The following is a 1,153,433-nucleotide window of genomic DNA, read 5'->3' on the forward strand; positions in this document are numbered from 1 at the left end:
TCATGCTCGTGAACTCTCACAATTCTTAAATGTTTCCTTCGTGATCACTCATTTTAGCTCCTGACAGCACCATGAAAATGTAAGATCGCAAAGAAAAACGATGTCTACCATCCAAACATAAAAACAATCAAATTCTTAAAGGGTGGTAGGCAACCTTTTCTTGGGACTCGTTAAGTTTACTTTTTGCAAATTACTAGTCGCGTGCTGTTTGAATAACCGCAGCCCTTGCACATTGTGCAGTGTATAGACAAATTTCATTTCACGGGACTTGGAGTACTGCGGGTATCAGGGGAAGCATCTCCAGTGTACCCCAAGCATAGTGCGCTTTGCCGTCCACCTTCACCCTCCAGCCTTGCAGCCCTGCGCTTTTTCACATTCTCCATTATGGTAAAGAACATTGTCCCAAGCTTGGGAGAGAAATGGACTATGCAGAAGGAGCTGCCTTCCCAGGGTGTGTTTAGCTGCTGGTGTATCAAATGCAGAAATGGGTGGCATCAATAGCCCCATGCTCTGAAACACCTTTTGCGCACTGGTTGGTCACACGACAGAAAGTGTGAGCAGGTGATTCCCCAACACTTGAACCATTATTTTTTTTTTTTTATTTTTTTTTTATTTTTATTGGGTTTTGTTTTAACCCTTTAAAAAGAAAGAACAGACACAAACCAAGCCTTAACATTCATCTCGAATCAGTGCCGGCCCTCATCTCCCCATCTATTTCCCCTAACATGAGCTCGGGTATGGATCGCAGAGCGACCCAACGATCGTGTCCACCGAGACATCGTGTAGATGATCTTTTATAATACGAAGAAAAGAGACCAGTGCATATAACATTGCTCTGTTTGATCCATCAAACAGGGCTCTCCACCAATCATCTCGGGTGAGGAACTGAAAGTTCATTGTTATTGGACTAAAGATGTTAGCTCTTTTGGACTCAAACACAGGGCACATTAGGATTAGATGTTTCAGAGTTTCTTTAGAGGAAGCACAAAAACGACAGGTCAGGTCCACGTCCGGAGATTGTGACCAGTAGCAGAGGCGTTCCTTAGTTGTCATGACATTCAGTCTAAAATGGAGATAAAGGGCCCGAGCCCATTGGTCCGGAAAACAGGCCAAATACAGAGGTACACATCCATATGCCCTTGCCTCGGCCGGCGCTTCGAGCATAGACCTCGATTTGGCTCGTTTGTCACAGGTCTGGATCCAGTCATTTCTCCAGATCTTTAGTTTTGCCGCATCTGGATTTTCAAGCAGCAGTTGCATCGTGGTGTCGTACATGTTAAGCACGTCAAGGCATAGCTTGTTCCATTGGAATACAATTGTAGGGGCCTTGGCAGACTGTAAGTTGTGTAAAATATCCATCTGGGGCAATGTGCTCTTCATGTTTAATTTCCTGAAGATGCTTAAGAGGTTCCAAGCAACTCTCGCTTGCAAAGATATGTATCCAAGTTCATATCTAATGCACACTGTGGCGGTGCCCTTGGGAAGATGGAGAACCCTAGACCAAAAGATGTTTTCTAAGGAATTCCACACATCAGATCCACACCCAAAGGCATTTTCGCCAGCGTATATCAGAGACGGTACCACCTTCTGCTGGAAGAAAGTTAACGTTGGTCTTAAACTAAATTTACCAAACTTTTTGTTGATTAAGACTGCTTGGCATGCCAGTTGACGGCATTTTTTCTTAGCTGAATCAACCCAGGGTGCATCATTTATGCTAGCACTTATCTGCATGCCTAGGTATCTGGTGTTAAGCACACGCCCAATGGGTTCTTTGTTCACATACCATTTAAATTTCTGCCGAAGCATATTGGATCCATGGAGTCTTTCAAGGACCATGACTTCGCATTTCCCTCTGTTGATAACCAGCCATTATTTAGAGACCTGGCTTTGATTAATGTAGCGTTAGCTAGTCATGGCCATTTCTCAGCGTTTGTGTTAAAGGAGATCGGAAGCTGCACCGTGCAGGTATTGTGAAGGCCATGAATTGATGCTACAGCATGTCGCCCCCAATTGAACAAAGAAAGTGAAGCATGCATCCCGCAAGTCTGGGTATTTGCATTATACGGAAGACGGGCCAACGGTCCACGGAGACGGTTTCTACTGTAGTCGCTTTCCCAAGCCAGCTGCTGTGCAGACTTCGCTCAGCTTTTGGTCCAGCGCCTGCATCCATCCTTCACACTGTCATTCACAAGGCGCGTTCGTGTAGGTGTTTGTTTATCTCGTTAGACTAGCGTGATTGCTATTCCAAACAAAAGAAGCACAATGACAAAGAAGAGTATAAGACAAGTCTGAGCGAACAGTGAAATGTATGAAACTCTTGCACTAAAATAAAGTCAGCAGTGCATGCCCAGGAAAGAGGGAACGACGAACAATATGCTCGGGAGCGGTAGATAGGGGGGAGTAGGTTTGCCCCGGTCCCTGGAGCCTCTGGAGGGGATGGAATTCCCCAGTTTGTGGGGCTGCGCATTGACATGGGGAAAGTTCCGCAGGTCAGGTGCTGCCCCTTCCGACTGTAATGTCACATAGTACAAAAGTACTACGTGACATTACAGAAGTCAGAGGCTCCCTCTGACCACTTTCGCGCCACTTGGGGCAGGGGGCATAAGCACACCAATAAAACACTTTAGGGACCCCTGCAGCTAAGACCAGCCCCTTACATCACAATGCCGGCAGGAAACTGCTAATGTTGGCCCATTAGTCACTAAATGGTTTTGTGCTGGCATTGAGTTGGGAGGGGAGGTGCAGTGGGCTGTGGGCAGTGGGCGTGCCTTGCAGGGACGCACTCTGGGCCCCGACACGGTACAAACAGAGACCCGTTTGGGCCCACGGTGCGTCCCTGCAAGCCCAGAAAATGGCCAAAAAAATAGTTTAAAGCAGCGCTATTTCTTTCATGTCGCTTCTTTTCCAAACTTTACATCAATTACACTTTAAACCACTTCCATGGCAATGGTGATGAGTTACTTCACTATGAGGATAATAGTTCTGACCAGTGTTGCTGAGTAAATATTCTTTAAGCCACGAACCGGTTTGTTTATTTATTTATGCAATGATTGTCGGGTACATGGAGACGGATAATTTATTTATTTATGCAATGTTTGTCGGATACCTGTATCTGACACACATTGCATAAATAAATATGCAGGTACCCGAAAAACATTGCATGAATAAATAAATAATCCTGGTCGATGTATCCTTACAACAGTCAAGACTTTACTGTATCAAAGCATACACTTGATTCCCATTCAAAGAATGTTAAAGTGATTGTTTATTGGGTTCAGGTGTCTCCTTGTCATTGCTCTTTTGGCTTAGGTTGCCTCCAAACCCCCTTCAGCATCTTGTGTTCTTCATTGGTTGTATATACTGCATCCTATGCCATATTCATGGTCTCTTGGTGTGCCCAGTCCTCATTATCTGCAGCCTAAGTGGGACTGGGGCATAAAATTGTCTTGGGCGCCAGTGAAAAAGTGGCCCACCGTTGCAAATGGCAATTAATTCCTTGTGTACCGGACTGTTTGACTTTCGGTAAGAGTTCCTTAACGGTGTAGTTTGGGAATGGCGCTCAGGGTGCAGTGGGAGTGGTGCGCGGGGTGCGGCAGGAGTGGAGCGCGGGGTGCGGTGGCAGTGGCGCATGGGATGGGGTGCGGGGGGGCGCATTCCTAGTGTTTGGCCCTGGGCACCAAATGGACTAGAAACCGCCCTGGCCGAGGCCACAGCCTGCAGCAGTGCCAGTAGTAGAATACACGTGTAACACGTTTGTTTCCTAACATTATAAAAATGAACAGGCACATTCATTTGGCCTGATGCAAAGACCGGCCCTGATCACATGCGCCCTTAGAGGAGCGCAAAAGGGGCGGAAATTGATCCCACATTGGCTGCTTTGCCCCGCTAATTGGAAGTGCAGTTACTAGAAATCAGTATTTGTGGGGGACGCGGGGGTGGGGGCAGGCTCAGACTGCCCAAAGGGCAATATGCCCATGGCAGAACTAAAAACTCAAAATGCTGGCGCGGGCCACTTTTTTTGGCCAATGTGTACCAGTTTGATGAGTTACTTCACTATGCGGCTTGTAGTTTTGACCAGTGTTGCTGAATAAATATTCTATAAAATGCACAATTTGCATCACACTTTATCAAAAGACTCCCCCTTGGTTACTATTGAAACAGTGCCACAAAAGGAATGAATTGCCATTTGCAATTCTGGGCCACTTTTTCATTGATGCCTGAGACAATTTTATGGCCCAGTCCGACCATGGGTCACAAATACAACAAGGTGCTGCTGGGAGGTAGCACTTCAAATAAGGGTCAACACACCAACCTGAATTAAGTATAGATATATTTTACCAAGCTGGTTAAAAAAAACGTGACATTAAGCATGTTCAGAGTAGGTTTAATGCACTAATAGTTTTGCATCAAGTTAATATAAATCCCAAAAAGTTAACTCATGGTGAACAGTTGCAAAAATACCCTTGCACTCAGCAAGAGACTGCATTCTTTTAACTCGAGCATTACTCCCACCACAGCTTCAAACAATGTGTATTTAGAGGTCGGTGGCATTTACCAGAAGAGACATCACTTTCAGCTCAGCTGTAAATAATTGCCAGTCAAAAAGTCAGTTTTACAGAAGAGATGGCAATCGGAACTCCGTTTCAAATGACAGTCAAGAACAGTCTGTTTAACAGATTAAAGGTCACATAAAGGGGCAGAGTACAGGCGGAAAGGAGGCAGGAATCTCACTTTGCCCCATAGAATTGTTTGCAGTTTTCAGTTTCTGGCTGTACATCCCAGTGGTGGCTGGTGAATTTTTTTAATTGGAAGGGAATAAATATTTCCCCCAGATATGCCCGTGTGATGAAGCGTAGCAAGGGAGCCCAAACCAAGCAATAGGTGTAGCGGCCTTCCCCCGGAGAACATTTTTAAAAGAATGGCTTAAAATGGTGCATTTTACAGCACACTATTTTTGAAAAATGGGTAAAAAGCCAAACAGTTTGCAATTGGTTGTGTAGGGGAACACATGAAAAAATCCAATAGATGCAGACCACGAACAGCTCAGGGAAGAATTTCGCCAACACATTTTCATGATGCTATTCCCATAATATATGCCTGTATAAAAACATTTTCACGCTGGCTGCGCCCATACATTTCCATGCTGGCTGCACCAATATATGCCAGTATTCCCAAATAAGCAAATATATTCGTGTTTGCTTTGTGCATAATGCGAGTAATGCTACTATAAGAAAACTTGTCCATGCTTATTCTGCCAAAATATGGCACTATACCCATGTAAGAACATACTGCAGTTGGCTTTACCATTAAAAATGCCATTGCACAGCATAAAAATATGTCTAAACTGGCTGCATCAAAATGCCAGTCTAGCCACAAAATAACACCTATCGTGATTGCTTTATCAAAGATGCCCAATACAAAATGTCATGCCTCAATAATAAATGGCTAGACTGGCTGCACCGAAATGCCAGTCTAGTCACATGATAACATGTAACATGCTTGCTTTATCAAAGATGGCCAAAACAAAATGGCATACCGCAATAAGAAATGGCTAGACTGGCTGCAGCAAAATGCCAGTCTATGCATGTTATAACGCTTATGCTTACTTTATCTAAAATGCTCACTACAAAATATAATCCCACAGCAATTTATGGCTAGACTGGGTGAATTAAAATTCCAGTTTAGCTACATAAAAACACTTATCATGCTTGTTTTATCCCAGATGCCCTTTAAATAATGCCATGCCTGCCCCAGCGCCACACACACATCACACAATGGGATTATATGTGCATACGAGGCGCTGTGAAGCTTATGGGGCACGCATGTTGAATCTTTTTACTAGGCATCCATAATAGATGCCCAGTAAAAAAATATCATGCCTGTCCTCCCCTCCCCACCCAGCGCCTCACACAGGGAGCTAATTTTGGCTGGTGGGGTGCTGAGTTGTGCATCAACCCCCCCTCCTGCCAAAATCAGCTCCACGACCCAGTACAAACGCACGCGAATTCACACAACCATCACACACAGCATACACTTGCTCATTCACACGCACACCAATCATCACACACTCAGTCATTACACACAACAAAAGCATACACACATACATACACCTATTTAAATTAACATATATTTCTCGCGGGCCCAGGTGTTTCCTTTCAGCTCCGACATAGCACAAACAGGAACCAGGAACCAAAAAACGCTTCATGATTCATGCACATGCAAGCAAGATCGCTAATGATGAAGTGCCTCACTCCATTTGTATGTGCAAGGAGGCACAGGAGCACCTCCCTCGCACATACAAACATGCAGTCCCTCAGCCAGCATCGCTAATGGGTCATGCAAGGTTGGGGAATTAAACTGCCCCCGGCTTTGCATGGCTCATTGGATATGCAAGGCTGAGGAACATAACTGTCAAAGGGAAACCGCATTTCCCTTTGACAGTTCAAGCCAGCCAAGGAGTGCTCCCACAGTTGCAAAAAGCAGCTCAGGGAGTGCTCAGTGTTTACTCTGGGCTTGCTCCTCAACTCCTCTATAATAGAGCGAGGGTGCCCATGGGTCAGCATTCCCTTGCGCATTATGGAGAAGCTGCAGTTGGTACACAGTCTATGAATGTATGCACAGTGTCAGTGGAGCTGGAGATTAAATACTGTTGACGTTGAAGTCATGTGCACAAACTGCACTGTTGGGAATGATTGTGAATGCATTAAGGGATCCATAGACAGTATTTAATCTCCATCCTCACTGATCCTGTGCATACTTCATTTATGGTCTACCAGTGGTGGCTTCTCCATAATGGGCACAACCTCCCCTCCCCACCAGCCAAAATCAGCACCCTTTGAGAGGCACTAGGGGGGAGTAGGGGCAGGCATGGTATTTTTTTCACTGCCCCCCAGCACCTTGCATACACACAATGCAGTTGGGTGCATACTTGCTTTTTCATAGATGCCCATTTTTTTACTGCCCATCTATGATAAAGAAAGCATGATAGGTTTTATTATGTAGCTGGACTGGCATTTTATTGCAGCCAGTCTAGCCATTTCTTACTGTGGCATGACATTTTGTATTGGGCATTTTTGATAAAGCAAGTAAGACAAGTGTTATCACGTGGTGTGACAATTCCCAAGATGTCATCACTTCTCCCCGAGTGGGAGCCCCTTCCCATGAGGCCAGGGTGGTGAGTTTGCTACCTAGTAGTCCCCCTGGGGATGGTACTCAGCGGGAGGTTCCCATGGGAAGAGACTTCACCTATGGGGGCAAAGTAGAACTTCTCAGGAGAATGCGGTATGACCACCCCCGACCCTCACTGTGTACTATCTGAGGAGCCAGATACGAAACACGGACACAGAGAGCTTTTTTGTGGTCATAAACTTTTATTCAAATCAAAAATGGGTTGTAAAATGCCTCACTTTCCCTAATCTAGGATGTTTTTCCCTACCTCAACCAAAAATGAAGGGGTCTGTCCTTTGTCAAGCTGTCCAAAGTAAAATATGTCCTGTGTCCGAAACCCTATTCTGGCCCTCACAGCCTAAATTAACTCTAAGGTGCAAAGGATAATGACATTGTTTCTCAAAGTGCTCACATTTTCAAATTCAACATAGAAGTAAAAATCAAACCAAAACGTTCCAAATAGACAATGCTCACAGTTGCAAGGAATAGCACTCTTCTTCTGACTCGTTTTCACCAATAGTCAAAAGTTCCAACAAAGAATAACCAAGTTCCTTGTACCCAAGAGGGTAACTCATTCCTCTTGGTGTATTCATAGTTCTAGGGAATGGCTCTCTTTCCCTGATTCCTCTTTATTTTCAAGTCAGCTTCAAAATTCCCAGGGTGCACATCCTACTTGGGTTTCTCCTTCCACTGTATTGTAAATGTGGGTGCGGGTCCCAGACTCGCAAGTTGTCTGGTATATTCCCCTGCCAGGGTTCTTTCCACTTTGATAACCGCTCACAATCTCAAGGGCATGGGTATTTCTTGAGATTCTCTTTCACTGTACTGCAATCTATATGCGGGTCCCAAACTCACAGTTACCTGGTCTACTCTCCTGCCAGGTTCTTTTCCACCTACATGACAATTCACAATCTCAAGGTCATGGATCTTGTTTGAGATTTTCTTTCATTTTCCGTCCAACATTTAACTTTGCCTGTTCTACTCTCCTGCCAGGTCTTCTATACAGTTTTTTCAAAATACTTGGCTTGCAGTCTTTCTTAAACACTTGTCCTTTCCTGGTGTACTCTCCTGCCAGAACCTCTGTACAGTTCTTTCAAACAATTGGCTTGCAGTCTATATAGTATCTATCTTGGATTCAAAAGTTCAGTCACTCCTTAGTTATTCAATTATATTCACTTCGCTCATCACATATGCATCACACTCTATTCTTTGCAGATTTCTTCATACAATGTTGCTGCTTGCAACCTTGGTTCTAACACAGGCCGGTCTGCTATCAGTCTCCCCGACTCACCGGATGTGCAGATTTTACTGGCACTGCTTTGTTGTAGGAGCCAAGGACAGTACCACAGCGGCAACCGCTCCTCCCCGCCTCGGCTATGCGGGAGAGCTCCGGGTACCTTCGATACACAATGCAGCTTTCTTCAGCTTTAATTTCTGGTTTTATGTTTCTTATTCTCGAGGGCTCGTGAAAGTAGTGGTTTTCCACCGAAAAGTCTAAGGGCAATTACCTCCTTGCAACTGTTTCTGGTCTTGCCGTCTTTCTCCTTGTATTAAACTGCCATCTCGGAACTGCTGCTTCCTCATGTGTTTTGCCTTGCTCAAAGTGTGCTTTTGTGCTGCGCCTTTTATCCATGTGGGGAAGTGTGATGGAAGTCAGGTGTTTGTAATTATCAGTGTAATGGATCACTATGATCAGGAGTTAAGTTAACGAAAATGTGTCTTTATTGACTTCAAAAATCGTAACAAAAGAAATTAAGTTGGGTAAGAACCCCTGTTTAGAGTCCAAAGTTTGTTATCAGCAGGCTTGGTTAGAGCATAAGGGAAAAACCTTAGTTCAGTCTTTGTATGCCCACTGGAACCTCTCGGCTGCTTCCTCACTCTCTACTGGCCTCTGCAACAGAAAGGAAACGAATCTGTCAGTTTTTCCTTTTCTCCTCCCTTATATAGGGGCTTGGAGAATTCCACCCAATCAGGATGCTTCCCCGCCCGAAAGTTTGAAAAGCCCCTCCAAGCCCCACCCCCTTCCCTGGAGGATCCTAGTCGCCATAATGGAGCCCGCACTGGTGCCTTGTGGAGAACGCTGGTTTTCATTGTAAAAGTACACGGTAAATTCTGTGATACAGTAATGCTGTTTTCTACAGTTTTCTGTGGCGCGCTCTTTTGTTTATTAACACGCTCGTACGGTTTTCTTTTCCGGTCATTATAACTGCGGTTTGACTTCGAAAGGAACTTGCCAACCTTAAACTGGAAACAAGTTTTTCCCTCGGCTGTCTGAGCCGGCGTTGACTTCAGAGGGAACGTGTTGCCTTTGGTGTGTAAACTATTTACATGAGTCATGTCTTTTCCCGCAGCTGCCTGAGCAGGTGCTTTTATGAAGTCTGTACTTGTACGGCCGCAGCCGTGAATATCAGGGCCTGTGTGTGTTTCGTTTTCATGATCCAGCACTGTTTTATTTTCTGTCTCTTATCCCCACCAACCCTCCTTTGGGTTTTCCGTGTCTGGCGCTTCTGTCAGGTTGTCACAATCAGTAATTGCCTGACTCTGCCTGACCCTTGTTTTTGGGACATGTCAGGTATACAGCTCGGGTGTTAGTCCATTATCTCTCGCAGTGAGCTATCCATAACAGAGTGTTTGCGTCGGGAAAGGGGGTTTAGGGGTGAGTTCCTAAGTATCTTACCTGGTAGGATGGGGAAATGTGTTACAGGGAAGGGGATACCACGTCTCACTGTCCGGTGTCCCACTCCCACTCCCCGAAGCCCCCTCATCCAGGTGATCCTCCCACACTGGTTCACCCCCAGAGGCTGGATCCAAAAGGGATGGCCATCTCCTTGCCACATGGATGACAGATCCCCGGGGACTAGCGGGTGAGACACCTTCTGGTTTCTCACAGGCATGAGGAAGAGAGGAAGCTGATATTGGATCTCATTGGGAGTAATCATTACTGCTCCCTGCTTCTTTCTCATCTCATTAGCTGACATACTATTCCCTGTGTGATGTTAGGGAATATTCAAAGTGGAACTGGCAAGGGTTTGAGGGAGAGGGTTACAATATGCTATTAGCATTGAGGAAGAGAGGAAACATCAATAAAAAGGGAAGGAGGGTATGTGACGTCCTGTAACTATACCATATCATCCCCCTGAGGGTTATGATATGATATATTTTATTTATATCGCACTTATACACAGGTGTTTCAGGTGTTGCTCCCCACATGTGATCCTCCCTCACATAGCCACCTCCAGGGTCAGGATCAGGTACCGGCTGCTGTCCCCTGGCCACATGGGAAGAAGCTACCTCTGGGAAAGCAGTGATGACATTGTCCGATTCTTCACAACACCTTCTTATCCCATTTTACCATACTGCCTATCCCATACTTCTATGTATGTTTGTAAGTCCGAAAACTTAATAACTACTGAGACGAAGAAGAGCGGGGACTACCTAAGGGAGATGTACTTAACAAATACTGGGATGAGGAGGAGGTGCAAAACAAGGAAGAGCAATGCTGAGAACTTGCATGAACAGTCTAGTCTTCTTTGTCAGGTTACGATCAAAACTAAAAAAAAAGACTTACTATGTTGTGAAGCCAGCCGGAAAGCAACAGCAGTGTGAGCCGTGGGAGCAGAGAGACAGTGGATACCAGAGAGCAGAAGAAGCCAGCGAGTTGCAGAAGTTCCTGTCCAGGACCGTATGTCGGTCGGTCCTTTTACCGTGAAGCCAGGCAAAGGTAAAGGCTCTGTAAGAAGCCGACCATGGGGTCTAAGAGCCATACTTGCATTGCCGGTAGTCACGGGTCACAGAAGCAGATGCAAGAAGCTGACAACCACACAGGAGGAACTGACGGCCAACTCCAGTCCCCAGAAGAACCACTGCTGTGCTAGGAGTCCCTAAAGGTAACAGGGGTGGTGGTCGGACATGCTGGGATGTAGGGAGGATAGCGGGGCCCAATCCATACGCTGCAAGGTTCATGGGGCCTAGGAAGAGGCCAAGGAGGGTCTGTGATCCATTGATAAGTTGTGAAAGTTACATACACAAACCCGGAGAGGGGGCAAACAGGGTCTGGGTGTTACACTCACCTGGACCCCACAGGGGTGTCACCCGGACAGCTGCGGTCTCCTGCAACGTGATGCGTAGTGCAGAGATGACTGTCTGGACTGGCCCGCGTAGATACCAGTTACTTCACTGGTTTGAAGGCGTTGGGAGAGTTCCGGTAAGTATTGACTCTGAAGTCCCTGGCGGGATTGGTAAGTATCAAGTTCAAAGAGTTCAATGTGCCCGATGTTCACTCTTGTCCCCTTCCTTCCTTAAATTACAACTGAGTTTGTGAGAAGAAGGTCTCGTAGCTGCTGCTGGCGTTCAGGTAAGAGTCTGTGTTACCCAACGCTGTCCGGTAACTATTGCATGCGTTAACGTGTTGTTTTTCTCCCTCTTTACAGATGCGGCATATGAAAATGTGGAGAGTTATGGAATAATACCGCCGGTGGTAAATCTATGGTGGTAAGAGGTTGTATTTGTTGATTCGCTTGGCTGACCTTGTTTTTTTCTTGTGTCCCCTAGGTGCCGGATTACAGCGAAGAAATGATGGAGACAGTGCCAGATCGAAAGATGCTGTGAGAACTGGTGAGTATGGCGCCGTGCTGGAGCTGGCGAAGCGACGCGTGCAGGACTGATGTACTTTCCAGGCCCGGAGATGAAATGGTTCCGCAATCAGGTGAGGAATTTGAAATAAGTTTGTTTTCTAAACTTGTCCTTTTCTTCTTCTTTATTCTAGGAGCTCCGGATTCAAGGCGGGCGTGGCAGAAGACTGGATGCTGGCTGCAGGCACGCGGGCATGGCAGAAAACTGGATGCTGGCTGCAGGCACGGTGAGCGTCACGCTGCTGGATGCAGAATAACGCGAAGCATGTGCTGCTGTTCGGGTGTGGTTTAAATAGCCTCCAAAGTAGTTCCAGGTAAGAAGTTCCCTAGAGCCACGCCCAAGTAAAAAATAGTCCCTGTAACAAAATAGTCCCATCCAGGCCTCATGTAGGCTTGGACTCTTTTGCAGCATGGTCTGCATCAGGCAAGTAAAGTCTATGAGCCTGGCGCCTATGGCGCCAGGACTGATTTCTATGATGAGCCTGGCACCTAAGGCGCCAGGACTGAACCCAGACAGCCCCTAGCCGGGGCTGCTGAGGTTTAAACAAATGTCTGGATGCCTGCTCCCAGAGCTGAGGGCCTTGGTCCTGATGCCCGGGGGTAGGCATCATGACACTGGGATCCTGAAGAGAGAATTGTGAAGATTAGAGAGAATCTCCCTCTGGCTGGTGATCGAGTAAAGCCACTGTGTTGGTAGGGTCGAGGACTTAAGAACAAGAGAACAACATGAGTCATCTTCCTCCTGGCAGTACTTGGGAGGAAAGGGCTGCAAATACCCAAATACAAAGAAGAAGAGAAATATGGGTCTGGGACCCGCACACACAAGATAAGAGGAGTAAAAATCATCTTCCTCATGGCAGTACTTTGCAGGGGAGTGAACCAAGTCTGGAGACAGGGAAGCCTGGTCTGGGATCCTCAAAGTGAAAGACTGAAAGTGTAGAACTATGAAACTGAAGGGAGAGAGAGGCCCCGGGAAAGGGAGCCATTCCGCCTGGTGGTGTTGAACTGTGAAACCAAAGTGAAAGATAGGCCAGGGGAAAGGAGTCATTCCCCTTGGTGATGTTGAATTGTACAACCAATGAAAAAAAAAACAGGGGAAGGGAGTGATTCCCCCCTGGTTGTAGCGAAATCTGAAGTCAAGATACCAGGAGAAGGGAGTAATTCTCCTGGTAACCAAAGCTGAAAAGACTTTCTGATACAAAGTGTTAAAATATAAGCAGCGTGCCTGACAGAGATCCGTGCTCGATCCTTGTCTTTTGTCTTGGAGGATCATTTTGACCAGAGGACGGGAGTCATTCCCCTAAGAAGAAGCCAATACCTGGAATTGACCTTTTATCCCCAGTCCAGAAGAAGGGGGGGCAATCATCTGGACCAATAAAGTCTGCTTTATCTCTGGTTTAGTTTTAAGTGTAAGTGACAGAAGGAGGAGCTTTGACACAGGAAGGCAGACTATTGATTTACATGGACTTTCTGACAGAACCCTTAGTGTTTTAGTCGAGGCAGGGAAACCCTTCTTAGAGATAGGGAACGTTAGGTTTTCTCTTTATTTTCTTGACTAATCAAAGTCTATAGCAATCACCATGCCACCTGTGTGTCAGTCCCCTCCTTCTGCACCCTTACAGTGGCCAGACTGACATTTTAGTACAGCCAGTCTAGCCATTTCGTACTGTGGAATGATATTTTGTATTGGGCATCTCTGATAAAGCAATCATGTTTTGATGCAGGTAGTTGGGCATGTCTTCATACTGTGGCATGGAAAAGCCAACTGGAGTATGTTCTTACGTAGGGATAATGCCATATTTTTGCAGATCAAGCGTGGACATGTTTTCTTATAGTATCATCCTTACTGGCATTATGCGTAAAGCAAACATGAATATGTACTTATATTGGAAAACTGGCATGCATTGGTGCAGCCAGCATACAAATGTATCAACGCAGCCAGTGTGAAAATGTGTTTTAATGGTATTTACTGTGGGCAAAGGTATCATGAGAATGTGTTGGCAAAATGCTTCTCTGCACTGTTGTTGACTTGCATCTATTGGATTTTTTTCATGAGTTACCTTCCAAAATCAATTGCATTAACTGTTTGACATTTTACTCATATTTTCAAAAAAAGTGTGCTGTAAAATTCACCATTTTAAGCCATAATTTAAAAAATGTTCTTGGGAGTGGAGGGAAGATCCCAACACCTCTTGATTTGATTGGTTTGAGCTCCGTTGCTACACTCCATCTCACTGGCATATTTGGGGGAAATATTTACACCCTCCAATAAAAAAAATCTCCAGCTGGGCTGTACAGCTAGAAACTGTAAACAATTCTACAGGGGGCAATTCTGTGTCCTTTTAGTTGCCCAAAAAGGCAACAAAGAGAGCTGGTGCAAGCGGACATTGCTGCTTTACCCCACGTTCCGAGCGTATTTCGTTTGACAAGAGACCTTGGCAATTCAGGCGGACCCGTAGTTTGGTGCGTGTGTGGAGAGCGATCACCGGCTCTAGAATTTCAGGAGGACAGTTCAACGCTTTCAGTTTGCTCCACAGAATGCATCTGTCCACCTTGTGGAATGCCTGAGACAAGTCTACAAAGGCCTTGTCTGGTGTTTGATTTTATTATGTTGAGAAGTAGGATATTTTCTGCCGTACTTCCACGTTTTGGAAATCCCATTTGGAAGGGGTCTGAGCTTGGCGATGTTCTGGCCCAGTTTTGAAAGTGTTTAAGTTGCAGAGTGGCAAAAATATTTCCGATAATGTCTAGGAGAGCAATCGGGCGGTAATTACCCAGATACTCTGTTTCCCCTCTTAAAGATCGGAACCACGACCGCTTGCGTCCACAAGTTTGGGGTTTGCTTTGCGCTTCTACAGTGAGTAAAAATTATGCTGATGAAATTGGTCCATTCCTCAATGTGTTGTTTTAAATTGATGTATGTTAGGCCATCTGGACCCGGGGCTCTTGATCTTGATGTTTTAATTTTAAGTTTCCGTAATGCTCCTCTTATGTCATCTTTGCTTGTTAAATCAATCCAAGGAACTTCTGTGTCTGATGTATGGGTCGCCGTTATGGTGGGAGGGGCGGCAAACAAATCTGAAAAGAATTTTACCCACTTGGCTTCTGGAACTGAGTTGGAAAGTTGGCTCTCAAGAAAGGAAATTAGACCAAGTATAACAATCGAACTGCGCCACGCACAAAAGATTTCTGCCACAAAGTACAAGTGTACAGTTATTTAATCAATGCCATGAACAGCCTGACACGTGTTTCGAGCATAGCTCTTCCTCTGAGGCTGTTAAAGTACATACAGTCAAGCATATGTAGAGATGTACACAAGAGGTAAGCACATCCATTCAAAAAGCATGGGCCAGGTATTGATGGGCAACAAGTTGTCAGCATAGTGTGTAATGAGCAAATACACAATTAGCAAGCATCAGTTGTAATCATTCATAATACAGATTAAAAGAAAACAATTATGCATTCAGCAAAGAGTATTCATATGCCATTCATAAATAAAGCGATACGCGATATTCATATTACCCAATCAGGGATTTCACCAAGGTAGTCCAAAACAAAGAAGGAGAGAGAAATAGAACAAAACCTGCAGTTAGCAAAGTTGGTAGGTAGGCAGTCGTGGAGTAAGTCTGTTCAATAACTATTGATTATTGATTCAATAGCATATGCCAGAAGGAAATTACATATTTACCACGTATTCTGCTCCAAATTGAAACACTGGTTATTAGAAAGAAAAAATAATAAAAAATAAAAAGTGAGTATGGATCAAAACCTGAAATAATTCCAACGTGATATGGTATGTGACACTATTTGCAAGCAAAGAATAGAAAATAAGTATCACTTACCAAATAGATAAGTGAATGAATCAAAACCAAACTCAGAAAAGCGTAACTAAAAGAGAAATAACAATATATACGCTAATTGGCGTCCTCTCCACCATGTGGAGACATGTATTTAAAAGTAATAAATCAAAGTAATGTTACCTTGATTAACTTGTAGTTGTTCTAAATATATATCTGCGGGTTGCAGCGATCCCGGAGAGTCGGTATAGTTGTAAAAATTAGGTGTCACAAGGCATCAGTCCGTAATTCCAACGTGCAACAATTGTAAAGACAAAATGAGATAAATGGCAATTGCCTAATTAGCTCAAAAATAGTATAATTAGCCATTAAAGCCGCTAAATTAATTCAGGGATCGTGTGCAGGTTCACACATCCTGCTTACCTGCTGGTCTGCGAAACATTAATCGAAGGGAGAGCGCGCTGCCGCGTCTCCAAGCAGCTATAACCAAAAGCTGTAGCCTATTACTGCAATACTAACGGCGAACCACTCACGTTGCCATCTTGGGAGTATCGGGTGCAGTCATACAATGTTGAAAGTAAATTACAACAATGGAGCCCAACTAATTAGAAAAGTGGAAGAAAACATTTTTCATAATATTATTGAGCTATGGATACTAGGCTAGCTGAAAATATTCGCCAAAACCAATATAAAACGGGGTAAATAATATATACCATTAAGAAGAAAAAAGAGAAGAGGAACTGTGTATTATGAATGATGACAACTGATGCTTGCTAATTGTGTATTTGGTGATTACACACTATGCTGACAACTTGTTGCCCACCAATACCTGGCCCATGCTTTCTGAATGGATGTGCTTAACTATTGTGTACATCTCTACATATGCTTGACTGTATGTACTTTAACAGCATCAGAGGAAGAGCTACGCTCGAAACACGTGTCAGGCTGTTCATGGCATTGATTAAATAACTGTACACTTGTACTTTGTGGCAGAAATCTTTTGTGCATGGCACAGTTCGATTGTTATACTTGGTCTAATTTGCTTACACTGTGGGTGCTGGGCAAGGCATTCACATACTAACAATTGACTGCAGCCGCACAGCCGTCTTAGAATTACGTTGCAAGCGCTGGGATCTTCTGGCCTCTTTGCCCAATTTCCCTTCTCTCAAGAAAGGAGTCTGATTTTTTGATTAATGACCAGAAGTCGCCAGATCTCTTGGTGCTGAGTGTCCTTAGCATAGCCTCGGCATCATTTTGGTAAAGATTGTATTTGTAGCTTTTTAACCACAATTTCAAGGTCTTTGTTTCTTGTTGCCAGTTCGACCAAGCCTTTTTTGTGTTTTATGTTATGGCAGCTCTTTTCAATTTCCTCAGGAATCTTCTTTTTTCAACCACGATTTTATCATAGACATGGTTAGTCTTAGTGGTGGCTATGTTACCTCCTTTCATCGCCACCTTGTACTTCAGCAGGATGGGAGGTAGTTGGGTCTTTCTAATTTTGCAGAGGGCGGTTTATTTGGCACTTCACTTCTATATTTTTCCATGAGGTCTTTGATGTTTGCTACAGTCAAACGCAGCCGTGTTTGTTGGCTGTTTGCCTCCACAGTCAATTTGTACATTTTGTTCGCCGGACAGACAGAGGCCCAAGACATTGATAGTAAATTGTGGTCGCTGTTTTTTGTTCTTATAACTTCAAACGACTCTATATATGAGAGCAGACCATGAGAGATGAAGAAGTAGTCAAGGGTAGCTTTTGAGTTGTCTCGTTCCCACGTCGGGAGTGTGGGTTGCCAGGTTTTCAGCCATGCTACATTGTCGAAATTCCTCAAGGTCATTAAGTTGAGCCAAGACGTTCCTCTTTCTTCTGACGAGGAATGTGTGGACAAGTTGTTGCCATGACTAATGGGATTTGAACATTTAGGGTTTAAATCTCCACATATAATTGTATGTGTGGTGTTCTGATCAATGCAGATGTCGTCGATGACATCCGCTACCGAATTACAGAATTGTGCTGTTGATATTTTCTGGGGGTTCCAGTATAAGTTCACAATAGCTAGCTGTGTCGTCACCCAGTGTTTGGAACTAGGATCTTGATGTCTCCATGATGTTAAGACTGCAAGGATGCCATATGTTTCTGCCAGCTTTTTGATGACCCTGATCCCTGAGCCCAGACAAACCGCCAACAGAAGACCCTAACAAGGGCGGCCAAGCAAGCCTTTTGATGAAGGTGATATCTCAATTGTGAAACCGTCTAGAGATGTCTTCTCCACCAACCAGGTTTCTTGAAGGCACAGGATTTCGAAGGCCCCCAGACCTTGATTTTCTGGGTTGGTTAAGTGGGCATGTCCTCTGGTGTTCCATGAGCCCATACTCAAAGCTTTTTTGGGAGAGTCTTCCAATTCCAGCTAGGATAACACCAACTCCGACGGGTCATTAGATTGTAATTGCTGTCTGCCGGAGCTTGTGTTTAGGGCTGCTTGTAGCCATTTCCAGGGGCCCCTCGGGATTCTCTTCTCACTTTGGTCTGGCAATGTGCTTCTAGATGAGTCAATCTTGTTGTCGGGTTGCGAAGATCTTTTTGATGTCTCCAGGGTGTCTCGGTGTAGCAGGGTTTCTTGGAAGCTCATAACTCATTTGCGTTCGTAGGTCTTGTCGGGTCTTTGTCTGTCATTTCTTTTTTTTCCGCTCTCATTGCGGATCTGGCCATTGACGCTTACTTGATTTGCCACCACCACACCTTGTTTTTGAAACACCTGCCTCTCCCCCAACCACCAGTTTGTCCTCCCTAATACGGATTTCTAGTGACGCTACAGCCCGGGATTGTCCAGTGTCAGATAAGAATTGACATTTCGCAAAAAACAGTGATTTCTTAGAAGGATGGCAGACACGGAGCAGGACACTTCGGTGCTGCCAGTTCGGCGTGGGCCGATTTGGCACAGACGTTTCGCTGCAGGAGAAGATTTGGCACGGCCTGTTCAGCGCGGCCGTTTCGGCGCAATTTCAATGAACAGGGCTGCATGACTGAACATTGTACCTTTTCAATTAACAGTGTACACATTGCAATTTTAGTAAAAAATAATAATAAATATACAATTAGGGCCGTCGCGAACCATGGCTTGCAGGGCTGCGTGACTGAACAGTTACACCCAAGGCCATAGAGATCTTATCGATTTCATCTGCACCAGTTACTTATATATGAAGCGTTATGGCCATATTTTATTCTTTATGACCTATGTTAATATAAGTAAGTGGTGCATTTGAAAAATGATAAGATCTCGATAGCCTAGTGGTTAGCTCTACGGTCTCGCAGCCCTGCATGCCAGGGTTCGAGACAGCATAAATTATTATTTTTTTTATTTTATTAAACAAATTGTACTGCCCCGCCTAAACATGCTGGGCGCCAAAACCTCCCAGCGCCGGACTGGTCGCGCCTAACAGGCCATGCCAATTCTGCCCCTGCCAAACTGGCCGAACCGAAATGGGGTGTACCATTGCAGACATGTGAAAGAACAGCTACAGTTGACAAGACTGCCTTCTTATGGCCCTTTGGGAAAGTGCTTGGTGTATACTGATATGGCGTTGCTTGTGGAGTTCCGGCACAGAACATCAGGCCCTGAGTGTGGTGTGGTGATAGGGCTAAGCCATCCTGCAATTAAAGAGTATTGAGTGCTGCTCATAATTGTGGTGAATTGACAAAGCTTTGTGTGCCCAAATGACCGCACGTTACTAGAGCCGTGTATCCAGGAGCGGCATCCGGGATTTGAAGTTTTTCACTTGAAATGGGCCCGGAGCCAGGGAATAGACTTATGACTCTACAATAACACCTTTTTAATTTGGCACATTAAATGTAGGAACGTTACAGTCTGCCTTTGCAGACTGTCGCCTCCCTCAGCTTTTCAGTATCCAGCAGTGTTCTTCTCACCTCCTTACCTTTTTACCCCTTTTTCCTCTACATTAGTAATGTGCACTTTACAGTGCACGAATTACAGGCTGCCTTTGCTGGCGTCTTCAGTCTGTCACCGCATTTGGGCTTTTCAGTATCCAGCAGCGTTCTTCTCACCGTTTGCCTTTTTACTGTTTTCGTCTATACTTGCTGACAAAGAACGATTCTACAGAGATTTAGGGCCTGATTCATAGAGTGTTTTCCTAGGGGATTGTGCCATTATAAAAGACTTCTGTGAATCAGGCCCTTAGTGTTTCGTCTCTGGCTGGCTTCCGCTTGACAGTCTGCATCCCCTCGCTACATTCGTTTGACTCCATTGTAATTTAAGCACGCATGGGTGCCTCAGGCTGTTTTTCCCAACTGCAACCAAGGCAGGGAGGGGGGAGGCAAATATGTTGAAAAACATGTTGAAATGAGCCCCCACCGTCCCCAAGATATCTTTATCAGATACTGCCTGTATTGGCCTCAATATTTTAAGAGCAGGTGCCACCTGCCCACCACCTCCTACCCAATTGAGGTGCTTTGACAGAGCAGGTGATACAGGTGTCACTCAACAGATCAGGAATGAGGTGTGGTTTTAGTGCTGTGTGTAGTGCCCATGCTTGAATATCAGGGAGTGCTTTAGGTCAGGACCAAGATATATTGTCAGTGTGCTTCCAATGTTTTTTTTTTTAATTGGCATCAATTGATTTAAAAAAAAAAACCTTAGATGACACAGAGACCTAAAATTGAAATGACATCAAAAAAGGCAGTGAGAGTTTTAAGGAAGAGAGAAGAGGGAAAAAATAGGGGGGGGAGAAGAAAAAGAAACAAAAAAGGTTACTCTCAGTTGCAATTATGATACAAAATTTCACATTTCAGAAATTAGGAAGTTTCAGAAGGGGCCAAGCCCCCAAACTTCAACGAGTGAGAGGCTGTCTTTTATGTCTTTTGTGTCCGTTAGCTCTAGAATTCCAAAGATCACCTTCACCAGATTCAGGAGCGCCAACGTCGTAGACAGCCCCCCCACCTTAGAATTGGTCACCATTCTTCCAATGGTCTGGTAGCTGATTCTTCAAAGAATTTTCCCAGGAACCTGGCTCTCGTGTCTGTTAGTGGTTCACAGAACATAACTAAGTGCTTCAAAGTTTCTACCCCTTTTCTGCAAATTCGGCACATAAGGACCCTGTCCTCCCGGGCCTTCTTTCTTCTTTTGACGGCTCCCTGGTAGGGAATCGATTTAAGCGGAATCTCAAAAAGTTCTGCCGTTCCACCTGAGATGGGAACCTCTCCAGCTTTGGTGGGACAGTACCTCTTTTAAAGTGTTCTTCCGGACCCTGATCTGCCGTCTTGTAGGACTTGAGTTTGTCCTTCGTAAGGATCCAGTCCATGTCCAACAACTTTATCTTGACCCCAGTCAGATTGACTAGTAGTAATTCTTCAGACTGTGCAATGTTTTTTAGTATGGAAAGGCACGTTCCTCGCCAGATGTTTAAAGTAGGTACCACTTTGTCCTCGAAAGCCACATTGAGCATTGTGAAGCTACATTTCCCTGGCAGATCCATGCATTTCCGATAAAGACACAGTGATTTCCACAGCATCAAAGAATACAAGGATGATAGACCCAATTCTCTCCTTATGAATACTATTGGGAGTGAGTTTGGTAGCTGCATATTTATTTATATAGCGCCAGTGTGAACCAGAGACATACAGTCGTTACACATAACAGTACATACAATCACAAACACACATCATAGTTAAATATATTTCACAGGAGAAGGGACTAAAGGAATACAACAGCAATTTGAAAGACAATTATTTTTAATGAATTGAGCTCAATTTTCGCGCTCTGAAACACTTGTGTACGAGCGCGATATAAATAAAATATCAATATTAACCCTTAAGTTAAAGGTGGACAACACATTTGTCAGATTTTTACATAAGCTCAGAAATGAAGGCAGGCTGCTCTGGCCGCAAACTAGAATTATGCCGTCTGTATTGGTCCTGTTGCACCATTCCTTAATATGTAACCTTCGTAAAAGTCTAAAGTGCCATCCTCTGACACAGCCAGAGCCCACTTTAGTGTGCATCCAAGACAAGACCTTGTTTCTGAGCGCCTCTCTGGTGTCTCCCCCTCTGGTTTTTCTACATTAGTGATCACAATGTTCCTACGGTCCATGGTAAACTCTTGTTGAGTGATATCAGTTATCAGAGGCATTCCTGACTTCTTAACGCGAATATCGCTACCAGGAGGAGACACAATCAGTCAGAGCGGTGGATTTGCCAGCTTTCTAATCTTTTGTGAAGATACAGAAGCCTCTCCCGCTGCTCCTACCACAGCAGAGCCAGCATCAGGCCATATAATGTCAGACTGAGATACACTGATCACTTTTGTAGTATTTACCCCACTCGTGTTTATCGTCATGTTAGTTTGGCATGATATATCCATCCTATTGACCTGTAGCTCATTCAGGTCACATTCACCTGCTTTAACCATCCTATCCATGTGGGCGTGTGATGTGATCTCACCAAAGGAATCACCCAGTCACAAAAGTCCCGATTTGTTATACACTGGTGCAGGTCATGAATTGTCATATCCTTCATAAATTCCCAGTTTACAGCTCCATTAATCTTCTTACTTTCAGTGCCTAATTGGACCATATCTTCACCAATCACAGCATCCATGCTTTTTGAAAGGGGAATGAGCGCCTCATTTAAGATTGGTGGCATTTAGGAGGAATAACCACGTTGACTGGGGGCAGCAATTTCGTCGAGCATACAAACAAAATCCTTCTGACCGATGACAGATTTCAACTCTACTGCTAAGTTAGTCCCTATGGCATCCACAGCAGCAGCCTCCTCTTTCTCCTCTGAATCCCAGCTAGTCTTTCAAAGACGCTGTCTTCTCAAGGCACTCCTTGCCATAACCTCCAGCCCACGGTTGTCGCCCACACCCTCACATATAGGAGGGACTCCCACAGCAATAGTATTAGAATGAACACCCGATTCACTTAATGAACAAGACTTCATTTTTGAAACGGGTGCTCTCCTTGTGGGCATCATACACACTCCATGTCAAATACAACAACAAAGGCCACAAAAAGCAGAGAACACTAGCATGTTCTAGACTAAACACACAAGAACACTTTAACCAAAAACAATAGGCTTCCAGAAGCTCATTATATCACAATGTACTTCTATTGTGGTATGTCTCTGCCCCACCTTCCCAGTGTGTCTGTGTTACCTTCACCAAAAACTCCTTGCACTGTTGCCTTCAGGAGTCATCACCCACCTCACAGACAGTTACTCGAGGGAGTGCAGAGGCTTAAAGCATTGATGCACGGGTCAAGGGCACAGCGGCACGGGACCCCAAAAGAGCAGCACAGAGCACAGGGAGCCAAGCCGACTCCATCCAGGTTAAAAGAAAGCACCTAGAAGCATGCCAGCCGTGCTCAATCAGACCCTCAAGCTGCACCACAGCTTCCGACAGGTTGGATTGATGACAGAAGAGACATGCACAAGCCTTGTGGCAGGCTTGTGCATGCCTGTTGTGATATATCTGATGGCGTCATCACTTCTTTCCTGGCGGTGACCACTCCTCATGTGGCATGGGCATGCAGCCCCTACCTGACCCTGGGGATGGCTATATGAGGCAGGATCACATGGGGGAGACAGCCTACCGGAGAGTAGTGAGACACCATCAAACAAGTAATGGTATTCCCCATCCTTTCTTGAGGATACTCATCCATGCTCATTGCCCTCCTGGCATATTGTTACACCTCCCCTCATTTTCCTAGGAAAGGTACTGAAGACCTTCGAAGATCTTTGTGTGAACCATCAAGATGTGGCTTGTCCCCTAAGATTCATGAAAGTATCTTCTCAGATTCTTCTTACAAGTTATTCAGAACCAACTTGCCTTTAAAGTCTTCTGAGAAAACGTACACAAAGATGGACTACCTTTCCTGTAACCATGGGAATACTGGGACGAGGAAGATGGTCTGAGTAATGCAGAGCGGAAAACACCAAGAGTACAGGCTGCTCTCTAGGTGTTCTGAGCAAGTACCTGTAACTGGGAGATGTAGACCGCAGCTACAGCTAACAGCGGCGCGATGCTACTGGAGAGAGAAAGCTGCTTCTCAGGAGAACCAAGAGACAGGTGGGCTGAAGAAGGTGTCGCTGAGCCAACTGGCTCATGAAGGAAGAGAAAGAAGGCTGACCGAGCCAGCAAGCATGCTGCTGTGGGAACACCAGAAACCAACACAGGGCTCCTGGGCGTTCACAGGTGTTAAGAGATGGCGTTTGTCTTACTGACACTCAGCACGGATCAGAGGCACAACCACAAGATGCAGAGAAGCTGAACGAAGGAGGCGAGACAGAAAGCATCACAAACGCCTGCCACTGGCTTCCTGTGAGAGACAGGAAGCACACTAGCAAGAGCCAGTGAGTGCCAGAAAGGGAGCCAGGGACACCAGGGTGTATTGGTGATATTGCCAAAGGCAAATGACTGCAAGGAAAGTACATTAAATACATGAGAGAGAAAGAAGCCATGATAATTTCTTTATAGGGGAAAACAGAACAAAGGCAGAAGAAAGGCCCTAGAAGGGGAGTGCACCAGGCAAGTGAAAGTTGCAAGTAAACACATTTGAGAAAATCGTAGCAGGAAACTATACCAGGCAGTGTCAAGAGAGTGCATGCAAGAAAAGCCCTGGCAAAAGATGATATCAGGCAGTTGCAAGTGAGTGCATTTGAGGAAGCTCTGGTAGGAGATTATACCAGGCAAGGACAAGCTGAAGAGTGTATAGGAAACAACCTATTTAAAAGTGGTCCTGAGAAGGATAACATTAGGACTAATACCAATGTTAAAGGAAGTCCTGGCAGGAAAGTATACCAGGCAAGGAAAAACTGTAGAGTGTACAGGAAACACCTTATTGAAAAGGGGTCCTGAGAAGGATAAAATCAGGACTAGTAAAAAAGCTGTGTGAAACCAAGAAGAACAGACGAAGTAAAACCTGGGAGGAGAGTACATCAGGTATTCTGACAAAGAAAAGACAAAGGGGATCATTCCGAGTAGGGCGGTAAGGGTTAACGGTCACCGGTAATGAGACCGGTGCCGTTAAACCCTTACCGCCCTATTCGAGTTCCCTTTGCGGGTTGGTACTTAACGCCTGCTTTTTGCAGGCGTTAAAAAACCAACCCGCAAAGGGACCTAGGAGTTAATTACGGCACCGTAATTTACGGTGCCGTAATTAGCGCCTTCCCCATTCCCATTGAGCCCTATGGGCCAAAAATGGGAATTGGGAAGGGCCCATGGTGAATGGGGAATTACTGCCCCCGCCAACCTTGTAATGGGGCGGTAATTACGCGATTCACCATGGCGGAGTTGGAAAATACCGGCGTCAACCAAGGCGCTAATAGCGTCTTGGTTAACGCCAGGGTCGGAATGAGGCCCAAAGAGTCAAATTGTTTTGTGTCTCAATTGAAATGTGGGAACAAGAGAAAGACAAAGAACCAAGTTGTTTTGTGTATCAATTGTGTTGTGGAACAAGAGACAACTCAAAGGGCCTCATCACAAGTTGGGTGGTATCCTGACTGAAATACCGCCCAACTTTAGTTGCGTTAGTGCCCACCTGTCTGGTGGTATTACCACCGGAACAGGGGTCAGGCGCTAAACCTTACTCCCTGTTCCCCATTTGGTCTGATGGACCCAATGGGGAATTTTTGGTGCAGTTATCATGCAGTAATACTGCTGGTGGTAATTGTGCCAAAAATTGGCATTTTCCGGCGTGTGATTGGGCAGAGTAGTACTCGTGATGAGGCCCAAAGGCTGTCATTACAACACTGCCGGTAACCCGCCGGTGCTCCCGGCGGTTTACCAGACTCAGAGTAACCCAGTCTGGTAAAAATGCTGGAGCCGGTAGTACCAGCAGTTTTACCTGCATTTTTTCCAGACTGGGTTACTCGTAATGTGGCCCAAAGAGTCAAAGTTGTTTTGTGTATCAGTTGCATTGTGGACAAAGAGAAACTCAAGAAACGGATATCTTTGAATCTACAACAGAAGGAAGAGAAATTCAGGAGAAGTGAACCACCCTCTGCGGTAAGGTTATGATATGATGTTTTATTTATATGGCGCTCATACACAAGTATTTCAGAGCGCAACAAGGCAAGGGAGGGGAACAGGCGAGAACAAAACAACAATCTTACTAGGCCCAGTTACATTGAGAACGCGCAAGTGCATGGGAATGGGATAGGAGAAAAGTGCTTGGAAGAGGGGAGAAGTGAAAAGTGTGGAGAAACAGATAAATAATAAATAAAATGAATAAATAATAAGGCAATAAACAGTGGTAGTGCAGCCAGAAAGTGGCAAGTGCTGTGATTAAGGCAGCAGAGAAGGAAATGTCTGATAAGTGCAGAGGAAAACAAGGAGGGTGTGGGGGGCTGTATGGTTACAGATACAGACCCCAGTGCAAGGGGTGAACCGGGGGCAGTGCAGGAGAGTGGCAGGCTGAGCAGGTACCTGGGGCCAGAGGACAGAGGGTGGCCAGGTGTACGAGCCGATAGAGAAACAGATTAGCAGGGGAGAGGGTGGGACAAAGGCAGAAGCAAAGAGGAAGGTCTTGAGGTGCTTCCAGAAGCAGAGATGATTCTCCACAAGTTTCAGAGTAGCAGTGAGGCTGTTCCGAAGGGAGGCACCATCCAAAGACAGAGATCTACCCCCAGCTCGTTTCTTTGATAAACGACTGACCCTGAAGGAGTTAGAGGTAGAGGAGCGAAGAGCTGGAGAGGGGAGGCATTTACGGAGGGATAGCTGAAGGTATTTTGGACCCAGGCCCCAGAAAGCCTTGTGGACAATGCAGAGGGTTTTGAATGTAATCCTTGCATCCACTGGGAGCCAATGAAGGGAATTCAGAGCTGGAGAGATACATTCGCAGGGCTTGAGGCCAAGGACAAGTCTCACAGTCCTGTTCTGGATTAGTTATAAAGGGCAGAGCGAAGAGACAGGGGGATTTAGAAAGAAGCTGTTAGAATAGTCCAACCTGGAGAGAACCAAAGCTAGGGTGACAATGAGCTTCTGGGGGAAGGAGAGGAAAGGCAGAGTACCTCTGAAGAGGTGCAGTAGGAAGTTTGACTTTTTAGAGACATCGGAGATGTGAGTGTAGAAGGAAAGTGTGGAGTCAAAGATGACCCTGAGTTTCTTAGCCTCACAGGTAGGAGTAGGAGGAGGGCCTAGGGAGGACGGCCAAAGAGTGAGGGGAAAGGATGTTGAGTGTGAACCGATGAAGAGGATCTCAGTCCTGTTGGCATTTAGACAAAGATCGTTGGCGGCACACCAATCATGAATGGCAGTTCGGCAATCAGAGATGAGAGAGGGAGAGGAGGTGGCGGAGGGCACCCTAATAATGAGTTGAGTGTCGTCAGCATAGCACTGTAAATTAGAGCAGAACAAGGCAATGCAGTGGGCGAGAGTTGCCAGGTATTGGTTGAAAAGCCAGGGCGAGAGGTTAGACCCCTCGGGAACACCACAGGTAGAGAGGGAGATAGATGATAAGAAGGACCCAAGTTGGACCTGGGAGGGTCGGTCAGACAGGAAAGAGGTCAGCCAGGCCAGAGCCTGACAGAACCTGACAGGTTATCACATGGATAGTTGAGCAGGGTGACATGGTTGACCGCTTCGAAGGCAGAAGAGAGATCGAGCAAGATGAGGACAGAGGGAATGTTAGAGTCAAGGTTGGAGAGCAGATCTTCACGGATGTTCAGGAGAGCAGTTTCCATGCTTCCGGCAGCTCTGAAGCCAGACTGGTGGTCATGGAGGGAGGCAACAGAATTGGAATGAAGGTTAAGCTGAGAGATGGCCAGTTTTTCCAGGAATTTACCTAGAAAGGGAGTAATGGAAATTGGGCGATAGTTAGCTGGACAAGAAGGATCAGCTGTGGGTTTCTTGAGAAGAGGATGCATAAGGGAGTGCTTCAGGGGGAGGGGAATGATCCTGAGGCAAAGGAGAGGTTGCAAGAATCGGCAAGGGCCGGAGCGAGGCTATCAATGTGGTCCTTGATGGTTTTAGAGGAACATGGATGAACCTGTTTTGACGAGGCTTTCATAGATCGAACTTGACTAGCGACCTTGTCAGGGGAGAAAAGAGGAAAGGAAGAGAAAGAGGGTGGCGGGATGGATGAAGGAGGGACAGCAAGTGCAGCCAGAGAGTGGAGAGGAGGGGAGATGGGAGGAGAGGGCGGACAGGATGTCCTGGGTTTTTTAGATAAAGTGGGAGGCAAGACGAGGGTAGAGACTGTAGCAGGATAGGCCAGCTCCTTGCAGATTTTAAAGAGTCCCGCCGAGTTGTTAGATGCCGCAGAGACACAGGCTTGAATATGGACTCTCTTCTTGGTGAGGACAGGGAGTTGTAGCAGGCGACAGGCCAGTTTGTCAGGGGATGAACAAGAAGCCTTCCATTTCCTCTCAGCTGCCCTACACTTACTTTTAAGTGTAGCAAGGGTGGAGTCATACCAGGAATTGCACTTGGCTTTGGACTTCAAACGGATCCTCGTGACAGGGGCAAGAGCATCAAGAGTATCAGAAATATAAGAGTAGAGAAGGGACAGGGCTGTGACAGGGTGTGAGTCAGCCGGAGGAGGAGAGGGGGGAGAGAAGGTGGCAGCGAAAGCCTCAACTGACATATGCTTCATGGGCCGGATGTCCGAGAAGGTAGGTGGAAATGTTGGTGTGGGCTTGGCTTGGGGGAAGAGATGAGATGCGAGGAGGCTGTGGTCACTCCAGGAGAGAGTAGTAGTCAGAGCGATAGAGAGGGGGAGGCCAGAGGAGATCAAGATATCAAGTGTGTGTCCTGCAGAGTGAGTTGGGCCAGAGAGGAGGATAAAACGGGAGAGGGAATCGCAGAGGTCGCGAAACAGCACAGAAGAGGAACAGGGAGAATCAAGAAGGATGTTGAGGTCACCAAGGAGGATTTGTTGAGTGGTTGAGGCCAGGAGGGAGGAGGAGAGGTCTGCCCACTCGGAGAGAAAAGAGGTGATTTGACCAGGGGGTCGGTAGAGAGTAGCAACAGTAAGAGAATGGCTAGAAGAGAGAGAGAGCCTGCAGACAAGGCATTCGAAAGAAGAGTAAATCTGAGTGGGAATGCTAGTAGCAGGAATCCACTCAGGAAAGATCAAGGCTACACCTGCTCCGGACCGCGAGGGTCTGGGTGCAGAGAGGATCTTGTAGTCATCAGGGAGGAGAGTATCAAAGCTCATGACAGAGCTGGTCGTGAACCATGTCTCAGTAAGACCGAGAACATCAAGGTTCAGTTCTTCCAAGAGGTGGCAGATGTCAGAGGATTGTTTAACAGCAGAGCGAGAGTTAAGAGTGGCAAGATGAAGACAGTTGCCAGCCTTAAAGACCTTCCGGGGAGGGGTACAAACCGGAGGTAACCCCTGCGGAGGTGTGGAGGGAACCCGAAGTGGGGCGCAGGAGGAGGGGAGAGAGGGCAAGGTAGCCGAGGGAGGAGGGGAGGCGACAGCCGGAGATGAAAGGAATTTGATGAGGCGAGGGAATCGCCTAGTGAAGATTGGCCTGAGGGCCTTGGACCATGACAGTGCCATTTAGGTAGACATTAATGATGACTCTGGAGGAGTCAAAGGTACCCATGAGGAATTCCCAGGGAGTGCCACCATTTTTTTTAAATCACCTGTTCCTTTTGTATTAATGGAATATCAAAAGAGGGGTTTGTTTAAATTGTAATTTAATTATAAAATCAAAACAATTTAAGTTTCTTACATGGGTTTACTTTAATTTGAGCCTATCCATTTGCTTAAAAAAATAAAATATGAATTGACATTAAATTATGTATGCAATTGCATAAACAATTTAGGGTCACACCGCGGGAGGATAGCTCAGGGGCAGGTTCAACCTGATCAGACGCGCCCATTTATTCTAGAGATTGACGCTTCGTATGGGGCGATAGGAGCTGTTCTCCTTCAGAAAATGGAGGATGACATGGAACACCCAATTGCCACTATTCCAGGTCACTTACACCAAGTGAAAAGAACTACTCTGTACTAGAGAAGGAATTGCTGGCCATTAAAAGATCCTGTGAGGAATGGAGACATCTACTACAAGGGTCAATGGAACCCTTTATTGTACGGACAGATCATTGTAACCTTTGGGTTCTCCAACAGATGGAATGTGCTAATTCCTGCCATGCATGGTGGGCGTATTACTTCTCCCAATTTGATTTCCAAATAACTTACATCCGGGGCTCACAGAACACCTTGGGGAGATGCCCTTTCTAGGAGCTGAGAGTTGGGACAAAACACACACCTCGGTAAAGAACTGCTCTTATCGAACTAGAAGTTCATAGCTATTGTATCCGTTTTTTTGCAAGCAGTCCAAGAAGGGATTCAGTTGGAAGACATGAGAAACCCCAACCTGGTTCTTAAGGAAGGTTTGTTGTACCATAAGGAACAAATTACTTACCTGTAACTCTTGTTCTCCAGCATGGGTCTGGTATGGATTCACATACTCATGAATATTCCCCGTCGTCAGGCTGGGAATCCTCGATAAAGAAAAAATCAGTATCAGTTTCGTTTCTGATCTGTCTTTCTGAGTAGTAACCAATCACTGGTCTCTGGGTCATACTGCCACCAGCCAATGACTGCCCTCTCCCTAAGCCCCGCTTCTGGAAGCCATATTTAGATTTAGTAGCACGCAAAGTGGCAGTATGACCAAGTGAAGAGCCGTAGAGGGGCAGGAGGGAGGGTTCACATGTGAATCCATGCCAGACCCATGCTGGAGAACAACAGTTACAGGTAAGTAACTTGTTCCTTCTCCAGCATGGGGTCTGGCATGGATTCACATGCTCATGAATATAAGACTAAATAGCAGTACACATGCACAACCACGGGATGTGGCAAGGCTCAACATTAAGCATTACATAAAACTCAACATTTAAGCATCTCTTACCTCCTCACCAGGCTCACCTTAAGCAAACAGGTTGCGCAGCACTGCCTGGCCGACTCTGGACTATTCATTGGAATCCCGGTCGACGCAGTAGAATCTCGTGAAGGTGTGCGTCAACCTCCACATAGCAGCCCTGCAGATGTCCAGCAGGGGCACACCAGACAAGAACGCCTTGGTAGCAGCGATCGCTCTGGTTGAGTGAGCTCTCAGACGGCCGGGCAACGGTTGCTTTGCCAACCGATGACAATGCATGATGCAGCTGGAGAGCCATCTGGAAATGGAAGCCTTCGAGAGAGCCTTCCCTTGGTTCACAGGTCCAAAGTTCACAAACAGCTGTGATGTCTTCTGAAAACTCTTCGTTCGGTCCACGTAGAACTTCAGCGCTCTTGCTACATCCAGCGAGTGCAAAGTCCTCTCGGCCGGAGACGAAGGCGACGGGAAGAAAACAGGTAACACCAAGGGCTCATTGATGGCACCTTGGGCATAAACGAGGGGTGCGTCCTCAGCACCACCCTCGTGTCGTGAAGAGTTAAGTATGGTGGCTTGCAGGATAGGGCCTGGATCTCTCCCACTCGCCGTGCGGAGGTGATGGCCACAAGAAACGCAGCCTTCCACGACAGGAATTTCAGCGGCGCCGAATGTAGGGGCTCGAATGGCGCCCCATGAGTCTGGTCAGCACCACGTTGAGTTCCCATGCCATGACAGGGGCCTTCACTGGCGGGAACGATCGGAACAGTCCCTTCATAAATTCCTTAACCAGGCGATGGGACCACAAGGACGCCCGTCCTGTGGTTCTGGTGTATCGGGAGATCGCAGCCAGATGTATCTTGATGGCGGCGTGAGCCAGTGCAGCCTTGGCCAGCGACAGTAGGTACGACAGCACTTGAGGGGCCGTAATCCATAGAGGGTTAATCTTCTGTGCACGGCACCAGACAGAGAACCTCTTCCACTTATGTCCGTAGCACTTGAGAGTTGAGGATGCCCTGGCTTTTGCAAGGACCTCTCTGCAGTCAGCTGGGATATCGTACCCTCCAAACTCTAGCGCTGCAGGAGCCAGGCCTGCAAGATCAGTGATTCCGGGTAGTGATGAAGTATGGCGCCTCCTTCTCTGGAGAGAAGATCCGCGTCCGTCGGCAGCTTGACTGGTGGGGACGCTGACAAGTCCAGAAGGTCCGGGAACCAGATCTGCCTCTGCCACGCAGGTGCGACCAGGATCATCCTGCACCGGGACCTCTTGAACTGGTTGACGAGTCGGAGCAGCAACGGCAACGGAGGAAACGCATAAAGGAACAGGCCTTCCCAGGGGAACGAGAAAGCATCGCCCATTCTCCTCGGCTGGGGAAACCTGCTGGCGAACCTCTGGCACTTGGAGTTCGTCGCCGTCGCGAACAGGTCGATCTGGGGTTTTCCCCATCGTCGGAAGAGTCGATCCACTTGATCCTGACGTAGTTCCCACTAGTGGCACGAGCGCAGCTCCCTGCTGAGTGAGTCGGCGATGGTGTTTTTTTTATCCCTGCCAGATGAAAGGGCACCAGAAACATCCCTTGGGCGACGGCCCAATGCCACAGATCCTGGGCTTCCTTGGAGAGGGCTGGGGATCTGGTTCCTCCCTGCTTCCAGATGTAGAACATCGTTGTGGTGTTGTCGGTGAAAATTATCACCACCTTGCCCTTGAGGGACTGGCGAAAGGACCTGAGGGCCCAGAACACTGCTCGGAGCTCCAGGATGTTGATGTGGAGCTTCTTCTCCTGTGGGAGCCAAAGGCCTCTTGCGTGAAGATCTCTGGTGTGTGCTCCCCACCGTTCCAGGGAGGCATCGTCGTCACCGTTATCTGGTGGGATGGGGTCTGAAAGTCTGTGCCCACCGTCAGATGAGTGCGGGTGCCCCACCACCGGATCACTCGTCGGAAGGTCTGGTCGAGCAGAATCCCGTCCTCAAAGCTGCCCATCACTTGGATCCAGCGGGAGTCGAGGAACTCTTGCAGAGGGCGCATCCGAAGCCTGCACAGGCTCACGAGATATATGCAGGAGGACATCATCCCGAGGAGGGACTTGATGGACCTCACCGTGGCTACGTCCGTGGCCAGCAGGCGCTGCACCTTGCCCAGGATGGCCTTTGTCCTTTCTTCCGACGGTGAGGTGTGCCACTGTGTCGAGCTTTGCTCCCAGAAACAGTGCGACTTGCGACGGGACCAGGTGGGATTTGGGAAAGTTGATGGAGAACCCCAGGTCCGAGAGCAGCTGGACGGTCTTTGCTGTGTGATCCACGGCGAGCTCCCTTGTCCCTGCTCGGATGAGCCAGTCGTCCAGGTAGGGGTAGACGTGGTTCCCCTGCAGGCATACCCGCGCCGCCGCTGGTGCGAGGCACTTGGTGAACACCCTGGGTGCCGACTTCAATCCGAACGGGAGGGCCTTGAACTGGTAGTGCCGTCCTTGGACCACGAACCTGAGCAACTTTCGATGACCTTTCAGAATGGGGATGTGGAAGTACCCATCCTCCAAATCCAACGACGACAGGAAATCACCCTCCTCCAGTTGTCCCAGCACGTGCTGGAGGGTGACCATCCGGAATTTCTGTGCCTTGATGTATTTGTTCAGCCGTCGCTGGTCCAGGATGGGGCGCCATCCTCCTGTCTTCTTTTTTACTAGGAAATACCTGGAGTATACTCGGAGCCTCTTCGGGACGAGCTCGATGGCACCTTTTCTGAGCAACGCCCTCACCTCCAAGAGTAGTTGAGGGACGTGATTTTCCTTCCTGACCACGGGTGGAATGCGGGGGCACTTTTTTAGAAATTCGAGGGCGTGCCCCTGGGCCAGGGCGTCCAGCACCCAACGGTCGGTGGAGATGGACTCCCACACGCTGACGAACTTCGCCAGCCGGCCTCCCACCGGGGTGCTTCGGTAGGGGCCCGACCCCGCTGTCGGTTCAATCTTGCTTGGCATACGCCTTGCCGCCTTGGGCTCCCTGGCGACGATGGCGGGGCCCCCCCGACTTGCCTCGTCCTCTATAGGATTCCTGCAACGAGGAGCCGGCCGCTTGGTGGTAGGTAGAGGAGCCACCGCCAAATTCCTTGGAGGCACCCTGCTTGCCTCCGGCGCTCCGAAAGGACGGCCTCCGGAACTCCGAAAGGACGGCCTCCGTTGCCGGAGAACGCCTAGGGCCCTAGCAGTCTCTGTGTCCGCCTTGATGGCTTGGAGGGACTCATCCACCGTTTTCCCAAACAGGTTGTTCCCGTCGAACGGCATGCCCAGCACCTTGGCTTGCACATCCTGGCGGAAATCCGTCACCTTGAGCCAACCTCATCGTCTAAGGCAAACGGTGTTGCCTAGCTGGCGGAAACCGGTGTCGGCAATGTCCGTTACCACCGTAATGGCGTGGTCCGACGACACTTCGCCTTCTTGCAAGATCTCCAGGGCCTCGGCCCTCTTGTCATCCGGTAGGAAGTCCAACAGGGGGGGCGATCTTGAACCATAACTCCCTGCCGTAGCGGGCCACGATCGCGAGGGCATTGGCCGCCTTAATCGTTGTAGCCGCCGACGAGATAACTCGTCGTCCCATTGCGTTCCTCTTCTTCCCTTCGCCGTCCGGCGGGGAAGTTGACGTTGAGACCGACGCCCCACCCCGCTTTCTTCTTGGCCGCCTCTGAGACGACCGAGTCCGGGCTAGGTTGTGCCCTAAGGCACAGAGGTGCTGCGTCAGGGACCCGGTACTTCTTCTCGTACCGATCCTCCTTGGCAGGTGTCGTAGACAGGTTCTTGAGAACGGTGAGACCCTCATCCCAGATGTCATCCAGCAGAGGCACGGCGAAGAATGACTTCCTCCTGGCTTTGCGCCATTGGTAAAGGAAACCTTCCTTCTTCTTCTCCTCGGGGCAGAGCGGACAAATCTTGGATGCCATGGCGATCATTACGTGGAAAGATCCAATCTCATCGGAAGGGGAGGCCCGTCGTCGTCAGTACCCGTCGTGGCCGTGTCTGTTCCCGTGTCATCCCCAGGGATGGGGGACGTGGGTAAAGGCCGAGCAGGCCGCGAGGGCTGGGTGGATCCGTCTTCTCTTGTTCAGGGGGCTTCCCGCCAGGACCGTCTCTGGTTCCTCCGTCGGACCTGGTACCGGGTCCTCTGTCGGTGGTAAGGGCAATCTCGTCCTTATCTCTGAACATAAGGATTGTATCACCAACAAAATGGCCACCGAGTTATCCTGCGGCTCCGGAAGCGACGGGAGCAACGGCTGACTAGGACCCTCGCCAGTGCCGCCGTCACTCTCATCGTCACCCTCGTCGGGATCCCTCCCGTGGGGACGGGCCTCCTCGACGCCCTCGTCGAGGCCCTCCAGGACTGCTGCCAACTCCTCCTCGGATGTTGTATCCGTGTCCGCAATGGACACTGCCCCCCCCCCTCTTTTTCAGCCGGGGTCTTCACGGGGGTCTTTTCGATGGGTCTGAAAGAGGCTTCCCTCCCCGGAGGCAGGGAGACTCTGGGCCCCGAGGCCAGCTCCACTGGTGTAGCCTCCACAGGCTGCGCCAGGACTGCCGCGACTCCCTCGATAGAGGCCTTGGCCAGGTGAATCAAGGCCTTCACCGCCTTAGGCATGCTTGAGACCTTCACCTTGGGGGGAGGGTCACTGCCTCGCTCCCGCTCGGCCGAATCCTTCGAGATCGACCGGGGCCTCTCCAGAGGCTCACCCGGGTTCTCGGATTTCCTCTTCCCCGAACCAGAGCGTTGGCTTGTGGTTGATGGTGCCGGGGAAGGCGCACCCTGCCTGGCAGCCGAAGAGCCCAACCGTTCGGCGCTCCCGGTGCCCGCGGACTCGCAGTGCTTTGCCTTCTGTTGGGTCCCCGTCGCCGGGACGCCCTCACAGGACTTAGAAGACCGCTCGGACTTCTTCTTCTTCTCACCTGATGGACTCCTTCCTTCCAGCCAGTTAGAGAGACGAAGGTGTCGGTCCCTGATGGCCCGTTCCGACATGTCCCTGCAAAACGCACAGTCCTTCTCCACGTGCGTTTTGTCCTCATGAAGGCAGTAGAGACATTTTGAATGCTCGTCCTCCTTGAACACATTCTGTAGCTGGCATCCAAGGCAGACCCTGAACAGCTTTCCGGGCGTCAAGCTTCCTTTCTCCTGGGCCATGTTCGGGTAGGCCGCAGAAACTTCTGGAATCCTCCAAGAAGCGTAACTCGACAAAATATTCACCCTTGAGGGGCGTAGAAAAATCCGACACGGATCCCCATTAATCGGATGTAGAGACGGTGGAGCTTGAGGCTCCATTTGACCGGAAAAATGAGAAATTCTCTTTGAAAAAGCGCAAAAACGCAGCAAAAGCTCAAGAGCTAAACACGAGGACTCCCAACACTTGAGCGTGCAGTAAAAATCTGAAGATGGCTGCCAGAGGCAGGGCTTAGGGAGAGGGCAGTCATTGGCTGGGGGCAGTATGACCCAGAGACCAGTGATTGCTTACTACTGAGAAAGACAGATCAGAAACGAAACTGATAATGATTTTTTCTTTACCGAGGATTCCCAGCCTGACGATGGGGAATATTCATGAGCATGTGAATCCATGCCAGACCCCATGCTGGAGAAGACTGCTTTGTCCATCCCTACAACTGATCTACGGACACAAGTATTAAACTGGTGTCACAATGTACCTTTGGCCGGTCACAAGGGCTTGAAGAACACTCTAGAACTAGTCAGAACACTCTTTTGGAGGCCAACCTTGTCTCAAGACGTACAGCAGTATGCTTTCGCCTGTCCAATATGTGCGACTAGTAAGTCGATGTCAGGCAGACCCCTGGGTCTGTTGCAACAGCCACCATTACCTTCACAACCCTGGGAGCATGTGTCTATGGCTTTCGTAGTGGACCTTCCGGTATCTGAAGGTCATCAAGCCATCATGGTTACAGTTGATACCTTTAGTAAGCTGGCCCACTTTACTGCTCTCTCCGGTCTTCCTACTGCTCCAGAGCTGGCAACAATCTTTCTCAGAGGTATTGTCCGGCTCCACGGATTACCAAGAACAATACTATCAGATACGGGATTGCAGTTTACATCCAGGTTCTGGTCATCATTGTGCAACCAATTAGGCATCCAGAAGGCACTTTCTTCTGGGTTTCACCCACAAAGCAATGGACAGACAGAAAGGTTAAATGCTACGCTTGAGCAGTACCTATGATGTGTTTGTAATCGTGAGCAAGACAATTGGTCGTCGTTGTTACCATTGGCGGAATTCTCCTATAACAATACTCACCACACCACCATTAGGAGGAGTCCCTTTTTTTGTACTTACGGGTACCATCCTTCACATATGCCCTGGATGAATCATGCCCCGTCAACTTCTCCAATGGTGGACAGCCTCTTGGATAGAATACAGACTACTCATAAGGAAGCTGTGAGATCTCTGGAAGAGAGCAGAAGCAGGTATAAGGAAGGAGCAGATCGCAGTAGACGAGCCAATCCTAATTGGTCACCTGGAACTTTGGCATGTCTCTCAACCAAGTTCCTTCCCAGATGGTTACACCTGGGCAAGTTCGCCCCCAGATACATGGGTCCCTACCCTATACTAGAACAGATTAACCCTGTTGCCTATAAATTGAAGCTTCCACTGAAGATGAGAAGAGTACATCCAGTGTTTCACACTTCTCTGTTGAAACAATTCGTCTCAGACCCATATCTTAGGAAGAGACATCAGCCGAAGATTCAGACACCGACAGAACCTGAAGAATACGAGGTTTCTCATATTGTCGACTCCAGATATCACTGGGGTACTCTACAATACTTGGTACATTGGAAAGGATACTCAGTATAAGAACGCACTTGGGAACCTAGACATCATCTTCATGCTCCTCAACTCTTGCAACAGTTTCATAGACGACATCCAAAGCCGGGGGGAACCCTGAGGAGAAGGATGCATACTGTCATGCAGCAGGCTTGGAAAGTATGGTATCGATGGAAGGGCTTCAGTGCTTCGGGTGTGAATTGTAGTGTTGCTGAGCAGCATCGTAGAAGTACTAGACACGGTCTAGTCTTCTTCCAAGATAGCCACCCTGTGACAGCGTCACTATAACAACGCTCTCTGACCTCCACACGGTGCATTGTATATTTCTACCTGGTACCGCTGTGGCGTTCGGCTTCTCCTTGCTCTTTGCCTTCTCCTCGCTTTCAGGATATTCCGTTCCTGTTCCCGTGCCCTTGACAGCCGTCCTCAAGCTATTGCTCGCCCTCTTTATATTTTCTTCTTACCTATTTGGGTTTCTGCTTTCTCCCTCGAGGCTGCTTCAGCAGCTCTCTCTCTCCATATTTTTCTGAGCTTGTGTTTCCTCGGTCTTTCTCCCCTCTGTCCGCTGCGTCTCTAACGGTTAACTTCCGGGTTTTTTCTGACTATTCCCCTGTACTGTGCTTTTGCACACCCTTCAGCCGCTCTGCCATTTCTTCTTATTTCTTTACTGGTTATTTCCATATACTTTATTCGTACTTCTGTTTTTTTACTTACCTCTTTCAAATTCCTACTCCAGATCTACCTTGCTTATCAATCAGTTCTGCTTAAAGACTTACCGAGCCTCCAGGCTTCATCGCAGCAGACTTGCAACTACTGTGTTTGGATCACTTTCTATTGCGGCCAATTGTCACATCACCACAGGGTTTTTTGATGCCAAGAAGCTTTTTCCCTGTGTTTGAGGCAGGCTTTCTGGGGTTCCCTTTGGTCAGGAAACTATATCCTGTCAAGGTGGCCCCCAGTGGAGCCTGTCCTTATCTGCACGATAAAAGGGTCAAGATCAAGAAGAACACCAAGGATAAGAAGACCCGGAGAAGAGAGACCTCAGAGACTAGGAGTAATTCATCTGAAGATAAAGGTAAAGAGGGGTCACGGGAGAGTACACCAGACCTTAGCAAGCAGTCACGACATTTTATCTCTAAAGCTTTCATTTCAATTGTGGCATAGTTTTTCCCCTGTGGGAATAGTTTCTGGCTACTGTAAAGCACAGGCTATTCCACCCCTTAATAGTGTGATAAAACGGCTCCTATCCCCACTTTGGAGGCTTCTGTTTGAAGCAAAAACTCCTTGTTAAAGTTGGTAACTCTTAAGATGGGCTCACTGCATAGAATTGACTTCAGGGTATCAAAACCGGCTTGATTTTCTTTTTGCCATCGTAATTTCTGAGGTTCTGCATTCTTTAACTTATCAGTTAAACAGAAGGTGCCGGTGGAATAATTATGGATGAATCTCCTGTAGTAACCGGTAAATCCTAGGAAAGCCCTAAAATCCCTTTTTGTCTTGAGGATTGGTTTCTTGAACAGCCAAGACCTTTTCTAACTGTGGTTGAACCAGTCCGTTTCTCACAAAGAAACACAAGTATTTCACTGCTGATTGTGCAAAGTGGCATTTCTTGGGGTTAGGCCGGCTTATCTCAGGGCTCTAGTAACTTCACACAGATGTTATATATGTTCTTCCCAGGTTTTGCTCTGAATGACAATATTGTCCAGATAAGCGCCACAAAAACTGGAATAGGGCCACAAAATATTGTCCATTAATCTCTGGAAAATGGCGGGATAGCCTTCGAGCCCAAATGGAAGGACTTTAAAATAGTCCTCTAGGGGTGGAGAATGCAGTTATTCGCCTGTCGTCTGGGTTTGATGGCACCTGCCGATATCCCTTGGTAAGATCTATCAGGGAAGGATAGACTGCCGAACCCAGTCGATCAATAAAATTGTCAATCCAGGGCATTGGTTAGTTGTTGAACTGGGACGCAGCATTGATTTTTCTAAAATCTATGCAAATCCTCCAAGATTGATCAGGTTTTGCCACTAGGATCACAGGCGAGGACCACAGACTTTGCAATGGTTCTATAATATCCATGGCCAGCATTTTCTCCACCTCTTCGAGAACTATATCTTTCCGGACTTTCGGGGATCCGATAGGGCTTGAGATTAATGACTTTTCCAGGGGGAGTGCGGATATGATGGTAAATCCCCTTCACTCTACCAGGCTCACAGCTAAAGACATCTGTGAATTGATCTAAAAGATCTTGGATGTCTTGTTGTTGAGATGGGGGGGAAGGTCTACTGGTATTAAGTTGGAACAGTCAGTCTCTTCTGATAAGAGACTGGCCAATGCCATGTAGAAAGATTTGACTCAGTCCTCTTTCCACTCCTTTAAGAGGTTAATGTGGCATATCTGAGTCTTAAGTCTTCTATCGGGTTGGGAGATGCAATAGCTACAGAGGCCAGTCTGTTCTAATACCTTATAAGGGCTGTGCCAGCGAGATAGCATTTTATGTTCAGAAGTAGTACTAGGACCATCTGTCCAACAGAAAAAGATTGAGTGATAGCTTTTTGGTCCTACTGGTTTTTTTGTGTTGTTGGGTCTTAGCTAGTTGAGCATGGCCTATATCCCTAACCACAGCCATATGCTTTTTAATCCGCTGTGCAGTTTGGGATAGTGGTCAGATAGCTTCTTCCCTTTCTTCCCAGGTTTCCCTTAGCATGCTTAGAACATTCTGGGATCATACCCATGAAGGAGTTTGAAAGTTGAAAATCTGAGCGAAGCTTTTGGAGTCTTTTGGATGGCGATAGGGCCCAATGTCCCCAGTTCTTTCCATCAGCTTCTACTACCTTTTTTAGATACTCTTTTGAGTGTTTAGCGTTCAACCAGGCTGTATGTCTAAGGATGTTGAACCTCTGCCATGATTTTTCTCATGAAGGTTGTTCCCTGGTCTATTAGTATTTCCTTTGGGAAACCACCCGTAATAAAAATGAGATAAGGTGTTTTAGAATGTGTTGCAAGGTTTTACTTTGCATAGGAAAGGCCTCAGGGTAATTTGTAGCATAGTCTAGTATTACTAGAATTTACTTTGTCCCGAGAATTGATGGTCCTAATGGTCCCACAATATCCATACCTGTTCAGGATATGGGGATCTCCATGATTAGTAGAGGCTGTAAGGGTGCTGGAGGAGGGTTATGTGGGGCTGTCTTTTGACACAAAGAGCATGTTGTGATGAAGATATTGATGCCCGCGTATACACCCGGCCAATAGAATCGGCTCACTACTTGTCCATGGGTTTTTGCTAAAATAACAATGCAGGGGTTCTGGGGACTACTATTTGTTTTCAATGGGTTCCCTCACCGGCTGTATCTGCTCTGTATAATAATTCATGTTTCAAGAATAAAAATGGACTATCTTTCTTTCTGCCTTCCTCCTCAGAGATGACTTTGAAGAAAGTTTCAACCAACACAAGGTCATTGTGTTGTGCGAATGCTAAACCTGGGATTATCTCAGACTTTCCCCCTCCTCAATATTCTGCTTGGTTAGGTCTAGGTTTAGGTCTGGATCTTGATCAGCCTCCCCAAAACCCTTAGCCCCTCTCTGTGTGGAATCTAGCTAATGTACTCCTAGGAGTTTGGGGAATGGCGCTCTCTCTAGAATTCCTTAGGCAATCTTGGGCAATCTTCTCCTTGGTTTCTACATAATAAACAAGTTTACCGTTATTCTGAAGTAAGATCTTAATATCTTCTCTATAGTCTGGGTCAACCACCCCAGCCATTACATATAGTCTGTGCTTCCAAGAAAGCCCAGACTTGGAGACCAATTGGTTGTATGTACCCTTGGGGGGCTGCTAAGACTAGATCAGTGGGAATTTGTTGTTGCTCTCCGGGTTCTATAGTTATATTGCAGCTGCTGGAGAGGTCAAACCCTATAGATTCCATTTTATCAATAGAAGGGTTAGACACTCAGTCACTTAGTTTTGTGAATATTAGGGTCCCCGTGTTTGTGTCAACCAGGACTGATCCAACCAACACCATATATAAGGGTGCAGAAGGAGGCGACTGATGCACAGGTAGCATGGTGATTGCTATAGACTTTTATTAGTCCGTGGCAAGAGAGTTGCAGAGACTTGCTCTGCAGTCAGCGCAGTCCCACTATCGCTGCTTTCGTAGCTGCCTGAACTGTTTGGAGCTGCCTGATCTGTGCTCACTCGCTCACCTGCTTGGACCTGTAATTCTACATAAGGGTCACAAGAGCGCGTCAGCGTGCGTGTCCATGGCGAGGGAGTTGCAGAGAGTTGGTCTACAGTCAACGCAGTCCCACTATTGCTGCTGTTGCTGTGTTACTGCTTTTCTTTGAATAGAACGCAGGAACGATCATTGCCATTGGAATTCGTTTGGAGCTGCCTCATCTGTGCCGGATCTGTGCTCATTGGCTCACCTGCTTGGACCTGTAATTCTAGATAAGGGCCACGCGACTGCGTCAGCGCACCCGTCCGTGGCAAGGGAGTTGCAGAGATTTGCTCTGCAGCCAATGCTGTCTATGCGGGAGAAGCAGGTGGGGTACATTCTACTTGTCTTTTTGCTGCTTATTCACACACCAAAGCGAACATTGAGCTTTGATTGAGGCATTACAGTATCATATTGGGAAACCAGGTTTATACATCACTTGCTTTTACCCTTATTCACTAACTTTGGAAATTAAGATCAGACCTCTGCTTTCTCAAGACTCCGTCTGGCGGCTGTGTACTGTATTGCTAATTATTTATCACGGGAATGTGCACAGGAGTGTGAAAATCAATAGCACCCTATAGCCCGGTTCAACCTTCAGTTGTACTAAAGTCATGATCAGCCACGCTGGAGATGATTGCGGGAAGATCAAAAGAGCAGGCAATTAAAAGGATGAGAAGCCAAATGCGGCTCGCTAAGGGAACACTCCCTCCACCTTCTGGAAACATGGCGTTGGTAGGCCTAGGGAGGAGTCCGCTGATGGCCAACAAGGAGCCTGAGTTTCAGAGGATCATTGCTGCCAAGTATTTTAAGCCAGCAAATCCACATATGGATGGGGAAGCAGCAGATGATGAAGCCGCTGTCATGAACTTCAGATCACCCCCTTTCGGACCTCCTGGTCCTTGTCCCAACCGGGCTTGCATTCCGTACTACTTCCAACATGGCCGTCCAGAGCTGAAGCCCTTGCTCGCTCCATGCGCTGAACGCGGCGTGGTCTATTTATAGACCTCGGCTCCGCGCGTCTCAATGCTATTGCAGAGTAGCCCAGACTTGTGTTCGTAGCTCGCGGTATTGTTCCTTTTGTCCCAGTGCTATTACCCACTCCTTTTCCTTTCCCCTTTCCTGGTTCCGAGCTTTTCTAGCCTTTCCAGTCTCCCAGATTCCTGGACTCCGTGATCCCGGAACTAAACACAACCTGGAACCAGAAGAATCTCGAGCAGCGCTGTTCAAGACCAGGAGCGTTCGCAAGAAGGCAGCAATCGAAGTCACCGGCAAACATCGGACCCAGGTGAGAAGGGGGGAACTCCTTGACAGTTTGAGATGCCACCCGACCGAACCTAAAAACGAGTTGAAAGCCGCTGTGCAGGACTTAATGCGACGCATGCAAGAACTATCTACCGAGGTTCAAAATCTTAAGGCGGAAAACGCTGCGCTTAAACAATTGTTTTATCCCGGGATTCTGCTACAAAGGAGGGTGCCCTGTTAGGCGGTACTGTTGACAAGTATGATGGTTCGGCAAAAACACTCCACAGATTCCTGGATTCATGCCTGGTCCACTTTACCTTCAAGCCCTATTATTTTTCGACTCCTAGGGCTAAGGTGGGTTTCATCATATCCCACCTTTCCGGCAACGCCTTAACTTGGGCAACACCCCTTGTCAACTCCGGCAATGCCCTCCTAGACGACTATGATGGGTTCATACATGCCCTTAAAGGCATGTTCGACCATCCAGAGCAGGTCTATACTGCCCAAGAACGCTTGCTGGACTTTCAACAAGGCCGCCAAAATATGCTCACTTATGTGACCAGATTTAAACAATTGGCCAAGGAAGCAGACTGGTCCCCTGAGGCATGTTTTACCCTGTTCAGGAGAGGCCTAAACGAAGAGATCAAGGATGAACTGGCCAGGGTAGCCAGACCAAATTAATTCCAAGCACTAATGGACCTGGCCTTGCAAATAGACTTTCGCTTCCAGGAAAGGAAGGCTGAAAGAAAGAAATCCAAGGGAAACCCACCCAAGACGTCCTTTGAGAGCACAGCCAGATCGGACGCAAACCCAAGTCCAGCCCCACAACCTGAACCCATGCAAATTGGAGCCTTTCGTGGACCCATATCACCTCAAGAAAGATTGAGAAGGATCCATACGGGTTTGTGTATGTATTGTGCTTCAGACAAACATTTGGTATGGGAATGTCCTCTGGCACCTCCTCGGCGTTCGGGAAACGCCAGCTCCCGATCTTAAATGGAGCAGAGATTCGGGAGAGAGATGTTTGCTCCACATCAATTCCATCCTTGAACTCTCCTGGACAAAACAGTTTGGTGATACTACAGGCCTTCCTGTCGCCCTCCAAAGACAAGACCTATCCCATTCTGGCCTTGGTGGACTGCGGAGCTATGGGAATTTTCATTGATCAAGACTGGGTGGTTAGTCATCATATTCCGTACGAGACCCGAAACACCATGCAGCCGGTGGAAGCAATTGACGGAAGACCCCTCTCTTCAGGGCCCATAAACCTGCAGACTAAAGAGATCCAACTTTCCATAAACCATCATCAAGAGCGGATTACATTCGACATCATTAAGTCAGCCCATTACCCCATGGTCTTGGGAATGCCCTGGTTGCAAAAGCACAATCCGTATATCAATTGGACAGAAGGATCATTATTCCTGGGCTCAGAGTTCTGTATGTCCCACTGTCTGTCCCTGGATCCCTCCTCGGTAACTCCTAAAGAACCACCAAGAGACCAAGAAACACCACTCATGGTTTCCAATATCATACAAGTTCCAGAGGCCTATCAGGGATATGCTGATGTATTTTCTACTGCTATAGTCCAGGCCTTACCCCCTCACAGGGCTGAAGATCGTGCCATAGATACTGATCCCTCAGCTGTAATTCCTTTCGGCAGGATGTTCATTCTTTCCGAACCCGAGAAAAAGGCCCTTCGGGAATACCTAGACACTAATCTTGAAAATGGCACCATAAGACCCTCGAAATCTCCAGCGGGTGCTTCATTGTTCTTCATTCCCAAGAAGGATACAGAGGAACTCAGACCTTGCCTCGACTATAGAGGCTTAAATCAATGCACTCTCAAGGATCGGTAGCCACTGCCCCTGATCTCGGATATCATGGAAGCTGTGAGAGGAGCCGTAATATTCACCAAATTGGATCTCAGGGGTGCATACCATTTGATCTGTATCTGGGAAGGAGACGAGTGGAAGGCCGCCTTTAGAACACCCTTTGGCCACTACGAGTACTTGGTCATGCCCTTTGGACTAGCCAATGCCCCAGCAGTTTCCCAACGTTTTATGGATAGGGTGTTCTCTGATATGTTGTTTCTCTTCGTCATTGTCTATCTGGACGACATATTGATTTTTTCCAAGGACCCTCAGAAGCATGAAGAACATGTTAAGGCAGTTCTACAAAGACTCCGGGAACATCACCTTTTAGCCAAGCCTGAAAAATGTTTGTTTCACGTTACCTCTGTGCACTATATGGGATTTATCCTTAGTCCAGAGGGGATTGACATGGACCCTTCAAAAGTAAAGGCCATTCTCGCCTGGCCTACTCCCACGTCCGTGAAACAAATCCAATCCTTCCTAGGACTAGCCAATTTCTACCGGAAGTTCATAGCCACCTTTTCCGAGATTGTACAACCCATAGTGGCTCTGCTAAAGAAGGACACCCCATTTGTCTGGTCAACTTTACAAGAAACTGCATTCCAGCGTTTAAAGACTGAGTTCACACAAGTTCCCCCATTGGCTCAACTCGATACTAGTCGACCCTTTTTAGTGGAAACGGGAAACGGATGCCTCTAATTATGCCATAGGAGCAGTGTTGAAGCAGAAGATGGAGGACGATTTGGAACACCCCGTTGCTTATCTGTCAAGAACCTTAACTCCTAGTGAAACGCACTACTCCGTCCTGGAAAAGGAACTCTTAGCCATTCGCCAAGCTTTCACTGAATGGCGACACCTACTTCTAGGAGCCAGACATCCTGTCCAAGTCCGTACTGATCGTGGAAACCTTCAGATTCTACAGTCACTGGAGTGCAGGAACAGTCGTCAGGCATGTTGGGCCTACTTTTTTGCCCAGTATCAGTTCCACATTACCCATGTCCCTGGATCACAGAACCTGATCGCTGACGCCTTGTCTCGCCGTCTTGACTACGTGACCACTGAAGATAAAGCATTTCCTAAAATGTTCTCTCCCACAATATTCGTAGCCCAAGCAGTTAGTCTCCTGGAAGAAGTCCGATCGCAAACTCAATCCTCGGAATTATGGAAGGACATTTCAACACGAAATCTCTGGAAATTAAGAGCCACTATTCATTCCTACACGGAAGCTACAGCAAAAGATAATAAACCTTTGACATGACACACTCCATTCCGGGCACTGAGGTATCAACAACACCCTCCGTCTTATACAGAGACAGTTCTGGTGGCCTAAAATGAAGTCTGACGTGCAGCAATACATCCAGACTTGTATAACCTGTGGACAAAATAAACATGATAAGAAGAGACTGACGGGTCTTCTTCTGCAGCCCACTCTACCCTCTAAACCATGGGAAATCATCGCTACAGACTTCATAGTGGAGTTACCACCTTCCCGAGGATATACTACCATCATGGTCACCATAGATTTGTTTACCCATATGGCCCATTTTACGCCACTGATGAAACTACCCTCCTCTTCAGAGCTAGCTGGAATATTTCTGGAACACATATTCCGACTACATGGGCTTCCTTCCAAGATCATATCTGACCGGGGTCCCCAATACATTTCACAATTCTGGAAACACCTCTGTCGGGTATTAGGAATCCAATGTGCCCTCTCTTCAGGATATCACCCCCAAACCAACGGAGCCACAGAACGTGCAAATCAGACCCTGGAACAATATCTCCGATGTTTCGCTACCAAGGTCCAGGATGACTGGTCTCTCCTGATACCCGTTGCGGAATTCGCTTACAACAACTCCGAACACTCAGCGCTACAGACCAGCCCCTTTTATTGTAGATAGGGGTTCCATCCATCGGTCTTACCCTCAGTTCTTCCTGACCCTACACCAGTACCTACTGTCGACTCCTGGATCAAAACTCTTATCAACATTCACCGGGAGGCTAAAGAACACTTAGAGAAAGCCAGATTACAGACCAAGAGGTATGCAGATACCAAGAGAAGACCAGGTCCTTCCTATATGGTCGGTGACCGAGTGTGGTTATCATCAAAACTACTCCCCTGACACTTACGACCAAACAAGCTGGCTCCCCACTACTATGGTCCATTTCCCATCAAGGAGATTATCAATCCTGTCTCATATCGAATCAAGCTACCTGACTCCTGGAAAAGAATTCATCCAGTTTTTCACACATCCCTACTGAAACCCTACATCCAATCCTCTCGAAATTCCAGTAGACCACCTCCTCTACTGGTTGACAACCAACTGGAATATGAGGTGTCCCGGATTTGTGACTCCAGGTATAAGCGGGGCCATCTTCAATACCTAGTGGATTGGAAAGGATATCCTCCTAGCGAAAAGACCTGGGAACCTATTTCAAATATCAAGGCTCCTCGGTTGCTCAGAAGATTTCACCTAATACACCTAGGTAAATCTGGAGGGAAAGGCCTTCGGAGGAGGCATGCTGTCATGAACTTCAGATCACGCCCCTTTTGGACCTCCTGGTCCTTGTCTCAACGGGGCTTGCATTCCGTACTACTTCCAACATGGCCGTCCAGAGCTGAAGCCCTTGCTCGCTCCATGCGCTGAACGCGGTGTGGTCTATTTATAGACCATGCCTTCCGCGGCTCCGCACGTCTCAATGCTATTGCAGAGTAGCCCAGACGTGTGTTCGTAGCTCGCGTGTTGTTCCTTTTGTCCCAGTGCTATTATCCACTCCTTTTCCTTTCCCCCTTCCTGGTTCCAAGCTTTACTAGCCTTTCCAGTCTCCCGGATTCCTGGACTCCATGATCCCGGAACTAAACGCACCCTGGAACCAGACAAATCTCGAGCAGCGCTGTTCAAGACCAGTAGCGTTCACAAGAAGACAGCGATCGAAGTCACCGGCAAACATCGGACCCAGGTGAGAAGGGGGGAACTCTTTGACAGCCTCACCTTCATCTCCACCGCATTCCCCTTTTGTCTCAGCTTCACATGGACAATATGAGGATATCAAGCATATAGATACGGATTCCGCGAATCTAATGCCAGCCCCTGCTAATCATCAGCTACCCCTTGCTTCACTGGATTCGTTAACCATGACTGTGGTTCCGGTTATGGACTGGCAGAACTTATTGACTACCGCAGTGGTAGGCTTACTAAGAGGAGATTCCTCCCCGGCAATAGTTGCCACACACCCCCAGGCCCCTTTAAATCGGGCCCGTCAAGTCCTGTAGCCTGTTTCAGCTCGACCCCCTCAAGCGTCCACTCACAGTCCCTTGGGCGAGGGGGCAATGGTATCAACGGATAGCAGCCGAAAACATTAAGGTTCTTTTTTAAGGTTAAGGGTGCTTCCCCTCTTCTGAAAAGACAGTCAACGCCACCAGGAAGTCAGGACATGGATAGAGGAAACACAGCTATGGACAAAGGAAACACAGCTATGCTACTCCTCCTTGACCTGTCGGCGGCCTTTGACCTAGTGGACAACGCAGTACTTTGCAAACACCTAGCGTCAGTCGCCCACTTCTCAAGTGAAGCTATAGCCTGGGTTCAATCCTTTCTGGACAATAGAAGTATGCAAGTCTTCTCCACCTTAGACTCTGCAGACCCGATCCAGACAACATGTGGAGTCCCACAGGGCTCCTGTGTCTCGCCAACGATGTACAATATCTTTACTAAACCTCTATTCGACAAATTGGACAGACTGGGTGTCACTGTAACGCTTACCTTAGGCTCCGTGGGAACACCTCTACTACTCTTCTCGGAGTGCGTGGTTCTCTCTACTTCCCAGTTTAGAGTTCTATGAGTTGAGAATCTGTGGAATTGAACAACCAGTCAACAATGGAATCTAAGATAACTGAGAATTGTCTCCTCACCAACCAACACTCCTTCCCACTGAGTTCGCCCTGCTCACCTCTTATTATGTTTTGATGAGCTATCCGTCCTGCATCTGTGCAGAGGCGCAAGTCCTGAAGAGGGGATTGAATGAGAGCGGGAAAGGAACCAACTCGAATGGAAGGGCTACGGGAGTACTAATGCCTCAGGAGGTAAGTTGTATGCTGGAAAAGGTTCAATGATTGAGAGACGCTGGGTGCCAAGAACATGAGGAGAAAATCACTCCTAATCTGAAGGGAATGTCACTGAAACATTTACTAGAGAGTGCGCTGCTCATACACACAATGTTAACCATACACCTCTTTCAGGCAATGCACCAAGCCTTTTATTTTCCTCCAATAACACCAGAGGGACTCAGGGAACCAACAAGGTGGGACTCTATGTATACTGTATGTTCCTACGTGTGTGTGAACAAACCATGTGAAACAAAAAGCTGCTGTGATTAGACTGCCCAACTACGGAATAAACAATTAAAGTGCTATACCACAGCCACAGTAAATTCCTAGTGACACGAGCGACTAAAGCTCGCTTACTAACCAAACAGGCTAACGAGAAAACTAGATGCCCAAATAATGTTTCACAAGAAACTTTACTTGCGGTGAGAAGAAACAACACGGACAGCTTCTCCAGTTAATTCCTGAAAGAAGAACGCTCCTCCTCACCGGACACTCAGAAACTGTGAACTGACAGAATTCAAGTGGGAACTAGGAAATCTACGACAAATGTGAACTGAGAGTGACACAGGTACAGGAATTTTCAATGACAATAGGGAAAACTAAGGGCAAGAAAATCCTGTCAGAAACGAGCTGAGGTAAGCGTCCGCTAACAGCAAGAGGACGCAAAGCGCAGCTCCACCGAGGGGAGGGGCTTAAATACTCGCGGAGCCTGTACTACTGGAATGCTCCGCAGGATTCAGGGATGGCCGCCTGGTGGCCATGTTGAGTAAAGCGGGATAGTCTGTATCACAATTGCCACTGGGTTCTCCCTACTCATAGCCCAGGAATGACACACAGCAGCCCAAGACTTTTTGGGGGAAGTCCCATGGAACGGTCCTGTGATCATGACAGTATTCCCCCCCAAAACCCCTCCTAAACTGGAGCCTCCTCTCTTGGGTTTGCATGGGTTGTTGCGGTGATAGGCCCTTAACAATCTGGGGGCATGAATATTTTCCAAAGGCTCCCATGTTCTATCCTGAGGGCCGTACCCTTTCCACTCCACTAAGTAGAACAATTTGTTGCATATTATCTTAGAGTCCAAGATTGCCTTAACTTCATATTCAAGTTGATCTTCTACTTCCACAGAAGCTGGAGCATCGGGGATGCGTGTGTTTGGATGAACTGGTTTCACAAGGGAAACATGAAAGACCAAATGGATTTTCATAGTCTTTGGAAGTGTTAGTTTCACAGCGACAGGGTTGATCACTTTCTCAATGGTAAATGGCCCCAAAAACCGTGGAAGAAATTTTCGTGACCCTTTTAAGGCCAGATTCTTGGTGGCCAACCACACCAAATCCCCCACCTTATAGTCTGGGGCATTGCATCTTTTGATATCCGAACATTTTTTTTGTGACTCTTTTGCCAAAGATAATTGTTTTCATGCTTAATCCACTGCCATTGTAATTTTTTCGTGCAGAGACTTCACAGCTGGCCTTTCCAAAGTTTCAAGTGGGTCATAGGCCGACGTACGTGGGTGTCGGCCATGCAGAGTGTAAAATGGGCTAAATCCAGTAGAGACATGGACAGAATTGTTATAGGCATACTGTCAGATTCAGGTGTTCCCTTCACCCCTTCCAAGTCACTCCAATCCCCTTCCTCCTCACCTGTGAGTTCTGAATGTAAGGTTCCTCCGAACCGCTTCTTCCACAGCTCTTCTTTCTTCTTTCCTTTTTTTTGTGAAAGGGATCTGCCCCAAAGGGAAGCCACCCTGACTTCCAAATAGAAGGTCTGGGGGGGCCCCTCCTCCGGTTCAGACCAGAGGGGAAAAAGCCGTAGGCATAAAAAACCCCTGGGTGATGGACTGTGATGGTCTTCAATTCGAAAATAACAGAAGGTAAGTCTTTGTATGAGAAGCCGGCAGGTAAGTAGCATGCAGTAAAAAGTGGACTGGAGAACCTTAGACAGACCGTGAGAATACTGTAGCAAGAGAGATAGGGAAAGCTGGAGGAAAAGGGAAGGGATAATATGTACTAAGCTCCCTGCTAAACCTGGCGAGAGCCTGCGAGTCCCAGGGCGATAGCAACACAGAAAGACAAGAGGAAGGGCGCTAGCAGATGGGAAGAAAAGCCGGCACCGAGAAAAGGCGCAGTGCAGCACACAAAAGGAGAAAAACTCACGAGCGCTCCAACCCGAAAGCCTGACGCGAGTAGGTTGCAACGCGCAGACTTCCGGGTAGGAGCGGCTAAAAAGCGATCTCCCCCGGCGGCCGGCCAGAAGACTAGACCGCCACTGAGCGTTGCATGGAGACGTGGCAGAACAGCTAATGGCCGCTCCAACGCCATCGGCTCCATGCACGCCAGCCGCGGCGGAGCGTGACACATACTCAGCAATCCACAAAACATTTAGCCAGGTGTCTTCCAGTTGGTGCAGCATACATCTCAGATATTGATCCAAGATTTGGTTGGTTCGTTCAGTTTGGCCATCTGTCTGAGGATGATGGCTGGTGGACATGCGCACATCGATTCTTGCTAACTCACAACATCTCTTCCAGAATTTGGAAACAAATTGACTTCCCCGATTCGGAATCACCATTGAAGGGAAGCCATGCAGCTTCACTATGTTTTCCAAAAAGGTCTTTGCCAAGACCGAGGCGGTTGGTAATCCTTTTGATGCCACAAAATGCACCATTTTGGAAAATAAATCCACCACCACCAAGAAAGTATTAAAACCTTCACAATTAAGTAAGTCTGTAATGAAGTCCGTAGAAATGGTGTGCCAGGGAGCAGGTGGAACATCCAAGGGTAAGAGGAGGCCAGCAGGTTTCTTTTTATGAGTTTTATTTTGTGCGCAATTACCACAGGTCTTCAAGAATCGGACAACATCCTTTCGCCAAGTAGGCCGCCAGTAGGATCTCTTCACCTTCTCCAAGGTCTTGGTGATACCTGGATGTCCTTCCAACAGAGCTCCATGATAATTAGCGATCACTTGTGCTTGCAGCTGGGAGGTGGGCAAATACAGACGTTCCTGATAAAACGGCAACCCATCCTGTACTGAAAAACATTCTCCCTTTGACTCCCACCTTCTGCAAAGACTCTGGGAACATCACCTTTTAGCCAAGCCTGAAAAAGGTTTGTTTCACGTTACCTCTGTGCACTATCTGTGTAACGCACACCTGATTCTCGCAGAGGCGCCGGTCTTGACTGGGCGACTACCGTATCTTCAAAAGTGATGTGCACCACCCGGTTGGCTCTTTGGGCTGGACCTCTGTGCACTGTATGCCTGACTCGAAGAGTAAGATGTCTGCAGATAGAAAATATGGGATTAATGAACTGGGGTTATTGGGGTGTCCCTATCTCTTTCCTTCTCTCCTGTAGAACCCCAAAGGTTAACGCTCTCACCTTAGGTAAGTGAACGCCAAGCTCTCCATCTGCCTCGGGGCAGGGTGCTGTAACCAGTTTCTTCACTGGATAGGTAGCGCAGGCCTCTTGACTTTAGAGGACTGCTGTCCGTCGTTTACTTCACGAACGGTGAGTTCTGAATATTTCAAATGTCTTTAAAAGTCTTTTGTAATGCTGTCTCTTATTTTGCAGGGTTCCGGCGATGGCGGTTGACTGGCTGAAGTGAGTTGAGGATGGACCTGTATGCGGAATAGAAGCGCCTGGAAGCGCGTAAGTAAGCGCTTGTTGCTTGCTTCACGATGCGCACTAACTGTCCTTTTATTTTGCAGGTACCAGTTCGGAGCTGCTGAAGGATGCCGGAATGCCCACTGAGTTCGGCGTGGATGGAGTAATGGCACGTGAGTATTGAACGTTACCCAATGTCTTTAAACGCACCTTCTTTTGTCTTACAGATGCGGGATGCAGCGCCGAAGGCCCCCGGAGCGTGCGAAGAGTTGGTAAGCTTTTGTCTTTCAGATGCCGGAATGCAGTGCGATGACCTCCGGAGCGCGTGAAGAGTAGGTAAGCCTTTGTCTTTCAGATGCAGGAATGCTGCGCGAGGCGTTGATGACAGCCGATGGACCAGGTAAGAGATGCGCTGTCACTGAAGACCGTAGTGCTAACCTGTTCTTTCTTGTCTTTATAGATGTTGCTGAAGACTGGATTCAGGATGGTAAGCCTTTTTCCTTTAGGCCCAGGATCAGATGCAGAAGACACGATGAGCTTTCTGCTGCAGAGGATGTGGTTTAAATAGCCTCCTGTAGTGCTTAGGTGTCTCCTTCCACAGCCACGCCTAGGTAAGAAAAGAGTTCCTGCTTTCCAGAAGAGTTCCAGTGTTCTGAACCTAGGGAGTGGCTCCTGCCCCACCCAACAGGAAAAGTAGTCCCAAACAGAAGAGGATCAGGGGTTCAACTGGCAGGTAAGTAAGCAGCATGGTCTGCTGCAGGTAAGTCCACCCAAGCATTATGAGCCCGGCGCTTGCAGCGCTGGGACTGGGCATATTTATGAGCCTGGCGCCACTGGCGCCAGGACAGGGTCCAAAAGGTCCCAATTGGGACTGGCTGGCACTCGGAACCTGGGTTATGGGTCTGCTTCCAAGGGAGTTGGGTAAGTCCTGGCCTTTTGGAAGCAGAGATCATGACAGTACCCCCCCCCCCTCAAGGCCCCTCCCAAACCGGGCTTCCCCGGGGGTTTTGGCTTGTCAGGAAATGTTTGATGAAATCTTTTGATTAGATGAGGAGCGTGGACATATTCTGCAGGTTCCCAGGATCTTTCTTGAGGGCCGTAGCCTTTCCAGTCAATTAGGTAAAATAGCTTAGATTTGGAGATCTTGGAGTCCAGGATGCCTTTGACTTCAAACTCGAGTTCTCCATCAACTAGGATAGGTTTTGGGGATTTAGTTAGTCGGGTTTGAGGTTGCACGGGTTTTAAAAGAGAGACGTGGAAGACCGGATGTATCTTCATGTGAGGGGGCAAGTCCAACTTAACCGCTACTGGGTTTACTATGGTAGTGATGGAATAGGGACCAAGGTATCTTGGGTTGAATGTGCGTGGTCCTTTTAGAGGTAGATATTTGGTGGATAACCAGACTTGATCTCCTACTTGATATTGGGGGGCTTCCTTCCGATGTTGATCTGCTCCTTTCTTGTATTGTTCCTTAGCCCTTTGAAGGTGAGAAACGGCTTCCTTAAAAGCTTGGGTGATTGTAGAGTGCAGGTAGTCTACTGCTGGTGTTCCAAGATCTTGGGGTGGATCCAACTCTGAGGTTCGAGGGTGACAGCCGTATAAAAGAAAAAACGGGGTTTTCCCAGTTCCTGAGTGGACAGAGTTGTTGTAGGCATATTCGGCTATCCAAAGGATATCTTTCCAAGTTTTTTCAGTTTGTTGCAGCATGCAGCGTAAATACTGTTCCAGAGTTTGATTGGTCCTCTCGGTTTGTCCGTCGGTTTGAGGGTGGTGACTGGTCGATAATCTCACATCAATTTGAGCCGACCGACAACAACTTCGCCAAAAATGAGAAATAAATTGACTACCTCGATCCGAAATTAGCACTGAAGGAAAACCGTGCAGTCGGACAATGTTTTCGAGAAATTCTCGGGCCAGAGTTGTTGCTGTTGGCAAGCCTTTGAGTGGAATGAAATGCGCCATCTTGGAGAATAAGTCCACGATTACCAGGATCGTATTGTATCCGGAGCATGGAGGTAGGTCGGTGATGAAGTCCATAGAAAGCGTATGCCAAGGGCGAGGTGGGATGTCAATAGGGCGTAAGAGGCCGGCTGGTCTTTCCTTTTGACTCTTGTTTTGGGCGCATACTCCACAGGACATTATAAAGTCTCTGATATCCTTTTTCCAAGACGGCCACCAGAAGTAGCGCTTGATCTTTTCCGAGGTTTTGGCCATACCGGGATGTCCTTCCATTAGAGACTCGTGATAACAAGAGATCACCTTTTTCTGTAAATCTGTGCTGGGCAGGTGTAATCGTTCTTGGAAATACAATAATTTGTCCTTTACTGCAAAGTCCTTTCCCTGCAGATGCCAATTCTGTATTTCTGCTGGAGTTATAAGTTGCCTGGTTTTATCCTTAATTTCCTCTATGGATTGTGTGGTTATTACACCCAGAATTCTTTGTTCGGGAATGATAGGTACAGGTTTAGGGTTGGTCAAGTGTTCCTCCACTCCCATCCGAGAAAGGGCATCAGCTTTACCGTTTTTTGTACCAGGTCAATAGGTAATTATGAAGTCAAACTCGGCAAAGAATAGTGCCCAACGGAGTTGTCTAGAGGATTGGGCTTTTGCGGTTTTCAAATATTGCAGGTTTCGGTGATCCGTAATCACAGTAACGGTGTGTCGGGCCCCCAGAAGATAATGCCGCCAAGCCTTAAAGGCAGACTTGATAGCCAGAAGTTCCTTATCAGTAATAGTGTAATTGATCTCAGGAGGCGAGAATTTGCGAGACCAGAATGCCACGGGATGTAACTGATTGGTTACTGGGTCCTTCTGTGATAGAACTGCCCCCATGGCAAGGCTCGAAGCATCAGTTTCAACGATGTAGGGGAGTTCGGGGCGAGGATGTTTTAGAATTGGTGCAGAGATAAATTTTGTCTTCAAATTCTGGAAAGCTTGTTCCGCCTCGGTAGACCATTCAAAACGTTTGTTTTTCTTTAACAAGGCGGTGATGGGCTGGACTATTCGAGAGAATTCGGGGATAAACCTGCGGTAAAAGTTGGCGAAGCCTAACATGCTTTGAACCCCTTTTACGGAGGATGGTGATGGCCATTTGAGAATTGCATCGACCTTCCTTGAATCCATACGCACTCCACTAGGTGATAATATGAATCCCAAGAATTCAACTTCAGTCACGTTGAAAACACATTTTTCCAACCTAGCGAAAAGTCTGTGTTGACGCAACCTCGCGAGGACCATTTTCACGTGTTTCCGATGTTCAGATTCCGATGAAGAATAAACAAGGATGTCGTCAATGTAAACGACAACACATACATCTATGAGTTCTCTGAGGACATCGTTCATAAAATATTGAAAGGCGGCCGGGGCATTGCAAAGCCCGAAGGGCATGACCTGATATTCAAATAGCCCATACTTGGTGCGGAAGGCCGTCTTCCATTCATCGCCCTCTTTTACTCGTACCAAGTGGTAGGCTCCTCTAAGATCCAGCTTTGTATATATGCATGCTCTTCTGACTTGGTCCAGGAGTTCAGGGATTAAAGGTAACGGATATCTATTCTTAACGGTGATCTGGTTCAGGGCGCGGTAATCTATACAAGTTCTAAGGTCCCCTTCTTTTTTTGGAACGAAGAAAAAAGCTGAAGAAGCAGGGGACTTAGAAGGACGAATAAACCCATTCGCTAGGTATTGATCCAGGTATTGTCGGAGGTGAAGGTTCTCAGGCTCGGTGAGGGCATAAATTCTGCTACACGGAGGAGGAGTAGATCCAGGTATCAGGTCTATCTGGCAGTCATAGGACCTATGAGGAGGTAGAGAGTTAGCCTAATCCTTCCGGAAAACATCTTGGAATTCTAGGTATTCGGGAGGTAACTGGGGAGTCTCCGAAGAAATTGCTGCTAGAGCAACACCAGGTGGAGGGTGACAAGTAGAGACACATTCTGGGAACTGAACCGTTCTTGCTCGCCAATCGATCCGAGGATTGTGTTTCTCTAACCAAGGTATCACTAGAATAATCTGGAACTGAGGGGCCTTGATCACATCGAACACGATCTTCTCATGGTGTCCATCTTGACTTACTAGCGTCACTTCTTGAGTGGTATGCGTTACTGGTCCGGAGGCTATCTCCGTACCATCCACCGTAGTACAGCCTTGGGACAAAGAGTTAGATTCATCCTCAAAACCATTTCCTGATCCACATAATTGCCGATGGCACCGCTGTCGACGTAAGCTTCAATCGCATGTAATTGATCTGGATGATCAGGGCTAATGAGGACCATAGGTATCACGAAATGCGAGGTCACGGAACTGGTTTTAACGCTCGGCAAGAGGACCTCTATTCTTGTCGGGCGAGGTCGTTTCCCTGCTCAGAGTTTGTGACCTTGTTAACTGCAGCTCCTACCGCCTTCTTGGCTGGTTTCACCGGACAGTCTCGAAGAAAGTGCCCTGAGTTTCCGCAATAGAGGCATAATTGCAACTGTTTTCTCCTTTCCCGCTCCTTTTGTGTTAGTGGTCCTTTCAGGCCCCCTATTTGCATGGGTTCCCCGGAGTCTACTCCTTTGGAAGGAGTTGGTGGTTTGGAAAATACTCGAGCATCAAACTTGGAACGATCGGCCTTCCTGTTCTGCAGTCTGTGATCTATTTGAACGACTAAGTCTATATAATCCGAACAGTCTTGTGGGGGATTCACTACTTGGGCTAAAACGTCTTTGAGCTCTCCACGTAGACCTCTATAAAACAGCGTAATCCTTTTGTCCTCAGGCCATTGAGTTTCCACTATTAGTCTGTTGAAAGATGCAATATAAGCCAAAAGGTCTTGATTACCCTGTCGCAACGAAAGAAGCCTGCCCCTGTGAATGTCTTGCGAACAGTTTTTCCATACTAAGCTGAAAGGCTTGAAAATCATGGAGGACCGGATCATCTTGATTAACTAGAGGGATCGACCAGTCTGCCGCATTGCCACTAAGGTACGAAAGCACAAAAGCTACTTTAGCTTGATCAGTTGGAAAGGCTGCTGGCCGGCATAAAAAATGCAACTGGCACTGATTGATAAATACTGCAAACCTCTTTGGATCACCAGAAAATCGTTCGGGCGGAGCCAGAGGTACATTCCCAGGTAGGTTGATCTGCACTGGATTCATAGGGGATGTTGAAGGAAGATTTGCCCCTGATGCGGGTAACGGGGTCTGTCCGGCTTGTGACTGTAGCAATTGTCTAGCAAGATCGTCTGTTCGCTCCTTGGAAATAATTAGTTCCCTTCTTAGAGCATTCGTTTCCTGACGAGCTGCATGCACTTCTGCCCTTAGTTCCCCAAGTAACCGGGCTAGGTGGTCGGTATCCGAGGTTTCCATAGCGCCTGGGCGAGAGTTTTGCGGTAGGCTTTGCGTTCCGTAACGCTCACCTGATTCTCGCAGAGGCGCCGGTCTTGACTGGGCGACTACCGTATCTTCAAAAGTGATGTGCACCACCCGGTTGGCTCTTTGGGCTGGACCTCTGTGCACTGTATGCCTGACTCGAAGAGTAAGATGTCTGCAGATAGAAAATATGGGATTAATGAACTGGGGTTATTGGGGTGTCCCTATCTCTTTCCTTTTCTCCTCTCCTGTAGAACCCCAAAGGTTAACGCTCTCACCTTAGGTAAGTGAACGCCGAGCTCTCCATCTGCCTAGGGGCAGGGTGCTGTAACCAGTTTCTTCACTGGATAGGTAGCGCAGGCCTCTTGACTTCAGAGGACTGCTGTCTGTCGTTTACTTCACGAACGGTGAGTTCCGAATATTTCAAATGTCTTTAAAAGTCTTTTGTAATGCTGTCTCTTATTTTGTAGGGTTCCGGCGATGGCGGTTGACTGGCTGAAGTGAGTTGAGGATGGACCCGTATGCGGAATAGAAGCGCCTGGAAGCGCGTAAGTAAGCGCTTGTTGCTTGCTTCACGATGCGCACTAACTGTCCTTTTATTTTGCAGGTACCAGTTCGGAGCTGCTGAAGGATGCCGGAATGCCCACTGAGTTCGGCGTGGATGGAGTAATGGCACGTGAGTATTGAACGTTACCCAATGTCTTTAAACGCACCTTCTTTTGTCTTACAGATGCGGGATGCAGCGCCGAAGGCCCCCGGAGCTTGCGAAGAGTTGGTAAGCTTTTGTCTTTCAGATGCCGGAATGCAGTGCGATGACCTCCGGAGCGCGTGAAGAGTAGGTAAGCCTTTGTCTTTCAGATGCAGGAATGCTGCGTGAGGCGTTGATGACAGCCGATGGACCAGGTAAGAGATGCGCTGTCACTGAAGACCGTAGTGCTAACCTGTTCTTTCTTGTCTTTATAGATGTTGCTGAAGACTGGATTCAGGATGGTAAGCCTTTTTCCTTTAGGCCCAGGATCAGATGCAGAAGACACGATGAGCGTTCTGCTGCAGAGGATGCAGAATAACGCAAAGCAAGATTCATCCATCGGGTGTGGTTTAAATAGCCTCCTGTAGTGCTTAGGTGTCTCCTTCCACAGCCACGCCTAGGTAAGAAAAGAGTTCCTGTTTTCCAGAAGAGTTCCAGTGTTCTGAACCTAGGGAGTGGCTCCTGCCCCACCCAACAGGAAAAGTAGTCCCAAACAGAAGAGGATCAGGGGTTCAACTGGCAGGTAAGTAAGCAGCATGGTCTGCTGCAGGTAAGTCCACCCAAGCATTATGAGCCCGGCGCTTGCAGCGCTGGGACTGGGCATATTTATGAGCCTGGCGCCACTGGCGCCAGGACAGGGTCCAAAAGGTCCCAATTGGGACTGGCTGGCACTCGGAACCTGGGTTATGGGTCTGCTTCCAAGGGAGTTGGGTAAGTCCTGGCCTTTTGGAAGCAGAGATCATGACAATCTGGGATTTATCCTTAGTCCAGAGGGGATTGGCATGGACCCTTCAAAAGTAAAGGCCATTCTCGCCTGGCCTACTCCCACGTCCGTGAAACAAATCCAATCCTTCCTAGGACTAGCCAATTTCTACCGGAAGTTCATAGCCACCTTTTCCGAGATTGTACAACCCATAGTGGCTCTGCTAAAGAAGGACACCCCATTTGTCTGGTCAACTTTACAAGAAACTGCATTCCAGAGTTTAATGACTGAGTTCACACAAGCTCCCCCATTGGCTCAACTCGATACTCGTCGACCCTTTTTAGTGGAAACGGGAAACGGATGCCTCTAATTACGCCATAGGAGCAGTGTTGAAGCAGAAGATGAAGGACGATTTGGAACACCCCGTTGCTTATCTGTCAAGAACCTTAACTCCTAGTGAAACGCACTACTCCGTCCTGGAAAAGGAACTCTTAGCCATTCGCCAAGTTTTCACTGAATGGCAACACCTACTTCTAGGAGCCAGACATCCTGTCCAAGTCCGTACTGATCATCGAAACCTTCAGATTCTACAGTCACTGGAGTGCAGGAACAGTCGTCAGGCATGTTGGGCCTACTTTTTTGCCCAGTATCAGTTCCACATTACCCATGTCCCTGGATCACAGAACCTGATCGCTGACGCTTTGTCTCGCCGTCTTGACTACGTGACCACTGAAGATAAAGCATTTCCTAAAATGTTCTCTCCCACAATATTCATAGCCCAAGCAGTTAGTCTCCTGGAAGAAGTCCGATCGCAAACTCAATCCTCGGAATTATGGAAGGACATTACAACACGAAATCTCTGGAAATTAAGAGCCAAGGAAGGCTACTTATTCAAGGACAACACACTATTCATTCCTACACAGAAGCTACAGCAAAAGATAATAAAATAATAAACCTTTGTCATGACACACTCCATTCCGGGCACCGAGGTATCAACAACACTCTCCGTCTTATACAGAGACGGTTCTGGTGGCCTAAAATGAAGTCTGACGTGCAGCAATACATCCAGTCTTGTATAACCTGTGCCCAAAATAAACATGATAACAAGAGACCGGCGTGTCTTCTTCTGCAGCCCACACTACCCTCTAAACCATGGGAAATCATCGCTACAGACTTCATAGCGGAGTTACCACCTTCCCGAGGATATACTACCATCATGGTCACCATAGATTTGTTTACCCATATGGCCCATTTTACGCCACTGATGAAACTACCCTCCTCTTCAGAGCTAACTGGAATATTTCTGGAACACATATTCCGACTACATGGGCTTCCTTCCAAGATCATATCTGACCGGGGTCCCCAATACATTTCACAATTCTGGAAACACCTCTGTCGGGTATTAGGAATCCAACGTGCCCTCATTCAGGATATCAGCCCCAAACCAACGGAGCCACAGAACGTACAAATCAGACCCTGGAACAATATCTCCGATGTTTCGCTACCAAGGTCCAGGATGACTGGTCTCTCCTGATACCCGTTGCGGAATTCGCTTACAACAACTCCGAACACTCAGCGCTACAGACCAGCCCCTTTTATTGTAGTTAGGGGTTCCATCCATCGGTCTTACCCTCGGTTCTTCCTGACCCTACACCAGTACCTACTGTCGACTCCTGGATCGAAACTCTTATCAACATTCACCGGGAGGCTAAAGAACACTTAGAGAAAGCCAGATTACAGACTAAGAGGTATGCAGATTCCAAGAGAAGACCAGGTCCTTCCTATACGGTCGGTGACCGAGTGTGGTTGTCATCAAAACTACTCCCCTGACACTTACGACCAAACAAGCTGGCTCCCCGCTAGTATGGTCCATTTCCCATCAAGGAGATTATCAATCCTGTCTCATATCGAATCAAGCTAACTGACTCCTGGAAAAGAATTCATCCAGTTTTTCACACATCCCTATTGAAACCCTACATCCAATCCTCTCGAAATTCCAGTAGACCACCTCCTCTACTGGTTGACAACCAACTGGAATTTGAGGTGTCCCGGATTTGTGACTCCAGGTATAAGCGGGGCCATCTTCAATACCTACTGGAGTGGAAAGGATATCCTCCTAGCGAAAAGACCTGGGAACCTATTTCAAATATCAAGGCTCCTCGGTTGCTCAGAAGATTTCACCTAATACACCCGGGCAAATCTGGAGGGAAAGGCCTTCGGAGGAGGCATGCTGTCATGAACTTCAGATCACGGCCCTTTTGGACCTCCTGGTCCTTGTCTCAACGGGGTTTGCATTCCGTACTACTTCCAACATGGCCGTCCAGAGCTGAAGCCCTTGCTCGCTCCATGCGCTGAATGCGGCGTGGTCTATTTATAGACCACGCCTTCCGCGGCTCCGCGCGTCTCAATGCTATTGCAGAGTAGCCCAGACGTGTGTTCGTAGCTCGCGTATTGTTCCTTTTGTCCCAGTGCTATTACCCACTCCTTTTCCTTTCCCCCTTCCTGGTTCCGAGCTTTTCTAGCCTTTCCTGTCTCCCGGATTCCTGGACTCCGTGATCCCGGAACTAAACGCAACCTGGAACCAGACGAATCTCGAGCAGCGCTGTTCAAGACCAGGAGCATTCGCAAGAAGGCAGCGATCGAAGTCACCGGCAAACATCGGACCCAGGTGAGAAGGGGGGAACTCCTTGACAGCCTCACCTTCATCTCCACCCAATTCCCCTTTGTCTCAGCTTCACATGGGCAATATGAGGATATCAAGCATATAGATATGGATTCCGCGAATCTAATGCCAGCCCCTGCTAATCATCAGCTACCCCTTGCTTCACTGGATTCGTTAACCATGACTGTGGTTCCGGTTATGGACTGGCAGAACCTATTGACTACCGCAGTGGTAGGCTTACCAAGAGGAGATTCCTCCCCGGCAATAGTTGCCACACACCCCCAGGCCCCTTTAAATCGGGCCCGTCAAGTCCTGTAGCCTGTTTCAGCTCGACCCCCTCAAGCGTCCACTCACAGTCCATTGGGCGAGGGGGCAAGGGCATCAACGGATAGCAGCCGGAAACATTAAGGTTCTTTTTTAAGGGTAAGGGTGCTTCCCTCTCCTGAAAAGACAGTCAACGCCACCAGGAAGTCAGGACATGGATAGAGGAAACAGAGCTATGGACAAAGGAAACACAGCTATGCTACTCCTCCTTGACCTGTCGGCGGCCTTTGGCCTAGTGGACAACGCAGTACTTTGCAAACACCTAGCGTCAGCCGCCCACTTCTCAAGTGAAGCTATAGCCTGGGTTCAATCCTTTCTGGACAATAGAAGTATGCGAGTCTTCTCCACCTTAGACTCTGCAGACCCTATCCAGACAACATGTGGAGTCCCACAGGGCTCCTGTGTCTCGCCAACGATGTACAATATCTTTACTAAACTTCTATTCGACAAATTGGACAGACTGGGTGTCACTGTAACGCTTACCTTAGGCTCCGTGGGAACACCTCTACCACTCTTCTCGGGGTGCGTGGTTCTCTCACTACTTCCCAGTTTAGAGTTCTATGAGTTGAGAATCTGTGGAATTGAACAACCAGTCAACAATGGAATCTAAGATAACTGAGAATTGTCTCCTCACCAACCAACACTCCTTCCCACTGAGTTCGCCCTGCTCACCTCTTATCATGTTTTGATGAGCTATACGTCCTGCATCTGTGCAGGGGCGCAAGTCCTGAAGAGGGGATTGAATGAGAGCGGGAAAGGAACCAACTCGAATGGAAGGGCTACCGGAGTACTAATGCCTCAGGAGGTAAGTTGTATGCTGGAAAAGGTTCAATGACTGAGAGACGCTGGGTGCCAAGAACATGAGGAGAAAATCACTCCTAATCCGAGGGGAATGTCACTGAAACATTTACTAGAGAGTGTGTTGCTCATACACACAATGTTAACCATACACCTCTTTCAGGCAATGCACCAAGCCTATTATTTTCCTCCAATAACACCAGAGGGACTCAGGGAACCAACAAGGTTGGACTCTACGTATACTGTATGTTCCTACGTGTGTGTGAACGAACCATGTGAAACAAAAAGCTGCTGTGATTAGACTGCCCAACTACGGAATAAACAATTAAAGTGCTATACAACAGCCACAGTAAATTCCTAGTGACACGAGCGACTAAAGTTCGCTTACTAACCAAACAGGCTAACGAGAAAACTAGATGCCCAAATAATGTTTCACAAGAAACTTTACTTGCGGTGAGAAGAAACAACACGGACAGCTTCTCCGGTTAATTCCTGACAGAAGAATGCTCCTCCTCACCGGACACTCGGAAACTGTGAACTGACGGAATTCAAGTGGGAACTAGAAAATCTACGACAAATGTGGACTGAGAGTGACACAGGCACAGGAATTTTCAATGACAAAAGGAAAAACTAAAGGCAAGAAAATCCTGTCAGAAACGAGCTGAGGTAAGCGTCCGCTGACAGCAAGAGGACGCGAAGCGTAGCTCCACCGAGGGGAGGGGCTTAAATACTCGCAGAGCCTGTACTACTGGAATGCTCCGCAGGATTCAGGGACGGCCGCCTGACAGCCATGTTGAGTAAAGCGGGATAGTCTGAATCACAATTGCCACTGGGTTCTCCCTACTCATAGCCCAGGAATGATACACAGCAGCCCAGGATCTTTTGGGGGAAGTCCTATGGAACGGTCCTGTGATCATGACAGTCACCTACACAAATTATGCAGACGACACCCAGATCCTCATCCCCCTTTCGGGCAATTTCGCTACGGATACAGCTTTAGTAAATAAAATGTACACCCTCATTCAGACATGGATGGCAACCCATGGCCTCTGCCTGAATGATGAAAAAACATAGATCCTCATTCTAGGCTCACCTAACAACTTAAAAAAACTCAATTCCAACTACAGTTCCTTCAATATCGACGGCAACATAAGCCCCGTCGCCAAAGAGGTGAAGACCCTTGGTTTCTACTTGGACTCTACCCTGTCCTTAAAGAAACAAGTGAACTCCCTGGCCTCATCCACTGCCTACACTGGAAAACTCATTAAAGCATGCAGACCCTTCCTCTCACCAGCTAGCTGCATTATCCTAGCCAATGCACTGATCCTCTCTAAACTGGATTACTGCAACGCACTTTATGCAGGCGCTAACAAATACATCATCAATAAACTCCAAACCCTGCAAAACACGCGCTCAAAACGGCCTTGAACCTCCCAGTCAGAGAGCACATTTCAAATGCGCGCAGAAGCTACAATTGGCTAAAACTCAGCAATAGGATCACCTTCAAAATTGTCACACTAACATTCAAATGCCTGAACAATGCTGTCCCCCCATACCTCAGGGACAGAATAATAAGAAAAACCTCTTCCCCGTGCAAGCAGCTCAGTACTGGAATGCCCTACCAGTTGAACTAAGACGGGATCAGTCCTACAACAGCTTCAGGCACCATACCCGCACCTGGCTCCGTCGCAATGACCTTTGAAACTTGAGACCTTGTGTATTGTGTACTGATACCATACGCACCTCTCCACTCTATCATGTAAAACGTACATAATGCATCTCCTGTTTATAATATGTACCTATATGTAAAGTAAAGTTTGTATATAATGTAATTACTGTATATAACATATAATACCAACATATGATAACACTGTAACCTGTAACCAAGTTCTAAGTATTCTTGTTACTCTGTGCGCCCAGCTACCCAAGGGTTTTCTGGTGCCCTATAAATAAACAACCAACCAACAGTGTTGGAAGTGTCTTCGAAGGAGCCTTCAGACAAAGTACTGTAATGCCTCCACCCATTCAAGCCCAGCAAACCCAGAGCGATCCTAGGGGGTCGCAAAATTCAGCTAGGGGACGCTATGTGCTCAGAATTGGCTCAAAAGATAAGGTGTGTAGGGGAGTTTTGGAGAGCCGGAGTGGATGGGGACTCTGTCACAGCCGCATCAAGCTCTGCCAAAGAGTCAAAACCAAGCAATATTAATGCCTGACTGATCAAAGATATTGCTTCTCTATCATTATTAATTGAAAATAGATGAAACGATCAGATGAGAACACAGTCTAACTCAAAACAACTACAAAAAGACATCCATCGGGACAGCCCTATAACCTCAATGCCAATACTTCTGGCCGGAACTCAGGCCTAATTCTCAATTCTTCTAGAGAGACGCTCAAATCGGTCTCAGACTCTTCATCATCTTCGGAGCCAACAACACCCCGCCCTTACAAAGCTCCCAGGCCAGAACAAGAGAAGAGAAGAGCCCTGTTAAGCTTGAGCTAAAACATGGCGCTGGTGCGCAGTGTATTCTGGGGCACTCAGAGCCATAATGGATATTTACTCCATGCCTTAGTGAAAAGCTGTACTTACTTTGCAGAGAGCTGAATTTACTTTGCTGAAGAAAACATGCTTTCCAAACCTGGTATGCAGTCAAGGACATTCTGCTGGGAAAGCTGGTTTTGTTATGTCTTGTTATGAGTTATGGGACTGTTTTCCGTGGCGTTTGTTCTTAGGAGAGGGAAGCGCTTTGCTCCTTGAGGTTACTGTTGGTTGACCCAGCTGGCAACCAACGGTTACCCATCAATGCGCAAGTGCATTGCCAGAAGGTTCGAGAAATTACCACCCCTTTTTGAGGAGTGCATATATGCGGAACCCCTCAACGGTCAGACGAGACAAGTACAAAGACCTCAGTCGGAAGGGGGACGCCTTTGTCTGGCATACCTGTGGGCTGTTGTGCTCTCGGCCTGGCTGCTTTCGGGGTCTTCCAGCCGCTTCTGGCGAGATGAGGGATTCAGTTACGCCCACGGTGATGTATTTTCTTTTGAATTCTCTGTCTTTTCTGTGATTTATTTCTGTCTTATCACTTGTTGCTTCCAAGCTTTGAATAAATAGCCGTATAAGTGCTCATTATTTTCTAAGAGTGCATGTGGTTGTAAGTCATTGCGTCGTCTACCTGCTTTTAAAGTATTGGCTCTGCAATTGCGCTGGTGATTACTGACTGTCCGTGCACTCTGGGCGAGCAATACATTTTGGCGCTGTAAGCAGGAGTTTTGCGATGAATTGTTCCAAATATTAAAGAATCTGTTTGAACGCAGATAGGCTTTGTTTACATTGCAAGCAAAAGTCATTTGGCAGCGAGTGTTGGACTGTGTTAATCTGTTTTTTGTTGTTGTTTTGTTTGGTGTGTGCATGCCTGCGCGAGTGACTGCAGTGTGGAAAGGAAAAAATATATATATATATATATATAAAGAGGTTTTGTACATTATTGCAATGATGAATAGTTTGTTCAGGAAAAAGAGCGTTCCCGCTGGCGGCGAATGTTCTGATGTTATCATTGCAGGCTGGGCTAAGAGCCCATATGATAAATTGGCCCAGGTGTGGGCATGCGGCGCGGGGCTAAGAGAAACATGGGATCAGGGATTGGGAGATGCTGATCCGTCTGAAGTAATGTTGTGCTTACAACAAGTTTCAGTGGAAAGGGGAAGGGAATGCACTGCGCTTGGTAGGCGGGGTTGGGTCCTCCTGCATGCTTATAGGAAAATGCATCAAAGGAATTTGGAAATGAAAAATTATATTTTGCGATTGGAAAGAGAGTTGGCTGCAGAAAAGCAGATTGCGTTAATGCAGCAGATTCAAATGAAACTTTTCAAAGATAAAGCTGACACATACCAGGCCGTGGCCGAGAGAGCCGCAGTCAGAGTAGCCCGGTATAAGTATAGGAAAAGACGGGGAGGGGTCAACCATAGAAAGGTGGCAGCTGTAATCGCTACCGCCAGTGTGGACTGGGATCCGGATATTTGGGTTGGTGACATTTTTAACTCCACCAGTCCAGAGAGCAGTTCGGCAAAGGAGTCGTATCCCAAAACGGAATTTAATCAGAAGACAGTGGTGGCTAAGCCAGTTAGAAGACGGCGAGCCGGGCTCCCACCCGCAGAATCCTGCGGGCGGGGTTGTGGATTTAACCACGCTGGAGGATTACACCCAGCAGGAGGTTGGGGAAATTATTACCCGTTTGAGGCAAAAATCAGGGGAACCTTTATTGACATGGATGGTGAGGTTGCTAGATGGGGGCGCCGCGGGGTTGTTGGTAGATTCCACAGACTCACCGCGTTTTCTACCCTGTCAACTGACACCAATGTACAGGAGGTCTTAAGGGCAGGGCCGCCCCCTGATGAGAATGGCCAAGATTCACAGGTGTCTTTGTTGCACCTAGCATCCCAAGCATGTAACCATAAATACCCCATTACCACAGATTGGCCTGGCGAGGAAACAAAGCGGTATACTTTGAAAGAGGCAATTCAAAAGGTCAGAGAGCATGCTATGAAAGAGGCAACTCACGTAGATGCTCCAGGACACATGGGGGCCGTGCCGCTCTCAGTTTCAACTAGAAATATGGTGATTTGAACTGCACCGCCCGCATACAAAAGTGTCATTATGACTTTGCTCGTAGGTATGACGGGCAAACCTACTGATGAGGTAGTGGCTGCCATTGGCAACTGCCAGATTTAGGAGAGTGGGACAAGAGTGATGACAAGCCACGGGAGAGAGGCTTAGTGAGAGAAGAACTGAAGGCAGGAGGCAAGATAGTAGAGACTCCTGAGTGTCCGGAATGGACATGTTTTTGGCTTTGTTAAAAGATGGTGTGCCACGAGAAGAAATTGATGGCATTGAAACTAGGGTAATGTATGAATTATACAAAAAGAGAGGGCTTGCAGCCAAAGAGCGCTCTAAACAGGTTAAGAAACAGGTAGTAACCAAGCCACAGGAGGACACCTCACCTTCCACTCCTCCTGAGGAAGAACAAGAAGAAGGGTCTATGGGGACACCTTCCCCATACCAGCCAACATACGCTGATTTGAGGAAGGTGGTGAGTGCAATGCTAGAGGCAGAGTCAAGTCACACTCATTCAAAATTTGACTAGGGTTACGGCCAAGCTCCGGCAGCGTCTGCTTGCATAAAAGTTGATAGGCGGCCCCATGTTAATGTTAAGATTTTTTGGGGGCCAGGAAATACGCAAGGGGTGCGAGCATTGATAGACACCGGGGCGGAGGCCTCTCTGATTCATGGCAATCCAGCACGATTCAAAGGCAGACAATTTACTATTACGGGTCTCGGGGGAAGGGAGACCCCCGCAGTACAAACTGAAGTGGAGATGAAAATAGGCAATTTGAATAGGCAGAAATACCAAGTGTTGATTGTCCCGATACCTGAGTACATAATTGGCTTTGACATTCTGGAAGGGTTGACTTTGGGACTTGGAGGTAAAACGTACCAATTTGGGGTGAGTGCGTTGACCTGCACACCCATTACCGTAGGCAAATTGAAGATGCCCCCAGTGCAAGTGCCTGTGGCAACCAAGCGGGTAGCAATGAAGCAATACCGCATTCCTGGGGGGCACAAGCAAATTTCAGACACCATCAAAGGGTATGTGGAGGCGGGTGTGTTACGCCCTATCACTACCGCGTGGAACAATCCTCTCTGGCCTATCAAAAAAGGGGATGGGTCTTGGAGGATGACGGTGGATTATCGTGAGTTGAATAAACACATTCCACCCTTAGTGCCTTAGCCAGTGCATTTTTCTCTGGGCCAATTGCTGAAGAGTGCCAAGAGCAGTTTGCATTTTCTTGGAGCGGGCGTCAGTACACCTTTACAAGGTTACCTATGGGGTACATACATAGCCCGACCATCTGTCACCGGCTGGTGGCAGAGCACTTAGACAAGATACTGTGTAAACCTGACATACAAATCTCTCACTACATTGATGATATTTTGATTCAGGGCAAGGATGAACGCAGTGTGCAAAACCAGTTAGAAGTCATTATGGAAGGATTGAAGAAGGAAGGGTGGGAGATTAACCCGAATAAAATTCAAGGCCCAGCTGAAACAGTGATATTCCTAGGGATTCAGTGGCATAATGGGCATCGAGAAATGGTGCCGAAGGCCCGACAGAAAATACTTGAGTCCACCACTCCAATGAACAAAAAGCAAGTTCAGCAGTTTATAGGGCTGTTTGGGTGTTGGAAACAGCACATTCCCCATCTAGGTCAGATACTGGCCCCCCTCTACAAAGTGACACAAAAGAAATATGTGTTTCAGTGGGGGGAAGAGCAGCAGAAAGCATTTGATTTGGCTAAAGACACCGTGCAGCAGGTGCTTGATCTATGGCCATTGAAGGAAGGTGAAGTGGAATTTAATGTGTCTGTACAAGACAATTATGCTAACTGGAGTGAGTGTGTGGCAGAAACTGTCAGGAAACGTGTGCCATTGGGGTTCTGGAGTCGTAAGTTACCCGATGCTGGTAACTCATACACTCCGTTTGAGAAGCAGTTGCTGGCATGTTATTGGGCCCTTGTTGATACCGAGCAAATGACGGCTCCATGATGTATTGATGAGGCCAGAAATACTGATTATGCAATGGGTACTAAGCTCTCCTAAAACACATAGAATAGGACATGCTCAAAAAGCGAGCATAATTTAATGGAAATGGTACATTCAAGACAGAGCCAAATCAGGGAAGGGTGGAGTTGCAAAATTACATGAGCAAGTAGCCAACATACCGCCCTCAGATTACATACCATGCCTGAAAAACGCGAGTCTCCTGTGAAATGGGGAGTACCTTATGGCGATTTGACCGTGGAGCAGACAGAGCATGCCTGGTTCACGGATGGCTCAGCCCGATATGTGGGAACCGAGAGATACTGGAAAGCAGTGTCGTACAATCCCAAGACAAAAAAGATTTTAACAACGTCAGGGAAAGGGAAGAGCAGTCAGTTTGCAGAGCTTTACGCATTTTACCAGGCATTGAAACAAGAGACCCCTAGTCAATGTCATTTGTACACGGATTCATGGTCAGTGGCAAATGGGTTTGCGGTGTGGTTGCCAACCTGGCAAAAGAATGGGTGGAAGTGTCACACACTCCATACACTCACCCCTCAGTGTTCCTAGTGTTCCCCTTACCTGTCCTCGCACCTCCACCCCATCCCGTCCTCTTGCCCGGTTCCGGGACTCACTTGTGCTTTCCCCTAGTCACCATGTGCCACCGCGCATGGTTCGACATGCTGCCTACTCGCAGAGACGCCTGTTCCATTGGCGTCTCCCTTGGCGATTGCGAGACCGGCTTCTTCCGCGTCACATGACCAGCATCTCCCGCTCACGTGTTTCTAAGTTACGCTCACGTGATGCAGTTGCGATTCATGTGACCGGAAGGTAATAGGCAGCGCCGGTGTTTAAACAGCCGCATCGCAACACTTTGGTGCTTCACAGCTGTTTATTTGGACACCTGTTCAGCGCTACACTTATTCCTTTGGATTACTTGGACACTGACCTCAGATTACACTACGGACTGCTATCGGATTTCCCCTGGCTTCTGGCTTTTGCTTCATTGGATTCCTTGTTACGATTCACGGACTGCCTTCTGGACATTCTACTTACTTAACCCTTTGGTACTAAGTTCCGCTCAGCTTCATTGTCCGTATTTTGGCATCAGGTTAGCCCGGCACACGCAGCTCAGTGTCATCTACTGCTCTGCAAAAGGAAACCGCCTTGCTGGGTCCCGGAACCTCCTCTATAGGTGCAGCAGATACACCACGGCCACTTATTGGTAAGACCGTTCCACTTCCTTGTTGTCTGGTTTGTTATTGTTGTCTTAGGCTTGTTACTTAACCGGTGCTTTGTTTACAGTGGTTCGGAGTTCCCAGAGGTCCACGGTTCCGGAAGATCATCTTCCACCTGTGGCCTCAAAGGTTGTACAGAGAGTGATTTAGATTCTCTCTGTGCGGCTCTTGTGGACAGAGGACTCTTCTGACTACACGACAGTCAAGACACAACAGGAAGATTCATTCAAAAGGGTTGTGGGGAAAAGAACTGTGGCAAGATATTGCAGAAATGTTATCACAAAGTGAAGTCACTGTGTATCATGTGGACGTGCATTGTGCTACAGACTCATTAGAACGTTGGTTTAATTCTGTTGCAGATGAACACACCAAGATTTCATCTGTGGATGCGGAGGCTCAGGAAGACGATTTGGAGGGTTTGGCCAAGTGGGCTCACCAGAAATGTGGGTACCTTGGAGAAAAGGCTACTATCAGGTGGGCACAAGCTAAAGGAATCAGTATTCCTTTAGAGGTAGTGAAAACGATCATTTTGCAATGTCCAGTGTGCCAACACCAACAGCATAGGCCTATCCCTCATATTGTTTGGGGTACATTGCGAAGAGGAAAATTACCAGGTCAAATTTGGCAGATTGATTATATCGGTCCCCTGCCAATTAGTAAAGGTTGTCAGTATGCATGCACTATTGTGGATACATACTCAGGATACATGATGGTTTTGCCGTGCAACCGTGCCACACAACTGAACACCATTAGGTTGTTAGATCAGATCAGATTGCATTACAGAGTGCCTTTGCAGATTCAAAGTGACAATGGGTCACACTTCAAAGGCAAATTGATTCAGGAATATTGTCAGGAAAGAGCTTTGAATGGCTCTACCATGTGCCTTATTACCCTGCCGCTTCAGGGCTTATTGAACGAATGAATGGTTTGTTGAAAGAACATCTGCGCAAATCTGGAGATGGCAATTTGGCAGGCTGGCGTGATCGTGTGTTTGATGCAGTGCAAGTGCTAAACAATGGCCTGTGACTGAGCATGAAACTCCTTTGATGCGGCTAATGACTCCTGCTTTACAGATTCAGCCCAACTCAGTCAGAGAAACCCTATTGTGCTGGGAAATTACCCCGGGTTCTTTAGCTCCCTATCGGGTGACTCCAGAGTCAGCAGGGGTAAACTTGCATTCCCATGAGGAAATCAGGGATTGTTGTAATTGAAACAGTGATTGGAGTACAAATTCCCCCAGATCATATGGGATGGATTGCCCCTAGATCTGGCTTAGCATTGAAGGGAGTTCAAGTGTTGGGAGGGGTAATTGATGCCGATTACCAAGGCGAGATCAAAGTCATCCTGATGAATAGTGGGGACCAATTGTTACCGAACCACAAGGGCGATCGGGTGGCCCATCTAATTATTAGCCCCGTTAAGTTGTCCATGATTAAGAAGGGGGAGCCTCCTACAGTGTTAACTACCCGTGGGGATCGTGGTTTTGGTTCTTCAGACAGTATGGTACCGGGTGCAAAGGTGTGGGTGGAAAGGCCAAGTGGCCCACCAGTGTCCACAGATGTCATTGCATCAGGCAAAGACCAAGTAGTTTTAGTGATGGAGCCCGGTAGAAAGAAATGGCAATATGTGCCCGCAGACAAATGTTACTTAAGAGAGTGATTTACAACACTGATATCTCTTTTCTGGGTTTGCCTTGTAGATCCTTTGTCTGGCTGGTGTAATTGTGGGACTAAATGGACTCCGTTCGGGAGAGTCAAACGGCATGCTGCTACCAATGAAAAATGTCACATCTGTGCCAACGATCAAGGAGAAACTGATAATGATGAGTAATGATGTCCAAAAGCAGCCCTATGCCGATGCCGAAAAGCCAGCCAGACCGAAGACATGGATTCGTGAAATGTGGCAAACACGTCAGGCGCAAGTGAAAACAACATTGATGCCAGTTATGCAAGAGGCATCTTCAGGACGGCGAAAATATTCTCCAATGATCACCCAAACAGAGAATATGTGGACATACCTGGCACAACAGGTGCTCAACATTACGCACTTTTGCCTTACTGACGTGCCCAATGCTGAAGCCTTACTGACTACGTGCTTAGTAGCAGTGCTGACGCCAGTTCCGGTTCTAAAGCATATTTTCGGCGTCAGGCACAATGATTCTATGGTTCAAGATTCCGTTATCAGGCAATCCTTTTCCATCTATGAGTACTGCAGGTTTTGCCAGGAAACAGATCGCAAATGGAGAAACTTGACACGTATTATAACCTATAATATAACTGAAGGCGATGTGTGTTACCTTATGACATGCAATGCCATAAATGCCAACAGCTCAATTTAACCAAACAGCAAAATCAAACTGTGTTCGAGAAACGATTGTGTTCACGAGTTCCACGCACATGTACCAGTGTGAATAACACTATGGGCCTCATTCCGAGTACGGCGCTAACCAATGGCGCTATTAACGCCTTGGTTGACGCCGTACCCGGAACGGCAGCGCCTTGGTGGATGGCGGAATCACCGCCCCATTCCAAGGTTGGCGGGGCGGTAATTCCCCATTCACCAAGGCTCTTCCCCATTCCCAAATGAGCCCCCATAGGGCTCAATGGGAATGGGGAAGATGCAAATAACGGTGACCGTTCATTACGGTCACCGTTATTGGCTTGGAGGCCCCTTTGCGCCCTCGACTTTAACACCTGCTCAAAGCAGGCGTTAAGGGCGAGGGCGCAGAGGGAGCTCGGAGTATGGCGGTAAGGGATTACCGCCACCGGTCTCGTTACCGGTGGCCGCTATCCCTTACCGCCATACTCGGAATGAGGCCCTATGTCTTGTAATCATACAATGATATCTGCCAGTCATCTGAATCATGTGAAACTTCCAACAGGATGGCTCTTTTCATGTGGCAATATCACATACACTTATATTCCAGCTAACATTTCCGGAGGTCCATGTGCCTGAACTTGATTAGGACTAATGATGTTCCCTTTACACCCAGCGATATCTCGAGGCAAACGGTCAACTTTTGAGTCTGTGGGTCTATTCCCCCGATTGTGATTCACATGTGCATTTGCTATCAGAAGCTGAGGTTCTAGCATTAATCCTTTCATTAGTGGGAGTTTGGGGTTTAGCTGCTGGGGGTTACAAATCTTTGATCAAATTAGCATGTTTAGTAGTCAAAGGACTCAATCATACTTCTCAAGCATTAGAAGAGTTACTCCTTGATAGCAAAGTTATTAGAAAAGCAAAACAGGGCTGCTGTTGATTATCTATTGCTAAAGCATAATTTAGGTTGTAACCCAGTTGAAGGTATGTGTTGTTTCAATCTAAGTGACCATTCACGATCCATTGAAAGTCATATTCGAGGTTTGAGGGATCTCATTTCTCAAGTGTCCCAAGATCATACTGGGAATTGGTGGGATTGGTTATTTTCATGGATTCCTGATATTGGGGGTACACTGCGTTACGCATTTCCTTGTATTTGCATTATATTAGCTATCATAATAGCTTGTTGTTGTTGTATTCAATGCATTCCCAACTTAGTTTTAATATTTAGTCGGTTTCAGAGACCGGCTCCTCTGCCACTGGGCTATGGAAGATAAATATCCAAGGGTGGAATTGAGCTAAAACATGGCGCTGGTGCGCAGTGTATTCTGGGGGCACTCAGAGCTATAATGGATATTTACTCCATGCCTCAGTGAAAAGCTGTACTTCCTTTGCTGAGAGCTGAATTTACTTTGCTGAAGAAAACATGCTTTCCAAACCTGATTTGCAGTCAAGGACATTCTGCTGGGAAAGCTGGTTTTGTTATGTCTTGTTAGGAGTTATGGGACTGTTTTCCGTGGCGTTTGTTCTTAGGAGAGGGAAGCGCTTTGCTCCTTGAGGTTACTGTCGGTTGACCCAGCTGGCAACCAATGGTTACCCATCAATGCGCAAGTGCATTGCCAGAAGGTTCGAGAAATTACCACCCTTTTTTGAGGAGTGCATATATACGGAACCCCTCAACGGTCAGACGAGACAAGTACAAAGACCTCAGTTGGAAGGGGGACGCCTTTGTCCGGCATACCTGTGGGCTGTTGTGCTCTCGGCCTGGCTGTTATCAGGGTCTTCCAGCCGCTTCTGGCGAGATGAGGGATTCAGTTACGCCCACGGTGATGTATTTTCTTTTGAATTCTCTGTCTTTTCTGTGATTTATTTCTGTGTTATCACTTGTTGGTTCCAAGCTTGAATAAATAGCCGTATAAGTGCTCATTATTTTCTAAGCGTGCGTATGGTTTTAAGTCATTGCGTCGTCTACCTGCGTTTAAAGTATTGGCTCTGCAATTGCGCTGGTGATTAATGACTGTCTGTGCACTCTGTGCGAGCAATACAAGCCCCAAGAGGCAAAGACAATTCATCTACGCTACAAACCCAATGTAGCCTAATGTCGGCCTTGACAATCTCACTAGTGCCTTTTCTGAAGTTATACAAGACTTTAAATTACAACTATAAAGATCAAGCCACTATGTTGGCTATGACTCATTCAAAGCTGATATATATTGAGGTGTTTGTCAATTCCCTGCAGAGCTGCCTAGATAAAGAACTTGCATCCAAAAAAGTCCTGCAAAAACTCCTGTGCGACCACATGTCAGAAGTGAGAGCAAACAAAAAACTCCAACTGGAAGCAGCAAGAGAGATCCTGAAATGGGAGAGAGATCCATCTAAAAATCGCTTAAGGGAACTGCCAAAGAAACACAAACATGTCCCCTGGACTACAACCTTACGCCAAAGAATCCTTCAGAGGGGCCAGTCGTTGACTTCACAACATCAACAGTCACGATCGAATTTGCCCCTGCATGATTAATCGAGCATGCAGGAGAAGAGGGGATAAACTCAGACTCTAGTGCCACACCTGGAAATTCAGTGCCTGAAAACCTGGGGATTCTCTCAGCGGAGTAGGAACCGTGGATAGTAGCATGGTGGTCAGCGGGGAGGGGAGTACGCCCCCCGGTTAATATACCAGTTGAGGAGGCAGAGTTTGAGGGGAACACCTATAAAATCTTCTACTCAAGAAGAAGAAAGAAGAAGATAGGGAAAACTATCCCTACTAGGGCCCTGCCCCAGCAACAGAAAAAAAAAGAATCAATCGTCAAAACAGCCAGCTAAGTCAAACAGTGCTAGAGGCTTTATTCGAAGCTTCAAAACCCATGTGCCAGAATTGGATCTAGTAACGCAGAATCCATGAAGCAAAATCCAGCAAAAAAGGAGGACAAACCCTAATGGACGCTCTTCTGAGGACACCACAGTGGCTGGTTCAGCGGAAAAAACGAGTGAGGGGATAGTGTCAATTAACTGAATCGACCAGGAACCTCTGGAACTTTCAGTGTATGAGAAGGAAGATGGTTACGAGCCGACGGCTCCATCACCTCAGGGGATAGGCTCGGGCGAGACCAAAGTGCAGCCTCCACCTTCTACCACCAAAGCTTCTCCATCTATCAATCCCCAATTGCCAATGCCCCTCACCACCATTGAAGTGTTCCATCTATCAACCTCCAATCACCAGCCCCCCCAACAATTTGGTTTCTGACGTTGGAGGAGAGGCGCAGAAAGGTGGAGGCTACTGTCGAAACACAGGGATGGGGCTCCTTAACAATCCGTGGGAATCCCCACGCATGAGATTGCCCTGATCGTAAATAAAGCGATTCCTTGGATGACAAATCTTGCTAAAAACAACAGGAAACGAGTGATCCACCCAAGGTCCTATGATGGGATGGTGATTCAAAGATCGCCATCAGGGTTACAACGTGTCCCCAATGCAACTAATAAGGAGCCTTATTCCAACCTCCATAAAGAGCAAATAAGCCCCAAAGGTCACAGCTGTCCAATTCAGAGGGGAAATACTAAAGAAGTTCAAAAATTGTACTCGGACAGACTACAAATGGTCAATGACGGGCTGCAAATGAATCGTACAAATATCTTGAGACTCCAGCATCATACACAGCACAGCACAGGAGGCATTAGACACCAGAGATATTGCCACAGTCGAATTTCCACCTCCTCAAAAATTCGACTGTTTGTTTGCACGTAAATTCAAAAATGATTTCTAACTAACTCTTGGAAGCTGCTAAACATTTTTGGCCTTGGGGTTCCGATATAAGCAGCAATAGGCTCTATCGGCAAAACAAACAGCCTATTCAAGGCAATGACCTTCAGGCAGACGAGCTAGTAAATGATAAAAGAGACTGGGCTCTGAGACCACAAAGAGACCTTGAGGGGGTAGCCCACAAAGGGAAAGCGGTTCACAGCCTAAATTACTGCCACCAGGGAAGATTAGCCTGTTCAAAGGTACTTTTGATCAACAGGAGAAGTCTAAAAGGGTTATAGTGGTGCACCCATCTAACAGTGGCAGCTGCCCAGAGGAAGAAAACTGGGGTTGGGTGGCTGGCGCCCTTCACTCTAACAGGACCTGTTAATGCCGAGACTCTGCCGATAGCGAACAAATGGTTTTGCGCTCATGGAACACAAGGGGTTTTGGCCATCTATTCAAGGACACAGCGGGAGGGTTTGATGATTTGGACATCTTGTGTCTCCAAGAGACTTGGCTATCGACAGTGCCGAAAGCAGGGGGATTCCACCTTTTTGGAAACCATGCCATCAAAAATGGTAAAGGCCGACAGGCCTCTTGACATTAATCAAAAAGGACTTGGGTTTAAAGTCTGCTAAATCTAGTAACCGAAACTCAAACATGCAAATCACATTATTGTAATGGGATAGAACGAATAAAGGTCCCTCGTCTCACCTGGTGGTTATTAATATCTATTGGAATCCACAGGTGTGGGATGACTTGGTTTTTACAAATTTGATAATGTAGGAGATCATTTGATGAACCTTGTAAAACCGATGATAATAATCTGTGAGGATTTAAACATGAACTATTTAAACTTAGAGACGAAGGTGGGTGAACCTGTCTTCGTTCTAACCGCAGTAAATAAGAAAAAGTCTTGAACGTCATCCTGCATGCAGGAAGTCACAGATCGAGATTTCCATATGTTGAATTGCCATATGCCAGGGGACATCCCCGGGCTGCGACATGGAGTAGATTGATCCAGAACTCCACCTTAGAATATTACTTTGTCTCCTCAGGAACTGTCTCCCTTGTTAAAAAGCTTAAGGTGATCCCCATGACAAACAGCAACCACGATTTAGTACAACTGACATTAGCTCGACCGCTTTGCAAACGGCTGAGACATTGGAATGTCAATTTACAAGTGGAGCCTGGCAGAAGTTGCCTTCGACTTAATCGAAATGAGGTGGTCTCTTTGAATATTGACATTGATATTTTATTTATAATAGAATAGACGCTTGTTGGCAGATTTCACCAAGAATAAGAGATGAGGTGATTATGTATCGCTCTTGAGTCTAAAGGGGTGGGAGCAAGACCTCAATTTTAACCAACCCACCAGTTTGATCAAGACTTTGTGGCTAACTCTGGCCTCTTGACATTAATCAAAAGGACTTGGGTTTAAAGTCTGCTAAGTCCAGTAACCGAAACTCATACATGCAAATCACGTTATTGTAATGGGATAGGACGAATAAAGGTCCCTCGTCTCACCTGGCGGTTATTAATATCTATTGGAATCCACGGGTGTGGGGTGACTTGGTTTTTACAAATTTGATAATGTAGGAGATCTTTTGATGAAACTTGTAAACCCGATGATAATAATCTGTGGGGATTTCAACATGAACTGTTTAAGCTTAGAGAAGAAGGTGGGTGAACCTGTCTTCGTTCTAACTGCAGTAAATAAGAAAAAGTCTTGAGCGACATCCTGGATGCAGGAAGTCACAGAGCGAGATTTCCATATGTTGAACGGCCATATGCCAGCGGACATCCCCGGGCTGCAACATGGAGTAGAGGGACCCAGAACTCCACCTTAGATTATTATTTTGTCCCCTCAGGAACCGCCTGCCTTGTTAAAAAGCTGAAGGTGATCCCCATGACACACCGCAACCACGATTTAGTACTACTGACATTAGCTCGACCGTTTTGCAAACGGTTGAGCCATTGGAATGTCAATTTACAAGTGGAGCCTGGCATAAATCGCCTTCGCCTTAATCGAGATGAGGTGGCCTCTTTGAATATTAATATTGATATTTTATTCATAATAGAATAGACGCTTGTTGGCAGATTTCACCAAGAATAAGAGAAGAGGTGATTATGTATCGCTCTTGAGTCTAAAAGGATGGGAGCAAGACCTTAATTTAAAAATTTAAACGAACGCACCAGTTTGATCAAGACGTTGTGGCCAAAAGACGAGAACTGAGACGTGACATCAGAAGACTAAACTTCATGGGGGTGTTGGACAAAGGCGATAAAATAAAAAAATAAAACAACAATACAAAAACGGGCTCCTGTCACACAAAGCTATTACATTACAGCTTGATTCGGAACAAATGCTTAAAACACTCTCGGCCAATTACTCGAGAAGACTCTGGATGTTGTTAAATGAAACAGGGGGCCCAGAGAGAGCCCTTCAGTCCAATTCAGTAAGTGAACAGGACTGGGTAGTGTTCTTCGGAGCTCTCTAACAGAAGCAATTAGATTGCGGTCTCAGCCATGATTCACCCTTGGAAAAATAAAAGGGAGTGTATGGTCGCTGTCATTCTCTAAGGAAGAGATTAAGGACCTAATCCTGAAGGCTAGGAACTCTAGGGCCACCGGCCCTGACAGTCTCTCCAACTCGATGCTTAAAATAGCCCCGGTAAAGTGAGCTGAATTTTGAATGACTCTTTTTACAGAGATTACGTCCAGAAGAGAGACTCCGAATTCCTGGAAACAAGCAGTGGTGATCCCAATTTTTAAAAAGGGATCAGGACTGACCTGAAAAATTACTGCCCCATTGCGCTTTTGGATGTGCTGGGGAAGATTGTTGCCTCCTTAACACTAACAAGGATGAAGACATGGGTTAAGGACTCGTGCCAGTACGATTCAAGACAAAAAGGCTTTGTAAAGGAGGTTGGATGCAGCCTAAACCTTTCACTGCTGAACATCTTAAAAATGTGAGCTTTGCGGAAGAGGAAGGAAATCTACATCGCTTTTGTCAATTTTGCCCAAGCTTTCGACAGTATCAACCGGGACAGACTGTGGTCAAAAATGGACAAATGGAATTTTCATAGAGACATTCTTACCTCCATTATATCATTATACACCACCACCTTGATGCAGGTAAAACTAATAGTAAATGGGTTACTTTCCGAAAGAATTCTCACCTCAAGAGGGCTAAAACAAGGCTGCCCTCTTGCTCCAGAACTTTTCAATCTGTTCATCTCTGACCTCAAAGAGGCACTAAGGGGGGGAGATTCTGTCCCACCAAGAGTAAACGGTGAACAAATAGGATGGTTACTCTATGCAGATGATTTAATCATTTAATGTGGACCAGACACAGATTGGTCTGCAACGGAAACTGAAGGCCTTACAAAAATGTGTACAGTCCAATGATCTAAATACCAATGTCTCCAAATCTGCAATTTTGGTCCTTCAAAATCTAAAGGGGAAAAAAGGCAAAAATGTATCTGGTGCTTGGAGAATGAACAAATTAGCATATTGGCCAACGCAAAGTACCTGAGAATTGAGATCAATTAGAGTATTTGTGATGCTAAACGGGCATCTGAACTGAGATCAAAAACCAGGAACTTGGCTACACAGGGTTGTGTGATTCATAGGAAATATGGAACGTTCTCGCTGATCCCAACCCTTAAGTTCTACAAGCAAAAAGTAACTCCAATCCTCACCTATGATGGGGAAGTGTCTCTGAGCCTGCCGGGGGATATATGGGCAAAATTGGAAGGGCTTTTTTGGAGGAAGATCGCAATAGTCCACCATCCTGTGTCATAAAGCCTACCTATGTCCCTTACACTTAAAACTAAACTAAAGATAAAGATAAAGTAGACTTTCTTGGTCCAGAAGAATGGCTCCCTTCTTCTGAGCTGGGATAAAAGTTCACTTCCAGGTGTTGGTTTCTTCTTAGGGGAATGGCTCCCTTCCCTGGGTCAAAATTGTCCCCCAACACAAAACACAGTTCCAGCACTTTTCCTTGGCAGACACACTGCTTATCTTTTAAGACTTTGTATCAGAAAATGTTTTCAGGTTTGGTTACCAGAAGAATGACTCTCCTGGTATCTTGATTTTACAGTTCAACACAACCAAGGGGAATGACTCTCTTACCCTGGCCTCGGTTACCTCCTGGTATCTTGCCTATAGAGTTCAATACACACAGGGAGGATGACTCCCTTCCTCTGGTCCCTTTTTACTTGTTTGCACAGTTCAACACCACCAGGGGGAGTTCCTCCCTTCCCCTAGCCTCTTTTTCACTTTGGTTTCACAGTTCAACACTTTCAGTCTTTCCTTTGGGGGGTCCCAGAGCCAGGCTTCCTGGTCTCCAGACTGCAGCAGAGTTGGTTAACCCTCTTGCCAAGTCCGGCCCGAGGAAGATGATATGTACTCCTCTTTTCTTGTGGGCGAGGGTCCCAGACCCGTATTTCTCTACTGCTTTGATTTGGCAAACCTGGTTTACTTTCCAGCCAGGTACTGCATGGAGAAGATGACTTGTAGGTATCCTCTTTTCTGGGTGCTGGTCCAAGTCCTGATTTTCTCTACTGCTATGTTTGGGCAGACCTGGTTTACTCTCCTGTCAGGTATTGCTTCTTTAGTGGGTGCGAGTCCCAGACTGTGCCTCTTCTGTTTCTATTTTCTGCATTCTCAATGTTATCCTCTCCCCCAGGGTTTTCCTCATCATATCAGCTCTGTGGGTTAAGAGTCTCACACAACTCTGCTGTGCCCCCACCAACCGTTCCAGCAAACCTTGTACCTTAAGGGTCGCTGCCGGTGTGCTCTGGTCGGTCACGTGCCCTTCTGCTTTCTGTTTTGCATTTCTGGTGCCTTCTCCCGTTCTTTGGTGTACTGCAGCAGCTCCGCAGCATTTGGTTCCTCGACCACACGATCCACTGCGTTGCACACCTGGACCTGTGCTTCGCCCTGTTTCTGGTTGGTCTGTCTGAGGCAGACTGGGTAGGTATGCTTTTGCCTGCCCGCTAGCCTCTCGTTCAGTAGCCTCTTCTATTCTCCATGCTGGACGACTGCTACGCTCGCATTTTCTCCAGGGAGGGCTTGACAACATGTTAAGTCTTTCTTTTGTTTTGATCATAAACTGACATAGAAGACTAGACTGTTAATTCAAGTTCTCACCATTACTCTTCCTTGTTCCACACCTCCTCCTCGTCCCAGCACTTGTTAAGTAGGTCTCCCTAAGGTAGTCACTGCTCTTGCTCATCACAGGAGTTCTTAAGTTTTCGGACTTACAAACATAAATGGAAGTGTGGGACATGGAGTTGGATTTTATGGGATAGGAAGGTGCGCAGCATGCGGGTGGAGGGTTTCCATACCGCGTTCTCCCCGAGATGTTCTTCCTGGCCCCCAAAGGAGAAGTCATTTCCCACTGGATCCTCCCGTGACCACCCCCAGCGGGACTATTGGGTAGCGGCCTCATCTCCATGGCCTCATGGGAAGCAGCTCTCCTTCTGAGTGAAGTAACGACATTTTAGGATTCGTCCGAGGGTACATGCCTGTCCTTGGATATTTTTCTGCACCAAAAAGGGGTTCAGGGAGTACTATGCTACAATCTACATTTTTAGTATTTACCAGGGATTGGTTATGTATTTTGAAAGTTTTGACCTTCGTTTCTCTAACAGTGAATGCATTTTTGCACTGTAGCTAATTTTGGTAACTGTGGTGAGGTGTATTAGACAGGTAATTGTTATTAACATGTATCCATATTTGTGGGTGGCATTTGGCTTTGTGTGAGTATTGTTCCCACTGTATAGCACTACTATTAATTATTTATTTGGATTTGTAGAGCACACTGCAGCCCGCAGGCATCAAGGCGCTATAAGAGGAATTTAAGAAGGCTTGATTCAGGGTTACAGGAAAGCCACCCATCATAAGTAGTCTTAGTGCAGGGTACATGGTTACACATACAGAAATATATACGTACCAGGTTACTTAGTTACAAATACAGAATTAGATACAAGAAATATGTGCTGATTCATATAAAGAGTCTGGTTTTGATGGCCTTGCGAAAAACCGCATGAGAGTAAATTAGCTTCATGTGAGGAGGGAGGGCGTTCAAGTAGGTGGCGGCCATAGTTGGGAAGCTGGTGCCGCCGGCACAGGCTTTGCGTATTTTGGGAACATTTATCATGTTGGAGTAAGGCGTTCTTGCTGGCCTGGAAGCAACAGGTTTGGAGATCCTTTGGACAAGGTAAGGGGGGGCCTGGTCGTGGAGACACTTGTGCGTCAAGGCAAGGGTTTTGAAAATGATCCTTTCCTTGACTGGTAGCCAGTGGACCTGTCTCCTGAGCCCTGAGATGTGATCCCTACGTGAGAGGCCTGTGACGGCCCCAAGAGTGTTGTTTTGAACTAGTTGAAGCTTGGCAAGGTTATTTCCTGAAGTTCCTACAAGAAGGGCGTTACAATAGTCCAGTCTGGATCCAATTATTGCCCTGGCGATGGTGAGGCAGTTTTGTTGGGATAGGAACGGTCTCACAGCATTAATAAGTTTGGAGTGGTATGCTTAGGTGGATGCTATGGCATTAACCTGCCTGTTCATGGTCAGGTTGGGTTCCAGATACACACCCAAGGTTTTAACCGCTTGTGAGACGGTGATGGGGATATTGTCAACGGTGAAGAAGCTGTATTGTTTGTCCAGCTTGCTCGGGGTGGACAGGGAGCCAATCAGCAGAAGTTCGGTTTTCTCACTGTTGAGGCATAACCAGTTTTCTGCCATCAAGGATTGGATCGTTGAGTTGATGCAGTGGAGGGTGTTCAAGTCGGACAGGTAGTCACCCGAGAGGGGGATGAGCACCTGGGTGTCATCAGCATAGTTTGTATATGAGATACCCAGGGCGTACAAGATTCTGAACAATGGCCTTGTGAAGAGGTTGTAAAGGGTGGGAGCAATGCATCAACCCTGCAGGACACCGCATTTAATGATGCTTGGGTTGGCACAGGAGTATTCGGAGAAGACCGTCATAGCTCTATCCTGCAGGAACAAGGTTATCCATTTACAGGCCCTGGGGGAGAAGTTAGCTGCGGTGGAGAGATGATGGCAGAGGGTCTTGTGATCCACCAAATCAAAGGCAGGGGATAGGTCCAGGAGCAGAAGGAGCACAGGTTTGCCTGGGTCTCTCAGTGAAGTCATCCATCTGGTTTTTGAGGTCAAGGAGGGCCGTTTCAGTACCATGTTGTGGCCGGAACCCTGACTGTCATAGTTCAAGAAGGTTGTCTTCCAGGAATTTCTGGACTTGCAGGTAGGCTGCTTTGTTCAGGATATTTAATAAGAAAGGGACGGTGGTTATATGCCTGTAGTTCCCTGGGATCGAAGGGTCTAGGGAAGGTTTTTTAAGGAGCGGACAAACCCACGCTTCCTTTATTCCCATAGGGACAAGGCCAGACCGGAAGGAGGCGTTAAGGAATGCTGTGATGAAGGGTGCTAAGGAGGGGGCACAGTCCTTGATGACTTGTGCCAGGCAGGCATCCCCTTTACAATTGGATGGTTTAATGGATCTGAGGAGTGCAACGACTTCCGATTCACTCATGTCTTTAAAATCAAACAAAGGGGCTTGGCTGGAGTCGGTTATGGGTGGCAGGCTACTGTGATTGTCAGCTATAAGGCTAGCAAATGCCCGTTCGTGGGCAAGGATTTTGGACTGCAAGGTGTCCATCTTATCCAACATGGCAGATTGGATTGTGTTACACCATGCCTCGTTCTTGAGGAGGGTGGGAGGCGGGGTGGCAGGGTTCTCCAGCTCTCTGAAGATGGTAAAGATGTCTCTTGTCCCTGATTTGGCATTATCTATCCTGTTGTTGAAGGATGAAGCTTTTGCCTTAGTGAAGGCTGTTTTGTACTCTTTTTTTTATTTTTTTATTTTTATTTGTATGAATCAAAATAAAAAGATTGATTTTTACAAAGAGCTTGTCATTGTCCATGTCTGTTAAATGTCTTTTTGTTGATTTTGTTTACATGAGAAGCAAAGTTGCTAGGGTTTTCAGCCTTCTACGGCCTCTTCAAACTGGTATTAGTGAGTGGAAGATATGATTAATCATGATCTCTATTCACTCGCAGCTGCTACCTCTAGGTTTCGCGAAGTTGAGAGGGCAAACGTCGCGTCCTGACTTTCTGCTGTCATTTCTGGAGAGGTCAAACTGTCCAGTTTTGCCATGATTTGGTGAACTATTTGCGTGGTAGCCGTTAGCCAGGTTGGTCTATCTCCACTAGTCATTCTTGACCATCAACAAAGTTCACTGTCTAAAGAAGGGTCCAATGAGAAGTGTCGCATGTAGGCGGTCCTAATTGGTTTGGTTTCTGGGCAACCCAGTAGGAGATGTCGAACTGTCTCTTTTTCGTTTGTATTGTGACATAATCTGCAGTGTGATAGAGTTGACATACCCCTAATGGCTCTAATTTCATTTGTAGGCAACAAATTCAATCTCACTCTTAGAATACAGTTTCTTGCTTTTCTGTTGGGAAATTGTTTGATGTATCCCTGTAATTCATTCAGTTTCTTTGTATTCGGTGGCAAGTGTTGAGTTAGCTTGTTTTCTGAAGCTGTTGCCAACGTCTTAATCCAGTCTAGCTCTTTAGTTTTTTTCAGAATTTTTCCCGGATTTGTGATCAAGTCATTCTCGTCACATTCAATTTCTTTTAGCAGTCTTGAGATGTAGGTCTTCCAGGATTGTAGAATTTTGTTAGACTCGGCTGCTAGTTCGATTTTGATCAGTCTGTATAGCAGTGGACTTTCTGGAAGTAAGATTTTTCTGTAAAGCCTTAGTGAATTACAGTTCAACGTCCCTTACAGGGACAGAAGACTCAGTTCCCTTCGAATTGATGCTACCGGCGTAGACGTAGGAAGGCCGGGAACAGTTCGCCAGTAATAGGCTTCAAGTTTTGGCCAAATTTCACGCGGGAGCAATATCATTGCTTCAGTACCGTAGGTTAGAGCAGGAACCACCTTCATTTTGTAAAAATCAATTGCCTGGATCGTAGAAAAGTGACCCAGTTTATGATCGATAGCTTTTCCTTGTGAGGCAAGTTTCCTGGTTTTTGTTCTCAGATGATCTTGCATGGCTGTTTCGTTTTTGGTGTTGTCCAGCACAATACCCAGGTACTTGAAGTTTTGAACTTTTTCGATCTCCTCTGATTGAAAAAACCACTTTAGTTTTTCAGTTTTCTTCGTTGATTTTCCCAAGGTAAGTATTTTTGTTTTGGTTTTGTTTACTTCCAGGTTATTTGCTGTAGTATACTCGTACAGGTTGTCCAGTTGACGCTGTAGACCTATGGGTGTTTGATCGATCAGTATAAGGTCATCGGCGTAGAAAATTCTGCTAATGGTGTGTTGACCCACCGGGGTTGGAAAGGTTCTCACAGAGGCTTCTGAAATTTGAAAATCACCGAGGTATGCCAAAAAGAGGGAGGGAGCCAAGGGGCATCCCTGTTTGACACTTCTTTGGGTTGCTATTGGTTTTGATAGCAGGCCTTGGTAGTTCAGTTTAACACAGACTGTCGTGTTCATATATAGTGCTTTAATGGGGTTCAGTATGGACTCAGGGCAAGACCAGGTTTTCAGTTTCCTCCAAAGCGCAGACCTGTCGACTCTGTCAAATGCTTGGGAAAAGTCTATGAAGGCCAGATGTAACCTAGGCCCTCCTTCGAGCATTTTGATTTTCAGTATACTTATCAGAAGAATATTGGCTGTAGTTCCCAAGTTCTTTTTAAATCCAGATTGAAATGGATCATTACATGCGGCGTTCAAGGCCCATTGTTGGAATCTTTTCAGTAGCAAAGCGCCAAATAGCTTTCCTATTGGATCAAGGAGCGCTTTGGGGCGATAGTTCACTGGATCGTTGATGTCTCCCTTCTTGTATATGGGTACAATTGTGGCTGTGGTCCAAGAAGCAGGAATTGATTTTGATTCCGCGCATCTTGAGAAGACTTGACAGATAAAAGAGGACCAAGCTTCTGGGTTGGATTTCAGGTCTATATTTGTAATACCTTCGGGGCCAGGAGCCCTTGAATTTTTCAGGTTAACGATTAGGTCGAAAATTTCTTCTTGATCGCTGATTTTTACCCAGGGTAGTTCTTGACTCTCTAGTGTAGCGGGTTTCTGGCCCCAAGGTAGACCAAAAGTTTTCTTTATGTATTTGTCCCAAGTTGCTTCTCCAATAGCGTTTTCAATGCTTGCACTACTGGTAGATGATTTGGAGTTTATTAATGTCCAGAAATCTTTCAAATTTTTTGTACAGATGGCTCTCAAAATAGCTTCGGAGTCTTGTTGATATAGAGTTCTGCGATGAGATTTTAGCCAGGAGCGGTAAGTGGACTTCATTTTCCTTTTCTCCCTCTTTGCTTGGTTAACTTCAAGTTTTCCGGCAATTCTAATTGCTTTGCGGTATTCTCTTCGTTTTTCCACTAGCCGTATGTCATACAAATGCTTTGATTCTAGGGGGAGAGATATCGTAGTACCAGGCTTCCTATATGTTGTTAGCAAGGGGCCGTAATCGGTCTCAAACTCCAGGTTACTTGTTTTGGCCTTACTGTACTTATTGGATAGTTCTATAATATCTTTCGCTGTAAGGCGTAATCTGTTTCCCTGAGGATTTAGTTCCACCTGGTAGTTCAACGATTCAACTGCTTTGTTGGAGCTTTGCCACATTGTAATTAGAGGGTTGTGATCACTTGCCGTTGTTTGTTTCACCTTGAAGTCTAAGATCAAGTTCAAGAAAGGGCGTGATACGAATATGTGGTCAATTGATGACTCGGAAACCCCATTTGACCAGGTCGGTGGACGTGACTTGTCTGGAAAGACCGTGTCTAAATTCTGGAATTGCCTAGACTTCATAAGGTCGAGCCACTGACTTCCTCTTAAGACGGCAGGGGTTATGGCTTTTTTTGGTTTTTGTTGGGGACATGCTGCATTTAGATCACCGCAAATTAGTATATGCGTCACTTGGTGGACTGTCAGAATCTCGTCTATTTCTAGTTCCATTTCTCTAAGGAAAGTAGTCACTTCTGTTTTTGCTGTATTCCAGTATATATTTAAAATAGCTAAAGATGTGTTTTGGTCTTTCTTGTTGTGATTGCTTTGTTGGGACCACTTTAGAAGAACTACTAGAAGGTGTTGGTTGGCTCTTAAGACTTTTTCCAGTTGTAAGCCGTGCCCCATGCGGATGGCTGTCAAAAGGCCAGAAGATGGCCGGCCTTTCGTGCTTTTTAAAGCTGGCGCCAAGACAAGTTCGTAGCCATCTAAAGTTGGTAGTTTTGTTAGCCACGTTTCTTGTAGACATAGTATATCATAATCCCCTAGATGGATTTCGCCTGGGTGGTCAAATGGTAGAAACCCCTTGTGTTCCAAGAACATAGACGGATTTCATGTCTACCCACATCTGTTGTCTGGTGGTCTATATGGCTGTTTTCCGAGTACTTGAGTTGCTATTGAATTTTCTTTGATGTTAGTGCTTTTGGAAGCCAAGCCCATAGGCTCGTTGCTGCAGACTTGGTTAAAGTTCCAGTTTTGTCCAACGTTGAAGGTTGTTCCAGTTGGCTGAAGGTCTTGCATAAGTTTTTTCTAGATGGAGTGTTTGTAGAGGACATTCGAATATTCAGGTTCGTTTTTGGTCCTGTTGCATCGTACTTCGAGATAGATTTGACTCGCCCCTTTGTACTGGGTAAAGCGTGGGTTTTAGTGTTGCTGTTCTCACTGTGCTGTATTCTGGCCGTTGACCGTTCCCCATTTCTTTGGCATGTTTGGGTAATTGAATTATATTTTGAATAGTCGCCTTGGGATTTTCCGTTTCCCCTCGGGGTGAGGGGTTTAGTGCGTGAGTGATCTCTGCTGTTTGTTGTTTCTGTGAGGTCGTATCCCATCTTTAGAAGATTTTTTGCTTCTCTTCTTAGCAGGTCTTTGATTGTTGTTGAAGAAATGTGCAGATATGTTTGCGCCTTACCTTTCCTGTGGCTTGGATCAACTATCCTTAGGTCATTCGTATTAATTATCCTCAGCTTGGGCACATGATTGAATAGTATTAGTACTGAGCTTCTATTCAAAATCACGTTGTGATGGTTTCCTGGAATTTGTTCCAGTTTGAGGACCCACAGTCGTTCTTGAGGGGCTTTGGAGATCTTTTTGTATTTTTCTGTTTTGGATCTGTAATACAGAACCTCGATTTTTTGTTTTCGGTTACTTTGTTCAGGTCTTTCTTCGCTAGACTTTTTTCCTTGTGATTGCACCTCTTTCGAGGCTTCATGGCTCCGAGCGTGATATCTTTGTGAGTCAAACCTTGAACTAGTGTCCCTCACCTTGTAGGAGCTCGTTGTTAGTTTTTGTTGGGTTGTTGGCTGAAGTTCCGTTGCTTTCGGTTCCAGCTTCTTTAAATTTTGAATTGTTTTGTTACGACGTTCTTCTAATGTGAGGAAGGGTAAAAGTTGGTTTAGGCGCACTTCTTCTAAGGTGGCATCTAAACTGGAATGATGGCCCACTAGGATTTCTGTTTTTCCTTGCGATTTAGTTATTTCCTCGATGGTGTCTGATGGATAGCCTTCCTCTAAGTGCAGGCTAATATTCATCAACGATTCCTGGATCATGAAGTCTTCAGTCGTTTTGGGAGAATAAGTGGCTGTGTTCTGGGGGGTGGGAGTGCTCTGGGTTGCCGAGGGAATAGTCTCCACTCTAGCACATTCTGGGTCGACTCTGTTCGGTTTAGTTCTGGGTTTAATTGAGGGTTCCTGTTGTTTCTTGGGGTTGGAAGGTTGGACATCGCTCCTTTTGCTTTGGTCCTTATCCGTTTTCTTTTTGGTAAAGATCTTGTAGGCTTGTTCAGTGCTTTGGCCCTGGAAGGGGTATCCAGTGTCTGGGGTGAAGGTGTCGTCTACTACCAGCACAACTTCCTTTTTCTCATCTTGGCCTCTAGGTTTTGTTATAGAATTCGTTTGGCTTGTGTCGGTTTGGGTTTGACAGTTTTTGATGGTAGTTTTCACTGTCAAATCTATGAATGTGGAGGTTTGTTCTCCCACCTCTCTCGTGGTTTTATTATGCAGTGAATCGGCAAGTGTTGGATTTTTCTTTCTCGCTTTCTGTTGTGATGGAGTAAAATAAAGGTTTTGATCTTTTGCTTTTTTCAGACGCTCTTCGTGGGCCATCACATTGCCCTCCAGGAAAATGAGTTTAGTGTACATCATCGCTTGAATTGAAGTGTGGTCTTTGAGAGTCTCATTTAAGGATTCATAAAGTTTGGTGAATGGGGTGAGGCCTATTGAAATTGCAGACATGATGGAAAAAATGTCTGTTTTATTCGCTGATGGAGTTTTTGAAGGCGATTTGGCTTGGTTGCTAGGACTTCTTTGAGGCGAAAAAACAGTAGAGGCCGTCTTGTAAGATTTATGATAATGTCTTGTGGAGGGATGGTCGAGAGAGTGTCTTCTGTGAGAAGGCCTGGCTGGTACTGTAGAAATTGATTTTGGGCTTTCCGTCTCACGACCAGTGCTTCTAAAATGTTCTTTGTCCACTGTAAGGGTGCTATTTGGCGTTAGAGGTTGGGCCAAATCCGCCATCGGAATAGAATCATGCTTTTCCTGGTCTGGAGGAGGTCCAGAGTCTGACCAAGAGATTTGGGGATCGGGCTGAAGATCTTCCGATCTGGGAATTGTTAAAACTTGCTCTTTTGTGGTCACCGGTGTTGAGTTCTTGACTGGTTCATTTGTATTGATTGGTAGGCCAACGTCGTGCTCCTTGTCATTGCTTTTGTTGGAAATTTCCCCGGTTGGTTCTTTTGGTTGTACGGGGTGGTTTGTTTGGAGCTCTCTCCCCTTCTCCGTCTGGGGCTGAGGTTTCTGTTTTAACGGTGGTGGTGTAGCCTCTGAGGTGTCGGAAAGTTGCTTCTCCTTTTGGTGTAAAATAGCAGTAGCTAAAGTCGCCAATGTTTGTGGGTGGTTAGTCAGTTGCACAGTCTTCCTGTATTTTGACGGTGGGGGGTTTTCTTCTAGTGCTTCCGAAATTTCAGTGTCCGTAAGCTCTAGAGTGCGATGAGAGTATTGAGAATATTGAGAAGTTTTTGGATTGAAAAATCTGGTGAGCAGGTTTTGTGAGGAGTGTTTTGCATTGCCTTACCTTACCTTTTCGAGTAGGCTGTTAGGCCGTTGTTATTAGTTATCTTTGTGACTAAGCCCTTATTTAAAAGCAGCCTTCTTTTTTTGTTGTCTTTCTTACTGCCTTTAAGGCGTTTCTTTTCTGTTGTTTTATGAGCTGCCGGTGAGTGTCTAGGGCGTTTACTTTGTTTTTACCTGGCCGGCGTTGAAGTAGTGCACAACTTATCTGGATTTTCCTGGTCATTGCAAGCGAGTTCCTCATCCTGGTGGAGAGACTCGGGGGGAGTCCTCAGTGCCGAGGCAGATGACGGTGGGTCGCGCCCCCGCGGGGCGGGGTCTTCTTTTTCAGCGGCCACGTCGCTGTGTATGAAGGCTACAACTGTGACGCAGTTGCAGGGTTCGACCACTCCAGACTCTGCAATTACTGGGCCTTCTTCGTGCGGCTGACTTCAGTTTTTGCCGGTCCTTGAGGCTGCATCGGAGGCTGAGGCCTTGGACGACGGCAACGTACATCCTCGTGGGCCTGGATCCTCTCCTCTGGACGGCACGGACCTAATATCTCCTCCGGGACCAATAGGTGAGGGCGCCAGAGGGACAGTGATCGCAGGGTCCACGAGGTACCCGGTGAGTCGGGCCTCAAGATCTAAGTCCTCTATGATTGATGTTGCAGAAACTCCTGGCTCCGGCATCGTTTCTCGTTGTTTTTCTTCCGTCGAGAGCGGCGAGGGGGGCGTAAGAATGGCTGCTTTCCTCCGTTGCTGTTTATAGTTGAGCAGTGTCGTTGCCGGCTTATCAGTTTTTCCTGTTTTTCCATATGAGCTACAAGCCGTGGAAAAACAGTAGACTTGATTTTGTTTAGTGTTTGTCAGTTCTTCTAAAATAGAGGGAGGACGCGAACTGCGCATCCAGCGTTTTGCTTCCAAGTCAGTAAATGGTGAGGTTGGGGAGGTGGCAGTCCTCGCAGCCTCGCCTGCCATGACTGCAGGACTGCCACTCGCCGCCACTCCGCGTCCGCTCCGCGGACTGTAGAGGTAGTTATAGAGTAGTTGAGAATTGGCTCCACCTCCTATGAAGACAGGGAAAGCGGACTCTTCAGGCAAGGGATACTGCAGGACTGCCACTCGCCGCCACTCCGCGTCCGCTCCGCGGACTGTAGAGGTAGTTATAGAGTAGTTGAGAATTGGCTCCACCTCCTCCCAGTCAATGCTTCCGTGCTGGGCTTCCACCCTCTCCTCTTTGTTGCCAAACTATTGTGAATGTGAACACAGCGCAGCTGACACCTCCGTTACCTGCTTCCTGCGCTGTACTTCTCCCTCTTTTGTACTCTTTAGACAAAGCTTTGAAAGCTGCTTTAATATTCTCTGTGGGGATATTTTTCCAGGTAGTGAGTGCAGCCCTTTTTTGGAGCGTAGCTGCAGGAGCTCCTGGGTGAACCATGCATTGGCATGCTTCACTTTTTTGGCTTTTCTAAGGGTAAGTGGTGCCACAGTGTCAATGATGATGTATGTATTTATATTATTCAAATACTATGCCCCAGATGGCCAGAATTAATGTGGAATGTTGGTGTTGGCATTCAGGGCCTTTATGACTATTATTCTTGTGTGGTAAAAATTCAATATCTGGTTCCCTTTTCTTCCCACCTCTTGTCTATATGAGTTGAGTGATTATCACCAGGTATAGGGCTGACAATATATAAGCACAAGTGGGCTGTGTATGTAGGACACTATTTCATGTGTTGAGCAGGCACAAGATATTTCCAACTGTTTAGTTAGACTCACTGGTCCCCTGCTTGTCACTAATGGTGTGTGCCATCTGTGATAGTGGACCAGCATTAAAGTGTATGGGTGAAAGGCATTATTGTTTTATATACATGGTATGTTTTTCTTAATACTGTGTATTGTGTATGTGAGTACTGTGATGAAAACTACGGAGTCATCACTGATCCCCAGCCTAGTCTTCTTCCATGTGGCCAGGGAAAGGGAGCTGCTACCTTATGCTTATCCTGGGGTGGCAGTAAGAGGGAGGATCAGATCGCAGGAGATGGCTATCAGGGAGAAGTGATGACTCCCTTACGAGAGATGTAGTGTTCCTCGTTTTCTGAGGATGGAGATCCTATAACCCCCAAATACCCAATGGCATACTGTCACTGTGTAAATCCCTCTCAGGTTAAAACCCAAAGAACAGTATATGAGAAACCGCCTAAACAGGATATGTTTTCCACCTTAGGCATCTATGGGTCACATTTGATGTCCCATGATTTTAATGGTTCTGTCTTGGGTAAAAGGCCTATCCCCAATATCACTTCACATATCATTCACATAACATCTCCTGTTTCTGATAACCTTCAGTTCAACAAACAGTTAAAACAAAATAGCCTTGGAATGTCTAAAACCATTATGGACTTCAAGACCCATAATGCCTATGGTACTGGGACCAGGAAGACGAGCTAGGAGTTAATGATGATCAATAGTGCTGCCAAGAAGACCTTGCAGTATAATTGTTACAATTCCAATCACCTGAGCAGGACATTTAAATTTGGAAATCACCCGCAGGTGAGGGAAGTAGCAGAGTCAGAGGCAGCCGAGGCAGAATTAGTAGCGGCAGAGGACGCAGAAGCAGAAGCCGGAGAGGCAGAAGCAGACATGGAAGCAGTGGCCAAAGCTGAAGCTAGAGGAGAGGTTGTGTGGTGCTGCACAGTATGCAAAGCGGGAAGCAAATTCATGAAGGAAGCCCAGCAAAAAGGGAGAGGTGCTCCTGAGCCACAGAGAATCGCTCTGGTGTGCCAGAGTATCAGGAGATCCGACAGAGCCTGGTGAGCTCCTGGGAAGTGCAGCGCAGACAACGGCAGCTGCAGGATAGCGGCAAATGGTGTTATTAGACCAAAGAGGGTCTGGCAGTTCACCAAGATGCTGACCGCATCGATACTACACTGTAGCACCAAGAAACGACACAGAGATGCCGAAAGAAGCCTGTCAGTTGGTCTAAATAGAGGGGTTACCCCGGGGCAGTACGAAAAGAGCAATTACAATTAAAAGACAGTTTTGAATATCAACCAAGTATAACAGAAGGGCAAAAAGGGTGCAATACACCTCATACGAGATATTAGTTTGGGAAAACCTGTAACCCGCATTGCCACCAGCCAAGTGTCTATAACAAATAGATAAAAGGGCAAAGAGGGTACAATTCTCCTCTCATGAAATATCAGTTTGGGGAAACCAGGAACTTGCATTACCACCAGTCCACAGACTATGAAGAAGAGATAAAAGGGCAAAGAGGGTACAGTTGTCCTCCCATGAGATATCAGTTTGGGGAAACCTGGAACTCACATTGCCATAAACAAATATTGTAGAGTTCTCTTCATACAAGATATTGGTGTGGAGAAATTTGGTATAAACACTGCTCCAAACAGGGAGAACACTGAGAGTTGTGTGAAGTTAAAACCATCCACGGCAGGCTAGGAAACCTGGAAAAGAACAAGTTGTATGGAGTAGAAATCAAACCTGCCGGGCGGGTAAACCAGGAAATCATTAGTTGCTTTAAAGAAGGAAACGTGGTTGTGGTAAAGATTGCTTTGGAAAGAAAATATTTTTCATTGGTTATATGTAATTATAACGAATCCAAAATAACTAATACCATAATAACGAATAACATAATAATGAATTCCCAAATAGTGAATACATTTTCTGTTGTTTTTTGGGGGGGGGGGTTCCTCCAAACCCCCACTGCTTTTTTTTTGTTCTTAAACCTTTTCCCCACCTCCAAAATCACTATCCCCCCCTACAGCCCCTTTTTTAGTTTTTTTTCCTAATTAGTTATTTTGGAATTCGTTATAATCACTGCATACCTTTTTCATCATCCTGACAAACAATTTTTACAACAAAAGACATTTGCTGTGCTGTCCTGATAAAAGTATTCTACGGAAAGGATGTTTGTTACATCCTTCTAAATAAACACTTTACATCTTGGGAAGAATACTTTGTGGAAGTATTTGGGAGCAGTTGCTGAAAGAGGCATTTACTTAACCAAATTAAAAGACATGTTGGATGAACAAGACATTTTCCATTGAAGTGAATACAACACTGTTGAAACAAAACTCTTTAAAAAGTCTTCCTGAATTGATTCAGGGGAAGGGAATCAAGCCCTGGACGCAAGGATTGCTCTGTGGGATTATGTGTTTGAACCTTTGCACATTTTGGTTGAACTGAAAACAGATATATTTACCTTGTGCACTTTGGTCGTATATGATAGTGTGAGAGTCAGATATATTAGGACCCATTATCATTTTTCTTAATTTTTGGTTTGCTAGGTAGGAATAGGGACAGGTAGGTGCTTATCCCGTACCCATTCACAGGGTCGGACTGGGACAAGAAATAGGCCCGGACACCCAAAAAAAAGTGGCCCACCCCTAACCTCAAGAAAGTGGCCCACTCCTCGCCTCAAGAAAGTGGCCCACCCTGTGCCTCAAAAAATGGCCCTCAACCCATCATCCATGAATTGCGTCAATTCACGACTTTACAGAAAATGCTACTTATGGAGGGTTTATGTGTCTGTTACATTACAACACAACTCATAAAATAACATAAATTTGCATACAGTTCAGTGACAGTGTCCACAGCTCTGAGGCGCAGGAGTGACATGAACCTACCACCCAACTGCGGTTTTGGGACCTGCTGCAAGTCGATGCTTATACAGGGTTCCGAACCCCAGCAGGGAAGGAGGGTTAGGGTGATGATGGTTGGATAGGAAGGGGGGCGAGTAGGAAAACCAGAATGAGGTTTAGGGAGAGGTTATAGCATCGTTCCTAAGTACACTACGAAAAATACAGTTATGCTTTCACTAATGTGATATACATTTCATACAAGAATGGACCACCATATGTACAATTAATATCTGTGTGTATAGATCCATATTATTAAATTACTGTGAATGCAAGCAGCCGTCCAAGGGTGCTATGTTATTGTATAGTGCTTACGCTTTTTATAGAACAAATATGCATACAATATCACCCAACCTTTGTTGGTACTCATTTATCAACCTCAGAAGGATGGAAGGCTGAGATGGCCTTGGTGGGATTCGAACCTCCAACCTGCAGATCACACACACATCACAGCAGCACGTGCTCAACCCACTGAGCTATCATATCGGCTAAGGAAAGTGAGCAATTATTCTGTGGTGGATACCATTAAACTGGTAACTGAGATTTAACAGCAGGCCAGTTAAATAAATCTGCAGGTCCTGTGCATATGTGGCTGCATGTCAAGCCTGCATGCATCTACTTTCAGGCTTCAGAATCAGAGGTTGGCAAAATAGGGAAAGCAGCGCACTCACAGGACATCCCATAATCTGAGCACTCGTTACCTCATACATGCAAACAAAACATCCTGAACAGCATGCCAGGCAGGGAGATGGGAAAGATAGACACATTACAACAAAGCGTTCATTGTGGCACAATGAAGTCAGTGTTTGAACATAGCACATCAAGTGGCCTCGCCACTTGATGTGCATGGTCAAATATTTCTACACTGTACACAAGCTTTTAGGCACAAGGATTTTGTCAAGTGACCGAGGACAATGAGATGGAATGTCTTGTGATGATCGTAACAGAGACAACGGCAGAGAATGCTATAACTGCAACTTGTGAAAAGCAAAATACATAGTCTGAAATGGTCCAATCTGTGTCTGCAGAGAGGAAAAGTTAACTCTCTGTGCTGCGATGACAAAATGTCAAACTTACAAGAACTGTGGAACACTGGCCCCTCTGGGAAGTGGGCATATGCCTCCAGGCTCCAAAAGGCCGCCGGTGTGGATTGAAGGCCGCTGCAAAGCAGACAGGAATGTGACTAATTTAGTCAGATATCAGGCATGAGCCTCAGTGATATTCTGAAACAGGCTGCTTTCAGCTTCAAAGCACTTTACATGTCAGATATCGTTCCTGCATCTAGCTCCATGATACTCGGGTTATTGACCTCGGTCGGAGCCCCGGGTTACGCAATTGTGAGCACATTTGGATTTGAACCTGCAATTTACCAAATTCATGCATGAAGCAGGCACTTAACACACTGAGCTACTTCCCTCTCAAAGGATTCAACTGTACTGCAGCTTGTATGACAAAGTTCAGAACCCTGAGCACACAAACACACACAGAGACACATGTGTAGACTTCAAACACCCATCATTAAGTGCTCTGGGCATAGCAGAGCAAGTAAAGAGCACAAGCTTTTTCGTGCATTTAGGCACAAGGATTTTGTCAAGTGACCGAGGACACCGAGATGCAATGTCTTGTGATGATCGTAACAGAGACAATGGCAGAAAATAACATGCTATAACTGCAGCTTGCAAAAAGCAAAATACAGAGACCCAAATGGATGCTTACCTCAGCTCTCAGCCAGAATCCTAGAATCTTTCCGTCTCCGCTGTTAGCCTACCCAGCCATTCCCTGCTAAAGCCGCACTTGCAGCAGTGAAAACAAACAAACAAGTGTTCTTCAGGTGAAAGCTGTGTCTACAGCGCTAGGCTGGCAATGTCACCACCCTGGTGAGCTGCTTTCTTCCAGCCACAAACAGCCCTGATGCCAACCTGGGTGGGGGGGGAGGGGCAATCCGACAAAGATCGCCATTCTGACAAAGGCCAGCAGTTCTTCCATCTCCTACTGCGTGTGCCATGGCCCATTGTTCAGAGAACAGGCGAAAGCTCCTGGGAGCCTCTGCTCTCTTCCTTTCTAGTGAGATATCTGCCCCCACCTTCGTGAAACTCTCTTAACATAAATTACTGCCTCCCCATTGCTGTCACTTTCTCTCCATGTTTTCATTGCTCTTTCAACCTCTGTAGCGCATTTTTATTGGCCCGGCGCTGGCGGCCCCCCGGCACTACAACAAGTTGCTTTGAACTTTGCAAAAAAGTGCAACAAATGTGTTGCTTCCTGCAAAGTTGAAAGCAACTTAATGTGTGTGCTGACGCCACTTTGCTGTGGTCCCAGCCAGGCCCAGCACAGCCCTGCAGGCAGCCTCCAGGCTCCTGCTGCAGTCGCGGTGCTGCGAGTGCTTTTTGCTTTTTTTTTCCTCCTCATACCGGCCCAGCATGGGCAGACACCGGCCCCCAGGCAGGAACATGCCAATTTCGTATCGGCCACGGGCCGATTGGCCGAGGGGCCAATCCATCGCTGCCCATTCAATTTTAATAAATACGACAAACGTTGAGAAAATGAAAACTTTGTGTCCGTCTCGCATTTCTGACCCCTCACAGTACTTATTTGAATGAATAAATATCTATATGTGTAACACATTAAATGCATATATGTTTATATAGATAGGTTTGTGGACTAATTGCAACCTTTGTTTCAGCCCATTACCCCTGAGATTTAATCCTTGTCACTTTGTCACGTCACTTACCTTGAAGAGATGTTTTTCTTCCATTTTTGGAGGGGTGTGTTAGCCCCCTGCCTGTCCCCACCTCCTTAGTGGTTGTAGATCCCTCGACAGAGGTTCTACAAAAACGACCTTAACAGAGAGAAGACAAGCACAAAGACATTTACAGTCCTCAAGACATCAGAAGACACAAAGGCATGGAGCTGACAGTGTACTCGGGACAACAGGTCCTTTTAGAAGTAGATTCCTCACTGAATTTCATTTATTCCTCAATCCTCTCAGTTATTGTTAACTTTATCTTGTTTTAGCTCCATAACGAATACTCATTCATCCAACTAAGCATCTTGCTCCCAGGAAATAACAGGGATACCAGGCATGGGCACTAAACCAGAGGTTTGGCCACTTTTCAATCATGCCAGTCCTCTGGTACTATAAAGCAAAGGTTGTCCCAGTAGTGACATATGGAGTAGAAGCCATGTTCAGCATTCCCGAGTCATTATGGTCACGCCTCGAAGGCTTTTCTTGGAAAAAGGTGTTAGGTGTCATCATCTGGAGAGAACTGGGGCTTACATCCTTGGAATGCACAGTTGAATGGAACAGACTAGGTCTGTTTAGGAAATGCTGCATGCCCTCACGCCCAGTGATCCTGGAAATGGTACATAGAGAAAGGAAATCCGCCTGTAATCCAACACTGAATATCTGGAAGCTGAAATCAATGAAACTTCTGGCAGAGATTGAAGGTTCACTTGTACTGCTGGTGACCAATCCTGCATGGGCACGAAGAAACGACTAAAACAACAAGACTGGATTGCAACTCTTGAGGTGGCTGGTAGTTACCAATCTGTCGCCCTCCTGCCCACTGAGTGCCAAAAACTGAACATGGTTTGCGGCTTCCTTAAGCAGTTCCCGGACAAGGTGGTCAGGGATCAATTCCTGCAAACTTGTCTGCCATTCGTGGATTATCGCAAGGAAACAACTGTCGTCACTGTAAAGACGACTTTGAGGTCGAAACCTTGAAACACCTCATAAGAGCGTGCCGAGCTCTCAGGGGCACACAAACAAAACATTTTAGACCTATTCTGTCAGACTTTCAAATCTCTGATCCAGAAACGTGGTGGAGAGCTGAAATGGAAGGACGTAAAACGAAATACGTAATTGAAGTGGCCAAATTTTTGTCTGAAACTTTCTTTGAATCTTTGATTTAACTAACTCATGCTAGTTGTGGAATAGCCACCGTGAATTGTTTTTTTTTTCTTTTATCTTTTAAAAAGGAGGATAACTAGACACATATTAGATGTAAGACGCAGGATTGTGTTATTGCTAAAAACAAAATTGTTGTTTCAATTTAAATGCAAATAAAAAATAAAAATAAATAACAGGGATACATCCCTTAGACTCGTCTGTAATTCACTTGGCCAGAAAGAGGAGAGATTCTTTGCGTTAACTATATTTCCATTGCTCAGGTGTCCCTGTGATTGCTTAACCCATTCGTTTTACCCTAGACTCTATTTCTTTGTTTCTTAAAATAAGCCTGGGCTTGAAACAATGCAAAATGACCTATTTATTGTTATTATCCATTATCAGCATATTTAAGAAGCAGTGGGAAATGGCCTAAATGCGCCAAAACTTTTTGCAGATGTTGCAAAATGTGTATTTTCTCCTCTGCAAATCATCAGTGCTCGTGCAAATACATTTGCACCAATGCTAATACAACGATGTATGCTCAAACTCTGCTTGCATGAACTCTGTCTGCACTCCCACGATGCTTTAGTAAATTAGCCCTAGAACTTTAAAAGAATAAGCAAGATCATAGAGCATGCAGTAGTTTGTCCTGTTAGCGCAGGTTGCTTCAATTCTGTACAAACAGGCAGCATATTTCACACAGAGAAAAGCCACCAGGTGTTTTAAGTTGTACCCCCAGCACTTTGAGAGGGGCAGAAAAGCAAAGGCTACATTATGCTGATAGAGCATGGTGCCTTTGGAAAATCTAACACAGCACTACAGAAAGGCGAACATGGCTTTGAGCCTTGCTATGTCACTCTGCCAAATTGAAAAGTACGCCTCCTGTGTTTAGGTTTAAAAATCTTATTTGAACGGTGGTTATTTAATGCAGTATTTATTTTTAAGGAATATGTATTTCCAGTATTTGCGCCTCATTCCAGGTCGTCCTGGAAAAGTGCTTGTATTGATGTATACTGGCACTTTACCGGCCTGTCCAACTACAGGTTTGCCGGTGGGGCACTGTGTAACCTCCAGCTTAAAGCAGGAGGTAAGGAAGGTGCCCTGCCGGCAAAAAAAGCTGTCATTACATGGCGCCGGTAATGACGACAAATCCCCTCATGGAGTACTATGGCGCTCCATGAATGGGGATTAACACTGTCACTGTGGTACTTGGAATCAGGCGACAGGGCCACCGGACCGAAAGCCGGAAACGGTAATAGTCTTTGCCAGTAGCCTGGCTGGCTGCCAGGATACAGGCAATGTTAGAATGAGGCACATTTTGCTGTCTATTTTATTGTGTGCTTGCGCGGAACTGCGTGTACCTTTATCACAGTCCTCTCCCCTCCTAATAGTGAAGCCAGGTTTCTCTGTCACGTTAGCATTGAGTGTGTTTTGTTCTTACTTGGTGGCCATCCTATGTATACACAATAGCAAAGTGCTTCAGAAGAACCTCGCTAAACCTTATGTTGGTTTTAAGCATTCAAAGCCCTGGTCATGTAAATCATTGGTATAAGCCATACAGGCGCACAGCAGCTAGTACGATGACGCCACACAACAAGAAATAGCAGGCAGTCACTGAACCTTTCTAGAGCACAGATTCCGGGCCTTATGCGCAGGTGCAGTGAATGTACAGGCTGTTTAAAAAATTTAAATTTCAGGAGTGTATAGCTGTCCCTTGGGGATCAGTTACCTTGATTGGAAAGGTGGAGCGAAGCGGGGTAGGGTCACAAATCCATTTGCTTTTGTGCAGGGAAAGTGCTTCATTAAATTTAGTTTTGTTCGAAGCAAAGCGCCTCTGGAAAGACTTTCAAAATGCAGGCTGGAGTGAAGTGGACATGTTCAGCCTCAATTCTGCACGATTTCCTCCAGCGACGGAGGCAGATTGTGATGCCAGGTCCGTCGAAGAGCCTGTCAGTGGGCACCAGCCAATACCGCTTGAGTACTTTGCAGGTGGAGGGGAGCACAGTGCATCTGGTTCTTAAAGGTGCCAGAGTAGTGGGGTAGAGCCCAGCCATCTAGGTCACCTCTAGCTCCACCTCTGACTTCCAGCAATCGTGCAGATTTCCAGTTTAGCAGAAAAATCATTCTCTTAAACCCTTTCTTTGGAAGATTTAGATCATCAGCGACAGAAAGCTGGACTTGAAAATAAAGAAAATTGAGCAACATTTCTGTATGTATTTGCCCACCAAAAATGTAGGAACATGCATTTTACATGCCACTAAAATCAACATGAGCCATGCCACCTTTGCAGCAGTGTCATATTCAGAAACAAATGCTTCACAAATGATACGTATTTATTCACAAACAGCTTTAAATAATTTTTCCCAGATTGAAAAATGAAAATGACTAATTACATTACAAAACTAGGTGAGACAGTCACAGGCAACACTTAGGACAGGGATACTAAAAACAATCGAGGTGTGAGAATTGAAAGTCACTTTGCGTGTGCAAACTTAGGCAGACAGACCCTATAATAACGTAATATAAACCATCTAAAAAATTACTACATGAAAAGAGAAAGGACACAAGATACAACATTGTAAACAGGAACCATTGATACAGTACATTCGGTCCTGAAAAGCTGCTTGGTCTAAACCAGCGGTGTCTGAGATACAGTGAGAGACTCTGGGGCTCATTCAGAGTTTGGAGGTGCAGTAAAAAAGTGGCAGTAATTCCGTTAGCGGCCACTTCTGTGGCCAGTAATGGAAATAACAAAATTCTTCCTGCACCGCCAAATTACAGGTTTTGGTGGAATTACCAACGGCGGAAATAGCGAGTGGAAACAAAACAAACACTAATCTAATTAAACAAAACGAATTCAGCCGGTGGTAATTCTGCCATAAATCCCCAATGGAGTCCACAAACGTGGACTAACACCACCCTACCATCACTTGTAATTCCGTGGTAAACCCAGAGGACCAACTGACGGTAACGGTATCTGATTTTGGCAGTAATACAGCAGAATTACAACCGGATTACCGCCAAACTCGGAATGAGCCCCAAAGTTCCCACCATGGGCAAGGATGCATTGCTCCTCAGCAACACAAGCTACTTTTCCACAACACACATACACATTTGACAGCGTGGCAGAGGGGCTTGCAACTGATTTCTATTTTCGTTGGTTTGCTAAGCTTTGTTACAGGCTGGAGAAATATATAATGATGTGTTTCTTACAAGCCCAAGAACTTTTCAAAGACATTTTCTCATGATTTACAGCACTGTCTGTGGCCTTTGGCTTTATTTTCTAGATTTAACACATTCTCCCAGTAAGCATCACATGGCAAAGCAAACGGAACTTGAGGTGATACCATATAAGGCATAGGGGTGCAAACACCTAAAAAGCCCTTTCAAATTGTGAAGACATTTTAACCGTAATGGTGGCTGCGGAAAGATAAGTGTCTTCCCAAACCGTACATTGAACAGTTCACAGAATCTTAAAAATTCCCTTTCATTTGAGTTCAGAGTCCGTTTTTAACTTGCTTCTGTGTCTATAAGGGAACAAGTGACTGCAAGGATGCCTTGCATTTGAAAACATGTTGCGGCATTGGTTAAAAATCCAGCGCTTAGCGCATTCATGGAGAAGCTAAAACCTTGGCCACCTCTTTTTGAAATGTTAGGAACTGCTTTGGAAGGTCTCGCTTTGGAAAGTAGTTGGTCTGCGATGTTGGGGTCTATGAACCGGATTAGGGGACCATTACACCGTAACAATCAACATATTCCTCAGACATCATTTTCAAAAAGCCATTAAGCATTTGAGCTTGGCAACAGGGAACATTCCAGGAGCATTACAAAAGAAGAAACAGCATGGTGGGGGAGTGTGGGGTGCATTAAGGGAATCCTTTTTAGAGAGCACTCCAGGAGATGACGACAGCTGGAAACAGTAAAGAGATGAAGGTAGTCCTTGTTTTACAGGCATCCAGGGTGATGTTATGCAACCCGAACTGTACTTCCGGGACATGTTTTAGAATCCACTTGTTATAGGCGGTGACTAGCGTGTAGACCCCTGGGCGATTGGGTTGACCACAATACACCCCCCAGCTTACAACACCTGCAAGGTACCAGACATCATCAATGCTGCAGACCAAGGGCCCACCAGAGTCTCCCTAGACAAAAGAAAGAACAGCAGCATGAACAGACAACAGAAAACATTAAAATAAAATACAGAACAAAGATTAACTGATGGTAATCACAGATTTAAATACGAAATGGTTGGGAGTAGTCAATCCTTTTTATTAAAATCTTGGCTATTCCTGTACTAAAGTCGTTCATACACCTGTGACAACATTTCCTTTTTTCAACTCTCTTTTTAAAGATAGTTAGCCTTCACAAACAATTATCTACTAGGTGTTTAATGCAACTTCTGCCTCAATACAAACGCAACACAGAGAAAAAAAATCAAAAACAGTACTCTCATTGCTATGAACTTCATAAACACGTAGCAAGGCGTCTGTGCAGCCTGGGATCTATGATGACAAAGTAGCATGGTGTTGCTTTGTAAACAACGACGACTTATTGGTAGTTCACATCTTTCTGAGTAATCCACATGATCTTTGGTAGGCTTGCCCATGTATCAACATTCTCTTGCTTTCCAATCTGATCTAAAAGTCTGGCCCTTGTCCGCTTTGGCTGCACCATCTGTTGGATAAATGATCGCTTTTGCTAGATGTTCCCCTTGAGTGGTTCATTCTCCCTTCCTCTCAGCACCTCATACTCATATTTCCTTCACCTGTAATTCTTTTAGAGAATTCATGCTCTTGCGCGGCCTTCTAGGGCTATCAACGGCAACGGAGTACCGTCGCTTATTAAACAGCAGATATTTGAGCTGGTTAGGCCAGTATTCCATGAATCGTATTGTGCACAGGATAATGTACAAGTGTTGAGGTGATATTGACCCAACTCTGACTCTCCCTTCCCACCTGAGACCACCCATCAACTGTTCAAGGTGGAGGGGGAGTCTCTGTAACTCTCACCTTTTGTGTCCACCATACACATTCATAAAACAGCCTCATTTTTGCTCTGACGTCTTCTACCAGATCCTCTTCTAGCCTTTTGTTAGTGGGTATTCAATATAACTAGCTGGTTTAGTGGCCCCAAAAACTATAGGCATTAGTGTACACACCTCAAGGCCATCATGCATGAATTATGCAATTTACATTAATAATACTTTCACAAAACATGAACAATCTACCTTCTGTCATTTGAGCTTCCTTATAGAAGTGGCGCCCTCTTCTCCTTTTCATACTTTCCAATTCAAGCATACAATTGATCTCAAGCACAGTTAAGATTGATTGTAGGGTATTTTTACTGCTCAGTGCTATATTTTAGGGCACATACAGCAGCTTCACTGGGGTGATTGTGGGGTAGCTTTTACTGTTTTGACACAATCAGGGTCTTAACACTGTCAAGCAGGAGCAGGGACCCCTGCCAAACTAAGGTAGCTGGCCTATCAGGGCATATGATAAATGCTACACACGAGTTTGATGGTCCCCTTTTTTGGGGGGCTGGGTGGAGGAGGACCAAGAACCAATAGTATCTATAAGAGTTCCACACCAGCTTCCCTCCCTCACAACCAGAAGGTGTGACAATTCTCATACCATATATCAAACAGGGGAAAGGGGTTTTGACTAAACCTCATGACAAAGTCAGGTACATATTTTAATTATTATTTTGTACAAAACATTTACTTCATGAAAAAACAGTAAAATACATTCGATAATGTGTACCAATGAAAAGTAAATTGAAAAAACACATATTTCATCAGAGACCCCTATCTAAAATTTTCCGGGTTGATGGTGAGGTTAGTATTGGGTAGTGCAGGGGGTATGTTATTTTCAGCCCCTAAACTACTTCCCAAAAAAGGATGAGATTTATGTGTCAACACTTATTAGTGTTTGTAGGTCCACTTGAGGACACAGCGTGTTCAGATAGATTTTAATCACGCGGTTTAGTGAGTCCGTCTTCAGGACGTTTTCTTTTCTTGTACGCTCATTCATGTAACAAACAATGTTGCATCACATCCGTCTTTTGTTGGAGCAAAGCAACTGTAAAAAACAAAATGAGGCATTGCTTACTAAAACGACATAAAAATATATGGCAATCCCTGTCTAATACGTGGTAGGTCTGTCACTAACCTTTCATTTCTTGAGTGGAATGTGGGGAGCCCTTTCTAGGCGCAATTTCTGCATAATGGGCCAATAAGTGAGTTTAGTTACACGCTCTGCAACACACCAAAGAGAGAAAATATTTTTGGGTATGTTGTTCATATTATTTTGAACATCTTTTCATCGTTTTTGTTATGATAATGTCGTTTTCTTACTTTATTACGCTCATGTCTTCGGGGATATTTCAATCTGTATTTTAGATATTACTCTGTTTCCCTGCCCCATCATGTTCTGTATGATTTCCTGTTTAAATACAACAGAGAATCAGAACAATTGTTTTAAAGATAGGATTTCGGGGTCAAAGATTTTTTATTCATTATTTACTTATTTTGCGTTCATTACGCAATCTTGTTACTTTTTTAACAGGGGCGAGAAGATGAGGGCTCAGTTCGCCTGGATTTGTTGTCAGCCGGCGGTTTGCTGCCTCGTTAATGATCTTTTCGTCTCCCAGAAGCGGCGCGTTACTTGCATACAAGTGCTACTCCACGCGGCTCGCGTTTCTGTGGATTAACCATAATTGCGGTTTTAGCATTGTCAGCTGTTTTTGTTGAAAAGCAGTATTTAGTATGTCCAAATTCAAATGACTTACTTGTTAATCACGGAAAACCTCTGTGTTTCCTATGCTTTATCTTTTCAAAAGAGGAGACGATCGCGCGGTCATGTGATCTGCGTCTTTATACTATGCGTGATGGCGTCATACTTCTTTTAACTATCAGCCATCTTTGGTGTACTCATATGGTTAAAGTTAAATGTACAACCAAATGAAATGAATGTTTTACCAACTGACAATGTTATTTCATTATTTTTCTGTTGCCTTTGATGTTTTCAGGAGTCAGGACGTGGGCATTTCTTTTGTAACCAACCTTTAAGGAAGCTTGTACAATCATGAGATATGTGTTTTATTTTATCCAATCGTAACAACTAGAGCGTTGCTTGATTGATCTGCCATCTTAGGTGTGTTGATATGATGATCTAAGTCGCTAATTAGGATAATTCTTTGGTAATATCAACAAAGATGTTATCTTCCTGCGTTATATTTCAACTAGATGACAGTTTTAAATTAATGGTGTAATCGGCAACAGTGTTTACATCGTGTTTATATTTCCCAATGGGTCTCTTCTTGTATTGCTAATTGCCAGGGTTAGATTTTTAATGATTTTACTGCGTCCACTTATTCAATGAATGAATAATCCCTACTCAATCGCAATGCTGAGGCCATCTTTTACAGAGTTTAATTGATAAATCCACTTTTGCTCTAACTTGCGTAGTTTCAAATCTCGATTACCCCACATGGATGTGCTGGAACGGTTTCAATTATAAACCAGTAGATATCTTCCTGGTTATGATGTGCTTCTTTGTAGTGTGCCACCAGTGGTTTATCTATTGTGGCGTTTTTTATGCACGACTGGTGCTCACAAATTCTGTGTCGCACCAGTCTTTTGGTCTTGCCAATGTATAACAGGCTAACTGAAATGTATACAAATTATGCATTCTTACCTTGAGAAAAGACCTAATAAAACTGTTCCATCGAACCTTATCGCTGACTATATAAAAGTGGCACTTACAAACAACTTTTTCTTGGCTGATGGCGAATCCTACCAACAAATGCATGGAACCAGCACGAGTGCTACCTTTGCCCCAGATTTAGCTAATCTCTTTATGGATGATTTAGAAATTAGATCAGTATATGCAGACTAGAACTCATTCAAGGCCCAAATGAAGTCATGGCATTGTTACATCGATGACATCTTTGTACTATGGGGAGGAAGCCAAAACAGTCTGTCAGAATTTCTAATATGGCTAAATACCCCAGAGGCATGTATTAAGTTCACTATGACATCCAATAAAAACAGAATAGCCTTCTTGGATTTAGAAATGTTCAAGTCTTCATCAAACAAATTGAGTACTACTCTTTTTTAAAAAACAACGGACAAAAATACTTTGCTATTGTATAATAGCTTCCATCCCCAATCCTTATGAGAACATCTTCCATACGGACAATTCCTACGCATCAGGCGGAATTGTAGCACAAAAGATGACTATGACGTTAATAGCAAACAGTTAAGTGAAAAATTAAAAGAAAGAGGATACCCTGCACATATCATCCGTAGATCGATGAAACAAGCTCGACACAAGAACAGACAGGATTGTTTAGTGAAACAACCTAAAATTGTGGAAGAAAAGATTACATGTGTCTCTACATTTTCCCCAATTTGTCACGATCTGGGTAGACTCATCATTAAAAACTTGGGAATGATTACAACAGAGGATTTGAAAATCAATAAGCCCCATTTTGCATTCAGAAGAATGCCAAATCTACATGACAAATTGGTTCTTAGTTATCCCATCATAAAAGCAAAGGCTCCTCAAACAGAAACAACCTTTGGGGGATTAAACAAGTTATTGGTCACTTCAAATGCAGCAACTGCTCTGTTTGCCGATTTACGGGCAATATTGAGGACATAGATCTGAAAGGCAGAAATGGTGCTTTAAATCATTTACAAACTGTACAAAGTGGCCTGTTATACATTGGCAAGACCAAAAGACCAGTGCGACAAAGAATTTGTGAGCACCAGTCGTGTGTAAAAAACACCACAATAGATAAACCACTGGTGGCACACTACAAAGAAGCACATCATAACCAGGAAGTTATCTACTGGTTTATAACTGAAACTGTTCCAGCACATCGTCGTTTGAAACTACGCAAGTTAGAACAAAAGTGGATTTACCAATTCAACTCTGTAAAAGATGGCCTCAACATTGCGACTGAGTGGGGATTATTCATCCCCATAAGTGAACGCAGTAAAATCATTAAAAATCTAACCCTGGCAATTATCATTCCAAGAAGAGACCCATTGGGAAATATAAACTCGATGTAAACACCGTTAACGATTACACCATTCATTCAAAACTGTCTTCGAGTTGAAACATAATGCAGCAAGACAACATCTTTGTTGATATTATCAAACAATAATTCTAATTAGCGACTTAGTTCATCATATCAACACACCTAACATGGCAGATCAATCAAGCAACGCTCTAGTTTTTATGATAGGGTAAAATAAAACACATATCATATGATTGTACAAGCTTTGTTAAAGGTTAGTTAAAAAAGAAATGCCCGCGTCCTGAAAATATCAAAGGCAACAGGAAAATAATGAAATAACATTGTCAGTTGGTAAAACATTCCTTTCATTTGGTTGTATATTTAACTTTAACCATATGAGTACACCAAAGATGGCGGATCGTTAAAAGAAGTATGACGCCATCACGCGTAGTATAAAGAAGCGGATCACATGACCGCGATGGTCTCCTCTTTTCAAAAGATAAAGCATAGGAAACGCGGGCGTTTGCCGTGATTAACAAGTAAGTTATTTGAATTTGGACATACTAAATACTGCTTTTCAACAAAAACAGCTGTCAATGCTAAAACTGCAATTATGGTCCATCCGCAGAAACACGAGCCGCGTGGAGTAGCACTTGTATGCAAGTAACGTGGCGCTTGTGGGAGACTAAAAAAAGTCCATTAACGAGGCAGCAAACCACCAACTAACAACAAATCCAAGCAGACCCAGGCCTAATCTTCTCACCCCTGTTAAAAAGGTAAAAAGATTGCGTAATGAACGCAAAATAAGTAAATAATGAATACAAAATCTTTGACCCCGATATCCTATCTTTAAAACAATCGTTCCGATTCTCTGTTGTATTTAAACAAGAAATCATAAAGAACATGATGGGGCAGGGAAACACGGAGCAATATCAAAAATACAGATTGAAAAATCCTTGAAGACAAGAGTGTAATAAAGTAAGAAAACTATATTACAATAACAAAAACGATGAAAAGATGTTCAAAATAGTATGAACAACATACCGAAAAATATTTTCTCTCTTTGGTGTGTTGCAGAGCGTGTAACTAAACTCACTCATCGGCACATTATGCAGAAATTACACCTAGAAAGGGCACCCCACATTGCACTTAAGAAATGAAAGGACAGTGACAGACCTACCACGTATTAGACAGGGATTGCCATATATTTTTATGTAGTTTTTAGTAACCAATGCCTCATTTGTTTTTTTTACAGTTGCTTTGCTCCAACAAATGATGGATGTGATGCAACCTTGTTTGTTACATGAATGAGTGTACAAGAAAAGAATACGTCCTGAAGACGGGCCCATTAACTGTGTAATTAAAATCTATCTGAACACGCTATGTCCTCAAGGGGACCTAGAAACACTAATAATTGTTGACACATAAAAAGATTACATCTCATCCTTTTTTGGGGAAGTAGCTTAGGGGCTGAAAATAACATATCCCCTACACTACCCAATACTAACCTCACCATCACCCCAGAACATTCTATATAGGGGTCTCTGATGAAATATGTGTTTTTTCAATTTACTTTTCATTGGTACACATTATTGAATGTATTTTACTGTTTTTTATGGAGTATATGTTTTTGTACAAAATAATAATTAAAATATGTACCTGACTTTGTCATAAGGTGTAGTGAAAACTCCTTTCCCCTGTTTGATATATGGTATGAGAATTGTCACACCTTCTGGTTGTGAGGGAGGGAAGCTGGTGTGGAACTCTTATAGATACTATCAGGGCATATGCCACAGCCAAGCCTACCCCAGAGTTGGGGTGAGGGAGCTGGGGTGGGGGGACAGTCCCTGTTCCCCCCTGAGCATGCATTGTGTTGCAAAACCATTGGCACTGCTGTCTTTCCAAACTTGCCTTCCAGCCTCTGTTCTGGCCGGATACTTAGATCCTTATTTTCGGGACCACAGCATTCAGGAGCCAGCACACTACTTCAGAACAAGTCAGATGCATGCAGATGGATCCCAGCTGCCAGTCACATGCTACCAGTGATTAGCTATCCTCCCATCAAGCTGTAGACTGCATCTGGCTGGTGGAGAGTGGTCAATGCACTGAAACTCATCGATCAGATCAAATGCATATGAGCGAAAAAAGGCAGCTGTGCCAAGAGTGGATTTTAAAACTTTTTCCAGAAAAATACTCCCCCCAGGGAAAGGTTTAGAGAGAGATTGACCTAGCGGACAGGTGACACGACAGGCCAATGGGAAGGCAGAGGGGATGAATATCTTGAGAGGCAGGGCTATAAAAGCCCTGAACTCAGATAAAGGTATGTGTTCAATTAAGGTCATGAGGAAAGTTGGCGGATCGAGAGACCAGCTGAATGAGAACAGAAGGTGGAGCAGAGCGTTGAAAAGGTTGTGGAAGTGTTGGATTAAGAGTGCAGGTAAGGTATTGTGTGAAAGAGAGGTAACCAGCTTTGAAACACTATAGTATTTGTATTTCATGTGTGATAGTACATGAGGAGAGGAGTATGTGCGAGAGAAGGAAGTGTGAGAGACGAAGGAGGGGTGGGTGTTAACAGTGGTAGGTAAGAGTAGTGCAAAGAGAGCGTGAGAGAGAGGTGAATGGTAGGAGAAAGAAAGATGGTTTAATGAAGATGGGGGATGACGTAGTCACAGGGTTGAAGAGAGAGGAGGGGCAGCGAGAGAGAGAGAGAGAGGGACTGCAGAAACATTCAAACATCATTAAGATCCATCCTGGGGGGAGCGAGAGAGAGAGTAGGGAACCCTTCGGAAGAATGAGAGGGAGGAAGATAGATAAGGCTACAACCTTAAAGACATCACTACCTGTCTAGGCGATAGGGATCACCTGTCTTTAGTTTTGCACCACACTCTGTTGGGTAATAGGGACACTTTGGCTAGGGTGCAGGGGGCCCATGGGAAGGACGGGAGCGAGACTGGGCACCCTTAGTCTCGTCTGCCTACTGTTATTCAACTGCAGAGCCTGTGACTTGTATACTAGAATACTGCAAATTCACCCCCAAGTCCTCAAGTTAATGAAGCCATCTGTGACGCTGTCCTTTGCTTCCGAGTGCTATACCCGAGGGCACAAGCAGCATCTGCACAGTGAGGGGTAAGTATGGGATATTTCTATTGCTTGTGTTTCTGTGTGCTCTTTCATATGGCATGTAGCCTCAGTGTTGTTTCATCATTACAGGGATGGTACTGGTGTAGTTTAAAAAAAACTAGAACTCTTAACAAAACATGAAGTACAACATACCTTTTGCAGGAAGTCATTTTGGTTCCCTTATTTTTGTAACCCTTCAGTCACCTTCAGTGCTTTGAAATAACTGTGTCAATGAAACGATTCTGTAATATTCCTTGAGAGACTACTGTAGTACATCAAAATTAAAAAGGCATCATTGAAATAATCACTGCAATGTTGTGTTCATGGTATAGTGAGCGGGGCGATGCAGGGGACACCCCTACAGCCCCTGTTTTTTCTTTTTTTCTAAACTGAAGGCTGCAGGGATGTCCCCCGCAACCCCTGCTCACTATACTATGAAGTATAGTGAGTGTGCGATGCGGGGGACACCACCGCAGCCCCCGTTATTTTTTTTACAAGGCTACCACCAAAGGTTCAAACATTTGGTGTTCGAACCTTTGGTGGTAGCATTTTTAGAACTTTTGGTCATTGCGACCATTTTTTGTTGGTAAAATCGTCCTATACCTAGGTCAGTAATCTGTAGTCAGGCCCAAAGGGATCAGTTGAATAAGAAGATATGCAATTGGTATGTAGGTTATGGGATGAGTTGTGAAGGATTTAACTATTAATTAAATGGGTAGTGTAATCAGTTACCCGTTTCCAAGATATGGGTTGTGATCCTTTATTAAATTTGTATTACTTAGGTAAATTCGAAAGCTGGTGAAATATATTACTCGGGACATGTTTTGATGCAAAAAATATCTAGCTGAAGGCAACACTCAAATTAGAATCTGAACTATATAGAATTTTGCAGAGAGTATATAGTGTTGGTTAGAAAGTTGCTATTGACGTACTTGATGTGCTCATCCTGGCCTTGTTGGCAAAGTGGCATCCCGCATGTATGTTCGCGGGCACCATTTTGTTACATTGTTTATACACATGTAATGACGTCCCGTAGATAGATACATGACGTCATCAAATGCATGTCAATATTTAAGTGAGCAAGCTCTGTCGGGAGCAAATGACGTAACATTATGTATCTATTTGATGCATATTGAAACCATTAATTATCACAGTGATGTTTTAGGTACTGTGACGAATTCTGAGATGTCATCACTTCTCCCCAAGGGGAGCCTATTCCCATGAGGCCAGGGTGGTGAGGCCGCTATCCGATAGTCCCACTGAGGGTGGTACTCAGCGGGGAGGATCTCATGGGAAGAAAACTCACCTCTGGGGATAAAGGAGAACATCTTGGGAGAATGTATTGTATTTTGTTATTTATATAGTGCTCTTTCCCCACTTGTGTGGCCTCAATGCGCTTTTTCGTTGATTGGAACGCCGTTGGTGACCGTAGTCGATGTTGTTAGAGATTCTAGGGGGTTAGTTTACATGTGTGTGTGCATGTTTGCCATTCTAAGCCTTGGGTGTCTGGCAAGGCTCGACTAGACAGCCCAGTAGAGGTCAGACACGTGGGTGGGTGCTCTGGAGGGTTAGAGATAGATTGCAGTTGTCAAAGAGAGTCTATGGGAAGCCAGCTATACCAGGTTCCTTTTGGGTGGTGGTTGGTATATGCTAGTGGCAGAGGTGTTGGGGTAGGTCAGGTGTTTCAGTCTGGATGTGGTGTACACACCCCCCACCCATACCCTACACACTGGCTCAATCTCTAGACCTCTATGCTAACAAAATCTACCATGGTGAGGATAGACCCATGTACTTCTGTAACATCTGTGAAGTTAAAGATACTGGGACAAAGTAGATGCTTAAGAGCCATAGGAATTCACCTGACCCAACTATTGAGATGAGGTGGTCCCTAGGAGTAAAGATTGACTTGACAGCTCTCACTGCAGGTGTGGATGTTACGCCAGGGTGGAACTTACCAAATATAAAGGAAACTGAAGAAGGATATGCTGTCTTCTCCTTCAGCCCGTGACAAACCCATAAGTTTCAAATTGTGTGCAAGAAAGAAGAACCAGGCAGGGCGAGGACAGATATGCAAAGAGCCGTGGAGGCCCGAGAAGGTCACGCAGGAAGCAACCTCGCCGCAGCCTTGAAGAACTGTGGGGTGGCATGGCCATAAGAAACAGCATGCAAAGAGGCAAACTAAAGACCAGAGCAGACGACGAGGCGAGGGAAAAGGAAAACTGGTACTGCTGTGAAGACGTCCGATCCTAGGAGGACCAGATAGCTACCTGGAAAAAGTAACAGGCAAAGGGACGATCGGGAGGCCCGGTAGGAACACAGGGCAGGCAGCACAAAGGCTCTGCATCAGAGGAACGCTTCCTTGGGCCCAGTGGTGTCACAAACAGCACTGACTACCAGAAAAGGGTCTGGGACCCACATCGAGAAGTGAGGCATCTACCCTTTCACCAGTTCTTGGCGGGAGAGTACCAAGGAAGCTGAGCCTAAAAGGGAGAGAAGCAGGGGTTGGGGATACATACTGAGAAGCAAAGCCTCTGCCTCGCATCAATACTTGGTGGGAGAGTGAGCCACAAGTGATGAGCCAGTGAGTGAGTGAAGCAGGGATCTGGGACGCAAACCAGGATGTGAGGAATCTTACTCACGGTCCCACCTGGCAGGAGAGTGTACTGGATGGGCCAAACCGAACAGAAAGAATCATCTTCCTCGTCGCAGTACTTGGTAAAGAGATATACCATGTGAGCCCAATCAACTAAGAGAAGTTAAGAACTGTGTAATTCTGAAATGAGACACTAGGGGAAGGGAGTCATTCCACTTGGTGATTTGGAACTGTGATAACAAGTGAAAAGATAAAAGGAGAAGGGAGTCATTCTACTGGTAACCGAAACCAGGGGAGGGAGTCATTCCACCTGGTTGTGCTGAACTGTCATTCTCCTAGTAAACAAAGTGGTACAAATTCTAAAGCCAAGATACCAGGAGAGGGGAGTCATTCTCCTGGTAACCAAAAGCAGGGGAAGGGCGTCATTCCCCCTGGTTGTGCTGAACGTTTTCTTTTGTGTTGTTACCTGGGGAAATGAGCCATTCCCCTTATCTGCCAAGGGGAACTGTTTTGAACTTTGCTGTGTGTGTTATGGCCAGGGGAAGTGAGACATCCCAGCTGGCATTGTGAAAACTCGGATGGCAAGATACCTGGAGAGGGAAGGCATTCTCCAGGAACCCAATAGTGAAGAAATAAATTTGGGCAAAAGGTAATGTTGATATTTGAGTTGGAACTTTAACTTGGAACTTTATTTTGTGCCTTGGAAAATGATTGAGACCTTGGGTAGGGAATCATTCTCCCAAGGAAAGATTCCACCTTACAGTTGGGACTGTGGTCCATGATCCAGAAGAAGGGAGCCATTCATCTGGACAAAGATGATCCACCACCTCTTTAGTTTGGTATTTAGTGTAAGTGACAGAAGGAACAAGTTACTTACCTGTAACTGTTGTTCTCCAGCATGTGTATGGCACGGATTCACATGCTCATGAATATTCCCCGTCAGGCTGGGAATCCTCGGTAAAGAAAAAAATCAGTTTCAGTTTATTTTCTGAACTGTCTTTCTCCTAATAACCAATCACTGGTCTCTGGGTCATACTGCCCCAAGCCAATGACTGCCCTCTACCTAAGCCCCTCCTCTGGCAGCCATCTTCAGATTTGGTAGCAGGTAAAGTGGAAGTAGGACCAAATGAAGAGCCGCAGAGGGGTAAGAGGGAGGGTTTGCATGTGAATCCATGCCAGACCTATGCTGGAGAACAACAGTTACAGGTAAGTAACTTGTTCCTTCTCCAGAATGGGGTCTGGCATGGATTCACATGCTCATGAATACAAGAATACATAGGAGTACACACATGCACAACCACGGGAGGTGGCAAGGCTCAACATTAAGCATCTCTTAACTCCTCACCAGGCCCACCTTCAGGGGAACAGGTTGCGCAGCAATGCCTGGCCGACTCTGGACTCCTCCCTTGAATCCTGGTTGACGCAGTAGAGTCTAGTGAAGGTGTGTGTCGACCTCCACGTAGCAGCCCTGCAGCTCTCCAGCAGGGGCACACCAGATAGGAACACTGTGGTAGCAGTGATCGCTCTGGTCGAACTGGGCTCTCGGACGGCCGAACAACGGTCGGTTTGCCATCCTGTGACAGTGCATGATGCAGCCGGAGAGCCATCTGGAAATGGAAGCCTTCGAGAGGGCCTTCCCTTGGTTCACAGGTCCAAAGTTCACAAACAGCTGTGATGTCTTCCGAAAACTCTTTGTGCGGTCCACGTAGAACTTCAACGCTCTAGCTACATCCAGCGAGTCCAAGGCCTCTCGGCCGGCGACGAAGGCGACGGGAAGAAAACAGGCAACACCAAGGGTTTGTTGAGGTGGAAGTCCGACGGCACCTTGGGTATGAAGGAGGGGTGCGTCCTCAGCACCACCCTGGTCTCGTGGAAAGTCAGGTATGGAGGTTTACAAGAGAGGGCCTGGATCCCTCCCACTCGCCGTGCGGAGGTGATGGCCGCAAGAAACGCTGTCTCCCACAACAGGAACTTCAACGGTACTGAATGCAGAGGCTCAAATGGAGGCCCCATGAGCCTGGTCAGCACCACGTTGAGTTCCCATGCTGGGGCCGGAGCCTTCACCGGCGGGAAGGATCGGAACAGTCCCTTCATGAACTCCTTCACCAGGCGATGGGACCACAGGGATGAGCGCCTCAGAGTTCTGGTGTGGCGGGATAGCCAAATGGATCTTGATGGAGGCATGGGCCAGCCCTGCCTTGGCCAGCGATAGCAAGTACGGCAGCACTTGAGGGGCCGTAATCCGCAGAGGGTTAATCTTCTGTGCACGGCACCAGACAGAGAAACTCTTTCATTTGTGTCCGTAGCACTTGAGAGTTGAGGACGCCCTGGCCTTTGCAAGCACCCCCTTGCAGTCCGCCAGGATATCGTACCCTCCGAACTCTAGTGCCGCAGGAGCCAGGCCTGCAAGTTCAGTGACCCCGGGTCGTGGTGGAGGATGGCGCCTCCTTCTCTGGAGAGGAGATCCGCGTCCATCGGCAGTTTGACTGGGGGGGACGCTGACATGTCCAGAAGGTCTGGGAACCAGATCTGTCTCGGCCATGCCGGTGCGACTAGGATCATCCTGCACCGGCACCGTCTGAGTTGGTTGATGAGTCGCAGTAGCAACGGCAACGGTGGGAACGAATAGAGGAACAGGCCATCCCAGGGGAATGAGAAAGCAACGCCCATGCTCCCCGGCTGGGGAAACCTGCTGGCGAACCTCCTGCACTTGGCGTTCATCGCCGTCGTGAATAAGTCAATCTGGGGATTCCCCCATCGTTGGAATAGCAGATCCACTTGATCCTGTCGCAGTTCCCACTCGTGGCACGAGCGTAGTTCTCCCTGCTGAGTGAGTCAGCGATGGTGTTCTTTATTCCTGGAGGTGGAAGGGTACCAGCAACATCCCTTGGGCGATGGCCCAATGCCACAGATCCTGGGCCTCCTTGGATAGGGCTGGGGATCTGGTGCCCTGTTTCCAGATGTAGAACATCGTGGTGGTGTTGTCGATAAAGATCCTCACCAACTTGCCCTTGAGGGACGGAAGGAACGACCTGAGAGCCCAGAACACGGCTCGGAGCTCCATGACGTTGATGTGCAGCGACTTCTCTTCTGGGAGCCTGTCATGCGATGAAATATTGTGTACTTGATAAATGCCCTCTTTAGTTCCCTCCTCCTCACCTGTACTGGGTTCTTCAGGGGAACTGGCCGTATGAATGGCTCTTCTTTCTCTCCAGTGGTCCAGTCCTTTCTTAGTGAGTTTAGGACGAGCTCCACCGGAGGCCACCTTGCCAGCTGGCAGACAGCTAGGCAAAGGGGGCCCTCAGGGAGCCAGCCCCCAAAACCAGGGAAAAGCGTAGCTAAAAAACCCTGGTGTGCTGGGATGTTGACAGCACTACAGATGCTTTGACAGGAATGCTTGCCGTTGTAGTGAGAAGAGTGGACTCCGATTCCCAGAAGGCAATACTGGCAGTGGATGGAAGAGTGTCAGCCTGGGTAACAGGAGCGGTGGCCAGGAAGGATATTGCACCGAGGGTAGAAGAGGGAGAGCTGAAGGCTGCAGAGGGAAAGGAGCGTACCAAGACAGCAGCACGCGAACTGGAAGCAAACAGGACAGGAGGAACGAAGGAAAATACTTGAGCCAAGCAAGGGGGAAAGAGGCTGCTCGAGAGGGGCGGGAATCCTGGAAGCCGAGCTGGATGGGGAGAGGCTCGGAACCGAGCGAGCAGCACAAGCGGGCGGTCAAGTAGGAAAACAAGAGGAGGCACAGGCGGAACAAGTGCGGAGAATACACAGCGTGAGAACCTAGCGGAAAAGCAAGGTTGCAACGCCTCGACTTCCGTGTATGATGCCTATTTGAATGCGTCATGACGTGTGAGGGCGTGTGGAAGACTAGACCGCTGGGTGTAGAATGGAATCAGCCCTTCCTCCATTGTCTCCATAGTTTCCATGGCGTGCGCGTCATGACAGAGCCAAAGGCCTCTTGCGTGGAGATCTCCGGTGTGCACTCCCCATCCCTCCAGGGAGGCATCCGTCGTCACCGTCTCCTGTGCAGCGGTCTGGAAGTCCAACCCGCCGTGAGATGCGCGCGATGACCCACCACCGGATTGCTTGGCAGAAGGTCTCGTTGAGCGAAATCCTGTCTTCGAAGTTGCCCGCCGCTTGCATCCAACGGGCGTCGAGAAACTCTTGCAGTGGACGCATGCGCAGCATGCACGGGCGCACGAGGTAGATGCACAATGACATTATGCCGAGCAGGGACTTGATGGACCTCACCCTGCCCACGTCCATGGCCAACAGTTGTTGCACCTTGCCCAGGATGGCCTTCGTCCTTTCCTCCGACGGAGAGGCCAATCGCGCCACTGTGTCGAGCTTGGCTCCCAGAAACAGTGCGACTTGTGACGGGACCAAGTGGGATTTCGTGTAGTTGATGGAAAATCCCAGATCCGTGAGCAGCTGGATGGTCTTCGCTGTGTGTCCGATGGCAAGTTCTCTTGTCCTTGATCGGATGAGCCAATCGTCCAGGTAGGGGTAGACGTGGATCCCCTGCAGGCGCATCCACGCACCTTCTGGTGCTAGGCACTTGGTGAATACCCTGGGGGCCGACTTCAATCCGAAGGGGAGGGCCTTGAACTGGTAGTGCTGTCCTCGGGCTACAACCTGAGGAACTTTCAATGTCCTTTTAGAATGTCGATGTGGAAGTAAGCATCCTCCAAGTCCAGCGACGATAGGAAGTCGCCCTCCTCCAGCTGTCCCAGCACATGCTGGAGAGTGACCATCCAGAACTTTTGGGACTTGATGTACTTGTTTAAGTGACGAAGGTCCAGGATGGGTCACCAGCCGCCGGTTTTCTTCCTTACGAGGAAGTATCGTGAGTACCCTCCGGAGCCCCGGAGCCTCTTTGGGATGAGCTAGATGGCTCCTTTCTTCGCCCTTACTTCCAGCAGCAGTTGAGGGACGTGCTTTTCCTTCCTGGCCACGGGAGGAATGCAGGGGCACTTTTTTAGAAACTCGAGAGTGTGCCCGCGGGCCAGGGCATCCAGCACCCATCGGTCGGTGGAGATGGACTCCCACACGCTGACTAACTTCGCCAGTCCGTCTCCCACTGGGGTGGTCAGGTGGGGGTCCGACGCCACGACCGGTTCGGTCCTGCTTGGTAGTGGCCTTGCTGCCTTGGCCTCCTTGACGAGGACGGGATCCTCCTGACTTGCCACGTCCTCTGTAGGCCTCCTGCGTCAAGGAGCGGGCCGCCTGGCGGTACCTCGAGGAGCCGCCGCCAAATCCTTTGAAGGCACCTTGCTTGCCTCCAGAATTCCGAAAGGGCGGCCGTCGTTGTTGCAAAACTCCCAAGGCCCGAGCCATTTCTGTGTCGGCCTTGATGTCCTGAAGTGACTCTTCCACTGTTTTGCCAAACAGGTTGTTTCCGTCGAAAGGCATGTCTAAAACTCTGGTTTGCACGTCCTGGCGGAAATCGGTTGCCTTGAGCCAACCACGGCGGCAAAGGCAAACACCGTTGCCCATCTGGCAGAAGCCGGTGTCAGAAATGTCTGTGGCCACCGTTATGCCGTGGTCCAACGCCACCTCGCACTCCTGCAGTATCTCTAGGGCCTCAGCCCACTTGTCGTCTGGGAGGAAGTCCAGCAGAGGAGCGATCTTAAACCACAGCTCCCTGTCGTAGCAGGCCCCAATCGCGAGGGAATTGGCCGCTTTAATCGTCGTCGCCGCCGACGAGATGGCCCGTCCTCCCATGGCATCCAATTCCTTCCATTCGCCATCCGGCAGGGAGGTCGAAGTTGAAGCCGTCGCCCCTGCCGCTTTCTTCTTGGCCGCCGCCGAGATGACCAAATCCGGGTTCGGCTGGCCCCTAAGGCACATGGGGGCAGAATCTGGGACCTGGTTCTTCTTCTCGTACCGGTCTCTCTTGGCAGGGGTCGTGGAAAGGTTCTTCAGGAGCTCCAGCCCCTCGTCCCAGACGTCGTCAAGCAATGGGAGCGAGAGGACCGTCTTCCTTTTGGCCTCACGCCGTTGGTAGAGGAAACTTTCCTTCTTCTGTTCCACAGGGCAGAGCTGAAAGAGCTTGGATGCCCTGGCGATCGGCGGGGAAGCCCGGGGGGGGTGGTGATGGAAGGCCCATCCCATCGTCACCACCGTCGTCATCCGTCCCCGTCATAGCCGTCTCTGTTCCCATATCATCTCTTGGATCCGGGGAAGGAGATGAAGGCCTTGAGGGCCGCGCCGGCTGGAAGGAGCCGGTGGGGGATGAGTTCTCCTCTGCTTGCTTGGAGGGCTTCCCGACGGTCAAGGCTCTGCTGGGTCGTCTGTTGGGGGTAAGGGCAACCTTGTCCTTATCTCTGTACACAAGGGCTGGATCGCCATCAGGATTGCTCCTGAGTTGTCCTCTGGCCCAGGTACCGGTTGCGACGGTCGCGACGGTTGGGGAGTGGAATCCTCCGCCTTCACAGGAACCACGTTGGCGTCACCGTCGCTTTCTTTGTCTGCCTCGTCGGGATCCCTCCCGCGAGACCGGACTTCCTTGGACCTCTTGTCCAGGGTCTTCACGACTTCAGCCAACTCCTATTCAGAGGTTGTGTCCGTGTCTGTGATGGCCACCGCCCCCCCCCTCTTTTTACACCAGGGTTTTCACAGGCGTCTTATCGATGGGCTCAAAAGAGGATTCCCTCCGCGGTGGCAGGGAAACTCTGGGCTCAAGGTCGCCTCCACTGGGGTAGCCTCCACAGGCTTCACCACGACCGCCACAACTCCCTCGATAGAGGCCTTAGCCGGGTGAATCAAAGCCTTGACGACTTTGGACGCGCTTGAGGCCTTCACCTTGGGGGGAGGGTCACTGCTTCGCTCCCCCTCGGCTTTCTCCATCGGGATTGACCGGGGCTTCTCCCGAAGCTTACCCGGGTTCTCCGACTTCCTTTTCCCCGAGCCAGAGTGTTGGCTAGTGGTTGATGGCGTCGGTGAAATTGCACCCTGCCTGGCAGCCGAGGAGCCCGACCGTTCGGCGCTCCCGGTGTCCACGGACTCGCAGTGCTTTGCCTTTTGTTGGGCCCCCGTCGCCAGAGCCCCCTCAAAGGTCTTAGAAGACCGCTCGGACCTCTTCTTCTTCTTCTCACCTGCCGCTGGGCTTTTCCCCTCCAGCCATTTGGTGAGGCGGATCCGCCGATCCTTCATGGTCCGTTCCGACACGTTCTGGCAAAACGCACAGTCCTTCTCCACATGCGTTTGGTCTTTGTGAAGGCAGTAGAGGCATCTAGAATGCTCGTCCTCATTGAAGACATTCTGCAATCCGCATCCAGGGCAGCTCCTGAACAGCTTGGATCCGGGTGTCGTGCTCCCTTTTTCCTGGGCCATGTCCACGCGGGGTATGCCTCAAAGAATCTTCTGGAAGCGGGACTGGACAAAAACTCCACTCTCCTCCAGTGTCCCAGTGTCAGAACACGTCGGATTCAATGGCAAGCTCCGTCTCTCTCTCTCTCTCTGTCTTGTTGCTCAGCTGTGTGCATTTAAATGTCACAGTCTTACTCAAAAGTTTCCATCAACTAGAATGTAGCGTTGGTTTGCCGCATGTGATGATCCTCATTACTCCATCCCTCTTCCTCGTATCAGTACTAGAAAAGGGAGGAGAGATAGTTCATACTGTTGTTGGCAGCAAAGCCTGGGAATTCAGTGTCCACATTACAATAAGCCATACAGGAGAGTGGTAAAAGTAATTGGGTGATACTAGGAGTTTCCAATGAAGGGTTGTTTAAGTCTAATATTCTCTTTCATCCTAGACTTTTGTCTTCTCCTGCGTGGTCCTCCTGCAGATAACCAACCCCAGGGTCATTGTCAGGTAGCTTCTGCCTTTCCCTTGCTACGTAGGAGAAGTTTCCCTCCAGAGAATGAGTGATGTTGTTGCTAGATGTCGCACCTTGAAACACTTGTCTATAGGCACATTATAAAAGCCATATCATATCATATCATATCACAAAGCTCCAACACTCAGGTCCATGCTAAATCCATCCTTTCTGAATCATACCCCTCAGTCAAAGAAGACACGGCTACACAAACGGGGCATCACTGTCCTCTTCAAATGTGGAAATTGCTCTACGTGCCAATATGCTATGACTTCCAAAAATCTGTTAATCAACCAAGAAGGTGATTTTACTAACAGGGAATGTATTAACTGCCTGAGAAAATATGTCATCTATGTAATAATCTGTGTAAGCAAAAAAGTCAACAAAGGGGGCACCATACGTTAACTTAGAATCAGGATTCATGAACATATAAATATGATTGGGTCAGGACCCCAACCTCCCACTTGCATCACATTAGCAAATACATCAGCAAAATGACAAGAATATTAGAAATGTGTTGGTCTCCACACTGTTACCTTTGAAGCAAGCAGAGGAGACAGGGAGTTGAAACTCTGACAATTGAAAGCTATATATATTTGTAAATTGCATATTGTCTTTGATGGTCTTAATTGCAAGAGTGAAATTAACCTCTTCCTCTAAAATTCTTTCATAATTTTTTAATAATTATCATACACTAATGTATACACTTGCCATAATCCTAATTGGGCACGTGGACACCTATTTCGGTCTTAAAATGTATTGCCAGACTCAACGGAAATTATCACTCCCGCTATTTTGATTGTAACCAATTATTTTATGGCTTTACAAATCTCTTATATAATAGAATGAACTACACACATGGCGCATGACCTGTCAAACAAACATTGAACATTTTGCAATCTAATATTGAATTATTAATGAATACTTTTTGATAAATGTCAACCTTACCACTTCTAATGAATGTTTAGCCGCCCATCCTTTTGGGTACTCTAAGGGTGCAGAAGGAGCAGACTGAAACACAGGTGGCATGATTGTTGGCATAAACTTTTATTATACCAGAAAATAAAGAGAAAACCTAGCTTACCCTAACTCTAAGAGGGGTAGCCCTGCCTCAACAAACAAATGAATGGCTCTGTCAGAGTGTCCATGAAAATTAATAGTCCATCGTCCTGTGTCAAAACCCTACTTCTCCAGCATGGGTCTGGCATGGATTCACATGCTCATGAATATTCCCTGTAGTCATGCTGGGAATCCTCAGTAAAGAAAAAAATCAGTTTCAGTTTTGTTTCTGAACGGTCTTTCTCCTAATAACCAATCACTGGTCTCTGGGTCATCCTGCCCCCAGCCAATGAATGCCCTCTACCTAAGCCCCTCCTCTGGCAGCCATCTTCAGATTTTTACCACACGTTCAAGTGTTCGGAGTCCTCGTGCTATAGCTCTCGAGCTTTTACTGCGTTTTACGATTTTTCAAAGAGTTAAACCTCATTTTTTTCGGTCAATCGAGCCTCAAGCTCCACCGTTTCTACTTCCGATCAACAGGGACCCGTTTCGGAATTTTCTACGCCCCTCAAGATTTTGTCGAGTCCCGCAACCTACAGATTTAGGCTAAGGGTGTCGAAACCAGCAAGGAAAACAGGGAACCCCATGCATTTCCCAAAAGAGGACACCCGTGGGAATGCACAGAGGTCTGGCTTGTGCGAAGCGGCCCAAAATGTATTACCCAGAACCCGAGACAAATTGAACATTGTGTTGTTTCCCCACCAAATATCACACTTTGTCGGGGATTGTGGCTAATAAAAACTGGGGCAATTTGCGCAAAGCAGACCTCTGTGGATTACCAGGGGTGTCCTCTTTTCAGAAATGCGTGGGGTTCCCTGTTTTCCTTGCTGGCTTTGACACCCTAGGCCCAAATCTGTAGGTTGCCCACATGAACAAAATGTGCTGTGCCGAAAGACTTGGGGTTAACAGTGGGTTATCCTTTTCCTTTTGCGCCCCGTTAGGTGCACCCACACATGGGAGGTACCGTTTTCATTAGGGACACATGTTGGGACGCAGGAAGGTAGGCCATGTGTTGTTGGTGGTGTGTTTCGGTGGGTGGCCAGAGCGAAATGTCTGAGAATTGTCTTTATTTCCAGCCAATTTCAGAGACATTTCCCTCTGTCTACTCTCCGAAACACGTTGCCAACAACAGATGTCATACCTTTCCGCGTTCCCACAGGTGTCCCGACTAAAACGGTACCTCACATACCTAACATAGCCCAGGGGTTGGAATACTGTTTTGAGCGATCCCTGCTTTGCAGGGATCGCTCAAAACAAGGTGTCAAAAAAGGACAAGCTATCTCGTCCTTGGCACCACGGAGGTAATGTCAAGGACGAGATAGCTTGCCCTTGGCACTTAAGGGGTTAAACTTTTATCTTTTTATTGTTGCTCATTGCACGTGTTGCCCTGGCTGAAACAGTCCATCCAGCCTGGTGCGAAATCACCACCCCCTCCCTTCCCGGTCCATCTGTGCCGTCTCTATATGTTAACCCGCCGCTTTTGTATTTGAATTCTGTTAGTTTCAGAAAAGAAGCGGCCCACTTTGGCCCAAAAACTGGCCCACACAATTTATTTGGTTTGTTATCAGGCATTGCCCTATTGAAGTATAGGGTCATCTTTGAAAGAATGCGTAAATGTGGCAGGACCAGGCGCATTGATACCATTCAAATGGAAGTAAATATTTTCATACATGGGTTAGTTGAAATATTTTGTTGTTTTTCACTGCACAGCTTGCCATTAATATTGTTCAATGTTGTGGCATATGTTCGCAAAACTAAAAGACCTATGACACGCTGTAAATGCTGGATGAAGGGTTGCATTGTTATGTGTCCTTGAATCAACTGCATTAACACTTTGAAGGCCAAAATGTGTCTAATATCCACAAAGAAGTGATAAGATTCACTATATTGAAAGCTTACGTAGGAAAGTTTCTATTACTGAGATCTGTCTTTCAAAGTGGTTGGTCATCCATTACATAGGGAGAATGGAAACACACGACACAATGTAATAATATTTATGCAAGTGAGGATTGCAATTGTGCTGTATGATAAATGATTTACATTGTGACCGATGAATGTTCCATTTGATACAAATAATGGACATTGTATGTGTTAATTGTACCTTAAATTTATAGTTAACATAAATATGTACTTTGAATATACAATTATAAATTGGGTAAGGAAATATATTTTTGCATTATCGATTTTACATATTTATATTATACCGATGTGCGCCTGCCATGGGTACAGTTTATCGGTCGGCGGCTTCTATAACCTTAATTCGACAATAATCATCAACAACGCATCTGTGATAAGCATTACCTGAGACAATCGCCAGGCACCAATCTGTCCTTTTGCAGTTGCAGTAATAAGGAGCAACATGGCAGCCTTTAGGTTTTAAAAACGTGCGGATGTGAAAGTGTTGCATTTGAAATTTAAACCACTAATTTCTTCTCAGTAATGGAACGGCATGCACCTCGATCAGAAATCGGTGATGGAAGATAATAACTTTTTGGGAAGAATGCAAAGACTGGGATTAATCGATTGATGAACGGAATTAGCATTATAAGATCACCGTTCACAGTTAAACAAAAAGAATAGAAGCATGCAATGTTTGCTAGCTATAACCTCTATTGGAAAAAGTGGCCCATGTTTTTGTGAACTTAATTACCTCTTTTCAGCATTATGTCAAAAGTAAAAGTACTTGTTACACTCCACACTATTACTGTTTTCTTCAAAATAAACTGTTTTTATCATTTTGCGTCGGTTGAAGATATGAATGTTTATGTTCCTGGTTTTGTGTTTGATAACGTTGTGATGTTGGTGATGACAGGGTATGATTGGCTACGCTCCCCACTAACATAAAATAGGTGGAGCGCATCGTGAGCGTCTAGTGATGTCAGCGTTAGGGGTGGGGGATCTGAATAAATGCTGCAAGGGCACTTGAATTTAGGGTGATGGATCAACAGATAAGATTAGTACAAGATGGCGTTACCTGACCCATTGTTTATGCATGTGTTAAGTGAGAAAAACTTGGGTATACATGTCCGATCGATTGGGCCAATAACATTTCTGAGCGAACTACCCCTTAAAGAATGCCTTGCCATATAAACTTGTCCAGTTCCCTCAGGACCCAAAAAGTTTTGATGGGTTGAAAAAGATTCTCTGCGACAAACCTAGTTTAAAGATGCCTGGCTTTAATAGTTTCATCCTGCAGACAGATGCGTCCAAAGTACCCATGCTTTCCCAGTTGCATGAGGCCAAGAAAGCCTAGTCCTTTACATCAGTAGAAAGCTATTCGCTCGATAACAAGGGTATGCAATTGTGGAACTAGAGGTCTTAGCTATCAAGTGGGTTGTGACCCTCTGCAGGGTCCACAAGGCTTTCTGGAGCCGGGGCCCTAACTACATCCAACTCTCTCTGCTGAAATACCTTCCTCCTAGAGCCCTCCGTTCAGCTCTCTGAGGGTTAGTTGCTTCTCCAAGCAGTGAGTGGGGGGTAGATCGCTCTCCTCTGCAGTTGCCTCCCTCTGGAATGGTCACCCTGCCCCCCTCAACCTTGAGCTGGACCACTTGAAGTTCAGGAAGCGGCTCAATACCTTCCTTTTCTCCTCCTACTCCCATCCTAACTTACCTGTCTGCTGCGCCGACTGGTTGGTTGGTACCTTCAGAGTCTCACTGGATACCCGACTTCTCAATGACCAGTCCTCCTTGCACTGCCTCCTGGCCTACCGTGCACTTAGGAGTTATAAGTGTACCTTGTACAGCCCGCCTGCCTCCTTGTACTTTCTCCGAGCCGCGCTCCCTTGGCTGCACCTCCTCAGAGCCATGCTGCCCTGATTGCACTTTCCCCCTACCTTCTCCCTTGCACTTCCCCTTCTCCATTCCCCCTGCATTTCTCGCTGGCGCACTTGCACGATCCGAATGCCACAAGGCCTAGTTGGATTGTTTGTCTTGTCTTCCCTCCCTTGTCTTGTAGTGCCTAGAAACAATTGTGTACAGGCACATTTTAAATGCCATATCATACCATATACTACCTGACAGGCCAAAGGTTCTTCCTCATTACTGACCATTCTCCCCTAACCTGGATGTGTCTAAAAAAGAGGTGTTTCCCAGATTTACTACCATTCTGGTTCACAGTGGAGCACAAAAGGGGAAGGAACAGGAAAACGTAGACTTTGTCAGTCGCTTCCCATTGGGTCAACAAGTGGGGAGCCCACACCCACCGGAAGGGGTATTTGACAAATTCAGGAAATTCATCCCTTCTCCCTAAGATGGAGCAACCCCCTTCGGAACTAGGGAGGTGAGCCCACTATGCTTAACACTCGCTAGGAAGTTCTTTATATCAGCATAGATGTATCAGCATGGATACCAGGCCAGTAAAATTTTCCACTGATGTGCGCTTGGATCTTAGATTGTTCTAAGTGTCCCCCTGTCAAATGAGAATGTGCAATCTCTAGCACAATGGGTTTTGGGGATTACTAACTGAGTTTTACTTAGGCCTTCTCTGGAGGTTTCCTTTCGATAGAGTAATCTTTGCTTTAGAAAGAAAAAGGAATTCCCTTCTCTAATTCTTCCCCTTAAGGAATCACCTGCAAGAAAGCCTCTGCGAGTGCTCGATTATTTCGCTGGGAGAAGGCTAGATCAGGCAGGATTGTGGGTTCCTCTTCACTCTTTGCCTCAGTGGTAGATGGTTCATCAGCTTCCCCAAACCCTAAGGTATCTCTCTCAGTTTCTTTTGGTTCACAATCTGTAAAACGGGGAAATGCAGCCTTTTCAAGAATTCCCTGTGCAATTTTGTCCCCACGATGTACTTCAAATGTTGTTTTGCCATGGTTCTGTAGGAGAACCTTTATGTCAACCTGGAAGTCGGCATCTATGATGCCAGCTACGACATCCAGACCAAGCTTCCAGGCCAGGCCAGATTTTGGCGCCAATCTTATCCCCCCTGCAGGGGGTATTAGGACTACGTCTGTGGGAATCATTGATCTTTTTCCTGGAGGGATAGTAGTATCTCTGCTATTACAGATGTCAAAGTCTATGGATTCTTTCATGGGGCTGCATGGATCTGAGGCTCTATGACTGAGTTTCTGGAATTTTAGGGCCCCCTAATTTGTCTCAATTGAGTCATATCCCACTCCTAACACGACACACAAGGAAGGCATGGTATCAAACAGTAAGACAGACACAAGTGATCACAGTTCAAGGGTGTTTATTGAACTTCAATTGGGTTTGAAAAACGCCTATCTAATCCTAAATCTAAAGATAGGCGCAAGCTACAACCATCAAATAATAACACAGTCCTAGTGGAGTCTGTCAAAATAAAAGAACAAGTTACTTAACCCTGGTAATGTTCCTTAGACTGTATGTCCCTCCCATGTATTCCTAATCTTTGACACTTGTTGTCCAGCTTAAGCTGCTTCAGAAAATATTTTAGGCAGAGGGCGCTGTTGGTCGATGGCGTCAAGTGAATGTCCCTCGAAAGCCTCCGTCGAGGATGATGTTATCCAAGGCATATATAGCACGAGCAGCGCCCGTAGGCCTCAGTTCTGTTTTTCCATCCTCTTGCAGAAGAGAAACCCGGAAAACACAGGAATTACCATACTCAGCCTTGATGGAACGGAAGCTGTAATAGCACAGGAAATTCTACTGAGGGGTAGGATGGGAGGGCGATGAGGAATATGTGGGAGGAACATCCAGTCGAAAGAACATTACCAAGGGTAAGTAACTTGTTCTTTGAAAGGATTTTGTCTTCCCACGTATTCCTCATCTTTGACAGACTCCCGAAGCAGTGTTGATTTAGCGGAGGGAGTAGAATTGAATTTGTACATTTTCGTGGATAGAATGAAGGACTACCTTGCCAAAAGAATCATCCTGGGAAAGGGAATAATTCAATTGATAATGTTCAGTGAATGTGTGTATGGAAGACCACGTTGCTGCTTCACAAATTGTCTTAATTGGAACGCCCCCCTGAAGGGCTGTAGATGTAGCCATGCCCCTGGTGGAATGATCTCTTAGACCTTCAGGAGGGTCTTTCCCTGCTAGCCTGTAGCATTCTGATATTGCGAGAATTATCCATTTAGATATGGTCTGTTTGGAAACAGCCTGACCTAACTTATGCCCTGTGTATCCTATAAAGAGTTGATGGTCAACTCGCAATTTAGACATTCTGGAGATGTAAAAGCTTAACGCTCTCCTAGGGTCCAATCTATGCAGTCTTTCATTTTCCTTACCAGGGTGAGGCAGAGGACAGAAGAAAGGAAGAGCAATTGTCCGACTCAAATGAAAGTCTGAAACAATTTTGGGCAGAAAAGAGGGCTTTTTTTTGGGATAAATTATTTTCATTGGTTATAACAACAAAGGACGGGCATACCCATCACTTCAAACACAGAAGCAACTAAACATTGTTCAGTAGGTCAGAGCCAAAACAAGGAGCAGACATTAAATTCAATTAAATGCAAACCCACAAGCAGGGCAGGTGAAGTACATTACATTACAGATCTTGTGTACGTCGACAGTCCATGACAGGAAGATGAAGCAGGGAGCACCGATAAGAGGTAGAGTCCAGGCAGCTGTAGCTGAGTCCAGTCTGCTACCCGTGGTTGCTCCGACTATGCCGTGCCAGCCCATTTACCCCATACCTTGAAAAAATGTGGGGGCAGCCCCTAGCAGTGGATATACGTTTTTCCAGGGACGCACATCAGTCCACCTCATTGGCCCATCTATTCAGGGCTGGACCTTCAGGCGCCCCCCACATGATGGCTAAGAGTCTCTTGGTTAGGCCCATTGCAACAGCTAGGAACGTTGTTCAGCTCGTTTATGGTCCCCATCCTTCAAATCCGCAACAGAGCGGCTTTAGGTACCAGCTGAACGGAGTGTCCAGGACCCTGTAATTTCGTGAATACACTTACGCCAGAATTCCTGTATGACCTTGTACTCCCACAGCATATGGTAAAAGGTGCCTGCAACCCTCTGCATTTTAAACAGTCAGCGTCCTCTGCCAAGCCCCATTTAGCCATCACGGCCCAGGAATGATAGGCCTGGTGAAGTATTTTATACTTGAGCCTAAGTGAATGAGCCTAAGTTTGGCATCTATGCCCATTTCACGTGGGAACATTAGTGCCTCCACCCACTCCTCCGATTCCAAGGGACCCACCATCTTTCCCGCAGGCGGGCTAAGCCCTGGGCCTGAATGCAGTGATCACTTGGTACAGTGTTGACATGGGCTTTACAGGGAATTGGGCACGCAGGGCATGTGTCAATTGTATGTATCTGTATATGTCACCGGGAGGGAGACCAAACTCCTCTCGTATTGCCTCAAACGGTTTCAGGTGTCCATCCTGTAGGACCTCCGTAAGGTCTGTATCCCCCGCTCCTCCCAGCTAGGAAAGCGGCCCAATGTCAGGACCTCCAGTATATACACATTATCCCATATAGTTGACCCAATGTTGGTCGCCTCTCCCACCCGATATGTTGGAGCCCCTCTTCCCACTCCTTGCGTATCTGCCGTATCATCTGTGGGAGGTCAGCAACTACAGTGTCCGATCCGTACAATACCCGAAGGGGCGTTCTCTCACCCATGTGTCTGGTCTCGTTTACGATATGTGGGAGCGCCGGGTCCGCGTAGAGCCAGTCATTTGAGACCCCCCTTCCCAATAATATGCTCAGAGGCAGGGTATGCCCAGACCCCCCTCCCAAACTGATTGCTGTAGCGTGGTAAGTGTGATGCAGGTTAGCTTCCTGCCCCATAGGAGTTTCCGGAGGGTGGAGTCTATAGTCAAAAAGGTTGTGCGGGGAACATCTATAGGGGCTTCTGGAGGACGTAAAGGAACCTCGGGAGGGAGAGCATTTTGAAGAGGGCTGCCCTCCCCAGCAAGCCTAGCAGAATGGATTGGCAGTGGGTAACATCTGCTTCGAATCTGCTCACCACTGGGTGGAGGTTAAGCAAGAGGAAATCGTCAGAATTGGGGGCAACTCGAATGCCAAGGTAGACAAAACTCTGGATGGAGACATGGTAGGGACAGTGCTGCGGGATCACGTCGTCCCCACCTTGGAGTGGAACAAAAATAGTTGTGTGCTTTTATTTAAGCCCACCTAACTCCTGGTATTCGGTAAGGATTTACACTCTTCCTCTACCCTTACAGCAGCCTGCTCCTTATCAGTGATCTCTAGAACTTGTTGCTGACGGTGTGTTGTGACCAGAGAAAGGGCCTCCCCCCGGAGCACTGCCTTGTATCTCTCCCAGAGTGTTATGGGGCTGGCTACAGAGCCTTCATTGAGGCAAAAGTATTTGGTTGTCTTCTGCGTGAGGCCCTCACTGACCTCTGGGACTCATAGATAATATGTGTTGAGTCTCCAGGAGGACTGGGGCTTGGTTTGAGTCTGTTTGATGGTGAGCAGAAGGGGGGAGTGGTCCGATACCCCTGGCTAGGTAGGTGGCAGTGTTAGTTGGCTATTCAGTACCATATGTATATGTGTGGTGGTTGTGATTACCTTGGGGGTGAAGTTTGCCTCTGTCGTGGTCTGAGACCCTGGTTACTCCGAATGGCAGTGTTCACCCACTTCGATCTCATTCCATACCCCGTTGTATCCTGACACGACCGCCCATAGGCCAGACCCACCCATATTCCTGAGTGTCAAGAGTGATCGCTTAGAAAACCTTCGAGAAAACACCTTCCCCATCACCCAGCCCATACTCCTGACCCCCCACACCCCCCAACCAGAAGCACCTGTAACCCGAACCAAACGCCAACTGGGCGCATTACACAAACATAAACCATTATGGGGCTGTAACCCCGACTGTAGGGGTGTAGTTCACCTCATGTAGGCGGTGGCTGCCAGTGTCAATCCTCATTGGTTAGTTGGTCCATCGCAGCACGCGGGCTGTGGAATAATTGTGTTCACCCATTCTCCGTGGTTCTCTACCCGGTTGTATAGCTGCCTCCGGTTCAATGTCCGCAGGAACTGAGTGCAATGGGGACCATTCCGACCTTGGCCTCCGTCCGGTTGGCCTCTGTGGAGATCGACGAGACCTAGTTTCGTTGAGGATTTGAGTCTCCAGCCATTCCCATGCTTCCTTAGGGGTACAGAACAGATGAGTGACCCCACTGTGGTGGACATTCAGCAGCCCTGGGAAGAAGAGCACGTATTTGATCGACAGCGAGTGCAGTTTCTTCTTCACAGAGTCAAAGGATTGTCAGGCCTTCTGTACCTCTTTAGTGTAGTCCGGGTAAAAGCCAAGGCGGTAGCCATTGTAAGTGACAGGGCCGGTGGTGCAGTCCCTCTGAAGGATAGCATCCTTGTCTCAGTAATTTAGGAGGCGTGCAATGATTGTCCGTGGTGGGGCCCCGGGGACAGGGCGCCCCGTTGGGAACCTGTGCGCACGTTCTATAGAAAATTACTTGGAGAGTTTTTCAGGGGCTAGCCAGTCCTCGAGGAAAAGTTCAACACTAGGGCCCTCTTCCTTTTCCGGGATCCCAAGAATCCTTGGGTTGTTCCATTGCGCCCTTCCCTCACTTTCTTCAGCGCGGTATTCGAGTGGGTCAACCTTTTTCGAAATTGCGGCCAGTTGCTTCGCCATCTGTCAGACCGTGTCCTCAGTGTTAGGGATTCTTTGTTTTGGCTCTCCCACCCTAGTCGCCAGGTTGTGGGGGTCCTGACGGATAAAGGACACTTCTGCAGATAAACCCCTCATCTTCATTTCCAGAGACGTCCTCGAGTCCCCAATCACCTTCATAACATCCGTGAGAGAGATAGCAGGGTCATGGGATGCATTGCTCGGTTCTTCGCCGCCCATAGCTTGTGTCGTGGATCTGGGGGAAGCAGCGACCGTGAAGACGTCCATTTTACTTTGGAGGGCCTGCCGTTTTGCTTTGTCCTTGACCATCATGATTATCTGCGTGATCCGGCCGTGGGGGCTCCTTATACTGGTACCAATATCCTGCCCCAGTTGGATTCAGTTTGTTAATGGCCGTGCTATGCAGGGTCTGGGCTGCCACTGGCAGCAGGAGCGCGGCGTGGTTTGGGATGAGTGTGAGGAGGTTAGTGATCCCACGGTGTCACTCGAGAGTGAAGGAGGACGTGTCAGGGCGCAGGTTTTCAGGGTGCCCTGACGTGACACTGGGGGGGAACTGGGGTCCCCCGTTGCTGGAGTTGAGCAAGACCCAGCCCCAGTTCTGTCATGCTGTCTTCGTTGCAGGGTGTGGACTCCCTGTAGTTATGTTGCTGGCTGTTGCCAAGTGATAATTCTAGCCCCTTGTGCACCTTATGTCTTAAAAGTCCAGGTTCACCCCGGGATGTTGTGGCGTTAACAATGTTGGTTTTCCTTAGGGTTAGCTTGTATGTCAAGAAGGCCAGATTGTTCTCCTATGCCCGGACATGCCAGACCACCCCTGGTGCCACTGTAACACAGTGCGCCGAGTTCGGCCCCGCACCTTGCTGTTCTGGGTCTCCTGGAGGGTGGGGGGGCAGCTGTGTCCTCGTGGGATAGGGTCAACAGCCTTGTGTAGGTGGGGTGAGGTCTCGCACACGGCCTGTGTTCCTTGGCTACAGTTACCGTGTCTCAACACATATTACGGTGGGAGGCCTGCAGAGGGAACCAGGAGCGAGGTGCATAGTGCGGTGGGCCAGTCTGTAACGTACATTTGCAGGGGTCAGACTTCTCCTGGACCGGTTCTGCTCCCTTTCGTTAGAGCAGTGTCCCCACCCAGGCCAGTGTTTACTTGGAGCGTACAATCCTAGACCCAGAGTAGGACCTGCGTATTTCAGGACCTACATCCTCCACCAGGGGTGGCCATCATCCGATCCAGGGGCCGGTCACTCATCCAGTCTAGTCCCTAGTAAGTGTGGTGGGCCTCGTACCTTGTGGCGTATCCGTGTAGCACGGGACCAACCTTGCCTGCTCCCAGGGTTCTTACTGATCTGGACCACTTTGACAGCTTCAATCTTCCCCTTGTTGCCTCTATTGTCCGGGGTTCAAGGGCGTGCCTGTTAAGATGGATTTCTGAACTCTGGCCTGGTTGGCAGAGGTTCAGAAGGCCAGCCTAGTTTCTCGGAACAGGGTAACCTCTGGACAAGCCAGACCAATCAAGGTAGCTATGGCAGGCGGTCAAGACTAAGTCTCAGGAGGGGTGTGGGTGACTGAAAGACCTCAAAAAGCACACAGAGCAAGGACACTTACAAATTACTCCCAAACATGTGTTATCAAAAATATAAACACATTTATTACAAGGCCTTTGTTACTCTGACCATAGTAAAAGAATCACAGCAATACTAAGTAAACCAACACAACAATATCAATACAATGTATATACAAGACCATTGGGGTCTAAAGGATTAAATGCACGAAATATGTCGACAACCTAGATGGGAAGGAAACAGGCAGTGCAGATAGTCTTTGGCCCCTTCGACATCGACAGTACACCTAACTAAGAGGCAGTCCAAGCCCTAAGAAGAGAGGAGCCTTGTGCTCAACCGTACATGCAAGCGCATGCGGTTGTTCCAGTGGGCAAAACGGGGTCTCTTCAGGGGTCTCTAGCAGCTCAGGAAGGTGGATGAGGCGATGAAGAATAAGTTCTCACTATTCAGGGAGGACCTCCACTTGAAGGCAGAGGAAGTTCTATAATACAGGATGGAGGCGCTAGTTTGCACTAGCAGTGGAAAGGAGAGGGACCCTCAGGGGCCACTCATGTGTAAAAAGGGGCCCTGGCGCTAGGGGTCACCAGTTAGTGTTGTAAGTACTCACCGGTCCCAGGAGCACTCGGACCCAAACTTCGTCAGTTCAGTCTACTTCGCTTGCAGGTTTGAACGTGACAAAAAGGACTTCTCTACGGCTTTCAGTTCCTGAGATACAGTGATGATTCCTAAACAGGACAGTGGCGATTTCTCCGCTCCGGGTGGATGAATCAACCTGGTTTCACTGCAGCAGGCTTCAGGGGCAAGAGGGTCACAAATGCAGCGTACACTCCCGTCCTGGCGCACTCGTCTCACTTCAGACCTGGGAATGCCAAGTGTACGAGATTCATTGCGAGGGTGCTGTGGACACCGAGCTAGCAGTATACCAAGTTTCGAGGGCCTCCTCGAAACGGCAGCGGTGACAGTGCAAAGCAACTGGGTAGGCTGGTCAGCCCACTTGTTGGCCCAGGGACACTTCAGAGAAAGTTTACTTGAGGGTTTTGATGAAGGTGCCAAGAATAGTTGGTCCCACTATTCTAATGGGTCGAAGCGTCTTTGCAGACCTTCTAGGACGACCAGAAGCAGAGGGGTCCAACGGAACGACAGCGGGCTCAGGGTGCCAAACCTTCCAAACCTTCCAGCGGTTCATCAGCGGTTCCTTGACTCAGCTTCTTAGTTTCAGGATACTTGGATCCTATCCTTCGTTCAGTGAGAACTCCAGAGATCGACATGGTATGGGTGTTTTCAGCCTCCTCTTATCCAAAGTTCCCTTTGCGCCAAAACGGAGAGGACCCAATGGGAGATCTGCTCACAAACACACACTCCATACATGGACCAATCATGACCACGGTGGTCCCAGTCATTCACAGCACTCCAGACTCTCTGGCACCCAGGATGTGTATTGTGGACAGACACCCCAGCCCACATCCTGGAGGCACAAACACAAGGTATGCAGAAGCCCGCAAAAGCTTGGCGTTTCGCGGGAAACTGCATGTCCAAATAAGCACTGACCCAGGTTGACTCGACCTGGGGAAGGTGAAGGGTCAAGATCGCCAAAGGACAGGACAAAGAACCTCGTGGCATGGCCATTTTGGAGCCAGGCCACCTATTCGTGCCAAACGTTTAATGCGGTTAACATGGGAGGAAAGGGTTAAAAATAATGCGAAAAGATACCTGCCACCAGCCCGGTTTATGACATAATCTGCACATCTCACAAAAAGTCCTTCAGGAGTATCTAGGGCCTTTGGGAAATGACTATAGACCCAAGTACACTGTACTGGAAGGTACATTGTGTACTTGTTACATATTGCAGAAAAGTTGCAACATTTGAAAAGGACTAAGGGACACAAAGTCTCCCAGTACTGACTGCCTTAAGGGCATGTCAGTTTCCCCATCAAAAGTGACCGAAAACCCAGAGGAGTGCAGCTGAAGGCTATGTTTCTCTGGCAAAGTCAGTCTAAGGTGTCTACACCCGTTTGTGGGTGTACAGATGGAGGGAAAATTACATATAATTATGAAATCTTTCCTAACAGTGCCTTTATCTGGCGGGCAGGCCCCAGTTCAGTGAAGGACCTCAGGTCGTATTGTGTCAACGACGGCACTGGTGCAAGGAATCGTCTAGTTACTACGTTCCTGGATTTATGCCCTTAAAGATGGTGTGTGCGGAGGGGCCGCACGCATTGGGGTGTCATACTGCAGGCATGGGAGGAATCTAATAACCACTGGGCTGTCCCCAGTGTAGCAGCGGTCAAGTTTGAGGGTGCAGCAGCGTCCTTCCGGGGCTGCCAGCGGGAGGAGAGTTGTGATTCCCGGGAGCGTAACAGGATATACGCAACATGGTTGTTGGTGCTCTGGGATAGGGACCTTTCTACCGGAGTGCCGGCGCTCACTGAGGTCCCTCCCGGCTGTAGAAAGGATATGTGTTGGCCTCGACTGCCGCCGTGAGTCCAAGGCGGGGGCCATAGTCTCCACTATCCGCCACAGAAAGTTTGCCCACCTCAGAGGCTCACGCTACAGTGCTGGAAAGATGGTGCCATGCACACCCCCGGCAGGTTGCTCTGCTGTTTGTGTCCTTCCCCCGATCCGATTCGAAAAGGGGAAGGCTTCGGTCCGTGGGGCACTGCTTCCTCTGTCACTGGATGGGGTTTCTGCCACAAAATCCACTGGGGGGTCAGGATATATACTCAGGATGTTGGCGGCCGCTGGGGGGCAACGCTCTTAGGACCTTATCTGACTTCACGCATCAGAAAAGAGGGCTTGCCCCTTAAAACCACATTGTCCTTGTGGAAGATGGTAAAGGGTGGCTTGGATGAAAGTGCCTGTAACTCGCTCACTCTACGGGCTGATGTCAGAGCTGTCAATAGGATTGTCCTAAAGGTTAACAACCTTAGCGGACATGTGTGCAGCGGTTCAAATGGATCACACATCAGTAATTTCAAAACCAGATTAAGGTCCCAAACCGGAACTGGAAAGGAGATGGCGGGAACACATTGGTGAGCCCCTTTAGAAATTGTCTCACGAGTGGAATCTTGAAATATGAACATTCTTCCGACGAGCGCTTAAAGATGAATAGCGCCGCCAAATAGCACTTAATAGTTTCAACCTGGAGCCTCAGAGTGGCTAAGGATAGAGGAAAGGATAACACCTCAGGTGTTTTTACACAGAGAAGGGTGTACATTCTTGTCTCTGCACCAGTTGCAAAATGTGTTCCAATGTCAACCGTACAAATACTTTGTTGCTGGTCTTCTGGCCGAAAGCAACACCTACATTACGTCATCAGGGAGATCCCAATCCTTGTATCTCAGCCTTTCAGAAACCAAGCATGAAGGTTGAGAATTTTGACCTCTGGATGGAGAGCCCGACCCTCCTCTCGCGAGAGAAGGTCCTCTCTTTGTGGAAGACACATCGGAGGACAGATGGACATATCCAGAAGGTCTGGGTACCACGTCCTCCTGGCCTAATCTGGAGAAATTAGGATCATGTGTTCCCCGAACCTTCTCAACCTCCTAATTACATGAGAAATTATGGGGACCGGAGGAAATGCATACAGAAGTGGAAACACCCAGTCCACCACGAAAGCGTCTCCTAGAGCTCCTCTTGGAGGAAATTCCCTGGAGCAGTACAGTTTGCACTTCCAGTTGACAGTGATCGCTAACAGATCCACTTGAGGGGTTCCCCAAAGGGTGAGGATCTCTTGAAGGAATTCCTGAGCTAGTTCCCACTCATGAGAGACGGTGCTCTGCCTGCTCAGAGCATCCTCCTGCCGCGTTCTCCTCTTCTCCTTTCCAACTAGGTGAACTGCCGATACGGAGATTCCTTCTTGAATTGCCCAGTACCAGAGTTGCATTGCCTCCCTGCACAGTGGCAGTGACCCTACGCCTCCTTTCTTGTTGAGGTAGTGCATGACCACTGTGTTGTCCATCATTATCAGGACATTCTTTCCTTGGACAGAGGGCAGGAAGGCCTTCAGTGCTAGTCTGATTGCCCTCAGCTCCAAAAGATTGATGTGTAGTTTGGACTCTGATGGAGACCAACGACGGCTGACTGTCAGATCGTTGGCATGGGCTCCCCACCCCATGAGTGAGGCATCCGTCACTACTGTTATCTCCGGCCATGGTTGCCAAAAGGGTTCTCCTTTTAGTCTATTGTCCTCGCAGGCCCACCACAGAAGGTCCTGTGAGATCATGGATGGTATCTGAAGTCGGTCTGACATTCTTCCTGAGAACTGGGACCACTGTGTCCTTAGAGCCCATTGAAGGGATTTCATTCTCAAATGGGCCTTCGGCACCAGAAAGATGCAGGATACCATGAGGCTGGGCAACCTCAAAAAGCTGAAGGCCGGCAGATTCTGGGCACACTGAAACTCGGTAACCATCTGAAGAATGTCTTGAGCCCTCACCTCGGGTGGCGAGGTCTTTCCCAAGGATGTGTCTAGTACAGCTTCAATGTACTGGAGCCTTTGGGAAGGTGTCATATGGGACTTCTTGTAAGTGAGGGAGAAGCTCGATCTGTGAAGAGAGTGGCAGATGATTTTGAGATGATCCAGAGCTTGTTCGGGAGAACGTGCCCTGATCAGCCAATCGTACAGTTAGGGGTAGACGTGAACCCCCCTCTCCTGAGATTCACTGCCACCACCGCCATCAGTTTGGTGAAAACCCTTGGGGCAGAGGTCAGCCCGAAGGGCAGAACTCGAAACTGAAAATGAGAATCTCCAACCGCAAACCACAGGTATTTTCTGGGCTTGAGAGGGATTGGCACATGAAAATAAGCATCCTGAAGGTCCAATGACATCAACCAATCCTGGAACTGGAGCGCCTGGAGGATCTGAGAAAGTGTGACCATCTTGAACTTGTCCTTCCTGAGGAACTTGTTCAAGTATCTCAAGTCCAAGATGGGTCTCAGTCCTCCATCATTTTTGGGACTCAAAAAATATGAGGAGTACCATCCCCTGTTCCTCTCTACAAAATTTCCTACACAAGGAGCGGATCTGGAATCCTCAAAGAATGGTTCCCCGGTGGATTGTTCTGAGGTCTTCTTATAAAAGGAAGGCAATAACCGTGGGCTATGGTTTCCAAAGCCCAAGCATTCAAAGTAATGTCTCGCCATTCTTGCAGATGCTGAGCAGTCTGCTCCCCACTGGTGAACTGTGGCTCAAGACCTCAGAGTGTTTTTGTGGCGGCTGTTGCAGAAGCCAATGGTAAAGAGGCTACTGCTTGAGCTGGCTTTGCACCTCTACCTCGTCCACCACAAGGAAATCTTCCCTGGCCCATTTGACTGGCCATTCCTCTCGCCCTTCCAACTGAGGAGTAGTAGCGAAAAGATCTACCCCTCCAAGATTGCCCACTAGGACGAAAAGGCTGAAGTTGCCTAATAGTGGCGCCTAAAGATTTGGCTGCCGCCTTTGAGGCCTGTAACTTCTCAAGGCTCTCGTCAGCCTTGTTGCAAAAAGATGAGACCGTAAAAATCCATGTTGAGAAGCCTAGATTGCGCATCCGGTCTAAAACCCGACTTCCTAAACCACGCAAATCTACGCATGACAGTGCTGGTAGCCATGATCTGCTGATGCTATCTGCAGAATCCAATCATGATTGAAGGGACTCGCACATGGCTTATTTGTCGTCCTTAACAATAGCTAAGCAGCCGTCCCTTTCATCCCCTTCGGGAATGTGCTCTGCCACCATGGAGATACAGTCCCATAGAGTATACAAACATTTTGCAAGGGCACAGGTGGAGTTGGCAAATTTCAGTGCCATGCTCCCTGTAGAAAATACCTTCCTCGCCCATCCATCTACGTGCTTGTCGTCCCTATCAGGAGGGATGGTAGGGTGTGCTGCCTGTTTTGAAGTAGCCGTAGCTGCCTGCACCACCAGACTCTCCGGAGTGGGGTGTTTCGACAGGTAGTCGGGGTCACTACTGGTATTTTTTTGTAAGGTTCTTGTCGACTGCCGGATTAGACTCTGGAGGCTCCAAGTTCGTAGCCACCCTTTTTTGTGGTGCCACATGGAAGGGCAAAATGGGATCAGTCTGAGGACACTTGTCCAGAATGTCAATGAGGTCGTCTTGGCCATAGGGTAATGAGGGCCTACTCCAACCCAAATACTCGACCACCTTTGACATAAATTGACAATAGGAAGAGTCAGCATGTTCCCCTGGTACAGGCTTTCCGAACTCAAGTTCTGGGGAGGTATCAACCCCACTTGGTGTTTGCAAGTTTTCATACAAATCCTGCATTCTGCTTTCCTCAGAGATAAAGCTCTCTGGTGCATTGGGTGTACCATATTGTAACCCAAATGGTGCTTCCTCATTATCAGAATGCTCCTCCTCTTCAAAGATAGAAGCAAGGGACTTGAAAAAATCCTTTTTCAGGAGTGGAGCATAGTTTTTGTCTGGTTTTGTAACCATAGGCTTCGACGTCGTCGAAGTTGTTGACATTTTCTTTGTCAGTGTCAATTTTGGAGGGGCGATAGGTGCCGACGGCGTAGCTGGCAAATGTGGTGCAGCCGACGTCGAAGACTTTAGCGCCGATGTCGCCATCGAGGACTTTAGAAGAGTCAAGGGCCTAGCGGGCATTAAAGGCACCGCTGTTGTCGAAGGTGTCGATGGCGTCAACGGCCTCAACTTTTCACCATGTTTCTTGGGATCCTGTGATCTTTCAGATTGGGGCCTCGAGGGCTCCCAATGCGAATCATGTCTTTTACCCGGCTCAAGGGCGCGCAGGTTTTCAACCGAGACCTCTCCTTTCTGGCTTCATCCGAAGGCTCAGTCGGAGCATTCTTTGTTTGTCAAATATTTTCAACATTTGCACCATGAAGGCTTCCCATTTAGCCAGTGTTGATTTTTTTGAAGGACGTGTGACCCTTTCAGGGGAATCGTCAGATGAAGAAGTCAATGAGTCAATGAAGGTGACCGTCGGTGCCTCCTCTTCGACTTTTTCAAAGACGAAGAAGTGTGGTGGGAACCACTCCTCGACCTAGAACGCTTGGCCTTCTTCCTCCGAGGAGAAAGTTCCAATCGTCGGTCGAAGGCCTAGCGGTTCGGGTAGGTGACTTTTTGGGGATTTTTCCTACCTTAAGTTTCCCCTTCTGTTCCCTAAAGGGTTTTCCTGTCATGGATTGACACTTTGAACAATCAGTGGTATTGTGGCTCTCCCAGAGGCCCCATAGGCAGATGTGATGCGGGTCAGTAAGAGACAATTTTGACCCACATTCTCTGCTTTTCTTAAAACCGGACTTTGCGTTGACAGTGTCAAAGAAGAAGACATATTATCAATGCTTTTGTAATGTACGTCACAAAATGAAGCAGCACGGATTTCACACGAACAAATGCTAACGTGAAAAAATGGAACTGAGGCCAACGGGCGCTGCACATGCTATATATGCCTTCGATTACATCATTCTCGATGGAAGCCTTCAAGGGACATCGACTCGACGCCATCGACACACACAGCGCCCTCTGCCGAAACTATTTTCCCAAGCAGCTGAAGCTGGACAGCAAGTGTCAAAGATGAAGAATACGTGGGAGGACACAATCCATTCGAAGGGCCTATACTAATAAACCTATTGCCAATCCTTACTTCCAAATACAGAATAGTTTGGGATATCAATGTAGGCAAATTATATGTGTTCAGGAAAACATGTCAGGATAGTTGAGCAGTTGGTTTCCCCCTTCCCCACGTTTTCAGCACGGAGCAAGACAGCACGTGTGGGCTTCACACACACTCTGGGGCTTCTTGGCCACGAGGTAAGTAACAGTTCAACAGATAGGCATCAGTGCCTTCCGCCAGGGTCTCTCTCACAATGACAGTCTCTTATAGAAGAGGGCCTGATGTAGCAAACAAAACCCAAAGGTTCCTTTCCTCTGTCAGGATTCTGACCTTCATAAGTGCAAGATGGTCTCCCTCCTTCGGGCTCGGACCACAGGTCTCCCTCATCCGGGCTCATATCCCTTTTCTACAATGTTCACAATTCACAATTTGGTGTCCCTCTGCAGGCTGGTACCGCGGATCCCCCTCCTTCGAGCTCAGATCCCTTTTCTAGAATGTTCACAATTCACAATTTGGTCGCCCTCTGCCTGGGTCGGACCATGGATCCCCCTCCTCTGGGCTCAGATCCCTTTTCCACAATTTGGTCTCCCTCTCCCGGGCTTGCACCACAGATCCCCCTCGGCCTGGCTCGCATCCTCTCTCGATATTTGAATTGAAGACTTTATAATGTGTGATGGGTTTTGCTTAAATCGTTGCAGGACCACTTTGATTCCATTTACACAATTATACTTCACATCAATCTTCTACTTTTGCTTCTCTCGTCAGGATACCGTACAGAGATCTTCGATTGAGCATATTCACATTGCCAGACCAATCTGTCAATGATATTGTTTCCTTCCTTCTTAAGTTCAAACATTCACCAGCAATTCTGCATTACTCGCGTCTTTCATCACACGCATTTAATAATGTTTGTTCGTTTTACAATGTGGCTGCTTGCAACCTTGATTTCAACACAGACCGGTCTGGCCTTGGTTTCCCCAACTCACTGGCTGTGTTGTTCTCTGTCATTTCTTTGTTCTTGGAGTCAAGGGCGATACCAAAGCGTCTGCAGCTTGTCCCTGACTTAGTTACACAGGAGAGCCCTCAATATTTCTGACACTCAATGCAGGACTCTTCATCCTGCTTTCCTGGTCCTACACTTTCTGCCTTAAAGGTTTCTTGAAAGTAATGGCTTCCTGTCGAAAAGGTCAAGGGGTGGCCCTTCTCATGAACCTCTTGCGCCTTGCCATCTTTCTCCTCTCATTCCGCTGCCAGCTCGAAACTGCTGTACTTTCGTGTGTTTTGCCTCACTCGAGTGTGCTCTTGTGCTCCACCATTAATCTGTGTGGGGAAGTGTAATGGAAGTCCGGTGTGACTGATTGTCGATAACTGCCTGACCATAGTATTGGGACATGTCAGGTACACAGCTCAGGGTGAGTCTGTTTTCTGCTAGAGCGGGCTGTCCTTGTAAAAGTGTTTGTGCACGAAAAAGGAGGGAGTAGGATGGGGGAAAAGAGTTACAAGGAGAGGGATACCGCATCTCACCATCCGGCGTCCCACTCTCACTCCCCGAAGAACCATCAACCAGGTGATCCTCCCGCACTGGTCCCCCTGCCCCTCAGTGTCTGGATCTAAAGGCTATAGCGGTGCCCTGGCCACCTGAGAGAGAGATCCGCAGGGACTACCGGGTGAGTCACATTCTGGTTTCTCACACATGGGATCCTTTCTAAGCAAATTCCTCTGGTCAGAAACATTTGCATGTACTATGTGGTCACTTTTGCGCCTAACTCCTCCCCTCCTATCTGTTTACAGGTATTATGAGTTACATTAGAAGCCTGAGTTGTCTCCTCCAACCTGATTACAGGTACCATGAGGTCACTTTGTGACCAGATCAAACCCCTCCCAACCAATCACTGGTACCATGGCGACACTCTTTAGCCCGAGGATGCTCCTCCCACCAGATTCAGGTAATATGAGGAAACTTACCTGGCAAGCGTCCTTCCCACCTTCTTTAAAGCCAGCACATATCATATCATTGAGGATAATCATTTTGCTGGGCTTTGTCACGGAGTCCACGTGGTACAGCCCATCACATGTCTGCTGGTCAATAATGGGCAGCTTTACTTTCTGCAGAGTTTTGGGACTTGGAAGACTCACTGGGGAAAGAAAACAAAAACATTAATCTCTACTTGAGCACACAGGCGCTGCTAGACAGCTGTTTCTGCACACTATTAAGTTGACAGTAACAACTCAGAAGTAATTAACTCCCTAACCAGGCTCATTTGATGATACTTGGAAGATGCGATTTGAGTTAGAAATCTAACCCGCCTCCATTCATGCAAAATATCTATATGCATTTGTACTTTTGAAAGCCACAAAGAGATATGCAAGTTTTCTTTTATAGTCTTTACAGTCTCGAGGACAGTTCGTTTGATATAAACTAGACACTTTACCTTAAGCATAACAAAGTGGAAAATTCCATTTTAAAATTTGTTTCTATCCTACAACTTATTACTACTTCGAAATGGTTCCATGCATTTTATCACTCATTATTTCATTTTTCAATTTTCACTATTTTGAAGTTCTTTGCAGCATCGAAATCCAGGGGACACCCACTGCAACTTCCCATCACTTCCCACTCCTTCCCTCAAATAAACCATGATCCCCTTTACCAAACATGTTATTTGTATCTATTTGCAAAAAAATGTGTAGATTAATTTTTCGCAATGATTTTTCTGCAATGAAAAATAGGTGCAATATTCTGCACTAAAAGACTGGAATACTTTTCTAAGTTTATGCAGTTCTTTTTGGTTTTGGGAAGTCCGCTTTGGAAGAGGTTTAATCTTTACAGAGAAGTGCATGAATGTTCCCCACAAGTATGCAAGAACCGAACTGTAATTTTCACTATAAAAAGTATTTTTAAGATGGACCACCATTCCAAAATGAAGGTGTGGAGGAACAGCAAAGTGTTTTGTAATCGGCCATGTAGCCACTCGAGTGCACTCTAGATCCACTGCTTTCCAGTTGGTCTGCCCAAATAACTGAAAAGTGTTCTTGTTGAGCAGGTGTAATATGGTGTGTGGGCAAGGTGGTGGTAGGTTAGAAGCTCCTGAGTGCTGCTCCACTGAATATTAATTTGTCACAGTAAATATGCTGGTCAGGACCATCAAGCACCCAGGCAATCATGGTTTTGGAAAAGTTAATCCCTGGATCTTAAATGCAGCTAAGAACTCAACTTGCTGAAGGACATATTCAGCTAAGCTACAGTGTGGTCTAAAAGGCTGCTGATGAAAGTGATTGTGGTGGTCAAAGCATGCCAATAAGGAGATTGTCACAGTTGGTGTAGATGAGTATGCTCAAGCTTGCAGGAATTACAGAGAGTTGGCAAGAGGCTACCAGTCACATTAATGAGTTGTGAGGAATCAGAGATGATTCATCCAGAAATCCTGGCCTGACATCCCTTTCATGTGGCCAGAGAAAGGCAGATTCTTTCTGATCCTGACCCTGGGGGTGGTGTTCTGAAAGAGAATCACTTGTATAACTTTCCCAAGGACCCCAACCTTTTAATGGCCTATCGTAAAATAGAAACTGTTAGAAAAGCTAATTTTGACATTGTGGACTTCATGTGCCAGAATTCCCAAAGTACTGGGACGAAGAAGAGGAATACAGAGGCACAAGACTGCAAGTTGCAGCCTATTAGGGATAATGACCTACACCTGAGGGAGACTGGGAGGCATAAAAGGGCCCCTCAGGTGCAGGCCATTGAGAAGAGCAATAGCAGAAGGTAGAGTAGTTCTGACACCTCCACAGGGCAGCAGCAGCAGAAGTTAGATGAGAGCTGAGACACCAGGACCACTATGGTGTGTAAAACGGATGGCAGTCCTGGCAGGGTCTCTTATGCTCGAGACCTTGACTGCAGAGGTTGCGCAGCGGGAAGCGTTGGGTGTGACGGCTCTCCCCCTGTCACGATTCGCTCCCTTCGCTCCCGTTCCCACCACTTGGGGGCATGATTTGGGGTTTATTCCCTACTGGACTTTCCTTCTGAACCTTATGCTACAGTGCTGTGATGAATGGGGAGCGCTAAATACTTATTTTCCAAGCTACTTCCCTTCCGGATCCATTCCAGGTTTTTGGCAGCCAGTATGCTGCTTTAATCAAATGACTATGCTTCCCAGAATGCCTGGCCCACAGCTTCATCTCCACCCTTGCAGGACAAGGCTGGGTGGAGGATAGGGAACACCTGTGGGTGCAGGTGCAGCAAGCACCACACCTGCGGTGTGTGCTCGTTAAGCAGGTTTAAAAGCCTCAGTTTGCTTCATTCCAGTGCTGGTCATTGATGCAATGTCGCTGTTTGTGACTGGTCCCTTGTTCCTGATTCTTAGCTTTGTTGCCTAGATCCTAGTTTCTATTTCTTGTTCCATTCCCCTGGATTTCGAATTGATGTGCTTAATTGATTTCTGCTTTCTAGATTTCCCTTTCTGTCTTCCTCTGTTTGCAGGCAGCTTTTCTCAGTGCTTTCCCCTTTGGTGCAGCCCAGTTTGCCTGTGTTCTTTATTTCTTTGACTTTGTCCTTTGCTGCTGTAAACCTTGATGCTTTAGTCTTTCCTCTTAATAGATTAGCTTCCTGCCTTTTTCCTTGGATGGGTGGGGGAAGTTTGCCTTTGTAATTTCGTTTTCCCTGCTCCTGCTCCTTTACTTTCTCTTGGAATCCATTCCATGTTTCCCTTGCACTTCTGCATTTATTTCCCATTGATTATTAGGTGTGGTGTGCTGTTGTAGCTAGCTCCTGTGTGAATTCCTATGTTTTCCTCACTATTCTATAATCAATATTCCTACTTGCCCCTTGTCTTTAGCCTTATGTATTTAGTTATCCTCCCTTTGCTGTTATAGCCTTTCTGGGTCCATGTTTGATCACCAGGGTTTGTGGGCTTACAGACATTCAAGTGGTATTTCTCGTCCTCATGAGTACTGTTTTTAAGTTCTCTTATTCAATACCATCAAGAGTCTTGGCTCACAGATCCTGTCCTTGCTTGCCCTCTACGTGGGTTTAGCGGTGTCAGTATCTGTAATAGCATAGTGGGTAAGGAGCTTGCCGACTTTCCTTGCAGTCATAAGGAGTGTCTAAGTGCTTACCCCACATCCCTTTTCATATATTTGTATTGTTATCACACTCTGTTTGCACTCCTGGGTTTTAGTATACATGAGTCATGGTTTGTATGTGCATGTTGTTTGACTCAAAGCTATTCATTGTGTGATTTTGTGCACATTTCCCTTGCCATATTCACTGCCTTTATCCTTACCTGACACCCCCTAAGTAACGCAGCTGTACAGGTCGCGCAGCGGAAAGAGCACCGCTTAACAGTTTTCCCCGTTGTCAGACAAGCGCTTGTGGCAGGCGGGCGCTGGAGAGCTGTGGGAGCCAGGAGAGCTCTGCTGTTGACAGATGCGGGCCCCGGGAAGCCACGAAGAAGTTGTCAAGCTGTGCAGGAAAACAGAAGCAGAGGACCTGGAGGCAACGAGGCAAATGGACACGGACGCCAGAAAGGTGAGTTCACTGCTAGATTGTGACCCAGAGCGCTCAGTAACCGCCCGCTGGCCATATCCAGGGTCCTTAACCTCAGAAATAATATAAATGAAAAAAAGTTGAATAAGAGCAACGTTTTTGAATACCCAAGCAGGGTAATTCTTCTGTTGCAAACCAAGCTGATTTAAAAAGGAGCAGATAGCAGAACAAGAATCTAATTATAAGACCAGAAGGCAATTGATAATGCCAGTGTTTGAAAAGACTATTGCAAATATGTAAAGGAAGTCATAAAATGAAATTGCTTAAAACCACATTGCCAAAGACAAAGAAGTGTGCTTAGTGCAGAAGGGGTGAAACAAGAGTGGTAGGAGGGCTGCCCTTCTGATAGAAGGTATTCAGAAGGAGTGGAGCATAACTTGTGTTGAGTATGGCAATAACAAATGTGTAACAAACAGCACCAGTGTGGTTCTTGTTTCCCCTGACTAAATTCTGAAACTTGATGTTGTGGAGAAAAAGACATTGCTAACCTGTTTAAAGTTAACCCTTACCACAGAAGTATGTGCAGTTAGTATTTATTCTGGCCTGACAGGAGAGTACACCATGTCAGAGAACTTTGTAGCATTTTGCTCTGTTCTTGCAGGAAAATACACCAGAGCAGAGAACTTTGTTTTAGTAGGCCTGGCATGTTAGTGGTCCAGGTGGAAGCCATTCAAAGTACTGCCGTGTGGTTACAAATCTTGAAGAAGTTGAAGAACTACTAAGGTGTTTTTGTGAATGAATGCAGAATCAAACTGACAAATATCACTAAAGCAAGTGTTGTGTGAACTACCAAAGAATGATTTAATATTGTCAAACAAGTGGTTTTGTTAACTGGTGCAGAAATATCCTGACAAAAACCTTTTTCTTGAAATTAATGAAATATGAAAATATTCTTTGCTGATGAAAATAAGATGTTTCAAGATCTTTGTTGCAAGTTAAAAGAGGAAAACTTTGTTGAACACTTGTGAACTGCTTGTTGAACTCAAGTTGGAACTTTGTTACCCAGTTGGAACAATAAGAGAACTGAAGTGGAACTTTTTTTATGAGACAGAATTTCCTTTTCCTTTTGGATCTGTGGAACAAAATCCTGCTTGAATCTGGGGAAGGGAATTCACCCAGATCATAAGGAGAAACAGTTATCATGACGTGAACTTAACTGTTACATTTGTTGCTTTTCAATTGCCATATTATATTACCTTGTTAAATTGGTTTATATATAAATGTGAGGGACAGAAACCTTTTTTAAGAGTGTTTTCTATAGTTTTTTTTAGGCAGGGAAATCCTTGTCACGGCACAGATAGTGAGGTGTTTATCCAATCTTTTGAATTAATAAAATGGCATCTTTTGAAAAACATTCACAAAGTTGTCTGCCTCACATTTCTGACCCCTCACAAAGTGCATGTGGTGGGGCTGTGCTAATGGACCTGTGCAGGAGCTGCGGTGGTGAACAAGTCAGAGAGGCTGTGGCAGAAATGTGAGTAGAAAAAGTAAGGACAGTTGCGGCATTATCTGGGAGACAGACCAAAATGGTGGACAGAGGCTGAGGGAATTACATCAGCAAAGGTGTTCTACTGAAAGTCAAGCCCTTAGATGGTGCAAGGCCCGGAAACCATAGTGCGGCTGACAGCACTGGGGATTGAGGAGTAGATTTTGTCAAGGAAAAGAGAAACAGCAATATCAAAATGGCTCTGAAACACTAGACTGTAGGCTCATAGAACACTACTTCCAGTGTTAGAGTGTCTTGATATGTAAGCATTGCATAATTTTTAACATTGACTAAGAAAGAAAACAGGCTCTTGTGGAACTCTGTACTAGAAAGTGACCAGTGCTGCACAATAAAGCTGTGACAGCAAGTAAGCAGAAGGGGCCAGGATCTAGGAGGTCCAAAGAAATAGGTAAAGTGCATACATTGTGGGTCAGTCGCTTGTGAACTGCAATACCACCTGCACCCTTAGTAATTAACCATAAGTAAGAGCCAGGGTGCTGACTCCTTGGACAGAATGTGGCTGGGTGGTTGGCACAAGAGAGTGGCAAAATGATTGAGGGTCAGTGAGATTTGTTGGAGAGGGCAGGATTGGGTCCGGGGAACCGCTCCTGGAGGAAGTGCTGGGTCCTTTAACTAGTTGTGTTCACACCAGAGGATGGCTGGAAGAAAGCACAACAACTGCCATGTTTTATAGTAGCAAGTGTTCATGAAAGGAGTCTGGGCAATACAAGGAGGGACAGTTTTTGGAAATCAGAAGAGGGAGGAAGACCGTTCCCTGCTTTGGCAAGTTCAGCGGAGGGTACTCTGCAAGATGACCGTGACTAGGGCAAAGCAGTGGTGGGTTGTGCGTGGTGGCCACCAGCTCGTTGCAGCAGTGGAAATAACACAAGCTCAAAGAGTGAAAGCTAAAGAAAAGAAATGACAGCAGTAGAAGGGCATTGAGAAAAAAGGAAACTGAAAGAAGGGGAGCAGAGGATCAAGTAGCTTTAGGACAAGGTTCAAAGGATAGTGGGAAGTTATTGCAATTTAGGCATCTACTTTTCTGAGCTCCGTCAATATTTATTGTTATTAAGTCCAGAGCAGAGAATTGTGCTGACAAAAATGATTACTAACATGGAAACTGCAGGTTATCTTTAGTTGGTTTGCATTACTTTGCTATGAGTAGTGTTGGTCTCCTACTGGGAGAGATAAACTATGGTATTGGGAGAAGTAGACATTGAGCTGGTTACAGTAGGTGGTGAATACTTTGCCCATAGCTAAACAACAATAGGCCAGTGACATGCATATTGAGGGTTGATCCCAGTTGTGAGTGGGGCAGCAGAGGAGAGACTTAATGGGCTTTTAAGAAAGAGTCCTGGAAAGCATAAATATTTCAGCATGAATGCTCAAAATACACTGGAAGACCTCCAATGGTATAGTGTTTTGTTAAGGATCAGCGGTTGGCAACGCAGCATCAATCTGGGGGTTAGCAAGGAGCTGAGCTAAAGTTTTGTTGACAAAATGGTTAGTGATTTGGTTAGATTGGAGAGTTTGCAGGATAGCTGGCATGAGTAGCTAGACCATAATTCTAACCAGCCTGGAGGGAGTTTGTTTAGGGTTACCCATGGGGTTCAGATCACTTAGTGGACCCCAAAAAGGCAGAGGGGTTGATGATTGGTTGTCAGTGAGGGGCAATAGCAAGAGCGTGGCTAGAAGGTTATGGAACAAAGTGCAATAATGGGGGATTGTGACCTGATTGAAAGGGCCCTTGCAGGACCCAGCAATCTCCTTCTAAGTTACCACAATGCCCACCATGTAGTAGGAAAGGTGCCAAAGGATATATCATCTGCCCGGGACATACAGAGCTTCCGTGAATAATTACATTTGCCAGGAGGATTATTCAGGAATCACCCGCAGTGTAGACAGAGTGGTGGAATTAGTGAGGATGTGCAAGACAGGATCAGAGTTGCTAAAATAATATACTATACAAATGGGCATCTTGGCTTCTCCCAGTGTACCCGTTATCCCCTGTTAGATGTTCAATGGCCTCTGTGGTCTGCGCATGTGTTAGCACGTTTTTGAAGCAGGATTTTAGGAGGTGATCTTGTCTGGAAGTGTCCTTTCTTGTATATCAAATACTTGTTTGTTGGGAGGAAGGGGTGCTGAGCGAATGTAAAATGTTGCTGACTGACTTTCAGGAAATCACAGAGGTATTAGGGGTCTGATCTGGCTCTGAGAAAATGGAGGGCACCACAGAGGTCCTCACATTAATTGGGAATCAAACGTTGGTGGCGACGGAAACCATGTTGTCAACAGACAAACTGGTCTAACTTTGGGGATTGTTCATCAATGAGGTAGCTTGGGCCCAGAAAGTTGAGTGTGACAGGAGCAGTAGCTCCTGGGGCATCTACATTTCCCATGAAAAGTGGTTTGACAGGACTACTGTGGCTCACAGCTGAACCACAGCGGTGGAGTGGCCATATTCCTTATGCAGTGGAAATGGTGGAATAAGGCAAATATTGAAGGTGTGCTGGTGTGCAGAGGCATGGCTGGATTCTTGGAGGAGGGGCAACAGCTTAGCCTTTTTAACGTTCCGAACCACATAGGTGACATTGCATTCCATTTGAGGGCCGATGAAGCTGCAATACCTCTGGTCGAATGAGCCCTAAGGTTTTGAGGGGGCTCTTTCCCTGCCAGTTTATAACATTCCAGAATGGCTAGAATGATCCATCTGGAAATGGTCTGCTTAGTTATTGGTAACCCCAGCTTGTGACCTGTGTAACCTACAAACAGCTGGTCTGCCTGTCTTATACTGGCTAGTCTACTGATGTAAAAACTTAAAGCCCTTCTAGGGTCTAGCCTGTGTAACCTCTCTTCCTCTTTCCCCGGATGAGGAGGAGGATAGAAAGATGGTAGGGTAATCTTCTGAGTGATATGGAATTCAGAAACCACCTTTGGGAGGAAATTAGGCTTCACTTGCAGGACAACTCTGTCTTTGTGAAATATTGTGTGAGGGGGTTTACAAGAAAGAGCTTGTAATTCGCTCACCCTTCTAGCAGATGTAAGTGCTATTAATAAAACAGTTTTAAGGGGAAGGAATCTTAGCAAACAAGAATGGAGTGGTTCGAAAGGTGTGCCCATCAGGAAAGTTAGTACTAAGTTTAAATCCCATAGGGGAACTTGGAATGGTCTTGGGGGATAAACATTGGTTAACCCCTTTAGAAACTGTATTACTAAGGGTAACTTGAAATAGGATGGTTCTTACGCAGTGCGCTTAAAGATGGATAGCGCTGCGAGATAGCCCTTAATGGTGCCAACTTGAAGGCCTGAATTCGCCAAATATAGAAGGAAGGACAAAACCATTGGTGTACCACATGAAAAAGGGTCGATATTCTGTTCTCTACACTAGCTGCAAAATCTGTTCCAACGGCAGCGGTATAAAGACTTTGTTGCTGGCCTCCTTGCCGAAAGCAACACCTCCATAACATCATCAGGGAGGTCCCAATCCTTGTACCTCAACCTTTCAGAAGCCAAGCGTGAAGATTGAGGTTTTTGATGTCTGGATGGAGAACCTGACCTCCCTTCTGTGAGAGTAGGTTCTCTCTGAGTGGAAGCCGAATTGGAGGGCAGATGGACAAGTCTAGAAGGTCCGGGTACCACGTTCTCCTGGCCCAATCCAGGGCAATTAGGATCATGGTTCTCCGGAATCTTCTCAACCTCCTGATCATTTGAGGAATGACAGGGACCGGTGGGAACGCGTACAGAAGCAGAAACTCCCAGTCTACTATGAACGCGTCTCCCAGAGCACCTCTCAGGGGAAATTCCCTTGAGCAGAACAGATCGCATTTCCTGTTGACGCTGCTGGTGAACAGATCCACCTGAGGGGTTCCCCAAAGGGCGAAGATCTCTTGAAGGACTTCCTGAGCTAGTTCCCACTCGTGGGAGACTGTGCTCTGCCTGCTCAGAGCGTCTGCTGTCAAGTTCTTCTCTCCGGCTAGGTGAACTGCCGATAGAGAGATTCCTTCTTGGATTGTCCAAAACCAGAGCTGCATCGCCTCTCTGCACAGGGGTAGTGATCCTATGCCTCCTCTTTTGTTGAGGTAATGCATGGCCACTGTGTTGTCCGTCATTATCAGGACGTTTTTCCCTTGTACAGCTGGCAGGAACGCCTTCAGCGCAAGTCTGATGGCTCTCAGCTCTAACAGGTTGATATGTAGTCTGGACTCCGATGGAGACCAACGACCGCTGATGGTCAAGTCGTTGGCGTGGGCTCCCCACCCCGTGAGTGAGGCATCCGTGACTACTGTTATCTCGGGCCAGGGTTGCCAAAACTGTTCTCCTTTCAGAATGTTCTCCTGACAGGCCCACCACTGAAGGTCTCGAGCCACCCTGTCGGGAACCTGAAAAAGATCTGTCATTCTCCCTGAGAATTGTGACCACTGAGTCCTCAGTGCCCACTGGAGGGATCTCATTCTCAGGCGAGCCTCTGGCACTAGAAAAATGCAGGATGCCATGAGGCCTAGCAACCTCAAAAAGTCGAAGGCTGGGAGACGTTGGGCATCTTGGAACTTGGTAACCATCTGTAGAACATCTTGAGCCCTCACCTCTGGTGCCGAGGCTTTTCCCAGGGAAGTGTCCAGGATCGCTCCTATGAACTGGAGTCTCTGTGATGGTATCATTTGTGACTTCTTTAAATTGAGGGAGAAGCCCAGTTTGTGAAGGGAGTGGCACACGTGATTTAGCTGGATCTGAGCTTGTTCCGAAGAGACAGCCCTGATCAACCAATCGTCCAGGTAGGGGTAGAAGTGAATCCCTTCCCTCCTTAGACTTGCCGCCACTACCGACATTAACGTGGTGAAGACCCTCGGGGCGGAGGTCAGCCCAAAAGGCAGCACTCGAAATTGATAGAGTTGCTAATTGCGAACCTCAGGTATTTCCTGTGTTTGAGATGGATAGGCACATGGAAATAAGCATCCTGAAGGTCCAGAGATACCAACCAGTCCTGGAACTGAAGGGCCTGGAGGATCTGAGAAAGAGTGACCATCTTGAATTTGTCTTTCCTGAGGAATTTGTTCAATTCTCGCAAGTCCAAGATGGGTCTCAGTACTCCGTCTTTCTTTGGAATGAGAAAATAAGGGGAGTACCAGCCCTTGTTCGTCTCCGCTACAGGTACCGGTTCTATGGCACCTTTCTCTAGCAGGTCGAAAATGTCCTGCAAGAGGAGCGGATCTGGAGCTTTCTGAGAGCTGATCCCCGGTGGATGACTCTGAGGTATGCGTAGGAGAGGCAGGCAGTAACCTTGGGCAACTGTTTCCAATGCCCAAGTATCTGACGTGATAGCCTGCCATTCCGCCAGATGTTGAGTCAACCTGCCTCCTACAGGTGTCCTGTGAGGGAAGTCCTCAGAGTGGTTTTGGGGCGGCTGATGCGGATGCTGATGGTAAAGAGGCACCTGCTGTTGCTGCGGCTTTTGAATATCTACCCCGTCCACCTCGGGTAGTTCTTCTTTGTTCCCTTTGAGCCGGACGTCTTCTACCTCTTCCGAATGCGGAGTAGAAGCGAAAGGACTTGCCCCTCGCAGAGGTTCCTGTGGGACGAAAAGGTGTCTGACGGATTGCAGCGCCTAGGGATTTTGCTGCTGCTTTTGAAGTTTGCAGTTTCTCTAAACTGTCATCCGCCTTTTTCCGAAACAAAGAAGAGCCATCGAATGGCATGTTCAAGAGCCTGGCTTGCACATCAGGGGCAAAACCAGACTTTCTCAACCAAGCGAATCTCCTGGTTGTTGTACTTGCCGCCATTGCTCTGCTGATACTGTCAGCCAAATCAATGCCCGTCTGGAGGGATTCGCACATAGCGTCTTTACCGTCCTGTATGATATTCAGGAACGCCTCCCTTTCTTCTCCCTCCGGGATGCAGTCAGCCGCTGTAGAAGCACACTCCCAAAGTGTATGGCTGAATCTAGCAAGGGTGCAAGTAGCATTAACAGATTTTAACGCCATGCTACATGCCGAAAAAACTTTCTTTGCCATAGCATCATATTTTTTATCGTCCCTGTCCTGTGGGACGGTAGGATAAGCCGTCTTGACATCGGTAGAAGATGCTGCCTGTACCACCAGACTTTCTGGGGATGGGTGTTTTGACAAAAACTCCGGGTCTGTAGAGGATACCCTATATTTTGTAGACATTTTTTTATTTACTGCCGGGACGACATCTGGGGTTTCCCAGTTCGTCATAATATTCCTCTGAAGAGCTTTATGAAAAGGTACCACAGGATCCTCCTGTTGGCCTTTGTCAAGAATATCCGTGAGGTCATCTTGTTGGAAAGCTTGTGAAGGTGCAGACCACCCCATAAACTCTGTGATCCTGGCCATTAAGGCTCTATAGGGGGTTTCAGCGTGCTCCCCCGGGTCTGGCCTAGCAAACTCCACCTCAGGGGAAGTGTCTAACCCACTTGCCTCATGTAAGGAATCATGAAGATCCTTTAACCTGCGTTCTTCAGAGGAAAATTCCTCTCTAATTGGGGTTACAGGTCCCTGCAACTCAAATGTGTCTTCCTGTTCAGACAATTCACCCTCTTCCATAATTGAGGACATAGTTCTCAATTGTACTGAACTCATAAATCCCATTTCCAAGGCAGAGGGTGCCGAACTTGTCATAATCGGCCTTGAAAACGTCGATGTCGTCGACGCCGACGTCGAAGGCTTCGAGCGTGGCGTCGAAAACAAAGGCGGAGGCCTCGATGACCTCGACAGAATTGGGATTCTACTCGACAATCTCGAAGCCATCGTCATCGAGGACCTGGGGATAGTCACTGGGTGTGTCGTGACCGTGACTTTTCTTGGCGTCGACGCCGGTGTCGAAGCTGGCGTCGAGTCGACAGACCCGTGTGTCGAAGGTCCCTTCGACAACGGCGTCGAAGACACCGACCTCGGCGTCGACAGAACCTTCGTCGACGCCGTCGACGGAACCTTCGAGGAAGGTTTGGAGGTCATAGTTCTACTCGAGGGTTCGAGACGCGCTCGAGAGGTTTCCTTCGCCGGGTACTGCGACTCGCGGCGTTTTTGACCTTCGGGTCTTTTGACCAGAGCATCGCTCTCGGCAGTCTTCGAGGGGGTCGAGGCCGCTTTCTCGAAGACCCTCATCATATTTTTGCTGAATTCCTCCCATTCAGCCCGGGAACTATGTTTCGTAGGGCAAGGGATTCTTTTTGGTGAAACAGAGGAAGAGGAAGACGGAGAAGGGGATCTTCGACGTCTCCTCTTCGAGTGCTTCGATCTCGAGGAGTGATGGGACCCACTCCGAGACCTGGAACGCGAATGGTGACGAGGAGACGAATGTCTCGACTTCGTCGACGAAGAAGAAGCTTTAAAAGTCTTACCTTTCTCCAGCTTCCCCCTACGCTCCTTCAGGGCCTTAGCTGTCATGGACATACAGTCCTCGCACTCCGAACAATGGTGTTCAGCTCCCAAACACCACAGACAAACTCTGTGAAGGTCAGTCAGCGACATCTTTTTCCCCCAATCTCGGCATTTTTTGAAGCCGGATCGAGGAGTTGTCGGTTCCGACGAAGAAGCCATCGAGTACGGATCGAATAACTCGAGGTAAATAGATTTAACCTGACAAAAACTGAGCAACGGTATTCCGAGGCACTGAGTAAGCGCGGAAAAACGGAACAGAGCAACGGACGCTGCGCGCGGCCTTTATAGACAGGATGACGTCGACACGGCGGCTGTCGAGGGACATCGACTCGGAGGACGTCGACGCGCAGCGCCCTCTAGAGAAAACATTTTCCGAGGCCAGCAGAGCTGGAAGGAGATATCTAAGATGAGGAATACGTCGGAGGACACAATCCCTTCGAAACACCACTTTTCAGACAGAGGTGAGCGCTTAACATAAAATGGCACTCTAATAAGTTATAGAAAAAGGGAGGGAAAAGGCAAAGTTATCAAAGCACACAATTTCAATACTTTTCAAAGAACCACAGTGAGGCAGGTTAGGCAAAGTCTACTGGAGAGCAAGGGAGTTCAAATGCCAGGCCCACTCTTAGAGAGAGCAAGCGAAATGTGTCCAGGATCACACAATGGGGTTATGCCCAAAGAGTCTTTGTAGATAGTTCATCAAGGATTGAGATCAAGTCAGGAAAAGTTAGTTAACAGGCCCCAGGCTAACTCAGGTTAGAAAGTCAAGGATTTACTGTCACCCCGAACGATCTGTCGCAAGGGATGCCAGGCGGGACACAGTACCTCAAATGAGAAGAACGCTCCAGCGGGGGCAGTTGTTCCTGGCAGCGGGTGCAAGTCGGTGTTTCGTCCAGAGGAAGAGGAGGTCTCGACGTGGAGGAAAGATGAAGGTCGCTGTACTGCCAGGGAAGAAACCAGCCGCAGCGTTTTCCGGTTACAAGTTACTACCCTTTTCTTCACGGTAGTGGTAAACCGTGGTATTCCGGTTGCCGGGGTGCTTGGCACAGGCAAGGCGGCCACGAGATGGTCCAGGAAGGCGAAAAGACGTGCAAGCTGGTTATCCCCACCAGTCAAAGTAAGAAGACTCTCCGGACTGGAGATCTCCTCTGTCGTCGGGAAAAGTGGTGAGACGGTTCAGCAGGGCTCCACCGGTGGTGTCATCGTTGCAGGTCGGCTCGGCTTCTCCCTCCTCGGATTCTTTAGGTCCTGTGGCGACTTCTGAAGTTCCAGTCCCCAAAGCCATGCTTTTATGCAGAAAACCCCCATTCATTCAGCCTAGCTGTCACTCAAACATGCTAAGTGGTGAGCCGGGCGGCTCACCACTTAGGCCAATCACACAAGAGTGCAACTTGAGTTGCCGAGGCAACTCAGTCCAGGGTGCCTAAACCCCCTCCCACACCCCCTGTGGTACCCAGACAGAGTGGAGCCACTTTTGGAGGCTTCTGTTGAGAAGCCCGCCAAAAAAGTGGAACAAAGGGCTCGACTTGGGTTGGAGTCACAGAAGCGAACACAAACACTATTTTGGAACCAAGTTTCGGCAAAAAATACCAATCAGTGAATTTATATTACTTTAATAAACCGGCGGTATGTTCGAGGCTATTTTAAAAAGTAGTAGCCTTGAACAATGGGAAAATCCCATAGGAATATATTCGCGGTCGAATATAAAAAGTAGTATCCGCTGCCACCAGCCAAAACTCGGTCGGGGGGACTGGACAGTGCCCCCTCCAACAACAGACCCCGGGGCAATCGAATTGCCCCGACCAGTACGTCCATAATATGATGGTTTGTACTGGTTCTGTTCACAATTTAAGAACAGTAAAGCCAATGGTAGCTTTACATGCCCTGGGATCAAGTAGTCAGTCCCAGGGTATGGAGTCTATGTTTGGGGGTCGCTACGACACCCCTGGGTTACTGCACGGAGGGTGCTGTGTAACCCACATATCAAAAACACATGAAACCCTCTGGGGTAAAGGACCCCATAGCCCATAGAACACATACAAAGTCAAAGGAACACCTCAAATCATGTCTAAGAGTGGGAGGAAAAGAGTCTCACTCTTAGCAGGAGAAAAAATAAACCCCAAAAAATCCAGCAAAGCTGCTGGGGGACTCCCTAGGTTTGGGAAATTAGCATTTACAGAGAATTCTCCCTAACAAGCGTACAATCTGGTCGACATATGGAGGCACGAAAACTGGGAGAAACGCAAGTATATATTCCACTCTGAAGTTCACCATTCCAGCTCTCGCATAGACTATCTGCTCGTCTCTGCGCAAAGCATATTCCAATGGGGTTGTCACGAGACTTTTTCAGACCACGCTACAGTGACACTTGAATGCAACCTCCCCAATGCAGAACCAATGGCACTGCATGGCGCTTTAAACCCGGAGCGCTGACAGACCAGGTATTCGCAGCTGAGCAATGTGAGGAGATCACATCCTTTTTAGACATTAATCAAGACTCAGTCTCCTCAGCGGGGACGCTATGGGAAACGTTAAAGTGTTATATAAGAGGAGTGTGTGTCGCCAAAGAAAGCAGAATTCTAAAGACAATACGTTGTGAGTTAGTGGCCAGTGAAGAACGCCTGAAGGCTCTAGAAAAACAGCGCACTGATACTAACTCCAAACACACCCAGGCGGAACTCAAAGAACTGCTTAAATTCAGAACCTTAGCAGAACGAGAGTTGAAGTTTTTACGCCGCAGCTACCAGATACGCCAATATGGTGAGGGGCAACATTCTGAAGCGCTCCTGGCCCGCCTAATCGCCGCTGACAGAAAACCCACCTTGGTGGAAAGAATCCGTACCCCACAGGGGACACTAGTCCACACAGAACCAGAAATAATCGACATTATCCAGGTTTCCACATTCATGAGACTATGGGGATTGGACCCCTTATAGCATCCATACTATATAGATCTCCTTACCAATTGACTTTTTCAAGATTATACCATTGGTGGTATCTATCCTGTTTTACCACTCTCTAACTACTAATAGCATCCATTCACTTTACCACTGGACTTATGCCTTGATAATGACCAGATTGGTCGAAACACGTGTCGGCTGTTCATGACCAACAAACCCTGCATACAAGAAGACAACCTTGTTTTCACTCTCTGATGTGAATTTGTAATTTTCGGAATTGCGCATTGGATATACCTTTACTTCATACTTTTTGCTTTTACATAACTATCTAGCAGACACAGTAGAGCGAGAATTACACAAACCACTAAATGACCCCATTACGCAGGAAGAGATCCTAGAAGTAATAAAGAGCTTGCCCAACACCAAAGACCCTGGCCCCAAAGGCCTAATTGGAGAATTTTATAAAGCATTCGCCTCATTAGTAGCCCCCCTCCTTCTGAAAGTTTACGAAGAGGCTTTAGAGCCAGGTATCCTCCCGCAGACCTTAAGGGAAGCAAATGGAATTCTCCTGCATAAAAAAGACAAGCCCCCCGAGGAATGCGGTTCCTACAGACCGATTTCCCTAATAAACCTAGATAATAAAATACTGGCCAAAATTCTATCCAACAGACTAATCCCTCTGATGCCAGCACTGGTACTCGTAGACCAGGCTGGTTTTGTGCCTGGACGCAACACGACATTCAGCATCAGGAGAATGTTCGGAGCCGTGGCAGCGACAGAGCCCACACAACAGGCAGCCTCAATCCTCGTAGACGCCGAAAAGGCCTTCGACTCCATCGAATGGCCCTTCATGTTTGCAGTACTCAGGCAACATGGCTTGGGGAACCAGTTTATCAAACTAGTGGCATTATTATATAATAAACCCCAATCAACCATTGTCCTCGGCTCATCGAAATCTACGCATGTCCTTCTCCAATGCGGGACTAGACAAGGGTGCCCATTGTCAGCGCTAATATTTGCGCTAGTGATGGAACCGCTAGCCTCCAGCTTGCGTACATGGCATCTCCACAGAGGTCTTACTATAGGTCCCCATAGAATGGGCATCTCCCTCTATGCTGACGACATAGTGCTATTCATTCAAAATCCCACTGAAAATATAAATCCTATAATGCACGAAATAATTAAATTTAGCATGGTCTCAGGCCTGAAAATCAATCACTCCAAGTCATTAATTTTTCCTCTAACTCCTTGTACCAGAAAATTTGCAGACGATTTTAATTTCATGTGGGAGTGGTTTCATGTACGATATCTTGGGAACCTCTTATCTCTGAGCCACTGAGATATCTTCCAGGACAACTATGAGACCACATTAAAATCATTTCAAGAGAAGGTAAACAGCTGGAAGTCATTGCCACTGACGCTCTGGGGAAGAGCATCATTCGTTAAGATGGTGATCCTACCAAAACTCCTTTACCTGTTCACGAATATACCACTCTTGCTCCCACAGCGCTATTTGGGGAAGCTAAAGAGCCTCGTACTAGAACCGATCTGGGCCGGCAAACCGGAAAGGGTGGCCTATTCGACGCTCATACTGCCGACAACGAGGGGTGGGCTCGCGCTTCCCGACCTGGAACGATACAACTGGGCCGCACCGGTGCATTTTCTGAGCCACTTGTACTCCACTCATTTTATTAGACCGTACGTACAAATAGAACGGGCCCTGGCATCACCCAATTTACTGAGAGCAGCCATCATTAGTCAACAATCGGTACCGCACACCACATCAAATGTGGTGCTGACTACTTATGCCATTTGGAAAAAAAATTGCCCAAAAATATGGAGTAACAATTAGATACTCACCGCGACTACCTATCAGATTCATACCAGGGATACCCCTTACAAATGAGAAAGTTTTCCTCCAATGGGCAGACAAAGTACAAATACAATCACTCTGCAACCTTTTTGTTGAAGAAACATTCTTATCACCCCAACAGGCTAAGATGTATTTATATAATTCAGACTGCGCTATGCCATCCAAGCTCTTTTCGCCTCTTTCCCATGGCAACCCCCAACTTGGTCACTTCTCCATGGCATAATACAAGCACAAGGGGAAGGTAAATTGGTATCCTCAATATATACAATATATAGATCCCCCCTAACAGACACGGCACCAGAAAGCACGCACACGAAGGAGAGGTGGGAAAAAGCGTTGCAGACTACAATCCCCGAAGAAGAATGGGCATACATACTCAATCACACTCAGAGGGTTGCTCTGAATTCGCTGTTCAAGCTTATCCACTTTCATTACTTACACCAAACTTACAAAACCCTAGCTAAAAGGTGCATACAAAGACCAGAGTCAGCGGTGAAGTGTGAGGTGTGGGAAACCACCTGCAGACTTCCTTCACCTTGCCTGAAGCTGTCAGGCACTCTCCAAATTTTGGTCACAAGTCATCCAGGAGACGGAGGCGATAATAGGAGAAAAACTAACACCTATCCCCACAGTTGCATTGCTTGGGATGACTAAACACCTGACACCTGCAATGAGGAAATTAGCAAACATTTTGTTGATCCTGGCACGCAGAAGGGTGGCCATGGCCTGGGGTCAGAGCCCTTCCCCCACAGCTGCAAGATGGCAGAAGAACAAGTTACTTCTTACCTGGTAACGTTCTTTCGATGGGATGTTCCTCCGACGTATTCCCCATCTTTGTTAGATCATCTCCAGCTTGCTGGCCTCGGAATTTTTTTTCAGTAGAGGGCGCTGCGCGTCGACGTCCCTCGAGCCGATGTCCCTCGACAGCCTCCTTATCGGCGCCGACGTCATCACGCGTATAAATAGACTTGCGCAACGTCCGTTGCTCAGTTCCGTTTTGACGTTAACAGTTGTTTTACATTAATTGGTTATTGACCTTGAAGGAGCGTAAACTGCAACCACAAGGGAAGTATTACTGCGGGGATGGATGGGAGGGGCGATAAGGAATATGTCGGAGGAACATCCCATCGAAAGAACGTTACCAGGTAAGAAGTAACTTGTTCTTCGAAGGGATTGTGTCCTCCGACGTATTCCTTATCTTTGATAGACTCCCATAGCAGTGGTGTGTAATTGGAGGTGGTAGTAAAAATGCCATGTTTCCCTTTAGGAATGAACAGAATGGAATACGGCTTTGCCAAACCTAGTCTCTTGACTAGAGGAGGAATCCAGGTTGTAAAATCTTGTGAATGTATGTGCGGATGACCATGTGGCAGCCGCACATATGTCTCGGACCAGAACCCCTCTTTGGAGGGCCGAAGAGGCTGAGATACCCCTGGTTGAATGAGCCCTAAGATTTTGAGGAGGCTCTTTCCCTGCTAGTTTGTAACATTCCAGAATGGCCAAAATAATCCATCTGGAAATGGTCTGTTTTGTTATCGGTAGTCCCAATTTGTGCCCTGTGTAACCTACGAACAGTTGGTCTGCTTGCCTAATCCTAGCAAGTCTGCTGATGTAAAAGCTTAAAGCCTGCCTTGGGTCCAGCCTATGTAGCCTTTCTCCCTCTTTCCCCGGATGGGGAGGAGGATAGAATTAAGGTAAGGTAATTTTCTGAGTGATGTGGAATTCAGAAACCACCTTTGGGAGGAAATTAGGCTTCACCTGTAGGACAACTTTGTCTTTATGAAAAGTTGTATGAGGGGGTTTACAAGATAGAGCTTGTAATTCGCTCACCCTTCTAGCAGATGTTAATGCCACTAACAAGACAGTTTTAAGGGTGAGAAATCTTAGCGAACAGGAGTGGAGTGGTTCGAAAGGAGTACCCATAAGGAAATTTAAGACTAAATTTAAGCCCCATAAAGGTACCTGGAACGGTCTTGGAGGGTAGACATTAGTTCATCCCTTTAGAAATTGTATTACTAAGGGTAATCATTTGCAATACGATGGCTCCTCTGCAGTGCGCTTGAAGATCGATAGCGCTGCGAGATAGCCCTTGATAGTGCCAACTTGAAGGCTTGAATTTGCCAAGTAGAGTAGAAAGGATAACACCGTTGGTGTACCACATGAAAAGGGGTTGATATTCTCTTCTCTACACCAGCTGCAAAATTTGTTCCAGTATTTGTATTTATATTGTCCGGTATAAAGACTTTGTTGCTGGCCTTCTGGCTGAAAGCAACATCTCCATGACGTCATCAGGGAGGTCCCAATCCTTGTATCTCAACCTTTCCGAAGCCAGGCGTGAAGGTTGAGGGTTCTGATGTCTGGATGGAGAACCTGACCTCCCTTCTTTGAGAGAAGATTCTCCTTGAGTGGAAGACAAATTGGAGGGCAGATAGACATGTCCAGAAGGTCCGGGTACCACGTTCTCCTGGCCCAGTCTGGGGCAATTAGGATCATGGTCCTCCGGAATCTTCTCAACCTCCTGATCATTTGAGGAATGACAGGAACTGGTGGAAACACGCACAGGAGTGGAAACTCCCAGTCCACTACGAACGCGTCCCCTAGAGCTCCTCTCGAGGAAAATTCCCTTGAACAAAACAGATCGCACTTCCTGTTGGTACTGGTGGCGGACAGATCCACCTGAGGGGTTCCCCAAAGGGTGAAGATCTGTTGAAGGACTTCCTGAGCTAGTTCCCACTCGTGGGAGACTGTGCCCTGCCTGCTCAGAGCGTCCGCCGTCAAGTTCTTCTCTCCGGCTAGGTGAACTGCTGATAGAGAGATTCCTTCTTGAATTGCCCAAAACCAGAGCTGCATTGCCACTCTGCACAGTGGCAGTGATCCTACGCCTCCTCTTTTGTTGAGGTAGTGCATGGCCACTGTGTTGTCCAAGCAAAAACAAAGAGGTGATGGCTGGAAGGTTTAGACTGAATCTTAACCACTGGCATTGCTCGGGGCAACCCTCCAGACCATCGTTCTTCGCCTGCCAAGCCATTACAGAAGGGGAAAGACCATATGCAAATCAGGCTTGGCCCCACCCCAAAAGGGGAAGTCCAGCCCGAACATTATCAGGACATTTTTCCCCTGTACAGATGGCAGAAAAGCCTTCAGCGCTAGTCTGATTGCTCTCAGCTCTAACAGGTTGATATGTAGTCTGGACTGCGATGGAGAACAACGACCGCTGATGGTAAAGTCGTTGGTATGGGTTCCCCACCCTGTGAGTGAGGCATCAGTGACTACTATTATCTCCGGCCATGGTTGCCAAAACAGTTCTCCCTTAAAGATGTTTTTCTGGCAGGCCCACCACTGAAGGTCTCGAGTCACCTTGTCCGGAACCTGAAGGAGGGCTGTCATTCTCCCTGAGAATTGCAACCACTGAGTTCTCAGTGCCCACTGAAGAGATCTCATTCTCAGGCGAGCCTCTGGCACAAGGAAGGTGCAGGATGCCATGAGGCCTAGCAACCTCAAAAAGTCGAAGGCTGGGAGACGTTGGGCATTTTGAAACTTGGTGACCATCTGCAGAGTATCTTGAGCCCTCACCTCTGGTGGCGAGGCTTTTCCCAGGGAAGTGTCCAGGACCGCTACAATGAACTGGAGTCTGTGTGATGGTATCATCTGTGACTTCTTTAAATTGAGGGAGAAGCCCAGTTTGTGAAGGAAGTGGCAGACATAATCTAGCTGAATCTGAGCTTGTTCCGGAGATACAGCTCTGATCAGCCAATCGTCCAGGTAGGGGTAGACGTGAATCCCTTCCCTCCTTAGACTTGCAGCCACTACTGACATTAGCTTGGTGAAGACCCTCGGGCGGAGGTCATCCCAAATGGCAGAACTCGAAATTGATAATGAGAGCTGCCAATTGCGAACCTCAGGTATTTCCTGTGTTTGAGATGGATTGGCACATGGAAATAAGCATCCTGGAGGTTCAGAGATACCAGCCAGTCCTGGAGCTGGTGGGCCTGAAGGATCTGAGAGAGAGTTACCATCTTGAACTTGTCCTTCCTGAGGAACTTGTTCAATTCTCGTAAGTCCAAGATAGGTCTCAGTCCTCCGTCTTTCTTCGGTATCAGAAAGTAGGGGGAGTACCAGCCCTTGTTCCTCTCCGCTACAGGTACCGGTTCTATGGCAACTTTCTCTAGCAGGTCTACAATTTCCTGCAAGAGGAGCGGATCTGGAACTTTCAGAGAGCTGTTCCCCGGTGGATGACTCCGAGGGATGCGTAGAAAAGGCAGGCAGTAACCTTGGGCAACTGTCTTCAATGCCCAAGCATCTGACGTAATAGCCTGCCATTCCGTCAGATGTTGAGTTAACCTGCCCCCTACTGTTGCCTTGTGAGAAGAGCCCTCAGAGCGGTTTGGAGGTGGCTGATGCAGATGCCGAGGGTAAAGAGGCACCTGCTGCTGCTGCGGCTTTAGTATTTTTAATCCGTCCATCTCGGGTGAATCTCTTCTGACCCCTTTGAACCGGCTGTCCTCTGCCTCTTCCGACTGCGGAATAGAAGCGAAAGGACTTACCTCTCCAAGAGGTTCCTGAGGGGCGATATAGTGTCTGACGGATTGCAGCTCCCAGGGATTTTGCTGCTGCCTTTGATGTTTGTAGCTTTTCTAAACTGGCATCCGCCTTCTTACCAAACAAAGAAGAGCCGTCAAAGGGCATATTCAAGAGTCTGCTTTGCACATCTGGAGCAAAACCAGATGTTCGCAACCAAGCGAATCTCCGGGTTGTTGCACTTGCTGCCATGGCCCTGCTGATGCTGTCAGCAGAATCGATGCCAGTTTGAAGGGATTTGCACATTGCGTCTTTACCATCCTTTATGATGTTTAGAAACGCTTCCCTTTCTTCTCCCTCCAGGAGGCAGTCAGCCGCTCATGAAGCACACTCCCAAAGTGTGTGGCTGAACCTTGCGAGCGTACAAGTAGCATTGATGGATTTCAACGCCATGCTACATGCAGAAAAGACTTTTTTGGCCATAGACTCATATCTCTTGTCATCCCTGTCCTATGGAACAGTAGGGTAAGCCGATTTGCTACCTGACGAAGTTGCTGCCTGAACAACCAGACTCTCCGTAGTTGTGTGTTTGGATAAATATTCAGGGTCAGCAGTAGACACCCTATATTTAGCTGATAATTTCTTGTTAACCGCCGGGATAGCCTCAGGTGTTTCCCAGTTTGCCAATATTTTCCTTTGTAATGCCGCATGAAATGGCACCACAGGATCCTCCTGTGGACCTTTAACCAAAATGTCTGTGAGGTTGTCTTGCTGAAAAGCAGGTGAGGGTGTGGACCACCCCATAAACTCTATTATCCTTGGCATTATGGTTCTATAAGGGGTTTCAGCATGTTCCCCTGGGTCTGGTTTGGCAAATTCCACTTCTGGGGAAGTGTCCAACCCACTTGCTTCATGTAAGGATTCTTGGATGTCTTTTAACCTACCTTCCTCAGAGGTAAATTCCTCTGGAACAGGAGTTGCAGATCCCTGCAACTCAAAAGGTCTTTCCTGATCCGAATTCTCCCCTTCTTCATAAATAGATGATAAGGCTCTGGAATGATCAGGTCTTGGAAATGGTATAAATCCCATTTCCAGAGCAGAAGGGGCCAAATTCGTCATAATTGGCTGAGAAAACGTCGACGTCGTCGACGCGGACGTAAAAAGACTTCGAAGCCATCAAAAAAGGCGTTGAGAAAGTTGGTAGAGGCCTCGAGGAACTTGAGAGAATCGGAATTTTACTCGAGGTTGTCGACGACATTCTCGTGATCGAGGTTCTGGGTATGGCTACTGGTTCTGAGGTGGCCATGGGTTTGTCCTTTCTTGGTGTCGACGTCGAAGACGGCGTCGAATCGACTGACCTATGCGAAGAACCCTTCGATAATGGCTTCGAAGACGCAGATCTATGCGTCGAAGGGACTTTCGACGATGGCGTCGAAGAAGCGACCTTGCCTTTGCTCGAGGGTTCGTGACGCTCTCGAGTAGCTTCTTTCGCCGGGTGCTGCGACTCGCGGCGTTTTGATTTTTCGGGTCTTTCACCCAGGGTATCACCCTCAGCAGTCTTCGAGGGGGTCGAGGCCGCTTTCTCGAAGACGCTAAGCATCTTTTTCCTGAATTCCTCGCACTCAGCCTGAGAGCTTTGTTTTGTGGGGCAGGAAACCCTTTTTGGGGAAATGGAAGAAGAAGAGGACGAGGAAGGGGATCTTCGACGTCTCTTTTTTGAATGCTTAGATCTCGAAGAGTGATGGGAACTGCTTCGAGACCTAGAACGAGAATGTCTTTTGCGATGGCGAGGAGACGAATGTCTCGACTCCGCCGAGGAAACTTTCGAAGAAGTTTTAACTGCCTTACCTCTCTCGAGCTTCCCCTTACGCTGCTTCAAGGCTTACACCGTCATGGAGATCCTGTGAGGATCCGTCAACAAAATTTTCTTTCCACAGTCTCGACATTTTTTGAAGCCGGACTGTGGAGTCGTCGGTTCGGATGAGGAAGCCATCGAGTACAAGTCGGTATTCTCAAGGAATAATGAAGTATAATTGACTGAAGAACTGAGCAACGATATTCCGAGGCCTCACGAAGCGTGGAAAAAAGGAACTGAGCAACGGATGCTGCGCGAGTCTATTTATACGCGTGATGACGTCGGCGCCGATACGAAGGCTGTCGAGGGACATCGGCTCGAGGGACGTCGACGCGCAGCGCCCTCTACTGAAAAAAAGTTCTGAGGCCAGCAAGCTGGAGATGATCTATCAAAGATAAGGAATACGTCGGAGGACACAATCCCTTCGAAGGATGTGCTCTACTGTCAGGATGTGGAGACTGAGTTCATTAAAACGTTGCCCTTGCATGCACGTCCTCCGGACATCTGGGGGCCCTATCTAGCATATCTGATAAACTCCAAAAGCGATTCCTCATCTTCCTCATCCCTAGGTTGACTAACTGGCTGGACACTGATGAACAGATGACATATGAGAAGCCTTAAAAGAGAACAACGCTAGGCATTCGAGAACAATAACGGGATTTTGTGTTGCGGTGGGCGGGTGGGGACGTGGGGGGCAGGGGGGTGGGGCTGTTATGGTGCAAGTTATCTGACCCACAGTTGGGCAGATTGAGTTTTCAACTCGTAATTGTCTTTTTTTTGATGAAATATAAATAAAGGTTTAAAAAAAAAAGAAATCAAGATGGACTAACAACCTCTCACTATCTTCTAAACAGGCCTTTTCTACCCAGTCTAAGTTATACAAGAATGCCATCATACACGCCATGGTCGCCTCCCTCAACACCAGAATTGCCAATGCCAATTCTGACTCAAAAGAATTATTTGCTATTCTGATGGAACTAGAGACTCCTATCTCCCAAGCCACAACACTCCTCAAGGACTCGACCTAGTACAACTCCAATGAAACCGCCCTACTGCACAAAATGGGCAAGCTACAAGTGAAAATCTGGGGAAAAAAGCCAGCATTCAGCAACAATCTTTTCCCATGCACGCGCCCATCAATATCAGTCCTGATGTCCCACTGTTTAACTTCAAGGAAGTTACCGCCCAAGAAACGTGTCGAATCCTACTGAGTCTAAAGCCCTCCAGATGCAAAGGGGATATATGCCCGGGAACCTTAATCGAAGACTGCTACCTTGAGATTGCCAATTTCCTCATGTCGTTCATCAATGCCTCATTCAACTCAGGCCTAGTACCTACCTGCCTCAAGGAAGCATGGGTACTCCCACTACTGAAGAGACCTACCCTTGACCCCACCATAGCAAATAACTACTGTTCCATCACCACTGTACCCCTCCTCCTTAAAATCCTAGACAGAGCTGCCTACCAACAAATTCAATGCCATCTAGAAACCTACAAGATCCTAGGCGTGCGTCAATCATGAAGGAAAGTTGGCGATGTTCCTTCTCCTCAATCTGTCTGCAACATTTGACTTAGTCGACCACAACATCCTATGTCACTGCCACTGCTGTCTTCTCACAGGAAGCTGGCGCTTGGATAGCCCCCAAGGATCCTGTGTCCCTCCCACGCTTTATAACATCTTCACAAAGCCCCTCTTCGACCTCCTGCACTCAAACGGCGTAGCTTACACTAACTATGCCAACAACACACCGATACTCACAGGCTCCTACCACATTGACTCTGCTTCCTTCACCTCCAAACATGCCACAATCCAGGCCTGTGTTGCGACCTATGGACTGTGCCCCAATGATGAGAAAACTGAACTTCTCATTGTTGGTCCATCACATGCCCTCAACACACACTTGACTCACTATATTCCAACTTCAACATCGACGGCTCTGTGACCCCCATCTCCTCCTCAGTAAAAACACGGGGTGTCCACCTCAATGCCACCCTCTCCGTAACGCAAGTAAGTGCCATCTGCTCTGCTGCACTCTACACAACAAAATGAATCAACGCTGCCAGACCCTTCCTATCAATGGACAACTGCCTGTCGCCCGAGCAGTGGTAGGCACAAGGCTTGACTACTGCAACGTCCTCTTTGCTGGCATCTCAATCAGAATCTAAAAAAACTCCAAACCATACAAAACAATGCTCTCAATATCCCACGGACAGATCACATCACCACAGCCCGTAGAGCCGCCCACTGGCTACCCATTAATGAAAGAATCATTTCCAAGACACTCATTCACCCACAAATACATCTCTAACTCAGCCGCTCCGTATCTTACACAGATAATTGTCAAAGTGCAAACCAACAGTCCTACTAGAACACTCTACGCGCACAGGCTTGTCCAACCCAGATTCAAAAGAACTAAAGTAGGAGGATCTAGCGTCCCAGTTCTGGCCGCTAAGTAGTGGAACGCCCTACCCCCTGCCCTCAGGGCCGAAGAATCTTACTGGATCTTCCGCAAAACCTTAAAAACTTGGCTGTTCACCTAGTCCAACCCCATCACCACAACCACTCTGGCTTTGCTTGCATCCTATGAACTTGGTCTATAAATTCATGATATTAATACTAGTACCTCTGTGTTGGAAATTATGTCTGTGAAACAATCTATGACTTGCCCTCCCAAGGGCCCATGTAACTTGTAAAAGCGGCCTGATGCCCAAGGGCTTGTGTGCGCTCTATAAATGGAAAAATAAAGAAATAAATACATAAATATTGGTAGAGAAATGGTTGAAAGGCTGGGACTGGACCAGGGTAGAAACGCAGAATGGGTACGGACCTGCGTTGACCGAGTTGCTGGAGGGGTTTGGCAAGTCAGCAAGGCAGGTGAGATTCTTCAGAAATGTGTTTGCAGTCATGTTTGTTGGCATTTTCTAGGATTCTGGTTGACTAGGGCTACCAGAACTGGGATTGGAAAATGTTTGGTGCACTCGCAAGGAGGTGGGTTAATGATAATGAAGAGCAAAATGGTTCAAAGGGGGAGGTTAGATTGCGTCACTGTCATGTTGGGGGGATAGGGAAGGGGGTGTGCTTAGTCAGTGTGGCCGTGGAGTTCAGTCAACATAGGAGACATATGGGACAGGGCTGGTTCTTTCACCATCACGATAGACATCAGGGGAAGGGGCATCATGTGCTGGGGTGGGTGAGGGGGTTTTGTGCTGTTTGAGTGACGATCCATATGTGCAAGGCAATCATTCTTTTCATACCGCTACTAAGTCAGAAGTCACTGGTGTGGGACTGAGCAGTGAACATTTGCAAAAGGTGCTTGGGTTACGTTTGCCCATAAGACTGGATGATCATTTTGGAGTGAGGGGGGCTAAGCATTTATTTTGTTTATTGGAAATCTGAAAGACTAGCTGGTCAGAAATGTGGATTAGCCATAGCAAAATAAGGGGTAACTGTTCGGGGGAGGGACAAGGAAGAGAAAAATACATGTATTGGTAAACCCGAAAGGGCAATTTTAGTCAGTACGGACAGGGGTCTAAACATTCAAAAAGAGAACGAGCAGCAAGATATAGCAGACTTTTATAAAATCTCAAAGTGACTCTATGGGCCTCATTACGAGCGTTCTTTTCCGGACCAGCTGATTAAGAGTCATGCAGGCGGGAGGTTTAATACCACCCGCCTGCAGACGGACATGGAAACACCGGCTCTGTCAGAGACGGAACCAGTGTTTCCATGGTCACTCCATGGGAATGGGGACATACAGAATTCCGCCTCTGGAATTCCCGGGTCACCGGAGTCGTAATGCCCCAGTAATTCTGGGAATCACAGAGGCGGAATGGTAATACGAGTCCGGCGGTAACCTGCCGGTTTTTCCGGCTCAGTTACCGCCAGACTCGTAATGAGGCCCTATATCTTTCCTCAGGCCATCCCAGAGATGTACTTAGACCCAGGAACAAACTCTTAGGGTCAACCCCCGACTGCGTTAATAATGCCCACTCTTGTTCTGGCACCTGGACATTTACCACTTCAATTAAACCTAACCCCTAAATTCACAACTACAAATTAAGTTTTATGGACAAACAGCGTTTGCCTGGAAAAGTAGATTACCTTCCAAGTTTCCTATCCACCAGGGCGAGCTTCCATCAGTGTTATAAGGGTACAAATCTCAGATATATTGTGGTAACTTACCCAGAGACATGGAGGGTGCAGGGCACAATTTTACTGACAGCACATTACTCGCTGTATGGTTGTTGCACTGTTCCTCTCTGTTCCTGTTCAAGCACCCTCAGGTACTCGTTTTGAACATAAGTTGCGTTCAGCTCATAGCAAAAAAAAAGCCAAATAGCATGTGCAATGGGTTGTAGCCCATTGAAGAGGATCACAATACTGTTTTTACTATCCGAGCAGTAACAGAGGTTAATATGCACTTGCTTCCATTTATTTATTTATTTTAAAAGTGCTTTACAGCTTGTGGGCAGCCAGCGTTTGGGCTAGCATCGTTTAACAGTAGCGCAGTACTGTTAGTTACGGCCTATGCATCAGTCTGTGTATTCATTGGGATTAGTACTGAGTCAGGTGTTGTTAAAAACCACATGTTCCTGGAGATTAGCGAAACTGGAGAATTGTGGGAGCATTGTAAGCCGATACCAGGATCGATATGGAGAAGGATTGTTTGAGAGTTCTCTCTTTGCAGAGTTGCAATTCGGACAAGTTGGTCGATTTGCCACCACAAATGTGGAGCTTACCCACCAAGTACGCTGGTGTGCTACTTGTGACTGCTTTGTAGATGATACATGCAGTCTTGAACAGTATCCTGCACTGGAGAAGAAACCAATGTAGTTTGCCTAGCATGGGGGTCATTTGGTCAAATTTCCACATAGTTTTCCAAGATGGCGGCCGAGAGATAAGGACTGAGCATCTCTGTTTGTGTTGAGTCCAACAATATCAGGCTGGGCAAACATTGAGGCAGTGCTGCATCTCTGCAGACGAGCGAACTCACAGAAGTACTTGCAAGAGCCCTGGGAGCCGGCAGAGTCCCGGGAAAAGCAGGAACTAGCAAGGTGGCGTAACACCCTGGACAACGTCAGTTGTACCAGACCACGCAGCAGTGACAGTTGGCTGCATGGAAGAGCTAGGAAATGGGCGTGCAAGCCAGGGTTCGATCAGAAGGGAAGTGGTAACACCGCCATCCCGGAGCCCATACACCTGGCTGGTTGTTCGGGCGCTAGGGAGGCAGGCTTGGCTGGCAGAATGGAGTGCCACACCCGCAGCCATGGGATGCACAGCAGATCGGGATGGATATCTGTGAAGGAGTCGGTTGTCCTTTCCCGCCCTGGAATAAGCACTCTAACCAACTCACCTGGAGGCCAGGAGCAGGGGAGTGGGACCAGGCACCATCGGAAGTAACTGGTGGGATGGACCAGGGAAGACACAAGGTACATCCCTGTAGACGCACGCCCAACATATAGAGAGCAGGCAAAGAACCGTTGTTGGATAGCCTAGGTTACCCAGTGATCAGCGCTAGAACCTACAGTCCCCGGGAACCCCCGGGCTGGCCAGTTAAATTCACTCCCCCCCAGAAGGATGGTGCAGAGCTGGGCGACCAAAGAGAGGTGGTGAAGGGTGGGATGTGGGGGGGGGGGGGTTACAGCGTGAGGGCAGATCCCTATCTGGCAAAATCCGTTGGTATACAGGGACGAAAGGGGGTATGCCGCACCTCCTAACCAGGGGACCTGCTTCACAGCAAGGGGCTAACCCGATGCCAGGCACCAAGGGAAAGATTACACCCAGCAGGAGATCACGTTCAATGGCGGGCCGCGAAGGCCCCATCCAGAGGTGCTGGGCTAAGGAACCCATCCCCCAGATGCACATAAGCACAGTTCAGGAGCCTATGAGTAGCGTGTTAAGCGAATCCGGAGACCTCCCTCCCACAATGGCCGCCTCAAAGGCAGATTTATAAGCGTACTTCCAAGAATTCCAGGATAAACTTGCAGCAACATTCCAAAATCAATTCATGACATTCATGGCGAAGGTGAAGCAATCTATCACAGACCTGCAGAGAGACGTCACAGTCAATGTTCCCTCTAAGCTGTGCGCATGCCCAGCTTCCGTCTGGGTGCCGCTCAGAAGACTTTTAGCAGCGCACACAGACAATTCTCACCTATTCAAAAAGATTTAATAAGGCACAAGCCACAGCAATTACCTGAAATGTTCTTTCTCTTAAAATAAGCAACTAGTCTTGATGCTCTGCTAATTTGCATTACACTATGTTGCACCTAAAACCCCCTAACAGCAAAATACAACACAAGAGGTTAAAAACTAATATGAAAAACTGGCTCCATGAACAGAGGACTCTAATATGCCTGCCCACATTGACCAAACATTTTTCATCCCCACTCATGACACCTAAACCTGACTCTACCACACTTTCACCGTAGACTTTAATTTCTGCCCCAGAGTCCATTAACTTACTACGGGACATCTTTGACTCTTCCTCTCTTGGCTCTGCGACAGGTTAGCAGACATGTACCTACAACCAGTTGTTTTATGTTTGTTGTAACATGAATAACGTTCACGCGCCAGAATTTCTGTTACTCATTGTGCCTTATCAAAAGCATCACCCACACTATATAATCGAGCTATCAGCTCAAATATCGGATACTGACTGTAAGTAAGCAGGCTACTTGGATGTGTAACCACATCTCATACTTCCTCTTCTTTGTACATATGTCACGCAAGTGCTTTGAAGCAGGTCCCTTGAAAGTTAATGCATTATAAAACTCAAATATTAATTTGCCCTCTAAAGATTATGAAAAGACAAATGTGATGCTCAACCTCTCCTACCTTAGCATTACTAACATTACCCTATAAGTAGATAGCAGCATTGCAATATCATTTACTTAGCCTACAAGGGATAACGGGTATGGACTATGCCTGGGATTACTCGTCCGCAGTATGAGGGCACCGGATATCCAGACAGGAGAATGCTTTTCACACAATCTGCATCGTTTCCAAGTGTTCAAAGTTCCTTTGGGCATCGACCTTCACACGTTGTATGGTAACTCGCTTCTATACAAAAACAGTTTCACTGAGCACTTGTGTAATCCTACACAATGATATAAGTGTGGAGTATGTTGCAAACAAGCTTGTATGCACTGCAAAGGAATTGAGTACATGCAGTGTCATGACATTCTTAAAATGTACATCATATGTTGAGGCATTTAAATATGACTCGATTGCAAAGTATTGTGAGTATGCAAATATCCCAGTGAGTGTTTACTGTTACAATCCCTCACTTTTTACAGTGCTCTATCAAGTAATATTGGAGGCAAGCACAGGGTCTGGGGAAGGGTATGGGTGGAAGCATCACTCCTTGCGGGTGATGAACAAAGCAGGACATTTAATAAACCAAGTCAGATGTGTCGGCAGTACACTGAAGGAAATGTGTTGCGTGTTTCCTAAAGGATAGGACATTCTAGTACCCATCTAGACAAAAGCACCTTCTTTTTCTTTATATGCTCAGCTTCTGAGGGCTTTTTAATAAAACCATGTGTTCTGTGTGTATCGTATTTAGCATCTCCCTGCATCTTATTTAACTGATAACAAGGAATTACAGAAGAGGGATCCATAATTACAGAAGAAGGTTTGTATCTCTGATGAATTGATGCTATTAACTTAAAAAGCATATATGTGTGATTTTCTTCAAAAGGGCTCCATAATAAACTCAGTAAGGCTCTTGTTTAATTTTATCTATGGTGTGATGCGGAAGGGTGGGCAAAACTGTACACTTTCGCTCCCTATGTCAGGGATACAAGCAGGGCTCTAATCAGATTTTGCTCCCTACTTGGAGTCAAATGATTTTTCAGGGAGTAAAAAGTAATTGGCTTTGCCAATAGGGATACTTTCTGCTTATTAAAAGATGTTCTTTCCCCATAAAATTCCTTCTGAGATCAGGCATTAATATTATTATTAGAGTCCATTCCTTCCTATGCCACTGCTCTACTGGTCACTAATTAAACAAATTATCAGTAGAGCTTTGTGGGTTGAAGCAATGATATGTTCATTGTTTCTTGTTGGGCACTTTTTTTATTTTTTTAGGGAGTAAACATGAATGGTGCATATGTCTCTTAGCTCTAGGGCTGGTGTTATCACTACCCCAGGAGAACGTAATGTGGATAGTAAGCAGAGGCACAGGAATTTTGGATCATCATATTCGAAGGTAAAGTTATTCTGATGCAATTATCATCCCTAAACAAATGATTAGAAACATGTTCTCCTGGCCATTGAATTATCTGATTAAAGTGGCACTTGAACTCCTTTCAGCATGTTTTTGACACATTGCTTTTAATTGCCATTAATCCATCAGCATCGATCAGAATTACTTGATTAAAGTGGCACTTGAACTCCTTTCAGCCAGCATGTTTTTTACACATTGCTTTTAATTGCCATTAATCCATCAGCAACTGTGTTCTGTCTGAGTTTTTTGACAGCCACATCAGTTATGGCAAGAGATATTTGAGGGCCACACATGCCAGGGACGTCGTTTGCAGCAGTTACAGGCTGACAAGACAGCCTATTCAAGGAGTGGAACCCACCTACCCCAACAACCCACCACCAAGAGCCAACCTACCTAATGGTCAATGAACAATAACACACCAGCCTTGATGAAGACCCGTTGTGTCGAAACATGTCGGCTAACCACGAGATTATCGCATCAAGAATAAAATTCTCTTTTTTTTGGAAAATTCAGAATACAACGAAAAATGTCTTTAAGAATAAATATTGTTTGTGCGAGATATTCACACTTTCTTCAGACAAGCACAACATACAGATATGGGCCTCGGGTGTACAAGCCACCAATGAAAACAGGGAACCCCATGCATTTCCGAAAAGAGGACACCCGTGGAAATCTGCAGAGGTATGATTTGCGCAAATCGGCCCAGAATTTATTACGCAGACACCCCCGCAAAGTCCGAAATGTGGGAAAAAATGCATTTTCCGCACATTTCACTCGGTTCACCCATCGAAACACGCCACCAACAACACATGGCCTACCGTCCCGCGTTCCCACAGGTGTCCCGATGAAACGGTACCTCATGTGTGGGTGCACCTACCTGGGCGCCAAGGGGAAAGCCTAAAGCACAGGTAACCCCAAGTCTGTTTTGACACCTGAATTTCACACTTTCTCCAGACAAGCACAACATACAGATATGGGCCTTGGGTGTCCAAGCCACGAAGGAAAACAGGGAACCCCATGCATTTCCGAAAAGAGGACACCCGTGGGAATCCGCAGAGGTGTGATTTGCGCAAATCGGCAAAAGATGTATTACCCAGACACCCCCGCAAAGTCCGAAATGTGGGGAAAAAAAAAAATGTCCGCACATTTCACTCGGCTCACCCATCGAAACACGCCGACAACAACACATGGCTTACTGTCCCACGTTCCCACAGGTATCCCGATGAAAACGGTACCTCACATGTGTGGGTGCACCTACCTGGGCGCCAAGGGGTAAGCCTAGAGTACAGGTAACCCCAAGTCTGTTTTGACACCTGAATTTCATACTTTCTCCAGACAAGCACAACATACAGATATGGGCCTAGGCTGTCGAAGCCAGCAAGGGAAACAGGGAACCCCATGCATTTCCCAAAAGAGGACACCCATGGGAATCCACAGAGGTCTGCCTTGTGCAAATTGCCCAAGTTTTTATTAGCCACAATCCCCGAGAAAGTGTGATATTTGGTGGGGAAAAAATACAATGTTCACTTTGTCTGGGGTTCTGAGTAATGAATTCTGGGCCGCTTCGCGCAAGTCAGACCTCTGTGCATTCCCACGGGTGTCCTCTTTTGGGAAATTCATGGGGTTCCCTATTTTCCTTGCTGGCTTCAACACCCTAGGCCCAAATCTGTAGGTTGCCCACATGAACAAATTGTGCCGTGGCAAAAGGCTTGGGGTTACCAGCGGGTTACCCTTTTCCTTTTGCGCCCCCGGTAGGTGCACCCACACATGTGAGGTACCTTTTTTTTCTGGACACCTGTGGGAACGCGAAGGAGGTATGACATCTGTTGTTGGCGAAGTGTTTCGGTGAGTGGACACAGGGAAATATCTCTGAAATTGGCTGGAAATGAAGACAATTCTCAGACATTTCGCTCTAGCCACCCACCGAAACACACCGCCAACAACACATGGCCTACCTTCCCGCGTCCCCACACGTGTCCCGATGAAAACCGTACCTCACATGTGTGGGTGCACCAACCGGGGGCGCAAAAGGAAAAGGGTAACCCACTGCTAACCCCAAGCCTTTCGCCACTGCCCATTTTGTTCATGTGCAGGGGCACCTCATGCAGGCCTCCTTGGGCCTCCTACAAACGTCTGCGTGAGGTACACCACCCCTCCATTTGGGGTGGGGGGGAGAGGGCCCCCAAAAATGGTGGGACAGGCCCCCCAGTGGGTGGGACAGTAAGGTTTGGGCACCCCAGCGCCAGATTGGCACACCAATGTGCACCTCTGCGCCAAGGCAAGTTTCGTAAACAAAGAAAAAAATGGAAAAGTACTGTACACTTTAGGGCGGGCTGAGGAGCACCCTAAACAGCCAGGTAATTTTCTAATGTAATGGGGGTGACCCTCTACCCCCCACACCAAATGCAGGGGGGGCAGCTCATTCAGCCCTCCCTGGGGGCAGATAAGAGGGGGCCATCTCATGCAGCCCTCCCTGGGGTCAGATGCCCCTTCCTAGGAGCAGATATCTGCCCCCAGGGAGGGCTACAAGGGGTGCCCCATTTCCCTTTGGGGTGAGGGGGAGAGGGCCACAACCCTTTTCTGTAAAATATATCCCTGGTGGCTAGTGGCCCCCCCACCCAAAACTCCCTTTTGTTTTTGTGCTTTTTGTTTTTTATTTTGCCCCCTTCCCTGGGGGCAGATGATCAGCCATCTGCCCCCGGGGTTGTACACATATGTGCCCCCATGCTTTGGCGGCCGAGGGGGGCGAGGGCTGTTTACTGTAAGCAGCCCCCATCTTCCCCCGCATTCAAAGATATCCCTGGTGTCTAGTGTGCATTGCTGCCCGCGCATCGAGCGCCCTGCGCCCGATCCGCGGGCAGCAATGCTGTCACACATGGTGTTCATGGAAAGGGGAGAACCATTTCCGAAAAAATCCCTTGTGGCTATGGCCCCCAAATTCCCTCCCCCCTTCCCATCACGGTTTTTTTTCTTTTCGTTTTTTTTTCGGCCCCCTTCCCTGGGGGCAAATGATCAGCCTTTCTGCCCCCAGGGTTGTACACATATGTGCCTCCATGCTTTGGGGGCTGGGAGGAGGAGGGGGCTGCTTACTGTAAGCAGCCCCCTTCCCCCCCACGCCACAAACGTATCCCTGGTGGTCCAGCGGGTGGCTGGTCACAGATCGAGCGCTCTGCGCCGATCCTTGACCAGCAATGCCTCATGTACATGGTGTCGTTGGAAAGGGGAGTATCTCCCCTTTCCAACAACACCACATTTGCCAATATCCCTGATGGCTAGTGGGCCCCAGGGCCCCAAACTCCCTCCCACCTCCCCCATCCCTCGCTTTTTTTCTTTTTTCTTTTTTTTTTCACCCCTGGGGTCAGTGATCATCTGCCCCCAGGGATCTCCAGCGCTGTGGCCCCATGCTGTGGCCACGGGGGGAAGGGGGCCACTTACCTAGTAAGTGGCCATCCCTCCTCCCATGTCACAAACGGATCTCTATTGATGCTGTGACATTACTGCCCACGGATCGCGCGCCCTGAGCCCGTTCCGTGAGCAGAAATGCCACACAATAGATATCGTTGGAAAGGGGAGAATCTCCCCTTTCCAACGATACCCGCCTCGATCTCCGGCTTGAAATACAGCCGGAGATCGAGGCGGAGAAAGAAGGGCACTCACCTTACTTTCAGTTTCACACCGAAGTGCTTTACGCATGCCGACGTGAACTGAAGGTAATCCAGCCCCCTGGCAGTGAGGGGGGACCTCCCCCTCACATAGCCCGAGGGTTGGATTACAGTTTTGAGCGATCCCTAGCTAGCTAGTCCTTGGCACTGCACATGCAATTCCAAGGACGAGATATCTCGTCCTTGGCACTGAAGGGGTTAAGCGAGGTGCATGGATGTATTCACTAGGTTCCCATGATCTGTCTTGAGGGCTGTATCCCTTCCAATCAACTAAGTAGTATAGTTTGGATCTGGTGTATTTTGAGTCAAGGATATCCTTTACTTCAAACTCTGGTTATCCGTCAACTAATACTGGTTTTGTAACTCGAGTACCGGGTTGTACCGGTTTCAGGAGTGATATGTGAAACACAGGATGAATCTGCATAGTGGGTGGCAGGGCTAATTTAACTGCGACTGGATTTATTATGGATTCAATAGAATAAGGTCCCAGATATCGGGGACGAAAGGTCAGAGTCTCTTTTATGGGCACATATTTTGATGCTAACCAGACCTTGTCTCCATTTTTATAGTTGTGGGCTTTACTACAATGTTGGTCAGCAAATTTCTTTTATCTGTTCTTGGCTTGGAGTAAATGTTCTGCTGCTTCTTTGAAGGCCTGGGAAATAGTCGTATGTAGGGTTTTAACCGCTGGCATTTCCAAAGGGGTAGGGAGATCCAATTCTGAAGTACGTGAATGTCTACCATATATAGTGTAGAAAGGGATTTGTCCAGTGCTGGTGTGTAATGAATTATTACAGGCATATTCAGCTATCCATAACAAGTCCTGGCGGAGTGTTGGCAGAGTGTTGCAGTACAGAGAGGAGAGTGGAGTAACCACTTGCTGCTGCTGCTACTGAATACCTCTTTCATTTCCATTTTTTTTTCTCCATAAAGCCTCCACCTCCACGCGGAGCGTGCACGGAGTGTTGGCAGAGTGTTGCAGTACAGAGAGGAGAGAGGAGTGACCACTTGCTGCTGTTTCTGAATACCTCTTTCATTTCCATTTTTTTTTCTCCATAAAGCCTCCACCTCCACGCGGAGCGTGCGCGGAGTGTTGGCAGAGTGTTTGCTGAGTGGGATGTCGAAGGGTCTTAACCTTCTAACCCCGAGAACAAGAAGTCAAACAAAACACTCCAGTATGGACTTTGAAAATCCAGAAAATACAGAAAATGCAGATCAGGCTGAACTCGATGATCGCACCGGCAGAGCACCAAATCAGCACTGCAATGACATTATCACAAAAGAGAGCAACTTGCTCCCAAACGCTATGCCAAATGCATGGATCGAATTCTGAGCTGGACTGACCCCCAAGCCAGACGACACCAACCTCTGCGTGCTCACTGGTGAAATAACGAAAGCAACAACAGAGCCACGAAACAGAATTGCAATTGACCCGGAAGACACTCCAGGTACGTCATCAGCGTCTCGTCCACCTCACCTTGTGAATGTACCCCCTCTTCCGCACCTCTCCCTGTCTCCCATGCCCTCCCCCAACACACACAAAGACTCACCTGATGATCGGGGGGGACCCAAGAGCTCCGATGGTGCCGTGGGCAGGGCAGCGGGTCCTCTGCGAGTCCCCGCGGCTGCTCCTGCAGCTGGACGTTCGCTCGAGTTGGAACTCGCGCATGCGCGCAGAGTTTCAGAGTAGGCGGGGCTTGAGGGAGGGCTGCTTCAACGGGAGGAGAGGGCAATAGATCTCGAGGAAACCATAGTGGCTCACAGGGATAGACTGACACAAGAGCCTCCTCGTGCCATAGTCATGGAAACAGTTTCCCAAATTCTAAAAAATGACACAAAAAATAAACAAAATCTTGAGGAAAATGAAATTAGCTGTGATTCCCCCATTTATATCGATGCACAATGGCACCTAATAGAAATAGTGCAGTCCAATGGAACTTCTGCACCTCACAAAATGCTCCCAAAATGTACAGGATCACAAAATGAAAGCAAGAAGATGCTCGCAACCAAATTAAACCAAGAGAAACTTGTCCAAGAAAACAAAAAGCCAAGCAGCCGCCCCTTTAAATGGCGGAAACACGATGCTAAATGTTCCATCAATAGTGTCTAACCCAGAGCCAAATAAAGTGACAGAAATACAAAGAAAGAAAATCCAGGGACTGTTCCCAAAAAACAGAGCCAAATCATTTTCTATCTCTGATGCTTAATCAATACGTTGGCACTTTAAAGTCAAAGATCCCTCAAGCATCCAGTCAAGTTCTCCAACCAAATAACAAAAATCAATCACAAATGCACAAGAAAGTACATTTGCTTGGAAAGAATTACGGATAAAGACCTACTACTGGCTTCAGGGCAACACGACACAAACTCCATCTTGGGCACGGATTACCCACAAAGCATGACTGAAATTAAAAATCTCGAACAAGACAAAATCTCATTAAGCAATAAATCAAATGAATCTACGAGACTTGAACCAACTAATGGAACCAAAACACACGTTGAACACACTAAAAGTCAAGCAGATAAAGACTCACAGATAGACACCCTATACACCAAACTAAAAAGTCTATCAGTTAAGACCAACACACCCATTAACACCTCGACTCCACATCAAAGAAGAACAAAAAGAGTAATAACAGACATGGATCCTAAGCTGCTTCAGCAATACAGTCAACTTGCTGAAATCTCAAACAACTAGAGACATATCCTCTATACCTGAGGCGTGCCCAATACAAACTGTAACCCATACTGGAATAAGCTCAGAAGGAGTTAGTTCCATCACTGCCATTTCAGTGTTAAAAAATTCAGAAGAGGCCGGCTCAAAGTCTACACTGGTCCACCTAAATCAATCACTGAAAACAGGACAAAAAAAGCCTGAAATAATCTTCATTAAAGACTCTGGAATAAAAACACCAAATACAGAAGACACCACAGTGCAGTCTTTGAAGCAAACCAAAGACATGTTCTCCATTTTTGATCATGAAGCAGAAATTGGAACACACGGAAAAGGTTTAGGAGCAAGAAAAAAAAATCATAGAACAAACAAAAAAATCCAAAAATCTGCCAAAACCAAAAGCAACAAACTCAGGTACAAGAAACATTATCCAAAATCTCAAACCCTTGCAGCCTTCCGTATCAAACCAACAACAATTAAAACATATTGTAAATACCCAAAATGAACACTCAAACCAAACATATTTAAAAATTCAAAGACAATTTGAACAGAAAACCATAGAACTGGACCAGAGGGATGAGGAACCAGAAGAAAACGAACAAGAAAGGCTATCCACAATATCAGTGTATGATGACGCAAGCTTCATAGATCATGAAAGTGATGAGTCCAACGATCAAATAGAGGAAACTAAAACCCCAGAGAAGGAGAATTGTGGCTTCGCCACCTTGCAACAAAAACGGGAACAACTAATCACAAACAACAAAACTTCAACCAAGCAAGTCAAGGTGCTCGACTCGCTCATTGACCACTCAAAGCAACAACGTCTAACACAATTCAAACACGTATCATCACGGAAACTGAACTTGAGGCATCCAATTACACCTCCTCCATGTATAAACAACAAAAAATCTATACACCGGGAAGACGCTACTAAAAAGGAAGAGTCCAACATATAGAAACTATCCTTAGAACGGATCCTAAAGGCTAAGGACGGACTCATCATGAATCGGTCTAACTTAATGAGATTGATGCACAACATTCCGCAACTCCGTGTAGTGGAACCCAGAGACATAAAAATGGTGTCTTTTCCAAACGAAGCAGAAACAGACTTGATCCACTTACACCTAACATCTAAATCCACCTCAAAGCTACCACTATCAGCCATCAACGAGTTGCGCGTCCTGGGCTTTGATCTAAAACCCACTCCATCACCGGAAAATCATGACAAGCATAAGGAATATTACAACAAAAATAAAAAAACGCGCAAAGAACATGAACTAGAAAACAACGAGGACGATGAAATAGATCATAGACCAATCAGATTCTCCCTGACAATCTTGAGAGGACCGTATGCCTTGAAGATCATGGTAAAGTGCAACATAGATGAAAAATCTTCAGAAGAGGATCTCTCGTGCCTGGAAAGAAGGCCTGAAAAACAAACGATCGGAGTTGGCTTGCAAATACTCTGTCTTCGGCAGATCAAGCCTAGATCGAATACAAGAACATTGCAGATGAGTTCCGAATAGCCTCATGGAACTCTAGAGGATTTTAACATCTGTTTGAAAATATCGACCGGGACCTAATGACAGTTGAAGTTATCTGCATTCAGGAATGTTGGCTGCAAGAAATACCAACACTTGATGGATACACCTGTTGCTTGAATGAAGCTGTCAAAGGACCAAAAGGGAGACCTTTGGCTGGACTACTTACAATTATCAAAAACACTCAACACAGAAAACTGTTGAAAACTATTCAACCGTCACCACTTATACAAATTGTAGTCTTACAGTGTGACCAGTCAGAAATAAACACCATACAAATTATATTCAACCTGTACTGGAACAGTAAAGCCAAAGCCGGAGCAAAATTTGCACCCACAGTCATCAAATATATAGATGACCTGCAAGCAGAGTATGACAACCCAACCTTCTTCATTTGTGGAGACCTAAACATAGACTGCCACAAAATATTGAAAACCAAAGACTCGCTATCGCAAAATATTCATAAAAACTCCAGGACACAGATATGGCTAAAAGAAATGAAAATGAGAAATTTGCATATGGCAAACGGTAATTTAGAAGGCGACCGACAAGGAGCCATCATTTGGACATCCTTCAACGCCAAAGCAACTTTAGACTACTTCTTCGTAGACGAATCTACATATGGTAAAATCACATCACTAAAGATCGTAGAAACAACTAAAAGTGATCACAAACCTCTAATCCTAGCGTGCACTAGGGATAAAAATAACAAATGTGACAACAATGACTTGCAAGTGTGGCCACACAAGATCAATGTAAATCAAGGTCTAAATCGATTGAGACTAACAGATAAGAACCTTCCCCAACTAACTACTGAAATCAAAAAATGGCAAGAGGAGAAAAAACAACAAGGTGGAATTCGAAACGTGCCTAACGCTGTTTCGAGAAACCAAGTGTCCATACACAAATAAAGTCAGAATTAAAAGGCTACATTGTTTCGACAAAACTTTGAACACAAAGAAAAAACAACTAGCCAAGGACCTACGAACAATAAAAAAGGAAAACAAGTCAAAAAATGAGAAAAACAAATTGGGGAAAAAATTTAAGGCAAGATATCGTCAGTGGGTAAAAACATATAGAGCGACCCTGAATCAGCAGGATTCGGAAGAGATGCTAAAGGCGCTAGAAACTAAGAATGCAGCTTTCTTCTGGACCCTGATAAATAAAAAACAAAATGCACAAAGCCTCAATCAACTGAACCCAATTACAGAATCCAAATGATCTAATCACTTTGAACATATTTACAAACAAAACCCCAATACCAAATCTTCATGGTCACAAAAAAAGCAAGAGCATTGCTGGGCTATTCAATTCAGTAAAAATGAAATAATGACTTTGATAAAAAAAAGCAGCACATCTCGAGCGCCGGGACCAGATGGATTAATGAATCATCTATTAAAACATGCGCCAGAATTATGGGCTGAGATGTGCAACACCTTGTTTGAACGAATAAACTCAAACAAACAGATCCCCAATTCATGGAAGCAAGCAGTGGTTATAGCCATCTTTAAAAGAGGAGATCGATCTCTACCTGCAAATTATCGTCCAATATCATTACTGGACGTCTTGGGCAAATTATATGCAGGCATCCCGCTCAAAAGATTGAAAGAGTGGATCAAAGCCAGCAATAACTATGACCAAAGACAAGCCGGCTTTGTCGAAAAAGTGGATTGTGGACTAAATTTACTTATCTTAAACCTGTTGAAAATACAGACTTTAAACAAAAAGAAAACATTATTCCTGGCATGCAGTGACATGGCCATGGCTTTCGACAGAGTCGATAGACAAATGCTATGGGAAAAACTCGAGACAAAAGGCTGCCCGCAAGATCTTTTAGCGGCCATTATCAGCTTACACACCGACACAACATTGCAGGTGCGATTAAATCAAGCTGGGTCATTAAGCAAAGCTATTCACACCAAAAGGAGCCTAAAGCAAGGGTGCCCCCTGGCATCAATCTTATACAACTTCTTCATCCTTGAAATAAAAGACAAAATGGAACCCGAAAGATCATGCTCGCCGCGTCTAGGAGGAACAGCAATAGGCCACCTACTATACGCAGATGATCTTATCCTCCTTGGCACTGCTCCAATTGGCCTACAACATAAGCTAGATGCTCTACAAAAACTGGCGAATGAAAATAACCAAAAAATAAATGCAGCAAAATCTGAAATTGTCATCATCAAAAACCCACAAACAAATATCAGAAAACCCTTTAAATGGTGTCTTGACAATCAACTGACCCCTGTCAACAAAAGCACGAAATATTTGGGTGCTATAATCAGCAGCGACTGGGGTGATAAACCCTGGATACAGCACCTAGAGTCAAAGATGACTCAATTAACAGCACAATCACTAATCCTGAAAAGGCGTTACAGTACATTTTCCATTAAAGCACTTGTGGACTTTTACAACCTCAAAATAGTACCTGCAATTACATACGCAGGCGGCACTGGCTTAAGGATCCCTTGGCAAACATGGGACAAGCTTGAGGGAAAATGATGGTGCCAAATTCTAACGCTACCAAATAGTGTACCGATTGGCGTGATACGCCATGAATTAGGACTATACTCACTCCATGCGCAAATCATTTGGAAACATTAACTACATTTTGAAAAATAGAGCTCATCGATTGTCCACCACAATATGAAATCTTAAAAAAGGAGAACGAAAAATTACCCTCATGGATCTTGACAGCGTGGAGACATAAGTATAATGAACTCCTAAGCCAAATGAGCACAAGCCAAGAGATCTTACGGACCCACCCACAGCGGGTCAAAATTCTAATCCTGTCAATAGACTGGTCACAATCAGAAGCTACGCGGGCAGCCTCACGTGGGCACACTCTAACGAAAACACTAATTAATAATCCCAAGATCCTGCCCAAATACTTGCCAAAAAGTGCCAGCCCAGAGTACAGAGATTTGATCTTGCGCTTCAGATTGAACATCTTGAGAACAAAACAAAATCTCAAAAAATATGGCTTGGTGAACGATAACATCTGCCGATTGTGTCACCAGCAAATAGAATCACTACAACATTTATTGATGCACTGCGAAAAGCTAGAGGCTGAAAGAACAAATATTCTGAGCAAAGCTCTACCAACATCCTGTGGTCTGGACTCTGACTTATGGTGGGAAGCTCTGTATGTAACCCCAATCAAAAAGTAACTAAAGCTCTGGGAATATTTTTAGAAATAATGCTGACCAAATTGACAACGTCACACGATGAAGGAAAACATGATCCTATGTCACCGAACAGCCAAGCAACCTAATGCCCGGGACAGAATGTCCACCACCACTAGAGACATGACACATGGAGCAGAATTTTTTGCTTGGCTTATCAAGGGAGGCGCAAAAAGAACATTCTTAAAGAATAAGCGAAAGGTTTGTATTTTTATATACTAAATGCTTAATAATAAAAAATAAACAAAAATAACAAGTCCTTCCAATTTCTTTCCACTTGATGAAATATGCAACGTAAGTATTGCTCGAGGGTTTGGTTTGTTCTTTCTGTTTGGCCATCTGTTTGAGGATGGTGACTTGTGGATAGTCGAATGTCAATTTGGGCCATTGAACAGCATTTCCTCCAGAAGTTGGATATGAACTGACTACCTCGATCTGAGATCAAGACTGATGGAAACCCATGTAGCCGTACGATTTCCTCCAGGAATACTTTTGCTAAATTGGATGCATTTGGAAGACCTTTAAAAGGAATAAAGTGTGTCATTTTAGAGAACAAGTCTACAACTACTAAGATGGTGTTGAATCCTTGACTGGGAGGTAGATCTGTAATGAAATCAAGGGACAGTGTGTGCCATGGTGCAGGAGGAATTTCCAATGGTTGGAGAAGACCAGCTGGTTTCTGCTTTTGGGACTTGTTTTGTGCACACACACCGCAAGATTGGATAAATTGTATGATGTCTTTACGCCATGTGGGCCACCAATAGTTTCGTTTGACTTTAGCTAGAGTTTTGGCAATTCCAGGATGACCTTCAATCAGGGAGTCGTGATAACCCGAAATAACCTGCTCTTGTAAATCTTTACTTGGCAAGTATAGACGGTTCCTAAAATATGGTAACTGGTCTTTAATGGTGTAATGTTCTCCTTGAGTACACCACTCTTGTGAGAAAGTGGGATCCATTAAGAGTTGGATCTTGTTTTGGAGTTCACCCTGTGTCAATCTTGTTGTAAGACCCAGGAGTTTGTCTTCTGGATTGATGGCTACTGGATCTGGAGTTATGCATACCTTTTCATCAACACCCATGCGGGACAAGGCGTCAGCCTTTCCGTTTCGGACTCCTGGCCGGTAGGTGATCACATAGTCATATTCGGCGAAGAAAAGAGCCCACCGCAGTTGACGGGATGATTGAGCCTTTGCTGTTTTTAGGTATTGCAGGTTTCGATGATCAGTTATGACCGTGACAGTATGTCTAGCACCAAGGAGATAGTGCCACCATGCCTTGAAAGCTAATTTTATAGCCAAGAGTTCTTTGTCTGTGATAGCATAGTTGAGTTTGGGAGGTGAGAATTGTCATGACCAGAAGGCCACAGAGTGCAACTGGCCAGTTCCTGGGTCCCTTTGAGAGAGAATAGCTCCCATAGCCATGCTAGAGGCATCTGTTTCAACTATATAAGGGAGGTCTGGGCGAGGATGCTGTAGAACTGGAGCAGAAGTTAATTTTTTCTTAAGTTCTTGAAAGGCCTTCTCTGCTTCTTCGGTCCAATGGAACTTTTTATTGTTTTTTTTCTCAATAGTGATGTAATTGGATGCACTATTTGGGATAAATCTGGGATGAATCAGCGGTAAAAGTTTGCAAAGCACAACATACTCTGGATTCCTTTAAATAAAGTTGGTGACGGCTAGTTAAGAATGGCATCTACCTTGTGCCTATCCATTATGATACCTTTTGGTGTGAGGATAAAAGCAAGGAACTCCACTTCGGTGACATGAAAAGAGCATTTTTCAAGTTTAACATACAGTTTATGTTGGCAGAGTTTAGTAAGGACGGAGCGGACATGCCTCACATGGTCTTATTTTGTAGCAGAATACACTAAGATGTCATCAATGTAAACCAGGGCGCAAAAGTCGATTAACTCCCGCAAAACATAATTCATAAAGTACTGGAATGCAGCATGAGCGTTGCAAAGTCCAAAAGGCATTACCTGGTATTCATACAAGCCGTATTTGGTACGAAAGGCGGTTTTCCATTCATCTCCTTTCTTCACTCGAACAAGATGGTACACCGCCTTAAGGTCCAGTTTGGTATAGATTTGGGCGTCTTTGACTTGATCCAATAATTTGGGAATAAGGGGCAGTGGATAATGGTTTTTTACTGTGATCTGGTTTAATGCGCGATAGTCGATGCAAGTCCTCAAATCTCCTTCCTTCTTTGGTACGAAGAATAAGGGACTGGCTGCCAGTGATTTAGATGGGTGGATAAATCCATTTGCCAGGTACTGATCAAGATAAGATTTCAAATGGAGGTTTTCTGGTTCAGTAAGTGCATAGATTCGACCACAAGGAATTTGCGCACCAGGTATGAGGTCGATCTGACAATCGTAGGGCCTGTGCAGTGAGTACTGGCTTGTTCTTTCTGGAACACGTCTTGAAAATCTTGGTATTCATTTGGTAGAGTACTAGTCACACCTAGTACAATCGCCGCCATACTGGGAGTAGCAGATGTACATAAGTCTGTTTTTCCCTTTTCTTGGTAATAACAGGTGCAAGCACAATCATCGGAAAAGGCCAACTTCTTGGCACGCCACTCTATTAGAGGGTTGTGAGCTACAAACCATGGCATCCCTAAGATTAGTTGAAACTGAGGAGCTTTGATGAGATCGAATGCAATAGATTCTTGGTGTCCATCCTGGCACAGTAGGGTTAGTGCTGCTGAACATTTGGTTACTGGTCCGGAAGCTATTTCTGTCCCATCAACAGTAGTAACCTTTTCAGTAGTCGACTTAGAGCATAAGGGAAGCCCCATCTCTGCTGCCAGATCTTGGTCTACATAATTCCCAACTGCTCTGCTGTCTATGTATGCTTCGACAGCATGCATCCGAGACGGTTGTTGGTGATTGATGATCAAAATTACTGATAATGCAAAGGGTGAGGTCTGTGGCTCATCCTTCTCGCTCGACAAGTGGACCTTTACGCTTGCCGGGCTTGGTAGTTTTCTGACTCCTTGTTATTACCTTCCTTCTCTGTGGCTCCAACAATTCTCCTTGGTGGTTTCACTGGACATGTTTTGAGGAAGTGGCCTGATTTTCCGCAATATAAGCATCATTGCTGTTGCCTTCTCTTGTCTCTTTCAGTTTTAGTTAAAGGTGGCCATACACCTCCGATTTGCATGGGTTCTACCGTGTTTTCCAATGTACGTGGAACATTATCCTTTGACCGGACATACACAGCTCGAGTGTCTAACCTTATCCGATCTGCTTTTTCGGTCTTGTAATCTGTGATCTAATTGCACCACAAGGTTGATGAATTCTCCACAGTCTTTAGGTGGGTTAACCACTTGAGCAAGGACATCCTTTAGTTCCCCACATTGACCCCAATGAAATAGTGTGGTCCTTTTTTCCTCAGGCCACCCAGCTTCAACGACTAGTTTGTTAAATGTTGCTATATATGTAAGCAAGTCTTGACTTCCTTGACTGAGTGACAAAAGTTTGTTGTCTAATGCTTGGCCTTGGGTATGACGAGCAAAGAGTTTTGCATTTCCATCTGGAAACCCCTAAAGTCATGTAACAACGGGTTATCCTGACTTACCAATGGTACCAACCAATCCGCAGCACTGCCACTGAGATATGACAAGACAAAAGCAACCCGCGCTTGACCGTTAGGAAAAGCCCCAGGTCTGCAAAGGAAATGAAGACGACACTGGTTCATGAACGCTGCATACTTCTTGGGGTCCCCTGTAAATCGTTCAGGTGGAGCTAAAGGAACTGCCCCAGGAAGGGCTATTTGTACTGGATTGGTGGAAGAAGTTGGTATAGGTGCTGGCAGAATGTTACCAGGCAATGTGGTCTGCCCTACCTGTGATTGGAGCAATTGTCTACTTATTTCATCGGTACGATCCTTAGTAACAATCAAATCCCTCCTAAGAGCGTTGGTTTCTTGCCTGGCTGAATGTACTTCAGCACGTAATTGTCCCAACAACTGAACTTACTGGTCAGTCTCTGAAGTCTCCATGACGCCCAGGTGGATAATATCATTGAGGCTTTGCATTCTGTTACGCTCACCTGGTATCCACGGGGACGCTACCCAGCCCTGGTTGGATGATTTGCACTCTCAAACCCTCTCCCGGTCCCTTGGTAAGGCCTCTGGTTAAAGATGGGTCTGCAATATAGGAGAGCTGGATTCAATACTAGATTGTCTTTATGTTTTCCCACCGCCCTTGGCCTCAACTCCTTCCTCCCCCTTGGGCCTTCTCCTCACCTTAATATTGTAAAAGGTGGATTCTCCGTCCTGCTCCTCGTGGCAGGGGCGCATAGATGTGGGGGCGAGCAGCTACCAAGTTACTTCACTGGTGCAAGTCCCCCTTGTGGGAATCCAGGCCTGCTTCGACTCCATAGGTTTGCTGCTTTACAGTCTTTATATGCAGTTCTTATGTTCCTCTTAGTTTAAATAATAATGTCTTGCTTCTTTCCTTTTAGGTATGGAAAGGTATTTTGGTGTTGTCATGCAGTTTGAAGATGAGCATGTGCCGGTAGGCGAAAGCGCGATGCTGTGCGGTGAGTAATGCGCGATGCGTGCTGCTTTTTCGCCTTTTATATTGCTAACCTGTGTTTTTTCTCTCCTTGCAGGTTGAGATGTACCTCGCAGAGCGCCGTAATGTTCCAGCAATGGTACTGACCAGGAGATGACTACCCAGGTAAGAATTGTGTGGCTTTCTTCATTCGGGAGGAAACGTGAGTAAAGGCTTACTAATGCTGTTGTTCTTGCGGTGCCGGGTGATGGAGTTCGTACCTTCAGGTGAGTGGAACTGAAGTCAGCGATGGATTGAAGACAGGATACTGTTCCAGGTAAGTTTCGTAGTGTTCTTTCTCTCTCTGCAGGTCCTTGGTTTCAGGTAAGCTGGCATCAAAGAACTGGACACGGTGAGCGTTACGCTGCTCACAGCAGAATAACGGAAAGCATGTTCTGCTGTTTGGGTTGGTTTAAATAGTCTCCGCTAAAGTAGTCCAGGTAAAATAGTCCCGGGCCTGCCACACCCAAAGTAGTCCAGATAAAGTAGTCTCAGGCCTTCCACATCCAAAAGACTAGACCACATAGCTCAGTTCCTTGTAACTGAGCTATGTGTGTGCCTCCATGTTGGCTGAACACCCCCCCCCCCAAGTTAAATAGTCCCAAGTAAATAGTCCCATTCTAATGTTGGTCTTCATGATGGTTATGAGCCTGGCGCCAAAGGAGCCAGGACTGACTCCAAGAGAGTCTTGGATGAGGTTTTAAGGCCTCTGACCTGGCCCTAACTGGAAGGCTGACTTGCCAGTGAGGGCCAGGGGCAAGGGTAATGACAGTACTTTCTTCCTCCGAGGAGAGTCGCCTCTCAACTCGTCAGTCAAAGGTTTTTTGGTTGGGGTAGATGATTTGGGGTTTCGACACGCTGCCAATTTTCCAGTTCGCTCCTTCAGGGCTTTTTTTTTTAAACTGGTCTCCGGGGTAGTCGGTGTCGACGAAAAAGACATATTCGTGTATGACTGTAAAGAAGTATGCTTTATTTCTCGAAGCGATAGCATTTGAGGAAAAACTGAACTGAAGCCAATGGGCGCTGCGCATGCTATATATGCCTTTGATGACATCATCCTCGAGATAGAGGCCCTCGAAGGACATTGAGTCGACTGCTTCGACGCACAGTGCTCTCTGCCGAATTTATTTTATGAAGCAGCTGAAGCTGGATATCTAAGATCAACAATGAGGAATACGTGGGAGGACACAATCCATTTGAATGGAGCCTTGAACGACTGTGTACGAGACTGGTTAGAATGTAACGTGTTCAACTGGACGGCCAGGTGTCTACCCGACTGGTAAGAGGTAAACAATTCAGAACAGTGCCATAGAATCTCATCCTGTCGGCAAGGGAGAGGAGAATGCACAGATCGACTGTGTTGAATGCAGTCTAGAGGTCAAGGACACACAGGCGGCATGAGTTACCCTTATCCATGATTTGGATCGTATTATCCACCACCTGGATGGTAGCTGTCTCAATGCTACACTTGGGGCAAACAATGACTGATAGCCGTTTAGAAGGTGTAGTTCGATTCTGTTAAGTAGTTGTCAAGAACAGGTGCTGAGGCGACGGCGTCTGTGGGCGATTCCTGTTGGTTACCTAAATGGGTCCCCACCGGTCAAAAGACCAGTAGCCACCCACTAAAGAGAAAACAAGCACCAAAGGACACCCACAGGATCTATACGGAACAAATAAGAATAGAATTAGAACGGGAACCAACCTTCCTTCCGCTCCCGCCCTAACCCTCCCAAGAATATAAATATCTGCAATGAATCAGGAAATCAGGATGTGAAGAAGTAGAAGTTCAGGAGGGAAGGAAGGGAAAACCGATCTGATAGAAAAGGTACTAAAACAAATGAAACGCAGGGGCTCCCACACAGAACGAAGGAGGAACCTGAGGAAGATAGTGAGGACATTGGCCAATATCCAGAAATGTCAAGTAAAAGGAATCCAGAGAAGGGTCCCAATCCAGGAAAACCTAAGTCCCAAAACAAAGTTTATTCAAAGAAGAAGGGAACAGGAATAGAACCATCCAAGGAGAAATGTGCCAGCAACCCAAAAGACAGGCTGTGTCTCGGTACACACAAAATCTTCAGGTTGGCATAGACAACAAGGCAGTCCTGATATACATAGAGGTTCAGTACATAGTAAAAAGAACAGGGAGTTAACATGAGGTAATCCATGAGGCAGGCTGATGTTCGATACACAGGACAGCAATGGCATAAATCCAAGGAAACCAGGGAAGGATGCCATAAGGCAGTCACCAAAGTGTTTGTTGAGCGCTGTGTTCTCCATGGTGTCTTCTGAAAAGCTCTGTGCGCAGTGGGTAGCCCCACCGCCTCAGTTAACACTGCGTTGCAACCTCGGAAAGCACTGTATTGTGTGGCATGATGCAGCGCCCCAAAACCCTGTGGGGACCTGGGAAATGTAGTCCTGTTTCCCAGATGCCACGGGAGTCGCCACTGTCCAAAAGGCAGTCGCCGGGTTAGTAAATTAAGTATGCTTTCATTTTGTCATAGTAAACTACTAAGGGTTGCTTTAGAATATAAGTGTGAAGGATTACCATCTAGCAAGGGTGTAAAATTCCTAGCTTTTTAAATTTTGTATTAATAATAAAATGATGTAGTAATCCATCTGAGAAAGGGTGGTCTCCTAACCAAACTGCCCTTTCATTATATTCCATGCTAGAAGCATAGTATATACCTGTTCCTCGATGCTTCAGTATCCTCATCGGAAGATTCTGTTTTCCAGTGGTACAGAGGAGATTCAGAGGTCTCAAGTGCCCGGTTTGACAACTTATTTGACAGCAAAATCACTGCAGTACACAGGGTGCAAATACATCTGCACCTCTGTTTCAAATAATTTGGACAAACTACCAACCTGGTGGCAGGGCCTTCTTGAAATATAAGCCATACCTAGGTTTTGGTATGGAGGCTGGTAGTTCACATAATTATTAAAGCCACACCTGATTTGTAACATAGCAGCATTACTCCTGTAGGCTCAGACCAGCTCTACTGTGATGGGTCAGAAATGTGAGGCAGACAAATTTGTAAAGAGTTTTCAACCTTAGCCATTTTATTAAATAAACAGGTTGGATAAACGCCTCACTATCCCTACCGTGACAAGGATTTCCCTGCCTAAAAAAAAGTAAAGGAACCACTCTAACAAAAGGATATCTGACCTTAACACTTGTACAACAAAAAAAGTAAGAAGGAAATATATGGCAATTCAATTCAATAGCAATGTATAACATATTATCTGATTCATAATAGGATCAATGTATATTCTCATAACCTGGGTGAGCTTCCGTTCTCCAGATTTGAACAAGTGTTTTCCTCCACAGTTCAAAGAAAATCAGGAAATCTTTTTTAGTACAAAGTTCCAATACAGTTCTTAAAGTTTGATACTCAATCCCACACAGTTATGTTGCTTCATTAAAGTATCCCAAGAAATCACAAGTTCCCACTCCTCCTGAAGAACTGTATGACATTTGTCTTCTACAAGCAAGCAACAACACTTGTATTCGATAACTATTCCCACACTCCGAGGAGTAAGAACATGTTTCACCTTTATAGAAACAGCAAATGGATTTGTCAAGATGGTTATCACAACTTTTAGTTTCAGACAGAAATAATTGTAGTTTCTTATTTCTTCAACAAGCTTTAAGAATTCTTCTTCAAATGTTGAGTCAATATGAGTTGTTGTTAGAACCACAGTTCAGCACTTGCATGAACTACCACCTGGTTCCTTTCTTTTCCCCGCTCTTTAAGGCAACACCTTCTTGCCCTATGGGTAAACTCGCCTGCCTGTCTACTTCTTCAACAACAACAACAGAAAAGTGCTTCAGTGGTCATTTTCAACTTTAGAAAACAACAACTTAATTAAGCTTCTTTAGCATCAAACTTTAAGTGCTCTTTAAGACTTCTGGGCAATTATGCTCCACTGCCTCTGGATAACTTTCTCCAGAAGGGCAGCCTATTTGCCACCTTTCTTTCCCCTATGTACCAACAACCAAATAACCAACAGGTAGTCTCACTTTTCCTTTTGCTTTGCTTTGGCAATGTAGGTTTCTATCACCAGAAGATCTGTATAGCAGTCAGTTTAACAATCATTACGACTATCAATCATCCCCTTTTGCCTTGAGTATTGTTTGTTATACTGGTATTGCTGGTTGGTAATATACTCTTAGCTTGGGTATTGCTTGTCAGCTTTCCCCTGGGGTTCTTGGACCTTTCACACTCATGCGCTTATTCATGCAGTCCCTTCATTTTTACAAGCACCACTTTTGTTCATTTCGTATAGTTCGGTATTGAACATTAATGCTATTGTTGCTTTCACTCACTCGTGAGTGAAGCAGCCTGTCGTGAACACGCATGCAGCGTTGGAGCACTCCTGAGTCAATTACAAGTGGAGGACTCACCACGTAGGTCGATCCATTACACTCCGCTCGGTGTTTGCAGGTCTTTGTTACTTGTGGCTTCTCGCAGCTGGGTAGACAGCTTCCTCTGATCCTCCTCCGCTCATGCCACTGGGGAATGGAGCCTCCTCTGCTCCTGAGAGGGCGAGGTGCAACCCTGCCACCTGGAACCTCCAAAGAGGGAACGCTTCCCTCGTTACTTTTGCTTCCCGCAGCGCGAACTCTGCGCAATGAAATTCTTTCCGGCAAGCGTCTCCTCTTCACGCTTCCCGGTACACGACCTCTGCAACAGGGAGAGTTATAGGCCAAGGCTCTTCCAGGACCCGCCACGGCTTCTGGTGTTTCCGCGGTCCTGGTGTCTTGTCTTGCCAAAAACCTCCCTCTCAGCTGCAATCTCAGCCTGTGCTTCTTCTTCCACTGCTCTGCTTCCTCTATCTCCTTCTCTAATACCTGCACCTGAGATTTCTTTTAAGCCTCTCAGTCCCCTTCAGGTGTAGGTCATTTACACTAATTAGTCGATCGCTCCCACAGTAGTGTTCCTTTGCATCCCTCTTCCTCGTCCCAGTGCTGTGCGAATTATGGGACTTGAAGTTCCTATCAATAATGTTAGGTTTTCTAACTCTTTGTGATTTACCTTCTACTTTCTACAACATTCTTTAAAGGAATTTCATGCAATTCAGACATCAGTCTTGTTGGGTTTGAGGAATATAGTGTTCTAGGCTTTTGGTGATTCTAATCTGCAGACTTCTTTCTATTAACCCCTTCTGAGTTATGGAAGCATTTAGCTCTAGAGGCTTTTATACCAGAGGAGCTTTGGCTGATTCCAACTACATTTAGGTGTTTAACTAGCGGAACAGTTGTATTATTGTGACAACAAGCGATTAGGTACTTTGGCCTTTGTAACATCTCTTCCTTAGGGGAAGGTAAATACTGTCTTTCACCCCATTGATTTCTCTCACCTCCCTGAGCCTTTTCTATTCCCAGGTTATCCTCTCGCAGAGCATCATCCCCAAGGTCAGGATCAAGAAGTGTCTGACTGCCCATGGCCACCTGGGAGGAGACTTTAGGCAGGGATTTGGTGAGGGATCCATAGGATTCATCACATACCCTTACCCTAAAAACCTGACCTCCCGGTCCAGGTTCCACTTCCTCCTCTCCATCTTTAGTCTCCACCATATTCACAGTGGAATCACATGCTTTCCAGTCCTATACTGGGTCATTAATACTTAACTCATCTTGAATCCAAGAGTTTTGGGGAGAATAAGAGGGATATAAGGGTTTATTTACATTTTGAGGTACATTTGGGAAATCAATATCAATAATGATCTCCTCAGGTAACCCTGGAATAATAGAAGCATTCATTCTAGCAACATTTCCTTGAATTACAGTATTACGTAGGGTTCTATAATAGAATACCTCATCCTCATGTACACATGTAACTTTAATTGGTTGGGCTTTATTAAGATTTTTCAGGGAAATTAAATTTCTATTGCTATTTCTATTTCTATTTCATTTATATTGCGCCGGTAACTCGCGAGTCTCGGGGTGCTGAAACATGAACACACAGAATACCATCATAAGACACCGGACAAAACAAAGAATGCAGCTAGATGTAAAATGAGGGTCAATTAGCTAAAAATATGAGTCTTTACGTGCTTCCTAAAGCTTAAGTAATTCACTTCCTTTAAATTGTGTCTAATAGCTGTTTGATTACTACCAGAGTCGATTAGGGCTTCAACTGGGATCCCGTTCACTAAAGCATTATCATAGGTCTTAAAATCTCGATTCCCCAAAGACAAGTTGTTCAGGTTTTCTAGTCCTTAATAATCTTCCCCTTCTTCTTCCTCTTCTTCATCTCCTCTCTATATATGATTCCCATTGGCTCTTCTTTCTTATTAGAGGGACAATGTTGTGCCAGAAGTCTGGCTTCACCACATGAGAAGCATAATACTTGAGGGGATTTCAGAATCCAGTTCTCTCTTTAAAAGAGTAGCTAAGGATTTTACCTCCTGGTTCCACATCAATTGTTGGGCTAATCTTTCAAAATTTAGAAATATATGTCCTAAATCCTCCCCTTCGCTGTATGGTTGCAGTATTCCTTGTGGAATCACTGATCTCTGAAAGGATGCAGCTATTCTGTTGGGTCCATCCTGAAATCTAGTTTCAGCCTGTATCTGGTGTTCTGTTAGTTTAATTAAAAAGTGTCTAGTGTAGTGTGAAGGCATCGTGAAGTAGACACAGACAACAGATTTAAAAATTGGTTCAGAAAAGTTTTATTAACTTAAAACGCAGGATGGAGTAAGCCCCAACTTGCCCTATGCTAAGGTGGGATTTCCCTACCTAAAGAAAACTAAGGATGGTCTGTGTCAGGAAGTCCAAATCAAATGTCTTTTTTTTAGTTTTATTAATAATTTATCATTGTCAATCCATCAAATACAAGCAGTATACAATGGTGTTGACAAAATATAATACAAGTAAAAAATAAAGAAAGGTTAACGTAAGTAATCCAAAGAGAGATCTTGCAAAGGCAGAACATAGAAAACAAATCAGAACATCTCATATTGTTGTAATAATACAGAATATCTCAACCCCACTTTACACAGTTGTCCCGAACACAAAAACACACAACACAAGAAAAGACAGGACAAACATGAGCAAACACTACGAGCAGAAAAAGATGAGGGTGAGCCAAACCAGAAAATCATTAAACATACACATTATAAAATTCCATAACAGTAACATTTTAAGCATATACGTCATTGAAAATACCCTAAATTAATTGATAGTCTTCGACCAATTTCTTTTTAGCAATTTTGCCTACAGCCAACAGCAACATACTCTGAACACAGTCCTCAAGTTGGGGTTTCCCATTAGATTTCCATTTCCTCAAAATCTGTTTCTTAGCCAGTATTATGTCCAATTTTTAACTCCAGCTGATGGCTTCAAATCATTTGGGAATAGGCCCAGAACACAGAATAGTGGGGTACGTGGCAGTACTGATTGGGTTACAAACTCCATTCGGGAGAAGACTTGTTCCCAGTATTGAGATTGCGCACAAGACCCAAATATATGGGTATTGGTTAACATTTCCTTTTGGCAGTTCCAGCAAGTTTTAGATTGGGAAGGTTTACATACTTTCATCCCCCACAGCGACCAATACAGACAGGCTACAACCCTCTGTTGTGTATAGCGTAAAGGCAGGTCCAGTTTGAATTTCTTCAGGCTTTTACATATTATTGACTCAGATATCTGCACACGCATTTCAGACTCCCAAGGTTTTCGCACTGGCCGTTCCAAGGGCACCTTAGTGGTGACAGAGAGTAGGCACTAGACCACAGATGCAGAGAGAGGGCATTTCTTCAACATGACATATAGGCCAGCAGGGTCATGGATCTTGGCATTTAATGGTGAGAAAATTGATGTCAAAAAGTCTTTTAGCACTATATACTTTGATCTTTCAGAATTAGGTAATTTAAATTTAAATTTCAAGAAGCCGAAGTCTAATAAGGTGCTATTCTATAAAACATGCTTCAGCTTCCAAATACCTGCACGCTGCCACGTGCGCCAATTCAGCATCTTATTACCAACCGTAATCGCTGCATTCTTCCAGATACATAGCATGATTTTTGACTCTGTTATGCGATTTGCACGTTTCCGTTAAGAAAACCATATGTCGTACTGTAGGGGAAGTTTTGTCAAGACGGATTCAATAATCCATTGTAAGAAGACAATCAACAGTATAGGTGACACAGACTCCTTTTCCATGCCTACCCGCATAGGGGCTGACTCAGAATCGTCATTAATCCAGTAATGTAGATTCCTCAAGGAGAAAGCAGTATGATATTTCCTCACATCTGGAAAACGAAAGCCCCCTTCATCCAATGAACGCAAAAGAAGTGACATTGGAATTTTTGGGCGACCTCCAATCCCCCCAAAAAAGTCTCGAAATACCTTCTTAATTTCTCCCAACAAAGACTGCGAAAGAGGAAGAGTCAACATACTGAACAAATATAAAATCTTAGAAGTATGGTCTTCTTAATCGTGCCAATTTTCCCCCATATTGTAAGGTTGATTCTAGACCATCTTTTACAGTCTCAAATCATGTCACTGAGTTTAAGACGTATGTTATTTTCCAGCATATGGGTGATATCCCTAGATTCATGAATGCCTAAATGCACAAATCCTTCTCTAACCCATCGGAACTCATTTCCAGGAACACAAATTTTGTTACACATTAGGGTGATTGGAAAAATGTCGGTCTTAGATATATTAATTTAAAGTTCGATATTTTACCAAACGATGAAATAGTTCCAATGCATTCCGAAATGAGTACTCTGCATTTGAAAGAAACAAGAGGTGATCATCTGCATATAATAGGACTTTAGACATGTTCTGCCACTAAAGGTTCTATAAATATATCATATTATAAATGAGGAGATAAAGGGCATCCCTGACTGGTTCCACGCTGTATATTAAAGACAGTGGGCCTCATTACAAGTTTGGCGGTCGCCTTGCCGGTAAAACTGGCAGGCTGCCGCCAAACTTGTGAATTTTTCCGGCCCCTGGCAATGGGGAAATACAGGGCCATTACAACCCTGGCGGACCCTGTATTTCCCCATTGCCAGGGGCCGGAAACGTTTACTCCCCATTCCCACTGAGCCCCATAGGGCTCAATGGGAATGGGGAGGTCATATGCACCGGTGCATCCAACATGCTCTGCTCGCTGGTGCCGTTCCACCCGCCAGGTCCAACCTGGCGGGTGAAAAGGCTCCCACGAGCAGAACTCGTAGTTTGCCGGTCCGGTAACTACGGTACTGGCAAGCTTACCGGTACCGTAGTTACCGGACCGGCAAACTTGTAATGAGGCCCAGATTCAACCCCATTCACTAAAATCTGAGCTTTTGCCCCACTATACAGTGCATGAAAGAACCGCATAAAGACAGTGTCAAAGAGAAGATGTTCCAATATAAACCTTAAATAAGCCCAGTTTACACGATCGAAACGCCCTCTCTGCGTCCACACTCACTGCCATTATCGGTTCATGCTTATCCTTATTAAAATGAATGACATCCCTAACCTCCTGCATGTTATCATAGCTATAAAGGCCCTGCATAAAACCAGTCTGATTTTCATGAATAATTTGAGGTAACATTAAACCCAGACTACTTGTATACATTGTTGCCAAAAGCTGAACATCCACATTAAGCATGGTGATAGGCCTATCATTTGCGTACTTGGTGCCATCCCTTCCTGATTTAGGGATTAAAGAGATTAAAGCCAATTGCATGGACTCCGGTAAGAGATCCCGCTCCACAATTGCCAAATAGACATCTAACAAAATAGGGCAGAGTACGTCACTAAATTCACTGTAAAACTCAACTGGGAACCCGTCAGGCCCAGGACTTTTATTCTTACAGGTATTCTTCATTGCCATTAACAGTTCTTCTCCAGTAGGCTTTGCATCTAAGGATACAATTTCATTGTCCTGCAATACTGGAAAATTAATTCCTTGTATAAACTCTAATTTTTCAGCTTCTATGCCCCATTCCTCAGCCCTATACAATTCCTCATAAAAAAGTTCTGAATGCTTCCATAATATCCTCATTTTTTGTCAACACTGCATTATCATCTGTGACAATGGACATAATATTCTTACTCTCTTCTAATTTTTTTAAGCCTGTCAGCCAATAAAGATCCTGCTTTCTCCCCATGCTCCCAGAAGAATTGCCTTACATCAAAAACAATCCTCTTTCAGCTTTTTCAGTCAACCAACCGTCTAATTGCTGCTTTGCTCTTAGTAGTCTCCCCTTTTAATCATCTAATGGGTTTTCACAGTGGTCTTTTTCTGCTTCCTTTGGGGCATTCACTAAATCCTCTTCTTCACGGGCTCTAATCTTTTTAATGAGAAGAAAGGCAAAAATATCCTCCAATGAGTTTTAATTTCAATTTATGTAATTAGTAAGTTCCTCTCTAATGAATTCTCTAATCGCTATGTCAGAAAGCAACTTAGTATTGAATCTCCAACCAATATTTGTCTTCTTATTCACTAAGGAACAAGGCATAGACATTGTAAAATCTGCATGATCATAAATGTCTATACTCCCAATAGAAGAATCCAGTATATAGAAACCAAAATAAAGTCACTACGAGAAGAGGTGTTCTGTGGATTGGAATAAAAACGAAACTGCAGTGTGCTAGGATTCAACAGCCCCCATGTATCAACCCAGTCCCATGCCTGCAGCAAATCTTTAAGTTCCAAAAGCGACCACACTCCATTTTGAATAGGGCTGTTGGACGACCTATCCAACACTACATCAAGTACCTCATTAAAGTCTCCACCTAATATTATACTCTCTCCCTGGAGTGACCGTAATACATTATCTACTTCTAAACAAAAACCTCCTTGATCCACATTTGGAGAATAAACATGCATTAGGAAAAGATGAGTCCCCTCCAAGTTGGCCTCTAATGCAACATATCTGCCTAGAGGATCCCCAACATTTCTACCCAAGGCTATTCGTATGGTACGCCTAAAAAGCACAGAAACCCCTCTGGATTTTTGATGGTAACAGCTAGACAATTCTAACGCATACTTTTTATTTAATATGTACTCCGTCTCAACTTCTAACAAATGGGTATCTTGTAAAACAAACAACATCAGCTTTCAGCATCTTCAAGTGTGTCAGAAGGAACAAGTTACTTACCTGTAACTGTTGTTCTCCAGCATGGGCCTGGCATGGATTCACATGATCATGAATATTCCCCGTCATCAGGCTGGGAATCCTCGTTAAAGAACAAAATCAGTATCAGTTTTGTTTCTGATCTGTCTTTCTTAGTAGTAACCAATCACTGATCTCTGGGTCATACTGCCCCCCGCCAATGACTGCCCTCTCCCTAAGCCCCTCCCCTGGCAGCCATCCTCCGATTTGGTAGCACGTAAAGTGGCAGTATGACCAAGTGAAGAGCCGCAGAGGGGAAGAAGGGAGGGTTCACATGTGAATCTATGCCAGACCCATGCTGGAGAACAACAGTTACAGGTAAGTAACTTGTTTCTTCTCCAGCATGGGGTCTGGCATGGATTCACATGCTCATGAATATAAGAATACATAGCAGTACACACATGCACAACCACGGGAGGTGGCAAAGGCTCAACATTAAGCATTACATAAACTCAACATTAAGCAACTCTTACCTCCTCACCAGGCCCACCTTCAGGCGAACAGTGGGCGACGTAGTAGAATCTCGTGAAGGTGTGTGTCGACCTCCACGTGGCAGCCCTGCAGATGTCCAGCAGGGGCACACCAGACAAGAACGCCGTAGTAGCAGCGATCGCTCTGGTCGAATGGGCTCTCGGACGCCCGGGCAACGGTCGGTTTGCCAACGGATGACAGTGCATGATGCAGCCAGAGAGCCATCTGGAAATGGAAGCCTTCGAGAGAGCCTTCCCTTGGTTCACAGGTCCAAAGTTCATAAACCGCTGTGAAGTCTTCCGAAAACTCTTTGTTCGGTCCACGTAGAACTTAAGCGCTCTAGCTACATCCAGCGAGTGCAAAGTCCTCTCAGCCGGCGACGAAGGCGACGGGAAGAAAACTGTCAACACCAAGGGCTCGTTAAGTTGGAAGTCCGACGGCACCTTGGGCATGAAGGAGGGGTGCGTTCTCAGCACCACCCTCGTATCGTGAAAAGTCAAGTATGGAGGCTTGCAGGACAGGGCCTGAATCTCTCCCACGCGTCATGCGCAGGTGATGGCCACAAGGAACGCTGTCTTCCACGACAGGAACTTCAATGGAGCCGAATGCAAAGGCTCGAATGGCGGCCCCATGAGCCTGGTCAGCACTACGTTGAGCTCCCACAGTGGGGCTGGAGCCTTCACCGGCGGGAACGATCGGAACAGTCCCTTCATAAATTCCTTCACCAGTCGATGAGACCACAAGGACTGCCGTCCTGTAGTTCTGGTGTATCGGGAGATCCCTGCCAGATCTATCTTGATGGAAGCGTGAGCTAGTCCCGCTTTGGTCAGCGACAGTAGGTATGGTAGCACTTGAGGTGCCGTAATCCGCAGAGGGTTGATCTTCTGTGCACGGCACCAGACAGAGAACCTCTTCCACTTATGTCTGTAGCACTTGAGAGTTGAGGACGCCCTGGCCTTTGCAAGAACCTCTCTGCAGTCAGCTGGGATATCGTACCCTCCAAACTCTAGTGCTGCAGGAGCCAGGCCTGTAGGTTCAGCGACACCAGGTCGTGATGAAGAATGGCGCCTCCCTCTCTGGAGAGCAGATCTGCGTCTGTCGACAGTTTGACTGGTGGGGACGCTGAGAGGTCCAGAAGGTCCGGGAACCAGATCTGTCTCGGCCACGCCACTACGACGAGGATCATCCTGCACCGTGACCTCTTGAGTTGGTTGATGAGTCGGAGCAGCAACGGCAACAGAGGGAGCGCATACAGGAACAGGCTGTCCCAGTGGAATGAGAAAGCATCGCCCATGCTCCTCGGCTGGGGAAAACCTGCTGGCGAACCTCTGGCACTTGGAGTTCGTCGCCGTCGCGAACAGGTCGATCTGGGGTTTGCCCCATCGTTGGAAGAGCCAATCCACTTGATCCTGGCGTAGTTCCCACTCGTGGCACGAGCGCAGCTCCCTGCTGAGTGAGTCGGCGATGGTGTTTTTTATTCCTGCCAGATGGAAGGGAACCAGAAACATCCCCTGGGCGACAGCCCAGTGCCACAGATCCTGGGCCTCCTTGGATAGGGCTGGATAGGACTGGGGATCTGGTGCCTCCCTGCTTCCGGATGTACATCGTGGTGGTGTTGTCGGTGAAGATCCTCGCGACCTTCCCCTTGAGCGCCCAGAACACGGCCCGGAGCTCCAAGATGTTGATGTGGAGAGACCTCTCCTACGGGGGCGAAAGGCCTCTTGCGTAGAGATCTCCGGTGTGCGCACCCCATCCCTCCAGGGAGGGGTCCGTCGTCACCTTCTCCTGATGTGCCGGGGTCTGGAAGTCTGTGCCCGCCGTGAGGTGCGCACGGGTGCCCTACCACTGGATCGCCCGACGTAAAACCTCGTTGAGCGAGATCTTGTCTTCGAAGCTACCCGCCGATTGCATCCAGCGGGCATCGAGGAACTCCTGTAGAGGACGCATCCGTTGTCTGCACAGGCGCACGAGGTAGATGCATGAGGACATCATTCCGAGGAGGGACTTGATGGATCTCACCCTGGCCACGTCCGTGGCTAGCAGGCGCTGCACCTTGCCTAAGATGGCCTTCGTCCTTTCCTCCGACGGAGACGCCAATCGCTCCACTGTATCGAGCTTTGCTCCCAGAAACAGTGCCACCTGCAACGGAACCAAATGGGATTTCGGGTAGTTGATGGAGAATCCCAGCTCCGTGAGTAAGCGGACGGTCTTCGCCGTGTGCTCGACGGCGAGTTCTCTTGTCCTTGCGCGGATGAGCCAGTCGTCCAGGTACGGGTAGACCTGGATCCCCTGCAGGCGCAGCCGTGCCACCACTGGTGCTAGGCACTTGGGGAACATCATGGGTGCCGACTTCAATCCAAATGGCAGAGCTCTCAATTGGTAGTGGTGTCCTTGGACTACGAATCTGAGGAACCTTCGGTGTCCTTTTAGGATGGGGATGTGGAAGTAAGCATCCTCCAAATCCAACGACAATAGGAAGTCGCCCTCCTCCAGCTGTCCCAGTACGTGCTGGAGGGTGACCATCCTGAACTTCTGTGCCTTGATGTATTTGTTCAACCGACGTAGGTCCAGGATGGGGAGCCAACCGCCTGTCTTCTTTCTGATGAGGAAGTATCTTGAGTATACTCCGGAGCCCCGGAGCCTCTTGGGGACGAGCTCGATGGCACATTTCTTGAGCATCGCCTTTACCTCCAACAGCAGTTGAGGGACGTGATTTTCCTTCCTGGCCACGGGATGAATGCAGGGTCACTTCTTTTGGAATTCGAGGGTGTGCCCGTGGGCCAGAGCATCCAGCACCCAAAGGTCGGCAGAGATGGACTCCCACACCCTGACAAACTTCGCCAGCTGGCCTCCCACCGGGGTGCTTCAGTGGGGGCTTGACGCTACGGCCGGTTCAATCTTGCTTGGAGGTGGCCTTGCCGCCTTGGCCTCCTTGGCGACGATGCCGAGATCCTCCTTGCTTGCCGCGACCTCTGTAAGCCTCCTGGGACGAGGAGCGGCCGCCTGGTGGTTCGTAGAGGAGCCACCCCCTGATCCCTTGGAGGCCCCCTGTCTGCCTCCGGCGCTCCGAAAGGGCTGTCGTTGCTAAAGGACTCCCAGGGTTTGGGCCGTCTCTTTGTCGGCCTTGATGGCCTGCAGCGACTCATCCACCATTTTCCCAAACAGGTTGTTGCCGTCGAACGGCATGTCCAACACCCTGGTCTGCACGTCCGGACGGAACTCTATCACCTTGAGCCAGCCTCATCGTCGAAGGCAAACACTGTATGGTGTGGTCCGACGCCACCTCACCTTCCTGCAGAGTCTCCAGGGCCTCTGCCCTCTTGTCATCTGTTAGGAAGTCCAGTAGGGGAACTATCTTGTACCATAGCTCCCTGTCGTAACGGGCCACAATCGCTAAGGCGTTGGCCGCCTTAATTGTCGTCCAATTTCTTACCCCCGCCGTCAGGTGGGGAAGTAGAGGTTGAGGCTGTCGCCTCCGCCACCTTCTTCTTGGCCGCCACTGAGATGACCAAATCCGGTGTCGGTTGAGCCCTGAGGCACAAGGGGGTGGCGTCGGGGAGCCGGTACTTCTTCTCGTACCTGTCCCTCTTGGCAGGTGTCATGGACGGGTTCTTCAGGATCACAAGTCCCTCGTCCCAGATATCGTCGAGTAACGGTACAACGAGGACTGTCTTTCTCTTGGCCTCTCGCCGTTGATAGAGGAAACCTTCCTTCTTCTGTTCCTCGGGGCAGAGCTGGAAGAGCTTGGATGCCCTGGCGATCATGGCGTGAAAAGAGCCAATTTCGTCGGGCCGGGAAGTCCGAGGGGGTGGTGATGGAAGGTCCGTCCCGTCATCACCACCATCGTCATCCGTCCCCGTCGTATCTGTGGCCGTGTCATCCCTGGGATCCGGCGAGAGGGATGAAGGTTCCACGGGCCGTGAGGGCATGAAGGGTGGAGGGGATGAACTCTCCTCCGTTTGCTCAGAGGGCCTCCCGATGGGCCCGGTTCTGGATCGTCCGCCGGGGTTCGTGGTAATCTCGTCCTTATCTCCGTGTATAAGGTTTGGATTGCCATCAAAATGGCCGCCGAGTTATCCTGAGGCCCGGGCAATGGCTGCGACGGGAGGGATGGCCGCTCCTCCACTGGGGCCTCGTGGATGCCACCGTCGCTTTCTTCGACCACCTCTTCGGGATCCCTCCTGTGGGATCGCACCTTCTCGAACCTCTCGTTGAGGTTCTTCACGGCTTCCACCAGCTCCTCCTCAGAGGCTGAATCTGTGTCCGTAATGGCCACCGCCCCCCCTCTTTTTCCACCGGGGTCTTCACGGGGGACTTGTCGATGGGCTGGAAAGAGGATTCCCTCCACGGTGGCAGGGAAACTCTGGGCCCCGAGGTCGCCTCCACTGGTGTAGCCTCCCCAGGCTTCGCCAGGGATGCCGCGACTCCCTCGATAGAGGTCTTAGCTGGGTGAATCAAGGCTTTCACCACCTTGGGCGCGCTTGAGGCCTTCACCTTGGGGGGAGGGTCACTGCCTCGCTCCCCCTCGGCTGAATCCTTCAAGATCGACCAGGGCCTCTCGAGAAGCTTACCCGGGTTCTCGGATTTCCTCTTCCCCGAACCAGAGCGTTGGCTCGTGATTGATGGTGCCGGGGAAGGCGTGCCCTGCCTGGCAGCCGAAGAGCCCCAACGTTTGGCGCTCCCGGTGCCCGCGGACTCACGGTGCTTAGCCTCCTGTTGGGCCCCTGTCGCAGCGGGGCGCCCTCACAGGACTTAGGAGACCGCTCTGACCTTTTCTTCTTCTCACCTGCTGGGCCCTTCTCCAGCCAGCTGGCGAGGCGGGAACGATGATCCTTCATGGTCCGTTCCGATAGGTTCTTGCAGAAAGCACAGTCCTTCTCCACGTGCGTCTTGTCCTCATGAAGGCAGTAGAGACATCTCGAATGCTCGTCCTCCTTGAAAACATTCTGTAACCCGCATCCAGGGCAGTTCCTGAACAGCTTGGATCCGGGCATCGAGCTTCTCTTGTCCTGGGCCATGTCCATGGTAGGCCTCAGATATTCTGGAATCCTCCAAGAAGCGTAACTCGACGAAAACTTCACCCTTGAGGGGCTTAGAAAATTCAAAAACGGGATGGCTGCCGGGGGAGGGGCTTAGGGAGAGGGCAGTCATTGGCTGGGGGCAGTATGACCCAGAGATCAGTGATTGGTTACTACTAAGAAAGACAGATCAGCAACAAAACTGATACTAATTTTTTCTTTACCAAGGATTCCCAGCCTGACGTCGTGGAATATTCATGAGCATGTGAATCCATGCCAGACCCCATGCTGGAGGATGTGTCTTCTTTTGACAGGGCTATTCACACCCTTAACATTCCAAGACAAAAATAACAGTGTTTCCCCATAAATTGGTTACATTTTACGACACACCCAAGAAACAAACCCCAAGACCAACATACCTCAGATGGCTAAAAAAGGAACACACAAAAGGGAACCAACACAGGGTAAATAAACACTTAACTACTCAGGGCGCTAATACTCAACCTGAACCTACACCTAAATAATAGTGCAAAGGCAAATCCAAAATCACACCTCACACTAGAACTAGTTCAAGAGAGCTCCCACCACCTCCAAAGATAGCAAAGTAAATTCAAGTGCTAATACATACACATCACTATCAGGAGTCATTTCAAGGATCAGCCCATGTCGCACCCATCAATCTAATACACATCTAATGCATTACATATTAACTGCCCAACACATGCACTAGGAATAGTCAGTGTAATAACTTCCAAAGCAAGTGGGAAAAAACACTATTCCTTTCCTGCACAGTTCCTTAACGCTTAACACACATGGCAATATTTAATAGTATATCCGGTCCCTGTATCCCTCAACTGTGTCCAACTGCAACCCAATTATAGGTCTGACTATACCATTGTTAACTAACCTGAACAGGAAACAAGTATCAAGTACTATAGCCCGCTACAAACAGAAGGAATACAAATCAACCATCCTCCAAATCTAGCACAGATATCTCATTCCGCATAGTAAAGTATACAAGAGTGAGGAAGCCCAAAAGAAAAAAAAAGGAGTAGCTAGGGTTGCAGTTACAGCAGTGTAACTGCACCATACATCAAGCATGTTACACGCAGTGTGGCACATGAACCCTAACCATAGTAACATGTAAAAACATATAGAGCCACCCAGCAACATCTACAATGTGTAAGCAGAAAGCATTTAAAGCAGTATTTTCTGACAAACCTTCGTACATCACATGTCACACAACAGTGAGAGAGGCTGCCGCTAGGAATCTCGGTTCTTACTATACTTATCAGCTTATTTATACTAACCATGAAACATGCACCAATACTGCAGTTCTCTACCCATGTAAAGAATAATACTCGCCATTTTAATCCTATTGAAGACAACGTTTTGTGAGCACTACCACGCTGCCCGAGTTAAGCCAACGTAACACCATTACATCTCAATTTAAAAACATTCTTTTACAGCAATCCAGCACACTACCCCCTAATGAGGCCCTCACACAGCTTGACAACTGACACATGCACAAAAACTCACCCTGAGTTATTTTTATTCACTTCAGGAGTGCGCAGTGTAAAGGGGCAAGGCAATGGAATCAACAGTATTTCATATTTTTTTAATATTCACCAGTATATTCACTCAATACCTTCAACTCTCTCTTCCTAAATATCTTCCTTCTCGTGCTCTTCGCTCATTCGCCTCCAACTCCCTCAGGGTCAGTCGCTTCTCCGAGCAATGAGTTGGTGGCAGATCTCTTTCTTTGGCTGGGGCCTCCCTCTGGAACAGCCTGCCTGCCTCCCTGAAACTTGAGGAGAACCCTCTCTGTTTCTGGAAGCACCTCAAAACCTTTCTCTTTGCTTCTGCTTTCTCTCCTCTCTCCTGCTGAATTTCCTGGCTGATACTGAAACTGCACTGGTTACCTGGCCACCCTCTGATCTCGGGGTCAGGTCCTCTCCCCCGCCAGTCGCACACCTGCACTGCCTTCCTGGCGACCCCCGCATTTGGGGACTGTTTTCTGTATCCCTTCAGTCCCATTACTGGGACTTGACACCTGTTGTCTGCACTTAACCCTTGCACTTGCCACCAGCTGGCCGTACTTTTACTTATTGTTATTTATTCTATCATCCCATGTTCTGCACTGTCCCCTCCTCCTTTCCCCCTGTACTTTTTCCCTTCCCCCTTCCCATGCACTTGTGCGATCTGAATGACACCAGGCCTAGTAGGATCGTTGTCTTTGTCTTACCTCTGTTCCTCTTCCCTTGCCTCGCCACGCCTTGAAACACTTGTGTATAGGCGTGTTATAAATGCCATATCATAACATATAATATTAATGGGCGTCACACCAATGCTCAAACATCTTGTCAGGCAATACAGGGTAACATAATACCTGCTACAAAGGTTCCTCCTCTCGAGTATCCATCCAATAATGGAACAGCTCTAAATTAGGACTCAATATGTGTTGCAAGCCCAGAGGACCGCATGCGCTCTCCCCATTTCCACTGGCCAGCAAGTCGGGACTCACTGAACGACAGCAGAAGCCATTACCATCACATTGTCCCTCATCAGAGATCGAACATGCTCTGTAAAAATCACGTCAGACTCGCCAAGGAGCATCAAGCAAAACACACAAAATCATGTGGAACGTTCACAGTAACTTGAAAGCCAACTGTAGCTCAGAGGCGCCATCTTGCAGAATAATGAAATATGTACCAAATCTATTAAAATATGTATAACTACACAGTAAGACATATACAAGTACCCACACAATTAACAACAGACACAGAAATAGCAGAAATATAATATTATTATTATTATTTAAAACAGCATTTGAAATTACTTAACATTTAGCAATTAGAACAGATCCCATTAAACTCCATATTCAGAACTTACACAGCATTTAGTTGCAATCTTAAAGAGCAATAATTCAACGTTTAACCATATGTACTGAGTCATCAGAAAATCTTATCTTATCCAGAGGTTTCCCAGCCTTCTTGTGATCAGTGAAGGTGTGTGTCTTACCTTCTACTACTAGTTTAATTGTAGCTGGGTACAACATATAATAATGCAGGTTCATTTCTCTTGCTCTATATTTAACATCATTTAATTTCTTCCTCTGGTCCATTACAGCCTTCCCATAGTCATTTAAAAAACATTATTCTCAGGGTTTCACCCCACATTATTTTCTAAATTTCTCTAGCTCGCCTAATCTAGCAGACGAGGCAAAACTTTCTGAAAAAAAATTCAATTGGTCTCACTTTTTAAACATCCTCAGGGAACCCAGTTATTCTTATGTTAGATCTCCTGCTCGAATATTCTTTGTCAGGAAGTCTGAATCAAATATCTGTGTCCAAAACCTATAATTGCCCTCACAAATACCTGTATACAATGTGTAGGGATGTCAGCATCAAAAACAAAAGTGGTCCAAAGAAAAGTTCAGAGCTTCTTCCAACTCTTGGCGCATGGTCAGCTTCCCATTCCCCAAGTTCAAAACAGTTCACAAGATATCTGGGTTCCATTCCCCAAGAGTTCACATCTTCCAGTTTTCAAAAACAACACTGTTCCTTGGGACATTTCCCAGATTCTCTGATATCAGTACTTTTTACCAGTTCACATAGGCAGTTCTCTTTCTTAACTTCAAAACCACATATAAGGTTGTTGCAAAACACAAGCTTCTTTAAGGATACTTTCATTGGCTTTTCCATAAAGGGGCCCTCGGTCTAGCGCAGTTGTCTGACCACACGGTCCACCCATCACACGCAACCAATACACCCTCTTGACTGCTTCCATCAACAATTAGCCACTGCTTCCATTTAACAGTGATGTTTAGTCGATTCCCCAGTGTCACACTCTTCTGACACTGTCCCGTGGCTTGGTTGGCCACCATGCACTTTGTTACACGTTTCTGTAGTCCGCTGGCTCTTGCCAAAACAGGCTTCCTCTTAACCTGCCATTCCTAGAACCCTTTTAGCTTTGTGCCAATACTTGGTTTCTTATTGCATACCCTTCTTGGTATTCTCTCGACTTTGCCAATACTTGTGTTTCATAAAATACATTTGTGGTATCTGCTACATGCAGCACCTTTCTTTCATTCCATTCACGAATGCTCAACTTGCTTTTTACTCAAAAAGTGCTTACAATAAGTTTCAGTTTGTTCAGTATTCAAAAGTACTTGTTTCGCTAGAGGGCCAACCAAGATGGAGGTTCTTTACTGAGCTCCACGACACTCCTCATGAATCCTGTATAATCGCTGCACCATCGGAAGGTTACCGACCCAAAAACACACACAAAGGACAATGTGGAGAGTTGGGGTCGGCGGCACGATCCGTCTAGCTCCAAAGTCCAGGGAAGGGACACAGAACGGAGGCCCCAAAAAACAGCGCCAGAACCGTGTGACGGCAACCCACCAACACCAATAACGGCCCCCAGGCAAAGCGGGAGGACCGCACGGCGGAGTCCCGGATGCCGCATATCCGGACCGCCTGCAGCCCGGAGCAGAACCCCCAGTGCTAGCAACTGAAGACCCGGTGCCAGGGGGTGTGAGCGGGTGCACCCGCACCCGCCGGCAAGGCACACAGACGGGCTCCCACAAAGCTGGGGCGGAGGCACAGGAGGGGACCGAACGGTGAACGGAGGAGAGGCCCCCCGCCCCACTGCAACACTGGGTACCGAAAATCGCTGAGACCTGCTTCAGAAACTGTGGTAAGAGCGCAGGGGGGCGGCAGGTTGATGGTCCCCCCACCCGTCTCCTCTCAACGGCGATGAGGGGCATCCGGCGCGACCAAGCAAAACGCAAAGCGGCCGGGCCTCCTCAGTGAGCCGTGCGCAGAGCGCCCCTCTCCCATAGCAGCAGGCAGCGGCCCCTGACCGGGGTGGAATCGCGGCACTCTGCGGCCCGGATGACCCCGGCAAAGAGGCTCAGGCTGAGCACGAAGAGCCCAAAAGATCAAGCGTCAGGCAGATCACAAGGCGCGCGTGATCCAAGGCCCCCACCAACCCTGAACAATAGCAGTGCGTGAAGCACTAGGTTGGACGGCGGCCCTCAGAACACAGGGACCCACACACCGCGTCGAGGGAGGAGGCCAAAACTCAGGCAAAATAAAGCAGAGCGTCGCCCCGACATGCTGTAAAACGCTGGCCACCACAGGGCACCGGCCCCAACACGGCGGCCCGCTCTCAAAACAAAATAGTGAACCAGCACAACGCAGAAAATCGGACACCATAATCTGTTACTACTGTTCAGAGGGTGAGGTCCTCCCCCAGATCAGGGTGGAAGAGCTTGAAAGGACACTAGAACACCACCAGCAGGGGTCCTGTGCGGCCACATATCTTAACTAACAACAACCAATGCAATCAAACGGCGGACAGCACCCAGTACCCTAGCCAGGTATCTACCATCATCCACCCCCTGAGGTCCTGAATGCAGGCAACGGCAATAACAACCAGATCAGCCTGGCCACGCTCCCAAGCTCCACAGAAGAGCAAGTCCCTGGGGCCCGACTCCTGACCCCCCTCCAGCATCAAACATAGGAAAAGCAGAGACATCACAACATAAACTCAATTTTGAACAAGGACCCTCCTCCAAAATACCCAAACAAAATAGCAGGCCTTGCTCCCCAAGACAAACTGAAAATCAAGATGAATACCCCACTCAGCCCCTTCAACCATTCGACATCAGGAAGATTCTACTTGAACTAAAATCCGGAATAGGCAATCTGGATTGTAAAATTGACACCGTAACCTCCAAAGTGGACCGTCTACAACATCGCCTAGACAAGCATGAGGATAGACTGGATGCAGTTGAACAAAGAGTCTCCGACCTGTATGACAACTCGACCGCACTAATGGCTAGGGTCTCGACATTGGAAAGCCAGATGAAGGCAGTAAGTGCCATAAATTAGGATTTAGAGGGTCGCTCCCAATGAAATAACGTCAGATTAGTCGGGGTCAGAGAGCAACAACTGCAAGTAAAATGGAAGATCATGTGGAAAAGATCTGTACCGAACTTTTTGGAAGCAAAGCGCTGTCCAAGCTGTTTGTGGTGGAAAGGGCTCATAGAATACCAAGCACCAGACCCATTCCAGGAACAGCCCCAAGACCAATTATTGCCAAACTGCTTAATTACAAGGATCGAGACAGAATCCTGCGTCTTGCCAGGAAAAAGGGAGACCTCCATTTTGACGGCAACATCCAAATTTACCCAGACTTCTCCCCTGCGGTCCAGGCTCAGAGGAGATCCTTTTCAGGGGTCAAACGCAGGCTGAAGGACATTAAACTGTCATATTCAATGATCTTCCCGGCTAAACTTCGGATCCAACACGAGGGGAAGACCCAATTCTTCGCTTCGCCGGAGGAGGCCAACACCTTCTTAGACAAAATTGGATGCAGACTCCCCAACAATAATCCACGGGCGCAGCAGAGGGAGCAGGGAGGAATCCGCCGTGAAGCTGTGCCACGAATAAAAACAACCCGCCCTCAACGCCAGCACACACCACCAATGGTACACAAAACCGAAAGGCAAGAGGAGCATAATTCCTTGGAAAGCCACTAGCGCCTCAAACGCAGCCTTGTGAAAAGTATAGTTTTGGGGATGGGAACCTTCTTGGGCCAGTTGGGGGTTGCCTGAGCTTGGGTGGGTTTTCTTTTGCAATCAAAGTGGGAATATGCCTCCGGGACCTGGTCCCTCCTCACACCAGGTACCTTGTCAACCACAAGTCGTAACGATGCCCACCATGAATCCAGATGCAACAACGTGCCCCATGCGCTCTGCCACAAGCCCACATCAACCTTGACAACCATCAGGACCCAAGATCTGCGATGCCTTGATGATGACCCGGCAAGTTCAAGCTAGCCACTTGGAACATCAGAGGGGGCAATAAATCAGTAAAAACCCACAAGATACTCCAATACCTCAAGAGACACAAGATTGAAGTGGCCCTGATTCAGGAAACCCACCTCCTCCCAGAGTCGGAACCCCGCTGGGCCCGCAAATGGGGGTGCCACCGGTACTTCTCCTCGTACTCTTCATACGCAAGGGGGGTAGCTATCCTGATAGATAAAAGGGCCAACTGTAGTTTAATAAATGCCGAAAAAGGCACTGAAGACAGAGCACTCGTGGTAAGAGGAATCCTGGCAGGCAAAGAGGTGTTTTTGCAAATTCATACGGCTCCAATGTCGATGGCCCAGACAACTTCAATTGGATCCAATTACGCCTTAGCAGATTAAGCTCTACCACTATCATCTGGGGCAATGACTTAAATACAACGCTGAACTCCCAAATGGACAAGTCACACAGGGTACACTCGAAACCATCCAAAGCAAGCCTCCAGGTCAAGGAAATCTGTCAAGCACACGACCTGATTGACATACGGAGACAATCTAACTGGGAGACTAAGGAATACACATTTCACTCGACAGTCCACAACACCAGCTCACGCATTGATTATCTCCTTGTGTCCACAGGGGGCCCCTTCCAGTGGAAAACGAGCCAGATACTTCCCAGAACCCTCTCTGACCACTCAATGGTAACACTGGAATTCAACCTACTCAACAGCAAGCAGAACCCTCCCCATTGGCGATTCAAATCGGGATCATTATCTGATCAGGTGTTCGCAACCGAGCTTTGATACGAGATCACCACATTCTTGGAGCTCAACCAAAACTCTGCCACCTCAGCAGGAACACTGTGGGAGACACTAAAATTCTATATTAGGGGAGTTTGTACAGCAAAAGAGAATGGGATCCTCAGATTGATCAAACGCGAACTAACGCCCAGCCAAACCCGCCGAAAAGAACTTGAATCCGAGTCTGCAAACTCGAACAACCCACGTGCCCGAGCTAACCTCAAAGACGAACTATTGAAATTCGAAGCCACGGCGGAACGTGAGCCCAAATTCCTCGGCCACAAACATCGGATTCGTCAATATGGTGAAGGTCAGAAACCAGGAGCCCTCCCAGCGCGCCTGATAGCCGCCGAAAGGAAACCTACCAACGTAGAAAGAATACACAACGTTGAAGGCACACTGGTGCACACACAAGAAGAAATCGTTGATACCTTCCACTCATTCAACCAAAACCTTTATAGCTCCCAGTTTACCACACATCCTGACACACTCCACACTTACTTAAATGATATTGAACTTTAATGGGTAGAACAAGATCTCTGCGAACCCTTGAACGCATCCATTTCGCTGGAAGAGATCTTAGAGGCCATAAAAAAACTTTCCAGCAGTAAAGCCCCCAGTCCCGACAGTCTCACAGCGGAATTTTACAAAGCTTTTGCAGCCATGGTAGCCCCGCTTTTTCTTAAGGTCTACGAAGAGGCGTTAGAACGGGAAGAACTGCCACCGACCCTTTGTGAGGCAAACATTATCCTATTACACAAAGACGGCAAGCCCCCCGAGGAGTGTGCCTCCTATAGGCCAATCCCATTAATAAATCTCGATAACAAAATACTAGCGAGAATACTAGCAACCAGACTGTTGCCCCTTATGCATGGGCTGGTACTAGGCGATCAGTCAGAGTTTGTGCCTGGACGGAACACATCGTTCGGCATCAGAAGGCTATTTGGAGTCACGGAGGCTCTTGACCCAGCAAGTCAGGCTGTGGCGGTTCTGCTAGACGCAGAAAAAGCCTTTGACTCGGTCAAATGGCCCTACCTATTTGCGGTGCTACAACGGCTAGCTCTGGGGAATCAAGCTCATCTCCTTACTATACAACAACCCACAATCTACCATCACCCTAGGTACCATGAAGTCAGCTCTGATCTATCTACAGCGGGGAACCAGACAAGGATGCCCACTTTCAGCCCTCATTTTCGCACTAATCGTGGAACCCCTAGCTTCCGGACTTCACACCCGACAACTGCACAGAGGCCTTACACTAGGACCCCACAAACTGGTAGTCTCCCTCTATGCCGATGACGTCATACTCTATGTCCAAGACCCCCAGGAGAACCTGAATGACATTATGCGTGAGGTAATTAAGTTCGGGACCATATCAGGCCTGAAGATTAATCAGTCCAAATCAGTAATATTCCCCCTTACACATGATACCAAAAATGTTAGTGATTACTACGGATTCAAATGGGAACATTCCCACATGCGCTATCTCGGAATCTTTATGTCCCTCAATCACCCAATGTATATAGGTACAACTATGAAGTGACTCTAGGATCACTCTAAGAGCGTATAACCAGATGGAAAACCCTCCCACTGACGCTATGGGGCAGAGTCTCGCTTGTCAAGATGGTAGTTCTCCCAAAATTCCTTTATTTGTTCGCTAACATACCCATACTATTGCCATTCTCTTTTTTCAAAAGGGTCAAGAGCTTACTCATAGAACTTTTATGGCAAGGTAAACCTGCACGAGTAGCGTATGCAACACTCACAATGCCAACGTCTCAAGGGGACCTTGCGCTCCCCGATCTAGAACGATACTACTGGACACACCCAGGCACAGTACCTCAGTCACTGGTACGCCACACACTTCATTCGCCCCCACGTACAGGTAGAACGCGCTCTAGCCTCCCCATATCTGTTAAGGGCAGTTATCATCGGTCACATGACAGTACCACATAAAATGATGAACGTAGTCCTGTCTATATACACAATCTGGAAGAGGATTGCGCGGAAGTACAGAACTCAAATTAGGTTTCTCCCCCTATTGCCAATCAAATTCAAACCAGGAGTTCCTCTCACTTCAGAAAGTCTTTCATCAATGGGTGGACAAACTGGGCATTAAAACCGTAGGGGATCTATTTCAAGAAGACGTGTTCATGACACCCCAGCGCGCCAAGGAAATAGGAGGTAACACAGCCCTCAACACCTTTGTGTATTTCAGACTTCGACACACTTTGCAAACACTGTTTCCATCATTCGCACAACAACCACCCACGTGCGACCTCCTACACGGCGTGATCCGGGCAGAGGGCGAAGGTAGACTGGTGTCCCAAATCTATAAGGCCCTACTAACTGACACTACGTATACGGATAACCGCAAGAAGACTCGTTGGGAGAAAGCACTGCAAACCACAATAACTGATGAGGACTGGTCATATATCCTTCATCAGACACAAAAAGTGCCACTAAACACACGTCTGAAGCAGGTGCACTTCACTATTTACACCAAACCTACTACACACCAGCAAGAAAATGCCGACAATGACCCAATTCCCAAGCCGCATGCGAAAGATGCAGGACGTTGGTGGCTGACTTTCTCCACCTCGCCTGGAGCTGCCCTGCGGTGGCTCGGTTCTGGTCCCAAGTGCTTCAAATAACAGCGATGATCATTGGAGAGGAGCCATCCCCCATCCCAGCCGTCGCCCTTCTGGGACTGACGAAGCATCTACCAGCGGCAACAAGGAAACTTGCGGGGGTCTTGCTAGTGCTTGCACATAGGAAAATAACAATGACATGGGGACGTGTGCCTGCCCCCAGCTTAGTGGGGTGGGAAAAGGATATACTGTACTGCCAGGAGGTGGAAGCAGAATTTATAAAAACCCTGCCCCTACACGCATGACCCCCGACATATGAGGTCCATATGTCACATACTTGTTATCGATATTAACTAACTCTAATTCACAATCACCAGCATAGCAGAGTGGAGACAGTCACGCAATGGACATTCACAATTTAAAATAACTGCATCGCAGCAACCAAGTTACAACAAAATGGCCCAACATCATCGTAGAACAATGGGAAGGGAGGAGGGTGGATCGGGCAAAGGAACTTAGAGGCAAATGTTATTGTGTAACCACCGTAAGTGGGATTTGCATGTTTTTTTTGGAAAATACCAAAATAAAGTTTTTTTTAAAAAGGTTCTTGTTTCGGCATTCAAAAATACTTGCAATAACTTTGTTCGGTTTTCAAAAGGACTTTGTTACTAGTTCCCGGAGCGCCCTGGTATGAGTGTTCCCTCCTGCTTGTCGTCCTTCGCGACGGGCCTCTCAAAGCTCCTCGTTCCGCTTTCCAGCTTCCCCAAGCTCTGCCTCTCCTTCACAACAGCCACAGAAAGAAGAGTTCATTTTCTTTGTTTCCCGCATCAGCTGGGGTTGGTGGGAGTGCCACAGCTCCTGCTGCACAGGCCTGATAAGGATGCGGCAGGACTTCCAGACCCTCTTGCAGCCGACCTAGACATCTCTCTCTCCTGCTTGAAACGTTTCCTGGCACCTGGGTCCCCAGCTCCCTTGTCGCCTGCCCGTTCCTCTGTCTTCCTTGTGGCGAAAATGTGTATATCCGTTAGGAATGTTAAGTGACTCCATGTGTGGGTCACTAAGTACAATTGCCTGACTATGACGAAACCTATTAGGTGGATGTGCCTGGTTGTTCCACCTGTATATCCCGATAGCCCTCTTCTTCATCCCAGTACCAGAGTGGTGTTTGGGGATGTTTGATTTAATAAAAGAAGTATGTATAACTATACTCTACTATGTTTTGTCACTGATAGATGTTTGTATCAATCAAATGAGGAAGTGTCTTCCTAGTTGGTCTGTTCCTCATCCCAATATTGATGTGGTTTTTCTGGGGGACAGTTTGGAGGAAAGAAAATGGAAAGGACTGACAGTACCCTACAAAGGCTTGAGGGATAGAGTGTTCATTGTAAAAAAAAGGAAAGGGGGATACCATGTCTCACCTAAGGACATCCTCTCCCCAAGTTCCCTCCACCGAGGTGATCCTCCCTCGCATATTCACCCATAGGGTCAGGATCCAAAAGTGATGGCCTTTCCCTGGCCACCTGAGAGGAGGATCCAGGGGGAAAAGAAGTGAGGACGCCCTCAGTTCCTCACAATAGCCATAGTAGCTCCTTCTGATTGTGTCTCCTGCTGCCTAGTAGAATTCCCTCATGATTCGTCAAGAGGTGTAAGATATTCTTCACTGGTATCTCACTCTGATCTGGTATCTACTTCTATGGGAGTTTCAACTTCAGTTTCCCTTTCTTCAGGTTCAACGTTGGCAGAACATTTTGGTGAGGGGAAAAAGGAAATTCTACGTCTGGGTATGAGGGTTAGTGTAAGTTTACTATAAGATTTTAAATTATAGTCTGAGTATTAGTATTAGATAATGGTCTTTGGTGAAAACAAGTTTTTGCTGGTGAATGGAAAAAGCGGTTTTGGTGGCTATTCTCTTTTATTTGGAAGATAGTATCTTGAGGTTTAACATGTAAAACCAACTCCTCTGTCTCTGTAGGTCGTATCATTAATTTCATAAAGAAATCGTATGGTCTCAAGTGGATTCCTAGTTTGTATCAGCTTAGTTACATCCCACTTTAGACACCTTATGTGACGGGTCAGAAATGTGAAACGGACAACTGTGTAAAGAGTTTTCAACTTAAGCCATTTTATCAAATAAACAGGTTGGATAAACGACTCACTATCCCTACCCTGCCGAGGATTTCCCAGCCTAAAGGAAACACTCTAACAAGAGGATATCTGATCCTCACACTTGTACAACAAATAAAGTAAGAAGGAAATATATGGCAATTCAATTCAATATCAATGTTTAACATATGATCTGATTCATAATAGGATCAATGTATATTCTCATAGCCTGGATGAGTTTTTGAACAAGGGTTTTTCTCTACAGTTGAAAGAAAACAAGGCAATCTGGTTTATTACAAAGTTGCAATACAATTCGTAACGTTTGGTACTCAATCCCACAAAGTTCTGTTGCTTCATTAAAGTATCTCAAGAAATTCCCACTCCTCCTGAAATAAGAACTGTATCACATTTGTCTTCTCAAAACAAGCAACAAAACTTCTATTTGTCAGGATAATTGTCACAATGTTCTGGCTTCCGAAAGAAAGAAACTATTCCCACTCTCCATGGAGTAAGAACAGGTTTCACCTTTATAGAAACAGCAAATGTCTTTGTCAAGATGGTTATCACAACTTTTGGTTTCAGTAAGAAATTGTAGTTTCTTTTTTCTTCAAAAAGCTTTAACAATTCTTCCTCAAATCTTAGGAGTCAACATAAGTTGTTGTTAGAATCACAGTTGAGCACTTGTATCTACCATCTGATTCCTTCCAGGCTCTTTAAGGCAACATCATCTTGCCCTCTGGGTATACTCGCCTGTACTCGTACTTCTTCAACAATAAAAAACAGAAAAACAGCAATGGTCCAGAGCACTCTTATCAACTTCCTCCCCTCTCCTGCTACTCCATCTACTACCACTCTGGCTCCTCAGCCACATACCTCCTCTACCTGTTTGGTTCCCCTGCCACTTACCTCTTCTATCTCTCCGGCTCCTCAGACACATACCTCTATATTTCTGGCTCGTCTGCCACTCCCCTCTACCTCTGCCGCCTATTCTCTGGCTCCTCCCTCTTCCTCCCCTCTGGGCCCTATGCCCCCTCCTTCTACCTCTCCCCACTCTGCCTCTTCCAATGGGTGTACCTCTCCCTGGAAGACTTTCAAAGAGGCAACCTGCTCTACGTAGCTACTCTCAACTCTCGCTCTGCTGTCAAACATTCCTCTGACATCTGCCACCTCCTTGATGACCTTGACCTGGATGTTCTCGCTCTCACTGAGACATGGTTCACAGCCAGCTCTGTCACAAGTTTTGACACCCTCCTCCCCGTGGGCTACAAGATCCTCTCCGAACCCAGAACCAATCGGCCCAGTGGTGGAGTGGTCCTTATCTTTCCCGAGTGGGTCCTTATCATTTCCACTCAGGCCTACTCCTCCTTTGAATGCCTGGTCTGCAGGCTCTCTATCTCTCCTGACCTCTCTCAGACTTTGGCCACCAGGTCGCCCTCGTCCTCTCTGAATGGGCTGATCTCACATCCTCTCTCCTCGTCTCTATCTCTCAGCTCCTCTTCCTCAGGGATTTCAGCATCCACTTGGACTCCTCTGACCCTGCTTTTGGACTCATCCGCAACCAATGAGACTCTCTCTCCCTCTGTATTCTTTCCTTTGGTCCGACACACTCAGCCGGACACACCTTGGATGTTCTCATCTCCTCAGACTTCCCCTTCTCTAATCCTCTCACTACTCCACTCTCTTGGACTGACCAATTTCTGCTTTCCTCTCACCTGAAAATGCCTGTCCCCCTGGTAAAACCGACCCGAGCACTGCCACCTTCCTTTGCGGTAATTCGACCTATGAAGTGAGTGGCAGTTGCTGCTTTTGCCTTCACTTTCTCTCCTCCCCACCCCTGCGGCTGACTGCCACTCTGACACAGCCCTCTCCAACCTTCACCTCTCTATCTCCAAAGCTCTTGATATCCTTGCCCCTTTCATGAGGTATGACTCCGACCTGGCCGCTCTGAAACGCAAGTGCATAGCAGCCGAGCGCAAGTGGAGGGCTTCAGGCACATCCTCTGACAAACTGGCCTGCCACCTGCTCCAAAGGAAATATATAATCGCCATCTTCTCCAAGAAGAGTGTCCACATTCAAGCCTGCGTCTCTGCAGCCCCTAACAGCGCGGCCACACTTTTCAAAATCTGCAAGGAGCTGGCCAGTCCGACTGCAGTCTCTACCTCTCATGTACCTTCCTAGGCCCTCTGTATGTCCCTGGCTTCTTATTTCACCACCAAAACCCAGAACATCCGGTCCATGCTTTCCTCTTCTCATCTCTCTCCCTCCACCTCTCTCAGGCCCCCGCTGGCCCCCCTTCCTCCCCCCCCCTATAACACCTGATGATATTTCTAGACATGTCCGATCTATGGATGTTTCATCTAAACAGGTGCTCCCCTGCTCCTCTAGAACCATTAAGGACAACCTTGTTTCCCTAGCTCCAGCCTTGGAAGATTTCTGTAATCATTCCTTTGCAACTGGATCTTTTCCCTCCCTCCTCAAGCACTCCCTTGTGCACCCTCTCCTAAAAAAGCCTTCTGCTGATCCTTTTTGTCCGGCTAGTATCGCCCGCTTTCTATCACTCCTTTCCTGAGCAAGCTCCTGGAGAAGCTAGCCATCTCTCAGCTAAACACTCACACTTAATCTGTTGGTTAGCTCCTTGACCATCAGTCTGGCTTCATAGCGGCCAGAGGCACAGAAACTGATCTCCTGAACACCTGTGAAGATCTGCTCTCTAACCTTGACTCCAGCTCACACACTGTCCTCATCCTCCTTGACCGTTCCTATGCCTTTGACACAATCAATCACGGCACCCTGAATAATCGGCTCAGCGTGAACTTTGGTCTCATGAGTCAGGCTATGGCGTGGCTGACCTCCTTCCTCTTGGACTGACCCTGCCAGGTCCAACTAGGACCCCTTCTCTCCTCCACCTCTCATTCCACATGCAGTGTCCCCCAGGGCTATATCCTCTCACCCTTGCACTTCCATGTCCATCTGGCCCCCTTGGCCCATCTAATCTCTACTTTCGCCTCTAACTTTCAGTGTTATGCAGACAACACAAAGTTCTCTTTCAGGCTACCCTCTGCCTCCTCTCCCTCCTCGCTCATTCCTTACTCTCCATCTGCCATTCTTGATGGTGCGCCTCCAACGATCTCTTCCTTAATGCTAGTAAGACAGAGATTCTTCTCATTGGGACCCCTGCTCCCGCTTTCCCTCTCACTCTGTCCACCCTCCTTGGGCCCCCTCACCCTCCTGAGAGAAAAAAAACCTTGATGTCATCTTCGACTCCAGTCTCTCCTTCTCGCCTCACATCACAGACCTTGCCAAGAATGCCCAGTTCCAGGTGAACCTCGTCAAATGTAGTCTACCTTTCCTCACCTTCCCCTAGAAACTCACTGTCTCTGACCTCGGGTTCTGCCACAGCATCTTTCTCAATCTACCTAACTCTACTCTTCGCCCTCTTCAACTAATCCAGAACAGTACTGTGGGACTTATCCTTGGCCTCAAGCCCGATCTCTCTAGCTCCGATATCGCTCCCGGTAGCCGCAACCATGAAGTTCAACACCCCCTGCATCATCCACAAGACTTTAAGGGGCCCTGGTCCTCACTATATCCAACTCTCATCCTAAATACCTTCCTTCTAGAGCCAACTCTCTGCGGGTCAGACACTTCTCCAAGCACAGAGGATGGGGGTAGATCTCTCTCCTCTGCAGGTGTCTCCCTCTGGAATGGCCTCTCTGCCCCTCTCAACTTCAGTCGGACTACCTGAAGTTCTCGAAGCTGCTCAAGACCTTCCTTTTTCGCCTTGTCCTTCTCTCTCAATCTCCCCTGGTAATCTATCTGTTTGCCCTTCCTTACTGGTTATGTGGTTGCCCTCAGAGTCTCACATGGTACCATGCCCCCTCTCTCCCTTGACCAATCACTCTGCACTGCCTCCTGGCCTAGCCGGCACTCTCGCTGTGTGACTGCACCTGTGGAGTCCTTTACCATCCTTGCATTACTCAGAGCCCTGCTGCCTTGACTGCACTTCTCCTTATCCCTTCCCTGCACTTCCCTCGCACCCTCTCCGCTGCACTTCTCGTTTGCACTTGCACGATCTGAATGTCACAAGGCCTCCTAAGATTGTTTGTCTTGTCATTCTTCTGTTTCCCCCTCCCTTGTCTTGTGGCACCTCGAAACACTTGTGTAGAGGAGAGTTACAAATACCAAATCATGTATCATCTTGAAAGCATTTCACATTTGACACTTTACCAACAAATCCTCCATTATTTTGTGAAAAACAGCTGCCACCGAGGCGAGCACAAATGGCATTCTCATGAACCTATATGCTCCAAAAGTTGTCACAAATGACTTCTGTGGTCTAGAATCCACATCTAATGTGTTTTGGTGGTATGCAATAGACAAGTCAATAGTTGTAAAATATTTTGCTCCATGTAAAAGGGATATCATCTCCTGAACCTTAGGAAGTGGGTGACGATCCACCCATATGTTGTTGTTAAGAGATCTCAAATCTACACATATCCTAATTGCTCAGTCTGATTTCATTGCAATTACCACCAGGAACACCCATTCTGCAGCCTCTATTGGTTCAATTGTTTCATTGGGCCTCATTGCGAGGTCAGCAGTAAAACCGTCGGTGGGCGCAGACCCCGTAACACTGGTTTCACCGCCTGATATCCCAGTTCTACCGAGAGGTAAATCCCCATTCCCGTACAGTCCCATAGGACTCCATGGAAATGGGGACACTGAAGTACTGGCACTGTTGTTAACAGTGCTGGTGCTTAAGTGAAAACTCTGCCGACAGAGGTTTGAATTCCCAGCAGTTTTGTGCCCCTACCAGCAAACTCACAGTTTGGTAGTGCAGAGAGGGTGCCAGTATATTGCTACCGGCACCCTTATTTACGAACTGCCAAACTTGTAATGAGGCCCATTGTCACAAAGTCTGTCTGACTCATTCTTCAATTTTTCTCATAACATCAAGAGTACCGGTCTGACATTGTGGCATATTGGTTTTGCGCCTTTCCTCAACATTATTCATTGGCTAAAGTCTTTCAGGTTTTTCTCCTTCCTTCAATATTATTCTGTGGCTAAAGACTTTCAAACATCCTATTTTATTCTGAAAAACATCTTTAAATTCATGACAAATATCACCTTCAACTAGCATAACCGGCTCTGGGGCATTTGGGACCAATATAATCATAAGATCTTTTTGATGTTTCCAACTCAGTAAAGAGACCTCTTTTTCATCTATATACCATTTGCTTAACACATTCCTACCTTTAAATCCAACTTATATAATACATGACCAAAGAATTGTGTTAAGTATCCCTCCATATCCTTTGGGTTTAATGGATGAACTCTTAAGGTCCTGTAAACTGAACCCTAAATTAAAGTATATGTCTGCACCTATTACAGTGTACTTGGAGCCATCATCCTCAACTCTCATTCAATCTCACAGCACACCAAGGAGCATCAATATCATTCTCTTACACTGTTGCTATCAGCAGTACATTAATGTAATCTTAGAAGAAATGCATTTCTTTATCAACAAAACTCACTTCACCGCCAAGCCTATTCTGGCACATTTTTTGTAATTGACTGCGTCTATTACATCTCCCACATGTTCCACCCTTGGCCGGGCAGTGTGCATTAGTCACAATCTGATAATTTCCTCTGCATGCATAACACACAGTACTGTTCTTATTCTATTGGGACTTGTTATTTGTATTGGTAGGCGACCCCTCTGCTCTATCCCATTGTCCTCTGTTTCTTGTGTTCTGCAAACTCTGTTCTAAATAGTTGTTTCGGAAACTTTGCATTCTTGTTGCATACGTAGCTGACTTCTATCTTTGAGTGATTTGTCAGGGTTAGGGACTCGCCTGCGGATTGTTCAGATAACTTTGCCATGGTTATAGTTTGCTCCAGGCTGAGTTATTTGCTCATCAATAGCCTCTCTTGTAGCCTCTTGTCTGATGTGCACCCCACTATTTGATCCTGTAACAAAGGGTCAGGGAGGGACCCAAACTCGCAATTCTTTGCTAACCCACGTAGGGATGCCACATACACACTGAATTTCTCATTAACTTCCTGGACGTGGGAGAAGAACAAATGGCGTTCCATCACTACAGTTACACTGGGAACAGACTTCTCTGTTAACGTGCGCTCTGTTGCTTGTTATCTGTGTGACAAATCAACTTCTGGGGCACCACTGGTCGAGGGATGAATATCAGTGTCTAAACCATCAACCTCACACCTCTAGTACACCAGAAGGGATCCAAACAGATTGGAATACAAGTACATTATAAGAGCTCCTTGTTCAATTTTGGTAACGTGGACTGAACGGCAGGCTAATCTCTGCACGGTCGTGGATCGTTGGTTAGTTGCAACACAGCGAAAATAAAATGATTACCCAATGGTAAAAGGGACTGTCCAGTCAAGGTTGCATACAAATATCTATTTTATTATTACTACAACAGATAGTTCTAGCACACTACAATTACAACCCCCACTGCAAAGGAACACAGGGGACAGATAGTTTCACAAAGGAAGGGGAGGCACTCTGGATACTTACAGGAAGGTAGCTGACAAAGTAATCCATCTTACAGTTCAAGATTTTTTGGTTTCAGCACCGAAGGGGCAAAAGGTCGGAACTGTCTCTAGGGACTTTCGGAGAAGGACCAGGGGGGCAGAACCACAATGTATTTGGTGCTGAAGTGGTGGGAGACATCTGCGGGTACCAGGCAGCAGGCAGTTCGGCAAGCAAGGCTAGACAGACATCTGCAGGCTGTCCAGCGCGGCGGCTCTGGGCCAAGAACCATTGGGCCTCATTACAAGGTTGGAGGTAGCCAAGCCCTTAATAAGGGCATGGCTACCGCCAAACTCGGCTCCGGCTCCGGGTCCTGCGAAAGGGGAATTACCGGGCCATTGCGGACTTGGAGAGCCTGGTAATTTCCCTTTCACAGGACCTGGTATGTCCCCATTCCCATTTGAGCCCCTATAGGGCTCAATGGGATTGGGAAGGATGATAGCAGTGGTACCGTTCAGAACGGTACCGTTGCTACCATCCTGGTCTGCTCGCGAGTTCCGCTCTACACGCCTGGTCTGCAGTTACATAAGTCACCGAAGATGTGCATAGAAACTGGAGTACAATACAAGTTAACATTTACTCATTATGATAAAAATTCTGAAAGAGTTATGCCGATGCTTTAGGGGGTAAAGTTGAATACATCCAATAAGTAAATGTTGACATTGTCTCTAAGAGTCCAAGCTTGTCAACCCTAGAATTGTTGTGTGCATTCCCCCTTGCTTAAAGTGCGATTCGGCGGCAAATATGTCGTAGTTTCAACCAAACACATGTAACTCGTGACTGTTCGTGATTGCGAAACGAAAGACCCCTGTAAACAAAAACAAAAAGGGACCCCCTTAAATGCTGTGTGTTTCCTTCACGGACACTTAAAGGCTTCTAGTAATACTTTCATAAAATGGCAAAAAGACAAAAACGTTTTTTTGGGTTGTAAACTACAAGTTTCATTGGCAAAGTGGAAGTCTGGGAGGAAAATGCTACCTCAGACCTACCATGGTGAGGGTACATAGTAATTACATCAACTCACCAGGGATATCGTGTAGGTGTTCTCTGTAAAACCGTGCCCCCCACAGGGGCTGCTTCCATCTCGGGCCGCCACTCAAGTGCGAACTCTAATAGGGAGCTCTGAACTGATAGTGCCAATGTAGGACCGGTTGATGAGATAGGTACAGCTAGTACTCTGACACGTACCTGGAGGATTAGCAATTGACTATACCCATTCCCCTTCTTTCTTTTTAGGGGAATTACGACTAAGTGGAGTATCCGAATTTCCGTCTCATCAACCGGTGCTACACAACTGCAAAGAGGATAAGCTCGGACCTACAAAAGACACTGGACGCTGAAGAGACTAAGTTTACCACTAGTACTTTAATCACTAACGCCAAAGACCAAATAGAAGCAATAAATAAACAGTTTGCCACTTTTAAAGCTAATGCCCTGTCAAGAAAAAAAAACAAACTACAGAAGGATATAAAAGAATTTAAGGTCGAATTAATTTAGCCATACACGACAGAGGAATATACAAAATCTATTAACAAGCAGGGAACTGCACAAACAAGACGTCAGGGGACTAGAAGGAGGGGAGTAACTTTCGGAGGCTCAAGCAGCTCCTCGAGTGGCGGATCTAATTACAACTACAATCTTTTCAATACAATCAATTCAGCCAACCCCAAACACAAATACACCCCCCCCCCCCTTTGTTAGGGAGAGGAGGGATAGGTGGCGGATGGGGTCCACCCCCATGGAATCCACCCTTTCGGTGCCAGCGCAGATGACCACGATGACGGAGGAGGTAGACCCAATGGTCGACAAAGACCTTCCAATTTTTAATCTGGCCCAGGCTCAACTAACAGCACCACAAATTTCTGTTTTATCAAAGGGACTATCTTTTGTGCCCTCCTCACATACTGACTGGTACAACACTGAAATGGAAATTTTATACGCTTCTTACGCATTATTAGACTACGCACGTACTTTCAGGAACATGAAGATCCTGAAGCAGTTATGGATACAGGACTTCGTCTAAAGTCCACATTTACACCCACTGACAACCAAGTTCCTGATGATCTACTCACCTTTGAACAATGTGCTCTAAGAGACCCTAAAGAATTAAGTAGAAGGCACGATTCGAGAACACGTCAGAACCTCACGCAATCCGAAAGAGAGGCTCTTACAGAACTATCAGGGAGACAAGATCTGGTCATTAAACCGGCCGATAAGGGGGGCGGAATCGAAATTATGAAGTCTGATCAATACCTCCACATGGTCATGGAACTTTTGAATGATCAAGAAAGCTAAAAATCTTTAAAAAAAAGAGCCGACCAAGGACCTAATGTAACACTCACCTGGTATCCACAGGGACGTCACTCAGCCTGTTCTGACCTCTTACGACCTCGAACCCTTCCCTGGAGGCTATTCGACTGGAGACTGGGCCTGAAACACAGGATTGGTAGAGTTTAACTCCCTATTGTCTCTGTGTGCTTGAACCCCTTCTTCCCCGGGGTCCAATCCTTCCCTTTGATCCACAGCTCACCTTGTTTTCTTGGATAGTATGCTCTTCGTCCTGTCTTCAGCGCAGGGGCGTGTTGATTGATGCAGGCTCGTTGCTGCCTAGTTACTTCACTGGCAAGAGTCCGACAGGTAAGTATAATGAGTCTTTTGAACAGTTCTCTAACTTCGTTCCTTTCCTTCCTTAGATGATGTCCGGCGTCCGGGGATGGCGGTGTGCTGCTGAGATGAGTAGCACTGAAGGTGAGTGAGAGCGCGATGCGCGATGCTGTCATGATCACTGCTTCCAAGGAGTCAGGAACAGCCCAACGTCCTTGGAAGCAGGCCCCTAACCGTCATCTTAGGCACCAGCCGGTCCCCACTGGGACCTTTTCGACCTTGTCCTGGCGCCGGTGGCACCAGGCTCATCAAAGCCATCGGTCCCGGCACTGGAAGCGCCGGGCTCATAATATGTATGAAGATGCTTGGGTGGACTTACCTGCAGCAGACCATGCTGCTTACTTACCAGCCACATAGGAATCCTCTGTGAACAGGAACTACTTTCTTACCTGGGTGGGGCAAGCTCCACTCCCTGGATACAACACGGGAACTCTTCTGGAACTGGAACTCTTTTCTTACCTAGGCGGGGCCGTGGAGGAAGACGCCTCATCACTCCAAGGCTATTTAAACCACACCCGATTGAACAAACGTGCTTCGCGTTATTCTGCATCTGCAGCAGAACGCTCACCGAGTCTGTTCCAGCCTTTCTTCCTTCCGATCCTGAACCTGCAAGAACAATACTTACCACTCCTGTATCCAGTATTCAGCAGCACCTGCAAAGACAAGAAACAACAGGTTAGCACGGCAACCTTTACACGCAGCGCTTTCCTCACCTGATCCATCGGCAGCGAACATTTCTTCACGCTGCACCTCCGCCTGTGAAGACAAATGCATTGTTATTACTTACCGGCACTCCGCGAAATTCCGGATTTCTTCATCGCTGCAACCCAGCATCTGAAAGACAAACGAAGAGACATTAGACAGGTATTTACTCACGTCCATCGCGCTCACCACAATAGAACGCCTGCAAATACTCCGGCGTTTTCCAGCATCTCTTCAGCCCGAACTCACAGCTGCAAGGGAAAAGAGACAGTTAGAGCGCTTGCATTTACTTACTCATTTCCAAGCGCTTCATTCCAAGGCTCTGGCTCCAACTTCGGCTCTCTTCACACCATCTCCTATCTCAAGAGCCCTGCAAGACAAATAGGAAAAAGCATTATACAGAGTCCTGTTCTATATTAACGTGCCCACGCACCTAAAGACTATAAAGACTAAAAAGGTGTCCGGAAACTCACCGCTCGTGCAGTTAACGACGGTAGCGATCCTCTCATGTCAAGAGGCCTATGTTTCACCAGTGAAGGAACTGGCAACGGCACCCTGCACCAGACGCAGATGGAGAGTCCAGCATTCACCTATCTAAGGTGAGCACGTTGACCTGGGGGCTCTACGGAGAAGCTAGGAAGAGAGAGAGGGAGAGGGACATTCAACAACCCAGATCATTAACCCCCATATTCTTTCACCTGCAGAAATCTCACTCTTCGAGTTTGACACACAGTGCGAAGAGGTTCGGCCCCAGAAGCAAATCGAGTCCTGCACATCACTTTTCGGGTCACAGACACCTTCCTGCCAAGACCAGCGCCTCCGTGGGAATCAGGTGAGCGTTACAGATGCACCCCTTTCATATTTACATTGAACTGAGTTCTTTTTCTGTGTCTTTTAGGTGCCGCAAAGTTATTAGCGTGGATGCCGGTTATGAAGAACAAATGTGGTGGGTAAGCGTGGTATGCGGCGCCTCTAGATGTTTCCACGTTAACCTGGAGTGTCTTTTCCCTCTTACAGATGGATGAGAAGTTCCGGAGACAGAGTTCCCCAAGAGCGGCTGGGATTCAGGTAAGCGTTTGAAGCTCGTACAGTATTTAAAAATAAGAGAAGATTTGCAGAATGCTTACTAATGCCTTTTTTCTGTTCTTTTCCCTTCTCCTCAGGAAGCGGCGTGCCGGGATGGGAATGACACCACCGAAGATGCCCGCAGAACAGAAGGAGCGATGAATGATGGGCAGAAGCGCCGCAAGGTAAGGCTGTTCCTAACAGTGTTCTTGTTCTTGCAGGAGCTGAGCGCAGAAGAAAGATGCAGGCCTACTGGAGACCGATCCGAACACTGAGTGTCACGCTGCAGGTGCAGAAAACGCAAAGCATGTTTCTCAGCCTCGGTATGGCTTAAATAGTCTCCGGGTATCCCAGGTGCCTCTGGGCTGAACCACACCCAAAAGACTAGACTGCACATGCAGTTCTGGAAACCGAAATATGTGGGGGCATCCATCTTGTCCCCATCAATGCACTACAAATCCAATCCCCAATGTTATCCTATGGGAGTGAGCGAGTCTGGTGCCACAAGCGCCAAGTCTGACTCCAAGTGGGTCTTTGGAGGGATGGAGAGGCCCTTGAGGGCCACGTAGGTGATCGTGGCCTGGCTCCAGCCTGACATCTCGCAGGGCTGGGGACATGAGGGGCAGGAATCATAACACCTAAAATCAGAAATCTCCGAGATTGTCTCCTTCGCATTGGAACGCAATTGGATTACGGAGAAATAATCTGACTTCCTAACTACATCACACAGCAGAACTCCCTGCCTATATGCCTTACCAAAGATACACAAAGACTTCACAAACCCCCCCCCGGCAGGCCAATTGTCTCCGGGTGTGGATCCATATTGGAGTCTTTGTGCATGTTTGTTGTTTTTTTCTGAAACCGATCAGTGTGACTACAGAATCGTATATTCGGGACATGATGCATAGTATTCAGATCTTTGAGAACCTGGACTTTGATCTACAGAAACAAATCATGGTGACTCTTGATATGAAGTCCCTATATACTAGCATTCCACAACAAGCAGCTATTGACTGTGTATATGAACATCTTATCACAACCAATGCACAGACACGGGTCCCCCGAGCATTCATTATTGAGATCATGACTCTGGCTCTAGGTAAAAACTTTTTTGTGTTCAATGACCAGTTTTACTTACAAACAAAGGGGACAGCCATGGGGGCGACGTTTGCCCCAAGCATATTTATTTAGGGCCACCTTTGAGAACAAATATATTTTCAATCAGATTAAGCCGTGGCGGAACAATATTAAACAATGGTGTCGCTATATAGACAATGTTATTTGTCTATGGGAAGGTTTGGAAGAAGCATTGGAGACCTTTTTTGCTTGGCTTAATACACGTAGTGCCGATATTCAGTTCACAATGGAACACAGCAATTCCACAATTCATTTCTTAGATCTTATAATTGCCCATGATGAAGGGAAACTGGTGTGCAATACTTTCCGCATACCAACGGACCTAAACATCTTATTGCATTTCGCCAGTGACCATCCACAACACATCAAAGAGGATTTACTATAAGGGCAATTTCTGAGGATTCGTAGGAATTGTACCTCACTTGCTGATTTCTACCATAATGCTACAGTTCTGAGTGGCAGATTATGCAAGAGGGGCTACCCTAACAAATTGGTTTCTCGATCCAGGAAACAAGCCCGCTTCACTTGTCGAGACTCACTTCTAATCCGCAAAACACTGAAGGAAGAAGGAGACCAAATTACATGTGTGGTCACACATGGGCAACATGTTTTCAACATTAAAAAGATAATCTACAAATACTGGCCAATAGTCAGACTCTGCATACTGCATACCCAATCAACAAAAGCCAAGGTTTGCTCTGAAGAGGGCTCATAACCTAAAGGAACACCTGGTTCATTCAATGTACACCAAAAAGACGACTCAGGGGAGTCTATAGAACCTCCGCCCACTGACAGGACATTACCATTGTGGGTCCTGTTTGTTTTGTCAGTTCACAAGCAGAATACAACTCTTTCAAGTGGGAGAGAGAACATGGACCCTGAAAGATGTGTCCAACTGCAAGACCAACAACGTTGTGTATTGCGTCGAGTGTCCCTGCCAATTAAGGTATGTGGGGCAAACGATGCAGAATGTAGGCATCCAGATTTCAGAACACTGCTCGAGGATCCAGTGTAAAAACCTCACCTCACCATTAGTGCAACACTACATTGAGAATCAACACAGCCCTAATGATCTAAAATGGTGGGTCCTCGAACGGGTTCGCACTGGCCCTAATATCCAAGGCTGTTTACTAGACCTGGAATGTAGATGGATATATAGGATGGACTCTGTAACTCAGGGTTTGAATTAACAGTTTCTCCCATATCACTGAATGTGGCCCCAGACCAGTATTATGCCACATGCTTAACATGCAAATTCAACGACTCAGCGCTCAACACATGTGGGCCCTGGGGAAGCATCTCCATCTATCAAACATCAAGAGTCGGGTGGGGTTGGGACACACCATCACTCCCCCGTAGTACCCCCACGCTGCAGATCTGTGGACAGCATACCTTTTGTTGCCAGAAACCACTCCGGCAACACATGGGCTTCTCTTTTTTGCCACCTCTCAAGTCACGCTTCATATTATGTTAGCAGGGAACATGAGCGGTATACAGCTGCATGCCTTCTCTGAGAGGTTTTAGTATGTACACACCGGAATTTGAAGCTCTTATGCAAATATGTTTCTTATGTTCTTAATACACCAGTTGTAATGGCACCAAACAGGGGCATTAGACTTTGATGCACAGCATGCCACCTCTGCCGATTGGACACTGAACGCACACCAACCAATTTATAGAGACTCTGCAGTATGCAGTTTTATCCTTCAGGCTTGGCAGGCACCGACTTCCGCATTTCCAGATGCAACATCCAATCAGGCGCAACATACTTGTGCTCCTGATTGGATGCTTTGCACACACCCAGACTGACGTTGGGACCTGATCAACCCGCGATTGGTCCGCCGCGTTGCGGGCCTCAGCTTCTGCACTCTAGACGTCACACCCAATCAGGTTTCAGGCACTCGCCTGTCCTGATTGGATGATGCGCGCACACCCACTGTAATGTGGGGACGTGACAAACGCACAGTCACAGATTGACCTCGCAACCTGACTCTTTACAGACTGCCAACCCATGGGACCAGCACCACTACAGGCGCCGCCCGAAGACGTGAAACGGCTTAACACAACGTGAGGTTATTGCGGGCTCCAACGTGGAAGACGCATAGTTCGGGATCAGCAAACTGGACCCAACTCCTCTCCATACCGTGGCAGCCATATTAAGGTAGAGACTCTCGGCATAAGTGCCTTGACTTTTGGAGGTTCTCTCTACAGTGTTATGCAAACACGTCAGTTCCAAACCATACATTGTTTCCAATGGAAAACTTACGGCGTGCATAATACTCTGCCCTTTACTGTATACATGCAGCATACGGACAGATGACCCAAAGGGCCCATGAATAGATGACCTCAATATCTACCAACACATGATGCAAGGGACTACTCACCTTGCAAAGTAGGGTTGAGCAACAGATGCGACATGATGCACATGCCCACTCAGGTAAACCCTTATACTAGCATAACATGAGATAGTACACAAGTACTTAGGTACAGCTAGTACTCTGACACGTACAGGGAGGATTAGCAATTGACTATACGCGTTCCCCTTCTTTCTTTTTAGGGGAATTCGGACTAAGTGGAGTCCCAGAATTTCCATCTCATCAACCGGTGCTAGATTGGCACTATCAGTTCAGAAGCTCCCTATTAAGAGTTCACACGAGTGGCGGCCCGAGATGCAAGCAGCCCATGTGGGGGGCACGGTCTTACAGAGAACACCTACAGGATATACCTGGTGAGTTGATGTAATTACTATGTCTTCTCACCATGGTAGGTCTGAGGTAGCATTTTCCTCCCAGACTTCCACTTTGCCAATGAAACTTGTAGTTTACAACCCAAAAAAAGTGTTTGTCTTTTTGCCATTTTTTTAAAAGTATTACTAGATGCCTTTAAGTGTCCGTGAAGGAAACACACAGCATTTAAGGGGGTCCCTTTTTCTTTTTGTTTATAGGGGTCTTTCATTTCGCCCTGAAGAAGGCAGCCATCACAAATAGTCATGAGTTACATTTGTTCGGTTGAAACTACTACATATTTGCCACATAAAACACACTTTATGCAAGGGGGAATGCACACAACAGTTCTAGGGTTGACAAGCCTGGACTCCTAGAGACAATGTCAACATTTACTTATTGGATGCATTCAACTTTACCCCCTGCAGCGTCAGCATAACTCTTTCAGAATTTTTATCATAATGAGTATATGTTAACTTGAATTGTACTCCAGTTTCTATGTACATCTTCTATGATTTATGTAACTGCAAACTTTCATTTCCTGATGAATACCGAGGAGTATAACCAGGGTGATTTGTGATTTGGTGTTTGAGAATTTTTACTGTTGTTTCTTTTGAGACCGGATCCCAACGTAGACTGGGTCTCTCGGATTTGTTCAATTTTATGTCAGTGTATTATGTGTATTTGTCCCCAGTAGCTCTTTGTTACTTTTCTCCTGTTCTACACACCAGATTAAATTGAGAGGTATTTTCACCTCCTCAGGGGTGTCGATACTTATCGCTCATTGTTATTTTTGAGAATTAACCTAATTTAGGAACTAATTCACCTTTTAGGTTGCCAGCACTTTTCAACCACTTGAACTTATTGTGTAGCCCCTCTGTGTGTGTTTCTTTTCAGACAAATTGTTGGGCTCTGTTTTTGGATTCATTCGACTAGTAAGACTAAAGGTCCCCAATTAGATTTATACAGAATATGAACAGTATGGTTAGAACCCTTCGGTAGCAGTACTTTTCCCCTTCTTTGATTGATTGTTATGATTCCCCGAGTCTGCTACTGGTCACTGTGGGCAAAGTGAATCCCTTGTGTTTGGTCAGAACCTAGCAGGGCATGCTTTGTGCTGGCTGGGTATCGGTTCTGGAGATGTTCGACAGGTCCTCTGAGTCCAGTATCTCCCTCTGTTCCCTGGGAGATGTTTAGGGGAGGGATCTTGCTTCCCTCTTGGAACTTCTCGCCTTCCTTCACTGGCAGAAGATGTAAGGTAGACTGTACCTTATGCTTGGGTCCAAATGAGTCATCCTTTCTCCTTGCAAAGTGTTCAGATGATCTGATCAGTGAGGGTTTCAGTCCTCTTTTAAAGCAAAATGGGCTCCAGCGATTGGTGTAGGCTAAACCCACCTTAATGAACCAATCCTGGGTCCCCACCAACAATCTTCAGTGATGCTTTAGGTCAGAACCAGGGCACTTGGCAACAGGAAGGAGAAAGATGACAACATATACTTCTACATCCCACCCATCTTCCTGTCTGCTGTACATCAAAGTGTCTCCCTAAGTAACTGAGCCCTATGCAGCGCTTGATCACAACATGGGCCTCTTTTGAGGTAGGGGTTTCAGGCAGACTTCCGTCTCCTACAATTCACATACTTCCCTGCTCTGAAAGGAGTGGTTCCAGACACAACATCCACTGCCCTTTCATACCAAGGAGGGGTGTTAGTACCAAATGGACACATTGCATTACAAAGAGGTGTCTGGTGTTTGGTCCCCATTGTCACTCCCTGCACCCAGGCCTTCCCTGAGGTCCGCTAATAAACATTCTTCAGTATACGCTGCCACCAGCAAGGTTAAACAATGAATATGCAAATCCATGGGGCCTTGAAATTCTAATTAGGTTGCCCATGGCCAAAGGCTTTTGATGTACCCACGGCTGTCAGGTGTCATCTACACATGACAGGGGAGGGTGGCGCTGATGAGCTGTGTCCTCCCAGAGTACATGACTATTTTTCTGCTGTGCGGTGAGCATGGAAAACAAACAAAAAAGACCTGGCGAGCGCCCTTTTCCCGTGCGCATGGTCGAATTCCTCACAATATGACATGGTCATCTCCTGTTTCTTTCCCAATTGGAACCATGGGTAAAGTTTCAAAAATCCTCTGTCCTTCAACCCCTAAGCAGTTCAAAAGGATTCCTTGTTTTGTGGCTGGATCAAAATTCTTCCCTCGGATCGCTATCAGGTAAGTGTCAAACATTTTCTTCCACAGTACCCAAGCAATCTCTGGCTCACTTGTAGGGGCTTGTAAGAAAGGAGACGGTTGAACAGTTGCTTCTAAATTGGGTAACACAAACATCTAACATGATAAACTAATACAATTAACTGAAGTAAAAATGTAAAGTAGCAAGCTAAAGTAATAAATTAAAATAATTACTCACTACTGCCTTTTCCAGCACAGCTCTCCCCCTGACATCCCTTGCTCAGTGGAGGCCAGTGGTAGTATCCAAACCTGCAGATAGATCGACTTTACGAGACTCAGGTAACCCAAACAGGGGCATGATGACTATTGTACGGTCAGTTAATTTTGGGCCTGATATTTGAGCCTTAACTTTAAACACATGAGACTTACATAGATCATGACCTTGAGAGTAATCACTATCTGATGGAATCGCAAGAACGGGGCAACACATATTGTAACTGATATATGTCAGGAACTGAAGTACCTCCCCGTTCCCTCTCCTCACCTGAATCTTCAATGGTTTTGTTGGAGTTCACAGATGTCTTTTTCCTTCTAGTCCTTTTGGGTTCTTTAAGCTTCTGTTCATTTTTTACGTGCAAATAAGGGCGAGCTCCCTCGGAGGCCACCGTAACCTGCAGAGGAACAGAGCCAGAGGGAATCCCAAGGAGCAAGCTGCCAAAATGTCCATGGAAAAAGCCAGTTGTAGCAGAAAAAAACCTGTTTGAAAAGTATGATCAGATCCAGATTTGTATGAGTCTGGTTTAACTTGTGCAGATATGTTCTTCCATAAATCAGGTAGGGCGAAATACAGCAGAATGAAGACTGGAAATCCGGTAAGACTGTATCCTGTACTCCTCAAGAGAAATCGGAGAAAGGCTGCAGAAAACGTACCAGGAGTTCCTCGTAAATAGAATCCCTGCTGAATGGGATACCAGAGGATCAAGGTACAGTGGAAATGATTAGCGTACTTAAAGACATTCAGACAACAAGAAGTATGATAAGTCTCCAATGAACCCAAGAATAAACAGACCAAACAACCCCAAACGATAGAGACAGAAAGGTCCACCTAAAAGAAAGAAACCGGAAAAGGCAGGACACTTAGATACAGGTAAGAAAAGAAAATATAGGCAGAACAGAAAATCAGCGCAGCCGGTACATATCCAAAACAAGCAAGGAGTGCACTGCGTCGGCTATGGCCAAAAAGCCTAACAGAAAAGGGATAAAGCCGAACACAGTATATAGATGAAAGTGAGTAGATAGAACGCGAGAGAAAGAAACGAGAAGGCAGATTACCAGATTCCGAAACTAAAAGTTTGAAAACGAAAGTAAACAAGAGTACCGTGAGGATGGCGAGCAAGAGAGATAGAATGAACGTGGAAATCGGAACAGAGGAGGAACATGGAAATCAGAACAGAAAGAAAAGTCCCAACAAAGGTAGAAAGAAGAGAGGAAATAGTCAATAAAACAACGGAGGGAGCGCTAGCACTAGTGAAAGCAATACGAGCAGCGCAGGTCCAAGAACGGATATAACGCACTGCGTATCCGGAAGAGACTGCCTATATTACTCTGGTGGCCATCTTGGGGGTAGACTAGACAGTTGAATGCGGTTCGAGCGCACAATGCCACCTAATCTCCACTGAGTGCAGCACTTCCAAGTACAGAGCATGACACTATGCCTCCTTCTTATCGCCACCCCTCCAGTCTATGGAACCGTTGAATCAGGAGGGGGGCATAAATATGCCGGAATGGTTCCCAGGTTCTTTTATTAGTCGAGTAACCCTTCCACTGAACAAGATATTGTAACTCTCCATGCCTGTAGCGTGAATCCACCAGTCTGTCCACCTTATATTCTTCAGGATCTCGTTCTGTGGTTGACCTAAGTAGGGGGAGTCTCCGTCTGTATGGATCATCCACATAATTCTTGAGAAGAGAGGTGTGAAACACCGGATGGACCCTTTTGAGAGAGGGAGGCAATTTCAGTTTGAATGCAACAGGATTAACTCGAGGCATGATGGGAAATGGCCCTATGTAGAAGGGAGAACATTTCCCATGATGTTCCCATTGAGGCAAACACTTTGTGGACAATCTTCCAATCTGGGTTAGGCCTACGGTTGCGGTCAACCAGTGTCTTGTAGGACCGGCGGCTCTCTTCTAGTGCTCCCAAGGCTCTTTTATGAACCTGCTTAAGGGTGGAAAGTAAACTATCCACCGTAGGGGAGTTGGTGGAAGAGAAACCACTCCATGGAAGATGTTGGGGATCAAATCCATAGGTACAGAAGAACGGGCTCATGTTAATGGCTGAATGTCTTGTGTTGTTATACGAAAACTCTGTCATAGAGAGGAATTCCGCCCAGTCATCTTGTTCCACGTTGCAGAAACCACAGAGATATTGTTCGAGTGTTGCATTTAGCCGTTCCGTCTGCCCATTTGTCTGGGGATGGTACCCCGATGCCAGTGTCCCATGGATAACCATTTGTTCACAAAGAGAAGTCCAAAACGTAGAAGTGTACTGCGCACTTCGATCAGAGATAATGGTTACCATGATGGCCGTGCAGTGGTTCGAGAATGGCAAGTCAACTATAAAGTCCATTGAAATCTGTTCCCAGGGCCGTGAGGGTAATCCACTCTGCTGAAGGAGACCGATAGGTTTCTCTCTGGATACCTTAGTGGAGGCACAAACAGGACAGGCCTCAACATATAGCTTGACATCCTTATGCATTGACGGCCATCATAATTGTCTGGAAAGCAAATCCAGCGTAGCCTTTTGACCCTTGTGACCTGACATGGGGGAGTCATGGCATCAGTGTAGTGCTTGCGTCTGTACCTGAGAAGACGGTAAAAAGAGAGCATGTTTGTGTAACAATAATCCATCCTTGAGCAGTCTTAGGTCACTGGGAAGAACCTCCTTCTTACACCTTCTGGTGGTATTCCGTACCTCCTGAAGAAATGGAACGACAGCATCCAGGAAAAGCTGGTTTGGTAATAAGGGTTTGTAACTGGTGTACGAGCCTGGCAATTCACCTAGACTTCTAGACAAAGCATCTGCCACGACGTTTTTAGAACCAGGAATGTAGGTTATATTGAAGTCAAAGTGTGAAAAATAATATGCCCACCGGACATGGCGGGATTTCTTGCACTCCATTTGTTGCAGTACCTTTAGGTTACAATGGTCTGTTCTTACCAGAAAAGGGTAAGCAGTACCCTGGAGAAGATGGCGCCATTCTTTGCATGCGTGTCAAATGGCTAATAATTCCTTTTCGAGGACAGAATAATTCCTATCGCTGGTGGTTAATGTACGTGAGTAATAAGCAATGGGATGTTCTGTCCCATCTTTCTCCTGTACGAGCACTGCCCCTAAAGCTCCTCCAGAGGCATCTGCCTCCAGGATAAAAGGCTGGGTTTAATCAGGTTGTGTCAATATAGGTGCCTTTGTGACCAGATTATTTAGGTTCTGGGAGGCTCCTTGTGCTTCAGGTGAGAAGGCAAACACCACTCCTTTTTTGAGTAAGGACGTAATGGGTAAGATAACATCAGAGAAGTTAGGGATGAAGCGCAGATAAAAATTGGCTAGACCCAAAAACCTTTGTACCTCCTTCACTGAGGTGGGTTGCTTCCAGTCTAGAATAGCCTTCACCTAATCCGGATCCATCTGGACCCCATCCGGAGTAAGAATAAACCCCAAGTATGACACAGTTGTCGCCTCAAAGATACATTTCTCAGGTTTGGCATACAAATTGTGTATCTGGAGCCTCCATGAGACCTCTTTCACTTGTTTGTGGTGTTCTTCCAATGTAGAAAAAAATACAAGAATGTCGTCCAAGTATACCACCAAGGACAAGAACAGAAGATTAGTAAATATCTTATCAATGAACCTTTGAAAGACCACTGGGGCATTGACAAGTCCGAAGGGCATGACACAATAATCATAGAGTCCTAAGGGTGTCCTGAATGCGGTCTTCCATTCGTCCCCTCATTTGATTCGCAACAAATGATATTCCTGTCAAGGATGGCACTCTGTCAAGAGTGGCACAGGGCCCCAAGGTAGGGTTTGGGTGGCTAAAACAAAAAAAGATAAAAACAAACTGGATTCCCTCTTGGGGTGTATGCAGAAATGGAAAAGAGTGTTCGCGGACCTTTGGAAACTCCGGCCTTCTGCACAGATTACTCTTACAGGGGCCCACTCTGTCTGCTCATGGCTGGGAACAACAGCTGTGTGTGTCTGTAACACAGAAAACGCGACAAGGGAAGGACCAGAGGTTGCCTGCCGTAAACCAACAGTCAAGCTCTGTACAAAGGATCAACATAAGACACAAGAAATAACCAGGGAAAAGGAAGTCTAAGAGAAATCTAGCAAAAGGGAATGAAGGAAAAAACAGTACAAAAGAAATGGGTAAACTAAAGGGGAGGACAGAGGACTCAAGGAAGAGAAGCACAGGGATCAAGAACAAGGGGTTGCAAACAAGGAAGAGAGCAAGGGAGCAGCAGCCAGGAAATAGGGGGGCTACAAACAAGGAAGCAGGGTTGCAGTACCGGATGGCACAAGGTGCAGAAAAACTGTAGTGGATTGCAGAGGACTGTAGTAGGCTGCAAGGCAGAAAGTCCAGAGGAGCAGGACTGACAGCTGTAGTAGGCGGCAGACAGAGAGCCCAGAGGAGTAGGGCAGCAAGGAGAGAACCCAAAGGAACAGGGCGTCGAGGCAGGGAGACCAGAGGGTCAGGGCTGAAAGCAGAAGAGAGTAGCAGGCTGCAAGGCAGGGAGCCCAGAGGACCCGGGCAGCGGGGCAGGGAGTCCGGAAGGCTATGGCTGTAGGCAGCAGAGTGTAACAGGCTCCAAGGCAGGGAGCCCAGAGGACCAGGGCTGTGAGGCAGAGAGCCCAGACGGCTAGGGCTGAAGGCAGCGGAGTGTAACAGGCTGCAAGGCAGGGAGCCCAGAGGACCAGGGCTGTAGGCAGCGGAGGTTTGCAGGCTGCAAGGCAGGGAGCCCAGAGGAGCAGGGCTGTGAGGCAGGGAGCCCAGAAGGCTAGGGCTGTAGGCAGCAGGGTGTAGCAGGCTGCAAGGCAAGGAGCCCAGAGGAGCAGGGCTGTGAGGCAAAGGGCCCAGAAGGCTAGGGCTGTAGGCAGCAGAGTGTAGCAGGTTACAAGGCAGGCAGCCTCGAAAGAGCACTGGATCAAAGCAGGAAAATGCAGCAGCAGGAACAGCATACAAATTCAAGTCACAAGGCAAAAAGGAGCTGGGAGGACTCTTGATGCAAGAGACTGAGCTCCTGCAGGCAGCTGCTTAAATACAGCCCTGCCCTGTACTGAGGCAGGCTAATTGGCAGCACCTGGAGCAGCACACCTGAAGATAATCTGCCTCCTCCCTCTCTGGTCCTGAGATGGTGGAAGCAGCACTGGTTGCTAGGACTTCTGGGGATTGTGGTTCCAATACAGACAAATGTGAATGGCCAGGAATAGATAGCTGAAGGAAGGTGCATTATGGTACATGTAGTTAGCTGAATTAAATAGGAAAGTACCAATGGCGTACAAATGGAAATTAAGGACCAAAATGTGAATAGGGGTTGTTTAAAAAGTATTATGAAGATAAACGAGTACCATATCGTCCATGATGGTTTCCAATGTGTGGGGCGTGACAATTCCCCACAGAGGTCCAGTTTAGTAAAGTATTGAGCTCCCTGAACCTTTTCCAGTATGTCCCTTATGAGAGGCATCGGATAGCGGTCTTGTATAGTCAGGTGGTTGAGACCCCTGTAATCAATACAGGGTCTTAATTCTGAGGACCCCGTCTTTGAGATGAAAAACAAAGATGCTCCTCCAGGGGATTTGGATTCTTGAATCAGTCCATTGTGGAGGTTGGCCTCCAGATACTCCTTGAGTATTTGTTTCTCTGGAACAGAAAGAGGAAACATCCTCCCAAACGGAATGTGTGAGCCTTCCTGGAGTTTCTTGGCTGAGGAACTGGTATAAATGTTTGGGAAACTGTACTGGAATCCGTGAGGCAATGTTGTGAGCAGAAGGTTGAAGCAAAACTAAGAGTATTAGCCCTCCAATCTATTTTGGGATTGTGGCACCTCAACCATGGGATTCCCAGTCTGAATGGGAAGGGAGCTGCTCTTATGATGTCAAACACCAGTTGTTCAGTATGACTGCCTAAAACTATTTGTATAGGAGAGGTTTCCATGACAATAGGACCAGAAGACAATGGAGTCCTGTCAACCCCTTCAACCGGAATGGGCTTCTTCTTCTCCAGTAGTGGTATCAGGTTGGTCTTGGCCCAAGTTATGTCAATGACATTTCCAGCTGTACCACAGTCCAGAATGCCAAGAGCTTTAAGGGTTTTTGTAGGAGAAACCTCTAACTGTACAGAAAACACCATAAGATGGCTGTCCTCTTCCTCCTCTATTGGTCTGGTATTGTTGCAGGGAGTTGTGAGAACACCCCGTTACCTCCCCTGCATAGGTACGGGCTGAGCGTTTCCCTGCTATTTGAGAGGGACTTCCGGACAGGAATTAAGTTGGTGTTTGGCAGAACCACAATCGGCACACAAAGTTCTTTTTCCCTTCTTCTTCTTCCAGCAGGCGATAAAGGTCCTCTAGCGATACCCATCTGCATCGGTTCATCAGGTGGTCCTTGGTCTCTTGAAGTTGATGGTAAGGAAGGAAACGAGGGGGGGTGTTAATACTGCATCCTCTTCTTTTATCCATTCTCCTCTCATTGCACCTGAATTCTATCTGGAGAGCTGCCGTGGCTAATTCTAGAAAGGAGTTAGATCTGGGTATTCGAGCCAGCTCCTCTTTAATCTCCTCATGTAGACCCCTGTGAAACAGGGTCTGCTGGGCAGAGTCCGGCCATCCCGATTGCAAAGAAAGTCTTTGAAACTGGGAAACATACATCTGTACTTACATCTTGTGAGCCGTGTTGTATCTCTACCATAGCTTCAAAAGAGGAGAACTGCACATCTGTGCGGTCAAATCAACCCTTAAAGTTCTGCACAAACTGGGGATAAACGGTCATTGATGGGTGTGCGTTGGTGATCAGAGAGGTTGCCCAGGCTAGGGCATTGCCCACCAAATTGGCTACCAGGAATCCCACCTTGGACCGGTCTGTTTCTTAAGTCTTTGGGCGAAATGAAAAATACACTTGACAGGCATCGAAAAATTCTTTGAGTTGTTTGGGGTTGCCATCATATTTACCAAACGGGAACGGAAGTGGAGGGAGATCACCCCGAGTATCTTCACTGAGTGCTACCTGTTGGCTCAGGACTGCATTCTGATGTCTGTACCTCCACGCAGACCCCTGGACTGCCTTCACCAACTCCTGAAACTGTACCAGGGAAGCCATCTGTCTGATTGGGTGTTGTATAGTTTCAGGAACTGAAGTACCGCCCGTTCCCTCTCCTCACCTGAATCTTCAATGGTTTTGTTGGAGTTCACAGACGCCTTTTCCTTCTAGTCCTTTTGGTTTCTTTAAGCTTCTGTTCCTTTTTTACGTGCAAATAAGGGCGAGTTCCCTCGGAGGCCACTGTGACCTGCATTGGAACAGGGTCATGTAAACCCCAAGGAGCAAGCTCTCAAAATGTCCAGGGAAAAAGCCAGTTGTGGCAGAAAAAACCCTGTTTGAAAAGTATGATCAGATCTGGATTTGTATGAGTAGTAGTTGTCTTGAATAAAGGAAGTCCAGTTTAACTTGTGCCGATGTGTTCTTCCATAAATCAGGTAGGGCGAAATACAGTAGAATGAAGACTGGAAATCCGGTAAGACTGTATCCTGTACTCCTCAAGAGAAATTGAAGGAAGGCTGCAGAAAACGTACCAGTAGTTACTTGTAAATAGGATCCCTGAGGAATGGGATACCAGAGGATCAAGGTACAGCGGAAATGATTAGCATACTTAAAGACATTCAGACAAGAAGAAGTATGATAAGTCTCCTATGAACCCAAGAATAAACAGACCAAAGAACCAAAAAAGATAGCGGCAGAAAGGTCCACCTAAAAGAAGGAAACCGGAAAAGGCAGGACACTGGAGATACAGGTAAGAAAAGAAAATATAGTCAGAACAGAAAATCAGCGCGGCCGGTACAGATCCAAAACAAGCAAGGAGTGCACCACGTCGGCTATGGTCAAAAAGCCTAACAGAAAAGGGATAAAGCCGAGCACAGTATGTAGATGAAAGTGAGTAGATAGAACCAGAGAGAGAGAGAGAGAAACGAGAAGGTAGATTACCATATTCAGAAACTAGGAGTTTGAAAACGAAAGTAAACAAGAGTACCATGAGGACGTTGAACAAGAGGGATAGAATGAACGTGGAAATCGGAACAGAAAGAAAAGTCCCAACAAAGGTAGAAAAGGGCAAAAAGGACAGAAGGGAATAGTTTCTTACCTGTAACTCCATTTCTCCAGCATTGGTATCTTTCATGGATTCACATGTTTAGAATATTCCCCGTCGTCAGACTGGGACCCCTCGGTACACATATATAGCCTTTTCCAATAGGAAAACTTCCGACACTTTTGTGTCCTATCTACGTCCTTTTAGGACCCGCCTACGCATGCTCAGTAGGCCGTCCCAGTATAAGAGGCCCGCCCCCGCGGCTCGCCTTCAGATTTCGGCCCCTCCAAAGTAGGAAGGGTTAAACTTATCAATCAAATACATTACATTCCGGGGAGGTTGGCGGGCGCATGTGAATCCATGAAAGATACCAATGCTGGAGAAATGGAGTTACAGGTAAGAAACTATTCCCTTCTCCAGCATTGGATCTTTCATGGATTCACATGCTTAGAATAGATTGTATAGCAGTAACACTTGAGACGGCGGTGAGAATGTAATGTAATATACCCTCACCATACTACACAATGCATATGTACAGTAGGAATAAGTTAACTCATATAACCTTACCCACATAAAGTATACTGTCATTAAAAAGGTAGACAACAGATTCTCCACAGCGTGGAGCTTACCTTACTGAAACAGATGGCGCAGGACAGCTCTTCCCATCTGCACCTCGTCCGCATGCTGCCTGGCAAGGCAGTAGTGGCGGGTAAACGTGTGGGGCACTGACCATGCCGCAGCTTGGCATATGTCCGTCAGCGGAATTCCTGCCCATAAAGCTGTTGAGGAGGACATCTATCTTGTAGAATGGGCTCTAGGATGTCCTTGCAGTGGCCTTCCGGCCTTAGAGTGACAAAACGCAATCGTCGATGAGACCCATCGAGCCAATCCTTGTTTAGAGATTGCTTTTCCTCTCGTCGACGGACCATATGCGACGAACAGTTGTCGAGTAGACCTGAGTTCCTGTGTACGATGTAGGTAAAATTTCAGAGCCCTCTTAACGTCCAGGGTATGAAGAGCTTTTTCTGCTGCCGATGATGGTGTGGCGAAGAAAGTAGGAAGAACAATGGACGAGTGTTTGTGATATACCGTCGGAACCTTCGGGACGAACATAGGGTTAGTTGCCAGGACTACCTTGTCCTTAAAGAATCGTAGGTAGGGCGGGTCCACGACCAGCGCTTGGAGTTCCGAGATACGTCTGGCTGATGTGATAGCTATCAAGAATGCCAACTTCCACGAAATGAATTTGATGTCGGACGTGGCCATAGGCTCGAAAGGCGGTTTCATCAAGCCTGCCAACACTGTGTTGAGGCTCCACGTCGGGGGAAAACGTTTCACCGGGGGAAAAGCTCGAAATAAACCCCGCATGAAGTGTTTTACCAGTCTGTCACTGAATAGAGGAGACGACTGCCTCTTCCTTGTGAACCTCGAGATGGCTGCCAGGTGTACCTTTATCGATGAGGGGGACAATCCCTTTTCTGCCAAGAGGAGCAGGTAAGGTAGAACTTGTTCCTGCGTCACCAACAATGGTTGTAGGCCCCGTTGTCCTCTACACCATTCACAGAACCTCCGCCACTTATAGGAGTAAGATTTGTTAGTAGAAGGGGCTCTAGCCGCCTGTAGAATTTTTTGGCAATCCTCTGAAATGTCTAAAGTGCCGAACTACGAGAAGTCAGGAGCCAGGACGTAAGGTTGAGACTGTCCGGGTCGTGATGCCACACCGTGCCTCTGTCCCGGGATAAAAGGTACGGGACCTTCGGAAACGCTATGGGATGTTCCAGCGATAGATGGAGGAGGTCTGAGAACCACGGTTGCCTCGGCCAGTATGGTGTCACTAGAATCACCCGGCAATTGTATCTGCGTATCCACTGTATTGTTTTCCGTATGAGGGGAAACGGGGGAAAAGCATAGAGGAACATGTCCGTCCATGGGAAGGAGAACGCCTCCCCCACCGAACCCTCTTGGGGCCATCTGCTTGCAAATTGCTTTCATTTCTTGTTGTCTTTGGTCGCGAAGGCGTCCAGAGGGGGGTGACCCCATTTCTCGAACACTTTCCTCAAGTGACCCGTGTCCATTTCCCACTCGTGTATCTGGGCCATGCTTCTGCTGAGGGAGTCGGCTTGGCCGTTCCTCACTCCTGGAAGGTGATGAGCCACGAGGGAAATTTCGTGCTTCGATGCCCACTGCCATGTTTTCTGGGCTTCTATGGAAAGAGTCCTTGATCGTGTCCCTCCTTGTTTCCTCAGATAAAACATGGCTGTTGTATTGTCGGTCAGTATTCGCACTCGCGAACTCTTGATGTGTGGTAGGAACGCCTTCAAAGCCCATCGTACCGCTCTGAGTTCCAGTACGTTTATGTGTAGGAGTGACTCCGTTGGAGACCAGCGACCTTGCGTTTGGAGAGCACCCATGTGCGCTCCCCATCCGGTTAGGGACGCATCCGTAACTATGGTGTTCTGAAACTCCGGCTCCTGTAGGGGCACACCGTTGTTCAGATTGTGGGAACTCTGCCACCAGTGAAGGGTCCGACGTAGCTTGTCGTCGTCGATGGTTATCCTGTCCGACCACGATCCCTGAGCCTGTGTCCATCGGTCCGCGAGGAATTCTTGGACTGGCCTCATGAATAGTTGGCAGTTTCTCACCAGATGGATGCAGGATGCCATGGCCCCTAGGACCGAAACATACTTTCTCACTGAGATCCTGGTGTTTCGCCGTAGCCGGGCCGCTTGTTGAATGAGTCTTGAGGTCCTGTCGAGAGAAGGTTTCACCAGCCCTAACTGAGTCTCGAACTGTGCCCCCAAGAATACCAGCGTTCTCGATGGCCGCAGAGAGGATTTTTCGAAGTTTATGGCGAATCCTAGCCGTTGTAGAAGCTGCATGGTAGCTTGCAGACTTGTGTTGGTCGACGCTGGGGAGGATCCCCTTACCAGCCAGTCGTCGAGGTATGGGTATACATGGTGACTTTGCTTCCTTAGCCAGGCAGCCACTGGAGCCAGGCATTTTGCGAACGTTCTGGGGGAGGTCTTGAGCCCGAAAGGAAGAACCGTGAATTGGTAGTGAGTTCGCCCTATTACAAAACGTAGGAATTTCCTGTGTTTCCGACACATTGGAATATGGAAATACGCGTCCTGTAAATCCAGGGACGCCAGGAAATCTCCCTTTTGAACTGCGCGGATCACTTCCTGCAGAGTGAGCATCTTGAATTTCAGGCTCTTTAAGGACTTGTTGAGATCGCGTAAGTCTAGAATGGGACGCCATTTGCCGTTCGGCTTTTTTACGACAAAGTATCTTGAGTAGACTCCTTGACCTCTCTGTGATGTTGGAACTAATTCTATCACGCCCTTCGCTAACATGAGTGTAACCTCTTGTTGCAGTACCTTCATATGGGACTGAGCGGTGAACGCAGGTGGGATTTGCAGAGGGTTGTGTTTGAATTGCAGAGAGTGTCCGTTTCTTATAGTGTCTAACACCCATTGGTCCGTCGTTATCCTTTCCCATTCGTCAACATATGCTGAAACTCTTCCCCCCAGAACGGTTTGTGGTATGTCACTGCTGATCTTTATTTTGCTTGTCTCTCGACGACGATGGGTATGATGGTCGTTTTCTGGAAGACTGGAAGTTTCGTCGACGGTTAGCCGATTGTGAGGCACGTCGGTATCCCTGGGAGGGGTAAGCCGATCTGGCAAAGGATCTGTCTCCAGAAGAGAATCTTGAATTACCTGAAGCCCCTCTAAAGGGACGAAAAGACTTGTAACTTCTGCCACTCTGGAGGGCACCCAATGAACGTGCCATGTCCGAATCTTCTTTCATTCCTTTTAGGGCCTCGTCCACCTTCTCACCGAAAAGAAGGTCTCCCTCAAAGGGCATATCTAAGACCTTGTATTGCACCTCTGGCCTGAAGTAGGTACACTTAAGCCATGACTGTCGACGCAATACCACCCCATTGTTGACTTGCTTGAAGCCTGACTCAGCGAGATCCACCGCGATGTTTATTGCGTGATTTGAGGCTTCCTCACCCTCTCGGACCAGTAGCATCGCCGCCTTCCTCTGTTCTTCTGGAAGATGATCAAGCAGCAGAGCTAGTCTGTGCCACATCTCCCTATCGTATCTGGCCACAATTGCCAGAGAGTTTGCGGCCTTTACTGTGGTCGCTCCCACGGAGAGCACTTTCTTGCCAAAGGCATCTTGGCGTCTCGCGTCGTTCTCAGGAGGAGTCGTGCACTTGTGCTGTGCCTTTGCCTTCCTCACTGCTGCCGCCGACACCACCGAGTCCGGTGTTGGTTGGGAGGATAAACACTTGGGGGTAGACTCTGGAGCCTTAAACTTTTTTTCTAGGCGTCCTTTCACTGCTGGTTCTGAGAATGGGTGTCTCATTGTCTGCAACCCCTCTTTCCATACATGGTCTAGAATTGGTATCGAGAACACCGACCTCCTTCTCTTGCCCATGTGGTCGAACAAAAAACAGTCCTTTTTCTGTTCTTCCTGGGACAGACCAAATTCTTTGCATGCCTTCTCCATCATAGAATGGAATGACGCAATGTCGTCCGGAGGGGACGGGTGAGCTGGGCTTCTGGGGTTTTCCAACTCCGCCTCTGACTCCCAGGTAGGATACCTGGAGGGGGATAATGAGATATCCGACAGGGCTCCACTGTCAGACTCCGAATCTGGCAGCTCACCTTCCTCCTGTGCCAGTGTTGAGATTGGCGTGCGTGGGTGCGTCGGTTGACGGGACGGCCCCGGCTCGTCGACGGGTGACTGTGGCAGGCTTGCCTGAGGTAGTCGCTGGTCCAACGACCGCAACAAGGACTGAAGCGTGGACAGAATATCCAACGACAAAACCGATTGAGGATTGAGGAGAGGGGCAGATACCGGTGTAACGGATGCCCTCGTCAATGACTTGTCAGCCGCTCGTAGCCCTAGGTCTGTTGGGCCAGCAACTCTCTCGTTCTCGTCCTCCGAGGACAGCAACAGAGCTTGTTCTTGTAGCAAAGCTTCCGGGGGGGTTGGGTCAAAGACTTCAGGCCTCCAGGCCTCCTGTAAGACCCCCGTCGACGAGGGCCTCGTCGACGGGGGTCTTACAGGAGGCCTGGAGGGACGGTGTCGACGGGACGGTGGATGCCCCCTGTGCAAGTGGCAGGGAGGCGGCCGATGACTGGACCGCCGTCGACGACGTAGACTTCGCAGGTGGTTTTGGCGGTCCCGCCTTCTCCACACTGTGCCCGCTTTTACTCGACTCTCGACTCGTGGTCGATCTGTGATGATCGCCAGAGGAGGATTTCCTTTCCTTCTCATGCTTTTTTGATGAGGATGATTTCTTTGCCGAGGAGTCTCTAGTTATAACGCTCACCTGGTTCCCCCGGAGGCGCAGGTCTTGATCTGGCGAGGATACTGTCTTCAGTGTTAGGCACAGGGTTCGTTTTGCTCCCGGACTGGGCCCCCTTCCCACCGACAGTTTAAGCTGAAGAGTGAGATGTCTGCAAGGGTAAACCAAGGTATTAGTGTTTGGAAGGTTCGGAAAGTTCCTAGCCCCTCTCGCCCTTTCTTTCCCCGTGGAACTGGGTTGATATTGCGCTTACCTTATATAGGTAAATGCCTGACTCTCCATCCTGCGTCTTGTGCAGGGGCGCTGGATCCAGTTGCTTCACTGGATGCGAGCTCTGCCTCTTGATAGCAGAGGATTTGCTGAGAGCGAAGACGCCGTTAATGCACGAGCGTGCCTTGTAAGTATTAAAGTTCCTTTTGCATTGTTCTCTTCTCTTTCAAAAGTCTTAAGTCTGTAAAGTCTATGTCTTTCCCTTTTCAGATGCTGTGACGATGAAGATTATCCTTCTAATGGCACGTAAGTAGAAAGACTGCACTAGCGCTGGAGAATGCTCCGTAATGTCTCTTTTGTCTTTGCAGGTGCTGAGGTGCAGCGCGAATAGATTGAAAGCGACGGGTAAGCAGTCTTGTAACTAAGCGTTACTAACCGATGTATCTTGCCTTGCAGGTGCCGGAATGCAGCGCGAGCTGAGTTGGAACGGGCGTAACACAGGTAAGCAGAACTTGTAGTTGAATATTACTGACCAATGTTCTCTCTCTTTGCAGATGTCGGATGCCGGAAGAGAAAGGCAGAAAAAGGCGCCTTGGATGCTGCCGTTGGATTAGGTAAGTAGATTCGCTGCCTTTACTTTAGCCTAACCTGTGCCTTTGTTTTGCAGGAGCTGCAGAAGACTGAAGAAGACTGAAGATTGGATTCCAGCAGGTTATTTCGTGTTCACAGGATCTGGAGCTGGAGGTTTCCTGGAGCTGACACGGTGAGCGTCCTGCTGCAGATGCAGAATAACGCGAAGCACGTGAAACCAATCGGGTGTGGTTTAAATAGCCTTCTGTAGTGCTTAGGCGTCTCCTTCCACGGCCCCACCCAGGTAAGAAAAGAGTTCCAGATTTCTAGAAGAGTTCCTGTGTTCTGCTTCCAGAGAGTGGCTCCTGCTCCACCCAGACAGAAAAAGTAGTTCCAGGCAGAGAAGGATCAGGAGACCAGTTAGCTGGTAAGTAAGCAGCATGGTCTGCTACAGGTAGGTCCACCAAGCACTCTTATCTAATATGAGCCCGGCGCTTCCTGTGCCGGGACCAGTCACCATCATGAGCCTGGCGCCACTGGCGCCAGGACAAGGTCCAGAGGGTCCCTATAGGGACTGGCTGGTTCCTGGGATCAGAGTCATGGGCCTGCTTCCAAGGTCGTGGGGCAAGTCCTGACCCCTTGGAAGCAGGGATCATGACACTAGTGGAGTGACTTCCAGACGACTCTTTTTCCAACGGTCTAGATTTCTTCGCCAGTGGTTCCGACGAGGCCGCGCGGCGTGATGTTTTCGCCGACTGTGTGGAGCCCACCTCCGAGGAGGGGTATGCCCCCGCTCCATCATTCAGCCATGCCACCAGGCGTCGGTTCCGGTCTTTGAGGGTTTTTTGAGAAAAACCCTTGCATATGTCGCAGGTATCCGCCGAATGGTGAGGGTGGAGGCAATATATGCAGTCCATATGTCCGTCCCCCTCGTAAACCTTTTTTAAGCCGCATGTTGCGCATGGACGGAACAGCGCTTTTCCTGACACAGAGGACATTATACTACTCGAAATCCAATAACGCAACCTAGTAAAAAACAGTAGGACAACACGAGGAGATCCCACTACTTTGGAGACGGTTGAAATCTGAAGGGGAGCCGCGGGGGCGGGCCTCTTATACTGGGACGGCCTACGGAGCATGCGAAGGCGGTCCTAAAAGGACGTAGATAGGACACAAAAGTGTTGGAAGTTTTCCTATTGGAAAAGGCTATATATGTGTACCGAGGGGTCCCAGTCTGACGACGGGGAATATTCTAAGCATGTGAATCCATGAAAGATCCAATGCTGGAGAAGAGAGGAAATAGTCAAACCAACAGAGAGAGCGCTAGCACTAGTGAAACCAGTACGAGCAGCGCAGGTCCAAGAACGGATACAATGCACTGCATATCCAGAAGAGACTGCCTATATTACTCTGGCGGCCATCTTGGGGGTAGACTAGACCGTTGAATGCGGTTCGAGCGGACAATACCACCTAACCTCCACTGAGTCCAGTGTTTCAAAGGATGAAGCATGACAATATAATAGAAGAGGGTAAGCACAACCTCACTTGAAATTTTGGACGAACCTATCATAAATACTGATTGAATAATGCATGCATAATGCATGCATGCATTTATGAACAAAACAATTCCTTACATTATAATTTCAGCTAAGAAATATGTATGGAACAAATTCCAAGATTCTGGCAAGTGCTTTGCAATTTACCAATTGGGTGAGTTAAACCCATTCAATGAGCAAAATAACACATTGTTTAAATGAGGTAACAGCTATTTTGTACTGTATATTACACTAGACGGTACAAATTGACAGCTTTTCTACAATCATTGGGCATGCATGGAGAAGGAGGTCCACATTATGGGTTGCATGAGATACAGAAATGTGGACACATCACTTTGTTTGAAGAGCACTGTTTGACAAAATCACTAATTGTGTATATACATACACAAAATTGTTTATGTATATCATGTACTGCTTATATTTGTTTGTCTTATAATCTGTACTGTTCTTTTATATCCCTACCTACTTGCTCATTTTCCCGTCATCACAAATGATGTAATCATGGTACATAATATTTACTGTATTCACTGTGGTGCACATGATAGATGTGTGTGTAACGCCATTTGTTAGCATTGACAAGGACAAGTGGTCAAAACGCGTGTCGGCTGTGGCAAAAATTGCTGCTTATCATTGGAGGACTTCTCCATTTCATTTGATCAATGTGGAATTAAACGGCGGTAGATATGATATAGTCTAACCTGTGATCTAATTTGTGAGGAATATCTGTATTAAAGATTATTTAATGCTTTATAACTGATTCACTGTGCTGAGGAAGTCCACCTACTCCCATTTTAGAGCCAGTTAGGAATTCTACCATCCCAATCAAATTTGTAAATAAAGGTTTTCGAAATTTGTATTCACTGTGTCTGTGTCTACTGATCGATACCATGCCTTCCCCACATATGTTGTCAGAAATGGGATGTGACTGAATTGAAACAAATTGGGGAACCCTAAAGTTTCAAAAATTAAGCGGTAGAGCCTCAAACCCCACTGTAGCCACAAAAGTTTCTATTGGATTTGACATCTGCACTAGTAGGGAAATATCCATTCCTCAAGCGAAAAAGGAGTATGATTTGCACTGACTTAGTTGTAATACCACCCCATGGATGCTACATTAGTGTCAGGAAACACCGATCAGGTTATTCAGATGTGCTCCTCAAAGGTACAAGCGGTTCTTGATTGGCCAGTTCCAGTGAATCTAAAGGCCTTGCAGTCATTCCTTCGCTTTGCCAATTTTTATTGCTGCTTTGTCAGGTACTTCTCAGAGATTGCAGCCCTACTTACTGCACTTACTAGTAGTAAGAAGACGTTCATGTGGAACCCTGCTGCCAATCGGGCATTTGAAGCACTTAAGACTGCTTTCACGACTGCCCCCGTGTTATAATATCCTGATCTGGGTCTACCCTTTGTTGTGGAAGCAGTTGCTTCAGACGTTGCATTTGGCGCCATTCTGTCTCAACACTGCAAAGCCACCACCGTACTTCATCCAGTGGCGTATCATTCCCGTAAACTCAATGTTCATGAGCACAACTATACTATCACAGAGAAGGAATTATTGGCAGTCAAGGACGCCTTTGTAGTATGGAGACATCATTTATTGGGTACCACGGTTCCTGTCCAGGTCTATACGGATCACCGTAACCTTGTCGCCCTGCAGTCTGTTAAGTGTACCACAGCCCGAATGGCGAGATGGCACAAATTCTTCTCCATGTACAACTTCAACATAACTTACCGTCCCAGCTCTTGGCATACCAAGGCTGATGCTTTGTCACGTATTCCCGGGGCTTGTTCTCCATGCACACGCCAAGGTGAATTGTTATTGCCATGTCAAGTAGTTTGTGGTTGTACCCTGAAACCTTCCATGAGAACACAACTACAGGCTTGGGTTGTAGACCACCCTGAAAACATAAAAGCCCAAGGGATCGAAGTTCTGCAGTCTCTGCCATATATTCAAGGTAGGGTGTATCTACCCGACGAAGCTACACGTACCATGGCCTTGCAATGGTGTTACGATTCCAAATTCGCGGCACATCCTGGTACTAGAAAGACTTTAGAACTGTTGCACAGGTGGTGCTGGTGGAAGAACATGAGTAGCGATGTCACTCGTTATATTGCCACTTGCGCGGTTTGTGCTCATGGCAAGACTGCTCATTCTAAACCCATGGGCTATTGCAACCATTGCCGGTTGTTAAATCACTGTGGACCATGATATCCATGGATTTCATTGTGTAATTGCCATCTACACAAGTATTTGACACAATATGGTTGGTCGTGGATTACCTAACCAAGGCAGCTCTGTTTGTTCCATGTCAGGGTTTACCAACGGCCCCTCTGTTGGCCGACTTGTTTTTGAAACATGTATTCAGGTTCTTTGGTCTACCCTCATTCATTATCTCTGATAGAAGGTCCCAGTTTACTTCACCATTTTGGAGGGCCTTGACTCGCTCATTAAGCATTGAAGACAGGTATTCGAGTGCCTATCACCCACAGACGGATGGGCAAACCGAGAGGGTTAATGCCACCTAAGAGCACTATTTAAGGTGTCTGCTTATTCAATTTCAGGGCTCTTGGCTCCTGGTGTTGCCCATGGCAGAGTTCACCTACAACAACTCTTTAAACTCGGCCACTGGTACTACTCCCTTTTTTGCACTTTATGGTAGACACCCACGTACAGTACCCACGCCTCTGGTTACTTCCCTTGGCAACCAAGGCTTTCCGTTCCTGTACCTTGGATCTCGCAAAGATACAAGCAGGCATCCAACAGCATTTACTAGACACCCAAAGATACACAAAGAAACATGCTGATGCCCATAGAATATGTTCTCCTGTCTATAAGAAGGGTATGAAGGTATGGTTGTCCATGAAACACCTGCATTTGCCAGGGCGCAGGTCCTTGAGGCCCCGTTTTACGGGACCTTTTGTTGTTGCTGAAGTCATAAACCCGGTGGCGGTCCATTTAACCCTTCCTGCTTCATGGCACATCCATCCCGTGTTTCATGTCTCTCTTATCAAACCCTTACGTGATGCCACAAGGTTGGTTACACCGGATCGTCCCCTGCCTGTGGTGTGCACAGACGAATACGAGGTCAACCACATTTTTGATACTAAGGTTCAGAAGGGGGTTTGGTTCTTTCTTGTTGCCTGGAAAGGTTATGGTCCAGAGGATAGGACCTGGGAACCTCTGGAACATATCCATGCCCCTGAGATCTTGGCTGATTTTTGGTCCTCCCGGAAAGGGAGGCGTTCTTTGAGGAAGGGTACTGTCAGGAAACATAACGGAGCACCTGTTCCTATCTCACGTGCAGGGCTACACAGGGGTTCTGGTGTGATTAGACTCTACATATGGCCACGCCTGTTGTATTATCATAAAAGATTCAGACACTGCTCTCCACACAACAGTACCCGTTATGTGTTATGCACTGCAGCTTCCCCGAGACACACATTGTATCAAAGGCATTGGCAATTGCCATGGCAACTGTGGCGTGTGCACTGACTCCCTACTGCGTCATGCGCACGCCATAAATCATGTGATTGGTAACATTTAAGCACCTCCCTGCCTACCTTCGTCGCTTCTGATTTTGCTTAAGTGCGTTAGTATTTTGCTTTGTATTTTTGATATCCTTGTTTTTTGACTTCGTGCCTGTAATATCGGATTGCTGTTGCTTCATCCTGGTCTGCCTCGTTGCTTCGAATATTTTCTGCTGACTTATTTGGATTTGGATTGCTGCTTACGACCATTCTTGTCTCTTGCCTCTTTTTCTTTGGATCTGTTACCTCGTTGCTTCCGACTCGGATTCTTCTAACGGACTGCCTCACATCTCATCCCTTGGAATTGTTCTGCTTGCTATAATGCTGACTTTGGATTGAAATTTCGGACTATGTGTCTCCCGGAAGATACCTTGTTTCATTCATCAAGGACCAGTGCAGGGTGTAAACACGACCCGAGTAAGCCTGGGAGCCTTCCTCCTCTTGATACCCAGTGCGGACTAGAGACTGTTGGTGTTATCAACAGGGCTCGAAGAGCATCCTCGTTTCGTAGGGATCCTAACATCACAGACTTCCTGCCCAAAAGGGGTACTCGTGCTGTCGGGCACAGTTCTTTCATAGTTCCTTGCTTCCTGGGCTTCCTGCTACGTGTGGACACTGCTGCAACCCTTCAAGGACCTCATTCACACACGTGCACGGTAAGAATACAGTTACATCCAATTATTTACTCTTACTCACCCACTGTAGGTCCTCAGGTTAAATATTGTATTTGCTGTGTCCCTAGATACATCTGGTGCTTCCACCCTATATACTAGGAGACTGGTTGTTCCAAGACTTTGTGGTTGTACTGCTGGGTCTCAGTTCACTCAGTTATAGGTTAGTTGTTTCTTGCCTTAAGTGAGTTGTTGCCTTACCAGAGAAAGGTTTGTTCCTAACCTGAATTTCCTTTCCGGTTCTAGGAGCCCAGCTGGTCATTTTCGGGTCCATTCTACTAAATAATAGATCCCTTGGTATTTTGATTCTCATCATACACAGGGTTATAGTGTTAGGTAGAATTCTTCGACTACACTACGTGGGCATCTTGCCACCGGAATCTGGCAATTAGACTAGCCCCAAATCTGGTTTAGTTTGGAAATTCAAACTGGATGCACTCGCAGGGGTTATTGATCCGGATTTCAGGAGAGATGTGAAAGTACTTTTGAATAATCATGGGGAGATATTGTTTTACATACATCCTGGGGATAAAAAAGCACAAGGGATTCTTGAAAGAGCTTTACTTCCCCAATTAAAAGAGGAGACAAAACAGGAGGTGACGGCTTAGCCTGAAGGCAATGATAAAGGAGGTCCCTTCTTTTTCTTAAAAAAGGACTACTATATCGAAAGGAAGCCTCAGGGGAGGGGACATATAAAACCCAGTTGGTAATTCCCAAAACCCATTGGAGAATAGTTCTGGAAATTACCCACTCACATATAACAGGGGGATACCTAGGACAAGTTAAAACTCAAGCCCATATTAGTGGAAAGTTTTATAGGTTAGGAATATATGCCCATATTAAAAACTTTGTACAGACATGTGAGATATGTCAAAAGTCCAGCACAAATATTCCTCCATCATCCCCTGATAAATCCACTACCTATAATACAGGTCCCATTCTCTTGGATAGGGATGGACATCATTGGGTTCCTTGAAACCACTAAACTGAGCAATACATTTGTCTTAGTGATTGTTGATTATGCTACCAGGTAACCTGAGTACTTCCCCATGAGGAATAGCAGGACCCAGCAGTTATTAAAACACCTGTCACCATTTTCTTCCCAGGTCGGGTTCCCGGAAAGAATACTAACAGATCAAGGAACACATTTTATGAGTGGGCTCATGAGAGAAGTTAAAGAGTTACTACACATCACTATGTTAAGAACCTCAGATTATCATCCTCAAACAGATGGATTTGGAGAATAATTTACTAAGACTGTGAAGACCATTCTAAGAAAGTTAGTTGATGAAGGCGGGATGGATTGGGATACCATGATTCCATGGACCTTGTTTTCTGTAAGAAAAAACCTTCAATCATCTACCAGATTTTCACACTAGCTGATATAGCCCACCTGGTATGGTCATGTGGGATTCTGACTGCCTATGGGGGGCATTCATGGGGAAAATGTGGGAAAAGCATTAGATTGAGCTTGTCCGGGGGTCCTTGATTAGTAGTACTGCACAGAGGTAATACAACTCAGGAAGCATGAGAACAAATGGCTGACAACAGCTCTAAAGACTTCCAGGCAGATAATACGGCAGATTTGAAAATCCAATGAAACATCCGAAGTCTGAAAAGCGGAGAACATGCCATGAAAAGCTACTCTCTGAACTGGTGCTGCATAGGGTCAAAGTTTTGAAGGAGTTTTTTTGGGTGGTATTGGGTCATTTCTGAAGCCTCTAAGAACTGATGAAGAGATGACTGGTGACTTGAAGTACTGTAGAATGCCTAAGCAATACAACGGCAGGTCCAGCAAAGGTGCAAGAATAAGCACACAATATTAGGTGTTGTACAGGTGTACGAGACTGACACACAGGTGGCATGCTTTTGGCTTTAGACTTTTATTAGTGAGAAAATAAAAGAGAAACACCTATTTGACCCAAATTCATGAGGGGTTTCCCTGCCTCAACTTACGCTAAGGGAGTCTGGCAGGATGTCAGTCAAAAGCAAAAGAGTTCACCATCCTGTATCCAAAAACCTATTTCCAACCCTTACACTAAAACTTCACTAATGAAAAAGGGATGGTCTTCTTGGTGACAATTAATCGCTCCCTTCTTCTGGACTATAGCCAAAGTCCACTTCTGGAGGAAGCAAACATGAAATGTTATCAAAAGGTGGAAATCAAAAGTCTCAAAAAGGTTCCTTGGGTTGGGGTTCCAGCAAAGAACATTTAACAAAAAGTCTGGTATCTCCACAACATTAGGGGGCTGACTCCCTCCCCCTTGATCTTTATCAGGTTTCTCCATAGTTTTCTCAATGCCAGGACAAGTGTTGTCCTTCTCCTGGCCTTTGTTCAGAGCTCCACAATGCCAAGAGAATGACTCAATTCTCCTAGCCCCTTTTTACAATGTTCACCACCTACAGGGTTTTTTCCTCCCTTCCCCTGGTCTCCCTAAGACTCTTTGCAGTGCCAAGAGAATGACTCCCTTCACAATGTTCAACAACATCAGGGGGTATTTCTCCCTTCCCCTGGTCTTTCTCACAATGTTTGCGGTACCATAAAGTTCACAGCCCACCTGGTCCACTACCCTGCCAGGAAATGTGACACTGATGATGATTTTGAAGGCAGTTCATTATTATGTGTGGGTCACAAATCCTTCTTGGCTCTTCTTGTATCTTAGCACTTGTACCCGGTTCACAATCCTGCCAGGAATTCCTTTTGTCGGGTCTCAGACCCATAGACAAGTGTTTCAGGGTGTGATGAGGCAAGGGAGGGGTAGAAGAGAGGACAAAAACAACGATCTTACTAGCCCCGGTGACATTGAAAATGCGCAAGTGCAGGGGAGAGGGAACAGGGAAAGTGCAGGGGGCAGGTGGAAAGTGCTGAACACATGAACTAAACAGCAGCAGGTAGTGCGGCCAGCTGGTGACAAGTGCAATAATAAGGTGCAGACAGACAGTGACTAATAAGTGCAGGAAGGAGACTGTAGGGTTGCAGATACAGAACCAAGTGCAAGGGTTGCCAGGAGGCAGTGCAGGTATACGGCAGGGTCAGCAGGGGTCTGGGCACAAAATCAGAGGGTAGCCAGGTGCCCAGTGCAGAAACAGACAGAGATCAGCAGGGGAGAGGAAGAGAGAAGGCAGAAGCAAAGAGTAAGGTCTTCAGGTGCTTCCGGAACCGAAGATGATTCTCCTCAAGTTTCATAGAGGAAGGGAGGCTGTTCCAGAAGGAGGCCCCTGCCGAGAAAGAGATCTACCCCCAACTAGTTGCTTGGAGAAGCGACTGACCCTGAGGGAGTTGGAGGTGGAGGACCGAAGAGCTCAAATGCGAAGGTATTTCGAAAGTGAGAGTTGAAGGTATTTCGGACCCAGGCCCCAAAATGCCTTGTGGACAATGCAAAGGGTCTTGAACTTAATCATTGCAGCCACTGGGAGCTAAGGAAGAGATTTGGCTTGAGGCCAATAACAAGTCTTGCAGTCCTGTTCTGGATGAGTTGCAGAGGCGGGAGAGTAGTAGCAGGCAAATTTAGTAAGAGGCTGTTGCAGTAGTCCAGCCTGGAGGGGACCAGAGCTCTAGAGACAGAAAAGGAAAGTGTGGAGTCGAAGATGAACCTGAGGTTCTTAGCCTCATAGGTGGGAGCAGGGAGAGGGCCAAGGGAGTTGGGCCAGAGAGTGACAGGAAAGGAAGGTGCAGGGGTGCCGATGAGGAGGATCTCTGTCTTACAGGCATTAAGGTAGAGGTTGTAGGCGGCACACCACTCATGGATTTCAGACAGATAGTCAGAGAAGAGAGAGGGAGAAGAGGTGGCAGAGGGGAGCCTGAAAACAAGCTCAGTGTCATCTACATAGCACTGAGAATTGGAGCAGAGAGCAGCAATGCGGTGTGCGAGGGGTGCCAGGTATTGGTTGAAAAGCCAGGGAGAGAGGTTAGACCCCTGGGTAACACCACAAGAAGAAAGTGAGGTAGAGGAAAGGAAGGAGCCAAGTTGGACCTGGGAGGGTCAGTTGAAGAGGAAGGAGGTCAGCCATGCCAGGGCTAGATTAGTGATACCTAGGTTATTACGGAGGCGGTTGAGCAGGATGGCATGGTTGACCATGTCAAAGGCAGAAGAGAGATTGAGTAGGATGAGGACAGAGGGGAGATTAAAATCCAGGTTGGAGAGCAGGACTTTACAGATGTTCAGGAGAGCAGTTTCCATGCTTCTGGCTGCTCTAAAGTCAGGCTGATGGTCATGGGGACAGCCAATAGAATCAGTGTGAAGATTAAGCTGGGTGATGGCCAGCTTTTCCAAGAGTTTGCCCAGTAAAGGAGTGATTGAGATTGGGTGATAGTTAGCCAGGCAAGAGGGTTCGGCTGTGGGTTTCTTGAGAAGAGGGTGCACAAAAGAGTGCTTCAGAGCAGAGGGGAAGGCTCCAGAGTTGAAAGAGTGGTTGCAGAAGTCGGCCAGGGAAGAAATCTCATCAGGGGATAAAAGAGGAAAGTAAGAGAAAGAAGGAAGAGTGGTGGCTGCAGGGGGGCTGTAGGTAGTGGAGAGAGAAGAGGGAAGAGAAGGAGAGGACGAAAGGGTAGACAGGTTGTCCTGAGTTTTAGAGACGAAATGAGGGGCCAGGGCCGTGCAGAGGGCCTGGGAGGGTACAGGAGAAGTAGAGACTGCAGCAGGATTGTCCAGCTCCTTGCTGTTGGCTTCTTTCTCTCTCTTGTAAGCTAGGTAGCCCTGGTTTCCCAGTCAGCCAGGGACTGGCTCATTCTGTTGGGTCCCAGACCCTGTTGTATGGATTTCTTCCTCTCTCCCGTGATCTAGGCAGCCCTGGTTTCCCAGCACGCCAGGGACTGCCACAAAGAAGATGACTCTTAATGTCACTGCTTATTGGGTGCAGGTCCCAGGCCAGTGTCTCAACGTGGTAAAGTCCCTTGGGGTTTCCAGCAAGCCTCCCAGTTTCCCAACCCTCCTCTGGGTGCTTGCCAGTCTTTGTTTGCTGCTTCTGGGTCTCTCACCGCCACCTCCTTCTCTCCCTCGTGTGTGTGTGTGGGGCAGGAGGGGGGTCAGGAATGAGAGACGAACAACTTTGTGAAGATTTTTCAAAAGGTGCCATTTCATTAACTCAAAAGGTTGGATAAACGCCTCACTATCCCTACCCTGGTGAGGATTTCCTTGCCTGAAACAAACTAAAGCAAACACTGTAACAAAAGGGTTGTACACTGTCCCTCACGCGTATACATACAGTAACTCAACAAGGTAATGCATGGCAGTTCAAAAGCAACACAAATATAACAATTAAGTTCACCATTTGATACAAGTCTCTCCTTATAATCAGGGTGAATATCCCTTCCCCAGATTCAAGGATTCTGCTCCAGAGTTTTGAGTGGAGTGGCTGCAGAGTGTTTGGTTGGCGATTGATGGAGGACCCTACACTAGCAGCAGCAGTCTGTCTTCACTGGCTGCATTTAGTGTTTACAGCAGGCGTGACACTGCTTAAACACTGTTTGGACTAGCAGAGTGGCAGAGGAATGGCTGCAGAGTGTTTGGTTGGCAATTAGCAGAGGACCCTACACTAGCAGCAGCAGTCTGTCTTCACTGGCTGCATTCAGTGTTTCCAGGAGGAGTGACACTGCTTAAATACTCTTTGGACTAGCGGAGCGGCAGCGGAGTGGCTGCAGAGTGTTTGGTTGGTGATTGGCAGAGGACCCTACACTAGCAGCAGCAGTCTGTCTTCAATGGCTACATTCAGTGTTTCCAGGAGGCGTGACACTGCTTAGACACTCTTTGGACTAGCGGAGCTGCAGCAGAGTGGCTGCAGAGTGTTTGGTGTTCAGTGTCTCAGCTTCTCACTGTTTCAACGATCCAAGTCCTTTGGAGCTGCAATTTACGGTCCCGAAAGCACAATTAAACGAGATGGAGGAGAAAGAGATGATAATAAAGGAACTGCCAATACAAGGATCTGCCGATGAGCTTCAGACCGCCATGGGACTGCTGAGATGTGGCATGTGCAAGTGTTCGGAAGTTCTGAATGTTTGAACTTTTGTCGGGGGCGCTGCGTTTCCAGGTAAGAAAAGGGGGCCTCAAACTGAGTGTGAGGCAGTTGTTTACGCCGAATGCTCCCCTATTACGCCCCCCTCACCCAGCCGTGCAGGCCGCTGCAGCTATGGAAGCTTTGGAAGCCTGCATTGATTCATGTGTTGCCCGCATGGAAGAGGTACAGAGAGTTTGTAATCAATTACTGGGGGAAGTGGGTCCCACTTTGCCTTTCGCATCGGAGTCTTACACGGAGAGGGCTGTGGCGGACCTGTTAAACAGTGTGAACATTAGTACAGCTACGCCCTCACTTGCTTCTCCCCTATCTCTGCCACGCTCCCACTATCATTACCAAAAGAGGACGCTCTCCCGGTAATCATGGAGTGCAGTGGGGAAGCGCAAGACTCACTGCCTGACACAGAGCGAGGAAGAAAAAGTCTGAGTGCTGTGCGACTAAGGGGACAAACACCAAAAACGACCAGAATTTACACTGCGAGGCAGTGGGAAAAATTCTCAGGGAGCTTCACTGGGAGTTCAAGGGTTCAGGGTGACCCAGAGGAAAATGTGAATGATGACGTGGTTAACACAGATTTGACCTCAACAATTAGAGGATCCCGAATGCTTTCTTGGGGTATATACAGTCAACAAAGTGTCTAACAAGATCTAATATAACTCCTACAACTAGCACGACAAGTCTTTTGAATATGCCGGATAATGCTAGTAAGCTATGTCAACCAATGGAACTGGCGAGATTCAAACTAGGTTTGAAAAACATAGGGTCGGACCTGCCTCTAAATTACTGTGCTCAAGGGGCCCGTCTACAAAATGGAAGTGGTCGGGCTTCAGAAGAAATGACCTGCATGTAAAGAAGACAACTACATTTTTGGGCGAGAAAACCGATGGCTTACCATTTCCCCCTCAGCTGGAACTAAGATGGGAAAACCCTTTAGCAATGCCCTCTTTAGAAGGTGCACCCTTGGATTTAACGGATGCAGAGCTTTTAGAAGAATCGGTCATGTCGGATGGCAATACTCCGAACCCAAACGTGGCAGGATGTGAGACCTAAAAAAAGAAAATTGACATGGAGCCTAACTGGACCCTTGACACTAATAGGCAAAGAATAAATGCCAGAGACTGTCATCAGACCCTGAATCGGAGGCAGCTCCAACTGCTGAGGACGCTAATCTGTGCTCAGATCAGAACATAAAAACTGGCCGCCTAGACACACAAAATATTAGTAATGATAAAATTCTTATTGTGGCGGGGCCCCTGCAGGCTATCTTTACCCATGAAACACCTCAATCATGTTACTCAAGGAAATGTGATGATAATACCAACCTAAGAGAACCAATGATGGCAGCCAACAGTGGCCAGATCTGGTTGGAATCGCAAAGCCTGCCTATGTTTAAACCTCAGGAAAACCTGTCCCACTTTGAGATGGAATCTCATCCAAAGGCAGATGAAAGGATGCTGGCTTTACGCCCTAGACCAAACCAAGGCATCAAGAGGCTTGATTCCACTCGAACTAGCTGTCCTTATATTAACATCAATAGCAACCAGGGGGCATGGGATTGCCGGACATCTACGGACAAGCTTGCTGACACGTTCCACCCTAAATCAGCAAAGCACGACCCATTGGCTTTAATGTCATTGATAACAATCGCCCTAGCCCCTTTTATGAAACTATATGAGGACATTCATGCAACTTTGGTAAAACAAAGATGATTTTTGTGGAGGATTTATCACAGCAAAAATGAAGCTAGGTGATATGGAATGTTGTAGAGTGGAGGAGGACCAAAGGACTAAGAACAGACGGGAGGAAAGTAATAAAATACATCCATCATCAGAAACTAAGGCTGACAATTCCCCTGCTCTTACTTGTGGGTCAAGGGAACCTTTGACATCAGAGGAATCGTTGACCCATGTTGACATCACTGCACCAGGACTCCAGGGACCCGGGGGTAACGGACTGAGGGTTACAGAAGCTTGCTTATTAACTCTCAAGAGGCTGCGTCGGGCATGACAATACTGCCTGCTCCTGATGAGAGTGGCTTGACGCACGACAGACTGTCCCCAAAAAAAGCAGCTGCAAACAATCGCTGAAAGAAACATATATGGGAGAAAGGAGTCAGCGCAAAAATATACCCTCTGTTTGGCTCAAGACGGAAAACTCTGCCTATATGAGAGTCGAAACAGTCAGCTTGCACCAATGGACCTGGCTCGCACTCTATTTTCAAGAAATTATCAATGCCACTAAAAACAAAAAAATCTAAATTGAAAAATAAACTCAAAAACAGCAAGAAAGCACCTTTGCCTAACTCAGATGAACCTCCTCATAAAGATACTACAGAATCCCAAATAACAAAGATTTTTTTTAAAACAATTTATATTCGTTTTTACAATATCCAATCAACAAAAAACAAACCCAGCAGTGCATGTCATACAGCGTTAACATCATATACAACATCGAACAATATCCACTGCTTGAACCATTACCTGCCCCACTAACTCAATCCTACGCCACTTCGCCCTCTGCCGTTGCATCCTCTGGGGGTACCTCCCCTCTGTACTCCCGCTGGAATCATAATCACTTGGACAGGCCTGGGTGGACCCAGACAATGTGGTCACTAAGTGTCTCCAGGCCATCAGAGTTTCCGATTCCTCCTCCCCTACCTTATTGGCCGCTTCGCTCCATACCGCCGTTTCCGCCCCGCCTATTTCTGGAGATCATTACACCAAACCTCTGCCTTTGGTCTGTTACATGCTTTCCAACCCATGGCAATTCTGCGCTTGGCAAGTATATATGCTAAGTCCTTAAGTTTGCTCATTTGTTTCAGTTTTCGCAATCTAGGAAAACCCCCTACCATGCATGCCCACACAGATTCCACGTCTAGCGTGATCCCTTTATCAGTCAATCGGTGGGCTACTTCTCCCCAGAATATATGTACCATTCCTGTGTTCACTTCCTCACATTTGGGACATGTTTGTATTTCTGCGCTATTGAATCGAGCAATCCTCTGGGGAGTCATGTACGCTCTGTGGGTTACGTATAGCTGGATTTGTTGCAGCTCGCGTTCCTGGACACTTTTTTATGGTAACCCTGAACCCTCTCCCACAACCCATCATTCATGAGTTCTCCCACTTCTTTTTCCCAGTCCCGTCTCAGCTGGGTCACTTCCTTTCTCACCCTGGACATCAGCAGTTCGTAGGTTCGGGACAACTCATGCCCCCCCTCTGCAATGTCATAAATTGTTTCTATGGCCGTGTCGGGTTGGTCTTCCAGCACTAGTTCAGACCATGTTTCTCTCACCCGCCGTACCAATCTGGTATAAGTGATGTACTGCCCTAGGTGTAAACCCGTTTTTTCTGCCAGCATATTAAATTCCCTTATCTTCCCATCTTGCCATATATCTCCCAATGTTGCAATGCCGACCGGTTCCCAATGCCTACGAATCGTCTTCCTCAGTTGCTCGTCCCCACCGGTCAATGCCACTAGCAGCACTTGAGAAGAACACAGGGTCGGGTTCTCCATGGCCTGACAAGCCTTACGCCACATCTTCTATCCCAATTCCAACATCCCTGGACACCCTTTTAGCTCTGGTTTGGACAGCCATATCCATTCCTTCAAGAAGAACGGGACACATTCAGACCTCAACAGTCTGGACTTCGACGTTGATTCTTCCGTTAACTGCTTAGCCACATATTGCAGTTGACTGGCCAAATAATAGATCTCAAAGTTGGGCAGTTTTATGCCCCCTTTGTCATACATGTTCTGTAGCTTCCACGGGGCTATTCTATTCCTGGTATTATGCCAAATTAAGCCTCTGCATATGCTCTGAAGTTTAACAAAGAGTCGCTTGGGTATCATGTATGGTATATTACCAAAAAAGTGTAGCAGCCTCGACAATACGACCATCTTCAACAGCGCCACCCTCCCCACCATGGCCAGAGGGAGCTTAGCCCAGAATCTCATGCTACTCTCAATGTTTGCCACTGCCTTCTCTGTGTTATGTTTATATTCAGCCTCCACCGTATGATAGATATCAATCCCCAGGTATCTAAAGGTTCTGGTCTCCCAGGGTACTTGTAGTATTGGTAGGTGTTCCTGCGGGATCCCTTTATATCTTCCCAGGGGGAATATGCACAACTTCTTAGGATTCACTGCAATGCCAGAGAGCAACGCAAATCGCTCCATCACTTCTAAGATGTACTGCAGGTTTTCCTCCGGATACCTCAAGTATAACAGCATGTCATCTGCATACAATGATATTAAGTGTGGCCCACCTTTCGTGAAGATCCCCACCTCCTCGTAGTGTTGCCTCAGGTATATCACTAGGGGTTCCAGTGCAAGAATGTACAGCATCGGGGACCAAGGGCATCCCTGTTTAGTGCCCCAACTAAGTTGCCACCTCTTTGAAATGGTTGTTCCTGTTTTGACTCTGGCTAGTGGTGAGCTATACAGTAGTTTCACCCACTTCAGGTACCCGAGCCCTATTCCATATTCTTTCAGGGCTGCTATCAGCCAAGGCCATGACAGAATCGAAGGCCTTCACCGCATCCAATGAAACAATTGCAACTTCATGCGAGTCACCTTCTGTTTGCTCTATGACACGGTGGAGCCTTCTGAGATTGTTAGATATGCTTCTATGCAGAACATATCCAGTCTGATCAGGGTGCATATGTCTGCTTATGACCTGTCTCAGTCTATTTTCCAACACAGCCGTGAGTATCTTGCTGTCCTGGTTCAGAATGGATAGCGGTCTGTACGACACACAATCCATGCTCGGCTTTTTAGGCTTGAGAAGCGGAATGATGATCGCCTCTCTCAGGGATTCTGGCAATATCCCTGTTTAGTAGTCTTCATTTACCATTGCCAGCAGCGGGGGGAGCACTTCTATATTAAACGTTTAATATAAAACTCACTGGGGAGCCCGTCCGTTCCCGGTGTCTAACTAGTAGTAATTGCTCAATCACTGCTTCTAGTTCCTCCAATGTGATTGGGGCATCCAGGTTCTCTTTCTCCTCAGCACTCAATTTAGGTAAGCCAATATCTTCCAGTGTTTCAACCACCTCACTCCATCCTCCCCCTTCTACGTCTCCATACTATTGTTTATATTCAGGGAACCCTCCATTCACGCCCTCTTGGGTGTCAAATATTTGTCTGCCCTCCCCCCGTATTGCTCCGATCATTGGTCTGGATGTCTCATGTTTATACAACCACGCAAGCAACCTCTCCGGATTATCTCCACCTGTGTGCTGCCTCTCTATGATTTCTTGTAATTTAGGTTACATAATCTCTCCCAGTGCCTTCCGCATTCCTGCTGTAATTTACTTATGGTGTCAGCATCCTCCAGGGAGTTATCTCCTCTGCGCATGACTGCCTCTAGTTTTGCCTCTGCCCTCTGCAGCTCCTGCAGTATACCTCCTTGCAGCCATTATAGCTGCTCCCCTCACCGCCACCTTAAATGCCTCCCATAGGGTGCCGGACGATTCTACACTCCCAGTGTTATTTTCGAAATATTCTGCAATTTCCTTCCTCAGGTCCCCTCTGAACACTGTATCTTTCAATGCTTCAGCTCTGAGCCACCACGCTAGGATCCTAGCTCTAGGAGGCAAACATTGCCATGTTAAGACCAGTGGCGAGTGGTCCGAGAGGACCCTCGCTTTATATTCAGACCACACTATCTCACCCGTCATCTCAGGAGAAACATATAGTCTAGCCGTGTATATACATTTTGTGGGGCCGAATAATGCGAATAATGTCTATCCTGTGGGTGGTGTAGCCTCCATATATCTTTCAGCTTAAAGTCTCCTTACAGGATCCTCAAGGTTTGCTGCGGGGGTGGGTTTATCTAATTTCCTGTGTGACCTGTCCACCCTGGGGTCCAGCATGCAGTTAAAGTCCCCACCCCATATAACCGCTCCCCGCCCCCCAGTACGGGCTAATTTTACTATATAAGGTCTTAAAATAAGCCACTGTATCTTGGTTCGGGGCATATGTATTGATAATACACACTTCTCTATTTTCTATAAATCCCTGTATTGCCACCATCCTCCCGTCAGACTCCACTGTGGACTGCAATAGCTGAAAGGGGACATGTGGTGCTACCCAGGTAATTACCCCTCTAGCATATGCGGAGTACGTTGCCCCAATGGTGGTCCCCTTTAATTTCTTCCTTATCAACTCTTGTTTTTCTTTAGTGAGGTGAGTTTCCTGTAATAGGATGATATCTATTGTCCGCCTCGTTAAGTACATTATGATCTTATTCCTCTTCAAGTAAATGTTAAGCCACCTAACGTTCCACGTTACTATTTTAAGGTCTCCCATATTTCATCCATACCCAGTCCCACCTCTGTCCTCCCTTCTCTCCCGCATCATGCGCAGCAGCGCATGGATGTAAGCTCGTTCAAACTCCCAAACTCCCTCCCTGACCCCACCATACCCCTCCCCAACTTATGAGTCATCCATACTATGCGCATGGTTTGCAGGTGTAAGTTTGCTCCCAAACTGTTAATGCTATATCCACCCCCCCAACTCCCTGTCCCCCCCACCCATCCCTTCCCCAACTCCCCAACTCCCACTCCAACCCCTCCGTTCCCATCCCCAACTGTTGGCCAGCTCCATCCCTGGATCTCAGGCTACCCCGCATCTAGTCCTTTCTTGGCCTGCGCCAGTACTTGGAACACAGCAGGGCGGTACCACCCTACTGGTGATCAACTAAACTACATGGGGTGAAAACGCACATCCACTGTGCGCCCCGTATTAATGTCACAGTATGCTACGCACGCCTGAGCCCGCTTATGCCGGACTATTCTTCAGTGTATATTCAAGTCCCAAGGTCCACATGTTGCGGTCAATGTTTGTTCCCTTTCTTAAATTCCCAATGTACCCCTTTGGGACTTAATACTGCCCCAAACAGGTCCGGATCGGAGCTGCTAAGGTACCCCCAGCCCAGTCAGTCAATAGCAGGAAGAAGGTTCACTTATCCTGTCCATTCCGATTTTGGCTATCCGCATCTGCCGGGCGACCTTGAACATCCAGCCAGCTCGCCGCTTCTTCGGGTGTCTCAAAAAAGAACGCCTTGCCCCTGTGCAAGACTTTGAGTTTTGCATGGCTACAGGAGCATGTATTTGAAACCGGATTCCCGCAGCCGTCTTTTAATCGCCACATAATGTAGGCGTTGCCTCTGTACTGCATGGTGTAATCTGGGTACGCAGTGACAGTCGCCGATGCTCTGCTTATCGCTCCACCCTTGCGGAAATATCCGAGGATCTTTTCTCTAGCTTTATAATTCAATATTTTAGCAATGATTGCCCGGGGCGGGGCTCCTGGTTGGGGTCTCCTGGTTTGGGCTCTGTGCGCTCTTTCGACTGTAAACCCCTGGGCGAGCGTGCCTGCTACCACCTCTTGGATCAGCATATTCTCCACATAATTTGTCGGGTCTGCACCTTCCTGTCCCTCCAGTAGTCTCACCACTCGTACATTGTTCCGTCGTGCACGCCCTTCTGCCTCCTCTGCCCGGCTTTCCAAATTGCCCACTTGTTGTTGCAATATATGGATCTCCCCCGCATTAGTCTTGCTGACATCTGTGTTGGTTTTCACAGTACTTTCTAGGTTGCTCGTATGCCCCGCAAGTGCTCTGACGTCCTGTTTTAGGAGGTTGATGTCAACACTGACTGCATCAATTTTGAATTCCAGCTCAGCCATGGCCGTATCCATCTTGTTCCCCCATTAGGATTTCAGCTCTTCTATGGCCTCAAGGATCTGATGGTCGTCTCGTGCCGGCGCGGTCGTCCATCGTGCGTCTCCCTTTGCATGTGCGTTCATGTCTGGTGATTGTGGCGGTTTAGTAAAGATGTCCATCATAGGTTGTTTGCCTTTGGCTTTACTGTTTTTGAGCACCATCACTTCTTTCTGCTGTTCTTGACTGCTGGTTGCACTATTGTGCTATTCCTTCACAGCTTCAGTTCCAATCTGCTGGTTGCCGTTACTCTTGGGAAGGGGCTCTGGACAGGTGCCAGCTCTTGTGGTTCCGCTAAGGCTCCTCTTACTGTTATGTCCACCAGCGTGTTGCACCATGTGACCCACATGCTGCACGGTGTAGAGCTGTGCCTATTTTAGCCCTGCACCCTCACCTCCACCACGGCCGTTCCCGTGGCCCTGTCTGTTAGTCTGGGTGCCCAATGTAGGCCTCACTTTTCCCTGACTCTGTATCAGCTTTCTTATCCGGTTCACCCAGGACAATCCTTCTGTTCAGTTCCCCATCACTGCTCTGGGTGGATTCCTTCTGATTACCTTCTCTGGCGCTTCTTCTAGTGCCTGCGCTGGACTCTCAGCCACCACTTTCTCCTTCCTCACTTCCGGTTTTGCGTGGGCTCCCTGGGTCTCATATCTTCACTCCGCAATGACTGCTGCGCATGGCTTCCTCCTGATCTCACTCACGGGTCTTTGCCTGCCATCCACCGTCCCAGTGGTCTACGGCATGCGCTTCATTATGTCCAGCTGGTACATTCCTGTAATGCTGTATGTCTTGGACACCCTGTGCTGTTTTATGTCTTACACCCCTCTTGATTGCTTCGCTGTGTCTCTTCCATTAGCAGTATTGGTCACAGTGTTGTACCAGTTCATCCAGCACACAGTCCTGCTTAATGGTCAGTTTGTATTTGGTTGTTTCCTAGGTCTGCTACGTATGTTCCGCTTTGGGCGCACACTGTGTGTTTGCCCCTTCTATTCGTGGGCGGCCAGCTGAGCGTTTGTAGGCTCTATCTGTCCCACCCGGTCTGCGCTGTGAATGGGCTCCAGGCAGACCTTCTGTTTGTCTCGAGCGGGGCTCAGCGTGTGAGCCCAAACTGCTTTTTGGTCTGCCCAGTCTCAGTCCTACCACCAGTGTCCGGACCCTGGCGTAGCTTGTAACGCTCTTCGGTGTGGTCCGTGGCTGTGGCACGGCTGCTCCGCTCCTGCAGGGTGCTCCGTATGTCATCCGACTCTCGCACTGCAGGGCACTTCTGCATTCTCTTCATGCATGGAGGGTGCTGTCACTGTGAGCCTCTTAAATGCCTTTGGCTCTGTTCCTGCTCATATCCACAGCTGGCCAGGCATCCAGGGTCTTTCTCTCGTGCCGCCCCTTTGTTCTCCAGCGTCTGCCATTTTGGGAACGCTGCAGTTCATCTTCGTCAGAATTTCCTCCGCAGATTCCTCGCAAACCGCACCAGTAAACTGCCTGAAACTAACACCAGTTGTGCCCTGGCATGTCACGGGCTGGTGCTTCTTTTTTCTCTCTTCTGGGATCTTTATCTGCTAGCATATGCAAATAATCACTGCAGGATCATCCGGAGCCTGTTGGGATGCACGTCCTTTTACATGGCTCCTTGGCCATGCCCCCAATAATAATAACAAAGATAATCCTCTTCTGGATCTGTCTGTTTACTCAATCGAATCAAGGGAGAGTGATATTCCACAACTATCGACAGGCAACGCAGGTCAGACGGCCCCAAGAACTAAAGGCCTAAAGGAGGTTGATACCAAGATGGTGGAAGAACTAATTGAGGAACCTGCGTTCGCAAAGGAAGAGGAGGAACAGCCTTTCCTAACCTTAAAAGACAAAAGAGATTGGTTGATTGAACGAGTGAATGCTCAAATAGAAGAAAAGGGCTCTCAACAGTCTATCGTAAAAGGGTGAATACCGCCAAGAAATCCAGGAAGAAACCGGACCGTTCTATGTCTGGGCTCTACTTTGGAGTCAGAGGGAGAACAAGTAACAGATTTACCCTTTGCGGCAACTCTAAGGCAAGCACTCGCAGCAGCCTCTCAACAACTTAAGAAACAGAGTAACAACTGTGAAGCTACAGTGAACTTTAAGTCACATTCCAGGGAAAATAAAAGATCTACCACTGTTACCAAAGCAGAAAAGGGTTATTCCCGTTCGGTCAAATTGGAACGAACAAGTAAAGATAGAGAGTCTATCATCCTGAATCATCATAACGTGGTCAAGCTATGTCACTTTATTCCTATACTAAGCCAAATTACCAGTGATGACTTTTCAGTGATCAAATTTCAGAGAGAGGCTAGAGCTGACCTGGTATACTTACAACTGACATCCCTAATAATCAAAAACCTGCTTTTGACTGCTATACCAAGTTTCCTAGCCATGGGCTTTGAACTTACGGATTTGGCTGACCTGCAGGAGCAGACTACTACCCATCGGGAAAGAGCAGCTGTTAAAGCAGGACAGGAATTAAGTATAAGGAGTAGCACAAAGCCAACTTCATCGCCCTGCCTAAACAATTTCCCAAAAAGATACCACGATTGACAAATCCACAAGCATCACGAGGTTCGTCAATAGTGAAAACAATGACCAAAGCAACATCTGCCAAACATATTGAAGACCTAGAAATGTTGAAGTCTAAAAGAACTGTTCTGCAGATTCAGCAAGCAAAGAAATCCATGGAGGAGTCAACGAGGGCCTGGCTTCCGGCTGTACTGGCCCCAAACCAAAAGCATTAACCATGACTTCTGGAAAAATTCCTGATTAAGAGGGTAGGCCTGAAGTCCTGGAACACTCGAGGGTTTAATCATTTTTTGGACACAGATGCACCCCACTGGGATGAGTGGGACTTCATATGCCTCCAAGAAACGTGGCTTGAGTTACAATCTTCTTTGGACGGTTTTTCGGTCTCTGCAAACCCAGCAATTCAAGGGCACACTGGTAGACCCTGTGCAGGCCTGTTAATTCTAGTCAACACGTCTTCCCAATATGAGCCGGTTAACCACATAAATATGGGCCCGTTTCTCCACTATGTAATACTGAAAAAAAAACAGAGGCGAAAAAGGGAACAACCTCGTCAGACTACGTCACTATAATCAATATCTACTGGAGTGTGAAAGAGATGCGTGACAACTTGGCCAAAGCTATTGACAAAGCTTCTACTTGGCCAAATTCGACCATCATTCTCTGTGGAGATTTCAACATGGCCTATCCATATATGAAGCAGCTTCAAAATTGGGGCACTGAAGCGCTGGCCATAAGGCATATGGATAAAATCACTCAATGCACAGGACTGATGCTGAGCCGAGATCTCCACCTACTAAATGGAATACAAGAAAAAGATCAAATAAGACGTCTAACGTGGAAAAGAGGGCCACCAACATCAATAAGTGATTAGATCTTTGCCTCTGGAAATCTGACAAAGACCATAGAATATCTGGAGGTTGTAACCTTGGAGAAAAGCGACCACTACAGGCTGAAACCAGTGTGGCATGAACATCTTATAGGACCTAAGACACGATTATACCTTCAAGTCGAAGCCGCAAATAGCGGCTATCGTCGCAAACTAAACTCACATGCTATTAAACAAATCCTGAGTTTTAGCAACTAAGACAAAAGAGGGTTTCTTGAGTAAACTTACGAGACCCGTTGATTATACCACTATTCTTGAGACATACGAATAGCAAGAAATGGCCAGGCAACGAGAAATCTTCATCCTCATACCTATGATAAGATACTGGTGACCAAAAGGAAAGAGATGAGACGACTTTTACGCCAACAGAATAAGAACCCTGCATCTACTGAAAGGGATATGGAAATCAGGAGGCTGAAGGCCAATTTTAGATCATGGTGTATCAGCCACCAAAGCATATTACATCAAAACAATACAGAACTGGTGCTAAGATCTCTGAACAATAATTCCTCAGCAGACACCTGGGCCTTGATTAGATCCCTTAATCAGAAGCAAATATCATTGCAAAGTAACTGTGTCTCTGAGGCAGGATGGTTATCTTTTTTTGAAGCCTTGTATGCTCCACCTGGAGGGAAATATAAACACGAGCCCAAACAGGGGAGGCATGAGCATTACATTATAATTTTGACGATCTTGTGTCTCTTATCAAGAGCCTGAACACTTCGAGGACCCCTGGTCCTGACGGCCTATCGAATATCGCCCTAAAAGAAAATCAAGAGCAATGGGCCCGGATCCTAAATTTGGTGCTCAAAAATATACTCCGGTTGAAATCCATCCCTCCATCATGGAAAACAGCAAATATCATCTCTATTTTTAAAAGCGGCAGCCATGCGGATCCAGCAAACGATCGACCCATAGCCCTCTTAGACGTCTTGGGGAAGCTATATGCCACCTTGCTACTAAAAAGGATGTCAGACTGGTCGCTGGTAAAAGGACTAAATGACCAGTTTCAAGCAGGATTTGTTAAAGGTCTAGTCAGCGCTCCGCCAGCTTTGCTGCTAAACCTTCCAAAACACAAGGCCAAAGAGTCCAATACCAAATTCTAAGTGGCTTTTGTAGATTTTACGAAGGCCTTTGACAGTCTGAATCGCGATCATGTATGGTTAAAATGGAAGCTAAACAATGCCCTCTGGATCTCCTAGATCAGATCAAAAGCCTGTACACAGGCACCTATGTACGTATCCGCCTTTCTAGGAAAGGCGGGTTGACGGCCGAAATCCCGAAGTACAGAGGAGTGAACCAGGGTTGTGCCCTAGCTCCGGCACTATATAATTTCTACATCGCTGATCTGGATGAGTTTATGAGCAACTGCAGAAGTTTTCCACCAAAGCTAGGGACCGTGAAAATAACGCACCTTTTGTATGCAGACAACTTGGTCGTGTTGGATTATACACCAGTGGGGCTGCAAAGGCAATTAGATCAGCTACATGAATACGATAAACAAAACGACCTTGAAATTAACAGTAAAAAAACAAAGATCATGGAGCTAGAGAACAAATTAACCACAAACCAAAAACTCAACAGCAATGGTTCCTGAACAACATTGAAATGGAACAGGTTAGATGTTTCAGGTACCTGGGGATATTGATCACTACCAATAATAAAGACTCTGAGTCGTTTGGGCAACATCTTAAAAAAGCGGATATTCTGACCGCGCAGGCTTCAATACTAAAAAGAAAGTACTGTACATTCTCCCTGAAGCCCCTCATTGACTTCTATAATGCAAAAGTCGTCCCGGTTGTAACGTATGGGGCAGAATGTTATGCAGGACTTCCAATTACACTTTGGCCTCAAATGGAGGGGGCCTTTTGGAAAAGAGGGCTGGGGCTGCCTCGATCAATCCCTATTCAGGTGGTGCGAAAAGAGCTTAACTTACGTTCACTCAAATTCGCAGCAGATTGGAAATTGCTGTGTTTTTTTTCGTAAATACAATTGCCCTAACCCACCTTATATGATTGAGGGGATCAAAAAGGTGCTTGGATCTGAATCCATCAAATACCTAAACATCTGGGGATCTTATGCCACCAAACTTATTGAAAACTCAACTTGTACGATTGAGATTTTGGTGACCAATTCTAGCAGCGTGAAAACAAAACTAATGGAGGCGGATTGGATTCAGACCTTAGAGGAGGTGGGAAAGCTAAAACTACATACACAGCTGGCATTGGAGGTACGGAAACAAGGTACGACCCTGCCGTACTTACAGAAATGCCTGAATTCTAAAAAAAAGGGCAACATTCATGAGGCTGCGGCTTAACCTGTGTCGTACCAACGAAATTAACATGGTTTGATATAAACTCAATAAAGGAATGGTTCATTGTAGATTCTGTGAGAAACCTGAAAAGAAGGAAAACCTTTACCATCTATTTTTGGTCTGCCTCATTTCATCAAGGCCAGAACAGACCACTTTGGATGGATTGCTGCCAAATTCTGGATGCTATTGGTGGATGAGTGGTGGCAATGGATTACCGGTGGTCATCAAACGTTGCTGCTAATAGCAGTGGTTCAATTCTATTGGAAGGTGCTGGAACCAAATTTGGTGAAGTTCAAAGGCACAAAAGACTCTGAAACATTGGCTAAAGAAGCCAACTGTAAGCAAATGACTTAGTGCAACCAACATCAAGGGTCTAAGCTATCCAGTACATGCATTATTAACTCTGTGGGAAATACGAAGGAGGAGGGTTATGGAGTAAACTAAACATAGATGACCACTCTCGGATGATTTTGTCTATATGTATGGTTTTGCTAAAATGTTTAATTGTAACATAAAATACAAATAAATAAATAAATACAAAAAATAAGGAACTCCTGTTTCATAACAAAGGTTCCAGCACAGTTCTTTGTGACTCCAACTTGACAACAAGTTGTTCAATCAAGGATCTTTCCTCTTTGCATAAACCAAAGATATTTCATTAGATCATCAGTTTTAACATAAACCGTCTTTGTCAGGATGCTTCTGCAATCTGCTTCGCATAGACCAAAGATATTTCATGAGATCATCAGCTTTAACATAAATCGTCTTGCTTCTGCCACAAAATATTAGTTCTGAAAATATAAAACACTTCTGCATTCGTTTTATACCATTCTTGCCTTAGCAATGAAAGTTTGTCAGGATAATTTCTAAACACCACTTCACAGCCCTTCATCATCTTTTATCTGGTTTACATCCATGCCAGGCTTACTACTTCAATCACACCTGGTTTAATCCCATGCCAGGCCTACTACTTCAAAGTCCTCTGTTCGGGTATAATCCCCTGCCCGAACAGTATAATTTTACAAAACAACAACTTTGCAATGTTTCTCATTTTTGTAACACAAGATTTTAAGCAATTCTTCAGGGAAGGTAAGATTCACAGTGGTGCTCTTTAACACACTTTTGCAATGTCCAACACCTCTGTCAATTATGCTCCTCTCCTTCTGAATAACCTTTCTCAGAAGGGTAGTCCTTTTGCTGCTTTTGTTTCCCAATATCTTCATCAACCAAAACTGACAATAACATTGTTGCAATTTGTGTCTTCTTTGGTTTTGGCAATGTGGATTTATAGCAGATTTTCTTATAAACTTCTTCAAAGATGGGCAATAAGCTTTACCAATTTCGTAACCCTCATTTACCCCCTTTTTGACTTTGGCGATGTTTGGTGGTTTTAAGTTGTCCTGCTGTTACTTTCTTTGGGATTGAGTAATGGTAATTTGCCTTTCTAGAAGAATTGCCTCATTGGATTGCTGGGTTTTAAATAATCTATCTTGTTAAAGTCAAATTCGATACGTTTTCTTCAACATGGTTTTCTCTGTTTTCTGCCAGTTCGGTATTCAAAATGTCCTTCTGGTTTACTTTTACCATATGCAATTGCTTTTTACCATTACATCACCTGCAGCGGGCACGCGAGCGGTCAGAGAGTGCGCCGGTGTCACAACCAGTTGGCGGACTCACCGGGGAAGGCGCGCGTATACCGTTTCCCTCACTGCTCGCAGGTCCAGCGCTTCACCTGCTCCCCTTGATCCGGCAACCTGCTGCTTTCAGCCTGCCACCGACCGCGTCACCTGCGCATGCAGTTTCCTTTGCTCAAGAAGCTCTCTGGTGCTCGCCTGCCAGTCGAGCCTTATAGGAAGGAAAGGTTTCTGCACTTTTGCTGCCTGCTGCACGGCCTTTGCAATCAAGGCTTCTAGAGACAAAGGACCGGCTGCTCTTCGCCACTCGACAGTGGTCCCGGTATCTTCTCTCTCCTCCATCCTCTGCCTCTGCTGCAATGTGGAGAGTTCCCTCCATCCACGATTACTGCTCTGCTCCTTCTGCATCCTAATGGCTACACCTGATGGGGCCTTTTATGTCTCCCAGTCACCCTCAGTTCAGGTGTTGGTCATTCCCATTAACAAGTCACACTTTGCTGTTCTGTTCCTCTTCTTCCCTCTTCTTTGTCGCAGTACTTCAGGAATTATAGGACTTGAAGTGCCTAATGCAAAAATCTATTTTTCTAATTTGATTGTTGTTCTCAAGTTAATTTCTGTTCCCAATAATATTCTCTACAGGAATGTCAAAAGGATGAACCACAAGCTTTGATTTTATAGAGGAAAAAAGTTTTTTTTAGAGTTTAAGCTATTATGAGTCACAGAATCCTTTTCACTGTACCTTTGGGAGTTAGGGGAACTTCTAGCTCTATAAGTGTCCAAGGATATATAAAGGTTTTCATTTCTCCCCCTGTCGGAGGTTTTATGAATGTTTTCACCCTTTTTAGGATATTCAACTTGGGGAGCTAAAAGAGTATTCTGACAGCAAGCCAGCCATGGCCTTGAGGAGATGTCTTTCAAAGGGGAAGACAAATACTAAGGGCCTCATTAGGACCCAGGCGGATTTCGCGGTGCTAAATGCACCGCGAAGCACGGCGGAAAGCCGTCGATAGCGCCATGGGGGTTGGCGGATTTACCGCCCCATTCCGACCTCGGCGGAGCGGTAAATCCCCAATCCCCATTCTGCCCTTCCCCATTCCCATTCTTGCCCCATAGGGTATAATGGGAGTGGGGAAGGAGTTAATTACGCCACCGTAAAATACGGTGGCGTAATTAACAACGAGGTCCCGTAGCGCCATGGTTTTCTCCGCCTGGTAAAACCAGGCGGAGAAAACCTCCATGGCGCTAAGGGAACTCGTAGTACGGCGGACGGGTCCGCCGCGATTAGCGCTGGCGGAAACCCACTCCGCCTGGGTCCTAATGAGGCCCTAAGTGTTAAGTGACTGGGATCTTTGGGTAAGTGGTTGACTGCCAATAAATAACTGCAGGCCTGTGATACCACAGGCCAGTGGGCGCCTAAGGCAAGTGCTGGGAGTGGGCGGAGGCTGAAAGTGATTGGGCGTGTTAGGCCAGGACCCAGATGGACACATAAGGGCCCTAGTGACCAATCTCAATGACTGTGGGATTTAGCAAAGGATGGAGGGGTTAAGGAGGAGGTGAAAAGGAATGTCTCGATGAACTTCTAGAAATTGAGGAGATCCGGCTCAATACGAAGGGGGAGGCTGTTCCATAAGGGGAAGCCAACCGAGGAAAGAAATCGTCCCCCAGTTCGCTGTTTAGCGAGTCGCTTGTAACTTACTCCCTAGCACTTACCTCCTTGTTACTCTTAGCACTTACCCCCCTCATCGCTCTCAATCTCTACTTGCATGTTCTGAATTCCTTCAAGGCCTAGAAGGATAGCCTCTCTCTGTCATTGTTATATTTGCCTTTCATTCCCATGTTACCTCCCTGTTGCCCTGTGAGTGCTTTGAAACATAATTTACTTGATCTATAAGCGCCTTACAAATGCACAATAAATAAATAATTCCAACATGGGTTTTCCCAGAATGGAAACATCAATTTTAGTCAAGGGGTGTCCTTCTATCTGTCCATGAACACAACCGATAGTCTTTGTACCTAGACTTCTTATGGACGAATATTAGCTTGTACCGCAGAACCTCTCTCTGTATCTAACTGAGGCCAGATGATTTTCTCCTGCAGTACTACAGGGACCCAATAATTATTATTTTCTCCAGCACAAACCCTTACATCAGATGTGCCTTCATAATCGCTTCTGGGGAATGTGTGGGCATTGTGCTTTCATTAAAAATCTCACAATCGTCTTCACTCCACTCATCCCTCAAGATGCATTTCTGTAGTCAGGATGTTAAAAACTTTCACATTGCAAATAACTCGAATCATTGAGAAAATGACTTTCATAAAATGCTGGGTTTCTAAATTATATGGAGTATTATCCTTAAAATATTCAGCCATTGATCTCTCAGATGTATTTACATGTGGGGACAACACTTTATAATAATCAGGAGATGACAGCATTTCAGGGTTAACTAGAAGAAAACTGCTGCTAATGTTTGGTTTATTTTGTTTTGGCCTTTGATGTGTCTTTAACGTTTTACTCTTCTCCTGATTCCAAGATTCCAAAGCAACATCATATATTAGCCTTCTAACTCTATCTCCTCTAAGTATCTAACGAGGAGTAGCTGAGAGGTTTAGAATCATGAACTTCAGTTCCGTACCACTAGAGATTAGATGATACAATTTGAATCTAGGTCCTTGATTCGGCAAAATGTAGGCAGATATGTACACAGGGAACTCTACTTCTAACATGAAAGAAACCAGAAGCTTATCCTTCCCGGGAATAACACAGTTCTGGGGAAAGAATAGATTATATATATTCCCTTCTACGGGTTTTCTTTTTGGAGTAATAGCTTTCCCCGAGAGGTTAAAAAATGTAGTCCCACATTCATTTTAAGAGGTCAATGATTACAAGAAATCTGTCTTTTTCTCCCGGTTCCTTTGATGGAAATAGAACTAGAATTATATTCCTCCCCAGTAAAGGGAGGTTTTAGAACCAGGGATAATAAAGGAAGCATAATCATTAAGAAGAGGGGGGAATGACCATACCAATCTTCCTCTGACTCAACCTCTGTCTGATCAGATTTGACCCTATACATATTGGATCCCCAAGTACATATCAACTGATTTTGATCCCACCCCTGACACCATATAGGAGGGATAGGGGTGTCATTGGTGGGTCACAGTTGCGACCTTTGCTGCCCTCCTGCGACCCCTCGACTGGAGCAGGGGTTTAGCTTGCTTTTTATTTTACAAAAAATAGTTTGTTGTTTTCAACAGGGGATAGCCCCCTGTTGAAAACAGTGAACTAGTTAAAAAAGAAAAGCACAAAGAGCAAGCTGGATGGCGGGCGCCACTGTATCTGCCTACTCCCATGAACTGGAGCAAGATCAGGAAGTGGGAAAAACCACATTCTGGAGGAGCATGAGTACAAGCAGACTGAGAGCAAGGAGTTTTGGGAAAGATAATATCGCACATGGCGCCAATGATGGTCGCAGGACCTTTAACAAAGTGACGTTTTCTGTATTTTCAGACTGGGTTATTCTGCACCCATCCAATGATGACCGTCTCACTAAGTACCACTCTCGTCGGCCATCTTCAGATTCGAAGCACGCAAGGTGCCAGTATGAACCCAGAAGAGCCACAGGGGGACAGAGGTAGGCTTCACATGTGAATCCATGCCAGACCCCTGCTGGAGAACAACAGTTACAAGTAAATAGCTAGTTCCTTCTCCAGCATGGGGTCTGGCATGGATTCAGATGCTCATGAATATGACTATAGAGCAGCACATAAAAACAGAACCATGGGAGGTGGCAAGGCTCAACAGAAGTACATTCACTTACCCCTGGAATTCACTCACATGAGACAAACAGGTTGCGCAGCACTGCCTGGCCGACTCTGGGCTCCTCCCTTGAATCCCTGTCAACAAAGTAGAATTTCGTGAAGGTGTGCATCAACCTCCACGTAGCAGCCTTGCAAATGTCCAGCAGGGGAACCTCAGAGAGAAACACCAATGTTGCAGCGATGGCTCTGGTGGATTGGGTTCTCAGCCAGCCTGGAAGGTGCATGATTACAAAGTTCACAGTTGTATCATTCCACTCTGTCTCGATGGGAACAGCTTCTCTTCCCAGCACACGTAAATAGGCATTGTCCTGTACTGCTGGGTCATGTGTGAAGGGACTGTAAAACGGAGCCCTTCTGTCTGCAATTATGAGGATTACGTTCTGAATTCTTGCAGGTGGCTTGCTGCCTTGGAAACCAGGAATTTTCCACCTATCTAACACCAGCTCTGCGCCTTATGCTGCAGGGAATGTGTCTCCCTTCCATGTTTCTAAAACCTGTCTTTCCAACCTCATTCCCTTCAGGTACCCTATAGGTTCCCTGTGTGTTTTCATGGCTTCTTATGGTTAGTTGCAATAAAGCATTTGCAAGCATGACCCACGTATATTCTGCGTATTGCAGGTTTGCTTTGCCGAAAGAAAAGAAAGGTTCTTAGCATTATGTAAATGTATCTGTCCTCTACTTCCAGGAGTTACAAGCATGGTATGATGGTATGATATGGCATTTGTAACACGCCTATACACAAGTGTTTCAAGGCGCGACAAGGCAAGGAAGGGGGAACAGAGGGAGGACAGAGACAACAATCTTACTGGGCCGAGTGACATTGAGATTGCGCAAGTGAAGGGGAGATGGGAGGGGAAAGTGCCATGGGAAATGGGAGGGGGCAGTGCTGTACTTGGGATAAAAAAAAATAACAAGGTGTGAAGACAGCAGGTGTCCAAAAGAGCAGGAAGGAGGACTGTAGGGTTACAGATACAGACCCAAGTGCAAAGGTTGCAAGGAGGCAGTGCGGGTGTGCAACTAGGCTGGTAGGGATCTGGGCCCAAAATCAGAGGGTAGACAGGTGACCAGTGCAGTATCAGACAGGAAATCAGCAGGGAAAATGAAGAGAGAAGGTAGAAGCAAAGAGGAAGGTCTTGAGGTGCTTTCAGAACTGGAGATGGTTCTCCTTGAATTTCAGAGAGGCATGGAGACTGTTCCAGAGGGAGGCCCCAGCCGAAGAAAAAGATCTACAACCAACTTGTTGCTTGGAGAAGCGACTGACCCTGGGGGAGCTGGAGGTGGAGGAGCGAAGAGCTCGAGTAGGAAGGTATTTACGAAGAGAGCGTTGGAGGTATTGAGGACCCAGGCCGAACAAGGCCTTGTGGACAATGCAGAGGGTCTTGAACTTAATCCTTGCAGCCACTGGGAGCCAAAGCAGAGATTTCAGTGCTGGAGAGATACAATCCCTGGGCTTGAGGCCAAGGACAAGTCTTGCAGTCCTGTTCTGGATGAGTAGCAGGGAGTAGAAGCAAGCAGATTTAGAAAGAGGCTGTTGCAGTAGTCCAGACTAGAGAGAACCAGAGGTCTAGAGACAGTGAGCTTCTGGGGGAAGGAGAGGAAAGGAAGAATACCTCGGAGAAGGTCCAGTTGGTAGTTTGACTTCTTAGAGATGTCAGAGATGCGAGGAGAAAAGGAGAGTGTAGAGTGGAAGATGACCCAGAGGTGCTTAGCCTCACAGGTGGGAGCAGGAAGACGGCCAATGGAGGCCGGCCAGAGAGTGACAAGAAAGGAGGGTGCAGGTGTGCCGATGAGGAGAATCTCTGTCTTAATGGCATTAAGGTATAGATCGTTGGCAGCACACCACTACTGGATAGTAGACAGACAGTCAGAGATGAGAGAAGGAGAAGAGGTGTTAGAGGGGAGCCTGAAAACGATATCATCTGCATAGCACTGAAAGTTGGAGCAGAGAGCGGCAATGCGGTGGCCGAGAGGTGCCAGATATTGGTTGAACAGCCAGGGAGAGAGGTTAGACTAATGGGGAACACCACAGGCAAAGAGTGAGATAGAGGAAAGGAATGAGGTCAGCCAGGCCAGGGCCTGATCGGTGATACCCAGGTCACCACGGAGACGATTGAGCAAGATGGCATGGTTGACTGTGTCAAAGAAAGAAGAGAGATCGAGTAAGATGAGGACAGAGGGGCGATTAGAATCAAGGTTAGAGAGCAGGTCTTCATGGATGTTCAGGAGAGCAGTCTCTGTGCTTCGGGCTGCTCTGAAGCCAGATTCGTGGTCATGGAGACAACACACAGATTCAGTGGGAACATTATGCTGGGAGATGGCCAGCTTTTCCAGGAGTTTGCCCAGGAAAGGAGTGATGGAGATCGGGCGATAGTTAGCTGGGCAGGAGGGGTCGGCTGAGGGTTTCTTGAGAAGAGGGTGCACTAGAGAGTGCTTCAGGGGTGAAGGGAAGGCTCCAATGGCGAAGGAGTGGTTGCAGAAGTCAGCCAGGGCAGGAGTGAAGGTGTCAATGTGGTCCTTGATGGTTTTGGAAGAACAGGGAAGTTCCTGTTTAGACAAGACTTTCATAGATCAGACTTGTCTAGAAACCTCGTCTGGGGAGAACAGAGGAAAGAAAGAGAAAGAGGGAGGAGAGGTGTCTCCAGGGGGGCCGGAGGTAGAGGAAAGAGTAAAGGGAGAAGGAGAGGGTGAACAGGATGTCCTGGGTTTTAGAGATGAAATGAGAAGCCAGGGTCGTGCAGGGGGCCTACGAGGGGACAAGAGAGGTAGAAACTGCAGCAGGTTTGGCCAGCTCCTTGCAGATTTTAAAGAGTTCGACCGAGTTGTTAGATTCTGCAGAGATGCATGCTTGGATGTGGGCTCTCTTCTTAGTGCGGACAGAGAGCCGGCATTGCCTTTAGAGCAGCCGGCAAGCCAGTTTGTCATAGGACGCGCAGGAAGCTAGCCATTTCCTCTCAGCTACCCTGTACTTGCGTTTAAGGGTGACGAGGTCAGAGTCATACCAGGAGTTGCACTTGGCTTTGGGCTTCAAGCGGATCCTCATGACAGGGGCAAGAACATCAAGAGTATCGGAGATAGAAGAGTGGAGCATGAAAAGGGCTGTGTCAGGATGTGAGTTGTCAAGAGGAGGGGGAGAGAAAGTGGCGGCGAAAGCCTCAACTGACACACACTTAATGGGACGGATGACCGAGAAGGTAGGTGGCAGTGCTGGAGTTGGCTTGGCCTGAGGGGTAGAGAGGGAGAGATGGGAGGAAAGGAGAAAGTGACTCCAGGAGAGAGGATTGGTGAGGGGGACAGAGAGGGGGAAGTCTGAGGAGATCAGAACATTCAGAGTGTGCCCTGCAGAGTGAGTCGGGCCAGAGGGGAGAATAGAAAGAGAGAGAGTCGCAGAGGTCGCAAAACAGTCCAGAGGAAGGACAGGAAGCATCCAGGTGGAGGTAAAAGTCTCCAAGAAGGAGGAGTTGAGTGGTCGAGCAAAGGAGGGAGGAGGAGAGGTCCGCCCACTCAGAGAGGAAGGGGGTGATCTGTCCAGGTAGGCAATAGATCGAAGCCACGGTAAGAGAGTGGCCAGGAGAGAGTGAGAGCCTGCAGACAATGCATTTGAAAGAGGAGTAGGCCTGCATAGGAATGACAGAGGCAGGAATCCACTCTGGGAAATTCAAGGCTACACCCCCTCCAGATCGGTTGGATCTGGGCGTAGAGAGGATCTTGTAGCCATCAGGGAGGAGAGTGTCAAAGCTTGTCACAGAGCTGGCCATGAACCATGTCTCGGTGAGACTGAGTATATCGAGATCAAGTTCTTCCAGGAGGCGGCAGATGTCAGAGGAGTGTTTGTCAGCTGAGCGAGAGTTGAGTGTGGCAATATGGTGAAGGTTGCCAACCTTGAAAGACTTCTGGGGAGAGGTACAAATCAGAGGTACACCCTGCGGAGGTGTAGAAGGATCCCGAGGGCGGGACAGTAGAGGAAGGAGGAGGGGGCAATGTTGCCAAGGAGGAGGCAGAGGGGGGGGACAAGGAAGCTGAAGAAGGGAGAGAAGGGACAGCAGGAGAAGAAAGGAAATTGATAAGGCGCAGGAAGAGTCTATCAAAGAGGAGACGGTTGGCCTAACAGGATATTTCCATGTCTACAAGTAATAAACTAGTGCATGTCTGTGTAACTTCATGCATGAGAGCATATTTGCTTCATGACTAACACAGCTATGTCGTGATGTCTCTAATGATGTCATCAATGCCTGGCTCTGCTGTCAGTCGATCTAATCCATAGATGAGAACTCTGTCTCCTCGAAAGCATCAACTGGCTATGGTTTGAAGGGCTGTCTAAGAGAATATCTCTTGTCATATTTGTGATATATTGGTGCCTTCTTTCCATACGTCATCCAGGAGTGGAATTGACTTTACTGTTTTTCTGAATGAGGCTCTTCGTTAGCATAATAATCTTTCCGTTTTCTTCTGTTTCGGTGCCAAATTCAATAAGGAACAAGTTACTTACCCGTAACTGTTCTCCAGCATGGGTCTGGCATGGATTCACATGCTCATGAATATTCCCTGTCGTCAGGCTGGGAATCCTCGGTAAAGAAAAAATCAGTATCAGTTGGTTTCTGATCTGTCTTTCTTAGTAGTAACCAATCACTGGTCTCTGGGTCATACGGCCCTAGCCAATGACTACCCCCTCCCTAGGCCCCGCCCCTGGCAGCCATCCTCAGATTTAGTAGCATGTAAAGTGGCAGTATGACCAAGTGAAGAGCCGCAGAGGGGTAGGAGGGAGGGTTCGCATGTGAATCTATGCCAGACCCATGCTGGAGAACAACAGTTACAGGTAAGTAACTTGTTCCTTCTCCAGCATGGGGTCTGGCATGGATTCACATGCTCATGAATATAAGAATACATAGCAGTACACACATGCACAACCACGGGAGGTGGCAAGGCTCAACATTAAGCATTACATAACATTAAGCGTCTCTTACCTCCTCACCAGGCTCACCTTAAGCGAACAGGTTGCGCAGCACTGCCTGGCCGACTCTGGACTCCTCCCTGGAATCCCGGTCGACGCAGTAGAATCTCGTGAAGGTGTGCGTCGACCTCCACGTAGCAGCCCTGCAGATGTCCAGCAGGGGGGCACCAGACAAGAACGCTGTGGTAGCAGCGATCGCTCTGGTCGAATGGGCTCTCGGACGAGCGGGCAACCGGACAACCGGGCAACGGTCGGTTTGCCAACCGATGACAGTGCATGACGCAGCCGGAGAGCCATCTGGAAATGGAAGCCTTCGAGAGAGCCTTCCCTTGGTTCACAGGTCCAAAGTTCACAAACAGCTGTGATGTCTTCCGAAAACTCTTTGTTCGGTCCACGTAGAACTTCAGCGCTCTAGCTATATCCAGCGAGTGCAAAGTCCTCTCGGCCGGCGACGAAGGCGATGGGAAAAAGACTGGTAACACCAAGGGCTCGTTGAGATGGAAGTCCGATGGCACACTGGGCATGAAGGAGGGGTGCATCCTCAGCACCACCCTCGTCTCGTGGAAAGTCAAGTATGGAGGCTTGCAGGAAAGGGCCTGAATCTCTCCCATGCATCGTGCAGAGGTGATGGCCACAAGGAACGCTGTTTTCCACGACAGAAACTTCAACAGAGCCGAATGCAAGGGCTCAAATGGCAGGCCCATGAGCCTTGTCAGCACCACGCTGAGTTCCCACGCCGGGGCTGGAGCCTTCACCAGGCGATGAGACCACAAGGACGACCGTCCTGCAGTTCTGGTGTATCAGGAAATCGCTGCCAGATGTATTTTGATGGAAGCGTGAGCTAGTCCAGCTTTGGCCAGCGTCAGTAAGTACGGTGGAACTTGAGGGGCTGTAATCCGTAGAGGGTTAATCTTCTGCGCACAGCACCAGACAGAGAACCTCTTCCACTTGTGTCCGTACCACTTGAGAGTTGAGGACGCCCTGGCCTTTGCAAGAACCTCTCTGCAGTCAGCCGGGATATCGTACCCTCCAAACTCTAGTGCTGCAGGAGCCAGGCCTGCAAGCTAAGCGACTCCGGGTCGTGAGGAAGAATGGCGCCTCCTTCTCTGGAGAGAAGATCTGCGTCCGTCGACAGTTTGACTGGTGGGGACGCTGACAAGTCCAGAAGGTCCGGGAACCATATTTGCCCTTGAGGGACGGGAGGAATGACTTGAGGGTCCAGAACACTGCTCGGAGCTCAAATATGTTGATGTGGAGCGGCCTCTCCTCCGGGAGCCACAGGCCTCTCGCATGAAGTCTCCGGTGTGTGCTCCCCACCCCTCCAAGGAGGCATCCGTCGTCACCGTCACTTGGTATGCTGAGGTCTGAAAGTCCGTGCCCGCGGCGAGGTGTGCGCGGTGCCCCACCATCGAATTGCCCGGCGGAATACTTCGCGAGATCTTGTCCTCGAAGCTGTCCGTCGCTTGTGTCCAACGAGCGTCGAGGAACTCCTGCAGAGGACGCATCCGAAGCCTGCACAGGCGCACCAGGTAGATGCAAGAGGACATAATCCCGAGAAGGGACTTGATGGACCTCACTTTGGCCACGTCCGTGGCCAGCAGACGCTGTACCTTGCCCATGATGGCCTGCGTTCTTTCCTCCGACGGCGAGGCAAACTGTGCTACTGTATCGAGCTTGGCTCCCAGAAACAGTGCGACCTGCGACGGAGCCAGGTGGGATTTGGGGAAATTGATGGAGAATCCCAGGTCCATGAGCAGCCGGACGGTCTTTTCTGTGTGTTCGACGGTGAGTTTCCTTGTCCCTGCTCGTATGAGCCAGTCGTCCAGGTAGGGGTAGACGTGGATCACCTGCAGGCGCAGCCGCGCTACCACTGGTGCCAGGCACTTGGTGAACACCCTGGGCGCCGACTTCAATCCGAATGGGAGGGCCTTGTACTGGTAGTGCCGCCCCTGTACTACGAACCTGAGAAACTTTCGGTGTCCTTTTAAGATGGGGATGTAAAAGTATGCATCCTCCATATCCATCGACGCTAGGAAGTCGCCTTCCTCCAGCTGTCCCAGCACGTGCTGGAGGGTGACCATCCGGAACTTCTGTGCCTTGATGTATTTGTTTAGCCGACGCAAGTCCAGGATGGGACGCCACCCTCCTGTCTTCTTTCTGACGAGGAAGTATCTTGAGTATACTCTGGAGCCCCGGAGCCTCTTTGGGATGAGCTCGATGGCTCCTTTCTTGAGCATCACCCTCACCTCTAACAGCAGTTGAGGGTTGTGGTTTTCCTTCCTGGCCACTGGAGGAATTCGGGGGCACTTCTTTAGGAATTCCAGAGTGTGCCCGTGGGCCAGGGCATCCAGCACCCAACGGTCGGTGGAGATGGACTCCCACACGCTGATGAACCTCGCCAGCCGGCCTCCCACCGGGGTGCTTTGGTGGGGGCCCTACGCCACGGCCGGTTCAGTCTTGTTTGGAAGCAGCTTTGCCTCCTTGGCCTCCCTGGCAAGATCCACCGGACTTGCCTCATCCCCGGTAGGCTTCTTGCGACGAGGCGGTAGGCTTCTTGCGACGAGGAATGGGCCGCTTGACGGTAGGTCGAGGAGCCGCCGCCAAATCCTTTGGAGGCACCTTGCTTGCCTCCAGAGTTCCGAAAGGGCGACCGCCGTTGCTGCAGAACTCCCAAGGCCCGAGCCATCTCCGTGTCGGTCTTGATGGCCTGCAGCGACTCATCCACCGTCTTTCCAAACAGATTGTTCCCATCGAAGGGCATGTCCAAAACCTTGGCTTGCACGTCCTGGCGGAAATCCGTCGCCTTGAGCCACCCTTGCCATCGAAGGCAAACGCTGTTGCCCAACTGGCGGAAACCGGTGTCGGCAATGTCCATGGCCACAGTTATGGCGTGGTCCAACGCCACCTCACCCTCCTGTAGGATCGCCAAGGCCTCTGCCCTCTTGTCGTCTGGGAGGATGTCCAACCGGGGGGCGATTTTGTACCACAATTCCCTGTCGTAGCGGGCCACAATCACTAGGGCGTTGGCCGCCTATATCGTAGCCGCCTTAATCGTCGTCGCCATGGCGTCCAGCTTCTTTCCCTCGCCGTCCGGTGGGGAAGTTGAGGATGAAGCCGATGCCCCTGCTGCTTTCTTCTTGGCCGCCGCTGAGAGGACCGAATCTGGGGTCAGCTGCGCCCTAAGGCACAACGGGGCGGTGTCGGGACCCGGTACTTCTTCTCGTACCGGTCCCTCTTGGCAGGCGTCGTGGACGGGTTCTTGAGGAGGACAAGACCCTTGTCCCAGATGTCATCCAGCAACGGCACCGCAAGGACCGTCTTCCTTTTGGCCTTGCACCGTTGGTAGAGGAAGCCTTCCTTCTTCTTCTCCTCAGGGCAGAGTTGAAAGAGCTTGGATGCCCTGGCAATCATGGCGTGAAAGGAGCCAATCTCGTCGGGAGGGGACGCCCGAGGAATCGGAGACGAGAGGCCAGTCCCGTCGTCATCCATCCCCGTCGTGTCCGTTCCCGTGTCGTGCCTCGGGATCGGGGAAGGCGACAAAGGCTGAGAAGGCCGTGAGGGCTGAAGGGGCACTGGATGAATTCTCCTCTTGTTCGGAGGGCTTCCCGACAGACCCGGTGCAGCTGGGTCATCCGTCGGGGGTAGGGGCAGTCTCGTCCTTATCTCCGTGCATAAGGCTTGGATTGCCGTCAAAATGGCCGCCGAGTTGTCCTGAGGCTCGGGTTGCGACAGGCGTGCCGGGAGCGACAGTTGTTCCTCCATGGGAACCTTGTCGTTGTTGCCGCCCTCGCTCTCGTTGTCCCCCTCCTCGGGATTCCTCCTCGGAGGTTGTGTCCGTGTCCGTAACGGCCACCGCCCCCCCTCTTTTTCCAATGGGGTCTTCACGGGGGTCTTCTCGATGGGTTTAAAAGAGGATTCCCTTTGCGGAGGCAGGGAAACTCTGGGCCCCAAGGTCGGCTCCACTGGGATAGCCTCCACAGGCTTCGCCAGGGCCGCAGCGACTTCCTCGATAGAGGCCTTAGCCAGGTGAATCAAGGCCTTCACCACCTTGGGTGTGCTTGAGGGCTTCACCTTAGGGTGAGGGTCACCGCCTCGCTCCCCCTCGGTCGGTTCCTCTGAGATCGACTGGGGCCTCTCACGAAGCTTAGCAGGGTTCTCGGATTTTATCTTCCCCGAGCCAGAGCGTTGGCTCACGGTTGATGGCGTCAGTGAAGGTGCGCCCTGCCTGGCAGCCGAGGAGCCCGACCGTTCGGCGCTCGCAGTGCCCGCGGACTCGCAGTGCTTTGCCTTCTGTTGCGCCCCCGTCGCCCGGGGCGCCCTCACAGGACTTAGAAGGCCGCTCGGACTTCTTCTTCTTCTCACCTGCTGGGCTCTTGCCTTCCAGCCAGTTGGAGAGACGGGTCCGGCGATCCATCATCGTCCGATCCGACATGTTAAAGCAAAGCGCACAGTCCTTCTCCACGTGCGTTTTGTCCTCGTGGAGGCAGTAAAGGCATTTCAAATGCTCGTCCTCCTTGAACACATTTTGTAGGTTGCATCCAGGGCAGATCCTGAACAGTTTGCCGGGAGTAGAGCTTCCCTTCTCCTGGGCCATATTCTTCTCATCCAGGAGGTAGGCCTCAGAAACTTCTGGAATCCTCCAAAAAGCGTAATTCGAAGAAAACTTCACCCTTGAGGGGCATAGATAAATCCGAAACGGGTCCCCGTTGATCGGAAGTAGAAACAGTGGAGCTTGAGGCCCGATTAAACCGAAAAATGAGATAAATCTTTTTGAAAAAAGCGCAAAACGCAGTAAAAGCTCGAGAGCTAAAGCACGAGGACTCCCAACACTTGAGCGTGCGGTAAAAATCTGAGGATGGCTGCCTGTGGCGGGGCTTAGTGAGAGGGCAGTCATTGGCTGGGGGCAGTATGACCCAGAGACCAGTGATTGGTTACTACTAAGAAAGAGAGATCAGAAACGAAACTGATACTGATTTTTTCTTTACTGTGGATTCCCAGCCTGACGACGGGGAATATTCATGAGCATGTGAATCCATGCCAGACCCCATGCTGGAGAAGGTAGATACCTTTGCCAACATGGGAGTGGAAGGAGCCCACCTCGCCTGGAGGGGACGCCTTGGGGGTGTCGTCTGCATTGAGCGGAGTGTCATTGACTGCTATGAAGTTGTCAAACTCATCTGTATCATCCGCACCTGCATCCTCCTCCGCCATGTCTGTCAGGGGCGGGTCTTCCACCATGGGTTGTGTTGCCTGTCTAGATATTGGTGGTTGCGAGCAAGCAACATGCCTTGGAGATCTCTACTCAGGGATGGGACCCACTGGAGGCAGCTGAGGAGGCATGCATCGTTGTATCTCTGATACAAGAGTGTGTAGAGTAGTGAGGTTGTCTAGGGACAAATCTCTAGAGCCTGATGGTGCTGCCATCGACGGGCCAGTGCCTTTTGATGGTCTCATAGGACTATAAAGCTCCCTCAAGGGTTGAGCCCAGGGGTTCTCCTCCAGTGAACCAAAAACCTCATGCAACTACTCTTCAGAACAGGATACTCCATTCGCTTAACAGGTTCCTATTGACGAGAACAAGATGAGACTGGAGCCTTTATTGACTGCGCAGTCATGGTCAAGGGGCCCCAGTCATGGTTGGAGCGGTAGTAGTTCGTTGAGGCGGAAGGACAATCCTCGTAGATTTTTTTCACCATTGCGGATCTTGTGGACAAAGAAGCGACTGCTGCAGTATTCGCAAACAGGGCCGTGGATGGGGCCGTCGACGGGGTTGAAGTAGGCTCCCTCACTGACAACCGGGTAGCCGGGACAGGCGTTGACGAAGGTTTCACCACTGACGCAGTGGTAGATGCTGGTCTTGTCGCCGGGGACTCTTGTCTGTGGATCGCCAATGGGTTTGTCGATGACAAGGGTATATATGAAGACTTTGTCCCCTCACTGTGATGTTCTTTGCCTGTTTTGTGCTTCGATGAGGACAACGATTTTCCAGAGGAAACTCCACTCACTGGTAAGCTTGTCATTGACGGCGACGGTGAGCGTCCATACTCCGAACTGGGACCCGCGGACGTGGCAACCCTTGTCGGATGCGCAGCCTGGCGCTTCGCCGTCTTATGAGTCTTTGGCGGGGGAGCCTCTTCAGCAGATCTCGATCCCTTACGAGAGGGAGAATGTTCCAGAAAACGACTGGATCTGGAAGAAGGCTGCAAACTCCCAGGAGCCGTACCCTTTTCCTCTTTCAGCCAGGCCACCAGCCTGCGGTATCAGTCCCTCTTTGTTTTGGCGGGGAATCCCTGACCTATTTCCCAGCCATCCTCGTCGTGATCGGGGTGTAGACAGTAGACACACCTCGAGTGCTCGTCTTCCACACAAACATACCTCAAGCCACATCTGGTGCAGAGCTGAAAAAAGGCTCCTCTTGCCTTCCTCGGATTTGGCGGGGCACGAAGTAGGCCTCGAGTAGGTCTTGAAGCTTGAACATGAAGATATGACGATGTAGCGGTCGATCTTCACCTGCGAACAGAGCCCTGTTGCCGGACTGAATATCGGAGAGCAAAACAGAGTGTTTTCAGCAACTATAGAGGACTCTGAAGATGGCTGACAGGGGCCGGACTTAGGGAGATAATTGTATGACCGAGTCTACAGTGATTGGTTGTTGCTAGAAAGGCAGTTTTGAGTTTTCTTAAAGCAAGACTGCTTTCTTTTACCAAGGATTTCCAGTCTGGCGACGGGGAATATTCATGAACATGTGGAGCCATGCCATACCCCATGCTGGAGTACAGAGAAGTGTCAAAGATTATGAAATGCAGGATAGCACATAATCACACTTCCACAGTGTTACCGTATTTTAGTAGCTAAAATGATGATTAGTCGAAAACAGCAAGAAAAAGCATACAAGTCGTATTTATTTCTTTGTAAAGCAGTAAAAGGCATGTATGGAGTCATGCGATCACAAAAAATAGCAACATTCTTGTTGGCAGTTGCTAAGACTGTGTGACCCTGAGCCCCCCACACCCCCGCATGCAAGACACAGACTCGATGCAGTTCGTGCAGGCTCCCCGGTGGCTCTGAGGCCACCGGGAACGCCCCGTTTATTTATACTGCGCACGCGACGGAGTGAACGTCAGCCCGTCGCGTGCTCGCCCTTAAAGGGCCAGCGCCACACACTTCCTTTTCCATAACAACAAACTGAAAAGAGAGGATCTAAACTACCACACATTTAACAGCACACATTAAAAATCCAACAGTCCCCCGTTTATTAGCGCCCACCCTGGATCTCCAGATGGCACCCCACACAACAGCCTGAGAGTCTCTATTGCCCAGCATCACCATCTCAGTCCGTCACATAGTCCATAAAACGGGCAGGTTTCCCACGCCATGTTCTCAGGGGAACCTCCTGCCTGCCTCTCTGGCTGGTGTCCCTTCACCTGGCCCGCCGCGGGCCAGAGACTCCATTGGGGGGGTAACCCCCTCCTTCGTCCGGCGCTTCCTCTGGGTCTATGTCCTCCATAGTCTCAGCCCTAGGCTCACCCAGCCTCTTAGAGAAACTGGCGTTTCTGATCACTGATGCTGTTCCGTCGGATGTGGTCACCATAGATCCCTTGACCGCCACCACGTCCAACGGAGCTGGTTCATAGGTGAGAGACATCTTGCCCTGTGGATAACGATTCCTCACTAACACTTCATCTCCCGGGGCAATCCTTGGCGGTCTCAGACCTCTTCTGTTTTTTTCCATTTTGGTCCTTGCCCTTCTCTCCTCTTCCACCTGGTCATTATTGATGACGGCCAGCTTTCGCTCACCCACTTCTGGTATTACGTCTCTCGGGCATCGTTGGAATAGTGCCTCTGCTGGTGCCACATCCGCTGACCAGTGGGGTGTAGTCTGGTATCCCGTGGGAACACATATAGTGCCCTTTGTAGGCACTTGCCCTTACCTTAAGCGATCCTGAACACTTCATTTAGTGTGCGCATCATGCGCTCTGCCTCCCCATTTGCACGAGGCCAGAGCAGGGTGACCTTTCTATGATGGATGCCATAGTTCTTCATGAGGTCGGCGAGGCTGTCTCCTTGGAAGGGCGCCCCGTTGTCGGAGCACAAGATGGTGAGCAGTCCATGGGTGACAAAGACTTTCTCCAGTGCTATCACCACCTTGTCGAAGGACAATGATTCCACAAACTCGACCTCGGGATATCGAGACCATTCATCCACCACCACTAGGAAGTGGGTGCCTCTGGTTGTGGACCCAAAGTCTGCATGAACCACTTCCCATGGCCTGGTCCCTCGGGGTACTGTCTCGATGGATGGCTCATGTTGTGCTGGTGAGGCCGTCTGGCACCACACGCATGATGCCACAAACTCCTCCACTCTCCTTTCTAGCTCCGGGAACCACACCTTCTGTCTGAGGCGAGCCTTCGTCTTGGGGGCTCTTTGGTGACCCTGGTGCGCCAGGGCGATAATTTGCTGAACATTGGCCTGGGGAACCACAATCCTGTCTCCTTTTAGCAGGAGCCCCAAGTCCGAGAATGTCAGTTCTTCCCGCACCCTCCAGAGCTGTTCCAGCGCCACCTTTGCCTCATTTGTTCTTCGGCCCAAGGCTTCCAACACGGTTTTCCAGGCACCCTGTTCCATTGCTGACTTCAGTATTCCAAAACACTCATCGTTTTTCGATGCATGCTCTAGTTCCTCCACCTGCATCGAGTTTGGGGTTGCTGTTTCAATGACCAGCCGGACGTGTTCATCCACTTCCTCTGCCGATGTGGATGATTGGGAGCCCCCTATTGGATGTCTGGAGAGGTAGTCAGCAGCGTTGTTTTTTAAAAAAAAACTTTATTTTTGATTTTCCACATACAAACACAACAAACTGCCCCCATTCGGTTGGGGTTTATAACCTACGTTCATCACATATAAAGAACCCACTTGATTCTCCCTCCTCCCAGAGTGACTGAAGAAGGGACCGTTCTGTTAATTTGCTCACGATATTTCAGTCTGTTGCACTGATTGAGGTGGATGTGGCAGCGTCGGTCTCCTGTGTTTGAGCGAATTGTGATTGAGAGTTTGAGGTATCTGTGCCTGAGATCAGGTAAGCGATGTATGGACCCCAAATGTCATGGGGTCGTGCGTGAAGAGGTAAAATTCTTATGAATTCGGTGTCCATGTCTTGGCAGTATGTCACGTCTTTTTTCCATGCTGTCAATGTGGGAAGGGGACCGCGGCCCCATGTTAAAGCGATCCTCCTTCGTGCTAGCACCAGGAGGAGGGCGGCCAGTCTTCTCAAAGGAGGTTGTAGATATTTGGTCAGGCTTAACAGTGCAACTGCCGGAAGGGGGTTTAGCTCCTCACCTACTATGTCGGCAGTCATTTGTAGGATCGAAGATCAAAATCAAGCTATTCCGGGGCAGTTCCAGGCGAGGTGCAGAAAATCCGCATCCGAGGCGCCGCATCTTTCGTTGTTTTTTGACAGGAGTATAGTATGTTTGATGCACAAAGTTGAAATGGATTTGTTTGAAGCAAGTGTTTATGGCAACTTTCTGGGTTTGGCGGGGGATGTAGGACCAGTCTTTATCAGGTATTGTAGATTGTAGTGCCATCTCCCATCGTTGTTTCGTGCAGGAGGTGTTAGTTGTTTTGTCTGTTAATAGTGATTTGTATATTATGGACACTTGTCTGCCCTCTCCCTTCGCCTGAATCACGTTGTGCAGCAGATCCCATGTCGCTGGCTGCTTGGAAAATGATGGGAACAGGGCTTGAAGGGTGTAACGTCGTCTAAAGTAGATGAATATGTCGAGTGAGGTATTTCCTCCTCTTTCTTTGGCCATTTGTGGAGTTATAAACGTGTCATCAGGGAAAAGGTCCCCAATGGATTGGATATTGACTTTGTTGAGCCATATTTGGAATATTTTCTCGTTTGTCAAGGGTATGCCGGGGATGAACTTGATGGGTAAAAGAGGGGAGTATCTCGTGTGTATGTCGTATTTCTGGGCAATTTTCCTCCAGATCGCGTAGGTGGACAAGACAGTATTCATAGTATTGTGCGGTACTGAGAGGTTGCTGAGAACTACGGCACATAGCAGGTTTGGGGAGGCCAGCGTTCGTTCTACCTGTACATGTGGGCTTAAAAATTGTGTATTATACCAATGGCTCAAAAATTGTGCCTGTGCTGCCAAGTAGTATTTTTCCATATCAGGGAGTGCGAGGCCCCCTTGTGATATTGGTAGTATTAGCCTTGTGTAGGCCACTCTCGCTGGCTTTCCAGCCCATATTAGTTCAAGGATGAGGCTTTTAATTTTTTGAAAAAATGCGCGTGGCAGTATTAGGGGTATATTTGTGAAAAGATAAAGAAGTTTGGGAAGAATCACCATCTTAGAGGAAGAGATTTCCATTTCTGAATATGCTCCTGAAGGGAGTTTAATGTCGTTCCATAGTAGTCCCTAAAGATTTCGTTGCAGTTAAGTGACATATAGATCCCGAGGTAGCGGACTTTAGAGCTTTCCCAATTCAGTCCGTGATCGTCAGGGAATTTAGGGGTATTTGGCGTCAGAGGGAATATCACCGATTTGGAGTGATTGGTCTTAAGGCCTGAGATAGCATAACATCATCGGCGTATAGAGAAACTACCAGTTTATGTGGACCTAGGGTGATGCCTCTATTGAGTTGATTAGCTCTTAATCTCGAGGTAAAGGGTTCCATTATTAAGGCAAAGATGAGGGCTGATAGGGGGCATCCCTGCCTGGTGCCGCGTTCTAGCTTGACACAGGGCGATTTCGTGTTGCCCAGAGTAATGTAGGATCGGGGATCGTTGTAAAGCAACAATACTAGTTTGATAAAGGTTTTTCCCAGGCACATTTGTGTTAGCGTCGCAAAGAGGTATGGCCATTCCACAGAGTCAAAAGCCTTCTCGGTGTCTAGTAGGACGGCGATTGCTTGTTGTGATGGGTCAAGTGCTGCAAAGACGCCGAATACACGTTGGATGCCATAGGTTGTGCTGTGCCCCGGGATAAAGCCGGCCTGGTCGCCTAGTACCAGAGCTGGCATAAGAGGGAGTAAGCGTGCGGCTAGAATTTTGGCTAAAATCTTGTTGTCCAGATTGATTAAGGAGATGGGTCTATACGAGGCACAGTCTTCTCGGGGCTTGCCTTGTTTATGTATCAGGAACACATTGGCTTCGCGTAATGTGGGTGAAAGAATCCCTTGTTCAAAGGCCTCTTCATATACACGGAGGAGTAGTGGGGCTATGGTGGCTATATGTGTTTTTTAGAATTCTCCGGTGAGGCTGTCAGGGTCTGGAGCTTTGGTATTTGGAAGGGTTTTAATTGCTTCCACTATTTCATCCTGCGAGATGGGTGCGTTCAGTGGTTCGCGCAGTTCTTGGGCGACCCAATAAAGTTCGGTGCCTTTTAGGTAGTCTTGAAGTGACTCGGGGCTGGTGGTGTTTTTGGAGCTATAGGAGGTCTTGATAGAATTTCCTGAATGTATCTGTAATTTCTTCTTCTGTGTAGACTAGGGTGCCTTCTGTATCGCGGATGCGTTCTACATGGGTCGGAGTTTGGTCTAGTTTTAGTAGGCGGGCTAGAAGTGCCCCCGATTTTTGGCCTTCGCCGTATTGCCTGACCTGATGTTTGCGTCCGAGAAACTTCAGTTCTTGTTCAGCTAATTTTTGGAATTTCAATAGTTCCTCTTTCAGGTCAGCCTGAGATTGAGGGTCATTAAACGTTAGACATTTGGCTTCGAGCTCCTTCAGTCGTTGTTCACTGTTAGTTAGGTCGCATCGTATTAATTTTAGGATGTCATTCTCTTTCGCCATGCATACCCCTCGTACGTAGCATTTCAGGGTTTCCCACAGGGTCCCTGCTGAGGCGACCGAGTCCTGGTTTGTTTCGAGAAAGGTTGTGATCTCTTGCTGGAGCTCTGTTGCGAAGACCAGATCTGACAATGATCCTGTTTTAAACCTCCAATTAGGGGCTGTCGTCTTGGTGTTGGACAGACTGAACTCGAGTGTAACCATTGAGTGGTCGGAGAGGGAGAGTGGAAGGATTTGGCTGGGTCCCCAACTGTATGGGCTCTGAGTTGACACCATGATGTAATCAATGCGTGAGCTGGTGTTGTGGACAGCTGAGTGAAAAGTGTATTCACGCTCTTCTCAATGGGAGTGTCTCCATGCGTCCGTTAGTTAAAATGCCTGACAAATCTCAGTCACCTGGTCGGTTGCCTTGGAGGGTTTACTGGTTGTATTGTGGGATTTGTCGATTTTGGGGTTTAGTGGGGTATTGAGGTCTGCACCCCAGATGATCGTTGTTGAGAGGAGTGATCCTAATTGAGACATGATCCAATTGAAGTTGTTTGGACCATCCGTTTTGGGAGCATAGGAGTCCACCAAAACTATTTCCTTCCCTGCGAGTATCCCTCTCACCAACAGAGCCCTTCCTTCCGTGTCTTTTTTGGACTCGATCAGACTGAAATTGGCCTTTTTGTCGATTAGGATCGCAACCCCTCTTGCGAACGATGAGTACGAAGAAAAATATCTATGGCAGCCCCATGAGCGGGCACAGTGTTGCTCCGACGTTAGCATGAGGTGGGTCTGTTGTAGCATAGCAATACTAATTTAGTGTCGTCTGAGGTATTGTAGAATCTTCCTGCTTTTGGCTGGCTGGTTGCCACCTCTAATGTTCCAGGTAGCTACTGTGAACGACCCCATGGATGGGTAGTTATTGGCAACTTTCTGGCCCCTGCGTGAACGCTCGTCTTCGGTTGTTGTCTGGGTTCAGAGGTGGAGCTGTAGGTATTTATGATCTTTGTGGAGGGAGAATATAGTGATCTTGTAGTGGAATGGTGATCAACAGTCAACAATAACAAAATAAGAATAACCACCCTCTCCTGCATGGGCAACCCCCAACCGGCCCACGATGTACCCACCCTTTCAAAAACAGTCAACATTGCTGTGCTCGGGGCGCTGGTAGCCTTCCAAGATGGGGTTGGGCTCCCTTCTGTTGTACCTGTTGTAGTAGAAAAGTTCTGTAGTGATTGTGTAATACTGGTAGTTGAGTGATGCCTTTGCCTTACGTTTTCTGTGGAGTGGTTCTATGGCGGGTCTCTTCTCATCCGGTCTCTTCTTTGTGGTATACCATTGTTTGAGGCGGGTCTGCAGCCTGCAGGGTCTAGGTAGTCACTGGTTTCCTCCGGTGTGTTAAAGAACTGGGTCTTGCCTTTATGTTGAATGCAGAGTTTCGCCGGGAAGAGCTTTAAGTATTGAATTCGGTTATCTTGCAATCAGCGTTTAATGGCTGTGAACGATCTTCTTTGCGCCTGGGCCACCTGGGAGAAATCAGGGAATAATTTTGTGCTATCTCCTTCGAATTGGAGGTCTCCTTTTTCCCTGGCTGGCTTGAGTATTGCATCGCGGTCCTTGTAGTTTAGCAGCTTTGCGATAATTGGACGGGGGTTCGACCCTGGAATTGGTCTCGTGTTGGGAACTCTGTGTGCTCTTTCTACGACGAACAACTTGGAGAGGGTCTCCACTCCGAATAGTTCCACACATATCTTCTCCACGTGTTCTTCCATCCTGACCCTGAGTTGCTGCTCCCTGACCCCAACAATCCTGATATTATTTCTTCGGGAGCGTCCTTCTAAATCCTCATTTTTGGCGCATACTGCTTTCATTTGTGATTCAAGCGAGGTTACCCTGAAGGTTAGGGACATCGTCGAGATCTGACACCCGTTGTTCAACTGCGTCTAGTGTGTCTGCGTGCTTGACCAGACGGTGCTGAAGCTGGTCGACTTTGGAGGAAAGTGTGTCCAGTTTGCTTCCCAGCCCACCAATTCCTGCTTTCAAGTCTAATAAGATTTCTCTGATGTCAAAGTCTTGTAGTTCTTCCTCTTCTTGCAGAGGCGCCTGTATGGGAAATGTTGGTCTGCTGTTGGGGTTAGACACTTTGGAGAGGGCGCTGTGTTTCGAAGTTCATTTTTCTTTGTGATTTATCCGTTTTCCCCTTCTCTTGCAGCGATTTGGGTACTTCACGTTCAGGCGGTGGCTTGGATCAGGTGTGGGCCTAATGACTGGTTGTCGACCCCTATATCTGGCGAGTCATCTTGCTGCTGTGAGTTGGTCGAGGAGTGTTGTTGTTGAGGTTAGCGTAGTTTTGACTTGCTTCTCACGGCGTTGGGCTATTGCTGATTTGAGGTGCTGAGTTGGGGCCGGTCTTAGTGGCGCTGTCTTTGCGGGAGACCTGGGTCCGTGGCCTTTCTCCTGACCGGGGGGTTTGAGGCGGCTGTGGCGTGCAGGGGTTGCCCGGCTTCGTACTGGTGGTGGGGTATTTGTGGGGGAGTCGGGGCGAACCGCCCAGGCGTTGGTAGGATAGTTCTGGATTATTGTACACTGCGGATGCTCAACATAAGCTTCGGGGGAGTGCCAGGACGACTCTGCTGGTTGACTAGCTGCTAATTATGGTGCAGTTCATGATTGCGGCGTCATAAAGCAGCAACTGGCTCCAGATGGTGTGGCCTGGCGGTGTGGGCGGGCTGCTCTGTCGTGTTCGTGTAGGAACTTAGCTTCTCTGATGAGCGCCGCGTGCGCCCTGTTTGGCCGAGAGAGTTTGGCTCCTCCGTCGCTCCTCACACCAGGCCGCCGCGGGGACATAGTCCTCTCAGTCTCTGGGGCGCCGAGGGTGCGCACGTCCACCCGTGCTCTTGAGGCAGTTTGGAGTACTTGGCCAGCTCCTCTGGGTTCTTCAGGCTGTTCGTTGTTGGCTTTGGCTCGAGTCTCTGTGAGGCATTCTGTGGGGCCCCTCGCCCACCGCCCGTCGGCCGCCGGGCCCGTTATGTACGAGCTGCAACTGTGGGAATATTTGCTTGTCAGACACGAGACTGGTCTTGTCTGATGCAGCAGAGTCTCGCATATCAGCGCAGTGGGCACTTTAGCTGTTTTGGGTGCCACGAAAGGATCGATGTTGCAGGATTTATGGGGAGCTGCCCAGAGCTCTCTAGGAAGATGCCATCTTGGTTGGCTCTCTAGTGCCATCGTCAGCAGCGTTGTTGCTCCCCGGACGGTAGATCAGCGACACTCCATACTTGAGGAGCGCGAGCATCCAGGGCTCTATCCTAACCTGTGGCTTGGACGAGGAGCCAGCCATTATGGGCAGCAGAGGCTTGTGGTCCGTAATTACAGTCACTGGTCGTCCCAAGATGTATAGGCAGAAGTGTCTACAGCCCCAAAGCACAGCCAGCGCCTCTCGCTCGATTTGTGAGTACCGCTGCTTGGTCTCAGAGAGTGCCTTGCTGGCATAGGCTATCGGGTGGACCTCCTGGTCTCTCCCGACCTGTGTGAGAACCGCCCCCAGGCCATAGGGGCTAGCATCCACAACGATCTCATTCTGCAAGATCGGGTTGAAGAACGCCATGGTGTCCTCAGCAGCAAGGGCGCCTTTGATGTCGACTGAGGCTGCCTGTTCGAGCGGCCCTCACTGCCATGTGGTGTCTTTCTTCGTTAGTGTCCTCAACGGCTCTGAGCGGGACACCAAGTTCCGGATGAAGCGGCCACAATAAGTGACGATGCCCAGAAAGCTCCTCACATCAGCTGCATTCTCTGGTGGTCTGGCCTCCTTTATGTCTCTCACCTTGCGGGAATCAGGTGACACGCCCTCCGCCTTAAAGACAAATCCGAAAAACTCAATTGTGGTTTTGAGAAACTTGCATTTGTCTCTGTGCAAAGTAAGTCCCAGCGAGCGAAGGCGCTCAAATGTCTTAGCCAGGCGTGCCAGTTGCTCGGCTTCTGACCTTGCGTACACCAGGATGTCATTGCTGATGTTGAGGAATTCCGCCAGGTCCGCCAATGCCCCTCTGATGATGTTTTGAAACACCTCGGCCGCTGAGGAGACCCCAAAGCTCAGTCTTTTATATCTGTACAGCCCCCGGTGCAAGGTGAATGTTGTTATATAACGGGACTCAGGGTGCAGCACCACCTGATGATACCCTTCTCTGAGATCCAGCTTGGAAAAGAATTTCGCCCCTTGCAGTTCCGTTATAACGTCATCGATGGTAGGGGTTAAGTGCCATTCCCTCTTTATGGCCTTGTTGGGGAGGCGCATATCCACACAGATTCTCACCGCGTCGGGTTGTTTGGGCTTGCGGGCAATTATAATAGGAGACACCCACGGGATGGGGCCTTGCACCTTTTCAATGATGCCTAGGCCGACAAGGTTGTCCAATTCCTGGTCCACCAGGTCTCTGAGGTGGAAGGGCACTCGCCGATGTTTAAGTGACACAGGTTCAAAAGACTCAAATATGTGTAGCCGTACAGGTTCGCCCACCATCTGTCCTATGCCTTCAAACAAGGAAGTGTGCCCGCCAAGCAGTACCTGTAGGTCGCCCAGGTATACAGAACATGCAAATGTCACAATACAAAGGGCCTCTGCGGCAGCACACCACAGCAGGGTGTTGTTGCTCAACGGTGTGACGTAGAACCTGGCTCGGACTGATGTATTGCCATACTTGACCCTTGCCACAAACACACCGTCTAGGGGAATTGGCTGTTCGCCCCAAAAAGTGAAGCTACGTGCCTTTGGCGGCGCCAGGGCTGGCAGAGACTGCATGGTGTCATAGTGTTCCCTTGCCATCACTTTAACTGATGCAGTGGTGTCCACCAGCATTAGTACTGAGTCCCCGTTCACCATCACGTTACACCTGGGCTGTCTCTTGGAGTTATTCTTCAGGATGCCCACACTGGATACGAAGAACACGTTTTCTTCGTCCTCCTCTTCCTTGTCACCCCCAGGAGGGGCACCATCATCACCCTGGTCCACCCGGGCAATGTTAGACGAACTCTGGGAGCGGAAGAAACTGGCCCGGCCGGGCCCCCTGGGAAACACTGTCGGAGTCATGGCACTACACATCCGGGCATAGTGGTCAGCTCCCCCACACCGGCCACACGTCTTACCCATGGCCGGACACTCTGCTGGGTGCGGGAGATCGTATCCGCATTTCAGGCATGAGCTGTGCCCTGCTTGCCCCCTTGGTCCTTGGCTACCCGCCGGGCATCTCGACCCTCGGCCTCTGCCAACTGCGCAGATGTCGTCCGCCTTACTGGGGCGCACTCCGGCCTCCATTCTCGTTGCCCGCATTTCAGATACCTCATGGCACCTCCCGACTTCTAGGATGCGGGGAAGTGTGATGCCCGGCTCTCGCAGGATCTGGCGGCGCAGTTTGCCAGACACACACCCCTGTATGAGCTGGTTACGAATCATGGTTTCTGGGTCGTTCTATGCACATGGCACTGCCAGCCTGCGTAGCCTCCCATAAAAGACATCAAGAGTCTCATCTTTTTGGCGCGCAGCCCCTATGAGGAAACGTTTGTAATCTGCATTTGCCATAGGCAGAAAATGATTGTGGAACGCATCCTTCGCTGCCGCATATGACCCATCCGCTGGTTGCAGGGACAGTAATATTTCATGTCCTGCAGGGCCTGCATGGTATAGGAGGGTGGCCAACCTACTGTCATCACTAGTCTCCATTGTGGCCCTGAAGTATATCTCCAACCTGTCCATCCACATTTTCCACCTCGGCCCCAGACTCGATGGAGTGCCCAAGACATCAAACTCAGGCATTGGTTGTAGGGCACCAGGTGGCTTGGGCAACGGTCTTGGTGGCAGCATGGTTGGCTGCTGTTGGGCTACTACAGGAGCGGCTGGCTGCTGGGCGGCAGCCACAGCTTGGCTCATGGTGGCAAGCGCACAGGCACCCAAGGGATGTAGAAGAAAAGGGGCCGCAACTCACCACCACACCAGATAGTGTTCCTCTGCAGTAGATGGGCCCTGAATGTAGCCACTGGCAACCCACAGATACCAATGTTCCTCAGATGCAGCCAGGCATAAGCAGTTCCAGGTTGTGTAGATCAGATGGCCAGGCAATTTGGAGGATCCGAAAATTGAGCAGGGTGGGCCCCAAAGTATACACCCAGCAGGCCTTCCTTGGTGCCACACCCAATCACTCGGTGAAAAACAGTGAAACTGTAAATAAATCACTACAAAAATGACATGTGCTGCTTCTAAAGGCTATCTGCCACTGGATTGTCAAAAAACTGGGCTTGGATGGCTCACCAGCGCTTCGTTGTGAAGCCGTGAACTCCCAGGGCCTGTTGTGCAAAATGGCAGCCGACCGCATGTGTCACTCCCCTCTCCGCGGCATATTTTGCAAAATGCACCTCACGCCGGATCATCTGCGTACCTTGCAAATATCACTGCCTGTCCCGGGTGAGGATCCGATCGCTCGTCGCCACTGTTGGCAGTCACTAAGACTGTGTGACCGTGAGCCCCCAACACCCCCACATACAAGACACAGAAACTCGATGCAGTTCGTGCAGGCTCCCCGGTGGCTCTGAGGCCGCCGGGAACACCCCGTTTATTTATACTGCACACGCGACGGAGTGAATGTCACCTCGTCGCGTACATGCCCTTAAAGGGCCAGCACCACAATTCTGAACACATGTCCATCACCCCAAGGACTGGCGGGATCCCTGCTATTTCTCAATAGAACTCACATATCTTGTAATCTCCAGTGAGCGCAGACATGGTGTCCTGTATTCAGAGGCACGTGCAATCATTCGTGTGGGAAGGGTATGAGCATGATTCTTCTGCTTGAAAGCGTCTTGTCATTTTTACTTTATCTGAAGAAAACACATGTGCTTCTTATATGTTAGCACAGGCATACAGAGATTCTAAAAGTATGACTTTTTAAGTCCGGTTGCTGCAGGCGCTACTGTGTTTGTACTTAGCAGAGAGACGCTGAGTTGTGCACAAACTGTTTGACAAAAGTAAACAGCGGCCTGCTCTAAGCACATGCGTTTTGTTAAGACATTTTTCTTAAGAGTTAATTAATGTAGGTCTAAGGATGAGGCACGAAGGCAGGAATAAAGAAATAAAAAATCCTTTATTAAGGTTAAGGGAAAGAAAAATATATAATTCACTCCAGAAACTTAGTTCAGTCTGCTGTTCTTCTTAGGTAAGGATGCACCTTCCAAGTCCTTGGTTAGTCTTCATAGGCCCAGAGCGTCCCAGGTGTGTCTCTCTCTCTCCCTCAAGTCGAACGTTCTGAAAGAGAATGGAAAAAACACACACAGTCCTTTGTCAGTTTCACCCTTAAATAGGGGCCAGAAGCTAGTTAACCAATCAGAAGCGACTTTGTTGCTATCTCTATAAATATTCCCCCAAGCTCCGCCCCTATTCTCTCTGCTCGTGATTTGCTATGCTGTATTCACCCCTGTCCCGTCTGCCTGGACCGGAGTGCTGCCTGAATGGATTTGAGGTGAGAGTTTCAAGTTAAAACATGAGAGGGGAGCGGGGATCCATAGCAAATCTTGGTTGGTGTCTGTACTGTCTTCCCATACCCAACTCCCTTAGGCCGTACTGTGTAAGGTCCCTGTGGCCATAGTGTGTAGGTTGGCCTCCCTGTCGGTTGAATCCAACTCGTGGCACAAGTCCGACTCGTGTTCGTATTCCGAACTGCGGACACCTCTTGTTTTCCGCTCGCGGTCGGATTTGCCTGCCTCGCGGTCGCGTATTTTAGAACCGTGACTGCACCTTGGTTCTGGCTCGCGGTCGGGTTGATTCGACTCGTGGCCGCCCTCTGATGTTAGAGGCCAATCAAGTTCACAAACCCTCCCCGAAGAATCGAGCCGTTCAGGGCGATCAACACTTCTGGACAAGTAATCAGGGACTACTTGGAAGGCAGCGGGTTTATGAAGGGTCTTGAAACAAAAAGCTTGTAGAGTTAAAAACCATCGCAACACACGCTGATTTGAATCCTTTTGAACCACCAGCCACTGTAAGGGCGCGTGGTCCTTAAAGACGGTGAATGTTCGTCCCAGTAGATAATATCTTCGAGTCTCCACAGCCCATTTAATAGCAAGGCACTCTTTTTCAATTGTTGAATAAGCCTCTTCATGTCTCAAGAGTTTTCGGCTTATGAAGGCAATTGGGTATAGGTTCTCCACAGTGCCTCGAGAGAGTACTGCTCCTAGGCCGGAGCCGGAGGCATCTGTCTGTAAAAAGAATTCCTCCTTAAAGTTGGGACACTGTAGAAAAGGTAGCGCAGTGTTATGCTTGAGCTAAAACATGGCGCTGGTGCGCAGTGTATTTTGGGAGCACTCAGAGCCATAATGGATATTTACTTCATGCCGCAGTGAGAAGCTGCACTCATTTTGCTGAGAGCTAGATTTACTATGCTGAAGAAAACATGCTTTCCAAACCTGGTATGCAGTCAAGGACATTCTGCTGGGAAAGCTAGCTTTATTATGTCTTGTTATGAGTTATGGGACTGTTTTCCATGGCATTTGTTTTTAGAGGAGGGAAGCACTTTGCTCCTTGAGGTTATTGTCGGTTGACCCAGCTGGCAACCAACGGCTTCCTATCAATGCGCAAGTGCGTTGCCAGAAGGTTCGATAAATTACCATCCCTTTTTGAGGAGAGCATATATGCGGAACCCCTTAACGGTCAGACGAGACCTCAGTCGGAGGGGGGACGCTTCCGTCCGGCAAACCTGTGGGCTGTTGTGCTCTCGGCCTGGCTGTCATCGGGGTCTTCCAGCTGCTTCTGGCGAGATGAGGGATCCAGTTACGCCCACGGTGATGTATTTTCTTTTGAATTCTCTGTTTCTTCTGTGATTTATTACTGTGTTATCACTTGTTGCTTCCAAGCTTTGAATAAATAGCCGTATAAGTGCTCATTATTTTCTAAGAGTGTGTGTGGTTGCAAGTCATTGCGTCTACCTGCGTTTAAAGTATTGGCTCCGTAATTGCGCTGGTGATTAATGACTGTCCGTGCACTTTGGGCGAGCAATACATTTTGGCGTCACGAACAGGATATTTGTGATGAATTGTTCCAAATATTACAGAATCTGTTTGGACGCAGATAAGCTTTGCTTACATTGCAAGCGAAAGTAATTTGGCAGTGAGTGTTGAACTGTGTTAAGCTGTTTTTTTTTTTCCTTTGCTGGTGTGTGCGTGCTTGCATGAGTAATTGCAGTGTGGGAAGAAAAAAAATATAGATATAAAGAGGTTTTGTACAGTTTTGCAATAATGAATAGTTTGTTCTGGAAAAAGAGCATTCCCGCTGGCGGTGAATGTTCTGATGTTATCATTCCAGGCTGGACTAAGAGCCCATATGATAAATTGGCCCAGGTGTGGGCATGCGGCACGGGGCTATGTGAAACATGGGATCAGGGATTAGGAGATGCTGATCCGTCTGATGTAATGTTGTGCTTACAACAAGTTCCAGTGGAACGGGGCAGGGAATGCGCTGCGCTGGGTAGGCGAGGTTGGGTCCTCCTGCATGCCTATAGGAAAATACAGGAAATGAAAAATGAGGTTTTGTGATTGGAAAGAGAGCTGGCTGCAGAAAGGCAGACTGCGTTAATGCAGCAGATTCAAATGAAACTTTTTAAAGATAAGGCTAACACATACCAGGCTGTGACCGAGAGGGCAGCAGTCAGAGTAGCCCGGTATAAGTATAGGAAAAGACGGGGAGGGGTCAACCAAAGAAAGGTGGCAGCTGTAATCGCTACCGCCGGTGTGGACTGGGATCCGGATAATTGGGATGGTGATATTTTTGACTCAACCAGTCCAGAGAGTAGTTCAGCAAATGAGTCAGACCTCAAAATGGAAATCAAGCAGAAGACAGTGGTTGCTAAACCAGTTAGAAGACGGCAAGCCGGACTCCCACCCGCAGAATCCTGCAGGCGGGGTTGTGGATTTAACCACGCTGGAGGATTACAACCAGCAGGAGGTTGGGTAAATGATTACCCATTTGAGACAAAAATCAGGGGAACCTTTATTGGCATGGATGGTGAGGTTGCTAGATGGGGGCGCTCCGGGGTTGCTGGTAGATTCCATGGACTCACTGCGTTTTCTACCCTTGTCAACTGACACCAATGTACAGGAGGTCTTAAGGGCAGGGCCGCCCCCTGATGAGAATGGTCATGATTCACAGGTGTCTTTGTTGCACCTAGCAGCCCAAGCATGTAACCGTGAATACCCCATTACCCCAGATTGGCCTAGTGAGGAAACAAAGTGGTATACTTTGAAAGAGGCAATTCAAAAGGTCAGAGAGCATGCCATCAAAGAGGCAATTCACGTAGATGCTCCAGGACACATGGGGGCCGTGCCGCTCTCAGTTTCAACTAGAAACATGTTGATCAGAACTGCACCACCCGCATACAAAAGTGTCATTATGACTTTGCTCGTAGGTATGACGGGCAAACCCACTGATGAGGTAGTGGATGCCATTCGGCAACTGGCAGATTTAGGGGAGTGGGACAAGAGTGATGATAAGCCACGGGAGAGAGAGGGGCGTAGTGAGAGAAGAACTGAAGGCAGGAGGCAAGATAGTAGAGACTCCCGAGTGTCCAGAAAGGACATGTTTTTGGCTTTGTTAAAAGATGGTGTGTCACGAGAAGAAATTGATGGCATTGAAACTAAGGTAATGTATGAATTATACAAAAAGAGAGGGCTTGCAGCCAAAGAGCGCTATAAACAGGTTAAGAAACAGGTAGTAACCACGCCTCAGGGGGACACCTCACCTTCCGCTCCTCCTGAGGAAGAACAAGAAGAAGGGTTTATGGGTACACATTCCCCGTACCAGCCAACATATGCTGATTTGAGGAAGGTGGTGAGTGCAATGATAGAGGCAGAGTCAAGTCACACTCATTCGAAATTTGACTAGGACTACGGCCAAGCTCCGGCAGCGTCTGCTCGCATAAAAGTTGATAGGCGGCCCCATGTTAATATTAAGATTTTTTGGGGGCCAGGAAATACGTAAGGGGTGCGAGCATTGATAGACACCGGGGCGGAGGCCTCTATGATTCATGGCAATCCAACACGATTCAAAGGCAGGCAATTTACTATTACAGGTCTCGGGGGAAAGGAGACCACGCAGTACAAATGGAAGTGGAGATGAAAATAGGCAATTTGAATAGGCAGAAATACCAAGTGTTGATTGTCCTGATACCTGAGTACATAATTGGTTTTGACATTCTGGAAGGGTTGACTTTGGGACTTGGAGGTAAAACATACCAGTTTGGGGTGAGTGCATTGATCTGCACACCCATTACCGTAGGCAAATTGAAGATGCCCCCTGTAACGCTCACCTGATTCCCGTAGAGGCGCCGGTCTTGACTGGGCGTATACCGTATCTTCAAAGGTGATGTGTAACACACGGCTGGCTCTTTGGGCTGGACCTCTGTGCACTGTATGTCTGACTCGAAGGGTAAGATGTCTGCAGATAGAAAATATGGGATTAAGGAACTGGGTTATTGAATGTCTCTCTCTTCTTCCCTTTCTCTTCTCCTGTAGAACCCCAAAGGTTAACGCTCTCACCTTAGGTAAGTGAACGCCGTGCTCTCCATCTGCCTCGGGGCAAGGTGCTGTAACCAGTTTCTTCACTGGATAAGGGGAGCAGGCCTCTTGACTTCAGAGGACTGCTGTCCGTCGTTTACTGCACGAACTGTAAGTTTCGAGTAATTCTAATGTCTTTAAAGTCTTTAGTAATGATGTTTCTTGTTTTGCAGGGTTCCGGCGATGGCGGATGACGGGCTGAAGTGAGTTGAAGATGGAGCCCGTGTGATGAATAGAAGCGCCTGGAAGCACGTAAGTAAGCGCTTGTTGCCTGCTTCACGATGCGCTCTAACTGTCTTTTTATTTTGCAGGTACAAGTTCGGAGCGGCTGCAGGGTGCCAGAATACCCACTGGGTTAGATGTGGAAAGGAGTAATGGCACGTGAGTATTAAAGTTCCCCAATGTCTTTAAACGCACCTTGTTTTGTCTTTCAGATGCGGGATGCAGCGCCGAAGGCCTCCGGAGCGTGCGAAGAGTTGGTAAGCTTTTGTCTTTCAGATGCCGGAATGCAGCGCGAGGCGTTGGTGACAGCCGATGGACCAGGTAAGTGAAGAGCTGTCACTGAAGACCGTAATGCTAACCTGTTCTTTCTTGTCTTTATAGGTGTTGCTGAAGACTGGATTCAGGATGGTAAGCCTTTTTCCTTAGGCCCAGGATCAGATGCAGAAGACACGATGAGCGTTCTGCTGCAGAGGATGCAGAGTAACGCAAAGCAAGATTCATCCATCGGGTGTGGTTTAAATAGCCTCCTGTAGTGCTTAGGTGTCTCCTTCCACAGCTACGCCTAGGTAAGAAAAGAGTTCCTGCTTTCCAGAAGAGTTCCAGTGTTCTGAATCTAGGGAGTGGCTCCTGCCCCACCCAACAGGAAAAGTAGTTCCAAACAGAAGAGGATCAGAGGCTCAACTGGCAGGCAAGTAAGCAGCATGGTCTGCTGCAGGTAAATCCACCCAAGCATTATGAGCCCGGCGCTTCCAGCGCTGGGACTGGGCATATTTATGAGCCTGGTGCCACTGGCGCCAGGACTGGGTCCAAAAGGTCCCAATTGGGACTGGTTGGCACTTGGAACCTGGGTTATGGATCTGCTTCCAAGGGAGTTGGGAAAACCCTGACCTTTTGGAAGCAGAGATCATGACAGTACCCCCCTCAAGGCCCCTCCCAAACCGGGCTTCTCCGGGGGTTTTGGCTTGTCAGGAAATGTTCGGTGAAATCTTTTGATTAGGCGAAGAGCGTGGACATATTCAGCAGGTTCCCAGGATCTCTCTTGGGGGCCGTAGCCTTTCCAGTCAATTAGGTAAAATAGTTTAGATTTGGAGATCTTGGAGTCCAGAATGCTTTTGACTTCAAACTCGAGTTCTCCATCAACTAGGATAGGTTTTGGAGATTTAGTTAGTCGGGTTTGAGGTTGCACGGGTTTTAATAGAGAGACGTGGAAGACCGGATGTATCTTCATGTGCGGGGGCAAGTCCAACTTGACCGCTACTGGGTTTACTATGGTAGTGATGGAATAGGGACCAAGGTATCTTGGGTTGAATGTGCGTGGCCCTTTTAGAGGTAGATATTTGGTGGATAACCAGACTTGATCCCCTACTTGATATTGAGGGGCTTCCTTCCGATGTTGATCTGCTCCTTTCTTGTATTGTTCTTTAGCCCTTTGAAGGTGAGAAACAGCTTCCTTAAAGGCTTGGGTGATTGTAGAATGGAGGTAGTCTACTGCTGGTGTTTCAAGATCTTGGAGGGGATCCAACTCCGAGGTTCGAGGGTGACTGCCGTACAAAAGAAAAAACGGGGTTTTCCCAGTTCCCGAATGGACAGAATTATTGTAGGCATATTCGGCTATCCAAAGGATGTCTTTCCAAGTTTTTTCAGTTTGTTGCAGCATGCAGCGTAAATACTGTTCCAGAGTTTGATTGGTCCTCTCGGTTTGTCCGTCGGTCTGAAGGTGGTGACTGGTCGATAGTCTCACATCAATTTGAGCCGACCGACAGCAACTTCGCCAAAAATGAGAAATAAATTGACTACCTCGATCCGAAATTAGAACCGAAGGAAAACCGTGCAGTCGGACGATGTTTTCGAGAAATTCTCAGGCCAGAGTTGCTGCTGTTGGCAAGCCTTTGAGCGGAATGAAATGCGCCATCTTGGAGAATAAGTCCACGATTACTAGAATCGTATTGTATCCGGAGCATGGAGGTAGATCGGTGATGAAGTCCATAGAAAGCGTATGCCAAGGGCGAGGTGGGATGTCAATAGGGCGTAAGAGGCCTGCTGGTCTTTCCTTTTGACTCTTGTTTTGGGCGCATACTCCACAGGACATTATAAAGTCTCTGATATCTTTTTTCCAAGACGGCCACCAGAAGTAGCGCTTGATCTTTTCTGAGGTCTTGGCCATACCGGGATGTCCTTCCATTAAAGAATCGTGATAACAAGAGATTACTTTTTTCTGTAAATCTGTGCTGGGTAGGTATAATCGTTCTTGGAAATACAATAAGTTGTCCTTTACTGCAAAGTCCTTTCCCTGCAGATGCCAATTCTGTATGTCTGCTGGAGTTACAAGTTGCCTGGCTTTATCCTTAACTTCCTCTATGGATTCTGTGGCGATTACACCCAGAATTCTTTGTTCGGGAATGATTGGTACAGGTTTAGGGTTGATCAAGTGTTCTTCCACTCCCATCCGAGAAAGGGCATCAGCTTTACCGTTCTTTGTACCAGGTCGATAGGTAATTATGAAGTCAAACTCGGCAAAGAATAATGCCCAACGGAGTTGTCTAGAGGATTGGGCTTTTGCGGTTTTCAAATATTGCAGGTTTCGGTGATCCGTAATCACAGTAACGGTGTGTCGGGCCCCCAGCAGATAATGCCGCCAAGCCTTAAAGGCAGACTTGATAGCCAGAAGTTCCTTGTCAGTAATCGTGTAATTGATTTCAGGAGGCGAGAATTTGCGGGACCAAAATGCCACGGGATGCAACTGATTGGTTACCGGGTCCTTTTGTGATAGAACTGCCCCCATGGCAAGGCTTGAAGCATCAGTTTCCACGATGTAGGGGAGTTCGGGGCGAGGGTGTTTTAAGATTGGTGCAGAGATAAATTTAGTCTTCAAATCCTGGAAAGCTTGTTCCGCCTCGGTAGACCATTCAAAACGTTTGTTTTTCTTTAACAAGGCAGTGATGGGCTGGACTATTCGAGAGAATTCGGGGATAAACCTGCGGTAAAAGTTAGCGAAGCCTAACATGCTTTGCACACCTTTTACGGAGGATGGTGATGGCCATTTGAGAACTGCATCGACCTTCTTTGAATCCATTCGCACTCTGCCAGGTGATAATATGAATCCCAAGAATTCAACTTCAGTAACGTTGAAAACACATTTTTCCAATTTAGCGAAAAGTTTGTGTTGACGCAATCTTTCGAGGACCATTTTCACGTGTTTCCGATGTTCAGATTCCGATGAAGAATAAACGAGGATGTCGTCAATGTAAACAACAACACACACATCTATGAGCTCTCTGAGGACATCGTTCATAAAATATTGAAAGGCGGCCGGGGCATTGCAAAGTCCGAAGGGCATGACCTGATATTCAAATAGCCCATACTTGGTGCGGAAGGCCGTCTTCCATTCATCGCCCTCTTTTACTCGTACCAAGTGGTAAGCTCCTCTAAGATCCAGCTTTGAATATATGCATGCTTTTCTGACTTGGTCCAGGAGTTCAGGGATCAAAGGTAACGGATATCTATTCTTAACGGTGATCTGGTTCAAGGAGCGATAATCTATACAAGTTCTAAGGTCTCCTTCCTTTTTTGGAACGAAGAACAAAGCTGAAGAAGCAGGGGACTTGGAAGGACGAATAAACCCATTTGCCAGGTATTGATCCAGGTATTGTCGAAGGTGAAGGTTCTCAGGCTCGGTGAGGGCATAAATTCTACTACAAGGAGGAGTAGATCCAGGTATCAGGTCTATCTGGCAGTCATAAGACCTATGAGGAGGTAGAGAGTTAGCCTGATCCTTCCGGAAAACATCTTGGTATTCTAGGTATTCGGGAGGTAACTGGGGAGTCTCTGAAGAAATTGCTGCCAGTGCAACACCAGGTGGAGGGTGACAAGTAGAGACACATTCTGGAAACTGGACCGTTCTTGCTCGCCAATCGATCAGAGGATTGTGTTTCTCTAACCAAGGTATTCCTAGAATAATCTGAAACTGAGGGGCCTTGATCACATCGAACACGATCTTCTCATGGTGTCCATCTTGACTTACTAGCGTCACCTCTTGAGTGGTATGCGTTACTGGCCCGGAGGCTATCTCTGTACCATCCACCGTAGTAATGACGTCCTTTACAGCCTTGGGACAAAGAGTTAGATTCATCCTCAAAACCATTTCATGATCCACATAATTGCTGATGGCACCGCTGTCGACGTAAGCTTCAATTGCATGTAATCGATCCGGATTATCAGGGCTAATGAGGACCATAGGTATCACGAAATGCGAGGTCACGGAACTGGTTTTCACGCTCGGCAAGAGGACCTCTATTCTTGTCGGGCGAGGTCGTTTCCCTGCTCAGAGTTTGTAACTTTGGTAACTGCAGCTCCTACTGCCTTCTTGGCAGGTTTCACCGGACAGTCTCGAAGAAAGTGCCCTGAGTTTCCGCTATACAGGCATAATTGCAACTGTTTTCTCCTTTCCCGCTCCTTTTGTGTTAGAGGACCTTTCAGACCCCCTATTTGCATGGGTTCCCCGGAGTCTACTCCTTTGGAAGGAGTTGGCGGTTTGGAAAATACTCAAGCATCAAACTTGGAACGATCGGCCTTCCTGTTCTGCAGTCTGTGATCTATTTGAACGACTAAGTCTATATAGTCCGAACAATCTTGTGGGGGATTCACTACTTGGGCTAACACATCTTTGAGCTCTCCACGTAGACCTCTATAAAAAAACGTAATCCTTTTGTCCTCAGGCCATTGAGTTTCCACTATCAGTCTGTTGAAAGACGCAATATAAGCCAAAAGGTCTTGATTACCTTGTCGCAACGAAAGAAGCTCATTGTCCAAGGCCTGCCCCTGTGAATGTCTTGCGAACAGTTTTTCCATACTGAGCTGAAAAGCTTGAAAATCATGGAGGACCGGATCATCTTGATTTACTAGAGGGATCGACCAGTCTGCCGCATTGCCACTAAGGTACGAGAGCACGAAAGCTACTTTAGCTTGATCAGTTGGAAAGGCTGCTGGCCGGCATAAGAAATGCAACCGACACTGATTGATAAATACTGCAAACCTCTTTGGGTCACCAGAAAATCGTTCGGGCGGAGCCAGAGGTACATTCCCAGGTAGGTTGATCTGCACTGGATTCATAGAGGATGTAGAAGGAAGATTTCCCCCAGATGCGGGTAACGGGGTCTGTCCGGCTTGTGACTGTAGCAATTGTCTAGCGAGATCATCTGTTCGCTCCTTGGAAATAATCAGTTCCCTTCTTAGAGCGTTCGTTTCCTGACGGGCTGCATGCACTTCTGCCCTTAGTTCCCCAAGTAACTGGGCTAGCTGGTCGGTATCCGAGGTTTCCATAGCGCCTGGACGGGAGTTTTGTGGTAGGCTTTGCGTTCTGTAACGCTCACCTGAGTCCCGTAGAGGCGCCGGTCTTGACTGGGCGTATACCGTATCTTCAAAGGTGATGTGTAACACACGGCTGGCTCTTTGGGCTGGACCTCTGTGCACTGTATGTCTGACTCGAAGGGTAAGATGTCTGCAGATAGAAAATATGGGATTAAGGAACTGGGTTATTGAATGTCTCTCTCTTCTTCCCTTTCTCTTCTCCTGTAGAACCCCAAAGGTTAACGCTCTCACCTTAGGTAAGTGAACGCCGTGCTCTCCATCTGCCTCGGGGCAGGGTGCTGTAACCAGTTTCTTCACTGGATAAGGGGAGCAGGCCTCTTGACTTCAGAGGACTGCTGTCCGTCGTCTACTGCACGAACGGTAAGTTTCGAGTAATTCTAATGTCTTTAAAGTCATTAGTAATGATGTTTCTTGTTTTGCAGGGTTCTGGCGATGGCGGATGACGGGCTGAAGTGAGTTGAAGATGGAGCCCGTGTGATGAATAGAAGCGCCTGGAAGCACGTAAGTAAGCGCTTGTTGCCTTCTTCACGATGCGCTCTAACTGTCTTTTTATTTTGCAGGTACAAGTTCGGAGCGGCTGCAGGGTGCCGGAATACCCACTGGGTTAGATGTGGAAAGGAGTAATGGCACGTGAGTATTAAAGTTCCCCAATGTCTTTAAACGCACCTTGTTTTGTCTTTCAGATGCGGAATGCAGCGCCGAAGGCCTCCGGAGCGTGCGAAGAGTTGGTAAGCTTTTGTCTTTCAGATGCCGGAATGCAGCGCGAGGCGGTGGTGACAGCCGATGGACCAGGTAAGTGAAGAGCTGTCACTGAAGACCGTAATGCTAACCTGTTCTTTCTTGTCTTTATAGGTGTTGCTGAAGACTGGATTCAGGATGGTAAGCCTTTTTCCTTAGGCCCAGGATCAGATGCAGAAGACATGATGAGCATTCTGCTGCAGAGGATGCAGAATAACGCAAAGCAAGATTCATCCATCGGGTGTGGTTTAAATAGCCTCCTGTAGTGCTTAGGTGTCTCCTTCCACAGCCACGCCTAGGTAAGAAAAGAGTTCCTGCTTTCCAGAAGAGTTCCAGTGTTCTGAATCTAGGGAGTGGCTCCTGCCCCACCCAACAGGAAAAGTAGTTCCAAACAGAAGAGGATCAGAGGCTCAACTGGCAGGCAAGTAAGCAGCATGGTCTGCTGCAGGTAAGTCCACCCAAGCATTATGAGCCCGGCGCTTCCAGCGCTGGGACTGGGCATATTTATGAGCCTGGTGCCACTGGCGACAGGACTGGGTCCAAAAGGTCCCAATTGGGACTGGTTGGCACTCGGAACCTGGGTTATGGATCTGCTTCCAAGGGAGTTGGGAAAACCCTGACCTTTTGGAAGCAGAGATCATGACACCCCCAGTGCAAGTGCCTGTGGCCACCAAGCGGGTAGCAATGAAGCAATACCGCATTCCTGGGCGGCACAAGGACATTTCAAACACCATCAAAGGGTATGTGGAGGCGGGGTGTATTACGCCCTATTACCACCGCATCGAACAATCCTCTCTGGCCTATTAAAAAGGGGGATGGGTCTTGGAGGATGACGGTGGATTACCGTGAGTTGAATAAACACACTCCTCCCTTAGTGCCCGCGGTCCCAGATGCCATTACCTTGATTGAGAATGTCCAAAGGTTTGAGGGGACTTGGTATGCAGTGGTAGATTTAGCCAATGCATTTTTCTCTGTGCCAATTGCTGAAGAGTGTCAACAGCAGTTTGCATTTTCTTGGAGCGGGCGTCAGTACACCTTTACAAGGTTACCTATGGGGTACATACATAGCCCGACTATCTGTCACCGGCTGGTGGCAGAGCACTTAGACAAGATACCGTGTAAACCTGACATACAAATCTCTCACTACATTGATGATATTTTGATTCAGGGCAAGGATGAGCACAGTGTGCAAAACCAGTTAGATGTCATTATGGAAGGACTGAAGAAGGAAGGGTGGGAGATTAACCCAAATAAAATTCAAGGCCCAGCTGAAACAGTGATATTCCTAGGAATTCAGTGGCATAATGGGCATCGAGAAATGGTGCCGAAGGCCCGACAAAAAATACTTGAGTACACCACTCCAATGAACAAAAAGCAAGTTCAGCAGTTTATAGGGCAGTTTGGGTTCTGGAGACAGCACATTCCCCACTTAGGGCAAATATTGGCCCCCCTCTACAAAGTGACACGAAAGAAATATGAGTTTCAGTGGGGGGAAGAGCAGCAGGAAGCATTTGATTTGGCGAAATACACCGTGCAGCAGGTGCTTGATTTATGGCCATTGAAGGAAGGAGAAGTGGAATTGAATGTGTCTGTACAAGACAATTATGCTAACTGGAGTGTGTGACAGAAACAGGACAGGAAACGTGTGCCATTGGGGTTCTGGAGTCGTAAGTTACCCGATGCTGGTAACTCATACACTCCGTTTGAGAAGCAGTTGCTGGCATGTTATTGGGCCCTTGTTGATACCGAGCAAATGACGGTGGGCCATGATGTATTGATAAGACCAGAAATACCAATTATGCAATGGGTACTGAGCTCTCCTAAAACACATAGAATAGGACATGCTCAAGAAGCCAGCATAATTAAATGGAAATGGTACATTCAAGACAGAGCCAAATCAGGGAAGGGTGGAGTTGCGAAATTACATGAGCAATTAGCCAACATACCGCCCTCAGATTACATACCACGGAAGTGCCTGAAAAACGCGAGTCTCCTGTGAAATGGGGAGTACCTTACGGCGATTTGACCGTGGAGCAGACAGAGCATGCCTGGTTCATGGATGGCTCAGCCTGATATGTGGGAAAGCAGTGTCGTACAATCCCAAGACAAAAAAGATTTTGACAACGTCAGGGAAAGGGAAGAGCAGTCAGTTTGCAGAGCTTTACGCAGTTTACCAGGCAGTGAAACAAGAGACCCCTGGTCGATGTCATGTGTACACGGATTCATGGTCAGTGGCGAATGGGTTGGCGGTCTGGTTGCCAACCTGGCAGAAGAATGGGTGGAAGATTCATTCAAAAGAGTTGTGGGGAAAAGAACTGTGGCAAGATATTGCAGAAATGTTATCAAAAAGTGAAGTCACTGTGTATCATGTGGACGAGCATTGTGCTACAGACTGAATAAAACGTTGGTTTAATTCTGTTGCAGATGAACACACCAAGATTTCATCTGTGGATGCAGAGGCTCAGGAAGATGATTTGGAGGGTTTGGCCAAGTGGGCTCACCAGAAATGTGGGCACCTTGGAGAAAAGGCTACTATCAGATGGGCACAAGCTCGAGGAATCAGTATTCCTTTAGAGGTAGTGAAAACGATCATTTTGCAATGTCCAGTGTGCCAACACCAACAGCATAGGCCTATCCCTCGGATTGTTCGGGGTACATTGAGAAGAGGAAAACTACCAGGTCAAAATTTGGCAGATTGATTATATCGGTCCCCTGCCAATCAGTAAAGGTTGTCAGTATGCATGCACTATTGTGGATACATACTCAGGATACATGATGGTTTTGCTATGCAAGCGTGCCACACAACTGAACACCATTAGGTTGTTAGATCAGATCAGATTGCATTACGGAGTGCCTTTGCGGATTCAAAGTGACAATGGGTCACACTTCAAAGGCAAATTGATACAGGAATTTTGTCAGGAAAAGAACATTGAGTGGCTCTACCATGTGCCTTATTACCCTGCCGCTTCAGGGCTAATTGAACGAATGAATGGGTTGTTGAAAGAACAGCTGCGCAAATCTGGAGATGGCAATTTGGCAGGCTGGCGTGATCGTGTGTTTGATGCGGTGCAAGTGCTAAACAATAGGCCTGTGAATGAGCATGAAACTCCTTTGATGCGGCTAATGACTCCTGCTTTACCGATTCAACCCAATTCAGTCAGAGAAATCCTATTGTACTGGGAAATTACCCCGGGTTCTTTAGCTCCCTATCGGGCGACTCCAGAGTCAGCAGGGGTAGACTTGCATTCCCATGAGGAAATCAGATTAGACCCAAGAGGGATTGTTGTAATTGAAACAGGGATTGGAGTACAAATTCCCCCAGAGCATATGGGATGGATTGCCCCTAGATCTGGCCTAGCATTGAAGGGAGTTCAAGTGTTCGGAGGTTTAATTGATGCCGATTACCAAGGCGAGATCAAAGTCATCCTGATGAATAGTGGGGACCAATTGTTACCGATCCACAAGGGTGATTGGGTGGCCCAACTGATTATTATCCCCGTTAAGTTGTCCATGATTAAGAAGGGGGAGCCTCCTACAGTGTTAACTACCCGTGGGGATCGTGGTTTTGGCTCTTCAGACAGTATGGTACCGGGTGCGAAGGTGTGGGTGGAAAGGCCAAGTGGCCCACCAGTACCCGCAGATGTCATTGCATCAGGCAAAGACCAAGTAGTTTTAGTAATGGAGCCCGGTAGAAAGAAATGGCAATATGTGCCCGCAGACAAATGTTACCTGAGAGAGTGATGTACAACACTGATATCGCATTTCTGGGTTTGCCTTGTAGATCCTGTGTCTGGCTGGTGTAATTGTGGGACTAAATGGACTCTGTTTGGGAGAGTTAAACGGCATGCTGCTACCAATGAAAAATGTCACATCTGTGCCTGCGATCAAGGAGAAACTGATAATGATGAGTAATGATGTCCAAAAGCAGCCTTATGCCGATGCCGAAAAGCCAGCCAGACCGAAGACATGGATTCGTGAAATGCAGCAAACACGTCAGGCGCAAGTGAAAACAACATTGATGCCAGTCAGGCACGAGGCATCTTCAGGACGGCGAAAAAATATTCTCCCATAATCACCCAAACTGAGAATATGTGGACATACCTGGCACAACAGGTGCTCAACATTACGCACTTTTGCCTTACTGACATGCCCAATGCTGAAGCCTTACTGACTACGTGTTTAGTAGCAGTGCCAACGCCAGTTCCGGTTCTAAAGCATATTTTCGGCGTCACCCACAATGATTCTTTGGTTCAAGATTCCGATATCAGGCAATCCTTTTCCGTCTATGAGTACTGCAGGTTTTGCCAGGAAACAGATCGCAAATGGAGAAATTTGACACGTATTATAACCTATAATATAACTCAAGGTGATGTGTGTTACCTTATGACATGCAATGGAAAAGAAATTGGCAAATGCCAACAGCTCAATTTAACCAAACAGCAAAATCAAACTGTGTTCGAGCAACAATTGTGTTCGCGAGTTTCACGCACATGTACCAGTGTGGATAACACTATGTCTTGTAATCATACAGTGATAGCTGCCAGTCATTTGAATCATGTGAAACTTCAACAGGATGGCTCTTTTCATGAGACAATATCACATACACTTATATTCCAGCTAACATTTCCGGAGGTCCATGTGCCTTAACTCGATTAGGACTAATGATGTTCCCTTTACACCCAGCGATATCTCGAGGCAAAAGGTCAACTTTTGAGTCTGTGGGTCTATCCCCCGATTGTGATTCACATGTGCATTTGCTATCAGAAGCTGAGGTTCTAGCATTAAACCTTTCATTAGTGGGAGTTTGGGGTTTAGCTGCTGGGGGTTACAAATATTTGATCAAATTAGCATGTTTAATAGTCAAAGGACTTAATCATACTTCTCAGGCATTAGAAGAGTTACTCCTTAATAGCAAAGTTATTAGAAAAGCAACTTTGCAAAACAGAGCTGCTGTTGATTATCTATTGCTAAAGCATAATTTAGGTTGTAACGCAGTTGAAGGTATGTGTTGTTTCAATCTAAGTGACCATTCACGATCCATTGAAAGTCATATTTGAGGTTTGAGGGATCTCATTTCTCAAGTGTCCCAAGATCATACTGGGAATTGGTGGGATTGGTTATTTTCATGGATTCCTGATATTGGGGGTACACTGCGTTACGCTTTTGCTTATATTTGCATTATATTAGCTATCATAATAGCTTGTTGTTGTTGTATTCAATGCATTCCCAACTTAGTTTTAATATTTCGTCAGTTTCAGAGACCGACTCCTCTGCCACTGGGCTATGGAAGATTAATATCCAAGGGTGGAATTGTTATGCTTGAGCTAAAACATGGCGCTGGTGCGCAGTGTATTCTGGGAGCACTCAGAGCCATAATGGATATTTACTTCATGCCTCAGTGAAAAGCTGTACTCATTTTGCTGAGAGCTAGATTTACTATGCTGAAGAAAACAAACATGCTTTTCAAACCTGGTATGCAGTCAAGGACATTCTGCTGGGAAAGCTAGCTTTGTTATGTCTTGTTATGAGTTATGGAACTGTTTTCCATGGCGCTTGTTTTTAGAGGAGGGAAGCACTTTGCTCCTTGAGGTTACTGTCGGTTGACCCAGCTGGCAACCAACGGCTGCCTATCAATGCACAAGTGCGTTGCCAGAAGGTTCGAGAAATTACCACCCCTTTTTGAGGAGTGCATATATGCGGAACCCCTTAACGGTCAGACGAGACCTCAGACGGAGGGGGGACGCTTCCGTTCGGCATACCTGTGGGCTGTTGTGCTCTCAGCGTGGCTGTCATCGGGGTATTCCAACAGCTTCTGAAGAGAAGAGGGATCCAGTTACGCCCACAGTGATATATTTTCTTTTGAATTCTCTGTTTCTTCTGTGATTTCTTAATGTGTTATCACTTGTTGCTTCCAAGCTTTGAATAAATAGCCGTATAAGTGCTCATTATTTTCTAAGAGTGTGTGTGGTTGCAAGTCATTGCGTCTACCTGCGTTTAAAGTATTGGCTCCGTAATTGCATTGGTGATTAATGACTGTCCGTGCACTCTGGGCGAGCAATATACGCAGACATAGCTTGTTTCAACTGATGAACAGCTTGCAGAGCCTTGGGGTCTGAGAGAATATCCTGTTTGTAGGAGGACTTTAAGGCTTCCGTCAAGGGTGTTGCAAATGAAGAAAACATTGGAATAAATCTCCTGTAGTAACCTACAAACCCCAAGAATGCTCGTATTTGTTTGCGATTGTTTGGCATAGGAAGTTTTAGGATGGCATCAACTTTGTCCAACTGGGGTCTAATTTCTCCTCCACCCACCAGGTATCCTAAATACCTAGTATGTTGGGCCCCTATAGTTGTCTTCTTGGGTTTGATTTTTAAACCTGCCTTGTCGAGGTCTGTTATCACTTTCTGCAGGTGAGCGAGATGGTCGTTCCAACAAGTACTAAATACAATTATATCATCCAAGTAAGCTGAACAATATTCCCCATGCGGTGCTAATATCTGATTCATAAGGGATTGGAACGTAGCCGGGGCTCCATGCAGCCCGAATGGCAGCACCGTGAACTGGTACAATCCCGATGGTGTCGCAAAGGCTGTTTTTATCTTGTCCTCATTTCTTAAAGGGATCTGCCAGTAACCCTTGGTAAGGTCTATTGTAGTCAAATAATGTGCAGCCCAACTTTTCTAACAATTCATCTATGCGGGGCATAGGGTAGGCTTGGTATGTTGAAATGCCATTCAGTTTCCTGTAGTCCATACAAAACCGAGTAGACCCGTCCGGTTTTGGTACTAACACGATTGGAGATGACCAGTGACTTGTGGATCGTTCAATGATTCCCATTTTCAACATTTCTTCCACCTCCCGCTGGAACGCCTCCCTTTTGCTTTCAGGTAATCTATATGGCCTTACCCTTACAAATTGATTTGGAAGGGTTTCTATTTTGTGTTCTATTAGGTTAGTTTTGCCAGGTATATAGGAAAGAACAAGTTACTTCTTACCTGGTAACGTTCTTTCGATGGGATTTTCCTCCGACGTATTCCTTATCTTTGATAATACGTTTCCAGCTTGCTGGCCTCCGAAATTTTTTCTGCAGAGGGCACTGCGCGTCGACGTCCGCCGAGTCGATATCCCTCGACGGCCACCGTATCGGCGCCAACATCACCATGCCCATAAATAGCCACGCGCTGCGTCCATTGCTCAGTTCCGTTTTGTAGCATAAGAAAAGACATGGCTGAATCGGTTAGTAACCTTGAAGGAGCGAAAGCTGCAACCACAAGGGAAGTTATCACTGCGGGGATGGATGGGGGGGGCGATAAGGAATACGTCGGAGGAACATCCCATCGAAAGAACGTTACCAGGTAAGAAGTAACTTGTTCTTCGAAGGCATTGTGTCCTCCGACGTATTCCTTATCTTTGATAGACTCCCATAGCAGTGGTATGTAATTGGAGGAGGGAGTGATAGTGTTATGTATCCCTTTAGGGATGGACCGAATGTAATACGGCCTTGCCAAATCTGGTCTCTTGAGCAGTGGAGGAATCCAGATTGTAAAATTTTGTGAATGTATGTGCGGACGACCATGTGGCAGCCGCACATATGTCCCGGACCGGTACCCCTCTCTGGATAGCCAAAGAGGCTGCGATATCCCTGGTTGAATGAGCCCTGAGATTTTGGGGTGGCTCTTTCCCTGCTAGTCTATAACATTCCAGGATGGCCAAAATAATCCACCTGGAGATGGTTTGTTTTGTTATGGGTAGTCCCAACTTGTGACCTGAGTATCCTACAAACAGTTGGTCTGCTTGCCTGATCCGAGCCATTCTGCTGATGTAAAAGCTGAGAGCTCGCCTAGGGTCCAGCCTGTATAGCCTTTCCTCCTCTTTCCCCGGATGGGGAGGAGGGTAGAATGAAGGCAAGGTAATTTTCTGAGTAATATGGAATTCAGAAACCACCTTTGGGAGGAAATTAGGCTTCACCTGTAGGACAACCTTGTCCTTGTGGAAGATGGTATGTGGGGGTTTACAGGAGAGAGCTTGTAGCTCACTCACCCTCCTAGCAGATGTTAGTGCTACCAATAGGACAGTTTTAAGCGTGAGAAATCTCAATGCGCAAGAGTGAAGAGGTTCGAATGGAGTGCCCATTAAGAAGTTTAAGACTAAATCTAAGTCCCATAATGGAACCTGGAATGGTTTTGGAGGGTAAACATTAGTTAGACCCTTGAGAAATTGTACCACTAGAGGAATTTTGAAATACGATGGTTCCTCCGCAGTGCGCTTGAAGATAGAAAGCGCTGCGAGATAGCCTTTTACAGTGCCAACTTGAAGGCCTGAGTTTGCCAAGTAGAGTAGAAACGATAACACCGTTGGTGTACCACATGAAAAAGGGTCGATATTCTCTTCCCTACACCAGCTGCAAAACTTGTTCCAACGGCAGCGGTATAAAGACTTTGTTGCTGGTCTTCTGGCCGAAAGCAACACCTCCATGACGTCATCAGGGAGATTCCAATTCTTGTACCTCAACCTTTTAGAAGCCAAGCGTGAAGGTTGAGGGTTCTGGTGTCTGGATGGAGAACCTGACCTCCCTTCTGTGAGAGAAGATTCTCTTTGAGTGGAAGACGGATTGGAGGGCAGATGGACATATCTATAAGGTCCGGGTACCACGTTCTCCTGGCCCAATCAGGGGCAATTAGGATCATAGTTTTCCGGAATCTTCTCAACCTCCTGATCATTTGAGGAATAACAGGGACTGGTGGGAACGTGTAAAGGAGTGGAAACTCCCAGTCCACTACGAACGCATCTCCTAGAGCTCCTCTCGGGGGAAATTCCCTTGAACAGAACAGATTGCACTTCCTGTTGGTGCTTGTGGTGAACAGATCCACCTGAGGGGTTCCCCAAAGGGCGAAGATTTCTTGAAGGACTTCCTGAGCTAGCTTCCACTCCTCGTGGGAGACTGTGCTCTGCCTGCTCAGAGCGTCCGCTGTCAAATTCTTCTCTCCGGCTAGGTGGGCTGCCGATAGAGAGATTCCTTCCCGAATTGCCCAAAACCAGAGCTGCATTGCCTCTCTGCACAGTGGCAGTGATCCTACGCCTCCTCTTTTGTTGAGGTAGTGCATGGCCACCGTGTTGTCCATCATTATCAGGACATTTCTCTCCCCTGTACTGATGGCAGGAAAGCTTTCAGGGCTAGTCTGATCGCTCTCAGCTCTAATAGGTTGATGTGTAGTCTGGACTCCGATGTAGACCAACGACCGCTGATGGTCAAGTCGTTGGCATGGGCTCCCCACCCTGTGAGCGAGGCGTCTGTGACTACTGTTATCTCCGGCCATGGTTGCCAAAACAGCTTTCCTTTCAAGATGTTCTCTGGATAGGCCCACCATAGAAGGTTGCGGGCTACCTTGTCCGGAACCTCAAAAAGTCGAAGGCTGGGAGACGTTGGGCATTTTGAAACTTGGTGACCATCTGTAGAATATCCTGAGCCCTCACCTCTGGTGGCGAGGCTTTTCCCAGGGAAGTGTCCAGGACCGCTCCAATGAACTGGAGTCTCTGTGATGGTATCATCTCTGACTTCTTTAAATTGAGGGAGAAGCCCAGTCTGTGAAGGAAGAGGCAGACATAATCTAGCTGGGCCTGGGCCTGTTCCGAAGATACGGCCCTGATCAGCCAATCGTCCAGGTAAGGATAGACGTGGATCCCTTCCCTCCTTAGACTCGCCGCCACTACCGACATCAGCTTGGTGAAGACCCTCTGGGCGGAGGTCAGCCCAAATGGCAGAACTCGAAATTGATAATGAGAGTCGCCAATTGCGAACCTCAGGTATTTCCTGTGTTTGAGATGGATTGGCACATGGAAATAAGCATCCTGAAGGTCCAGAGATACCAGCCAGTCCTGGAGCTGGAGGGCCTGAAAGATCTGAGAGAGAGTTACCATCTTGAACTTATCCTTCCTGAGGAACTTGTTCAATTCTCGTAAATCCAGGATGGGTCTTAGTCCTCCGTCCTTCTTTGGTATGAGAAAGTAGGGGGGAGTACCAGCCCTTGTTCCTGTCCGCTACAGGTACCGGTTCTATGGCACCTTTCTCTAGCAGGTCCATAATTTCCTGCAAGAGGAGCGAATCTGGAACTTTTAGAGAGCTGTTCCCCGGTGGATGACTCTCAGGGATGTGTAGAAGGGGTAGGCAGTAACCTTGGGCAACTGTCTCCAATGCCCAAGCATCTGACGTTATAGCCTGCCATTCCGTCAGATGGTGAGTTAACCTGCCCCCTACAGGTGTATTGTGTGGGAAGGCCTCAGAGTGGTTTGGGGGCGGCTGATGCAGATGCCAAGGGTAAAGAGGCACCTGCTGCTGCTGCGGTCTTAGTACTTTTGACCCGTCCACCTCGGGTGGATCTCCTTTGGCCTCTTTGAGCCGGCTGTCCTCTGCCTTTCCCGAATGCGGAATAATAGCGAAAGGACTTTCCTCTCCCAGAAGTTCTTGAGGGGCGAAAAGGAGTTTGGCAGATAGCAGCTCCTAAGGATTTTGCTGCTGCTTTAGAAGTCTGTAACTTTTCCAGACTGTCATCAGCCTTCTTCTCGAATAATGAAGAGCCGTCAAAGGGCATATTCAAAAGTCTGGCCTGTACATCAGGGGCAAAGCCGGACTTTCGCAACCACGCATGCCTGCGGATTGTTGTACTTGCCGCCATGGCCCTGCTGATACTGTCAGCGGAATCGATGCCAGTTTGAAGTGATTCGCACATGGCATCTTTGCCATCTTTAATAATGTTAAGGAAGGCTTCCTTTTCCTCTCCTTCGGGTATGCAGTCAGCCGCTGATGAAGCACACTCCCATAGTGTGTGACTGAACCTGGCGAGCGTACAGGTGGCATTGATAGACTTCAACGCCATACTACAGGCAGAAAAAATTTTCTTTGCCATAGAGTCGTACCTCTTGTCATCTCTATCCTGTGGGACAGTAGGGTAAGCGGTCCTGCTGCTAGATGAAGTTGCCGCTTGAACCACCAGGCTCTCTGGGGTCGGGTGTTTTGACAGGTATTCAGGGTCAGCAGCCGCTACCCTATACTTGGTTGACAATCTTTTATTGACGGCAGGGATAACTTTGGGAGTTTCCCAATAAGATGCAATTTTCCTTTGTAAGGCTGCATGGAAGTGGAACAGGGTCCTCCTGTGGGCCTTTGTCCAATATATCTGTTAGGTCATCCTGTTGGAAAACAGGTGAAGGCGCAGACCAACCCATAAACTCAATTATTCTTGCCATCAGGGTTCTATAGGGTGTTTCGGCATGTTCCCCTGGGTCTTGCTTAACAAATTCCACTTCTGGGGAAGTGTCCAGCCCACTTGCCTCATGTAGTGACTCCTGTAGTTCCTTCAGCCTTCTTTCCTCAGAGGTGAAATCCTCTGCAGTAGGCAGTGTGGTCCTCTGTAACCCGAATGTTTCCTGGTCAGAATCTTCCCTTTCTTCATAAATTGAAGAAAGTCCAGGGTACTCTGACCTCTGAAATGGAGTAAAACCCATCTCTAAGGCAGAAGGAGCCAAACTCGTCGTTATTGGACGAGAAAACGTCCATGTCGTCGCCGCCGATGTAACAGGCTTCGAAGGCACTGAAAACGGTGTCGAACAAACTGGAATGGGTCTCGAAGAACTCGAGAGGATCGGGATCCTACTCGAGGGCATTGACGACGGTCTCGGCGTCGTGCCGCAGGCCCTTGAAATCACCGTTGGCTGTGGAGTGGCCTTGGTCCTCTCTTTCATCGGCGTCGGCGTCGACGATGGCTTCGAGTCGATCGACCGATACGTCGAGGAACCCTTCTACAACGGCGTCGATGGCGCCGATCCGTGCGTCGAAGGAATCTTCGACGACGGCGTCAAAGACGGTGCCTTCTTACCCGATGGCTCATGGCGCTCTCGGGAGGAATGTTTCGCCGGGTGCTGCGACTCGCAGCGTTTTGATTTTTTGGGTTTTTCACCCGGGGTATCAACCTCAGCTGTCTTCGAGGGTGTCGAGGCCGCGTTCTCGAAGACGCTTAACATTTTCTTTCTGAATTCCTCCCACTCAGCCTGAGAACTGTGTTTAGTGGGACAGGAGACCCTTTCTCGGGACACAGAAGACGACGAGGAATGGGACCTTCGACGTCTCTTTTTTGAGTGTCTTGATCTCGACAAATGGTGGGAGCTGCTTCGAGATCTAGAATGGGAATGTTTTCGACGGCGAGGAGACGAATGCCTCGACTCAGCCGACAAAACTTTGGAGGAGGTTTTGGTTGACTTACCTCTCTCGAGCTTCCCCTTGCGCTCCTTCAAGGCTTTCGCCGTCACGGACATGCAGTCCTCACACTCCGAACAATGGTGCTCGGATCCCAAGCACCATAAGCAGATCCTGTGTGGATCCGTTATTGACATTTTTTTACCGCAGTCTCGACATTTCTTGAAGCCGGATCGTGGCGTTGTAGGTTCCGATGAAGATGCCATCGAGAACGAGTAGGTATATTCGAGTAGAAATAGATAGTTAACCTGACTGAACTGAGCAACAACGTTCCGAGGCCCCACGAAGCGCGGAAAAACTGAGCAACGGACGCAGCGCATGCCTATTTATGGGCATGGTGACGTCGGCGCCGATACGGTGGCCGTCAAGGGACATCGACTTGGCCGTCGTCGATGCGCAGCGCCCTCTACAGAAAAAATTTCTGAGGCCAGCAAGCTGGAAACGTATTATCAAAGATAAGGAATATGTCGGAGGACACAATCCCTTTGAAGCACATTTTTGACTACACCTTTAAAAAGTCATCACTGTTTGAAAGTGTGCTGGTTGTCAAAAGAGAAAGGGACTAATGGCAAGGGAGACGGAGTGATTTGCCCAGGATCATACTGTTTCTCAAATGGGAAGCTGAAATTTGAACAAAGATATCCTGGCTCTGTACACAAAATCGTGCCCACAGCAACATACGCCTTCACAATACAGGGACCCCAAATACTTGCCACAGAGATAGTTTGCATCCTTCTCAGTTGTTATCAGTAAATATACGTGTTCACTGTTTGTCTAATTCTTGCACACGTTGTTCATTTAACCATTCCTAGTCACGTGAGCACTGCCCGGTGCTTAGAAATGAATTTGGAAACTAGGCGACTGGGCACTTTGGGGAAAAATGATAGCTGGACACAGGCAGACATGCGGGTGTACTGCTTTGTGATCTCACGCTTTCAAAACGGTGTAATGCAGAAGAAAGGCTTTTCAAAGTATGAGCTTGCATGGATAGCACGGTCCCTTCAATAATGTATGTATGGCTAGAACGGCGTGGGAGCAGTTGGTGTAATCAAAATATCTTAACCAAGTGTTCTTTCAGCCACTAGATTTATAAGTAATATGCGTCTTCATATATGTTCTTTGCACTGAGGTTCTGTTAAATTCTTATCACAGTTGATGCATGTTCATATTTGTGTACCTACTTTTGCTAGCTAAGATAAATGGCTGGGTTGAGTGAATGCTGCTGACTGTGCACAGAATGCAATCTATAGGTCACATGTTTGAATACCTTAGAGGTGGACTCAGGATTTCATCCATCTGTGATTGACCAGAATTAGGACAATCATGTTTCGGGATATTTTTGTTTCTTTTTAGTAGCGCAGAACTGCAGGCGCAGCGGCAAACTTTCTTTTGGTTGCTAGCTTATCTTACATCCATGAAGAGCCCAAAATTGATAACTTGAAGTTGCGGGCACCTCCGTTTTGGTGCATTTTGTTGATCTCTCTGGTTTGTGAGAAAACGTATGTTGGAGACGTATCAAATCTTGTCAGTGTTTGGATATTTGCTCACCCATTGATTGACCATGTGTATAAGTATTAGGCGTTTCGCAGGCACTGCTATTAGATGACCACAAAAGCCCAAACTATTGGCATTGCCAATGCTTGTAACTAAAGAGATCAATAGCAAAGTGTGCATGTAACAGAGGGTTTTTAAGAGAATAATAATAATAATAATCCATAAAGCAATCTGCCACTATGAAAATACAAAAAGCTGGCAAATAAATAAATACATAGGGGCAGATTCTCAAGAATGATAACATATAAGATGCGCTCCATCCAATTTCTATTATGGATTGGGGTGTGCCTTTTTTGGGCGAAAGTGAGGGGTGTGCATGAACATCTCCTCACTTGGGCCAAAGAAAGGTTTTGAGGATCTGCTCCATAAATAATATCTCTTGAATGCTAAGTACTAGCTTTTCTTACCACACTCAATTTCGCTCATATTATTGACCTTGAAAGGATCAACAACTGAGTTTGCTTGTCTAGAATTTAAACATGTGTCCAGTGGTCTACAAGGTTAGTATACCCAATCTGCCTTCAATACCAAATAATGACCAACTAACTTGATTAAACAAGGATCATCCAAAGCGGATAGAATAAGGCTCTAAATCCTTCTGTTTCATTAACATAAGCAGGATGGCCTAGCCAACCTGGATCTCAACATCGTGGTTTTAGCCAACACTCATTACCTACCGGATGCTGTAGCAGAAGAGTAGATCCTTCCCCAGCCAGTGGACCAGCAATTCATTCCAGTCGGAAACTTAAAAAAAGTTTCTGGAAGGCAGACAGGCAAGATGCGCTTGGTAAAGCCAATACTAGGTTCTAGTTTCAGAAGCATGATGTCGCCGGGGCCGCCTGCAATACTGTAGTATGGGTGAAGAATTACCTGGCTCAGATCAGAGCACATTGAATGCCAGTTGGTGCCAGACAGTTGATGCATTCCCATACAGACAGAGTATTCAGACATTGCATGTCCACTGGAAAAGAACAAATAACAAAAAAAGAGAATTAAAATGATGAATAAACAAAGCAGTGAACGGCAACATCATTTTGCATAAAAAATTAGGTTTTTCTTCCAACCAGAATATAGGTCCTATTGTTTCTTTGTGTAACCACAACTCCAAGTGAGTATTACCTTTCTTCACCATGGAAGAGGTAAGATTTTGAGAGCGCTAATAGACTTTACTCCAAGAGTTAGAGCATTTCTATTCAGTAATAGACTGTTAAATTGTATTTTTAGAACCAGCCCTGGGTAAGCCTTCCCAGACACCACTGCGGTGAGTCAGAAGAAGGATGCAGACTCTGAAATTCCAGATTACTGACAAGTTTGTGAAACAAAGGATAAAATGCCTATCTTTCCTTATCCTAAGGGGATTCCCTACCTAACCAAAATAAGGTGCCCATCTGTTGTCAGTGAAAGTCTTAACAGAATCTGCCCACTGTCCAAACTAACCCTCTGTGACCAAACCACTATTATAACAACTAAGGACAGTAGAATGACTCCCTTCTCCTGATGACACAAGGTTCAGTTCATTAGACTATCTTCAGGTAGTTCTTCGTGACAACTTTTATCAGTTTGCACAGTTCCTTTAAATATTTATTGAACATCTGTGCCTCCTCCTTTGGATACCAAAGTTCTGTTCCTTTCTTTTTCTTCTATTGACTTGTTTTGTTTGTATTTATTCTTCGCTCTTTTAAAGGTAAAGTAGACCAATATTTGTAACTCTCCCCTCGGCCTCTATGATCCTTGATATTTGATTTACAGTTCTTGGTTTCTCACTGAAAATGGTCTTTATTCTTTTCTTTTATTTTAGCCTTGGCTTTGGCATTTATTTTTGTTCTGTTGTTCCTCTTCAACTAATCTTATTTTATCTTGCAGTATGTTATTTATTTATCCCTGACTGGATGTGTATATGCATTCCCACTATGATTATCATTCACTTCTCTGAGTCAATATTTTATCTTGACTATGATGAGTACGAGCATTCCAATACGGCTTCTCATTCACTTTTCTGTGAGTGAATATCCTATTTTGACTGGGACAAGTATGAATGATTTTCCGTCCCTGGCCGAGGTGTCCCGTTCTCTCTGTTACTTGTAGTTGTCAGGGATAAGGTCACTGGGTTTATCACTCGTGTGAGGTCCTCTCTCCGGTTTGTCAGGTTGGCTTCTCTTGCTCCTTCTATTAAATCAGTTGTGGTCAAGCCATCACTCTCACTCTCACTCTCTCTCTCTCCTCTGCAAAACATCTGCCTCAGCAGTTTGCTTTCTCGTAGCCACAGGACATCGCGCATCCAGCCTCTCTTCAGTGTAAGCAGGCGATTAGATTCATAACTCGCTGGCTTCCTCTCTCAATCTCCTCCCCTCTAATATACTTCATAGTATCGGAACACCCCTGCAACGTTTCATAGTCCGTTCTCTACGTTTGTTTCCCATTCTCTTTTCCTACATAGGTCAGTCTCCCCGTCCAAGTAATTAGAGACTTTTCCCTTTCAGAGTTATTTACAGTTTCTGGCTGACAATAACACATGCTGGTCATTTCTTCACGTACTTCTTAATTGGATAGTCTTGAAGAAGTGTGGTTGGAAGTTTTTCTAGGGAGTTCCTCAGGAACAGGGGGCGGGGGGGTCCTCGTCCACAAAGGGGAGTCTCTCCAGGTGAGGTCCCAATTGCATCGACCCCTAGGGAGGGTGTGCAGAACTGGCACACATCCCTAGCCTCACAAGGGGGTTTGGGGCTCTGCCTTGGGAAGAACAGATTAATTTCTTGCGAACAAAAGAACACCAACACTTCACTTTTAAAACAGTTAGAGAAGGTGCAATTAAGAAGCTTAAGAAAACTGTGTGTAGGAAAGCAAATAAAATAATTATATAATTCAGAAACAGTTGAAATGCAAGGTAGGTATTGAGAAAGCAATGGAAACTCTGCCCTGTCCTTAAGAGTCATAGGTCACTTGAAGAAAACATTGTAGGGAGCCAGGAGTCTTTAGAGGTGGAAATACAAGTTTGACAAAGCTAACAGGTGAGTCCAATTTTCCAAAGAGGTAAGAACAAAGGCAAGTAACAAGAATTAGGGGTCTCTCCCAATTCCACCACTCTAGGGGAAGGCCGGGGTGATGAAAGGGGTGTTATCCTTGGTCAGAACCACACAGATCAAGACCAGACAAGGGAGAGATAGGGGCAATACTTTGAGCCCATACAATCCAATGGTGGGTGGGATGTCGAAACAGCCATGCATGCTCATCCACCTTACTCCGATTCCAATAGAAACCACCTTTATGGTTGCTGGTGGTGTGTAGCTAGACGGTGGAGGCAGTCTGAGATGCAGGCCACCATAAGTCCCACGGCGACAGGAGACCACCAGGACACAATGGAAGCTGGGACCAGTGAAGATGACACACTCAAGTTGTAGCATGTTAGTCATGTTGCAAAGACAAAGAAACTGCTTGTAGAAGGGCCCTCTTCAGGTTGGAGAGCAGCAGCTGCAAGAGGATGATTCTTGGGCCACACACTGGAGACCTGCAGAGTTCCATTGCCAAACCCGGGGACGGTGACAAATGCAAATCAGATGCACTGCATAGAGCTGGTCTGCCCACAGGATGGTCCTGGGACACTTCCGAACGCTTGCCTGTGCAGAACCTGCATGCAGGGGTCTGGACTGGTTGATCCCACCAGCCCATGAGTAAAAGCACTGACGGGTGTCTTCAGGATCTTGGTCCAGATAGACAGGGCTTTGCCAGGAATTGAATGGTGTAGGAAAAGCTTGAAGTCTTCAAGGGCCATTCAGGGCTCTTCCTCAGGTTGAAGCTTTGTAGTAGTCTTGGCTCCATTGACAATGCGAAGAATGGCAGCAGCAGTTTCTTTTTATCCTAAATTCAAGTCAGGGTTGCACCAGTTCTCAAAAGGGAAGGATCTGCACAAGTCAAACTGGCAAGGGCTGTTCAGTCGTGGACAGACTCTTGGCTGACATCTGCCTAGCAACATACATATCCCTGGCCATAGTGTGGATTTAGGACATAAAGTCCCAGTCCCAATATACGACCAGATGCTCACAATGCCGCTTTGCCTTGGAAAGGGCTTTCCAAATATGGTATTTCTTGACCTGAGAGGGCAGAAAGAAAGCTAAAGAACAAGGTGGCAAAATGACAGGATGAAAAACATCCGGCACAGCCATTTGACTATGCTGTTCTCAAAAAGGCATTGTGCAGTAAATGGCAAAAGTGCCCACATGAAAAACGAAAAACACTATTCACTGACACCAGCTGTCCTGGACACCCTGTGAAAGTAACAAACATTTTACTAAAAGAAAAAGGAAAAGGTACACAAACTACCTCTGCCACATTTCACTTGAAGGTAAAGTGTGAAAGCAGCTTAAAATAAACAAGGAATTTTACAAAAGGGAGACAGCGGCCCCCTACACTGGCAGCCTTAAGGACTAGCTAGTACACTCAAAACAGCTGAGCTAAGCAAGGAAAGTAAAGCAAAAAGGCTTTACTTACCTCCAGAAAGTTAGCTCAGCAATCGAACAGCAAAAAGTTAGCGGTTCCATTGATGTCAATGGGGGGCAGAAAGGTTTTCCCAACACAGAAAATTGGTGGGAAAATAATCCAGGACTGCAATGCTAAGTGAAATGATGTGTCAAGGATGTATTATATAATTATGTCCAGTAAGCTAGCTGGGGTACGCTAGGCTTGCGTAGAGCTGGCATACAGGCATCTGCAAAACCGAACGCTGCTATGTATGAATGCTAATTTACTGAGATGTTTTAATCAGGTACATTAAATAACTGACTCACCCATTTGATGTCTCAGCGAGTGGGAAGTGAGCAGCTATCCCACGTCGAGCTTGGAAGAGGGTGAGAGATCATCAGGGAACATGCATAATCCGAGAATGAGGGAGAACAGCCAGAAAGGACAAGTGAACCACTCCAAGTCCTGCAGAGGCGGAGGCAGAGGCAAACGTCTCACTGCACTTTGGGCAGTTAGATGAAGTACAAGGGGGGAGATAGGAACGAAGTACAGGAGTAACGAGTACCTATGAGGTCACTGATAAGGAGATTTCCTAAGAAAGGGAATGTCTTAGCATGCACACTTTACATTGCATATTTAAGTCGGAGTCCTGGAGCAGAGTCAGTCTGCTACAATCGCTCTCACTTTGCTTTCAGAGGAGCTGCAGCTACGAGGGCTTTTTGTTTTTCTTTTTTTTCAACTGGTTTTGCCTGTTTTGCCTGCCAGTGCTACTGCACCTTTAACTAAGGAGGAGTGGTTATTTAAACTAAAAAACTGCACGGAGTGTGGCGCGGAGTCGTGGAGCAAAATCAGTCTGCTACAGTCCGCTACGGGCGTTTGGCGTCTAGTGTCTCGTGTGATGACTGCAAATACGGGCCCCGTCACCAGAAGAAAGACCCTACAACATCAACGGATGATAAATCCATGAACTGCTATGAAAGCTGCCATGGGCACCAAACCTACTAAGATAAGCGTGCGGACGGATGTGACGTCTGATTTGGCTGTGGTGTCTGATACAATCAAACAGTTCACGAACCTGCAATTGCTACAGTGAATACAATGAGCGATTCTGAGCTCACGTCTCTGCATGGCAGTTCCCTTACTTTGATTACCAATGCCCACTGCCTAGAACCTATATTACGGCATGAAGTCAAAGTCATTGTAGTGTCTGAAGTGCCTGTGGCGCCCCCGGCCTCGAACACTTGTGGACTTCTATCACTAAATGGTTTAGCCCTAATCCCTCAAAATTATTTGCAGCTTTCAATCTTGCATGTTTCTGATAAAACGTCTGATCGAACGAGTTTGCCTGTAACAAGCCTGGAAGTTTTGGACGTCTTCTACTCCCTATTTGATGTAACAGATGTGGAGTTAATGGAAGTCTTCAATAAAAAATCCAACAATATAAACACGACCGATTGCTTGCATGAAAAAACAAAAACATTTGCCAGTCAAAGCGGGTCGCCATGTGTGAATTCTATTTTGAGTCTTGCAACTGATTCCATTAACTCTATTAATTTATCTACCAACGCAAAGGTTACAAACTGAATCGGATCACTTAAAGTGTTAGAGACTTTGTCCACTCAAGCAATGTCAGTGCCTACGTCTGAGTCTTTGAACATTGATATGGATGCAAAAATGCTTGATCCCAATATTTACCCAGCTCTGATTCGAAACGTGTCAAGTCTGACTGCAGAAACCGTTAAGCCAATTGATGCAGAGATCATCCAACCCTCACAAAAACCTGTTAGGTGGGATGCTCAATTTGAGTGTAACGAGGAAATATCACAAAATTCTATTGGAGCGTCACTACAAATAAACAAAGCGAATGATGTCCAAGTGGATGCAGATAAAAATGACAACTCTTGTCCACTTAAAGCACCACGAGAAGCGCGTCTGATGGCTCAACTAGACAACGACTTCCTGTTGGTAAAGAAGAAGCTGATAGCATCTCATGAACAAATGCTACTGGACAAAAAATGTTCAGCGCTGCTTTCAAAATCATCTGAACGACATCTCAGGATAACAGCCGAGAAACGAGCTTGGAGTAACTCTATGATGTTAGAAGCGTATTAAGAGACCCCAATGCGGTGTTCAAGCTCGGAATTTGTCATAGGCAATGGACAAAGAGCAAAGCTGTACGCGAAAAATCTGAAGGACTTACCTTCGATCTCACAGCAACAAAAATGTGTGTCATCCAGCACACCACAAACTCATTCATCAAAGGCCAAAAACCCACAGCTGTCTAAGACCGTAAATATACAACTAGTGAGCAAGTTTCATTGTCTGACGATCAGTACTTAGATACTGTAACTAGCTCATAATCTGGACTGGACGGTTCACACGGTCTGAATTCGAAATCAAGTCTTTCTGCTGCTGCATCAGCTCAACTCTACAATAATGTTCTAGCAGGGTCTTCGATGGCTATGATTCCTTTCACAAAGCTTTACGAATTTCTCTATGAGGCACTCAAGGATCAGACAGCTATAATTTCATCTTTAACGGAAAAAAATGGAAAAGATAGAAACCAGATCTCCAGAGAAGCAGATTTAACAATACGCAGGCAAGAGCGCTTGAGTGATCTAGCCGCGCGACATCATTGCCAGAATGACACTCTGTATGAGGGCTTGCTGGAAGCAGTAAAATGGATGCGCCACAATGCCGAAGTGGGCCCCCATAAATCTGTGTCTTCACTAACTATGGCAGATACAAATGATGTTTCAGGTATGACTACAAAGACTTTGGATGTTCCCACCAAAGTCTTACATTTGTCTTCTATCACAAACTATCCAACGGGTGATCATACATCTCCCTCCTCAGCTTTATTGCTTCAACAACGACAATCTGTTTCACGAAATAATGATCCCTTCTTGGTGCCTCAATGTTCAGAGCAGACTCAAACTGACTGCATGAGTGCTGACCAAATTCCATCAAATGATACTCGAAATAATGCAGCTTGTGTAAAAGACTCAAGCAAAGAAATTGACCGGTCATTGGTGAAGCCTGCCCCTCAAAAGACAAATCAAGCTCTAGGATGTTTTGCTCAGTGTCCACCAGCCTCTTTTGGCATTTTTGTGGGTACAGCTAAATCAGTTACCAATGTTCAGAAGAGTATGTTTCATCTTATTCCAACTACAGTGAAAACTCCAGCGATCATTACCTGTAATGAGGTAAAACGACCCACGATAACAAAGGGTAAAACCAAAGCAAAGAAATGTATTAGAAACCTAACATCACTGAAGAAACTTGGTCTGTTTAATCGATCAGACACGACAAACTTTTCTGAGCCTAAAGCTATCACTTCAAAAGTCCTTGCTGACATAGCACAGACTCGATCAGTCCCTTAGTCAAACAAACGAAGAAGAGTTGATTTGGATATTGGAAGTGCCGCAAGCTCCTCCATTATGCCAGAAATAAACCTCTGTGATCTATCAACATACTCTCAACAAGGAGACGCACTTGACGTCACTGAAATTAGTGCAGAAGAAAATCTGCAGCACAACAACATTTCTTTGCCTGTGGAGCCGAGATTGGCAGGTCACGTTTTGCCTAACGATAAAGGATTCGCATTTCAAACTGACAAATTAAATAAGAGACTCTTAGAGACAAATGATTGCAACTCGGCTCAACTGTCAAGATGGAATCCAAAATTTACCTTATCTCAAAAGAGCAAAAAGGTTCCTTACACATCAAGAGTTCACTTAAATTCTACAGTCTCACCATCAAGACAACTTGGGAAACTACGATTTCAAAATATCCAAACAGACGGCAATTAAGTCTATTTAATTCGAAATAATGTAATGAAGTTATTCAAATGCATCCCTTCTTTATGGACCATTTTGTCAGATGACATCAAGATTGTAGAATACCCAACAGAGAAAACTGCTGACCAGGTTTTATTACACATTGCTTCTGCTTCAGTCCACAGTACAATTTTGAAAGCTACTGATGAGCTGCTTGCCTTTGGCTTCGACATAATGCTCGAACCCACGGCAATGAAAAACTGCGAGACGGGTCTGACCGTAAAGCCCTTCGATGACAAAAATGTAGTACAGAGACGCAAAGACTTACGTAAATCACTTACTTACTCATCTACAAAGGCCCATCAAAATGGACAAAACCGCCAAATTTCCTCCCGTCTCACGACTAAATCGGGCCACCATCAAGAACAGCAATAGCCATGGCCTAAAGTGCGTGAGTCACCATGTGTGTTCCTATCCTGGAACATGAGAGGGTTCACGCACTTATTCAACAATTTTGATGTGGAACTAGAAGAGGTTTTTGTAATCTGCCTTCAAGAAACGTGGCTATGTGAAGTCCCGACAAGAGACAGCTTTTTGACTTACTTGAATCCAGCAGTTAAAAATCAAAAAGGCCGCCCTTATTCAGGACTTGTGACGCTGGTAAAAATAAATCCTTGGTGGTCGATGATGGAAAATTTCAATCCAAACCCATTTGTTCAGGGAATCATGTTGCAAACAATGCATTCAGAAATGGTGGAGCGCAAATATTTGCTGATTATTAATGAATACTGGAATCCTCAAAAAATCAGCCCACTGTCTTTAATAAACACAACCACTCATCTTATTGATAACGCTATAATAGCGTTCAAAAATCTATCCATTGTTTGTTGTGGTGATCTGAACTGCACTTGGTTTAAATTCGACACACAGCGAAATTCAAATGTACGCTTACATGATAACGAGGTCGCAACACAAGGTCAGGCCTGGATGTCGGCATTAGCAAACCGTAACTGCCAAACGGTAAATGGGAATGTGAGGGTTGACCAGCCGTCGATATCTACTTGGCAACGTGCAGATTCACAAAAAATATTAGAGTATTTTTGGGTATCCCGAAACCTGGCCGAAAATGCAGTAAACCTGAACGTCTGGAAGATGGCAAATAGTGATCACGAGCTGCTGCGACTCACCTGTATGATGGAGTGGATAAAACCTGACAAACATTATGAAATTCCACTATCAGTAAATGCTGGTGGAAACTGCCTCAGCATTAATGGGTTGCAAATTCAAAACCTAAGTCAAAGGCTATTAAAACAAAACGAGGCTCAGTCAGTTAACTATGCCCCTGTTGCTGAGAGTCTTTAATACGTCTACAGTTTCTTCACGTTCAATGGGGGTTTCTCATAAGCATCTGTCTAGCAACATTCTTCTAGCTGCAAAGAAAACCATGCGTCGGGATGCAAGATTGTTGAAAAAAAAACTTTGGTGCCGTTAAAACAACAAAAGAAGTCAGCAGGGAAATTAAACAGAGATGACAATCTTACAGAAACTGGCTTAAATCTCACAAAATCGAGCGGAAGAAATGATGAAAATTTTGGTGACCAAAAATACTCGACAAGTTTGGGCCATTCTAAACGCAGGAAACTCCAGATGTCCTCCCTCAATCTCAATCGAAATCAAGGGTGCCAATTGGGAGTCGCACTTCACTCAGATATATCGGAAACCCCCAATAGAACCATGTGGCACATTTGAGAATAAAGGTGGGATCTGGGACGTACAAATTGCATCTTCAGACATTGATAGTTTAATTAGGAAGCTGAAGAACTCCCATGCTGCTGGCCCTGACATGATTACCAATGTGATGCTGAAAAAACATGCTCTGCAATGGGCAGATTTCATCAAAGACTTGTTTATGACGCTCTGTACGACAAGGCAGATACCGAATCGTGGCATGAGGCAATAGTAGGTCCAATCTACAAGAAAGGCAATCGGGCTGATCCTACCAACTATAGCCCGATTGCCTTACTTGACACTATCGGAAAGATCTTCGGCTCATTTCTGCGACAGAAACTGGCGCTTTGGGCATGCCAAGCCAAGATCCCTGATATTCGCCAAACCTGTTTCACAGCAGGAGTGGGAGTTGAAGTAAACCTGCTCATTTTGAACATATTAAAGCTTGAAACCCTAAAGGCGAAGAAAAAAATTGTATTTGGCTTTTATAGACATGCGCCAAGCTTTTGATAAGGTAAATGGCGGATTGCTTTGGCAGTTTTTGCTTAAGTGGAACTGTCCTGTATCCATCCTAGAACCAGTGAAAGCTCTTCATAGCGGTACATCAATTTGGGTACGACTAAACAACCACAGAGATCTATCCAACAAAATTCCGACAAACAGAGGGGTCAAACAAGGGTGCCCCTTGGCGGCTGAATTGTTTAAGCTATTCATCTCAGCTTTGCCTAAACATTTGGACCAGGCTCACTGTTTTTCTCCCAAACTCAATAACACCCCAATCAAATGCATAACATATGTGGACGACCTTGTTCTAATCGACCGCATGCAGATTGGATTACAACGGCTATTAAACAAACTACACAAGTACTTGAATCATAACGATCTTGAATTAAACATGGAAAAAACAAAAATAATGACTATCGGGTCGTCAGGTACCCAGAAAGATAAAGCTTTTAGGTGGAAAATTGCTAAGGAAATCCTGAGCCCAGTGAATTGCATTCGTTATCTTGGAGTCATGTTTAACACCTCACTAAACTAGCATCACTGGAGGTAGGATTTAGTAAATCGAATGACACAGTTTGGAATTCAAGGCGCTAAGATTAATAAAGAATATGGGAAATTCACTTTATCACCTGTGATTACATTCTACCTGCAAAAGGTAGTCCCTGCAATAACATTTGGTGCCGAAGCCGGCTGGAACTTGGACGTCCAATACTGGCATAGACTCGAAGCGAAATATTGGCGGCGTGCGTTGAGCTTGCCATCTTATGTTTCAATGACAGTATTACGCTATCAACTATCGTTGAATTCTTTATACTCACAGCGAAAAATGTGTGTGACCCCTCTAACTCCAGCTTACCAAATTTTCAAAAACAAACTCTGAAGAAAGAAGCTCTACCCCCAATGGGTCAAAAAGAAATTAGAATCTCGGTCTTGGATCAGCAACCTAGAACAACGTGACAAAATACAATCAACGCTCAAGGCTGAAACAAGAGCACACAAATTAAATAAACAATGTAGTTACTTGACAAAGTGTCCATCACGCTCCTATCGCAATCAATTCTTGAGATTTCGCCTAAATGCGTTGAACACTAAAGAAATGTTGTGGCAACGAAAGAACAAAGAAATAACGGAAAACATATTTCGTTATTGTCTGAGTGACATTGAGTCATTACAACATCTTGTAATAGTCTGTCCCGGCACGAGGATCCAACTTACCTGTCATCTTGTGCCTTTTGCACCCTTAGATAATGATATGGAAAACTGGTGGGGGCATGTGATTGCAGGACACGATTTAAAACTAACCTGTGCTGTGGTTAATATTATGGACGCGATATTGACGAAAGTTGTCAAAAATAGTCAAAGACAGAGGAAGCCAGTTTAGTGGTTTTCCTTCTGTGACTTTTCCGCTTCATTTAATTTTATGGTTAATTCTGATGTCTTGTATGAAATTTAAGAATTTGAGTCTTTGACTTTTGACTTGTGTGTAACAAAAGTTTAACTTTATTAACTGTTTTGTTAAGACAGCTAAACTGAAGTTTCAATAAAAAAAGAAATATTTAAAAGAAACTATTCTAAGGAAAAGTTATTGCTTCTGTCAGTCTAGTGTAATCAAAGTGTCTTTTCGCTGTTTATTAATGTGAAGAGTCGCCACATTTTTTATCAGACTTGTACCATTAAGGATTAGCGACTGGATATCTGCTCTAATTTGCTGTTTTAATTTGAAAAGCTTCCTCACTTAAGGCCACTTTCTGTGTCAGTTGCCCCTTTAACTGGGGGCGTGTTATCCCTTTAAGGAAATTAGTCATGATTTTGTCATGACTCATGTTAATAAAAGGGGCCTCTGCAGGCATGTGAGGACACTACAGTGGAGACCTAGTTAGCGGCAACTCCTGTCTACGTGTCGTTTTTTGGTGTGCCTGTAGGTGTGACCACGGCCTGTATTTCAGCGCCAGCCTGTGTGACAGAACCGAGGCTGTGGTCTGCTGTGTGTCCCCAGCACTGGTGTGCAGCCTGGTGAACCAGATGCTGCATGGTTCCACCTATGGTCTGCTTTGCTGCGTGCTCGCAGCCTGATACTGTGTCCGGGTGATCCTGGTAACTGTGTCCCGCTCCTGTGACCCGGGAGCGGGACATTACACTGAAGGCCATTTTAATTTAGTTAACTTGCTCTACCTCCACATCCCTCTTCCTCGTCCCAGTACTCACCTATGAGGCTCTGCCTCCCTCTCTGGAACTTTTTTTATTCTTTCCCGGAGGTATAACCTCCTACTTACCCATCATACACCAGTTCTTTTTTTCCTATATCTGACAGGAACTGATGGCTTCCCGAGCTTGGCTATGGAGGACAATGTTGCGGGTCCTCAGTGTACGGTCTCCTGTGGGGCGGCGACTGTGTCACAGTGAGGTAAGGGGCTACCAGGCCTCCTGCGGGGCTGGGGTCTGATTGAGAGAACTGGCACAATGTCCAGGATCCACTGTGGGGCTTCGGGTGCGGGTTGCTGTCTGGAGCAGTTGCGGCCGACATCGGGATTCCACATTGCAGGCCGGGGGGGGGGGTGTGCGTAGCAGTACCTGGAGGCTGCAGCGTTGTTCCCTGGGAAAGTTGTTATATTGGTGGCCACAGCATGGAGAGCCTCCTGTTCCTTGAGGGTGGTTTGTTTCCCATAGAAGGGGGCGGGGCTTCGGTGCTCGCTCTCGCAAACCTTCTGGCCAGTGTTTGGCATGCCATCCTGTGCAGGAGGGGGCGGGCCGAGCTTCCAGGTGGGAAGTTTTCAGTTTAAAAGGCCCTTTCCCACACAGTCTTTTTGTTTCTGTGGCAGTGGGTCTCCATATTGTGCTGGGCGGTCCGATGGGTGAGCACACTGCAAAACGTAGGCATATGGCTCTCTGGCGTCTTCCCTTAGTCCAGTACAGTGTTTTGCCAAGGGGAGGAGGCACAAGAAGCCTGTGGAGCTGAGGTTCTCTCTTTCTCAGAATTATATCAAGGCTCTGATGAAACAGGCGATTGCAGAACATGAAGGGGTTACGGGCAAGTGCAAACAGGATCTTGGCCCTTCTTCCCATTCCTCATCCTCCTCTCTGTCTTGTTCTCCCTCTACAGCTTCAGTTGGTTCCTCTTGGGGGTCAGAATCTGATAAAGAGGCTGAAGGAAAGTATTTATCCAGAGAGGACGTGGACATGGTTATTTCTCAAGTGTGGGATGCCATGGGGTTTTCAGACCCTGCCGCCGGGGAAGGATCCTCAGATCCCAAGATAAGACAGTACAAGCACACACCAAAACTAGGCCATCCGCTGATTACCGATATCAAGGACAAAGTTATGATGGAATGGAAAGACCCCAAATATGTGACTATGCCTCGGTTTATGGGTCGCCTCTACCCAATGAAGGTGGCGGAGGAGTTCCTTCCAGACTCCATTTGCGTGGACGACATCTTGGCAGGTTTGGTGGGTCGCTCTTCCATGGCAGCTGAAGAAGCGGAACAGGTGGACCATAAGGTCAACTCTAAGTTGAAGAAGGCTCACTTAGGATCTCATCTGGCACTGCGCTCAAGTATCTATGGTTCCTATACAGCAGAGACTGTGCTCAGTGGGTTTCGTCTTCTGCGCAAGGCAATAGAGGAGTGTTCAGATTGTGCTCCAATATTGTTGGACATGCAAAGGCAGGTGCAGCTTCTCTCAGATCTCTCCTATGACGGAGTGAGTCCATGGCCATGGGAGCATGCATTTCTGATCTTCACCTACAAGATTAGAAATCAAACTTCTCCCAGGAAGCTGCTGCTCTAAAGCTTCCCTTTTGGGTCCCAAGCTTTTTGGAGACTCCCTGGAGGACAAGGGACATCAGGTCTCCAGGTGAATAAACATGCAGACTGGTTGAGGCGGAAGCCGGCCCTTCAGGGTAGACGCTCGTCAGGACCCTTTCCTAAAGGTCAAGATTCTTGTACCAGGTCAGGCCCTGTTAATTGTTCAAGAGGCTTCCGTTCTCGTCCTAGGGTCTGAAGCCTTCCAATGGTCATTTAAAGGCCTGACAGTTACAGTGGTCCGGTGGGAGGTCGGCTCCGGCTATTTTTTCCGGTATGGGAAAGATGGTCTTCTGATGCTTTGACCCTCCAGGCGGTTCGGGAACGTTATCAGATAGACTGTGTCTCCTCCTCATCAGCTATCCAGGATCACTTCTCACCAAGAGGGCCAGTGTGCACCCTCTGCGGATCATGAGTGCCTTGGCTTCTACTCTGGAGTTTTTCTGGTCCCAAAACCTGGGGGGGAAGTTTCGGCTGATTTTGGATATGAAACAGCTCAAAAAGTTTGTGCGAAGTGTCTGGTTTCTGATGGAAACCTTGCTGAAGATCATTCCCCTGGTCAAACGGAGCGATTGGCTGATTTAATTAGATCTCCAGGATGCTTACTATGAAATCCCCATTCATCCTTTTCATCTCTGGTTCCTCCGGTTCTCGGTGGAGGGGGTCCAATATCAATTCCAAGTCCTTCCCTTTGTCTTGAAGTCTGCTCTGAGGGTTTTTACAAAGCAGGACGCTCCGTTGGTGACCCACCTTCATCTTCAGTGGATCCAGCTGTTCCCTTGTTTGGACAATTGGTTACTCAAGGCGGATAGCCGGCCCACTCTGCTATCCCATCTTCTTTGGGTCTGTCAGGTGATGCAAGAGTGGGGCTTCCTGATAACTGGAACAAGTCTCAGCTGTCTTCATTCCAGGACTTGGTCTTCATAGGGGCCAGGTTCTGCAACAAAATTGGGGCGGTCATTCTTCCTCTAGCCAGGGCTCTCCAGCTTCAGTCTCTCTTGTCCCAGGTCCTTCACCACCGGTTGGCACTGGCAAGAGACCTCCTGGTGGTGCAGAGTCACATGGCTTCTTGTGTGTTTTTGGATCCTTGGGCCTGTCTTCATCTTCGGCCACTGGTGGTACATCTCCTTCCGCATTGGTCCCCTTCTCTCCAGTGCCTCACTCATCCAGTTCCTGTCTCCCACAGTTTAGGGGTAGAGTTGGGTTGGTGGATGATAACGGCTTCCCTGCTGAGGGGTGTCCGGTTGGATCTTCTTCCAAGGGTAGTCCTGACAACGGATTCCAGCAGTCAGGGCTCGGGGGCCTTCCTGGGGCCCAGGTCGGCACAAGGGAGGTGGGGTCTTGAGAGGCTTGGCCACTCCTCGAATTGGAGGGAGCTGGCAGCAATTTTTCATGCGAATCAGCACTTACCACCTCTGCTGCAGGGCCGATCAGTGTTGGTTCGGACAGACAATTCTTCAGCCATGGCCTATATCAACAATCAGGGGGGTTCAGGGCCAGGGGTCTGAATTCTCTGGCGGGTGTGCATCGTGTCTTGGGCAGAGAGACATTGGTTATCCCTGGGGGTTGTTCACATTCGGGGGCGGAGAATGCTTTTGTGGATCATCTCAGCAGGGTGTTTCTGGACTCCCCAGAGTTGGTTCTGTCGGACTTGGTTTGTATAAAGATTTGCTGCCATTTTGGGATGCCAGTATTGGATCTGTTTGCGTCTGCCTCCTCGGCAAAGGTTCCCAGGTTTTGCTCCCTCTTTCCGGTGAATGGGGCATGGGGGGGTGTATGCATTGAATATGGAATGGGCTCAGGGTCTTCTTTGTACCTTACCTCCTCTGGCTCTCATTCCCACAGTGGTTCAGAACATTCGCAAAAGCTTGTCTCTGGTGATTTTGGTGGTTCCCAACTGGCCTTATCCACTTCGGGGGGGCAGCGGCAGGAGTTGCCTATGATCATTTGGTCTGCCTGGCTCCTGAAAGGGCAAGGTTATTAACTTTGAGGTTTTCTGCCCTTGTGGTGGAAACCATTCTCCATTCTAGGAGGTCAAGTAAGCTTAAGGCCTAGGATAGGCATTGGGCCCATTTTCTTCACTGGTGTGTGGTTGCTGAGGTTTCTCCTCATAGTTGTGGGATACCAGGGGTGTGGCAGTTCTTACAGGATGGTTTTGATAAAGGTTTGGCGGTTGCTACTTTACAGGCTCAATGGGCTGCTTTGAAGACCCTTTTTAAAGTCTGGGTGTTCCATTGTTGGATCTAGGTCTGGTGGGGCGTTTCCTTAAGAGTTTGGCTCCTTCTCGGTCCCCCTTGGGTTCAGGTTCCCCTGCTTGGGACCTTCCACTGGTTTCGCGTTTCCTCCAATCAGATGTGTTTGAACCCCTCGGCTCTGTGGATGTTAAACATCTTACACTTAAGACAGCGGTTTGGTTGCCATCTCTTTGGGGCGTCATCTGTGCGAAATTGGGGCCCTCATTTGTCACCCCCCCTTTTTGCGTATCCTTCCTGACTGTCTTGTCCTGAGATGTGATCCCTAATTTTTGCCTAAAGTTGCCTCAAAGTTTCACTTGTCTCAAGAGGTGGTCCTCCCAGCCTTTTCTCCTGACCACCTGTCCCCAAAGGAGGTGGCTTGGCACTCCTTGGATGTTCGGAGGGTAGTCCTGGAGTACTTGGCCAGGACGGCTGCTATCAGATGTTCTGATAGCCTTTTGGTGATGTTTGGGGCTGCTGGGGCGGGGAGGAAAGCTTCTGTTGTGTCCATTAGTTGGTGGATTCAGACAGTGATTACAATGGCTTACCTGGCAACTGGTCTTCCTGTTCCTTTGGGTAGTCAGGGTAGGTCTACCAGGGTTGTGGCGGCCTCCTGGGCGGATGCACAGGGGGTTCCTTTGCAGGAGATTTGCAGGCCCGCTACTTGGGCAGATCCCAATACCTTTATTACACACTAGCTGTCACCGGCCACGCGTTGCTGTGGCCCAGTCTGGTTATTAAATGTAAAAGAAAGAAAAGAGAAAGCGCACGTTTCTAATATGTTTAAATTGACAATGCTTGTGGGTAATTTGTATTGGCTCTGGCGGTTCTCCAAGTTGAGGCCGTTTAATTTTCCTGGCGGTGCAACATACTCCTTTCTTTTCTCCATTAAATTTCAGGGCCTTGCAATAAGGACACACTTCAGTCATGGTGCCGATGACAACATGCCTGCTCAAACTATAATCATCAGCTAGGTTGTACCGGAATGCAAGGCGATTGTAATTGTGTGATTGCTAAGCACGGAGTTGTGTTTGACGCTGATCTTCTGTTTCTCGTTGATGTCTTTCAGCCACTCTCAGCCTGTCGCGTTCATTCTATTGAGAACAAAGCAGATCTGAAGCTGCAGAAAGTGATCGCTGTGCTCACAACCCTGCATCTTAAAGTCTGGCTGCACGTCGCCCTGCTGCTTCCTTGGCACGTATTTGAGTCATTCTAAATCGGAAACATTTAAATGGAATCGTAAAATAGCGTGTGTTGCTTTTACGTCCAACAGATGGCGCTGTTTTGCAGTAAAATGTTCAGTATAGCGAGTGTTGCTTTTACATCCAACAGCTGGCGCTGTTTTTCAGAAAAAGCATGTTTTTACCTGTCACAGGTGTGACATCTATATATGGTAGGTACATAAAAACACATGCCTATTCGAATGCAACGTTGTGTCAAAATTTCAAAGCAATCGGTGAAGAACTTTCGGAGATTTAAGATTTTGAACAAACAAATATTTACATTTCTATTTATATAGATTAGAGGCTGAATGTCAGTCACCCTAGGGATGCTTCCTTCGGGGTCGGGGTACTGTCTGCGACACAGCTGTAATGCTGTTGGATTATTTGCTGAAAAAAACTGGGAGTTTTGCATTACTGCTGGACTGACTTCCTGTTTCTTGGGCCCTTCGTTTATTGGCTTGGGTATGCCTAATAGGCGAGTACTAGGATGAGGAAGAGGGATTTCGAGGTAATGCTCGGATTACTTACTGGTAATCTTCATTACTCCTAGTCCTACTCTCCCTCGACACAGCAATGCCGACCCTACACCTCCTCCCATGGTGTGGAAGGGCCCATGCTGATCCGGGCTTGTTATGTACTGGTGTATAATAAGTAAGTAGGAGGTTATACCTCCGGGAAAGAAAAAAAAAGATCCTCACAGGGAGACGGAACCTCATAGGTGAGTACTGTGACGAGGAAGAGTGGGGCCATGAGCAATGAAGATTACCGGTAAGTAATCCGAGCATTAACTACTCATTGCCTCCTTCCTTAACTGATGGAGAAATGCAACCCATGTTTTTCTTCAGTTGTACTTTAGGCGGATACCTGGCAAAAAAGGCGCTCTCAATGCATTCTCTGGAGCAGAAGTTGTGGAGAACCTGTAAGAAGAATAGCACAACTGCTCCAAATCGGAAGGCAGTGTTACAGCAACTTGTATGATTGAGTGACGTGGCATTCCTGGGTTCTTGTGAGGTAACTCGGGACTAAGTTGGTGCAGTACATTTAATCACAAGGCAGAGTGTGCTCGCTGCATACAATTACTGTCAGCAAAGTGCCTTCAACTGGAGTGAATTGTAGGAGCAAACTCCAGGACCCTCCTTTTAAATGCAACAATATATTGTGGGTGCATGCAACGACAGTATTCAACAAATTGAAGAATACTCAACTCGAAAGTAGTAATTAAAACCCCTTTAGAGGGTACATTTGTGTTTGTACATGTTAGCAAAAACTGGGCGGTATACAAGACAGTTATCTGCAATTTATTTCTTGGAAACACCTCAACAGTGAAATGTAAAAGGCACAAGACCTAGGAAGAACTCTTTTGAATACAAAGAGAATCTGTCATCGACAGCAGTAATATCGACTGGCACACAATGTGCTCTAGCTGCGATATGATCAGCATTCTTTGTTTACGACCACGCTGCTCTGCCAAGAACAGATGGGAGAAGGCCTAGCACCACCATCTTCAATGATTTGCACATCATTAGCTAAGTATTAACCAGGTTACTCACTGTAGTGACCACTTTACTCCTAGTCCTTAATCCCCTTTCCTCCATACTTATGGGACATCTCTCTGTCCTGTGGGACGGGACCAGAGCACTTTGTAAAAAGCATCCAAATATTATTTTTAAAAATGTGTCCTTCCTCTCTTTCTTGCGCGGGGCCTGGCACGCGGCCGTAACCCTGCCCACCTTGGCTCCGCCCCACGCATCGCCCATCAGTCCTTTTCTATCGCCAGGTCATAGACCTATTAGCAATAACAGAGGAACCTTATTAGAGGGGACAGCGGGCGGCCGTATGGAGGAAAGGGGACTATGGACTAGGAGTAAGGTGGTCACTACGGTGAGTAACCTGGTTATACTCCTACGTCCCGTCCCCTTTCCTCCGTACTTATGGGAGATTCCCAAGCACTCCTAACAGGAATTACGGGTGGATGGAAATACCCCTTACTGAAAAAGGTTCTTCAGCACAGCCTGACCAAACTGAGCATCAGCTCTTGAGATCATGTCAAGACAATAATGCTTACAAAAGGCAGATGGAGAGGCCCAAGTAGCTGCCTAGCAATGGACTCCCAGGGGACATATTTCTGAAAAGCAACCGTGGCTGCTTTACCCCGCACCAGGTGTGCATGAATACCTTTAGGAGGTTTCAGCCCTTGGACGGTGAAAGACTCCGTAATGCAGGCGGCGATGCACCGGGAAATAGTCGCCTTAGACGCCTGCTTACCCTGAGGGTTACCAAAAGTCACAAATAGTTGAGAAGAACTCCTAAGCTCGGATGTTCTGTCCAGATAGAACTTAAGAGCCCTTCTGACATCGAGACAATGCAGAACCCTTTCTACCTCGGAGGTAGGGTTCGGAAAAAAGACCAGAAGGGAGATCGACTGGTTCAGATGGAATTCAGTTACCACCTTTGGCAGGAAAGCAGGATTCGTCCTTAGGAGTACCTTATTCTTGTGAAAAACCAAGAAGGGATGCTCCACCGACAAGGCCTGGAGCTCACTCACCCGCCTTGCTGACGTAACGGCGACCAAAAAGGACACTTTCCAGGATAGGTACTTGAGGTCCACCGTGGCCATGTGTTCAAAAGGCTTATGGCACAACGCCGTGAGGACTATATTTAGATCCCACGGCGGGTGCGGAGTATGAACTGGAGGGTAGAGGCGTGTCAAGCCTGCAAAATGCCTCTTAACCACTGGATTACACAGAGAGTAAGAACAATGGTCCGTAGAAAGATAAGCAGAGACCGCTGAAAGGTAAGTTCTGCATGACAGAATGTGAACACCCGACTCTGCTAGGAAGGATACGAAGGACAGCACCGTGTCAATCGTAGCCTCCCTTGGGTCCAACCACTTTCCCAAACACCAATGACAGTACCTGAACCATTTACTTCTGTATTGGGATCTAGTCAAGGGTTTCCTGGCTGCCTGGATAATACGCATGTTATCCGCAGACAAGTTAAGATGTTCTAAAGACTTGAACTCAGGCAACATGCCGCCAAGCTGAGCGATTGTGGGGAGGAGTGCCACAGCTGCTGTTCCCCTTGATGAAGAAGATCGGGGGTCACTGGTAACCTGATCGGCGGACACATTGACAGGTGTTGAAGTTCTGAGAACCAAAACCTGGCCGGCCACCACGGGGCTATGAGTAGAAGGGAACAGTTCACTGAGTTCTTCAGCTTCCAAATTGCCCGATGGGCTAGAGGCAGAGGCGGGAAGGTGTAAGCTCTCATGTTGTGTCATGGAATCTCGAGAGCATCCCCCAGAGAGGAGGCTCCCAGCCCCCTCTGGAGGCATACTGAGGAAGCTTCTTGTTTGCCGCCGTAGCAAAGAGGTCCACCTCCGGTGTGCCCCAATGCAAGAACATCCATGAGAGGACCTCCGCCTTCAACTCCCACTCATAGCTGACCACTGTCCGCCAGCTGAGGGCATCCGCTGTGACATTCAGCTGGCCCGGGATGTGAACTGCAAGCAGCCAAACACCATGAAGCACGGCCCACTCCCAAATCTGGATGGAAAGGTCCACCAGGGGGGGGAGACTTGGTTCCCCCTTGTTTGTTGATGTAATACATCGACACCACATAGTCCGTGCGTATGCGGACCACCTTGTTGGCAATGATCGGTCTGAACGCCCTGAGCGCTAGGAAGATCACCAGAAGCTCTAGATGATTTATGTGGAGGAGCTTGTCCTGAGGCGACCAGAGATCCAAGACCTGAAGAAGCTCTAACGTCGCACCGCACCCCAGGAGGGAGGAGTCCGTCGTGATCATCACCGTAGGGGCAGGGTCCTGAAACCCTGCATCCACCGACAGGTTGCTGAGAGATGACCACCACTCCAGGTCCACTCTCATGGAAGCCGGAATCATTATCAGTTTGGAATCCGGGTCCAGAGCCTGACGCCAAGAACTCCGAAGAGCCATTTGGGTCCGCCTCATCTTGAGACAAGCAAGAGGAAGAGCCAACACACACGAGGCCATGAGGCCCAGAAGCCTCTGGAACATCCAGGCCGACATGCTCTCCGACTGCGCAAAAATGTGACACGTGGCTAACAGATCCGCCATCCTGTCCCAGGTCAGGTACACTCTGCAGTCGATCATGTTCCAGCAAAAACCCAGGAAAATTAAGTCCTGCGAGACCCTCATGGAAGATTTCCTCCAGTTCACCGACAGCCCAAGATGGAACAGGAGCTGAAGGAGAGACTGAAGATTGCCCGCTGCTTTCAACGGACAAGGGCTGCGTAAGAGCCAGTCGTCCAAATACGGATACACATGGATTCCCGGCAGACGAAGATAGGCCGCAATCACCAACATCATCTTCGTGAAGACACGCAGCGCCGAGCTGAGGCCAAAAGGAAGCACTCGAAACTGGAAGTGCTCCTCTCCCAAAGAGAAACAGAGATATCTCCTATGTGGATTCCAAATCAGAATATGCATGTACGCATCCAGAAGATCCACCACACTGAGCCAATCGCCCATCCGCAAGGAGGACCATATCTGGCTGAACGTGATCTTGAATTTCTCTTGGGGTAGGAAAATATTGAACTGGGAAAGGTCTAGGATGGTGCGCAGGCCAGCCTGGTTGGGTTTGGGCACTGTAAACAGCTGGGAGTAGAAGCCCTCCCCTCGCTCCCCGAGGGGAACGGGTTCTACAGCTCAGAGGTCCAGAAGTTTCTGAACCTCGGCTTTGAGGGAGGGCGAGCCCGTCAGCTGAAAAGGAGGGTTGAGGGGTGGGGTAGGGGGTAGGGGTAAGCTGAAGCCCATCCGAGCGACTGACCAGACCCATCTGTCTTTGGTGATGGTCTGCCACGCCTCCCAATGAGACGCAATGCGTCCTCACATCGGGGTCTCGTGCGAGCACGGAGAACCGTCATTTAGTAGGTTTTTCGGTGGTGTTATCACCTGAACCTGAGGAGGAGGCTGAGGAGCGGGAGAAAAACCAAGTCTGTTGTTGCCTACGGCGGTTATTCCCCGAAGGGGTATCCACTCTGTGGGATTTCTGGTCGAGGAAGCCCCTAAAGCCAGAGGAGGGTCGGCTTTGGGACAACGGTCTCCGGGTTTTGAAAAAGGTTTTAACAAGGACCGACAAGGACTTAGCTGTCTGAGTGCTATCCTTCGTCTTGGTGAGCTCTACATCTGTTGTAGAATGAAAGAGCTCCTTACCATCGAACGGAAGGTCCAACAACTTGTCCTGCACTTCTTTTAAAAATTTAGGGGCATGCAGCCACGCCTGCCGTGAGGTATCAAGCCCTAGCATAAATCCCCGATTCGAGGTGTCTACGTGATGAGCCGCAGCCTCCAGGAGATCCTGGGCCAAGACCCTGGCATCAGATAATCCCCCCTTAAAGTCTTCCAGCTTCTCGACCAGGATGAACTCCTCAAACTCTGACAGACCTTTCCTCATCTGCATATTAGCCCCCGCTAACACCAGTTCGGCATTGGCCTGTCTGAGCTGCAAGGCCGAGTTGGCGAAGATTTTCCTCCCAAGGGAGTCAAGGAGCTTGTCCTCCTTTCCCAGAACCTGAGTAGCCGTCGTGGAAGAGGATGCTGCAGGCCTGGATTGTAAAGTGGCCGTAGCCACCACTGTGGTGGAAGGGGGCGGACAAGACGACAGGGCCACCTCTTCCGAAGAATGCAGCCTGTATCTCACGTCAATTTTCTTATTGACTAAAAGTCCAGAGTGTGGCTTTTCCCAGACGGCTAGAACATCCTTCTGCAAGAACAGGCCGGTACGCTCCAAAGGAGACAGGGTGAACGCCCCAGAAAGCACGCCCACCTGTGGAGCAGGTGCCTCGGGCACCGGAACATCTACGAAGCACATCATGTCCAGTATCCGGTCATGAAAAGCTCTAATAGAGCGGGGCAGGTCCGCGTTGTACTGATCGCCTTGCGCGCCATCTGACAGATCAGGATCCTGCTGAGCCGTGTCAGGCGCTGCCTTGTCCACAGGAGACAATGGAGGCAAAGGCGGAAGAGTCGGGGAAAGCACCGAAGGCAAGGGAGGCGTCGGCGGCACCGCCGGAGGAACAGGTGGCGCCAGAGGCTCGGGCGGACATATCTCCCTAAAAAGCCCTTTGAAATACTCCCTCATGGGGTCGGTACGCACAAGCGCCTGAAATTTGCAGAAAAAGGCCTCCTCCGGGGACTATTTTGGAACAGGAGGAGGCCTCTCATGAGGAGGATAATTCCAGGGATGTAACGGGGAAGGTTGCCACACCGGGCCATCCCCCGATCTATCCACAAAAATCAAAGGTGCCGACCCTACAGACAATGAAACATTGTGCGGAAAGGGCATCCGGGAGTTCCAATCGTAAACTGGCCGATAAGGATGCGCACAAGGATGCGCACTATGTTCACCCAAGGAAGCAACCCCTACACCTGAGGCCGATGGCATAGTTGTAGGGGTAGCACCCAAAATGGCCGCCATGGTCGAGGCGGGAACGGGCGCCATTTTGTCATTGCCTGAGGGGAACTGCGGCACGTGAGAAAGTGAGGCAGGGGTCCCCGTCGATGGATCAGGGGTCTTAACTTTAGCCTTAACATAAGGAACCTCAGCAGAGCCGGTACTATGAGGCCTGGAAAGTTTCTGCGACATACCAACCGCCAAATTAGCCTTCCCAGGAAGGACCTCAGCACTGTCGGTAAAAGAAGAACTTTCCTTCTTTGCCCCCTCAACAGATCTGGTGTTGCTGCAAGAGCGGGAACAGTGAGAAACAGCCTTCACCGGTAAGGCCTTATCCGGCCTCTCAGAAATGTTGGTAACGTTATCCTCTGAAAGAGGGACCTCGGACCCACGTCCAGTGACAGCCTTATCCGCGCGGGCCTCGAACATCCGTTCGGTGACAGCAATCCCCGCCAAGGCCTCGGGCGGACCCAGGTCTTATTTTTGAGGGAAGCCGACAGAGAGGCCTCAGAGCGAGCTCTGGTATCCCATGATTCAGTAGAACATGGTCTACAAACAGCCCCCAGAGGAGGGGCCTCGGAGCGTGCTCCGGTATCCACAGGCCCCTTACGGAGACCCTCAGAGAAAACTCTGGTACAATTATTAGGCCCAACGGGCACCTCAGGGCGGACCCCGGTGACAGAGCGATCCACGCTCCTCCCGGCCTGAGAGGAACCTGGGAAGGTATCCCCTGGCCGGGGTGCTCTGAACTTACCGGGAGTTTCTTCTTTTCGTCAATGAACGCCTGAAAATGTGAAGGAGGAGTTCGTCGGAACACCTGCTCCCACCGCTCCAACCGACGCTGAATTACCCGGACCGAAAGGGAGTCGCAGTAAAAACAGGAGTCCCAACGATGATCCGGACCCAAGCACTCTAAAAAAAAAAGGATGGGGATCCGCCCTCGCAAAGCGTCAGTGACACGATGAACCATCTGGAAAGTCTAGTTTGAACGACACAGACAGAGTAGTACACGACCGCTAGTGAGAGCCAGAGAGGAAAAAAGGGAAGAAAATCTTCTGAGGATGCAAGTGCGTCCAGTCCCGAACGAGCGCAGAAAAGGACTGATGGGCGATGCGCGTGGCGGAGCCAAGGTGTGCGGGGTTTACGGCCACGTGCAAGGCCCCACGCCAGAAAGAGAGGAAGGACACATTTTTTAAAAACATTTTTGGATGCTTTTTGCAAAGTGCACCGGTCCCGTCCCACAGGACGGAGAGATGTCCTATAAGTATGGAGGAAAGGGGACGGGATGTAGGAGTATTACTATTTTCATAAATTTATTCCCAGCCTCTATGTGCACCTAGAACTATTTTTATATTGTGCTTAAGTGACATTGTATTCATTTTTATTTTTGGCTATTAGGTGGCGCTGAAAGCGCTACCTATAAAGCCGAAACTATTGTCATTAAAATAAGAGCTTTAACATGAGAGCTTGCAACAGGGGCTTTGGATACAGGTTTGTTGTAATGCTTTTCAATTCAGGTTGGCATATGAGGATGGATACATGGAGGTTTGACTATGCGTCCCACCCACTTAACGCCCATCATAGCTAAATCCAACCTCCAACTAAGATTGTATACCATTGAAAACCCAGAAGGCTACGAAATTCTACTAGCTTAATTCGCTACCAATCATAAAACGATTATCAACATAGTGGTGATCTACAGATCGCCCAATTCCAACTCCCAGCCAGAGGTAGACATACGCGTATTACCAGCCCCATTCATCAAACCAAATACTAAATGTACTATTCTTGGTGACCTCAATCTAGGCTTCAATGATAGCCATCACCATAAAGCTGAAGCCCTCCATAGTGCCCTTAAAGATAAGCATTTCACACAACTTGCGAATGCACCTAACCATACTAAAGGAAGGACATTGGATTGGATACTTTCACTCAATGCTACCCTACCTATTGAGTCAATCATACCACTAGTCTGGACAGACCATTATAGTGTGAATTTCACCCTCACACGTAATAGAATATGCCGCCCAAGACCAAGATATTGGACACTTCCGAAACGAGAAACATTCGTAAGATCTCTACTGAGAACCTAAACCCCATCTTAAGAAAAGCCCTAAGGGCTAATCTGATCACTAGTGATAATCCATGCCTTTTGGCAGACACCTACCATAAATGCCTCACTAGTACAATAGACAAATTAGCTCCTCACACAACCAAAACAAGACGTGCCGATAAAAAAACATCTTTCTGGTTCAATGAAGAGTTTGTTTCGTTAAGGCGAACTAAACGCTCACTTGAACATATCTATAAAAAGGCTCCCACTACAGATTCTGCTAATGCATTCAATGCTGCAAACAAAACCTATAAAGCGGCAATTATTACTCATAAAGCCGACGCTTATAACATTAGGATCAGCAATGCCTCCTCAGACTCAAAAGAACTATTTTCCATCCTTAGAGAGCTGGAAAATCCTATCCAAGCTTCCATCCCAGTTAACACTAGCAAAGAATGGTGCACTACCATCCAAGATGCACAAGCTTCCAAAATTGAGCTTAAAATAAAATAATGACTAAAAGAAAAATACTAGCTGAAAAAAAATACCTCATCTAACTCTCCGACTAACACCAAGGGCTATAATACCCCATTAGTTCACTTCACTCCAGTGTCCCAAGAACTAGTGAATAATACTATTGCCAAGTTGAAACCTTCAAATTGCAAAGGGGATAACTTCCCAGCACATTTGGTTAAATCATGTGCATCTACCCGCACCCCTATTATTACCAACTTCTTCAATGCTTCCACAGCACCAACCTGGTCCCAGCCAGTATCAAAGAAGCATGGGTCACTCCACTTCTAAAAAAAACTACCCTTGACCCGGCTGTGCCCACCAATTACAGATCAATAACACTGTACCTTATTTGATAAAATCTGGGGCAGGTTTTTAGATGTGTGATATTATTGTCAAATTGTTGTTCCCTGTCTGATTCTATAATATTTCCTTTTTTAGGGTTTGAAGTAACCTGAATGTGATGAACCTAGTTGTAAATTCCAGTTTTTGTGATGTTTATGGTTTTATGGGTTAATATGCATAAAATTAATAAACATGTAAATCAAAACAAAAAAAACACACTACCATTCTTACTTAAAATCATAGATAAAATAGCATACTCACAAATTCAAACCTACCTTGAACAAAACCAGCTCTTGGGAGCTAGACAATCTGGATTTAGGCCGAACCATAGCACGGAAACGGCACTCATTGTTCTGAAAATCCAGATGGACACCATTAGGGAATCAGGGAAACATTCGTAAGCTCTCTGCTGAGAACCTAAACCCCATTTTAAGAGAAGCCCTAACAGCCAATCTGATAACTAGTGATAATCCATGCCTTTTGGCAGACATTATCATAAATGCCTCACTACTACAATAGACCCATTAGCTCCTCACACAACCAAAGCAAGACGTGCCGATAAAAAAACATCTTTCTGGTTCAATGAAGAGTTAGTTTCGTTAAGGCGAACTAAACGCTCACTTGAACAGATCTATAAAAAGGCTCCCACTACAGATTCTGCTAATGCATTCAATGCTACAAACAAAACCTATAAAGCGGCAATTATTACTCATAAAGCCAACGCTTATAACATTAGGATCACCAATGCCTCCTCAGACTCAAAAGAACTATTTTTCATCCTTAGAGAGCTGGAAAATCCTATCCCAGCCTCCAACCCAGTTAACACTAGCAAAGAATGGTGCACTACCGAACGCACATCTAGAGTCTCCATCAGCAAAGAGGCTGCTGACCCCATAGCAGTTCCCATTGGGGTACCTCAAGGCTCATGCCTTTCACCAACTCTTTATAATGCCTATACGAAGGTCCTATTCTCGGCATTAGACGATATGGGCGTCAACAACACTAACTTCGCAGATAACACCCAGATCCTCATCCCTATCTCTGGGAACTACGACCAAGACACAATGACCATCAATAAAGTCTATGCCATTATCCAAAACTGGATGGCTCTAAATAGCCTCTACCTTAACGATGAGAAGAAAAAGATTCTCATCGTTATCTCCCAATCCAAAATAGGTACCCTTCACTTAGACTACTTGGCAATCAACATTGATGGCACGTTGATTCCAGTACTTAAACAAGTCAAAACTTTAGGAGTATACCTAGATGCCAACCTCGCTATGGTCAAACATATCTTGGCACTTGCATCCTCCACTTCATACACATCGAAATTAATCACATTAAGCCGCAAATTCCTTACACCTGCAAACTGTATTACCCTGGCCAGAGCTCTGATTCTATCAAAATTGGACTATTGTAATGCTCTATTACTAGGAACCTCCAACACGAACCTTAGCAAACTACAACTAATGCAGAATGAAGGATTACGGGCAGCACTAGGAATAAAAAAATCCGACCACATATCCAACATCAGGAGGGTGACTCGCTGCCTTCCTATCAAGGCCAGAATTATCTTCAAAACATTATGTGTCACACATAAATGCCTCACTAACAAAGCCCCCATTTACATGAACACCACCATTGAGAACAAAACTGCCAGGAGGATTCTCAGATCCAATAAGAACGCACTCCTTGAGATCCCACGGTACAAATGTTCCAGAGTAGGAGGCTACAAGAGCAGAAAGGAGCAGGAAAACTTTATACCCTGGACCAGAGTATTATACTAAAGCGAGAATCTGAAGAATTGTCCAGAGAGCAAAACTATGTTGCTTACAAAAGTGTATCAAAATTTTTATTTACCATGATACAGAAAATATTCAAAAACAGTCAGTTAATGGTATATTACTTTAAAAAGAACAAGTTACTTACCAACTGTAACGTTCTTTCGACTGGATGTTCCTCCCGCGTATTCCTCATCTTGTGATAAATCGTTATCTCCAGCTTCGCTGCTTCGGAAAAAACATTTCTCGGCAGAGGGCGCTGTGCTCGAGGTCGTGGCATTGATTGTCCCCCGACGTACTCCGTACTCTGTCGACGTCACCGATGGCATAAGTAGCTCGAGCCGCGCTCGTTGCTTCAGTTCTGTTTTTTCAATGAAATATATATAGGAGGAACACCCAGGCGTGTCCCATGACCGATACATTCTTCGTGAGAGGAAAGTGTAAGAACACGTAAACTGTACTGTGGGGTTGGATGGGAGGGTCGATGAGGAATACGTGTGAGGAACATCCAGTCGAAAGAACGTTACAGTTGGTAAGTAACTTGTTCTTCGAATGGATTGTGTCCTCCCACGACGTATTCCTCATCTTGTGATAGGCTCCCATGGCAGTATCAATTTTTGGAGGTGGGAGTACCATTTCAGTTTTTGTGGACAGAATGCAGAACTGCCCTTGCAAATAAACCCTTGTTAGAGGAGGCAGTGTCCAGACAATGTTTAACAAAGGTATGTATTGTTTTCCAGGTTGCAGCTGCACAAATGTCTGCTGCCGGGACTCCCCTCTTTAGAGCCGCAGAAGTAGCCATTCCCCTTGTAGAATGGGCACGAACCCCATCTGGTGGTTCTTTTCCCGCTAATCTGTAGCATTCAACTATAGCTAATATGATCCAGCGGGAAATGGTGTGTTTTGTTACAAATAAGCCTAATTTTTGACCAGTGTAACCCACAAACAGTTGGTCATCTTGTCTCAATTTAGCCATCCTAGATATGTAAAAACTAAGAGCCCTCTTGGGATCTAATCTGTGTAATCTCTCCTCTTCTTTGCCCAGATGAGGAGGAGGATAAAACGTAGGAAGTACTATTTTTTGTGACAAATGGAAGTCCGAGACTACTTTTGGCAAAAATGAATGTTTAACTTTAAGAACTACCGTATCTTTATAAAAAATAGTATATGGTGGTTTGCATGAGAAAGCCTGAAGTTCGCTAACCCTGCGGGCTGATGATAGGGCCACAAGTAGGACAGTTGTTAGAGCCAAAAGCCTCAATGGACATGAGTGCAGAGGCTCAAAAGGTATGCAAGTCAAGAATTTTAATACTAAATTTAAGTCCCAGGCTGGTACATGAAAAGGGACTGGAGGGTATACATTAGTGAGCCCCTTTAAGAATTGAACTATTAACGGTATTTTGAAATATGAAACCTCTTCCGAGGAGCGCTTGAAAATGGATAGCGCAGCAAGGTATCCTTTTATTGTTCCTATCTGGAGCCCCAGATTAGCTAGATGTAGCAGAAAGGAAAGCACCATTGGGGTGCCACACAGAAAAGGGTCCACATCCTTGTCTTTGCACCAGTTCCAGCGACATTGGTACAAAGACTTTGTTGCTGGTCTTCTGGCCGAAAGCAAGATTTCCATTACGTCATCCGGAAGATCCCAATCCTTGTATCTCAACCTCTCAGAAACCATGCGTGAAGGTTGAGTGTTTTGACCTCTGGATGGAGAACCCGACCTTCCTCATGCGAGAGAAGATCCTCGCTTTGCGGAAGAAGTATTGGAGAGCAGGTGGACATGTCTAGAAGGTCCGGGTACCCCAAAGGGCGAAAATCTCCAGAAGGACTTCCTGAGCCAGCTCCCACTCGTGAGAGACCGTGCTCTGCCTGCTCAGAGCGTCTGCCGCCATGTTCTTCTCTCCGGTTAGGTGAATTGCCGACAGAGAGATTCCTTCTCGTATTGCCCAGAACCAGAGCTGCATTGCCTCTCTGCACAGTGGCAGTGACCCTACTCCTCCTCTCTTGTTGAGATAGTACATGGACACTGTGTTGTCCGTCATTATCAGAACATTCTTTTCCTGTACAGAGGGCAGAAAGGCCTTCAGACCTAGTCTGATTGCCCTCAGCTCTAATAGGTTGATATGTAGTTTGGACTCCGATGGAGACCAACAACCGCTGATTGTCAGATCGTTGGTGTGGGCTCCCCACCACGTGAGTGAGGCGTCCGTCACTACCGTTATCTCCGGCCATGGTTGCCAAAAAGACTCTCCCTTGAGAATGTTGTTGTTGCAAGCCCACCATAGAAGATCCTGAGCAACTGCGCTCGGGACTTGCAGAAGATCCGACATATTCCCTGAGAACTGGGACCACTGAGTTCTGAGTGCCCATTGAAGGGATCTCATTCTCAATCTGGCCTCTGGTACTAGAAAAATGCAGGATGCCATGAGGCCGAGCAACCTGAGAAAATCGAAGGCCGGTAGACGTTGGGCATTCTGGAATTTTGTTACCATCTGCTGGATGTGGAGAGCTCTCACTTCGGGAGGCGAGGCTTTTCCCGATGAAGTGTCCAAGACTGCTCCGATAAACTGGAGTTTCTGGGATGGTATCATGTGGGAATTCTTGAAATTGAGGGAGAAGCCCAGTTTGTGGAGGAAGTGGCAGGTGATCGAAAGATGTTCCTGAGCTTGTTCTGGAGAACTTGCTCTGATCAACCAGTCGTCCAGGTAGGGATATATGTGAATACCTCCTTTCCTGAGACTTGCTGCCACAACCGCCAACAGTTTAGTGAAAACCCTCGGGGCGGAGGTCAACCCAAATGGCAGAACTCGAAACTGATCATGAGAATTGCCAATCGTGAACCTCAGGTACTTTCTGTGCTTTGGATGGATTGGCACATGAAAGTAAGCATCCTGAAGGTCCAATTGTCACGACTCGCTCCCTTCGCTCCCGTTCCCGCCACTTGGGGGCATGTTTTGGGGTTTATTCCCTACTGGACATTTCCTCCGAACCTAATGCTACAGTGCTGTGATGAATTGGGAGCGCTAAAACCTTATTTTCCAAGTTACTTCCCTTCCGGATCCATTCCAGGTTTTTGGCAGCCAGCATGCTACTTTACTCAAATGACTATGCTTCCCAGAATGCCTGGCTCACTGCTTCACCACCTCCCTTGCAGGACAAGGTTGGGTGGAGGATAGGCAACACCTGTGGCTGCAGGTGCAGCAGGCGGCACACCTGAGGGGTATGCTCGTTAAGCAGCTTTAAAAGCCTCAGTTTGCTTCAGTCCAGCGCTGGTCATCGTTGCAGTGTTCCTGTTGTGACTAGTCCCTTGTTCCTTGTTCCTAGCTTTTGTGCCTAGTTCCTAGTTCCTGTTTCTTGTTCCTCCGCCCTGGATTTCGGATTCATGTGCTAGATTGATTTCTGATTTCTGGATTTCCCTTTCTGTCTTCCTCTGTCTGCAGGCAGCCTTTCTCTGTGCTTTACCCTTTGATGCAGTCCAATTTGCCTGTGTTTTCTGTTTCTTTGATGCTGTCCTTGCTACTGAAAAACTTGATGCATTAGTCTTTCCTTTTTTAGATTTAGCTTCCTGCCTTTTCTCCTTGGATGGGTGGGAAAGGTTTCCTTTTGTGATATCATTTTCCCTGCTCCTGATCCTTACGTTCTATTGGGATCCATTCCATGTTTTCCATTTCACTTCTGCATTTATTTCCCATTTGATTATTTAGGTGTGGGGTGCTGTTGTAACTAGTCCCTGTGTGAATGCCTTTTGTTTTCCTCACTATTTCTTTAATCACAATTCCTACTTGCTCCTTGACTTAGGTCTTAGGTATTTAGTTATCCTCCACCCATTGCTGTTATAGCCTTCTGGGTCCCTGTTTGATCAACTGGGTTCGTGGGTTTACTGACATTCAAGTGGTCTTTCCGGTTCTCGTGAGTACTGTTTCTAAGTTCCTTATTCAGTATCATCCAGAGTGTCAGCACACAGATCCTGTCCTTGCTTGCCCTCTACGTGGGCTTAGCGCTGTCAGTATCTGTAATAGCATAGTGGGTAAGGAGTTTGCCGACTTTCCTTTCAGTCATAAGGAGGTTCTAAGTGCTTACCCCACATCCCTTTTCATGTATTGGTATTTTTGTTTCACTCTATCTGCACTCCTGGGTTTTAGTATATATGAGTCGTGGTTCTTGTGTGCACGTTGTTTGATTCAAGGTTATTCACTGTGCGAATTTGTGCACATTTCCCTTGCCATATTCGCTGCCTTTGTACTCACCTGATTAATCCTGACACCAATGATACCAACCAATCTTGGAGTTGGAGAGCCTGAAGGATCTGAGAAAGAGTCACCATCTTGAACTTGTCCTTCCTGAGGAACTTGTTCAAGTTTCTCAAGTCCAAGATGGGTCTCAGTCCTCCGTCCTTTTTTGGGATGAGAAAATATGGGGAGTACCAACCCCTGTTCCTCTCCGCTACAGGTACCAGTTCTATGGCACCTTTCTCTAGCAGGGTTAAAATTTCCTGCAACAGGAGCGGATCCGGAATTTTGACGGAATTGGCTCCCGGTGGATGATTCCGAGGCCTTTTTAGAAAGGGGAGACAGTAACCTTGGGCTACTGTTTCCAGTGCCCAAGCATCTGAGGTAATGCCCCGCCATTCCTTCAGATGTTGAGAGATCCTGCCTCCCACTGGTGTTTTGTGTAACAAGGTCTCAGAGGGATTTGGAGGCGGCTGCAGGAGTGGCTGAGGGTACAGATGCCGCTCCTGAGGCTGATTTTGCACCTCTTCCCCGTGTTCCACGAGGGAAGTTCCTTTTGCCCCTTTGAGAGGCCTGTCCTCTTCCTCTACCAAAAGAGGAGTAGTATCGAAAAGAACGACCCCTCCAGGAAGATGAGCCGGAATAGGGTTTTAGAGGCTGGCGCAAAAAGGCGCTAAGTGATTTAGCTGCCGCTTTCGAGGTCTGAAGTTTTTCAAGGCTTTCATCAGCCTTTCTGCCAAAGAGCCTTGAGTCATCAAAGGGCATGTTGAGGAGTCTAGCTTGCACATCCGGTGCAATTCCCGACTTCCTCAACCACGCAAATCTGCGTAGCACAACGCTTGCAGCCAGCCATGGATCTGCTGATACTATCAGCAGTATCCAGTCCAGACTGGAAGCATTCCCCCATTGCCTCCTTCCCGTCTTTGACTATATTCAGGAAGCCTTCCGTTTCCTCGCCTTCCGGAATATGATCAGCCGCCGCCGCCGAAATACAGTCCCACAGGGTATGGGTAAACCTAGCTAGGGTACAGGTGACATTTGCCGACTTAAGTGCCATACTGCCCGACGTGAAAACTTTACGTGCCCAGGCGTCAATTTTCTATCCTCTCTATCTGGAGGGATAGTTGGATAAGCAGTTTGTTTTGAAGTGGATGCTGCTTGAATGACTAAACTCTCTGGAGTCGGATGTTTATTCAAATATTCAGGATCCGATCCAGCTGGTCTGTATTTTCTTGGAAAAGTGCTGTCTGCAGCAGCAATGGTTTCTGGTTTCTCCCAGTTTTTCTCCACAGTCCTTTGAAGGGCCCTGTGAAAAGGGAGAACAGGATCCTTCTGAGGTCCCTTGACGATAATATCCGTCATGTCATCTTGTTCAAAAATGGGTAAAGTATTACCCCAACCCATGTATTCAACTACCCTGGTCATAAAACCCCTGTACCCAGCATCTGCATGCTCTGCAGGATCAGGTTTGGCGAACTCTAATTCTGGGGATGTGTCAACTCCACTGGCAGAATGTAGAGTATCACTCAGGTCTCTCATTCTGGATTCCTGGTCAATAAGTTCTTCAGGAACTTGTCTTGTCCCATAAGTAACTCCCAAAGGAGTAACTTCGTCTTCTTCTGAAGCAGACTCTTCATAAATTGCAGACAGACTTGAAAAAGTCTGATCTGGGCAAAGGAGTGAATCTCCTTTTTTCCTCTTCCATCTGCTTTGAAGGAAATGGCAAATCCCTCGAAGTTTTCGAGGGTATCTTCGAAGTCTTCGAAGTTTTCGAAGATGACTTCGATAATGGCATTGATGACGCATGTGGTTTTGGTGTCGAAATTATCGACGTCGAGGGCGTCGACGAAGTCGTCGACGATTTGTGTTTCTTGGCCGGCACCGGAGAGGTGCTCGACTCTTGAGGTTTCTTCGACGGTTTTACGTCGACTTGAGGTTTTTTGTATTCCTCGATGCTACTGGTCTTAGCCATAGTAGCATTGGACTTCCCTTTGTCGTCCAACGGAGCGACCTTAGGGGTATGGCTTTTTCGAGGTTCTTTCGAGGGGGTCGAGGCCGCATTCTCGAAAACGTCCATCATCTTTTTGCGGAATTCTTCCCACTTACTGGGAGAATCCGATTTAGTCGGACAACGAATTTCTTCGGTCGACTCTGATGAAGAAGATGATGAGGGAGATCTATGTCTCCTCTTCATTTTTTTCGATGACAACGAAGAATGTCTCGATCTACTTCTAGATCGAGATCTCTTCGAGTGCCTATGGCGATCCGATCCCTTAGAATCGGTCGCTTTCTTATGTTTTTTTGACTAAACCTTTTTTGAGGCCTCCCTCCCCACCGACAGTTTACCGAAGAGCTTTTTCGGTCATCGATTGGCAGGAGCCGCAGTCGTCGGTTCGGTGACTGGAACCGAGACACCAGAGACAAATCCGGTCGGGATCGGTAATCGACATCTTAGATCCACAATCTGCACACTTCTTGAACCCAGTCCTGGGTGTCGAAGGTGTCGAAGATGATGACATTTTCTTCACAGAAAATAGAAGCGCGCCGTTCTCGATAGCGAAGCGATCGGAAAAACGGAACTGAAGCAACGGGCGCGGCTCGAGCTACTTATACCATCGGTGACGTCGACAGAGTACGGAGTACGTCGGGGACAATCAACGCCACAACCTCGAGCACAGCGCCCTCTGCCGAGAATTTTTTTTTCCGAAGCAGCGAAGCTGGAGATAACGATTTATCACAAGATGAGGAATACGTGGGAGGACACAATCCATTCGAAAACTAGTTTTTGGCGTCTGAATTGGCCAGTTTGTGCTGGATGGTGATTTTTCACAGGCTGTCGAGCTGGGATTCCACTGCTGCCTCCACCGGAGCTAGCGCCAAGATGTCCTCCAGGGACCGCTGTTTCTGCAGTAGCTTCTTCCTAAATGCTTGTGACTCGCATCCAGCGATAACTTGAGACCGCAGGGCCTCTTCGTTTGAATATCGGTGGAATTTGCAGTACTTCAGTTTCATGCAGAGCCACGTAACAAAGTTGTCGAGGGATTCCCCTTTGTCCTGCCGTGTCGTATGAAAGATGTGTCTCTCGTAATCTATATTGGTGTGGGGTGCGAAGTATTCAGACAATTTGCCATGCAAATCGCGGTATGATGCAGTGTCGAGATTAAGCAACTCTCCAGTGATGTCCCATACTGCGGGTCGAACTGCCATGGTCAGGGTATTCTTTAGTCGGGTGTCATCCGTGATCCCTATGGCCCCCATGTAGAACTTGAAGTCCCTTAGCCATATAGCCCATCAGGGCCCCAGATTTGTGGTATCTTGCAGATCGAAGGCGTGAGGCAGGTGTAGCACCTGCGAGGCCCACAGCGCCACCCAGCGTGCCATCTGCCGACGTGGATGAGGCCTCCTGGCCCGACATGGCAGAATATGTGGTAGGCCGCACTTGGGCCTATGTAGTGGGTACTTTCCTCTTCTGGCATTCGTGTTCCTGGTGTCTTGGCAGGACACAATGGGTTTGTGCCCCCTTGAGCCCCCTCTTGGGCCTAGGGTCTGCTGTCTCTCTGCCCTTTCCCAGCATCTGTGCAGGCCGCTGGGGCGTCTACAGTGTCCCCCTATAGGTACCCGTGCTGGGCGTTGTGACTGGAGGCCCCCCCCGGGCCTTTAATGAGGAAGGAGGGTGCTTCCCTCCTCCCCTTAGTTGTCTGTATGAGGCCGCTGCTGACGGTAGGTGTGGGGGTAGGGGCGGGCCTACTATTGTGACTGGAGGCCTCCCGGGCCTTTAATGAGGAAGGAGGGTGCTTCCTTCCTCTCCTCCTTAATTGTCCATGTGGGGCCACTGCTGCCGTTACGTGTGAGGGGGAGGGGCGGGCCTACTATTGGGAGGCGCGCTGATGTGCGTTGTAGATGCCAGACGGCATCCTCCGAGCCCTGCACTTCCAGCACTCCGCTCCCGCGGAGCTTCTCGTGCACTCTTCGTGCATCCTTCAGCCTCATTGCAAAATGTGGCATTCAGAACGCTCGTGAACTGGCCGGCGTTCTGCTGGCAAGCGGGTTCTCACCAGCGGTGAGAAAGACACGCGGACACGGAGCCGTGATTCACAATGTCTTCTTTAGTCATACATCCCAACGGAACTTAAACTTCACCCCAACACCCGCCTCCCTAGCCCCAACTTCATTTCCCGTCCACATGGCCCAAACGCCGGCCAGCCCACATAACCGTGGGAGACGACTGGGTCAGCCACACACGCGACATGACAGGCACATTTGGAAAACAATAGTGTGCCCAGCATGTAGAGAGCCTGCTTTCAACAGTGATGCCCCCTCCCAGTTATATTCAAGGCCCATTGATTCCTGTGATGTCCCTTTCAGACCAGAAGAAAAAAAACAGGCTAAGCGAATAAAGCCTGCAGACGCGCAAGTGATAGCCGGTGAAAGGAGCACAGCGCAGAATAGATTACCCAACACCTACCTTCCCTCAGCGAACTGAGGGCTCGGTTTAGGCTGGTCAGGGCTGAGGCTGGCCGGGTTCCGAGATCCGGCCAGACATCTGATGCCGGAACTTGGACCAGTAAGAGCTGGCCCATTGGCTAGCGTTGGCTGCAGGAGGTGACTAACCTACTAATATATTGTATATATTTTAGTAGTATTCAAACCTGTGGCTCACCGAACAATGCAAAGGGACAGTATCCACCTTGTTATTTGACTGGCAATGGAACTTGTGTCCTGTTGGTTAAACAAATCCCTCTGCCGCACTGCCACTCCGCACCTGCTCGATCTGTTCCTGTCGCGAAAAGTGTTACTTACGCCGACACTATATACACAGACAGACATGTTGCTTTCATTTTGATGCGTTTTAATTGGAGCACTGGTGCCCATACCGCATCATCTACAGTCCACTGCAACTGTCCCTCCCTTTTAAGGTGTTCCTCGCGAGTGGATTTATTCACAGAGCGCGTGAAGATGGCTATTTAATAAAGCCTGTGTTCCGGCCCAGACCCAGCAAGCGGCAGTTTCCAGATGCTCTGCAAATTCTGCAGTGAAGGCAGGACGGTGTAGGGCCTTTCAAATGACAGAGGCCCTGCAATTGGCCTCATGTTGCCAGTCAGCAGGCTTGTTGCACACCAATATATTTCTTTCCCTATTTTCGTTCTGTGGCTTAAAATGTGTGCTTTGCAGCGTTCTCATTACATTCTGATTTCGCTGAAGCTCCTCCGGCCATCACTTCCTTCAGGGTGTACATAAATATTATCACCTCATTGCCTTCTAACACTGGTTCTTCCACATCAGCCTCTTGCTCACAAAGATGGGAAAGCTCTTCAGTGGGCTTTTAGTGTTTAAGCTCCCTGCTGTCTTACCGGCTTGTGATAATCAGCAGTTATTAACCTCCTCTTTGTCGCCATGATAAAGCCCACAGCCTCCCTTTGCCCTAACCCTGTGGCTCTTTTGCTGATACCACCTCAACTCTGCTCCGGCAAACTACCATTAACCTGATGCCCATTCCCTCACATAGGCCCGCCCATACATGCTACCTCTCCATTCCCTCAGTCTGCCATCCCCTAGCATCACACTGAGGTTGCCTCACATGCTTTCACACTGCACTTCCAACTCAGTCTGTCTCCTATCCCATTACATCGCCTCATTTCTCCACACACTACAACACCTCCCCTTGGCATTGCCTTCCATTTTCCTGACACTGCCTCTTTGCACTTGCGCTTATTCTTCTTACATATCATTAATCTGGCATGCACTGCCTCACGCTGGCTCCCGTTCCCATTGTACTTCAACCTGACAGTGCTTCAGAAGCTTTTACATTGCCTCATGTTAACAATGTAACTAGCATTTATGCAATAAAGGCTAAAGTCATTTTGGTCAAATAAACAGTAGCTGCCTTAGTTATCTGTCACTAAAGTTAAACAAACTTCAAAGTAGCACTTGCACAAATGGAGTGCAAACAAGAACTTTATTTGGTTGTCAAAACCTCTTACTAGAACCCTCTGGCAGGAGCTCTCGAAATATGCAGCATTAGGTCATGTACATGATCACTGAAATGTACATGGGTAAATACTGCTGCGTATTTATTTAATTCAAATGTCCCTTTATTGACATTGAGAGTTTTGGGGTAAATGAGGAAGGGGGTAGTTTCTTACCTATAATTCCATTTCTCCAGCGTTGGTATCTTTCATGGATTCACATGCTATTTCTCGTTGTCAGGCTGGGACACCTTGGTAACTTTAATATAGTGGTTTTCCTGTGGAAAACTTCGACACCTTGAATGTCCTATCGACGTCTTTATGGGTGCTTTAAGAGCACCAATAGGTCATCCCGTATAAATAGCCCCGCCCCTGCGGCTTCGCTTCAGATTTTAACCTCACCAAACATGGAGGGAACCCGAAAAGGATGTTTGCCTGAAGGGGGAGGCCGGAGGGCGCATGTGAAGCCATGAGAAGGGAGTAGTTTCTTAGCTGTAACTCCATTCCTCCAGCGTTGGTATCTTTGAAAGATACCAACGCTGGAGGAATAGAGTTACAGCTAAGAAACTACTCCCTTCTCCAGCATTGGATCTTTCATGGATTCACATGCTTTGAATAGACTACATAGTGGTAAGAGTACATGGAAGTGCATAACAGGCAAACCAGACCTATGCGACAGGTAACATTAACCAACAACAGAAAAATACCAACTTTCAGTTATTTCGAAAACATTAGTAAAGCCAAAAAACAAAAAAAACAGAAGCTGCAGGGCTTACCTTACTGGAACAGGCATTGAAACGCTGCACGCCCCACTTGCACGTCCTGAGCATGTTGTTGATGCAGACAGCAGTGTCTGGTGAAGATGTGTGGCACAGCCCATGTTGCTGCTTGACAAATCTCACTGAACGGTATGCCTGCTGACAGAGCCGCCGAAGACGCTGCAGACCTCGTAGAATGGGCCCTGGGAGTTGACTGTAAAGACTTATTGGCCTTTTTGTGGCAGAATGAAATAGTAGACAATAGCCATCGTGAGATGCCTTGCTTCGAAATCGGCTTCCCCTTGTTGGAGGAGCCGCAAGCCACAAAGAGTTGTCTCGATGTCCTGAAGGACTGAGTCCTGTCCAGATAGACTTCAAAGCCCTCTTGACATCCAATGAATGCAACGCTTTCTCTGCTGGAGTGGTAGCCTTGGGAAAAACGGTTGGTAAGGCTATCGTAGTGTTCCTCATGAAACACAGATATGGCGGCTGGATGACCAGACCCTGTAGTTCCGAAACCCACCTAGCAGATGTAATGGCCACTAGAAAAAAAGACCTTCCACGTGAGAAACTTCACAGCTGCCATTGACACAGGCTCAAACTGTGGTTTCATAAGGGCCGAGAGCACCAAGTTGAGACTCCAGACCGAAGAAAACTTCTTCCGGGGAAACATTCTGAAAAAGATTTTGAGGAAATGTTTACTCAATCTGTCACTGAACAGAGGTGTAGAGTTTCGCTTCTGCGTGAACCTTGAGATGGCAGCCAAGTGGACCTTGATAGGCGACAATGCCAGACCCCCCTTCGCCAACAGCAGAAGATAAGGCACGAGTTGTGGAGGTGAGAACCTGCAATGGCTGCATGTTCGGCCGCTGCGAGCACCAGGCACAGAACCTTTTCCATTTCCGGGCGTAAGACTCGTTGGTAGATGGCGACCTTGCGGGCGCCAAGATGCAGCGACAATCCCGAGGAACCCTTTCCTGCGACGGCTTCATCTGATTGAGCTGCGTATGAGAATGAGCCCCTAGAAACACTAAGTCCCTGGAGGGTATCAGACAGGATTTAGCGAAGTTGACTTCAAAGCCCAGACGCTGTAACAGGAGCATAGCTGCATTGAGAGATTCCGACGTCCGCAGAAGAGTCGCCGCCCTGACCAGCCAGTCGTCCAGGTACTGATAAACACGGTGTCCGTTCCTACGGAGGTAAGCCGCCACCGGAACCATGCACTTGGTGAACGTCCTGGGAGCTGACTTTAGGCCAAAAGGAAGAGAACCGGAAAATGGTAATGCTTGTCGCCGACCATAAACCATAGAAACTTGTGATGCTTGGGGTGCATAGGGATGAAAATATGCATTTTCGAGATCCAATTATGCCAGAAATTCTCCCGGCTGAACCGCCCGTATGACGTCTTGCAACGTTAGTATCCTGAACTTTTGGCGTTTCACATTTTTGTTTAGCGGCCTTAGGTCCAGAATGGGGTGCCATTTTCCGTTCGGCTTTTTGATGACAAAGAACTGGCAATAGGTTCCTCTTCCTCTTTCTGATGCCGGGACCCTCTCTATAGATCCCTTCCACAGCATCAGAAGTACCTCCTGCCACAAGACCTGTAGATGCGTCTGCGCTATTTTCACCAGTGGAATAGGGAGTTGCGGATGCCTGAACTCCAATGAGTGGCCGTATTGGACTGCATCCAGTACCCATCTGTCCGTCGTGATCAAACACCACTCGTCGATATGTTGCGCCACCCTCCCTCCAAGTTGATGGCCCATGTGGCAGTCATTGTTGAGGCTTAGACTGACGGCCTCTATGAGTGGAGAAGGAGGAACCCCTCTTTCGCTGTCCTTGATAGTCCTTGTTCCGTCGAGCTGACTGGAAAGACCGTTGGAAACCCTGGGAGAACTAGGTAGAGCGACTGTCCCCCTTGTCGCGAGATCCTGCAAACCTGGCGTTGCCCGAGGCTCTCCGAAATGAGCAAAAGGGGCGAAAAGACTGCCTGCCCTGCAGAGTCGTCAGGGACCTCGCAGTATCAGAGTCTTCCTTCATGTTCTTCAGTGCCTCGTCAATCCTTTCCCCAAAAAGCTGCTCCCCTTTGCAAGGCATGTCCACCACCTTGTGCTGAACTTCTGACAGGAAATCAGTCCAGCGGAGCCAGGCTTGCTGCTGGAGAACTACACCATTATTAATCTGCTTGAACCCAGATTCTGGTAGGTCAACCGCAATATTAATACTATGATTGGAGGCTTCCTCCCCCTCAGGAACCAAAAGAATCACTTCCTTCTGCTGTTGCTCAGGGAGTTGGTCCAACAGAGGAGCCAATCTGTCCCACATCTCGTGGTCCTATTGTGCCATGATTGCCAAGGAGTTAGCCGCCTTGACCATAGTAGCAGCCACCGTGAGCACCTTCTTTCCGAAAGCGTCCAGTTTACGGCCTTCATTGTCTGGGGGAGATGCACACTTGTGCTGGCTACGTGCCTTCTGACTAGCTGCTGCCGAAACCACCGACTCTGGAGTGGGCTGCGATGTTAGGCATTTTGGCGTTGACTCCGGCGCCTTGAACTTTTTCTCTAAGCGGCCCTTGACCGTGGGTTCCGTGAACGGATGGCGCATAGTCCAAAGCCCTTCCTGCCACATGTGGTCCAAATGGGGATAGACAAGACTGCTCTTCGCCTCTTCCCATTATGATCAAACAAAAAACAGTCTTTCCTCTCCTTCTCCGGAGTGAGGCCAAACTCATGGCATGTCTTTGCCATTATGGCATGAAAGGCTCCAAAATCATCTCGCGGAGAAGGCTGTGCCCGGCTACTCGGAGAATCCATCTCCAGATCAGTATCCCAGGTATCCGCCCATCTGGCCGACGACAAGACCACCAAGAGAATGTCCTGTGGAACACTGTCCGGCTAAGACTCCACCAGTTCCCCTTGCTCTTGATCCATATGAGGAGGGCTGAACACCCTAGGAGATGGCACAGGAGGCTGAACCAGGGGAGACCTTCTTGGATGAGGCCCTCCATGGCGAGGGGCTTCCGAAACCTCCTTCTGACGAGGAATGGCAGGCAAGTCCTACCCCAAGGGAACCACCGGAGCCTGACGCACAAGGAGTCGGGCATCCAACTGTCCCAGGAGCGATTGCAGCGTCGTAAGCACCTGCATCGAGAGCGGATTAACCAGCGGATATTGAGGAGGGACAGCACCCATGCCTCCCGAAGTAGATGGAACAGAAGGCTGCAGGCACAACACCAAAGGATCAAGAAACTGATGTCCGTCCTCCTCCTCTGGACCAGAGTAAAAGTCATAGGTCCAGGGTCCCTGCTGGAGAATATCCATCGGGAGTAGAGATGTAAATACGGACCAAGATTGCCATGGCACTACACCAGAAGGCGATGGACCCACATCGGCCACCAGCGGCGCCGAGGACTTCTGCAGTTCCACCCCTGCCTTCGTCGATGCCATGGTCCTCAGCAAGGGTCGTCGACGGGGTCGTAGGTAGTAAAGATGTCGTGAACGGAGGGTCCTTCGTCGAGGAGCTTGTCACCGGTGAAATCGACGATAACAGCTCAGCCGTCGGTGTGGACCCCCCCTTTGTCGCAAAAGAGGGCCGCTTGGACATGGACCTGGAGAAGTGTTTGGAAGTCTCATGACCTGAAGATAAGTGATTCCTGTCCTTCGAAGACTACTTTTTCGTTGACGAGGACGACGAATGCAATCTCGACTTCTCCTTGTCCGATGCAGAGGGCTTATCCGACAGTTCCGCTGACTTCTGCTGGCGTGAACCTGAATCCTTCAGTTTATCAGCCCTCGGTGCAGGTTTGCCTTGAGAGGGGGGCCCCGACCTGGTACTCTTCGGCACTGGCCGTACCACGGAAGACTTGCTGCCTTTTCACAAATCTGATGCTGGGCCGGCCCCTGTGCATTGCTTGTTAGGCGTCGGCTCCGCCGACTGCGCCCTCTGGTGCAAGGGTGACCTCTTTAGCCCACCTCTGAAGCCGGATAGGCCCCTTTGTTCAACCAGCAAATCAACCGCTGGTTACGGTCCTTGAATATCTTCTGGGAGAATCCTCAGCAAATGTCACAGTTCTCCATGGAGTTATTGGGGTTCGAACAGTCCGCATGGCCGTCCTCTTCATAAACGTTCTTGAGGCCGCAGGTCTCACACAGCCGAAATAACGACTTCTTCGGGCCCACAGATGACATGATGGGGCCTGGAGGCACACAGGAACAGAAGCTCTGTAGAAAAAACAAGAGCTAATTCTCAAGAGAGAACATAGGGAGATCCCAACAGTTTGGAGATAGTTGAAATCTGAAGTTAAGCCGCAGGGGCTATTTATACGGGACGTCCTATTGGTGCGGCCTAAAGCACCCATAAAGACGTCGATATGACACTAAAGGTGTCGAAGTTTTCCAAAGGAAAACCACTATAATAAAGTGCCTGAGGTTTCCCAGCCTGACGACGGGAAATATTCACAGCATGTGAATCCATGAAAGATCCAATACTGGAGAAGGTGTCATTACTGCCTGTTAAGTTGTAATTTGAGGAATCAGACAAGTATTTCCTGGATTCTTGACTATGAATGAAAAATGCAATAAACTTAACGTCCAAGCTATTGGCTTTGCCAATTATTGTGTTTAATGGCATTTACTTTGTAGAGAAGGTCTAGCAAATATCTGCAGCAATGACCATTTCATACTGTGATTGTGTTACCATTGAACAATAAGGAAGTGAATGCTACATAAAAAGAAGAATTGGCAATGCCAATAGTTGTGGCTTTTGTGTAGACATGGAAAATGTGTTTGCCAGTCATCACCGTAATGGCACTAACTGGCTATTAATAGTATAAACTGGAAAATGGTACACATACTGTGGAAACGCTTGGCTTTGATTGTTTATTTTAACAGGACCTAAGTTAAGGACACACATACTGCTTATAAATCAAGTGGCTGAAGGCAGACCTACTTCTAGAACTTGCAAATTGCTGGCTGTACTACCACTGTTTGTTGCCTTTATTATTTAATTATTGTTATCTATCTGTTTCTCCTCTGCTTCGCACTTTCCACTTCTCCCCCTTCCATGCACTTTTCCCCTCCCTCTCTCCCATGCACTTGCGCGTTCTCAATGTCACTGAGCCTAGTAAGATCGCTGTTTTGTTCTCCCCCGTTCCCCTCCCTTGCCTTGTCGCGCTCTGAAACACTTGTGTACGAGCGCGATAGAAATAAAATATCAATTTTACACCAGTAGTGCGTTTACAGCACTAATTAAAACATTTGTTTCTGAAGACTGATTTGAAAAACGCTGGCAGGCCCTTCAAGAGTAAAGTTTGATTTTAAGGCTTCATAAAGGTAGCTCAAAGGGATCAAAAGAGGTTGTGTGTTGGGTGGGCAGGGGCATGGGCACAAGGATCAGCATGGCCACAGCATTCAATGGGTGGGTAAATAACCAAGAAAACATACACACATTGTGTCCCTCATATGACCTCTCTCCCTAGCTCTACCCTAAAGGATTAGTTTCAGCTTGTACTTGGCACTAAAGCGCCATAGTGTAACAAACTAATGGAAAAGCACGGCAAATGACACTATTTTAGGGGTCACTTTATAATGCTTGGTTCTGGTACAGCAGTTTTTCCTGAGGAAATTGGAATTTTCGAAGGGTCAATGGGTCCTAAATGACATACAGATTTTGCACATAGGCTGCATGCAACTCTGATCAGAATGTGCACGTGTGATGGACTGAATCGATCAGGCACTCACTTTTTAAAAAAGAATTATCCTTAATAAGCACACCTGTACAAGAAATCTCTGCAGATAGGGCAGAAGTGGAATGCATCCATTTTTTTTAATCTTAAGAGATCTTTGGGTCGGTAATACATGCACACACACACCCACGCACTGCTCAGGCACTCACAGACTCAATGCATGCCTCATATTGCATGTTCAGCTACACACAACGTCTTGCTGCAAATACTCAATGCACATTCACCTTGACACTGCCATTGCACACACATTCTCACAATGCACATGCTTGCTCACACAACCCCCTCATCATGTAAATGCATGCTCCCACTGCAAATACACCCACACAATGCACATGCACTCACACAATGCACATACACACAGCATATGTGCATACCCTGTCCATACATTCCCACACTGTGCTTATTCCCAAACACTGCAGATATGACATGCATTACTTACCGTGATAGCATTTCTGGTGATTGTATCTGCTTAGATTCAAATGCTGTGGATATAGTCCACCATCTAGTGGTAATCGCGGATTACTGCATCTTGTCTTTCGAGGATCAGAAGGTAGACATTGACTTGAGCGTGCTCGTAACACTATCCCTAACGTGACGTGTAGTGTACCCAAAATCCTTCCCATGTCGCGGTCCCTCTGGTTGTGTTTTTTCTGCCGTGAGGGAGCCTTATGACTATCACGAGTAAAGAGAGGGACAGGAGTAAGACGTCTATGTTCCTTCTACTTCAAGAGGGGAGAAAGGGTGGGTGCATGTGAATCTAAGCAGATTACAGTAAGTAATACATGTCTTCTGATGCTTGGGAATCTGCTTAGAATCACATGCTGTGCATAGACTAGCGAGCAGTACCCAGAGATGGTATTGGGATGTGTGAAGAGATGTCTTAGTACTGCTTGTCCCACCTGAGAATCAGACCTAGAGTGAGTATCCAGGCAGTAGTGTTATGTAAAGGTGTGTACAGAACTCCAGGTTGCTGCTTTACAAATGGACTCAAGAGGAACATTTGCAATGAATGCTATGTAAACCCCAGTGCCCAGAGTAGAGTGTGCTCTAGGCTTGAAGGGCACATCTCTCTTGGCAAGAGTGTAGCAAAGTGTGATGCAGTTTACAATCCACTTTGAGATGGCTGATTTAGAGACAGGGCCCCCTTCTCTACGAGCTGCCACTGAAACAAAAAAACTGGTTCTTTTTTTAAGTGGTTTCGTTTTTTCAAGATAATATATGATTGCTCTCCTCACATCAAGTGTGTGGAGGCTTTTTTTCTGCCACGTTAGTGGGGTTCTGGAAGAAGGTGGGAAGGTCTATTGATTGGTTTACATGGAACTTTGAAATGAATTTAGGTGCAGACCGTGGGTGAGTGCGCAGAACCACCTTATTTTGTAAATTGTGACAAATGGGTCTTGAACTGAAAGGGCCTGTAGTTCACTAACTCTTCTTATTGATGTGACTGCCAACAGGAAGGTGGTCTTGTATGTGAGTGCTTTAAGGCTAGCCTTATGCACAGGTTCAAAGGGAGGTCCCATTAGTCTTGTTAGAACCACATTCAGATCCCATCCGGGAGCTGGGTTGGAAATAGGGGGATGAAGTCTTAACCCCTTCCATAAAAGCCTTGATTACTGTGTTTTTCGATGACAAAGCCTTTTTCTGGGACGTAGTGTAAGCTGAAAGTGCAGCTAAGTGGAGGACAACATGTGTCAGTGAGCAGTCTATGGGATTGATACTCTTGAAATTGCACCAGATGACGAAGCGCCTCCATTTGTTGGAGTAGCAATGTCTGGTGTTAGGCTTTCTTGCTTATCTAAGTATGTCCATGCATCATTGAGGAAGTTGGAGGTGTCCGACCTCTATGACCTCTGGAGCCAGCCCGCTAAGTTGAGAATTTTCAGGCATGGTTGGAGATTTTCCCCCCTGTACTGTGATAGAATGTTGTGGGCATGGTAGTTTCCTCGCAGGGGAGACTGACATTGCCACCAGAGGAGAGAACCAGGGTTGGCGGGTCCACATAGGCGCCACCAGAATCATTGTGACTGGTTCCTGGTGCATCTTGTGCACTATCTTGTTGCATAGGGGAGTTGGGGCAAAAGCGTAAACAAATTTCCCTGACCATGTTATCCAGAGACTGTTCCCCTTGGAGCGGTTCTGCAGGTACCAAAGGCGTAATCTGGGCATTGTGCGATCTCGAGAGTTGCGAACAAGTCAATCTCTGAGAAGCCCCAGTCTACGAAGATGTTGAGAACAATGTCTTTGTGCAATCGCCACTCTTATTCTACGGGTAGTGGGAAGTCTCTGCTGAGCACGTCCACCCAAAGATTGAGTTCCCCTGCAATGTGTGGTGACAGGAGGAACATCTTGTGTTCGAGAGCACATTTCCATATGTTCTGAGACAGTTTGGACAGCCCTGAGAATGAGTGCCCCCTTGCTTGTTCAGGTAATACATGGCCGTGGTGCTGTCCATGAGGACTAGGACTGTTTTTCCCTGGAGGTGTGTTTGCAAGGCCTTGGGGGCTTTGAATAATGCTAGCAATTCCAATAGGTTTATGTGGTTGGATGCTACCGCTGGGGAACAAACGCTGTGCGCTGTCTGATGAAGGAGGTGAGCCCCCCACCCCCATCAGAGATTTGTCCGTGGTGAGAGTGGCTTCTACTGCGGGGGTAGTGAAGGTTTTTCCCTGTAACAGGTTTTCCCTTGACCACCACTGCAGAGAGTGAACGAGGGCTGCCGAGACAACCACTAGATCGTCCCATTGACCGCTGCCCTGACACCATTGGCTTGGAGCCACTTTTGCATGGGGAGCATGCACAAACGTGCGTGCAGGACTAGATAAATGCAGGAGGCCATCATATGCAGGAGGCATGGCTTTGCGTACGGTCACCTCGCGAATGGCTACGTAGTGAGGGATCTGGAACAGCATTTTTTGAACCCTCTCATTGGAGGGGAAGACGAGGCCGTCTTTGGTCCAAATTAGAGCCACCAGAATTTGCTTGACTTGGCTGGGGTAGATCTACCGTCTTCTGGGTATTTGATAGGCATGTTCCATACGAATCCCCTGTTATTAGCCAGTCGTCGAGGTAAGGATAGACTGGAATGGACTGCCTGCGCAGGTGAGCCGCTACTACTGCCAGTACCTTCGTAAACACCCTTAGGGATGAGGCAATGCCGAAGGGAAGGACCTTGAACGGATAGTGCTTGTCCTCTATCATGAACCTTAGGTACTTTCTGTGCACTGACAACACTGAAATATGAAAGTATGCATCCTTCATGCCCAATGTTGCCATGTAATCCCCCTGTACTAGCAGTGAGATGACTTCCTGCAATGTTGTCATTCTGAACGTTTGTGGCTTGACAAACTTGTTCGCTGGGCGCAAATCTAACGCAGGGCGCATGGTGAGATCCTTTTTGGGTACAAGGAAGTACACTGAATAAATAACCTTGTTTACCTGTAGAAAAGGGACGACTTCTTTGGCGGCCTTTTCTTGAAGGATCTCCACCTCGTGTAGCAGAATTTTCAGGTTTTCTGGCGATAGGCGTCTGGATGTTGGTGGACGGTATCGAGGTGGCCGGTTGAACTCGATACAATAATCATGGGCACCCACTGGTCTGAAGTGAACCCCTCACACGCCTAAAGGAAAGATGTTATTTGTGCTCCAACCGGGCGGCATGGGAGGAGACCCGGACTGGCAAGTCATTTTTGAGTGGAGACCGTGGAGCCTCTTGGGGTGGTGGTCCTACCCCTGCCTTCTGCCTTTGCCTCTTCGCTGACCCCTTTGTTGGTATTGACATGTGGCAGTTGCGCCCTGTCTGAAGGATCATGGTGCACTCCCTGTCCCATACTGGTTGTGTGGGGAACGTGAGAAGGATTTCCCCTGAAACGACAGCGAGAGTTACCACCTCGCTGTTGATAGGGTCTTGCTGTTATTTGATTCAGAGATTTAAGAGTCTCATGCTCCTTCTAATTGTTTCTAAGGCATCGTCTACTGCCGTCCCAAACAAATTATTCTCCTCCACTGGTTTGTTTATAAGGGATTCCTGTGTCTCAGGCTTGAAGCCTGAATTTTTGAGCCAGGCATGCCTTTTCAGAAGGGTACCTTGGGTTAGGGCCCGGCCAACTGTTTCAGCTGCATCTATTGTGTTCTTCAGGATATTTTGGTTGACCTGCCTCCCTTCCGAGACAACCGCCAGCAAGCGTGATCGTACAAGTTCCGGGACTTCCTGTAGGCCCTCCTGAAGTAAGTATCATTGTACGTCACTATAACTTGTCAGCAGTGTAGTGTTACTAGTAATCCTAGTGGAATATGCGGCTGACGTAGTGATGCGCTTTCCGAGGACGTACAACATTTTACAGTCCTTGTCTGGTGGTGCCTCTGCTGTGGACAATGGCACTCTGGTCCTCTTTCTGGTAGTAGTTACTACCAGGGAGTCTGGATTGGCATGTACAGTGTGTCTGAAGGGGAAGGGTGAAAAAGCTTTTCTACTCAAGATGGGGACAACAATGAGGGCGCAAGACGCTTTTTGATAGAGTTGAGCAATGGTATCGCCTGACTTGTGGGGGGATTCTCTTTTAAAATGTCTTCCACAAAGTCTGTGTCCTGTGCTACCTCTTGTGTGATAATTTGAAAATGGTCTGCATCCCTCTTTAGGATTGCGTTGAAGGCCATTTGGTTGTCAATGGGTGAGGCTTGCCTCTAAGGAGGCGAGGAGGGAGGGTCTAGACAAAGGGTGTCTGGATCTGGAGTTGTAGTGGGGGAAAGCCATGGCGCTTCCTCTGCCGGCTGTTCCTGACCCCAGTCTGGGAACTGGTCTTGTGTCTCCTCAAAAGGATTTTCTTCCTGACCATAGGGGTCCTCATAGAGCTCTTCAGGTTCTGAGAATTCTAAAACCTCTTCCTGGGGAAATGTACTGGAATGTTTTTGTACTTTTGAAGGATTAGGGCAGGAATCCTCCTCCCTGTGTCTTTTTGGGGCAATACATTTCTCAGAGAAGTCAAACTTTGAAAGTATGTCCTAATAATCTTCAAACCTAACTCTGGTCCAGAGAGATGAACCAGAGGGGTGTGGAGAACAGGGGTCCGTAGTAGGTTGAGATTTATCAGCCATAGCCTGAGAGAGGGGCAGTGACCCTTCTGATTACTCCTCTCGATGTTTGGACGTGTCTTTATATTTATTTGCCGCTGAAACAATGGCTGCAAGACTCTTGCATAGCTTCGGTGGATCGGTGAGTGCTTTCGACGTGCCTGTAGGGTATTACCCGAATTGTTTGAGTACAATTGTTTGAATTATACAACTGACCCAATTATAGGGGTCCGAATTGACCTTCTGCCCAATTGACCGTATGGTCATTTTTATATATATAATGGCTTGGGTTGGGGTAATAATAATATAAGTGGATTGGGGGGTTGGGGTGGGGGTTGGATTCAGTGGGAGGTGCGGGGGGTTTCCCCCTGCATCTGTATCCTAATTGATCGTTTAAATTCGGTCAGTTGTGCAGAAGGTCAATTGTCATTCGGACAATTGTCATTCAAACAATTCGTATACAACCGCCTGTAGGCTTTGTCGAGGTTTGCAGCACCGCCAAAACCCTTGGCGCTGAGGTGCTCTTATGAAGCACCTCAGCACTCGTGTTGTTTGGTGGAGACGCCCGTATGGGTGGAATGCCCGGATGCATTCCGTGACAACTGTTGCGGGGAGGGCGGCCGATCATGCGGATCAGTGGGCTTTGTCAAAACTTTCGACGGGCCCATTGGCGTCTGTTGCTTCCTCGACGTATCTGTTGAGGAAGCTTGTGGGGTTGTGTGCTTTCCCTTTTGTGGTGCGGGTGTGCTCCTGTCGCCGGTATGTTGTCTCACCATAGCAGCACCGGTGGCCTGCCTGTCGGGCCGGGGATGGGCACTTGGGAACCTAATGGTTCCGTGGGGTGGTCAATGGCCTCCACATCCGAGCCACGGCTGCCGCTTGAATCCTCATCACTCGAGGCGCCTGCACCAATGGGGGCACCACTCTCGGCCTGCATGGCGTAGGCCGCCCACCGCTTTGTCCACCGATATTTTAGCATCTTTGGGCGAAAAAGTTGGCAAGACTTGCAGGATCGTTCGTTGTGATCAAAAGGCAGACACTTACTTTCTGTGAGTGTCCTTCCATGGGTATTTGCTGTTGCAGGACGGGCAGAACTTAAAGGGAGTCCTCTCCATAGTTGAGGTAAAGGGCAACAGCAAGACCAAAAGGGAAAAGAGGGGAGAAAAGGAAATGCATTCTTGAAAGAATCAAACCCCGGGACCCCATTCTCCCTACTGTATAAGCCTGGCCGGAGGGCCGAGGCAATGCGGTTGACAGCGTCGACCGAAGTACCAGCCACCAAAATCCATAAGTGTCTTCAGCATAGGGTCAAGTAGTAGTTGTCGATGATGAAAGGTCGAGGACTAAACGACCAACGGTCGTGGACAAAGAAGTTATAATTTTGCAATGTATGAGCTCCGCATAGAGCGACTAGCTAGCTGGGTGTAAAAAAACAATCTGAGGGGCCTCGATGCTTGAGGGATTTTGGGTACACTACACGTCACGTTAGGCATAGAGTTACAAGCACGCCTATGTCGACGTCCCCCTTTTGATCCTCAAAAGACAATATGCAATACTCTGCGATTACCACCAGATGTTGGACAATATGCACAGCATGTGATTCTAAGCAGATTCACAAGCATCAGAAACACTCTTACTGCACATACACCCACAAACTTGCTCACACTGTGCATATGGCCAAACACTCATGAAACGTGCACACAGGCCTCCAGATAAGGTGCGTACTAGTCCTTTTTACACATGGAAATCTTGTAAATACGACAGCTTTATTATTTTCCTGTGTACATTTACACAATGGTTTAAAGCAAAGGGCAGTGCAAAGGTCAGGTTACTTGACAGAAACCAGACGGCTTGTTTTGATTTTTATCTACATGGATGTAATTGCAAGCCTCCTCTGAAACAGAATGTATTTCTCTGAAGCCTTTCAAAAAAAGAAACTGCACACTGTGATAAAAGGAATGGTTTCTCTCCATTAGGCTTCAGAAGCACTGTGCATATTTTCCTAGAAATTTAGGATTGTATAATTAATAAGATGGAAAACTAAGTTGCAATTGAGAATTAATATTTTGTAGCAAATTATGTTTTTTTTACGGTGAAAGCAAACCAGTATTGCACAATTGTATTTTTCAGAGTTCCAGTGATATGTGCATAATCATGCGGAGGCAGATCATTTTTACACTTATAATTTAATTTACACTCTAATTATAAAAACAGTGTGTAAAATTATGACTATGTACAGTATAGTTTATATCCATTCAACCTTGCAGTCAATGGGGTACATTACTATAAATGGTCAGTGGCAGCAGAGTCTTTGCTCAAGTGTGAGTGATTGTCATTACACCAATCTCAGGTGTTCTAGCCTCTCAAATCTTAAGACTACAATTAAAACATCCAAAATCTAACTCTGCAGGAAGTGCAAGCGCTGTTCATAAACAAAGGAAAGTTACATTGGTAATTGAAATAGAAACTCAGCAAAACCTGTCCCAGTGATAATCCAGATAGGTATTTAACTTTATATAGCGCTTCATAAATGGTTCGTCCAACATCTAGTTACTGTGATTATTATACCTCAGTCGATACTCAGTTAACCGACCTCTGAAGAATGTTAGCCAATAAGATAGCTCAGCCGGTTGAGTACTCGTTGCTGCAATCTGTGCATGATCTGTAGGTTGCAGGTTCGAATCCCGGCAAGGCCAACTCAGCCATCCTTCCTTTCGAGGTTGATAAAGGAGTACCAACTTTCGTTTGGTGATAATTCTGATAAATATGTTTTATGTACAGTGCTTTGCCAAAAGCGCTATATAAATAACCATTTGACCATTAGATTAGATATGGAATTTAGCATGGAGTCTGTGTCTCTCTGCACTGTTGTATCATAACATTGGCATACCATTAAGTAGTAATAACTCCAGGAAATGAGGACTTTCAATAAACATCAAAAGACAATTCTGCTATCGAACCTCAAAACACACAATACAATACATGTTTGCTTTACTATGTAATTGGCTAGGTGTTTGTGTTTTCAACATTTAAATGTATATCGGAGAGATGAAATGGCCAGACCTTAGAGAAATAATGAAAGGTGTATTCTGTCAATGCAGAAAGCTGCCGCATAGTAGTGATTTCCATATAGTTTTTTCACACGTCGGCTGGATGTCACATACATTTTACTCTCTTGCAAAGGAGAAAAGTCATTTTAACTCTCTTCAAATCACATTTACTCTCAAAGTTTAAAAATAGGGAGTAACATACTCCCACCTCAAAATCTTATCTGGAGCACTGCGTGCACACACAGGCACAGACACACTGTTTATACACACAAACACACTCTTGCACTGTGCATATACCTTTACACTGCACATGGACACTCATGCTGAAGATAGACCCACAGCACAAACACAAGCTCTCCCACTGGCCATACACTGATACCAGACACATGTTTATAAAGTGCATTTACAAAAGCCAAAACTGTCGGCTTTGCCAATGCTTGTTGGTTTTGTTTTGAAAAAGCATCTCCTCCATTTTGTAATTATCTTCATTGAGTGAAGAATGTTAGTTCGAGCTACGGTACCTATTTTGTTAATTAATGTTCACTTGTTCTCTTATCTTTACAAAGGGCTCATTTGAAGTAAATTACATTTAGCAAGCAGGGGACCGCCAACATTAGTTAGCACCAATATGCTGTTTGGTCATCTACATGCAATTTTCTTCATTTGCCAGGTAGTGTGTTAGAAGTAAAAAAGTAAAACAGGACCAACTTTATTCTTTTAAGTTCCGTTTCTCAAAAAATAAACGTTGCCTACAAATTTTGCTTTGAAGGGATCATTTATTAATGGATTTCTACAGCATCCGCCTGCTGTTTTGCAGGTGCAAATGCGAGGAGGATTCCATGCAAATCCATTGATTTTACGCCTGCATGAATGTCTGCTACAAGCTTAAAACGTGGTGCTCTTCCAAAACTGAGGAGGAAAACAAAACAGAAATGCACAATGCGAATTTGGCACCCTCCTATTCTTTAGAAAGGCAAGAAAATGCCCTGGAGTGTTAGTGTAAGTGAGGTGTAAATGGCTGATGCCTGGCTTTCACTACTTACGTTTGCACTCCACAGCATATAAACTGACCCCCACATTGTTTTTTTGTAAATTAACACAGCAATTCAGGATTGGGCTACAGGAACGTAAGGAGGCACTGGGATTTTGATGGCTTCATTCTTGATACGGGCCACGCCATGCCTGCCAGGCAGAACTGTTCCAACTACTGTTCTTAAAATTAACTTTTTATCATTGCAATTGCTCACCGAGATAAGCATTTTTGAAGAGAAAGAAATACTTAAATGGTAATGACACCACTAAATAATAATATAAACCCTAGTCAGGAATATGTGCAATGAAAAATTAGATAAATGAAAAAATACATTCATTTTATTTATTTATTGTGCATTTGTTAGGCGCTTATACAGTAAGTCAATTCTTGTTTCAAAACGCCCACAGGGCAACAGGGAGGGAACATGGTACTGAATACAGTGAAAGATAAAGACAAACCTACTATTCCTTGTGAGTATTCCTAACGTGCAAGTGCAGCGAGAAGAGAAGTGGTGGTGGGAGTAAGTGCTGGAATGTCTGTGCTCGTGGTTGAGCAGCAGGTGAAGTGCATAGTCTGGTAAGTGCTATGCGGCCTGGAGCCTCATTGGGTAGAAAGAGCAGGTCTACAGGATTGAGGCCGGTGGGTGCTGAGGCAAGCAGAGAAGAAAAGTTACTTACCAACTGTAATGTTCTTTCAACTGGATGTTCCTCCCATGTATTCCTCATCTTATGATATTCGTATCTCGCCAGCTTCGCTGCTTCGGAAAAAAAAGATTCTCGGCAGAGGGCACTGCACAAGGTTGTGGCGTTGATGTCCCTCGACGGGCTCCGTACCGTGTCGACATCACCATCAGTATAAGTAGCTTGTCCCGTGCCCGCTGGCTTTGTTTCTGTTTTTTTCGATGAAATATTCAAAGACCATCCAGGCGTGCCTCATGACTGAAAACTCTTCGTGAGAGAGAAGTGTAAATAACGCAAACTGTACTACGGGGTAGGATGGGAGGGGAGATGAAGAATACGTGGGAGGAACATCCAGTCGAAAGAACGTTACGGTTGGTAAGTAACTTGTTCTTCAAATGGATTGTGTCCTCCCATGTATTCCTCATCTTATAACAGACTCCCATAGTAGTGTAATTTTTTTGGAGGTGGGAGTACTAATTGATTTTATCATGAACGGAATGTAGTACCACCTTAGCAAATAATCCCTCATGGGAAGAAGAGGCATCTAAACAGTAATGTTTGATGAAGGTATGTAATGATGCCCATGTTGCGGCTGAACAAATATCCGCTACTCGGACTCCCCTCTTTAGAGCCGCGGAAGTAGCCATACCCCTTGTGGAATGGGCACAAAGCCCATCCGGCGGGTCTTTTCCAGCCAATCTGTAACACTCTACTATAGCCAAAATGATACAGCGGGATATAGTTTGTTTTGTCACAGCTAATCCCAATTTATGGCCAGTATAACCCATGAAAAGTTGGTCATCCTGACGCAATTTCGACATCCTTGATATATAAAAACCAAGAGCCCTTTTTGGGTCCAGCCTATGAAACCTCTCCTCTTCTTTACCTAAATGGGGAGAAGGGTAGAAAGATGGTAATGTGATTTTTTGTGACAAATGAAAGTCAGAAACTAGCTTCGGCAAGAAAGAAGGTCTAACTTTAAGAACTACCTTGCCCTTGTAAAAGGTAGAGTACAGTGGTTTGCATGAGAGAGCCTGCAACTCACAAACCCTGCGGGATGAGGTTAAGGCCACAAGAAGTATGGTCTTTAATGTTAAAAGCCTCAAGGGACAAGCATGTAGAGGCTCAAAAGGTATACAAGTTAGAAATGTTAGTACAAGATTCAAATCCCAAGCCGGGACATGAAAAGGGAATGGAGGGTACACATTAGTGAGCCCTTTTAAGAATTGGATAATCAATGGAATTTTCAAGTAGGAAACCTCTTCTGAGGAGCGCTTGAAAATGGACAGCGCAGCCAGATATCCTTTAATTGTTCCAATCTGGAGCCCCAGATTGGCTAGATGCAATAGAAAAGAAAGCACCATTGGGGTGCCACATTGAAAAGGGTCCACATCCTTATCCCTGCACCAGTTATTGAATTTATTCCAATGACACCGGTACAGAGATTTAGTTGCTGGCTTTCTGGCCGAAAGCAAAATCTCCATTGCGTCATCCGGAAGATCCCAATCCTTGTATCTCAGCCTCTCAGAAACCATGCATGAAGGTTGAATGTCTTGACTTTTGGATGGAGAACCCAACCTTCCTCTTGCAAGAGAAGATACTCTCTTTGTAGAAGACGTACTTGAGGGCAGATGGACATGTCCAGAAGGTCTGGGTACCACGTCCTCCTAGCCCAATCCGCAGCAATTAGGATCATGGTTCTGCGGAACTTTCTCAACCTCCTAATTACGTGAGGAATCACGGGGATTGGAGGAAACGCGTACAGAAGTGGAAACTCCCAGTCCACCACAAACGCATCTCCTAGAGCTCCTCTCGGAGGAAATTCCTTTGAGCAGTACTGTTCGCACTTCCGGTTGACCCTGGTCTCGAACCGATCCACTTGAGGGGTTCCCAAAAGGGTGAAGATCTCTTGAAGGACTTCCTGAGCTACTTCCCAATCATGGGACACTGTGCTCTGCCTGCTCAGAGCGTCTGCCGCTGTGTTCTGCTCTCTGGCTAGGTGAACTGCCTACAGAGGGATTTCTTCTTGTATTGCCCAGAACCAGAGCTGCATTGCCTTTCTTCACAGTGGTAGTGACCCTACGCCTCCTCTCTTGTTGAGGTAGTACATGGCCACCATGTTGTCTGTCATTATCAAGACATTCTTTCCCCGCACAGGAGGGCAGGAAGGCCTTCAGCGCTATTCTGATTGCTTTCAGCTCCAACAGGTTGATGTTTAGTTTGGACTCCGATGGTGACCAACGACCACTTATTGTCAGATCGTTGGTGTGGGCTCCCCACCCCGTGAGTGAGGCGTCCGTCACTACAGTTATCTCCGGGCATGGTTGCCAAAAAGATTCTCCCTTGAGAATGTTGTTGTTGCAAGCCCACCAAAGAAGGTCTTGAGCAACTGTGCTTGGAACTTGCAGAAGATCCGACAGATTCCCAGAGAATTGGGACCACTGAGTCCTGAGAGCCCATTGAAGGGATCTCATCCTCAATCGGGCCTCTGGCATCAGAAAAATGCAGGATGCCATGAGGCCGCGCAACCTCAAAAAATCGAAGGCCGGCAGATGCGGGGAATTCTGGAATGTTGTTACCATCTGCAGAATGTGGAGAGCTCCCACCTCGGGAGGCGAGGCTTTGCCCGAGGAAGTATCCAGGACTGCTCCAAATAAACTGGAGCCTTTGGAATGGTATCATGTGGGACTTCTTGTAATTGAGGGAGAAGCCCAGTCTGTGACGGGAGTGACAGGGGATTGACAGATGATTCTGAGCTTGTTCGGGAGAATGCGCTCTGATCAACCAATCGACCAGGTAGTGGTAGACGTGAATCCCCCCTCTCCTGAGACTCGCTGCCACAACCACCATCAGTTTGGTGAAAACCCTTGGGCGGAGGTCAGTCCCAATGGCAGAACTCGAAACTGATGGTGAAAACCGCCAACCGCGAACTTCAGGTACTTTCTGTGCTTGGGATGGACTGGCACATGAAAGTCCAATGATACCAACCAGTCTTGGAGTTGGAGAGTTGGAAAGCCTAAAGGAGCCTGAAGGATCTGAGAAAGGGTTACTATCTTGAACTTGTCCTTCCTGAGGAACTTGTTCAAATTTCTTAAGTCCAAGGTGGGTCTCAAACCTCTGTCCTTCTTTGGAATGAGAAAGTAAGGGGAGTACCAACCCTTGTTCCTCTACGCTACAGGTACATGTTCTATTGCACCTTTCTCTAGCAGGGTTATTATTTCCTGCAGAAGGAGCGGATCTGGAATCTTGCTAGAATTGGCTCCCGGTAGATGGTCCCGAGGCCTTTTTAGGAAGGGAAGACAGTAACCTTGAGCTACTGTCTCCAGTGCCCAAGCATCTGAAGTAATGCCCCACCATTCTTTCAGATGCTATGAGATTCTGCCTCCCATCGGGATCTTGTGTGATAAGGCCTCAGAGTGACTTGGAGGCGGCTGCAGCAGCGGCTGTCATGAATCAATGCTTCTGCCCCCTCTGGACGTCCTGGTCGGTTCGCCAACGAACCAGGATAACCTCTCACACCTCTAAACATGGCGGAAGGCAGATCCGCGGTCTAGTTCCTGGGAAACACAACAATGCTAGATAAGCGCCCCGCCCCTGCGGTACGGCGTGTGTCAACGCTTCAGTTCCGAACTTCCGGTAGCTGTGTCTAGTGTTCGCTCTCCCAGAATCCCCGTTTGGTTATTACGCTGTGTTCTTTACTGGATTGTTTTCCCTGCGTGACTGCTCTGCGAGCTACGGCGGAACCTTCTTCCTGGACCTCTTGCCTCGCGGTCCTCTCGAATCGCACCTTCTCTCCTTCCTGGATAATTTGCCTCCGTAGTTCCTCCAGACCGCTTCCATCCCTTCCTGGACCACGATTACGCGCTCCTGCGCTGACTACCTCCCCTCCTCTCCTTCCTGGGAAAAGACTGACTGTACTGAGCTCAAAGGAATATGCTGGCAAAGTGGCGTCGGAAGAGGATCGTCCTTACCTACACGATTCCCGCACTTCCAGGAAACGCGGGCAGAAGGAGCTGACAAAGAAGAAAATACCCAAGTCCTCACAGGGGAGCCCAACAATAGACCGAGACAGTCTCAACAAGAAAAGTACCGATAATTGTGACAGTGGCTGAGGAGACAGTTGCCGCTGCTGGGGTTGATCTAGCACCCTTTTCTCGTCCACCCCGAGGACATCTTCTTTGTCCTCTTTGACTAGTCTGTCCTCTTCCTCTTCCAAATGAGGAATAAAAATGAAAAGGACGACTCCCCCACGAAGATGAGCCTGAGTAGGAGTGTTGCTAAGGTTGACGTATGGAGGCACTAAGTGACTCAGCCGCCATCTTAGAGGTCAGCAGCTTCTCCAAACTTTCATCCGCCTTGCTGCCGAACAACCTCAAGCCGTCAAATGGCATATTGAGAAGTCAGTCCTGCACATCCAGTGCAAAGCCCGACTTTCTCAGCCATGCAAGCCTGCTTAGCACTGTGCTAGAAGCCATGGACCTGTTGATGCTGTCAGCAGTGTCCAGTCCTGACTTGAGGCATTCCCCCATAGCCTCATGTCCATCTTTTACAATCGCCAGGAAGCCGTCTCGTTCCTTACCCTCAGGAATGTGTTCAGCCGCCGCACTAATACAAACCCACAGGGTGTATGTAAACCTTACAAGGGTGCGAGTCACATTTGTTGACTTTAAAGCCATACTGCTCGAAGAAAAAATCTTGCGAGACCAGGCATCAATTCTCTTATCATCCCTATCTGGGGGAATGGAGGGGTATGCAGATTGTCTGGTGGATGTAACTGCCGGAACCACTAAGCTTTCAGGTGTAGGATGCTTAGTTAAATAGTCAGGATTAGAGGATGAGGGCCCATATTTCCTAGCAAACTTTCTGTTTAACGCCGGTCCAGATTCTGGGGTTTCCCATGCGGCCATAACCTTCCTCTGAAGTACTGTATGAAAAGGGTGAACAGGATCTTTTTGAGGACCTTGACTGAGAATGTCCGCCATGTCATCCTGTTCATGGGATGGAACAGAAATATTTCTATATGCTGAGCCAGCATGAGCAGCCGGGTCAGGTTTGTCGAATTCCAATTCAGGTGACTTGTCTATAATACTAGCTGTTTAGAGACAGTCATAGAGGTGAGACATTTTTGACTGAGGGGCAATTAGTTTCTCAGGAACATTCTTTGTACCATATCTCAACCCAAAAGGGGAAGTCTCCTCCTCCGAGGATTGTTCTTCCTCATAAATAGAGGCCATAGAGTTGAAAAAGTATTTTCTTGGTACAGGGATATACATTTTACCCGTGGTTTGTGAGGGCATAAACCTTGGTTTTGCCAATGGCGTCGATAATGATGCCGGAATCAATGTTGTCTTCGACAAAGGCATTGAGCGTGCTGGCTTCGATAAAGTCGAAGGTGCTTTAGATAGAGGCACCGCCGAGGAAGGTGTTTACGGAGCCTTCGACACTGGTGTCGAGTAAGTCTTCGACAGAGGTGGCGAGGAAACCTTCGACACAGGTTTCGATGACGGTTTGGAACCTGATGCTATTTTGTCTGGTGTTGCCTTCGGTATGTGCACCGATAGGCCCGTCTTGCTCTTTTTATGAGGTATCACAGAGGTTTTTCTCGATGACACCCTCGACGATTTCTCGCCGGATTTAGAGCGTCTAGTCTCTGACCTTCCTCTGTCATCCATAGAAAGAGCTGGGGCATGGTCTTCATGCGATTTCTTCTAGGGGGTCGGCCGCATTCTCGAAGATTTGCATCATTGAGGGTCTAAAAGCCTCCCATTTTCTAGGGGAATCATGCTTAGATGGACAAGTGATAACCCCTGTATCAGAAGCTAAAGAGGGAGATCAGTTAAGTCTCTTCTTCGCCTTCTTCGAGGAAGAAAACAAAGATTTTTTTGACTGACTCATGGATCTAGACATCTTCAATTTACACCGGGACGCTTCCCTAGACTATGCAGAGCCTTTATTTTTCTTCGAAGAGGCCTTTTAAGATTCCTCCCCGACCTCCAATTTACCTCGTCGTTCCTTGAGAGCTTTACCCGTCATAGCTTGACAGGAAGCGCAGTTGTCAACTCGATGGTCGGGACCCAGGCACCAGAGGCAGACTCGATGGGGATCAGTTATGGACATTTTCTTCCAGCAATTCTGCCCTTTTTTGATGCCAGTTTTATGGGTAGAAAGATTAAATGATGAAGACATCTTGAAAAACTGAAGCGCCATTTTCATACACACGAAGCGAAAGCTTTCGGAAAAACAAAACTGAAGCCAACACGCGTGGCTCGAGCTATTTATACTACGGAAGACGTTGGCGTTCTACAGCAGGCCTCGAGGGACATCGACGCCACGACATCGAGGACAGCGCCCTATGGTGTGGAATTATTTTTTCCAAAGCAGCAAAGCTGAGGATACAAATATCTAAGATGAGGAATACGTGGGAGGACACAATCCATTCGAATTCATAGTTTAAATTACAGAGCCAAACTGTCCCTCCACATGAAATGTGAAGTTCACTCTTGATTCCAAAACACAAAACCTTGTTTCTAATTGTACCTGAAAGACACCTGCAGTCTGTCTAAAAATGAAAATTAAAGGAATATCATCAACAAAAAAAAACAGTGTGCTCCAAAAATGAAAATTGAAAGTAAAAGCAGGTTTACGCGACCTGTGCAATTTCTGCTCATGGACGCCGAGTTGTACTAGCCTGCCTGAATGCAGCTGAAGGCTGATGATTGAAATATGCTGCGAGTGCTGGGTAAGCTTCGAGGCAATGGATCTTTTGCTGAAAGGTGCTGGAACGGCAAGGCAGTTTACTTCTCACAATGGCTGTTCATGCTTCTTTGCAAGTTTGACCAAAACACAACTGCTGACCTGGGGCGGGAACCCGCCGAATCCTATGGGTTTCCGATAGGCGAGTTCTGTGCTCTTCAATCCGCCTGTATGAAAAAGCCTAAGGCAGAGCAGAGAACAGGCAGTTTATGAGAGCCTGCTGGGAGACCTTCAAACTGTTTTGTTTTCTATTTGGTTCAGTCAGGTCACAGGACAGGCTAAGCAGCTGAGTTGAATCCTATAGTTTTGGATGTCACATAAGGGAGGCCTAATGTGCAGGCTTTAGCTTTCGGGCTTCAACTATTTTATATGTGCAGACAAAAGTTGGACATTTCTGAATTGTCCTGCAGGGCTTCCTTTCGGCTGTTTATATACCTTAAGTGCCTGCCCGGCATGGAAAAAGGCTGGAGGCTTATTATCACTTCCAGTACATAGCAACAGTTTATAGGTGGCTGCAGGACTGGATTGGCTTTTATAGGGTTTATTACTTTTCAAACTAAGGCGGTGCACTCTGGTTCCTCCTCACAGGAGTCCGCTGCTGCATCCTGGAAAGCTCCACACACTCACTTGCAGCTAACAAACTGGGCTATGTAGTGGAGCACTGTGTTACGCTCACCTGGTATCCATGGAGGCGTTAGGCACGGTTGCAGCCCTCCCGGGGGTGAGGTCGCTCAGGTCTGACTTGGCCCTCTGCACTTATGTGGTGACTGGTGGTAATAGTTGATGCTGCTCGGAACTGCTCCTGCGTGGAGAATAGGCGGTGTCAGTATGCCAGCTTGTGTACCTGATCCCCTTCCAGACCCCTTCTCCCAAACTGTGGTACCCGTGGGATGCGCTGTCCCTGGAAAGCTCACCTGTTGATTAGTTTTGGTGAGCACTCCGTCCTGCTGCTTCTGGCACGGACGCTTGCATGATCTGGACCGAGTTCCTTCACTGGTCCCTTGCACGTGGTAGTCCAGTCCTGCTGCGACTAAGCCACTATACTTCAGGTAAGTGTTCCTGTTTGCCTTTGTCTTTCCTCGTCTGTTTTTGTTGTATTGTAAAGTTTGTTGTCTTGTATTGCTGTCTGTTCTGCTTTTGATGTTTGCTCTTTTGCTTTCTTACCTTGCAGGTCATGTTGCCGGCCCAGCAGAAACTGCGGAGCTCGAGGCGTCACCCAGAGGGAACGAGGAACGAAGCTGCAGCGGTACAGTAGCTGGTAAGTTGTTAACTAGGGGACACACAGGGTTCAAATGTGGCGCGGCCCTAGGACGGAGGTTGTAACCTTGTCTTTCTTCTTCTTCACAGGGTCCGAGTTTGTGGATGCGGAGCGTGGTGCTGCGGCGTCGGGATCAAGAACACTGGATGTCAGGAGATGAGTCTGCAGATGAAGCGATGAAGCACCGGTTTCCAGGAGGTGAGTATGTAGGTGAACGCCTGGTTTCAAAGGTAAGTAAACTGGTCCAAGCGGCTGTGAGCATCACGTTGCACGCGAGTGCACAGTAACGCTAAGCACCCGTTTTAAGGATGGGGCAACTTATATAGCTGAGCTTCTGAAGCCACGCCCACCAGGTTCAGCCTGCCTGCCACACCCTGCCACACTCAATGAGTCAGCACATGAAGACCAGGCCTAGGGAGCCACACCCGATGAGTCAGCACATTAGGATGTTCTCTGGAATAAAGGCTTTCAGCTCCTTGAAAGTTCTTGTAAAATAAAAGCACTCCTGCAATGAAATAAAGTAAAAGCACTCCTGCACTGAAATAAAATGTTCCTGGTCACATCTCTATATGAGCATGGCGCCAAAGCCGCAAGGAGTGACTCCAGCCAGGGCCCCTGTGTTTATGGGTCCTAAAGGGACATAAGTGAGTCAAGTGACCTATTGCCCCATCACTAGATGGTGTGGTTTTTGTGTTCTGGGGCCTGGCCATGACACACTGAGGGAAGGTTGTGGTCAGCAATGACAGTGTGTTAGGATATAATGATTTCATAATGTTGCAAGTTGTACTAGTAGGAGATCGAGTGTGATGTGTAGTAAATTCTATTTTTATCCGTCAACAGAAGCATAGTTATTTCCAGATTTTTTTTCCATTATGTTTTTTTGTTGTTGAAAATAACATGCAACATTAATGTGTGACAAAAACACAAGGGGACTGGCTCCTAATCAACATCCCAATAATGACAAGTTGAGCATGTAATATCCTCACCCAACGATATCAAAATAGCTTTTTAAGGTTACCGTAAAACATAGAATGTTGTGCATCTGTTTCGGTTTGACCCCAAAGATAATCAACCATCTGGAGTGCGTAGTCAAAACAATGTGAAATAAAACCATTTAAACGCTGCTGGAGTTCTAAACATAACAAACTTTTTCAACTGATATTAAAACTTTTCAATTGCACTACTCCCCAACAGACTTGCCCATGAAGTGTTGTCAGAGTATGCCCCTGTTAGGCAAGATTTGGAGCAGTACCCTTTGGGTGCACTACAACAACCCTGACGTCCTGGCAATAGGAACCCAACCTTTGGTATATAAGTCTGTACTACAAAGGTTGGTAGTGTGGCTGAGCAGCCAGGCTTATCTCAAGAGGAGTCAATGTGAGCAGTAGGGGAGTTACACAGAGATTCACAGTGACAAGTATCCAAATAAACACTTACACTCAAGGTTTCTTGATGAAACTATTATTAATTTATTTAACAGTCAATTTGAATAAGCCTTCTTCAGAAGGGGCAATATAATAGTAACACACAAATGCACTTCAAAATACACACTCTTAGTTTCTCTAAATCAGCAAGTACCCATTTGGGACGGCACACTGACACTTCTACTCCCTCAGTTGACTTAAATAGCTAGGACACTGTGGAAATTAATATGTCACTGGTACATTTTGAGCAATACTGAGAAGAGTGTTGAAGTAAAGAGGTTTCAAAATAAAACAAGAAATCACACAAATATTCTGAAGCAGGTAAGTACTTTTGAACCCCCCAATGCAAATAAATTAACCCTTTCCTGGACGGACGGTAAAACACAAGCAGAGGAGAGAAGAGTCATTCAGGGAGCCAGGCCAGCCAATGTCAATTGGGCACAAGTCTAGGTGAGCTGAAGCACTTCTTGCAGGTAAGTAAAAGTCTTGCACAATGTTTTAGAAGTCTTTGTAGAAAAAGTAGAATCAATGTAGGTTCACAAGCTGGGAGGCTTGTGAAAAGTAGAAGATGCAAGCAACTCTATAGAGACAACCATGGCAAGTCTCAAGTGAGATCAAGTAAGGATACAACAACAAGAGGTAAGTTCTCTTAGACTGTACAGTACCTTTGGTTAGAAGAAAGCGTTACATCTGGCTTCTGTTCCTGTGTGGCTCTGAAGATCCTTTTGTACCTGGTCCACAGTTGTGGGGACAAGAGGGAGGACTTCTGGGGACTCCTGCAACACAACGGGAGGGTCGGCGACAGAAAAGGACAGACTTCTCTTCACCAGCACTTCGCAGTTTCAGCTCCTCGCATCTCAGCAAATAGCACTACTGCGGTCTCACGGATACCACTCGGGATCTTCCTCGCATCTAGGGTCCAGCACTCTGTTGAGGTGGCTCAAGCTTGGTCAGTCTTGCATACTGGAAGTCCGGGGGATCTTCCAGCAGCTCGGGTCCGTTTTGAAAGTGATGCACTCCATCTGGTGTTCCTCTCCCTCGCACTTCAGTTCCAGCAGCAGCAGCAGTGGAAGTACAGCCAGCTCCGAGAGGATGTCCAAACGAGTTCACTTTGGAGTCGATTGGTCCCACCAACTCAAGGGGAGAAGTCATCCTTGCAGGGCTTCTCTAGTCGATGCAAATTCGGAGCTTCAGCACAGCAGCAGGGCTTCACCGGGCAAACCAATGGTGCAGGAGTTGCAGCAGGCGTCTCCTCCAAGTTCTTCTTCTGATTCCTTCGACCAGTGGTCGACTCTGCCTTCCAAGCCAAAAAACTTTCCTTTTATGCAGGTTTCTCCCATTCATTCCAGCCTAGCTGTCAATCACACAGCAGGGTGGCTGTCATTGCCGTACAGCCAGCCGGCCAATCACCTTTGGGTGCATTCCTGTAACCAAGGGGATTGAGCACTGGGAGTTTCGGGCACCTCCCTCACTTCCTCGTGAATCCCACCAAAGACAAAACGAACAAAGGGACCAAACCTGGTTTGGCGCGCAGAGTAAATCTCAAGAAGGACCTTTCCAGCAAGAAATGGTGAAAAAAAGAAGACCAGGGCCATTTTGACAAAACAGGCACTCATGGGTGCCTTACTGCAGCTGTGACCGGAGCCCGCAGTCTAAACACACAATGGTAGTAAAAAGTAAACCACTGCCACCAGCCGTTAATAGTAGGAAGGGAGAAACTAGACAAAGGGGCTACTAAGTAACCCCTCCAGCACCCTATGGTAAGATGGTGTGTGCTGGGTCTAGAAAGTTACAATTTGTAGGTAAAGTCAATTTCACTTCACTGCTCTTGGAAACAGTAGTTTCACCAAGAGAAGGTATTTAAACCTTTGGGAAATCTAAGAGACTTCCCTGTGTCAATGCACTGAAGGTGCAGTGTGTCACAAGGCCGGGAAGATGCTTATGGAGTTTGTCAGACTCCAAAAACCAAAATAAACAGTGTTAAATCATAGAAAAATACATAGGCCCTCATTACGACCCTGGCGGAAATCGAAAAACGATGGCGGAAATGCAATACCGCCATCGAATAGCGCTCGGTGCGATTATGACCCGTCACCGCAAAGTACGATGCCATTAGCGACACCGCAGTGAACGCCAACGCTAACTGCACCAAGTACGCGCGCGCGCGCCATGCCAAACCGCAATTACCACCATGGCGCAACGGTACGCGAATTCTGACCCCAGCAGACATGCACCTAACGCCATCAAGCACGGCGGAAAGTACCATTCCGCCATGGTGAGAAGTACGGCATCGCGAACCAACTGTAAACGGCCCTACTGAGTGCCTGTACACCGCTCCCTGGCCACATTGTACAACTCCCCATAGGTGCAATGAAGCCACACAATGCAACCAGTGAAATGTACAAGTCATCCATGCCTGCCAACGAACAAATGAATCTCAAGAGGGGCCAATGGAAGCTGCAGGGCACAGATGGCACGAATACAGAAGCCACACAAATGGACATGACCTCAGTCTCCCTCCAAGAAACGCACGCAAACACAGGCACCTGTGACCAGCCATATTCTGATAATCACATCATACCACCAATCAAACTGGCTGACCGGCATCTGTTACACAAAAGCCATTCCCCCGCCCCTGAGCATCACATCACCAAAACAGTCACATTGGCAGCCCTCATCCCTGACCTCACTGGGCTTCGTAGGCAAACGCGCCCAGCACAGTACCACGCAACTATACTCCGAAGCTGGAACCCAATGCAGATCTCCTCACAATACATCGCTCCCCAAATAGGAATATGACACATCACCTGCAAAGAAGAACGCTACACGGTTCATATCAGAATAGGAATAAATGCACAACAAATTCACCAAGCCCATACAGCCATCAGGCCATGAACTCCAAAATACATTTCACCATTGTGGGCTGCATCCGCAATAAATGACCAGCTACTTCTTGTGTGACGCCCTGTACCCTCATGGCACACAGGGGCTACATTCTCGTACGAAAAGGCAACATGGAAGCGCCTCGACCCGCAGGGCCATCCCAATAGGGAGGCACTAGTCCAGCTGAAAGGCCGAAATGTTGCTCCTAGCCACTTGTACTGCGTAAGGGCATGTGGCCCATTGGCGATCGTCCCATAAGATCGTAATGCTGCTCCACTGATTAACACGAAGCAGCAGGTGTCGGGAGTAAAATCCATCTGCAGGAGTGGCATACAGATGGCAGTGGCAAAAGGGGAGGAGATACCTGTCACCCAAACGAAATGAAAAAGAATAGTATGGCCATCAGAACTACATTTGAATTACTCACTTCAATGATCACACCAAATCCACAGCCATATGCATGCTAGCCCACTCCAAAGGATCATCACCAACCAAAAACCACTAGCGAATCATAACTATCTATATCGAGGTGAAAACACTATCACAAACGCCTGCTTCCATACTCACATGACATGTGAAACTTCCATTGAGTCTGTGCGTAATGCAGCCTGCAAAATCCACTGTGCCCCAGCCCGTAATTCCAGTGTTGTGAAGCAACATGTAATTGGGAACGTCCGGCCTTATCGCCCACTTCGCTATTGCGCATCCCATACTATTCATATCAATCATTGCATCCTCGCCATGGCCCCTGTCCCAAGGACATTGAACAATAGAACGTTATATTCGCAGTCAGACCTGTGGGCATCTCCTCGCCGCTAGCTGAAAACCGAAAGCGGCGTCCTTCGAATTCCTCATTTGCAACATCACGTCGAAAAGGCATCTGTGGCCGCTTGAAATCACAAATTAATCCATCTAGTGCGGCTGTGTGTGAAAATGGCAACTGGCTACACTCACAAATGGGACGCCCCGCCCGTCGGTGAACCGCGGTACAGAGCTGCATGAGGGTCCACCGTTAATCGAGTACTACATTCCACTGACCCTTCACAAGTTTGTTCCCGACAGCGAATATAGTATGTGAAACAATGGGAGCATAGCAGAATTAACATATGAAGCGATATCTCACTGCCATCGGGATGAAATACATGATTGTAATAGCAAGATGCCATGCGTCGATTTGCAGCGTTGTGAGCGGGACGTGCTCGCCCAAAGGGGATTGCAGCTTGCACAGGTGGAATGAATCACCACAGGTGGAGGCTATACAGCTTGGAAACACATAAATTGCACACCCAACCCCCTCCCACAACCACACCCACTCCAAAATGCTGCCGGCAGGACTTGCGATGTTGGCCCTGGGGGACCTGATAGCACTGCAAGTACTCCAACTTTAAGAAGAAGACGAACACCAACTACTACAACAACCGGCCGCACAGAGGAGACGCAGGAGGAGGAGGAGGGCAAGGCAGGGCCAGCAAGGCCCACCAGCACAGCCACCACGCAGGCAGCCCGCAATCCCACGCCTCCGAGCACATCCGTTCAACCTCACTGATGAGCAGATCCACACCCTCTACCGTTTGGACCGGGACACCATAACCGCCATTGTGGACATGACACACGCTGACCTTGTCAGCATGATAGATAGCCCAACCGCCATCCCACCCCTACTGAAGGTGGTGTCTGTACTCCACTTCCTGGCCACAGGCACCTACCAGCACACAGTCGGACAGTTGCATGGCATATCACAGCCACTGTTCTCACGGACACTATTGCAAGTGCTCGATGCCCTCCTGAAGCACGCAGACGACTACATCTCTCTACCACGCTCGGAGCAGGAAATTACCAACACAAAAGTGGGATTCCATGCACTTGCCGGCATACCGGGTTGCATTGGTGCCATCGACTGCACCCATGTGGAATTGGTTGTCCCACATGCCATGGAGGCCCAGTACCGCAACCGAAAACAATATCATTCTCTTAATGTACAAATGGTGTGTGACTAAAACGGGATCATTACACATTGTTGTGCCCGATTTCCTGGATCAACCCATGATTCCATGGTCTTACGGAACTCTACAATACCACGCTACATGGAGCGACATGCAGGGAACAGATCCTGGCTACTCGGTGAGTCTCATTTCATGCATGATAATGTGGGGTATGTGATGCGGCAATGACCTGCCAGGAAGGGGGGGGGGTGCTTACGTAGCAATGTCATTCCTCAAACATCCTTTATTGTCCACATACAGGTGATGCCGGGTATCCACTGAAGAGATGGCTCCTTACACCACTCCGGAACCCACAGGACCAGCATGAGGAGGACTACAACCATGCCCACTCACGTACCCGTGTAGTCATAGAACAGGCATTCGGCCTACTGAAGGCTCGTTTCCGCTGCCTCAGCAGGTCTGGCGGGGCACTCCTGTACCGCCATGAGAAGGTTGCTAAAATGGTCATGGCATGTGTCATGCTACACAACATGTGCATATGTAGAAATGTGCCCATGCCCCCTGACGCAGAACTGCAAGCACCTGAATATGGTCATGATGTGGGTGGGGATGTGGCAGAACCTGAAGGAGTCCGCGAAGCACAGGAGGGCCGTGAAATTCGTCAGATTATCATAGATTCATGCTTCTAGCACTCACGCCTGGTGGTTGATACATGGACACGGGAGTTGTGGCACTGTGTGTGTCTGGAACATGCACAATATGGACTGTACGCCTATGATGGCCTCGTACACAAAGATCAATGTCCACACATCTCATTGATGATTGTGAAATGTTTATAGCATATGTGAAATTGTGTTACACACCCCATCGACCCGCCACCCAAGTAAGCCCAACACACCCCCTCCACCCTCCTACCTCCCCCCCGAACACCAGTGTCCAAAGATGCTCATTGTCAGTGGGCAGTCGCTATTGCAAGCCCCCTCTCCGGGTATCAGGGGCACCCCTGCCTGTGGAGCGCAGGTTCCTCCCAGATCTACGTTGGGGGCTGCCCTGGACGGAACTTGCAACGGATGATGTCTCTGCCTGCTCACGTCCATGCATGTCCCTAAGGGTTTGTGAGAGCTCAGTGAGCACACGGCGCACAGCGGCAAGTTCAGCACATACGTCTTTGGACGTCGCATGCAGTTCCCCCCTCAGGCTCTCGGTGCTTCTCTCCATTTGTACTCTCAGGCTCTCGGTGCTTCTCTCCATTTGTTCTCTCAGGCTCTCGGTGCTTCTCTCCATTTCTGCCCTTAGTGTCTCTGTACATGTTTCTATGGCTGCCTTGGTACCCCCACATTCATCAGCATGCTCCTTGAGGAGCCTGGCCAGTTGCTGCTGTTGCTCGATCACCTGGTCGAGGGACTGTTGCCTCTGCTGGGCCATGGCCATTTGCGGTGGTGTCACAGAGGGGCTGATCACCTCATGTTGCCTTGACACAGGGCTTGTGGGGGATGGCCAGTCGTCGTCTTGTGAGTGCCCCTGCGTGGTATCCTCATGTTGTACGGGATGAAACAAACAGGGGGATTGAGACAGGTCATGGATGGATCGTACATCGACATCACCGTTTTCTGTGTCGGAGCATGCTGCCACTAATGCAGTGTCACCTATGGTGCTGCTGCCACCAGAAGCAGTGCCTTCTGTGGCATCCATTGGGGGGGCCTGTGGTGGTGGTGGTGTTGTGGCCATGCTGGCTGCTGGGGTGCCTGTTGAAGTCCCCTCCTGTGTGCTGCCACTTGATTTGTGCTGCAGCCGTGTCTTGATGCGTGCAGCTGAGGTGGAGGGTCTTTGGCCGTTGGTCTTGGCCCTCTTTGCAGGTGTGCTGGTAGGGGTGTCCTGGAGCTCGTCGTTTGAATCGGACCCTGTGGTGGAGTAAAGGAGGGCGAGCGTTATTAATGGGTCTGTGGAAATTGGAATGGCAATGTATCACATGCATTGGGGTGGTACCTGAGGGTGATTTGGGTCAGGGCCTTGGAGGTAGTTTCATTTTTGTGTGGATTGAGGGTGCAGTTGTATTGCAGCCTGCAGTTAGGGGGTGCCTGCTGCACGTGTAGAGGGTGTTTTTAGGAATTTTAATTATTTATTTATTTAATTTGACTTTTAATGTCCGCTATCAGGCCAATGTAAGTGGACGTTCTCCTGGACATGTGTTTCTGTTGCACTATGTGGACACATGGTACTTCACATGATTGGACATTGTGGTTTTAGCATAGTTTTATTTGGGCCACCTACCTGATTCTTCGGATGTCTGCACTCCTTTCTCCATCCCTCCGACTCCCTCTATGGTCTCCATTCCAATGGTGGAGGCACAGATTTCTTCCCAGGGGGTCAGCTTGATGGGTGATTCCGATCCTCCCCCGGTAGCTGTGGCAATGTTTCGGTTGGCAGAAAGTATGCTACGGACGCGGATCCGCAGGTCGTCCCATCGCTTTCTGCATTGCTGTGGGTTGCGGGGTGCGGTCCCCACCGCACTTACCCGCTGTGCCACCAGGGCCCATATGGCCTTCTTGTTCGCAAGTGCCGTCCTGGTCATTTGCGTCGAGAAGACCACGGCAGCATTCTCCTGGAGGGTCTCTGTGAGCACCGTGAGTTCCTCACGTGAGAAGTGGACCTGCCGCTTGCGGTCGCACGCTTTTTTCGCTACTTTTCCCATTGTTTTGGTTTCACTAGGGTGGATGTCGGGTTGGGATGTCTCTCAGGGTAGTATTTTTAATGGTTGTGTGAATGTTCTGATTTTATAGGTGTACGGCGTGCTGTTTCCCGTTCCGGGACCATGTTTTTGCTTCCGTTTCCGTATATTTACGGTCACCGTATTTTCCGATTGCCGCTCTTTGCGGTGACCGCTATGTCCGGTGGCGGTATTGCACCTAGGTCGCCGTACGACGGCAGTGAGGGGCGTTTTGGGGACATTTCCGCCATCGCGGACTTTACACTTCCGCCATGGCGTGGTGCTCGTGCCCGATGGGTCGGAATGAGCCGCACTTTGCTCCGTCGTGCAATGGCGGAAACGCTATTTACGCTATGGCGGTCCGGTCGGTCGATTTCCGCAAGGGTCGTAATGAGGCCCATAGTGTTAAATCATAGAAAAATACATGAGACAGTAGGAAAAAGATCTCACACTCTCCAGGTTAAAAATTACAAAGTCCTAGAGTCCAGCAAAAGTGTTGGGGGTCAGAGGAATTAAACCATTTCTGGGAATTCTCGCTAACAGCCCCTTAACCTATGTGGCAACTAAAATTGTGGCCCAGGGGAGGCATCTCCCATTAATGATGGGTGAAGGGGAAGTCACCAAAAGTGTCCCAGTAATAGGTTTCCTGATCAATAGTTCTATACATGATTCTTCCCTTGTTCATTTGTTAATGGTAGGCAGTCCTGGACTCTTCCAGAGGTGCAGGATGCTTATTTTGGCTGTCATAGGTGTTGCAATGTGGGGGTTAATCGGGCCAAGATCTGAGAAGTTGTGAAGAAGGGCAACCTTACCTTGTCTGGGTATCAGTGTGCTTATTCCCTCCACACGTTTTTTTACTACATAATGATCAATGTTTATGGAGCTCCATATTATGTATATTAAGGGGCCGATTCATGGAACAAACGTGCGCCGAAAATCTATGCGCAAGCAGGCGCAAGCGCGAAAAAACAGGCGCACGCGCACACGTGCGATTCATGGAAGTCCCTGCGCGTGTTGTCCTCGGGACACGTCACTGAAACATCCCGAACGGCGTGCGCGACGCGCACAGTGAAAGCGCACAACCTCGGCGCACACACCAAAAAGGGGGCGGAACACAGGGCGTAACGCGCGGAATGGGGAACAACGCGCGAAAATAAGGGCGTAACTGGGATGTACTGCTGGGAAGCAGACGGAACGCCCACACGCACGCGAACCACACGTATTCATGGAATCGAATAGGGCAAAGCCGCGCACGGCCAAAGACACGCACAGGCCTAAACACGTCCGCCACACGAAGGCAGGCGGTAGCGTCCCTGCGCATCACAAAAGCGCCAATATACAGCAATGATGAATGTCCCATACTGCTATTGTGCCTGGGGTTCGCGTGAAGTTTTTCACGCGATCGGGCCTGGGGGAGCGAGCTACGTGTATTACGGGGGTTCGCATGAAGTTTTTCACGCGATCGGGCCTTGGGGAGCGGGCTACGTGTATTACGGGGGTTCGCGTGAAGTTTTTCACACAATCGGGCCTGGGGGAGTGGGCTACGTGTATTACGGGGGTTTGCGTGAAGTTTTTCACGCGATCGGGCTTGGGGGAGCGGGCTCTGTGTGTTACAGGGGTTCGCGTGAAGTTAATCACGCGATTGGGCCTGGGGGAGCGGGCTACCACTCACCGTCTGCCTTGCGTGTAGAAGAACGCGTAGCCAACACCCGCTGTGAAGTAATAGCGTGTGAACCCCAACGGCTGCAAAACACACGCACCCCACGAAAAGCATGTACATAGCAATGTAAAGGCACGTGGGATCTACAAGCCCTGCCAGGGAAACGCCCATGCGCGAAACATCACAGACGCGCTTACGCACTAAGGGCCTTTGGTCCAATGAAATCGCGTATGCGTGCTGACGCGCATACGCGCTAAGGGCCTTTCCTTGATTTACACGCAGACGTGCAAGATTTTCACGTGCCAAATCACTCCGTATCAAGCTGGCCACGCGTAAGCACACGGAAGACCACGCTCCTGCCCAAAAGGCCGAATTACTGCCCCCCAGAGCCCCGAGCAGCCTCCCACGAGCCATCTGCTGCTGCCTGCCTGCCTGCCTGCTGCCACCGTGCCCTGCCATTTGGTGCCTGCACATCAGCCATCTGCAGGGGTCCATTAGCTGTGTCCACCCCTGCTGGAACAGAAGACTCCCGACTGGGATACCATCGCTCCACAGCCCAGCCCCAGTACCCAGTTGCCCACCCACTCCTGCCTCTGGGGTTGCCATGTCGGGCACTGAAACATCTGGCACCACTGGCAACCCCGGCCAGAGAGGCAGAGGAGCACCAGCTTCACTGCCACCGAAGTTGGTGTCCTGGTGGAGAAAGTCCTGGGGCAGTATGATGCCCTATTCGGAAGTAAGCGCGCCAACAAGGAAGGATGGACTCGGATCTGGACGGACATCGTGACTGCCATCAACGCGGAGGGGGTGGCAGTCCGCGACTACCTACATGTCAAGAAGCGCTGGGATGACTGCAGCTCCAGGACCCTCTTGAAGGCCCGGCGCCTCGTGGAGGGGGGCCGGGGCCGCATGAGTACCATCCAGATGAGGGTCCTGGAACGCGTAGGCCCAGCGCTCCACGCCCAGATCCTTGAGAGGCAGACCCGTCTGGAGTTGAGCGGTAAGTGGCCAAACATTGCTGTGTGAGACAGGGCATTTCGCAGTGTGCTGGTTGTCTGATACTTGCCTGTATGTGTGACATAGGCCATGTATGCATGTGTGTGTGCAGGGACATCATGCATGTGAGACCAGTAATGTGTGAACCGCACGGTTGGTGCATGTGTTCAAATGCAACATGGGTTGCCCTATGCGGAATGGCCACATGAAAGCATGCCAGTCTCTGTTCCTGGACATGGGTGGGGGTGAGGGATGGGTGCTGATGCAATGTACATGTATGCTGTCCATGTCTGTGTGTCTGACCTGTGTGTCTGTGACTTGTGAATGCCAGGGATGCATGACACATGTCTGTCGCAATGTTCAGGTTCACTGATGCAGCCTAGTCATCCTTGTATCCACTGTGTCTGTGGTGTACGAGGCCAGATGGATGAAACTAGGGTGAAGTGTGTGCATGTGATAGGCATGGCCCATGATGCATGTGAGTCCCAAAACAACATTGTATGTTTCAAGAATCCCTTGGACATGTATGCTAATGTCCATAGCATGCGCCATGCCTGTTACCGCATGTGTTTTACCTGCACTGAGCCATGTGTTGTGGAGGGACATGATGGAAGTGATCTTTGACAGTGCCACTCATCTGCTATTGCTTCCTGTCTAGGGGACCATTGTACAGTACCCTGATGCTTGTGTTCTATGTCTCCCTCTACACAGCGCCACGTGAAGAAAAGGGAGGAGGCGGCTCTGCGGAGCAAAGCGGCGGGGATGCCCCCACGGCTGCAGCGGAAGGGGTGGGTGAGCCCCCACAGGGGCTTGCAACGGCGGAAGACGGGGTGGAGCCATCCAGGTTGGTGGTTTCCACAGAGGAGGAGGAGGCCGCTACTGAGGCGCACATGGGGCCTGGTGGGGGCATCCCTGCTGGTGCAAGTGTTGCAGTCCAGGGGCAGGAGGCAGCACAGGTCGCCGTGGAGGGGCCTGTGCATGTCACTGTCCCTGACACTGTGAATGCACCACCATGCACCAGCAGGGATGCCCCATCCCAGGCCCGTCCGCAGGTAGGGGGGATGTCCATGTCATCTGACTCCCCTCCACCTGCGGACGAGGGGACCCCTGGCCGTATGGAGAAGGTCCTGATTGGTGTCGTGTTACGCACAGGTGCAATTCGTGATGTGGTGCGTGCTTCCCGGGAGGAGCATGCACGTCATCACGGAGAGCACCGTGCCAACGTGGCCCAGTTGGGATCGGCCATGGTCGGGGGTTTCCTGCATGTGTCGGCCAATCTGGCGACCCTCTCCTCCTCTGTGGAGACTATGCACCAGTCGTTCTCCATGCCGTCTTCCGGCCCAGATGCCACCAGGGCCCCCTGTGGACCTGTCCCGACCAATGCAGCCGGCTCGGTGGGGATCCCATCCCTGCCACAGTCGGGATTCGGAGGTCCAGCAAGGGTGGACACACCAGCAACTGGACCACAGCAGATGGAGGATGTGACGGCATCATCGGGCAGGGCACGTGCACGACGGCGTCGGTGGATGCCATCAGCCTGGATGCCGTCGTGCTGGCACAGGCAGTTGCGTCGGAGGCAGCGGCAGGCTCGACGTGGGAGGCATCATGGCTCGGGGCCATCAACATCAGGGGTGCAGGCATCGGCCGGAGGAGAGGAGAACCCTGGAATGGGAGTGGCTTCCATGTGGGAGCGGTTGGGCCAGCAGATAGGTGCGGAGCGGCAGCGGGCAGAGGAGGAACGGCTCACAATGGTCAGGGCGGAGAATTCCATGCGGAGGGCGCTGAGGCGGGCTGAGTGCCTCGAGGGTCTTCGCAAGGAGTTGGAGCTGGACACTGCCTTATCCCTGCAAGACCTCGGGGCCAGGGAACATGCCTGCCTCCAAGCCATTGAACAGGAGTTCGATGATGCCCTGGTCCATGACAATATCCAGTGAGCCGTTGGACTAGCCCGCTGCCCATGTAAATAGTTATGTAGTTAGTGTTAGGTTTCCTTTGTTTTTGCATTTTCTTTGGACCTTTTGGACAATGGGCCACATTTTTGTATATAGTTATTTTTTATTAGGTAGTGTTGTTAGATAGGTTTCATTTCTTTTGTTGGGATCATGGATCCTGGCTTGTTCACCTGTACATAGTTCACTGTTGGATTTTCTTTTCTTTTTAAAATTTACCCATGGAGCAATGGCTTTCATTTATAATTTCCCATTGGATTTTCTTTTGTGGACTGTGACTTTGGACACCATTCCTTTGGATTCTGATTTTTGGTTTTGCATTTTTTCACAGACATGCTTCTTTTTACTTTTTTTACATTCCCATTTCTGTTAGTTTATTTTTGATTCAATTCATGTTTCCTTTAATACATATTTTTTGATCAAACTTCAATGTGTGGTATCATCTCATTGGTTTCATGCATATCATGATATGGGTTTTGAGATTCACTGACACCCATTGGGTGTATGTGAGGGGCATGTGTTCGTTTCCAAACTTGCAATTGGTGTTCTATCATGTTATTGCCATCTCTAAGTGGGTGGATGCAATACTCGGGTGGGTGTTTTGCATTTGGAGGCTGACCATAGGGACCAGGGATCTAGATTGTGATGACATGTTGGCTGGGGAACATGAGTTGGACATGAGTGGGGGCCTGCTGGCAGGTGCCCCACAGTGCTGGGGGGTGGGGGTGCAGGGGAACATGAGTTGGACATGAGTGGGGGCCTGCTGGCAGGTGCCCCACAGTGCTGGGGGGTGGGGGTGCAGGGAGACAGGAGTGGGGGCCTGGTGGAGGGTGCCCCTGACTGCTGGGGGGTGGGGGTGCAGGGAGACAGGAGTGGGGGCCTGGTGGAGGGTGCCCCTGACTGCTGGGCGGTGGGGGTGCAGGGAGACAGGAGTGGGGGCCTGGTGGAGGGTGCCCCTGACTGCTGGGGGTGGGGGTGCAGGGAGACAGGAGTGGGGGCCTGGTAGAGGGTGCCCCTGACTGCTGCGGGGTGGGGGTGCAGGGAGACAGGAGTGGGGGCCTAGTGGAGGGTGCCCCTGACTGCTGCGGGGTGGGGGTGCAGGGAGACAGGAGTGGGGGCCTGGTGCAGGGTGCCCCTGACTGCTGGGGGGTGGGGGTGCAGGGAGACAGGAGTGGGGGCCTGGTGGAGGGTGCCCCTGACTGCTGGGGGGTGGGGGTGCAGGGAGACAGGAGTGGGGGCCTGGTGGAGGGTGCCCCTGACTGCTGGGGGGTGGGGGTGCTGGGAGACATGCATTGTTGATCAGTAGTGCAAGGTGACATGTGGCTTGGCTGGGGGGCATGCCCATGGTGGATGGGCTGCCTGCGGGACATGAGCAGGGGTGCAGGGTAGTCCCCCGTGGTGTGGGCTGCCTGCAGGGGCCGTGGAGGTTGTAGAGCGAACACCTAGGAGGACCCACACGGCCAATTCAGGTGTAGTACTCCCCAGGACCCCTGAAATACACGTACCCTGCTAAAATCGCGTGTGGAACTTCCCACGCATCCCTGAAATACACGTACCCTGATGGAATTGCGTGTGGAACTTCCCGCGCACCAATGAAATACACGTACCCTGCTGAAATCGCGTGTGGAACTTCCTGCGCACCCCTGAAATACACGTACCCTGATGGAATCGCGTGTGGAACTTCCCGCGCACCCCTGTAATACGCGTACCCTGCTCGCACGGGGCCAATCGCGTGTGGAACTTCCCGCGCACCCCTGAAATACACGTACCCTGCTGAAATCGCGTGTGGAACTTCCCGCGCACCCCTGAAATACACGTACCCTGCTGAAATCGCATGTGGAACTTCCCGCGCACCCCTGAAATACACGTACCCTGATGGAATCGCGTGTGGAACTTCCCGCGCACCCCTGAAATACGCGTACCCTGCTCGCACGGGGCCAATCGCGTGTGGAACTTCCCGCGCACCCCTGAAATACACGTACCCTGCTGAAATCGCGTGTGGAACTTCCCGCGCACCCCTGAAATACACGTACCCTGCTGAAATCGCGTGTGGAACTTCCCGCGCACCCCTGAAATACACGTACCCTGATGGAATCACGTGTGGAACTTCCCGCGCACCCCTGAAATACACGTACCCTGCTCGCTCGGGGCCAATCGCGTGTGGAACTTCCCGCGCACCCCTGAAATACACGTACCCTGCTGAAATCGCGTGTGGAACTTCCCGCGCACCCCAGTGATACACGTAGCCCGCTTGCCGTGCTGGTACTGGGTTAGCGCAGCCCTTTGCGCTGGATTGGGGATTTTGTTGGCTTTTCTCTGCGCGGGAGGCGTTCTAGGGGGCGTAACTGGCGCTGCTGCAGGGTCGCTGCGCCACTGTGCGCCACGGCTGGTTTTGGTAGCTGGAATCCATGAATACGCTGTGCACGGAAATGGATTTTAGCGCACGCGGCTGGCGCAGGGATTCGCACGCGCACACTGTGCGCCAGCCGCGTGCGCCACTTGTGCGCTGAATTCTATGAATTACCCTCTAAGTCTCCTAGGCTCTGGTTGCATTTCCAGCATTTATCAGTGACTGTTAGCTTGGTATTACCAGTACCTTAAATGGGGTAAGGTTCAGCCTGGCTTCTCTTATGCCACAATTGTGCGAATTCCGCCATTCTGCCATTGATCATCTGAGAATTTATATTGGATGGGTTTTTCCCACGTGGTGCTTAGTTCTGACTGAAGCTTGTTAGGGACAGATTGTTAGTAGGAGTGAGTAGAAGGTTGATGTTTTGGGAGGTTCTTTGGAGTGATGCTGTAGGAGGGAGGCCAAGGCAGAAGACAGCGGTGTGCCTTTTAAAGTCCTTGCCTGTGCCCGTTTTAGGCTACTTTTTAGCTGCAAATATGTGCAGTACTGATTGGAGGGTGATTTGTAGCACGACCTCAGGGATTCGAATGGTCATATCTGCAGATCCTTTCTGAAAATCTGTCTCAACTGAGTTATACGTTGCATTTGCAGTGTGGATAAAGATATCAGGGTCACGTTTATTAATGGGGAATTGGCTGAAGGTCTATTCGGCCTCTAATTAAGAGCATCACCACCTAAAGGGGTAAATATCTTAGTGAGACTGATATGCCTACAAAACTGTGGAGCTAGGCCACTGGGAGCCCCAGACATAGGGGGGATAAGAACCTTGATGATGTAGAATGACTCACCAGGAGCCAGGCAAATGATGGAAATACTTTGCAAACAGGGATTGAGAGTGCCTCAGTGTCAGGTGAAATTTGTATTCTTTTATGGAACACTGCTGGCGGTGGAAAAACCTAAAAGATAATGGGCCTCATTCCGACCCAGACGGTATCCTGGCGGTAAACCGGCCAGGATACCAGCAAATGTTATCGTTTTTTCTAGCACTCGGTCTGGCAGCATTGGCGCCTAATCATGAGTGCCGGAGAGACACGGCTTATCCCCATTCATGGAGTCCCATACGACTCAATGAGGGGACTTTCCTTCATTAACGGCACTGGCAATACAGGTACCGGAAATGGCGGCTTTTTTTGCCAGTAGGGTGCCTGCCTTACCTTCAGCTTTCAGCTGGAGGTAACTCAGGCGCCCCAATTGCACACCCATAGTCGATCGGTCTGGTAAAGTGCTGGTACCCATGAATACCGGCACTTTTTTACCAGACCGGCCGACTTAGAATGAGGCCCAATGATTGGTGTAATATTATAAGGAAACACCATATTATCTTTTTCCAGGAGACCTGGGCCATAATAAATTGCTTCATGCTGGGGTACGCAGCCTTTCAACGTCTTGCCAATAAGGGACCTGAAGGAAGACCTACTGAGGGCCTTCTAACACGGATACATTCTTCCATAAAAGATGGCTGTAATGATCTGCAATAGTATAATGTAAAATTACGCAACAACAGTAACATGCTATTGTTTAATTTATACAACAGTCTGTTGCCAGTGAATGGTATTAAACAATGTTGCTGGTTGATAAACAAATCAGGTTCTGGGAGGTAAACCACTTAGCTAAGCCAACTGTCAGTGTGGTGGGTTATAAGAATGTACAATTCGAACACTTACATTCAACAGATGTTCTCCTAGAAGACGAGGATAAAGTGTGGGATTTACCAGCTCTGATTGCCAAATATCCAAAACAGCAGAATGGGAGAAGCGTAGAGAACATTTCTTTGAGGTAAAGAATTGTATGTCCCACATTGATTATCTCCTGATTAACATCCAGTCTTGGGCTAGGGTGTTAAGAAGTGAGGTAATTCCAAGGAACGAAAGTTATCACCACCCTTTGTTGTTGCAAATAGCGAGTATTGGAGCAAAACCCTGCCGGAGTGACAACCTGGCTAATAATATGAGTATTGAAGTTGCAGGTAAAGCTAGGCAGCCGCCCTACTGGCAAAAAAAGACGTAATTACCGGTACCGGTATTGCTGGTGTCAGTAATGATGGCAAATCCCCTCATGGAGTCCTACCAGACTCCATGAATGTGGATTAACACCATCACTCCGGCACTCGTGATCCGGCAGCCATTCTTATGATATGAGAAGGACTGCCGAGAAGCCAAAAAGACGATGATTGAATGTGCCAAAAAATGTGACTTGCATACAAAACAGTTATAGCTAAAAAGAAGAATAGGACTCTAAAATGTGGGAGAAAATAACTGTGGTTTCCCAGACTAAAGATTCTGCCAAATTATGGAAGCGGATTACTTCATGCCATGGACCCCCAGAAAATATAATCCATGGGAGCATTGGTACTAAATGCTGGGAGGAATATTTCAGTGTACTTTTTGGAGAAACACAAGTGTTACCGTTATCCAATACTCTCGAGGACAATCTTGAGGTAGAGCCCCTGTTAATCTTTACTCACCAAGAAGCTACCAAATCAATTTTGTTCCAGAAATCAAACAAAGCTCCTCGGCCGATAAGATACCAGAAGACCTATTTAAAACAGAAGTACAGACCTGGGCACCATACCTAAACATACTGTCCAACACTGTTATTAGTTAGAATATGGTGCTCAAATCCCAGATGAGTGCTGAAATTGTCCCCAATATAAAAAGGGTGGACGAGATCTACCGTCTAACTATCAACCTATTTCTTTGCTTGATTCATTCATGAAAATATTTGCCAAAGTAGTTCTGGCAAAAAAGTTGAACGTGTTTGTATTATTTGTCTATCTGCCTTTGATACGGTACCCTGTGTAAAACTTTGGCAAACTGTAAGAGTCTACGGAATACTGTGCTGTTTGCCGTCGGCTTTACTATGCCTTTATGAGGGAAAAGAGGCCGTGGGTCAGTTGGGAAATCTTGGAAAAACTACAAAGTCTATCCAAGTAATAAAAGGCATTCGACACGGGTGTTTGTTGGCCCCAACCCTGTTCCTGTAATATATTAATGGTCTGATAAGCAAAACATTTTTTGCGGATTGTGCTATTCTAATTTCGTAAACCCCGTCTGGGCTCAAAAACAATTGCAATGGTTTTCAGAATTTTGTAGTAAAAAGGGTCTCATAATAAACACAAACAAAACCAAATCCATGATTTAAAAAAAAGGTAGCAACTTGTTTGCAAGGTGTATGTTGATGACGAGTATAGTGAGCAAATAAGGTATTATGACTATTTGGAAGTACGGTTTACTGGTACCTGCAAATGGGACAAAGCAGAGGGAACGGAAAACTTCTTGGATACAGTGGGGCCATCACCAAATTGTCATATGATTATGGAGATTGGGTGATGGCCCCACTGCTGAAGGTCTATAAAGCTCAAGCCAGTCAGGCTGCTTTTTATGGTGGCGAACTCTGAGGACATGTGAATTGTAATGAAGTTGGCACAATTGAGAATGGCTTTCTAAAAAAGAATACGGGGTTCCGAACTGGGTCATCCACAATCGTAATTCATGAGGGGACAGGGCTGAATAGTATGGCCCTCATACCATTTTATACTGGCTAAGGTTGCAGAGTAACCCTGAGCTACATACATTTAGAGATCCTGTTGCATGTTTTGGGGGAGGGTCTACTGGCTAAGGTTGCAGAGTAACCCTGAGCTACATACATTTAGAGATGCTGTTGCATGTTTTGGGGGAGGGTCTTCCCTACCGTGGTTCTCTCTCATGTCATGTAAAAAGATTATTATGTGAGATAGGGCAAAAAAAGCTTTGGGCATTCCCTGGGCAAACTGAGAGGTGTACCAAACAACTTTTTAAATCAGATTATTTTCTGAAGCATGAGCAGGATCTACTGATACTATGGCAGGCTAGGACCCTTATTTGGACCTTATGAAACCTAGGTATTTGCACTCATCGTACTGTAGATTCAGTATTCTCCCAGTGGCCATAATACGGAACAAATGGAATGCCTCTGAATCAAATAAATATGTTGCAAGGATAGAATAGAATTGCTTGAACATTTCTTCTTAGCCTGCCCCCCTGTACAATCCCTATTGAAAGATGTATCAAAGGCAAAGATTACTTTGGTTTGGCATTAGTATGGTAGCCGAAGCAATGTAATTCTGTGGGACATTAGATGACCTCACCAATGTGTTTGCAGTAGCCAAATATAGATATAGATCTTGGCTAAAAAGAACTGCTTTTTTGAAATTCTTAACCTGAGAGGTGTTTTGAGAGAGGCGAATATGTTAATACTACATCGAGCATCCTGGTGATATATGTGTACTTTATATGCTAACAAATGGAAATGTTTGACAAGACAGAAGCATAAGGTTGGTATTTGCAATGTACATGCAAATGTTTAGGATACTGGAATTTTAGACATATAGCCATATGTAACTAAGTAATGATTTTGTGTGATTTGTAGATGTGATATGTATTAGGTCAATGGAATTTTAAGTACATGGAATATGTAATAATGTTTTCTTATGAAATTTGTATATTGTTGATTTTATTATGTTGATGGCTTTAGACTTTTATGCCGGCTTTTATGGCACGCAGCCAAAATAAAGTATTTGACTGGTCTCATGTAGAATATATACAACAATTTAGGTTTGACCATCCTATTCACACATTGAATCCGACCCCACAGTGAAATTTTGAAAGTAGACCACTTGCAGACATTAAATGTTAGCTTTTCTCCCAATGTCCCCTTGATATTTTCATCCACCACAGTGTGTAAGATTTTATTTATTTTTATATCTACGCAGTTAAGTCCCTTTGCCACCCATTTAATTATAAAGTTGGCCATATGCAATTTGAAAGAGTAAGGTATTATTGGCAGGTAAGGTATGATGGGCAAATTCGGTTCTGCTGTGCATGGGAAGGTAAGTCTTTGGACTGCTGCTCGGTCTGGTGTATAAGAGGCAAAGCCCAGTGCCTGATTCAAACTAATAATGAACAATTTATACACCTATATTCGTGTGCCTGTTCAGTGTCTGTCAATATTTATCGCTTCATTTTGTCTTAATTATAAGCAACTTTTAATGAGCAGATAAGGCCAACAAGATTTTTTTACTGAGACTAACTTAATTGCACAGGTTCAATTATTCTCCACAACGTTGATTTATTTAATCAATTATCAAGAACCTTTTATTGTTCATCAATATCATTGCCTAAAATGCCAGTTCATCAATATCATTACCTAGAAAGCAAACAAATGTTTTGACCCTATCCTAGTCTTTATAAAGGATGATGTGGCAATTAGGACAAATCTAAGTGCTAATTCAAATATCGTTTCTCAATACAATCATGACTGAATCAACCAAATAAAGAAAAAGAGGGCATGTTATGAAGTGGAGAGGAGGCGGGATTAAAGAAAAAAAGAGAAATAACTCAAGCCAGAGAGATAAAAATAAATGTAGTAACAATAGTACATTGCTAATATTTCAATACCATTAATAATACAAATTTCAAAGAAAAATCGCTCTAAGTCTTCAGGTTGTATATTCAATCATTGTCACCTGAATATGTAGGAGGGAATATTACTGTACTCCATGCTGTGTGACATAGTGGATGCAATTAAGATTTACCATAGTAGGTGTCAAAGTATGATCTTTAGGTGTCCTGTAGAAAGGATATATACAAATGCTGGTGTACATGAAGTGGATATTATGAGAAGATCCTCTTTACATATTGCTACTTGAAATCATCTTTGTGTAGTGTGATTAAAATGATGATGTCATGATGTAACATTTCCTCTTCCCAAGTGGCCAGAGGAAGGCAGCCGCTACCTGATCCTGACCCTGGGGGTGGCTATTTGAGGGAGGACTACATGGGGGTAGTCGACCCTCAAGGGATAACATGACATCATCAGGTGAAACAAGGTATCCCCCTTTTCCTTTAGACCCTTACTACCCCTCCGTAATTGCACAAGCCTCCATAGCATATTGTAAGGTTACTCTATAACATCCTAGGGGTAAAAATGTATACAGCTGTAATAGTCATTCTTACCAATCTATTCTTTAAGTTGGTGCTGCTAATCAGCTTGCCATTACACCTGTTAGGTAACTAACCCCTCTTTTGTCAAAGGCAACAAAAAGGGTGAGACAAGGAAGAACCCTGTTACATTCCAGCTGAATGAAAACACTAAGATGAGGAAGAGGGCTGGAGTGATGAAGATTACTGGAGCCGGAAAGTCAATTCCACGCTCTAGTGGGGTGGAAAATAACAGCCATTGCTGGGATATTCAGACGCATCCAAGAAGAAGAAGAAAAGAGACCTTCCTTTCCCAAGGATCGGCTTCGAGGCCAATGGGAGAAACAACGTATAGTGCATGGTAGATCGTGTCCCAACCTGGAGGCAAACCCAGAGGGAAGGCGAGTGGAGGCGGCGAGAAAAGGAGCCAACCCCAGCATTCTGTGCCAGTCAGGGAGACAAGGAAGCAGGAGGAACCGAGAGCCGTGGCTTTAGAGCGCTGCCGGCAGGAGGAAAAGTGAAGAGGCGAGCTGCGGATCGGCTGCGAAGTACAGCGGTGCCAGTTAACCGGAGAAGCCCCCGAAGAAGAACAAAGTCGTAGCAGGAACTGGAAGCCAGGACGGGCTACACGCCAATACAAGGAACGAGAACACTCTATGCCGCTGACTGGGGAAAGCCGCTAGAGTTCAGCAGATAGCGAGGCTGGTTGCCAAAAGTGGTCAAAGAGAGTGATTACTCATTGGAATCAGTGTCATCTTCATCACCACAGAGCTTTGCCATAAAGTAACTTGGGGAAGACCCACGCCCCTTTGTACTGAATTGAGAAAGAGAATCTAGTATGAAAGTCCTGGCAGGAGAGTATACCAGGCGTAGAGCGGATCTGGGCTACGCACCCATAACAAATTGTATCATACAAGAGAAACTGGCAGGGGAGTATACTAGGTGTTTTGCGAGTCTGGGATCTGCACCTAAGTTGGGTTATCTTGAAAGAAGAATCAAAAGGAAGACTGATACCTTTAAGATTTAAAATTGTATTGAATGTGGAAAAGGCCTGAGCAAGGGATTGATTTCTCCTAGTGGGAATTGCAATACAGTAGAACTATAAAGAACTTCGTTATTGTTTCAACATTTGCTTTGGTAGAGAGAATCCAGGGGAAGTGAGCCATTCCCTCTGTAACTGTGAACATTACCCATTTGGAACTTGTGTTGGGAGATATATCTTTTGTTGAATGTGAACATGTGTGCACTTTTTTTTAACAAAAGACAATACCCGTAGCACCTTAGAGTTTGTTTTTGAATGTGCGAGCCAGGATAGGATTTCGGATACAGGATGGTTTTGCTTTGGACATCTTGACACTTGACAGACCCTTAGTTTTGGCGGAGGTAGGGAAATACCTCCTAGATTAGGGACACTGAGGCATTTTCCAACTCCGTGTCTCATTCCTGGCTCATCATAGAAGTCTCTGGGTGGTCAATTTCGAACTGGTAACTAGTAGCCAACCATAAAAATATAACCTGTTAGTTGCAAGTAATGCCCGGTTTGTCATACTTAACAATAATATCACTCACCTTTCTATTGCGAGCAAATTAGAGTCTGCATTGTTAATATTACGTGCTCATCTACAATATTATCAATCTGGAACAGGAATAATAATCAAAATCACTATTTAAGATTTCTGATTAATTTCAAATGAGAAGCTCTAAAATACCTCTGCTAAGAGCATCTTAACTGGTTCTATGGTATACTGGGTTTCTTATTATAGGCAACACTGCCTAGTTTGGCGTCCCATGTTTTCCCACAGAAGGCACCATTTTTAAAAGTAAATTATATTTATTAGCATTTCCAATGTTCCATACAAACAGGAAAATAAACCCCACCCCATCCAAGTACGCTCCCCCCAAGATCACAGTTCCTTTAATCCATCTAATGAGCACCGGTCTGAGTCCCATAGTTCAATTGTCCTTAGTTTAGCCCAAAAGTTCACAAAATGTCCACCAAGCAAATGTTTTGTGGGCACCATTGCAGCATAGACCTGCTTTTCAAATATTCCAACATCACTCCCCAATCTCTCCTAAACATATCAAGCTCCCCCTGAATCCTGGATGTTATCCATTCCATCGTAAATATTTCCGACAATTTGTGCAACCAGATCGTTACTGTCGGGGGGTCCATACTTTTCCAATGTTTTGCAAGTACTAAACATGCAGCTATCAACATACACATTAATGCTTTCTTCGTTGGTTTTGGAATTTGTCCTAGCTCAGGCCCAAGCAGCCCACATATAGTCTCACCCACTGACAGAGAGCCTATTCCAAGATACATATTCTTCCTGTGCATTTTAACATCGTCCCAAAAACTCTCAAACCTTGGGCATTCCCACCAAATGTGTTTCCAGTCTCCCTCCGCCTTACAGCCCCTCCAACAATCGGATGATGTTGTGTTATACATTCTATGCAACCTTTGAGGTTTATAATGCCAATGCATCATTATTTTATACCACATTTCTCTTAACTGTGATGAGCAAGTCAGTTTCGGAATGTGGCCCTACAGTTTTTCCCCATTGTTCATGTAAGATACCTTTCCCTAAAGTTCTCTCCCATGCCGTTTGATAGGGCAGAGTAGTTCGGGGATTACAAGCTAGTAGTATATGATACAGTTGCGACACCAAATGTGTACCTCCCGCATTGGGAAGTTATTTATTTCTCAAAATGTGTTAAAGGTCTATCTGCAGCTTACCTATTATTAGGATGCATCAGCCAGTGTCTTATTTGACTATATTCATATCTGTCTCTTTTAAACCTAACCGTCTTTTACATAATTCGAACGCCACTATGTACCCTTCACTTTTCATATCTGCTAACTTCAAATAACCTTGTTTCTTCCATTGGCTAAAAGCCCCTTTTGACAGTCCTGGAGAGAACTCAGGATTCACAAATAGAGGTGTAAATGGAGAGGGGTATGTCGATAGGTGTCCCTTCTTCTAATATCGATCTCATATGTCACACGTTGTCCTCAGTACCGCACTTCTTCGAGAGCTTAACGGTCTATCCTTTTCTGCACCCCTGCCACCGCTCTATCCATACGTGCCCATATTTTCCCCCTACTGTTAGTGAACCATTCTTAGATTACCCGCAACTGAGCCGCTGCATAGTATTTACTCATGTTTGGAAGCCCTAATCCTCCTCTACCCTTAGGGTTTGTTAAAACCTCTAAAGAAACTCTTGAATGTTTATTTTGCCAAATAAATTTTGATATCATTGTATTATCTGTTTTGAAGAACCCTCAAGGTACCGGGGTGGTAATGGTGTGAAACAGGTAAAGCAATCTTGGCAAAGTCATCATCTTAACAATATTAATACGCCCCAACCAGGACACTCTCAGGGGGCTTCCATCTATTGAAGTCCTCCTTCATTTTCTATAGAGAATTCTGGTAATTTTCCTTATATAAGTGAATAACCCTATTAGTCAGTTTTACCTCCAAATACTGGATGCACAAAACGGGGAGAATTTATACATATTAAGTGTTTGCTCCCTTGAAAGACCCAACCCCATAAATTCAGATTTTGTCATATTAATTTTAAGACCTGACAATTTCTCCTGTTCTTCCAATACTGTTACCAATGTCAGAATCTTAGTTTCAGTTTCTGTCAACGTCATTAGCATATCATCTGCATATGCTGCTGTCTTATGCATTTCTCCCCCCACAATAATCCCCTTTATATCATCATTTTGGCTAATCGAAAATAGCAAGGGTTCCAAATATATTGCGGACAGCCTTGTCTTGTTCCTCATTCAATATGTCGACCCTTCAATAGGCTTAGATTAATGGAAAGGCCCATTACCAGGTCTTTATAATTGACTTCTACCATTTGTATAAATCTCGGGCCAAACCCCATAGGTTTCATTGTCTCGAATAGATAGGCCATTCAACTCTATCGAACGCCTTTTCAGCGTCTAAGGATACCAACGTAGCAGGAACTTTTTTAATTGCCACTTTCTCTATCAGGTGTATCACCCTTCTTGTGTTTTCCCACGTTTGTCTCCCCTTTATAAATCCAGATTGGTCCTGACCTATCAAAGATGGGAGAGTATATTTCAATCCTTCAGCTAAAATCCCTGTGTAGATTTTTGCATCAATATTTAACAATGCTATAGGTCGGTATGAACTGCATTATGTCAGATCTTTATATGGTTTCCCCAATAGGATCATCTTTGCTTCTGTCATTACTCGGGTAATACTCCCATAATGTTGAAACGAATTAAACAAGTTTGTTAGTACCAAAACAAGTTCTTTTTTGAATGCCTTATAATAGACTGCCGGAGATCCATTGGGGCCAGGCACCTTATTTAAAGGGATGCCCTTTATCACTTTTTCCACCTCTTCCTCTCTTATATTGTGAAGAACCAAAAGAGCAGAGATTATCAACACTTTCCCCCGAACCACAGAAGCCGAATGGATTCGACCATCCCACTGTGGTTGGCACGGGCGCCTGATGTCTGAAATCACAGGAACCATGTGGCAGCCAATGGGGGGAATAGGGAATAGGGAGAGTTTGTGGATAGGGAAGGAGAAGTAAAGAAAACTGGAAATAGGGTAAAGATAAACAACTCTTTACATGTGATAGAATTATTCTGTTCACAGCTCGTGAGTTTGCGGGAGTAGAACGCCACTGGATACCAGATACCCTCCTCATCTTTCTGAGACAAAACGGGCCACATTGGATGCATCTGGTTCAACCTGAAAAGGTTTCTCAGGTTCCGGATGTCTTAAGACTGGTGCCTTAGTAAATGCTCCCTTCAACTCCTCGAATGCCTCCTCAGCTTCCACATTCCAACTGAATCGCACTGCCTTCCTAAGTAATTAGTAATTGGGGTCACAATCTGAGAGAAATTACCAATGAACCTCCTGTAGAAATTGGCAAACCCTAAAAATGACTGAATATCCTTTGCACATTGAGGAGAAGGCCAATCTTTAAACGCCTATACCTTTTTCTTATCCATCACAATGCCTGATGGTGTTAGAATTAACCCCAAAACTCCACCTGTGTAGTATGAAACGCACATTTCTCAAGTTTGACAAAAAGCTGATATTCTTGCAGGTGTTTTAACACAGCTTTTACATATGCTATGTGTTGTGCCTTGGAGGCAGAATAGATCAAAATATCATCATGTACACAATGACAAAAACATCAATGAATTCCTTCAGCACCTCCTGCATGACGCACTGAAAAGCGGCCGGAGCATTGCACAGTCCAAAGGGTATAACCAAGTACTCAAATAACGCAACCTTTATCCTAAAAGCTGTTTTCCATTCATCCCTGCTCTTCACCCTTAGCAAATGATAGGCTCCCCTCAAATCCAGTTTCGTGTACACCACTGCTGATTTCACTTGACCTAGCAATACAGCGATCAAAGGCAAGGAGAACCTATTCTTGGTAGTTACCTTATTCAATGCCCGATAATCAATACAGGTTCTGAGTATCCCTACCTTCTTAGGCACAAAAAAATAATGGCAAAGATACAGGCGATGTAGAGTGCCTGATTAACCTCTTTTCCAGCATCTCATCCAAGTATTCTCTCAAATGTTGGTTCTCAGCTTCTGTGAGAGCGTATATCCTACTACAGGGCAACTTTGCCCCGGGTTCCAAATCAATCACACAATCATAAGTTCGATGGGGTGGCAACCTCTCTGCCCCGCCCTTGTCAAAAATACTATGTATTGAGAAGGAAGTACAGTCCCCACCGCCCCCACAACCTGGGATACCTGTGTCCTGACTGCCAGGAATACAGCAGGCTCAATCTCCCCCTGCATATGTGCCTCACTCCCCTGAGCCTCAAAAAACACTTCCTGAGTTGACCAGTCAATCTGAGGATTATGCTGCACCAGCCACAGCATTCCCAGATTGAGACCAAATTGCTTAGCCGCTATTAAATCAAAAGTAATCTGTTCCACATGGCCTGACGTACACACCATCCGCAAGGGTTGGGTTTGCTGTTGAATAGGTCCTGAAGTCAATGGTGATCCATCCACTGACTGCACTCCCTCCACCAGCTGTTTATCCTGAAGAGGCACTCCCTATTGTTCCGCCAAAGCAATGGCAATAAAATTACCTGTAGCCCTAGAATTCACCATGGGCGACACTACCTGCTTAGTTAGTGCAAAAAACAATGTCACCAAGATATCTAAGTGAGATGTCTTACTCCCTACTGTATTTGCTACCCAACTGGGGAACCTTGAATCATTCAGGCCCGTCCCCTGTGTTCCCCCTAAGGCCGGCCCAATCCTTTTCCCATCTTCTCTTTGCTCCGGTCCCCCCATGCACCTTTCTTAGGAGTGTTGGGGCAGGTACGAATAATGTGCCCTGATTGCCCGGAATATAAACATAGATTATTTGCGTTGCGCTGTTCTTTCTCTGCTGAGGACAGCGGCTCTCTCACACTCCCAATTTGCATAGGTTCTCCTTCTCCACTCCTTCCTCCTCGACCCTTATCTAACCTTACAAAGGGTACAGTCTCTGGCTTCTTCTTATCCCCTTACGTTCATTCATACAGTGATCCAATCGTAAGGACAAGTCAATCATGGCAGTACAGGTAGTGGGTTGTGGCTCCACCTGTGCAATCGTGTCCTTCAATTCCTCTCTTAAACCTTGATAAAACAACATGGTCTGTTTGGTCTCTGGCCAATCTGTCTCAATTACCAACCGATTGAATTGTGTCACATACAATGCCAAATCACGTGCCCCCTGACGTGGCATCAGTAATTCCTTATCCTGAGCCAGTAACACCTCCCGCCTATCAAACAGCCACCCAAACTCATTCAAAAACCCCTCCCAATTATACAGTAAAGGGTCATCCTTCTAGACAAATGGCAAGGCCCATGCAGCGGCATCTCCTGTCAAATAGGAAATCACAAAGGCTGCCCTAGCCTGAATTGTTTCAAAGGCAGCAGGTTTACATAAAAAATGTAACCTACATTGTGTCAAAAACTTCATATACTTCCTGGGGTCCCCAGCAAACCTTTCATTGTGGCCAGTGGAACACTACTCTGTGGTTGCACAATAACAGTAGGGGACCTGTCTGCAATTGCCCCCAACAAGGGTCCGGCATTGGCTGTTTCTAGTGGGGTACCTTGTGCCATCAATCCCTGGACCTGAGCCTTCAAGGCGATGGATTTCTTCAAGGTGATGGATTCCTGCCTTGCATGGGCTAACTCTATTTGAATATCTTGTAAAGCCTTTAGCACATCGGCTAAAAGGGGAGGATTTGTCTCCATTTGGCTTGGGTGGTAAAAATAACCCGTACTCGGGGGCGGATTATTATGCCAAGAACAAAAAGAGGAGACAGTATCAACACTCTCATCCAAACCACAGAAGCCGAATGGATTCGACCCCTCCCACCGTGGTTGGCACGGGCACCTGATGTCTCAAATCACAGGAACCATGTGACAGCCAATGAGGGAAAGAGAGATTAGGGGGAAGTTGTGGATAGGGAAGGGGAAGCCGGAACAAGGATAAGGGTAAAAATGATTGGATATGTTTGGGGAAAATAAGGGGAAAGACACATATACCAGTAACCTGTTCCAATCCTAACCCTGACCTGCCTTATCTCCTGAACCTAGTACTGTTGTAACCTGTACACCTTACATCATCCTCCAAACATCATAATGAAACAGTGAACACATAGCACAAAGCATGATGAAACATGGAAAGCATGTGATGACATTGGAACATACAATGGATTCTCCCCATATGAAAAATGTAACATAACATGCATAGGTCATTCAAAAGTGTAACCTAGTGGCCCTTACCATGGTCTCATGTAACCTATGTGTGTTAAAGGATCTCACACACATTCCAACACATGCGTGAACTCCGCTTCATTCCAAGGACTCATAATGTCCCCCTTCAACACAAGCATTTTTAGCATAGCGTCCAAACGTCCCCAATAAATGATTCACATTCCAGTGACTACCTACACCGGAACCCGTTATCTTAATTCTACCAGTAGGACCCACCTCAGGCGAGCAAACTCAGTTTAAACAGAACAGGCTTTCAAGAACAGTTCATGTACACTTGCATTTTCAGCAAGTTCATTTCACATGTGCTGCAAACAATAACCAGCATGCAGGCACTTAGCTGAATGTCCGTGTTAGGAAAGATTTCGTAATTATAGGTCATTTTCCTTCCATGTGGCAACCCCTAAACTTTTTGCTGTTGTTTTTCACCTTGTTCTTGACTTTGCCAGAGAAGTGCAGCCTTCTGCCGCACTCCTCTGGGCTTTCGCTCCTTTCTGATGGGGAAACTGACATGCCCTTAAGACAGTCAGTACCGGGGAACGCCGTTTCCCGTAGTTTCTTTTATCATGTTGTGGCTTTCGTGCAACATGACACAAGAGGGCACTGTAAGCTAAGTTACAGCTCTCTTGGGTCTCTAGCCTTCTACAGGCCCTAGATACTCGTTTAGGATTGTATCTGATCGGTGCAAGTGATTCAGGGACGGGAATGGTGGCAGCGATCGTTTCTTGTGTTTTGAGCTCCTTTTGGCGTTCTAAGCGCGTTTCTCGCGCTTAACCCAAAATGGTGGCCTGGCTCCCAAAATGGCCAGACCACGAGGCTCCTTTGTCCTGTCCCCTGGCCGTCTTGCTCCCTTCACCTTCCCCAGGTCGAGCCGACCCGAGGCCTTCCTTATTTGGGCATGTACTTTCCCGCGAAACACGGATGCTTTCGCGGGCTTCTACATGTCTTGTGTGTGCCTCCAGGATGTGGGCTGGGATGTCTGATCCCAATACACATCCTGGGTGCCAGAGAGTCTAGGGTGGTGTGAATGCCTGGGACCACCGTGGTCCGTGATTGGTCCACGAATGGTGTGAGTGTTGATGAGCGGATCTCCCATTGAGTCCCCTCCGTTTTGGCACGAAGGGAACCGTGGATAAGACGGGGCTGGAAACACCACTACCATGTCGATCTCCTGAGTTCTCACGAACGAAGGAATACAGGAGCCAAGTATCCTGCAACCAAGAGGCTGGACCGAGGAATCGCTGGTGACCCGCTGAAGGACTTCTCCTCTGCACTGCTGTCGCCTTGTGAAACCCTTTTCACCTTTGATCGAACCAGAAGGCCTGTACTGGTACTTCGACCCTTGGAATAGCGGGAACAGCTATTCTCGGCATCTTCACCATCTCCTGCCAGTAAGCCTTCGGAAGCGTCTCTGGGCCATCCAGCTGACTGACCAGCTTACACGGGAGTCTTGCTCTGTAACCGCCGCCAGGTTGTGTAGTATTTCGAGTCCTTGTCACTCTCACACGCTTCGTACACTTGGCGTTCCCAGGTCTGAAGTGAGTAGTGTACATTTGGCTCAGATACACACGGCCGCTCCGTTGCCCTGCTGTGGTAACAAACTGTGCGGGTTTCTTCGATTGGGACGTCTTTTTACTCAACACGACGACGAGGCGTTCCCTGCTCTTCTGAACCTGCCAGCTACTGAAACGGACGCGGAGAAGCCTGGGTCTGCTTGCATCGGGGACCGGTGAGTAGCATAGCTAGGATCTGGTCGCCCTCCTGCAGGAGCCCATTGCTTTTCCCCGCTGTGTCAAACAGCACCCTTTTCCGTACTCGCGCTCTGCTTCTGCCCACTGTGGAGGCTGCGCTTGAGTCCCGGAACTTGTTCTTCTTCTTTTGTGCACTAAACTGAACTGCCTGATTTCCCTCGAAGAGCTTCTCCTTTTGCCCGTTGGCACCAGCGCGTGCCGGTACTTTTGAGCACAAGGCTCCACTCTTCGCAGGGCTCGGACTTCCATCTAGTTAGGTGCCTCTGAAGGCGAACTGGGTTTAAGCATTATTTCGCACTGCCTGTCTTCCTTCCCTTTTAGGTGGACTACCCATTTCGTGCATCTAACGCTTGAGACTGTCGTATTTGTATATATATTGTGTTGATATGGTATGTGTTGGTTTACTATCGTTATATTGTGATTTTCTCGCTACGGTCATTGTTTTAAAGGCCTTGAAATAAATGTGTATATATTTTTAATATAACAACTGTTTGGAGTAGTTTGTAAGTGATCTTGCTTTGTGTGCTCATTGCGGGCTTTCAGTCACCCTCACCCCTCTTGAGACCTAGTCTTGACTGCCGCGATCGCTACCTTGATTGGTCTGGCTCGTCCAGAGGTTACCCTGTTCCAAGTAATTAGGTTGGCCTTCTGAACTTCTGCGCCACCAGGACAGAGTTCAGAAATCCGTCTTAACAGTCCGGGAGCCCCACTGGACTTCCCGGACCTGAAAAGAAGACGCAACATGTCTCTGGGCAGTGTCCTTTCACCAACGCGATCCGGGATGATAGTACCATTCCTCTGGCATCCCATCCTCTCCTAGCCTCCTCAGCAAACCCTGCCGTGACCGCCCGTGCCGAACGCTCAATAATCCGCACCTGCGCATATGCTCCGGCATGTCAATAGTCCAAGCATAATTACGTGCAGGTGAGTGAAGCGCGATTCTGAACTACCAAACCTTACCAATGCCGTTGGGAAATGTAGTTCCTGTTACTCGTGTGCAATTCATGTGCAATCCTCAGCATCCTCCAGACCCATAGCGCTCCTTTCTGTCCCAATCCCTAATCCTGACATATATCTCCCTCCAACATCTCCCTATCGCCCACCGTTACTTGTGGCTTCTGTAGTTCCTCTAGATACCCATTAATTGCCTCCAAATCTGTATAATACAAAGAACATAATGTTTTATAGTATGACACAAAGGACTGCACAATATCCTCTGTTACTGTAGCTATAGACACATTGCTCTGTTTCATCCCGTTAATATGGTGAATGGAGATTTGTTGTTTCAATTGCCTTGCCAATAATTTATCAGCTTTATTAGCTTTAACATAGTAGAGTTGTTTTATGTTAAGTAGGGATTTCACAGCCCATTTGGTACAAAGTAATTCTAATTGTCTCCTAATCTCTTTACATTTTTTGTACCCTTCTTTACTTTTTCTCTCCGCTATTTCACTTTGAGCCTCGATTAAAGCATCTTTCCATTCTTTTTCCAAGACGTCCCTTTGTTTAAACCCTATCACCTGAAGTTGTATCTTTTCGCCTCTAATTACTGCTATAAACACATCCCACACAATATTCAAGGTCACCTCTTCTGAGATATTGAAATGAAAGTACTCTTTAATTTTTTATCTTAATGTTTCTCGAGAAACCACATCTTGTACCACTTCTGTGGGGAGTGACCATAACCACAATCGGCTACCCCGTTTCCAGTCCTGCAGGGTGACTCTCATGGGGGCATGATCCGACAGAGAAATTGGGTCTAGCTCTATATCAACCAGTGCACCTATCAATCCCAGAGTACCCCACGCATAATCAATTCTTGAAAATGTATGGTGCACCTGCGAAAAACGTGTGTCCACTATCAGTCCCTTTTTTAACACTCCAGAGATCTTTCAGAGATATATTAAAAAATGTTATTTCAGCGTGTCCAAAGGACCCACCCACTTACCCACCGTATAATCGCTTCCATGTCTTCTAGAGTCCCAAGCCAAATTGAAATCACCAGTCAGTAATATTTCCCCCCCCCAGCTTCTCTAATACTGTGTGTATAAAGTCTTCCTGGCCACAGTTGGGAGCATACAACGTCCCTATAGTCATGACACTGTCCCCCGGGTTTAGTTTTATAAAAAGATATCTCCTGTCTGGGTCCATCATTGTGGCACATACCTTCGCTTCTGACGTGTCTCTAATCCCAATCAAAACACCAACCGTCTTCCCCTTTGCATTAGCCTGAAAGATCTGCGAGAATTGACACATTTCAAATCTATGTTTGACTAGGTGGGCAGTCATAATGTCGACAGTCAAAATGTCGACAGTCAAAATTTCGAAAAATAAAGGTCGAAAAAAATAATGTCGACAAACAATAATGTCGACATTTTTTCGATATTGATTTTTCGAAATTTTTTATTTATTGTATGAATAAATAAATAAATATATATAACTAAGATGTGTTGAGTATGAGGGGTGGGGGGTGTGGGGGGGTGGCAGGGGGTCTTGGGTGAGAGGGGGTTGGGGGGGACCCCCCCAATAGTAAATGATACTCTTTTTGGTTATTTATTTACTGAAAAAATAAATAAATAAATAAATAAATAAATAAATATATAATTAGAATGTGTTGAGTATGAGGGGTGAGAGGGTGGTTGGGGGGAGTGTGGGGGGGTGGCAGGGGGGTGTTGGGTGAGGAGGGGTTGGGGGGACCCCCCCCAATAGTAAATGATACTCTTTTTGGTTATTTATTTATCGAAAAAATAAATAAATAAATAAATAAATAAATATATAATTAGAATGTGTTGAGTATGAGGGGTGGGAGGGTGGTGGTGGGGGGTGTGGGAGAGTGGCAGGGGGGTGTTGGGCGAGTGGGGGTTGGGGGGACCCCCCCAATAGTAAATGATACTCTTTTTGGTTATTTATTGATTGAAAAAATAAATAAATAAATATATAATTAGAATGTGTTGAGTATGAGGGGTGGGAGGGTGGTGGTGGGGGGGTGGGGTTGTGGCAGGGGGTTGTTGGGTGAGGTGTTGATAGTTCTAAGTGACATTTTTTTGTCGAAATTTTTTTTTCTAAAAAATGACCTTTTACATTATAAGTATAGGATGTCGACATTATTGTTTTCGAAAAAAAAATTTCGACATTTTTGTTTGTCGACATTTTTTTTTCGACATTATGACTGTAAACCGTTTGACTACTCTCCGAATGGGAGCTTTCTGAAGCAAAACTATATCAATAAACCCCCTCCTTATCGGCATCTCTAGCTTTTTCCTCTTTGTTGGGGTATTCAAGCCACGCACATTATGTGACAATATTTGTATTGCTGCCATTGGATTGCATAGATCGATGTACAAACTGACTACCTATTCTGGTATTCCAACAAAACCCTTTCCAGCAAGACTGTGACCTTACCCCTCCAAACCCTTCCCCTTCCCCAACTCAAATCTCCCTTTTACCACCATACCTCCACTCCAGGCCTGGACTTGGCATCCTACGACTCATCCCAATACCTCTTGGGAACCGGCCCATGTTCTACACAAAATTAACTGTGAGAGAACTAACCTCTCAATGATTCCAATACCAATCCAATATAACAAACCCGACCCAGCCTATTAGTTCATAGACCCAGTCCTGCTTCCCCTAACATCCAGGTTCCTTGGTTTCCCCCCTTCCAAATCCTGCCTTAGTGTTCTGGCCTTCTTCCATGGTGAAGCCCTGACATGCCATAAGTCCTCCTCCATGGACCTCCCTCAACAATAACCATCTTCACTTCTCTTAGTAGGAGGACCTTTCATCTTTCCACCTCCTGACGAGCCAGACCATTCCCATAGTCTCCCTCCTTGTCCAGTGGAACCCTGCTAGTCCACTCCTGTCCCCTCACAGTCCTCTTCCGAACCAAGGACTGAGAGTCCTTCTGAACATGTGGTAACCCTTTTCTGTTTACCATCACAGTTGAACAACAAGCCAAAGGGGAAAAGTCCACTTATAGGGACTATGTTTGTCCGCTAAAGCCCTGGTCACTGGCCCCATTGCTCTCCTCTTCTGTAGCGTAATCACAGCTAAATTCTGAAAAAGCAGTATTTTTGACACATTGACTGTAATGTCCACCTGTCCTCGGGCCGCCTTAAGTATTCCCTCTTTAACCTCATAAGAAACGAGTGCAGCCAGGACATCCTCCTGTCCAGTCCTTCTTGGACCTACCCGATGAATTTGGTCTATTCAGATATCCTCCGGCTCCTTTTCAGTTACCAAGTTCCCAAAGCATTGTTGTATTACCGCTTTAAGGTGTGCATCCTTTGTTGTTTCCGCCAATCCCTTTATCCTTATGTTCGATCATCAGGATCAATTCTGTAAATCCTCAGTAACTCCAAATTATGTTTGGCCCTTGAGATCTGTTGCAGCAATTCTGAATTTTGCATGACTTCTTATGTGACCACTGTTAATCTGCGGCCGCCTCTCCTCCTCCCTTCTCTTCCTTTCCTTTCCTTCCTGCAGCCGCCTCATCTCCTCCCTTGTCTTCCTTTCCTTCTTCGTCTACTTTTTTCTCTACCTCTGGCCTTCCTCCAGCCGCCTCTCCTCATCCCTTAACTTTCTTTCCTTCCTGCAGCCACCTCTCCTCCTCACTTCTCTTCCTTTCCTTCTTCCTCTACGTTTTCCTCTACCTCTGGCCTTCCTGCAGCCCCCTCTCCTCCTCCCTTTTCTTCCTTTCCTCTGTTCACCCCAGGCGAGGTTTCTAGACCAGTCTGATCTATGAAAGTTTCGTCAAAACAGGTTCTTCCCTGTTCATCCAAAACCATCAAGGACCACATTGACACCCTCACTCCAGCCTTGGCCGACTTTTGCAACCACTCTTTCCCCACTGGAACCTTCCCTTCCCCCCTTAAGCACTCTCTTGTGCACCCTCTACTTAACAAACCCTCAGCCGACACCTCCTGTCCAGCTAACTATCACCCGATCACCATTACTCCTTTTCTGGGCAAATTCTTGGAAAAGCCAGCCACCTCCCAGCTTAAACTTCACACAGAATCTGTTGGTTGTCTCCATGACCATCAGTCTCGCTTCAGAGCATCCAGAAGCATGGAAACTGCTCTCCTGAACATCCGTGAAGACCTTCTCTCAAACCTTGACACCAACCACCCTTCTGTCCTCATCCTACTCTATCTGTCTTCTGCTTTTGATACTGTCAACCATGCCATCCTGCTCAGCCGGCACTGTGATAACCTGGGTATCACTGTTGAGGCCCTGGCCTGGCTGACCTCCTTTCTCGCTGACCGAACCTCCCAGGTCAAACATGGGTCCTTCCTCTCCTCAATATGTCTCTCTACCTGTGATGTTCCCCAGGGGTCTAATCTTTCTCCCTGGCTGTTCAACCATTACCTGGCACCTCTCGCCCACCGCATAGCTGCTCTCTGCTCCAACTTTCAGTGCTATGCGGATGACACTCAGCTCACTTTCAGGCTTCCCTCAGTCGCCTCATCTCCCTCTCTCAGCCCAGATTGTATGTCCGCAATCCAGGAGTGTGCCACCAATGATATCTGCCTTAATGCCAGTAAGACAGAGATCCTCCTCATTGGCTCACCAGCACCTTCCGTTCCTGTTACTCTCCGGCCGCCCACTCTAGGCCCTCTTTCACCTGTGAGGCTAAGAACTTCAGGGTCATCTTCGATTCCACACTCGCCTTCTATCCTCACAACTCTGACATCTCTAAGAAGTCTAACTACCAACCGCACCTCCTCAGAGGTATTCTTCCTTTCCTCACTTTTCCCCAGAAGCTCACTCTTTCCAGAGCTCTGGTTCTCTATAGGCCGAACTACTGCAACATCCTCTTTCTAGATCTGCCTGCCTCTACTCTCCGTCCTCTACAACTCATCCAGAACCGGACTGCAAGACTTGTCCTTGACTCAAGCCCATGGATTTTATCTCTCCAGCTCTGAAATATCTCCATTGGCGGCAAGGATCAAGTTCAAGACCCTCTGCATTGTCCACAAGGCTTTCTGGGGCCTGGGACCACAATACCTACAACTCTCTGTATGGAAATATCTCCTACTCAAGCTCTTCGCTCCTCCACATCCAACTCCCTGAGGGTCAGTCGCTTCTCCAAGCAATGAGTTAGGAGCAGATCGCTTTCTTCGGCTAGTGTCACCTTCTGGAACAGTCTCCCTGCCTCTCAAACTTGAGCAGAACCATCTCTGGTTCCAGAAACACTTCAAGACCTTCCTCTTTGTTTCTGCCTTTTCTCTTCCTCTCCCTTGCTGGCCTCCTGTCTGATACATGCACTGGTCACCTGACTACACTGTGAATTTGGGCCCAGGTCCCTTGCCTGTCCAGCTGCATACCCGCAATGCCTCCTGGCACGCCCTGCACGTGGGGTCTGGATCTGGACCTACAGCCCCCTTTCCTGCACTTATTAGACACCTTTTGTCTGCACTTCTAACACCCACACTTGCCACCTGTTGGCTGCACTACTTGTTGTGTTGATACCTTGTCCTGCACTTGTCCATCCTCCCACCCCCGTCCCCTGGCGCTTCTCCCCTCTCTGCTAGCGCAATCTCAATGTCACTAGGCCTAGTAAGATCGCTGTTTTTTATCCTCCCTCTGTTTCCCCTCCCTTGCCTTGTTGCGCCTTGAAACACTGGTGTAAAGGTGCGTTATAAATTACATTTCATATCATAACCCTTGTTCTGCAGAATCTACTCTGCCCCCCAAAGCAGCAATATCGTCTTTGATCCTCCTTCACAGCGTTCTTTAGATCCTCCTTCAGATTCGCCATCTGACCTTGCATGGCCACAGTCAATCTTTCTTACATTCATCTAAGGGAGGTAGTTTGATCATCTTTGCTTATTGCCACATCTTTGCCTTCTTCAGATTCCGTTTCCCTTCTGCGAAGACTTCCTCTCACTCCTTCCACCTTCAATTCAGATTTTTGTCACCAGCACTTTTCCAATTGACCCTCCTTTGCACCTCTGACCGCACCCTGTTTTACAGGAGTCACCTTCCCTTTTGATCCTGGCATCAAAGGAAGTACAACAAATCCCTGTCCCTCACCTCCTTCAAAAAGGTGGGGTGCTGCGATTAGTAAGAGAGCCTTAATTTTCCAACAGACCTTGTAGAATCTCCCAGGCCTCTCTGCTCCTGTACTTGCAACTTTAATAAAATGTCTCTGCTGCTCACCAATCTTCCACAGACACCCTTGAGCCACTATGTCTGCCAGGCCTACACCCTGACTTCTTCCCATACGCTTTACCTACCGGTTCACCAATCCTGCCACCAATATCAGCGTCCTTGGGGGGGCTGCCCACTCCTCACTCAACGTCTGCACTCCCTCTGAAGCTCACCAGCCTTAAATATCAGAAGTTTCCCCCTTACTGTCTGGTAGCTGTTGCAGGCCTCACCGCCACGCCCTTCCTCGCTTGGGCTAAAATCCTTTATCCACCACCACCCGCGGTCTCAAGGGCCGTTGTACTCAAAAAGGGGGAGGGGGAAAAACCATTTCAGCCATATGAAGCAGTTTCTGGGTCGAGTTACATCCCTTTTTAATGCTGCTGCTTTAGGCCAGGCACGGAGCTCTTGAAATCATGTTCTCACGCCCCGGCAGCCATTTTGGAATCCCCAGCAGGCACCATTTTAATAGTTATTTATATATGCATAGTGACGTCACACGTATATGCGTGCAATGTCATTAGTGGCTACGTCCCGGATTCTGAATGTAAAAAATTCCTTCTAAAATAGCTACGTATTCAATAACATAAAACCAGTTAAATAGAGCAAATAAAATGAGCAAGGTCTTATAATTCATCAGATGTAAGTCATTAATAGGAATTTCTATCTTGGTAAGGGACGATATGATAGTCACCTCTATGGGTTGCTGACTGGTACAAGAACATTAAACCACGGTCATGATAAATAGGTAGCCTGCATTGGTATTCTAAAGAACTATTAGGTACCCCAACCAGGTGTTTATTTGGAAAATGATAGCTATATCTGGCTGTTATAGTTAATTATAATCCTTCCAGTGCATTCCAGTGTATTCTGTGCCAGGAAAGCTGTGTAATTGGTGGATTAAAAGGGCTCACAACATATGAAAATAGCTTTGTGCATATCATGCAATTAGCATATCCTGCATAATTCAGCTTGTTTTACTGTTTCATCTTGGTTAAGACACAAATGCTGGTGGATTAGTGTTGATGTTATGGTAGTCTCTGATTTGAGGACATTTTGCGAGGGATGAACTCTAAATTATCAAAGCACATGCTATTGTAAACAACAATGAATTACGCGCACATCAATGATCTAATACTGTGGTGGTTACGTTGTAATGTCCAATATTGCAGAGGATGAGTCAGGCTCATTAGAACCTGGACATTATCAAATAGTCTATAATTGAGAAATATACATAACAATTCAATAAGATTCACATCAGCAAAATATTGATCAAACTATTCACAGTAGTTAGTAAAGGCTGGCTAGACTTGAGATTATTAAAGTACACGCTATTGCATTTTTGTTTGTTTCTTGTATACATAATAAATGACTTACAAGCATATTAATGATCTAATACTGTGATGATCACCTTATAATGTACAATATTTCAGAGGATGCAGTTGCGATCATTTGAACTTCTACATTTTCAAATAATCTCCACTTGCAAAACATACATAACAATCTAATAAGATTCGCATTCGCAAAATATTGATCAAAATAATCACAGCAGTCAGTAAAGGCTGGCTGGAAAGAGTCAACAAGAAGTCCCACTTTCGCAAAGGAATTCTGCCTTTTCTCCCTTTCCCCCAGAGACTCAATGTGACCCAAGCCCTGGTTCTCTCTAGTATTGACTATTGCAATAGCCTCCTCCTGAATCTACCATCTTCCAATCTGCGACCCCCCAAGCTAATCCAGAATAGGGCAGCAAGACTTATCCTTGGCCTTAAGCCCAAGGACTGGATCTCTCCTGCACTAAAAAGTCTTCCAGTTGCTGCAAAGAATAAACTCAAATCCCTCTGCATCATCCACAAGGCGGTCTGGGCCCGGGGACCAGACTATCTTCAAATGTACCTTACTAAATACTCCCCCTCTAGACCACTACACTCCTCTGGCTCTAACTCTCTGTCTGTAAAGCATTTTGCTAAACAGAGTACAGCTGGTCATTTGCTTTCCTCAGCTGGCTCCTCCTATGGAAGAGCCTCCCTCTGCCCCTGCGCCTTGAGCAGGATCTTCTTAAATTCTGGAAGCTCCTTAAGACTCTCCTTTTTAACCTTCTCCTTCCCCTCTTCTCTCCACTGCTAATCCCACAGTTGCTGCGATTGGTGTCCTGAGCCCTTATGCATCCTCGGGCCCCTGACCTCCTGCACCCAATCGGCCCAGCTCCTGTCCATCTGCACTTGCATTTACACCCTCAGCCCTGGTGGCTCGCACGTACACCCCTCGCGACTCTTGGCAATGTAGCACTCAACATTACTAGCACTTCATCTGTGGCTCACCCGTGAGCTCAGACTCCACAGCACTGACCCCTGCCTTCTTCCTTGCTGCACCTGCACGTTCTGAATACTCACAAGGCATAGTAGGTTTGTCCTGTTTTCCTGTTCCCCCTCAATGCTCTTATATTTTATGTTTTAATGTAATTTTATGTATTTCCCACTCCTGCTCCCTTCCCTGACCTCTGGGCGCTTTAAAACAGTATTGCCTATTGTATAAGCGCCTAACTGTTACACTTCGGCATCTGCCGTACCGCCCGCGTCGGCGCCCACATCAGGTCACCTTGGCCTCCAATGCAAGTAAGGAGGCTGGAAAGCCCCAATTGCCGCATAAAATAAAGCACAGAAAAGTCGTGGCATTACGGAGAGAACTGAAACACTCCCACGCTCCATTCTTTACTCAATGGAAGCTCCCGTGGAAACTAGCCGCTTCAAACTCCATTTCCCAGAAAACCGGAGTCAAGGCTGTAGTTTGAGTTTCCCAGCCAGAGCCTCGATTTCCTCCAGTCCTGCCCCCTTCTTGTAAAGCAGTGTCGTGCTTCTGCGACTCTGCTTCTGTTCAGTGTTATAGCCGGCACTTTGAAGTTATGTCTTCATTTCTTGCTGCATTCTACAATCCTTTTTTGAACTTTTGTGTACCGACCTGCTTTTGCTTTCACTGACTTATTTGGAAAGCGTTTTTGGACATTTCTGCTGCCCGCCTGTGCACTGAAACCCTGCCTGCTTTCACGGACTACTTTGGAAAGCGTTTTTGGACATTTCTGCCGCCCGCCTGTGCACTGAAACCCTGCCTGCTTTCACGGACTTCTTTGGAAAGCGTTTTGACCACTTTGCCGCCCGTCAATGTATCGGACCTTTATCTCTGTTCCACGGACTTCTCTGGTAAGCGATTTTGTTTACTGTTGCTACCCACCTGAGCATAGGAATAATCCTGTCTACTTACGAACTCTTCGAGTAGCATTTTGAACTTGTTACCACCCGCCTGTGCACCCATTTCTCTCTGTGCTCAAATGCTGCCTTGTTAGCCCTGTGGCAAAACCTGCTTATTTAACACCCATTGCTCTTCTGGCAGTTGAAAGAAACCTGAAACTCCCCTCCCAGTGACTGTGGTTTGGCATATTGGATTTGGTTCAGCTTGTCTTCCTTGTCTCTGAAGTGCAATCGACTAGTGCACAGGAGGACACTCTGCTGCTGGTGCACCATCCCGAAACCAGTGCGACCCTCGTGCCGTACGGGTATAGCTTCCCTACTAACCTTCCCTTTTTCTTATTTTATACCTGACGTTGTGTCCGCTGCTGTTATCAGTCAACTCACATCCAGATCCACTGGTAATTCTAGTACCTGCATCTATCACTGTTCATATTTTTGGTAGTCTAGACTATAGTTAATTCTCCTTTGTTTCTTAGGTCTTTCCACTCTGTTCCTCTGACTAAAAGGAGTCTGTTCAGTATTCTAAGAGAGAGAAGGGCTAGAAAAGGGGTTGTTTTGTTTTCACTAGTAAACTCATCTCTTGTCCTTTTCCTTGCAGCTGGGTCCGTGGCGGTGTGTTCTCCCCGCTCTTTTGGGCGATCGGTCCTCTTGCCAGGTATAACATCCAGCAAGAGGTCATATCGTCAAAAAGAGTTTATTTCCCTCACAGAGAGGAGGCTCGGGTGGAGGCTCCAACCCGAGCTCTTCAAGCAACTCTCTCCAAATCTGTACTCCCTGTCACCTGTCCTCGTACTCCCTCTTCCGGCGAGTAACACTAACAAGCAAACAATAAATAAATAAAACCGCATAGTCCAATTATGACAACATTCTCATTTCATGTTCCGTGTTCAAACCAACATGCATTGTCTGCATTATGCAAATGAGTTTGGATTCTAATTGTCATAGCTTTTCTCGCATGTCCCCTTGTTATTTCCATCCACCAGTGTGTAGGACTTCATTTATTTTTATACCTAAGTAGTTAAGTCCCTTTTCCACCCATTTAAGGATAGAGTTGGCCATATGCGATTTGAAGGAGTAAGGTATTATTGGCAGGGCCTCACATTTATGCTAATTTATCTTGTATTCTGAAGAAAGCAAAAACTTGTTAATTAGTGATATAAGATATTTGATGGATGAGTCGGGCGTCTAATCAAAAGTAAGATGCCATAAGCATAGAGAAGGTGTACCTGACAAATCTTGAACCTGTCCGATTGCTATTGCAAAGGGTTTAAGGGAGAGTGAAAATGGTAGGGGGGAACAGCGGGCAACCCTACCTGGTGCGAAGCTGAATGGGCAAGGGGTCAATATAATGTCATTGCTGGACACCTGTGCAGTCAACTCTGAATATAGTAACCTGGGTCTGGTTATGAAGACTTGCCCTAGTCAAAGGTTTCCCATGATGGCCCACAGGTAATTTCATTGTACACTATTAATCCCTTCACAGCATTCAATGAGAGCATGAACTCTTTCTTAATGAGTTCCTGCCAAAGGGTGTGTGTCAAAATTCTTAGGTTGCCTTTAGCTAACTTTCCTGAGACAAAATCGGTTTATGCATTAAGAATCAGTGAGGGGATGACCTTTTCTAATTTACGGACCAGCATTTAAGGCAGTATTTTCATGTCTGAATTTAGGAGGCAGATAGACCTATAATATGAACAGCTAGTGGTATCTCTCCCAGGCTTAGTGATTACTATTATGAGTGTTGTGGCGGGTGAGAAGAAGGACAGAGACTCATGTCTTCCATTTTGGAATTTACTTTATTTAAAGAAAAGTGTAGAAACTCCTATCATTCCCTAAACTAAGACATTCCCTACCTACCACAAACTAACTAGGGTGCTTGTCAGTTATCAGTGAGTCCAAGGGGAAGATCCATCCTCTGTCCAAATCTAATCTAATCTATCCCAGCTCCAATAAAACTAACGAAGGTACAGGAAAATGACTCCCTTCTCCTGTAGTTCGCTTCTCAGTAAGTTCACAATAGTAAACTATTTGTAGGTAATTCTGGGCGACTCCTTTGATCAAGTCATATAGTTCAGATAATGGGTTTCTTGATTTCTCAACAGTGTCCTTCACACTTTGTTTACCCCTCTTGATATTCTTCTTCTCCCTTTTGCGGTTCACTAAATTTAAGACTTTTTCTCTATTCAAAATCCACTCTTTTGATTGACTGGGCCAGGTAACACTGTTCGACAGAGGGTTCTCAATTTCTTCTACCACTAGGTAGTTACTGTGACAAGTATTAAGGTACCAGTAACGGTTCACACATCTCTCTAGTTCTTGGGTCTTACCGGCAACAAATAAAAGTACTCCAATAATGATTCTCACTTTCCTCCACTTCTTCTGTATTACTGAGATGAGTATGAGTGCTGCAGGAATGATTAGTAACTTTATCCAACTCTTTGATCTTACTGGGACAAATATGGGGGTTCCAGTAATGATTCTTAGCCTGCTTTCCTTTTATCTTCACTGAGACGGGTATGAATATTGTCATATATACGTTCACTCTTCTCTGATAACTTTATAACTAATTTCCCACTAGGACGAGTATGGTGATTCTCTTAGTTATTTTTGGTATCCCTTCCTGGGTCTGCCGCTCTTCCTGTTACCTTTTTCTCTCAGGTCTGGTGTCATTGGGCCTGCCTTCAGGTCAGGATCCTCTCTTCTATTTGTCAGGTTGGCTCTTCCATATTCGGTGTGTTTCTTATGTGATGATTCCAATAGATCCCTCACCAAATCCCTGCCTAAAGTCTCCTCTCACGTGGTCAGGGAAAGGCAGATGCTTCCTGATCCTAACCTTGGGGGTGGTGCTCTGCGGGAGGATCACCTGGAAGGAGAAAAGGTTCAGGGAGGTGAGAGGAGTCAATGGGGGTGAGACATGCTATTTACCTTTCTTTGAGGAAGATTTGATAAAAATGCCAAAATACCCAATCACTTGTTGCCACAATAATATAACTACTCCACTTGGTAAACACCTAAATGTAGAGGAAATCAGCCAAATCCCTTGTGGTATAAAAGTGACCATTCTAAAGCCTCTACAGATAAAGGCTTCCCAAAATCAAAAGGGGATAATAGAAAGAAGTCTGTAAATAAGAATCACCAAAATCCTAGAACACCCTATTCCTCTTTTCAAACAAGACTGATCAACAAATTGCCTGAAATTCCTTTAAAGAATGTTGTAGAAGCTAGAAGGCAAATCAACAAATCACAAAAAGGTAGAAAATCTAACTTTATTGTTAGGGGCTCCAAGACGCATAATTCCCTCAGTACTGCAACTAAACAAAACCATTAAAAGTGGTGCTTGTTGAAACGAAATGACTGTATAAATAAGTGCATGACAGTGTGGAAGGAAATGGAACACCATGGGGAAAGCTGTGAATGGTTTACAAGCTTACAAGCAATACCCAAGCCAAGAGTGAATTACCAATCAGCAATATCAGTACAGCAAACAGTACTCAAGGCAAGTGGGGAAGATTGAGAGGCTTAATGGTTGTGAGACTTGCTGCTTATGTGCTATCAACTACAGATCTTCAGGTGGTAGAACCCTATATTGCCAAAGCCAAGCTAAAGGAAAGGTGATACTAACTGTTGGTAACTATTTGGTTGTTGGTACAGAGCGGAAAGAAATGTGGCAAACAGGCTGCCCTTCTGGAGAAGGTTATCCAGAGGCAGAGGTTCATAGTTGCCAGGAAGTCTTAAAGAGCACTAATGTGGTTCCTTGGTGTCCCCGTAACTTATCTTAAGCTTGATGTTGAAGAAGTTGAACGAAGTTTTTTTTTCTTTAGGTTTGAAATTACCATTGAGTTATCTGTACTTGTTTTTAGAGAAGTAGACGGGCAGGCGAGTATACTTGTAGGGCAATTTGTTATTGCCCTAAGAGTCCTGCAAAGGAAGGAGCCAGATAATAGTTGATGTAAGTGCTGAACTGTGGTTCTAACATTGAAGAAAAAGTACAATTCTATTTAAAACCAAAATTGCAGTAAACCATCCGACAAAGACATTAGTTGTTTCTGCAAAGGCAAAACCTGTTATTGCTCCAGGAAGAGTTGGAACAGTTTATTTCTGAAACCAGAAGAGTGTGATAATTATCCTTACAAATACAAGGGCTGTTGCTGGTTTGGAGAAGACACATGTGAACAGTTCTTATTCCAGGAGTAGTGGGAACTTGTGATTTCTTGAGACACTTTAATGAAGCAACAAAACTTTGTGTGATTGAGTATCAAACCTTAAGAACTGTGTTGGAACTTTGTGCTAAACCGGTTTTTCTTGTTTCCTTTGAACTTTGGAGAAAAAACCCTTTCTTCAGTTCTGGGGAAGGGAGACTCGCCCCAGTTATGAGAAGTACCATTGATCCTATTGTGATTCAGATCACATGTTGTATATTACTCTTGAATTGAATTGCCATACATTTCGTTTTTGCTTTACTTGTAGTACAAGTGTGAGGGTCAGATATACTTTTGTTAGAGTGTTTCCTTTAGTTTCTTTTATGTAGGGGAATCCTCGTCAGGTTAGAAATAGTGAGGCTTTTATCCAACCTGTTTATTTAATAAAATGGCCAAAGTGGAAAAATTACAAAGTTGGCCGCCTCACATTTCGGACCTGTCAAACTCCCCTTCCAGATACCCCCTTTGTGCTGTAGTCAAGTAGGTGGTCTCTGTGTCGTTGGACTCCACAGACCACAATCTCTCGGTCATACCATCACAGGAAATGCAGTTATTCGTCTCGGGCTTCTGTGCCTCAGCTTCTCTCTTACACGCCACTTTCCTACCACACCTGGAAGCAGAGTGTCTCTCTCCCTCTCCGCATTCCTTGCACAGTTGTTTTGAAGCTCCCAGGCTTCTCTCGCTTCCTTGATGATGACTCCTCCTTGACTTATGACGCGATGCTGGGGCTTCCCTGGCAGAGCGTCAAAGACCTCCTTTTCTGTTGGAGGAGTACTCTGTATTACTTGCACAAGCTTATTCTTCTCAGTATTAAAGATATATTTCTCTCCATGGAGTCTCTCCCAATGTGGTCCCACTTGTCTTTACCCGTATGGAGGGTATTGGTTAGCAGGCTCCCATCCCTAGCCTCACAGTGAAAGGTTCCCTCATGGGGAAAAGTGAATGAATCCCGCGATTCGTTACAGTGCCCGATTGAGTTTCATTGGTAGGGAGTGCTCTGGTGCTGTCTCTTTGTATAGTGTGGAGAGAACTGGAGTTATTCTAGGTGTACATATTTTGTAAACATCTGAGGGGAGTTTATCCATCCCCGGGACTTTACCTGCAGGTAGTAATGTGATTGCTTCTCAGATTTCCTCTTCAGTAATATCTCGGCCTAAACATGATCTGGCCTCCTTCCTTAGTCTGGGTAGCTTCAGCCGTGTAAAAAAACTTGTTTGTTTGCTATTGAATTCTCAATGCCCTCCTGGAGTTCATAATGTCTGGAAGAGTTTGTAAAATGTGTCGTTAATCAATAAAGGGTCCACTATTGATAGATCATTTGTATCTCACAGCAGCGGTAGCTTCATACGACTCTCTCTCTGCTTTAGTTGTGCCGCGAGTCACCTGCCTGATTTTTCTCGTCTTCATATTGCTTTTTTTAAATATCAAACAGTGGAGGGGAACGACACTAGAGGGGTGTCCCGTAAATTGCAAGGTGAATAATCTGATGTTTCTCTCCAAAAATTGTAAATGCATCTGTGCTTTCCGTTTCTCTTTTGCTGAATCTTGTATTAATCTGCCCCTAATGTATACTTTCGCTGTCAACCCAAGTGTGCCGCTGGAGCCCAAAGAGCCCCAATTTATATCTAGAAATTCCTTTATGGAGTACCTGAGTAAGCTCTTTTTCTAGGGATTGTGAACAAGATTGACATTCATTCTCCATCTACATTTATTGGGCTTAGGGATTTTTTTTTAATACACCCTAGATGTCTACTGGGCCATGAACCGAAATGCCCATTGCTAAGGTGTCATTACTTGTAACCTGGGATAGGAGTTATTAGAATATAATGAAGTAGTCTCACCTCGATAGTGAGCCATGAACGCAGGTTCTAAAAGTAAACTTCCTATCTTTAAGCCACCATGTGTCAGCAAGTCCATTGTCATTTAGGCTGTCTTTCAGTATGGCACGCTCTTGATCACGCGCTGCAAGGTTTGCCGGTTTTGTCTAAAAAAGGATTCATAACTATGTTCCAATCCCCCCCTAAAATTATTGATTTGTGTTTGGTTTCCAATAGAATTCTAGCAAGATAGGGGAAAAAAAGCATATTGATTAATATTATCCTGCCCTCAACATCTCTCTATATATTACCTATGCAACAGTGGAGGTATTTGTTGATCAATATTGCAACACCACATTTCTTTTTCTCCTCTAGTGAGCTCTGATATACCTCTCCCACCCAGTCTCTTCTAAATTTCACAGCTTCTTCCAGATTCAAATGTGTCCCTTGAATCATTACCACATCCAGTTTCTGCAATTTAAGGCACTTTAGAACTTTTTTCAGCAGATGTAATTGTTTAACCAGTTTACATTTAGAGAGATGAGCTTTAAACTAGTCATCTGTCCATCAAAGAGTACGGTTTTCCCTTTTGGTGGTCATGATACGCAGGTCGTGCATGCTCACCTCTCTATTTCTGCTCTATGTTGGGGGTAAAAAAGGCATGTTGTGTGTGTCAAAGCGCTCCCATGTGAGTTAACACCCGCTGCAGCATGTGCTGTTGGGGTGACAATTGCATTGCTATTCTGGCTTTTTAGCAAGGAAACACAACAAATTAGCCCAACCGGGGTATGAAACTTCCTACCAAGACTATTCTATGTAAGTGAACAGAAAGCCACTTTGTAGGACAAGCAGAGCGAACAGCTAGAACTTGTCACATTCACACAATACATTGCGTGGGAGATGCTGAGAGGCAACAAACTCAGTTTGCCCCGAGAAGATAATGTTCTTACATAGCTATGTTTAATCCATGTCCTGGAGCGGGCTCCCTATTCATGATGGATGTATTGCAGATGCTGTATGGTTGGTCACCCCGAGTTACCTGGGGGCAACCAGACGTGGACTCCCTGCTCACTGTGCTCAGAGAGGCACAGCTTCACCTCACTGATGAGGCCCAACAAGGCTGAAACATGTGTATGGGGTTGTTGTTGGTACTCTTGTTCAGAGAGCAATTGCCATAGCATTTCGGTGCTGCATTGCCCATCAGGGCGGGACAAAGACTGATATGCAAATGGATATTTCCCCATCTGTGAAAGGTACAGTGAGCAAAAAGCGTGTGCTGCAAACTCTCATCTCAGAGCAGGTTATCATGCCATGTTCTTTCTGGAGAGGAGCGCCTGCTACCTTTTTTGAAATTGCTGTATGGATAGGCTCTTTTTTATTCCCGTATTTCCTCATTAGTAGGCCTAAGAAGGGACGGGTTAACTTTAAGGATATCTGACAAGAGTTTATTATCAAGACTACAAAGTGTTGATCAGAATCTGGATGTATCCCTACTCAAACGTCTCGAGGGAGTGAAGTAGCATTTGAAGCCTTTCCATCACTGCTAGGCTTAGCTGAGGATCTCTTGTGGTATCAAGGCCAGTATTGTTTCCTGTCTGGCCATGAACGGTACCCAGCGCCGCACAACTCCTGCTCTGCAGTCCCGCCTGGCTATACAACGTCCTCTCCCCTCCTGCTCACACTTCGCAGTCTACCTGCTCACGGCGGTTTGTGCTGTAACACGCACCAGCCAAGGTAGGAGCTGCACTGCTAATACCTTCTGCCTCTTGCGTAGTGTAAGGAAGGCATTACACGGATGGCGGAGAACCATGGCACTATTAGCGCCATGGTTCATGCCGGTAAAATACCGGCACCGCCTTGGCAGAAAGGGGAATTACCGCCCCATTCCAAGGTTGGCGGGGCGGTAATTCCCCCTTCCACCATTGCCCTTCCCCATTCCCATTTTTGACCCATAGGGCTCAATGGGAATGGGGAAGGCGCTAATTACGGTACCGCAAATTGCGGCACTGTAATTAGCTCCCTGGGTCCCTTTGCGGTTGGTTTTTAACGCCTGCAAAAAGCAGGCGTTAAATCCCCCAACCCGCAAAGGGACCTCGTAGTAAGGCGGTAAGGATTTACCGGTACCAGTATTTTACCGGTAAATCCTTACCGCCATCCGTGTAATGAAGCCCATGGTATCAAACAGTGAGACAGACACATGTGATCACAGTTCAAGGGTGTTTATTGAACTTCAACTGGGTTTGAAAAATGCCCATCTAATCCTAAATCTAAAGTAGGAGCAAGTTACCATCATCAAATAATAATAATAAAGCAGTCCCAGTCGATTCTGTCAAAATAAAAGGGCCTATACTAATAAGCCTATTGACAATCCTTACTTCTAAATACAAATAGTGTGGGAAATAATGTTAGGCAAAAGAAAAGTTTTCAAGAAATGATATGTCAGGATATTCAAGCAGTTGGCTTCCCTTAGCTATGTTTTCAGCACAGAAAAAGGCGGCACACTGTAGCTTAGCACAGTGGCTTCTCTAGCACGAGGATGCAGTTCAAAACTTCCACATCAGGGCCTTCTGTGTCAAAGCCTCTTTGCCGTTCCAAGTCTTTTATTTCAGAGGGCCTGATGCAATGCGACAAAAAATTAAAGTTCCTTTCGTCTCAGGATTTTCACTTATACAACTTCTCGGGTGTTTTACTGTTTATCCCGGGTGCCCCTCCGCTGGACTCAGAATCACTTTAACACAAAAATTCAATTGGTCTCCCTCTGCCGGGCTCGGACCAAATTCATGTACTTTTCCAAACCTTCTTTCTTCTTCATCAGAATTTAAGACTTTCGACTGTGCGCAGGATTTTGCTTGACCTGTCACTGGACCACTTCGATTGACACATTTATTAGTTCTCTTTCAATTGGACTCCCTGTGCCGGGCTCGGACCAAATTTATCTACTTTTGTCACTTCTCAGCTGGATACCTTACAGAGGCCTTCGATTGAGCACCCACGTGGTGCCGGACCACTCTGTCAAAGATATTGTAGCTTGCTTTAAAGTTCAATCACTCATCAGCAGTTCAAATTCACTTGCGTCTCTTATCACACATGTTTTAACAGTGTTCGTTCCAGCGCTCGCCATACAATGTTGCTGCTTGCAATCTTGGCTTCAACACATACCGGTCTTGTATCAGTTTCCCCAACTCACCGGCTTTGTTGATTTCACTGTAGCTGCTTTATTCTTGGAGCCAAGGACGGTACCACGGTGGGGCCGGGTATCTCCGACACACAATGCAGGATTCTTCTGCCTGGTTTCCTGGTCTTACGCTTTCTATTCTTGAGGTCTCTGGAAACCTCCACACTATTCCACCAAACATTCTCCTCCCACCCCCAACCCTGTCCTAGCTCTATTCTCCTCTCCCCCAATCCCACCAGCCCTACCATTCTACTCCCCCATTATCAACAATCCCTCATGTCTTCCTCTGAACCACCCCCATCATTTCCACTGCCACTTCCCCTCCTCACCCACCAGCCCCATCCATTCCTACACCAACACACCTCTCCACCCACGCCTAGTCAGACCCTCACACTCGTCACGCTTCTCCACTATCTGTGATTAATCCAACAGAGTGATCACGGATCCCTCTGCAGTGACCTCCTCCCATGTGGCCAGGCAACGGCAGCCGCTACTTGAGCCTGACCCTGGGGGCGGATACATGAGGGAGGATCACTGTGATGCTGGAAATGCATCGGAGGGACAGGGCCTCCATATACTTGCCCTTTAGTCCGTTTATTATGTATGTTCTGTCTTGTTTTCTGCGCAGGGGTTCATGTGGGACTCCTGGCGGTGCAGCTTTTCCTCTTTTGTGGTCATGGTGAACAGACCCTTGATATACCCTTATGGCACCCATGGGTGGGGGTACAACCCTGTACTCCTAGTGTTATGTTTTTGGGCACCAGAGCAGGGCATGGGCTGGTGGCAGATCCATGCTCACTCTGACAGGTGCTCTGAGTATCCTGCATTTTGGGATGCCCAGGCCCCTGCCATTGGAATCAGTGTCTTTCTGATAGGAGACAAGATGGCCCCTGTGACCTCTTGCTTTCTATCGCCTGTTACCTTGTTTTCCCGAAGTCCCGGGAAGCCCTGACTCTGTCCCTTCCCCCTGATTGGCTGTTGGGTGGAAGTTCCATATATGGTATTGTGGGGAAGTCCAGGCCAGACTGGCTGAAGCCTTCCCAATGACTATGTTGTGGGTACGCCTGTGGGGTGGGACCTGGGTGAATGGAGTGTGTGACTAATACGCATTTCATGTTATGGGTGTCCAGTATCTGGTGTGTGACACAATGACTGAGACAGCCCTGCCCAAAACTGGTATGAATACAGTGTGGAGTGCTGAATGGCTCGGTGCTTGTCCGAATTCACATTCCGTGTTGTGAGTGTCTGGATGGAGAATAATGGCCTGAATGCACTGTGAGCCTAATTGGCTGCCTGCCTGAATGCCCTTCTGAATGATTTGTCTCCTGAGTGTGACCCAGCAGAGTGAAGGAGAGACCAACAGTATATCTCGGGACCTCACACTGATGGAAATCATTCAGAAGCTGAAGTCGAAACTTGATGCTTAACCTTGAAGCCCAGCCGGACAAGAAGATCTGCTGCTGCATTCCTTCATCAACTGAAAGCTGTTGTGTCTTCAAGAACTGATCCAAGAGAGGACCTGGTTAGGAGACCTCTTCCTGAGCTACGAGGGACCATCGTGCACCAGCTGACCTTTGCCAAAGCTCCCTGGTAGTCAGATCCTCAAAAGGCTGCCGACCGGAGAAGGGGACCGCCACGGAACCCGAAGTGAAGCACCCGGACATCCAAGTCCATTGTTGTTGACCAGTGTTTGCAGGTTTGCTATAACCTCTGGAAGCCCGTCGAAGTGTGTTGCGCAGAAGCAGGGACAACTTGACGTCGTGCTGCTCAACGACCAGAGCTGCAACGCTCCCTTGCCTAAGAGATTTGATTCAAGGACTCCCGTGCTCATCATCGACGACCACTTTGTCCGGCCAGAGAAAGTCAAGGCTGTCGACGACCGGGGAGAAGCCGCCGGTGGGTTTCCCGCCACCTGAAGACATCAGAGATGCAGACGAAGAGCAGAGAGCCTGTCGTGGTCACGTTCCGATGGCCGACGCCAGACGCCGACGACCTGAAGCCCTTCTTGGACCAAAGTTCTTCATTCACTCTTTGCGGCAACAAACTATCGTCGTCGAGGTGCACCGCACGCCTCATCTTGCAGGATCTTTTCGACTGATCGTCAACGAGCACCGCATGAACCGAAGCTGCTGCCTCAATGACAGTGTTCACCTTTTCTTCACGGAATCTCGACGACCTGTGGCTAATGCCTTAAAGAGAGTTCACTCAAGAAGGGCCCGTCAACGGCTCATCAAAGAACTCTACGGAACCAGGTACATTGGGGTCATAGAACTTTTAGAAGGAAACAAGACTATATTAAGCATATCTGGACTGGGCTTGTCAATACGCTTTATTTACAAGTTGCCCAGGTTGGGGGATCCTCACACAGTACGGTCTCACGTAGTGGGATATGCTGTTCTGCCATTGCTCGATTTAACTTGCTTTCTTTCCTTGTCTATCATGGATTCATCTTATAATCTGATTTGTATGCCATTTGAACTGTTAGCAGTTGATGCATTTCAAAGGAATCTATAGTTAAGAGTGGTACCACGTAGACCTGTATATATTTGCCATTATAGTATTGCCCGAGTACAAAGTGTGCTATTGTGATTGTGTATATAACATGAACCTTATTTATGTAAAAGAACTGTGCTATCACTAACATAGCGTGTGGACATTCCTTTGTGGGTGCTTGGGGGACTACACTGTACTTAAGAACCAGCCTGCATCACCTCCTGAGAGCTTAAGCCTTGATTGCTCGTCCACGTTTTACCAAATAGAGAATCTTGGCTGGGGTGCTCTGTGCTTCAACTCTGCCATGTAGAGAGCAGGAGTGCAGATACACCCCTCCATTCTTTACAATCACATGGCAGGAGATAGCCTCCAGGGAGATGTCATGACTTCATTGGATGATACATGGTATCCCCCATTTGCCCATGAAGAAACCCCCTTGATACCCAATAACCAAACAGCCTATTGACATTTGAGGGGAAATAGAGAAACCTTATCCCAAAACCCTTTCCATTCCTGAAATGAAAGATAAAAGCACCAAGACTGTCTTTTCCAGATCTAATTATAATCCGTGTAGAACTGGCTTATCATTTGGAATCATTGCAAGTAATTTCCGAAGTAATCTGCATCAGTTTACATCAATGGACTCTATCTCCAACAATTACCCAAGTACTGAGACGAGGAGGAAGAAGGGAACGATACAGTGCGGAAAGAGCCTCAAGCTCAATGAACATGGTAGTTGTTTTCAGAATGTACCTGTCTGTACGCAGGACATTTAAAGATAGCAAACACGCCTGCAAGAGGCTGCTGCTGCTGCTATCTGGGAGAAGCCGCCTCACCTCTACGCAAGGCTTGGAAGCACGAACCAGTGTGGCGGAGCCGAGGGGCTCGCCAACAGAAAGGAAGAGGAACGCTATGCCAGGAGGCAACGGAAGACTGTTGGGCATTCGGCAACTGAGTAGGCAGCGTTTCACCTACCGGGACCTGAAGCAAGACAGGCATGCTGGAGCAAAGCTGAGGCTGTCCTTTTGGTAAGCTCTGCAGAATTGCTCCTGAGCCCTTGCTCTTGAGCCTGAAATAGTTGGAATATTTAAAATTGTCATTTTCAGCTGCTGTGGCTTGTCTATGCTCCGGTTCCCAGCCTAAGACCTCCTTCTTGGATCCCACTCCCTGCCCGCCTCCCAGGCCTCCACATTCCTGTGATTGGCTGAATTGCACTCTAAAGTCATAGCCTCTAGGGCAGCCCCACTGCCCATGCAGCCCCGCGTGGCGAAGGGCCGCAAGGCATAGGACAGATCCCACAGTAGCAGCCCCAGATGGTGTCGGCCGGTGTCAGCTGGGGAAGCAAGAAGCCTGCAGCCGTAAACCTGCTGTGACTCCTACAGTAAGTCTGTTGGGTCAGCGGGTGCAGCAATCACTGGCCCCCACTAAACTGACTCACCCTTCTAATTACTCTATTGTTCATATTGTACCGCTCATAGCATCTCAGTGAACCGTACTACTTGGGCATCTATCTAGGAAAGTCTGATTTTCCTTTTTAAATTGCTGTTTGTGTTGAAACTAGGTCTTTACCTCTTTCTAGGAAAGTCGAATCTGGGTGTTTCTATATTGCTGTTTGTGTTGAAACTAGGCCTTTACCTCTTTCTGGGAAAGTCGAATCTGGGTGTTTTCACAGTGTGCCCCCCTCCTGTCTTCCGCCCACACTGCTCCTGCATTCCCCGGTGGTTACCTGCTTGTTGCCCCCTGTGTTCCTCCTACTGTGTGAACCCTCCCCTCTGTTGCCTCCTGTGGTTTTGGCTGTGCTTCTTTCCTCCCTCACGCTCCCTTCTTGCCTCCTCGCACCTTGTATGGTGCTCTCAATCTCTCCCGTCTTCTCAAACTGCTACTCTATCTCCTATCCTACTCCTCTCACTAAGTCTGGTAGGAAAAGGTTCAAGGGGGATATCCTGGTCTCCAACCCTGGCCTCCCTATGGCTGATACCCACATCAGCGCTTACTCCAGACAGACCCTAACCACCGACATCCTCTTTGTCGTTCCCTCTCCAGACCTATGGATCCCTCATATGATCTCAGCTCTCTCCCATCTCTTCCTCTCCCATTAATGGTGGCACTCAGTGAGAGGTCCTATTGGCCTCCTTCCTCTCCTCCAAGACCATCATTAATGTCTATTTGAATGGCACCGCCTTGGTCCAGGGCAATCAGCCCAATCTCCTCCTTTTCAATAGGCATCTCCCACGTCTTATCAACTTCCTTCCTTCTCCTGCTACTCCTAACTGCACCTCTCTGGATCCTCTTCCACCTTCTTCTTCTGCTACTGCCTCTCTGGCACCTTGCTCCTCCTTTCTGGCTACTATGTCACCTGCTGCTACCACCTTTGTCCACTCTCGGGTTGCTCTACCACTTCCGCCAGGTGTTCCTCATGCCTGAAGCCCAGCCAATAAGTCCTTCAAGTGTGGCAACCTGCTCCACGTCGCTACTCTCAACTCTCGCTCTGCTGTCAAACACTCTTCTGACATCTGCCACCTCCTCGAAGAACCTGACCTGGTTGTACCCGCTCTCACCGAGACATGGTTCACGGCCAGTTCTGTCACGAGTTTTGACTCCTCCGTGATGGCTACAAGATCCTCTCTGAGCCCAGAGCCAACCGACCCAGAAGTAGAGTAGTTTTGATCTTTCTGGAGCTGGTCCCTGCTTCTATCATTCCTATGCAGGCCTACTCCTCATTTGAATGCCTGGTCTGCATGCTCTCCATCTCTCTTGGCCTCTCTCTGACTGTGACCACCATCTACAGGCCACCTGGCCAGGTAGCCCTCTTCCTCTCAGAGTGGGCTGGCCTCTACTCTACTCTCCTTGCCTCTACCTCTCACCCTATCCTCCTCAGAGACCTCAACATCCACCTGGATGCTTCTAATCCATCCTCTGGGATCTTTCGCAACCTCTGCGACACTCTCTCTCTCCATTCTACCCTCTGGTCTGACTCACTCTGCCGGGCCTACCTTGGATGCTCTCATCTCCTCAGACATCACCCTCTCTAACCCTTTGACCACTTCTCTCTCTTTCGACTGACCGCTTTCTGCCTTCCTCTCACTTGAAACGCTCTGTCCCTCAGGCAAAACCCACACCAGCACTGCCCCCTACCTTCTCGATCATTCGGCCCATGAAGCATGTGTCAGTGGATACCTTTTCCTCTACTTTCTCTGCTCCTCTTACTCCTGTAGCTGACTCACACTTTGACACAGCCTCTGTAAAGTGCATCTTTCTATCTCCAACACTCTGGACATCCTTGCCCCTGAAGCCTACCTCCAAGTGCGATTCTTGGCATGACTTGGACCTTGCCACCCTGAAATGCAAGTGCATGGTGGCTGAGAGGAAGTGAAGGGCTTCGGTCGGATCCTCTGAAAAAGTGGCCAGCCGCCTGCTCCGAAGGCAATACAGACGCTCTGTCCTGTCCAAGAAGAGAGCCCACATCCAAGCCTGTGTCTCTGCGACCTCTAACAACACGGCCAAACTCTTTCAAATCTGCAAGGAGCTGGCCAATCCTTCTGCAGTCTTAAGCTCTCTTGTTCCCTCCCAGGCACTCTCACTTCACCACTAAAACTCAGAACATCCTGTCCTCGCTTTCCTCTTCCTCTCCCACTACCTCTCTTGGCTGCCCTCTGGCCGCCTCTTCTTCACCTCCTCCTTTCTCCTCTTTCTCTCTGACAACACCTGACGATGTTTCTAGACAAGTCCAATCTATGAAAGTGTCATCCAAACAGGTGCTCCTGTGCTCTTCCAGAACCTTCAAGGACCACATTGACACCCTCGCTCCAGCCTTGGCTGATTTCTGCAATCACTCTTTCCCCACTGGATCCTTCCCCTCTCTCCTCAAGCACCCCTTGTGCACCCCCTCCTTAAAAAGCCTTCTGCCGATCCTGCCTGTCCAGCAAACTACTGCCTGATCTCTATCACTCCTTTCCTGGGCAAACCCCTGGAAAAACTGCCCATCTCCCAGCGTACCCTCCACACTGAATCTGTTGGTTGTCTCCATGACCATCAGTCTGGCTTTAGAGCAGCCAGAGGCACGGAAACTACTCTACCCAATACCCATGAAGATCTGCTCTCTAATTTTGTTTCCAACCTTCCTTCTGTTCTCATCCTCCTTGAACTTTCCTCTGCTTTTGAAACAGTCAATCATGCCATTGTGATCAATCAACTCTGTGAGAACCTAGAGATCGCGGATCAGGCCCTCGAGTGGTTGATCTCCTTCCTCCTGGACCAACCCTCCCAGGTCCAACTTGGGTCCTTTCCCTCAACCACCTCTCTCTCCACATGTGGTGTTTGTTATGTTATGGCCATTTGTAGAGCACGCGGTCACCCGCAGACATCATGGCGCTAGAGAGGTAGATGGCCACCCACAGATACAACACATCTCAACCAAGATTGCTGACAGATCAGAATAGGTATGTTTTCAATGCCTTCCGAAAAGCTAAGTGATTTGGCAACAATTTCATAGATAGTGGAAGAGTATTCCACAATTGGGCAGCTGCAATCGAGAAGGCACGCCCCCTCACCCGAGTGAGGGGAAAAGAAGGCACACACAGTATGGCCGCCGATGCTGACCGCAGGAGGCGGTTCCGAACATAGCGCTCAAACTTGACACACAGGTACTCTGCTCCCTGATCTTGTAGAGCACGATGAACAATGCAGAGCACTTGAAATTGAATGAGCGGTGCCACAGGGAGCCAGTGAAGGGAACCCAATACCGGAGATATATGGGACCCGTAAGGGGCACCCGTTGCCACCCTGAGTGCCAGATACTGGAGACGTTGTAAACGGTTAACCAACCCGTTGGGCTGCGCCAAGTAAAAAGAGTTGCAGTAGTCCATCCTACTCAGAATTATAGCAGCCACCACTGGGGGGCGTAGCATTGTTGGAATCAGATGGAGCACCTTTCTTCAGATTTTCAGCTGAAAGTGCCCCATCTGGCATACCGCAGATACTTGGCCCGCCATGGACAAATTGGGAGACATAATTACACCAAGATTTTTTACCTTAGTCGAGAGTACAGGAAGCGAACCCAAGGAAGAAGACCAGAGGGAAGAAATCCAAAGCGAGGGATCAGGAGGAGAACCTACCACTAACACCTCCCATCATAGCTCCGAAGATACTATGAAGTGTTTGTTAATAAGCAAAAACAAAGAGGTGATGGCTGGAAGGTTTAGACTGAATCTGAACCACTGGCATTGCTCGGGGCAACCCTCCAGACCATCGTTCTTCGCCTGCCAAGCCATTACAGAAGGGGAAAGACCATATGCAAATCAGGCTTGGCCCCACCCCAAAAGGGGAAGTCCAGCCCGAACTGCTAGGTCACATCCCTTCTGCACGAGACCACAAGCATCCCCAAACATGTTTCACCCTTGTTGGGGCTCATCAGTGAGGAGTAGCTTGGGTCTCTAGGCCCAGCAGGCACGGGACCCACGTCTGGGCATACCCGTCCCACTCGGGGTGACAAAGCAAAAACAAAGAGGTGATGGCTGGAAGGTTTAGACTGAATCTTAACCACTGGCATTGCTCGGGGCAACCCTCCAGACCATCGTTCTTCGCCTGCCAAGCCATTACAGAAGGGGAAAGACCATATGCAAATCAGGCTTGGCCCCACCCCAAAAGGGGAAGTCCAGCCCGAACTGCTAGGTCACATCCCTTCTGCACGAGACCACAAGCATCCCTAAACATGTTTCACCCTTGTTGGGGCTCATCAGTGAGGAGTAGCTTGGGTCTCTAGGCCCAGCAGGCACGGGACCCACGTCTGGGCATACCCGTCCCACTCGGGGTGACAAAGCAAAAACAAAGAGGTGATGGCTGGAAGGTTTAGACTGAATCTTAACCACTGGCATTGCTCGGGGCAACCCTCCAGACCATCGTTCTTCGCCTGCCAAGCCATTACAGAAGGGGAAAGACCATATGCAAATCAGGCTTGGCCCCACCCCAAAAGGGGAAGTCCAGCCCGAACTGCTAGGTCACATCCCTTCTGCACGAGACCACAAGCATCCCCAAACATGTTTCACCCTTGTTGGGGCTCATCAGTGAGGAGTAGCTTGGGTCTCTAGGCCCAGCAGGCACGGGACCCACGTCTGGGCATACCCGTCCCACTCGGGGTGACAAAGCAAAAACAAAGAGGTGATGGCTGGAAGGTTTAGACTGAATCTTAACCACTGGCATTGCTCGGGGCAACCCTCCAGACCATCGTTCTTCGCCTGCCAAGCCATTACAGAAGGGGAAAGACCATATGCAAATCAGGCTTGGCCCCACCACAAAAGGGGAAGTCCAGCCCGAACTGCTAGGTCACATTCCTTCTGCACGAGACCACAAGCATCCCCAAACATGTTTCACCCTTGTTGGGGCTCATCAGTGAGGAGTAGCTTGGGTCTCTAGGCCCAGCAGGCACGGGACCCACGTCTGGGCATACCCGTCCCACTCGGGGTGACAAAGCAAAAACAAAGAGGTGATGGCTGGAAGGTTTAGACTGAATCTTAACCACTGGCATTGCTCGGGGCAACCCTCCAGACCATCGTTCTTCGCCTGCCAAGCCATTACAGAAGGGGAAAGACCATATGCAAATCAGGCTTGGCCCCACCCCAAAAGGGGAAGTCCAGCCCGAACTGGCAGACTGAAAAACGATGGTCTGGAGGGTTGCCTAGAGCTTTGCCCGTGGTTATGATTTATTCAAAACCTTCTAGCCATCACCTTTTCGTTTTGCTAAAGTCACCCCGAGTGGGACGGGTATGCCCAGACGTGGGTCCCGAGTCTGCCGGGCCTAGAGACCCAAGCTACTCCTCACTGATGACGCCCAACAAGGCTGAAACATGTCTGGGGATGCTTGTGGTCTCGTGCAGAAGGGATGTGACCTAGCAGTTCGGGCTGGACTGCCCCTTTTGGGGTAGGACCATGCCTGATTTGCATATGGTTTTTCCCCTTCTGTAATGGCTTGGCAGACTGAAAAACGATGGTCTGGAGGGTTGCCCAGAGCTTTGCCCGTGGTTATGATTTATTCAAAACCTTCTAGCCATCACCTTTTCGTTTTGCTAAAGTCACCCCGAGTGGGACGGGTATGCCCAGACGTGGGTCCCGAGTCTGCCGGGCCTAGAGACCCAAGCTACTCCTCACTGATGACGCCCAACAAGGCTGAAACATGTCTGGGGATGCTTGTGGTCTCGTGCAGAAGGGATGTGACCTAGCAGTTCGGGCTGGACTGCCCCTTTTGGGGTAGGACCATGCCTGATTTGCATATGGTTTTTCCCCTTCTGTAATGGCTTGGCAGACTGAAAAACGATGGTCTGGAGGGTTGCCCAGAGCTTTGCCCGTGGTTATGATTTATTCAAAACCTTCTAGCCATCACCTTTTCGTTTTGCTAAAGTCACCCCGAGTGGGACGGGTATGCCCAGACGTGGGTCCCGAGTCTGCCGGGCCTAGAGACCCAAGCTACTCCTCACTGATGACGCCCAACAAGGCTGAAACATGTCTGGGGATGCTTGTGGTCTCGTGCAGAAGGGATGTGACCTAGCAGTTCGGGCTGGACTGCCCCTTTTGGGGTAGGACCATGCCTGATTTGCATATGGTTTTTCCCCTTCTGTAATGGCTTGGCAGACTGAAAAACGATGGTCTGGAGGGTTGCCCAGAGCTTTGCCCGTGGTTATGATTTATTCAAAACCTTCTAGCCATCACCTTTTCGTTTTGCTAAAGTCACCCCGAGTGGGACGGGTATGCCCAGACGTGGGTCCCGAGTCTGCCGGGCCTAGAGACCCAAGCTACTCCTCACTGATGACGCCCAACAAGGCTGAAACATGTCTGGGGATGCTTGTGGTCTCGTGCAGAAGGGATGTGACCTAGCAGTTCGGGCTGGACTGCCCCTTTTGGGGTAGGACCATGCCTGATTTGCATATGGTTTTTCCCCTTCTGTAATGGCTTGGCAGACTGAAAAACGATGGTCTGGAGGGTTGCCCAGAGCTTTGCCCGTGGTTATGATTTATTCAAAACCTTCTAGCCATCACCTTTTCGTTTTGCTAAAGTCACCCCGAGTGGGACGGGTATGCCCAGACGTGGGTCCCGAGTCTGCCGGGCCTAGAGACCCAAGCTACTCCTCACTGATGACGCCCAACAAGGCTGAAACATGTCTGGGGATGCTTGTGGTCTCGTGCAGAAGGGATGTGACCTAGCAGTTCGGGCTGGACTGCCCCTTTTGGGGTAGGACCATGCCTGATTTGCATATGGTTTTTCCCCTTCTGTAATGGCTTGGCAGACTGAAAAACGATGGTCTGGAGGGTTGCCCAGAGCTTTGCCCGTGGTTATGATTTATTCAAAACCTTCTAGCCATCACCTTTTCGTTTTGCTAAAGTCACCCCGAGTGGGACGGGTATGCCCAGACGTGGGTCCCGAGTGTGCCGGGCCTAGAGACCCAAGCTACTCCTCACTGATGACGCCCAACAAGGCTGAAACATGTCTGGGGATGCTTGTGGTCTCGTGCAGAAGGGATGTGACCTAGCAGTTCGGGCTGGACTGCCCCTTTTGGGGTAGGACCATGCCTGATTTGCATATGGTTTTTCCCCTTCTGTAATGGCTTGGCAGACTGAAAAACGATGGTCTGGAGGGTTGCCCAGAGCTTTGCCCGTGGTTATGATTTATTCAAAACCTTCTAGCCATCACCTTTTCGTTTTGCTAAAGTCACCCCGAGTGGGACGGGTATGCCCAGACGTGGGTCCCGAGTCTGCCGGGCCTAGAGACCCAAGCTACTCCTCACTGATGACGCCCAACAAGGCTGAAACATGTCTGGGGATGCTTGTGGTCTCGTGCAGAAGGGATGTGACCTAGCAGTTCGGGCTGGACTGCCCCTTTTGGGGTAGGACCATGCCTGATTTGCATATGGTTTTTCCCCTTCTGTAATGGCTTGGCAGACTGAAAAACGATGGTCTGGAGGGTTGCCCAGAGCTTTGCCCGTGGTTATGATTTATTCAAAACCTTCTAGCCATCACCTTTGCGTTTTGCTAAAGTCACCCCGAGTGGGACGGGTATGCCCAGACGTGGGTCCCGAGTCTGCCGGGCCTAGAGACCCAAGCTACTCCTCACTGATGACGCCCAACAAGGCTGAAACATGTCTGGGGATGCTTGTGGTCTCGTGCAGAAGGGATGTGACCTAGCAGTTCGGGCTGGACTGCCCCTTTTGGGGTAGGACCATGCCTGATTTGCATATGGTTTTTCCCCTTCTGTAATGGCTTGGCAGACTGAAAAACGATGGTCTGGAGGGTTGCCCAGAGCTTTGCCCGTGGTTATGATTTATTCAAAACCTTCTAGCCATCACCTTTTCGTTTTGCTAAAGTCACCCCGAGTGGGACGGGTATGCCCAGACGTGGGTCCCGAGTCTGCCGGGCCTAGAGACCCAAGCTACTCCTCACTGATGACGCCCAACAAGGCTGAAACATGTCTGGGGATGCTTGTGGTCTCGTGCAGAAGGGATGTGACCTAGCAGTTCGGGCTGGACTGCCCCTTTTGGGGTAGGACCATGCCTGATTTGCATATGGTTTTTCCCCTTCTGTAATGGCTTGGCAGACTGAAAAACGATGGTCTGGAGGGTTGCCCAGAGCTTTGCCCGTGGTTATGATTTATTCAAAACCTTCTAGCCATCACCTTTTCGTTTTGCTAAAGTCACCCCGAGTGGGACGGGTATGCCCAGACGTGGGTCCCGAGTCTGCCGGGCCTAGAGACCCAAGCTACTCCTCACTGATGACGCCCAACAAGGCTGAAACATGTCTGGGGATGCTTGTGGTCTCGTGCAGAAGGGAGGTGACCTAGCAGTTCGGGCTGGACAGCCCCTTTTGGGGTAGGACCATGCCTGATTTGCATATGGTTTTTCCCCTTCTGTAATGGCTTGGCAGACTGAAAAACGATGGTCTGGAGGGTTGCCCAGAGCTTTGCCCGTGGTTATGATTTATTCAAAACCTTCTAGCCATCACCTTTTCGTTTTGCTAAAGTCACCCCGAGTGGGACGGGTATGCCCAGACGTGGGTCCCGAGTCTGCCGGGCCTAGCGACCCAAGCTACTCCTCACTGATGACGCCCAACAAGGCTGAAACATGTCTGGGGATGCTTGTGGTCTCGTGCAGAAGGGATGTGACCTAGCAGTTCGGGCTGGACTGCCCCTTTTGGGGTAGGACCATGCCTGATTTGCATATGGTTTTTCCCCTTCTGTAATGGCTTGGCAGACTGAAAAACGATGGTCTGGAGGGTTGCCCAGAGCTTTGCCCGTGGTTATGATTTATTCAAAACCTTCTAGCCATCACCTTTTCGTTTTGCTAAAGTCACCCCGAGTGGGACGGGTATGCCCAGACGTGGGTCCCGAGTCTGCCGGGCCTAGAGACCCAAGCTACTCCTCACTGATGACGCCCAACAAGGCTGAAACATGTCTGGGGATGCTTGTGGTCTCGTGCAGAAGGGATGTGACCTAGCAGTTCGGGCTGGACTGCCCCTTTTGGGGTAGGACCATGCCTGATTTGCATATGGTTTTTCCCCTTCTGTAATGGCTTGGCAGACTGAAAAACGATGGTCTGGAGGGTTGCCCAGAGCTTTGCCCGTGGTTATGATTTATTCAAAACCTTCTAGCCATCACCTTTTCGTTTTGCTAAAGTCACCCCGAGTGGGACGGGTATGCCCAGACGTGGGTCCCGAGTGTGCCGGGCCTAGAGACCCAAGCTACTCCTCACTGATGACGCCCAACAAGGCTGAAACATGTCTGGGGATGCTTGTGGTCTCGTGCAGAAGGGATGTGACCTAGCAGTTCGGGCTGGACTGCCCCTTTTGGGGTAGGACCATGCCTGATTTGCATATGGTTTTTCCCCTTCTGTAATGGCTTGGCAGACTGAAAAACGATGGTCTGGAGGGTTGCCCAGAGCTTTGCCCGTGGTTATGATTTATTCAAAACCTTCTAGCCATCACCTTTGCGTTTTGCTAAAGTCACCCCGAGTGGGACGGGTATGCCCAGACGTGGGTCCCGAGTCTGCCGGGCCTAGAGACCCAAGCTACTCCTCACTGATGACGCCCAACAAGGCTGAAACATGTCTGGGGATGCTTGTGGTCTCGTGCAGAAGGGATGTGACCTAGCAGTTCGGGCTGGACTGCCCCTTTTGGGGTAGGACCATGCCTGATTTGCATATGGTTTTTCCCCTTCTGTAATGGCTTGGCAGACTGAAAAACGATGGTCTGGAGGGTTGCCCAGAGCTTTGCCCGTGGTTATGATTTATTCAAAACCTTCTAGCCATCACCTTTTCGTTTTGCTAAAGTCACCCCGAGTGGGACGGGTATGCCCAGACGTGGGTCCCGAGTCTGCCGGGCCTAGAGACCCAAGCTACTCCTCACTGATGACGCCCAACAAGGCTGAAACATGTCTGGGGATGCTTGTGGTCTCGTGCAGAAGGGAGGTGACCTAGCAGTTCGGGCTGGACAGCCCCTTTTGGGGTAGGACCATGCCTGATTTGCATATGGTTTTTCCCCTTCTGTAATGGCTTGGCAGACTGAAAAACGATGGTCTGGAGGGTTGCCCAGAGCTTTGCCCGTGGTTATGATTTATTCAAAACCTTCTAGCCATCACCTTTTCGTTTTGCTAAAGTCACCCCGAGTGGGACGGGTATGCCCAGACGTGGGTCCCGAGTCTGCCGGGCCTAGAGACCCAAGCTACTCCTCACTGATGACGCCCAACAAGGCTGAAACATGTCTGGGGATGCTTGTGGTCTCGTGCAGAAGGGATGTGACCTAGCAGTTCGGGCTGGACTGCCCCTTTTGGGGTAGGACCATGCCTGATTTGCATATGGTTTTTCCCCTTCTGTAATGGCTTGGCAGACTGAAAAACGATGGTCTGGAGGGTTGCCCAGAGCTTTGCCCGTGGTTATGATTTATTCAAAACCTTCTAGCCATCACCTTTTCGTTTTGCTAAAGTCACCCCGAGTGGGACGGGTATGCCCAGACGTGGGTCCCGAGTCTGCCGGGCCTAGAGACCCAAGCTACTCCTCACTGATGACGCCCAACAAGGCTGAAACATGTCTGGGGATGCTTGTGGTCTTGTGCAGAAGGGATGTGACCTAGCAGTTCGGGCTGGACTGCCCCTTTTGGGGTAGGACCATGCCTGATTTGCATATGGTTTTTCCCCTTCTGTAATGGCTTGGCAGACTGAAAAACGATGGTCTGGAGGGTTGCCCAGAGCTTTGCCCGTGGTTATGATTTATTCAAAACCTTCTAGCCATCACCTTTTCGTTTTGCTAAAGTCACCCCGAGTGGGACGGGTATGCCCAGACGTGGGTCCCGTGCCTGCTGGGCCTAGAGACCCAAGCTACTCCTCACTGATGACGCCCAACAAGGCTGAAACATGTCTGGGGATGCTTGTGGTCTCGTGCAGAAGGGATGTGACCTAGCAGTTCGGGCTGGACTGCCCCTTTTGGGGTAGGACCATGCCTGATTTGCATATGGTTTTTCCCCTTCTGTAATGGCTTGGCAGACTGAAAAACGATGGTCTGGAGGGTTGCCCAGAGCTTTGCCCGTGGTTATGATTTATTCAAAACCTTCTAGCCATCACCTTTTCGTTTTGCTAAAGTCACCCCGAGTGGGACGGGTATGCCCAGACGTGGGTCCCGTGCCTGCTGGGCCTAGAGACCCAAGCTACTCCTCACTGATGAGCCCCAACAAGGGTGAAACATGTTTGGGGATGCTTGTGGTCTCGTGCAGAAGGGAGGTGACCTAGCAGTTCGGGCTGGACTTCCCCTTTTGGGGTGGGGCCAAGCCTGATTTGCATATGGTCTTTCCCCTTCTGTAATGGCTTGGCAGGCGAAGAACGATGGTCTGGAGGGTTGCCCAGAGCTTTGCCCGTGGTTATGATTTATTCAAAACCTTCTAGCCATCACCTTTTCGTTTTGCTAAAGTCACCCCGAGTGGGACGGGTATGCCCAGACGTGGGTCCCGAGTCTGCCGGGCCTAGAGACCCAAGCTACTCCTCACTGATGACGCCCAACAAGGCTGAAACATGTCTGGGGATGCTTGTGGTCTCGTGCAGAAGGGATGTGACCTAGCAGTTCGGGCTGGACTGCCCCTTTTGGGGTAGGACCATGCCTGATTTGCATATGGTTTTTCCCCTTCTGTAATGGCTTGGCAGACTGAAAAACGATGGTCTGGAGGGTTGCCCAGAGCTTTGCCCGTGGTTATGATTTATTCAAAACCTTCTAGCCATCACCTTTTCGTTTTGCTAAAGTCACCCCGAGTGGGACGGGTATGCCCAGACGTGGGTCCCGAGTCTGCCGGGCCTAGAGACCCAAGCTACTCCTCACTGATGACGCCCAACAAGGCTGAAACATGTCTGGAGATGCTTGTGGTCTCGTGCAGAAGGGATGTGACCTAGCAGTTCGGGCTGGACTGCCCCTTTTGGGGTAGGACCATGCCTGATTTGCATATGGTTTTTCCCCTTCTGTAATGGCTTGGCAGACTGAAAAACGATGGTCTGGAGGGTTGCCCAGAGCTTTGCCCGTGGTTATGATTTATTCAAAACCTTCTAGCCATCACCTTTTCGTTTTGCTAAAGTCACCCCGAGTGGGACGGGTATGCCCAGACGTGGGTCCTGAGTGTGCCGGGCCTAGAGACCCAAGCTACTCCTCACTGATGACGCCCAACAAGGCTGAAACATGTCTGGGGATGCTTGTGGTCTCGTGCAGAAGGGATGTGACCTAGCAGTTCGGGCTGGACTGCCCCTTTTGGGGTAGGACCATGCCTGATTTGCATATGGTTTTTCCCCTTCTGTAATGGCTTGGCAGACTGAAAAACGATGGTCTGGAGGGTTGCCCAGAGCTTTGCCCGTGGTTATGATTTATTCAAAACCTTCTAGCCATCACCTTTTCGTTTTGCTAAAGTCACCCCGAGTGGGACGGGTATGCCCAGACGTGGGTCCCGAGTCTGCCGGGCCTAGAGACCCAAGCTACTCCTCACTGATGACGCCCAACAAGGCTGAAACATGTCTGGGGATGCTTGTGGTCTCGTGCAGAAGGGATGTGACCTAGCAGTTCGGGCTGGACTGCCCCTTTTGGGGTAGGACCATGCCTGATTTGCATATGGTTTTTCCCCTTCTGTAATGGCTTGGCAGACTGAAAAACGATGGTCTGGAGGGTTGCCCAGAGCTTTGCCCGTGGTTATGATTTATTCAAAACCTTCTAGCCATCACCTTTTCGTTTTGCTAAAGTCACCCCGAGTGGGACGGGTATGCCCAGACGTGGGTCCCGAGTCTGCCGGGCCTAGAGACCCAAGCTACTCCTCACTGATGACGCCCAACAAGGCTGAAACATGTCTGGGGATGCTTGTGGTCTCGTGCAGAAGGGAGGTGACCTAGCAGTTCGGGCTGGACAGCCCCTTTTGGGGTAGGACCATGCCTGATTTGCATATGGTTTTTCCCCTTCTGTAATGGCTTGGCAGACTGAAAAACGATGGTCTGGAGGGTTGCCCAGAGCTTTGCCCGTGGTTATGATTTATTCAAAACCTTCTAGCCATCACCTTTTCGTTTTGCTAAAGTCACCCCGAGTGGGACGGGTATGCCCAGACGTGGGTCCCGAGTCTGCCGGGCCTAGAGACCCAAGCTACTCCTCACTGATGACGCCCAACAAGGCTGAAACATGTCTGGGGATGCTTGTGGTCTCGTGCAGAAGGGATGTGACCTAGCAGTTCGGGCTGGACTGCCCCTTTTGGGGTAGGACCATGCCTGATTTGCATATGGTTTTTCCCCTTCTGTAATGGCTTGGCAGACTGAAAAACGATGGTCTGGAGGGTTGCCCAGAGCTTTGCCCGTGGTTATGATTTATTCAAAACCTTCTAGCCATCACCTTTTCGTTTTGCTAAAGTCACCCCGAGTGGGACGGGTATGCCCAGACGTGGGTCCCGAGTCTGCCGGGCCTAGAGACCCAAGCTACTCCTCACTGATGACGCCCAACAAGGCTGAAACATGTCTGGGGATGCTTGTGGTCTCGTGCAGAAGGGATGTGACCTAGCAGTTCGGGCTGGACTGCCCTTTTTGGGGTAGGACCATGCCTGATTTGCATATGGTTTTTCCCCTTCTGTAATGGCTTGGCAGACTGAAAAACGATGGTCTGGAGGGTTGCCCAGAGCTTTGCCCGTGGTTATGATTTATTCAAAACCTTCTAGCCATCACCTTTTCGTTTTGCTAAAGTCACCCCGAGTGGGACGGGTATGCCCAGACGTGGGTCCCGTGCCTGCTGGGCCTAGAGACCCAAGCTACTCCTCACTGATGACGCCCAACAAGGCTGAAACATGTCTGGGGATGCTTGTGGTCTCGTGCAGAAGGGATGTGACCTAGCAGTTCGGGCTGGACTGCCCCTTTTGGGGTAGGACCATGCCTGATTTGCATATGGTTTTTCCCCTTCTGTAATGGCTTGGCAGACTGAAAAACGATGGTCTGGAGGGTTGCCCAGAGCTTTGCCCGTGGTTATGATTTATTCAAAACCTTCTAGCCATCACCTTTTCGTTTTGCTAAAGTCACCCCGAGTGGGACGGGTATGCCCAGACGTGGGTCCCGTGCCTGCTGGGCCTAGAGACCCAAGCTACTCCTCACTGATGAGCCCCAACAAGGGTGAAACATGTTTGGGGATGCTTGTGGTCTCGTGCAGAAGGGAGGTGACCTAGCAGTTCGGGCTGGACTTCCCCTTTTGGGGTGGGGCCAAGCCTGATTTGCATATGGTCTTTCCCCTTCTGTAATGGCTTGGCAGGCGAAGAACGATGGTCTGGAGGGTTATATGATTTATTCAAAACCTTCTAGCCATCACCTTTTCGTTTTGCTAAAGTGTTTGTTAATAAGACAGTCCTTGAATTACCGCCCCATCGCACGGACGACTGCGCCATCGATTTACTACCCAACGCCCTGGTGCCCTTTGGGCGAATGTTTGCTCTACCCTTGGTAGAAAAGAAGGCGTTGAGAGCCTACTTGGATGCCCATTTGCAGAACGGCCTCATCCAGCCATCCAAATCTCCAGCGGGGGCCTCATTATTCTTCATACCAAAACGGGACTCCACGGACCTAAGGCCATGCATAGACTACCGGGGCCTGAATAAGGTAACTATGAGGGATCGCTATCCTATGCCCCTCATTTCAGACATTTTGGAGGAAGCTCAAGGGGACTCGATATTTTCCAAACTGGACCTGAGAAGCACTTACCATCTGCTTCGCATCAGAAGTGGGGATGAGTGGAAGACAGCATTTCGCACTCCTTACGGTCTGTATGAGTACAAGGTCATGCCCTTTGGTCTAGTCAACGCTCCGGCCATCTTCCAATGATTTATGGATCGGATGTTTTCTGATGTCCTCTTTCTCAACACCATAGTATACTTGCACGACATCCCAATATTTTGCAATAACCATCAAGATCATGACAAACACCTGCAGACCGTATTGCAGAGGCTCCAGGAAAATCAGCTACTAGTTAAACCGGAGAAATGCACTTTTTATGCCTCCAGTGTTCTTTACTTGGGCTATATTCTATCCCAGCAAGGAGTTAAGATGGATCCTTCCAAAGTATCAGCCATATCGGATTGGCCCTCTCCCTCCTCCATTAAAGAAGTTCAGAGGTTCCTCGGTTTGGGCAACCTTTACTGAAAATTCATAAACAGGTTCTCGGAAGTTGTATTGCCCATCACTAGGTTATTGAAGAAGGAAAGACAGCCCTTTCGATTGAATGCCGACGCTGAGCAGGCTTTCCTGAAATTAAAAAACCTCTTTTGCTCTGCTCCCATCCTTTGTCATCCTGACCAATCCAGAGCATTCATCATCGAGGTTGATGCTTCCAGTGGGCTGTGCTCTCTACACGGTCCGCTGTGGCTTCTTCACGGGGCAGACCATACCTCTAAAAAAAAAGAGGAGACCAGTGGAAAAGGGCAAGGAAGAAGACTTTGGTATCTCAACAGGATCCAGGTGAGGAGGAGGAGGGGTTGGATTTGGATCTAGAGGAAGAAGGGGGAGACGATTGAGAGCTTGCAACGCCAAAACACTACGATGGCTACGGCTGAGCAAATTCAGGAGCTGGTAGCTGCCGTCCAAGGTTTAGCCCTTGAAGTTCAGAATTTAAAGTCTGAGAATACGGTTCTTCGTCAGTTGGTAACCTCCAGAGAACCTCCACCGGCAGACTTGCCGCCCATGGCTCTATCTTCCGGCAAATACGACGGATCTCACAAAAAACTAAAAGAATTAATTAAAGCATGCACCATCTACTTTGCCTTTCGACCCCGTGCCTTTGCTTTCCAACAAGCCCGGGTAGGTTTTATGGTATCTAATATGACCGGAAACGCACTTGCCTGGGCCACCCCCTTGGTCACAGCCAACGATCCCATCCTCCGAGACTATGAAGGGTTTCTCGGGCAACTTAAACAAGCGTTTTAACGTCCTGAGATCTCGTATAGTGCCTGTGAGTGTCACAGAATTCCCCCTTTCTCACCTGGGAGCGATCCTTGTAGGATTTCCTGGGCGGTGTTAGGGAGAATTCTCTGTTAAGGCTAATTTCCCAAACCTAGTGAGTCCTCCAGCAGCTTTGCTGGATTTTTGGGGTTTAATTTTTTCTCCTGCTAAGAGTGAGACTCTTTTTCTCCCACTCTTAGACATGATTTGAGATATCCTTTGACTTTGTAATGTGTTTAATGGGCTATGGGGACTTTTACTCCATAGGGTTTCATGTATTTTTGGTAAGTGTGTTACACAGAACCCTCAGTGCGGTAACACAGGGGTGTCACAGTGACCCCCAAACATAGACTCCATACCCTGGGGACTGACTACTGTCTCCCAGGGCATGTAAAGTCACCATTGACTTTACTAGTCTTAAATTGGGAACAGAACCAGTACAAACCATCATACTGTGGAAGTACTGGTAGGGGTAATTAGATTGCCCCTCGGTCTGTTTTTTCGAGGGGGCACTGTGCAGTCCCCCCTCGTCGAGTTTCTGGCTGGTGGCAGTGGTTACCACGCGAAATATTCCACCAGAATATTTCCTATGGGATTTTCCCATTCATTTTAAACGCACCACTTTTGGGTGCCATTGTCACACCTCAGGGGACCTGGCGGCTTTGGAAGAGGTGGAAGCTGCGCCTGCCATAGCGGGTTCCATCACGTTTTTTTGGAAGCGCGCGGTGCAGGTCTAGCTGTCGTTGCGACGTCCCTGACACCGGTATTTAATCCTTTCACTTCCGGGGTCAGGTGCGTTGCAACGTACAGTGTTTTTCGCCCTGTTTCCAGCGCTGCTTTTCGTGGAGTTTCCTTTTTTCTCCTAGCCCTTCTTTTCCTTTTTCACCCTGTTTTTTCCCTTTCCTTGCTCTCCGTACCTTTTGCCAGTATTCTCCTCGCTTTCTTGACTCCTCCTCCCTTGTCTGTTCCGTTCCCGTTTCTTATCCTTCCTCCCTCCCGTCTCATGCTTTTCTCTCTGTACTTACTCTGTTGATTTTTGCTTCCTTCCTGTTTTGTGCTTACCTTTTGGTCCTCTCATTAGTGGCCTCCTCTGTTCCTATTCTGCTTTCATCTCCGTGTACCGACCATTACTTGTCTTGTGGATTGCCTCGTCCAGCCCTCATCTGTTTATTCTGAATCAGAACTACTGCCTGTTGATTTCTCGGTGTACCGACCATAGCCTGTTTTGTGGATTGCCTCGCCAAGTCCTCTACTGTCTATCTGTCCTGGAACTTTTCCCATTATCTGGTCTCACACCCGATCCTTGTTGGAACTTCTTCTATTTCTGGATCGTGTTCACCAGATTCCTCTCCCTCTGCTGCTGCCTCCGGAGTGTGTATACCACTACCTCTCTGCACTTGAAGATCCAAATCTTCCGGGGTTTTTTGTGCCACTGGCTTTTTCCCCATTGACCAGCGACCGAGGAGGGTTGCCACAGATCACCCAAAGGGTGTCACTGTGGTGTCCTACCTTGGTCGTCCCTATCTTCAAAAAAAAGGGGTGAAGACTCGAACAAAGGACAATCCAAAGCTGACTCAACGCCGGAGACTTCAAGGTGAGGAGGAAGGGGAGGAAAGGGAGTCTGGAGCATCTCAGGAGGAAGAGGAGATTACAGACCTGCCTGACAGTTTGCAAAGCCCCGAATTCGACATGGCCACTCCGCAGCAGGTTCAGGAGCTAGTAGCTGCAGTCCAAAACCTGTGCCTGGAAGTCCAGAATCTTAAGGGCGCGAATGCAGTGCTACAACAGAGGATAGCAGAGTGGGAACCACCAACTACCGACTTGCCTCCCCTATCGTTAGTCTCTGGGAAGTTTGATGGGACGCCCAAGAGACTAAAGGAGTTCTTGGATGCGTGTCACTTGCACTTTTCATTTCGTCCACTGGCCTTTACTTCTGGTCATGCCAAGGTTGGGTTTATGATAACCCACATGTCAGGCCTTATTACCCATTCTACTGAAGTTCTCACCATGCGTATCATGAGCATACAGAAAGCCTTTCCTTTGATATCATCAGAGCTGCTCACTTCCCTTTGATTCTAGGCATTGGTTGGTTATGCCGACATAATCCCACCATTGACTGGTCCAGAAACCTGTTAAGTTTTCATTCAACCTTCTGCAAGGCAAGCTGTTTGCCAAAACCAACCTTTTCTACGATTCAAACATCCTGTGGGGTGGAATCTAAGACCATACATTGTTTACCATCCTATTTGAGAGGATACACTGAAGTGGTGACAGAGAAAATCCCTTTGGAGCTCCCTCCTCACAGACCCGAAGATTGCTGTATTGATTTGCAGCCAGATGCCTTGGTCCCATTTTGTCACATGTATCCCTTGACTATGCAAGAAAGGCAGTATCTGAGAGACTACCTAGACAAGAATCTAGCCAACGAGTTGATCAGACCATCCAAATCTCCTGCTGGTGCCTCTTTATTCTTCATTCCCAAGAAAGACACTCAAGAGCTACACCCTGTATAGATTACAGAGGATTAAACAAAGTAACCATTAAGGACAGATATCCTATGCCCCTCATCTCTGAAATCATTCATGCCGTGCAGTCGGCCACTGTGTTTACTAAACTAGACTTACGCAACGCGTACCATCTGCTTCGTATACAAACCGGAGATGAGTGGAAGACTGCCTTTAGGACCCCCTTTGGTTTGTATGAATATCAAGTGATGCCCTTCGGCCTTGTAAATGCTCCATCGATATTCCAACGTTTTATGGACAGACTTTTTTCAGATCTCCTGGGACACTCTATCATTATTTATCTTCATGACATATTGGTCGTTTCCCACACCCAAGTTGAGCATAACACTCATGTCAAGGAGGTTTTTCACAGACTCAAAGACAACCGCCTCTCAGTCAAATTGGAAAAGTGTGTGTTTTCGGCAACGTCCATATCATATTTAGGATACATTCTTTCCTCTGAGGGAATTGCTATGGACCCTCAGAAGGTCAATTCTATTCTAGATTGGCCGTCTCCTAAATCTGTTAAAGACATCCAGAGATTCCTTGGGTTATCAAATTTCTATCGGAAATGTATACCAAATTTCTCACAACGGGTACTCCCGATGACCTCGCTTCTTAAGAAATCTTCCTCCCCTTTCCAATGGTCTCCTCAAGCCGAGGAGAGTTTCCAACAACTCAAACAAGCCTTCTGTTCCGCTCCCATATTAAGGCAACCTGACCAGCTCCGTCCCTTTATAGTGGAAGCTGACGCTTCTTCTGCCGCTATCGGTGCAGTATTACTGCAAGAGTATGAGGGTAAAGAACATCCGGTATCCTATTATTCCAAAACACTGAACCCCAGCCAACGTAACTACTCTGTGATTGAGAGGGAATTGCTGGCTATGAAATTAGCTTGCACAGAGTGGCGACACCTCCTCCAAGGCGGAGAACACCCTTTTACCCTCCGAACGGATCATAAGAACTTGCAGGTATTGCGTCAATTTGAATGTTATAACACAAGGCAGGCAAGGTGGGCTCATTTTTTCACCCAATTTGATTTCAATATCACTTATATCCCGGGCGACCAAAACTTAGTGGCCGATGCCCTGTCACGACGCAGTGACTACCTGTCTGAACAAGAAGCTACTACAGAATTGATGTTTGCAAGATCTCAGAGAATAGGAGTGGTGTCCACGTTCCTGCAACAGCTCAAGGACGATTCTGGAGGGAGATTTGAAGCAGAAAAACATAGCGACAAGACCGATTATGTAATCAAGGATGGGTTATATATGGTCAACGACAAGTTGTATCTGCCAACTCCGTCGTTAAGGAAGACAGCATTATCCTGGTGCCATGATACCAAGATTGCGGGTCATCGTGGTATTCGTAATACTCAAGAACTCTTATCAAGATATTTTTTTTTTGGCCAAAGATGAAGGAAGAGTCCAGACAATACGTTCAGTCTTGTGTTACCTGTCTTCGTAACAAGTATTCCACACAAAAGCCTCTAGGATTGTTGGAATCCTGTGCCATTCCCACAGGCCCATGGACCACTGTATCGACCGACTTCATCGTAGAGTTGCCAGAGTCTCAGGGTTGTACCTGTATAATGGTGGTCGTCGATTCATTCACAAAAATGGCGAATTTTTCACCCCTACCTGGTGTACCTTCTGCATCTCGCATGGCTGAGGTCTTCCTGAGAGACATATTTAAGCTACATGGTATGCCTACTAAGATCATCTCAGACCGTGGTAGCCAGTACACCTCTCATTTCTGGTCTGCCTTATGGAAAAGATTAGGCATTGAAAGGGCCTTGACCTCTGGGTTCCATCCACAATCAAATGGGCAAACTGAACGTCTAAATGGAACCTTAGAGCAGTATCTCTGGTGTTTTGTCAACCAACAACAGGATGATTAGGTCCAGTTACTCCCGACAGCCGAATTCTCCTATAACAACACTTGCCACTCTGCCCTCAGTAATAGCCCTTTTTTTTGTACGTACAGTTATCATCCCCGTACCTTTCTTCCCCTGACCAACATTGAGTCCTCTGTGCCCTCTGTGGAAGCTTCATTAGCGACTATCCGAGAGGCTCATAACAAGGCTAGGCTGGGACTCATAGAGGCTCAAGAGAGAAATAGGTCCCAAGCTAATAAACACAGGAGACCGGTGCCCGATTGGGGAGTCGGTTCCAAAGTGCTTCTGTCCACTAAATTCTTACCACGTTGGGTACGCCCATCGAAGCTGTCCCCTAGTTTTATTGGACCATTCAGGATAACACAAGTAGTCAACCCAGTAGCCTTTCGCTTACAGCTGCCTACACGATTACGTCGTGTACACCCAGTGTTTCACACCTCTCAATTGAAGGCCTTCATGGAAGATAAGTGGTCCCGAAGAAGGAAGAACACTCCGGTCCCACCAGATCCCGCTGAAGACATCTATGAGGTATCCCAAATATGTGACTCTCGATATCGTAAGGGACGTTTAGAGTACTTAGTCCACTGGAAAGGATACCCGAGGTCTGAAGACACGTGGGAACCCAGATCACATTTAAATACTCCCCTCCTGTTGCGTAGGTTTCATTTCAGACACCCCAACAAACCTGGTGGGGTGGATCTTAGGAGGGGGCATACTGTCACGCCTCAGGGGACCTGGCGGCTTTGGAAGAGGTGGAAGCTGTGCCTGCCATAGCGGGTTCCATCACGTTTTTTAGGAAGCGCGCGATGCAGGTCTAGCTGTCGTTGCGACGTCCCTGACACCGGTATTTAATCCTTTTACTTCCGGGGTCAGGTGCGTTGCAACATACAGTGTTTTTCACCCTGTTTCCAGCGCTGCTTTTCGTGGAGTTTCCTTTTTTCTCCTAGCCCTTCTTTTCCTTTTTCGCCCTGTTTTTTCCCTTTCCTTGCTCTCTGTACCTTTTGCCAGTATTCTCCTCGCTTTCTTGACTCCTCCTCCCTTGTCTGTTCCGTTCCCGTCTCTTATCCTTCCTCCCTCCCGTCTCCTGCTTTTCTCTCTGTACTTACTCTGTTGATTTTTACTTCCTTCCTGTTTTGTGCTTACCTTTTGGTCCTCTCCTTAGTGGCCTCCTCTGTTCCTATTCTGCTTTCATCTCCGTGTACCGACCATTGCTTGTCTTGTGGATTGCCTCGTCCAGCCCTCATCCGTTTATTCTGAATCGGAACTACTGCCTGTTGATTTCCCGGTGTACCGACCATAGCCTGTTTTGTGGATTGCCTCGCCAAGTCCTCTACTGTCTATCTGTCCTGGAACTTTTCCCATTATCTGGTCTCATACCCGATCCTTGTTGGAACTTCTTCTATTTCTGGACCGTGTTCACCAGATTCCTCTCCCTCTGCTGCTGCCTCCGGAGTGTGTATACCACTACCTCTCTGCACTTGAAGATCCAAATCTTCCGGGGTTTTTTGTGCCACTGGCTTTTTTCCCCACTGACCAGCGAACGAGGAGGGTTGCCACAGATCACCCAAAGGGTGTCACTGTGGCGTCCTACCTTGGTTGTCCCTATCTTCAAAAAAAAGGGGTGAAGACTCGAACAAAGGACAATCCAAAGCTGACTCAACGCCGGAGACTTCAAGGTGAGGAGGAAGGGGAGGAAAGGGAGTCTGGAGCATCTCAGGAGGAAGAGGAGATTACAGACCTTCCTGACAGCAATGTTAAAAATACCGCTGGGTTATTTATTTAATATTTATTCCTCGGTTGGGTCTTTTTGCCAGAACTCTGTTTTAAAATGGCGTTTGTGTTCGCCTCCGTAACTCCAACCCAAGTCGAGCCCTTTGTTCCACTTTTTGGCGGTCTTCTGCACAGAAGCCTCCAAAAGTGGTGCCACTCTGTCTGGGTCTACAGGATGTGTGGGAGGGGGGTTTAGGCACCCTGGACTGAGTTGCCTCGGCAACTCAAGTCGCACTCTTGTGTGATTGGCCCAGTGGTGAGCCGCCCGGCTCACCACTTAGCATGTTTGAGTGACAGCTAGGACTGATGAATGGGGGTTTTCTGCATAAAAGCAGGGCTTTGGGGACTGGAACTTCAGAAGTCGCCACAGGACCAAAGAATCCGAAGAGGGAGAAGCTGAGCCGACCTGTAACGACAACACCACCGGTGGAGCCCTGCTGAACCGTCTCACCACTTTTCCCGACGACAGAGGAGGTCTTCATTCCGAAGAGTCTTCTTCCTTTGACTGGTGGGGATAACCAGTTTGCCCGCCTTTTTGTCTTCCCGGATCATCTCGTGGCCGCCTTGCCTGTGCCAAGCACCCCGGCAACCGGGATACCACGATTTACCACTACTACAAAAAAAAGGGTAGTACCTTCTAACCGGAGAACTCCGTGGCTGGTTTCTTCCCTGGCAGTGCAACGACCTTCAGCTTTCCTCCACGTCGAGATCTTCTCTTCCTCTGGACGACGCTGCGACTTGCACCCACTGCCAGGAACAACTGCCCCCGCTGGAGGATCCTCTCCATCTTAAAGGTACTATGTCTGCCTAGCCTCCCTTGCAACGGTCTGTACGGGGTGTCTATTAAATCCTCGACTTACTACCTGGGCTGACCCTAGGCTGGCTAACTGAACTTTTCTGAGATGAATTCCTTTTTGAACTCTCTGCAAGACTTCTTCAAGCCTCTTAAACTGTGTGATCTTGGGCGCATTGGTGCTCTGCTCTCTCTAAGAGGGAGCCTGGCCTCTGAACCTTTTGCTCACAAGTAGACTTTGACTTTCATGCCTTGCTGGGTGCTTCTAAAGTATTAGTGTTGTGTGCTTTTCTAATTTCTGCCTTTTCCCTCCCTTTTTTGATAACTTATTGGAGTGCCATCTTCAGTTAAGCGCTCACCTCTGTCTGAAAATAAGTGGTGTTAACTAAGACATGTCTAATAAGGAATAAGGGATGTATATATATTAATAGTGACTGTTTTGAACTTGCTTACAATAATAGTGCTGGAGTGTTTCTATAAGTGTGTCTTTAAATAAATAATTATATACTTTGATACCAAAGCTCTGGTCAGTGTTTGCTTGTGCTACTGTATTTAGGTACCTACCTTGTATACTCTATATACTGTCTAACTCTTCTTGAGAGAAGTCTGGCTGCTCAGCCACAGCTACCAGGTAAATCTGAGTGGTACAGACTGCTACTAATTGGGTTTACAGCCAACACCTGTAGTCTTAAGCCTTTTGCAGTGGTCCCTAAGGGAACTGCACAGGTTTCTGCCTAACAGGCGGTGTCTTCTTAGCATGGACCTGGTCTTGTATAAGCCCGCGCGAACCTCTTCTGGCTCCAGCGTGCATTCAGAGCTCCAGGATTCAGACACTCCGGGATCCAGGAACCAAGAGGGTAAGCACACAGCACATGAGTCCGGGAAACGAGGAGGAAGGAAGAGGGTAATGGGAACGGAATTAGGAGGTCCAAGAACAAGAACAACAGTGTAGCCAACTACGGAGCACACGTCTAGTCGCTGCTTGCAGTAGCATTGAGACGTGCAGGGCCGCGGGGGCGCGGCCTATTTGTAAATATGCTACGTCTGACGTAAGTACAAGGAAGATGTTGCACGTTAGACGGCCATGTTGGGAGTATCAAGGAGTGCAAGCCCTGTTGTGACAAGGACCATGAGGTCCAAAAGGGGCGTGTTCTGCGGATCATGACAGTGAGGAACTGCTAGATATTCACCAAGGCTCAATGGATCTACTGGGTCACATATATATCCACCTTTAAGAGGTTGGTTTCCGAAGCCGGCTGGGCGGAACAAACTCAGTATGTTATCTTCCGGAGGGGACTGAGAGAAGAGATAAAGGACGAGTTGGCTCGAGTAACACGACCTGCAACATTTTCAGATCTCTTGGCATCATTGTTACAGATCGACTATCGTATAGGAGAAAGAAAGTCCGAAAGGAGAAAGAATCGAACCTCTCCAACCTTTTTCTCAGCCATCCTATGCCCCTCCTCCCGTCCAGAATCGACAGGTCAAAGAGGAGCCAATGCAAATAGGAGCCGCCCGAGGTCCCTTGACTCAAGAAGAAAGATGTCGTAGAAGAGACTCCGGATTGTGTATGTACTGTGGTTCGGACCGACACTTACTCCGGAATTGTCCGGAGGTTCCTCCAAGGAGATCGGGGAAACGAGCGGACTCGGACCTAATGTGGACAGGGTACTGAGGTCGCACCAACAGTCCCTATGTAACCCTCACCGTGACGCCTCCCACCGAAACTGAAGATTCCCGGTTGATGGTGGTCAATCTCCAGATCCAAGCACAAGGTAGAACAATTGAAGCCCCAGCTTTGATTGACTGTGGAGCCGCTGGCAACTTTATTGACACCTTCACGGCCGATCAAGTCCAATTACGTTGCATCAGACACCAGGAGGATCAGAAGGTGGAAGGTGTGGACGGAACTCCCCTTACTTCTGGGCTGATAACTCATACCACGGAACTACTACAAATTACTGTGGGGAAACACATGGAGAAGCTAGCCTTTGACATCATCCGAGCAGCTCACTTCCCGGTCATCCTGGGAATATCTTGGCTAAGGAGACACAACCCAACTATCGACTGGTGTAGGAACTCTCTGTCCTTTCTTTCTCTATATTGTCAACAGAATTGTTTCTCTCAAGAGCATAGAATCTCTGACCAGATTCATCCCAACCTAAAGGCATATGTTGCATCCCATCAGAGCTCCGAAGATACCATGAAGTGTTTGTTAATAAGACAGTCCTTGAATTACCGCCCCATCGCCCGAAGGACTGCACCATCGATTTACTACCCAACGCCCTGTTTCCCTTTGGGCGAATGTTTGCTCTATCCTTGGTAGAAAAGAAAGCGTTGAGAGCTTACTTGGATGCCCATTTGCAGAACGGCCTCATCCAGCCATCCAAATCTCCAGCCGGGGCCTCATTATTCTTCATACCAAAACGGGACTCCATGGACCTAAGGCCATGCATAGACTACCGGGGCCTGAATAAGGTAACTATTAGGGATCGCTATCCTATGCCCCTCATTTCAGACATTTTGGAGGCAGTTCAAGGGGCCTCGATATTTTCCAAACTGGACCTGAGAAGCGCTTACCATCTGCTTCGCATCAGAAGTGGGTATGAGTGGAAGACAGCATTTCGCACTCCTTACGGTTTGTATGAGTACAAGGTCATGCCCTTTGGTCTAGTCAACGCTCCGGCCATCTTCCAACGATTTATGGATCGGATGTTTTCTGATGTCCTCTTTCTCAGCACCATAGTATACTTGGACGACATCCTAATATTTTCCAATAACCATCAAGACCATGACAAGCACCTGCAGACCGTATTGCAGAGGCTCCAGGAAAGTCAGCTACTAGTTAACCGGAGAAATGCACTTTTTATGCCTCCAGTGTTCTTTACTTGGGCTATATTCTTTCCCAGCAAGGAGTTAAGATGGATCCTTCCAAATTATCAGCCATATTGGAATGGCCCTCTCCCTCCTCCATTAAAGAAGTTCAGAGGTTCCTTGGTTTGGCCAACTTTTACCGAAAATTCATAAACTGATTCTCGCAAGTTGTATTGCCCATCACTGGGTTATTGAAGAAGGAAAGACAGCCCTTTCAATGGAATGCCGACGCTGAGCAGGCTTTCCTGAAATTAAAAAACCTCTTTTGCTCCGCTCCCATTCTTTGTCAACGTGATCAATCCAGAGAATTCATCATCGAGGCTGATGCTTCAACTGGTGCAGTAGAAGCCGTTCTCCTCCAAGAAAAAGATGGCATGGAACATCCTGTAGCCTATTTGTCTAAGACCTTGACAGCTAGTCAACAAAATTACTCAGTCATAGAAAAAGAATTACTTGCCATCAAGATAGCCTGCAAGGAGTGGAGACATTTGCTACAGGGAACTGTGCATCCCTTCGTCATCCGCAGTGACCACAAGAACCTCAAGGCCCTACAGAATATGGAATGCGTCAACTCTAGACAAGTCAGATGGGCACATTTCTTCAGCCATTATGATTTTGTCTTAACGTACATAGCAGGCACTCAGAACATCCTGGCCGACGCCCTATCTCGTAGGGATTCCTTGGACTATCCCGCAGAACACCTACCAAATCCTATGTTTCCCCGAAATAAAATAATTTACCAGGTATCCTCTTTTCTACAAGACCTCAAGGCTGCCACCGCTTCTGCCCCCGTGGCCTGGTTTCGGAGCCATCCTCAGGAGGTACGAAAGGAGGGATACCTATTAGTTAACCACAAGATATTTGTGCCCACTCTTGCTCTTCAGCAGAAAGTGTGACATTGGTGCCATAACAACAAAACAGCGGGACACCGAGGAGTTAAGAACACACTTGCACTGATATCTCGCTCTTTCTATTGGCCCCATCTGACTAGGGATGTGGAAAGATACTGTAAGGCATGCCCTGTATGTGCCAGAAACAAGTACAGGACTCAAAAACCCTACGGTCTGCTGCAACAGGTTCCCATCCCTTCTAGGCCCTGTACACAAATATCTACAGATTTCATAGTTGATCTCCCTGAATCTCAGGGTTGTACTTGTATAATGGTCACTGTAGATTCTTTCTCGAAACTAGCACACTTCTCCCCTTTGCCCGGGTTGCCCTCAGCCTCTAAGATGGCCGATATTTTCATCTGGGATATTTTTCGCCTGCATGGTTTGCCCAAGACCATCATTTCCGACAGAGGTAGTCAGTACACCTGTCGCTTTTGGGCGGCTCTTTGTAACCGTTTGGGAATTGAAAGGGCGCTCTCGTCAGGTTTACACCCAGAGACCAACGGGCAAACGGAACGTCTCAATGCCACCTTAGAACAGTATCTTCGCTGCTACATTAACCAACATCAGGACAATTGGGTGTCCCTGTTACCCACCGCTGAGTTTGCCTATAATAACTCCGAACACACAGCCTTGGGTATAAGTCCCTTCTATTGCACATATGGTCTACATCCTCGGGTGTTGCCCGTAGATGCTCTGGGTTACACAAATATATCTACTATTGAAGCTACACTTGAAAACATCGCTACCGCACACCAGACAGCCACCAAAGCCCTTATGGAAGCCCGTATAAAGCCTACTCTGATCGTTTCCGCAAGGTCTGTCCAGAATGGGAGGTGGGTCGGGAGTATGGCTTTCCACTAGGTATTTGCCCCGTTAGGTACGTCCATCTAAACTCTCTCCCCGATACTTGGGTCCATTTGAGATACTATCCAAGATCAACCCAGTCACTTACCCTCTCAGGTTACCTAGTAGCCTATCTCGCATCCATCCTGTTTTTCATTCTTCCCTTCTCAAAGAGGCCGACCCAAATTCCACTTTCAAGTCTAGCCAGAGAGGTCCCTGTCCTGCAGTCAGTAGTTCCACCTGAACAATATGAGGTTTCCCGAATCTGTGACTCCCAGTATCAAGAAGGGCGTCTGGAATACCTCATACACTGGAAAGTTTATCTGACGTCCGAGAACTCTTGGGAGCCTAAATCCCATGTTCATGCCCCACGGTTGGTCAGGTCGTTTCATAGGGCTCAACCGGGTAAACCCGGAGGGGGTGGGGGGGTTGGACGGTGGGGGGAGGCATACTGTCATGTGCCGGGTCTCGCAGAGTGTTTGGAATCGCTGGCGGCTGAGGCGCCATTAGTGTTCCGACACGTTGCGATCCAGACACATGCTAGCGGTCTAGTGGTTGGGACGCGCAACCGCCGGGAAGTTTAATTTCCTGCTTCCCTGGCGGCTTGCGCGTTCCAACCGCTGTTCGTTCCCGCTAGGCTGGTTATACGCTGCAGTTTCTTGCAACCGCTGTTCGTTCCCGCTCGGCTGGTTATACGCTTCAGTTCCCTTTCGTCCGTGGACTCCCGCTTTGCTTCCAGGTCCCACTAGCACCCCTCTCCTGTTCCAGTGCCTTTTTCTTCCGTTCTGTTTCCCCTTCCTTTGGTCCTAGCTTCCCCTTTTCTCCCCTTATTTCTCTGTCCTTCTGGTCTCCCTGCTACCTCCGTGTCTCCTGCTTCGCCCCTTATCTGGCGTCCAATCTTGGGATGTCTCTGGCAGCCGCCCATCCCCCTGGGGTCTTCTCCTGTGCCAGTACCTGTTCAGCTCCCACAGTCCGGTCTTCATTCACCTCCATCATCGCTCTCCGGATCTGTTTTCTTCGGAGCCAACTTCCCCGTTGGATTGCTATAGGTTTTTTTTTTAGCCTCTGACTTTTTTCCCCTAAGAGGTCTGTTTTGGGAGCGAGTCCAGTGGGCTGTGCTCTCTACACGGTCCGCGGTGGCTTCTTCTCGGGGCAGACCATACTTCTATAAAAAAAAAAGGAGACCAGTGGAAAAGGGCAAGGAAGAAGACATTGGTATCTCAACAGGATCCAGGTAAGGAGGAGGAGGGGTTGGATTTGGATCTAGAGGAAGAAGGGGAGACGATTGAGACTATGCTCTCACCCTGGCTCATCAATGTCTACTTGGCCCCTTTGGCCTACCTGATCTCTATCTTCTCCTCTAACTTTCAGAGTTATGCGGATGACATTCGGCACTCTTTCCGGCTCCCCTCAGCCGCCTCTTCGCTCTCGGTCATTCCTGACTGTCTATCTTCAATTCCGAACTGGTACTCCTCCAACGATCTCTGCCTTAGTGCCAGTAAAACGGAGATCCTTCTGATTGGACCCCTGCTACCGCTTTCCCGCTCTCACTCTGGCTGCCCTCCTTGGGCCGTCTTCCTTCGCCTTCCTGTGCGGCAATAAACCTTTGTGTCACCTTCGACTCCACCTCTCCTTACACCACAACCCTTGCCAAGAAAGCCTGCAACCAGCTGCACCTGCGCAGAGGTATTCTTCCTTTTCTCACTTTCCCCCAGAAGCTCACTGTCTCCAGAGCCCTAGTTCTCTCTAGGCTGGACTACAGTAACAGCCTCTTTCTCAATTTGCCTGGTTGCTTGGATACCCGTAGTGTCTCACTGGGTTCCAGGCTCCTCCATGATCTGTCTCCCCTGCACTGCCCCCGGGCCTACCGCGCACTTAGAGGATGAAATTGTAACCCCTACAGTCCCCTACCTCCTTGCACTTTCCAGAGCCTGCCTGTCCTGGCTGCACCTACTCAAAGCATTGCTGCCCTGATTACACTTCACCCTTCCCTCTCCCTGGCACGCTCCCCTCTCGGTTCCCCTTGCACTTTGCGAAACCAGGCCTAGTAAGATTGTGTGTCTTGTCCTCCCTATGTCTTACCTCCCTAGTCTTCTCACGCCTGGAAACACAGGTGTGCTATAAATGACATATCATATTATATCATAGAAGCCGGAAAGACGTGAAAGCAGTCCAGAGTAGAAAGCGGGCGGGAAAGCTCTGCCGCATAAGTGCAAACAGGACCAAAGACGCCACACAGAGCTGGTGTGTCAGCCCGAGCAAAGTTGGGACCGCTGGGAGTTTCAGCAAATGCATCAAATACAAACTGTGAACATTGAAGCTATAGAAAAAGAATCATTAAAAAGACTTATCGTAAATCAAGGAAACCTGCTACAAATTCAATCTACGGGCATATATGAGTCCATGGAAAATATGGGGGGAACCCAGAGCGACTGTTGAATCAATCAGATGTGCAATATCCAAGAAGATATATTCAACTGTGGAAGTGAAAGAGGAACTGTAACCTGTGAAGATAAGCAGTCCTGGCAAGCGAGTTACCCAGGCAGTTACAAGTGCATAAGAAGTCCTGGCAGTTGCGTATACCAGGCATGGGCAAACCTACAGGAAGTCCCAAGAAAGGATATAAACTGTGTTTGCTAAATGAAAAGGATTTTTTGAGAGAAGGAACTAGAAAGCTGAGTATATTTGCAACTAACACTATTGGTGTGAGCCTAGAAAGACACAAAGAACTGTCCTCAAACTTGATCCTCGCAGCCACCAGCAGCTAGTGGAAAGATTTTAGGGCTGGAGAGATGCGGTCCATGAGCTTGATGCCAAGGATAAGTCTTGCAGTCCTATTCTGGACTAGCTGAAGGGGGCGAAGGGAGGATAAAGGCAGATTGAGGAAGAGGCTGTTGTAGTAGTCCAGTTTAGAGAGGACTACAGCTCTGGAGACATTGGGCCTCATTAGCGGCATGGCTACTACCCCCAAACTCGGGTCCGGGTCCCAAAAAATGGGAATTACGGGGAGCCACCAGGGGGCGCTGAGATGAGCTGATCTCCCTCAGCCGATCTCCTCTTTAGGGCGGCCTATTTTAGCTTCTGGGCCCCCCCTGCCCTGCTTAAACGGTGACCCGACCCACCCTGGTGCTATCTGAGGTGGCAGAGAGCAGATTGAGTGCAGAGCCAGTATTCCGCGGTGCTGGGAGTGTGAAGTTTGGAGCAGCTTGAGGAGGAGGTGTCCCGAGCCGAGCCCGAGCCCCAACGAGGGAACCGCGCAGGTTGGAGCGGCTTGACGGTGGGGGAGGGGCGGTGAAGCTCCTGGCGGGCCAGCGGTCGAGGCGGCGCTCCCCCCTGCCCACTGTGAAGTGTGCCGCAGCCCATCGGGGCACTGTCTGCAGAGACAGAGGACGGTGAGGGGAGACCTGGGACGCCGGAGTTCTGTATGTGTCCGGATCCGGACAGACCCGAGAGGAGGTGGTCTGTGCCGGGCCTGAGTCGCGGTGAAAGAGCCGCGAGGTGTGCAGAGACTCGGCGGTGGGGTAGGGGCTGGAGAGTATCTGGAGGGTCAGAGTCGATGTGATGGACCCCACTCCCTCCCCCCCTTGTCTTGGCGGAGCAGCATACTGGGGGATGGCTGCAATATTCTGCCGTGTGTGACGGAATGAAGGCTGAGGAAGCTGAAGTTGGCTGGAAGTGGCAAGTGTGTGGGGAGCGCTCTCCACGGTTAAGCTCCCTGTCTTAGTCCTTGAGGAGGCGACGGTCGCAGACGCTGTGGAGCTTGTGAACTTCTCTGGAGTTCCGGTGGTGCTCGTCTCCCTCTCGCATTGTTCTGGGGACAGCCATAGGAGGAGCCTCTTGCGGGGCTCTGGCGGAGGAGGAGTGGATACCGTCTGGCAGATGGAGGGGAGCCCTAGTCCTTCCTACCTACTTTTTACCATAGTGGCAGTTCTTCTGTCTCTACGCCGAGGCATGTTTTTTTTTCTTTTTTTTTTTTCTCCTTTTCTTTTTTTTTCTCCCGCGCTCTGGTATCGGGGTGCCCTGGACCTGTGGGCTCTGAGCACATTTGGCCAGCATTGAGGCATTGGTCCCTCCGGGCTTTGACCGGTGTCATCTCGCTCTTGAAGGGCGCACTGACATGGTTCACAGAGGGTTAGCCTTGGTCCCGTTGCCCATTAATCCTCCTCCTATTGGAAAACCAGCTGAACTCCTGGAGGGACTGTGTTGAGCTGGATTAGCTTTTCAGTTCTGCTCACAAGGGAACAGGATTGTGGATGCAAGGAGTGAGGGCGCTGCAGCGATTCCGGAGGTCACCTCAGGGTTCGAGAGAGGACATCAACATGCAGGACTCTAGCCGGCATGAAGCTGTTGATACCCAGGATATGGGCCACAGTATGGCAGCTCTTCTCGAGGAGATCCAAGGCTTTCGAGCGGACATAGTGAAGAGACTTGATTCCCTAGATAAGAAGGTGAATGATGTGGAGGACCGGGTCCAAGCCCTTGAGGCTAATCAATCTTCTGCAGATCTTTTTGAGACTCAGTTTGCCTTGCGGCTGGCGGAGCTTGAGAGAAAGGAAGAAAAGATTGCGCTCAAGCTTGACGATTTGGAGAACCGAGAGAGACGCTCTAACTTGAGGTTCCTTAACATACCGGAGCAGGCGCAAGCGGACCTGGAGCGAAAGGTCAAAGAAATGATAAGCCTTGTGTTTGCAGGAGAGAATACTAATGTCCCTACCATTGACAGAGCCCATAGGGCAGGGGGCCGTGTTGGGGGCCCTCGCTCCGTCCTGGTGAAGTTTCATTACTATGGGGAGAAGACCAAGATATTGGAGCTAGCTCGTAAAAAAGGTTTGATCGACTGGAATGGCGCCAAGATCTCCATTTACCAAGATCTCTCTGCGTTCACACTTGCACACCGGAGACTCTGTGGGCCATTAACGAGATGGTTGCAGACGAAAGGAGTGCATAGGTGGGGGCACCCATTCTCTCTCACCTTCGAACTCGACGGTGATAAGCATGTTCTTATCTCAGAGGCTGACATTAGGAGAGCAATGAATGAGCTGCTGAGCGAACCCCCTCAGGAACATGTCAAGTTGGATGACGATCCCTGCTAAGGGTTCCCGTAAAGATTCCTCAGAGTCTCTGGGACAGCGGCGCGTTTGTGGACATAGGAAATACAGGAAGATAGCACCCCCGTCTCTGGGACAAGCGGCAACTTAAATGGGGGATGGAACCTTCAGTGACCTCCGTATGATTCTGTTATTGAATTGTGTTTGGTGTAGATGAACTGGCTCTGGACCTTAAGCTTGGTTGCTTCATGACTTGGTTGGTTGCGGAGGGACACCGGGTGCTATCCTTTCTATCTTCTTTTTCTTCCTTGGGTTTGGGGGGCCCAGAAAATGGTGTGACTGAGAGGCTTTTCGCCCTGGTGGAGGCGATCCTTGGTGGCCTGAAGGCTCAACAGTTGGATGTCGCAGTCCTTTCAGGCACTCAGAAGTTGGGTGGGTTGGGGGATGGGTTGGAAGGAGGGGGGGGGGGGTTTGGAGCTACTATGATTGTTGGGTTCAACATGCTTTTTTTGGTTTTACGGTGGACACCTTGGTCTGGGGGCGGAGCTCATATGTGGTCTTATGGCTGTCTTTATGAACGAGTTTCCTCATTCTCTTTCTGTGGGGTCTCTAAATGGGCGAGGCTTGAACTCTCCGACGAAGAGGTCGCTGGTGCTCATAGAGTTTCTCCGGTTAAAGCTACATTTTCTCTTTGTACAGGAATCCCATTGGGTTAAGGGGAGGGAGCCCGCCTTCAAATCTAGGGCTATTCAGCACCTATTTCGGTCATCATATGGGGTGAAGAAGCGGGGGGTCGTGCTCATGGTCTCGCCAGACGCGCATTTCTCTCCCAGAGCTCATAAAGCAGATCCGGAGGGACGTTTTATTATGGTTAAGGGGGAGGTGAAGGGCAGGTTGTTCACCTTTGTGGGAGTGTATGTGCCGAATGAAGATCAAGATATGTTTTGGCAGGGGATGGGCGGAAAAATCAGGGATTTTGCAGAGGGGGCGATCATTGTAGCAGGAGATTTTAATATGGTTTTGAGTCCGGATAAAGACAGGAAATCTTCTAGCCCGTGCCGGATCTTAGATCCCAGAGGTGGTTGGCAGATTCCTTTCGGAAGGTTAATGAGAACTTGCGCCTTTTAGATGCTCACCCCCATGTTGGTAATCGAGATCCTCTATTTACCTACTTTTCCTCTGTGCATCAATCATTCTCTAGGATTGACTATATGCTGGTTGACTCCTCGGTGCATGAATATATTTCAGACTTCAAGGTAGAGTCCATCCCATGGTCCGATCACGACATGGTTTGTGTCAGTTTGGGGATTCCCCCGAGGGCCAGGGGCAAATCGCGGTGGATATGTAATGATTCTCTCCTGCAGGATAGTGAATTACGGCAATCTCTTCTAGACTCTATTGTTGAATTTTTTTCCTTAAATGACAATGGGGTAGTGGGGGTTGGAGGGGTGTGGGATGCATTAAAAGCCACGATCAGAGGTGTTTTGATGGAAATGGGAGCTAGGAGGAAGAAGGACAGATCTAGGGAGGAACGCAAATTGAGGGAGCAGATTCTGTCTATCCAGCCAGGGGGTAAGTTGAGATCGCAGATGGATCCGGATAAGCTGGCAAAACTCCAACAGATTAGAACTAAACTGTCCGCCTTACTCGTGGGGCAGACGGAGAAGAAACGTGTGTTCCTGAAGCAGCGGTACATGGAGAAAGGGGAAAAAGCGGACAAGATTTTGGCTTGGAGGCTCAGGGAACTTTGCAATAGTAGCCGAGTCAATTTTATTTCTGGCCGGGGAGGTGAAAAATTGCTTGGGGATGAACAAATTGCGGACCAGTTTAAGTTGTACTATGAAAGCCTTTATGCCTCTGAGTATACCGGAGATGGGTCAGATGTGGATTGGTTCTTCGAGTCGCTTCCAATCCCTTGCCTGCCGTGGTAAAGTTCAGCCTCCTTAGAGCTTCCAATCTCTCCCCAAGAGGTTATCGATGCTATTGCATCTTTGAAGAACGGTACCGCACCGGGAGATGATGGATTCACCGTCCGCTTTTACAAAACGTTTTGCTCCACGTTGGCTCCGCACCTATCTAAGGTAGATAACTCTCCCCCCTTGCATGATGTCAGCTCTCATTATGGTCATCCCGAAGGAGGGGAATGATCCTTTGTTATGTCAATCCTATAGGCCCATCTCATTGTTAAACGTCGATGTAAAATTATTGGCCAGAATCCTGGCGGCCAGGCTATCTAGACTCATTCCCTCTTTAGTTCACAGAGATCAGGTGGGCTTTATTCCCGGGCGCCAGGGTTCGGATAATGTTAGAAAAACAGTAGGCCTAATGTATGAGGTGTCCAAGCGAGAGTCTGAGTCTCATCTCCTCTCGCTGGACTCTGAAAAAGCCTTTGACCGCGTTGAGTGGTCCTATATGGGAAGGGTACTCAGGAAAATGGGTATCGGGGACATGTTTTGTGGATGGATTTCGGCATTGTATAATGCTCCCTCCGCGCGGGTTCTGGTTAATGGCTTCACTTCTCCGAGTTTCTTCCTCTTTATAGGAACTCGCCAGGGCTGCCCACTATCTCCTCTCTTGTATGCTCTGGCTGTGGAGCCTTTTGCCATCGCGGTCAGACGGGAGGAGGCAATTACGGGGGTGCGATGTAGGGACTTTGATTTTAAACGGTCTCTTTTTGCAGATGACATCCTGGTGTATCTGTCTGGGATTAATGACTACCCCGACTGTTGGAGCTGATACGTGGGTTTGGAAAGTTTTCCGGGCTCAAGATCAATGTCTCTAAATCCTGTATTATGCCCGTGGGTGTGTGTGACAGAGATATTCGTGGTAAAACAGAGGTGTTTGGGATGTGAATAGAGAGTGTCAGTACTAGGTATCTCGGCGTCAATATTCCCAGGGACCTGAGTAGGATGTTTCTGTTGAACTTTCACCCGTTGTTGGCTGGGGTGTGCAGCGACATGGATAGGTGGTCTCCCCTGTCACTCTCCTGGTTTGGACGTATGGTATCTGTAAAGATGAACGTGCTCCCCAGGCTTCTTTATCTCTTCTCTTCTCTGCCGGACTCCTTTTTTGTGTCTCTTCGATTACATCTCCTTCGTTTTGTGTGGGGTGGCAAGAGGGCTAGAATAAAGTTTGGTACTTTGACCCTACCAAAGGCGTTTGGGGGATTTGGCCTACCAGACTTTAAGCAATATTACAAGGCGGCCCAGTTGCGAGTAATGCTAGAGCATTTGCAGGATGACCTTAGAACATATTGGACATATATTGAAGATGTGCAGGTTCATCCTCATAAAGTTAGGGACTTGCTCTGGGCCCCTCCCTGTTCACTGCCCGCTGCAGCTCGGTCCCATCCAATTCTTGCCGTTCTTTGGCAGTTGTGGAGGCCTAGTAGGGACAAAAAACCACTATCATCATGGCCCTTCCCTCTGTCTTCCTTGTGGGGACCACCGCTCGATTTGGGGGCCAGAGGTTTTCGAGGGACGCAGGTGTGGTAGGACCAGGGGATGGAGAGGACTGCACAATTGTTTGACCAGGGAGGATTTATTGAATTCTCCCAATTGTTGGAACTACTTCCGGAAAGGCCTCCTTCCATTTTTTATTACTTGCGGCTCAAGGGTATTCTTACTCAGGCAGATTGGGTGGCCTCCCTCTCTCGTCCTTTGACCTCTTTTGAAGAAATCTTTGTAGAGGCCAGCTCTAGAAAGGGGTCTCTCTTGAAAATCTATAAGGTTTTAATTACGGCTGACATGGAGGGTAGACAGGCGTTCAGGGGTGTATGGGAGGAGAGGCTGGGCATAACCCTGGATGAGCGGGCTTGGGAATCTGTTTATCTGTCCATTTTTGGAGGGAAGCTTTATACTGCAGCTGTGGAGCATAACTTTAAAGTTCTCCACTTTTCGCACCGTCCGTCCGTCTCTCTGTCTAAAATGTTTCCCGGAGTTTCTCCTAAGTGTCCTCGGGCTTGTGCTGGTAGAGGAACATGGTTCCATATGTGGTGAGAGTGTCCGGTCATTCACGTTTACTGGGCGGAGTTACTTAGTTGGATCAAAGACATCCTGGGAACTTGTCCTACCCTTCACCCCATGGAGATTTTATTGGGCACCCCTAGACCTAGGTCTGAGGAATTCCCTTTTCCCAGGGTGATGAGTGCGATGCTAAGGGCGGGGAGAATGGCTTTGGCCCAGAAGTGGAAAGGATCTCAGAGCCCAACGAAGACGGAATGGTTTCACAAACTTTTGTCAATCTTTACTTATGAGAAGCTCGCAGCTATTGTTAATAACATGTCCTCTTTTTTGCAGGATTGGACTATTGTGCTGATGAGTACGGACTGTGTGGCACTGAGACTTTAAAATCTTGGGCCTTGGGTGGAGCTTGATGATAGGAGGGGGGGGGGGGGGGGTAGGAGTTGGTTGTCGAATGAACTGAGACACCCGATGTTTGGTGTTTCTCTGGGACCCTACAGATAGATAGACGTATGCTGATTTGCAGCCATTATTTGTAATGAGTCTTGGGCCTAATCACGGTGTACCTTTTGTTTTTCTTTTATTGAACCCGGAGTAGCTCACTGTTTGGGGTGTTATATGTTGTCTAGACTGGACCTGTTTAAGGTATACTGTGTGTTGTTACTGTTATGGAATGAAATCAATAAATACAAAGTGGAGAAAAAAAAAAGGGAATTACTGGGCCATTCCGATTCGCGGGACCGAGACCCGGTACATCCCCATTCCCATTTGAGCCCCCAGAAGGCTCAATGGGAATGGGGAGGATGCTAACAACGGTCACTTTAATGACGGGACCGTTGTTAGCATCCTGTTCTGCTAGCGGGTGCCGCTCTGCACGTCTGCTCCGACCTTACCGCCAGGGTCGTAATGAGGCCCATTTAGTTTCTGGGGGAAGGTGAAGAAAGGGAGAATGCCTCTAAGGCGGTGCAGCTGAAAGTGGGCTTACTTGGCAAGGTCTGCAATTTGAGGAGAGAAGAAGAGAGAGGAGTCGAAGAGGACACCAAGGTTTTTAGGTTATATGTGAATTTACCAACAGACATTACAGAGTGGTACATTTCACTGCGGTGAAAACACAGAAAAACACAGTTTTTGTTTGTTTTTTTAAATCTGGGGGTCCCCCCGAAGCGCCCTGATTTTCCACCCTTATAACGCCACCCCATCCTCATCCCGAACCATTTTAACCCCTTACACCACTACCCTTTATGGTGTTATATTGCACAGTGAAATTTTCCACTTTGTAATGTTTTCGATAAACTAACTGGGTACCAGTTTTAGTCTCACAAGAGGGTTACGGGAAGGACCCATGGAGGGGGTACAGAGAGTAGGAAGGAAGGGGTCATAATGAGAAGGATATCAGTCTTACTGGCATTAAGGCATATACCGTTAGCAGCGCACCATGCCTGAATAGCAGTAAAACAGTCAGAATTGAGAGTGGAAGAAGAGGAGGAAAGTTTGAAGGAGAGCTGCGTGTCATCAGCATAACACTGGAAGTGAGGAGAAAAGGTGGAGATCAAGTGGGCCAGAGTGGCAAGATAGATGTTGAAGAGTCATGGCGAGAGGATAGAGCCCTGAGGGACGCTGTAGGTGGAGAGAGTGGTGGAGAAGAACGGGCCAAGTTGAACCTGGGAAGGTCAGTCAGATAGGAAGGAGGTCAACCAGTCCATTGCCAGGTCCATGATGCCAAGGGTATCGCAGAGTGGATTTATAAGGGTGGCATGATTGGACGTATCAAATGCAGAGGAAAAATTGAGAAGGATGAAAACAGAAGGAGAGTCGGAATCTAGATCTGAGAGCAAATCATCACTGGTGTTCAGAAGAGCAGTTTCCGTTCCTCTGGCTGCTCTGAAGCCAGACTGGTGGTCGTGGAGACAACCAACAGATTCAGTGTGGTGGATCAATTGGGAGATGGCCAACTTCTCCAAGAGTTTGTCCAGCAAGCGGCTAATGGTGATAGGGTGGTAGTTAGCTGGGCAGGAAGGGTCAGAAGAAGGCTGTTTAAGGAGAGGGGGCACATCCATCCTGAGTTTTACCTACTTAGGCATATGCATCAGCCCTACATTAGACGAGTTCCTCCGACTCAATCTACAACCGGCCCTCTGCCGCTTCGCCGCTGATGTCTCCCACTGGCTGCCTCTCGCGCTGTCACTGATGGGCAAGGCCGCACTGTTTAAAATGATGACGCTCCAGAGACTACTCTATGTTCTTCAAAATGCCCCACTCCCTCTCCCCCATTCGACCTTTACCACAAAAGACAAGATCCTCTGCAGGTTGCTCTGGGGAGGGAAACAGCCCCGGATTGCCCTCGAGACACTGCAACCCTCTGTATGGGAAGGGGGCACAGTACTGCCATGTCTTTGTACCTATTATTGGGCTGCTCAAATGGGGGTAGTGAATGATTGGCTACATGGAAACCTCATGCTACCACACATTAGATCCGAAACAGACACCACCAGTCCCATCCTACCTCTTCGGACATTATACAGGGACAATGGGAACGAGGGGCAGGCACCCAGGATGACACTCCATATATGCCAGGTTTCGAAAGAGGCCCACTGACAAATTGGGTGGGGCGCAAGACCAACGCTGATTCAACCGCTATGGCAGAACATATACCTCCCTGAAATTCAGAGAATGGGCACTTTATGCGTTGGGAGGAACACGGCATATGTACACTAGCAGATGTAATTCAGGGAGGACGCCTTCTAGACTTTGAGACTCTGAAGGAGAAACACGGGCTACGTCCCTCTGACAAAAACAGACACATACAACTGACCCATGCCACAGGCGCCCAATTCCCGAACCTTGCCGAAGTGCCCGGTCATTCTCCTCTGGAGGCCAATGTTCTTCCAACCCGTATCACAGCTATGGTCACCTTTACTCTATACCAAGTCCTCAACTCTTTTGGTACCCAAGAGCTGACTAAGCTTAAGGAGAAATGGGAAAGGTTCCTGGGCCCACTGGAGTTGGAAGAATGGTGAGAAGCATTGATGTTCCCTCATGAAATTGGTATAGACTCTAAACTCCGGCTGATCCAACTTAAAATCTTGCACCAATCATACTATTGCAGAACTATGATGGCCCGCTGCCGAGCGACGGCCAATGGAACCCGTCTCTGGTGTAAAAAGGCGGAAGGTACCTTCTTCCATATGATTTGGGACTGTTGTGTACTGCAAACATTTTGAGGGAAGTGCATTGATAGACTCTCCGGAGTGTTGGGATCTCCGATTCCGCTGGACCCGGAACTGGTAATACTTGGCATCAGGGGGGAAGCAGACTTCACTAAGTACGACAAACCATTCCTGGCTGTGGCGTTGGGCTCTGGGAAGCTTCAAACGGCTGCAACATGGGGCTCGGCGGATAAACTGAGTGTTGTCAGATGGAAAAACAAGTGGACATGTGTGCTACCCTTGAAAAACGTATATATAAAGCCAGTGGCTGTCCCGACAAATTCCGGAGGGTATGGGGGAAGTGGGAGGACTACTGTTAACTCCTTGAGAAAAACCAGTTCACCATGTGCATTCTCTGTCGATGCCCGTGGCCCATCTACAGAGGACTGGACCCCGACCACCTCAGAGAATCCCACACAATCGATCGTCCATAGCCGTGTCAACTATTTTGCCACTTGTAATCTTGCTGCCCGCTTGCATCTTCTACATTGTTTCTATTGTTGTAAACGTTTTGATCTGTATGTATAATGAAATCAATAAACAGAGTTATAAAAAAAAAGAAAGGAGAGGGTGCACAATGGAGTACTTAAGGGTAATGGGAAGGAGCCAGTGGCAAAGGAGTGATTGCAGAAAGTAGCCAAGGCTGGAGCAAGGGGAGACTTTCATAGAGAGGACTTGTTAAGAGACCTCATCCGATGCTATACCAGATGTTACGCTTGGAGGCAAATTTCATGCAGATCCTCATGACAGAGGCAAGGATGTCCAGGGTGTTGGAGAGGAAGAGATGGAGGCTAGCAAGGGCAGTGTCAGTGTGAGAGTCTGTGGCTGGAGTGGGAGGGGGAATGTAAATGGCGGCAAAAGCAGCAACTGCCACATGCTTCATTGGTGCGGATGACATCCAGATTATTCTCAAGATCCCTAAGACGTCAGCCTCACGCTGCCCTGATCTCTTCTCCTGCCTTTCTGAAATAGACCTCTGGTTGACAGCCAACCACTTCCTCCTCAACCCTGGCAAAACAGAAATCTTAATACGTGGCAAATCCTCTTTCCTTCCTCAACTGATCCCATGGCCACATTCCCTAGGAGCCGTTCCTGCCACATCCACTTCTATAAAAAAAAAGCTTTGATGCACGCTGGACTCAAATCGATCACTCTTCCACCACATCAACTCTGTGTCCAGTACCTGCCTCTTCCATCTACACATACCCAGGCAAATCTTCCCATACCTCTTCTACCCACACTGTGTCTCTGAAATTCTTGCCATCATCCTGCATACCAGCTCAGGAACCTCCAAAGAATCGAAATTTCTGCTGCCTGTCTCCTTCTTGTCCTCTCACCAAGAGAACAGATTAGCCCCGCACTCTGAGTACTACAAAGGCTCTCTATCAGCCAAAGGACTACCTTTTTAAAGCCATGTGCATCACTCATTGCGCCCTCCATAACACTAGACCAGACTTCCTCCAGGATAAGCTCATGCGCTATCAACCCACCAGAAACCTCAGACCTGGTTCTGCTCTTCTCCTCGTTATCCCCCATTACAACTCCACTAGATTGGGAGCATCATCTTCCGCCGTCCAAGCCCCCTCCATCTGGAACTCCCTTCCACTCTGCATCCAACGCATTGACAACTATCTCTCCTTTAGAAAGGCCCTCAAAACTTGGCTATTCCCCATGGCAATGTGAAACCCTCTCAGCCGCCCCTATTTCTATCATCATGGCATCATTCACATGCATCCGTCTCAACCACATCTAAACACCAACAAGTCACATCTGCATACACCTACAAGCAGATGCTGGCCATTGTTGCGGCGGCCCGGCTGTAAATTCAATCCACACATCACATCAAAACACCAACAAGCCACATGTACACACACACACCAACAAGCAGATGCAGGCTGTTGTTGCGGTGGCCCGCCCAGTGTACACTAACACACAACAGCCCCCTGGCTTCCTTCTCTCAGCCTGGTGCACACACGCATCCTGTATATAGCTGACAGTTTGAGGGTAGACGGTATATTACGCAAGAAATGTATTAGGATAGCCTGTCCAGGGCATGAAATAAGCACTGGGTTTTCCCACCTATTGCAACCCACCTTGACTGCTCAACTAGAGGTTCCATGATGTTAGCCTGTCTACTGTCAAAGATCAATGGGGACTGATGATAAACGCACTAAGCAGATATTTGGTATTGGAATCATAAGGACCAGGATGTCAGCCTGTCTATTATGCTTAGAAGATGTATTAGGCCAGAATGTTCTCTTCCACCTAGAGATAACGCAGCCTCTTACAGATGACCTTAGCACCCAACTACTTCAAAGACTAGGCTCCCTCCAAGCCTCAAAGTATGAATGCACGCACCTCTTCACTGATCTTTGGCCATAGGACTGGCTACCCATCCGCATGCATTAGAATGGAGCGGCGACTATGACAAAATTCAGTCTTACTGGACACTTAACGCTCCCACCAGGCTTAAACACAACACCTCTTTTCCATCAGAATGCAACAACGACCTATGACAATATCCGGTCTTGCTGGACACATAACAAGCCTTCTTGCTATCACACATACCCCCCACTCAGCACGCATCCATGTGCCTGACTTCATGGCTAGCTTTTTGGAGCCCCTCATAACTCTATCCTGTCCGAATGAACAGATGCATTCTAGCCTTCACACAAATTCCCACACCTTGGACTTGTTCCTTCGAGGGTATTCCCACCACAAGCAGGTTGAGGCCATATTAATGGGATAAAGGTGCTATACAAATGACTACTACTACTACTTGGATAAAATGTTAGAAATTGGGGTTATCAGTCCTTCCCAATCAATGGCTTCCACTCCTTAGTTTATTTATCCCATACTAGGAAGATACACTCTGAGCCTGCACAGACTACAGAGCAGTAAACAAGGTGACAGTTAAGAATAGGTTCTCATTACCTTTGATTTCAGTATTGTTGGGTCAAATTCGAACAGCTCAATTGTATACCAAATTGAAAAAATAGTCCATAGGCGCCCCTCTGCGAGAACGAACACGGCCCATTGACCTGTTCTTTAGGAAGGTAACCACTCGAGAGTCCGCAGCCACATTTTAGCTCACTGTACCTTTCACAGATGGGAAATATTAATTTGCATATCAGTCTTTGTCCTGCCCACATGGGCAGTCCATCACCAAAATGCTATGGCAATTCCCTTCTGAACAAGAGTACCAACAGCAACCCCATACACGTGTTTCAGCCTTGTTGGGCCTCATCAGTGAGGTTGAGCTGTGCCTCTCTGAGCACAGTAGCAACGGGACCACGTCTGGATGACCCTAGAAAACTTAGGGTGACTAAACATAAGTCCCTTAAACGATCAAAAAATAGTCCAAAGCTTTCCCTACTGTAAGCCATGTAGTTACTTAACTAAGGCCTGCACTAGTGCTTTAATGTGCTTTATTACGTATTTGAGCCTAAATATCTTGCCTGTTATGGAGTATATTGGAGCCTGACAGATAAAAAACTGTTGATTGTGTGCAACGTGTACAGAATCTAGCAGACATATACTGACTGCATGTGAAAAATGAACAAAACTCTATGCTAAATGATATGAGCGTTTTTGCACTCAGCCAAGCAGTATTGCAACATATCAGTTTTGGTCCACAATTGTACTTGCAAACTCTCTTGTGATTACTGCAGTAGCTATGCACATTTGGGAGACTAATCAATGTATTTTATTAACTAAGAGGACTGGAACACGGGGACATGGCTAACTGCGTTATGATTAATGAGGGCCCCCCACATATGCCTAGACAACATGGCCGTCCAATGGAACATATATATGTTGCCCAGACGCTTCTTTGGTAAACTTCAGAGCTCATGTAGAGGCTTTATTTGGCACAATACCAGAACTAGGATTGCCCTATGGAAACTACAAAACACGTATGATAGAGGGGGCATACAATTCCCTAACTTCGAGATATACCATATGGCCGGGCAACTACAGTATGTGGCTAAGTGGCTAATGGAAGACACAACAGCAGAATCCAGACTGTTGAGGGATGAATGCGCCCCGTTTTTCCTGAAAGAATTGATATGGCTGCCCAAATCAGAGTTAAAAGGGCGATCGAAGCTGCTTGAACTGGGTTGGAAGACATGGCGCAAGGCATGTCAGGCTATGGAGAACCCGATTCCGTGCTCCCCGCATGTGCCGCTAGTGGCGTTGCGGGGAGTGGATGAGCAACTAAGAAAGATGATACGTAGACACTGGGAACCGGTGGGCATAGCAACACTGGGAGAAGTTTGGCGAGATGGGAAGGTCCTGGAATTCCAAACGCTAGTTGAAGAAAACAGAGTGCAACCGGGGCAATATATCACCTACACTAGATTGTTAAGGTGGGTAAGAGAGACATGGTCTGAAATAGAACTAGAAGACCAAACAGACACGGCCATAGAAACAATATATGATATCTCGGAAGGGGGGCATGAAATATCCTGGATCTATGAACTGGTAATGTGCAGGGTGGAAAAGGAAGTGACCCAACTGAGTGGGAGGAGGACGCAGGGAACCCATGCAAGACGGGCAATGGGAGAGAGCACAGAGATACCATAAAAAGGTCTCCAGGAACGTGAGACTACAACAGATCTAGCTATATGTAACCCATAGGGCGTAAATGACCCCTCAAAGGATCGCCCGATTCAAGTACACAAGGATACAAAAATGCCCTAAATGTGGGGAAGTGAACGCAGGGATGATACACATGTTCTGGGCCTGCCCGGAGGTTGGGAAATTCTGGGGTGAAGTTAACCATAGCTTAACCGAGAAAGGAATTAAGCTGGATGTGGGATCCGTGTGGGCATGCATGGTAGGGGGATTCACTAGACCACGTAACCTGAAACATGTGAGCAAACTAAAGGATTTGGCTTACATTCTGGCCAAAAGCAGAATAGCTATGGGTTGGAAAGCATGCCATAGACCCAGGATTGAGGTGTGGTGGCATGATCTTCAAAAATGGGCTGAAGCGGAACGGTAGTATGGTATGAAGCGGCCAACAGGCGGGAGGATGATGAAGTGGGATCACTGATAGCCTGGAGACAACGTGTGGCCACACTATCTGGGTCCACCCAGGCCAGTCCAAGCAAGCACGACACCACCGGGTGCACTGATGGAGGAGTGCCCCCGGAGGAATGACATTTGAAGGGGCAGGGAGTAGGCTCACGTTAAGGGGGATGGGTTAATAGAGGGCAGTGGCAAATACACGTAAATGTACATGATGCTTGGAAGCTTGTAACTTGCACTTTCGGGTGTGTTTTGGTGTTTGTAAATTGTAAAAACCAATACAAATTGTTTAAAAAAAAGAAATACAAAACTAAGAGGACTGGAACTGAACATACCTTGATATCCAGCTAAAATGTGCAATGTTTATTAATGAATTGGACAAATACAGAAGAGCGCAATTGCCAAATATCGATACAGTGGTGGGAGCTGGTGTGGAAACTCTTTATTTTTTGTATTTTGTATTTTATAGCTTTTCTTCCTTAAGTGAATAGGCTTTGAAGATCGAATGTATGTTGACTACCAAATGGTAGTAAATTGACTGAGGACTTTTAAACATTGATATGATATGACATTTTATTTATATTGCGCTCGTACACAAGTGTTTCAGGGTGCGACCAGACAAGGCAGGGTAAACAAGGGAGAACAAAACAACAATCTTACTAGGCCCAGTGACATTGAGAACGCACAAGTGCATGTTGATGTTAGTACATGCATCTACCTAGTATTGACCATAATGTTTTCTTTTGTTTTTTACTTATTCAATTATTTTGCTGCTGATTTTTAATGTAGTGAATAGTTTGTTGTTATTAGAAGCATTTTTAGCTTGCTTTTTAGATAAAATGTTGTAGTGTAATGATGTTTACCTTTAAATTTAGAACTGATTATTATTCTTTCTTTTCTGTACAATTTTGTAAAGGTTTTTTTAAAACCATATACAAATAAAATAATTAAAAATAAATAAATACAGAGCTATTACTGGTGGCCCCGGTTGGTACCGATGGTACAGCAACAAGTATAGAATTGTGAGATGTGTGCGCGTAACAAAGCAACAAATCAACGATCAGCAACGTTACTACAACCACTGCTCTCTCTGACTGAATCGTGGGAGGATATAGTGATGGACTTTGTTACAGAGATACCTAATATTCGGGGGTATGACACCATCCTGGTGGTGGTGGTGGATTATCTAACAAAGATGGTTCACTTTGTGCCTTGTAAGGGAATTCCTACAGTGGGAAGATTGGCATATTTGTTTGTTCCTATTATTGGGAGATTACATGGGTTGCCCTTGTATGTGGTATCAGATAGGGGTGCGCAGTTTACATCCAGATTCTGGAAAACCTTCTGCAACCAACTGAGCATTCATATTAAACTATCGACAAGTTACCATCCCCAGACAGATGGACAGACTGAGCGGGTTAATCAATCCATGGAGCAGTATTTGCGATGTCTAATCGCTCAACAAGAGTGCAATTGGTTGGAAGTATTATTGATTGAGGAACTGTGTTATAATAATTCAGTTCATGGTTCCTTGCAGATGTCTCCTTTCTTTTGTTTGTTTGGGCGCCATCCTCGGGTATTGCCGGACAAGTTGCCCGAGGTGACAACTGTCTGTGCAGTGCAAGACAAAAGAACAGAGATCCAGTTGGTTTGGCGGAAGGCTCATCAGAATTTTGAAAAGGCGAAAGAAACATATAAGAGATATGCTGATGCCCGAATGAATACATGGTGGGGGATAAAGCATGGATATCTTATAAGACTTTACAGTTGAAGGGGGCAAGGAAGTTGTAACTCCATTATGTGGGTCCTTTTCCAGTTGTAGAAGTGTTAAAACTCAAATTGGTGAGGTTACAATTAACTAAAGAAATGAGAATACATCCAGTGTTTCATGTTTCTGTGTTTAAACCCGCTGATGCAGTGTGAAGGGTCAGAAATGTGAGGCTGACAACTTTGTGAAGTTTTTTCAACAGATGCCATTTTATTAAACTCAAAAGGTTTGATAAACACCTCACTCTCCCTACCCGAATGAGTATTTTCCTAACTATCAAAATAACTAAAGGAAGGAACAAGTTACTTACCTGTAACTCTTGTTTTCCAGCATGAGTCTGGCATGGATTCACATGCTCGTGAATATTCCCAGTCGTCCGGCTGGGAATCCTTGGTAAAGTAAAAATCAGTTTCAGTTTCGTTTCTGAACTGTCTTTCTACTAGTAACCAATCACTGGTCTCTGGGTCATACTGCCCCCAGCCAATAACTGCCCTCTACCTAAGCCCCTCCTCCGGTAGCCATCTTCAGATTTGGTAGCACGTACAGTGGCAGTAGGACCAAGAGAAGAGCCGCAGAGGGGTAGGAGGGAGGGTTTGCATGTGAATCCATGCCAGACCCATGCTGGAGAACAACAGTTACAGGTAAGTAACGTGTTCCTTCTCCAGCATCGGGTCTGGCATGGGTTCACATGCTCATGAATATAAGAATACATAGCAGTATACACATGCACAACCACGGGAGGTGGCAAGGCTCAACATTAAGCATTTCATCAACTCAACATTAAGCAACTCTTACATCTTCACCAGGCCCACCTTCAGGCTTACAGGTTGCGTAGAACTGTCTGGCCGACCCTAGACTCCTCCCTGGAATCCCGGTCGACGCAGTAGAATCTCGTTAAGGTGTGCGTCGACCTCCACGTAGCAGCCCAGCAGTTGTCCAGCAGGGGCACACCAGACAAGAACGCTGTAGTAGCAGCGATCGCTCTGGTCGAATGGGCTCTCGGACGACCGGGTAACGGTCGGTTTGCCAACCGGTGACAGTGCATGATGCAGCCGGAGAGCCATCTGGAAATCGAAGCCTTCGAGAGGGCCTTCCCTTGGTTCACAGGTCCAAAGTTCACAAACAGTTGTGATGTCTTCCGAAGGCTCTTCGTGCGGTCCATGTAGAACTTCAGCACTCTAGCTACATCCAGCGAGTGCAAAGTCCTTTCAGCCGGCGACGAAGGTGATGGGAAGAAAACAGGTAACACCAAGGGCTCGTTGAGATGGAAGTCCGACGGCACCTTGGCAATGAAGGAGGGGTGCGTCCACAGCACCACCCTTGTCTCGTGGAAAGTCAGGTATGGATGTTTACAGGAGAGGGCCTGGATCTCTCCCATTCGTCGTGCGGAGGTGATGGCCACAAGAAACGCTGACTTCCACGATGGGAACTTCATTGGTGCCAAATGCAGCGGCTCGAATGGCAGCCCCATGAGCCTGGTCAGCACCACGTTGAGCTCCCAGGCCAGGGCCGGAGCCTTCACCGGAGGGAACGATCGGAACAGTCCTTTCATGAACTCCTTCACCAAGCGATGGGACCATAGCGACGAGCGTCCCAGAGTTCTGGTGTAGCAGGAGATAGCCGCCAGGTGGATCTTGAAGGAGGCATGCGCCAGCTCTGCTTTGGCCAGCAATAGCAAGTACGGCAGCACTTGAGGGGCCGTAATCCGCAAAGGGTTAATCTTCTGTGCACGGCACCAGACAGAGAACCTCTTCCATTTGTGTCCATAGCACTTGAGAGTCGAGGACGCCCTGGCCTTTGCAAGCACCTCCTTGCAGTCTGCCGGGATATCGGACCCTCCGAACTCTAGTGCTGCAGGAGCCAGGCCTGCAAGTTCAGTGACCACGGTTTGTGGTGGAGGATGGTGCCTCCCTCTCTGGCGAGAAGATCCGCATCAATCAGCAGTTTGACTGGGGGGGGGGACACTGACATGTCCAAAAGGTCCGGGAACCAGATCTGCCTCGGCCACACCAGTGCGATGAGGATCATCCAGCACCGGGACCGTCTGAGTTGACTGATGAGTCGCAGCAGCAATGGCAACAGTGGGAACGCATACAGACAGGCCGTCCCAGGGGAACGAGAAGTGATCGCCCATGCTCCCTGGCTGGGGAAACCTGCTGGTGAACCTCCGGCACTTGGCGTTCGTCGCCGTCGCGAATATGTCGATCTGGGGATTGGCCCATCGTCGGAATAGGAGATCCACTTGATCCTGCCGCAGCTCCCACTCGTGGCACGAGCGCAGCTCCCTGCTGAGTGAGTCGGTGATGGTGTTCTTTATTCCTGCCAGATGGTAGGATACCAGAAACATCCCTTGGTCGACGGCCTAGTGCCACAGATCCTGGCCTTCCTTGGATAGGGCTGGGGATCTGGTTCCTCCCTGCTTCCGTATGTAGAACATCGTGGTGGTGTTGTCAGTGAAGACCCTTACCACCTTGCTCTTGAGGGACGGAAGGAACAACCTGAGGGCACAGAACACGGCTCGGCGCTCCAGGACATTGATGTGTAGCGACCTCTCCTCCGGGAGCCAAAGGCCTCTTGAGTGGAGATCCCTGGTGTGCGCTCCCCATCCCTCCAGGGAGGTGTCCGTCATCACCGTTTCCTGATGGGCCAGGGTCTGGAAGTCCATGCCCGCTGCCAGATGCGCGTGGGTGCCCCACCACCGGATCGCTTGGCGGAAAGCCTCGTTGAGTGAGATCCGGTCTTCGAAGCTTCCCGCCGCTTGCATCCAACGGCATCGAGGAACTCCTGTAGTGGTTGCATCCGCAGTCTGCACAGGAGCACGAGGTAGATGCATGAGGACATCATGCCGTGCAGGGACTTGGTGGACCTCGCCCTGGCCTCGTCCATGGTCGACAGCCGTTGTACCTTGCCCAGGATGGCCTTCATCCTTTTCCTCCGACGGAGAAGCCAATTGCGCCACTGTGTCGAGCCTCGCTCCCAGGAATAGGGCGACTTGCGACGGTACCAAGTGGGATTTTGCGAAGTTGATCGAGTGTTAGGCAGAATCCAGTGCAGTTCCCTAAGGGAGCACTACACCAGATTAGGACTAGAGGTGAGAGCAAAAAAATCCCCTTTGGTATCAGTCTGTACCACAAAGATTTAGTTGGTAGCTGTGGCTGAGCAGTCAGACTTATCTCAAGAGGGAGATGAGCAGTATTCAGGGTTTACACAATAGGTATCACAGCACTATGGAACAAGAAAAAACTCAGACCAAAGCTTTGTATCAAAAAGAGAATATATTTATTCTATACACATCTAATTCAACACATGAATCACAGTTGATAAAGTAAGTTAAGTTCAGTCAAGGAAAAGTATATACAACTCCCTATTCAAGACAAGTTTGCGGTAGAGTGAAAACTGAGCAAAACGGCACAGTGAAAACCAACTACAAATGGCACTCCATCAATTTAACAAAAGGGAGGGAAAGCACAAGTTAACCCGAAATAGCTTCAGACACCCCCTAGCAACACTTCCCTGAAGGTTTGTGAACAAGTAATGCACAGTGATACTTTAGCAGAAAGATAAGTGAATGAAAACTGAGCAAAATGGCACTCCACAAGTTAAAACAGTAGGAAGGAAGAGGGGTTTAGAAGATTTAGGTGCATCAACACATTTCCTATTGAAAATCAATCTAGTGAGAGCAGATCTAACAAATCAGCCAGAGTCAATAGGCCTGAGCCAGAGTCAGTGGTACAGGACCAAGAGCTTAGGAGCAAAAATGTTCTTGTAGCTGTAGTCAAGTCTTTGGTAAACGAATATTGAAAAGGTAGATGCGAGGGGAAAGACAATGTTAAGAGAGAGGGCGGCCAACGCAAGAAGTAGATAAAGGATTTAAAACACCCTTAGGGCTACCACTGGGAAAGGGAGGCCTGGCAGAACAATGTACCTTAAACGTGAAGTGGCTCCTGCGGTGGCGGTTGTTCCTGGTAGTTCCTGCAGTTCGAGGGGTACGGCAGAGGAAGAGAGGCTCTCGTCGTGGAGGAAGGTTCGAGTCACTGCACTACCCAGGGATGAAACCAGCCGCGTTGCTGCCAAACGAAGTTTAAAAGGTACGCTTCTTTTAATCGCGGTCCGGGTCGATAGCTGCATGGCTATCCGGTCTCCAAGTGCTGGGCACTGTCGATTCGACCAAGGCAGGTCTGTGTAAGCGATGGGTGAACTGGTTGTTCCCACCAGCTCAAGGGAAGGAGGCTCTTTCGATGAAGATCTCCTCTCGTCGTGTGGAAGAAAAGTGGCGAGACGATCCGGCAGGGCTTCACCGGTGGTGTAGATGCTGAAAATGTCTGTGGCTTCTCTCCCCTTCAGTTCCGTAGTTCTAGTGGCGATATCGGGCCCTTCCAGTCTTCAGGACCCTGCTTTTATGCAGAAAGAGACCCATTCATACAGCCTAGCTGTCACTCACACAGTGGAGTGGTCTTCTTGGCAGGAGACCCTCCAGCCTATCAGGTTAGTGTGCGACCTGAGTTGCTGTGGCAACTCTGTCCAGGGGTTCTACTCCCCCTCCCAAACAACAGACCCACCCCACACTCAGAGGCGCCGAAAGAAGGGCTTCTTGGCAGAAGCCCGCCAAAAGAGCGAACAAAGGATTCCCGACCTGGGTTAGGAGTTTAGTATAAGACTCGAGAAAGAAGTTATATTAAAGTTCTGGCAAATAAAACCTACCGGAGTAAAGTTAATAACAAAATAACCCGGCGGTATGTTAGAGGCTGTCAGTAAACGTATTAGCCTCGAACAATGGTGAAAATCCCAAAGGAAAATATTTGCAGTTGAATATTTTTGGTAGTAACCTCTGCCACCAGCCAGAAACTTTAAAGAGCTGGTCTTTAAGGCACCCCCTCGAAAATGAACCCAAAGGAAAAACTATGAACCCTTTCCAGCACCTCCACAGTAAGATGGGTTGTACTGGTTAAGTTCGTAAGATTTGACTAGTAAAGCCAATGGGGACTTTACATGCTCTGGGAGACAGTAGTCAGTCCCAGGGTATGGAGTCTATGTTTGGGGGTCGCTACGACACCCCTGTGTCACTGCACGGAGGGTGCTGTGTAACACATGTGCATAAAGATGGTTCCTATGGGTGAGAGAAAAAACCCATAGGCATTAAACACAAAAAATAGCCTAGAACACACATAGCACAAATGCCTAAGAGAGGGAAAAAGAGTCTCACTCTTAGCAGGTAAAAAGAAACAAACCCTTCAAATCCAGTAAAGCTGCTGGGGGACTCTATAGGTAAGGGAAATTAGCCATAAAATGAGAATTCTCTAACATCGAGAATCCCAGTTCCGTGAGCAGTTGGACGGTCTTCCCTGTGTGATCGACGGCGAGTTATTTTGACTTTGCTTGGATGAGCCACTCTTCCAGGTAGGGGTAGACGTGGATCCCCTGCAGGCGCAGCCGCGCCACCACTGGTGCGAGGCACTTGGTGAACACCCTGGGCGCCGACTTCAATCCGAAGGGAAGGGCCTTGAACTGATAGTGTCACCCTTGGACCACAAATCGCAGGAATGTTCGATGTCCTTTTAGAAAGGGGATGTGAAAGTAGGCATCCTCCAAGTCCAGCGACGAAAGGAAGTCGCCCAACTCCAGCTGTCCCTGCACATGCTCGAGGGTGACCATCCAGAACTTCTGGGATTGATGTACTTGTTTAGACGACGAAGGTCCAGGATGGGTCGCCAACCACCGGTCTTCTTCCGGACGAGGAAGTATCGTGAGTACACTCTGGAGCCCCGGAGCCTCTTTGGGACGAGCTTGAGGGCTCCCTTTCTTAGCATCACCCGTACCTCCAGCAGCAGTTGAGGGACGTGGTTTTCCTTCCTGGCAACGGGTGGTATACAGGGACACTTCTTTAGAAATTCCAGAGTGTTCCCCGCAGGCCAGGGCATCCAGCACCCAACAGTCGGTGGAGATGGACTCCCACATGCTGACGAATTTCGGCAACCGGCCTCCCACCGGGGTGCTCAGGTGAGGGCCCGCTGCTACGGCCGGTTCAATCCTGCTTCGTCGCAGCCTTGCCACCTTGGCCTCCTTGGCGACGACGAGATCCTCCTGTCTTGCCGCATCCTCTGTAGGCCTCCTGAGAAGAGGAGCGGGCTGCTTGGCGGTACGACGAGGAACCGTCGCAGAATCCTTTGGCGGCACCTTGCTTGTCTCCGGAGTTCCGAAAGGACGGCCGTCGTTGAAGAACACCCAAGGCCCGAGCCGTCTCGGTGTCTGCCTTGATGGTCTGCAGTGACTCGTCCACTGTCTTGCCGAACAGGTTGTTCCCCTCGAAGGGCATGTCCAGAACCCTTGTCTGCATGTCTTGGCGGAAGTCGGTGGTTTTGAGCCAACCGCGCTGGCGAAGGCAAACGCCATTGCCCATCTGACGAATCCCGGTGTCGGCGATGTCTGTGGCCACCATCAGCCCTCTTGTCGTCCGGGAGGAAGTCCAACAAGGGAGCGATCTTGAACCACAGCTCCCTGTCGTAGCGTGCCACGATCGCAAGGGCGTTGGCCGATTTTTTTGTTGATGCCGCCGATGAGATGACCCGTCGTCCCAGGGCGTCCAGCTTCTTCCCCTCGCTGTCTGGCGGGGATGTTGAAGTTGAGGCCGCCGCCCCCGCCGCTTTCTTCTTGGCTGCCGCGGAGACCACTGAATCCAGGGGCAGCTGTGCCCTAAGGCACATGGGGGCAGAGTCTGGGACCCGGTACTACTTCTCGTACCGGTCCCTCTTAGTAGGAGCTGTGGATGGGTTCTTCAGGAGCAACAGCCCCTCGTCCCAGATGTCATTCAGCAATGGAACAGAGAGGACAGTCTTCCTCTTGACCTCCGGCCGTTGGTAGAGGAAATCTTCCTTCTTCTGCTCTTCGGGGCAGAGCTGGAAGAGCTCAGATGCCCTGGCGATCATGGCGTGGAAGGAGCCAATTTCGTCGGGAGGAAGGCCTAAGTGGGTGGTGATGGGAGGTCCATTCCGTCATCACCCCGTCGTCCTCCGTCCCCGTCGTCGCCGTCTCCGTTCCCATCTCATCCCTCGGAGAGGGGAAGGAGGAGAAGGCTGTGAAGGTTGTGAAGGCTGCAAAGGCTGCAAAGGAGGAGGGGGATGAGTTCTCCTCTGCTTGCTCTGCGGGCTCCCCGACGGTCCAGGCTCTGCTGGATCTTCCGCTCGGGGTAAGGGCAACCTTGTCCTTATCTCTGTACGCAAGGCCTGAATAGCCATCAAGATCGCTCATGAGTTGTCTTGTGGCATAGGCACCGGTTGCGACGTGAGCGACGGCTGGGGAGTAGGATCCTCCGTCCCCCCCACGCTTGCAGTTTCTCGTCGGCACCGCCGCCGCTTTCTTCGTCCGCCTCGTCGGGATCCCTCCCGTAGGACCGGACCTTCTTGAACTTCTTGTTCAGGATCTTTGCAACGACAGCCAGCTCCTCTTCAGAGGAGGTATCTGTGTCCGTAATGGCCACCGCGCCCCGTCCCCTCTTTCTCCGCCTGGGGTTTCACGGGGGTCTTATTGATGGGCTGAAAAGAGGATTCCCTCCGCGGTGGCAGGGCAACTCTAGGCCCAGAGGTCCTCTCCACTGGGGTAACGTCCGCAGGCTTTGCCAGGGTCACCACGACTCCCTCGATTGAGGCCCTAGCCGGGTGAATCAGAGCCTTTGCGACTTTGGGCACGCCTGAGGCCTTCACCTTGGGGGGGAGGGTCACCGCCTCGCTCCCCCTCGGCTGCCTCCGTCAGGATCGACCAGGGCTTCTCCCGAAGCTTACCCGGGTTCTCCGATTTCCACTTCCCCAAGCCAGAGCATTGGCTCGTGGTTGATGGCGTCGGTGATAATGCGCCCCGCCTGGCAGCCGAGGCGTCTGACCGATCGGTGCTCCCGGTGCCCGCGGACTCGTGTTGCATTGCCTTTTGTTGGGCCCCCGTCGCCGGAGCGCCCTCATAGTTCTTAGAAGACCGCTCGGACTTCCTCGTCTTCTCACCTGCTGCTGGGCTCTTCCCCTCCAGCCAATTGGTGAGTCTGGTACGACGATCCTTCATAGTCCGTTCAGACATGTTCTTGCAAAATGCACAGTCCTTCTCCACGTGCGTTTTGTCTTCATGAAGGCAGTAGAGGTATCGAGAATGCTCATCCTCCTTGAAGACATTTTGTAATCTGCATCCGGGGAAGCTCCTGAAAAGCTTGGATCCGGGTGTCGTGTTTCCTTTGTCGTGGGCCATGTCCACACGGGGTAGGCCTCAAAGATCTTCCAGAATCCTCCAAGAAGAGAAACTCGACGAAAACTTTTCCCTTGAGGGGCGTGGAAAATTCCAAAACGGGTCCCCGTTGATCGGAAGTAGAATCGGTGGAACTTGAGGCTCGATTGACCGAAAAAATGAGATTAAACTCTTTGAAAAATCACGAAAACCAAGTAAAGCTCGAGAGCTATAGCACAAGGACTCCCACTTGAACATGCGGTAAAAATATGAAGATGCCTGCCAGAGGAGGGGCTTAGGTAGAGGGCAGTCATTGGCTGGGGGCATGAGCATGTGAATCCATGGCAGACCCCATGCTGGAGAAACACTCTAACAAAAGGATTCTGTCCCTCACACTTGTACATACAACAAACTCAAGAGGATAATAGATGGCAATTCATGTGTAACAAAATAAACAGTTATGTTCAAAGCCCAATCACTGTTTCTCCTTGTAACCTGGGTGAGTTCCCCTTCCCCAGATTCAATCAGGATTTCAATCAACAGTTCAAATGAATAAGGAAATCTTGTTTTGCAACAAAGTTCGAACAAAGTTCCTCTTCTGCCTATACGTGTCTCATTTGGGCTTAACCAACATTTCAGAATGTTCAGTACCTCTTTGCTCTCTCCACTAATAGAGAATTTCACAGAGCTGCTTCACACAACATAAATACACTTCCAAAGTTCATCAATATAAACAAAAATACTTCTGTCAGGATAACACTACAACAGTTCACAAAATACTTGCATCAAGAATGTTAATTTGGCAGGATGATTCCACAACAATTCACCATCAGCTTTGGTAGTCTTGTCTCTTCTTCTTTAATAGTTTAAGCCATGCCACCGTACTTCAAAATCTTCTGCCTGGTCCACTCACCTGTCAGGCCTACATCTACAAGACACTTTTGCCCGTGTACTCCCCTGGCTGGACGCTAAAGCTTTCAACACTGCTACAATTACTTCTGCTGCACAGTTCTACTTCACACAATTTATAAAGTCTTTGGACTCTTCACAATATTGCATTTGACTATTGCTTCAGGGAAACCAAGAGACACATTGGTGCTGTTTATTCCACACTCTTAATTGACATATGCAATGCAGGTTCTGCTCCTCTCCTTTGCCTTCTGGCAGAAGGGCAGTCTTCCTGCCACTGTGGTTTTTCCTCTCCTGCATTAACCAAGTGCTGACAATGGTTTACTCTTACTCCTGCTCTACTTTGGTTTAGGCAATACTTAGTTCGGTCATTTCCCTGGCTTCTTTCTTCCTACAACAATAAGGTCTATAAACACCTTGCTTCTTCTTCTCTTGGCTTTGGCAATGTTGGTTCTTTTTACAGAATGCATTATGGCACTCTTTTGGCTTCGGGAAAGTTTGTTTATATTTGGTATTATTATTATTATTAATATTGCCCTCACGTGTTGTTGGCAATTGTTCTGACCTTAAAAACCACAAATAAATTCTACTGGCCTGCTTGCCAAGTTCTTATATTGCCACTATTTCCACTTTGTGTCCACTTAGTCTGCAAAATAATTATCCTATTGCTTCAGATTAGTTAGAAACACACAAGACTGATGTTTCTGCCACTTTCCTTGATTTTCATTAGGTTGATATTCAAAATACACTGATCGGGCCAGCGGACTGTTATGGAGCGCTTTGGGGTCACAACACAAGTGATCTCAACGGGTTTGATGTGCCCGTCTGCTTGCCTCGCTACCCTTGGGTTGTCTGCTTCTTCTGCTCTGGACAGTGTGGAAAACTGCGTAGCTAGGTTTTCCCTGGCCTGCTTTGATCAAAACAGGAGCGCTGCGTGCTCCAAAGGTTCACTGGTACTCGCCTGCCACCAGTTCCTGACTTAATGGGGGGAGTCTTCTTAGCTTCACGCTTCCTGCTGCGCTACCTGTGGGAAAGCGTTTACAAATAATGTTTTCTACTGCGTGACTTCTGCAAATCAGGTCTCTGAAGGAAGAGACCACCTCAAAACCAGAATCTGTACTGCAAGCGATGGTGGCTCCAGCCTCTCTACTCTCCTTCAGCTGCAACTACAATGTGGAGCTACTGCAACCACTCCATCTCCCACGGCTACTCTACGGTCTGCACGGCAGGGGACTTTTATGCCTCCCAATCTCCTTCAGGTGTGGGTCATTAACCTTATTAACCTGCAACTTGCAATCTACAACCTCTGCATTCATCTTCTTCGTCCCAGTACTTTCGGCATTATGGGTCTTAAAGTCCCCAATGTTCAAGTCATCTTTTTCCACAGTTTCAGTCTTACAGTAAGCCATTAGGATGGCCGGGTCTCTGTGAAAGTTATTAAGGTGGTTTTGCATTCCTCCTGGCCTACTCCCCCTCTCATGTGATCCTCCCGCAGAACACCGCCCCCGGGGTCAGGATCAAGAAGCCTCTGCCTTTCTCTGGCCCCATGAGAGGGGCCCCAGGCCAGGTTTCTTGGTGGAATCATTTCTGAGTCATCAAAGCATACAAGACACAGACACTGCATTCATGCGACAGAGAGGAACATGATGAATAGGAGATAGAACGAATATTGGATTCACAATGGCAAGGAAGAATATTGTAGTATGATGTGGACTGAGTCCAGAGGATAGATCTGGACTCAGATGCGGACCATAGTCCAGAGGATAGATCCTGGGAGCCATCTGCCAATGTATAGTGAGGAGCCAGGATTGAGACGCAGACACAGAGGACTCATAGTTTTGGCTATCAACTTTCATTCAAAATCAAAAAGGTTGAGGAAATTGCTTACTATCCTTATACTAGGAGGTACTTCCCTACCTCAACCAAACTAAGGGGTCTGTCCGTGGTAAAGATGTCCAAAGTAAAAATACATCCTGTGTCTGCAATCCTATTCTGGCCCCCAGGCTCTAAAAAATAACTCTAAGGTACAAAGAATATTCTCTAAGTTTCTCAAGGTGCTCAAATGTTCCAATGCAACGAAAAGATGTAACTCCCACCAAAAAGTTCCAAGTGGACAATGTTCACAGTTACAGGAAATGGCTCCCTTCCCAGGTTCCTATTACCAATATGCAAGTTTCTTGTAGTCCAATAGGTGGCTTGTCCCTCTTGGCGCACACACAGTACTCAGGAAAATAGTTCCCTTACCCATGTTCCTTTTTGCAGCTAAGTTCAAAACAAAGAATCTCGTTTTAAATAGTTCAAGATCCTAAGGCATGTGGCTTCCTAAGGATTCTCTTGTAATTTAACACACACTTGATTTGACCTGGTATACTCCCCTGCCAGAACTTCCTTACAGTCTTTTACACATTTTAACTTCACCTGGTATTTTCCCCTACCAGAACTTCCATACATTAATTCTCTTCACCTGGTGTACTCCCCTGCCAGCACTTTCATATAATAACTTTATTCCAATTCGCTTTCATCTATGAAACAATACCAGCCCAATGTTGGTATATCATTTCTTGAAAAAGGTTCTCTCTTTCATATATTGGGCTTTTGCCCCTCTCTCAAGTGTGTTCACATTTACTCGGTTTTCTCTCTCGGTCCCTTTAATATGCAGGTTCAACAACCCGTTTGTGGAATAGCTTATGGGTTTTTTAGCTTCTTCACATACTTCACTTTGCTCACTCGTGGTACAGCTTTTAGATTTATTAGCTTCTTCACATACTTCACTTTGCTTATGAATAGCTACTTTGAAGCAGCGCACACTTTCAGGCAACCCGGTAACTCTCTCTGCTTCCCTTGGCTTACCAGGTGCTCCAAGTGTCTCTCGAGCTTCTCTGCTTCTGTTCTCTTCGGATTGTGAGGTTGGCGTGCAACTTGCCATCCGCTGTACCTCCACTGTGCCGGTCTTTGGTTTCTGCTGCCTCTCTCTCTCTCTGGCAGCGTGTCCTCTGCACTTCGGTTCCTTCTGCTGCGGGGCAGATTAGCTTCGGTAGCGTTTCCCGTGGCGTCTTCTCCACCAACTTTCCAGCCGGTGCTCATGCAGCTCAGCGTCTGCAGCTCTCTCTCATTGTGGTCGGCTGTGTAGGTATTAAACTTCCCAGTCTGATTAAACTGTTTCCAAAGACTAGACAGCAGCGTAGCTTCCCAGCCTTAGCGACCTTTAATGTTCTTTGTCTCTTGCTTGTCTCAGTAGTTTATTTATCTATTATTTCATTTATTAAGCGCACTAGGCCCGGGGGAATCAAGGTGCTGATTACCGCTTACATTAAGGGAACTTGACATAGATATTTCAGAATACATAGTTAGAGCAGGTTGCCAGTAATACAGCCTTGGTTACATTGTCAGTAGGCTGAGGGATTTCAGGCATTGCTCAGGTGAGGAGAGTTCTTGGAAAACAATAAGATATTGAGTTGATTCCTGAAGACCCAGTAAGATTGCTCCGATCTGAGTCGCAAAGGTAGAGCGTTCCAGCACTTGGAAGTCAATACAGGGAAACTGGCTCCCCTCGATTCACTATCTCTCCACTATCCAAGCATCAGAAGAACAATCTTCTGAAGCTCGGATAGTCAAGTGGTTGGAGTAGGCAGAACGAGTCGCCTGGTGGACTGTCATTTAGTTGATGGATGCTTCTTTATGTGTTGTTGAGGAAGCTGGTATGGGATTCTTTCAGGAGTAATCATTACTGCTCCCTGCCTCTCCCTTGTCTCAGTAATGAATGTATTACTCTGGTTATTATGTCAGGGAATATTAATACTGGATGCAGTATATGGATGAGGATGAGTGGTACAATAGGCCATTAAGGCATGAGGAATGGAGGAAACATCCCCAAGAGGGAATGGGGGGTATGTGTCAGGAATCGAGGGTGGAAGCTGTGGGATCGATGGACGCTCTAGTCCTCACCCAACATGGCTGCCTCCACTATAAATCTAGGCCCCGCCTCCAGCTCGGCGCGTTGTATCTGTGTATTGCTTACACTTCTACCAGCGCTCAGAGTAGCTCGTAACTTTCTTCCAAGTATCCTCCTCGCTCTCATTTTCGGCGTGAGCTTGTTATTTTCTCCTATGTCCCTCTCCCGTTTCTGTCCGCTCTGTGTTCTAGTTCTATGTGGTTTTTCGTAACCGACTATCTGTGTTCTGCCTTTCTCGCTCGTGAACCCTTTTCGGGCTCTGCTTCTTGCTTACCTTCCTGTTTACTTTTTCTCCGCTTGCGAATCCCTTCGCACTCAGCTCCTCGCTCTGGCTTTCTGATTCCTTTTTCTCCGCTCGCGATCCCTTTCGCGTTCCGCTTCTCGCTTACCATCCTGTTTACTTTTTCTCCGCTTGCGAATCCCTTCGCACTCAGCTCATCGCTCTGCCTTTCTGATTCCTTTTTCTCCGCTCGCGATCCCTTTCGCGTTCCGCTTCTTGCTTACCATCCTGTTTACTTTTTCTCCGCTTGCGAATCCCTTCGCACTCAGCTCCTCGCTCTGCCTTTCTGATTCCTTTTTCTCCGCTCGCGATCCCTTTCGCGTTCCGCTTCTTGCTTACCATCCGGTTTACTTTTTCTCCGCTTGCGAATCCCTTCGCACTCAGCTCCTCGCTCTGCCTTTCTGATTCCTTTTTCTCCGCTCGCTATCCCTTTCGCGTTCAGCTTCTTGCTTACCTTACTTTTTCTCCGCTTGCTAATCCCTCCGCACTCTGTTCTTCGCTCTGCCTTTCTGTATATTATACTGCTTGCGGCTCCTATCTGCTTCGGTGTCCGAAGCATCTGACACTCCCGGCATTCTGCAGTGTCCTGACTTTGGAGAAAGCTCTAGCTTATCATTCCTGAATCTTCATAATCTCAGCCTGGGAGAACCTGCCTTATACCTGGCCTTAGGAACCACTCCTCACCTTGCCTGGAGATCTTCATTCAAGGGTTTTTTCTGCCGTTCCGGCTTTTTCCCTTGGGCACTGAGGCTGGCCCACTGGGAGCCCCCCACGGCAGGTTTCCACTTCTGCCACGGTGGCCTCCGGAGGGGCCAGACCTTACTTGCACGATAAGAAGGTTAGAACACCTAAGGATCTTATCTCTACCAAGAAGAAGGAACGTCCCCGAATCCAGACTACGGTAAAGGACTCAATATCAGAAGATTCAGGTGAGGAGAAGGGGGAGGTGGAGCCGAAGTCTGACAGCATACAACGCCCAACTACAAACATGGCATCTTTGGAACAATACCAGGAACTAGTAGCAGCTATACAGAACCTGACAGCTGAAGTACAATCCCTAAGGGCTGAAAACATAGTCCTTCGCCAACAAGTAGTGTTGCGTCGAGATGACCACGGAGACCTACCCACGATGCCTCTCTCATTCGGCAAGTATGATGGTCATCCAGGAGGTCTCAAGGATTTCCTGGACGCCTGTAAAGTATACTTCATATTCAGGCCTCATGCATATGAGTCTAGCCGTGCCAATGTCAGATTCATAATTGCCAATCTCTCTGGGAATGCCTTATCATGGGCAACTCCACTGGTCTCCAATGATGATCCTTCCCTAAATGTCTACGATCAGTTTGTGACAGCCTTTAAGGATAGATTTGATAGACCTGAGGTTCTATACTCCTCATTAGAAGCCATGCTTGATGTCCGTCAAGGAAATACAGACGTGCAAACATATATCTCACGCTTCCTCAGACTGGCTGCAAAGGCGGACTGGCCGGACTCGGCTCAACAGACGATCTTCAGAAGAGGACTTCAGGACGAGATCAAGGATGAGCTTGCGAGGATAGCCAGACCACAGTCATTTCGTGACTTGATGACCTTGTCCCTCTAGATCGAGTTCAGGCTGCATGAACGCAGACAAGAAAGGAGACGTCCACGGGGAACCTCACAGACGATAGGCCTGCCCTCCCAGACTCCAATCCAGAGACCGATATCATCCACCGAAGAGTCAATGCAAATAGGAGCAGCTCGTGGACCTCTGACTCCTGAAGAAAGGAGACGGCGCCGAGAGGTGGGATTGTGCATGTATTGTGGATCCTCTAAACACCTGCTGAGAAACTGTCCAGAAGTTCCTCCTAGGAAGAAAGAAAACTTCCACCCCCGGGCTGTTGCAAGGGAAGTCTCGGGGGACCTGCCAGTTACCCTTGCAACCACTCAAGAACCCTTGAAGAGGGCGAAGACAGTAGTTTAATGGTTTTCAAGGTCCACGTGAGGTTATCTGAAGCGACATCAGTTGAGGTATTGGCAATGTTGGATTGTGGTGCCGCGGGTAACTTCATGGACATTAATTGGGCTAAGGAGAACCTAGTCTCTACCAGACCCAAGCCCAGACCCATACCTGTTGAGGGTGAGGATGGTGTACCTCTTTCTTCGGGTCCTATCCTGTGGGAGTCGATTCCATTGCAGATTAGAGTAGGCAATCACCAAGAACTCCTAGTATTTGACCAGATACGTGCAGCTCATTTTCCTTTAGTTCTGGGAATACCTTGGTTGAGGAGACATAATCCTCTTATCGATTGGTCTGCCAACAAGGTGTGCTTCGACTCCCAGTTCTGCAAATCAAACTGTCTGAATACTACTGCGGCTATGGTGGTGACTGGAGAAAGTTCCGAAGCTCCCGGCTCCTTAATTGTAGCAACAGTTCCGCCCCAATACCATGAATACACCGAAGTCTTTCTGGATACTCTACCTAAGCAGCTACCCCCACACCGGGCAGAGGACTGCTCAATCGACCTGGTGCCTGATTCTATCGTTCCTTTCGGAAGGATGTATCCCCCTGTCCCTTCCGAAAAGAAGGGCCCTCAGAGAATATCTGGACGCTAATCTACAGAACGGGCTTATTCAGGAATCCAAGTCATCCTGCGGTGCATCATTGTTTTTTATCCCCAAGAAGGATTCGGATGAGTTGCGCCCATGCATAGACTTCAGAAGACTTAATAAGATCACTATAAGGGATAGGTACCCCATGCCCCTTATACAAGACATCCTGGAGGCGGTTCAAGGGGCTAGGTATTTCACCAAGCTAGATCTAAGAGGGGCCTATCACCTCCTTAGGATCAAGGAGGGGGACGAATGGAAGACCGCCTTTCGCACTCCGTTCGGCTTGTACGAGTATAGAGTCATGCCGTTCGGTCTTGTCAATGCTCCGGCAGATTTCCAGAGGTATATGGACAAGGTGTTTGCTGACTTGTTATACCTATCCGTGGTGGTCTACCTAGACGATATCCTCGTCTACTCCAAATCTCTTGATGAACACAGAGCACAGGTCAAGAAGGTGTTGAGAAGACTCCTTATCCATCGGTTGTTGGTCAAGCCCGAAAAATGTCAGTTTGAAGCCACTTCCGTGTCCTACATTGGGTTCATCCTTTCTCATGAAGGGATCGAAATGGACCCAAGAAAGGTTAAGGCCATTCACGATTGGAAGGAACCCGGAAACATAAAGGAGCTACAGAGTTTTCTGGGTTTAGCTAATTTTTATCGGCGTTTCATCCCCAACTTCTCACAAACTGTGCTCCCCTTGACCTCTCTACTTAAGAAGGGAGTACGGTTTTCTTTTGAAGGAGAACCTCAGAAGGCTTTCCAACTCCTTAAAGAAAGATTCTCCACGGCTCCCATCCTGATCCAACCTGACCAGACAAGACGATTCATCATGGAGACTGACGCCTCCATTGGAGCAGTGGGAGCCATTCTCCTCCAAGAATCGGAGGACGATCTTGAGCATCCTGTAGCTTATTTTTCCAAGACCTTAACATGTAGCGAACGGAACTATTCCGTATTGGAAAGAGAGCTACTAGCCATCAAGCTAGCTTGTCAGGAATGGCGTCATCTCCTACAGGGAGCTGCTCATAGCTTCTTGATTCGCACCGATCACAGAAATCTCAGGGTACTCCAGCAGATGGAATGCACCAATGCCCGTCATGCCCGATGGGCCTATTTCTTTCTACAGTATGACTTTGTGATAATTTACATTCATCTATGTTCCCTCCAAGAAGCTTCAACGAATGGTTCTTTCCTGGAAAGACTCAATGCCAGCTTGGAACAGTACCTTAGGTGCTTCTGTAGTCCACAGCAAGAAAGGTGGTTTGAATTTCTCTCCCAGGCAGAGTTTGCTTATAACAATGCAATTCACACCACCATACAGATGAGTCCGTTCTTTTGTACATACGGTTTCAACCCACACTATCTACCCTGGGTTAACACACGATCGACCAAGGTTCCGGCCTTAGATGAGGCTCTCAGAGATCTGCACGAGGTACAGGAGACAGCCAAGAAAGCTCATCTAGCCAGCCAGGAGGCCCAGAAGAAGTGGGCAGACAGAAGCAGACGCTCAAACCCCGACTGGAAGGTGGGACAATTGGTATGGCTGTCAACCAGATTTCTTCCCAGATGGATTCACAAGGGGAAGTTTTCTTCTAGATTTCTAGGACCCTTTCCCATTGTTCAACAGATCAATCCGGTGGCTTTCAAACTTAAACTTCCGGATTCCCTCAAGAGGATTCACCCTGTCTTTTACACTTCTCTTCTCAAGGCCTACAAGGAAGACCCATTTCAGAGGCCTGTTCATAAGGGACGCCTTAAGGTTGATCCTGCCCCGGACGAGTACGAGGTGGCTCGTTTGATCGATTCCAGGTATCGTAAGGGCAGGTTACAGTACCTGGTACATTGGAGGGGCTATCCTAAGGGGGAGAGAACCTGGGAGCCTGACTACCACATACATGCTCCTCATCTTGTGAGAAGGTTCCATCGTTTTCAGCCAGGCAAACCGGGGGGACCTGTCATGATCTCTGCTTCCAAAAGGTCAGGACTCACCCAACTCCCTTGGAAGCAGACCCATAACTCAGGTTCCGAGTGCCAACCAGTCCCAATTGGGACCTTTTGGACCCTGTCCTGGCGCCAGTGGCACCAGGCTCATAAATATGCCCAGTCCCAGCGCTGGAAGCGCCGGGCTCATAATGCTTGGATGGACTTACCTGCAGCAGACAATGCTGCTTACTTACCTGCCAGTTGAGCCTCTGATCCTCTTCTGTTTGGGACTACTTTTCCTGTTGGGTGGGGCAGGAGCCACTCCCTAGGTTCAGAACACTGGAACTCTTCTGGAAAGCAGGAACTCTTTTCTTATCTAGGCGAGGCTGTGGAAGGAGACACCTAAGCACTACAGGAGGCTATTTAAACCACACCCGATGGATGAATCTTGCTTTGCGTTATTCTGCATCCTCTGCAGCAGAACGCTCATCGTGTCTTCTGCATCTGATCCTGGGCCTAAGGGAAAAAGGCTTACCATCCTGAATCCAGTCTTCAGCAACACCTATAAAGACAAGAAAGAACAGGTTAGCACTACGGTCTTCAGTGACAGCGCATCTCTTACCTGGTCCATCGGCTGTCACCAACGCCTCGCGCTGCATTCCGGCATCTGAAAGACAAAGGCTTACCTACTCTTCGCGTGCTCCGGAGGTCTTCGCACTGCATTCCGGCATCTGAAAGACAAAAGCTTACCAACTCTTAGCACGCTCCAGAGGCCTTCGGCGCTGCATCCCGCATCTGAAAGACAAAAGAAGGTGCGTTTAAAGACATTGGGTAACTTTATTACTCACGTGCCATTACTCCTTCCCACGCCGAACCCAGTGGGTATTCCGGCACCCTTCAGCAGCTCCGAACTTGTACCTGCAAGATAAAAGGACAGTTAGTGCGCATCGTGAAGCAAGCAACAAGCGCTTACTTACGTGCTTCCAGGCGCTTCTATTCCTCACACGGGTTCCATCCTAAACTCACTTCAGCCCGTCATCCGCCATCGCCGGAACCCTGCAAAACAAGAGACATCATTACAAAAAACTTTTAAAGACATTTGAAATACTCGGAACTTACCTTTCGTGCAGTAAACGACGGACAGCAGTCCTCTGAGGTCAAGAGGCCTGCACCCTTATCCAGTGAAGAAACTGGTTACGGCACCCTGCCCCGAGGCAGATGGAGAGCTCGGCGTTCACTTACCTAAGGTGAGAGCGTTAACCTTTGGGGTTCTACAGGAGAAGAGAAAGGGAAGAAGAGAGAGACACCCAATAACCCCAGTTCATTAATCCCATATTTTCTATCTGCAGACATCTTACTCTTCGAGTCAGACATACAGTGTACAGAGGTCCAGCCCAAAGAGCCAACCGTGTGTTAACACATCACCTTTGAAGATACGGTATTCGCCCAGTCAAGACCGGCGCCTCTGCGGGAATCAGGTGAGCGTTACAGGACCCCCAAGGAAGAGGGGGTATACTGTCAGGAATCGAGGGTGGAAGCTGTGGGATCTATGGACGCTCTAGTCCTCACCCAACATGGCTGCCTCCACTATAAATCTAGGCCCCGCCTCCAGCTTGGCGCTTTGTATCTGTGTATTGCTTACACTTCTACCAGCGCTCAGAGTAGCTCGTAACTTTCTTCCAAGTATCCTCCTCGCTCTCATTTTCGGCGTGAGCTTGTTATTTTCTCCTGTGTCCCTCTCCCCTTTCTGTCCGCTCTGTGTTCTAGTTCTATGTGGTTTTTTCGTAACCGACTATCTGTGTTCTGCCTTTCTCGCTCGCGAACCCTTTTCGGGCTCCGCTTCTTGCTTACCTTCCTGTTTACTTTTTCTCCGCTTGCGAATCCCTTCGCACTCAGCTCCTCGCTCTGCCTTTCTGATTCCTTTTTCTCCGCTCGCGATCCCTTTCGCGTTCCGCTTCTTGCTTACCATCCTGTTTACTTTTTCTCCGCTTGCGAATCCCTTCGCACTCAGCTCCTCGCTCTGCCTTTCTGATTCCTTTTTCTCCGCTCGCGATCCCTTTCGCGTTCCGCTTCTTGCTTACCATCCTGTTTACTTTTTCTCCGCTTGCGAATCCCTTCGCACTCAGCTCCTTGCTCTGCCTTTCTGATTCCTTTTTCTCCGCTCGCAATCCCTTTCGCGTTCCGCTTCTTGCTTACCATCCTGTTTACTTTTTCTCCGCTTGCGAATCCCTTCGGACTCAGCTCCTCGCTCTGCCTTTCTGATTCCTTTTTCTCCGCTCTCTATCCCTTTCGCGTTCAGCTTCTTGCCTACCTTACTTTTTCTCCGCTTGCTAATCCCTCCGCACTCTGTTCTTCGCTCTGCCTTCCTGTACATTATACTGCTTGCGGCTCCTATCTGCTTCGGTGTCCGAAGCATCTGACACTCCCGGCATTCTGCAGTGTCCTGACTTTGGAGAAAGCTCTAGCTTATCATTCCTGAATCTTCATAATCTCAGCCTGGGAGAACCTGCCTTATACCTGGCCTTAGGAACCACTCCTCACCTTGCCTGCAGATCTTCATTCAAGGGTTTTTTCTGCCGTTCCGGCTTTTTCCCTTGGGCACCGAGGCTGGCCCACTGGGAGCCCCCCACGGCAGGTTTCCACTTCTGCCACGGTGGCCTCCGGAGGGGCCAGACCTTACTTGCATGATGAGAAGGTTAGAACACCTAAGGATCTTATCTTTACCAAGAAGAAGGTACGTCCCCGAATCCGGACTACGGTAAAGGACTCAATATCAGAAGATTCAGGTGAGGAGAAGGGGGAGGTGGAGCCGAAGTCTGACAGTATGTGACTTTTCCCAATGGTATCATCCCTTCTACCCTAGGGTCGTCTCCCCCAAGTGTTCCTCCCCCATACAGCCACCCCCAGTATCAGGATCAGGCAGCAGCTGCCGTCCCCATACCACACAGAAGGAGACTACCTCAGGGAAAGAAGTGAGGACATCATTCTGGCACATAATAAGTACATATATACATAATATTACATTAGATTCATCACAGTACATACACCATTGAAGGCTAGGCAATTCCAAAGACGGTGTCCTGAACGTCCCAGACCAGGGGTGGGGGGGCTACTGTCAAGAGTGCCCACATCAGAGTCGTGTGGGGCAATGGGAACCTCTGACTCCGATGCAATACTACATATTCCAGAAGGTTTGGTGCGTGTGAACACGCACACAAGCAGATAAGGAGGCCAGTGACCCCAGCACAGGTGCTTGTGAAACAGCACCCCAGGCACACGTGGTTCCAACGTGTGCCAGTGTTTATGAGCGGACGGGCCGTGGCAAAGAGCATTTTGCTCCTTGTTCCATGTGGTGCTGTGAAGCGGGGCCTGCAGCGGTGAAGGTGGGAGCATTACACTCCATTGTCTGTGTCAATTAAAGCAGCCAGACCGTGGAGGTGAACCGTGGGCTAGGCTGGACGGTCTGGAATGCTCGCCAGCAGTGAGGAGTTTGGATACAGTAAGTAACACTGGGAAATCTACAGCCTCTGGAATCTCACGCGGGTCTAGAGGCAGCAGATAAGTGCACGAGAGTATGGTATATTGTGTGAAGTAACAAGTGCTCTGGTGCCTTATTAATGGTCTACAGCATTTGTTTAGTTTATTTGAGTATCACAGAGATATGGCACGGATTGAAGCATAAAAGACATTCTTTTGACACAACATGGTTTGCTAATCTAAGAGCATTGATGGGGGGGGACAGATGGTTTAACAAATGTTAAGCACAGAGTGGCAGTGAGCATGAGGGTTTTGGCGTGTAGAACTGTTCATGTAGTATGACATTATATTAATGATTGTTAAAAGGCAATTGAGGTTGGTTTATGTGGGTGCATATGGTCATGAGTCAGTATGGTGGTGCATATGAGCAGGTGTCAGGAGACGGTCTGAAGGTAAATGCAAGTGCTCGAGGTCGCAGGAAGGGTAATGCTGATATAATAATTAATGGTTCATGTACAAGGATATGTCCAGAGCATTATTAATACTAGTATTAAGCAAGAAAGTCTACTTATATGAGTCTATACTAGAATCCCTAGGAGTTACGAGTGTGCAGAGTAGAATGTGCTTTCCCTATTTTCCCTTCCAATCCATGACCTCTTCCTAGCCCTCTTTCCAGTGTTCCTAAGTCCATGTGACTATCCACAATCTCTTCCCAACCCTCTTCACCCCATTGGTTGCCTCGAGGAGGACTGTGCATATCAAGTAGGCATCTCGTGCCAATCAAGGTGGGAGGGTCGTGTGAATGAGGCTTTCGTAGTTAGGTTGGGAGTGTGGTTTACACCTACGACAGAATGATCAGAATTGTTCAATAAATAAAATAGGTTACTATATATTTCTTCATATGGTGATATATCCCAGGCCAATACAACCTTGATAGGACTTGATCCTGTGTTTAAGTCACGCCCTGATATCCGACAGTGAAATGCATGGGTGGCTTCCAAAGCTCTCTGAAAAGAAAGGTGAGGTGATCATATGTTTTTGGCAGCTACTTAGGCTGGGTTGTATCTGGTACAGTAAATCATTCTTTTAAATAAAATGTGTACCCTCATCTACCCCATATGGTGGATTCATGGGTAGGGGATTTCTTGATCCGATGGATAAGAAATTAGCTCACAAATAAGCAGTGCAATGGCGTCTCTCACTTTTATGCGGAATTCATTGTACCCATCATCGACTAAAATTCCTTGGAGTTTTCCCTTCTCCCACACGGTAGTCTACATGCATAACGCCACCCTTCATGTCTGTGGTGTGTACCAAAGTGATGCGACAATTTGGAGACTTTTCTCCCAAATGTACAAGTGGAGAGCATCTCTAGACTGGCTTTAATGGTGGCCCAAAATCCTGCTGGCGCAACCTGGTCTTCAGTAATATGCAAGTCTAAACCTGCTATGCAGTGACTTGGAGAGCTAGTTTTGCCTCTGGGGATCTCATGACTATCTTTAGTGGTTTCAGTACTAAGTTGTTTGCAGGTCACAGTCATTGTATCCAGCATGTGTATACCACTTCTGACCTCACTCGTGGTACATGCAAGCAATGATACTTGCGAGATTCTGGTTGGTTTTTATCAGAATGACCGTTATTGTCAGTATATGTTTGGGGAAATCAAATGCCTAAAGATACTAGGGATCGAGCAAAAACGAATACAGGTTTCCCTAAACAAAATGCTGTATGGATTAAATGAAAGCAAAGTGATGAGTATTCAGCGCTGTCCAACACTGTCATGGTTGATTCGGCCAATGGGTGCGTCACAATCACTGAGTTCCAAGTGGTTGATGAAAGAATGTGTGTCAATGAAGTTATTTATTTATTTTTTTAAAGTAGTGGCACGGAGACAGGTTTAAGTACCTTTTTGTTTCACCCGGGTCCTCAGCATCAGTCCCCCCTTTTATTCCCTTCTCGCTCTCTATTGTGTGGGGAATGTAAATAATTCTTCTTTATTCAGCTCCCCTGCACCCTAGCTCCCAGCTAGCACCTAAAGACAACAGTGAAGCCCAAGAAAGATGCTTTTACACTTTTTTCTTTACAAAGCCAACACACTGATGCATTCAGGGTGCTTCTTCACTTTTCTCCTGGACTGCAAGGACGGTGTGCCCTATAAGTTATATGTGCAGGTCCTGCGGGGGAAGGGGGCTTATCTTTCTAATGTGTGGAAGCACAAGCATAGAGCACCCATTCATCTATGAGGCTGCAGGGACACGCGGGAGCTCTCACCTGCTCTTTTTCCTTCACCGAGACTGTAAAGACAAACACAGCTAAGGACTCCGCACACCAGTTTCTCTTCCCTTCATGGCCAGCACAGGGAGCCCAACAGTGGGCTGACTGGCTTCTTTATCTCCAGAGGCACCTGTGATCCTAACTCCAAACTACACTCCCAATGTGTGTACCTGGTTGAGCTTTTCTTAGACTCCAAGCAATTCAGCATTTCGGGGGACCTCACAGAGATACTTGGCCATTTTCCAAACCAGAGACATCAACCCCCAGAGCTTTGGACGACGGCTCCTCCAGACCTACAGCCAGACAATGTGCTACAGACTTACTAAGGGATGCAAAACAGCTGATCAGTCTATAACATTCACTGAGAACTATGCAGGGGACATGCAATGCACTGCGATTGCATGATCCAATATCTTTTACTGCTACAATGGCTCACATTAGATAGAGCAACATGAATCCAGAGCACACTGCCTGCCCTCATGCAAGGCTTCGAGCATGACGCCAGACAGGTAACAAACACCAGTACCACACATTCTTCCTCCAAATTACACGTCTCTCAGGGAGAAGAATCTACAACCTTTTGGTCTCCAGATGTTTTGGACTACAATTCCCTTCTTCTAGGACAAATCTCTACAGGACAGCATAAGCGGTCACACCTTTGCAAGATGCATGCTAAACAAAAGGCAAGTAAGGGTGCAAAACAGTCTTTATGCTTGTTCACTTACCGTTTATAGTAGCAGTGTGCTGCTGACAACACCCAGTCATTTGTGATGATGGAGCCGCCACAAATGCCATTGCCCTTCAATCGCAGGCTGGCCTGCCAGGGCCATTCTCCTTCAGAAGCATCTGTGCCTCCCACGATCCTGCTAGTGATCACTGGGACCCCGCAAACTAGAAGGCAGAGAACAAACTCCTGATTATTGTGCAATTCAAATGACAACCCATTTTGCATTGGGTTGTATTACTTTATCATGGGTGCCAACATTTACTTTTTGAAAATTGTTAATCTGTGGCATCCATCTTCAAGTATTACCGGTAACTAGAAAGTATTTTTCTCAAAATATCAGATAGCAAATACAAAACCATAAAGAGGCTAGGGAATAAGCACAAATATTTTATTAATCGGCAGATAGACATGCTAAAATACCACCAAAATCATATAACTTAAAAAACATTAAACACATCACTCATTCAACAATTAAATACTATTCAACATTGTCTGTACAACCGAACTTCACAAGGCTTAATCTAGCACATCGGTCTGGAGAACTCTATCAAGTTACAGAGGACTCCTAAATCAACAGCAATTGCTTATTTTCACTATTATAAATGCCTACATGCATAGCCTCTATGTGGCTCCATGCCATTGTTGACACCTACAGCCAGTTTTGGTTTTGTAAAGTGCATGCTTTGATAGTGTTTAATTTGCCCCTTTGATAATATGGGCAAACAAGTCCCAGCATAAGAATGGGAAGGTATGAAGTCGCTTAAGGGATGGGATAGCTTGGTAGCCATGTACATGCCATGAGTAGCCTCGAAGTGGGGACGCAATATAACTTCAGAGGAATATGTGGCAGGTAGTCCAGAATTAGGATAGTATAGTTAATTAGGGAGAGCCAGTTCTTCAATTTCTTCAACGTGTGTATTGACAGAGCTTTGAAATGCACTACACATCACCTTGAGGTTGTCTTAGATCCAATGTATAGATGCAGTGCAGACACACACATTAAAGTTTGGAGAAAATTGGAATACAGCCTCATTTGCGGAATGATCCAATATGGGGTATTTTTTTTATTACTATCATTCAAGTATATAGTGATCTGTCTTTCACTATCTTGAAAAGATCCGTTTTTAGAGTGTTCTGAAGTGCAGGTGATTTAGTCATATTCTCAGGTGGGGCTTATGTACCGTTTACACTCACACTTGCAGGCAGGCTTGGCCGTTAGCAGCCCAAGCCAAAGTTGGCCCCAGCAAAGAATGTGCCTCAGCAAAAGATAAGGTGGCTCTTTCTGAGTTTTCTGAGTTTGGTGGTAATTCTGCCGAAATGCTACCAACATTGGATACCGTTAGTGCCACTTGGTCCCGTGGGTTTACCACAGAATTACAAGTGGTGGTAGGGCGAGTTTAGTCCCCATTGTGGATTGTTGGAGGAATTATCACCAGCCAAATTACCACATGGTAATTGCGCCAATTGTTGGAGAAAAAAGTGGAGGATTTACCTCTGGCATCATGCTGGAGGTAAATCTTCCACTTTTCCTTAAAAAATCGGCAGAATTCCCACGCTGGAAGTAAATCCTCCCAAAATCGACACAATTTCCACTTGACAATTCCACTCATGGTAAATCCGCCAAAACGTGTAATTTGACGGGGCACCAAAAATTGAGGTAATTCTGTTACCACCAAAAAAGGATCGATAATGGAATTACTGCCACTTTTTACCACACCGCCAAACTCGGATTCAGCCCCAAAGTAACTACATTGCTGAAAGACCAAATGGAACAAAACGTAAGGCTAAGAAAAGACAATAGTGCTTAGAAGGACGGAATGGCATGGGTACTGTGACGAATTCCAAGGAATTGTCACTCCTTATATGGGGGAAGCCCCTTCCCATGAGGGCAGGGATTTGAGGGCGCTATGCGATAGTGACCCTGGGGGCGGTCCTCAGCAGGTGGATCTCATGGGGAGGGATACCCACCACGGGACCAGTGACGATTGCCTTGGGAGAACACAGTATTCCCTTCTTCCTTTGACTCCCATCCTTACTTTCACCCAACATAGTGTCCTGTGGTCCCCCACACCACCATCTAATTATGTAGAGTTGAGGAAACCAAGTAATCTAAAAACACGGAGACAAAGAAGAGTGACACTGAACTCTATGGTGATCATCAGTTCAGTACTGAGGTGAGGAGTAATGCTGGAGTAATGAGGAATATTAGTAGAAACCAAAACACACAGTCTAGTTTTTGGAGACTGCCTTTTGGTTACCCGTAGTAACAGTTAGAGGAAGGACTAGATCGTTTGTCAAGTCTGTGGCCAAGAAACCGAAAGCGAAGTTTGAATGCTGGGGCCCGAGAGACACGAGGAGAAGCTGCAGACTAACGTGACAGTGAAACAGAGCTGTCGTCTTTGGAAGTGCTGACAATAACCAGCAGACCATGGGAAACTAGAGAACATCCAAGTATGCAAGAGACTTGGGATGCTTCCTGGAGAGAAGCCACCCAGCCCGAATCGCCGGAAATCAAAGAAGGGATGCGGATGACAGCAAGAACTGGTAGAAGAGGTCCGGATGGTCCCCCAGAGAGTCGGAAGAGTCCGAGCAGGACACCATGCAGCTGGAACCCAAAAGCAAGGTGCAGGTGCTCCCTGGGTCCATGAGAGGGGTTGGAACCGAAACAGGGCAACCCATGGAGGGTTTGGAACCCAAGCAAAAAGGCTGATGAAACGTGGGTCAAGGACCCTAACAGAAATATAAGGACACAAATATATACCGCATCTGTAGACACTTGGCAGAAGAGTAAACCAAGTGCCCCGGAATGCCAATATAAATGGGGTCTGGACATGAGGCGATTAGAGGCTGATAACATATAGGTTAAACACCCTAAGAGAAATATAAGAGCACCGATACGTGCCACACCAGTAAACACTTGGCAGAAGAGTAGACCAAGTGCCCCGAAAGATCGAAATAAAAGGGTCTGGGATCCAAGCGAACTACAGAGACAAAGCCAGAATAAGCAGGTTAAAGACCAGAAAGAAATAAAAGCACAAAACCAACACAAGAGTGTCTGGAAACCTGAGAATATCAAAAGGAAAGATAATTCAGGATGTGCTTGGCACAGGCCAATATCTTAGGAGAAAGAAAGGGATAACAAACACATCAGAACAGCAGGAACAAACATTATAACATATCCTATTTGGAAAAGTGTATGTCAGGAGAGTACACCTGGTCTGTTCAGTTGAATATTGATGGGACAGGGGGGTAGAAAACCTCCATCAGTCAATTATCGGGGTCTAGGAACCATATGAAGTTGAGGGAGTCCCACAAAAGCTAAGCACACAGGTCTGGGACCCAAACAAAGAGCGAAGAAACATATAATCAGCGCGGTTCAGGCCCAGAACAAGTCAGAGACAGTCTAGAGGGATCGTGAATCTATGTGAAAGAGAAAAGAACTGTAAACAGCTGAAACCAAGGGCCAGAGATATAAAAGCTATCTTTAGGCTAATGGCTCAGATGAAAAGGCTTTAGGTTGCACGATCAAGCTGCAAAAGAAAGCACACACTTAATGACTATATGGCTACATGTGTTTGTAACACAGACAATTTAGTTATCCAAAATTTCCCATACATTCTCAGCCTACCGAAAATATGCGCTTGATGAGTATTGAACCTATATTGCAGTTGCCTTCTACCTTTGTAAAGTAGCAAGAATCAGTAAACAATAATTCCAAAACAGTCATAAATACAGAAGTTTGAATATACGAAGTTCCAAAAAACCTGACAACACGGGATGCACTTTGGCTATCTGTACCCGGACATAATGAGGGCACAACTAACAATGTTCATCTGAGTCTATGTAAATCCGCGAAGGCAATTGACTGTCAACAATAGTTCTTCCAACACTGTTTTAATGTTAATCCATATGGTAATCCATATTAGACAAAGTAAATAATCCAGCAACCTGTTGAGCATTTATAATAACTTGGGGCAATCAAACAGTACCAGCAGAACCATAGACAATCAATTTTTTATGGCAGAAGTACAAATCCAGTGACCAGGAAGACAAGCCAATAATACCACGCAAACAATACAGGAAGAGTCATGCAACGAGAAATCCAAAAGGAGTGTAACATTAGATTTGGTATCCAGAATAGCAATTAGGAAACACACAAACAGCAAAAACAGCTCACCTTGACGGTTTAGGAGCAACAGTATCGCGGGCCATGTAATCTCTTATTCTGCATCGGAGAAACGCAAGTCACTGCCAGCCGTGCACCCGTAGTGCGTGGTGAGGTCACACGCTGTGGCACTACATGGAATGGGGACCTGGGTATTGTAGTGCAGTACATCAGGGAAAAGACCAGCATCTCACAAGCCTCCAGGGAAGTTGCCAGTCCGGCCACATAGTGCGGCGGTAACAAGTATGTGTTGGTATCACGACAGTAGCCCTCCGCAAAGAACCCCATCTTTTAAGAGGTACATAGGATGCATGAAAGAGAAATAATAGTTGAGGAGTATGTATATTGGAAATAGGTTCCCATGTGCAATTTTCTGGACCATAGCCGTTCCATTCAATAAGGTGATAGGGAACACCCTTCCGTACACGCATGTCGAGTATGGATTGGACTACGTACTCATCAGCCCCTCTCCCAGAAAGGGGAGGAGGTTTATGTGTGAGTCATATGCTTTCCAAAAAGGGTTTCAGCAAACTAACATTAAAAACAGGATGCACATGCCATCTTGCGGGAATCCGTAAATAAAAAGTGACTGGATTAACACAGGAAAGGATTTCATATGGACCAACAAACTTGGGTAAGATCTTTTTTTACCCTGGATGTGTAAATGTGCTGTAAAGAGCCAGACTTTATCACCGGGTACTTACACAGGAGCAAGCAACCTTTTACGATCAGAAAAACTCTTCAAGGTTTCTTGTGCATGGCAGAGATGATAGTAAACCTCTTTATATAGACGCATAAGGGTACATAACCAGTCACCTGTAGCAGGTACGGAATCTGGAAGAGGAGGAAGTATTGGCAAGATACGTGGATGATGACCATATTATGCATAGAATGGGGAACAGCCAACAGAAGAGTGGTATGCATTGTCGTATGCAAAATCAGAAGCTCCTAGTACTGACAACCAATGGGATTGATATTGAAGACAAAAGACATTGTTCTAATGTAGCATTGGCCCTTTTTGTTATCCCATCCGTTTGTGGATGGTAAGATAAGGAGTAACAGGCATCTATACTTTGAGAAACCTGAGGGCGTCCTCACATCTACCTCCTTTGGATCCCCTGTGCCGGTGGCCAGGAAAAAGCCATCGCTATTGGATCCCGACCCTGTGGGCGGAGAAGCGAGGGAGGATCACCTGTGTGGAGGCGTCTTGGGAAAGAGGAATGACATGTCCTAAGTTGAGGCGCTGTATTTCCCTTTTCTATGCTGTAATGAATCCCTAGTCCCAGAACCCTTTGTGGGATATGGTTACCCCATTTCCTTTGGTCAGAATAATATTAGCAGAAAAGACCAGCCTCAGAGACCCAGAAAGAGGGGGTGAGAGAATAAGGTGCCCTTTGGCCAGACAAGGTATCCCCCTTTCTCTTGTGACAGACAGCCTAACCCTCCCCTGACTTTTATGGGTTATTGTAGACCAGTTTCCCCAATTTCCCACATACAATACCTGATACTACTGACACGAAGAAGAGGCAACTGAGAGCGATATTACCTCCTTTCACCGTTTTGGCACTGAGACAAAGAAGTTGCATGTAAGGACTGTAAGGGACAGGCATGTCCCTCTAATTATGGTCAGGTGGGGCCAATAAGGTGTTCACATCGGCAGCCAGTCAAGGGGCTGCAAGTATATAAAGAGAAAGAGCAACAGAGAGAGTGACAGGGAGACCTGAGAGCAGAGCAGCAGCAGGAGTCCCTTATGGAGAGGCAGCCGTGGTGGTCTAGGAGGTAGAGGACTTGCGGGAACCCGAAGTGGATGGGTTCTGTCATTTACCTGAGCATGGGAGCCTCCAAAGCCTGGCACAAGCAGCAGGAGCTGCTGGAGAGTGCGGAACCCTGAGGGCATGGTCCATGTGTGAAAAGAAGCTGGTGGTGCCGGTGCAAAGGAGAAGCTGTACAGCGAGCGAGTGAAGCTTGCACCAGTGGGTTTCCGTGCATCTAGAGCAGAAGGGAAGCCGCTGGAACCATCTAACAAACTTAAAGAAGGCTGGGGAGTGTTGTAGGGATGCTCTAGCGTCGGAAAGCTGCTAACAGACCTCCAGTGAGTAACTGTCCATACAATTTAACAATTGAACACATTGAATACCAAACTATACAAATCTTTAACTTTGAAAGAAAAACAATATGTTATGACTGCCGAACATAATGAAAACTTAACATTGAGTCAAGCAAAGTATTGAGTATCAAACTCACACATAGTTTGGCTTTGAAGCAAACAAGTTTCCAATTCAAACTGAATATAATATGATATATGATATGATATGATATGGCATTTATAATGCGCCTATACACAAGTGTTTCAAGGCGCGACGAGGCAAGGGAGAGGGAACAAGGGAAACAGACAACGATCCTAGTAGGCCAGGTGTCATTCAAATCCTGCAAGTGCATGGGAAGGGGAAGAAGGGGAAGAAGGAGAAGTGTGGGGGGATGGGGGAGAGGACAGTGCAGTACATGGGATAAGACAAAAAAATAACCAATAAATAAAAGTATGGCCATCAGGTGGCAAGAGAAAGGGTAAGTGCAGACGTTCAGTGTCAAGTGCTGGAAATGGGACCGTAGGGGTACATAAAACAGTCACCATGGGCAGGGGTTGACAGGAAGACAGTGCAGGAGTGCGATTGGCGGGGGAGTAGACCTGGGACCGAGATCAGAGGGTGGCCAGGTAACCAGTGCAGTTTCAGTGTCAGCCAGGAAATCAGCAAGGGAAAGGAGGAGAAAAAGCAGACGCAAAGAGAAAGGTTTTGAGGTGCTTACAGAACCGAACATGATTCTCCTCAAATTTAAGGGAGGCAGGGAGGCTATTCCAGAGGGAGGCCCTAGCTGAAGAAAGAGATCTACCGGCAACTCATTGCTTGGAGAAGCGACTGACCCTGAGGGAATTGGAGGCAGATGAGCGAAGAGCTCGAGAAGGAAGGTATTTAGGAAGGGAGAGTTGAAGGTATTGATGCCCCAGGCCCCAGAAGGCCTTGTGAACGATGCAGAGGGTTTTGAACTTAATCCTCGCAGCAACTGGGAGCCAGTGCAGAGATTTCAGTCCTGGAGAGAAACAATCCCTGGGCTTGAGGCCAAGGAAAAGTCTTGCAGTCCTGTTCTGGATAAGATGCAGAGGGCGGAGAGTAGAAGCAGGCAGATTTAGAAAGAGGCTGTTGCAAAAGTCCAGCCTGGAGAGAACCCATGCCCTGGAGACAGTGAGCTTCTGTGGGAAGGAGAGGAAAGGAAGAATACCTCTGAGGAGGTGCAGCTGGTAGTGTAACTTCTTAGAGATGTCAGAGATGTGAGGAGAGAAGGAGAGTGTAGAGTCAAAGATGACCCCAAGATTTTTAGCCTTGCAGGTGGGAGCAGGAAGGGGGCCAAGAGAGGCCGGCCAGAGAGCTACAGGAAAGGAGGGAGCGGGTGTGCCGATGAGGAGAATCTCAGTCTTACTGGCATTAAGGCAGAGGTCATTGGCGGCACACCACTCCTGGATAGCAGACAGGCAGCTAGAAAGTAAATGAGGAGGCCGAGGGTAGCCTGAAGATGAGCTGAGTGTCATCCACATAGCACTGAAAGGTGGGGCAGAGAGCAGCTATGCGGTGGGCCAGGAGTGCCAGGTATTGTTTGAACAGCCAGGGGAAGAGGTTAGACCCCTGGGGGACACCACAGGTAGAGAAAAAGATAGCAGAGAGGAAGGACCCAAGTGGAACCTGGGACGGTCGGTCGGAGAGGAAATAAACCAGCCACGCCAGAGCCAGACCAGTGATACCCAGGTTATCACGGAGACGGTTCAGCAGGATGGCATGGTTGACCGTATCAAAGGCAGAATAGAGATCAAGCAGGATGAGGACACAAGGGGGGTTAGAGTCAAGGTTGGATAGCAGGTCTTCACGGATGTTCAGGAGAGCAGTTTCTGTGCTACTGGTGGCTCTGAAGCCAGACTGATGGTCATGAAGACAACCAACAGATTCAGTGTGGAGATTAAGCTGGGAGATGGCCAGTTTCTCCGGGAGCTTACCCAGGAAGGGAGTGATGTAGATGGGGCAATAGTTAGCCGGGCATGAGGGGTCAGCAGAGGGTTTCTTAAGAAGGGGGTGCACAAGGGAGTGCTTCAGGGCAAATGGGAAGACTCCAGTGGCAAAGGAGTGATTGCAGAAATCAGCCAGGGCAGGAGCCAGGGAGTCAATGTGGTACTTTATGGTTTTGGAGGAACAGGGGCGAACCTGTTTTGACGAGACTTTCATAGATTGGACTTGTCTAGAAACCTCGTCAGCAGAGAACAGGGGAAAGGCGGAGAAGGAGGGAGGAGAGGAGGTTGCAGAAAAGCCAAAGGAAGAGCAGGGAGTGGGGGAGGGAGGGCATAGGAGGAGAAAGGGGACAGGATGTCTTGAGTTTTAGAGATGAAGTGAGAAGTTATTGCCGTACAGAGGGCCTGGGAGGGGACAGGAGAGGTAGAGACTGCGGCAGGATTGGCCAGTTCCTTGCAGATTTTAAAGAGTTCAGCGAGTTGTTAGATGCTGCAGAGACGCTGGCTTGGACATGCGCTCTCTTCTTGGTTAGGACAGAGAGCCGGTATTGCCTTTGCAGCAGGCGGCAGGCCAGTTTATCAGAGGATGTACATGAAGCACTCCATTTCCTCTCGGCCACCCTACACTTGCGTTTAAGGGTGACGAGGTCTGAGTCGAACCAGGAGTTGCACTTGGCTTTGGGCTTCAAGCGGATTCACATGACTGGGGCAAGGATATCAAGAGTATCAGCTATAGCAGAGTGGAGCGTGGAGAGGGCTGTGTCAGGATGAGAGTCAGCCCGAGGGGGGGTGGGAGGTGGCAGCAAAAGCCTCAGCTGACACGCGCTTCATGGGTCCGATGTCCAAGAAGGTGGGTGGCAGTGATGGAAGTGGCTTGGCCTGAGGTGTAGGGAGGGCGACGTGGGAGGAGAGGAGAAAGTGATCCCTCCAGGAGAGAGGAGTGGTGAGAGGGACAGAGAGGGGAAGGTCTGAAGAGATCAGAACATGCAGAGTGTGCCCTGCAGAGTGAGTTGGGCCAGAGGGGAGAATGGAGAGTGAGAGAGAGTCGCAGAGGTCGCAAAAGAATCCAGAGGAAGGACAGGAGGCATCCAGGAGGATGTTAAAGTCTCCAAGAAGGCAGAGTTGAGTAGTGGAGTCCAGGACTGAGACGGAGAGGTCAGCCCACTCAGAGAGGAAGGATGGCCGATAGATAGCAGCCACAGTGAGTGAATGGCAAGGGGAGAGAGAGAGCCTGCAGACGAGGCATTCAAAAGAGGAGTAGGCCTGTGTAGGAGTGACGGAGGCAGGAATCCACTCGGGGAAGATCAGGGCTACACCCCCATCAGCACGCAATATAAACTGAAATTCAAATATAATGAATCTAGGTTGCACATCAAGTGACACTTACCTTACAAGTTGAATATATTAAAGGCCGAAGGAAGTGGAAACAATGAATGATAAGAACTGAATGCTGCGTGACATGTCTACATCTTGACAAGGAGTGTGCGATACATGGTGGTAGAGTCACGGGCAACCAAGGAGAAGCCAGAGGAATAAAAGAATACCCCCTAAAACCAAGAGGTCAATACAAAGAGCCAAGTGAAAGTGACTTTGCGCACAGGAGCCAGCGCCAAGAAACCTGTGTATGGGCTAAGGAATCTACGGATCCTGGTTGCTAGACCTGTGATGGGTGGACCGTGTTTTATGACAACTGCACCTCGACCAGAGAATCCCGAATGGTGAAAAGCAAAGGACACCACAAAGTTAGCCACCAAAACCACTGTAACACTTTAAAAGACTGAAGAAAGTGAAGTCTTGGGGAAGGGAATCCTGAGACTTGAGGTATTACACTTGTTTTCTTGAGAGCAAAGTTGTGAGATCCTTTTTGTCTGGATTGTGGAACGTAAAGCTTGGGGAAGGGAATCCCAAGGATTGATTTGGAACCATATCACTTTGAACTGAAGAACGTAAAACTTTGAGACATTTTGTTGAAGGAATTGTCATATGTCTATGGATAACTTTCATATACTTGGGGAAAGGGAGCTGAGAGTAAGGTATGAGCTGGAAGAAGCTCAGAACTTTATGTTGAACACTGCTTCTTTTGACTTTGATATCACTACACATTTATTGGTTATAGTTGTGAGGGCAAGGATAGGTTTTGGACAAAGAGGGACTATTAAGTTGAACTCTTTGACACAGACTTTCCTTAGATTTGTCCAGTTAGGGAAATCCCACCATAGCTTAGGGCTAGTTAGTTGTTCAACCATCCTGACATTTAAGTCCACTGTCTGCAGGCTTCTTCATGATGCCTTCACAATACCAAGAAAAGACATCAAAGCTTGCCAGAACTTGGAAGTGAATTGGGTACCACAATTGGATACTACAATGGATGGTAGACCAAAAAAACTGTCAGTGCCGTCAAAAAACAGGGCAGTGGAGATGCCATGGCACGGTATAAAGAGGGCCATTTTTGTAAATGTATCTACAGCAAAACGTATAGAAGTCAAATTGTGACTGGTGGCATCTCCACAATGAAATCCATGAAAACTGACACCCACAGTTTATGTGGAATGGGCATTAATTGGAGCAATCCTCTTTTAGGGCCTGTTAGTGATTTGCCTTGTGTGCAGATGGCACAACGTAATCGATCACGCCTCATTTCATATGAGGCCACCAACACCAGCGTTACAATAATTGTAGTGTTTTGTGTGGACCTGGATGAGCGCTAAGTAGGTTGTCGTGGGAATATAATATGGCCATTCTCCGAGTGGTCTCAGTGGGTATATACAGGCGATCTTTTATAAATGGCAGACCATTACACATGGAAGCACTAAGTGCATCCACTTCAGAGGGATCTTCAGTTGTCCATCAACGAATGTCGTCTAAAATGGAAACGGAAGCCGTACTAGCACAAAGGACAGATTCCTTGGGTAAGATGAGACATTGGTCAGTAGGTGTTGGAGCCTCCCCCATTATTCGAGATAGGGCATCACCTTTTCCGTGTTGCACCCCAGGTCGATAGATGATATTAAAATTGAACATAGCAAAAAATAAATGCAATGCATTTGCCTTGCGTTTGTGCATTTTGCATGTGCTAAGGCCCGCAGACTGCAGTGATCCGCGTAAACGGTCACTCTGTGTTTCGCACCGAAAAGATGTTGACATCATTCCTTGAAATCAACCCTGATGGCTAACAGTTCCCATTCCATGATGGTATCATTATTTTCAGTGGCTGTAAGGGTACAGGCAAAATAAGCCACCAGACAGAATGCCATAGTAGTGGGGTATTTTTGTGACAAGACTGCCCCCAAGGACAAAAGCGGAAGCATTGGTTTCAACAATGAATGGCAAAGAGGGGTCCTGATGTTGTAGTACAGGAGCTGTGGTAAATGTTTGTTTCAAGGACTGGAAGGCATTTTCGGTCTGTTCAATCCAAAGAAAAGGAACTGAATGACAGGTAAAATGGGTTAACAGAGCCACAATGGACGAAAAAGAGATGGTAAACCGTCTGCAAACATTTGCAAATCTTAAAAATATCTGTAGGGCTAAGACAAAGGTAGGGGGAGTCCAATCAAGGATGGCCTTAATTTTTGCTTTATTCATTTGTATACGACCAGAGGTTAATTGTGGTGTCAAACACAATATTCATGACCCCCAGAAGAGTATTAAAATCATAAGAAGCTGGATCATTTGATTCCAAAAGTGGATTCGCCCAAGCTGCCGCTGTGCCACCTAAATGTGACAATACAAAGGCCGCCTTAATTGTGGCATCAGGAAATGCCTGAGGTCGGCATAAGAATTGCAGTTTACATTGATTGATGAAAGTATGATATTGTATGATATTGTTTAGGGTCACCCAAGAAACGCTATTGTGGTGCCAAGGGAAATGGTGCAGGTAATAGCACGGGAGTGGAACCAGGATTTGAAAGAGGGGGTCCCGGTGGTATGGGAGCAGCTGCAGTTGCCGTAGCCCCAAATTCATCATCGGGCTGAAGGGGATACACAAGAAACTGGAGCTATGTAAGGAAGGCATGGTATCAAAGTAAGACAGACACAAGTGATTAAATTTCAAGGGTGTTTATTAAACAGTAAAGTGGGTGAGATAAATGCCTAATATAAACCTAAATCTAAGATGGGAACAAGCTACGACCATCAAATCATAATAATACAGAAAAGAAAGAAGTGTCCACAAACTGATAAATCAGGATATTATGGCCGGGTCTCCCTTCCCTATGTATTTTAGCATGGGAAAAGGCGGGACTCTTGAGCACAGCACACTCCTGGGCTTCTCTGGAACGATCTTACAGTTCTTTTCCTCTCTATATCAGGGCCTTCTGTGCCCACGTCTGTTCCTTGGAGGGCCTGATATGCCAAAACAACAAAACAAAAGTTCCTTCTGGTAACTTTTACGCCAGGTGATTACGCTTCACCCTAGGATCCCCTCAGCCAGGCTCTGTTACTTCCTTCAGCGTTAGCCTCTCAAAGCACTTCCCAATATTACAGTTTGCACATCGTTCCCCTCAGCCGGGCGCAAACGCTATCTTCACAACTTCCTCAGTCGTGTTCACACTTTCCACAGTTCACAATTTCAGCATCTCATCAGAAAGCGGGGGTTCCTTTCCCCTAGATTTCTCTTAGCATCCTTGCGTCGGATTCACATTTGCCATTGTTCATATCTCAACAAAAGTCATTCTAGACCCCTTAGGTTCTTCCCTTTTCCCAAGTCCGGGTCTCAGGCTCCAGTCATGCTTTCTCTTAAGCCCCCAGGCAGGATCTCTCAAAAGCCCCCAGGCATCCTCTCTCTAAAGCCCCCAGTCAGGCTCTCTCTAAAGCCCCCAGTCAGGCTTCGCACAGTTGGTTCACACGATGTATGGTCGAGTTCACGTCTGCCTCCACAACTTGTCAAAACCTTCTACAACGTGTCATGGACTTTCGATTGTACAAGGGGTTTGGCCTGTCGCTTGTATGACCACCTTGACACCTCACGCCAGCCTTCCCTATGGCCTCTTGGTACTTGTACTTTCTCCTGGTTCGGAAGAGAAGGCACCGGCCAGCGACCTTCAAATGAGTGCCCACGTAGAGCCGGACGACTATCTCTGGTGCCAGTCTCAATCTCAAAGTTCACAAGGGTCTCCCTCTGCCAGGCTCGGACTCCTCCTGGGGCTCACAAAGGCCTCCCTCTTTCAGCTCGGACCCTGCTTCCCAAAAATCTCTTAAAAAGTCCACAAGGGGTCTCCCTCTGCCGGGCTCGGACGCCTCTGCCAAGGTTCACACTTTCAAAAAGGGCCTCCCTCTTCCGGGCTCGGACGCCTCTGCCAAGGTTCACACTTTCAAAAAGGGCCTCCCTCTTCCGGGCTCGGACCCTTCTCAAGACTTCAAAGTTTTCAAGGAAGACTTCCCTCCGCCGGGCTCAAGTCTCCTCTCATACCTCAGTTTTCCAAAAGAAAGGTTTGACTTCCAGTCCTAGAATGTACTGTCAGGACTTTGCTCCCACTTCTCAGCTCCCCAAAACGGCATTTGGCATTGGGAGCTGCAGGAGCTAAAAGGGGATATTGTTCTGAGGTCAGGGTCTCCTCTGATGACCCTCAGAGACCTGGGTTCGCCTGACTGGGCCAGGGGAGGAGTCTTGCTGTGGGTACTGCCATCAGGGACACAGAGGACCCAGAAAAATATGAATATGAGTTGGATAAACTACACAAGAAACTAACTGATCCAGGATATCCAGAGGTGGATTTGCAGAAAGCCACAAACAAAGGGGGAATTACAGGTTTGGAGGTAGCCATGCCGCAAAGGGTCCCTCGAATGAGGAATTACTGAGCCATTCCGACCTTGGAGGACCTGGTAATTCCTCATTCGAGGAACACTTCCCCATTCACATTCGAGCCCCCATAGGGCTCAATGGGAATGGGGAGGGTGCTAACAACGGGCACCATCATGCTAACACACTACTGCCTTCCGTTCTTCAGGTAGACAGTAAACAGCAACATTAACATCACTTTCACTAATGATTGACAGAATTTCAGAGTATGAGAAACCGGTTTGGATAGGCAACAGTATGGACCAGAATCACCATAGCAATTAGTTAACACCTTTCTTAATAAGTATTGTAAATTTGTATCAAAGTTATAGAGAATGTTTATGAGTCCATGGTTTTAATTAGCATCAAATAGATAGTAGCATGATCGATTCATAATCGGCTGAGATTATCATAACATTCATACATCTGAAGGACCAACAAACAAGTATACGAATTAGCGGATATTGAAATACATATAACAGAGACTGCGAATGCGCGAGCCGCGCATGGAGAGCTAACTGCATCGGCTCGCGGCGGCCATGGTAATCATCCTGAAAATATTCTGTTCCCGAGACTCCATCCAGCCTCAAAACGTACCAAAACAGAGGCGGACCCACTAGGGCAGCAAGCGCTGCAATCTGGGGAAAAAAAATCGGATCCGGGAACACTGGATTCGACCCAGCGACCGCCAGCGTGTGGCCTGCCCCCATTGTTGGGCAGGCAAGAACGGTCGACCTGCCCCTCCTCCCCGAGCTGCCATGACCACTGAGGCCCCCCGGGGAGAAGACGAAGCAGAGACGGGGGACGGGCCGTGGTGGTTTGCTTGACAGCGAGAGATGACCGCACCCCACCAGCACTGCCAGAACGCCGCCCAGGGTCCCTCCCACTCGCCTGATCCCTACGTCCACACGGGCACCAGACGTGTGCTCTGGCTACGAGCACTGCAGCTGACACCATCCTGCACTGACGAGGGCCCAAAAAAGCATGTTCTCCCTACGGCAGACCCCAGGATCACGGTGCCCAAGACTGGGGCCTGGAACTACTGAGATCCTTTCCAACAGCTGGGACGCGGCGTGCCCTGGACTGAAGCCGTGGAGCTGAACGGGGAAGGAACAGCCCGGAACAGATAGTGGGCAGACACCCACACCGCCACATCCTGCGGACCGGACCCTGGTGGGGAGCACGGGAGCGCCAGGGGCCAGGACCGCGGGTAGACCGCAGCATGGTCCACGCGGACGCGGAGAACATAAAGAGCTCCCCCTTGGTGCCTGACCCAGCATCCGCAAAAAGAGGACGAGGCCCCTCCCCCCACAGCACAGGCATCCACAGACAAACACGACCCGCATCGGGGAGCTGAACTGGGGTGTGTCCCCCTCCCCCCCCACCAGCGAGACTGCAGGGCCCGGGGTCGAGACGCAGCACAGTGAAGAGATCTCAGTGCTGCGCCCCCTGACGGCGAAGGGCACGCCAAAAGCAGACCCAGCACCAACAAAGTACATGCAGGGGAGGTGGGGCCCTCCCCTTCCATCCCACAACTCTACGCAAGATCAGACTATCAACAGGACCCACGAGACCCGCATAGCTAACACGGCACACCCCCCTGAGAAGAACTGTGGGACAGAGGAACAGCGCCGGACAACGCCTACCCTGTGGGGGACATTGGCCGGATTCGACCCGGCGACGGCCAGCGTGTGGCCTGCCGCCATTGTTGGGCAGACAAGAACGGTCGACCCGCCCCTCCTCCCTGAGCTGCCACGACCACTGAGGCCCACCGGGGAGAAGACGGAGCAGAGACGGGGGACGGGCCGTGGTGGTGTGCTTGACGGCAACAGACGACTGCACCCCACCAGCACTGCCGGACCGCCGCCCAGGGTCCATCTCACTCGCCTGATCCGTACGTCCACAAGGGCACCAGACGTGTGCTCTGGCTACGAGCACTGCAGCTGACACCATCCTGCACTGACGAGGGCCCAAAAAAGCATGTTCTCCCTATGGCAGACCCCTGGACCACGGTGCCCAAGACTGAGGCCTAGAACTACCGAGATCCTTTCCAACAGCATGGATGCGGTGTGCCCTGGACGGAAGCCGTGGAGCTGAACGGGGAAGGAACAGCCCGGAACATATAGTGGGCAGACACCCACACCGCCACATCCTGAGGAGCGGACCCTGGTGGCGAGCACGTGAGCGCTGGGGGCCCAGACAGTGGGTAGACCGCAGCACGGTCCACATGGATACAGAGAACATAGAGCTCCCCTTTGCTTCCTGACCCAGCATCCCCAAAAAGAGGACGAGACCCCTCCCCCCGCAGGCATCCACAGACAAACACAACCTGCATCGGGGAGCTGAACTGGGGTGTGTCTCCCCTTGTGCCCCCCCGCCAGCGAGACTGCAGCACCTGGGGTCGAGACGCGGCACGGTGAAGAGATCTCAGTGCCGCGCCCCCTGACGGCGAAGGGCACGCCAAAAGCAGACCCAGCACCAACAGGGTACGTGCAGGGGAGGTGGGCCTCCCCTACCCCCCCACAACTCTATGCAAGTTCAGACTATCAACAGGGCCCACGGGACCCGCATAGTGAACACTGCATAGCCAACACGGCACACCACCCTGAGAAGAACTGTGGGACAGGGGAACAGCGCCGGACAACGCCTACCCTGTGGGGGATGCTGGCCGGGTGGGGTGGCCTGCTTGGACTGGTCTCGGATGCCCGGTACGCCACCAAGAGCATTACCCTACCTCCACAGAGACCGCATACACTGAAGGTGGGGCAGGGCGGCAGTGACCAGGGGCGCCCACCTCCCCCAACCAACATAAGCACCCCGGGCCCACGGCAGAGCCATAGACTTCCCCTCCTCCGCCACGCTGCTGACTAGTGGCTGAGGGGGACAACCAGCGGAGCATCACCCGTGGGGCACTACTCCCAAGGGGACAGAGACCCCAACGCACAAACCACAGCTCCGGCGGGATAGATAGCCTCGGAGGAAGGACCCACGGGCAACCCACATAAAAGAAATAGACACTGAGGTTACAACAAGCTTCCAAAGCTGGGGTCCCGACCCTACCTACAAGGTGCTAGGCAACCACTCCACACGGGAGAATCTCCTGCCGAGACCACACACCTGGTAAACCCAAATCTTACTGGATTAATTCAGGCAATAGAACCTGGGAACTAACGACTACAGGGGAACCCACCCAGCACTGCCCAAACAATAGCCTTTTGGGAGACTTGGTTCACATGGTGGTACGCATAGGGGAGAACCGGAAGCCAACCTTCGAGGCTGCAGTCTCCTACACGCTACACCCAAGAGGAACACAGTCTACAGCTGCGGATACAGCCTTCGAGCAATGCCTCAATAGACGCAACCGGCAAGCCAAATTAAGGGATCCACCCCTAAAGGACGGGAAATAATCTCACTGGCGCACCAGAACGGAGGTCGGTACCATAGAGGATAGACGCATGACAAATCTCCCTCAACTCTGACTCCAACACTAAACCTCTCTGGGACGCCGACACGACCTACCTTGACCCAACACCTCACTGGGATCACCAACTGCACTATGGGCAAGGACAAGGCCAAAAGACAAACCTTACAAAGTAAAATGGACCTCTTCACAGTAGGGCCCCCCCCGCCTTGAGACACAGACCCTGGAGGAGGAAGAAATCAGAGAAGAGGCTCATGATCCTCCGGTCTCACTGAACGACTTAATGAAAGTGATTGGGGATTCGAGAACGTCTCTGGAACTCAAAATTGGTGGGGTATCCACAGAAGTGTCCCTCCTTCAACAAGACTTTCGCAACCTATCGTCTAGAGTCGGCGAAGCAGAACAAAGAGTGTCAGATACAGAGGACACTGTTCGCCAGCTGGAACAGCAACCAGCCGTAATCACCCAGAAAGTCAACCAACTTGAATACCACGCCGAGGACAGCGAAGGAAGGGCGCGTCGCAACAACCTCAGGATTCTCGGGATCCCGGAAAGAGAAGAGAGCCCCAGTGTCGAACTCTTTCTGGAAGATTGGCTGGCTCACGTCTTCGCCCCTAAAAAACTGTCCAAGTTCTTGTCCATTGAAAGAGCACACAGGGTGCCCACCGGGCAACCCACCCCTGGAGCCCCACCAAGAACAATAATTGCACGCCTCTTGAATTTTCGAGACCGAGACCCTATCCTCCAGATGGCACGGGCTTCGGGCCCAATAACACACAACGGATAAAGAGTGGGGTTGTAACCGGATTACACCAAGGAAGTTCAAAAGGCCCGCCAGTCGTACAACACGATCAGGAAGAAAATCCAAGCTTTGTCAATCAAGTATGCGCTTTTCTTCCCGTCAACACTCAAAGTCCATCACGAGGGCACTACCCACCTATTCCACAACCCCAAAGAGGCATGGGAGTGGCTCAAAATGCAAATCCTCAATGGTTCTGGAGCCCAACGCTCGCCTTCTCGACCGCCCGCACGGAAATCCAAGCCCGGACAGCTCTCGCCATCCTTAACTCCGGTAGACCCGGAAGTCGAGGCGCCACAGCGTCCCGCCAAAAGCACTACGGAGAATGGATGAGGCCTCGGCATCATAGGGACAAACCCGCAACTTAACACTATGGGAACTCTACCTTAGCGGCCGCCGACCCCAAGGTGGTGCAGTCACGACCACAGTCCGGGTTATCCCGAAGAGGTTTTATAGTTAAAAGTTTAATGTTTGGGCGACAGGTGCTCCCAGTTGGGGGGGAGGGGAGGTCATGGTGGGGGGGAAGTTCTACAGGTGTAGGCAACCTGAAACGCAGTACAAGATGGCAAGACACTCATTCCTATTGGCGCAGGAAACACAAACAGCCCACGTGCTGGGCCCGAGAGACCCGCATTACTCAGGCACGAGGTAGCCAGTCATATGGCAACCCTGGGACGAATCCTTCCAAGAGATACACTTGGGTACCCCAGGTCTACACTACGCTTCCAGTGGCAACGAGGGATCCAGACATGGGACAAACCAGACAGAGCTCGAGAGAACACTACATACGACCCAGGAGGCTACCGAGACATTAGATCCTTCGAGATGCCCTACAATGAGACCCACGCAGTTAAAACAAACACAGACAAGCTATCATTACTGACCTGGAATGTCAATGGACTTGGTTCCAGCGTGAAACAACGACAGGTGCTCCAATATCTCAACCGATACTCACCAGATATAGCGTTCCTTACGGAAACACACCTGATCGGAACCGGTAACTGCTTCTTTAGAAGTTCCAACTATCCGCATACCAACCAAGCTGGGTTCACAAGAGGAGCCAGAGGCACAATGATACTTATCCATAAACGAGTCCCCCTACAGGTTAGGAAAGTACGGACCGACCCCAGGGGCCGATTTGTGATATTGTTCGCAGATATCTGGAGCGAAAAGTGGGGTCTTGTTGCGGTCTACGTTCCTCCCACACTCACAAAGGAACTACTTGGCGAACTGCAGAACATACTCCTAGAGGAGGAAACCAACCTATGGGCTATAGGGGGGGGGGGGACTTCAACGAAGTTATGGATGTCATGGCCGACGGGTCCCACAAAAGGGCAGGAACTCGACCCGCCCAGAAAGCTTTGTACACGTTTGCTGAGACATTGGGACTGTCGGACACTTGGCGATCACTGCACGACAGCGAGGCTGGATTCTCATTTTTCTCCAGTGCGCACAAAACATTTTCTAGGATCGACTACACCTTCATCCCCCGCAACACATCCCACAGGCTTGTATCTGTGGAGTTCTTGGCAAGAGGTATCTCGGACCACTCCCTGCTCCTCATAACTGTGAAAAACACTCGCTAATGCCCAGCCACCACCTGGCAACTGAATACATATCATCTGCGGCGTCCCGAAATTGCTGAAGAGCTCGAGAAAAAGACCACGGAATACTTTGAAATAAACAAAGGCGCAGTGGAATGCCCAATCGTGTTATGGGAAGCATATAAAACTGTCCTCTGCGGGGAAGCCATCTCTGCGGTATCGGCCTATCGGAAGCGACACACACAAAAAATCGTGGAGGCCGAGAAGCAGGTATTGGAGTGTGAAGGACATCTTCTTACACACGGCACCCAAAGTGCAAAGGAAGCCCTGGTAACAGTGCAAGAAGCCCTCAGTAACATAGCCCTGGATAACGCACAGGCGGCCCAGTGGCTAGTCCGGAGTCAAATTTATGAGAAAGGAGACAAAGCAAATAAAATCCTCACCTGGTTGGAGCGACATAAGGAAACAAAAGGGCATGTGCGAGCCATCCCATCCCCGTAGGGAGTGCTGCTGACTGAAGACTCTGACATAGCGGAAAAATGTGTTGCCTACTATGAGAAACTCTATGCCCCACCAACCGGGAACCCCACATCACCGCCCTCTAGCTTCCTGACTGGACTGAGATCCCGAAACTGTCCACACAACAGATTTCTTAGACACAAATCACAGAAAACGAAGTTCAAGAGGCGCTAGCTCAACTCCAACCGAGGAAATCCCCGGGCCCCAACGGGTTCCCAACAGAGACTTGGAAATGCTTAGGCGGAACACTAACGGGACATATGCATCGAATGTTTCTTCGCAGCAAAGAACATGGCGCACTCCGTCCGGACCTTAGAAATTCGAGCATTGTGGTCATACAGAAAACCGGAAAGCCCCCGGAGGAATGAGCTTCCTACCGCCCTATTTCGCTAATCAATGGGGAAGCCAAAGCCCTTGCCAGGGTACTTGCTAACAGACTGCTCAAGGTGATAGAGACAATCGTCCATCCAGATCAATGCAGATTTATGCCCAACAAATCTATCCGCATTAACCTACGCAGGATCCAACTCGCCCAGGACAGAGCCTCAGAGAGATTGGGTCCGCTGGCCCTCCTGGCGGTGGACTTTCAGAAGGCGTTAGACTCCATGGGATGGGAGGCCCTATGGGAAATTATGGCCCGAATAAACTTTGGGCGGAGCTTCATCTCCTGGGTTAGACTCCTCTATGCATCCCCAGAGGCCACCGTGAGGGTGAATGGTAACTCATCCAGATCATTTCCCCTGAGCCGAGGCACCAAAAAGGGATGCCCCCTCTCCCCACTCCTATTCCTGCTCGCCATCGAGCCACTAGCAATCGAACTTGGATCAAACAAAAGATGGTCTGGATTCACGTGGCCAGGGGGAGGAGAAGATCAGCTCTTGCTGTATGCAGACAACCTCCTTATATATTTTAGTAACCCGATCACCTCATGCCTGATTGTATCCCTCATCCTCAAGGAATACCAAACCTTTGCCGGCCTTAAGGTAAACAAGTCCAAAACTATTTACTTTCTGATCCAAGGCGGCGAAACGGTAATTCCCGAGTCTTGCCCCTACCATGTTTGCATCAGGGAGTTTAAATACCTATGCATACGCATTGGCCTGACCCTAGACAGTTTTCTCCAACTTAACCTACAACCTGTACTAGACAGGTTTAATAGGGACGTCTCCCACTGGCAATCGCCCCCCTATCATTAATGGGTAGGGCAGCCCTGCTTAAAATTATGACATCTGCATTGAAACAGAGACTATGCTCTCAGTCCCGCCCCTACAGGTTTTACACACCACCAGCAACCAATTCTGAGAATACCAAGAATGACATGTCACATCACATCCGTCATGCCAGGAGGGACGCACATAAGCTCGTTGGCTGGAAGGCAAAACCAACACTTGCCCAACCCATATGGCATAATGTACATCTCCCAGAAATAAGGAAAATGGGCTGTTTTGGGAACTGGGGAACTAGAGGGATAACCACACTAGCTCACGTGATTCAAGAGGGACGCCTCCTAAGCTTTGATACCCTGCAAGACAAATACGGTTTGGCACCTATGGACCGGTTTCGGTATACACAGCTCGCTCATGCCATACACACCCAATTTCCAGACACAACCATCATACCTCCCTGCTCCCCCGTAGAGACCAACGTCCTCCGCAGTGTATCCCCTCCAAGGTCACCTCCACGCTTTACCTAGCCCTTTACTCCTTTGGTGCCAAATAACTAGATAAGCTGAGAGAAAGGTGGGAAAGGGATCTGGGGGATCTGGAACCATAGGACTGGACAGACGCACTAATGTCCCCCCGAGAGATAGGCACGGAGGCTAAACTTAGACTGATACAACTCAGAATACTTCACCGCTCATACTACTCTCGTACTGCCCTGGCCAAGTGGGAAGGGACCGGAGATGAGACATGTATCCGGTGCAAACGGGAGACGGCCACCTTCTTTCATAAGATCTGGGCCTGTCATGTGTTACAAGTCTTCTGGGGTAAATGCATGGATACGATCCCCACCATATTAGGAACAGCAATTCCCAAGGACCCCAAAATGGCACTTCTGGGAATCTGGGAGGTGGTTCACCTTACTAAGCATGAAAAAACATTTACAGATGTGGCACTGGGAGCGGGGAAAAGACTTATTGCCACAAACTGGGGCTCAGCTGACCCAATATGTTTGAACCGCTGGACCAACGAACTAAGTAGGTGCGCATCTCTGGAACGCTGCATCTACAACGCGCGGGGCTGCCCCCGAAAATTTGAGAAGATATGGGGGAAATGGATGGACGCTTGCTGAGGCACACCCCCGCCCTACTTCCTCCCCCCTTGCTCTCCCCATCACCCCCCTCTTATAATCTAAAGATATGAGACATAACCAGAACTGCTAGCTAACTATTACTGTTCTGTGGATGAAATATTGCTTTTTGTGCCTGCGTCGCCTCTTTTCACTGACAATACTGATGTGATTTCCTGATGATTGCCTATGTGTGTTTATGTTGTTTTGTTGATAAAACCCAAATAAACTGAGTTTAAAAAAAAAAGAAATACATATAACATAGCGCTCTTTTTTAATAAATTGTATTACATCAATAGGATCCGTGCTAAGAACACATTGCGATATACTTTTAATATGAATTACACAAGAGACTGGTTTAAGATGGCCGCCACCACTGCCCGAGTGGGACAGCCATCTTGCCAGGCAATATCGCCATGACTACGCACAGTAACTAACATCAATGCAAAAGCATGACAGTCATGCTTGACTGCAACACGATGGCGCTAAGGTCCAACTGTAAGGTGAACATCAGGTAAGCGAACATGAACGAGTTGACTTACGCTCGTGTTCATCACGCTCATAATTGTTTTTTTTTTAAATAGCTGTTTTTTTAATCAAGCATATCATTACTTTTCACAGAGTGCATCGTGTTCCAAAGATGCAAACAGCGTTAGCATGAGAGGTCAGATTTTTTTTAAGCACACAAGCATGCTTTATAGTAATTCTTTCAGACTTCTTGGCATTGTTTGAATACATAGTGGGCACATTTCATACTAGAGCAGTGCTTAGGTGAGATACAGATGTTTTTGGTTTATTAAAGCATGGCACCAACCTCGGGCACAGACAGCATTACCTACATGGACCTGGTACTTGTTATATCCGCCCTACGTCCGGGCCTCCGGGAGAACAGCAATTCAGCAGTACTTTTGATTTACATGTTCACAATACGCCATTTTGACTGCATAGGGGGCACAAATAAAGGTGGAAGATATCTGATCCCTTACAATACAGGATGCCTTAACACGACATATTAAGCAATTTATAGTTACATTTAGTGGTGACTTTGCTTATGATTATAACAGATTGAAAAAGGTATATAATGTGCATATGGATATCTTTCTGAATAACAAACTTGTTTAAATGCCTTTTCTACATGTCCTTTCCCTATTTGTTACATGTTTTACTTGTGGGTACCCTGCTTATTGTGATTACGTTTTAAATACATACGCATGTGATGAACAACATTTTGTTGAAATATGTACATATTCTCGTTTCGATTACTGATGGATAATGAAGTGCTGATGACTAATTTAATCAGACAAGGCCCTTACAAAGGACACACAGTCCGAAATGCATTGGTCAGATAGTCGCATTTGTTAAACAAATACTTTTTTGATTTTTTGATATATTAAAACAACATTTTTTGAACCGATGAAAAAGAAGAATGTCGTTGTTCTTCACTTACTATCAAAAGCATTGAAAGAACATCATTAACCCTGAGTGGGTAAGAGGGTGTGCGGCCCACACCGAAGGTTAATAAGCCTTGGTCTTTTTTCTCACAGTCTTTACATGAAGATCATGGCTCTTGCTGGGCTCCCTCGTCGTTTTATGCTGAAATGACTGCTTGTCCTGGGGTTCCATCCTGTTATAAATATCATTGAGGTCACATGGTGCAAAAATCAAGGGGGTTTGTCCAAGTCAGAGTTGGGGCAAGCAGTGTTCTGATCCAGAAACACTGGTGTGGGTGTATCTGGCTCGGGGGGCATTCCAGAGATGGATTGAGAGGCTTTTAGCAACAGATGAAACAATGAGGACCCCCTCCTCCCCTCACTTGTGTCTCTATCAGGACCATTAGCAGTTACTTAATAGCAATCAGCTCAGCAAGCACTTGGTTGCAGTTGCATCCCGCACTGAGTTCGGAAGTAGTTCAGAGGTGGGTTGAGTGACTTGGCTGCTTAGTTGAATTGAAGGTTTAGCAGCCCTTAATGAGGTTAAATGAAGGAAGGAGCTTGTCCCTGAACACGTGGCCAACATAGACTCGCTCCCGGTACTGCGGATGGAGCTGGGGGAGGGCTTATCCTCTGTAGGTTCTTGTTCCTTCGTGTCCATTCAGCCCTTTGGGGCCATAGACCGTGGTCCAGTAATAAGTGGTGTATGGTCAGTGGTGGAGCCAGAAGCAAGCATCTAGACAATGCTGGGTACATGTTCACAAGAGGGGGTTTGGGTATCTTACCCTCCCCCCCAGATACTAAGGGGAGAGCCACCTGCAAGGGAGACTGGGGGTAGCAGTGTCCTCCTCTAGTGTTAGGCAACCCTGAGTCACAGAACTAGATGGATAAGTTAACAGATATTGAGTGGGTGCAAATGGTGTGAAAGATGTAGCGCAGGAATCACAGTGCTAGGACATTTCTAATGCAATTGGAGGCAAGTTGGAATCGGATGGTCATTCCAACTGGCCATGGTTTTAATTTTAAGAGGGTCAGTTTCTCCTTGGCGCTATCATTACTGATGAGGTCTATTTCTATGTTAACTGTGAGGTCTGTTTTTGTGTTTTTGGGGGCTCAGCAGGCGAACCGCACCCCCTCCCCCAGTTTCCGAATCCCCCTTCTCTATGACGATCGTTTAATGCGATTATAGCCCTTCCTAGGAACTCTTGGCCATACCCCAAAAACTGATGGATCTCTCAGTTCAATGAGGTGGCCTCCCCTATACAATTATTGGAGATATTTGATTTGTTAGTTTGGCCCTCATTTTTCCCCCTTGGAGTAGAGTCAATGCCAGTGTTGTAATCCCTACCCTGACCTGTTTTGCGAGCATCCAGTCTTCTCTGAACTTCTAGAATCTTGCACTGAGTCTTGTTTTCTGTGTGGGTTTGGGTGGGGGATTGAATGTCAAACTGTGTACATAAGGGAAGTGGGGGATAGGGAAGTGGGGGATAGGGGGAGGTAGGTAAGGACTCTGGCTCCTCCATAGGTGTGAGAAACCAAAGGGTGACTCGCCTGCTAGTCCCCGGGGATCAATCTCTTAGGGGGCCACGGCACAGTCATCGCCTTTGGATCCAGACTCTGGGGGTGGACCAGTGCGGGGAGGATCACCTGGGTGAGGGGTCTTTGGGGAGTGGGGGTGAGATAGCCAGTGGCAAGATGCAGTATTCCTCTCTTTCCCGTACCAATGATCCCTCCTATTTGATAGGATTCCCCGGTGTTCCAACTCCCCAACCTTTCCACACAAAAACTGGGCAGAGGAAGAGAGTCGAGTAATAATGCTAACTCTTACACATTGCATTGGACGTGTCCTGCTAATTGGGTCAGGCAAAGTCAGGCACTTGACTTTAAGTGCATACATCTGATCCCAATTAGCTCTCCTCACATGGATAAAAGACGGAACATCTGAGCAAGGTGGAACACGGGTGTTAGGCAGAATCCTGTGCAGTGCCCTTAGGGACCACTACCCACAATTAAGACTACAGGTGGCAAAACAAGTTTTATCTTTGGTACAAGCCTGTACTACTATGTCAGAGTGGTAGCAGTGGCGGAGCAGCGAGGCTTATCTCAAGAGTATATGAGCAGTAGCAGAGATTACACAAAGGGACCGCAATCACTGTGACTCAAGCAAACACTGACTCAAGGTTTCAGGTAAAAAATATAAGTACATTTAATTTTTAACCATTCGTTATAAACACAACACTTCTATTAAACTCAAATAAAAACCACATGTTAAATATACTACAACTAACCAATTCGATTGCGATCACTTTTTGACAGTTCGGTCTACTAAATAAACGCGTATCCGTGACATGAAATGCTACCAGGGCAAAAACACACTTAGCACCTGAGATACCCAGAGGGAGTTGGAGCCAAAAATCACAGGCAATATCTTGGCTAGGCAGGCAGAATCAAGAAACGCTCAAAGACAGGAGTTCAAAAGTCAAAGGGCCGTGGCCAGGGTCGAAAGACACCGGGGCCTGTTGCCGGAGATCACACAGTGAAAGAGTTCACGATTCAACATAGCAAAAAGTACTTCGATATTGTCAATGTTCGGAAGCAAAAGTTATAGAAGGAGGGAAGACAAGGGCAAGCCTTGGAAATGAAGAAAAGGGATTCACCCAGTTTCCTCAAGTACAACACAGTACCTTGTTCCAATGGTGCAGCTGGTGCCCTGGCAGTTGTTCCTGTTGGTTTCCCGCAGACCCACAATTCCTGGAGCTTCGTTGTGAAGGAGGACGTCTGAAGGGGGTCTACACCACACAGGGATGAAGCCGGCAGCAGAGACGAGGAATAAAAGGTGTGCTCCTTAAAAACAGGAGAGGCTCTTCAGGTGGCTTTCCGGACCACTACAGCAGAGTGCAGCGATTTCGACCAAGGTAGAGGATCCTCTGGCTGTGGAAGAGGAGCTAGTTATCCCCACCAAGCTCAAGGGAAGAAGACTCCGGACTGGATCTTCTCTGAGTCATTGAAGGGTAGATAGCTCAGGACTGCAGCAGGGCTTCCCCGGGACAGGGTAGCTGCAGCAGCCATTGTTCTCTCCGCTTCTCTTCGGTTCCTTGTAGTTCCAGTGGCAACTCTCTGACTTCTAGCCCGAGAGACCTGCCTTTTATGCGAAAACCCCCCATTCACACAGCCTGGCTGTCAATCACCCAGCAGGGGGGCTGTCCAGCCTGGACAACTACCCTGGCCAATCATGACAAAGTGCGACTTGGGTTTCCTAGGATACCCTGTGCAGGGGGTGACTACACTCCCCCTCAAATTCAGCCCACCTACACACCCAGGCGCCTTGAGGAGGGCTTCTGAGCAGAAGCCCGCCAAAAGACAGTGAACAAACAAGGCAAACCTAGTTTGCCGCGCAAAGTAAGACACAAGAAGGACTTCAACAACAAAAAATGGGGAATAAACCCAACCGGAGCCAAAAGAAAGACGATTTGGTCAAGCGGGTTTATGTTCGAGGCTAATATAATAGCCAGGAACAGTACCACATTTATCTAACATAATTGCGGCAGAAAAGTTAGGGTAGATACCACTGCCACCAGCCAAGTCTAAATGTTAAAAGAGCGAAACAATGCTCTAGGAGGTACAGATAAAAAGGGGCACAAACTAACCCTTTCCAGTACTCCATGGAAGATGGGGTGTACTGGATCTGTGGTAGATTGACTAAGTAAAGTTAATGGTAACTTTACCCTTTTCTGGGGGACGGTAGTAGCCTCAGAAATGGACTCGAGGGAAGTCTCAAAAGACAACCCTGTGCCACGGCACTGAAGGTGCTGTGTGACACACAAAAAGAAGGGGGCTACAGAAGTGGTGTACTTCAGAGTCCACAATCCCAAAAAAAGGTAGAAACACATAGAAAAACACAGGTAAGAGTGGGGGAAAAGCTCTCACTCTTACCAAGCGGAAAAAAATAAACTCCAGAAGTCCGGGAAAGCTGCTGGGGGACTCACTAGGTGAGGGAAATTAGCCACAGATGAGAATTCTCCTTAACAACAGGTAAGAGCAGAACTTCCAGGGTGAAGGCAAACCTACTGGAGCAGAGCAATGGACCGAGGGATAAAAGCAGAAGGTGGAGAACCCCAGGGGTTCCCTGCTGGAGGTTGTTGCCTCCAAAAAGACAGTGAAAGATACGTTGAGAGTCCCAAACAGAAGGCTGCATTGGGTTTCAAGGATGCCAGTGACCCTCCCGGGTGAACGGCAGAGTTGGGGAGGTGAGGCCGAGCCTGTGGAACTAACCTTGACTCAAACTGGAAGACAGTAAAGACAAGAAAGAAACGCACACAGCTGGTGAGTTGGCAAGCGACGTGAGAGACCAGTGTGTGCTAAAGAAAGATTTAAGTGGCTACATTTTATCACACAATTAAGGGCTGCACACATGTGGATGAGACACGAAGAAAGGCAGACCTGCGAATGAACCTGGAATTAACGATAGCTGGAAAGTCGGCGATACTGAATAATGGAATGGTCCGGCGAAAGGAGTAGCCCACTCGAAAGTCTCAGTGAAAGGTGAAAAGCCTGTACCAATAAAGTGAATGAACTGTAAAAGCAAAGTGATTGAAATTGACCCAGAAAAAAGTGGAAAGTAAACCGTGAACGTTGAACTTAATTGTTACGTAATACAGTGAACTACCCAGAGCAAAAAGCACAGGGACAAATAACAAAGGCGGGTCAGTTGAAAGCTGGAAAGTCGTAGTGGTCCTGAGGAGGTCTGTAGAAAAAACCCATGCAAATCCGAAAGCCTTTGACATCACGAAACGGTACGAGCCTGACAGACGGAGACCAAAGGTGTAATAAGTTAGGGGAAGGGAACCCCTAAAGGAGGTGAATTAAGCTTGGGGAAGGGAACCACTATACAAGTGTTTTTCTTGTGAAGTTGGATGTGAAAGGTCTGAGCCTGATTGAGGGAGACCGATGTGAACTTTTGCTTTGGAAGATCCAAGCCCGATTGAGGGAGACCAATGTGAACTTGTGCTTTAATAGGTTTCAGTCCGACAGAGGGGGACTGACGTGAACTTTTTGATGAATTGTGTTTTGGAAATTGGAAAGTAAGATTTTAATGTGGAAGGCCAGGCGGGTTTCAATCCACGTCTTGAACTGTCTTTGTATTCAGAGCCTGAGCCAGAGTGTGTCACCTTGCCTACAGGGAACGCCATACTCCGTGCTGTCCAACGTGGGGAGGAGAGCTGACTCAGCCACATTTATGCTTTATATTTGAACACTGACTTTCTTTTGCATACATAGTCTCCTTTTCACACTTTTGTACAAGATATAGGGCAGGCATTAGGTTTTTGTTAGTATCGGCCATTTTGATTTGACAGACTCAACTAGGGCTGTTTTACTTATTTGATGGTAGAGAATACTCCCATCTTAACTTTAGGACAGAGAAGGAGTTTCTCCAACCCCATTGAAACTTAAATGAAGGTTTTACAAATTGTACCTTTTGTGTCAGTGTCATACTTGTGATACCATGCCTCCCTTACATAGGTGATAATCCAGTGTGCCAATTTTTCTGAGCAATCATAGTCACAGTCAATCACCCAGTCAGAATCTCGGACCGAGCTTGCTCCCATCTTCGACTTCGCCTGGACCATGACCTGGGTGCAGATATTCAGCTGCGTTCCTTGCTGCCCATCACTGCCACAGCTCGCCATCGCTGTGGCCACCACTGTCATGGAGCCGAATGCCAGTTTGACTCCACGGCTTCTATGCCTGGTCCTCTGGGTGTACCACCCAGCTGCACCAAACACCACACCCTTGCCCCGCTGCAGGCTTCACTGCTGCAGGGTTTGTCCCTCTGTGATAAGCCCAGGGGGGCGAGGCCAAGAAGAGAGCATGAAGCAACGGATCCCAGGTGGCGGCAAACACTGCGCCCTTGCCCCACCGCAAGGAACAAACAGCGAGAAATACAGATTTTCAATGCATTCGTAATAGAAAGTCAGGATTCTATTAAAGACACAGAGGCAAAGGATTCTGCTCATCTCACCTCTTCAAAAACCAACTACTATAACTTCAAAATAAACTGCCAAAGAATAAAGATTTTCCATAATAACTTACTAGAAAGTCTTAATTCTATTAAAGACACGGAGGCGAGCATTATGCTTCTCTTTCTTTATTTATATATTAAAAGAAAGTGCTCAGCAGCAAAATATTTTCATGTAACAGAAAAATATTCATATAGTTTAACAATAAAACAGTAGGAAAAAAGGTTTTTCACATAGTAAACAAACTACATTTCCCAGAGCCAGAGAGAAAGTCCAGTGTAGTGTTAATAACATGTGACCAATGTCCACCAATCAGCTAACAGTTCCTCCCATAAACAGCCTTGAATACGATGCACTTCCTCTTTCGAAGCTGCGAACTTGACAAACAAGCAGTCATAACTGAGGACAACTCGTAGTAGAAGGCAGAAGCAAGCCGCTCCCGATTAGGTAGCTTTATCTGTAGGAGCTGTCAAAAAAGGAAAAGGATAATCGTAATCAGATTATGAATATTACAACCCTAGGTCCCAAAAGAGGGAGGGAGAGAAATATGATATGTTATTCCAAGACAACAGACATGCATTGAATAACAGTTATCGATTATGAGTGCAGATAATGCTGTCTAAACTCAGTATAACCCGATTTCTCAGCGGGTGGGATAATGCTCGCCTCCATGTCTTTAATAGAATTAAGACTTTCTAGTAAGTGTTTATGGAAAATCTTTATTCTATGTCAAGACCGGAGGCTCCCATTATGCTGGTTTAAAGCTTACTTACCACAATAGACGCTGGCTGTTGTACCGGTTTCAGGTAGAATTGTTTAAAAATCGATTTGCTCGACCAATCAGCCATTCTCATAATATCTTCTAGTCTGATCCCGACTTGAAATGCTTTAGAAGCCATTGCTCCTCTCACGGAATGAGCACCGAAGTGTGAGGTATTTATACCTGCCTGAGTTAAGGTTCACCGCACCCAGCGTCCTAAGGTCGGTGCGGAAACTGGTCTATGAGGGTTACGTAAGGCTATTAGTAGCTGACCGTCAGGGACGGCCCTGAAAGGAGCAATGACCTCCTCATAGGCTTTGAGGCATCTGACCAAGCAGAGCTTAGGCTGATCCCTAAAGACGGGGTAAGAAATCACTCTAGAGTTACACTTTGTCCTTCTATGTATGTGGAATACTATGCCGTCGGGAGAAAAAGTCCTGCCCGCCAGATCGAGGGCTCTGACGTCGGACACTCTCCTACAAGAGACAAGGCAAAGAAGCGTAGTGAGCTTGCCAGATAAGGCTGTGCGAGATAACTCTTGATTATCTTGCCAGGATAGAAAAAGGTTCAACACTTTGTCGACGTCCCAAAGTTTACTGTACCGAGATGGAGGTGGAGCCGCTGCTTGATACCTTTAAGAAGTCTGCAGACTAAATGATGTTCGCCGGCTGGAACTCCCTCAATGGGGTCATGGCCTGCTGAAATAGCAGAACGGTACGCGTTGACGGTTCTGTAGGCCAGACCTTTTTCTACTAAGGATGCCAAGAAGTTGAGAATCTCCTCTACAGGTGCCGAAACTGGATGCGAGCCTTTGTCCTGGCACCAGTCTCTCCAGGCGTTCCATGAGTTAGAGTATCTTTTGAGAGTGGTAGGAGCCCAACTCTCCTCGATGAGGCTGATAGCCAAGTGAGACATGCCTGGAACTGTCCACCTAGCCCTGAAATCCTCCAGGCTGCTAGTACCAGAAACCCTTGGAGGAGAAGAGGGTGATGCTGGCCCGCAGGATTCAGCAGATCTGGAAATTGGGGTAGAAGGATTGGAAAATCCGTAGAACGTTCCAGAAGAACTGGATACCAGATCTGAGAAGTCTAGACTGGGGCTATAAGAACTAGCTCTGATCCCTCCTGACAGGCCTTCACCAGGTTCAGTGTAATCATGCTGAAGGGAGGAAAGGCGTAATGTACTCCTTCGCTCCACCGTTGGAGAAAGGCGTCCGTAGCCAATGCCGCTGGGTCTGGATTCCAGCTGAAAAATATCGGTAGTTGAGTGTTCAGGTGCGAGGCAAAGAGATCTTTGGACATGGGACCCCAAATCTGCTGAAGCCGAAGAAAGACTTCCCTGTGAAGTCTCCAGTCGCTGTAATCGACTGTGTTCCGGGAATACCAGTCCGCCACCGTGTTCGTTCTGGCCTGGCAGGTATTCCGCTGTGACAGAAATATGGTGCTCTAGGCAGTAATGCCAAAAGTCCTTGGCTAGTTCTGCTAAAAGGCGAGACTTGGTGCCCCCCAGATGGTTGATGTATCTCACCGCCGAAATGTTGACCATTTTGAGTAAGATACAACAACTCACTCTGTCTTTGGTAAAAGAGCATACCGCGAAAGAGCCCACTAGTAACTTGAGGCAGTTTATGTGCATAGCGAGTTCCTGGGGTGACCATGTCCCCCCCGTGTCTACTGAGCCGCATCGTGCTCCCCAGCCGGAACGACTGGCATCTGATTCTATCACTATGTCTGGAGCGGGACCGAAGATCGCCCGGCCGTTCCAGGCTTCCATGTGAACGAGCCACCAATTGAGCTCTGTTCTTGCCTCTACAGATAAGGTCAGCTGTTGTGAGTAAGAAAGACTGCGTCTTAAATGCTGACCCTTGAGGCTCTGTAACTCTCGATAGTGCAGCGGTCCTGGAAAAATGGCCTGGATAGACAAGGAAAGGAGGCCTATCGCCCTCGCTAAGTCGCGAAGTGATATATCTTCCCTCTGAAGAAGCCTGCAGATCTCCCGCTTGGTAGAGTGAATCTTGGACACCGGAAGGCGGAGTTGGGCTGTCTGAGTGTCTATGACGAATCCTAAGAACTTTAGGGTTTTTGATGCTTGAAGGCAAGATTTCTCCCAATTTATGAGAAATCCGAGACTGTGTAGGAGATCTATGGCCAGCCTGGCCTGGTCCTCTACCAGTGCTTGTGACTGTGCCATGAAGATAATATCGTCTAAGTATATCATCAGCCTGATGCCCTGTTCTCTCAAATGTGCTACGACTGGCCTCAGCAGTTTGGAAAAGGCCCACGGAGCCAAGGAAATATTGAACGGGAGACTCATGAATTCCCAGTCTCAGTCTCCCCAGATAGCTTGTGTGGTCCTGATGTATGGGTACCGCGAGGTACGCATCTTTCAGGTCCAAGCGCATGAGCCAGTCGTTGGGTCTCAGTAGGTCCCTGAGCATGTGAATGCCCTCCATCTTGAAGTGGCGGTAAACAATGAACTCGTTGAGGGCTTTGAGATTTATTACACTGCGTACTTTCTGCTTTCTGCGTACTAGGAATATGGGGCTGTAAAAACCGCCTGAACTGGGGCAGGGACGAATTGCTTGCTTTAGCGCTAAACTGCAAATCTCCTTGTCCAGATCCATCTCGTCCTGCTTGGACATAGTAATAGGAATCGGACGGGTTACCTGAAAAGGTTCCGTAAAAAATTCTAGATGCATGCCGCGCACAGTGTCTTTGACCCAAGCGTCCCCTGATAAGTAATCCCATGCATGCGCAAAAAGAGCCAGCCTCCCTCCTATAGGCGCTAAAGGCGCGGGCGCTGCGGTGAGCAGACTGACCTGAGGTCTGTTGTGCGGGATACCGGGCGGCTCTCCTCCAGCCGCGACCTCTTCCTCGGCCTCTCGATGGAAAGAAGGTGTCCGCACGATCTTGCCAGACCTGATGTTCCCTGGACTGTTGAGGTCTGCTGTCAAAGAAATATCAGCCGGACGAGCGACCTCTGCCTCGACCGGCCCTGGCAAAAATCTTTGACGAGAAGACTCGTTTGATAGAGGCTTGAGCCTTGTCCAGTGCAGTGAAAGTGCCTACGAATTTTGCCATCTCCTTGACAAAGGAATCGCCGAACAGTAGGCCTTGGGCGGAGGCTCCGGACTCGTGTCTGCCAACTCAACCAATTTCGCGTTGATCTTATGGAGCATGCCTTTGCGGCGCTCGGCTGAGATGGCACAGCTGGCACTGCCTAGGAGGCAGATAGCTCGTTGGGCCCATCCTGACAGAATGACTGGATCGATGGAGTCCCCTGTGGCTATGGCTGCTTCGGCCAAATCCATCATCTTCGCTAATGGACCTAATACGTCCAGCACTCTGTCCTGGCAAGATCTCCAGGCTCGATCTATGCCTTTCCTTGCGTCTTTGGCATTCTTGCCGAGGAAAGTTATCATTTTGGAATCCAATTCTGGTGTTAGAGCGATCTTGTCCGGGATAACTGGGCGTGGGCACTCTGCCTTAAGTCTCGCTCGGACCTCTTTATCTATAGGCTTACGAAGCCTGTCTTTGATGTATTCCAGAGTCCTCTGTGATGGCTCCCAATCCGAAGATCTGGGATGGACAAGATCCTCTGGGGAAAACATCCCTTCCGAGGAATACTGTTCTTTACGAGATTTTTTAGGGATGGGGGCAGCCACAATCCCTGCAGGAGAGGGTCGCAACCCTACGGATTGAACCTCCTCATCAGCAGAAAGGGGAAACAAACTGTTTTCGTCGTCACTGACTTGTTCTACGCCCTGTTGGTCTTCCTCCGGGCTCGAGGGTCTTATGTCCCTGTTTACTTCCTCGGGACAAGAGGGTTCATCTGCGGAAGGGGTCTCTTTCCTATCCAAGAAGGCCTTCTTCAGCCTTGAGAAAGCGTCTGAGATTACGGTAGTGGCAGACTCTGGCTGGCTCGGGGGGTCATAGAGTCTCTACTCAGGCGAGCCGGAATACGTCCCCCTGAGAGGTGTTTTCTTTTTTGTGTTCTTTTCTTTGGCAGGGAGTTGTCATGCAGCTGCTCCTCTACGTCATCCAGCCGTTGCTGTATAGGTAGGAGCATATCAGAAATAGCTTTCTTAATTCTAGTCTCCACCGAGGAACTTAGCACCTTCTCCAAGCTACTTGCCATTGCCACTTCATCAAACTCGTATGTTTCATCTTCATATTCGGCCCATTCCTGGTCCTCTTGAGCAAAGTATTGGGCTGCCATGCTTCAGATTGCACTTTTCTACTCCCTGATTCACCTCTCCTTTTTTTTTATTATTTTTTTTTTTATTTATATCTGAAGCCTCAGACTGCTTGCTCTCTAAGCCCACAGTATGGGTATTCAGAATATATATATAAATATATATGTAACCCTGAATAGGGCTCAGTCGTTTGGAAATCCTCCAAGTGTCCTCCAAGTGTCCCCCTTTCTGCTGTTATATCTTTCTTCTTTTTTTTTTTTTTTTAGCTTCAAAAGATAATTGCTTAGCTGGATGTGGGTGAATCTGTTTCTGGCGCTCGCGGTCGCAATCTCGTTCTAAATGGAACGAAAAATCAGTTCGCGAGCGCCAGAAAACAGAGAAAGGCACCTGGGAGAGCGGGAGCGCCCTCTAGTGCCTGCAGGGGGACACCGCAGTCTCGCAGACGCTGGATCCGCCGCTCCCCCGACACGGGAAGCTCAACCCGAGTCGAGGACGCGGCGAAAGAAGCATCCGAGGACAAGGAAAGCGAATCCTCGCTTGTGAGGTCACGTGGCACAGTAAAGCCGCTAAACATAAGAAATGTAGCCGGAATACGATCTCCGACGCCAGCAGGAAGTAGCTGGCGCCGGATGGAATACTCTGAGGGGCCGGCCCGCAGCGTGTCAGTGATTCTAAATTAACCCTTCAGGGAAAATAAAAAGTCACGGCGCATGTAGCGCTTAAGCACAAGGACACATTAAAGTCCTAAGGTAACACGAGAGAACGTATCAGACAATATACTAATAGCAATTAACAAACAGATTGAATATGATGCACTTATCTCATGCTGTGAGCAGCAAAGAAAGAGGAAGTGCATCGTATTCAAGGCTGTTAATGGGAGGAACTGTTAGCTGATTGGTGGACATTGGTCACATGTTGTTAACTACACTGGACTTTCTCTCTGGGAAATGTAGTTTGTTTACTATGTGAAAAACCTTTTTTCCAACTGTTTTATTGTTAAACTATATGAATATTTTTCTGTTACGTGAAAATATTTTGCTGCTGAGCACTTTCTTTAATATATAAATAAAGAAAGGGAAGCATAATGAAGATTCCCCCTGCTAATAGCGCAGGGAGCTCTTGATTCTATTAAAGACAAGGAGGCGAGCATTATGCTTCATCTTCTTATTTATTTGCTCTCCAGCAGTTTCAACACAACAAATAAAATGTCCATCTACGATGGCACAAACACATTTTCTTTTTTTTTTTCTTTTTCAAAACTTCATTTCCCATCAGCCTAAGCCCTGAACCCAGTGTCCTGGTCATGTGACCTAGCCCTTCCTCTTCCTGTAAACCTCCTCTTCTTTGACTGTATTCCAAGTAACATCGTAACATCTCCTGAACTGACAACTTGATCCGGGAGGTCCTTGACCTGTAGAACGGTGAAACGAAACTCTCGCATCCAAACTTGCGATCACGATCGATGCTTACTCATCCGTTCTTCTGATCATCTCCTAAGACGGAAAGACAACAGTACAAATTAGGGCGGCGGATACACACCCTATTTCTGAGAAAAACAATGCACCTGTTATTTACTCTGTACATATCTTAATATTACAACGTCATCTTTTATTCTTCCCTCGTGTATCTCGGGTGGGAAATTAATGCTCGCCTCCTTGTCTTTAATAGAATCAAGAGCTCCCTGCGCTATTAGCAGGGGGAATCTTCATTCTATGTCAAGACGGAGGCGAGCATTATGCTTGTTCAAAGCTTCTTACCATAGCCTCTGCCAGTGCATTAATTGGCTTAAAGTAAAACGTTCTGAACGTGCTATCACTCGCCCAATCGGCTGCTTTCAGAATATCTTGCAAAGTCGCTCCTTGACGGAGTGCTTTGGATGCCCCCGCTCCTCTTACAGAGTGTGCTCCAAACTTCGCCATGTCTATCCCTGCTAGACTCATGACTTCTCTAACCCATCTTGCTATAGTGGCTGTCGCTACGCCTTTATGCGGTTTCCTGCGCGCTATCAACAATTGCGTCGTCCCCGCTGGTCTCAGCTCGGCTGTTCTGTTTATATATTCTCTTATGCATGCGGCTACGCACCATTTAGGATGATCTTGCATATATGGTTACGTTATCGACGAGGAGTCTGTCTTTGTCCTCCTGGCCAGATGGAAAGTCACTCCGTCTGGCCGGTATATAAATCTGTCTACCTCCAAAGCTCTGACGTCTGCTACTCTCCTGCAAGAGATCATGCATAGAAGCATCGCTAATTTCTCCGACAGTCTTCCCAGTGTTAGGTACCTATTACTGGGCCAGTCGGCTAATAGTCGAAGCACTACCGTAACGTCCCATAGAGACTTATACCTCGGTTGCGGAGGCTTTCTGCATTTAATCCCTTTCAGGAGTCTAATTACTGCCACGTTCTCACCCACTGGTACTCCTTCAATAGGCCTATGGCCTGTCGATATTGCGGATCGATATACCCCTATCGTGCGGTAGGCTTTACCGTCCTGCAGAAGTTCCGCCAGGAAATTCACGATCTCTACTAGAGGGGCAGAAATGGGATGAAAACCTCTCGCCTTGCACCATCTTGACCATTTGTACCAAGCTGCATCGTAGCTCCTTCTAGTCGATGGAGCCCATGATTCTGCGATGAGGCTCGCAGCTTGAGGCGAAATTCCCGGGAGATTCCAACGTCTCCTGCTATCTTGCACGCCATTAGCGGCATCGTCCCCTTCACTCTCAGAGGGTGATACGACCCAGCTGGGTCCGTGAGGAGATCTTCCTCTTGCGGCAACACTCGGGGATAGTCCGCCAGCAGTTCCATTAACGCTGGAAACCAGACTTGGGATTTCCATATCGGTACTACTATGATCAGATTGGCTTCCTCCTTGCGGACTTTTGTTAGGACTCTGCTTATCATTATAAATGGAGGGAAAGCATATAGGGTTTGACCTCTCCAATCTTGCAGAAAAGCATCTGTCCCTGCTGCTACTGGGTCCAGCCTCCAGCTGAAAAACCTGCCCATTTGAGCGTTGAGTCTGGACGCAAATAGATCTACGTGAAATGGTCCCCAGCGCTTCTCTATCCGCTGGAATGTCGCTCTGTGCAGCATCCAGTCGCTGGTGTCTGTGAGATGTCTGGAGTTCCAGTCTGCCACCACGTTCTGGGCTCCTGGTAGATATTCTGCCGTCACTGCTGTTCCCGACTCCAGACAAGAGTGCCAGAAGTCCTTGGCTATCTCTGCTAGCAATCTGGACTTCGTCCCACCTAAGTGATTTATGTATTTGACTGCTGAGATGTTGTCCATCTTCAGAAGTATACATGAGTTCACTCTGTCCTTGGTGAAGGCTCTGATAGCAAAAGAGCCGGCCAGGAGCTCAAGGCAGTTTATGTGGAGCTTGAGCTCCTCCGAGCTCCATCTGCCTCCCGTTTGGAGTTCTCCGCATCGGGCACCCCAGCCTGCTCTGCTGGCGTCCGATTCTATTACCATGTCCGGGCGGTCGCCAAAAATGGCTCTGCCGTTCCATGCCTCCATGTTCTGGAGCCACCACTCCAGCTCCGTTCGGGCTTCTTGGTCTAGCTGGACTAGCTGGTGATAGCCAAGCCCTTGCTGTAGGTGCCTTATTTTCAACCTCTGGAGCGCTCGGTAATGAAGAGGCCCTGGGAATATCGCTTGGATTGACGCCGCCAGCAGACCCACAATTCTTGCGATTGTTCGCAGCGATGTGGTCGGTCTGGCGAGGCAGGTCCTTATCTCCCTTCGAATATCTCTGATCTTCCTGTTCGGCAGCTCCAGGGTCGCCGACCTGGTGTCTATAATGAAACCTAGGAATTCTATCCTCCTGGCTGGTACAGTTTCTGATTTCTCTTGGTTCACTAGGAATCCCAAAGAGGTTAGCAGATTCGCTACCCATCTGGTCTGATATCGCAGCGCTTCTTCGCTGCTTGCCATTATTAGGATATCGTCTAGGTAGATGATGATCCGGATGCCCTTCTCTCTGATTGCTGCCGCTACTGGTCTCATCATTTTCGTAAATGCCCAGGGAGCGGACGCTAGTCCGAAAGGCATCGTGGCGAACTGCCATAATCGCCCGTCCCAGTTGAAGGCCAGGAAGGGTCGGTATTCCTGATCTACTGGGATCGTGAGATACGCGTCTTTCAGGTCTATCCTTGTGAGCCAGTCGCCCTGCCTGAGCGTGTCTCTCAGTTGGTGGGTCCCTTCCATCTTGAAGTGGTTGTAAACTACCCACTCGTTCAAGTCCTTCAGATTTATAACTGGTCTCACTTTCTCTTTCCTGTGAACCAGGAACATATTGCTTATAAATTTCGGAGCTACGCAAGGCTCGATGGCTCGTTTCTCCGCTAAACTCTGAAGTTCTGTTCTCAATAGGGCTGCTTCTGTTCGCGCTGTCACTATCAACCTGGGGGTTCTGTATTGAACTGGGGTCTGAGTGAATTGTATGTGAAGGCCTCTGACTGACTGAAGCACCCAAGCGTCGCAGGAAAGCGCGCGCCAGTTCTCCCAGTACATCGCTGTCCTCCCCCCTACTGCAGGGTAAACGGATACTCTCACCTGTGGGAACGTATTGACCTCTTCCCTGTCCTCTGCCTCGCTTTCCTCTGGGGAAACGGCCTCTGGGTTGGAAGAAGGTGTCTGGCTTCTTATCTTCCCAATACTGCGCTCTGTTCGATTGAGGCCTTCTGGCTGACTGATAACGACCGGACGCTTGGCCTCTGTAGCGACCGGTCCCTCCAAAAACCCTTCCGGGGAATATTTTTCTAATGGAGGCTTGCGCCTTCTCCAATGAGGTGTAGGTCCCTACGAACCTCCCCATCTCCTTTCCGAAGGTCTCGCCGAACACCAGTCCTTGCACGGCCTCTCCTGCTTCGTAGGAGGACAGGTCTCCTAGCTTTTGATCTATCTTCAAAAGCAGTCCCCTCCTACGCTCAGAGGATATGGCGCAGTTCGCGTTACCTAACAGGCACACGGCTCTCTGGGCCCAGTTTGCTAATACATCCGGGTCAATTTCTTCACCTGTGTCTTTCGCTCTTTCTGCCAGGTCCATGATCTTGGCTAATGGGCCTGCTAGATCCAGGACCTTCTCCTGACAACTCCTCCAGGAGCGGTCGATCCCTTTCCTAGGGTCTCTATTCGATTTCGCCACAAACGCTAACATTTTAGGGTCTAATTCTGGCGCTTCTGCTACCTTCCCTGGGAGTTCCGGCTTGGGGCATTCCGCCCTCATTCTTTGTCTCACTTCCTTCTCTAAGGCCTTGCGCAGTCTCTGCGTCATGTATCTTGCCACTCTCGGGGAGGGCACCCATTCCGAAAATCTCGGGTTCCTAATCTCCTCGGGTTGGAACATGCCTGAGGTTTCCACTTCTAGGTGATTCAGCTTTCTCAGTCTCTTTTTCGGAGGCGGTAGGCTCTCTTCGTCTCCGTCTTTATCTTCCTCCTCCTGTGAGGATGTTGGAGATTCTACCAATTCCTCTTCTCGAGGGGCCTCCTCTCCTGCGTCTCCCATATTCTCTTTCCCTGGGTAGGGGGTCCTGAGGCTCGGCACCTCCGACTTGGCCATAAAGGCTTCTCTGAGCCTATTGAAAGCATCGGATGCCTCCGGGGCCTTTGGATTCGCCCCTTCAGGTTGGCCCGGGGGGTCAGAAGAGTTCGCGCTCTTCCGGGCCTTAGTACACCCCTGAGGGCTCTCTGGCGTGGCCCTGGTGGACGTGCTTGTTGATGGTACGGTGCTTCTGTCCTTTTGGCTCAGGAAAGTCTCGATAGTCAGCAGGCGGTCCTGCAGGGGTCTGACTCCTAGAGCCACTGCCTCTATGAGTGAATTACCCAGCACGTCCTTGAAGCTCTGAGCCAGATCTTCCGAGTACGTGGCTTCTTGCTCCTCCTCACTCCACTCAAAATCGGCCATGGTATGTGCTGGTAGGTGCCTGATAGTACCTGAAAAGGTGTAAGGGCACGTCCACTTCTCACTCCTTTATCTGGAGGCTGCACCTGACTGCAAAGCAGCTTCTTTCCTTTTTTCAGTGTAGGCACTGAGTTCACCAAATCGCTCTTATGAGCGCTCTCCGGTAAAGATTACCGATCTAGCTCTGCCGGGGAATCGGGTCGCACTGCCCGCGCAGCGGTTAGCCCCTCCTTTCCGAGGGAGGGAGGGCTCGTCCCTCGTCCTATAGTTCCTCGGCTAGGTCCCGCCTCCGAGGGCGGGGGAACTGGGGAAAGACGTATCTCCTCCGGCGTCGTCCGCGATGGGCGTTAACTCCGTTTCTCGCGCCTCCCTCACGAAGGTGGGGGTCTCGCTCCCTCACTGTCGGCGCGCGTGCTGTGTCCTAGGCCGGCCCCTGAGGTGCTGATACTGCAGCACGGGGCCAGGCTAAAAACAAATTAAAGTAAAGGATTGTCGAATCCTCCCTACGCTGCGCGATCCCTGCGCGCTGTCCTAATGATAGGTCATGAGAAAAACGCTATATATCATCGCTACAACTGATAACCCAAGACAAAAAGCTGACAGAAATGCGCAGCTAAGTGAAAGGGTACTTATCTCTTGGAGAGCAGGAAAAGAAGAGGAGGTTTACAGGAAGAGGAAGGACTAGGTCACATGACCAGGACACTGGGTTCAGGGCTTAGGCTGATGGGAAATGCAGTTTTGAAAAAGAAAAAGAAAAAAAAAATGTGTTTGTGCCATCGTAGATGGACATTTTATTTGTTGTGTTGAAACTGCTGGAGAGCAAATAAATAAGAAGATGAAGCATAATGCTCGCCTCCGTCTTGACATAGAATGGGAGCCTCCGGTCTTGACATAGAACTACAACTTCCATGAAAACATGTGCTTTTGACGTTTTTACATAATTGTTTCAACCTTCCACTTGATCTAAACTGTCCAATCACGTTCCATAGTCCATTATAACAACCTCTGTCGTCCTTTCTTCTTCTTCTTTCTTTAGCTGTTCGATAAGCGAAACTTGCGTCCCAACTGGTAAACACTTGAACCCTCCATTGCACATTCGATTATTCCTCACGTTCCCGATGCCTTGGGTTCTGTACCTGTCAAGACATAGGGCCTCATCATGAGTTGGGCTGTATTCCCGGCTGTAATACTGCCGACTGTAATAGCCCTAGCACCGACCGGCCCGGTGGTATTACCACCGGATCATGGTTTGGGCCTTAACGGTAAATCCCCATTCCTGATTGGGTCCATTGGGTCCAATGGGGAATTTTCGGTGCTAATACTGTGGGCTAATACAGCCAGCTGTAATACAGCTGAAAACAGGGAATTTCACCTCCAGAAAAAAGCTGGAGGTAAAACAGCTGATTTAGCGCCCAACTCGTAATAAGGCCAGCCCTTAAATGTGGCGGTAATACCGTTACCACCGCATTTAAGGGCTACAGCCCAACTCGTGATGAGGCCCATAGACAGCAAAAGTGAATAAACCACTCCAGACTGGGTGGGAAATCACAAAATAGAAACATCTCATATCTGCCCTAACATTTATATATAATCACTCATATCGCTGTCAGTCATGTCCTTCTATCTACACGATTGAAAGGGTGGGGTAATCCTTTGCCTCTGTGTCTTTAATAGAATTGACTTTCTATTACGAATGTATGGAAAATCTGTATTCTATCTCAAGACCCGGAGGCTCAGATTATGCTTGTTTAAAGCTTACTTACCACCAATGTAGACAATTCGTCGAAAATAACAATTCTTAAAAGTCGACACGCACAACCAGTCTGCCACCTTCAAAATATCCTCTAAGCGTGCCCCCATCTTGAATGCTGTGGATGCCATGGCACCCCTAATCGAATGTGCCCCAAAATGGCCTACATCAATACCTGCTTGGCACATGCACCATTTTAACCATCTCGCCAGGGTAGCTGACACTACTGCTTTAAAAGGTTTCCTTACTGCTATTAATGATTGTGATTCCCCTGCGGGCCTAAATTCTGCTGCAATACTCTCATAAACGTTCAGACATCTGACGGACATAATCGAGGTCGGTCTCGGAAGGCTGCATATTCCACTGTCCCGATCCCTGTCTTAGTTCTCTTCCCTGTATGAAACGTCTCCAGTATGCGAAAAACACTTCCTGTCCACCTTCAAAGCTCTGACATCTGAGACCCTCTTGCATGAAAATAAAAAGAGCACTTTAGCCAGTTTCACCCATAGGCCCTTCCTGGATAGCTCCTCGTTATCAGGCCATGCTCAAATAATCTCAACACCATGCTCACGTCCCAAAGACACAAATATTTCGGAGCTTGCGGTCTCATACTCTTTATCCCTTTTAATAACCTACATATCAGTGGATATTCTCCTAAGGGTCCCCCTTCGACATATTCGTGAACCACTGAAATAGCTGAGCGATAGGCGTTAATGGTCTGGTATACTTTACCGAGGGCCGGAAAGTTCACCACATGGACTACATCCCTCTCCATGAACCAATTGCTCCGTTTATGCCATGAGCCCCTGTAGGCCTTGTTGTTCCGAGAGCTCAGGATTCCCTGATGAATTCTTGAGCCTCTCCAGAAAGTCCTAGCATGGCCTAGGCTCTCCTGAAACGGCCCATGCTGCCAGACTCAGATTCCTTGCCTGAACTAGTGGGTGGACCGCCCCTGCTGGTCCTAGCCCGATATACTCTCTCTGCGGCAGAAAAATTGGAATGTCGTACAACATCTGCAGAAGGTCTGGAAACCAAGCCTGACCTCTCCAGTCAGGAATCACAAGAATCACTTTCGCTCCCTGTCTCCTGATCTGCGCAAGCGTTCAAAGTATCATGGCGAACGGAGAGAATGCATATTCTGTTGCTGGTCCCTAGACCTGGAGAGAGGTATCCGTCGCTGAAGCTTCCGGATCTGGTCGCCAACTGAAAAATCGTGACAGCTTCCGGTTCAATCTTGAGACGAACATATCCGTCTGACATGGACCTCTTGATTTCCTGGAAGACTCACTCCTCCAGCTGCCAAGCGCTGGAGTCCTTCATATGTCTCGAATTCCAGTCTGCTACTTTGTTCTGGACCCCCAGGAGATGCTCCGCCGCCATGTTGACTACCCTCTGCAGGCACAAATGCTAAAAGTCCTTTGCTAGCTCTGCTAGCATTTTGGATCTTGTCCCGGCCAGACGGTTGATGTACCTCGTGAACCTCACCTGTTCAGAGAGCAGATCCCTGTCCTGGCACAAAATGCATATATCATCCAGGTACATAATTAATCTGAAGCTCTGCTCTCTGAGGTGCCCGACTAATGGCTTCGTCAGCTTGGTAATGCACCACAGTGCTGAAGCAAGCCTGAACGGGAGACTTACAAACACCCATCTCTGACCTCTCCAGAGAAACTGCAGCAGCTGCTGTTGACTCTAGTGTACAGGTACTGTCAGGTAAGAATCCCTAGGGTCTATATGCCACAGCCTGTCTCCCTTGTTCAAGTATGTCCATAAGTAGATAGATTCCCTCCATCTTGAAATGTCTGTATTCCAGCAAAGCATTCAGAGCTCTGAGGTTGATCACTGGTCTGACCTTGCGGCCAACCTTTACCAAGAACATGTTGCTTAAGAGCCTCCTCGCACTTTTATCGCTGGTCTGATGGCACTCTTTAGCCGCAACTTCTTTAACTCTCTGTCTAGCAAAATGTTGTCTTCTCTGCTGGCCTTGATCGGCCTCGTGGGAAAGCCTGAACCGGCTCTTGTAAACATTCCAACAGGAACCCCTCTACCATCTGTAAAACCCAGGAGTCTGAAGAAATCTCTCTCCACCTGTGCATAAGCTGCACCAGTCTCCTCCCCTAACCCCCCCCCCCCCACAGGTGGGATGTCTGCGTTCAGCACACAAACCTGTGGTACAGGTTCTCTTACCTGAGTTGCCTTGCTGTGGTTTGCCACCTGCTCTCAGCCTCTGCCTCTGCCCCTTCCTCTGGATGGAAAAAAGGGGATGGCATGCCGGTCATCGTGTTCCTTCCAGAGGGCCTCTAGTATGTATACCGGCTGGCCGAGCGGCCCCTAGCTCTGCCAGCCCTGTCGAAAACCTTACTCCTGAATAGCTTCTTCAGGGAGGTATGAGCTTTAACCAGCAAAGCATAGGTGTTAGCAAACTTTGCCATGTCTTTAATTAACATATCACCAAACAATTTTCCCTTGGCAGCCGCCGCTGCTTCTAATGAGTCTAGCTCCCCCAACTTGGAGTCGATTTTCATGAGGATGGAGCGCCTTCTTTCTGTTGCAATGGAAGTCTCTTGGTCTAAACCCCCGTTCATTTCTTTTTGGACCCACCCTGTGTAGGCGGTCGATCTAGATTTCTGCAGGTTCCGTTGCATCTATTAAGTCAGCAAATATTTGAGTTGTTTGGGGCAGCTCCCTGTCCAGGACCGCTTCTGGTAGTGTTCCACCTCTAATGTTTGATCTCCTCAACCTGTTTTCAAGATCCTTGGTTGGATCTCCAAGTTGTGCGTAGCCCTGGCTAAGTGATCCATTAGTTCCTCCACCGTGTGTGAATCGTCTGCCAGCTCCTGCAGAGCTTTTTCATTTGTGTCTACTCCAGCTTCAAGCTGGTGTAGGTCTCCCTGCAATTCCTTTAGCGCTCCCATTAAGTCTTCTTTCATTTTATCCAAATGGGATTGGATGGTGTTCGCCATTCTGTCCCCAAACTCCTGGTAACATTGTTTGAGGAATTTTTTAGTGACCCCCTCCTCCCTCTGGAAATTCTTCCCAGTGGGCCTCTGCTGCATCTCTGTCCACCTCCTGCTCTTCGTCGGGCTGTGACGCCCCATCCTTCCTCCACAGCTACTGAATGGACCCACCATGTGGCTTGTTCCCCCCTTTCGCGAGGGAATGGACTTCTTTCCCTTTATTTTTTGACATGTTACCTTGGACTATGGGTGGGTAGGCCCTAGGGGTGTCTCTGTGGGCAGCGCTGTTGTTTTAGTATTGGTGTGGCTGGGGGGCTAGCGATGGGGGCTCTCCTGCCAGTGGTGGACGTGGGATCTGCTCAGGCCCTCTGGTAGCCCTTCCATTTGTTGATGGGGTGGCCGTGTGGCCCAGAACTGTTGTGTACCATGTCCTCGCATTTGCTGGGGAGAGGTGCACCTGAATTTCTCTTGTCTGCCTCAGCCTTCCTGTGGGGGGGAGGGTTCTTGTTTCTTATTCATGTGCCACTCCTGCTAGCCCCTGTCCCCTAGTGCTGTTCGAGAGGCTTACATGGTTTTTTCTCTAATTCACCGCTGTGGCTCCCCCTGGTCTGGCCTTTTGTCTCTTTTGGTGGCCTGATGCACGGTCCATGGTGCCCCCTGCGTAGTTGGGGACTCCCGTGCTCTTCAGCATTAGGAGAGCGCTCTGGAGCAGTGGTTAAAGGGCCAGTCCCCGCTATCCTTCTGCGTGGCCCAGGGAGCGTGTGGAAGGTGCTCCTACGCATGACTCCCCCGGGACTGTCGTTTGGGGGAGCCTTTCCTTTGAGGGACCCCTCCTTTCTTTTGGCAGACTACCACACTGCCTGTGATGCCCCCGGTGTTGTTGGGGGGTTGCGCAATCTGCAGCATAAGTGAGAGGCACAGGAGACCTGGTTGGTGGTGCTGAAATACTCGTTCCTCCTGCGGGCCCCGGGGAACCTGTGATTAATGTTCCTGCTACGGTGGGGGGCAGAGTCTTACCAGGATCTATGTTTCCCACTGGTTGCTCCTCCCGACCCGGCTCGTCACTGCTTGTCCCTCCGTTTAGCTGTCTTTGCTGGTCAGTGAAAATGTTTCCCATGCGCCCACTTTGTTGCCTGCTGTGCTGCATGCCTGCTGTTGCTTGCCGCTCTCCTCTCTGCCTCTTCGGTCTTTCGCTTAGTGATCCCCCTCCGCCCCCAGCGGGGTGATCGAGTTGTTGATCACTGCAGAGTTGGAGCAGGCATATATTAAAAGGCGGCCTGGGATGCTCAAGTGGTCTGCTGGGTGCCCTTGCTGGTCCCTCGCCCGCCATCGCTGTGTCTCCCCGGGGACTTTTCTCGCCTGATTCTTTCTGTTGCAGGACCTCAGCTGCTGTGGCCGGTGACTCTGACGCGGCACCAGGCTCCTCGCTCCCGGAAGATGACAGTACCTGGGTGGACGACTGGGCCTTGCGTCTGTGCCTAGTGGAGGCATCCCGGCTGCCTTGCTCCACAGCACTTTCTCCGCCCTCTTCTCCCATCATCGCTGTGGATGTGAAAACACAGGACACAAACATCAGGGCACTGAACATGTGTGTGTTTGGCACAATGCAAATGTACATCGGTGGCACTGTCAAAGGTCACAACCATCATCACTGTCCACTACACACCGGGAAGTGGCATTCACACACATGCACAATCATGTATGTAATGAGCAACAGACATTCACATACATGTACAAGGCGCTGTGAGCACTTCAAAATCATGTACCCTCCTCACATGCATCATGGGACTTGCACATCTCATTCAAACACATCCCCTGACAGTCATGCAACAGTCCATGCAGCTATCACGCCAGAGTGCATATGAGGCCAATTTGGCAGCATGATTAAATCACACATTCAAATGCCCATGTTTCATACATCCATGAGTGTTGGCCAGTCACACACTCATTTCCCTGACACATGCACATGTACACCATGCATGCCGTGATGTTGATGAAAGCACACATGTGTAACACCACTCACATGCCTCAGTACAGACACATGCATGCAAACATCTGCATGTCGCTACATGCTTGCGCGCATCACGCATTGCAACCCAAACACCATTGCTGTCACACTTTTTTTTAAAACACTTTTTTATTAGCATTTTTACCAAAACAGTAACCACAACACCCAGAGATATCCCACAACGCCCTCCGCCCCACACATGCATCTACTGGGTATTCCTTTAAAGGCTACTTCTCCTGTTCCATGGTGAACTGTTGACAGTCATTTATGTTCAGTGGCCCCATTGAGGGTGGGGCGAATCCCCGACGACTCCCCTGCTCCTTAGCCCTCCTGTCATCTTCCTTCATTCCCAACTCTCTAGTCTGGCGGACGTTCCCGCATGGCCGTTTTAGATTGTTGGCCTTCGACAGGTCATTCAACAGTTGGGTCCAGTGTATCGTCACCCCTTTTCCTTCCGTTTCTGCACCTTGTAGTATTTCCAGTTCCGCCATTCCCCACCTATGGACATCCACCCTCCACATAGCAATCGCCTGACCCTGTGGGCATTTCCACACTATAGCTACCTGGCGTTTGGCAAGAACCAGCAAAAATCAGACCATCCTATTCCGTGTTTTATGTTTTTCCCCCCTGGGAGAAGTCCCCAAATATATATTCCCAGGGTTCGTTCCAACTTGGTCCCATCAGTTTGTTCACCCCTTTAACCACCATATCCCAATATTCCGTTATTACTCCACATTCTCACATCATATGCCAGAATCCCACCGGGCCTCTGCCGCACCTGGGGCATTCATCCGACAAGTCTTTATTCATTGCCCACAGCCTGACTGGGGTTACATATGTCCCATAAAGGATGTTAAACTGGACCAATTGGAAGCAGGCATTGCGTGATACCTTTCGAACCAATTCCCATATCTGTACCCACTCCTTCTCCAGTATCTGCCGCCCCATATCCCTTTCCCATTTTTCCTTCTCCTTCAGATCCCCTGCAGGTTACCCCTCCCATAGGGCTTTGTAGATCCGTGATATCCGTGCCCTACCTCCCGTCTGATCTAACAGTGTTCGCAGCAGTGGACTCGCCTCTGGTTCCTCCGGGATTCCCACCCAGATTTCCGCCATCCTTCGGACCACCATCCTGTACGCCAAGAACAGGCCCCGCAGGAGTCCAAACTTCAGACACCATTCCTCAAATGTAAGCAGCTTCCCCCCCTCGAATAAGTCTCCCACCGTCCCACACCCCTTTTCTCGAAGCCTCTGTATCCTTGCCCTACCGATGGCCTGACGAAGTCTCTGATCCATGCCCCATTGACGTTCCCCATCATATAGCCCCCCAGTACTTCCTGAGCTGACATACTTCTTCCACGTCCCTCTTACAGCCTCGAACACGGTGGACCTCTGCTTGTTGCCTAGTAGATACCACAGCAGCTCCACGCCTCTGCAGTTCGGCGGTAAGTCGCCTATCAGGCCTTTCAGAGCCCCCCCCCGGGCTGATTCCATACCAGTATCGATTGTAGTTGCGCTGCCACAAAGTATTTCCAGTAGTCTGGCAGTCCCAATCCACCCTCCTCCCTGGGTTTCCATAATAATGCTAAAGATAGCCTCCTTCTCCCCATATTCCACAATAACTCTCGGATCTTGCCGCTGTCACACATGTTTGAATGGACTCACATGCAGCACTGTCTGCGACATGTACACAGACATCTGTACAAGAGGCATGCCAGACATGAGGCCAAGGTGCACACTCCAACCACACATCAACATGCACATGCACCATGGTGTACGAGAACACATGGACACTTACCAGTCGACTCCAGACAGAGCTCCAAATCCCGGACCTTAGTGTACAGTGCTGGATAGAACCTCTCGAGGACCCGATAGCTGTCGTTGGTCAACCGGCCCCAGCACCTCACTTGATTCTCACCAGTCTTGAGGAAGTGCCAGGCCTTCTTGTGGGTCCTGGCCTTGAAGTCCTCCCAGCGCTTGTGGACATGGGTGTAGTCGCAGGGTGCCACCCCATCCGCGTTGATCGCACCCACGATGTCCGCCCAGATCCTCCTCCGTCCTTCTTTCCTTGCCGACTTGCGATGGTCCGGGGATGAGGGCAGCATAATGCCCCAGGACTTGCTCCACCAGGATGCCAACTTCCCTGGCTGAGAAGCTGACAGCCCTCTGCCTCGCTGCCGGGGGGTTGCCACTTGCCTCAGGTGATGTTGGGTCAGACATGGCAACCCCCGAGGCAGGTGTGGGTGGGCAAGGTGGTCCTGGGGCGGGGCTGTGGAGCAGTGGTATGGCACATCGTTGGGCGTCTTCGGGATCAGCAGCTGTGGTCACAGTGACAGGAGCACTGGCAATGGCTGTACAGCAGGCACCAAATTGCAGGGCACGTGGGCAGCAGGCACACAGAGTGCGCAGGCAGCAACAGATGGCTCGTAGGAGGCAGCTCGGGGCACTTGGATGCAGGTAAATTGGCTGGTAGGCAGGAGCGTGGGTCTTCCGTGTTAGTCGCGTGGCCAGCCGGAAACAGAGTGTCTCTGCACATGCGGAAAGAGTGCGTTAGCGTGGAATCCAAGGAAAGGACCTAAGCGTGTAACTTACGTGACACACGCAGAATGTTGGGCATGGCGTTCAGGATCGGGATAAAGTAGTGCATAGGAGAGCATTGCACACTTGCCGAGTTATAGCGGACGGACGTGTGGACTTAGATTCCACACGATCTCTTCACTGCGTGCAAGCCTCTTCTTTTGGTGGGGGATTGCCTCTGCGCAGACGCGCGTGTACTTTTGAGGCTGACAGTGAGTTGCGTATGCATTTTGCTATCTGTGGGGGTCCCTGTGTATCGCGTAACCCCTTATTTAACATCACTGTAGCTTACGTGTCCTTCGCGTACATATTTTTTGTGTTGCTGGGTGCCACAGTGTACTGCATTAGGTTTTTCATATTTGGGGTGCCTGTGCGTTACACTGCCTGTTTTTTTTTTCCGCCAGGGGTTACATTGAGCCTTGCTGGGGCACACTGGTACGTTTGACATCACATACACTGCCCCCTCACTCTAATAGCCCATGACAATCGAAAGCTGCACCTCCCATTGCACCAATCCATCTTTGCCATCTAGTGGCAACTAGTGGAAAGGAAGGCAAAGGTGGCCAGGGTGGTGGATGCGCCCGAGGTAGCGGAGACGCCCGAGGTGGCCGAGGTGTGTGAGGTGGCAGGGGTGTGCGAGGTGACAGAGGTGTCTGGCCCTGTGCAGGGAGAGCCAGGCCCCCCACCCGCCAGGGTCAGGAACTGCAGGGGCAGCTGCAGCAACCAGCACCCAGGCTCCGGGTCACCCAGCCATGCCTGTGGTGCTCCCTGCCCCAGTCCACGGAGACGCAGGGGCAGATGCTATCCGTGCATCGAAGGGGAAGGGACCTGCTATGCAGCATCATGGCACTGGCACCCAGGGTCCAGATGCAGCAGTGTCACCTGCTGTACGCACCCGCCAGGGTCAAGTGGCTGCAGGGGCAGCTGTAGCAACCACCAACCAGCCTCCGGGTCACTCAGCCATGCCTGTGGTGCTCCCCACCCAGGTCCTCGGAGACGCAGGGGCAGATGCTATCCATGCATCGAAGGGGAAGGGAAATGCTGTGCAGCGTCATGGCACTGGCACCCAGGTAAAACCACCTGCAAAGGCACCTACAGTCACACCATCAGTGTGTGATGCCACAGCCCAGGCCACCAGTCCTCCAGCCCTACTGACCCAAGTGGTCCCAGCCACTCGGGTCTGCACAGCCTCGTAAGAAGGCAAAGTGTGCAGTAGGCAAACAGGCTCAGTCCCACGGCACAGGAGACCTGCACGTCGAGGAAGAGGAGCTTTAGTGATGAGGAGCTCCAGGTCCTCGTGGACTATGTGCAGGTACACCAACACGATATGCTTGTACAGGCAGGGCGCACACATACGCCTGCCCAGCGTATGGCCCACTGGCAGTGTGTCGCTGACCTTATTAATGCCATAAACCATGAGAGGTGCTCAGCTATAGTTGCAATGAAGCGTTGATATGACCTCCGGCACCGAGCCAAAGTTAAGATGGGTGCCAACTACGCCTCTACTCTTGTGACTGGACGTGGGTTACCACAAGAGGATGAAGAACTCACTCCACAGGAGGAGATCATAGGTGCTATGATTCATGTGGAGCAGATCCAAGGTATGGGAAACCTGCCAATCTATGAGGGAATGTCTGGTAAGTGGTGATGCGTGTGTCCAGGTCATGTGTATGTTGCTTGGATGAAGTGTGTTGGTTGTCTGGCAGTTCTGGCTGCATTTGCATGACTGCAATGCGTGAACCATGTAATGGTGGACTGACACGTACTTATTGACCTGCAAACTCCATACGCACAATGTGCTGCACACCGTGACAAACCCAATCACCACACCTGCTCACTCCTTCCATGTCACTCTGTCCAGGCTCTCTTGGCCCCCTTCCTGCTCCAACCTGTGATGACGGATAGCCTGTGCCAATCTTGCACTCCACACTGGCCTTCTCTCTGAACATCTCTGACGTCTCTGAGGGGTCACCCTGCCAGCAGAACCTCCTCAGGGGGATTTCTCCAATTTCCCCAGTAGCTCGGTGTCTCTAAAGGACTGGTCATACTTATGGTAGTTTACTACAATGGCCTATACCCAGATTTCTGCGCCTCTACTCTCTTCCCTCTGCAACTCATCATGACCTGGACAGTGGTGAGTGTCCTTTTGTCTTGGTGCCAGGTATTGTGTCTCCCTAGGACTTTGATGAATGCACTGGCTCCCAGTGGCTACGACTGATCATTGTCAATCGCTCTGCATTGTCCACAGGGCCTTCTCATGGTATGTGATCAGCCCTTTCCTACTCCCTCAGGTTCAGGTACTTCTGAGAGCAATTAGTTGATGGTTAATGTCTTTCTTCGGCTGGGGCCTCCCTCTGCTACAGCCTCCCTGCCTCAATGGCACTGGAGGTGAACGTTCGCTGGGTCTGGGGGCTCTTTTGATCCTTTCTCATGTGTTCTGCTTTCTCTACCTCTTCTCCCCTGCTGGACTCCTGGATGACCGAGAGAATGCACTAGTCAGCTGCCCACACTACGATCTCTGACACGGGTCTCTGAGCCACCAGTTGTACCCATGCACTGCCTCCCTGCCATACTCCACACTTGGTGGCTGTTAACTGTATCCCTACAACCCTCTAGCAGCTATTGACAGCTGATGTCTGCACATACACTTCCACCAGCACACTGCATTTTCATTGATGATAATGTAGTTGTATTTAATTGGTATGCCATTCCCATGTACTGCACTGCCCACTCCCACTCCCACTCCCACTTTCACCTTCACCATGCCTATTCACTCGTGTGATGTCAATGTGAGCTGGCCTCATGGGAAGGGTGTGTCTGGCTTCATTCTAGTCCACCACCCTTGCATCGTTGCACCGTGTGACACCTGTGTGTATTGGGTTTGTGATTTACATGCCATGTCAAATCCATTGTACATGGCTCTGGGACATTAGTCAGCAAGTCCCATCTCATGCAGTATTACAGATCAGGCATGGCTATGATACCTGGCATATGTGTTTTTGCATCTGTGGTGTTGGCGGATGAACTATGCCAGCCAGGTGCTCATGTGCGTAGCAGGTGCTATGCACCATGCACTACAGGCTGTATTTAACCCTTCTACACAGGTCCATGGCTGCTTTCATGCTACCCTTCACTTGCATTGACACTGCATAGGTGCGGGAGTTTGTGACATGACAGGTTGATGTGTTACATGATGACATTGTGATGCCTATCTGTGGTCTATGGTATTTACATGGCTCTTTTTCTGTCCATGTGCAGGTGATGAGGCACTGGATGCAGAGGAGGAGATGGAGGAGGAAAAGGATAGTGAGCCATGACCAACCACCAGTGGAGGACGTGGTGTGGTAGCCCATGAAGTTCCACTGGTGCTACAGGCCATCCTGGCCCAGACTCAGTCTGAGTCCGCCTCTGAGGAAGCCTTAGGCTCTGTTGTTGAATCAGATATGGATACCTCTGTGGTGTCACAGGTGAGTGCATCGACTGTGGGTGCCGTTGTATCCCAAACGTCTGGAGGGGGGAAGACCCCCCAGAGGGTCATTCAGTGTTGGAACATCTGTCTGTGGTGGTTACGGTTGCAGGATCATGCTCCACAGTACTGACTCCTGGTCCTGGGGCAGCAGATCAAGGGAGGGATGCAGTCCTGTAGCCAGAGACAGCATCATCACATCAAGGGCCAGGTACCCTTGGCCTAGGCAGGCGTGGGGGCCACCAACACGGTGGCCGTGTGTTAGCAGGTGATACTGTGTGGGAGCAGTTGTCATGATCTCTGCTTCCAAAAGATCAGGACTTGCCCGACTCCCTTGGAAGCAGACCCATAACCCCGGTTCTGAGTGCCAGCCAGTCCCAATTGGGACCTTTTGGACCCTGTCCTGGCGCTAGTGGCACCAGGCTCATAAAGATGCCCAGTCCCAGCGCTGGAAGCGCCGGGCTCATAATGCTTGGGTGGACTTACCTGCAGCAGACCATGCTGCTTACTTACCTGCCAGTTGAACCCCTGATCCTCTTCTGTTTGGGACTACTTTTCCTGTTGGGTGGGGCAGGAGCCACTCCCTAGGTTCAGAACACTGGAACTCTTCTGGAAAGCAGGAACTCTTTTCTTACCTAGGCGTGGCTGTGGAAGGAGACACCTAAGCACTACAGGAGGCTATTTAAACCACACCCGATGGATGAATCTTGCTTTGTGTTATTCTGCATTCTCTGCAGCAGAACGCTCATTGTGTCTTCTGCTTCTGATCCTGGGCCTAAGGGAACAAAGGCTTACCATCCTGGAATCCAGTCTTCAGCAGCACCTGTAAAGACAAAGAAAGAACAGGTTAGCATTACGGTCTTCAGTGGCAGCGCATCTCTTACCTGGTCCATCGGCTGTCACCAACGCCTCGCGCTGCATTCCGGCATCTGAAAGACAAAAGCTTACCAGCTCTTTGCACGCTCCGGAGGCCTTCGGCGCTGCATCCCGCATCTGAAAGACAAAAGAAGGTGCGTTTAAAGACATTGGGCAACTTTATTACTCACGTGCCATTACTCCTTCCCACGCCGAATCCAGTGGGTATTCCAGCACCCTTCAGCTTCTCTAAAGCTCCGAACTTGTACCTGCAAGATAAAAGGGACAGTTATTGCGCATCATGAAGCAGGCTACAAGCGCTTACTTACGTGCTTCCAGGCGCTTCTATTCCTCACGCGGGTTCGATCCTCAACTCTCATCAGCCCGCCATCCGCCATCGCCGGAACCCTGCAAAATAAGAGATATCATTACAAAAGACTTTTAAGACATTTGAAGTGCCCAGAACTTACCGTTCGTGCAGTTAACGACGGACAGCAGTCCTCTGAGGTCAAGAGGCCTGCACCCTTATCCAGTGAAGAAACTGGTTACGGCACCCTGCCCGAGGCAGATGGAGAGCTCGGCGTTCGCTTACCTAAGACATCTTACTCTTCGAGTCAGACATACAGTGCACAGAGGTCCAGCCCAAAGAGCCAACCGTGTGTTACACATCACCTTTGAAGATACGGCATTCACCCAGTCAAGACCGGCGCCTCTGCGGGAATCAGGTGAGCGTTACAGCAGTCCATGTATGCTATTGCACAACAACAGGCTGCTTCACATGAGATGTTGGCTCAGGGCATGGACAGGGTGGCCAATTCCATGATACCCCCAGCAAGACATGTGGAGCACCAGCAGCAGGTATTGCGGTCCAAATGCCGCTCACACAGGCTGAACATGGTGGCCAGTAACAGGAGCCGATGGGCAGAACTGAGGGCTCTGCGTGCATCCTTGGCTGCAGAGGGTCGGGCCAACAGGGAAGCCCTGAGGTCTGAGTATAGGTTACACTGACTGCACTCGAGGCATCCAGAAGTAGACGGTCTGATCAGCAGATGCAAACCATACGTGACTCGTACCATCACGGAGGAACTGCGTGCATACCGTGAGGTGATGCATATAGACCTCTGGACCATCATGTTGCAGTTGCAAGCATCTCACTCCTGCGACAGCAGCAACGGGTCTCCCACTCCATCACAGCCGTGTGGCCCATTAACACATGGAGGGTTCTTTTTTAACACCCACACATGCATGTGTGGATGTTGACATGCACCCTGCACCGTCACCCTCCTGGGTGACACCCCCATCCCCCCGGTCCCCTGTGGGGATTTTTGATTTTTTAAATTAGTTTTTTGTCTATTGTGCATTTATGTGACAGTGTGTTGCTTTGTGTGGCAGCCGAGGGCATCCACTGTAGGTTCCAGCTGCTCCCATAGAGACATGTCTTGTGTTGGTGTTTGTGCCTTGGGTCCAGAGACATATGCCACTCCTGCTTCCCCTTTCCATGGGCTTGCTAGGAGTGCAGCATGTGAAAGTAACTTACACAGTGGCATTGGGCTTCCATTCTATCTGTGGGCAGTCTGAAGTCTGACCTGTGTATACATCCTGAGTGGGATTCATGATTGTTTGTCCAGTGCATGGTTGCCATCATTTTATGTTTGTACATTGAGATGCATCCTTTGTTAATGTTCCATCTTCATGAATTGCCTTGACTGTCTCCATTGTTGTTAACCTTCATGCTGTATGTGCTTCCCTGGCCCCCTTTGGTTAGCAGTGCCACACAAATTTAGAAGAGTGGAATTTAGAAGGGTGGCATGTGCAAGTCACCACACATTGAGGCACATGTGCATTTGGGTATGGTCACGGTCAGAAAGATTAACTCTTCTGTCCTGTTTCTGGTTTGTTGTACTGGCCAATTGATGTTCCTGTGTATATGATTATATTGATGAGTGAGTTATTTCAGGACTTATTAGGTTGATCGTTGCATGCTTTGTGACAGTAGTGTTATGTGTTGGACATTTATTTCTTAGTTTGGACATTGCATGCCATGGCATGGTGTGTCAAGCAGGTGACAAGAAGTGTGGGAGGGTTTAGGTGACATACTGGCATTTAGATGTGTACTTTGCCATGGTGTTTGTGGCATACTCCATCTTCCATTTGTTCCTTTTGTGCATGTCATGCATGCTGGACGCTACGCTCGTAGGACAGCGAGACCGTTCTACTCCAAATGGAGGCTATTCGATACGTTACCGGGAAAACGACGTTTACACTTTTCACGTCGCTAACTTCACGTGACTTTTGCTTCGTCACGTGAACTACGGTATTACGTATTTAAGCAGCGTAGAAACTTCACTCGCTGCTTCTGATCGTCTCTATTGGCGTTGTGTAGCTGAACCTCTGATCTACATCCTGGCATAATCCTACAGCTACTTTTGGGCCTTCGATAGCGTGTGTTCCGCCACACGCTGATTCCTGGAGCTATCCCTTCGCGTGATAATGCACACGCGTTCTCTGTCTTCAATTGCGGCTGGCCAAGGCTGCGTGAATCCGGCCCGCGTGTAAATCCACACGCGCTCTTTGTCTTCACACGCGGCTGGCCCAGGCTGCGCGAATCCTGCCCGCGTGTAAAATCCACACGCGCTCTTTTGTCTTCAAGTGCGGCTGGCCACGGCTGCGCGAATCCTGCCCGCGTGTAAAATCCACACGCGCTCTTTTGTCTTCAAGTGTGGCTGGCCACGGCTGCGTGAATCCTGCCCGCGTGTAGAATCCACACGCGCTCTTCGTCTTCAAGTGCGGCTGGCCAAGGCTGCGCGAATCCTGCCCGCGTGTAAATCCACACGCGCACGTTGTCTTCACACGCGGCTGGCCCAGGCTGCGCGAATCCTGCCCGCGTGTAAAATCCACACGCGCTCTTCGTCTTCAAGTGCGGCTGGCCAAGGCTGCGCGAATCCTGCCCGCGTGTAAATCCACACGCGTACGTTGTCTTCACACGCGGCTGGCCAAGGCTGCGTGAATCCTGCCCGCGTGTAGAATCCACACGCGCTCTTCGTCTTCAATTGCGGCTGGCCAAGGCTGCGTGAATCCTGCCCGCGTGTAAAATCCACACGCGCACGTTGTCTTCACACGCGGCTGGCCCAGGCTGCGCGAATCCTGCCCGCGTGTAAATCCACACGCTCACATTGTCTTCAAACGCTATTTTCTTCTAACTCCTGCATCTGTGGAATTAACAGAAGGATTGATCCCTAAAGTGGGAAGGAAGCCTTTCAAGGATCATTGGAAGGGACTTTGAACTGAACTTTGGACGCTATCCTGTGGTGAATTCAACCCGTATCTAGCGTGAGCCTCGTTCCGTTCGGGATAAGTCTCCCTTACTAATTTTCCCTTCCCTGTCGTTTTGTTCTTCATTTCAAATCCATCAAGAGACTTCTGGATTGTTCTACCCAGAGATACAGGTCAGTGTGATCATTCCTGTCATTATCTAATTCATCATACTCAGATTGGAGCAGTTATTCATGATACTTTAATTTGTCCTAGGCTGGATTACTATACCTTACCCACGCCCTTTCCAGTGATCCATCGCTCTGCCTGTTTTATCAGCCAGAGGGTTGTATCATTTGGAAGGTCTTTGTTGACTTCACGACTATCAAGTCGGGTGAACAGGGATCCGGAAGACCCTACCTCCTGTATCCTTTTGAGTATTGTATCCTTTTCAGTTGATACTTTGGTACATTTCTGACAGTGCACACCAGGTTGAGAATCATTCTCGGGGTGTTAAGGTTGGGACAGATGATTATCTCTTTGTCATCATCAATTGTCACCTGGAATGTGCCAGGGCTGTGTGCACTCTGCAGGGGTAGGGTTTTAGGTGAAAAATGGTGCCACAAGCTGGGTACAGGCAGCCTCGCCACGTGCCCTTTCCCCTCCCATGCGCAGCCGGTGTGCATGTGGTTGGGGATGTGGAGGCACAGCTATGTCCGCCGGTACGCCACGCCGCATTGCAATGCTGTGCAGAACACATGCTGCCACAATTATCCTGCACACTACTGGTGGCACATACAGTAGCTCACCACCAGAGTGGTCAAGAGAGCGGAAGCGTGTCTTTAGCACTCCGAATGTGCACTCCACTATGCCCCTAGTTACAATGTGGGATGCATTGTATCTTACCTTGGTGGGGTTCTGTATTGGCGTCATCATGTAGGTGCTCAGAGGGTAGGCACCGTCCCCTGTAGAGGTGAGATGGTTGTCAGTGGTGAGGTTTTGTGTGTGTGAGACATCCATGCATTTGCAGGGCCATTTGCACTCACCAATGAGCCGTGTGTTGCCATCCCTCCCAGCTTTCAGGGTCTGCTGTAGGGGTGAAATTCTGAATATGAAACTATCATGGGTGGACCCCAGATAGTTGGCATATACAGAGGTAAAGTGATTCCGTGGCATCACATGCAACCTGCACGTTGATGGAATGCCAGTGCTTGTGATTGCGATAGATGTGCTCTGTGGCCCTAGGTGAATGTAGGGCCACAGGGTGCAATTGATGGCACCAAGCACTTTAGGGAAGTGTGCCACCCCGTATAAGTCCTGGACCACGGCCTGCCTTTCTGCGGGTGTTCTGGGCATGTATATGCGCCTGCGGACTGAGGGACGTGCAGTCATGATTGCCAACACCTGGTGTAGGCAGCGTGACTGCGTGGCCTGTGAAATGCCCCCGACAATGGCAGTTGTCTGCTGAAATGACACAGTGGCAAAAAAAGGGGCTCAGTGCTTGGGATCACAGGGTGGGTGATGTGAGGTAATCTTCCTACTTTGTGACCAGGTCTAATATGATATGAGCTGGAAACCTATACCTGCCATAGACCTGGCCATCAGGCATCCCAAAAAGGCTGGTCCTGGGTAAAAAAATGCATGCCCTAGCTATCCTCCTCCTCCTGCGGTGTCCCATAATCACTGCTGCAAAAAATGGGACATTCATCATAGCTGTATAGAGCATTGGTTTTTCGCGCACCCTTTTTATGCAATGTTTTTAGTGCGTGGTGACGCTTACGCCTGCTTTTGCTTGGTGGGCGTTTTTCCAGATTAGCGCATCTTTTTCCGCGCACCAGAGAGCCCTGTTCAATTTCATGAATATGTGTTGTTAGCGTGCTTGTGTGCGTTGCAAGTATTTTACTGTGGTACTTCCCACGTAACTCCCACATTTATGCTTGTTGTTCCCCATTCCACGTGTTCAGCCCCCTTTTTAGGTGACTGCGCTAGACAGTATGCGCCTTCGCTGGGCGTCTCGCGCAAGGTGTTCATTGTGTCACAGTGACGTGTTGGATCCGCACGGATTCAGTGCAAGTCTCCGGTTAGCCACGCGCAATGTGTTCCATGAATCAACAAACGGGCGCCATTTTATTCTATGAATCGGGCACCATATATCTAGGCATAAACGTAAGCGCCGCACTGGCCGACATCCAGGGCCTATACTACCCGCAGATCATTAAAAGATATGTCTAGATCTAAGTAGGTGGGATACTCTGGCTCTCTCCCTCACAGGGAGGATAAACGCACTGAAAATTAGTTCTTTCCCTAAATTGATCTATATCGCCACAATGATTCCCGTCAGCCCGACCCCTAAATCAATAAAAGACCTAGACAAAGCAATTGCTAAGTTTATATGGATGGGGAGTAAAGCGCGAATCCACCTCCCAGTGCTGCAGGTGGGAAAGAGCCTACCACCAAGTGGCCCAAATCTGCTGGCTGAAACGCTGGTTAGACGAAACAGGCAACTTCAGCTGGTGATCGATGGAGATGATCCAGCTATAGCCGCTGTGCCCTATCGACATTTGGCCATACCCCAAAACAAACTCCCGACACACATCAAAGGACACCCGATTATAGGGCCTTCAATCACCCAATGGCACAAACTACGGACCACACAAGGAGTACCGACCCAGACTACCCAAAATTGGTCCAGGCTAAGAGCGATACTATCATACGGGCTGGAACAGAAAGCAGAAGGCAAACAAGATGAGGACTGGGCAAAAATACAACTGATGGACACTAGTGCCGAGGGGACGCTACAATTCCAGGACGCACGCACGATATTAGCACTCGACCAAAGGGACTGGCTCACCTACCGGACTATACAAGCTACGATACACACCTACACGACACAGGACTCCCGCCTCCTGGGCCCAACCCCATGCGAGAGGGAGATGGAACAGCATCCAAATACATACCTGCACCTTCTACCGGATGGCAATCCCCAAAAACCTAAACAGGAATCACGCATTGGCAATGGCATGGTCCGAAGACCTGGGGGTCCAAATCGGAATACCAGACGTCCTCGAATACTTCACTGCTATACCGCTAATCTCGGTGAATCTTAAGAACAGTGAAATACAATACAAAATCCTGTAACGACTACATTACACACCTGCCAAACTACATACAATGGGGATCGCTCCCTCTACAGACTGCTGGAGAGACTGTGGCAGATCGGGCGCATTTGAGCACATACTGTGGAAATGCCCGGCCATTATCTCCGACTGGCGCGGAGTACACAAACAAATAGTAGGTATCGAGGGGGCGGACGTCGCATTTACACCAGAGGCCATGATACTGGGGGCAGATTAGGACGAATGGCACCCAGATATATTGGTCCGCAAACTCATTAATCTTATTTTATTCACTGCACGTAAGCACCTGGTCATCCATTGGAAAGCCAAAACACCACCCTCAGCCACCAAACGGGCCAAAATTCTCTCACAAACATGCCATCTAGAAAGTGCGGCATTCATGAGACAATCGTCACATAATCCAGCTAGAGGGATCAGATTCCGGGCTTTACTTGCTGCATTCTTATGGGGCGCATAGATTGATGGGGTTAGGGGGGTGACAACCACCAGCATGGGATCAAGTAATCAAAAGAGAAGGCATGTAAGACACACCGGCACGAAATTCGTCCATCTACAACCCGGAGAGTGACACTCCGATAACTAAAAAAACACACATATGTTTCAAGGGAGGGGGTGTGGGAGTTGGCTGTTTGTTGTATAATTGTTTAATATGGGAGTTAGAAGGGGAGGGAATGTATGAATCGAGTAAGCGTTAGTTAAGAAACCGAAGGCAACAGCCGTTTACACAAGACGTATGCCACTGTTTCCCCTGTAATGTGTTATGAATCCTAATAAAAAGATGTTCTTTTTTATGTACATTTTCATTGCCATTTATAAACAACTGAACAAATCAACCCTTACCCCCCCAACTCCCCCCACCTCTCCCAAACAACACCTCCCCTCCTCCCCTCCCACCCCCACAGATCATGGTGCATCACTGCATCTCCCTTAAGTTCTGTCCTTTGTTAAAGTAGTTTCCTCGCTCGGCTTATGCCGCCCCTCTCCCCTACTGCTGGGCAATCAAAGTTCCACCATATGGGGCCACTCGGGACCCCTGCTTCCTTCCAACTGTCCCTTTCCCACCCTGGGCCCACCCCGACCCCATAATACACCAATCCCAGAAGCTTCATGTTACGCGCCACCAGGCCCGCTCTGGAGTCTCTTTTAAGAAATTGTAGCACCAAGTCCCAGTCCAAAAGAAACTGCTGATGTTCTCCTCTTAGCGAGTACGTCACTTTCGCCAGTGCTGCTAGCCTCCAGATCCTTCCTACCCATTCATGCTCCGCTGGCGCTTCTTTCGCTTTCCATTTTTGAGCTATTTACTGTGCCCCTGCCATCACCAGGATCAGATATACCTTCTTTTGGGCCTTTGTCCGCATTTCGTCCAGAGGACCATCCAGCCCCAGGATATACAGCCCTGTTTTTTTTAGCGGCTAACCAAACTCTTTGTCTCCTACTTGATAATCAGGGGCCTTTTTCCGGTGTTGGTTGGCGAATCTCTTTTGTTTTTCTTTGGCATGAATAAGGTGTTCCTTTGCCCTTTTGAAAGCCTGAGTAATGGTTGTGTGTAGAGTCTTTACCGCTGGCATTTCCAAGCTGGCTGGAAGGTCTAGTTCAGAGGTACGTGGATGTCTGCCATAAAGGGTATAGAAGGGTGTTTGTCCCGTGCTTGAATGCAAAGAATTGTTATATGCATATTCGGCTATCCATAGTAGGTCTTTCCAATTCCTTTGTTCGTGGTGCAGCATGCACCGTAAATATTGCTTGAGTGTCTGATTGGTTCTCTGAGTTTGGCCGTCCATTTGGGGATGGTGACTGGTAGATAGCCGAACGTCGATCTGTGCCATTGCACAACATTTATTCCAGAAGTTTGAAACAAACTGGCTGCCTCGATCAGAGACCAGAACCGAAGGGAAGCCATGTAGCTTAACCATGCCCTCCAGGAACACTTTTGCTAAAGTGGCTGCGTCTGGGAGGCCTTTGAGAGGAATAAAATGGGCCATCTTCGAGAATAAGTCCACAACTACAAGGATGGTGTTGAACCCTTGGCTTGGAGGTGTATTAGTGATGAAGTCAAGGGAAAGAGTGTGCCATGGAACTGGAGGAATGTCCAATGGTTGTACGAGACCAGATGGTTTTTGTTTCTGTGATTTATTTTGTGCGCAGACACGGCAGGACTGAATATACTGAATGATGTCCTTACGCCAGGTAGGCCACCAAAAGTTCTCTTTCACCTTAGCTAGGGTTTTGGCGATCCCAGGATGCCCTTCGATCAGTGAATCGTGATAGTTTGAAATAATATGCTGTTGAAATTCCTTCTTGGGTACATATAGGCGATCCCTAAAAAAGGGTAAATGGTCCTTGATGGTATATTGTTCTCCTTGAGTTTGCCATGCGAGGTAGGCATCAGGATTCATTGTCCGTTGGATTTCTTTTCATAGTTCTGCTTGTGTTAAGGCTGTCGTGATACCCAAGAGTTTGTCTTCAGGTATAATAGGTACTGGGTCTTAAGTTCTATATACTATTTCATCTATGCCCATGCGAGATAAGGCATCCGCCTTTCCGTTTCTGACTCCTGGTTGAAATGTGATTACATAATCATATTCGGCAGAGAAAAGGGCCCACCGTAATTGGCCCGAGGACTGGGCCTTAGCTGTTACGAGATATTGCAGGTTTCGGTGGTCTGTGATGACTGTAATGGTGTGTCTGGCCCCCAGAAGGTAGTGCCTCCAGGCTTTAAAGGCGGATTTGATAGCCAGGAGTTCCTTGTCCGTGATGGCATAATTAATCTCTGGAGGTGAGAACTTTTTCGACCAGAAGGCCACAGGATGTAGCTGGTCGGTTTCCGGGTCTCTCTGTGAAAGGACAGCCCCCATTGCGAGACTGGACGCATCAGTTTCAACGACATAAGGAAGGTCTGGATGAGGATGTCGCAGGATTGGAGCAGAGGTAAACCTTCGTTTAAGTTCCTGAAAGGCTTCTTCGGTCCAAGCAAACTTTTATTGTTTTTTCGTAATAGTACTGTGATTGGGTGCACAACCTGAGAGAAGTCTGGGATGAACCGGTGGTAGAAGTTCGCAAAGCCCAGAATGCTTTGTACCCCTTACAGAGACGTCGGTGAAGGCCATTTCAGAATGGCATCTACCTTGTGCACGTGCATGCCTCCTGGAGTAAGGATAAAACCAAGAAATTCTGCTTCGGTGACGTGAAAAAAACATTTTTCAAGCTTTGCAAACAAGCGATGTTGACGGACCTTGGTGAGGACTGAACGAACGTGCCTGACATGATCTTGTTCCGAGGCTGAGTATACTAAGGTGTCGTCTATGTACACTAAGGCGCACACATCAATTAACTCCCTTAAGACGTCATTCATGAAATATTGGAATATTCGAACGCCGCAGGAGCGTTGCATACCCCGAAGGGCATGACTTGATATTCAAAACAAGCCGTACTTAGTACGGAAGGCGTTTTCTATTCATCTCCTTTTCTGACTGGGACCAGGTGGTACGCTCCTCTAAGGTCCAATATGGTATAAATCTGGGCATCTTTAATTTGGTCTAGCATCTCAGGGATAAGTGGCAAGGGGTAGCGGTTCTTCACAGTGATCTGGTTCAATGCGCGGTAGTCAATACAGGTTCTCAAGTCTCCTTCCTTTTTTGGTACGAAGAACAAAGGACTGGCTGCGGGGGACTTCGGAGGACGGATAAATCCGTTTGCAAGGTGTCTAAATATGATTTCAAACGAAGGTTTTCTGGTTCTGTGAGAGTGTAGATCCTGCCGCAAGGGATTTGTGCACCAGGAACAAGGTCGATCTGACAGTCATAGGGCCTGTGCGGCGACAATGTATTGGCTTGGTCCTTTCGGAAAACATCCTGGAAATCATGGTATTCACTTGGCAAGGTATTAGTTGCTCCCAGGGTTAATACTGTCGCTCCGGGAGTCATGGGGATACAGACGTCGGGTTCTCCTCCTGGTAATAGCAGGCAGGGGAGCAGTCACCGGGGAAGGTTAATTTTCGTGCCCGCCAGTCTATCAAAGGTTTGTGAGCAACCAACCATGGCATCCCTAGTATTAGCCTGAACTGAGGTGCCTTGATGAGATCGAATGAAATAGACTCCCGATGTCCGTCCTGGCACAGCAAGGTTACCCTGGCTGTGCACTGGGTTACTGGTCCGGAAGTGATTTCTGTCCCATCCACGGTGGTTACCTTGTCCATAGTTGGCTTAGAACACAAAGGAAGCCCCATCTCTGCTGCCAGTTCTTGATCAATATAATTTCCAACTGCTCCGATATCGATGTATGCTTCAACGGCATGCATTCTTGATGACTGTTGGTGGTTAATTAAGATCACTGGTATTGCAAAGTGCGAGGTCAGCAACTCTTTCTTCTCACTCGACAAACTGACCTCTACGTTTGTCGAGCTTGGTAGTTTTCCGATTCCTTAGCTTCATCCTTTTCTGTGGCCCCGACTGTTCTTCTTGGGGGTTTTACTGGAAAGTCCTTCAGGAAATGTCCTGGTTTCCCACAATACAAACAAAGCTGTTGTCTTCTTTTGTCCCGCTCTTGTTTTGTTAATGGAGGCCGTATCCCTCCAATCTGCATGGGTTCTACAGCATTTTCAGGTACACTGGGTGTGTTTTCCCTTGGTCGAACGTACACGGTCCGAGGGCCCGTCTTAGACCGGTCTGCCTTTCGGTCCTGCAACCGGTGGTCTAGCTGCACGACCAGATTTATGAATTCTGCACAGTCTCTACGTGGATCAACCGCCTGGGCTAAGGTTCTTTTGTTTTCTGGCCACCGAGCTTCGGTAACCAGTCTGTTGAAGGTAGCAATGTACGTTAACAAGTCCCGATTCCCCTGTCGGAGGGACAAGAGTTCATTGTCTACTGCTTGTTCCTGGGTATGGCGAGCACAAGGTTTTTCCATTTCTCTCTGGAACCCCCCAAAGTCATCTAATAGAGGATCGTCATGGGTTACCAACGGCCCCGACCAATCTGCTGCACTACCACTCAGGTATGATAAGACAAAAGCTAACCGAGCTTGGTCGTTTGGAAATGCTCCAGGCCTACAAAGAAAATGAAGGCGGCACTGATTGATGAATGCCGCATACTTCCGTGGGTCGCCTGAGAACCCTTCTGGTGGTGCCAGGGGCACTGTTCCAGGTAACGTGATCTCTACCGGAGTGGGTGGTATGGCGGGGTTTTGCATCGTTGGATTGCTTCCAGGTAGAGGCGTCTGTCCTGCCTGTGATTGCAAGTATTGCCTGCTAATCTCTTCAGTGCATTCTTTGGTCACTATTAGGTCTCTCCGGAGGGCATTAGTCTCTTGTCGGGCAGAATGAACCTCAGCACGAAGCTCTCTTAGTAATTGGGCCAATTGGTCCATTTCTGATGTCTCCATGGCGCCCAGGTGGATTTGTTATGGTAGGCTTCGCGTTCTGTTACGCTCACCTGGTATCCACAGGGACGCCACCCAGCCGGGTTACTCACTGGTATGCTTCTCAACTTTGCCCTGATGTGGTCTGCGGGGAAGGTTCTGCCTGAAAATACAGGAGGACTGTGTTCAAGATTGACCGACTGGGGTAAGTATCCTCCCTCCACCCCCGTATGATTTCAGTCCCTCTGGCGCCCTCTCCTCACCTTGTGGTAGAATTAGGCGTGCTCTCCGTCCTGCCTTCTTTGCAGGGGCGCGTTGTCTTTCATGGGTGAGTGCGGTCCAATTACTTCACTGACGCTGGCCCGTTTGATATTGTTCAGGTAGGTCTTATTGCTGTTCTTTAGTTTTGTTGCTATCCTGCATGCCTTTCTTTGTTTAAAATGGCTCTTTTTTCTCCCTTAGGTATGTGGAGCTTCAGCGCGGTGAACTGGCTTGGTTGAGCCCCGCTGGTAAATGACGGCACATTAAGAGCGCTATGATGCGGTAAGTAAGCGCTATGCGCAGCACTGCAAAGTCTTGCCTTTGCTAACCTGAGTTTTCCTTCCTTGTAAGTCGCGGTGTTCTTCAGCACGAGTGGAATGTCCGGAGTAGTGCCAGCCGAGAGGCGACCAGCCAGGTAAGCCTTTTGAGCAGTTTGTAATTTGTAAATGTCTCTACTGCTTTCTTTAATGTTGCCTCTATCTTCCTCTTTCAGGTCGTTCTGTCCAGGAGGCGTGCAGATTCGAGGAAGCTGTTCTCAGTAGCTGCGAGTGTTTAAAGATGAAGACTGCAGGTAAGATGCTGCTGCTAATGATGTTCCTTTTGTCTCCTTGCAGGTTCTGCTTCTCCGAGGTTCGAGGTAATAGCTGGACACGGTGAGCGTCACGTTGCAAGCTGCAAAGTAACGCGAAGTGTCTTGCTCGGGTGTGGTTTAAATAGCCCCAACAAAATAGTCCAGGTAAAGTAGTCCCTAGGCTGCCACACCCAAAACACTAGATCGCATAGCTTGGTTCTTAGGAACCAAGCTATGTGGATGCCTCCATGTTGGCTGACAATACAATAAAGTAGTTCCCAGGCACATTGTTTTTCTTGGTGTATGAGCCTGGCGCCATAGGCGCCAGGACTGGCCCCATGAGGGCTTTTGAAGAGGATGCCAGGCTCTAGAGGCCCGAGTCCTGACTCCACCTGGCCAATGGTTTTGCCAGAGGGGGTTTTGGGCGAGGGTCGTGACAGAACCCTCCTTCCAACATCCCCTCCAACACAGAGCGGACTTGGACCGGTACATTTTAGCTATCCTGCAGCGGGTGAGGTGCCATTGGTTCATCATCTTCACCCAAATTTATTGAATTTGTAAGGAGTTTATCAACTTGGGAATATCCGCCAACAGGGATTTCCATTGGTCTAGCTCAATTGATTGCCCGGTTTCTTTTTACCAATTGGCCATACAGTTCAACTCACCAGCCACGTCCCCCTCCTTGAGCAACCTATACAAGTCCCCCACTAGGTGTCTGTCCCCAGCTTTAGTTGTAACATTTTTCTCGAATTGGGGGAGCTCCCTTGTGGCCGCCGCCTTTATAGATCGGTGTAGGGCCCAATGTCTTAGTTGCATGTATTTGAACCGCTCCTCTTCCCCCACCCCAAAGATGCTCTTACAGGTAGGGAAGTATCTTACCTGCCCTTCATCGTAGAGGTCCCTTAGGCACCTACAACCCGCCCCCCCCCCCCGCCACGCGTCAAAGTTGGAGTCAGCTGCCAGCCCAGGGGTAAACTGAGGATTAGCGAAGATGGGTGTGAGAGGTGAAGGGAAGGTAGTAATCTTTGATCTGCGCACCGCTTCATCCCATGACCTACCAATGCCTCAATTGCGCTACAATACATCCTCCTGGGCCTGTCCTCCAGGGGAAGCCACAAAACCCCATCCAGCCCATATCCTACTACTGCCCTATCCATTTCCCTCCACACCTTCCCCCTGTCATCCTTCGTCCAGTCTCGTATTACCCTCATCTGGGCTGCCCGGTAGTAATTTACCATGTCTGGTTCCCCCATGCCTCCTCTGTGTCTGGGCAATTGCATCAGCCTACGGGGAACTCTAGGCTTCTTGTTCCCCCATATGTAGGCCTGAGTGAGCTTGCTTAATTTTCTAAAGAAGGGAGCCGGTACTCTAACGGGTAACGCCATAAACAAATACAATCATTTTGGAAGGATAACCATCTTTAAAGCATTGATCCTGTCCAGCCAGGACACAGCCAGCAGTCCCCAGTCCAGGAACAACCCCTTGATTTTCCCCAGTAGCAGGAGATAGTTGGCCTCGTACAGATGTTCTGTTGTCCCCGTAATAACCAGATATTTAATCCTACCCTGAACCCAAGCAAAATCAAAGCTCTTCTTTAACTCCCTTTCAAACCCAGGGGGCATCTGTAGACGCAGCACCTCCGACTTGCTCTTATTGATCCGTAGCCCTGCAATTCAGCCAAACTCCCCAAAAACTTTCTCGACCGATTCCAGGGACTCTCGGGAGTTCGTCAGGGTCAACAACATGTCGTCTGCAAAGTCGGCCACCTTATGTTCTCTTCCCATGAACATCACACCCTTAATCGCCTGGTGAAATCTGATGTTAGTCAGAAGCGCTCTAAATATATCTCAAAGAGTAGAGGCGACAGCGGGCAGCCTTGCTTCGTGCCTCTAGATACCGCCACCGGATCCGATGCCTCCCCGTTAATCATCAGGCGCAGTGTGGGACTACGATTTTCATTTTTTTTAAACAAAAAAAAATGTAACAATGCTGTGAATAGTATCAGTGGATATACCAGCTCTTTTGTACTGTATATAACATAATTTTAGCACGTACAAAGAGGCAACTTAAAAGGTCCAAGTATGACTAATAACGTGGAATTGGTCTAGATACAATAGAAGACATGCACCATCCAGAATTCTCAAATAGTTGGTACGCAGACATGAGCTTGGTGGGGAAGAGATGGGTGAATGGTAGTTATGTGTGTTCATTGATACCACACGTGTCGGGAGGCCCACAGTGTTAATATCGCAGGAATTACCAATTTTAGAGGCTCAATGCCTGGTTCATCTGGCGCTGTGTAGGCTGCGAGGCACCTACCTTCCCGACGCAAAGTGTGCGACTAGAAGCTATGGACCCTGACCAGCTGCACTGCACTAAAAATCCTAAAAGCATCCAATGTTCGCGGAGGCCATACCTGAACTTACAAGGAGTAAAGTACGTGGAGAGCAGGTGGCAAGAAACATCAATGAGTTGTGCGGCAGGATGACTACTGGGATTTGGAGGCAAAGTGTGGCCCGAGTGAATAAAGCATGGGCGCCGTTCTGGAACAAACATATCCCAAAATTAACGTGGAGCGAAGCAATGGAAAACCAGTAAAAGCGCAACAACAAGAGACTTATGAACTATGTTTTTACAATGAAGGAACTGTTTTCGTAGAGGCCAACCAAAGATGCAATAAAACCTTAGTCATTCCAGACCCCAAAAAAGGCATCTGTGCCATAATGGGACTACTACTGGGTGTGTGGACAACAGGCATTCTTGAACCTCCCGACATCATGGAGGGGCTACTGCTCATTGGCCACGTTGCACTCAGCGCTTCTCATGACACCTGATATAGCAGCGCTTGCACCCTCCTTGCACCCTCCCTGCACTATCACTATACCCCCACTTGACCCTGAGTATTACACAGAACATTGGGTTGATTTAGCAGATGATGGGGGATGTATATACATGACTTGTACCCAGGAGGAGTATGCGCAAACTGGCCTGAGTTTGTGTCATGTATGTAGACCATGTATTCCAAACGTGGATCACCACTTTATTTAGATGCTGAGAGGTTGGAGGAGGAATGCTGGCGAGGGAAAAATAAAGATGTGCTTATTGGGGAGTTTGTTAATGTAGAATAAATGAAAGGGAGGAATGTTGGGAAGGGGACACGATCTTCCCACATCCCCCCAAGTGCTTTAGGATAAGTCAAAGTCAGCGAGACATCAACTAAAAGACAAGGGGGGTGCCTTCAAATGTCTCTACACAATCACATTATTGCGTGCGTTATAGATGTTGTGCACATACGGGAATAGAAGCCATCTTAGATATTAGCAGCCATATTGGAAGACCAGGCTTAAACGCAGCACAGCATTTAGCATCCCAGGTCTAGGCAGCAAACAATAGGAAAGCAATAGGTTGTATCCCGGGCACTGATGAGAAAGGCCAGAGCCACAGAGTTCCATAAACCCTTCATTGTCCTAAACGTTACCAACCGTTGTGTGCTGGGAAGCATTTATTTATTTATTGTGCATTTGTAAGGCGCTTATACATAAAGTCAATTGTGTTTCAAAGTGCCCACAGGGCAACAGGGAGGGAACATGGGAATGAAAAGCAAATATAACAATGAAAGATAGAGGTGGACCTACTAGGCCTTGTGAGCATTCTGAACGTGCAGGTGCAGGGAGAGAGGAGGTATGAGGGTGTGGGGAGGGTTAAGTGCTAGGTGTACCAAGAGTTAAGTTCTAGGGAGTGAGCAGCTGTTAAGTGACAAGGTGGGAGTGGTCACCTGCCAATGAATAAGTAAGTTCAGGCCTGTAGTGGCATAGGTCAGTGGGTGACAAGGCAAATGCTGGGAGCAGGCAGAGGTGGAAGGCGATTGGGTGTGGGGGCCCAGGACCCAAGAGGACACATAAGGGCCCTGGTCACCAATCTCAGCAACTGTGGGGTTTAGCAGAGGAGGGAGGAAGGGAGGGAGGAGGTCAAAATGAAAGTCTTGAGAAGCTTCCGGAATTTAAGGAGATCGAGCTTGAGCATCTTTGTATGATACAATCACACGAGAAGGAGGTCACAGGCCTCCAACCCCCACCAGTACCAATTATAAGCTATAGCACACAAATGCCCCAGCCATAGGACACCAGAATTCCAAGATACCAGGCAGCCCTAGACCACTGATCTTAAACCTGTTAGACCCCCGATCGATCAAAAAGATCAGAAAGCAGGGCTTTCCTGCCTTCACTCCTGGGTCATGTGATTTATGCTGCAAGGTGCAGGGAGGGATGAAATTATAGCCCAGAACGAGGGTGGAAACCTTGGAGAGGTGCCGGCCTGTCTGGGAGGGAGTGAAGTGTGTGTGTTAGTATGACCTCGGCTTTTCCCCTGGGCCCCTGTCTGATCATACCAGGTGCACTGCTACATAGATAGAGATGTGTTTAGAAAGTTTAGTTACAGGATTAAGGAGTTTCTTTCTTCCTTACTCCTCTTTCTCTCTACTGTCAGCATATGGTACTTGTATCAAAGCTACTTCTAATGTATATTTGAAATGCCAATAAAACACTTTAAAATAAAATATATAGAGATGTGTTTAGTTTGTACATAGTTGCCAATTAGCCACCTTGTGACTGATGACGAATGCAGCATCACATACGTTGAAGAAGATGGACAGACAGGGCTGGGGCCAATGGCCTGGCATCCCCTATGGAGCAGGTGACTTATGTATAGGGTCTCACCAAACAGGCGCGTGGGTTTGTACTGTATGTGATGATGTCACTGATGACGCTATGTACCTGCATAACGTGCTGTTGGTGTAGATTTAGCGCTTTCCATTTTTGTGTGGATGTTAACCTTGTTATCCTTGCAAATGGTGTATTGGGCCTTTATCCCTAGTGGGTTGAATTTTTTCTGGTGTGAGCGTCTAGGGGCATTACTCCACAAGTCCGAAACAAATACCTTCTTTTTAGTGTTACTCGGAAGCAAGCATAATTCATCCTCAGAGAAACCAATTCTTAGCAACAAAGCCACACATGAATCTTTCCATTGTGTCAAAACACTACCATTTTTAGAGCCTAATTTATCCTGAAGTTTAACAAATAAGCTGTCAGAGGGTGGCAATAAGATTTACTATATAGCTGAAGCACTCTCTAGTTACACCATGCTTGAAAAGATATTGAGCCTAACACCTGGCGAATAGCAGCCGTAGGAACCCTGTGTGCTAAAGCCAATTTCTCCACAGTAAGGCATCCTACATAGCCTACTCTTCCGATCCAATGAACATTTCAGATCCATATAGCAACTTTGGCACAATTTTCTGATAAGCACCCCATACTGGAATTATCCAAAAACGTCCATTTCTTTTGCCGAATTGGCGCAGTTGAACTGATGCACTCAAAATTATTGCTCTAATATTTCTACTCATACCTTGATTTACACAATGTGCACACATGGTAACTCTCAAGTATTTAAAAGTACTTACTACTTACAACTTAATCTTGTCAACATATCAATTAAAGCCTTTTTTCCAGGATTTGACACTAATATTTTAGATTTACCAGCATTCATTTTCAAACCTAAGTCAATTAAATAAGTATTCAAGGCAGAACGTGAGCACAGCAAACCTACGGGGGTAAAGTCAAACAGTGCAATGTCATCCGTATGTACTAAATACTGTCGATTCACACCACCCAACTTTGGCAGATGCGCACTGACCCCCTTCAAGGCCAGGTCCATGTCCTTATACAAGCATTACATAAGAAGGGGGGCAGTTCACACCCCTCTATAGGTATTAATCCAGTTTGTAAAACGACCATTCTGGTTCATTGGGACCTTAACTTTAGTATCAGTATGGAGGGCATTCTGCTAGTTAACCAGCCCCAACGGACAACTGAAATCATTTAGCTTTTCCCAGATTCTAGATCTAATGTTCCTGTCAAAAGCTTGGGAAACATCCAAAAAGCCAAAGAACATATATCTACCTTGTTTCCTAGGCTGATTTGACAAGAGATCGAGAACCAAACAATTTAAGCAGGTACCTATTCCCTTTTTAAGACCTGACTTAGTTTAAACCTTGCGCCCAAAGATGGAGCACATTTAATAATAAGCTAGCAAAAATCTTATTTGTTGAATCATTTAGGCCGATAATTAGTAGGCTGAAGTCTGTCACCATGCTTATACATAAGTAAGTATTATAAGAGCATGCTTGCAAGACTCAGGAACAGCCTGATACAACAATATAGTTTTAAAAGGTGCTGACAAAACCTTGGCCCATAAGGTCAGACTATTTTTTAGTGTACTATTTGAGAGGGCGTCAGGCCGCAGGACATTTGAAAGCGTACACATTATCCTCATCTATAGCAAAGCAGTTTGTCCACCATACATATTGATGAATAATTGATGAATAACCTCGTCTTTTACCTCACAATATAATGCAGCAAAATGTTTTCCCCATTGACACGCAGCAATCAGCTGTGCCTGAAAAATATTCTTGCTTTGCGTGAGTTTTAATCAAATGCCAAAATATTCTAGTGTCTTGTGAACCAAAACACTGTAACATAGCCTGTTCATCCCTAAAAGACAACATATAACTATAAGATGTTACCCAATTTGTATGTGCCTGCGTTAGCTTCTTAACAGATAAACATGCACACCCATCTCGACTTCCCAAAATTCGTATATTTCTTCGAAGTTCCCTTTTTAAATTGGACAGTTTCATTTAAAGTATGAGAAAACCTTTTCCTACAATAATAGTTGGCTAGTTTCTTATGGGTTGTTAACCCCTTAAGAAAAATTCTGTTTTTTTGCCACATATTTAAGTGGATTAGACAAGTCAGACTTCTCTGCTGCTAGCACATCATAGACCAGGGCATTAAATCTGTTAGCTAGTGAGAGACGCCACCTCAATCATTTTCTCTAGGAGTAACTTCCAATATCATAGGCGGGATGATTGTGTAAGCACTATTTACCAAGATACTAGACCTCAAAATGAAGAGACAATGGGCCTCATTATGAGGTTGGAGGTAGCCTTGCCAGTTTTACCGGCAAGGCTACCTCCAAACTCGCATCCAGGTCCAGCACCCACTAATGGGCAATTACCAGGCTATTCCAGCCTAGCCGGTCCCGGTAATTGCCCTTTCGCGGGTGCTGGGCCCGGTACATCCCCATTCCCATCTGAGCCCCATGGGGCTCAATGGGAATGGGGAGGGTGGTAGCACAGGTACCATTAATAACGGTACTGGTGCTGCCATCATGTTCTGCTCGTGGGTGCCGGTACGGCCACCAGGTCAGACCTGGAGGCTGCAAGGGCACCCGCAAGCAGAACTCCTAGTATGGCGGTACAGTAGCAACGATGCTGGTAGCGATACCAGCACCGTTATTGCCTTACCGCCATACTTGTAATGAGGCCTAATGATCACTCTTATCTGAATAGACCATTTCAATTTTTGAGAAGTAACTATTCAAATCTCTCGAAACATATATATAGTTCAAAGTAGATAAGTAGAAGCAGAAGATACATTGGACCATGTGGGCCCAGGTGGAATATCACCCATTAGTACCCAGCGAAGAACAATCAGATTGTTTCAAACAATCTGATTGCCCCTCGCCAGGTCCTTACCTGCCCGACAAGGCTCCGCTCACCACCACGGCCCTGGGGTTTTTGTAGTCCCTTCTCCACATTCCATGGAGGGCATTATTTTTTTCAGTTGCGGAACACCAATGGCGTCTGGCAACTGAAAAGAAGACTATTAGTACTCCGGTCTTTGGGGCCGGAGTACTAATAGCAATTAGCCCCTCGCAGGAGGGGGCATTACTGCTTAAGGTCATGCCCCGGGGCCTGTAACTATTAGCCACGGGGCATTACATGAAGCGGTAATGCCCCCCTGCTCGGGGCTTATTGCTTTATTATATTTCCGCTCAACAATAACAGGTCCCAGGAATCAAACTCTGCCCATATTCTGGCCCCACAAACACTAAAAAAATCGGACTCACACAACACCAACATTATTTCATAATGTTTTGTATCCTGACATGCACTATTAAAACCACCAGCAATTAAAATCCATGCATATTCATCAGGAGTTTCTGCCAATAAAAGTTCTGAAATAGTCTGTAGAAAACCCCCTGATGTCTTCCCTGTCGGGGTTAAAATAAGCATGTAATAATAAGCAATACAATTTTTGGGCAGTAAGACTATCCCTTCATTGCAGCCGAACTAACAGAATTTCACTTCTATGTGAATCAATTTTCTGAAATTATATATCCAGATTTATTTTTAAGGCACCCAACAGACCACCATAAGGTCTACCCCTCACCCCTTGGGAAGCAAGTAAACAACATACATTAAATCTATCAATTATAAGTTTTCCCACAATCCATGTCTGTTGTAGACACATACGTGTGAATTTTCAAACCAGTCCTGAGGATAGCAGAAGTGTGAATACCTGTGTGTGTTCCAAGACACTATAGTCACCTGTGGCCCTCAGTTGTCAACAGTACCAAAAGTAGCATCACCCTGAAGTATTTTTGCTATAGATAGCCAATTATAAATATTTTGCGCACCAATTGCATTATCCAGGGGATTTGTAATGGGGCACACTTTTCCCTCGGCTATCTTCACATTTGATGAATATGATTTTTTAGGGATCCCAAAATCTATTTGAGGGTCCATTAGTAACCTAGAATTCCGCTCTGGGCCCAATGATTCATAGACACCAACCTGCAACGATAGCAAAGTCAAATTGTCAGCCAAAATCACATTTCCACCCATTTGTGAATGAAATGTGAGTTTCACCAGGTCCACACAATTCTCTCTAACAAAATGAATTTGCGCTATTTCCTTTGATGTCAAAGGTTTTAGGCTAGGTATATCAGACAACAATATAGTCTGTTTAACGTACGTCCTTTGACATCTTTGAAGATGCATGCAACATACAATATATTTTCATCTTTACAGACCAGAGAATCCAGATTTTCGACCCCATTCATTCTAGGAAGGGAATTTATGTTTATGTCATAATTACAAAGCATCTGAATCTTTCCTATAGCGTTAGCCTGTAGTTGGCATTTTGCGCCACAATGCTTATCGTTCCATGCGAGCACAATTGCTTTCTGTTTTCCACCACGATTGAAAAAATTGAAAATAATTGCGGCACTGTACAATCCTTAGGTTCCACTGAGCAAGTTGGAATGAAGGTGGATGCATCAAATGATGGCTGCCGTAAATCGTGAGTAACACAGTGTGCTGCTAACTCTTTTTGCTTAGCTCCAGTTACAATTAAATTTGGGTAAATCAAAACCAAAGAAGAATCATTCACCTCCTTCTCATGATCAGACACCATAGGCCTCACTAAAAGTGAGTCGGTCTGGAAAACAAGGGTGCCGGTAAGCCTACCAGCATCCTTGTTTCCGGACCGCCACACTGCAAGTTTTCCTGCCGGAGCCGTTGCACCAGCAGGCCTGATCTACTGGGCGCAGCGGCCCCGGCAGGCAGACTTTTCACAGAAGCACCGGCACCATTAGCAACAGTGCTGGCGCTTCCGTCTCCCCACTCTCATAGAATCCTATGGGAATGGGGAGTTACAAAATCCGGCACCTGACTTCCCGCACCCCTGGGACTTGTAATGTCCCGGTGGCACTGGGGAGTCAAGCGTCAGATTCAGTGTTACCACCAAACCTCATAATGAAGCCCCATGTCAGAGTAAGAAGACAAGGTACTTAAGTTTGGAAATACTTCGACTTTGTAAGCAAAAAATAAGTAATTGCACCCTTTCCTACAATAAGTGCTTCTTTTTAGGTTTAGCTTTTAGGGGCTTTGTCAAAGTGTCAAATGGTTGCTATGCCCTGGAGAATCCACTGGTTTAGAGGTTACCTTATTTCCACTATTAGAAGCGCATACAGTATTATTACTCACAGAATCAAGATCAGAGCACTCAATTCTGTTTTCATTGCCTAACTGAGCTTTTAGTTTCCATAACAACGTTCTCTAACCATTCTTACACTGTTTCACCAGATTTTTTACATTCTTTGATTTATTCTTAGGCTGTATATATACTTTTACTTGAGGACACTATCCTCGTCCAATAGCACATCCCCAACCGCCACCACATTTTTTTCTGGATCAAAAGAAACCTTGTTTCCCAACATGGCTTCCCTATTAATGGATACCACCTGCGTTTCCAACCAGCTTTCCGTTTGAGCAGTTCTATAGTATAAAGCCCTTAAATGAACTTCTTCATACATAACCTCGGGGCCTTCCGTTTGAACAGACTGGCTACTTAGAACTTTTTGGGACCCCCCATCTCTCCGTAACCCTAGAAAATCCACGCAGCTTGCCTAGTCAAATTCTATGTCAAGACTGGAGGCTCGTATTATGCTCACTCTACTTTTTACTTCTCGAGCAGCTTTTATCAAAATATGATAAACACACAAAATAAGGAAAACTACAAAACCCATGGGAAACAGTCCTTTTGTAGTTTGAACTTGATAGGGTAAAACAAAGTCCATGTGACCCTGCCATCCGATCCCAGTGTCTCTGAGGCTATACCCTTACTGACTGGCTCTCACGCCTCCTCTTTCTTTTGCTGTGATCAACTCGAACTGGCGTACCAACCGGTGAACGCTCATAACCAAACGTATCCCGCTACATCATGAAGCCGTTGGTTTGGTCTCTGCATCTCCAAGAAAACACCAGAGTATACGACATTGACTGGATGCTAAGGTTTGGGTGTGCTTGCTACGGTGGGATAATCCTTTGCCTGTAAGTCTTTCATAGAATTAGGACTTTCTGTTACGAATGTAGGGAAAATCGGAATTCTATGTCAAGACCATAGGCTTAGATTATGCTTGTTTAAAGCTTACTTACCACTAGTGTAGACACTTGCTCGATAGGTCTATAGTAGAGGGTCTTAAAAAGCGATTTGTTGGAACAGGCGGCCGCTTTAATGATATCCTCCAGGCGCGCTCCGAGGCTGAATGCTTTGGAGACCATGGCTCCTTGAGTCAAGAGGGCTCCGTAGGCCTGAATATTGGTACCTGCCTGTTGCATGCACCAGTGCACCCACCTTGCGAGGGTGGCTGAGGAAACAGCCTGAAAAGGATTCCAAATGGATATCTGTAAGCGGAATGAGACCACGGCATTAACTGGGTCGTCACTGCCTCGTAGGCAACCAAACACTTCACTGGGCATATATTTGGTTGACCCGGGAAAGTCGGGTACGTCACCTCTATGATCCTGGTTTTTGTTCTTCTGGTGATGTGAAAGGTCCCACCTGAGGGCAAGAAAGACTTATTATCGACCTCCAGAGCCGTCACATCCGACGTCCTCTTGCATGAAATAAGACAGAGCAAAGTTACGAGTTTGGCCGATAGCGCATTGGGCGATACATCTTCCTTCACTGACCAGGACTGAAAAAGTCTAAGCACTCTGCCCACGTCCCACATCTGGGTATACTTGCATGCAGGCAGCCTCAATAATCTTACTCCTTTGAGCAGCCTGCAAACCAGAGAGTGTTCCCCAATGGAAAGACCCTCCGCTCACGTATGCCCCGCTGCAATGCTGAACGTGCCATATTAACCGTCCCGTATGCTTTGCCCTGTGCGGCTAGTGCTGCTAGGAGGTTCAGCATGTGCACTACATCTGCACTAGCGGGATGGATGTCTCTAGCCAAACACCAGCTACGCCATCTCCCCCGGCAAACCTTGTAGGCTTTCTTTATCCCTGGGGCCCAACATTCCCCAATGAACTGCTCAGCTTTGCCCGAAATTCCTGGCAGGGACCAGGTTCTCCGGAAACCGCACAAACTATCAGTTTAAGTTATCAGCCGCCCGCACATTTAAATTGTGTTTTACCTCCATATTCCCAACTGCAAATATATATCCCTCTAAATAGGCCAACTTAGAACTCCCGTCTTTTAAAAGGCCCCTCATTTCCCAAATCTCGAAAGTGAGGGACTCATGCCCTTTATCCATCATATCTAATATATGTGATAGAACCGGAAATGAGAAAGCATCCACAATCTGATCCACCACTACACTATTATCTGTACTATACAGAGGGGATGAGCCAATGTCCACCCCAAAACGGAGGGGAGCAATGGGTGAACAAGCTACATCCTCTGACAGTCCCCAGAGGTTAAAGCTTCTAGTAAGGTGTATACCAGCGCCTCTTCTTAACGAGGCTGGCGAGGATTCCATAGAAGAGACCACTGTCATTATGTGTAAAAACACCTGTACCCTGGTGTCCACAAATGGTAAATTATCAGCTCTCAAGTCCAACGATAAGTGGACCCTTTTAGACGGTTCTTGGGAAATAGCCCGAGCCATGATTGAAACGTCAGAAATTAAATACAATATGTGGGCAGTTTAAAAGGGCTAAAATGTCAATGTGTTTGAAGGAACATGAGCCTGAATACCTTGCCCCTCTGGCAATGTTATTTGTGGTCACGTTAGTAGCGCCAGTCCGAAGGCTACGGCAGAGATGTTTTTATGGGAGGGCAAAAGGGGCACTTACCCACGCAAGGCTGCCTGATCTAAAGACGTAAGATTCCATGATATTTTATAGCCTGCTGCTGAGGTTCTAAACCCATTGCCTGTCTGTTTTGACAAGTACATTCTGCCTTGATCAATTCATCATGTAATGCCTTCTGTGTTAACTGTGGTATACATGCACTGTGTGTTGCAACCGGCACAACTCTGTAGCATTCTTTCCTTCCTGTGGGAAGTATGTTGATCATGTACGATAGCTAAAGTTGAAATGCATATTGATAAATTGATCGCCATAATCGTTTAGCAGTTAGCTCAGTTTGTTAAGCACTCATTGCAGAGATATGTGTTCATATGCAAGATTAGAAGAGCACATTCCAGCAAAGCTGGCTGAGCCTTTCCTATCTTTGAAGTTTATAAACCTGCCTGCATATGTACCTGGCTTTACAGCACAACAGGTGCTATTATCAGCAATGTGCCTGCACCAGGTAGGGGTTGCTATAAAAACGAACATATCATCTGTATGGTGAAGGTCTAGACATTAGTCTGTTCAGATCGGGTGTTGTAAAATCTAGGCAATCACCTCCAATGATGCAAAAACTGTTAGTCCAAGAGGTGAATAAGTATCCAAATTCAAGACTGTGGAGCAAAAGCGTTCATGCTTCTATCCTGGCTTTGTCAGCAGATGACAGTCATCCTGGCAAAATCATCTAATATCTCTTACATTACTGTGCAGTCTTCTGTGAGGTTTGCCTTTGTGCTTGCAGTGGTATTGTTTAGCCCATTAGTTGATCTTTATTCTTATGTATGCCATTTGACTGGAAGGGATGGTAGACAGAAGAGAACAGACCGGATGTTGCAGGCCAGGCAAGCATATTTTAAGGTCTGCTCTTTGACACAAAAAAGTTAGCTTTTTTGTAAAACTCAAAGGTTTTTATGCACGTTTATAAAAGACAATGTCACAAGCCATTGTTTTGGAAGTATTTAAAGCTTTAAAATACGAAAGAAAAACCCAGATTAAATGTGTTAAATAACATCGATTGGTATGCTGGTACTTATATACTTCCCTTGATGATGTAGATAGTTAATCTAGAACCATTTCCATTTTGCGGAACACCCTTCTATAATATTTTATTTTAAATGGTCATGTTTGGTAATGTGATTTGTGTACTTTCCAAGTCAGTTTTATAAAATGAGATTGTTTAAATTCATTATAAGAACTAGAAAAGAAAGTGTTCAAATGCAGAAATTGCAGAGTTGGCACACACCCACCCTTTAACCAATGTGGGATCCAGGGCATCTCATTTAATCTTGTGTTGCCTTACCTTTCAAAATGGCCAGTCCCTAATTCTTTCAAAATTGTCAGTCCATCAGAGTGATTTCCATCTCAGGGTATGATCTTCATAAAAGCCTCATTCATGGTTTCACTATGGTGTTGCTTCCACTAGAATACTGAGCATTGATATATTTCACACCACAGGCACTTTTTCCTTTAATCTCTAATGGCACCAGTATTTGATTGGATATGATAGGGAATTTATAACGCGCCTCTGCACAAGTGCTTCAAGGCGCGTCGAGGCCAGGGGGTAGAACAGAGGGAAGACAGAGACAACGATCTTACTAGACCGGTGACATTGAGATCGTGCAAGTGCAGGGGAGGGAGGGAATGGCACGATTAGAGCACACATTTGAAAACCATATCCCACTTCTTATCTCAGGCTGTCTGCATACAGATACATGCCTGGTAGCATCCACTATCCATGCTATGGTATGTGTTCTCCTTCCTTCCAATTGGTCTCCTCTATCCATGCTTGAGCCATTTTGCATTCTGTGAGGCAGCTAATGTGAGTTTTGTGTCTATTCTGAATTACATGTACCTTTTTACATACGGTCCTGCATTAATAATACAGGCTGCATACCTTCCTGGAAGCTATTGATAAAAAGTATCCTGTATCTATACTAGAACAGAAGTAACCTCTTAGTAGACTGCTAATGTTGACCTTCAAATGCTACTTGTTTATCATTCTGATTAGAGCACGAACAAAGAGGGTACAGGGACTTCAAGGGAGTAAACATGCTTATTTTGAATGCTGCAAGGCAGCATACCAACCTGTAGGTTGTGATTGCGACAAGGGGGTCGGGAGTGTGACCAGGTATTCTTGATCACTTAATTCCTTTGGTTTGGTGGAGGGGGGCCCCAAAGATGTCCGTGCCCAGGGCCCCCAAAGTGGTTAAGATGGCAGTGGGCTACGGGACGCTGAAGGCAAGGCAACAACCAAATCAGCCCCACTAATAGTTACAGAAGAAACTGGCAAAGTTATAGGGGCCCATATTGACTGATATTGCCTGCTTGTTAGGCAGAAACCTGTGCAGTTCCCTTAGGGACTACTGCAAAAGATTTAGGACTACAGGTGGTTGGCAGTAAACCCAATTGGTAGCAGTCTGTACCACCCAGATGTACCTGGTAGCTGTGGCTGAGCAGTCAGACTTCTCTCAAGTTGAGTTAGGCAGTATATAGAGTATACACAATAGGTACAGAGACACAGTAGCACAAGCAAACACTGACCAGAGCTTTAGTGTAAACGTATATATTTATTTATTTGAAGACACACTTGTAAATTACACCAGCACAAAAAGAGGTAAGTAAATTCAACACACAGTCACTATTATATATATATACAACACTGATTACTTATTAGACAAGTCTTAGTGAGAAACACCACTTATTTTCAGACAGAGGTGAGCGCTTAACCTAAAATGGCACTCTAATAAGTTATATAAAAAGGGAGGGAAAAGGCAGAGTTATGAAAGCACACAATTTCAATACTTTTAAAAGAACCACAGTGAAGCAGGTTAGGCAAAGTCTACTGGAGAGCAAGGAAGTTCAAATGCCAGGCCCACTCTTAGAGAGAGCAAGCAAAAGATGTCCAGGATAACACAGTGGGGTTTTGCCCAAAGAGTCATTGTAGATAGTTCACAAAAGATTGAGATCAAGTCAGGAAAAGTTAGTTAACAGGCCCCAGGCTAGCCCAGGTTAGAAAGTCGAGGATTTATTGTCACCCCGAACGATCTGTCGCAAGGGATGCCAGGCGGGACACAGTACCTGAAAATGGGAAGAACGCTCCAGCGGGTGCCGTTGTTCCTGGCAGCGGGTGCAAGTCGATGTTTCGTCCAGAGGAAGAGGAGGTCTCGAGGTGGAGGAAAGCTGAAGGTTGTTGCACTGCCAGGGAAGAAACCAGCCGCAGAGTTTCCCGGTTACAAGGTACCACCCTTTCCTTCGCGGTAGTGGTAAACCCTGGTATTCCGGTTGCCGGGGTGCTTGGCACGAGCAAGGCGGCCACGAGATGGTCCAGGAAGGCAAAAAGACGGGCAAACTGGTTATCCCCACCAGTCAAAGGAAGAAGACTCTCCGGACTGGAGATCTCCTCTGTCGTCAGGAAAAGTGGTGAGACGGCTCAGCAGGGCTCCACCGGTGGTGTCGTCGTTGCAGGTCGGCTCGGCTTCTCCCTCCTCGGATTCTTCAGGTCCTGGGGCGACCTCTGAAGTTCCAGTCCCCAAAGCCCTTCTTTTATGCAGAAAACCCCCATTCATTCAGCCTAGCTGTCACTCAAACATGCTAAGTGGTGAGCCGGGCGGCTCACCACTTGGGCCAATCACACAAGAGTGTGACTTGAGTTGCCGAGGCAACTCAGTCCAAGGTGCCCAAACCCCCTCCTACATCCCCGGTGGTACCCAGACATGTGGCACCACTTTTGGAGGCTTCTGTGGAGAAGCCCGCCAAAAAGTGGAACAAAGGGCTCGACTTGGGTTGGAGTCACAGAAGCGAACACAAATGCCATTTTGGAACCAAGTTTCGGCAGAAAATACCAACCAGTGAATTTATATTAATTTAATAAACCAGTGGTATGTTCGAGGCTATTTTAAAAAGTGGTAGCCTCGAGCAGTGGGAAAATCCTGTAGGAATATATTTGCGGTCGAATATAAAAAGTGGTATCCACCGCCACCAGCCAAAACTCGGTCGGGGGGGACTGGACAGTGCCCCCTCGAACAACAGACCCCGGGGCAATCAAATTGCCCCGACCAGTACGTCCACAATATGATGGTTTGTACTGGTTCTGTTCACAATTTGAGACCAGTAAAGCCAATGGTGACTTTACATGCCCTGGGAGACAGTAGTCAGTCCCAGGGTATGGAGTCTATGTTTGGGGGTCGCAACAACACCCCTGGGTTACTGCACGGAGGGTGCTGTGTAACCCACATATCAAAAACACATGAAGCTCTATGGGGTAAAGGACCCCATAGCCCATAGAACACATACAAAGTCAAAGGAACACCTCAAATCATGTCTAAGAGTGGGAGAAAAAGAGTCTCACTCTTAGCAGGAGAAAAAATAAAACCCCAAAAATCCAACAAAGCTGCTGGGGGACTCACTAGGTTTGGGAAATTAGCCTTTACAGAGAATTCTCCCTAACACTGCTCGCCGATGTTAGATTCACCATTCCGTGCTCCTGCTTACTCCTTAGACCATAAACCATACTGAATAGGTCTGAATAGGTCTTCCTCGGCAATACCAGTCAAAATACGCAAACACTGTGATCTAGTATAAAAACCTTGACAAAACGCTGTAGAACTGTAGTCGGGGCCCAGAGTTAAACACAGGAGCCCACACACAGCACAAGGACAAAATGTTGGTGATTAAGAGGTGAGCGGGAAAAGGCATCAGATGGTGTCTGCCATGAGTGCACAGTACGCGATACCGCACGAGCCCAGGAGGCGCGTAGGTTACAACATCCCAGGTGTGGGGTATAAACCAAAACACAACAACACAAAGACGTGATGGGACACTCAGTACATTTAGGAGCGCATGTGCATGGCACAGCATTTAATTAATTACACTTGTAGAGACACATTAGGGTCACACGCACTTGGTCACAGGGTATCACACACTGACCACATACATTTAAAAACCCAGCCCGTTGGCATTGGGCATTGCTAGCACCCAACACTCTTTATTAGTCCAGGAGATGGGGAGCATGCATGACATGGATTTTTACTAGATCCAGTTTAATAATTGTTGTACTTGACCGAAACACTGCTTTTGCTGAGCCCAATTTAAGCATGGTGACCATGCAGGACCCCCAATTTATTACAGTACCCATTTTGATAATTCAGCACATGCGGAACCCCAGCTTGAACAGCACATCAGTCACTGTGCTAAACCCCCAGGTGTGACTGTTACTTTTTAGTTCTCTGCTGGATAACGTTCCTTGCACTTGGAGGCAAACCGGGAAAGCTGCACCCGGGACCGGTGTGCCACATCAGCTGCAGTTCATATGGTGGTGGAAGGGAGTGGTCCGTTGTTGGTCATATTTAGGCTTCTCCAGTCAGGGCGGCAGCAGGCCACAAACCTAGCCGTGCCACCTCTGGGCTCCGTGGGGAAAGGGCTGCAGGCAGCATACAGGGTGAGTCACATTCAGTCTCCCCATGCAGTCTCCCCCAGGCAGGAGTGTTTTCCACCAACATCAGAACTTGCGGTCATCTCTGGTGTCTGCAGGGCAGTGGGGTAGCAGACTGTTACTCCCCCCTCTACCCCCACATAGGCGCAGCCGCACAAGCACCTTCTTCGTGCTCCGGAAAGGCCGGGAGAATAGCTTAGGGGCAAAACGCTCATCTTGGAAGCAAGACGACACAGAGCAACACAGGTTCGAATCCCAGGTCCGCACTTAGAAATCTCTTCAGTATTAAGCGTTATTAAAAAAACAATTATTATTATTATTATTATCATCCCTTTGTGTGGGGCAGGGTTTACGGCACCTTGGGACACTGACCCACCTCTTTGGTCTCAGGGGTTGAAGGTCTTCACGCAGCCCAGGTTGTTCTCCCCTCCCCAGGCGAGAGTCATCAGCGTCATGATGCAGGGCAGCAGTTCGGGCCATGCCGCCCTCAGGCTCCCCCAGGTGGGAGTAGTGAACGCATCTGTCCGGGTTCACCCAGGAGGGGGGGGGGGGGTAGGCAGCGGTTGTGGCCGCGCCACATTTTCTCTCTGCAGGCGGGTTCTTGGTCTACTTGCTGCAGTCGGGGTTGCACCTCCTCCACCAGGCAGGAGATATTTCCTACTGCGATGGTCGGGGTGAGGGCCACGCCACAATCACGCTCTCTGTGCTACCAGGAGCAGCGCTGGGCTGTGGTCCCCTCGCCCCGATCCTCTCTCCTCCAGTCAGGAGACTGGTCTTGTTCTCCGTGATACGCCAGGTGGGGCCCACGCCGCGGCACGTGCTCTCTGTCCTACCAGGAGCAGCGGTCCCTCCCTCGCTGTGTTAGGCTCCTCCAGTCGGGAGAGTTGGGATGCAGTGAGCCTCAAGCCATCCATGGCAGCGGCTCCCCAGGCCACACCAACAGGGCTTGCAGGCCCAATGTGGGAGTGCGCTTCGCCACACCTCCGTGGTGCGGCGGGTAAAAGCTGTGTCCCTTTCATCGGGATAGGCATAGAACCCATCTCATCGTCATCGCCAGATGTTACAGGTTCCGGTGGTGCCGGGGCCCTAAACACAGAAGCCCACACACAATACAAGGACATACTGATGGTGATTGACTGGCGAGCGGGCGCTTGTTCTTCTTCTTGCTGATAGATTTTTATCCATCAGCGGTGATTTTTGGATACCGAGGCTTAAGCCTCATTACTCCATCTTCTCAGGTTGAGTGTGTAGTCGTGGGTTTGTATTCTTCTTGGTCTGTGTGGTCTTGTCACAGTAGGGCTGGTTTCACAGGGTCTACGCAGTGATGGGCCGCGGGTAGCGGTCGAAGGGGTTTGTAGTGGTGGCAGTGAGTCTTCTGATCAGAGGGTTCGGGTTCTGATCCAGTTCTTGGCAGAAGTTCTTACTCAGCTTCGCTAGATGTTCATCCAACATTTCGATGTCCAGGTCTCTGTGAAGGTCTGCTATCCCTGTGAAGATTGGAGCTCCAGACGATATCCGCAGGGCCTTGTTCTGGACTATCTGAAGACTCTTCCGGTGTCGCTCATGGCAGGTCATCCATGCTGGGGAGGCATAAGTCAGGGTTGGTTTGATGATCGCCTTGTAGACGTTGATCTTTGTCCGGAGGGGCATGGACTTGCTCTTCAGGAGTGGGTACAGCGCTGCCATCTTTCCTGTTGCCTTCTGCTGAGTATTCTCGATGTGGCTTTCCCAGTTGAGTTTGCTGTCCAGGGTCACACCGAGGTAGCGGCTGCTGCTCTCCCATTTGATGGTCTCCCCGTTGAGGCTGATGTGTGGGTGCTCCTTGATCTTCTTTCTGGTGAACAGCGTTGCAGTTGTCTTGCTGGTGTTGAGTTCTATCCGCCAGTCGCTGTACCACTTTGCGATGGTATCCAATGAAGCTTGCAGGTTCTTCGCCACTTCCTTTTCGCTGAATGACTGGGAGATGACTGCAACATCGTCTGCATACAGCGCCAGGTTCGTCTTGTGGAGATCTGTCGGGATGTTGTTGGTGAAGAGGTTGAACAGGAAGGGTCCGAGGTTCGATCCCTGTGGCACGCCTGCTCGGATGGGATGTGAAGAGGACATCTCAGACCGCATGGCGAAATGGAAGGTGCGGCCTCCCAGGTAGCTTGTTATCGTCTTCACCAGGTAGTTCGGAAATCCCAGGCCAATCATCTTGTGCAGCAGTCCCTTGTGCCAGACTCGGCGAGCGGGAAGCTGATCCACCCTTTTATTTAGAGGCATTACATGGTGTCTACCACGAGTGCACAGCATGTGATACTGCATGAGCCCAGGAGGGGCTTAGGTTACAACAAACATGCGTGCTGAACATGTGAAAAACAGCTTTTAAATAATCCAGGCAGACACAGCCGCTCATCAAGTTTCGGGAACAAGGAAATCCAATGGACACCAGAGGTTTTCACCAAGTATATCCAGCAAACACACGGAGAGCAGCCATATAGGGGTCAAATTGGCCAATGCAGTTGAGAATAATATGCCTGAAATGCTGCATTAGAAACCCAAACCATCTTAAAATGCCTGTGCTTGTTTGCTCAATGACCCCACACTTTTTCTCAAATTGGGAAATGTTTCATACTGATCAATGATTTGTGGGAAATCCAATGTTCAGAGGAACCTCTCAGGCTCCTTATTATCAAGGGGAGAGCCATTCAATGTTTACCCCATGCAAGGAAGAAAGGCTGAGGTCTCAAACAAGCGGTTCTTATAGTGCTCACATGATTTTTTGACTTTGGCTTTAAGACCACTGGAAGAAATGCCCCGTCCGGTAACAAAAATGCCATTACTACCATCACAATTCCTAAATCATATGGAGTCTAAGTAGGGGGTGGAGGGGAGCGCAATGTGAGCATCGGGGGACTATGTACTCAGATTATCCTCTGTTTCCCCTGTTACTTTTAGCTAAACAATGTTTCCACAGGTGTTGGACTTGGGATTTGAATCAGTTGGAATTCATTCGATTCATTTGTTTGGCACTCAAGCCGTTTGTTGAAATGAATTAAGGTTCAATATCAGATTGTGGCCAATGGAACGCTTTGATGGCTTTACTACAGCGAATAATCAATTTAAATGATTATTATCGAGTCTAGACCTAAGGCCAAGGCAAAAAGTAGATTGGTATCTTGTATGAAAACATTGGAGCATAAACATGGCAGGTTTATTATTGGTCAGGTGCCTGGGGAGGACATGTTGAACCACCTTTTAGCTGATAGGGCAGAGTTTACATTGCTCTATAACTGAACGAACGCTTCTCTTTCAGTAACAAAGGTACCAACAGTATGACTCGAGTGTTAGATGGGAAAGGTTTTGGCAAATTAGTAAATGGACATCTATCAAGCTGTATATCAATTAGATTAGGTAGGCCAATGGTACAATGTACACATGGAAGATTTCCATCAGGGGTTTCCATCATCCCCTGGTATAACTCAGTTTAGAGCAAGAGTTCTACCAGGGGATGATTGATGCCATCCTGCTAAGGATTCATCTAAAAAAAAGGCTTACCAGGAGCAAGCAAGAAGCACTCAGATTAGTTGCTACTCAGGAAGGGATATGCCAAACTGCAAAATCCCTACCTAGTGTCAAGGTACCCAGTGAGTATGATATTCCCTTTGAAGTTTGTATGCAGTTTGGATCAATTTTACTTCCACTGTTGACCTGAGATTTGGTCGAAGTGTGGGAGTCATGTTCTCTCCCACTATCATGGCAGGAAAACAATATAGTTTAATTTGCGAAGAACAAATTACTTAGCCCTGGTAATGTCCATTTGACTGAATGTTCCTCCCACGTAGTCCTCAGCTTTGATATATTCCCATCCAGCGTCAGCTGCTTTGGAAAACTCATCCACAGCAGAGGGCGCAGCGCATCATCTATCTAATGTCCCTCTGCGGCTTGCGTCTGCTCCAGAGTATAACATTGACATTGGCACATACACTAAGCACTGCGTTTGCAGCCTGGGCCCTTAGTTCCCCCCTCTCGTATGCACAGACTCTCCACCAGATGACCAGACATTGGAAGAGAGGAAGGTGTAAAGTACAGAAATTATCCCGAAGGTAGAGGGGCAGGTTGGGAGGGCGATGAGGAATAAGTGGGAAGAACATCCACTCGAAAGAACATTACAAAACAGCTTTCCCAAACTTCATCTCCTGAGCCGATGCAGAATCCAGGCAATAATACCCTGTGAAGTTATGAAGAGAAGAGCAACTTTCAGCACTACAGATGTCCTGACCTGGTACATCCTGTTGCAAAGTCAAAGAAGTAGCCATACCCCTGGTAAAAGGAGCTAGTAAGCCGGCAGGGACATCCCTGCCTGCCAAGTTATAGCATTCAGGAATGCATAGAATAATCCAACAGGATAAAGTTTGCTTGGTTACATCTTGACCCAGCTTGTGACCAGCCTATCTCACAAAAAGCTGATCGTCCTGTCTGTGTTTTGCAAGCCTATTGGTGTAGAAATGCAATACCCTTTTTGGAACTAGGTGATTAAGCCTCTCCTTTTTGGAAGGATTTGGAGGCGGATAAAAAGTAGGAAGCACAATCTTCTGTGCCAAATGAAATTCAGAGACTACCTATGGTATAAAGGAATGGCAAACCCTTAACACAACCTTTTCCTTGTAAAAGGTGGTAAACGGGGGATTACAAGATAAGGTTTGCAACACACTAACTCTACGAGTCGAGCTGATAGCCGTTAAAAAGACAGTCTTGAGGGTCAGCATCCTTAAAGGACATGAATGAAGAGGCTCAAATGGAGCTACCATGAGAATCTTTAGCACCAGATTTAGAACCCAGACTGGTACAATGAATGGGACAGGGGGAAAAACTTTAGTCAAACCCTTTAGAAATGGGATCGCGATAGGGACCTTAAAATATGATACCTGCTCTGGCGAGCGCTTAAACATAGACAGCGCTGCCAAGTATCACTTCGAAGTCGCAACCTACAACCCTTGATGGGCTAAATGAAGCAAGAATGACAGCACCACCGGTGTGTCACCAGAAAATGGGCCAATATTCCTAGCTCTGTACCATCTGAAAAACCTGTTCCAACGGCAGCGGTACACAGATGTTGTTGCTGATCTTCTGGCCGAAAGCAACACCTCCATTACCTCTTCCGGGAGGTCTCAATCCTTGTATCTCAACCCCTCAGAAACCAGACGTGAAAGTTAAGAGTCCTAATTTCTGGGTGAAGAATGTGACCTTCCCCCTCCCTCTTGCGAGAGCAACTCCTATCTTTCCGGAAGACTAATTGGAGGGTAGATGGACATGTTCAGAAGGTTCAGGTACCACATTCTCCTCGTCCAATCCAGGGCAATGAGAATCATGGGCTTCCCGAACTTCCTCAACCTCCTGATGACATGAGGAATGACAGAGACTGGAGGAAACGCGTACAGGAGTGGAGAATTCAAGTCCACTATGAACGCGTCTAACAGATCATCTCTCCGAGGCAATTTCCTGAAGCAAAACAGGTTGCACTTCATGTTTACACTGGATGCGAACAAATCCACTTGAGGAGTTCTCCAAAAAGATCTCTTGAAGGACTTCCTGAGCTATATCCCACTTGTGGGAGACTGTGCTTGGCCTGCTTACAGCGTCCGCCACGGTGTTCTCCTCTCCGGCTAGGTGAACTGCTGACAGGGAGATTCTTTCTTGAAATGCCCAAAACCAGAGCTGCATTACCTCTCTGCACATAGTGACCCTCCACATCCCCTCTTGTTGAGGTAATGCACGGCCACTGTGTTGTCCGTCTTTATCAGGACATTCTTTCCCCATACAGAGGGCAGAAAGGCCATCAGCATAAGTCTGATTGTATTCAGATCCAAAGGGTTGATGTGTAGTTTGACTCAGATGGAGACCAGCGACTTCTGACTGCCAGATCGTTGGCATGAGCCCCCCAACCTGTGAGGGAGGTGTGCATATGCATTGTATTACCATTATGTTCCATATGCACACATGCTGTACTCAATCCATATGAAGCACCACACTTATGGTATCTCTAACACCTGCTTTGAGCTTCACTACTCGGGTGTATCAACTATGTACATCTATGTTGTAATTTGGTTTGAATATTCTCACAGCCTTGAAAAAGACCCAGGAGGGTTGAAACGCATGCTGGCTAAACTCTGTTAATAAACCTACCCTGTAACCAACCTCTTCCGACTAGTTTGAGGTGTTGTGAACGTATGATATCAGTACAAATCAGAACCACTGACCCAGCAACTGTGTGACCAGGGTTCAAACCAGTTTCTACTAGTTTTGGGAAGATATCTGGCAGCAGGGCCGTCACGAGGGGAGTGCAGGGGGGGCAAACTGCCCCGGGCCTCGCACTCGCAGGGGGCCTCGAGGCCCCCTCTCCTAAGTGGGAGGCAGCACAGTCTCCCGTGTTCTTTATTCACACGGGGGACTGTGCTGCCCGTGCAATGATTTTGCTTTTTGTTGCGAAGCCGTTTGGCTCAGCAAGAAACAGCAAAATAATGGGAGACATCAGGGCTCAGAAGTGAGCTCTGCTGACTCCCATTATTCAGCTGACAACGTGGACATGCTGAATGACAAGAGAGGGCTCCTCTCCTGTCAGTCAGTGTGTTCATGTTGTCACCGTGACCACGCTGACTGACAGGAGAGAAGTTCTCTCTTGTCTATCAGTGTGTTCATGTTGTCAGCGTGACCACGCTGACTGATGGGAGAGGAGTTCTCTCTTGTCAGTCAGTGTGTTCACGTTGCTCAGCGTAACCAAGCTTATGTATGCCATTTGACTGGAAGGGATGGTAGACAGAAGAGAACGGACCGGATGTTGCAGGCCAGGCAAGCATATTTTAAGGTCTGCTCTTTGACACAAAAAAAGTTAGCTTTTTTGTAAAACTCAAAGGTTTTTATGCACGTTTATAAAAGACAATGTCACAAGCCATTGTTTTGGAAGTATTTAAAGCTTTAAAATACGAAAGAAAAACCCAGATTAAATGTGTTAAATAACATCGATTGGTATGCTGGTACTTATATACTTCCCTTGATGATGTAGATAGTTAATCTAGAACCATTTCCATTTTGCGTAACACCCTTCTATAATATTTTATTTTAAATGGTCATGTTTGGTAATGTGATTTGTGTACTTTCCAAGTCAGTTTTATAAAATGAGATTGTTTAAATTCATTATAAGAACTAGAAAAGAAAGTGTTCAAATGCAGAAATTGCAGAGTTGGCACACACCCACCCTTTAACCAATGTGGGATCCAGGGCATCTCATTTAATCTTGTGTTGCCTTACCTTTCAAAATGGCCAGTCCCTAATTCTTTCAAAATTGTCAGTCCATCAGAGTGATTTCCATCTCAGGGTATGATCTTCATAAAAGCCTCATTCATGGTTTCACTATGGTGTTGCTTCCACTAGAATACTGAGCATTGATATATTTCACACCACAGGCACTTTTTCCTTTAATCTCTAATGGCACCAGTATTTGATTGGATATGATAGGGAATTTATAACGCGCCTCTGCACAAGTGCTTCAAGGCGCGTCGAGGCCAGGGGGTAGAACAGAGGGAAGACAGAGACAACGATCTTACTAGACCGGTGACATTGAGATCGTGCAAGTGCAGGGGAGGGAGGGAATGGCACGATTAGAGCACACATTTGAAAACCATATCCCACTTCTTATCTCAGGCTGTCTGCATACAGATACATGCCTGGTAGCATCCACTATCCATGCTATGGTATGTGTTCTCCTTCCTTCCAATTGGTCTCCTCTATCCATGCTTGAGCCATTTTGCATTCTGTGAGGCAGCTAATGTGAGTTTTGTGTCTATTCTGAATTACATGTACCTTTTTACATACGGTCCTGCATTAATAATACAGGCTGCATACCTTCCTGGAAGCTATTGATAAAAAGTATCCTGTATCTATACTAGAACAGAAGTAACCTCTTAGTAGACTGCTAATGTTGACCTTCAAATGCTACTTGTTTATCATTCTGATTAGAGCACGAACAAAGAGGGTACAGGGACTTCAAGGGAGTAAACATGCTTATTTTGAATGCTGCAAGGCAGCATACCAACCTGTAGGTTGTGATTGCGACAAGGGGGTCGGGAGTGCGACCAGGTATTCTTGATCACTTAATTCCTTTGGTTTGGTGGAGGGGGGCCCCAAAGATGTCCGTGCCCAGGGCCCCCAAAGTGGTTAAGATGGCAGTGGGCTACGGGACGCTGAAGGCAAGGCAACAACCAAATCAGCCCCACTAATAGTTACAGAAGAAACTGGCAAAGTTATAGGGGCCCATATTGACTGATATTGCCTGCTTGTTAGGCAGAAACCTGTGCAGTTCCCTTAGGGACTACTGCAAAAGATTTAGGACTACAGGTGGTTGGCAGTAAACCCAATTGGTAGCAGTCTGTACCACCCAGATGTACCTGGTAGCTGTGGCTGAGCAGTCAGACTTCTCTCAAGTTGAGTTAGGCAGTATATAGAGTATACACAATAGGTACAGAGACACAGTAGCACAAGCAAACACTGACCAGAGCTTTAGTGTAAAAGTATATATTTATTTATTTGAAGACACACTTGTAAATTACACCAGCACAAAAAGAGGTAAGTAAATTCAACACACAGTCACTATTATATATATATACAACACTGATTACTTATTAGACAAGTCTTAGTGAGAAACACCACTTATTTTCAGACAGAGGTGAGCGCTTAACCTAAAATGGCACTCTAATAAGTTATATAAAAAGGGAGGGAAAAGGCAGAGTTATGAAAGCACACAATTTCAATACTTTTAAAAGAACCGCAGTGAAGCAGGTTAGGCAAAGTCTACTGGAGAGCAAGGAAGTTCAAATGCCAGGCCCACTCTTAGAGAGAGCAAGCGAAAGATGTCCAGGATAACACAGTGGGGTTTTGCCCAAAGAGTCTTTGTAGATAGTTCACAAAAGATTGAGATCAAGTCAGGAAAAGTTAGTTAACAGGCCCCAGGCTAGCCCAGGTTAGAAAGTCGAGGATTTATTTTCACCCCGAACGATCTGTCGCAAGGGATGCCAGGCGGGACACAGTACCTGAAAATGGGAAGAACGCTCCAGCGGGTGCCGTTGTTCCTGGCAGCGGGTGCAAGTCGATGTTTCGTCCAGAGGAAGAGGAGGTCTCGAGGTGGAGGAAAGCTGAAGGTTGTTGCACTGCCAGGGAAGAAACCAGCCGCAGAGTTTCCCGGTTACAAGGTACCACCCTTTCCTTCGCGGTAGTGGTAAACCCTGGTATTCCGGTTGCCGGGGTGCTTGGCACGAGCAAGGCGGCCACGAGATGGTCCAGGAAGGCAAAAAGACGGGCAAACTGGTTATCCCCACCAGTCAAAGGAAGAAGACTCTCCGGACTGGAGATCTCCTCTGTCGTCAGGAAAAGTGGTGAGACGGCTCAGCAGGGCTCCACCGGTGGTGTCGTCGTTGCAGGTCGGCTCGGCTTCTCCCTCCTCGGATTCTTCAGGTCCTGGGGCGACCTCTGAAGTTCCAGTCCCCAAAGCCCTTCTTTTATGCAGAAAACCCCCATTCATTCAGCCTAGCTGTCACTCAAACATGCTAAGTGGTGAGCCGGGCGGCTCACCACTTGGGCCAATCACACAAGAGTGTGACTTGAGTTGCCGAGGCAACTCAGTCCAAGGTGCCCAAACCCCCTCCTACATCCCCTGTGGTACCCAGACATGTGGCACCACTTTTGGAGGCTTCTGTGGAGAAGCCCGCCAAAAAGTGGAACAAAGGGCTCGACTTGGGTTGGAGTCATAGAAGCGAACACAAATGCCATTTTGGAACCAAGTTTCGGCAGAAAATACCAACCAGTGAATTTATATTAATTTAATAAACCAGTGGTATGTTCGAGGCTATTTTAAAAAGTGGTAGCCTCGAGCAGTGGGAAAATCCTGTAGGAATATATTCGCGGTCGAATATAAAAAGTGGTATCCACCGCCACCAGCCAAAACTCGGTCGGGGGGGACTGGACAGTGCCCCCTCGAACAACAGACCCCGGGGCAATCAAATTGCCCCGACCAGTACGTCCACAATATGATGGTTTGTACTGGTTCTGTTCACAATTTGAGACTAGTAAAGCCAATGGTGACTTTACATGCCCTGGGAGACAGTAGTCAGTCCCAGGGTATGGAGTCTATGTTTGGGGGTCGCAACAACACCCCTGGGTTACTGCACGGAGGGTGCTGTGTAACCCACATATCAAAAACACATGAAGCTCTATGGGGTAAAGGACCCCATAGCCCATAGAACACATACAAAGTCAAAGGAACACCTCAAATCATGTCTAAGAGTGGGAGAAAAAGAGTCTCACTCTTAGCAGGAGAAAAAATAAAACCCCAAAAATCCAACAAAGCTGCTGGGGGACTCACTAGGTTTGGGAAATTAGCCTTTACAGAGAATTCTCCCTAACACTGCTCGCCGATGTTAGATTCACCATTCCGTGCTCCTGCTTACTCCTTAGACCATAAACCATACTGAATAGGTCTGAATAGGTCTTCCTCGGCAATACCAGTCAAAATACGCAAACACTGTGATCTAGTATAAAAACCTTGACAAAACGCTGTAGAACTGTAGTCGGGGCCCAGAGTTAAACACAGGAGCCCACACACAGCACAAGGACAAAATGTTGGTGATTAAGAGGTGAGCGGGAAAAGGCATCAGATGGTGTCTGCCATGAGTGCACAGTACGCGATACCGCACGAGCCCAGGAGGAGCGTAGGTTACAACATCCCAGGTGTGGGGTATAAACCAAAACACAACAACACAAAGACGTGATGGGACACTCAGTACATTTAGGAGCGCATGTGCATGGCACAGCATTTAATTAATTACACTTGTAGAGACACATTAGGGTCACACGCACTTGGTCACAGGGTATCACACACTGACCACATACATTTAAAAACCCAGCCCGTTGGCATTGGGCATTGCTAGCACCCAACACTCTTTATTAGTCCAGGAGATGGGGAGCATGCATGACATGTATTTTTATTAGATCCAGTTTAATAATTGTTGTACTTGACCGAAACACTGCTTTTGCTGAGCCCAATTTAAGCATGGTGACCATGCAGGACCCCCAATTTATTACAGTACCCATTTTGATAATTCAGCACATGCGGAACCCCAGCTTGAACAGCACATCAGTCACTGTGCTAAACCCCCAGGTGTGACTGTTACTTTTTAGTTCTCTGCTGGATAACGTTCCTTGCACTTGGAGGCAAACCGGGAAAGCTGCACCCGGGACCGGTGTGCCACATCAGCTGCAGTTCATATGGTGGTGGAAGGGAGTGGTCCGTTGTTGGTCATATTTAGGCTTCTCCAGTCAGGGCGGCAGCAGGCCACAAACCTAGCCGTGCCACCTCTGGGCTCCGTGGGGAAAGGGCTGCAGGCAGCATACAGGGTGAGTCACATTCAGTCTCCCCATGCAGTCTCCCCCAGGCAGGAGTGTTTTCCACCAACATCAGACCTTGCGGTCATCTCTGGTGTCTGCAGGGCAGTGGGGTAGCAGACTGTTACCCCCCCCTCTACCCCCACATAGGCGCAGCCGCACAAGCACCTTCTTCGTGCTCCGGAAAGGCCGGGAGAATAGCTTAGGGGCAAAACGCTCATCTTGGAAGCAAGACGACACAGAGCAACACAGGTTCGAATCCCAGGTCCGCACTTAGAAATCTCTTCAGTATTAAGCGTTATTAAAAAAACAATTATTATTATTATTATTATCATCCCTTTGTGTGGGGCAGGGTTTACGGCACCTTGGGACACTGACCCACCTCTTTGGTCTCAGGGGTTGAAGGTCTTCACGCAGCCCAGGTTGTTCTCCCCTCCCCAGGCGAGAGTCATCAGCGTCATGATGCAGGGCAGCAGTTCGGGCCATGCCGCCCTCAGGCTCCCCCAGGTGGGAGTAGTGAACGCAGCTGTCCGGGTTCACCCAGGAGGGGGAGGGGGGGGGGGGGTAGGCAGCGGTTGTGGCCGCGCCACATTTTCTCTCTCTGCAGGCGGGTTCTTGGTCTACTTGCTGCAGTCGGGGTTGCACCTCCTCCACCAGGCAGGAGATATTTCCTACTGCGATGGTCGGGGTGAGGGCCACGCCACAATCACGCTCTCTGTGCTACCAGGAGCAGCGTTGGGCTGTGGTCCCCTCGCCCCGATCCTCTCTCCTCCAGTCAGGAGACTGGTCTTGTTCTCCGTGATACGCCAGGTGGGGCCCACGCCGTGGCATGCGCTCTCTGTCCTACCAGGAGCAGCGGTCCCTCCCTCGCTGTGTTAGGCTCCTCCAGTCGGGAGAGTTGGGATGCAGTGAGCCTCAAGCCATCCATGGCAGCGGCTCCCCAGGCCACACCAACAGGGCTTGCAGGCCCAATGTGGGAGTGCGCTTCGCCACACCTCTGTGGTGCGGCGGGTAAAAGCTGTGTCCCTTTCATCGGAATAGGCATAGAACCCATCTCATCGTCATCGCCAGATGTTACAGGTTCCGGTGGTGCCGGGGCCCTAAACACAGAAGCCCACACACAATACAAGGACATACTGATGGTGATTGACTGGCGAGCGGGCGCTTGTTCTTCTTCTTGCTGATAGATTTTTATCCATCAGCGGTGATTTTTGGATACCGAGGCTTAAGCCTCATTACTCCATCTTCTCAGGTTGAGTGTGTAGTCGTGGGTTTGTATTCTTCTTGGTCTGTGTGGTCTTGTCACAGTAGGGCTGGTTTCACAGGGTCTTCGCAGTGATGGGCCGCGGGTAGCCGTCGAAGGGGTTTGCAGTGGTGGCAGTGAGTCTTCTGATCAGAGGGTTCGGGTTCTGATCCAGTTCTTGGCAGAAGTTCTTACTCAGCTTCGCTAGATGTTCATCCAACATTTCGATGTCCAGGGTCTGTGAAGGTCTGCTATCCCTGTGAAGATTGGAGCTCCAGACGATATCCGCAGGGCCTTGTTCTGGACTATCTGAAGACTCTTCCGGTGTCGCTCATGGCAGGTCATCCATGCTGGGGAGGCATAAGTCAGGGTTGGTCTGATGATCGCCTTGTAGACGTTGATCTTTGTCCGGAGGGGCATGGACTTGCTCTTCAGGAGTGGGTACAGCGCTGCCATCTTTCCTGTTGCCTTCTGCTGAGTATTCTCGATGTGGCTTTCCCAGTTGAGTTTGCTGTCCAGGGTCACACCGAGGTAGCGGCTGCTGCTCTCCCATTTGATGGTCTCCCCGTTGAGGCTGATGTGTGGGTGCTCCTTGATCTTCTTTCTGGTGAACAGCGTTGCAGTTGTCTTGCTGGTGTTGAGTTCTATCCGCCAGTCGCTGTACCACTTTGCGATGGTATCCAATGAAGCTTGCAGGTTCTTCGCCACTTCCTTTTCGCTGAATGACTGGGAGATGACTGCAACATCGTCTGCATACAGCGCCAGGTTCGTCTTGTGGAGATCTGTCGGGATGTCGTTGGTGAAGAGGTTGAACAGGAAGGGTCCGAGGTTCGATCCCTGTGGCACGCCTGCTCGGATGGGATGTGAAGAGGACATCTCAGACCGCATGGCGAAATGGAAGGTGCGGCCTCCCAGGTAGCTTGTAATCGTCTTCACCAGGTAGTTCGGAAATCCCAGGCCAATCATCTTGTGCAGCAGTCCCTTGTGCCAGACTCGGCGAGCGGGAAGCTGATCCACCCTTTTATTTAGAGGCATTACATGGTGTCTACCACGAGTGCACAGCATGTGATACTGCATGAGCCCAGGAGGGGCTTAGGTTACAACAAACATGCGTGCTGAACATGTGAAAAACAGCTTTTAAATAATCCAGGCAGACACAGCCGCTCATCAAGTTTCGGGAACAAGGAAATCCAATGGACACCAGAGGTTTTCACCAAGTATATCCAGCAAACACACGGAGAGCAGCCATATAGGGGTCAAATTGGCCAATGCAGTTGAGAATAATATGCCTGAAATGCTGCATTAGAAACCCAAACCATCTTAAAATGCCTGTGCTTGTTTGCTCAATGACCCCACACTTTTTCTCAAATTGGGAAATGTTTCATACTGATCAATGATTTGTGGGAAATCCAATGTTCAGAGGAACCTCTCAGGCTCCTTATTATCAAGGGGAGAGCCATTCAATGTTTACCCCATGCAAGGAAGAAAGGCTGAGGTCTCAAACAAGCGGTTCTTATAGTGCTCACATGATTTTTTGACTTTGGCTTTAAGACCACTGGAAGAAATGCCCCGTCCGGTAACAAAAATGCCATTACTACCATCACAATTCCTAAATCATATGGAGTTTAAGTAGGGGGTGGAGGGGAGCGCAATGTGAGCATCGGGGGACTATGTACTCAGATTATCCTCTGTTTCCCCTGTTACTTTTAGCTAAACAATGTTTCCACAGGTGTTGGACTTGGGATTTGAATCAGTTGGAATTCATTCGATTCATTTGTTTGGCACTCAAGCCGTTTGTTGAAATGAATTAAGGTTCAATATCAGATTGTGGCCAATGGAACGCTTTGAGGGCTTTACTACAGCGAATAATCAATTTAAATGATTATTATCGAGTCTAGACCTAAGGCCAAGGCAAAAAGTAGATTGGTATCTTGTATGAAAACATTGGAGCATAAACATGCCAGGTTTATTATTGGTCAGGTGCCTGGGGAGGACATGTTGAACCACCTTTTAGCTGATAGGGCAGAGTTTACATTGCTCTATAACTGAACGAACGCTTCTCTTTCAGTAACAAAGGTACCAACAGTATGACTCGAGTGTTAGATGGGAAAGGTTTTGGCAAATTAGTAAATGGACATCTATCAAGCTGTATATCAATTAGATTAGGTAGGCCAATGGTACAATGTACACATGGAAGATTTCCATCAGGGGTTTCCATCATCCCCTGGTATAACTCAGTTTAGAGCAAGAGTTCTACCAGGGGATGATTGATGCCATCCTGCTAAGGATTCATCTAAAAAAAAGGCTTACCAGGAGCAAGCAAGAAGCACTCAGATTAGTTGCTACTCAGGAAGGGATATGCCAAACTGCAAAATCCCTACCTAGTGTCAAGGTACCCAGTGAGTATGATATTCCCTTTGAAGTTTGTATGCAGTTTGGATCAATTTTACTTCCACTGTTGACCTGAGATTTGGTCGAAGTGTGGGAGTCATGTTCTCTCCCACTATCATGGCAGGAAAACAATATAGTTTAATTTGCGAAGAACAAATCACTTAGCCCTGGTAATGTCCATTTGACTGAATGTTCCTCCCACGTAGTCCTCAGCTTTGATATATTCCCATCCAGCGTCAGCTGCTTTCGAAAACTCATCCACAGCAGAGGGCGCAGCGCATCATCTATCTAATGTCCCTCTGCGGCTTGCGTCTGCTCCAGAGTATAACATTGACATTGGCACATACAGTAAGCACTGCGTTTGCAGCCTGGGCCCTTAGTTCCCCCCTCTCGTATGCACAGACTCTCCACCAGATGACCAGACATTGGAAGAGAGGAAGGTGTAAAGTACAGAAATTATCCCGAAGGTAGAGGGGCAGGTTGGGAGGGCGATGAGGAATAAGTGGGAAGAACATCCACTCGAAAGAACATTGCAAAACAGCTTTCCCAAACTTCATCTCCTGAGCCGATGCAGAATCCAGGCAATAATACCTTGTGAAGTTATGAAGAGAAGAGCAACTTTCAGCACTACAGATGTCCTGACCTGGTACATCCTGTTGCAAAGTCAAAGAAGTAGCCATACCCCTGGTAAAAGGAGCTAGTAAGCCGGCAGGGACATCCCTGCCTGCCAAGTTATAGCATTCAGGAATGCATAGAATAATCCAACAGGATAAAGTTTGCTTGGTTACATCTTGACCCAGCTTGTGACCAGCCTATCTCACAAAAAGCTGATCGTCCTGTCTGTGTTTTGCAAGCCTATTGGTGTAGAAATGCAATACCCTTTTTGGAACTAGGTGATTAAGCCTCTCCTTTTTGGAAGGATTTGGAGGCGGATAAAAAGTAGGAAGCACAATCTTCTGTGCCAAATGAAATTCAGAGACTACCTATGGTATAAAGGAATGGCAAACCCTTAACACAACCTTTTCCTTGTAAAAGGTGGTAAACGGGGGATTACAAGATAAGGCTTGCAACACACTAACTCTACGAGTCGAGCTGATAGCCGTTAAAAAGACAGTCTTGAGGGTCAGCATCCTTAAAGGACATGAATGAAGAGGCTCAAATGGAGCTACCATGAGAATCTTTAGCACCAGATTTAGAACCCAGACTGGTACAATGAATGGGACAGGGGGAAAAACTTTAGTCAAACCCTTTAGAAATGGGATCGCGATAGGGACCTTAAAATATGATACCTGCTCTGGCGAGCGCTTAAACATAGACAGCGCTGCCAAGTATCACTTCGAAGTCGCAACCTACAACCCTTGATGGGCTAAATGAAGCAAGAATGACAGCACCACCGGTGTGTCACCAGAAAATGGGCCAATATTCCTAGCTCTGTACCATCTGCAAAACCTGTTCCAACGGCAGCGGTACACAGATGTTGTTGCTGATCTTCTGGCCGAAAGCAACACCTCCATTACCTCTTCCGGGAGGTCTCAATCCTTGTATCTCAACCCCTCAGAAACCAGACGTGAAAGTTAAGAGTCCTAATTTCTGGGTGAAGAATGTGACCCCCCCCCCCTCTTGCGAGAGCAACTCCTATCTTTCCGGAAGACAAATTGGAGGGTAGATGGACATGTTCAGAAGGTTCAGGTACCACATTCTCCTCGTCCAATCCAGGGCAATGAGAATCATGGGCTTCCCGAACTTCCTCAACCTCCTGATGACATGAGGAATGACAGAGACTGGAGGAAACGCGCACAGGAGTGGAGAATTCAAGTCCACTATGAACGCGTCTAACAGATCATCTCTCCGAGGCAATTTCCTGAAGCAAAACAGGTTGCACTTCATGTTTACACTGGATGCGAACAAATCCACTTGAGGAGTTCTCCAAAAAGATCTCTTGAAGGACTTCCTGAGCTATATCCCACTTGTGGGAGACTGTGCTTGGCCTGCTTACAGCGTCCGCCACGGTGTCCTCCTCTCCGGCTAGGTGAACTGCTGACAGGGAGATTCTTTCTTGAAATGCCCAAAACCAGAGCTGCATTACCTCTCTGCACATAGTGACCCTCCACATCCCCTCTTGTTGAGGTAATGCGCGGCCACTGTGTTGTCCGTCTTTATCAGGACATTCTTTCCCCATACAGAGGGCAGAAAGGCCATCAGCATAAGTCTGATTGTATTCAGATCCAAAGGGTTGATGTGTAGTTTGACTCAGATGGAGACCAGCGACTTCTGATTGCCAGATCGTTGGCATGAGCCCCCCAACCTGTGAGGGAGGTGTGCATATGCATTGTATTACCATTATGTTCCATATGCACACATGCTGTACTCAATCCATATGAAGCACCACACTTATGGTATCTCTAACACCTGCTTTGAGCTTCACTACTCGGGTGTATCAACTATGTACATCTATGTTGTAATTTGGTTTGAATATTCTCACAGCCTTGAAAAAGACCCAGGAGGGTTGAAACGCATGCTGGCTAAACTCTGTTAATAAACCTACCCTGTAACCAACCTCTTCCGACTAGTTTGAGGTGTTGTGAACGTATGATATCAGTACAAATCAGACCCACTGACCCAGCAACTGTGTGACCAGGGTTCAAACCAGTTTTTACTAGTTTTGGGAAGATATCTGGCAGCAGGGCCGTCACGAGGGGAGTGCAGGGGGGGCAAACTGCCCCGGGCCTCGCACTCGCAGGGGGCCTCGTGGCCCCCTCTCCTAAGTGGGAGGCAGCACAGTCTCCCGTGTTCTTTATTCACACGGGGGACTGTGCTGCCCGTGCAATGATTTTGCTTTTTGTTGCGAAGCCGTTTGGCTCAGCAAGAAACAGCAAAATAATGGGAGACAGCAGGGCTCAGAAGTGAGCTCTGCTGACTCCCATTATTCAGCTGACAACGTGGACATGCTGAATGACAAGAGAGGGCTCCTCTCCTGTCAGTCAGTGTGTTCATGTTGTCACCGTGACCACGCTGACTGACAGGAGAGAAGTTCTCTCTTGTCTATCAGTGTGTTCATGTTGTCAGCGTGACCACGCTGACTGATGGGAGAGGAGTTCTCTCTTGTCAGTCAGTGTGTTCACGTTGCTCAGCGTAACCAAGCTGACTGATGAGAGAGGGGTTCCCTCTTTTCAGTCAGTGTGTTCACGTTGCTCAGCATGACCACGCTGACTGATAGGTGAGGACTCCTCTCCTGTCAGTCAGTATGTTCATGTTGTCAGTGTGATCATGCTAACTGATGGGAGAGGAGTTCTCTCTTGTCAGTCAGTGTGTTCACGTTGCTCAGCATGAGCACGCTGACTGATGGGAGAGAACTCCTCTCCCATCAGTCAGTGTGTTAATTTTGTCAGTGTGATCACGCTGACTGATGGGAGAGGAGTTCTCTCTTGTTTATCAGTGTGTTCATGTTGTCAGCGTGATCACGCTGACTGATGGGAGAGGAGTTCTCTCTTGTCAGTCAGTGTGTTCACGTTGCTCAGCATGATCACGCTCACCGACAGGAGAGGGCTCCTCTCCTGTCAGTCAGTGTGTTCATGTTGTCAGCGTGATCACGCTGACTGACAGGAGAGGAGTTCTCTCTTGTTTATCAGTGTGTTCATGTTGTCAGCGTGATCACGCTGACTGATGGGAGAGGAGTTCTCTCTTGTCAGTCAGTGTGCTCACGTTGCTCAGCGTGACCACGCTGACTGATGGAAGAGGAGTTCTCTCCTGTCAGTCAGTGTATTCATGCTGTCAGTGTGATCACGCTAACTTATGGGAGAGGAGTTCTCTCTAGTCAGTCAGTGTGTTCACATTGCTCAGCATGACCACGCTGACTGATGGAAGAGGAGTTCTCTCCTGTCAGTCAGTGTATTCATGCTGTCAGTGTGATCACGCTAACTTATGGGAGAGGAGTTCTCTCTAGTCAGTCAGTGTGTTCACATTGCTCAGCATGACCATGCTGACTGATGGAAGAGGACTCCTCTCCTGTCAGTCAGTGTGTTCATGTTATCAGTGTGATCACGCTAACTTATGGGAGAGGAGTTCTCTCTTGTCAGTGTGTTCACATTGCTCAGCGTGACCACCCTGACTGATGGGAGAGGAGTTGTTTCTTGTCAGTCAGTGTGTTCACGTTGCTCAGCATGACCACACTGACTGGCAGGAGAGGAGTTCTCTCTTGTCAGTCAGTGTGTTCACGTTGCTCAGCATGACCACGCTGACTGACAGGAGAGGGTTCCTCCCCTGTCACTCAGTGTGTTCACGTTGCTCAGCGTGACCACGCTGACTGATGGGAGAGGAGTTCTATCTTGTCAGTCAGTGTGTTCATGTTGTCAGCGTGATCACGCTCACTGATGGGAGAGGAGTTCTCTCTTGTCAGTCTGTGTTCACATTGCTCAGCGTGACCATGCTGACTGATGGGAGAGGAGTTCTCGCTTGTCAGTCAGTGTGTTCACGCTGCTCAGCATGACCACGCTGACTGACAGGAGAGGGTTCCTCCCCTGTCACTCAGTGTGTTCACGTTGCTCAGCGTGACCACGCTGACTGATGGGAGAGGAGTTCTCTCTTGTCAGTCAGTGTGTTCATGTTGTCAGCGTGATCACGCTGACTGATGGGAGAGGAGTTCTCTCTTGTCAGTCAGTGTGTTCACATTGCTCAGCGTGACCATGCTGACTGATGGGAGAGCAGTTCTCTCCTGTCAGCCAGTGTGTTCATGTTGTCAGCGTGATCACGCTGACTGATGGGAGAGGAGTTTTCTCTTGTCAAGCAGCATGTCTATGTGTCGGCTGCGTGGATGCTTTTTAAGGGTGCATGGAGGTAAGTGTTTTTATTTTAAATTAAAAGTGTATATGTGTATTTAAATTAAATTAGTATGTATATGTGTATGTATGAATGCATGCGTGCATGTTGGTGTTTGTGTCAATGCTGTGTTTGGTTTTATGTATACATGCATGTATGGAGTTGTGTAACTGGTGGATGAATGCATGGGTGAAAGTGTTTTTTGTGAGTGTGTGTTCAGCACCACGCCTAAATGTAGCCGCCCTGGGGGCCACTTGATTAAGGGGTGGGTTCATGGCATCAGAGGTGCACCTAGGCTAAAATGTCAGTGGGGAAAGGGGACTAACACTTCAAATGTTGGGAGAGGCGCTAACGTCAGAGGCTGTGAGGAAGGGGCAAACTTCCTTGTGTGGGGGCACCTAACATCTTTCCACATTTTGAATGAGACTATTCTGGTGAAACTTCAATGTTACAAGCAGCTACCTCTTGCCTTCATTTCTGAAATGTCACACTTAAGGACTGCTGTGAGAATGAGACGTCTCATGTCACCACTTCCCTTCTAATCACTCCCCTAGCAGGCAAGTGCTAACCCCACATCACGATTTCAATTACCTAAACATGTATGGATATGAATGCAGGTGCTAACAGTGAAATTACTTCTCATGGCCGTGCTAATCCCTATGGCAATTCTCACACAGTTCCTGCCCTCCCCACTCAAAACACCTCCTCACTGGAACTCTTTGAGCTAGCTTTAAACATGCCTTGCCATCAAACTTTGCCCTCAATGTGCCTGCAAGTGTTTCCTCAAAGGAGTCTTCTGAGAGTTCATGACTTCATTGGAGTTGTAAACACGCAACTGGTGTAATAAAAATGTCTTAATCAGGTCTGCCTTTGGCCACTCAATTTAAAAACACCCTGCGTGTCTTTCGCTGAAGTTCTTTTAAAAATAAGTATTGGCAAAGCCAACAGTTTTGGCTTGTGTATAAGTATTAGGCATTTTCCAGGCACCGGCACTGCTATTAGATGCACAGGTACGCAAACCATTTTGCACTGACACTATCAATGGCCAGCTAATACCAATACAGAAGTTCCTTTCCCATGCCTACACGAATGCCCCAACTGTTAGCATTGCCAGTGCTCTTTTTGCTTTACCCTTTAAACACAGGACTAAGCATCAAGGTTAAAGCAAACATACTACTTGGCTAAATTGGCCCACATGGAATCTAGGCCAATCTAGCCAGTAATAACACGTATGGTACACAGTCAGCCTGGATATACTTTCTGTGGCATGGCATTTTTACTGGCTGGGAGTCCGTACAAGGTAATAATGGCATATAATGATGCAGCCGCATCCACATAATTAGAACAACCAACATGAATATATTTTTATACTAGCATATCTCGCGTGGAAAGGCAGCACGAAATGTATTGGAAAATGTTCCTATGCACAATTTGTGATTTGCAACTATTGGGAATTTCCATGTGCTTCCATACAAAACCAATTGCAAACTGTATGGATTTCTACCTAATTTCTACCCAATTTTGCAAAGAAAGTGCTCTAAAATGCATACTTTTAACCCAATGTTTCAAAATTTTCTTGGGAGTGAGAACCCCCCTCAAGCAACCCTTGTTTGGTTTGGGCTCCCTCACTGTGCTCTGTTGATCCTGCCTAAAACACAGATCTTACTAGGCCTTGTGTCATTCAGATCGCGCAAGAGCAGGGAAGGGGGGAGGGGAGAACTGCCGAGGGTGGGGTAGGATGCAGAAGTGCAGAAACAAAGGAGAAACAAGAGTGCAGCCAATGGGTGGCAAGTGTGGGTCCTCATAAGTGCAGCCAACGGGTGGAGAATAAGAGCAAGAGCGGGAACTGTAGGGTTACAGATACAGACCACAAGTGCAGGGGAGCCAAGAGGCAGTGCAGGATTGCAACAGGACAGACAGTGACCTGGGCCCAAATTCAGAGCTTGACCAGGTGACCAGTGCATGGATCAGGCAGGTTATCAGCAAGGGAGAGGAAGAGAGAAGGCAGAAGCAAAGAGACAGGTCTTGAGGTGCTTCCAGAACCAGAGATGGTTCTCCTCAAGTGTCAGCGAGGCCAGGAGGCTGTTTCCAGGGGGAGGCCCCAGCCGAAGAAAGAGATCTGCCCTCAACTCTTTGCATGGAAAAGTGACTGACCCTCAGAGAATTGGAGGTGGCGCAGTGGAGAGCTCATGCCATTTTATATATATTTATTCATATGATAAAAAAAGTTAGTCTGGCATGAACCTTTCTTCAGTAGAGAAATCTAACTTTGCTGTAGTTGATTTGGGGTTGTAGTAATAAACCATATTTGGGATCCTGCACACAAACTCAAGGGTACATTTCGAGAGTCTCCTGTTTGTGGAGGTGCCGCCGCTGGCCGAGTGCAAAAAATTGTAAGGGGGCCTCACCAAATGTTTTGCCCCGGGCCTCACCACATCTTCTGACAGCCCTGTCTGGCAGGGGAGTATGCCAGGAAATCTATAAAGCCCCATAAAATGATTTCAGGTAGAGGATGTCAGGAACTGTGGGTGGAAGCTGTGGGAGCGCTGGAGACATTAGCTTAAGCCACTCCACCGCTCTAGTCCTCATCCAATATGGCGGCGTCTAGTATTTAACCAGACTCCGCCCCCCCCCGTTCATTGCGTTGTATCTGTGTTCTTTGGTCAACCCTCTGTGCTACTCTGTGAGTTTTTTGCCCACTTTTGAAACCTGTCAGTTTCGCCCCGACCAATCCTTTGTAGTTTCTGTGTTTGTTTATCTGTCCTAACCTTCTAACTAACGTTCGCTCAACCTCGCATTTCAATCGCCTTTCGTCTTTTCTTACGTTTCCTTTCCTTCAGCGTGCTTGCCAGTGTTCCGGCTTACCCGCTTCCTTTTTTGTACCGGGTTTCTTCCACTGCCCTTCGCGGTTCATTTCTACTACTCCTTTCATTGTGGCTTCTACTTGCTGTTCATATCTATACTCCTCATTTCGGTTCTGGCATCTGCGCTACTCCCTCTAGTCACATATCGCCACCTTTCCTTTAGTGGCTCTCCGCCCTTTTCACTCTTGGATCAACTCTTGCTTCAGGAGCTCTTCCGCGGATCTCCGCATTGTTTGGCTTAGGTTCTTATTGGGTCTTATCTACCTTATTTACCTTTTCCTCTTTAAGCTCTCTGTTTATCCTCTTTTCTTTTCTGTTTACCTCTTCCCGTGGCAATCATTCCTATTTCGGAGTTTCAGACTACCGATCCTCGTGATTAGCAGCTTGACACTTTGGGCTGCACTATCCAGTCAACCGTACTCAATATTCTGCTCAGCACCCCGGAACTTTGATATCCTACCAGAACTCTTGGTCATCAGGGTTTTTTCTGCCACTTGGCTTTTTCCCTGTAATTGGTGCTGGCTCCCCGGGGTCCCCCGAGGGCAGATTCCCATCTCTGTCAAGGTGGCCTCCGGGGAAGCCAGACCCTATTTGCACGAACAGAAGGACCACAAGCCTAAGGAAAAGTCGTCTCCCGACAAGAAGAAAAAACGCAAACCTTCAGACTGTTATCAAGGACCTAACTTCAGAAGAATCAGGTGAGGAGGATTGGGAGGGTACGCAGGAGTCTGACAGCATACAACGCCCAGATATACCCATGGCGTCCTTGGAACAGTATCAAGAGTTGGTGGCTGCCATGCAGAACCTTACTGTAGAGGTACAGGCTATGCGGAATGACAATATCGCACTCAGACAGTAAGTCGTGTTACGCCACAATGATCAGGGTGACTTACCACCCATGGCCTTATCCTTTGGCAAATACGATGGACACCCTGGGGGTCTTAAGGATTTCCTGGATGCCTGCCATGTTAATTTCACTTTCAGACCTCATGCCTATGAAACTGCACGATCCAGGGTCGGATTCATTATCGCTAACCTTATGGGAAATGCATTATCCTGGGCCACTCCTCTGGTCACTGGGAATGATCCTTCCTTAAATGACTATGACTGCTTTTTGGAAACACTTAAAGAGCGATTCGACTGACCAGAAGTGCTGTACACCTCTCTGGAAGCAATATTAGATGTACGGCAGGGAACCACCGACTTACAGACGTAAATCTCCCGTTTTTTGAGACTGGCCGCTAAATCTGATTGGCTTGACTCAGCTAAACAGACCATTTTTCGCCAGGGGCTCCAAGATGAAATTAAGGATGAACTAGCAGAGGGGCCAGACCTGCTTCTTTTCAGGATTTGATTACATTGTCCCTACAGATCGAGTTTCGGATGCAAGAACGCCGTCAGGAAAGAAGAAGAAGTCGCAGCACCCCTCAGGCTTCCAATCCGTCTCCCCAATCTCCATCACCTAGGAACACTCATTCTACTGAAGAGCCAATGCAGATCGGAGCCACGCGAGGACCGTTAACCCAGGAAGACAGAAGAAGACGTTGTGAAGCTGGGTTATGCATGTATTGTGCATCTCTTGAGGAATTGTCCAGAAGTTCCACCCAGGAGGTAGGAAAACTCCAGCCCCCGTTCTTATACAAGGGAAGTATCGGGGGAGCCACCTGCAACCCTTGCAACTATTCCAGATCAATAAAGAAGTCAGATGACAATCAACTAATGGTATTCAGAGTACACCTTTGGCTGACCGATTCAGAACCTACAGAAGTACTGGAAATGCTGGATTGTGGTGCAGCGGGTAATTTATCGACTTAAATAGGGCCAGAGAGAAAATGGTACCCTCAAGACCCAAGCCAAGACCCATACCAGTTAAAGGAGTGGATGGTACACCGTTGTCTTCGGGTCCCATTATTAATGAGACTATTGCTTTGAAGATGAAGTTGGGAGAACATCAAGAATATCTGGTTTTTTATCTCATCAGAGCAGCTCACTTCCCCCTGGTTATCGGAATACCTTGGTTGAGAAGGCATAATCCTGCCATCGACTGGACATCCAACAAAGTGAGCTTTAACTCACCTTATTGCGAATCAAACTGTATGAACCTTCCTGTCAAGAACTCAAACGAAGAAGAGACCAACATCGACAGAACAGTGACCATATCTTCGGTTCCGTTCCAATACCAGGAATATTATGAGGTGTTCCAGGATACCCTACCTAGACTCTTACCCCGTCACAGGAAAGAAGATTGTTCCATAGACCTAGTACCGGAATCATTGGTGCCTTTTGGTCGCATGTACTCATTATCAATGCCTGAAAGATGTGTTTTAAAAGACTACCTGCACGCTAATTTACAGAACGGTCTAATTCAGGAGTCCAATTCTTCTTGTGGTGCATCCTTGTTCTTTATCCCAAAAAAGGACTCCTCTGAACTGCGACCATGCATTGATTACAGGGGTCTCAATCAAATCACCATCCGCGATCGATACCCAATGCTGTTGATAAGAGAAGTCCTGGAGGCGGTTCAGGGGGCTGTTTATTTTACCAAGCTTGATCTAAGAGGTGCATACCATCTTTTGAGGATAAGGAAGGGCGAAGAATGGAAGACGGCCTTTAGGACCCCTTTGGGTCTGTTTGAATACAAGGTGATGCCCTGGTAAATACGCCTGCCATATTGCAGCGGTTTATGGACAAGATTTTTTCGGACATGCTGTTTCTGTCAGTGGTAGTCTACCTGGACGACATTCTGATATTTTCCCGAACTTTACAAGACCACCGCTGACTCGTAAGAGAGGTACTACATCGTCTACAAACCCACCAATTGCTGGTTAAACCAGAAAAATGTCAGTTTGAGGTAACTACTATATCCTACCTAGGTTTCATCCTGTCAAAGGACGGCATCGAGATGGACCCGAAGAAGATAAAGGCCATAGTGGAGTGGAAGGAACCCTCGAACATCAAAGAAGTACAAAGGTTTCTCGGGTTGGCAAATTTTTATAGACAATTTATACCTCATTTTTCCAACGTAGTGTTACCTCACATCACTTCTTAAAAAGGGAGTCAAATACACCTTTGACAAGGGACCCAGAGAAGCCTTTCAACAACTAAAAGGATTGTTCACTTCTGCTCCCATCCTTGTACAACCGGATCAGACTAAAAGGTTTATCCTCGAGACTGACGCTTCTACAGGAGCAGTAGAAGCCATTCTACTCCAGAAGGCTCTTGATGGGGAAGAACATCCAGTTGCCTACTATTCTAAAACGTTAACCAGCAGTGAACATAACTATTCAGTCCTTGAGAGAGAACTGTTAGCTATTAAATTAGCCTGCCAAGAGTGGCGTCATCTTCTGCAAGGTGCGGCCCACAGTTTCATCATCCGCACAGACCATCGCAACCTACAAGTCCTGCAACAAATGGAATGTACTAATGCCCTTCATGCCAGATGGGCCTACTTCTTCTTACAATTCGACTTTATAATCACTCATATTTCAGGTTCAGAAAATCAGAAGGCGGATGCTTTGTCCCGCAGTCACGGAGAGGACTCTGGAAACTATCAAGGTCACAAACTGTTTTTTTCAGCCCTCAAAATAGTTGCATATGCCACCCCTCAGTATCTAATTCCACAGTATCCGGAGCAAGCCGGATTTCCCTCTACTGTTACTCAAAGTAGTGATGGTCTCTATTATCATGACACAGCCCTCTTTATTCCCACCAAGTGGTTACAGAAACAGGTGCTTTCCTGGTGTCACAATGCACCTCTGGTTGGTCACCCTGGTATCAGGAAAACATACAAACTACTCAGTAGAGGATTCTGGTGGTCTACCCTCCGGAAGGACGTACATGAGTATGTATCTTCTTGTCCTGTTTGTGCTTCCAGCAAATACCAAACGGGTAAACAGATCGGTTTATTACAACAGCCACAATTGCTGGGACGTCCGTGGGAACATATTTCCACAGACTTCATTGTGGACCTCCCCAGATCGTATGGCAAGACAGTGATTATGGTTACTGTAGATTCATACAGTAAACTAGCCCATTTCTCAGCCTTCTCACAAATACCCTCAGCACCTGAAACCGCAGCCACATTTCTCTGTGATGTGGTTCGTCTTCATGGTTTGCTCAGGACCGTTGTATGGGATAGAGGCTCCCAATTTACATCCAGGTTCTGGTCAGCACTCGGTCAATCTTTGGTCATTCACAGGGCTCTTTCTTCAGGGTACCATCCCCAGAGTAACGGGCAAACTGAAAGGCTCAATGCAAGCCTCAAACAGTACCTGAGATGCTTTTGTAGTCCCCTGCAGGACGAGTGGTTTCGATTCCTTCCACAGGCGGAATTCACCTATAACAATTCCATACATACAACCATCCAGATAAGCCCATTCTGTTATACTTATGGCTACCATCCTCACCACTTACCTTGGTCTAACATACCATCGATCAGTGTTCCTGCCCTAGACAGTGTTTTGAAGGACCTTCATGAAGTGCATGCCTTGGCCAAGAAGGCACATGAGATCAGTCAACAGTCACAAAAAAGATGGGCCGACAGGGGTAGAAGCAACAACCCTGACTGGAAGACAGGTCAGTTAGTCTGGCTATCTACCAAATTACTGCCTAAATGGGTCCACACTGGTAAATTCTCCTGATGATATTTGGGCCCCTTTCCCATTTTATCCAGAATCAATCCGGTGGCTTATAAGCTTAAGCTACCCAAATACCTCCAGAGGGTACATCCAGTATTCCACACCTCCCTCCTGAAGATGTACAAGGAAGACCCATTTCAGAGATGGTTTCATCGAGTACAGACCTCTGTTACCCCAGTTCCTGAAGAGTACGAGGTGTCCTACCCAGTGGATTCCAGATATCGCAAGGGCAAGGTACAATACCTGGTACATTGGAAGGGATACCCTGTAGAAGAAAGATCCTGGGAACCAAGCTCCCACATTCATGCCCCCCGATTGCTAAGAAGATTCCACCAATTACATCCCGGAAAGCCGGGGGGGGGGATTCTGAGGAGACGGGGGTATACTGTCAGGAACTGTGGGTGGAAGCTGTGGGAGCGCTGGAGACATTAGCTTAAGCCACTCCACCGCTCTAGTCCTCATCCAATTTGGCGGCGTCTAGTATTTAACCAGACTCTGCCCCCCGTTCATTGCGTTGTATCTGTGTTCTTTGGTCAACGCTCTGTGCTACTCTCCGCAAGTTTTTTTTATTTATTTTTTTACTTAAGTTTTTATTGGCATTTCAAGATAGAAAAAACAGAAACAACCAAGAACAGCAAGAACACCCAAAACCTCCCCTCTCCCCCAACCCCCCACCCTGAGAAGACCAGAGCAAAAGCGCCACCCCGACCGATAGACCCTCCCCTATCTACTGATGGACCAAAGGCTGGCCGGCCCCCAACAAGAAACCCCTCTAAAAGTCCGTCTCATCGGGCTTATCTGTAACGATCTCCAAAAGTCTCATGCCTCGGGGGCACCACCGCTGCCTTGGCCCGTCCATCAAATAAGACAGCAGAGAAGCTGAGTCCTTTGTGTATCTTAAATGCTCCCTGTTGATAGAATACGTAAGACACTCCATTGCCAGCAAGCTCCACATCTTTGCCACCCATTCGTGGTCCTGCGGGGGATCCTTTGCTTTCCATCGGCGAGCTAAGACCATTGCTCCCACCATCATAATAACATAAATCTTACGGCCCGCTTTAGATTTAATAGAGGCCAGTGCACCCTCCAGGCCCAGTATCGCCAGACCCGTGATACTCCTCTGGCCCAACCCCAGAACTTGATTTATCGCAAGCCCAATCCCCGCCTAGTAGCTCTCAATTTGCGGACACTCCCATCATATATGCGCCCACGTGCCCACTGCTCTGCACTGCCTCCAACAAAGGGGGGAGGCTCCAGGGAACATTCTATGAAGTCTGGCGGGAGTTAGATGCCACTGGGTAAGCAACTTGAGCCACATCTCCCTTAATTAGAGAGATTTTGTTAATTTAGCAATCTGTCTCCACAGCCAAGCCCAATCGTTCTCCACAATTGGGGACCCAGCAGCCAGCTCCCAATTTTTCATATATGACAGGAGTGGGGGATCCTCTCCTGCCTTCATATGCCTATATAGTGCCGAAATCAAGTGCTCATCCCCGGTTTCCCTACCAAGATATGATTCATAGGGGGTCAACTGTCGGGTCGCCGCATGCTAAACGGTGGGATGACTAAGCCAATGCCGGAGTTGACAATAGCGGAACCGTTCCTTTTCCACCACACCAAACCCTAACTTACACTGCTCAAATTGCTTTAGCTGTCCCTCTCCAAACATATCCCGTAACATTCTACATCCCCCTTGAAGCCAGGCTTGGAAAGCAAAAAAAACGAGGCCCGGAGTAAACTGCGGATTGGAGAATAGTGGTGTGTAGGGGGACGGGTGCGTTGTTAAGTGGGCCTGTTGCACCGCCTCATCACAGGAGCGGGCCACCAAGGCCAGGATTTCACTGCAGTACAACCGATGAGGCATGTCCTGCTTCGGCTTCCACAAGACCCCTTCAAGATTCTTCCCCAGAACCGCCCTATCCATAGACCTCCAAACCTTCCGCCGATCGTCTTTTTGCCAGTTCCGAAGGACCCTCAGCTGGGCCGCCCTAAAATACACTCTAAAGTCCGGTAGACCCAACCCACCCCGCTCCGTGGGGGTTGTCATCACCTTGGCCGCTACTCTAGGTGACCTATTAGCCCATACAAATCTACTGGCTGACTTATTTAAGGACCTGAAAAAAAACAGGGCAACGTGCGCCGGAAGGGCTGCAAAGAAATACAAGAGCTTGGGAAGGACTACCATTTTTAGGGTGTTGATACGCCCTAACCAGGAAACCGCCAGCGGACCCCAATCTATCATCTTACCTTTTAATTCCTCCAGGAGGGGGGGATAGTTTGCCTGGTACAATTGTTCCACCCTCGCAGTCAATTTTATTCCCAGGTAAGTAATTGAATGGTTCACCCACCTATAAGGAGAGCAGGTCTGTAAGGAACGAGACACTGGGGTCGGGACTGTGAGATTGAGAATCTCCGTTTTGGAAGGATTTATTTTTATGCCCGCCACACTACCAAACTGCGCGAGCTCGGTCTCCACAGCCGGGATGGCCGCACCCGGGCAGGTCAAGGACAGAATCAGATAGTCAGCGAATGCTGCTATCTTGTGCTCTTCGCCAGCGAAGGGAATTCCTGTTATGAGGGGATTGGAGCACACCGCTTCGAGAAACGGTTCCAAATGGAGGGCGTACAATATTGGGGAAAGGGGGCACCCCTGTTTGGTGCCTCGTTTCACATGTACCGGTTCTGAGAGCTGCCCATTAATCGACAATCTAAGGGTCGGATTCCTATAGTTGGCTATGATCCTACCCATAAAGTTGGGCCTAAAGCCCATCTTAAGCATGGTAGCAAAAAGAAATCCCCACTCCACCCGATCAAACTCCTTTTCTGCGTCAATTGCCATCAGAAGAGCGGGGACCTCCTTCTTGTGTGCCTTTTCTATTAAGTGGGCCAACCTCCTGACATTATTGGTGGTCTGCCTTCCTCTTAGAAAACCCGATTGGTCCGAGTGGATCAGGGCAGGGACAAGGTAATCTAATCTGTTAGCTAGGATCCTAGAGTGTATTTTCAAGTCTACATTAATTAACGCAATGGGGCGATAGGAGGCACACTCGGATGGATCCTTACCTTTTTTGTGGATTAGGACTACTTTTGCCTCCTCCATAGTCCTTGTGGTAGCGCTATCCTGACCTATCTGGTTTAAAAGCGTGGTTAGAATAGGAGCTAACAATTCCTTATGGCGTTTGTAAAACTCTGCGACATACCTGTCCGGGCCCGGTGATTTAAGATTAGGGAGTGCTCTAATTGCATCCCTGACCTCATCTACTGTGATGGGTGCTTCCAATGCATCCCTGTCTTCTCTTGAAATGCAGGAAAGAGTAACCTTGTCTAAATAACGAGATTGGGGCAACAGCGCCGGGGTAACGGACGCGTACAGGGCAGAGTAAAAACGGGCAAATTCCCCTAAAATGACCTTGTTGTTAGTACTAGTGGAGCCATCCCCCTTCTTAATTCGAAGTATCGTCTTCTCCTTCTGCTCCTTTCTTAGCATTCTCGCGAGCAGACGATCAGCCTTATTGGCTTTAATATAAAATTTCTGCCTGAGATGCAAAAGCCTCTGCTCCACCTCTCGTGACTGAATTAATTCCAGCTGGGCCCGCACCGCCCTATACTCCCTTTTAGTGGCCTGAGTCTGATGTGTCCCCATTTTCGCAGTTATTCCCTTAAGAGCCTCTTCTAGATGCGCCTCCTCCATTCTCAGTTCCCTTTCCCTTCTCGCCTTGATCGCTATTATGGCCCCTCTAATGGTCGCTTTGAATGCAACCCACCTAATCTGAGGGGAGGTGTCACCCGCGGGATTCTCAGCAAAAAAACGCCCCATTTCCTCCTCTAACTCGCGCACCAATACTTCATCCTTAAATATGGCAATAGGGTAACACCATTTCCGCAGGCCCGAAGGTCTACCTAAGGCTTTCAGGGATAAAGTCAGGGTGGCATGGTCAGACAGAGTAGTGATACCCATCGAAACATTCAAGGCCCTCCCCATCAAACTGGTTGACAGCCACACATAGGGCCTCATTACACGGATGGCGGTAAGGATTTACCGGTACCGGTAAAATACCGGTACTGGTAAATCCTTACCGCCTTACTACGAGGTCCCTTTGCGGGTTGGGGGATTTAACGCCTGCTTTTTGCAGGCGTTAAAAACCAACCCGCAAAGGAACCCAGGGAGCTAATTACGGTACCGCAATTTGTGGTACCGTAATTAGCGCCTTCCCCATTCCCATTGAGCCCTATGGGCCAAAAATGGGAATGGGGAAGGGCAATGGTGGAAGGGGGAATTACCGCCCCGCCAACCTTGGAATGGGGCGGTAATTCCCCTTTCCGCCAAGGCGGTGCCGGTATTGTAATGAGGCCCATAGTCTATTCTGGAATGGGACCGATGGGCATGAGAATAGAAAGTATACCCCCCTGTAGTTCTCGCCACGCATCCACCAACGCCAACTCACTGAAAAGGGCCAGCAGGACCCCCGCTCTCTTTTCAGATTGAGTAGATTGTAGCAATCTGGAGTAGCCCCAAAACCTAATCCTACCCCGATCCGCAGTGCGGATGTGGGTCTCTTGAAGCGTGATGTTATCTGGTCGTTCGCGTCTAATTTAGCGCTCTACTTTCTTGCGTTTGAATGGGGAATAAAGGCCGTTCCCATTGAGGGAGAAAATCCTCAGTGCCCGTTGATTAGACATGTTATCTTGACAGAAAAGAGCCAACTCTCCCACTCATCTTGGTGCGCTTGCCAATGAGCCCCCCTGAAACTCCCCTTCTGGTGGTGATGCAAAACCCTGCTAATAGCTACTGAAGCACTCGTCTTCCCCCCACCCCCATTGCCCCCCCTTCCCTCCAACAATGTGGGATGACTTGCCTCAGCCCCCCTCGAATTTGAACCTCGAGAGTCACTCCATGCATTGCCCCCCAACTGATCCAATGCGGGATCTCCCAATCCCATTCCAAGACGCGAGTCCCCAAGCCCTTCCCCCTCGGCCGTTACAAACAATGCTGATGAACAAGGCCATAACAAGACAAACTTTGTGCTTCTATGCCCTCCCCAGGCATCTGATTAAGGCTCCAACAGGCAAGGCCCCTGCAGGACCCCGCACCTGTAGGTACCCAATCAAGTCTGCAGCTGACGCTTGCCCCCCATCGGCAGGCCCCCCGGTCGTGATCTGTTACCGTTCTTCTTTGATTTCTTAGAGCGGGCTGTGGACCATTCCCACACTCTGTGGGTGGGAGCCTGGGACGCGGGCGGGGTCAAAGATGTCGGTGCGTCCTCTTGCACCCCCAGCAGGGCCAGACCCTGCTCACAGGTGGTGCTCTTCTGCGACTTCCCTTCCCAGTCAAACGCCAAGCCAAAGGGATGCAGCCACCTATATCGAATGCCCTGGGCTCTTAAATGGGACAGCACCGGACCCATTCGTCACCGTTTGAGTAAAGTCGATTGCACCAGGTCCTGATATAGCGCAATCTCCGTCCCATTATTAGTTAGATGACCAGCTTTTCGCGCTGCAGCAAGAATTCGCTCCTTCACAGTGAAGCTATGCAGGGCCATCAGGACATCCATGGGTCTCGCGCCCGGGTCCGCTCGCTTGGGACCCACTCTATGTATCCTATCAAAGGCAACTTCCTAGACTCCAGACTCATCCAGAAGGTCCGCGAATATGCCCTTCACCGTTTGGGGAAGGTCTAGTTCCCGAGAGACCTCCGGTAGGGATTTAATGCGAATATTCGAGCGCCTGGACCTGTTTTCCAATTCCTCCACCTGACGCTTGAGATTCTGCGTTGCCTTAGCCAATGTGTCCAGGAGAGAGTCCGTCTTCCTTGCATCTTCAGCTAGGTCTTGAAGCGCCCTCTTGTTGGTATCCACCCTTTCTTCTAATGTCCCTTTTGATCTCCTGGAGGCCCCCTGCCAGGTCCTCCCTAAGAACGTCCATTTGCTTTTGGCCAGCCATGGTAATTTTCTCAAGCATGTCCGCCAACAGGAGCGCCAGCGCGGGCTGAGTAACCGGTTGTTGGTGTAATGAAGAGGGCAGATCCGTCGCGGCCTCCCCTGGGGGGCCGCCTTTAGCTGGTGTTGCCTGTGGCTCTTCAACATCCTTAGACCATATTTTAGTCAAGGCATTCTCCTGCAGTTTCCTCAAAGTCCTCTGAAGGGACTGCAAGTCCTTAAGCTTATTCTTTGACATGATGCCCGGCGAGCAGGCGCCGAGAGTGACCCGCTGAATTCCCAGATCTCCTTCACCGCGGGCGCCCAAAACTGTCCAATGTGCACCAATGCCCTTCTTTGGTAGCCGAGTGGGCTCAGCGCTGTAGACAAGGCATATAGTCCCGTTGTGCCACTTCCAAAGCGGGCCCAAATGAAGAGCCGGACCCGCGGGGGTGGCGGACAACTGATCCAGGAGCCTACCAGCACCTCTCGCCTCCCCCCCAAATGCATAGGGCTAAAATTAATCCTCTCAGAAACCGCCGGGGATGCGGAGCACAAGTAAGTAGTTGAGGACCCAGGTGAGGCACAGCCAGTCCGGAGCTACCGTGCGCAGGCAGCGAGGATGCTTCTCCCCTTGTAGAGTATAGCCAGATCCCCTAGACACACTGCCTACTTGCTGAGAGCTGTCCCCAACTCCTACACAAGAACATCAATACAACCAGCACAGATGACCAACTCACGGGGCGTGCAGGAACTTGTTCCTCCTAATGGCTTTGTGGGGGTACTCCGCTCCTTCCCTCGTCCTGCCTGCACCGAGCGGGAAGCACCCCCACCTCGTGGTCCTCCAGTGAAGTATGCCAACTGTGGCGGCCACCCCAATCAGTCCAGGTTACTTCCTCCGCCTCGAGCAGACCCAAAGATCCACAAACCGATGGGGGCCTGCAGTCCCCGACGCAGCACTGGCCTCCTGTGCACACGGGTCCTGAGCTTGTCAGCGCCGGCCGCCCGCTCCGGCCTCCACTCCTCCACTCCTCACTGATGGTGCGGGGGTCCAGCCTCTGGGTCCACCTCCCTGCCCTGGCATGCCGACAGCAAACCAGGGCAGCTGCGACGGGAGGCGGGGCACTCCGCTCCACACACTCTTCACACCTCAAGCCGGCGTACGGCTGGGCATCCAACGCCTCCCTTGCAGCCCGGAGACACGGACCACACTGCCGGGCACCCGGGAACAGCGCCGGCTGCAGATCGCCTCCACCAGCACTCCCAGGGCCGACAGCCCCCCGAGTCTGCTTTGCCTGCTCTTCACCGCTGAAGGCTTACAACTGCTCCCAGACTTTATCACTTCAAATAAAATGCTGCCTGGGGAGGACAAATCGGCCTGGACTCAAGGTACAAGGGCCTCGGGACGGGAGCTCGGTGGCCACTGTGTTCACATAATCGCAGCCATCTTGGAATTCTCTCCGCAAGATTTTTGCCCACTTTTGAAACCTGTCAGTTTCACCCCGACCAATCCTTTGTAGTTTCTGTGTTTGTTTATCTGTCCTAACCGTCTAACTAACGTTCGCTCAACCTAGCATTTCTATCGCCTTTCGTCTTTTCCTACGTTTCCTTTCCTTCGGCGTGCTTGCCAGTGTTCCGGCTTACCCGCTTCCTTTTTTGTATCAGGTTTCTTCTGCCTCCCTTCGCAGTTCATTTCTACTACTCCTCTCATTGTGGCTTCTACTTGCCATTCATATCTATACTCCTCCTTTCGGTTCTGGCATCTGCGGCTACTCCCTCTAGTCACATATCTCCACCTTTCCTTTAGCGACTCTCTGCCCTTTTCACTCTTGGATCAACTCTTGCTTCAGGAGCTCTTCCGCGGATCTCCGCATTGTTTGGCTTAGGTTCTTATTGGGTTTTATCTACCTTATTTACCTTTTCCTCTTTCAGCTCTCTGTTTATACTCTTTTCTTTTCTGTTTACCTCTTTCCGTGGCAATCATTCCTATTTCGTAGTTTCTGACTACCGATCCTTGTGATTAGCAGCTTGACACTTCGGGCTGCAGTATCCAGTCCACTGTACTCAATATTCTGCTCAGCACCCCGGAACTTTGATATCCTACCAGAACTCTTGGTCATCAGGGTTTTTTCTGCTACTTGGTTTTTTCCCTGTAATTGGGGCTGGCTCCCCGGGGTCCCCCGAGGGCAGATTCCCATCTCTGTCAAAGTGGCCTCTGGGGGAGCCAGACCCTATTTGCACGAACGGAAGGACCACAACCCTAAGGAAAAGTCGTCTCCCGACAAGACGAAAAAACACAAACCTTCAGGTATTGTTATCAATGACCCAACTTCAGAAGAATCAGGTGAGGAGGAGTCTGACAGAGGAGTACACCAGATAATCCTTCCAGGTTACAAGAACTTCATGAATCCAGGACAAAGACTCAATGGAACTGTTGGATAAAGAAGCACATGTTTGATACAATGAAACTGTTGTTTAAAAGAAACACTTTGTCCATCCTAACTAAAAATCCAGGGGAAGGGAGCCACCCGCTGGATTCAAGGATTTCTCCTTGGAGAATACATTTGTTGGATTTATCTTTTTATTTTTATGAACACCTTTTGCTAAACATTAAGTCAGAGACATTTTCCTTGCACCCTTAGTTATTTGTTTCTAGTGTGAAAGTCAGATTGGAATGTTTTGGACATAAGGACGGTTTCTAAGTTATTAACTGCTCGACACAGACTGACCTTTAGTTTTAGATTCCTAGGTAGGTAAACTTCTTTAGGATACTGTCATAGAGGCATTTTTCCAACCCATCTCTGTTTAATAAAATGTCTGACAATGAAAAGATTCCAACATTGTGTTCGCCTTGGGCTACAGTTTGCAGAGCCCAAGCAACAGAAGTAATGCCCCGCCATTCTCCAGATGCTGAGTCAACCTGCCCCCCACCATGGTCCTGTGAACCAAGGACTCAGAGAGGTTTTGGTGTAGTGATGGTGGCTGCTGATGGCAAGGAGGATGGATTTACCACCTCATCCTCGTCCACCACAAGGAAATCTCCTTTGACTGCTTTGTGTGCTCTGACCTCTTGCCATTCCAACCAATGAAGAGTACTGAAAGGAATGGCCCCTCCAACCTTGAGAAGCCATGTTGGTCTGTTGCGGCTGTCGAATTGCTGCATCCAGCTATTTTGTTGCTGCCTTTGAAGACTGAAGCTTTTCCAAGCTTTCATCAGCCTGGGAGCCAGACAAATGGGAGTTGTCGTAAGGCATGTTCAATAGCCTTGCTTGGACATCTGGTGTAAAGCCAGACTTACGCAACCAAGAAAATCTATGTGAGACCGTACTGACTGCCATTGCTCGGCTGACGCTGTCAGCTGAATCCAATCCAGACTGGAGTGACTGCACATAGTGTCCTTGCAATCCTTTGAAATATAAAAAATCCTTCCCTTTCTTCACCATCCAGGATGTGTCCAGCAGCCATAGCCACCACTTCCCACAACGTGAATGTAAATTTAGCCAATGCACATGTGGCATTGATGGATTTTAATGTCATACTGCTGGCTGAGAAAACTCTCTTTGCTACACTTTCAAACATTTTATCGTTCCTATCAGGGGTAAATGTAGGGTACGCAACAGCCCTTGATAAAGAACTGGCAGCTTGCACCACCAGGCTCTCTGGAAATGGAGGTTTTGATAAGAACTCCGCATCTATACTCGAAGGCTTGTATTTCCTAGCAAATCCTTATTGTCTGCAGGATTCGTATCAGGACTTACCCAATTTGCCATGATTCTGCTCTTCAGAGCAGTATAGAAAGGGAGAACAGAGTCTTTAGGAGGGCCCTTGTCGAGAATATCCATGAGGTCATTGGGCCTCATTAGGACCCAGGCGGAGTGGGTTTCCGCCAGCGCTAATCGCGGCGGACCCGTCCGCCGTACTACGAGTTCCCTTAGCGCCATGGAGGTTTTCTCCGCCTGGTTTTACCAGGCGGAGAAAACCATGGCGCTACGGGACCTCGTTGTTAATTACGCCACCGTATTTTACGGTGGCGTAATTAACTCCTTCCCCACTCCCATTATACCCTATGGGGCAAGAATGGGAATGGGGAAGGGCAGAATGGGGATTGGGGATTTACCGCTCCGCCGAGGTCGGGATGGGGCGGTAAATCCGCCAACCCCCATGGCGCTATCGACGGCTTTCCGCCGTGCTTCGCGGTGCATTTAGCACCGCGAAATCCGCCTGGGTCCTAATGAGGCCCATTGTGTTTATGGACCGCAGTCGGCCTTCCCCTGCCCACATACTTGTCTATTTGTCCATGACTGCCCTAGAAGCAGCATCTGCATGTGCAGAAGGCTCTGGGCTGGCAACCTCCATTTGTCGAGCGGTATATAACCCCCTAACATCTCTTAATGAGTCCACCAGATGCTGCAGCCTGAACTCCTCAGAGATTAAGGCCTCAGGAACATTGGGAGTTCCAAATTCCAAGCTAAAAGGAAGAGTGTCCTGATCAGTTACCTCCTCCTCCTCAAAAATTGAAGACATTGGGGGTTATTATGAGTTTGGTGGTAACCATGGCACTATTAGCAACATGGCTGCCTCCAAACCCGTACTGTCTCCGCCCTGGTGAATGGAGCTATTACCGCCCCATTGCGAGGTTGGCGGGGGCGGTAATTCCCCATTCACCAGGGCCCTTCCCCATTCCCATTTGAGCCCCTATAGGGCTCAAAGGGAATGGGGAAGGCGCTAATAATGGTACCGCAAATTGAGGTACCGTTATTAGCTCTAAGGTCCCTTTGCGGGTCCTATCCTTAATGCCTGGTAAAACCAGGCGTTAGGGATAGGACCCGCAAAGGGAACTCGTACTAGGGCGGTAAGGGATTACCGGTACCAGTGCCCTTACCGGTACCGGTAATCCCTTACCGCCCGGGTCGTAATGAGGCCCATTGGGTCTCATTATGAGATTGACAGTATTACTGCCAGGATAAGGGCAACCATTAACAAAGTTAATGCCACTTGGTCTGCCAGAATTACCGACAGATTACAAGTGGTGGTAAGGGCAGTGAATCCCCATTTCATGCTGTCCCAGAGGACTCCATGGGGGGGGGGGGGGTTTGCCGGTATTACTGGCAATGGTAATACCGGATACTTTTGCTGTTGGGGTGGTGAAATTACCTCCAGCTCTTGGCTGGATATAATTCCAGCCACCCCACCGGCAAACTTGGAGTTTGCCAGTGTGGTAACATGCCAATAAACGGAATTACGAGCACGTTATTACGGCACCAGCAAACTCCAATGAGGCCCATAGACGTGAATAAGTCTGTTCTAGGCAGAGGTCTGAAAACCTTCGACACCTCCATCGAAGACGTTGACAGCTTTAACACCGGTTTCGACATTGAGGAACTCAAAGCAAGTCCCGTAGAAGGATTGAAGGTTTGAGGTTTAAGCGTTGGCTTTTATAGAGATATCAAAGTTGTCACAAATGGAAGCGTCTTGCTCACCTGAGTCTTCATGGCTAGATGGACTAGGTGTCCCTTCTTGAAGCAGAGGTGCTCCTTTCTTTCTGGAGGAACGTCTGTCATTATAGAGATACGGTCGTTCTCGGGAGGAAGCCACTATGCCAGCTGTAACACCAGCAAAGGCACGAGACTCCCACCTGAAAAAACCAAGTGAAAGGAAAAAGCCCAAAGGCACCATAAACACCTTAATTCCAAAGCAGGATCAGCCAATGATTAGTGGCTGATATTCTGGAAATAGCAGGGAAGGACAAGTCCAGACGCTATGTATATAGACCCTGAGATTCCTTGTAATCTGAAATAGATCAAGCCGATATGTACGTACACAGGCGGTAAAAAGGCTACTATAATGAAGGGGAGAGGAATAGTTGCCTTGAATGACCGCAAAGTTGTCAAATTCTCAGCAAAGATGGAAAGGAAAACTGGAAAAAGACCAGTGGAGAAAGTCGAGTCTAGAAGAGGAAAAAGACAGAGCAATAGAAGGCAGGGCAACCCCAGCTGAGTATCAGAGAGGAGCAGGGTTGAAGAATGAGCATAGCTAAGAATGCAGCAAGGCAAAAAGAGACTACTGCAAAGAAAGGAACGATAGAGTGAAGGACACGCAGAATCAAAAGCAGCATCTTACCCCAAAGATCCAAGAACAAGGGTTGTGACGCACGGAATGTATAGGGCGTAGCGGCCGCCATGATGGAAATAGACTAGACCGGTAAATAGAAATTGACTAGAGCGGTAAAGATGTTCAGGCGAAACGTGGCGGGGTGTTAATGGCGCCTTAAGCACCATTTCTTCCACAGACTCCAAGAGGGACAGCCAATGACAAAGGTCTCCGACACCTCTAGAGAAAGTTTCAAAGGTTTCAGTTACAGGCTCGAGGGTGCGCAAAGAGCAACCTTAGTGGAGTCCTTATCGGCTGTACGGTGCTAAATAAGGTTGGAAGCCTTCTTTACCTGCTTCGAAGGAGGGGGGGGATAAACCGCCTTCTCAAATAAATTTATCATCTGGAGTCAAAAGTCCTCCCATTCGGCTTTGGTAGCCGACTTACCTAGCAAACTCACTTGTCTGCAGTCGGGCGAGGAGCTTGAAGATAAAGAGCATGAACAATGTGTTCCCTTCTTGGATCTTTTGTGAGAGGCCGAAGACTAAGAGTGGTGGGAGCCACTTCGTGATCGAGAGTGCTTGGAATGTTTTCAGCGCTTATGAAAACGTGAAGCACCCCTCGCACTTCTCTCATCCGGAGGCATCCTTTTGGAAGGAGTGCTTGTAGGGCATTTCGAAGGGGCCCTACCAAAGGCGAGTTTCCCTTTTGTCTCCTTCAAGGCCTTTCCTGTCATAGATGGCTAGGAACGCAGTCATCGATCTTTTGATCAATTCCAAGGCACCAAAGGCAGATATGGTGTGGCTATGTGATAGACATCTTTGACCCACAATCTGCACACATTTTGAAGCCAGTCTTTGGAGTCTACATTTTCGATGAAAAACATTACTCAGTAGAACCGAACCGTCCGAAGAGTGCTCTGCATGCAGAAAAACAGAACTAATGGCTGAGGCAACGGGTGCGGTGTATGCTGTATGTGTCAACGTCCATACTTGGGAGCGGATAGAAGCCTCAGAGGGACACGAGATCGATGACGCCCAGCGCCCTCGATTGTGGAAGAGTTTTACGAAGCAGCTGAAGCTGGATGGGAATATATCAAAGATGAGGAATACGTGGGAGGAGAATCCATTTGAAAGGGAAGATTCTAGTAATACTGTCATGAACCGTCGTCTGCGTCCCTTCTGGACTTCGTGGTCCCTGACCCATAGGGGATTGAATACAATAGTCCTTCCAACATGGCCGCTTGATACGGAACGCTGCTTGCCAGTCTCTGCGCTCCACGCTCTACAAAACCGACACGCCCCCGCGGCTCTGCGTGTCTCAACGCTACCGCTTGCTGTAGTTGGACGTGTGTTGCCGGAGATCGCTCGGAGCTTTCTTCTGATTCTTGGTTCCCAGTTCCTTGAATTCCCCTTCCTTCTGTCCTTTCCTCTGCCTTACCTCCAATCTTCCTGGATTTTCACCCGCGCTGGGTCACGGCGTTCCGTGCCTCCGAGTGCGAGCATCATTTCTTCCTGGTCTCCGCCCTGGTCATCTGAACGTATCCTGGAGTTGGATTGTGAACAACACGCTGGAATCTGAGGACCAGCACACGGGTTTATACAAATCCCGGACCGTGAGAAAGAAGACACCACAGAAGGTTGCCAGCAAACAACAAAATCAGGTGAGAAGGGGAGAGATTTGTGACAGATTGAGACGACTAAAAAACGATACTGATACTGAGATGGAAGCAGCTGTTCAAGACCTCATGCGAGGCATGCAGGAACTAACAACAGAAGTCCAGAATCTTAAGGCTGAGAATGCTGCCTTAAAACAGCTAGTCTTGTCACGTGACTCTGCAACTAAGGAAAGCGTGGTATTGGGAGGAGTAGTGGACAAATATGATGGTTCTTCAAAGACCCTCCGAGCCTTCCTTGATTCAAGTTTAGTGCACTTCACCTTCAAGCCCTACTACTTTTCCACTCCTAGAGCAAAGGTGGGGGGTTTATGATCTCACACCTCACTGGTAATGCCTTGACCTGGGCAACCCCCCCCTAGTCAATTCGGGTGATGCCCTCCTGGATGATTATGATGGGTTTGTGGAAGCTCTAAAGGCCATGTTGGATCGCCAAGAGCAGGTTTACAGCGCTCAAGAACGTTTACTTGAATTTCAACAAAGATCCCAGGATATGCTTACCTATCTGACCCGCTTTAAACAACTCGCGAAGGAAGCTGATTGGTCTCAAGAAGCCAGCTTCACCCTCTTCCGAAGAGGTCTGAATGAAGAAATAAAGGACGAGTTAGCCAGGGTAGCTCGCCCAAGCTCCTTCCAGGCTCTCATGGACCGTTCCTTACGAATAGACTTTCGAATCCAGGAAAGAAAAGCGGAGAAAAAGAAGTCCAAGTCAACTCCCCAAAGGGCCGCCTCAGACCATCCATCTAGACCAGAGCCCACAGCTTCCCCGACCTCGGACCCAGAACCCATGCAACTGGGGGCCTTCCGTGGACCCATTACCCCACAAGAAAGGATGCGACGGATTCACACTGGTCTGCGCATGTATTGCGCCTCCGACAAGCACCTCGTGAGAGAGTGCCCTATTGTTCCTCCACAGCGTTCAAGAAACGCCAGCTCCCGATCCTAGATGGGGCACAGTTTCAGGAGAGAGATGTCTGCTCCACATCAATTCCATCCTTGAACTCTCCTGGACAAAATAATCTTGTGATTCTACAGGCCTTTCTATCGCCTTCCAAGAAAGAATCTTACCCCAAACTGGCATTAGTGGATTGCGGTGCCATGGGCATAGTCATAGATCATGATTGGGTCACTACTCACAACATTCCTCATGAAACTCGAGAGACTATGCAACCTGTAAAGGCTATTGATGGGAGACACCTTTCTTCAGGACACATAACCCTTCAAACTAAAGAGATCTTACTCTCTATAAACAACCATCAAGAGAGGATCAAATTTGACATTATAAGATCTGCCCACTATCCAATGGTTCTAGGCATGCCCTGGTTACAGAAGCATAACCCCTAGATCAATTGGGCAGCAGGCTCCTTGTTTCTTGGTTCTGACCACTGTATGTCCCACTGCTTATCCCTAGATTCCTTACCAAAGTCCTCTGAAGACTCGCAAGTGATTCGGCAAAGTCCGGTCACCGTCTCTAACATCATCTGGATTCCCAGGGCCTATCAGGCCTACACAGATGTATTTTCGACCGCCATAGTTCAAGCTCTCCCTCCTCACAGACCTGAAGATTGTGCTATCGATACTGAACCTTCAGCAGTGATCCCTTTGTTAGGGAGAATTCTCGGTTAAGGTTAATTTCCCAAACCTAGTAAGTCCCCCAGCAGCTTTGCTGGATTTTTGGGGTTTACTATTTTCTCCTGCTAAGAGTGAGACTCGTTTTCTCCCACTCTTAGGCATGATTTGAGAATGTCCTTTGACTGTGAATGTGTTTTATGGGCTATGGGGTCTTTCACTCCATAGGGCTTCATGTGTTTCCGGTATGTGTGTTACACAGCACCCTCAGTGCAGTAACAGAGAGGTGTCATAGTGACCCCCAAACATAGACTTCATACCCTGGGACTGACTACTCTCTCCCAGGGCATGTAAAGTCACCATTGGCTTTACTAGTCTCAAATTGTGAACAGAACCAGTACAAACCATCATATTGTGGAAATACTGGTAGGGGGTAATTCGATTGCCCCTGGGTCTGTTTTCCAAGGGGGCACTGTCCAGTCCCCCCCTTGTCGAGTTTCTGGCTGGTGGCAGTGGATACCACGCAAAATATTCCACCGGAATATTTCCTATGGGATTTTCCCATTCATTTTAAACACACCACTTATTGGTGCAATGTTAAAGATACCGCCGGGTTATTTATTTAATATTTAATCCCCGGTTGGGTCTTTTTGCCAGGACTCGGTTTTAAAATGGCGTTTGTGTTCGCCTCTGAAACTCTAACCCAAGTCGAGCCCTTTGTTCCACTTTTTGGCGGGCTTCTCCACAGAAGCCCTCCAAATGGTGCCACTCTGTCTGGGGTCTACGGGATGTGTGGGAGGGGGATTAGGCACCCTGGACTGAGTTGCCTTAGCAACTTAAGTCGCACTCTTGTGTGATTGGCCCAGTGGTGAGCCGCCTGGCTCACCACTTAGCATGTTTGAGTGACAGCTAGGCTGTTGAATGGGGGTTTTTCTGAATAAAAGCAGGGCTTTGGGGACTGGAACTTCAGAAGTCACCACAGGACCTAAAGAATCCGAAGAGGGGAGAAGCTGAGCCATCTACGACGACGACACCACCGGTGGAGCCCTGCTGTACGAACTCACCACTTCCCCGTAGACAGAGGAGATCTTCTTTCAGGAGAGTCTTCTTCCCTTTGAGCTGGTAGGACCAACCAGTTCGCCTTTTTCGCCTTCCTGGATCGACCTGTGGTCGAATCGCCCGTGCCAAGCACCCCGGCGTCCAGATAGCCACGCTTCACCACTACCGTGAATAAAAGGGTCATACCTTTTAACCGGGAAACTCCGCGGCTGGTTTCTTCCCTGGCAGTGCAACGACCTCCAGCTTTCTTCCTCCTCGAGATCATCTCTTCCTCTGGTTGAAGCCAAGACTTGCACCCGCTGCCAGGAGCAACTGCCACCGCTGGAGCTTTCTCACCATTTCAGGTACTGTGTCCTGCCTGGTCTCCCTTGCAACAGATTGTCCAAGGTGTCCCGTAAATCCTTGACTTTCTAACCAGGGTTGACCTCAGACCTGCATATCTGAACCTTTGTGAACTGATCCAACCTCTTTTGACTTTTCTGCAAAGAATTTGAATGCATTTCCACTGTGTGATCTTGGGCACATTCCGCCTTGCTCTCTCCGAGAGTGGGCCTGGCCTATTAACTTTTTGCTCTACAGTAGACCCTGCCTTTCTTGACTTGCTGTTGGTACTGTGTTATTTTCCTACTCTGCCTTATCTCTCCCTTTTTAAACAAATTATTGGAGTGCCATCTACGGTTACGCGCTCACCTCTGTTTTGCTAAATAAGTGGTGTCTTAACCTAGACTTGTCGAATAATTAACTAGAGGGGTGTATATACTTATAGTGGCTGTGTTTGAACTTGCTTGATATATCAGTGCCAGTGTATTTTCATAAGTGTGTTTTTAAATAAATAATTTTATACTTTTATACCAAAGCTCTGGTCAGTGGTTGCTTGTTCTACTGTGTCTTTGGCCCTATTGTGTATACTCTATATACTGGCTAACTCTTCTTGAGAGAAGTCTGACTGCTCAGCCAAAGCTACCGGGTAAATCTGGGTGGTGCAGACTGCTACCAATTGGGTTTACTGCTTACTCCTGTAGTCTTAAACTTTTTGCAGTGGTCCCTAAGGGATCTGCACAGGTTTCTGCCTAACACCCTTTCGGGAGGATGTTTATTTTATCAGAACCTGAAAAAAGGGCCCTCTGGGAATACCTGGATACTAACTTGGAAAATGGCCCCATACGACCATCTAAGTCTCCGGCGGGTGCTTTGTTATTTTTCGTTCCCAAGAAAGACACCAAGGAGCTCAAACCATGTCTAGATTACCATGGCCTTAACCAGTGTACTCTCAAGGACCACTACCCATTGCCTCTCATCTCGGATATCCTGGAAGCAGTCAGAGGTGCTGTAGTCTTCACAAAATTAGATCTAAGGGGTGCCTACCATCTTATTCGTATAAAGGAAGGTGACGAATGGAAAACAGCCTTTAGAACACCCACCCTTTGGCCATTTTGAATACCTGGTTATGCCCTTCGGACTTGCTAATGCCCCAGCGATCTTCCAACGTTTTATGGACCGGGTGATTTCTGATATGCTGTTCCTCTTCGTCATTGTATATCTGGACGACATACTGATATACTCCAAGGACCATCTAAAACATGAAGAGCACGTAAAGGCAGTCTTACAACGTCTACGTGAACATAAGCTCCTGGCCAAACCCGAGAAGTGCCTTTTCCATGTATCAACTGTTCACTATCTCGGATTCGTTCTTAGTCCAAAGGGGATTGGAATGGACTCATCGAAGGTAGACTCCATTCTATCCTGGCCCGTTCCAACTACTGTAAAACAAATTCAGTCCTTCCTGGGGCTTGCTAACTTCTATCGGAAATTTATATCAGCCTTTTCGGAGATTGTGCATCCTATTATTACATTGTTAAAGAAGGATACCCCCTTTCAGTGGACCTCAGCCCAAGATACGGCTTTCCAACGGTTGAAGTCGGAGTTCACACAAGCTCCCATCCTAGCTCAACCCGACATTGATCGACCTTTTCTTTTTGAAACTGATGCCTCCAACTACGCCATTGGGGCAGTCCTAAAACAAGAATTGGGTGACAAGCTAGAACACCCCATCGCCTATCTTTCTCGCACCTTGACTCCCAGTGAAACTCATTATTCCGTCCTGGAAAAGGAATTACTAGGCATCCGTCAAGCCTTCACTGAATGGCGTCATCTCCTCCTGGGAGCCAAACACCAGGTGCAAGTCTGCACGTACCATCGGAATCTTCAAGTCCTGCAATCCCTAGAATGTACAAACAGTCGTCAAGCCCGTTGAGCCTTCTTTTTTGCGTTGGGCCTTCTTTTTTGCTCAATACCAGTTTCAAATTCACCATGTCCCTGGAACACACAACATAATAGCCGATGCCTTATCCAGACGTCCTGATTACGAACCTCTTGAAGATCAGACTTTTCCTAAGATGTTTCGCCACACAATATTTGTTGCCCAAGCAATCACCCTCCTGGAGGATATTCAAATTCAAACTCAGTCCTCTGAAACCTGGAAGGAGTTTAAGAGAAACAATCGATGGAATCTCAAAACAAAGGACAGATATCTGTTCAAGGACAATCGCTTGGTCATTCCCACTCCTGGACTGAGACAAAGGATCACAAGCCTATGTCATGATACTTTTTCATTCAGGACACCGTGGCATCAGCAACACCCTCCATCTAATACAAAGACAGTTTTGGTGGCCGAAGATGAAGGATGATATCAGGATCCATATCCAGACATGTGCAGTCTGCAATCAGAACAAACATGATAATAAGAAGCTGTCATGATGCCTACTCCAGGGCATCAGGACCAAGGCCCTCAGCTCCGGGAGCAGGCATCCAGACATTTGTTTAAACCTCAGCAGCCCCGGCTAGGGGCTGTCTGGGTTCAGTCCTGGCGCCTTAGGCGCCAGGCTCATCATAGAAATCAGTCCTGGCGCCACAGGCGCCAGGCTCATAGACTTTACTTACCTGATGCAGACCATGCTGCAAAAAAGTCCAAGCCTACATGAGGCCTGGGTGGGACTATTTTGTTACAGGGACTACTCCAGACAGTCATCTCTGCACTACGCATCACGTTGAAGGAGACCGCAGCTGTCCGGGTCCGATCCATACCCCAGTGGGGTCCAGGTGAGCGTAACAGAAACTGGCAGGTCTCCTGCTCCAACCAGCAATACCAACAAGACCCTGGGAAATCATTGCCACGGATTTTATTGTGGAACTACCATCTTTCAGGGGCTACACAACTATCATGGTTACCATATTCCAAGATGGCCGCTGTGCTTTGTGCAGGCCGCGCCTGACCATGTCCTGAGTGTATGCCTAACTGCATACGAGCTATTGCTGCCCACGGATTGGTTGCAATTAGCAACATAGCCTGACACCTATCACTGACAGGCGAGAGCCGGCCAATGTGAGGTAAGGCCAGAAAGAAGGCCATCCCCTGACTGAGCTAACCGAGCGTCACCAGCGTGTCGGTGTGTTGTGCTGGAACTGGAGAATCCTTTCCGAGATGTGGATCATCTAACTGACTTAAGGTAGTACTGTACTTGTACAGCTCAACCGAACTATGCACACAACTATATTGCAATACCTGCATAGACTCGCCCTATACATGTGCTGCCAACTCCCATTGCCTTCATACATGTATCCTATGATCTTCTGCACGCCAGATCATATGCTCTATACGACCACGACTCCCGCGGAATCTGCTACCGTTGCGATCAGTGAATGATTAACTGCAACTGCTCAGCCGCACTGTATTTAACCTAGACCTATTTACTCCGTATTGCGAACGCCTGCTGATGTTTACATCATTAGTACTCTAGCCTGCCTACTCACCCCACACTTGTATCTGCACACTGCGCACTTCGATAACTTCTATGCATTTGTATGCAATGTGGCAGATCTGCATAAACCCACTTAGCCCTGCCTGCATTTAGCCATCAGTACTCTCGCCTACTCTATCGGGGGTAATCTAAATATAAGGTGCATCGACAAATAGTCATTAGTCCCCTTACTTTACTTGGCACTATTATTACTGAGTGACTCCATCGCAACCTGTACGAATCCCAAGCCAGCTGGCACTGCTGCATTATACCTTATCATTACTTATTCCAAGTGATCTACTAGGCAGTAGCCCCATGCTGTATGTTACTTGATATTATTTCAGCTTGTGTGATTATTAGTCATCAGCTTTTCGTTGCACTGTACATGCCATATTTGTGATTTGCCAGACATCAGCTCACACGGCATTTTATTTTGCTATTATTCTAGCCTATGCAAACTTGAGTCATTAGCTTTTCGTTGCACTGTACATGCCATATTTGTGATTTGCCAGACATCAGTTCACACGGTATTTTATTTTGCTATTATTCTAGCCTGTGTAAACTTGAGTCATTAGCCCTGCGTAGCTTCTGACCTGCCATCACTTTAACCCATGCGATCTGTCATACAGCAGCCCACGATCTTCCTCCCTGGGCATCACTCTATTCTTTGCACCCTTGCTTAAATCCCGAAATTGCAGATTTGCACACCCACAGGTCTATATGTATGACCCTAACCCAAGGTCCCACCTTGGATCTTAGCATACTAGCACACAGACCTCACTGTCTACCCAACACACATAGCCCCACGTATACGCCATGTACTTACCACCGTTCTATACGATTCTACTAAGGGTTCTCCTTTATATAATTACCTTACAAGATCTCAATATGATACAATTCCCCCCACTACCGTCACCTGCACACAACCCCTCCAAGCAATCTAACATGATTACTAGACCTTGCACCTTAATACAGAGGAACCTTAAACTACGCGCAAGACTCCCTAGACTTTATGACTCCTTACCTAAAAAAATGCCCAATAATGCCAGCACCGATCCTTGCAAAACTAGTCGACACCACCTTCAACTCAATAGTAGACTCTTCTGAGAAACTACAATAGCCCCGAAATGCACTCATAAGGAACTGCCCCAATCAGTTCAGCCGACGATAAAAGGTGCAATAAATACACGCTCTATGGTCGCCCACGCAATAGAGATTGCAGACCTACTACAAAATGAAAACATAGATTTCTTAGCCATTACAGAATCTTGGCTCCATCCCGCAGCTGGTCCAGCTATTATGCTAGCCATCCCAGATGACTATACCCTCCTAAGACTAGATCGTACCACCTCTCGAGGCGGAGGTCTTGCCATAATATATAAAACCAACCTCACATTGAAACTTGCTCCACCTCACAGTACAGATGCCTGTGAAGCCCTTACCGCCAAACTTCAGCTAATGACGTGTCGCCATGGAAATGGCAGGACGCCTCTTTCCTCAATAAGTATAAACAGACCGTTTCACAACACACAGCAGCAGATTTTCGATTCCATTCCTCTCTCTGTGATACTTTGAGTATTCTGTGACTCGTTTCTGTGCTCTGAACACTCAATGGCTACAACAATATACCGAGTATACCGAGGAGGAACTACTGTAAAGGGAAACACGCAAAAACGATGGGTCTTCGGACGGCAGTTGGGAGGACGATTCAACAGCTGAAGAGCCTGGACCTAGTCGCATGGACGGTGTTTCCACCTGGTGCACATGCAATCGGTGCAAGCTAATGCCAACCGATGACGAGAACTGCTGCTGCTGTGAAAACTCGGGATGCGTGGCCTACATTTCGGAAGGCGAGCCACGACCGCAATGCATCACCGAGCTGCCAGACTTCAGGATAACGATGGTGCTTATGCACAAACTTCGTGCAACTGTTCGTCCTTGTAATCCGAGTAACGAGTAAGTAACGAGTAAGTATACTCTGCTTGTCATGCCACTCCTATTTCATGGTCTTCTACTATATCCAAAATTACATATACATATCATTGTAACGCACGAAAGTCGTTCAATAGTGTGCAGTGTCTAGATAGCATTTGTCCGAGCAGAATGCCATTAGTTACAAGAATTGTCATTGACAACAAACATTTATTAAACTTATCTTGGTCATTTAAAAACTGTTTGTTTCATTCCTTTTCACAGGTGGTACAGGCTGGTGGCCTATTGTTCCTTTACATGGTGGCTTCACGGGAGGCTTGGACACCGCGTTCGAAGAGTGATACCCGCCTGTGCCGTTCGTTCCATAAGAGAAACGTTCCCGAGTGACAGAGGTCAGTACAGGGGATTTTCTCTCGCTGTGCTGCAACCTGAACTGTACAATGTGTAAAGTTTTGTATTTTTTTGTCATCAAAATAAGATACAAAATAAAACACCACATATATTTTAACAACGGTTGTTTCGATTTTTAAATGAATCAAGTGTGTCTCCATTCAAGGATGCACGTCAGACATCTGTGCTCGGAATGGGTGAAGTTCAGGTCGCTGTTAAGCGGGGTGGTCACTATCTAAGCTAACATAATATATTATCAAAAATGCATGCACTAAATAACACTTGTTCAAAGTCTTTCAGTCGGTTATGTCTCTATAAAAGTCACACATATATCTATACTATCAATTAACATTGGATTATACAGGCCTTAGGTCAAGGGTCTTGACCACTATAATACACTCTTTGAAATGTGGGTCTGTGCTCACAAGAATCTCTGGTATGTGGCATTTGTTATTGATAGGCAATGATATACTGCAGTAGGGGTCTAATGTTAGTTGGGGATCTGCTAGGTGGGCATCATGGCGTGGTCAGTGGTCTGGCACATGAAGAGAATACCTTGCAGGGACACAGGGTCAGAATGGCAGTAAGTTTCCATTGGCGAGGGTGCGTGGGCAAGGACACGTTTGTGGAGATGAACAAGCTATGTGCTTAGTTCAGGCTGGTTCACATGCAGGACCGTGATCTCAGAAGAAGAGTGATGTGTTACATTTATTAGCTGTTGCAAATACCTCTGGAGTTTTCCAGTCAGAGTGGGAACGAGGGTGGCGGCCATGTGCTCTGCGCAGTGAGGACTGGTCACCAAGATGGAGTGAGAAGGGGGTACAAAAATGGATGCCCCGTGTCCTGCTCAGTGTTCCCATCTACGCGAATGTCATCCAAAGTTAACATCACATAAGGGCAAGGGGCGAGCCCACTACTGGAGGCACTTGGTACGAGTTTCTACTGAAAAGTAAAGGATGAGAGGGGCCTGATGGCCCCTCGCCCCCACACACTTGCCTGCACGCCCCAGGCCCATCCATACCACCCCCTCTATCAAAGGCAGTTTGCAACCGGGGATGAGCGCTGGCATGGGGGGCTGTCACGGGCGCAAACGGCCAAGGTTCGAAACAGCATGTACACTTCAAAAGGTATCCCACGCCCAGGGGCCATCGCTCACATGGCCTCCTCAAACCTCGTGTCTCCAGGCAGGACTCCCCCGAGGCAGGCCGCACCCCTGCAATCCACATAAGTGTGTCTCCATTCAGCAGTCTCCCTGTGCCTTATCTGCACGCCCCAGGCCCATCCATCCCACCCCCTCTATCAAAGGCCGTTCGCAGCTCGGGATGAGCGCTGGCATGGGGGGCTGTGACGGGCGCAAACGGCCAAGGTGTCAAACTGCATGTACACTTCAAAAGGTATCCCACGCCCAGGGGCCATCGCTCACATGGCCTCCTCAGACCCTGTGTCTCCAGGTAGGCCTCCCCCGAGGCAGGCCGCACCCCTGCAATCCACATAAGTGTGTCTCCATTCAGCAGTCTTCCTGTGCCTTATCTGCACGCCCATCCATCCCACCCCCTCTATCAAAGGCGGTTCGCACCCGGGGATGAGCGCTGGCATGGGGAGCTGTCACGGACGCAAACGGCCAAGGTGCCAAACAGCATGTACACTTCAAAAGGTATCCCACGCCCAGGGGCCATCGCTCACATGGCCTCCTCAGACCCCGTGTCTCCAGGCAGGCCTCCCCCGAGGCAGGCCGCACCCCTGCAATCCACATAAGTGTGTCTCCATTCAGCAGTCTTCCTGTGCCTTATCTGCACGCCCCAGGCCCATCCATCCCACCCCCTCTATCAAAGGCGGTTCGCACCCGGGGATGAGCGCTGGCAAGGGGGGCTGTGACGGGCACAAACGGCCAAGGTGCCAAACTGCATGTACACTTCAAAAGGTATCCCACGCCCAGGGGCCATTGCTCACATGGCCTCCTCAGACCCCGTGTCTTCAGGCAGGCCTCCCCTGAGGTTGGCTGCCCCCCTGCAATAAACATAATACCACGACATACACACGTCATTCATTCACAAACACACCCCTGTTTCTAATACTTTATAAACCACTTGATATGTCTCATGAGAACATATTTGTGCTTTGCAAGTCAACTCCTGAATCTTCTACCTGAGAAGCGCTGAGATCTATGCTAATCTGCTCGTCGCCGTGCTATCTGTGACCGCTTCGAGCAAACTCGTCAGTGTGCTACCTGTGGCCATCTACCTGTTCTCCTGCAACATACTGCTCGGCCTGCTGAATCCAAATGTTTGTTGGTCAAGGTAAGGCCATGTATCCAAGTCATATTTCGGTCATTTTTACATTTCAATCTATTTGCTATTACAGTACCCAATAGAGCTATGGTCATTGGTCTCATTGCTATTGACTTGAGTTTCAATTCAAGTTATGCTATCAATAGATCTATTTATTTTCATCTTTGTCAATTGTCATCGAATTGCATCCTTCGGGGGTCCAGTCTTTAATGTAAGTATGGTTCCTTTTCGTGCAAGACAGAACATCCAAGGGACAAGTCACATGTTCAGAGTTTAGTCACATAATTAAAAAAAATTCTGTAATTTATGCAAATACTAAGCCGCACATGATGAACTGGTATAGCTCCGGCGATCAAAACCAACCTTACATTGAGCATGGTATGGTTCATTTACTTTTGTATGACATTTTTATTCATCAAGATTTTATAATAATCTTGATATTTACTTTCCAGAATTTTCAACAATGCCTGCCTGTTCGATTAGCGGTTGCCCTTCGAAGACCCATGCTAAATCTGAAGGCACAACAATGCATGTATTCCCGAAAACTGTTGATCGAATAAGAGAATGGGTCAGACATTGCGGATATCCACTGGATGAGCTGGAAATTAGAGTCCAACAAGCCTTTGAGGACAAGAGGGGTGATCGATACCGCATCTGCAGCCAGCACATTCCCTCGAACATGTACACCACATCTTGGGTAACAAAGAAGAATAAACGGCGATCGACACGAAAATTGCTCGCAAACGCTATTCCCACTCTATTCGTCCACAATCCGCCGCTGGTGAGTCAAGTGTCCGTTTTTAGCTTTAGGCCTTGCGGTAGTGTGTAGGTAGCCGAATGGATTTATTGATATTTTAGGTGTTGTTTCCAATTTGTAATACTTTCGACATTGATATGAGTGTATAGCTTTTTGAATAATGACATTTATCAATATATTATTTTTAGATTTCATAACCCAAAATCGAAATCTATATATGGGCACAGGGAACTGTGCTATATTGCGCATTACTCAAGTATTCTGTCTCCTTACATGGCAATTTTAAATATTGGCATTTCATTATCAAACAATAATTTACCTTTACAACTTCTTGACTATCCCTTGAATCTGAAGCAAGAACATTCTACTTCCCTCACATGCTCGCAGTTATCAATCACTTCTAGAGCGTATCAGGTAATCATACTTGGCTATTCCGCTACAGACTTGTTTTATGCATGTCAAGTAATAGTTTTTATGTATCGTGTGATTAATTTACCAATTGTTTGGTTAGTGCTTTCCAATTGATATACACCTTAGTTGTCGTCCCCTGGTGTTTGTTTTCAGTTATAATTAGTGTTATCCATGCTAATGCAAGTACTGTCTTTCAGGGAGATGCTGAAGCGTCCACCACATTGACAACAGCCCTAGATGTTCTTCAGCAGCACGAGGTATGGATACTGACAGCTCAATCGACCGTGATCATCAGGACTGGAACACTTGTCGTTTGATTGTTCTACACCATATTTCATTTGTGGTTAGCCGTTGATATGTACCTGTGCGGTCGACCCCAAGCGTGTGTTGTGTTTTCAATATTGTAATCCTTACTAATGCAAATACTATGTTTCAGGCAGTTGTTGAATCGTCAACCCACGCACTTGACGCAGAGCCTGACATTCAAGTAATTCCGGGGGAAGCGGGACCATGCAGATACGAATAGGCGCAACAGCTTTCGGAAGTGCGCACCACATTGACAACAGCCCTAGATATTCTTCAGCAGCATGAGGTATGGATACTGACAGCTCCATCGAGCGTTATCATATAACGTGATTCCATTTGCTATACTTTCTTCCCTATTAACGTACTGTGTTTCAGGGAGACGATGGAGCTTCCACTACAATCACAAGATCCCATTTAGATGATGCAGATGTAAAGAAATCGGAGAAATAAGTCGATTAAATCTGATCATTTTTAAATATTCCTTGATTCTTTTAGACAATGCAACATTTGTGGTTATCTCTTTATATGTACCTGTGCCGTCGAACCCAAGTGTGTGTTATGTTTACAATATTGAAAACCATACTAACGCAAGTACTGTGTTTCAGGGAGTTGCTGATGCCTCCTCTTCAATACAATCATTCGTGGCAGTCCATGCAGAGGCAGAGGTATGGATACTGACAGCTCCATCGAACTAGGTCATCAGAGCTCAAATACTTGTTGTTTGATTGTTCCACACAATGTTTAAATCGTGTTTGGCTATTGAGATGTACATGTGTGTTCATCCTCACGTGTGTTTTATGCTAACAATATTTTGATATACAGTAATGAAAATACTATGTTTCAGGGAGTCGATGGAGCCTCATTCCGTGCTGTCTATGCGGATACAGAAAATACAGTCGTTGCAGCGCAAGAGGAAGGGGAGACATGCGGATACGTATCGGAGCAACAACATGCAGATGTTGAAGGTCGAGTCAAAAAAGTTGCAAAGAAAAGAAACTAAAATAAGGTTAGTTACATACAGTTCATAACTTTAGAAATGTTTTTGTGCTGGGGACTATTTTATGTTTTTTTCAAGTCAATTGTACTATACTTTATCTTGTGTTTAAACTGAACATCCCTTTTCCAATCTGTCCTCTAGTTACCCGTGGGTCTACGAACTATACATACACAGACAGTGAAGCGAATGAGAGATGTTGCTTGCCAGACCATTTACACTATGGAGGAACTATTAATTCAGACGCAGCGTGTTGAGACTCGGGATGCTCATGTCCAATGTACAGAAAATGAAATGAATGTGTCCGGAGAATCCAGCAAAGTTGTATTGGATCATTGCTACAGTACGACCGCACCACCGCAACAACATGATACTGGATGTATTGAAGATAGCTATGAAGTAGTCGCAGATCAATTTACACAATCTACACCCGCCAAAAAATTGCCACCAAAAAAGCTGTCGACATTGTTGTGTTCTCCCATCAATGTTGAAGTAGCAGATGTTGAAATGACAGAGAATGAACCAGCAGCAGCATTCACTGACGCATCAGATCTTGATACCAGCGATATGTCTTTCAAATGTGGTGAAATGTCCTCAACGTCACAGGCCAAAACAACTTTGACGCCGGATGACAGTCTAATGAAAGAGGGCTAGTACATAGTATTCAACAGTTGTTTGATGGATATTATAAGTATGCTGAAATGTGGGCATTCCGTCAGAGGGAAAGTATGTGGGAAGCCATTGATTCATGTGACTCGTCAAAAACAAGGCATCAACGTCACAATACATGCCGCCTGAAGATTACATCATACGTTCTCATGGTCTGCACAACCGATGCTGGGGAAACTGCCAGCAGGCAATCTACGGTGTGCAGCTGCATCACTTTTTAGTGGCTCCTTTTTTAGAAAGTTAAAGTCTTTCTTTCAGTTTGTGGGACTCAATTTCATTTCAAAAACGCAGTACTACAAATACCAACATGATTATCTGTTTCCGGCCATTAGTGATGCTTGGAAAATTGAACAATTGTCTCTAGCAAGTACATTCGAAGGCAAACGATTCAGGCTAGCCGGCGATGGACAGTGCGACAGCCCTGGATTTTCTGCCAAGTACTGCACCTACCACTTTCAGGACATGGATACTAAGAAAATTGTGAGTTCGGAGGTTGTGCAGGTAACACAATGTACATCCTCAGTGGCCATGGAGAAACTAGGATGTATAAAATCAGTGGAATATCTGTAATCGAGGGGAATGCACATCGACCTCATAGCCACGGACAGACACGTTTCAATTGCCAAGACAATGAGAGAGCAGTTCCCACATATCAAACATCAATTTGACGTATGGCATCTTGTTAAATCAATCAATAAGAAAATCTCGGCTGCAGGGGAAAAAAAAGGTTTGGAAAGTATTTCAGAGTGGTCACAGTCTATCAGCAACCATCTTTGATGGAGCTCCAAAACTTGTGAAGGGTCAGTGGAAATAATACTTGAAAAATGGGGGTCACTGATGCACCACTGTACCAACGTGCACCGCTGGTCAGAAAACCAATGTGAACATGGCCCTTTGTCCCCAGTGGAGGCACGGAAGAAGAAGTGGTTGAATCCATCTTCACCGACACACAAAGCCATTGAGAAGATTGTTTTCGATAAAACGCTATCAAGAGATTTGAGGGGACTGACAGAATTCTGTCACACAGGAGGTTTGGAGGTGTTCCACAATATGTGCCTAAAGTACAGGCCAGAGCGCATGCATTTCAGCATACAGGGCATGAGACATAGGACTCTACCTGCCGTCTTGGCCCATAACGAGAATCTCGGCCGTGAACAATCTAGGACTAAGGGTAATGTAAGGATGCCTCGCTACACTAAGGCCTTTTCAAAAAAAAGTAAGCAATGGGTGATCAAACCAGTCTATGAGGAAATGGCGTTCGACTTTGTCAAAAGCCTTATTGTTGCTGTATTAGAGAAGCACAGATATGGAATTTTGAACGTTTCTGTGCAGAGCACTGATCCATTGCCACCCAACATTGCCACTGTGCCATGTCCACCCAAAGGAGAGCTGGTTGTGAAGTACAAATCCCGGTTTAAATAATTGTAATACAATTGTCTTTTTGTAAATAAATATTATTATACAGTGTGCATACAAAGTACGCTAACCCTAACCCCTACCTTCACCATCCTGGGTGCCGAACTACCTGGGTGTCATCTTTGAATTCTCTCTCTATTCACCTCATATTGCTGACCTTGTCTATATGTGTATGTATATATTTTTGTTGATGTAACTAATTTTCGCAATCTCTTATAAATGCTGGGCACTGTTAACCGAGGGGAGGCTTGCATATTTCAAATAATAAAACAAAGAAACAATAAATCTCCCTTTCAACTAAACTCCTCGGGTACTTTATACTTTCCCTGACCTTCCCCAAAAAATTCAAAGTCTCAATAGTTATGGTTCTTTGGGGCTTCAAAGCTCGCAGACAACGAGGACAAAATTGGGGGCCTTATAACGCGCCAAGCGAGCCGTTGCAGATGGGAGAGAAGCCAGTTCGCGTTTGCACATTGAGGCGCACTACATAGATGGATTCGAAACTTCGAAACTTCAAGTTCTCACAGATGGCTTTACTACGGGATGTTGCAAAGAAAGAATGTATGCTCATTTCTAGTGAAGGTCAGCGGCTTTGATTTTCAGCTCGCACCCTGAAGAGGCCCACAACTCGCACTGGCAGTATAAGGTTCTATTGTTTTTTGACCTTGAGAGACAGGGACCATGCCGAAAGAACTTCATTTGAAGAGGGGCTAGGGGGTGCAATAACGTAAGAGACGATAAGGCAGAAAATTATTAAACTAGACCGAGTTTCATGTTAGTTCAGTATACGAAAAATTGTTGTCAAGAGCACAGTGGGATTTACTGACTGCATTATGCAGAGACACAATGGAAATTGCAAATATAATGTAAGTAACTCTTTAGACGCTTTTATACCGGAATGAAGAATTAATGAATGGAGGCATAAATAAATGAATGAATGAAGAGCTTTGAAAACGTTTGTGGGATCGTCCTTGTAGCGGGCACATGGGCATGCAGATCCACATTCCACACGCATGTAGACAAAAGTCGTTTCTCATTGTGTACTAACCTCAATTTATTTTGTTAGTTTTTGGATGGATTTTAGAGCCGAACATACTCCATTGCGCTATCCTTGAAAGCAAATAGTTTCAGCTCGGCCGTAATAAATAAAATGAATAATATTAATAAATATCGGCTGGCGAGACTAATTATAAATTTTATGTTTTCAAAACAGGTATATACTTCCCTTTTGCCACTGCCACCAGTTGCAGACCCCGGCAGACGGTTTCTTTAACCGCCAGCTGCAGCTTAATGTAAACAACTGTACCATTCTGATGATCTTATGGGACGATCGCCAAGGGCCCATATGCCCTTACGCGGTACTAGCGGCTAGAAGCAACATATCAACCTTTACGCTGGCCTAGTGCCTACTTGATGGAACAGCCTTGCGGTTCAACGTGCGACAAAAGTGCTTCTTTGAACGAAAACCATCACCATGTGTACCATAAAGGAACAGCGCGTGACTCACAATAAAATTTTACAGATTTGCGGATAGAGATAAAAGAAAACAAATGACTTTCGGAGTTAATATGGCAATTGCTGAATATTCTATAAACATTTAATGTCAAATAAATGTACTTTACCAAATTTACCGTGTTGCTGTTTTACTTTAAAGTACAGTTTCATATTCCGAATTGTGGCGCGCTGTGTTGTGAGCTGATCTGTGTTGGTTTCCGGGTTCTGTGTGAAGTCGCGTAGAAGACGACTGGCACGTTTGCCTACGCAGCACAGAAACGTCACGGAGAGAGGCGGGGAATATGAATGTTTTCATAATGTCAGGCTCAGGGGCGGGGATATGATTTAGTGCCGCAAAAACAGGTCAGCCAGGGCGATTGGGGAAATGATAGGATTATCACAAAATGGCAGCTCCCCGATGCCTGTTTTCGCGTGCGTTTAATGGACGAAAACTCGGGTAAGGTCCATAGGACATTTTTCTAAAATCGAGCGACTTAGGCTTAAAAACACATGGCCGACCTGTAGGGGCAATAAAACATTTTGACCGAACCATTCCTTTAAGGATATAAATTGGTGCACAAGCATCCAAAATGCCCTGGCTAACAAAATCACTACCTTCCAAACAAAGATTAACCACAAAAAGGACACCCTTCTCACTACTTCGAAACTTAGCAACAGCAATGTGACAGTGACGCCTTCCACCGCGACCCTCCCACATGAGTCCACCCCACACTTCAACTTCCGCAAAGTTTCTATCAAAGAGGTTGAGAAAGTTATCCTCACCCTCAAAGCATCGAACTGCCATGGCGACTTATGCCCAGCACAACTTATAAAAGATGCAGCTTGCAAACTCTCACCTTTTATCACGAAATTAATAAATGCATCCTTCACCTCAGGCATGATACCCAGCAATCTGAAACAGTCTTGGGTCCTCCCACTCCTTAAAAAACAAAACTTAGACCTGTCCATTCCCACAAACTACCGTCCTATTACCACGGTGCCATTCCTGCTTAAAATCCTCGACAAAATAGCATAACTACAAATTTAACATTATTTAGAACATAATCACTTCCTAGGAATCCAGCAGTCAGGTTTCAGACCTCAAAACGGAACCGAAACCGTTCTGGTCGACCTCAAGACACAGATAGATGAGTTAAGAGACAAGGGCAAGACAGCACTTCTGCTGCTCCTTGATCTCTCAGCAGCATTTGACTTAGTCGACTATGAGATCCTGTGCAATCACCTTGAATCAGCTGCGCACTTCTCCCAAGAGGCAATAGACTGGATTCAGTCCTTCCTCAGTAATAGAACTATGCAAGTCTTCTCCCCTCTTGCAGCCGCTGACCCTACGCGTGTCACCTGCGGCGTGCCACAGGGCTCATGCGTCTCTCCCACCTTGTACAACATTTTTACGAAGCCCCTTTTCGATGATCTCAATGGTCTGGGTATCACCTATATGAACTACGCAGATGATACCCAGATCCTCATTCCGTTGACGGGGGATTATGACAAGGATTTGGCCTTTGTAAATAGAGTGTACCTCATCATACAGGCATGGATGGCCTCACACGGACTATGCCTGAATGATGAAAAAACAGAACTCCTCATTCTCGACACTACAGCTAATATTAACAAACTTGACCAAAACTACTCATCAGTTGAAATTGACAACAACATTATCAATGTGGCCAAGGAGGTAAAAACTCTGGGTTTCTACCTAGATTCCACTATATCATTCAAAAAACAGGTACATGCAATGGCCTCCGCCACCTCCTATACCTGCAAACTTATCAGAGCAGCCAAACCATTCCTATCTTCCAACAACTGCATCACTCTGGCTAGAGCTATGATCCTATCCAAATTAGATTATTGTAACGCCCTATATGTAGGTAGCAACAAATATATCACAAACAAGATTCAAATCTTGCAAAATAACGCTCTAAGAGCAGCCCTAAATCTCCCGAAGAAAGCCCACATCTCAGACACTAGAAGATCTGTCAACTGGCTCTCCACGAAAGACAAGATCTTCCTCAAATCTGTCTCTTTGATTCACAAATGCCTTCACGACTCGGCCCCTCAATATCTTATAACGAGATTTACTATAAAGTCATCCTACCGCCCCTCCGGAAAGGCCAATGCCAACCTACTATTAGTACCAAGATTCAAACGCACTATGACCAGAGGGAGCAGCTTCCCTGTCAAAGCAGCTTTACATTGGAACTCACTACCGCCCTCCCTCAGAAAAGACCTTCCTCGCCTACAATTCAGGACGAGTCTTATTCAGTGGATTAAGGATCACGATAATTAATACACTGGCACTCCTTTCGCCCTGCGAATTTGCTACAACTCAAACTTGTAAATTGTACATTGTAAAATTGTGTATGTTTCTACTTGTACTATTGTAATTACTATATCTATATGCCAACTGTCTTGATAACCTCAGGTCGATACCTGCTCCCCATGTTGTCTATGTGTCCTCTATTGTAACCCTATGGGATGCTATCAAATAGGTTCTATGTAACCTAAGCTATACAATCCTCTTGTTACTCCTGTGCCTTGTTACCCTTGGGTTATGTGCACATTACAAATAATAAAAACAAACAAACCATTGATTTATTTACTCATATGGCTCATTTTACACCTTTATACAAACTGCCATCCTCATCTGAACTTGCCGGAATCTTCCTGGAACACATATTCCGGCTTCATGGTCTACCCTCCGAGATCATTTCTGACCGAGGACCCCAGTACATATCCCAGTTCTGGAAACAATTATGTTGTATACTGGGAATCCAACGTGCCTTGTCCTCAGGTTATCACCCACAGAGCAATGGAGCCACTGAACGTGTAAACCAAACTCTAGAACAGTATCTTCGTTGCTTCACCACCAAGGTCCAGGATGATTGGTCACTCTTAATACCTGTGGCCGATTTCGCTTACAACAATTCGGATCATTCAGCTATCAAAACCAGTACTTTCTTCTGTAGTCAAGGATTTCATCCTTCAGTCGTACCATCCATTCTTCCACACCCTACCCCAGTTCCTGCGGTTGATTCCTGGATTGAAACCCTTATTAATGTACACAAAGAAGCAAAAGAACACTTAGAAAAGGCCTGAAGAGACGTTAAACATTATGCTGACTCTAAAAGAAGGCCTGGGCCTTCCTATTCAGTAGGGGATAAAGTCTAGTTATCCTCGAAGCACCTTCCCTGACATCTGCAACCAAATAAATTGGCTCCCAGATATTATGGGCCCTTTTCTATAAAAGAAATCGTCAATCCAGTGGCCTTTCAACTTCGACTACCAAAATCATGGAAAAGGATCCATCCAGTCTTCCATACCTCTCTGTTGAAACCATATCTTCAGCCATCTCGAACAGCTCCAAAATCTACCCCAGTGATTGTCAATGACCAACTCGAATATGAGGTGTCCAGAATCTGACTCTAGGTACCAACGTGGTCAGCTACAATATTTGGTCGAATGTAAAGGATACCCTCCCAGTGAGCGCACATGGGAACCCATGTCAAACATGAATGCCCCGAGGCTGGTTCGAAGATACCATCTTATCCATCCGGGCAAACCCGGAGGAGCTGGGCTTCAGAGGAGGCATACTGTCATGAACCGTCGCCTGCGTCCCTTCTGGACTTTGTGGTCCCTGGCCCATAGGGGATTGAATACAATAATCCTTCCAACATGGCTGCTTGATACGGAACGCTGCTTGTCAGTCTCTGCGCTCCATGCTCTACGTTCTACAAAACCGACATGCCCCCGCGGCTCTGCGCGTCTCAACGCTACCGCCTGCTATAGTTGGACGTGTTTTGCCAGAGTTCGCTCTGAGCTTTCTTCTGATTCTTGGTTCCCAGTTCCTTGAATTCCTCTTCCTTCCACCCTTTCCTCTGCCTTACCTCCAATCTTCCTGGATTTTCACCCACGCTCGGGTCACAGCGTTCCGTGCCTCCGAATGCGAGCATCATTTCTTCCTGGTCATCTGAACGTATCCTGGAGTTGGATTGTGAACAACACGCTGGAATCCGAGGACCAGCACACAGGTTTATACAAATCCCGGACTGTGAGAAAGAAGACACCACAGAAGGTCACAAGCAAACAACAAAAACAGGTGAGAAGGGGAGAGATTTGTGACAAATACCTCCTCCTATCATCCCATTCCTCTTATTAACAGGGACAATAACATCTCTTCCAAATTGTTACCCAACCATCAGGCTATCATGTTTCGGTCTGTGATATATACATCAATGAACATGTGTACACACCTAGATGTTCTAACGTGGGGCATAAAAACCTGGCCTTAGTAGCAATTGATGTAGCAGTACAGGCAGGCCTCCCTCAACCTGTACTTTTGTGGATGCAGATAAAGCAAATTGCAGGGCACGGTGGAGGATAGTTTGGTCAACAATGAATGCTATGGCATTTCCAGACAAGTTGGTCAGTGTGAGACGACTCTTCTACATACATTTGGAGGCGACCATGATTTTTGTTGGTCAATAATACATATGGTTATGGGAAACACAAGGAACATGGCAGGGTTTCCCCATAACTATATCCCCAAAGCTGTTTGCACTCCATGTCGAACCATTTGAATAGCTTGTCAAGGAGGATAACATGGTGATCTCATTTGGTATTAATTGGTTTGGAGACTATGGTCGCGCTACCTATGCAGACAATATCAATGTCTATACCTCTAAGTTAACTGCAGGGTTTAATTTGGGGCAATTCCGGGCTATGGCATGAATGAGGAAAAACAAACCTCATTTGGTTGGAAAAGAAGGGGCAGTTGTTAAGCATATTATTAATCTAGACACCAAATTCTTGATAACCCCTCTATGTAAGATAGTCTGAATATGGACTGTGCTTACCAAGATACAGTCATGGTCTTTGACTGTTGGGGTGTGGTTAATCAGAAGAAGGCCGGACTATGTCGGGTCATAGCTAAAGATGTTTATTTAACAACAAAAAAAGAAAACGCCTATCTAGCCCTATTGCTGTGAGGATGTGCCCTTCTAGCACAACTAAAGCTAAGGGTGCACGCCAAGTCCAAAATAAAAAGTAGTCAGACGGAATCATAACCAACAAACCGGCCCTACCACTTTAGAAAACACCTAACTGAAAGGGAAAAGAGAGGCTTGCACAATAGGCTTGGTATGGGCTTCAACCTGGCACAACTTGTAATTGACTTGCCCTCAGTCTTAAGGTTCCATTAGAAAATAATAGTATAGTCTTCACAATCTTCGTATCGAGTCTCTGGGTTAAAATTATAATTTTCTTCTGTATGGTTTCACTCTCCCTTGGATAAAGAAAACTGTTTCTTATTTTACTTTTCGGAGCAATTATTTCAAATGTGCAAATCCCTCCAGGATGAAGTTTTATTTTTTTTACTCTTTTTATTGTCATTTTACAGTTACAACTCACTGCCACTATAGGGGTTTACAGCTCACGAACAATAGTGAGGAAAAACAACACATAAAAAAGATAATACTGTGGTTCGAAATTCCGCCTCCCGTCGTACATCCTCTTACAGATATGTTTTACCAATATTGGGACCGCACCAGTCCCGGTAGTCTGGACCTACGTCATTCCGCATCATAGGGCCCCTTTAGTGATGTCAATCTCACACTGCCTTTACCTCGCATCTTTGGTCCTCATGGGTCTCTCATCGTCAGTGTACCCAGGAACTGTATATACTCGGGTGTAAACTTCAGTCAACCCCATTGTGGTCATGAGCTTGCGTAATGAGCTACTGCACATATGGCACCCAAATATCTCTAGGTCTAGCTTAGGTATGCATCTTTCTGGTGTATTATGTGTCCATTTCACTACAGTACAAAATATCCTCCCGCCATTGCTCCATTTTTGGGACCAATCCACTCCCCCACACCACTGCCACTCGTTGTTCGGCTAGGGGCAAGAGCAACCCAACCAGCCTTTTCCTTTGTCTTGGAATGTGTTTGGTATAACCCAGTAGTGCGACCATTGCTGTAGGTTCCACCCTCTCCCCCACTATCCCACCTAGCATCGTAAACACCTGTTCCCAGAATGGTTGCAACCTCTGGCACCCCCATGCAATGTGCTGAAACTCCACTGGTGAGACGGTGCATCTTGGGCACTAATCTTTAGTATCTGGGAAGAATTTGTGCAACGTTGACGGGGTGTGATACAATTGATGCAAATATTTAAAATGAATCAACTTGAATCTGGTGTTGAGAGCCACCTTCCTCATCTCTCCACAGCAGTAGGCCCATGTTTCGTCTGATATTGTGCACCCTAATGACTGCTCCCATTTCCTCCGAGATGAGTCATCACGCATGGCCGTAATGTCACAAACTCATATTGTAAAGAGTCGATACTACCTTACTATTGCCACCTCGTCCAAGCATTTTATCTAGCAGAGGAGATACCTCTGGTTCATCAGGGAAGGTGGGGAATATTTTTTCAGAGATTCTCTTAGCCGAAAATACAAAAAGAGGTCTATGGAAGCAAGTACTCCTCTACTCTTTATCTCATCTATTGTCAAAAATTGCCCGTTCAGGGAACAGATCTCTAAAGCAGATTATATTCAAACTCTTCAAGCAACCTGCATATCCCCTCTCGCTTGTATTTGGCACCCCTGGGGTGTATATAATTGGAAGGCTCAGAGAGTAAGTGACTTCCCCCTTTGTTTTGCGCTCAATATGGGCCCACGACCTGCAGGTCAGCTCCACCGTGTTGCTCACCTTCTCGGTCCGATCCGACGATGTCAACACAATCACTATCAGAAGAAATTGGGCCACCAGAGCCCTATCCACCTCCACATGCCTTCTATCCCCTTGTTCCCCAAACCAATAGAGGAGAAACCCTGCCTGGGAGGCTTCGTAGTATATTTCGAGATCTGGCAGCGCCAGTCCCCCTGTCCAAAGGGGCCACCCACTTCCCCCAGGACACTCGTGCTGGTTCCCCCACCCAGATGAACCTAGCTCTGTGAAGTACTCCTTGCAGAGTGACAGGGGCACATTAAACAGATAAAAAGTGTGGTAGTAGCACCATTTTTACAAACAATATCCTTCTGTAGAGATTTAATAGCAATTCCACCCACCTGTTCATTGATGACCTGTCCTGTTCCAGTACTTTGCAATAATTGTGCTCATCTAGTTCATCTGGGGATCAGGTAACATTTATTCCCCCAAGTACCTAGTATAGGTTTCATTCCATTGGAATCTATACTTATCGTCATAGTGTCTAGTACCTGCTGTGAGCGGGAATAATACCGATTTTGTAGCATTGATCTTTAACCCGGAGAAATCCCCAAAAACCATCACAGCTCCCATAATGGAACCCAAGTTGTGGCTTGGGTCCATGACAGAGAACCATACCGTTTGCAAAAAGGGAGACAACCATCCTGTGTTTGCAGTTGTATCCCTCTGTGGAGGTGCTGCTTCCTTAGCTAAGGGTTCAATCACTAGCGCAAACAGCAACGGAGAGAGGGGGCACCCCTGTCGCGTGCCTCTCTCCAAGTATATATACTAGCACTGGGTAGGGTGTAGAGCAACCCGACCAGGGTGACAAATCTCTCCCACATCCCCACCCTGCGCAGTACTGTAAACAGAAGGTAGTGATTTAATTGCTGATAGGACCTCTTCCAATGAGATAGGGCAGTCTAACCATTCCCTTTATTCTGCTGTGCACCAAAACACCACCACCTGATCAAGTTAATCGTCCAACTCATGCTGCACTGCTTGAGTATGTGAGGAATACAAGTCACTGTAAAATGCGCAGAATTCCTGAACAATATCTGCATTCCATGAATTTCTCCTCTCCCTGTTCGTTGCTAATAGATACAACATGGCCGTTTGGCATATCTGACCTCGCTGCTCTCGCCAGCAGCCTCCCAGGGTGCTATCCCTCCCCATATTGTCACACTGCCGCCCTCCCAAGGAGAAACCTCACTTCCCGCTGAGCTAACGCTCCAAATACCTTCAACTGTTCTTTAATCTCAGCCTGTTTGGCCATTCCGGTCGCAGATATCTCTGCTTACAACTGCCCTATCAGAGCCTCACACTCTGCCAGTTGTCGAAATTAGCTTTAATATCCCAGGCATTTTGAAATGCATACCCCTCTAATGACACATTTAAAAATCTCCCACAGTGTCGCAAAGGATTCCACCGATCACAAATTCACATCGAAAAAGTCAACAATGGCTCTAGATAACTATTCCCGGAATAACCCATCCGTCAAGCATTTGTTCTTAAACACCCTGGCCAGTCTCCCTCCCAATCTGCCAGGCACTGTTAAGGGCATCACCATTGGTGTGTGATCGACAACGTGCGTGTCATGAATGTCACCACGTATACCCAGCCTACAATTGTGTTAGAAACCAGAAAATAATCCAACCGGGAAGTTGAATTATGGACCGAGGAATGAAACATATACCCCACACCCTCCGGGTGTATAATCCTCCAGACAGTGGGCCTCACTATGACTGTGCCGGTCCGGTAACAACTGTGCCGGTGGGCCTACCGGGACCATTGTTACCGGACCGGCACAGTACGACTCTGCAGGTGGGTGCCGTCCTGCCTACCAGTGAGAAACAAAATAAGTTCCCAATTTGGGAACTCACGTCGCCTGCAGACTTTCTTGTATCTGGAATACCAGACCAACAATTAAAGTTTTGATTAAACAGTATTTCAAATCGTATTGTAAAGGGAACTTTGTATTATATAAATTCAAAAAGCAAAAAAGTTAAAAGAAATGAACATTCAATCAGATGGGGTCACAAGAACCAATCTTAATTTTATTCGTGATGTTGAAGCTGTGGATGGACCAACGCGTTTCGAGTGATTCAATACTCTTCATCAGGGGCAAATCAAATTTCTAGAAAAAGATATACATACAATATTTACATTAAATTATTTGTAAAACATATTTTTTCTTAAATCCAAACATCATAGATTAAAGATATTGAAAATATTGAAAAAGTGGACCATTTCTACATCCAACAGGTAACATAAGGCCTAACAACATTATTTTGGACATGCTGTCCTGCATACCAGTGTCAGACCTGGCGGGCGGAATGGCACCCCCCGCAGAGTTTCACGGAAACACCAGCCCCGTTAACAGCGCCGGTGCTTCCGTGGTCCCCATTCCCATTGAGTCCTTGGGGACTAAAATGGGAATGGGGATTTACAATTTTCCAGCGCTTGACTTCCCGGAATGCCGGGGTTGTAATCCCCCGGTGTTACTGGCAAGCCAGGCACCAGTAAATCTAGCAAGTCCGGCGGCAACCCTCTGGTAGCTCCAGCAGGGTTACCGCTGGACTTGTAATGAGGCCCATAGGGTCACATTACGAGGTTACCGGGAACTGTGCTTTACTGAGGCCCACTGTTTACTTCCCAAGTCCAAAATACATCCCGGAGTGTGCATGTCACTTTAGGCAATGGCCCAAGGGTACCCCCAGTCCTGTCCCGATCGGAATCCATTACTGCATTAAAATCCACTGCCCAAATGCTCTCCTCAGGAGGGGTCCCCTCCAGCTGTCGTGTTATCCACCCTAGGGTTTCCACTGAATCCTTCGAGATCCATGACATCAGTCGACCACCACTCAGCAACCAACAAGTTCCCCCGACCTTAACCAGAAACAACCGTTTGGTTACCTTAGAGAACATACTTCCTCTTCTCTAGCCCATTGTTAACCCCCACATGAACATAGATAAGGATCCGGCCAATTTGGTCGAATTATATAACCAAAATCTACTCCAAGCCCTAGACCAAATAGCCCCGCTTAAATCGAGGAAAGCGAAACCACTAGCTCGCTTAAATAAATGGTTCTCACTAGACTTGAAAGCCTTGCGAAAATCCAAAAGATGTGCGGAAGCTAATTGGAAAAAAAAACCTCTACTCAGAGTAAATAAAACTTCACCACTGCTTCTAACACCTACAAAGCTGCCATTGTGAAAACTAAAAGCAACACATTCAATAACAGAATTCAAAACGCCAAGCCCAGCTCCAAAGAGCTCTTCACCATCCTTAAAGAGCTGGACTCACCCACCTCCACACTGGAGGCATGCATCAAAGATGCCCTCTGGTGTGCAAACATTCAAAAGGCCCTTCTCGACAAAATCCCATTATTACAAGCAAAAATCAAAGCCAAAAAACGTAGCCTCGCTTCAAGCGTCAAATCAAGGGAATTCCATTCTCCTCCATCTAAATCCTGCAGCCTATTTAAATTCACCCCAGTGAACACCAAAGAAGTAGAAGCCATCATTGCTAGCCTAAAGCGTTCTAGATGCCAGGGCGACATCTGCCCTACCACAATCATAAAGGAAGGTGCAAAGGAATGTGCGCCCTTTATCACCTCCTTCATTAACTCGTCATTCGCATCCTGCTCGGTCCCTAAAAATTTTAAAGATGCTTCGGTCATGCCGCTTATCAAAAAACCTAAACTTGACCCAAGCATCCCAACCAACTATAACAGCCCCTTTCCTTTTGAAAATCTTGGATAAAGCAGTTTATATCCAAATACAGAACCATCTCAAAGCCAGCAATCTTTTGGGTCTCCGAAAATCTGGGTTTAGACCTAGACATGGTACAGAAACAGCCCTCTTGGACTTAAAAATCCAGATCGATGAAACTAAAGATAATGGGAATCCTACCTTACTCCTCCTACTCAACCTATCGGCAGCTTTCGATTTAGTCGATCACAATATCCTAACTACTCATCTGACCACAGCAGCCTCTTTTTCCTCCAAGGCTGCTGCTTGGATCCAATACTTCCTCTGTGACAGAACTATGAGGGTCTTTGCCCCCTCAGCCTCAGCAGAACCTTCTCCAATCACATGTAGAGTACCCGAGGGCCCCTGCGTTCCCCCAAACCTATATAACATATTTACAAAGCTTCTGTTTGACCATTTAGACGACTTGGGCATCTCCTACACGAATTATGCGTACGATACACAAATTCTCATCACTCTTTCAGGCTTCTATTCCAAAGACTCCACACTACTAAACGAAATATACCTCAGAATTCAAGCATGGATGGCAAAGCACAGTCTCAATGACGACAAGACAAAGTTATTGCTCATCGGCTTCAGGCAGAAACTTAATATACTAATAAACTATATCCCCAATACACCTCATTCAACATCGATGGGAACATCATCAAAGTGTCCAAGGATCCCAAAAATTCAGGAGTCTACTTGGATTCCACCATCTCCTTATCCAGACAAGTAAACGCAACAACATCGGCTATGGCCTATACTTCTAAATTAATTAATACATGCAGACCCTTCTTGTCCACCTTTTGTTGCATCACTCTTGCGAGAGCTCTCATACTCTCCAAATTGGACTATTGTAACACTTTGTACTTAGGCACTAGTAAGTGTAACTTAAATAAGCTGCAAGTGTTGCAAAACAACACCCTCAGAACGGCCTTAAACATCCCTCAATCCCACCACATTTCATAAACTATACGCAACAATAACTGGCTCCCCATTCAAGACAGGATATTCAGAACCCTCATGATCACCCACAAATGTCTATCAAATTCAGCTCCCAAATACGTAGTTGATACATTTTCTAAAAAACAATCTTCCAGACCCACCATAGCCAACTACGTACACTGCCTTAACATGCCCAAATTCAAACTACACAAAGCTGGTGGGACCAGCTTCCCAGTGCTGGCAGCCAAGACCTGGAACTCTCTCCCCCCTGCGCTTAGAGCGGAACCATCCTTTCCATCCTTTAGAAAAAAGGTATAATCTTGGATCTTATCCCAGCCCACATAATGACGACATTGCACTTCCGCCCCCTCACCCTTGCTCACATTATCTGCCATAGAGGACCTTCGCCTTGATATGTGATCGTATAGCATGTTGTATAAAACTGTATTACACTTTTCAGTTAGGCAAGCCATGACTCTACTATGTAACCCAAATCAGCTGCCTTACAATTCTCTTACTATATCATTACTTTCATTGTTTTTTGTATTACTATGTATTCCATGACTATGTTGTAACATTCTGTTGTATTCTCAAGTAAAAGCACCCAGATACCCTTGGGTTAGGTGCACTATACAAGCAAATAAACAAAACTAATCTAGGTTGGGGCCATAGAAATTAGGGTGAGTATTCGCCATATACTATTAAGGCACGCCCCTTTTGATCCTTAACATGCAAAATCCCTCTCACTAGTATACACCCCCCATAGAGTAGGAGGAATAGGAGGCAAAATAGCGATGACAACCGCATGTTTGCCCGAATTTCGGTTCTCTCCCCGGGGTCAAGGGAGTTTCCTGAAGAAACGCTATGTCCACTTGATGACGGTAATGCATGTACAGAATTACCTTACAGCATTTAGAAGGGCAGTTCCAGCCCCTGACGATCCATGTCATACACTCAAGTGTTCTGGCCATCTTGTCGTGACATTTTCCCCATTTTCCCACCAGTTCCCAAATGTGAGGACTGCAGCCCTGCGTCCCCTGACTGATTGGCGAAGTAAGGCGGCCTGAAAACCACAGCATTCTCCCAATTCCCCTCCCAATCCAATACTCCCCACCCACACCAGCAACTCCTATCTGCCAGTTAAAACCCACACACCTCCCCCCACAAAACAAACTTGTGCTGCTGCATGAGGACGCTCCCGGGCCCAGTCATTCAAGCGGCCCAATTAACATACATGACTCTGACTGCCATTTGCTAGGGTTGTCTTCTTCTCTGCTAGCCTCAGATATCCAATGTTTCCAGTTTTATGGGGTTTACTCCAGGACAACACACAATCATCATATTCCACTCAGAGTTTGGAGGGGAATAGCATTGCATATTTAATGTCTCTCTCCCAATGTCTTTTTTTCACATCTATAAAGGTCTTCCTGGATGGCTGCACCTTGTCCGAGAAGTTTGGGAAGAAGTGGATCGATGCTCCCCGATATGTCAATGACGTTTTCTCCCTAGATTACCGCAGGGCTCGGTCTCTATCCTGGTAATTCAGTAGTCAAGCAATTATCGGTCTTGCTTGCGCACCAGGCACTGATCTTTTATCACTGGGGATGCAATGAGCTCTCTCCGCTATAAATACCACAGAGAAATCTTCATTTCCCAAGTCTTCCCTCAGCAGGTCATCCACCATCATCTCCACATTGCGCTGATCTGCCGTCTCAAGCACCCCAATAATTCTCAGGGTTTTTCTGCGTGACCGCGATTCAAGGTCAACCTGCTTGTCCGTCAATTCCTCGAGTGCTCTCCTAACCAGGGCTAGGTCTTTTTGTGGCCGTATGGGATACATCCTCAACAGTGGATACCCCGGCCCTCGACCTCATCAAGGCACTCATCATGTCTATCCAGGCGTACCTGCATATGGTCCACCTTGCATGTCAGTGTGTCCATCTTCCCATCCAGAGACTGAATGCTCGCCTGCACCTGACCGAGCATCGTTATGATATCTCTGAGTGCTCCTCATGGATCCATCAGGGGAGTCTGAATGGTGCTGGCCCGGGTGTCCTCCCTTGAGACTAGTTATTCGGCTGACGTAGGAACCTCGAGTTGCAACTTCGATTGTTGTTTGCCAGCTTTCTGTGATTTCGATATGGTATCTCTTTCCAATCATGGTGCTATCTCCATTCCGAGTGTGTGTCCACTGTGCCTTCTAGAGGCCGCCCCACTTAGCAAGGATATGTGTTGCCCTTTTTACTCCACTGTTCGCCACCTCCACCTTCTCAATGTCCTCGTCTCTCTGGGTATTCAAGGTGTCGGAAAACAACTTTCCGTGGTGACGGTCCGTGTATTGATTATCCCAGGTCCAGGACCAGCACAACACCACCTTAGTACTGCGCCTGTGCCCCCCCCCGCATGGGATGCGGGGGGGGGGGGCACAGGCGGGAGACAGGCACCCGTAGGCTCTCAGATTCCGAGTCCTATGCACCATCTCCGATCTGGGGAACTTAGTGTGAGTCACCTGATTAGATAGCTCTTCCTAATGATGGGTCCCGTCGATTGCAGGCTCCTGCCAAGGTGGTAGCTCACTCTCTCCCCCGCTATTGACCAGATATATGCTGGTTGGTGTCCCAGGTTCGGGCGTAGGCCTCGAATTGGGGCCTGTAGCGCTGTATTATCTGCTCAAGGATCAGCGGACAACAGCAGCCCCTACTTTTAGTCTACTTCAGGGGGGTTGTAAGGCATTCATGGTATCAAACAGTCAAGACAGACCATTGATCACAGTTCATGGATGTTTATTGAACTTGGGTTGAACGCCTATCTAAACCTAAACCTAAGGATGGGAGCAAGCTACGACCATCAAATAATAATAAAAAGAAAAGTGTTCAAGAACTAATATGTCAGGATAGTTGAGCAGTTGGCTTCCCTTCCCCATGTTTTCAGCACTGGGAAAGGCAGCAGGTTCGAGCTACGCACAGAGTCTGTCTTCTCTGCCACAACAAGACAGTTCAATGCATATGTATCAGGGCCTTCTGCCAAAGCCTCTTTCTTAATAACAATCTCTTACTGTAGAGGGCCTGTCGTTACAAACAAGCACCAAAGTTCCTTTCTTATCAGGATTTTCACATTCACATGTTCTCGCTTCCAGTGTTCATAATGGGTCTCCCTCCTTCAGTCTCTGACCCCTTTTTACCACAATGTTCACAATTGGTCTCCCTCAATCAGGCTTTGATCTATTTAGCACAATATGAACACTTGGTCTCCCTCATTCGGGCTCAGACCGTGGTTCTCCCTTTCTGTGTTTTCCTCTTGATATCAAAAATTGAAGACTTTCGAATGTGCAATGGGTTTTGCTTAAACCATCGCAGGACCACTTCGATTCATTTCACACAATGTTCTTGCTAATCTTCTACTTTCGATTCTGCCACTTCCTGGCTGGATACCTTACAGAGACCTTCGATTCAGCACCCTCGTGGTTCCTGACCACTCCGTCACTGGTATTGTATTTTGCTCCTTTCTTGTTCAAACATTCATCAGCAATTAAGCTTTCCTTGTGCCTTTCATCACATGCGTTCCAATCTTCGTTCTTGCGCTCTTTACACAATGTTGCTGCTTGCAACCTTGTCGTCAACACAGGCCAGTTTTGCATGGGTGTCAGCCCCCTGGGGCTGAACCTTCCACAACTCTGACTTTCCCTCTTCCTCCTCCTCCTCACCTGACAAATAGTCCAGAACTGAAAAAATCTGCGGTCGGCGGGCTCGATAATCCTGCTTCTTCTTCTTCTCTTTTTTTTCTGAGTAAGAGTCTCTCTCCCGGAAGGAAGCCACAGTGCTATGCTGTTAACTAGCACCGCCTGTGGCCCCTCTCCCGAAAGGGACGAGAAGGGGAAAAAGCCCACAGGGCACAAAAAACCCCAACTGTAGGTAAGCAGTAGCTGATGTCCGTTCTGGAGGATGTAGAGCAGAATGCGGACTCCAAGGATGCCGTGGACAGGGCCAGGAGCCAGCGGAGTGTTGACACCAGGTACGGGAACCAACCAAAAGCTCCAGAGAGCAAACGGGGAAAGAGGTATGGAAACCAAGCGCGGAAGTACGGGAACAGAGCGAGGGAAAGAGGCGGAGTAGAGACCCCAGAGAGAGAGAAAGTATTTTGTAGCGGTGCCTAGAGGAGGCAGTACCCAGAGAGAAAGCACAGGAAAAGAGATAAACTAGCGTTGTAGCAACCGAGAGAGAGCAGCCGCAGGGAGGCTGACCGAAGCGGGTTGCAACGCACAGTGAACAGGGAGGGCGTGGCTAATAAGCCTCCCTGTCCGCTGTTGCCGCAACGCTAGACCGCTGCCGTCAACGTCAGAGAAACGTGACGGTCAATTCAATGGTGGCCTGCAATCCGCAATCTGGACCACAGGGTCCACGGAAGGCGGCGGCGCGTGACAATGGGACTCCCCAACTCACTGTCTGTGTTGATCTCTTTTGCGCTGCTTTAATCTTGGAGCTAAGGACAGTGCCACAGTGGCTGCTGTTCCTCCCCGACTTCCCAGGTATCTCCGACACACAATACATGTTTATTCAGTCTGGTTTCCTAGCCTTATCTGCTTTCTAATCTGAAGGATTCTTGAAAGTAACCGCTTCTCGCCGAAAAGATCAAGGGTATCTCCCTCCTTGCATACCCTTTTTGGTTTGCCGTCTTCCTTTGTCCGTTCAGCTGCTGTTGGAAAAAAGTACTGTTCCTTTGTGTGCTATGCCTCACTCAGAGTGTGCTTGCGTGCTCCGCCTTTTATCCGTGTGAGGAAGTTTAATGGAAGTGAGGTGGGAGCGATTACCAGTAATTTCCTGACCTTGCCTGACCATAGTAGTGGACATGTCAGGTACAATGCTTGGGTGTTAATCTGTTTTCGCCTAGAGTGGGCTGTCCGTGTGAAAGTGTTTGTGAAGGGAAAGGGGGGTAGAGTTTCTGAATATCCTATCGGGTAGGATGGGGTAAAGGTGTTACATGGAGGGGGATACCTTGTCTTGCCATCAGGTGTCCCACTTCCACCACCCTAACACCCCTCACCCAGGTGATCCTCTTGCACTGGTCCACTCCCAGGGTCTATATCCAAAGGCAATGGCCATGGCCTGGCCACCTGAGAGAGAGACCCCCCGCCGGGACTAGCAGGTGAGACACCTTCCGGTTTCCCACAGGGAGGAGGGATGTGGAAGCGAGCTCTGGGTGGATAGTCCCCTCTCTCCCACAGTGCTGTGCCAGGCTTCGCACTGCGCTCGATACCTCCAAGCCGGATCAGCAACTCCGGCGTGGGCCGCTCACCAGCAGCAGTTCGGGGCTTCCAACGTTGCCCTCCCTGAGGCACGTCTAAGCTGATGTACTCCGACCGAGTACGTTACCCAGACTCACAGTCACCAGTGAGTAATATGGGCTACCCAGAACGCCCCAATCCGGCCGCCAGACTCCCGTTACGACTCCGGACTAAGTTCTCTGCTCCTCACTTGGGCTGTCACTCGGGGTGCTGCAAGATGGCCTCCTCCACCCCTTACTCCAGAGGCGAGTCTCCTGTCCCTCGCTTTGGACCTGGCTGGCCAGGTAAGCTTTCACTGCGCCGTCAGTATCCATGTCTCATTCTCCGCCACAAGGGTGCACAGGCCCCCCAAAATTGCTGTGGGTGTCCCCAACATGTTCAGGTTCATCACTAGATGTCTAATATAGATGCAGCAAGCCGAATTCCGTCAGTATTCTGTCCGGGGCTATCTAGGGCTGCATTGGAGCTCACAGGCCTGTGGCCATTTTGACGGGGCTCTCCAGTGTCCCTCCTCCAGGATTACTTTAAAAGACATTTCTCTGTCTCCTGCCTTCGTGGTACTTGCACTCCCCAAGGTCCTGTGGCTCTTTAGAAGGTGTCTTGTTTCTTAATCAAAATATTTACCTTAGGGCGTCCGCCCGCTTGGGTATTGCAGGTTTCCATGTTCTCATGCACTTTGCTGGCCTTGCGGCAGAGCATTCACCTTCCTTTCACTCTGTTGCCGCTAGGATGTATGTCCACCTGTCTTTGGTAGCCTGGTCGGATTTTCAGACTTCATGTACTTCACACGCTCTTTCACTTCGTTCTTGATAAGGCGTGTGCCCAGTTAGCTTCTCTTGATATCTTGTGTTTTTGGTGGCTATTCCAGCCTTAATATACAGTGTTTGTATCCCTTTCAATCGGTTTTAGCGGGCCGTATGTGTGTTCCATTCTATCTGTTTCTTGTTCCTGCGTCAGTTTTGGTACTCCTGGAAACCAACAGTGCTTAGCATCACTGGCACTCACCAGTTGGTAGCGTTTATCTAAACTTCGGTACATCTTGGCAGAAAAGACACTTGGCTCTGCGGCTTGACGTGGCTGCACCTCTCCAGGACATTGATACACTGATGCTACAGAGGCTCACCTCTGCACAGAAGTTTCTCTCCTACCTCTGTAGGAGTCCACCATTCACAGTTCACTCTCTCCTTATGCACGTCACTAAAACAAAAGGAATTGTGTCTGTCTTCCTTGATCATGGCATTCAGCCGACATTTAGCATTACCTGAAGCCAATAGAGACAAAACAACGATCTTTGTAGGTTATAGTCATAACAGGAGATGCCAAAGTCTTTCCAACATTCATATGGGCAGAAGAACAAATTACTTACCCCTGGTAATGTTCTTTCGATTGGATGTTCCTCTCACATATTCCTCATCTTTGGTATACTCCAATATCATGCTTGCAGGTCGGAAACTTTTTTCAGCAGAGGGAGCTGTGCGTCGTCGTCGGTCTTGTGTCCCTCGAGAACCTCTGTCCTCCTCGAGTACAACGTTGATGTATATATGGCACGCACCACGCCTGTTGCCTCAGTTAGTGTTTTTTTTCTCTCACCAATACAGCACTCTCGAAGATGAGGATACTTGAGTGTTAACAGAGAGGAAGGTATAAACCACCAAATCTCCATCTTGACAGCGGGGAAGGATGGGAGAGTGATGAAGAATAAGTGGGAGGAACATCAAGTCGAAAGAACATTACCAGCTGCAAGTAATTTGTTCTTTCGAATGGATTGTGTCCTCCCACATATTCCTCATCTATGATATTCTCCCATAGCAGTGTGTTGCGGGAGGAAGGAGGAAGAGTTTTTATTCTTGTTTAATTTTGGTTTATGCTATGTAACACAGCCATTCCAAATCTGGATTCCTGGCCCGAAAGGGAATCTAAACAGTAATATATCGCAAATGTATGCATAGAAGACCAGGTGGCAGCATTGCAGATGTCTTGTAGCGGTACCCCTCTCTGGAGGGCTAAAGAAGTGGCTACACCTCTGGTCGAGCGGGCTCTTCGGGAACCTCTTTCCTGGCCAGGTTGTAACATTCAGATATACAAAGTATGATCTACCGAGACATTGTTTAGTGACCGCTTGGCTAGAAACCCTGTTGATGTAAAGCTCAAGGCTCTTCTAGAGTCAAGCGTTTGTTATCTCTCCTCCTCTTTAGATGGATGAGGAGGGTAGAAGGCTGGTAAGACAATCTTTTGTGTAAGATGACATTCTGACACTATTTTTGGCAGAAAAGAGGGAAGAACCCTCAAAACTACCTTGTCCTTATGAAAGACTGATAATGGTGGTATTGATAACAAGGCCTGAAGCTCGATCACTGTGCGAGCAGAAGTAATGGCTGTTAAGAATACAGTTTAAGAAAACAGTTTTTAAAGACAACATCCTAAGTGGACAAGAATGTAATGGTTCAAATGGAGGACCCATCAGGAAGCTTAAAACTTGGTTGAGATCCCAGACCGGAACAATAAAAGGAACCAGTGGGAAGATGTTGGTCAACCCTTTCAGAAATTGGATAACTATAGGAACCTTGAAGTAGAAACCTTGTCCCGGAGAGTGCTTGAAACTGGACAGCACAGGCAGATAGCCCTTTGTTGTAGCAACTCCTGTGGGAAGATGTTGGTCAACCTTTTCAGAGGATGACTATAGAAACCTTGAAGTAGGAACCTTGTCCCGGAGAGTGCTTGAAACTAGACAGCGCATCCAGATAGCACTTGGCTGTAGCAGCCAGTAGCCCCTGATGGGTTAAATGAAGTAGAAAAGAGAAAACTGATGGTGTGTCACAAGTAAAAGGATCAATTCTTTTATCTCTAAACCAGCTGCAAAATGTATTCCAACACAGCAGTATGAAGATTTTGTTGCTGGTCTTGTGGCCGAAAGCAACACTTCCTTGACATCTTCCGGAAGATCCCAATCTTTGTACCTCAACTTCTCGGAAACCATGCGTGGAGATTGAGGGTCCTGATCTCTGGATGAAGAATGCGACCCCCCTCTTGTGAGAGAAGGTCCTGATGAATTTGAGGGCAGATGAACATTTCCAGAAGTTCCAGGTACCACATCCTCCTGGCCCAGTCCGGGGCAATAAGTTTCATGGATTTCCGAAATGTTCGTAGCCTCTGGGGAACATGACAGGGACTGGCAGAAAGGCTGGTAGAAATGCTTATAGAAGTAGAAATTCCCAGTCCACTAAGAACACGTCCACTAGAGCTCCTCTTGAGGGAAATTCCCTGGAACAGAACTGTTCACACTTCCGGTTGACACTGGTTGCAAACGGATCCACTTATGGGGTTCCCCAAAGGGTGACGATATCTTGAAGGACTTGTTGAGCTAATTCCGACTCTTGGGAGACTGCGCTCTGCCTGCTCAGAGCGTCCGCCGCCGTGTTTTGTTCTCCGGCCAGATGAACTGCCAACATAGAGATTCCTTCTTGCAGTGCCCAAAACCGGAGCTGCATTGCCTCTATGCACAGATGTAGTGACCCCACACCTCCTCTCTTGTTAAGTTAATGCATGGCCACTGTGTTGTCAGTCATTATCAGGACACTCTTTCCTTGTACAGAGGGTAGGAGGGTCATCAGCGCTAGTCTGATTGTCCTCAGCTCCAAACGGTTGATATGCAGCTTGGACTCCGACAATTTGACGTCATACTCGAGGAGGACGGAGGTTCTCGAGGGACACAAGGTCGACGGTGACGTACAGCGCCCTCTGCTGAAAAATGATTCCGAGCTGCAAGCAGGATATCGGAGTATATTGGAGTATATCAAAGATGAAGAATACATGGGAGGACACAATCCAAATGGTGGTTTGGACTGGGAGTTCCTTATTGGAATGGGATTCCTTGTCCCCAAGAGGGCACTCACTCGAAGTGAGGTCTCACCTGCCCAGACCCCTAGGGAGGGTCTTGCTTAGCAGGCTCACATCCCTAGCCTCAAAGGGGTTGGCTCCCATCTGAGGAGAAGGAATGAATTGTCCAGATTCATCACAGTTGTTTCTCCCCATTTCAGTATCAATAGGATCTACCTTGGTCAAAATTAATCTTTTTCTCGGTTTTTACATATTGTTCATGATATTCTAAACCACACAGAACCAGTCTCAGAAGAAGCTGTACTTTCTCATGTAAAACTTTCTTTGGGGTAACTTCTGTAAGAATATGAGGTGTTGGGAGATTGGAGGCTTTTCCCTCTCAAACTTCACGTCTGGATTACTGTGGGTAACTTAGGTTGAAAACCCAAGTCCCTAAACATTTATACAAAAACGTCTGGGAGCCCCTCTATCGAGACCGAACACAGCCAAATAACCTGTTCTCTGGGTAGGCTCCCACTCGGGAGGGTCTACAACCACATATTAGCTCACTGTACCTTTCACAGTGTAGAAATATACATTTCCATATCAGTCTGGTCTCACCCACCGGGCCAGTCCAGCACCGAAATGCTGAGCAGATATAAATACCTAGGTAACATGTCTTCCCATACCAAGTTGAGAAACATTTTCAAGTGATATCCTGTTTCATTTGTAGTTATTATGAACCTTCTTTATGGGTTTTAACCGGTGGCTGTTTGGAGTATTTTATGTTATATGTTATTGTATGATTTTGCCTGCACACTGAGGCCCATGGATGTGTTGCGTTTATATAAGAAATAAATAAAAATAGACTGCTGTTTGTGCAGAAATAACTAGTAGAGATTATAGGGGTTGTAATAAGGAGCTAATGACTTCAGTAGCCAACGTGTGACCATCCCTCGCAGGATTTCGTTCACATGTTTTTTTGTATTCCACACTGGCCTACTACTGGACATTTGTGTTAAAAAAAATTGAGTGCAATCATGGTTATACCCTCGAAAGAGTATACAAGCCTTTTTATAATTCGCAGGCTCGTTTCTTGCATCTCCAGGCCCCTCCCCTTTCAGGGCTTACGTATAGTTGGGGCTTCCCCCGTGTAAGCCCTTGTTCCCTTTTCTTGGTCTCCTGCAGATTCTCCTTTCCTCAGAGGTCATATTCTTCGTCCCAGTGGAATGGGAATTCAAAGGGACACTTTTTCTTTCCTGTTGATAATAACACATTGATCTTCTCTTTCTAGATATTTTCACAGGAAGGGTTTGAAGATGGTATTTTTGAACGACTTCTAGGCAGTTCCTCAAGGGAACAGGAGTCCTTGTCCCCAAAGGCGGAGCCTCTCCTGTTGAGTTCTACCCTTAAGGAAGGTATTGCAGGGCGGGCTCGCTTCCCTCGCCTTACAAGGGAGACTCCCCCTTGGGGAGAAGGGGCACATTCGCACGATTTGTCATAGCAGGTAGCTTGCTTATATTTGAATGTTGCAGATGGTAGACTTCTATAACCAACAAATCTCTCTTTCTGGCCTCCTTAGCACGCTCTCTTGCAAGAAAGAAAATCAGGAATTCAAACACATACCAGCCCTTATGTGACAAATACAGTCTGCATTTTAATCCTGCAATAACAGAACTTTTGAGTTTGCAAATATTTCTTAATGTCTTTGAATTCCACATTCCTTTTGATATGGGTCCTACTCAGACATAATTTTAAATGTATACACGATAATCAAAAGGGTCAGAATAAAGGATGGTTGCAGCAAGTATTGGGAAATTCTTACCGTCTTCAGACGTGTAGGTTATAAATGCTGGGGAAGAAAGGGGAGAAATTATGAAATCATTAGTGATGGAAGACATTGGTTTACAGGAAATTGGCAGGGTTCGCTATTATAGCATGGCAGATGCTTCCCCACACCCCAATTCCACTGAAGACCAGCTCTGCATTGCGACTAACATCCATGCCACCATGCCCCATTCTATTTGGACGATGCTAGCCTGGTGGTCCTGTTTTTTTCCCTTGTTTTATTTTCTGGAACTTGCAGTACTGCATTGAATAGTAAAACCAGCACTACAAGTCCCAGAATGGCAAGTCAAATCAGGACTGTACTACCATCTCCTGAACGGAATGGGATGAGTTGACATATAGAGCAGTCGTCAAGGTTAAACTGTCAGCAGTGGTCTAAGTGCCAACATGTCCCTTTCATTCCATTATGCATTTAATTATTTATATTTATTGTAATTAGTCAAAAGACTTTTTGCAATCATTAACATAACAAACAAGATACAATACATACATCAGCTATAATAGCAGCAAATACCCTAAAGTAAAATAAATAAAATACATTTATACAGTACTTAGCAGATCAGTCATCACAACGGACATACTAGCAGAAAAGGCATTAATAACATCAATGATAGCAATAGACAATAACAAATGACAATCAATATATATCTTAGCAGCAGCGGTCCTAGGCTAAAAATGATTTTATAACTATGGCAAGTCTCTTGGCAATCACATTCCAAATCCTCAAAAGTGTTATGTGGACTGAGTGTGAGGGTGAGTTTAAACAGTAAGGCCAAAAGTCATCAGACTTAGAGTCGTAGTCATAGACAAGACTCGTGTAGGTGCACATGTAAACAGTACTCAAAGGGGAGCACTCTGGAAATAGGTGCTTAGATGTTTCAGTAGCTCCATTGCACCTACATATACGACACACTAGTTGGTCCAGTGCTAAATTCATTTGTGCACCTAATTGCATTTAATAATACAACAACCTTGATCTGCAGAGTTGAAACTTCTTGGTTGACCAGTGCAAGAACAAAATGCAATATCTCGCTATAATTGGAGAGGAGTACTGCGCTGGTAAGAGAATTTAGCTATCAAAAGTCCCAGCTTTCTGTATGCTAAGCATTCTGTGCATATTTTAAGGGGACTGAAGAAAGGAGCAAGCGTGAACTGGCTACTGAGGGTGAACAATCTGTCTTTTCTGTGAAGCAAAATGGAATTGTGTGTGTGCACATTTAACTTAGGACATATCAAAGAAACTAAACAAAGAGCGATCACAAACAGAAACGGAGAAGGAGAGCTAGAAAATGCAAAGGAAAAAGTCACAGGGTTCTTTGCCAGTTTACAAATAGCATGCACTGTGCACTGAAAAATACACATAGGAAGAGATATTGGACCTTCCGGACTGTGCCGTTTTAAGGCTTGTCAGGCTCTCCTAGCCCAATCCTGTTGAAAACCTAAATCAGATTACATATCAGTGTGCACTGCTGTCGCTTTTTTATGTCCAATGCATTCTCTAAAATCAGTTATATGTTTATTATGCCATGATTGTAGGGGAAGCAGGCGCTTAGAAGAGATGATGTGTAAAGCTGGCCACACATTAGTTGTGGTTGGATGCTCGGATTTCCAGAATTTACAATCTAATTTAGAATTGCAAATCAAATTCCCAAATGGCATTTCTAATTCACAATCAAAAATCAGAACAAGGATTCTAAAACTGGCAGCAGAAGCGACAGCAGTTTAAGCACTCAGCTCCTGCAGCCTCCTGCTAATCCAGTGAAATAGCTGAAAAATGCCTCAGTCGGTTGATTCTCCAACAGGAAGGGGAGGTAGAGAAGGAGAAGGCGATAACGAAGAAGTGGTTACAGAAACCTCTGCAGGAAGCCAACCTTCAAAAAGAATCAAAAAAGAAGATTTGATTCTGGCTCGTACAGAGGGTCAAACGACAGAAGATTATCTCATCACTGTAATGGTTGGTGTTGTATTATCCATTGGAGAAATTAAACAAACTGTGCGAGAAATGAGACAACATCATGTTCAGGTCAAAAAAGGCACAGCAGAGCTGGAGGAGAGAGAGTTTAAAATTCTGAAGTCTGAAGATAACATTTAAACTCTGGAAAAAATATATTTTGGACCTGTCATTGGCGATGGACGTAGCTACTAGGAAGATAGCAGAGCAAGAAGATTTCTATAGGTCTTATTTAAGGATTTGGGGCTTCCATGAAGATGTGGGAAAGGGTACACCTATGGAATTCCTTCAGAAAATCTTGCCAAAAATTCCTGACCTCCCGCCTTGGAAGATACTAGAGACTGAGGCAACAGGGGATGCTAATACAAGTGGATTGCTGCGTCCAGCAAGCATTGCCATCTCAACCCGCACATCCCAGCTGTTTTGCTTTTTGAGGTGAAACAGAGGCATTTACTGCTAATACACTAATATCTGAGACTGATAACAGCACAGGGCTTGAAATAAACAAAATATGTCTTGCATCATATATCAGTTGTGACGAATCCCTAGATGTCGTCACTTCTCCCCAAGGAGGAGCCCCTTCCCATGAGGCCAGGGCGGTGAAGCCACTATATGATAATCCCCCTGGGGGTGGTACTCAATGGGAGTATCTCATGGGAGAGCATCCCCCTCTGGGGATCAGGGATAACATTTTGGGATATGACGCGTGTGACCACTCCAGCCCAACATCTCTTGCCCCCCACTACCATGTATACCCCATTACATCTGTGCAGACTCCATCCCCTTCTTTCCCCTCTGACCCGTCTCCTTCTTCAACCTCTATGTATTATTACCAAGTAGGAAGTACTGGGATGAGGAAGAGCAGTGGGAGTGTTAACTACTCAATTACTGGGACAAGCTGGCCCTGCAGAGTCCTGGAGGAAGAACATAGGACACAGACAAAGGACTTGCACAGACAGACTAGACCCTGCTGGCAACAATGTATAAAAACCAATAATGGACTACCGACAACCGGTAGCCGCGAGTGACTGCAGCTGCACGGCGCACCAAACACGGGAGTTACTTGCGTTCATGACCAGAAGGAGAGGAGCTCAGACGGCGCTGGCAGTCGGCCGTGCGTTGGTGCCTGGGTGCTCGCAGGAGCGGACCTGCACAGAGAGTCGGGCGTAGAGGCAAGCAGACACAGGTTACAGTGGGAAACGCTGTCCCATCCGCGCCGCATAAACCAGACACCGGGGATGCCCAGCTGATCCTTTGTTGCCTCTAGAAGCCCCGGGGACATGCCAAAACCCAGAGAGAGGTAAGGTGTGGCATGGAGATCCGAAGGTGAAGCAGAAGTGCCCCTTGAACTGGTGCATTTTGCTCTTCCTGGAATCCTATGTAGTCCAGTCACTAGTGTGTAACCCAAGGACGGACAGCATATAATCCTCCTCCTCCTCGTCACAGTGGCCAGGTCCAACCCACTGACCACCAGGGAAAGGTCAAGGACCCCTACCAGCAGAAAGAGAACCATAGAGGGAGAGTCTCTCGACCCAGTGGTCAGGTCCAACCCACTGACCACCAGGGAAGGATCCAGGACCTCTGTGAGCAGCAATAGAATCACAGAGGGAGAGTCCCTCGTCACAGTGGTCAGGTCAAACCCACTGCCCAATGGTCACTAGAGAAGGGGCGAGGACCCCAACCACCAAACTATAATCCTGGGAAGGAGAGTCCCTCATTACAGTAACACAGATAAATCCACTGGCATTTCTTGGCAGGATAGTGAACTAAGTGGGTCACAGTGGGGACGCCTGGGTCGAGGACCCTACCAGTTTATGTACTGAATTGCTGAGAATCCTAAAAGCAACCGAGAAGCCAGAGAAAGAGAATGATTCCCCCTGGTTTTGTGGAACTGTGTTACCGAAGTGAAAGAGAAGCCAAGGTAAGGGAGTAATTCCCCCCGGTGTTGTTGAACTGTGTTACACAAGTGAAAGAGAGGCCAGGGAAAGGGGGTCATTCCCTCTGGTGTTGGTGAACTGTGCAACCAAGTGGAAAAAGACCAGGAGAAGGGAGTCATTCTCCTAGTAACCAAAGGTTATAAAGGCTTTCTGATACAGAGCGTTAAAGAAAAAAGCTGTGTGTCTGCCAAGGAGAAGTGTTTTAACTTTGCCTTTTTGTGTTGGAGTTTTGACCCGAGGAAGGGCACCATTTCCCTAAGAAGAAACCAAAACCTGGAAGTGAACTTTTATCCCCAGTCCAGAAGAAGGGAGTCATTCTTCTGGACCAAGAAGGTCTAGTTTATCTCTACTTTAGTTCTGAGTGCAAGGGACAAAAGTAGGGTTTTGACACAGGACAGAGTACCATTGATTTACGCAGACATTCTGATGACACCCTTAGTATTTTAGCTAAAACAGGTGTAAGTGTCTTAGCTAAAATACTATAGCTTAGCTAAATGGTGGCAACAGAAAAGAAAGACACAAGTGATCACAGTTCAAGGGTGTTTATTGAACTGTATGATGGGTGAGATAAACGCCTAATCCAAACCTAAATCTAAGATGGGAGCAAGCTACGACCATCAAATAATAATAATACAGTGCAAGTGGAGTCTAGTCAATACTAAAGAAAAACTATTGCCAATCCTTACCGTTATGCTACGAAATAGTGGGGGGTAAAGTTCACAAGAAAAGAAAGAAGTGTTCTAAAAAATGATAAGTCAGGATGGTATAGCCAGGGTCTCCCTTCCCCACGTTTTTAGCACGGGACAAGCGTGCGCATTGCAAAGTACATTGAAGTACTGTTCGTGCTGTTACTATCTACGTGCTGGATGCTGGCTGTTACATATGTGCAGGAATCCTTTGGAAAGTGAATACTGTGGCTCCGCCCACTTTTACCCAGGAAGTTCTATATATTGTATCAGCCACGCGCATCTGCGCAGTACATTGAAGTACTGTTCGTGCTGTTACTATTTACGTGTCGGATGCTGGCTCTTACCTACGTGAAGGAATCCTTTGGTACAGAGTTTCGACCCATTGTTGACATTTGCTACACTTTGGACCTTTTAACCAGTGTTGAAGTGGCAGTGATATAACTTGGAGAGTCCTCTCATACACGTACTTATTGTTCTCCACTTTAATTGTTTTTAGGAAAGTGAATACTGTGGCTCTGCCCACTTTTACCTAATTAGTGCTATATATTGCATCTACGTGCGCGCATTGTGAAGTACATTAAAGTACTGTTCGCTGTTCATGTGGCGTGGGCAGTGGTGAGTGTGAGCATCTACATGAAAATCTAGTGTCCTGTTTAGCTGTAAACTGGGAGGTGTGCGCACTGTCTAGATCGAGTGCCTTGCTAGTTCCAGTTAGACTGTCTCCAACGTCCCTAACTCAAAGTGTGCATTCATTTAGATTTGATCTTATGATGTGTTGTCTTTCCCAACGCGTCTATTGGAAAAAAGAAAAAGAAAAAACGGCGAGCATTGTGGCTTGGTTTCTCTTGTACTGCAGTACTGCTAGTGATTACGAAGTCTTATGCTGATTTCGGGAAGACGGAAGTCGGGTGTGCGGCTGAATGCGGTATTCCGACACTCGTCTCCCTTTATTTGACTCTGTACAGTACTTGATGAGCGTTTAAATGTTAGATTTTCGATGTTAGCACATGAGAACTGTCGGTAATAGCAGCTGATAGCTGCAATAGTGAAGTTACCAGTGTACTAGGGTACTAGTGTATCAGTGTACATTTTGCCCTGTTATAGATTTGCTCTGTTATTGATCGTATATACACAGATATTAACACAAATAGTATCTAGAGGTAATAAAGGTAGGAGCAAACAATAATGTTCACATGTACTGTAATCTAGAAAAAGCAGTACTTAAGTCTCGTAAGTATGGATCAGCCGCTGGTAGGTAACGGCAACAGAGTTATGACAGATTTCTTAGTGTGTGACCCAATACTGGATACTATGATAAGCCCACAGAAACCTATGAGGCAATGTCGCAGGACATGCACCACGAAAACCATTATGAAACCTTCTGGTGGTATTAAATAAAACAAAAATGACTACATATTTCTCTAAGGTTTTAGCTTTGAATAAAATATATGAAGACATTGCTGCAAAAGAAATTGCCAAAGACCTTAGAGTGCCATTGGGATGTGTAGGTGCTAAACTTAATGAGGCTGTGTTTCTCCCCCTGTTGAAGTGTTTAGGATTCAAAGTGGAGAAGATAATATAGATTATGCTATTTATAATATTCTGCTTCTTGGTACCACTACTGAGCAAGTAGACTTGGATTAGGGCTCAGAAAACAAAAAAGAAATTGTGAAACTAATTGTGATGCAGTAGAGAAGGATTTTGTGACAGTAATGGTACATAGTGATATATACGCAGAAAGTGTAATCCCTTTTAATCTTGAAACTAACTTGGATAAGCCATGTAATGAACCGGATGTTGTATATTTGGGACACATTACAGAAATATTCATGCCATGTCATGCAGATATTGATCCCTTAGTGTTTTTCGAAGCTGTGGAAAACGATTGCAAATCCCTGCCTGAGTGCAATGTTACAAAAAGATGAAGAACGAAAGAGTATGGTATCTATTGTAGGAAATGAGCAGGGTGAGTATGTCTACTGATACATCTAACAAAAGTATGAATGAGGTCAGCTTCAATAGCATGTCCTGTAACAACATGTTTTGTGCTTTGGATAATCGCTTGACTACATCAGTGGCAAAATGTGAATGATTGGAGAATAAACTGAATATCCAGTCTATTCTCCTACACAAGAGCATTAATCGTGGTCGCAAAACGGTGCGTAATCAAAGCACCTGCACCGATCCTGTTGAAACCATGGTTCTAATGCCAAATAAAATTACCATTGCTCCGCCATTAAGGACGGAAGTAAATGGTGGTAAAGGTAAAACATTTGGTTTAGTCAAGCGTAAGGTAAAAACAATTTCTCAGGCCTTTATGTACAATAATCGTGTGAAATTATGCAAGAATGCATGTTTGGTGAGTGAAACAGTCTGCCCCAATATCGAACCTACACAGGATACAGTGAATGTCCCCGGCCCTGCGTTGAATCTGGTGGTGCCTGCAGATTTGCTGTTAGCACTGCCAGAGAATTCTAACAATATGAGCGCAGCTAACAAAGAAAATTGTTGAATAGGTAGTGGGCAACAGGCTGACCAAGAGGTAATAAAAGGTATGTAAGACGAGCTGTTCTGCTCTTGGTTGCAACTGTACATTGCAATCTGGATCGAAGCGTCATCTAAGCTTCCAGATCTTTGGTCCGTCACCTCAGGTAACCTATCCTCTTCGACATCAGTAGTGGCTGCGTCAGCTAAAGGTGGGCTAGTTAAGGCATTACAACTCCAGCCTGTCTCGAGCATAGCAAATCTACCACCATTAAATAGAACAGTAGCGCTTTCTATTCTACATTCCGTGGTGGCACTAAGAGTGATAACTTCGGATGACATCATGATTGTAGATCAGATTGAATATATATCTGAGCATGTGACAAATGTGTGGTTTAAAGTTGTAGCTACATTAGACTATATTTTGAGATATGAGGATGAGCTTTACAGGTTAGGTTATACATGTAAGATTGTGTTGATGCCACCTGTCAAGCTCCGGCCTATTCACAGTGCTGAATACTGGTACTTAGGTAAACCAAAATAAGATACATGTGGTAGCTAAACAAGTGGGTGGTTTACTTCCGTCATTTGCTGACCCTGGATTAACAAATAGTAGCACACTGAACAAAAAGAATTGGTTAAGCTCTGCAGCCAATGTTGAAGATGGTTATTGGCACTGGTTACCGTCTGTCTTTAAACAGCACTTTGGATTAGTGTGTCGATGATGAACATTTATTGTGTTCCTGGAATACACAAGGTTTTGCCCATCTATTTGGAGATGATGGATTGGTCTCTCAGATAGATATATTTGCATTAGTTGTATTACAGGAAACATGGTTGGTTGACAAAGTACATTTTGATGGCCGAAGTACAGCTCAGAAACCCGCTACAAAAGATCTCAGCGGGCGCCTGAAAGGTGGCCTTCTGATTATAGCTAGGCAGCCATGGAATGTGAAAGAGATAAAAGAATCCACTAATATGATACAGGCGGTACAGCTTTCATATTTTCAACCCTCTATCATATTGGTGAATATTTGCGATCCACCAAATTCTGTGTCAACATCAGTAAATGTGAAGACAGTAATTGAGTTTCCTGTATGGCTTATGGGTGACTTTAATGCGCAACTTGGGGAATATAATATTGGTGACTTGCTAGGTAAGCAAGTAAACTCTTAACCGGTTCAGCCGTTAGTGACAAATCGGCGAAGGAAACCCTGGGAGGAAATATTTAATGTACATGGTTTGACTCGATTCAATGTATATTGTCCTGGAGATGCCCAGGTCACCTTTACACGGTAGATGGGAGGTCTGCAAGTACTATTGATTATATGTTTGTCAACTCTGAAGGATTATCTATGATCGTGGAGATGGCTATTGTCCCGCGTGATGAGAGTGATCACCTTCCATTATTTCTTTACTTTAAACCATTTAAGGTGCAAATTAATTTGCACGTTTATGGCCAAAATGGAAATATCTATTTGAATGAGGCTTAAAACCGAATTCAAGGGAATGGAAAAAATCTAAGTAAAGCTAATCTAGCCGTAACTAGTCTGGTACTAGCATTCATCTCGCAATGCAAGAATATTAGTGCTAGTCTCATTATTTGCCTCGCTGATGGTTAATATAGGTAATTTCACTAACGTAATAAGAACCCATAAAACCGTTTATGAAAGATCTAATAAGGTCTTTAAGAAAAGACAACATTATGACAAAAAGATTGCTGCAGCAAAAAACAGCTCTGTAAGGAAAATAGCCTCAGTAATATATCCGTCATTAGGTGGCAGGGCCTCGAATGAGATCATTGCCCATGTAAAACAGATTAAACTGGTGTATCACAAGTGGCTGAAAGAACATAAATTGAATTGTGAATCTGAAAGGTGGAGGAAGATAGCAATTCCTGCAGTGGAAGGTAATAATACAGCGATATGGGAAGAATTGTGAGGAAAAGGGGAGAAAAGGAACAAGTTACTTACCTGTAACTGTTGTTCTCCAGCATGGGTCTGGCATGGATTCACATGCTCGTGAATATTCCCCGTCGTCAGGCCGGGAATCCTCGGTATAGAAAAAATCAGTATCAGTTTCGTTTCTGATCTGTCTTTCTCAGTAGTAACCAATCGCTGGTCTCTGGGTCATACTGCCCCCAGCCAATGACTGCCCTCTCCCTAAGCCCCGCCCCTGGCAGCCATCCTCAGATTTGGTAGCACGTGAAGTGGCAGTATGACCAAGTGAAGAGCCGCAGAGGGGTAGGCGGGAGGGTTCGCATGTGAATCCATGCCAGACCCATGCTGGAGAACAACAGTTACAGGTAAGTAACTTGATCCTTCTCCAGCATGGGGTCTGGCATGGATTCACATGCTCATGAATATAAGAATACATAGCAGTATACACATGCACAACCACGGGAGGTGGCAAAAGGCTCAATATCAAGCAATATAACAACTCAACATTAAACAACTCTTACCTCCTCACCAGGCTCACCTTAGGCGAAAAGGTTGCGCAGCACTGCCTGGCCGACTCTGGACTCCTCCCTGGAATCCCAGTCGACGCAGTAGAATCTCGTGAAGGTGTGCGTCAACCTCCACGTAGCAGCCCTGCAGATGTCGAGCAGGGGCACACCAGACAGGAACGCCTTAGTAGCAGCGATCGCTCTGGTCGAATGGGCCCTCGGACGGCCTGGCAACGGTCGGTTTGCCAACCGGTGACAGTGCATGATGCAGCCGGAGAGCCATCTGGAAATGGAAGTCTTCGAGAGAGCCTTCCCTTGATTCACAGGTCCAAAGTTCACAAACAGCTGTGATGTCTTCCGAAAACTCTTCGTGCGGTCCACGTATAACTTCAGCGCTCTAGCTACATCCAGCGAGTGCAGAGTCCTCTCAGCCGGCGACGAAGGCGACGGGAAGAAAACTGGCAACACCAAGGGCTCGTTGAGGTGGAAGTCCGACGGCACCTTGGGCATGAAGGAGGGGTGCATCCTCAGCATCACCCTCGTGTCGTGAAAAGTCAAGTATGGAGGCTTGCAAGACAGGGCCTGGATCTCTCCCACTCGTCGTGCAGAGGTGATGGCCACGAGGAATGCTGTCTTCCATGACAGAAACTTCAACGGCACTGAATGCATAGGCTCGAATGGGGCCCCCATGAGCCTAGTTAGCACCACGTTGGGCTCCCACGCCGGGACAGGGGCCTTCACCGGCAGGAATGATCGGAACAGTCATTTCGTAAATTCCTTCACCAGACGATGAGACCACAAGGACGCCCGTCCTGTAGTTCTGGTGTAACGTGAGACGGCAGCCAGATGTACCTTGATGGAAGCGTGAGACAGTAGGTACGGCAATACTTGAGGGGCCGTAATCCGCAGAGGGTTAATCTTCTGTGCACGGCACCGGACAGAGAACCTCTTGCATTTATGTCCGTAGCACTTGAGAGTTGAGGATGCCCTGGCCTTTGCAAGAACCTCTCTGCAGTCGGCCGGGATGTCGTATCCTCCAAAACTCTAGTGCTGCAGGAGCCAGGCCTGCAAGTTCAGCGACTCTGGTTCGTGATGAAGAATGGTGCCTCCTTCTCTGGAGAGAAGATCCGCGTCTGTCGGCAGCTTGACTGGTGTGGACGCTGACAAGTCCAGAAGGTCCGGGAACCAGATCTGCTTCGGCCACGCCGGTGCAACAAGGATCATCCTGCACTGGGACCTCTTCAGCTGGTTGATGAGCCGGAGTAGCAATGGCAACGGCGGGAATGCATAAAGGAACAGGCCATCCCAGGGGAACGAGAAAGCATCGCCCATGCTCCTCGGTTGGGGAAACCTGCTGGCGAACCTCCGGTACTTGGAGTTCGCCGCCGTCGCGAAGAGATCGATCTGGGGTTTGCCCCATAGTCGGAAGAGTCGGTCCACTTGATCCTGGCGCAGTTCCCACTCGTGGCACGAGCGCAGCTCTCTGCTGAGTGAGTCGGCGATGGTGTTTTTTATCCCTGCCAGATGAAAGGGTACCAGAAACATCCCTTGGCCGACGGCCCAATGCCACAGATCCTGGGCTTCCTTGGATAGGGCAGGGGATCTGGTTCCGCCCTGCTTCCGAATGTAAAACATCGTGGTGGTGTTGTCGGTGAAGATCCTCACCACCTTGCCCTTGAGGGACGGAAGGAAGGACCTGAGGGCCCAGAACACTGCGCGGAGCTCCAAGATGTTGATGTGGAGAGTCTTCTCCTCCGGGAGCCAAAGGCCTATCGCGTGGAGACCCCCGGTGTGCGCTCCCCAACCTTCCAGGGAGGCATCCGTCGTCACCGTCACCTGGTGGGCCGGGGCTAGGAAACCTGTTCCCGCTGTCAGATGAGCGCGGACACCCCACCATCGTATCGCCTGACGGAACGCTTCGTTGAGCGGGATCCTGTCCTCGCAGCTGCCCGTCATCTGGATCCAGTGGGCATCGAGGAATTCTTGCAAGGGCCGCATCCGAAGTCTGCAGTGGCGCACCAGATAAATGCAGGAGGACATCATTCCGAGGAGGGACTTGATAGACCTCACTCTGGCCATGTCCGTGGCCAGCAGACGTTGCACCTTTCCTAGGATGGTCCTTATCCTTTCCTCCGACGGTGAGGCCCGCCGCGCCACTGTGTCGAGCTGTGCTCCCAGAAACAGGGCGACTTGCGACGGGACCAGGTGGGATTTTGCAAAGTTGATGGAGAACCCCAGGTCCGTGAGCAGCTGGACGGTCTTCGCAGTGTGTTCCACGGCGAGCTCCCTTGTCCTTGCCCGTATGAGCCAGTCGTCCAGGTAGGGGTAGACGTGGATCCCCTGCAGGCGCAGCCACGCTGCCACCGGTGCTAGGCACTTGCTGAACACCCTGGGCGCCGATTTTAATCCGAACGGGAGGGCCTTGAACTGGTAGTGCCGCCCTTTGACCACGAACCTGAGGAACTTTCGGTGTCTCTTTAGAATAGGGATGTGGAAGTAAGCATCCTCCAAGTCCAACGACGACAGGAAATCGCCCTCCTCCAGCTGTCCCAGCACGTGCTGGAGGGTGACCATCCGGAACTTCTGTGCCTTGATGTATTTGTTTAGTCGTCGCAGGTCCAGGATGGGATGCCATCCTCCTGTCTTCTTCTTCACGAGGAAGTATCTTGAGTAAACTCCGGAGCCCCGAAGCCCCTTCGGGACGAGCTCGATGGCACCTTTCCTGAGCATCGCCCTTACTTCCAACAGCAGTTGAGGGATGTGATTTTCCTTCCTGGCCACGGGAGGAATGCGGGGCACCTCTTCTGGAACTCGAGGGCGTGTCCCAGGGCCAGGGCGTCCAGCACCCAACGGTCGGTGGAGATGGACTCCCACACGCCGACAAACTTCGTCAGCCGGCCTCCCACCGAGGTGCTTTGGCGGGGGCCCGACCCGACGGTCGGTTCAATCTTGCTTGGAGGCAGCTTTGCCTCCTTGACCACCTTGGCGACGACGGCAGGATCCACCTGACTTGCCGCGTCCCCTGTAGACCTCCTGCGACGAAGACCTTGCCGCTTGACGGTACGTAGAGGAGCTGCTGCCGGCTCCCTTGGAGGCACCCTGTCTGCCTCCGGAGCTCCGAAAGGACGGCCGTCGCTGTTGGAGCACACCCAGTGCACGGGCCGTCTCCATGTCCGTCTTGATCGCCTGAAGGGATTCATCAACCGCCTTGCCAAAAAGGTTGTTCCCATCGAAAGGCATGTCCAAAACCTCGGTCTGAAGGTCCTGGCGGAAATCCATCGCCTTGAGCCATCCTCGTCGTCTCAGGCAAACGCCTTTGCCCAACTGACGGAAACCAGTGTCGGCGATGTCTGTAGCCACCGTAATGACGTGGTCCGAGGCAATCTCACCTTCCTGTAAGATTTCCAGGGCCTCAGCCCTCTTGGCATCCGGAAGGAAGTCCAACAGAGGGGCGATCTTGAACCACAACTCCCTGTCGTAGCGGGCTACGATGGCCAGGGCGTTGGCCGCCTTGATGGTCGTCGCTGCAGATGAGATGACCCGTCGTCCCATCGCATCCAGCTTCCTACCCTCGCCGTCCGGAGGGGAGGTTGAAGTCGAGGCCGATGCCCCCCCCGCTTTCTTCTTGGCCGCCGCCGAAACGACCGAGTCCGGGGTAGGTTGCGCCCTAAGGCACAAGGGGGCAGTGTCGGGGACCCGGTACTTCTTCTTGTACCGGTCCCTCCTCGCAGGAGCTGTGGCAGGGTTCTTGAGGAGGGCGAGCCCCTCATCCCAGATGTCATCAAGAAGAGGTACGGCGAGGACAGTCTTCCTTTTAGCCTCGCGCCGTTGGTAAAGGAACCCCTCCTTCTTCTTTTCTTCGGGGCAGAGCTGGAAGAGCTCGGATGCCCTGGAAATCATAGCATGGAAGGATCCAATCTCATCGGGCGGGGACGCCTGGGCAGGGGGCGACGGGGGACACGTCCCGTCGTCGCCTCCGTCGTCATCCGTACCCGTCGTAGTCGTGTCCATGCCTGTATCATCCCCGTGGGTAGTGGACCCGGGGGAAGGCAGAGAAGGCCGCAGAGGCGGGAGAGGAGGCCTAGGATGCGTCCTCCTCCTCTTAAGTGGTGGGCTCTCCGAAGGTCCTGGCTCCGGTTCCTCCGTCGGGTCTGGCTCAGGTACCTCCGTGGGGGGAAGGGGAACCCTAGTCCTAATCTCTGAGCATAAGGACTGGATGGCTGACAAAATGGCCGCCGAGGTGTCCTGCGGCACCGGAAACGACGGGAGCGAGGGCTCTTGAGGAGCCTCGTCTGCGTCACCGTCGCCCTCGTCGTTGCCCTCGTCGGGATCCCTCCCGATGGGCTGGGCCTCCTCCACGACTTGGATGAGCTCCTCTTCAGAGGTCGTGTCCGTATCCACGACGGCCACCAACCCCTCCCCCACCCTTTCCAACGAGGACTTCGTGGGGGTCTTCTCGATGGGCCTGAAAGACGACTCCCTCCGCGGTGGCAGGGAGACTCTGGTACCTGAGGGCGCCTCCACTGGTGTAGCCTCCACAGGCTGAGCCAGGGCCGCGGCGAAATCCTCAATCAAGGTCTTAGCAGGGTGAATTAAGGCCAACGTCACCTTCTGTATGCCTGGGGCCTTCACCTTGGGGGGAGGGTCCGAGCCTCGCTCCCCCTCTGCCCGAATCTTCGAGATCGACCGGGGCCTCTCCAGAAGCTTCGCCGGGTTCTCGGACTTCCTCTTACCCGAGCCAGAGCGTTGGCTCGTGGTCGATGGCGCCGGGGAGGATGCGCCCTGCCTGGCAGCCAAGGAGCCCGACCGTTCGGCGCTCCCGGTGCCCACGGACTCGCGGTGCTTAGCCTTTTGTTGGGCCCCCGCCGCCGGAGCACCCTCACAGGACTTAGAAGACCGCTCGGACTTCTTTTTCTTCTTCTCACCTGGCGGGCTCTTACCTTCCAGCCAGTTGGCGAGACGGAGGTGGCGATCCTTCATGGTCCGCTCCGACATGTTCCCACAAAACGCGCAGTCCTTTTCCTTGTGCGTCTTGTCCTCATGGAGACAGTAGAGGCATAACGAATGCTCGTCCTCCTTGAAAACGTTCTGAAGCTGGCATCCAGGGCAGGTCCTGAATAGCTTCCCGGGCGTCGAGCTCCCTTTCTCCTGGGCCATGTCCGGGGTAGGCCTCGGAACTTCTGGAATCCTCCAAAAGCGTAACTCGACGAAATCTTCACCCTTGAGGGGCGCAGAAACTCCGAAACGGATCCCCGTTGATCGGAAGTAGAAACGGTGGAGCTGAGGCTCTATTTAACCGAAAAAATGAGAAAATCTCCTGAAAAAAGCGCAAAAACGCAGCAAAAGCTCGAGAGCTAAGCACGAGGACTCCCAACACTTGAACGTGCGGTAAAAATCTGAGGATGGCTGCCAGGGACGGGGCTTAGGGAGAGGGCAGTCATTGGCTGGGGGCAGTATGACCCAGAGACCAGTGATTGGTTACTACTGAGAAAGACAGATCAGAAACGAAACTGATACTGATTTTTTCTATACCGAGGTTTCCCGGCCTGACGACGGGGAATATTCATGAGCATGTGAATCCATGCCAGACCCCATGCTGGAGAATAGAAGGAAAAGTTGAAAACCTGGAGCACAACCAGGGTCAATGTGGATCTCGTGGAAATTAAATTGAATGCTAGAATGATGGAGATTGAGCTAAGAGAAGAAGAGCTCTACCTGAAAATAGACGAACTGGAGAACAGAGAAAGGAGATCGAACATAAGGATAATTTGCCTGGAAGAGACAGACAGAGAGACCTCGGTCCAGGTCCAGAAGAAAGTGCAGGACATTGTAAACTTCCTCTTTGAGGCAGAGGGAGGTAAAAAAGTGCAGATTGAAAGAGCCCACGGAGGAGGGAGAGCGTTCAGCAGTGACCCACACTCCATAGTGGTGAAATTCCGGCAATATAAAGAGAGCAGAAATCCTTCTCAGGACTAAGCAGGCACAAGTTATCGAATACCAAGGTTCAAAGGTCAAGATGTATCAAGATCTGTCAGGCTTCACCCTGGGGTGCAGGAGAGAATGCAGACCACTCACCACGTGGCTCATGGAGGAAGGAACACGATACAAGTGGGGGTACCCCTTTGCATTGACGTTCGAGGGAAGATTATCAAATCACTGCACCGGTAGAAACGAAACAAGTTCTGCAACACCTAACAGAGAGAATAAAAACCAGGGGCCCAGCAGGTCCACAGGTGGCCCACTCTCCGAGGACATTGCAAATGGAAGTTCAACCCCAGAGGCACAAAAGGAGTAAAGCAGGAAGAAAGTACATGAAACTAAGTTCCCAGTCGCCGTCCAAAACGCCCTGACGCAGAAAGGGATGCCGAGCCAATTTCAAAAAAGGGCCCAAATGGTAAAGAGGAAAGGCGAAGGGAAGGAATTAAAGATCCCTGGTTACGGGGGAGCTTATAACCTAGTGGCCCTCAGATTAAGGAGGGCGTCTCAATCAAGGAACCACAGGTTGGGTTCACGACCGTGGGTACGTTCTGTTAATCATGTTTTCAGTTTCTAAAGGATAGGTGGGGGAGAGAGGACACTGAAGGGAAGGGAGGTGGGACAAACGTTCTGGGCCTCTTCCGCTCAGAAAAAAGGAGAGGTGGGGCTAATACTACACAAAACGGGCACGGTTGGCGAACCCTGGGGGCCACTCGTTGATGGAAGGCAGGCCTCTACTGGTACAGGGAAGCTGGGAGGGATCCTGGGTTCCCTTAGCAGGAGTATATACCCCCAACCACGGACAGAGCGCTTTCAACAAGGAAGCCTTCACCACCATTATGGTAAAAAATAGAGGGATAAACATGATAGGATGGGATTTTAACACGTGGCAAGACCCACAAATGGATAGACAAGCAACGAGAGCAGAACAAAAGGGGGCACCACTGGGAGGTGGGGGGGGGGGGTTTAAAAAGCCTTTCAGATACGGGCTTGATAGACGCCTGGAGGGCACAACACCCCGACAGGAAGGGATACACATTTCTATCTAGTGTCCACACAACCTTCACTAGAATCGACTATTTAATAATCTGTAGGGTGCACCACTTGCGAATAAGCGAGAGCGCAATCCGCGCAGTGGGGTGGCCAGACCATGATATGGTGACCATGAACCTTGAGATGGAGGGCATAGGTGGACGGGACTCCAGGTGGTGTTGCAATGAGTACCTTTGGTGACACAAACTCTTCGACAGGGAGCTCAAAGCCACTATTGAAGAATACTTCCTAATTAATGACAACCGGGAGGTAGGTGGCACAACACTACGGGAGGGTGGGAAAGGAGCCAAGAAGAAACGAGAGCGAAGGCTACAGGAGGAGAAATTGGGCAGAGAAATTAAAAACCTAGAAGACACACTACACTCCCAAGGGAACTATCGGGAGGAACATCTGATAACACTTCAGCAAAAAAGAGCTGACCTGAGTGCACTGGTAGTAGGGGACACAATAAGTAAGCTGAAATTCTTAAAGCAAACATTTTATGTAAAGAGAGACAAGGCGGATACAATGCTAGCATCCATACTGAGAGCTCAAAGGGCCGAGAGATGGGTTGAGAGAGTTAGGGAGGAGGAAGGAGGCTGGGCCACATCCCCAGGTGAGATATCCAATCACTTTGCAAAATACTATGAGGAGCTTTATAAAACCGAAAGAATACATTGCCAGGGCAGGGATAACATGTCTGTTCCAGGCAGAACGGGCCTCCCTGGAGTCCCCCTTCAGTCCCGAAGAAGTAAAGGCAGCGATAAATAGGCTTCTACCAGGAGTGGAACCAAGGAAGGATGGCTACAAAATGGGTTTCTATAGGCAATTCGCAGACACCCTGGTTCCTCACATGACCAAATTATTCAACCACATACAGGAGTCCAGCCAAGTGCCTCCCTCCTTCTCAAAAGTCCATATAGTAGTCATCGCCAAAATGGCGAAAGACCTCACCAGCTGCAAGTCATACCACTCAATATCACTTCTAAACACTGACGCGAAGATTTACACGAGAACCCTGGCCACACGCATGTAAGGTATCATGCCTCGCCTGATCCACCCGGATCAGGTGGGCTTTATAAAAGGGAGATAAGTGGCGGACGCCATGCGCAAAACCTTAGGTATCATTGAGAACTGGGAAGCGGAAGGACAAGCTCTGCTCAGTCTAGAAAAGGCCTTCAATCGGGTGGAGTGGGAGTACCTTTGGGCCACACTGGAGAGCATGGGCTTTGGAGAGCGGTTCATAAAAGGAATTTGAGCGTTATGCAAGGCCCCCATGGGAAGGGCGTTAGTCAATGGCAAAACATCAAGGGAGTTCAGCCTCTCAAGGGGAACCATGCAGGGATGTCCGCTATCCCCCTCCTATACGCCCTATCCATAGAACCCCTGGGGAATATGTTCAGAAAGGACCCTTGCTAAGAAAATTGCTAAGAACTACCAAAGCACATCCCAATATGCCACTTTTTGCCTACACTAAATCCACCTCTATTGGGAACTGTGTAAGTCAGAGTCGATATCGAAGTACCACCCACCCGGTAACTAGTATCACCAGTCAAAGGGGTTTACCCCCAGTTGTAGGTCACCATACTTGTGGCCAATGCACGGTATGTAAACTAACAACAAAAAGTACAGAGGTCAATGTGGGCCTCAACAGGCTGTGGGTTCAGAAAGCTTTCTCGAATTGTAACATAGACCATGTAGTGTACATGATTACGTGCCCGTGGGGTCTACAATGTATTGGTAAGACCAATTGCAAAATCAAAACTCGCATTACTGGAGATTCCAAGATGGCCGCGCTGCTGGGAGGACTGTGAGTCCCAGGCTCCCGACCTGCAAAGTTTTACAACCACCTCTGTTGCGGCACCAGCCCTCCCCGGCACCTGCAGCGTGTAGAATATACCCCCGGAACAGAGTGGGACCACAAAGTCACAAGCGGAGCGGCCCCCCCGAGGTGCGGCGGCGGAAACCGGCTGTTCGATCCGGCGTCGGCCAGTGACAGACGGCCCAAGGGCTCAGCAGTTGCAGCGGCCGGAGACTCTGCTGCGGGTGCCTTCCGGCGGTCCCCGGACAGCAGGGTTCAGTGCCCCGTGGCGATCACTTGCGGCGAGCTGGTGGGGAGGGGCGGAGCGGGGGACCTCCCCGCCTCAGGCTGCTGCAGCGAGGAGCGGCGTCCCAGTGGAGTGGAGGTACGGGGGCCGCTGCAGGGGGGATCCGGAGGTGGTGCTGGGGCGCGGGCCTGCCCCTTTCCGCCCGCACTGGGGCCTCTCGATACATCAGCCCCAAGAGGAGTGGTGAGGCGCGAGGAGCGCCGTTAATCCGGAGGGGCGGAGGACGGTTGGAGCGTTTAGTTCCTGTGTCGCGCACCCCCCCAGCTCAGCAAGCACACAGCTGCCCGCCTCGGATCCGTCACCTGGGAGGGCCGGAGGGGGCTCCCTCGCCCTAGTGTACCTGCATGAGGACTGGGCACTTGAATTTAGACTTCTGGAGGAGGCCCACAGCTTTTTCCTCTTCTCCCCTGGGAGCCCCCCTGGATGAGCTCCACTCCTCAGTGTGCCACACAAAGAACAGCGGCAATTGGGGCTCGGTGGCCTCTAGCGGGGGAGGAGGCCGGGCGCCCCCAGTGATGGGTGTAATGCGCAATGGGAACGGCACCACCGGTCCTGCGAACCAACCTTTTACCGGAGGGTTTGGATCCCGAGGTAGAGGGGATCCAACAGTGGGGCTGCATACTTTTAATCTTTGAGACGCTACCCCATCGCCTTCGGACCCCTGCGGGCCCCCAGCGGCGGAAGATCCCCCCGCTCAACATCTCTACAGTCACCCCAGCGGAAGGGACACAGTTAAATATGTCAAGGAATAGAGGCAAGGACATGCCAGCCCCCCGATAAGTTCAAAGAAGGGGATGCAAGGTCCCCTCATGAGGATAGGGGCAAAAGAACCCGAGACAACAGAGGACCAAGTAGTCGGGGACTGGTCTGACGGACAGGTCGCGTCCATCCACCAGGGGGAACAAGACAGGCCAGTCTCACAGGCAATGCTCTCCCAATTTATGGGAGAGCTTGTCGACAAGATTACAGCTGCAGGGCAGAGGCAGATGGATAAGCTGCAAGAAGACTTGGCGGAAGGTCTCAGAGAAATTAAAAGGGACATCAACAAAATAGAGGAGAGAGTCGATACTAATGAGAGGGCCATTCAGGAGCTGACAGAGGATGCAAGGAAAGTCGACAACCTCCTGGAAACGTTGGACGCGGCAACACAGAACCTCGAGTTGCAGGCTGAAGATTTGGAGAATAGATCAAGGAGAGCGAATATCAGAGTCAAATCCCTGCCTGAAGACATTCTGGATCAGGATTTATCCAAGACACTCATGTAAATCTTTGCAGACTTCCTCCACTCTAAATCCGAATCTGAGATGCAATTTGACAGAATCCACAGGGTGCACCTGCGCATACTGGAACCTGGGGCGAGGCCAAGAGATGTTTTAGTGGCCTTCCACAACTATGCTACGAAGGAGAAGGTTCTGAATAATGCTAGGAAAACCGCTCACATTACCTACAATGGCCATGACATTTTTTTGTATCAAGATTTAGCCCAGATAACTAATTAAAAGGAGGCGAATGGGCCCGGTATTGTCCTTCTCACGCTCACAGCAAATTTGCTACAGATGGTCCCACCCTTTCGGTCTGAACTTCACCTGGCAGGGCTCTCATCACAAGATCACTACTTGCGACCAAGGATTGTCCCTACTGGGTCTGGAGGAGCAGCCCTCGGGACCCCCGGCGGCAGGGGACACTCTTCCGAGTGGGCGGAAACCATGGGAATAGTCTACAGTCAGGCCTAAGAGAGCGAGAAAGAAGGATCAGGGATCTGTACCCAGGAATAATGCCATTATGGCGGACGAAGGGCCCCCTCAGAAGGGTTTAGGGGACCTACCATTGCTCTCGGAGCCACCGGAAAGTTCAAGAGGTCATCGGTTGAGCCCGGGGAGGGCGCTTGCCAAAGTTGTTGTGTGTTATACTTCAGGTAGTACATTAGGTTTGCTAGGGGCAGCAGGGAGGGGGGGGCAGGTGTCTTGGAATGGGATTGGGAGATCCTGCGTGGGGAGGTTCTGGGTTACTTCGAAGGGTCCGGCTCTCGTCTATGCTTTACGAGGGAGATCTTGTGCCAGCCGGATTCACCTGAAAGGGGAAGAAGGGGGACGGGGAGAGAGGGGGGCAGGGCGAACCGTAGAGGGGCGGGGGAAGGGGGCAGGAAGGGTATTATTGATCCAGGAGGCCGTAAGCGCCGAGCAACATTCCAACTCATATAATGGGGTCCCGACATCAGCAATCACCTGAGGCCCAGTTTGAAAGGAAAGGAGGATGCTTGTCCAATTTAGTATTATCATCTGAAATCGGGCAGCTGAAGCTACTGTCTCAATGTTAATGGGTTGAACTCCCCGCATAAAAGACAGAAAGTGGTGAGGTTTGTGCGGAAGGATAAGCCCCAGGTAGTTACGTTGCAGTAAACTCATATTCGGACCCAAGATTCCCATAGAATTAGAATATGGGGGTACTCTCGGCTCCCTCAGGCCACCCAGTCCACTAAAAAGGGGGGGAGGTCATTGCTATGTGAGACGGAGTAGACTTGACGGTTAAGGCCACACAGCGGGACTCCCAGGGTAGGTATTTGGCGGTAATGTTGGAGGGCAGGGGAGAGATTTACACTGTTTCAACAATATACGCACCCAACACGGGCCAGGACCCATTCATAATGAAAACCCTCACTAGATTGAGCAATTTCGCAAAGGGCTGTATCATATTAACAGGGGACTTCAATATGGCCTGGGAGCCCCACAGGGATATGAGTAGGGTGCTTTGGGGCTCGCAGGGGGGGCCCTCGGGGGACCTAAAAGCGAAAATTAGAGATTTGGCACTGGTCGATGCATGGAGGAAAACTCAGGGAGATGTTCCAGGATATACATTTTAATCGCATGCACACAGAACCCATTCACATATAGACTATGCCTGGGTGTTGAGTTCTCTCTTAGAAAATATAAAAGACATCACACTAGGTCCTATCGCGGTCTCTGACCACGCTCCTATCCTATTGGCGATCACTAGACCAAGCGGGGCCCCAGGTCTGTGGAAGTGGAGGTATCCTGCGACTCTCTTTAAGGACCATATTCTGGTTAAGGAGGTGGAACAAGAGCTTGAAGCGTTTGCCACTCATAATAGCTGGGAGGACACCACGCCACAGATAGGGTGGGACGCCCTCAAAGCTACGATAAGGGGGAGGATAATAGCGATTAAAGCAAGGAGGGAACGGGAAATACAACTGGAGGAGGAGCGGCTGGGAAGTAGGCTGAAATAGGCAATGGCTAGGATGGCCGAGAAACAAACGAGGGCCATTGAAAGAGAGGTCTGTATACTTAGGGCCCAGCTGAATCTCATCCACTCTACGGAAGCGGAAAGGAGTCTGCTCTGCTTGCGACAGAAATATTATATTAAGACGAATAAAATAGATCACCTGTTAGTCAGGATGCTCCGGAGGGAAGATAGGGAGAAACTATCTTGAAAATTAAAGGAGAGGGGCTCAGATTTACAGCTCCAACAGTGATATTGAGAGGGAGTCTGCAAGTTCTACACACACCTATATTCTTCCAGTGACCCGGATGTTAGCGCACACGAGGGATACCCGGAGAGGGTCAAGCTTAGCCCTATAATGAATGAACAGAGGGAATGATTGGAGGGGGAAATAACTTCGGACAAAGTTAGAAAGGCGATATCTACCCTGGCTGCCAATAAAGCCCTAGGCCCGGACGGTTTCCTAGCCGAATTCTATAAGTTACATAAGGAAACTTTAATTGGGAAAATAATGTACCTGTTGTTCCCTTGTGCACCCCCCCCCCCCTTCCTGCACACCGGAGTCTGTCCTGATACATTCTGGTTTCACCAACACCGCCTTGTGGCCAATGCTGGATTTTACTTTTATGGACTTCATTGATTCACGGTGCGTCACCCTTTCTCAACTCTCATGCTGGACTTCGTTTGCATCTTGTACTCATGGTGGCCCTGACTCATGCTGTTCCATCTTCATCTTGTATCCTGGCTTGCAACATTATGTGTTACTACTGACTTCTGCAATTGTATTCGGGCCCCTCTCTTGCTTCTCCACTCTTTTTGACTGCTTACTCTCTGTTCTCTCCTCCCCTCCCCCTTTTCCTATCTCCTCCCCTCCTCCCATTACTTTCTTCTATGCACTTACTCTATCAGAATTGTCCCTGGACCTACTATGATAGCAACCTCACCTGTCGCTCCCCTATCCCTTTACTGTTGCCCCCCTCCCTCCAGCACTATCTGAAACGTTGTCAGGCCTAGTACGATAGTCACTTGTTTTGTTCCTCCCTTTCTGCACCCCTCTCCACCACCTTTTGTTTTCCTCCAGCTCTACCAGAAATGTCGTCAGGCCTAGTACGGTAGTCGCCTGTCTGTTTCCATTTCCTTCCCACTCTCCCCCTCCCTTCCTTATCTATGTCTTAGCACTTGCACTATCTGAAATGTCGCTAGGCCAAGTACGATAGTTCATTTCACATCCTTACTGTTCATGGCCTGTAAGAATGTCGTATTTTCACTTGTTCCCTTCCTTGCCTTGAAGCGCTTTGAAACACATTGTGTATAGGCGCTATATAAATAAACTATCATATCATATCTTACTAGACTATTCAATCACATAGGGGTAACGGGGTGTTGCCACAGTCTATGGAGGAAGCAAAGGGGATTCTTTTACACAAGAAGGGTAAGAACCCGGAGAGGTGTGGGGCGTATCGACCAATCGCCTTAATAAATGTTGAAGCTAAGCTGCACACGAAGGTCTTGGCAACTAGATTGCACAACATCATGCCCACTATAGTCCAGGCCGACCAGGCGGGTTTTGTTAGGGGACGCCAGATGGCGGACAACGTGAGGAGAATAGCTCACCTGATGGAAAAGACACACAGGAGGGGGGGTTCCGGCCCTCCTCCTGGCTATCGACCGGCAAAAAGGCATTTGTTCAGGTAGAGTGGGGCTTTCTCCGGGCCACGATGCTTAGGATGGGGTTTGGCCCTGGATTTGTGGGCTGGGTGATGGCCAGTTATCAAAATCCGAACCTTAGACTGGCGATTAATGGTCGAATCTCAGGTCCTGTGGCGGTTCACCGAGGTACAAAACAGGGATGCCCACTCTCCCCACTGCTATATGCCCTCCATTTGGAGCCTTTTTTGACAGCAGTTAGGGTCACCGTACATATAAATGGCATACCATTTGGAGGGCATGAGCATAAAGTGGCCGCCTTTATAGACGATTTGCTTTTCACATTGACCAACCTGAGGGTGTCTCTTCAGGCACTCTGTGAGGAACTGGACCTTTTTGGACAAGTTGCAGGGCTGATAATGAATTCTAGTAAGTCAGAAATACTGAGCCTGGGGCTGTCGCCTTCCACGGAGCGATTTATTAAAAATACTTATGATTTTAGTTGGGTGGACAAACACATTAAATATTTAGGAGTGCACCTTACAGGAACAGTGGGAGAACTTTTTAGGGCCAATTACCTGCCCCTGGTTGGCAAAATCAAATCAAAATTAGTCGACTGGGGTCCCCTGAGTATTTCCTGGCTTGGTCGCATTAATGTACTAAAGATGGCGATTCTACCCTGGTGTTATATCATTTCGCAGCCCTCCCAGTCGCTATCCCGCTTAGCTTTTTCAGAGCTTTGCACAGGGTTACGAGCTGGTTCATTATGAAAGGGAGAAAACCAAGTGTGGCAGCATCTCTTATGAGGGCCCTTAGCTCTCGGGGGGGATTGGGTGAGCCAGACTTTAGAGCGTACTATCTAGCTGCCCAGATTAGAATCATCAGAGATTGGCAGAGGGACGATCGGAACAAGCTTTGGAGACAAATGGATAGAGCGGTAGTAGCGGGGCATCTGGAGGTAATGCTTTGGAAGCCAAGGGCAGATAGATCTCCTCAAATGTACGCTAGTAATATCACCTCAGTGGTGGGCGAAGCATGGGACTCTGCAGTGATAGGTTCCCACTTTACCACGTTCCCTTCCCCATACACACCTATATTTGAGAATCTGCAATTTACACCAGGCTGCAAGAACAAGAGCTTTGATGCATGGTTCCAGGGGGGCTGTCGGATGCTACAAGATATGTATCATGAGGGGGTCAGTTAAGGACTTTGAAAAATGCAAGGGGGACTTTAATCTAAATGAGCATCATAGATATGGGTACATACAATTGCGGCAATGGCACTCTCACCCTGAGATGCGTCAGGCAGGCACTCGAGCACTAACGCCCTTTGAGAAATACTTAGACTCGCACTCGGGGGACAGGGGATTAATGGGGTCCATTTACAGGCATATTAAAGAGGGTGAAAATCCCCCACCTAGGATTTACATGAAGAAATGGCAGGAAGATACAGGGGCAACCATTGAAGATCAGGAGTGGCAACAACTGTGGGCTCAAATTCCGAAGTTAACCAGATCGATCCAGATCTACGAGATCTGGTTAAAGCTTCTGGTCCAATGGCACCCAACCCCGATTAGGTTAAACAAGATCTATCCACTTTCATCCCGGGAATGCTGGAGGGCGTGTGGGGGAACTGGTACATGGGCTCACATATGGTGGGACTGCCCAAAATTGGAGTCGTTTTGGGGTCAAATAAGGCAAGCAGTGGTGCACACCTTGGGGAATGTTAGGGTAGGAATAGAGGGCTGGACATGATGTGCTTGGGAGGAGTTTTGGGGGAGATTCCCACCATGTCCCGCCGAAAGGTTTATGTTATTATGATGATGTCGGCGGCCCTGATGTTGGCGCGCCGATGGAAGTCTAAGGACCCACCACAAGAACACGAGTGGTTAACCAAAATGTGGTCGGTGTTGGCTATGGAGTGGCTCACTTACTCAATACAAGGAGAGAGTATGAAATTCAGGAGGGACTGGTCCGAATTAATAGCATATTTAAAGGAGGGAGCATGCAGAGCATGCTGCCTAAAGTCTATGACACTATTGGGAATTATAGACTCGCAGAAAGAATCAGATATATAAGACGGACAAAGAGAGGATTGGCATCAAGGAACCCTTGATTTGGCGTATGGGACCTCAGTACTTGTTCGGACATTTGTAACTTTTCGGAGACAGCAATGGGGTGGAGGGGCGACTCCTGGATCCAGTAAGAGGGAGGGGCGACGGGGGGTTATGGGGAGTTTTGTTCAGTTGATTGATTCATTGTTGTTGTAAAAAATGCTAATAAAAACCAAGTTGAAAAAAAAACTTGCATTACTGAACATAAAAGTTGCTTGAAAAACTAAATAATACAAGCTCCAATGGTCAAGCACTTTGTTGAAAAAGACTGCGGCTTCGAGAATTTCAAATGGACTGTATTTCTAGTGGTAAAAGGTGATAACCCAGCCGTTAGAAATAAGAAGCTCTTGCAAAAAGAACAAGAGCTAATTTTCAAGACACAAAGTGATCTCTGAGGCCTCAACGACGCTATCGAGTTGCACAAACTTAAATAATGTGTTAATTATTTTAGATACACACTTAGTTGCCAGCAACTCTAGTCATAGATTTTTACACAAGACCTTTTCAATTGACAGTTCACACCGTCACGTATGAGGCCCTTATTTTACATGTAAAAGAATTTGTACGAGCGGCTCATAGATTTTTCTACATAGAGCAACCTGTAGAGTTTTCTAACGAGGAGGTACGAATCCTTTATGGAGGCATACATTTTGATGCAATATTCCAACTGGGATATTTGGCTGCCAGTCCATCTGTGCATTCTGCAGGCTGACCACTAGAAGGCACTACTTAAGTCGGCTAAGTGCCGGTTAATGTACAGACAGAAATGAAGGACCATTGTTGGTGCCTGTGGAAGGCCAGCCTATCTGTGCTCCCTGCTAGCTTACTATTAGAGGCCTACTATTTGAGTTGGTTAGGTGCCTGTCAATGCATAGACACCAACGAAGGACCACCCTGAGGCGTTTGTAGACACATAGTACATCTAATATGGCTCTTGGCATTTTTTTGCTGCGTTTTTGCTATGTGCCTGTAAATGTATAGACACAAATGAAGGACTATCCTTTGGCACATGTGGAATTCTAGCTGTAGATGGACATTACATCCAATATGGCTCTCGCCATTTTTTTTGCTGCATTTTTAAAAATCTACTGGCGCCATACGTCGTCCCTGAACAACTTTGTTTTTGCAGGGTAATTTGTCCTGCCTGTGAAATTCATATCCGCGGGCCGTGGTCTCAGAGGTCTTTGCTATTTTCTGATTGCGCACACGAAGCAACCGCAGGAAACTAAGATATTCCCATGTGCAACATCCAGAGGTAAATCCAATTCTGATTCTGTTGCCTTTTGTGCCCGAGGTACCATCCTAGAGACTCAGAGATCTCTTTACCTCAAGACATGGAACCACAGAGATGTTAGATAATGTATTAGTATTCCCAACATAACAGTGGGAATTTTACCTTCCTGGATAATTGTTAACAGGCAACCCCCCCTTTAATTTATTCTAGTGGTTGGTGATGAGTCTACTAGAGAGAGCCCTACCCAAACTCAGGAGTTGGATCAAACCAATTGCGTGAACAGCGCAATATCTTTTCCCCTATGGAGAGAGGTAAGCAGTGCTCTTTCAGCCTAAAATGTTGCTTTTTTACTGTTGCTAAGAAATAGACTTCTGTGAGATTGATACTTGAGTATTCACTCGCCCACACTTTCATTGAATAGGTGATGGGGTAGCAGGGACGTGTACCTGAAGATCCATCAAGTTCGCTGTAGACCACCCAAACAACGGGATTCTATTCTCCTCCATTCTCCATCTAGAAGTACTTCAAGACTTTGAACGTTTTTTTGTAAACAAGTCTTTTTAAACTTAAGATGTTGCAGAATAAATTTCTTGTACATCCCCCTGATACTAATCTACTAGAAATGTGACTGCCAAAAACATTTTGTAGAGCTTTGTAGAGAGAGAGAGCTTGGTTGCTCTAGTTAGTCTGATTCAATTAATATGTATTTTTACAGACGATTGCGTCCATTTTTGGACAGAAGGATTACTGGAGGACCATATAAGAACCCTTTAGTTCGTTAAGACTACAACCACTCCAACACGAGGTAAAGACTTTCTTTCTTGTACCTCGAGTTGTGCAGATTAAAACTGTTTAGATATGAAGCATTTGATTGGCTTACATCTTGTTTTTACTTTTTATCAACAGCACTTCCATGTTAAAAAACGCATTTGTAGGCGTCTTTGGAAAAATGTTCTTAGATTAAACCATAAACTTCAAGTGACTTATTGAGAAATCCTCCTGAAGAAAGTTTGAGACGAAAGATAGAGAACTGAAATATGTCGAGGCATAATACTAGTAATTTGATATACTATATACGTATTGAGATCTTTATTGATTACACTTCATCTCTACATGTCAAATGAATTATAAGGATGAAGCAAACTGATGTCATTATTACATCAGGAATTAATTGCTGCTATTAAGTTGCTACCTTTTTTCAATGTCACTAGCACTTTGTTTTTATAAATGCTTGATTTTTACTCTGTTGTTTTTTATGAATTATGAATAAAATGCATGTTTTGTTAAGTATTAACTGACTGTTTGGAAGTGCTGTTGTATATAACTCTACCTTGTTGCTCTATATATGCTCTCCACAATTACCCCAAATCATAAGGTAGAAAAACTACTACTCAATTGAGTTGTTCTTTTGGGGTTTCCCCCTTTCTATATTCGTGATTATAGTAGCTGAACAGTCATAGGAAACATTTAATGAGTGGTGCCATAACCAGCCCTTTGGACTGTTGAACTCTCGTATTTTGCCACGTCACACTCTCTAGTTTTTACATATGACTGACGATAGAACTTTAGCTTACAGTGACGATTACGCTACCGCCCTCATGAAAGCGATCTCCATTTTGAACAATAGCAAATTAGGAGAAAACAATGATAAGAGTAGTGAATGGGATGAGATTATCCAATTAAAGAAAAGACTCATCGGCACAGAACTACATGGGGCGATTATGCTCGAGCACTTAAAAAATAAATCTCTTCCCCAAGGGTTGATTGTTCTAAACGAACCACGGTTGTTTTTAGACAACCCCAAATCTCTAATCGATGTGGCAGAGATTGGTTAATCTTGATAATCGATACTGCTAAAGAGACTGTAGAAAAAATTCAAAATCAACCTCAAAAAGATTGAGGAAGAGAAAAAAAACGCACCTCTCTTGACACTCTCAAAAAAAGAATTGAGGAAATTGAGAAAGAAATTAAGGAGTTTATAGATAGAAATGACCGTATAGAGCATTTCCCTACACAAAAGAGGGCTATCAGAATCCCTCCTTTCAACAGAATGGTTAGAACAAGCGATCACGGAGAGTCCGCTTTCGCACCACGTCATTTGTTTGTTTGTTTGTTTATTTTATTTATATAGCGCACCTGACTCAGAGGTATCTGGGCGTTCTTAGTATATTGTTACATACAAGGAAAGGCAGTTGAGATTGTACATACAAGGAAGGTATAGACATGTAACAGATAGGTACAAAATATACAATTTAGATGCATAGACAGTGATGAGAGGTTACCAAGGTGAGTATTATACATGGTTAGAAGAAAAGTCAGGACCTGTGTAGCAGGACAGTAGTTGCATAGATCGCTGGAGTGAGAATCTATTAGCAAAAACAGGTACAGATGAGTGGGTGTGGTCAGAAGGTTACTTCAATAAGAATTAGATAGTGAGGTAACGTTGGGAGCTAGACAGCTTTTGTCACGTCCTCCCGACATTTACCCGGCAACATCCGTTCCCATACCCAACACCCACACCAACGGGGAAGACACGGCAGGCGGGTTGTACAGAGGGGCAGTACCACCTCTTTCCGCCCATTTCCATGTTGGCGTCCGCCCTGGCGCCTCATCCATGCCCGACGGCACCGTGGTCGCCGGCTCTAGCTCCCGCGTACGGGAGCGATCACTTGACTAATCACGGGATCATCTGTAGCCAACGCTGGCGTCCACTTTTGACAACCAATCATGGATGGCGTCCAACCTCACGTGACGCTCCTGTACGTCATGTGATCAGTCATGTGATTATGACTTCCTTTAAAAGGAACCGAGGAGAAACACTCAGTGCTTCACAGCTGTTTCAACCAGAGACCTGTTCGGCTTTACTCCTCGTTCATCTTGCCTCTTTTCTGGACCTTGACCACGGAACGTTATTGGATTTGATATTGGATCACCCTTTGGCTTTGACGTATTCTTCTGGATCATTGGAACTCTTGACCTACGTCTGAACTTGGGTTTCTGCTTTGGATTATCCTTCTGTTTTGGCGAACTTTTGGACTACAAACTCTTGACTATCATGTTCTGGCTTCAGGTGTGAGTTGGAGGAACTGCAGTACTTTCCAGCCTGCTGTTGGTCTTCCCTCGTTGTCTATTCAGGTTTCCCACCTTTTCCATCATCCCCTGGGTAAGCTGTGTTGGTTATTCTTGATTGCTTACACTGCCAATATAGATCAAAGCATATCTGATTCTAACCTTTGCCTTACAGCACTCAGGGGTCCTTCCGGTGTTCCCGGTATCCAACAGACGACGCCACTCATCACCTGTGGCCTCAAAGATTGCTAGGGCAGTATACTTTATCTGCTCGAGCGATACTTGGGGACGGAGGTATACTATAGCTGCACGACCATCAAGGTGGAACACCAGGATCAGAATAGACTGTGAAGCCTATTGGTCGTCCAGCAATGGATACCTCCTCCGGGGACCCCGTGACGGCTTTAATGCAGGCAGTAACAGCTCTCAGGGCCGATATGGCAACCGCTACCGCAACACTTCACGCTGACATGACTGCAGCCACCACAGCATTACACCATCGCCTCGACACTGTATTAAGTGCACGTCAGCCCTTGCCTGCAGAAGCTGCATTTGATGAAGTCAGTCCTCCCCAAAACCCTCCTCCTGTCATACCCCCTTCCTTCCCGGCCACTCCTGTGGTGATACAAAACCCTTTTCCCTTGGCTGCTCCCGAAAGATACCAGGGCGACCCAAAGAAATATCGCACTTTCATCAATCATTGCAAACTACATTTCATGTGTCGTCCTCAGGCTTTCCCCGATCCCGTGTCGAAGGCAGCTTTTCTTCTCTCCCATTTATCCGGGGTAGCCGCCACATGGGCCAATCCGTTGTTGGAAAACAATCACCCTGCGCTTTATGATTTTGAGTTTCTGACCCAAGAGATGGCAAAAGTATTTGACACCAGACACAAAGCACAGTCCAGAGACATGGAATTCCTGGATCTCACGCAGGGTCGATCAACCCTCATAGAGTACATCACTAAGTTCAACCAGTTGTCTGCTGAGACTTCCTGGCCGGAAAATAAAAAGGCTGTGGTATATTACCGGGGTTTATCCGGGGTCATGAAAGATGCCTTGTCTGTTGTACCTACGCTTCCCACTGTATATGCAGATCTGGTAGATCTAACGTTACAACTCGATGCCAGACGAATGGAGCGGCGCGGGGACGGTCCCTCCTCGCTATCTCTGCCATCCACTACCACTGCCACTGTCACTCCTGAACCCATGCAGATAGGCGGGATCCGCAGCCCCATATCACATGTCGAACGAGAACGCAGGCGTACGGACAATGCCTGTTTTTACTGCGGTCTCCCCGGGCATTTTGTAAAAGAGTGTCCCCGCCGTCCAAAAAATAGACATCCGGGTTTTCAGAAGACTCGCCCCTAAGATCAGAGGTGGGAGCGAGTACTATCCGGAATACCTCTGAACCTACCTTCGGTCCTGTACGTCCCATTATAGTTCAGGCCGTTTTGAAACATGCCACAGGTTCTCACACAGTGTCAATAGTGATAGACTCAGGTGCCACAGGCTGCTTCATTGACATAGCATTGGCCCGCTCACTGAACCTTCCTTTGGTCGCGAAGAACTGTCCCGAACCAGTCCAGGCGGTGGATGGTTCTTCGCTTACATCTGGTCCGATTCGGCAACAAACAGCCCCATTAGAGTTGATTGTTCAGGAAAACCACAAAGAAACGATATCCTTTGACCTCATTGCCACTCCTCAGTTTGGAGTGATTTTAGGCATTCCTTGGCTAAGACTACACAATCCCCTCATCAACTGGGGGACAGATCAGGTTTTGTTCGAATCTGAAACATGTCAACACTATTGCCTACTGGCAACACCCCAGTTCTCCGGTCCCGCGAGAATCCTGGGTAACCTCAATTCCATGGCTATAGGAGACAACAACGATCATCATGATACACACACGGTAGGGGCTGTCACGGGTGGGATACCTGCTGTTTACCACGATTTCCTGGCGGTATTTGACAAAAAATCTGCAGAAGGTCTCCCCCCGCATCGATCTTACGATTGTCCTATCGACCTGATTCCTGGTGCATCTATCCCGAAGGGTCGTATCTACTCTCTGACGCAAGTAGAAGAGCAAACCTTGCAGGACTATGTCCAGCAGGCTTTGCGGTTAGGGCATATTCGTCCATCGACTTCTCCGGCTGCAAGCCCTATATTCTTTGTTCCGAAAAAAGAAGGGAACCTCCGTCCCTGTGTCGATTATAGGCGCCTAAACGCCGTTACGGTGAAGAACCGTTATCCCATACCTTTGATCACTCCTTTACTAGACAAACTCACCCATGCTACCATTTATACCAAACTTGATCTTCGCGGGGCTTACAATCTCATCCGCATACGTGACGGTGATGAATGGAAAACTGCTTTCTGCTCCCGACAAGGTCTATTCGAGTATACGGTCATGCCTTTTGGACTGTGTAACGCCCCAGCTACTTTTCAACATTTCATGGACGATGTTTTCAATGATATCCTGAATACTTATGTGGTTGTCTATCTAGACGACATATTGGTGTTCTCCACCTCCCTTGATGAACACATAACACATGTCAGGGAAGTATTGTCGCGTTTACAGAACAACGCTCTTTATGCCAAACCCGAGAAATGTTTGTTCCACACTAATCTAGTTGAATTCCTGGGGTTCCACATCTCGCCCAAGGGACTCTCTATGAATCAAACCAAGGTTCGGGCGATTGACGAGTGGCCGGTCCCGACAAATCTAAAACAGTTGCAGTCATTTCTGGGATTCGCAAACTTTTATCGGAGATTCATATCAGGGTTTTCTTCGGTTGTGGCTCCACTCACGGCACTCACTAGCCCTTCTGTTTCTTATGTATGGTCTACGGCTCAACAATCTGCTTTTGATTTATTGAAAACCCTGTTCACCACCGCTCCGGTATTGCAACACCCTGACCCCGACCTTCCGTATATTCTCGAAGCAGACGCCTCTTCTTATGCTTTAGGTGCAGTATTATCCCAGATCTGCCCCACCACCAACCGTTTGCATCCAGTAGCGTTCCATTCTCGCAAATTCACGACTACTGAATCACATTATACGGTTACAGAAAAGGAACTGCTGGCTATTAAGGATGCACTACAGGTCTGGAGACATCACCTCTTAGGTGCCAAACATCAAACCACGGTGTATACTGACCATAAGAATCTCCAGGACCTTGCTTCATTGAAATGCACAAACAGTCGGCAGGTTAGGTGGCATCTTTTCTTTGCAGCATATGATTTCGTGGTCAAACGTAGGCCCGGAGTTGGTCACGGTAAAGCCGATGCCCTGTCCCGTTCACCTAGGGGGGAGACTCTTCCTTGTTTTCCGGACACTCTGTTAGGAAAGAATCATGTAATATGTCTGTGCACACCAACTCCTTCCTTGTTGTCAACTATTCGCCAATGGGTCTCTCAGTATCCGCAATCAGTGGCAGAATGGGATCCGGTCATACAGGATGGGCTGCCCTTTGTTCAGGGAGGTAAACTCCTTCTACCCACAAGTGAGACCCGGAACCAAGCGTTGACCTGGTCCCACGACGCTGCCATCAACGGCCACCCCGGACAACTACGCACTTTGGATCTCCTTAAACGATGGTGCTGGTGGCCCACGATGAAGCGTGACGTGTGTGACTACGTCAATACCTGTGCGGTGTGTGCCCAGGGCAAATCGCGCAGGGGACGGCCCTTGGGTCTTCTCCTCCCTCTCCCCATCCCTCCACGACCTTGGCATACGGTCTCCATGGACCTGGTCACTGACCTTCCTCGCACTCAAGGGTTTGACACTGTTTGGGTCGTAGTCGACTCGTATACCAAGTTTGCACGTTTCATACCTTGTAAAGGGATTCCCTCTGCCCCAGTCTTGGCCAAACACTTCTTCAAACATGTATTTTGTCTTTTCGGATTACCCCATGTGTTAGTCTCTGATCGTGGGTCCCAGTTCACTTCCCGTTTTTGGCGGGCCCTTACCGCTCTGTTAGGCATTGATGCCCGGTTTTCCTCTTCTTATCACCCGGAGAGCGATGGTCAGACCGAAAGGGCCAACCAAACCATGGAGCAGTATCTACGTTGCCTAACGCTGCAATATCAGGACACATGGCTCAATTTATTACAGCTTGCAGAGTTTGCCTATAACAATGCTCTGCACTCGTCTACTGGTCACTCCCCTTTCTTTTCCCTCTACGGTCAACATCCACGTACCCTTCCCATTCCTGATTTTTCCTCTTCCAGCACCCCCGCAGCATCAGCTTGTGCCCGAGACATTGTATCTGTCCACGCTCAGACTTTGGTCCACTTACGCGAAGCACAGGCTTCCATGAAGGCAGCTGCTGACAGAAAGAGGGCTGTTCCGCCCGTTTACAAGGTTGGGGATAGGGTGTGGCTTTCCACTCGTCATCTACATATCCCTGGCTGCCGCAAGTTGTTGCCCCGATTTGTGGGTCCTTACAGTGTGATTAAGGTGTTGAACCCGGTGGCGTTGCGTCTGGCGGTGCCATCCGCCTGGCGGATCCACCCGGTTTTCCACGTTTCTCTCCTCAAGCCTTGCCCTGGTCCCACCCGCTTGGGTTCGCCTCCTGCTCCTGTCTCTGTCTCTTCTCCCGACGTTTATGAGGTCCGGGCTATCTTGGGTTCTCGTGTCCATAGGGGTGTCCTGCAGTATTTGGTGGACTGGTTGGGTTATGGCCCTGAAGATCGGTCGTGGGTTGCTTCCCGGGATGTTCAGGCTCCCCGTTTGTTGGCCCGTTTTCATAGTGACCATCCTTCGAGCCCACGTGGTCGTGGGCCTTTGGGGGGGGGCTCTGTCACGTCCTCCCGACATTTACCCGGCAACATCCGTTCCCATACCCAACACCCACACCAACGGGGAAGACACGGCAGGCGGGTTGTACAGAGGGGCAGTACCACCTCTTTCCGCCCATTTCCATGTTGGCGTCTGCCCTGGCGCCTCATCCATGCCCGACGGCACCGTGGTCGCCGGCTCTAGCTCCCGCGTACGGGAGCGATCACTTGACTAATCACGGGATCATCTGTAGCCAACGCTGGCGTCCACTTTTGACAACCAATCATGGATGACGTCCAACCTCACGTGACGCTCCTGTACGTCATGTGATCAGTCATGTGATTATGACTTCCTTTAAAAGGAACCGAGGAGAAACACTCAGTGCTTCACAGCTGTTTCAACCAGAGACCTGTTCGGCTTTACTCCTCGTTCATCTTGCCTCTTTTCTGGATCTTGACCACGGAACGTTATTGGATTTGATATTGGATCACCCTTTGGCTTTGACGTATTCTTCTGGATCATTGGAACTCTTGACCTACGTCTGAACTTGGGTTTCTGCTTTGGATTATCCTTCTGTTTCGGCGAACTTTTGGACTACAAACTCTTGACTATCATGTTCTGGCTTCAGGTGTGAGTTGGAGGAACTGCAGTACTTTCCAGCCTGCTGTTGGTCTTCCCTCGTTGTCTATTCAGGTTTCCCACCTTTTCCATCATCCCCTGGGTAAGCTGTGTTGGTTATTCTTGATTGCTTACACTGCCAATATAGATCAAAGCATATCTGATTCTAACCTTTGCCTTACAGCACTCAGGGGTCCTTCCGGTGTTCCCGGTATCCAACAGACGACGCCACTCATCACCTGTGGCCTCAAAGATTGCTAGGGCAGTATACTTTATCTGCTCGAGCGATACTTGGGGACGGAGGTATACTATAGCTGCACGACCATCAAGGTGGAACACCAGGATCAGAATAGCTTTTAACAATTCTTACTGAGTAGCCAGAAGATGATGCTTTTCCTTAAGTTGGGGAATATTTGGATGGATTTCATGTCTGGTGGGAGGGTGTTCCAGAGTTGGGCAGCCATAACTGGGAAGCTGGATCCTCCAGATTTTTTTGAGTTGTATCTAGGGACCAACAGGCAGGAAGTGTCAGATGATCTGGAATTTCTGTGGATGATCTCAGGGTGAATTTTTCAGTGAGGTATGGGGGAGCAGTATGGTTTAGCGCTTTAAAGGTGAGGCATATTGTTTTAAGTTCAATCTTTTCTTTTATAGAGAGCCATTTACATTGTTTTCTCATTGCTGAGATATGCTCACTTCTCAGTATATTGAGTGCAGCTCTGAGAGCATTGTTCTGCATTATCTGAAGTTTGTAAGTATAGTCTTATTAGTGCCTAGGTAAAGGCCATTGCAGTAATCCAGTTTGGATACTATGAAAGCTCTGGCTAATATGAGACAGCTTTCTGGAGACAGCATGGTTCTGCAGGCTCTTAACAGCTTGCCTGTGTAGGCAGTGGCTGAGGCAGTCATATTCACTTGTTTGTTTAGGTTGGAGGAAGCATCAAGGTAGAAGCCAAGTGTTTTGACTACTTTGGCAGTAGGTATGTTGTTATCGTCTATATTGAACGAGTTGTAGCTAGGGCTTATTTTGTTTAAGTTCGCCGGCGAGCCTACTAAGAGTAGTTCCGTTTTGTCATCATTCAGGCATAGGCCATGGACGGCCATCCATGCCTGAATGATGGTGTAGATTTCGTTCACGCGTTTTACATCTGTGTCGTACATGTCTGTAAGTGGGTAGGAGTATCTGGGTGTCATCTGCATAGTTAGTGTAGGTAACACCCAGACGGTCGAGTTCATCAAACAAAGGCTTTGTAAAGATGTTATACAAAGTTGCCGAGACGCATGAGTCTTGGGGCACACCGCAGGTGATTTGTATGGGGTCAGCTGCTGCAGAAGGTGAAAAAACCTGCATAGTCCTATTATTTAGGAAAGATTGTATCCATGTGATGGCTGTCTTGGAAAAATAGGTAGCTGAGGCGAGGTGATCACATAGTACCTTGTGATCAACCAGGTCAAAGGCCTCCAACAAGTCCAAGAGGAGCAGGATAGCAAGTTTACCTTTGTCTTTGAGATAGTCAATCTGGCTTTTTAGGTCAATAAGGGCGGTTTCTGTCCTATGTAGTGGTCTAAAGCCTGATCGTCGGGTTCCCAGAAGTTTGTTAGTCTCCAGATAATCTTGGATCTGCAGGTATGCAACCCTGTCCAAGATTTTTAGCAAAAAAGGGACCGTAGTAATAGGTCTATAGTTCATAGGGATTGTGGGGTCTAATGTTTGTTTTTTGAGTAGTGGAAGTACCCATGATTCCTTCAGGTTGCTAGGTACTATGCCACTTGAAAATGATGTGTTAATTAGCTTGGTGATGAAGGGGGCCAGGTCTCTGGCCGCATCCTTGATGATCTGCGCTGGACAGCTATCGCCCTGGCAATTAGAGTACCAATGCATTTGTAAATTTAAAGCCTTGGGGCTGCGGTGTGAGTGGTACTCGGTTGGTTTTGTTCTCTGATGAGGGAATGTGTTTCCAGAGAGTTTCAAGTTTTCTTTTTTCAGAGCGGAGCACTTTCAACTCAAGGGTAAACCATGAGTTCACGTGGGCTCTTGGTTTCTCATCACGCATTTTGAGAGGTGCGACTTTGTCTATTGCTTTTGACATGGACGAGTTATAGGAGTCGACCAGAGTGTTAGGGTCGTTCGTGTTAAGGAGAGCACTTAAGGTTGGGATTACAAGAGGCATGATTGCCTCAGAAGTAATGTTGCATTTGTTTCTGGTGGGGTATGGGGGTGCTATAGGGCAAGTTTTGTTAGGTATTTTGTCGATGTTAAGCTCAAAGGAGATAAAGTAGTGGTCAGTCCAGGTTTGCGGTAGGATTTCGTTAACTGAAATATTGCAGTTTAGATCTGCTACCCAGTCAAGGGTTCTTCCTTTCTCATGAGTAGGTTGGGTGATTTTTTGCATAAATCCATGATCAGCCAGTGCGTTAGCTAGAGAGGTTGCTGGGACGTAATTGGGGTCGTTATAGCCTAAGTTGAAATCTCCTAGGATTAGGTTTTGCGAGGTGGTTTTGATGTTGTCGGATAGTAGAGTCGTTATTTCCTCTTCGAAATGAACCTATGGGCCCAGGAGGTCTGTAGATTAAGTGGATTGTAATGGTACTTTTGTGCAAGGTTTGGAGTTTAGCTGTGAGGGTTTCGCATGAGGAGAGCGATGGTGAGGAGGCTAATCTCATGTCTAGCGTGTTTTTAAAGATGAGGGCAATACCTCCTCCTATGGAGACTGGTCTGTCAGCTCTAATAGTAGAGTAGTTATAGCACTAGCATCGGCAATAGCGCTAGCGACCCAGATGACCCAGGAGAAGGGGGTTCAGCTGGACCATCGAAAAGATGGAGCAGTAATGCGAATTACAGACAAGGGCGAGGTAATCAGCACAAAACTCAGAGGGCTTTTTATACCAAGGACCCTCCAGATGAACATGGAGCGATAACCAAAAATACACCTGCAGCGGGAGTAGCTTTTAGTGAACTTGTCGGACTACAGCCTAAGAGAAATCTAACAATCGGTCCTTAAAGGCATACTCTAGTAAAAAATGTTATTGTCCCTATGGGTCGGCCATGTTTTTTTATGGCTAAGTGGCTCGATTTTAGAAAACTTTCCTATGGACCTTACCTGAGTTTTCGTCCATTAAACGCACGCGAAAACAAGCACCTGGGAGCCGCCATTTTCTGATAATCCTATCTTTTCCCCGATCGCCATGGCTCACCTGCTTTTGCGGCACTAAATCAATTCCCCCGCCCCTGAGCCTGTCATCAGCAGACTCGTACCGCCCATTTCCCAACGCCAAAGCACGTCTCGTGTCAACATTCGCTGCGCTTCAGCTAATGACGTGTCGCCATGGAAATGGCAGGACGCCTCTTTCCTCAATAAGTATAAACAGACCGTTTCACAACACACAGCAGCAGATTTTCGATTCCATTCCTCTCTCTGTGTTACTTTGAGTATTCTGTGACTCGTTTCAGTGCTCTGGTCAGCTACCTTCGCCGCTTGTAGCCCGTGTGAACACCTGTACCATCTCGGTAAATTATTTTACTCTGTTTACCACACAATGGCTACAATAATGCCCTACATGTACGAGCCTGAGTATACCGAGGAGGAACTACTGGAAAGGGAAGCACGTGAAAACGATGGGGATTCGGACGGCAGTTGGGAGGACGATTCAACAGATGAAGAGCCTGCGCCTAGTCGCATGGACGGCGTCTCCACCTGGTGCACATGCAATCAGTGCGAGCTAATGCCAACCGAGGACGAGAACTGCTGCTGCCGAGAAAACTCGGGATGCCTGGCCTACATTTCGGAAGGCGAGCCACGACCGCAATGCATCACCGAGCTGCCAGACTTCAGGGCAGCCTGCCTCACACGGGCCGTGTTGAGAATCTTGATGGTGCTTATGCACGAACTTCGAGCAACTGTTCGTCCTCGTAATCCGAGTAACGAGTAAGTATACTCTGCTTGTCATGCCACTCCTATTTCATGTTCTTCTACTATATCCAAAATTACATCTACATATCATTGTAACGCATGTAAGGCGTTGAATAGTGTGCATTGTCTAGATAGCATTTGTCCGTGTAAAATGCCATTAGTTACAAGAATTGTCATTGACAACAAACGTTTATTAAACTTATCTGGGTCATTTAAAAACAGTTTGTTTCATTCCTTTTAACAGGTGGTACAGGCTGGTGGCCTATCGTTCCTATACATGGTGGCTTCACGGGAGGCTTGGCCACCGCGTTCGAAGAGTGATACCCGCCTGTGCCGTTCGTGCCATTAGAGAAACGTTCCCGAGTGACAGCGGTCAGTACAGGGGATTTTCTCTCGCTGTGCTGCAACCTGACCTGTATAATCTTTAAATTCTTGTATTTTTGTGTCATGAAAATAAGATACAAAATAAAACACCACATTTATTTTAACAACGTTTGTCTCGATTTTTTAAATGAATCACATATATCTATACTATCAATTACCATTGGATTATACAGACCTTCGGGTCTTGGGCCACTATAATACACTGGTTGAAGTGTGGGTCTGTGCTCACAAGAATCTGCGGTATGTGGCATTTGTTATTGATAAGCAACGATATACTATCATTCATATAAAGGCGATATACTGTATATTGATATAAAGGCGGTTCGCACCGGTGGATGCTCGCTGGCACGGGGGGTGCTGTCCGGGGCGCGAAAGGCCAAGGTGCCAAACAACATGTACACTTCAAAAGGTGTCCCACGCCAAGGGGCCATCGGTCACATGGCCTCCTCAGACCCCGTGTCTCCAGCCAGGCCTCCCCTTGAAGCAGGCCGCCCCCCTGCAATCCACATAAGTGTGTCTCCATTCAGCAGTCTTCGTGTGCCTTATCTGCACGCCCCAGGCCCATCCATCCCACCGCCCTGTATCAAAGGCGGTTCGCGCTGGTGGATGCTCGCTGGCATGGGGGGGGCTGTCCGGGGCGCGAAAGGCCAAGGTGCCAAACAACATGTACATTTCAAAAGGTGTCCCACGCCAAGGGGCCATCGGTCACATGGCCTCCCCAGACCCCGTGTCTCCAGCCAGGCCTCCCCTTGAAGCAGGCCGCCCCCCTGCAATCCACATAAGTGTGTCTCCATTCAGCAGTCTTCGTGTGCCTTATCTGCACGCCCCAGGCCCATCCATCCCACCGCCCTGTATCAAAGGCGGTTCGCGCTGGTGGATGCTCGCTGGCATGGGGGGGGGCTGTCCGGGGCGCGAAAGGCCAAGGTGCCAAACAACATGTACACTTCAAAAGGTGTCCCACGCCAAGGGGCCATCGGTCACATGGCCTCCCCTTGAAGCAGGCCGCCCCCCTGCAATCCACATAAGTGTGTCTCCATTCAGCAGTCTTCCTGTGCCTTATCTGCACGCCCCAGGCCCATCCATCCCACCGCCCTGTATCAAAGGCGGTTCGCGCTGGTGGATGCTCGCTGGCATGGGGGGGGCTGTCCGGGGCGCGAAAGGCCAAGGTGCCAAACAACATGTACACTTCAAACGGTGTCCCACGCCAAGGGGCCATCGGTCACATGGCCTCCCCAGACCCCGTGTCTCCAGCCAGGCCTCCCCTTGAAGCAGGCCGCCCCCCTAAGACCACGACATACATACGTCATTCATTCACAAACACACCCCTGTTCCAAATACTTTATAAACCACTTGATATGTCTCATGAGAACATCTTTGTGCTTTGCAAGTCAACTCCTGAACGTGTTACCTGGCAACCACCGAGATCTACGCTAATCTGGTCGTCGTCGTGCTATCCGTGAACTTCTGTGACCGCTTAGAGCAAACCCATCAGTGTGTTACCTGTGGCCACCCACCTATTCTCCTGCAACATGCTGCTCTGCTTGCTGAATCCGACTGTTTGTTGGTCAAGGTAAGGCCATGTATCCTAGTCATATTTTGCAGATTTTTAAATTTCTATCTATTTGCGAGTAGAGTACACAATAGTGCTATGTTCATTGGTCTCATTGCTATTGACTAGAGTTTCCATTGCTATGCTATCAATAGATCTATTTATTTTCATCTGTGTCTATTGTCATCGAATTGCATCCTTCGGGGATCCAGTCTATGATGTAAGCATGTTTCCTTCTCGTGCAATACAGAACCACCAAGGGATGAGTCACATGTTCAGATTTTAGTCACATCATTTATACATTTCTGCAATTTATGCAAATGCTAAGCTGCACATAATGAACTGGTACAGTTCCTGCGACCAAAACAAACCTTGCATTGATCATTGTATGATTCATTTACTTTTGTATCAAATCTTTATTCTTGAAGATTGTATAATAATGTCGATATTTACTTTTCAGATTTATCAACAATGCCTGCCTGTTCGATTAGCGGTTGCCCTTCGAAGACCCATGCGAAATCTGAAGGAACTACAATGCATGTATTCCCGAAAACTGTCGATCGAATAAGAGAATGGGTCAGACATTGCGGATATCCACTGGATGAGCTGGAAAGTAGAGTCCAACAAGTCTTAGAGGACAAGAGGGGCGATCGATACCGCATCTGCAGCCGGCACTTTTCCTTGGACATGTTCACAACTTCTTGGGTAACAAAGAAGAATAAATGGCGAACTACACGGAAATTGCTCGAAAACGCTATTCCCACTCTATTCGTCCACATTCCGCCACCGGTGAGTCAAGTGTCCGGATTTAGCTTTCGGCCTTGCGGTAGTGTGTAGCCGAATGGATTAATTGATATTGTAGGTGTTCTATCCCTTGTAATAATTTCGATATTGATATGAGTGTATAGTTTTTTGAATAATGACATTTATCAATATATTCTTTTTCGATTTCATAACCCACAAACACAATGTATATATATATGGGGACAGGGAACTGTGCTGTATTGAGCATTTTTCAAGTATTCTGTCGGCTTACATGGCTATTTTCAATATTGGCATTTCATTATCAATCATTAATTGACCTTTACAACTTCTTGACTATCCCTTGAATCTGAAGCAAGAACATTCTCCATCCTTGACGTGGTCGCAGTTATCAACCACTTCTAGCGCGTATCAGGTAATCTTATTAGGCTAATCCGCTACATACTTGTTTTATGCATGTCAAGTAATAGTTTTATTCTATCGTGTAATTATTTTACCGAATGTTTGGTTACTGCTTTCCAATTGATATACACCTTAGTTATCGTCCACTGGTGTTTGTTTTCAGTTATAATTAGTGTTATCCATCCTAATGCAAGTACTGTCTTTCAGGGAGATGCTGAAGCGTCCGCCACATCTACAACATTTCTAGATGTTTTTCAACATCAGGAGGTATGGATACTGACAGCTCCATCGAGCATCATCATCAGAGCTGGAATTCTTGTTGTTTGATTGTTCTACACAATGTTTCATTCGTGGTTAGCCGTTGATATGTACCTGTGCTGTCGACCCCAGGTGTATGTTATGTTTTCACAATTGTAATCCTCACTAATGCAAGTACTATGTTTCAGGCAGTCGATGGAGCGTCAACCCCTACACTTGATGCAGAGCATGACATTCAAGTATACGAATCGGCTCAACAGCTTTCGGAAGTGCGCACTACATTTGCAACATCCATAGATATTCTTCAGCAGCACGAGGTATGGATACTGACAGCTCCATCATGCGTGATCATATAACGTGATTCCATTTGCTATACTTTCTTCCCTATAAACGCAAGTGCTGTGTTTCAGGGAGACGACGGAGCTTCCACCCCAATCACAACATCTCATTTAGATGATGCAGATGTAAAGGAATCGTTGAAATAAGTCGATGAAATGTGATCATATTTGGATTTTCCTTGATTCTTTTGGACAATGCATCTTTCGCGGTTATCTCTTTATATGTACCTGTGCGTTCGACCCCAAGTGTGTGTTATGTTTCCAATATTGAAAACCATACTAATCCAAGTACTGTGTTTCAGGGAGACGACGGAGCTTCCACCCCCATCACAACATCTCATTTAGATGATGCAGATGTAAAGGAATCGTTGAAATAAGTCGATGAAATGTGATCATATTTGGATTTTCCTTGATTCTTTTGGACAATGCATCTTTCGCGGTTATCTCTTTATATGTACCTGTGCGTTCGACCCCAAGTGTGTGTTATGTTTCCAATATTGAAAACCATACTAATCCAAGTACTGTGTTTCAGGGAGACGACGGAGCTTCCACCACAATCACAACATCTCATTGAGATGATGCAGATGTAAAGGAATCGTTGAAATAAGTCGATGAAATGTGATCATATTTGGATTTTCCTTGATTCTTTAGGACAATGCATCATTTGCAGTTATCTCTTTATATGTACCTGTGCCGTCGACCCCAAGTGTGTGTAATGTTTCCAATATTGAAAAGCATACTAATGCAAGTATTGTGTTTCAGGGAGATGCGGATGCCTCCTCTCCAATACAACCATTCATGGCTGTCCATGCAGAGCCGGAGGTATGGATACTGACAGTTCCGTCGAAATAGATCATCACTGGTCGAATACTTGTCGTTTGATTGTTGCACACAATGTTTAAATCGTATTTGGCTATTGAGATGTACCTGTGTGTTCGTCCTCACGTGTTTTATGCTAACAATATTTTGATACATAGTAATGAAAGTACTATGTTTCAGGGAGACGATGGAGCCTCATTCCTTGCTGTCTATGCGGATACAGAAAATATACTCGTTGCAGCGCAAGAGGAAGGGAGGACATGCGGAAACGAATCGGAGCTACAGCGTGCAGATGTTGAAGGTCGAGTCACAAAAGTTGCAAAGAAAAAAAAACAAAAAAAGGTTAGTTACAAACAGTTAATAACTTAAAACATTTTTTTGTGGTGGGGACTATTTTATGTTTTTTCTAGTCAATTCTACTACACTCCATCTTGTGTTTAAACTGAACATCCCTTTTCCAATCTCTCCTCCAGTTACCCGTGGGCATCAGAACTATACACACACAGACATTGAAGCGAATGAGAGATGTGGCTTGCCAGACCATGTACACCATGGAGGAACTATTAATTGAGGCGAGGCGTGTTCAGGCTCGAGATGCTCATGTCCAATGGCCAGAACATGAATTAGCTCTGTTTGGAGACTACAGCAAAGTTGCATTGGACCATAGCTACTGTACGACCGGACCACTACAAGAAGATCTTATTGAATGTATTGGAGATAGCTCTGAAGTAGTTGCAGATCAATTTACACAATCTACACCAGCCAAAAAATTGCCACCAAAAAACATGTCGACATTGTTGTGTTCTCCCATCAATGTTGAATTAGCAGATGTTGAAATGAGAGAGAATGAACCAGCCGCAGCATCCATAGACGCAACAATACTTGATAGCAGCGATATTACTTTCCAATGTGTTGACATCTCCACAGCGTCAAAAGCTGAAACAACGTTGACGCAGGATGACAGTCTAATGAAAGAGAGCAAATACATTGTATTCGACAGTTGCTTGATGGAAATTATAAGTATGCTGAAATGTGTGCATTCCGTTAGAGGGAAAGTATGTGGGAAGCCATTGATTAATGTGACTTGTAAAATGAAAGGCACTAACGTCAAAATAAAAGCCGCCTGTAGATTAAATCATAGGTTCTCATGGTCTGCACAACCGATGCTGGGGAAACTGCCAGCAGGCAATCTACTGTGTGCAGCTGCATCACTTTTTAGTGGCTCCAGTTTTAGAAAGTTAGAGGCTTTTTTTCAGTTTGTGGGACTCCATTTCATTTATAGTGCGCTGTACTACACATACCCACGTGATTATCTGTTTCCGGCCATTAGTGATGCTTGGAGAATTGAACAATTGTCTCTAGCAAGTACATTCGAAGGCAATCGATTCAGGCTAGCGGCGATGGACAGTGCGATAGCCCTGGGTTTTCTGCCAAGTACTGCACCTACCACTTTCAGGACATGGATAGTAAGAAAATTGTGAGTTCGGAGGTCGTGCAGGTAACACAATGTACATCCTCAGTGGCCATGGAGAAACTAGGATTTATAAAATCAGTGGAACATCTACAATCGAGGGGGATGGACATCGAGCTCATAGCCACGGATAGACACGTTTCAATTGCCAAGACAATGAGAGAGCAGTTCCCACATATTAAACATCAATTTGACGTATGGCATCTTGCTAAATCAATCAATAAGAAAATCTCGGCTGCAGGAAAAAAAAAAGGTTTTGAAAGTATTTTGCAGTGGTCACATTCTATCACCAACCATCTTTGGTGGAGCTCAAAAACTTGCGAGGGGTCAGTGGAAATACTACTTGAAAAATGGCGGTCACTGATGCACCACTGTACCAACGTTCACCGCTGGACAGCAAATGAACATTTCCACCAATGTGAACATGGCCCTTTGTCCCCAGAGGAGGCACGGAAGAAGAAGTGGTTGATTCCATCATCACCGACACACAAAGCCATTGAGAAGATTGTTTTCGACAAAACTCTATCAAGAGATTTGAGAGGACTGACAGAATTCTGTCACACAGGAGATTTGGAGGTGTTCCACAATATGTGCCTAAAGTACAGGCCAAAGCGCTTGCATTTTAGCTTTCGGGGCATGAAACATCGCACTCTACTAGCCGTCTTGGCCCATAACAGCAATGTCGGACGTGAACAATCTAGGACTAGGGGCAAAGTAAGGATGCCTCGCTACACCAAGGTGTTTTCAAAACGAAGTAAGCAATGGGTGATCAAACCAGTCTATGATGAAATGCAGTTCGACTTTGTGAAAGGCCTTATTGTTGCTGTGTTAGAGAAGCACAGATATGGAATTTTGGACGTTTCTGTACAGAGCAGTGATCCATTGCCACCAAACATTGCGACTGTGCCATGCCCACCCGATGCACAGCTGATTGTAAAGTACAAATCGTGGTTTAAATAATTGCAATAGGATTGTATTTTTGTAAATAAATGTTATTGTACAGTGTACCAGTAAACCTAACCCCCAACTTCACCATCATGGGTGGCGAAGAAGCTGGGTGTCATCTTTGAATTCTCTCTATTCACCTCACATATGTGTATGTATATATTTTTCTCATGTCTCATCTCATGTAAATGTAAATGCTGCGCACTGTTAACGGAGGGGAGGCTTGCGTATTGTTCAATGTAAATGTTTCAATTTAGGCTGCAAAGCTCGCAGACAACGGGGACAAAATTGGGGCACTTAGAACGCGCCAGCCAAGCAGGCCGTGGCATTTGGGAGAGAAGCCAGTTCGCATTTGCACATTGAGGCGCACTACATAGACGGATTCTAAACTTCAAGTTCTCACAGATGCCTATACTACGTGATGTTGCAAATAAAGAATGCGAAGGACAGTGCACAGATGAGGCCCACAAGTCGCACTGGAAGTATAAGGGTCTATTGTTTTTTGACCTTGAGACAGGGACCATGCAGAAAGAACTACATTTGAAGGGAGTGCGCAATAACGTAAGAGACGATAAGGCAGAAAATTCAGAAACTAGACCGAGTTTCAGTTTTAGGACAGTATACGAAAAATCATTGTCAAGAGCATGGTCCGTTTTACAGACTGCATTACGAAGAGACGCAATGGAAATTTCAAATATAATGTAAGTAAATCTTTACACGCTTTTATACCGGAATGAAGATTTAGTGAATGGATGCATGAATAAATGAATGAATGATGACTGTAAAAGATGTTAAAACTGTTCGTAGTGGGCACATGGGCATGCAGGTTCACTGGTGTCACCGATCTCGCTCCTTGGCCCAGCCACTTTTCCCTGCACTACGGGACTGTCTCTGTATCCTTCAGCCCCTTGTCCCGGCATTTACCTTGCACTTGCCACCAGCTGGCCCTATTATTTAATTTGTATTCAACTATCCTTGTACAGCCCATCCCCATGCGCGATCAGAAAAAAACACCTGGCCTAGTAGGATCGTTGTCTGTCTGCCCTTGTTCCCCACCTGCCTCGTCACGCCTAGAAACACTTGAGTATACGCGCGTTACAAATGCCATATCATATATCATATCATTCCTCATGCATGTAGAGTGTCGTTTATCATTGTGTGTTGCCCTAGATTTATCTCGTTACTTTTCGCATTTATGTTAGAGAAGAACATACTCCATTGAACTACCCTTGCAAGCAAATAGTTTCTGATCGGCCGTAATGAATGAAATGAGTAATATTAATGAAGTTCGGCTAGTGAGACTAATTATCATTTATTTGTTTTCTTAACAGGTATTTGATCCCGTTCTGCAACTGCCACCTGTTTGAGACACCGGCGGACGGATTCTTCAGCAGACACCTGCAGCTTCGTGTCAACAACTGGAGCACGATCACCATATTATGGGACGATCGCCAAGGGCCCACATGCCCTTACGCTGTACTAGTGGCTAGAAGTAACTTAACAAACTTTAGGCTGGACTAGTGCCTAGTTGATGGAACAGCCTTGCGGTTCACCGTGCTTCCAAAGTGATTCTTTTTACGAAAATGAACACCCTGTGTGCCATAATGGAACAGCGCGTGACCCAAGATGAAATGGAACAGTTATTGCGGATATAGATAAAAGAAAATAAATGTCTTCCGGAGTTCATATGAATATTCTCTAAACATTTGATGCCAAATAAATGTACTTTACCAAATGTACCGTGTTGCTGTTTCATTGAAAAGTACAGTTTCATATTCTGAATTGTGGCGCGCTGTGTTGTGAGTTGATCTGTGTTGGTTTCCGGGTTCTGTGTGGAGTCGCGCAGAAGACGACTGGGCGCGTTTGCCTACGCAGCACAGTAACGTCACGGGGAGAGGCGGGGAATACGAATGTTTTGATCATGTCAGGCTCAGGGGCAGGGGAATTGATTTAGTGCCGCAAAAGCAGGTGAGCCAGGGCGATCGGGGAAAAGATAGGATTATCAGAAAATGGCGGCTCCCAGGTGCTTGTTTTCGCGTGCGTTTAATGGACGAAAACTCGGGTAAGGTCCATAGGAAAGTTTTCTAAAATCGAGCCACTTAGCCTTAAAAAAACATGGCCGACCCATAGGGACAATAACATTTTTTACTAGAGTATGCCTTTAATAAAGGACTAGGGTTTGTCATCACGAAAACACACGACCCGAGTTTAGAGTGGAGTTCAACAAATAAATGCGTAAAATTCACATTAAAGAATTCTTCGCCCTCCTCCTGAGTGAATCAAGTTCTGCCACCATTACTAATTGTACTGGCCTCCATCCTCCCTCTACTTTCTACCCTCTGGCTCATTCATTTTCCTCAGAATCACTCGACTTTGAAAAGCAGGTACTAGCTGAGGTAGAGAAACTGGAACAGGCCCACACTAATGTTTTTCATAATCTCAGTAAATTGGAGAAAAAAGGCACTTACCAACCTTGCGACAAATGAATTGATTGTCATCAAGAAAGTTGATAAGGGTGGTGGGATAGTTGTTCTGAACCGTACCGACTATCTTAAAGAATGTAACAGACAACTTTTAAATGAGGCATATTATAATAAGTTCAGTAATGATCTGACTAAAGATTTGGCCCTTCTCATCGAGCTAAAAGTAACCAAAGATAAAGATTGAGGGTGGATCAGTCCACAAGAAAGTGAGTTTCTTATCAACAAAGCACCTTCTACTTCTAGCTTCTATTGCCTTCCTAAGATCCACAAAACCCTTATTCATCCACCAGAGGTTGTTTTGTCAAGAAGGATGATGTCATCAGCGTATGCCATAACAGGGACTGGTATTGAGTTTATTTTCGGGGGGTTGGTTCGGTTGCTGATCAGGTGCTTATCAGGTGTTCCTCAATGTCTGCTGTAAACAGGTTGTATAGGGTTGCCGCAAGAGGGCATCCTTGCTTTAGTCCGTTTACCGTGGTGATGGCATTGGTGGTAGCACCTTGTTTCGATAGTCTCTCTTTTATAGAAGTTTCCGAGTATAATAAAATGATTGGCTCCAGGATGTTCGATGAGCACTTCCATGCTTTGAGTTTGGACCAGAGTTTTTATCGTGATCTGGCGTCAAAGGCCATCTTAAGGTCTATGAAGGGGGCATGTACAGTGGTGTGGTTTTTGATGGCTTTGTGCTTTATTACGTGGAGTAAAATCAAGTTGATGATGGTTCCCACGTTGGCGGTGAAGCCTGTTTGTCTAGCTGAAAACCTGCCATTGTCTGTTGCCCAAGCGGCTAGTTGCTTTAGTAGAGTTGACGCAAAAAGTTTTCCAAGCAGGTCAAGTAGGGCAATTGGGCGAAAATACTGGGGATCGTCTCGAGGGCCTTGCTTGTAGATAGGGACGGTTATAGCAGACATCCAAGAGTGTGGAATTTGGTTGAGTGTGTTTATCAGAGCTATGATCTGGCACATGAAATTCGCCCTGGCCGCCGGGTCCTGTTTGACGACAGATTTGGATATGCCGTCGGGATCTTGAGGTGTTTAGGGTTTTTGATCATTCGTATGAATTCGTCGTATTCAACCTTTACTTGCCATTTTGGTTTGTTCCAGGTCGTTTCGTATTGATGCTGGGTTGGTCGGGCCCCATAGATGTTGGAAAAGTGTGTGATGGAGCAAGTTACTTACCTGTAACTGTTGTTCTCCAGCATGGGTCTGGCATGGATTCACATGCTCATGAATATTCCCCGTCGTCAGGCTGGGAATCCTTGGTAAAGAAAAATCAGTATCAGTTTCGTTTCTGATCTGTCTTTCGTAGTAGTAACCAATCACTGATCTCTGCGTCATACTGACCACAGCCAATGACTGCCATCTCCCTAAGCCCCGCCTCTGGCAGTCATCTTCAGATTTGGTAGCACGTGAAGTGGCAGTATGACCAAGTGAAGAGCCGCAGAGGGGTAGGCGGGAGGGTTCGCATGTGAATCCATGCCAGACCCATGCTGGAGAACAACAGTTACAGGTAAGTAACTTGTTCCTTCTCCAGCATGGGGTCTGGCATGGATTCACATGCTCATGAATAAAAGAATACATAGCAGTACACACATGCACAACCACGGGAGGTGGCAAAGGCTCAACATTAAGCATTACATCCAAAACTCAACATTAAGCAATTCTTACCTCCTCACCAGGCTCACCTTAGGCGAACAGGTTGCGCAGCACTGCTTGGCCGACCCTGGACTCCTCCCTGAAATCCCGATCGACGCAGTAGAATTTCGTGAAGGTGTGCGTCGACCTCCACGTAGCAGCCCTGCAGATGTCCAGCAAGTGCACACCAGATAGGAACGCCGTGGTAGCTGCGATCGCTCTGTGTCATGCCCTCCATCCGACCCACCAGTGATCCCAGTTCCCCCTCGGCCCGAATACACCCCCCACTTACCTTCCGGGGCTCACGTTGGCGGTCCAGATCGGCTCGCACACAGCTACAGCAGCAGCTTCACGCTACCACTCCACAGTCACGACTGCGACCGTTTCTTCATTGGCAGCTGCTGTGGAGAGTAAGCCATCAAATGATCAAGATCGCTTCTTTGCATCGTGCTGCTGGGTCTATCCGATCGCGTGACCTGAACACGCGGTCACGTGACCGGAACTCGCGATCACGTGATCAGGAAGCAAACAGTACTTAAGCAGTGGAGTGCTTCAGTACCGCGCTTCACAGCTGTTTTCTCGGAGACCCTGTTTGACCTGCATTTCTCACCTTATTTCACGTTTGATCTTGGACCCGGCTAACTCTTCTAGGAACTCTTTTTGGATTACGTTATATCTGTACTTTATTGGCTTGGACTGATACACTTGGCTCTTGACCTCGGATCATTGTCAGAGACTTCTCTTTGGATCCCGCTCTTCATTGTTCCGTCAGCTTGGACTGCTACACTTGGCTCTAGACCCTGGATTGTTGTCACGGACTTCTTGTGGATTACCCCTCTTCAAAGAATCTGGAGCATTGTATGAACTACGACTCATCACCATCCTTACCTACAATCTGGTTCAGTCCTGCCTGCAGGTCTTCCCCAGGTGGGGTCTGGTGTGACTAACAGTCAGTGTCTCCTATTCGGGACCGTTTGCCTACTTGAGCCCCGGAATCCCTACTTTTATCAATTCCTGGTAAGATCCTTCCTGTGTTTTTGGTTACGTGTGCATTACCCTGCTTGCTTGGTACTTAACGCTGCTTTCCTTTACAGCTTCCGTGGGGCTTCCAGTACTTCGCGGTTCCGGATTCTTCTCCACCTGTGGCCTCAAAGGTTGTATAGGGAGTGAATTTATCATTCTCCCTGTGCGGCACTTGGGGACAGAGGTCTCACATATCTACACGACATTCAAGTTACAACACTCTGGTGGAATGGGCTCTCGGACGGCCAGGCAGCGGACGGTTTGCCAACCGATGACAGTACATGATACAGCCGGAGAGCCATCTGGAAATGGAAGCCTTCGAGAGAGCCTTCCCCTGATTGACAGGTCCAAAGTTCACAAAAAGTTGTGACGTCTTCCGAAAACTCTTTGTGCGGTCCATGTAGAACTTCAGCGCTCTAGCCACATCCAGCGAGTGCAGTCCTTTCAGCCGGCGACGAAGGCGACGGGAAGAAAACAGGCAACACCAAGGGTTCGTTGAGGTGGAAGTCCGACGGCACCTTGGGCATGAAGGAGGGGTGCGTCCTGAGCACTACCCTCGTGTCGTGAAAAGTCAAGTACGGGGGCTTGCAGGAAAGGGCCTGGATCTCTCCCACCCGTCGTGCGGAGGTGATGGCCACAAGAAACGCTGTTTTCCACGACAAGAACTTCAACAGAGCTGAGTGGAGAGGCTCGAATAGAGGTCCCATAAGCTTGGTCAGCACCACTTTGAGCTCCCACGCCGGGACCGGGGCCTTCACCGGCGGGAACGATCTGAACAGTCCCTTCATGAATTCTTTCACCAGACGATGAGACCACAAAGACGTCCGTCCCGTGGTTCTGGTGTATCGGGAGATCGCAGCAAGATGAATCTTGATGGAAGCGTGCGCCAGTCCAGCCTTGGCCAGCGTCAGCAGGTACGGCAGTACTTGAGGAGCCGTAATCCGTAGAGGGTTAATCTTCTGTGCGTGGCACCAGACAGAGAACCTCTTCCATTTGTGTCCGTAGCATTTAAGAGTTGAGGACGCCCTGGCCTTTGCAAGAACCTCTCTGCAGGCGGCCGGTATGTCGTAACCTCCAAACTCTAACGCTGCAGGAGCCAGGCCTGCAAGTTCAGCAACTTCGGGTCGTGATGGAGGATGGCGCCTCCTTCCCTGGAGAGAAGATCTGCGTCCACTGGCAGCTTGATTGACGGGGACGCTGACAAGTCCAGAAGGTCCGGGAACCATATCTGCCTCGGCCACGCAGGTGCGACGAGGATCATCCTGCACCGTGACCTCTTGAGCTGGTTGATGAGCCGGATCAGCAGCGGCAATAGAGGGAACGCATATAGGAACAGGCCCTCCCAGGGGAACGAGAAAGCATCGCCCATGCTCCTCGGCTGGGGAAACCTGCTGGTGAACCTCTGGCACTTGGAGTTCGTCGCCGTCGCGAACAGATCGATCTGGGGTGTGCCCCACCGTCGGAAGAGGCGGTCCACCAGATCCTGTCGTAGTTCCCACTCGTGGCACGAGCGCAGCTCTCTTCTGAGTGAGTCGGCGATGGTGTTTTTTATCCCTGCCAGATGAAACGGCACCAGAAACATCCCTTGGGCGACGGCCCAATGCCACAGATCCTGAGCCTCCTTGGACAGGGCTGGGGATCTGGTACCGCCCTGCTTCCTGATGTAGTACATGGTTGTGGTGTTGTCGGTGAAGATCCTCACCACCTTGCCCTTGAGGGACGGAAGAAAGGACCTGAGGGCCCAAAACACTGCACGGAGTTCCAGGACATTGATATGGAGGGACTTCTCCGTCGGCAGCCAAAGTCCCCTCGCGTGCAGATTTTCGGTGTGCGCTCCCCTCCCTTCCAGGGAGGCATCCGTGGTCACTGTCTTCTGGTGGCCGGGGGTCTGGAAGTCCATGCCCGCCGTCAGATGCGCGCGGGTGCCCCACCACCGGATCGATCGTCGGAAGCTCTCGTCGAGTGTGATCCTGTCCTCGAAGCTGCCCGTCGTCTGGATCCAGCGAACGTCTAGGAACTCCTGTAACGGGCGCATCCGAAGCCTGCACAGGCGGATGAGATAAATGCAAGAAGACATCATTTCGAGGAGGGACTTGATGGACCTCACCCTGGCCACGTCCGCAACCAGCATCCGCTGCACCTTGCCCAAGATGGCCCTCGTCCTTTCCTCCGACGGAGAGGCCAGAAGCGCCACTGTGTCGAGCTTCGCTCCCAGAAACAGTGCGTCTTGCGCGGGCACCAAGTGGGACTTGGCGTAGTTTATGGAGAATCCCAGGTCCATGAGTAGTTGGACGGTCCTCGCCGTGTGCTCCGCGGCGAGCTCCTTTGTCTTTGCTTGGATGAGCCAGTCGTCCAGGTAGGGGTAGACGTGGATCCCCTCCAGGCGCAGCCGCGCCGCCACCGGTGCGAGGCACTTGGTGAACACCCTGGGTGCCGACCTCAATCCGAAGGGAAGGGCTCTGAACTGGTAGTGACGCCCTTGGACCTCGAATCTGAGAAACGTTCGGTGTCCCTTTAGGATGGGGATATGGAAGTAGGCATCCTCCAAATCCAACGACGACAGGAAATCGCCCTCCTCCAGTTGACCCAGGACGTGCTGGAGGGTGACCATCCGGAACTTCTGTGCCTTGATGAATTTGTTCAGTCGTCGTAGGTCCAGGATGGGACGCCATCCTCCCTTCTTCTTCACAAGGAAGTATCTTGAGTAAACTCTGGAGCCCCGAAGCCTCTTTGGGACGAGCTCGATGGCGCCTTTCTTGAGCATCGCCTTTACCTCCAAGAGAAGTTGAGGGACGTGATGTTCCTTCCTGGCCACGGGGGGGACGTGCGGGCACTTCTTTAGAAACTTGAGCGCGTGACCCTGGGCCAGGGCGTCCAGCACCCAACGGTCGGTGGAAATGGACTCCCACACGCTGACGAAGCTCGCCAGCCGGCCTCCCACCGTGGTGCTTTGGTGGGGGCCCGACCCCACGGCCGGTTCAGTCCTGCTTCGACGAGGCTTTGCCGCCTTGTCCTCCTTGGCGACGACGACGGGGTCCGCCCGACTTGCCTCGTCCCTTGTAGGCTTTTTGTGACGACGAACAGGCCGCTTGACGATAGGTGGAAAATCCGCCGCCGGAACCTTTGGAGGCAACCTGCTTGCCTCCGCCGCTCCGAAAGGGCGGCCGTCGTTGCTGGAGAACACCAAGAGCCCGGGCCGTCTCCGTGTCCGTCTTGATGGCTTGTAGGGAATCGTCCACTGTTTTCCCAAACAGGTTGATCCCGTCGAACGGCATGTCCAAGACTCTGGTCTGCACGTCCTAACGGAAGTCAGTTGCCTTGAGCCATCCACGCCGCCTAAGGCACACGCCGTTGCCCAACTGGCGAAATCCAGTGTCAGCAATGTCCGTCGCTATCGTAATGGCGTGGTCCGACGCCACTTCTCCTTCCTGCAAGATCTCTAGGGCCTCCGCCCTCTTGTCGTCTGGTAAGAAGTCCAGCAGGGGGGCGATTTTGTACCACAACTCCCTGTCGTAGCGGGCTACGATAGCCAAGGCGTTGGCAGCCTTAATCGTCGTCACTGCCGATGAGATGACTCTGCGTCCCATCGTGTCCAAATTCTTTCCCTCGCCGTCCTGCGGGGAGGTTGATGTAGAGGCCGAGGCCCCCCCCCGCTTTCTTCCTGGCCACCGCGGAGACGACCGAGTCCGGGGTCGGCTGTGCCCGAAGGCACAAGGGGGCCGCGTCCGGGACCCAGTACTTCTTCTCGTACCGATCCCTTCTCGCAGGCGTTGTGGATGGGTTCTTGAGGAGGGCGAGACCCTCATCCCAGATATCGTCCAGTAGAGGTACAGCGAGGACCGTCTTCCTCTTGGTCTCGCGCCGTTGATAAAGGAAACCTTCCTTCTTCTTCTCCTCCGGGCAGAGCTGGAAAAGCTTGGATGCCCTGGCGATCATGGCATGAAACGATCCAATCTCGTCGGGCGGGGAAGCCCGGGGAGGAGGTGACGATGGGAGATCCTTGTCGTAAACCTCGTCTGTGCCCGTCGCGGCCGTGTCAGTCCCCGTATCATCCCCACGGGTCGTGGACGGGGAGGAGGGCTGAGCAGGGCGCGATGGTTGAAAAGGAGGTGGAGGATGAATCCTTCTTCTTTTAGGAGGAGGGCTCCCAGAAGGGCCTGGCTCCGGGTCCCCCGTCGGGAGAGGTTCCTCCGTTGGTGGTAACGGCAATCTCGTCCTTATCTCCGAGTATAAGGACTGTATAGCCAACAAAATGGCCACTGAGTTGTCTTGCGGCACTGGTTGAGGGGATTCCGACGGGCGGTCAGGAGCCCCGTCGGCACCCTCGACGTTCTCGTCGTCTCCTACGTCGGGGTCCCTCCCGACGGGCTGGTCTTCTTCCACGCCAACGCCGTGGCTTAAGACTTCGATCAGCTCCTCTTTAGAGGCTGAGGCCGAATCCACGACGACCTCCTGCCCCCCAATTTTCTTCTCCGTCGGAGGTTTCACGGGGGTCCTGTCGCTGGGCATGAAAGAGGACTCCCTCTGTGGTGGCAGGCAGACTGGGCCCCGAGGTCGCCACCACTGGTGTAGCCTCCACAGGCTGAGCCAGGGCCGCCGCGACTGTCTCGATAGAGGCCTTGGCCGGGTGGATCAAGGCTTTCACCACCTTCGGTGCGCTCACCGCCTTCTCCTTGGGTGGAGGGTCACCGTCTCGCTCCCCCTCCGATGGGGCCTTCGAGCTCGACCGGGGTCTCTCCAGGAGCCAGAGCGTTGGCTCGTGGTTGATGGCGCCAGGGAGGATGCGCCCTGCCTGGCGCCCGTAGAGCCCGACCGTTCGGCGCTCCCGGTGCCAGCGGACTCGCGGTGCTTGGCCTTCTGTTGGACCCCCGTCGCCGGGGCGCCCTCAAAGGTCTTAGAAGACCGCTCAGACTTCTTCTTCTTCTCGCCTGACGGGCTCTTCCCTTCCAGCCAGTTAGCGAGACGCAGATGGCGGTCCTTCATGGTCTGCTCCGACATATTGCCGCAAAACGCACAGTCCTTCTCCACGTGCGTCTTGTCCTCATGCAGGCAGTAGAGGCAAAGGGAGTGTTCGTCCTCCTTAAAGACATTCTGAAGCTGGCATCCAGGGCAGACCCTGAACAGCTTTCCGGGCGTCGAGCTTCCCTTCTCCTGGGCCATGATCGAGATGGGCCTGAGAAACTTCTGGAGTCCTCCAAAAGCGTGGCTCGACGAAATCTTCACCCTTGAGGGGCGTAGAAGAATCCGACACGGGTCCCCGTTGATCGGATAAAGAAACGGTGGAGCTTGAGGCTCTTTTGACCGAAAAAGAGAACATTTTCCTAAGAAAAAGCGCGAAAAAAGCAATAAAGCTCGAGAGCAATAGCACGAGGATCCCAACACTTGAACGTGCAGTAAAAATCTGAAGATGGCTGCCAGAGGCGGGGCTTAGGGAGATGGCAGTCATTGGCTGTGGTCAGTATGACAGAGAGATCAGTGATTGGTTACTACTACGAAAGACAGATCAGAAACGAAACTGATACTGATTTTTCTTTACCGAGGATTCCCAGCCTGACGACGGGGAATATTCATGAGCATGTGAATCCATGACAGACCCCATGCTGGAAAACCATTTTTCTTGTGAAACGTTGCCCGTCAATTTGTGTTGTTTTTGTGAATTGTCGTTGAGGAGATTACAGAGGTATCTCGTGTTGTGTGACTTGTACGTTTTCATTATGTTTTCTGCGTTAGCCTGTTGGAGGATTTTTTGTTGGGATTTCTCCAGTTGGAATATGCTTGTTTCAGCTTTTTTATCCCTGTTGTGTTTTGTGCAGATTTTGTTTTCTTCAGGTGACGTATAGATTTTGTAAGACATTTTTTCTTGTCAGCTATCCCCTGGTTATATGTGTGGTGATGGTTTTTTGTGGTCGGTTTTTTACTGTTTGTTGGAAAGGTACTAGGATCCATTCATAGTTCAATTTGTCAGCATCTCTCATGGTGGAAGCGTGGAGTCTCTTTTGTAGATGTGCCATCGCTGGTTGTGGGATGCGTAATCTGGTTGAAGTGCCATTGAGTTCTAGTGGGCATGATGGTAAGGTTTTTATCTGTTCAGGTTGTGCACGAGAGTTTACATTTAATTGATTGTGGTCACTTTTGTCTGATGTTATAATTTGAGCTGTCATAACAGATGCATGCAGGTTGTGTGATAAAAATATATAAATCGATGATTGCAGTTGAAGATCCTCTGGACCATGTTGGCATGTAGGTTGTAGAGTTGTTCATTGCATGGTCGAGGAGGGTGAAATTGCGAATGGTAATTTCTTTCATCAATCTACTCGCTTTTGGTGAGAGTTGTGTTTGGGATCAGAGAGTGCCATTCTGCATGAATAGGTTGATCTTCAGGTCTCCACATATTATTATTTCTGCAGATTGTTAGTTTGCAAGAATTCTGTCGATTGATATGAATGCTCCATCGATGAAGGATTCAGTTGGTATTGCTGCGGGGTTCCAGTATAGGTTTAGTATTGCAATCGTTAGTTCCTGATTTACTTTTCTTGGATGTTGCTCTGTGCTCGTTATTGTTGTAATTTGGATCCAAGAGTTGATGTTTTCGGTGCTCAGTACAGTCCATTGAGGATTTATCTTGATTAGGGTGAGGAGGCCTGACGCTGGTCTGCCTTGCTTTTTGACTATTGCAGGATTGAGGAAAGTCAGGAAGCTATCGCAGGCTGACGTTTCGCTGTGTCAGGTTTCTTGCAGGCATATGATTTGGTAGTTTTCTAGGTCCTGTGAGGGATTATTGAAGAGATTCAAGTTTCCTCTGGTGTTCCACGAGCAGAGTGACCACGTGGTTTCCGGATTTGTTAGTTGTTATGATCTAGAGGTTGTTGAGTTTCCTAGGGATACTATTTCTGTGTACGAGTTTTCCAAGTCGTAGTTTCTTTTGAATGGTCGTTCAGTTCTGCTGGATTGTTTTAAGTATAGTGATCGGCTCTGGTTCCTGGGTGCTCTCGAGTGGTGGCTGTTGTAGTTGTTCGTTTGTGTTCTGGATAGATGTTGGCAGTGGGTGTCTCTGCCTTTCTTTGGTCTCGGTTCTTGTACATTGGTTGTTCTTGTTATTGTGGTGGCCCAGCATGTGAATCCGAGCTTTTTGAGATGGGAGCGCCTGGATAGTATCAGCTCTTGGTCAGTGGGATCATATAGCTCGACGATGATTTTGTCTAGGTGCTGGTCGTCCTCAAATGTTATCAGTTTGATGTCTCTTTGTCTCTTGTCGCCATTTTGTCTATCTGCGGTATTGCTCACAAAAGGCGTAGAAAGTTTGTTCTGTTGAGGATTAGTGGTTCGGGTCTAATGATTTCATTTTCAATGCGGATTGCATACGTTTGTTTTTGTTGTAGCGGATTTACAAATGATAGGAGTGTGCAACTATCCTAGGTGCGGTCTTGTGATTGTGATCTAAATGAATCAGTTGAGATTTGATCATATGTTGCTTCCATTGTTACATCGGTTGTGACAATTCCCAAGGATGCGTCTGAGATTTCTTCGTACTTGTATGCTGTTGCTGGTTCAGGTTCGGAGGCGCATTCGTCTATTATTATGAAGCTCGAGGCAGCTGTAGGTTGTACGGATGGTGGTGTATCTTCTGGTGTTAGATCTCCATGGGTGGTTAGATTGAGTAGCTCTTCGTCAATCTGTATGTTATCGGGCGTTGTTTGTGGTGCCAGAGACTGTGGCTGAGTTGTGGTTCTTTGTTTTTCTTGAATTGTCATGATGGGTGATGTAGAGACGGTTTGTGTCTTGCGTTTCGGGGGTGTGTGAGGTATGTCAGTTGCTTTCACTGTTCTCAGGAACGCTCTTGATCCTGTTTGTCTTTCTTTGTTATTTTTCGTTTCTATTGGTTTATGATCAGGTATTTTCTTCCCTTTTGAGAAGATCTGATATGGATCTGTAGGGTTCTTGTTTGACAGGCTAGGTTCCTGAGTAGTCGGTTGTGATGTGAAGACATTTCCAGTTGTTTCTTTTGGGGGGCACTGATCAATGGTCAGAGCTGCAGGGTTCAGTGGTTGCAGTAAATGCCGGAGGGCGGGTATGAGTTGGTCAGTTTGTTGGTTCAGTTGAGGATAGTACTTCAGATGTTAACTTGGCTTTTTTTTGACGATCGCCTCTTGCTATTTCAGATAATCTTTGTTGCCAGCGGTTTGATTGTTCTGCTTCTGTGTTGAGGCGGGTTTCGATGGTGGAGATGAAGTTCTCCATGTAGGTTTGTTTAGCGTTTATCATGGCTAAGAGGGTTGCTTCATCTCTGATGCTGTCTTTCATGGTTTCATGCAGTTTGAGAAAAGGGATCATTGACTGGGATAGTACTGCGATGAGCATGTTTTGTAAATCCAGCATGGTAGTGGGAATCCTGGGGTTGTTGTGTTCATCAAGGTCAGGGTCTTTCGGTGTTGTGTTGGTATTTTTGTCCTGTGGAACTTTACTATGGGGTGTGGGTTGTTGGTTCTTGGTCGTTGGATCCAGTGTGTAGTAGGAGTCATCTGATTCATAGTTGAAACGGTTTGGTGGGTATTGTTTATCAGCAGCGCTACTTTTCGAATTCTGTTTTAACAGACAAGTTTGTGGGTTTCTTGCATAATGCAAGGGGTTGAGGTTAAGTGCAATTGATGGTTGCCGGGCAGAGTGCCAAATATTTCTTTTCATTTGTCTATGCTTGTCATAATCGATTCGATTTCGGTGATGTCCATCGATAATCTTGCTGCCTTGGTTGCATCTTTGTTAAGGGCACTTTCTAGGGGTTGTGCGAGTTTGAGTGAAATGTGTGTTTGTAGCCAGGATAGTTTGGCTAGTCTTGCCTTTTCTTTCTTTGTTTGTAGGGTTGCTGTGCTTGATAGCTTGTGGAAGTTATTGTTGGGTCTAGATTCATTTGGTTGGAGTCTTGGAGTGTCTTTTCCAATACGTGGTTGTTGAGATCCTTTGGTGTAGAGTTAGGGCCTTCATGTGTTGCGTCAGCAGTTTTGGGGGCTGCTGAGTTTTTTAGTTCCGTTAAGGTTTGTGTGCTTGTCTTTGCGGTCTGCACGTTGGGTCGGGGGTGCTTGATGATATCACTTGGAGGGTTGCTGATGGTTTCCGCCAGTTTTTTGTTTTCTGGCAGATTTTGGGTAATTCGTGGCTGGGGGGTGTCTTGGTTAGCAGTTGTGGGTGCTGCTGGATTTGAACATTGTCACAGGGCTGTATAGTGCTGTCACTCGACTGTTCAATGGTGGAATCCACAATTTTTTGGCTTTTTATTAAGTTTTGGGTTGTTCGTGGTTAGAAGTAATGTTGCTGGGTCAAGTTGGTAGAGCTGTGAATTTGTGCTTGTATGTTGATTTGGTTAAGCTTTCTTTCTTCAGGTTTGGAGCGGTGTGTGGCACCAGAGATTAGTTGTTCAGGCTCTGGTTGAAGGTTTCACTGGGGGGAGGTGTTGGTGCTGTGTTGTTGGGGTCTTCGAAGAATGGATGGGCCGGATCTAGCTTCTGTGGTAGGTGTTTTGCGATTCCTTTTGAGTTAGATGCTCTTAGAAAGTGATTGTTCCATATTTAGTTGCAAGGAGTCTAGATCAGAGGTAACAGCAATGCTGAGTTTGGTTCATAGTCTTGTTTTCGGACCTCCGACGGTTTGTTGTTGGGTGGTACGCTTTCTAGACATTCTTCCTGACTTATTATGAGGGCTTGTTGGTTTGCTCTTAGTTTGAGTTGGCGTGGTGCCATGTTTTGCCGAGGTTTTGTCTATCCTTTGTATTACCTCTGGTATTTTTGTGCCAAAAGGTTGATGTATGCAAAGTGAGCCAAGACACCTTTCTCGGGTTGGTGCCGGTCCTTTCAGTGTGTGTTTGGATTCTTTTTCCTCCCAGAGAATGGAGGGCTGTGTCTATTGGAGTCGTCTCAGCTGGATCCAAGGGGCTAGCCCTTTCGGTCTCCTGCCGGTTTTTTCGGGACGTGGTGGGTAGGATCCAAGGGTCAAGCCCTTTCGGTCTCCTATCGGCAGTAAAGATTCCGCTGAGATGCTTATATGATACTGGATCCAAGGGTCAAGCCCTTTCGGTCTCCTGGCCAGAGGTGCAGTGTGGCCGCAGTTGGGTTTGTATTGACAAGATCCAAGGGGCAGGCCCTTTCGGTCTCTTGCCGGTTCTTTCAAGACGTGGTGGGGAGGATCCAAGGGTCAAGCCCTTTCGGTCTCGTCCCGGCAGTAAAGATTCCGCTGAGATGCTTATATGATACAGGATCTGACGGTCAAGCCCTTTCGGTCTCCTGGCCAGAGGTGCAGTGTTGCCGCAGTTGGATTTATATCGACAGGATCCAAGGGGCAGGCCATTTCGGTCTCTTGGCAGTTCTTTAGGTCTTGCGTCATTGAGACCGTGAATGTAGTATTGAGCCAGGTAAACTGGTGGTGTGAGGATCCAAGGGACAGGCCCTTTCGGTCTCCTCAGGCTTCTTTTAATGCAGGAATTTGCAGGAGGTTTCTGTTAGAGTCTGTGGGGGAAGCCTGTGTGATCTCCTGTCCAGCAGTTCAGGTTATCTCGGCTGAGCTGGTGTTTTCAGGGTTCGTTCTGTTGATTCATCAAATAGGTTGTTGCAAAGGACACAAAGTTTGTACGAGAGGGTGTGCTCCCGTTTTTATTCAGGTTTTGTTCAAGTGTTGTCTGGCTTGGTGAGGGGAAAACAGGCAGCACAGTGTGAAAGGTGAGGGAGGTTTGTTTTCTCTTTGGTTTCCCCCTCTGGTCGGCAAGCGTTCCTGTCAGTCCGTGAGCTCTGTGTTGGCGCGGGGGTGGAGCGGGGCGCTGCGTGACTCCCGATGGCAGCTCTCCGGAGCAGGGCGAGGGGCCGTGTGTCGTTGCTGGTGCGGGAGTGATGGTAAGCAGCGCCGCGTTGTCACGTCTCTCTCACGGGCGCTGCAAGAGCGTTGGAGGCGCCGACGAGCAGCCTCGGGTGATCAGTTGTGGGTTCCTCGGACTCCTCGGTCTCAGACGAGCTGCTCGAGCTGGTCGTGGCTGTTCGGGTGTTAAACGAGCAGATGTCTGGAGCGGAGCAGTGAGTTCTAGTGTGGAGTTTCTTGTGGCAAGGATCGCAGCTTCTAGCTTCCCCAATGGATTTTGGAGATGGGGGAACTGGGTAGGTTGCAGCACACGGGAGCACACAGGGAGGGGGTGGCGTTGGATAGTGGCCCAGTGCACAAAAAGCGAACAAGTTCTAGTGGGGGGGCACAAGGTCCTGCGTTGGGCGTGTTCCGATGGGGTTCAATGTGCAATCACACAGCGTCAGTAGAAAACTTCCAGGGGGCCGGGGGCGGCGCCGTGGAGCCCGCAGAGCCCAAAGACCAAAAGACTCTGCAGCCGACTCCGCGGCCCGCTCTGCAGCATTCTGGGTGTTTTTAGTTCGTAGCTAGTAGCAATAGAAAGAGGACTGAATCAGTCCACAATGAATGGAGTCTTCAGCAGTGACAAAAGAGCACCTTCTCTGTTGCAAACCTAAAGACTCTGCAGCCGACTCCACTATCTATATTTGCCGACCACTATATGAAAGGTCATGTGAAGACTATGAGATCTTACTTGAAAGACACTAAAGATGTCATCAACAAAATTGGAACTATGGAATACAACAGAGATAGCCACTTCTGCTAGGTGTAGATATAGTGTCCCTGTTTACAAATTTCCCACAACAGGGCACTATAGAGAAAGTTGAAGAAATACTCCTCATGCGGACCGACCACAACCCCGTTCCCACATCTTTCATTATATGGTGTATTACTTTAGCATTCACGAAGAACCTTTTTGAATCTGCTGGTACTTTTTATCAAAAAGTAGAAGGCACGGCGATGGGGGCCACTATGGCCCCAAGCCTGGCCAATCTTTAAGTCGAATTTCTCGAAAAACAATGTGTGTACATACCCAACCCTTTTGAAAATAACATCAAAGCTTGGTCACGTTATATCGATGACGTGCTGGTCATTTGGCAAAGTTCACTAGAGACAGCACAAGAGTTTCTAGTTTGGTTGAATAGCCTGAATAGACATCTACAGTTGACTATGACTATTGAAAAAGAAGCCATCAATTTCCTTGATCTCACCTTGTACCATGAGAATGGTAGAATCCTCGTAAAACCATTCCATAAGAGCACAGAGAAAAACTCACTGTTACACTATCAGTCGCACCATATAAAACATCTCAGAGATAATTTGCCATATGGGCAATTTTTGAGATTAAAACCTAACAGCTCGAGTAGAGAAGCTTATGAAGAAGAAGCACACCATCTGAAGACCAAACTGAAAAAGAGAGGATACCCCGGAAAATGTATTAAAAAAGCGGCTATACGCACTTTTAATAATAACAGGGAGGCACTTCTCGAGGATAAACCCAAAAAACAGCTAGATGATAGAATAGTGTGTGTCAACACATTCACTAATCACAGTTTGACGATCCGCAATATCATATCCAAGCATTGGAAATTGCTGAGAACTACCAAAGCAAATCCCAATATGCCACTTTTTGCCTACAGTAAATCCACCTCTATTGGTAACTGTGTAAGTCAGAGTCGATATCGAAGTAACACCCACCCCGTAACTAGTATCACCAGTCAATGGGGTTTACCCCCAGTTGTAGGTCACCATCCTTGTGGCCAATGCGCGGTATGTAAACTAACAACAAAAGTAAAGAGGTCAATGTGGGCCTCAACAGGCTGTGGGTTCAGAAAGCTTTCTCGAATTGTAACCCAGACCATGTAGTGTACATGATTACGTGCCCGTGTGGTCTACACTATATCGGTAAGACCAATCGCAAAATCAAAACTCGCATTACTGAACATAAAAGTTGTTTGAAAAACAAAATAATACAAGCTCCAATGGTCAAGCACTTTGCTGAAAAAGACCACGGCTTCGAGAATTTCAAATGGACTGTGCTTCTAGTGGTAAAAGGTGATAATCCAGCAATTAGAAGTAAGAAGCTCTTGCAAAAAGAACAAGAGCTAATTTTCAAGACACAAAGTAATCTCCAAGGCCTCAATGACACTATTGAGTGGCACAATCTTAAATATTGTGTTAATTATTTTAGGTACACACTTAGTTGCCAGCCACTCTAGTGATAGCTTTTTACACAAGACATTTTCAATTGACAGTTCACACCATCACGTATGAGGCCCTGATTTTACATGTAAAAGAATTTGTACGAGCGGCTCATTGAGCAACCTGTAGAGTTTTCTAATGAGGAGGTATGAATCCTTTATGGAGGCATACATTTTGATGCAATTTTACAACTGGGATATTTGGATGCCAGTCCATCTGTGCTTTCTGACGGCCGACCACTAGAGGGCTACTACTTAAGTCAGCTAAGTGCCGGTTAATGTACAGACACAAATGAAGGACCATTGTTTGGCGCCTGTGGAAGGCCAACCTATCCATGCTCCCTGCTAGCTTACTATTAGAGGGCTACTATTTGAGTTGGTTATGTGCCTGTCAATGCATAGACACCAACGAAGGACAACCATGTGGTGCTTGTAGACACATACTACATCTAATATAGTTCTCGCCATTTTTTTGCTGCGTTTTTGCTATGTGCCTGTAAATGTATAGACACAAATGAAGGACTATCCTTTGCACATGTGGAATTCTAGCAGTAGATGGACATTACATTCAATATGGCTCCTGCCATTTTTTTCGCTGTGTTATTTTTAAAAATCTACTGTCGCTGTACGTCGTTTTTGCACGGTTACTTGTCCTGCCTGAGAAATTCATATCTGCGGGCCGTGGTCTCCGCAGTCTTTGCTATTTTTTGATTGCACACACAAAGCAACCGCAGGAAACTAAGATATTCCCATGTGCAACATCCAGAGGCAAGTCCAATTCTGATCCTTTTGCCTTTTGTGCCTGAGGTACCATGCTATAGACTCAGAGATCTCTTTACCTCAAGACATGGAACCACAGAGATGTTAGATAATGCATTAGTATTCCCAAAATAACAGTGGGAAGTTTACCTTCCTGGATAATTGTTAACAGGCAACCACCCCCTTTAATGTATTCTAGTGGTTGGTGAATAGTCTACTAGAGAGAGAGCCCTACCCAAACCAACTGCGTGAACAGCGCAATATCTATTCCCCTATGGAGAGAGGTAAGCAGTTCTCGTTCAGCCTAAAATTTAGCTTTTTTGCTGTTGTTAAGAAATAGACTTCTGTGTGATCGATACTTGAGTAGTCACTCGCCCCCACTTCCATTGAATAGGTGATAGGGTAGCAGGGACGTGTACCTGAAGATCCATCAAGTTCACTGTAGACCACCCAAACAACGGGATTCTATTCTTCTCCATTCTCCATCTAGAGTACTTCAAGACTTTGAACGTTTTTTTGTAAACAAGTTTTTTTAAACTTAAGATGTTGCAGAATAAGTTTCTTGTACATCCCCCGGATATTAATCTACTAGAAATGTGGCTGGAAAAAACGTTTTGTAGAGCTTTATAGATAGAGAGCTTGGTTGCTCTTGGTAGTCTGATTCAATTAATATGTATTTTTACAAACGATTGCGTCCATTTTTGGACAGAAGGATTACTGGAGGACCATATAAGAACCCAGTAATTCATTAAGGCTACCACCACTCCAACACGAGGTAAAGACTTTCTTTCTTGTACTTCGGGTTGTGTAGATTAATATTGTTTAGATTTGAAGCATTCGATTGGCTTACATCTTGTTTTTACTTTTTATCAACAGCACTTCCATGTTAAAAAACACATTTGTGGGTGTCTTTGGAAACATTTGCTTAGATTAAACCATAAAGTTCAAGTGACTTATTGAGAAATCCTCCTGAAGAAAGTTTGAGATGAAAGTTAGAGAACTGAAACATGTCAAGGCATAATACTAGTAATTCGATATACTAGATACGTGTTGAGATCTTTATTGATTACACTTCATCTCTACATGTCAAATGAATTGTAAGGATGAAGCAAACGGATGTCATTATTACATCAGGAACAAATTGCTATTAAGTTGCTACCTTTTTTTGATGTCACTAGCACTTTGTTTTTATAAATGCTTGATTTTTACCCTGTTGTTTTTTATGGATTATGAATAAAATGTATATGTTTTATAAGTATTAACTGACTGTTTGGAAGTGCTGCTGTATATAACTCTACCTTGTTGCTCTATATACGGTCAGAAAGGACCCAACCATTGAATGTTCGCCAATGATTTGCTCCTATACTTGGCTAACTCCTTAGCCTCCATACCGAGAGTCCTGCAAACCATAAGAGAATACGGCAAATGGGCAGCTTTGAAGGTCAACACAGAGAAATCTACACTTTTCCCATATAACAGCCAGAGGGACGCCATTGAGGAGTGCCCGACCTTCTTGGGAATCCCAGTCGCCCGACAGACACAAACATATCTGGGTATCAACATCACAAGAGAAGTAAAGGACCTCTACCAGGCCAATCTCCCCCACCTTATGACAGAGCTAAATGCAGACTTAGATAGGTGGGCGAAATCGACAATTTCCTGGTTAGGCAGCCTTAATGCAATCAAGATGGCAATCCTCCCCAAGGTCCTCTACCAATACCAAATGCTCCCAATAGAAATCCCAGGTAATCACTTCACCGATCTAAAAGCCAAAATCACCAAGTTCCTGTGGCAAGGGAAGAAACAACGGATTGCTTACAACACCCTTACGTGAGACAAGGCGGATGGGGGAGTGGGCCTCCCGGACTGTTATACTTACTATTGTGCAGTCCAATTTAGGGCCCTAGTGCCGCACCTAGGAAGAGACAAAAATAAACAATGGGTGGAAATATAAAATCACCTATTAAGACCAGTAACACTGGGGGAGTGGCTTTGGGCCCCAAAATCAGCATTCCCAAGTAAAGTCATTAACCATAAGATGTTAGGCCCACTCCTGAAACTCTGGCGGAATAAAAATGAAATGAAGGGACACACAACTTGGCCCTCGTCCATGAGTCTCATCTGGGCACGCCCTATTAGAAACGAGATCCACTGCGCTTCCAGGAGTGGTACGAAGCGGGACTGGAAAGGGTGGGACAGATGATAAAGAGAGACTCATACATCTCACTCCAAGAACTAGAAACAGGGCTAAAAATCAAACCCCTAGGAGCTTTCCAATTCCTGTAGCTGAAGGGAGTCCTGACATCCCCGAAAAGGAAGACCAAACCGCAGAGGGACCTAACGCCATTAGAAAATATTTTGAGTGAAGCTACGCTGTCTAGGAGTCTTATCTACCATATATACAAGACCCTTCTGCACAACCAAGCAAACACCAACAAAGCTCTAAGGAAGCAGTGGGAGAAAGACCTGGGCCCCCCGTTGCACAAGGATTGCTGGAAATGCCTCTGCAAATATGACCACAAAACTTCCATCTCTGCCCAATATAAACTACATGGCCTAAAACTCTTCATAGGTGGCAATACGATCCCAAGCGCTTCTCCAAAATGTTTAAACAATCGAGCCCAATATTTTGGAGAGGATGCAGAGAACACACGGACTACTGGCACATGTGGTGGTCTTGCCCGAAAGTTCAGGCATTTTGGAAGGAGGTTCTGGCCTGGACCAGAAAATCGAAGAACGGGAGGGACGATGTTCGCGGCTTCCGCTCATTCCACATTCCCTTCTACTGGCGGCTAGGGTTTGCCTCACGATAAAGTGGAAAACGCAGACCCTCCCGTCAGAAAGATCCTGGGCCCAGAAGGCTAGAGAAATATACGAGATGGAGGACATTACAGGGGCACTCCATGAACTCAACCCGAGCAGAGAAATGTAATGTTCACCCTTTCCCAATATTTATAAGTAATCAATTTTTTTAGCCCCACTCTAGAACGCTCACCGACGCACATGAAACCCATGCTCAACAAACAATATCCTGGACCTGTCATGTCTCCGGGGGGATAAGGGAATGCACTGTTTGAAGGGACGCACAACATCTCAGTGATGACACTTCTTACGTGCAATGTTTATTTACAAAATGCTTAATAAAGTACGTTTTAAAAAAACAAAAAGGTTTATACTCATTTGGGCAGCATCTGCTATATGAGATATGTACTATCTTTGAATATTTTCATGAGGCATTGGCCCTATGTTGCACATATGTATTATGAACAAATATGCAGAGTGCTTCTGGGATGCTCTAGAGTGCATGGATATATAGGTGTTTATTTTGTTCTCTCTCTGGTGTAGGCATTTGTGCAAATTCCTCTCTTACTTCCGTACACTTCCAACGCCCACACGCCACAATTACGTGTTGTTGTGCCTTCCTATCTGTCCACATGGTGCCTCCATTTGATGCTTTCTCTCTTTCAAACTGCCTGACTTGCTTTTCCCTTGCACACCTTCTTTTTGTCGATGACAAACGCTTGTTGGCTACTGTAAGAGTGTTAAAGAAGGAAGCTGACACAAAGGTAGTATGGTGGTGGTTATAGACTTATTTTCAGTACCAAAACCCTATCTATCCCAATCTCTATGAGGCCTAATAACTAATACGAAAGGGTCAATCAGAATATCCGTCAAAAGAAACTCCATTGTTTTGTGTCACAACCTAGTTCTATCTCACACACTTTAAATAAATGTTGATCTAACAGAAAGTTCTTTTTCCAGGAGGATGTCTCTCTTCTCCTGGTACTCCAATAATGTTAAAAGAATGTTCTCTTGCAACAAAAATGGCATGGGAAATGCCTTCCTTCCCCTAGCTTGTGGGTTGGTCTGGAGGGTTGCCCAGAGCAATGCCAGAGGTTAAGATGAATTCAAATCCTTCCAGCCATCAAATGTTTTGTTTTGCGTGAGATTCACCCAGCCCTTAAACAAGGTGCACGTCTAGGAGCATGCCTTCCTTCTCCTGGTGTAGTTCTACACAGTTTCCAATAAAGCCAGAGGGAATGAATCCTTTCCCCTGACATCTGTAGCACAACTCCCAGTTCGGGACCAGGAGAATGACTCCCTTCTGGTGTATCTCTACAGTTTCCAATAAAGCCAATGGAAATGACTCCCATCCCCGGAAAGCTTTAACATAACTACTAGTTTGGCACTAGGAGAATAACTCCCTTCTCCTGGTATTACTTTGCAAAATTCTTTCTCACAATCTTCAGCTTGATGTACACTTTACAGTGTTTGCTATCGGGTCCCAGGTCCATATCTGGTGGTCAGTGGTTTTCTCTTTACCACTGTGACAAAGAAGATTTCCTCTAGTATTCTCAAGGTTTGCTTTCGGGCCCCAGACCCTTCCCTGGTTATACCCAGTAGCGGGATCTCAACTACTGAGGTTCAGAGAGAGCTTTGTGAACCAGCCTCCCTTTTAACTATGTGTCCCCTCTTGGTCTCCCATACCTCCAGTTACCTTGTATGGGATCTTGGTATGTCACTGGGATTTCCTGGGACCCTGGGTCTTTTCTCTGGCTCCGCTGGTTCACTGCTGTTGCTCCGTCGGCTGTGCAGTACTTCTCCTGTCTGCTCCAAGGCTCAGCTCTCTTGCTTGATATTCTGCCTTAGTTCGCTCCTGAAGAACCCGTGGAGGACTCCCACGGCACTTCACCGGCGTCCTCTTCCCTCCAGTCTTTCGGCAGCGCATTTATCTCGCACTGGCTCACCTCTACATATGCTGCGAGACTGCAGAATTTGACACAGCTGGGATTGACACCTTTCATAGTCCTTTGTTACTTATTACACCTTGTATCTAGTTCTTCGCATGTGGATTGTAAGAACATGTTGTCTCTGTTGATAGCTCAATCCTTCTGCCTCCTCAAAGCCACCTCGTACCAGTATTAGCACAGTCAGTCAATGCCCTTCATGTCTCCTATGCGCTTCCTCGTCCTAGTACTTTTGGCTTTAGCTTTATCTCCTGTATTACAACAGTACATAGCTCTACTTTCAATAAAGGGGTTCTGAACAGTTGGGAGGGCTAGGGAATGTTGGGGAGTGACAACTTTCAATGGGCTGTACCACAGGTGATGGTCTTTGTCCCCAGAGGGGGGAGTCAATCCTAATGAGGTCCTCCACATTAAACCACACGTAGGGGGACTATTCGGTAGTGGCTTCACCTCCATAGCCTCATGGAAAAGGGCTCTCCCTTGTGGAGTAGCGACAACACACATTGTGAATCGTCACACTGCATGTTTTTCTTTGACTGCCTGTTACCATTCTGACGTATAGCCTGTTTTGGATGTCTGGTTTGTATGTCGAGCTCCATATTTTTTTCTCACCATTTAAATGTTTAATACAAGGTTTCTTTAAACAAAGCCAGGAAGGATATACTGTTTATGCAGGAATATCACAGCACGGAATTTGAAAAACAATTAGTACCTGCAGTATCCTGTGCAATGATCTTGAAAATAATAAATACATTCATTTTAATACTGCAAGATGTGTAAATACAATACTGTATTCAATATATAAGATAAAACAAAATGTGTGCCTTTAGAATTATCCTGGTATTTGAACAGTGTATTCTATATCCTGTGTTCTTAAATGGGGTTAGGGTGAGTGAGGCTGAGCCCCTTTGTGTGTTGTCATTGCAAATGCAAAGGCAAAGTAAAACAAAAGCTTCCCTTTCTTGTTGTGTATATTGCAGTATATAAGTTTGGTGGATAATTTTGTTTTGTTTATAATAGGAAAGAAATGTGATTCATTAGAGGAGTGTTTATGCAGTAGGTCGAAGGAAGTACTTATTGGCAATGGTGAGTCAAGAAAACAGGAACACTTGGAATACCCTTAGCAAACAGCTATTCAACTGGATTCTCAGTTGGGGTCACCCGATTCCACTGTTTATTTTGGGGAGTGAGGACGGATCACATGGGTAAGTCTGTTCAATACATACAGCACTTTGCTGCTCTATATCACCCATAATGAAGACTCAGTTAGGGGGTGGCCAAATAAGCTTAGGGTTAAAATACCAATCATGGCAGATGTGTACGCAAGGGTGGGAATGTTATTTTGTGTTTTAATTGTTAGAGGTACACCATATTGGAAAGAAGGGAGGATCTATTATATTGAGGTGAACTGATTTTGTAGGGGAGGCTGCCGTCAGCAGTCCTGCTCATAACAGTTTTGAATCGGTTACTTTTTTTGATACTAGTGCTAGGCATCTTATATCTATTTGGTTTATATTTAGGTATGGGTCTAGTTTTTAGCATGCATTATACATGGTTGAGTCAGTTTGAGGCTCTACCGTTTTGTACAAATTATACATTTCTTTTTCTCTTTCTTCTCTCTCTTCCCTGTTTGGTCTAAGCATTCATGGGCTGATTCTAGAACTTAATGACAGAACAGTTAAAAATCTTAAACTGGAATGTTAACAGAATAAATAATCCAGTTAACAGGAAAAAAAATCTACATTTTTTAGGTAAGAAAAAAAAGACGATATAGTCTTCCTCCAAGAGAAAAATCTCAAAAAAGAAAATAAGGAGTATATACTAAATAAGACCTATAATAAGGAAATCTCAAGGAAATTTTACAGAATGATCCGTTTAAAATATCCGACAGACAACCAAAGAAACCACTGTTAACGGGCCTCAAACCTCCATCTAGATTCACCCCTACTAATGCCATGGTAAATCCAGCTATCATAGCATTTGAAAAACGCATTTCTTTTGAAATTCAAGTTTTTTTAAAAACAAAAAATAACAGCAAAGATAATCTTACCAAGTGGAAAGGCTAGCACTAAAATCACTGCGAGAAAATGACACCTTTGTAATTAAACCTGCAGGCAAGGGGGGGAGGTATTGTTCTTTGGGAAAGAGGTGCATATGAAATAGAGGTCATGAACCATCTAAATGATCCCAGTTCCTATAAAAAAACTCGACAGAAACCCCACATCCCGGTTACAAGAGAACATCGACAGCTTAATGAAACATGCCCTGGATGAGGGGTGGATAGACATAGATGAAAGAGCTTTTCTAGTCAATCAACATCCCACCACCCCAGCCGTCTATATTCTCCCCAAAATTCATAATAATCCACTAGTACCACCAGGGAGACCAATAGTGGCAGCCATTAATTCAATATTGGAACCTCTATCCGTGTATTTAGACAGGTTTCTACGGCCTTTTGTCTCTACGATGAAATCTTATGTAAAGGACACCGCCAGTATGATCAATATCATTCAATCTATATCGGTAGGCCCGAACGATATCCTAGTCACCCTGGATGTGGTCAGTCTCTATATGAGTATTCCCCAACAAGACTACTGAAAGGTGATGTCTAGTTATCTGAACAATCGCATCCATACACTGACGAAAGTTCCAACTGCGTTCATTGTGGAATGTGTAAGATTGGCCCTCACAGAGAATTTCTTTCTCTATGACGGAAAATTTTATAACCAACTACAAGGAACAAGCATGGGTGCAACGTTTGCCCCGGATTTGGCTAATTTGTATATGGACAATCTGGAAAATTCATCGATCTATCATTCTGACAATCCTTTTGCCCAATACATAACAATATGGCTTCGCTATATTGATGCTGTGTGTATGATATGGATCGGGACCATGGAGGAAATAACAGCTTTCCACACATGGTTGAACACACCAAATCCGTCCATTCAATTCACGATGGAATGTGATTCAAGGAGAGTGGCTTTCCTAGATCTTGAAATCAAGAAAACAGATTAGGGCAACTTAGAGACAGTTTTCTACAGGAAGCCCTCTGATAAAAACATGCTTTTGAATTATCAAAGCTTCCATCCGTGGAGTTTAAAAGAAGGCCTCTCTTATGGCCAGTTTTTGCGAATCCGCAGAAACTGCACACAATTCGAGGCATACAAAAAACATGGGAAAATCCTGAAAAACAGGTTGAAAGACAGGGGGTATCCTCCCTCGACCATATATCGAGCATATAAAAGGGCACAGCACATGGATAAAGCGACATGTTTGCAGCCAGCGACTCGTAATAATTTAGAGAAAATAACATGCATAAGTACATACATTCCAATAAGTAGCCTTCTTAGAAAAACTATCTTAAAGAATTGGCACATGATCAAGACAGAGGATTTTAATCCGCCCACTCCTCGCTTTGCATTCAAAAGGCAGAAAAACCTTAAGGACACTTTGGTTAATTCTTATCCCAACAAATCCTTGGGAAGTCAGCAACAAACACCACTGTGGGGTCTGCCCCCGGTGAGAGGACACCACCTTTGTGGTAAATGTTCCGTATGTGAACAGACATAGAACATGAAAAGTATTAGATTAAGACACAGAGAAATCCAGCTCACATCTGTCACAAATTGTCTTCCTCAATGGGCAGTGTGCGCTATCAAATGTCCTTGTGACCTAGTTTACATAGGTAAAACTAAAAGACAAATTCGACAGAGAATATGTGAGCATAAGTCTTGCATAAGAAACAGGGTAGATTCTAAACCACTGGTGGCACATTATTGGTCCAGACAACATAAATGCACAGACATGCTTTGGTGCATCATACAGGTCATCAAACAGCCTCTGAGAGGAGGCAACAGGGATCTGAGTTTGACAAAATGCGAACAAAGGTGGATATATGACCTAGAAATGATCAAACGTGGTCTCAATGTAGCGGTAGAATGGACTGTATTCCTATAATAACATCTTAGATGGGAAGAATGCAACTACATCTAAGTACTTCCCCATTATGTTGAGTCCATAGCATAGTCATATATCCAACTAGAATTCTTACCCAAGGGTTTGAAAGGTGGTCACTCTGGCTTTTTAGCCTCTGGTACTAAACTTTTAGAAGTTAAGCGTGAAAGTGAGAATCACACTGAGCCGATATGGTCTACCTCTTCTACAAATACCAAATAGTCTTAAGTTAAGACACTTCTATACTATTGATCATTACGATTAGCTAAAACAACAATGCCTGTCCATTTGTTTTTTCCAAGAGATAGATGGCAGGGCTAATAATATACTGTGTCCCTATTTTCCACACAAATGTGATACCAGCAGGAATAGAAGTGAGGCAATATAAAATAATGGGATCTTGTAGAGATTTGTATTACACTTGTCTCCTGTAGGTTTTTCAGAAAACATATATATCTAAATTAAAAAAGCAGAATACATGATTAGGTAATATGTACCAGGTGTTCACGAGCACCTCCTAATAACTCTCAGGGTCATCTACATATGAAGGCCATTCGCATTGATATGTTAGAAAATCAGGGAGGCAATTTTTCAATTTTTTTATTGCTTCACCTTAGAACAAAGTTAGTTGGTAAAAAAACAGTCCAGACTGATTAAAAATTATGCATCGTAAAGTTTTCTTGAAATGCACAATCACGTGATGAGTCTCCCTTTATCCACACGATCGACAGCATTTAAAAAAAGACGACATGCTTTGGTCCATTTTTCATCATGTGATCTGGCGTCTGTATTAACATAATCGCGAGTAGCCTTTTTGAGTACACGCCCTATGCTTCTTTAGCATGTAATCAGGCGTTTTCTAGTAACTTGACCGCAAGTAGCTAAAAGAAATTCACGCCCTCTGGCTTAGTCCAAGTTCCAACTCTTATGGATCGGGACTGTCTACGTGACTACAAAGAAAGAACGAATCCTGCAGGTAAGTGAGAAAGGATAATTATGCGCACAAAGAATTCAAGTGACTTAGCTTGAGGTTGTCGGTGTAATCCGCAAATCCCAAGTAAGGGAAAATAGCATAAATCGGGGATCGCTCCACCCAGAATTGCTAATTAAGATTGCTAGAACACTGGGAGGACTATACTGGGGCGCAATGACACTGCGAGGTTCTTAAAGACACAAAGCCTTTTTCCGAGAAGTTCATCCCTCAAGGAAAATAAACCTCTTAAGAAAACCAATTGTCAGGCTCAGAATATTCAATCGCCATTCTTTGGCAAAACCGACTAGGTAATGCGGTTTTGTGCCGGTTGTTGTTTCCCGCAGAAACAGAGCGAGACACTGAAGAGTGGCTATTTATACAACCTCTGCAAATCAGCAAGCGTCCAAGTGGTGCACAGTGAACACGGAAATAACCAGTAAAGTGTATAGATGTAAGTGAACTACACCAACTTTTTCACAGTAAAACAGTGATTAAAATAACGCAGGAAGTAATTTACAGGAGATTAAAATGAGCTCTCCCTCCTCCCTTTCTTAGGTCAAATAAAGTGTTTGAAGCTAAGAACAACACTAACTGAAGTGTGTTTCTCAGAGGTCCCTAACACTATAGTGTGGACAACAGGTCAGTGATCATGCAGCTCTCTCAGATAACAATAGAGACATCACCTTGTTTCTTTAAATGTTTTTCCAAATGTTTTTTAAAATATTGCTTATGTTGGCGCTCTATGAATTATTAAGTGTTATGATATATTGTTTCTAGATCTGAAGATCTATCACTGGGGAATGGAATTGATTTTCCCGATTATATTGCTTTGTCCTGAAGATGGCCCAATACTCATACTAAGTGACAGCCCTTGAGAGGGAGCAGTACATGCAAGAAGGGCCGAAAAATATGTCGAGCAATTAGGGAACTGAAAATGTTGTTTTTCCTACTCTCCATTACATAACCAAATGATTGTTGTCGTATCCAAGAAAAGCGAAACAAGTGACCCCATTTGAAAAATGAAATTGTCTGTATGAAAGTGGTAAATGTTAACTATTGACTAAATGATGAGATGTGTTTTACATTTTTTTTTAAAAGGAAAATAAAGAGAATTGCTTTATACAAAAATGCTGTTATCATAGAGCAATGTCAAAGGTGACCTAAGGTGATTTGATCTACCAATGAATGAAGTAGTTCTCGATCCTCCTGTCAGTTTTACCAAATGTCATGTAGCCAGCTACGTCCAGAGGGTCCTAATAGATAACTATGCAAAATATGGTGCAGATTGGTGAGGAATTATATAAGGAACAACACTTAACCAAGCCACAAAACCACACATTTATTTGAACTTTTGTGAAGGCATCATGAATCAAGACACAGACAACAGATTTTATCTTCTAAATAAAATGATTTATTTTCTTATTTGTCAGGATGGAATAAGGCCTAACGTGCCCTATGGTAAGGTGGGATTTCCCTGCCTAAATAAACTAAGGATAGTCTGTGTCAGTAAATTCACCTTCAAAGTCTGTCTGTGTCCAAAACCTATACTTGACCTTACAACTAAAGATAAACAATGTGTAGAACTAAAGATAAACAATGTGTAGGGATGTCAGCAACAAAGGGAACAGTGTTCCAAATAAAGTTCTGAGCTACTTGTAGCACCTGGCTTACCTTCCAGCTTCCCCTTCCCGGTGTTCATAATAGATCCAAAAGGACTCAGGATCTCCCTACCCAAGAGGTCAACATAGTTGACAAAGTCTTGGGGATCCCTTCCCCAAGAATGTATCACAGTTCACTAAGAAGTCAGCTTAAAACCTACAATCAGTTCAAATCTCTTGGCTTTCAAAAAACAGTTCCAGTTCAACTTTGTTATCCTTAAGGCTTTTCAATAGTTCATACAGATTGCTCTCTTTCTCCTTCACTTAAGCAATCCTGTTATATAAGGTAGTTTCTTTATCTATATTTTCCTTGGCTCTTTCCAAGCAGGGTTCACTCGGTCTAGGCGCAGTTGTTGGACCACACAGTCCACCCATTACAGGCCACGCAACCAATAATCTTTGGCACTCTGTTATCCTTCTGTATTCTGTGGGTGTTATTAACATAGGTTTCCTCTCTCTGTACCTGTGTCATAGGTTTACATTCACTTCTAATTCTCCTTAGCAGTCTCTTGGCTTTGCCACAACTTATTTCCAACACAACTCACTCAGTTGTGTTCACTCTTTTCCATTACCTTGCTTTCACAGTATTCACACGTGTTCATCATTTGCTTTTCACTTTGTTCAGAACTACTCATTTGCTTTTAAGTGCTTATCACATGCTTTTCACGTAGTTCACAAATGTTCATTATTTTGCTTTTCACTTTGTTCAAATGTTCATTATAACTTTCCTTTAGTTCAGTATTCAATATCACTTGTTCATAACTTTCAGTTAATTCGAAATTCAATTTCACTCATTCACCTTCAAATGTATTCATAACAACCTGCAGTTTGCTCCAAATTCAAAATCCCTCATTCTGGGTTCCACAACCAATTGTGACAGGTTTCAGTTCGTTCAGCATTAACATATGCCTGTATGCAGCCCCAGTAGCTCCCCGGTATGAGGGTTTCCTTCATTTCACTCACCGTTATGAGGTCGCTCCTCCGGGCATCCTCTCTTCTTATTTCTGGCTTCCTTTCGCTCAGCGTACACTTTTGGGAGCTCGGCGAGCTGCGCTAGCCTTCTTCGAACCACGCCGCTTTCTGTAAGTAGCTCTGCTTTCCTCTCACAGATGCTACAGGCGGCTTGGAATGCTTGGGAGTCTCTAGTGGCCCACAGCTCTTGCTGTGGGCACAAGGCAAAAGAGGCTTCAGGTATCTCAACCCTCTCACGGCCTGCTCGGGTCCCGGTGTTACTTTCTCCCTACTACAGCAACCAGCATTTTTGCCGACGGCCCCTCTCCAGCTTGCTCTACCGTCAGCTGCGTCCTGTCCTCTATGCAGGTTTCTGCTTCTCTGTTGGCAGTCTCACCTTTTATGCACCTGTGGCCAGATAACTGGTTGCCGGTTCAAGTCTATGGTTTCAATTGCCTGACCACAATTAATCCTATTCACTGGACATGTCTGACTCTTGCAATGGTCTTCTTTTGTAGTCCTCTTCCTCGTCTCAGTGCCAGAGAGGTGTGAATGAATGGGAGGATGTTCAACTCCTAGTCGCCTCTTCCTAGTCCCAGTTTTAAAGGTAAATGGTTGTGTGTAAGAAAGAAGAAATGACTGGCAATAACCTATGATGGCAGGGGGAGGGGAGGGTGCATTCTTATAAGGTTAAGGGGGATATCATGTCTCACCCCAAATACATCCTCTCCCAATTCCCCAAGGTCCCTCCACCCAGGTGATTCTGCCTCACATCTCCAGCCCCAGGGTCGGGATCCAAGAGCAATGGCCTTTCGCTGTCCACCACTCCAGTGGGAGTAGAAGTGAGGATGCCCTCAGGTTCCTCACACTTTTGCTGAAATCCGAGGAAAGAGGTGGGGTGTACACATGTCATGACGCCAGTAATGTCTGGAGGGTCCTAGCAGGTAACTATGCAAAATGTGGTGCCAATTGGTGAGACGGTGTGGAATTATATAAGGAACAACACTTGAACAAGTGGGACTTGACTTTACTTCGCCAAGCCACAAACCCAGGCACAAACCCACACATTTTCACTTTTATAAATATGGATATCATAATAATTTGTTTTTTATATGGAGCTCAAATCTAAAGCTCTTTACATAGGACTTTATGTAAGGTTACTCGGGTCCTAAGACAGATTGCAAGATCTGCAGTAAAATACCTAGGATTTTTTGTGGGAAACTAATTAGTTCAGCCTCAGACTGAAAAGGTTAGAGCATTTGAAGAAACCCAAGCTCCCAAGACCAACAAAGAACTACGGGCCTTTCTAGGCCAAGTGGGTTATTACCGAAACTTCATACCTAACTTTGCTTCCATTACTTCCATTACTTGCCTTCTCACAGACAAACTTAGAAATGCAGAACCCCAATAAGTGAAATGGCACCCTGAAGACCAAACCTCTTTTGATAAATTAAAACATATTTTATGTAGTGAACCTATATTGAAGGTGACAGACTTTAATAGACCCTTTATCCTACAGACAGATGCATCACACACAGGTCTTGGGGTGGTGTTGTCACAAGTCCATGATGGTATAGAACATTCCATACTCTACATAAGCAGAAAGCTATTTCCCAGAGAGAAGAATTAGGTCACTCTGGAACTCGTGGTTGAGTCCAAGAAAAGAGTAATGGGTAATGTGAATACTTTCCACGATTCCCAATAGATGCTGTGAAAACCAGCGACATTAGGGGAAGGGTATGTGATGAATCAGAAGTGATTACCCCAAAGAGCCTTGTCTGGGACTCTTCTCATGTGGCCAGAGAGCGGCAGACGCTTCCTGATACTAACCCTGGGGGTGGGTTCTGCTGGAGGATCACATGGGAGGGGACTTGGGGCAGGAGAATTGGGAGAACCAGATAACCAACTTCCCTGATGACCCTACTGTTTTAATGGCATATTGTAAAACTGAGGCTGTTAATATAAAAAGTACCCAAATAGTATGGACTTCAAGTCCCATAATGTGCTGTAGGTACTGTGACGAGGAAGAGGAGCTCAGAGGCAGAGAACTGCAGCATGCAGTCTAGTGTTTCTAATGGTCCATACCTGAGCGGGACATTTCATTATTTAAGCCCATTCAGGAGCAGGACATGAACAGAAGCAGGAGAAGAAGCAGTAGGAGAAGTAAGCAACAGCCGTGTATGCAGTCAGGGCAGAGAAGTGAAGACGCTGGGACCGTCGCCGTGTTTGTGGCGGATTATGGTGCTGAGGGAGTCGCAGGAGTGAAAAGCCTGAACTCAGAGGACACGCAGCGGGATGCGTTGTGGTGACAGGCTGCCCCGCGGCAGCGAGAAGCTCTCCGTATCCCCTACCTAACGCTGGTGGCTGGCGAGCTTCGGCGAACACGAGGAGCAAAGCAGGCTCCTGTGTTGAAAGGTGCGGAACACAGGAATACAACCGGAGCTGACAAAAGCTCCAAACACAAAGACCAAAAAAGCCTCAGCAGCAGCGGTTTTAGCGGATGTGCAAGGAAAGACTGGTGAGTTGGCATTTGACAGGTGACCCCGGGGTGCTCTGTGAAAGACTGTTGGCTGTTTATAAGTGTTTTGAATGCAGAACCAATGAAAGAAAGTATTTGTATGATAATTCTCACATTGAGAGGACACATGAGGAGGAGGTTTGCAACTATCGTTGCCCAAGTAAAGAGGCAGCAATATTGAACCCAAACTGTAACGGACATTGCCAAAGTAAGGAAAAGGCAATTTCTTTGCCAAATTACAACCAGCATTGTCAAGTCAAAGAAAGGCCATTACAGATAAAAGTGGAGATTGTTTCCTTAAAGGGAGAAACCTGAATAAGAGACCTTGCCAGCAGTTACCTGGTGTGACAGTAGAATCCCAAAAGGAGGCAAGAGATAAGACATCCTTGTAGAAACTATCAAGGGGGAGAGGAACATAACCTGCATTGCATGTGGCAAACAAATCAGTGGAACAAACAGCATCAATGGGTGTTCTATACATCTGGAAGAAGTTGTGAATTTCCATATTGTTGAACGTCAAATACTTTACTGATGTTTGAAGTGTGCCTCACCACAGAGTTCTTATAGTAGTTGTAGGAGTTTTATCCTGGCAAGCAAGTATACCAGGAAAGGGATTGTAAGTGGTAGTCCTGGCAGGTTAGTGGACCAGGTAGAAGATATTCAAGTACTGCATTGTGAAAGGGTGTGGTGCAAAGAAAGTGGCAAGGCCACAAATGTGTTTGATGAACTGTGGTAAAACCATCCTGGCAAAAACATTGGGGCTCATTCTAATTATGTTGGTCCGGAAACAACAGTGCCGGTATGCTTACCAGCACCATTGTTTCCGGACTGGCATATTACAGGTCAGCCAGCCGGAGCTGCCGTGCCTGGCAGGTCTGCACTGCCGGGCACAGCGGCCACGGTAGGCAGACCTGTCACGGAATCACTGACACCATTAACAAAGATGCTGGTGTTTCTGTCTCACCATTCCCGTGGATTGGACTCCACAGGAATGGGGATTTACAATTTACCGGTACCTGGCTCCCGGTCCGCCGGGATTTGTAATGAGGAATGAGGCCCATTGTTTATAAAGAAGAAAAGTGAAGTAGTTGTCCTTTCCAAGATGGAGAATTTACATTGAAATACTCACTAGACGTGTGAAGACAAAGACCTTTGGTTTGATGAACAAGAGATTGTGGAAACTTTATTTTGCAGAGTGATGAACGTTATTAATCCAAGTGCCAAGTAAAATCCTAAAGGAGGAAAGGAACTTTGGGTTGCCCTTGAAGCAGAACTCGGCCATTGAAATAAACTTTATGTTGTCCTTGAAGCAGAACTTGGCCATTGAAAGACAGTTTGTGTTGTCATTGAAGCAGAATTTGACTATTTTAAAGAACTTTGTTAATTCTAACTTTTATTTGGAGAATCCTGCATTAATCCTGGGCAAGGAAATCTGACCCTGGTTATAAGCATATTTGATTTAAAAGTTTGTGTTTGAGTATAACTTATTTTTTTTTCATAGAACTTTTTATTGGCATTTATAACATACAACTGAACAAAGAAACCAAAGCCCACCCCCCCCCCAACATGCCCTACCCTCCCACCCTCACAGGTCTTGATACATCACTATATATCTCTCAAGTTCAGTCCATTATAGTGTCCTTACTTTACCCTAACCTCACCACCAACCGCCCGTTCTACACATAGTCCAAGTTCCCTTGGACGGATCCACTCATGCTCCAGAGTCCTCCCCTACCGAGCCAGCCCCTTCTCCTTGTCCCACACCCCATATCACGCTAATCCCAGAAGCCTCATGCTACGCAGGCACCAAGCAGCCCTGGAGTCTCGCTTGAGAAATTGCAACACCAAATACCAGTCCAAAAGAAACAAGTGATACTCTCCTCTCAATGAATATGTCACCATCTCCAATGCCGCTAACCTCCAAATCCTTCCTACCCATTCATGCTCCGTGGGCCCCTCCCTTGCCTTCCATTTCTGTGCTATCACCAGAGCCCCCGCCATCACCAAGATCACATATAGTTTCCTCTGAGCCTTCGTCCGTATCTTGTCTAGGGTACCATCCAACCCCAACATAAACAGCCCCGTGTTTGCGCCTCCAGTGGTAGCAGTGCCCATCATGTCACGCACCCCTTCACGAATCTTGAGCCAGAACGGGACCACCTTTGGGCAGAGCCACCACACGTGTCTCCAGGTACCCTCCTCCCCACACCCCCTCCAACATAAGGCGGTACCGGTTCCAGGCCGATATATTTTAGCTAACCTGTGGGGGGTGAGGTGCCACTGATACATCAGCTTCACCCAGATTTCTTGAAGTTGCAAAGAGATAGTCAGCCTGGGAATCCGCGCCCATAAGGATTGCCATTGCTCCAATGAAATTGTTTGCCCAGTTTCTTTCTCCCAATTAGTCATGAAACCCCTCTTACCCACCTCCTCTCCCTCCTTGAGGAGCCTATATAGATCCCCCACAAGATGTTTGTCCCCTGTGTTAGTACAAACATATTTCTCAAATTGGGTAAGCTCCCTAGTGGCTGCCCCTTTTATAACAGGGTGTTGGGCCCAGTGTCTGAGCTGCAGATATTGGAATCGCTCCTTTTCCCCCACCCCGAAGGTGTTGTTACAGCTATAGAAGTCCCTCACCTGCCCTCCTTCGTAAAGATCCTTGAGGCACCTACAACCCCCCTCTTGCCACGACTCAAATCCGGAATCAATCCGCAGCCCAGGGGCGAACTGAGGATTAGCAAAAAGAGTATAACTTATTTTGTTGCGTTTGAACAACCATGTACATACAACAAAATCATATAGGTATTTATAAGTGTGAGGGACAGATACCTTTTGCTGTCAGTTTTTTCCTTTAGTCTTAGTTTTATAGGCAGGGAAATCCTAGTTAGGTCTGGGAAAGTGAGGCGTTTGTCACGCCTTTATAATTTAATAAAATGGCTTCTTATGATCAAATTGTCCGCCTCGCATTTCTGACCCGTCACAATAGTCTCTCATAAGAATCAGGAAAGCCTGCTATTACGACAGGCCATGGTGTGCTTACCTGTGCTCCTCAAATAAATTGCTAAATAGTTTCATTGAAGGTTGCTGACTTAGTAGTGTGTATAGTTCTTTAATCTTGGGAACTGCCTAAACCGGGTGACAATGCCCAAACCCCAACCCAAGGCCAAAAGCCCACGAGGGGCCAATATTGAGAACCGTCGGAACCGGGGTGACAAGCCCCAAGCCCCACACCAGGGAGAGAAAGCCCAAACCCCAGTAGGGGCCAATATTGAGAACCATCTGAACCGGGGTGACAATCCTCATACCCCACTCCGGGTAAGAAAGAGAATGTATCAAAAAAAGGTAGAAGGCGTTCCTCTCCAGAAGGAACATGGCATGATAACCTGTTCTGAGATGAGAGTTTGCAGCGCACGCTTTTTGCTCACTGTACCTTTTCACAGATGGGAAATATCCATTTGCATTTCAGTCTTTGTCCCACCCACATGGGCAGTCCAGCACCGAAATGCTATGGCAATTCCTCTCTGAACAAGAGTACCAACAGCAACCCCATACACGTGTTTCAGCCTTGTTGGTCCTCATCAGTGATGTGAAGCTGCACCTCTATGAGCACAATGAGCAGGGAGTCCACGTCTGGTTGGCCGCAGGTAACTCAGGGTGACCAACCCCAAGTTCCTTAAAAATATATTTTTTTAAAAGGTAGCAGGCGCTCCTCTCCAGAAGGAACATGGCATGATAACCTGTTCTGAGATGAGAGTTTGCAGCACATGCGTTTTGCTCACTGAACCTTTCACAGATGGGAAATATCCATTTGCATATCAGCCTTTGTCCCACCCACATGGGCAGTCCAGCACCGAAATGCTATGGCAATTCCTCTCTGAACAAGAGTACCAACAGCAACCCCATACATCTGTTTCAGCCTTGTTGGGCCTCATCAGTGAAGTGAAGCTACGCCTCTCTGAGCACAGTGAGCAGGGAGTCCACGTCTGGTTGCCCCCAGGAAACAGAATGTATGTGAGATAATAGTAGGAGAATGTTGAGGGTGTGGTCAAGCACTGGAGTTGACGAGTGAGCGGGATGATGAGTCAGGTGGTGGTGCTTGGGGATGAGAAGCGTAACAATTGGTGAGGAAGGAGGGAAAGATGAAAAGATAGGTAGAGGAATACAGGAGGAAAGGTGGTTTTGAATGGATAGGTGATTGTGGATAGGATTGTGAAGGTTTAGGATAGGATTCAGAGGAGCAAGTTGAGGGATCCTGTTCTATTTACTGGACTGCAGGTGTCCTTACTTAAGTGCAAGGGATGATTCACCTCACAGTCATCCCCAGAACAATCTACACAGACCCTGCTTTACTGCCATATTCTAGACCCTCTGCATGTCTCCCTCATACTTTTTGGTCAGAGCCCCTCCATTTCTTGTCCATACAACCACTTTACACTGCCCTATCCAGACTCTGCGGTCCACTTTTCATTGTCTTATTTTCGGAAGTCACATATCCAGGTGCCCTCTCTCTAGTCCCCATCCAGACCCACTTGAAATAGATCTTCTCCTCAGAACAAACACTAGCCAGATGCTCACTTTTTAGCCCCATCTTCATGCCCTCATTCCAGACATAGCTGCTAGACGCCTGCTTCTCATTACTGAATTCTGATTGCCCCCTTTATTACCCTCTAGTTCCTCTATTCAGCGTGCTCTCCATAACTTCCTCTTCATTGCTCCTTTCTAGGCCCATCTTCTTTTCTTTCTCCAGGCTTCCTCTACGCTGCTCCCAATACTTACCCTGGTCCAGCCCACTCTTCATAGGCCTGTCCAAATACCATCACAAAAGTCATTTCCAGACCTCGAGTTGTAGGTTATCCAGACACCTCTTTGTAGGCTCACCCAGACAATTGCCATAACCAGATACTAACCCCTCTTTGAATGCCCAGTCAGACACAGCCACCATAGTTCTGTCCAGGCCAACTCAATGCACAGTTGTCATAGCCCCCACAGCAATTATCATAGCAACCCTGGAGCCAATCACAATAGCACCCTCTCAAGAAATTCCAACCCTCGGGATGAATCACCATAGACCTAGAACCAACCTCTTAGCCCCTTCACACCCAACTCTCACAGCGCCTTCAGATCTAAACCCAGTAGCAATCACTCTAGCCCGCCACTCCTGACCCAGACACCATCGGCCCAGCGACTGGACCCAATAACAGACTCCTAACCACCATAACCAGCAGGTGTTGGCCGATTTCACTGTTGGAAGCTCTGTGTGATGAGAGGAGATAGTATAGTCTATTCTACTTTCTTTTGGAATTGTGCTCCACTTGCTGGCAAACGCTTGAAAATCCCTGTTCCAGTGTGTCAGCATACATGGCTGGTGGGTGCTTTTGCTATTTAGGCTGCTTAGCCACTGCCCATTGCAGTGCTTACCGACAGATTTCTTTGAGAGGCGGAGTATGGAAGCACCATTTAAGAATGTTTCGATATCATCTCTCACCAACAAAGCTGCTGCATTCAAGTAAGATTGATTTACTCTGCCTGATCAATGAGTGGCTCATCGAACTGAGTTTAACATACCTTAGGAGGCAGTAACTTGTGTGGAATTACAATATAATATTAGACCAGTGAAGCATTTTGAAAACAGAGGGAGAATGTTGTCTTGCAACTTGAGGAATAAGGGTGTTAGGTCTGAATCTTACAAACATTGGGCTAGGGCTCCTAAGCCTGGTCACAAGAGGCTGCCGTTTCATGGGGGTTCACATCTTGGTCAGCCTGGCAACAGGCAGATGATACTTCCTCTATCAATCGAAACCAATAACCATGACCCCATTTTCCAACCGTTTCCTATCCTTTCATACTATGAGAACCAGAACAAGGAAAAGGGTAAAGAAGTTCTGATGAATCCCCTGTCCCCATTGCTCCCTCCTCCAACAAGGCACTAATCAGAAATCCAATGTAAGATAACCTCCTTTTTTCAATCAATGGATGGGATTACTAACTATTGCGGTTTTGTAAAACAAGTCATCACTGGCTTTCGACATCATCTCTGCCTCCTCCACTCTCCGACTAGGATAGCTCCTTGTTGTGAAACTGCCTACAGCTGCAGCACAACTTTGGTAGAAAGGGATCAGTTATTTCTATCAAACAGGTGTGGTGAACCTAAGGATGTCACCCCTTTGGTTGCAATAAAAAACACTATTCCCGTACCTAAATTAAGACATGGCGCATACAGTCGCACATCTTTATCTTTCTTGGACACTCAAATGCCACACTAGCAGGTATTTGCAAAAACCGTTACTCCCAATAGAGGTGCCCAGATTCCTTAGACGAGGAGTCCACGGAGGGGGTGTCACACCGCGCGCTCGCTCGCGGGCGCCACTTACTTGTCCTGGGGTCCCTGGTCCACGGCCGCAGCAGTCTCCTCCTTCATGGAGACTTTACCCGCGGTGGCGTCTCTCCTCACGCCGACCCGCGGTTCGGATGGGCGCCGTGGACGCCGCCATCTTGCGAGGATCTGCGCATGCGCGGATCGTCAGTGTTTCGACGTCCCGCGCATGCGCAGTGTCGGAACATGCGTTCCAAGCCTCGCTTTGACCCTGAGCCATAAAAGGGCACCGCATACACAGGGACGACGCGTCTCAACGCGGTTGTTACTGTGTATGCGCTGCTGGAGTCCTGGTACTTGTTGTCCAGTCCCCCAGTTTCCTGTTCTATCCTTTTCTGCCCAATCCTGCCTCATTTCCTTATTCCGGTCTTGCTTCCTGGTCCTCCTACTCTTTCTGCTCCTTCATTCTGATACCTTGTCCTTCCCTGGTTTATGGTAGAGTAGGTTATCTCTGGGTTCCTAGTTATAGTGGGGAATTTCCTGTCAGTTCTGCCTTCTTCAGTTTGCCTCCCTTTGCCTGTCTTGTGTCCTGCCGGTACCTGTGCCTTGCTGCCTGCTGGGAGTTCCTGAGTTCAATCCTGTTATCATCGGTGATTTCATCAAGCCTTCTCAGCCAGTGGAAACACTGTCCCGACGTCACGCAAATTCTGAGAAGTGCCACCCGTGGCGTTGGGAGTTGGTTCAGTGCCGTCCTGTGTTAACTCACCAGGAGGGGATTGGACTAATTTCTCGCGTTACCCATTCATCGGCCATCATACATCGACATACTGGCAACCTCAACTCCACGGTCTACAGGAAGCAGAGGTAACTCACGATCTCGTGAAGATTCGTTTAACAGATTGAGACGCCTATCCCTCAGTCCTGACATGGACGACATGCAGGAACTACGTGAAGAAATGCGTGCCATGCGCCTGGAAATGACCACTCTTCGCCAGGAAAACAACACTCTCAGACAAGCATTGGATCGGTGTTTGGCTAATCCCGCACAACCTGTCACACCGCCTGAGAACTCCATGGCTTACACCACTCCGATGAAGTATGATGGTGATCCGCGTCGAGTGGCCGAGTTCTGTACTCACTGTCGGATCCATTTCCAATTCAGGTCTACACATTTTTCTCAAGACAAAGCTAAGATCAGGTATATCCTTGGAAATCTAACTGGCAATGCACTCGCCTGGGCCGCACCTTTGGTCTCTACCAACAGTCCTCTGTTGGCCGATTTCGCTGCCTTCGAGAAAGCCTTTTTGGATGTCTTCAAACCGCCCAATTTGGCAGCCATGGCCCAGAATCAATTAATGGAGATCAAGCAAGGGTCAGGTGACATAATCCACTACATCAGTCGGTTTCGACAACTAGCAACTGATTCACAATGGCCCGAAGTCACTCAAAAAACCTTGTTTCGTCGGGGACTACGAGAGGAGTACAAAGACGAATTGCTGCACATTCCGGAGCCAGAAACGCTGCCAGCTTTAGTGGAACAAGTCTTACGCATTGACCACAGGTTAACCGAACGACGGAGTGAACGCCGCAGATCTGACAGGTATCAACCAATTCCTCCAGCACAGAACCCTGGACCGGCTGTTTCTATCGATGTAGCTCCAGAACCCATGCAGTTGGGTGCCGTCAGAGGTCCGTTATCCGAGACTGAAAAGAAAAGAAGACGACAGAAGAACTTGTGCATGTATTGCGGTGGTTCTGGCCACTTTCTAGGTACCTGTCCATTACGTCCTCTGAAGAAACAGGAAAACTAACAGGCCCATTGTTTCAGGCGAAGGCAGCAGCGGGCCGCCCTTCTGAATCCGTCCTTCCCCCCATGAACTCAGTACCCTTGTTGATCCTGAAAGTCGGTGTTGCTTGGCTTGGAAAGTGTGTGAAGACCTGGGCCTTTTTGGACTGCGGAGCATCTGGCAACTACATCGATGCTTCGTTCGCAATTACCAATGGAATCCGTTTACACAACAAGGAACGACCAACGGTGGTTGAGGTAATCGATGGCTCTACTTTGACTTCTGGTCCGGTTTGCCAACACTCCGATTCCTTGTGGCTCTCTGTGGAAGGGCATCTCGAACGTATCTCATTGGACGTCATCAAGTCTCCTTCATTTCCGGTGGTGTTGGGTTTACCATGGCTGTTGTATCACAATCCCCAGGTTGACTGGACCGCTCGCTCCTTGGTGTTCTCTTCGACACGTTGTCCTAGTGACTGTGTAATTCACGAAACCTTTCCTGCAATTTTGGAGTCCCTCAATCCTGCTGATGTATCCGCTCGTTTATGTGCCACTCAATCGGTTCCTCATGAATATGCCGGATACCACAAGGCGTTCTCTAAGCCTGAGGACATACCACTACCACCCCATCGGCACTTTGATTGTTCCATTGACGTCCTGCCTGGTGCGATCATTCCCCACGGCAAGATCTATTCGTTGACTCACTTCGAGAAGGGCATACTCCAGGAGTATATTACGGATTGCCTCAACAAGGGCTATATAGTGCCGTCCAAATCCCCTGCAGGATTCCCGTTGTTCTTCGTCAAGAAGAAAGAGGGCACTTTGCGTCCTTGTATCGACTACCGCCAACTAAACGAGATTACGAGGAAGGACAGGTACCCGTTACCACTCATCCGGGACATCATCGAATCCCTGAAATCAGCACAGATCTTCACCAAGCTGGATCTAAGAGGGGCCTATCACTTGGTGCGAATTAAGAAGGGAGATGAGTGGAAGACGGCCTTCAAAACACCTATTGGTCACTTCGAATACAGGGTGATGCCGTTTGGCCTCTGCAACGCCCCGGCAGTCTTCCAACGGTTCATGGACGATGTCTTTTCTGACCTTATCGGAATATCTGTCTGGGTTTACCTTGACGATATTCTGTTTTTTTCTGACACTCATACTGCACACGTGACGCATGTACAGGAAGTCCTCCGTAGATTGATACACAACGGTCTGTATGCCAAAATCGAGAAGTGTCAATTTCATAGGGAGAGCATGGAGTTTCTGGGTTACGTGATCAGCAACACAGGAGTACAGATGGATCCCGCAAAACTGCAAGCTATTCAAGAATGGAAATCGCCACATGGCGTGAAGTCACTTCAAAGGTTCTTGGGCTTTGCCAACTTTTATCGGCGTTTCATTCCACGCTTCTCTCAACTGGCCAACAGTCTAACCCACCTGACCAGTACCAAGGTGCCGTTTCTCTGGGACACGCAGGCCGAGGAGGCATTCCAGGAATTAAAAAGATCATTCATGTCGGCTCCTGTTCTTAGACATCCAGATGATGTAAAACCGTTTGTGGTTGAAACAGACGCCTCGGACTACGCAATTGGGGCGGTCCTACTACAGCAAGATACAGTCACGGGAATAGAGCACCCGGTGGCGTATTACTCGAGGAAGTTGTCAGTGAGTGAGAGAAACTACGCAGTGATAGAAAAAGAATTACTGGCGATAAAGGCTGCCTTCGAGGAATGGCGACATCACTTGCTGGGTGGGAGGTACCCGGTGGTGGTTCGCACGGATCATCGTAATCTACAGTTCTTGCGCTCTTTACAATGCCGAACCTCCCGTCATGCTCGTTGGGCCTTCTTCTTTTCACAGTTCGATTTCACCGTCACGTACATTCCTTGTTCCCAGAACACTAATGCTGATGCCTTGTCTCGGTCTCTGGAAAACAACGTTGAAAGTGTCAAGGAACCGGAACCTTTGATAGCGTCCAAACATTTCCTATCGATGGTGACTCCCCAGCTCCAACATTTGACTGAGGCCACACGAACGGATCCCTCAAGAACACAGATACTACAACGTGCTGACATCAGGGAACGTGATGGCTTATTATTCTTCAAGGATCGTCTGTACGTTCCCACATTGGAACTCCAGAAAATCGTTTTACAGAATTGTCATGATTCCGTCGTTTGCGGTCACCGTGGAGTCCGTACAACACAAGAACTGGTTGCACGACAGTACTGGTGGCCTGGATGGGCTACAATGGTAAAGCAATACGTGGACTCTTGCCCGGTATGTGCCCAGACCAAGATTCCTCGCAAGAGACCCATTGGTCTTCTAAAACCCACGCCAACGCCTCCATACCCTTGGCATACCATCGCCACGGATTTCATCGTTGACCTGCCCCTGTCTGGTGGCTTCACGTGTATAATGGTGGTGGTGGATTGTTTCACCAAAACAGCTCATTTCTTGCCCTTTCCTAAACTGCCCACTGCATCCCAGATGGCACGATGTTTCCTACACGAGGTGTATCGCCTTCATGGTCTTCCGGAGAAGATATTGTCTGACCGAGGCTCTCAATACATCTCTTCCTTTTGGGGCCAACTGTGTCGGCATTTGGACATCCAGCGAGCCCTGAGTTCCGGCTATCATCCGCAGACTAATGGACAGACGGAACGTACCAATCAGACCCTTGAGCAATACCTACGTTGTTATGCCAATGCTACCCAAGACAACTGGTCGGAGTGGTTGGACACCGCAGAAGCAGCTTACAACAACGCTGTTCATTCCGCTACAGGACTCAGCCCTTTTTATTGCTCTACCGGTCTTCATCCTCGACTGCTGCCTAGTCATCCAACATCTTCCAGCGCCGTTCCATCTGCAGATGCCCTGGTGTCCCTGATTCGCGATCAACATCGTCTGGCGGCCGGTACCTTGGCAGCGGCACAAGCACATATGAAGGAGCAGGCTGACAGGAGACGGAGCCCAGAGCCTGTTCTTCATGTTGGGGACATGGTTTGGCTGTCCTCCAAGAATCTACCAGTACGCAACTTACCTGTGAAACTAGCCCCCCGCTTTTTTGGTCCCTTTCGCATCACGGGGCGTATTTCACCTGTTGCCTTTCGTTTATCTTTGCCCCGCTCTTGGAGGATCCATCCTGTCTTTCATGTTTCCCTTTTGAAGCCCTACGTGCCCGATGTTATGGGTCGTACCTGTTCCCGTCCTGCCCCGGTCTTGGTTCGGGGGGTCCCTGAATTCGAGGTGCATGAGATATGTGATTCACGGATTTGGCGAGGTGCTCTGCAGCTTCTGGTCAGCTGGAAGGGTTATCCTGCTTGTGACCGTACTTGGGAACCGCGCTCCTTCGTGCATGCACCGCGCCTGGTTCGGGACTTCTATCTCCGCTACCCTTGGAAACCCGGTGCTCCGGGGTTGTCCGGGAGGGGGTATGGTGTCACACCGCGCGCTCGCTCGCGGGCGCCACTTACTTGTCCTGGGGTCCCTGGTCCACGGCCGCAGCGGTCTCCTCCTTCATGGAGACTTTACCCGCGGTGGCGTCTCTCCTCACGCCGACCCGCGGTTCGGATGGGCGCCGTGGACGCCGCCATCTTGCGAGGATCTGCGCATGCGCGGATCGTCAGTGTTTCGACGTCCCGCGCATGCGCAGTGTCGGAACATGCGTTCCAAGCCTCGCTTTGACCCTGAGCCATAAAAGGGCACCGCATACACAGGGACGACGCGTCTCAACGTGGTTGTTACTGTGTATGCGCTGCTGGAGTCCTGGTACTTGTTGTCCAGTCCCCCAGTTTCCTGTTCTATCCTTTTCTGCCCAATCCTGCCTCATTTCCTTATTCCGGTCTTGCTTCCTGGTCCTCCTACTCTTTCTGCTCCTTCATTCTGATACCTTGTCCTTCCCTGGTTTATGGTAGAGTAGGTTATCTCTGGGTTCCTAGTTATAGTGGGGAATTTCCTGTCAGTTCTGCCTTCTTCAGTTTGCCTCCCTTTGCCTGTCTTGTGTCCTGCCGGTACCTGTGCCTTGCTGCCTGCTGGGAGTTCCTGAGTTCAATCCTGTTATCATCGGTGATTTCATCAAGCCTTCTCAGCCAGTGGAAACACTGTCCCGACGTCACGCAAATTCTGAGAAGTGCCACCCGTGGCGTTGGGAGTTGGTTCAGTGCCGTCCTGTGTTAACTCACCAGGAGGGGATTGGACTAATTTCTCGCGTTACCCATTCATCGGCCATAATACATCGACATACTGGCAACCTCAACTCCACGGTCTACAGGAAGCAGAGGTAACTCACGATCTCGTGAAGATTCGTTTAACAGGGAGGCACAGAACTGTACTCATGTTAGACCTTCTCTTTTGGTTAACAGGTCCTGCGATAAAAGAGAGGACGAAACACAAGGGGTTGTCCGAGTAGAAGTTATGGTAGCAGGAGTAGCAGTGGAAGTTGGAGATCGAGAAAACGTGGGAGTAAGAGAACGGGAAGCTGACAGAAGTAGCAAGGAACCAGGGAGCAAACGAATGCTCAGGTACAAACAGGGAACAGAAAACCCTGTTTGCGTACAAACCAGGGGAGAAGTGCTGGACTAAAAATCAAATGGGAGTCGCCGCAACGAAAGATTGTCTACTCCACAAGCCCTGACCCGAACGGAAGAGATGGGGAGGACCAAGAAAGGTGTTTGGTGTACAAAGGGATATGGGGACCTGAGAAGAGGTCCCGACGTCGGCTTTACTGAATAGTGTGCTTTTCGCCTCAGCAGGATATGACAGGAAACCGCAGAGGTACAGCCTCAATGTGGAGCAATTGTGGAACCGGAAGTCCGACTCGAGGGGTGGGCAAGAAGCATCCAATGCAATTCTTTCATGGAAAGAAGGACAGTTGTTACCCGACGACTTGATCACCGGCAGCAAGGGTGTAACGAAGGACCTACAAATAGGGGCCAGAGCGGGAGACATGTTCGCTGTTACACTGTCAGCTGGCGTGAACAGAGGAACGAAGCAGAAATCCACAGCACAGCCTACGCAAGCAGGACAGGCAGGTAGGCTCTGAGCGTGGAATGGCAGGTTGCAAAGTAAAGGTAACGCCAAGGCAAACCTCACAGGTGGGGAGCCGATAATCTATTCATAAGAAACTGTGAAACTTTCCAGCAATTAACTGGGAACCACTAAACTTAAAAAAAAATCACCAATCCGGGCCAGGATGGAGAACATAGGCTGAGTGCGACTGAAAAGGAGGTGGACAATATTCTTCCTCATTAAAGGAAGAATAAGAGACAGACAAGGAAAGGAATTTTTGTTGTCCAATAAAAGACAGACGACACTTGAGGAAAGCCTTTAAACATACACCATTGTTTATGTAGAACAAAGCTGTGGGGGCCTTTATACACAGTTAAGACCAGGGAAGGGTTTGTTCTCCTGGCACACACAGACCAGGGGAGCCTTTGTTTCCCAGTCATTTCAAGACTAGGAAAGGGTTTGTTCCACTGACATTCCAAGACCAGGGAAGGGTTTGTTCCCCTGGTTCATAAAGACTAGGGAAGGCATAGTTCCCCTGGCATTCCAAGACCAGGCAAGAGTGTTACCCTGGCACACAAAGACCATGAAAGTGTGCTGTACCCCTGGAATTTACGGAATAAAGAAGAACGTACAAGGATCAATAAGGTTTTTAGGTAGGGAGGCAACTGTATCAGAAGACAGGCTGCAAGAAAACAGCCAACATATTTACTTTCCGGTGTAGTAGGTTTGAATACTTGAGTGTGAGGGTCAGAATAGATTTTGGACACAGGGCTGTGGACATTTTGTTTGGACATCCTGACGACTGTCTCATTAGTTTGTTTTGTAGAAGCAGGAAAACCCCTCATATTAGGGATAGCGAGGCCTTTTTCCCCAACCTTCTTATTATTTAAATAAAGAAACTGTGAACCACTTAAGAGTTTCAGTCTCCTTACTCCGTCCTCACACAGAGCTCTAATTTAAACCACAATTTAATGCAGAAAAAAACAGCGACTGAAATCCTAGGTTTACAGTGTTCATTCCTCCTCTCTCTGCACAACATTATTACAGCCCCACTGATCATTTAGCCTCTACACAAGTGCCGTCCTCTTCTGAAGCTCTTCATTTAGTATTGAAAAGGCTGGTGAAAATATACTATAAGATAGAAACAGAAGTGATCAAAAAGAGTTGCTCTTTGGATTAAATTAAACATCGGTTAATGCAGCACATGATGAAGAGTAAAGAGGACAGACAGGGTTCAGACTCGGACCAGCTCTGTTGGTGTGCAGCCTGAAATTTCCTCTAATAACAGAATTGCTCAAAATTCACCAGCTGGGGGAACTGGATCTTAGTTGAGTGGGTCACCGTAGGTTCACCCAATTACAATCACGTGCCATTAGTTCAATTCTTTATAATGTCAGTCGACCGAAAGATGGCAATACAGGCATGAAAGGAAAACTACAAACTACAAACAGGATGAAACTGTTGCAAAAGCGAAATATGAAAAAGAAGCACTCATTAATTAGAATTAATGGAGCATCTTCTTCCACACTTGAAGAGACAAGTGACATATGCAATTGAGGATAATGAGAACTACTCTCTGGCCAAGAGAGTGAGTCAGAAAAGTAACTATAAAGTCAATCCACAGTTGCCAGACAAATAAGAAGCAAATGGTGACTAATAAAGCACATAGAATTATAGTTCAGAGTAAAGATCTCAGGGAATTGTCCAGGAACTGGGGATTGACTTGTTACTGGAACAGAACGATCCTTTATAGAATGAACATGAAACGCTCAACTGAAGTGCAGGGTTCGAAATTGAGGTTCGATGAGCAGGAGCTAGTACCAGTTCCTGGGTGTCGGACATCACTGTGTAGGCAGGAGCTACCGCAGGGGAACCAGGAGCTACCAGAGATGCTCCTTTAACTTTGTGTCCATTTTGTATAAACGATTGTGTTTAAATGTGTATTAGATGTGATGTGTTCCAATTCTTCTTCTAAACTTGAATATCACATTTACATGTTTGGAAGGCTGCAGTTGGTATTAGGAGCCAAAAGTAGCTCCTGGTAGCTGTTGGTTTCAAGCTAACCAGGCTCAACTATACTAGAAGCAGGAACTAAATAGCTCCCAGCTCCCCTTAATTGCGAACCCTGGAGTTGCAGTGTGATTTTGCTTTGATTAGATCAATGAAGTACGGGAACGTATGGAAACCTTTCCTACTGTTTCTTCTTTGAAGTTCATGTGAAAAGGAACCTGGAATGTTATTCAAATAAAACAAGGGCAAGATTTTGATGGTGCTTTGGCCGGTTACATTTAATTTTCTGGATAAAATACTGTGTGTGGCACATGAGTGGTTAACGTATATGACCCCACCCTAGTTAAAGGAACAATTTAAAATTGGAAACCTTAATTGATCATTACTTGTCCTTATGGTTCACCCAATTTCCAGGTGAAATGGGATTGATTGATTTATTTATAGTGCGCTTTACACCAAGGCGCTGTACAAAGGAACAACAAGATACAGAATAACAACAACATTTAACAATTAGAGCAAAATTTACATCATGAATCATTCCACAAAACAGTGCAAAGAGCAATAAACTGAGGGGGGGGTGGAAAGAGAGGGAGTGGGAAAAGGTGGGGGGGAGGGAAGAGGAGAGGGCAGAGGGGAAGTTTTCAAGAAGGAGGATGGAGGAGGAAAGATTTAAGGGAAATGTGAAATGAGGTGAAGGTAGTGGTGAGCGGATTGTAAGAGGGAGTGAGTTCCAACGCAGAAGTGCAAGGAGTTGGAAGGAGCGGAAGCGGGAGGAAGCGCATGGGGAAGAAGGTATAGTGAGAAAGAAATGATCAGCGGAATGAAGGGAGCGGGAGGGGGAGTAGAAGGAGAGAAGGGAGGAGAGATAAGGAGGAGCAAGACCATGGAGGGATTTGAAGACAAGGCAGAGAAAGTCAAATTTAAGCTGTAAGTGGAAAGGTAGCCAGCCAAGGTGAGAGAGTGAGGAAGAGATGGAGTCACGGGAGGAAAGGAGACAAAGGGTACGAACAGCAGAGTGGTAAATGGATTTAAGAGGGGAAAGATGAGATACAGGAAGTCCAAAGATTAGAGAAGAGCAGTAGAAGAGGTGGGAAAAGATGAGAGAGGAGATTAGGAGTTTGGTGGCGTGGAATGTGAGGGAGGGGCGGATTTTGCATATATTGAAGAGATGGGATAGGTGGCGATTTTAACTCCAAATGCCCTACACACAATGACCTAGATTGTCCATTTGAAAGTTTCTTTGTGGTTAATGAAATTGGGGGCAGTTTAAACTTGAATGTATCTAATGAACGAAGAAGGAGCTGGGTATTCTGAGAAACCTGAGGGTATCCTCACTCCTACTCCCCCTCGATCCTCTTCTTAGGTGGCCAGTGAAAGGCCATTGCTTTTGGATCCTGACCCTGGAGGTGGAGAAGCGAGGGAGAATCACCGGAATGGCGGGTCCTTGGGGATTGGGAGTGGGGTGCCCACAGGCGAGACCTGGTATCCCCTTTCCCTATTGAAGGCTAATCTAACCCTGCCCATCCTTAAATTATAGTCAAGCAAGCCCAACTGAGAGTCCACACTTGCAACCTGTCAAGTGGTTGCAGGTGTATAAAGGAAGGCCAAAGAAGCAGCAGGTAGAGCAACACGGAGGCCTGTGTGGGAGAGATCAGCAGGGGACCCTTTGTGGGAGGAGGCAGCCGTGGTGGGTACTGAGAGGAAGCCAGGACGCTGGCCGAAGTCCTTGAGAATCTGTGGATCCCAGGGCAAGCTTGGTCGTTATGCTGCCACAGGTGTGGGAGCCTCCATGTTGGAGAGAGAGCAGCCGGAGCTGCGAGCGAGGAAGAAAGAAGAAAGGATGCCGTCCGCGTCCGTGCCGAGGTAGCAGAGCCACCGACGTGTGGAGGAAAGCATCCGGAGTGCGAGCATGACTCACAGAGGCCACCCCGCCGACCTGAGAGGCAGAAAGGAAGAAGCAAATCCACCAGAGAGGAACGCCGAGAACTGGGGAAAGTCACTCAACACCAGAGTGCTCCTAGAGGGCTACGCACAGGCAATTAAGTTCCGTATGAGCTATATTGAATCCCGAAATAAAGGAAAACTTGAAAGAAAGCTAATTTAATACCGAACTGAATGAAACTTTGAAACAAAGCTGAATTATGAATATTGAATGAACGGAATGAAAACTGAAACCAAGCTAAAGTAAGCTTACCGAATACGGAACTGAATACAACTTCATGGGCAAAGCTTATAGCGGATGAAAGCAAAAAGAGAAAGTACCCATTTTGAAAGCAACATATGGAAAAGAGCACAAGTGTGAAAGAATGCAACAGAAAGGTGTGCCATAAAAAAGACCACCACAAAGTGAACTTTATGAATGGAAACAGTGCGGCAAGGCCAAAGACTGGCAAGAAGTGTGTGACATGTTAAGGCAAAGCCAAAATGCTAACCAGGAGAAGCCAGGAGAGTGTGAAACTGCACACAGAGCCAAGAGGCCCACAAAGAGAAGCTAAGTGAATGTGAATCTGTACACAGGGACAAGTACAGAAGAACCTGTGGGTGTTGGAGATCCTAGGGTTCCTGGTTGCGAGACCTGTGATGGGTGGACCGTGTGGTCTGATAACTGCGCCTAGACCAGTGAGCCCTAAATTGTGAAAGTCAAAGACATTGTGAAATACACCAAGAAGAAGCACTGTGAGTGAACTAGAAAGGCGAAGGAGGGTCAAGTGGACCTAGATTTGTGTTGAACTTTGAAAGACTAAAACAAATATCAGTTGCTACGTTGAAATCTTGGGGAAGGGAACCCTGAGATTTGATGAACTGCAAATACTCTCTTGAGGGCAGAATATCAGGATCCTTTTTCTTTTTAACTGTGTTGCCTGGAATTGGGGAAGGGAACCCAGAGGATTGTGTGGAACTGTATTGCCTTGAACTTGAAGAAGGGAACCTCAAAGATTTGTGTAACTATTTTGAACTTGGGAAAGGTAATCCTGAGACTTTTGTGGAACTTTCTTGAGCTTGGGGAAGGGGAGCTGAAAAGGAAGCCAAGAGCTGGAAGGAGATCAGAACTTAGTGTTGATCACCATTTCTTTTATTATTGACATGCCTACACATTGTTTAGAGTTAATTGTGAGGGCAAGGATAGGTTTTGGATATAGACAGACATTTAAGTTGAACTCTTGACTCAGACTTTCCTTAGCTTCATTCAGGTAGGGAAATTCCACATTAGCATGGGGCATGCTAGGCCTTCTACCATCCTGACATTTGATGTAATTTATTTTTTTTGTATATGGTTTACAAAAGAAACCTTTAAAATTACATTCAACGAGAAAAGAAAAGATCAGTAAAATGCATATATACATACCATACCATAAATTGATTACAGATAAAATACAACCCCAGTATCCTTCTTCGAGTAGGAAACATAGAACAAGCCAATAAAATCAGTGCAATTTTAAAACCAATAAGAAATTCCTAGTCATGGTTCCCTCTACATGCATACATATCAGTAGAATGTCAAGTTTATATGCATATACAGTACATTGGATGGTTTAAGAGGATTAGAAATTCATCATACAAGAAGATCATAAAGAGGGCCTCAACAAGTCTAATGATTTAATAAAACCCGCCACCACAAGTCCATCTATGGTGATAGAGAGACGAGACCAAATACGATTTTCTGCCCCCAACAGTCCCAGGGTATTGAATCTGCCTAAATAGATGACCCTAAGACCTTTCAGTGCTGTACAGTCTAAAAAAAATGACGGGCTGATTCAATAACCCCAGGATTGTGGCAAAAGCGACATGTACAGTCCGAGTCACTAATCTCCTTCCTTCTGTATAAAACTTCTTTAGTAGGCAGAATATTCCATCTAAGCTTCAGGAGAAGTGAGCGGTAATTGCGGTTAGGGAATTGTGTCAAAATAAAAGATAGGCAGCCTCTCTTCTTATGATCAAATTGTAAATCACAGAGCGATGAATAAGTATGTAGTTTTTCCAACGTATTATTCCAGTCACTACAGAAAAGAAGCTCTTTTACTTTGTTTGGATTTTTCAACAGAGTATCCCTATCAGTAGACAGATCTAATTGAGTCTTGTCACAGAGGTCCCTAAATCTAAAAAGAAATGGATTTCGATCTAGAGATAACTGTAAGAAAAGAGTTTTGCCCACATCATCATAAAGTGTGTCTTCACTAGGACTGAGCAGGGCGGAGAAAGGTGCAAGGGCCCTCCAAAGGATTCTTGTTACGCTCACCTGGTATCCACAGGGACGCCACCCAGCTGGGTTACTCGCTGGTATGCTTCTCAGCTTTGCCCTGATGTGGTCTGCGGGGAAGGTTCTGCCTGAAAATACAGGAGGACTGTGTTCAAGACTGACAGACTGGGGTAAGTATCCTCCCTTCACCCCCGTATACTTTCAGTCCCTCTGGCGCCCTCTCCTCACCTTGTGGTAGAATTAGGCGTGCTCTCCGTCCTGCCTTCTTTGCAGGGGCGCGTTGTCTTTCATGGGCGAGTGCGGTCCAGTTACTTCAATGACGCCGGCCCGTTTGATATTGTTCAGGTAGGTCTTATTGCTGTTCTTTAGTTTTGTTGCTATCCTGCATGGCTTTCTTTGTTTAAAATGTCTCTTTTTTCTCCCTTAGGTATGCCGAGCTTCAGCGCAGCAAACTGGCTTAGTTGAGCCCCGCTGGTAAATGATGGCGCATTAAGAGCGCTATGATGCGGTAAGCGCTATGCTTAGCGCTGCAAAGTCTTGCCTTTGCTAACCTTTGTTTTCCTTCCTTGTAGGTCGCAGTTTTCTTCAGCGCGTGTGGAATGTCCGGAGTGGTGCCAGCCAAGAGGCGACCAGCCAGGTAAGCCTTTTGAGCAGTTCGTAATTTGTAAATGTCTCTACAGATTTCTTTAATGTTGCCTCTATTTTCCTCTTTCAGGTCGTTCTGTCCGGGAGGCGTGCAGATTCAAGGAAGCTGTTCTCAGTAGCTATGAGTGTTTAAAGATGAAGACTGCAGGTAAGATGCTGCTGCTAATGATGTTCCTTTTGTCTCCTTGCAGGTTCTGCTTCTCTGAGGTTCGAGGGTATAGCTGGACACGGTGAGCGTCACGTTGCAAGCTGCAAAGTAACACGAAGCATGTTCTGCAGTCAGGGTGTGGTTTATATAGCCCAGGTAAAGTAGTACCAGGGAAAGTAGTTCCAGGCCTGCCACACCCAAAACACTAGACCGCATAGCTTGGTTCTTATGAACCAAGCTATTTGGATGCCTCCATGTTGGCTGACAATACAATAAAGTAGTTCCCAAGCACATTGTTGTTCATGGTGTATGAGCCTGGCGCCATAGGCGCCAGGACTGGCCCCATGAGGGCTTTTGAAGAGGATGCCAGGCTCTAGAGGCCCGAGTCCTGACTCCACCTGGCCAATGGTTTGCCAGAGGGGGTTTTGGGTGAGGGTCGTGACAGCACTCCCCCCTAAGGCCACTCCCATGGTGTTCCTTCTGTCTGGCCCAGGTTTGGTTGGGAAGTTCCAATGGAATTTCCTGATTAGACGTGGTGCGTGGATATTCTCACTGGGCTCCCAGGATCTATCTTGTGGTCCAAATCCTTTCCAATCGATGAGATAATATAGCTTGGTCCTAGATTATTTAGAGTCCAAGATATCTTTGACTTCGAATTCTGGTTCTCCGTCAACAAGTATGGGCTTAGGTGGTGTCCCAATCCGTGTGCCGGGTTGCATTGATTTCAGGAGGGACACATGGAATACCGGGTGGATGTGTAGATTAGGTGGTAAATCCAGTTTCACGGCTGCTGGGTTGATAATTGCCTTAATGGTATAGGGTCCTAAGAATCTGGGATGAAAGGTCCGGGTTCCATTGATGGGTACGAATTTAGCGGCTAACCAAACTTTGTCTCCTACTTGATAATCAGGGGCCTTTTTCCGGTGTTGGTTGACAAATCTCTTTTGTTTTTCTTTGGCATGAATAAGGTGTTCCTTTGCCCTTTTGAAAGCCTGAGTAATGGTTGTGTGTAGAGTCTTTACCGCTGGCATTTCCAAGCTGGCTGGAAGGTCTAGTTCAGAGGTACGTGGATGTCTGCCATGAAGGGTATAGAAGGGCGTTTGTCCCGTGCTTGCATGCAAAAAAAATGTATATGCATATTCGGCTCTCCATAGTAGGTCTTTCCAATTCCTTTGTTCGTGGTGTAGCATGCACCGTAAATATTGCTCGAGTGTCTGATTGGTTCTCTTGGTTTGGCCGTTCGTTTGGGGATGGTGACTAATAGATAGCCGAACGTCAATCTGCGCCATTGCACAGCATTTTTTCCAGAAGTTTGAAACAAACTGGCTGCCTCGATCAGAGACCAGAACCGAAGGGAAGCCATGTAGCTTAACCACGCCCTCCAGGAACACTTTTGCTAAAGTGGCTGCGTCTGGGAGGCCTTTGAGAGGAATAAAATGGGGCATCTTCAAGAATAAGTCCACAACTACAAGGATGGTGTTGAACCCTTGGCTTGGAGGTAGATCAGTGATGAAGTCAAGGGAAAGAGTGTGCCATGGAACTGGAGGAATGTCCAATGGTTGTAGGAGACCAGATGGTTTTTGTTTCTGTGATTTATTTTGTGCGCAGACACCGCAGGACTGAATATACTGAATGATGTCCTTACGCCAGGTAGGCCACCAAAAGTTCTCTTTCACCTTAGCTAGGGTTTTGGCGATCCCAGGATGCCCTTCGATCAGTGAATCGTGATAGGTTGAAATAATATGCTGTTGTAATTCCTTCTTGGGTACATGTAGGCGATCCCTAAAAAAGGGTAGGTGGTCCTTGATGGTATATTGTTCTCCTTTAGTTTGCCATGCGAGGTATCCATCAGGATTCATTGTCCGTTGGATTTCTTTTCGTAGTTCTGCTTGTGTTAAGGCTGTCGTGATACCCAAGAGTTTGTCTTCAGGTATAATAGGTACTGGGTCTGGAGTTGTATATACTATTTCATCTATGCCCATGCGAGATAAGGCATCCGCCTTTCCGTTTCTGACTCCTGGTCGAAACGTGATTACATAATCATATTCGGCGAAGAAAAGGGCCCACGGTAATTGGCGCGAGGACTGGGCCTTGGCTGTTTTGAGATATTGCAGGTTTCGGTGGTCTGTGATGACTGTAATGCTGTGTCTGGCCACCAGAAGGTAGTGCCTCCAGGCTTTAAAGGCAGATTTGATAGCCAGGAGTTCCATGTCCGTGATGGCATAATTAATCTCTGGGAGGTGAGAACTTTTTCGACCAGAAGGTCACAGGATGTAGCTGGCCGGTTTCCGGGTCTCTCTGTGAAAGGACAGCCCCCATTGCGAGACTGGATGCATCAGTTTCAACGACATAAGGGAGGTCTGGACGAGGATGTCGCAGGATTGGAGCGGAGGTAAACCTTTGTTTAAGTTCCTGAAAGGCTTCTTCTGCTTCTTCGGTCCAAGCAAACTTTTTATTGTTTTTTCGTAATAGTACTGTAATTGGGTGTACAACCTGAGAGAAGTCTGGGATGAACCGGCGGTAGAAGTTCGCAAAGCCCAGCATGATTTGTACCCCTTTCAGAGACGTCTGTGAAGGCCATTTCAGAATGGCATCTACCTTGTGCACGTCCATTCTGATGTCTCCTGGAGTAAGGATAAAACCAAGAAATTCTACTTCGGTGACGTGAAAAAAGCATTTTTCAAGCTTTGCAAACAAGTGATGTTGACGGAGCTTGGTGAGGACTGAACGAACGTGCCTGACATGATCTTTTTCCGAGGCTGAGTATACTAAGATGTTGTCTATGTACACTAAGGCGCACACATCAATTAACTCCCTTAAGACGTCATTCATGAAATATTGGAATGCCGCAGGAGCTTTGCATAACCCGAAGGGCATGACTTGATATTCAAACAAGCTGTACTTAGTACGGAAGGCGGTTTTCCATTCATCTCCTTTTCTGACTCGGACCAGGTGGTACGCTCCTCGAAGGTCCAATTTGGTATAAATCTGGGCATCTTTCACTTGGTCTAGCATCTCAGGGATAAGTGGCAAGGTGTAGCGGTTCTTCACGGTGATCTGGTTCAATGCGTGGTAGTCAATACAGGTTCTCAAGTCTCCTTTCTTTTTCGGTACGAAGAACAAAGGACTGGCTGTGGGGGACTTCGAAAGACAGATAAATCCGTTTGCAAGGTACTGGTCTAAATAGGATTTCAAATGAAAGTGTTCTGGTTCTGTGAGAGCGTAGATCCTGCCGCAAGGGATTTGTGCACCAGGAACAAGGTTGATCTGACAGTCATAGGGCCTGTGCGGCGGCAATGTATTGGCTGGGTCTTTTTGGAAAACATCCAGGAAATCATGGTATTCACTTGGCAAGGGCAAGGTATTAGTTGCTCCCAGGGTTGATACTGTCGCTCCGGGAGTCATGGGAATACAGATGTCGTGTTTCTCCTCTTGGTAATAGCAGGCAGGGGTACAGTCACCGAGGAAGGTTAATTTTCGTGCCCGCCAGTCTACTAAAGGGTTGTGAGCAACCAACCATGGCATCCCTAGTATTAGCCTGAGCTGAGGTGCCTTGATGAGATCGAATTAAATAGATTCCTGATGTCCGTCCTGACACAGCAAGGTTACCCTGGCTGTGCACTGGGTTACTGGTCCGGAAGCGATTTCTGTCCCATCCACGGTGGTTACCTTGTCCATAGTTGGCTTAGAACACAAAGGAAGCCCCATCTCTGCTGCCAGTTCTTGATCAATATAATTTCCAACGGCTCCGCTATCGATGTATGCTTCAACGGCATGCATTCTTGACAACTGTTGGTGGTTAATTAAGATCACTGGTATTGCAAAGTGCAAGGTCAGCAATTCTTTCTTCTCACTCGACAAACTGACCTCTACGTTTGTCGAGCTTGGTAGTTTTGCGATTCCTTAGCTTCATCCTTCTCTGTGGCCCTGACTGTTCTTCTTGGGCGTTTTACTGGACAGTTTCCCACAATACAAAGTTGTTGTTGTCTTCTTTTGTCCCGCTCTTGTTTTGTTAATGGAGGCCGTATCCCTCCAATCTGCATGGGTTCTACAGCATTTTCAAGTACACTGGATGTGTTTTCCCTTGGTCGAACATACACAGTCCGAGGGTCCGTCTTAGACAGGTCTGCCTTTCGGTCCTGCAACCGGTGGTCTAGCTGCACGACCAGATTTATGAATTATGCACAGTCTCTGAGTGGATCAACCACCTGGGCTAAGACGTCCTTTAATTCGCCTCGTAAGCCTCGATGGAATAACGTGGTTCTTTTGTTTTCTGTCCACCTAGCTTTGGCAACCAGTCTGTTGAAGGTAGCAATGTACGTTAACAAGTCCTCATTCCCCTGTCGGAGGGACAAGAGTTCATTGTCTACTGCTTGTTCCTGGGTATGGCGAGCAAAACGTATTTCCATTTCTCTCTGGAACCCCCAAAGTCATGTAATAGAGGATCATCGTGGGTTACCAACGGCATCGACCAATCTGCTGCACTACCACTCAGGTATGATAAGACAAAAGCTACCTGAGCTTGGTCATTTGGAAATGCTCCATGCCTACAAAGAAAATGAAGGCGGCACTGATTGATGAATGCTGCATACTTCCGTGGGTCGCCTCAGAACCTTCCTGGTGGTGTCAGGGGCACTGTTCCAGGTAACGTGATCTGTACCGCAGTGGGTGGTATGGGGGATTTTTCATTGTTGGATTGCTTCCAGGTAGATGTGTCTGTCCTGCCTGTGATTGCAAGTATTGCCTGCTAATCTCTTCAGTGCGTTCTTGGGTCACTATAAAGTCTCTCCGGAGGGCATTAGTCTCTTGTCGGGCAGAATGAACCTCAGCACGAAGCTCTCCTAGAATTGGGCCAATTGGTCCATTTCTGATGTTTCCATGGCGCCCAGGTGGATTTGTTATAGTTGCTTCGTGTTCTGTTACGCTCACCTGGTATCCACAGGGACGCCACCCAGCTGGGTTACTCGCTGGTATGCTAATCAGCTTTGCCCTGATGTGGTCTGTGGGGAAGGTTCTGCCTGAAAATACAGGAGGACTGTGTTCAAGACTGACAGACTGGGGTAAGTATCCTCCCTCCACCGCCGTATGCTTTCAGTCCCTCTGGCGCCCTCTCCTCACCTTGTGGTAGAATTAGGCGTGCTCTCCATCATGCCTTCTTTGCAGGGGCGCGTTGTCTTTCATGGGAGAGTGCAGTCCAGTTACTTCACTGACGCCGGCCTGTTTGATATTGTTCAGGTAGGTCTTATTGCTATTCTTTAGTTTTGTTGATATCCTGCATGCCTTTCTTTGTTTAAAATGTCTCTTTTTTCTCCCGTAGGTATGAAGAGCTTCAGCGCGGCGAACTGGCTTGGTTGAGCCCCACTGGTAAATGATGGCGCATTAAGAGAGCTATGATGCGGTAAGTAAGCGCTATGTGCAGCGCTGCGAAGTCTTGCCTTTGATAACCTGTGTTTTCCTTCCTTGTAGGTCGCAGTGTTCTTCAGCGCGAGTGGAATGTCCGGAGTGGTGCCAGCCGAGAGGCGACCAGCCAGGTAAGCCTTTTGAGCAGTTCATAATTTGTAAATGTCTCTACAGCTTTCTTTAATGTTGCCTATATTTTCCTCTTTCAGGTCGTTCTGTCCGGGAGGCGTGCAGATTCGAGGAAGCTGTTCTCAGTAGCTGTGAGTGTTTAAAGATGAAGACTGCAGGTAAGATGCTGCTGCTAAATATGTTCCTTTTGTCTCCTTGCAGGTTCTGCTTCTCCGAGTTTCGAGGGAATAGCTGGACACGGTGAGCGTCACGTTGCAAGCTGCAAAGTAACACGAAGCATGTTCTGCAGTCAGGGTGTGGTTTATATAGCCCAGGTAAAGTAGTACCAGGGAAAGTAGTTCCAGGCCTGCCACACCCAAAACACTAGACCGCATAGCTTGGTTCTTAGGAACCAAGCTATGTGGATGCCTCCATGTTGGCTGACAATACAATAAAGTAGTTCCCAAGCACATTGTTGTTCATGGTGTATGAGCCTGGCACCATAGGCGCCAGGACTGGCCCCATGAGGGCTTTTGAAGAGGATGCCAGGCTCTAGAGGCCCGAGTCCTGACTCCACCTGGCCAATGGGTTTGCCAGATGGGGTTTTGGGCTAGGGTCGGGACAATTCTAGCTCGCAGAGAAACTAAACCCATTTTAAACCTTATGGCCGCTATCGGAACACAACTGGGCAGTTTCATGGCCTTTCTCCAGTAGATACCCTCAAGGGTGTCCCAAAACGTCAGGAGAACCAAATAATATAGTTCCATTCCATATATTAATTTTGGAATCACCTTTCCCTTGAAGAAATCTACCACTGGCTTAAAAGAGAACCTGCCGTATTTATTGTCTAATTTGATAGATTGTGAAGTAAGCGGGAGAAGTTTATGTCTGAGTGAGCGTCTTAATTCAGCGGCGGATGGTTGGGCCAAGATAAGGAATCCCAAATAGAGAATTGTATGTGCTCTCATGATGTTTTCACCGCCAATTTTCCACACTTGTTTATTCCCTTTTTCCCCTTAGAAAAGACCATTGTGCGGGTTTTGCTCAGGTTGCTTTTTAGCCCATTAAGTATTCTTCAAACTTACATATAAGTCTATGCAAGCCCACTTTGGTCTGATCAAAGAGAAGGAAATCATCAGCATATGCCAACCAAGAGAGCCTGAGATCCCCCAATTTTGCGTTCACCAAACCTGCATTTCAAAGAAACTCCCCTACATCTGCCAGGTAGAGGATAAAAAGACATGGAGCTAAGGAACAACCCCGTCTATCCCCAATACGTTCTTCTGGAGAGGGTTCCTTCTAAATAAATCTTAATATGGACCCCCGAGTTCTCATACATTGCCATAATTAGGTTGAGGAGACCTAACGGGATCCCCCACTTTGATAATTTTGCCCAGAGCCTTGACCTATTTACCCGATCAAATGCATTAGACAAATCAATCGAAGCAACGAAGAGAGTACCCCCAAATTTTCCCCATGTTGTACTTTGTAGCGCAGTTAGAATAAAGCTGTTAAGGTTAGTTGAATGGCCCACCCTGAAGCCTGTTTGTTGTTTCGGAAGGATATGATTTTCTTTAATCCAGACATTAAGATGAGAGAGAAGCATGGAAACAAAAAGCTTACAGTCCGCATCAATAAGAGAGATTGGTCTATGGTTCTTGACCAGAGTTCGTTGCCCTCTCTTAAAAATGGGAACAATGTGGGCAGTTTGCCAACTAATAGGGACCTTACCTGTGTTAAGTAAATCTTGAAATAGCAGACACAGGAGTTTTGCCCAATTTCTGGTTCTGCTTTCAAGGTATTATTCATCAGGCCGTTAGGACCTGGAGCCCTCGATTTCTTAGCTTTTGCAATTAACCCTACTATTGTCTCATAGTCAATGATTGGCTCCCACCTAACGTTTGGAACATCTTCCCTAGTTGTACAGAGTTGTAGCCCCTCTTCCCCTCTGCCAAAGAGTTCAGAGTAGTGATTTACCCATTGAACCTCCGGGATGGCATTCAATTGGTCAATGACCGCATCCTCGTCTTGGGCGGAGAAGATAGCCCAGAACGCCCTAAGATCTCTTTTGACCAGGACTCTTAGCATAGACTCTGCATCATTTTGGAGGAGACTGGATTTTTTTGATTTACAGTAATTTTTATATTTTTGTCGAATGGATTTAATTTTTGCTTTTTTGTTCTCCCAGTCAGTATCAAGCAGTTGGACCTCTCTAATATGTTTCCGTAAGTGAGCCTTTTTATTAGCTAGCTCCTGATCATACCTATGAGCATGAGATCTTTTGGGTTTACTCTTCCTGAGTGATTCATAGATACTACTGTGGAGAGCAATCAGGAAAGTATCAAAGTGTAAGGTGTTAAAAACCACTTGTTTCCACAGAAGGGAGGTATGATTAAATGAGGAAATAAGCTGACAGTTGAGGAGATTAATGTTAGTCGGTGACCAACGTACCCCGGTCCCTTGTCCCACAGTGTTGAGTTGTCGTGGTCCGCCAGAGGACAATATCTTGGATGGGAAAGGAGATAGAAATGTGACCAGCAGAGAACCTTGATCACTCCAAGGGTTGAAAGAAACCTGAACCTCAGGCGAGAGGAGGGACAGGGAATTGTCTACAAAGACATAGTCTATGGTAGACAATGACACATCTCTATGCCATGTGGGGCATAGCGGGAGAGTAGAATCATAGGAGCCATTAAGGCATATTAGACTCACCGATTCCAAAGCGAGATTCCAAAGTCTGCCCCAGGCAAATTTCTGACCTCTCCGATTATCATCCTCCAGAACCGGTCCCAAATCGCTGAAATTGGCGTCAGATGATATAGAGCAGTCAGAGTTAAGATCTCCAGCCAGGATCACTTTCCCCCTGGGATGGATAGATCTCCAAGCAAGAACCATATCCATTAGATTTTCCAGAAAGGGCTCAAGGGCAGCAATGCCCTTGTGCCAATAGACATTAATCAATAAAAGGTTGACCAGGCCATCTCCAAACATGGACTCCTGGGCCAAAATACCAAATGGCATGTCCAAAAGAACATCATTCCTAAGGCAGAGAGAAGCTCTTATTCCAATGAGAAGACCCCCCGAGGCCCTCCCGCCCAGACTAGATTTAGCATTTTTAGAATAGATTTCAAAGCCATCAAAGAAGGAGGGGGAAAGCATCCAGGTTTCCTGTAGAAAGAAACTGTCAGAGCAGTTAATCATAGCTACTGTGTCAATGTTAGTAAAGAGATGTACATTTCCCCTAGAATTCCAAGATAGAAAAGAAAATATGTTTGGGGCCACAGGAATGGTTGCTGAAACGAGACTCTTAGGGGAATGCTCATTTCCACAGGCCAGAGGTAACTTGTGCCCAGTTTCTGGCGTCACTCTTGAATCGGGGCGTAAACTGCCTCCGTTGGGGCTGCGGAGCCCTTTCCGGGTGATAGACCATTGTAAGATTTCCCCTATACTCTTCAGACCCTGCATGGCTACCCGGGGGCTGATTAGATTGTAGCAAACTTACTTCAAAGTTGAATTGCAATAGGCCCTTTTTTTGGCCTATTATTAAGTCCAATACAACTCTAGATTTCAGAAAAATATTGCTCATATCTACACGTTCTTTAGAGGGAAAGAAAATCCTTTCCATGTCATAGCGAGAGATAAGGGAAAGAGGTGTAAATTGATGAAAGATTTTCAGGATATTTCCACAATTCAAACAGACAGGCATGTCATGACCCCAGAGACTAGTAAGTTGCAGGGTCTCCAAAGAGTCTTTAACCCCCAGCGATTGAGATAAAGAATCAGCTATACATTTAGTGAATTGGCTTAAAGGGTCAGCTTCCAAGTCACTACCCCTTGCACCCCTTCAGATGGTCCTACTTTGGGGTACATTAGGCCCAACAGGGAATCTTTCCTGACAATTGAAAGTGGTCCTATTTTGTGATGCATAAGGCCCAGCAGGCGATCTTTCATGACCATTGAAAGAGCCCCCATTTGATGAATTTAAATGAATGGGGTTAAGGAAATTTGGAACATAGAGATCCCCACTGGTCTAAATCCCATGGTATGCTCCCCAGATAGGGAATCTGCATTAGCCACATAGCCCTCGGGGGGATAAAGAGGTTGACCTTCTATACTAGAAGAACTAGCTGTAGGGACCGTGGCCTGTAATGAACCTATAGTTGAATTAATGTCCACCCCGGTAGGAGATTTTGTGCTGTAGAGCTCCTGGAATAATTGTTTCGCCATATCAAGGTTGACTAGATTAGCAGATATAGGAGTAGTGATAGACACAGAATGAGTAGGATCTAAACCAGGTAGCAAGTTACCAGGGATAATTAAGGGTTCTGCAACTAAAGAAGAAGCCACAGAGTTACATTCAGGTTGAATTTTCGGAGTAACTAGAGTATTGTTATTTATAGGCTCAGGTAGAGATAGAATTATTTTTGGATGACAAATGTCATGAGTTTGAGTTTCCTCAGTCAAAGCAGCATTCCCCAAAGCCGCAGGGGAAATTTTATCATTTGACACAGAACTAACTGTCAATGGGCCTCATTCCGAGTATGGCGGTAAGGGATAGCGGCCACCGCTAACGAGAGCGGTGGCGGTAATCCCTTACCGCCATACTCCGAGTTCCCTTAGCGCCATGGTGCTTTTAACACCTGCTTTTAGCAGGCGTTAAATACCATGGCGCTAAGGGACCTTGATGTTAATTACGCCACCGTAATTTACGGTGGCGTAAATGACGCCTTCCCCACTCCCATTATGCCCTATGGGGCAAGAATGGGAATGGGGAAGGGTAAATGGGGATTGGGGAATTACCGCCCCGCCAACCTTGGAATGGGGCGGTAATTCCGCCAACCACCAAGGCGCTGCCGGTCCGGGTACGGCGTCAACCAAGGCGTTAATAGCGCCACTGGTTAGCGCCGTACTCGGAATGAGGCCCAATGATTCAGTTTGATTGGCTGCGACTGAACCTATAGATAGTAAATTTGTCCCAGCGGGAGCAGGAGCAGCAGTATGTATAACAATGGGAGTTGTTGCTTAAACCGTCGCAATATTAACCTTCTTAGAAGGGCTAATAGTAGTTACACACGGGGGCGCACTTGGCAGAATCAGATTTATTAAAAATTGAGATTTCTCCAGATTTGAATGAGGTTTAGATTCTGCAGAGGGAGCTACAGTAACTCCCTTCTGTAAGTTGACCGTTTCTAATGTGGTAGGTTCACAGGCAGGCAGGGTAATAATGGGGCCAGTGGGATTGGCAAACAACCCATCTGGGAATTTTTCCAAGGGGGGAGTAATAGTCGCTTTTGCAAGATTGAGTGGCAGTTTTTCATCCAAGGCGTGCTCCAAGTGGACTCCATCATCCTTCACAGAGGGGGTAGAAAATGTTTGAGCACATATTCCCCTCTCTGGGCAGGAAGAGGCGATTGTAGATGTAATCTTATCGGAGTCTTTGCCCAAGGTGCTAACACTTTCTGCTATAATGCCCTTATTATCTAGCGGCCCTTCCATAATAAGTTGTTTTTTCAGAACAGTATCCGGGCACTTTTTAGTTATAGAGGGGTTATCTTCCTAAACAATTTTAACCAGCTCTTCAAACCTATCGAAACCCTCCAGCCTGGTGTAGATTTCAGAAAGTAAGAGAGAATGTGATCTAACCTCTGCCCAAATATTGTCATAAAGACTAACAAAGGAGCTTAAAACCATATTCAGGGCGGATACTGTAGGATGAGTCAGTCTTATTCTGTCATCAGCCTCTTTGAGTGTGTGGTGCAATATGGACTCACTGGCCTGTTCCTTTTTCATATCTGGGAGTAAACCCCTTTTTGTAAGCCAGTTTTGCTTCTCTATATACTCATCAATGAAATTAGTGAGTTCAGAAGGAGAGCCCAGATAGGAGGCATCACAGGTTTGTTGGGTTACATTATTATTATTAGTAGAATTAGGTACTAGCTCACTCTCAGCTATTGACTTATCTGCACATTCGATAATACTGATATCATTAATATCATTATCTGCAGGGTCATCAGTCTCTAACTTCTTTGCTACATCCGCCAACTGTAAATGGTCCAGAGTAGCTACTGTGGGAGCCGAGTGAGGAGGTTTAATTAAGGTGCTAGTAGCTGTTCTTTTCCCAAAGTAATTAGAGATTTATTTCCCTTGTATTGGTTGACCTAAAGTGCCCATGTTAGATTTGATTTTGGGAGTGTAAATCAGCGGTTACATAAGTGGTGTTTTAAAAGCAGTAGATTTCATTGTAGGAGTGGCGGGATTACCAACAGAGGTAGCAGAAAGGTTCACATGAATAGAAGTGGTAGGTTTAGCAGCCCCACCAGAAGAAGAGACTTCCCCAGGTAAATTTACGGGGGAAATCGAGCAAGTATAGTTGCCCTCTACTAGAGAAGTTTGAGGGGCAAGAACCCCAGTAAGATCATCAAGGGGTACTGTAGAGTTCAAGCCAGAGGCATCCAACATAGAGGCCGATGGAAGCCGCTTTGTTTGTGCGGGGATGGGTGTCAGATGGTTAGAGTTCACCGTAGTATTGAGTGAAAAATCGGGACAAGTCCTCGCCCTTGATAAACTGCCACCATCCTCCAAATTCAAAGCTATAGTAGCTGCTAAACGTTCTTCCTGGGCATCAATGGAGATATCCTGTTTTCCATTGAAAATGCAATATTATCAGCTGAAATACGTGGAGTGATGCCCATCATATTAAGAACCGCGCTCCTATCTTGTGAGTGAATTTGAGCCTGAACCATGCTTTTCTGAAAAATAGAATCCAAGGAGGCATCCTCTGGTGTAGGGAGAAGCTTACCCAGAGAGATAGGACAGGAATTCAAAGGGGGGGTAGCTACTTTGAGATGGGAGAAGTAGCCACCACAGCAGGTTGGGTGGAGTCCAGAGAGGCCTCCATAGCTGACTGGCTCCTAAGGCCCTTACGTGTGATCCAGAAGAGGTGACTAAGCCTATGGAATAGGAATGCAAGAGAAAAAAGAAAAGGGTTAACAGCAGGGCAACTCTGTAGATATCAGGGGAGAAGGCTTCAGAGGTAGATGCCTAGAATCAATTTCACCAGCAAGTTGAATAAAATTTGGAGGAATACTATCCAAATATTTATGACAAAATGCAATAATAAAATGCACTGAGTAGAAGTGTTAGCTAAAATAAATCAAGAGCTAAAAATCTATTAGAAAAATACTACCACCAATATACATTAAAAACACACGGGTATGTATCCTACCTTAAAATCTGGAAATAGATAGGGAGTAATGTATCAGAAAACAGTATTATATGAATAATGTAAAAAACTGTCTCATTAGTCTGCAGGGGACCAGTAGGGCCCTGAGTCACAGGGTAAGGAACACCCGGCAGCTTGAGGAGCTGCCAGAGTCCGACTCTCCCCCCTTACCCTAGTGACAAATATTAGTTGAGTGTATGGCAAAACACCCTGAAAGGTCACTTCTGAAATACTCACATAATTCCCCCCTTCCCCGGTCTCTACCCTTCCTGTCTATCTCTCTGATCATGTATTACTCTCTTTCTCCCTTTCTCCTCTCCCGCACTCCTCCTCTCCTAACCCCTCCCCTCCAATCTACTCATGGCGTGACTTCCGCAACTTTGACCCCTCCGTCTTTATTGATACCTGCTCTTCTTTTCTCCCATCTCTCCATGACTTCTCATTATCTGCAAATGATGCTCTATCGTCCCTTTCCTCTGCTATTTCATCCTCCCTTGATCAACTCTACCCCCTTTCTCCCTTCCGCCCAACCCAGAAACCCTCTCAACCTTGGCTCACTCCTCAACTCCTCTCTATGAGGCGCCTTCTCAGACGTCTCGAGAGGCTCTGGCTCAAAACTCCATGCCTTTCAAACTAAACCTCTTACTTCTCTTACCACGCTATCTAGGACTCTTGTCTGGCCTCAGCTAAATCCTCAGATTTCCCTTCTTCAACTCCCCCCTCCCTCTTCTTGCATGTCCATCTTCTCTCCCGTCTCCCCTCCTGAAGTCTCCACCCTCCTATCCAAAGCCCACCCCACGTCCGCCCCAACTGACCCACTCTCTTCCCTTCTCATCCCTAAGATTTACCCTCTTCTTGTCCCCTACCTCACCTCCTTCTTCAACATCTGCCTCTCCTCAGCTACCTTTCCCTCTGCTTTCAAGCATGCTACGATCATCCCTATTCTAAAGAAACCTTCTGCTGATCCACTTCTTATCTCGAATTTCAGACCTATCTCTCTTCTCCCATTCCTCTCCAAGGTTCCCGAGCGCCTTGCCTACTCTCAACTCCCATCCTTTGTCACTAATTCCTCTCTGTTACCACCCTACCAATCAGGCTTCCGTCCCAAACACTCCACTGTAACTGCTCTCACCTCTATTCTTAACTCCCTTCTTACTGCTCGCCATGCCAAACAATCCTCTATCCTTATTCTCCTCGATCTCTCGGCAGCCTTTGACACTGTTGATCACCCCCTCCTCCTTCATACTCTCTACTCATTTGGCTTCAAAGGCTCCGTTCTCAACTGGTTATCCTCTTACTTCTCTTCCCACTCCTTTACTTTCTCCTGGGGTGGCCGGTCCTCTCCTAACTATCCTCTTGAATATGGCGTACCCCAAGGCTCGGTACTTGGCCCATTCCTCTTCTCTCTTTACACCTCCCTCATTGCTCCTCTTATCTCCTTGTTTGGCATCTCCCACTGTTAGGGAGAATTCTCTCTTTAGGCTGAATTTCCTAACCTAGTGAGTCCCCCAGTGTCAAATATCAATAAATGTGACAAATTATATGCATTATCCAATCAAACAATTGGCAGGTTATCCCAAGGACTCACCGTTACCTCTTCCTCTGACAGACCCCCTTTCGGTAGTGGAAAGCTCTTCTTGTTCCAAATGGAGAGAAGATAATGAAAGCCTCCCAAGTACCTCTTCCCCCTCCCGGATAAACCAGGTAGAAGAAGAAGTCTCAGGGAAACCCTCTGGGGAAGAAAACCCTGTACCAAAGGTAGCGGTGTGTTGTCCTCCGTTGCAGTCGGGGATTCCGGCGAAGTCAGGAGGGCGTTCGTCTTTGAGAAGAAGAAAGAGACTGGTAAGTATCAGAGTGAAACTGAGGTATAGAATGTAAGGTAAAGAGGAATGTGGTTTACCCTTAAACCGGAACAATGGGGGGAAGATGGTGGCAGTCAGAATCTTCAGAAAACCTCTGAGAGGCAATCGAGGCGGAGCTAAGATCTGTTTTGATGGTGCGGAGTCTTGCCAGTGTGTTCGAAATGCCGGTGCGTGATGTGCCTGTCACTGTACGAAGGCGAGGATAATAGTAAGTTGTGAATGTTAGAAAAACGGGATTGGAGGTTATTGGATATACGGGATTTGGATGGAGCTTACCACGGTCCGGAATGAGACCGGAAGGCAAACTTGGTTGATGAGGAGGGGGAGTCCGCGAAGTCGGAAGACAAAGAGGTAGTTTGAGAGACACTAGAATTGGAAACAGGAAGTTTAGAATGCTGAAGACAGTATTTCGCAAGTCACAATCTAAGACCTAGGAACGAACTTACGTAGCGTTGTTAATGGGGAGTAGCAACGCAACTCCGTGCTGATCTCCGGGACTGATATACCCACACTCGGGTAGGGAGGCAGTACTTCCGGGAAATCAAGGTGTGCTGAGGCTAGACCCGCAACTCCAGTTACGGCGGCCATCTTGGTAGTAGAAATGGCTGACACCCGCCGTCCTATGGTCCATCGATGCCACAAAGCCCAGCGTCTCCGAAGGGGCGTGACAGTATGCCCCCTCAAAGGTCCCGGGCCTCCCGGTTTGGACGGATGGGACAAAAAGAATCGGCGGACCAAAGTAGGAGCATGAACAGCCGATGCCGGTTCCCAAGAGCGATCTGCCGGAGAATAACCCTTCCAGTCAATCAAGAACTGTAGACGACCCCGGAAAAGGCGTGAATCACAAATTCCCGCAACTTCATACTCGGGACCTGTCGGGGTGATGACAGGAGGGGGTACTCCTTTCCGTGCACGGGCGAAACGATCCGCCACGTCTTTCTTCAACTGCGAGACATGAAAAACAGGATGAATCCTGGACCAGGATGAAGGGAGATTGAGCTTGAAAGCTGACGACCCTATACGCTTCAAAACGCGAAAAGGGCCGAAATATTTCGGGGACAATTTGGACGGTACCAGATGACGAGGTAGAAATCGAGATGCCAACCAAACCAAGTCTCCTGGTACCAACCGCGGAGCTGGAGTGCGATGTCTGTCAGCAGAGCGTTTGACCCGGATCTGGGCCTCCCGAAGAGAGGTCTTGGCTGTTCGATGTCCCATCTGGATGGCATCAATGAGAAGATCCACATCGGGAAATTTTGAAGTGGAGACCGGACCGCTGGGAAAACACTGAGGATGGTATCCGTAGGAGCAAAAGAAAGGGCTGAACCCCAAGGCTGAATGTCGAGAGTTATTATATGCGAATTCAGCCAAAGGCAACAAGGAACACCAGTTATCTTGAGAGGAGGAGATGTAACAACGCAAATATCCCTCAAGGGTCTGATTTAGGCGTTCCGTCTGACCATTTGTCTGCGGATGGAAACCTGAACTCAATGCCCGGGAGATATGCAAACTCTTGCAGACTTGCTGCCAATACCGAGATGTATATTGTGAACCTCGATCTGAAACAATGGTCTCAGGTAATCTGTGAAGGGAAAAAATCCGTGAAAGAAAAACTCTTGCCATCTGAGCTGCGGTGGGAATCCGCGGAAGTGGAACGAAATGTGCCAATTTTGTGAAGTAATCGATTGTGACCATGATTACTGTGCAACCGTTTGATGGTGGCAAATCGACTATGAAATCAGTGGAAATCATTTGCCAAGGACGGTCAGGGATCGGCATTACTGAGAGGAGTCCTGAAGGGGCGTTTCGAGGGCATTTTGACTGCAAACAGATGACACAAGCGGACACGTAGTCTATGATGTCTTGAGTCATTTCCGGCCACCAGAAGTTACGTTGGATCAACTCTTTAGTATTAGCCACACCTCTGTGACCCGCTAGGTATGAGTCGTGACAAAGATTTAGAACTGTCTTTTGTAGTTCACTCGAAGGGAGGAAGAGCTTCTTGTCCTTATAAGCACATCCTTGGACCATGTTGAGTTTCCAGGTCGCCAGAAACTGTGGATTCAAGTGGATAAATTGCAAAGTGGAGTTAGCCACGTTCTGTAAAAACGTGGTAACTACCTGCACGAATGTGGCTTTGGGAAACAGAGGTTCCGATCGAAAAGGCGTAGAAGAGGTATAATCCTTTCTGGACAATGCATCAGCCTTGAGATTGACTCTCCCGGGAATGAAGGTGAAAACAATCTCATACGGTGAAAAGAAGTGTGCCCAACGTGCCTGCCTGCTATTTCGGGTCTGAGCATACTGTAGGACGCGTAAATTACTGTGATCAGTCCTGACCTCAACTGGGTGTCTTGCCCCCAGGAGAAGATGTCTCCACTCTTCGAATGCATTTTTTATGGCTAATAGTTCTTTTTCTAGCACTGAATAATTTATTTCGGAGGGAGACAGTGTCTTAGAAAGATAGGCTATAGGACATTCTATTCCTTGACCATTTTCTTGAAGCAGAACGGCCCCAAGGGCCTGATGAGACGCATCCGATTCCACAATGAACTTCTTGGTTTGATCTGGAGTAATCAGTATGGGTCCTGTGAGAAAATGTTTCTTCAGGTTCTCAAAGGCAATTTGTGCCTCCCCGGACCAAAGGAATTTTACATTCTTTTTAAGAAGTGTCGTCAGCGGAAGTATCTCTTGCGAATAGTGTGGGATGAAACGTCTGTAGAAATTGGAAAACCCCAGAAATCTCTGCAGATCCTTAATGCAGAATGGTATACGCCAATCTGTAATAGCTGAAACTTTTTTAGGGTCCATGGATACCCCATTTGCAGAGATTATGTACCCTAGGTAGGCAACCTGGTTTCTGTGAAACTCACATTTCTCTAGTTTGCAATAAAGGTGGTTGTTTAATAGTCTCCGTAATACTTCTTTCACGTGCTGACAGTGTTCTGATGGTGATGAAGAAAAAACCAGAATATCATCTAAATAGACAATAACTGTGTGAAGAAGAATGTCTGAAAAGAGGTGGTCCATAAAGCGTTGGAAGACTGCGGGGGCATTGGATAGGCCGAAAGGCATTACTTTATATTCATAGTGTCCCAAAGGAGTACGGAAAGCTGTCTTCCATTCATCGCCAGCTCGTATACGAATGAGATGATAAGCCCCGCGGAGGTCCAGTTTTGTAAAGATGGTAGCTCCTTTAACGGCTTCTAGTATATCTGGGATGAGAGGCATAGGATAGCGATCCGGGATGGTGATCTTATTTAAGCCTCGGTAATCTATACACGGTCTGAGTTCCGTAGAGTCTTTCTTTGGGATGAAGAACAAAGAAGCCCCAGCTGGTGAGGTGGATTCTTGAATAAGTCCATTGCAAAGATTCTTTTGAAGATATTCTTTAAGAACCTCCCTTTCCCGTCCTGATAGGACATACATGCGACCGAAAGGAATCGGTGCATCTGGAACTAGTTCCAGGGCACAGTCATCTCTCCGATGTGGGGGTAGTTCAGCATAATGAGATTCGGAGAACACTGTCTGATACTGTCTGTATTCAAAGGGCAATTCCTGGATATGGTTCAATACAGAGATGGAACCCGGATTTTCCGATATGGAGATAGTGGGACGAAACCCAACCGCTCCGTCCGAAAGACAGTGCGTCAGACAATGTTCAGATCCCAGAAAAACAGTGCCCGCCTTCCAATTGATATATGGATTATGAGCACGAAGCCAGGGTAGTCCTAGAATAACTGGATAGTGGGCTGTACGGATTACATCAAAGATAATGGATTCTTGATGGGAGGAGATATTCATCCGCAAAGGTATAGTTTGTTCCTTTATGGGACCTGATGGTAACCCACTACCATCCACGGACTCAACTGGGATTGCCAAGGTCTTAACTGAACATGGTATATTGTGAGTGGTCTTCCAGAGGGTATCAACAAAGTTCCCTGCGGCCCCACAATCTATTAAGGCCGTGACCGGAATGGGGTCTGTATCTCCCCATTTGATCTGGACATGTAAGGCCAACATAGTAAGATCGGGGATCTCCGTAACTTGGGAAGGTATCATATAAGATGAGGAACCTTTTACTGACTCCCTAGCCGCGGTTCCCCTGGCGGTTGGGAGATGGCGTTTCCCTGACTTTTGGCTGGGATGAGAGGACAATCTCGAACTGCGTGTTCTTTGGAACCACAATACATACACAGGCCCTTGACTCGACGTCTATAACGCTCCTCTGGAGTAAGGCGACCTCTGGTAGTCCCTATCTGCATAGGTTCATCTGTTTGTGATCTTCCTAAACTAGGAGGGTATGTCATAGGTGGTCTCACGGAGCGGCCACGACGACGTTCCCTCACTCTTTCTTGCAGTCGGTAATCCATCTGCATAACTATGGTGATCATCTCTGCCAAATTTGGAGGTCTGGGTACTCGGGAGATCTCATCCTTTAGCTCTTCGTTTAATCCTCTGCGGAATATTGTGATTAGAGCATCGTCCGCCCATGACGTACCAGCTGCTAACTGCTTGAAATTGGTGATATAAGACAATAGATCTTGAGATCCTTGTTTGTAATCTAACAACTGCTCTTGGGCTGAAATCGTGATTTCCTGACGGCTGAACATGGCTCGAAGACTATTCAAAAAGGCAGGGTAAGAATCTAATAAGACATTATTGGTAGTAACAAGAGGCGTGGCCCATGCTAAAGCGGAACCTGTCAAGTTTGCAATCATGTGTCCTACCTTATCACGGTCGCTTTGAAAAAAGGCTGTCTTGAAAGAGAACTGAACGGTACAAGCCTCGATAAAAGCCTTGAGTTTATGAGGATTACCATCGTATAAACCTCCTGGGATAGGGCCAGGAGGCACTTCGGACCAGCTAGGGACTCTACCTGCCTGTTGTCGGAGGTAAGCATTCTCTTGTTTTAAAGACTGCACTTCAGCTGTCAGAGCCTGTACTGCAGTGACTAATTGCTGTTGTTGTGAAGCGTCCATGTTTCTTAGTAACCCTGAATCCCTGAGACAACCTGCTCAGATGTTCTTTATCTTTAATTTTTTGGGCGTTGCTAACTGTCAAATATCAATAAATGTGACAAATTATATGCATTATCCAATCAAACAATTGGCAGGTTATCCCAAGGACTCACCGTTACCTCTTCCTCTGACAGACCCCCTTTCGGTAGTGGAAAGCTCTTCTTGTTCCAAATGGAGAGAAGATAATGAAAGCCTCCCAAGTACCTCTTCCCCCTCCCGGATAAACCAAGTAGAAGAAGAAGTCTCAGGGAAACCCTCTGGGGAAGAAAACCCTGTACCAAAGGTAGCGGTGTGTTGTCCTCCGTTGCAGTCGGGGATTCCGGCGAAGTCAGGAGGGCGTTCGTCTTTGAGAAGAAGAAAGAGACTGGTAAGTATCAGAGTGAAACTGAGGTATAGAATGTAAGGTAAAGAGGAATGTGGTTTACCCTTAAACCGGAACAATGGGGGGAAGATGGTGGCAGTCAGAATCTTCAGAAAACCTCTGAGAGGCAATCGAGGCGGAGCTAAGATCTGTTTTGATGGTGCGGAGTCTTGCCAGTGTGTTCGAAATGCCGGTGCGTGATGTGCCTGTCACTGTACGAAGGCGAGGATAATAGTAAGTTGTGAATGTTAGAAAAACGGGATTGGAGGTTATTGGATATACGGGATTTGGATGAAGCTTACCACGGTCCGGAATGAGACCGGAAGGCAAACTTGGTTGATGAGGAGGGGGAGTCCGCGAAGTCGGAAGACAAAGAGGTAGTTTGAGAGACACTAGAATTGGAAACAGGAAGTTTAGAATGCTGAAGACAGTATTTCGCAAGTCACAATCTAAGACCTAGGAACGAACTTACGTAGCATTGTTAATGGGGAGTAGCAACGCAACTCCGTGCTGATCTCCGGGACTGATATACCCACACTCGGGTAGGGAGGCAGTACTTCCGGGAAATCAAGGTGTGCTGAGGCTAGACCCGCAACTCCAGTTACGGCGGCCATCTTGGTAGTAGAAATGGCTGACACCCGCCGTCCTATGGTCCATCGATGCCACAAAGCCCAGTGTCTCCGAAGGGGCGTGACACCCAGCAGCTTTGCTGGATTTCTGGAGTTGGTTTTTTTCTCCTGCCAAGAGTGAGACTCTTTTACCCTCACTCTTGGGCATGATTTGAGTGTGTTTCTTTGAATCTAGATGTGTTTAATGGGCTATGGGGTCTTTTACTCCATAGGGCTTCATGTGTTTTTGTGATGTGTGTTACACAGCACCCTCAGTGCAGTGACACAGGGGTGTCATAGTGACCCCCCAGTATAGACTCCATACCCTGGGACTGACTACTGTCTCCCAGGGCATGTAAAGTCACCATTGACTTTACTAGTCTTAAATTCTGAACAGAACCAGTACAAACCATCATATTGTGGACGTACTGGCTGGGGCAATTCGATTGCCCCAGGGTCTGTTAGTCGAGGGGGCACGTCTCCGTCCCCCCTGATCGAGTTTTGGCTGGTGGCAGTGGATACTACTTTTTATATTTGACCGCGAATATATCCCTATGGGATTTTCCCATTGTTCGAGGCTACCAACTTTAATTATTTAATTCTCATAGCCTCGGTTGGTATTTTTTGCCAGGACTCGATTCTAAAATGGCGTTTGTGTTCTCTTCTGTGACTCCAACCCAAGTTGAGCCCTTTGTTCCTTTGTTCCACTTTTTGGCGGGTTTCTCCAGAGAAGCCTCCAAAAGTTGTGCCACTCTGTCTGGGCACCACAGGGAGTGTGGGAGGGGGTTTAGGCATCCTGGACTGAGTTACCTTGGTAACTCAAGTCGCACTCTGGTGTGATTGGCCCAAGTGGTGAGCCGGCTGGCTTACCACTTAGCATGTTTGATTGACAGCTAGGCTGAGTGAATGGGGGTGTGCTACATAAAAGCAGGGCTTTGGGGACTGGAACTTCAGAAGTCCCCACAGGACCTGAGAATCCGACGAGGGAGAAGCTGAGCCGACCTACCACGACGACACCACCGGTGGAGGCCTGCGGAACCGACTCACCACTTCCCGACGACAGAGAAGATCTCCCGGCTGGAGAGGCTTCTTCCCCAGACTGGTGGGCACAACCAGTTTACCTTCTTCTCTTCGCACCCCTGTTAGGCAGAAACCTGTGCAGTTCCCTTAGGGAACACTGCAAAAGATTTAGGACTTCAGGTGTTAGCAGTAAACCCACTTGGTAGCAGTCTGTACCACCCAGATTTACCTGGTAGCTGCGGCTGAGGAGTCAGACCTCTTTCAAGAAGAGTTAGGCAGTATGCAAAGTATACACAATAGGCACTCAGATACAATAATACAAGCAAACACTGACCAGAGCTTTGGTATCAAAGTATATAATTATTTATTTAAAAACACACTGTTTGAAACACTCCAGCACTCGTATTGTAAAATATTCTAAACGCAGTTACTATTGTAATATATACACTCCTTTTTCCTTATCAGATAAGTCACTGTAAAACACCACTTATTTTCATACAGAGGTGAGCGCTTAACTAGATGGCACTCCAATAAGTTTGTGAGAAAGGGAGGGAAAAAGACAGAATATGGAAAGATACACCACTCTAAGGTTCATGAACACTGTTAGCAAGGCAGAAGAGCAAAAAGTCACTGGTGAGCCAAAGTCCAACGGCTGGGCCCACTCTTAGAGAGAGCGGAGCACAAATGCGCCCAAGATCACACAGTTACACTAGGCTTAGAAAGTCTTGCAGAGGGTTCAAAAAGAGTTTAGAGAGGCTTAGGAAAGTTTAGCCAGGGTGTCCCAGGCTAACCCAGGTTCGAAAGCCGGGGGCTAAATCTATCCCGTACAGTCGGTAGCAAGGGAAGCCAGGCGGGACACGGTACCTTAAGTGGGAAGGATCCTCCAGCGGTGGCAGTTGTTCCTGGTAGTGGGTGCAAGTTACGTCGTCGTCCAGGGGAAGAGAAGATCTCGACTTGGAGGAAAGATGAAGGTCGTTGCACTACCAGGGAAGAAACCAGCCGCAGAGTTTTCCGGTTAAAGGTGGTACCTTTGTTTTGCGGTCGTGGTAAAACATGGTATCCCGGTTGCCGGGGTGCTTGGCAAAGGCAAGGCGGCCACGAGGTACGTCGGGAAGGCGAAAAGACGGTGAAACTGGTTATCCCCACCAGTCAAAGGAAGAAGACTCTCCGGCGGGAGATCTCCTCTGTCGTTGGGAAAAGTGGTGAGGCGGTCCAGCAGGGCTCCACCGGTGGTGGTGTCGTGGCAGGTCGGCTCAGCTTCTCCCTCGTCGGATTCTTAGGTCCTGTGGCGACTTCCGAAGTTCCAGTCCCCAAAGCCCTGCTTTTATGCAGAAAACCCCCATTCACTCAGCCTAGCTGTCATTCAAACATGCTAAGTGGTGAGCCGGCCGGCTCACCACTTGGGCCAATCAGGATGGAGTGCGACTTGAGTTGCCTAGGCAACTCAGTCCAGGGTGCCTAAATTCCCCTCCACCCCTCCTAAGTACCCCAGACAGAGTGGCACCACTTTGGAGGGCTTCTGTGGAGAAGCCCGCCAAAAAGTGGAAGAAAGGGCTCGACTTGGGTTGGAGTCACAGAAGAGAACACAAACGCCATTTTAGAATCAAGTTTTGGCAAAAAATACCAACCGGAGAATTAATATTAATTAAATAAACCGGCGGTATGTTCGAGGCTACCGTAAATAACTAAATAAAGATAGTAGCCTAAAACAATGGGAAATCTCATAGGAAAATATTTGCGGTTGAATATAAAAAGTAGTATCCACTGCCACCAGCCAAAACTCGATCAGGGGGGACGGAGACGTGCCCCCTCGACTAACAGACCATGGGGCAATCGAATTGCCCCAGCCAGTATGTCCACAATATGATGGTTTGTACTGGTTATGTTCAGAATTTAAGACTAGTAAAGTCAATGGTGACTTTACATGCCCTGGGAGACAGTAGTCAGTCCCAGGGTATGGAGTCTATACTGGGGGGTCACTATGACACCCCTGTGTCACTGCACTGAGGGTGCTGTGTAACACACATCACAAAAACACATGAAGCCCTATGGAGTAAAAGACCCCATAGCCCATTAAACACATCTAGATTCAAAGAAACACACTCAAATCATGCCCAAGAGTGAGGGTAAAAGAGTCTCACTCTTGGCAGGAGAAGAAAATAAACCCCAAAAATCCAGCAACGCTGCTGGGGGACTCACTAGGTTAGGAAATGCAGCCTAAACAGAGAATTCTCCCTAACAACCGCAGACCGGCTTGTGGTCGAATTGCCCGTGCCAAGCACCCCGGCAACCGGATAGCCACTTACCACTGGACCGCGAACCAAAGGACCGCTCCTTTTACCTGAGAAACTCCGCGGCTGGTTTCTTCCCTGGCAGTGCAACAGACTCCTGTCTTCCTCCCCAACGAGATCCTCTCTTTCCCCGTACGAAGCACCGACTTGCATCCACTGCGAGGAACAACTGCCCCCGCTGGAGTATCCTCACCACTTTAAGGTACTGTGTCCGCCAGGCCTCCCTTTCTAAATATTGCTACAAGGTAATAATAACCCCTTAACCTTCTGGACTGGGCTGGCCGCCTTGACCTCCTAACTGGTCCCTTTCTTTCTGTGGTCCAACTCCTTTTTGAACCTTTCAAGACTCTTGTGCACTGCAACCGTGTGACCTTGGACACATTTCGTTTGATCCTCTTAAAGTGGATCCATCCTATTGAACTCTAACTTCACGGTTTTACTTTGCCTTCCTCTCTTGTTGTGTTCTTGTAAAAGTGCTGGGACCGGTTTCAACTTATTCTCTCCTTTTCTCTCCCTTTTTAAAACGAATTATTAGAGTGCCATCTGCGTTAAGCGCTCACCGCTGTCTGAAAATAAGTGAGGCTTTACTTAAGACTTGTCTAATATTCTTTTAAGGGAGTGTATATCTTTTAGTGACCGTATGCTTACTATTAGTGCCTGTGTGTTTTTCTAGATGTGGTTTTAAATAAATAATTATATCTCTTTTACACCAAGCTCTGGTCAGTGTTTACTTGTTCTACTGTGTTCTCTTGACCTATTGTGAATACTCTGTATACTGCCTAACTCTTCTTGAGGGAAGTCTGACTGCTCAGCCACAGCTACCGAGTGAATCTGTGTGGTACAGACTGCTACCAAGTGGGTTTACTGCCAAACACCTGTAGTCTTAAATCTTTTGCAGTGGTCCCAGAGGGAACTGCACAGGTTTCTGCCTAACACCCACCACTTCTATGCTGACGACACTCAACTCTTCATCTCTTTCTCCTCTTTCTCATCTGACCTCCACCTAAAACTCTCTTCCTACCTTGCTTCCATTAAGAACTGGATGTCTTCCTGCTTTCTCTCTCTCAACACCGACAAGACAGAAGTCGTATTCTTTCCCTCTAACTCTCTTCCCCATCCTTTTCCTCCCCCTTTCATTCACTTTCCTCCCTCCAACCTTCCCATCTCTCCTCAAGCTCGTAATTTAGGCGTTCTCTTTGACTCCTCTCTCTCCTTCTCCCAACACATCTCCCTTACTTCTCGCACCTGTCGCTTCCACCTCTTCAATATTTGCAAAATCCGTCCCTCTCTCACTTTCCACGCTACAAAACTCTTAATCTCCTCCCTCATCTTCTCCCGCCTCTTCTACTGCTCTTCCTTACTCTTTGGACTTCCTACTTCTCACCTTGCCCCTCTTAAATCCATCTATCACTCTGCTGTTCGCACCCTCTGTCTCCTTACCTCCCGTGACTCTATCTCTTCCTCTCTCCTTGGCTGGCTTCCTTTTCACTCCCAACTTAAATTTCAATTTCTCTGCCTTGTCTTCGAATCTCTCCATGGTCTTGCCCCCCCTTATCTCTCCTCCCTTCTCTCCTTCTACTCTCCCTCCCGTTCCCTTCGGTCCGCTGACCATTTCCTTCTCACTGCAACCCCTCCCCCCTGTGCCTCCACCCGTTTTCGCTCCTTCCAACTCCTAGCACCTCTACACTGGAACTCCCTTCCTCTTGCTATCCGCTCTTCCCCCACCTTCACTTCATTCCGCACTTCCCTTAAATCCCTCCTTCTCCATTCTCCTCCTTGAAACCCCTTGCCCCTTCAGCTTCCCCCCTCCTCACTCTTTTCCCCTCACTTTCTCCCCTTCTCCTACCTCCCCTCTTCCACCCGTCCCCTTTCCTCCTCCTACTCTTCTCCTCCACTCCCCCTATCCAGTCCCATCTCCCTTTCCTCCCTATCCACTTCAGTTAATTGCTCTTCTCACTGTTTTATTGTTTGATTGATTCATATTGTAATTGCTTCAACCGTTATATCATTTATGTTTTATGTATTATGTTGTTCCATTGTACAGCGCTTTGGCGTAAGGCGCTTTATAAATCAATAAATACAAATAAAAATGTAAATCACTGTGAGTAGATGATTGCCGTTGCACAGGGGCACAGGTCACAGCCAATGCAGCAAAACAGAAGCTCCAGCCCTTACTGCCTCCAGGGCTTAACGCCGCAAGGGTGGATGGGCCGGCAATAAATGCTGGGGAAGAAGCACGTGATCCGTCATGTGACTGCAACGAAGTCCGCCTCCTCCAGGAAGCGGAATTAATTCAGCAAGAGCTCAGCTCGCAGTGCTGGTAATAAATCAAATGCTGCAGGCAAAAGTGAGCGTTTGCACAACAGAGCGGTCCTTCTAAGAACACAAAGCATGTAATAAACCATTTTGTTTTGAACTTTGAATCTGTTGTCTGTGTCTTGCTTCATGATGCCTTCACAGTTTATGCAGTGATTTGGTCGAATAGAAAACAACTAATGACATTTTACCTAATTAAAAAAAGGCCTAATACCAAAATATCACATTTTAGGAAAATGGTTATATGGTTATACTCAAACAATATGTTACAAATGGAGAAATTACGATTAGTTCATCGAAGTTGAAGGCAGCCTTCAACTTCGATGGACTAATTGTAATTTCTCCATTGCCCAGATGCCCAGATGCTGATGGTAATTGATATAAGAGCTTGCTATTTCACTTCTTTCACAAGTTGGTTCGTGGGGAGGCGGGGCAATAGGAAAGGCTGTCCCAATTCTGGACAATTGGTCGCAGTAAAAACCAGCTCAGGACTAACTTTGAAACCTTCGGCTGCTCCAAATATATTCTTGCAGCTTGTTAAAATTAGAAGTCATGACAAAGTGATTGCCTTGTTAAATGTTTACAGAAATCCTGCCGCTATCTCAGACTCTCGATTCTTTCAAGAGGTCCGATCACTTTTAGATCTTATCAATAATGATTCCTCTATCACTAATACAATTGTCACCGGTGATTTAAATCTCTGTTGCCTATCGGAAGACAGTCAGCCTAAGAATTCTGCAATTACGTCTTGGATTAATTAAATGAATGAACGAGAGCTCTACATGGCAAACGGATCTCTAACTGGAGATATTCCAGCACACTATACTTGGTCTAGAGGCTGAACTACGAGCAGTATTGATGACATGTACCTTGACAAACATCTATATGCAAACGCGGAGTCATTTAATGTCATTGCACAGCCTCATAGCGACCACTGTACGTTATCTTTGCATTGGAATTGTTCAAGAAATGGCTTAACTGTTAACAATGAGTGGTTTTTAGGCCTGATGTTAATTAACAACTCAAAAAATGGATTCCACTGGGACAATGGTAACTTGCAGCAATTGAATGACCTGATATTCCGAAATCAGTCACAGTGTTTTGGTACATCCTATGTAACTGCATTAATGTAATTTGGAAGTGTATTCGCTCCTGCAACCACACGCCTTTTAAAGAATAGACACAAATTTGACCCTGAAATTAAACACAAAAAACTGCTTTACGACAATTAAGGAAATTATTACAAAAACATCCACTTGCCGAAAGAGCTATGCCTTTAAAACATGCTAAATGTTCGTATAGGAACTGGATACGCCATAGGCAGGCCAAAATATACCAACAGGATGGCGAATCAATGTTATATGCCATAGCAAACAAAAATCCGGCTCCCATTTGCACCTTTTGAACCAGGCGACCCATTTATCAACGGCGTTAGTGAATTGCAGAGGCAAAATCATTTCCAAAAGCTATATGATGATCCCTTGTTCCACAATGTACAATGTAAGGTCGCTTCATCACAAACCTGGACGCTTAACATCTCAGAGAATGACATTGAACAATTTATCGAGCATTCCAGTCGCTCGAGAGTCCCTGGTCCCGATGGACTGAGCAATTACATGTTTAAACTCCATCCAAAAAGTCGGTCTAGAATTCTAAATAACATATGCATTGAAGTCATTAAGACTTGTAGCATTCTTCGCTCATGGAAACAATCAGTCATTGTACCGATATTTAAAAAAGGGACACTGAGCACAACCTACAAATTATAGGCCAAGAGCTCTACTCGACGCACCAGGGAAAATGCGCGTCTGGCATTGTGTGACTTCAATGAATGGACTGTCACTCAGTTACAGCGACATATAAACCAGACTGGATTTGTTGCTGGTTTGGGAACGGCCATACATTTAACCATCCTTCATGTGGGGCGTGGCTTGACAGCCATGGGATAGAACATCTCCTTTCGTAGCTTCTGCAGATCCGTTTCTATCCTTATGCACACGCATCCTTTAAAGCAACAGAATCGCATTAAAAGCAGAGAATTACATGGGGGAATACGTGGATCACATCAGAACAGTATTTGTGGAAGTCCCATCAAGTCGGGAGACACGGAAAAGACGAGATGAGCAAGAGCCCGAAAACAAAGGAAGGGCGGAAAATGGCGCCTACAGAACAAAGGACCGGCGGCGGATACATTGTGACATGATCAGGCACTGAACCGAAGTGCGGCCCGCGGCCGCACGATCCCACCGTAAACATAAACAAATTGTAGCGAACCAGCTACCATTCACTGTAGCGAAGCGTTGGAGTGTGCTGCGCGGTCCCGCCATCAACGCAAAAGAAGAGGAGCAGCCTGCAGATTACAGCCGAGGAGCAACAAGGATGAGGACCGTGTGCCCGCAAAGCCGGTGAGAAGACGCAGGAACGGCTCCAAGCGAGAACACAACGGGCAATGCTAGATGGCTACTGTTCCTATTGATAGGACGAAAGGGTAGCCTGGAGAAGAACATCGGAGGGCGAGACTCCAGCACTGGACTACGGTGGCAGGAGTGGCAAGGAGGCTGGCACCCCTGCAGCCCCGTTAGCAGGCATGCCCCATCGAACAAAGCGGACAGCGCGGGTGTCGGCCCGTGCTGTTGCATATGAACCCCCCAGCGGTGCGGCAGGGGGGGCTGGCGGCTGCAACCTGAGGAGAACCGGAGCTCTGAAAGTGAAGAAGATGGAGGAGGGGCCGAGCCGGGGGCCACGAAAAGGAGCTGTGGAAGCTGCTGGACGGCATGGGATAACCCACGGTGCAATACAACAAAGGGCTTGAAATCCACATTATAACAAGGAACATCATTGAAGATCCACAGAGGACACACACAGCATACACGCCATAGTAGCTGCTAGGCACACACGTGATGCTGCCACAGAAACAATGGAAGCACGCCAACCGCAACAGAAGCGGCTATGAGACTCTGTAAGAGCCCACATACTCTGTATAACAAGAAATAATACCTCAAAATACTGGATATAGGTGCAAGAACAAACAGGATCAAAGGAGGGATACCTGAAAAAAAGCTCTGCCACCCAAGGACATAACATTAGCTGAACCTGAAGTCAACTAAGCGGTAGACCACCCGAATACTAGGAATGGGACAGATAGGCGAGTGCCAAGCATAGGCCCAAGCGGTTGCAGGTCAAAGGGTTGAAGCAGAAGAGGACATCATAATCCTTCCCCGAGAAGGGTCGAACGGAAGCACATAGGGACAGAAAGTCAGCACAATATAAGAAGAATAAGCAGCAAGCGGCGCCACAACCAGGCGCCAAAATAAGGCCCCGAACCACAAAACGGACACCTGGGTGACACTAAAGAGGCACATCAAAAACCAATGTCAGAACCAGAAGCAAGTTAAGCTGACCGCTGAGCCTCCACACCCGTCCTATGTCCCTGTAAGCGCGTAGAGGACGGTGATTTCCTTCAGACACAGCGAGTCTGACAGACAGCCCCGTAACCATAACAGTCACTGGACAAACCGAAAAACCCACGGGGCAGGTCCCAATCAAGGTAAACCAGAACCTTGGGTGCTACTACAATGGCGTCCAAGATAACCAAAACCAAAGGAAAGCAGCCAACAATGGACGAGTTCCCAAAAACCCCACCAACAGCTGACAATCCCAGGAACAAGGAGAAGAACCCGCCAACAGACCCCACACCAGGGCGTAACGACCAGCAGATCCTAGACGCTATTGCGGATCTAAAAAATACATGGGAGACTAAACTGGAGACAGCCGTGGCGGAGCTCAAAACAACACTGGACCTTAAAATTGGGGAAGTACAAGAAGAGGTCAACCTACTAAGACAGGAAAATATCAGAGCGCACTGGCGAGCTGGAGAAGAAAGCAACCTCGAACCAAGTGACCTGCACTACACACACCTCGGAGATCCACATACTCAAGCAACAAGTGACTAATCTGAAAAACAAGGCAGAGGAAGCGGAAGGGCGGGCCCGAAGGAACAATATACGCATTGTGGGGCTCCGAGAGGGAGAAGAAGGACCAAACCCAACGGAGTATGTCGAGACCATGCTATTACAGGAAATTGGCGTCAGGGCGCTCACCCAAGGGTTTGCGGTGGAGAGAGCACACAGAGCCCTGGTGAGAAGACCTCTGCCAGGTGCCCCCCCACCGAGGCCGCTGATCGCCAACATTTGGAATTACCGAGACAGGGAGAAGATCCTGGAATTTTTCCGGAAAGGGGGTACGATACAGAGAGCATCTGTGTCAATTACGGCGTACCCGAACTATACACTGCTAGTGCAAAGGCGGCGACTGAATTACGTGACAGTGAAAAAGAGGTTGAGGGAGGCGGGCCTCAGGTACATGTTGCTGTATCCGGCGAAACTCAAAGTGCTCCATAAAAGTAGAGCATTGTTCTTCGAAACCCCGGAAGAAGCGACGGAGTGGCTAGATGCACAGAATTGCCCATCGGGGAGAGACAAACAAACAGAAGATGGGACATAGAGGCGTGGCAGCCGATCCATTGACTAAGGTGCAGTATTTTTTCAGACACCGGGACTCGAATATAGAATAGAACGATATAAAATACATTTAAGACTGGTGCGGCAAGAATATAAGGGTGTGCATGATACTATGACATAATTGCAGGAGACACAGAGGACCTAATCCCACACCGCCATAGATAGATAATTTAGATAGGTTACCGATAGGGTGGTAACCTCCTGCTGAGCTCCTAGTACCGGCTAGCTGAGAAAGGACTAAATGCGGGAGAGCCTGAGATCCAGGGATGGAGCTGGGCAACAGTTGGGGAAGGGAAGGAAGGGGGAGGGCAGGGAGTTTGGGGGTTTGAAGTGTTAATAGTTAAGGGTAGTTTAAGTTGGGGAACAAACTTACATACACCAGCATCAGTGTTACGGATAGGGGTTGGGAGGAAGCAATGAGGGGGCAGGAAGAGGCTGGAACATGGGGGATCTTAAGGTGATTTCCTGGAATGTCAGGGGGCTCAATAGCTACCTAGAAAGGAACAAGGTCATGATGTATCTAAAAAGGCAGAAGATAGATATAGCCCTAATACAGGAGACCCACCCCACGAGAGAAAAATTAGAGGTGATCCAGAAGAAATGGAGGGGAACCGTTATTGGGGCAACATATTCGGCGTATACTAGGGGGGTGATCACGTGGGTAGCACCGCATATCCTATTTCAATTACTACAGTCCACAGTTGAAGCGGATCGGAGGATTGCGGCAATACGGGGGATGGTGGAAAATAAAGAAATATGCATTAGTAACACTTGTGCCCCGAATCAGGACACAGTGACATACTTCAAGACCCTATACAACAAATTGAGCCCGTATTTGGGGAAGGGCGGTGATCTGGGGTGGCGATTTTAATTGCACATTAAACCCGAAGGTAGACAGGTCAGACAATAAACAAGACAGTCCTGCCCCTGCTGCCAAGGCTCTGCAGACTCTGTTGACAGATCTCAGGCTAGAAGATACATGGCGGGTGCACCACCCACAGGACAGGCAATATTCGCATTACTCTACCCCACAGAATTTGTACACGAGACTAGACTACATGTTTGCCACGCAGGAGGTGATAGCAGAAATAGCACAGATAGAGTACAAGGCAAGGTTCCTATCGGACCACTCGCCGTTGGTTCTAATATGGCAATATCGACCCCCAAGAGCCAAGATACCAACTTGGCGACTCAGAGCTGAAGCATTAAAAGATACAATGTTTAGGGAGGATCTGAGAGAAGAGCTTGTAAGGTACTTTGGAATCAATACTGGGAGCGTGAAGTCAGCCGGCACACCGTGGGAAGCTTTCAAGGCGGTGGTGAGAGGGATAGCGATAGCCAAATCCAAGGGGCTGCAGGGAGGTATATTAAGGGACTTGCAGCAGGCTGAACCCAAATTTCAAGATAGCCTTGCGCAAGGGGGGGGGGGGTGTGCTCGAAGGAGGATGCCGAAACTATAAGCCAACTGCAACAGGCTTGTGTAGAATACTGGGAGAGACTATGCAATCTGAACTATGAAAAATACGTAGAGAAGCAACACGCGGGCGGAGACAAACCGGGAAGGATGTTGGCATGGTTGTACAAAAGGGAAACTCCCAGACCCACGATCAGAGTAATAACAGGGGGCGAGGGGCAGTTAGCAGATACCCAAGAGGGTATTAATCGAGAGTTCCTTGAATACTATCGGGAACTATATGGAGACGAAGAAGGCAGTGACAGCGGGGAAATAATGGACACACTGGAGGACATAGACTTGCCATGAATAAACGCGGCGGAGCGAGAGGCCCTAGATGCCCGGATCACTCTAGAAGAGCTAGAAGAGGAGGTAGCGCACCTACCCACTAGCAAGACCGCAGAGGCTGATGTGCTCCCCAGTGAATTTTATAAAATGCACAGAAATGAGGTACTTCCCCCACTGCTAACAATGCTAAATGAGGCATTTGAGACAGGGTGGCTGCCAGAATCCCTAAGGAAAGCAATTATTATCCCACTCCCCAAACCCAACCAGCCAGGCAAGGATTGTGGATCGTTCAGACCGCTATCAATGTTGAATCAAGATAGCAAAATACTTACAGCGGTATTGGCAAACAGAATGAAATGGATCATTACTAAACTAATACACCCAGATCAAACAGGATATGTCCCGTGCAGGAACATGTCTGACAACCTTAGACGACTTCACCGTGTTATAGAACACACAAAAGGAGATTCGGGTGAAATGGCTTTTGTATCACTAGATGCAATACAAGCCTTTGACTCTGTCAAATGGCCCTGGCTGATTGCAGCCCTGACTCACTAAGGGATAGGACCAGGGTACCTCAAATGGGTTAAACTATTGTACAGTGCACCGCTAACCAGAGTAAAAACGTGAGCTATCATCTCCGAAAGATAGCAACTGGGCAGGGGAACTAGACAGGGATGCCCGTGGTGCCCGATGCTTTACATCTTAGCACTGGAATCCCTGCCAATATGCCTGAGGCAGCAGTACGAGGCAATAGGGATCGGAATAAAAGTAGAGCCATATTTAATTTCGTTTTATGCAAACGACATGCTGCTGTACCTAAGATACCCTGAAGAGAATCTCCAATATATCTTGGAAGTGATGGAGCGATTTGCGTTGCTTTCGGGAATAGCAGTGAATCCCAGAAAATCATGCATATTCCCACTAGGGAGGTATATAGGAGTACCAAATGATCAATTACCGGTCTTACAAATACCATGCGAGCCAAATACGTTTAGATACCTGGAAATAGATATTTATCACACGACAGATACGGAACATCAGCACAACACTGAGAAAGCGGTACAGAAAATCGAAAGTAGCATGAGGTTCTGGTCTAAGCTCCCCTTGGCAATGATGGGAAGAGGGGCGCTGCTGAAGATGGTGGTATTGCCGAGACTATTACATTATTTCGGTAATATACCATACCTGATACTGGGGCATTCTTTATGAAGCTACAGAGCTATTCAGGGGTTTTTTTATGGCACGGGACTAGGAGCAGAATTGCCCTTTGGAAGTTGCAGAATACACACGATAAAGGGGGTATAAAACTGCCGAACTACGAGATCTATTACCAAGCTAGCCAACTAGAATATGTGGCCAAGTGGTTATCAGAAGACCCCACCTCAGAATCGAGATTGATGAGATTAGAATGTTCCCCGTACTTCCTTAAAAAAATGATATGTTTGCCCAAACTAGAGTTCAAAGAGCGCTCAAAGATGTTGGTACTAGGATGCAAAGTGTGGCGAAGAGCCTGTCAGGTCATGGAGAACCCTACCCCGTGCTCACCATAAATAACGCTTGTCGCATTGGCAGGGGGAGATGAGCAACTAATGAAGATAATTAGGAGGCACTGGGAACCGGTGGGAATTGTAACAATGGGAGACATATGGCAAGAAGGGGAGATAAAAGTATTTGGGGTGTTAGTGGAGGAAACGGGGCTGCATGAGGGACAATATATCACATATAACAGAATGGTACGGCGGATTAAAAGAGACATGGTCTGAAGTAACATTAGATGAGCAATCTGACACTTCCATAGAAACGATATATGATATAGCAGAAGGAGGGCATGAGATATCTAGACTATACGAACTATTGATGTCCAAACTGGGGAAAGAAGTGACACAATTAAGACATGACTGGGAAGAAGAGGTGGGGGTGCCCATGAGTGATGGGATGTGGGAGCGGGCCCAAGGGTACCATAAGAAAGTATCTAGGAACGCGAGGCTACAACAAATACAGCTCTATATAACCCACAGGGCATTTATGACTCCCCAATGAATAGCCAGATTCAAGAACGCAAAACGGCAAACATGCCCCAAATGCGGGGAAGCGAACACGGGGATGTCACATATGTTTTGGGCATGCCCAGAAATTGGGAAATTGTGGTAAGAAGTAGCCCGCCATCTAGATGAGAAGGGGATCAAAATAAATGTCGGATCAGCATGGGCATGCTTGGTAGGCGGATTCCCTAGGCCACGCCAACTAAAACATGTGAGCAAATTAAAAGACTTGGCGTACATACTTGCCAAGCGTAGAATTGCCATGGGATGGAAGGCATGTAACAGACCTCGGATAGAAGTCTGGTGGAGAGACCTCCAGAAATGGTCTGAAGCTGAAACAGTAGTATGGCAGGAAATGGGGTGTAGAGGAGGAGAGGAAGAAGCAGATTCCCTGACGACCTTTAAGCACTTAGTGGCCACACTGTATGGGCCTACCCAGAACTCGTCGAGCGACCAGGACTCTGATGAAGACACAGGAAAAGGAACCCCTTTAGAAGAAATAGGCGCAAATCAAGAAGTGGAGTAGACTCGGATAGGGGGGAGCGAGTGGGGCAGGCAGCAGACACGAAATATAAATGTAAATCTTGAAATATAACAAAAGTTACTGCAAGTCTGTTGTATATTGTTTTGGTTGTAATAAAATCAATAAAAATTGTTTTTTTTAAAAAAAACATTCTTCATGCCATAAAAGCCTAAGCCGCAGCAATCAAACAGCCACTTTACTTTGCCTTCGTAGATTTACATGCCGCCTTTAACTCTGTGTCAAGGCGGCTCTTATTTAAGAAGTTACGCAAAGCTATTTGTCCTACTACACTAACTGAAATCTTAGAAGCTCTTCATTCAGAAACAAATACCCAAATTAGATTAACTACAGAAGGACTATTGTCAGCTCCTCTCTCGACTACAAGGGGCCTCAAGCAAGGCTGCATACTTGCCTCTGCCATTTTCAACTATTTCATTCAAGATATCAAATACACTTTTTGCAGTATTATCACAGATGCTCCTAAATTCGGACACAAAGCAGTGTCAGCCTTAATGTATCCGGACGACTTAGTATTAATCTCTAAAACTCCACTCGGATTGAAAAATCTATTAGATGCACTTAAACAATACATAGACAATAATCAACTGCGAGTTAATTTGGCAAAAACTAAGATCTTGACATGTGTAAATAAAAGCTACAAATCGAATAAACCAACTAGGACCATAAAGAACACAAAAATAGAGGTAGTCACTCACTACACTTATCTGGGCATGATCATCGATAACAAGCCTTATAATAAGTCACATCTAGTAATGCTTAAATCAAAATTGGTTACATCGATTTCTCAGGCCAAGATCATCTTAGCCAGATATGGAAAGTTTTCAGTAAAACCAGTTATCACATATTATGTACATAAAACTGTAGCAGTACAATTATATGGCTTGGAAATGTGTGAAAATTTGGGTGAAGACTTCTTCAGGAAAATTGAGGGGAAATACTGGAGAAGCATACTAAGTCTGCCTTCAAGCATCCCCAGAGCTTGGATTCGATATGAATTAGAATTAACCTCAGTATTGTGGATGTATCAGTGGCGTCTTTGTGCCTTTTTTAGAAAGAGTTTATTAGCTGCACAATCTACCCAGTTCTTAAAAATAAATTTGAGTAAGTGCTTCAATCAGAACATATATTCAACGAAGAGCCTTGGTAACTAACATTTTAGCTGCTGCTGACATTCACATTGAAATCTTTATTTTTGACCCCAATAGAGCAATACTTAAACTTTACTTACTTGATTCGATAGAAACATGCAAACAGTGCCTGCAGTATAAGGATTTCAGAGAGAATCCTTTAATACATAAAAAAATGACACACTGTGGAAGCATATTTGCTTAAATATCCCTCTCTGTTGTTTAGATCATCGATTTTGTGATTCCGATTTATAAGCCGATTCATGGAATAATTAGCGCGGCGCAAGTGGGCAAAAACGTGCGAATCGCAGTGGAATAGCGAAAATCGCAGTGCAAGTGCGAAAATCGCACGAAAAGCAGCGCACGTCGATTCATGGAAGGCCGTGCGCGAGAAAACCAGCGGATGTGCGATAAAAAAGTGCGCGGCGCACGTTGGCGCACAGGCCATCTAACAGCGTGCGCCAGGTCACAGCGAAAATCGCACAGGCCACAGCGAAATTCGCACATAGTGCGGCGCACGCAACAAAAGTAGGCGGAACACGGGCGTAACACTCGGAATGGGGAACAACTTGCCAAAACGTGGGCGTCACGGGGGAAGTACAGGGTACAAGTGCGCGGAACGCCCACACGCTCGCCTACAACACGTATTCATGGAATAGAATAGGGGAAAAAAGCGCACGCTCAAACCAGCGCACAGGCACAAACACGACCGCCACAAGAAAGCAGGCGGTAGCGTCTCTGCGGCTGTAAGAAATGTGCGCCAAAAGGTGCGCCAACAAATAGCACCTATATACTGCCATGATGAATGTCCCATACTGTGGCCCTCCAGGAAAAATGACGTGCAAAGGGGTACCCACAAACACGGACACCCGCTGAAAAAAAATACGTGTGCGTGTATACCGGGGTGCGCGGGAAGTCTCACACGCGATTTCAGCAGGGTACGTGCATCACAGGGGTTCGCGTGAAGTTATTCACGCGATCGGGCCTGGGGGAGCGGGCTACTTGTATTTCAGGGGTTCGCGTGAAGTTTCTCACGCGATCGGGCCTGGGGGAGCATGCTACGTGTATTTCAGGGGTTCGCGTGAAGTTTCACACGCGATCGGGCCTGGGGGAGCGGGCTACGTGTATTACAGGGGTTCGCGTGAAGTTCCTCACGCGATCGGGCCTGGGGGAGCGTGCTACGTGTATTTCAGGGGTTCGCGTGAAGTTTCACACGCGATCGGGCCTGGGGGAGCGGGCTACGTGTATTACAGGGGTTCGCGTGAAGTTCCTCACGCGATCGGGCCTGGGGGAGCGTGCTACGTGTATTTCAGGGGTTCGCGTGAAGTTTCACACGCGATCGGGCCTGGGGGAGCGGGCTACGTGTATTACAGGGGTTCGCGTGAAGTTCCTCACGCGATTGGGCCTGGGGGAGCGGGCTATGTGTATTCCAGGGGTGCGTGAGAAGTTCCACACGCGAATAGCCTGGGCGCGTGTATTTCAGGGGTGCGCGGGAAGTTCCACACGCGAATAGCCTGGGCGCGTGTATTTCAGGGGTGCGCGGGAAGTTCCACACGCGAATAGCCTGGGCGCGTGTATTTCAGGGGTGCGCGGGAAGTTCCACACGCGAATAGCCTGGGCGCGTGTATTTCAGGGGTGCGCGGGAAGTTCCACACGCGAATAGCCTGGGCGCGTGTATTTCAGGGGTGCGCGGAAGGTTTTACACGCGAATAGCCTGGGCGCGTGTATTTCAGGGGTGCGCGGGAAGTTCCACACGCGAATAGCCTGGGCGCGTGTATTTCAGGGGTGCGCGGGAAGTTTTACACGCGAATAGCCTGGGCGCGTGTATTTCAGGGGTGCGCGGGAAGTTCCACACGCGAATAGCCTGGGCGCGTGTATTTCAGGGGTGCGCGGGAAGTTTTACACGCGAATAGCCTGGGCGCGTGTATTTCAGGGGTGCGCGGGAAGTTCCACACGCGAATAGCCTGGGCGCGTGTATTTCAGGGGTGCGCGGGAAGTTTTACACGCGAATAGCCTGGGCGCGTGTATTTCAGGGGTGCGCGGGAAGTTCCACACGCGAATAGCCTGGGCGCGTGTATTTCAGGGGTGCGCGGGAAGTTTTACACGCGAATAGCCTGGGCGCGTGTATTTCAGGGGTGCGCGGGAAGTTCCACACGCGAATAGCCTGGGCGCGTGTATTTCAGGGGTGCGCGGGAAGTTTTACACGCGAATAGCCTGGGCGCGTGTATTTCAGGGGTGCGCGGGAAGTTCCACACGCGAATAGCCTGGGCGCGTGTATTTCAGGGGTGCGCGGGAAGTTTTACACGCGATTTCTGCACGGTACGTGTATTTCAGGGGTGCCGGGGAGTCCCACATGTGATTTGACAGTGTGGGTCCTCCCAGGTGTACCCTGTACACCCTCCACGGCCCCTGCAGGCAGCCCACACCACAGGGGACTACCCTGCATCCCTGGTCATGTCCCGCAGGCAGCCCACCCAACATGGGCATGCCCCCCAGCAAAGGCACATGTCTCCTTGAACTAATGAACACCAACTCATGTCCCCTTGCACCCCCACCCCCCAGCACTGTGGGGCACCTGCCAGCAGGCCCCCACCCATGTCCAACTCATGTCCCCCACCACCCCCACCCCCCAGCACTGTGGGGCACCTGCCAGCAGGCCCCCACCCATGTCTCCCACCACCCCCACACCCCAGCCACCAGGGGCACCCTCCACCAGGCCCCCACTCATGTCTCCCACCACCCCCACACCCCAGCAGTGCAGGGGCACCCTCCACCAGGCCCCCACTCATGTCTCCCACCACCCCCACCCCCCAGCCACCAGGGTCACCCTCCACCAGGCCCCCACTCATGTCACCCACCACCCCCACCCCCCAGCCACCAGGGTCACCCTCCACCAGGCCCCCACCCATGTCTCCCACCACCCCCACCCCCCAGCCACCAGGATCACCCTCCACCAGGCCCCCACTCATGTCACCCACCACCCCCACCCCCCAGCCACCAGGGTCACCCTCCACCAGGCCCCCACTCATGTCTCCCACCACCCCCACACCCCAGCAGTGCAGGGGCACCCTCCACCAGGCCCCCACTCATGTCTACCACCACCCCCACCCCCCCAGCCACCAGGGGCACCCTCCACCAGGCCCCCACCCATGTCTCCCACCACCCCCACACCCCAGCCACCAGGGGCACCCTCCACCAGGCCCCCACTCATGTCTCCCACCACCCCCACACCCCAGCAGTGCAGGGGCACCCTCCACCAGGCCCCCACTCATGTCTCCCACCACCCCCACACCCCAGCAGTGCAGGGTCACCCTCCACCAGGCCCCCACTCATGTCTCCCACCACCCCCACACCCCAGCAGTGCAGGGGCAGCCTCCACCAGGCCCCCACTCATGTCACCCACCACCCCCACCCCCCAGCCACCAGGGTCACCCTCCACCAGGCCCCCACTCATGTCTCCCACCACCCCCACCCCCCAGCCACCAGGGGCACCCTCCACCAGGCCCCCACTCATGTCTCCCACCACCCCCACACCCCAGCAGTGCAGGGGCACCCTCCACCAGGCCCCCACTCATGTCACCCACCACCCCCACACCCCAGCAGTGCAGGGGCAGCCTCCACCAGGCCCCCACTCATGTCACCCACCACCCCCACCCCCCAGCCACCAGGGTCACCCTCCACCAGGCCCCCACTCATGTCACCCACCACCCCCACCCCCCAGCCACCAGGGTCACCCTCCACCAGGCCCCCACTCATGTCTCCCACCACCCCCACACCCCAGCAGTGCAGGGGCACCCTCCACCAGGCCCCCACTCATGTCTACCACCACCCCCACCCCCCCAGCCACCAGGGGCACCCTCCACCAGGCCCCCACTCATGTCTCCCACCACCCCCACACCCCAGCCATCAGGGGCACCCTCCACCAGGCCCCCACTCATGTCTCCCACCACCCCCACACCCCAGCAGTGCAGGGGCACCCTCCACCAGGCCCCCACTCATGTCACCCACCACCCCCACCCCCCAGCCACCAGGGTCACCCTCCACCAGGCCCCCACACATGTCTCCCACCACCCCCACCCCCCAGCCACCAGGGGCACCCTCCACCAGGCCCCCACTCATGTCTCCCGCCACCCCCACACCCCAGCAGTGCAGGGGCAGCCTCCACCAGGCCCCCACTCATGTCTCCCACCACCCCCACACCCCAGCAGTGCAGGGGCAGCCTCCACCAGGCCCCCACTCATGTCACCCACCACCCCCACCCCCCAGCCACCAGGGTCACCCTCCACCAGGCCCCCACTCATGTCACCCACCACCCCCACCCCCCAGCCACCAGGGTCACCCTCCACCAGGCCCCCACTCATGTCTCCCACCACCCCCACACCCCAGCAGTGCAGGGGCACCCTCCACCAGGCCCCCACTCATCTCTACCACCACCCCCACCCCCCCAGCCACCAGGGGCACCCTCCACCAGGCCCCCACCCATGTCTCCCACCACCCCCACACCCCAGCCACCAGGGGCACCCTCCACCAGGCCCCCACTCATGTCTCCCACCACCCCCACACCCCAGCAGTGCAGGGGCAGCCTCCACCAGGCCCCCACTCATGTCACCCACCACCCCCACACCCCAGCAGTGCAGGGGCATTCTCCACAAGGCCCCCACTCATGTCACCCACCACCCCCACCCCCCAGCCACCAGGGTCACCCTCCACCAGGCCCCCACTCATGTCTACCACCACCCCCACCCCCCCAGCCACCAGGGGCACCCTCCACCAGGCCCCCACCCATGTCTCCCACCACCCCCACCCCCCAGCCACCAGGGTCACCCTCCACCAGGCCCCCACTCATGTCACCCACCACCCCCACCCCCCAGCCACCAGGGGCACCCTCCACCAGGCCCCCACTCATGTCTCCCACCACCCCCACACCCCAGCACTGCAGGGGCAGCCTCCACCAGGCCCCCACTCATGTCACCCACCACCCCCACCCCCCAGCCACCAGGGTCACCCTCCACCAGGCCCCCACTCATGTCTCCCACCACCCCCACCCCCCAGCCACCAGGGGCACCCTCCACCAGGCCCCCACTCATGTCTCCCACCACCCCCACACCCCAGCAGTGCAGGGGCACCCTCCACCAGGCCCCCACTCATGTCACCCACCACCCCCACATCCCAGCAGTGCAGGGGCAGCCTCCACCAGGCCCCCACTCATGTCACCCACCACCCCCACCCCCCAGCCACCAGGGTCACCCTCCACCAGGCCCCCACTCATGTCACCCACCACCCCCACCCCCCAGCCACCAGGGTCACCCTCCACCAGGCCCCCACTCATGTCTCCCCCCACCCCCACACCCCAGCAGTGCAGGGGCACCCTCCACCAGGCCCCCACTCATGTCTACCACTACCCCCACCCCCCCAGCCACCAGGGGCACCCTCCACCAGGCCCCCACTCATGTCTCCCACCACCCCCACACCCCAGCCACCAGGGGCACCCTCCACCAGGCCCCCACTCATGTCTCCCACCACCCCCACACCCCAGCAGTGCAGGGGCACCCTCCACCAGGCCCCCACTCATGTCTCCCACCACCCCCACACCCCAGCAGTGCAGGGGCACCCTCCACCAGGCACCCACACATGTCCCCCTGCCCCCAGGTCCTGACGATACTCAATCATGGCAGTAATGGGCAGCATACCCAGCACAAACACCCAGGCAAGGATTGCATCCACCCACATAGTGAATGCAATTACATGATACAACCCCAATGGCAAGTCTGTAAATGAACACATGTCTGTCACACACACATACAAAATGGGTGCAAGTGAATGTCAAAACCCATATCATGACATGTATGAAACCAATGAGAAAATACCACAAGTGAAAGTTAAAAAAACATGTATTAAAGATGAAAAATAAGTAAAAAAATCAAACATACAACAATGGGGATAACAAAATAAATGGTCCATGTCGAGAACAAATGTAAAAATAAAAAAAACAAAGTAATCCAAAAACAAATGTTGTCCAAAGCAAAATCATGTGGAAGTAAAATAATGAAAAACCATTTCCTCATGGTGAACACAATCATTAATAAAAAAAATGTTTCTTCAAAAAGCAAACTATATACACGAAAATTCCAGGGTCCATGAGCCCAACACCATAAATGAAACCTACTACTACCTAATGAAAATAATATATACAAAAAAGTGGCCATTGTCCGAGCGGTCCAAAAAAACAAAAATTAATAAAGGAAACCTAACACTAACTAACTAAATAACTATATACAAAGGCAGCGGGCAAGTCCTGCGGCTCACTCGGTGATGTTGCTGGCCAGGGCATCATCGAACTCCATGTCGATGTCCTGGAGGCGGGACTCTGTCCTGGCCCAGAGGTCTCGCAGGGATAACCCCATGTCCAGCTCAAACTCCCTGCGAGCTTCCTCGAGGCACTCAGCCCGCCTCAACGCCCGACGCATGGAGAACTCCGCCCTGACCATGGTGAGCCGCTCCTCTTCCGCCCGCTGCCGCTCCGCACCTATCCGCTGGACCAACTGCTCCCACACGGAAGACACCACCATCCCAGGGTTGCCCTGCCCTCCGGCCGATGCCTGCCCCTCTGATCTTGAAGGCCCCGAGCCATGATGCCTCCCACGTCGAGCCTGCTGCTGCCTCCGACGCCACTGCCTCTGCCAGCACGACGGCATCCAGGCTGATGGAAACCACCGACGCCGTCGTGCACGTGCCCTGCCTGATGATGCTGTCACATCTTCCATCTGCTGGGGTCCAGTTGCTGTGTTGTCCACCCCTGCTGGACCTCCGACTCCCAACTGTGGCAGGGATGGGATCCCCACCGAGCTGGCTGCATTGGTCGGGGCAGGTCCACAGGGGGCCCTGGTGGCATCTGGGCCGGAAGACGGCAAGGAGAACGACTGGTGTATAGCCTGCACAGAGGAGGAGAGGGCCGCCAGATTGGACAACACATGCAGAAAACCCCCGAACATGGCCGATCCCAATTGGGCCACGTCGGCACGGTGCACTTCGTGATGACGTGCGTCCTCCTCCCGGGAAGCACGCACGGCATCACGAATCACAGCCGTGCGCATCGCGACCCCAATCAGGACCTTCTCCACACGGCCAGGGGTTCCCACGTCCGCAGGTGGAGGGGAGTCAGGTGACATGGACATCCCCTCTACCTGCGGACGGGCCTGGGACGGGGCATCCCTGCTGGTGCACTCACAGGGTCAGGGACAGCGACATGCACAGGCCCCTCCACGGTGACCTGTGCTGCCTCCTGCCCCTGGCCCTGGACTGCACCACTTGCACCAGCAGGGATGCCCCCACCAGGCCCCATGTGTGCCCCAGTGGCGGCCTCCTCCTCCTCTGTGCAAACCACCAACCTGGATGGCTCCTCACCGTCTCCCACCGTAGCAGGCCCCTGTGGGGGCTCACCCACCCCTTCCGCTGCAGCCGTGGGGGCATCCCCGCTGCCTTGCTCCACAGCGCCGTCTCCGCCCTCTTCTTCACTAGCCGCTGCGTAGAGGGAGACAAAGAACACAAGCATCAGGGCACTGTACAATGGTCCCCTAGACAGGAAGCAATAGCAGATGAGCACCACTGTCAAAGTACACTTCCATCATGTCCCTCCACAACACATGGGTCAGTCCAGGCAAAACACACACGGTAACAGGCATGGTGCATGCCATGGACATTTCCATGCATGTCCAATGGACTCTTGAAACATTCAATGATATGTAACTCACATGCATCATGGCTCATGCCTATCACATGCACACACTTCACCTCAGTCACATCCATCTGGCCCCAAACACACCAAACACAGCGGATACAAGGGTAATTTGGCTGCTTCACTGAATCTGTGCATTGTCACACACATGTGTCATGCATCCATGGCATGCACAAGTCACAGACACGCAGGTCAGGCACACAGACATGGCTACCATATATGTACCTGGCATCAGCACCCATCCCTCACCCCCACCCATGTCCAGGTACAGAGACTGGCATGCTCTCATGTTCAAAATCTGCATAGGGCTCCCCATGCGGCATTTGAACACATGCAACAACCATGTGGGTCACACATCACTGGTCGCACATGCATTACCATGATGTCCCTGCACACATACATGCATACATGGCCTATGGCACACATACAGGCAAGTATCATAGAACCAGCACACCGCAACATGCCCTGTCTCAGACAGTAATGCTTGGACACTTACCGCTCAACTCCAGACGGGCCTCCCTCTCAAGGATCTGGGCGTGGAGCGCTGGGCGTACGCGTTCCAGGACCCTCATCTGGATGGAACTCATGCGGCCCCGGCCCCCCTCCACGAGGCGCCGGGCCTTCACAAGGGTCCTGGACCTCAAGTCCTCCCAGCGCTTCTTGATCTTCAGGACGTTGCGGGTTGCCACCCCCTCCGCGTTGATGGCAACCACACAGTCGGCCCAGATCCTCTCCCGTCCTTCCTTGCTGGCGCGGGACGATCCAAAGAGGGCATCATACTGCCCCAGGACATGCTCCACCAGGACACCAACTTCGGTGTCAGTGAAGCTGGTGCCCCTCTGCCCCTCTGGCCTGGGGTTGCCACTGGTGCCAGATGTGGAAGTGCCCGACATGGCAACCCCAGAGGCAGGTGTGGGTGGGCAACTGGGTCCTGGGGCTGGGCTGTGGAGCGATGTAATCCCAGTCGGGAGTCTTCAATTCCAGCAGGGGTGGACACAGCAACTGGACCCCTGCAGATGGCTGATGTGCAGGCACCAAATGGCAGGGCACGGTGGCAGCAGGCAGGCAGCAGCAGATGGCACGTGGGAGGCTGCTCGGGGCACTGGGGGGCAGTAACTCGGCCTTCTGGGCAGGAGCGTGGTCTTCCGTGTGTTTTCGCGTGGCCAGCTTGATACGGAGTGATTTGGCACGTGAAAATCCTGCACGTCAGCGTGAAATCCGAGGAAAGGCCCTTAGCGCGTAAGCGCGTCAGCACGCATACGCGATTCTATTGGACCAGAGTCCCTCAGCGCGTAAGCGCGTCTGTGACGTGACCCGCACGGGTGTTCCCCACTCAGCACGTGATGACGGGGCACACGTGGAAATACTGCACGTCAGAGTGTCATCGCGTGTAATTGGACAAAAGTGCGCGTACACGCGATTGGCCTATGTACGTGTATTTCATGGGTGCGCGGGCACTTACACACGCAAGTACGTCAGCGAACCTGTATCCCGTGGTGCGTGTGAATTTCCACACGCTATTGGACTGGGAACTGGATTCCAGGGGTGCGCGGGTCACACGCTCGCCTAGAACACGCGCAAAGCATAAATTTGCGCACTTTAACAATAACAAGCTCAGACGCCAGGATGAACATACCGTTCCTAGCAGCAGTGGCAGTGGGCTACCAAAGGAGGAGGAGGAGGATAGTCAGGGCCAGAATATTCACACCCAGAACCAGCCTTTTCGGGATGCCTGATGACCAGGTGTATGGGAGGTACAGGTTTCCACCACACATTATACTGGACCTGGTGAGTGAGTGGGAGGATGACCTCACATCACCCACCCTGTGCTCCCAAGCACTCAGCCCCCTGGAGAAGGTCCTCAATGTACTGCACTTCTTAGCCACTGGATCATTTCAGCGGACAAGTGCCATAGTGGGTGGGGTGTCACAGGCCACCCAGTCACGCTGCCTACACCAGGTCTTGAACATCATCACTGCACATATACCTGCCCAGAACACCTGCAGAAAGGCATGCTGCCGCCCTGGATTTTTACGGTGTGGCACGATTCCCCAAAGTGCTAGGTGCCATCGACTGCACCCATGTGGCTCTACGTCCCCCCAGGGCATCTGAGCACATCTATAGGAACCGCAAGCACTGGCATTCCATCAACGTGCAGGTAGCATGTAATGCCAAGGGAATCATCACCTCAGTATATGCCAACTATCCCGGCTCCACCCACGACAGCTTCATTTACCGAATGTCCACCCTAAGCCGGGACCTAGAAGCTGGGCGGCATGGCGATACATGGCTGCTTGGTGAGTATGTATGCCACTGCACATGCATGCATGTTGGATACTGAGCAAGGTCACAGCCCCACCAATGATACCAATCACCACCTCCACAGGGGACAGTGCCTACCCTCTCAGCCCCCACATGATGACGCCAATTCGGAACCCCACCACGCCACCCGAGGTAAGATATAACACAGCCCACATTACGACCCGGGGCATAGTGGAGCGCACATTCGGAGTGCTAAAGTCACGCTTCCGCTCCCTTGACCGTTCTGGCGGCCAGCTGTTATACGCTCCCCCAGTAGTGTGCAGGATCATAGTGGCAGCATGTGTCCTGCACAACGTTGCAACACGCCGGGGCCTGGCCGTGGACATGGTGGTGGCCCCACATCCCCAACCACATGCACAGCGCTGCGCATGGGAGGGGAAAGGGCACGGGGGGAGGCAGCCCGTACACAGCTAGTGGCTAATTACTTCACATAGAAATCACACCCCTGTGGAGTGCACACTGCCCTGGCACATTCCATCTGACAATCAATGATGACTCAACCTGACACTGATCCTGAATGTCTGGAGAATGAACCGTGAATACCATATCAGCCTGAGATTGTTCACCTGGAAGTGTCACAATCTGTGCATCCCTACCCACACAGACACCACCAATGCAGTTTTGTGAAGTTACACATTCAAGCAGCTAAAATGAATACCCACTTGCAAAATGCAACAAGAGGACAGTGCCATGTCAGCCAACCCAACCCCAGCACCGCCACACGACACACCGTGCCATGTCATGCTAATTGCAGGTAAACAAAGTAATCCCCACAACATGACACTAGTCTCACTATGTACAGTGTCCCTATTAGAAACCTGCAACACCTGAAATGCTCACAGCAATGCCGGACCAACAACATACTTGAGCACGTACTACCATTAACATGACATCACAAATGTTACATATTAGTAGTCTCACCACCTGGAAATGCCTGCACTCCCACCACTACCAACTGTGCAGTGTTGGCGCCATGTAGAGTTGTAGGTGCACTGCTGCCAACATGGACCCCATCTCCAGACTAGAGGTCCTTGTGTAGACATGAGGAAGGGACCTGCAAATTGGGAGGTAGACACAGAAGAAGAGTTACACATCAATGCAACATGCAGTGTACAACACAACAGCAATATGCACTAGGAATGTATACACAGTATTGACTACAGACTGCCCACACAGCTCATGGGAGTCCAACGTCACTGTGTAATTCACTGTCACTTGGGCACACCCTTTGCAAGCCCATGGAAACGGGAAGCAGGAGGGGTGTGTGTGACTCAAACCCAAGCATCTGAACCAAATACATTACAAGCCTGCATGTTCCCAGCCACAATGCAGCGTATGCCCACAGGAACCACGGAAGCCAACAAATCGTCCCAAAAAAATTGGGAATAAAAGAAATCAAAATATAAATAAAAATAAGAAACAATCAAAAATGGCCATTGATGGGCCCGGGGGGGTTGGGGAGGCCACCCAGGAGGTCCGAGGACAGGATGCACACCAGAACCCACCTGCGTGGATCCTGGGAAGATAAAACACCTCCATGGGCTCATGGCCCACACGGCTACCCTATTGTGGGAGTATCACTGCTGTCGCTATTATCACCCTGTGCAGCTGCATCCGGAGGTGGTTGCACTATGGGAGGCAGCCCACGCAAGGCCCTAGTCTGCTCCTCTATGGCTGCAAGCATGCGGGTGTGGTAGGTCTGGTTCTGGAGGATGAGTGTGCGGAGGTCCCCATGCAACAACTCACGGGATGCCCGGACCTCCGCCCTCGTTGCCTGCATCTCAGCTGAGAGCGTACGGGTGAGACGCTCCAGCTGCTGTTCTGTCCTTTGGTGTGTTGAAGCCTCAAGCTCAACAAGAGTCGTCCTGAGGTGAAGGAGCTCCTGCCTCAGGGCTTCCCTGTGGCCCTGGGACTCAATGGAGATGGCCTCCTGCAGAGTCGCCAGTGCCGCCCGCCTGTCCCTGTTGGACCCCAACATGTCCTCCCTGTGTGACTGGCAGATGGAGTCGGTTGCCTGCTCTAGTCGCTCCATCAGCCTTTCTGGGGGGACAATGGAAGTGGCCACCCTATCCATGGCCTGAGCCATCATCTCGGATGATGCAGCCTGTTGGGTTGCCATACCGTAAATGGATTGCTCCCATGCGGTATTGCCGGGTGGCGTACGGCCACCACGTCGGCGGGCACCACACCTGTCTGGGGCAAGGCGAACTGCGCCTTGCTGTGCCGGCACTGCCTGAGGCTGCAGGACTGCATTCCCCCTCTGATCTGCTGGCCCAGGAACAGGATCAGATGTCGCGGAGTGTGACCCTGCATCCGTAACCACCGAAGGCGTAGCTGCCAACACTGACATCCCCATGGAGGGTTCTGACCCTGGTGCAGGTGGGTGAGACAGAACAGAATCCCTCCCTGGAACACTCACCTGCGACGGCACGTAGGTCTCATCCGAATCAACACCTGAGTACAGCTCGGGGGAGGTGCAGCCAGAGACACCCCTTGAGAGCACGACCTGCAGCACTTGTGGGTTCTCCCCCACCACCACACCACGTCCCTCACTGGTGGTTGGTCGGCCCTCGGACCCCTCCTGGGTCTGCACCATCTCCACAACCCCAGCAGTATCAGGTGCGTCTTCCCCTGCAAAGACATGAAAACAAAGAAATGGAAACAGGCATTAGCACAATGGCACACAATGAGGGCTGAGAAGCAAGAGAACCAGTACTTGATTGACACATGTCCCACATGACTAAAACCCTCCCATGCATGCACCCTCACTGCGTATGAAGTGCAGGCAAATGGCACACACTGATGACACCAAGATGGAAGATGAACACATTTTCTGCATGCTGCCTGGCAGTGGCATCACACATTGGCCTGTGATTGCCAGGTGATACACACATGCCATCACACAGATGGCATGTACCATTGCTATTGAGTGAAGATGGAGAGGAGGGCAGCACCTATTCATTCAGTCCAGTTCCCGCATGTAATCGCTTTTCTAATTCTAACAGGTCAGATTTTTCACCTGGAGCTGCCAGTCTGAAATGGTCCAATTGCACAGGGACATGTGTGTACAAATGATATCCAGGTAACAAAGTCACTCCACTTTACCATAGCCATGTCAGACATGTGACTAGTGGACAGCGACATGCCTAGTGAAAGTGGTGGACTGCAAACAAACTGACTGAATGAACAGTGAAAAATAAGCAACTATGTTGTGGCAAGGTGACACTTCAAGGGCAACTGGCGTGCAGTTGGGCTAGATGTCTACTGTTGGCAGAAGGGATACTGCTATGGCCAAATGCAGCTGCGCAGGAAGTATTGCATGAAGCACATGGCTGACCCATACGACTCAGGCGCACACACTCTCACCTGGCACACAAACAGAAGCCCTCACACACACCATGCACATGGATGACACACACATGCATGTGCACTCACCGGACAATGCCTCGTAATCAGCCAGATCTCCCACGCCTTGGATCTGTTCCTCCGTGACGTAGGTCCCAACGACTGACTCATGTGGAGTGAGTTCCATGTCTACTACTGGAGACCCACCTCCAGTCACTAGAGTTGCGGCATGACTTGAGGCCAGCTTACTCTTTGCCCTGCGCTTTAGGTCATTCCAGCGCTTATAGCAATCATTGGCTGTGCGCCTCACGATTCCAAGGGCACTTACGATGTCCGCAACGGTCTGCCAGTGTGCCTGGCGTTGTGCAGGTGTGGTCTTGGATCCTGCAACAATGACCATCTCGTTGTCATGTCCGGACACATACTCGACAAGTGCATTCAGTTCGTCATCCGTGAAGCTGGGCTTCCTGGATGGGCCGGACTGTGTAGCCGTGTCTGGGGCATCAGCCTGTGCCGGACGAGCACTCTTCCTCTTCCGCTTGGAAGGTGGTGGTGATCCTGAGTGTCCTGCGCCGCTCTGGACACTAGGGGCAGGAGCCCTGGTGGACTCTGTATCAGGAGTGTGGGATTGCACACTCAGCATGGGAGTTGGTGCAGGCATTGGCTCTAGTGTGATGGTGTCAGGGGGAATGTCAGCAGCATGGACTAGGACCGACACTGTCCTGGCTGGGTGTGTGAGGGCTGGGGTGGATGGAGCTGCAGCTGCCCCTGCAGCCTCTCCGCCCTGCCTCCTTGGTGCAGCAGATGACCTTGCTGGCCCAGATGCACGTGGCATGGTGACATCAACGTGCACCAGCGCACGTGTCATAGGCCTGCTGACCTGGAAGTCAGCCATGGAGTCAGCCAGATCTGGTGCCACAATGGGCTGGTCCAACAAGGGCTGAGCATGGATGGTGTCAGCCACATCAGCCTCAACGGGAGGGGGGGGGGGGGATTATGGGTGCCCTTGACTGGTCCTCCACACATGGGGGGACAGGCTCACCCTGCAAGTAACGACCACGTCCCCTACCGGATCCACCATGGCCACCACTTGTGGCTCTTCCACCTTTGCCACCCTTACGGAATCCTCGCCTCCCAGCCATGGCACTGATGTAAATGTGCGTATGGGAGTGGCTGGAAACTATTGTCCTGGGCAATTGGGGGTCAAAGGGGTTGGGTACCAGATGGTAATTGTACCCTAGTGCTCTTGCAAGGCTGATTGTAACCCCTGGGGAAAGATGACGGGTCACGCTACGCACAGGAGCCCCATAAAAGGGAGATGACGTGCACGCAACCCCTCCTAGACCACGTGTGCAGAAAGAAAAACCTGCACTACGCTGTGGCACCCAGTAACACAAGAATGAACGTATGCGTGTCACACGCAGCCTAGAATGACCTCTGAAGGGGTAGGCTACACACGGGGCAAGCACAGATGTTAGATACGTGCGTGACTCACCGTCTGCCTGGTAAACGAGCGTGTAAAAGGAGCACGTTTGGTTGGCAACACCCCCGCCAAAAGAAGATTTGTACGCTGTCTGAGGAGACAGGACAACAGTAGAAGGGAACACTGTTTGAGGGAACAGGCCCAGGTAAACCAGTAAAAGCGAAAAAAGAGAAAAAGCTGTCAGAGGTAACAGGGAATACGAACTTGAAACGCCGTGAAGTAAATCGCGTGTGAAACGACAAGAAGTACAGAATTCACCCACTCGCTCTCCACGAAAAGCACGTACAAGGAAAACGTGTTCTACACATACCTTTTATACAGGGCCACACGTCCAGCGTCACTTACGCGGTGTGTACGCGCTAGCGCCATTTCCACCAATTACACGCTTTGTCACTTCTGCGTGTAGGGACATTTCCACCAATTACACGCTTTGTCACTTCTGCGTGTAGGGCCATTTCCACCAATTACACGCTTTGTCACTTCTGCGTGTAGGGCCATTTCCACCAATTACACGCTTTGTCACTTCTGCGTGTAGGGCCATTTCCACCAATCACACGCAATTACACTCTGACGTGCAGTCTTTCCACGTGTGCTCTGTCATCACGTGCTGTGTGGGAAACACCCGTGCGGGTCACGTCACAGACGCGCTTACGCGCTGAGGGCCTTTCCTCGGTTTTCACGCTGACGTGCAGGATTTTCACGTGCAAAATCACTCCGTACCAAGCTGGCCACGCCTACGCACACGGAATACCACGCTCCTGCCCGGAAGGCCGAACTACTGCCCCCCAGACCCCCGAGCACGCTCCCACCTGCTGCTGCCTGACTGCCTGCTGCCCCTGCACTGCTGGGGGGTGGGGGTGGTGGGAGACATGGGTGGGGGCCTGGTGGAGGGTGCCCCTGGTGGCGGGGGGGTGGGTGTGATAGGGGACATGGGTGGGGGCCTGGTGGAGGGTGCCCCTGGTGGCGGGGGGGTGGGGGGTGATAGGGGACATGGGTGGGGGCCTGGTGGAGGGTGCCCCTGCACTGCTGGGGGGTGGGTGTGATAGGGGACATGGGTGGGGGCCTGGTGGAGGGTGCCCCTGCACTGCTGGGGGGTGGGGGTGATAGGGGACATGGGTGGGGGCCTGGTGGAGGGTGCCCCTGGATGCTGGGGGGTGGGGGTGTTGGGAGACATGGGTGGGGGCCTGGTGGAGGGTGCCCCTGGTGGCTGGGGTGTGGGGGTGGTGGGAGACATGAGTGGGGGCCTGGTGGAGGGTGCCCCTGCACTGCTGGGGGGTGGGGGTGATAGGGGACATGTGTGGGGGCCTGGTGGAGGGTGCCCCTGGTGGCGGGGGGGTGGGTGTGATAGGGGACATGGGTGGGGGCCTGGTGGAGGGTGCCCCTGGTGGCGGGGGGTGGGGGTGATAGGGGACATGGGTGGGGGCCTGGTGGAGGGTGCCCCTGCACTGCTGGGGGGTGGGTGTGATAGGGGACATGGGTGGGGGCCTGGTGGAGGGTGCCCCTGCACTGCTGGGGGGTGGGGGTGATAGGGGACATGGGTGGGGGCCTGGTGGAGGGTGCCCCTGGATGCTGGGGGGTGGGGGTGTTGGGAGACATGGGTGGGGGCCTGGTGGAGGGTGCCCCTGGTGGCTGGGGGGTGGGGGTGGGGGTGGTGGGAGACATGAGTGGGGGCCTGGTGGAGGGTGCCCCTGCACTGCTGGGGGCTGGGGGTGTTGGGAGACATGGGTGGGGGCCTGGTGGACGGTGCCCCTGGTGGCTGGGGGGTGGGAGACATGAGTGGGGGCCTGGTGGAGGGTGCCCCTGCACTGCTGGGGGGTGGGGGTGATAGGGGACATGGGTGGGGGCCTGGTGGAGGGTGCCCCTGGTGGCGGGGGGGGTGGGTGTGATAGGGGACATGGGTGGGGGCCTGGTGGAGGGTGCCCCTGGTGGCGGGGGGGTGGGGGTGATAGGGGACATGAGTGGGGGCCTGGTGGAGGGTGCCCCTGGTGGCTGGGGGGTGGGGGTGGTGGGAGACATGAGTGGGGGCCTGGTGGAGGGTGCCCCTGCACTGCTGGGGGGTGGGGGTGATAGGGGACATGGGTGGGGGCCTGGTGGAGGGTGCCCCTGGTGGCGGGGGGGTGGGGGTGATAGGGGACATGAGTGGGGGCCTGGTGGAGGGTGCCCCTGGTGGCTGGGGGGTGGGGGTGGTGGGAGACATGAGTGGGGGCCTGGTGGAGGGTGCCCCTGCACTGCTGGGGGGTGAGGGTGATAGGGGACATGGGTGGGGGCCTGGTGGAGGGTGCCCCTGGATGCTGGGGGGTGGGGGTGTTGGGAGACATGAGTGGGGGCCTGGTGGAGGGTGCCCCTGCACTGCTGGGGGTGATAGGGGACATGGGTGGGGGCCTGGTGGAGGGTGCCCCTGGTGGCTGGGGGGTGGGGGTGATAGGGGACATGGGTGGGGGCCTGGTGGAGGGTGCCCCTGGTGGCGGGGGGGTGGGGGTGGTGGGAGACATGAGTGGGGGCCTGGTGGAGGCTGCCCCTGCACTGCTGGGGGTGATAGGGGACATGGGTGGGGGCCTGGTGGAGGGTGCCCCTGGTGGCTGGGGGGTGGGGGTGATAGGGGACATGGGTGGGGGCCTGGTGGAGGGTGCCCCTGGATGCTGGGGGGTGGGGGTGTTGGGAGACATGGGTGGGGGCCTGGTGGAGGGTGCCCCTGGTGGCGGGGGGGTGGGTGTGATAGGGGACATGGGTGGGGGCCTGGTGGAGGGTGCCCCTGGATGCTGGGGGGTGGGGGTGTTGGGAGACATGGGTGGGGGCCTGGTGGAGGGTGCCCCTGGATGCTGGGGGGTGGGGGTGTTGGGAGACATGGGTGGGGGCCTGGTGGAGGGTGCCCCTGGTGGCTGGGGGGTGGGGGTGATAGGGGACATGGGTGGGGGCCTGGTGGAGGGTGCCCCTGCACTGCTGGGGGGTGGGGGTGATAGGGGACATGGGTGGGGGCCTGGTGGAGGGTGCCCCTGGTGGCGGGGGGGTGGGTGTGATAGGGGACATGGGTGGGGGCCTGGTGGAAGGTGCCCCTGGTGGCGGGGGGGTGGGGGTGATAGGGGACATGGGTGGGGGCCTGGTGGAGGGTGCCCCTGCACTGCTGGGGGGTGGGTGTGATAGGGGACATGGGTGGGGGCCTGGTGGAGGGTGCCCCTGCACTGCTGGGGGGTGGGGGTGATAGGGGACATGGGTGGGGGCCTGGTGGAGGGTGCCCCTGGATGCTGGGGGGTGGGGGTGTTGGGAGACATGGGTGGGGGCCTGGTGGAGGGTGCCCCTGGTGGCTGGGGGGTGGGGGTGGTGGGAGACATGAGTGGGGGCCTGGTGGAGGGTGCCCCTGCACTGCTGGGGGGTGGGGGTGATAGGGGACATGGGTGGGGGCCTGGTGGAGGGTGCCCCTGGTGGCGGGGGGGTGGGTGTGATAGGGGACATGGGTGGGGGCCTGGTGGAGGGTGCCCCTGGTGGCGGGGGGTGGGGGTGATAGGGGACATGGGTGGGGGCCTGGTGGAGGGTGCCCCTGCACTGCTGGGGGGTGGGGGTGATAGGGGACATGGGTGGGGGCCTGGTGGAGGGTGCCCCTGCACTGCTGGGGGGTGGTGGTGATAAGGGACATGGGTGGGGGCCTGGTGGAGGGTGCCCCTGGATGCTGGGGGGTGGGGGTGTTGGGAGACATGGGTGGGGGCCTGGTGGAGGGTGCCCCTGGTGGCTGGGGGGTGGGGGTGGTGGGAGACATGAGTTGGGGCCTGGTGGAGGGTGCCCCTGCACTGCTGGGGGGTGGGGGTGTTGGGAGACATGGGTGGGGGCCTGGTGGAGGGTGCCCCTGGTGGCTGGGGGGTGGGGGTGGTGGGAGACATGAGTGGGGGCCTGGTGGAGGGTGCCCCTGCACTGCTGGGGGGTGGGGGTGATAGGGGACATGGGTGGGGGCCTGGTGGAGGGTGCCCCTGGTGGCGGGGGGGTGGGTGTGATAGGGGACATGGGTGGGGGCCTGGTGGAGGGTGCACCTGGTGGCGGGGGGGTGGGGGTGATAGGGGACATGAGTGGGGGCCTGGTGGAGGGTGCCCCTGGTGGCTGGGGGTGGTGGGAGACATGAGTGGGGGCCTGGTGGAGGGTGCCCCTGGATGCTGGGGGGTGGGGGTGTTGGGAGACATGGGTGGGGGCCTGGTGGAGGGTGCCCCTGGTGGCTGGGGGGTGGGGGTGATAGGGGACATGGGTGGGGGCCTGGTGGAGGGTGCCCCTGCACTGCTGGGGGGTGGGGGTGATAGGGGACATGGGTGGGGGCCTGGTGGAGGGTGCCCCTGGTGGCGGGGGGTGGGGGTGATAGGGGACATGAGTGGGGGCCTGGTGGAGGGTGCCCCTGGTGGCGGGGGGTGGGGGTGATAGGGGACATGAGTGGGGGCCTGGTGGAGGGTGCCCCTGGTGGCTGGGGGGTGGGGGTGGTGGGAGACATGAGTGGGGGCCTGGTGGAGGGTGCCCCTGCACTGCTGGGGGGTGGGGGTGATAGGGGACATGGGTGGGGGCCTGGTGGAGGGTGCCCCTGCACTGCTGGGGGGTGGGGGTGCAGGGGGACATGAGCAGGTGTGCAGGGTAGTCCCCTGTTTTGTGGGCTGCCTGCAGGGGCCGTGGAGGGTGTACAGGGAACACCTGTGAGGACCCACCCAGCCTAATTGCGTGTGATAATTCCCGCACACCCCTGTAATACACGTACCTGGCCAAATCGCGTGTGATAATTCCCGCGCACCCCTGTAATACACGTACCTGGCCCAATCGCATGTGAGAATTCCCGCGCACCCCTGTAATTCACGTACCCAGCTGAATCGCGTTTAGAACTTCCCGCACACCCCTGTAATACACGTACCCTGGCCAATCGCGTGTAGAACTTCCCACGCACCCCTGTAATACACGTAGCAAGCCAAATCGCGTGTGATAATTCCCACGCACCCCTGTAATTCACGTACCCTGGCCAATCGCGTGTAGAACTTCGAACGCACCCCTGTAATACACGTACCAGGCCAAATCGCGTGTGATTATTCCCGCGCACCCCTGTAATACACGTACCCTGGCCAATCGCGTGTAGAACTTCCCACGCACCCCTGTAATACACGTACCAGGCCAAATCGCGTGTGATAATTCCCGCGCACCCCTGTAATACACGTACCTGGCCAAATCGCATGTGAGAATTACCGCGCACCCCTGTAATACACGTACCCAGCCGAATCGCGTGTAGAACTTCCCGCACACCCCTGTAATACACATACCCTGGCCAACCGCGTGTAGTACTTCCCGCGTACCCCTGTAGTACACGTACCCTGGCTAATCGCGTGTATGACTTCACGCGTACCCCTGATATGCACGTTACCCGCTTTGCGTTCCTTGTTTGGCAGCCCTGTAGACTGGTCCAGGGTTAGCGCAGCCCTTTGCGATGATTTAGCGATTTTGATGGCTTTTCCTTGCGCGAGGGCGTTCTTGGGGGCGTTACTGGCGCTGCTGCAGGGTCGCTGCGATACTCTGCGCCACGGCTGGTTTGGGAGCCTGAAATCCATGAATACGCTGTGCGCGGAAATCGGTTTTAGCGCACGTGCCTGGCGCAGACAATCGCACGCGGACACTCTGCGCCAGCCGCTTGCGACACTTTTCTGCGAAATTCTATGAATTACCCTGTTAATCTGTGCCCGACCCGAGACATCTTGGCCAGACGATCAATAATGACGAAACAAAGCAACATTTGCCGTTTTGGCAATATTAAGGATCAAAAAGAAACATTACGGCATTTAACAACTCAATGTTTGGCTCTTATGCCAACAAGAGCCAAATGCTTTTCCAAACATCTTGAATATTTTCAAAATACTGATGCTGAGGTTGTTTGGCAGTTACTCTTATGCACAACAAGTACGAGCATTCGAATAGCGACCATAAATGTCCTTTCCGTTCTCTTCGAGGAGCCTAATGCAATTATTGTGAACCAAATGTTTTGATAAAGAAAAACTGTTAAAGGAGTTAATGTAATGAAGTAATGACCCATTTGAACATCACTAGATGAATAATTAATTCAACGATAATTGTTATCAACTATCAAATAGGGTCATTAGTCATGATGTACGCTTACTATTATTAATATGAATTAGCGTACATAATATTGAAAATAACTAAGTGTTTTCTCCTACCTTGAAAAGTCAATATTGTGTAATAACAAAAAACCGAGTGTTAGAAAATTGTGCGACAACAAAACTATGCATTTTTAATTAATAGGTTATATTTTCCTTTTAAGGTTTACTAATCCTAATTATTGTTCTTCTTTTCTTTCTTTTGCCATATGAAGATTAATTATTTTCAATATTTTTATGATTACGAATTGATTTTTTGATTGTATGAAACCAACCTAAGATTTGTTATCAATCAATGTTTTAATAATTAATGGTAAACTTTACAAGTAATTTTGCAAATGAAACTATTGAAAAGTTGATTATTCAGCTGAATCAATAAAAACATTAATAATAATGGGAGTAGTCTCGACCATCACAGTAAATAAAATGGTCCAAGTCAGTCAGTCAAACAAAGGAAAACGTCTATGTCAGAAACCTATACCTGCGCTCATGTTTCACAATAACTAAGTGTGGGAAAATACAAGAGTGTATCAAAAGTATGTCACAATGGGAATGAAAGTGGCTCACGACTCCCTTCCCCAAGTTCAGTTCAATGGTGTTCTTACAAATTTCCTTCAAGGTGGGTAGTATGCCGCAGTACAAAGATTTCCCATAAATCTGTTAGGCTTCCATCGCCTATTTCAATGTCAGTTCAATATGCATCACAGTTCTCTCCAATAGATTCTTTCGAGCTTCCCTCAGCCGGATTCACACTTGTCAAACAAACAAATATTGACAAAGTTCCTTCTCAGTTACTTTCACAGACAGCCCTTGCCTGTCTTCAAACACTAAACATTTGCTGAAACACTTTCCAGCTGAACAGCTTCGCTTCATAGAGCTCGGGGAGACTCCCTTCGCCAACCTTTGTACTTCTCTTTTACAATGTTCACCTGTCAGAGACCTTAGCAACCGCATAGTATTATCACCCCCATGCATGACCACTCCGAAAGCAGGGTCCTTATTATTATCATCTTGCCAGAGACCTTCGCAACCGCCCAGTATTCTCACTCCTATGCGTGACCACTCTGAAAATAGGGTTGGTTTCTTAATATCTGTGCCTCTTGCACTTGGTTTTGTAGAACGGGCCCTCAGCCACTCTGTTCCTTTTTCACAAAAGCATATAGTTCATTAGGAGGGGCCCACAGCCACTCTGTTCCTTGTTTCACAAAAATATTAATTCACTTTAACATTAGCCTTTCGGGATCTCTGCGTGCTCTCTTTCCTTCATGCCCTTCCCTTCAATGGCTTTCAACACATTTCACTTTCCTGATTCATTGTATTATCTTTCTAGAAGGGTTTAACAACGTGCCTTCTCACACAGCACCGCTCCATTACTTTGCTTCTCATCGGCTCCCTCGCCGGTCAAATAAATTCAAGCTTTCAGTTCAGTGAGCCTCATTAGAAGTCTGGCAGTAGCCATGCCGGTAATTTCGGCAGGCTGCCGCTGGACTTGTGAAGTTTTCAGGCACCCGGTTTCACTGAAACACCGGGGAATTATGGCCCCCGCTGTTCCTGGAAGTCAGGCGTCGGAAAACTGTTAATCCCCATTCCCATTTGAGTCTCATAGGACTCAATAGGAATGGGGATGACGGAAGCACCGGCACTGTGGATAACGGTGCCGGTGGTTCTGTGAAAGGCTGCTGGCGGGTGCCATCCAGCCCGCCAGGTCTCAACTGGCGGGCAGGACGGCACCTGCCCGCAGACTCTTAGTGTGCCGGTCCAGTAAAAACGGTGCTGGTAGGCATACCGGCACCCTTGTTACTGGACTGGTACACTCATAATGAGGCCCAATGTCTTTATCCTTCAACGCGTAGCCTTGCCTGTAACAGTGTAGCCTTCCACAATCGCATGTATCACAAACGGGGCTCTCCCTTTCTTTGAACTCACCGGCTGTGATTGCTTTCGCGCGTCCTTCTGCTTTCAACTTGTCGAGATGAGGGTCTTGCCCATCTGCCCCTCAGACACTATAGGGTGGCCTCGCGGGCCATTGAAGGAAACAAGCAGTTTGCTGGCGCATGGAGAAAAGGCACTAGCCGGCCCCTCAGCTCCCTTCTCTGAACTCTGACTTCTTGGAGACACGGCTTCCTCGCCACGCTTTCTCCTGCCTCAACTCACAGCCCATCAGCTTCTAGGCATCCCGTTCTCCCTGGCCTGGTTCATAGCAGCTCTCCCTCGGCTGCCCCTCTGTCTCGCCATCGAGCTTGCATTTCTTCTTGGCCCTTGTCTCGTTCCCAATGTCTCTGTGTGCGCCACCTTTTATAGTTTGAAAAATGGTCTATGAGTTCCAGGTGTGTGTGATTGTGACTGAGTGCCTGACCCTGCCTGACCTTATTAGTGGGTCAAGGCCAGTACATGTTACTAGTAGTAATCTTCCTAGTCTCAGTCTTCCTCTTCTCAGTAGTTGGGCTGATAAGGAAAGGAGAGGAATTATGGGAGTTGTAGTTTCCCATAAAGGTAGAGAGAATATGGGGTAAATAACTGTCAGGAAATGGAGGATACCATGTCTCTCCTTCCGGTGTCTCCTCCCCAATCCCCGAGGACCCCCTACCCAGGTGATCCTCCTTCGCTCGCTTGCTCGTCCACCCACACGGTCAGGATCCAATAGCGATGGCCCTTCTCTGACCACCTGAATAAGGGATCCCCGGGGACCGAGTCGTGGAACACCTTCAGGTTTTTCACATGGACGCGACTGCTTTACAGGGGAACCACAAAAGTAAATCCACATTACCCTGGTCTTTTCCCTTTCTATGTTCCACCATGAAGCAGTAAGGTTGCAAGTTCAAAAGCCATTGCATAACCCACGGATTTGATCCCTTTCACTGACTTATCCATACAATAGGAGAGTGGTCAGTGTTTAGTTAGAATTTTCTTCCTGATAGATAGGACTTAAGATGTAGGATGGCCCAGTTTATAACAAGAGCTTCTAGCTCCAAAACAGAGTAATTTTTCTCCTTGGGTAAGAGTTTCATACTGGCAAATAGTATAGGGTGTTCTAAGCCATCATGACTTTGTGATAAGACAGTGCCAAATTCAGTCAGGGAAGCACCTGTTTGAAGAATGAAAGTTTTGGAAAAAGTCTGCCACTTTTAAAATGCTGACTGCAGGCGACCGCTCCGCTACAATGCAATTCTTTCACTTTCATACGCACACTGGGTTTCCTCGCATTCTCATGAAACTCACTGGCTGCAACTTACTTTTCTTCGACCAGATGCTTCCTGGGATTTCTGGTCAGGGTCTCATCGCCTGACCCTCAGATACCCCTGGATGGTTACTGCCATTTAGGGTAACGAGCAGTTCTTGGCGACAGTAAAAGGGAATAGTATCTTCCACGGTACCCTTCTACCGCCTTCTCCGGCTTCTTGGAGACACGGCTCCCTTGCCAAGCAGTGACAGCTTTTCTTGCTCTGCTTTCCTTCAGGGTCCCGGCGTCCCATTCTCGTCTGGCTTTCAGCTGGCCACGATGACTCTCCTGCTGCTTTCTCGTTCTCTTCAACTCCCCCCAACTCTCTCCTTCAACTCTCTGTGGACTACACTTTTTACACACCTGTGAGTCTCTAACAGGCTGCAGGTGTGACATGCCTGACCTTCAGTTTAATAGCCTTCAGGATCCCTCTTCTTGGTCCCAGTACTATAGTGGTGTTTCCTATGGGTAATCTTCATTACTCTTGGGGTTAGTTTGTTCTTCTCAGTACTTGGTCTGATTTCAAGGGGAAAAGTAGGGTCTGCGTAACACTATCATCCAAAGGCTTATGGAGGGTAAGGTAAATCACTGCCAGGAAATGGGGGATACCATGTCTCGCCCTCTGGCACCCTCTCTCCAATCACACTCCACCCATTTGATCCTCCCTTGCTAGTCAATCCGCAGGGTCGGGATCTTGCCGCCGTGTCTTTCTATTGGTTACCTGAGGGGGCGTTCTACGAGGGCTAAATGTGAGAATGCCCGCAGATTTCTCACAATGTCCTCTTGGTTCGTTTTGCTTTCCTAGTCTTGCTCTCCTAAACAACAAAGCTCACTTCACAAGCAGCATTGGCGTTGTCACAGCGTTGGCAATTTTTGCTTGCAATGGCTTCCTTGGGTGCATTGCGCCGTCAGTCATTATTGCTAGGCAATATCTTCTATGCTTACATCACTCTACTTTGCTCTCAACTTGACTGCTTGTGAGATCCAATAACGAACGCGCTATCATTGTCACAAGGTTTATTATTTGCGCACTGATTACTCTCTTGCAAATTATATCTGTATTCTTGTTGCGGTTCTACCATACTTGTTTCTTTGTTTTTTATGCCACCGTCATGACTGTGTAGACTTCTTCACATTCGGGTTCTCCACTTATCAGAGCTTGTAGGGCTCTCCATGGCTTACCCGTCTCGTCGCCAAAATGAAGACTGCACAAAGTCGTCTGTGAGGGAATCTTATGTTTATTAAAACACATTTGTCTCATTTCCACCAACTCGTAACTATTCCCACCTTGCATACATAGCATACCCATATTACACATCACAATGTTCCATAACAGTTCCACCCAATTAGAATGCACAATAACAATACGGTAAAACAAGTAAGATGCTTGACTCAAAAACATATTGGAATGAAGATTTTACTTCTGTAATGTCCTGTCAGATACAACATTGGACATGCTCAGTAAATATTCTCTACATTAGCATTAAGAGAATTGTAACTCTGGGAAAAAAATAATTTGTTGTTAAGTCTGTTTCAAACCGTATTCCGTAATGGTTCAGTCACATCACACAGCAATCTTGCTCTTAATCTTTTCATAACAAAGTCTGTGCTAGGAGGGACTACACCTCTGTATGTGATCATTATTGGTTTTACCTGTGCATTTGATGGTGTTGAGCATTGGGCCCTTTGGGCAAGCTACAGAATTGAGACATTCCTTTAGGCCTACTAAAAATACGTTTGCAACTTTACAGTAAAACCTCAGTGAAAGTTGGACTGCACAGCAAAGGGAGATTCTCTTCCAGGATAGCTACGGAGTGCAGTCTTAAGCAGTGCAGTGTGCTTGCACCTCTGCTTTTTACCCGTTACGTTGCGTATTTGCCTGGAAACCTGCTTGCCATAAATCATTTTGCCCCCAAAATAGGAAGGGAACATGTTCCCTGGTTAGCCTATGAAGATGATGTGATCCTGTTGGTTCACATGCCTGTAGGATTGAATAGGTTCCTTGAGGCTCGCCAACAATATACTGTGCACAATTGTTTACAGGCGAACATCAATAAAACTAAAATGATGTGCTCTGGAACATAGAATAAAATCAAAACTAAGAATAGGTTGGTGGGCAGATAGGCAATTGATCAAGGGTGGAAATATTTATTTTGGAACGCAAATCAGCTCTAAAAGAAATAACTGCTGCCACAGAAAGGGAAAAAGCAAGAGTAGTGTCCGTAATGACTTCCTTTACAGGTTTTGCAGCAAAGAACCAATGATTTAGTCTCAAGGGACTTATTTGTTTTTTTAATTTGTTTACATTTGTATAGCGCGCAAAGCAGCCCACAGGCATAGTGGCGCTGTTACTTGTGGGGAACTTAGTTACATGGATGACAAGTGGGATAATCATATATAGCATTGGGCATTTAGTACATTTTACATGCGTAACATAGTTGCAGTACATGGATATCAAGGTATTACTCTTGCTTACTCACAAAATGTTATTCAATCGATCTTTTATGGGTTAGAATCTTCGGCTGGAATTTCTTAATAATGTTGAGGGTAAATTATTAGCACTGGTACTGTCTCTGCCTCAATGCACTCCTATTGCGGCAGTTAAATTAGTTAGGATTGATGTCAATTGCTACTTCCTTTGCCATGGGAGGGGTACATTATATCTGAAAGCATGCAAAATCATCTGATAATAGTTAATGTAACTGTATTATCAACAGTGCACTACCTGTAAATGACAAACAAACCTTACATCCGTTTTTGTAAAAACACACAGATTACAGTGAGTCATCCAACTTGCCAGACTCTCCTGATTCGTGCCTCACAACTCATGACATTTTTTGCTACTGGAAAACCACTGGATTCCTGTGAAATCTACCTGACTTTTACTCTTAGTAAAAGCAGGCAGATTTCAAAAGCAGTCCCCTGTAGATCGCTCACACAATCTTTAAATGTGGGTAGCATTTACATTTTATTTAAGACACTTTCTGGCGAAGTGAGGAGTAAAGGTGATTTCACCTGTGCTTTACTATTTACTTTTCCACTAAGTAGTGGAAACAATTACATTAGGGAACCTTTTGTACAAAAGTGCAAACAGAAGTGGTCCCTACTATGATACTTAGGATTCAAAACATAATGACCCCCATACTTTTATATACATATTTGTATCAACTTGAGCTAGAAATATACCTGGTGCAGTAGCAACATTGCAGACTAGGCTCAAATTCCGGCTTCACCACTTAACCAAAGTGTGTGATCTGTACATCTCGCCTTACCTGCCAGAATTAGGTGCACTTGGGAAGTGTTCCCGTTCCCAGTGTACACTATTCTGAAAAAAGTCTCACTCAAGATTTAATAGACTAGTTTGCTCCATATGTAATAACAGTGACCCTTCATATTAACCACGCAAAGTAACAAGTGTTGTTTCCAAATGTGTATGTCGGCCTGAGGATATAGGTCACATTTCCAAAAGCTGTTGCATCATGATCCGGTTACTTACCGGCAATCTTCATTACTCCTAGCCTTACTCTTCCTTGTTACGGTACTTATTTGTGAGGTTCCCGACCTCCATCTCATGAATCCATTCCATCTTTTCTTACTAACACCCATACCTCTGCCTCCATAGAGTCCAATACTCGTCCCACCCCCTACAACATGTTAGTTTCAATACCCCCTAACACATCAAAGAAGATTTTTCACGCCGCGCCAGGGCGGGTGAGGAGGGTCGTCATTTCTGTGATGAGGAAGAGTAGGACTAGGAGTAATGAAGATTACCAGTAAGTAATGTGATGAATCCCAGTGTCTTGTCACTGCTTCCATGGGGGAGGCCCCTTTCCATGAAGCCAGGGAGTTGAGGCCGCAACCCGATATTCTTCCTGGGGGTGGTACTCAGCGGATGGATCTCGTAGGCAGGGAAACTCTTCATGGGACCAGTGACGATGACTCTGGAAAAATGGGGTATCCCCGCCAATCACCTGACCCTAGACCCCCTTTTTATGACCACAGTAACAGTCCCTTCCTTCCTACAGTCATGAGATATTGCCACACTAGCATTTCCCTCATAAGTACTGGGACGAGGAAGATTAGGCGTTACCTAAGTGAAGATCCACTTCCTAGTACTGTGATGAGGTGGCACTCCATTGACACACAAGGAAGCCAGAAGATCAGTGCTGTGACGAGGGAGAAGCACGTAAGCATGAGGATCACCTTGGAGAACCACAAGTAACAGTCTAGTGATTGCTGGTTTCCAACTGGTCCCTCTAGAGTGGAAAGAGATGAGGGAAACTAGGCAGTGTTGTCAAGCCTTCCCTGGAGGAGCAGGAATCATGTGCTGGAATAAAAGGGGCTGTGGACCACTGCGCTACCCAGAGAAAGGAGGAATCCTTGATCCCCAGCAGCCAGTGGGGAACTGAGGGAAGCTGGAGTCTCCCTTACTGGGGGAACCAAGAAGACCAGTGTGCCTCCCAGAAAGGGGGGGCCTTGAACCCCAGCAGCCTGTGGGGAACTGAGGGAGGCTGGAGTCTCCCTCACTGGGGGGACCAAGAAGACCAGCTTACCTCCCAAGAAGTGGGGAACCCTTGAGCACCAGCAGTGTGCAAGGGACTAAGGGAACTTGAAGAGATCAGCTGGCGAGCCGTCAAGAGAAGACCGCGAGAGCCCAAGGGAAGCAGCATTTCCGGTGTTGCCCGAAGACCGGAACCCTCATGGACCAAGTGCAAAGGTACACGGAGGAGGACCTAGAAGGCTCAGAGAGACCCCAGAGACTGTGGTTGGGAGGGGCTGAAAGAGCACCCCAAAGAGACAGAGGGAGGCGTGGCAGAATAATGATCCAGGCCTAGTCAAGAAATATTGTAAGAGGGGTCGGGGACCCTAACATTACGAAACCAAGAGAATGATGCACACAAGAATGCCTAGCAGGCTAACGAACTGGGCCTAAGAGAAGCAGGCTACAAACCTGAGAAAAGGGTCCGGGACCCATATGTGAAGAGCCAAAGTAAAGGGGTCTGAGACTCAAGGCATTCCCTATCCGGAGAGCACACCATGGCTGCCAGCTGAACTGTGACATTATTAAGTGGAGGGGACTGGGACCCACATTTGAGAAGCAACAGAAAAGGCGTCTGAGAGCCAAGGCAGTCCTTGGCAGGAGAGTATACCAGGGATGCCAGCTGAACTATGCAGCAGTCTTCCAAGACACAGTACCTGGGTGAAGGGCGAAAAAAGTTGGCTGTGCCAGGAAGAGCAAATAAGGGGAAGAGAAAATATTACCCTTGACCAAGTTGAAGGAAGAAAGACTGATCTAGCGCCTGACAGGAGATTATACCAGGCAGGCTGGGGGTGATAAGAAGGTGATGAACTGTATATCACAAATACTATGAACATTGTAACCAGGGGAAGAGAGTCATTCATCCTGGTGCTGTTTGTAAGAAGCCAAGAGAGGAGAGGTGTCCGCCTGCACTGTGAACATTGTAACCAGGGTAAGAGAGTAATATTGCCTGGTGCTGCTTGTAAGAATCCTAAGAAACCACGAGAGGAGAGGTGTCCTCCTGGCACTGTGAACATTGTAACCAGGGGAAGAGAGTCATTCCGTCTGGTACCGTTTGTAAGAATCCTAAGAAGCCAAGAGAGGAGAGGTGTCCTCCTGGCACTGTAAACATTGTAACCAGGGGAAGAGTCATTCCGCCTGGTGCTGTTTGTAAGATCCCTGTGAAGCCAAGAGAGGAGAGGTGTCCTCTGGTTCATTTGGTGTTTGTGAGAGCTTGGAGAAGAGGTGTCCTCTTGATACTCTGAACTTTGTGGAGAGTCGGAAGAGGAGCAACCTCTTGGCATTTGCAAATACTGTGACATGGGAAGGGTAGTAATTCAGCCTGGGGTTGCTTAGAGATCTTTTTGTTGGAACTTTGAACTCTGACTTTGATTTAACATGGAACTTTATGTTGACCTTTTTTAGGAGAACTGAAACCTTGGGCAGGAAGCCATTCGCGCAGGCGAAATTCCAACGTACAATTGGACATTGGACATGGTCCAGAGGAAGGGAGTCATTCCGATGGATCAGGAGGTCCCTTTATCCTTTTGTTATTCGTTATAAGTGTTAGGGTTGGAAATATGCGTTTTGACACAGGACAGCGGACTATTTTGATTTCAACTGGACATTCTAGCAGAGTCCTTTTTGTTGAGGTAGGGCAACCTCTCTTAGTCATAGGGAGGGACAAATAGTGTTTTTCTTTATTTTCTTTATAATAAAAGTCTTTATCAACCAAAATGCCACCACTGTGTCAGCGTCCCACGTCTGCAAGCGGCTCATTGCCGCCACCTCCCTCTTCCTCATCCCAGTACTTGCATGTGAGGCAAACCAAAGACAGCAGTGAAAAAGTAATCCACGAAAACAAAGACATAGACCAACCAGTGTGTAGTTGCAACACCCCATCACCAACCTTATTACACAACACAACAAATCACCCCTGAGTAGCCGCTCCAGCACTTAACAACCCTTCTCCAAAGGATAAAGATCCTTTAAGTGCAAATTTAGGTGATAATGGGCCTAATTATGACATCGGCGGTAGCCGTGCCTCTAATACAGCCACGGCTGATGCCGGTGTCATTTTTTTCCGGCGCCTGCAAATTGGCAATTACCGGGTCATTACGGCCCTGCCGGACCCGGTAATTGCCCATTTGCGGGCGCTGGAAAAAAGATGCTCCCCATTCCCATTCGGCCCCATAGGGCTGAATAGGAATGGGAGGGTGGATGCACTAATACCGTTCATAACGGTGCTGTTGCATCCGACATGCTGTGCTCGCGGGTGCCTTTCGGCACGCCAGGTCCCACCTGGCGGGCAGAAAGGCACCCGCGAGCACAACTCGTAGTTTGCTGGTCTGGGAACTACCGTACCGGCAAGCTTACCGGTACCAAATTTACTGGATGGGCAAACTTATAATGAGGCCCAATGTCTTTTAAATGTATTCAGGTCGGCCAGGTAGCCGCCCTGAAGATTTCCTTAGTTGGCACTCCCCTTACCTCCGCCTAAGATGCCGCCATGCCACTTGTAGAGCGACCCTAAACAAAAGCTGGCAAATAAATCAGTTCCCCAGAACAGGCTAAGGCACTGGCCTGCCTAATATAAATTTTAATGGTAGTGACTGGTGCCTTTAGGCCAGGCAATGTCACAAACCGACTGTTAAGACTGTCAAAAAGACACTGTTCTGTCCAGGGAAGCCAAGACAGCTCGTTTCACAGTCAAGTATGCCACTGCTCTTCTTCGGGCGAGTTGGGACTGGGAAAGAAGGATGGCAGCACCATATCTTGCGTCTGATGGAACTTGGAAAGGACTTTAGGAAGGACACTTGGATCGCATCGAATGAACCAGAGTATCTGGGAGAGCTCGCAGGAATGGAGCTGTGCATAACAAAGCTCCAACTTCACCCAACCTCCTTGCTGAGGTAAAAGCCACCGAAAACACAGTTTTCCATGTAAAACATTTTATATCAACAGCCTCCACCGATTGAAAAGGAGAGTCCTGTAGAGCTCGCACAACAAAGAGAAGGCCCCAAGGAGTAACATCAGCACACACCATGGGCTTAGACAAGAGAAAACCTTTTAACAGCTAGGAGACCAACGGTTCACACCCAGAATGCAGAACCCAGGGCTTCCTGAATGCCTGGATCGCTGCCCACTGTGTCCTAAGAGAGGGCACTGCAAGAACCAAGTCCCAGGCATCATGCAGAAACTGCTAAGTCAAAGGTGCAGAACAGTCCAAGGCGCAAACCGATTTCCTAGTGCACCACTTTGCAAAGGTCTTCCAATGCGCCTCATACACCTTCAGCCTTGACTTCAGAATGGCAAATGACAATTGTGTAGTCAAGTCCTGTCTGCGTAATCCCTGCCTCTCATCCTCCAAACAATCTCCCCCCCACCTCCAGACCCACGCACCCAAGTTGGAATCCGACAGGCACGAGGGTTCAGCTCCATCCAGAGAGGACACAGGAGCGAGGGCAGTAACCATCCCTGTGCCACAGCCACGTCAAGAGGATGAGGGTACCAAGAGCGCCCAAAGTCCCAAATCTTCAGCAGCCCCTTGGAAATCCGCGGGATTGGAGGAAACGCATAAAGTCGCCCCTGTGGCCATTCCAGTGTCATGGCATTCACACCCCAAGCCTCTGGAGATGGGAACCTGAAGCAAAACCGGGGCAGTTGAGCATACTTCGGTGACGCAAACAGGTCCAGCACCGGTCACTCGCACTTCCGACAGATGATGCGAAACACCGACCTGCGCAAGATCCAGTCTGACGATGGGAAAATCCTGCTCAGGCCATTGGCCTGGACGTTGTCCACCCCGCAGACATGAACTGATCCTAAGGACAGCAGGTTGCTCCCTGTCCAACATCCCAACTGGAATGCTAGAGACTCCAGGCGATGCGACTTCGTACCACCCTGTCTATTGACATACGCCAACGTATTGTCCGTCTGGACCAGAAGCGCTGACCCCTGGATGGCATTAGACAATGTTTGCAGAGCCGGGAAGATCACTGTCAGCTCCCTCCAATTGAATGATTGTGACGCCTGCATCGGTGTCCAGCACCCCCAAGCACTCTGGGCCCCAAACACTGCCCTGCACCCGAGGCCGCTGGCGTCTGTAGTAACAATGTTCAGTAAGGGGTGAACCAACGGAAAACCCTGTCACAGATTGTCCAGATCCATCCACCACTGGAACTGAACCCTTAGATCTGGGAGAATATCAATCCAAGATTCGTAGATCTGGGAATACGTCCTAAGAGGGACATAAGCAGACACATGTGCAGACGTGCCCACGGGACTACAAAGGCACATGCTGCCATGTGACCCTGTACCCAGAGAACTTCCCTGGCTGTAACCTAGTCTTTGCTCAGCAGAAGCCCCAGAAGAAGATGTAAGAAGACTTCTTGGTCTATTGTAAGCAGAACCTGCCTCTGTACGGTCCAGAAACGGGCCCCTATATATATTGTAGATCCTGAGAAGGGTCCACACAAGATTTGTCCCAATTGATCAGGAACCCCAGAGATTCCAACACTCCACAGACGATGGTTACCTGCTCCATTAACAGCTCCCTGAAGAAAGACTTGAATAACCAGTCGTCCGGGTACAGAAACACCTGTATCCCCCTGACATGCAGGAGTGCCACCACCGGCCCCAACACCTTCGTAAATACCCTGGGTGTTGTCTTGAGGCCAAAGGCAAGGTCCTGGAACTGGAAATGTCTGCCCAGAAAGAAAAAAACGCAGATACTTCCGATGCGACGTCCAAATGGGCACATGAAAATACACCTCCTGGAGCTCCAGTACGCCAAAAGGTCCAACTCCTAGATCTAAGGGAGGCTCATTTGCAGACTCTCCTTCTTGAAACTGAGAGTGTGCGTGCATTTGTTCAACATCTTGAAGGCCGTGATTAGCCGGAATTTGCCATTGGGGTTGCACCACAAATATGCAGAGTAGAACCCCATGGCCCTCTTCATCAAGGGAACCTCCTGAATTGCCCCCATCTTCAAAAAGGCCAGGACACTCTGGGTCATGGTCAGCTTGCACTCTGCCCTCCAGGTTAGCCGAGTTCCCAATGCTCCTGAGTACAGGAAGAGTGAGACAAATTCGATCTGGTACACCCACCAAACAATCCTGTTCACCCACAGGTCAGAAGACACGGTCCTCCAGGATGGCCAAAACCAAAAGAGCCTCGCCCCAAAACCTTTGGCGTGAAGACTTCTGCAAAGGCGCCAGAACAAAGGGTTTTCCAGACTTCTGCGGCCCTCTTAATGGCTTCCGCCATTAGGCTTCCGAAACTCCGCCTGGACACAGCATGACTCAGAAACGGCATGGGGCCACCATAAGCCCCGTCCCTGGGCGTCATCTCAGAGCGTTGACAAAGCTTGTCACCATGCTTAAACCGCTTTGAAATCGCGATGTACCCTGTCCTTCAGAGAATCACCAATCAACATCTTGCCCTCAAATGGAGTCTTCTAGGCCACAGCTTTCTGATGCCCATCAGAATGCCAGTCACGGAGATGCAAGTGACGGCGGCCCAAGACCGCAGCCCCCATGGTCACTGCTGCAGCACGAATCCCATCCTACAAAGGGATAGTACTGGAAGTCTTTAATTTTAATTCTAGCTACTGTTATGTGGCAACACCCTGCATTGTTTTCCACAGGGATAGTACTGTAGGTCTATATTTTTGATTCCAGCTACTGTTTAGTGCAACTATCCTGCATCTTTTGCAGAGACAGTATCGTAGGTCTGTAATTTTGATTCAAGCTACTCTACCTTGGATACTTTTCCACGGGGATAGTGCTGTGGGCCAGTATTTTGAATCTAGCCACTGCTTTGTGCCGCTGCTTTGCATCCTTTCCACAGGGGTGGTGCCATGGGCCTGTAATTTCAATCTAGCTGTATTTTGAACCGAGCTACTGTTTTTTGCTACTACCCTGCATCTTTTTCCACAGGGTAGTCCCGTGGGCCTGTATTTTTAATCTCGCTGTATTTTGAATCAAGCTACTGCTTTGTGCCACTGCCTTACATCTTGTTCCACAGGGATAATGCCCTTGGCCATTAATTTGAATCTAGCTGTATTTTGAATCTAGCCACTGATTTGTGCTGCTGCTTTGCGTATTTTCCACAGGGATGGTGCCAAGGGCCTGTATTTTGGGTCTGGCTGTATTTTGAATCTAGCTACTGCTTGTGCCACTACCTTGCCTCTTTTCCCACAGGGCAGGGTTTTAGGACTGCACTTTGAATCTTGCTGTTTTGTGCCACTGCTGTGCATTTTTCCCACATGGATTTTTGAATTCAATGTATCCTAGGGGAATGAACCTCGAATGGGACCTGTACTGTTTCTTGTGATCTGAGATATTGTTTGTTATGTTCTTGAATATATTCTTTTTTGATCTGACATGTTGTGAAATTTGAAATCTACAGGATTGTGAAGTTTTTGAAGCTCTAGGGAGTATTCATCACTATATAATGCTTCTTGACATGTGGCTGTAATACATTACCATTACAATACGGGGATGAAGAATTGGCACATGGTTTACATGATAGCCACGTTGTCATTGTGCAATTGTGATTGAAGAAACATGTTGTTATCCTTTGTTTTTTAGGTGTATACAATGCAGTAACGTAACTGTTATTTTTATGATTCTCGACAAAGATTCTGGTCAGACTGGGTAATGTCAAAGGATGAATGGACCATTTAGTCAGAAGATGCTATTCGAATTCTTGAACAATTTTGAGTAAGGACGAACATATTATTATATTCTATCTGTCACCTAATCCAATGAGAGAGAACGTTTTTTAAACATACTACAAATCCTATAGAAACTGGCATCACCATGTCTTACTCCAAGATGGCCGCCATGAATACGGGCAGGTAATCCAAATCCTTTATGGACAGAGCAGCCGCCATTTTTCTTACAAAGATGGCGTATTGTAAGAAGCCCAGTGAAAGGTCTAGTTATAATTAAATTACCCAGAGCGAGTGATTTGGCTTCGCTTCCGAATGGCGGTAGGGGGAGAAGTATAGTTTACCGGTATTCCTTGGCAAATGAGTTGCCATTACATACAAGGGTGTATGTGAATGCGAAAACACCAGGCTTAAAGATAACGATTATCCTGGATGCGCTGCACAATTCCGGATCTGTGATACGGAACAACAGCAGTTTTTGGATTGGATTGGACAGTGAAAACAGTCGGTCAACTTTAAAGGTAATAACTCATTCGGTACTGTTCCTCTTGGGGATGTTAGTTAGTGTACATTGATCTGAAGCAGATTGGCAATATGTATCCTTATTTTCGAAACAGGGATCTCAAATGCTGGATGCGTAAGACTAGAAGGTTCAGACCCGTAACCACCCGTACCTCTTTCCATAAATGAACAACCCCGCCAAAACAGGAGGAACCTAACATAGTTATCCGCAGGTATGCTTTTGCGTCATTCTAAAATGATTATTTAACAATTATATGGTCCAGAGAGGTGACGTTTGGATGCATATTTCCTTCACAGCTCAAGTTTTTCACCTTATAGAGTACTCTGTCAACAGAGCATATCCCGTTGAGGACTCAACTCAAGCAGAACAGACACCCAGAGGTGAGCTCCTATCAATTAGCGATGATTTATAAATAATCACATGTAATTTTCGTACCTCAGAAGATCTATTTACTGTGCGTGACACCGCACCTTATAGCGAAATGTCCCGCCTCAGATTTTCTGTGTGGTACAGTTAACACACTGTTGTGAAGCATTAAACTCTTAGGTTTAATCTCTGAAGCTTAATCCTATTACTTTCATTTGATTTTAGGAGTGCTAATCATTCACCTGACTGATAACATTGTATATATCTGATTGATGAGTGTAGAAGACACAGGTCAGTGTATGGAACCATAGAAAGATTCTTATTTCCTTGATTATTTCAATTTAACAGTTTATATTTACATTTAGTATCAGAAACAATTACTGACACTCTTATTTATTTATTTTTATTAACCTAATAGGAATACTTACAACGATATCAATACCTGAAGAAGGGCAATTAGCCCGAAACGCGTAGTAATAGACTAGTGGAGCATATTAAGATGAGCATCAACAACAGACTCCTGGTCTGGATATCGTGACATTTGTATGAAGTCGAACTAATAATTGAAGATGATTAGTAATTATACATTTCAAAGTATATTGATTCTTTTTTTTTTAATTACTGTGATTGTGAACAGTTTCTATTATGTGAATTTCTTTGAAATGAATTTGGTTCTCATGTGAACCTTCACTTTGTGACAGTGCCTACATTGACTGTTATGAATTTATCTGACCTGCAAACCATAAAACTATACATTTAAGGTTTATGTATTTGACATTTATTAAGATTAATTAAGAGAAGAAATACTTTTGAAATCTTGAGTGTATCAGCAGTGCACCTATTTGTGTCTCAGTGTGATTCTGTGACACCTTGTTTGTTTTCTAATGTTCGTCAGATCTGGTAGCACAGATCTAATAGGTAAGCACCTAGATTATTAACTCAATTCCTTTTACGTACTTATCTTTGTTTGTGACATACGAGTGCACCTCTACAACCAATCCATGCCATTTTTCCAACAGGGTATGGTGTCATGGTCTGGTATTTTAAATCTCGCTGCTATCTGGTGCCACGCCCTGCATCTTTTCCCACAGGAATAGAGCTGTAGGCCTGCATTCCGAAGCCTAGGGACCTTCTGGTACATATAGCACTGTTATCTCGTTGGAACATAGTCGCATGCCGCCCGTGGCACGGGCTCTCACCCACATACATCTTACCTGACCATTAGAAAACAGCTGAGTCCCTCAACAAAAATTCGGTTCAGCTGGGCACATAATCAGTCTCCTTGACTCTCCTACTCTCCCGACAGTCTATCACTACACCCATCTACTAGCCAGATCTCGATGGGTCGCTAGCAGGGACTTAGCCACCCCTCCCTACTTTCGTGCTTTGGACCTCCAAGGGCGATCACCGCATAGCGCTTTGAGGCCATACCAAAGGCATTGGGCGCTATACAAATACCATATTACATATGCCAAATCCGACAGGAGCTCCACCTGAGACTGCATAGCCTGAAACAGGGGAGCACAGTCCGCCCCATCCTGCACAAGCTGAACCAATTTACGAAAACCACCCAAAGCAGTCTTTGCCATCTAAGAGACGTATATGGCAGCCAAAAGGCCATGTGCGCCCCCCTCATAAGACCTTTTCAGGGCTGAATCCAACTGTTTGTCCACTGGATCCCAAATGGCCCCCTCCTCAGCCGCCATCGACGAGCAACCCATCAAACTGGAAAGGGCGGTATCCACTTGAAGTCCCTGTGGCAGCGCACCCTTTTGTCCATGCAAGGGATTTAGCTTGGCCATAAATCGAAGAATCAACACCTTCTGACGTTCCCGCCAGTCCTTAAGGACTTCCTCCCGAATCCAAGGAAGCAACAGCAGTCCTGTCATGATAGTATGCTGGAACTGGCATGGAGAAGGCCTGGACCCGGACACCGCGCTAGGCACAGGGGGCGGTTGATCAAACTCAATGTACTCTGCCACCTGCACCAAACCTACAGCTAGTGCCTCTTTATTCAGATACTTCCCTTTAGAATCTTCAGTATCAGCCTACATCACAGATGAAGACAAGGATCCCCCCTCTGGCCCCATCCGAAGAAGAAGCAGACGATAGCACCAGAGACTTGGAGCATCTGGACTTCTTCCGCACACCATTCTCCCTCGTAAGGGCCTTCCTACAATTGCAGACCATCAGACAGTGCAGCAGTCCTTTTACGCTTGGAGAAGGAAAGCTGGTCAAAGTGTGTAGACGACAACAGGGAACTTGCCGTGTCGCTCTTCGTCTCCACAAGCTTCAGTTAACACCACCGTTTTCCAGGAGCCATGGCAGTCAGGTACAACAGGCAGAAAAAAATCAGGCAACCACCATCAAAAATGTCTGCAAGGCAGCAACAGAAATCCACAAACACTGCAACAGGATCCAAGAGCAGGGCACCAGCACAGTCAAAAGACCAGAAGGCAAAGAAACTCAAGCAGAGCCCCTTAAAGTAAGGTACCAAGGATAACTAGGTGCATCCAATTTTAATCTGGCAAACCCATGCCGTGGCCTCCTTCCCCTGCACTGGGCCCACCATGTGACCCGCTGACCTAGTCAGGCAGCTTTGGAGCATTCACACGTCACTCTGAAAAAAAGGCATAGCAACCCTGACCGATGTCGTGCCTGCTACTGCACCCCACCGCATCCAGAAACACGCGCGGAACGAGCCACGCACATATACATATATTAATACCCCTTTTATGGAAGGGAAGGACCTCGCAGAGACATCGGGCCATGCCTGCATTCCCGAGCATTCCAATAACAATCCGACACAAAGGAGCCCTGTCTCCACATCACGAAAAGCAGCGCAAGACAGGGACCAGAGCAGACCAAGCCGTTAGATCCGGGAGAATGCACATGAGGGGGCAGGAAGACCCCCCTCCACCATATCTCATATGAGAACCAAGGGCCCCGCCCCAAGCACCCACTTACCGACGCCCAGGCCCAGAGCAAATCTCCAGCCCGGACAGGTGCCTAAAAAGGCCATCCATGGCCCCCTGAAACAGCCGGTCCTGCAGATAAGTGCCAGCTCAACCAGGCCCCCTGCTAAGCAAGGAGGCCTGGGAGACCACACACACCCTTAAAGCACTTCAACACTCAGCAGGGAGTGCACGGGAACACACAGGTGCCCCTCCAAGCCCATCAAGGAGAGGAATCGATGGAACAGCAGATGGCCCAGCCACCCACGGAAGATCCTGACAGGTAGGCAGGAAAAATAAAACTAACATGTTATGAGGCTGGGAAAGTATTTTACTTTCTGAGTGGTGGGGCAGGTACCTCACAAGTAAGAGGGACATGGAGCTATTGACTCTCTTGCCAGCATAATAGGAGTCCTTCACTCCCCCAAGATGTACTACAAAACTACAATTGTGTGTTTCAAAATACTATTAATCCACAAAAGGTCCCATTCCATGCTGTGATATTCAGGATGGGTCTGTCTTTCACAACAAGATGCTCGGACAATAAGCCCCTCCTCCACAGCCTGCTCAGAGTGGCCACATTGTTCAGAGACATATTGTAGGAGCGCCCTGAACCTGAGATGGAATATGGGCTGTGGCCATTGTTGTTCAGTGTTTGCAGAGGAGAGGAGGCATCATTCTGTATTCTATCCAGACAAGTCATGAAGACCTTGTGGGAGTGGTGGTAAATGGGAATGGTTGTAAGGAGTAGTCAATGAAAGGTGACTGGGTGTGAAATGTGAAGGGGGAGAAGATTAAATGAAAAAGGGGAGAGCGGATGAAAGATTAGTTGAATGATGTTTCTACACTACTGCACTGTGTTTTTCTCGGTCAGTTTAAGCATATAAAATAACATATATGTTGAATAAACAATGCTCACATTTTATTCTTAGAGAATGATTAATTGTGGTTCACCTCTCAGGCTCTTGTTAGAGATCTGCAGTGAACAGTTGTCATTGTTCATGCTGTGGTAAAGACAGTTTTCCTTTTGGGAAAGTGGAGAGTAGATGGAAGCTAATGAGAGGAGTGGATTGAAGGCGAGAGCGAGGGGGGACAGGTGGAAGATGTAGAAAATGGAAGTTGAACAGGAGTGAGTGTGTTATGGAAGATGACAAGGGAGCGGATGCAAGAGGAGAGCAGAATATTTTGCAAGGGGTACATCACAGCATGTGATTTTTGAAGGGATGAAAGATTAAAGGTGAAAGCCATACCTTTCAAGCTTTTAAAGTCCCCTGGGTGGGTGAAAACTGCCTATTTTCTTTTCAGTGGGTGAAAGCCCATTGACTGTATTAACAGTTAAGGGGCTTGGCGGGTGAGGGGCATGATTCCATAGCAGGAGACATCCGCCTAAACTACGTGAGTTGAGAAGTATGGTAAAGCAGCTGGCCCATTTGAGTGAATTGCGTGATCCTGGACAACCCACTTTATGTCAGCAAGATTTGGTGAGGTGAGCAGGCTGTTTCCTTCCGGTCATAAACCTAACCAACACAAATAGTAAAAAATAGAACTTACAATACCTGGAACATTTATCCCTAAAGTTCATCAATGTCACAGAAAACCAAGAATCTATGCAGGTGGCAACAGTGCATAAATAACATAACTTCTAACAGGCATTAAATCCTCCCACCCTAAATTCCACCTACCCAGGGCCCTCACTTTCTTCCACGCGGTCCTTTTCTGCCGCTGATGATGGATCACGCACATTCGAAACCTAATCCGTAAAGTTGTGGAGCTGAATCGAGGAAAGCTGCAGCCCCTCCTCTTCAGGAGGAATCTGACCCACCACCATGACCAAATACTGAACACCACGGAACCACCAACAATATTGACTAGAGTGCCCTACGTAAAAAAAGGACGTGATTGTCACGTGGTGTGGATATTTTGCACGGCCCTCTAATGTTCAACTCTTCACCAGGAAGAAGTGTGTGAATTCGCCGTCATTTACGGTTGCGAATCCACGCTTCCGTTTATTTAAAGAATGGACACTTACCTACACTCAGGTAACAGCAGATTAACACCGATAAGTTAGTTTTCCCCATCGTCTCCTTACATACGCGCGCGGCCGGTCTATCGTTTACTGCGTCAGCTAGTTCCAGGCCACACAGTTACAAACACGTGACGCCTTTAATATAGAAGCACTTTCAAAGGTAAGGCAGGCTTACAACACTAGGGCGGCAAAACGGTCCATCCACACTGTCCCCTGACATGTCATGGGATCTGACCAGGGCCAGATTACAGCTGGGCGGAAGTAATACCAGTCCCGGGGATAAATAGAACAAAAGCCCTGGAGTACCCAAGTACTGCTTCGAAATGAAAATGAATCAAAATGCAACGTCAACACTGGACTGTTGACCAGAAATGGACCCCATGTTACTACTGGGAAATCATGTTTTCAATCTAGTCGTATAGTTAAATTGGTTCAATTAAAATGAAGAATTGGCTCAAATACATTTATTTTGCAGATGTAAATCCGTCACTTGCTCGATTCCAGCCCCGTTATTTTCCTACACCAAACAAAGAATTGCAATGCATGCTGTTCCAGAGTGCATTGCAAAGTCGTTTGAAATAGGATAGGGTGCGGTAGCACCTCGAAGCTGTTTGAAATGGTATGGGCATAGCTGCCTTTAAGCCCCATGCCATGTGAAATCCCCATCCGAGATGGAACTTTCAGCCGACAACACTTTGCATGGTCTCACGATTCCCATTATAAGACAGGCAACAGTGTCACAAGTAATATGGAACCACTTGTCCTGAGGTCTTCTTTTATTTAATGTCTTATAGGAGATGGACAGATAGTGGCTTTTAAGTGCAATGCATTCCTTTGCTTGTAATGGTGTATTTTAATGGAAGAATCAAATCTACAAGTTTCAGAGCGCAAAGTTATGCAAGCTAAAATTCAGAGGGGATGGCAGCAGGAATTCCGAGTGTGAATTCTCATTTATATGTTATTTATTTAAAGTGGTCTTGTATAGGGCCCTGTGACGACTTGGATTCCACTATGCAGTTGTAAAAGGATGAAGAGGGGTTAAAATGTCCACTCAGCCCTCACACTGCTACAGACCAAGAGTCAACACAGTGCTCAAGGTAAAACAGTCACAGGTAAGAGATATACCTCCTTTGCCTTTTGTGGTAGGCCATGATCTTAAGAGGGGTGTGAATGTGATTCAGTAGCGACCCAAACAGCAAAGCATAACACCAAAAATAAAGGGAATTTCTATTAGGGTTCTATGAAAAATAGATATACTTTAATAAAACACACCATCTGCAAAATAACTAAATGGAAAAAACACTTCACAAAACCCACCCCTGATGGAAGAACATAGAATAAGCAAAGATAGTACAATGCAGCACTCTGGGATATAAATCAGTGTGTAAGGCAAGTGAAAACCACAATGTTCTTAAAAGGATATGTTTCTTTGGTGATAAAAGGTGCAAAAGTGACATAACCAGCCTCTAGGCCCCACATGGACCGAGTACCTTGTTTTGGTTCTTAGGCAGTTCAATAGCATCAAACCTTGGCTTTGAGCAGTGGTGCAAGTTGATCAACCCTAGTTCGATTACTGTGGATCGTGTGTACTCAAGCAGCAAGTGGGCGACAAGCAGGTACAAATGTAGTAGCTCTGTATGGCTCCAAGGCGGCTTTCAGCAATGCCGGTCGGGGCGTTCTCCAGGAACTCTTTGAGGTCTATCCGAGTCGGGTTGTAACCGCCGGAAGGGGTCGATGTGTGAGGCTCCAACGGTTTCAGTCGGCAGGGATGGTGGGTGAAATGGTGTTCCTATTGCTCTGTGGTGCGGTTCAGCAAAGCAGCAGTTTTGAGGTGTGAGTTATGGTGTAACCCTTAGTCAAAGTCGGCAAGTGATTCTCCAGCAGTTGAGTCGGGTCCTAGCATCGAGTGGTTGTTTTGAGAGTAGCAGGTGACGGGCTCAGCAAGTGCATGATGCAGCGTCAAGCGGCTCAATGGGCAAGCAATTGTTCGGAGGAGTGCCAGGGAGTTATCACCGTCAGGATCCCTCTGTGTCAATGGTGTTGAACTCTGCCTCAATAGCGTCAAGTTCAGCTTTGACAGCAGTCCGACCGGTTTCCAGACAGCGGAACAGCCAGCCTTAGAAGATCTGTTCCTCCCGATGCTGTGAGACCCAACTCTGGGACTTGAGGACAGGGTGAGTCCTTTCAGGGATCGCTTCCCCCAGCCCTGGGACATTCTGATGCAGAATTGCAGGTCCTGGCCCACAGCAATTGCCAACCCCAATGTCCCCTGGGAGTGGGTAGGTAGCAGAGCTCGCCTCTGCCCTGGACTGATCGTTCTTCACCTCAGTGGTTGAGGGCTTTGTGTTTTTCTTTTCTTTTTTTGAGAATTGGATGTACATATGAACCTTACACAATTTTCACAATAGACTTAAAATCAAAAATACAATCAATACCTAACATATAAAACAAGTAAAATATCAGGCTAAAAAGAGTTATAAAAAAAACATGCAATCTAAAAACGTTCAACTCATAATTTCAGTAGCTCTTGCAAAAGGAATTCCAGAGATTAAATTGATCAGGATACATTTCATTTAAAAAATGCAAAGCTTCTAAGTGCCAAGAGATTTGTTTGTTTTGTTTGTTTGTTTATTCATTTGTAATTCGCGCCAGACCTAAGGGTATCAGGGCACAGGAGCAACAAGGTTATTCTCAGCTTGGGTACAGTGCTGTACAGCAATTACAGGTTTGAGGACCTAAAATATCAGGGGTCGTTACTCTAAATTGTTCTACAAGCCGTCCAAAGTGGCAAAGAACTATATTCAGTGAACAGATGATGCAAGATTTCAATCACAAGAGTGTTACACAATTGGCAAAATTGTACCTTTCAATTTTGTTTTGCGAGATCCCCATATCTCGTACGTAGGATAAAGATTAAAATGCAATCTCAAAAAGTAAAAACGATAACGAGAGTCTGGACATTTTGTAAAGATATTGCGGAATCTCATTAAAAGATTTATCCGTGCTTACAATGTAGGAGAACAGTTTGACATTCTAATAAGGATGCAAAAAGCTTACTCAGAACTTCCAACAGGGCGTTCAGACAGTGGTTTTGTGGGTTGCCATAATCACCCTTCCTATGAATGGGGACAATTACAGAGGGTTTCAATGATTGCGGAATTACTTTTAAAACAAGTATATGTTTAAAGAGTATTACTAAAATAAATGACCATAAGGTGGGCTTCTGTTTTAGTGTCACATTAGAGAGGCCAGCTGGGCTAGGATGCAAGAATGTTTGCTGTTCATAATTACATTGGAGATAGTCAGGTGAGAGACCAAGAGGAGGGAGAAGGCAGGGTCCAAGGCCGCTTCCTTTGGGTTTGGTCAGAATAGATAGTACTAAAATGAGGCACCCACACTGACTAATCAATTGGATTCATTTGAGTGGCAGCTTGTAAATAAGAATCTGAATGTGTTACTTTCCAGAATGCTGCAGAGTTTTTCCGGGCTACATTTTTTACATAAAGGTAGAGTCATGAGACCATAGCGCACTTATGGGGCCGCAACCAGTTTTTAAGTGTTGTTTTAACAATCGACTCATGTTCAATTTCTTTACTGAGCATAGAGGACATAATGTTTTTGCTTAGAGTAACATTTTCTATGTGTGGGAATTTGCTCATAAAACTTCACCAACATATCACTGTAATAGTGCAATACAAGGTACATGTCCAGTGATCTGTTTCCTAAAGCATCCTCTAACTGGTTGTTACATTTACAGTCTTTTGTGAATTCCAAGAAAAACGACTACAAACATTATTTAATAGGAGGTTAATGGTATATGTTTATCTGATATGACATAGACAAGGGATATCACAAGAGAGAAGTAGAGGTTGGTGGTCACTAAAGATAGAATGCTTGATTTAAAGAGCCGTAGAAAGGCAAAAAACTCAGTAGCAAAATATAATCAAATATTGCCTTGTGTTTTCCACACAGCCTAGCAGGTTTAGCTGGAATATCTGCAAATGTTCCCTTTCAGCTTTAACAAATCCCCCCAGGACTGCATCAATAGGGATTACGCAATTCCTCTCTCATTCGCTGCTTTCCTAGATGCAGCTGATACCAGGGTAGTGAATTCTACATCTATACAAGAAATATTAAAATAACCACAAATAATTACATCGTAAGACCCATCAAGATTATGCCACTTAACCAAAATATCTTTAATGGAGTTCAATAGGGCTGTTTGTGAAATTCCAACTGGGTTCCAGTACACTTTAATAATTAAACAGTTATGCATATTAGGAGAGTGCACAGGATTCTAGAAAAATGCAATCACTTGTACAAATGGATTAGCATGGTCCAAAATCCTAGCTGAAATGTTGAGGCCACTACAATATTTTGAATGCCTCGTCTGCAGGCTCTCTCTCTCTCCCCTAGCCATTCCCTTACTGTGGTCAGATCTCCTCCTTCCTTTCTCAGTGGGCTGACCTCTCCTCCTCACTCTTCGCCTCAACCACTGAACTCCTCCTTCGCTGAGACTTCAACATCCAGCTGGATGCCTCCTGTTCTCCCTCTGTATTCTTTTGCGATCTCTGCGACTCTCTCTCACTCACTATTCTCCCCTCTGGCCCGACTCATTCTGCAGGGTACACTCTGGATGTTCTGATCTCCTCAGACCTTCCCCTCTCTGTTCTGCTCTCCACCCCTCTCTCCTGGTGTGATCACTGTCTCCTCTCCTCCCACCTCACCCTCCCTACCCCTCAGGCCAAGCCACTTCCATCACTGCCACCCACCTTCTCGTTCATCCGACCCATGAAGCGCGTGTCAGCTGAGGCATTCAATGCCACCTTTTCACCCTCCAACCCCCTTTAGCTGACTCTCATCCTGACACAGCCCTCTCCATGCTCCACTCTGCTATCTCTGATACTCTTGATATCATTGCCCCTGTCATGAGAATCCGCCTGAAGCCCAAAGCCAAGTGCAACTCCTGGTACGACTCAGACTTCGTCACCCTAAAACGCAAGTGCAGGGTGGCTGAGAGGAAATGGCGTGCTTCATGTACATCCTCTGATAAACTGGCCTGCCGCCTGCTGCAAAGGCAATACCGGCTCTCTTTCCTAACCAAGAAGAGAGCTCATATCCAAGCCTGCATCTCTGCGGCATCTAACAACTCGGCTGAACTCTTTAAAATCTGCAAGGAACTGGCCAATCATGCCGCAGTCTCTACCTCTCCTGTCCCTTCCCAGGCCCTCTGCACGGCACTGGCCTCTCACTTCATCTCTAAAACTCAGGCGGAGAAGTGAGCGAAAAGTGGTCTGTCATGGTCACTAACTGCAGTCTGCTTACCACTTTCATTACTTTGAGGCGGAAACTCAGTGCTACTTAGTGAGGCACTAGCTCGCATGGAGAAGTGGGAGAAAAGTGGTATGTCGTGGTCCGTCGCATGTCGGAATAAGGAGCACGGCCCAGTAGCCTGAGGACGGGCACGCCAACTCCACTCTTTCATCATGCTGCAGCATCACATTCCCAAATCTAACCGTCTGCGGTACGCACATAGTGCGGGAAACATAAGGTAAGCAGAGCAACACAGTAAAACGGAGACAAGGGGCCTCATTACGAGGTTGGAGCCATGGCTGCCTCTAAATCCTTACCGACTCCGCCCTGGTGAATGGAGCTATTACCGCCCCATTCCAAGGTTGGCGGGGGCGGTAATTCCCTATTCACCAGGGCCCTTCCCCATTCCCATTTGAGCCCCCATAGGGTTCATTGGGAATGGGGAAGGCGCTAATAACGGTACCGCAAATTGCGGTACCGTTATTAGCTCCAAAGTCCCTTTGCGGGTCCCATCCTTAACGCCTGGTAAAACCAGGCGTTAAGGGAGGACCTACAAAGGGAACTCGTAGTAGGGCGGTAAGGGATTACCGGCACCGGTGCCCTTACCGCCCACCTCGTAATGAGGCCCAAGGACATTAAGAACTAGTGGGGTTGCCCTTGAGACTTTTTACAGCCCCCCCCCTCTCCACCCTGCCCCTGAAGTGTAGACATGGCAGGGAGAAATCCCAGGACGATTACAAGTAGCACTGTTCAAGAAGAGGATGAGGGGCGGCGCCTGCAAAGCTCTCGCTTGAGGCCTGAGAGCGAGAAACCCCACAGGCATCTGCCACATGAAATTGGGGTGGAATCCCCTCTAACCAAACAGTATCCACAGCACAATTTTCACTGCGAAAGCCGGCCAATTCAATATCATGAGCCAAAGGGCAATACAGACTCAGCCGCAATGAAAGGTAGGGCCACCATAACCACCGTTAAAACACACAAACACAACGTACCTGTGGCTTCTGACGAGCTAGAGACTCGATCCCCGTCGGGCTCCAGGACGCAGGATGTGGACCTGCTGACCCGCGATGCTGTGCTCGCCTTGCCGCTTGCCGGCGTCCTCCGGAGGGGGGGCAGGGCAACGCAGTTGGTCTCGAGGCAGAGGACTTGCCCGCGATGAATGGGGAGGCAGCGCAGGGCGGGCTGACCGTGGTCTGGCGGCCCCCGGCCAGTGAGCTGGAGGACCGATGCGAGGACTCGGAGCCCGGCCAAGAGCGTGCCGGGAACTGACGGCCACGTGATGTCTGACTGCTCGCCGGGGCAGGCTGGAGGTGGGACAACCTTGCCTGATGGACAGGCGGCCCACATAACAATCATTGCACAAATCCATGCAGACTCTGACTGCTGGCACCAGAAAGAAATGAGTTCACCAAGCATGACACAGTCAGATGAAGTAAGCCCATCGCTAGCGGTTACAACAGGCCTTACAGTAACACAAAATCTAAAAAAAGTGGTCAAGGCAAAACAGTGAAGAGCCAGTACAAAAAAAAAAAAAAAAGAAACAAAAAAAAAAGGGCAGTTCAACACAACGGCAAGGCCAACGGAAAGATAATGGCCATAAAACCACATTTGCCCAGAAAGACACATGAGGATATAACAACAAAGTAAGATCTGTGGGCTCCAGTAAGCCAGCAACTATGTGCATCCTGACAGACTTTTTTCAGGTACAAATGTCCTCAAAGAACAAGGACTTTAGAGAACTTTCCAACGCCGAAATGTTAGCAGCCGTAAAAGAAAATTATCCCAGCGCCAAACACAGAAAGCTCGACGAGGAACTAGATTGTCAACCAACAATGGGAACGGACCACACAAAGAAAATAGATCAGCAAGAAAGCAGCGAGTGGACCCAAACACAAGACCACACGAACACTCATCATTCCCCATGGAATCATCACTGGACATCCTACTAGTCCGGAAAAGCACATACAAGATCCCACACAGAGTATAACAAGCAATGAGAAAGAGCCTGTGAATGATGGTGAAACAAAAACAAGTCAAACTAGATCTCCAGCTAAAACAAATGAACACACTGCAGGATCTGTTCCAAAGCAGGTCGAAGCAGCAGAGAAACAGCATCTGCCTAAGATAAATGAAGATGCATACGGACCTGACAGCGAAGAAAGTGCCACAAAGGATACTTCGGCAAGGATCCCATCACCAGTAAGAGCACAGCCGCGACTTGGCGAACACCTCGCAAGACCACAAATTGCAGAGGCGGGGATCCATGCTGAAACACATAACCGGAGGAGGAGTTTGGTAGAGGTAGTCACTAACATGACTCCACAGAAAGATCAGTTCGCCAGTAATCAATATCAAACACAGAGAAGAAGAGACAGCGATCACTTTAAAACACCAGGAAAAAGAGACCCCACTCTGACTGCGTCAGCAGCCCCTGAGGCTCCCGGGAAGAAACCGGATATGTTAAGCATCATGTCCGCAATCACAATTGCCCTCGCCCTGTTCTGTAAGCTCTATGAGACAATGAATGATGCAGTGAAGCACCAGTTAACTATTCAAGCCATGATCCTCTCTAAAGTGACCTATTTAGAGGGTTATATCTGGGCGAAGGAAGAAAATGCTAGCCAGGCTAGCACAATAGACAAACTTGTGAACCAACTAATGGACAAAATCACAATGTCTACCAAAAGCCAAGACGCATTTCACACTTCGGCCAATACGCCCCTTGTCTTCAAAGACTCAAGTTCACAAACGGTAGCTACAATAGATCTAACAGATATCAACGCAAAGCAGGGAAAATGACTGAAGTGCTTAAAAAACCACAATCAAAGCAAGAAAATCATTGACACAGAGCACGTCCAAAAAACCTTGACGGTACTGTTGGTAGTGGACAGCGCAGCATCGAGTGTCACCAAAATAGCAGAGGAAATTGAACCAGCATACTCAATATTTGAAAAAATAAAGCCATGGGGCGGTTGTGACCTCGGGGAATACCTACGCCGTGATGCACAAGGCGACCGCTCAGTCAACAAATAGCGCAAGTACCACACTATATCAGCAACAAAAACCTCCAAAAAATCAGGCTCACAATACAAGTTAATTAACACGGATCTTGAGCATATTCAGCAAACAGTGGTAGTATCAGAGGAAGACACAAAGCAAGCCTCTCCAAAGTCTGTAGAAGACTTTCTTAAAAATGACAAATTAATGAATATAAGTGTCTACTCTGACGACGAAACAACAGTATTACACATGCCAACTCTTACCAGGCCCACACATGGCACCCTTTGAAAGAGGACAGGCCAAAAGAAGCCTCAAAAATCCATTACAGATCGAGAACAGAGTCTTATAACTCCAAAAGTGCAAAAAGACAGGAAATAAGATGGACCTTCCAAATGGAACAAAGATCAAGTAACAAAACCAAACTCATAATGAATAGGAGATCAGTGATGAGGATTTTACACCAAATTCCAAACCTGCGGGCAATGAACTCAGAGGACTAGATCACGGTTAAACTGTGGCACGACCGTCACAGAGCAATAACGCGCCTGTACATTGGATCATCTACAGTCCATAAACTGTTACACAACAACATACCAGAAATTCACAGTCTGAGCTTCAACCTGTCCTAAATAATTCAAAAAGATGACAAAAGGGACACAATAACAAAAGTAGTCAAAATGTCGACAAAATGAAATGTGATAAACATGAAAAGGATAAAGAGAGGACCTATTCAACAGCAAGATATGAAGCAGTCCTCCCAAAATCAAAGCTCAACGCCAACAAAGACATGAGTAAAGTGATCCAGGCAGGAAAGTATACTAGGAAAACAACTTCAGAGGCGGCAAACATGATCACGAATGAACAAGTGGAGATTGACCGAGCTCACAGAGAGCACAGCCCGAGAAAGTCAAACAAGAGGGCTTGTGCAACGACCAGAATGATTACCCTGGCAGTACAGAGCAATCAACTTCAATCAGCGCCAAAACACAAACTTGATAACAAACAGGGCATCTGGGCATGGCTACCTAAAGCGCCTACCACGCATTTGAAAAAGTAGCAACCAGCGAGGAAAGACAATGGACAGGCCCCGTCTCTTCAAGAAGAAGCTTCACCGAGAAAAGTGAAACTGTGCTCGTGGAATACTCCAGGCACTCTCACCTGACTGTGCCTGGAGAGCTAAACCTAGGAGCATATGATATCATATGTCTCCAGGAGACTTGGCTACTACAATCACCGACTTTAGAGGGCTGTCAAACTGTCATGGCACCAGCAGCAAAAGGTCAACTTTGTCGCCCATCATCAGGCCTCCTGATTGCGTGCCGCAATGGTTGCAGGCTGTCCTTGGGCTGTCCTTGGGAAAAACGCTGATGGCAAACCTATCAATATTGGCATTCACGGCCACTTGGGATCAAAAGATCACTGAAGGCGACGCACTAAATACAGTAGTGATAGTGAACACTTACTGGAATCCTGCTGCCATCAAAGCGGACAAATTCATCTCAGCATGTGAGCAGGTGATCGACAAATCCATGGCATTGCTAATGGTGACCTTTCTACTCATCTGCGGGGATCTCAATGCAGTATGCCATCCAGACAATAGCAATCGAGCCAAATCCAAAAAATCACTGGCGGAACAGCAATCTTCATAACTTAGATGAAGTATTCATGAAACCAAACAGACTACCAACATGGGAACCTGCAGACTCGACTGCCACAATCGATTACATCTGCATGTCTCAGCCACTGCTGTCACTAACGACCTCTTTTGAAGTTCGGCGAACAACTGCTAGCGATCACAACTTGCTAGAAACCTGCTGGCAAATTCCTGGCAAGCAGAATAGCAGGATGAACACACATGTGGAGCCCAACTTGCACGGATCGTGCATTAGACTGAGCACAAAAGCAATTCAGGAGCTAACAGCAAATTATAAGATGAAGGGGCAATATGAGGCAGAGAAATCAGTCGACTATCAACCCTTACTATCAGCATATAAACACCACTTGACAAGACGGAAGTGTCCACGAATCACACAAAACCATGTCTACAATAAAGAGCTCATTGACAAGAGACGTGAATTCAGAAGAGACCTGAGGATGGCTAAAAAGCTGACAAAGCCAAATGCATGCAGAGAAATCAAAGAAATTACAAGAGCATACAAAGCATGGGTGAGATTCCACCAGGACAAGTTATACCAGAAGGATGCGGAGAACATTGCTAAAACTTTAAGCACACACAATACAAGAGACTTCTGGACCCTGTTGAGAGCCACTGAAGCGCCACTGGAAGACACAATCCCCAACAACATCGGACAGCAGACCTGGGAAACACACTTCGACGCAGTATTCAAATCCGCCAAGCTCGAGTGCAGAGAAGACGTGCAACACAGTAACACGGAGTGGATCAACCTGGATAATAGCGAGGACATCAAGGACATAATCAAGAAACTCAAAAACTCCAGGGCTCCGGGACCCGACGGAATCACCAATTTTGAGCTCAAAGCACATCCTGATGAATGGGCGGCCCTGCTAAGCATAATATTCCGTCGATGTGCAGAAACAAGGACACTTCTGCCATCATGGACCACTGCAATCATGATTCCGATTTATAAAAAAGGGAACAAAAACGATCCTTACAACTTCCGACCCATAGCTCTCCTTGATGCTATGGGCAAGGTGTTTGGATCCCTACTGTTTCTAATTTGGGCCGCCTCTGCAAACTGTAACGACCATCTGCAAGCCGGATAAAAATAAAATGCACGGACTGCAGGTAACATTCTTCTGCTCAGTATCCTGAAGAGTAAGGCTCTACAACACGGACAGCGCCTGTTTGTTGTCTTTGTAGATTACACTGAGGCGTTTGACCACATTGAAAGACATCGCCTTTGACAGAAACTCCAAGATTGGAAGTGCCCTAAAGAAATCCTGGTGCCAATACATGCTCTACACTTCTGTAGAAATCAGGACAGTAGGCGAAGTGGAGTTTTGTAGACCTTTATTACACAGTGCCTTAACCAAGGTAGTTGAACTCCAGGTTTGACCCCACAGTTACTTCACTGTGAGTAAAAGGCACCAGGAGTTCCTCTTCTCTTTGAGTGTCTCCTACTCTCACGGACCCGGATAGGCCCACCAGTTGCTCTCACTCTCCTCTCCTTCTCCCTGCAAAAAGCAACAAAAACGCCATTAGGCCAGTCCCTTTTATACCTGGGGTTTGGAGGGAAAAAGGGCCAATCGGGGACAACTTCCCTCCCCCCCTGTCTGATTGGTGGGGACCCTAGGCACCCACCCTCTATGAATAGTGCTGCCTCCTCCCCACCTCCTCCTTTATACTGGCTGCCTGGTTCTAGCTTCCCCTCCCTGCTGTCAGCCACACCCCCTCCATTGGCCCCGCCCCCCCAACAATGTGTCTCCCTCGAGACATGTCTCCCGGAGGCCCGTCCTGCTTGAGGCCCCAAGCCACCGTTCTGGGTCTGCCCCACATGAGGTAAGGAGGGGGTTCTGGTGGGTTGCCCCTGATGGGTCCTTGCCCAGCTGTCTGGCGCACCTCCGACGCCGAGCGGTCGGCACGAGTCGGGCTCTCCAGTTCCCGAGCCTCGCCGCCGCTCGCCGCCAGAGGTCGCCGAGGTATGCTGCGCTCGCGGGTCTCCCAGCCGCAGCGCCAGTGAACCCGGTCCTCGTGGGCACACGCGGCGCTGCGGCTGTGAGTACCCGCGGCGCCGCGGCCGCAACGCCGGCACCGTCGCGGGACGCCGACAAGGCTCTCCCTTTAACAGGGACGCCTTCCCGGCGCCCGCGTTCGGCACCGCACACGCCCGCGGCACAGCGGGCTCCTTTGGCCGTGCGTCCCGCTTTCCCTCACTGTCCACCCTCACATACCCCCACCACAGATCCAGGCCGGTCGGGCCGGATCGAACTCCTGGACAAGTAATCCGCCACCAGCTAAAAGCTGGCGGGTCTATGCAAGGTAACGAAGTCGAAGGGTTGGAGGGACAGGAACCACCGTAGAACACGTTGGTTGGAGTCCTTGTGTCTCGCCAACCACTGCAGGGGTGCATGGTCGGTATATAACGTAAACTTCCTCCCCAGTAGGTAGTATCGCAATGAATCCACCGCCCATTTAATGGCGAGACATTCCTTTTCGATAGTGGAATACGCCAACTCATGCGGAAGGAGCTTCCGACTGACAAAACAGATCGGTCGCAGGAACCCGTCTACCTCCTGCGTCAGGACCGCCCCCAACCCCATGCCAGAGGCATCCGTCTGCAGAAAAAAATGCTTCCGGAAGTCTGGGCATACCAACACCGGGTGGGATGATATACGGTGCTTCAGCCCCTCAACGGCCAATATGGCGGCGTGATTGGTTGACAGGTCTGGGGAACCCCCGATTTTCAACGCCTCGGTCAGCGGTGCAGCCAGGGAAGAAAAACCGGGAATAAAGCGCCTAAAGTACCCTATAAACCCCAAGAAGGCCCTAATTTGTTTTCTGTTAGTTGGGACTGGGATCCCCTGAATAGCCTCGATTTTGGACACCTGTGGCTGAATCACGCCGCCACCGACTATATGTCCGAGGTACTTGGTTTCCTGGGTCCCCAGTACCGATTTCACTGGGTTGATGTGGAGTCCGGCCTGGGTCAGGGTGCCGACCACCTTGCGTAGATGGGTTAGATGGTCTTTCCATGATGCGCTGTATATCACAATGTCGTCCAGGTAGGCTGCAGCGTATTGGTCGTGGGGCTGTAGGAGGACGTCCATCAGCCTCTGAAAGGTGGCTGGAGCCCCATGCAACCCGAATGGTAGCACTTTATATTGAAAGAGCCCCTGGGGTGTAGAAAATGCGTTTTTTTCTTTGTCAGATTCCCGTAGTGGTATCTGCCAGTATCCCTTGGTGAGGTCCAAGGTACTGAGATAACGGGCAGCACCCAGCCTTTCCAGCAGTTCATCCATCCTGGCCATGGGATAGGCTTCGTATTGGGATATCAGGTTGAGTTGCCTAAAGTCCATACAAAATCGTACAGCCCCGTCTGGCTTGGGTACGAGCACGATTGGAGAACACCACGCACTGGTTGAGGGTTCAATGATATCCAACCTAATCATTTCTTCGATCTCTTTCTTAATGATCAACCTTCGGGCCTCTGGGATCCTGTAGGGTCTCAGCCGGACTATCTGTCCGTTTAGGGTTTCGATACGATGCTCCATTAGGTCAGTCCTTCCAGGTAATTGGGAGAAGGTGTTGCGGTGTGGTTTGAGCGTCTCCAGGATCTCGTTCTTCATGTGTTCAGTGAGTGTTTCACCCCACTGCACCGCATCCAATTGGCCGGTCGCGTGTAACGACCCCGTATCCTGGGTGGCCAGAATATCGACCGGGGCAGGCTCGGCCCATTTCTTTAGTAGGTTTATATGGTAAACCTTATGTGATGGGCTTCGGTCAGGTTGGTATATCCGGTAATTTACTGGTCCTACCACGTCCTTCACCACATAAGGGCCTCTCCACCGAGCCAACATTTTGTTCGTACTGGTGGGTAGTAACACCAGTACCTTATCCCCTGGTTCTAGCTTTCTTAGGCGACAGCCCTTGTTGTATGTCTTCTCCTGTCGGTCTTGGGCTATGTTTAGATGGGTTTCCGCTAGTCCCCTTAAAGTAGATAGATGGTTCTTAAGGTCCTCAGCGTACTCGGTGAGGGATGTTTCCTTAATATTTTCCCAATCCTCCTTAACCAGGTCTAGGATCGTTCTGGGCTGTCTTCCAAACAGTAGCTCGAATGGGGAGAATCCTGTCGAGGACTGGGGGGTGGCCCTTAATACCATAAGGATCAGGGGTATGACTCTATCCCAGTCCTTCCCCTCTGGGCCTGTTACCCTCTTCATCATTTTCTTTATTGTTTGGTTGTACCTTTCCACCAACCCATCCGTTTGGGGGTGGTAGACTGAGGTACGTAGACGTCTGATCTGTAGTCTTTCACAGACTTGTCGCATGACAGCTGACATGAAGTTGGTACCCTGATCGGTGAGGATTTCGGTGGGTAGGCCTACCCGTGCAAAGTAGGGGATGAGCTGGTCACATATTTGGTTAGCCGACGTCCCCTTTAGGGGGAAGGCCTCGGGGTACCGGGTGGCATAGTCCACCACGACCAGCAGGTATCGATATCCACGACTGACTGGCTCGAGCAGGCCTACCAGATCTATACCTATCCTTTGAAAGGGTATGGTGATCAAGGGCATCCGCTGCAGAGGCGCTTTGGATGGCTTTTCCCCACTTGTCAACTGGCAGACTTTGCATTCCTTACAGAATTTCGCCACCTCCCCATAGACCCCCGGCCAATAGAAGCGTTTTAGAATGTTTTGCTGTGTCTTTAGGGAGGCCATGTGGCCGCCACAAGGGTGATTATGTGCCAACTGGAGGACAATGCCCCTGTGTGTTTTGGGTAGGAGTAGTTGTTCCCTCCGTGCACCTCCCTCTTCTTGGTAAACCCGATAGAGTAGGCCCTGTCTAGATATAAAACCGGCTCCCTTGGCCAGGTCTGGGTCCCCATTTGTGATGGCCCTTTCGCGGGCCAATGTTAAGGTAGGGTCCGTCAGGGTTTCTCCCCGGATGGAATCCTCATGGTCCTCCAGGTTCCAGGCTATCCTTTGGGTGGCATACATGGATGCGCACTGAGCAAGGCGAGCTTCCCTTCTTTTCCTAGTGGGTCTCTCTCGTCCCTGGGTGTTCGGGGGGATGGGCTCCCTGGCAAAGGGTGCTTCTTCCCACCATCCCTGGTCTAGGGCTTTGATAGTCTGGTGGAAGTGGGGTAGATCGGTCCCAATCACCACTGGGGCGGGTAAGGAGGGGAGGACGGCAGCTCTCATCTCTGCAATGTTAGGGCCCACCTCTACTGTTATGGATTTCATGGGGTAGGTCCTTACATCCCCATGTATACACCGGATCGGGATACTAACATTGGCGAGGTAAGGAGAATCACTTACGGTTGGTAGTACCGCCGTCTGTCGACTTCCACTGTCGAGTAGGGCCCTGGCTTGGTTCCCGTCTACCCGGACGTCCATCTCGTAGAGACCTTGGCATCTTGGTCCTTGCTCGGTCCTCATGAATCCGATCTCCATCGGCTCGGTGCCTCTCTTCTGGGGACAAAACCGGGAGATATGGCCCCACTCGCCACAGTCATAACATTGCGGTTGTCGGTATCCCGTGGACAACTGGGTGGATCGCGGGTCGGGACCGCTCCTCTTCTCCTCGGATCCAGAAGGGCGTCCTTCCGTTGCTCTCCACTTGGGAAACCCTCCTCGCAGGCTCTTGGTTGGGAGGGGTTCCAATGGTGGCATTGGATTGCGAATGGGAGATCCGACTCTGAAGGGTTTACCAGTTCCCCCTGCCTTTTGGTAGGCCGACGCGATGTCCACCGCCTCAGATAAGGTGGGTCTGTGATGTTGTCGGACCCATCTTTGCATCGGAGGGGGTAGGGCCTCAATGAACTGCTCGAGGGTGACTTTATCTAAGACATCTTGGAGGCCTGTTCCCGGTACTTGTAACCATTTCTCGGTGAGGTCCTTAACTCGGTAGAAGAGTTGTCGGGGGTTCTCCCCCGGTTTGAGTTTAGTGTCGCGCAGCCTCATTCTGTAGGCCTCTTCGTCAAGTCCCAACCGGTCCAATACTGCCTTTTTGATTTCAGCGTAAGGCGTGGTTCCGTTTGGGTTAACGGCCTGGTAGGCACCTTGCATGATGCCAGACAAAAGGGGAGCAACATACTGGCCCCAGCAGTCCACCGGCCACTGAGCGTTTCGGGCGATTCTCTCAAATGTGGTGAAAAAGAAAGCCGGGTCTTCACCTTCCTTGAATTTTTGCAACACTGCGGAAGGGACCATGGGCTGGTTTCGGGTGTCGGTAACAGCATCCGTCAGGTGTTTTATCGTCTCTTGGTGTTGGTCTTGAGAAGTGGACTGCAGGGTTCCTTGCAATTGTATGGCCTGTTGAAAGGCCTGGCGATCAGCGGCCGCCTGCTGGGCCTGAAGTTGGAAGAGCTGTTGTAACTGTTGTTGCCCTTCTGACAGTGTCTGTATTATTTTCTCCATCGCGTTCTCCTAATCCTGCCGACTACGACACTTGTAGAAATCAGGACAGTAGGCGAAGTGGAGTTTTGTAGACCTTTATTACACAGTGTCTTAACCAAGGTAGTTGAACTCCAGGTTTGACCCCACAGTTACTTCACTGTGAGTAAAAGGCACCAGGAGTTCCTCTTCTCTTTGAGTGTCTCCTACTCTCATGGACCCGGATAGGCCCACCAGTTGCTCTCACTCTCCTCTCCTTCTCCCTGCAAAAAGCAACAAAAACGCCATTAGGCCAGTCCCTTTTATACCTTGGGTTTGGAGGGAAAAAGGGCCAATCGGGGACAACTTCCCTCCCCCCCTGTCTGATTGGTGGGGACCCTAGGCACCCACCCTCTATGAATAGTGCTGCCTCCTCCCCACCTCCTCCTTTATACTGGCTGCCTGGTTCTAGCTTCCCCTCCCTGCTGTCAGCCACACCCCCTCCATTGGCCCCGCCCCCCCAACAATGTGTCTCCCTCGAGACATGTCTCCCGGAGGCCCGTCCTGCTTGAGGCCCCAAGCCACCGTTCTGGGTCTGCCCCACATGAGGTAAGGAGGGGGTTCTGGTGGGTTGCCCCTGATGGGTCCTTGCCCAGCTGTCTGGCGCACCTGCGACGCCGAGCGGTCGGCACGAGTCGGGCTCTCCAGTTCCCGAGCCTCGCCGCCGCTCGCCGCCGGAGCTCGCCGAGGTATGCTGCGCTCGCGGGTCTCCCAGCCACAGCGCCAGTGAACCCGGTCCTCGTGGGCACACGCGGCGCTGCGGCTGTGAGTACCCGCGGCGCCGCGGCCGCAACGCCGGCACCGTCGCGGGACGCCGACAAGGCTCTCCCTTTAACAGGGACGCCTTCCCGGCGCCCGCGTTCGGCGCCGCACACGCCCGCGGCACAGCGGGCTCCTTTGGCCGTGCGTCCCGCTTTCCCTCACTGTCCACCCTCACATCCTCACAACTTCAAAACCTCAATGAGAGTGCGACTTAGCCGACAAGGTGAGTTATCGGCAGAAATACTGACTACACGTGGAGTCAAACAGGGATGTCCCTTGGCCTCGGCCATATTCCTGGCCTACATAGGAGATTTCCAAAAGACTGAGGCGGCGATACGTGCATTCCCTCCAAAAATCAGAAACACTGCGATTTCACGGCTCCTGTATGCCTGATCTTACTTTATTTGACCAAACTCCAATCGGCCTACAGTTGCAACTAAACAGTCTATTCCTGTATACAGAAGAAAACTGCCTGGAAATTAACAAAGAAAAAACAAAGGTGATGATTCTTCAAAAATCCTTCAGGAAAGCACAGGACGAAAAAATGGTTTTTGGGAAAAACCAAAATAGAGACAGTTGAAACATTCAAATACTTGGGAGTTACTCTGGATAGCTCCAAATGTGAAAATGCAATGCAAGCCGAGCTAAAAGGAAAGATTAAAAAGCTAGCGGCTCAGGCTAAAACCATTGATAGAGAATGTGGGCGGTACTCATTAATCCCAGCATTACATTTTTACAAAACGAAGGTGGTGCCGGCAGTGACGTACGGAACCAAGGCCATGCCAACCATTCCAAGGAACCTATGGTCTAAATTAGAAGCCGCCTTCTGATGATCTGTTCAAGGGTTGCGGCGCTCGACATCTGGAGTGGCAATCAGACGTGAATTGAGTCTACTATCATTGGAAGGCACTGTAAGATGTAACTGCATAATGCTGTACAGAAAGTGCAGAATGGCTGACAGTAACCCCATCTACAAAATGATTAACAAGGAAATGGAAGGAGACAGCTGAGATGTGTTGACAAACTGGCAAAAAGAAAACGAACTTCTATTGGACTCATTTGCTTCCGAAGAAGATGAGCTCATACGAAACCCTTGCAGCGTTCTGCGCAAAATCAAAGACCTAGATTGAGCAAAAATGACAGAAACAGCGGCCATAAACAAACTGACGTCTCACTTACCTCACAATATAAAAAAGCTCAACAAACTCCAAAATTACCTAAAGAAATTCCCCAACAGGGCAACTCGAAATCTGTTACTAAGAGCGGGATTAAACCGGCTTGAAACAAATGAAATTCTACACATTAGAGGCCGCTCTCCAACCCCAATCTGCCGCTTTTTCCAAGAGTCATCACTCCACCCCCATGAAACGATTTGAAATCTTCTGATGGTATGCTCAGGGACGCGATCGATCAGAGTACGATATTTAACCAACTTAGTCGGCGAGAACATCTCGACACAGGAAGAGACTTGGTGGAACAGGCTCATAGATGGTGACAGAACTAGTTGGCAAATCGCAACAGCAAAAATGCTTGAACATATTGTGAATTACTTGCTTCAGCCGAAATGATCTCTGCCTGAAGATGACTCGGTCACTAATAAGTAAAGAAAAACTGTCCACGTCGCCGTGAAGCAGCACCCAATTAGGGTTCAAATGAGACTCGACTGTAATATTGTAAAAATCTCATGTGGATTAAACAAGAAAAAAAAAAAAACTCACTCTCCTCCTATCCCCTTCCTTCCCCTACTCCTTGCTCTTCCTCTGGCCCTTATGCAGCCACCCCTCCTCCCTCCTTCTCTGCCTTTCCCCTCTTCTCCGCAGAGGAGGTTTCTAAACAAATCCGATCTATGAAAGCCTTGTCGAAACAGGTTCACCCCTGTTCCTCCAAAACTATCAAGGACCACATCGACTCCCTGGCTCCTGCCCCGGCTGATTTCTGCAATCACTCCTTCGCCACTGGAGTCTTCCCATCCCCCCTGAAGCACTCCCTTGTGCACCCCCTTCTTAAGAAACCCTCTGCTGACCCCTCATGCCAGGCTAACTAACACCCAGATCATGGCTTTGGCAGATTTCCCCCCAGCTCTGATCGAAGCTAGTTTACACACGAGGAGCGTGGTGAGTGTGTGGCCCAGAAAGCACCTTTTTGTTCAATTTTGACCATGTGTTCGTGGGCCCGTGCCCAGGAGCAGGCCCTGGCGTCCCCTTCCTCCCCGCAGCCTTCCTCCCCGCAGCCCCTTCCTGGCTTCCACAGCCCATTTGCAATGGACCGTGGTCAGTAGCAAGCCCCCTCCAGTGGCGGCTTGAATTTGAAATCTTGGAGGCTCCCCTGCAGCCTGGTCCCACCGCGCACCCTCTTCCTGTTTCTCCCTTCCCTCCCCCCTCCCGACCCGCCCAGATCTGCTCTCATTGGTCCACCTACACTTCATCACTGGTCCTCCCAGGGCAGCATCTGCCCGGCAGCCCCTGCGGCTAAGGGCCCAAGGCCAAGGGCGGCTCCTACATTGGCGGCTCAGAGATGTGTCTGCAGGTGTCAGCAGGGAAGCCAAGGAAGCCACCAGACACCGACAAAACTGTAAGTGCTGGCATGAGTGGGGGGGTAGAGCAATTACTCTACTCCAGAAATCTCCTGCCAGTCTAACCTACCTTTCAATGGCCTGCAGTCTAATGTTAACCAGTACCATAGCCCAAGAGAACCACACAGATTAGTCTGCGCCAAATATAGGCAGAAATGTGGTTATTAGCATATGCCACACTTAGATGGAATCTCTAATAGCCTCCTGTGATAGTTGTATTTAGAAGTGTACCCAATAGCCTGTATGCGAAAAGTGAATTTAGAAGTGTACCCAATAGCTTCTCTGTGAAGAATAAATTTAGAAGTGTGCCCAATAGCCTCTCTGTGAAAAGTTGAACTTAGAAGTGCATTTAGAAGTTGCATTTAGAAGTGTACCCAATAGCCCCTCTGTGAAAAGTGAATTTAGAAGTGTAACCAATAGCCTGTATGTGAAAAATGAATTTAGAAGTGTACCCAATAGCCTGTATGTGAAAAATGAATCTAGAAGTGTACCAAATAGCCTCTCTGTGAAAAGTGAATTTAGAAGTGCACCCAATAGCCTCTCCGTGAAAAGTTGAACTTAGAAGTGCATTTAGAAGTTGCATTTAGAAGTGCACCCAATAGCCTCTCTGTGAAAAGATGAATTTAGAAGTGTGCCTAATAGCCTCTCTGTGAAAAGTTGAACTTAGAAGTGTACCCAATAGCCTCTCTGTGTGAAAAGTTGAATTTTGAAGTACATTTAGAAAGTTGCATTTAGAAGTTGCATTTAGAAGTGTGCCCAATAGCCCCTTTGTGAAAAGTGAATTTAGAAGTGTACCCAATAGCCTCTCTGTGAAAAGTAAATTTAGAAGTGTACCCAATAGCCTGTATGTGAAAAGTGAATTTAGAAGTGTACCCAATAGCCTCTCTGTGAAAAGTGAATTTAGAAATGTACCCAATAGCCTCTCTGCGAAAAGTTGAATTTAGAAGTTGCATTTAGAAGTGCATTTAGAAGTTGCATTTAGAAGTGTGCCCAATAGCCTCTCTGTGGAAAGTTGAATTTAGAAGTGCATTTAGAAGTTGTATCTAGAAGTACGTTTAGAAAGTTGAATTTAGAAGTGTGCCCAATAGCCTCTCTGTGATTCTAGAAGTGTGCATTTAGAAGCTGAATTTAGAAATGTGCACAATAGCCTCCCTGTGATTCTAGAAATGTGCCCAACAGCCCTGCTGAATTTAGAAGTGTGCCCAGTAGCCGCTCTGTGAATTTAGAAGTGTGCCCAATAGCCTCCCTGTGAAAAGCTGAACTTAGAAGAGTACCCAATAGCCTCTCTGTGAAAAGTTGAATTTGAAGTACATTTAAAAAGTTGAACTTAGAAGTGCATTTAGAAGTTGCATTTAGAAGTGTACCCAATAGCCTCTCTGTGAAAAGTTGAATTTTGAAGTACATTTAAAAAGTTGAATTTAGAAGTGCGCCCAATAGCCTCTCTGTGATTCTAGAAGTGTGCATTTAGAAGCTGAATTTAGAAATGTGCACAATAGCCTCTCTGTGATTCTAGAAATGTGCCCAACAGCCCCGCTGAATTTAGAAGTGTGCCCAGTAGCCGCTCTGTGAATTTAGAAGTGTGCCCAATAGCCTCTCTGTGAATTAAGAAGTATGCCCAATAGCCTCTCTGTGAAAAGTTGAATATAGAAGTGTGCCCAATAGCCTCCCTGCGAATAACCTCTCTGTGAATTTAGAAGTCTCTGATAGGGCATGTAACCCATCATATCTCACCAACACGCTTACTCTCTCCTTACATCACTACTCAACTAGAACACAGAGATACTATGACACCATTCGGTATAACTGTTCTCATATCAACATTCGCCGCTCACTCCACATCATTCTAAGTAATCACTGCTGGTTACACACCCCCCAGCGAGGCGTTCTCCTCAGGCCTAACGCAGCCACATCCGATCTGGATAAATCCTGCCAGAACGAACACATACTCCTGACCTCTCAACCACCATGCCTACCGCTACAAAGCAGCTATTACACTGTTACTGCACGAGCTGCACACATACCCGGTGCTCACACGCACCTTTTGTCTCTCTCTACTCTCTCCACTGATATGAACTTCGGTTTCCAAGGGCGTTCAACCTACCAGCGCCTTCAGACCATACCAATGGTATATAAGGCGCTAATATAAATGCAAAATAACATAACAGAACATTCATAATCCTTCTTATCCACCTCCCCCAACTCCATTACCACATCAGTTGCAACAGGGGGAAGCCTAGAGAACAACCAGGGAAGTAACCCATTCCCTGTGGTGTCCTGGAGCCCATGATTATACTCAAACATTTTTAACCAATCCAACACATCCAACTTAGGTTCGTACATACCCACTAATTCCTTAGGCATCCGGGGTCTTTTGGGACTGGAACTCCTAGAGGAACCAGAGGAGAGAGAAGCATTTTCCACAGACAACTTCTTCATTTCTAGTTCATGATTAAGCTCTATTTCTCTGAGTCTTAACTCAGCTTGCTTCTGCTCAGCCTGGGCATTCATTCTTCTGAACTCTAGCTCTTGGTTTCTTTCAGATTGAGCAGTAAAACGTCTGTACTCTAATTCAAGCTTCATTTTTTCAAGTTCAAAATAAGCAGGGTTACATGTAGGACCTGGTATAGGCCCAGTAGGTACAGTAGGTAAGGCAGACAGAGGCTCAGAGTGGCTAACTTCATTAGGTTAACTTTCCTCTTCTGACTCATTATCAAGACTTTGATTCAGATCAATACCATCACTGTTTTCTACATTTGCGGGGAGGGGGGGGGGGTAGATTCCTCTGTACCACCCAGACTTTGGTTTTCTAACAATATTTCTATAAATTCCATTTTCCTGCCCTTCTCAGAGAGATTCTTATGTTTACACAATACTTTTAAGCAATCAGCAGTTTTGGCAGACAATGATTCTAGGTATAACTCTCCATAGCAGACATAGTTAGAAAATCAGCTTTTTAGTGCTAAGCTCTGTGGTTAGCTGTCCTAAAGTGTTCAAAAAGCACTCTAAAGTGTATACTCAATACAAATCCCACCGCTGTACACCAGTGTTAGGCAGAAACCTGTGCAGTTCCGTTGGGACCACTGCAAAAGATTTAAGACTACAGGTGTTTGGCAGTAAACCCACTTGGTAGCAGTCTGTACCACACAGATTCACTTGGTAGCTGTGGCTGAGCAGTCAGACTTCCCTCAAGAAGAGTTAGGCAGTATACAGAGTATTCACAATAGGTCAAAAGAACACAGTAGAACAAGTAAACACTGACCAGAGCTTGGTGTAAAAGAGATATAATTATTTATTTAAAACCACATCTAGAAAAACACACAGGCACTAATAGTAAGCAATTCAAAAACACGGTCACTAAAAGATATACACTCCCTTAGAAGAATATTAGACAAGTCTTAAGTAAAGCCCCACTTATTTTCAGACAGCGGTGAGCGCTTAACGCAGATGGCACTCTAATAATTCGTTGTAAAAGGGAGAGAAAAGCAGAGTCTAATGTGAAACAGATCCCAACACTTTCATAAGAACAAAACAAGAGAGGAAGGCAAGTAAAACCGTGAAGTTAGAGTTCAGTAGGCCGGATCCACTTTAGGAGGATCAGAACGAAATGTGTCCAAGGTCACACGGTTGAAGTTCACAAGAGTCTTGCTAAGGTTCAAAAAGAGTTGGACCAAAAGAAAGAGACCAATTAGAAGGTCAAGGCGGCCAGCCCAGTCCAGAATGTTAAGGGATTATTATTACCTTATAAAAGAGAGGCCTGGCGGACACGGTACCTTAAAGTGGTGAGAATACTCCAGCAGGGGCAGTTGTTCCTAGCAGCGGATGCAAGTCGGTGCTTCGTCCGGGAAGAGAGGATCTCGTCAGGGAGGAAGACAGTAGTCCGTTGCACTGCCAGGGAAGAAAGCAGCCGCGGAGTTCTCAGGTAAAAGGAGCGGTCCTTTTATTCGCGGTCCAGTGGTAAGTGGCTATCCGTTTGCCGGGGTGCTTGGCACGGGCAATTCGACCACAAGACGTCCTGGGATGCGAAGGAAAGAAGGTAAACTGGTTGTGCCCACCAGTCAGGGGAAGAAGCCTCTCCAGCCGGGAGATCTTCTCTGTCGTCGGGAAGTGGTGAGTCGGTTCCGCAGGGCTCTACCGGTGGTGTTGTCGTGGTAGGTCGGCTCAGCTTCTCCCTCGTCGGATTCTCAGGTCCTGTGGCGACTTCTGAAGTTCCAGTCCCCAAAGCCCTGCTTTTATGCAGCACACCCCCATTCACTCAGCCTAGCTGTCAATCAAACATTCTAAGTGGTGAGCCGGCCGGCTCACCACTTGGGCCAATCACACAAGAGTGCGACTTGAGTTACCAAGGTAACTCAGTCCAGGATGCCTAAACCCCTCCCACACTCCCTGTGGTGCCCAGACAGAGTGGCACCACTTTTGGAGGCTTCTCTGGAGAAACCCGCCAAAAAGTGGAACAAAGGGCTCGACTTGGGTTGGAGTCACAGAAGAGAACACAAACGCCATTTTAGAATCGAGTCCTGGCAAAAAATACCAACCGGCGAATTAATATTAAATTAATAAACCAGCGGTATGTTCGAGGCTATGAGAATTAAATAATTAAAGTTGGTAGCCTCGAAAAATGGGAAAATCCCATAGGGATATATTCGCGGTCGAATATAAAAAGTATTATCCACTGCCAACAGCCAAAACTCGATCAGGGGGGACGGAGACGTGCCCCCTCGACTAACAGACCCCGGGGCAATCGAATTGCCCCGACCAGTATGTCCACAATATGATGGTTTGTACTGGTTTCTGTTCATAATTTGGGACTAGTAAAGCCAATGGTGACTTTAAATGCCCTGGGAGACAGTAGTCAGTCCCAGGGTATGGAGTCTATGGTGGGGTGTCACTATGACACCCCTGTGTTACTGCACAGAGGGTGCTGTGTAACACACATAGTAAAAACGCATGAGACCCTATGGAGTAAAGGACCCAATAGCCCATAAAACACATTAACAGTCAAAGGAACACCATAAATCATGTCCAAGAGTGGGAGAAAAAGAGTCTCACTCTTGGCAGGAGAAAAAAACAAACTCCAGAAATCCAGCAAAGCTGCTGGGGGACTCACTAGGTTAGGAAATTCAGCCTAAAGAGAGAATTCTCCCTAACAGGCGGTAATAGCGCAAATCTTCTCCATTGGGCCCAATGGGGAATGAGGAATTCCCAAATGGGCCCAATGGGGAATGGGCAATAACCCTTCCGCCAAACCCGTGATCCAGCGGTAATAGCGCCGGGGGGTTTGCCGTTAGGGCTATTAGCGCCGGCGCTAATAGCGCCGGCGTTACCGCCCAACTTGTGATGAGGCCCTGAATCTGTTGGTTGTCTTCATGACCATCAGTCTGGCTTCAGAGCTGCCAGAAGCATGGAAACTGCTCTCCTGAACATCCGTGAAGACCTGCTCTCCAACCTTGATTCTAACACCCCTTGTGTCCTCATCCTGCTTGATCTCTCATCTGCCTTCGATACTGTCAACCATACCATCTTGCTCAACCGTCTCAGTGATAACCTGGGTATCACTGGTCAGGCTCTGGCGTGGCTGACTTCTTTCCACTCTGACCGACCCTCCCAGGTCCAACTTGGGTCCTTCCTCTCCACTATCTTTTTATCTACCTGTGGTGTCCCCCAGGAGTCTAACCTCTCTCCCTGGCTGTTCAACCAATACCTGGCACTCCTTGCCCACTGCATTGCAGCTCTCTGCCCCAACTTTCAATGCTATGCAGATGACACCCCAGCTCATTTTCAGGCTACCCTCGGCCTCCTCTCCTTCTCTCATCTTTGACTGTCTGTCTGCTATCCAGGAGTGGTGTGCCGCCAATGACCTCTGCCTTAATGCCAGTAAGACTGTGATTCTCCTCATCGGCACACCCGCTCCCTCCTTTCCTGTTGCACTCTGGCCGGCCTCTCTTGGTCCTCTTCCTGCTCCCACCTGCAAGGCCAAAAACCTTGAGGTAATCTTCGACTCCACACTCTCCTTCTCTCCTCACATCTCTTACATCTCCAAGAAGTCACACTACCAGCTACTCCTCCTCAGAGGTATACTGCCTTTCCTCTCCTTCCTCCAGAAGCTCTCTGTCTCCAGAGCTCTGGTTCTCTCTAGGCTGGACTATTGCAACAGCCTCTTTCTAAATCTGCCTGCTTCTACTCTCCGCCCTCTGCAACTCATCCAGAACAGGACTGCAAGACTTGTCCTTGGCCTCAAGCCCAGGGATCGTATCTCTTCAGGACTGAAATCTCTACACTGGCTCCCAGTGGCTGCAAGGATTACGTTCAAAACCTCTGCATCGTCCACAAGCCTTCTGGGGTCTGGGGCCTCAATACCTTCAACTCGCTCTTCCTAAATATCTTCCTTCTCAAGCTCTTTGCTCATCTGCCTCCAATTCCCTCAGGGTCAGTCGCTTCTCCAAGAAACAAGTTGGAGGTAGATCTCTTTCCTCGGCGGATACCTCCCTCTGGAACAGCCTCCCTGCCTCCCTTAAACTTGAGGAGAACCATCTCCGGTTCCGGAATCACCTCAAAACCTTTCTCTTTGCTTCTGCTTTCTCCCCCCCCCTCCTCTGCTGACCTCCTGGCTGAAACCGGTACTGCACGGGCTACCTGGACACCCTCTGATCCCGGGCCCAGGTCACACACCCGCACTGCCCACCAGGCAACCCCCGCACTTGGGGACTGTTCTGTATCCCTACAGTCCCCTTACCAGACCTTGATAGCTGATGTCTGCACTTACCTATGCACTTGACACATGCTGGCCGTTATTTATATTTTAGTATTGTTATTATATAGTCCCATGTACTGCACTTTCCCTTCCTCCCTCCCCTCGCACTTGCACGATCTGAATGATACCTGGCCTAGTAAGATCGTTGTCTGTCCCCCTTTGTTCCCTTCCCTTGCCTCATCACGCCTTGAAACACTTGTGTATAGGCACGTTACAAATGCCATATCATATCATACAAAGGCCAACCAGCAAGCCTGCAGAGGGGTGCCCCACCAAACCCTTATGCATAGGATTAAGGAATAGAAGGTAACCACCCAAGAGGGGTTCTTTAGAAGCCTAATTTCTTGTAGAGCAAATTTATCATGAGCCTTAAGATTGCAGGTCTGGTCCTGAAATAAATGAGAGAACCCTCTTGTGTTCCATGACATTAAGCGTAAATGTCTACTGGTCATAGAATTAAGTTTAGGCTGAGGGGTACACCCGCAGGGCACTGGCCAGCCAGGAGCAGCCGTGCATGGCAAGGCTAATTTTGGATTCCCTCTCTTTAAGATGGATTACCATTATCATTAGAACAAATGATGTGTAAAAATGTACTGGACTTTTACTAGATTTGGGCAGGGAATCATTGAAGTTCTGTGGCAAGAACAGTTTAGTTTCCAGTGAGACTTCAAAGAGATATTCACAAGGTAAAAGGTACTCCACAGCTTGTAACAATATCTGTGCTATGCATTACGATTCAATGTGAAGAACAGCTCGATCAAGAGCATGGTAATTGATAAATTCAACCTGTCTGATATCATTTTACCTAATCTCTCTTAAATAGCCAATAGAATTAAATAGTGATAATACATTAGAGTGATTCAAGATGATATAATCTTTGGAAATAGGCAGCCTTTCTAACAACAGGAGTCGCGTCACCTAGTTTTCGTTGGTAACAATGATTGTTGCTATGGTTTGGATTTGCATCTATGGCCCGCCCTCTGGTTTTTCCAATGTAGAGAAGCAGGTAACCTCATCACGATCACGTAGAGGAGACCTGATTGGTAACAAGGGTCTCTGTGAAGAGTTAACTTTGGACAACACTCTCGATCTACATTCTTCCAAGGTGGTAAATCGATCATCAACATCAGTTGGAGGATCTAGTTTGATTATTTCAGGAAGGTTCTGTGAAGAAGAATATTTAAACAGAGCTCACCGTCTTCATGCTTCGAGCGTGATGAAACGGACACCTAGGTCAAGATTGTTTAAAGATTCAGGTTTGTTTCCTCTAGAGCACACTGTTGATTACTTAGCGATAGCGGAAGACGATACTCCACTAATCACCTGAGTCAGAATAACAGCCAAGTTATTAGTAGCAGTCGGGGGCTGTGGAGCTTGCTCTATGGAGTAGATGGAGATATTAAGCACAGAGTCCAAGATTTCTCCTTGAGAAGGTTCAATTAGATTGTCTACCCCTTGATATTTTAGGATCTTTAGAATATATAGGTTCCTTCTGAACAACCAGATGCTTGCCAGGGTGAGAGCTGCAATTCCTTTTCTTTTTTTCTCCCTTTTGTGGTTTTATTATCCTCCAGTGGGCAGGCCATCCCCTCAGATGTAATTGTAAGGTTACATAAACATTTGCATGAGCCGTTATTGAAATTAGTTCCTACCAGCTTCTTAATTGTTGACTTGTGTGCTGCCTGTTCTCCAGTATTTCATGATCTATTTTTCCTTCTTTAATAGAAAATAGAGTAATTCATGGCATCGGTAGACAGAACCTCAGAGATGGATTTCGCTTGATTAGGTGACATAAGAAGAACCGATGCATTAGAAGAGGGTAACTAATGGGGCCTATTTATAGGGCTATCAAGAAAACTTGGCTCATGTCATATTACGCTGTTAAAAGGACTTGGTACTAAAGAGGCCCCCTGATGGCTCAAAACCTGTTGAGAGTGATATGATACTGGCACTTTGTTAGGATGATCCTTCTTCTGGACTGCTGTTGTAAAGCCTTGAGAAAAGGACATCTTGGAGTTTGTAATGGCGATCATGGCTTGTTGCTCATTCAGGCTTGTATTGATGTTCCTGTATAGCCGGACAAAAGAGTTCAGAAAATAATTCAGAGCAGAAATAGTTGTGGCACCCAGAGGAAGAATACAATTTATGTCCAGAATGGCATGTGAAAAAGACAGGAAGGGCGAATTGGTAGATGCATATGACACTCTCTAAGAATGAAAGATGAAAGTTTTAAAAATATATATATTTTTATTAGTTTTCATACAGAACAAAGAAAATGCAATCCCCACTCCAACTCCCCCCCTGCCAAAGGCTCTGTGTCGATTTGATCAATCGCACAACTACAGCTTAGCACAGTCACATTATGTCCAGGATCCGAATTCTATGGGGGCACCATTGTAGCATACATTCACTTTGTAAATATCCCAAAACAGCATACCAGTTGCGCTTGAAGGAGGCTTGCTTTCTTTGGATCTTGTGGGTGGCCCACTCCAATGAAATATAGGACCAAACCTTCTGTAACCAGTCTAAGTTTGTTTTACGCCCGTCTTTGTTTTCACTTTCGTGCCAATATTAGCCATGTTGCTATCAAGAGAATCATGAAGCCATGTTTCTGTCTCTTCAATAGAGCTTTCTGTTTTGGGTCCCACAATCCACACAACCATACCCTTGTGTCTGATGAATCGATGATGAGGAATATCCAACCTCTTTGTTCCTGAAATTCAGCCCAGTATGGTCTAATGATCGGGCACTCCCACCAAATATGCCACTAGTTCCCCCTGACCGCTCACCCCCTCCAACATAAATCCGAAACCTTAGGGAACATAATGTGAAGTCGCTCAGGGGTATAATGCCACTGGAACATCATTTTATACCACATTTTCCTCATTTGAATAGAGCGGGTGCGTTTCGGAATTGATCCCCATAAATATTCCCATTGTGCTCTTGGTATTATGTCATCCAATGAGGCCTCTCTTGCGCACCCATCACATAACGTGATTCAGCTAGCTCACAAGCGCCTTATAATGGCGGCGCCCAGCACGGTGGAGGAGAGTAGCAGATCACTGCCCAGGGAGGCAGACACAATACAAAGGTAAGACTCCCCGCCTACCCTCATGGTTAGCAGACCTCCCAACCAGTAGGGACATTCCCATAGACCAGCTCCCCACTCGAGCGACCCGGAACAACGCCAGCCTCCCTTGAGTGGCTGGCCACACACAAGAGCTTCTACTAAGAGCCCTTGATGTCAATCCAGACCAGCTCATGGCACCAACCTGGCGACCCATAATGAACTCAAGAAATCCGCTAGGGACGACCCACACGGCCAAGAAACACACACGAGCCGGTTCATGCACGTGATGTGATTTCGACGCCGTCAAGAACACTCACTACCTGGGTAACACTAGAAATTAATCAGGTATATGATAACACAAGGCTTTAACAACCACTATTCTTGGACTTTCTTATCACAGGGCCCAATAGGAGCCAGGACTGCCGCAAGGACAGTTCCAAATTGAACAACACCCCACTGAGGGTACTCAGCAAACAGACTAGGTAAGAGGATTCCACCTCATTAAAGAATAACCTCCGATTTCTCCCCCTCTGCCCAATTGCTAACCTTCTCCTTCTTCTTTTTCCTCCTTTTCTCCTCGCTTATATGCAATAATGCTTTTTATAAACCAACACGTCAATGTTTTTTGATGTGATGCTATGTTTTGTTATTTTTGTTCACTTACTGCACATCACGCCTACACCACAATGGCATATAATATAATCTGTCACACAATTGTCACAAATCACACATACACCTGTCACCATTGAAAACTGTTCAGCCTTGAGAAAGACCCTATGGGTCGAAACACGTGTCGGCTGACCACGAATAAACGAATCACTTCGTACCAACCAAAGTGTTATGGATATCATTTCGAAATTTTTTTTTACAATCAAGATAACCGGGAGCCAAATAACCTTTTCCACGTACCAAATAGGGGCCCAGGCTTAACCCCAAAACGGCTCCTGTGATCTTGCCAAAACTCACAATCTAAATATAACTGTTGCACAGCACAGGCAGGTTCAATTCCTAGAAGCCACAACCCACAGTTCTCTTTTTTTAATGTAATTACATCGTACCAAAGTCATGCCATCATTTAATAATTTGTACAAGCTTGGAACTAACCTTTTTGAACCTGTATGGGTCGTAATATACTTTTCAAAGGGAGTCAACTATTGTGTGGCTCCTTCTTTAATCTTTGGGCTTACTAGCCAATGCTGCAGTTGGTTATACCGGAACCTGTCCTCCTTCCCCACCTCCAAATCTCTTTTGAAATCCTCAAGGTCTGAGGTCCTGGCCCTGATACATGTCTTGAATTTTTAAACAGCCTGCTTCCCTCCAAGCTCTGAAAGTCCCAGCTTCTGTGCCTGGGGGAAATTCTGGGTTTTGAAACATAGGGTGAAACGGGGAGGGGGCTGTGGACAGCCACCCTTTTTCAATTGCTGAGTCCCATAACTCTGCGACCAGACTCACAATTTTGCTGAACTTTACATTAGTGGGCCTATGGTTCCGATCTAGCCATTGGAGGCCAAAAAGGGGTGTAGCACGACCACCATGTCTTGTCGCGCCCATATCTTACAATCCGCCCCACTGAAAATTTCTTTAATAATCTGCAATTTCACGGCTTTGTAATATCTATGAAAATGTGGAAGTCCCAGACCTCCCAGTTGTTTTGGAACTGTGAGAGTGGCCATTGCTACCCTGGGCTATTTATTATGCCAATGTATGGTGTTATACATTTCGTAAGTGAGATAAAGAATGATCTGGGTATGTGGAGTGGGAGTGCTTGAAAGTAATATAGAATTCTGGGCAAGAGCATCATTTTAATTACCTTCAATCTCCCCAGCCACGATGTCGCAAGTGAATTCCATTTACATAAATCTGCTTTCACCTTTGTGAGTAGTTGTGGATAAATTGCCCTGTAAAGTTGTTCTTGTAATTTGGTTAAGACCACCCCTAAATATGTAATTCCATTCTCCGCTAGAGATAGCTTAGTTGGGAGTCGCAAGCACTCTAGGGTTTCCGGGTGAACGGACACATTTAGAATTTCTGATTACGTCCTATTTATTTTCAGCCCGGACACCGCACCAAATTCATCCAGCTCATCCATCAATGAATGTAATGATGTTTTTGGTTTGGTCATAGCTATAAGCATGTCGTCTGCAAACGCCATTATTGTATGTTCTTCTTCTGCCATAGCTATACCTATTACCTGATCCGAGTCCGAGATCTGAGTCAAAAGGGGCTCCAGGTAGATAGGATATAGAAGAGGGGACAGGGGCCATCCTTGTTTAGTACCCCATTTTATCGCTATATTTTTAGATAATATCCCATTTATAGCTAACCTAATTTGCAGAGATTGATAGTTTGCCGGCACCATTTGGAGAAATCCCACACCCATCCCCATGCGTTCCATGGTCTGGAACAGGAAGGACCATTCGACTCTATCGAATGCTTTCTCGGCATCCAGAAATAACGGTATTGCCGGTGCACCTGTTACGGCTTTTTTTTCCAGTAAATGGCAAACTCTTCAGACATTATCATATTTTTGTCTCTGTGTGACAAATCCAGACTGATCCGGGCCTATTATTTTTGGCAATATTTCGGTTAAACGATTCGCCAAGACAAGATTAATTAACGCTATAGGACTGTAGGAACGGGGGGACGTGGGGTGCTTGCCTGCCTTAGGGAACACCACCAACTTTGCTTCATTCATTGATTTCCTGATCATGCCCTTTGATCTAAAAGATTTGTAGAGCTTTGTAAGATATGGCATTAAATACCGTTGAAATTGTTTATAAAAGTGTGCAGGGTAACCGTCTAGTCCGGGGGCCTTATTTTTGTGTAGTGATTGGATCACTTTCATCACCTCCCCCTCCTGAATATCCCCTTCCAACCTTTCTCTGTCCTCTTGTGTGGTGCCTGTCCGAGGTACCCTCTTCAGATATTCTGCTTGTCTTGTTTCATCTGTATTGTCAGAGGTATGTAATTGTTAGAAGAACTCCTAGAAGCCTTTGGAAATACTGGAAGATTCACCATCCACAATACACTCAGTGGAATCCAAGATGGCGCCTACTGAACAACGTTTCCACTAACAAGCAGTGAAGGTCTAGTGTTCCAGTCGATAGGAAATGCATGCTAGAATCACTCCTACTTATGTTCCAAGACACAACAGGTAACTGCATTGCTACTCTAACCCTTCGATAGCATTGCTCCTTAATTCTCCTTCCCGCTAAACCTTTACGAGGTTTTCCTTATTAGTGCTTTGCATTATACTTTGTTTTTCTACGCGGCGTTCTGTTGCTGCTGCCCTTCTCGCTCTCGCCGTTTCGGCATTCTTTCCACCCTTCGGCTCACGGCCGCCCTCGCCGCCTCGGCTCCTCTCTACCCTTCGGCTCCTGGCCGCTATCGCTGCTCTAGGCATCTCTCCACCCTACGGCGTCTGGCCGCACTTACCGCTCTCGGCTCCTCTCTGCCCGTCGGCTCTCGGCCTCCCTCGCCGCTTTCGGCGTTCTTTCCACTCTTCGGCTCTCGGCCGCCCTCGCTGCCCTCGGCTCCTCTCTGCCCTTCGGCTCCTGGCCACACTTACCGCTCTCGGATTTCTCTATACCCCTCGGCTCCCAGCCGCTTTCGCCGACCCTCGGCTTCTTTACTCTCAGTTCTTACTCTCCGTTCTACCAGTTTGCCAGTCTTTGGATTCCTTCTTCCGATTTTCTTCACACTGGAGATTTGGCTCCTTTCCTTTTTCGCCTCCTTCTTCATCCTTTCTTCTGTCCTTTTCGGTTGGATCTTATTTAGATCAGTTCCATCGGAGTATCCAGTTCCTGTCTTCTCATCTACTGGAACGAAGCTTCAGGGATCTACTACTTCCATTCAATCTTCTTCAGTGGACATTCCTATATCTTACAGTTGGATACCTACCTACATCTGTATCTGGGATTTCTTCCCCATGAGGGTTTCCCAGGGGGTGGCCTCCTGGTTGCACAGAGCATAGTTTATGGTCTCTGGACTTCCGGGGGGTGCTTGTTTTTTCTACAAGTCTCCAGTTAACCCGAAGACCCGTGAGTACCATTCTTGGCAAAAGCATAAAGTGTGGTGTTGTAAGAGTAATGCAGTGTACAAATCTCCAAATATTCGCAGGATCCCTTCATTGGTCGTCTCATAGCCATCTTTGTTTGCTCTTTAATTTCAAAATTGTTTGGGCTCGGGCCCTATCTTTTTATTGTCTAGCAAGCAGCCAGTCAGCTTTATCAGTTTTTTCATAGTAATGTTGTTTCGTAAATAATAAAGCCGTCTAGGTGCGTTTCGTGCGGAACAGTTCGAGTTGGCCCTGAATATCTTTCATCGCTCTCTAGAGTTTGCTAGTGGGGCCTTTTGCCATCTCCTCCTGTATATCGCTTAATTTGTTTTCTAATTCCTCCTCCCATCGCTGCCTTTTCCTCTCTCGTTCTGCTTTCATTGCTATCAGATGTCCTCTCAGGACAGGTTTGAAGGCATCCCATACCACTTCGGGTGCCACCGCATGTGTATCCTTTTCAATAAAGTGTTTATTCTATCTTTTTTTAAAAAAATACTTTGGTTTTATTAGCATTTTTCAATATAACAAACCGGGTACATTGTGAGAATTGAATTAACATCACCATCAAATCCCGGGACCTCCCCCTCTGCCCCTGACCCCCCCGCCCCAACTCCGACCCTCCCCCCGATCAGTGTCCAAACAAACAATACATTCACCGGAGCATTACTTCGGTACTTATCCGTTCGGTGCCTGGGAGCTGTACTTTGCATTCACGTCGGTGTTGGCTGTGTTGCGTCCGCTTTCCCTCAGGCCGTGGATGCCCCATTCTCCTCGAGTGGCGTTTCTTGTGCACCCCACCCTTCACAACCCAGAGTGATCCCAGTCCCATCCCCATGCCTAGTGTATCCCGTAACAGTTTGCTTGGAAGGTGCCAGACTCATTGTTGACCATGACCGTGAGTTTGTCCATGAGAAACATGTTCTTTAGCTTTTTCAGCCAGTCTTCCTTAGTGGGGGTCTCCGGGCTCTTCCACCTCTGCGCTAGGGCCACCCTTCCTGCCCGCAGCATTGTTTCCCACATTCTTGGGTACCTATGTATTTCCGCTTCATCCGGTGGGAGGCCCAACAACATCGTCAACGGGTTTTGTGGGAGTAGTTTGTCTGTGACCTCCGTCATCCACCCCCGTACACTCTCCCAAAACCTCTGTACCTTTGGGCAGAACCACCACATGTGACCCCTTGTTCCCACTTGACCACATCCTCTTGGGCATCTGGGAGACACTCCTGGGAACATCTTTGATAGTTTCAATGGGTCTCTGTGCCATCCCTGCAAAATTTAGAAATTGTGCTCCATGTCTGCCGTAAATAGGTTTCCATGGAATGCTATTTTGAATATCCTGGACCATGCGTCCTCTGAGAGAACCTCTCCCGCCAAGTCATTCCAAAACCCGCAAAATCCCCTCCTCCCCTCCAAGTTTACGGTATTCAAAATTTGGTACATCTTGGACACTGCCCCCTAACTTGTTGTCGCCGTGTCAAACAACTTTTCGAAGGGGGTCAGCTGTCTCTGCAGGTTCTGGCCCCATGTCTGGTCACTGAGAATGCCCTTTAGGCACAGGTATTCGAAAACTGAGAGGGACCCCCGCCCGAGAGACCCACACAACTCCTCGTAGTCAAGGAACTCGCCCCCCTTGAACAGTTGCCCTGCCCATTCCAGTCCTCCGTCCGACCAAGATTGAGCGTTCCTGAAACCCCTGCTCCCAAGTTTGAGTGGCTGGCCCCAGAGCGAGGACATCGGGCGGGCCATGAAGTGAGGTGAGCGGTTGTGGGCCCCTCCTTCCAGATTGACCAGAGTACTCCCAGGGTTGGATGGGTCTTCAGCCTGCTTGGGATGAATTTACGTGGCATCCACAGAAGGTCACGCACTTTTAGAGGGTGGGCGTCCATGTCCTCTAGGTATGACCAGTAGGTGCCCATCCCCTCCTCCATGTGTTCCAAAAGGACGCGCAGCTGGGCGGCCCGCTAGTAAAGTAGGAAGTCCGGCAGCCCGAAACCACCCTTCTCCCTTGGTAACGTTAGAGTGGCCCTCCCTATCCTCGGGGTCCTCCCATGCCATATGAATTCCTGTACTGCCTTCTGTAGGTCCTGAAGTGTTTGGTCAGGGACTCCCATTGGGAGAGCTGTAAAAAGGTACAGCAGTCTCGGCAGGTTGTTCATTTTTACCACCGTCATGCGCCCATACCAAGATAGGATCATTCCGCCCCACCTCCTCAGGTCCGATGTAATCCCTGTCATTATGGGGCCATAATTCGCTGGGGCCGAATTTGCAAGGTCTCTGGTGAGGAGCACCCCCAAGTATCTAATGGAGTCCTTCCCCACCGCAACCCCCCCGTGGCTAACTGAGTGGTCCAGCCCCGGGTCCTGGAGCCTCATAGGGAGTAGTACTGACTTTGAAGTATTTATTTTAAGCCCCGAGAACTGACCAAAGGTCGCCATTAGGGATAGGAGGGGGGGGGAGCGAGGAGCTGGGCTCCACCAAGTATGCCAGGATGTCATCGGCGAACAGGGAGAGCTTGAATTCCACTTCGCCTCTTTGGATCCCTTTAATGTCGGGGTGGGCACGCACTGCTATGGCCAGGGGCTCCATCGTTAGGACATATATCAAAGGGGAGAGTGGGCATCCCTGTCGTGTCCCACGCATGAGGGGAAATGATCCGGACAGTTCTCCATTCACCTGTACTCTCGCCGTTGGGGCTCTGTATAGGGCGGATACCCAGTTTGTAATGTGTGCCCCGAAACCCATTTTTCGGAGGAGAAGTTCCATGTATATCCATTCCACCCTGTCGAAAGTTTTCTCAGAGTCCAGGGAAAGCAGGCTTGCCTCGAGGTCTGATTCCTGGGCATGATGGATTAGGTCTATCGTCTTCCTAATGTTATCTGAGTCCTGCCTGCCCCCCTATGAATCCCGCTTGATCCCCGTGAACCAGCTTGGACATTATCCCTTCCATCCGTTTTCCCACCACCTTGGCCAGGGTCTTGACATCTATATTGAGAAGGGATATCGGGCGGTAGGAGGAGCAGTCGGTGGGATCTTTACCTTCTTTGGGCAGAACCACTATTATGGCCCTCATCATGGTGTCCGGCAGAGGGCCCCTGTCTAACACCGCGTTAAACACCCTTACCAAGTGAGGAGCTAGGGTGGACCGGAACCTTTTATAAAAATATACTGAGAAGCCGTCCTCACCGGGGGACGTCCCCACCTTCATCCCGCTAATCACGTGCTCCACCTCTTCCTCCATCACCCGGCCCTCCAGGCCCTCTGCCATTTCGCCTGACAAGGTCAGGACCCGGATGGAGTCCAGGAAGCCCTCAATCTGTACTCAGACGAGTATAGCTGTTCATAATAACGGTGGAAGGCCGCTCCTATCTCTGGGGTACCACGGTCTAATGACCCCTGTTCGTTCCTCACTGCCTTCACCGTCCTGCTTCTCTGGACCTCCCTTAGCTTCCAGGCCAGGTTCCTGTCTGCTCTATCCCTTCTCATAGTACTTTTGTCTCACCAGTTGAAGACTCCGTTCTGTCTTGTGCAGCAGGAGATCTTTCAGCTGGAGCTTATAGTCTTCCAAGGCTGCCACCCGATCCCTCTCTAGGGGCTCCTCAGGGGGGCCACCCGGCTGGAGATGGGCTATTTTTTCTCTTAGGGACCTTTCCTGGGCTTCTCTCTCCCTTTTTCTCTGAGCTCCCAACTTAATGAGGACCCCCCGCATGGTCACCTTGAAGGCGTCCCACAGCACGTGCGCGCCCACCTCGCCATTGTCATTTAACTCAAAATACTCTGTGATGGCGTCCAGGACCTCTTGGGCCTGGGCTTCTTCCTTCAACAGGGAGTCGTTGCATTTCCATCGCCCTTTACTGCCACACCGCCATCCCCCCGCAATGGTGACACGGACCAGGTCGTGATCAGACCAAGGGACCGGGTCGACCCTGTGGCCAGAGACATATGGAAGCAGGGGCTTGTCAACTAAAATGTAATCTATTCGGGAGTATGACGCGTGTATAGTTGAATAGTATGTGAAAGAGGGGAGTCCCGTCCTGGGACTCGGGATAGTGTCCACCAGACCCAGCTCCGTGTTGACCCCCTGGAAGGTTCGGGCCATGGCTTCATCCGCAACCCTGGTGGGCTGAGGCCCCAGGTGTTTTCTATCAGCCGCTGGGTCTATGACCATATTGAAGCCCCCCACCCCACCACCATCATCCCCTGGACAAAAAGCTTCAATCTGTCCTTCACCTCTTCCCAGATTTGTGCCTGGCCTTCGTTGGGGCCATACACCACCACGAGAGTCAGAGGGGAGCCCCGCAGGGAGCCCCTCACCAGCAGGTACCGGCCCTCTGGATCCTTCCACGTGGCATCTACTTCAAAGTCAACATCCCTTGCTAGCAAAATGGCTAACCCCCCTTTTCCTGGTTCTGTGCGAAGCATTGAGCACCTCCCCGATCCCCCCCGCCATCTTGGCTCCTTCCTCCAAGCCCATTGTATTTCTTGGAGAAAGAGGAGGTCAAGTCTTGCCCTCCTAAATTCTCTACAGATTAAGGACCTCTTGGTTGGGGTGTTTAGCCCCTGCACATTCAGGGGCCCCACACCCAGGGCAGGCAGGTCATCTGCCCTTGTCCGGATTCTCCTTATTGTCGTTTAGTACCCTCACAGCATTGTTCCCTTTCGGCTCCGTTTGAGTTGTGATCGGTTCCCCTTTACCCCCTCCGCCCTCCCCCGAGGTGGGCCTTGAACTTTCCCCCAACTGCCCCCTGGTCCTACCTTCGAATTTAACAACCCCAACTGTTCCTTCAACCCCCTCCCCCCACCCCAGCGTCCAGCCAAATAGTCCCACCATAACTGGTAACTGGCCGGACCACCAGCGTACCACGTCCAGCTGGGCTGATACCAAAATTCACTCCTCTTTGAGCCCCCCCCGAGCTTCCCTCCCAGCATCCCCCGCATACTTGCTGTTCAAGGGGACCCTGTGTGTTCATGGACCCTGCGGCCCCCAATGCCGACTCGTCTAGGGGTCGGGTTACTCCTCTTCGTCCACGATCAGAGCTTCTTGTCCGGTTCCCCGAGTTCTTTCTTCACTTCCACATTGGTTTTCAACTCCCTGACCCCAGTGGGCCGGGCCGGCCCGCTTCTACGTACTCAGGGTTGTTTCACCCCCCTATCTGTCACCGGGGATGGCGGGTTCAACTTTTTGAATTTCCGAGTGCCGGTCTTCTTTCTCCTCACTCCCTGTGGTCCGCACCCTCTGGCGCCTTCCGCGGCCATCCCTGTGGGTTCCCTCTGCGGGGTCGGCTCTGTCACGTAATCTTGGATGGCTCCCTTTATGTCCTCCTCCATGACCAGGGTCATCCGCTGACCCATGTACTCGGAACGTGAGGGATAAGGGGTACCCCCATCTGTAGCGCACTCCCTTTCCCTTTAGCAACTGTGTCAGGGAGCGGCACATCCTGCGTTTGACCAGCGTATACGAGGAGAGGTCCTGGAAAATGATCACCTGTGCATTGTTGTATGTTATCTCCCGGGCCTTCCTGGCCTCCTCCAGCACCTTCGCTTTTTCCATGTAATAGTGGAACCGGACCAAGATAGACCGGGGGCCCCCCACTCTGCCTCCCGCTCTGTGGACCCGGTCAAACGTTGGTTCCGTTGTCATCTCACCCGAGAAGAGGAGGGTGATGATGTCTCTCACCACCCGGGCTAGGTCTCTCTCCGTTTCTCCGTCTCCGGAACCCCAAAGATTCTGAGATTGTTCCTCTGTTCCCTATTTTCAAAATCGTCCATTTGCCTGGCCCGCTCCTCGTCCCTCTTCTCTAAGGCGGACAGTCTCATGGCTATTTCCATCTCTTGGGCCCCTGATGACGATTGGTTTGTCTCTAGTTGTAAGGGTCTGTCCTCTACCTTGTCTACCCTTTGGTCCATTTTTTCCATCTTCTGGGCAATGTCCGCCCACATGTCCCTGATCTCCTGCAGGATCGAGGCAAAACCCTTTTCCATTGTGAGGGTGGGTGGGGGCGAGGTCTCCGACCGGGCCATCTCACTCTTTCGGCCCGGGCCACGGTTCTCTCCTCCGTTCTCCTGCTAGCGGTATTCTTGGAGTGTGTTTCGCCAGCTCATCGGGACCCCCCTCCCTCCCCTCCGCCCGGCACCCCCCGGGGGCCAGGTGAGGGGACCAAGTTGGGAGTCCGTCCTCTCTTCCTCCGGACAGATCGTTTCCTGTGGACAGCCTTTGGGCGGGCACACGCCCCACCAGCCTCAAGTGGGGGCCACACACCCTTTTCTGTTGGCCTGAGATCGTCCGGGTCCCCCTGCTGCTCCCGTGGTGGGAGGGGTGCGACAGTTCGTGCTGGATCCTGCCCTGGTAGGGCTTCTGAATGTTCCCCCGGGTGAAGAGGGGGGTTCAGCACCCAAGGCGCGTCTGCCTGTACCGGCTGACCGTAGTCCCTGCCAGCTTCACCTCCAGGCGGGCACACGCCCTGGGAAGGGGACCCAGGGGCCACCACCTGTGTGTAGTCTCTGTTCGGGGCCTCTTCCCCTTCAATTCCTTGTCGTGCTGTGTGTCTGGGGTTTTTTCCCCTTCTATAATTGCCCCCTTAGGCAGCTGCGATATCCTTCTGGCCGCCCCCCGTGTCCGGAGGTGTCCAAATCTGCTTTGTCCCCAATCCGGGGATCCTCCCCGGGGTCCGTGGGGCGGGGTCCCAGTGCCCCAGTTGCTCTATCCGGCACTCGGGCCCGGGGCGGATGGGCGTCCTCACTGTCAAAGGGCCCGGGTCCGCGGTGTAGAGCTCTTCCACCCAGGGGAGGGGCACCACGTCACACAGGCGGCGTACCCCGGCAACGCAGGCCTCCACTAGCGGGTCCTCCAGTACTTCTCCGATGCTCACCTGAGCGGGGCTGGAGGGAGAGGATGTTCGCTCCGGCAGCTCCTGCAGCCTCGGCGTGTCGCGTCCCTTCGCGTTGCCCAAACAGCGTTCAGGCTGTTCGTAGCTCCTTTCGTTAGGCCGTGGGGCCTCGATCTCCGGCACCCGGGGGTCCTCCGGCATCGCTCTTTCAGTCGGGGGGGCCCCCAGGGGCTCACTGCCTCAGCGGACCATGCTCATCCTGCAGGGAGGTTGTGGGGGGGGGCTCAATCCCTCGTCGCAGCACAGCTTCGGCGGGAGCAGCGTCTTCAGGCAGCCATCGCCTGTGCGCCCCCTGGTGGCCTCCCATTTATTCTTTCTTTAATGGAAGTTAATAAAATCGGATCCTGAATAGGGTCCACCGTAAATTGCCATTTCCAGACCTGGTCTGGAGTACCTCCTACCTTTATGGGCATTGAAAGTGGGGCATGATCTGAAAGGGAAATAACGCCCAGATCCACATCTGAGACTCAGCCCACTAAGCGCGTGGAGACCCAGATGTAATCAATCATTGACAGTGCTGAATTCACATGGGAATAATAAGGATATCCCTTGGCCTGCCCCTTGATCGCTCGCCAAATATCTTGAAGGGCCTGCGTGGTAATTGTCCGCTTGAGCGACTTAGATGGCGTTAATATGTGATGTGTGGCTAGCATATTCCTATCCTCCTGAAGGACCCACGCCATATTGAAGTCCCTGATTAATATGATGTCCCCCTTGGCAAACCCCTCTAATTGTGAAAGCACGCCCCTCAAGAACCCATCTTGTCCCGAATTTGGAGCATATAACGTCGCCAATGTATATATGTGTGGTCCCAGCTTGACATTAAGAAAAAGAGATTGTCCACCCTAGTCTGGTCTACTATCCAGGACTTGTGCCGCTAGCCCATCTTTTATTGCTATAAGAACCACTGCTGTTTTATTTACGGCCTTATTAAAGATTAATTTAGGCATGGTTTATCAAGACCGTCTGACCAAAGACTCTGTATGACAAGGTGAAGCCAGGTCACCTTGAGCGAGGTTTAGTAGAACAGGGTCAGGTACTTCATTAAATTCTTCATGATTGAGAGACAACTGTTGGATCGCATTGGTGATACATAAAGGCTCCAAAGGCAATTTGTTGATGAAAAAATAAGTGATTTTCGCACAGGCAGGCGTTGTCCCAGAGCCTTGCACGGAATGTTTCACAGATCCATTACTAACAAGTAGTTTGGGGCTAGAGGCACAGGCCAGAGAACTGGCAGCTTGGGTTACAAGACCAGCCTGGGCTGACTTCGGCATCTCTGCTGTTAGAGGCATCACTGTAAGGCTTGTGATAGAACCCACAGCTTTACCACACAAGTTCTAAGACATAGACATGATAAGATTAAAGAGATCTTACTGGAGAGCTGTTACACAAGCTTCAAATTGGCTTTGTAGCTCACTGGGGATTGCAGGAGACTGCACTCCTTGGCACGTGGGTCGACCGACACAAATATACCAATCACTGCAGCCTGACTGCACTTAGCCGCACTTCGCAGTGCTTCGCACCTGGTCGGAGTCTATGAAGGCAGTCGCAATCCCACGCCACCTCAATTCTGCTCCAAACACACAAAGATGCTGATCGCTGTTCGTTCGATGGCAGCAGCAAGAATGAATGTCCGTTGAAAACAATACACAGCTTTCCAAGGGAGTTGTAGAGATGCAGCAAAGGCCCCCTCTCACAACTCACTGCCGCTTCAACAAGAACAAGTGCCTGCACTTAGCCTCACAAGGCGTAGGACTTTGGAAAGTACAACACTCCCAAAAGAGGTCCAGTCAATCCTTCTCAGGTGTTGTTCCAGAGTGGATCAGTGTAAGACTTCTTCTTTTAAAGGCGAAAGCGCTCAGATGATGGACTAAAGCCAGCCTGCTTTAGGTGTCCAAGCCCTGCTCTTGAATGAGTGGACTTTCCCTTTCTGACATCATAAAGTGCTTTGTGCCACAGGAGAAGAAGGGGACAGGGAAGAGAGATAGAAGCAGAGAGAAACAAGATGGCAGAATCTTCCCCAAACTGTACAGATGTATCCCTGGCTACACTAACCCCACTCCCTGCCCATCTCAATAGAATCAAAGGCATTTAGAAATGCAGCACTGTGGTGTAAGGCTAGTCCCTTTGAATGGGTGTGCTCCTTTGTTTCCTGGGCCCAGGACAGCTGCCTGGTGGGGTTCTATCTTTGGCGGAGGGCACATCTCCATAGCTGAAGTTGGTTCACAGGAGCTGATGCATGTGTGATATCAAATTGAATGTGCAATGGTTATAATAAGTGCCAAACATAATGCCTTAACTCAGGCATAGCTTTATTTTAGAGTTTAACCTGCCACCATCCTGGACTAATTTTGATCATCATAGTTTTGGTACAGAGGTGCACATCTTAAATGCAGCCCCTGCGCTGCAGAGACTTGGCTGTCACTACAGCTGTCAAATGGCCCACTGTGACCCCTGAACCTGCTTTATGCCACTGGTAGAGCAGGCACTGCAAATCAAGATACTGATGCAGCAGGACAGAGATACACACTATACTTTTGGTAGGGAGCGTATGAAATGGGAATCTGAACAGCAGATTACCCTTTCAGAGATGGAATCACCCACATCATTTTATTAATTAATAAAAATCAGAAAAGCCAGGGCTTCTACAGCCTTGCCAAATGGCAATCCACCACGCACCCCCTAGCCAATAAAGTTGAGACCCACCCTTCTAAGGTTCAGGCTCATCCTTAAGGTGAGACAATAATCAGATGTCATTTCTGCTAGCAGGTTGATATCTAGGCTTGGTCAGCATGCCCATTTTAACTATCTGTAGAGAGATGGTTCAATGTCCAAGTGCTGAATTTCTCTCAACCATGGCTCGGCAACATCCAAGCTTAGCTGCACTGAGTCTACGCCAATTCCAGTTTTACGGGTGCCTGTCTGCTGTTTATTTACCTGCCCATAGCCTAGCATTCCAAGAACTGATGTCCTGCACAAAGCACCCGTTCAGTGTTGGAAGAGTTTTTGGTAGGCAGAGGTCTGCTGATGTCTCTGTGGTACCTGCACAGTTACAGATATGGTATGGGGTTCCTTTTCAGCTGTGACACCTTGTGGGGTGGGGGAGATCCCACTTGAGGGAAGTTACTTTTCTTCTCACAAAAACACCCAACCACAGATAGTGGATTAAAAGGTTCTGTGTGCCTCTCTGAAGCTGTCAGTGCCTGGGCAGGACTGGACAAGAGTTCACAGGTTCTGTTTTTAAATACACACAGGGATTATAAAAATGATCTTACAAGTAGTCAGATGTCCCACCCACATCACATTCTTTTATTTGTCACTGAAGAGAAATTTATAATTTTGCCGCCACATCGCTAATTTCCTTTAATGTTGTTCTTCTGTATGTTTGCCCATGAAATTGATTTCACTTAATTGTATCAACGTTGTTTCCAATTAAATCTACCAGCTTCAAGTATGCATTACATTTTGTTTCAATAAAAGCATGTTAAGTTACAGCTAGGATCCTCCTGTTGTGGTCCTTATTGTTTATCTTTTGCTCCTAGAATTAGAACACATTTTGGGGTTACCTTAGTTTGATGAGATGCATCTAACTGACCAGCAGGGGTGTCAGGTGTAACGCTCACCTGATTCCCACGGAGGCGCAGGTCTGGCTTCGAGTGCTGATGCTTCTTCAATGGTGAAGCGCAGGACTCTGAAGATGGACAGGAAGGGCCCTCTACACTGGCTTCTCCGGCTCGCAGGAATATTCCCCTGTGCGTGAAAAGGCAGTATTACCTACTGACTGAGTTATGCTCAAGCCTCCCACTCTCTTCCAACCCTCTACGATACCCTTCCACGATTCCCCGTGAAGTCTCACCTTAGGGTCAGGAAGGATGAGCTCTCCATCCTGCTTCTGATGCAGGGGCGCGTTGAAACCCAGTTACTTCACTGGATTGAGGATTAATGAGAGTTCAGGTAAGCTTGACTATTCAGGTAAGGCTCTGTAAAAGTTCTGTTGCAAGTTCAAAAGTCCAAGCTTAATAATAATGTTCATTGTCTTTTTGCAGCAAGCGCTAATGCTTATGTCTTTTTCCCCTTAGGGGCCGGGGTTCGGAATGCCGGAGATAGGGCGCCGACCCGAAGTGAAACGTGCAGTTCCAATTCCAGTAAATGGCGGGTTAGTTCTGGATGAGCGCTCGGGAACTGTCTTTGCATACGCTCATTCAATGTCTTTGTCTTTTTTCCCCATAGGGGCCGGGGTCCGGAAAATGCCTGGAAGCGGCAAGACCCGAAATGAAATGGGAATGACCCAACAGGTAAGTCTTATTCCCTTCCTTCTCTCACCTCTTATTCTTGTCTTTTTCTCTAGGCTCTGGGAAGTGGCTGTGTATCCGGATGATCGCTGCTGAAGATGGAGGAACCCAGGAAAGGTGAGTGAAATGCAGCGCTGCAGCGATCGTAATGAAAAGCTTTTAAAAATAATGTCTTCCCTTTCAGGATCGTCGGTGATGTCTCCGTGGTGCAGATTTAGCAGGTAAGGTCTCTTGTCTCCCTTTGCAGGTGACCCAGGATGCTGACAGGCGTGGCTGAAGTCCAGATGCAGGAGCTGACATGGTGAGCGTCCAGCTGCGAGGAGCAGAACAACGCGAAGCGTGAGTTGCTGATCGGGTGTGGTTTAAATAGCTTTGGAAGAAGTTCCAAGTGTGTATCCTTCCTCCGATCAGGTATGTATCCTTCCCCGACCACACCCGGGTGGAAAGTAATCCCACAGGAAAAGTAGTTCCATCCAGGCCTCAAGAGGGCCTGGATGTGGCAGCATGGTCTGCATCAGGTAAGTGCACATTAAAACACTTGAACACATGTCTAGCTTTATGAGCCTGGCGCCTAAGGCGCCAGGACAGGGGTCCAACATGAGCCTGGCGCCAAAGGCATCATGACAGTACCCCCCCTCAAGGCCCCTCCCAAGGTTCTTCCCTCCGGGGGTTTTGGCTTGTTCGGAAATCTCCGGTGAAACCTTTGTACTAATCGAGGTGCGTGGACATAGTTACTAGGCTCCCACGATCTCTCCTGAGGTCCATATCCCTTCCAGTCAACAAGATAGAAGAGTTTCAACTTTACCACCTTGGAGTCTAAAATGTCTTTAACTTCGAATTCTAATTCCCCTTCAATTTGAACTGGATCTGGAGGCTTGGACAATCGGGTTCCTGGTTGTACTGGCTTCAAAAGTGATGCATGAAAAACTGGATGAATACGCATGTTGGACGGTAGATCCAGTTTAAAGGCCACTGGGTTGATTATAGCCTTGATGGGATAAGGTCCAATGAATCTGGGATTGAAGGTTCGCGGGCCCTTGAGGGGTAAATGTTTAGTTGCTAGCCATACCTGGTCTCCTACTTGGTAAGGTGGAGTTTTACTTCGGTGCAAATCAGCGTTTTCTTTATACTTTTTCTTGGCTTGCTGTAAATGACTTCCAGCTTCTTTGAAGGCTCGGGTTATTGTGGAATGCAGATGATTTACTGCGGGCATTTCCAGGGTCAGAGGTGGATCTAGGTCAGAGGTCCGAGGATGGTGACCATACAAAGTATAAAAAGGGGTTTGTCCGGTTCCAGAATGCACTGAGTTGTTGTATGCATATTCTGCGATCCAAAGAATGTCTTTCCAATTCAACTCAGATTGGTGTAACATGCACCGAAGATATTGCTCGAGAGTCTGATTGGTTCTCTCGGTTTGTCCGTCGGTCTGGGGGTGGTGGCTGGTCGATAACCACACATCTATTTGTGCTAATCGGCAACACTTCTTCCAAAAATGGGAGATAAATTGACTTCCATGATCCGAGACTAATACGGAAGGGAAACCATGTATGCGAACTATATTCTCCAGGAATTCCTTGGCCAAGGTGGAAGCTGAAGGCAAACCTTTTAAAGGGATAAAGCGGGCCATTTTGGAGAATAGGTCCACAATTACAAGGATTGTGTTGTAACCAGCACAAGGAGGCAGGTCGGTTATAAAGTCCATTGACAGGGTGTGCCATGGTGCCGGTGGAATATCCAAGGGTTGTAGTAGGCCGGCTGGCCTTTTCCTTTGAGCTTTGTTTTGGGCGCAAATTCCACAAGACAGAACAAAAGACTTTATGTCTTTTCTCCAAGAAGGCCACCAGAAGTGGGGTTTGATTTTTTCCTCCGTTTTAGCGATACCAGGGTGTCCTTCCATTAAAGATTCATGATGATGGGCAATAACAAGTTCTTGCAATCCTTTACTTGGCAGAAACAACCGCTCCTGGAAGTAGGGTAAGTCATCCTTAACGGTGTAATGAGGACCCTTTTGACTCCATTCCAGTAAGGCTGAAGAGTCTAGAAGTTGTTTTACTTGCGTTTGGATGTCCTCAATAGTTTGCAATGAAGTTACGCCTAAGATTCTTTGCTCAGGTATGATGGGCACAGGTTCTAAGCTCGAATTAGGTTCTTCCATGCCAATCCGGGATAAGGCGTCCGCTTTTCCATTCTTGCAGCCAGGGCGATAGGTAATTACAAAATCAAATTCCGCAAAGAATAGAGCCCATCGGAGTTGTCGTGAAGATTGAGCTTTGGCCGTCTTTAAATACTGTAATACGTAATTACAGTGATAGTGTGTCTTGCCCCGAGAAGGTAGTGACGCCAAGCCTTGAAAGCAGATTTGATGGCCAGTTACTCTTTATCGGTAATTGCGTAGTTGATTTCAGGAGGAGAACATTTTCTGGACCAAAAGGCCACTGGGTGTAGTTGGCTAGTTTTTGGGTCTCTTTGCGACAGGACAGCTCCCATGGCCGAACTGGATGCGTCGGTTTCCACAATGTACGGGAGATCTGGGTGCGGGTGCTTCAATACAGGTGCAGAGGTGAATTTGGTTTTCAGGTCCTGAAAGGCTTGTTCGGCCTCAAGTGTCCATTCGAAGTGTTTGTTTTTCTTTAGGAGAGCTGTGATGGGTTGGACTGTTTGGGAAAATTCCGGGATGAATCTTCGATAGAAATTGGCAAAGCCGAGCATGCTCTGAACTCCCTTCACCGAGCTTGGAGATGGCCATTTGAGGATGGCGTCCACCTTTCGCGAGTCCATTCGGACTCCTTGAGGTGTCAGGATGAATCCGACAAACTCAACTTCTGTGGTATGAAAAACACATTTTTCGAGTTTTGCAAATAGTCTGTGCTGGCGCAGTTTCTCAAGAACTGCCCTAACATGTTTTCTGTGATCAGATTCTGAAGAAGAGTACACCAGGATGTCGTCAATGTAAACAATGACACACACATCGATAAGTTCCCGAAGAACATCATTCATAAAGTACTGAAAGGCGGCAGGTGCATTGCACAAACCGAAGGGCATCACCTGATATTCGAAGAGCCCAAATTTGGTGCGGAATGCAGTCTTCCATTCGTCGCCTTCTTTTATGCGCACCAGGTGATAAGCTCCTCGGAGATCTAACTTGGTGTACACACAAGCGTCTTTCACCTGGTCGATAAGTTCAGGGATCAAGGGCAGAGGATAACGATTCTTAATCGTTATTTGATTTAGGGCGCGATAGTCTATACACGTTCTAAGGTCGCCTTCTTTTTTCGGCACGAAGAACAGAGCTGAAGAGACAGGAGACTTGGACGGGCGAATAAAACCATTGGCTAGGTACTGATCTAAATACTGATGCAAATGCAGGTTCTCAGGTTCCGTAAGAGCATAAATCCTACTACAAGGTAGTTGAGCATTGGGTACCAGATCGATTTGGCAATCATAAGACCGATGGGGAGGTAACGTGTTAGCCTGTTCTTTCTGAAAAACGTCTTGGAATTCTTGGTATTCTGACGGTAGCTGTACAGGGGTGGAAGTTGCTGAGGCTAGACCCATAGCTGGATTTCTTGGATAACAAGTTGGTTCACAATCAGGAAAACCTATCTTCTTTACTCGCCAGTCAATTCTGGGATTATGTGTTTCTAGCCAAGGAATTCCAAGAATTACTTGAAATTGTGGGGCCTTGATCACATCAAACACGATTGCTTCCCGATGTCCATCCTGACCCACCAGTGTCACTTCAACAGTGGAATGCGTTACAGGCCCTGAGGCTATTTCGGTTCCATCTACTGTAGTGATGACATCTTTGGTTACTTTCGGGCGGAGAGGAAGCTTAATCCTGGAAGCCAATTCACGGTCTATGTAATTTCCAAGAGCTCCGCTGTCGATGTATGCTTTTATAGCATGCAACTGCTGAGGCTGTTTTGGGTCCACGAGCACCATTGGCATGACAAAATGCGAGGTCAAAGAGTTAGTTTTCAAGCTCGGCAAGCGGACCCCTACGCTTGCCGGGCTAGGTCGTTTCCCGAATCAGGTGTCACCAATTTGTTATCAGTAGCTCCAACCACCTTCTTAAGTGGTTTAACTGGACAATTTCGAAGAAAGTGACCGGAAGTCCCGCAATACAGACAAAGTTGCATTTGCCGCCTTCTCTCTCGTTCTTTCTGCATTAAAGGTCCTTTAACACCACCGATTTGCATAGGTTCAGATACGTCGGTACTCTTGGAGTTAGCGTAGGTTTTGATCGGTGCTCGGTTTTCGTACTTGAATCGATCTGCTTTTCTATTTTGAAGTCTGTGATCAAGTTGAACCACCAAGCCAATGTAGTCTGCGCAGACCTGGGGTGGGTTTACTATCTGAGCTAGAACATCCTTAAGCTCTCCGCGCAGGCCTCGATGAAACAATGTGATCCTTTTGCTTTCTGGCCATCCAGTTTCCACAACCAGTCTGTTAAAGGTGGCTATGTAGGACAGAAGATCCTGATTACCTTGTCGTAAGGATAGCAGTTCGTTATCAAGGGCCTGTCCTTGAGAGTGTCGAGCAAACAATCTTTCCATGCTGGCCTGGAAGCCCTGAAAATTCTGGAGAATGGGATCATCCTGATTTACCAATGGAATAGACCAATCGGCAGCACTGCCACTGAGATAAGATAGTATAAAGGCTACCTTGGTCTGGTCGTTGGGGAAGGCTCCGGGTCTGCATAGAAAGTGTAAACGACATTGGTTCATAAAGACGGCATATTTCTTGGGATCCCCGCAAAACGTTCAGGCGGGGCCAAAGGCATGTGTCCAGGTAGATTAATTTGTACCGGGTTACTCAAACCCATTGATGTGGAAATGTCTCCGGAAATAGGTAAAGGAGTGTGCCCTGCCTGGGCCTGTAATAACCTTTTGGCTAGGTCATCTGTTCTTTCCTTGGATAAGATCAGTTCTCTTTTGAGAGCGTTAGTCTCCTGGCGGGCTGAGTGCACATCTGCCCGTAATTCCCCCAAAAACTGGGCCAGCTGGTCAGTCTCAGAAGTCTCCATAGTGCCCGGGTGGGAAATTGTGGGTAGGCTTCGCGTTCTGTAACGCTCACCTGATTCCCACAGAGGCGCAGGTCTGGCTTCGAGTGCTGATGCTTCTTCAATGATGAAGCGCAGGACTCTGAAGATGGCAGGAAGGGCCCTCTACTCTGGCTTCTCCAGCTCGCAGGAATATTCCCCTGTGCGTGAAAAGGGAGTATTACCTACTGACTGAGTTATGCTCAAGCCTCCCACTCTCTTCCAACCCTCCACGATACCCTTCCACGATTCCCAGTGAAGTCTCACCTTAGGGTCAGGAAGGATGAGCTCTCCATCCTGCTTCTGATGCAGGGGCGCGTTGAAACCCAGTTACTTCACTGGATTGAGGATTGATGAGAGTTCAGGTAAGCTTGACTATTCAGGTAAGGCTCTGTAAAAGTTCTGTTGCAAGTTCAAAAGTCCAAGCTTAATAATAATGTTCATTGTCTTTTTGCAGCAAGCGCTAATGCTTATGTCTTTTTACCCTTAGGGGCCGGGGTTCGGAATGCCGGAGATATGGCGCCGACCCGAAGTGAAACGTGCAGTTCCAATTCCAGTAAATGGCGGTTAGTTCTGGATGAGCGCTCGGGAACTGTCTTTGCATACGCTCATTCAATGGCTTTGTCTTTTTTCCCCATAGGGGCCAGGTCCGGAAAATGCCTGGAAGCGGCAAGACCCGAAATGAAATGGGAATGACCCAACAGGTAAGTCTTATTCCCTTCCTTCTCTCACCTCTTATTCTTGTCTTTTTCTCTAGGCTCTGGGAAGTGGCTGTGTATCCGGATGATCGCTGCTGAAGATGGAGGAACCCAGGAAAGGTGAGTGAAATGCAGCGCTGCAGCGATCGTAACGAAATGCTTTTAAAAATAATGTCTTCCCTTTCAGGATCGTCGGTGATGTCTCCGTGGTGCAGATTTAGCAGGTAAGGTCTCTTGTCTCCCTTTGCAGGTGACCCAGGATGCTGACAGGCGTGGCTGAAGTCCAGATGCAGTAGCTGACACGGTGAGCATCCAGCTGCAAGGAGCAGAACAACGCGAAGCGTGAGTTGCTGATCGGGTGTGGTTTAAATAGCTTTGGAAGAAGTTCCAAGTGTGTATCCTTCCTCCGATCAGGTATGTATCCTTCCCCGACCACACCCGGGTGGAAAGTAATCCCACAGGAAAAGTAGTTCCATCCAGGCCTCAAGAGGGCCTTGATGTGGCAGCATGGTCTGCATCAGGTAAGTGCACATTAAAACACTTGAACACATGTCTAGCTTTATGAGCCTGGCGCCTAAGGCGCCAGGACAGGGGTCCAACATGAGCCTGGTGCCTAAGGCGCCAGGACTGCGTCCAAAGGGCCCCAGCTTGGGCCCGCTGGCACTTCTCTGGGGGAAATGATGCCTGCCTCTGGGGTTGCTGGGTCGGACCTGGCTCCTTGGAGGTAGGCATCATGACATCAGGAGCCTGGTCTGGTCAGAAACTCCTGAGGCCCGGGTAAAGTCCCAGTTCCTGGCTGTGCCCTACCCCAGAATTCCTGGGCTCCTTGTTGTTGAGGTTGTTAGGGCTTTCGCCTTGCACAGCTCTGGGGTTTGGAAGAGGCCAGGGTTTCCGCTCTGCGCTTCTTCCACTTTTCAGGTGGCTCAGGACCTCTGTCCTGAGCCTGCTCCTATGTCTGCCTCAGCAGACTCGTTAGGGTGGGACAGATTTCTTGTTCCCTTCCAAGAGTCAGCCTGACCTGTGGCTCCAGCTGTAGACAACTTGCTCAGTTAGGGAAGTCTATTCAGGTCTGAAACTTCCCTATTGTAAGGAAGGCATGGCATCAAACAATGAAGACAGACACAAGTGATCACAGTTCAAGGCAGTTTATTGAACTTCAGTGGGTTGGTTGAACACCCATGTAACCTAAATCTAAGGATGGGAGCAAGCTACAACCATCAAATAATAACACAGTCTTAGTCGAGTCTCTGTCAAATAAAAGGGTCTGTACTAATAAACCTATTGCCAATCCTTAGTTCTAAATACAAAAGGATGTAGGACAATTATGTATGTACAAAGAAAAGTGTTAAAGAAATAACTTGTCAGGACGGTTGAGCATTTGGCTTTCTTCCCCACGTTTTCAGCACGGGGCAAGGCAGCACGTTCGAGCTTCGCACACACTCTGGCTTCTCTGCCACGAGAATACAGTTCAAAGCATAGATATCATGGCCTTCACCAAAACCTCTTTTCCAATAACAGTCTCTTACTGCAGAGGGCCTATCGTAACAACCAAATATCAAAGTTCCTCTTTTATCAGGATCTTCACATGCACATGTTCTCGCTTCAAGTGTTCATCATGGGTCTCTCTCTTTCAGACTTGGACCCCCTTTTTATAACAAAGTTTACTCCTGGTCTCCCTCGTTCGGGCTCAGACCATATATCTCCCTTGTTTGGGCTCGGATCTTCGATCTCCCTCGTTCGGCCTCGGATCCCTTTAGCACAGTGGTCTTCAAACTTTTTTGGCCAGGGCCCCCCTGAGCAAAATTTGGGCAGGTCGGGACCCCCCAGAAATGCCAAATGGACAGTATATATTGCGCGCCGTCACCTGCTCCCATCAAAGTCGCTGGGCTCCCTCATCCCACTCCTACCCAGTCGCTGGTCTCTCCCCACCCCATCACACACCCAGGGCTCTCCCCACTCTGCTCCCATCACTATCCCATGGTTCCCGCCCATTGTGCTCCCACCATAGTCCCTCGGTTCCCCCATCCCGTTCCCAACACAGTCTGAGGGCCAGTGGCGGCTGGTGAATCTTTTTTAAGTGGAGGGGCATTAAGGGGAGGTTCGGGGGGGTTTCCCCCTGTGAATTTTTTTTTAAATAATAGGTTAAAATGTTGCATTGTAGAGCATACTTTTAACAAAAAATGGGTAAATAGCCAAACAGTTTGCAATTGTTGCTGGGAGTCCAGGGGGCAGGCATTGATATTTTATTTCTATCGCGCTCGTACACAAGTGTTTCAGAGCGTGACAAGGCAAGGGAGGGGAACAGAGGAGAATAAAACAGCGATCTTACTAGGCCCAGTGACATTGAGAACGCGCAAGTGTGAGGGGAAAAGTGCATGGAAGGGGGGAGAAGTGGAAAGTGCGAAGCAGAGGAGAAACAGATAAATAACAATAAATAAATAATAAAGGCAACAAACAGTGGTAGTGCAGCCAGCAATTTGCAAGTGCTACGTTTAAGGCAGCAGACAGGGTAGGTCTGATAAGTGCAGGAAGAAAGATGGTTCTCCTCAAGTTTTAGAGTGGCAGGGCGCTGTTCCAGAGGGAGGCCCCAGCCGAAGACGGAAATCTACCCCCAGCTCGTTTCTTTGATAAACGACTGACCCTGAGGGAGTTGGAGGTAGAGGAGTGAAGAGCTCGAGAGGGGAGGTATTTGCGGAGGAATAGCTGAAGGTATTTTGGACCGAGGCCCCAGAAAGCCTTGTGGACAAGGCAGAGGGTTTTGAATGATAGATGTCCGGTAAAAAGATACCATCCCTGTCCCCTGGGCCCCACTGGTCCTAACACAATGAACATGATTATGTGTATATGCAAGGCGCTGCACATTCATACAGCAATCACTCTATCATTCACATGAGCATCCATCACCATACACTCACTCATAACGCATCCATACACATGTTTAAATAAAAACAATGAACATAAACGTACCTTCTGCATTGGCCTGTGTGTGGGTGCTGCTCCAGCTGCTCTGTCCGTATGTGCGAGGAGGCGCAGGAGCTCCCCCTCGGACATACAGACATGCAGTGCCCCAGCCAGCATTTCCAATGAGCTATGCAATGCTGGCGAAGCAAAACGCCCCAGCACTTGCATGGCTCAGTGAGCATGTGCGGCTGGGGAACTAAACTGAACTGTCAAAGGGAAACAGTGTTTCCCTTTGACAGTTCAGCCAGCCCAGGAGCACTCCATTAGCTGGATAAAGCAGCTGAGGGAGTGCTCACTGTTTCACTGGGCTGGCTCCTTAGCTCCTCCATAATGGGTGAGGGGCCACTATGCAGTTAGTAATGTTGACCATTGTTGCTGAATATATCACAATTTACTTACATTTTATCACAAAGCACCCCTTTGGGTACTATTGAAACAGTGGGCTTCATAACTACTCTGGCGGTAGCTGTGCCGGTAAAACCGGCACGGCTGCCACTGGAGTTGCATCCGGGTCTGGCACCCGCGAATGGGCAATTACTAGGTCATGCCGAGTTAGGCGGACATGATAATTGCCCTTTCGAAGGTGCCGGTAGATCCCCATTCCCATTTGAGCCCCATATGGCTCAAATGGGAAGGGGGAGCTCGGATGCACCGGCACCGTTAATAACGGTGCTGGTGCATCCGACGAGCTGAGGTCAGACCTGGCGGGGGCTGTCAAGCACCCACGAGCACAACTCTTACTATGGCGGAACGGTAGCAACGGTGCCGGTAGCTTACCAGCACCGTTGTTACTGGTCCGCCATAGTAGTAATGAGGCCCAGTCTGTGACTAAAGGAATGAATATCCATTTACAACTGTGGGCCACTTTTTCATTGTTGCCTGAGACAGTTTCATGCTTCAGCCCGTCCATGTGGGCCACCCCTGCCCATTTCTTCCAATCTAAAAAAAAAAAAAAAAAAAAAAATCTTTTTTCATGCTGAGCTCTCAGGGCCCCCCTGGGATGCACCCGCGGACCCCTAGGGGGTCGCGACCCACAGTTTGAATACCACTGCTTTAGCACAATATTTGCATTGGTCTCCCTCGTTTGAGCTCGGACCATGTAATCTCACTTTCTACGGTTTCCTCTTGATCTCAAAATCGAAGACTTTCGAATGTGCGATGGGTTTTGCTTAAACCGCCGCAGGACCACTTCGATTCACTTCACACAATGCTTTGTTCAATCCTCTACTTTCATTTCTGCCACTTCTTGGCGGGACACCTTACAGAGACCTTCGATTGAGCACAAACATGGCGCCAGACCACTCTGTCAACGGTATCATATCTTTCCTTCTCAAGTTCAAACATTCATCAGCAGTTTAGCTTGCGTCTTTCATCACACGTGCTTAATAATGTTCGTTCCAGTGCTTGTTATACAATGTTGCCGCTTGTAACCTTGACTTCAACACAGACCGGTCTTGCATTGGTCTCCCCAACTCATCGGCTGTGTTGATCTCTCTGGCGCTTCTTTGTTCTGGATGCCAAGGACGATACCACAGCGGCCACTGCTCCACCCCGCCTTGGTCGGTTACGTGGGAGGGTCTCCGATATTTCCAACACACAATGCAGGATTCTTCAGTCTGGTTTCCAGGCCTTATGCTTCTTGACTCAAAGGTTTCTTGAAAGTAACGGTTTCTTGCTGAAAAGGTCAAGGGTATTTCACTCCTTACAAAGCCTTCTCGGTTTGCCGTCTTTCTACCCTCGTTCAGCTGCCGACTCGAAACTGCTGTACCTTTGTGTGCTTTGCCTCACTCAAAGTGCGCTCTTGTGCTCCGCCTTTTATCTGTGTGGGGAAGTTTAATGGTAGTAAGGTATGAGTGATTGTCAGTAATTGCATGATTTCGCCTGACCATAGTAGCGGGATATGTCAGGTACACTGCTCGGATGTAAATTTGTTTTGTCCCAGAGGGGGCTGTCCGTGTGGAAGTGTTTGTGAAGGGAAAGAGGGGGTAAAGTTCCCACATATCCTACCTGGTAGGATGGGGTAAAGGTGTTAAAGGAGAAGGGATACCACACCTCGCCATCTGGTGTCTCACTCCCACTCCCCGAGGACCCCTCACCCAGGTGATCCTCCCGCACTGGTCCACCCCCAGGGTCTGGATCCAAAGGCGATGGCCGTGCCCTGGCCACCTGGATGACAGATCACCCGGAACTAACAGATGAGGCACCTTCTGGTTTCTCACACTATCCACCATCTCAGATTTCTTTTCCATGCTGATAGGCCACCCGGATAGCAGTGAACCCAGTGCTAACACGATAGTCACCCAAGTGGCTGCTGAGTCCTCTTTTGCAAGAGTAGGAGTATCAGTGGACTTCAGTTTTAGATTGGGAAGCACCGGTGAGACCGGTCCCTCGCATTCCCCAACTGAGGAATCCTCCTGTTTGAGGAACGGCTAGGGCATTCTTTCTGCACCTGTTCCATTTGTTGGAGCCCAAGCTCTGTGGTCTGCCTCAACAGACCTGTTGGAGTGGAGCAGCCTGCTGTTGCAGGCAACAGTCCGCCTGATCTGGGACTCCAGCGGGTGACAACTCACTCAGTCATGGGGTGCCCTTCCATCTAGAATCTACCCTGTTTACCATCTCTGGTTTCTTTTCTATGCCAGTAGGCAACCCTGAGATCACTGAACCTGGTGTTAGCACAGTAGTCACCACTAGGCCCTCTCTCGCAGGAGTAGGCACCTCAGGGGGGTTTCCTGCTTAGACAGGGAGCTATTAGGAACCCGTGTGCTCTCTGGTTGAGGAAGCCTCAGGACCGCAGCCTTCAAGTGCTTCCGCTAAAGTAACTGTCATGGCTACATCTGGGTCAGGGAGGTCATTTTCTAACAGATTCCCTCCTGGAATGGAGACCATGGCTGTAATATGGGTCAGGGAGGGTGTCACGTCTGCCGGGGACAACAGGAGCACTGCAGACCCACCACCTCCTCCACCGAGTCTTCTGTGGTCTTGGTATTAAAAAAAAACAGAGGCCCAGTGAAGGTAATGGGTTTATGTTTGTGTCCCTTCTTTTCCCCAAGTTGCTCTGTACTCCTACTTCTCTGTGCCACTTGTCATGATGCTGTGAACAAAGGGTGCCCAGTACATTCAAGCTGCAGGCATTAACCGTAGAAAGCAGGATGAGAGTGGAGCAGTGGGCTAGCATTTTAGTAAGCCGGCCGGTGCAGTTTCCAGCATGCAGCTCAGGGCATCTGTGGGTACGGAGTGTGGCTCATGGACCGCTCCTGCAGATGCACGTGGCTTGGGAGGGGTTACTGGGGAAGTGCACAGCGTAGGAAGTGACTGGCGCGGTATGCAGTTCAGAACTACGGGACGCAGAAAACTGGAGTACATGCAAAGGTAAGAGAACTAAGTGTCCTTTCTTCTTTGCAGGATCTTCCCAGGAGCGGAGAAGCTTGGCAGATAACGAGGTCAGAGAACGGTGACTGATGCGGGACATGGAGTGCTGGAATCAAGGTAAGGCTTGTGATGGTAGGTAATGCTAAGCACAAGCCTCGTGTTGGAGAGTAGCTTAAATAGCCTTGCCGCCATCATGGGTGCCGATGTCATGCAGGGCGTGCTGGGAGTTGTAGTTCAATGAGCTCCCCTGCCTCCAGACGTCTACAAGCCTAGCCCATGTGGGCTAGTGTAAATGTGTGTCGTTTGTGCCACCGGCGGTATCTGTGTGTGGTGGACTGACCCAAGGGACAAGGGCCTGACAGTGCCTTCTTTGAGATTGGCATCATGGAAGGAGACACAGACAACAGATTCAATATAACAAAACACTTTTATTAATGAAATTGTCAGGATGGAGTAAGGCCTAACTTGCCCTATACTAAGGTGGGATTTCCCTACCTCAAGAAATTAAGGAAAGTCTTTGTCAATATATCCATCTGAAATGTCTGTCTGTTTCCAAAACCTGTACTTGCCCTCACAACTAACACAGAAAAATGTGTTGGGATGTCAACCATAAACTAGATAGTTTTCCAAAAGTAAAGTTCTGAGCTATTTCCAGCTAAGGCTTACACTTCAGCTTCTCTTCTGCCAATGTCAATAAGTTCTTTCCAATGTTCAATGTACCTTCTTTTGGACTTGCAGCAATAAAGTTCCACATTTTTGTAAAGGTCAAAATGCCCTTCCCCAAGTTCAATACAGTTTCAGGGTAACATGTCTCAGGGTTCCCTTCCCCAAGAGCAATATATCAAGATGACATAAAAAGGAGTATCTTGGAGCTTTGGTTTCACATTTCAGCAGTTCTTTACAATTTAGGGCTCCATTCCCCAAGTGGTATACACCAATGGTTGGTTTCTTTCTTCCACAACAGCAAACTTCCTTGTTAGCATATAAGGGTTCTCTGGTCTTGGCGCAGTTGGACCATACTGTCCACCTATTACAGGTCACACAACCAGGAACCTTCAGGTTTCCTTGAGTAATTTAATATTCAGTTAAACAAGTATTTTCTCAAATGCAGTTCCTTGACTTCACCAGTCAAACAAGTATTTTCTCATATGCAGTTCCTTGACTTCACATATCAGTGGTTTCTCAACCTTGACTTCAATTTTGCATGCAAGATATTTCATTCGCCTTAACTTTGCATTGGCTTGCAGTTCATTGTGCTATAGTGCAACAAGGTAGTTCTTTCCTTTCACTTTAATTCAACAGGTGCATGTGTTGCTTATTCCATTCAGTTCAACATTTAGTGTAAGCCCTTTTGCTTATTTCCTCTTATTCAGTGTTCAATAAATGCATCTTTGCTCAGTTCATTTAATGCGGTATTCCAAAAATGTGGCTTTGCTTGTTTCATTCAATTCAATATTTAATAAACAACACTTTGCTTGTTTCTTTCAATTCAGTAGTCAATAAACAGAACTTTGCCTCTTTCATTCAGTTCGGTATTCAATATAAGCAACTTTGGTCCTTTCATTCAATTCGGAATTGGATATAAGCAACTTTGCTTCTTTCATTCGTTTATGTATTCAATGGATGGAACTTTGTTGCTTTCATTCATTCCGATATTCAGTAAAGACAACTTTGCTTCTTTACGTAGATGGCTACTACATGTATGGTCTTTCGGAGCACCCCGGTGTGTTTAAATCTAAAGCCTGATCGTGGGGTGCTTCAAACAGCCTCTTCGGAAGCGGCTGCTGCCCGCCTTTCCTTTCGTGGGCTCTCCGTCCTACACCGACACTCCAGCAGGACTCCCAGGAACTCTGTCGGCATTCCAGCATCTCTCTCGCACCCGCACGGCTGCTGTCTTCTTCTTACTATGGCAGCATTCCACACCTGTGCCTGGTGATGGGCTGCAGGTGTTCTTCATTAAAGGCTGCACGTTCTCATTACAAGGATGTGCCTGACCTCCCATCTTCTTTGTCCCTGTACCAAAGTGGTGAGAGTACCTGTTGTCTATTATTCTCAGTTGACTCTTCCTCGTCTCCGTACTAGAGGGTGAAAAAGTATGTACTTTTCAGATCCCTCAGATGTGTCTTCCTCTTCTCAATACTGTTATGTTTCCCACGAGGGAAATAAAGAGGAAAGGTCTTATAATTACTCAAAAAGGTCAGGGAAGGGTTAGGCTGGTTATTACGAGGATAAGGTGGATACTGTGCTTTGCCCCCATATATCTCATCTACACTCTTTTCCCCTTTTTGTCTAACATGTCTGGGATAAAAATACCTCCTGACCTCCTCAGGGACAACGGAACATGATGAACAAAATCCCATACCTACTTCTGGGATAGGGGTTTCCTCTTCGGCAAGGTGGATGTGGAATACTGTGCCTTACCTAAAGGTATCCCATCTCCAATCCCCAATAACCCTCTATCCAGGTAATCCTCCCTCGCTTGTTCACCCCCAGGGGCAGGACCCAAAAGCAATGGCCTTTCCCTGGCCACCTGCATAGAGGAACCAGAAAGAGTAGATGTGGGAATACCACTAGGTTTCACACACCCCTAACCTCCAAAGGCCTCCCTCCTGTACCAACCTGTGGGATGTTTTAATCCACTTATGCTCTGCCCTGTGTCCTGATGGCGCCAGAATTATCAAAAATGGCCGCAAAACCCCTATGCGTGCCAAAACCCATGGAAATCGCGCTTTGAAACACGAAAAGATGCCTGTCAAATCTACCATGCAGGTTGTCAGTGGTGGAACAGAGAGCACACTCCTGAAACATGTTACTGGGCTGCCCAGCTAGTAAAAATGGAGACTGCATGAAAAGCAGTGTTTTGCTGAAAGGAATCCAGAATCATGTTTTCAAATCTTTTTTCTTGGTTGCTGAAACTACAGAATTCCGGTCCAGAACACCATCAAACATCCAATATTTTTGTTGGGTGCTACAAGTCACTTCATTCAAGATATCATTATGAACAGACAATGTCCTGAAAAGCTGAATTTATCATCCAAACATTCACAGCAAAAAAATGTGCCTGCCTGTGAAATCTGTCAAAATCTGGGCGCAGTACCAGTGGCCGCCTGTATAACAGCTGTCAGTAGCTTGCATCAGAAGATTTAAACTTGTGCAACTGAAATCAAATGTCTGAAAACTAAGTGGCCTGTTATTAAGAGTAACCTAGGTTGTATCTATTCAAATCCCATGGCTTAAAAGCTAGAATAAGTGGTCTAGCTGCTTGTTTTGAAAATTGCAAGTTTGTTTTAAACCAAGTAAAAAACAATTAACAGAATGACATTTAAATTAAGGCTCAAACCAGTTCCACAGCTTTCCCTCACAAAGGCCAGGCATTTCCTTCCTGCTCCACTCCACCAGGAAATCACACTTCTGTGATGATTTTTTTTTTTAATTGTTTTGGTTTATTACAAACCTTTACAATCTCACAAGAGAAAACATACAGTTATACAATTTTTACAGAAAATCATCAATTATTAAATTAATTCAACAATGAGTTTAAACATAAAATAGAATTCAAAAGCTTAAAATTCAAAACTTTGTACACATCAGTAAAGACTTGCGATAATTAGTAGCAGCAGAGAAGTTAAAAGCATAGATGAGAACCATAACTTTTCAACCAATTGTATTGAAGAAAAAAAAAAAAGAAAACATTAAATCCAAAAAATAAGTTAGGGACAAATCACCTTTCTTAACAGAAAATTAATTATCCCAGTTAACTCAAATCACAGACATTTCTCAAGAAACTTGTCACAGCTATTTTTAGACTCAAACAGTTTTCATGGAGCATTCTGTGCCAAATAAAGTCTCTTTGTACTTCAAAGATAGAGACTACAAACTTTGAGAAGTACCTAATCCTCTGTGATTTTAAGCCAGGACTGACCAGTAGAATATGCTGTAAGGTTTCAACAGTCTCAACTGTTTTGCAATATCTACACCAAGGGACAACCTCATTGGTCCGATTTCTAATACATTAAAGCGGAAGCGCATGAAGTCATTGCGTAACCTCTTTCTTGGGTATTTACATAGATAGCCTTCCATATTTGCCTGCCATTTCCAAATGGAGCAGGCTGAATTATACAGTTTAGAGTCTTCAATGATTGATTTCGTAGATTGCCAATCTGAACCCATTAAACTAAATTTAACTTTGCCAGGTTTGTTACATAGTGAGCTCATAGCTAGACCTAATTCTATCAAACAAGTCTCACTTTCTGTTTTTAAGGCAGCCATAAAAGGATTCAGAGAATCAAGGTACACACAATTATATAGCGTTTCTTCTTTGCTGTTTTGCATTTTTTCCAAAGACATAGGGCCTCATTACAACCTGCCAGTCCGGGACCGTGCAAAATCCGTGACGGCGGTAAAAACGTTTCCGTGTCCGCAAGGTTGCGGAAAAACCGTCCGATTACACGCTGTCGGTCGCGCGCACCACACGGACTCGGAAACGTTGTTACCGCCGTCACGGAAAACCCCACGGAAATGGAAATAACGCAGCCACAAGTGGCGCAAAACCTGTGTCCGCCTCCGCCGCCACAGACACGGAACCGGAAATACCATGATCGCCAAAACAGGAAACAGAGAGGCGGCCATCATATAAAAGCACAATCCATTGCCATCCAGAGCCAGCACAAGCACAATCCTAACTCTGAGAAGCCAAAAGGGACCACCAGCATGTCTGCCAGGATTCCTGCTCAGAGGCAGCGCAAACAGCGCTTCAGCGAGGCGGAGCTAACCGTCTTGGTGGAGCACATTGTGGACAATGCGGAGATGCTGTTCAGCGCCGACCAACGGCGTGCCACACAGCAGCGGAGGAAGGAGGTGTAGGCTGAAGCTGCACGCAAGTGCACCGCTGTGGGCGTGACAGCGAGGAGCGTGAAGGACTGCCACAAGCGGTGGGACGACCTGAGGCTGAGGGTACGCAACCTCATTTCCACGCACCGCCAACGCAGCAGTGGGACAGGCGGAGGACCCCCTTCCCCACTGAGGCTGCAAGCATGGGAGGAGCGTTGCAGCAGCGTCCTCCACCTAGAGGGAATCCATGAGATCGAGGAGGCTGAGGCAGGAGTGAGCCCACCTGCAGATGCCGGTAAGTGCCCAAACATGAATGCCACATGAAAATATGCAGTTGTGAGTACTGGGCCAAAGGACCCATTAACAACCCCCCCCCCCCAGGCAGTGCATGTGTGGGCCAAAGGACCCATCATGATCCGTATGGCAACCAATATCACAGAATGCATACACCAGCAATCAGATGCATGTGACTAACACTATTCAATGTACAATCTTAATGACGCATGTGATGCACCCATCTGCCACCACAACAACACTAATTGCATGCCCTTTGTGTCCCCACAGCCATTTCAAGTGACAGTGATACTGCACAACAGGCCAGCCAATCTGCACCGGCAAGTACACAAGCCACCGCCACCACACAGGAGGATGCTGCCAGCAGTTCTGCACCTCTGGCCACATTACCAGCCACTACAGATGTGCGGCCCACCACCACCACCGACATCCCCACCGTCTCCACACTGCCTGAGTCTAGACAGGTGCCACGGGAACCTATCATGGCCACCCAACACAACACCGAAGGCAGCAGCACTGCAGAGGGGCGGCCTGCAGTGATAACAGTGCCCTGCAAGAGCACTCGGAAATGGGGCCACAGGGGGAGATGCCCACATTGGAGGACCTGGGCTCCTTCCATGAGCTGGAGTTCAGCCCCACATCACTGGGGAGTCCCATGAGGTCGCCCACCCCATCCATGGCCGAACTGAATGCCTGCATGCAGCGGATGGAGGACCAGCAGGCCACCCTCACCCAGCTGGTGGAGAGGCAGCTAGAGGAATCCAGGCTGCAGAGGGAGAGCTACTGCGCCTCTGTGCGTCGCCTGTCGAGGTCCATCAGACGCTTTGCGAGCACTATAGTGACCCTTGCACGCCATGTGCGGGAGGGCAACGACCACACCTCCAGGCTTGTAGAGGCCATGTTGGTTGGCCAACAGGCAAATCTGGCACGGATGCCCTCAATCCCAGATTCTGCCCAATCAAACACAACCACCCCATCCAGCTCCACTACTGCCAGTCCAAGGAGGCGCTCGAGTAGGCTAACGGGTCCCTCGGGCAAGGTTGCACAGGCACAGAAGCGCACACGGAAGTGATGGCATGTGTGTGGGGCAGTGCAGGACACATGTGGACTACAAGGGTGTGAGAGGGGTGGGCACGTTTGGGTGGTGGGGTAGGTAGTTTTGGGGGTTTGAACAATGGGGTCTGGGTGGGGGTGGGAACGTTTGGGTGGTGGGGTAGGTAGTTTTGGGGGTTTGAACAATGGGGTCTGGGTGGGGGTGGGCACGTTTGGGTGGTGGGTGGCCCCGGGTGTACAGCTTCCCTAACCAATGCACCTCCTTCCCTGTTGTTATTACATCAATACATCACCATTTCGAATCAAGACATACATGTGTGGACATTGATCATTTATTTTGCAGTGCAACTATTAATTCATTGTCGTCACCATGTTCGTGCATTTCTGTGAATGTGCTGTGACTCAAAAGTAAATGCGAATCAGGGCATCCCGTGCTCTCTGGCCATCATGTGGACCCCCAGGGGGAGGCGGTGCCATCCCATCCCCATCTCCATCCCCATCCCCATCTCCATCCCCATCCCCATCCCCATCTTCCTCATCTGGGATGTTCCTGCGCAGGCATATATTGTGCAGCATGGCACATACGAGCGTTATTTTACCCGTCTTCACTGGGCTGTACAGCAGTGATCCGCCAGATCTGCTCAGACAGCGGAAACGGGCCTTCAGCAGTCCAAATGTCCTCTCAATCATTCCACGTGTGCGGATATGTGCCCTATTGTATGCCTCTTCATGCCTGTTCCTTGGTCTCCGTACAGGTGTCATCATCCATGGCGTGAGTGCATATCCCGCATCACCTACATGGGATGTAGATGGGGGAACATGTCAGTGTTTATGGCATCATGTCCTCATCTGCTGCTGTGCATTCTTGTATCATCATTCATTCATGCATATGTACCATGCAGTGTACGGAGGTATGTTTTGGGCATCACGATGTATGTCGCTAACTGGATATGGGCCTACACATTAACTTGCATGTTTACTGTGCCCTGCGGGTGACATTTGATTGTGTGCATGTCACGGTGCAGTGCTGTCCAGACATGGCAGAGTGACTCCACTGTACGGAAGTAGTAAATACACGTCGTCTCATTTACACGCCTCTTGTGCCTTTTGAGGCAGTGTTTCAATTGAGGGTGGGTGTCTGCAGTGGCACAAGGTTCATGGGACAGTGACGGGATTGGCTGTGCCAGCGTGTGTACGGGCACATTGTGGTACCCTGTCATGTCTTCCTTCATGATGTTTGGCATCCGCTGTGTATTTGGTAGATGGAAGGGGGGTGATGCATGTGCGGTCACAGCGGCACACTCACAATGCTCATTGGCCTGGACACACACACACCACTTCGACAGGGTTGTAGCATCGTCAGCTGTACTCACCCAATAGCCATGTGCTTTGTCCGGCATAGGGTTCCATGTACCGTGGCAACGTGGAATTCCGCAGTACCATTGAGTCATGTGATGAGCCTGGGAAACGTGCGCAGCAGTGTGTAATCAGTTGCATGGCATCACAAACCATCTAGACATTCAAAGAGTGATACTGTTTCCTATTGCGGAACACCGCCTCAATTGCACGTGGTACTGTCAGCTCAACGTGGGTGCAGTCAACTGCGCCTATGCAATTTGGCATGCCTGCTATGGCATGGAAGGCCAACTTGGTGGCAATGAACTCGGGGAGGGTGCGGGATAGGGCTATGTGTTCCGACACATGGCGCAACAGGGCATCCAGTACCTGTACCAGGATTTTGGAGAAACAGGGTTGTGATATGCCGTGCAGCTCACCAACCGTGTGTTGATAGGTGCCAATGCCAAGGAAATGCAGTACTGAGACAACCTTCAAGAGGGGGGGGTGGCGGTGGAGGTGTCAATTAGGCTGCTGATGTTGTCCTCAATCATGGCGGTGATGTGCAGGATTGTTGCACGGTCCAGCCGGTATAGTGTGTGTATCTGTCCTGGGGTGAGGTTCCAGGGTGAGGCCCTGATGCGTGGTATTGCTGGCTGGCGGCGGGGTCGGGCTGGCTGGGCAATGGGGTTTGCCATAGCTGCAGGGTTGGCTGGTTGCCGCCTGCGCCTCCTCCGCCTACGCCGCCTCCTCTGCGCCATTACTGCCACCATGTGCAGTGCTGCCTGTTGGTTGAGTAGGCCCAGTCCCAGTGCTACTAGACCTGCTGCCTGCATGGTTCTCTGTTGTGTTGGGCTGGGTGTGGCCCTTTTGTAGGCTCCCAGTGGCCTGCTAGGTCCAGCTGGGCTGATTTGGTGCACCTGTGCCCTGATTCAGTTCAGCAGGCAGTGTATAACACCATGTTCGCGGTGGCGGCGGTTCCGCCACCGTGATCACGGTATTTACGCCATTTTTTTGCCGGTATTTCCGTGTCCGCGCTAGTTGTGATGCTCACGGTGTTTCGTGTTGACGGTAACCGAGGGTTTCCGTGCAGACGGACTTAACGGGACCCCTATTTCCGCGGTGGCGGTTGAGGGTGGTGCTATTACCAGGGCCGCGGGTCATGATTGGGCGGACATGGAAACGGTGCTGGTATGGTTTTACCGGCAGTGTTAATTCCGGACCGGAGTACTTGTAATGAGGCACATAGTCTTTTCCAGACTGCGTAGGAGGAAAGGGAATGCAAACCAAGTTCGTATCTGATTAAGGCTAATGGTGTACATTTCGGCAAGAACCATAGCACCGCTCTCAAGATTTTCCCTTCAATAGTTATCAGATGGGTATGTAATTCCTTAGTAAATAATTCTATACCATAGGTTAAGCGTGGTATAACCTTTTTTATGTAAAAGTCTCTCAGCGGCACCATAGTAAATTTACCAAATTTATTATCTATTGCCCTCAATTGCCTAATGGCAATGTCTGCTTTTAGATTTAGCTGAGTTTTTATCAGGGCAAGAGAGTCCTGACCAGAAAAATAGAAACCTAGGTACTTAAATGAAGGTAGCGCCTTAATTCTCTTTCCTTCACATAACCAAGTAAAGGCATTCTCCTTTTTATTCTTGTTGCCAAATCTAACAATAACAGTTTTTGTTGGGTTGGTTTTCAACTTAATACCCTCAACAAATGATTCAAAAGCTCGTAGTAGCCTCTGCAAACCAATTTTTGTTTTGTCCAGTAAGAGAAAATCATCCGCATACGCCAACCAGTCAATACACACATTATTAAGCGTAGGGGAAATCAAACCTTTGCCACTGAGGGCATTTTGGGCACCACACACATATAAATTAAAGACCGTCGGGGCCAGCATACAACCCTGTCTTAAACCATTCGGAATTGTAATAGGTCTGGAAAGTAAACTGTCCGTTGTCAAGCGGACCATTAAACTGGTGTCAGTGTATAAGGCAATGATCATCTCGAGAAATGGAGCAGGTATTTTGAGATCCTGTAGCTTCCGCCAGAGGAGTTGTCTATCGACAAGGTCAAATGCTGAACTGAGATCCATCGATGCCACAAACAATGATCTAGTCCCCTTTACCATAGAGTTGGCTATCAACGTTTTTAGCACTAGCCCACCACAGTCTGTTCCAATGTGTTTTTTGAAGCCAATTTGTTTGTTGTCAAGAATGGATTTTTCAGTAATCCATTCTTGAAGTTCCTTTAGGACCAACAAACAAAAAATGTTGGACTCGGGGTCCGCAATTGCAATTGGCCCGTAACTGGATGGGGACATGCGTGCTCCGTTCTTAAAGACAGGAATAACGATGGACACTTTCCATGATAGGGGTATAAGCTTGGTCTCCAAAAGGTTACTATACAGTACATATAAGATTTTTCCCCAAATCACAGGTTGCCTTTTTAAGAGTTTATTAGATAGATTATTCGGACCCATGGCTCCAGAGTTTTTGGATTCCTAATCATATCAGTAATATCATAGCTCGAAAACTTCAAAGACCAAGACTGAGGTTCAGACATGAGCAATTGTTGGTTACCTTTATTCAATGCATAAAGGTTTGTAAAGTGTCCATGCCAAACATCCTCATTGATTACATTTACTGCCATATCTTGTTGAGGTTTTTCGATTGCATTTATCAGGTACCAGAAGTTTGAACAGCAGTGCCCTTGCAGTGCTTTCAACATAAGCTCACCATCTTGCTGCATGCGTACTGCTCTATATTGGATATGCCAATTCTTATAGGATTGCTTGATTTTGTTTTTCCTCTTATAGAAGTCAGAGGATGACAGTACTTCCTTTTTTAATTTTCTCAGTTCTTTTCTATAAACAGGTTTTCATATATGGATCACCATATCCATAGGATGTCTACATTTTGGTTTTACTTTAGACCCTGGTGTAAAACGGGGGGACAGATTGTCAATGGTGTCCTTAATATATGTAGAAAAGTTCGAGGGAGAATAGCATAGATCGCGATGTAACTCAGTCATTACCCGATAGTCGCTTATCAAAGTTGAAGTAAACTTCAAGTTTTTAGTATGGCACCATTTAATTCTATTTCCCTGCTGATTTATCATCACCCCATGAGTATATTTTTCTTTAATTGGGGTAGGGAATTTCAAGGCCATTTTACAGGTAAGAAAAGAGTGATCACTAGAGCTAGAGTCAATCACCTCCAAATCATATACACTCCTAAAGATACCAATAGACACAAAAATATAGTCTAAAGTGGATTCCAAGCCTCTGGCTTTCCAAGTATGTTGGTGCCCTTGAAGGAGATCCGAACCCAGAGATTCCTCAAAATGTAACCACAATCTGCCTCTCAATACTCCAGAGCCACCAACCCTCACAGACTGTTCAGCATTGGCCAGCATTTCATCCCCCACTAACATATCACATAGACAGTTTGCATTAAGATCCCCCGCCATAATAATTTGACCTCCCTGGTTTGTCTCATGCCAGGATTCAATTATAGATCCCAAAACGGTCAGTTCCTTACCAAGTTGTAAATCGGACATCTCACTGGGGTTCCAATAGATATTAATAAATAAAATAGAGAGGGACTTGTTGTTTTCTATATCCATTTTAAAAGCCGCAACAAGAAAGTGGTGTTCCAGACACCATTCCCCCATTTTTGACAAAGAGTTGTTTTGTTTGATGGCTATTAGTAGTCCACCTTTTGAGCGGCCTTTGTTGGAGCCCTGTGCACACAAATTGACCACAGTAAACCCTTCCCAGCATAGCTGTTCCCTAGACCAGGTTTCCTGAAGAAAAACAAAGTCAAATTGTGACAGAAAATTCATGCATTCTTCATTGTTCAAAAGATTCACATTTCCCTGAGAGTTCCAACTCACAAATTTGAAAAACGAGGAGGAGGCTAGAGGGTATTGCCAAGCTTCCTGAGTGAGTCAAAAGACTCCCTCAGAGTCAGGGCGAGCCACCTCCATTCCTGCTTGTTCAGGTTAGATTCCTCATCAGGAGGATTAGTGGATTGACTAGGTTGAACTTGCACCTGTTCAGACAGCATAGTTTTCTTTTGAGCAGTAGTTTGAGACTTATATTCATAGATATCAAAACCCAGTTTTTGAAAAGATTCTGATTCCTTCAACAGAACCGACCTAATCAGAGCAGAGGGTATAGCAAGTCTCACGTAGTCATATCTGATCCTATGAATGAAATCAACCAGGGTAATATCGGCCGAAGTGATCAGACTAAGTTCAGGCATGGTAGAAAGTAATGAAAGTATGTACGATCGGTTCAGTGAAATGGGCACTTGCTCTTGGAATAGTGCTGTCAATATCAGACCAGGGATTTCAGGAGAAACAGGTTGTTTCAAATCAGATCCCATATTGTCAAAAGGTGAGAACCCATTAGTGTATACATTTTCCTGTGGTATAACCTTTTTGTCAGCTCTTCCCATTCCGTGATCAATTCTACCCATACCATCCTGCACAAAGCCATGGGTAGAGACAAACTTCTCACCAGTTTGTATGCTAGTTTGTTTCGTACCAAGAGTAGAGCTGCTTGTTGGAGTCTGATTCTCACCCAACACCTTCAGAATAATACGTCTAAGTTCTAGCTCTTTTTCATCTTCAGAACAACCAAGAGACACTACATTGTTGTCAAGGATACAATTGGCATTCAGATTTTTATTCAGTTTAATTTTACTGTCTACTGTTCCGGCACTGCTGTCAACATCCAGCTCCAAACCATTCGAACCCTTATTAATAGATGTTAGTGTCTTTTTTTGATCAGAGAGAATCATAGTATGCTTATCATAGTAGGGTTCTCGTGGCAGGCAGGAGGTTGACATTCCTTCGGAATGCAGTGGACGGGTGAACTCCCGGGCAATAATGGATGCGCACGCGTCATGGAGATTTGTTCCCCAAACGCCCTTTAGGGTAGTATTGTCTTTAGTTGCTTCAAGTGAATGAGGACCTTTGAAGATTTGGTACATCACATCTGATTTCTTTTTTAGCTCTTCACTTAGAGTGTTAGCCCCATCTGAAAAGGAGTCCCTCAAAGAAATTCCCTCGTCACGTGTGAGACCCATAGCGTTAGTAGTTGGCAGTGCACGTGTGTCTGGATTAGGATGAACTGTAGTAGGGTTCACAAGTGGAGCCCCCTCTACGTGCTCTAACTGTTGAGGATCCAAATTTCTCAAAAATCTTTGAGACATTTTATTTCTAGCTGCATTGTTATTATTATTTTTTTTTATTTTGCTTTGCCAGTTTCTTACTTTGACGTTTGGAGATTTTTACCTCATAGACTTCGTTGTCCTGGATCTGGGAGGGTCAGTTTATTTCCTTGACCTTGTCTGTATTATGGGCCTGTAAATTGTTGGTAGGACTATTTGGAGGCACCCCCCCCACGGTCTGTGTGGATGGAATAGTGATTATGACATCAGACAAAACCAGTTTTTCCTGGAGTGTGTTCTAATTGTCCCTTATTAGCTTAAGAACCTGCGCCATAATGCAGGGGGTTTCCTTTTTTAACGCCACCGAAATGGACTCCGATAGGTAGTGGGGTATTTTAGATAGTTCTAACGATAAGTTGTTCAAAACCTGGGTCTGTTTTCTCAGTTCGGTTAGAAGTAATCTATTAAATATACTTAAAGTGGTAACAAGATCCGAACCCAGACCCCGTCCCCCACCTGATTGTCAAGTTTCACCTCAGGGACGGAGGCCTGCCCGAATGCAGTTGATGGACTGATTGGCAGTTCCAAAAAGTTGTCATAACAGAAACTACTGTCTTTCTGTCCATTAGAGGCCACAGAGACAGCTTCACCCTCACAAACATTTTCCCTCCCCTCAGTAAGCTCTAGCAGTTCATCATCAACGAAAAGAGGTTGCGAGGGGTCAATAGTATCCTCAATAGTTTTGCAGTATGGTGAGCAGTCCTGAGCACATTGCAGCAGGGCTTCTTCCTCATCACTGACTACTTGACGCGTGCTAACAGCATTGAAAAAATCTGCTCTTATATCTTTCATTGGTAATCCTGGTTTCTTTTTCCCCATCTTTAAACACACTTACTTGAAAACCACAACAGAGACCTAAATCAATCCCTAAGTGTATCAAATTATTTTTACCCTATAGTGGCCAGCAGTCGAATGTAGCCAGTCGAGAGTAAATCTTGCGGAGGAATAATGACAGACATGCACAGTTGCAGATAGAGAAGTCGAGGCACTCTTCCCACTGCACACAGTGAACAGCAAACAGTGCTTTCTCGTGCTTCCCGGTGCGCGCGCGAGTGCGCTGCACCACAGGATTTAATAGGAGAAAAAAAAGTGCCCGAGGCACAGAATGGGCGGAGCCACGGGCGCACACTGAAAAGAACTTAAAGAAGAAAGGCTGTCCGATACTCTGTTCCCTCCAGTGCACATAAACAAAGTCCAACACAAGTCCAACACAAGTCGAGCGAATCCAAAGGAGGTTTGAAAAATAGACACAACACACACGCTGAATCATCTCCAGGCAGCGTGGTGTAGCTGCTAAAGACGTCCTCTGGGCCGTGTAGTGAAGCAGTCCTCACGAGCCACAGATGTCGGGTCCGGCCAGCAAACAGTGCTTTCTCGTGCTTCAATCTGTGATGATTAGATCAGGGGAGGAGAACTTGGGCTGCAGCAGAAGAGGACAATGGACTTCCTCTGGCTGAAAGGATATGCAGAGTGTGAAGAGTCATAAACGGCCTCTCCCAGAAGGAAGGGGGCGGAGATTGCTTCTGAGCTGCCAGAAGGAGAAGGAGGCTGGGACAGACAACCATTTGTTGATTCACAAGGACAAAAAGCACATTTTTAAAAAGACTGATAATTTACTGTGTAAAATTGTGAAAAATATGTACACCCCGGACTTGTGAACCTAATTTTCGGCTGCACATTTTAGGAGGCGCCAGAACTCTGTGCTATGTTCTAGGAAGTAACAGTGGAAATTATGCTTTTGCAGCAAATGTATGTATGTCAAAAGCATGAAACTTCACATGCTTATGTCCCTATACAATGCGCACACCTGCTCCATTTCTCGAGATGATCATTGCCTTATACACTGACACTAGACAAAAGGGGCGGAATTCTGTCAAAAGCAGACCCAAGATCCTACAGTGACGGGGCTTGGAAGAGTATCTGCTCCACAAAATATGTGATCTAGATATGTTATTGTTATGAAGGTTGCACAATTGTAAATATGTATTGTACTAAAGGTAGATTTTATGTTCAAAGGGACAAGGGGAGGATTCTCTGACTCATAAAACCGCATCATCATGGTGACAACCTGTTTTCTTCTCCAATCAAGGGGGAGAAGAGATTTTAACCTATAGCCTGCCTAGGGGGCGCACTTAGGATAATCCAGCACACACACCCCTTTACCATATGCATAAATAGAGAAAGTTGAGGACTTAGAAAGACACACAGATTCACCCACTATCCTAATCCTGGCGAAGCACCCTGAAGCAGATCCATCCAGATTCCTTGCTCCTGACTTCAGAAACTTGGCAAGCAGAAAGGCCCATTCAATTAGTTGAACCATTTTCAACTAGGCCTTGAGTTTCCAGGACCAGAAAGAATCCCACAAAATCTAAGGGGGACAAAAGAAACAGCCAGGCTGTGCTGTAAATGCTTTACTGCTAAAATAATTATTACCAGAACCAAAAGATCCAATCCAGTTGTGCTGTGATCTGCTGTGCTGTGCTGTGCCATGCTGCGACCAGATAGCTGTGACCAGAACCATTGCAGACCCAGTCTGGTGTGCCCAGCAGCCTGTCCAGTCCGGTGTGCCCAGCAGAATTTCTGAGCAGAATCCCTGATCTTGAAGGACCAGAATTCCTGACGGTTCTGTTCAAACATATATAGTGAGTATCTATAGATAGGACTGTGTCACTAGCATATGTACTGTCCATACTAATCCCTGTTTTAAACCCACCCTCTCTTATATTCAGAACTACATTGTTAGAAATATTTTTGAACTGCCTGAACTCTATATTATCCCTACTATCCCCTTTGGTACTAGTATTGTTAAATATCTTTGCGCTCATATATTTCATCTGCAGAAGGCAAGCTCCTTGGCAGGCAGTCGTCCAGATCCAGTGGCGCCCTCGTCCAATGGCTGTGCTTCCGTGTGGTATTTCCTTCTTCATAGTCATCCCCTAGTGTAAAGAAATCCTGTTTGTCTTTTGAAAGCGCATACCTGTTTTCTCATTCTTGCGCCTATCTCGCCTATCTCAGAAAAACGACCTCCACTAAAAGGTCCATCATTTTCACAAAATTGATGCTAGAAACATAATTTCAACTTCTGCTTGTAGCTAACATCCACAGCTTTCCATAGAAAACACGTGTGAAACAGTTTTTAATTGCACCCGACCTCAATTTTAAATTTGCACATTGCTTATTAGTATCAAATTATTGCTAGTGTTTGTCTGCAACTATCCAAAGCGGCTCCCATTAGAATTTAAACAATTTCAGTCAGTTAAACCATATTTAGTGTTTTACCCAATCAATTCTCAGATAACTTTAAAACCATTTTGACAGTTTGCCAATCAGTTCTGTTTCTCTCTTGTGTTTGCTGGGGGGAAATTAGGATTGACACTTTTGTTTGAATTCTGCATTCTGGAATACCTGTGTCATGATCTCTGCTTCCAAAAGGTCAGGGTTTTCCCAACTCCCTTGGAAGCAGATCCATAACCCAGGTTCTGAGTGCCAACCAGTCCCAATTGGGACCTTTTGGACCCAGTCCTGGCGCCAGTGGCACCAGGCTCATAAATATGCCCAGTCCCAGCGCTGGAAGCGCCGGGCTCATAGTGCTTGGGTGGACTTACCTGCAGCAGACCATGCTGCTTACTTGCCTGCCAGTTGAGCCTCTGATCCTCTTCTGTTTGGAACTACTTTTCCTGTTGGGTGGGGCAGGAGCCACTCCCTAGATTCAGAACACTGGAACTCTTCTGGAAAGCAGGAACTCTTTTCTTACCTAGGCGTGGCTGTGGAAGGAGACACCTAAGCACTACAGGAGGCTATTTAAACCACACCCGATGGATGAATCTTGCTTTGCGTTATTCTGCATCCTCTGCAGCAGAACGCTCATCGTGTCTTCTGCATCTGATCCTGGGCCTAAGGAAAAAGGCTTACCATCCTGAATCCAGTCTTCAGCAACACCTATAAAGACAAGAAAGAACAGGTTAGCATTACGGTCTTCAGTGACAGCTCTTCACTTATCTGGTCCATCGGCTGTCACCAACGCCTCGCGCTGCATTCCGGCATCTGAAAGACAAAGGCTTACCTACTCTTCGTGCGCTCCGGAGGTCTTCACACTGCATTCCGGCATCTGAAAGACAAAAGCTTACCAACTCTTCGCACGCTCCGGAGGCCTTCGGCACTGCATCCCGCATCTGAAAGACAAAACAAGGTGCGTTTAAAGACATTGGGGAACTTTAATACTCACATGCCATTACTCCTTTCCACATCTAACCCAGTGGGTATTCCGGCACCCTGCAGCCGCTCCGAACTTGTACCTGCAAAATAAAAAGACAGTTAGAGCGCATCGTGAAGCAGGCAACAAGCGCTTACTTACGTGCTTCCAGGCGCTTCTATTCATCACACGGGCTCCATCTTCAACTCACTTCAGCCCGTCATCCGCCATCGCCGGAACCCTGCAAAACAAGAGACATCATTACTAAAGACTTTAAAGACATTAGAATTACTCGAAACTTACAGTTCGTGCAGTAAACGACGGACAGTAGTCCACTGAAGTCAAGAGGCCTGCTCCCCTTATCCAGTGAAGAAACTGGTTACAGCACCCTGCCCCGAGGCAGATGGAGAGCACAGCGTTCACTTACCTAAGGTGAGAGCGTTAACCTTTGGGGTTCTACAGGAGAAGAGAAAGGGAAGAAGAGAGAGACATTCAATAACCCAGTTCCTTAATCCCATATTTTCTATCTGCAGACATCTTACCCTTCGAGTCAGACATACAGTGCACAGAGGTCCAGCCCAAAGAGCCAGCCGTGTGTTACACATCACCTTTGAAGATACGGTATACGCCCAGTCAAGACCGGCGCCTCTACGGGAATCAGGTGAGCGTTACAGAACGCAAAGCCTTCCGCAAAACTCCCGTCCAGGCGCTATGGAAACCTCGGATACCGACCAGCTAGCCCAGTTACTTGGGGAACTAAGGGCAGAAGTGCATGCAGCCCGTCAGGAAACGAACGCTCTAAGAAGGGAACTGATTATTTCCAAGGAGCGAACAGATGATCTCGCTAGACAATTGCTACAGTCACAAGCCGGACAGACCCCGTTACCCGCATCTGGGGGAAATCTTCCTTCTACATCCTCTATGAATCCAGTGCAGATCAACCTACCTGGGAATGTACCTCTGGCTCCGCCCGAACGATTTTCTGGTGACCCAAAGAGGTTTGCAGTATTTATCAATCAGTGCCGGTTGCATTTCTTATGCCGGTCAGCAGCCTTTCCAACTGATCAAGCTAAAGTAGCTTTCGTGCTTTCGTACCTTAGTGGCAATGCGGCAGACTGGTCGATCCCTCTAGTAAATCAAGATGATCCGGTCCTCCATGATTTTCAAGCTTTTCAGCTCAGTATGGAAAAACTGTTCGCAAGACATTCACAGGGGCAGGCCTTGGACAATGAGCTTCTTTCGTTGCGACAAGGTAATCAAGACCTTTTGGCTTATATTGCGTCTTTCAACAGACTGATAGTGGAAACTCAATGGCCTGAGGACAAAAGGATTACGCTGTTTTATAGAGGTCTACGTGGAGAGCTCAAAGATGTGTTAGCCCAAGTAGTGAATCCCCCACAAGATTGTTCGGACTATATAGACTTAGTCGTTCAAATAGATCACAGATTGCAGAACAGGAAGGCCGATCGTTCCAAGTTTGATGCTCGAGTATTTTCCAAGCCGCCAACTCCTTCCAAAGGAGTAGACTCCGGGGAACCCATGCAAATAGGGGGTCTGAAAGGTCCTCTAACACAAAAGGAGCGGGAAAGGAGAAAACAGTTGCAATTATGCCTCTATTGCGGAAACTCAGGGCACTTTCTTCGAGACTGTCCGGTGAAACCTGCCAAGAAGGCAGTAGGAGCTGCAGTTACCAAAGTTACAAACTCTGAGCAGGGAAACGACCTCGCCCGACAAGAATAGAGGTCCTCTTGCCGAGCGTGAAAACCAGTTCCGTGACCTCGCATTTCGTGATACCTATGGTCCTCATTAGCCCTGATAATCCGGATCGATTACATGCAATTGAAGCTTACGTCGACAGCGGTGCCATCGGCAATTATGTGGATCATGAAATGGTTTTGAGGTTCTTTGTCCCAAGGCTGTAAAGGACGTCATTACTACGGTGGATGGTACGGAGATAGCCTCCGGGCCAGTAACGCATACCACTCAAGAGGTGACGCTAGTAAGTCAAGATGGACACCATGAGAAGATCGTGTTCGATGTGATCAAGGCCCCTCAGTTTCAGATTATTCTAGGAATACCTTGGTTAGAGAAACACAATCCTCTGATCGATTGGCGAGCAAGAACGGTTCAGTTTCCAGAATGTGTCTCTACTTGTCACCCTCCACCTGGTGTTGCACTGGCAGCAATTTCTTCAGAGACTCCCCAGTTACCTCCCGAATACCTGGAATACCAAGATGTTTTCCGGAAGGATCAGGCTAACTCTCTACCTCCTCATAGGTCTTATGACTGCCAGATAGACCTGATACCTGGATCTACTCCTCCTTGTAGTAGAATTTATGCCCTCACCGAGCCTGAGAACCTTCACCTTCGACAATACCTGGATCAATACCTGGCAAATGGGTTTATTCGTCCTTCCAAGTCCCCTGCTTCTTCAGCTTTGTTCTTCGTTCCAAAAAAGGAAGGAGACCTTAGAACTTGTATAGATTATCGCTCCCTGAACCAGATCACCGTTAAGAATAGATATCCGTTACCTTTGATCCCTGAACTCCTGGACCAAGTCAGAAAAGCATGCATATATACAAAGCTGGATCTTAGAGGAGCTTACCACTTGGTACGAGTAAAAGAGGGCGATGAATAGAAGACGGCCTTCCGCACCAAGTATGGGCTATTTGAATATCAGGTCATGCCCTTCGGACTTTGCAATGCCCCGGCCGCCTTTCAATATTTTATGAACGATGTCCTCAGAGAGCTCATAGATGTGTGTGTTGTTGTTTACATTGACGACATCCTCGTTTATTCTTCATCGGAATCTGAACATCGGAAACACGTGAAAATGGTCCTCGGAAGATTGCGTCAACACAAACTTTTCGCTAAGTTGGAAAAATGTGTTTTCAACGTGACTGAAGTTGAATTCTTGGGATTCATATTATCACCTGGCGGAGTGCGTATGGATTCAAAGAAGGTCGATGCAGTTCTCAAATGGCCATCACCATCCTCCGTAAAAGGTGTGCAAAGCATGTTAGGCTTCGCTAACTTTTACCGCAGGTTTATCCCTGAATTCTCTCGAATAGTCCAGCCCATCACTGCCTTGTTAAAGAAAAACAAACGTTTTGAATGGTCTACCGAGGCGGAACAAGCTTTCCAGGATTTGAAGACTAAATTTATCTCTGCACCAATCTTAAAACACCCTCGCCCCGAACTCCCCTACATCGTGGAAACTGATGCTTCAAGCCTTGCCATGGGGGCAGTTCTATCACAAAAGGACCCGGTAACCAATCAGTTGCATCCCGTGGCATTTTGGTCCCGCAAATTCTCGCCTCCTGAAATCAATTACACGATTACTGACAAGGAACTTCTGGCTATCAAGTCTGCCTTTAAGGCTTGGCGGCATTATCTGCTGGGGGCCCGACACACCGTTACTGTGATTACAGATCACCGAAACCTGCAATATTTGAAAACCGCAAAAGCCCAATCCTCTAGACAACTCCGTTGGGCATTATTCTTTGCCGAGTTTGACTTCATAATTACCTATCGACCTGGTACAAAGAACGGTAAAGCTGATGCCCTTTCTCGGATGGGAGTGGAAGAACACTTGATCAACCCTAAACTTGTACCAATCATTCCCGAACAAAGAATTCTGGGTGTAATCGCCACAGAATCCATAGAGGAAGTTAAGGATAAAGCCAGGCAACTTGGAACTCCAGCAGACATACAGAATTGGCATCTGCAGGGAAAGGACTTTGCAGTAAAGGACAACTTATTGTATTTCCAAGAACGATTATACCTACCCAGCACAGATTTACAGAAAAAAGTAATCTCTTGTTATCACGATTCTTTAATGGAAGGACATCCCGGTATGGCCAAGACCTCAGAAAAGATCAAGCGCTACTTCTGGTGGCCGTCTTGGAAAAAAGATATCAGAGACTTTATAATGTCCTGTGGAGTATGCGCCCAAAACAAGAGTCAAAAGGAAAGACCAGCAGGCCTCTTACGCCCTATTGACATCCCACCTCGCCCTTGGCATACGCTTTCTATGGACTTCATCACCGATCTACCTCCATGCTCCGGATACAATACGATTCTAGTAATCGTGGACTTATTCTCCAAGATGGCGCATTTCATTCCGCTCAAAGGCTTGCCAACAGCAGCAACTCTGGCCCGAGAATTTCTCGAAAACATCGTCCGACTGCACAGTTTTCCTTCGGTTCTAATTTCGGATCGAGGTAGTCAATTTATTTCTCATTTTTGGCGAAGTTGCTGTCGGTCGGCTCAAATTGATGTGAGACTATCGACCAGTCACCACCCTCAGACCGACGGACAAACCGAGAGGACCAATCAAACTCTGGAACAGTATTTACGCTGCATGCTGCAACAAACTGAAAAAACTTGGAAAGACATCCTTTGGATAGCCGAATATGCCTACAATAACTCTGTCCATTCGGGAACTGGGAAAACCCTGTTTTTTCTTTTGTACGGCAGTCACCCTCGAACCTCGGAGTTGATCTTGAAACACCAGCAGTAGACTACCTGCATTCTACAATCACCCAAGCCTTTAAGGAAGCTGTTTCTCACCTTCAAAGGGCTAAAGAACAATACAAGAAAGGAGCAGATCAACATCGGAAGGAAGCCCCTCAATATCAAGTAGGGGATCAAGTGTGGTTATCCACCAAATATCTACCTCTAAAAGGGCCATGCACATTCAACCCAAGATACCTTGGTCCCTATTCCATCACTACCATAGTAAACCCAGTAGCGGTCAAGTTGGACTTGCCCCCGCACATGAAGATACATCCGGTCTTCCACGTCTCTCTATTAAAACCCGTGCAACCTCAAACCCGACTAACTAAATCTCCAAAACCTATCCTAGTTGATGGAGAAATCGAGTTTGAAGTCAAAAGCATTCTGGACTCCAAGATCTCCAAATCTAAACTATTTTACCTAATTGACTGGAAAGGCTACAGCCCCCAAGAGAGATCCTGGGAACCTGCTGAATATGTCCACGCTCCTCGCCTAATCAAAAGATTTCACCGAACATTTCCTGACAAGCCAAAACCCCCGGAGAAGCCCGGTTTGGGAGGGGCCTTGAGGGGGGGTACTGTCATGATCTCTGCTTCCAAAAGGTCAGGGTTTTCCCAACTCCCTTGGAAGCAGATCCATAACCCAGGTTCCGAGTGCCAACCAGTCCCAATTGGGACCTTTTGGACCCAGTCCTGGCGCCAGTGGCACCAGGCTCATAAATATGCCCAGTCCCAGCGCTGGAAGCGCCGGGCTCATAATGCTTGGGTGGACTTACCTGCAGCAGACCATGCTGCTTACTTGTCTGCCAGTTGAGCCTCTGATTCTCTTCTGTTTGGAACTACTTTTCCTGTTGGGTGGGGCAGGAGCCACTCCCTAGATTCAGAAACTGGAACTCTTCTGGAAAGCAGGAACTCTTTTCTTACCTAGGCGTGGCTGTGGAAGGAGACACCTAAGCACTACAGGAGGCTATTTAAACCACACCCGATGGATGAATCTTGCTTTGCGTTATTCTGCATCCTCTGCAGCAGAACGCTCATCGTGTCTTCTGCATCTGATCCTGGGCCTAAGGAAAAAGGCTTACCATCCTGAATCCAGTCTTCAGCAACACCTATAAAGACAAGAAAGAACAGGTTAGCATTACGGTCTTCAGTGACAGCTCTTCACTTACCTTGTCCATCGGCTGTCACCAACGCCTCGCGCTGCATTCCGGCATCTGAAAGACAAAGGCTTACCTACTCTTCGTGCGCTCCGGAGGTCTTCACACTGCATTCCGGCATCTGAAAGACAAAAGCTTACCAACTCTTCGCACGCTCCGGAGGCCTTCGGCGCTGCATCCCGCATCTGAAAGACAAAACAAGGTGCGTTTAAAGACATTGGGGAACTTTAATACTCACGTGCCATTACTCCTTTCCACATCTAACCCAGTGGGTATTCCGGCACCCTGCAGCCGCTCCGAACTTGTACCTGCAAAATAAAAAGACAGTTAGAGCGCATCGTGAAGCAGGCAACAAGCGCTTACTTACGTGCTTCCAGGCGCTTCTATTCATCACACGGGCTCCATCTTCAACTCACTTCAGCCCGTCATCCGCCATCGCCGGAACCCTGCAAAACAAGAGACATCATTACTAAAGACTTTAAAGACATTAGAATTACTCGAAACTTACCGTTCGTGCAGTAAACGACGGACAGCAGTCCACTGAAGTCAAGAGGCCTGCTCCCCTTATCCAGTGAAGAAACTGGTTACAGCACCCTGCCCCTAGGCAGATGGAGAGCACAGCGTTCACTTACCTAAGGTGAGAGCGTTAACCTTTGGGGTTCTACAGGAGAAGAGAAAGGGAAGAAGAGAGAGACATTCAATAACCCAGTTCCTTAATCCCATATTTTCTATCTCCAGACATCTTACCCTTCGAGTCAGACCTACAGTGCACAGAGGTCCAGCCCAAAGAGCCAGCCGTGTGTTACACATCCCCTTTGAAGATACGGTATACGCCCAGTCAAGACCAGCGCCTCTACGGGAATCAGGTGAGCGTTACAACCTGCTCTCTCTCCTCCTATCTCGTTACATTGCTTGTTGGGGGTTGAGGGGTCTGCAGGGGGAAATAGTAACCATACTGCTATTTGATCTGAACATACAAAAAGTATTATTTCTGTGCTGAATTGTTTTGCTCATTATTACTCCTTGTGATTAAAGAGATTGCTAAGTGTGACATCACCCCATTGGTGATTATTGTATACCCATTAAACATAGTGTGATTATATTGTGAATACATAAATAAATATTTTAACTTTGCAAACCAGCCTTATTCCTGGTTCAGTGTGACCGGGGGTTCAGAATAAAATAACTTTTAGACACAAAATAAATAAGGATTTCAGTTGTGCATTACACGCTAGGCATTGACTTAGGTGAAGTGCCGGATTGAAATCACTTACAAACCTATCTGCATGAACCTCTAGAGCTGGCTCCCAGGAGCACTCCTCAGACCATAACCCTTCCGGCCTATCAAGTAAGAGTATTTGTCCTCTCACCCTCTTTATATCTAGGATGGTTTTGACATCGTATTCCTTTTCTTAATCTATGAGGTCAGTTTGGGGAGGTTATTTTCCCGGTCGTGCATCGGGGGGTGTTTTCTTTAGCATGGATCTATAAACTCAAGGTGCCTGGTAGGCCTTGATCTTCCAGGCTCTAATATGCATCAACAACACAGCATGATCAAAGCCTCCATGCCACAGAGTATCCACTCAATTCTACTAAGTCACTCAATTCTGCAAATATAATCTGTTTCATTCATATATCAACAGTTAAAAACTATACATAAACTGGTGTACATACGTGAACAAACACAATTCATTTATAACTCAACATAAATCAACATATGACTGTCTTGATATGGGCCAAATCGTCCTCGGGACCAGCCCTCGGGAGCAATAATTACCCAATTCAGCCCAAAATACAGGTTCTATTGTGCTGAGCAGTGATCTCATGCTAGTGACAAATGACACCTTCAATAAGTTTTAGTATTTATTCTAAACAGTGAATTTCATATACATTTGGGATTCAAGTTAGAGAAGATTACAAAGCACAAAACTCAGAGAAATGCAAAATATAGAGAAACATAGAACTTAGATAAACATAGAGAAACATAGAGAAACACAGTCTTACGCCCCTTCAATCAGCACTGGGAGACCCTGGCCCTCATAAGCTAGCTGTAACAAGCCCCGCTCAGAGGACAGCGCTGCTGGGTGCCGTCAGAGCTCCAATTCCGGGCACTTGATCTTGCTCAAACCAAGTCCACAGGACGATCTCCCACCCGAGTCATGTGAGCATGCATATTTTATAATCTCGTGCTGCCCATCCATGACGACAGTTCCAGAACTTTCCCTGTGCAAAATATAGGCTGGCTCATGGGAAAAACCCAGCTCTGTCTCCTTCTTCTGAGCCCCTCCTTGGAGCCCATCTGCGCGGAAGCTCAGGAATGTCTTATCAGTGCCTTCCCAGAGAAAAGGAAGATTAGCTTGGGGCCATGCAGGGCTACCGTTAGTGAGGCAGAGCAAGCTCTAAAAGACATGCACTCATAGCTTAGTGTTCATAGCGCTTAAGACTGGCTATCTAAGCGCTATATAGGTGCCATAATGTTCCAAACACTCCAATATTGTCTATTAGCTTACAGAGCTGGGGCCTTCGCCCTGCCTGTCTATCAACAATGCATAATGTGACCTATCACTCATACTAGGCCTGCATATTCCTTGTAGCTCACTACTGCATAATGGAAGTGCTACAACAGACTACTGTCAGCATTTTTGGCACATACTTTGAATACACTATTGGCTTTCAGCGGCTAATGCTGTCATCTAAATCCCTGATTGGCAAGGTTGCAATTTTGTGTATCACTACATTCCACCCCTATTCAAAGTGTGTGCGACAATGCTGACTAATACACATCAATATAGTATTTAGTGCAGTGATAAAGACCTTGGGGCTTTGCAAGAGGTTTAAGCAAACTATCTTCTAGCGGTTAGTCAGCGTGGCATGCAAGGTAAAACACTACCTAAACAAAAATGTACACAAAGTGACATATACCCTTGCCAAAACCTGGCCTACACAAAAATACCTACACAAAGTGAACATGGACATTTACTCTAGCCAAAACCTGGCCTACACAACAATACCTAAATAATTATTGTATAACTGATTGTCAGTTAAAAAGCAGCATGCAGTTAGAATGTCAAGGCAATCCGGTGTAGTCTAATCTACAATGCACTATTGCATTTATGTATGGTTACCGATTCTAAACCTGGCAGCCTTTCACTCTAGGGGCCTACCCTCCCCCTGATCCCAGGGCATTCAAATGTGACTATGGGCTGTGTGATTAAACACTTCCCCATATATGTGGAACCCAACCAGAAACCATCTAATTTCGTGAACAAGGTGAACCCATGGGCACCAGGTTATCTAAATAAAAACAATTCTACTAATTTACATCAAAGCATGGCATGTGTTATTCATGCAATCAAAAGCAAGCGATTTGATCCATATGTTTGCTGGCAACTGTAGCTTTGTGTGCCAGTGTGTGGAGGATGGTCGCCCCCACTCAGTAAAAAGCCAACACCTGCTGATTTAACAATGTTTGCCATACAATGCATCGTGTGTATTTAGCAGTCTTGTTGACCTGCCCTATGGCAGAAAAAATGTCTTCATACCTAAAATTCTGTCATCTCCAGTGGTTGCCAATACTTGTAGCAGTGTTGGGCGTATCAATGAACCCCACTAGGCTAGAAGTTCTAAAGCAGAGCTGGCATCAGAACCCATAGTGGCTAGCTTATTGTGCACAGTTTCTATGTCACAAGCATATAAAGCTCCTGTTACTCCCCACTGCTCCTGCAATTAATGAATCTAGCTCCCTAGCTACGCGCACTCTAGTGATGGGCCATAGAAATGGACTCCATTTGTAGCAGCTTGGTAGTACTAAGGAAACATTGCCTCACAATAAATCTATGTCTAAGTGTATCACTCTAATAATGGAGGTGTGCATTATCAGCCTACAATTTAAATGTTGCCTTACTACTGGAAAATCTAACACGTTCACAGTATCTACCTTATATGACTTGGAGAATACCCTTCTTCAAGTGGGATATCTACCATATACAATATTAGTTTTAGCTACAAACACCATACTACCATCCGGCAGTGGCTGTTTCATCACACCATTGTGTGAAATGCATTTAGTCAAATTATAGTCCATAAAATCTTGGCGAGAACACTCGCTGCAGTTCTTGGTCAGAAAAAACATCACATTAAACAAATTAAACAAATCTTTGTATCCATTCAGTGACAAAAGATGCTCGACAATGTGCCAGGCCAGTACGCTAGCAATTCCATGTGGATACTCATTTGTAGCGCTTTTCCAAAGAATTATTCCAAATGTCTACAATCAAAAGGTGACTCTTTGCATTAGTGTGCTGGAGACAGCTGTCCCCACAAAAACATGAAACTGGTTGGTTTAACAAAAACCGTGTCACACACTATGTGTCATAAAATCAAACATCAAGTCAGTCATGGTTTCATTTACCTGCCTTAAGCTGGCTGTAAAAGTATCCAGTGTTTCAAAGATTACCATTTCAAATTGGAGCTCACACACTTGGCAGCATTACTTCAAATTAAGGATCTTAACCTACGCACAGGTGACTTTGATGTGCGCACTCATCTTATCTCAAAATAAATTACGCTCCTGCTTGCATAATTCTGCTGCCCCAACAATTCATAAATCATTTTCCTGCCTACGTGCAACGTAGAAGTTTTTTTTTTCAAAAAAGCAAAGCATCTCTGGTTAAAGCAATTCAGTTGGAAGAGCAAAACCATTTTGTTTTTTCAGATTCATCTCAAAAAGTGCATTTAAAAACCATTTTTCAATGTGTTAGCATTCAAGTGCTGTGTCTCACAGCTGTTTGTGGTGCATGATGTTACAGTCCACAACTCATTGTCCACAGTCCTTTAAACAAGGAGGGCAAGACATGTCAATTAAGTTATTTCCAGCAACTGAATCATTTGAATGTGCAGCATCAAATATTTGATAACTAGCCAAGTCTGCACCGTGCCAGTTCAGCAAAAGTTATTACTCTGTTGGACACCTTTCGCAGGTTGCAGAACAAATGTCCTCATACGTCATGCATGTTAGCAGCATTGAGTGTGGTGCAGGACACGTTCAATGTTCGCATATTTCATCACGCAGTGACTCGCTTTCTCTGAGAATGCGTCTGCTTGACTGATCAGTGTCACCCGCAAATTGAACACATCTACTTCAATAATGGCACGCACCTGTCTTGCAAAATACAAACAGAAATGTTAGGATGTCATCAAAACTTCAATATCAGCGTTATCCACCCCTTCCCATAACACCACCCCCATCTTCAGAAGTCTCATCAGGTAACTACACACTTTATCATTGCTACTGCAATTATCTGTCACCCTTCTGTATGTTATTGGGGGCTTATTTACACTCAACCATACGGGGTGTAACTGCCTAATCACAAACTCATTTGTGCAAGGCGATCATAGTTGGTCAATGGTACCTCAGACTGATCTGTGCTTTTACAAAAGCCATGTAATAAGTACCCAGGTCGCACAATGCTTTTCTTTGTCACCAGAGCGATCACGAATGCCAGGCGCCAACTTGCTTCATGATCTTGATTTAGTTTGCCCTGCTGGCATCACTCCATATTTCAAAGGTAAAGTCCTTCAGTCCAATACTGCCTGCAGTTGTACAAGCAGCTTTGTTTATTTTTCTCCATACAGCTAGTGTCTTCCAAGCCTCTGTTTTTTTTTTCACTTATCATTTTCTCAAAGGGTGTTTGCTGATTTCTTGGCCCACCCCTTTGAGCGCGATAGTCTAAGTCAGTTTCTTTTGTTGCTTCAACAAATCATTCATTCTTGCACTAAGCCGTGAGGCTTCTGGATCATGGCTAATGTGCAGTGTTCATGTTATACTCCAAAGCCCCGCTCTGCATGTTTTCTCTTGCAAAACGGCTAAGCGCTTTTGTCAGTTTTGCTTCCATCTGGAATGCCATAATGTCTTTGTCAGTTACTCCAGCCCTGGCAATGTAGCTTGCATTTTTAAACAGCTGTGTATTTTCACTTTTCAAAGCGCCTAGAGGTTTCTTCTCCAGTGCACAGCGCTTTACTTCAGTTCACATCACATGGAGCACTGGAATGCAGCTTGCACAGCAATGTCGCTTCACTTCACATCACATCACATGGTGCATGGGAATGCAGCTTGCACGGAGTCTCTTGAAATGGGCAGCTGTCTTTTCTTAGCCCATTCACAGATGCACAGGTTCCCCAAATGTTCAGATGTGATGTGCCCATCTGCCATTCTGCGTGCAGTGTTTGTTTTCCTTCCAGTGTTGATACTGGGCAAATTCTTTACTTCTGATCAGCATTTCTGTCTTTGCACCCCCTCTCCTCAGTTTTTTGCTCACACTGACGGTGTCTCTCACAGGGGATGGAATGCAGGAATGTCATTGTTTATCTTTCGCGCAGCAAGCTTATCTCTTTGCCTATAACTCTTAAACTGTGGCGGCTTCAATGGAAGGCACTCGTTTCAGACAGTTCATCCAGATTAACTCTTTCTTGCACTGCTTTTCTCCAGCAACTCAGAAAAGCTCCCATATCTGAAACACCATTTCACTAAACAGGAGCGCAGTATTCTGCTTTTTGTCTGCCTTCCTCCAACAGTTTTTTTTTCTTCGCGCACCTCGCCCAAGACAGTGCAAGTTATCTTCAAGGCACAAGCTCTGCACACACAGCAAGACTCTTATTTTCAAAAGAGGCACTTTTCTTGTCATCAGATTCTACTCCATGTAATTTTGCAAAATGTCAAAGCGTCTTTTAGCCGGTTTTGAACTGATTAATGTCCCATTTAAAAGCATACGTTTTTTTTTTCTTCTTCCTCGTAACCTTGTAGTTTGGCTTCACGAGCTCACTCCAATGCAATGTGCGATCTTTCAAAAGAACCCGCAACCCACTAAATCTTTGTGCTGTCTTATCACACACAGATTTTTCATTCTGTTGTACCATTGCCAGAATATAACCACTTATTTCAGTGCATTTAAAAAATGCCATGTTTAGTGCAGCTCTCTGCACGTTTTTTTTTTCTCTGCAAGAGCAACCCACACTCTATATTGCTTGTGGGCTGTTAAATGTGTCAACAACATTTTTCACCATGTACCACAGTTAACAGGTCACTATTTCCAAACATGCATCACTTATAAGGCAACAGTACAAATCCATGGCATAGCGTGGGAACAGTCAAAAATACTCCAGGGGCAATTTAGAGGCAATTTAGAAAAATATAAATTGTTTTTTCCCCCCAAACCATTGCAAACTGATTCTGCAATTTCAAATCAATACACAAAAATCGAAAATCCAAATAACATCACTCACTTTCTTTTTTAAGTGAGTCTCTCACCCATTATAAGCATGGCACAGCTTAAAATGCAATATAACCATTTTAGTGTGTTTCCTTTAAACAGAATTCGCCACCAGCACATGGAATTCACAGTTGCCAAAAGAAAAACAAACCCTTTAGGCTCTCAGCACAGATGTTACTCTTTCTCCTAAGCACGGCTCATTCCCCACGTTATCTTCAGGAATGTCAACACTTCAAAAGCATACATTAAAAAGCGAACCTTCGCCTCCGTACATTACAGCCCCCCACTCGCTAGCACACTGGGGCTGAGTCAATGGTTAGATTACTATTCACAATTTGCATGTCAAATCCTTGCAATTATTTTTCCCTGCCCTCATGACAGAATAGAGATGAGAACTCCGTCTCACTTTGCATTTCAAATTACAACTTTAAACTGGGGAAACCGCATGATAAAATTCTTTCCTAATTGAACATACATCTTTCTTGACCATTCATCGGAGCGCTTTAAACAAAGCCATTTCCCGCTTGTTTATCGCCTTGTACTCCCTGGCTCCATTCCCAAGCAATAAGTCAGTCACGACTGATTTACTGAAGGGAGTCTTAACCACACAAGCTATCGGCCACGGCAAGCCGACACAACGCTGCTGTCTTTTGAAGTCTCAGAGCTGCAGTGAGACCACCAAGGAAATGCGACAGCCTGCTCCTCACTCTGCACTGTGTTCTCTCACACAATTTGTCATTTCACAGCAAGGCACTGCTCTTCACAAATCCCCAAGCTGCCACCAAATGTCTTGATATGGGCCAAATCGTCCTCGGGACCAGCCCTCGGGAGCAATAATTACCCAATTCAGCCCAAAATACAGGTTCTATTGTGCTGAGCAGTGATCTCATGCTAGTGACAAATGACACCTTCAATAAGTTTTAGTATTTATTCTAAACAGTGAATTTCATATACATTTGGGATTCAAGTTAGAGAATATTACAAAGCACAAAACTTAGAGAAATGCAAAATATAGAGAAACATAGAACTTAGATAAACATAGAGAAACATAGAGAAACACAGTCTTACGCCCCTTCAATCAGCACTGGGAGACCCTGGCCCTCATAAGCTAGCTGTAACAAGCCCCGCTCAGAGGACAGCGTTGCTGGGTGCCGTCAGAGCTCCAATTCCGGGCACTTGATCTTGCTCGAACCAAGTCCACAGGACGATCTCCCACCCGAGTCATGTGAGCATGCATATTTTATAATTTCGTGCTGCCCATCCATGACGCACAGTTCCAGAACTTTCCCTGTGCAAAATATAGGCTGGCTCATGGGAAAAACCCAGCTCTGTCTCCTTCTTCTGAGCCCCTCCTTGGAGCCCATCTGCGCGGAAGCTCAGGAATGTCTTATCAGTGCCTTCCCAGAGAAAAGGAAGATTAGCTTGGGGCCATGCAGGGCTACCGTTAGTGAGGCAGAGCAAGCGCTAAAAGACATGCACTCATAGCTTAGTGTTCATAGCGCTTAAAACTGGCTATCTAAGCGCTATATAGGTGCCATAATGTTCCAAACACTCCAATATTGTCTATTAGCTTACAGAGCTGGGGCCTTCGCCCTGCCTGTCTATCAACAATGCATAATGTGACCTATCACTCATACTAGGCCTGCATATTCCTTGTAGCTCACTACTGCATAATGGAAGTGCTACAACAGACTACTGTCAGCATTTTTGGCACATACTTTGAATACACTATTGGCTTTCAGCGGCTAATGCTGTCATCTAAAGCCCTGATTGGCAAGGTTGCAATTTTGTGTATCACTACAATGACCAACAATAAATTAGACTCAGAAACCCTATACGTTCAACATAAATTCAAAACAGACTGTAAATGACATAAATATATATTGTATTGTATGTTTGTTTGTATTGTTTATTTATAAAGCACATAGGGCCTCATTACACTGTAGCCGGTAACCATGGCACTATTAGCGCCATGGTTGCCACCGGTATTTTACCGTGTCCGCCTTGGTGGATGGCGGAATTACCGCCCTACTCCAAGGTGAGCGGGGGCGGTAATTCCCCATTCACCAAGGCACTTCCCCATTCCCATTTTTGCCCCCATAGGGAATAATGGGAATGGGGAAGAAGCTAATTACGGTACCACAAATTGCGGTACCGTGATTAGCTCCAAGGTCCCTTTGCGGCACCCTACTTTAACGGCTGGTAAAACCAGCCGTTAAGGTCGGGTCCTGCAAAGGGAACTCGTAGTAAGGCGGTAAGGGTTTACCGGTACCGGTGCCCTTACTGGTACCGGTAAACCCTTACCGCCTAACGTGTAATGAGGCCTATAGACACAAAATGAGTGCTTCAAAGTGCTCCAAGATGGGAGGGGAACATGGGGATACAATCATTCATATGGCCTTGGAAGTTTCAGAATGATATACAATAAAAAATAAGCATACTAGGCCTGATGACATTTCTGCTAATTCAAGTGCGTTGAGCGATAGTTGGGGGAAGCAGAGGGTGTGAGGGAGAGGTGGGGAACAATTATAACAGATTGACAATAATGCGAGTGTGTGACAAGCAGTGAGGATAGGAGAGGAATGAGAAGGTTATTGTGCATTTATAATGTGCCACTAACACAAGTGTTTCAGGTTCACAATGTCAGTGGGTGCAAGGGGAGACCAAGGAACAGACAGACAATGAACATATTGGGTAAGGTGCATACAGTTTGTGTAAGTACCAGACAAGAAGTGTGAGCGATGGGTGAAGGGAAGTGCCCTGGTCCAGGGAGGCAGGGTTAAGTGCTGGGGGTTATCTCTTAGGGAAATGCGTGGTCCTGCAAGTAGTGCGGGGGCCGGGAGGCAAGTGCAGGTACTGGTGTGAGTGCCTGGGACCTGTAAGGTTCTGAGGTAAGCCAGACGACCATACAGCTAGATGAGCAGAGGGAGGTGGTAGCAGGTAGAGAGCGGAGGTAAGCAGGGGAGAGGTAGAGAGATGGCAGAGGAGAAGTGGAAGGTCTTGAGGAGTTTCCGGAATTGAAGGAGATCTGGCTCAAGACGGCGAGAGGCAGGGAGACTGTTCCAGAGGGAGGCCTCTGCAAAGGATAAGGATCTACCCCCAAATCTCTGTTTGGAAAAACATCTCACTCTCAGAGAGTTGGAGGAGGACGAGCGGAGTGCTCTAGAGGGAGTGTATTTGGGAAGAGTGTGTTGTAAGTAGTGTGGGCCCCGTCTCCAGAAAGCCTTTTGGACAATGCAGAGGGTCTTGTACTTGATCCTTGCAGCCACATGGAGCCAGTGGAGGGATGTCAAGGCCAGAGAGATGCAGTCTTTGGCCTTGAGGCCAAGAATAAGTCATGCGGTTCTGTTCTGGATGAGTTGTAAAGGTCTGAGTGAAGAATTAGGGAGATTGAGAAAGAGACTGTTAGAGTAGTCAAGTCTAGAGAGAACCAGAGCTCTGGAGACAGTAAGTCTATGGGGAAAGTGGGAAAAGGTAGGATACCTTGGAGGAGGTGCTGCTGGTAATGAGATTTTTGGGAAATGTCTGAGATGTGTGCGGAGAAGGACAGGGTGGAGTCGAAGATGACCCCCAGATTTTTTGCCTCATTGGTGGGTGTGGGTTCATGGCCAAGGGAGGCAGTGAGAGTGGGAAAACGCGAGCAGGGGTCCCAATGAGAACAATCTCTGTCTTACTGGCATCAAGGCAGAGGTCGTTAGCTGTAAACCAGGACTGAATTGCAGACAGACAGTCATGAATGAGCGAGGAGGAAGAAGAAGCTGAGGGTAGCTTGAATGACAGCTGAGTGTCATCCTCATAACTCTGAAAGTTGAAAGTGAAGGAAGAGATCATGTGGGCCAAGACAGCCATGTAGATATTGAAGAACCAGGGGGATAGGTTAGATCCCTGAGAGACCCCGCAAGTAGAGAGAGTGCCAGCAGAGAAAAAAAACCCTGACCCATCTGGGGACCCCTAGAATCTTATTAGTCCTTTTCGTGACCTGCTCCTTATTTTCAGTTTCTTCATTTCTTCCTGATAGTCGACATGTTGCATTTCATCCTTTCTATGAGCATCAACTGGTGCTCTGACAGTATGAGGCCTTCACCAGGACTAAACCGATATGGGTCCAACAAGGCTAAAAAATCACAAGCTGAGAAAGTAGGCCATTTAAAGTCTACTATTGAGTGGCTCATTTCTCCCTGGAAGCGAGAGGGCAGGAGCCCCTTCCCCACCTTCCTCTGTTGCTGCAGGAGCAGCTGGGAGCTTCACTGTCGTGCCACGCGCTGTTCTCCCTCATGTGCATATCCTCAGATCAGCTGGTAGAGCCGTACTATCAACGTGTTCCACTACGGTGAGCACCTGCCTCATAAGAAGCCACTCCTCCACTTATGCCGTTCATCTACTGATCCCCGGCCTGATTTGGAGTGAACTACGTCCAATTTATCCATTTTGTCCTCAGAGGCCGTTTGTTCCTAAAATGGACAGCTCACTCATAGCATTCGGATCAAACCAACGCATCGAGCGTGTTGCCTAGCAATGTGTCCCTTTATCTGTCCAATCACCACCGCTCACAGGCAGAAGTGGGCCTTTTTTCAGAAAAGGCCTGCGAATAAGGCCCTGTTTGCCCCTGTTCGCCTCAGGGAGCGTTGCCGGAGCCACGCAATGCTATACACCAGATAAATTACTCTATTGGCACCCCTACTCCCTAACACCCTCTACTCTCATGCTTCCAAATACCCCTACAAAAACTGAGCCCGCTCATGATCGCACTGCATGTGGCAGCTACATTGCCCAACCTTCTACACCTCAACCGCCGTTATCAACAACTCATTGACTCTCAGAACAGTTGCATTCACCTGTAGCCCTCCCCTATGGTCGCCTAGTTACACGTGTACCTGCTTTTGCGTACTTATCCATGCCTGTGTATCCTGCCGTCTATCGCCATTATAAATGCTTAGCTGGGTAGTTACTCCGCAACAACTTGAGTCTGATTCCTACAAACCTTAAATGATACACTCAGCATCATATTGCCTTTCTAAGCATACCACATTTCTCCAACCATGAATTAAGCATTGTAGCATCTATCTAAGTGTATTGCATTAGCCTAGTGCGATCCCAGTACTAAAACTGCCTATCTAGTGAACTGCATTAGCCCTTCTTAGTGTAATGCATTAGCCTATCTAAGTGTATTGCATTAGCCCATTTAAGTTGTCACTCACCGGATGGAATGCCTGGTACACCGCAGAGACCCGAACCCGACTTGATTGCAGAGCCCCAGTTAGACCCAAACCATGGCCTCCTCTCTGTTGAGGGATAGAACTATTTTCAATTACATGCCTCCACACTGTACTAAATAGACAGCCAAGTGAGGCTGATCATTTAAAAGAGTGAGAGCACACACCGCTATGACCACCAGCGGTAAAGGAATAAACACTGTTTAGTAATTAGGTGACAGCAATGACTACATATGACTGATATGACTAAGATATTCCTGAACTGTGGTGCCTTGATCTTCCTCTAAGAAATCCCGCCCCGGTTATCCTAGAGAAGGGAGGATGGCCAAGTACCTATCTATTGGATGTGAGTAAAGAACAACCCATATAAGAGAAGGAATGAAGATTCCAATTATGGTATAAGAGTTCTAATCGTGTGGTGCAGAGGAGGTATAATGAATAAACAGTCCCACAACGACTCGGATAAAATAACAAAAAGGGTAAGGTTAGTACGGAACAAGGAGTGCACTAGGGTCCTTGTATGCAGGCAGAGGTCCGGTACATGGGAATTGGCAGGCAGCAGCAAACGTGGCAAAACAATGTTCAATGGCAGTCCGTGTATGCAGGCAGAGGTCCGGTACACAGGAAAGGCAGGCAGCAGCAAGCGTAGCAAAACAATGTTCAATGGCAGTCCGTGTATGCAGGCAGAGGTCCGGTACATGGGAAATGGCAGGCAGCAGCAAACGTAGCAAAACAATGTTCAATGGCAGTCCATGTATACAGGTAGAGGTCCGGTACATGGGAAGTCGAAAACAAGGCAAAACGAAGATGGAACTTCAAAGGGAAAATACACCGAGAGTAACTTGAATTCGAAGCAGTGTTCCGCATTCCTCAAGGTGTTATGAGTGGATCAGAGTGAGGCTCAGGATTTCCATTGACGGCATCCTGGAAGCGATGCAGGGAGATGGGAAATGTAGTTCCGATGTGATGCTGGAAGCAGCAGCCATGGCAACAGCATGTTTCCATGGCATTTTCTATTGCCTGTGGAACGGAGCTGTAAAGCGTTGGATCCTATGGCAAAAGAGGGCACCAGGCCCCTTAAATGGATTCTGGGCTGCAAGATAAGCGGGCACCTTTGACCTACGTGATACCCCCGAGCCCTGAACCGTAACAGCATCCACCCCCAAAGGCGGCGGCAACCTGCTGCATGCATGGAAGAGGTGCAACAAGAAGGGCGAGTGAATGTTCTCCAAGGGTTCCCACGTACGATCCTCAGGCCATATCCCTTCCTGTCGATCAGGTAGTAAGGCTGACCCCTACGCATTTGAAAGCCCACAATGTCAGCCATCTCAAATTCATCGTCCCCCCAACAACCACCGGGGGAGGACCCACGGGAAGACGAACAGTTGCGGGACAAGGTTTCAACAAGGATACGTGGAACACTGGATGTACTTTCCAGGCAGCCGGAAGACACAACCGCATCACAACCGGACTGACCATGGCTGTGATAGAAAAGGAGCCTATGAAACGAGGAAGAAGAGAACGCTTGCCTGGAATTTTGAGATTCCGCGTAGCAAGCCAGACCTTTGATCCAACCCGATAATCAGGAGCCGGAATGCGATGACGATCAGCGAACCTTTTAGCATGGATCTGTGCACAAAGTAGATGTAAACGTACATCCCGATAGATGGCATCCATGTCACGAAGGCATGCCCTGGCAGACGGATTGTCAACAGGGAGGGTAGGATCCAGAGGTAGAGAACGCGGGTGCTGTCCATACATGGCAGAAAAATGGGGAAACCCCGGAGGCAGAGTGGGCTCAGTTATTGTAGGCAAACTCTGCAGGTGGGAGAAGAGACAACCAGGATTTGTGATACTGCAAGCAAAGGCATCTCAGGTACTGTTCAAGGGTGGCATTAACCCGTTCGGTCCGCCCATCGGTTTGCAGGTGATAAGCCGTGCTGTACCTGTCATCAATGTGAAGACCTTTCGTCACGGCCTACCAGAAGCGTGCCGTAAATTGCGGGCCACGGTCGGATACAATGACAGCCGATAGACCAAAGAAACGGGATATGTTCCGTAAGAAAAGATCTGCCAACGTGGAAGCCGAGGGAAGTCCCAAACAGGGTACAAAGACAGCCATTTTAGTGAAGTAGTCGATCACAACCCAAATGGTAACCATTCCCCCCACCGGAGGGAGATCCACAATAAAATCCATGGATACCATGTACCAGGGTTTGTGTGGGGCAGGCAATGGCTATAATAGACCGACCGGCTTGGAACGGGAGGGTTTGCATTGGGCACAAACTGAACATGAGGCCAGATAGTCGAAGACATGCCTGGACATGGTGGGGCGCCAGGCCCAATGACGTAGTGAACCCAAGGTCTTCTGCTGTCCTGGATGAGCAGCTAACAGAGAGTCATGAGACCAAGCTAAGGCACTCTGCTGTGCTTCACAGCTGTCCTTGGATAAATGGAAGACCTTGTACCACATCTAGATGAAGGGAAGGGCACTCTTCAGGATGCGTCAATACCCATTCAGAGATGATGGAATGTAGGGCAGGCCATGGGATGCAGCCACACACCACCCGACATGGCAGCAACAGGCTAGGTCTATCAATGGGGCTGCGTGGCCCCGAAGACAACCGCGACAAGGCATCTGCACAGGAGTTAAGGCGGGCTGGGTGATATGTTATCAGGAAGTTGAACTGGGAAAGCAAAAGGTGCCAGCGTGCCTGACGAACCGTAAGACAGTTCATAGATTCAAACGCCAACAGGCTACGATGGTCAGAAAACATCATCACAGGATGGCGTGCCCCTAACAGGTGATGTCTCCATTCTGAGAATGCTACTTTTATAGCCAGCAATTCCCGTTTGGTGATCGGGTAATTTATTTCATACGGGATAAGCTTCCTGGAAAAGTAAGCCACAGGATGTACCTCCCCAGAATCAGGACAGCGTTGCGACAAAACGGAGCCGATGGCGGAACCGGAGGCATCGGCCTCGACCTGGTATGGGAAGAGCAGATCAGGGTGCTGAAGGACTGGTGCCGAAGAAAAGGCTGTCTTCAAAGCGTCAAAAGCCATCTGGGCCTCTGGGTTCCATTGAAAAGGCCGATTAGAGCCGGTCAAAGCCGTGGGGGGGGCAGAAAGTGGTGAAAAAGAGTGGATGAAACGTCTATAGAAGTTAGAGAAGCCCAGAAATGACTCAAAAGCCTTGATGGAACCAGGTACCGGCCATTGGAGGACCGCTTTGACCTTGGACTGACTCATCCAGATACCGTGATCGGTAAGATCATAACCCAAAAATTCGACTTCTGTGGTATTGAATACGCATTTTTCCGCCTTCACAAAAAGATGATTATGCCTTAACCTCTGGAGTACTAGACAGACATGGTCAACATGTGATTCTTTAGTAGGAGAATAGATCAGAATATCCTCCAGATGGACCACCATGAACCGGTCTAGATAGTCGTGGAATACGTAATTCATGAAGGCCAGAAATGTGGCCGGGGCATTGCATAACCCGAAGAGCATGATGAGGTATTTCAAAAGCCCATAACGTGTTTTGAAAGCGGTCTTCCATTCATCCCCTTCTCTCATGTGCACGTGGTTGTATGCCCCGCGTTAGTCCAATTTAGTATATATGGCTGAGGACCCCAATTAGTCTAGAAGGACAGAGAAGAACGCAAGGGGGTATTGTTTTTTTACCGTCACTGCATTCAGTGCCCTGTAATCAATGCAGGGGCGAAGATCACCCTCCTTCTTGGGGACAAAGAAGAGGGGGGAGGCAGCAGGGGACCTGGACGGTCTGATGATCCCCATGGCCAAGGCTTTTTGAATGTAATCCTCAGGACTTCGTCTTCCGGGACCGTGAGGGATTACACTCTGCCAGACAGTATCTTGGCACCGGGTACTAAATCAATTGGGCAGTCATAAGGCCCATGGGGGGTAGGGGCTGAGCCGCCCTCTTGTCGAAAGACGTTCCGAAATGCAGAGTATTCCCCTGGGATACTTAGAACCGAATGGGATGTAACGGCTCCGATTAAAGCCATAGACGCCACCATGGCATGTGAGGACGATTCTGGTGTAATCATTGTATTGCTAAAACAGGTCTCGTTACAGACTTGTGATGGAAATTGTGCGGTTCAGTTGGACCAATCAATGGCCGGATTGTGAAACTGCAACCAAGGGATACCAAGGATCACCCTGAATTGGAGTGCCTTGATCAAATCGAATGAAAGAGTCTCTGTATGGCCTTCCTTGGTTTGCATACGAATAAGGGAGGTGTTTTGTGTAACCGGAACGGACACAAGCAAAGTACCATCCACCACATGGACCGCCTCCGGACGTTCATTGGACATCACCGGAACACCGTTACTGAAGGCGTAGTCTAAATCCATGTAGTTATTGGTGGCAACGGAATCGATTATTTTTGCCAAAGCTTGAAACTTTTTCTCGGGTAGAGGAGAGAAAACCACAGGAAGCCCAACTGGCGCGGCAGGGGAAAAATGCATTGTTTGCAGCAATCATATCTGCTCAGAGATCGGCCACCAGCTGTGTTAGCGTGGTCAAAGGGTCAGTTCCGTCCATGGCTTCCAATTCTGTCACTCACCGGATGAAATGCCTGGTACACCACAGAGACCGGAACCCAACTTGATTGCAATTAGACCTAAACCAGTGCCTCCTCTCTGTTGAGGGATAGAACTCTTTTCAATGATATGCCCCCAGACTGCACTAAATAGACAACCAAGTGAGGCTGATCACTTAAATAGCGAGAGCACGCACCTCTATGACCACCAGCTGTAAAGTAATAAACACTGTTTAGTAATTAGGTGACACCAATAACTAGGTATGAATGATATGACTAAGATATACCGAAACTGAGGTGGCTTGATCTTCCTCTAAGAAATCCCGCCCCGGTTATTCTAGAGAAGAGAGGATGGTCAACTACCTATCTATTGGATGTGAGTAAAGAACAACCCATATAAGAGAAGGAATGAAGATTCCAATGATGGTATGAGAGTTCTTATCATGTTGTGCAGAGGAGGTATGATGACTAAACAGTCCCACAAGGATTGGCATAAAATAACAAAAAGGGGAATGTTAGTACAGGAGCTATCTCGACGGAACGAGGAGAGCACTAGAGTCGGGATGGTGCATGTTATGTCATGACCTACAGAACGCGCCCCTTTTGGACTTCCTGGTCCTTGTCTCAACGGGGCTTGCACCCCCTGGTACTCCCAACATGGCCGTCCAGCGTGAAAAACACCTTCCTCGCTCTACACGTTGGACGTAGCGTGTTCTATTAATAGACCACGCCCCCGCGGCTCCGCGCATCTCTATGCTATTGCGAAGTAGCGACCAGACGTGTGCTCCGTAGCTTGCGGTATTGCTTCCCTGATTCTGTCCCTACTAACTCCATTCCTAGTCCCTCTCCTTTCTTTCTTACTTCCTGGACTCGTGTGCTGAGTAGTGCCCTTTCTTAATTTCCCGGATTCCTGGATCGTTGCATCCCGGAACTTTGAACGCACGCTGGAGTCGGAAGAGACTCGTGCAGCCTTATTCAAGACCCGATCCGTCCGCAAGAAGGCATCGATCAAGAAATCCAGCAAAGATTGGACTCAGGTGAGAATGGGGGAACTCCTTGACAGTTTGAGACGCCACCCGACCGAACTCGATATGGACATGGAAGCGGCCGTTCAGGACCTGATGCGTGGCATGCAAGAACTAACAACCGAGGTACAGAATCTAAAGGCGGAAAACCCCGCACTCAAACAATTAGTTCTATCCTGTGATTCTGCCACAAAAGAAAGTGTGTTGCTGGGTGGCATAGTTGACAAATACGATGGGTCGGCAAAAACCCTTCGTGGATTCCTGGATTCATGTTTGGTCCACTTTACTTTTAAACCCTACTACTTTTCGACTCCCAGGGCTAAGGTGGGTTTCATAATTTCTCACCTTTCAGGAAATGCTTTAACCTGGGCTACACCCCTTGTTAATTCCGGCGATGCTCTCCTAGATGACTATGATGGGTTCATACAGGCCCTTAAAACCATGCTTGACCGCCCAGAGCAGGTCTATAGTGCCCAGGAACGCCTGTTAGACTTTCAGCAGGGATCCCAGGATATACTCACCTTTTTTTTTTTTTTTTTAAATTTGTTTTTATTAAGTTTTCAAAATAGACATTGTACATGAACAGAGAAGTAGAAACTGAAAATATCATTTGAAATAACAACAAATACCTGTTCAGATCAGGTTCTTCCTGGTGATAGGAAAGTGCAATTATAGAGCATACAGTAACAGAAGAACACAGGGGAACCAAGAGTATACACAGATACGTCATCTCTTTTCCCCCAACAAATGTAGTGTCGATACCCCCTCCCCCCTCCCCCCCGGAATGGAAGACTGGTCATTTGGTGATTTTTGCATCGTTGGTCAAGGTGTATGTTGTGGGTCAGGGCTAGGTCATTTGAGTTCTGCTGTGGGGGCGTCCATGAGGGGGGTGTGGTTACAGGCCTGGAATGGTTGTGTCTAGTGGCATGGGGGAGGATCTGTGGCAAAGTGGCGGTGGGGTCGTCCCTAGAGGAGGAGGACGGTCTGGTCCGGCTTCCTCAGGGCAGAGAGCCATCTTCGCTGTGGGTTGGTTCTGGAGTGGACGTGTGTGCGCTCAGAAATTCGGACCATAACAGATCGCATTGTGACGCTCTACCATGGAGTGATGCCGTTATCTTTTCCATCGTGCAAAGGTTTAAAGCGACATTAATCCATTCTTTCTTACTCGGGGTCAACAATGATTTCCATTTGGTCGCTATCAATGCCCTCGCCGCAAGTAGTAAGTGGGGGACTACTCCTTGGACCTTCGTCCATTCGCCATCCTCCGCCTCCAGACTAAATAGCACCAGTTGCGGGGTCAGGGCTCTCTGGATCCCGTCCGTGTGTCTTATCCAGCCCAGCACCTCATCCCAAAAAATCTGGACCCTAGGGCAGTCCCACCACATATGCCAGTAATCAGCTATTTGACCACATTCACGCCAACAGTGGGGGGATGATGTTTGATACATCTTTGATAATCTGTGTGGGTCGTATTGCCAGCGGTGGAGGAGCTTGATGGAGTGTAATTTGTATTGGCTTGAAATAGAGGTGCTTGTGGCCATGGAGCACATTTTGTCCCATATTTCGTCTACAATTTCAATCCCCATGTCATTCTCCCATCGTGTTCGGAGAGTGTGTGTCGAGCCAGTACCACCCTCCAATAACAGCTTATACATTATCGAGATCAGTCCCTTCCTGTCAGTCTTGGAGTCTAACATTTTTTCAAATGGGGTGAGTTCTCTGCTCAGTTTATCCTTCCACACCTCCCTCGTCAGGACTCCTTTAATTTGGAGGTAGTGAAAAGCGGATAGAGTTCCTATGTTTAAGGTCTCTATTAGGGCTGGCAAGGTGATGAAGGAGTCAGTACGAACAAGTTGACCCACCCGCTCAAGTCCCGCCTCATACCAGGTCTGGAATCTTTCTACGTTGGGAATATGATTGTTAATACCTGGTGACCATAAATGGCTTAGTGGGGACGGCCAAGTTGTAATGCATGTCATATCCGTTCCCTCCCTCCAGATGTCCCACAGGGCTACAAATAGTGGGTGGTTTCTCGTCCTTCTCAACACCCATTTTCGCGGTGCCCACATCCACTCTCCAAGTGTTGCAGGTGCAAGGTAGTGGTTGTCCATTGCCACCCATTGTGGTTCCCTGTAGTTGCGCAGGTGGGGGACAAGTAGACGGAGTTGGGCTGCTGCATGGTATTTTCTCAGGTCAGGTAGTCCTACCCCTCCTTTATCTTTGGGCAGTGTGAGGGTGGCATATGCTATACGGGGCTTCTTTCCTTGCCAGAGAAATTTTAGAATTTCCCTCCTGATGTCTATGAAGTACCGTTGAGGGATCACGATTGGGAGCATCTGGAATGGGTAAAGGAACCGCGGGAGGCAAGTCATTTTTATCGCATTGAGCCTGCCCAACCACGATATCGTGAGTTTACCCCACCTGGCGAGGTCCGACCGGAGTTTAATTAAGAGCTGGGGAAAGTTTGCTTCATAGAGAGAGGCAATATTTTTGGTGATTCGAATCCCTAGGTATTGTAATGTATGGTGTTCGATCGTTAGCCCCAGGGAGGAATATCTTTCCGCGTTCGTGGGTGGGTCACCTTGTAAGGGGAAAAGGACTGACTTAGCGCGGTTGATCTTGAACCCCGACAGGCGGCCGTATTCCTCAAGTAGGAGGATGGCTCGAGGAATGGAGGTCTCTGGGTTGACTACGTGTAGTAGTATGTCGTCCGCATATAGCGCTAATTTATACTCTACGCCTCCCAGACGTATGCCCTCTATACCAAGGTCTTTTCTGATCTTGCATGCTACTGGTTCTAGCGATAGGGCGAACAAAATCGCTGAGAGGGGGCATCCCTGCCTGGTACCACGCGTTAATCGGAACCACCTAGAATATTCTCCATTCACATGGACCGATGCCGAGGGAGCTGAATAAATTGCTTGTATTCCCTTTCTCAAGTTGGGGCCAAGTCCTATCTTCTGAAGGACCTTCATTAAGAAGTCCCACTCTACCCTATCGAACGCTTTTTCGGCATCAATAGAGAGCAGCGCAGGGTTGGTATGGAGGGTATGGGAGGTATGTATCAAGTGAAGGGTTTTGCGCATGGTGTCAGCGCCTTGACGGCCTAATATGAATCCTACTTGGTCTGCGTGGATGAGACGGGGGAGGAACGATTCAAGTCTAGCGGCTAGGACCCTGGCGTAAATTTTCGCGTCTAAGTTTAATAGGGAGATTGGGCGATAGGAGCCACATCTCGCGGGATCTCTCCCCTCCTTTGGGATAACCACAATAATCGCCCTCGTGAAAGAATCGGGGGGTTTCCCTGTCTTCAGGATCTGATTGAAGAGATCGGTGAGGAAGGGAATGAGTTGTGTTGCAAACGTTTTATAAAATCCTGCCGAGAAGCCATCTTCCCCCGGGGATTTGCCTGATGTGAGTCTCTTTATTGCTTCATGGATCTCCGCACTCGTTATGGGGCTGTCAAGGGATTCGGCCTCTGTGACTGTAATCTTGGGCATGTCGATGTCGTTTAAGTATGTTTGGATGTTTAGTGTGTCGGGTTCTCCGTCGGGGGTATACAGAGCTTCAAAAAAGTTGGCAAATTTTTCAGGGATGGTGGTTTGGGGCCCTTCCGGGGTGTTGTCAGCATCAGATAGTTCATGTACCCTCCTGTCGGCTTGCTGGGCTCGTAATCTAGCTGCCAATAGCGCGTCAGCTCTGTCCCCTTTCTCATAAAACTTCTGCTTCAAGAGGACAAGTTTGCGGGCTATTAGTTCATGTTCTAGGAGACGGAGTTCCTCCCTTTTCTTCCTAGCTTCTAAGACCCGTTCAGAGTCCGCAACCCCGTTATTGTAGGTCCCCGTCTCTAGCTGGGTAATTTCCTTGCGGAGCTTGTTTTCGATCAAAGCCCTCTCCCTTTTTTTACTGGCCCCTTCCCTTATTAATACCCCTCTCCATGTGGCTTTGGCCGCTTCCCAGACTACCTGCTTGGAGACCTCACCATTGTCGTTCAGTTGAAAGTAATCCTCAATTGCGGTTTGCATTGCTTGTTTAAAAACTGCATCCCTCCAAAGCGATTCATTACAACGCCATCTACCCCTCCCCATTGGGAGGGAGCCCCATGCCAATTCGGCTCGTACCATATCGTGGTCTGACCATGAAATTGTAACGATATCTGAGCTAGAGGCTGTATCACATATGTCTCTTGAAAAGAAAAGGTAATCTATGCGGGTGTGTGTGTTATGTGGGGCTGAAAAGAAGGTGTACCGCTTGTCAGTGGGGTGCTTACAACGCCACACGTCCATCAAGCCATACAATTCCATCATCTTATTAAATTGGGTGTAGTCCCCAGTGGGTTTGGCCTTAGTTTGGGGATTGCCAGGATGCCAATCCATGTCGGGGTCCGCCCACATGTTGAAGTCCCCGCCTAATATTACATGGCCGGTCGCTTCCAGCATGATCTTGGGTATTGTTTTGGAGAGGTATCGGATCTGACCTACATTTGGGGCGTAAATTGTGGCCACCGTAATAGCTAGTTTACCTATGGTACCCGTGATAAGTAGCGCTCGGCCCTCTACATCCGCCCAGACCTTCGTGACCACCAGATCTATTCCTTTTCTGACCAAGATCCCCACCCCACCTTTGCGCAATGGGCCTGATCCCCAGAACTCCAGCCCCGTTCGCTTCCCCAAGATTGATCTTTCTTCACCTCTCACATATTTCGTCTCCTGTAGGAGAAGGATATCAAATCCCGACCTTCGGAACTCTCTGTAGACGAGGGACCTTTTTGTGGGCGAGTTCAGGCCTTTCACATTCAATGTACCCACCCTCATGTTGCCCCCATGGCATGCCTCAGCCATCATCACGACGGTGGTATCTCAGGTCACCTGGACGCGCTGACCCTTCCGCTGTTTCCCCGTGGTAACCGGGGGGCCACAAGCCCGTCTCCCTGTGTGCGCCATATACCCAACATGTTGACACGAAATCAGCTTCCATTCCCCTTCCCCATCCTTCCCTCCCCCTCCCCCCATATGTTTGGTGGCGTTCGATTGAGCCGAGTTGGCAGCACTGGCCCATAACCGAACCACCAGTGGAGGCCGTTACTTCACGGTCCCCTTGCAGTATATACGACAATATCAACTTTAGAGCCCCCTGGAACCCCCCCTCCAAGTGTACTTGTTAGTCGAGCACAGGTAGGGTCGAAACACCCTATATTAGCAATGTCCTTTCGCTCTCGGTTTGGCGTGCAGATTAGCTGAGTGGAAATGTGATAGAATATAGTCAACCCAATCCCTCTGGTGAGCCATTTCCTCTGCGGTATTTTCTCGAGCCTTTAACTTTCCTCCTCTTTGGGCCTTGTATTCGCCATTCCCTATCTTCGCGGGGTGCGTGGTCGGTCTCCTCTTCTTGAGATGGATCGCCTAATAGGTCAAGGATGCAGGCCTTAATTTCTTTCTCCGAGGACAATTTGATTCTCGATCCCTCGTGTTCGAAGGAGAGGGAGAAGGGGTATCCCCATCTATATCTTATGTCTCGAGATTTAAGCCATGTGGTAAGCGGTTTGCACATTTTCCTCATTGCGAGGGTTAGGGAGGAGAGATCCTGGTAAATCGTTATGTGTGCCCCGCTCAGGGTGATGCTGCCTCCATTCTTTGCCTTTTCTAAGACCCTCGATCTGTCTCGGTAATGATGGAATCGGGCCAGGACGGACCGGGGTCCCCCGGGTGGCCCCCCCGCCCTGTGGATGCGTTCCGTTTTGGGTTCATCTATATTGTCGTCGGTAACGAGGAGCTTTATGATATCGTGTATGGTCGTTTTCAGGTCCTCTTCAGTTTCCCCCTCTTTTTCTGGGATGCCGAAAAATCGGAGGTTGTTTCTTCTTTCCCGGTTCTCCAAATCGTCCATCTTCAGTTTACACTCTTGTTCCTTCCTCTCTAGATCGCTTATCCTTAGTGACAACTGAGTCTCACGGGTATCAATTGATACCTGGTTATTTTCAATCCCTTCGACCCTGTCCTCAATGTTGTCTATCCGCTGTGTGAGTTTATCAATTTTCCCACCAATGCTGGCACCCATGTTCCTGATCTCTGCGAGCAGGCCTGCAATATCTCCTTTCGTTGCCGCCGTGTTCCCGTCCGGGACCGGGTTTTCCGGGGACGCCATCTCGGGGTTGCCGGTAGGTTCGGGGTTTGCGTTGTAGGCGTAGATGGCGAGTTTCTGTCGGGGGTTCATGCGCTTGTGAGAACCCGTTCTGGACTTTTAGGTGAGTTCGCTCGGTAAGACTGTGGATACCGCTGAGGAGGCACACGCCCCTGTATCTTTCTTGGAGTCACTGGTATGCCCAAGAGGACAATGATGAGGCAGGGGGCCTTTCCCCCAGCGGTGTGTGACAAGGCAGTTCTCCAGTGTGTTCAAGGAGAGTTAGGTCCAGAGAGTGCCCCCCATGGAGTGCCCTGGAGTCGTGGGGTTCAGTAGATCTGTAGAGCATTCGTGTTTTGGGGTCACCCTCTTCTTGCAGGTCTTGCCGTGTTAGGAATGTCCCCTTCCTTGTGACTATATTCTTTAGCTGTGTGGTGAGGGGTCCGAACAGGAGCACTAAGTCGGGTCCACTCTGTGAGGCCTTGTGCTACGATGTCGTCCGGGTGGACCGGGGACCGCCTACTGTCCGCCACATGTGGCGCAGGGAGGCCGCGGGTGCCGTGGGCCTGAAAAAGCGGGGCCCAGCTTGTGTAGGCCTGTGTGGTTGAGGCTCCGATGTAGTCGGGCGCAGCAGGGTTTCCGGGGTCTATGCTGCCATGTGTGGGGGCCTCGACCCACCGCCCTGGGCTAGTTCGCTCCTCGGCGGGGAGGGCGGATTGTAAGCGTGGGGTCGTGCGAGAGCAGGCGGGGAGTGCTAGTGTGCGCACTTACTTTGTGTCTCGGCGGGGTTTGCTGGAGCCGCGTCGCGAGGAGGTTCTTCTCCCACTTTATGCTGGCGATCACGGATTCCTCCAGCGGGTCGTTCCCGCGAGGGTGGGGTGCGCGGGTGTCTGGGCGCTACCCCCACACCGTGGGTCGAAGCGCGCAAAGTTTGCCGGGGACTCTGGGCACTGCGGCGTGGTGCTCGTTCTGGGCACTGTTAGTTTCGTTTCCGGCGCGAGACGCCCAGGGCTTTCTTCTCCGGGAGTTCTTGGCCGATTTCAGTCGGGATTTCGCTGTTTTGCGGGGGTGTCCTTCCGACACCCCTGCGCTCAATTCCAGTCCGGGGGGGTCCCTAAAAACGGGGGCTCAATCCGATTTGGGGGACCGTGCAACGGGAGCTCACGCGGACAAGGTCTGCATCCGCGCGCCCCCTGGTGGCCAACCTATACTCACCTTTTTAACCCAATTCAAGCAATTAGCCAAGGAAGCTGATTGGTCCCCTGAGGCGAGTTTTACCCTTTTCAGGAGAGGACTGAATGAGGAGATTAAGGATGAGTTGGCCAGAGTGGCTCGCCCAAACTCATTCCAGGCACTAATGGACCTTGCCATGCAAATAGACTTTCGTATCCAGGAAAGGAAGGCAGAGAAGAAGAAATCAGAGGAAATCCTCCGAAAGTGTCCTTTGAGAGCACCACCAGGACGGACACAAACCCAGGCTCAGTCACTGAACCAGAACCCATGCAGATAGCAGCCTTCTGTGGACCTATATCCCCGCAAGAAAGGATGAGAAGGATTCATACGGGGTTGTGCATGTATTGTGCCTCAGATAAACACTTGGTTAGGAAATGTCCTCTAGCCCCTCCTCGGCGTTCGGGAAACGCCAGCTCCCGATCCTAGATGGAGCAGAGCTTCGGGAGAGAGATGTTTGCTCCACATCAATTGCATCCTTGAACTCTCCTGGACAAAACAATTTGGTGATACTGCAGGCCTTCCTATCGCCCTCCAAGAATAAGACCTATCCCATTCTGGCCTTGGTAGACTGCGGAGCTATGGGAATATTCATTGATCAAGATTGGGTTGTTAGTCATCACATTCCATACGAGACACGAAGCACTATGCAGCCGGTGGAAGCAATTAATGGAAGACCCCTCACTTCAGGGCCCATAAGCCTGCAGACTAAAGAGATCCAGCTTTCTATAAACCATCACCAAGAGCGGATTAGATTCAACATCATTAAGTCAGCTCATTACCCCATGGTATTGGGTATGCCCTGGTTACAGAAGCACAATCCGTATATCAATTGGACAGCAGGATCACTATTCCTAGGCTCAGAGTTTTGTATGTCTCACTGTCTATTCCTGGATCCCTCCTTGACACCCCCTAAAGAACCACCAAGAGACCAGCAAACACCACTCATGGTTTCCAATATCCTACAAGTCCCTGAGGCCTATCAGGGTTATGCTGATGAATTTTCAACTGCCATAGTCCAGGCCTTACCCCCTCACAGACCTGAAGACTGCGCCATAGATACAGATCCCTCAGCAGTGATTCCCTTCGGCAGAATGTTCATCCTTTCCGAACCTGAGAAAAATGCCCTCCGAGAATACCTGGATACCATCCTTGAAAATGGCACCATAAGACCTTCAAAATCTCCAGCGGGTGCTTCGTTGTTCTTTGTTCCCAAGAAGGACACCAAGGAACTCAGACCTTGCCTTGACTATCGTGGCTTAAATCAATGCACCCTCAAAGACCGGTACCCATTGCCCTTGATCTCGGATATCCTGGAAGCTGTGAGAGGCGCCGTAATATTCACGAAGTTGGATCTCCGGGGTGCCTACCATTTGATCCGTGTCCAGGAAGGAGGCGAATGGAAAACAGCCTTTAGAACACCCTTTGGTCGCTATGAATATCTAGTCATGTCCTTTGGATTAGCTAATGCCTCTGCAGTTTTTCAACGTTTTGTGGATAGGGTGTTGTCTGACATGTTATTCCTCTTCGTCATTGTCTATCTGGACGACTCTGTGAACATAAAACTTTTAGCCAAACCCGAAAAATGCTTGTTTCACGTTACTTCTGTTCACTACCTGGGATTCATCCTTAGCCCAGAAGGAATTGGTATGTTCCCTTCAAAGGTAAAGGCCATACTGGCATGGCCCGCTCCCACGTCCGTGAAACAAGTTCAATCCTTCCTGGGGCTTGCCAACTTCTACCGGAAGTTCATATCCACCTTTTCCGAGATCGTTTAGCCGATCGTTGCTCTCTTGAAGAAAGACACCCCCTTTATCTGGTCTACACCGCAAGATAAGGCATTCCAACGTTTAACGGCAGAGTTCACGCAAGCCCCCTTCTTAGCCCAACCCGACATAAATCGACCATTGCTAGTGGAAACGGATGCCTCTAACTACGCCATAGGAGCGGTGTTGAAGCAGGAATTTGAGGATAAACTGGAAAACCCCATTGCTTACCTTTCACGAACCCTGACTCCCAGTGAGACACACTACTCCGTCCTGGAAAAGGAACTGTTAGCCATCCGCCAAGCCTTCACTGAATGGCGACATCTACTTCTGGGTGCTAGACATCCAGTTCAGGTCCGCACGGACCATCGGAATCTTCAAATTCTATAGTCATGTAGGAACAGTTGTCAGGTGCGTTGGGCCTACTTCTTTGCCCAGTACCAGTTCCACATCACTCATGTTCCCGGATCACAAAACCTGATTGCTGACGCCTTATCTCGACGTCCTGACTATGTAACTACTGAAGATAGGGCCTATCCTAAGATGTTTCCCCACACGATCTTTGTAGCTCAAGCAGTCAATCTCCTGGAAGAAATTCGAGTGCAAACCCAATCCTCTGATCTGTGGAAGGATATTTCAAGGAAGAATCAATGGAATCTAAGAGTCAAGGAAGGATATTTATTCAAGGACAATGCACTGGTCATTCCCACACAGAAATTACAACAAAGAATAATAAACCTCTGTCATGATACTCTTCACTCCGGACATTGTGGCATAACCAACACCCTCCGCCTCATACAAAGACAGTGTTGGTGGCCTGGAATGAAGACTGACGTACAGCATACATCCAAGCTTGTGCTATCTGTAGTCAAAATAAACATGATAACAAGAGACCAGCGGGTCTTCTACTGCAACCTACACTGCTAACAAGGCCATGGGAATTAATTGCTACAGACTTCATTGTGGAATTACCACCTTCCCGAGGATACACGACCATCATGGTTACCATTGACTTGTTCACTCATATGGCTCATTTTACACCCCTGTGTATGCTACCATCCTCGTCCGAACTTGCTGGAATCTTTCTGGAACACATATTCCGTCTGTATGGACTTCCTTCCAAGATCATATCTGATCGAGGACCTCAATACGTCTCACAATTCTGGAAACATCTCTGTTGCATTTTGGGAATCCAGCGCGCCCTCTCATCAGGTTATCATCCCCAAACCAACGGGGCCACAGAACGTGCTAATCAGATCCTGGAACAGTATCTTCGATGTTTCGCCACCAAGGTTCAGGATGACTGGTCGCTCCTGATACCTGTGGCTGAATTCGCTTACAACAATTCCGATCATTCAGCACTTAAGACCAGTCCCTTTTATTGTAGCCAAGGTTTCCATCCATCAGTTCTACCCTCTGTTCTCCCTCATCCCACACCGGTACCTACTGTCGACTCCTGGATCGAAACCCTCATCAACGTACACCAGGAGGCCAAAGAAAACTTAGAGAAGGCCAGAACACAGACTAAGAGGTATGCAGATTCCAAAAGAAGACCAGGGCCTTCTTATGCAATTGGTGATCAAGTCTGGTTGTCCTCGAAATTACTACCCCGACATCTACGGCCACACAAGTTGGCCCCTCTGTACTATGGTCCATTTCCCATCAAGGAAATTGTAAATCCAGTCTCATACCGGATCAAACTACCAGACTCCTGGATGAAAATTCACCCAGTTTTTCACACATCCTTATTAAAACCCTACATCCAATCCTCCCGGAAATCCTGCAGACCCCCTCCTCTGCTGGTCGACAACCAACTGCAATATGAAGTGTCCCGAATATGCGACTCCAGATATAAACGGGGTCAGCTTCAATACCTGGTTGAATGGAAGGTATATCCTCCTAGTGAAAGAACCTGGGAACCACTTTCTAATCTCAAGGCCCCTCGACTGCTCATAAAATTTCACCTCATGCACCGGGTAAACCTGGAGGAACGGGTCTTCGGAAGAGGCATGATGTCATGACCTACAGAACGCACCCCTTTTGGACTTCCTGGTCCTTGTCTCAACAGGGCTTGCACTCCCTGGTACTCCCAACATGGCTGCCCAGCGTGAAACACCTTCCTCGCTCTACACGTTGGACGTAGCGTGTTCTGTTAATAGACCATGCCCCCCCGCGTCTCTGCGCGTCTCAATGCTATTGCGAAGTAGCGACCAGACGTGTGCTCCGTAGCTCGCGGTATTGCTTCCCTGATTCTGTCCCTACTAACTCCAATCCTAGTCCCTCTCCTTTCTTTCTTACTTCCTGGACTTGTGTGCTGAGTAGTGCACTTTCTTAATTTCCCGGATTCCTGGATTGTTGCATCCCAGAACTTTGAACGCACGCTGGAGTCGGAAGAGACTCGTGCAGCCTTATTCAAGACCCGATCCGTCCGCAAGAAGGCATCGACCAAGAAATCCAGCAAAGATTGGACTCAGGTGAGAAGGGGGGAACTCCTTGACATGTTACTGCAAAGCGTCTCCAAGTGCACTTACAGATGGTGCTTCCCCAGAAGACTGATGAAGTCTTGGGGCTGGTCACAAGGAAGAGAATCCTATGCAGAGTGATGCATATAATATGACTAGCTGTGCGGAGTAGAGGGATCAGGTAAGGGCAGTAAACAAGAGCAGAAATATACTTGCGGTAGTGTGCTTCGAGCAAGATGATCAGGAAACAGTCTGTGTATGCAGGCAGAGGTCCGGTAGACAGGAAATGGCAGACAGCAGCAAACGTAGCAAAACAATGTTCAATGGCAGTCCACGTATCCAGGCAGAGGTCCGGTACACGGAAAATGTCAGGCAGCAGCAAACTTAGCAAAACAATGTTCAGTGGTAGCCTGTGTATGCAGGCAGAGGTCCGGTACACAGGAAATGGCAGGCAGCAGCAAACGTGGCAGAACAATGTTCAATGGCAGTCCGTCTGTGCAGGCAAAGGTCCGATACACAGGAAGTCGGAAACAAGGCAAAACGAAGACATGACTTCAAAGGGAAAATATGCCGGGAGTAACTTCAATTGCAAGCGGCGTTCTGCATTCCTCATGGTGTTATGAGTGGAGTGAGGCTCATGTTTCCCATTGGTGGCATCCGGGAAGCAATGCAGGGGAGAAATGTAGTTCCAATGTGATGCAGGAAGCAGCAGCCACGGCAACAGCCTGTTTCCATGGCAGTTTCCATTGCCTGTGGAACGGAGCTGTAAAGCGTCGGATCCTATGGCAAAAGAGGGCAGCAGGCCTCTTAAACGGATTCTGGGCTCCAAGATAAGCGAGCACTTTTGACCTGCGGGATACCCCGAGCCCTAAACTGTAACATAAGTGTACTGTATTAGCCCTTCTAAGTGTACTACATTAGCCCATCTATGGTAACTGCATTAACCCATCTAAGTGAACAGCATTAGCCCATCTAAGTGAATTGCATTAGCCCAGTGCAATCCCAGTACTGAAACTGCCTATCTAAGTGTACTGCATTAAGGCACTGGTTACCCACCTGCTCCACCATTATATCACAGTAGCTTACCCGGTGCTCCATCCTGAACCTAGTTATGCACATCATATCAGATACATTATTTGCATTCTACTAAGCCTAACACTGTCTACTACATACATTATGGCTGACGCTGACACACCTCCCTTTGGCAATGACTCAGACTCTAATGAGGCTATCACCCCAAAACAACATAGCTTCGCCTTATCCATGGCTACGCAATTGCCCTCTTTAAACAAGATTAAACTTACTATCTTCCTCGCGCAACTATACAGAACAACTCACAAACCCCAAAACCCAACCTTATACACGCACAATGATGCTCAACTACTAACTCCTGAGCAATGGATAAAATTATATGCAACCAGACCTATACCTAATCAACCGTGCCCCACTGTTATTAGAAACTTTAGACTAAGACACAGATTCTCTCTAAACAGCCACACACTAACCAAAAGATCTCACAATACTCCTAACAAAACCTTGACAATAGAACACAATCCTGTTAATAGAGCCAACAAGCCGACAAACAAATTGGCCTACACACCTAAGAACACCCAGGCAAAAAAACAAGCCGTAGAGAGCACAACCTCTTCTATCAAAGGGGGATTAATTAATGCCAGATAACTAACAGCCCACGCCTTAGACATTAACAACCTCATAACTATCAATGACCTAGACTTCTAAGCTATTACTTAGATGAAGCTCCAAACTACATCTGGACCACTGCTCTCTCTAGCCATCCCAGATAAATACACTATTATTAGACAGGATAGAATGTCTACAAAAGGTGGTGGGTTTGCCTTCATCGCGAGAACATCATTAGGCCTTAGGTTTGCCCCTATCCAAACGTTCCCTTCCGGATAACTCCTAACGATGAAACTACCACTTGTCACCCACACACACCATTACTATACACACGCACCATTACTATACATCTCCTGTACAGACCTCCAGGTAGATATCACGCTACTTCTTACAGCCAACTCTTGCTCCTAGGAGACTTCAATTTAGGACTACATGACCCCAAAGACACCAATGCATCAGGGGTCGCCAACACTATTTCAGAACTAGGCTTCTCGCAGCAAGTCTCCCAACCTACTCATAACAACGGCAGACTATTAGACTGGATCACTGATATTAACTGCAATATCTATATCTCTGCGGCCCAGCATTGTGCTTGGTCAGACCATCACTTCATCCTTTTCAAAGTACAAGACACCAATCTATCCAACCAGGACAAACTAGTGGCTCCTCCTAGACTTTCCAGAAATATGCTTAATGTAACACCGCAAAAGTTACTCCAGCTACTCCAACCGATAATCAATTCTGCTACACCCAATGTCAACCCAACCTCACTAGTCAACCTGTTTAACACACCAATACTTAATGCCATCAACAAAATTGCCCCCCAAAAAAATGTGAAAAGCTAAACCTCGCTCACACCTGAACACCTGGTTTACCCCTCACCTTAAGACCTTGTGCAAGAATGTTATGTTATGTTACCTAAATTTGTAAAGCGCGCAGTCGCCCAAAGGCATCATGGCGCTGGTGAGGAAGCTACAGGCTAGAGAAGATCAGTAGAGAAACAGAAAGCTAGAACAGAGTGGTCTTCAGAGCTTTCCTGAAAGCCAAATGGTTGGAAGTAGATTTGAGCAATAGTGGCAGAGTGTTCCAAAGCTTGGCCGCGGCAATGGAAAAGGCTCTGCCGCCAAGTCTTTCCCGGTTAAACCTGGGGACCATAAGGAGGTTAGTGGTCGAAGAGCGCAGATTACGTTCCGGAATATATTGAGAAAATTTGGATTGGAGGAATTCCGCTCCTAAGCCATGGATTGCCCGATGGACAATACATAATGACTTGAACTTAACTCGCTGCGCCACCGGTAGCCAATGGAGTCGACAAAGCACCGGTGAGATATGGACAGCCGAAACCTTATGGAAAAACCTCCCCTCATGTACTAACAAAAACAACTTCACAACAGCCTCAGCCACTTATAAATCAGCAATCTTCTAAGCCAAATGCAAATCCTACAATAATAGAATTACCGAAGCCAAATCCAACATGAAAGAATTATTCAGTATACTCAAAAGTTAAAATCTCTGACTGCACCACCAGCCTCATGTACAAAAAGCCCTCTCAGACAAAATGGAACTCCTTCAGACCAAAATAGAGACAAAAAGATTAGGCCTAACCAATACTACACATGTTACCCAACTACCTCCATCTAACCAAAATGACCAGTTCAAATTCTCCCCCCTCGCCACCAAGGATGTTGAGGATATAATTATGAGTCTAAAACCTTCCAGATGTCTGGGCGATTTTTGCACAGCAACAATCATAAAAGAGACTGCGAAGGAGTTGGCCCCTTTCGTCACGTCATTAATAAAGGCTTCCTTTGCAACTAACACAGTACCTAGTAACTTAAAGGATGCATGGGTACTGCCTCTCTTAAAGAAACGGACCCTCAACACAAATACCCCAACAAACTATAGACCCATCACTACAGTTCCTTTCCTTTTAACCTTTTAAAGATTTTGGACAGGGCAGCTTACCTGCAGATCCAGCAACAATTGTAAAATAAAAATCCACTAGGGCTCTGCCAATTCGGCTTCCGACCTAGACATGGCATGGAAACAGCTCTGATAGATCTAGTACAATTGAAGACTATAAAAGACAAAGGTAACCTAGCCCTTTTGCTGCTACTAGATCTATCATCAGGGTTGCAGGACTCATGCGTCTCCCAGACGCTCTACAACATATTTACAAAGCCCCTATTCAATGACCTAGATCATTTGGGTGTCTCGTATACTAACTACGTGGACGACACCCAAATCCAGATCCCCATTACCAGCGACTACAACACAAACTCCAAATGCCTAAATGACATCTACTCAATCATCCAAGCGTGGATGGCCAATCATGAACTCTGTCTTGACGATGATAAGACAGAGTTGCTCCTGCCAGACTCAACAGACTGGACTCTCAATTTAACATCTTTAACATTAATGGGAACAACATCAAGGTCTCCAAAGATGTAAAAACCTCAGGTATCTACATCGACTCCTCACTCTCTCTATTGAGGCAAATCACTGCAACCGCCTCTACAACAGCTTACACCTGCAAACTTATTAATGCTTGCAGACCATTTTTGACAACCAACAACTGCATCACTCTAGTTAGGGCTTTAGTGCTATCTAAGCTCAACTATTGCAATGCCTTATACCTAGGTACCAATCAACACAACTTTAAAAAGTTACAAATCTTCCAGAATAACGCGCTTAGGTCAGCAACTAACTTCCCCAGAGCGAAGCACATCTCTGATCTGAGGCACAGTGTACACTGGCTCTCTATCAATCAAAGAATTAGACTCAGAACATTATAACTCACTTTCAAATGCATAAACAACACAGTACCTAAATACCTCTCTGACAAATTCAAACGCAACTCTTCAGATCGACGAACCAGATCCACCCAAGCCAATTGCCTTACTGTCCCCTGATTTAAGCTCCAAAGGGTAGGAGGTAGCAGCTTTCCGGTTTTAGCAGCTAAAATTTATTTGGAATTCTTTACGCGCCATCATTAGAGCTGAGCCTTCCTTCTACAAATTCAGAAACAATGCAATAACCTGGCTCATTCAGAATGAATGCAACAACCAATCACTGATTATCTACAAATATCCAATGTCGTCAACAATCTAATGTACTCTAAGAAATGTGCCCAGATGCCCCAGGGTTTGGCGCGCTATATAAATAAAATACAATACAATACAATCAGAAGATAGACACAGGAACACATTGGGGTTTTGTGAAAGTATTGGTTATGTCCTGATGAAGTCCTCATACTGTTGGAGCACAAATTGATGCTCACAGGAAGGCCGAAACACAATGTGTTGACTATCAAAGAGAAATAAAGGCCAGGTCACTAAAAGGACTAATACGATTCTAGGGGTCTCACGATGCGTCTGTTGTTTTTGTACATTAATATATATTTATGTTATTTAGAGTATGTTTTGAATTTATGTTGAATGTATAGGGTTTTTGTGTCTGATGTATTGTTGGTCATGTGTTGAGTTGAATATGAATTCTGTGTTAGTTCACTTATGTACACATGTTTATCTATAGTTTTTAACTTTTGATAAATGAATAAAATAGATTATTTTTGCAGAATTTAGTGACTTAGTAGAATTGGGTAGATATTGTGGGCCATGGAGGCTTTGATCATGGAGACATGAAAAACCAGGTGTACCCGCAAAGAGGCTGTTAATGCTAACCTAATTGCTGCTCTTCTTACTTTCTTTCTCCACAACTGGGCACGGGCCCACATATCGCGGGAGGAATGTACAATGTCCATTTAAATGTAGGTGTTTTGGGGATCTCCTGTATGGTAGTCTGGGGCCTTTTGGCACTTCTTATCTGCATATTTCTTGTAACATGCCTTGGCCAGGGCTAGGTGTCTTTTGGAAAGGGATAATAAGTGTCTGATGTTTGCGTGGTGGTCCTGTACTGGTGTGTCTACTACTTCTGTGTATACCAAGGCTGTCAGTTCCCACCCATAAAAGAGGTAGAAGGGGGGGGGATCCTGTGGAAGCATGTGTAACGTTGTTTGTTAGGAAAGATTTCTCTTTATTGCACCTTTCCTCCCACCTTTATGGAACCCCCAAACCTTTTGCTTCTATTTTTGAATCTGACCTGTACTTTATACAGTGCATTAAAGCCTTAAGCTTCACTGCATTGGCTTTTGCTCATATGTCATGAGGAAACTGATATGTCTTTCAGGCTGTCAGTAGTGGGATACATAGTTTCCCTTAGTCGTGTTACTATGTTACTACTTTTGATTACTTTTGTATCACTTGTGGTAACTTTTTATCATTGTGCACAGCAGCTTATACTTCAGTATAAAGGGGTGCATTTTTTTTTGCCCTAGACTAACACTCAGAGGATTTTTGGTTACTCTAGTTGTGCTAAAGGGATAACCTGGTGGCAACAGTGACTTTTTACCACTTTTTGGGGATTTTCGTTTCAGCCTTACCGTATTTACCCCAGTTGGCTAATAACCTTGGCTACTGGTCAAACATGGCCGTGCCACAAGATTTTTCACTTTCCTTTTGCCATCTTGTTCTTTAGCCTTCTTCCTGCCTAGAAGGCCAGGAAAATCCTTATAAGGACTTCCACTGCCTGGGAAAGCAGAGGCTTTTGGCGGTCTACTGGAGGGCTGTGTGTATTTGTTGGCAGGATGTGGGCTGGGACTGTCTGATCCCAATCCACAAACTGGTTTCAGTGTGTCTGACTGGTATGCATGAATGTTCCCGTCAGTGGTCCTGATTGGACCACTGCTGGGGTGTGTGTGTGGGCTAGTCCTGCTATTGGCTTGTGGGAGTTTCAGCTCTTACCTGGCTTTTAGGATAAGAAGAGGACCCCTACACCCATTCTTCAGGGATCTGTAACACTCACCTGATATCCACGGGGACGCCACTCAGCCTGCTCGGACCAACCATGATCTCAAACCCTTCCCTGGAATCCATGGGTGAGGACGAAACCAAGAAACTCCACTTCAGAGACATGAAATGAGCATTTTCCGAGTTTGGCATAGAGTTGATGTTGGTAGAGTTTTGCCAGGACGGATCGAACATGCCTGACATGGTCCTGTTTTGAGGCAGAGTATACCAGGATATCGTCTATATAAACTAGGGCACAGACGTCGATTAACTCCCTTAAGACATCGTTCATGAAGTATTGAAATGCAGCAGGAGCATTGCAAAGGCCAAAGGGCATTACCTGATATTCGTACAGGCCATACTTGGTACGAAATGCGGTTTTCCATTCGTCACCCTTTTTCACTCGAACAAGATGGTACGCTCCTCTAAGGTCTAATTTCGTGTAGATTTGGGCATCTTTAACCTGATCTACTAGTTCTGGAATAAGTGGTAGTGGGTAGCAATTTTTTAAGGTGATTTGGTTTAGTGTACGATAGTTGATGCACGTCCTCAAGACACCTTCCTTCTTCGCCACAAAGAATAGAGGAGAGGCTGCTGGCGACTTCGAGGGGCGGATGAATCTGTTTGCCAGGTATTGCTCTAAATAGAACTTTAAATGCTGGTTTTCTGGTTCTGTGAGTGCGTAGATTCGCCCACAAGGGATATGTGCACGGGGTATTAGGTCGATCTGGCAATCGTATGGTCTGTGTGGTGGTAAGGTGTAACTTGTTCTTTCTGAAACACATCTTGAAAGTCCTGGTATTCACTTGGTAGGGTACCGGTTACCACCAGAGCTGTTGTCGCTTTTCCATGAGCAAGAGTTGTAGTATCAGTTGGCTTCTTCCCTTGGTAACAAGTGTGAGCACAACTTTCGGAAAAGGCCAACTCTTTTGCACGCCAATCTATTTGAGAATTGTGAGCTACCAACCACGGCATTCCTAAAATCAACCAGAACTGGGTGCCTTGATGAGGTCGAAAGCGATAGATTCCCGGTGTTCATCCTGGCACAGAAGAGTTAACACTGCGGTGCATTGGGATACTGGACCAGAAGCTATTTCCGTACCATCAACAGTGGTGACAGTATCAGTGGTTGACTTAGGGAATAAGGGAAGCCCCATCTTTGCTGCGAGATCTTGGACCATATAGTTCCCAACTGCTCCACTGTCAATGTACGCTTTTACGGCATGCATCCGAGAGGGTTGTTGGTAGTTGATCAAGATCACAGATAATGCAAAACGGGAGCTCTGTAGTTCACTTTCTTCGCTCGACAAGTGGACCCCTACACTTGCCGGGCTTGGTAGTTTTCCGACTCTTTGTTGGTATCTTCTTTGTCCGTGGCCCCTACGGGTCTCCTTGGTGGTTTCACTGGACACTCTTTAAGGAAATGGCCCGATTTTCCACAGTACAAATATAACTGCTGCTGCCTTCTCTTGTCCCTTTCAGCCTTAGTCAAGGGAGCCCTGACCCCTCTGATCTGTTTTGGTTCCCCTGAACTTTCTGTTGTTCAGAAAACATTGTCTTTTGATCGCACATACATAGGGCGAGTGTCCAGTCTGATTTGATCTGCTCTTCGGTCTTGCAACCTATGATCTAATTGAACCACCAGGTTAATGAACTCTGCACAGTCTTTCGGGGGATCCACCACTTGTGCACGCACATCTTTTAGCTCCCCTCGTAGGCCCCGATGAAATAACGTGGTTCTCTTCTCCGGCCATCCAGCTTCGACCACAAGCCTATTGAAGGTTGCTATATATGTTAATAGGTCTTGGTAACCTTGACGAAGGGACAAAAGTTTGTTGTCTAATGCATGTCCATGGGTACGACGAGCGAAGAGTTTCTCCATCTTCTGCTGAAAAACCCTGAAGTCATGTAGAAAAGGATCATCCTGACTGACAAAGGGTACAGACCAATCTGCAGCACTGCCGCTCAGATAGGATAGCACGAAAGCGACCCGTGACTGGTCATTTGGAAAGGCCCCAGGCCTACAAAGGAAATGCAGATGGCATTGGTTCATAAATGTTGCATACTTCTTGGGATCTCCTGTAAATCGCTCAGGTGGGGCCAAAGGAACTGACCCAGGGAGGGTTATCTGTATAGGATTGGCTGATGGTACTGGCATTGCTGACACGTTACCGGGCAACGGTGCATGTCCCGCCTGTGACTGGAGAAGTTGCCGGCCTAAGTCATCAGTGCGTTCTTTAGCGACTATCAACTCTCTCCTCAGGGTATTGATCTCCTGCCAGGCTGCATGTACTTCAGCACGTAACTGCCCCAGCATTTGGGCTAACTGGTCAGTTTCTGACGTTTCCATGACGTCCCGGTGGATTATGGTATGAGTCTTTGCGTTCTGTAACGCTCACCAGATATCCACGGGGACGCCACTCAGCCTGCTCGGACCCACCACGATCTCGAACCCTTCCCTGCAATCCGTTCAACTGGGGACAGGGTCTTGTTTTCTTCTGTAGTGTGCTCTCCGTCTTGCTCTTCGGTGCAGGTGTGCGTCGGTTGATGTGGGCGCTGGGCGACCTAGTTGCTCCACTGGTGTGGCCCCAATAAGTCTGGGCTTGTTGTAACTCCAGCCTGATAAGGTAGGTTTGTTGGTTCTTGGAGAACTGTCCTTTTCTTGTCTCTTGCGCCCTTACTGATGTCTCCCCTTTCTCCCTTAGCTGTTGGAAGGGGGTCGGAATGGTGTTGTGCTGCTTAAGGAAGCCGAGCGCTGAACGGTGAGTGAAAGCGCAATGCGCAGCGCTGTTCGCTTCTTCTTATGATGACCTATGTCTCTCTTTATCCCTTGCAGACCACTGCAATGTCCTAGTACGGCTGCCAGTTGAGAGAATAAGATGCGGTGAGGAAAGCGCGATGTGCAGCGCCTTATTGTCCTTTATGTGCTAACCTGTGTTGTCTTTTCCCTTTCTATGTCGATGGCGTGCTCCGGTGCTGAAGTTACCAAGAGCGACTCGAGTTCAGCTAAGCGTTTGACTCTTCTTGTTATTTTAGGGAATCGGAATACGAGAATGCTTACTAATGTATTTTCTCTCATTCCTTTTCTTCTCAGGATGCAGCGTTTCGGGATGAAGATGACACCGGCGAAATACTGTCCACAGGACCAGAGGAGGGTTGGATGGAAGCAGGCTTCTCCTCGGTAAGTATGATATTAATGCTGTTCTTGTTCTTGCAGGTGCGCGGGATACGGAGGAAAGGCAAAGGCCTACAGGAGACCGATCCGATCACGGTGAGTGTCATGCTGCAGGCGCAGAGTAATGCAAAGCATGTTTCTCTGTCCGGGCGTGGTTTATATAGCCTCCAGGTATCCCAGGCATCCCTAGGTCGGACCACACCCAAAAAGCTAGACCGCATAACTCAGTTCATGGAACTGAGTTATGTGGGGGCATCCATATTGCCCCAAGTGCAATGCCAAGACAAGTTCCAAGTCAGTCTTCTGCATCATGTATGAGCCTGGCGCAACAGGCTCCACGTCTGGCTCCAAGTGAGTCTCTGAGGAGATGGGGAGGCCCTCAAGGTCCATGTGGGGGATTGTGGCCTGGCTCCAGTGTTTTGCCTAAGGGTGCTAGGGACAGGGATCATGACAGGATCCTGGAGAAACCTGAAGTAGCCAAGTATCCTTTCCAGCTCTGAGACCTTCAAAGAAACCTGAGACCCGTCTGAAGGAGGCCTGGCAACCAACTTCTTCTGCTGTCCTGGAGGAGCTCTGTCTTGCTCATGATCTTTAGCAGTCCTGTGAAGGAGCTGCGACCGCTGGAGTGGAGGTACAATCCATTCCTGACGTCTGCTCTGTGCCCTGCCAAAGGAAGCCTTTGGGACTGCCCTGAAACCGTCCTGTGGCTGACCAGCTTTGTTTTTGGGCTACCATGTGGCTGGCATCACCGTAATGAGTTTCAGCCTGAAACTTGGGGGATCCTCAGCTGGCCCTACGAGACTACCTCTTGCGAAATTTCTGCATCCTAGCATCAAGGTGAAAGTCCGACCGTGGCTGCTGTTGTTTTGCGTCACCGTGCTGCGGTGACCACGGGCTGAAATTGCTTACCTGACCTGAGTCCAATCCTGAGAGGGGTCCTGCATCGAGTTTTGCTGCATTCTTTAATCGAGAGTCCTTGCAACAATGAAAGACACCAACCGGAGATCAGCTCGAACCTGCAACCCCTGGGAACCGAGGACTGTAACTTTCAGCGGGAAAAGCAACATCGGACCATCTTCCTTTGTCCTGCCAAGTCTGGGGAAGAATTGGAGTACGCGGGTAAGTTACAGAGCTCCTAACCTACCCCTAAACCCCCATTATACATCAATAGGCTTATAATAAAGCTTAATTCTAACACTTTTGGCTTTGCCATTGCTTGCTTACGCAAGACATCTGACTATTGGGGCTACTTTTGGGCATAAGTCTTACTTGAACCCTAACCCTAAGAACCCTTCACTGGACCCCAGAGACCCTACCTCCATTTTTTCCTGCTTCATAACTTCTGTGGAACATTTACCAGAACAATTGGGTAAAAGGACCAGACAACCTAGGGCTGGACAATTTTAGTTAGGGATTATCTCTGGACCATAAGTGCCTACTACTATTCTAACCTTTCCTTTGCAGGAGTTTCTGATGTGTCTTATGCCCTATAACAAAGTGAATGTATATATGTATTTAGTTTCATAGTTTTGTGTGATAACGCTGCATGCAAGTAGTCTTTTTTCATAGTGTGTTTTTGGCCATAAATAAATAACTGTATTTTTATACGTCCTGTCTAAGTGTAATCTGTGATTCCCGTTGTGCAACCTCATTGTGGACCCCTTACAAGCTCACCACCTCTGAAGATCTTAGCCTATACCACCTGTCACTGCTACCTAAACTAGTTTGGCTACAGCTTCCCAGAGCTGTCCCTGTCACAATATAGGTTGGCCTTCTATACACGTGTCCACCAGGCCAGAGTATAGAAAAGCAGTCCTAACATTGCTGTGGGTGAATTCGGCTGCCCATAACACCTCTGCCATTCGCGTTCAGTTTGAGCCAACATGCAACATAAATACTGCTTCAAGACCTGGGGGGTGACCCTTTCGGTCTGGCCATCGGTTTGTGGTTGATAGCTAGAGGAGAGGTGAGAGTCAATGTGCGCAGCAGAACAGAGTGCCTTCCAGAAGTGGGACAAGAATTGACTCCCCCTATACAATATTATGACCGTGGGCAACCCGTGCAGCCTGACCACTTGTTCTGTAAGTACTGACTCTAGTTCTTGCACTGTGGGCATTCATTTGTGTGGGATAAAGTGTGCCCTCTTCTTTAAATGGTCCACCACCACTATTATTGTGGTGAAACCCTTGCTCTTGGGTAACTCTGCTATGAAGTCTATTGACCAGGTGTGCCAGGGTGCAGGGTGTACAGGTAGGGGCTGGAGCAACCCTTGTGTTTTGTGTCACTTCACCTCATGCTGTGTGCATATTCTGCTGGTGTTGATGTAGTTCTTGATGTCCGTACTTAGGGTGGTCCAACAATATAGTCCTTGGATTGGATGGTCTTTTTAATACCAGAATGCATAGCCAGTAACAAATAATGATGTGTCCTTGGGATTTGTTTCCATAGAGCTTTGGTTGGCAGGTATAATGCTGCACGGTAAGGCTTGCGCCATTTGGCGTACACCACCCGAGGCCGTCTTCTTGCTTTGCGTCAGGGGCAAATGCCATCTTAACCTGGTCGTGGAAGTGAGCGGTTGCTTTGGAGACACTTGTTACTCCCACAAAATGGTTCGGCAGAATAACAAGCAGAGGTCCCGGTGGGTTTTTGGCTTCCTCTTCATCTTCTAGGCGCATATTCATTCACAACAGGGCGTCAGCTTTACCGTTCTTAACCCCCAGGCGGTACATAATCTGAGAATCAAAGTCGGCAAAGAAAAGGGCCCATCTAAGCTGTCACGCTGATAATTCTCTGGCTAATTACAGGAATTGTAAATTTCGATGATCCATATAAATAACTGTTGTAGTGTGCAGACCTCCCAGGAGGTAGCAATGCCATTCCTTGAAGGCCGCCTTGATCGCCAATAACTCCTTGTCCATTATGGCATATTTTTTCTCAGGTGACGAGAATTTTCGTGACTGAAAAGCGACAGGGTGTAACTGTCCATCTTGGCCTTTTTGTGATAGCACTGTGCCCAGGGCCACGTGCGTGGCGTCTGTTTCTACAATAATTGCTAGCTCTGGTTTCGGTTGTGCCAATATGAGGGCCAAAGTAAACAGGTTCTTTAACCTCTGAAATGAGACCTCTGCTTCTAGGGTCCAGCTGAATTTCTTGGTTTTTCTTAGCAGGTTAGTTATAGGGTGCATTACCCAGGAGAATTTGGATATGAAGCGTCTGTAAATGTTTGCGACTCTGAGGACGCTCTGCACCCCTTTCACAGATGTCGGGATGCCACAGCAGTATCGTTTCCACCTTCCGGTTGTCCATGGTTATCTCCTTCGGTGTCAGGATAAACCCCCAAAATTCCACTCATTGTATGAGGAAGAAGCACTTTTCCAATTTGACAAAAAAAGTTGGTGTTTCCGTATGATAATGATAATGTGTTCCTTGACTACTGCACATAAGTCAATGAACTCTCTGAGGACGTTGTTTACTAATATATTGCAACGCAGCAGGGGCGTTATAAAGCCCATTACCTGGGTCATTGAGACTGAATTTGATCCAAAGGATGTTTTCCATTTGTCAAACTTTTTAAGCCGTAAAAAGTTGATATGCTCTGCTCAGATCCAGGTTAGTGTAGATGCTAGCATCCTTAACGTGGTCCAGCAGAACCGGTATCAGTGAAGCGGGTAGCGGTTCTTAATAGTTAGCTTGTGAGGCCACGATAGTCAATGCAGGTTCTGAGATCTCCCTCCTTCTTCGGAATGAAATATAACGGCGCCGTAGCTGGTGATTTAGAGGGTTAGATAAAGCCATTCGCCAAGTACTGGTGCAGGTACTGTTTTAGATGGTCGTTCTCTGAGGCGGTCAGGGCATAGATGTGGCTACATGGAATCTGGGGGTATGGTACACAGTACACAGCCTATCTTGCAATCTTATGGCCTATGTGTGGGTAGTGTATTTGCTTGTTCTTTCCATAAAACATCTTAGAAATCTCATTATTCTTCTGGTAGTTCGCCCTGTATCCCCACTGGTGGGTCAGATGAGTAGTCCACTTGGTTCATTGCCTCAAAAGCTTTTGTGTTGACGTCCTGAGTGTTGGTGAAACATTGCGCCCTACAGTGCAGTGACCTAAAATCCATCACTCATTAGCCCAATCTATATACAGGTTGTGAGAAACCAACCACAACATTCCCAAAATGAGCTTAAACTGTGGAGTGGCAGTAAGGTCGAAGTGGATCCGTTCACGATGTCCATCACCACATATCAATGTCAGCGTCAGGGTACGGGTTATGACTGCACACAAGTTCTCTGGGGGATGTTTTTGTATGGTTGAGACACAAAGGGTTTTGGCAAAACTGATATGCACGTAATTTCCAGTGGCACCACAGTCAATATACATGTCACTCCACCACCATGGTGTTGTCTGGTACCACCAGCATCAGTGTGATAGCCAATTTTGATATTTTGGGGCCGTCGACCTCTTGTCTTCCTGGGCTTCCTAGTTTTCCGGCATTCGGGTGCACGCGCAAGGCTCCTTCTGGGTTCTTTCTGTAGCCCCTAAGGTTTTTCATTGTGGCTTGAGTTTTACTGGGCACTCCTGTGGAAAGAGGCTTGTCTTCCCACAGTACAAGCATAATTGTTGCTGGGAGTGCCTATCACTCTCTTCTGCAGTGAGAGGCCCGGTAAACCCTACGATTTGCATGGGTTCAGGTGTAAAATCCGCTATCTGAGCCATTCCCTTCCCTGGGCCTGAATCTGTGGCTCTTCCCGACCCTTATTTATTTAATTATTTTTTTATAACACACCTAATACCATACCTGAGTTTGGTTTCTAAGCGCGGATCCGAGATTTGAACATCTGTTGCTCTGTATGGTCTTGCTTCCAAGACCAGCGCGTTGCCCTTGTGCTATCCTCCCTTCTTGTCAGACCTTCTTTCAGACAACTGTTGTTCTAACTGGACCACCAAGTCTATAAACTCTGAGCAGTTTTCTGGAGGGTAAACCATTTGTGCCAGGATGTCCTTCAGATCGTCGCTAAAATACCAGTAAAAAAGAGAGGCACTTTTCTCTTCTTGCCAATGCATTTCTGCCACTAGATGATTGAAGGCAGTAATGTAAGCTAACAGGTCTTGCGATCCCTGCCGTAAGGATAGGATCTGGTTATCAAGAGTTTGGGCCTCATTACGACCCAGGCGGTAATTAATGGACATTACCGGCATGGCGCAACTAACGTGTCCGTGCTGGCCAGAAACCGTTAAAAGCGGTACATTACGACCTCTCGAGCACGAGCATTGCGCCATGCCGGTAATGTAATCTGCGCCATGCCGGTAACGTCCCAAAAACGGCACCTACCGGCATCGTATGCCGTGCAAGGTGCACTACTGCCACCCTACCCACCGATATTAGCGATCACCGCAAATAGCGGTGACCGCTATTAGCGGTGACCATAAAGAAGCGGATCCGGAAGTTGCGCCATCGCACCGGAACGGTAAAGAGCACAGCGGCCATCTTTAAAAACACAATCCATTGCCATCCTTCACAACCATTGCACATCTGACACCGAGACCCGCCACAAACCTTCACCCACATCCACCCATCGTCAGAATGCCAAAAGTTGTTAAAAAAAGTTGCGATCGGCTGCGGCAGGAGCGCTTCACTAGGGAAGAGCTCGCCATGTTAGCGGAACCCCTACAGGAAAACGCGGACGTTGTATTCTCAACAGAAATGACCAGACCGGCAATAGCACGGAAGAAGGCCATATGGGACATAGTCGCACAACGGGTCAGTGCAGTTGGAACAACACCCCGCACCACAAGACAGTGCCGGAAAAGGTGGGACGACCTCCGGCTCCGTGTAAGGAGTATACTGTCTGCCAACAGAAACCTGAGCATGGCAACTGGTGGAGGAGCAGACTCACCGATAAAATTGCAGCCGTGTGAGGAGATATGTGCCACAACCATTGGCATCGAGAGCATCGAGGGGGTTGGAGAAATGGAGAGAGGAGCCCCCACATCAGGTGACGAAGGTAGGTGCCTCAAATCAAGCCATGCAAAACTCTCTGAAGTCCAGTTTCATGGGAAGCACAATGTTGCCTAATAGGGTTAACGCGACACATCAGCAGAAGACTGCCTACAGGCATTATTGACCTACACCCTGTACACATGCAGTATGCACACTCTCACTGTAGGCACCCACATTCCTGCATGCTTCTCCCACCCAAAAGGGAGACAACCTGTATGTCACTGCCTCCAATGTGCACCATCTAGTTATCAAAATGATGGCAGTCATCACAATGCCTGCTTGTCCGCAGACCCATCAATAACACTTTCCCTCCTTTGCTCCACCACAGGCTCCCATTCGGACCTTGGCGAGGAAGACACTGGCACCACACCTGCCAAGAAGGCCAGGTCCGAAGTGACACCACACCAACCCTCCACCTCTGCTGGACCAAACAAACGCCCACAGCAGCCAAAATCGACGGCCGCAACACAGGCCAGGGCACCGATAAGCACCAAGGCAAGCAGCACGGTACCATCAGCAACAGACATCCAACAACTGGTGGCCACTGAAGGGACTGTATCTGCAGGAAGCAGCACGATTGGGGAGACTGCTGCCATTGCAGCTTGCTCGGATAGTGATGTGGGGAATGATGATGATGTTGTAAAATGTCCCCCCACTGCCCACCTTCATTCCCCCTACCTGTCCCCATGTAGCCGCATGATGATGGCACACAGGGGCAATCCCCTGATGACTCCTGGCCAGCCACTCCATGCCCAGTGGAAGGTGTGGAGGAGGGGAGCAGCCCAATGAACACGCCACTGGCATTATCCAATGCCCAAAAAAAACAAGAGTCGCTGGACCAAATCTTAACACGGCAACACCAACTGTCCTCAATCCTGACTCAGCATGTGGCCGAATGTGGAGGTGCAAGTGCGGAAATGGTAAAATGTGCCGAGACTGTGAAGGCAGCCATACAATCCTCCACCAAGGATATCTGTGCCGAACTTGCCGCGGTGCGCACGTGCTCTTGGAGCTTGTACAGACAATGAGGGACATGCGTCCTAGTGAGCAGCCGAGTACCTCCTCCGCTGCCAGTTCTGCCCCAAGCAGCCCCGTCCGCAGGTCGGCCAGGAACCTGCGGAGTACAGGCAGGGGTGCCCCGGGGGCCGGCAGAGGGGGTTGCCAATAGAGGCCGCCCAGTGGAACAATCCCACATTAGGCACTTCATCACAGGCATCCACGCACTTTTGCGGGGAGTTGAGGGGGGAGGGGGAGTGGGTGTGTTGGGGGGTTGAGGGGGGCGGGGGGAGTGGGTGTGTTGGGGAGTTGAGGGGGCAGGGGGAAGTGGGTGTGTTGGGGAGTTGAGGGGGAGGGAGGAGTGGGTGTGTTGGGGAGTTGAGGGGGGAGGAGGGAGTGGGTGTGTTAATTGATTTCACATTTACAATACAATTTTTGCTTGAGCACAAATCACATGTGTGGACATTGCTCATTGCGTATGTGTGCTTTATTGGTGAACAGTCCACAGTGTGCATATCCCAGACACACACAGTGCCCCAATTGCCATCTCCATGTGACACCCCCCATCCGTGTGTGCTAGAAACATTGGTTGATCAGAGTCCGACGCATGTCACGTCCCTCCTGTGCATCGCTGCCTCCCTCAGGTGCTGCTCCATCCCCACCCTCCTCATCCACATCGTCAGGTGGTTGCAGTTCAGCGTCAGGGGGCAGGGGCACATTCCGTCTGATGCACATATTGTGTAGCATGACACATGCCATGACGATCTTTGCCACCTTCTCATGGCGGTACAGGAGTGCCCCACCAGACCTGCTGAGGAAGCGAAACCGTGCCTTCAATAGGCCAAATGTCTGCTCAATCACCACACGGGTTTGTGTATGTGCACGATTGAAGTCCTCTTCGTGCTGGGTCTGTGGGTTCCGGACTGGGGTAAGGAGCCACCTCTTCAGGGGATAGCCTGCATCACCTGTATGTGGGCAACAATGTATGTGTCAGTCCTGACATCAAATCTGAAATCATGACGTGCCACCATGGCATGCAATCATCTCTTACTTTGTACCACATTTACATGCACAAATGGAGTCACACTATGTGACCGGTATATGTGTATTCCTCTCATGGACTGTTTTGCATGCCATCAACCAGTGTATGCAGGGGGGTCCAGTGCCTTGTGAGTGCCCATCCACTGTGTTAGTCCATGGCGTTTGTTTTGTTGACCTGGCAGGTGTCCAGTGATATCAATGCTCTCATCATGTCAACATTGCTGTCAGCCTCATGATGACCCCACTGAGCACTACTAATGTTGCTAGGCAATTCTTTGGGGCCTCTGTCTCTGTGTAGTGGTGTATAGATGTTTTTGTCCGTCATGTGCCTCCTTTGTGCGCAGTTATGGGGGACTGGCCTTTCAGTTGATGGTGTTTGGTGCCGTGTATTGGCTGAAGTCATTGCATGTAGGTGCATTTCGTTGAGGTCGATGTGGTCCGATTTGGTACAGTGCACTTTCAGATGGTTGTGGGACACACCTTCATTCACATGGTAGGGCTGCTTACATCGGGCATTATGTGTTCAGGTGTAAGTTGACGTTTGGGCTGCATTCGGGTATGAGCTGCCTCCATTGCCTCTGGTACTCGCAGCCAGGTAAGGTATGCATCACCCCCCGCCCCCTTTCAGCCAGGTAAAGTATGCATCTCCCCCCCCCTTTCAGCCAGGTAAAGTATGCATCTCTCCCCCCCCTTTCAGCCATGTAAAGTATGCATTGATACGTCAATCACCTACCCACTTCACATTTCCATGGCCATGACATGAGACTCACCGAGTAGCCAGGATCTTGGCCCTGCATGTCGCTCCATGTAGCGTGGTATTGTGGAGTTACGCAGGACCATTGAATCATGGGTTGATCCGGGGAATCGGGCACAACAATGTGTGATGATCCTGTTGGAGTCACATACCATTTGCACGTTGATTGAGTGGAATAGTTTACGGTTGCGGTACGCTACCTCAATGGCATGTGGGACCACCAATTCCACATGGGTGCAATCGATGGCACCAATGCAACCAGGTATGCCGGCTAATGCATGGAAACCCACTTTGGTGTTTGCAATCTCCTGGGCAGACCGTGGTAAGGAAATGTGGTCGTCTGTGTGCTTGAGGAGGGCATCGAGCACTTGGATCAGCGTACGTGAGAATAATGGTTGTGAAATGCCATGCAAGTGCCCCACTGTGTGCTGGTAGGTGCCTGTGGCCAGGAAGTGGAGCACGGACACTACCTTCAGTAGGGGGGGGGGATGGTGGTGGGTGTTTCAATCATGCTGACGATGTTGTTGTGTATCATGTCCACGATGGTGGTGATGGTGTCCCGGTCCAAACGGTACAAGGTGTGGATCTGCTGAGCGGTGAGGTTGAATGGACTGGCTCTGATGCGTGGGATTGGGGGCTGCCTGCGTGGTGGCATTGGCTGTGCTGGTGGGGCTTGCTGGCCCTGCCTTGCCCTCCTTCTCCTCCTGCGTCTCCTCTGTGCTGCCTGTTGTTGTTGTTGTAGCACTTGCATTGCAATCAGGTCCTCCAGCCCCAACATTGCTAGTCCTATTGGAATCATTGTGGAGTGTGACTGGGTGTGGGAAGGGGTGGGGTGTGCTCTTTTTGTACTTGGTGAGTCTGTATTGCCTCCCCCTGTGCTGATTGTGTGTACCTGTGGCAGCTGGGAACACTGCACATGGCCATTTACGGTTGGTCCGCGATGGCGGTATTTGCACCATGGCGGTAAGGTACTTTACGGCCTTCGCAAGGGCGTTAAGAGCATGTCCGCTTGACTCGTGATGTTCCCCAATTTGCGCCATGCCGCTATTTCCGGCATGGGGGGTCGCGTGCCCGCGCTCTTGGTGCTGTTATCGGCACCATTAACTACGATGCCGCTAATTGCACTTACTCAGATCGTAATCGGACCTAGCGGTAAGCGATGCCGGTAATCCTTTACCGGCATCGTTTTCCACTTACTGCCAGGGTCGTAATGAGGCCCTTTGTGCGTGTATCCTCCTGGAAAACAGCTTTTCTATTTCCCAGCATCCACCATTGGGATTGACTAGTCTGCTGCATGCCCTCCTGAGTATGAGAGGACGCATGCCACTTTTGTGCTATCATTGGGAAAGGCTGTGGGGCGACATATAAAATGTAAATCGCATTGGTTCATGAACACCTGCGGCCTCTTTATAAGTGACCCTGGCCAGTAATAAAGGTTCTGGTAACAGGTTACCGGCACCTTTACCGGACTTGGTCACTGCAAGTCTTCCGGTAGGGGCACTGAACTACCGGCAGTCCTGACCTGCTTGTAGTTCAGTCCCCTATCGGCATGTTTTTCACTGAAGCACCAGCATCGTTAACAATGGTGCTGGTGCTTCATGGTTCCTACTCCCATGGAGTCCTATTGGAACTTACCATCCTGCCGCCTCTTGTGATATTCCGGTAGCATCAGGATGTAAGGAGGCGGTAACAGTAATACAGGGTTGGCGGCAACCCTCCAGTGCTACCGCCAACCTCGTGATGAGGGCACTGATATTTCTGGGGGTCTCCGGTGGACCATTCTGGTGGTACTAAAGTGACTGGTTGTGGGGCGAGTAACTGTGTGGGGTATCCCCTGAACCTGCGGCTTGTGGGTTCTATGCAGGCATGGCCTCCAGCCTAGGCAAGAGCATGGCCTGCCCTTGTAATGTGTTTAATCATTGTGTAAGTGCTGCTGTTTCGGCACATCCCGTATGTAGTTCAGAACTAATGTCCTGTATAAGCGAGGCCAAATCCACTAATTAAATAGTGGGCTCCATGGCGCTCAGGTTGGCATGAAATATATGGATTTGGCGTTCTGTCACGCCTGCCTTACCTGCCGGAGTCAACAGGAGTACTGCAGACCCACCACCCTCTCCACTGGGTTTTCCATGGTCTTAGTAGCATAACAACCCAGAGGCCTGGTCAAGGGAATGGGATTATGTATGTTATGTATGTGTCCCTTCTTCTCCCAAAGTTCTACACTCCTATTCCTCTGTGCCACTTCTCATGCACCTTGAGGATGCCCAAATTAGTACGCAAATGTAAATATGTACGCTAGTTCCCACTGCAGTGGGAGAATTGCTGTTTTATCTTCCTTGCAGGAACGTGCAGACGAGGCAGAGAGCGCCATCACGTCCAATATATCCAGTCTGATAAAGTAAGTTAGCAGAATGGTAGGGTGAGTCCGGGGGGGCCGGCAGTACATTCAGAGTGCAGGCGCTGACCATAGAAAGCAGGGTGAACGTGGAACGGTGGCAGCAAGGTCAGAGAACGGTAGCTGAAGCGGCATGGGGAGTGCTGAAATCAAACTAAGACTTGTGATGGTAGGTAACAATAAGCACGGGCCACAGGTTAGGGAGTGGCTTAAATAGGCTTACCGGTGTCATGGCCGCTAGGATCAATCATGCTGGGTGTGCTGGGAGTTGTAGTCCAACGATCTCCCGTACCTCCAGGCGTTTACAACCTTGGCCCATGTGGGCCGGTGTAAACATGTGTCGTTTGTGGACCCCAGAGGTATCTGTGTATGGTGGACTGACCCCAGGGCACGTGCCTGACAAACGGTGCGCCCTTCTGTTCCTAAGCCCTACCATTTTCAAGGGACAGTAACTCAGACCAACAAACCCTCTTACCTGTGAGTCTGGTCTGGTTATTGTGATGGCGTCATGAAGCAAGATACAGACAACAGACTTAAAGTTCAAAATAAAATACTTTATTAACTCAAATGTCAGGATGGTAGAAGGCCTAACTTGCCCTATGCTAAGGTGGGCTTTCCCTACCTGAACGAAACTAAGGAAAGTCTGAGTCAAAGAGTTCAACTTAAAAGTCTGTCTGTGTCCAAAACCTATACTTTTCCTCACAACTAAAGCTCACCAATGTATAGGGATGTCAAAACCCAAAGAAATAGTATTCATCTCAAAGTTCTGAGTTTATTCCAGCTCACAGGTTTCTCTCAGCTCTCCTTTCCCAAGTATAAGCATGTTCTACAAAAAGTCTCAAGATTACCTTTCTCATGTTCAAGGGATATGGTTCCAAAACCAATCATCGGGGTTCCCTTCCTCAAGTTCCAAGCACCACAGTTCACAGAAAATGAAAGGTCTTAAGGCTTTGTTCTCAAGACCACAAATGTAGATCTTTGTTCTGACTTGAGTGTCGTGTAGACCGATGAGTCCTCTGTCTCCAAGTGACGCACAGGGGAACTTAATAGAAACCCGCTGTGCGACCTTTGAGGCCACAGGTGGGAGATGTCTTCCCAGATCCACGGAGCCTCTGGAACACCGATGCTGCTGTCGAGAAGGAACGGGGTTAAGTACCAGGCAATCACAACACAGTCAGATAAACAAAAGGATCTAAAATGTCTTACCTATCTGGTGTAAGGGTAACCCAGGTAACCTAGTAGAGAGGTTCGAGACTCAGTTGATGCGGCGGTCCCTGGAATGGTAGAACCGCAGGTTAGCGTGGATGAAGGGCTAGCCACCTGTAGGAGAGAGGGCTTGACTTGAATCCCAAGAAGGGAAAGGGCGTAGAAGTTCAGCAAGGTAACCAGGGATGATCCAAAGGCAAGTCGAGGTGAAGTCCAAAATCCGGCAACAGGTCAACAGTTCCAAGCAAAGGTACAAAAGGAGTGTCCGAGGGAGTCCGAGGTAGAGTTCCGTGATCAAGATAGCAAGGAGCAAGTAGTAACGCCAAACAGGGTCTGAAGCCAGCTGAGAAGCAATGAGTGTTCTGTCTCTCAGACCTTTATACTGTGTGTCTGGAAGTCATGTGACGTCTCTGGATCATGTGACGTCCAACAAGGACACGTGACTCTGGATCACGTGACCGACGTGGTGACGTAACACCGCCCCTTCTGCCATACGCTCTCCAAGGCAATTGCCAATGCAGAAAGGGCTGCAATCGAGCCCGTACACCAAAGCTGGTACGGGGTTTCCGGTTCTTTGGGTTAACCGAATCACCTGAGCCTGGAACCGTGGGAGGGGATGGTGGAGATATGTGAGCAGTGTTCTGATGTGTAGCGAACTGGTGTGCAGAGGATCGTCTAACATAGCCCCCCCCCAACGGCCCACGACCCCGTGGGCTGGATGGATGATCCTTATGGAAGCGGGCCACCAGCCGAGGGGCGTTCAGATCCAAGGCGGAAACCCATGAACGCTCCTCCGGGCCGTAACCCATCCAATCCACCAGATATTAGAGCCTACCCCTAAACCATCGGGACCCTAAAATGGCCGACACCTCAAAGACATCAGGAGAGGACAGGGACACCGGTGCAACAGGGGTACGAAGGCGGACAGAATCGGGGCAAGGCTTGAGGAGGGATACATGGAAGACAGGATGGATACGCCAAGAACTAGGAAGCACCAGACGAAAAGCCACCGGATTCACTACCTGTGAGACTACATACGGGCCGACAAAACGAGGTAGCAGTTTCCGGCAACCCACTAGGCGAAGGTGACGTGAAGACAACCAGACCCTAGAACCCACCACCAGAGGGGGAGCAGCCAGACGTTTGCCATCCACACGGGCCTTCATGGCAGTCTTCGCTTCCGTGAGATGCACCACAGTACTAGCATGTACAGCAGACAGATCCCTAAGACACGTCGTGGCCGCAGGATTCGAAGAACTAGAAGCATCAGGGACTGGCAAGACCTTGGGATGTTGGCCGTAGAGGGCGTAGAAAGGAGAATAACCTGTAGCTGAATGAGCCGCGTTATTGTACGCGAACTCAGCAAGCCGCAAAACGGCCAACCAGGAGGTCTGATGTTGCAATATAAGGCAGCGAAGATACTGCTCCATAGATTGATTCGTCCTTTCGGTCTGCCCATCGGTCTCAGGATGATATGCCGAAGAATACCTGGTATCAATGCCCAACAATTTAGTCAACGACCTCCAAAACCGAGAGGTGAACTGTGATCCTCGATCGGATATAATGACCGAAGGGAGGCCGAATAACATGAACACATGTTCAAAAAACAAGTCCGCCAAGACCAGGGCCGAAGGAATACCTTTACAAGGGACAAAACGAGCCATTTTTGTAAACGTGTCCACCACTACCCAGATGGAGTCAAAGCCTCGTGATTTGGGGAGATCGGTAACGAAATCCATAGTCAGTGTATGCCAAGGCCTGGGAGGAACTGGAAGCGGAAGTAGCAACCCAACCGGTCGGCCTCTCCGATGTTTAGCCTGAGCACACACTGCACATGAATTGACATAGCAGTCTACATCGCGCTTCATAGAGGGCCACCAACACCAGCGCTTGAGAAGATCTAAAGTGCGCTCTTGACCGGGATGGGCATTAAAAGGGGCATCATGAGACCACTCAAGGGCCAGATTACGAGTGTCAGGTTTGGGAAGGAATAGACGTTCATGTACGAAAGGCAACCCATCAGAAAACACGGGGTCCCATTCTCGCAACTGGTCGGAGTGATTGCTAGTCCAAGATCGGACCGAGTCTAATAACGACAATGAAGGTGTACAAAGACAAATCACATGACTCTTTCCGAGAACAGTGTCAGGAAAGGTTGGCAACACGACCCCCCCTGGGGAACGTGACAAGGCGTCTGCTTTTCCATGTGCAGTGCCAGGACGATGCATAATACGAAAATCAAAAGAGGAAAAGAAAAGATGCCATCGGACCTGTCTGCTATTAATGCACTTCAATGAGGCCAGATCCTGTAAATTCCTATGATCTGAGTATACCGTGATGGGATGTTTGGCCCCCAGAAGATGATGGCGCCAAACACGAAAGGCATCCATGACAGCCAAGAGTTCTTTCTCCGTAACAGTGCAATGAGTCTCAGTACTGGAGAACTTACGGGAATGGTATGCCACTGGATGTAATTTGCCTGTTGTAGGACACGTTTGTGACAATACCGCACCAAGAGCAAAAGAAGAGGCATCTGCCTCTAAAATGAACGGAAGATCAGGATTGGGGTGCTGGAGTACCGGTGCGGTAGTGAAAGCAGTTTTCAGAGCCTCAAAAGCCTCCTGATGTTCCCCGTGCCAATGATAGGGTACCTGAGGACTAGTCAGAGCCGTGAGCGGCGCAACAATTGTGGAAAAAGAAGAAATGAAACGTCTATAAAAGTTGGCGAATCCCAAAAAGGCCTGCAAGGACTTGAGTGTTTGAGGTACTGGCCAATCTAATACTGCTTTGACCTTAGATTCGTTCATGGATAACGCCCCAGGGGTGATATGGAAACCCAGAAACTCAACAGAAGTTTTATGGAACTGACATTTCTCAGGTTTGGCAAATAAGGAATGTTCTCTCAAACGGGATAGTACTTCTCGAACATGCTTTACATGGTTATCAAGATCACGAGAAAAGATTAAGATGTCGTCCAAATACACAACCATGTAAACGTCCAGAATATCCCTGAATATGTCATTCATGAATCGTTGGAACGTGGCTGGGGCATTACATAGGCCAAAAGGCATGACTAAATATTCGTACAAGCCGTAACGAGTACAGAAAGCCGTTTTCCACTCGTCTCCCTCGCAAACGCGTACTAAATTGTATGCGCCACGTAGGTCAAGCTTGGTGAAAACGGAAGCATGAGTTAAATGGTCCAGAAGTGGGGTGATTAACGGGATTGGATATCTATCCTTTTTTGTGATAGCGTTAAGACGTCGATAATCCACACAAGGGTGTAAATCCCCCTCCTTCTTGGGTACAAAGAATATGGGACTTGCTGCTGGTGAAGTGGAGGGACGGATGTGTCCTAAACGTAAGGCGTTCTGTACATACTCTTTCAATGCTTGTTCCTCCGAAGGGGACAAAGAATAGATCCTGCCCGAAGGGATAATGGAATCAGGAAGTATTTCGATTGGGCAGTCATATGGTCTATGTGGAGGAAGTACCTCGGAAGAGCCCCGATCGAAAACCGATTCGAATGCATTGTACTCAGGCGGAATCCCAGACACCAACCCCCCAACAGTATGCGAATGAACAATCTCTGGATCATCAACAGTGAGTTGAGCTAATGCTCCTAAGGCCCGAGAAGGTGTGTCAGAGGCTTGATGGACCGGGAGACAGTAATTCTGACAGACTTCGGACTCGAAGAGTACAGTGCCTGACTGCCAATTGATCAGTGGGTTATGTTCACGTAACCATGGAATTCCTAGTATGATACCGAATTGGGGTGTGGTAATTAAATCAAAACATATGGTTTCTGTGTGTGTTTCTTGTATGTTCAACAAGAGGGGTGCAGTTTGGTGTCTAACAGGACCAGAAACCAATGCAGAGCCGTCTACGGCTTGGACATGTTCCGGTCGTGTTTTTACCACTAAAGGTAGGTTGAGGGAATGGGCCAAATCAATATCTATGTAATTACCAGTGGCACCTGAATCAATGATGATATTGACTGCATGAAGAAGGCCTGTAGAGGGACATAGAGTAGCCTTTACCGAGACGGGTTGGACACGAGCAAAGGCAAGAGAGGTACCCGGAGATGATGACGGGACACTCGACCTGTTCTCCGGATCTAAGGTCGAGCCATCCGAAAAACCTGGCTCTTCTTGGGACGTCGAGGGCACTCTTTCACAATATGTCCAGTGGTGCCACAATAAAAGCATGCATTGTCCACCCTTCTACGTTCCCTCTCTGATGTTGTGATAGGACTACGTAAACCTCCCACTTGCATAGGTTCTTCTGTACTGGAAGCAGGAGTACTAGCAAGAGTAGGATGGGAGGAGACCCCCAATTCAGCTCTACGCTCTGATCGTCGTGCATCTACCTGCAAGACGAGATCAACCAATTCCTGATACTGAGTAGGCATAGAAGGGATCACTGATAAAGCATCTTTCATGGTATTACTCAACCCCCTATAAAAGACCACCGCCCGCTTGTTTTCTGGCCATGATGTTTCTGCAACTAGCTGATTGAAACGGGTGATGTATTCTATCAAAGTCCTTCTACCCTGAGTCAGTTCCAAAAACTCCAAATCCCTAGACTGCGCCTTGTGTCGAGTATCGAATACTCGAGACATTTCTAGAACCAACAAATCGAAGTCGTAAAGGACTGGGCTATTATTCTCTAGCAGGGGATTAGCCCAAGCGGCAGCCATTCCGGCTAAATGGGAGAGGGCGAAGGCGGCTTTAGTAGTGGAAGTAGGAAAAGCCAAAGGTCTGCATAAGAAGTGTAACTTGCACTGATTAACAAAGGTTCTGAATTTCTTGGGGTCACCTTGATAGCGTTCCGGAGCAGCCAGGGGGGAAGGAGATGGGAGGATCATTGGAGTTGGGACTGTAGAAGTAGCCAAGGGAGGGGGTGTAGTGAAGGAGCTGGCATCTCCAAACTCAGGGTCTGCAGGAAGGGAATGCTGAACACTTTGTATGGAATCCAACCTTTGGTGGATCACTGTGTTCGCGGCTGCCATATCTGCCCTTAATATTGTAATTGCCTGGACTAAAGCAGCTATGGGTTCTTCCGTGGATCCCTGCATCGCCAAACACGACTATACGGCTTCTCAGTCTGTTCTGACTTGAGTGTCGTGTAGACCGATGAGTCCTCTGTCCCCAAGTGACGCACAGGGGAACTTAATAGAAACCCGCTGTGCGACCTTTGAGGCCACAGGTGGGAGATGTCTTCCCAGATCCACGGAGCCTCTGGAACACCGATGCTGCTGTCGAGAAGGAACGGGGTTAAGTACCAGGCAATCACAACACAGTCAGATAAACAAAAGGATCTAAAATGTCTTACCTATCTGGTGTAAGGGTAACCCAGGTAACCTAGTAGAGAGGTTCGAGACTCAGTTGATGCGGCGGTCCCTGGAATGGTAGAACCGCAGGTTAGCGTGGATGAAGGGCTAGCCACCTGTAGGAGAGAGGGCTTGACTTGAATCCCAAGAAGGGAAAGGGCGTAGAAGTTCAGCAAGGTAACCAGGGATGATCCAAAGGCAAGTCGAGGTGAAGTCCAAAATCCGGCAACAGGTCAACAGTTCCAAGCAAAGGTACAAAAGGGGTGTCCGAGGGAGTCCGAGGTAGAGTTCCGTGATCAAGATAGCAAGGAGCAAGTAGTAACGCCAAACAGGGTCTGAAGCCAGCTGAGAAGCAATGAGTGTTCTGTCTCTCAGACCTTTATACTGTGTGTCTGGGAGTCATGTGACGTCTCTGGATCATGTGTCGTCCAACAAGGACACGTGACTCTGGATCACGTGACCGACGTGGTGACGTAACACCGCCCCTTCTGCCATACGCTCTCCAAGGCAATTGCCAATGCAGAAAGGGCTGCAATCGAGCCCGTACACCAAAGCTGGTACGGGGTTTCCGGTTCTTTGGGTTAACCGAATCACCTGAGCCTGGAACCGTGGGAGGGGATGGTGGAGATATGTGAGCAGTGTTCTGATGTGTAGCGAACTGGTGTGCAGAGGATCGTCTAACAATCTTCAAGTCTCAGGGTTCCCTTCCCCAAGACTGAAATTCATCATCTCTGGACAGTTTTCTGGTGTACTGGCTCCTTTTCCGGTCCCACCACGGCTGCCTCCTCTGAAGCACAGTCCCCTGCTGGTCTCTCCCACATAGACCTCCTTCTTGCTCCCTGTTCTGCTCCACTGGTCTCTTACACCTGCAGCCCCTTGACAGGCTGCAGGTGTGTATCTCTAATGAGACTTGCCTGACCATAATTAAAGAGACATGCCTGACCCTAATGGATCCTTGTAGGCATCTTCCTCATCCCAGTACTAGAGTGGTGAAGATGCTTCTTCTTCATGCCAATATTGTCAAGTGTCATATGTCATATGTGGGGAAATTAGGTGAATAGCTTTACAATAACCTATAAAGGCCAGTGAGGGGTTTGGTTGATTCTCAACTGGATAAGGGGGATACCATGTCTCTTCTCCTAAGGGTACTGTGAGACAGGCATGGTATTAAGAGAGACACAGACTCAAAAGTAACAGTTTGAAAAACCTTTATTATCATACTTAGTGGGGTTACTGTAATGCCTAACTGGCCCTTACTCCTAAGGGGATTAGTTCCTCAACTGATGCTTCTAAGGGCTGTCGATGTCCGTAAGTCAAAAAACAAAATGTGTCTGTGTCCAAACCTATGCTTGCCCTCACTCTTAAATCAACTGTGTTAGGGGATATTCTTCAAGGAACAATGGTGACTCAAAAAAAGAAAGGAAATGTAAACCACAGCTGGTTTCAGGTAGTCTTACGAATAGGTGTAGTTCTGCCACTTCAAAATAGTTAAACTCAACCCTTTGTCTTGGGGCCCTTAGCCGACAGGGCTGCCCGGGCAGGGGGCTGCCCTAGGAGATCGTATTAAGAAGGCCGCAAGGACCAATCCAAGCTCTGAGGCCAGAGATGTGGGCTAATACTCCAGTGCTCAGATTTCCTTCTGGTCATGTGGTCCAGTGCACAGGGCCAATTGGGGCTTGAGGGAGGCGGGACAACGTGGGAAACTACACCAACAAAGAGAAACAAATGTGAGATTCCGACCACACATTTTTAAATACACAGTGCCAGAGGCGGCACATCAACAAATTATAAGGCTGACCTACCTGAGCTGATGGAATTGTTAAATGGAGCGCAGAGCTCGTAAAAATGCTGTTAAAGCCCTCCGGTGCTCGGATTTCCTTCTGGTCATATGGGCCAGTGCACAGGGCCAATCAGGGCTAGAGGGAGGTGGGATAACGAGGGAAACCACGCCATCAAAAGGAAACAAATTCGGGATTCCGAGCACACATTTTTAAAAACACAGTGCACAAGGCGGAATTTCCACAAATTATAAAACCAATATACCCAAGCTGATACAATTGTTATTGTCAGTGAAATTCCCCCAGCGCTACCATTGCTATGTGATTTCTGAGCAATTCCGTTTCACTGACCTTGTGGGAGACCCAATGTCAGGGATTGAGGGAAGAGACGTGCCTACAAAGCCAAGGGTAGAAAAGTGCACAAGAGACAGGAGTGTAAGGAATCCTGCAGCCAAGAAAGTATAGGCAAGTACTACAGACAGGCAACAAAGGCACTGAACAGAAAGGGTCAGTGAGTACAAGTAAGACACATACTTTAGGTTCCCACTTGAGGTGTACACAGAATGAGGGAAGAGTTTCCCACAGGGTCTGGTTAAACTCTAGACTTCTGAACTGGTTACTGTTACAGGCCCCACTCTGACTGCTCATAGAAAGGAGCAGCAGGGGGTGGTGTCTGGGTCTGAACCTTAAGGCACAAACAAGGAAACAGTAATCCCAAGACTGAAGCCTGTACAGGTCCAGCAGGAACTGAACAATGACTGCCTCTGGAAGCAGGAACCTGCCCACTGTTAACAATATGGCATAAGGTACAATACTGAAACGTGACAAAGGAAAGGAGCAGAGATTGCCTGCAGGAAAACCCAGCATCCAAACTCTGAACAAAGTAATTACACAAACACAAGTGAGGACAAGAACAGTAACAGAAATATCCTTGGACGAACAGAAAGTCAAGTTAAGCAAGGTTCAGCACAGAGACCAGGATTGAAAGAAGAAAAGCAAGAAGAAACAAATATAAGTGCAATGGTACATGAGACTGGAACTGAAGTCTAGAAATTAAGGACCGAAATCAAGGAACACTGGATTGAACTATAGACCAGTAAAAGAAAACTGAGGACTGAAATTCTGGACTAGGAAAACAAGGACTGAACAGCAGACTGGTAACAAGGAATTCAAGGAACTGTAAATCTAGACTGGAAAGCAAGAGCAGCACTGCAGACCGAAAACAAGGAAACTCAGGACTGGAAACTTGGAAGCTAAAGCCAGATACCACGGACCATGAGCATAGAACAATGAACTGCAGGCAAGGAACAAGATAATAGTTGACAGAGAGCAAGGGGTTGCAGACAGGGAACAGAAGACTGCAAGCAGGGGGGCAGGGCTGCAGTACAGAAACCATAGAGGAGCAGGGCAGAAGGCATCAGAGTGCAGGCAGGGTAACAGGGCTGCAAGGCAGAGAGCACAGGGCAATGGGAAAGGAGCAGGTTCTGGCAGCAACAGGACACAGCAGAACTCCATGGATCAAAGAACAAGGTGCTGGGACCCTGCTCAATGCAAGAGCCCTGTGCTCCTGCAGGCAGCGGCTCAAATACTGATCTGCTCTGTGCTGAGGCAGGCTCATTAGCAGCACCTGGAGCAGCACACCTGAAGGTAATTTGCCTCCCCCTCTTTCGTCCTGGGAAAATGAAAGCAGAACTGATCTCTAAGGCTTATGTTGATTGTAGTTCTAAGACTGCTGCATACAAATAACCAGGGAATGAGAACTGCCGGGCTGAGTGGGCATTTCAGTCCCTACTCATCCTTGTACTTCTGCAGAGCAGAATCCAATTCGTCACAGGCACCTCTGCTATTTTGGCTGCCAAGCTGTACAAAACCCTGCAAGAATAGTGGGGGTTGTTAGTGGATAGATGGGCAGGCAGATGCAAATACTGTGGTGCTGATATGCTTTCAGGTTAGAAGACACTCTGTTGTGTATTATAGCCAGAGGGGAAGGCCCAAGATTGATCAGTAGAAGTCAGTGCTGCGAGGGCAGGCTTAGCCACTGGTATGAGGGCTGAGAAGTCTGAAAGGCCTATATAAGTGAACACTGGCATTGGTCTTTTTAATGCAGTATGTTTCTAATGTGAAGGGTCCGGAATGAAACTCTGACACAAGCGATTCATAGTTTTGGCCATAAATGTTTATTGAAGGAAAATGGGAGTGGAAAATGCCTCTCTGTGCCTGCTCTAAGTGGTGTTTTCCCTACCTAAAACAAAATGAATGGGACAGTAAGATGTTCAAAGAAAACTGTGCAGTGTCTAAAGTACTATTCTGACCCTCACATTCTACAAATTAACTACAAGGTAAAAAGGGAATGTTCTTTGGCCTTGGAAGGTGTACAAATGTTTAAAAAGGAAAATGCTTAACTCCAACACAAAAGTTCCAGGAAGATAATGTTCACAATTCCAGAGTATGATTCCCTTCCCCTGAATTTCTCTTCACTCGGCTTTATAGTGGTTCCTTAAGTTCCTTTAGATCAAATATACGAAGTAGCTAAGCTGACAGTCTGATTTTTGATAGACTTCCTGGTGTGCTCTCCTTCCAGGTTTCTTCTTAATCCCTGATATGTCTCAAACACACTCTTTGATTACTTGCTGATGTATCATTATCAGGATTTTCTCATGCAGTGTATTTTTATAGATTGTCCAATTCGGATATACCCAGTATACTCTCCTGCCGGGATTCTCTCATATGCAAACACTTCTTTTCATCACACACAAAACACTTGTGACTTGAAAGGCCTGGTATACTCTCCTGCCAGGGCTTTCTTATATGTGTACTGTTAGAAATCCACCTACCACTAGGCTCTGTTCACGCACACGGGGTTTAAGGGGCTCTGCTAACATACAAGATACCTCGCAATATAGCAGGAAACATACTCTCTTTGCACCAAGGTCTCATGTAACTGCCAAACGCCTCGTTCTGCATAAGAACCTGCGCTGTTTTACACATAGTCCTAACGTACACTACATTTCCCAGAAGGCTCAGCATATGGGACGTTACGGGCATTCCTGGCGGTTGGCCTGGAAACTGTGGCGCCCGTGATGTTTTCGTCATCACGTTCGCATTCCTGTCATGTGACTTGGTGATACTTAGTCCCCATTTGCTTTGGATTCAGCGCTTCTGATTTACGCGGAAGTGCGCTTTGTTTCCTGCTTCGTAAACTGTTTGGATTCCTGCTGCCTTGACCTCGGATTTCGTTTTTTGGATTTGTCCTTGCTTTATCCTTGTCTGCTTGTTTGCCTGGATTATTTCGGAACTCTGGCTCCTCGACCTCGGAACGTTTTCCTGGATTGCCTGGCTACTTCCTTGTCTGCTTCGTGTGCTGCTCGTACTGTGTAGTGTTTTCTGTGCTTCCTACGGATCAAGTTTACCGGATCTGTTTGACCTTCTCTTCACTACGACCTTTCAAGCAAGGTGCCCGTATCCCAACGTTACTTCAGCCCTTTACCGTTTTCCCCCAGACATACACCTTGGACTAGAGACTTCTTTGGGTGTATTTTCTGTGCGTCCTCGTTTCGTCGGGTTCTCAATCTGGAACTAGTGACTCTACGAAGGCGTCCTCGTGTCGTCGAGCACAGTTGGGCTGTTTCTACCTGGATACGGCATCTCTTGATTAACCTCTCTTGCTGACTTCCTGGGGTCCATGGTAAGGTACACAATACACATTGTTTGCTCGAAGGTTTAGGATTTCCTCCTCTTATCATATTTGTCTTTGCTTACTTTGTCGCAGAATTTTGGAGGATAGATTTCCTTGTACTTCTTACCGGCTCCTGTTTTCCTACCATAAAAGGTTGCTTCTAATACTTAGTACTCTACGACTGTTGCCTTGCATTGTGCTGATAATTAATCAGGGTGTTTTCTATAGGTTTCTGGAGTTGGCTGACATCCCTTGCTGTTCTATCCTCGGGGCGTCTTCTGGGTTCCTCCGGACTATTTGTGGATTTCCATCTTTCAAAGAATGGCTCAGTCTGTCTGATATTTGGCGGCCAGTCAGTGACATTGTTAGGAAGATATCTTCGGCTACACTACGTGGTCAAGTATTTGCCAAGGAAATCTGACTTAATCAGAAGCCTCAAAATGGAAATCCAAGACACCCTAGCACAACTCATGCAGTTGATTGCAGATTTACGCAATGATATGGCTACGGCTCAAGCTAATACGGAATAGCGTATTAACGCCTTGCAAGCAGGGTTGCAACCCCCTGTCGCTATGTCTTCAGGCTCTGACCAACCCGCGGCTTCTGGGTTCCAGCCACAGAACCCGGGCCCAGTTATCATGACCACGCAATTCCCGCTGGCTCCTCCGGAAAGGTTTACAGGAGATCCGAAGTCATTCAGGTCTTTTCTAAATCAATGTCGATTGCATTTTTTGTGCCGACCCACGTCCTTTCCGGATCCCACAACTAAAGCTGCGTTCCTCCTCTCCCATCTTGGTGGAACGGCAGCATCTTGGGCCAATCCGCTTTTGGAGTCGGGAAGCCCACTCTTGTTTAATTGCAATGCCCTTATCCAGGCCATGAGCAGAGTGTTTGACACAAGGTACAAGACCCAGGCCACGGATCTAGAATTATTGGGGTTACAACAAGCAACATTACCTCTTCTATCGTATCTAGCCAAGTTCAATCAGTTAGTTGCTGAGACTGGCTGGCCAGAGGAAAAGAATGGAGCTCTTTTTTATAAAGGGCTATCTGACTCCCTGAAGGACGTTCTTGCCACTGTGCCAGTTGTGCCGGTTGCCTTTCCAGAACTCGTGGATTTAGTTCTTCAGATCGATGCCAGGAGAGCGGAACGTAAAGGGGAACGCAGAACTCCGTTACCCCCTTCTACGATTACTTCTGCTTCTCCTGTCACGGAAAGCGAGCCTATGCAAATTGGGGTCGTCAGGGGTCCATTATCACAAGAAGAAAGGGAGAACATGAGAAAAAACAACCTCTGTTTTTATTGTGGATCCCCCGATCACATTTTGAAAGCCTGTACTAAGAAACCGAAGAAGTAGGGAAATGCCAAAGCTCGGCAGTAGAAGGGGTCCGACTCCCGAGCAATGGTCTTTTGGACCCAGGTATCACAGCTCCTTTCTTGGTATCCACCAGGTGCTCCATACCTTCCGGTGCGAAATGGGATATTACGGCTGTTCTTGATTCAGGTGCTACTGGCAATTATATTGATGCTGAATATCCCAAGGCCTTGGGTATCCCTGTTGTCTCCAAGTCCCATCCTGAAAAGGTTAATACTGTTGACGGTTCCACACTGGCCTCTGGACTAGTGACTGAACAAACCGTGGATTTACATATGAATACGAATAACGTACATTCTGAGACCATTCATTTTGATTTGATAGCCGCACCTAAATATTTAATGATCTTAGGTCTACCTTGGTTGGTGCGGCATAACCCTATTGTGGACTGGGGGTTGGGCACCATTGAATTTGTCTCGGTTCATTGTGAAAAATCATGTTTGGGGTTTTCTACCACAGCGAACAGTCCTTGTCGACCCTTGTTGCTTCATGCTTCAGCTATTGGAGCAGTCTTGCCTTCTTTTTTACCCCCTAAATATGAATCTTACAGGGACGTGTTTAATGTGAAGGGTGCAGAGACGCTGCCTCCTCACAGGGCCTACGACTGCCCTATCGATCTAGTTCCAGGAGCCAAAATACCTACGGGAAGAATATACTCCTTGACCCAGAAGGAGGATGTGATCCTTAAGGAATATATTGACAAATCCCTCAAGTCAGTCCGGATTCATACGACCTTCACGTTCGCCGGCATCAGCTCCATTATTCTTTGTTCCAAAGAAAGAGGGGGAGCTCCGCGCATGCATTGATTACCGGGCATTAAACTCGGTTACTATAAGAAATCAATACCCCATTCCGCTAATCTCTGTCCTACTGGATCAGTTAGGTTCTGCAGCGTTATTCACCAAGTTGGACCTGAGAGGGGCCTACAATTTGGTTCGGATCTGGCATGGGGATGAATGGAAAACGGCATTTAAGACCAAATACGGATTGTTCGAGTATTGTGTAATGCCATTTGGGTTGTGTAACGATCCTGCTACGTTTCAACATTTCATTAATGACATTTTCAGTGACATGATGGATCGTTTTGTTGTTGTATATCTTGATGATATTCTGATATACTCAGCTTCAGTGGAGGCCCATGTTCTACTTGTCACACAAGTGTTACAACGCCTGCGCGAGAACTCTTTATACGCCAAACTGTAGAAATGTATTTTCCATGTTACCAGTGTTGAATTCCTTGGGTAGGAGATCTCAGACAAAGGCGTTCAAATGTGCCAGACCAAAGTCAAAGCGGTTCTAGATTGGCCAGTACCTAAAACCCTGAAAGCTTTGCAATAATTTCTTGGTTTTACAAATTTTTATCGATGTTTCATCAAGTCTTTCTCCAAGATTGCAGCTCCCCTCAGTCGTCTTACCAGCTGTAAGAATAAATTTGAATGGAATTCCGAAGCCGATCAGGCCTTCAAAATGCTGAAACAGGCTTTTACCACGGCTCCGGTTTTGCAGCACCCTAATCTCAAGAAACCCTTTGTGGTGGAGGCAGACGCTTTCGATTCAGCTTTAGGAGCAGTGTTGTCTCAAGTATGTCCTGATACGGGTTTGTTGCATCCGGTTGCTTACCATTCTCGAAAACTGTCCTCATACGAATGCAATTATACTGTCACGGAGAAAGAGCTGCTGGCAGTTCGTGATGCCTTCTTGACTTGGAGACATCATCTGCTAGGCACCAGCACACCCGTCACTGTGTATACAGATCACAGAAATCTTCTTGCCCTTCAATCAGTCAAATGCTCTACGGCCAGACATGCACGTTGGCATGAATTCTTTTCCCAATTTTCTTTTGTTATCACGTATCGACCTGGTTCGTTACACACCAAGGCGGACGACTTGTCGCGTCTGGATGGTGATCTCACCAGATGTAGACCTAGGGGAACTGCGCTGCTACCTAATCAAGTCGTTTGTGCTTGTACACTTCAGGATTCTATGAAGGTCGCCATTCAAGATTGGGTTAAAAGAATCCGCAGCTATTAACTAACAATGAATTTCAGGTCGTTCACTCCCTTCCTTATGTTCAGGGAAAACTTTATCTCCCGGACACCCCTACAAGACAAAAGGCTCTGGCGTGGTGTCACGATTCTAAGCTGGCCGCACACCCGGGTATAAAGAAAACATTTGAGCTCCTCCATCGCTGGTGTTGGTGGCCAGGGATGCTCAAAGATGTTCAACTTCATGTTTCCTCTTGTGCCGTTTGTGCCCAAGCAAAGTCTTTACGCAGTAAACCAGTGGGTCTGTTGCATCCATTACCGATCCCTGAACATCCTTGGTCCATGATCTCTATGGATTTTATAGTCGAATTGCCGTCCGTACAAGGCCATGATACCATATGGGTGGTTATTGACTATTTCCCGAAATACGCCTTGTTTGTTCCATGTTGTGGTCTTCCGACAGCTCCTGTTTTAGCAGATCTGTTTCTGAAGCACGTATTTCGTCCCTTTGGGTTACCGTCCATCATACTGACGGATCGTGGTTCGCAGTTCACTTCTCGATTTTGGCGAGCTCTGACGGGTTGTTTTGGAATTGAAGACCGTTACTCGAGCCCCTATCACCCCCAAACTGATGGGCAAACGGAGAGATTGAACGCTACTCTGGAACAGTATCTCCGTTGTTTGATGATTCATCATCAAGATTCCTGGTTGTCGGCCCTACCATTGGCTGAGTTTGCCTACAATAACGCAGTTCATACGGCCACAGGTACCTCTCCTTTCTTCGCTACTTATGGTCGTCATCCTCGGGCCTTTCCAAGTCCTTTGACAATGACACCTTGCAACCCTGCCGCGGCTACCTGTGCCAATGGATTAAAAAGGACCCATGAGCTCATCAAGCAGCATCTTGTGGAAGCTCAGGCTCGTTGCAAGTCTTACGCTGATGCTCATCGTTCTGCCTCTCCCTCTTATTCAATTGGGATGAAAGTTTGGTTGGCTACTAAACATCTCCGCCTACCTGGACATGCGTCTTTGCAACCACGCTACGTCGGTCCTTATGAAATCACCGCCATAATTAATCCTGTGGTCGTTCGGCTTGCTTTGCCTAGTCCCTGGAAAATTCACCCTGTGTTTCATGTGTCCTTGCTCAAACCTGTACATGCAAATCTTCGGCTACTTCCTCGTTCTAGACCTGTGGCAGTTGGGAATTCTGATGAGTATGAGGTTAGTGGCATTTTGGACACTAAGGTCAGGATGGGTGTGAGGATGTATTTGGTGGATTGGAAGGGTTATGGGCCGGAAGACCGCACATGGGAACCAGCTGGGAATATACATGCACCTGCTCTTCATTCTGATTTCTGGTCTATCCGTAGAGTGAGGCGCTCTTTGGGAGAGGGTACTGTTAGGAATCCACCTACCACTAGGCTCCGTTCATGCACACGGGGTTTAAGGGGCTCTGCTAAGCTACAAGATACCTCGCAATATAGCAGGAAACATACTCTCTTCGCACCAAGGTTTCACGTAACTGCCAAACGCCTCGTTCTGCATAAGAACCTGCACCGTTTTACACATAGTCCTAACGTACACTACATTTGCCAGAAGGCTCAGCATATGGGACGTTACGGGCGTTCCTGGCGGTTGGACTGGAAACTGTGGCGCCCGTGATGTTTTCGTCATCACGTTTGTATTCCTGTCATGTGACTTGGTGATACTTAGTCCCCGTTTGCTTTGGATTCAGCGCTTCTGATTTACGCGGAAGTGCGTTTTGTTTCCTGCTTCGTAAACCGTTTGGATTCCTGCTTCCTTGACCTCGGATTTCGTTTTTTGGATTTGTCCTTGCTTTATCCTTGTCTGCTTGTTTGCCTGGATTATTTCGGAACTCTGGCTCCTCGACCTCGGAACGTTTTCCTGGATTGCCTGGCTACTTCCTTGTCTGCTTCGTGTGCTGTTCGTACTGTGCAGTGTTTTCTGTGCTTCCTACGGATCAAGTGTACCGGACCTGTTTGACCTTCTCTTCACTATGACCTTTCAAGCAAGGTGCCTGTATCCCAACGTTACTACAGCCCTTTACCGTTTTCCCCCAGACATACACCTTGGACTAGAGACTTCTTTGGGTGTATTTTCTGTGTGTCCTCGTTTCGTCGGGTTCTCAATCTGGAACTAGTGACTCTACGAAGGCGTCCTCGTGTCGTCGGGCACAGTTGGGCTGTTGCTACCTGGATACGGCATCTCTTGATTAACCTCTCTTGCTGACTTCCTGGGGTCCATGGTAAGGTATACCATACACAATACACATTGTTCGCTCGAAGGTTTAGGATTTCCTCCTCTTATCATATTTGTCTTTGCTTACTTTGTCGCAGAATTTTGGAGGATAGATTTCCTTGTACTTCTTACCGGCTCCTGTTTTCCTACCATAAAAGGTTGGTTCTAATACTTAGTACTCTACGACTGTTGCCTTGCATTGTGCTGATAATTAATCGGGGTGTTTTCTATAGGTTTCTGGAGTTGGCTGACATCCCTTGCTGTTCGATCCTCGGGGCATCTTCTGGGTTCCTCCGGACTATTCGTGGATTTCCATCTTTCAAAGAATGTCTCAGTCTGTCTGATATTTGGCGGCCAGTCAGTGACATTGTTAGGAAGATATCTTCGGCTACACTACGTGGTCAAGTATTTGCCGAGGAAATCTGACAATTGCGCACACTTGCAAACTTGACAGTTTCTTATATTTTTTCTGCTCTGTTTGCTTTCGGTCTCATTGCTGAAATGGTCCAGTGCTCCTTCTTCCCTCGGGTGGACTCACAGGTTTGCTGTAGCAAGAACGGCTTCTCCCACAGTGAACCTGCACCTTGTTGGCGTCCCGCTTGCTTCTTTCAGGCTTGCTGCCTCTGCTTCGTGGTTCCAGTCCTTCCTGCACCTCTTAATTGTCTATTCCGTGCTCCCCACGGCTCCAAAAGTAGGAAGGCTGCTCTTCATTACAGCTGCACACCAGGAGGCCGTCCTCCCTCCTTTGCCGTGCCCACGACGTACTAATCTCTGCAGTCTGCCACCTTTGGTTTCTGCCATGAGTCGGTTGGCTCCACTGGCCTCGCATTTGCCCAGCAGTCCCTTGGTCAGCACCGAGAGGACTCGACCTCTCCAGCCAGTTTGTTCCTGTCAGCTGGCTTTGCTGTTTAAATGTCCCGTCGGCCAATATGCGCTCACAACAACTAGAATGTGTCTGGCGTTCTGGCCCTTCACTGATCTTCATACCTCGATTAATCTTCCTCGTGGCAGTACTTCTATGCTTAAAAGAAGGGAAGTCAGTTTGTGAAAACGTGTAGGCAGAGTCTGGGAAGGTGTTCTTAGTTTTAATTGGCAAGTTTGATGACTTGTATGCAGAATTTGAAGACGTATTTTCAGTAGTTTTGGAGGGCAAGGTAGGTTTTAGATCACTCTGAGGAAATGGATATGGAGTGGCCCGGGGAGTGGTCTTCACTACTCCCAGTCTCTTCTTCTTCTCAGTGGCCTGCATATTCTCCCTTGTGGGAGTTTGGAGTTTAGACACACCAACTTTACATAAAGGTGGGGAGTGAGGGTACCAAAATGCCATTATGGACTGAGGAAGCACCCTTTAAAGAGAAAGGAGGGTTTATGATTTCCTCCACTGATGCCGTTGGGTCTCGCTGAGAGTCACCTCTCCCTAGGTGGCCTCCCTCATATAGCCGCCCCATGGCTGTGGATCAGGTATCAGCTGCCGTCCCCTAGCCGCATGGCGGGGGATGGGATGCAGCCCCAGGAAATGAGTAATGACATCCTTGGATTCATTACACTAACCTGCTCACTGACGTGTGCAAGGGTTGATTGTGTGAGTAGCTTAAGGTGGAAAGAGATAAATACATTAGTGGGATTACTAGGGGCTGGAGAGGGGAATAGTTTAGCGAGAGGGAACATTTGAGTTACAAAGTATTTTTCCATTTCGTTTAAATATTTAGTTTTTGTCTGATGAAGAGTTCTTGCTGTTAAGATTTCATTGCATTGAAGAGGATCTGTAGATGGACCCGAATGAGTCGGAGCTCCCATATTCCTTGGCTGATGTGTTGTGTGCAGGGCTGTTGCATGTTTGGAGGGTATTTTTCTAATTCCATTTGAATGGTGCAGGGAAATCTTGGATTGAACAGCTATTGGGTAAGGTTAGTCCGAGGTACTTAGGTTCATTTTGGCTTTTACTGCTGTTGTGCTGTTGAATAGCCTATGTGAGAAATCGCCACTTCTCAACAAGAGTTAGCCAAACCTTGTGAAACTAGGGAGCAACACCCTCCCTAGGGTTGAGGCAAGTCAGCCTCACCTGGAGAGAGTCCCCCTTTGGGGACAAGGGCTCCTGTTCTCGTGAGGAACTCCCTAGAGAAGCCCATTATCATGGCCTTCATGATGTTCCACAAGAACAGAAACTCCTAACAACTGGGAAGAAGAAACACTGGAAAGAATGCCAAAATCCTACAGGAAAGGAGCATGTCCTTTTAAATCCCAATATCCTATACACTGGGACGAGGAGGTTAAATAATGAACACTAGATGTACAAAAAACAAGAGAGGCAGAGACAGCACAAGCCGACAAGCCTGTGAGTTTGAACTGTGCTTGAAGAAGGAGACAGGAATGCAGAGAAGGAACCCAGAGAGAGATGCTGGGATGCCAGGGTGCCAGCCCAGCATGAGAAACCCAGAGAAGAAGTTGGGATGCCAGGGCGCCAGCCCAGCATGACCAACCCAGAGAGAAGAGATGCAGGGAGAGACCCTGGGATGCCAGATCCATGGCGCCCGCTGAGCACGAGAAACGCAGAGAGAAGAACTGCAGAGGTAGACACTGGGATGCCAAAATCACAGCACCAACCCAGCACCAGAATTCCAAGGGGCAGGAGCCCGAACGGAGGTGGTACAATCTGTGGTGGACAGACGGTCCCACCAACGTTGCTGATGCTGCCGCGCATCTAAGGACACAGGGTGTCCAACGCCTTATCAACGGGTAAGAGTACCGCAGTGAGGAGAGAAAAACGTAAGAGAAACACGACGCCAAACTGCAGGCTGCAGCGGTTAGAGACTGGAGAAGATGTCCCAAAACAACAAGGCTCCCGGAAGCGACCCCCCCCACCAATAATAGAAGGTAACGGGGAGAGCGTGTATAACGGGCTGCCAAAAAGCAATCAGTATATTAAGCAAATTAGTCGTCTCAGTAGAAGTCACAAGATAAAGTTCCCCTTTGAGAAAATTAACTTAAACTATTGGGATATAAGAGAAAAGAATAATACACAGAGAAACCAAATGTTTTGGTGGGAGTCCTGGGATGAATCCAGTGGAGTCATCACGGATTTCCCTGCAGTGACCTCGTCCCATGTGGCCAAGGGATGGCAGCCGCTACCTGATCCTGATGCTGGGGGTGGTTATTTGAGGGAGGATTACATGAGAGGAGACAACTACCGGGGGGTGTTTTGACTCCATTGGACAAGACGCAGTATTCCCCCCTTTCCCATGAGGAAGACCCTCTAATACCCAAGTTCTTAATGGCCTATTGTCATTCTGATAAGATCCCCACTTTTGACTCAAAAACCCACAACTCACACATAACACTTTTTGCTACTGATGTACCCTTATATGAAATCTCTGAGAAAAAAACATTTAAGAGTTAACTCACAAATAACACCTTTTGTTTCTAATGTGCCTTTATGTGAAAACCCTGAGAAAGTCCAAGGACATCCATGGACTCCAACTCCCATAACCACCCAGGTACTGAGACGAGGAGGAGGATGAGGGAGTTTGTGCAAAGTGACAGGAGCTTGAAGGACAACATGCAGGCGTGTTGTTGTTCAAAACCTCCTGTACGCGGGACATTTAAAGATGGCATCGCTGTCATGATGCCTACCCCCAGGCATCCGGACCAAGCCCATCAGCCCCGGGAGCAGGCATCTAGACATTTAGTAAAACCTCAGCAGCCCCGGCTAGGGGCTATCTGGGTTCAGTCCTGGCGCCTTAGGCGCCAGGCTCATAGTAGGAATCAGTCCTGGCGCCTAAGGCGCCAGGCAAGTCATTACTTACCTCAGGCAGACCATGCTGCAAATGACTCCAATCCAACATGAAGCCTGAAAGGGACTATTTTTCTACAGGGACTATTTTCTACTCGGGTGTGGTTCTAGGGACTTCTTACCTGGGACTACATTTCAGGCTATTTAAACCACGCCCGACAAGCAACACACGCTTCGCGTTATTCTGCATCCAGCAGCGTAACACGCACCGTGCCTGCAGCCTGTATCCAGTCTTCTGCCACGCCCGCCTCGAATCCGGAGCTCCTAAAAGAAAGGGACAAGGTTAGAAAACAAACTTATTTCTATTCCACACCTGATTCTGGATCCATCTTGTCTCCGGACCTGTAAAGAACATCATTTCTGCACGCGCCGCACCTCCAGCTGCAGCGCCGCGCCATACTCACCAGTCTTCACAGCATCCTTCGGGTCGGCGCCGCCTCCATCATTTCTTCGCCGAACTTCGGCACCTAGGAGACAAAAGAAAACCACAAGGTGAGCCGAGGGAACCAACAAGTATAATTCTTAACACCATAGACTTACCTGATTTACCACCGGAGGCATCCTTTTGTGACTCTCCATATTTTCACGTGCCGCATCTGTAAAGAGAGACAAAACAACACGTTTTCCTCGTGCAACATTTACCAGACAGCGCCGGGTAATACAGACTCTTACCTGAGCGCCCCCAGTTGCCACAACAGCATCTTTTCACGAGCCAGCTACAAGACAAGAAAGGAAGGGGGGAACAAGAGTGAACATCGGTCATATTGAACTCTATGAACTTAATACTTACTGGTCCTCACCAGAACCTCAGAGTCAATACTCTCCGGAACTCTCCCAAGCCTTCAAAACAGTGAAGTAACTGGAATCGACGCGCCCCTGCAAATCCACGCAGGATGGAGAGCTCATCTTTCAAGAATATAAGGTGAGATTGCTGTGAGAGCATTTCGGAGGTGATTATTTGGGCAGGACTGTGGGGGTGCCATAACTTGCATCCACAAGTGGCTAAATCCATCCCTCCACTTGCAAGAGAATATTTCTATGGGTTAAGCAGACAAGATTAGAAGGGCAGATCCAGTCAGTCATCGCTGCACTACGCATCACGTGGGTGGAGACCGCAGCTGTCCAGGTCCGACCGACGCCCCTGTGGGAGCCAGGTGAGCGTAACAGAACACGAAGCCTATCTACAAATCCCCACCCGGGCGTTATGGAAACCTCAGAAACCGACCAACTAGCCCTATTGTTAGGGGAATTTAGGGCAGAAGTGCACTCCGCGTGCCAAGAGACTAATGCCCTCAGGAGAGAACTGATTGTGTCAAAGGAGCGCACTGATGATCTTGCTAGACAATTACTGCAAAATCAAGCTGGGCAAACACCATTACCTGGACTCGGGGGGAATCCAACTCCTGTTTCATCAAGCAATCCTGTGCAAGTGGTTCTACCAGGGAGCATTCCTTTAGCTCCACCCGAACGTTTTGCTGGGGACCCAAAAAAGTTCGCTGTGTTTATGAACCAATGCCGCTTGCACTTTTTATGCAGACCTGGAGCTTTTCCGAACGACCAAACCAAAGTAGCCTTTGTACTATCATATCTTAGTGGCAGCGCAGCGGATTGGTCAATTCCATTAGTTAACCAGGATGACCCTCTTCTTCGGGATTTTCAAGGTTTTCAATTGAGCATGGAAAGACTATTTGCCAGACATTCACAGGGACAGGCCCTGGATAACGAACTTTTATCATTACGACAAGGTAACCAGGATCTACTAACCTATATCGCCACTTTCAATAGGTTAGTGGAGGAAACCGGATGGCCAGAGGTAAAACGAATTACATTATTTCATCGTGGATTTTGGGGTGAACTCAAAGACGTTTTGGCCCAAGTTGTGAACCCACCTCAGGATTGTGCAGAATATATAGACTTAGTGGTCCAGTTAGACCACCGACTTCAGAATAGAAAGGCTGATCGAGCTAAGTTCGAGAATCGGGTATTGGTTAAACCCAATGTTACCCTCAAAGGAACAGATGTATCAGAACCGATGCAGATAGGGGGGTCAAGGGACCCTTAACTCAAAAGGAAAGAGAAAGAAGACGGCAGATGCAATTGTGTCTGTACTGTGGGGCCTCAGGACATTTTCTACGGGATTGCCCTATAAAAACATCTAAAAAAGTAGTCGGAGTTGCTGATAAAATCAAACAGAGCCTGATTCGGGAAACAACCACGCCCGAAAAGCGTAGAGGTCCGCTTGCCGAGCTTGAAGAAGGATACTCAGACCTCGCACTTCATCATACCAATGGTCCTTATAGCTCCAAGGCAGCCATCACGTATGCACGCAGTAAGGGCATACATTGATAGCGGGGCCATAGGAAACTGTGTGGACCACGAGTTGGCTTCTAGGATGAATCTATCTCTCTGCAAAAAGACCACTTCGGATGTCATCACCACAGTCGATGGAACTGAAATTGCCTCTGGGCCTGTAACTCATTCCACCGCAGAGATGACACTATTGGGTCAGGATGGGCGTCGAGAGACTATTGTGTTTGATTTAATCAAAGCCCTGCAGTTCCAAATAATACTGGGAATACCTTGGTTGGAAACACATAACCCTTGTATTGATTGGCGAGAGAAGAGAATAACCTTACCGGATTGTGCACATACTTGTTACCCAAAAAAACCCTTGAACCAAGGCCTGGCCACAGTCGCTACTCCAGTCGTGCAGTTACCTCAGGAATATCAAGAATTCCAGGATGTTTTCCAAAAGGAACAGGCAAACACCCTACCACCTCACCGATCATACGATTGTCAAATCAATCTCATACCCGGTGCACAACCTCCATGTAGTAGGATCTATGCCCTTACGGAACCTGAAAACCTTCACCTACGACAATACTTGGACCAATACCTTGCTAATGGCTTCATTCGTCCATCCAAGTCCCCTGCATCTTCAGCTTTGTTCTTTGTGCCTAAAAAGGAAGGTGACCTCAGAACGTGCATAGACTACCGCGCATTAAATCAGATCACGGTTAAGAACCGATCCCCATTGCCTCTGATCCCCAAATTACTAGACCAAGTAAAGGGCGCTTGCATCTACACTAAATTAGATCTCCGAGGGGCATATCATCTGGTACGTGTAAAGAAAGGCGACGAATGGAAGACGGCTTTTCGCACTAAGTACGGGTTATTCGAATACCAGGTGATGCCCTTCGGGTTGTGCAATGCACCAGCAGCGCACCAGCAGCCTTCCAGTATTTTATGAACAATGTCCTTCGTGAACTCATTGACGTCTGTGTTGTTGTATACATAGATGATATTCTAGTGTGCTCCTCTTCAGAATCAGACCATGTGAAGCACGTTCGTGCAGTCCTTGAGAAACTACGCCAGCACAAGTTATATGCAAAATTGGAAAAATGCGTTTTTCATGCCACGGAAGTTGAATTCCTTGGATTTATCCTGACTCCAAAAGGAGTCCGAATGAACTCTCGAAAGGTGGACGCAATCCTCAAGTGGCCATCACCGAGTTCAGTTAAAGGGGTACAAAGCATGCTCGGATTTGCTAATTTCTACCGCAGATTCATTCCGGATTTCTCACATGTTGTACACCCTATCACAGCACTTTTGTGAAAAAACAAACGCTTCTTGTGGACCGAAGAAGCTGAAAAGGCCTTCCAAGAGCTGAAAGCGAAATTCACGTCTGCACCTGTCTTAAAGCATCCACGCCCGAACTTCCATACATAGTTGTAACTGATGCATCCAGTTTAGCCATGGAAGCTGTCCTGTCCCAGAAGGATCCTCAAACCGGTCAACTTCACCCAGTAGCATTTTGGTCCAGAAAGTTCTCGGCAATCGAGTTAAACTATGCGGTTACCGATAAAGAATTATTAGCCATCAAATCCGCCTTCAAGGCTTGGCGGCATTATCTTCTCGGTGCCAAGCATACCATTACGGTAATCACCGATCACCAGAACTTGCAGTATTTAAAAACAGCCAAGGCCCAATCGTCGCGTCAACTTCGATGGGCATTGTTCTTTGCCGTGTTCGATTTCGTGATCACTTATCGACCAGGTTGTAAAAATGGCAAGGCAGATGCCTTATCCCGAATAGGGATGGGAGAAGCATATGCAAACCCGGAACCGGTGCCTATAATTTCAGAACAAAGAATTCTTGGCATAACCACTCTACAGACACTAGAGGATATTCAAGTAAAGATCCAACAACTCTTCGATCCAACAGCCCTGCAGGGCTGGGTGAAGAAAGGCCCGGACTACTCAGTCATCAATGACCTACCTTATTATCAAGGGCGACTATTTCTACCACACAAGGAACTACAAGAACTAGTCATCTCCAATTATCATGACACCCTGATGGAAGGACACCCAGGTATCGCAAAAACTGAAGCTAAAATTAAGAGACAATTCTGGTGGCCCACCTGGCGAAAAGACGTAAAGTCATTTGAAATGTCTTGGGGCATTTGCGCCCAAAACAAAAGTCAGAAGAAAAAAACAGCTGGCCTCTTACAACCTTTGGATATTCCATCTACACCATGGCACACCTTATTGTTAGACTTTATTACAGATCTACCTCCATGTAATAGATTTAACACCATTCTAGTTATTGTGGATCTTTTTTCCAAGATGGCCCACTTTATTCCTCTAAAGGGATTACCTTCTGCTTCAATTCTGGCCAAGGAGTTCCTCGAAAACATTGTTCGAATACATGGATTTCCTTCCGTATTGGTCTCTGACCGAGGTAGTCAATTCATTTCACATTTTTGGAAGAAATGTTGTCAACTGGCGCAAATCGACGTGAGGTTATCAACCAGTCACCATCCCCAGACCGATGGTCAGACGGAGAGGACCAACCAGACCCTTGAACAGTACCTACATTGCACGCTACACCAGACCGAAAGTAATTGGAAAGATATTTTATGGATTTCCGAGTATGCTTACAATAACTCTGTACATTCAGGAACCGGACAAAGCCCCTTTTATACCATATATGGACATCACCCTCGAACCTCAGAACTAGATTCGCCTTAGCATTTAGAAATGCCTGCAGTTAGTCATTTGCATTCTATTATTACACAAGCATTTAAAGAGGCAACAGAACATTTGAAACAAGCAAAAGAGAAATATAAGAAAAATGCTGATCAACATATAAGTGAAACTCCACAATACCAGATTGGGGATCAAGTTTGGCTGGCTACAAAACACATACCTCTGAAGGGAACTCAGACTTTTAACCCTAGATATTTGGGACCTTACACTATTAAGGCCATTATCAACCCGGTAGCTGTCAAATTGGAATTATCCTCTAATATGCGCAATCATCCTGTCTTTCATGTTTCACTTTTAAAACCAGTTCAACCAGGAACAAGATTAACCAAACCAACCGACCCCATCTTGATAGATGGAGAACCTGAATTCGAGGTAAAAAATATCCTGGACTCCAAGATGGTTAAATCAAAACTTTTTTATTTAATCGATTGGAAGGGCTACGGACCACAAGAAAGGTCATGGGAACCTAGTGACCACGTCCATGCACCTCGGTTGGTGAAAAGATTCCATCGGAACTTCCCAGACAAACCAGGGCCCAGGGGAAGAACAACTTTAGGAGGGGCCTTGGGAGGGAGTGCTGTCATGATGCCTACCCCCAGGCATCCGGACCAAGCCCATCAGCCCCGGGAGCAGGCATCTAGACATTTAGTAAAACCTCAGCAGCCCCGGCTAGGGGCTATCTGGGTTCAGTCCTGGCGCCTTAGGCGCCAGGCTCATAGTAGGAATCAGTCCTGGCGCCTAAGGTGCCAGGCTCATAGTCATTACTTACCTCAGGCAGACCATGCTGCAAATGACTCCAATCCAACATGAAGCCTGAAAGGGACTATTTTTCTACAGGGACTATTTTTTACTCGGGTGTGGTTCTAGGGACTTCTTACCTGGGACTACTTTTGAGGCTATTTAAACCACGCCCGACCAGCAACACACGCTTCGCGTTATTCTGCATCCAGCAGCGTAACACTCACCGTGCCTGCAGCCTGTATCCAGTCTTCTGCCACGCCCGCCTCGAATCCGGAGCTCCTAAAACAAAGAGGAAAGAAAGGGACAAGGTTAGAAAACAAACTTATTTCTATTCCACACCTGATTCTGGATCCATCTTGTCTCCGGACCTTTAAAGAACATCATTTCTGCACGCGCCGCACCTCCAGCTGCAGCGCCGCGCCATACTCACCAGTCTTCACAGCATCCTTCGGGTCGGCGCCGCCTCCATCATTTCTTCGCCGAACTTCGGCACCTAGGAGACAAAAGAAAACCACAAGGTGAGCCGTGGGAACCAACAAATATAATTCTTACCACCATATACTTATCTGATTTACCACTGAGGCATCCTTTTGTGACTCTCCATATTTTCACGTGCCGCATTTGTAAAGAGAGACAAAACAACACCTTTTCCTCGTGCAACATTTACCGGACAGCGTCGGGTAATACAGACTCTTACCTAAGCGCCCCCAGCTGCCACAAGAGCATCTTTTCATGAGCCAGCTACAAGACAAGAAAGGAAGGAAGGGTGGAACAAGAGTGAACATCGGACATATTGAACTCTATGAACTTAATACTAACTGGTCCTCACCAGGAACCTCAGAGTCAATACTCTCTGGAACTCTACCGAGCCTTCAAACCAGTGAAATAACTGGAATCGACGCGCCCCTGCAAATCCACGCAGGATGGAGAGCTCATCTTTCAAGAATATAAGGTGAGATTGCTGTGAGGGCATTTCGGAGGTGATTAGTTGGGGAGGACTGTGGGGGTGCCATCACTTGAATCCACAAGTGGCTAAATCCATCTCTCCACTTGCAGGAGAATATTTCTACGGGTTAAGCAGACAAGATTAGGAGGGCAGATCCAGTCAGTCATCGCTGCACTACGCATCACGTGGTGGAGACCCCAGCTGTCCGGGTCCGACCGACGCCCCTGTGGGAGCCAGGTGAGCGTAACAATCGCACCATTGGATCGAGCAGTGCAGGAGAAGATGTTGAACCCCATGCTGAGGCTCATGAACGCAAAGCATACGGGCAGCAGAGGCAGAATGGAGAAGGCCGCCGGTACAGGAGGAAAGACGACATGTGCGAGCAAGAAGGTCCGTGGAGATGGTGGGAGTCGCGCAGGAACTCCTGGAGATCGGGCCAGTTGAAGAGACAGCGTTCTCCAGTCTGGAACTAAAAGGAAAGCTGGCGTGTGACCGCCCAGCTGTGCTGGATGCTGGAAGAACATCTACAAACTCTAAAGTGGAAGGCGCACACAGAATCGGAGGGAACCAGTGAGTCGGCCCAAAGCAGTTCTGACAAGTGCACCAACAAGTGTTTCAATGGTACGAAATTGGTAATTCTGAGAATACCCAAAGTTTGTTTGAATGCAGTCAAGGCAAATTACAAATTCAACACCCAATAAGAAGAATGTTTGAATGCAGAAAAGGCAAGGTACAAAGGCAAACCCCAATCAAGTACAGATGGATGAGATGCCAGTGTGGGGGAGAGGTTTGAGCAAATGTTACCATAGATATATATACCAAGCACCTCGCGGTATATGCCATTGTGGTATAGCCAAAGAACTGTGAAGCGTGTAAGAAGTCCTGGCAGGTGAGTACACCAGACAGCTGAAATTGTATGAAGAGTCCTGGCAGGGGAGTATACCAGGTGATTGGAAAACCCATAAGAGAAGTCCTGGAAGGCGAGTACACCAGGCATCTGAAATTGTATGAAGATTCCTGCCAGGGGAGTATACCAGGCAATTTGCAAAATACTTTAGAAAGACTGTTAAATAACTTATTGCTTAAACAAGACCTTTGTGAGTCCAGTGAAGACACAAAGGAGCTGTTAGCTAAAGAGATATTTTTGCCATCCTATTTAAGAATTCAGGGAAAGGGTACCATCCTCTGTATCCAAGGGTCTTTACCTTGGAGAACATTTTTGTTTGAGTCATTCTTATGCTTTTGGCTTTGAACACTTTTGACAACATCAAGTTAGAGACGTTTTCCTTGCACCTCTTTGTTGTTTTGTTTGTAGTATGAGGGTCAGGATACAACGTTTTCCACACAAGGACTTGTAAGGTGCGCGTCCCTAGAGCGCTGCGTACCTGAGGTTTCGTTTGTTGTCCTTGCTGGTGACGCCAGGCTGTTGGGACTCGGAGTTGATTGATGGGGAAGCGACGCAAGGAGGCAACTCCAACCCAACCCTAATGGAACTGGGATGGATGGGAACCACCTCCCGACGCCACAGATTGACCTCCCTGCGGATTAATGTGACGTCGGAACAGTGCAAGCACTGACAGGGAGGTCGATGAAATGTCCAGCTGGTTACAGTCCAAGGAAGATGAACTCTGCAACTTCAGGAGTGGTAGAACAGGTAATCAGTAAGTTCCAATACAGTTCACAGGTGACAGGCGAAGAACCGTGGGGTTGATTACAGTCCAAGGAAGATGAACTCTGCAACTTCAGGAGTGGTAGATCAGGTAATCAGATAGTTCAAATACAGTTCACAGGAGACAGGCGAAGAATCTTGGGGCTGGTACCCTTAGCCACGCAGACAAGGAAGGCTTCAGAATGGCGTAAAAATGGGTCAGCATAGGAAGAGAACCCAAGGCACTGGGAGAACAGGGAGAGACAGAGACCCAGAAGGGGAGAAACAATACCCCCTGGAAGGTAGCCAGAAACCAGAAGCCAACCACCTATCCCTAAACAAGGACAGGGCGAGGTAGAGGGAAATCAAGGGAAGGGAGACCCACCAGGCCAGGAACCCAGGAGGGGAACAGGGAAATCCCCCCAAGAACCCAAGGGAACAAGCAGGAGTGCAGGCATGGGCCAGGAAACAAGGCAACAGGAGCTGGGCACCAAAGCAACGGTCCGCTGATAACAAACCGTGTTAAGACGCGACTTGTTAGAGAGCCTGGACGCTATTTACAGCGTCCGGCACGAGAACAAAGCTTGGAGCGCCAACTGACCTGTGCGTGCGCCGTGACCAAGCGGGAACCAGAACGAGGCTTGGAATGCGAGCTAGCTTCCTCGTTCCTGGTTACTCGCGAGGTCCGTGCACGCAAGCAGAGGCGCAGATTGCCGACCCGCTGTTGGATGCCACTTCTTCCAAGCTGGAATCGTGGATACAACCGCCACGTCCGGAAATGGGAGCGGGGAGTAAACCAGGTGGGTGTTCTAACAAGGACGGCTTTTCAGTTACTGAGTTCCTGACACAGATAGATCCTTAGTTTTGATTTCTAGGTCGGGAAATTCCTCTTTAGAATTTGGCCAGAGAGGCATTTTCCCAACTCATTATTGTTTATAAATGTCTTTTTTTTAAAAGAGATTTATTTATTAATTGTGGGCTTATACAGGTTACAATAATACCAAAGTCAATGCTGTGTTACACATATGAAGCCGTCGGGAGACGGCCAAGGGAAAAGGCCTTCCCCCCTCTCTGCAGCTCCGCTGAGTAGAAGTATCGAGTCTACTGAAGATCGCCAGGAATTGTGTTCCAGCCCCTGCCTGCCACCATTGCTGCCCTTGTGTGCTGCCTGGAGCGCAAGCCGTATGATGACCGCTCCGGTTCCCCAGGCAACCAGCATCAACACACTGGAGCCCGGGAAAGTGCCCGCGAAATGCACTGCCGCGGCCCAGGCCCGCTATTGGTCTCCTCTGTCTGCCAGCCCCTCCCCTCCTGCTTTAAAGGTAGCGGGAGGCGGCTGCCAGGCGAAGCCGTTGGGAGAAGGCCAAGGGAAAAGGCCCCCTCCCCTCTCTGCAGCTCCGCTGCATAGGAGTATCGAGTCTACTGAAGATCAACAGGAATTGTGTTCCAGCCCCTGCCTGCCACCATTGCTGCCCTTGTGTGCTGCCTGGAGCGCAAGCCGTATGATGGCCGCTCCGGTTCCCCAGGCAACCAGCATCAACACAGTGGAGCCCGGGAAAGTGCCTGCGAAATGCACTGCCGCGGCCCAGGCCCGCTATTGGTCTCCTCTGCCAGCCAGCCCCTCCCCTCCTGCTTTAAAGGGAGTGGGAGGCGGCCACCAGGCGAAGCCGTCAGGACAAGGCCAAGGGAAAAGGCCTTTCCCCCTCTCTGCAGCTCTGCTGCGTAGGAGTATCCAGTCTACTGAAGATCGCCAGGAATTGTGTTCCAGCCCCTGCCTGCCACCATTGCTGCCCTCGTGTGCTGCCTGGAGCGCAAGCCGTATGATGGCCGCTCCGGTTCCCCAGGCAACCAGCATCAACACACTGGAGCCCGGGAAAGTGCCTGCGAAATGCACTGCCGCGGCCCAGTCCCGCTATTGGTCTCCTCTGCCTGCCAGCCCCTCCCCTCCTGCTTTAAAGGGAGTGGGAGGCGGCCGCCAGGCGAAGCCGTCGGGAGAAGGCCAAGGGAAAAGGCCTTCCCCCCTCTCTGCAGCTCTCCGCTGCTCGCCGACGATGGACGGCGAGGCATGCCGCTTCGCCAAAGGTAAGGCTGCTAACTCGAGCCTCACTGTCTACATGCACATCCAAGAGCCACCCCCCACCGCTGCCAGGAACCTACATCTACGCGCGCGTACTGCCTTAGCCCTCCCTCCATCCCACCTACTGCCTCTGCACTCACGGAACTCACGCCTCGGAGCAAGGACATCACTCTGTGCTCAACAATACAAAGGAGCCCCGACCTCAGTCACCAGGCCTCACACACACAAACCCTGCCATGTGACACCTGCCGCGCTAAAAGCTCCACTCCGCCTCTTTTCAGAAACTCTCTCACAAGTTGAGCACGAGCCACCTTTGACACTATCGCACCTATGCCCAATGCTGCTGCCCTTACGGCCAATGCTCTGCCTGTGCCTAATGCACCGTGTTGTTACTATGCCTCATGCAGCTAGTGTTGCGCCTCATGCACCTTGTGTTGTTACTATGCCTCATGCAGCTAGTGTTGCGCCTCATGCACCTTGTGTTGTTACTATGCCTCATGCACCTAGTGTTGTGCCTCATGCACCTTGTGTTGTCACTATGCCTCATGCACCTATTGTTGTGCCTCATGCACCTTGTGTTGTCACTATGCCTAATGCTGCTGCCCTTACGGCTATTGCTCTGCCTGTGCCTCATGCACCTAGTGTTGTGCCTCATGCACCTTGTGTTGTTACTATGCCTAATGCTGCTGCCCTTACGGCCATTGCTCTGTCTGTGCCTCGTGGACCCTGTGTTGTGCCTCATGCACCTTGTGTTGTTACTATGCCTCATGTACCTAGTGTTGTGCCTCATATACCTTGTGTTGCTACTATGCCTCATGCTGCTGCCCTCACGGCCATCGCTCTGCCTGTGCCTCATGCACCCTGTGTTGTGCCTCGTGCACCCTCTGCTGATACCATGCCTGCCGCCCCCAAGCCAAGGCCACTGGCGCCTCAGCCCCTCCCCAAGCCCCTAAGCCGGCACATCCTACTGCAGCACCCACCTCGTTGAAATGTGGTCTTGTCAATGCTAGATCTATCCCAGCCCATGCCCTGGATATCCACAACCTCATTCTCAAGAACAAGCTAGACCTCCTCATCATCACTGAAACCTGGCTGAATTAAGCATCTGGCCCAGCCCTCACCCTGGCCATCCCAGATGGATACACCATCCACAGACAAGACAGACACAGACCCCTCACCAGGGGCGGCGGAGTAGCTCTCATTGCCAAAGAAAGCCATGCTATCAGAAGAATAGAAGGCGACCTTGGCCACAGCTGCGATTACCTCCCACTCAAAACCAACCTCTCTCCTAACATGACTCTGGCTCTCCACATCGTCTACCGCCCCCCTGGGCCTACCACAGACTTCCATGACTCCCTCATCCACTCCCTCTCTGCCAACCTGAAAAAGACATTCAAAGTCCTACTCACTGGTGACCTCAATCTCGGCCCACGCAGCCACCCTGGATAAAGCCCTATCTACCTTAGGATTCGCGCAAGCCATTGCCCACCCCACACATTCCAAAGGACGCTCACTGGACTGGGTCTCCCACCACAACTCTCCAGTACTCATTACTGAGAACTCTCCCATCCCGTGGTCCGACCACCATTACATCCAATTCGACCTTGACACCTCTAAAGAGCCCCGCCTCCCACTACCCCCCTCGCTCCAGGCCTCTCCAGAAGTTCCCGCCAACTCACAGCTGAAAACATCATTCCATTCCTTAAAGTACCTGCACTCCAGGCTCCCTTCTCGCAGGACCCTGAAACCCTTGCCAGCTCCTTCAAGCTAGCCATTACCCAAGCTGTCGACTCTATTGCTCCCCTCACTCTCAGGAAAGCCAAGAAAACCAAGCACACCAATGCCTGGTTCTCCCGGGATCTGCTCCAAATGCGTGCAAAAAAAGTGCCACCCTCGCAGCCTGGAAAGCTAAACCCAATGATACTACCAAACTAGCTTTCAAGACCATCTCCAAGGATTACAAATCTGCCATAATCCAAGCCAAAGCTAACTCCTTCAACACCAGGGTAGCTAACGCCAAATCTGGCACCAAGGAAATTTTCGCCATTTTTAGGGAGCTAGAAACACCGTCCATCCCGCCACCCACCCACTTGAAGGATGAAAAATTGTGTAATGACATCCATTCCGCCATGCTCAACAAACTAAATATTCTGCAAACGAAAATCCTAGCTCACCAAGAGGCCTTAACCCTCCTGATTGCTTCCCAAAATAGTCATCAGAACAAGGAGATTACAACTAACTCCTCTCCGGTATTCAACTTCAAGGACGTTAGTGAATCCGAAGTCATCTCCCTGCTAAAAACTATCAAACCGTCCAACTGCAAGGGCAACGCCAGTCCTGCTCAGCTCATTAAGGACTGCGGCATCACCCTCGCCCCCTTCCTGACAGCCTTTATCAATGCCTCCTTCCAATCAGGCCTTGTCCTGTCCAACCTCAAAGAGGCCTGGGTACGACCACTCCTCAAAAAGCCATCCCTTGACCCCTCAGTACCAGGTAACTACAGGCCTATAACCACGGTCCCCTTCCTGCTCATAATTCTGGACAAACCAGCCTACCTGCAAGTCCAAAAATTCCTTGAGGACCACCGCCTTATGGGCCTTCGGCAGTCTGGTTTCAGGCCACGACATGGGACCGAAACAGCCTCACTTGACCTAAAAAATCAAATGGACGATATCAGAGACGCAGGGAAACCTGCACTCCTTCTGCTCCTTGACTTATCCGCCGCATTCAACCTTGTCGACCACAACACACTTTGCCACCACCTCTCCATTGCAGCCAACTTCTCCCCCAAAGCGTGTGCGTGGATCACTTCGTTTCTACAGGAACGGACCATGAAAGTCTTTTCCGGCTCGGCATGTACCGCTCCCAGCAACATTAAATGTGGAGTACCCCAGGGGTCCTGCATCGCACCCACCATCTACAACCTATTTACTAGGCCCCTTTTTAACCTTCTCGACACCTTGGGCATCTCATACACCAACTACGCTGATGATACGCAGATGCTCATCCCTCTCACAGATGACTACGGGACAGGCAGGATCACCCTTAACCCCATTTACTGCACCATCCAAGCCTGGATGGCAGAAAATGGGCTGTGCCTCAACAGCGACAAAACCGAGCTCCTACTCATTGGATCACCAACCATCCTGGGTAACCTTGACAAGAAATATCACTCCTTCACCATCGATAATATACCCATCAAAGTGTCCCACACAGTTAAAACTCTGGGAGTCTAGCTTGACTCCAACCTCACCATGAACAGGCAGGTCAACGCCATTGCATCCTCATCGGCCTACTACTCTAAACTGCTCAATGCAGAAAGACGCTTCCTCACCACGCAGAACTGCCTTACTATTGCCAGGGCCACTATCGGTTCAAGACTGGACTATTGTAACGCTCTCCTCGGAGGCACATCCAGCAAAAACATTGCCAAACTCCAGCTTGTCCAAAACAATGCACTTAGGGCCGTCACAGGATTTCCAAAAAAGGATCACATATCGGACCTTAGGAGACAGGTGCACTGGCTTCCCGTTAAACAGAGAGTTATCTTCAAAATCCTCCCCATTACCCACAAATGCCTCCATGATCTAGCACCCCCTTACCTCACTCAGCGCATTTCCATGCCCACATCCACCAGGGCGTCTAGGCTAGCCTACACCAACCTGATCAACAAGCCCAAAACATGCAGAGTGTGTGCTGGAGGTTCCAGTTTCCCAGCTATCGCTGCCGCCCACTGGAACACACTCCCCACTCACATCAGGGCTATCAACTCCCACTTGGCGTTCCGCAAAGCCATCAAAACCAGTCTATTTGTTTGAAATGTTCATGCCTAGCATTTGCTTGGTACTTAACTGAAACCTATGTCTGCTTAATGTACGTGCAACCTACCGCCTATGATGTAACTAAGTAACCGCATGTTCCAAAGTCGTATTCTTGCCTACGTACACTTTCTTGAAAAAGCGCCTCAATGCCCGTGGGCTGTAGTGCGCTATACAAATGTAAAAAATTAAATAAAATAAAAATATGCATAACTTGTTTAACTGTATGTAGACTTTGCCACTTTCAGCAGTGGTTCAGTTTGCCCCCAATGTTTTGTGATAAGTTCCTAATTGGTGTCCCTCCCCATACCCATAACCCTCCCCCCTCCCAGATCCCCAACTTGTATGGTCCCAGGGTCTTCCCTCTTTTCTTAGTTTTCTTCCAATTTGAGCGTGAAGGCGTTTGTTTAATTTCAGTCTGTCAGCGAACATGAATGTTTTTAAGAGTTTGCGGTTTGTAGAAATAGGCTGTTTTGTCCTTTACAAAGTCTTGGAAGGGGTCCAATATCGCCAGGAATTTCAGGTATTTACCCACCTTTAGGGCACATATTTTTTCCATTGCCATAACCCCCAGACCTTGACCCACCACCAGGCCGTCGTTGGGCCAACTTTATCTTTCCATCTTTGTGCCAGTGTCATTCTCGCTGCCATCAATAGATGTGTGATTAAGGTAGCTTTATGCCGCAATGCTGCATATATGCCTTATGATACAGCTCCTAGTAAGACTATTTTGGGTGTCATCAGAAAATGTGCTCCCATTATCTTCTTTATGTGCCCTAGAACCTCTTTCCGGTATGTTGCCGCCCTCGGGCACGACCACCACATATGGTACAGATCTCCCCTTCCCCCACATTGTCTCCAGCATTCGGAGGGGTACTTAGTATTGATTTTGTGTAGACGATGGGGGGACATATACCATCTATAACATAGTTTGTACGCTGACTCCTTGATCGCTGTACATTTGGATGATTTGTTCTTCTTCCGTGATTGCTTCCCCTATATCCTTTTCCTAGTTTTCCTTATACGGGAGTTTGTCTTCCGTTTGCGCATTATTCACAATATATGTAACCTGGCTATCCCACCCGCGATTGAGCCCTCCTGCATCGTCAATTCCAGCCCGCAAGGGTTCCTAACACCTGCCCTTTTCAGGGATAGATGAGAGATCCAGTGTCTAATTTGTGTGTATTTGTATCTTTCTTTTTCCCCAATTCCAAATGTCTGTTTACAGTCTATACAGGCAGCGAGGGCTCCCTCTTGGTACATGTCTTTTAGGGTCAATGCGTTCCCCCCCCCCCATCCAGGCTTCCCAGAATTTCTGCTGTAGGCCCAGCATGAAGTCTGCGTTATGCGCTAGGGGAGAGAATGGACCTAACCTCTGCCAAATGTTCTTCATACCCAATGCTTTGTCTCAGCTAAGTAACAAAACTATGGTGGCCTCTAATAGGCTACCCCATCTCTTGCGGGCTCCAATGTTAAGGGTCTGTAGTGCCTTCAGCGGAATTGTGGTAGCTGCTTGTTCTATCCCACTCCATCTTTTCAGGTTGTCATGTCCCGCCCAGTTAAGCATCAGTGCCAAATGGGCCGCCAATATGTATCTCCCAATGTCCGGGAACCCCAGACCCCCAAGGAGAGGTGGGCGCACCAAGATTCGCTTTTGAATCCTGGGTTTCTTATTTTGCCAGATAAATGTGAATATTGCTGTTTGTAGTTCCTTAATTAAGCAGGTCGGTATATCCGTGGGCACCAAGCCTATCACGTATAGTAAGCAGAGGAGGAGGGTCCTTTTTACTGCTGCGATTCTTGCGAACCAGGACAGTTCTTGGGATTCCCACTTATGTAAGTCATCTTGTAGTTGTTTCCAGAGAGGTTTTATATTTGTTCTAAAGAGATTCCCAATGTCCCTTGTTAATTTTATTCCCAGATATTTCAATGTGTCTTTCTCCCAGATTAAGGGGTATGTATTCCCTAGGTCCGTGATCTCCTCATTCTCTTCTGTTATGTGTATTGCTTTCGATTTGGAGTAGTTTATAACAAACCCTGATATGCTAGCAAATTCTTGTAATTTCCCGATGACCCTGGCCAGTGAGTTTTTGGTGTCTTTCATGAAGAGCATTACATCGTCCGCATATAGTGCAATTTTCTATGTGGTCTCCCCACATGTCACCCATCTAATCTCTGGGTCTCTTCTGATCTGTGCTGCAAAGGGCTCCATCACCATCGCAAAGATCAGAGGGGAAGGGGACACCCCTGTCGTGTGCCCCTCCTTATGTTGATCTGTTCCGAGCTTTGACCATTTACTATGAAGTTCATGAAAGGGAGTTGGAAGTTTGCTAATACCATCTTAACAAATGCCGATCCGCACCCAAACCCCTCTAGAACTAGCCTCAGGTATTCCCAGTCCAGGCCCGCCTAGCATCTAAAGCAGCTAACGAGAATCGTTGTTTCGTTCTTGTTCCCATGTCGATGATGTCAATGGCTCGTCTGACATTTTCTTGCATGTGCCTTCCCCTAATAAATCCTGCCTGATCTTCGTGTATGATTTCTGGGAGGACTTTCATCAGCCTGGTGACCAATATCTTAGCATACTTTTTTGCGTCTGTGTTTAGCAGCGCAATGGGACGGTAGCTGGCGCATTCTGATGGATCCTTACCTGGCTTTAGAGTTAGTATAGTTGTGGATTTCCCCATATCAGCTGTGACCGACCCATTCTCTCTAATGATGTTGAAAAGATGTGTGAGTGGCGCCAGCAACGGTGTGCCGAATGTTTTATAGTAGCCGTTTCCCAGACCATCCGGACCAAGGGTTTTGTTTGCCGGTAATGCTGATATCACGTCACTAATTTCCTAGGCCGTTATCAGTCCCCCTAGTGTGTTCCTGTCGTGTTCTGTGATTTGGGGTAGGGGTCTTGCCAGCATGTAGTACTTCTGGTTGACGGGATCAAGGTTTTCACCCTGTAACAATTCCTCATGGAATTGTACCATTATTTCTAGTTTCTCCCTCTCTGCAGTACGTGACTGCCCCTGACTGTTTTTGAGACGTGCAATGTAATTACGTGTTTTTTGTTTCCTCAGTTTAGCTGTGAGGAATTTGTTCACCTTCCCTCAATGTATATAATATGATTGTTTGTTACTCAGTAGTGTCTGTGCCACCCGGTCAGCAGTATGGTTTTCTAGCTGGACTCTGACCTTTCTTAATTCACATAGTGACTTTTGTGTTTGTTGGGTCCTACGTTGTTTCTCAGCCTCTTGTAGTACCCCTTCCCGCTTTTGTGTTATGAAGGCCCTCTCTCTGTTCTATGCTGCCGCCTGTGAAATAAATTCACTGCATACTACCACTTTCTCCTCGTCCCAGACCACCCTCCAGCCTGTCTCCTCAATGCCGTTTTCTCTAAAATAGTTATTTATGGTACCCTCCATGTGTGCCCTAAGTGCTATGTCCCTTAGAATCATCTTGTTTAATCTCCAATGGGGTCGTTGTCTGCTACCCACTCCCCCTACTTCAATACAGACCAACTTTGTCGCATGGTCTGAGAGGTATTTCGTCCCTATTTCCACTTTCACTACATGGGGGATCAGGGAAGCTGAGACCAATACCATGTCCCCATCCAGACCCCCTAATGGTTCCCGCGCTACAAACGCCCACCTCCAACAACCCAGAAACTCTCGCAAGTACCTTCAAAAGTATCATCACCAAAGCTATAGATGCCATTGCTCCCCTCACCCATAAGAAAGCCAAGATAAGCACTCCAACTCTTGGTTCTCCAATGAGCTGCTCAAGCAACGCTCAGAAAAAAGATCCGCCCTCTCTATCTGGAAAGCCAACCCCTCAGAAACTAATAGGGAGGCCTTCAAAATCGTCTCCAGGTCATACAAAAACAACATCTTCAAAGCCAAAGCCCTTTCATTTAACACTAGGATCAATGACGCCAAATCCAACTCCAAAGAAATATTCGCCATCTTCAGAGAACTGGAAAAACGCTCTACCCCTCCTCCCACGCTCATCAAGGATGCTAAATGGTGCAACAGCATTCAATCAGCAATGCTAGACAAGCTCAACACCCTTCAGGCCAAAATCATTGGCCACCAAAAAACGCTAGAAAATCTAATAGCCAGCCAGCATAGTTAAGCACCTACCTCACCAGCACCTAAACCCTTTCCCCATTCGAATTCAGAGACATCACTGAATCAGAGACCATTACCCTGCTCAAATCCATTAAACCATCCAACTGCAAAGGCGATGCCTGTCCTGCTCAACTTACCAAAGACTCTTCTCACGCCCTGGCTCCCTTCCTCACTGCCTTCATCAATGCCTCCTTCAGATCAGGCCTTGTCCCCAAGGACCTCAAAGAAGCTTGGGTATGCCCATTAATCAAAAAGCCATCACTCGACCCCACTGTCCCCGGAAACTACAGGCCAATCACCACAGTCCCATTCCTGCTAAAAATTCTCGACAAAGCGGCCTATATGCAAGTCCAAAAACACCTGGAGGAGAACCAACTCCTAGGCCTGTGGCAATCATGTTTCCGCCCAAGACATGGCACGGAATCAGCCCTCCTCAACTTAAAAAACCAAATGGACGACCTGAGAGATTTAGGCAAGCCTGCACTTCTCCTACTTCTTGACTTATCAGCTGCCTTCGACCTGGTCGATCACAACACGCTGTGCCGTCACCTCGCCTCTGCTGCCAACTTCTCTCCCAAAGCACGCAACTGGATTACCTCCTTTCTCCAAGCTAGGGCTATGAAAGTTTTCTGGGACTCGGCCACCCCGAGCCTACTTAAATGTGGAGTCCCACAAGGGTCATGCATAGCGCCTATGCTCTATAACCTTTTCACCAGGCCACTGTTTAGCATCCTGGATGCCATGGGCATATCATACACCAATTATGCGGATGATACACAGGTGTTAATCCCTCTCACAGGTGACTACAAGACTGCCATGTCCAATCTCACAGCCATATACTCGACTATCCAATCCTGGATTGCTGACAACTGGCTCTGTTTAAACAGCGAAAAAACAGAACTCCTACTCATCGGCTCACCCACTACCCTGGGCAACCTCAGTCAGGAATACTCCTCCTTTACTATTGACAATACACCCATCAAGGTGTCTGACCACGTCAAAACACTGGGCGTCTACCTTGACTCAAACCTCACCATGGACAGACAAGTAAATGCCATCTCTACTTCATCAGCTTACTACGCCAAAATCATTAATGCAGCCAGACCTTTCCTCTCACAACAGAACTGCCTTGCCATAGCCAGAGCCATAATTGGCTCTAGACTAGACTACTGCAACGCCCTACTATCTGGGACGTCTTGCAAAAACCTTTCTAAATTGCAACTAGTGCAAAACAATGCCCTCAGGGCAGCCACTGGGACCTCAAGAAAAGAACACATCTCTGAAATCAGGAGACAAGTCCACTGGCTCCCGGTTAAACAGAGAATCATTTTCAAAACTCACTAGCACACAAATGCCTCCATGATACTGCCCCTCCGAACCTTGTACAGAGGATTGTGAAACACATCGCCATAAGACCCCTTAGGGAAGGTTACTCTAACCTTATCCTGGTGCCCAAAACCAAAAAGGCTCGTGCAGGAGGATCCAGCTTCCCCACGATAGCAGCCACATAGTGGAATGCCCTCCTGCCTCACCTCAGAATGATTCAGTCCCACCTAGCTTTCCGCAAAGCACTCAAGACACAACTCTTCACCTAACCGACAAGCTGTTCTGGTATGTCCTCTAAAAGTAAAATGTTATGAATGCTGTACCTGCAACTAAGAGACGTGATGGTCAGATATAACCTGCCTACTGAAAATTCCTTGTGAAATCCTGTAACAAGCGCCACGATGCCCCCGGGCTTTACGTGCGCTCTACAAATGCAAATAAATAAATAAATAAATACATTTCTATCCTGGAGTAGCCCTTATGGTCTGCCGAGCAATCTGTGTATTCTCTGTTTTCTTCCTGGAAGAACGGTCACGTTTCGATCACTCCCATTTCCCTAAAGAGTTTGCCCAGTGCTTGTCTATTTTTCTGATTGGCTGCCGTGGATGGGAGCTTTTTGTCAAATGTCGGGTCCATCACACAGTTGAAATCCTTGCCTATGATTAGCTGACCTTCGCACCATCCCCCAATTTCTGTAGTATCCCGGTAATATATGTGTCTTGTTTCTCGTTGGGGACGTAAAGTGCTAGCATCGTTTAGGTTTGACTTCTTATTGTACACTTGATCCCCAGGTACCTCCCTTCGGTATCCCTGATCAGGTGTGTTTTCTTAAACCCCAAGTCATGGTTAATCAGTATGGCTACTCCTTTTGACTTTTTGCCATTGGAGGCAAAGTACTGCTGCGGGAATGCCTTTTAAGCCATCCTTTTTTCATCCTTTGGGAGGAGATGAGTCTCCTGCAGGATCCCTATCGCTGCTTGCATCACTACCAGTCTACCATAGATTGCTCAGCGTTTAATGGGTAAATTCATCCCTTGCACATTAAGGGAAATTATTTCGCCTCAGCCATTGTGTTGTGATCCAGTTTTGTTGCCTTCACACTGCGTTCTGTGTCTTCTTTTGGTCTCCCACTGCCATCACTCCCCTTCTCCACATTTTCCCTTGTTCTCTGGGCCATTTCGTATTTCCGCTGTCGTTTTCCTTTGCCCCCCTTTCTCTTCCCCCAGGTCCCTTGCCTCCTCCCTCCCCCCTTTCGCCCTCCCCCTGACTTCCCATGTGGCCCCCCGAGAATCCCCCCTGGTGTTTTACCCGGGTGTTGGGCCACGTACTCTCCAGTGTTTTATATACGCCAGGATATTCTCAAATCCTGATTTGGATTCCTAGATGTGATGCTCTCCTACCTCTGTATGGGGTCACATACATTGCATCTTGCAGACTTCCTTTGTTAATCTGGTCCTTTTAAGTCATTTGCTTCCTTGGAGACTGCAATTTGCGTTCTGCCTTTGCACCACTCATTCTTTTTTTAATTTTTTTTTTTATACCTGCACCACTCATTCTTGTTGTTTGGGAGGGCCTGTTAGTTTCGTTTCTCTACCAGTTCTCCATTTCTTCTGTGTCGACCATTACCATGGATTGTCCGAGCTTTTAGAAGTAATCTGGTGTGGTCTGGTTTCCATCTGGTTCTGGTCTACCTCCATTTGTAGCAGTGAAAGTCCCTCTTCAAAGGTGCTTATTCTTCTTGGTTTTCCTTCCCAGGTGAAAGATAGCCCGAATGGATAGGCCCATCTATATGATAAATGTTTTGTTTGCAGGGCTTTTGTGACCGGCTGCATTAGCCTTCTTTTGTGGAGTGTCACGAGTGCCAGAACTTGATAGAGTTGTATATGGCATCCGTTGATCGTTAGGTCCATGTGTGCTCTGGCAGCTCTCAGGAAGTCCTCCTGCAGGCAATAGGATGTCAGAGCAAACAGCACGTCTCTGGGTCTCGCCCCCAGTTTGTTTCTTTTAGGGCCTACCCGATTTATCCTATCGAATCCAATCTTTTCCGGTTGGGTGTCATTCAGCAAACTACTGAAGCATTGCTGCATGGTGTCTCTCAGGTCACTGTCCATTACCGATTAAGCCTGACCTTTGACCCTGATATTGTATCTACGTGAACAGTTTTCAAGGTCTTCGGCCTAAAGTTCTAAGTTGTTTGTTGCTCTGGCCACCTGGTCCAGTAGGATACTGCATTGCTTTAATTCTTCCGCCATACTTGATAGGCCATTCTCCACTACGTCCACTCTTTCCCACAGGTCGTCCATTTCTCTTCTCACCTCCTGTAAAGTGGATTTCAACTCTTCTTTCAATTGTCCCATTTGGTTTTGAAAGGAGCTCGTTAGCCTAGCTTCCATCCCTTTTAGGCAGTTCATCAGCTCTTCTTTATCCATAGCCATTGTGGACAGAGAATCGATTTTCCTCTGAGGCTGTCGGTTCTTGTGATGATGTTGGGTTATCCACCTGTTACTTCCAGCACTCCTCCAGCTGTCCTTCTTGACGCCTGGCCGGGTTCTTGGCTCTCGCTGGGGCGTTTCTCGGTCCGGCCCCAGGGATCTGGATTCCCTCAGGCAGAATCGGGGGAGAGGTTGCAGCGGTGTCTCCTTTGAGGGTCCGGTGGCTAGCAGGGTGTTATATTAGATGTGAGCTAGTAGCAGTTCTTCTTTTCCTGGGGGCTCCTTACCCCTCCATAATGCTGCCTTCTTCTTTGTTTCTACCAGCTTCTTTTCAAGCTTTTGTTAGTTCTGGTGCAACTCCACTCTGTGATGTATGGTTGCGAGAATGCGAGAAACTCCACTCTGTGATGTGAGAGTGCAAGGCCCTCTGTGTTTTGGCGGTTCCGACATGGGCCTGTTTCACCTTTACCGACGGGCTTTGCCTGTTGTGATTGGAAGTCCGAGATCCAGGCTGCCTCTTCGAAGCTTATTACTTTCCCCCTATGTTCTAGACTTGCTCTGCAGAGGTGTTTATGGTATGGTTTACTTAGCTGTGTTTTAGCTGGTGGATTGGGTCCAGAGGTAACCACTGTGTGTTTGTAAGCCGGTCCGGATTGTTGCTTCTACTCTGTGCAAGCACGTCTCCCAGGGCCAGCCTTTATCTTACCGCTCCAAATGTATGATCCTCTGGAGGTGCAGCTTGAGTGCCTGCTTCTCCCTGGGTCCAGGCTCCTCTGGAACTCTGCTCTTCTCTAGATGCCTGGGGATGTGGATAGTGCTGTGTGGGCCCTTCCTGGCTGCTCTTTCAGTTCTCTTTCTCTCCAGGGTATGGTGCGGAGGACTTGGGTGGGCGTACAGGATTCTGCTGCACTCTGCCTTAGCGTTCCGAGTGCTCTGCCCCCCCTTTCATTGTTTGACTGCTAATTGTATCGCTTTGTGCCTATGGGGGGGGGTTGGTTATCTATTGGGTTCTTGCTGCAGGTCTTGGGATGATGGCACTGGAGTAAGGATGACCCCACACTCCCTTATGTAATCCGCTGCGTGTTAATACGTTTTGCGTGGACTATGACTATGCCCTCGTAGCTATGCCACCTGTGGGTGCACCTTTATTGTCTCTGATTGGGGTCCACTTGCTCTCTGTGGTTTATGCCCAGGTTTGTTTTATGGCTCAGGCTTATGTTCGGCTAGAGACAGCTATGCGACACTTTATCCCGCCTTTCCTTCCTTGTTGCGGATTAGTGTTATGTCTCTAGACAGGCCCAGTGTGCCCTCTGTGCTTTGCCCTACTTTTGGCCGTGTACCTCTGTAGCCGCTCCACCTGGAGCTGTTTAGGGCTGGGGGGCTTTGGTCCTGTGTAACTCCCTCTCAGTATACTCAGGACTTCCAGAGCCTGCGTTTGTACGTTCACCGGTCGGGCTCTATGATGGAGGGAGCATGTGCCTCCCTTCTTTAATGTTGAGTTGGGGCCGAGCGCGCTATATTCCGGGGGAGGTATATATTGTTTGGGCCCCGTTGGACCTCCAGAAAATGTTCAGAGTCTCCCTACCTTAGTGGCCGGCCCAGCTCTGGCTCGCTGTATTCTCTGACAGACTGAGGCTACACAGGCTTCTCCGCTTGTGTAGATTGTCAGGGCTCCGGTGTAGTCGCTGTCCGCCTGCTGCCGAGTTTTCCTGCTGATTCTCAGCTCCGAAGACAGATGTTAGTTTCTCGGAAGGGATTCTCCCTTCCACACTATGATCTTGTAGCGTGTGGTGGCACCGGTCCCTTCTACACCTTCTTCACCGCCCCATGTGGATATCTCTGGCGACAAGCTGGCAACTGTCTCTTTCCTCCTCCCCAATGGTGCTACGTGCCTAGTTTCCCGGCTGTTATGGTGCTCTGCATGTTCAGGCCTCTTGCCGTGCATCAGAAGACTCCGTCGCCATGGGCCTGTTATGACTCCATGTTGCTCAGGGGTGTCATGCTTTCAGACTCACCCAATCACGACCGGGTGATATGCAGGTGGCGGAGAGAAACATGGACCCCTCCCGCGATCACCTCTGCTCGATCGTTAGTAGGACGCTACACTCTGAGGCATCCCTGGCGTCGATTTCCACGGAAGCAGTGGGGATTGCCTTGGAGACTGCAAGCGCGGAGGAGATCACCACTCTTATTATTATTATTATTATTATTATTATTATTATTATTATTATTATTATTATTATTATTATTATTATACTGTGGTCCTCCGCTCGACGCGAATCGTCACGAAGAAGGGGTCATGTGACATGGCTTCCAGGAAACAGGCACCAAATGAACCACTGGATCATGTGACCAAGTGAAAGATCACGTGACCAGGAAAATGGATCATGTGACCAAGTGAAAGATCATGTGACCAGGAAATCGTCCCCGATTGGCCAACGAATCAGGAAGACTGCAATAAAAGGGGCTTGGCCTTGGCACACATTGCTTCTCAGCTGAACTCTCGGCGTTTAGCGATTTCCTGTGTTTTGAACTTCATGCTTATCGAATTTCTTGGATTTTGGACTTCGGTTTTTCTTCTGGATTGCCCTCAAATTTTGGCGCTTGGATTTCTTCTGACCTGGATTATCTGAACTTTGAACTGTTTTCTTGGATTGTTTATGGGTTGACCTTTGGATTTGGCGCTTGATAAACCTTCAGTTACCTTTTGTTTGAACTCTTGGAACTTTGTCAAGAACTGTGCACCTACAATCAAACCCTCTCCTCTCCCTTCAGATCCCGTGGTCCCGTTATCCCCTCTGCACTACTCATCTGACCCTTGGGGGAAAACTCACTTAGGTTCAAGTCACTCATCATTCACCTCCAGGGTAGGTCTTTCTTATTATTTGTTTATGCTTGTTGTGAATACTGTGTAGCCATTAGCTAACCTGGTATTTTCTTTGCAGCCACCCGGGACCTGGAATTCCCCTGTTTTCCCCCACCTGTGGCTCCAATAACCGGTCAGCGAGTACTTTGCCCCTCTCTGACTGGTGCTTGGGGACGGAGGTATACTAATCCACATGGCCCTCAGGATTTGACAAGGGCAAGCACTTCGGGAATGCATAATTTAATGTCTTTCCCTCTCTGCAAGCCGCTTTTTACTCCTTTTGCTTCCCGCCCGTACCGAGAACCAGAGGCGTGAGTCCTCACGGTCCGGTGGCCATCTTGGAATCTCTTAGAAATATCTTTTAAGGAAACTATGACAACTTTGTGTCTGACTTTCATTTCTGACCCCTAACAGTACCAAGCCAATCTACACAAGAAGAAGAGAATATACTGTGAGTATGAGTTTAGAGAAATCAGAGAAGTGAAGCTGAAAGGGAGGCCAATAGACCAAAGTAAACCAAACCACAATGGACCAAGAGAAAAAGTGTGTCATTACATAAGGAACCCAAAAGAGAGTTCCGAAGAGAAGGGAAAATGACAAAACTGCTCTTGAAGAATTACAGAGACAAGACATCACAAGAGGCTATTTGAGGATTACCTATTAATGAAGAATCCTACAGACTGGTACTAGAAGTGCCCTCAGGAGAATGGAGTCATTCTCTACCTATAAGTTCGTTTTCATCTCCCACCTGTGGGCTCAAAGGTCGCACAGGGAGTGCTTTTTGGTTTCCATGTGCATCACTTGAGGACGGAGGTATATACGGTCAGAACAATAGACCTGGTTCAGCCAAGTACCTCAGTACATTTGACCTAACTTCAGGCTATTGGCAAATAGCCCTGACAGACCATGCCAAGGAGAAAACTGCATTTTCTACCCCAGCAGGCCTCTACCAGTTTAAGGTAATGGCTTTTGGACTAAAGAATGCACCTGCTACATTTCAAAGGATGGTTAATCACGTTCTGAATGGGATGGAGGACTTCTGCATGGCATACTTGGATGACATTGCAGCATTCAGCCCTTCATGGAAAGAACATATTGATCACCTGGGATATGTTTTACAGGCTCTTGAGCAGGCCCATCTGACCATAAAGGCAAGCAAATGTCAAATTGGACAGAGTAAAGTGGTCTACCTTGGTCATGAGGTAGGAGGAGGTGAGATAAGGCCATTGCCCAGCAAAGTACAAGCTGTGCCAAACTGGGCCACCCCTACTACTCAAACCCAAGTGAGAGCTTTCCTAGGCCTCACTGGGTACTACAGGAATTTCGTTGAGAACTATGGGACCATAGCTTCTCCCTTGAATGTGATCTCCTCTCCAAAATTTCCTAAAAAGGTTAGATGGAATGAGGAGTGCACTCAAGCCTTTGAAAGCCTGAAGAAAGCCCTTTGTCAAGCTCCAGTCCTAAGAGCTCCTGATTATCACCAACCCTTCATTGTGCAGACAGATGCCTCCAATATATGTATAGGTGCAGTCCTTAGTCAACTGGTTGCGAAAGGTAGGGAGCACCCCATTTGCTTCATCAGTAGGAAACTGAAGGAACCAGAAACAAGGTGGGCAACCATAGAGCGTGAATGCTTTGCCATTGTGTGGAGTTTGAAGAGGTTTAGACCATACTTGTATTGATCTACTTTTGTGATTCAAACTGACCATCAGCCCTTGAGATGGTTAATGCAAATGAAAGGGGAAAACTCAAAACTTCTGAGATGGTCAATCTGCCTGCAAGGGTTTGATTTTACCATTGAGCACAGAGCAGGATGTCACCACCAAAATGCTGATGGTCTCTCTATGATGTTTTTAACTGACTAGAGGTAGAGATTAATCCAGGAGTGGATTAAATCCTCCTGTCCCTTAGTCTGGTGGGGGGGGGAGAGGCCAGTGTTAGGGAGAATTCTCATAAATGGCTGATTTCCCTTACCTAAAGAGTCCCCCAGCAGCTTTGCTGGATTTCTAGGATTTATTTCTTGCACCTGGTAAGAGTGTGAACCTTTTTCCCACTCTTACATGTGTTTTGCTGTGTGTATTTTTACTGTTTGTGTGATCTTGGGCACTGGAGCCTTACCTACTCCATGTGCACCACTTTTTATGTGTGTTACACAGCACCTTCAGTGCAGTGACACAGGGTTGTCTTTGAGACTTCCCACTGACTCCATTTTTTGTGGGCTGACTCCTGTCCCCCAGAAACATGTAAAGTTGTCATCAACTTTATATAGTCACTTTAAACCACAGACCCAGTACACCCCATCTGACATGGAGTATTGGAAAGGGTTAGCTTGTATCCCTTTTGTCTGTGCCTCTTGGAGTCTTGTTTCACTCCCTTAACACTAAGGGCCTCATTACGAGGTTGGAGGCAGCCATGGCGCTATTAGCGCCATGGCTGCCTCCAAAATCGTTCCGACTCCGGTCTGGTGGATGGAGCAATTACCGGTCCATTCCCAGGTCGGCGGGACCGGTAATTCCCCATTCACCAGAACCATTCCCCATTCCCATTTGAGCCCCCATAGGGCTCAATGGGAAGGGGGAAGGCGGCAATAACGGTACCGCAAATTGCAGTACCATTACTGACCCTGTTATCCCTTTGCGGGTCCCGTCCTTAACGCCTGGTAAAATCAGGCATTAAGGAAGGACCCGCAAAGGGAACTCGTAGTAGGGTGGTAAGGGATTACTGGCACCGGTGCCCTTACCGGTGCCGGTAATCCCTTACTGCCCACCTCGTAATGAGGCCCTAAAACTTGGCTGATGGCAGTGGTAACTACCCTAACTTTTCTACCGCGATTATCTTATATAAACGTGGTAATGTTTTAGGTTATTATAGTAGCCTCGAACATAAACCCGCTTGACCAAATACATTTTATTTTAGCTCCGGTTGGGTTTAGTCGCCATTTCTTTTTGTTAAAGTCTTTCTCGTGTTTTACTCTGCGCGCCAAACCGGGGATAATTCCTTTGTTTGCTGTCTTTTCGCAGGCTTATGCACAGAAGCCCTCCTTAAGGCGCCTGGTAGTCTAGGTAGGCAGGATGTGAGGGAGAGATCTTTGGACCCCTGCCATGGGTTGCCTAAGTAACCCAAGTCACACTCTTGTCTGATTGGCTAAGGGGACTGGCCTTGCCAGGCCAGCCATCCTGCTGTGTGATTGACAGCCAGGCTGTATGAATGGGGGAAAACTGCATAAAAAGCAGGTCTCTGGGAATGGAAGAGCAGAGTCGTCACTGGAACGAAAGAACCAATGAGGAACTGGAAGAAGAGGACCCCTGCCACGACTGAACCGCCCGGTGAACCGCTCGGTGAAGACCTGCTGCAGATCCGAATCTCCAAATCAGACGACAGAGAAGATACTCAAGGAAACCTCTTCCCTTGAGCTGGTGGGACCAACCAGTTCGCCCAAACTGCAAGCCAGGACCCCTCCTCTGGTCGAATTCGCTGTGCAGAGCTACAGTGGGCTGGAGAGCCAGGAAGGTTGGACCCTGCTTGGGTTTTAAGGAGCGTACCTTTTATTCGTTGATTTGCTCTGCTGCTGGTTTCTTCCCTGGGTGGTGCAGGACCCTCCAGTCTTCCTACTTCGTGCTAGTCCGACAGTCGCCAGGAACGTCCGCCTCAGCTACAGCTCCCTCTCCGTTTTAAGGTACTGTGCAAATCCGGTTGTCTGTTTCAGTAAGCCGCGGTGAAAGTGTTTGAAATCTTTCTCCAATCCGAGGGCTTGTCCTTCTCTTCTCTTTGAACTAACTTTTCTGCCAATCAACCTCGTCCGGAATCTGTGCCATGAACTTTACCGCGAACTACATTGAACCTATTATATTGAGCAAAAGACTTTAAGCCTTTTCTATCTGATTTTAACCTTGTAGTCTCTCTTCTTATACTGCCCTGATTACTTACCTGTTGGTGTTGCCTAATTTCTAATAACTTTGTCTTTCCCTCCCTTTTAAATTGCTGGAGTGCCATTTTGCTCCCACTTCATTTGTGAGCTTAACTTGTCTGGAATTTAAGGGAAGTGGTGTGGTGTATTTGTGATTGTGATTTTTGACTTGCTTAGACTAGTGAAATGTTATACAACTGTTGAGTAAATAAATATATGTTCTTTTACTTAGAAACCATGCGTCAGTGTTTGCCTGAACCATAGTAATTGCTGCCCCTTTGTGTAACTCCTTGTACTGCTCACTTGCTCTTGAGATAAGTCTGGCTGCTCCGCTACTGCTACCACTACCACTATAACTGTGCAGTATAGGCTTGTACCAAAGGTGAAATTGTACTGTCACTTGTAGTCTTAATTGTGTGTAGTGTTCCCAAAGGGTACTGCATATAATTCTGCCTAACACCTACCTAAAAGGGTATTGGAAACCCAGGCATAATCGATGCAGAAAAAAGAGTGGTGTACATGCGAGTAGTATGTATATCCTTTTGTTTCCCCCATTAGGGCTGGCCAGAGGTCTACTAAAGTTAAATTAGCAAATTTTTGTTTCAAGATTTTAGAGGGTGCAAAGTGCATCAAGGTGTTGACTGCACTCTGATCTCGTAGGGGCTCCCAAGCTATGTTAAGGTCTCCTAGCAGTATTATTTCACCCGCACTAAACGCTTCTAATTGAGTGATAACTGATTTCAGGAAGCCCTCTTGCCCTGTATTGGGAGCATAAATAGAAGCCACTGTTAGTTTTCTAGGGCCAATTCCCAAAATAGTAAAAAACATATCGTCCCTCTTTGTGAATGAGTGTTCTCAGCACCCTGCAGTGGGGGCCAGATTACAAAGCTAATAGGACACCCGCCACTTTGGCCACTGCATTGGCCTGTAACATCACTGGATACCGACGAAGAGGCAGTTTAAATTTGTCCTATAAACATATATGCGTCTCTTGGCATGCCACCACATCCGGTTGGTGATGCCCCAAAAGAGCATCTAGCTTCCTACGCTTCGGCAGCTTATTAAGGCCCCGTATATTTAATGTTAAACATTTGAACTGTCCCAATTTACTAAAAAAGTTGTCATTACCTTATCATCTGCGTCTTCCGGCAAATGTACATATTGTTACGCTCACCTGACTCCCACGGAGGCGCTGGCCTGGTTTGCGCTGCTGTGACCTCTTCTAAGGTGATGCGCAGGGTTCGGAAGACGGACTGGACCGGGCCCCCAAATCTGGCTTGTCTGGCTCGCAGAAGTATCCTTCTGTAGGCGAAAATAGGGGATTAACTGTCTGCGGGGTAATGCAATCGGCCTCCCACTTTCCCCTCTCACCCTCCTTGAAACCCTTCTGTGATTTCTCGTAGCGTCTCACCTTAGGGTCTGGAAGGACGAGCTCTCCATCCTGCTTCTGATGCAGGGGCGCGTTGGTATCCAGTTACTTCACTGGATTTTCGGATTGGTGAGAACCAAACTTGCTTGGCTTCCAGGTAAGTTTTTTTTGATAAGAGGTTCCCCTTGTGTCCATGCATTAATGTACTAATGCTAGTGTCTTTTTCCCCATAGGGGCCGGGGTACGGAATGCCGGGGAACAGGCACCGACCCGAGATGAGAGGTGAAATCCTTGTAGAAATCAGGTAAGTCTTTAATGAGCGTTTTTTGGTAATGTCTTTTCATTCGCTCATTAATGCTGATGTCTCTTTTTCCCCATAGGGGCCGGGGTCCGGAAATGCCAGGATGCGGCGCGGACGAGAAATGAAGAGGGAATGAATCAACAGGTAAGTCTTAACATGGAGATTTAGCTTTCCTTATTCCCTTCTCTCTCTCACCTTTTGTTCTGGTCTTTTTCTCCCTAGGCGCTGGGGCGTGACTGCGAATCCGGATGATCGCTGCTGAACATGGAGGCGCCCTGTAAAGGTGAGTGGAATGCGGCGCTGCAGCGATCGACGCGATGAGCTTTTAAATTAAAGTCTTCCTTTTCAGGATTGTCGGCGAGATGTCTCAGGGATGCAGATTTAGCAGGTAAGGACTTTTCCTTCTTCTGTTCTCTTCTTCTCTTCCTTTGCAGGTGATCCAGGATGCTGGCAAGCGTGGCAGAAGTCAGGATGCAGGAGCAGACACGGTGAGCGTCCAGCTGCTAGATGCAGAACAACGCGAAGCACGTGTGGCTGTTTGGGTGGGGTTTAAATAGCCTTGGAAGAAGTTCCAGGTATGTATCCTTCCTCCAATCAGGTATGTATCCTTCCCCAACCACGCCTGGATGGTAAATTAGTCCCACAGGTAAAGTAGTTCCTTTCAGGCCTCAAGGAGGCCGGGATCCTGCAGCATGGTCTGCATCAGGTAAGTGCACCCAAGCATTCCCATAATGAGCCTGGCGCCTATGGCGCCAGGACTGATGTTTTTTATGAGCCTGGCGCCATAGGCGCCAGGACACTGTCCAAAGGGCACCTATATGGGGTTGCTGGGTCCTTCCTTGGGGACTGGATGTCCGCCTTCGGGGACGACGGGCTTGAACCGGCTCCCAGGGAGCGGGCATCATGACAGCACTCCCCCACAAGGCCCCTCCCAAGGTTGTTCCCTCCGGGGGTTTTGGTTTGTCTGGGAAGAGTCGCTGGAATTTCCTGACTAATCGAGGTGCATGCACATGGTCACTGGGTTCCCACGACCTCTCCTGAGGTCCGTACCCCTTCCAATCAATTAGGTAGAACAGTTTTGACCTAAACATTTTTGAGTCTAAAATGTTCTTCACTTCGAATTCGGGCTCCCCATCTATTAGAATAGGTTCTGGAGGTTTCAGTAGTCGGCTTCCGGGTACCACTGGTTTCAGAAGTGACACATGAAAAACAGGGTGAATTCGCATACTAGCTGGTAAATCAAGTTTAACAGCCACTGGGTTAATTATTGCCGTAATAGAATAAGGTCCCAGATATTTTGGGTTAAAAGTTCGAGGCCCTTTGAGTGGTAAATGTCTGGTAGCTAACCACACTTGATCCCCAATCTGATACGGAGGTGCTTCACTCCGATGTAGATCAGCATTCTCCTTGTATTTTCTCTTGGCTTGTTGTAAATGCGTAGTTGCCTCTTTGAAGGCTTGGGTAATTGTAGAATGCAGATGTTCTACTGCAGGCATTCCGAGGTTCTGAGGTGAGTCAAGGTTTGAGGTTCAAGGGTGATGCCCAAACAAAGTATAAAAAGGACTGTGGCCAGTTCCAGAGTGTACCGAATTATTATATGCGTATTCGGCTATCCAAAGAATGTCTTTCCAGTTGCTTTCAGATTGCTGTAACATACACCGTAAGTACTGTTCAAGGGTCTGATTTGTCCTCTCGGTCTGACCATCGGTCTGAGGGTGGTGACTGGTCGATAATCTTACGTCGATCTGCGCCATTTGACAGCATTTACGCCAGAAGTGGGAAATGAATTGGCTTCCCCGGTCAGAGATTAGTATAGATGGGAATCCATGTAGCCGAAGAATATTTTCGAGGAATTCTTTGGCTAGGACAGAAGCTGAAGGTAAACCTTTCAAAGGAATAAAGTGGGCCATTTTGGAAAACAAATCCACAATTACCAGAATAGTATTGTACCCCGAACAAGGAGGCAGGTCCGTAATAAAATCCATTGATAGGGTGTGCCAGGGTGCTGGTGGTATGTCTAGTGGTTGAAGGAGACCGGCTGGTCTTTTCGTTTGACTTTTATTTTGGGCGCAAACACCACAGGACATCACAAAAGATTTAACATCTTTTCGCCAAGAGGGCCACCAAAATTGTCGTTTCACCTTTTCCTCTGTCTTGGCAATACGGGGGTGTCCCTCTATTAATGTATCATGATAACCGGAAATAACTAGTTTGTCTAATTCCTTATGTGGCAGGAATAAGCGTCCTTGGAAATAAGGTAAACCATTATCTATGGTAAAGTCTGATCCCTTTTGTATCCATTCCTGTAAGGTTGTAGGGTCCAGGAGTTGTTTCACTCTGGCTTGAATGTCTTCAAGCGTCTGTAACAAAGTCATGCCTAGAATCCTCTGTTCGGGAATTATTGGTACTGGTTCTGAGTTTGTATCAGATTCTCCCATTCCAATTCGGGATAAGGCGTCTGCTTTGCCATTCTTGCAGCCAGGTCGATAGGTAATCACGAAATCAAATTCAGCGAAAAACAAAGCCCATCGGAGCTGCCGAGATGACTGAGCCTTGGCGGTTTTCAAATACTGTAAATTCCGATGATCAGTGACCACTGTGTTGGTATGTCGAGCGCCAAGCAGATAATGCCGCCAGGCTTTAAAAGCGGACTTAATGGCTAACAGTTCTTTGTCCGTGATTGCATAATTAACCTCGGGTGCCGAGAATTTTCTGGACCAAAATGCTACGGGATGCAGTTGGTTGGTTTCGGGATCTCTTTGGGACAGGACAGCTCCCATGGCTAGGCTGGATGCGTCAGTCTCGACGACATAAGGGAGATCTGGACGCGGGTGTTTCAATATAGGTGCGGAGGTAAACTTAGCTTTTAAATCCTGAAAGGCCTGCTCGGCTTCTTCAGACCATTCAAAACGTTTATTTTTCCTCAAGAGTGCAGTAATGGGTTGTACCACGCGTGAAAATTCCGGGATAAACCTGCGATACAAATTGGCAAAGCCGAGCATGCTTTGAACCACTTTTACAGAGCTAGGTGATGGCCATTTGAGGATGGCATCCACTTTTCTTGAGTCCATTCAGACTCCTTTGGGTGTCAGGATGAAACCTAGAAACTCGACTTCTGTGGTATGGAAAACACATTTCTCCAATTTAGCAAATAGTTTGTGTTGGCGCAGTTTTTCAAGTACTGCCCTGACGTGTTTTCTGTGATCAGATTCCGAAGAGGAGTACGCCAGAATGTCATTGATATATACGACAACACAAACATCGATGAGTTCCCGAAGGACATCATTCATGAAGTATTGGAAGGCAGCCGGCGCGTTACACAATCCGAAAGGCATCACCTGGTACTCGAATAATCCGTATTTAGTACGGAAGGCAGTTTTCCATTCGTCGCCTTCTTTAACTCGTACCAGATGATAAGCCCCCCCGGAGATCTAACTTGGTGTATATGCAAGCGTCCTTCACCTGGTCAAGGAGTTCAGGGATCAGAGGCAGAGGATAACGGTTTTTAACCGTTATCTGGTTCAATGCACGGTAATCGATACAAGTTCTAAGGTTGCCTTCTTTTTTGGGCACGAAGAACAAAGCCGAGGATGCCGGGGACTTTGACGGGCGAATAAAACCATTAGCTAGGTATTGATCCAAATATTGTCTCAAATGCAGATTCTCAGGTTCGGTAAGGGCATAAATCCTGCTACAAGGGGGTTGTGCACCGGGCACCAGATCGATTTGGCAATCGTACGATCTGTGAGGAGGTAACGTGTTGGCCTGTTCCTTTTGGAAGACGTCCTGAAAGTCTTGGTATTCCGGAGGTAGTTGCATGGAGGCAGAGGTTACAGATGCTAGATTAATCTTCAGGTTTTCTGGGTAGCAGGTTTGTGTACAATCCGGGAAGGTTATTCTCTTAGCTCGCCAATCAATTCGAGGATTATGTGTCTCTAACCAAGGGATTCCAAGAATAACCTGAAACTGTGGAGCCTTGATTACATCAAACACAACACCCTCCCGATGGCCGTCGGGACCAATAAGAGTCACCTCATTAGTGGAATGTGTTACCGGTCCAGAGGCAATTTCAGTTCCATCGACTGTGGTGATGACATCTTTGCTGGTTTTAGGACGGAGAGGGAGGTTAATCCTAGAGACCAATTCACGATCCACATAGTTTCCAATAGCCCCACTATCGATGTATGCCTTTATTGCATGCAACCGCTTAGGCTGTTCTGGATCTACGAGAACCATTGGCACAATGAAATGCGAGGTCTGAGAGCTAGTTTTCAAGCTCGGCAAGCGGACCCCTACACTTGTCGGGCGGAGTCGTTTCTCGAAACAGAGTCTTCATGGTTTTTATCAGCAGCTCCTACCGCCTTTCGGGGCGGTTTTGCCGGGCAATCTCGTAGAAAGTGTCCAGAATTCCCACAATAAAGACATAATTTTAACTGCCGCCTCCTTTTACGTTCCTTTTGAGTTAAGGGTCCTTTAACCCCTCCAATTTGCATAGGCTCAGAGACATCAACACCCTTGGGATGACCAACACCCGGGTCTCAAACCTGAACCGATCTGCATTTCTGTTTTGAAGTCTGTGATCCAATTGGACCACTAAGTCTATATACTCTGTGCATTCTTGGGGCGGATTTACAACTTGGGCCAAGACATCTTTAAGTTCTCTGCGAAGGCCTCGATAAAACAACATGACTCTTTTATCCTCTGGCCATCCCGTTTCCACAATTAGTCTATTAAAGGTTGCAATATTTTTTTTTTTTTTTTTTTTTTTTTTATACGGTTTATTCAACCTTTAAAAAATTTTTGACAGACAAAACACGTCCAATCAACCACATATCCTTTTAAAATCCATTTCTCTCTCCGCCGTTCTGTACACAGTGAAACAAGTGGCTTGGGTCTTAGCGTTTAGACTGCAAGGGCTCATTCGACTCTGGGCACTTCAATTAGTTCCTTCAAATCCAATCTTGTTTTTATGACCTGGAGGAAGGTTATCAAATTGAACAGTACAGTTCGGTTGGAGGCTTCAAAAAACATTTCCCACCAATTTTCCAGACTCCTTGAACTAATATTATGAATAATCGGTGAAAAAAGCCGTCCTCGTTCTTTCCCTAGGCTCGGGCATGACATGATCAAGTGCTTTAAAGATTCCATATCAAAATTGCAGAAACGACACCTTCGATCAATATTTGCATACTTAGGCCAGGAGCCTAATCGCTCTTTTGTGTTTAGAGCGTTTAGTCTGAATCTCATGTACAAGGCTCTGGCATGCTGATTTGGCAGATGGGTTAGATAAGAATGGCGTTGATTGAAGGCTTTAGCTTCACCTGGGACTTCCTGCATTAACTTACATTTTGTTCTTTGCTCACAGGTCTTAATCCAATCTAACCGCCAAATCTTCATCTTTGCTGCATCTGGGTTTTCCACTAGGAAGGCAGAGGTGATGTCGTACTCGCCTAGCAGGTCTTGACAAAGCTGATTCCACTTTGCGAGTATTGTGTACTCTTTCGCTCTGTCTGGTCTATGCATGATTTGGAATTGGGGTGTCGGAGTCTTTAGCATCGTTTTGCGGTATAGGCTTAGCAAATTCCACATTACTCTGGCATGTATTGAAATTAAGCCAAGCTCATACCGTATACAAACAGTTGCTATTCCCCTCGGTAGATGTAGTACACGAGACCAGAAGATGTTTTCTAAAGAGTTCCATAAATCATTAGAGCAACCGAAGGCGTTTTCTCCTCCGTAGATCAGGCTCGGGACCACTTTCTGTTGAAAAAATAGGATAGTCGGCTTCAATGAAAATTTGCCGTATTTATTGTTTATTAAGCATGCTTGATTTGCTAATTGCCGACATTTGCTTTTTGCCACTTCCGTCCAACAAGCGTCATTTCTGCTCGCACTGATAGTCATCCCCAGATATTTCACAGATTTTACAATTTTGATACGTTCGTCGGCAATATACCAATGCTCTTTCAACCCCTTGCCAAGGGTTCCTTGCAGGTTTCCCAATATCAAATTTTCGGTTTTTAATCTATTAATTTGCAAGCCGTTTGATGTTATATAGGTATTTATCAGGTTCATTTTTCGCTGAAGACCTATAGGCGTCTGATCTATTAAGACCAGGTCGTCAGCGTATAACAGGTAGTTGATAGGTAATCCCAGAATTTTTGGGGGGAACATGTTTTTACCACAAAAAATCTCAGTCATATCTGATATAAACAGATTGAATATTGTTGCTGCCAGGGGGCAACCCTGCTTCACTCCCCTACATGTTTTGATTTTTGCAGACAAGGTGCCTTTCAGGTCCAACCGAACTCTGATAGACGTCTCAGAGTGTAGTTCCTGAATTGCACTCAGTAAGCTAGGTGGACAGCCCCATTTGCTCAGTTTATCCCACATCCTCTCTCTATTGATACTATCAAATGCTTGCGAGAGGTCGATCAGAGCCAAATAGATTTTTGTTTTGGTTCTGAGAGCTTCCATCTTTAGGAGATTTAGTAGTAATAGATTGAGGCCACAACCTACTCCTTTTACGAAGCCTGCTTGTCTCGGATCAATATGCTTAGATTCTTCTGCCCACTTCACCAATTTGCGTTGAAGCAAGGTTGCGTAGATCTTCCCTACAACATCAAGTAATGCTATCGGACGATAATTTTTAGGGTTGGTTCGATCTCCTTTTTTAAAGATGGGAACCACGATAGCACTTTTCCATGAATTGGGAGTAGATCCATTTTTTGCAACGCGGTTGAACAGAGTGGCACAGAAGTCTGCCCATAGTTCTGGATTGCGTTTGATCGTATAATTAGTTAGTCCATCTGGGCCCGGCGCTCTGGATTCACTCAATCCCTTAATAATTAAGAGAATTTCATCTCTTCCAAATTGCAAATCCCATTTAGATTCAGGCAGGAATATGTTAGCTTTTACTAAATCGTCTTTGGTGAATAAAGTAGAGTAGAATGCAACCCAGGCTTGTTCACTAACAGCGTTAGCCTGTAGGGCGTATTGTGAGGATGCACTGTTGTTTATTATGCTCCAAAATTCCGCTGAGTTACGCCCTTCCATTTTTCCCATCATCATCTCAGAGTCATTTTGTAATCTGATGGCCTCATGAGATTTGAGCCAATGTTTGTATTTCTGTTTGATCGCTCTACAGATTTGTTTCACATTTATATTAAGGATGGTTTTGGTTTTCCTTAGTTCCTGTCTCATCATACGTTTCTGCTGTAGCACACAAAGGTCAAATTTGTGTTTTCGATGTAGTTGCACATGGCTCAGTTTGGATCTTCTTTCTTCAAATTGAACTAATAGGTGTTCGTATTCAAGACCATCAGTATTTTCTATAAATTTTGTTGTTATTGCCTCTACTTCTGGTTCTGATAAATGGAGTCGAATCCTACCTGAGCCTGTTTTTACCGTGTGCGACCATACTTGCTGCGGACAGGCGCATTTTTTCTGGAGGGTTAGTTGTACCATTTCATGATCACTATGGACCATTTTTTGGACATTAAAATGCAGAACTCTCTTGTGAAGATTTTCAGTTACAAACATGTAGTCGAGTACTGATGTTGATGTGTCTCTTCTCCATGTAGGCTGTGCCGGAATATCGCCTGTGGTGTTACCGTTTAACATGTGCAATGCACGAAGGTCCATTTCATCGCACCATTGCACTGCTTTAGGCTCAAGTTGGGATTTCTCTTTCACACAGTCCAAGTTCAGATCACCACAAACAATTAGGTTCAGCAAAGCTTCTTTCCCAAGGAGGTCGTCTATCACAGTAGTCACAGTGTCTAGGAAAGTTGTTGCAAATTTATTTCGATGATTCCAATAGACATTAAGGATGTATAGGCGATCAACGGTCTTTCCATTAGGTTGGAGTAGGGCAATAGTTGACAGTTGAATAAATGGAGACAGGTTCTGAGAGTGTACAATCCTAAGGCCCGCCACCTTTCTCACTGCTGTCAGTAAGCCCGACATAGGTCTTCCTTTGGCTTGACGAATAGCCGGGTTACAAGCAATTTCAAATCCTTCTAAGAGAGGGCTGGAGGATAGCCAAGTTTCTTGAAGGCACAACAGATCCAAGTTGGTTGCCCATGGTGTTTGAAACAGATGGCTAAAACCTCTAGTGTTCCAAGAGGCCAGTCGACAGACATTTTGCGTCTCAGACTTCTGGCGTTATTTGTTATCGCTCTTATTTAACAACCCTGCAAGCCAAGACCAATCAGAATCTGCTGGAGTTAAGGAAGGATCACTTGCACTTTCCAAAAGGGTCTTATGGCTGCGTAAGGATCCGTTCACGGTGATTCGTATGCACTCTCCTGTTTGCATAAGTTTAGATGGTTTAGCCACAGAGGTAGGCTTCGGTACTGGGCTTCGAGTCAGTGCAGCGGATGGTAGTGATTCGGGCTGCTGAGAGTGGTTTCGACTCTTCCCGTCTACAGTGACACCAGGATCTCTTTTGTGTATTGGTAGTTGTAGGCAGCCATCAACTCTTGATATATCAAACCCCAAGGACATTAGGACAGGCCCAGCCTCCAGCATGGCTTCGGCAATCAGTTTTGATTGAAGATGTAAGATGACAGCGTCATTTTTGTTCTCGTCATAAAATTCAACAATTCTGAGATCGTCAGATTCAATTGCTCTTAGGCTAGGAATCAAGTGACACAGCCAGAGAACGTTGTGCCGATTTAGGATTAGATCGTCCGAAGATTCGATACGCTCGAGTAACAGACGTTGCAGCGTATGAGACTCTTGATTCGCTGAATAAAGTTCTCTTCCATTATCAACGTTTAACTTCTTCTTCGGCAGTTTGTGTGTCACTGGTTGAGGCTTAGCCCAAGGGCTAAGGACCGGTCCTCTAGGGATCCTTCCAGGGTCACGAGGAACTCCAGCAAAGTCAGGGAACACCGTCTCACTAGTCGTCGGCAACTTCACCCGCTCGTTCCAGTCTCTGCTAGCATCTTTGCTAGGCAGTAAGGCCGTAGGTGCTTTCATCCTTGCTTCGAGTAGCTTTCTTTTGTCCTCAAGCGTTATAAATTCCAAATTTACCACTTCCTTTCCAGGTGGTAAATTTGATGTTGAAGAGATCACTTGGCATGTTCTAGATCACATCCGCGTATCGTCAGGAAGTGTCGTTTCATTATTGTGTGCATTAGAAGACATCATGGGGGACCGCTTACAATCGCCTATGGCCTGGTCGGCCATCGACTGTAGATTGTTCTGTGATTGTACCAATACAACTGAGTGGCCCGCATGAGTGGCCAATGATGGTAAAGTCTCTTCAGCTGTTGATACTTGGAGCACAGCCAATGACCGTTTGTGATCATTTATCATTGCCTTGTTGCACGAATCTTCGTCCTCATAGGTTGAGACATTTATCAGAGTGTTAGATATGTCACTAATACGGGTATAAGAGACATTTAGGGCCTTGGCTGTGTTTATACTGCTTTTTTCAGTTTGATTGCAAGCTGTTGGGACTACATTTGTGGACACACCGTTCACCCTTATGTCCAGACTTTTAAGGTTTCTTAGAAACCTACGCGAGTTGATGTTGCGTCTCTTAGCTTTTTTTTTTTTTGGTTGATTTTTAGTCTTCATTCCAAGGGTCTCATTTCCAGAGCTGTTGGCTTTGCTCATCTTTTGTGAGTCACCAGCGGGTTTGAAAATAGCAAATATCCCAGTGGGTTCAGCCTCGCTGTTCTTCGTAGCCTGAGATGGAGCGAAGAGTTGCTGCTTTTGAGCAATGATTTCTTTCGATGTGGATGGTTTTTGTGGATCTTGTAGGGCTAAGTTAGATGCGTCATGGACCTCTAGAATTGCTTTAGCAAAGCCAGACTTCAGATTCGTTACTTCACTATTAATTGAAGTATGAGTTTTTGTAGCGGTCGCACAAAATTCATTATGTCCATCCAAGCAGGCAATAGAATGGTCCTCGAGCACAATCGACTTAACATGCGTCTGTTGGTCAGAGGTATCTACTGTTGACATCTGTACATCACTTACAGTTTTTTGCGTTTGACACTTGTGGCAATAAGGATACTTTAATTGCTCTTCATATTCTTTTTTTTTGTGAAATATTTTCAAGGCCTCTTTAGCAACCTCTGCCAGTAGTTTTTTATCAATGTTGGCATTTGTGACTTGATTTAAGAGGGCGGCCTCTGTTATATTAGTCTTCCTAATCATCTCTTCCATCATGTTCCTGGTTTCAGACATTTCTTTTTCGAAGTTTACAGAGTTATTGGACAATCTACAGACCCCTGCAGACAAGTCTTTGATCGTGTCATTTAGACTTTCATATAGTTTGAGAAAAGGAGCAATCGATAAGTTTAGTGAGGACATTATCAAGGCCTGTAAATCTTGCATTGACGGTAAGTTCCTTGCAAGTTCAGGCATGGTTGCTTTGCTAGGCACGCCTTTCTTTTTATAAACAGGCCGTCTAATTTTAGGGTAGGGCCGCTCCATCAGCGAGGAATCTGAAGACTCATATCCAGCGAAGATGTCTCTAGATGGTACATCCGAGTTACGAGAGTCGTGCTCAGCTTCCAAGGGCAAGGTGCAGTAAGGTGAAGTGCTGTACACAGGCCTTTTAGCTTTTTTATTTTGAGAGCATCTTAAACTGGGTGAGAGGCTTTCCTCACGTCTCGTGCGTTTCATCAGGCAACCAGCTTCATTCTTCTTTTGTTTCTCAAGTAGAGAATGAGCCCCACTGGCAGTTTGCCAACACTCACTTTCTAAGTCAGCCTTTTTGACATCAACGTTGTGTTTGCCAGTTTTGACCTTAGATGTTCTTTGTTGATTTATGCGAGTGAGATCAGCCAGCAATTTGTTTACCACTTCTAGCGAATTTCTTCGTTCTCTACCATGAATTATATCAGTATCAGTGGTGGAGTGAATGTGCGCTATATCTCTATGTTGGTGAAGAACTTCAGAACCTTCTAAAGGTCCACTATACACAATATCATCACAGCCTGTGGACAGTTGTGGAACGTCATCTACAGGCCCAGTGAAGGTTCGTGCAATTTCTAGAGTCTCAGAATCACAACACTGAAGTGACTTTTTGATAGACTCTGTTTCAGTAATACAGTTCAGGGAGTCAGCATTCATCAACCTTCGGCGAAACTCACATGGCACTGAACCAACCGATTCTGCTATAATATAGGGGATGCCTAACTCCGGAGAGTCAATACTTAAGGGGTTAGAGGAACCGGAATGTTCAATCGCCGATGTGGGCAAATGGTCAGTGACAGACTTCTTGCCATTGAAGTTTTTCGGATTTGCATCGCACGTATCTGAACCGTCCAGCACACAGGCCAGCTTTGCCAATTTTACTCCAACCACCTGTTCAGCAGCACGCGTTGTAGGCGTGTCGCTCACATCCGACACATCAGACGATACTGTACAGGACTTGGGAGACAGATCAAGCATCGGGCTTAATGAAGGGCTTATCAACGTCTGCTGTGTAGGATGCACCACTTTAGCTACAAGTGCGGGTTCAGGGGTGATAGATTGAACATAGACGTGCGTATTAGCACTTACTTGTTGGAGAGTGGCAGAGGACTTTTCCGTGGAAACATGGGTTGTGTTAGAAGACAGTTCAGCTGGGTCTTCTAGTACATGGCTTACAGTTTCAGCCCAGGCAGCCATGTTAGCCTTGCCTCGTGTTTCCACTGTGGCTGCTTCGAACCTCCGCTGCGCCCGAGTTTTGGGCGAAAGGACCACCTTCGTCATCTTTTCGAGGGAGTGCACGAGGCCTCGCACTCCTCAACCTCCTAAGACTCCCAAGACTCAGCGCCGACTCCGCGTCCGCTCCGCGGAAGGCTCGGGTCTTTCTGCGCTCTCGACACGCCCACAGCCGAGTCTGGATACAGGCAGCAGTAAGGGCACACTGCAAAGACAGAGCGAACAGGGAATCACTCCGGTCACTCCCAAGACTCAGCGCCGACTCCGCGTCCGCTCCGCGGAAGGCTCGGGTCTTTCTGCGCTCTCGACACGCCCACAGCCGAGTCTGGATACAGGCAGCAGTAAGGGCACACTGCAAAGACAGAGCGAACAGGGAATCACTCCGGTCACTCCCAAGACTCAGCGCCGACTCCGGTTGCAATATAGGATAGGAGGTCCTGATTGCCCTGTCGCAGGGATAGAAGTTCGTCATCCAGAGCCTGCCCCTGAGAGTGTCGAGCAAATAACCTTTCCATGCTTGCTTGAAACCTTTGAAAATCACGGAGAATCTGGTCATCTTGAGTAACCAGTGGAACTGACCAATCGGCAGCGCAGCCGCTGAGATATGACAATACAAAGGCTACCTTGGTCTGATCATTAGGGAAGGCCCCAGGTCTGCATAGGAAGTGCAAACGACACTGATTCATGAATACGGCGAATCGTTTGGGGTTCCCAGCAAAGCGTTCGGGTGGGGCCAGCGGCATGTTTCCAGGTAGATTAATCTGCACAGGGTTACTGGAACCCACAGGAGCGGGGTTCCCTCCGTAACCGGGTAGAGGAGTTTGCCCAGCTAGACCTTGCAAAAGCTGTCTGGCCAGGTCATCAGTTCTTTCCTTTGATATTATTAATTCCCTCCTGAGGGCATTAGTCTCTTGACGAGCGGCATGTACTTCGGCCCGTAATTCCCCCAGTAATTGGGCCAACTGATCAGTCTCAGAACTTTCCATAGCGCCTGGGTGGGAATTTGTAGGAAGGCTTCGCGTTCTGTTACGCTCACCTGACTCCCACGGAGGCGCTGGCCTGGTTCGCGCTGCTGTGACCTCTTCTAAGGTGATGCGCAGGGTTCGGAAGACGGACTGGACCGGGCCCCCAAATCTGGCTTGTCTGGCTCGCAGAAGTATCCTTCTGTAGGCGAAAATAGGGGATTAACTGTCTGCGGGGTAATGCAATCGGCCTCCCACTTTCCCCTCTCACCCTCCTTGAAACCCTTCTGTGATTTCTTGTAGCGTCTCACCTTAGGGTCTGGAAGGATGAGCTCTCCATCCTGCTTCTGATGCAGGGGCGCGTTGGTATCCAGTTACTTCACTGGATTTTTGGATTGGTGAGAACCAAACTTGCTTGGCTTCCAGGTACGTTTTTTTTGATAAGAGGTTCCCCTTGTGTCCATGCATTAATGTACTAATGCTAGTGTCTTTTTCCCCATAGGGGCCGGGGTACGGAATGCCGGGGAACAGGCACCGACACGAGATGAGAGGTGAAATCCTTGTAGAAATCAGGTAAGTCTTTAATGAGCGTTTTTTGGTAATGTCTTTTCATTCGCTCATTAATGCTGATGTCTCTTTTTCCCCATAGGGGCCGGGGTCCGGAAATGCCAGGATGCGGCGTGGACCCGAAATGAAGAGGGAATGAATCAACAGGTAAGTCTTAACATGGAGATTTAGCTTTCCTTATTCCCTTCTCTCTCTCACCTTTTGTTCTGGTCTTTTTCTCCCTAGGCACTGGGGCGTGACTGCGAATCCGGATGATCGCTGCTGAACATGGAGGCGCCCTGTAAAGGTGAGTGGAATGCAGCGCTGCAGCGATCGACGCGATGAGCTTTTAAATTAAAGTCTTCCTTTTCAGGATTGTCGGCGAGATGTCTCCGGGATGCGGATTTAGCAGGTAAGGACTTTTCCTTCTTCTGTTCTCTTCTTCTCTTCCTTTGCAGGTGATCCAGGATGGTGGCAAGCGTGGCAGAAGTCAGGATGCAGGAGCAGACACGGTGAGCGTCCAGCTGCTAGATGCAGAACAACGCGAAGCACGTGTGGCTGTTCGGGTGGGGTTTAAATAGCCTTGGAAGAAGTTCCAGGTATGTATCCTTCCTCCAATCAGGTTTGTATCCTTCCCCGACCACGCCTGGATGGTAAATTAGTCCCACAGGTAAAGTAGTTCCTTTCAGGCCTCAAGGAGGCCAGGATCCTGCAGCATGGTCTGCATCAGGTAAGTGCACCCAAGCATTCCCATAATGAGCCTGGCGCCTATGGCGCCAGGACTGATGTTTTTTATGAGCCTGGCGCCATAGGTGCCAGGACACTGTCCAAAGGGCCCCTATATGGGGTTGCTGGGTCCTTCCTTGGGGACTGGATGTCCACCTTCGGGGACGCCGGGCTTGAACCGGCTCCCCGGGAGTGGGCATCATGACACATATCTTATCAAAAAATACCATGCATTCATTTCCCTCCCCATCCACCCCAACCCTCCAACCACACCCATCCCATTACACCCTCCCTAACCCCAATTCGCCCAAATTAAACCCACAGCATAGTCCCCTGCTGTGAGCCACAGTACCTAACATAATCTGGGGCAACTAGCCCCAGCCGTGAACCCACTATTTCCCCAGGACAACGTGCGGGGCATCCTAGTGCCCCCATCTGTTACCTGAACAGATAGATTCCCAAATGTCATGCAATGTCTCCTCCTACATGTTTTGTGATGGTATATAGCCTGCATCCATTGCTATCAATTATTGATTGTTTTTCGTTATTCTGAGGATTTAGGAGTTGAGCCTCAAGGTGGGCCTTCCAGTCCTCCGCCTGCTGCATTTTCTGCTTCCTCCCACCATGCGATACAGTCGACCACTCCCATGGTTTAGATTGTTGGGACGTACGGCCAGAGTCAGATACCATAGCGCCTTCCCCTTCCTCTTCTTCAATTTGTAGCAATGCCAAACTTGCTTCTCGGGAGGTAACCCTATGCTGAGTACCTTCAAAAGAGAAGAGGGTACCAAAGGGAAAGGTCCATCTATACCTGATCTCACGATCTCGTAGTGCTCTGACCACCGGTTGCATTTCACGCCTTTTCTGAAGAGTGAGCTGAGATAGATCCTGAAAAAGTTGAATTTCCATCCCATTATATGTGATCGAGCTTTGCTCCCGGGCCGTTCTCAATATCTGTTCCTTTTGTTGATAGGAGGAGCATGCTGCCAGGACATCTCGTGGGCCAGGGTCACTCCTTTTCAGGCCGGTTCGATGTAGGTGATCCAATGATATTACAGGAGTCTCTTCATCCGGATGCAAGTCAGCGAATATTTGGGTAACTGCATCCTTTAACTGAGAGTCCATCACCGATTCCGGGAAGTTTCAACCCGGATATTCGAACGTTGAGAGCGTATTCACATTGCAATTCTAGATTTCGTGTCACCCCAGCAAGTTCTTCTAGTCCAATGTCTGTTTGTTTGCTTTCCTGTAATAGTTCATGAATTGTCCGTTCATTGACCTCTATCCGTTCGCCAAGAGTAGCAATGTCTTTGCTAAAATCTGAAAGCGACTGCTTTATTTCCGTCATGAAGGAGGTGAACTGCACTTGGAAGTAGGCTGAGAATTGATCCTGGAATTGTTGAAAACTTGTGAAATCTTCTTTGGCAGCCGCCATTGCCTTACCGGGACGTTTATACCTTCGGGCAGGGGGGATAGTCCTGCTACACTTGTGGAAGCTGTCTCTGAACCTGGTGCTCCCCAGAGCCTCTGAAGCAGATTTTGTTTGGTATGAACGTCTTTGGATGGCTGCTGTTGAATAATTTTCTTTTTTCCCTTTGGCATATGACAGAGAGTCCACGCAAGCTGTGAGCTTAAGGGTAGATAGAACTGCTACGGCTGTGAACGAGGGGAGTCCTGGAGTACACGCCACTTCTGAGTACAGCCTCATACGTGGTATACCTTTGGAGAAATGCGTGCCAATTCTAACCAGTAGGTCCCAGCTCAACATCAGTTGTTTAGATAATGTACCAAAGTATTAGATAATGTACCAAAGTAAAAAGCTGGGGGAGCCCACCATAATTTTCACTTTCCCAAAATGCAGGTATCACACATTGATCAATGTATATATGTAGTAGCAGTGCTGTGATCGGTTTGCATGCCCATAATACAGTTTTATTTATTGCTAGCCCAGCGGGGGATAGCTAAAAGTCTTACCGCACACTTTTGTTTATGCAGCCTTATTGGGACTATCCCTTCCCGCCCACCCATCTCGCGGCACTTATCACTGTTTTGATCCTACAGCTCTGATCGGCTTAAAGACAGGGGGTGGTGCCCGGAATACAAGCTGATATGGGGAAATATACTGAGGGAGGGGGGGTGCCCCCGCCGTGAAGCTGCAGCCAAGTCTACCCTGGTCCCCAAAATTTCCAGTTTCCAATATATGGGCCCACCTCATCAACAGTATCAGTCCCCTACGTACTCCAAAAAGCAAACTTGTCTGGAAACCGAAGTACGCTGTGACCCGGCTAATCCATGCCAATGGCCTCTCCTGCTCCAAAAGCGCAGGCAGAGTGGTGGCGCTTCTCGACGCGGCTTATACCGGAGGTTGAGCAGGCGGATACCCACGTCGTGGAATGAGACCCCAGAGTTTGTGCGCACAACGTTGCGCGTCTACCTTGGCTGTAGTAGCAGTCCCAACAGCAGATCAATATCCTAGTTAAACCGGAATTAGGGATAAGGCGAACAGCGAGTGCTTTGTGCCACACCCAGTCAGTTCCGCGATCCCATTGTTAGCAAACGTCCAGGCAAAATAAAGGTACTTCCCGCTGCTTTTGTGTTCCGCTGCGTTGAAAAGATGAAAAAGACACCAAATGCTACTTTCCGGAGTCTGGAAATGCGAGGGAATACCTAATCCCCCGCACTATCGTGAGTGGGGGTTTAGATTCTATTAAAGACAAGGAGGCGAGTATTATGCCAACAATCTTTACTACTGACATAAAATAGCAGCAAGAAAAAAATGTTTGTTTAACATTAACTTTTTTTCATTTATAACACGAAAAACACAAAGTTCAAAGAACACATTGGAAACTCCCAATCCAAGATGGGGCTAGCCCATAGTCCAACATCCAATCAGGATGAACCCACACCCATAAATGTCCTTTCCTCTAACGGCAACTCCTCTTCTGAAGCTGCAATGACGCTTGAACAGCAAAACATAACACCACCAGGAACCAAAGAAACAGTCCAGTGAACATCCAGGCGAGGTCTCCAAAGAACCTCAGTCGAAGAAAGCACCCAAGGTAATCAACCCAAAGCTGAAAAAAGGAGATAAATGTTGAAAACCTGGGTGGGTGGGCGGGATAATACTCGCCTCCTTGTCTTTAATAGAATCTAAACCCCCACTCACGATAGTGCAGGGGATTAGGTATTCTATGGCACGACAAGGAGGCTCATATTATGCAAGTTTAAAGCACTTGCATCACATTGAAAACTACATGATCAATCCGTTTATGATAAAAAGTTTTAAAAGTAGATTCCCTGGACCAGTCAGCCGCTTTGAGAATTTGCTCCAACCCTCCCCCAAGGAGAACGGCCTTAGAAGCCATGGCACCCCTAACTGAATGAGCCCCGAAAAAAGGAAATGTCAATACCAGATTCCTGCATTATCCACCTAACCCACCTAGCTAGGGAAGCAGAGGACACTGCCTTGTAAGGCTTACGATATGAAATAAGCAGCTGAGAGGTACCAGGGAAACGCAGATCCACAGTTCTATCTTCAAAGCATTTTAAGCAATGAACTACACATAATTTAATATTTTCAGGAAATGCTGGATAAGAAACAGAAGAAATCATATTTTTAGTTCTCCTAGTAATAAAAAAGGTTACTCCCTGTGGCGAGAAAATCTTATTGTCCACATCCAGTGCTCTAATATCCGACACCCTCTTAATAGAGACCAGGCACAAGAGCATTGTTAACTTTGAAAAAAGCTGTTGTAGGGATAAATCTTGATTATGAGGCCATGATATAAACAAATCCAGAACCTTACTAACATCCCACAAAAATGAATACCTAGGTTTAGGGGGAATCTTAACCCTAATAGACTTAAGAGCCTTCCTGACCAGGAAATGTTTACCCACTGGCTCTCCCTTAACAAGAACATGACCAGCAGAAATCGCTGACCTAAACCCATTAATTGTCCGATAGGCCTTACCCTCCTGAAACAATTCTACCAGAAAGTCTACTACGTCTACTGGAGGAGCAAAAACGGGATTGAGGTGCCTAACCAAAAACCAGGTAACCCAGCGGCCCCATGCTGATGAATAGCCTGCCTTGGTGGAGGCTGCCCAGGAATCCCTGATGACCCCAATAGAGTCCTGCGAAAGACCTCTGAAGCACCAGGACGTGCTGAAATCTTCCAAACCATAAGGGAAAGATGTCCCTGCAGGACCAGGTTGTGAGGGAGACCCGCCGGGTCCGTCAGGAGGAGGGGATGAGATGTCAAGAGGCGAGGGAAGTCCACTGCCAGCTCTAGGAGAGCAGGAAACCAAACCTGAGAAGGCCAGAACGGGGTCACCATTACCAAGGAAGCTCGCTGTCTGCGTATTTGCACCAGAGCCCTGGCTATCATGGCGAAAGGAGGGAAGGCATAGGAAAGATGGACCGACCAGTCTTGAAGAAACGCATCGGTGGCCAGGGCCCGAGGGTCTGGCCTCCAACTGTAAAAACTGGGAACCTGACAGTTGAGACGGGAGGCAAAGAGGTCCATGTGAATGGGACCCCAAAGAGATTGAATCAATGCAAACACCTTCCTGTCCAGCATCCAGTCGCTGCTGTCCTGAAGGTAACGGGAATTCCAATCCGCTACAGCATTGCTCGACCCCAGAAGGTACTCTGCCTGAAGTAGAATGTTTCTGTCCAGGCAATAGTGCCAGAACTCCCTTGCAAGATCCGCTAGAGCCTTCGAGCGGGTCCCCCCTCAGATGGTTGATATATCGAACTGCTGACACATTGTCCATCCGAAGGAGGACACAGCAATTCCCCTGATCCTTTAGCAGGCTCTTGACGGCAAAGGAACCCGCCAGTAATTCTAGGCAATTTATATGAAGTAGAGATTCCTGATTGGACCATTTCCCCCCGTGGAAATGTGACCTATTCTGGCCCCCCAGCCGGATCGGCTGGCGTCTGACTCGAGAACTACATCCGGAGAAGGCCCAAACATCGCCCTGCCGTTCCAGGCGTTCATATGATTGAGCCACCACATTAGTTCCAATCTGGCTTCCGGATCCAGTTTTACCCTCTGAGCATAAGACAGGCTCTTGCGCAGGTGTCTTCCCTTGAGGCGCTGAAGCGCTCTGTAATGCAGAGGGGTTGGGAAAATCGCCTGGATAGATGCTGATAACATCCCTACTACCCTTGCTAACTGACGAAGGGAAACCACCCCCAGCCTGAGAATGAGGCGGATTTCTTTCCGAATCTTCAACAGCATGTAGTCCGGGAGAAGAAGGATGCACTCTTTGGAATCGATATCGAAGCCCAGAAATTGGATGCATTGAGTAGGACAAACAATTGACTTCTTTGCATTTAGAACAAACCCTAGATCTTGCAACAAGGAGATTGTGAGATCTAACTGGTTCTGAAGGACTTGGAGATCCTGAGCTAAGAGGAGAATATCGTCCAGATAAATGATGCTCCTGACCCCCTTCGACCTGCCTTAGAAATACATGAGTTAGCATTGCCGAGCAGGCAAATTGAACGCTGAACCCAGCCTCTGAGTGCTTCAATATCAATTTGTGACTCATGAAAAGCCGCTTCCTCTGCCAGTTCGTAAATTTGGGTCAAGGGCCCCAATACATCCAGAAGTTTATCCTGACAGGTCTTAAGAGCCCCATCCACCCCCTTTTTAGGATCCTTACCCCTTTGGGAAAGAAAGGCCAACATGGACTGATCAATACTGGGGGTTATCGCCACCTTATCCGGGATGACAGGACGGGGGCATTCTGAGCGCAGCTTACTCCTATCCCCATTGGGGAGAGCCCTCCTAACCCAATGATGAAGGAAAGAGGATACTGCCTCTGACGGACGCCACTCCGCCGAGCGTGGATGTTGTATTAGAGAGGGGTCAAAGAACGGAACACCACTGCCATCTAACAATTGTTCCCTAACAGGTTGTGACACATCTGGAGCGGCTACTTTTCTTTTTCTCCTCTTAGGAGGGGAATCAGAATCCCCCGAGGACTCAGGGGATGACAACGGGGAAGAAACCACTCTAATAGGGGCAGAAGTCTGGGACACCCCCTCAACAAACTTACCTTTGAGGGTCCTAACCGGGGAACCCGGGGAAGAAGAACTTAAAACCGGGCTGGATTGCCCTTGCAAATGCTTGGTTTTTGAAGTGCACTTCCTGGGGGCTATCGAGGGTCCCTGCACAGGGCCCGGATGGAAATCCGAAATTTTATTTATTAGCCTGTCAAAGGCTGAGGCAAGGGTAGAATTTAAATTCCCCAGAGCCAAATCCATAGAATCCCTTATTGCTCTAGAGACCGAAGGAGGAGGAGCTACTGAAGGGCCCCCAAACCCCCTCATAACCCCTTCTTCAGTGGGCTTGTCTGTTTTCTTCGAAGCAACCCTGACCTGGTTACACGCATCCACATAAGGCACCCCTTCAGATCCCTTTGTAGACTGCATTAAGAAAAGGGAAGAATGAAAGAAAAATATATATGAATAAACACCCAATCACACCCCGAAGTGCACTGTGACTAAAAGGAAGGACCTAGCATGTCTGACAGAAAACCTCCACTTAATTTATGTGGAACGCTATAATGTGTAAACACATATGCCAACTACCAACTGGTTCTGGAAAACCTGTATAAACAGGCGCAATTCAAAAATGAACGCTTGAAGAAGAGCTTCTGGACCAGAAGCGGGACTACTCCACTTTGTTCTAGAACGTTCGGAAGCGAGCGGAGGGGAAGCACAGAAATCAATAATTGCACATGCGCCGAGCAGGCGCGAACAATGCCTTGCTGGAAGGAGGCGCGAGCAGCGCTTGGCGGCACACCCGTCGCCGAGCAGGCGAGGCTGGATAGTAATGTTGGGAAGGAGGGGCGGGAGGCGGGCAGGCCGTACAAAGGGGCCGACTCGAGGCGTGACAGAGGCGGACGAAAGCCTCATGCCAAGCGGCTCCAAATACAAAGGACGCTCGAACGAGCGAGCGTAAAAAGTACAAAGCACTTCACAATAGGGAACAAGTAACACTGTAACAGTATAACACGAAACTCTTCCACATTAAAGAAAGGACGAGAGAGTATCAAGGACTTATCTTGTTGCGTCAGCAGCAAAGAAAAAGGAGTTGCCGTTAGAGGAAAGGACATTTATGGGTGTGGGTTCATCCTGATTGGATTTTGGACTATGGGCTAGCCCCATCTTGGATTGGGAGTTTCCAATGTGTTCTTTGAACTTTGTGTTTTTCGTGTTATAAATGAAAAAAAGTTAATGTTAAACAAAAAATGTTTTCTTGCTGCTATTTTATGTCAGTAGTAAAGATTGTTGGCATAATATGAGCCTCCTTGTCGTGCCATAGAATCGGGGCGCTTCTTTAGCTATGGAGGAGAGAGTTGCATACAAGTCCTCAGGTTGGTTGGTTTGTTTGTTTGTTTGTTTGCTTTATTTATATAGCGCTCCACACCCAAAGGTATCTGGGCGCACGTTTACATGTTACAGTTGAAATACAAGTATTTTCATTACAGTTTGACAGGTAAATGATTTCACATTACAATTACCATGCACATGCAGACAGACATGGCATAGTACATATTTACCTATGCAAGTTGTCAGTAGTATACAAAGTGCATACAGAGAATGGGTGGCAGGGTTATGGAAGTACCGTTATTAACAAGCCAGCGTGCTTTAGCGATGAGAGTTGCAATGATTAGACCAAAAAAAAAACGGTGGTCAAGATCAATTTTCAGTAGGTGAAACATAGTCATAAAACAGTAGACAGTAATGAGTACATTGGGTACCATATAAGGACAAGGATCTGACTCTTGGGACCTAGATTATTCTTGTGAGACTAGCCAGGTTTTTAGTTTGTTTTCTAAAAGTCCAGTATACTGTATCAGTTCTGAGGTTGTGGCGGCCATTTTGGATCCGGATTTGCTGTTCTTTTGACCCCACTGATGAGTTTGTGGTTAAATTGAGCACTTTGTCACTTTGTATGTGTTTGACATCTATAAAACATTAGGTGTACCGAGCTGTTCTGAAGAATTCACCTCTGCTGATCTATTTTTAGATCTCTGGGTCCCCGTGTGGTTTCATTTATATGAGTAATTCCATACTTTTAAACGATAAAGCCACAGTTGTCATGATTTGCTTATTGCCCTCTGAGCACGAGAAACGTACAGGAATCACGTCACAGGTTTTCTTTTTAAGTTTCCATGTGATAATATCGCCGCAAAAATATCGCCATACAGAAATTTCGCCATATTTTTGTGGCGATATTACTCCATGGAACCTGCGGGGGACACCCCCACAACCCCCATATATTTTAAAAGGGAGCAGGGGACACCCCTGCAACCCCCCATCCATTTACCCTATAAATTATCCCCACCAAAAATATCGCCTATGGCCGTTCCCGACGACCATATGTACGGCGATATTTTTGGTGGCAGTAATATTACTTGATACCCTTTTTAAGCAGTCTATGTGTTCGGCTTTATTTCATTCACTTTTTCATCTGGAGGAGTAGCCATCTGGCAGTGCTGCTCGTGTCTCATTAAGTGAGGTAAGCACTGGGGCACTACAGGTCACTTTGTTGAAAAGATAAAAGTGTCTGCTTAGCCTTAGACCAATGGGTTTGTTTGTCTTGCAGACCCTGCAATTTGAATGTGGCTGTTTTTTAAGCAGGTTTGGTCCTCAATTAGTTGTGTTCATGATGGAGAGAGCTTACTTCTTACTTCTTTCTGTGTGTTAGGTAAAAAATGCTTAATCGTTCACTCCTTTCTATGGTGTGGGGAGAGGTTACATTTAAGTATCTTAGTACGCCCATTTTTGATGTGTCGTTACCGATTGATGAAGTAACAATGCTAGTGGAAGCATAAGGAAAACCTTTTTTGAGCTTTTGTAGTAGTAACCAGGAATGTTATAGATACATTCTCCATATATTTATAAGAAATAAAAATGTTTTAAAATGTGGAATTTGATTTTAAAGTTTGCAAGTCTGTTTTTCTGATTCTCTTTTCAGCTTTGAGAGTTTTGATGGAATTAAGCAGTTGAATTCCCTACTGTAGATTCTAAAAAAAAATCCCCCTGAAGAATGGCATTAATTACTACCGAAGGACAGAAATATGCGTATTGGTTAAAAATAAACTGGCTTGTTGACGTGAGGGGATGCTGAAGAAAATGGTGTTCTTTTTCGGTGTTCAAGTAGAAGGACATTTTGTACAGTGAATACAGAATTTTTTTGCACAGTAATGATATAATCTTTTTTATATATATAATTTTGTACTTTTGTATGAATTATATGAATTGTGAATTATATGTGGATTGTGTGTTGTAGTTAGATATGTTTTAATTACTTTTACTACAATGGCAAAAAAACAATGTGTTGTATTTTTGTAATAAGGTACTGTGGGAAATGTTTAACTGTGGATAGCTGAAAACAGTTGGAAAAACAGTCTGCATAATACAATATGTCCATTCTGTGTTTGGATGCATTCATAGGCTGGCTTGCCTATTGTATTTGGCTGGCAGCCCCCCTCTCTTGGGAAAGACCACCAGAAGTAAGGACATGTTCAGACTGGAACTCCGCCAGTGCAGGAAGGAAAGAACCAGAAGACATGCCATCTCTGTCTATGCCCCAAGACCCTGGAGCCTCTTCTCTGGCAACAGCAGACTTGCCCCCTCCCTTCTATAGTAAAGGAAGGAGCTCAAGACCGTCCTCTTCAAGGAATGGCTCTTCCCTAACACCTAGGTACACACATCTTCCACTTCCTACCCTACCTAAGACTGGGTGATATGGTCCCCACTGTTCCTCCCCTGGTTGCTTGAAGATCCATTGCTAACAAATTGTCCAAACTCCCCTGTTAGATCCCCACTCCTTTGTTTCTCTGCTTTCCTAACCATGATCTTCCCCCTGTGATTGTAAAGCACTCTATTGCTTCCCTAAAATAGGTTCATGCTCAGTAAATACAATAATAATAATAATAATAATAATAATAATAATAATAATAATAATAATAATAATAATAATAATAAATGCAGTGTTTTGGACTATATCCTCTGTTTGATCAGGAGCCAGTGGAGAGTTATGATGGTTGGGCTGATGTGTGTGTGACTTTGAAGTCTCACAAGAAATCTAGCTTCTGCATTATTTGACTCTTTGTAGTCTGCTAAGCAGGTAATCTAGGAGCCCAATGTAGGGACTATTAGCATAGTGGAGTCGGTCGCAGAGTCTTTGGGTCTGTGTCTGCCTCAACTTACTACTGGATTGCTTCCTGATTGCCTGAGTCCTCTTTCTACTTCCATTGCCCAGGAAACCAGCCTGCACCTCTTCATAAGACTCTTTCCACCGCGGAGCGGGCCGCGGAGTCGGTCGCAGAGTCTTTGGGCCTTTGGGCTCTGCGGGACTCCAGCGGGACCCATGCGGTCTGCCATGCTGCTCTTTTAAAGCACAATCAAAGGTGAGCGATGCCACAAACCTTTCTTCTTTGACTCCAGTAATGAAGACACATTGTACGTTTGTAAACCAAACATACTATCCCTTTGATTTTCTGCACCTACGCACATTTATTTTCACATACTGTGTCATCACACAGAACACTGTAACTCCTGATAACAGGCAACCTCTGCTGCCCCCTTGTTGTACCTCTCACGGCGCACTGAATCCGCTTACTGTGACAAACATCTAACGCCCCGCCGTTTAGCTTAGGCGGAACCTGTGACCAACGAGCTGGAAACAAGTTAATCCCGGCATACCTCTCTTATGCCGCGTACACGGCACTCCACATTATATCCCTGGAATCTGCCGCAGTTGATGCAACGACTGTCTATGCTTACGCCCACTTGAGCCCCTTCGTCTAGTCATCTCTATTGAAAGGGCTTCGTGAGAAACGTGTGCGAGAATATAAAGAACCAGCCCTCAGACTTTGCATCCCCTGCTATTACTGAACTAGACTTTGTAGAACTATAGACATTGTTATCCATTCATCGTGCAATTGCTAGAAGCCACTAACGTGACTTGAAAGCACTTAAGAAACGGCGTGCGAGAGACTGATTTCGCCTGGCCTTCCCGCATAACCCCAATTGGCAACTTGGCATTTCATGCTCAACACCTCAGACTAACTGATAACAAGCGCCCAGCCGGTGAGAGACTGCGGGGCAATTGCCCTTTGATCTCACCCACTCAGTACCCAAAATGCTAATCACTGGAAGCAACTAATTCTAATTTCCACCGTCTGAGAGCCTGCGGAATTTCTCCTTGATCCTGTGCGCTGCTGATTTACCTGCTCAACAACCGGACCTACCAAAGACCATTTTAGTGTGTGAGAGCCTGCGGGGCATCTGCCCTTTGATCTCATATACCCTTGATATGCTCACCAAGCAACTCGAGATTTTGCCATAAAATCAACAGCTGCAAAACAGACAAGAATCTAATCACAAGACGACACCTGTACAACGTGCGAGAAACTGTGGGGCAGGAGCCCTTTGATCTCGTCACGCAAATTGCCACCAAGGGTCAATATATAGAGACTCTGTAATAAAGCCAGATTCCATCAAGAGACTAGATACAGAGACTCCCCAACACACCCAGCTTCCAGCAGCTTTCGTCAGATTGTCATATAATGCCATGACTACTAAGACCCCAAAGACCATTCCGGGTCCCAAGACTAGGCTGCACTGCAAATTAGGTTCTGCACCGATTGCGTCTACCTTGAACGAACTAAAACAGCTGACCCTAGAGCAAACTATATCCAAGAAACAGAAACGAGCGCTCCCTGCTCAATCTAATCTAGAGGAAACAACTGAGCAAGAGCACCACCAACTAAGCCCTTTAAAACAAACCCAGGAAACAAAGGATCCCAAAGGAGAGCCATCTAACCAGACAGAAATCGAACTTACTCAATGGGACACCGAACCATCATGCGCCCAAGATACAAACATGGACACTTTCAATGATACTAGAAATGCACATACAAACCAGCCCCAATTTAAACGGCCCCTGCACGAAACTCTTGTGCCAGAGACAAACATAGAGGCACCAGAACAACATATTGTATTACCTGATAATACAATGCAGTCGAATTCCACTTCAACTGTCGAGGAGTATATAGGCTCTGCTAAAGTGGAACAACCAATTCCATCAATGAAGCAAAAATCAGCGGAATGTCCCAACACATTTCCACTGTTATCCACTCCTTTGTGTACAATACCGCAAAACTCAGAACGGACAACCGCTAAAAAAGAGCAAGCTAGACTAGCGAAATTAAAATGGCTCAAATCTCATACGAATAAAGCTCAAAGTAAAAATTTAGACATTGACCAATCAGCCAAAGCGACTGCCAAAGCGGACAGGCTCTCAATTGACATCACAGAAATTGAGTCAATAATGAACAGTGTTGGAAAACGGAAAGCTATATTCGGCAACATCTCATCTGGATGTCCAGAAGCCACATCCACGCCAACGATAATTCATAAACCCTACCCGATTACTGCAACAAATGGAAAGAAACAACAAGAGTCAATGTTATTGCTATCACAGCAACCTATTCAATCAACAAATCACCATAACCAGAGATTAACTCATGATTTGCACCTAAAAACTGACAAAAGAAGCTCTCAAACTCATTTTTTGTATGACTTTCAAGAATCTTATTACACACCACCAGCCGACCATGAAATCCGGAAATCAAGCGCAATAAACCAAAACGGAAAATATGACAATCGCGACCTGCACACGGAGCACTCCTTTCACGATCAAACAAATCAACCAAGAATCCCAACAACTATGATCGATTTACAAAACATGCTAATAGCAGTTGTATCCCAATCAATGATTCCGTTTCTGAAACTGCAGGAAGATTCTAAAGATGCGATTCGCGACCAAGCTACATTATTAGCCTTAATTCACACAAAGCAAGTATACATAGAGAACTTCCTAACCACACTGGAAAAAAGATTGGACTGCAAAGCAGAGCAATCACTGAGATGGCAACAGAGATTGTGCAAAATTGCCAGAGGCGACAGAGAAGAGAAAAATAGACTGACGACTAATGTTAGGGCTTGGATGCAAGCGGCACAGCAGCCACAGATACCGACAGAGTCCGGTGCTAGAATAACAACTGATACACAAGACATACTTATCATGTATGTATTGCCCACAGCATCACAAATGCCAGTCGGAGGTATCGATAACTTTTCAATTCTAGAACCTACCATGGCACCTTCAAAGTCAAACAAAGAAGTGCAACCAAGTGCGGAAATCTTCAAAATTTTCACGGGGCAGCTAAAGCGACAATCACACAAATAGGAAAGCCACCAACAACCACAAGGAAAAAAATACCAGCAATCGCCAAACAAAACGGTTCAAGGGCGTTTCTACGCACAGTGAACCAGCCAGTGAAACATTCAATCACTCAACCTGCAACCCTTATAGGACGTGTAAAAAACCCTACCGCCCTACTAACAGAAATGAAACCTTCAAGACAGCCGACTTCAGTGCAAAACGGCAACAATGAGTACATCTCAACCAGCACAGAGGACCTACTAAATCTTACGACGTACACGGACCAGCATGATGAGGCTCGCACTGAGCAAACTCCTTTTTTTGACTCAAGCCTTATTATTGTGGATGAATATGTACCATCCACATATCAAAGTTTTGAACTAACATGCAAGGACATATCGGATGAATCAATGTTAGACGAGATATCATCATCCCCCGAACAATCGATCAGCGATGATTCTCCAGACGTTGTATCATTGCCCAGAAGAACCAGAGGACCCCACAAGACCAGCTCTAGGAGCCCCAATGAAACCATGTATGTCTCAGACTACGTCATGACTCCCCGACAAACATCAAGAGAAGGACAAATAGAAGATCTACGCAAAACTAATCAGATCAGCTGCCCAGAGTTCATTAATCCAATACCAGATCGATCCCAATACATATTGCAGATAGAAAATCAAACCACCAAAAACAAACGTTTGATATTGAATCGAACCAACATGCTTTTACTGTTAAAGACAATACCTGATCTCAAAACAATCTCATCTGGAGACATCAAATTTATAATCTTCCAGGACCACACTCAACTTGACAGAGTATCACTGGAATTATGGGATCATGTGACAATGGAAAAAATTCTTGCACAAGCAGAAGTCCTAGATGTTCTGGGCTTCAGCTGCAACCAAACGTCATCTGAGACAACACCTGATATACCACGAAAGTGGAACAATTACACAAAGGGCCTCATTACACGGATGGCGGAGAACCATGTCGATATTAGCTTCATGGTTCATGCCGGTAAAATACCGCCACCGCCTTGGCGGAAAGGGGAATTACCGCCCCATTCCAAGGTTGGCGGGCGGTAATTCCCCCTTCCACCATTGCCCTTCCCCATTCCCATGTTTGCCACATAGGGCTCAATGGGAATGGAAGAGGCGCTAATTACGGTACCGCAAATTGCGGTACCGTAATTAGCTCCCTGGGTCCCTTTGCGGGTTGGTTTTTAACGCCTGCAAAAAGCAGGCGTTAAATCTCCCAACCCGCAAAGGGACCTCGTAGTAAGGCGGTAAGGATTTATCGGTACCGGTATTTTACCGGTACCGGTAAATCCTTACCGCCATCCGTGTAATGAGGCCCAAAGTCTTCATCTGCTAGAAACCAGGAGAGTGAATGTTCAATTCATATAAGATATAATCCTTCCTGTAGGCCTCCTGACCATCCTGAATCTCAAGAAATGATACCAGAAGATACTTCTTACGAAAGCAACGAGAACTATCCATTCCACCGTGATTACGCTGAGGACCTAGACACTACGCGAGATATATCCTCTGTATCATAACCACTAAAAATACAAGATTTCCATTGGTCATTATGCAGTTGGAATACAAAGGGAAACTCCCACCTATTCAACTACGCAGAACCGGAATTCGAATTAACATCTATAGTGTGCCTACAAGAAACTTGGCTTACGGACCTTCCAAGCTGCGATGGCTATATTACTCTCTTGAATCCTGCAATAAACGGTACCTCCGGCAGACCAGCATCTGGACTGTTGACATTAATTCAAATTCGACCACAATGGTCAATTGTCGGGACCAACAACATACATCCTTGGATACAAAATACCATCATTCGAATACAACCTTCTGGCCATAACAACCTTGACCACCTCATATCCATCATGAACCTGTATTGGAATCCAGCATCGTTAAACGATAGCAATTTCCTAGATGGTGTGTTTCTAACCATCGATCAAACACTTATAGAACATCAACATGTGGAATTCATTATATGCGGTGACTTAAATATACACCTATATAATAAACTAGGCCAACGGATGGAGTTCATCAATTTGTCAATGCGGGCAAGGAAATGGCACAAGGAAATTTCGATTCGTAATCTGAAACATGTAGAACAACCGAAAGATGCCACAGGTTTAACCATACCGAAATGGTATGGTGCTAATACGACAGCAATAATAGATTATGTGTATCTGTCAACAGATCTACTGGAATCAATTACAGAGATCCAAATCAATCTATCAACAAGAAGTGATCACCACCAACTAATAGTAACTGGTTCCAGATCCACACAACCAAAAAAGATTGACTTCAGCATACCGACAGAAGTCGCTGGCAACAGTCGCCAACTGCGAATAACTCAACAGCAAATAAGAGATCTCACAGACCGATTACACTTGACAACAATGCCAGATATTGACAAACTTAATTATGATACCTTTCTGATTCCCTTCCTAAAGCCGAGGAAGAACCAATCAAAACTATACAATCATTATTACGATACTGTAGTTGCGCAGAAAAAAAAACAGATGCGTAAGGACATTCGCAACCTAAAACCCACAAATGGAATTTCAATTTCTGCACAGAAGAAAAAAATAAAACAAAAATACACAAACTGGAGGAAATCATACCAGGAAACACTGATACAAAACGATGCAGAAACCATGATGAAAGCTTACAAGAACCACAACCCAAGACAACTGTGGAATCTGTTGAATAATAATAAAAGCAACCAACAACTCTTGATAGCAAACGTGACCAAGCAAAAATGGATAGACCACTTTGCAAATATATATAATGATCCAGATAATACCATGCCACGAGCACCACAGACTATAAATAAAGCATGGAATGTTCGCTACGAGAAGGAAGACCTGATCCAGATTTTTGAAAAACTGAACACCTCACGTGCCCCAGGTCCTGACGGTCTGTCCAACGCAATTCTAAAACAAAATGCGGAGCTGTGGATTCTCAATGATGAGACTCATATAAACCATCAACAAACAGAATACAATCCCTCCATCATGGAGAACAGCGATAATCGTCCCCATATACAAACTAGGGGCGTGGGACAATCCGCAGAATTTTAGACTGATCGCACTACTAGACCCATTGGGCAAGATCTTCGCCGCATTGCTCCTCAAAAAACTTAAGGAATGGGCTAAGAAAACAAAGCGATTGGCAGCGAGACAGACGGGATTCACTGCTGGCGTTGGTACTAATATAAATCTCCTTATAATGAACTTGGTCAAATATGAAGCAATAGAAAAAAAAAACACAGATCTATGCTGCTTTCTTGGACCTACATATGGCATTTGATTCCATACCAAGAACACAACTATGGGAAAAACTGTTGGCATGGAATTGTCCAGTGGAGACCCTCGAGCCAATAAAACTATTATATTCTGATACAACAATAGCTGTGAGACTTTCAAAGAATGGCACGACTACACCCATGATAAAAAAAACAAAAGGACTAAAGCAGGGTTGTCCTCTCGCAGCCACCTTATATAATTTATACACAGCAGATTGCGAAGAACAGCTTAATGACCTGGCTCTGAACCCTCCAAAACTGAACTCTGTCCCAATTCCAGCGTTATTCTACGCCGACGACATAATCCTATTGGACAAAACCATCTCGGGTCTACAACGGAGCTTACATCTTATGGAAACCTACATGAAATCCAACAACCTGAGGATCAATTCGGCAAAGACTAAAATCATGCCATTGGTAAAACTTCCATTCAAGAAACATCCAGCGCTAAAAATCTCTATTGATAACATTTGTCTAGAAGAAGTATCGACCTTCAAATATCTCGGCATTATACTAAATCAATCTAAAATAGAAAAACAGTGGTTCAATAACCTGGAAATGAAAACCCAGACACTAGCCAGACAAGGCTGTGTTCTACACAGGAAATATGGCAAATTTTCCTTTAAACCTGTCATAACATTCTACAGACAGAAAGTAATCCCGGTAATTACATATGGCAGTGACGCAATGATCCACTCACAATCCAACAATTGGACGAAACTAGAAGCTATATCCTGGAGAAAGATCTTAAGGCTCCCAGATTCTTATCCGATGGCTAGAATTCGCTATGAGGTGGCAACCCAATCCCTATCTTCGATAGTGACATGCAAACAGCTCGACCTACTAAGAAAACTTCTGACAAACGATGAAACACCAGCAACAGCAATTTTGAAAAATAATCCAACTGCTCTTCATAATACATTTTTAAGGAAATGGAAAGATCATTTGCACCAACAATTAAAGGATGAAGAAATATCACTCGAAACACTCATGAACAGACCACAACATGCAAAACGCAAATTAGCAAATAACGACTAGATCCAAACATGTCATGCCAAAACCCTATATTTAAGAAATCTGCAAAGTCAATTGGACATTCGAGCACTAAACGAAATTCCGAAGTACATGGAACAGTTTCCTGATAACAATATCCATACAGTGTACATGGCAATTTGTTTAAATAACCTACCTACAAGAGACAAACTGGCAATGATACGACAAATCCCGAAAAGTGACAAATATTGTTGTTTCTGTAAAGATAGAGAAGTACCAGAAACAATTTATCATCTAATAATGATCTGCCCAGAATTAACGACCAAGAGACTGAATTTTGGTAACTTTTTCAAAATATCGAGTCAACAGATGGACACGGATATGCTTTGGTCTTTATTATTGAACGGATGCGAAAACAAACTGATTTTCACGATAGCTCAATACTTAAAACATATCTTGGGATTGCAGCCTGGAGTTCAACAGAAAGCCAAGTGAAGATACTGACGGCTGGCCTAATTGATGCAGAAAGTATTAACAAGAGATCTTCTTATTGTCTCTACATTCCTTATTTTTTTTTTTTTTTAGTTTTTTTTTATCTACTCCCTCTAGCTCTCAATTGAACTGTTAAATTTTATAATGTTGTGTATCACTGAGTTTTTAAAAATGAAATGAAAAGTTTGTAACAAACTAAATCATTTTAATAAATAAAAAAAAAAAAGAAATTAGCATAGCCTACTCTCAGGAGTACTCTTACAATCATTGCCATAGCTCTGTGTGGAAAAAGTCTATTAAGCATGATGAGCCAGATGGTTCAGTGTTGAAAGCTAGCATCCCCTGAGTCAAAACACTCATGTAACAGTCAAATGTTACCCTTTCCTACTTTAAAGGGTTGTTGGAAGTGGTTTAGATCAAACTACCATGATTTTTTCCGACCGCGAACAACGGTAGCTAAAAAATCGGGTCAGCCATATTTTTCAATATGGCGCCCCTGACCTGTCTGTAAAAACAGACTCTGGTCAACTTTTTTCGCCATTTCTTTTAGGAAAGGTCCTTTTTGTGTTTATCTCTGCGCGCCAAACCAGGTTTGGTCCCTTTGTTCGTTGGCCTTTGGCGGGCTTCAGTGCTGAAGCCCTCCTCTGGCGCCAGGGTGTCTGCGATGGACAGGATATGAGGGAGATGCCCGAAACTCCCTGTGCTTAGTCTCCTAGGAGACCTGAATGCACTCTGGTGTGATTGGCCGGCTGGCTCTCCGGCAAGGACAGCCACCCTGCTGTGTGAGTGACAGCCAGGCTGGAATGAATGGGGGGAAACTGTTTAAAAGGAGGACTCTGGCACTTGGAATGCAGAGTCGACCACGGGAACGAAAGAACCGAAGACGAGCTGAAGGAAGAGGACTGATGCAACTCCTGGATGACCGGTTAAACCCTGCTGCAGGTCTGAATTACCTGAAACTCCATCAACAGACAAGCCCTTCAAGGTTAACTTCTTCCCTTGAGTTTGGTGGGAACAACCAACTCGTAAGCTGCCTGGACACCGTCCCCTCCTGGTCGAACTTTCTGCAGAGTGCTGTGGATAACCGGATAGCCAGTGGGAAGGATACCAGTTTGTGGTCTTTAAAGGCAATCACACCTTAAACCGATGTTTTGCTAAGCTTGTGGCCTCATCCCTGGGCAGTCCAGGAACCTCCTGATGTCCTCCTTCTTGTCTCCACGACTGAAGCTCAGGAACAGCTAAATCTGCTCGAACTGCCAGGAACAACTGACTCAGCTGGAGCTCTTCTTCAATTAAAAGGTACTGTGCAAACGCAGTCCAGAAATCTTTTCGGCAATTGCGAATGTTCGTGGAACTTTCCCAACTTAGAAGGCTTGTCCTTCCCTAAACATTCGTCTAACTTTTCGCTAAGCCACATTCTTCTAAACTCCATGGCAAAGACTTAACCGTTTGCTACCAGAACTGTGCTATCCTATACCAAGACTCTGAACCATTGACTTTGGCCCAGGCCTATGAACTGATTTGCTGGTTGTAGTTTACTGAAACCCTTTGCCCCGCCTATGAAAGTATTTGTGCTGTTGATTCTTATAAATGTGTCTTTTTACCCCTTTTTAAAGTATCTGAAGTGCCATTTTGCTCCCACCTCAGGGCAGCTGAACTTGTTCAGTAACTTATTGGTTGTGTATTTGTGGTATATTAGTAGATTATATGGAGCTGCTCTTGCTAGTGTAATGTTTTCAAACTGACTGTGTAAATACATGTATATTCTTTTACCAAGAAACCTTGAGTAAGTGTTTGTTTGAACCACTGTATTTGTTGATCCTTTGTGTAACTTGTTCTACTGCTCACTCAACCCTTGAGATAAGTCTGGCTGCTCAGCTAATGCTCCCACATAACTGTGTAGTACAGGCTTGTACCAAAGGTGAAATTGTACTGACACTTGTAGTTTTAATTGCATGTAGTGTACCAAAGGGTACTGCATGTGATTCTGACTAACACTGGTGTACAGTGGTGAGGCTAAAGTATACTTGTTACATTTAGAGTACTGCTCTTACCTTTGTTCAAATAACCCTCACAAGGCTAAGCAACACTAGAGAAGCAATTGTTTTATCATGACTGATATGGTTAGCTACAGACTGGAGACCCTAGTCACTTTAACAGTTGATCAATTGAGAGATAAGTGTAACGCTAGGAATCTCACTGTAAAAGGCAAAAAGGTTGAATTGATAGAAAAGTTGTTAGAATACCAAAGTCTGAGGAGTGGGTCTGAAACCCTCACCCCCGCAGCAAATGTGGAAAATGTTGATGAGGATGATAATATGTCAAAGCCCAGCTCTAATGTTATGGATGAGTTAGATGAGGCAGAAAAGTCTCAGAATGTAGGCCCTGTCTTACCTCTACCTGCTCATAGGCCTCAACCTTTGACCATAGGGACCCCACCAGGTCCAACACTAAGCCCTGAATTTGTCTCTTTAGAAAAAATGAGAATGAAGTTATAATTTAAAAGAATACAAGCTCAATCTGAAAGTAAACACCAAGAACTTAAGCTCAGGGAAATGGAGTTGAATTATGCACTTGAAATGAAAAAGTTGTCTCTTGAAACTTGTTCTCTCCCAGAGTCCTCTAGGTCTTCCAGTCCTAAGAGGCCTTGCATGCCCAAAGATGCAGTAAGTATGTATGAGGTTAAGCTTGATATTTTGGATTGGTTGGCTGCTTTTGAATATAAGCATGGGATTCAAGACATTACAGGGAATCAGTTGATTCCTTGACTTTTTTCTAGGCTACGCCCTGTTGCAACTGATGTGGTAATGGAGTTGGGGGATATAGACAGAAAGGTGTATGAAACTGTGAATCTTGCTTTGATAGCTAGATATAGGAAGGCCCCTTCTCGGTATCTTAAGAGGTTTAGAACCCTCAAAAAGCATGATGGTACCCCTTGACGGACTGGCCTATAGGGAACTCTGGAGATTTCCCAGTGGGCCTCTGCACCCTGGGCCTCTTTTGTGTGGTAGTTCCAAATGTTCTCATAGGAAAGGCATTGAGCTTGCTGAAAATGTGTCATATGGGGCCACTTTGAAAATTATTTCCAGGGCCTCTTTTGGTCCCCAGTAATTATTTCCGGGCCTCTTTTAGTTCCCAGTCCACCCGGGCTACCTGGGTGACTGAATGTTTGAAAAACCTAGATGGATGGGTTAAGGGTTACAGAGTTAACACTTATGAAGGTATGAGAAATCTGTTTATGTTGGAATCTATTTATGATGCCTGCTCTCCTGAGCTGAGCCAGCACTTGGCTGACTCTAAGGAAATTGATCCAAAGAAGTTATCAAAGTTATCAAGGGCTGTTGACTTGTGTGTTGCCAACAGGGCTACTCACAAGGATTCTGGGGTAACTCAGAAGAAGAATGAGGGGAAGCAGCACAAGAAAGATAAAAAAGAGAATTCCAATACCTCCATTCCAAAAGAGGGCCCCAAACATAACAAAGGTAAGACACTAGGGAAACCCGAATCAGGCTAGTGTACCTCCTGGTGCCAAAACAGAAGGAGGTCAGAACAAACCCCCAATCATAAAGACATTTGGGACATGTTGTGCTTGTGGGTCAACTGACCATGTGAAAGGGGATCCCAGGTGTAAGGGTAAACCTTCAGGGATCCACACTGTCTCCTTAGCCTTCTCCCTACAGGATGAAGTACCAATGGCAAGTGGAAACTTTCACTTACTGGCTGAGGAACCCATGAAAGTCTCAGCCAGTGTTTCTTTAGTATCCCTGGGTCTGTGGGAACAACAGAACTTAGATGTGTATAACTCTATTCCATACAATACTAAAGAGTATTACAAAGACAGTGTTCTTGTGAATGGTCAGGAGACCCCTGCCATCAGTGACACTGGAACCAGCATAACTGTAGTTGATTAATCATTTTTCAAGGTAGAGGATTTTTCCAAGCCACCCAAATTCCTAACTAAGGTTGCTGGAGGCCCTGTCCAAATGCTTCCACAGTTACCAGCTCTTATCCAGTGCAATGACATGACTGTCAAGATACTTGTAAGTGTGCAGAGTGAAGTACCTGGGAGAGTCATGTTGGGGAATGACTTAAAAACTCTTGGAGTTTATTAAGCACCCCAAGGCCTCCCAGCAAAAGGAAACAGGAGCAGACTAGGAAGGCCAGAGAGAGTACCTTTAAAGGAGATTATAGAAGAAGATATAACTCCCAGTCCACAGGACTCACTGACTGCAATTTCAAAAAAGAAGGAGGAAAAGGGGAAACCTAAATCCTCCAGGAGGAAACCAGCCAGCACTCCTGTGCTACCAACAAGGACATCTCCTAGAGTACTGTCCAAAATCACATCTGTGACTCTTCCACCAGCTGAGGCTGAGTGTGTGGAACAACCTTGTGTGGTTGAATCAGCTGCTGAGGATTCAGAGCTGGAAGAGGACCTTGCACCTGTTGGAGATATGTATCCTGCAGACCATCCTGAGCTGCAGTCTATTACTGGTAGAAGGTGGACCCTGTAGGGCAGACTTCAACAGAGGTCAAAGAGAGTGTCCTACTCTTGAAGGTCTTCGCCAACAGGCATCTTCCCAGCTGGACGGGCAAGAGCCAGGGAAGCATAGGTTGTACTGGGAAGATGGCCTCTTCTACAGTGAACTGACTGAGCCTATCCCAGGGGACTACAGAAGACGTGTAGTGCCTCTTGAAAGCAGACTCCAGTTCCTACAGTTAGCCAATCAGATACATTTGGCTGGTCACTTAAGTTTTAAGAAGACCAAGGAAAGGCTCTCTTTATATTCTACTGGCCTAAAATGGGGTCTGGTGTAGATAAGTTCTGCAGGAGGTGTCACACTTGCCAAACCTCTGGCAAGAGTGGAGCCAAGAATGTGGCACCCTTGGTGCCTCTCCCAGTGGTGGGAGTCCCTTTTGAGAGGCTAGGCATCGACAGTGTTGGTCCCTTAGAACCTCCAACATCTTCAAGAAACAGGTTTATCCTGGTTGTAGTAGACCATGCTACTAGGTATCCTGAAGCCATACCTTTGAGAACCGTTGCAGCTCAGGCTATGGTTAAAGCCCTACTTGGTATTTTTACCAGGGTAGGTTTTCCTAAGGAAGTTATCTCTTGCAGTGTATCCAATTTTATGTCCCACTACATGCAGGCCATGTGTTAAAACTGTGGAGTAACTTACAAGTTCTCAACTGCGTAGCATCCTCAGACAAATGGATTGGTAGAGAGGTTCAACCGTACAATGAAGAACATGATAGGTGCTTTAGAAGAACCCCTTAGGAGAAAGTGGGACCTTCTACTGCCATGCCTTCTCTTTGCTTATATTGAAGTCCCTCAGGAGGGAGTTGGATTTAGCCCCTTTGAACTTCTCTATGGCCATCCAGTTAGAGGCCCATTGGCCCTAATTAAGGAGGGGTTGGAGAGTGCTCCTTCCCCCAAGCCAGTGAGAGTCACTGACTATGTTATAGGTCTCCAGAGGAGAATGTCACACATGATGGCAGAAGCATCAGATAACTTGAAAGCCGGTCAGGCTCTGGTAAAGCATTGGCATGCCCAGAAGGCCAACATGGTTGAGTTTACTCAAGACCAGGTAGTTCTAGTTATGGTACCTACAAGGCAGAGGGCCTTACAGGACAAATGGATAGGACCCTTCAAGGTTGTGGGTAAACTTGGAGAGGTCAACTATCTGGTGGACTTAGGCAATCCTAAGGAGGCTCCCAGAGTCTTTCACACCAACCGTCTAAAAGGTTATGTCTCAAGACCAGAAGTGGGAGCTTTGCTTCTAGCTTCAGCTCAAGAGGAGGAGGAGATTGAACCTCTACCTGACCTACCCCGAGGCCAGCCTTTAGATTAGAAAATAGAAGGAGTTAATCTCTCTTCTAATTTGACACCTGAACAACAGCAGGAGTGCAAGTTTCTGTTAAATGAGTTTGCCTCCCTGTTTTCACTATCACCAGGCTTGACCCCTTGGGGCCAGCATGATATTCACACTGGTGACTGTTTACCTGTTAAAAGCAGAGGTTACAGGATGTCAGATCATATAAGATCCCTCATGAAGGAGGAGGTCAACAAGATGCTTGATCTCGGGGTAATAGAGCCCTCTACCAGTCCATTGTCTAGTCCAGTTGTTCTAGTACCAAAGGCAGGATCCAAGGAGTTGAGATTCTGTGTGGACTATTGAGCTCTTAATGCAGTCACCAATACTGATGTCCACCCTTTACCAAGAAAAGATGAAATGGTGGACAAACATGGTTCAGCCAAGTACCTCAGTACATTTGATCTCACTTCAGGCTATTGGCAAATAACACTGACAGACCATGCCAAGGAGAAAACTGCATTCTCAACCCCAGCAGGCCTCTACCAGTTGAAGGTAATGCCTTTTTGGACTAAAGAATGCATCTGCTACATTCCAAAGGATGGTTAACCAGGTTCTGAATGGGATGGAGGACTTCTGCATGACATACTTGGATGGCATTGCAGTGTTCAGCTCTACTTGGAAAGAACATGTTGACCACTTAGGATATGTTTTGCAGGCTCTTGAGCAGGCCCATCCGACCATAAAGGCGAGTAAAGTGGTCTACCTTGGACATGAGGTAGAAGGAGGTGAAATCAGGCCATTGCCTAGCAAAATACCAGCTGTCCAAAACTGGGCCACCCCTACTACTCAAACCCGAGTGAGAGCCTTCCTAGGCCTCACTGGTTACTATAGGAACTTCACAGAGAACTATGGGACCATAGCTTCTCCCTTGAATGTGGTCTCCTCTCCCAAACTCTCTAAAAAGGTCAGGTGGAATGAGGAGTGCACTCAAGCATTTGAAGTCCTAAAGAAAGCCCTTTGTCAAGCTCCAGTCTTAAGAGCTCCTGACTACAACCAAACCTTCATTGTGCAGACAGATGCTTCAAATACAGGTATAGGTGCACTTCTGAGTCAACTGGATGAGAAAGGTAGGGAGCAGCCCATTTGCTTCATCAGCAGGAAGCTGAAGGAACCTGAGGCAAGGTGGGCAACGATTGAAAGAGAATGTTTTGCTATTGTGTGGTTATGAAGAAGTTTAGACCATACTTGTATGGATCTACTTTTGTGATTAAGACTGACCACCAACCCTTGAGATGGTTGATGCAAATAAAAGGGGAAAACCCTAAACTACTGAGATGGTCAATCAGCCTGCAAGGGTTTGATTTTACCATTGAACACAGGTCTGGGTGTCACCACCAAAATGTTGATGGTCTCTCCAGGATGTTTGACCGACTGGAGGAAGGAGATTCATCCAGGATTGGATTAAATCCTCCAGTCCCTTAGTCGGGGAGGGGGGCGAGTGTTAGGGAGGATTCTCAAAATGTGCTAATTTCCCTTACCTTTTGAGACCTCCAGCAACTTTTCTGGATTTCTAGGATTTGATTATTTTACCTGGGAAGAGTGTGAGCCTTTTTTTCCCATTCTTCCATGTTTTTTGATGTTTGTTTTACTTTTGTGTTCTTTGGTTATGGCGTTTTAAAACAACTCCATAGGTATCATCTTTTTCTGTGTGCACCTTCAGTGCAGTGGCACAGGGATGTCTTTCAGACTTCCCAAGCTTTAAATACCTTCTCTGGGACTGACTACTGTCTCCCAGAGCATGTAAAGTTAAATTGACTTTACTAGTCTCTTTAAATTTGCTGACCCAGCACACCCTATCTTCCTATAGAGTGCTGGAGGGGTTGCTTAGCATCCCTGAGTCAAAACATTCATGTAACAGTCAAATGTTACCATTTCCTACTTTAAATGGCTGGTAGCAGTGGGTTAGATCAAACTACCATGATTTTTCCCGACCGCGAACAACGGTAGCTAAAAATCAGGTCAGCCATGTTTTTCAATATGGCGCCCCTGACCTATCTGTAAAAACAGACTCCGGTTTTTCACCATTTCTTTTAGGAAAGGTTCTTCTTCTGTTTGTCTCTGCGCGCCAAACCAGGTTTGGTCCTTTTGTTTGTTAGCCTTTGGTGGGTTTTAGTGCTGAAGCCCTCCTCTGGCCCCAGGGTGTCTGGGGTGGACAGGATGTGAGGGAGGTGCCTGAAACTCCCTGTGCTTAGTCTCCTAGGAGACCTGAATTCACTCTGGCGTGATTGGCTGGCTGGCTGTCCAGCAAGGACAGCCACACTGCTGTGTGAGTGACAGCCAGGCTGGAATGAATGAGGGAAAACTGTTTAAAAGCAGGTCTCTGGGACTTGGAAAGCAGAGTCGACCACTGGAACAAAAGAACCAAAGACGAGCTGAAGGAAGAGGACTGCTGCAACTCCTGGATGACCGGTGAAGCCTGGCTGCAGGTCCAAATTGCCTGAAACTCCATCGACAGAGAAGCCCTTCAAGGTTAACTTCTACCCTTGAGTTTGGTGGGAACAACCAACTCGTAAGCCGCCTGGACACTGTCCTCTCCTGGTCGAATTTTCTTCAGAGTGCGGTGGAAAACCGGATAGCTAGTGGGAAGGATACCAGTTTGTGGTCTCTAAGGCACTCATACCTTAAACCGACTTTTTGCAAAGCTTGTGGCATCATCCCTGTGCAGTGCAGGAACCTCCCGACGGCCTCCTTCTTGTCCCCATGACTGAAGCTCAGGAGTAGCGAAATCTGCTCGAACTGCCAGGAAAAACTGCATCAGCTATAGGTCTTCTTCAATTCAAACGTACTGTGCAAACGCGGTTCGGAAATCTTTTCGGCCATTGCGAAAGTTTGTGGAAATTTCCCAACTTCGATGGCTTGTCCTTCCCTAAACATTCATCTAACATTTCGCCTAGCCAAATTCTTCTAAAGTCTGTGGCAAAGACTTAACAGTTTACTACCAGAACTGTGCTATCCTATACAAAGACTCTGATCCATTGACTTTGGGCCAAACCTATGAACTGAATTGCTGGTTGTAGTTTACTGAAACCCTTTGCCCTGCCTATGAAAGTATTTCTGCTGTTGATTCTAATAACCTTGTCTTTTTACCCCTTTTTAAAGTATTTGAAGTGCCATTTTGCTCCCACTTCAGGGCAGCTGAACTTGTTCAGTAACTTATTGGTTGTGTATTTGTAGTGTATTAGTAGATGATATTGAGCTGCTCTTGCTAGTGTAATGTTTTCAAACTGACTGTGTAAATAAATGTATATTCTTTTACCAAGAAACCTTGAGTAAGTGTTTGTTTGAACCACTGTATTTGTTGGTCCTTTGTGTAACTTGTTCTACTGCTCACTCAACTCTTGAGATAAGTCCAGCTGCTCAGCCTCTGCTACCAGATAACTGTGTAGCACAAGCTTGTACCAAAGGTGAAATTGTACTGACACTTGTAGTCTTTATTGCATGTAGTGTTCCCAAAGGGTACTACATGTGATTCTGCCTAACAGAGACAGGCTTGGAAGGAGGGTGGTAGTCTGGTCTGGATATTTGTTTCATTGTACATGAGGGAGGGGCAGCATGGGTCTTGTGGCAAACCTGCTGGCTAGCTACCATTGACAATGGTTGGAAAATCCTTAATTGAAAAGGGATGAAAGGCTGTCAGTTTGTTTCCTCAGTGCTGCTTCCATTGCTGGGATTGGTGGCTTTGGTCGTTTCCTTACTAGGCGGTCCTGGATTAGTTGAATTATGTTGCTTAAGTGTGCTGGTATGGACTTGCAGCGCTCTTCGGGCGGTGTTATATAGGCTAAGGGATTTACAATGTGTGCATCATTTTGAACATTTCCTTGTGGCCATTTTGCACTATGTAGTGTGCGTAATGAGCTTTTTGTGCTTTGACCATTTCATAGATCTGAAAACTCTTAGAAGTAAGCTATCGTGTCGGTTGCTGGGTAATTTTCTATCCAGGTTTTCTCAAGCCTCAGTTTTTGAAGTTAGGGATGACCGAAATTAGGGATGAACTATTAAGCGACTTGTTTTAGAACTTTTGAGGGGATTCTTTGTGGTCATAGTGTCGAGGGTATTTGATATCCAGGTATGAATGTGTTAAGTTGTGTGTCCGGTATTCCCATCTGTTTCTGATCATGTAATATTCTAGGGTTTGGACACTTCCAGCTTTTCAAGGCGGTGTCCAACTTGATCGTCTTCGATGGCCTGATTGTTATCGGGTGGCTTTCATCAATTTTGGTAGTGGTGCAGGCACGCCTGTGTGTAAGACAGGGCCGGTCTTTGCGTCAGGCAGCCCGGACGGCTGCCTGATTTCAGTCAGCCTCTAGGGGGTTCTGCACCAGCAGTCCACAGTGCTAGAATACAGGTGTAACACGTTCGTCTCCTAACATTATAAAAATGAATGTGCCTGTTCATTTTTATAATGTTAGGAAACAAACGTGTTACACGTGTATTCTACCACTGGCACTGCTGCAAGATGCGGCCTCGGCCCTCAGGCAGGGCAGTGCTAGAATACACGAGTAACACGTTAGTTTCCTAACATTATAAAAATTAATGTGCCTGTTTATTTTTATAATGTTAGGAAACAAACTTGTTACATGTGTATTCTACCACTGGCACTGCTGCAGGCTGTGGCCTCGGCCCTCAGGCAGGGCAGTGCTAGAATACACGTGTAACACGTTAATTTCCTAACATTATAAAAGTGAATGTGCCTGTTCATTTTTATAATGTTAGGAAACGAAAGTGTTACACGTATATTCTACCACTGGAACTGCTGCAGGCTGTGGCCTCGCCCAGGGCAGTTTCTAGTCCATTTGATGCCCAGGGCGAAACACTAGGAATGCGCCCCCCCTGCACCCCATCCCATGCGCCACTCCCACTGCACCCCACGCTCCACTCCCGCCGCACCCCGCGCACCACTCCCACTGCACCCCGCGCACCACTCCCACTGCACCCTGCGCGCCATTCCCAAACTACACCGTTAAGGAACTCCTACCCAAAGTCAAACAGTCTGTCACACAAGGAATGAATTGCCATTTGCAACAGTGGGCCACATTTTCACTGGTGCCCAAGACAATTTTATGCCCCAGTCCCACTTAGGCGGCAGATAATGAGGACTCGGCACACCAACCAAGAGACCATGAATATGGCACAGGATGCAGTATATACAACCAACAAAGAACACAAGATGCTGAAGGGGGTTTGGAGGCAACTTAAGGCAAAAGGGCAATGACAAGGAGACACCTGAACCCAATAAACAATCACTTTAACATTCTTTGAATGGGAATCAAGGGTTATGCTTTGATACAGTAAAGTCTTGACTGTTGTAAGGATACATGGACCAGGATTATTTATTTATTTATGCAATGTGTGTCGGATACAGGTATCCGACAAACATTGCATTAATAAATAAATTATCCGTTTCCATGTACCCGACAAACATTGCATAAATAAATAAATAAACCGGTTCGTACGTTAAAGAATATTTACTCAGCAACACTGGTCAAAACTATTATCCACATAGTGAAGTAACTCATCACCAGTGCCATGGAAGTGGTTTAAAGTTTAATTGATATATAGTTTGGAAAAGAAGCAGCATGAAAGAAATAGCGCTGCTTTAAACTATTATTTTGTCCCTTTTCTGGGCTTCCAGGGACGCACCATGGGCACAAAAGGGTCGGGGCCCACGGTGCGTCCCTGCCCATCTCAATGCCAGCACGAAACCATTTAGTGACTAATGGGCCACCATTAGCAGTTTCCTGTCGGCATTGTGATGGAAGGTGCTGGTCTTAGCTGCAGTGGGACATAAAGTGTTTTTATTGGTGTGCTTATGCCCCCACCCAAGTGGCGCAAAAGTGGTCAGAGGGAGCCTCTGACTTCTTTAATGTCACGTAGTACTCATGTACTACGTGACATTACAGTCGGAAGGGGCAGCGCCAGCACCTGACCTGCGTAACTTTCCCCATGTCAGTGCGCCGCCCCACAAACTGGGGAATTCCATCCCCTCCAGAGGCTCCAGGGACTGGGGCAATTGCGTCCCTCGGGGCTATTGCACCCCCGGCAGTTGCCCACCTCGTCCAGGCCAAGAAACAGGCCTGGCCTCGGCCCTCAGGCAGGGCAGGGCAATTGGCAAATAAATTAGCAACATTTGTTGCTTTATTACCTTCCCCCGGCCCCGGGTGATGCCGGCGCTGCGGGCGCCATCCAGGCCCATGGGCGAACGTGCAGTGTGCCCTCCTCCAGGCTGTGGGCGCGCACCGACACTGAAGTGTGGATCGATTGGAGCTGGCTGGTGTTGTCGGCCCTGGCCATTGCAGAAAAGAGGAGCAAGTGGGTCACTAAATCCTGAAGTTGTTCCCATCACAAGCACACTGCCAAGCAGCAGCAGAATCAGCAAATACAAACAGTTTCTGCATCCTGCCCTCACTGATTGGGCTTGTTTCAGGAAACCTGGCAGTAACTACAGCCTGCCGAGGCAAGCACACTTCTTTCCTCCTGCTCCCGTCCTCGTAGGTGAGGCCTATTGCTGCATAGGCGTTTTATTTATTTTAAATGGTATTGCGGAGATGACTGGGCCATCCAAGAACAGCCTCTGGAGGCCACAAAGCTAGACACTTTTGTCAAGGCTCAAGTAGTCATGAAAAAGGAAGCGAGCACTGGTGGTGGACTCTCCTCAGGAGATCAAAAGGCCGGTTCTCGGAAGACCTGGGCAGAGTGTCACCGTCAGCAGATCTTAGACAGTTGCACGTTCCAGGAGGGTTGGATTGGTCGGTCCGTTGGCCGGGTCAAAATCACTTCCAAGCCGAGGCCCTGGGGGCCGGTACCACGCTTGGGCCAGTTTGGGGGTTACTACACCCCCCTAGTTCCCGCTCCCGAGCATATTGTTCGTCGTTCCCTCTTTCCTGGGCATGCACTGCTGACTTTATGTTAATGCAAGAGTTTTATACATTTCACTGTTCGCTCAGACTTGTTTTATACTCTTCTTTGTCGTTGTGCTTCTTTTGTTTGGAATAGTAATCACGCTAGTCTAACGAGATAAACAAACACCTACACGAACGCGCCTTGTGAATGATGGTGTGAAGGATGGATGTAGGCGCTGGACCAAAAGCTGAGCGAAGTCTGCACAGCAGCTGGCTTGGGAAAGCGACTCAGCAACTACAGTAGAAACCGTCTCCGTGGACGGTTGGCCCGTCTTCCGTATAATGCTAATACCCAGACTTGTAGGATGCATGCTTCACTTTCTTTGTTCCATTGGGGGCGACATGCTGTAGCATCAATTCAAGGCCTTTAAAATACCGTGCACGGTAAAGCTTCCAATCTCCTTTAACACAAACGCTGGGATATGGCAATGACTAGCTAACGCCACATTAATCAAAGCCAGGTCTCTAAAGAATGGTTCAAGTGTTGAGGAATCACCTGCTCACACTTTCTGTCGTGTGACCAACCAGTGCCCAAAAGATGTTTCAGAGCGTGGGGCTCTTGATGCCACCCATTTCTGCATTTGTTACATCAGCAGCTAAACACACCCTGGGGAGGCAGCTCCTTCTGCATAGTCCATTTCTATCCAAGCTCGGGACAATGTTCTTTACCATAATGGAGAATGTGAAAAAGCGCAGGGCCGCAAGGCTGAGGGGTGACGGTGGAGGGCAAAGCGCACTAGGCTTGGGGTACACTGGAGATGCTTCCCCTGATACCCGCAGTACTCCAAGTCCCTTGAAATGAAATTCGTCTATACACTGCCCAATGTGCAAGGGCCGCTGTTATTCAAGCAGCACGCGACTAGTAATTTGTAAAAAGTAAACTTTACGAGTCCCAAGAAAAGGTCATCTTCCACCCTTTAAGAATTTGATTGTTTTTGTTTTTATGTTGGGATGGTAGACATCGTTTTTCTTTGCGATCTTACAGTTTCATGGTGCTGTCGGGAGCTAAAAGTAGTGATCACGAAGGAAACATTTAAGAATTTGGAGAGTTCACAAGCATGAGCGAAACAAACCCCAATACTCAAACTGCCATTTCTCTTCTGCGGTAATGCACTGCAGTGTGTTTCAATGTAAAGCCAACATTGCAATGTCATAATTTTAGAACGCCACCTCTCCAAAATTAACATTGGGAGCTATGTTGAATTGTACATGCATGTTAACTCTCTGCATATGTTTAAAGTAGACTTTACCACTCACATGGAGTAGTGATATTGTTTACGTGTCCCTCCTAAATATATTTAGCTTCCCGTGAAATATTTGATGCAATATATATTGCATAAATGCATCATAAATGCATGTATTTTAATGCTGAGATAGACGGGCTTGTACAGCTATCGGTGGGTATGGTGCTGGTGCTTGTTCTTGGAGGTTTGAGTAACACTGTTCAAGACTAGTTCATCACCTTTTAAGAGTGGTTAAAAGTTTGAGGTCATACGAAGGAGATTAGTGTAGATCTGAAATTGTCGATTCTCTGACCTGAGTCACAGCAGCAAACTGGTCATTGTTACTAAAAATGAAGAGCAAAAGCAGACTAACATAACCAGGCCTGTTCGGGTTCGACCCTCTTATTGCTGTTTTCTGAGTTTCATGAAATTCAGCAGATGCCAGCATTGACAATTTTGTTAACGCATAGTCCCCACTCCCACTGCTCAGCCCATGACACATGCATGAGATCACAGGTCGGGGGAGGGGGGCACCAACGATGCTTCCCGCCTGGGGTGCAATCTGTTGTAAGACCGGCCCTGGTGTAAGCCCTGTTGCAAGGGCTGTTCTGAGGCTGGTCTGTGGCTGGGCTGTGGCGCTTTCTCCTGCTGCTGGCAAGCATTTTCGTCTGCTTCTGGACTTCAAAAAAGCACAGTGTGTTTCCAGGTTAAATTGCTGTTTTCCAATGAATGTGGGGCGAAGTTTTGGAAATTATTTTCTAAGGCCAACACCGCCCGCCCACTTACCCACAATTCCTCTTAAGGACTGTTTGTAAGCCATGTTGCAAGGGCTGTTCTGAGGCTGATCTGTGCTGGGCTGTGGCATTTTCTCCTGCTGCTGGCAATCGTTTTCATCTGCTTCTGGACTTCAAAGCAGCACGGTATGCCGACAACTGTGGACTTTTATTTGGACACTGATGTTCATGTCAAGCACACTGAGTTGTGTTTTTGTGTTTTTTTAGGTGTTTTTCCAGGTTAAATTGCAGTTTTCCAACGAATGTAGGGCACATTTTTAGAAATTATTTTCTAAGTCCAACACCTCCCGCCCACGTACCCACAATTCCTCTTAACGACTGGTGTTCGCGCCCATGCGCGCACGCCTGCGTGTCAGCCCTGTTGCAAGGGCTGTTCTTAGGCTGGTCTGTGGCTGGGGTGTGGCGTTTTCTCCTGCTGCTGGAAAGCGTTTTCGTCTGCTTCTGGACTTCAAAGCAGCATGGTACGTCGACAACTGTGGACTTTTATTTGGACACTGATGTTCATGTCAAGCACACTGAGTTGTGTTTTTGTGTTTTTTTAGGTGTGTTTCAAGGTTAAACTGTCGTTTTCCAACGAATGTGGGGTGAATTTTTGGGAGTTATTTTCTAAGTCCAACACCTCCAGCCCACGTACCCACAATTCCTCTTAACGACTGGTGATCGCACCCGTGCGCGCACCTGTGTGTAAGCCCTGTTGCAAGGGCTGTTATGAGGCTGTTCAGAGCTGGTCCGAACGGGCAGGCGACTCTCCTTTCCTCTCAAAAATATTGATTATTGTGGGTTTTGTGGCTAACAGCTATGTTAAGTTTTATAATTAGTGTGTTAGCCAGATTTGTTGGAATTATTATTGCTGGTTTTCATGAGTAAAAATCTTACTGTGAACCCATGTAAAACCAAACAGGCTTTGATTCTTACAAATGACTCATCGGCCACAGTGAAGGAAAGAGCGTATTCAGCATCTGCAGATATACGCTCTTTTTATTCAATTGATCTTGCGAAAAATAGCACAGCGTTGATCCTTGATCTGCCTACAACTTCTATTCAAGTGGCGGGTGCAACAGCTGGTTTGCTGTTAATTGACATAAGTGATCGCACTATGTCTACTTTGCCTGGGACAACCCATAATGTTAAATCTTTTATACCCACGACTGAAAAAGAGCAATATGGAACTCCATCGTATTTTAAATAATTTTTATTAGTTTCATACAAACAAAACATAACCATCAGGCCCGACATCTTCAGTTACACATTTTTGGCGTGCCATTACATGTCATTTCGTGATGTCTTCCCCTCATCCCCCCTTTTAACTCGAGCTTCTACCCCATACACGGGCCTCCCCTCTCTCAGGGTTATTCCCCTTTGCCGCTCTCGGGCGTGTCACAATCACTGACATCGGTCTGGGAGGTTCCTGACAACGTGGCCACCATTTGTCTCCATGCCAGCAGAGGACCTACTTCATCATCCTCCCCCCTGGTCGCTGCTTCGTACCATACCACAGTCTCTGCATTTTCCCATTTCAGGAGATCATTCCACCATACCTCTAGTCTGGGTCTGCCGGCCACTTTCCAGCTCATAGCTATTCTCCTTTTGGCCAGGATGTAAGCCAGGTCTTTAAGTTTGCATACATGTTTCAGATTGCGTGGTCTGGTAAATCCCCCCAGGATGCACGCCCACACAGATTCCACATCCAGGTTGATCCTCTTCTCAGAGAGTCGTACCTTGATCTTGTCCCAAAATGTTCCCACCTCCGGGCACGCCCAGAACATATGAATCATCCCGGCGTCCACCTCCCCGCACTTGGGACATTTTTGTGCTTCAGCAGTTCCAAACCCAGTGATCTTTCGGGGGGTCATGTATGCCCTGTGGGTTACATATAATTGAATCTGCTGCAGCCTCGCATTCCTGGATACCTTTTTATGGTATCTTTTAGCCCTTTCCCACTGTCCATCGTGCATGGATTCTCCCACCTCCTCCTCCCATTTCTGTCTCAATTGGAGCAGTTCCCTGCCCACTCTGGACATTACCAGTTCGTAGATCCGGGATGTCTCATGCCCTCCCTCTGAAATATCATACATGGTTTCTATGGCAGTATCCGGTTCCTCTGCTGATGCTATTCCGGGCCACATTTCCTTCACTGGTCTAATTATTCTGGTGTAAGTGATATATTGCCCCATGTGTATACCAGTTTCATCCACTAGCATTTGGAAGTCCAATGCCTCCCCTTTTCGCCATATGTCACCCAGGGTTGCTAGGCTCGCCGGCTCCCTCTATTTGTGGATTCCTTTCCGAAGTTTCTCATCCACGCCGTGGAGCGCCACGAGTAGTGCCTGCGGGGAGCATGGGGTCGGGTTTCTTATAGCTCGACACATCTTTTGCCACGTCTTCCATCCCATTTGCAACAATCTCGATCGCTCTTGCATCTCTAGTTTGGGTAGCCATATCAGTTCCTTTAGGAAATAAGTGTTGCATTCACCCCTCAGCAGTCTGGATTCTGCTGTCTCATCTTCCAACAGCCACCTGGCGACATATTGCAGCTGCATTGCCATATGGTACACTTCAAAATTCGGCAGGTTTATGCCTCCTCTGTCATATGAATTTTGTAGTTTCCATAGGGCCACCCTGTTTCTGGAGTTGTGTCAAAGGAAGCCTCTACATAAACTCTGGAGTTTAGTAAAGAATCGTCTGGGCGTCATATATGGGATATTCACAAAGAAGTGTAATAGCCTGGGCAGAACCACCATCTTGAGTAGAGCAGCCCTTCCCACCATGGCCAGGGGGAGCTTGGCCCAGAATCTCATACTGTTCTCAATGCCTTCCACTGCTCTTTCTGTATTACATTTGTGCTTGTCTACTATCGTGTGGTATATGTTAATCCCCAGGTAACTAAATGTTCGGGTCTGCCAGGCTATCTGCAAAACAGGTAGCTCTAATTGCGGGACTCCTCTGTACCTCCCCAGGGGGAGCATGCATGATTTTTTGGGGTTAACCCTATGCCCTAGATTGGTCGTGTAGCGCTCCATCACCTCCAAGACAATTGTAAATTTTCCTCTGGGTAACACAGGTACAGCAGCATATCATCCGCATACAGCGATATCAAGTGCGGTCCTGCCTTGGTGTGGACCCCTACTTCTTCATATTGCTGTCTCAGACAGATTGCTAGTGGTTCTAAGGAGAGGATATACAACATCGGGGACCATGGACATCCATGTCTCGTGCCTCTGCTGAGTTGCCATTTGTCTGATATTATCGCTCCTGTTTTAACCCTGGCTGTTGGGGCGCTATACAAAACAAGAAGTGGATGTTCCCAAAGTGGGGAACTCCCGTCCCCTGCACACTGTCTAAGCTCTGTCAAAACAGAACAATAATTTTTATCCATATGGTGTCTGATATACAACACACCATATGTAATTAATGCCCTTCAAATGTATTTATATACTGTTCATCAAAAATAATTGAAATGGAATTCTTTCATAAGTATTAATAAACCAAAACTTTCATGATTAACACAAGAGCTTCAATTTAATTAATCATTTGATGGCCCAACACGTTTCGAGTATTCACTCTTCATCAGGGGCAAAATTCACAATTTTCAAAGTTTCTACAAAAGCAAAAAAAAATTACGGAAGAAAGTATTAATGAATAATATTATAAAACTTAAACAAATCAACTATGCAATAACAGTTTGTGGCAATCAAAACAATATACATCTTCAAACCAAGCATGATAAATGCATGATATGGGTAACATCTATGTAGTGCTTCAATATTGACATCAACATTGTTATCAACCTAATGATGTACATTTTAGATTAAATTAGTGAATTCAACACTCCAATCGGTCCAGAAAACTAAGGACTATTTATTTGAACCAAACCTGTAGATAAGTGTATGATTAAAAGATGTGAAGAGAAGTGAATTCTGCTGACCTTGTGTTTAGGATGTCTTTTTCAAACTGGAATAGAACGTTTTCTTAAAAAGGATGAAAAACATCCGGCATCATATGTGGGAGGGGCTATCACCCAGGGAATACAGGATACTACCTGTAAAAAATAGTAATCGGGGATATTAAGGGCTGAATACGCACAATTAACAAAAAGAAATTTATGTTAAAAAGAAGGTGCTAACCTTATTAGGTGTATATGCCACATGATAACACTCCAGCCACCGCAGTAGTTTCCAAAAGGAATATATATCAAGCCCGTACTCTATTTCTATGAGTGATCAAAAAGACTCCACATCAGCGAACTGCACTGGAGGGAAGAAAGAGTATACAAAAAGTACTTAGTCTCATGGTGTAATGGACCGGGTCTACAGTAACCCAGAATATAAATCATTTCAAGACTTACTTATTTACACGAAAAAGAAGTCGCTCAGCAGAACACGCGAAGATTCACAGGAGCAGGTGCCGCCGCTGCTGGATGTAAAGGTTTTATCGTTGTCCACTTAATATAGCGTCATTAGGGTGACGATTGAACGTCCTACGTCACACGCGTCATAGCGTGACCATGCGCACCATCGTGCGCATGGTCGTGCAATTGTCCGGTAATTAGCATGATTGAGATGAAAGACGCGGGTGCGTCAGAATTAGAAGTGCCAGATGTACATGAGCGTGATGACAGCTAAAGTTCTCATATACGATTGTAAGGAGAAGTGGAATGCATACAAATGCATTCCAAAACCGGTCGAGATCGAGTGCCCAAATAAATTTAGCCAAACAGAAATGTAGGGATACGGTTCTACAAAATCTGTGAGTGTAATCATAGTAGGTGTTACTTACACAAATGGGAAGAATAACTCAGAAGTAGTAGAAAGTGAAGGAGTGGAATCTATATCCTAGAAAGATGGTCATGGACATATAATATGATCTATTGCTATTGTCAAAAATTAATGTTAACCTCAAATGATAAAATGTTCACTCTGTTGCTGTTCCATCTATGGATTCACAATCTGATACATGACATACACATCTGTATATATACAGTACTTGAATATTCATAGTAAGCAACTCCTATGTAGTAATGACTTCTGATACAATATTCAACTCATTTAACAGTATCTGGTAAATATGGTAAATATGGTAAAAACTGATGGAAACTGCTAAATAGAGACTGTATTCCCTGGGTGATAGCCCCTCCCACATTTGATGCCGGATGTCTTTCATCCTTTTTAAGAAAACGTTCTATTCCAGTTTGAAAAAGACATCCTAAACACAAGGTCAGCAGAATTCACTTCTCTTCACATCTTTTAATCATACACTTATCTACAGGTTTGGTTCAAATCAATAGTCCTTAGTTTTCTGGACCGATTGGAGTGTTGAATTCACTAATTTAATCTAAAATGTACATCATTAGGTTGATAACAATGTTGATGTCAATATTGAAGCACTACATAGATGTTACGCATATCATGCATTTATCATGCTTGGTTTGAAGATGTATATTGTTTTGATTGCCACAAACTGTTGTTGCACAGTAGATTTGTTTAAGTTTTTTAATATTATTCATTAATACTTTCTTCCGTAATTTGTTTTTGCTTTTGTAGAAACTTTGAAATTGGGAATTTTGCCCCTGATGAAGAGTGAATACTCGAAACGCATTGGGCCATCAAATGATGAATTAAATTGAAGCTCTTGTGTTAATCATGAAAGTTTTGGTTTATTAATACTTATGAAAGAATTCCATTTCAATTATTTTTGATGGACAGTATATAAATACATTTGAAGAGCATTAATTACAAATGGTGTTTTGTATATCAGACACCACATGGTTAAAAATTATTGGTCTGTTTTGACAGATCTTAGACAGTGTGCAGGGGACGGGAGTTCCCCACTTTGGGAACATCCACTTCTTGTTTTGTTATTGTAACAACTCAGATGCCAAGGTTGAGATTATCTCCCCCGCACCTCAAAATATTTGTAAACATTTTTCTCATAACCATTTGAGGATTTATTTCAAACTATTCACAAATATTGTTACTATTAGATGTGCATAGTGTTGTATTTCTTTTCACTGTTGGGGCGCTATACACCATTTTCACCCACCTCAGGTACCCTGGTCCCTTCCCGTACTCTTTCAGGGCCGCCATCATCCAAGGCCATCTTACAGAATCCAAGGCTTTTACTGTGTCTAGCGAAACTACAGCTATTTCACTTGGGTCTCCCTCTACCTGTTCTATGATGTGGTGGAGCCTTCTGTAGTTGTCCGATATACTTCTACCTGGGCCATATACGGTCTGATCAGGGTGTATTAGTTTATTTATTACCCGTTTAAGTCTATTCGCCAGCAGTGATGTGAGGATTTTGCTGTCCTGATTTAGCATGGACTGTGGTCTATACGAACCACAGTCCGTGCTTGGCTTGTCGGGCTTAAGGAGAGGTACGATTACCGCTTCCCTTAGAGATTCCGGGAGTTTCCCTTTGTCGAAAGCCTCGTTTAACATTGCTAATAGCGGGGGGAGCACTTCCTGTCTGTGTTTTTTGTAGAATTTGCTGGGGAGCCCGTCTGTGCCAGGGGCTTTGCTCGTGGGCAGTTGTTTAACTACTGCTTCTAGTTCTTCTATTGTAATAGGGGCGTCAAGATTCTCCGTGTCTTCCTTACTCAGTTGGGGAAGTCCAATATCTCCTAGCGTCTCCCGGGTTTCCCGCTCTGCCTTCTCCCCTGTATCTTCATACAAATGTTTGTAGAATCTAAGGAATCCCTCGTTCACACCTTCCTGGGTGTTCCGAACCTGACCCTCTTCCCCCGTTATCTCTCTGATCGCTGTCCTTGGTATCTCAGCCTGGTTTGTCTCCCCCTGCATGTTGTCTCTCAATGTATTTTTTATAGTTTAGGTTGCATAGTCTCTCCAGAGCCCAGCGCACGCCTGTTGTAGCTGGCTTACCCGTTTGGCGTCCTCCTGTGAGGTGCCCCCTTTTTTCAGAAAAGCTTCTAGTGTCTTCTCTGTTTCCTGTAGCTCTCACACTATCCCCCCTTGAAGATGGAACTTAATCGTATATCCCGCCTGAAAGGTTGGATAATATTCAAACGTTCCCTCCGAGCTTCAACTCCTATCAAATGACTAATTTGGCGAATGTAAATGTACTTGTTCACAGTCGTAGGCAACAGGACATATTTCCGTTCACCAATTTGCCACATGTGGACTCTAATCATGCTGAAGTATGTCATAACATACCTAATATTTCTGGTTTAATAACCAAAATTGCTGAATTTCCATCGAATCACCCGGGCCAACATGATGATGTAGAAGCTAATGAGGGTAGTAAAGGAAGAACGAATAAAGGGTCTATGCCCATTGTTCTCTCTCAATCTCCAATTCTGTTTGCAACGGCTTCAGCGAATTCATCGGCCCTCTCTATTGTATTTTCACAATGCTCTCCTAAAAAAGTGAGGGAGAGGGATGAATCCCTGCCGTGCTCTTTTGGTAATAATGCTTTGTTGTACACTACATTGACTTCAATGAACTTGGCGTTAACAACTATGCATAAACTCTATGAATCATTAGAACAAAAACAGTGTATACAAACAGCATTATTGGAACAAATTCTTGCTGAGCAAAGACATACCAAACAGATTTTGTCGGAAAGAAATACAAGTCACTATAACAAAGAGTGCTTGGTGGGTAAGGAAGTACCAATAGATGAGTTGGTGCTGTCCCATGATGACGCAGTAGCTAAAAACTTTCCCCGGCCAAATTACATAATGTCACATCCCCTGCTAGATGATATTGACAAAACACTACCTGTGGACGATTCTGTGATAGTAGTTGAGACTGTCATCGTATCTATGGGGAGTGATGGCCCAGTTTCAGCACCAGAGACATGTAAGGCACAATCAATGACCAAATTTGGAATATTTTCAAAAGTTCTGATTAAACAAGTGGATAAGAAAAAGGCAATCGCACAATTGAAAAAAATCTAAGAACATGAAAATGCTGCCTAGTGCGGTTTCTTCTTCTGGGTCAAAACAGTTCATAAAACAGCTTACGAGACAGTCAAAGCAAAAGCAAATTGCAAGTGAAGAAATTGCTTCTAAGTATAAGCAAATAGCTAAGCAAAACATCACAGTGAAAGCACCCTTACAATTGGCTAAAAGTCAATTGATGGTGCATGAGCCGCTTGATGAATTGATAGGAGCTATTGAATCCCCCCAAAAATTGTCTGTTCAGGTAAATGCAGGAACAAAAAATGAAAACGTATGTTTGTTACTAAATGTCGTTCAAATATCAGAGTCAATTGTAAAAATTCTGGAAGCAAGACTGGCAGATATAGAGAAGGTTGTACAATGCTCCCTCATAACAGGTTCTGGTGAGAGAACATTACATGCACAGGGAGAAAGCATGACCGTGCCATGTAAAATTCTTCAAAATCAGCAACCTAAAATCCAACCTGCCAATTTTGAACCACTTATTAAAAAAGCTCAAATAAGTCACTCTTCCAGTCAATTACATTATCACACAGTGATACTTAGGGGCCGATTCATGGAACAAACGTGCTCCGAAAATCTTTGCGCAAGCAGAAAAAAACAGGCGCACGCGTGCGATTCATGGAAGTCCCTGCGCGTGTACACCTCGGGATGTGCGCCATGCATGGGTTTGTGCGCCACTTATGCATGGCGCACAAGTCACTGCAACATCACGAAAGGCGTGCGCGATGCGCACAGTGAAAGCGCACAACCTCGGCGCATACACCAGAAAGTGGGCGGGGCGTAACGCGCGGAATGGGGAACAACGCGCGAAAATAAGGGCGTAACTGGGGATGTACTGCAGGGAAGCAGACGGAACGCCCACACGCACTCGAACCACACGTATTCATGGATTCGAATAGGGCAAAGCCACGCACAGCCAAAGACACGCACAAGCTGAAACACGTCCGCCACACGAAGGCAGGCGGTAGAGTCCCAGCGCATCACAAAAGTGGCAACATACAGCAATTGGGCCTGTGCGAGCAGGGTACGTGTATTTCGGGGGCGCGCGGGAAGTTACACACGCGATTGAGCGGGGTATGTGTATTTCGGGGGTGCGCGGGAAGTTACACACGCGATTGAGCATGGTACGTGTATTTCGGGATCGCGCGGGAAGTTACACACGCGATTGAGCGGGGTACGTGTATTTCGGGGGTGCGCGGGAAGTCACACACGCGATTGAGCGGGGTACGTGTATTTCGGGGGTTTGCGGGAAGTCACACACGTGATCTCATCAGGGTACGTGCATTTCAGGGTGCGGGGGAAGTATCCCACGCAACATCAGCAGGGTACGTGTATTCCAGGGGTGCGTGGGAAGTTCCACAAGCGATCTCATCAGGGTACGTGTATTACAGGGGTGCGCCGGGAGCAGCACACGTGAATTGCACGTGTGGGTCCTCCCAGGTGTTCCCTCTACAGCCTCCACGGCCCCTGCAGGTGGCTCACACCACAGGGGCCTACCCAGCACATGTCCTGCAGGCACCCCATCCACCATGGCCATGCCCACCAGCCAACCCACATGTCAACTTGCACTACTGCCCACCAACGCATGTCCCCCTGCACCCCCAGCCACCAGGGGCACCCACCACCAGGCCCCCACCCATGTCTCCCACCACCCCCACCCCCCAGCAGTGCAGGGGTAGCCTCCACCAGGCCCCCACCCATGTCTCCCACCACCCCCACCCCCCAGCAGTGCAGGGGCAGCCTCCACCAGGCCCCCACCCATGTCTCCCAGCACCCCCACCCCCCAGCCACCAGGGGCAGCCTCCACCAGGCCCCCACCCATGTCTCCCAGCACCCCCACCCCCCAGCCACCAGGGGCAGCCTCCACCAGGCCCCCACCCATGTCTCCCAGCACCCCCACCCCCCAGCAGTGCAGGGGCAGCCTCCACCAGGCCCCCACCCATGTCTCCCAGCACCCCCACCCCCAGCCACCAGGGGCAGCCTCCACCAGGCCCCCACCCATGTCTCCCAGCACCCCCACCCCCCAGCAGTGCAGGGGCAGCCTCCACCAGGCCCCCACCCATGTCTCCCAGCACCCCCACCCCCCAGCCACCAGGGGCAGCCTCCACCAGGCCCCCACCCATGTCTCCCACCACCCCCACCCCCCCAGTCACCAGGGGCAGCCTCCACCAGGCCCCCACCCATGTCTCCCAGCACCCCCACCCCCCAGCCACCAGGGGCAGCCTCCACCAGGCCCCCACCCATGTCTCCCACCCCCCAGCAGTGCAGGGGCAGCCTCCACCAGGCCCCCACCCATGTCTCCCAGCACCCCCACCCCCCAGCCACCAGGGGCAGCCTCCACCAGGCCCCCACCCATGTCTCCCAGCACCCCAAACCCCCAGCAGTGCAGGGGCAGCCTCCACCAGGCCCCCACCCATGTCTCCCAGCACCCCCACCCCCCAGCCACCAAGGGCACCCTCCACCAGGCCCCCACCCATGTCTCCCAGCACCCCCACCCCCCAGCCACCAGGGGCAGCCTCCACCAGGCCCCCACCCATGTCTCCCAGCACCCCCACCCCCCAGCAGTGCAGGGGCAGCCTCCACCAGGCCCCCACCCATGTCTCCCACCCCCCCACCCCCCCAGTCACCAGGGGCAGCCTCCACCAGGCCCCCACCCATGTCTCCCAGCACCCCCACCCCCCAGCCACCAGTGGCAGCCTCCACCAGGCCCCCACCCATGTCTCCCACCCCCCACCCCCCAGCAGTGCAGGGGCAGCCTCCACTAGGCCCCCACCCATGTCTCCCAGCACCCCCACCCCCCAGCCACCAGGGCCAGCCTCCACCAGGCCCCCACCCATGTCTCCCAGCACCCCCACCCCCCAGCAGTGCAGGGGCAGCCTCCACCAGACCCCCACCCATGTCTCCCAGCACCCCCACCCCCCAGCCACCAGGGGCAGCCTCCACCAGCCCCCCACCCATGTCTCCCACCACCCCCAGCCACCAGGGGCAGCCTCCACCAGGCCCCCACCCATGTCTCCCAGCACCCCCACCCCCCAGCCACCAGGGGCAGCCTCCACCAGGCCCCCACCCATGTCTCCCACCACCCCCACCCCCCAGTCACCAGGGGCAGCCTCCACCAGGCCCCCACCCATGTCTCCCAGCACCCCCACCCCCAGCCACCAGGGGCAGCCTCCACCAGGCCCCCACCCATGTCTCCCACCACCCCCACCCCCCAGCAGTGCAGGGGCAGCCTCCACCAGGCCCCCACCCATGTCTCCCAGCACCCCCACCCCCCAGCCACCAGGGGCAGCCTCCACCAGGCCCCCACCCATGTCTCCCACCCCCCCACCCCCCAGCAGTGCAGGGGCAGCCTCCACCAGGCCCCCACCCATGTCTCCCACCACCCCCACCCCCCAGCAGTGCAGGGGCACCCACCACCAGGCCCCCACCCATGTCTCCCACCACCCCCACCCCCCAGCAGTGCAGGGGCAGCCTCCACCAGGCCCCCACCCATGTCTCCCACCACCCCCACCCCCCAGCAGTGCAGGGGCACCCACCACCAGGCCCCCACCCATGTCTCCCACCACCCCCACCCCCCCGGTCACCAGGGGCAGCCTCCACCAGGCCCCCACCCATGTCTCCCACCACCCCCACCCCCAAGCCACGAGGGGCAGCCTCCACCAGGCCCCCACCCATGTCTCCCACCACCCCCACCCCCCCAGTCACCAGGGGAAGCCTCCACCAGGCCCCCACTCATGTCTCCCAGCACCCCCACCCCCCAGCCACCAGGGGCAGCCTCCACCAGGCCCCCACCCATGTCTCCCACCACCCCCACCCCCCAGCAGTGCAGGGGCAGCCTCCACCAGGCCCCCACTCATGTCTCCCAGCACCCCCACCCCCCAGCCACCAGGGGCAGCCTCCACCAGGCCCCCACCCATGTCTCCCACCACCCCCACCCCCCAGCAGTGCAGGGGCAGCCTCCACCAGGCCCCCACCCATGTCTCCCAGCACCCCCACCTCCCAGCCACCAGGGGCAGCCTCCACCAGGCCCCCACCCATGTCTCCCAGCACCCCCACCCCCCAGCAGTGCAGGGGCAGCCTCCGCCAGGCCCCCACCCATGTCTCCCAGCACCCCCACCCCCAGCCACCAGGGACAGCCTCCACCAGGCCCCCACCCATGTCTCCCAGCACCCCCACCCCCCAGCCACCAGGGGCAGCCTCCACCAGGCCCCCACCCATGTCTCCCACCACCCCCACCCCCCCAGCAGTGCAGGGGCACCTGCCAGCAGGCCCCCACCAATATCCAACTCATGTTCCCCACCACCCCCACCCCCCAGCACTGTGGGGCACCTGCCAGCAGGCCCCCACCCATGTCCAACTCATGTTCCCCAACACCCCCACCCCCCAGCACTGTGGGGCACCTGCCAGCAGTCCCCCACCCATGTCCAACTCATGTTCCCCACCACCCCCACCCCCCAGCAGTGCAGGGACACCCACCACCAGGCCCCCACCCATGTCTCCCAGCACCCCCACCCCCCAGCCACCAGGGGCACCCACCACCAGGCCCCCACCCATGTCTCCCACCACCCCCACCCCCCAGTCCCCAGGGGCAGCCTCCACCAGGCCCCCACCCATGTCCAACTCATGTCTCCCACCACCCCCACCCCCAGCACTGTGGGGCACCTGCCAGCAGGCCCCCACCCATGTCCAACTCATGTTCCCCACCACCCCCACCCCCCAGCACTGTGGGGCACCTGCCAGCAGGCCCCCACCCATGTCCAACTCATGTTCCCCACCACCCCCACCCCCCAGCAGTGCAGGGGCAGCCTCCACCAGGCCCCCACCCATGTCTCCCAGCACCCCCACCCCCGAGCCACCAGGGGCAGCCTCCACCAGGCCCCCACCCATGTCTCCCAGCACCCCCACCCCCCAGCCACCAGGGGCAGCCTCCACCAGGCCCCCACCCATGTCTCCCAGCACCCCCACCCCCCAGCCACCAGGGGCAGCCTCCACCAGGCCCCCACCCATGTCTCCCACCACCCCCACCGCCCAGCACTGTGGGGCACCTACCAGCAGGCCCCCACCCATGTCCAACTCATGTTCCCCAGCACCCCCAGCCCCCAGCACTGTGGGGCACCTGCCAGCAGGCCCCCACCCATGTCCAACTCATGTTCCCCACCACCCCCACCCCCCAGCAGTGCAGGGGCACCCACCACCAGGCCCCCACCCATGTCTCCCAGCACCCCCACCCCCCAGCCACCAGGGGCACCCACCACCAGGCCCCCACCCATGTCCAACTCATGTCTCCCACCACCCCCACCCCCCAGCACTGTGGGGCACCTGCCAGCAGGCCCCCACCCATGTCCAACTCATGTTCCCCACCACCCCCACCCCCCAGCACTGTGGGGCACCTGCCAGCAGGCCCCCACCCATGTCCAACTCATGTTCCCCACCACCCCCACCCCCAGCAGTGCAGGGGCAGCCTCCACCAGTTCCCCACCCATGTCTCCCAGCACCCCCCCCCCCAGCCACCAGGGACAGCCTCCACCAAGCCCCCACCCATGTCTCGCAGCACCCCCATCCCCCAGCCACCAGGGGCAGCCTCCACCAGGCCCCCACCCATGTCTCCCACCACCCCCACCCCCCAGCACTGTGGGGCACCTGCCAGCAAGCCCCCACCCATGTCCAACTCATGTACCCCACCACCCCCACCCCCCAGCACTGTGGGGCACCTGCCAGCAGGCCCCCACCCATGTCCAACTCATGTTCCCCACCACCCCCACCCCCAGCACTGTGGGGCACCTGCCAGCAGGCCCCCACCCATGTCCAACTCATGTTCCCCAGCACCCCACCCCCCAGCACTGTGGGGCACCTGCCAGCAGGCCCCCACCCATGTCCAACTCATGTTCCCCACCACCCCCACCCCCCAGCACTGTGGGGCACCTGCCAGCAGGCCCCCACCCATGTGCAACTCATGTTCCCCAGCCAACATGTCATCACAATCTAGATCCCTGATGCCTATGGTCAGCCTCCAAATGCAAAACACCCACCCGAGTATTGCATCCACCCACTCATAATTTGCAATTACATCATAGAACACCAATTGCAAGTTCCGAAACAAACACATTTCCCTCACATACACGCAATGGGTGTCAGTGAATCTCAAAACACATATCATGAAATGAATGAAACCAATGAGATACCACACATTGAAGTTCACCAAAAAAATATGTATTAAAGGAAACATAAATAGAATAAAAAATGAAGAAACAGAAATGTGAATGTACAAAAATTAAAAGAAGCATGTCTGTGAAAAAAAGCAAAACCAAAAATAAAATTCCAAAGTAATGTTGTCCAAAGTCAATGTCCACAAAACAAAATCCAATGGGAAATAAAAAAGAAAGCCATTGCTCCATGGTTAAAAAGTGAAAAAAAAATACAATCCAACAGTGAACTATGTACATGGGAACAAGCCAGGGTCCATTATCCCAACAAAAGAAAGGAAACCTATCTAACTACACTAACTAATAAAATAAACTATATACAAAAATGTGGCCAATGTCCGAAAGGTCCAAATAAAATCAAAACAAAAATGAAACCTAACACTACCTACATAACTATGTACAAGGGCAGCGGGCTAGTTTCACGGCTCACTTGTGGATGTCCCGGGCCAGGGCATCATCGAACTCCTCCTCAATGTCCCGGAGGCGGTCCTCCTCCATGGCCTCGAGGGTCCGCAGGGACGTCGACGTCTCCACCTCCAAACCCCTGCGGATTGCCTCGAGGCACTCGGCCCGCCTCAGGGCCCTCCGCATGGAGTTCTCCGCCCTGACCATTGTGAGCCGTGCCTCTTCCGCCCGCTGCCGCTCCGCATCTATGGCGTGGCCCAACTGCTGCCACACGGAAGACACTCTCTGTCCTGGGTCCTCCTGCCCTCCGGCCGATGCCTGCCCCTCCGATGTTGAAGGCCCCGAGCCTTCATGGCTCCCACCACGTTGCTGCTGCTGCTGTGCCTCTGCCCGTGCACTGCCTCCTGCTGCCTGCACATCCTCCGCTGGCTGGGGTGCAGTTGTAGATGTGGCCACCCCTGCTGGACATCCGACTCCTGACTGTGGCAGGGATGCCTCCTCCACCAGCCTGGCCGCACCGTCAGAGGCAGCTCCACAGGGCACCCAGGTGACTGATGGGTGGGAAGATGGCACAGAGGACGACTGGCGCGTAGGGGGTCCAGTTGAGGAGGGGGTTGTAGCAAGCCCCATCAGACGGAGGAATCCGGCCTGGGTGACCTGTCCCAGCAGGCTGACGTGGTCAACGAGCCATTTGAGATGACGTGCAGTCTCTTCATGAAAAGACTGCAGGTCACCTCGCATGGCCTGTTGACGCAACGCCACACCAGCCAGGACAGGCTCAACCCGGACCTGGATAGCCACGTCCGCAGGCAGAGGAAGGCCAGTTGACGTGAGCTCATCCCCTGCCTGAAAACGGCTCTGGACGTAGGCATCCCTGCTGGTGCAGGATGATGCAGGGACAGGATCAGGGACAGGATTGCACACAGGCACCTCCGCGGCGGCCTGTGCTGCCTCCTGTCCCTGGTCCTGCACTGCACCACTAGCACCAGTGGGATCCCCACCTCCAGACCCCGTCTCTGGTGCTTGCACGGCCTCCTCCTCCACCAAACCCCCAACCAACATGGATGACTCCGTGCCATCTTCCCCTGTTGGGCCCTGTGGGGTCCCAGCTGCCCCTTCTGCTGCCGAGGAGTCCAACTCCAACCTCCGCCTCTTGGACCTCCCCCCGGCAGCTGCGGCCTGGGACGCGGCACCGGACTCCTCACTCCCCGACGAGATCACAACATGGGAGGGGAGCCGGGCCTTGCGTCTCCGGCTGGCGGTGGGATCCCCGCCGCTGTGCTCCACAGCACCTTCTCCGCCCTCTTCATGAGTTGACGCTGCAGACAGGGAGAAACAAAACACAGGCATCAGGGCACTGTACAATGGACACATACACACATGACAGTTGTACATGAGTGGCATTGGCAAACCTCAGATATGTCATCACAATCCCCAACACACATGTCATTACAACTCGCACACATGAGCCATACCACAGCCATATCGCAACTGCCACCACCATCCATACACATACAACAGCATGAGCAGCCAAAGGTGAGCTAGACATCACATGCAACACAGGAAGTGCACCACACATGTACACACACCACCACACTTGCATGCATGTGTACACCTCTGCCAAGTGTCGCAGTGTTCAGACGGGCATCCATGTCACATCTGCCAATCAGGCTTTCACATACCGCTGTCACATGCATCCATGTTGCATCACTGTTGCACCCTTGTCAAATACACACACATGCACATGTACACAGTGCTGATACATGCAGCCAAAAACAATATATATGCGTGACATCACGGACATGTCTACTTACATACACATTCATCCAAACATGTGTGCCCACACAACTGCATTTGGCATGCAAGCCTACACACACAAGCACCATCCATGTCTCACACATTCCAGCCCTCGCATGTGTCAGCCCCACGGCCATGTACACCCCCACCCATACTCGACCCCATACAAACAGATGTGCAACCTGCACACTACTGAATAATCACCACACGCACTGCTCACAATCAGGATGCATGTACACTCACCGCTCGACTCCAGACGGGTCTGACTCTCAAGGACCTGGACGTGGAGCGCTGGGGATATGCGTTCCAGGACCCTCATCTGTTCTTCCGACAAGTGGCCCCGGCGCCCCTTGGCATCCGCTGCCTTCAAGAGGCGCCGGGCCTTGTTCAGGGTCCTGGACCTGAAGTCCTCCCAGCGCTTCTTGACATGTTGTAAGTCGCGGACTGCCACCCCCTCCGGGTTGATGGCAGTCACAATGTCAGTCCAGATCCGAGTCCGTCCTTCCTTGTCGGCGCGGGAACTTCCGAAGAGGGCATCATACTGCCCCAGGACTTGCTCCACCAGGACACCAACTTCGGTGGCACTGAAGCTGGTGCCCCTCTGCCTCTCTGGCCGGGGGTTGTCAGTGGTCCCAGATGGTGTTTGCCCCGACATGACAACCCCAGAGGCAGGAGTGGGTGGGCAACTGGGTCCTGGGGCTGGGCTGTGGAGCGATGGAATCCCAGTCGGGAGTCTTCGGTTCCAGCAGGGGTGGTCACAGCAACAGCACCCCTGGCTGATGTGCAGGCAGCAAATGGCAGGGCACGTGGGCAGCAGGCAGTCAGGCAGCAGCAGATGGCAGGTGGGAGCGTGCTCAGGGCTCTGGGGGGCAGTAGTTCGGCCTTCTGGGCAGGAGCGTGGTCTTCCGTGTGCTTACGCGTGGCCAGCTTGATACGGAGTGATTTGGCACGTGAAAGATCTGCACGTCAGCGTGTAATTCGAGGAAAGGCCCTTAGCGCGTAAGCACGTCTGCACGCATACGCATTTTCATTGGACAGAAGGCCCCTCAAGCGCAAGCGCCCCTGTGACGTGACGCGTACAGACGTGCATGGGCATTTCAGCGTGCCTGAAAAACTGCACGTCCGCGTGTAATACGAGGAAAGGGCCCATGCGCGTAAGCGCGCGTGGAAAACTGCACGTCCGCGTGTAATACGAGGAAAGGCCCTTAGCGCGTATGCACGGCAGCACGCATATGCGATTTCATTGGACCAAAGGCCCTTAGTGCGTGAGCGCGTCTGTGACGTGACGCGCGCGGGTGTTTCCCTCATTGCACGTGATGACAGAACACACGTGGATTTCCACCAATTGCGTGTGAAAGTTCCCGGCACCCCGGAACACACGTACCCAGGCTAATCGCGTGTGGAACTTCCCGCGCACCCCGAAACACACGTACCCAGGCCAATCGCGTGTACGCATTTTCGCACCACAGACAAGCCTTTTTGGGATGCCTGACGACCAGGTCTACGGCAGGTATAGGTTTCCACCCCATATCATCCTAGACCTGGTCAGGGAGTGGGAAGATGACCTCACATCCCCCACCCTTTGCTCCCAAGCATTGAGCCCCTTGGAGAAGCTGCTCAATGTCCTGCATTTTTTGGCCACTGGGTCATTTCAGCGGACCACTGCCATAGTGGGGGGGGTCTCACAGGCCACGCAGTCACGCTGCCTACACCAGGTACTGGCAATCATTACAGCACGCCCCTCAGTCCGCAGGCACATATACATGCCCAGAACACCCGCAGAAAGGCAGGACGTTGTCCTGGATTTTTTCAGGGTGGCACACTTCCCCAAAGTGCTCGGTGCCATAGATTGCACCCATGTGGCCCTACGTCCACCTAGGGCCATTGAGCACATCTACCGAAACCGCAAGCACTGGCATTCCATGAATGTACAGGTGGTATGTGATGCAAAGGGAATCATCACCTCTGTCTATGCAAACTACCCTGGCTCCACCCATGACAGTTTCATATACAGAATGTCCGCCCTGAGCCGGGCCCTGGAAGCTGGGCAGCATGGTGACACATGGCTCCTAGGTCAGTACAAATGCCCTTGCACATGAATGCAAGTCACACACAGACAAATATCCAAACCCTATCACCTCCCCAGGGGACAGTGCCTACCCTCTGAGCAACCACATGATGACGCCAATCCGGAACCCCACCACACCACCCCAGGTAAGATACAACGCCGCCCATATTGCAACCAGGGGCATAGTGGAGCGCACATTCGGAGTGCTCAAGTCACGTTTCCGCTCCCTTGACCGCTCTGGTGGGCAACTACTCTATGCACCACCAGTAGTGTGCAGGATCATTGTGGCAGCATGTGTCCTGCACAACGTTGCAACTCGGCAGGGCGTCCCAGTGGACATGGTGGTGCCCCCACATCCCCAACCACAGGCACAGGCGCTGCCCATGGGAGGGGACAGGGCACGTGGCGAGGAAGCCCGGACCCAGCTTGTGGCCACATTTTTCACCTAAACTCCCACCCCTGCGGAGTGCACACAGGCCTGGCACATACCAGGTGACAATCGATGATGACAAAGAGACAGTCAACTGTCACAACCCTACCACCCTGAGATAGTTGCCATGGAAGTGCCACATCGTCTGCATCCCTAGCTACTTAAACACAAGCTATCCTGTGTGACCAAAAGGCACACATATGACATATGACATGATATGGGCCATACACAAGTATTCCAAGGCGCAATGAGGCAGGGAGGGGGGAACAAGGGAACACAGAGAACGGTACTACTAGGCCAGGTGTCATTGAGATCGTGCAAGTGCAGGGGTAGGGGGAATGGGAAAAGTGCAAGGGGAAGGGTGGGGGGGAGTCCAGTACAGGGGAAGTAGCCCAAAAAAATAATACATAGGTCGCCTGGTGGCAACTACAAAGGTAAGTGCAGACAAGTGCTGGGAAGGGAGGGCTGTAGGGATAGAGAGACAGTACTGCAGTGCAGGGGTTGCCAGGGAGGCAGTGCAAGTGGAGAGTGGCTGGGCCAGGGACCGAGGTCGGTGAGAGTGGCCCAGTTGCAGCTCATGTGCAGTTCCAGTGAAGAATTCTGCAAGGGAGAGGCAGAGAGTAAGCAGAAGCAAAGAGGAAGGTCTTGAGGTGCTTCCAGAACTGGAGATGGTTCCCCTCAAGTTCAAGTCAGGCCGGAAGTCTGTTCCAGGGGGAGGGCCCTGCTGCGGAGAGAAATCTACCCCCAGCTAGTTGCTCTGAGAAGCGGATGACCCGGACATGCAAGGTGTGCATCACACACACCTGCAAAACAGGCCATGGCCATCACTGTCATGTCACTCAAACCCTCCCAAACATCAACATGACATGGCAAGCAATACCCATACACCAACGCAGTAACGATAAGGTACAGATTGCCATGTCCTAAATGTACAGTGGCATCGGACACTGCTGCCTGACCCGGAATCAGATGAAATGACAGACCAACAAAATCTCCCACCCAAAATAAGTCATTTCCAAATGCATTACAAAAGTCGTAGACGTAACATCGCAATGAATGCCTGTCTACATGCACATTATGCATTGCAAAATCAACACTGCAGCTCATGTGTGCAGTGTCCTACTCCTGCATCACACTGCTCAGCGCACAGCACAGTGAACAGCCATTGTGTGTGATGCACACCCTGAGCATCACATCTAAGTGACAGACCACGTCAAACATCAAATTAGGCATGTACTGGATCCATAATCGGTCACAGAACATGTGCTGCCGGGACACAGTGGGCACCAGAAGGCAAACAGTGTACACGTGGATATGCAAGGGTGGGAGTACATGTAGTGCATCAGAGTGCAAGTGTGTGGTTCTGCAAGGACATGCACTCCACATATGCATGTGCACTCAAGTGACCATCAGTGTTCCCTACACATCACATGTGAACATCCACCATGTGTACACCCCAGCATGTCAAACCACAACTATCCCCTCGCACCTGAAAGGAAAACACAACACATGAACAGGCATTGATCAGCAGAACACAACATGTACATAGGATACCACCATTACTATGTCAGAGTTCCCATCACACTGCAGGGCAAGGCAACTATCAACAACAACCCCCCCTCCCTCACAAATGACCATGACCCACTGAACAACTGCACCTAGGTCATGGAGCCTCCAAACCTCAATTCCACCTGGCCACAGGATCACCTTTACCCTTCGTCACCATCTCCCACCTTGTGTGTAAAAAGATGCCTGAACCCTCAGAATCCACACTCATTTCCAAAATCACAAAATCCAAGGCATAAAAACGAACCCGAACACCCTCCAGTAGATGACTTGACGTAGCAGTACCTCACAAAGGCCAAGTACTACCACAATGATGCAACAACCAAGGTAGCACAGCAAAACAATGTCACAACAGGATGTGAGACATGTGTGGTACATGACATAGGATGATGCACCATGAATGGATGTGTACTGTCACAGGTCCCCTGTACAGGCGCGGGAGTGTCACGAAACAACCACCCCCACCATGTCCCGGGTGTCTGCAAGGTCAAACTCACACAGGCCCCTGAGACCCTGGTGGGGAATGAGGTTCAGGGATATGCAGTCGGGACAGGTGTTGACACACTGGATGACTGGAATGAGTGGCAGGAGAGGGGAGGAGGAATGACACATGAAACTAGGGAATGCACGAAAATGTACAACCTGCATGAACACATACACAATCCAAACAAACTTGGACATCATTGTCATGGCCTTCTGTAGTCCAGGCTCAGGAGTGGTACGAACCAACCACCCCCTCTAGGGTTTTGGCTCCCTGCAAGTTCGGGGCTTACACAGGCATCCGCAACCCCAGTGGGGAAAGAGGGTCAGGGAATGTTGCTTGGATAGGCACGGGAAGCAGGAACACCGGGTAGAGGGTACAGGTTTCAAAATTGCATAGGATCACGGGTGATTAGGGAGAAAAAACATACCAAATTGAACCACACACACATCCATGTATCAGTAAACTCCCCAGCAAGCCTATGCAGAGCAGTTCGTAAGAAAAACAACAAGACACTTAGCTCTGGTTTTGAGTGCTGGCCTCCTGCCTGCGCACTCTGAGGTCCGGTTACAGGAGCACTGCAATGCTGCAAAGAGAGCCACAGTCAACAACCTGTACGTGCCAATTACACAAAAACACAACACCAAACATGCCCCATAGCAACAAACTACTCTACAAACAGACAATCTGTGCTCGATGCTTCGTACCCATATATAACATCACCCCTGTGACGGGTCATACACAGTCAATGCAGTAAGTCAGCCGCTGGTGGGTGCGTGGCAAATGGAACACCAATGTGTCACAATTCACACAACATGCAATGTTCCCTGGGTAAGCAGACAGACCCATATAGCAAGCCATGACTACAGAGCAAGTTGCGTACCACCATGACCGAAACAAAGTTGGCAGTGCATTTATTATGAAGTACGTGGAAAAGACATGCACTGCACCCGAGTATTTCCCTTGCTGTATGTCCCTGTGAGCTGCCCCTTTCCATGTCTCGGAAGGCTACATGGTTGATACAAGTGCCTCAATGGACCTTGGTGTACCGGAGGGTATGTGCCACTGCCCCTGCATGTGTCCCAGACAACCCTACTATCAACAGCCATCAGTCCACAAACACATCTGAGCTGCATTGTGTGCTTCAACACCAATATTCGTCTAAGCTCACCCTCAGTGCTGTGACTAAGCCTGCATGTGCAACTCGCCTGGTGCAAGCTTTGCTGTGTCGTGGCCCCCCTGTGATGCTCACCTTGCCTGGAGTTCCTTGGAACATGTCAGCAGTTCTAGGATGTGGGTCTGCAATCACTGTGCCTCTGCGTGTGCACACATGTGCATGTGGGCACCAACAAACGGGTCCAGAATTCTGTCGTCCAATGGGCCATGTCTGCTGGCAAAGATGCTCTGGAGGCTCATCCCCCTGCAGAAAGGGCATGAAACACATGATTAATGCTTCAAAGTCATCTGTGTGTGTCTCATCAGGCATCTCATTACTTGACCATGTCAGAGAGTCACATCACGAATCACACCATCAGTCCGTCTTTCACCTCCAAAGTGTGGAACACTATCTACAGCATGAAATGCAACAAGCACGTGTACAGGAAAGATATGAAACATACTACACAATGCATAGCAATCAATGTCCACATTAATCATGACACACCCCATCTAGCAAAAGCTGAACAGTGGACAATGACACCTAAATCATCCCCACTAGGGGTGTCAACACAAGTCACACAGCGCCAGACATGCCACAGATATGACAGTCCAAAGCCCTTGTGTAAAATGCTGTAACACCGAACCATCCTTGCGAGCCCATGGATAAGGGAGGCAGGAATGGCATATGTGAGTCAAGGACCCCAAGCAGCAAACACATACACAAGACAACCATGAAGGGCCCAGCTGGAACAGACAGTGGATGCCTTCAGAAGCCACAAAGCACCGCACCGTCACATGAAAGCACAATAGACTAGCAATTTTAAACTAACTCATCTATTAACTAATTACACTAACTATGGAAAACCTACATTACCTATTTAAACTAACTATCAAACAGAAACTTAACTAACTAAACTAAAAGAAAAATCAAAAATGGCCACATACGACCCGGGGGGGAGGGGAGGCACCCAGGAGGGGGGAGGTACAGGGTGCTGCTCAACATCCACATGCGATGATGCTGAGCCAAAAAAAAAATCCTCCATGGGCTCAACGCCTGCACAGCACGACCTATGTGGGAGATAGATGGTCGTCCGAGTCTGGCTCATCCTGGAAAGGAGGGCGTGGTACAGTAGCCTGGCCACGCCTAGCCGCAGCTTGCCCCTCGTCGGCAGCAAGTCTGCCGGACGGGTGAGCCTGGTTCTGTGTGGCGATGTGACGTAGGTCTGCATGCAGAACCTCACGTGATACACGTGCTTCCTCTTGCAAGGTAGCACGTGTAACACGGAGTTCCTCCTGCAAGGCCTGGCTGGACAACCGCTGCACCTCCCGGCAAGCCTGTAGCTCAGCCGAGATGGTACGCTCAAGCTGTGCAAACCTCTCCTCTGCCTGCTGCCTCTGGGACATCATAAGGACACCCAGAGTGGATCTGAGCGAAGCATAATCCTCCCTCAGGGCATCCATGTGCGCCTCTGCGTGAGCAGCAATTGCTTGACGCAGAGACGACATTTCAGCCTGGCGTGCCCTGTCTGAGGCCGCCATGCCCAGCCTGAGCGAGCGGGCCGTGGACCGTGCCGCCTGCTGCTGGAGAAGCACCTGCCTAGCAGGGGGGAGCACAGATCGGGCCACATGCTCCATGCTCTCAGCGATGTTCTCCATTGCTGCCCCCTGCCGTTCGGAATCGGCAGTCATGTCTTGCTCCCACTCAGTATACAGCGGTTGCGCGCGGCGACCGCGTTGCCGGGCTTGACCCCTGCAGGACCCAAGGACCGGGGGTCCTCGCTGTGCTGGCACCGCCTGCGGCTGCACGACTACATGCCCCCGTCGACGTGATGTCCCAGGCACATCAGTGACTGGTGTGGAGGGTGACCCTGCGTCCCGATCCACCACGGGCGGAGGAACCAAGACTGTCTGATCCCTCAGTGCAGGTGTCGCAGACAGAGGATTGTCCACATCAGAATCACTCACCCCTGACACATGGACTTGATGCTCATCCAACTCAACATGGACGTCAGAGTCGTCATCAAGGCTGGACTCATAGGCAGCCAGAGACAAGATGGACTGCAGCACTTGGGGGTTTTCGTGGCCTACCACCCCACGACCCCCACTAGTGCCGGGTTGATGTGGTGTTACCAACCCTGTGTCTGGCATAACAACACCATCCTCCGCCTCCATTGCGTCATCACCTGAAAAATAGAGAGAAAAAGGTCAATACACATGTCAGGAGCACACGACACACACACACACACCGACAGCAAAGGCATCCGGCAGACATGTGACACACAACATATGACCTGGCATGCATGCTGGGTCTACTTTGAATAGCTTCTGTGATCAGACCTGTTGAAAGGTGGCATTTTCCATGGAAGTGGGTCTATGCAGTGCAGAAAATGTGTACGCCACTCACTACCTACATGTACAAGCACTACATGGTGTGTGCCAGGAAATGTGAAGGCAGTGCAATGTCAAATTCAGACATCACGTGCATTGTGCATTCAATGTGTACCATGTCTAGAAGCCAAGCACCCCTCCACCCCAGTACCAAAGCAGGGATGCCTAGCATGGTATCAAAAGGCTGACCATACACCTGTGTATTGACAGGCAGTGTTGACTGGCATCAACAGCTCAATGTGATTCAAATTACAACACTGCAAATGATGCTGGGACAGTGGGCAGGACACATGATGAAAACTCCGGAGGCCGCCCACGTGTGAAGAAGACACAAGAGTTGGACAGAGTCATTGGCCATTGAACAGGCTGAGGCCTGTGAGCCACACAGATTGTCAGGGCCTAAACATGTGTGCAACGCAGGACTGAGCCACAGTTGACATGGGGAGGCCGATGAGATGGCAGGCAATGTATGTAACCAAGGACTCATATTACAGTGATCATCCAGTCAAGGACACATAGGGGCATGCGTGCAATGCACATGGAGCATGAATGGGCACTCATGTCCCTGCGGGACATCTGACCCATGCACAGTACAAGTGAGATTCCCTGCATTGAGTACTAAGGCTGTACCACACGGCATATGTCTGGCAGTTTCTACGCTGGAAGTTAGCATCTACACAGGACACATGAACAAGAAACTACACATTGGCAAGATTGGAGCAGACCAGTGCAAAGGTGGAACTGGAGTGCAGAATGGCGGAGGATGGGCAAGGGAGCATGCCCACATGGAGTCCCGCATGCAGGCAGAGGAGACATGCATGACGGTAGCATTGCATTACTTACACATCAGAACCATGTACACGTCACTTGTAGCAGCAATCATGCACAACACATCCCACAAGTGAAACACACACGTCCTCAACAAACACGCATCAACACTCACTGGACTGGGCATCAAAGTCCAGCATCTCTCCCACTCCTTCGACCAATTCAGGTGGTATGAACTCCGCAACGAGAGCCTCATGCGGAGTGAGTTCTTCCTCCTCTGGTGCAGGCCCACCGCCAGTCACCAGAGTCAAGTTGTAATTTGAGGCACGCTTGGCCTTAGTGCTGCGCTTGATGTCATTCCAATGCTTTTTGCACTCCTGCGCCGTGCGCACCTCATGGCCGAATGAACTGACATGTTCCGCAACATGCTTCCAGTGGGTGTCACGTTGGGCAGCCGTAGTCTGACTATTGGCACCCACTAGCATGTCACGGCTGTGGCCCCGCACGTAGTCCACGAGGAAGTCCAGTTCCTGCTTACAGAAAGGCTTCTTCCTCGACGTGCAGGAGGTCGTGGCTGTGTGTGGGGTCCCAGCCTGTGCTGCAGGTGCAACCTTCCTCCTCTTGGACTGTGGCGCAGACCCTGGCTGGCTAATGCCGCCCTGACCAGTATGGCCAGTGGGTTCGGTGGATTGAGCCAAGGGAGTGGCAGGTGGAGGGATGACCAAAGGCCTGACTTGTGTCAGTGGCAGCTGGGTGCCCACTAATGGACCCTGCGCAGCAACATCAGCTGTGGCAGGGTCATTGACCGCAACGGTCCTGGTTGGCAGACTCACAACCAGGGTGCTGTTGGGTGCATCTGACCCTGCACTTGCCAACACCCGGCTGTTCGGGGCAGCAGATGACATGACTGCCCCAGGGACACGTGTCTTGGTCTGAGCAGCCCGGCCTGCCCCTATGGTTTCCCCCCTGGCCTGTTGGAGATCTACCAAGGGCTCTTCAAGTGCCAACGCAGCCTGCGCTGGCAGACCCTGAGCCTGGGTGGCGGTGTCCACAGCTGCACCTGCAGCTACCACTACCCTTGGGCCCGTGGCAGTCGATGGAACGGACTGCCGGGTCATATGGGTACCAGTGCCAGATACAGGAGCTGCATCCCCCGGAACCACAGGGGGTGGTGGCATGGCTGCACCGACACATGGCACAACATTGTGCTCAAGTGGCGCACCCCTGCCTCTTCCCCCTCTGTGGCTGCCCTGGACACCCTGGAGTCCCCCTACTCCCTGGTCACCACGGCCACGTCCCTGACCACGCCCGCCACGAGGAGTACGCCCAGCTGAGGCGCCCCTCACCTTTGGTGGCCTCCCAACCATGGCACAGATGTAGTAGTGCTGGCACAGATGGAGTGGTGCCAATGGGAGGTGTACACCACAATTGACCTGGGCAATTGGGGTGAAGGGGGTGGGAAGCAAGATGTTAACAGCCCCCCTGCACCTGCAAGGCTGTATGTGACCCCGGTGATGTGGTGACGGGTCACGCAACGCTCAGGCACCCCAAAACTGCAGTAAAACCGTGCACGCAACCCTGCAGCCTACGTGCGTGGATTCAACCTCCCGCAGTACGCGGTGGCACCCAGTAACACGAATAACGCGTACGCGTGGGACACGCAGGCTACTATGACATTGAAAATGGGTGCGATACACAGGGGCACCCGCAGTGGGAAAAAGAGCGTGTGCGACTCACCGTCTGACTAGCGCGATGCAGAAAAACATGCGTAGCCAATACCCCCGCCAAAAGAAGAGATACGTCCTTGATAGCTGTGAAGTTGTGATGGCGTGCGAAACAACAGGAAGCAGCAACACACGTCGGTCTCCACGAAAGGCACGTACAGCGAACTGCTGGGCCCGCTCACCTTTAACCCGTGCTGAGGGAAACGCACGCGCGCGTTACGTCACTTACGCGCATGGGCCCTTTCCTCGTATTACACGCGGACGTGCAGTTTTTCACACACGCTTACGCGCATGGGCCCTTTCCTCATATTGCACGCGGACGTGCAGTTTTCCACACGCGCTTACGCGCATGGGCCCTTTCCTCGTATTACACGCGGACGTGCAGTTTTTCACGCGCGCTGAAATGCCCATGCACGTCTGTACGCGTCACGTCACAGGGGCGCTTGCGCTTGAGGGGCCTTCTGTCCAATGAAAATGCATATGCGTGCAGACGCGCTTACGCGCTAAGGGCCTTTCCTCGAATTACACGCTGACGTGCAGATTTTTCACGTGCCAAATCACTCCGTATCAAGCTGGCCACGCGTAAGCACACGGAAGACCACGCTCCTGCCCAGAAGGCCGAACTACTGCCCCCCAGAGCCCCGAGCACGCTCCCACCTGCCATCTGCTGCTGCCTGACTGCCTGCTGCCCACGTGCCCTGCCATTTGCTGCCTGCATATCAGCCAGGGGTGCTGTTGCTGTGACCACCCCTGCTGGAACCGAAGACTCCCGACTGGGATTCCATCGCTCCACAGCCCAGCCCCAGGACCCAGTTGCCCACCCACTCCTGCCTCTGGGGTTGTCATGTCGGGGCAAACACCATCTGGGACCACTGACAACCCCCGGCCAGAGAGGCAGAGGGGCACCAGCTTCAGTGCCACCGAAGTTGGTGCCCTGGTGGAGCAAGTCCTGGGGCAGTATGATGCCCTCTTCGGAAGTTCCCGCGCCGACAAGGAAGGACGGACTCGGATCTGGACTGACATCGTGACTGCCATCAACGCGGAGGGGGTGGCAGTCCGCGACTTACAACATGTCAAGAAGCGCTGGGAGGACTTCAGGTCCAGGACCCTGAACAAGGCCCGGCGCCTCTTGAAGGCAGCGGATGCCAAGGGGCGCCGGGGCCACTTGTCGGAAGAACAGATGAGGGTCCTGGAACGCATATCCCCAGCGCTCCACGTCCAGGTCCTTGAGAGGCAGACCCGTCTGGAGTCGAGCGGTGAGTGTACATGCATCCTGATTGTGAGCAGTGCGTGTGGTGATTATTCAGTAGTGTGCAGGTTGCACATCTGTTTGTATGGGGTCGAGTATGGGTGGGGGTGTACAGGGCCGTGGGGCTGACACATGCGAGGGCTGGAATGTGTGAGACATGGATGGTGCTTGTGTGTGTAGGCTTGCATGCCAAATGCAGTTGTGTGGGCACACATGTTTGGATGAATGTGTATGTAAGTAGACATGTCCGTGATGTCACGCATGTATGTTGTTTTTGGCTGCATGTATCAGCACTGTGTACATGTGCATGTGTGTGTATTTGACAAGGGTGCAACAGTGATGCAACATGGATGCATGTGACAGCGGTATGTGGAAGCCTGATTGGCAGATGTGACATGGATGCCCATCTGAACACTGCGACACTTGGCAGAGGTGTACACATGCATGCAAGTGTGGTGGTGTGTGTACATGTGTGGTGCACTTCCTGTGTTGCATGTGATGTCTGGCTCACCTTTGGCTGCTCATGCTGTTGTATGTGTATGGATGGTGGTGGCAGTTGCGATATGGCTGTGGTATGGCTCATGTGTGCGAGTTGTAATGACATGTGTGTTGGGGATTGTGATGACATGTCTGAGGTTTGCCAATGCCACTCATGTACAACTGTCATGTGTGTATGTGTCCATTGTACAGTGCCCTGATGCCTGTGTTTTGTTTCTCCCTGTCTGCAGCGTCAACTGATGAAGAGGGCGGAGAAGGTGCTGTGGAGCACAGTGGCGGGGATCCCACCGGCAGCCGGAGACGCAAGGCCCGGCTCCCCTCCCATGTTGTGATCTCGTCAGGGAGTGAGGAGTCCGGTGCCGCGTCCCAGGCCGCAGCTGCCGGGGGGAGGTCCAAGAGGCGGAGGTTGGAGTTGGACTCCTCGGCAGCAGAAGGGGCAGCTGGGACCCCACAGGGCCCAAAAGGGGAAGATGGCACGGAGTCATCCAGGTTGGTGGGGGGTTTGGTGGAGGAGGAGGCCGTGCAAGCACCAGAGACGGGGTCTGGAGGTGGGGATCCCACTGGTGCTAGTGGTGCAGTGCAGGACCAGAGACAGGAGGCAGCACAGGCCGCCGCGGAGGTGCCAGTGTGCAATCCTGTCCCTGATCCTGTCCCTGCATCATCTTGCACCAGCAGGGATGCCTACGTCCAGACCCGTTTTCAGGCAGGGGATGAGCTCACGTCAACTGGCCTTCCTCTGCCTGCGGACGTGGCTATCCAGGTCCGGGTTGAGCCTGTCCTGGTTGGTGTGGCGTTTCGTCAACGGGCCATGCGAGGTGACCTGCAGTCTTTTCATGAAGAGACTGCACGTCATCTCGAATGGCTCGTTGACCACGTCAGCCTGCTGGGACAGGTCACCCAGGCCGGATTCCTCCGTCTGATGGGGCTTGCTACGACCCCCTCCTCAACTGGACCCCCTACGCGCCAGTCGTCCTCTGTGCCATCTTCCCACCCATCAGTCACCTGGGTGCCCTGTGGAGCTGCCTCTGACGGTGCGGCCAGGCTGGTGGAGGAGGCATCCCTGCCACAGTCGGGAGTCGGACGTCCAGCAGGGGTGGCCACATCTACGACTGCACCCCAGCCAGCGGAGGATGTGCAGGCAGCAGGAGGCAGTGCACGGGCAGAGGCACAGAAGCAGCAGCAACGTGGTGGGAGCCATGAAGGCTCGGGGCCTTCAACATCGGAGGGGCAGGCATCGGCCGGAGGGCAGGAGGACCCAGGACAGAGAGTGTCTTCCGTGTGGCAGCGGTTGGGCCATGCCATAGATGCGGAGCGGCAGCGGGCGGAAGAGGCACGGCTCACAATGGTCAGGGCGGAGAACTCCATGCGGAGGGCCCTGAGGCGGGCCGAGTGCCTCGTGGCAATCCGCAGGGGTTTGGAGGTGGAGACGTCGACGGCCCTGCGGACCCTCGGGGCCATGGAGGAGGACCGCCTCCGGGACATTGAGGAGGAGTTCGATGATGCCCTGGCCCGGGACATCCACAAGTGAGCCGTGAAACTAGCCCGCTGCCCTTGTACATAGTTATGTAGGTAGTGTTAGGTTTCATTTTTGTTTTGATTTTATTTGGACCTTTCGGACATTGGCCACATTTTTGTATATAGTTTATTTTATTAGTTAGTGTAGTTAGATAGGTTTCCTTTCTTTTGTTGGGATAATGGACCCTGGCATGTTCCCATGTACATAGTTCACTGTTGGATTGTATTTTTTTTCACTTTTTAACCATGGAGCAATGGCTTTCTTTTTTATTTCCTATTGGATTTTGTTTTGAGGACATTGACTTTGGACAACATTACTTTGGAATTTTATTTTTGGTTTTGCTTTTTTTCACGGACATGCTTCTTTTAATTTTTGTACATTCACATTTCTGTTTTTTTCATTTTTTATTCTATTTATGTTTCCTTTAATACATATTTTTTTTGGTGAACTTCAATGTGTGGTTTCATGCATTTCATGATATGTGTTTTGAGATTCACTGACACCCATTGGGTGTATGTGAGGGAAATGTGTTTGTTTGGGAACTTGCAATTGGTGTTCTGTGATGTAATTGCAAATTATGAGTGTGTGGATGCAATACTCGGGTGGGTGTTTTGCATTTGGAGGCTGACCATAGGGACCAGGGATCTAGATTGTGATGACATGTTGGCTGGGGAACATGAGTTGCACATGGGTGGGGGCCTGCTGGCAGGTGCCCCACAGTGCTGAGGGGTGGGGGTGGTGGGGAACATGAGTTGGACATGGGTGGGGGCCTGCTGGCAGGTGCCCCACAGTGCTGGGGGGTGGGGGTGCTGGGGAACATGAGTTGGACATGGGTGGGGGCCTGCTGGCAGGTGCCCCACAGTGCTGGGGGGTGGGGGTGGTGGGGAACATGAGTTGGACATGGGTGGGGGCCTGCTGGCAGGTGCCCCACAGTGCTGGGGGGTGTGGGGAACATGAGTTGGACATGGGTGGGGGCCTGCTGGCAGGTGCCCCACAGTGCTGGGGGGTGGGGGTGGTGGGAGACATGAGTTTGAAATGGTTGGGGGCTTGGTGGAGGCTGCCCCTGCACTGCTGGGGGGTGGGGGTGCTGGGAGACATGGGTGGGGGCCTGGTGGTGGGTGCCCCTGCACTGCTGGGGGGTGGGGGTGGTGGGAGACATGGGTGGGGGCCTGGTGGAGGGTGCCCCACAGTGCTGGGGGGTTGGGGTGGTGGGGAACATGAGTTGGATATGGGTGGGGGCCTGCTGGCAGGTGCCCCACAGTGCTGGGGGGTGGGGGTGGTGGGGAACATGAGTTGGACATGGGTGGGGGCCTGCTGGCAGGTGCCCCACAGTGCTGGGGGGTGGTGGTGGTGGGGAACATGAGTTGGACATGGGTGGGGGCCTGCTGGCAGGTGCCCCACAGTGCTGGGGGGTGGGGGTGGTGGGGAACATGAGTTGGACATGGGTGGGGGCCTGCTGGCAGGTGCCCCACAGTGCTGGGGGGTGGGGGTGGTGGGAGACATGAGTTGGACATGGGTGGGGGCCTGGTGGAGGCTGCCCCTGCACTGCTGGGGGGTGGGGGTGCTGGGAGACATGGGTGGGGGCCTGGTGGTGGGTGCCCCACAGTGCTGGGGGGGTGGGGGTGGTGGGAGACATGGGTGGGGGCCTGGTGGAGGCTGCCCCTGGTGGCTGGGGGGTGGGGGTGCTGGGAGACATGGGTGGGGGCCTGGTGGAGGCTGCCCCTGCTGACTGGGGGGGTGGGGGTGGTGGGAGACATGGGTGGGGGCCTGGTGGAGGCTGCCCCTGGTGGCTGGGGGTGGTGGGAGACATGGGTGGGGGCCTGGTGGAGGCTGCCCCTGCACTGCTGGGGGGTGGGGGTGGTGGGAGACATAGGTGGGGGCCTGATGGTGGGTGCCCGTGCACTGCTGGTGGGTGGGGGTGGTGGGAGACATGGGTGGGGGCCTGGTGGAGGGTTCCCCACAGTGCTGGGGGGTGGGGGTGCTGGGAGACATGGGTGGGGGCCTGGTGGAGGCTGCCCCTGGTGACTGGGGGGGTGGGGGTGGTGGGAGACATGGGTGGGGGCCTGGTGGAGGCTGCCCCTGGTGGCTGGGGGGTGTGGGTGCTGGGAGACATGGGTGGGGGCCCGGTGGAGGCTGGCCCTGGTGGCTGAGGGGTGGGGGTGCTGGGAGACATGGGTGGGGGCCTGGTGGAGGCTGCCCCTGCACTACTGGGGGTGGGGGTGCTGGGAGACATGGGTGGGGGCATGGTGGTGGGTGCCCCACAGTGCTGGGGGGTGGGGGTGGTGGGAGACATGGGTGGGGGCCTGGTGGAGGCTGCCCCTGGTGGCTGGGGGGTGGGGGTGCTGGGAGACATGGGTGGGGGCCTGGTGGAGGCTGCCCCTGCACTGCTGGGGGGTGGGGGTGGTGGGAGACATGGGTGGGGGCCTGGTGGTGGGTGCCCCTGCACTGCTGGGGAGTGGGGGTGGTGGGAGACATGGGTGGGGGCCTGGTGGAGGGTGCCCCACAGTGCTGGGGGGTGGGGGTGGTGGGGAACATGAGTTGGACATGGGTGGGGGCCTGCTGGCAGGTGCCCCACAGTGCTGGGGGGTGGGGGTGCTGGGAGACATGGGTGGGGGCCTGGTGGTGGGTGGCCCTGCACTGCTGGGGGGTGGGGGTGCTGGGAGACATGGGTGGGAGCCTGGTGGAGGGTGCCCCTGGTGACTGGGGGTGCAGGGGGACATGCGTTGGTGGGCAGTAGTGCAAGTTGACATGTGGGTTGGCTGGGGGTCATGGCCATGGTGGATGGTGTGCCTGCAGGACATGTGCAGGGTAGGCCCCTGTGGTGTGAGCCACCTGCAGGGGCCGTGGTGGGTGTAGAGGGAACACCCGGGAGGACCCACACATGCAATTCACGTGTGGTGCTCCCCGCGCACCCCTGTAATACACGTACCCTGATGGAATCGCGTGTGGAACTTCCTGCGCACCCCTGAAATGCACGTACCCAGCTCGCACGGGCCCAATTGCGTGTGGAACTTCCCGCGCACCGCTGGAATACACGTACCCTGATGGAATCGCGTGTGGAACTTCCCGCGCACCCCTGGAATACATGTAGCCTGCTGTCGCGTGTGAAACTTCCCCCGCACCACGGAATACACGTACCCTGATGAGATCGCGTGTGGAACTTCCCGCGCACCCCTGAAATACACGTGTCCTGCTGATGTCGCGTGTGAAACTTCCCCCGCACCCCAAAATACACGTACCATGATGAAATCGCGTGTGGAATTTCCTGCGCACCCCTGAAATACACGTACACTGCTGAAATCGCGTGTGGCACTTCCCGCGCACCCCTGAGATACGCGTACCCCCAATCGCGTGTGGAAATTCCCGCGCCCCCCTGAAATACACGTACCCTGCTGAAATCGCGTGTGGCACTTCCCGCGCACCCCTGAGATACGCGTACCCTGCTCGCACGGGCCCAATCGCGTGTGGAAATTCCCGCACACCCCTGAAATACACATACCCTGCTGAAATCGCGTGTGGCACTTCCAGCGCACCCCTGAGATACGCGTACCCTGCGGAAATCGCGTGTGGAACTTCCCGCGCACCCCTGAAATATGCGTACCCTGCTCGCACGGGGCCAATCGCGTGAGGTACTTCCCGCGCACCCCAGTGATACACGTAGCCCGCTTGCCGTGCTGGTACAGGGTTAGCGCAGCCCTTTGCGCTTGATTGGGTATATTGATGGCTTTTCCCTGCGCGAGAGGCGTTCTTGGGGGCGTAACTGGCGCTGCTGCAGGGTCGCTGCGCCACTGTGCGCCACGGCTGGTTTTGGTGGCTGGAATCCATGAATACGCTGTGCGCGGAAATGGATTTTAGCGCACGCGGCTGGCGCAGGGATTTGCACGCGCACACTGTGCGCCAGCCGCGTGCGCCACTTGTGCGCTGAATTCTATGAATTACCCCCTTAGTTGGAGAGCAGATAATTCAGAAAAATATTACCTAAATCGATCATCAGTCCTGAATATTATGTCAGATATACTGGCTCTTGAAGATATATCGAGCAGCGATAAAGATCAAGTGGAATTTTTACATGACACAGATATATCCTACGTAAGATTATGGATATGATCAGGAGCCATATTGAATCTGATTTGGCAATCTTGCTCGGCAATCTTTGACTTAGAATTTAGCCTTATCTATGAGTCATTGAACAATATAATACGGTCCAAAATACGAAAAGACCTATATGCCAATCTTCTGATTTAGACATCGGTTCAAAAGTTGGGCCGAATAGGGTGTATTCTGCTGTATCTCTAAAGACAAACTCATCACAAATAAGTGACCCCCATTTTCTGACATAATACTTTTACAAGAGACCTGGTTGTTGAAAAGCCCAGTTTGGGATGATCATACTATTCTCATTAACCCAGCTATCTTCAAATCTAAAGGCCGTACTTCTGCCGGCCTCCTTGTGGCCTTGAGAAACTCAATCGGTTTGTGCCTGAATGAATGGATTCTCATCAACAGTTATATACAATTGGTGAGGATCACTTTTCAACATCATGGCATCGCAGTGATAAATTTGTATTGGAATCATCTGAGCATCACTGATGAAGTCTTTTTTACCGACATGGTTACTGTATTTGACCTCATTGCCATGGATAAAGAGGTTACTGCCATTATTCTCGTAGGTGACCTAAATTTAAATAGTTTACATGATAGCAAACAAAATCAGCCACTCCGAGCACAAAGATGCAACAGTTTAATGCATAACCGACGGATGGTCATGCTCAATGGAGCCATTCAGGGAGATTTACCAGCTAAGTCTACTTGGCATCGTGGCCAACAACAATCGGTTATTGATTATATCTATACTGATTGTAAATTATTCTCACATATAAGTTGGTTTTCAGTTCACACTCAAAACAAAAGTGATCATGAACAACTTATGGTTACTTGGTCGTGGCCCTTTTGGGTTCCTGCGATCAACCAGTATAGATATAAGGGAGAAGTGATGGCTAGTAATGGTCGTAACCGACTTATATGTAACACCTAAAGGCTACAGAAATTGCTTCTGGCCTTACAAATTCAAAGTAATAATGCTAAATCTGCGTGCTCTCCACAACAGGACTATACCTGTACTTACTTCAAGAGACATCTAGCATGTGGCCGAAACCGATGTTTAAGCACAAGCATACTTTTGATTTACAGATCAAGGTAAAGAAAATAGAACTCTGAAAAGCAATACAGCAAGTAAAATTGTATGACAAAGATACAGTTCGGAAAATCAAGAGCTTAAAAGCGCAATATAGAAATTGGGTAGTAGCTAGAAGATCCCTAATATATCAACATGATGGCGAAATAATGCTTAGAGCTGTTGCCTCAAGAAACGCTGGCGCTAAATGGCATTTTCTTAACTCATGTACTTTAACGTTGCAAGTTTCCTTGCAGGTGAATGCAGTACCTGAAAGTACGTGGATCAAACATTTTATACAGCTTTATGCTAAGAAGGTGCATTGAAATCATATACTGTATTAGTTTCTTGACTGTATCCCCCTTTGAAATTTGATATAGACGATGCTAAGATATATATTGGTAAATTATCCCAGTCCAGAGCGGTTGGCCCTGGCGGGTTGTTTAACGACCAGTTCAAAGCCAATCCTGAATATTGGTCTAACATTCTAATGCTGATTTTTCAGGAAGTAATGTGCACACAACAAATTCCGGTCAGCTGGAAGGAGTTAATTATAGTGCCCATATTTAAAAGGGAGATCGCACAAATCTAGAAAGCTATCGTCCGATCGTTTTATTGGACGCCCCTGGAAAATTGTTCTCTAGGCTAATCCTGAGAGATCTAACCGCATGGATCAATGAAGAAAATCTGTTTGACCCCTATTAGATGGGTTGCATTCTGGAGATGGCCACTTCGATTAACCTAATTACAGTCTCAGCCATACAACATCATATAGCAAAATCCAAACAACCTATATATATATGGCTTTTGTCGACTTTAAGTCGGCTTTTGATTCTGTAAGCAGGACCCTCTTATTCCATAAGTTGGGTTTACTAGGTTGTCCTTTAAATCTGTTGAATTTAATAAAACAACTTCACACTGATACTTCAATTAAGGTTTGGTTATCTGCTGTTGGTAACCTTTCGTCTTCAATTCCAACTGAACAAGGTCTTAAGCAGGGGTGTGCCCTTGCATCTATATTGTTTAATTTCTTCATTCATGATATGAGTAATTCATTTTCTTCTATAACTTCAGATCCACCTCGTCTAGGGCTTTCTCCGGTAGCTTGGCTATTTTATGCGGATGATTAGTTGCTCTTGTCTAAAACCCCCATTGGTCTTCAAAAACTCTTAAATGAGTTAGGAATTTATGCTAAGTCAAATCATCTTGAAATTAACATTGGAAAAACAAAGGTGTTAATAAGTACAATAGCCAAACGGAAATGCTCATTTAAATGGAAACTTAAAGGAAATTAACTTGAACAGGTAAAGCAGTATAAATATCTTGGAATCAATATATGGGAGCGAAACTCAGATCTCCTTTATTATCAAGACCTTCAGGAAAAAATGCAAACTGCAACGTCGCAGGCGGCTCTCCTAAAACATAAGTATTGTAAGTTTTCATATGCACCACTAATAACATTTTACTCCCAGAAGATAACTTCCATTATCTTGTATGGTTCAGATTCCAAAAGTCCCTTTTCGTATCAGTTCTAAACTTGTATGGAAAGTACATTTTGGGAAAAAATCTTGGGTCTACCACAATGTGTATCAATGTCGGCTATACGTTACGAATTGCGATTGCTATCACTGTATGCCATGTATTGCTGGAAGGTGCTAAGTCTTTATAGGAAATTACTTATGACATCCACTGGTGAACACTTAATTTGTTTTATAGCTGAATATATGCTTGCATCTGATCATTTATTTCCGTGCCAATGGCGTTCACTTGCAAAAACTGTAATGAATATGGCAGATATTACTGCAGAGACATTGACTGCAAACCCCGACAAAGCAAAATCTAAATTGTGGCATATGGATTGGATACGTCCCTTTAAACAATGCAAAAACCATACCACTTATCATGGAATTGCAAGAATGGAGAAGGCATTTAAAACAAGTGAGCAATATTTGTTAAAATTTCCTTCACTGTAATATAGACAAATCTATGTGAGGTTTTGATTTAATGTGATCACAACTAGACATATAATGGGGCAAGGCCGGCAAATAAAACAAGAGCAGTCGTACAGCAGAATCTGCAATATTCCAGCATGCAAGGAGACACTAGGTCATTTACTAACAGAATGCAACGTTTTAATGATCAAGTGATGGTTGCTAATTAAACCTTTATTCGACCAATATACCATCTTAACACCACAATATTTGTGGGGAAGATTGTTTCACTCCAAGCGTATTATGGTTCAAGTGGCAGTAGCCAAGTTTATAAAACAACTACAAATAGAAATTTATTGAAAATGAATAGACAAATGTATTTATTTTCAATGTTATTAACATCTAAGTGTCATTTTTCTATTTTTGTAAATCTATTTTTTTATCTTATTTTATAACTGGAACTTTTGTATGTAATTTGTGAAAAGTTCTTATGGACTAAAGCACAATAAAAAAAAAAGTTGTGGTGCAGGTTGGGTGCATATGCTGAAAGGGATGAATATGTAGACCCCACAGGGAAAAAACACTGGCAAGGAAACAATGGCGACATTCTTATTGCAAAACACCCACCGACTATGTGCACCGCTGCATGGCTCGGTGGGTTTCTAGCTAGTTGCTTGAGATGTAAGGCACAAAGATTTGGCCGAGGTGCTGGCATTCTACCGAAAGGTTAGTGACCGCATCTGCCAGTTTACCTGTGGCAGACGGTCTGTTGGTGGGTGGTAATTAGTTGAGAAAGAAGCTCAACATAGTTTTCTGGAATCTTTTCCAAATTGATATTTTAACATCAGTAGTCTTTGTGTATAAGTGCAATTCCTCCTTCTCTCTTTGTGGCTCTTTTGGCAAATGTTTTTAGTTAATGAGGATGTCCTCATGTAGAACCTCACAGTAGACCTCTGTGAGCCATGTCTTCGCGATAAATAATAATGTTTTTTCATCACTGAGCATGTCATAAATATTTAAAATGTATCATGCTGTTCAGCAGGAGTTCATGAGCAAGCACAGTGTTCCAATATTGTCTTTGTAGTTTCCCTATGTTGTGTAGTTTACCTGGGTTGTTCTTTCCTTAGAAAGGTAAGCTTGAGAAACCTCATGAGGGTGCCTTTCATCTTCAAACAGACTGAACAACTATGTCTTCTTAGGGTTTAGGTGGTCGTCTTGATTCCATTGACTGTAGGGTAGTGTTTTGTGAAAAGGGGTGTAATCTGTACTGGTCCTTGCAATTAACATTTTGATTATTTTTCCGATAGTAGGGCTCTGTTTGGGAATGCCATTTGTAGGAGTGTGAAACCCTAAGCTTTTTTGATTTTTATTAAATAAAATGAGGCAGGTAATTATTTTTCTGAAAGAGGGATAGATTATCCAGACTCCCTTTCATAAATCTAAATGCCAATAGCATAGTGCATTGATGTGCCTTTTCTGTGCTAGTCACCTGACATCTACAGTGACTATCCTGCAGTGCCAGCAGGGCATGTTCAAAGGTCAAATGTGTATTCCCGAAGGCAGAGGTGGCTTTTAATCTTCTGCACCTGAGATTCAAAACATAATACTAGTTTACCCTAGTCAGCTTGTTGACATGTTAAACTAAATACAAACCATATCTGGTTATGGCATGTTGGCTACTATGGTTACCCAGTTATAAAGCCACAGCAATTGGCTATCATACTAGTGTTGATGTGGTGAGCAATGCTCAGCTATGACAGGGATGTGTATTGTCTTACCAGGGTTTCTCAACAACTGCCATGGGTAGGACACTGTCCTTTGGTCCTCCTGGAGGAAGGGCAACGCCTTCTTCCCAGGGCACATGAATACTTCATGGTAGGTGCTTCAAAACCAATACTGACATAACAGAGACACACTCATACCATGGTGCTGACCAATGGGGTCCTTTTAAAGTTAGCAGGCATGAGAAGGGGCAAAGTTAGTGTAGCCAAAGGAGAGAGGTAGGCTGAAAGAAGGGTTTCTGTTATGGCTCTCTAAATGCTCTGCAAACACCATTTCCTGTGACAAAGTACTCTGGGTAGGATGTCAGAAGGCAAAGGAAACTTGTTACAAAAGTCTCGATTGGCCCCCATACAGCAGGCTTGCTTTGGCCCAATCCCCTGTGACATTTTGCCATTATAAGGAAAGGAAACATTCTCTTTAGTTCATTCATCTTTGGACTCTTACGTGAAGAATGAAGATGCAATGCATCTCTGTTCCAAAGGCCTCTACCATAGAGGTGAAGACAGAAGGCATCCAAGGCATATGCAAGCTCTGCACCCTAACAATTCACAGGGAACAGTGCTGTTGGACTAAGGCGCCTCTGCTGGCAGTGCACTGGAACTAGGATCCTGCTCGCTGGAGGTGAAGGACTCCCTATAGTTGCCAGACAAGTTGTCTCTGGAGACCCTTAATTGGTCTCCCCGACAACCCAAAAGCCCAGAAGCAGCCGGAAACCTCTTTCATCACTTCAAGACACCTTTGAGCTGGTTCAACCACACTAAGACACTTTGAGATGCCACAAGACCAGTGGTGCTGCTTTTGGCACTCAGTGTCTTCGAAATGCTTATGAGCCTTCAAGATGCCGGCTCGACCAATTGAAGTGGACAACCTCGTCTCGACACAATCACCGGCTCGACTCTGAGGATGCAACCGATTCAAACACCGACTAAAATTACTGGAAGCCATTGACTTCCCTGTCTTGAACTCTGACTCGACCAGGCAAAGCATAGTTTTTCTGCAGATTCAAAAGCTCCCTCAAACTTTTGGAAGCCATCGATTCAACCTCCCATCCACCCAATATGTGTTTTTTCACATTGAACCGTCTTGCCAGTGGCAAAGCTAATTGAACTGTCTCGCAAGTGGGGCCGCACATTGAACCGTCTCACCATTTGGAATGTACGAAATGAACCTCTGGCACAATCTCAGTAAAAGTGCCAAGAAGCCCAGCTCAACACTGTCTAGCACACAAGACAAGAACCAAAGGTATTTTGCAGATGCACCTTCCACATGGTTCACTTTACAGGAACATAGAAACCTCTTTAGCTCCCCTTTGTTTGCCTTTTTCAATATTATCTTGAACTTTGACATTGCAGCTGAAGTCTTCTTGCCTGAACACCCTTGCTTATCAACTCTGAGTCCCCTTTCTTATGAAAAGTCTCTCTGCATTCTCTGGTTTTGTTGAGGTCCTCTGGGCTGTCTCTTGATATCCTGAGGTAAATGAGGGGCCTCTGTTCCTTGTGTAGGGTTTTGTCTGGCAAGGTGTCTGAGGATGAAGGAAGTTGGAGGTCTTGTAATGGTTGTATTTTATTGAAGTTTGCAGTTGTACTCCTTGAATTTGGTCAATCATATTGAGTATCAAGATATATGTGATAGGAATTACTGGAAGCCATTGACTTCCCTGTCTTGAACTCTGACTCGACCAGGCAAAGCATAGTTTTTCTGCAGATTCAAAAGCTCCCTCAAACTTTTGAAAGCCATCGATTCAACCTCCCATCCACCCAATATGTGTTTTTTCACATTGAACCGTCTTGCCAGTGGCAAAGCTAATTGAACTGTCTCGCAAGTGGGGCCGCACATTGAACCGTCTCACCATTTGGAATGTACGAAATGAACCTCTGGCACAATCTCAGTAAAAGTGCCAAGAAGCCCAGCTCAACACTGTCTAGCACACAAGACAAGAACCAAAGGTATTTTGCAGATGCACCTTCCACATGGTTCACTTTACAGGAACATAGAAACCTCTTTAGCTCCCCTTTGTTTGCCTTTTTCAATATTATCTTGAACATTGACATTGCAGCTGAAGTCTTCTTGCCTGAACACCCTTGCTTATCAACTCTGAGTCCCCTTTCTAATGAAAAGTCTCTCTGCATTCTCTGGTTTTGTTGAGGTCCTCTGGGCTGTCTCTTGATATCCTGAGGTAAATGAGGGGCCTCTGTTCCTTGTGTAGGGTTTTGTCTGGCAAGGTGTCTGAGGATGAAGGAAGTTGGAGGTCTTGTAATGGTTGTATTTTATTGAAGTTTGCAGTTGTACTCCTTGAATTTGGTCAATCATATTGAGTATCAAGATATATGTGATAGGAATGTGTAGGATTCCCTCACAACCTGCTTGCAGCGTCCATGTTTCAGTAGATAGATTTAGACAATCAGGAAATGTAAAGTAATCTGGTTTTATATCGCGCCTTTCTGCCAATAATGTTGACCTCACTGCGGCTGGCTCTGTATGAAAGGAGAAAATGGCCACTCTGCATGCCCAGTTTGGACAAATTGCTGCACACTGCCCTAAAGTATGCCAGAGCTTCAAAATATAGCAAACTTCAAGTTATAGTTTTGAGCAATGTTATAATATATTTAATCAAATAATTGCTCAATCAACTAATAAAGTAACAGAACCAGGGCGCAATGATAATTTCATTATTTTGACGAGGACCAGCATGATTTGTAGTGCTGTCTGATGTGTTTCAAGTTTAGTGCAACTCTTCTTCAGAGACTGTCACCTACATGAAAAACAATATATATATACAATGTTCACAACTTTTATAATCATACTATACAGTATTAGCACAATAATTTTGCCGGATAAACGCACTCCGAGTTCAAAATAGATCAATGGTTAAACAACCTACTGATCTATTAATTACAACACGCGAATTAAAGAAACCAATACAAGCAAAAATCAGTTAGTGATGTTTTCATCATATCCTTCTAAATAACTGTAATAAAGCCTCTCTCCAATTACTGTGAACTCAATAAAACCGCCATCATAGGCACTGTGGCAGGTCAGAAGAAGTAGGCAGAAACTTAACCCCTTAACTGCTGAGGGTGTTCCCTCCCAGTGCTGAGCCCTTTTTTGGAGATTTCGGTATGTCGCATTCAATCCCTTGTAACTTTTTGTTACAAGAGATAGCTCGGCTAAATGTGGCCCCTTTTCTTCCCACATATAGGCGGTCATAACGCCACCTAGGAATCCTAGTTTGCTGCAGCGGGGTGCGAGAAAATAACAAAAAAAAGAGCAAATGTTGTGTTTTTTCAGAAAATGCCAATAAAATGATGTACAAAGAAGCCTGTGGTTTTTTTCTATGTAAGAGCTAGGAACAAATGGTTTGCTGTTCTGAATTCACCATTTTCCAGGCTTCCAAAAACAGGTTGAGTGGAAACGAAGAAAAACATATTTGTATAAGGTTACCATCAGTTTTGTGAGAGGTAGGCGATTTTTCAATTTTTTTCCAATAGTACATGCGTGGACGTAATGGAAGAGGAGGATAGGAAAGCTGAATGGGAAGACAGAAAGCCATACATTTCTGAAAAGAAGACAACATTCCAGGTTTAGGAAGGGGTTATTTGCGCAGGTCAGGCAACAACGATGTAGGTAAAATTCCCATAGTTTGGGAAAAAATTGGAAACATGACAGAAAAAAAGATATGTGCTGGACGTGTTTGGACCTGTAAGGTAATGGCTTCTGTGAATATTGAGAAAAGCAATGCACCGCTACATTCTGCCGACGCTTCTAGTTAAGAAATCACACATTTTTCGCAATGTTTCACAAAACAAACAATACTACAAGCCAAAAACGGAGCCATGGTACACAGGAGTTTTATGCTAACGGCCTAAACAGACGTACTTAGCATGTGAAAATAAGAAAACCAAATGTGGTGAGGAGTGGCAAGCCTACATTTTTTGAAAGAACACAGGCAGACCTTTTGCAGGATAGGTGACTTGTGCAGGTTACAACAGCGTCCAGTGCCTAAAGAAGCAACTACATGTTGGTTACATTTGGGAAATGAAAGGGTTGTGCAACAAAGTGCAGTAGCAAATGTATGAAAAAGTTATCAAAACCAAGAGCAAACAATAAATGTTCTACCTTCCTGTTAAAATGCACCTTCTGTAGTCTTCTTATGTTTCTTCAGACACCTTTATTTCATGTTACAGTAAGACAGCTTGACCGGAACCACTGTGTCCCATCACCCAGGCTTAACCGACCTTGTCTGGAACACTCACACATCATTCAACATCAAACATTCCACATGACATCACCAGCTCTTCCATACAGTGACAAGCACTTTACAACACATCTCCTTCCTTTCCAGTGGTAACACACACATACAAAAGACACCACCTTCAAGCACTTCTGAACACATCTCCTTCCTTCCAATGGCAACACAGTCATACAGAACACAACACCTTCAAGCACTTCAATCACATCTCCTTCCTTACACCCACAACAAGGATACACACAGCCACATCATCCACACACAGCATTCATTCATGACTGGGATGTTGGTCACACGCAAAGGTGCAACCAAAACTGACATAGAAGGCAGAATTAGTTTTGGGCCTCCATGCCAGACAACATCCATATCAGTGCATCTGTTTATTGAGTGATGCTGCTCAAAACATTTCTGGGACGCTATCCCAACATTTTACCTCATCGGGACGCTATCCCAACACTTTACCTCATGGGGTCACTATCCCAACACTTAACCTCATTGGGACGCTATCCCTATCTACTTCCATTACAACAGGACGATATACCTACTATGGGACAGGATCCCTAAACCGCTTAAAAGTCCTAGTACTGGGACGCCCTCCCTACTCAAATGGGACGCTATCCCGACTCATCTGGGACTCTATCCCTACTCAAAATGGGACACTAACCCTACTCAAATGGGACGCTATCCCTGCTCAAATGGGACGCTATCCCTGCTCAAATGGGACGCTATCCCACACTTAAATGGGACGCTATCCCTGCTCAAATGGGACACTATCCCTACTCAGGCGGGACGCTATCCCTACTTTAATGCGGGCCACTACCCCAACTCTTCTGTTGTGGGACGCTATCCCTACTTCACACGAGGCGCTATCCCCGCTTAACACTTTCCTTAAAGAAAACACACTTCTCTGGAACGCTATCCCACTCTTTACCACATTGGCAACATACACTCCTCATGCAAACAAATATTTGCAATAAAATATCAGTACAATACCAGTGTAACAATACTTCCCAAAGATGCACAGCCCTATGAGTCCATGCCGCCTTCTGGCAGCCTAATTATCCTCAGGTCCTATGAGTCCTTGTTGCTTTCAACAATGTAGCACTGAAATTCCTCAAATCATTATACTAGCACACTCTCTCATGGACACTTATACTCAAACTCTCTCATATCATCTTCAATTCAAAATTGTCTATGTTAGTCCATCTTTGCCTAAAAATTCCTCAATAGGTTAGACTTCCTCTTATTAAACATTTTTGAATTTTCATGAATGCACGCCATACATGCCTTCCACGCTCAAAGAGTGCCTCCTACACTGGTACAAACGTTCATCACTACTATATTGCATCTTGCATCATCTATAACACCATATCCACATAAACAAATATCAGAAGCAGATAATACTTTCTCTTACACTACCAGAAAAAGATATATCATTCTGCCTAGTCTCCGGGCACCAAGAAGCATTGTTTCCTCTCACCCATCAACATCTCTAGTCTCCTGGGTGCCGACTCCGATGATGCCGGTACACAACATATTTTCGTCTTCTCACTTTGCAACTGGTCGTTAGATCCAAAGTTAGTCTCTCCTTCTCCCGAGACCTCAGAACCTTTCCTTCGGAATCCTTACTGTGCCGCAACTTTCCCAGCTACTACGGATCCTCTTCCTACCAATCCGACGTTTCTTCCTGTTTACAACGTGCAGCGCGTGTCTCGCACGAGGGTCCTTTCCTCTTCCCTTTTTTTAATACACCATGATCTCCTCCTGTGAAGCCATGCTAGTCGGTTGCTTCTCTACGCACCGCAATGCACAGCATTGCTATTACGGCAGCAACGGACACTAGAACTTGACCTCACAATGGTATTCCAACCCTTGCCATCACTTGCTGCTCACAACATGACATCACCAGTATTCAGCTTCCTTGGGACGGATAAACATCTGCGTCCAATCGTCTTTCTTTCAGCCCTACACGACGTTTTCCCTTAAGACAATGCCCAAAAGTCACAGCCCGCTTCCTGGGTTCTTTCTTTTTGTATGGCACGCATACCACACCAGCCCCTTTCTTCTTTTCTGCCATTATTAACCCTTACGCTGCACAGCACTGGGGCTGTGCTCTCTTCTCGCTTGGTACCGCGCTGGCGCTTCTAGGGTTATATCAGTGGCTGCCTCCACTTAACTCTTGCGCTGGCCTTCTTGCATTATAGCTAGGGATGCATCAACTCATTGCAGTTCCCCCTTTGCTTAGCTTCTGCTTCCAAGCTTCCGCTTCTCGGGGCATCTCTTCACTTCCCCCTGCTCTTTGTTACTGTCCCACACTTATTACTTTTGGGTCTGCTTCAGTCTTGGGGCTTCTCTTATCTTGATACCCCCTGGACCTTTGGGTGGGCTGCCCTTTCTTCTATTTTAGCACCCAGGGGCTGCACTAAGGCTTTCCTTAATTCTCAATCTCTTGCGCGCTGCACCCCTGGGTACTTTTTATATCAAAGGGCTTCGCTTTTGGTGATTAACTTCACCTTCCCTTGCACTGTGCTGCAGTTTCTACTTCAAGCCTCAATACTTCTCCCTTTTTGGGGCCTCTGTTTGGGCCATCTCTTCACTTCCCCACTCATTTGCTACAGCTTCTACTTCACCGGGTGATGGAACTTACTTCTGTGTCTCTGGGGGGGCAGTGGTTCCCTCTCTTCTCCTGCTGCACCCCCCTCAGCAGTTTCTTCTTCATCCACTTTACGCAGGTTCTTGTTTCTTTAATCCTCATCGCCAGTGTTAAAAAGCACCTTCTGTAGTCTTCTTATGTTTCTTCAGACACCTTTATTTCAAGTTACAGTAAGACAGCTTGAACAGAACCACTGGGTCCCATCACCCAGGCTTAACTGATGTTGTCTGGAACACCCACACATCATTCAAACCAAACATTCCACATGACATCACCAGCTCTTCCATACAGTGACAAGCACTTTACAACACTTCACACATTCCCACAGGTTTCCCGACAAAAACAGTACCTCACTTGTGTGGGTGCACCTACCTGGACGCAAAGGGATAGGCTAAACCACTGGTACATCAAATGCCCTAGGGAATACTGGATTTGGCTTTGTCGACAACCCACAGATTTGGGCTTGGGGTGTCGCAGCCACCAAGGAAAACGGGGAACCCCATGCATTTTTGAAAATAAGACATCCGTGGGAATCCACAGAGGTCTGACTTGCGCAAATCCCCCTAGAATGTGTTACCCACAAGCTCCAGCAAAGTAAAACATTTAGGGGAAAAAACAGAATTATCAGACATTTGCCACAAGGAAACCACTGAAACAAGTTGGCAACAACACATGTCCTACAGTCTCACAGGTGTCCCGATGAAAACGGTACATCACATGTGTGGGTGCATCTACCTAGGCACAAAGGGAAATGGCTAAACCACTAGTATCCCAAAGGGTTTCGGGAGAGGAAATGTTTAGGATTTTGGTCTCGTGGACAACCTACAGATTTGGGCCTGGGGTGTCACAGCCACCAAGGAAAACAGGGAACCCCATGCATTTCTGAAAGGAAGACACCTGTGGGAATCCACAGAGGTCTGACTTGCACGAATCACCCTAGAATTTATTACCCACAGGGCCTGGCAAAGTCTAAAATGTAGGGGAAAAAACTAAATTTTCAGACATTTGCCTCCAGGGAACCACCAAAACACGCCGGCAACAACACATGTCCTACCTTCCCACGTTCCCACAGGTGTCCCAACGAAACTGGTAACTCACATGTTTGGTTGCACCTACCTGGGCACAAAGGGAAAAAGCTAAACCACTGCTATCCCCAAAGGGTTTCTGGAGAGGACATTTTTAGGATTTTGGTCTTGTGGACAACCTACAGATTTGGCCCTGGGGTATCGCAGCCACCAAGAAAAATGGGGAACTCCATGCATTTCTGAAAAGAAAACACACCCGTGGGAATCCACAGAGGTCTGACTTGCGCGGATCACCCTAGAATTTATTACCCACAAGGACCGGCAAAGTAAAAAATGTATGGAAAAAAACACATTGTTTAGACATTTGCCACCAGGAAACCACCGAAACACACCGCAAACACCACATGTCCTACCTTCCCACGTTCCCACAGGTGTCCCAACGAAACTGGTAACTCACATGTTTGGGTGCACCTACCTGGGCGCAAAGGGAAAAAGCTAAACCGCTGCTATCCCCAAAGGGTTTCTGGAGAGGACATTTTTAGGATTTTGGTCTTGTGGACAACCTACAGATTCGGCCCTGGGGTGTCGCAGCCACAGAGGAAAACAGAGAACCCCATGCATTTCTGAAAAGAAGACACCCGTGGGAATCCACAGAGGTCTGATTTGCGCAAATCACCCAAGAATTTATTACCCACAAGGCCCGTCAAAGTCCAGAATTTACAGAAATAAAACACAATTTTCAGATATTTGCCTCCAGGAAACCACTGAAGCATGCTGCCAACAACACATGTCCTTCATTCCCACATTCCCACAGGTGTCCCGACGAAAACAGTACCTCACATGTGTGGGTGCACCTACCTGTGCGCAAAGGTAAAAGGCTAAACCACTGCTATCCCCAAAGGGTTTCGGGATAGGTTTTTTTAGGATTTTGGTCTTGTGGACAACCTACAGATTCGGGCCTGGGGTGTCGCAGCTACCAATGAAAACAGGGAACTCCATGCATTTCTGAAATGAAGACACCCGTGGGAATCCACCGAGGTCTGACTTTCGCAAATCTTCCTAGAATATATTACCCATAAGGCCTGGCAAAGTCCAGAATTTGGGGAAAATCTTTTTCAGACATTTGCGACCAGGAAACCACCGAAACATGCCAACAACACATGTCATACCTTCCCACGTTCCCACAGGAGCCCTGACCATCCAGGAGCTCTGGCTGGGCTGCATTACAGCTTTTCTCTCAGGGGAGGCATTGGTACACTGCCAGGACTCCCTGTGACCGCCGATGAACTTGGGGACAGTCAACCGACAAGGGAGACAGGTGCCCAAGCAGGGAGACAGGACCCCCAGCTGTCCCGCTTCTCTGGCTGGCCTGCGTTACAGGTTTTCCCTCTAGGGAAGGTTGGGGACCCTGCCGGGGCTCCTTGGGACTGGCGCTGAGCTTGGGGTTGGTCACCCAACATGGGAGACAGGTGCCAGATGCCGGGCGCATCACCTCCGACCATCCAGGAGTTCTGGCTGGCCTCTGTTACAGGTTTCCCCTCCAGGGACGGATGGGGAGCCTGTCGGGTTCCCTGGAACTGCCGCTGAACTTGTGGATGGTTGACCAACAAGGAAGACAGGTGCCCAAACTCAGAGGCAGCACTGCCGGCCGACCTGGAGCTTTAGCTGGGCTGCGTTACAGCTTTTCTCGCTAGGGAGGCATTGGCACACTGCCAGGGCTCCCTGGGACCGCTGCTGGACTTGGGGACAGTCAACCCACATGGGAGACAGGCACCCAAGGCTGGGGACATCACTCCCAACCGTTCTCTGGACCTCTGGCTGGCCTGCGTTACAGCTTTTTCCTCCGGGGATGGATGGGGACCCTGCTGGGGCTCCCTGGGACTGCCGATGGACTTGGGGATGGTCGACCCACATGGAAGACATGCACCCAAGGACTAGGACATGACCCCCAGCCGTCCTGGGGCTCTCAATAGGCTGCATTACAGCTTTTCCCTCCGGGGAGGGGTTTGGATCCTACCTGGGCTCCCTGGGACCACCACTGGACTAGGGGATGGTCGACCCACATGGGAGACAGGCGCACAAGTCTGGAGATATCACCCCCAACCATCCTAGAGCTCTGGCTGGCCTGCGTTGCAGCTTTTCCCCTCCAGGGTGCCCAGGAAGTGTCCCAATCCCTCCCCAGAGAGAAAAGCTGTAACGCGGCACGGCCAGAGTTCCAAGACTGTCAGGGGTGATGTCCTGGGCCTTGGGTGCCTGTCTCCCTCGTTGGTCCATCATCCCCAAGTTCAGCGGCGTTCCCAGTGAGCTCTGGCAGGGTCCCCATACCCTCCTCGGATGGAAAAGCTGTAATGCAGCCCAGCCACAACTCCAGAACATTCAGGGGTAATGTCCCCAGCCTTGGGTGCCTGTCTCCCATGTGGGTCGACCGTCCCCAAGTACAGCGGTGGTCATCCGACGACCCGTCAGGGCCCCGTCCCTCCCAGGGAGGAAAAGCTGTAACACGGCATGGCCAAGGTTCTAGGATGGCCGGGGGTGCTGCCCCCAGCCTTGGGAGCCTGCCTTGTACATGGGTAAACCGCCCCCCAGCTTATCAGCGGTCATCGGACGACCCGGCAGGGTCCCCGTCCCTCCCAGGAAGGAAAAGCTGTAACACGCCCTGGCCAAAGCTCCAAGACGGCTGGGGTGCTGTTGCTGGGCTTGGGCGCTGTTAGGCAGAATTACATGCAGTACCCTTTGGGAACACTACAACAATTAAGACTACAGGTGTAAGCACAATCTCACCTTTGGTACAAGCCCGTACTACACAGTTATCTGGTAGCAGTGGCTGAGCAGCCAAACTAATCTCAAGAGGGATGTGAGCAGTACAAGATGTTACACAAAGGACTTGCAATCACAGTAGTTCAAACAAATACATACTCAAGGTTTCTTGGCAAAAGAATATACATTTATTTACACTTTTAGTTAGAAAACATTCCACTAGCAAGAACCAGCTCAATATCACACTATAATACACTACAGTACACAACCAATAAGTTTCTGAACAAGTTAGGCTACCTTGAAGTGGGAGCTAAATGGCACTTCAGTGACTTTGAAAAGGGTTATAAAGACAAAGGTTATAAGAATCAAAAGACAATTATTTTCAGAGGCAGGGCAAATATTGTAAGTTCACTACAAGAGGCAATTCAATTCAATAGGCCTGAAATGATATGGTATGATATGGCATTTATAACGTGCCTATACACAAGTGTTTCAAGGCGCGACGAGGCAGGGGAGGGGGAATAAGGGAGGACAGACAACGATCCTACTAGGCCAGGTGTCATTCAGATTTTGCAACTGCACGGGAAGGGGAGGGAGGAGAAGTGCGAGGGAGAAGGGGGAGAGGAAAATGCAGTACATGGGATAAGAACCAAACAAAATAAATAAATAAATAAATAAAGATAAATAGTACGTAAAAGTACGGCCCACAGGTGGCAAGTGCAAGGATAAGTACAGCCATCGGATGTCAAGTGCTGGTGGTGGGACTGTAGGGATACAGAACCAGTCCTCAAGTGCGGGGGAAGCCGGGAAGGCAGTGCAGGAGTGCGACTGGCAGGCGAAGGGACCTGGACCCGAGATCAGAGGGTGACCAGATAACCAGTGCAAATTCAGTGTCAGCATGGGAAGTCAGCAAGTGAGAGGAGGATAAAAAGCAGAAGCAAAGAGAAAGGTTTTGAGATGCTTCCGGAATCGAAGATGATTCTCCTCAAATTTCACGGAGGCCTGGACCAAAGTCAATGGTTCAGTGTCTTGGATAGGATAGCACAGTTCTGGTAGTAAACGGTTAAGTCTTTGCCAATGTTCTTAGAAGTAGTTTGCCAGAAAAAGAGTTATATGTCGGATTAGGAGCAAACAAACTTTCACCGCGGCAGAAAGGATTTCCACACCGCGTTTGCACAGTACCTTATGGATGAAGAAAAGCTGTAGCTGAGGCAGTTGTTCCTGGCAGTTCCTGCAGATCCCACTGTTCCTGAGCTTCAGTCGTGGGGACAACAAGGAGGACGTCGGAGGTTCCTGCACTGCCCAGGGAAGAAGCCACAAGCTTGGCTAAACTTCGGTTTTAAGGTGTGAGTTTCTTAAAGTCCACAAACTGGCATCCTTCTCACTGGCTATCCGGTTTTCAACAGCACTCTGAAGAAAATTCGACCAGTATGCAGACGGTGTGCAGGTGGCTTGCGAGTTGGTTGTTCCCACCAGCTCAAGGGAAGAAGTCGTCCTTGAAGGGGCTACTCTGTCGAGGGAGTTTCAGGCAATTCGGACCTGCAGCAGAGCTTCAACGAGCAAACCAACGGTCCAGGAGTTGCAGCAGTCATCTTCCTTCAGCTCGTCTTCGGTTCGTTCGTTCCAGTGGTCGACTCGGCCTTCCAAGTCCCAGAGACCTGCTTTTAAACAGTTTTCTCCCATTCATTCCAGCCTAGCTGTCACTCACCCAGCAGGGTGGCTGTCCTTGCCGGGCAGTCAGCCAGCCAATCACGCCAGAGTGCATTCAGGTCTCCTAGGAGACTAAGCACAGGGAGTTTCGGGCACCTCTCTTACATCCTGTTCACCCCAGACGGGGGGCCCGAGAGCCCCAAATGGGAAATCAGATTTAGGCAGAAACAATGCTGCATTTAGCATTTCCCATTTGGGGCTCTCGGGCCCCCCGTGGGGAGCCCGAGAGCCCCAAATGGGAAATCAGCTGTAGGGAGAAACACAGCGGCATGTAAACACAACCGTGTTGTGTTTCTGCCTGCCTTGGCTTTCACTTTGGGTCTCCGGTGCTCCCCTGGGGGAGCACCGGAGACCCAAAGTGGTAGCCACAGCAGGCAGAAACACAACACGGTTGTGTTTGAAAACGCTGCGGTTTTTCTTTCCGAGTTTCTCAGGCTCCTCGGAGGAGCCTGAGAAACTTGGAAAGAAAAACCGCAGCGTTTTCAAACACAACGTTGTATTTATGTTTGCGGTCGCTTCAAAAGCGACCGCAAACATAAATACAACGTTTTTAAAGCTGCGGTTTTATTTCTAAGTTTTCCGGGCTCCTCTAGCACGGAAAACTTCAAAAAAAAAAACGCAGCTAGTGCTTATTTTAAAAAAGAAATAAATAGCACTTACCGAGATTCAGCTGCAGCTTTCCTGCTCTCGTCTCCGGTCCGCGTCCTCCGAGTCCCAGCACCAATGAAGGAAAAGCCACCCAGCGGTAGCTTTTGTTTACTACAGCTGGCTGGCTTTTCCTTCATTAGTGCCGCAAAAGCAAAAGCCAGCACAGGCGGGCATCCTTTTCACAAAATGGATGCGCCCATGTGCTTGCTTTTACGAATTTTGAGCTTGAATAGCTCAAAATTTTCCATAGGAAGTTTAAAAAAAAATAGTGCTAGTATTATTTTTTTTATATTGCCTATCTATTTTTAAATAACATTTTTACTGGACTATCCCTTTAAACCTTGGGAAGTCTGAAAGACATCCCTGTGCCACTGCACTGAAGGTGCTGTGTGACACACAAGAAAAAGATGATGTCTATGGAGTTGTCTAAAATTCCATATCCAAAGAACACAAAAGTAAAACACACATCAAAATACATGAAAGAGTGGGGAAAAAAGGCTCACGCTCTTTCCAGGTAAAAATTTAAATCCTAGAAATCCAGCAAAGTTGCTGGGGGTCTCAAAAGGTAAGGGAAATTAGCACATTTATCAGAATTCTCCCTAACACTCATTCCCCACAGACTAAGGGACAGGAGGATTTAATCCACTCCTGGATGAATCTCCTTACTCCAGTCGGTCAAACATCCCAGAGAGACCATCAGCATTTTGGTGGTGACACCCTGTAACGCTTACCTGAACTCCACGGGGCCGCCCAGGTTCTGTGTAGCTTCTCTCAGGAGTTTTCTTATGATGAGCGTTACCTGAAGCCTCTGTGAAGAGTGGATAACTATTAATGATCTAAGAAGTAGAACTCTTCTCTAGAGTCTAGGTTAAGTTCTATACCACAGGTGAATTAAACTGTAAGGAAGGATGTGAAGAACTGCTCACCTGAGTTTTTATTTTAGTGAGCTCTCCGGCCTGCTTGTTCTGAAGATGTTGACTCTCGAGGATGGGAATATGTACACAGTTTGGTAATTGGTTGAATGAAGAAAGCCCTTGTTAATTGGAGACTCACGAAGTGTGTATGCAGAAGCAATTAGTACTTAAAATGACGGTGGATAAGGAAACGAACTTCGCAGCTTTGGCACCACGTTAGACACGCAGTGTGTGTGATACAATGTTGTCGATGGATTTGTTGATTGACGGATGAGGGAGTAGAAGAAGACGAAGTTCTGTGTGATAATAAGTAGCTACTGACGTGAGAGTTATTCGGTCCTAATCAACGGCAGAGCCCTGCATAAAAAGTGTTCCAAAATGGAGGAACTAAACTTCAAAAGTAACAGTGAAAATTCAAAGAACAGCTATGTACGTTAGACAGCTTAGGAATTATGCCGGAAAATAGATCCAAAAACAAGGTCAGAGTTCTACTTGCGTTTAGATGAAGAACGTTGAAACCAAGGGTTCACCAAGAAAGTGGTAGACAACAGAGGTAACTGAGACTGAAACGGGCTTCTGACAGTAAATTGATATGGAGAGAGGAAACTGAAGGAAATAATTACTGGACAGAAGGGAACGGACTGAAAACAAAGGGAATAAGGCAAATTAAACTGAGAAGAATGACACAGGGAAAATAATGCTGAAAATGGGAAAACTGGACTGAGGCAGAGGACCGCAGTTAGCGTTGCCCTGCGAAGCAGAAAACAACGTGAATCGCGCTCCTCCTTGGGGGGCGGGGCTTAAATGGGAAACAAAAGCAAATGCATGGAACAACATTGCTAAACAAAGGGCAACCAACAGGACGGCCATGTTAGGTAATCAGGAAGTAGGTACCTCATCCACTACTACAGGATTTAAGTTATGTGAAAACCAAGAGCGCCAAGCTAATGTCCAGTTCTTATTGTCTCGTGTAAGTGATCATGACACACCCAGACCTGAGTTCAATGGAAAAATCAAACCCTTGCAGGCTGATTGACCATCTCAATAGTTTAGGGTTTTCCCCTTTCATTTGCATCACCCATCTCAAGGGTTGGTGATCAGTCTGAATCACAAAAGTAGATCCATACAAGTATGGTCTAAACTTCTTCAGTGACCACACAATAGCAAAATATTCTCTTTTAATAGTTGCCCACCTTGTTTCAGGTTTCTTCAGCTTCCTGCCGATGAAGCAAATGGGGTGCTCCCTACCTTTCGCATCCAGCTGACTCAGAACTGCACCTATACCTTTATTGGAAGCATCTGTTTGCACAATGAAGGTTTGGTTGCAGTCAGGAGCTCTTAAGACTGGAGCTTGACAAAGGGCTTTCTTAAGTCCTTCAAATGCTTGAGCAAGGCATACATTAGTTTTAAAAAAATTGATTAGCAGAGTTTGCTAATTAAACTTTTATTGATTAGCAAACAGACCCATTTGATTAGCAATCTTGTACTAATATTGTTAATGTTGCCATAAGTTATTTGTACCACATACATGAAATGAGCAACAATACAGCATTTTTGCGTACAGCTGAAATAAAACAAGAGTGAGAACAATTAGGACTTGCAAATTAATTAAAATTCAGCTAGACATGCAGGTCGGATAACTTTGTTTACCTATTCAATCTAAGAGAAATGCAATCCACCCATAGCAACGGATGACAACAAATGTGATATCTGTAAAATGGGGCATGTCACTACAAACCCGCTTTATGGTTGGCACACTGCTGCCACCCAGAGGCCAGCTATGCATAGTGAAACCTTCATTTGACATTTGCTGCAAACAAAGTAAATGTTAAACAAGTTTTAAACATCCCTTGCAAATGGTACTTGCCCTTCATAAAATCTACTCGAATATGCGAGTGGACGAAAAGACTTTGTGAGCTGTGGATGAGTCTGTAAAATGTAAAGGGTTAGCTGCATGAAGGGACACCAATAGATATGATAATAAAAAGGCTGTGAAAACAGTTTGGCCAGCTGTCTCTTGCAGGTGCTAATATATATAATGCAATCATAATTATAAAGCACATTGACCTCTGGATGCTTAATACAGTGTATGGTAGTGCAGTAGATCTGTAGATGTAGCAACTGAATGACCTATTGATCACTACTTAGCGTAAACATTTAGTCAGCTTCATGTATTCATTATTTAAGAGGAAAGAAAGTAGGAGACTGCGCAGAGTGGATGGCGTAGCAAGCAGAGAACTGGGAAAACTTGGTGTAATATTGTAGTTTGTGGTCATCTCACTTTCAGGGTAGTTCGTATAATACAAAAGGCTGATAAAATAGAAAGTCAATGGGTATGGTATCTGCTCATGGGTCGAGCACCAATTGCAGAGATGCAAGCAACCTGTAAGTTACAGAACTAGGCTTGCAATCAAAAGTATTTGATTGTGTGATCATGTACATTTTCAAAAGTGTCCACTTGCCAATATTATGCATCTTCATTAACAAAATTAAATGAGATTTAGATACACTAACCTAATATTCTTGTAATGCACAGAGACAATGCAGTGTTTTACAGTATCAATACGATAATTATGCATTATGTAACATTTTACATTTTTAGAAATGGAAATGCATGACTGTCTTTTAAAGAAATATAAAGTTAAAACATACTGGCCTTAGCCACACAGGATACAGTTAGCTTAAAAGAAATATCACTAACACTATCAACCCCATTACTTCTGGTTTGCAATTAATTTTAGAAGAAAAATAAAAATGCAATTTTTGCCTGCCACTCCCACACAGGCCTTGAGCACTTAAGAGTGGAGGAGATGATTACTGCTGCTGTTACGCTGTCCTCTCATTCAGTCCCTTCGCAAACATCTAGGTCAGACAATAGGACAGGCAACACTCACAATACACCAGTTTCTCCAGTCAGGTTTCCACTCCATGTCCCTCACACTGGAAGGTTGTCACGTGAGCGGGTTTACCCCAAGGGCCACACATGCAGACTCAGGGGTTCTCCGTTCGTTCATTGGCATCTGCCATGGCGTCTGCAAGAAGGAGCTCGCAGATGCCGGCTACAGGACGCTGCTCACAGAAAGTCCAGTCTGCGATCATGGAGACCACGCTCACGTGTCACGTCCACGGGTCACGTGACGCGTCGCAGATCAGGTGACGCTGAAACTTCCGTTATTTAAGTGCTGAACTTCCGCATGTCCGCGCTTCACAGCTGTTCTTTGGAGGACTCTGTTCAGCGTTTGGATACCTTGTGTTTTCACGGCTTCTTGACTCTTGGATTGTTTTTTGGATTTGCTTTCGCTCACGTCTTTGGCTCTGTTTGCTGGATCATCTTGAACTCGGAACGCCTTTTGGACTGTCTTGGATTACCCTGAATTGGACTTGGCATTGGTCTCCTCATTGTTTCACGTTTTCAAGTACCTTGGATTTTGGTCTTTTGCTTCATCAAGTTACAGGAGGGTAGTTGGGTTTTACCCAGCTTACAGTTCTTCTCCCTACTGTCATCGGGGAAACCAGCTCACATGCCCAGCCACAGAATTTCTAACTATCTTAGGTTCTGGGCTTCCTCACCCATCAGATTAGGTAAGCCCTATTCCTTATTCTGCCTGTTTGCTTGTACTGTGCTCGGTTGATTGCTAATAAAGATTTTCTTTACAGCTGCCTTGGGTTTCAACATTTCCCGTAGATCCGAGCTGCAAGAACTACCCACCTGTGGCCTCAATGATCGCATAGGGAGTAATCTTGTATTCTCTCTCTGTGGTACTTGGGGACGGAGGTTCAATACTCTTCACGACAATCAAGAAACCTGACAGACTGTGAAGCCATTCTTTGTCGTGCAGAGTAGGCAGGGTGCCACAGATGACTCCATGGCAGCTATGATTCAAGCGATCACAGTACTAAGAGCGGATATGGCTGCAGCCACCACAGCCCTTCACCAACGTTTAGATGCTATTCAGAGTACCCGCAACCCATTACCTGCAGATGCAGAGATCGGGGACGCGGCATCACCTGCCCCAGTTCCCCAGGCCCCGGCCCCAACCACTCCTGCTCCCGTGATTCTACCCACTCCCTTTCCATTGGCTGCACCTGAAAGATTCCAGGGGGATCCCACCAAGTACCGCACATTTATAAATCAGTGCAAATGACACTTCCTGTGTTGACCTACCTCCTTCCCCGATCCTACTTATAAGGCCGCCTTTCTGTTATCACATTTATCTGGAACAGCCGCTGCCTCGGCCAACCCACTTCTTGAGAACAATAACCCAGCATTATACGATTTTGACCTCCTGGTCCCAGAAATGTCCCGTGTCTTTGACACCCGTCACAAAGCTCAGTCCAGGGATCTGGAACTATTAGAATTACATCAAGGCGGGGGAACACTCATTGAATATATCACAAAATTCAACCAACTGTCAGCCGAGACTTCATGGCCTGAGAGCAAGAGGGCTGTGGTATTCTACAAAGGTCTGAACAACACTATGAAGGACGCTTTATCAGTAGTTCCTTCCTTGCCCACAGCGTTCCCCGATTTAGTTGACCTGGCTCTCCAGGTTGATGCCATGCTTTTAGAACGGAAAGCTGAAGCTGGGTTTTCTGGTTCTATCCCTTCTACAGGTTCCTCTCATTCTGAGTCCGTTCCTGAACCTATGCAAGTGGGAGGTCTACGTAGTCCTTTAACTTCCACGGAAAGGGAGCGCAGGAGGGTGGACAATGCTTGCTATTATTGTGGGTTGATTGGTCACTTTGTGAAAGAATGTCCACGTCGTCCAAAGGCTAAAGCTCAGGGTTTTTGGGCAGCTCGACCATAGACCAGGGGGTGGGTTCGAGCGCTATGAGTCACTCCCCGGATCAGGTACCTGCGTTTGGCACCATCAGACCCGTGATGGTACATGCATTGTTACAACCCAGTATTGAGATCTCACATTCAGTAACTGTCATCATTGATTCTGGTGCCACTGGCAATTATATGGATATCAATTTGGTCCACACACTTAATCTCCCTCTTATTGCCAAGACCCGACCAGAACCAGTACAGACCATAGATGGGAGTTCATTAGTCTCTGGCCCAGTTAAACAACAGACAGCACCTCTTACTTTGGTCATACAAACTAACCACAAAGAAACCATTAGCTTTGACTTGATCTCCATGCCTCAATATGGCCTTATCTTAGGCATCCCTTGGTTGCGTCTGCATAACCCTTTGATCAATTGGAAGACAGGTTCTGTGTTCTTTGAGTCAGAAGTTTGCCAAGAGTTTTGCCTTACTACATCCTCTACTGACAACACTCCAGCCCAATTTCTCAGTACTGTTTCACAACTCACTTTGGAACCTTCTCCTGTTACCTTGGCAGACACGCACATTGTTGGTCTTGTAGCTGAGGCAATACCAGAGCCTTATCGAGACTACCTGGATGTCTTTGATAAAGGATCATCAGAAATCCTTCCACCTCATAGGTTGTACGATTGCCCTATTGAATTACTACCTGATTCTGTAGTCCCCAAGGGTCGTATATATTTGCTATCTCCTACTGAGAAACAAGCCTTGAAAACTTACATTCAAGAGTCCCTACGTAAGGGTCACATACGTCCATCTTCATCTCCAGCAGCCAGCCCTATCTTCTTTGTCCCAAAGAAGGAGGGAGACCTTCGCCCATGTGTTGATTACCGACGTCTAAATGCCATCACCAAAAAGGACAGGTATCCTATTCCTCTCATCACGCCCCTATTAGATCGTCTCACGCATGCTTCAATATACACTTAGTTGTATCTCAGAGGCGCGTATAATCTAGTACGTGTGAGAAAGGGTGATGAGTGGAAAACGGTCTTTTGCACTCGTTACGGATTATATGAATATTTGGTCATGCCTTTCAGCCTCTGCAATGCGCCTGCTACATTCCAGCGCTTCATGAATGAAATATTTAGTGATATTCTGGATGTATTTATGGTTGTCTACCTGGATGACATTCTCATTTTTTCACGGTCTCAAGAGGAACACATCAGACACGTAAGGGAGGTACTAAAACGTTTACGCATGTTCTCCCTTTTTGCGAAACCCGAAAAATGTCAATTCCACACTGACAACATTGAATTTTTAGGATTTCTCATCACTCCTGATGGTCTCACTATGAACCATGCCAAAGTCAAAGCGGTTTTGGAGTGGCCGACCCCCACCAACCTTAAAGCATTACAGTCTTTTTTGGGTTTTGCTAATTACTATAGAAGATTCATTTCTGGGTTTTCTTCCATAGCATCACCTCTTACTCTTTTGACCAGTCCTCTAGTTCCATTTCATTGGTCCAACGATCAACAACTTGCATTTGATTCCCTAAAAGCTGCATTTACCGCTGCCCCTGTCCTCCAACACCCTGACAGTGATCTCCCTTTTATAGTTGAGGCGGACGCGTCTTCGTTCGCCTTAGGGGCAATATTGTCTCAAGAATGTGTATCAACTGGACGCCTGCATCCAGTCGCCTTTCATTCCCGGAAGTTTTCACCCACAGAGTGTCACTGTACAGTGACCGAAAAAGAACTTCTGGCTGTCAAAGAGGCTTTCCAAGTATGGCATCACCATCTCCTGGGTGCAAAACATTGGGTGACGGTATTCTCGGATCATCAGAATTTACGTGATTTAGCTTCTCTGAAATGCTCGAATAGCAGACATGTTAGGTGGCATCTGTTTTTCGCCGCTTATGATTTCCAGATCATGCATCGTCCTGGTAACGTTCATGGTAAGGCTGATGCTTTGTCTCGCTCTCCTGGGGGGGTTTCATTGCCAGTCTATCCTGAGTCTCTGCTAGATAAGAAACATGTGATATGCCTCTGTACTCCTTCTCTTACTCTGCTGGATATGATCCGTAAGTGGGTTTCCACACACCCATCTTTACTTCCAGATTTGGATTTGGTATTACAAGACGGTTTGCCTTTCTTCCAGAACAAGTTGTTTCTACCCACCACTGATATTCGTAATCTGGCTCTTGAATGGTCCCATGATCTCCCTGTTCATGCACATCCTGGGCAGCGAAGAACTCTTTTGCTTCTACAACGTTTGTGTTGGTGGCCTTCCATGAGAAGGGATGTGGAATGATATGTTAACACCTGCTCTGTTTGTGTCCAATCCAAACATAGGAAAGGACAACCGTTGGGTCTCCTGCAGCCTCTTCCCATACCCCCGAGGCCCTGGCATACCGTGACGATGGATTTCGTGACAGACCTTCCTCGGGTTCAAGGTTTTGATTCCATCTGGGTTGTGGTAGACTCAGTCACCAAAATGGCACAATTTATTCCATGCTCGGGCATTCCCTCTGCTCCTGTTCTGGCAGGATTGTTTTTCAAGTCCATCGTATGTCTTTTTGGCTTACCATCACTGTTGGTATCCGACAGGGGTCCTCAGTTCACTTCTCGTTTCTGGCGCGCCTTGACTACATTAGTTGGGATAGATTCACGTTACTCTTCGGCCTACCATCCGGAAACGGATGGACAGACCGAAAGGGTTAATCAAACCATGGAGCAGTATCTGCGTTGCCTGATTCTCCAGCATCAACAGTCCTGGTTTCGCATCTTGCATATGGCTGAATTCGCCTATAATAACGCGGTGCACTCCTCCACTGGTTTCTCTCCCTTCTATGTCTTGTATGGCCAGCACCCTAAAATCCTGCCCATCGCGGATTTTTCGCTTTCTAGTAATCCGGCTGCCTCTTCTTGCATCAGAGACATCTCGGCTGTCCACGCGCAGACCTTGCTGCACCTCAAAGAAGCCCAGGATTCCATGAAGGCAGCAGCAGACCGGAAACGTTCTGTGGCCCCTTCGTTTGCTGTGGGGGATAGAGTTTGGCTTTCTTCTCGTCATCTACATCTGCAGGGTTGCCGCAAATTGTTGCCCCGCTTCGTTGGTCCTTTTGTGATTTCCCGAGTGATCAACCCCGTGGCCTATCGCCTTCGAGTTCCGGTTTCATGGCGGCTTCACCCCGTCTTTCATGTCTCTCTTCTCAAACCTTGCCCTGGTCCTACCCGTCTTCGTTCCCCTGGTGCTTCAGTTTCCCCTTCCTCCCCGGATGTTTTTGAAGTGTCTGCCATTCTGGGTTCTCGTTTCTTCAGAAAGGGTTTGCAGTACCTGGTGGATTGGAAGGGTTATGGCCCGGAGGAGCGCTCATGGATTCCTGCGGGTGATGTACATGCTCCTCGTTTGGTTTCCGCTTTCCATAGGGACAATCCGTTGTGCCCACAGGGTCGTGGGCCTTTCGGGGGGGCTCTGTCACGCTGTCCTCTCATTCTGTCCCTTCGCAAACATCTAGGTCAGACAATAGGACAGGCAACACTCACAATACACCAGTTTCTCCAGTCAGGTTTCCACTCCATGTCCCTCACACTGGAAGGTTGTCACGTGAGCGGGTTTACCCCAAGGGCCACACCCGCAGACTCAGGGGTTCTCCGTTCATTCATTGGCGTCTGCCATGGCGTCTGCAAGAAGGAGTTTGCAGACGCCGGCTACAGGACGCTGCTCGCAGAAAGTCCAGTCCGCGATCATGGAGACCACGCTCACGTGTCACGACCGCGGGTCACGTGACGCGTCGCGGGTCACGTGACGCATCGCGGATCAGGTGACGCTGAAACTTCCGCTATTTAAGTGCTGAACTTCCGCATGTCCGCGCTTCAG

General features: G+C 47.9%; 1 protein-coding gene across 2 annotated transcripts; it reads right to left on the reverse strand.

Moving 5' to 3' along the window:
• Nucleotides 1-101,720: 101,720 nt before the first annotated feature.
• LOC138580911 (serine protease 27-like) lies at nt 101,721-863,090 on the reverse strand. 2 transcript variants are annotated; one of them, XM_069651842.1, is made up of 6 exons: nt 862,671-862,825; nt 685,465-685,491; nt 520,012-520,177; nt 331,382-331,665; nt 143,684-143,853; nt 101,721-103,545 (listed from the first exon to the last, which is right to left on the reverse strand). In XM_069651842.1, exons 1-6 carry the CDS (start codon nt 862,729-862,731, stop codon nt 103,285-103,287), a joined length of 969 nt encoding a protein of 322 aa, XP_069507943.1. In that variant the 5' UTR covers nt 862,732-862,825; the 3' UTR covers nt 101,721-103,284. The 2 variants fall into 2 exon arrangements, with proteins under 2 accessions (XP_069507943.1, XP_069507942.1); XM_069651841.1 differs by lacking the exon at nt 862,671-862,825 and adding an exon at nt 863,018-863,090 and having other exon boundaries at nt 101,722-103,545.
• Between the last annotated feature and the right edge of the window lie 290,343 nt (nt 863,091-1,153,433).

Source organism: Ambystoma mexicanum, chromosome 3p (genome assembly GCF_040938575.1).
Source record: "Ambystoma mexicanum isolate Mex_15411 chromosome 3p, UKY_AmexF1_1, whole genome shotgun sequence".
NCBI lineage: Eukaryota > Metazoa > Chordata > Amphibia > Caudata > Ambystomatidae > Ambystoma > Ambystoma mexicanum.

Excerpts from the sequence above, each read along its gene's own strand:
- LOC138580911 (XM_069651842.1), bottom strand. The coding sequence starts at position 862,731 with ATGTGCGTGATCCATCATCAGCGGCAGAAAAGGACCGCGTGGAAGAAA. Across the intron at positions 331,666-520,011 it reads GCACACTGCTACTATAAACG|TGGACATGCAATGTCTGAAT; the intron begins GTAAGTGAACAA and ends GTTCTTTTCCAG. Across the intron at positions 103,546-143,683 it reads GTGGGAAGGACGCTTGCCAG|GGAGACTCTGGTGGGCCCTT; the intron begins GTAAGTTTCCTC and ends TCTTTTGTCTAG.